The sequence below is a fragment of the Castor canadensis genome, chromosome 15 (genome assembly GCF_047511655.1).
Source record: "Castor canadensis chromosome 15, mCasCan1.hap1v2, whole genome shotgun sequence".
Lineage (NCBI taxonomy): Eukaryota > Metazoa > Chordata > Mammalia > Rodentia > Castoridae > Castor > Castor canadensis.
Genome location: NC_133400.1, coordinates 77,090,840 through 78,069,494, shown reverse-complemented (window position 1 = coordinate 78,069,494; position 978,655 = coordinate 77,090,840). Strand labels below are relative to the sequence as shown.

General features: G+C 35.5%; 1 protein-coding gene, 2 long non-coding RNA genes, 1 other non-coding gene and 3 pseudogenes across 4 annotated transcripts; 4 read left to right on the top strand and 3 right to left on the bottom strand.

Moving 5' to 3' along the window:
* Positions 1 to 61,414: 61,414 nt before the first annotated feature.
* LOC141417723 (small nucleolar RNA SNORA38) lies at positions 61,415 to 61,538 on the bottom strand (annotated as a pseudogene).
* A 40,964-nt stretch (positions 61,539 to 102,502) lies between these two features.
* On the top strand, positions 102,503 to 109,914 carry LOC141417301 (uncharacterized). Its single transcript, XR_012441823.1, has 3 exons — positions 102,503 to 102,860; positions 103,749 to 103,923; positions 109,825 to 109,914. It is a non-coding gene; the product is annotated as an uncharacterized lncRNA (long non-coding RNA).
* A 37,385-nt stretch (positions 109,915 to 147,299) lies between these two features.
* LOC141417782 (small nucleolar RNA U13) lies at positions 147,300 to 147,387 on the bottom strand (annotated as a pseudogene).
* A 185,103-nt stretch (positions 147,388 to 332,490) lies between these two features.
* LOC141417613 (small nucleolar RNA U3) lies at positions 332,491 to 332,707 on the top strand. The gene has a single exon (XR_012442267.1). It is a non-coding gene; the product is annotated as a small nucleolar RNA U3 (small nucleolar RNA).
* Positions 332,708 to 369,178: 36,471 nt separating this feature from the next.
* Malrd1 (MAM and LDL receptor class A domain containing 1) lies at positions 369,179 to 967,633 on the top strand. Its single transcript, XM_074056557.1, has 40 exons — positions 369,179 to 369,356; positions 388,970 to 389,110; positions 410,069 to 410,163; positions 410,253 to 410,414; positions 417,280 to 417,376; positions 431,322 to 431,417; positions 431,972 to 432,118; positions 436,654 to 436,820; positions 440,651 to 440,743; positions 442,890 to 443,097; positions 451,374 to 451,520; positions 456,226 to 456,323; positions 463,848 to 464,021; positions 472,537 to 472,657; positions 502,551 to 502,703; positions 503,110 to 503,215; positions 503,664 to 504,031; positions 508,705 to 509,117; positions 538,721 to 538,808; positions 571,704 to 571,880; positions 574,804 to 574,963; positions 621,287 to 621,443; positions 625,181 to 625,291; positions 627,383 to 627,596; positions 648,519 to 648,766; positions 652,303 to 652,594; positions 703,116 to 703,361; positions 704,936 to 705,093; positions 752,269 to 752,452; positions 795,490 to 795,618; positions 803,781 to 803,942; positions 823,725 to 823,882; positions 860,707 to 860,905; positions 871,882 to 872,142; positions 877,920 to 878,045; positions 882,707 to 882,773; positions 946,277 to 946,356; positions 946,447 to 946,543; positions 965,047 to 965,122; positions 967,518 to 967,633. Exons 1-40 carry the CDS (start codon positions 369,179 to 369,181, stop codon positions 967,599 to 967,601), a joined length of 6,438 nt encoding a protein of 2,145 aa, XP_073912658.1. The 3' UTR covers positions 967,602 to 967,633.
* LOC109675214 (OCIA domain-containing protein 1 pseudogene) lies at positions 526,325 to 527,331 on the top strand (annotated as a pseudogene).
* On the bottom strand, positions 915,360 to 958,500 carry LOC141417515 (uncharacterized). The gene is made up of 3 exons (XR_012442147.1): positions 958,424 to 958,500; positions 946,423 to 946,510; positions 915,360 to 915,425 (listed from the first exon to the last, which is right to left on the bottom strand). It is a non-coding gene; the product is annotated as an uncharacterized lncRNA (long non-coding RNA).
* Positions 967,634 to 978,655: the final 11,022 nt, after the last annotated feature.

Below are 978,655 nucleotides of genomic sequence, written 5' to 3'. Positions count from 1 at the left end.
GCTATGAAGCTGATTCAAAGGGGAGTGTACATCTGACAAACTTGCAAACTTACCAGTTCTCCATACTGACACCCAACTTTGTTGATAGTAAGTCAGACAGAATTATGCATTTCCCCCTATATAAAGTCAGAGGATTTTAAAGTTAATTTGATCATATTTTCTAAGTTTTGGATACATTTTTTAAAACAGGAAAGTTTGTTTTTCATTGGTTTATCAAAATGTGAGATGCAAAATGAACTTCAGGTAGGGGAATAAACTAGTCACAAAACAAGATAAAATTCAGTAATAGATAGTAATTTGTGCTGAACAAGCTTTCTGATTTACACATTTCAAAACCCAGAATGATTCAGACAGAACTGATTTATGCAGTAAATCTGCACCCAATACCTACCAAGGAAAGCCCAGCTAGAGAACCCTGGCAGTAATACTACCGTACATTTGCCTCAAATTGCAATTGGTTCAGAATGAGCCCTCTTGCCAGAATAAGGAATTTTTTGTTTTTTGTTCAGGATAATGGCCCCTTTAGCTTCCTGTGATTATGCCTACCACCCTCATCCAAGAATACTTAAGAAGATCATGTTCCACATCTAAAGGCTTCCAAGCTGGGTGAGTGTGGCTAACAGATCTTTCCCCTAAACCCACAGAATGCCTCAGAAATGTACATTATTGTGATAAGAGATCAGATGGAGGGGGGCTTTGATTTCCTGGAGCCTGTGGAATTAAGAGTAGAATTAAAAGAAAGTATATTTACCAATGCTAGTTGAGCCCCATTTTTGTTCAAGCCCTGGAAATACAATGGTTACAAGAATGTCAGCATGGTGGACCTTTCCCTCATTAAGCTTATACTCTAGCCGGGGACATCAATATAAATAAATGTAAAGACACACTGTAAACAGAAGCCAAAGACCTGTGTTTAAGGTAAGTTAGTATGTCCCAAGTTATTTCCAATACTCATAAGTTTTGAGAAAAAGACATAAAACATATGTAATCCTATTGCTAAATTTTAGGTAGAAGAGGAAAAGTACAGAAAGTTGAGTAAGAATGAACTTTTGATGCACAATGAAATATCAGTACATTTAAAATGAAAAAAAAAAAGTCCATGAGCACTTAGTAGAATTGTACAATAATGCTCATTATAAGGATTGAGAGAACTGGGTGTGTAGCATACAGTTAAAGTGCTGAATTATGTCTCCCCTGAAATTTAGGTGCTGGGCATCCTACCCACAACCTCAGAATATGACCTTATTTGAAGACAGAGCCTTTATAGAGGTAATCCAGTTAAAAGCAGGTACTTAGCGTGGGCCCTCATCCAGTATATTGGTGTTCTTATAGAATGGGAAATTTGGGCATAGAGGTATTTATAGAGGGAAGACATGAAGACACTTTATCAGCTAAGGAAAAATGCCTTGGTCAGATCCTTCACAGCCCTCAGAAGGAATCAGCTCCACTGACATGTTGATTTTGGAACTCTAGCCTCCACAACTGTTATTTAATTAATTTAATTAACTGTTATTTAATCCACCCTATTTGTAGTATTTCATAATTCAAATTTTCGACCTTTTCCTTTTTGTGGATTTCAGGTCTCAAGCATTTTTTTTTTAATCTTTTGGTTGTCATGGAGTTTGAACTCAGGGCCTCGCTCTGCCACTTGAGCCACAACCCTAACCCTTTTTGCTTTAGTTATTTTCCAGATAGTCTCACGCTTTTATGGTTCGGCCTCTGAACCGTACTCGCAACATCCAGCATGACTTTTTAATTATCCTTGAGACTTACTCTCTGACCAAAATGATCTGTTCCAAATTTCTGAAATGCTCTAGGATATTCAGAAGTGATTACTTTTTCCTGGTCAGTCAGTCTGTCACCAGCCAATCTTGAGAGAAATCTGTTTCTATGCCCAGTGTCAGTATTAGTTGCAAATGACAGACACTCAGACAAAAGGACAGCTTTGGTTCCCATAACCAAATCTCAGGGAAGTCAGGAACATATCCAGCTCTGTAGATAAACATCCATCCTCACAACAGGAAAATAGTAGAACTGAAAGCCAGCTGCCCCAGCCCTAGATTTGTTAGAGAATAGAGGTCACAGAGCAAATGGCTTCCTCCAAAACTGAGGAGAGAATCAACTGAACAAATCACTATTTGCCTGGTAAGAGGTGGCTCCATATCATATTTAAGAAGGAATCTCTAGGGAAGACAGCTGGAAAGACAAAAACAAGAACATCACAAGAAATTTTAGCTTCTGACATCACATCATAGCTGCCTAACACATAATCAGATGAATATATAGTTCCATACTGAAGGTCTGTCCTCCTCAGTTCTTTCTGCCAGTATAGCATGTCTAGTTTTCAATGAAAAATTACAAGGCATGATAAAAGACAAAAAACAAAAGTTCAAGAAACATCTGATGGCCCAAAACCAACATCAGAATAGATGCTGATATGACACAGATTTTGCAATGATCACCCTAAGAATTTAAAACAGCTATGATTGATATGCAAAGATATGTATACATATATGTAACACTGAAAAGCAAATATTTTATAAATAGTTACATTGCAGTTTATCATTCTATTTAATGATAGATAATACATTAGCTTAATTTAGAGTTAAGAGATTCTTAACTTAGAGAAGCTTAAAATTTATTAATCATAATTATTTATTATGATGCAAACAATCACAAAGTTTAAGATGAACCATTAGCAATAAACTATGTTGTCAGCCATCAGAAACTTTAAGGTGTATTTTTGCTCTTCTCTTCCTTCTCATCTTCTTCCTTCTCTTCTTTCTCCTTTTATTCCTCCTTAGTCTCCTCTTTCTTCTTTTTGTCCACTTTGTTTCTCGTCCTCCTCTTTCTTCTCATATTTCTCTTTCACTTCACCACCTTCTTGCTAGGTACTTGGGAAGGGCAAGAGTCAGTAAACTGCCACAGAATCAGTTGAGAGAAATATTTCTTGTTCTTGATTTTTCCCTCATTTTGTTGTCCTTTGACATTTCGTGAAGAATTCCCGAGGAGTTTATGTGGTATAATGTTGAAAGAAAAACAAAATGAATGCTGAACGGACAGATATTCTCCAATAGGATTTGTTGAAGGACTTGGGACAAGCCATTTGATGGACAATTCAGTGGGACCATCACCTGCAATATTCAAAAGGTTGATAACTGGCTCCAACAAAGTCACCCTTGACTGCACAAAATAACTGATTATCCCATAGGCACAACAAAGACCATGCTGATGTGCTAAAGTGTCTGGGCCAGTGTTAGGAGTTGGAACTGGGGGTGGAGCTCTGCCTCTCTAAGGGGCCAAAGCAGGAGAAATTCACAAATTTGACTAGGTATAAAAACTTAACTTGGTATATGTCTAATCCACAATGTTTGTTTGTTTTTGGTTTCTTGAGAAAGAATCTCACTATGCAGCCCAGGCTGGCCTTAAACTCACTATCTTCCTGCCACATCCTCCCAAGTCCTGGAATTTCAGGTAATCAATAGACTTTTAAAACACTTTTTGAAATCTGACATAGTAACAGAGAAAAATATACAACCTCTCACAACTCTTTCCTTCTCACTTTTTTCTTAAACAGTTCTAAGCTTGAAGAAAATTCTTTTCTTGCTAGTTAGTGTGTGTCCTCTAGGTGGCAGAATAGGATTTTATTTTGCACTGTTGAACCCTATTGGCTATTTATTTGAAGATTTCCTCCTGCACAAACTTTTTAGTTTTTGGTAACCAACATGCTTAAGATTTTTTCTTTTGTATAAATAATCTCATGAATCCAATGTCATGTCACAGGAAGAGAGTCCATGGTACATTCCTGAAAAATCTGAATAATGCTTTTTAAAAATAACCCAAGAAGTCTGTTGTCAGAATTTAAGTTGAATATTCCTATTCTGAAATGTTTTGGGACCAGTAGTGTTTGGATTTCAAAGTTTTCAGATTTTGAAATTTTTGCCCATGCATAATGAGATATACATAATGGGATACAAGTCTAAACATAAAATGCATTTTGTTTCATATACATGTAGCTTGAGTTTTACAGAATATTTTTAGTGCATTTGCATTTTGACTGTGACATGTGACGAGGTCAGGTGTGGAATTTTACACCTGTGGCATAATGTCAACACTCAAAAAATTTCGACTTTAGATTTGGGGTTAGATATGCAAAACCTATTCTATTTTGAATCAATTGCTAATTATTTTTACCAAAATGTGGATCCCATTGGACTGAGTTGAACAAATAGATAAGACTTGTTAACTGATGTTGATTGTTGCTACTTAATGAAAATTGCTGGTGTGCTTGAAATTTATCCTTGTTTGCAGATGAAATTTGCTGTTATATTTGCCTCTCTGTTGCTTTGCTTGCAGATACATTTTCTCTCTGCACACCCTATTTTTTTATTCATTTATTCACATGTGCATACATTGTTTGGGTCATTTCTCCCCCCTGTCCCCACCATCTCCCCCCCCCACCTCCCCTCACTTCCAGGCAGAACTTATTCTGCCCTTACCTCTAATTTTGTTGAAGAGAAGACATAAGCATAATAAGAAAGACAAAGGGTTTTTGCTGCTTGAGTTAAGGATAGCTATACAGAAAGATTCCTAGCATTGCTTTCATGTACAAATGTGTTACGACCCAAGTTGATTCATCTCTAACTGATCTTTATACTGGTTCCTGATCCCCTTCTCATATTGACCTCTGTTGCTTTAAGGTTTTTATATTAGTTCCTCTGGAGTGGGGACATCAAACGCTTTTATGTTTTGGGTTTTCTACCTATTCCCATATCTCCAGTATGTGTTCTCCTCTTGTCATGTCACCAAGGCCAACAACATTGCTGTATTTGCCCTAGATCTAAAGTCCGCATATGAGGGAGAGCATACGATTTTTGATCTTCTGAGCCTGGCTAACCTCGCTCAGAATTATGTTCTCCAATTCCATCCATTTACTTTCAAATGATAAGATTTCATTCTTCTTCATGGCTGAGTAAAATTTCATTGTGTATATATACCACATTTTCTTGATCCATTTGTTAATAGTGGGGCATCTTAGTTGTTTCCATAACTTGGCTATTGTGAATAGTGCTGCAATAAACATGGGTGTGCATGTGCTTTTGGAGTAACCTGTGTTGCATTCCTTTGCATATATCCCAAGAGTGGGATTGCTGGATCATATGGCAGATCTATGTTTACATTTTTAAGAAGCTTCCGTATTTTTTTCCAGAGTGGTTGCACCAGCTTGCATTCCCACCAGCAGTGTATGAGGGTCCTTTTTCCCCACATCCTCGCCAACACCTGTTGGTGGTAGTGTTTTTGATGATGGTTATTCTAACAGGGGTGAGGTGGAATCTCAGTGTGCTTTTGATTTGCATTTCTTTTATGGCTAGAGATGGTGAGCATTTTTTCATGTGTTTTTTGGCCATTTGAATTTATTCTTTTGAGAAAGTTCTGTTTATTTCAGTTGCCCATTTCTTTATTGGTTCATTGATTTTGAAAGAGTTTAGTTTCTTAAGTTCCCTGTATATTCCGATTATCAGTCCTTTGTCTGATGATGTATAGCTGGCAAATATTTTCTCCCACTCAGTGGGTGGTCTCTTCAGTTTAGAGACCATTTCATTTGTTGTGCAGAAGCTTTTAAATTTTATGAAGTCCCATTTGTCCATTCTTTCTCTTAGTTGCTGAGCTGCTAGGGTTCTATTGAGGAAGTCCTTGCATATACCTACTACTTCCAGAGTAGTTTCCGGCTCCTTCCTGTACTAACTTCAGAGTATTGGGTGTTATATTAAGATCCTTGATCCATTTTGAGTTGATACTACTACAGGGTGATAAACATGGATCTAGTTTCAGTTTCTTACAGATGGATAGCCACTTTTCCCAGAAACATTTGTTGAAGAGGCTATCTTTTCTCCATTGTATATTTTTGTCACCTGTGTAAAAAACAAGGTGGGTATAGTTGTGTGGATTCATATCTGGGTCCTCTATTCTGTTCCACTGGTCTTCATGTCTGTTTTTGTGCCAGTACCATGCTGTTTTTATTGCTATTGCTTTGTAATATTTTGAAGTCAGGTATTGTGATATCTCCAGCATTGCTCTTTTTGCTGAGTATTGCCTTGGCTATTCTTAGTCTCTTGTGTTTCCCAATGAACTTTATGATAGATTTTTCAATCTCTATGATGAAAATCATTGGGATTTTGATGGGAATTGCATTAAACATGTAGATTGCATTTGATAGTATAGCCTCTTTTACTATGTTGATTCTACCAATCCATGAGCACAGGAGATCTTTCCATCTTCTGTAGTCTTCCTCGATCTCTTTCTTCAGGGATTTGTATTTCTCCTGGTAGAGGTCATTCACATCCTTTGTTAAGTTTACTCCTAGGTATTTGATTTTTTTTGAGACTATTGTAAATAGAATTGTTTCCATATAGTCCTTCTCATTTTGTTGTTGGTGTGTAGAAAAGCTAATGATTTTTGTAAGTTAATTTTGTATCCTGCCACCTTGCTAAAGCTGTTTATGGTGTGTAAGAGTTTTTGGGTAGAGTTTTTTGGGTCTTTAAGGTATAGGATCATATCATCTGCAAATAGAGATATTTTGACAGTTTCTTTACCTATTTATATTCCTTGTTTTTATTCTTCTTGCCTAATTACTGTGCCCAAGAATTCCAGTACTATGTCGAATAGGAGTGAGGATAGTGGGCACCCTTGTTAGTTCCTGATTTTAAGGGAAATGGTTTCAGTTTTTCTCCATTAAGTATAATGCTGGCTGTAGGTTTGTCATATAGAGCCTTCTATTCCTGGTTTTCTTAGAGCTTTTATCATGAAGTGGTGTTGGATCTTGTCAAAGGCTTTTTCTGCATTTATTGAGATGATCAAGTGGTTTTTGTCCTTGCCTCTATTAATATGCTGTATTACATTTATAGATTTGCATATGTGTTGAACCACCCCTGCATCCCTGGGATGAGTCTGACTTGATCATGATGGATAATATTTCTGATGTCTTGCTGGATTCAGTGTGCCTCTATTTTATTGAGGATTTTTGCATCAATGTTCATTAAGGAGATTGGTCTATAGTTCTACTTTTTTGGAGGTGTCTTTGTCTGGCTTTGGGATGAGAGTAATATTGGCTTCATAAAATGAGTTAAGCAGTGTTCCTTCCCTTTCTATTTCATGGAACAATATAAGGAGAGTTGGTATTAGTTCTTTAAATGCCTGGACTTTTCTTTTTTAGGAGACTCTTTATTGCTGCTTCAATTTCATTTTGTGTTATAGATCTATTCAGGTGATTAATATCCTCTTGGTTCAGTTTTGGATGGTCATAAGTATCTAGAAATCTGTTCATTTCTTCAAGATTTTCAAATTTATTAGAATACAGTTTCTCAAAGTAGCCTCTGATGATTTCTTGGATTTCCATGGTGTTTGTTGTTATCTCCCCTTTTGCATTTCTGATTTTACTAATTTGGGTTTTTTCTCTCCTCATTTTAGTCAGTTTTGCCAGGGGTCTGTCAATCTTACTTATTTTTTTCAAAGAATCAGCTTTTTGTTTCATTGATTCTTTGTATTTTTTTTTTTTTTTGGTTTCTATTTCATTGATTTCAGCCCTTATTTTTATTATTTCTCTCCTTCTTCTTGTTTTAGGAGTTGCTTGTTCTTGTTTTTCTAGGAGTTTGAGCTGTAGTGTTAGGTCATTGATTTGAGATCTTTCTATCCTGTTAATATATGCACTCATGGCTATAAACTTTCCTCTTAGGACTGCCTTTGTTGTGTCCCATAGGTTCCAGTAGGTTGTGTTTTCATTTTCATTAACTTCCAGAACTTTTGAATTTCCTCTTTTATTTCATCAGTGACCCATTGATCATGAGCAATGTGTTGTTCAGCTTCCAATTGTTTGCATGTTTTTTACTGTTGTTTTTGTTGTTGAGTTCTAGTTTTAATGCATTGTGATCAGATAGAGTGCATGGGATTATTTCTATTTTCTTATATTTGCTGAGGTTTGCTTTGTGCCCTAAGATATGATCAATTTTGGAGAAGGTTCCATAAGCTGCTGATAAGAATGTATATTGTACAGAAGTTGGATGAAATATTCTGTAGACATCAGCTATGTCCATTTGACCTACAGTGTGATTGAGTTCTAGAATTTATTGATTTTTTTGTTTGGATGACCTAGCTATTGGCTATGGGGGGGTGGTATTAAAGTCTCCCACTACCACCTTGTTGGAGTTTATCTATGTTTTTAGGTCCTTCAGAGTATGTTTGATGAAATTGGGTGCACTGACGTTGGGTGTATATAGGTTGATAATTGTTATTTCCTTTTGGTGTATTTCCCCTTTTATTAGTATGGAGTGTCCTTTTTTATCTTGTTTGATCAATGTAAGTTTGAAGTCTACTTTGTCTGAGATAAGTATTGCTACCCCTTCCTGTTTTGGAGGACCATTGTCTTAATAAATCTTCTTCCAGCCTTTCACCCTAAGCCAGTGCTTGTTTCTGTCAATGAGATGGGTCTCCTGTAAGCAACAGATTGTTGGATCTTCCTTTTTAATCCAGTTTGCCAAATGGTGTCTTTTGATGGGGGAATTAAGTCCATTAACATTCAGTGTTAGTATTGATAGGTATGTGATGATTCCTGTCATTTAGTTGTCTTTGTTGTTTAAGGGTTTGATTGTATCCAGCTGAATCAATGTTACTCTCTACTTTCTTGCCTTTTCTTCTCCTGTGGTTTAGTACTGGCTGCCCTTTCATGGTTTTGTTTGCTTTCACTTTCTGTGTGCAGAATTCCTTGAAGAGTCTTTTGTAGTGGTGGCTTGGTTGTCATATATTGTTTTAGTGTCTGTTTATCATGGAAGACTTTTATTGCTCCATCTATTTTGAATGATAGTTTTAATGGGTAAAGTATCCTAGGGTTGAAGTTATTTTCATTCAGTGCCTGGAAGACCTCACCCCATGCTCTTCTTGCTTTTAAGGTTTCTGTTGAGAAATCTGCTGTGATTTTGATGGGTTTACCTTTGTATGTTACTTGTTTTTTCTCTCTTACAGGCTTCAATATTCTTTCCCAATTCTCTGTGCTTGTTGTTTTAATGATAATATGTCATGGGTTAGTTCTATTTTGGTTAAGTCTGTTTGGTGTCCTGAAGGCTTCCTGTACCTGAATAGGCATAGTTTTCTTTAGATTTGGGAAGTTTTCTGTTATTATTTTGTTGAATATATTACAAATTCCTTTTGCTTGCACCTCTTCTCCTTCTTCAATGCCCATGATTCTCAGGTTTGGTCTTTTGATGGAACTGATGAGTTCTTCCATATTCCTTTCACAGGTCTTGAGTTTTTCCTTTAATTTCCATTTCATCTTCAAGTTCTGAGATTCTGTCTTCTGCTTGTTCTAATCTGCTGGAGTGGCCTTCCATTTCGTTTTGTATTTTTTTCATTTTTTTTCTGAGGTTTTTCCATATCATGGGTCACTTCCTCTTTAATATTGTCAATTTTTGGCCTGAATTCATTTATCTCTCTATTTATGGTGTTCTCTGTTTCACTTTGGTGTTTATTTAGGGCTCCTATGAGTTCATTTATTTGTTTTTGTGTTTTCTCATATTCTTTATTTTTGTTGCCTTGGAATTTCTTGAGTGCCTTTTTTACATTTTGGTTGGCCATATCTAGTAACATCTCTATGAAATTCTCATTGATTACTTGCAAGATTTCTTCTTTGAGAGTGTTCTTGTGGGCTTCATTGGGTTCCTTCATATAGATTGTCTTTGTTTTGTTGGAGTCTGGGTCTGGGTATCTGTTTTCTTCATTTCCCTCTGAATCCTGTACTAATTTAATTTTGGGGGGGAGAATGGTTTCCATCCCTTTTTCATCTTCCCATCATTCCACTTGGTGTTGTTTCTGTCCCTGGTCTGTGTGTAATTTAGTATTAGCTAACTTACAATAGTAAAACTAACAAAACCAAGAAAGGAAGAGAAAAAAGGAAGAAGAAAAAATAAAGAAATCAACAGGGAGAGATGGTGGACAATCAAACAGCAAAAAAGACAAACAAACACTTAAAGAAAAGAAAAGAAAAAAAATTCCTGGTTCAGGAACAATAGAATTTTGGTCTTAGTAGTTCTGGTGTTACTCCATCAACTACCAGTCTTGTTTGTCTTCATCTCCTAGGTGCTGGCATCTGGTGGTGCAGGAGCCCTCCTGTTTTCTCAGTGCAACATGTAGTGGAGAAGCTTTTTACAAGCTGGGGGTTCAGGGTTTCAGAGTTTTGTTTCTTCTTTTTCATTTTTTTCCTGCCAAGTGTGGATCCAGCAGGAAAGTATTCTGTTTGGTCTGCTGAAGGTCTCCCAAGCACGTTTAGAGCTGGCGCGTGGTAGGCGGCAGTGAGCGGCTTGTGATGGCAGGCAGCAGCCTTTGTGCAGCTGCGGCAGGCTGGTGGGCTGTTGGGTGGGTGGCGGCAGCATGGGAGTGGTAGCCTGCCTATTTTCACAGTGTGTTGGGGCATGGACAAGGCTTCCATGTGCTTGGGGGTCAAGGTGCCAAAGTTTCAACTCTCCCCAGTGCTTCACCTCTGCCAGGTGTGGCTCCAGCATCTCAGCCAGATCCCTGACTCTAGGTGCTCACACTGTATGCATCAGTGTCCAGTCACCATTTTGGATTCCTCTCAGTTTCATTGTTTACTCAGTTTCTCAGTTTCTTTTTGTTTTGTGGGGGAGATCAGTCTGTTCAGAGGGTTGTCCTGGTTTATCCCAGGGGTGTCTGAGGGATATTGCATGATGCTTGGGGCTCACCTGTTTGGTCTGCCAAAGGTCTCCCAAGCATATTGGAGCTGGCAGCCGGCAGCTGGCAGTCAGGTGGGTGGTGGTGGCAGCGTGGAAGTGGTGGCTACTGTTCTTTCAGTGTATTGTGGTATAGAGAAGACTTCCACTGGTTAGGGGTTCAGGGTGCAAAAGTTTCAGCTTTCCCTGTTTCTTCACCTCATCCAAGTGTGTCTCTGGCATCTCAGCAAGGTCCCTGATACAGGGAGTTCACACTGTCTGTGTCTGTGTCTGTGTCCCAGCCGCCATTTTGGATCTCCCTAAATTTTTTTTAAAAGCTTTAGAATACTGTTGTCTTAGTTATTAAAAATTTTGGATTAGTCCCATCTGAAAGATAAGACTTATATCAGAGCTCTTAAGCAATCACTTTTTATTTATAATTTTTTTATGATACCTATGAAATATCACCTCTGAATATAGGGATCTGTTAGCTTTCTTCCATTCCTTATTTGGGAATAAATTTTCAGTATAGCAAACACTCTGTAAATTCTTATGAAATTGAATTGATTTGAATATAGGTCACATTCATAGCTTTGATCTGAAACATCTAAGGAGATGTACTCAACAGTTGAATTTATTCTTCCTTTTTAAGAAATCATCTTTTTCCTACAAAAAAACCCCTTAGATTTTTATGTCTCCCAAAATGAAGATCACTCTTTATTCTAATGAGGGGATGAAGAAATGAGACTAATTTCTGGTTATTAGATTTATCACTATTGAGGTCTGAGGTCTATAATTTTGTTTCAGGCAACAGAGAAAAGTAATGACTTATGCTTTCTCAGTCTCTGGCAGATAAATGTTATCTAGAGTACTAGATCATGACTAGAGTACTAGTGTCATGACTTCTAGGAGGATTCTGGGGCCAAGGGAAAGGATATTGATTGATGAGTATTTCCTGTCATGGGAGAGGAAAGAGGAGGCAAGTACACTAGGAATCTGCTTCTCCTCTAGGCTGTGGCTGTGATAGCCCACAGATTTCAAGTCATTTTCTCAAAAGAATTCAGCACTGTGGTTCTTAGACTGCAGGATTATACTAGTCCAGTTAAGAAGTCTTTTTAGCTATACCCTAGTTATAAGTTAGGCCGAAGAGGAACAATTTCAAGTTGTTCTTTGTGCCTTTCTAAAGTTTTGGCCAGGCTTTGCTGAAATTTTCCTCCCTCCCTCTCTCCCTCCCTCCCTCGCTCTCTGCCTTCCTTCTTTCCTTTCTTCCATGGAGTTTGAACTCAGGGCCCTGCACTTACTAGGTAGACACTCTACCACTTGAGCCAGGCCCCAGTTCTTCTTGCTTTAGTTATTTTTCAGATATGGTCTCTCACCTTTGCTCATAGCTGGCCTTAGATCACAATCCTTCTATCTTCATCTTCCAAATATCTGGGGTTACAGCTAAAAGCCACTGCACCTGGCCTGTTTTTTGCTTTTTTATTGACATTACTAGCTGAGAAAAATATGGTATTACCCATCTTAAAAATCAAAAGCAATGGAGTAGAGATGTGGGTTTCTGTAGTAAACTGCCTGCTTTGCAAGCGCAAAGCCCTGAGTTCAAAGCCCAGTCTCACCAGAAAACAAACAACAAAACCCCAAAATACTCCCAGAAGAATCAGAAGCATTGATTGTTTTCAATTTTGGCATTTATTCATTAATTTCAACAACAGATAACTTATTTAGAAGACTCTGTGCAAAACGGCAGTTTGTGAAATATGGAGGTTTGCATTACTGGGGAAAAGAAAATCTTGCCCTTCTGCAATTTCCTTTTGTATTTGAGTTCCTCTAAAATTATTTTGCTGAATGGGTCTTTTAAGTCTGCTTCAATCTTACAATGGAGCATTCATTTTAGAAGGAAAAATAAATGAATAAATATATAGTACAATGTCAGTGATACATAATAGAGAAAAGTAGAAGGTAAGATATGAAAGGCTGCTCTGAGGAGTTGGAGTTTTAAACATTTAAGAGATATGAATGAAATGCAGGAGAGACCTTTATGGGGACCACGGGGAAGATGCAGAAGGATAATGAGAGCAAAGTCATGAGGCCTGTGTAAGGGTAAAGGTCAGAGGCTTGTGCTTACAGAATGCCATAACCATGAAGGAGGCTCAAGTCCAGTGGAGCCTCGTAAGATAAATAGCTGGAGATATAGCCAGATGATAGGCTGTCATAGACACCTGCATTTTATTCAGTGTTTTGAAGATATTGGAGAAAGTAGAGAAATTGTTAAATAGGGAAATAATACAATCTGCATTTGTTTTAAAATATTCATTCTGATACAATTAGGCCAGGGTGGACACTAGAAGAAGCATGGAAATTAGAAAATAAAACTGTATTGTAAAGACTTGCAAACATTTATACAGTTTTTACATTCTATATTTTCAATACAAGTGTGTCTATTATTGTCCAAATTCTCAGAGATTAACACTTCATGTACTTGTTAAGAAATTCTAAGCTAGTCAGCCTTTGTTTTGTATTGTCTGATATGCCTCACATATCTCTAGTTCATATGATATTGTAGAGTGTAGAGAACATTAAAAAATCAATGATTTCTTAATTTAGATATTAAGAGACACAAAGGAAACACTGAGACCCCATTTTGCGAGACTGTACAAACACGGTGATGATGCTTAGTTTCCGATGACTAGTGAAAGAAGCAAATATGCCTTGGCTTCAACCAACTCCGCATCTGGAGTTTCGAAGGTCCAAGTAGTTTAGTTGAAAATTCCAAGGATATATGGGTTGTTGAAGAAAGAATATTAGTTGTTATTATAAACCCTAATTTGAATATTAATAAGTTTGTTTTACTATCAAGTTGGAAATAAAGATCAGATTTCTTCATCATGATATTTGATGTCAGGACAAGGTTTGTTGTTAGTGTTTGCAAATATTTCTAGTTCTCTCTCACTGTGGGCACATGGAACAATTGGACTTCTTGTGGTTGAAATGTTTTTAAGTAGTTCTGACCAGTGAGTTGAAAGTGAAAATGATACATTGCTTCTGAACCAAGACTTTAACTGCTGGTGTAAGACTTTCCAGAACTCTCTTTCTCTTCTGGCATGGTGACCAACATTTGGGATACTGTTTCTCAATTAGCCTGGATTCCTGCGTGACACCAATAATCAACTTTCTCCAGCCTCCACCACCACAATTCCCTCCATCTCAGCTGTGAAGAATACATAAAAGAAACGACTCTTGATAGTTTCATGCAGCTTATCACTTGAGGTTGGTTGTTACTTAGTATAACCTAGCTCCTGATACAGGTAACACAGTTCTCTACAAGTGGCAATATCGTTGTTAATAACTAGATGTGAGTTCACTCCAATTTGTTAATGACCAATTCTACTTATCCCAAGATTTTTAAATTGATAGTATAGTATTAGATGTTATTTTTTAAAAAACAGCAAGTCCTATAAAAGATTAACTAGGAAAGAATATGTAACACTAGACCTCTGAAGAAAGGTTGCAGTAATATGAGCTGCTTTAGAAAGGTACTTATGGAAGATACGGGACAGGCTTCTGGAACAGCCATGAGGAACTGTGCCCTCAGTCCAACACTCTGTGAGGAGCTGAATCCTGTATAACTATGAGAATGGGCTGGGAAGAGGATCCTCCCCCAGTAACAGTGTGACTGCAAACTCATGACAGACCTTGAGTCAGAGCTTCACAACTTAGCCGATCCACATTCCTGGCCCAAGGGGAACTATGAGATAATAAATATTCACTGTCTGAAGTTGGTAATTTATGTAGAAATAAATAAGACAATATTTTAAGTATATCCAGGACAACAGTGCCAAAAATATAAATGCAAGTCTATAGATTTCTAAAGCATATTTATAAAGCAGCTGGGATAAACCCAATTATTGTAAAGGAAATAGTCCTTTTAGCTAAATAGCCAGGCCATGTGTCAAAAACCAGAATTGTTTATAATACCAAAATATACTGTGATAGATGTTAATACTCACCTGTAGCCATACTTGCCTCTCCATTTCTCATCCTACTTAGAATTATATTTACCGTGTGACTAACTCTGTCCAGTGGGCAGTAACTGCAAGTAAACTGTTTTATTTCCGGGTCAATTTCTTCCCACTGTATGCCAGCTAAGTAAGAAAATGATAGGACCCACAGATGGAAGAGGTTTGTGATAAGAGAGAGAAATAAACTTGTGTTTTATTAAACACAAAAATTTCAGGTTGTGTTTGTTATCATAGTGTAGCTTATCATGTCTTATCCTGGCAATTATATCTAATGATAGTCACAATGCCAAGGACATTGGAGTAACCGTATTTAGGTATTCTGACCTCTATATATGGAGACAATATTGTTAGTCTAATTTGTAAGCCAAGTTCTTTGTGTATGTTCATTTTTCCCTCTAGTGAGAAGAACCCTTTTCTCCTCCTCCACGATGGTCTTGCTAAACACACAAGAAGGAGGGATCAAGAAGCAGTCTGTGCCCATAGTAATCAATGCTGTTGCATAGTCTCATTTTCCATCTCACCTTGACAACCAGGTTGCTTATATTAAGACATCAGTTATTTTTTCGTAGTATTTCATATGCTTGTTTGTTTTTCTTATAGTGTATATTTTTGATTCCTCAGCTGTTTAAAAAATAGTAAATAGAAAGAGTTTATGTTTTAGCCCAACACAGGTGGCTCACTCCTGTAATTCTAGCTACTCATGAAGCAGCAATCAGGAGGATCATGATTCAAAGCCAGCTTGGGCAAATAGTTTACAAGATCTTATCTCCAAAAAAACCCATCACAAGAAAGGGCTGGTGAAATGGCTTAAGGTGTAGGCCCTGAATTCAAACGCTAGTACCACACACACACACACAAAAAACCCAAAACAAGAGTATTTCTTTCAATGTAATGGACTGTGTGCTTCACTAAAGAACACTACCCTTGAGGATTGGTGCGGAAATGCCTAGGACATAGTGTAGGTCTTTTGTTTCACTTTTGCTTTTTAAGTCACACTGACACCTGGACTTCTACACAAAATGCTCTATTGAGGACACTGGGAAGTTGCCATGATGTTACATGTCTAAAAACAACAGTCTCCCAGTGTCAATTTTTGTCTAGTCTATGAAAGTACATCAAAATGCCTGAATTCATTCATTTATAAATTCATCAACCAACTCAACAAACACTTATTTAGTGCCTAAAATCTGCCAGAGACACAAAGATAAAAAGACTTGATCTCAGACCTCATGGACAATAGAGTCCCTGGGCAAGACCACCCACCCTGAGAAATCACCACAAGTGGGAAGGGCGTGGCTGAGGACAAGTGGGGCCACAGTGATTGCATTAGGGTGTGAGGCCAAAACCCAGGTCAGACAAAGATGATTCCTATGAGGAAGTTAACTTGAAGGACAAGCAAGAGTTAGCATGGTGGAGGAGGGCATGGGGAACATTCAAAGTGGAGAACGGCACATGTGGAGTTTTTGAGGTGAGAAAAAACTGGGTGAGTTGAAAGGTCTGAAATTAGACCACTCTTAATACAGGCAGGGGTTTCTTCTAGGTACTAACCTTGATGACAGTGTCTTCTCTTGGCTGGAGAAGATTTGTAGCAAGAATTCTTTGTCCATATTCTGTAAAGTGAATTTGATCAAAGGGTATTTCACTTTTTCCCCCAATGTTCACTAATGGTTGAACTATATTGTATTTGGCTCAAACTCCCCATTCCTGGCCTGTTTATTTGAAGTCATCTGCAACATATTAACTTGTCAGTGAAGTTGAGAGGTTAAATGTTCAAACTTTAAACAGTTATAGAATAAGTTTTATGGTAAAGATACATTTAAATGTAGAGTGAATTTTAATTAAAAGATCACTCAGAATCCCCCACAAGTCATGTGTATGTATTCTCAAACTGTAGTCAAAGCACAGTCTTTTACTTTCCTTAATTTCACTCCAGAATATGTGAAAGCCACTAACATGTTCTATTCTTCCATGTGCACTATGCCACACTGTTTGCCAGTGGCTTGGAAATGAATCCACTGGACAATTTTAGAAGTTAGCTCTTTGCAAAATCAACCCATAGAGTAATGCTAGAATATATTCTTTGATGGCAACCAGTCACTGGCAGAGCAATGTGGCCTGAAACAAGAAGGCTGCCAGGTGCCATCCAGTTCATCCTAGGTGCCAAGCATGATTTGTGGAGTGATGCTACTTTTTCTGTGCTCATCTGCATGTTGTGGCAGGACACCCAGTGCGGCAGCTCATTTATCAGGAAGTAGCACCATTCACACTGTAATGTTCGCAATTAGGGCCTATTAGATCTGATTGAAAGTGAAGCATCAGAGGTGTTATGCAATTTGAGAAAGGAGAAACAACATCTGGAGTCCTGTCATCTTGGTGAGAGAGTAATGAAAACCTGGGGCATAGTCAATGCAAGCTTTTGTAAACAAGAAGGAAGTTGTGGCGCCATTTCCTCAGAGATGGAATTCCATATAAATTTATAGATATTTGGCAATATCAGTTGTATTTATGGGGTGTCAGAGGGATCATGCCAAATATTTACATGCAAACACTCAGCACAGTCCTATGAGATAGTAGTATTATCATTCTCCCTTTACAGTTGGAATTTTATCAATATAAAAATGAAGGAATGAATAAATAATATAGTGTCCAAGGATGGGGAAACTGAGGCTGGAGCTACTGATAAGTAACAGTAGGATGAGTGACGTGGTTCTGGCTTGTAATCCCTGCACTCAAGAGGCAGGGGAAGGAGGATGGTGAGTTCAAGGCCAGCCTGTACTACATAGAAAACCCTGTCTCAAAAAAAGAAAAAAAAGAAATGATAAAGGACCTAAGCCTTCTGATTCCTTTCTAGACTCTTTTCATGCTATAGCACATTTACAGTTTATGAACAGAAAAATGGGGACTAAGGACCCTGAAGTTTCAAGAAATAGCTGGGCTGGCTTAAATGGAAGACAGCTAACGGCTCATATATAGGATTTATTATGAAGAATGAGAAGCTTGGCTGTCCCCAGATAGTTTCTGTTATCTGCCAACTGATGCTTGAAATTCTAGGGTCTTAAGAAGTAGGATCTAATCTATGAAAGTATATGTTTTGTCCTATTAAAGTGAAGAAGTATATACCTTTAGGTCCTAAATTAGTCCTGGTATTTGTAATATGAATGAAAGGCAAGAGGTCTGGTTTTCCTAGAAAATAGGGGCATTGTTGGGCCATTTCGTGGAAGAGGCTATAAACAGGAAAGAATGACCCAAACGAGAACATTTACTTAGATGACAATGTGAATGATCCCCTGGGGAACCTTCTAACACAGTGGTAGGCAGAGAGTTGAGGGAAAATGTATGCATTTATATGTGTGTGTATTTTTCCTCTTTGTCAAATACTTCTTATATCCTTCCCAGGTATTTCCATCCCAAATTTAAGGAGTTTGACCTACTGTTGCACTGGGATAAGTTTCAAGGCATTTTTGGGAACTTGAGCTGACCCACACATTCCCCGTAGTCAAGTCGACTTAACAACTTATTCTTGTTGTGATCACAGAAAATGTATATGACATTAATACTTAGTGTTATTTCATTCTGGTTAAAAATTAAAAAATAAACTGTCAGCCTCTACAGTTTGTAAATATTTTATTGAACTTTGATTGAAATATGAAAATTTGAAAAATTTGCCTAGCATCAGAGTTATAAAAACAATTACTCTTTTAAATCTTGTTCCTACAGGCAACCTGCTTTGAATTATCACTGAGCAGAAGAAATTAGGGCCAGATTAAGGTTAGATAGTAGAAAATGAAAGCTACATGGGTTGTTTTCTTTTTTTTCTTTTTGTTTTAGCAAGCATTCCTGAAGAGGACTAATGGTACACATGTATTTGATTAAATCATTGAGTTTCCTCCATTGTGGTAACGATGCATGGGCCAGTTACTAAATGTGTTGCTTTCATGGAGATTTGTGCATTAAAAAAATCACAGGAAGGTGGTTTCTATAAATCCCATGTAATGTGAGTGGTTTATAACATTTTGTGAATGTTGCCCATTTTGGGTGCAGATTTTAATTTTAAGATAATTTCCCCCAGTATAGTCAATGTATCAGGTACTTAAAAGCTGCTTTTGCTGAAAAAATACCAACTCCTCACGTGGGCCTGCAAATGTCCAAAGGGTAATTGAAAGCAGAGTAAAAGCTTGGCATCCCTGCCTCCATTTTGTATCTATGTTCTTTTCTCTGAGTCTCCCTCCCCTGCAGTCACCTTGGAGTCCAGGAAGGGCAAGAATGACGGATATACATCTTCACAATGGAAAGGAACAGCAGAGCCTCTGCAGGACAGACCACCCTCCAGGTAACAGAGGCTTTCTTATTTTAAGGAGGCCCTGGCCCTGACCAATCCTGAGAAAATGGGCAAGGGGATTACCACCTCTGACCGCCAGAACATGCCTGTGACAGGGACGATTTAGAAATTATTCATACCTCTCCTCTCTGCCCCCAACTCTTCCCCTATTCAAACTTCAAGCACGTCTGTAGAGATAAGATGGATTGAAATGCTTGCCTTGCCTCTTCCTACTGCATGCCTGTGCTCCAATAATTAACCTTTCTCTACCTTTTACCATTTCTCATCTCTTTATTTGGAATATAGGGATGAGTGGCCAGACCTGACATGTGGAACCCCTGGAATTCAGCCAGTGGGGGCTTAAACTCCAGTTACACTCAATGTGGGCATCCAAAGTTTAGCAGGATGGAAAGTACATTTCACTGGCCCATGCTTCCTGAAGAGTCCTTCTTCCTATGTGAAATGTTCCTTTACCAAACCAGATTTTACTAATAAGCATAGACATTATAGTCAGACTGCCTATGTAACAGAAACTACAAAAGGGAAAAACTTTTGATGTAGCCTTCTTCCATTCTGGCCAATTAATTCTACTTGTTAATCAAGTGACATTTTTTCCCTCTTTGTCTACATGCTGGAGATCTGAAGATTAACTCCCTTTACTTTTCAATTAAACAAGGCAGTTCTTCTACCCTATCTCTCTCTCTGACCACCAGAGAAGTAAACCTGTCAGCGAAGACACATGGCTTCAGAGGTATGTCACCATGACACCTGAAGAACCAAGGCCAGCACCCATTCTGAGACATTCATTTCATCACATACTCAACCTGAACCCCTGAACTCCCCTTTCTCTCAGGAGTAGAATGGCAAAGCTTTGAAGGGTTGACTTGCCCTGTCCTCCTCATCATCTGACAAATAAGAAACCTTACTTCTTTTTCCTAAAAACCCTGCTCTCATTATTTGTGAATTGGCATTGGGACCTGGGCTTTCCAGTAACACCTAGATTTGCATTCTGGCTCTATCATTCTTTAAGTCTTCTACCCTGGGAAAATTAATTAACCTCTTGGTGGCTTGGTTTGCTTCTCTGTTAAATGAAAATGCTAACAATATCTACTTTGTTGAATTGATGTAAAAGTTGAATGAGATAATGATGCTAGAGTTAGGGTAAAAGCCCCAGCTCCAAGAAACCCTGGTTCTAGGGAGGCCCAATGGATTAGGCTCAGCCACACATTCCAAAAAGTCAATTAAAGATATGAACAGTGGTGAAGGCAAGGAAGAAACTTAATTAACAGCATGATCACACTAGGAAGAAAAGATATCTAGTGACCTAAAACCAGTCTTCAAAGTACTTAGAGAAATCTCAGTGTTATATAGGAAAGAGAAACACAGACAAGGATTGGGTATTTCCACAGTAGCAGTCCAAGTCATCCAGCCATGGTCTGGTTGATCATTACCTCCAGCCATTGTCTCAGGTTTCCCCACACACAGCTATGTTGGTGCCAAGAAGGTCTATTTGCTGAGGGAGTAGTTACAGTTCATCTATGTAAGATGTTCATCAATCAGACCTGTTGTACCTGGGATCCAAGGTAACAGTAGGAGAGAAAGACTCAGGAGGACAGGTAATAAGAAGGAATCAGAAACAAAATGGAGTTAGCTAGGCTAGTGACTAAGTCCTTCAAATCCCCAGTGTCAAACCATCATTCATTTGTATGGGAGTGGAGCCAAAAGTTGCAGAGGCCCTGTTACATGAATATATGTAAAGGGCTTAGAATTATGAGGAAATAAGAATTTATTTTTAATTTAATTTAATTTTTTTGTTGTTGAGACAAGATCTTTCTATGTAGCCCAGGCTGGCCTCAAACTCACAATCCTCCTGCCTCAGCCTCCCAAGAACTGAGGTTGTAGGCAGGTACTGCTATGCCCAGCTTGGAACATTAAGATATTTTTCCTTTATTGTTGTGCTAGGTGGTGGTACATTGTGGCATTTACATTTACAAAGATTCTTACAATGTATAAAATATATTTGAATTCACCCCCTCCACTGTTCTCCTTTATCCTCCCTCCCCCAATTCCTGGAACAGGTATCATTTTTGGATTTACATACATGTGTACACATTTGCACTGTATTCATCCTCCGATTCCTTTACCCACTACCACCTCCCCCCTCCTACCATTGCCCCCCCAACCTGTTCTGCCCTCCTATTCTCAGATTTTGTAGAAGAAAACAATAAAAGATAAAAAGAAAAACATGATGTTTTTGCTAGTTTGAGATAAAGATCCATGACATTAAGATCTTAATAAACACTTTTATTATTATTGTTCCTTCTTTTTTTTTTCTGAGCCTTCTCGCTGTCTTTCCTGCATAATTCTTACATCAGACATTTCTTAACCCCTTATAACATTTACTATTAGATCTTTAAGTTTCCTTCCAATCCTGAGCTTATGATTGTGGTGTTCTTTCACATTTCAGGCACTGTAATAGATATGCCGAGGTGGGGGATACAGGATGAATAAGATATGGTTTCTGCTCTTATTTATAGCCCTGAAAAGGAGATAGGCTATTCTTAGCTAACTGTGGCATTAGGCAGAATGCAGCAAGTGCTTTTACATATGTATGCAATGCATAGGTGATGCAGAGAAAGGAAAGAGAAATTTCAGTTGGAGAATGAAATAAGATCTGGGAAAGTCACTATGGTCTTTGCATTATACTTTGCACAAGGATATTTTAAAATGAGGGAATATGCAATCAAAGGCACTGAGGCCAGAAGTTAAAAGGATTTGACTAATTTTGTGAAGCTGGAACTTAGGATATGCACTGAAGGAATCAGTGACAGATAAACTAGGATAACACTTGAAGGGTTGAAATTTATTTTGTTGGCAGTGAGGAGGAGCAAAGAGCAGACTTTTTCTTTCTTCCTTCCCATTCTGTTCCCCCTGTCCTGTTCCTTCTTTATCTGTACCATTGTTCAAAGAGTCCCTTCTCATTGAAAGCAGTTTATCAGCCCAACCTAGCCTTTCCTTTTGCCTTAACTCTGGACTTGCTGTAACTCTCTGCAAAGAGATGACTGTGTGCCTTATCTGCCTACAGATAAGGTTATTTACTATCTGCTGTCATCTTAACTTATATTTACATATTCTAAATGATAGATGCAAAGAGAACATTCTTTATAATAAATATTCTAAGGACTTGACCTTCTACAGTGATTAGTTTTGAATAAATACCTTACAGATCAAGTTTGCCTTTGGTCAAATGTGGGTAATATAAACTAATCAGTGGGTGATTGCTTGTATTTGCATAAAATAGGCATTCTTTTGAAATAGTGCTCCTTTATAATGCAGTCTAAGCACAAAGTTAAGGTAATGATAGATGGAAAAAATTGCATTCCGAGTCTGCCAAAAATAATGTGAGTCTCTTAAGAGAATGTTAACATATACAATTGGATTCTTCGGTCGGTTTTATAGTTTAATAAAAGAAATATAAAATTAAAAGTACCTATTATGAGGACTCCATTTAATGCCCCCATATTCAGCTATATTCTTAAACCAAAGAAAGAATTGTTTAAAGAGAATCCTATCTTTTGTTGTCCCAGAAAGTAAGTCTGCTCTTACTACTTGTCCCTGTGTTTTTCTGCCTTCTCAGCAAGTTACTTAGTATTTCTGTTTCCTCATTTGTAAAGTAGTAATTATAAAAGTACTATCTCACGGTCATATTATAATTATTAAGTATAATTATGCATACAAAGCTTTTTGAATATGTATGACAAAGAGCAAACTGTGCTAAGGTTGTTTTACTGCTTAGATATACTCAGCTGCTTTCTTTTCTGGGCAAGTTTTCTTCACTCATTATCCCAGGTCTTTTTTTTCTTTTTCAAATAATTTTATTTTATTTTGGAGAGCATTTTTATGTTGACAACAAAAGTGAGCAGAAAGTACAGATTGTTCTTCCAATGCACAGCCTCCTCCTCCACCATCAAATACCTCATCAGTGTGGTTACAGTTAGAATCAGTGAACCTACACAGACACATCATCACCCAAAGTCCATAGTTTATATTAGGGGTCACTCTTGGTGATTTCTCAACATTTATATCATAAGCTCTCAGGTAAAGCCCTCTACCTAAGACATTAGGAATATTGGTCGCATATCATACATACATGTGTTACATACAATTAAAAACCTGAGAATCCAGGTAAGTGTTATCGGCATTCGGCTCTTTTCATAAGAGCGTGGTCCTTGTGTTCCAAATGGAAGAATCCAAGCAGAACACATGGATGGGGTGAGGTGCAATAGCTTTATTGAGGAAAGAGGAGTCACTCATTCTGCCAGGTGAGGGAAGGGAAGAAGAAGGCTGGGGTCTCTTGATAGGTCATTTTTATACCACCTTGAATTTGGAGGTAGGGAGACAATATGTCATCTTCTGGTTCCTCTGACTTGTGGGCTAGGAGGAGGAGCCCTTGAACCAAGAGGGGGAGCAGTCACAGACTATCCTTAACCTAGATTGCCTCAAACTCTCCCTGAGGGACAATATTCCAAAAATTCTTTTTTGGGGTTGCTGAAGGGGGGTGGTCCATCCTTGGTAGCTGCTTCCAGCTGACAAGGGGCTGTAGACCCTGCCTGTCAGGAATATTTCCCCTTTGGAACAGACAAATCAGAGGCATGACCCAAGTGTGAACACTGGCAGGAGAATCATAAAGGGGCCCTGTCAGGTGCATTACCCAGGGGTCTGATCCCAAGTCTCAAATAATACTTTCCAAAAATGCAAGGATTGTTGTGAGAGTTGAGAAGTTTCTTTGATTGTCAGAAAATCTAGTTTTCTTTTTGTTTTGAAAAGTGATAACCATTAGAGAGTTTATCTGATTTTGAAGTGTGACTATGGCTTTTAATAATTTTTTTTTTGGTTACTAGTAAAGTTTTTAAATAATCTTTGGAAATATAAGAGGGATTTAGTCTTACTTTTTTGGTTTTGGTAGCTGTTTTGACCCAATTAAAAGGGAGGTAAGTTGAATGGTCCTCTTGATTTGAACTGCCATTGTAATTGGGGCAATAAAGGACGGATGGCTTAGGGCAATGTCCTTATCATGGGCTGTGCCTACCAGAGCATATGTGTCAGTCCATTTAGGGAGTATACATTGATATAAACTGGTTTTGCACAAGGAAACACTTCCTGTGGTTTCTAGCAGAAGCTGGGTTTTACAGAAAGCATACAAGTGAATCCATTATTTTTACTTGCTCATTTGGGTAAGGTTATGGCCAATATGACCTCAGTGGTTTTAATTAGAGGTAGGGGCATGAAACTTGGGGTGGCTAGTGGATGGGTATGGTTTGATGAATCCTCTAGGGGCTGGCCAAAGCTAGGTGTCTCAGTCCCATGAGGACAATAAGGCAAAATGCCCAAAAGAAGTGTCCCAAATCTCTGCAGTAAGCAGAACGGTGGTACTTGGGAGATGAGAAAGGTACAAGTATAGCTGAATAATCCATATTAGAGCTTATACTTTATCATTTAAGTTGAAGTCTTTTGGCTCCTCTGGAAGATGAGCTTTAAATCTTCTACTGGTTCACAGGAGTAAGTATCCCCAGGCTGTGCTTGATTGGAGGTAGATTCCTCTGTTGCACACCTAACCCTAGAAAGGTGAATCCAGCTATCTATTCTCTGCACTTTGACAGACGTGGGCATGGCCAAGATCACTGGGTAAGTCCCTTTCATTTGGGCTGGAGCTGGTCAGCTGAGGCTCCTTCTTTCCAGGACTTAGTAGAATCCTGGTTCTATTTGGAGTTTTCCCCCTTTCATTGGGGCAGGTAGGACCTTGTTTCCCAGCCTTTGTATTGCTTGTTGAAATGCCCTTAGGTCTACTATATACTTTAAAAGACTGTCAGTCTTGGGGTTGGTCACTAATTCATTGGAGACAAATGTCCTCCCATACAGCATTTCAGAAGGTCTAAGATGAATCTTTGCCCTTGGAAAATTTCTAATTCTTAGTTAGGCTATAGGAAAAATCTGGGTCCATTTTCCAAAGGTCTCTTGGCAAAGTTTAGCCAAGGTTCATTTGATTGTCTGACCTTTTCTATCTTACTGGAGGACTGAGGTCTCCAAGCTGAATGTACATGTTATTTAATTCCTAAGGCCTGGGCAATGCCCTGGGTGACCTGCAAGATAAAAGCTGGTCCATTATCATTTTGGAGTGTTTGGGGCAGGCCGAACCTAGGGATAATTTCTTTTAGAAGGGCCTCTGCCACTTCAGAGGCTCTTTCCATTCATGTGGGAAAGGCTTCAATCTACCCCATGAAAGTATCTATAAAAACTAGCAACTGCTTGTAACCTTGGCAGGGTGGCATATAGTGAAATCCACTTGCTAACCCTCTCCTAGGTAAGAGCCTCACCTCTGGACTAGCTCAACCAGTGGGGGTAGCTAAGGACCAGGGTTGTTATAGAAGCATAGGAAGCAGCTCCAGCAGACCTGTTTTACTATAGACTTTATTCTGGTCCCCACAGTCTTCTTAGTAGCTCCTGGGTTGCATCTTGGCCCAAGTGGAAAGTGTTATGTATAGACTTTATTACTTTACATTTGGGTTTCTTAGGGCAAGACTAGTTTTCCATCCATATGCTACCAAGCTCCCTTTTTATGTCCTCCCCTCTGTGCAGCCTCTTTTTCCTCATCAGAAGTATGTTTAGGATATACAGGTTCCTGTAGGGGAAAGAGAGCCAGTATGGAGGCTGGCAGGACATCCAGAGGCTGCAGAGCTGCTTGTTTAGGGTTTTGGTCTGCCTGATTGTTTCTCTGTGTCACCAGAGTTAGGTGTCTTTGACGTCCCTAGCAGTGGATCACTGTCACTTATTTTGGTAGGTGGATACTCTCCAATAATTGGAGAATTTCCTTTGCATGTCTTATTGGAGATTCCCTCTTGGAGAGGAGTCCTTTTTCCTTCCATATAGCTACATGAGCATGTAATACCAGGAAGGCATATTTGGAGTTGGTATATATATTTTGAGCCTTTTTCCCTTTCCCAGAATTAGAGCCCTAATTAAAACTATTAGTTCAGCTTTTTGGGCAGAAGTCCCAGTTGGCAAGGGCTGTGCCTCTCTATGACTTCCTTATGACTTACCACTGCATACCCTGCCTTTTCTTTCTCCAATTAGTATAAAACTACTTCCATCAGTAAACCATTCAGCCTCAGGTTTGAGGAGTGTATAATCTGTCAGGTATGGTCTGCTGGCATAGGTCTGTATGATCACCTGCTTACAAGTGTGCTTAGTCATTAGTTCAGAAGGCAGCAAAGATGCAGGATTTAAGACATTATGAGTCTTTATGGATTCTAAAACAACAGTCTTTATGGATTCTAAAACAGCCTTTCCCCAGGCACCCATAAGTGGCTTTTTAATTCTTAGGTGTCTCTAACCTGGTGGGGAGTTAGAACTTGCAGTTGTTGACCTAGGGTTATCTTCATTGCTTCCTCCACTAACAGGGCAGTAGACACTATGCTATTAGACATCCTGGCCAACCTACGGCTGTTCCATCTAGTTTCCTTGAGAGGTAGACTACTAGACATGTTTCTGTTCCTAATTTTTGGGTTAAGACTCCCACAGCAATTCCCTTTCCCTCTGACATATATAGTACAAAGGGTTTTGCCAAATTGGGAATCCCTAAAGTAAGGGTCTTTTAAAATGTTTTATAAACATGGTTTGTATCTCCTGTCCATTTTAAAGGTTCATTATCTTGTCCTTTTATGGCCTAATATAGAGGTTTTGCTATACTCCAAAGTTGGGTATCCAGATTCAGCAGAGCCCTGCCATTCCCCAAAATGAACGGAGTTGGTATTTAGTCAATGGTACCCCTAGGGTACAGATGGCCTTTACTTTTTCATTGACAGTCTCCGGGCCCCTGGGGTAAGGATATAACCTAGATAGCAGACTTCCTGTAAGGAGATTTGGGCCTTGTCTTTTGAGACTTTCTATCTCCTATCAGCTAAGAAATTAAGAACCAAAACTGTTGGCATTGGAAATATCCAGAGTTTGGCTACAGATCAGGAGGTCATCTGCATATTGAAGAAGTCCAACTTCCTTAATCTAAAGGTCTCTTAAATCCTTTCCCAATGCCCTGGTTATCTCAAAATCCCCAGGGCAGTACTGTCCACATGTATTGTTGTCTTTTCCTTAAAAAAGGATCTTCCCATTCAAAAGCAAAGAGGTACTGGGAGTCTTAGTGCAGAGGGATGGTAAAGAAGGCATCCTTTAAATCCAAGACTGTGAACCGTTTACTGTCTTCAGGTATTTGGGATATGATAGTGCATGGATCAGCCACTAGAGGAATAGTGGGAACCACAGCCTCATTTACCAGTCACAGATCTTGTTCCATCCTATAGTCTCCTGTTGGTTTTATTACAGGTAAGATAGGAGTGTCACAGCAAGATTGGCAATATTTTAACAGTCCATGTTTTAGGAATTTTTAAATAATTGGTTGTAGTCCCTCTTTAGTCTCTTGCTTAAGAGGATATTGCCTACATCTGTGATAGTGGTTAGGGTCTTTGAGTTGTATCTTAACAAGGATAGCTGTTTTTGCCCTTCTAGGTATCTCATCATACCAAGCAGAGGGGCTTACTTGTTGGCCCACCTCAAAGACTTTTATGGACCCTTTTGGGTCCTTTTTGAAGCATTAGGATTCCTGGCAAATGGCTCATTATCAGGACCACACCCAACTTTTTCATTATGTTCCAACCCAAAAGTGGGGCAGGGCAACTAGAGACTATAAGAAATCTATGCATAAAAAACTGAGTTTCAATATGGCAAAGGAGGGGAGGAGTGAAGTTTACAATTTCGTTTTTTCCATCAAGTCCCACTACAATTGTGGTCTGAGAGGAAGGCTTTCCTACAATATCAGGGAGAACAGAGTAATGTGCCCCTGTGTCAAGAAGGATTAGAATTTGCTTATCCAAGACTTCCAAGGCCATCTGAGATTCCTCATAAGTGATGATAAGCTTATATGGGGGCTGTTGAGAATACCCTGGGCCTCTTCAGTCATGTATGGCTTCAGCTGATACACCCGGAGTCTTGTCTGGCTGTGTCCCTCTCTGGGAGTGGGGACAGTCCATCCTCCAGTGCCATTGGTAACCTCCTATTTTGGAGCATTCATGACAGGGTCCCGGGGGTGGTTCTGACCAATTCCTTGCCATGTGTCCCATATTTTTTAACTTGAAGCAGGATAGTTTTCTAGCTTTTATGTCTGAGGATGTCTTTTGGACATTGGGGGTGTCCCCATTTGCAGGAGTCATAAGTCTGGCTTGCCTTTTTTCCTTACTCTGTTCCCTCCTTTTCTCTTCAGGTTGTGATTGTTATAGACCTGATAGGCACTATCTACCAGCTGAGTTTTGTTGGTTAGGGGGTCCAAGATTTAGCTTCTGAAGCTTTTGTCTAATGTCTGAAGCTGATTGATTGACAAAATGGTGATTTAGGAGGGCAGTCCCTTCAAATGACTCAGGATCAAGGTCATTAAATTTTCTAAAGGCTTCCTGTAGTCTATCATAACAGGATATAGGGTTCATCTCTTGCTTTTGGATGAGTCCTTTGACCTTGCTATAATTTATAGGCTTTGTGGCTCCTGATTTCTTTCCACAAAGGATGGCCTCCAACATGTGGACTCTCCTCTGCATTCCTCCTGGGGTGTTATAATCCCAGTAAGGCTCAGTTGTTGGGACAGTGATATCCCCTGGATGTTGGCCTATGTGATCCCTAGCCAAGGCTTCATCTGCCTCCCTATGGGCAGCACCAAGAATTTTTTTCCCTTATTGTAGGTGTGCAACAGTTGGCCAGGAGGAATGGATCATTTCTCCAAGAGAGATCAAATCCTAATGCCAGGGTCTGAAACTCAATTGTAAATTTATCCGGGTCCTCAGTATACCTCCCCAATTTTTCCCTACACTGTTGGATATCGTTTGCAGTGAAGGGCACATGAACACAAATTGATCCTTCAGGACCTGACACTTCTCATAATGGGAGCAATGTTTCAGGAGTCTCTGAGTGAGAAGTCCCATTTCGAGTGTGTGGCAGACTCATTGGCACTGAGGGTGCTGAAGGACGAGGAGTTGGGGCGGAAGTCTGGAGTGGAGGTGACGTTGGGTTAGTGTCAGGAGCATAAGGGAGAGGCAATGGGGGTTCCCTTTGTGAGACATGTGATGCTGCTCATAGCAGAGGATCATCAAGGATATCTATGTCTCTTTTCCTAAGTTCTTGTTGGGTTCTGGCAAACTCCTTACAGAGGGTTGCGTTTTGATATAGGGCCATAAAAGTTTGCACGTACAGTACCTCTGACCATCTCTCTTGTTTTTTACATACCCATCTAACTGTCAGATGGAGTCATAATCAAGACTCCAATAATCAAGATTTTCATACCACCTTTTAGTCCCCAGTCAATATTGGGACCAAACCTCATTACAATAATGAATCAAACTTTGCTTTTTTAGGTTAGCAGGGTCAAAGCATTCCCAGTATTTAAGGATACAGACAAGTGGGGAATCCATTGGAACTGAGTTGGCTAACCCCATGTCAGCCTGTGAAGAGACAGAGAGAAAAGGGAGGGGGAAATTTATCAATTAGGAGTGAGAAAAGTGGCAGCTTCTAAGACCAGGAAGCATTCCCCATGCATCTAGAAAGTCTCAAAACAGGTCCCTCTGATCTGTTTCCATCAGACATCTCTAGAGCAAGCGAGTGGCAGGGTGCCCTGTCTTGCAAGTCAACCATTCTCCTAAGGGTTAGGCTCTCCACCTTCATGATGGTTCCTGGATGCTAACCCAATTATTACCCTAGTGAGGAGAAAACGAAGATCAGAGAAGTACACCAGATGATATAAATGCACTAGGGTGTGATTTGAACCCATGGCCTTACTTCTATTAGGCAGGTATCCCATTGCTAGAGTCCCACTGTCAGCCCTTATTAGTCTTGCTAAAGAAAGGAGACTTAGGGGCCACCTCTAGAACCTAGAATTTAATCCCATTAATCCCATCTATAAAGGGTGCCAACCACCTGCAGATAGGCTTCTCATGTGTGCCTCTGAAGCAAGGAGATCTGACTTCTGGGTGTGTGTTTCCTTAACTCCCAGTAGGCTATGGGGGCAAGGAGAGCATGGATGAGAATTGGGATGGAGTGTCTAGGGCAGACAGGCATAACAGGTAGGCAGGCAAGGGAGTGGGTCAGAGGAGGAAGACAGAGAAGATCACAGATAGGAAGAAGCTGGTTTTGCCAGGTGTGGGATCTTGGTCACCAGAAGTGGTGCCCCCCCCATTAAAAAATTCTTTTCTTTTTTTTTGTTTTTGGTCCCCAGGTCTTGGGGGCATGTAGCTCACTCCTGCCTACTGTTGCCATGGGGCTGGGGGCTCCCCAAGGCACAGCTGGGGAGAGCACTCATGGTGCTGGTGGGTTACCAGGCCATCACCTGCATGGTCCTCAGTGCCCCAAGCCTCCTTGGCCTTCCCATTGGCGGTGGAGCTGCCATGCCTTTGTGCTTCCTCTTTTAGCCAGCTCAGGCACTGGGAGCCTTTCAGCTGGAGCCAGCAGAGGCTGCTGGCCAGTGCAGGAGACCAAGTGTGCACACGTGCACACGCCTGTGCTTTAAGCCCTTTTGCATAGTGTAGCTGCAGCTGTAATTTTTGCAGAACACGTGCCACCACCGCTGGTGCCTCTGCAGTCATGGTCACTGCATTTCACCACTGTGTGGCAGTGTCGTGTGCCTAGCTAGGTGGTGCTTCCAGGCCATGCTGAGAAGCAGGCTGGGACTTGTGTTACATGTACCAAGGGGAGGGTCTGCAAGACCGTACTGAGTGGTGGTCCCAGGGTTGGGACCCCAGAGGTCTGCTGGAAAATGGTGGGAGTTCCAGAGGTCCCATACCAGTGGCAGTCTGTGTGGCAGGACTGGAGATTCTGATGGATGGCAGTGCCTGGCATCCTGGAGGTCACACACCAGCAGTTGTGGGAGTTCTGGAGGTCCTAGGCAGCAGTGGCCTGCTCCAGTCCTCTTAGTACAGGACTTTCTGGTCCTCTGGAGGCCGGACTTTCATCCTGCCTGAGCAGTGGGCCAGGAAAATGTGTGACCACCCCTGAGGGTGAGCCAGGAAAAATGCATGCATTCACCCCAAGTGGTGGGACCAGGCCGCGTGGTCCACGGAGGGGTGGACCAGAAGGTTGTGTGCATGTGTTCATCCCAAGGTGTTGGTGGCACTCGGACACTGTGTTCAGGATGGGGCAGTAAGGCTCTGTTCCCTTTACCATTTTAGTGTGTTCCCTGAAAAGTCTAAATGCCTGTAGTTTTATGCCCCACCCCTGTGGTGAGTGTAAGGGCACACAAGTCCCCCAACCCGCAACTAGCATTGTATTTGGTCCCTGTTCACGAGGCTCCCTCCCCTATTTTTTTGAGCAGTCATGCTTTCCCAGGGCAGGTGTCAGTCAGCCTCTGTGGAGCCAGTTTCTTTTCTTTTAACGAAAAGCCTGTGGCAGGATGGGCTAAATGAGATGCTCCTCCCATTTGTTCTCTTAAAACTGCCGGTCAGGGGGAGAGAGAGAAGAAGAGAAGAAAAGAAAGGGGGAGATTAGAGAAACCCAGCCTGAGTGGCAGAGGTATTTCTAATTGTCCCAAGCTATGTGGGGGTTTAGAGACTTTGACGTAGGGTCTCCCACAGTGCAGCAAAGGAAAGGACACAGAAGGGGATGGAGGGCTAGGGAGGGTAAGGTTAGGGAAAGGGCAGCTAGCTTTAATGCGGTCCATCCCCCCTGGCCAGAACCATTGAACTTGGACATGAACACGGTGCCTTGGGGTGCTCGTGGCAGCTCATGAGTCCTGCCAGCAAATGTTGCATCCTGCCAATCAGGGTGTTGCCTGCCTGAGTCGGGATGCTGAGCAAGTCCTGAGAATCAGGCAAATGTCCCAATTGAGGGTTCCATACCACCTAGGCCGTGATTGGTGTTTGGTTCTGAAACATCAAGTGATGAGTTGTGGGACCAGAGGACAGAGAACGATGGATTAAAATAAAAAGGATTAGCAGAGATAGCATATTGGGATCTCACCCCTTGGTAGCTCCTGTCTGGTGTCTCCACAAATATAATCAGCAATCGGTGTTTTCAGATCTTGGTCCTTGTGTTCCAAATGGAAGAATCTAAGCAGAACATGTGGATGGGGTGAGGTAGAATAGCTTTATTGAGGGAAGGGGAGTCACCTGTTCTTCCAGGTGAGAGAAGGGAAGAAGATGGCCGGGATCTCTTGGTAGGTCTTTTTTAATCCACCTTGAATTTGGAGGTGGGGAGACAATATGTCATCTTCTGGCTCCTCTTACCTGTGGGCTAGGGAGAGGAGCCCTTGAGTCAAGAGGGGAGCAGTACCAGACTATCCCTAACCTTGCCTGCCTCAAAAGTGCATGTGCGGAATGCCTCATGTTACATAATAAGACCTGTCAATCAAACCTGTCAATCACCCTAGCCCTTCCTGCAAAGGCTGCCACAATTTTCCCTGCCATTTGCCCTTACAACTTATAAACTGTCTTTTGAACAAAGATAGAGACTTCTGTCCCAACTGGCCAGAACCCACTGGTCTTTCTTTTCTGGTGACTATTCTTTCCTTTTTCTTTCAATAAAACTTTGCAACTGGTGTGCAGTCTGTGTCTCTGTCCTGTTCTTCATTTGAGAGATGCAAGGATCAGAGTCTTTTGAAACCACCACTGGGAACAGCATGTGTCTAGAACTATACCATCACACTGAACAGTTTCACTGCCCTAAAAAGTCTTCTGTTCTAGACATATTTATGTCTCCCTGCCCTATATATAGTCCTCACAACTATTAATCTCTCCATAGTTTTGCCTTTTCCAGAATGACAGATAATTTTCTTTAGACCAACAAATAATTTTCACATGATCAGTAGTTCTGGAGCGCTTACTTCAGTGTGGGCAATGGAAAAGCTTTCCTCCCAAACTGACTCTACATCAGCCTTTTCTTTTGTCCTGCCAATTAGCCCACTTCAAAAGCCTGATTAGGATCAACTCTGCTACCTGTCTGCTGCTCCTGGGTAGGGAGCAACAGCCTCCCCTCTCCTAGCGGGATGACATGTTTGATGTGACCGAGAATACCCCCTGTTGAACTCCACCTGGCTTTCCTATCTGTGTTCTCCTCTCTGACATCAAACCCACTTCAACTCTGCTCTAAAGACCTGTTCCAGCCTATGTCACAAATTGGCTTAAAAGTCAAACGAATGCAGAAGAAACTTCAATCCACTGAAGCTTGTTGTGCTCAAAATCAGAGCCTGGTGAACTCAGGCAAATTAGTCTGGGTCAATTTCACTTGAACTAATTACATTTCCTTGTGCTTGGAGTCTTTTGTTGAACTTTCTCAAACTTTTTATGATTCATGGAAATGCAAACTTATAGTTCTCTTCATATGGAATCGGTCAGCATATCAGCAAATAACTTATTTGTAAAGTGCTGGTGGAATGCAGGGTGTAGGTCAAATGCCCTGCTCCAAGCAGACAGGTTCATGAGTAGAGACAGTCCAGAGTAGAGACAGGAGCCTTAAGGAGGTTTTACATGGTTTATTATCCATCATGCTAACTAGCCAGCCCAGGACACTGTGCAGGGGCTTTTATAAAGATATAGACCTAAGTGGAATCCAGCCAAGTTATTACATCTATTGGGCGTGGGAACTCCCCCTCCCCCACTAGTTACATAACTAGTTATCCTTGAGTGATTACATAGCAACATTGTATTTAGTGTGCCTGCATGGGCAATTAGCCTCACTGAAACTATTTTCCCTATACAGGGACAACTGACAATTGCTTAGTATCTACAAGAAACACATCACCAATTACAGCAGGATGGGGAAGAGAAGTGATACTTGAAAGCCTTAAACTGTAATTCTAGAACTTAATGTAGAGAGGATTAATGTAGAACTGGAGAGTGGTCCTATTTATTTCTGAGAAAAAGAAATACATCAAGATATTCCTTTTGTGTATTGTTAAGTGTATATTTACAACCATATTTTGTTGTTAAGTGTATATTTACACCATATTTTGGATTTTCTTATATATCAATAGAAACAGACACTGAATATCAACAAAAATATAGCCTGTCAAATCTGAATGACGAAAATAGTAAGTTAGCTAAAAAAAATTGTAGTGCTAAATTTGGGTCTTTTGCTGTTATTCATAACAAGAGTTGCGATTTTGTAAAGAAGTTCTATACAAAAGATGTAGATGAGAACAAAGAGCCATTATGATGACAAAGATAGCACCTTTCAAACTTATAGGAAAGAAAGACATTTCTGGTGATATTTGTTACATGACTGACTTTCCTCTAGCAAGTCCATATTAAAAGATATTGAGTATGTTCCATGTGAAGGGATGGAGAGGAATGAGGAAACGGATATTAACTAATACATTCCATGAGCTTTATTGACAGGATCTGTGCACTGCCTGGGGCTCACTCACATCACTGTTTCTAGAACTTTCAGTACTGTCTGACATTGCATCAGAAAATATTTATCAGGTTGCATCATAATTTGAGTTTCCAAATGGTCTGATTATCAGGGCAGAGAAAGATCTTAAACATTAAAAACATCAAAAACATCAAAATTCTACATTAACTGCTTCACTGCCAGCAGTGAGAAATAGCAGTAATTACAAAGCTAAGAGAATTTCAGCTGAAAGTAGGAGGTGCAAAAACCATTGTATAGCTCACACTAGACCAAGAGCTCCACCGGATCTTGAAGGCTCAGTCAGTCAGTAGGTCTTTGTATCCTATGAACACATTCTCACATTTAAAATTTTCTTTTTCTTTTTTCTCTTTTACTTATTTTTAAGTTATTAGACATATATGCTGTTTCTTTTATTTAAATGTAACCAATAGGACTAAAGCAAACTGATACCATTAGAAAACCATTCTATTCAGACACAGATCCTTGCTGTGTATAAATATCAGGTGACTCATAAGAAGTTTTGTCCTTGGGGCTGGGAGTATGACTCAGTAGCAGAGCACATGTTTAACATGCATGAGGACTCAGGTAAGATTTGAAGCACTGCAAAAAGAAAAGAAAAAAGGTTTCTATCCAGGTAAGGCAGTGGTGTGTGTCTATAGTGCCAGCTACTTGCAAGGCTGTGTCTATTGGTTCACAAGTTTAAGCCAAACCTGGGCAACATAGCAAGACCCTGCCTCAAAAGAAAGTTTCTATCCAATTATATGATATTATGAGCAATCGACTATTATTTAAAGCATCAAAGCTATAGGAAAAACACAAATGAAATATTATGTATATTTTATTTTAAATGGATCAATCAATACAAACTTCCTCACAGACCTTAGCTTTAGGCAACTGTCTGCATCTTCAAGTTAAATGGAACTACAAAGAATAGGTATTTGACAAGATCATGCAAAAGGGTCCCCTGTTTTGATTTGAAATTCAACATTTCATTGGACTGTAGTGTTACCCTGAGTTTTTAGTCTTTATATTACAATCATTAATGTTGTCAGGGTTTATAATATTATGATGCTAACAAAAGTCACTTTTCAAAAACTGGGTGAGGGATAATCATTTCTCCTTAACATGGAGTATTTATAATGTCTCCCATTTCCTGTGTATATTTTCACCCTGTGAGTCTATTTGCTCATGGTAGCTAGAGTAATCTTTTAACAATGTAGATTCTGTCACCTTCTGCTTCAGACTCTCAATTGGTTTTCCTTGGCACAATTGTCCCTTCTTATCTGTGGAGGATTTGTGCCAGAACACCCTGTGGATACCCAAATTTGCAGATGCTCAAGTTCCTTATGTAAAATGACATACTATTTATATGGAACCTGTGCACAACCTCCAATATATCTTAAATCATGTCCAAATGACTTAAAATACCTCATACAATGTAAATAGTTGCTATACTGTGCTGTTTGGAAGAAAAATGACAAGAAAGAAATCCAACATGTTCAGTTCAGATGTAATTTTTTTCCCCAAATTTTTTTGTACTGCTCATGGGACCAGTAGATAGAGAAGAGAGACTATTTAAAACCCAAACTCCCTTAACCCTGCAATGAAGCTGCAAAGAGTGGACCCTTTCTCTCCAAACTCATCTTTGGACAGTTTGCCCCGGGCTCGCTCTGTCCCAAATGCGCAGACCACCTTTCTGATCCATGGTAAATTAACTGCCTCATTCCTCCATTAGGGTGTTCCTGCTGTTCATACTACCTAGAAGTTGTGCATCCTGAGCATTTCAAGGCTCCTGCTCACTGTCGATCAAGTGCCACTCAAATGTTACCTCCGCATTTAGGCCTGGCTTGCTTTCCAAACCTGAGGTCACCTTGCTCCCAGTTATCTGGCTTTTTGTTTGTTTTTCAAAAGCATTTTTCATTATCTGAAATTATCTTGTCCATAGTCTGTTTTTTGTTCTCTGTCTTCCCTGGCCCCTCCCACACTTCTAGACAGATAATAGTGTGTGGCATACAGCAGGAGCAACATAAACATGTTTTGAATGAGTAAATAAACAATTTCAAGTTCTCCTTCTCTATTGGTCTTTTCTATTTTCCCCAACACCCTCTCCATTCACTTTCTTCCATCCACTAGGCTCACCCCTTAACAGGACCTTTTTTACATTCCTGTCCTTCATTGTTTAAGTGTATGTTCATTGTTCAAGTGGGTTTTGTCAAGGTAGCTCCCCTGTGGATATATGGTACTTTAATCAGTCTAACTCCCTCTATTACTCTTCTTTAACCTTCTCCCCTATTATCCAACAGATTTCAGTGCGTTTCATTGTGCCTTCTTCCTCCACAGGCGTTATGTATTTCAGTATTATTCAATCTCCACCATTCTCTTTTCTTATCCCTCCTTTGGTCTCCTTAAACAGTCCCACTATTGGAACCATCTTCTGTATATATGATCATGCATGTACTGTGTATACATTTTTCTTTTGTATCTATCTCCCACATATGAGAGAAAATGTCTTTCTGAGCCTGACTAACTTTGCTTAAGATGATGATCTCCAGTTCCATCCATTTACCTGCAAATGACATAATTTCTTTCTACTTGATGACTGAAAAGTATTTATATATATATATATATATATATCACATTTTCTTAATCCATTCACCACTTATAGGACATCTGGGCATTTCTACAGCTTGGCTATTGTGAATAGTGCTGTAATAAACACAGGTGTTCAAATGTCTTTATTGTATCCTAACTTACATTCCTTCAGATATACACTGAAGAGTGGTTTCACTTGGATCATATAGTAGTTACTTTCCTTCAGATATACACTGAGGAATGGTTTCACTGGATCATATGGTAGTTCCATTTTTAGGTTTGTAAGGAATGTTCATATTGCTTTCCATAGTGGATTGTACTAATTTACATTCCCACCTTTTTCTGCATCCTTGCCAACATTTGTTGTGTTCTTGACTCTAGCTATTTTGACTGGAGTGAGGTGGAATCTTAATGTGGTTTTGATTTGCATCTCCTTTATGACCAGGGGTGTTGAGCATTTCTTCGTGTATTTACTGGCCATTGTACTTCTTCCTTTGAAACATTCTTGTTCATTTCATTTGCCCATTTCTTCATTGGGTCATTCATTCTTTAGGAGTTTAGTTTGTTGAGCTGCCTGTAAATTCTAGTTATTAATCCTTTGTCAGATGGATTTCTCCTCTCCTGTGGGCTGTCTCTTCAGTCTACTGACTGTTTTCCTTGATCTGCAGAAGCTTTGCAGTTTGATGTAGTCCCATTTGCCAATCCTTTCTCTTATTTGCTGAGCTATTAGAGTTCTGGTCAGGAGATTACTGCCCATATCTATATTTTACAGTGTTTTCCCTATTCTTTCCAGTAGTGGTTTCAAAGATTTAGGTGCTAGATTAAAGTCTTTGATCCACTTTGAATTGATATTAGCACAGGGTGAAAGACAGGGATCTAGTTTTAAGTCTTCTGCATGCAGGTATCCAGTTTCCCCAGCACCATTTGTTGAAGAGGCTGTCTTTTCTCCACTGTGTGTTTTGTGCTTCTTTGTCAAAAATGAGATGGCTATATCTATGTAGATTCATGTCTGGGTCTTCTCTTCTGTTCCATTGATCGTCGTGTCTGTTTTTGTGCTAGTACCATGCTATTTTAATTTTTATGGCTCTGTAGTATAATTTGAAGTCAGGTATTGTGATAACTCCAGCATTGTTCAAAGCTCAGTATTGCCTTGGCTATTTGCAGTCTTTTGTATTTCCATTTGAACTTTAGGATTGATTTTTCTATCTCTGGGGGGAATGTCACTGAAATTTTGATGGGGACTGCATTGAATGTATGGGTTGTTTTTAGTAGTATGGGCACTTTCATGATATTAATTCTGTTGCTCTATGAGCATGGGAGCTCTTTCCATCTTCTGATGTCTTTGTATTTTATTTCTTTAGTGATTTATAGTTTTCATTGTATAGGTCTTTTACTTCATTTGTTAAATTTATTCCTTTATTATTTTGAGGCTATTGTAAATGGAATTGTTTTCTGAAATTCTTTCTCAGTCAGTTCATTGTTAGTGTATAGAGAAGTTACTGATTTTTATATATTGATTTTGTATCCTGCTACTTTGCTGAAAGTGTTTATGATGCCTAAATGTTTTTGGTGGTGTTTTTAGGGTATTTTAAGTATATGATTATATTATACACCAATAGGTATAATTTGACTTCTTCTGTCCCTATTTGAATTCTTTTTATTTTTTCCTCTTGTCTTATTGCTTTGGGTAATAATGCCAAAACTATATTGAATAAGAGTGGGGAGGGTTGACATCCTTTTCTTGTTCCTAACTTTATAGGAAATGGCTTCATTTTCCCCATTTAGTACGGTGTCAACTATAGGCTTATTATAATATATCCTTTATTATGAGGAAGTACATTCTTTTGATTTTTAGTTCCTTCAGAGTTTTTATCTTGAAAGGATGTTGAATTTTGTCAAAGGACTTTTCTGAATCTATTGAGATTATCATGTGATTTTTTTCCTTCCTTCTGTTTATATGCTGCATTATATTGATTGATTTGTGTATGTTGAAACATCGCTACATCCCTAGAATGAAACCAACTTGATAATGATGGATGATCTTTTTGATGTGTTATTGAGTTTGGTTTGTATTTTATTGCATACTGCAATAAATGCAGTATATATATATATATATATAAAATACTGCATAGATGCAGTATTTTATTGCATCTATGGTCATTAAAGAAAGTGGCCTATAAACCTCTTTTTTGTTGTTGCACAGTTGTCTGGTGTTAGGATGAATATAATGCTGGCTTCATAGAATGAATGTGGTAGTGTTCTTTACCTTTTTATTTCATGGAAATGTTTGAAGAGTGCTGCTTTTAGTTCTTTAAAGTTCTGGTAGAATTCATTAGTTAATCCATCAGGTCCTGGGCTTTTTTTTGCTGGGAGACTCATTGTAACTGCTTCAATTTCATTGCTTGTTATAGATCTATTTAGGTGGTTTGTATCCTCTTGTTTGAATTTTGTTTGATCAAATACATCTAGAAATTTATTTATTTTTTTTCTAGATTTTCCAGCTTGAGTAAAGATTTTTGAAATATTTCTAATGAATCTTCTGGATTTCATTGGGTTGTGATATCCCCTTTTCCATGTCTAATTTTTATTAATTTGGGTCTTTTCCTTCCTCCTTTAGTCAGATTGCCTCAAGGTTTACCAAACTTAATTTATCTTTTCAAAGAATGAAATTTTTGTTTTGTTTATATTCTTTGTATAGTTTTATTGCTCTCTATTTCATTGATTTCAGCCTATATGTTTTATTTTTATGAAATATATATTAATATTCATTGGTTCAATAAAAGTGGGTACAGTTGAATAAATTGTAAACACATGGTACAGACACTCCTAAAATGTACAATAATATTTCCTAGTAGAAGAGATGTATGGGTGGAAGCAAATGTGACTGAGGAAAGCTAGCACATATTTGACCCCTACTTTTATTATTTCTCCCCTGTTAATTTTGGGTTTAGCCTGTTCTTGTTTTTCTAGGAGCTTAAGATACAGCATTAGGTCACTTATTTGGGATCCCTTTGTGTTTGTAATGTAGGCTCTCATAGCTATAAACTTTCCCCTTTACATTGCATTTGCTGTATCCCACAGGTTCTCATAGGTTTGTTTGCATTTTCTTTGGAATATGGGAACTTTTTGATTTCCTTCCTTATTTCTTCAATGACCCACTGGTCATTCAACAATGTGTTGTTCAGTCTTCATGTTTTTGAATATTTTCTGTGGTTTCTTTTGTTATTGAGTTCTGGCTTTCTTGCATTGTGGTCTGACAGGATACAGGCAATTATTTCAATTTTCTTATATTGTTGTGACTTGCTTTGTGACCTAAAATATGATCTATTTTGGAGAAATTTCCATGGACTGCAGAGAAAACTGTGAATTGTGCTGCTACTAGATGAAATACTCTGTAGATGTCTCTTAAGTCCTTTTGATTTAAAGTGTTATTTAATTCTGAAGGGTTTTTTTTGTTTATTTTTTTGTCTGGATTATCTATCTATTGGTAAGAGTGTGGTATTGAAGTCATACACTATTATTTTTTGGGGTCTTTCTGTGCATTTATGTCCAGTAGTGTTTGTTTTATATAATTGGGTGCACCAAGTTTCCATGCATATTTCTTTGCTATTGCTATATCCTGTTGATGGATCATTTCCTTATCAATAATAAAAGACCTTCTTTGTTTCTTCTGATTAGGTTTGGTTTGAAATCTACTTTGTCACACAGGAGTATAGCTACTCTTGCTTACTTTTTGGTTCAATTTATTTGGCATATCTTTCTATCCTTTCACTGTTAAGCCTATGTTTGTCTTTGCCAGTGTATTTCTATAGACAACAAATGGCTGAGTCTTATTTTTAATTCAACCTGCAGTTTGCCTTTTAATTGGAGAATTGAGACCATTAACATTCAAAGTTATTTTTGAAAGGTAGGTAATAATTCTTTTTATTTTGTTGTTTTTGCAATATGTGGTTCTTCTTTAATTTTCATTTGCTTTTAACTCATCTAGACAGATTTATTCTTACCCATATTTCTGGTTGCATTTATCTTCCTTTTCTCTGTGTTGGATCCTCTCAAGTATCTTTTGCATTGCTGGCTTAGTGGTCCTAAATTCTTTTTATTTTTATCATGGAAGGTTTTTATTTCTCCTTCAACTATGAAAGATAGCTTTGTTGGGTACAGTAATCTACATTGACAATGATCTTTTTCCAGAGTTTGAAATATACCATTCCATGACCTACTTTCATGTAGAATTTCTGTTTAAAATCTGCTATTATTCTGATCATTTGCATTTATATGTGACTTGGTGCTTTTTCTAGCAGCTTCAGTACTCATTGCTTGTTTAATATACTTAATGTTTAATCTACAATGTGATGTGGGGAAGTTCTTTTCTGATCTGTCTGGTTGGTGTCCTGAAAATCTCTTGTACCTAAATGATGGTCTTTTTCTCAAGATTTGGAATTTTTCTGTTGCTTGAAAATGTTTTCTGTTACTTTAGCTTATAACTCCTTCTACTATGTCTGTGATTCACAGGTTTGGTCTTTTATTGGAATTCCAGAAATCTTTCATGTTTTGTTTTTACTGTATTACTTTTTTCTTTTTCTTTATCTTTATCAGAATGTGCTAGTTTATCTACCTTGTCTTCAAACCAAAATATTCTCTTTTTTTACAGTAAAGCATGACTTATTAGCAAAGCAAAATTATAACTTATGCTTTTAGGTAACCAGTGTGCATTAGTTTCGGAGCCAGCAGTGGGACCTAGCCTGTGTGAGTCAGTATCTGGCCTTGTGAGAAAGCCAGACTTCCAGAAAAACAGTATTCAAGGTTCCCAGGTGGCTTTGTGTCCTTCAGACGTAAATAAGAAAGTTATGTTGACCATGTGCTTTTCCTGCTTCTCTGTTCCCGTTTTAAAGGAGACATAACAAAGAGTTAATTTTAACTGTGCTTCCCTGTGCTAATGTAACCTTGACACATAACACTTAACATGCTTTTTCTGACCAAATGCTCTCTGTGTAAAAGAAATTTATAAAAAGCAGTGTATACTTCATTAAAGGGGCTATTGAGCGGGACTCAGTAGTCCCCTCATCTTTTTATGGCTTTGGTCACCCAGGTTCCACTGGTAAATCGCATTACAGTTGGCGCCCAAACAGGGACCTGAAGGAAAATTTTGAAAGTGACATGAAGACCCTCACAGAAGGAGGTAAGTGAGAAAAGATGGGGCAAAATCAGTGCAGAGTCCAGCTTTTTCTTTCACTCATGCATCATTTTTTATTAAGAGGAGGAGCTCCAATTTCCAAATAGCAGTTAAAAGACTGCTTAGAAGTAATTTGTGAGTATAATCCTTAGTTTCCTGAAGTTTGGGAGCAAGCATGTAAAAATGTTGAAAAGGCATACACACAGGGAGAAAAGATGCCTGTTCATTTTTGGATAACATGGGCTCTGGTTAAATCTGTAATTCTTACACTTGGGGGAGAGAGAAGGGAAGAAAATTTAGAAAAAGATACTGTAGCCTCCCTTCATGAACATGAATTAGATACAGGAGATATGGAAAAAGTCACTAAGAAAAGTAAAAGTTGCTTTAGTCATGGCTTTCCTGTGCTGGAGAAAACTGAAAGTAAACCAACGCTTGCTATGCCGGCAATTGCAACAGCTCCTCTGAGAGAAACTGCTGATTTTTTTTCCTCCTCCCCCAGAGGAGGAGGATTGGAATGAACATCCTGAAAAGGGAAACATTGAGGAGGAAATGCATTACTTACATATTCACCCTGACAAGGGCTTGGGAAGAAAGAATGACCCTTCATTAGCAGCTCACATTCCTATCCTCCCACAGCTGCATGAATTGCTACTGCTGTTTCCTGTTATGTTTAATATGAATAGCAATAACACTTATAATGGACTGTATATGAATCTTATAGAAGACTTTAAAAAGGCTTGTGTAACTTATGGTCCTGCTTCTCCTTTTTGTAGAGAATATTTGGCAGGATGGAGCAATGATGCTGGGTAGATTCTCTATGCCCTTCATATTGTGGCCCCTAAATAATGAAAAATTACAGGCTTTAAAACAATTAGCTCAAGAACAATTAGAGCACAAATATATAGAACCTTCCTTTTCTCCTTGGAATTCCCCAGTGTTTGTTATTAGGAAAATATCTGGGAAATGGAAACTTCTTATAGATTTCAGAACTGTAAATGCATCTATGGTAACTATGGGAGCTTTGCAACCTGGATTGCCTACTCTTGCATGTATTCCTAAAGAATGACCTTTGATTGTTTTAGATTTACAAGATTGCTTTTATACTATATCTATACATCCCAAAGGTAGGGAAAGTTTTGCATTTTCCATTCCTAGCTTAAATCAGCAAGAACCTTTACAAAGATATCAATGGACAGTGCTGCCACAGGGTATGACTAATTTCCCCACTATGTGTCAGTATTTTGTAGGAAAAATATTACAACCTATTAGAGTAACATTTCCTGATGCATATATCATCCACTATATGGATGACATTTTAATTTCTCATGCATGTTCTAAACAATTACAAAAATTTTTTACTTATTTGCTTTTTTTGGTGGCACTGGGGTTTGAACTCAGGGCTTCACACTTGCAAAGCAGGCTCTCTACTACTCAAGCCACACTTCCAGTCCCAATTACAAAAATTTTTTGAAACCATACAAAAAGCTTTACGAGTAGGAGGATTGGTAATAGCTCCTGAAAAAAATACAAACTACTACTCCTTTTCAATATTTGGGTCATGCAGTTGAGCGACTCACCGTTCATCCTCAAAAAGCTGCCATACGAAGAGATTCATTAACAACTGTAAATGACTTCCAAAAGTTACTAGGAGACATTAATTGGCTTCATCCTTCTTTAGGTATACCAAATTATAAACTTAACAATTTGTTTTCTATCTTAGAAGGTGATACCTCCCTGGACAGCCCTCATGCTTTAACACATGCTGCTAAAAATGAATTACAAATTTTTGAGTCACAGTTACAGACTGCCTTTCTAACAAGATTTGATCCTTTAAAACCTATTTCCTTGTTAATATTTCCTTCTCCACATTCTCCTACAGGAATTTTAGCCCAAGAGAACTCTTCTTTAAAATGGTTATATTTAAAACAAAAAGAAACTAAAGTGTTAACTTAATATATTTATCTAATATCCTCTTTAATTATACAGGGAAGAACAAGATGCCTACAGATTCTGGAATTTGATCCACAACTCATTATTTTACTCCTTACTAACAAACAGTTTGAAAATCTGTTATCCCTTAATGATAATTTAAGTAATAGTATAAGCAATTATTATGGTTATATAGGTAATCATTACCCAGCAGGTAAGTTGTGGGATTTTTTTAAATGAACACCATTTATTGTTAACACTATAATAAAATTAAATCCCATATCTCATGCTTCAGTTTATTATACAGATGGATCATCATCTGGTAAAGGAGGAATACATGGACCTGATTTACATGAAACTATTCAAACTAATTATTCTTCTACACAACAGGTAAAATTAGCAGTTCTGATTTATTACAAAAAATTACAGATAAACCATTAAATATTGTCTCAGATTCAGCTTATGTAGTAGGACTGCTTCCTGCTATTGGAACTGCTCTTATTTCTACTACTCATAAGCTTATGAAAACAATATTATCCACATTACAACATCTAATACAAACCTGCACTTATCCCTTATATGTGGCTCATATTAGGGCTTATTCTAATATGCCCAGCCCTCTAGTGTGAGGAAATGATATTGCAGATAGACTTACATGTGCAGTGTTTTCATCCCCTGAAAAAGAACATCAGCATTTACATACTAATGCCAACAGATTGCATGTGCATTATAAAATTCCTCTTCATTCTGCTCATAATATAATCAAATCTTGTCCTGTATGTGCTCCTTTACACTGTAGATCTCACCCATCTGGTACTAATCCTCAAGGTCTATGTAGTAATGAATTATGGCAAATGGATGTGACTCACATAACCTTTTTTCTACAGCAACCATATTTACATATTGTTATTGATACTTATTCTAAATTCATTTGGGCTGTTCCTCAGCATAATGAAAATGTTCATGCCGTCATTGCCTCTCTTTTACAATGTTTTACAGTTATGGGAGTGCCTTCTAAACTTAAAACAGACAATGGGCCTGCTTATATAGGTCATCGATTTAAACAGTTTTGTAAAGAATGGAACATTGTTCATGTCACTGGCCTCTCTTATAATCCACAAGGACAAGCTACTGTTGAAAGGGCACATAAAACACAATTATTAAAAATAAAAAAGGAGGAACCCCTGAGATACCTTAGCATTAACACTTTTCACTTTAATTTTTTTAATTTACCTCAGGGTGATATTTTGACTGCAGCAGATAAACATTTTGGTGAACCTCCCTCTTTGCCAGACATACAAGTCCCGATTTGGTATAAATCTTTTAACTCTTGGTTGCCTGTGCTCTTACTTAAAAAGGGCAAAGGTTATGCCTGTGTTTCTACAGATGTCCATGGATCCCCTGAAACGTTTTGGGTTCCTCTTCGGAGCATCAGGCCCAGGAAAACCAATGAACATGTCCAAAAAAGTGATGACTGCCCCTCAGAGGGAGACTCCTAAAGATAAACAAATGGAACAGACCACATACAAGATGCATGCTCTTACATTTAAGAAGAAATGTTCTCGTCCATATTATGTGAAAAGTTCCATCCCTACTTGGGGGCAAATTAAAGCATTATCAGCAAAAAGTGAAAATGTCTTACGATCCACTAGAGGCCCCATTACTCCAGAGAATCTTTTCTTGGCCATGGTTGCTATTCTTACCTGTGCATCTGCAGTAAGTGGACAAGTGTATTGGGCCTTTATACCCCATCCTCCTCTATTAAGATTAGTGGAATGGACCAAATCACCCTTTGGAGGAAGGGACTGCTATGAATATATATGTAGGATATGAAATTCTGCCTTTGTGCATTGGTCATCCAGCGCCTTGTCTTCCTGTAAGCATTCAAACATGGTTTAACATACTGCCTCCTACACAGGAAAGCTGTACAGGAATTAGACTACTTGAGACATTGTCTTTAAATTTTACAGAAATTAATAATACGAACATGGGAAAACCCAATTTCCCAATATGCAAGACTATATCCTATAAACATTGGAAATACTCCCCTCCTCATTGAAGCAATTGTCGTGCCAGTGCTGGAAAGTTACTTATATCTACTAATAATTTCTCTTTTATTGATTGGGGTCCTCATGGACGCTTTGTACACAATTGTCCTGAAGATTGGAATAGGACAGTCTGTGATTATATTAACAAAATTGTTTGGAAAAATAGTCCATTACACAGAGAACATCATATGAAAGGACTAATGGCATGGCAGGATGGGGGAATGTCATCGCCAAGGCCCCAATTGCTAATACAAAATATTACTTATCCAGAGCAACTTGAAATCTGGAAATTGGTTGCTGCCTCTGTGCCAATGACCTATTGGAAAGGAAACTTTTCCAGAAGCAAATATTCCTGGTCTGATTATGTCTTTGATTATAATGTGTCTTTTTATATGCAAGCATGTATTAGCTTGCCATTTGTCTTAGCTCTTGGAACTTTTAGTTTTAATTTTACTTTAAAAAGTGTTGACTGCTTTGATTGTAGATTATACACCTGTGTTAACAATTCTTTGTATATTTATTGGTCCTCTCAAGCATTGTTTATATTAAGGGCAAGAAAAGATGTTTGGTTGCCTGTAAACTTAACAAGAGTATGGCAACACTCTCCCTTAGAAGGTTTAATGACTAAAGTAGTGTCTAAATTACTGACACGATCAAAAGACTTATCAAATGGTTTATTCTTGCTATAGTTGATCTTGTCATTTTTTGTATAGGATACTCCTGTCTCCAATGACAATTAAAATCACAAAACTTCTGATGCCACGGTCACATTGGGATTGATACGTTTAAAAAATAAAAAAAGGGGGAATTGTCAGAGCCAGTAGTGGGACCTTTCCTGTAGGAGCAGCATCTGGTCTTGTGAGAAAGCTCCAAGGAACTGGGACAAAAGTCTTGGACCAGACTCTGCCTGTGTGAGTTGGCCTCTCGCCTTGTGAGAAAGCCAGATGTCCAGAAAAACAGTATTCAAGGTTCCCAGATGGCTTCATGTCCTTCAGATGTAAATAAGAAAGTTATGTTGAACTTGTGCTTCTCCTGCTTCTTTGTTCCCATTTTAAAGGAGATATAACAAAGAGATAATTTTAACTGTGCTTCCCCGTCCTAATGTAACCTTGACACATAACACTTAACATGCTTTTTCTGACCAAATGTTCTCTGTGTAAAAGGAATTTATAAAAAGCAATGTATACTTCATTAAAGGGCTATTGAGTGGGACTCAGTAGTCCCCTCATCTTTTTATGGCTTTGGTCACCCAGGTTCTGCTGGTAAATGGCATTACACATTAGGACTGAGAGTGTGGATGCTTTTGGGGCTTGGGACTTTACAAGTGTGTTACTTGGTGGCATGAAATCAGCCTCCTCTTTTTACCCTCCCCAAATGGTTTAAGCTCAGATATTCTGTCTTTAACTTGATTCCATCTATTGGTAAAGCTTTCATCTGAGTTTTTTATTTGATTTATTAAACTTTTCATTTCTAGACTTAACCTTGATTTTTTCAGAATTTCTATATCTTTACTGAATTCTTCTTTCATATTTTGCATTCTTTCCTATCTCATTCAGCTATTTGCTTGTATTCTCTTTGAAAACATTTAGGTCTTTATGTTTCCATTTTAATTTCATTGACATTCTTATTGTTCTTTTGAATTATTTGGGATTTAATCCATTTCACTATCATTACAGTCTTTTATTGTGAAGCTGCAACTTTTGGGGAAGTTGTGTTACCTTGCTTTTTTTCATAGTTCTTGTGTTTCAGTGTTGGTATTTGCATGTCTGAAGCTAATTTACTGACTTTTAGACTTTGAGATGAAGTACTCTTAATATTCACACAGGTAGGGTTGGTAGGAGCAAGGTTGAGATATAGCTTCTCATTACTGGCCTGGGGGTATATTTCAGTTGCCAAATATTTGCCTATGTGTTCAGGGCAATGGACTTTATCCCAGGCACTACTCAAGAGAGTCTAAAACTAGCTAGAGTCTTATAGGGTACAGGTTGATTGTATATGTGGGCTGAGGGCAAGACCAATCAAGGATCAGTTGCTTATATTAGGTAGAAGCTTCCCTTTGTGTACCAAGAGTTTTGTGACCTGTGGGCCAGCCAGGTTACCACTTATTCCATATGCTTCCCAATTTGCCCCTAAGGGTAGCAAGAATCCAAGCCTAGGGATATCCCCCAAGTGCACTGAAGAGTTGAGGAGGCAAAAGAGTTGAGGAAGCAAAAAGCACTGTATTCTGCACTGATAGGGGAGAACTAGGGGATTTACACACCTGCCTGCTGGTTTCAGTGCTTTTAAACCCATCCAGCAGTTGGCAAACTTGTGGAGAGAGGAAGAAATCTGGAGGAGATCACATGATCTGCACATCCTGTGCTCAAGTTCATAGTTCTAGCTGGCAGCAAAAACATGCAGTCAGGAGGCAACTCCCACTGGCAAATCTCAGTGCTTTCATACTCTTCCTAGGAGTTTGCCATCCTGGGGGAAGGAGGAGGCAGAGTAAATTATGTGATTTACAAGACCTGGGCTTGCAGCCTCAATCCTATCTGGCAGCAAACACACAAAGCTCCCCATGGCAGAGTATCCATCAGCAATGAACTTAATATTTTCTTTCTACATTGATCATCAGATCATAGGACTCACTGCTCACCTGGGGTGATGGTGTCACTGACCATCATGCTTTTCACTGTCTGAGCTCCTTGATTCTTAAACTTTATATCAGGTTCATGTCAGATTCTTGCCCTCTCCACAACCACCTCACCATGGGAGTCTCCCATGGGTGCCCCAGAACTCCCTGAGCTTCAATTGTTCCTTGTTTTCAAGACTCCAGAGTCACTCAGTTTCAAACAATAGCTCTCTGAGATATGGAGAGCAAGAAAATTTCATTCCTCTCCAAAGCAAGCCTATCATTTAGGTACAGTAACTGTCACTATCAAATCCCACTCTGGGTTTAAGGCTTGCAGGAAGCATGGGCTTATTCTGTGGCCAGAAACATCTGGCTTATCCTGTCTTTGTGTCTTTGGCTTCCCTTCCTTCCCTCCCCTCCTCCAACCTGGGGTTGGAGCTGCAGACTACCTCCTTCTCTGTTGCCTTTCTCTTTCACTATGCTTTTCAGCTGTCCTATCACCTCTTTTGTGATTGCCAATGCTTTACTTCTCCTTTTGTCTTCAGAATATAGCCTCTCCTTTTTACCCTGACTCTTTTCATTCATGGAGTCAAAGGGAGGAAGCTCCTAATCTGCCATCTTGCTGATAATCATCTACATAGTACTGGTTTATTGATGCAAACTCTCTTCAGATCAATCAATCAGACAACACAACAAGATATTTAAAGATATTAAATTACAAAAGGGGGATAAGAAGTCAGGCATGGTGACACACACCTGTAATCATAGCACTCATGAGGCTGAGGCAGGAAGATTGAGAGTTTGAGACCAGCCTGGGCTACATAGTGAGACCCTGTTTCAAAAACAAAAACAAACAGGAGGGGTAGTAATGAAGGAGTTCAGGTGAGGTTGAAGGGTGGATGCTTCTATAGAGAACAAGACACTTCTTGTTCTTATTGTCATGGCCTGGAGATAGGCATGGGATGTGAAGGTGCATTAACTGAGAGACTTGCAGTGATCCTTTGATGTGAGGTACATAGTGAGAAAGTCATTCTGTGCACTTAACCAGTAATGAGTACTGAATAAGGAAAAATTTTTCATAAGAGAAAAAGTTGGGGATGTAGCAATCCAGTAATCCATAGAGTGATAGAGACTGAGTCTCTTAGCCTTCCAGGGAAGGTAATTTAAATTTCTGAAAAGTTAAGGTTGTGTGGCAGGAGAAAAGGGCTAGATAAATCTTTGCCCTTAATAATTAAGAGGGATAAATGAAGTATAGTGTTGAAGACTAATTGTAGAGAAATGAAACACCAGCCATTGTATATGATAGTCAATAACTAAATGTTTCCTGTCTAGTGATTATCTTGAGCCACTGCTTAGACCTGGTTGCTACCAGCAATTACCTCCTTGGGCATCTGAACTTATTTGAAAGTCCATGGGCAAGTAAACCTGAGGCCAATCAGTGAACTGAAGGAATATCAATTTTCAGGAACTCCTAAAGTTCCACACAATCCTCTATGTATACTTATATTTGTGGGAATTAATTTAACTTTCTCTTGCATTATCAAAGATGTCTGTGATTTTTGTCTATTTATTTTTATGTAGTGTTGGAATCAAACCCTTCTACATGTTAGGCAAGCACTCTACCATTAAACTACACTCTTATAGTCCAGGGTCAGTGATTTAAAAAAAAATTTCATTACCATATTATTGTTGCATTGGGGGTACATTGTGACAATTACAAAAGTGCTTACATATATTTTAGTTAAATTCACCCCCTCCATCATTCTCCTTTATCCTCTATCCCCCCATTCTTAGAAGAGTTTCAACAGGTCTTTTTTTTCCATTTTAATATATGAGTTCATAATATTTACCCTCCTATACCCTTTCCTTATATCCTCCCCCTCCCACTGATACCAACCCCCAGACAGGACCTGGTTTACCTTCTTGTCCTTCATTTTTGGAAAAAGGTATTTTTGTTGGTTTAAGATATCTATACAGGGTGTTTCAGATGCACTGCTAGATGTCTTTGTCTAATGATACACTCTTTAGGAGAAAACGCCCCTGCTTTTCTCTCAGGTAGTAACAATCAAGAGGAATCTGAGATCCACTACAAGGACAAAATTGGTACTAAAAGCCTTTGTGCTGCTTGGCAAATTTATGAATGGCAGCATAGGGGAGAATGGTACTGTTTTCTGAAAGGTATGTCTGCCAGCAACAGTGAGAGGAGAGTTCCCAGTACGGTATGAATAAGACTAAACAGAGTGACTGGTAGACAAATGACTTGTTCACAAAAATTCTATGGGCAAGGCTATGCTTTACATCTGCCTGGGCTGTAAATTTGTTTTTGATTGACATTGTGATAGCAAACAATTTAAGGGAAAGAAACAGAAAATGTCCTCTTTGTGGGTAGATGCTGCTATTAGAAGCTGAAAGTGTGATGTAAACCTTTTCAAGGGTATGTTATTCTTCCTGTTTTTTCATGGCACTAGAAGCATTCTTGCCCTTGTTTTGAAAAAGTCAGTGGATTCACCATTCATAGTAAGTGCAAAAAGATCACTAATCTGCATTTTATGGTGGTTATAAATGGTTCCAGGGGGGCTTATAATTTCATTTACTGTTTGTATTTTAGAATGATTGAAAACTATTTTTATGAAATTCTGTTTTGTGAAGACCCACAAGTGTTTATTGGAAATTCATTATAAAACATCAGGTGTTATTGCCTGAGAGTTTGAGGCTCAAAAATTTTGATTTGTTGGACAGAACGAGTTGTTCTAGCTGAACAGCAAACATACCCAGATATTTTTGTGGCTCCTTAAATTTACTTAGTGTATTTAGTATTTTCAGATGATGTGTTGAGTTTAAAAACCATTAGTGAGAGCTGTGCACTAGTGGTTTACGTGTGTAATTTAGCTACTCGGGAGGCTGAGATTGGGAGGATAATGGTTCTAAGGCCAGCCCTGCTGGATAAATTTCACAAGACCCAATCTCAATAGAAAAAGTCGGGTGTGGTGTTTGTGTATGTGTCACCCCAGCTATGGCATAATGCTTAAAATAGGAGTGTTATGGTTCAGGCCAACCTAGGCAAAAAGTGAGACCCTACCTCCAAAATAATCAGAGCAAAAAGGGCTAGATGCATGGCTCAAGCATGAAGCCCTGAATTCAAAGTCCAGTAATGCCAAAAACCCAACCAACCAACCAAGCAAAAAATCATTAGTGAGTCTTAAATAAGCACCATGCAGGTCTGAAAAAGTCCATACCTGTTCTTCCTGGAAGTTGCCTAGACAATGGGCAAATCAGATTTCATAATTATATTCTGATGTTGTCCTTTATCCCCTGGAAAGATAAGATGAGAAGTCAGCATGTACCCAATTCAATAGCAGATAAGAAAACCCACCTTTTCTTTTCTGAGAGCTGTGTAACCTTAGGGTCAGTTTAGATGTTTAGAGAATTTTTCTTCCAGAATTTTGTTGGCATTTTAAAGCTATACAGAGACCTATGAGTTTATATCAAATAAAATGACCTACTTAAAACAGAAGAAAGGGAGTCCACTCCAGTTTCATCTGAGTCGGAAGAAGCTTAAAATCCTTCACATTACTTTTTTAATTTTCTCTGCTCAGGTTTTCAGATGCTCCTTCTGATACAGAGGGATGTACCAACCTGAACACCGCTTCAAATGTGCCCCGCTGTTTCTCTGAGGAGACCGCTTAGGCTGTTTACTCCATGTTATTTTCTGATCAAAAAGGGCTTAGAGCTAGAAGCCACTGTCACTGAAAATCCCTCCATTCCAGACATCTCCGAGGATGTCTGATCAGCAGACAATCTGCCCTGCTGTTGTCAAGGCACTGCCTCTGCTCCTGGATTAGTGAAGCCACAGTTAGGCTTTACTGTGCTCTGCTACTCAGTTGCCACTTGGCTTTGCTGATTTTCAGGAATCAAGAATTTGTCACCATCTTAGTCTCAAGTGACTGCATTTCCATGCTGTTTTCTGCTTCATTTTGGCTACTTATTCCTGACAGAGTCCAGAGAGCAGTCCAAAAGGTCAACAGTTTAGAAAAGTCTTCACAAACCCAAATTATCTGACTGCCAAGGACTTAACCTTCCTGGCTTCACTTCTTTGAGAACTTTTGCTGTTGTCTCTGATCTTCTCATGGTCATGTATGGTCAATGTGAGAATAATCCCCAATACTCACTTTTTTATTTGTTTGTTTGATACAGGGTCTCACTAAGTAGTCCAGGCTGGACTTAAAATTGTGACCCTACTACCTTAGCATCCTGCATGCTGGGTTCTGTACTCACTTCCCTATAAATTGAGAATTTGAGCAGACATTCAATCTATTGCTTATTAACTCTTCTATTTTTGGCTTTACTGGGCACCTGGGATTGAACTAAGAGTCTTACACTTGCTAGGCAAGTGCTTGATCCCTTGAGCTACTCGTTTTTCAGATAGGGTCTCATGTTTTTGCCTAAGCTAGGCTCAGACCACACTCCTCCTACCTCTACCTCCCAAGTAGCTAGGATTACAGGCATATGACACCATGCCTGTATAAGTCTCCTTTTCTCTGGCAGAGAGAAAGAGAGACAAAGAACTTGTGTTTGTATGTATACATGCATCCATGAGAAATTGGTATCCAGAATTCTAGAATTTAAGGCTAAGTTTCCATGTGCCAAACAGTTATTGTACTAGGAAACTCTAGCTCCTCTATGCATTTAAAAAAATTAAATTTTCCATTTGAAATACAGAATTTTCATTTACAATCTTGCTTTCTTAGAGAATTGTATTATGCTTGCCTAGCATGTGGGCCTAGAGTTCAAAACCCAGTACTTTTAGGCCTCAACTTGACATCACTTGTGCCATCTTGAACTCTGCTTGACCCTAGACTTGTTTGGCTCCAGGTGAGATGGGTCCTCCAGAAGAAATGTGTTGTTTTCCAGGACTTGTTCCAGAACACAAGACCTAGTTCCTTGACTACCCCTAGCAACAGACAGTGGACAAGCTACAACAATAAATTCCCTACACCCTTTACCAGGTCCTTCCTCTCTTATAAAACTCCCAGTCTGTAAGTGGCACTGGACTCTAGCTTCTGCTGGAGTCCCCTCCCTCCACAGTTTTTTCTGTTAAGGCTCAACTTGACATCACTTTTGCCATCTTAAATTCTGCTTGCCCTTTGAGTTGTTTGGCTTCAGTAGAGATGTACCGTCCAGAAGAAACGTGTTTCCCAGGATTTGTACCAGAGCATAACACCCAGTTGCTGTGCTGACGGTGAGCCTCTTTCTCTTCTATCTCTTTGTGCTTTTCAGTCTAACATGTACCACCACCAAAAAAAAAGTGGTGTACAGTTTTAAGTGGAGCTGCTCACCTGTACAAACAGATGGGACAAGGTGGGACAGAAATTTCTTACCTGCTGCTTGGGTCTCTATGATAATGTGACTACATTTAAAGCAGCAAATTCAAAGAAGGAATTTTAAGGACGGGTGATTCAAAATTCATTCAGAAATATTAAAATTTCACATAAAATCTGAAGCCTATACTTTAAAATATCTCAAGATATGAAGTCATATCAAGTATAGTTTTCTCAGTGTTTAGACTGGGAATAATTTATTCACATTTCAAAGCAGAGTAAGTTATTTCATACTTTAGGCCACTGTGTATGAACTTTGGTGTGTGTCAGAGTCAAGTCTGGCTTAATTTGTGAAGGAAAATTCTAGTGTTTAAGTTATACCTGAATGCCAGATGCAGGTGGCTTAGGTCTGTAATCCTAGCTACTTCGAAGTCAGAGATCAGGAGGATCACAGTTGAAGTCTAGCCCATGGAAAATAGTTCTCAAGACCCTATCTCGAAACGAGAAAAAAACAAGGCTGGTGGAGTGGCTCAAATGATAGAGCGCCTGCCTAGCAGTGTAAGGCCTTGAGTTCAAAAACCTCAGTACTGCCAAAAAAGAAAAAAAAGTTATGCCGTAAAAATATGAGTCAACTTCATGGACTTACTCTCTCTAATTGGTCCCATTAAATCTGATTGTTTTTCCTTTTGAGATAGGGTCTCACTATGTAGTTCAGGCTGGCCTCAAACTCACTATCTAGTCCAGGCTGGCTTGGAACTTGTGATACTCTTGCTTCAGGCTCCCTCCTGGGATTATAGGCATGTACCACAGTGCCTCAAATCTGAAATTGTATTAATGATATTTGGAATCAAATAGACAAAATACTCATGTAGTCTAAAAAAAGCCATTGAATTGTTGACCTAGAGTCTTTTTTTTTTTTTTCTTCTGTACTGGAGTTTGAACTTTTGAATTCAGGGCCTACACCTTGAACTACTCCAGCAGCCCTTTTTTGTGATGGGTTTTTTTCAAGATAGGGTCTCATGAACTGTTTTCCTGGGCTGGCTTCAAACTGTGATCCTCTTGATCTCTGCTTCCTGAGTAGCTAGGATTACAGTGTGAACCACCTATATCCAGCTGACCTGGATTCTTTAGTAAACCAAATAAGAAGGTGGTTGAGTGGATTGCCAGCTCTTCTCCAAGCTTTTGCAGGATGTCAAGTGTCCTGAAGAACAGAGAGGAGGAATTTTATTAATATTTATTAATTGTACTTTTGAAGGATTTTAAATGGAAAACTCAGTAATATTTCAAAAATGATTTATTATTATACTAGTATGAACCACTATTTTGAAAATGTATAAGTATGCATTCTAAAGTTCTTTTTAATCAGAAAATTGATGTCATTTATTAAATAAACCAAAGTGTCATTCTATTTCTTTCTGATGAGGTCAGAAGGAAGCAGATAAAATGATAACTTTTATGTCCCTTTGATATGAAAGAAGCTATGCTGTAAACAGTTGGGAAAAATAAATGATGTCTTTGAAGCAAAAATTAGCAAGTTGAAAGAAAATAAAGCATTGCTCCTTAGAGCCCCTTTCCCCTTCTTAATCTCAGAGAACTTTTATGAAGATGTATGAAATTGTAAAACTGCTTACTCATGCATTTTTTCAAAAACTTTTACTGAATATTCATTTTATGAAAGCTTTCTAGTAGTTAAATCTCATCTATAAAATAATCTGTAAAAACTGTAAAAATACATATCAATGTGTTGTGACGCTTATCTCCCATTCAACATGGTGCCTTTTTAGGTAATATATATAAAACCACAGAAAAAAGGAGCTCAGGGATTCCTATCTTGTTGTTTATTTGTGAACTCTGACTCTAGTGTGTTATCCATTCCCTTTGCTATTCTTTAATATAGCCCGGAATTACTTGAGGTTGCAAATTACACTCAAATAGCAAGTGGGTACTTTCCATAAATTTAGAAATGTCCTTTGGGATAGTTATTTTATGGTTACAATGTCTTTTGGAAATTTTTGATGGGCATTAGAGTTAGAACTAAGTTGAAATTCTGTGTTAACATTTATTTTGTCTGGGTAGGCACCACTTAAAATCAAGGAGGTTAATGCCTGGGTCAGAGCATTGCTGGAAATATTTATTAAATAACATAAGCTACATAAAATACTTAACCATATCTGAGCAAGAGGACCTGTCAAGGGATGTTGAGGATATTTTCATGATACAACCCTATTTGGTGCTTTTCTCTTGCTGAAGGGGGATGTAAAATAGAAGTGATAGCTCTTTAAACTGTGAGTCCTCTATATTTGTATCAGAGCAACATGGGTTTTAAAATGTCTTATAAATCAGCAAAAATAACATATATTAGCATCTGCGAGTATTTAACAAAGGAAACCTTGAAAATTTCAGAATATTGTAAATTCTTTCCAACTAGAGACTTCTATGCTGATGTATTGTGTTAGTCTGCTCCAGCTGCAGACTGCATGGCTAAATTTATTATCTCACAATTATGGGGGCCAGAAATCCAAGATCAAGTATTAACTTGTAGGTGGCCATCTTCTCTTTTTGCTTGTATCTCCTTGCCTTCCCTATGTAGTATGTGTCTATATCCTTCTTTTAAGAACACCAGTTAGACTGAATTAGGACTCACTCCAGTGACCTCATAAATTAATAACTTCTTTAAGAGACCTTGTTCCTGTTAAAAAACACAGTTTCAACAAATTTAATGATTTAATTTTTTTATTAAAGATTCATGAAATGGTCAGCATCTCATCTAAATATTTAGAAAAGGTTTTGATAAAGTAACTTGGGCAACTTTAAGAAATAAGCAGGTTGATTAACATCAGGTTACTTCAGGTTACTTTCCTTGTAAGGGCTATAGCAGAGAGGGGATTCCCTTATCATGCCTGACTGGGTCCCTTCTGATTTATTGCAGCGAATCTTTGATATTTAGGAAAAACTGCTCTGTTTGGGATTTTTCTGCTTCCTTAACTTTTCCATTTCCTTGGGTGTCACATAGCAGGAGTGACTCCATTTTGGTTTGGGACAGAAATACATTTTATTTAACACTCTAAATACAGTCACATTTTTAGGTACTGTAGGTTAAGATTTCAACAAATGGGGTGGGGGGAAGGCAAAATTCATTCCATAATAGCTAGCTATCTTAAAAAAATCTTACGTTGAAGGATGTCAGATTAGGGCAAGGTATTTACTCCTGTTATCTAGGATGGGAAGCATTTATTCATTAATGTGGCTTTGCCAGTGTTCACGATTTGCCCATGTTCAGATAAACTCAAGAATCTTGTTTTGTCTTTATCCACCGTGTTACAGAATGTCCTTACGATGCTGATATTCTTCATAATTGTTTACGTTCATCAGGAGTACACTATGTTGTCCCTGTGAGTTCCAGGCCAGTTCTACCTTGAGAGCAATGGGCTACTTTTTTCTTTCTCAACATCACTAAAAACAAATGGAGAAAACTGAAATATCACACCAGTTCATATTGCTACCCTTACCAGTATAAAACTTTTGGCTAGTGAAAGTAGAAGGCTCTCCACATAGGCTGCTGTCTATGAATAAATCATTACTTCCTAAAGAAGAAAAATGGGCAAATAAAAAATTGAAACAAAAACTGCAAACATAAACTGCATCCCAAGAGTCATGCATTCCATTCCATTAAATAAGGAGAAGCAATTACTCGTGCTACTTAACATAATGGAAAGGCTGAGCATGTTCTGCTCAGGTAAAGGACACGACCATGGGTCCATAGAAACATCATGGGATGGGAGTCAGATGCAGCGGGAGGATCGTGGGCTCTGATCGCAGGGCTTTATCCGAGCCTTGACTTCTCTACGAATAGTAGGGCTACTTAGCTTCTCTGAGTGTCTGTCTCCTCATCTGTGAAAGAGATCCAAAAATAGTACTTAATTTAAAAGGTTGTACATAACAAACAGGAGGGGAAATGCATGCAATGGTCTGGACTTGGCAAACTATTTGACACATAATAAATGCATGATACAAGTGAGAAGGAGGAGGAAGAAGAGAAATTATTCTATGTCTTTCTTTTCCTCACTCTCCAGATATAATCTTACAGAAAATCTTACATCCCTCTCTTTAAAATTTGGATTGAATCGGGCCACTCTCCATCTCTTCTACTTCGTCTTGTCCAGGCCACCATGATCTCTTATGAGAACTGCTGATAGCTCCTCCTTGTACAAGTTGACTCATCATTTACAACTTCATTAATCGAAAGTAAAATGATTACTGGCTGCTTTCCATCTTGCCTCTCTGCTCCCACGTGGTCCTCTGTTTTCCACTTAACTAGGTCCTTGGATCAAGGTACATTTCTGATTGCCCTTAAGCCCACAACAAAACCTATATTTTCCCCCATGGTCTGTGATGGCTTTATATCCTGGCTCCATTTTCTTGTTTTCCTTCCACATTTTTCTTTGGTTCCATTCTAGTCTCCTAGCCCTGAGAGTTGTTTCTACACTCACTGAACTCATTCCTGGGTTAACTTTGCTTTTTAGCTTGCTATTTCTTCTAAGATGAAATCAGATAGCCTGCTCCTTCCCTTTGTAGAAGTCCCTGCTTCATTATCTTCAGCTTGTCACCTTACTATGATACCATCTTCCTTTTCCAACTTCACTCTGTCCCTTTAAAGTTTGCTGGAACCTTCTTCAGAACATATGCCACACATTAAAATTATGATATTGCACTCTCAGTTTACTTATTTATTGTTCACTCAAGGAGTGCTTTATGATCCTTGGTCTCAAGCCCAGGCCTGACACACTGTAGATTCCCAGTAAATATTAATTCATAAGAAAATTATTACCCTAGTAGCTGTCAAATGTTAGTTTAATTTCTTTCATGCTTTTCTTTGGCCTGAACTTGCAACCTTTTGTCACCTGTGAACTGAAGGCATTTGTTATGGTTTGAACATAAAATGTCCCCAGTTCAGGGCTCTTCCTAGGACACAGGTTCAGAAAATGGTCTGAGGGTGGTGTTTTTGACCCTCACACCTACAAAAGGTCACCCATGCAGGCCCAAGTGAAGGATTTGTGGTTTCATTGAGCTTGAGATACTTATAAGTTCCTTAAAGATGACTTAGTTAACTATTACCATCTTGACGTATGTGTCAGAAGTGTTGTCCATAGTAAAGCTAATGGGAGTCTAATAATAAGTTACTTAGTTGCACGATCTGGAAAACTTGTGATAAATGGGAGTAACCAAAAGCAAGTAATGCTGGGTATGGAGGTGTATGCTTGTAATCCCAGCACTTGGGAGCCTGAGGCTGGAGGATCACCAGTTTGAGGCCAACCCAAGCTACATAGTGCTCAACAAACAAAGCAAGTGAAGTTTGAGGGTTTATTCATGTTTTCCTTCAGTTTTAGAAGCAGCGTTATTTTGTCTGGTCTATAAAAAAGCCATGGCATTTACCATGACCTATGCAACAGGCTCTTCAGTGGGTAAACATCCAAATTATCATAAAGCCAATCCTACCTGGCCTGTATATGAAGCACACTTGCTGCTTCCTTTGAAGTTTTCCATTTAGCATTTATGGGAGTGGGGGAGATGGACAGATCCCTTTCTCTGGATAGACCTTACAGTGGTGTTTATCTGACTGTCTAAATGTGCTCTCAGGGGAAACCTGCTTTGTGTCTGAATCAATCATGCAGAGCCATTACCAGTTTTTGTCCCCAAACTGGGTTCTTTTCCCTGTCAGAATTGTGGGACCAATAACAAGACTGAGCACCAATCAGGGAGAAAAGGAGACTTTTCTTGATAAAGAATATCAGAAGTGAGACATAAACTCACAAATCAACTTCTCAACTCTTGGGGGTTGGGAGGTTGTACAAATGGGGTAAAAGAAACAAGGGGGAGGAATAGATTAATAAAGGAGGAGATAGTAACATCTTTTCTGGGAATGGGTAGAGATTTTTCCAGGGAACTCAGGCTCCGCCTCTTTTCTGCTCTTTTTGTGGTTCCTCCCAGACGTTGCCATAGTTGTTGTCAACAGTCATGGTACAGGAAAGTGTCTTTAGCATGCAGATGGGATTATAATGAAATTAGAAGCTGTCCAGCAGTCACTTCGGCAGTCATCCTATATTCAATCAGTTTTAGGCAGTCCATCTGAAGAGCGACTTCTGACCTGTAGGCATGATAAACAAGAAAATCAGCTTGGTACCCTAAGTACTCAGGGTAACAAAACCATCTCATGATTATTCCATAGTGAGCTGTGGGTGTTGTATCCACCTAAATATGATCTTCACTCTGCAGCAGATTGAGTCAAGGATACTACTCTTAAATTAATTACTCTCACAATCTGTTTTAGGAAAGGTTTTTCAGGAAACTGATGACACTGTAATGGAGCAAGCTTGCTGCTAAGCACACAACACCATGGCATTGGCCTTTTAGAAAAAGAAAAAGCTTCACTGTGCAGACAACAAACTAAGAGGTCAGGAGCTAAAAGCTCAAATTTGCTTCTCTGATAAGTTGGTAGTGGGGGAAGTTGTAGGAAGGGAGAGAGCTGTTTGTTCATTGGCTAGGGGAGACATAGTTCTCTTCAGAAGAGTTATTTTCCACATAGGTGATTTTTTTTTCTTTTTGGCAGTTTGAACTCAGATCTTCACACTTGCTAGGCAGGTGCTCTATTACTTGAGCCATCCCTCCAACCCATTCTGCTCTGGTTATTCTGGCGATAAGCTCTCACTTTTTGCCCAGACCAGCCTGAACTGAGATCTCTTTATTTTATGCTTCCCACAGTGGCTAGGTGGCCCATGCCAACATGGCAGCTTTTTTCAGTTGAGATGGGATCTCATGAACTTTTTCCCCTTAGTACTGGTCTAGAACCACATTCTCTAATCTCAGCCTCCTGTGTAGTTTGGGATGACAGGCACAAGGCACCACGTCCAGTTATTGGTTGTGATGGGGATGTGCTAACTTTTTGCCTGGGATGACCCCCAACCATAATCCTTCCAATTTCAGATTTCTAAGTAGCTAAGATTACTGGTGAGAGAAATGGACACCTGCCTTGCCTAAGGGATTTTTAATCTTATGATGTTATTAGCTGATCAACTTGTCTGCTTCTGCTCCTATCCATTCTTTCTTTTTTTGGGGGGGTGGGGAGAGGCTACTGGTGCTTGTATTTAGGACCTTGAACTTGCTAGGCAGCTGCTCTATCACTGAGCCACACCCTCAGTCCTTTTTGCTTTGGTTATTGTTCGTTTCCTTTCCTTTTCTTCTCTCTCTTTTTGTTCCTTCTTCCTCTATGTGCTATAGTTTGATCTTGAGTCTGCAGGGAGCAAACTCACCCCAGATTTCTTCAAATCCACATTTCTTTGCCTTAAATTCTTACATGCCCAAAGACATGTGTTGTGGGAACAACAAGGGAAACAAAGTTACCAAGACCATTTTTACAGGAAGCAGGGAGTTTATTATGCTAGTGGACTCAGGGGAGATAATTTCTCAAAGCCCTGAGCCCTGATCTGTGTCACAGGCCTGGTTAAATACTTAGGAGTTTGCCCTTTATTCCCCCCTTACTGCTCCCTCTTTTAGTGTGTGGTTACAGTTGCCAGAAACCTTGCAAGGTTAGCAGGTGGCTGCAGTGTTGCAGAGCTAGCAGAAAGCTGCTTATAGTCTCAGGGTGGGGAAACCAAGGTGAACACCAGACACAGTAAATCCTAGGAAAATAGCCATGCTGGCCCCAACATTCCCCCTTTGATGATTTGACATTTAATTTGTCAAAATGTGTCTTCTCTTTCTTTTTTAAGGATGAGATTTACTCTTTGGTAACCTTGTAATAGATATAATTGTTTGGCCTTTTTTTGTTCCACTATGGCTTTTATCAGGGTCGATATGAACCGCATGACCGATGGCAGCAAGCATGAGAGTATAAGACAGCCCAACACCATAATTAATACAGCCCCAAACATTGTTTTAAATCCTCCTATTGTAGAGAACCATCCTCTAAGCAAATTATCAGGATTTTACCTTTTTTCAAATCTAAACTGAAACATGAGTAATCTTTTTTATTTTATCCATAATCTCTTTTATTATCTGTCCTGTATAAAGGCATTTTTAGTCCAAGTAGTGTGTAAGCACAACTCATAGGACTAGAGGTTCAGGTTTGCAAAAGGAACCCATAGTAGAAGCAACGAAAACAATACCACATCCTGTTAGCAGGAGAAAAAAAGGAAACTGCCAGAGAAAGCCTTTTGACCTGGCTTTATCCCACTGGGGCAGTTACTGCTCTTTCTATTGATCAAAGCAAAGCAAGGTTACAATGCCAAGAATAGAGATAAGCAAAGGGATGGCAGAACTTAAGTACCACTACAGAACACTAACTATGAGAAATAGTATTCCATTAACTGTCTGTTTAGTTGATTCCTCAAGCTTCCACTGTGCACTGACTAATCAGCTTACAGTTTGTGACTAGGGCAAGGCTGAAGGTCTCCTCCTCAGTTAGTTAGAGTCCAGCTGACTCTTCTACTCGGGAGCTGCTTTCTTCACTTGAGTGTTATGGATCCATGGGGTGAACTTATCCAACCTTGATGGTCATGGGGATAGTCAGGATCACTGAAAATGGTCACCCCACCGAGGCTGGAGAGGACAGATATTTTACTCTTTTATCTAAACCTGATCACCTGGTTTAAAGGAATGCACATTGGTGGTTAAGCTGATAGGGAGTTTTTGTTGAATATGGTGGTATAAGTCATGAGGACTTCTCCCAAACGGCACATCTGTTGGAGTAAGGTTAGAGTTTTCTATTTCTTTTAAATATCTGTTAATCTCCTTTATTAGTGGGGGGTGGCCTTCCGTAGAGAATCTCATAGGGTGAGAACCCAGTCTGTTTGGTGGGGCTACACCTGACCCTAAGTAAAACTAATGCCAAGACCTGTTCCCAAGTCAGGTGTGTCTCCTGACAGAGTTTACTCATTTGAGTTTTTAGTGTCCAATCCATTCTCTCAACTTTGCCTGAACTCTGAGGCTGGTATGCTGTGTGAAGGTTCCAGGTTATTTTCAGCCCTTTCTCAGTTATTTAACAACTTCTGCTGCAAAAGCTGGCCCATTGTTTGATCCAATGGAGATGGGGATCCCACACCTGGGGGTATTTCCTTTAGTAAGGCACGGACCATTTCTTGGGCCCTTTCTGTTTGGGTGGGGAAAGCCTCTACCCACCCAGAAAAGAAGCACACAATTACCAGAAGGTATTTGTAGCCCATGGTTCTAGGCAGCTCAGTGAAGTCTATTTCCAAGCCTTCAAAAGGGGAACTAACCACACACTGGACTTCTGGTTTAAGGAGTGGCCCCTGTCTGGGGTTATTTTTGGCACATGTTCCACATTGTTTACAAATATTGTTGGCTAGGCTGGTCAGGTGAGGAACATTGAAATGTTGGCTCAGCAGCTGCTCAAGGGCCAACTTCCCCATATGAGAGTCCCAGTGAGCATTCTTTACAAAGGTGGGGGCTAGTGTCTCTGGAATTGCTGCTCACCCATCTGCAAGCTGATACCATCCCCTTTGTAATATTTTTCTTTCTCTTGAATGAACCACTCACATTCATGACTGGAGTAATGTGGAACACATTCTGTCAGTGGGGTTGAGAGGAGTGTAGCAGTTACAGCCACACTCTGAGAGGGTGGACCCTGGAGAGCTGCTGCATGAGCTTCCTGATCTGCTTTCTGATTTCACTTTGCCACCCAAATTTTGTCCTTTTGATGCCCTGGACAATACATAACAGTGACCTTCTTGGGGGCCCATACTGCTTCCAGAAGCTCAAGAATCTCTGACCCATACTTAATATCTTTTCCTTCTAAAGTAATCAGTCCTCTTTCTTGGTATATAGCCCCATGTACATGAAGAGTGGTAAAAGCATATCTAGAGTCTGTGTATGTGTTAACAGTCTTTTTTAACTGCCAGTTGTAGGGCATGTGTCAGTGCAATGAGCTCTGCATTTTGTGCCAATGTGTCTGGAGCCAGTGCCTGAGATTTTAAGACTGAGTCCAAAGCCAGCTTATCTTCTTGTTTCTTCTTTAAGGAAACTGCTCCTGTCTGTGAATAGCTCAAGGTCAGGCTGAGCTAGGGGCTGTTCACTGAGGTCAGGGCAATTTGAGAAGACCTCATTGATCACTTCAACACAGTTATGGTCTGGGGGCCCTGCAGCCAATGGGAGGAGGGTCGCCAGGTTTAACATCTGGATAGCTTCCAACTTCACTTGTAGATTTTCACAAAGCATACTCTGGTATCTGACCATCCTGGCATTTGTCAACCAATATTGTCTTTTATATTCCATTAAAGTCACAATAGAATATGGGATCCAACAGTTATTTGCCCTCCCAGTGTTGGTTTTTTTTTCCTCTGATACTAGCAAGGCTGTGGCTGTGAGAACTCGCAGACAGGGAGGCCATCCCTCTGACACTGAGTCCAGCTGCTTGGAAAGATAAGGCTCTGGCTGGTGCCATGAGCCCAGTTATGGGGTCAGTACTCCAGTTGCCATGCGGCTTCTCTTATGCACATAGAGAAAGAAAGGCTTCTTCACATCTGGAAGTCCCAGGCCAGGGGCACTGACTAATGCCTCCTTGATGGCACAGAAAGCCTGTTATTGTTCAGACTTCCAGGTTAGGGGCTCCCTTTCACCACCCTTTGTGGCTTTATACAAAGGCTTTGCTAGCAATGAGAAATTAGGTATTCAAATCTGGCAGAACCCAGCTGCTCCTAAAAACTCTTGGATCTGTCTTCTCATGGTCGGGGTTGGGATTGAGCAGATAACTTGCTTTCATTCCACACCGAGGCTCTGCTGGCCTTGGGATATGTGCAATCTCAAGTATTTAATTTGGTCCTGGTAGATTTGAGCCTTTTTTCAGGATGCTTTGTATCCAGCTTCCCATAAGATATGAGTAAGAGTTCTGTCCCTTTAAGACAGTCCCGGTAGTTAGTTGCTGCATGAAGGAAGTTATGTACATATTGCAAGAGAGTGCAGCCAGCTTCCTCTGCTGGGTATGCTTGCAAATCTGACGTCAGGTCAGTTCCAAAGATGGTTCGGGAATTTTTGAAGCCTTGTGGAAGACGAGTCCAGGTTAATTGCTGTTGCCCCCTGATTGGGGGTCTTCCCATTGGAAAGCAAAGATGGGTTGGCTCACAGGTGCCAACTGGATGCAGAAGAATGCATTTTTTAAAGTTTAAACATGAGAAGCAGGTTTCTTCTGCTGGTGTCAGGACCAACAAAGTGTATGGGTTTGGAACCACCAGGTGCAGAGTTACTACTGCTTGTTTGACTGTGCAGAGATCATGCACTGGGTGGTAATCATTGGTGTCTGGCTGCTGGACTGGCAGTAAGGAGGTATTACAGATACCTCCTTGGCAAGGTGTCAAAATTCCATAGCTTAAGAGTCTCTTTTTTTTTTTCTTTTTAACTGTCCCAGTACTCATTGTTTTAGCCATCATAGTCTTACAATTGTCTTCAAAGCAGCTTCTAAGCCAGAATGAGCTGCCAATGATTGCCATACGTCTATGTAGGGGAACTGGTCGGGATGAGCTGTCATCCCTGTCACTACCTGATAGACCCTACCAATGGTTTCTCAATCCAGAGATCCCTTGGAAGGCCATTCAACCTTAAAGGACACCTACACTATTTGACACAATTTCCAAAGGCTTTGGGCTATAAATTCCACCTTGTAATCACCTGTGTACCCTCTCTTGAAGTTGTCAAGCATACATTGTAAAGCAGTCTTTTTTGTCTGGCTCCTGCCCATATTGAGACAAGGTACAAGAGGATCAGGGAGTTTGGAAACAAGGTATGGGATCTTCAATTTCTGACACAAAGGGAAGACAGACAACTTTCTCTTTGTCCATCCCTAGCCATTTTCCTCACGGAGATATTTCAGATGTGTTGTAGCTGTAGCAAGTCCATATAAAACCCCGACTGGTTCCCCAAGGTGGGTCACCCTAGACCAAATGAGAACATCCATGGCTTCTGGAAACAAACTCCACACACCATGTGGTGACCAAAGTCACACTTTTAATGCTCTCAGTTGCACATCACACCTTCATCCAACCCAACAAACCTGGTCTGGAAGATATTGCAGCTTCCTACCGAATAATCACAAAAACCAAAAAACCAGATTCAGGAGTGTTAGTAGGCACCTAGGGGGTGATTAAGTCCCTCTTGCATCCTCTCATGGATGGGCCTATTTTGATGGACCCAGGTCTTACCTGTTCCAGATGGGTGCCACTTCAAATTTTCCTGGTTCCTGAGGTCTCTACCCAGGTTGCATTGGCATGTGCAGACCTGAGGCCTCAGTCTTCATAGGAGGGTCCCCTAGCTATCTGGACTAAGCATCCAGTGGTGCCTCAGCTGGGTTGCATCCCCAGTTGTTGGGACACAGCCTGACAGCCATGGGGTAAAAATGCCAACTTTGGTCTCTCCTGTTCCTGACTGATGCACAGAAATCTTGTGGGAATGACAAGAGAAACAAAGTCATCAAGACCATTTTTACAGGAACCAGGGAATTTATTATGCTAGCGGACTCAGGGGAGATAACTTCTCAAAGCCCTGAGCCCTTATCTGTGTCAGGGGCTTGGTAAATTTTTACAGAGTTTGCCCCCATCCCCCCTTACTACACACCTCCCCTTTACTATGTGGTTACAGTTGCCAGAGACTTTGCAAGGCTAGCAGTTGTGCGCAGTGTTGCAAAGCTAGAAGAAAACTGCTTGTAGACTCAGGGTGGGGCAACCAAGGTGAATACCAGACACAGTAGATCCCAGGAAAATAGCCAAGTTGTCTCAAACAATGTAGGAATGTTGCTTTGGTTAGTTTTGCGATAGGGTCTCGCTTTCTGCCCAGGCAGTCCTGGATCATGATCCTCCTGTTTATGATAGTCACCTGTTACCACACCTAACTTTTTTTTGGTTGAGATGGGGTCTTGTGAATACCCCCCTCAAATGGCCTTGAACTGTAATCCTCCTGATCTCAGCCTCCTGCGTAGCTAGGATAACAGGCTTAAGCCACTGTGTCTTGCTCTTGTCCATTTTTGAAAAGCAAGTTCAAAACTGTAGGTCTCGTTAGTGACAGGCCTGGAGGCTTTTCCTGGAAGACAATCTAAATTAAGAGGTTTATGTCTGGGTGTGCCTAGGCCTTCGTCAATCCTCAAAAGGAAACAATACCTTCCCACTAATAACCCATGTCTTCATTATTTTCTTGGTTTTGCCTTGTCCTCACATGGATTACCTTCTTAGTGGCCGGAGGATTTATAGATATGCTCTGTAATCTTTGAGCATTTTTCTCTTGAGAGAGTGACTTTGACGTCACTGGATGAAGCTCAGAGTCACTGAAGTCTGAGCTAGGTCTAGTATGTGTTCTGACTTGGCACTTTATTTTATTCATTTTATGTATGACAGATGGCAGTAAGTAAGGGATAGAATATTTTTCTTCTGTTCTTTTCTGGCACTGAGGTTTGAACTCAGGGCCCCTTGCTTACTAGGCAAGTGTTCTACCGCTTGAGTCACTCCTCTGGTTCTTTTAGTTTGTTTTTCAGATAGGGCCTCACACCTTTTCTCCAGACTGCCTTTGGAATGTGATGTTCCTCTCCAGTAGCTGGGATTATAGCTAGTGCCACCATGCCAGGTGCCTTTTTGTTGTTAGCTTGTTTTCTTATGCACCCATAGAGTTCCCCAGGAACTCCTTTCATACTGAAATTTCACTGGTAAATTTGCATCTTTAGTAAGTGAGCACAGCTGCTATTCTGTACTAGGATTGATCCTATGACCATCCAGAAATCAAGTTCTTCATTCCACCCTTTCATCCTTTCTCACCCAGAACCACATGTCTTTGAGCTAGGGCAGTAAATCCCACTTCTCTGATATCAAATGAGTGTAGTAGAAACAAATTGTTTTCTCTACACTTATGCTCAACACAGAGCACTCTGTGACCAAATGTCTGGAACTATTTTTCCCCACACTGATGAATTCTTTGACACCAGCTAAGTGTCCTGTAGCTTAACTTAATTCTGATGCTATCTACCTGGAGATTATTACCTGTTTCTGAGTAAGCACCCATAAATCGGAGATTCCTATAATCTGCCCTGGGGTTTGGCATTTTATTAGGACAGGTCACAGAACTCAAGAAAACACTTTCTTCATTAGATCACCAGTTTATTATAAAAAATGCAACTCAGGAAAAGTCAGATAAAGGAGATGCATGGAGAAAACTTGGGGGAGTGGGTATAGAGCCCAAATGCCAACTCCGGTTATGCCACTGTCCTGGTACCTCCCTGTGCTAAGCAACCTGGAAGCTTAGAGAACTGGTTTTAAATAAAGTGTAAAATGTCACTTCCCTTTCTCTTCTAGGAAGACACCTCCAAAATAAGAACAAGACATTGAGGGCTGAGGGTGTAGTCCATGGTGGAATGCTTGCCTGGCATATGCAAAGCTCTGTGCTTGATCACCAGCACTGCCAGCGCCACCCCTTCAAGTCCCCCAGGCACATAGAATCTGGAATTTCATTTTTTCTGGCACCAAGAGGTGACTTAGTTCTAAATCACAAGCCATGAAGATAGAATTTGACTTAGAGAGAGTTAAAGGCTGAACGGAAACAGCTTCAGGAAGAAGATACTCGCAAGTTTGTTCACTCACTGCAGAATCCTGGAGGAAACAAAGGCAGAGCCTCCATGCAGCTGGGTGGGAAGGCTGGGGGACCTGAGAACTAGGGACTACTTGTATCCATTGAAGGAACATTGTGAGTCCAAAGCCTGGTGAAGCCTCTGTATTACTTTGTGAGGACACTGTGATGAAATACCACAGACTGGGTGGCTTAAACAATACACATTTTTCTAGTAGCCTTTGAGATTGAACATGCTAGGCAAGTGCTTTACCATCGAGCTACACTAGCAGCTCAATAGACATTTATTTCGTCACAATTCTGGAGTCTAGAAGCCGATGATTAGGCACGGCTCCTCCTGAGGTCTCTCTCCTAGGCTTGCTGATTGCTGCCTTCTCCCTGAGTCTTCACACAGCCTTGTCCTGTGTATGTGTAGTCCTACTGGATTAGGGTTCAACTCTTAGGACCTCATTTAACTTGACCTCTTTCAAGACTCTGTCTCTAAAAACAATTACATTTGGGATTGGGGTTTTAACAGAAGAATTTCAAAGAGATACAAATTAGCACAAAACAACCCTTTCCCACTCCCCAGGGGATGGGTCTGTGAGAGGAGCCTGTAGCTGTAGAAGGTAGAAATGGACAGGAACAAGGGATGTGCTGGGAGCTTCCTACTGGAACACAAAGAGTTCAAACTACTGCTTGAGTTCTGCCCCAAAAGGTCATGTGTTAGGCATGGGTCAGATTAGTTGTTCCTTCTCTGGAACTGCTGCAAATAGCCATATTGTGATATGTCTTTTATCAATCATCAGAGTAGGAAAAAAGGTATTTCAAATAACTCCTGAAATCAGGTGTCAGTAATGGAGAAGTCAGCCAAAATATTGTGATGGTTCTACACATTGTCAAGTCCTTTGCTGTAGTTCATCTTGCTCCCTAAGAAATGGATGGTTTGTTTGCAGTCTTTGAAAACATTTGCAGTACGTATGGTTATACCAGAAAGCATGTTTGTCAGGTACTATGAATCTCTGGAAGGCAGGAGAAAATCTCATTTAGGCACTGCTTGAGCCTGTCCCTTAATTGGTCCTAAAGATATGAATTCTGATGGCTGCAAATGGCTTTAGTGGGCATGTATTATTACAATTTGAAAATAATTTGTGACATTCCAAGAGTAATTTGGAAATTTTAGAGATAATCAAATGCTTTTTAATTTTACCAAGATTACCTGTGCTCATTTATTAGATGTTACCCTAAATCCTTTATTAGATTAGAAAACAGAAGCTTGCTAAATTTAATGATTAGCAGGACCAGGACTCAGATTATGTGCTTCTTTTTTTTTTCCACTCCTTCAAACTAGCATAAGTTTTCAATGCAAATGTAATAATTAATTAAATGTTAATTCTTAAATGCTTAAAAGTTTCATTTAAGCCTACAGAATATGTTGTTGCTTGACACAAATAGAATTTTGCTCAAAAGTCAGTGCTGCATAATTTCAACTGGATGTTATAAAGGTGAGTAAAATGTATAAATAAACCACCCTTGAGTTTAGCCTTGGTGTTCAAAGGAGAAAAAAAAATACTAAAACTCTGTCAGAATGACAGCAAGAAAGGCCTAAGACTCTGCTTCTATGTGGAAAAAAATTGTAATTGCTGTGCAGAAATCTCTAGAAATGATGTATTCTAGAGTTTGAGAGGCTGAGATAAAGCAATATAAAATAAGCTTTTCTTGGAAGAACCTGAGCTGAAAACCAATGAAGCATGAATATTGCCCAGGTCCAGCCATGCTTTACTTCCCACGCCTGCCTGCATTTGGATTTGTCCAGTCATGAGGTAAAATGAGTTTGCTGATGCCTACTGGACGTCCATCTCGCAACAAGCCCACTCAAGGATGTAAATTGAAGGAGACTGTAAATCAGGTCACTTCCAAATGTGGGTTTTGAGTTAGTGTAAGAGCCTGAGAACTTGTCTGGGTTGAAGATTGACTAGATAATTCTAATGAATAATTATATTAGCAATCGCATATATTTAATTAATTTATATACCATCATTTCCACAGATGGTAAGATGTAACTTAATTGTGATATTTATGTAGTCCTTTATATTTCCTGTGGCTTATTTTTACTCTTATTTCATTTTTGGGTGGTACTGGGTTTTGAACTCAAGTGTTCTACCACTTGGGCCATGCCTCCAGCACTTTTTGCTCTAGTTATTTTTGCAGATTACAATTCACACTTTTTTCCCAGGCCAACTTTGCACCCAAATCCTCTTACCTGTGCCTCCTACATAACTGGGATTACAGGCATGAATCACCACACCTGTTTTGTTCATTGAGATAGGCTCTTGCTAATCCCCCTTGCTCCTGGGCTGGCCTCAAGCCCATGGAATCATCTCTGCCTCCCAAATAGCTGAGATTGTAAGGCATGAGCCAGCAGACCGGCCTCACATTTCATGTGTTTTAACAAGTTACCTTCAGAGACAGTATTAGGTACCCATTTTTACAAGTGGAGGAACTGTATTTCACAAAGATTGATTGATTTACTTTGCCATGAGGTATAGATTAATACTATTGGGGAAGGGTTCCATGGGGATCTCAGCAAAAGAGAACATGCTTAGCATTTGTAAGTCTCTCAGCTCAATCCCCAGTACCAATAAATAAACAAATGAGCAAATAAGAGAATAAATAAATGATACTGTCTTTTACTGGTGGAAAGTAAAGCTTAGAGAAAAGAAGTAAACTGATCAGGATGACGCACCTTGCTTGAGATGTTCTGAGAGGCAGGATTTCATTCAAATTTACATATCTCAGAGATTGTTATTACCCCAGCAGATTGGGGTGCCTGTTGATATTGGTTTGAATGTGGAAATCCATTTTTATTTATAGAATATTGGTCTGCACATGTGCTGTGTCTACTATGATTCTACCCAATAATTTTTTTGTTGGTATGGGGATTTTGAACTCAGGACTTTGTGCTTGCTAAGTGAGTGCTCTAGCACATGAGCCCTACTCCCTAGCTGCTTTTACATTGGTTATTTTTTAAACAGGGGCCTGTGGTTTTGCCAGTGATCAGCCTCAGACTGTGTTTCTCCTACTTATGCCTCCCTCATAACTGGGATTACAGAGATGTACCACCACACCCAGGTTATTTGTTGAGATGGGGGTCTTGCTAACTTTTTACCTGGGCTGGCCTTGAACCAAAATCCTCCAAATCTCCCTTGTTGCTGGAATTACAGGTTTTCCTGGTGGCCTTTTTTTCCCCTGTGCTGTGATCAAACCCACAGCCTCATGCGTGGTAGGCAAGTGCTCTACCACTGAACTGCACTCTTACCCCTCACCTAATATATTCTAAGAGAAAGTCAACCATGATAAAAAAAATCTTTTGTTTTATCTGTGGCAAAATCCTAAGTTGGTGTGGTTGCTCTTAAAAAATAGTCAAAATACTGTGAAAATACGGTGATCAACTTGCACCTGCAACAAGTAAGTCTTCAACCTGAAGCAGTATGATTGATTCCTGTGATCAGTTTCACAATGTTAACATGCAATTGGTTTCCAATTGCACTTCAGAAGTCAAAATAAGAGACTATAGAAAGTAAGAAGTAACTCTGATGTTATCCCTTTTAAAATTTGAAATTCTTCTGGTGGTGAGCAAAAGCCCAAGGTTGCTTTGGGAGACTTTTTTGTTTTTTGCATTACTGGATGTTGAACTCAGGGCTTCGAGCTTGCTAGGCAGAAGCTGCATCATTGAACCACTCTGCCAGACTTCTTTCTGGTCTTAAGACTTAAGATAGAGTCTTGCTTTATGTCTGGGCTGGCCGAGGCCAGGACCCTCCTATTTGTGTTTCTTTGTGTAGCTGGGGTGACAGGTGTGTGCCACCACATCCAGTCATTGGTTGAGATGGGGTGTCTTCAATTTTTGCCCTGGTTGGCTTTGAACCAATCCTCCTCCTAAGTAGCTAGGACTGTAGATGTGAGCCGCCATGCGTGGCCCTGCCTTTACCTTTGTCTGACCACCTCTCTTGGCTTTGTGTACAAATTAGAGATAGGTTTTTGTCAACACATTTACAACAGGTCAGTGACCACCTTTTCACTTCCTGATGTATAATGTAGACTTCAGCAAGTATGTTGTAGAGAATGAAACTGAGATTGTTTAATAAGAACTTAAAAGATTTAAAAATTAAAAGTAAAAAATCATTAAACAATTAAAAAAATTAGGACACTCAACCTTTAAACCTTAAAGTTGAAAAAGCTAACATTTCACAGGGATTTCTTTAAAACCAAGTGGTTTTAGGCAAGTGGGAAGGCTGCCTGGCTCACATACAATATTGTCTTAAAATGGTCATTGGGTTAGTTTTCTAAGAAGACAATGGGATGCAATGTTTGTCTCATGTTGGGAGATGGGGATGCATTGTGAGAGCTCAGCTGTCAATTAAACCTTCTGCAGAAGTACTGTGCTGAGTAGTGACTCTGCTTTCAGAATCTGGGACACGGCTGAAATTGCTCAGTGCCAGTGACGACTGTCTCACTTGGCCTAATCTTTCTCATATCTTTTTAGCCTAATAGATATGACCATCTCACATTTTTGCTGGACATCAGCTCTGTTCTCTTCCCACTATTTCCTTGAAGAGAATTGCTAGTTCATTGAAATGAGAAAATGAAAACAAAATAGCAGACTTTACTTTCCAAAACAATAGTGTGGAGTTAAGACTACAGTTTAGTGTGAGATAAAATGGACTTGTTCAGATACCAAATTTTGAAGCCTTTGGTATATGTCCTTACATTGCCTAATTTTGCATTGTAAAAAATGATAATTTTTTGTGTATCCTTTCACCAATAGAGGGACATTTGGGTTATTTCCAGGTTTTGGTGCTTATTAACAATGCTGCTATAAATGTTTGTATATTTTTTTGAGACTGGGTCTTGCTATGAACTCAGGCAGGCCTCAAACATGTAATCCTCTTGCCTCAACTCCCTGAATGCTGAGATTACAGGCATGTGGTCACCATGCTACCTTCTGTAGTTGTTTTTATGGAAACTCAAGTGGTTTTTTTCCACTTCTGTAAATTCCTAGGAGTAGAATTGCTGAGTTGTATGATAACTATATGCTTAACTTTAAAGAAACTGTCAAACTCTTTCCCAAATTGAATGGGTATACATCTCGCATTCCCATTAGCAACTGAGGAAAGCTACAGTTCTGAATATTGTTCAGTACTTAGCATTTTTTGTCAGTACTGGGCTTTGAACTCAGGGCCTTGTGCATGCTAGGCAAGTGATCTACCACTTGAGCCATGCCCCCAGTCCTTTATCTTCTAGTTTGTGTTTCAGGTAGGAACTGACATTAACTTTCCAAAGGTTAGCTTTGAACTGTGCTCTTCCTACCTCTGCTTCCTGAGTAGCCAGGATTATAGGTATGCACCACCATGTTCAGCTTTTTTTGTGTGTGATCTCATGATTAAGCCCAGGACCCTATGCATGCTAGGCAAGTGCACTACCACTTCAGTTGCTCCCCCATTACTGGAAGTTCTTTATTTTGAAGTCAAATGCATTACTGATTTTTCCTTTATGAATTGGGATTTTGGTGTCACATATAATAGACTGTAACTCAACAACAAATAGGAAAAATTACTAATATACAAGAAAAACATGGTGGAATCTCAAACACACTAAGTAAAAGAATTCAGACTCAAAGTACTACTTGTTGTGTGATTTCATTTATATTACACTTTGGAAGGGACTAGTATAATAAGCGTAGTTGACAGATGTGAGGGGTGGAAGTAGGCCTAAGGAATTAGCTATACAGAAGAAAGGGATTTTTTTTGTTCTATATCTTTGCAAATTATATAACTACATGTGCTTGTCAAAATTTAAAGAGCTATCCACTGAAATGGGTGGTTTTATTGTGTGCTGGGTGTTTCTAAAACTATTTTGTCTACCTCCTGGCCATACTATCAGATGACAATTCTGAGCCTCTGTTGCAATTATGTCTGGCTATGTGAATAAATCCTGTAGAAGTTATGCATCCCACTGCCAGGCCTGGCACATAAAAATCCTTTATAACCCTCTGTTCTTCTCTTCCCAAATTGTGGATGGATATAGAAGATCCAGCAGCAGATTTAATGTCTTATGGCATGATGGAACCATGAGGTAGCCTGACCTCCTAAGGTAGTTAAAGAAATTGATGAGTCAGTTGGCTTGCAAAATGAACAAAACATAAGCTTTTCTTTACCTACTTTTTGGTGGTGCTGGGGTTTGACTCAGGGTTACTGAGGGTTTTGTGCTTGCTAAATGGGAGCTCTACCACTTGTCCACACCTCTAACCCAAGCGTTTATTTTTTTAAGCCAACTGAGATTTATCACTTTTGCTCATGATCATACTTTTGTGTTACTTGTCCTAACCCAAATAGGACCAGTCTTTTTTCCTTTCCTGTTCAGGCAGATTAAAAGATTGGGATTTTTGGTAAAAGTATAATGATATGATAAATCCATGAGGATAGAGGCCTTCAAATATTTTTAGATGTGACCTTCTTTGTAGAAGTATTTTTTGACCTATAATTTTTAGGAACACTGTTTTTTTTGAGAGAGGGGCTTGCTACTTGAACTCATGATCCTCCTGTCTCAACTTCTTGAGTGCTGGAATTATAGATGTGTACCACCACGCTTGGCTTAGGAATATTCTTTGTAATTTCATTTGGGTTAGATTGTTACAAGGTAGTTGGTTTAGTCATTGATTAGTGGGTGAGTTGAGAAGAATATTAAAAATTCTACTATTTTGTTAGATTTTTCTATTTCTTATTGTGTTTATGTAAGTTTTTGCTTTATATTCACTGAACCAATATTATTAGTTACATGTGATTTTTTCACTGATACTCTTCTATGTATACTGAACTTTTTATCATTATGAAATGCCCTATTTTATAAGTATTCTTGGTTTATAAACACATTGACGTTGATGGAATTATGCAAGCTTTCCTAAGTCAGCATTTGCTTAGCATATAAACTGTTTGAGACAGGGGTCTTACTATATAGCCCAGGCTGGCCAGGAACTCTTTATGAAGCCTAGACTGGCCTTGAACTCACGATTCTTCTGCTTCTGCCTCCTGAATTCTGGAATTACAGGCATGTGCCACCATCCCAGTTTAAATTTCTACTTTCATATTTTCTGTATCTTTGTATTTGCTATATATTGCCTAAACACAAAATATAGTTGAATTAAAAGTATAGCTTATCGTTTTCCCCTCTCTTCCTTCTTTCCCCCTTCCCTCCTTTCTTCTTTCCCTTTCTTTTCACTTCCTTCCTTCCTTCTTTCCTTCCATCCTTCCTATCTTCCTTCCCATTCTTTCCTTTATTCTCTCCCCCTTCCCGTCCTTCTTCTTTCCCTTCCTTTTCCCTTCCTTCCTTCCTTCCTTCCCATTCTTTCCTTTCTGTTATTGAGACAGAATAGCACTATGTTGCCAGGCTGGCCTTGAACTCATAAACTTCCTGCCTCAGCCTCTTGAGTGCTGGGATTACATACCACCATGCCTAGCTTTTATTTTTTCTTTTAATTTATATCACTGAATCATATTATGTTAAATTACTAACATATTTGGAATATTCTTTATCATTTTACTTTGTTATTTCTGCATGTCCCACCTACAATATGGTTTTAGTGAAGGGGTAGATATATAAACCAATGGAACTAGATAGACAGTCCAGATTGAATTCATATATAGAGAGAGAATTCTGTTCAACAAAAGTGCCAAGTAAACTTAATGGGGGAAAGTCTTTTAGACAATGGCATTGGAATAAATGGATGTCTATATGGAAAAACACAGACATAAATTGTTACATTACCCTACACACAAAAATAACTTGAAATGGAGTACAGACTGAAATGGAAAAATTTAAAGTCTAAGCCTTCTTATATAAGAAAAACAGGACAAAATCTTTTTGTAACTTTGAGTTGGAAATTATTGTGAGATGAGAAAAAATGTGAACCATAAAAGAAAAAGAAATGATAAATTGGACCTAATCAAAATAATAATTTTCTGCTGTTCAGAAGACATCATTAGGGACTGAAAGTGTGGCTCAAGTGGTAGAGCACCTGCTGAGCAAGTGCAAGGCCCTGAGTTCATACCTAATACCACCAAAAAAAATTAAGAAAATGAAAGTCAAATCATAGAACTGAATAAAATATTTGCAGTGTGTTATTTATTTTGGTGGGGGCAGTTCTAGGATTTGAACTCAGGGCCTTGCACTTGCTAAGCAGGTGCTCTACTATGTGAGTCGCACAACCCCCAGCCATTTTTGCTTCAGTTTCAGATAGGGTCTTGTGCTTTTTTTTCCCATCTGGCCTCAGATTGATATCATCCTACGTCTACTTCACATGTACTTGCAATTATAACTATTCACCACCATGCCCAGTTTGTTCTTTGATATGGGATCTTTCTAACTTTTTGCTTAGGCTGGCCTCAAACCATGATCCTCTTATCTCTACCTAGCTAGTTTATTTATTTGTAGGTGAGGACTAAGGTAGTCTATGATTTATATTTAAAAGTGTAAAAAGAGACTTTATGGATAGATCATCAGTGGCACTTTTCTAACAGTCCACAGAGGAAAGACAAATTTCAGGAAATCGCCCTCCATCTCATTGCTGTCCTGTGTGACAATCAAAGGCACCATAAGGTGCAGCCAGTTGTAAGCAGTGAGGGAAAGGGCCACCCCAGCTGAGGGGAAGCAAGCACTTCTGTCAGCAGAGAACCTTTCTAGATGGATGAAAGCTGCTCTTTGTAGTTTGAAAACCTCTGTTTCTGCAAGGAACCATGCTAGACACTATGCATAATTATATTAAAATGGCAAAGTTCCCATCTCTGAGGAATTTCTCATTGTAGCATGATTAATACAAGCATATTCACAAATAGTGGATCCTCAAGATGCACTGTTTCTATTTCCAGGATTTTTTTTTAAAGCAACCCATTCCTATCTATGAAATAGGCAAGCGGTCCATATTATTTTGGTTTTCTCACAAAATTCCTTTTCAATTTCTTCTGTGTATGGTTCTCCTATTAATTACTTTGTATAACACACAAATTTTTGTAATGCAACCCACTCTTGCATTGGATTTAGGGAAGCAGTTGAAGTTGCCATCTACCACATCCTTCAGGGGCCCTAGTATGAAGTTCTGTGCACATATGGACATTGTGGACCTAATTATTATTTCTTTGGGGGCATTGTTGGCAATCAGGAAGTTTGAGTCCTAGTTTGGATTACCTATATCATCTACAACTATAGTCTAGTGGTTGCTCTTTTCATGTAGATATACCCATAGTTTTTCTGAACCTGTTTTATTTTTATTTGTTTACTTTTTATTTTGTTAGCTCTTTTGTCATTAATCAATATTTGTCAGTTCTTCATACTCTCATGTCTTGGAGTATGTATACATAGACAATTTCTCTAAATAACATTTCTTTTATAGTCAGCATTCTGTCAATGCTAGTTCACTTTTTTTCTATTCATTCTGTAGGAGATTTTCAATTTAAAATTCAGGGTCATACTTTTAGTACATTTCAGAGAATTAAGGAGGAAGGGAAATTGAAAGTATATAAAGATTGGAAAACAATAATAGTAGCTATTAGAGAAGCAGAGACATGAAGGAAATAATTATCTACTTACATAAAATTCAAATTATTACTTATAGTGAAATTTCAAACAGTCAGCCTTTAATGAATGATTGTCATAATTTTCTTCAAAACAGTAAAAATGTAATACATCACAAAAGAAGAAAATTTCAGAGGTTATAAATCACAGTGCTTAAAAAATGAGTACTTTGTAAATCCCCAAACTTTCCTTCCTAAAAATCAGCAACCTCTTTTATCGTTTAGATAATAAAAGCATGTCTGTTTCTGAGGACAGGTGAAACAACCATTTAATTAAAGGAGAACTTTTAAAGCAAATTTCATTTGATTCCTTCCTGTCAGCATAATTCTTAACTATTGAGTCCCTGGAACAGCTCTTTCAGCTCCCCCACTGCTCAAAATAAACTTATAGCTATTGTTCATAGTCATTCAAAATTCATTAATATTTATTCATTTTTATTGTGTATCAGATTACTATGCAAAAAAGTAAAGGAATAGCAGTATTCTTAAGGGATCTACCTTAAGAAGACCTCTGCTTGAAGCAAGTAATAATTGCATCATTAAAACCCCTAGTCCTATTCATCCAACTGCCCACGTGATATTCACACTTGAATCTCTAACCTTCCATTTCTTAAACTTAACTCTTTCCCCAAAGTCTGATCCTCTCAGAATTTACCCCAGCTAAAGTAAAGGCAGCTTCACCCTCTAAATCCTGTTGTTTCGTCTTTAAGATAAGTCAGGATTCTGGCTGCTTCTGTCACTCAGACTGTAGCTACCATCCTATTAGAATTGGATCATTGCAAACAGCTTCCTGTGAGTCATGAATAACTTCTATAACAAACAAGTCCACAGTCTTGGGTGGTTTATGGAAATAAATGCTTATTTGCTTACACAAGTGAGTGGGTGAAGGGATTTTTGATCTACCTGGCCATTTTTGAGCTAGTACTCTTCCATGCAATGGGTCCACCTATTAACCCATTATAATGTGGAATTAATCCTCTGTTGGGTTTTTGGCATCTGACAGAGAGTGAGCCTTGGTAGGCTTAGGGGCCAGGACTGGAAGTAGCTTATGTCACTTCCAACCAGTTCCTTTTGACCAGAAATTAGTGCAAGATCTTTTCTAGCAAGGGAAGCTGATAAATGTCATCTTGCTGTGTTTTAAAGGAGGACATATTATTTGATAAACCCATAGTAGCTAGCCATAGTTAAATGCAAGCATAAAATTGCTTTATTGAGAAAACTTTCCGATGGCTTCCCTTCTCAGAACAATAGCCCATGTGTAGTAGACTGTGAGGCTGTATATGATACCATTGCTTCTTTGACTTTATTTCCTTCAGTTCTTTCTCTTGTTCCCTCTTCTGTAGTCACACTGGCTTCTTTAATGGCCCTTCACTATGCCAGGGATGCTCCCACCTCAGGGCCTTTGCATTCGTTGTTTTTTTCTGCTTGTACTAAGTTTCCTCTAGATAACTTCATGGCCGTCTGCTTCCTTGTATTCATATCTAGAATATTCTTCGTGGGTCCAATCCTGTTCACCCAAATTATAATAGCAACAGTCCAATCCATATCCTTATCCTGTTGCTTGGCTTAACTTTTTTCATAGCCCCTCTCAATTTCTATCATACTATTAAATAGTTTCTTATTATCACCCTCCTCATACTAGAATGTAAGCTCCAACAGGGTAGATATTTGTTTTTTTTCCTCACTGCAGAATTCCCAGTCCTACAAATAGTGCTTGGGATCCAGGAGGTACTGAGTAATAATTACAGCAAGTACGATTGTGCACTTACATAACTATTGTAGTGATTTGATAAATGAATGAATTTTCTATTCCCAAGGATTTCAAAATCAAACTAGGAAAACAGATGGATAACTGTGATATTGTTCTAGAAGGCAAAGATGTCAAGAGTTATAGAAACAAGGAATAGGCTGGTTTGTTCTGTCAGGAAGCCTGGGGATATCACAATGAGGATGTGTTTGTCATTGTTCTGTTACTATAAAACTATCTGAGATAGTCAACTTATAAGGAGGAAAGAAGAGGCTTAATTTATGTCACAGTGTTGGAGGTTTCAGTCTGATTGGGGAGCAGCATTTATGGTGGGAATATGTGTTGAAGCTAACCTGTTCACCTCTGGAGGTAAAGTCAACAACAAGAAGAAGAAGGTGCCGATATCCCCCTATACCCTTCAAGGACAATGACCTGAGGACCTCTCACAAATCCCCACATCTGAATGTTTTCCTTTGCCTTCCAAAAGTGCCAATCTGGGAACTAAGCTTTTAACATATGGACCTTTGGAGGACATTCCAGATCTAAACTATAGCAGAGGACAATATGTGATTTGAGAATTGATGAATGAGTACCACATTTTCAGGATTTAAGAGGAAAAGTTATTTTAGGAAGAAAAATACCAGAAAAGCTCTGAGCAGAAATGGTATGACATGGGGGAAACAACTGAAGAATCTGAGAGTCTGGAGATAGACACATGTGCATATATTTAAGAACAGAGAATTTAGGCTAAAATATTAAGTTAGTCCAAAAGTGTCTATCACCTTAACAAATTTGGGTTTTACTTTGTGGGCACTAGAGAAACTTTGCAGTCCTTCACAGGGTTGTGATGAGTTCAAGGTGTGTATGTATGAAAGAGAAGCTTGAATGAGGTTTAGGAAGATTGAAGAGAAGATGGCAGGAAACTTAAGTGAGAGGCTATTTTGAATCTCTGCATAGAGAATATGAGTACCTGATTTAAGATATTCAATAAGGTTTGTATTATAGTTTGGATCTTGGATATCCACCAATGGCCCATGGATTAAAGGGGCTTGGACTCCAGGGTGGTGCAATTGGGAGGTGGTGGCACCTTTGACAGTTAGGACTTTGGGGAAGTCCTTAGGTCTTTGGGAGCATGGCCATTTCCTCTTCCTCTTTGCTTCTTGACTCAGAATGTAAGTAGTTTTACCTTACCGTGTACTCCCACAACAGGCCCTAAAACAAAGGGGCCAATTGATCATGGACTAGAACTGAGGGGATCTCCCCTCTCCCCCTAAAACTGTGAGCCAAAATGAACCTTTTCTTTCATAGGTGAATTATTTCAGGTATTTCATTATATTGATGGAAAGCTGACTGGCACAGGCTCACGTGGACCAGTCTCATTGTCATGAAGTTGTCATCTACATTTCCTGCCTGTCTTTAATTGGCAGGGGACAGAACTCTTTCCAGATGTGGGTAACCCTTTATAACCTGGCGATCATTAGGATTTCATACTAATGATAAAACTGACTTTGACTTAAGCTAAGTACTAAACTTCTCCATCTATATGAAAAGTATTTCTAATGCTTTCAAAGTCCTCATAGTTTGAATCTGCAGCATCTTTCACAAAGAATTATTTTGTGAAGAAAATATATGACCATTTACATTACTAAATGTCCACAAATTGGTCTGGAATTTGATTCTTGATTCATCAGGCCTATTTAAGCTTTTCCCAAACAAGCTCCAAGATTTATAAGAGGTTTGTCATTGCTCTATGCAATTTAAAAAGTATTTATTGGATATCCATGATATTCTCATTGTAAGGTACTACACTGCATACAAATATGAGAACTGCATTTGAGTCACAAAACATATGTGTTGCTGCCTTGGTCCATTAAAAGTATCCCCTTAATCAAGTGATGATAAAAACTTTTAGGTCCTTCAAATATAACACTTGTTATGGGATTGTTTCTCTGGCTGAAAGCCATTCATGCTTATATTAACCTCTTAAATCTGAATTAAATCATTTCCAAAAGGTGATCTCTTTGGTTTTGTTGTCCCTGAATGCTGTACATTTTCAAAATTAGCAGTAAGGTGATGTTGGATATGCTAAGTTGCACATTTGTGCCTGTGAGTGTGCTTACGTTCTAAGTTACAGAGTGGATCAGTAACAAAACTTTGATCAAGTAAATATTCAGCAACCAAGAGTTTTAATCAGTTTCTAACTAACATCATTTGTTTATTCCTCTAGATAGTACAAATTCCAAAATATCCATTCTTTGTTTTTTTTAATGATAGGAGCTATTTCTTATTAATAATTTTCTCTATTAAACATATATATAAATATAAATATATATTAATAATGATGAGATATAAAAGCCCAAGCTTAACAGGGACCACACACTTGAGCAATCCTCTGCTGTAAAGCATCAGGAATACCATGTCCTTTCTCAGCACTGAGGAGATCAGTGATATAAAACCTCCAAGTCTGGATTGCAATCCTTCTGAGAGTTCATTTCACACTGACGAGTAGCATTTGGTAGAAATAGACCTGAGTGAATTCTGGGCAAAGATGGTATTTCACTGTTACAGAGGCTTTTGGGTATCCACTTTTGGTTATGTTTGGGAGAAAATTTTATAGTTAAGCTTAACTTTTCAAAACTATAAAAAAAAGAGAAATGATGTCATTGGTCACTTGTACTTTGAAGCAGTGTCTGCACTTAATCACGAGAATATTGTTTCCCTTTTGTTTTGTATCTACCTCATTAGATTGCTGGATCCTTACCACCTTTCTGAACTCAAATACTGGAATCTTCCAAGCAATGACCTTTGGATCTTTTCTCTTCTATGTATTCACCTATTTTGTTATTTCTTCTTGACCCAGAAATTTGACTCTCAAGAATTATCTATCTTTCCTATAATTCCATACGTGAAATATCAGAAAGCTCTGTCAACATTCTGCTCAAGTGCAGCGTAATTTTGAGCTATCAATTAAGTATTTTTAGTTCAAGGCACTATGGTCCCTTCCTTGGTCTACTGAAATCAGTTTCTATTGTGTCTTCCAGCCTCACCTCTTGCTCTCCTCACCCTAGCCCCAATAATGGCTCACAGTTTTACTCAGAATGAAACCTAAGTGCTTACCATGACACAGAACGTCCTTTTTGAAATGACCTTTACCTTTTATCTGCATCTCTTACTCACAAGCGTCAGCTGCACTTGCCTCCATGTGGTCCTGGTGGTCTTTTTAAATTATGCTAAGGCTACTGTAGCACATTGAGTCTGTCCTAGCTGAAGCACAGTTATCCCATAGCTTCACATCATCCGTGTGCCTACTCAATGTCTCCCAATCAGAGAGTGGTTCCTTGACCCTCCATCAAACACATGGGAATTTTCAGTCTTCTAACTCCTCTTCATCTTTTTATGCATAAAAGTATTAGTTATTCATTGATTCAGAGGAATGATGGCTACCTTTCTCCAATATGATGTATGTAGTTGCTGATAGTAGGCATGTTGCCTTTGTGTTTGAAAGCTACAAACTTAGTGCTGGAAAAGTGACTAACCTATGTACTGGATGCTCAGCAAATATTTTTTCAATGAATGAATGGAATAAATAGTAATTTTTTAGTGTGTTTGGTATGGAAGTTTATGTTCAATCCCTAACATGCTGGTTGTAGCAATAGGGTTAATCAACTCTATGAAGTTTTATTCTGAGATGCTGTGTTTCTCTGCTGAGCTCATGCAAGGGTAATGGAAGAGTGATTCTAAATATTTTTTGCTAGAAGTATCTCTTCCTGTGTGAGTTCTCCCGAAAAACTGATCCTCCATCATGGGGAAACATGTTTTCTTCAGTAGCACCATTGCAGGTGTGTCCTGCTCCACAATGATGGACCAGGGATTGACCATGAGCATTGGTTTCTGGTCCCTTTGTCATAAAAGCAGGGTTTGTTTTCCATGCTCTCTGATTATTTTCTGGAAACTTATTTTATAAAATTATTATTTTGTTATTTTGTAGGTGAATGCTAGGGAAAGGGGTTAAAACTGCCTCTAAACAGGGTTATATTGGGAATTATTCCTCTGTGGAAAAATTGCCTAAATTTGACTTTGGAGTCAATATTTTACTGGATATTTAGTGCTTATCAAAATTGCTTGCAGCCAAAATAAAATGTCAGTCAGAGTGATACATTTTTGGATAGAAATTCAAGATTTTATAGGATTTTTGTGATATACATCACTTCAAGTTACAGTTTGACAAGTTAAACTAAATCTGCCATTTCAAATGAATCCTGAGGATGGATAAATTATAGGCAATTTTTAATATTTGATAAAGATATGTTCTTTTCCAGCAGTGAGTGCCACAATCAAAATAAATATTTTTAGGGATTGAGATGAGAATTGTGTTCAGTAAAAAAGCTAATGAAAGAAAAATCATAATGGAAAAAGTATTACAAGTGTAGTTTGTTACAGTTCTCCAAATGAATATCATAAGCTATAAAATTAATAAGTATTAGTGCTATATGTTACTTAATTTATTAAGTGTTCCACATTTAGCAAGCAAGGTATTTGTTAGGTTTTTTTGTGGTGTATTCTACACTCCATTAGGTTAGAAAAGTCAAAATATCATCATAGATTTTTTTGAAGAATATAAGGAGTAGTTACAAAAACAAATATAGAAGAACATATTATAAAACTGTCAAAGTCAGTCCATAAAATTGTATTATTTTAAATTTAAAATAAGTATAAAATTAATACAAAAACATTAAAGAAATCTGAATGTTCTGATACATCAGTGAAATATATTTTCTATGTTGTTTCCCCAGTCATTATTCCAATCTGTGCAAAATCACAAGGCACATGCAATTTTACATTTATGATCTTTGCTTATAATCAAACCTTGCTATATTGTCTTTATGAATATCATTTAAAATGATTAGTTAACAGTCTAGTCTATGAATTTTCTGCAATTTGCCTAACTCCTTCTCTCTCTGTCCCTTTTTAAATTTTTTTTTAATTTTTGAGTGGTGCTGGAGATTTAACCTGAGGCAAAGGACATGCTCTACCCCTGATGTACATCCCCAGCCCGTAACTTCTTTCTAGTGCTGGGCTCAGTCTCATTCTGTTTGCTTCTAGGGTAGACACTTGTGATATTTGATGATAGTAAATAATTCCCTGTGTGCTGTGATTGGAGTAGTGGTATAGTAGTAGCAGTAGTAATGGTGTTGTAAACTTCTCTTTTCAAAATGTCCATGGAAAGTTATATTTCTGGGATGAATCAGCTAGGATGTTATTCTAGCCAAAATATGAGTAATGCATTTTGAACAGGAAAGAATGAGGATAATACTTTAAAGAAGGCTCAATGAGGAAGACCAGATCTGTTGGGTTGATATTGAGAAAAGCTCTCATATGAGTGTTGCAGGAATGATGAGGGAAACAAGGTCACGGAGACCATTTTTACAGGAAGCAGGGAGTTTATTATACTAACGGACACAGGGGAGATAATTTCTCAAAGCCCTGAGCCCCGATCTGTCAGGGGTTTGGTTAAATACTTACAGAGTTTGCCCCTTATCCTCCCTTACTACCCTCCCTTTTAGTGTGTGGTTACAGTTGCTGGAAACTTTGCAATGCTAGAAGGTGTCTGCAGTGCTTCAGAGCTAGCAGAAAACTGCTTGTAGACTCAGAGTGGGGAAACCAACGTGAACACAGACACACTAATAAGTCCCAGGAAAATAGCCAGCTGGCCCCAACATTCCCCCCTTTGATGCTTTGATGCATTCATCAAAATGCATCATCTATTTCTTTTTTAGGGATGGGATTTACTCTTTCATAACCTTGTAATAGATATAACTGTGTGGCCTTTTTTTGTTCCACTATGGCTTTTATCAGGGTAGATATGGACCGCATGACCAGTGGCAGCAAGCATGAGCGTATAAGACAGCCCAACACCATAATTAATACAGCCCCAAACATTGTTTTAAATCCTCCTATTGTAGAGAGCCATCCTGTAAGCAAATTATCAGGATTTTACCCTTTTTAAGTCTGAACTGGAACATGAGTAATCTTTTTTTATTTTATCTGTGATGTTTTTATTATCTTTCCCATAAAATAACATTTTTAGTACAAGTAGTATGTAAGCACCACTCGTAGGACGAGGAGTTCAAGTTTGTAAAAGGAACCCAGAATAGAAGCAACCAAAAACAATACCACATCCTGTTAGCAGGAGAAAAAAAGAAAACTGCCAGAGAAAGCCTTTTGATCTGGCTTTATCCCACTGGGGCAGTTACTGCTATTTCTATTGATCAAAGCAAAGCAAGGTTACAATACCAAGAATAGAGATAAGCAAAGAGATGGCAGAACTTAAGTATCACTACAGAACACTAACTATGAGAAATAATACTCCATTAATTATCTGCTTAGTTGATTCTTCAAGCTTCTGCCATGTGTTGAGTAGTCAGCATCTAGTTTGTGACTAGGGCAAGGCTGAAGATCTCCTCTCAGTTTGAGTGGGTTGTTGGAGTCCAGTTGTCTCTTCCACTTGGGAGATGCTTCTTTTACTCAGGTGTGATGGATCCATAGGGTGACCTTTGCCACTTTGGTTGCCTTGGGAATAGTCAGGATCACCAAATAGGGTCCCCTTCACCAAGGCTGGAGAGTCTGGAGATTCCACCCTTATCTAAACCTGGACACCTGGCTTAACACATCAGTGTTTAAGTTAAAAGAGAGTTTTCCTTGAACATGGTGGTGTAAGTCCTTGAGCACTTCTCCCAAACTGTGCATCTGTTGGATCAAGGTTAGATTTTTAATTTTTTAAAAAAAATCTCTCTTAATGCTTTTTACTACTGGGGGTGACCTTTCAAAGAGAATCTTATAGGGTGAGAACACAGTTTGTTTGGTGGGGCTACACCCAATCCTAAGTAAAACTAATGGCAAGATCTGTTTTCAAGTCAGGTGAGTCTCCTGACAGAGTTTACTCACCTGAGTTTTTAGTGTCTGATTCATCTTTTCAACCTTGCCTGAACTCTGAGGCCAGTATGCTGTGTGAAGGTTTCAGGTTATTTTTAATCCCTTTGTTAGCTTAACAACTTTTGCCACAAAAGCTGGTCCATTGTTTGAGCCAATGGAAATAAGGATTCCATACCTGGGAATTAGTTCCTTTAATAAGGTGCAGACCACTTTTTGGGCCTTTTCTATTCAGGTGGGGAAAACCTCTACCCAATCAGAAAAGGTATACATAATCACCAGAAGGTATTTGTGTTTTTCTCCTGAAGTAATCAGTCTCCTTTTTATATATACATAGCCCCATGTACATGAAGAGTAGTAAAAGCATATTTAGAGTCTGTGTATTTATTAACAGTCCTCTTAGCAGCCAGTTGTAGGGCATGTACAGCGCAATGAGCTCTGCCTTTTGTGCCAACATGTCCAAATCAGTGCCTGTGCTTCTAAGACCAAAGTTACTACTGTAAAGCCATTGTATCTTGTTTCCTCTTTGAGGAAACTGTTCCCATCTGTGAAAAGTTGTGGTCAGGTTGGTCACAGAAGTTAGGGTGGCTTGAGACGAACTCATTAATCACCTCAACACGGTTATGGTCTGGGGGGCCCGCAGCTGATGGAAGGAGGGTGGCCGGGTTTAAAGTGTAGACACTTCCAACCTCGCTTGTGGATTTTCTCAGAGCATACCCTGGTATCTGACCATCCTGGCATTTGTCAACCAACATTGTCCCTTATATTCCATTAAAGTCACAACAGAATGTGGGACCTGGATGGTTATTTGCTCCCCCAGCGTTAGCTTTGTTTTTTTCTCTGATACTAGCAAGGCTGTGGCTGTGAGAACTCGCAGACAGGGAGGCCATCCCTCTGACACTGAGTCCAGCTGCTTGGAAAGATAAGGCACCGTTCGATGCCATGAGCCCAGGTATGGGGTCAGTACTCCAGTTGCCATGAGGCTTCTCTCATGCACATAGAGGAAGAAAGGCTTCTTTATATCTGGAGGTCCCAGGCCAGGGGCACTGACTAATGCGTCCTTGATGGCACAGAATGCCTGTTGCTGTTCAGACTTCCAGGTTAAGGGCTCCCTTTCACCACCCTTTGTGGCTTTATACAAAGGCTTCGCTAGCAATGAGAAATTAGGTATTCAAATCTGGCAGAACCCAGCTGCTTTTAAAAAAATTTAGGAGTACTGGTATGTACCTAGGGGGTGATCAAGCCCCTCCTCTGTCCTCTCATGGATAGGCCTATTCTGATGGATCCCAGTCCTACCTGTTCCAGAAGGGTGCTGCTCCAAATTTTCCTGGTTCCTGAGGTCTCTACCCAAGTTCCATTGGTGTGCATGGACCTGAGGCTTCAGACTCTGTGGGAGGCTTCCCTAGTCGTCCAGACTGTGTCCAGAGACACGCTTTGTCAGGGTGGTGTCCCCAGGAGCCAGGCCAAAGGCCCAACAACCAGGGGGGCAAAAATGCCAACTTTGGTCTCTATCATTCCCAGCCAATGCACCAGAAATGTTGCAGGAAAACAAGGGAAACAAAGTCACCAAGACCATTTTTATAGGAAGCAGAGAGTTTATTACACTGATAGACTCAGGAGAGATAATTTCTCAAAAGTCCTGAGCACCAATCTGTGTCAGGAGTTGGTTAAATACTTAGAGTTTGCCCCTTATCCCCCTTTACTACCCCCGTCCCCTTCCAGTGCATGGTTACAGCTACAGGAAACTTTGCAGAGCTAGCAGAAAACTAATTGTAGACTCAGAGTGGGGAAACCAAGGAGAATATCAGACACACAGTAAATCCCAGGAAAATAGCCAAGCTGGCCCCAAAATGAGGATGGGTACCCCAAAAGGTTAGAGGGAACACACCTCATTTGCTATATGAAATGTGCATATCATTGAATATGCCATAAAATGGGGTGATTTGTGTGTAGTTTGGTTTTATATAGACATGGACAGAATCTGCAAATAGAAACAGCTGCAAGTTATTTTTTCTGTTTTTCAGTTGAAGGATTTTGGGGAGCTGTTATTTGATTCATAATGTGTATCACAGTGTGTGATAAAAATTAACTTGAACAGAAATTTGCTACAACACATAAGGAGGACTGTGGTGGCAGCCAGCAAATCAGTAGAGTCTCTCTTGTCCTTTCTGTCATTTGTCATTAAATCATGAAGAAAATACCAATGACTTTAAGATTTTTGAGCACTTACCTATTTTCTTCAGTTTCTTTCACAGTCCAAATAACTAGGAAGTCACTGTAAGGCAGTATAGAAGGAGCGATTAAATTATCTCTTTCTACTAGTGTCTGCCTTGTAATTTAAAAGCTGGTTATGTCCAGCTGTGGCCATTTCTGGCCTAAATGGTAATAATCAACTTTATGGATTCAATGATAAAAATGGGGTAAATTATAAATTACACAAATTAAATTATATGTAGAAATATAGTAGTACTTCATTCATTTACTCATGTAGCAATATTTTTTGTCTGTGGTAGTTAATTTTCTAAGGGATACAATGGTGAATAGAACAAAGCCCTCACCCTCTGAAGCTTATATTTTTGATAGAATGAGATAGATACTAAACAAGTAAATAAATACATCTATAAAATTTCAAATTTTTGTAAATACAATAACCAAAACAACATAAGACTAAACTAAAAACACTGCAAGCGAGTCTGTTTTATATAGGATGGACACAGAAGATCTTTCTTAACCTGAGATATTTGAGCTAAGACCTAAAGGGAACAGAAGTGGCAGGTGGTGTGTGGGGGGGTGTGGAATAGGCTGTAGTTATGTGAGAGAAGAACTTCTAGGTGAAGGAATTGCTAGTGCCAACATGTTGAGCTGGAAGCATTCTGGGTACATGTGGGAAAAAACATCAAGCAGGTATGGCTGGGGCAGAATGTATGAGGTTTGGATACATTCAGAAGGATAAGCTGACAGGTTTTCTGTGGGATTGAATGCAGTGTGTGACATTGAGAAGACAAGGACATCTGAGGCATCAGGTCTGAGCAACTGGTAGGATGACATTGCCATTTTTTGAGATTCAAGAGTGTGGGAGAATCAGCTTTGTGTGTGTGTGTGTGCGCGTGCCACAAGCTTGGTTTGACTTGTGAATTCAAGATGTCTATTACCTACCCAAATGGAGATGTTGCATGGATAGTTTAAGATAAATCTGAAGATCAGTGGTCCATTCTGGAGGTAGGGATATTTCAAGTCTGCTCACAGAATAAGGACTGGGTCATTACAACCAGGGCATGGATAAGAAATGAGTATCTCAGTAGAGTGTACACCTATGGGACCCTGGATGAAATGTCACATTATAAGTGGTGTCCCTTAGACACACAGACCCAATATGTATGGATGTGTTTTTTATCCTCAGGCAATTTACTGCACTATATTTTTTGCTATTATAATTAGTTGTTTATTTATCTGATATCCAGAAATAGACTACAGGCAGGAAACAGTAAGGTTATCCTTCCAGGTTGGCCAATTTAGGAGCTCAGTATATTGCATTGAATTTCTAATGTAAATTTCTGCCTCTATGAGTTTGGTTTCTCTAAGTACCTGATTTAGTGGAATCAAGCATTATTTGTCTCTTTGTAACTGGCTTATTTCACTTAGCATAATGTCTTCCTGGTTCATGGTAAATGTTTTCTGCATTATTTTCTTCATCTAGAAAATAGTGATTATAAAACAATTTTCATGGCATTGCTGGGAGGATTCAGCTGAATTAGGTCATACAGGTGAATACTGTGGGTGTGTGTGGATGGCACTTAGAAGACGGTAGATGGCACAGAATGATTCAAAATTAAATGGATTACCAAGGGAACAAACTTATGAACTTGTTCTCTAAAACTTACTCTTCAGTCTTTCAGGGATGTCTTAAAACAGTGCACAACTCTGTCACTTATAATTTTTATGGCTCTCTCTATTCGTCGATATTGTACAAGTTCTACCATCAATCAATCAATCAATTTTTAGATATTAAAGTTGTCTTTCTGATTGTGTACTGTTCCCTCAGCATCCCCCAAGGCAATGTTTTCCAGAGTGTTCCATGGAGCAGTAACACAGATGAAAATTCTGCCAATTAAATAATTTGTGGTCAGATAAAGGTTGAATAACATTCTATAGTCTTTCTCTTTTATTGGGCCATGAAGTCTAATAACATTTATTTTTGGCTGAGTCACAAAGCAGAACAGATTGCCTTTGTTTAATCTGGTATTTATCAAAGTCTTGATAACTGAATCTTTTAAAAATATCTTACATTGTGTATTATTATTATTATTGTTGTTGTTTTTGAAACAGGCTTTTGCCATATAGCCTTGCCTCAGCCTCCAGAGTGCTGGCACCGTAAGCATTTGCCAACATTTCCAGAGTGTTTTATTTCAGTTGTGGAAAAGTAGAGGTGAATTAAACTATGATATACTGTAAGAACTTTGGTAATGTTACAAAGCAACCCCAGTATAACAATAATAAAAAAAGAGATAAAAATGAAAAAAGTAGACATAGCAGAAAGTTTATCATCTTAGCCATTTTTAATAATTCAGTGATGTTAATTAAATTCACATTGTTGTGCAATCATCACTACCATCCATCTCCAAGACTCTTTCTCTTTCCATCCTGCAATGCTGAAACTCTCTACACATGAAATGTTAATTCCCCTTTCTACTCTTCTGAGTCTCTGCAATCATATTCTACTGTCTTTCTGAATTTGTGTACTCTAGATATCTGATATAAGTGGAACCAAACAGTACAGTCTTTTTGTGACTGGCTTATTTCACTTAGCATAATGTCTTCAAGGTTAATTCACGTTGTAGTAGTATGTGTGAGAATAACCTTCTTTTGCATGCTAAATAATATTTCATTGTATGTATAGGTAATATTTTGTTTATCCATTCATCCATCAAAAGATACTTGAGTTGTTTTTACTTTCCAGCTATTGTGAATATCATAATACTGCTATGAATATGATATGTAAATATTTCTTTGAGAACGTGCTTTAAGTTCCTTGGATATGTATACAGAAGTAGAATTGCTGGGTCACATGTTAATTCTTTTTAATATTTTTCAGTACTGCCATCTTGTTTCCCACAGTAGTTGTCCACCTAACATTTCCTATAATGATGCATAAAGGTTATAGTTTGCCCAAATCCTTATCAGTAATTGTTAGTTTCTATTTGTTTGTTTATTATTTCCTTAATGAGTAGCCATTTCAGTGGGTATAAGGTGTTATCTCATTGTGGTTTTGAATTGCATTGATTTAATAATTACTAAATATTGGTGACAATTGAATTAGTTGAATATCTTTTTTATGCATTTGCTGACCATTTCTATAATTTCTTTGGAGAAATATTTTTAAAGTCCTTTACCCACATTTTCATTGTTCTGTTATTATTTTTATTAAATTGTAGGAGTCCGTTATATACTCTGGATATTTACCCCTTACCAGATACTGGACTTAGAAATGTATTCTATTCTGTGGGCTGCCTTTATACTCTTTGATTCTGTTCTTTGATGCATGGAAATTTTAAATTTCAAGGAAGTCTAATTTATGCTTTTCTTTTGTTACCTGTGCTTCTGGTGTCATGTCCAAGAAATCATTGCCAATCCAATGTCATAAAAGTCTATGCTTTTTCCTAAGAATGTCTTAATGTTAACTTTCTTGATTAGGTCTTTGATCCATCTTGAGTTGATTTTTTTTGGTGGGACTGGGATTTGAACTCAGGGCTTCATGCTTTCAAAGCAGGTGCTCCACTTCTTGAACCACACCTCCAGTCTATTTTCCTCTGGTTATTTTGGAGATGGGGTCTTGTGAACTATTTGCTCAGGCTGTCCTTGAATCATGACCCTCCCAATCTCAGCCTCCCAAGTAGCTAGGATTGCAGGTGTGAGCCACTGTTGCCCAACTCCATCTGGAGTTAATTTTTATTTGCAGTATAAGATGAGAGTCTAACTTCATTCTTTTGGATGTGAATATCCAGCTTTGTCAGCACCATTTGTTGAAAAGACTGTGTTTTTCCTTTGAATGGTCTTGGTACTCTTGTCAAAATCACTCAATCAGGTATATGTTTTTTTCCTTTGGTTGTCTACTCTTTTCCACTGGCCCATGTTTAGTTTTTGTGAGTACCATAGTTTTGACAACTATAGCATTCCAATAAGATTTAAAGTAAGATAATGTGAGCTCTCTAACTTCATTCTTTTTTCAATATTGTTTTGGCTGCTTAGTATATTCCACATAAATTTTAGGATGGATTTTTCCTATTTGTGCTAAAATGTTGGGACTTTGATCAGGATTATATTAAATCTATAGAATTTGGAGGTATTCTTGAAATCTTAAAAATATTAATTCCTAGAATCCTGAACATCGAATGCCTTGCATTTACTGGTGGCTTCTTTAATTTCAGCAACATTTTTTAGCTTTCTGTACAAAAATAAAAAAAATAAATAAATAGTAAATTTGTTACTATTACTTTGTTTTCAATACTATCATAAATGGAGGCACTTTGTTACTACTTTTTAAAGCTTGTTTATTATTATAGAAATGCAGCTGACTTTTGTTGAATCTTTTTACTTGCATAATATCTTTTAACATTCTGTAAAACTAGTGTTGTGAGGAACACAATTTGGGGAATATTCCCAAATGGACAGATTCATCGCTGTCATTGTGGAATCATTCTTTGTGTTCATGTACTTTTCCACCTAATTTAGAGAACTTTGATTATATCATTTTTCTTTATTCATTTATTCATAAGTGTATGCAATTTTTGGGTCATTTCTCCCCCCTGTCCCCTGCCCTCTCCCTCGCTCCCTCACCCCCCTTGCTTCCAGGCAGAACCTGTTTTAAACAGGTAAATCATGTTTTTATTTATTTTGTGGGGGGAAAACCCTAGAAAATTTGAATACCATCATAGTTAAATATAAGTTGATTTATCCACCTATTAGAACTTTCTATTTATCTGCATTTTATTAATTTCATGTACAAATCTAAGCTCAACTGCATGTGAGCTATGTGACTTTGGACATGTTCAATTGTTTTGAATGTAAGCATTCTAATCTATATGACAGTAGCACCACGGGCTTAAGTTTTTGCTATAATTGAAGAAGACACATACTTTAATTTTCTTCTAGGGAGTATTTTAAATCAGGGATAAGATGTGGATTTTATTTGGAATGTACTATTGGTTCTTTAATTTGTAAATTAAAAGTATTAAACTTTTAAAAACATCATTTCTTCATTTGTGGAAAAGAGAAGAGATATATGCAAATGGTAAGATCTAATAATACCATGAATTCACTTCTATCATTTGGTTTTCTCAGTATTACTAGACTTAGCAAATTCTCTGACATGATCTGATGGCTGTCATTTGAAAGCAAAAGAACAATAAGCACTTTCTGAGGTCTTCATCTGATGAGACATTTCTAAACAGGGTTTCTAAGATGCAATGAGCAAATAGTAAGTGAGAAAGAATCAAGTCATTACTTTTGGTAGCAATCTTCCCTTTTCAAAAGAAAGCACAATCATTATAATTTCACCCTATGTGTTATGTAAAAATGAACTCATCGATAAGGATAAAACTTCATTACTGCATTTCAAATCATTGGCTACAGAAGCAAGTAAACTGCTGAGAAATGACTGACAGTCATTCCCCTTTGTCTCATTCAAGGTTGTGGGACAGATTTGTCCACAAAGATGGTAATTATTCTTCTCCTTACTCTCAGTCCTTTTGGAGAAGTTTATACTAACTCCTTATCACTATGCTTAGAGGTGGCATTGCTAGCATCTCTAGAGATGACGTACTTCCCAGAGTAAGAAATAGTTGCCGTCATCTCCCAAAGGCCTCACCACCTGAGCTGGAAAATCTATTCTAGTGTGAAATTCTCTAAATGAGAAACAACAGCAGTGTACTGTTGCTTATTCCTGAATTCTGACTGGAGACAAGAAGAAAAGGAGAGACTTAGAGTTTTGACAAATCTTCATGTTTTAGAGGGGGCTGTTGGCGTTACACCCTGGTGTCTGCTGGCAGCTCTGCTCGTGGTAAGAGGACATCATTCACTAGAGTCACCTCACTTGCCAAAGCCCTCAGTCCCAGCAGGTTCAGAAACAGCATTTGTCTCTTCAAAATGGCAAGTGCCAAAGAATGCAGCCACCCTTTCATTCTTTTATTCATTGATTTTTCTCATTCATCCATTAACATGTATGTATTGAGCACAATATATATGACATTTTTGGAGACACAAAGATGGACAAAAATCAATTCTGCTCCCAAAGTACTCAGTCTGTTAAGTGATAAATAAATACATTACTCTGCTCCATTGTGAATACTACCAAAGCACAGAGGAAAGACATCTTATCCATGACATTAGTGGAGCAGAGTATACTTGAGAGTAAAAGATAAATGCAATTTTCCTAATTTAAGAAGTAGAGTTTGAGATTCCAGGCCTGGGTGACAGGCTGAAGCAAGAGCATAGGGCAAAGTCATAAAGTAATTCTGTGTTGTAGCTTGATGACAAAAATGGCTCAAGTACAAAGTCACATGTTTTCCTCTCATATGTGGAAGATAGATCCAAATAAAACACAAGCATTATCATATATATCAAACATGTTTCCAAAAGTGGGACTGTTAGAGGAGACTAAGGAGGAAGAAAAGAAGAAAAAAATGATAGAGAGTGAATAATATCGAAACACATCACATCTGTGTAGGAACAAGACACAATGAAATGCACTGAAAACTGTTGAACAGTACAGGGTAGGGAGAAAGTGTAAGGAACAGAAATAGAGGGGAATTTGACTGACTAAAATACAATATATTTACAGGTAAAATACCAAGTCAAAATCCCCCTGAACAATGAATACACACCAAAACAATGAAGAAGAGGAATGTAAAACAGGTCACATTAAGGTTAGGGTAATAGCAGAAGAGGGAGGGTAAATGAAGAAGGTAAAGGAGAGTGACTATGGTTGAGATACTTTTTACACATGTATGAATATGGAACTTTGAAATCTGTCAGTTATTTCAAAAAGAGTAGGAAAATAGGGATATTAATGGAGGAAATGAACCAAACTGTGGTATAATATATGTATATATGGAAATGTCACCTTGAACTCCCCTGTGTAACTATCATATACTAATATAAATGTTTTTATTTTAAAATGGCTCAAGCAGTTCATGCTGAATGGCTGCTGTGAGTGGCTAGCCTGCTACCCACTGCTAAGCTTTGAAGGTCCAAGGGCTTCCTTTTTCCCACCCTCTAGGGCACCAGTACCTTATTGGGAATTGAATTTTGTGTCTTGGCTGGATTGGGTGATTCCTATACAGCTCTACTTTCAGAAAATAGATATTGTTCTACTGTTTATCATTTATATAAATCTCTTGGAATGATCTAGCATAGGGCTATTATGTCTGCTGTTGGCCTCTGTATCACTCGATGGTTTGTCTCCTCTTCATACCTTGTCTTCCCTACCTTGCTGAGATGAAATCTTCACACCTGGTGTGGATGTCCCATCATTTTACATTGTATGATTCCCTGTAATCCTTCTGCTTCCTGTTAGATTGAGTTTCCTCCTAATTCCCACTTGGTGCATTCAATTCAGTTCTTTAATTCATATTTGAGTCCTCATATGTATAGAAAGAGATTATTTCAGAAATAAGTTATAGCTCAAGACTTTAAAAGGAAGTAAAGGACATATCTGGCCGGTAGGAAAATAAACAGTAGAACATAAAAAAACACACACTGAAAGTAGTGAAGTGGTATAGTTTTGATAAATATAAATGGAATATGTATAATTAAAGTAGCAAGAACTAGATGGAACTAGAGATCATTATGTTAAGTGAAATAAGCCAGACTCAGAAAGAAAAATGTCATGTTTTCCCTTATATGTGAAATCTAGATCTAAAAAAGGAAAAAGGACATAAACATAAAAGGGGCTTATGGGGCAGGGGGAGAGCCAGAGAGGTGAGAGGGGACAAGAGGGGGAGGAATATATGACTGAAATACATTGTATTCATGTATGAAAAGGTCATAATGAAACCCATTTAAAAATCGAAACAAAGATACAAAGAGAGGGTGGGGAGGGAAGAGAAGCAAGTAATAGAAACATGCACATGATCAAAGTGTATCATATGTCTATATGGAAGTATCACAGTGAAACCCCACTCAATTAATAAGCACTAATAAAAAAATGAAAAAAAGGAAGAATCTCTAAAGCCTTTTTAGGAAGAGATGCAGAGACATTTGTTGTCTGGTCAGATTTATCACTACTATGGCTCAACTTATTTTGCAATAACGATTAAAAAAAGACTAAGTCTGAAGTACCTCATGTTCTCACTTATACGTGGAAGCTAAAAAAGTTGATCTCAGAAGTAGAGAGTAGAAAATTGGTCACCAAAGGCTGGAAAGGAGAGGGAAGGTGGGAGGGAGAAAAGAAATTTAATGAGTACAGGGATGCCGTTAGAAAGGAGGGCTGACTTCTGATGTTCTATAGCACAGTAGGGTAACTATGTGTATCATTGATTGTATACTTCATAATAGAAAGTAAAGAGGATTTTGAAGGTTTCCAACACAAATAAATAATAAATGTTTTAGGAGATGGATATGCCCATTACCCTGATCTGATCGTTACATATTGTGTACATGTATTGAAATATCACATTCTGCCCCATACATGTATACAATTGTCTCAAATGAAAAGTTAAAGACATATTAAAATTTTTATGTCTATTAACTTTTTATGCACACCTTCTATGATAAAGTCTTTCAGTTACAAAAATAACCTTGATTATACCTGCCATTGAACGTATTTACCTCTTTGGAGCAGTATGTGCACTACTATTGCAAATTAGGGCTTTCCTGGAAAACAGTCATGGTGGGTTCCAGGGTGGGAAGACAATGGGAGGAGTGAAGAGTAACATCATCCCTGAGCTGCAGATGGAAAAACCTTATGTCCTTTGATATGTGGACTGAGAGTGAGGCAGAGCTGTCTCCTGCTTTTCCACTGGACCTGGGGATAGTTCCTGACAGAATTCCAAGGAGCCACATTCACTGTAACAAACCAGCTAATCCATTCAATCAAACAAACCAAGTATTGGATATTCTACTCCTTTGCTAGGAATAGGTTAATGTTTCTGGAGTCAGTCACAGCCTCTCACTGTTGACAGGGATTAGTGTAACAGGATGAAGTAAAATCTATTCCATTAGGAATTCCCTGCAAGACACTAAGATGACTGCTTGAGCTAACAGTTCCTGATTTGCTCTAATATGTTCTTCTTGCCCCAAATAGAAACCTGGGAGAAGCAACAAGCTAATTTTGTGCACTATTGCACAGAAACTATTCCATGAGTTTTCCTGGCAGAGAATCACTCCTCTTTTCCCAGTGACAAAAGGCTGCCTTGTTTGAAAGATGTTAATATGATCATGTCTACCTGGACAGAGATCATAAATATTCAAATCAGTTCTATGCAGTGCTTGTGATGTGCCCACTGTAGCTCTAATAAAAGATGAGTGAAACACAATTCTGATTATCAGAGAAATAGGCTAAAAATTAGGCATGATGGAGTTTATTTTACGTAAAGCACAACACTAAAATTCAAGGACATAAGTAATAAAGAACTCAAAAAAGCACTCAAGACGGCTTTTAGTGTGTGTATGGGAGGGGGCAGGTCAGATCAGCGTAGATTCATGGTAATACAAGAAATTTTTATGACTGCTCTGGGAGTTCAGATGGTCGTGAAGAATGAATAGGAGTTGGGTAGACAGAGTGGTTGGTGAATGGTCATTCCAAATGAAGAAACAGCATAGCAAGACAGTCTTGGGAGGCAGAAATGCATGTGATGCACATGAATAGAGGGAGGCAGTCTTACTGAATTAATTTAATGACAGACAGGAAAAGATAATGTTGAAATCTCATGTGGTATTGTTTGGATATGGTTTGTCCCCACCAAAACTCATGTTGAAATTTTGTGGCCAATGTGTTGGGAAACGGGATCTTCAAGAGGAACTAATGCCTTTCTCTTGAGAGTGGATTCATCTCCATGATGTGGGGTGTCACAAAGGGGGCCTTCTGCTTGTTCTTTCTCATTCTTGGGCATGTACCTGCTTGCCTTTCCCCCCTACCTCCACGGTATAGCACAGCATGGGGCCCTTGATAGAGCTAGCCCCCAATCTTGAACTTCTCAAACTTTCCAAGTATGAGCCAGAAAAAAACCTCTTTTCGTTATAAATTATCTAGTGTCACATATACTGTTATAGCAACAGGACACAAACATCATGCCTTGGCAAAATTATGGGAGACTGTAGAGGTGAGATGGTTGATCTCTCTTTTTCCTTAAAAAATGTATATTGTTATTGGACCAGAAGACTTGTGAATGAGTGAATTTACTTACTAATTTCTTGGAAGTGAATGTTTTAGATTTTGAGAAAAGGGAAGCTAAAGAGACAAGATGGGTGGCTAGTTTAGTAGTCTTAGGGGAATAAAATATTCCTGGGTTAAAGAATATTTTCTCTGTGTGGCAATGAGAACAGAAGTGGTCAGAAGAAATAGTGGCTAATTTACAGTATTTATGATACAATACCTTTTATGTCTCTTACTCTAATAATGTAGCTAATTTTCTCTTTTTAAAACTCTTTGAAGTATGCACTATTGTAATTGTTCCCATTGTACAGATGAGAGGATTCACCTTACATATTTATTAAGTGGAAGAGATTTTCTGGAACTAGATAATTTGACTACATAGTCCGTGTGCTTATCTGCTAGATCACATTGTCGCTGGGATGGTTAAGGAAGTGTTTTTGAAGAAATATAGATAGTAGTTGGAAAAAAATCTGTGTTGTATGTGAAGAGGGGTGACATCAACTCCATTCTTTCTGTAGCTTATAACCATTTATTCAAAACAGTGTATCATTTTCTGGTTGATAGAAAATAGACTTTAAAAATATACTGATGGAAGCTAAATTTAAAATTTTTCTTTAATTTGATTTTAAAAGAGTAGAAATAGTTTAGATCTATTCAAATTCTTCTAAAATTGTAAGCCTTTATGTTTTATAGAAATAATTTTTGCATTTTGATTTGCTAGTTTATCGGAAATACAGTTTAGGGGGCATAGCTCAGAGTTAGAGCATTTGACTGCAAAGATGCAGTTGGAATGGTGAATATAAATGACTGATTCATGCTATGAACAGAACCCAAATGAGGCTTTTTGTACATGTCAGATTAATAGATTGTAGGTTTTTTTAGTGAAACCCACACATTTTCCTTTCTAAACTGGGCAATTTGCCAAAAAGCTTTTGAGTAACATGCTGATGTGCCAATAACTACCCTGTGTCCAGATTCACTGTAGGACTCAAGTCTGTATGTCTGAAGGCAGAAAAAAGACATGCGGAGACAAACATGTTTATCAATTTTTTAGTGTTTACTCTTTATTAAAATGGAGGATTATACTCCTTAAGAGAGGACAATCTTGTACTTGGCGTCTGTTATTCAGTATGTGTTTTACACAGTTCTTTGGTGGAAAATTTTAAGTTGCTTTTATAAAAATTCTATTAGTTTTATGCCAATAACCAATCAGCACAAATAGAACATTTTAGTCAATGTAATATTTAGATCTGCTTCTCTGAGCTTGATGATGAGAGGAGATAAAATATTAAAAACCTCAAAACAAATATATGAAAATATTTTCTTGGTCTTGTCCTAATTATAATTTCTTTCAACTTTGTTCTTAGCATTAAAGCATATTTTTTTTCAAACAAAGGAATGCATATTAGTTGACTATAATTTTTAAAGAACAGAAAATGGTCTTACTAATGTATAATAGGACATATTTTTAAGAAAATTAAAATTTTAATTTGTTGAATTGAGATCTTTTGGACATGTTGACTATTCTGGTGCAAAGGTTTGAGTTCTTTCTAACATTTGCAGTTATTTGTAAAAGAGGACAAGAATATTAAAGACTCTTGATGAAAGAGGCCTGTCTTTCAGGAGAAAGCCTCTTCTCTCCAGGCTCTTCAGAATTTGCTTTGGAAATTGAGCTGAGCATTTAATTCTTATTTGTGTTATCTTATGCAGTCAAATTATTTTATTTCCATGCAGGAATATATGACTTAATCAACCCATTTGTATAATGACATAGAGTTTCTGAATGAAAGACTTTAGTGTTTCTATGTGTAGACAGAGTAGGAATGTCAACCTGAGAATTGCTAGGAGAAAAAATACCAGAATGAGTTTTGTAAAATTTAGATTCACTAGACTTATCTAGAGGAAAGAAAAAAGAAAAATGAACCATACCAAAATAAACAGCCGGTTTTCCAACAAATGATATTTATTATTATATATTTACTTAAGCAATGAATGACTTCTATGGTTTAAATTACAAGATCTTCCTGAATAGAAAATAGTTTTATGCCAATGAAAACAGCAGAACTTCCAGTCATTCTAGATCTTGAGGTGAAAAATATAGTTTTATATTTAAGTGGTAAGATGAAATGAAAAAAGTGTAAAAGTCTGGTTATGACATTATCACCAAAGTTATAGAAGGCTAAATGAGCTGTTGAGAAGTACATAGGGAGGAAGAACAACAAATGAACATTTAAGTATTTCTGATTGTAAAAACTACATTTATAATATATACAACATGAAGATACAGAGGCAGAAAGACAGAAAAACCATTACATAAAACCTGTAAATAGCTATTATTAATTCTTTGTTGTACTTCTTTGTAGTGTTCTTTTAATGTGAATAAAACTGATTTGGATATTTAATTATTGTTTATTTTTGCATTCACTTTTCACATAACATTATGTGTGGGACATATAATTTTTTATATTTTTTGTAAAATTTAATTTTTAATAGCTGCAAAGTAATCAATGTGTAATGTATATAGTTAAGTCAATAATACCATTATTTGGACACTCAGTTTATTTATACTCCATTACTATAATAAAAATGTATGACCATCTTGACATATAAATTTATATCATCTCCATGTCATTATTTCCTTTGAGTTGATCCCTAGAATAGGAAATACTAGGTTATTAATTAATTTTTTTTTTTTTGGTACTGGGGTTTGAACTCAAGGCTTGCACTGGCCAGGCAGGCACTCTTCCACTTGAGCCACAATCCCAGTCTTTTTTTGTTTTAGTTATTTTTCAGGTGGGGTCTCACATTTTTTTTGGAGCTCAGACTCTGATCTTCCCACCTATGGCCTCCTGTATAACTTGGATTGTAGGCATTTGCCACCATGACTGTCCTACTTATTTATTTAATCATTACCATAACAAACAGTTTTGAATGCTAACTTTGTGCCATGAAACATTTTTAAGGTTTTTTGATACACTTTGAAAAAGTGCTGTCCAAAATGGTTTATGCCAATTTATTGGAGATTATGCTAAACATACCTACCTCTCTTGGTATTCATGTTTGTATGTAATTCTTTTTTCAATACACAGGGGTTGAGCAGTGCAAATCAATATGCTATTGTAGAAATAAAGGTTGGACAAAAAGGATGTTGTGGCATCTGTTTTCTCTCTGTTGGATCCTCTGCCCTGCAAGAAACCAGCTGCTATGTCATGAGAAGACTTAACCCTGAGGAGCGATCCTTGTAGCAAGAAACTGAAGCCTCCTGCTAAGAGCCAGCAAGGGCCGGAGTCCTTAGTCAACAACATAAGTGTGAATCTTTCTGCCAGCAGCCTGGCCACTATCCTGCTGGCCACCAACAGAGAGCTCTGAGCTAGGACCACCCAGCTAAACCATTCCTGGATTCCAAACCCTGGGAAACTCTGTGAGATAAAAATATTTACTTTAATTTGGTATGTTTTTGTTATAATTTGTTATACACCAATTGATAAATAATACCCAACTTATGGGCCCTTATAATGGAATCCTTGCCGATATTATAATTTTTCAGCTATTTTGGCAGAAAAAAATTATCTTACTAATTTGTGCATTTTGGTTGATAGTTTTATTTATTAACTATTTTTTCTTCCTCCAGTTGGTGATTTATGTCTATCCATTTTTCTACCAGAGGTTCAGTTTTTCCATAGAATTTGAATTTCTGTTAAGAACTAGTATGACAGTGTACAGTTGCCAATAGGGGCTATGAGGAAGGTTCAGAAATGCATGTAATGGATTTTGTCAGGTTAACAATGCATGGAGATTTGGACATAATTAATTCTTAAAGATGAAGTTTGGCATTTCTTCTGATCATCAAAGCAACTCTGGGAGATGTTATATTCCAAGAATTCTGCCATAATATTTTCCATCCTAGATGGACTTTATACAATGTGAACTTGACATTCATTCCATTGGGTGGATCTATAACTTTACTGCCTTGAACCTGGGTGGACTCAGAACTGTGCCAGTGTTAGTGAGGCATTGTGGCTTTTTAAATTGGATCCTAAAAGATAGAATAGGTCCTAAATTTCTTTTGATACTCACTAGGCTGCCCTGGTACAAAGGAAGTCCAAACTAACCCACTTTGGGGGCCACTGGTATGTTTTCCAGCCAGCTTACCAGCTGAGATCCTACTCAACATCCACCATCAGTTGCCAAATATATGAGCAAACATGCCTTTGAGTAATTGCTCCAGGACTCCAGATCTCCAACATTCTAGAATCTGTCCAGCTGAGGCTGCAAAAATCTTGGAGCAGAAACAACCAAGTAATTGCTTCTCTGAATTCTTTTTTTTTTTTTGGCAGTGTTGGGATCTAAACTCAGGTTTTCTACTTGCTGCACAAGTATTCTACCACTTGACCTGTGCCCTAAGCCTTTTTTGCTTTAGTTATTTTTCAACTTGGGTTTTGCGTTTTTGCCTGGGGCTAGCCTTGGATCATGATCTTCCTACTTATACTTTCTGCATAGGTGGGATTACAGGTATGTAACACCATTCCCAATCTTCTGTTTGAATTCTTGACTGAAAGAATCTCTGGGTATAGTAATATTATTGTTTTAAATCTTTAAGTTTTGGGTGGTTTGTTATGTAGCCAGAGTTACTGGAATAGCAATAATATAAGTAAAAGTAGGTTGGTCAAGATATTTTTTATCTTCATTTTAATGCTCGGAAGATATAGGCAAAGAGAGAGAGGGAGTAACATTTTCTGCATATATTATGGTTCTCCAGAAAACCTGGAAAACAAACACACACGCATGAACAGAACCCAAATACACAAACACATAATTGGAATTGACTCGTGTGATTATAGAAGCTATGAAATATCACTCTCTGCCATCTGCAAGCTGGAGACTTAGGAACATATTCAGTGTGGTGGAATAAAGCTAGCCTGTGAAGATTTGATAATCAGAGGGTTAAAAGGTAGGGAGTGGAGGTCTGGGGTAATTCCAGAGTTGGAAGACCTGAGATGTCCAAGAGCACGAAGTGAAAGCCCCTTCCTCCACTTTTCTTTCTTTCAAGCCCTCAATGGATTGGATGTGTCTCCCTCCCCCTCGAGCTGGTGAGGGCAGATACTTTGTGCACAGTCTCCTGCCTGATTCACATGACAGTGTCTTCTGTAAACATTGTCATAGACATACACAGAAGAATGTGTTTACCAGCTATCTGGGCATCCTTTAGCATAATCAAGTGGACACTTAAAATTCATCATCACATAGGGTTTCCGTATAAATTAGTGTTATTACATAGATGAGTCTTTTCACTATTCTGTAGTATTTCACAATTATAACTTTGAGTGATAAAAAGGTAGTAGAGATATTTTACAGTTAGTCATTTATTCAGGACTATTAACTGAGGAGTACTAAGAAGTGCCTGGCACTAGGCTAGGTAGTGGGATTTCAATAGTTAGCAAACAGCAGGCATGGTTCCACCTGCTTGGAGATTACAGGACAATAGGAGACAGACATAATCAAATAATCAGTCACATACAAAAAGCTAACAACTGGGTATAAAATGAAGGAAATTATTACAGTGCTCTGAGAGCAAGAACACATTGTGATCAGGAAAACTTGTCTGAAGAACTGACTTTTGAGCTAAAAGCTGAGGGAGGGGTAACTATTTAGCTGTACTTAGGTTTTCTTTTTTGCATACAATTTAGTTTAAAAAATGTGTTCACTCCCCTTCCTCCACTAAATTATACACTGTTTTAGGCAAGGAAATAGCTTTCTATTTCATTTGAGTAACTCCAAAGTTTGTTCTTTTGTACATAGTTTTGCTTAGCCTTCTGCAAATGACTTATAGGCACATAATGGACTTAAGAGTCATTTAACTCAGGTTTCCATTTCTGTAATTGCTTTACAATGCTGCTTTTATATCATTCAAGTCTAGGGTTTAGGTGAGGGCTCTGTGTCACTTGCATGAAGTCATTCTGGGTTTGGATGCTGATCTGTCTGGCAAGGAATTTATTTGATAATGTGATTGGATTATGTCTACTGATAACATTAGTGATTCCAGTGCTTCTAGCTATTGAGGAACACTTTAATGATTGTTGGTGAGATAAGCTAGCAATAATTTTTTAAGATTTGTAGGACTGATTTTTTTTTTATAACAAAGTCCTTCTATATTGCCCAGGCTGGCCTTGAACTTGTGGTTCTCCTGCCTCTGCCTTCCAAGTGCTGGGATATAGGTGTATGCCTCACACCCAGTTCTGAGTTTGTTTGTAGTGATAATGTAAGAATGGAAAGAACGTGATGGAGAGGTGTGATTCAAAATCTCAGATTTATTTAAAATTCATTTAAAAATTTACAACCTTATTGAAATTCTCAGTATTTTATAATGAAATTTCCATTAAGGACTTATAACAATAGTGAAACTCCCAATAGACCCAAACTCAGAAGGTTTGGTGGGACACAGGAGGGATATGCAAGGAAATGGCAGCAGCAAAAACAGAAACAGAGAATAATGGGTTCTCCAGCTTAGTCAAGCATTTGTACCCCATCAGGGATATAAGGAGCAGATGTTCTGGAATGAACATCAATCTAGAATTACTTAACTTATGGTCTTTTTCTTTTTTGAAAACCTTTTACTTGTGATTCTGATCTTCTCATGAGCTTGCTGAAACACATTCATTTATATTCTTTTCAGAGACTTAGCCATCTGAGGACTGGGGAGTGGTTGAAGTACGTAGGATAGTAGCAGATGTGATATGTTGGTTTTGGAGATTAATAGATACTGTGAAAGGGTATATCTTCTGGTATGTGTACTGATTTGTACCAGGGACAAGTAGATGGCTCAATTTTCTTTGTAGTAGTTTAGGCTATGTCAGAGTTACTCCTTTTCTTTGGAGTTAGCTCATCAATCTGATCAGTTGTAGTCAGGGAATAAGTATAATCACATCAGGGATTTACCAAAGATATCTTAGATATGAGGTAAAACTGAGGCTTTAATCCATGATGATGAGAGTTGGGACATCATGGGGCCAAATGTCTTGCAAGACATTTAGATAAACTTAAGGAAAAATCTTACTCTATACTCATGGTAGTCAATAAACTAGTAAAAACATTTTTTGGTGGTGTTGAGGATGAACCCAGGACCTTGTGCATGATAGGAAAGTGCTCTATCATTGGACTACACCCCCAGCCCTAAAATTGGTTTTAAACTTGTTGAATCAATGTTGGCTACATAGTCATGATAAGAAGCAACCACAAGATTGAGTTTTAAATTGCTTTAGTGGGCTAATGACAAATAACTTCAGTTAAACACAGACCTGGAAGACAACCTTGAAAGATACTTCACACGTTCAAAGTGAGACAATTGATGGTGGTCTCATTCCAATGAATGTACTGCTAAAGCTGATACTAACCCAGTTCCACTTCTGTAAGTAATGCAAAACACTTAGATAGCAGGTAGTGGTCTTTTCTTTTAATAGTTTCAAAAGTTACGTGGATAGAGTGTAACATGGAAATCTAGAAAGGAGATAAGTTGACATTTTTGTGGACCATTTTGAACCAAGAACTAGACACTGATGAATGGGCGTTGAAATGACCTAGACTCTTAAAAGGCTTTCTAATAGCCTTGATGGCAATAACTTGGAGGTAATTCTCCATGAAACAGTTACATTTCTGCATTTCTTGTGAGAAAAGGCACTGACAACCTTTGCTCTGGACTGTTTTGGAGGATATGTCTACAGCCAACAACATTGGAGTATAGAGATAGTGTTTTCTTCCCAAGCAAGATTGTTTAATGGACTAGGAGTAAGGAGGTAAATATTTATAAGATGGGAGGCCAGGTGGGAAATAATAGGGTCTTGAATTAGTGGAGTAACAAGAGAGAAAAAGAGGAGGTAATTATGCTGGACTTCCTCTATTTCCCCTCTGTAATCTCTATTCTCTAGGGCATCATATTCCAGAAGCTAAATGATGTAGACATCAAAGGATATTATCATTCTCATGCTTCCTGTTAGGTTCAGACAATGAGATGCTTTGGCTGTGCATCAGAGGGATGAAAGACAGTGAGATCAGGATGTTTATAATCTCTACTTCCAGCCCCAGGGCTTTCTGTAAAGGACTGTCATAATCTTGCTGTAAGTCAATGCTGTAGCTCCTGTCGGTAGCCTTTTCTAAGTAGCTTCCTGAATGCCTTAACTTGGCATCATTTTACTGACACTTCAGAATTAGGGGTCGTGATGGGTTCTCTCCCTTTGTCACTTTATTGTATTGGTATCTTTATAAGCCTTCTTTTCAGTTGCCCAATCTGATGTATCACCTCTTTCTTGCTAGGATCTAAGTGATACACCACTGATGTTATGATACAAGGGTGGAAATGATAGAGCTCAGAAAGTTAACATCATGGGCAGGAAGGCAAAGTTGTTGATGTCTAATTAGGTGAGTGAAGGCTGCCCACAGAGACCATAAGATTGGGTGAAGGTTTAGCAGGAACACTGGTGACTTTAAGGATATTGTGTTTGATATGCAAGTAGTTAAAATACAAGATTGGTGCTCAGGACAGAAACCAGGACTGGAGATGTAAATATATTCATCTATATAAGGGGAAAATTAGAGGTCAAGGGAATGATTAAAAATAACCAAGAGAGACTCTAAAGTGATTTTAGTAAGCCAGAGCTCATAGAATCTAGAAGCAACGTTGTCACTCAAATGTCTACAGTACAGTAAGTCTAAAATTAAGTTATTAAAATATTTGTGTTGCTCAAACACTGTAAAGAAGATAAACACACAGTATATCCTTTAAATCTTTCTTCCATGTCTTATTTCCCCACCTACCATAGTGTTTTCCCCCTTTGTAGTTACCAACTTTGAACATATTATAATGCTTTCTTTCTGCTCATCTCTCTATTCACAATTCTACTGATTTTTTTATAACAAAACTCCCAAAAGGGAGATACAAATAGGATTGGTGGAAAACAGTCAGACTTTTCAGATACATTCTAAAGATAGAGCCACTAGACTATGCTAAGAAATACATATCAACTGGGAAAGTGAGAGAGATAAAGGAGTGAAAGCTTTCAGTGAAAGGGAGAAATGTTAATTCAAGAATATATGAACTTTGCTGATATTAGAATTTTGTTGAGTCCTGATCCCTTCCTTTTACCTGTGTACACCTGTGTGTGTGTATGTGTGTGTGTGTGTGTGTGTGTGTGTGTGTGTGTGTGTGTGTGTGTGTAATGACCAGGAAGGAAAGGGAGGGACTGAAATTTATAGGTGATCTACTAAAAGGACAAAAAGACAAAACTTAAAAATAGCCTGGAAGAGTCTGATTGGAAGTCAGTATTTTCATCAATCAGTATGCAATGATAATAACTTTTCTTAGACCTTGAAAAGCCCTTACAAATTGCACTTTTATATTTATATTCCATTTTAGCATTGGGTGTTTACAGTTCAGTGTTTGAAGCATTCCATGCATATTTATGTATTTTTATTTTATTTTTAGAAGAGCATTTAGTTGGCATTCACCTGAGCTGCTTTACATAGGAAGTCCCTAGGTGATGTTGAGGAAAAGAGATGATACAGGATCTATTTGATCCAGACTGCAGGTGGACAGAGGTGGATGTCAGAATGTGGAATGATAAAAACGTGGAACAGAGATGGACCACAAGCATGAAAAGATGAAAACACCCAAGTTCAGAGAACGCATAAACATTAGTTCAAGACACTACACATATTTTTTGTTCCTAAAAATCCTTAAATCTGTAGTTGTGAGTAAATTTACTATGACTACAATAGTTAAGAATTCCTGAAGTCTTTGTTCCCAGATGTACTAACTTCAGAAACCAAGTTGTATTTGTAGTCAAACTCAACAGATTTCACCTATATTTATCTATCTATCGTCTATCTAAAACAGATAAGTAATGTTCTGCATATTTATATTTTCCGTCCTCTTTATTCCTACATCCCTTCCTTTAATTTAGTTTTTCTTTCTTAACTATCAAAACTTAAGGGACTAAAGGTTTTTAAAAAGTTATTGTATAGAATACCAAGTACATAAAACCATTTACAGTCTGGCACCTACCTGCTTTTCTGCCCTAATCTCCTTCCATTACCACCTCAAGCACAGAGACATATTCATACACATATACACATAAAAATGAAAGTAAGTTATGACCGCTTTGTATATATAGTTCTCCTATATTCTCTTTTCTGGGAAGAGGCTTTCTCAGACTTGTACAAATCTTCAGCCTATAAATCCCTCTTTGGAAAGGACTTTGAAGTATATCCGAGTTTACATCCCAGGAAAGGAGTTGATTGTTTTAAGGGCTTATTTAACATCTAAATATCTTCTAGCACTTACTAGAAGGGATTGTAATTATTTTTTTATATGTCAACAGATTCTAGGCAGGAAGAACTGATTTTTTTGATTCTGAATTGCAGAATGAAAGACTTACTGGGAAAAAAATGTGTTGAATGAGTACAAAGGATTCCTTGCAGTTGGTGGTAGAGGAAACGATTCATGAAAACAAGTAAGTAATCAATTAAGTTTTATCATGTGATCAAAAGATTAAAAAGGTAGAGCCAATAGAATATGTTAATAAATGTATCTTTTGCTGTATGTGTAAATGTCTTGGCTCTATCTTCTGAGTGTGTCTTTTAAGATATGTAATCAGTACGAATCAAATTCTATAAAATAATTCTACCTCCCCTAGTTGATAAAATTTCCATCCCGATCTTAGAAATCACACCTAATTTTAAGATGTTTTTGGTGGGATTTCTTCGTTCTGATTGTCCCATATTAAAGTTTTCTTAAATTCCACAAGTCTAGGCAAGAGAATTTCTGTTCACAACATCATTTCAGTTCTAGCAAAATTGTCCTTTCCTTGAATAGAGTCTCAGGTAAAATATCACTTGCTGTGCAAGTTTCCCAGCCTCTGGTGAGTGCAGTGATTTCTTTGCTAAGGCTAATTTCCTGTAGGCTAATGTTTTTTCTTCCTCAGAGCTGCCATTAGCATGCTTTTAAGACCCCTCTAATTAAACTCTAACAAAGCTATTCTCAAATGAATGTGAAGGGAAAAAGTGTATATAGATATGGATAAACTCACTAAAAGTTTCAGGTAAATAATATTTTCTTTGAGTTTTTCATGTTAAAAGGAGATTTATAGATCATTAAGAAGTCTTATGAATAATAGAGTTGTAGATTGAAAACTCTAGAAAAAAATTATCTTTTTTTGAGTTCTTTGTGAATATATTTCAGACTGTGTAATGTCAAGGTTAAATCTATATTTGGGTTATTTGGGCTAAATGCATTTACAGGCAGAATTAATTCACATCAGGAAAACGGGCAGTATTGTTAGAAAATGTCAGGAAGGAAGTGTCTTTGCAAAGTTGTAGGTTCCTGACCGACACAGAGCCATACTGGCTTTATAACATTGCACCACAAAGGTCAAGTGATGGATGAGACCAAAAAGCAGGCCATTAAGGCTGGATTGTCCTAAGGCCTGGGTTTCAAACTCAGAGCAATACATTTCTAAATGTGGAGTTTAGGTAAAGAGATTGGCTAGATCAGCAAACATGCTCTCTTAAACCAAAACACAGCATGACAAACAGCAAATAAAAACCAAACCCAAACCCAACATTTCCTGAGGAGAGACCAGTATCTTCTCAGTATATGAAAAACTGTACATCAAAAGAATTTAGTACTTGCTTTCAAAGTCCCTAGGTTAAGCCTTTCATTAAAAAAATACAAACTTTGTCTGGGTGCCAGTGGCTCAAGACTGTAATCCTAGCTACTCAGGAGGCAGAGATCAGGAGGATCCTGGTTGGAAGCCAGCTCGGGCGAATAGTTCACAAGGCCCTATCTCAAAAAAACCCAACACAAAAATAGGGCTGGTGGAGTGGCTCAAGGTGAAGGCCCTGAGTTTAAAGCCCAGTACTGCACATAAATAAATAAATAAATAAATAAAAATACAAATGTTGATTTGAATTAGCAAGTCTGTACTAGAAAGAACTGGCTATAGTTGCAACAGGCACCTGATGCATGTGTTAAATTAATTATGTTCACCTTGGTTATGATCTGGCCTTAAGTTTTTTGTTTTTCCTGAAAAAATTGAATTAGATTAACAGAATGGAAAGATCTCTTCTGGCTCTGGTGTTGTTTAAGAAATTTAAGAGGAAGGGTGATTATATTTGGAGGAAGAGGTCTAGAGTGGCAACTGATAGAAAATTAGTAATTTCATAGAGCTGAAAAGTACAAGGAACTTTATTTATCATGTATGGTGCAGCAAGTTTAGTTACTTCCTGGTTGGAGTGGTGGAGCAGATCTGAGATTGCTTTGTAAGAAATCTTGGCTCTGTTTCTAAGAACTCCTTCAGCAGTTCTCTGTAAGACCAATTTTAGGTAAGGAGCTCCAGTTTTCATAATAAAGTATCTTTATATCCTTTTTCTGCCATGTACTTGCACAAGATCTAGAACAAAAATTCTCAAATTTTATTGTACAATTGTATTGGGGAAAGAAAATAATAGAGAATGAAAACTTTTGAACCACCCATCTATATATGAATATAATATAATGTAATATATGGTAAGATTTTTGAATAATAGGGGAGCATAGTGATAGAATAAGTAATGGTGGGGGGGTTAGTCTTGATTAAAGCACAATATACATAGGTGTGAAACGCCAAAGTGAAAGCCCCTTGGATTATCAATATATACTTAAAAAAAAGAAGGGTAGGAGGGTAAAACAGGTCTTTTCTGAGTCTGGGTACTTGTGGGATGGGGGAGGGCATAAGGAAAGGATAAATGTGAATATGCAAGGTATATTTTGTATTCATATACAAAAATGGTAGAATGAAACCTGTTGAAATTGTTCTGGGGGGGGAGGAGGGAGAACGATGGAGGAGGTCAACCTAGCAAAGACATATTGTAAACATATACATAAGTAGCACAATGTATTCCCCTGTACAATTAATTATATGTTAACAAAAAAAGAAATGAAAAAAAAAAGCAGCTTCCTGCATTCCACCCTAAAGTAGGACTTTGGTGTGATCATGGGAATCTGATTTTTTCATGTTTTTATTAACATTTAATAGTTTTATAGGAGGTTTCATTGTGACATTTCCATATATACTTACATCGTTACCTCGTTTGGTACATCCTCTCCATTGTTCTCCCTCTTCCCCCACTCCTTGTAAGGTAACTTTGACATGTTTCAGTGTTTGATATTCATACATGTATAAATGTATAGAAGGCACCTCGACCATATTCACCCTCTTTTACCTCCCCTCGTACCATCACCCTCCCCTTTAACATGACCCATTTTACATTCTTGTCTCCATTGCAGTAGTTTTGCCTTGGTATTTTACCTGTAAATATATTGTGCTTTGGTGTCAAGCCCCTCTATTTCTCTTCCTGATCCTTTCCCCCACCCTGTATTGTTTACAGTCTTCAGTACACTTTGTTGCGTCTTGTTCCTACACAGATGTGATATATTTCAATATTATTCATTTTCTATCATTTTTTTCTTCTTTTCCTTTTCCCTTAGAAATATGTTTTTGGAAACATATTCTGTATATTTATTTATATGTGATGATGGTTGTATTTGTGTTTATCTTCCACATCTGAGAGAAAACATTTAACCTTTGTCTTTCTGAATCTGGCTCACAGTTCCATCCTTTTACCTTAAAATGACAAAATTTCATTCTTTTTTATGACCAAATAGTATTCCGTTATATATAAATCACATTTTCTTCTTTTTTTATTATTCATTTATTCACATGTGCATACATTGTTTGGGTCATTTCTCCCCCCTGTCCCCCTCCCCCCAAACTCCCCCCCTCTTCCAGGCAGAACCTGTTCTGCACTTTTCTCCAGTCCCATTGGAGAAATAAGCAATAATAAGAGAGACATAGCATTTTTGCTAGTTGAGATAAGGACATCTATACAGAGAGATTCCTAGCATTGCTTTCATGTACAAATGTGCTATAACTCAGGTTGATTCATCTCTAACTGATCTTTACACTGGTTCCAGATCCCCTTCTCATAGTGACCTCTGTCACTTTAAGTTTTCTGTATTAGGTCCTCTGGAGTGGAGACATCAAATGCTTTCATGTTTTGGGTTTTCTACCTATCCCCATATCTCCTGTATGTGCTCTCCCCTTATTGTGTGATCCAAGTCCAACAACATTGCTGTATTTGCCCTAGATCTAAAGACCACATATGAGGGAGAACATAAGATTTTTGGTCTTCTGAGTTTGGCTAACCTCGCTTAGAATGATGTTCTCCAGTTCCATCCATTTACTTTTTAATGATAAGATTTCATTCTTCTTCATGGCTGAGTAAAATTCCATTGTGCATAAATACCACATTTTCTTAATCCATTCATCAGTAGTGGGGCATCTTGGCTGTTTCCATAATTTGTCTATTGTGAATAGCACTGCAATAAACATGGGTGTGCAGGTGCCTCTGGAGTAACCTGTGCTGCAATCCTTTTGGTATATCCCCAGGAGTGAGATTGCTGGATCATATGGCAGGTCTATGTCTAGATTTTTAAGAAGCCTCCAATTTTTTTCCAGAGTGGTTGCACTATCTTGCATTCCCACTAGCAGTGTACGAGAGTTCCTTTTCCCCCGCATCCTCACCAACACCTGTTGTTTGTGGTGTTGCTAATGATGGCTATTCTAACAGGGGTGAGGTGGAATCTTAGTGTGGTTTTGATTTGCATTTCCTTTATGGCTAGAGATGGTGAGCATTTTTTCATGTGTTTTTTGTCTATTTGAATTTCTTCTTTTGAGAAAGTTCTGTTTAGTTCAGTTGCCCATTTCTTAATTGGTTCATTGATTTTAGGAGAGTTTAGTTTCTTAAGATCCCAGTATATTCTGGTTATCAGTCCTTTGATGTATAGCTGGCAAATACTTTTTCCCACTCTGTGGTCTTCAGTTTAGAGACCATTTCTTTTGTTGTGCAGAAGCTTTTTAGTTTTATGACGTCCCATTTGTCCATCCTTTCTCTTAGTTGCTGGGTTGCTGGGGTTCTATTGAGGAAGTCTTTGCCTATAACTATTACTTCTAGAATGTTTCCTGCTCCTTCCTGTACTAACTTCAGAGTTTAAGGTCTGATATTTAGGTCCTTGATCTATTTTGAGTTGATACTAGTACAGGGTAGTAGACATGAATCCAGTTTCAGTTTCTTGCAGATGGATAACCACTTTTCCCAGAAACATTTATTGAAGATGCTGTCTTTTCTCCATCGCATATTTTTGGCCCCTTTGTCACAAATGAGGTGGGTATAATTGTGTGGATTCATATCTGGGCCCTCTATTCTGTTCCGCTAGTCTTCATGTCTGTTTTTGTGCCAGTACCATGCTGTTTTTATTGCTATTGCTTTGTAATATAGTTTGAAGTCAGGTATCGTGATACTGCCAGCATTGTTCTTTTTGCTGAGTATTGCCTTGGCTATTAGCGATCTCTTGTATAAGTCAGATTTTCTTAATCCATTCATTAGCTGTGAGGTATCTGGGCTGTTACCATAGCTTGACTATTGTGAATTATGCTGCAATAAACATGGGTGTGCAAGTGTTTTTATTGTATTCTGATTTATATTCCTTCAGATATATGCCTAACTGTGGCATTGCTGGTTCATATGGCAGATCTATTTTTAGCTTTTTGAGGAGTCTCCATAGTGTTTTCCATACTGGTTGTACTAATTTACATTCCCACCAATTATATATAAGGGTTCCTTTTTGCCCACATCTTCGCCAACATTTGTTGCTGTTGATGTTCTTGATGCTAGCCATTCTCACAGGGGTGAGGTGGAATCTTAGTGTGGTTTTGATTTGCATTTCCTTTATGGTTAGGAATGTTGAGCATTTCTTCATGTGTTTTTTGGCCATTTGGACTTCTTTTAAAAAACTCTGTTTAGTTCATTTGCCCACTTGTTAATTGGGTTATTGATTCTTTGGGTGTTTAGGGGTTTTTTGTTTGTTTGTTTTAGCACTCTATAAATTCTGGTTATTAATCCCTTGTCAGATGTATTACTAGTAAAGATTTTCTCCTATCCTGTGGGCTATCTCTTCAGTCTGGTGACCACTTCCTTTTCTGTACAGAAGCTTTTTAGTTTTATGTGGTCCCATTTGTCAATCCTTTCTCTTAATTGCTGAGCCATTGGAGTTCTATGTAGGAAGTTACTGCTTATACTTATTAATTCCAGTGTACTCTCTGCTCTTTGCTGTATTAGTGTCAAAGTTTCAGGCCTTAAATTGAAGTCTTTGGTATTCTTTGAATTGATATTTGTATAGGGTGAAAAACATGGGTCTAGTTTCAGTCTTTGCATGCAGATATCCAGTTTTCCTGGAAACATTTATTGAAAAGGCTGTCCTTTCTCCATCATATGCTTTGGTGTCTTTGTCAAAAATTAGTTTACTATAGCTTAGTGGATTTGTGTCTGGGTCTTCTGATCTGTTTCACTGGTCTTCATGTCTATTTTTGTTCTAGTACCATGCTGTTTTTATTGCTATGGCTCTGTAGTATAGTTTGAAGTCAGGTATTGTGATACCTCTTGAATTGCCTTTTTTGCTCAGTATTGCCTTGGCTATTTATGGTCTTTTGTACTTCCGTATGAACTTCAGTGTTGATTTTTCAATCTAGGTGAGGAATGTCATTGCAATTTTGATGGGGATTGTATTGATGGCTATTGTATTTTTTTTTACAAGCTCTCAAGGAGGATGTGCCACACTTGGAGAAACTGATTCCAGATACTTTGGTTTCTTTTACTTTCAACCCTGACGCAAGCAGCCCTCCACCAGCTTCTGCTAACCTGACTCAGAACTATTCTGGTAGCACTGATAACTGATTATTGAAAGTGGCAGTTCTAGAAGTTGATTCTCCAAACATGGCTCCATGATCATCTGAGAGCCCTTGTTCTATATGTAGATTCTTTGTCCCAACTCTGAGGTTCTAGGCAGCAGTATAGGAATTTACATTTTTTAACAGTAATGTGTGGTCTTCATTTAGGGAAAATATAGTTTTAATGGACTTTCTGAGCTATAATGTAATAATTACCATTCTTCCATGGGAGGAAGTTAAGAAGTTCTCATACTAATGCAAAACTATTGTGCCCTTTTCTTTCACTGAAATTTTGGTATGAAAAACAGTCATATAGTGAATGGTGTTCTTTATTTTTTACCACTTTAGAGTTCATGGCCCATTACCTCCTCAATGTTCCTTATGTGAAATCCCTCCAGATAAATTTTTCCTAACATAGACTTAAGACAATGTTTCTTCTGACAAACTGATTTGTTTTCTTCCAGTAGACAGTAAGAGTTATGTGACAAGTTAAAATTTTCCCTTTGATGTAGGCTGGCAGGAAGCTATAGAAAAGCTCTGAGTTCAGAGTATTTTGGATATAATTTACACCTTCTATTCTTTATAAATTGACATTTTAGTTTTACTTAGTATCTGTGTACTTATGGTTTTATTTGTAGCCAGTCCAAATTATTTACTTAAGTGGGAGGAATGAGCAGAGTTAAGGAGAATGAATAGTTTTAATACCTTTCAATCTGCATTAAGTAGTGTGATGACCATCTGCCTTTTCTTTTCTTTTTTCTTTCCTTCCTTCCTTCTTCCTTCCCTCCATGTTCCTTTCCTCCCTCCCTCTTCCCTCCCTCCCTCCTTATCTTCCTTCTTTGTTTCCTTCCTTCCTTTTCTTGAGACAGAATCTCACCCATATAGTCAATATCATCTGAGAACTTGCTGTGTAGCCCATGCTGGCCTCAAACTTGCCATCCTCTTGCTCAGCTTCCTGAGTGATAGACTTATGGGTGAGCACTCCCAAGTCTGGTTCTATTGGCCTTGTTTTTTGCATTAGGCATGGGTTGTCTTACATTCTGATTGTTTCTTGGCTGATTTTCATTTTTCCCTATCATCTAACAACTTGTCATGTAAGTATCAAGGGACTTCATTAGAAAGAATTTATGGGAGAATTTAATAAAATATCAGTGTTTCCAAATCTTGTCTAATCATAGAATCAAGTGCTCTTAAAAATACACACTCCTAAGACACACTTCCCCATTCCAAGATTGTGATTTGGTAAGTGAATGGCATGATAAGGTTGGATATTGTTTTAGAATTCAGCTGTCTTATTGATACTGGTCTTGGGAAATGAATAAACCATGCACTTTTTTCCCCAAGATACCTGTAAGAGTTGGGATTTTTTTTTCAATGATTTCATTGAAGAATAGAGTCAGTGGTAGGCAGGATGTAACCATGATAAAGTCCACTGCCATTTGAAATCCTGGTTTCATGAAGAAAATATCTGTGCAAGACAGATTGGTTTTTGTTTTTTTCAAGTCTTCCTAGGAAGAGTCCAATACAAAGTGAAGGAGCACCCGATAACCAAAGGAAGAAATAGGTGTGAGGCTCTGAATTTAAACCTTAGTACTACAACAAAACAAAATATGACAAATAACAAAAAAGTAAGAAAAGATACAGATATTATTGCAAATTAAAAACAAGTTGAGATGCAAGAATAAAAGGGACAAAACCACAGAGATTTATGCTCAACTCTGCTTTGAGCTATTCAATGGTTACTCATTGAAATCTAATAATGTATTATGCTGGAGTATCTCACCTTGGGGTGCTTTGGAATGACCTGTGATGATTAAGGGCTGGAGGCATAGCCTAAGTGGGAGAGCATGTATCTAGCAAGTGTGAGGCCTAAGTTCAAGCCCCAAATCTACAAAAAATAAAACAAAGCCATACTCCCCTCACCCCAAGAAAACCTGGATAAAAGTATTATTGGGCCAGGAGTGGTGGATCATGCCTGTAATCCCAGCTACTTGGTGATAAGAACTGCCCCTTCTGCAGCCTAAGCTGCAGCTGGTTTCACACCTTGCAGAACAAAGCCCACTGTTTCTTATCTCCCACCACCTCCCTTTGCCTGCCCCTAGACCTTGCTCCCACAGCTGGACTCATCTCTGGCAGATCAAAGCCTTATCTCCCACTACCTCTCTTTGTCCCTTGCCCTTGCTTTCTCCCAAATGCTACTTAAGGCCAGACCCACTGAGAGAAGCTGCTGCACCATTTTCTCTCGGCCAGCCAGCCTGCTTATTAAACTTTTGGATATGAGCTACCTCTCATGAGCCTCCTTTGTGTGCAATGTGTGGCATTTTCCTAACATTTTGGGTTCATAACTTGGATCAGGTGAGCTTCTGGCATCGACCTTGCTCTCCCAGTCAGTAAATTCAGGCCCTCGTAGGTGGGAGCTGCCTTCCTTAAGGCTGGATAAACTTACTGGGATCTGAGCTCCTTTGCCGGACCCCTGATCCCAAACGAGTGCTGCCATTAGCACTTTTGCTCACAGGGAATCTCCTCAAGGTCAGTGCGCTTCCATCACTCGCCCACCACCGGCTGATTTACTCCGTCCTCCCTTGGTGAGCTCCCTCGGGTTGTGAGTCATGGCTCTCTCTCTCTCTCTCTCTCTCTCTCTCTCTCTCTCTCTCTCTCTCGGTTGGGAAATCCTAGTACTAGGCTCTGACTCACTCAGCTCAGGAACCGGGTTCCTGAGGCATGGGCGATCCTCTTGGTGAAGACATTCCCTTGAGGTCCCTCCACTTCTGTTTCATCCAGGAAAGGAATATCTCAGGGATGCCTGCCATATTCTTCCTCAGACAGGGTGTCATCATGGAGGGTGGACCTTCCAAAATTCCTTCAGACACCCCTCTGGGCTGCCTATTGGCCAACCTTGAGCCCCTACGGCTCTTGCCTGATCTAAAGACAAAAAAACTAATTTTTCTTTCCAATCGGGCTTGGCCACAATACCAATTGGACAAAAACTCAAAATGGCCACTAGGTGGCACACTCGACCCTACCATTCTCAGGGATCTCTGTAACTTCTGCAAACGCACTGCACTGGAAAGTAAAAGGAGATTCCCTATGTCCAGGCCTTCTCTTATCTCCGCTGTAAGCCTTCTCTCTGCACCTCTTGCTCCCCTGCTCAAGTCCTTCTGGCCGCAAAACCCCAATTAACATCCCTGACTCTAAAACCTTCCCTTCCTTCATCTCCTGCCAACAAACCAAATCTCTCCCAACCTCCTCCTTCCCCATGTAAGCCAACTTCTTGTGCTGCTCATGCTGCTTATCTCTCCCTATCTTCCTGAGAAACTTTCCCGTCATGGAGTTAAACCAGCCACTCCTTGCCAACTCTGGCTGCAAGGTGATTCCGGCTCTGGGGAGCTCATGCTCCCTCCCTGTGGGCTGAGACCAAGCCCCAAATTTATTTGGGTATGCTTCATGCTACATTGGCAGAATCCTGTTTAATTATGGCATCTGATGACTGCTTCTCTTTCCCCCCTCCTGTCTAATGCCCATTTTTCCTGAGACAGCAACTGGAGAATGGAGGTTTCATGTTGCTGAAAGTGTTCCAGTACCAGTCAATGGGAGTGACCTAGAGACACAGGTGATGGCTAATCCCTCAGGTGTGTGTCATGCCTCCAGGCTCTGCCTTCCCTTCCCTTCCCTAAGATGTCAGGACACCTTTTCTGCTTCCTCCGTGGTCTCACCATGTGTCCTTTGTCTCTGTCTGCTTTCCCCTCCCTGGGCTTACTGGGACCCTGCCTCCCATGAAAAACTTGTAGCATGGTACCTTATGACTTAAGTTATTCCAATTAGTTTTCCAGCCTTCTCAGTCTAAAGTAACTTTAAATCAGCTGCTTTACAAAAGTGCTTAAGAACTGCAGCTGCCATGCTCAATGCTCTAACTCCGCCCCCACAAGGGGAGGAGGGAAAGCAAACAGGCGCACCTGTGCACAGGATGCCAGCTCCTGGACACAGCAAAAATGCCTGCCATAGCAAAAAAAAAAATCCATAGAGAAGACCCAGCACATCCTGGGCTGCCAGCCATACATGGCGATGGCTATGGCCTGCTGCCGCTTCCCCTAGAATAAATGTGCACAGAGTACACAGGAAGGGGGGAAGGGCGACAGGCTGCAGGTTCAGGCTTAGGCAGACAGGCTTGCTTGTCCCAGAGAGAGTGGCACCTTGCACAAGCCCTGCTCCTAGCCCCACCTCACAACTGGCACCAGACCCAGCCCTTATAAGCCAATTGTTAACTCAAGGTTATAGTCCCAAAAACAACACATTACTGTGGTCTCTAAACTTCTCATTTAAAATTTTCTATACTTTCAGCCTCAACATAAATTTTTTTCCCTCCAAATATTAACACTAGTTGTCCCATATGGCACTGTTGTTGGCCCAAAATGCCCTCTGAATGCCCTTCTCTAGCTTTACACATGATTTATTCCTTTATTAAAAAGTAGCCTTTATTAAAGAGGCTGCCTGCTGGTAGCTAAAAGACAGAATCCTAATGTTTTGTTCTTTCTAGATGGGACCTGCATCTTCCAGTCTTCTGGCTTGTAGATGTTAAAAGCTTTTTACTGAGGCCTGGCCTCAATATGCCTTGGGTGACCAAGAGAAGTGGCCTTCACAGGGTTCCTTAAATTACAATACCATACTCCAATTGGACCTTTTCGATAAAAGTAAAAAAGTAAACTAATGTCCCCATACAAATTTTCTTTCATCTCAGAGTGGCTCCACAATTGCTATTTAGATACTCAAACACTGGCCATTCTTTGTAAGCCACAGGATAAACATGGAAAGGAGGAACAGAAAAGCCCCTTATCAATGCCAAGGCCCACTCCTACTGCTCCACCCTCTGCCCTACCTTCTAAGCCACCCCAATATCCAAATCGTCCTAATGGGTGCTTCCCCCTTCAATAGGTAATGGTAGAAAGAGATCCAAACCTTTCAATTAACATAAAAGGATATTATGCTTCTACTAGACCAGACTCTTTTCTCATTAAAAATACAATGGGTTCTGGCCCAGGCCACTCAGGTTAAAAATGATTACCATTTATAATAAGCCCCAATACTAGTGACACCTAGAAATGAGGAAATAAATACACCTACCTATAGGGGCACAGACAGTCCCCTTAACTGATCCACACTAAAAGGGACTAATGATATAACTCAAGCAGTAGAGTGCCCCTTTTCAGGCATAAAGCCCTAAGTTCAAATCCAACACAGCTAAAGACAAAAAAATATTTGGAGCTAAAGAAGTAGCTCATGTCCAAAGCCCTGGGTTCAATTCCCCAACATTACTAAATATAATAATAATAATAATAATAATATAACTGTCATTAATGCCACTTCAGCCATCTCATAGTGAAAAAAAGTAGTTTAACCTAGACCAGATCTCTCATTCTTCAAATGAGGAAACTGAGGCCCAGAACAGTTCAGAGACCTGCTCTCCAGAATATCAGGTGCCAATGTAAAATAACAACTTTGCTTTACAACAATGCCCTAAAAGAAAATTCCCTTATCTCTCTACAACATCTTAAGGAGGCTATCAGAAAACATACCAGGATGGACCCAGAATCACAGGTGAGAGAGGTTCTCCTCAAAGATAAATTTCTAACAGTCAGCCCCTGATATTTATAGAACGCTCAGTCTATGGCTGAAGGAGAAAAGTCATTGGATCAACTAATACAACTAGCCATATCATATTATAACTGGGACATTACTAACAGAGAGAAAGATAAGAGACATGACCTCATTGCTGCCCCTACCTGACTGGTGCCTTCATCTCGAGTTTACTAGCATGGTGGACAGGAGGGGCACTTCTACAAAGAATGCGTAAGGGGGGACAGCCCAGGAGACAGCCCTGCCCCCAACCAGGACCCTACCCTCTCTGCAAAGGAGGTCTAAGTGTTCCCGTCTCCAGATGGAAGGTGAGGTGCCACCTCCTATGGATTGATGGGTCCCAGCTGCCTGTCCACACTCCAGTTCTTGGCATCAGTGTTGAGGAGCTTCATGGTAGCCATTATGACAAAAAAAGCAAAAGATCATTTTCTGGCTAGACAGTGGAGCTCATTTCTCTGTCTTATCTTTCTCTCCCAGTCCCCAGTCCAATGACAAGCTTATCATTCGGGGCAAATCTGGTCAGCCCCTAGAGTGCTAGTTTACCTGGCCTCTGGCCTGCCCTTTGGGAGACCTCCTCTTTTGTCACTCTTTTCTCATAGTACCTAAAACTCCAATATCCCTGCTGGGACAAGATTTACTATCTCAACTAAAAACTCAAATTCTCCTGCCCCAGGCAGCTATCTCTGCTGCCCCTCCTTCAGAAACAAATAGATTCCACAGTGTAAACTGATGAAATAAGTGTAGGTGAGCCTGGACAGCCCTCCTATTCAAATAAAACTCAAAAATCCCTCACAGTTTCCACACCCAAAACAATATCCCCTCAAGCATGAGGGATGATTAAGCCTTATGCCTATCATAAATTCCTTAAAAAATAAGGACTACTAATTAGTTACTTCAGCCCCTATAATAAATTTAAAATTCTTATAAAAGTTAATTTTAAAATACAAGTTACAAAGTAAACAACTAAAAAACATATAGATACATAATAAATGTATTTTTAAGAAGTTAAAGGAAAAAATGTTTTTAGATAAAAAAGGATTTTATAAAGAAGGTTTTGTCCTAAATATTGTTTCAAACAGGAGAGATAAAGACAAGCCATCAAAGGGTTTAATATGTTATATAAAGGTCTAAATAAGTTTTAAAAATGTATAATAATAAGCCTCAATATGTAATAAAGTTAAAGTTAAGTACAATCTAAGAGTTGCCTAAAAGATTTTTAGGGTCATGTCAAACTAAAATCAAATTCTCTATGTCTATAAAATAACAAGGTTATCCTAATATTGTTCTGCTCTGAGTAACATCTACAAAAAACCGTTACAGAAAAAGACTTTATCAAAGAAATTATTTATGTTTTCTATTGATCTTGTCAAACTTTAAGTACTACTAAATCAGAGTTCATTTATGTATTTGCTCATACAATGGTCTCTTAAATGACCACCTTATAACTGAGTTCAGTATCTAGACTTTATCTAAATATGGTACAAACATTTACAGAGTTGAAAGTGTCAATTTATGTAAAATGATGAGCTAAATCTCTCTTTTATCCAAAAGTGTTCCATTTAACCTACATCCTGACAGCCAGCCTCTATTTGCCTTTAAAGTTCCCACAAATGCTTCATAACAACTAACCTGGTCAGTCTTGCCACAAGAATTTAAAGACAGCCCTCATCTTTGTGGACAGGCCCTAACCAGAGACTATTAGAGTGGCATTACCCAGAGGCCACCCTTCTTCAATGAAGAGCCACAGAGCTCCTTATCTGCAATGTGACTAAGTCCCTTTAAAAACTTTCTGGCTTCTGGGAATACAAAGTCTCTAAGGAGAAGGCTCAATTATGTCTCCCTCAGGTCACCTACCTAGGTGTGTTCTTAAAGGGACAGACTCACTCCCTGAGTCATGAGTAAATCAACCCAATCTTCCGTTTCCCTCCCCCATACCATAAGACAGCTTACAGCAAGCTTGGGAGTTATAGGATTTTATAAAATTTAGATCCCTAGGTATGCAGTCTCTTAGCAGACACCTTTTATGCTCCTTCTAATATTCCTATTTGGGTCTTAAATAATATATGGCTACCCATTTCTCTTAGAAAACTTGCCTCCAACAGACTCTGCTTCTCTGGCTGACTACCTACCTTAACTTAACCTTCTCAACGAACTTCTCAAAAAACATACAGACCAGATCCTGCCCCACCCTATAACAATTTCTATTAAACCAGGGGATCTTGTTCTCTTAAAGGATCCTCTACTCTCTCCATTGGGACTTCAGTGGACCAGCCCTCATCTGGTCATTCTCACAACACCTACTGCTGTCAGGCTCAATGGGATCCCCCAGTGGCAGCACCTCTTAAGAAACAGACTCTTAAAACCCTCTAGAGAACAACATTTCACAGTGGTTCTCTTGGCCAATGCCCATCCTAATGCCTATGTTTCTTGCTCTCCTATTCTTAAGCTTCCTCCTTGTATCATACTACATGTCTGCTATTGCTAATCAAAAATTTAACCAGTTGTACCTCCAGGTATATCAACCTCTCCAAAACCACCCAGAAAAACTACTGTGAAGGCCCCATCCAGGACACCATAGGAGCCTGAGGATCCCGCCCCATACAATGCCCCCTGCCAGCAGGAAGCAGCTAAAGAGACCGATGCTTTACCCCAATTCCTGATCCTCAGCCCCTACCCTCATCATTATTAAACAAAAAATGGGGGAATGATAAGAATTGCCCCTTCTGCAGCCTAAGCCACAGCTGGTTTCACCCCTTGCAGAACAAAACCCACTGTTCCTTATCTCCCATCACCTCCCTTTGCCTGCCCCTAGACCTTGCTCCCACAGCTGGTCTCATTCCTGGCAGATCAAAGCCCACTGCTTCTTATCTCCCAGCACCTCTCTTTGTTTGTCCCTTGCTCTTGCTTTCTCCCAAATGCTACTTAAGGCCAGACCCACCGAGAGAAGCTGCTGCACCATTTTCTCTTGGCCAGCCAGCCTGCTTATTAAATTTTTGGACATGAGATACCTCTCATGAGCCTCCTTTGTGTGTGATGTGCAGCGTTTTCCTAACACTTGGGAGGTATAAATAGAAGGATCCTGGTCCAAGGCTAGTCTGGGCAAAAAGCATGAGATTCTATCTGAAAAATAACTTAAAGCAAAAAGAGCTGGAGGTGATGGCTTAAGTGGCAGAACATCTGCCTAGAAAGTACAAAGGCCTGAGTTCAACCACTCTGAAAAAAAAAAGTAATTGCCTCAGCCCAAACTTGATACCTAGGTACTTGCCAAATGAATGTCTCTTGGTTGATTCTCTCTCTGTGTGTATGTGTGTGTGTGTGTGTGTGTGTGTGTGTGTGTGTGTTTCTAGGCTTCACAAACCCTAAAATGGTACTTTTGTCTCAAGGAGTTCATTAACTTGTAATCTAGATCAGTGCTCTGAAATGACTGGATCACTGTTTTTGCATTCCCTCCTTTGTTAGAGCAAGCTTTCTCTTGCCCCTGGTTATTACTGAACCTAACTGGGGCTAACTGGGAGTGACTGGAGATTCAGAAAAGGCACAGGATAGACAGACAAACAGAAAGTGGGGTCAGGTGTATTGGGCACTCTGGTGGAGATGCACAACCTTCATTGCTTCTTTTCTCTATCTTTATTCTTTAAGGCCTTACTCCTTTGCAATTCTCTAAAACCTTGCTTCTAAAGTCTTCTTTAAAACCTTGCTTCAAACCTCTTACCTTAGACTCACTCTGTCCTATGTTTTCTCTTAGCTGTTCCTTAGCTTAATTGTTCTTAAAGTCTTTTGCCCCCAGGCTTGCACTGTCTCATCTCTCTTTAGCTCTCTCAAAGCCTCAGTGCTCAGACTTGCAACAGCCATGCCTGAAAACTGCATTTGCATAAGTCTCACTCCTTAGACTTGCACTGTAAAGTTCTTTCTTTGGCTTTCCTTCAGCTTAGCTTTTCTGAGGCCTATGTTAAAGTTCTTGGTGCAGACTTTCTATCACCCCTCTTTAACCATTCTTTTCCCTTCAGCAGTTTCCCTTTAGCAATTCTTTCCCTTCAGTAATTCTTTTCCCTTCCAAAAGCTTCCCACACCAAAAAACAAAAAACAAAAAACAAAAGCCAAAGCCCCAAAAAGCCAAAGCCCAAGCCCAAGCCCCCCTTCCTCCTTCAGGGGGTCTTTTATAAACAGCAGTAAACAGGGTGGAGCAGTGGCTCTCGGAAGGGGCGTGACATCCTAACAGGAGAAAGCTGCATTCCTGTTTTTCTGAACACAAACACTTAGGAGAAACAGCTGTTCTGCTTCGGCCGTACCAATCTTGGAAAAGCAGGTGAACCGCGTCTCACCTTGCTTGTGTCCAGTTCTCATGGGCTTTCCAGAATCTGCTTTCTACAAGTGACATGCCTGGAAAAACATGGAATGATATAATACTCTGAACTCCTTTGCAATTATTGTTTATTTATTTACTTATTTTTGTCTTAAGCTGACATAATAATAAGTTCTATTGAGTAAGAATCTTTTAGATGTGGGACAAGAAATCTGTATTTAAAAGAAAAGTCTGAATTGAATCTGTTTATCAGATAGTTTATCAGCTACCATTTGAGAAGTTGTAGAATCCTACAGCAATATTTGTCTTGAATTACTGTTCCAAGGACATTGGACTCAAATTACACGTTACATATCTTGTACCTTGTTTTCCATTGTGCCTGCTAGTCTTTCTTTTTCCTCTATTTTTTCTTGACTTCCTGCTTCTCCCTTTCTCATCCATGCTTGCAATCTCTATTACAGAATTTAGCTTTACTAAGTTACATAATTTATCTCAGAAAAACTTTTTTAGATATGATATTGAGTGCACTTAGAGAAGAGATTCTCAAACCTGATATTACAGTAGAATTACCTTGGAAACTTAAAAACCTGGATTCTGAAAGCTTTCCAGTGAATTCTAATGATTTTCAGAGTTGACAAAAGCTAGTTTGTTTTGTTTGTCAATAATGCATTTAAGTTTCTAAACTCAAACTGAGGTCTTTTGCATTCTGACTTGTGGCTCTGCCTGCCTTTTTAATGCAGAGGTTTATGTCATAGTGGACAGTCTCTAAAGAGATGGTAAAGTGTTGCATGAAGATGAACCAAAAAAATACACTGTGATAAGAATTTAAAAATTAAAATTATTGGATGGGGGCGTGGCTCAAGTGATAGAGTGCTTGCCCTGAAAGTGAGAAGCTCTGAGTTTCATCCCTAGTACTACAAAAAATTGTAATTACTTATGCATTTTAGTTGTACAAATAAATGAGTTTCCCTGTGACATTTTAATATGTTCACATACTGTGCTATGTGCCTTGCAACTTGAGTACTTACCACCAGGTTCTTATGTCATGCATGGGAAATATAGATATGATTCAACATGCTCAAATTTTGGATTTTGACAGCAAGTGTTTTTGTGCATGATTTCAAATATTTTGTAGTTAACTGTGCTTCTTACATCAAGTCCCAAGTATGTAGATCTTATAACGTTCAGGACATGCCACAGCCTATCTAAAGTGAAATCCTTTTATTCTTGATTCATTTTCTAAGTAAGGAAAAGCTTAGATTGCAAACATTTTAACAAAATCATTTAAAAATCCAGAAATACTTTTAAAATACCTGTTTAATAGAAGCAAATAAAGAGATGTTTTTTTCCTTCAGAAAATTTATAGTTCATTATTCATCAAGCATTTCAGTATTCCCTATTTAGGTGTGAGGCTGGGCCTTGGGAAGAATATGAAGAGCATGTTTTCTGTACCTGGGGAGTGCAAAAACTCATGAAAAAGACATTCTAAGGAATAAGATGGAAACAAGTCTAGTTGAAAAAATCAAATCAATATGTGTGACACAAATATTAGGAGATGGCTATTAGATCATAATTAGGAAGATATTGGAGAATAATTAAGTGCTAAGTAGAGTGCTATTACTTTAGGGTAATGGAAATTCAGAAAGCAGAGCATCCAGTGCAGGTTACAGTGATTGGAAGGAGCTTCATAGAGGAGGTGGAATTGGACTGTGCCTTGAAGGAAGGACAGACTTGGACAGGTGGGTATAGAAACAGAGGATATTGTGAGGTATATGTAGAGAAAGAGAAAAAATGTGTATAAAAATGCATAATTTTGTATCTAATTTTAGGGCTTTATAAGTTTATTAAAGGCTAGTGAAGGAAATACATCATAGTTTATTTCAAAAGACATATAGATTTATGAACAAGGGAGTAGAAATTATTGTATTGACTTTAGAGATATTTTTCTAATGTAGGAAAGTTTTCCTGGTAGTGGTATAATTAGAATGATTATGACCAGGAGCGCACTGGAAACAGAGGAATGCAGGCATGGAAAGGATATAATCTGTCTTGGGAAGGCAGCTGTAAGAATGACTGAAGTTATAAAAGAAAGATTTTATTTAATAGCTAACTGAAGGTGGATTTTCAATAGATGGAATTTAATGAATAATTTTGTGTATATGCATTTTGATATTTATATTTAATGTTCCAAATATTTTAGGCAGTATTCTATGATGTCAGATGTTTTGTAGTTGAGTATCTTACAAGTAGGAAGACTAGCAAAACGTTTTAAAAGTAGTCATTGTAAATGAAGGAAAAAGTGATACTCTCTCCCAGATTAATTTGTAACAGATGAAAGGGTAAAAATATGATAGGCGATGTGATCAAATTTCTCAGAATAGTTGGAATCTGCTAAGAAGGAAGGTTATCCATTTAATATGAGTCCAGTACTAAGGAGTGCAATGAAATCCTTTGTTATTAAGTTTATTTACTTGTTCATTCATAAGAATTTTGTTAGCTTTGTTCTTTATGAGGAAGGTGCATAATGGAAAATCTGAGCGTAAAGGAACCACATAGTCAAGAAGGAAACAATGTACTTGGGTGTTCTTAAGCTTGAGGATACAGCTATTAACCAGCAGAGGGCGTGTGTTAACTAGATTTTCAATAGTGTACGATTTCTCACAGAAGTGACTGAGTCATATGAAACATTTGCTATAAAAGGGGAAAAAAATCAAAGTTACAAGAATGTCATCACCTTGGCAACTAGGATCAGTTACGTTGTTTCAGGAGAATCTCTGCATCTTGCTTCTAGAAATTACACAGGAGGCTGAAATTGGCAAACTGAAGAAAGTTTGTTTTATTCATGTTTACTGTCAAGGAGTTCATAGCTTTTTTTGCTTTCTGCCAGGCTGCTGGAAGTGATGTCTGGTTTTCAAGGGCTAAAGTGTGGTAGTATAGATGTTCACACTTTTGATAAAAGTCTTACCATTGTACATTTTTTTCCCTAAGAAAAAAGGTTGAATTGTGTCAATCTCCCTTCCATTTAAATTTTATGTACTATCTGCTTACTTGAAAGTTATTGTTAATTTACTTAACAGTTTTAGGACTAAAGCAAACTGGTTTTGGAGGCAGCCACACACATTTTTCATCATATCAAATGATATATTCTTTGAATGTATCAAAGAACACAGTAAAATTAACAGTAGTTTCAGTAGGTTAAGCAATCTGTCAGTTGTTTCAAGATGCCATGTTTCTGATAATACTTCTGGTCATTCTATTTCTAACATAAAGAGCTCTCTAAGGTTGTGTAGATTTAGCAAGTTTCTATAATTATTAAACGTAAAGGGAAAATGTTATCCTCAGAATAAATGAAAATTTCAAGTAGGCAAAACTCAATAAATTAATTTTTGTATGATATTAATTTAGCCTCACTTAAAAATTGCAAATTTGGCATATGTTATTACTCTAAGAATAGTTTTGCTCAAACAAATTGGTTAAAAGACCAAAGCATAATTATATTAATGATAGTAACAATAGTAGTTTAACTAATAGTATACATCATTCCAAAGAGAAAATGAGGTGGTTTGTATGTTTACCTAGCGAATAGATAGATTCTGTGATAGTCAGTTTTCCATTACTATAACAAATACCTGAAATAATAAATTTACCAATAGGAAAGGTGTTTTTGCCTTATAGTTTCAGAAATTTTAATCCATGGTCAGTTGACCTGTGGTGGCACCTCAAGGTGGGAATGCTTAGAGGGACAAAACTGCTCACTTTGTGGCTAGAGGAGTAAAAGACTGGGTCCCACAATCCTCTTCCAGGGCACACCCCAATGACCTAATGACCTCCCACTAAGCCCCACCTCCTAATGTTTCTACTGCCTCCCAATAGCACATCTCTGGGCATCAAGCCTTTTACTATATCCTTAGGGGCTACTCAAGAACCAAACTGTGCAGATGCAAAACAAATAACAAATCAAGCTTAGAAATCAGTAGTAGCAGAGCTGGAGCATCAAGGGTAAGGAAATTGACAATGACGCTAGAGTGAAATCAGTATTTGAAAACAATCTATAAAATTTGTACATTTGCTGGAATTGTACAGAACCTTGACTCCATAGTAAGAAGGAAAATAGGTTATATGATTTTTTTAAATTAACAATTTAGAACTTTATAGATATTTAATTCGCATATCATACAGGTCACATTTAAAATGTATAATGTAATGGTTTTTAATAAAATCACAAATATGTACACCAATCACCATTATCAATTTTGAACATTTTCATCATTAAAAAAATCTGGGCTTTTACATGAATGGAATCATACATATAGTATATGGTTTTTTGTAAGTGCCTTCCTTCATTTAGCATGTTTTCAATGTCCATCCATGTTGAAACATAGTACTTGTACTTCATTCCTTTTTATGGCTAATATTTTGAATATGGATATGCCACATTTGTTTATTCATGTATTCATTGGAGGACATTTGGACTGTTCCTAGAGTTTAGTTTGTATATGCAAATGTTTAAGGCAACATTACTCACATTAGTTTCTATGTGGCATATAGTTATTTCCCTTGGGTATATATACAAAGGGTAGAATTTCTGAGTTGTATGGTAATTCTATGTTTCATCATTTGAGAAACTACCAGTCTACTGTCCAAGGTGACTGCCATTTTATACTCTCACCAGCAGCATATAAGTGTTCTAATTTCTCTATGTATTCCTCAACACTTACGTGATCTTTTGATTCTAGCATTCCAGTGGGTATGAAGTCGTTTCCTATTGTGACTCTGATTTGCATTTCCTTGATGTCTATGGATGCTGTCCCATGATCTTTAATGATGCTGTCACATAATATTAGTGATAATAAGATAAAAAGAAATGATTTGCTTAATATAATACATACATATTTCTGTTATGTACATGGACCTGAGAGAGTTTTATCACATGGGTCTTCATGAAGAAGTCTGTAATATTCAACATGATAACATGGCCGACAAGGTGAAGAGCAGTTAACAAGTGGCTCCATATCAGAGTTGGGGATGTGAAGATTTGTAAGAAAGATTAGCCTCGAGAGTTGTGTTTTATAATCAGAGCTAACTTATATTTCCTTTAATGACATTGATTAAGGAGATAGCTATTCAACAAACATGTTTTCTCTGAAGCACATCTTCTGAGAAGCTGAGGTTCACCTTTACTTGTCCTTATAGGTGTACTAATCTTACCAAATCTAAGTCAACAATTCTATTTATTTTTTATTCTGCTTGAAATTAAAGGAAACAAGTTAAGACTGCTCAGATGAGCTTTCTAAAGAATAGAATTCCTATTTTTCTTTCCAGGAAACCTGTGTTATCAGCTGGCTCTGTAAAGAGCAGGAATCCTGTCTCCTGCTGAATGCTTGCCTCATTAGAAACTCAAAATTCAATGTAGTTTTATTCACTTTTGACTTTATGGTGATCTTTCCAGATCTCTGCAGTTGGGTTGACAATAATAATAGACAAAAGCCCTTGGAAGGATTTATCCCCATTCACTGCTGAGACACAAATAATGCTGTTTTTCTGTCTTTTAAAAAAAATTGAGCAGACTAGGCTGTTACTGATATATCATAAAGAGAAAAAAATACTCTCTTTTTCCCTCAAATTAAGCCCTGTGGTTCTGAATGAGCCCCTGGAGGTGGATGAATAGGGATAGTACATCTGTTCAAAAATTAGATGCTTTATAGTTAATAAGACTGCATTTGATGCTATATTATTCCCTTGTCAGAACATTATAAATCATTTCATAATTTTGAAAGTGCTACAAGAAGTTATAATAAAACTTTTGCTGTTCTCATTAGTAGCCCTTTGTTACTAACAGTCCTCTCTAGCTTTGGGGACTTAATCTTTTTGATGACTTATTTAATGTGCTCTAGATTCTCTGAGTATGGCAAAGAAAACTTTTATTTAAAAATCACTTACTGCTCTATTTCTGAAATTTATGAGCCTCAAACTTGGTATTGTGAAGTTTTGCCAAGCAGATAAAAAAATTCATATAAAATTTTTAATGTAATTCCAGAAAATGCACAAAATAACAGGGGAAAATTATTCTGAGCCGGGTGAAGTAGCATGCACCTGTGCTTCCAGATACTCAGGGAGCTGAGGCAGGAGGATAATTTGAACTCATGAGTTTGAGACAAGACTAAGCAATATAACAAGACCCCCATCTCAAAAATAAATTCCTAATGCCCATAAAATAGATATCATGTACCAGATACATAATATTTTTCTGTCTCAACTTTTTCATCTTCCTTCTTTTTCTTTCACAGTTAACCTTCAAGTAATGAGAAAAATCACATTCAATGAAAATTACAATAAAATTTGTGTATCTCCTTGTCACTACAGTGAGAAAAAGTCTAAATTTGTCTTAAGTAATAGATAGAAACTGGTAAAGAAATTAGATTTACTTCTTAAAAATTATTATAGTAGCCAAGCTGGTAATTAAATGTACTACTAATAATCAGGAGGGAAAAAATGAACCAACTTAAATCTTTCCTCAGAAGGTCCCCATTTTCAACTGCATGTGGTGGTACAGGCTTGTAATTGCAGCTAATCTGGAGGTGGAGTCAGGAGGATCACGAACTCATGGCAAGCCCAGACAAAGTTAGGGAGACCTTACATCAAAAGCATACTAAGAGAAGGTCTGTGGGCGTGGCTCACGGAGAATGCTTGCTTTACAAGTGCCAGGCCCTGAATTCAATCCCTAACACCATCAGCCCCAAAATTAAGTCCCCATATTCCCTGCAGATTTGATTAAATCTCATTTGTCTTTTCCTGGAGGAACTGATGAGCAAGGTAAAATATGGAAGGAACATTTTACAGTGCTATGGTAACAGTTCTCATGGGGTCTGTCAGTTCCTGTTTGTCACCATCTAATTGGAGTTAGAAGCCTGCAATTTTACTGTCTTGACATTCTTAGCAATTTATTCTTTGAATTTGTTTCAGTAAATGTAGTCTCATGAGCCAAGGGCTTGGAACCTGGGGTTCCATGTAGAATTTACCTCCTTCCTCCTCTGTACCCCCTCAGGGTATACTTTGCAGGTAGCTGCTTCCCTGCCCTCCCAGCTATCACTTGTCACTCTTTCCCCAGTGAGGGCCAGGACATAAATGCAGGGAGGTTGGAGTTGGGCTAGTGCAATATTAGATAGCAAGTGAAAAAACAAACGAAACAAAACAAACAAACTCACCATTCAGGTCAAGAGACAAGAGTGGGAATGAAAGGAGAAAGCTTTTAGTCAGTGTTGTGAACAAGGGGTCCCCAAATTTTTATTTTGCACTGGGCCTTGAAAATTATTTGGCAGACCCAGTTTGTTACAAAGAGATTCTCCATCTCTCACCCTTGCTTTCAAACTGTTTTCTTTTGAAGTGTGGATAGAGTAAAAATGACATCACATTTTCCATTTCTTATTTTTACTTTTCCCCTCATGTGTCTGAGAGCTTCTATAGAATTGTCTAAGGCATACAGCTCCAGTAATAGGTTCTTCCAAAGACCACTGTCCTCAGTACTCCAGGGATTGGTATTTCTGAAAATGTGTATTGGATTTTTTTTCTCTAGATAATCCAAGGAGCATAAAAGATTTTTGTTGCTTGTAATAACCTCATACTTATTTTTGTTACTGATTGTGTTGATTAGTAGCATAATATTGCAATCAAAAAGACTTACCCACTTACCTTTTGAAGCATAACAGATAGGTTACTCATTGGTATAGGTAGATAGATAGATAGATAGATAAATTGGCATAAACTGAACCACTTTTCCAAGTAGGTAGGCAACTCTTCAGATACAAAAGACCACTAACCATTTTTTTCTTTTCCTTTATAAAGTAAAAACTGGTCGTGATACCCTACAGATCACTATCAAAATTCTTTCAAATATTTATGTAGTCCTATGTATTGATATACTACAAGGTATGTTTGTATGATTCTTATCATTAGGAGAATTAGATTACTCTTATTATTTACAGAGGGACAGCACCATGCATGTCAACTTAGAATAAGTGATGGGTTAAACAACATTGGGTATCCATACTAAGGCTCATTCTTAAAGAGATGAAGCCCTGACATCAAGCACTATTTCCATCTTGCCCTAGACCTTGCATATCTTTGTAGCTACAACGGTCCTATCTGCATTTAATTTATAACATTTACATAGTCCAGGTCAGAGTTTCATAAATGATTATCTACATATTCTTGCTGTCCCTCAAAGTTAATCCCTCAAGAAAGGCATCCATGACTGGAAAATGCTACATACACCAACCCGTTCTGTCTCTTTTAATTTGAGGAGCCATCAGCTCTTTGAAGGGTCTCACTAGACCTGGGATAAAATGGGTGTTAATGTGTCTTAACTGTGGCTTTTCCAAACTGATTTGGTTGTATAGAATATTTTTGTTGCAAACATCTATTAACAGTGAGGAGATTTGGGCTCTTGTGTTAATGGGGTGGGTTAAATTTGAAGAGAATTTTGAGGTTATGCAATGTGAGTACAATAAGCTAATGGTCTCATCATATAGGATCCTAATCAATGAAACCTAGAAATGTTATGCATAGAAGGAGTGTTTTGGCAGATGTGATTAAATTCAGGATCTAGAGATTATCCTGGATTATTCAGGTGGACCTGACTCTGATTACTGTGTCTTTATGATATAAGTGGAGGAAGACTATTCACAGAAGAGTGGAAGGCAATGTGACCAAATGATGTGGCAACAAGCCAAGGAATACTGACAGTCATCGGAAGCCAGAAGTGACAAGGAATAAATTCTTGTCTAGAGCTTTTGGTAAAAGTGTGGCCCTATTGACACAGTGATTTTGGCCCAGATATACTGATTTTGAACTTCTATCCTCTAGAATTATGACAGTAAATTCCTGCTGATTTAAATTACCAAGTTTGTGGTTATTATTATATCAGCCATTGAAAACTGATATAGTCAATAGAGAGAATAACAGTTACACCTTTCAAATTTTACTTAATTGATCTGGGCCTTAGATCACATTTCTTGCTCCCAAGAAACTAGAAGATTTAGAGGTCCTTAGTATTTCTTCAGATTCAATGATAGGACTCATACCAACCTTTGCTATATTTTCTCAGCATTCTCTAGGAAGACACAGCTATAGGAAGCATATGTGGGAATGTGGACGTTGCAATTCATAACAGAAAAATAGCAGTTGTGTTAAAGATGAAAGAAAGGTATAGTAATTATGAAGTGTGATGTTGGCCAAGTACTTTGGGAATTTTCCCCAAATTTGGGGTAATTTTTAGTACATAGTCTAGGAAGTACAAAGTCAAGACAGATACTTATTTTTAAGTTGGTTACATAGGTTTTTGTTTCATGGTATCTGTTTGAATGTAAGATCAGAATCAACTGGGATCAAATGAATGTAAACTAAGTGTATTTTATGTCTATATCTATATCTATATATGATATATAAATATGAACATCTAAATACTGAAGATTGAAATATAACAAGAAAAAGAAAATAAAAATATTTTGCTATCATGTAGCAGAAATTTGCATAGTATACAACTAAATATGGCATATTCAATTTTTTTTATGGTGCTGGGTAGGGGTACATTGTGGCATTTACAAAAGTTCTTACAGTGTGTCAAATATATCATACTTGAATTCACCCCACCCACCATTCTCCTTTATTCTCCTCTCCCCCATTCCTGGAATAGTTTCAATAGGTATCATTTTTCCATTTACATACAAGTGTACACAGTTTTTGTACCGTGTTCATCTTCCTCCCCATTTTCCTCACCACTTCCATTCTCCCACTGGTACTAACCCCCCACCCCTGCTGCCCTCCTGTCCTCCAATTTTGTAGAAGAAAAAAGGGGAAAATGACATTTTTGCTTATTTACGATAGCTACACAGGGAGTTTCCTTGTGACATTTCAATGTATGTATGTATTATAACCTGAATTGGTTCATCTTCTCTGTTTTTCTTCTTTCTGCCTTAGTACCCTTCTTATGGTGGTTTCAACCAGCTTAAAAATTCTATATTCATTTTTGTATAGAGAGCAAATCAACCATATTCACCTTTTTAACTTCCTTATTTTACCCTTCCCCTCTTGTATGTGACCTCCCCTTAGTGTGACCTGTTTCTCATAATATTGTTTAAATTTGTAATGATTCATTATATGAGAATGCTGGAATTTCATTTGGCTCAGGAAAAGTATTTCTATATTCGCAGTCATAATAATATTTAAATTTTATTGACTTCTAATGTCCATTCACTCTACAAACTCCCTGCCTTGGATGCTACACCATTCAGAAAGAATAAAACTTTTATTTCAGAACTGAAATGGCATGGCTAGGCTCAATTGAATGGAGCTATAACATGGTATTTATTTGGAAAGGAGAGGATCTGCTCATACTGAAGACTCCAGGACAGAAGTAGCAACAGGAGGAGTCAATCCAAGTGCACTGATGCCAAGGACAGACTGGTTGGTCTCCACATGTCCAGAACAAACCCCTGTGAGCATGCCAATCTGACTTCATCACATCTGAAGTCCAGCAGCCAGGTGTCTCTTCTGGGTTCTGTTGCCCATACAGAGTGGGGATCACTGGTCAGTGTGGATCTAAGTAGAATTGGACAACCTTCTGTGCTCTATCAGCCCAAATAGCCTGTTTGTGTTGTCTTGGCAGGAAGCCTGGCCCTGGTATCACCCCATCCCCTACCATCCTTGGGCTCCAGTCTTAGTACTGTCTTGTAGGCTGTGATAGAGAAATTCTGTATATTCTGATTTTGACCTGGCTGAGTTCCCTGAACTAATTCTTGCCAACCTTTAGCTGTTCTCCCCAGGCTAGTTTACAGTTTTTGGTGAGACTCATCACTGTTAATATTTTTTTCATTTTATTGTGACATTCAACTTCAAATCCTGATAATTGGGAACTCAGCATACTGGAGACTAGAAGGGATTGTAATTTTTCTGTCTTTCTCATCAAATATTAAGCTCAATTATCTTTCCTCCATCATCAGCAATTATATAGGTTTGCATAAATTTACATTACCACAGCAGTCATATTGCCTAACTGCTTTTCTGGCAAGTATAAATGCCATTGTCAGAGGCAATTTACGGTACAATTCAGATGTGTTCCTCAACCAAAATCTCTCTCCTTGACTCTCTTGACATATAATTAGAGAAAGCTCTATGTAACAGAAAATGAAATGTAGTTGCTGTATTAAGGGAAGGGAGCATTAACAAAATAGTTATTGCTGTCTGCTCTCCTGTAGAGTGATGTGAGTTTGTGTGTGTGCTTTGTATGTGTGAACAAAGGAGGGGGAAGTTGGAACAAGAAGTGAAACTCCTCTTCTTTACAGATTTGGATGAGCTCAGTTAAGAATCCTTTCAATTCCTTCAAGCAGCAGACATCCAACAGATTCTTGACCAGTTTGGTTCTGTGCAAGGCAATGCTCACTCACTAAAAAAAACAGTGTGATTCTTCACAAGTTTTGTTTTTGGTGAACTTTTCCCCCTTGTATTTAATGAGATAGAGATGATGGGTTCATTAAAACCAAGGTCACTCTGGAATTTTGAAAATGATAAAAGGCAGGGTGGACTAATGATTGTTCATTTCTTATGCTTGAGATGGTTTTAAAGAAAAGTAGACAATGGTCAAACCTTAAGATGTCATCTATTTGTCTTAAGAGATTCTGTGCTTTTTTGGTATTCAGTGAATTTGTGGTACACACAGTGTATTTGATATGTGGCCAGACAATGGAAAAGACATCTGGTCTGGAACTCTCTGTCCTGCTGCATCAGACTCCTGGGATAGCAAGTGTGTGCTATAGAAGACCGAAAAGATGCTTCTTAGCTGATTAAACTTTGAAAAGTTAGATAGCATTTTAATTGTCCTCCAAGTGTTTCTTTTTGGCATAGTGGGTTCACTCTCTGTGTTTGCTTACAAGGTTGCTCTTTGAAATTCTTTCAGTTCTCATATGCTTAATAGGATAAATAGATGGAGTTAGAGTCAAAGCAAAAATAATAATCTTTCCTGCTTCACAGCCTTCTTTGCTTTCTTTTGGGAACCATCACACATTGCGTTTGAAAGCAGAGTGTTCTTCTTTGGAAAAAAGATGAGGTTTGAAAACCCTAAGAGTTAAAACTTCATTTTTCTTAAGGAAAATGACTTAGTGTTTCCTGCTCTAATATTGCCTGAAAAACACAGACATAGTTTAAAGTAAATAGCAATGACACACATTCAAATGACTCCTGCGGGTAGGTGGCATTTACTCTCCAAGCTGAATTCAAATAAAGTTTCATCTTCTGGATTTATATTTTTATAATGTTTATGAACTCTTATCTTTTGTGGGCATTATTCAGAAAGGAAAGAAATGATAGCACAGGTAATTACATCCATTTTGAGGGGAAATATTTCACTCAAGAGATTTTATTTGAATTAAATGGACTCATAATAAAGACTCAAAGTAATCACTTTTACAGCAAGTGCATTCTAGGTAGAAATTACCTTAATACAGGCACATCTCAACTCAGAAAATTTACCTGCCACGTTTGTAGGGCGAGGAACTATACTTGAAAGTAGGACTAGGGTGGTTTCCCTATGTGTGTATTTTACATCTGCATTATTGAAAAAAACCAGCCTATTTGATAATTTTAATTTTCATCATGCCTCAAAGCAAAACTTTAGGTTTCTTTAAGAAGTGAGATATGATGATACAACAAATTATTAAGGAGACTTTGAAAATTTTTTTCTGTAACGCATTAGGAATTAAATACAAAAGGAGATGTTGGATTGAAAAGAGTCTGTTCTTATTACCACTTAAAAAGAAACCCACTTTATTGAGATATGATTGACATTCAAAAATGCCCCTGTAAATATTTAATGAGAACTGTGATGTTTGGAAATAAGTATACACCTGTGAATCTATCACCACAATTAATAAACCTATCAACTGCAAGACTTCTTCTGTCTCACTTTTTCCCCCTTCCCTCCCCCCTCCATGGGAACACTTAACAACAATTTTAACTTTAGGCACCATGCTGTATGTATAGGAGATTCTTAGGATTTATTTGGCTTGCATAACTGCAACTGTACTATTTAGCGAACACCTCCTTATTGCCCTCCTCCGTTCCCTGGCAATCCCTCTACTTTTGGTTACTAAAAATTTGACTTTATTAGGTTCTTCATATAAGTGGGATAATGTAGTATCTGTTCTTCTGTGTCTGGTTTATTTAACTTAGCATAATTTTCTCCAGGTAATTAATGTCATTGCAAGTGGCAGAATTTTCTTTTTTTAAGGCTGAATAATATTTCATTGTACATATATATATACTGTAGTGTATGTATATATACTTTATATCATATAGTAATATAGAATAATATAATATATAACCTGGTATATATATATAGAACATTATATATCAAACATTATTCACACATTTTATATATGTTTTCTTCATTCATCCATGATGAACATTTAGGTTTTTCTGTGTCTAGAGCACTGTGAATTATGCTGCAGTGAACATGGAAAATCAGACATATCTTTATGATCTTGATTTCATTTCCTTTGGATATATACTCAGAAGCTGAATTGCTAATTCTTTCACTAGTTCTGTTTTTAGTTTTTTGAGGAAACTCTATGCTGTTTGACATAGTATAGTGTTCACAGAATTTTACATCCTACCAACAGCATACAAAGCTTCCCTTTTCTCCACATCCCCATCAACACTTATCTTCTTTTTTTTTTTTTTTGATAACAGACATCCTCACATATGTGAGTGAGTGACATCTCATTGTGGATGTGATGATAATAAGTGATGTTGAATACATTTTTATATATCCGTTGGTGATTTATATCTCTTCTTTTGAGAAATGTCCAGATTCTTTGCCCATTTAAAAAGTTGGGTTGCTTTCTTGCTATTAGGTTGCTTTTGAAAGTTAACCCTTCATCAAATATGTCATTAAATATATAGTTTTCAAATATTTTCTCCTATTCCTTAGGTTGCCTTTTCATTTTGTTGGTTGTTTCCATTGTGATGAAAGCTTTTTAGTTTGTTGTAATCTCACTTGTGTACTTTTTTCTTTTGATGCTGTGCTTTTGGTGCCACGTCTAAGAAATTTTTGTAGGTCAATGACAAGAAATTTATTTCTTCTATGTTTTCTTCTAGTATTTTTTGTGACTTCAGATCTGAAGTTTAAGTCTTTATTTTGAGTTGATCTTGTGTTTGGTGTAAAGTTCTTTTATTATTTTGCATGTGGATAACCAGTTTTCCCAACATCATTTATCACAGAGAATATATTCTCTCCATTTTATTCTAACATTTTCTTTGTGACATCTTTAGGACTTTCTACACATACAATCATGTTATTTGCAAACAGAGACAACATTATCTCTTCCTTTCTGATTTAGACACATTTTGCTTCTTTCTCTTGCCTAATGTCTCTGACTACAACTTCCAACACTGTTGAATAGAAATGGTAAGAAGGGGCATTTTCGTCTCATCACAGGGCTTAGAACAGAAGCTGTTAGTATCTTGCTGAGTATAATGTTAGCTGTGTGCTTTTCATCTGTAACCTTTATTATGTCAATTTCTTTCTATATTTGCATTGTTGGGAGTTTTTTTTTTTTTTTACTCATGAAAGGTTGTTGAATTTTGCCAAATGTTTTTTCTGCATCTATTGAAATTACTGTGATTTTTATCTTTTATTTCATTAATGTGATGTGTCCCACAAATTGATTTGTGTGTACTGAAACAAATTCTGGGGAGCAATCCTACTTGGTCATCATGTATGATCCTTTTAATGTGATTTTGAAATCAGATCAGATTGCTAATATTTTGTTGAGAAATTTTGCACGTATGCTCATGTAAGAATTGAAATCTGCTGTTACTGGATTTCTATTTTTTCCTTCTTATCTGTAAATGTTTATTTTATATACTTAATGCTCTGATGTTGAATGAATATTTATGTGTCATATTTTATTTGGAATTGGTACTTTTATCATTATATAATGACATAATTTGTATTTATTGAATGCTTTGATTTACAGTTTATTCTGTCTAAGGTAAGTATAGCCACCCCTACTCACGTTTGGTTAATATTTGCACAGGATATCTTTTCTCAATCCCTTCACTTTTAGCCTATGTGTGTCCTTACATATAAAATAAGTCTCATGTAGACAGAATAAATTTAGATTCTTTTTTTAAACCCGCTCAGACATCCTGTGACTATGAATTGGGGAATTTAGTTCATTTATATTTAAATGATATTGATATGTGTTAATCACCTGACCATTTCTATAATGAAATGCCTGTGATAATCAACTTATGAAGAGTAAAGGTTTATCCTGGCCCACAGTTTTAGAGACTTCAGTCTGTAATTGGTTGACTTTGTTGCTTTGAGCCCATGGTGAGGCAGCACATGTTGGGGCAAAACCACTTACCTCAAAATCCAGGGAGCAAAAGAGAAAAAGAAAGTGACCAGGGTCCCACATCCCTTTACAGGGCATGTTCCCAATGACCTAAAGGCTCCCTATTTGTTCAGACCTCCCAAAGGTCTGACCACCACCCTGGGGAACAAGTCTTTAACAAATAGGCCTTTTGGAGAAATTAAAGAGCCAAACCATAACAAGATGTAAGAACTTACTATTATTATTTCATCCATTGTTTTCTGGTCTGTTTGTAGTTCTTTTGTTCCCCTCTTTTTCTCTTGTGGTTTCCTTTGTGATTCGATGATTTTTTTTTCTAGTGATATGCTTTTATTTTTTCTATTTATCTTTTGTGTACCCACTGTTAGCATTTCAAACATGCAAAATATTGGATGGCAGAAATGTTTCCAGATATTTCAGTATTTGTTACAAAAAACTGATTTCTCTATTTTTTAAAGAAAATAAACCTTCATAATATTTTGTTGGTTCAGGTAAATGATCTTCACATGTAATGACTGTGAAATTGCAACCTGTCTTATAACATGTCTAGGCAACACTTGTGACATAGTTACCAGGAGGCTGAAACTGTGTGACTTGTTTAGTATTCCTCATGGCATAATTGGGCAAAAGTAACCCTTTGATGTTTCAGACAACATATCATTAAGATTATTTAAACGAAATCTAAACCTTAGCTGTTTGAAAATGTTCTTCCGACATCTTCCAGTAAGATCAAGAAAGCACCAGTGTCAAACCTTGCAGAATGAGTGTCAGTGGAAATAAGAATGAACTCTTTAATAAATACTGTCTGTACCAATCCTTTTGATGACACAGATAGAACATGAATGTCAACAACTCTAAGTAAAAAGTGAGTCAGAAGCTTTGAATTCTGAATGTGAAGAAGTTCATTTGAGGAATACCTTTGCCATTTTATTTTGTTTGTAGTTTTCCTTTGTTAAGCATGCACATAGTTGATAAAAATTCAGTCAGTTTCTAAATGTTTGTGTAAAAGAATTGTTTCAGTATGTGTAAAATTATAATTCTAGTAACAAAACATTTGTTTTTATTTCATTATATTCATGTGTTCATATTTATTTTTGTTTTTGTTAATAGACATTGAACTTATTACTATATATGTATCTATACTGTAGAGTTGAAATAAGGAGTGACTCTTTTCCTGTCTATTATAACAAAAGGCAGATTAGCAAGAGAAAAGCATAACAAATTTATTTGATTATAGTTATAAGTGAACAGGAACCTTTGATGAAGACATGAGACCTAGGATGAGCTATCCATTTTTATGCTTAGATTCAATGAATCCTGTTTAGCTACTAGAAATATGATTGGACAGTAATGTGTGATCTAGGCCTGGGGTGTAAGTCAGTGGTAGAGCTCTTGCCTGTCATGCATGAGGCACTAGGTTCAATTAGAAAAGTGTAGGGAGGAGAACTTAGCAAGACCTATCTGTTTAGGTTGCCCTTGGTTTCTCTGTTCAGCATTCTTTCCTTTTGGTTATAGCGTAGGACAGTTTCTGGAATGGGAGTCTTTATGATCTACAAAAAAACAAGATATATTGGACAATATCTTATGGCCAAATCTTACACAAAAAGGTGGGAGAAAGTTCGAGTAATATTTTTTAGATTTTTATCTGCCTTGGTGGAAAAGGAATTGTGGTTTCTATCATTTACTTTGGGGAAGACAAATTCTAGTTTCTTTGCTTGCCTCGGAAGAATGAGGAGTGAGGGACAAGAAGACTGGAAAAGGTCAGAAAGGAACTTAGTGTCTAAGGCACCAAAATGTCTTAAAAGTTGACAAATTATTGTAACTCATGTACAAAGTTTTCAAGACTAGTAAATAAACTTGTCATGCAGTAAAATACACATTAAAGTGTAAGATATTTTTATAGCTTTTTTCTATCTGAAGATTAGTAAAAACCAATCTTCCATGCAATGCAAAAAAGAGAAATATAATCAGATTATATCTTCTAATAATTCTACAGAAAATATTATCCAAGTTTGAGATTTGCTTTGGAAAAAGAAATTTCAGTTGCATATCTGAGGCTAGCACTAGTTAGTGGCATTTTGTTTTATTCTTGTAGTAATCTAGGTAACTAAGCACAGGTTCCCTGTTCCCACCTTTATTCTATGAAACCATATTCCTCACAATAGCACATTTTGAACCACACTGATTAGCTATCTCTGAGACATTCAAATGTGTAAAACATACACAGAAAAATTGTTCTTCCTTGAAAATGATCTTTTCCTTTATGAATTCTATGACCTCTACCATAGTTGAGCTGAAGAATTTTCATAGCTGCTAAATGTACTGGGAAATGTCACTCACGTGCTTCATTAGGTGGACAAGTGTTTGGAAAGTGATTAGAATTAAGTAAATCTCTGTTGTAAAGTCCTGTGAATATCTATGTCTAACAAAAGACCATGAACAAGAATGAGAGCAGGATGTGGAAAGATGGAGGATTGATTGGAAATAAGCATGCAACCTAACTAAGCCTGTGTCACTAAGCTGTTCACAACTCCTGTGAAAGTAGAGAAAGTTGAAACTATCTGGAGGTGCAAACTTGTGGGACCCCTCTGCGTAGTTAAAAAGAGCCTGGACTTCCAGAGCTCTTTCATACTTCATATTATGTCCAGTTTATCTTCAATTCCCCATTTCATATCAAATTCTACTAAATTGCTTTTATCTAGCTTGCTGACTTCCTTCCCAATTTTCTTTAAAGGAAGAAAATTGCCACTTGCACTTTGCATCAGTGTATGTGTTTTCTGGACTCATTGTGTAGTTTCTATTTTCTAAAGGCAGAATGATAAAATGTTTGTTAGTCTCATTATCATCCAAATTACTCCTGTGGAATCACAAGAAATGCATATCTCTTGAAAACTATTGAAAAAACAAAATGGGAATTTTATGTCACTTCCATATCCTACCTTTGCTTTCTTAACTACACTGATCCCAACTAACGTGGGTAAGAAATGAGGGAAAACACTCAAAGTATGCTGATTTGCCAGTCAAGTGTACTTTCCATAGTTGACTCATGTTACTTAACTAAAAAGTCCTGATTGAATATGTCACAGGCTGAAAGCAAGTAGTTTAACATTATCAGACATAATTGACCTAAAATATGTCCTCATTAATATAATAATCATATTTCATCATCATTTCTAATACACGGGTTCTTAAACTTTCTCATGCATCAGAATCGTCTAGAGGATATTAAAGCTGATTTTTTGGCTACACCTCTAGAGTTTGTAATTCACTCCCGAGGTGTGGGGCAGGTAATTTGCAGTTCTAATCAGTTCCCAGGTGCTACTGGTTTGGACCAACCTTTTTTTTTGGTACTGGGGCTTGAATTCAGGGCTTTCTAGGAAAGCACTCTACTCCATGAATGCCCAGCCTTTTTTGCTTTAGTTATTTTTCAGATAGGGTCTTGCACTTTTTGACTGCATAGGTGGGATTGCAGGCATGAGCCACCATGCCCAGCCTGGACCACACTCTCAGAACCACTGAAATCATTCTGTCCCCTGACCTCCCTTTATAGGTAATCTTTAAAACAATTCATATTTTTCCTTTCATGCTTAAGAATGTTATTATTTGTTCTCTAAAAGCATTACCTTAAAGATTTATTTTTCTCCTCCTGAGATTTAGAAGGTAGGCAGGGGGCAGCTTTGTGGCCTGGAGGCTAATCTTGAAAACACAAAATCATATCAAATCCAGTAGACAGCTTTCTCATGAAGAAGCTTTCAATTTTGTTTCAAAAGTCTTTCCATATCTATCTATCTATCTATCTATGTATCTACCCACCCATTCATTATCTTTATATTTCCTTCTGTTTGTTTTGTTTGAGAGAGGGTCTCACTTGACCTTACTATGGGTTTACTACGAAGCCCAGTCTGGCCTTGAACTTGCAATCCTCCAGCCTCCACCTCCTGAGGGTTGAGATTACAGGTGTGCACCACCATGCCTGGTTCCTGGTTCCTTTATATTTCCTGACTGTGTAAATTACTGATGCATGTACGTACAAAAACGATTATTAAAAATCAATATTAGTCCCAGATAAGACTATGTATGCCATAACAATACATTTATTATTTTGAAGGCCATATCAAATAACTAAATCTTCTCACTTTTTTCTATGTTTTTGACAAAATGCTCAAGAGGAATTCCATCTTTGACTTTCTAAGGGTGCTTTTCTGTTTTCATAGACCACTATCTCAGATGTTATTTTCTGAAAAGCAATATCTTGGTCAATTTCTATAGTGATTGCTGCTCTGTCATAGCAGACTTCTGTTGCCTAGAGGATAGATATCAAACTGGAGTGGAAACGATGGAGTGAAATGTGTATATTTAGTCTAAGGTGATAAATGTATTCTTTACTTATAGCTGTAAACCACAGACATCTCTTCTCATACAAAGGTGGACAAAAGATCCAATTTAAAAGATTTTTCATTAATCCCCTCCTTAACAGTTTAGTCTCTACAAACCATATAGATTATAGTTTATAGGGTTATAGGAATGTTGGAATTCCTCAGGTGACAATATTTCTTTCCATGTGAAAAAGCTTTTAATAATCATAATATTAAAATTGATTTTTGGAAAATAAAAGCATATTTCATGTAATCTCAAAAACCTCATCTTTCTAATAGGTACAGAGTTTGGTAAATCTAAATGATTAGAAATTCAGATTCACTGTAGATATATTTTTATAGAACTTCCTGTGGTATATTATAAAAATGGACACAGATTTCTTCTATCCCTTATGAACAACATTTTATACTGTGACTTTTCCTATTTCTCTCACCAAGGGGTAGGTCTGTTTATTGTTGGTTCTTTCTTGAGTCAAAACTTGGACACATAACTTACTTTGAGCACTGGGACAAATATGTCAGCTTGAAAATTGCTGTGCAGTGGGCTTGCTGTCTTGCTGCATCTGGAAGTCCAAGTATGCCAAGTGAATGAACACAGGATGGCCTGGTGGAGAGTCAGGGGCTCTGTGGGAACAGGTGCAGCTTGGTAGATATAGAACTAACCAGCTAGACATGCTAACCAACTAGACCAGGGCTTAGAAAACTTTGGCCTGTGGGTTCAATCCAGTCCACTGCTGGCTTACATGAATAAGGTTTCACTGAAACACAACCATGCCTACTAATTAACCTGTTATTTACAGCTTCTGTTACTTCACAACAGTAGTGTTGAATAGCTGCAACAGGGATGTGTGGTCTGTAAAATCTTTTGCAGGAAAGCTTTGCTGAGCCTTGATCCAGACTATCTGACCCCAGGTAATCTGATCCAGATAAGAGAATCATCCAGTGAATTCACAAAATCATGAAGACTAATGAATATTTGTGCCATAAGTGGATAGATTTTTGGGTGGTTTATTAAGCAGCATTTAGTGATTTTAATAATAAGTAACTGAATTAACTCCATACATACTACCTCAACTCAAAGTTTTAGTTTTCATCTTTTTTTTTTTACATTTTATTTTATTTTTTATTTATTTATTTTTTTTCAACTTGAGCCACTCCTTCAGCCTTCTTCCTTCCGTGATTTTTTATTATGGTAAAATGTACATAATGTTTAACATCTTAATGCTTTTTAAGTATATAATTTAGTGGCAGTAAATATAAATCACTGTTTTGAGGTCATTGTTTTAATGCAGCAATAACAAAGCAATAGCACACATGTACTGATTTGTTAGTAGAGGCTGACTTTTTTTTTTTTTCAAGTCACACAGATAACAAGGTTTGAGGGAGGCACATGTCATGCAATGGCTTGAATACCCAATCGTCATGTTTATGAACCAAAAAAGGATCAAGGCTGACTTCTTTTTTTTTTTTTCTTCATTTTTCTTTTATTATTCATATGTGCATACAAGGCTTGGTTCATTTCTCCCCCCTGCCCCCACCCCCTCCCTTACCACCCACTCCACCCCCTCCCGCTCCCCCTCCTCAATACCCAGCAGAAACTATTTTGCCCTTATCTCTAATTTTGTTGTAGAGAGAGTATAAGCAATAATAGGAAGGAACAAGGGGTTTTGCTGGTTGAGATAAGGATAGCTATACAGGGCATTGACTCACATTGATTTCTGTGTGTGGGTGTTACCTTCTAGGTTAATTCTTTTTGATCTAACCTTTTCTCTAGTACCTGTTCCCCTTTTCCTATTGGCCTTAGTTGCTTTAAGGTATCTGCTTTAGTTTCTCTGCATTAAGGGCAACAAATGCTAGCTAGTTTTTTAGGTGTCTTACCTATCCTCACCCCTCCCTTGTGTGCTCTCGCTTTTATCATGTGCTCATAGTCCAATCCCCTTGTTGTGTTTGCCCTTGATCTAATGTCTGCATATGAGGGAGAACATACGATTTTTTGTCTTTTGGGCCAGGCTAACCTCACTCAGAATGATGTTCTCCAATTCCATCCATTTACCAGTGAATGATAACATTTCGTTCTTCTTCATGGCTGCATAAAATTCCATTGTGTATAGATACCACATTTTCTTAATCCATTCGTCAGTGGTGGGGCATCTTGGCTGTTTCCATAACTTGGCTATTGTGAATAGTGCCGCAATAAACATGGGTGTGCATACCTCTTTTGGGTATATCCCCAAATTGCTGGATCAAATGGTAGATCAATGTCTAGCTTTTTAAGTAGCCTCCAAATTTTAAATTTTAAATTTTCTTCTTTTTTTATTATTCGTTTATTCACATGTGCATACATTGGTTGGGTCGTTTCTCCCCCCGACCCCCTCTCCCATCCTTTCCCCCACTTCTCCCCTCAGTTCCAGGCAGGTCCTGGTCTGCCTTTATCACTAGTTTTGTTGGAGAAAAGAGACAAGAATAATAAGGAAGACAAAGTGTTTTTGCTAGTTGAGTTAAGGATAGCTATCCAGAAATATTCCTAGCATTGCTTTCATGTACACGTGTTATGACCCATGTTGATTCATCTCTAAATGATCTTTACCCTGGTCACTGGTCCACTTTTCATGAAAACCTTTGTTGTTTTAAGGTTTCTCTATTAGCTCTTCAGGAGTGAGGACATCAAACGCTTTCATGTTTTGGGTTTTCTACCTATTCCTGTATCTCCTTTATGTGCTCTCCCCTTGTCATGTGATCCAAGTCCAACCACATTGCTGCATTTGCCCTGGATCTAAAGTCTGCATATGAGGGAGAATGTACAATTTTTGGTCTTCTGAGATTGGGTGACCTCGCTCAGAATGATGTTCTCTAATTCCATCCATTTACCTGCAAATGATAAGATTTCATTCTTCTTCATGGCTGAGTAAAATTCCATTGTGTACCAGTACCACATTTTCGTGATCCATTCATCAATGGTGGGACATCTTGGTTGTTGCCATAACTTGGCTATTGTGAATAGCGCTGCAATAAACATGGGTGTGCAGGTGCCTCTGGAGTAACCTGTGTTACATTCCTTTGGGTATACCCCAAGAGTGGTATTGCTGGATCATATGGCAGATCTATGTTTAGATTTTTAAGAAGCCTCCAAATTTTTTTCCAGAGTGGTTGTACCAACTTCCATTCCCACCAGCAGTGTACAAGGGTTCCTTTTCCCCCACATCTATGCCAACACATGTTGTTGGTGGTGTTTTTGATGATGGCTATTCTAACAGGGGTGAGGTGGAATTCTAGTGTGGTTTTGATTTGCATTTCTTTTACGACTAGAGATGGTGAACATTTTTTCATTTGCTTTTTTGCCATTTGAATTTCTTCTTTTGAGAAAGTTCTATTAAGTTCAGTTGCCCATTTTTTAATTGGTTCATTGATTTTAGGAGAGTCTAGTTTCTTAAGTTCCCTGTATATTCTGGTTATCAGTCCTTTGTCTGATGTATAGCTGGCAAATATTTTCTCCCACTCTGTGGGTGGTCTCTTCAGCTTAGAGACCATTTCTTTTGTTGTGCAAAAGCTTTTTACTTTTATGAAGAGCCATTTGTCCATCCTTTCTCTTATTTGCTGGGCTGCTGGGGTTCTATTGAGGAAGTCCTGGCCTATACCTATTACTTCCAGAGTGTTTCCTGCTCCTTCCTGTACTAACTTCAGAGTTTAAGGTCTGATATTTAGGTCCTCGATCCATTTTGAGTTGATACTAGTACAGGGTGATAGACCTGGATCTAGTTTCAGTTTCTTGCAAATGGATAACCACTTTTCCCAGCAACATTTGTTGGAGATGCTGTCTTTTCTCCATCGTATGTTTTTGGTCCCTTTGTCAAAAATGAGATGGGTATAGTTGTGTGGATTCATATCTGAATCTTCTATTCTGTTCCACTGGTCTTCATGTCTGTTTTTATGCCAGTACCATGCTGTTTTTATTGCTATTGCTTTGTAATATAGTTTGAAGTCAGGTATTGTGATACCTCCAGCATTGCTCTTTTTGCTGAGTATTGCCTTGGCTATTCGTGGTCTCTTGTGTTTCCAAATGAACTTTAGAGTAGATTTTTCAGTCTCTGTGATATAAATCATTAGGATTTTGATGGGAATTGCATTAAACATGTAGATTGCTTTTGGTAGTATAGCCATTTTTACTATGCTGATTCTACAGATCCATGAGCATGGAAGATCTTTCCATCTTCTGTAGTCTTCCTCCATCTCTTTCTTCTGGAGTTTGTAATTTTCCTTGTAGAGGTCATTCACATATTTTGTTAGATTTACTCCTAGGTACTTGAGTTTTTTGAGGCTATTGTAAATGGAATTGTTTCCATGTGTTCCTCCTCAGTTTGTTCATTGTTGGTGTATAGAAAAGCTAATGATTTTTGTAGGTTGATTTTGGATCCTGCCACCTTGCTAAAGCTGTTTATGGTGTGTAAGAGTTTTTGGGTAGAGTTTTTTGGGTCTTTAAGGTATAGGATCATATCATCTGCAAATAAGGATATTCTGACAGTTTCTTTACTTACTTGTATTCCTTTTATTTTTTCTTCTTGCCTAATTTCTCTAGCTAGAAATTCCAGTACTATGTTGAAAAGGAGTGGGTATAGTGGGCACCCTTGACTCATTCCTGACTTTAGGGGGAATGGTTTCAGTTTTTCACCATTAAGTATGATGTTGGCTGTAGGTTTGTCATAAATAGCCTTTACAATGTTGAGGTACTTTCCTTCTATTCCTAGTTTTCTTAGAGCTTTTATCATGAAGTGGTGTTGGATTTTGTTGAAGGCTTTTTCTGCATCTATTGAGATGATCAGTGGTTTTTGTTTTTGCTTCTATTGATGTGCTGTATTACATTTATAGATTCGCGTATTTTGAACCATCCCTGCATCCCTGGGATGAAGCCAACTTGGTCATGGTGTATGATCTTTCTGATGTGTTGTTGGATCTGATTTGCCATTATTTTATTAAGGATTTTTGCATCTATATTCATTAAGGAAATTGGCCTATAATTCTCCTTTTTTGGAGGTGTCTTTTTCTGGTTTTGGGATGAGAGTAATATTGGATTCATAGAATATTGGATTCATAGAATAAGTTAGGCAGTGTTCCTTCCCTTTCTATTTTGTGGAGCAGTTTAAGGAGAGTTGGTATTAGTTCTTTCAATATCTCATAGAATTCAGCAGAGAATCCATCAGGTCCAGGACTTTCCTTTTTTGGGAGACTCTTGATTGCTGCTTCAACTTCTTTTTGTGTTATAGATATTCAGGTGATTGATATCTTCTTGGTTCAGTTTTGGGTGGTTGTAAGTTTCTAGAAATCTCACCATTTCTTCAAGATTTTCAAATTTATTAGAATATAGGCTCTCAAAGTAGTATCTGATGATTTCCTGGCTTTCTGTGGTGTTTGTTGTTATCTCCCCTTTTACTGATTTGGGTTTTTTCTCTCCTCATTTTAGTCAGGTTTGCCAGGGATATGGCAATCTTATTTACTTTTTCGAAGAACCAGCTCTTTGTTTCATTGATTCTTTGCATGTTTTTTTTTGTTTGTTTGTTTCTATTTCATTGATTTCAGCCCTTATTTTAATTATTTCTCTCCTTCTGCTTATTTTGGGATTTGCTTGTTCTTGTTTTTCTAGGAGTTTGAGCTGTAGTGTTAGGTCATTGATTTGAGATCTTTCTGTCCTGTTAATATATGCACTCATGGCTATAAACTTTCCTCTCAGGACTGTCTTTGCTATGTCCCAGAGGTTCTGGTAGGTCATGTTTTCATTTTCATTAACTTCCAGGAAACTTTTAATTTCCTCTTTTATTTCATCAATGACCCATCCATCATTGAGCAATGTGTTGTTCAGCTTCCAATTGTTTGCATGTTTTTTACTGCTGTTTTTGTTGTTGATTTCTAGTTTGAATGCATCGTGGTCAGATAGAGTGCATGGGATTATTTCTATTTTCTTATATTTGCTGAGGCTTTTGGAGAAGGTTCCTTGGGCTGCTGAGAAGAATGTATATTGTGAAGAAGTAGGATGAAATATTCTGTAGACATCATCTAGGTCCATTTGATCTATGGTGTGATTTAGTTCTAGGATTTCTTTATTGATTTTTTGTTTGGATGACCTATCTATTGGTGACAGGGGAGGATTAAGGTCTCCCACTATCACTGTGTTGGAGTTTATATATGCTTTTAGGTCCTTCAGAGTATGTTTCATGAAATTGGGTGCATTGATGATGAGTGCATATAGGTTGATAATTGTTATTTCCTTTTGGTGTATTTACCCTTTTATTAGTATGGAGTGTCCTTCTTTATCATGTTTGATCAATATAGATTTGAAGTCTACTTTGTCTGAGATAAGTATTGCTACTCCTTCCTGTTTTCGGGGACCATTGGCTTGGTAAATGTTCTTCCAGCCTTTCACTTTCAGCCAGTGCTTATTTCTGTAGGTGAGATGGGTCTCCTGTAGGCAGCAGATTGTTGGGCCTTCCTTTTTAATACAGCTTGGCAGTTGGTGTCTTTTGATGGAGGAATTTAGCCCATTAACATTCAGTGTTAGTATGTGGTGATCCCTGTTATGTAGTTGTCTTTGTTGATTAAGAGTTTGATTATGTGTGGCTGAATCAATGTTACTCTCTACTTTTTTGCCTTTTCTTCTCCTGTGGTTTGATATTGCCTGCCCTTTCTTGTTTTTGTTTGCTTTCATTTTCTGTGTGCAGAATTCCTTGGAGAATCTTTTGTAGTGGGGGCTTGGTGGTCATATATTGTTTTAATTACTGGTTATCATGGAAGACTTTTATTATTCCATCTATTTTGAATGATAGTTTTGCTGGGTAAAGTATGCTAGGATTGAAGTTATTTTCATTCAGTGCTTGGAAGATCTCACCCCATCCTCTTGCTTTTGATGTTTCTGTTGAGAAGTCTGCTGTGATTTTGATGGTTTACCTTTGTATGTTATTTGTTTTTTCTCTCTTACAGCCTTCAATATTCTTTCTCTAGTCACTGTACTTGTTTTAATGATGTAGTTCTAGTTTGGTCAGGTCTGTTTGGTGTCCTTGAGGCTTCCTGTACCTGAATGGGCATAGTTTTCTGTTATTATCTTGTTGAATATATTGCGCATTCCCTTCGCTTGCACCTCTTCTCTTTCTTCAATCCCATGATTCTCAGGTTTAGTCTTTTGATGGAGTCAGTGAGTTCTTGAATTTTCTTTTCACAGGTCTTTAGTTGTTTAACTAATAGTTCTTCAGTTTTCCTTTAATTGCCATTTCATCTTCAATTTCTGAGATTCTGTCTTCTGTTTGTTCTATTCTGCTGGAATGGCCTTCCATTTTGTTTTGTATTTCTGTTTCATTCTTTTTCTCTGAGGTTTTCCATATCATGGGTTACTTTTTCTTTAATATTGTCAATTTTTGCCCTTAATTCATTTATCTCTCTGTTTATCGTTATCTTTGTTTCAGTTTGGTGCTTGTTTAGGTCTTCTATGATTTTATTTATTTGTTTCTGGGTTTTTTCATATTCTTTGTTTTTGTTGTCTTGGAATTTCTTGAGTGCCTCCTATCTGTTTTGGTTGACCATGTCTAGTATCATCTCCATGAAATTCTCATTAATTACTTGTAGAATTACTTCTTTAGGGTGTTCTTGTGGTCTTCATTGGGTTCCATGGTATAGTTTATCTTTGTTTTGTTGGAGTCTGGATCTGGGTATCCATTTTCTTCATTTTGCTCTAAATCCTATACTACTTTATTTTGGGGGCAGAGAATGGTTTCCATCTCTTTTTCTTCTTCCTATATTTCCACGAGATACTGTTTCTGTCCCTGGACTATGTGTAATTTGATATTAGCTGGGTTACAATATAATACTAACAGAATTGTGAGAGAAGGATAAAAAAGAGAAAGAGAAGGAAAGAAAATGAAGAGAGAAAAGAGGAAAAAAAGAAAGGAAAAAAAATGGGAGAGATGTGGGTGATCAAACAGCAAACCAGGCTGCCAAACCCTTAAAGAAGGGAGAAAAAGAAAAAAAAACACCAGCTCTGGAACAGTAGGATTGAAGGCTTAGTTTTTTTTACTTTTTTAGTGTCCAGTCCAGTCTGTGTGTGTCTCTTAGGCACTCTTGGAGCCCTCTGTTGGTGGCCCAAGCAGGAGAGTGGTGGAGCAGTTATCTGGGAAGCCTGTAGAACTGGGTCAGCTCTGCACAAGGGCCAGGTTCTTGGAAGGCTGGTGAATGCGGCTGTCTTGTGCCAGGCTGGAGCCTGTCCCAGCAGGGAGGGGCTCCAGTCTTTCCACAGGAGCTGGAGCCCTGCAGGGCCTGATGGGTGGGAGTCTGGTTGTCCCAAGCATAGCAGGGCTCAGCAGGGTCTGAAGGGCGATGGGCTAGGGTGGGAGGGGTGTCCCAGTGAGCTGTGGGACCAGCTCCAGGCTGGGGTCTGGTACGGATGGGTGGCTGGGATTCTGGTGGTCGTGGATCCAGCAGTGTGGCCAAGGGATGGGTATCCCGGCATGGTGTGGGTCTGGAAGCTGGAGGCCGGGGTGGCTGAGGGGCAGATATCCTGGTGGTGTGTGGATCCAGCGCAGCCCAAGAGGAGGAGATCCTGTCATATGTGGATTTGGTGCAGGGCTGTGGCCTGGCGCAGCCCGAGGGGTGGTGAGCCCAGCAGAATGGAGTAGCAGCTCTGCAGACCTACAGGGCAGGGATTTGGCAGGCCGGCTGTTCTTTCATTAGATCATGGTGTGGAGAGTACTTCCACAATCTAAGTGTTTAGTGTGCCATGTTTTTGGCTCTCCCTGGTGCTTTACCTCAGTCAGGTGTGTCTCCAGCTTCTCGGCCAGGTCTCCTGGGTCAGGAGCTCACAAGGTCTGCAGCTCCATCTCTGTTGCCATCTTGGAAGGGGCGATTTTAAATTTTCTTTCAGACTACAGCTGCCTCCTTGGAGTCCTTAACACAGAGTATACAGTTCCTGCAGAGGGGTGAGACTGGCAGGTCATCTCAGGATATCTTTACAGACTGTTCTCAATGGATTTCCTTTCTTTGCTGAGTTTCAAAGCTTCCAAGGTCTTGAGAGCTGGGAATGAAAGGGAGAGAGAGGGAGCATGGGGCATGAGTGCATCCTAAGCATGTACCCACTGAGGTGGCCACCTGAGGGACCTAGTTTTCATCTTTTGAAATAATTCCCTTTTTGGTGCTCATGTGCTTGAGGTTTAGCCCATGAGCTCAAGGAATATGTCATGTGGAATAAACTTGGAGAACATTTAGTTAAATTACCCCAATTTATAGACAAAAGTAGAAAACCTAGGGAGAGTAACCTCAAGTAGCATAAATAGTTGCCTTTGTGAATGTCTGTTTCACTTATGAAATTCAAACCTTTCTTCCTTCCTGCTTTGCTTTTATTACCCCAGGAGGCAAATCAACATCTTTTCAGTTATCCTTAAGGCAATTTGACTTCCTCCATATTATTTTTCCAAATAAGAGTATTTTGAGTAAGGGACATAGATAACATCTTGTGGTCCTGGAAATTCTGCCAAAGGTAACTGACAAGAGTGTTTTAGAGAAATGAACCAATTATATGAACATATATGTATGTATTTGCTTGCTTCTCAGTTTCCCCTGAGTAATTCAGATAGCTTCTCAATAAATTCTTTTGTAAATTGGATCAATTCAGTGAGTGGTTTCTTCTCACTTTTTTTTTCATAGATTTTTGTTTGGGTTGCATGGAATCGCTACAGGTCTTTAATCCACTTTATTTCAGCAGCCAGGTGTTGAACAGTTTCCTTCACTTGACAGCTTCTGGCATCTCTCTGTTCTGCTTTCTTAAAACCCAGGAAAGCCATTTAGCTGCAGTCATACACAACCTTGATGTTTAAAAGCCTTATACACTGGGAGGAAGCCCTCAACCAACAGAGTTTGGGAGTTGGTGGGCAAATGCCCTTTGATAAGACAATCCTGAAGCTCTTCCGGTTTCTCAGAGGGTTGTTCACAGGACTCAGCTCAATGGTCTACAGTGCCTGAGAGCATCTTTTAGTAGCACCAATCCCCTTGCTGAGGTCCACTTTATGACCTCAGAGTCACTTCATAGCATTTTTTTCAAATAAACCTTATGTACATATGACCTTGTCCCAGGCTCTGCTTTTAGGAGGACAGGTAGCGTGGTTAGGGTTTCTCAGGAAAAGGCATATTTATAGACAAAGTGCTTTCTTTGTTTTTTTTTTTTTGTGTGGTGCTACTGGGGCTTGAACTTGTGGCCACTCACTTTCTAGACAGGTGCTCTACCACTTGAGCTACATCCCCAAACTCCCAACCCCTCTGTTTGGTTATTTTTCAGATAGCATCTCATGTTTTTGCCTAGGCCAACCTCAGAATGTGATCCTCTTACCTCTATCTCCCATGTAGCTGGGATCACAGACACTTGCCACCATGCCCAGTTTATTTTGTTAAAATGGGGTCTCACCAACTTTTTGTCTAGGCTGGTCTCAAACCACCATCCTCACCATCTCCACCTCCTGAGTAGCTGGGATTGCAGACATCAGCCATGACACTCAGCTTTAGAAACAACTTCCTTCCTTCCTTGTCTCTTCTCTCTCCATTGGCTGTTACTGGGGATTGAACTCAGGGCCTTGTGCTTGCTAGGCAAACACTTTATCACTTGAGCCATTACCCAGTCTGATAATTATATTCATCATTAAAAATAATGAGCTAGAAGACTCAAGGGTCATCTGAGAAGACTCAGATGATGGTCTAGTGAAGTTTACATTACTCTTTAATATTTTTGTAAAAAAGAAAAAGATGATTAAATATTCATATTGCTTTTTATATCTGGAAATTCAAAATTGTAATGCTTCCTATGTTGTATTAGAACTCATTTCTCTTTTCCTTGACCCATAAACTAAACTTACAGCTGTATGACAAACAAAAAACAACATATTTCTCAAACATAGTAAGAGTTTAATTAAATCTCCTGAGAAACAATTATCCTATTAGCACATACACTAATATATTATTGTACACTTTTATACATAATTTAAAAACTCAAGAACGTCAAGGGCTGGTAAAAGGCATGTATGGTAAATGTAGAGAAGGTGTGAACAATGGTGCATTTGTGAAGCCTCTTTAAACATTAATAATGGGCAATTGATGATGAAAATTTAATTTATCAATACATATGTGATGTGTAATTAAATCCCAAGACTTTGATTTTATACATTAACATGAAATTCATGTAAGCCACTCTGAGACTTTTATGAAGCATAGCATATGGTAGACTATATCCATTTTTATCAACAATATTTTAATGTCAAACAACACAAAGCATTTTGTAGTTTTAATGCTCTACAATTCATGCATGATTTAGTCATGTATAATTTTTAGTAACACAAAAATTGTATAAGATAGGGTATACTTGTAAAAGTCAGAGGCCATACAGATATTACTTATGAAAATAATTATAATCTAGGAACTGATTTAAAATGTACAATTTATTAAAATTTATTTTATAGTGTGGTCAGTTACCTTAAGCAGGTTAAAGTAAGGGAATTTTGATGTAAATTAATCACCTTTAATGATATACAAAAATGTGAAGAGAATGGTTCTTCTATTTTTCCACTAAATCATTGTAGCTTTCAGCCCCTTGAGGTTTGTATTGGTCAAGATATTTAAGAAGTGCAGATAATAGAAAAATCAGGGCTGGTGTGTGTGGTTCAAATGGTAGAGCATTCACCTAGGAAGCAGTGAGACCCTGAGTTCAAACCCCAGTATAGTTTCAATCTTTAATGTCCTCCCAAAAGCCCGTGTTTTAAAGGATTGACCCCCCGCCCCACAGGAAGAACTAGTGGGAGGTGAAGTCCTTAAGTGGTGGAGTCTTGTGGGAAGCCTTTAGCTCATTGGACATGTGTCATCAAAGGGGTTCGTATGGCCCCTACTCCTTCTTCCTCCTCTCTTTTGCAACCTGGCCCTGAGACGAGGACACATTTTTGCTGCCTTGCCAAAGGCCCAAAGCAATGAGGCCAACTGTTCATGAGTTGGAAACTCTAAAACTATGAGCCACTTCTCTTTATAACATATTTATGTCACACATTTTGCTATAGTTACAGAAAGTTAACCAACATAAATAGTGTTTATTATTGAAATATGAATAATTAGGAATGTATATTTTAATATAAAGAACAATTGTTAATCTATTCACTATCTTTTAACTTTCCCTTTCTTTAGTTCCCTTGACTCACTTTTCAGTTTTTGTTACTATAAGCAAATTAATGCTTTCCATTAAAATAGTACAAAATTACATGGTTTTTGTATAAAAATTTGAACATTATTGACTTATTCATCAAAAAACGAAATGGTTGTCTCTGCTTCCCTTTACATTTCCAAATCCTGATATTCTCTGGAATGGAGTCCTAAAAGTAGGCTGGCTCTGCATCAAGGGTCATTCACACATAAAGTTTTGTGTATTTCCTGTGGTAAAATGCTTAGTTACTTATACACTTTCTCCATTTTTTCTACTGAGATATTTGTCTCTTGCTTATAGCTTTCTAAGTAACTACTGAGTGCAGATAGCTTCATTCTTTTGGTTGATATTTATTCTTTATTTAGGTTGTTTTTGGTGAACTGAATTTTAGATAATGATGATCTGCATGTTTATGGTTTCTATCTTACTTGCAAAGTTCTTCTCTACCTAAACATAATTTATTACTGGATATTTTTGATATTCTATTTAAGGACTTATATTTAATTTTAAGTGAGTATAACCTGATTTTTCTCAAATAGTTAACTGCTTCACGTTATTTATTTCACTCTTCTTCCTTTCCATTCTGACAAGAATTTATTGATCAAATTCTCAATGAATTTGAAATTATAAGCATGGGCTTATTTTCATTCAATAATAACCTATTGTTGCTGTGCATTTCACCATTAATATTGAACTGTTAATCACTGAAAGTTTATTATAAGCTTTGCAATTCCTCACTTTTTATATTTCAAAAAATATAAAGTATATAGTTGAAAACTTATTTTCTCATATAAAGTTCAAAGTCAGCCTGCTGTTTCCCTATCAAGAAAGGAATATGTGTTGGAATTTTGATTGGAATTGTGCTTACTGTGAAGACTTAGAGGATATGTCCTAGCTAGCTTCAGATTGATATTATACCATATACAACCAGTGTCTTTGAAATATATTGAAATAAAGCTTAAAATAAGTAAATAGGCAAAGTCAGAGTGTTATTCAAGACAATCTTATGAATGTACAGAAATTATAAAGTAAAATAATCATTTTTATGATAAATGTAGGCTAGCTTTTTATGTTTTGCAAGATTAGTTTTGAGACTGAATATTACAGAAATAATGAAGAGGATGATAGCTTTAAGCTTGGTTTCATTTTGATTCTATTAATAGAAGTTTATTCATCTAGAAACAAATGTCACAGATTTGCTTCTACAAGACTTGAAATTTAAATGAAAACTAAGGGAAAATTGTTTTATTGATTATATTTTTATAGACCCCTGTTAGTATTGCTTTTCTTCTAGGTTAATAAATATTTACAAGATCAGTGACATGTGTATTATGAATCAAACAATAATTTTATTGATGCTATTAAATTTGTTAGGTACATTTTATAAAGTAGATTTGTCAAGGTTTTATTTTCTTTTCCTTTTTTTATTGTTGTTCGGGGTGTTGGTACATTATGACATTTATAAAAGTTCTTACAATATATCAAACATATCATACTTGAATTGACCCCCTCCACCATTCTCCTCTATCCTTTCCTCCCCCCCATTCCAGTAGTTTCAACAGGCATCATTTTTCCATTTACATACATGTGTACACAGTACTTGCACTACATTCACTCTCCCACACCATTTCCCTGCCTCCTTCCCTCCCACTGGTACCAACTCCACCCCCAAGCAGGACCTATTCTGCCCTCCTGTTCTCCAATTTTGTAAAAGAAAAAAAAATGACATTTTTGTTTAAGATAGCTACAAAGGACTTTCCTTGTGACATTTCCATGTATATATGTATTATAACCTGAATTGATTCATCTTCTCTATTTTTCTTCTTTCTACCTTAGTCCCTTTCTTATGGTGAATTCACCAGTTTTAAAAATTCTAAATTTATTCATGTATAGAGAGCACATCAACCATATTCACCTTCTTAACTTCCTTTTTTTACATTCCCTCTCTCATATGTGACCTCCCCTTAGTGTGACTTGTGTTTCATAATATTGCTATATTTGTATTAGGTCTATATTCCATATATGGGAGAAAACAGTGGCTTTTTGCTTTCTGAACCTTGTTGACTGCACTTAAGATGATGCTCTCCAGTTCTGTCCATTTACCTGCAAACTACAAAATTTCATTCTTCTTTGTGGTTTAATAAAATCCCATTGTATGTAATAACCACATTTTCTTAATCCATTCATCAGTAGTGGGGCATCTTGGCTGTTTGCATAGTTTATCTGCAACAAACATGAGTGTGAGGTGCCTTGTTGTAACTTGACTCACATTCCTTTGGGTATATCCCTAGGAGCGGAATTGCTGTATCATATGGCAGATCTATTTTTAGTTTTTTGAGGAGCCTCCATACTGTTTTCCAGAGTGGTTGTACTAATTTACATTCCCACCAGCAGTGTGTGAGGGTTTCCTTTTTATTGTTCATGTTCTTGATGGTAGACACCTAAAAGGAATGAGGAGGAATATTAATTTGCATTTCTTTTACAGCCAGGGATGTTGAACATTTCTTCATGTGTGTTTTTTTTTTTTTTTTTAGCCATTTGGACTTCTTCAAGGCTATATTTTCATAAGCAATGCTTTAATAAATGGTCATGTATACATTTCCTTATGCACATATTCAAGTATTTTGAGGGATAGATTTGTAGGAGTGAAACATGTAGATCTATGTCTATTAACATTTTAAGTTTTAATTGATTCTGCCAAGTATCTTCCAAAATGGTTGACATTTTGGATTCTTACCAGTGGTGTAAGGCATGCCAACAGTGAATATTATCATCTTTCAAAATTTATGCCATGGTGATGGTGAATTTGAGCTCCATGGTTCCTGACGTTTTGATTATCATTTCATGTGTACATTTGAAACTTATGCTTATTCTTTATTGTCCAAAAGACATTTTTTTTTAAAAATAAAAGTTTATAGAAGTCTTGTATTCACTAACCTTATTGTCTTGTTTTTTTAGATTTAAGATTTTTTTTACTCAGAATTTTTTCCCTTTAGTCAAGTTATAAATTTTTTGCCACTGAGTTTTAAGTTTTTCACAATCATTTCTACATAAAATCATAATTTCCTAGCTTTTTTCTAAAAGTTTGAAGTTTTATTGCATTTAAATTTTTAATATGGTAGAAATTAGTTTTTCTAAATAGTGATGTAGCATTTTTTTTGCTTTTACAAGCATATAGCTGATTATTTTAATACTATTTTCCTGAAATATCAGTTACACTAATTCATTTTATACACATAGTTCTGTTTCACACCATTACTTATTTATTTATGCCACCATTATTTAGGGTCTGAAACTTTTTGTTACATTTTGGTACATTTTTGTTACATTTTGAGTGGTGAAATGAATTATTCCTGTGCTATTCTTTTTTAAAATTTCTTCAAGTTTTCTTGCCTGTTTTGTCCATTTATATTTTCAGTTGAATTCTAGAATCACTTTGCAAAGTTCCATAGAATTTTGATTTGAATTTTAATTAAGATTTCATTGATTTTTGTAAACTTATTTGAGGTAAATTATTAGGCTTATATTATTTTTACCTTTAACTCAAAACCTATGTGATTCTCTGTGTGTTTAGATCTTGTCTTGCATCCATGAATAAAGTTTAAATTTAATAGTATTCTTGTCTCTTGTATATCAATTTCCATGCTAATAGCTTGGTATTTGATAGTTTTTTGTGCTATTATAAACCTATCTTTCTTAAAGAATAAAAAAACTAGTTCTTTAGCCAAAAATTGTTATCCAGTAGCTAAAATATTCAACTGGTCACCTGTATCATACCAGACTGTAATTTTCAGAGTATATTTTAATTTTACATGGTTTTGAAAAACTTTAAATCAAGGAGCTAATATTTCACTTTTTTTTTTTTTGGCAGTTCTGGGGTTTGAACTCTGAGCCTCATGCTTGCTAGGCAGAGCACTCTACCACTTGAGCCATTCTGCCAGCCCTAATATTTCACTTTACTCTCATCAAAAATCTTTCTGAGCTGGGGTGTTTTGGCTCATGCCTGTGATCTCAGCTACAAGGGTGGTATAGGTAAGAGGATTAGTATCTTTGTAAAGAAATTTACCTATTTCTTCATTTTAGTCCAGGTTTTTAAAATATTCTCATAAGACTGTCTGAGTACATTGGTGTCTTTTGTCCTATTCCCTTTTACACCTCTGATTTTATTAATTCGGCTCTTCTCCTTTCTTCTTTTAGTTAATTCGGTTAGAAGATTATCGATCTTGTTTATCTTTTCAAAGAACCAGAGTTTTGTTTTGCTGATTCATTGTACTATTTTTTTTTTGTTTCCAATTGTTGATTTCTGCCCTGAAATTTTCATCTATTCATGTATTACTTTGTGTGTTTACTTGCTGTGTTTATTTGCTGCTGTTTTTCTCGGAGTCTGAGATGTGTCCTCTGATTGGTTACCTGAGATCTTTCTAGTTTTCTGATGTGAGTGCTCATGGCTCATGATTGTAAACTTCCCTCTTAAGACTGCCTTTGCTGAAGAGTATCATGATCTGAAACTGGCCCCAGGGCAAAAAGTACAAGATCCTATCTGAAAATTAACTAAAGCAAAAAAGGGCTGGGGGTGGCTCAAGGAATAGAGCACCTGCCTAGCAAGTGTAAGGCTCTGAGTGCCACCAAAAAAGTCCTGTCTGATACAACAAATGCTGCTTGGCAAGGTCAACCTATGTCATTGTCATTTCCTTTTTATTATATCTCATTGGTGTTTTGTTTGTTTTGATTTGTTTCACTGTGTGGCTCAAGCAGGGCTTGAACTTTCAATCTTCTTACTTGAACCCCCTAAGTGCTGGTATTATAGTCATGGACTACCATGCCCACCTTACATTTCCTTATTTATATTTCATGTCTGTTTATTGGCACTCATTGGAGGTAGGGATGATCTTTTCATCTCTCAACTTTTCTCTGTTTTCCTTTGGTAGAAAAAAAATTCATTACATGAAGTAAGATAATTTTATTGTTCTTAGGAACTCACGGCCTCAAGCTTGCTAGGCTTAGCTAGGCAGGCACTCTACCACTTTAGTCACTCCACCAGCCCTGAACATTTTACTTCTTAACATAGTTTATTGAAACTCCAGAATGAGAACTATAAGAAAACTGTGACTTAGATAATCATAATTCTTCTAATTTTTTAATAGTGTCCCCTCTCAAATATGTCACTATCAATCCAAGGCTGATAGCATAATAGTTTACCACACTCATTTATCCCATGAAATAAATGGCTGTATATTTTGTGAAAAAATTTGTAATGTCAATTATTTTGTACTTTGTATATTTATACATAATCCTTCCTAACAGATATTTCTAAAATCTTGGGCACAATTACTTCAAGTAGCCTGTGGATATGCAAACCAATCTTAAAGTCACGTTAGAAACCTCATGACTAAATGGCTCGTGTAAAATTGAAACCAGTATCTCTATTAAATTAGTCTTTATTCTACTCATTTTTGATATTACATGGGCTGTTACTGGCTCTGGGGCATCTGTGCCTCACATTCTTAGCAATTAGTGTCTAAAGATCAAAATACAGCTTTTACTTAAAAGTATTGAAATAGGAACTCAAAAGTTTATAAAACACTTAATAAACTTGAAGTGTATTAAATTCCTAATGCCAGCACTGTATTCTGACATTCTAACTGCAGAGTGATATAGAGGTTTAATGCATTTCTTTAGTCATTAAGGAACACCCATAGAGAAAGAGTAATTATTTTCCTTTGATTACAAAACATCAGGTTGTGATGCTCTATGCAGGATTTTGTTTAATCACAGCCTGGGATTTGACATGGTGACAATGGCTAGAATAGGAAGGTTTAAGTGCTTTTCAAGCTGTGCTTGTTTCATTAGTGTATGCCTTTTGTCTTTGCTGACTTCTTTCTTTTTATTATTATTCATTTATTCACACATGCATACATTGTTTGGGTCATTTCTCACCCCCTCCTCCACTCTCTCTCCCCCTCCCCCCCCTAAATATCTAAAGTCTGCATATGAGGGAGAACATATGATTTTTTGGTCTTCTGAGCCTGGCTGACCTCACTCAGAATGATGTTCTCTAGTTCCATCCATTTACCTGCAAATGATAAGATTTCATTTTTCTTCATGGCTGAGTAAAATTCCATTGTGTACAAGTTTCGATCCATTCATCAGTAGTGGGGCATCTTGGTTGTTTCCATAACTTGGCTATTGTGAATAGTGCTGCAATAAACATGGGTGTGCAGGTGCCTCTGGAGTAACCTGTGTTGCATTCCTTTGGGTATATCCCCAGGAGTGGGATTGTGGATCACATGGCAGATCTATGTTTAGATTTTTAAGAAGCCTCCATATTTTTTTCTAGTGGTTGCACCAGCTTGCATTCCCACCAGCAGTGTAAGAGGGTTCCTTTTTCCCCACATCCTCACCAACACATGTTGTTGGTGGTGTTTTTGATGATGGCTATTCTAACAGGGGTGAGGTGGAATCTTAGTGTGGTTTTGATTTGCATTTCCTTTATGGCTAGAGATGGTGAGCATTTTTTCATGTTTTTTGGCCATTTGAATTTCTTCTTTTGAGAAAGTTCTTTTTAGTTCAGTTGCCCATTTCTTTTTTTTTTTAATTGTTTTATTATACATATATGCATACAAGGCTTGGGTCATTTCTCCCCCATGCCCCCACCCCCTCCATTACCACCCACTCCACCCCCTCCCTCTCCACCCCAACCTCCTCAATACCCAGCAGAAACTATTTTGTCCTTATCTCTAATTTTGTTGAAGAGAGAATATAAGCAATAATAGGAAGGAACAAGTGTTTTTGCTGGTTGGGATAAGGATAGCTATACAGGGAGTTGACTCACATTAATTTCCTGTGTGTGTGTGTTACCTTCTAGATTAATTCTTTTTGATCTAACCTTTTCTCTAGTTCCTGGTTCCCTTTTCCTATTGGCCTCAGTTGCTTTTAAGGTATCTGCTTTAGTTTCTCTGCGTTAAGGGCAACAAATGCTAGCTAATTTTTTAGGTGTCTTACCTATCCTCACCCCTCCCTTGTGTGCTCTTGCTTTTATCATGTGCTCAAAGTCCAATCCCCTTGTTGTGTTTGCCCTTGATTTAATGTCCGCATATGAGGGGGAACATATGATTTTTGGTCTTTTGGGCCAGGCTAACCTCGTTCAGAATGATGTTCTCCGATTCCATCCATTTACCAGCGAATGGTAACATTTCGTTCTTCTTCATGGCTGCATAAAATTCCATTGTGTATAGATACCACATTTTCTTAATCCATTCGTCAGTGGTGGGGCATCTTGGCTGTTTCCATAACTTGGCTATTGTGAATAGTGCCACAATAAACATGGGTGTGCAGGTGACTCTGGAGTAACCTGTGTCACAGTCTTTTGGGTATATCCCCAAGAGTGGTATTGCTGGATCAAATGGTAGATCAATGTTTAGCTTTTTAAGTAGCCTCCTTAAAAAGCCCATTTCTTAATTGGTTCATTGATTTTAGGGGAGTTTAGTTTCTTAAGTTACCTGTATATTCTGGTTTTCAGTTCCGTGTCTGATGTATAGCTGGCAAATATTTTCTCCTACTCTGAGTGTGGTCTCTTCAGCTTAGAGACCATTTCTTTTGTTGTGCAGAAGCTTTTTAATTTTATGAAGTCCCATTTGTCCATCCTTTCTCTTAGTTGCTGGGCTGTTGGGGTTCTATTTAAGAAGTCTTTGCCTATACCTATTAGTTCCAGAGTGTTTCCTGCTTTTCCTGTACTAACTTCAGGATATTTAGGTCCTTGAACCATTTTGAGTTGATACTAGTACAGGGTGATAAACATGGATCTAGTTTCAGTTCTTTGCTGACTTCTGATTTCTTGCCCCATCTCTAAGTTCTAATGCTGGTGTTACTCTAATCACTAAGTAAGTGGAAGTCTTTTGTTGTTGTGAGGGCTTTGTTCTGGAAGCTCATTGACTTTGTTCTGGAGAAAATTCCACCATGGTTTTGGAACCATGTTGATTTTATTGTTGCCTCTATTTTACCAATAAAAGTTCATATTCCATGAAAATCAAAAATATATACTGCTTTCCATAACATTTCTCTTGAATGGAAAATTTTGTCCAGTTGGCTGCCAGGTACCCATTACCAAATGCTTTTGCTGTTGTTATAAGTAGAAGAGAGGTAAACCCTAAGATTATGCGATGAGATTTCAGATTTCCTTTAACCCATTTTTGGTTATAATTTAGATACACTAGAACTTTGATAAAGCACATGAAACACAGCATTTCAAGCCTATTATGTGTACAATGCAAAGGAAAATTAGAAGTGTTGAGAAATTACCCCATGTCAGAGGATCCCATGTTGTGAATTTCATTAATTGCTTGGTATTTTCCTAAGCAGACAAGCTGTGAGGCACTAGAAGAGCAGTAATGATCTCATTACTGAAGTCACTTGGGGAGCTCTGGACAGACGTCATGTTCAGGGTCCCATTCATGGAGATTCTGATTGTATTGGTCTGGGGTGGGATACTAGTGTCTTCCTACTTCATATGTGATCATCACACTTATCCAAGTGATGTCTTCTTTGTGATATTTTCTTCTACATCTTTGGGCTCCACTTTTTCTCTTCTTTGAAATTTTCAAGTTTACTACTCCAGCCCAGAGAGTTTATGTATATACTAGTTCCTTATCAAGTCATCTTAATTCCTCATCAATTCATCTGAGTCTTAGTCCATTAAATTGTCAATCCTTTGATTAGGGAGCTATCTCACACTAGTTTTATCTAACACTCAGTTCCTGGTGAAAAGATGATATATATACGGGTAAAAAATGAACACACAGAATACCACCAGAGGAAAATACTTCCTTTTTTAAAGAAAATAAGCCATATGTGATGGAATATAAGAACCCAAAGGCAGATATTAGCAAGAGCCCTCACCTGGGGCAATAGGTGTACTTGCTGAAAGCCTTTGCTTTACAAATAAAGAGAAATGCAGAGCTGAGGGGAAAGCAAAGGATAAAGATACAAAGAGGGGGGAGAGGAGAGAGAAGACAAGAAGACAGTTGGGTATGGCTATGTGACCTGCAAAGTCAAGTGATTATAGAAATTTTAATGAAAAGAGATCATTATTGAATTTTTAGTTGTTTATGTTGTTATAATGAAAAAAGTAATAAATTTTATGTCTCACCCAAGACATTAGAAATTTGCTACACTCTATCCTATAAAACCTACTGTAGTTTATTTAGGTCTCCCCTTTTTGATTGTGGGAAATGACTGATTCCTTTCTATGGTTGCCTAATTGGTCAACACAGAATGAAAAATGGGCCAGTTAGTGGATAGGATGTTGTGTGAATTGAACTAATTCAGTGGAAAGCAGAATATGGAAAGAGAACTGATCACTATCAGTCAGGCCCTGTGTAGACACCTTGGGGAGGTTGTTAGACTTTCCACAGAAAGTGCAGTGGAGATTTCAGCCTATCTCATTTAAATCTTTAAACTTTTAAGAGATTAAGAATGAAGATCTGCCAGCCGCCAGTGGCTCATACCTATAATCCTAGCTACTCAGGAGGCAGAGATCAGGAGGATTGCAGTTCGAAGCTAGCCCCTGCAAATAGTTCCGCGAAACCTTATCTCAAAAAAGAAAAGAAAAGAAAAAAACCATCACAAAAAAGGGCTGGTGAAGTGACTCAAGGTGCAGTCCCTCAGTTCAAGTCCCAGTACTACAAAAATAAAGACGATCTTAGGCTTTCACATGAGCTATAGAAAGAAATAAATTTTCTTACTTGGTGTAGGAATCTATCTATCTATCTATCTAACATCTATCTATCTAACATCTATCTATCTATCATCTATTTATCTATCATCTATCTACTATATATTATTTCGTGACTTTAAATCCTGACTTTACCATGCATTTCCATGTGACCTTGAGAAAGTTACTCAATTCACCTCTTCTCCATATTTCTTAACTGAACAGTAGAGATGATAATAGTCCCATATTACAAGGTGGAGTGAAGATAAAAAAAAATTAAGGCACGTAAATATTTCATCAGCTGAGTGGAAGCATGCAAACAGTGCTAGCTGTCACAATTTTTACTGCAGCGATATGGTTATGAGCCCTGCTTGGCACTGGAGTTAGAAAACCACAGGGATTCTGAGGTGCAGTAGGCTCTGAGAAGCAATTCTGTGGCATGTTCTCAGGTAGAAAAGTATGAAGATAAGTGAGAGGTATTCACCTTTAGAAATTATATTACTGTAACTCAAGCTACCAAAGCCCCAATCCCATTAGTTCCCAAGTGGGTACTGTGCAAAAGTCTTTGACCATCAAATGGAAATATGCAAAAGTAGCTGTTGAAGACATTTCTGGCTCCAGCTGGAATATATCCATGAAGAGAGAACATTTGCCTTTGTCTTTCCTCAAAATATGTTCCCTTCCCTCTCAAATACACATTTTTTTTGCTCTTGAAAATGCGTATCAACACCTGTTTCTGTGGGAACCCAAATTAAGACTCACATGTTTCTCTAATAAGAATTGACAGTAGAGTGATGAAATAAAATTTGAGCTGCTCTATGGAACTGGGGAGATGGTTGGGATTGCTTGTTACTATTAATAGCATTAGTTGGTGCTATGAACTGAATGTTTCTGTGCCTCTCAAATTCCTGTTTTGAAAACCTAATGCCCAGTGTGATGGTATTTGGAGCTGGGGTAATAAGTGGGTCATAGGGATGGAACCCTGATTATGGAATTAGTGCCCTTATAGGAAGAGAAATAAGTAAGCCTTCTCTTCTCCTTCATGTTCCTCTACTTCCTTTCTTCTTCGCTCTTTACCCTTCTCTGTCTCTCCCTCCCTTCAAACACCAAGGGAGGGCTATGTGAGGACATCATCAGGGAAAGGTCTTCACCAGACACTAATCCTGTCAGCACCCTAACTTTTGGACTGCCTAGTCTCAAGAACTGTAAAATAAATTTCTGTTGCTTATTTATTCCATTTATGACAATTTGTTATAGCATCTGGGACCAAGTGAAACAGCTGGTGTTGTAAGTGATACTGGAGGGATATCAAGCAAAGAGTTTATATTTGCATATCATGTAAAAAAACAGAAGTGTATAAGGCATAAATACATCCTTGCCTTTTATTTACTTACTGATTTTGAGGCCTCCCAATTGTACGGCTCTAGATTGAATATCAAGGCTGTTTCATAGATTACAAGGACCAAATGTCTAGAAACAGTTGTAGAATGGATATGCAACTCTATTTATTTAAAAATGACAAATACCAGCATATGTGGAACAAGTCTTTTAAAAAAAGTCCCTTGTAGACTAATCCACCCATGCCATAAACCCTCCCCACCTCACACCATCAGTTTTCTCATAAGTCCTTATTTCCCAGTCTTTGTCTTGGCATTTAGAGACTAGGTGTTTTGATTCTTTTCCACACATAAAAATTCATTTTATCTATAACCACTTTCTGTATATTCTTCAGGAAATTTGTTAAGATCTTTGTTATCCAAATACATTAATATATGGCCATATTTACTGCCATTTTTTTTTCATCCTGAAATTCTCTCTCTCATTCTGTTAAAAAAAAAAATCTATTCTCCATTTAGGCTGCGTCAAGTAAAGAGTTTATATATTATGTAAAGAACAGAAGTGTTTAAGGAATGAATATATCCTTGCTTTTTATTTACTATGTATTTAGATGACTTTCTCATCATTGCTCTGGACTGAGTAAGAAGGGATAAGATCACAGGGAGAAAATTTTTAGAGATAGTAAGAGCTGTGGGTAAGAATAGCAACTATGAGGAGCAGAAAGCTATTCTCTGTAAAATACTTGTGCTTAAACAGACAAGGGGTTTATTTCTCTAATGTAATGGGAAATTTGGAAGTAGAATGCCTTATACTGGAGGAGTACTTCAGTAGTTTCATGGTGGACCTTGGTTCCTTTTATTCTTATACTGTGTTTTTTATCCAGGATTTCAGTATGGTTGTTGTACCTCTAAGAATTGTTTTTGTGTTTCAGGAAGAAGAGGAAAGAATAAAAGGCAAAGGCAAAATGCCAAAGCATCTACCATTGTGTATTTTAAAAAGCCTATTCAGGCTGGGCCTATAGTCCCAGCTACTCAAGAGGTAGGGATCAAGAGGATAGCAGTTCAATGCCAGCCAGGGCTAAAATTAAGCAAAACCCCATCTCAACCAACATGCTAGATGTGGTGGTTTTTGCTTGTTACCTCAGCTATAAGGGAGCCATATGTAGGAGGATTGTGGTCTGGGGACTGCTCTTGGCAAAAGTCCAAAACTAAATCTGAAAACACCTAAAACAAACAAGGGATGGGGTATGACTCAAGTGGTAGAGTGCCTGCCTCCCAAGTTCAAGGCCCTGAGTTCACACCTCAGTGCTGTCAAACAAAACAAAACAAAAAACACTAAAAACAAGCTTATCTAAAGACCTGTTACATTTCCCTGTTTGGGAGTGAGTTGCCTGGCTAAGCCCAGCTATCGGGAATTCAAGGCAAGTCTCTCAACACTCCAGTATTCATGTTAGAAGAAATTAAGTGAAAATAGGTTGTATGTGAATTTTGTACCTCTGATGCACAATACCCAGACATTTACCTTTTTAGCTTTCATAAAGTACAAAGCACTAATCTGTAGCAGTATTTTTTTTGTAATTTAACCTATGAAAATACAAATGAAAAAATATTATAGCTTGTTGACTGGGTTGGAACAACTTTGCACTTCATCTTGTCATGTTGTAGCTAGCATTTACCTAAATGTCTGTTAACATTACAAACACTGAGTTAAAGAAATAAAGAGAAATCAATGAAAGCAGGACTGGGGAGATCCCTGAGAAAGACTTCACTGGCTCTTCCTCCTTCCTGCAGATACTAGCCAATCCCCAGTTTCCATGGGTGGGACCAAAACCAAGTGTTCAGAGCTGAGCAAGAGAGATGGAAATGAAAAGTCTATGGGGCCTGGGGATGTAGTTCAGTGGTGGGGCATTTGCCTAGCATGCTTAAGGCCCTGAGTTCAATCCCCAGCACTGCCCAAACAAAGCAAAATGCATGTGGGAAGGTGGGCATGGGTAAGGGCTGCTGGAGGTCAGGAAATAATGGTGTTGGAAATCCTACTTTTTACCAGCAGTGTATAAAGAAATACTTCATTTCATTGTCATTAGGTGGTATATTAGCTTTTCATTGCTGTGACAGAAAGCTAGCTTAAGATTTATTTTGGCTCATGGCTTCAAAGATTTCCTTTTATGGTTGGCAGGCTCCCTTGCTGTGGACCAGAGGTGAGACTGAACATCATGGTGGCCATGACATGGGGAGCAAAGCCACTCACCTCCTGAGATAATATGGTGGGTAACGGAGCAGGGATTAACAGACAGGTCTACCCAAAGTTAGCTTCTTTCCATTGACTTATATAAAAGATTAAGGGAAAATCCATGGGTCAAAGATCAGCTGTCAGATTTCTGTTTCCTAGCTAACATTTGAGAGGGTATTACTTCAGAATTCTGACTATGCAGTAAGCATCTTTACAGTTTCTGGCTATGAGTATTTACTGGGGTCTTAAAACAGTTTCATTTTATAGTAGAGCTAGATACTTTTGTCACATCTTCTCAACTTGAACAAGTGAAATGAAAGGCTGGAAAATATTCATCTTTATAAATAATGAAAGTCTGGACATTCTTTAGTGCTCCTCACTCTAATTAATGTTGTGGAGTGTTTGAGTATCTTTGGTGATATTAATTATATTTTACTTAAAATATCCATGCTGTACTTTTATGCCTTAGTGTTCTTGAAAGACACATGCTGCTAAGTGGGAGGAAACAGACCATGCTCTATTTCTTCCCAGGCTCTTTGTCACATTTCTTTGTATCAAATGGCTGCAGCAATGGCTATTATTTCATGCTGGGAGAGAGGGCGGAAGAGTGTCTAACCATCAGTATTAGAGGGTTTTTAAATTATTTATTTATTTTTATTCTTTTATTATTCATAGGTGCACACAAGGCTTGGGTCATTTCTCCCCCCTGCCCCACCCCCTCCCTTACCACCCACTCCGCCCTTCCCTCTCCCCTCCACCCAAGGGTTTTTTAAATTATTTTTTTTTAAGTTTTTCCATTAATATCTTGTGTACAGGTGGCTTCCTGGAAGTTTTTTTTTTTTAATTTATTTTTTGGTGGTACTAGGGTTTAAATCCAGTGCCTCTAGCTTGGTAGGCCTCTCCTCTCCCAATAGAGCCCTACCCCCAGTGCTTTTTTTTTACTTATTTTTTAGGTAGGGTCTCACATTTCTGCCTGGAATACCTGGGCTACAATCCTCTTACCTTCTACAGGTTCCTATAGCTGGGACCACAGGTATGCACCACCACAGCCAGCTAGCTTGTTTGCTGAGGTGGGGTATTGCTAAATTTTTTTCCCAGGTTCCCAAACCATGATCCTCCCAGTCTCTGCCTCCTGAATAGCTGGGATTAAGGCATGAGTGAATGTACATGCCTTTCATTTTGACTTATGGGCCAAATTATTTTGCTTAATGCTATAGTTTTTGAATAATTATGGAGAAGATATTACATTACTTTTATTGATAAAATCACAATAAACCAGTAGAATAGAATTTTTACTGATCAAGGATTAGCATAGTGGTTTTCAACTTTTTTGACTATGAAAAACTCTTTTTTAAATTTTATTTTATTCTATCGTTTTTACATTTACTTGCATGTGTATACATTATTTGTGCCCTTTCCTCCCTTCCTTCCCCTCCCCCTGGGCAGAACCTGTTCCACTCTCCTGTTCTCTGGTTTTGAAGAAGAAAAAGCATAAAATATAATAAAAACATGGTGTTTTTGCTAATGTGAGATAAAGATAGCTATACAGAAAGATTCCTTGTGTTGTTTCCATGCACATATGTATTACAACCAAATTAGTTAATCTCTACCAGACCTCCTCACTACTTCCTAGTACTCTTCCCATAGTGGCCTCTGCCAGTTTAAGATTACTGTATTCACTCCTATACAGTCAGCACATCAATGACATTCAAGTTTTTGGTTTCCTTCCCTTGTCCCATCCCTCCTGTGTGCAGTCTCCCCTTAGAGTGTGACCCCTGTCCAATAATATTACTGCATTTGTTTTAGATCTACAGTCCGAATATGAGGGAGAACATGCGATTTTTGGCCTTCTGAGCCTGACTAACATCACTTAAGATGATGTTCTCCAGTTGCATCTATTTACCTGGGAATGACAAAATTTCATTTTTTTTTTGTGGATAAATAAATTTCTATTGTGTATAAATACCACATTTTCTTAATCCATTCATTGGTAGAGGGGCATTTTTGACTGTTTCCATAGTTTGGCTATTGTGAATAGTGGTGCAATAAACATGGGTATGCAGGTGCCTTTTTAATAACCTGAGTCTCATTTCTTTGGGTATATCCCCAGGAATGGCATTGCTGGATCCTATGGCAGATCTATGTTTAGTTTTTTAGGAAGCATCCATATTGTTTTCCGTAGTGGTTGTATTAGCTTATATTCCCACCAGCAGTGTATGAGGGCTCCTTTTTCCCTGAATCCTTGCCAACATTTGCTGTTGTTGGTGTTCTTGATGGTAGCTATTCTAACAGGAGTGAGGTGGAATCTTAACATGGTTTTGATATGCATTTCCTTTATGGCCAGAGATGGTGAGAATTTTTTCATGTGTTTTTTAGCCATTTGGACTTCTTCCTTTGAAAAAGTTGTTTAGTTCAGTTGCCCATTTCTTAATTGGTTCATTGCTTTTAGGGGAGTTTAGTTTCTTAAGCTCCTTGTATATTCTGGTTATCAGTCTGTAGTCTAATGTATAGCTAGCAAAGATTCTTCCATTCTGTATGTGGTCTCTTCGATTTAGAGACCATTCTTTTTGTTGTGTAGAAACTTTTTAATTTCATGTATTCCCATTTGTCCATCCTTTCTCTTAGTTGCTGAGCCACTTGAGTTCTACTGAGGAAATCCTTGCTACACCTATTACTTCCAGTGTATTTCCTGTTCTTTTGTGTACTAGCTTCAAGGTTTCAGGTCTGATATTAAGGTCCTTAATCCATTTTGAGTTGATACTATTACAAGGTGACAAGCAAAGATATAGTTTCAGTTTTCTGCAGGCAGATAGCCACTTATCTCAGTAACATTTGTTGAAGAGGTTGTCTTTTCTCCATCGTATATTTTTGGCCCCTTTGTAAAAAATAAGGTGGACATAGCTGTGTGGATTCATATCCAGGTCCTCTATTCTGTTTCACTGGTCTTCATATCTGTTTTTGTGCTAGTACCATGCTGTTTTTATTGCTGTGACTCTGTAGTATAGTTTGAACTCAGGTATTGTGATACCTCCAGCATTGCTCTTTTTGCTTAGTATTGCCTTAGCTATTTGCAGTCTTTGATGTTTCCAAAGGAACTTTAGGGTAGATTTTTCAATCTCTGTGATGAGTGTTACTGGGATTTTGATGGGAATTGCGCTGAACATGTAGACTGCTTTTGGGAGCATAGTCATTTTTACTGTGTTGATTTTGCCAATTCATGAGCATGGGAGATATTCCACTTTCTGTAGTCTTATTTGATCTCTTTCTTAAATCAAGGGTTTGGAGTCCGCCTTGTAGAGGTCATTTGCATCCTTTGTTAAGTTTATTCCTAGGTATTTGATTTCTTTTGAGGCTATTGTAAATGGAATTGTTTTCCTATATTCTTTCTCAATCTGCCCATTGTTGGTGTATAGAAAGGCTACTGATTTTTGTAAGTTGATTTTCTTCTTACATAAAAAAAGTTAATAGAAATATTCACACTATATTACTTGCATTTTTAATGGTGGTTGCCATGACAGAATGCTAGGAATATAGTAATGTTCTTGAATATTTATAATTTCTTAATCAGTAAAATTTATGAATATATGAAATATAATAACAAATGTACATTATTTATTTTACCTTTATTCAATGCTTAGTGCCATGGGGATCCACAGACTTAATATTCTACCTTCTAAAATTCAGTAGAAGTGACCTGGAGGATATATCTACAGAGAAGAGTGGGGGAGCTAAGCCAAGCAGCCAGGGACAACAGATGTCACAGGAAGGTTTGCTAAATGCTGATGCTTTACAGAAATTTCTAAAACTCCAAATAAAAGACCTCCAGACTTACATTCTAAATTTTAACTTTATTTACATTTTAGTGGTACTGGAGCTTGAACTCAGGACCTCCTGCTTGCTACACAGGTGCTCTACCACTTGAGCCACTCTGCTAGCCCTAAATTTTACTGAATGTAAATTCAGTATGGGAAATTGTGTGAGGGATGTTCACAGTGGACTATGGTTCCTCTGGAGTGAAACTTGTTATTTTAATTTCCTTTCCTAAACTACTCAGCACTATTTTAAATTGAAGAGATTATAATGAATTACCCTGGAGTATTTAGTATATTCTGAGGTCAAGTGTTAATTCTAGGAAAGATTCATGTTTAGGACATTTTGACATTAATATAGAAACTTCTACAAGTGTGAACCTAAGTGTAGTCACTAAGTATAGGTCATGTGACACCATGTTACGTAGTGGTTGGAGTAGGTTTAGGTTTGGGATTTAAACACTGGTGCATATTCTAGCTCAGCAGCTTATTAGCTACGACTTTGAGCATTTTGGAACATTTTAGTACTTATTAAATGATTGCTGTTGTTAAATTCCATTATTTGTAGATCCAATAATAATTTCTGAAACAGAAATTATGATTTAAGAGTTGCATAGACAAATACTACTAGAAACACAGTGGTTTATGTTTTCCTTTATGGATATATTTTGCTAACATTCTGAAAAAAAATTTTGGAAAAGTCCTTTATAACATGATTCCTATGTTCATGGATTAGCTGTGCACTAAAAAGAGTCAGTCTGGAGACAAGTCGTTGTCAAAAGCCATTCATAGGGAATTACTTGATATTTCTGCAGTGTCAGTTTTGGGACAAAGGTATTGTGGTGCAGCATTGATAATTTAGTAATTTACATCGTGATTTCTTTGCTAAACACACTTTGTCCTTGCATATAAAATATTAAGAGAAAGCAAGCCAGGTCCCCTCATTTTCCTTCTTAAATCTGTTCTTATTAGTTTTCCCAAAAGAAAGAAGTGATCTTTATCCAGCGATTTAAAAAATAATGCCTTCAGAAATACAAGAAATCCCGTTGGTATGGATTCATACCAATCTGATGGTACTCAAAGTAAAAGATGAACATTTACTTTAAAATGAGAACTCAAAAGAGAAGTAGTAACAGGAAGCAAACTTATTGCCAAGTAAGCAGAATGTATTTTATGGGTAAAACCATGAAGGAATTAATTTTTTTCAATTAAGATAGCAGTTAGAGTAATGACGTTCATTTTATTATTGCATATTATATCAGATGATAAATGCAAATGTTGCTGTGTGAGAATATAAAACTAATGAAAAGAACTAATTGGACTGAATCCTGTTACCTGGTCTTGAAGAAATAGCTAGAAGCCTGTTATTAACTAATCTAGTTATTAGCTAAATATCTAGTTAACTGGTTACTAACTTGAAGCTAGTTACTAACTAAACTAGAAAGCTAGCTCTGCCCTTTTATCTTGTAACTTTAGAGTCTAATTTTTACTTTTCTAAGAAGTAACCGAATAATTCAGTGAACAGGCCTAGCACTGTTAAAAATGGTTAAAATATCACCCTACTGGAGCAGCCGCATAAAATTCTCTGAAAACTCACCAAAGCCTTTAATGTCCCTAATTATGTTTAAAGAATACTGCACTAGGCCTGGGAACTGTCACAAAGCTTGTCAGCGTATTCACTGACTGACTCAAATTTGTAAAAATAAATTGAGACTCTCTCTGTCTAGTTCCTTCAGCTCAGGAAGCTTTGGGCAAATTCATTTTGGAAAGTGAGCTTTGAGACCCCGATGTAATTTGAGGAGGGAATTTTTGTTTGTTTGTTTTTCTTTTTCTTTTTGGAGACAGGTTCTTGCTATATATCCCAGGCTTGCCTACTGTAGCCCAGGCTGCTTTTGCACTTATGATTCTACTACCTTGGTGTTGGGATTACTGGTGTGTACCATCATATCTGGCTGGGAGGGAATAGTTTAATTAATAAATGTCACTTACAAACACGGAGTCTTTAGGACATTTTCCATCTAAATGTATTTTCATCTAAGCTGCTAATTACTACCAACTTGAATCTATTCAAATGGGAATACAGAACACTATTTTCTCCTCTATACTTTCATGAGAGACACATATGTTAACACTAAGAATCTATAATGTTAAAGGAAGCTTATTTATAGTTTCAACCTATTCTGGACATATTTTTCTTAGATTTCTTTGATTTTAAGATGTGATAGCTTGTTGGGCTGCCTAATAATCTATCTGGGAGTAATTTATAACATTTTAAGTGTAACTCCACCTGTTGCAAACAATTCCAAATTGAATGGCACCAAGGAGTCTGCTATATCATGGCTAGATTGTTGTATCTTTAAGTGTTTGTGAACAATGGGAACACCTGTGTGATTAGCAAAAGCTGAGGTTAGAAAAGCAGAAGAAGCTGGTTTTGAGACATTATTTTCTTTCTGACCAAAGGATTCCAAGAAAACCATTCAAGAAAACAGTAGGAGAGGTAGTTGACACTTTTTAATGATATTTACCAAATCAAAGTCATGCAAAGATTTGCCACACATCACTTACTTAGAAAGTCCCAGCAGTTGGAGTTGGAGTCAAGATTCTTATTGTGCCACTTGCACTATGATGTCTCAAAGTACCTCAAAATATATATTTTCTTTTGAGGAAAGAAGTGATATATACAAAAATCTATGGAGGACATCATGGAGTTTAATGACCAGATCTGTCTCTACTGTGAGTAGAGTAAAGGCAATTGCCATTGTACAAGCAAACAAAAAAGACACGAGCTACGTGTAAAGAAATCCATTGCTAAATTGTTGAGCACAAAGTTGGCTAGTGGGTTGTCTGTCCTCCTTTATTGCACATTGCAAGGCAGCTGAGTTTTAATCTTATTTAGGTAGAGCCCTTTGTTTAGATGCAGGACTGAGAAGTTGCACCCTTGATACAGAGGCCAGAAACCTTTCTCTGTAAAGGGCAGCTGCTCAGCTCTGCTGTGTTAAGATGAAAACATCCACTAAGTAATATGTCAATGAATGATCATGGCTGTGTTGCTATAAATCTTTATAAACACAGTAGCTGGGATGGATTTGGCCATTGGGCCATAGTTGGTAGACCACTGGTGTGTTATTATTTGCCCATAGAAGACATGAAAGTTTCTCAATCATGTTTAAGGAGAATAAATAATAATCAAGCTCTATTAATTGGATGATTCTCTATTTTTTAAAATTCTATAATAGCTCATGGGTATGACCTTTGATGGAAACAAAGCAAATTTTTATAATTTCTAATTTATTTGCATGTGTAACCTAGAGACTCACTGCAGCCTAGAAACATCCTAAAGGCAGCACTGATTTACCTCATTTCTGTAGCCCAATGCAAATTATAGTGCCCATAACTAAACAGGAACTTGAAAGGCATTTTACTTGTAGCATCAGGAGTTTAAATACTTCTAGGCTGCTTTGAGCAGCACAAACTCTGAAAATTACCTTTTCTTTTTACGATGATCATCCTATCCACAGATGTTTTTCTTTCCTTTGGAACATTTTTATTGTTGCAGTTCAAAAACATTCTTCAGTGAAACCTTTTATTCGGGGGTCCCATGTAGTCAAACATGTGGGCCAGTATATTTATATCAAAGGACTATCCAAAACAGTGTCTGCAGAGCTAAAATCCAATTTGGAAGTGTTGTAAAGATTCTGATACCTGTGACCCTACAGAAACTACATGCAGGCTGAAGCCAGATTGCACTATCAAACCCTTTTGTGAGAACAGTAAATATGACCAGGGTACAGCAGGTCTCGTTTAAGTTCAAATGACAGTTTATGGACAGAAAATGTTGCCTGGAAACTTTCTTAAAAGAAAAGTAAATTCCTCATTATGGGGAAATGTTTTATAATTATTGCAGAATAAAGGGAGGTTACAGTTATAGTAATAGCAGTCAAGGATGGCATAAATGTGTGAATCCTGTACTCACTCAGGATCATTGAAGTTTTTTCTAGTAGGTGACTGTCTGGTACAATGAAGAATTACTTGTGAAACGCAACTTAAAATTTATGTCTAGTAGTCTCTACACATTTATTTGGTAAGTCTTTTTGTCCTTTGTCCTGATTTAGCCTCCACCTGGGAGTCTCCATCTGATTATCTTAGGAAGTAGGATGTCTTACCATCACTTGTCATGGGCAAATTTCATTTATGAAATTAAAAATTGTTTATCCTTACTGCATATTCATCCCTCCTTCAACAGAAGGTGGGCTAAAATGCATAAAACAATAATCGTGATGACACTAGACATCAGGCCGTGAAAGTCAGTGATGTCTGAGAGACGGGGTGCACATGCCTGTAGTTGTGATAGTAGCCTGAAGAGAATTTCCAGGTTTTGTGCAGGGAGGGGGAACTAAGGCAGAGTTCAGTGGATATCCCATGTTGAAGAAATGGAGCTGAGGCTGGCTGTGGTGGTACACACTTAAAGTTCCCAAATTCGGGAGGCTGAGGTAAGAGGATCAGTAGTTCAAAGCCAGCCTGGACCATATAATGAGACCCTGTAAAACAAAGAAAGAAAGTAAGGAAAAAAGAAAAAGATAGAAAGGAAGGAGGGAGAGAGAGGAGATGGAAAGGGAGGGAGGAGGAGAGAGAGAGAGAAAGAAAGAAGAGGAGGAGGAGGAGGAGGAGCAAAAAGAAGAAGGAGAACGAGGAAAAAGAAAGAACAACAGAAATGGAGGTAAGAGTCCAAAGTGACCAAGTTATTTCTAAATTCAGAGTTCTGGGAGAGAGAGCTGCTCAAAGAAAGAAGTCCTGAGTTCTACAGGAGGACCCATAGAGTACGTAGAGTAGTGGTCGCCTCATGCATGTGAGCAAACCCTGGATCTGAGGCCAGGGAAAGACATCTGGACTAGAAGAATGCCTGTTCTCATCAGAAAACTTACTTAATGGAGCACTGGGTAGCTACTTGGAAGGTCTTGCCTCAGAAGTATGGAAAAATTAGCCCTAGACTTAAAGTAAACATTGTTTTAAATATTTAAGTATTTAAATAGTGGCATAGTGGCTCACATTTGTAATCCCAGCTACAAAGGAGGCCATAGGTAAGAATATTGAGGTCTAAGCTGGCCCTTGGCAAAATGCAAGACCTTTTCTCTAAAGCAAAAAAGGGCTGGAGGCATGGTTCAAGTAGTCTTGAAAAAGCAATCAATTAATCAATAAGTATTCAAAAACTTATGTAGAAATATGGACTATATAAAACTACTGGAGATCAAACACTGAAATGTGTAATGTGAAAAATACCCTGGATAGGAGTACTGTAAGCTCTGATACACAGAAGAAAGGATTAGTGACCATGAAGGCACAGTAAGAGGCTATCCAAACTGAAACACAGAGAAGGAAAAACAAAGGCAGCTAATCAAGCACAAGTCAGTAAGACAACTTCAAGTTGCTTATTATACATGTAATTTTAGTCTCCAAAAGTGTGTAGGTAGAAAAATATTTGAAAAGATAATGACTGAAGAATTGCCAAATTTGATCAAAACTATAGATCCATAAAGTCAAGAAATTCACCAACCCAAGGAATAAAGAGCACTGGAAATGGTAACACAACAGTCAACACAAAAGATTTTTCTTTTTTTGCCGGGTTAAATTAAAATAGTAATGTATTGTGGGTTTGTAATATAAATAAGTAAAAATATACAAAAACAAAATAGCTTTGGGGACAGGAGGAAAAACACTAAAATAAGCTACTGCAAAGCTTTTATACTGTGCTAAATATATCATAGCTTATTTGAAGATAGGTTGTAAGAGTTAAAAAATGTAAACTATAAATCCTAAAACAATCAGTAAAATACTGAAACCAAAACTTACAGCTAATATACCAGGACATAAAATGGACTCATAATAATATTCAATCTAAAATTAAGAAGACAAAGAAAAAGGAAACAAAACCCAGACAACACAAATAGCATGATAACAGACTTAAACACATCAATATTAAATGCAAATGGTCTGAACACCCCAATAAATGATAGGGTTTTAAAAAAAGCAACACTCATTTATATGTTGCCTTCAAGAAATCCACATTAAACACAAAGACACAAACAGATTAAAAAATAAAAAATGAAAACATCTGCCATGTTAACTCTAGTCCAAACAATCCATTAATATCAAGCAAAATAAAATTCAGAGGAAAGAATGTCACCAAGAAATAACAAATTATTATTTTGTAAATAAGACATATCAATTAAAAATGTTTGTTTATTAAATGCAGAACATTAAAATATGTGTACAAAAGTTGATAGAAATTTAAGGTAAAATGGAGAAATGCATAAGTGAAGTTAGGGATTCTACTATGTGTCTGGATAGTGGTGAGAACAGTTATGCAGAGAATCAGTGAGGATCTGAAAGACGTGATAAACATTCTTTCCAGCTCTAGGTAACTGATCCTTACAGAGCACTCCACACAACAAGAGTTGAATACATATTCCTTTCAGGTCATATGTACTGTTTTCCAAGCTCTAACATATTCTAGGCCATCACACAAGTTTAAATGACTTTAAAAGGATACAAACCATACAAAATATATTCCCCAACCATACAGAATTTAACTAGACATCTAACAGAATGATCTTTGAAAAATCCGTGGATAGTTGGAAACTAACATAATTGTATATAATTCATGAGGCAAAGAACTAGCTAAAACAATTTTGAATACAGTTTGAACTTAATTATGAAAGCAAAACATATCAAAATTTATAGCACACAGTGCCTTTATTAGAAGAAAGGTTTCATATCAATGACTTGTTTCCTTTTTAAGAAACTAAAAAAGAACAAATGAAACTCAAAGTAAGCAGAAGAAAAGAAATAAGTGTCAGAGCAGTAATTAATGATTCTTTGAGAAAAATCAATGAAATTAATAAACTTCTAGCCAGACAAATTGCCCTAAGCAGAAAACAAAAACAAAAGAGATAGATTATCAATACAATGAATAAAATAAAGAGAATCACTACTGATTTTACCGGTAATGTAGTAATATTTATGAAGTTTAGAAGGACTGAAGAAAACACATAATTTCTAATATCACTCAAGAAATGCATAACCAGAATAGCCCTATATTTGTCCAGGAATTCAAATTTATAGTTAACAGCCTTCTTCACATTCATTTAAGAAAACAAAGTCTTATAAATGTCTTTAGAAAATTGAATAAAATAAAGGTGGGGAATCTTTGCTGACTTTTTCCATGAAGTCAACAATATATTTATCCCCAAACCAAAAAGGCATTAAGAGAAAAGAAAACTGCAAATATTACTCATGAGTATACATGCAAAACTAGTATTAGCAAAGCAAACCCAAAAATAAATCAAAAGGATAATACAACCTGGATAAGGAGGTGTTATTTCAGCACCACAAGGTTGGATTATCTTGGAAAATTAGATAATGTGATTCACAAAGCTTGTAGACTATAAAAAACCCATATGATCATCTCAACTTGCATAAAAAAAGATATCAAACAAAATCCAACATCCTTCCTAATAAGTACTCTTAGTGAGGAGGACTAGAAAGGCATAACCCCATTTTGATAAAGACAGTGAGGAAAGCCTACAATTATACTTATAGTAAAAGGCAAAATGTTTTCACCAAGGTCAGGAAGAAAACAGCAATGACTGCTCTTACCACATCTATGCAGTGTTATGCAGAAGCTTCTTGCTAGGGCAATAAAACATGAACATAAAAGAAAAGTTAATGATAAAGGAAATAAATAAATAAAGCCAGGCATTTAAGGATGAGAATTTTATACAAGTATTTCTAAAAAATTAAAGAACATGGACTATTTCCCAACACTTTTTATGAGGTTAGTACTATTTTACATATAAACTGACCATCTACTTATGAAATATGATGGAATTTCCAAAAAACAAAACAAAAATAAAACCACCCCACCGTTAAACTCTAATATAACCAACAAATTTAGCAAAGTTGAATATACAAGATTTAAATGCAAAAGCCAGTTGTATTTCTACATACTAACAATAAAAGAATTGGAAATTCAAATGAAAAATGCCATTAAAATAGCATCAAAAAATTTAAAAAGAAACAAATGTTAGTAGGATGTTAAGAAACTGGAACTCTTGTATACTGATGAGGAATATTAAAATATGACCACTTTCATGACTTTCATTTTCTTTAAGAAGTTGACACATATATGAGCTACCACATCCCTACCATATAACCAAGAGAATATAAAGTACATAAATTCATAAAAAGACTTGCAAGTGTTTATAAAGGCTTCATGTATAACAGTCAAAAACTGGAAACATCATAAATGTCCATCAACACATGAATGCATAAACACATTTTGATGTAGGGTAGAATGGAATACAGCCAATGATAAATCAGAAAGAACTATTGTTACGTAGTATAATGCCAGTTCATCCCAAAATAATTATGCTGAGTGAAACACACCAAGTATAACATATCCTATATGATTTCACTTACATACAAATTTAAAAATTTTAAACTATCAGTAGTGATAGTTAAGTAGAACAGGGTTGCCTAGTGACGAGTGAGGGATTTGAAAGAATAAGACATGGGACTATGTGGTAGTTACATGCTTTTTCCTTGAAAGCCCCGTCCTCTGGGATCCCATCATGTGACCTCTGGTTCATAATGTCAAGACTGCACCAGGTTTGAAGAATTGTTCTACCTCAAATAGGACCTCCACTGAGAAAACACTGCTTTGGGGTCTTAGCTAAAACATTCATTTTCATGTCACATTTAGAAACATGTGAATCAAATGTATTTGGAAGCTTTATATCTTAGCCTATTTTCTAGTTCCACATGTTATTTTAGGGGAATTACCTTGAGCATTTCAAAATTTAAAAAAAATCAAAGAGATTCCCATTTATTAAAATTACAGTGTGTGGTTAGTGGACTTCATATACCTATATGAAATGGAACTAGAAAACCTGTTGCAATTGCTTCAAGTGGGTGCAGGGGGGAGAGACGGTGGGGGCAGTGTAAACAATGTACGATATAAGTCTAATCAGAATTGTCACTATGAATTCCCCCCTGTATAATGAATATGTCCTAATAAAAATTTATAATAATAAAAAAGTTAAAAAATTGTTAATTACCAAGAGCCTTTTATTACAGTACTTGGTGATAGCCAGACAATTGACTAACTAGCTCCAATAGCACACATGTACTACTGCTTACTACCAAATGAAGAAATTTACCTTTTCTTTCCTTAAATATTGAGTGGGTAGAAGTCAAGACAGTATTTCTATAGCACTTGAATAGGAAGACATGGGCCAGCATCATAAGTAATGTCACTTTCATTTAATTAAGTTCTAGCCATTAGCCACCTTTCCACTGTGACACGCCTGGCCCCAGCCATCAAAATATTATGAGTAACATTTGGTCTAGTTTGGGATTCAACCTTCCTTTCTCCATTCTTTGATAACAAGTAGTAGAATGACCAAAGGGGTGGGGGGTAGTGATTTCTACCTCTGAAATGCTACTTTCCTCTGTCTTTTGTAAAAACATTTGAATATATATATGTTTTTTTATTTCATTTTTTGGAAGCACTGGTGTTTCAACTCAGAGCCCTGTATTTGCTAGGCAAGTGCTCTACCAATTGAACAAACCCCAGCCTTACAATATAGTTTTTTAAAGAATTGGTTAACTGGTACTCTATCTCCAGTAGGGTTAGTGACGCTTGTCAGAGATGGAAACCAAATAAATATACTAGTGTTATTGCTTCATTTTCTCATTTCTCTTTTCTCTGTGGTTTCCTGTCACAGCCCCCTTTGTAGTACTATTATAAAAAATCATATCCACTATCACTTGCAGTTCAGGTTTTGTTTTGATTTAAGTCAGGGCGTAATGACACCTGTAGACAAGCACCTTTCCTGTGAGATGGACATTTTGTTCCATTTCCGTGAGAAATATGAGGCTTACGTGCATTATAGTGGTTTTGAGATTCACCTCCAAGTTGCAATTCGATATGCTGAACTGAAATGAAAAATTTTGTGTTTGGACTTAAGTTACCTTAGAAGAGTGCCTTTTTCTCATGCAGTCACAAAAACAGGCAAGTTCCCTCTCTGTGCTCTCACTGCTGGTTCTATGATTATATTTCACAGGAAGCAGTGATAAGATATGGTGCTCACATCTCTGGATTTTGTTCCTACTCTTGGTCTGTTACAGTTTTATTAAAATAAAAAATTTTTAAGCAGTGCAAAGCCTATATTTCGAGGGGTTTATCTGTGCAGGTGGACCTTGCCAGAGCATATTTTATCATCCAGGTCTAGCAATTCAAAAGGATGATTCTATTTAAAAGGATATGCTTGTGGGGCAAGAGAAAAATCCTTCTCCTTTAGAAGCATTTTTGCAAACATTTAGAACAGTCATTCTGTCTTGCAAATTATATGTTAAACTGTTAGGTCATCATTAATAAAATGTTATTTGTATTTATACTGCTGGTTGAGGTATATACTATGCTGAGCAATTTGGATGGCAGTTCTGACAGTCTAATAACTAATTTAGGCCATTTTTAAAGCATATATGAAAGATCTTAACTGAGGGTGAAACTACTTATAGTTGTAAGCGAATGGTATAGTTATTTATATTAGTGCAAAATGAGATGAGAGGTGGTGACAAATGTTGTGGGTTTTGAAGATGTTTTGAAATGCTTTTGTTTATTATACACAAGTAAGCTAGGTAAGTGCTCTACCACTGAGCTATTTCCTCAGCCTTGTTATTATTATTATATTATTACTACTATTACAGTAGAGATTGAACCCAGTTCCTTGTACCTGCTAGGTGGGTGCTCTACTACTTGAGCAATGCCCCAGACCTTTTCTCCTTTTTTTTTTTATTTCGAGATATGGTCTCTCTAACTTTGTCTGGACTGACCTTGAAATCATGATCCTCCTGCATCTGCTTCCCAAGTAGCTGGAATTACAGGTATGTATCACCATGCCTGGCTCCTAATATTATTTTTTAAAGTATAAGTATGGTTGCAGCACTATACCAGAAATGATAGTTATGAGCTCTTGGAATATATTCATAATATGCCAGAATGTCTTGGTTTAGTTTGTAGTAGAGTTTCTACTATGTAATTCATTTATTTGCTAGCTCAGATATTTCCATTGCGTCTAAGAGGCACGAAGCTCCATCCTCCTGTGCCACAGCCCAACACATTTATTAGGGATTTGTACTCTTGCATCTTAACCTTAGAGGACCTATCATTCTCTTATAATGTAAGGCTGATTGATATTTTTGAAGAATGAATTACTTGGGAATTATGTTGGCCATACCTTTTAAACTATTTCTACAGAAACATTTCTAAATTCAGTTTTAGTTATTTCTGCCAAAACTTAAAAAGTATAAAATTTTACTAATGTACATATTATAGATTTTTTTCTCTGTAGTGTGAGTGCTTATTGATTTATTTTTGTGTAAATGTTCAATAAACATTGATTGATATTATCCTCAGTGGCTATATTTATTTTGTTGGTATTATTTTTTAGAAAAGGACTTACAGGTAACTGAGAAATACAGCTAAAATTATATATGTTGAGTTAAACTGTTATGCACATTATTGGGCATTTGTATATATGGTAACATAAACTAGGGCTCCAGGGGTGGAAACAAGTACATGGATTCAAGAGATATTTAGGACGTGAAATTGTTAGGATTGGTGATGCCTTTTCTCACCTATCATTATTATCAATGACTTCAATGCATTTCTTCTCTTACAAAACTTGGCTCCCAATTCTTTCTTTTTAAGAAATCCATTCTCCATTTTCGATGTGTTCATTCATTTTCTTTGACTTCTTGTAGACCACTAATTGTATTTTATTTTTTAACTTTTGCTGTTTGTTTTTTAGATTTTTTATTTTTAGTTTTTGTTTTTCTTTTTAAAGTTTTTTTCTTTATTGTATTATTGTTGTTCTGGGGGTACATTGTGACATTTACGAAAGTTCTTAACAATATATCATAGTTGAATTCACCCTCTCCATCATTCTTCTTTATCTCTCCCTCCCCCCCATTCCTGGAATAGTTTCAACATGTCTCATTTTCCATTTTCATACATGAGTACATAATAGTTCTACTACATTCAGCCTCCTTCACCTTTCCTTATATCCTACCCCTTCCCACTGATGTCCCCCAGACAGGGCCTGTTTTACCTTCCTGTTCTGTTCTTGAAAAAAGATATTTTTGTTTGTATAAGTTAGCTCTAGAGGGAGTTACATTGTGACATTTCCATATATATATTATATATAATGTAAAATAATAATTAGCAACATAATAATTAAGATAATATATAATATAATAATAATAATTTAATATATATGTATATATTATATCCCAAATTGATACATACCCTCTATTTTTTTCCTCTCTATCTAATTCCCTTATGGTGACTTCAGCAAGTTTAAGAATTTTATTTTCATTCTTATATAGAAAATTCATCACTATGTTCACCTTCTTAACTTCCTTCTTCCACCCTCCATCTCCTACCAGTGACCTGCCCTTAGCATACCTATTTTTCATAAAATTGCTATGATTGCATTGTTAGACTCCCTAATTTTATCAATCATGAATTCCTTTATTTTCACTTTCCTAATACTCAACATGGATTTCGTGACACATTTTTATAATTACTCTTATGCAATATCTTTCAATCCCTAGTTTTCCTTTTCTTCCATTTACTCATCTGCTAAAACTTGACCTCAGTTATACCCCTTGGCCTGACCTCAGGATTTGTTTGCTAAGCTAGATATTTCTAGAAAAAATTACACAGTTCTATTGATTGATTTTATTTAAAACTAATTACCAAAAACCTCAAATGGGCACTCAAAACTGCCTAGCAATCCCCTAAGAGACATGGGGGCACACACCCACACACATACATACAAATATATATGACTTCTATGTACAGATGAAGTGAACAAATACTAGAAGGAGTTAAGCTGAAGTATAACATATAAAATGAGATCTGTTGAAATTGTTCCAGGAATGAGGATAAAGGTGGTAAATTAAACTATGATATATTGTAAGAACTTTTGTAAATGCCACAATGTATCCCCAGCACAACAATAAATTTTTTTTAAAAAGCATGACATATACATGTGTGAAATACCAAGGCAAAAACCCTTGGTATTTCAATGTACATATAAAAATGTGAAGGATAGGAAGGATAGGAAGGTAAAACAGGTCCTGTCTGGAGGTGGGAACCTGTGGGAGGGGAGATAGTAAATGGAACGGGTAAAGGAGGTGAATATGATGTATTTACTTTGTATACATGCATAAAAGTAGAACAATGAAACCTGTTAAAATTGTCCTAAGAGGGGAGGAGTCAGGGAGAGTGATGGAGGGGATGAAAAAAGAGAAAGAAATGAAAATGAAATGCCAGGGAAACTTAATTTTTTTTTGCATGTAGGATCAGACGTTTTATGTGGCAACAAGAGTCAAGCTGTGTTGACTAACATGTTGGATTCAGTTTTATACATGTCACAAGTAAAGCAACTGTGGTATCTTGGAGGAAATGAATGATGTATGATTATTATATATTGTTTGAATTTAGAGGAGAGTTCTGGGTGAAAGACATCAATCTAGGAAATAGTGACAAATTTAGGAAGAGAGCACCCAATGATGAAAGACATCTGAACTTAGACAAACTAATGTCTAAAGGCAGTGAGAAAGAAACTGAGACTAGAAGGAATTCCAGTGTCCTGTGTATTTCCTGGATGAAAGAAATACCTATTGAGATTATTTTGGCTTCTCTTAACTACTAATTGAATCTTCCCAGAATCTGCAGTTTAAGTAAATATATTGGTGCAGAGGTTTATTTATTTACCTGTTTAGTCCATTTTAATCATGTTCTGTGAAGCTTTTATTGGTACATGGGTATAATGCAGTTTCTAGACCTTCACGAATCTAAGCTATAGATGGAGGAACAAGATGCCTGCATTTAGAAGTCACTGCTTCAAATCATATAATAGCTCAGCTCATCAGTTAATAATAAGAATAAAAATAATAATTACCCTTTGTCCATGTCACAGTAGTGTGTGGCATACCTTTAATTCACATATTTCTAAGCCTTTCTATAGCTTTTTAAATAAGATTTTTATTAGGATATATTCATTATACATGGGGGGATTCATAGTGACAGTTCCAATTAGGCTTATGTTGTACATCATCTCTCAACCCCTTCCCTGCCCCACTGAAAGCAATTGCAACAGGAATCTTTGTTAAATTTCAAACAAGTATACGAAATCCATCAACCATATTCCCTCACCTTAATCTCCTTCATTCACCCCCCCCATAGTACCTCCCACACAGTACCTATTTTACAGTCCTGTCTTTTGTTATAAATATTTAAGTTGATGTTCAAAGAAGTTTCTCAATCTACTGCTTTGCAAGAAGGCTATTATTAGTTTATAGGTGAAAGAGCTGAGGCTCAGCTAATTCTCTTTGTTTTTTAATTTAAATTTTAGTATGGAATTATTCAAATGTATAGAAAAATAGAGTGTAAAGAAACAGTAAGGAATTCAGATTCAAGAACCACTGATATTTGCCAGTCTTGTTTTATTTATGCTCCTTGCCCTCCTGCCAGCTTTCTTTCTTTCTCACAGACTTGGGAAATTTAAATGTCTTGGCTAAAGCCACACAACCAGCAGGCTTTTCAGGTATCTTCTATAGGTTAAATGTGAAATAAGTCATCTAGGTATTGACACAAAGAACATCTGCTCTCTTTTAGTACCACTGCAAGAAGAATAAGTATTCTCTTGCCACTGTTTTACAGGAATTATCCCAGTCATTAAAGCCACTTCATGAGGTTGGTAAATACCACCCCCATTTTTCAGATGTGGAAACTGACTTGCCCAAGATTGGTTAAGCTGGAACCATGACCTAAACAGGATAAGAAGAAAGACCTATACATACCATGATCAAAAGCTCTAGAAGGTATTTTCTGATGTCATATCCTTTAAGGAAAGTCAACATTTGTGTGACAACTTGCTCCTCATCATCAGAAACATGATCTGACTGGGTCTGTCTCTGATAGTTTATGTAGTCAAGTCAAAAAGAAGAGAAAATGCAGAAGCTAATGTCAGACTTCCGCTTGCTTGTTTTTAAGAATCTGTTCCATGAATGATGTGAACGACTGAACACGTTTAGTATGAGTTGGCAGGGCCAGTCTCTGAAAAGCCTTCAGGGGATTAAGACTGGAGGTTTTGTAACTGCCAGCTAGACATTGTTTCAGCCATGCTGCATTCCAAGTGAACTTGGCTTTATCTAGTTCATGTTCACAGTATCATCATGTTACTTTAAATTAAATAATATCTCAATCTTTAATAGGCATTATTCTTTCATCTGAAGCAATGAAGAGTAGAAAAATTGCATCGGGAAGGAGATGTTCCTTTTGATTTATTTTCTCAGTTCCCCATGGATATTTAGACTGTGTGACATACACTCAGATTAATTGCTTATGTGATTAGCAGTGATTTTCATCCTGGCTCTAGGGACTAAAATAGCATCTCTGTTACTCTACAATTCAAAGGCAAGTGCGTAGGAATGCAGACTTAGTGCAACAGCATTGGTATAAAGGAGGAAAGGAAGAAAAATAAATGAGAGGAAAGTAAATGAGTAGAAGGTAGAACAAAACTTTTCTATTTTGTTAGGAGTCATGGTGTTATGAGTTAGACATTAGGTATACTGAAATTATCACTTACAAATGAAATCCTTCTTACACTGGTGTTAGAATTTGTATATCCCTACTTGAAGTCCAGAAGTGTGCAATTGCTCCATTTTAATTTTGTCTTGAAGTTCTTTTCTTAGAAATTCAAGCAAAACCTATTCACCAAAAGGCCATTCACTTGGTTGGTGCTCAGGATATGTCAGGAGGAAGTAGGCTGCTTTTGACTGATGAACTCTTTTGGAAAAGTGTTGTATTCTCAATTGCTTCTAAGTTTATTTTGCAAACTGCTAGGGAAGGTCATATTTTCTAGATGTTTGGTGAACTGCTGGATGTCTAGTGTTCAGCAAGTAAACCTTTTAGTTATTCATCAAAACAGTCTTACATTCCCACTCACCTTGCAAACTCTCATTGTGCTTTTGATGGAGAGAAACTGTAACTCTCCCTGAGCTCCCTTTCCTATTTAAAAAAAAAAAAAGAAGGAAGGAAAGCAGACTCTGTCACAATGATTCATTAGAGGCAACCACCCATATCCCAGTTCATCTAAAGTTCATTAAGTTCCAATTCCCCCAAATGCCAAGTTCCAATAGCATTGTAATCCAAGAAGTCAAGGAAATAATTTATCCCAACAGTTTATACACTTGTAAATGCCTTGCTAGGCTTGTGATGTACACCACTGAGTCAGGCTCATTACTGTATTTGACAAGTTTATACATTAACTTTAGGCAATAGGAATTTTATACTTCTTGTTGGTCAGATAACTGACTAGCTACACATTTGAATTCAATGTTGGTTTGCATAATCTCAACATTTGAAATCATTATTGGGAAGAATGTTCTACTCTTCTCAAAAATGTTCAGAATTTAATTTGAAGAGCATAATTGCAAATTCTACTCCCAAATTTGGATGCTTCTTTTTTAAGAAAGCTGCTATATTGAAGTATGATTGACACATAAAATGTCATACATATTTAATATATATAATTTGATGAATTCAGAGTGTGTAGCTCTAAAATTACTTTTAAGAGAAATCATATTCTATGTGCTGATTTTAAGAGAAATCAGCATAGTGAAACACTAACTTTTGTTTTACTATATGCATAGTTACTAAAGAGCATAAGAAAATAAATTTGACTTAGAGGAAAAAATGAATTACATTATTATGGAGACTTAACTTACCTACTAGGCATTAAAAATAAATACCATGAAATATGTAATATATTTAATATTTAAGTATTAAATTTGAAAGTGAACTACTTCCTGAGTTTGTATTCATTTGAAATTTTGAAATTATTTTTCTGACATTGTTCTATAGAATTTGTTTTTTAGAGAATTTATTATTTTTCATATCAGACACTGGATGGGATTTTGACTAAGTGAATTATTACAAATATTGCTTGTTTACTGAGACAAAAAAAAGTTGTATTACAGTGCATTAGTCAGATTCTTCAGAGAAGTAGAAGCATTAGTAGATGTGTGTGTGTGTGTATGAATACATATGTATATATATATATATATAATGAAAATTGGCATGCAATTATGGAGGATTATGGAAGCAGAGCGGTCTCTGCACGCTGTTGGTATGATTCACTCTAAGCTCAAAGGCCTGAGAACCAGGGAGATAGAGCTACAGCACCCAAGCCAAGGCTAAAGGCTTCACAACAGTGGTGATGGTGGTGCAGGGGTGTGTGAGGGGGTGTGAGTCTGAAGATCTGAGAACCAGGGGTTCTGACATTCAAGGGCAGGAGAAAATAGAAGTTCCAGCTGAAGAGAAGAACGAACTTGCCCTTCCTCCACTGTGTAGTCTACTTGGGCACTCAATGGCTTGGGTGATGCCCATCTGCATGGGTGAGGACAGATCTTTCAGTCTACTGATTTGGATGCCAGTTTCTTCTAGGAACATCCTCACAGTCACACCTAGGAACAATGTTTTATTAGCCAGCTATCTGGGTATTCTTTAGCCTAGTAAAGTTGACACCTAAAATTATCCACTACATATACATTGTAAAAAGGGAAAATAGAATGAACCCTGGACATAGCTCTTTCTACTTCTAGTCTTGTTCTGCCTCCCTTGAAATGGAGAGGTAAGGCGCCTTCCTTGCAGGTATGACTAGCCTATGAGGTTGTTGGCTCACACTGGCATGCTGCCTGTCCTTCTAGGCTATCTGATGTCCCCGAGACTGCATTTTCTTGGCCACTACTCCTGGTCTTTTCAGTGGGAGGCTCTGTGAGCCTCAGTTCTGAGCAAACTGTCCTTCTCTCTAAACTCACTCAGAGAACTCACCCACCAACAGAGCTGTCATTAGTTCCAGGTGATGCAAACTTTAGGTCAGATGTAGCTACCTGAAAAAGAGCTTTAAAAATCAGCATTCCCCCCTTTTCAAAAGAGCATGACAGTATTTCAAAAATTAAACACAGAATTGAATCTAGCAATTCTGCCTTTATAGCTACCCCAATACAATGACTGGAGGGTCTGGAAGAGATCCACACACAACCATGTTCACAGCGGCATTATTCACAACAGCTAAGAGGTAGAAGCCACCTAGGTGTCTGTGAACAGGTAAACAAAGCGAGGTGCATCCATAGGGTGCAATATTAGTTAATTATTGCTTATACTCTCTCTTCAACAAAATCAGAGATAAGGGCAAATTAGTTTCTGCCTGGTAGCGAGGGGAGTGGGGGGAGAGGGAGGGGGTGGTAGGGGAAGGAAGGGGAAGGGGGAGAAGGGGGAAGAAATGACCCAAACATTGTGTGCACACATGAATAAAAGAAAAATAAATAAATAAAAATAAAACTAAGAAAATTCTGACTCATACTCTGGCATGGATGAACCTGAGGGATATTATCACGAGTGAAATAAGCCAGTCACAGAAGAACACATTCTGCATGATTCCACTCATACCAGGTCCCTAGAGCTATCAGACCCACAGAAATAAAGTAGTCTAGGATTGCCTAGGGCCAGATGAAGAGGATGGGGAGTTGTTTAAGGGACTCAGAATTTTCGTTTGGGAAGATGAGAAATTTCTGGAGATGGATGACAGTGATGGCTGCATAATAATATGAATTATTTAATGGCAATGAACTCTACACTTGAAATTGTTAAGATGACAAAGCTATGTTACATAAACATTTTACCACCATAAATTTTTAATTTATTTATTTTTAATTTTAATTTTTTAAATTCATTTATTCACATGTGCATACATTGTTTAGGCCATTTCTTCCCCTCTGCTCCCTCCCCACCCCCACCTTCTTCCCCATCTTGCTTCCAGGCAGAACCTGTTCTGTGCTTTTCTCCAGTTCCGTTGAAGAGTAGAAATAAGCAATAATAAGAAAGACATTCTTGCTAGTTGAGATAAGGACAGCTATACACAGAGATTCCTAGCATTGCTTTCATGTACAAATATGTTATAACCTAGGTTGATTCATCTCTAACTGATCTTTACACTGGTTCCTGATCCCCTTCTCATGTTGACCTCTGTTGCTTTAAAGTTTCTGTGTTAGCTCCTCTGGAGTGGTGACATCAAATGTTTTCATGTTTTGGGTTTTCTATCTAACCCCATACCTCCCTTATGTGCTCTCCCCTTGTCATGTGATCCAAGTCCAACCACATTGCTGTATTTGCCTTAGATTGAAAGACCACATATAAGGGAGAACATATGATTTTTTGTCTTCTGAGTCTGGCTAACCTCACTCAGAATGATGTTCTCCAGTTCCATCCATTTACCTGCAAATGATAAGATTTCATTCTTCTTCAAGGCTGAGTAAAATTCCATTGTGTATAAATATCACATTGGTTGTTTCCATAATTTGGCTATTGTGAATAGTGCTGCAATCAACATGGGTGTGCAGGTATTACCATAAATTTTTAAAATAAAAAAATTAAAGGGAAAATATAAGCAATCTGATTATTGTTATAAAGAGAACAGAATGTGTAAATCTTCATGAGACAAAGTTTAAACATATTTTAAGCAACAATTATGACTCAAGGTTAAGACACCCTCTGTCTTTTGTTTTCTCTTTTGGGGGGAACAATAGACTATGTTTTGTGTTATTATGTTTTTAGGTTTTTTAACTGCAGTGCATTTTATCTTATTTACCCCATGAAGGACATCTCTGTGTACACCTCTTAATTACACTTATAAGGAGATTCTCTAGAAAATACACAGAGCTTATCCGTACACATTTAAGTATTTGTTCAGTGGGTATTATGTTCCAGGTATTTTTCTAGGTATTGGAGATATTGCAGTGAGAAAAATGGGCAAAGTCTTTGACCTCAAGGGGAACCAATCAGCCAGTAATCCTATATCAATAGACTAATGTATCTATATCTTAGATGGATATAGATAAACACATATTAGGAAAATAAAGCATGGTAAGGAAGTGTAGGCAGGAGAGATTTATTGTTTTAATGTGGCTAAGGGAGGCCTCTCTGATAAGGGATCTTTTGGCTAAAGCCCTGTAGAATATGAGGTAACAAATCATGCAGTTATTCAGAGGGCGTGTGTTCTAGGTTGAAGAGCAGGTCCTGAGATGGGAGTGGGTGTGACATGTCTGAAGGTCATCCATGCATCCAATTTAGGGGAAGAGCAGTAGTAAGGGAGGTCAGATAGTAACAGGCACCCTGATTATGCAGAACCCTGTAGTTTTTGAAGGACTTAGGTTTTTATATAGAGAAAGCAAGAAAGTCATTGAAGGATTTTGAGCAGAGATATACTGTCCTCACAGGCATATTCTCAAAGGTTCAGATGGTTCATTCACTTTGGTTCTTGCCATGTTTCCTCTGAGACTTGTAGAATTCTCCCTTGTCTCTTTTCATACTTCCGATGGTACCAGCAATCCTTGGTGTTCCTTGGATTGTTTTCCCATTGTCGTCTTCTTCTTCTTCTTCTTCTTCTTTCTTCTTTTTCTTCTTCTTCTTCTTCTTCTTCTTCTTCTTCTTCTTCTTCTTCTTCTTCTTCTTCTTCTTCTTCTTCTTCTTCTTCTTCTTCTTCTTCTTCCTCTCCTCTCCTCTCCTCCTTTTTCCCCTCTCCTCTCCTCCTCACTCCTCTCCTCTTCTTTTCTCATTTCTCTTCCTCTCTCCTTCTCTCCTCTCCTCCTCCCTCTCCCCTCCCCCTTCTTTCTTTCTTTGAGACAGGGTCTCACTATAAGTCCAACCTGGCCTCCAATTTTGTGTTCTTCCTATTTCAGCCTTCAAGTGCTGGGATTGTAAGCATATACCACCATGCCTAGCATCCTATTCTTATAAGAACCCCAATCATGGGGTGAATCTGACCAAAGTATATTATATGCATGTATGAAAATAGAATAATGAAATCCATTAAAATAGTAAAAAAAAAAAAATCAGGAGGGAATAAAACAAATCAGACCACCAATCATATTAGATTAGGCATTCACCCTACTCCTGTATGACCTAATCTTAACAAATCATATCTGCAGCCACCATATTTCCAGATAAGGTCACATTGTAAAGTAAAACTAGGACTTCAACATATCTTTTTGGGTAACACAATTCAACCTATAACAGTTATGAAAGTGATGAATCCTGCCATTATGGTGCTTTTTCACTGTAGACTTAGATATCCTATGTTGGTAGCAGTGCCGGGTTTGTTTCTAAATAATTTTCTTGGGCTTTCCATCTTTCTCCCCAACAGGTTTCTTTCAGATTGAGAGAATCCATAAGAACGTTTAGTACTCTTTTCTTTTGGCTAGTAGTGAAACAGTGAACATACAGAGCTGACATCTTTCCCTCTCCCCTTGATGCCATTCCTTGAAATCATTTGGGTTTAGTGTATTCCTATGTCTTCAGTTGATTATTGCTGGGGATATCTTCTGTTAGTTGACTATTTTTTATTAATTTTATTAGTCATATAAAGAAGAAATAAGTGGTCCAGCTGAACTCTGCTGTAAGGATCTAGTTTATTTTCAAAAATTGAAGCACACTATTAAAAATCATTATTTTCAAGAACTATGAAGAGTATAAGATTTTGTCTTATTAGAAGACTGATGAGTTCACCTATAGTGGCAGAACAAACAGGCTTCTGAGGTCAGAGATGAAGGAGATGATTATACACAGCAACAGAAATAGCTCAACTATTCGCATTTTTCACCAGTTGCCCAAACCCCAGTTCCCACATAGTAATGTGTGAGAATCAGATGACATTTGCATTATGGGAGAGGAAAAGTGGGTTTGGGGAACTGAATTCCACATGATGTGCAGAAAAGCATGACTGCTTTCTGTTTGGAGGGATCATTATATTTATTATAGTGTTCAGTAAGCGAGCCTGCTGTTTGCTCTGGAGGAAGACACTGTGTTCATCTTCAAGGGAGCAAACTTGTCTTTTCTCCAGGTGGAGAAATTATCTCTATCTTCCAAGGCTATTTTTTTATATAAACTTCTTTGAAAAGATATTCCAGAACAAAGGACAGTCAACACATTGTTTGCAGGGTATGTAGAAGTGTGAGGGACCCATCGAGAATTGTCTTCCAGCAATTGTTTTTGGGGAATATTTTCTCATAAGAAGAGTTTATGGTGAGGTTGCTGTATTTTCCAGAAAAAATATGATAATTTGTATAAATTTTGCAATGACAATGTATTTAAGTGCTATAAAAAGTCCGTTCTTATAATAATACTTCTATGCTATACACTTTGGTATGCAATTCATATGTTTTGGGGAATGGTATTTTGCCCTAGATAAAGTAAGAGCTTTTGGAGACACACAAAATTGAATTTTATCAGTAATTGGGTCACAAAATTGAGTTTTATCACTAAGTTTTTCATGGGCAAATAAAATATCATCAAAATTGTTTTCTTATTTAATCGAATTTAGTGCTCACAAAACAGATCGGATCAGAGAGCTTTACATCTCTCTAAATGTCATAGTGCTAAGAGAAAAGAGGATTCAAACCCAGGTCACTATGGCTCTCTCCTGAATTCTTAGCCACTATATCCTTAAAACTATGTGTAATGCTGGTATAATCAACAACAGGTGTTTTAAATCTAGTAAGCAGAGTTTTTGGAAGAAGTTCAGTCAACCCAGAACATGACACAATTGTATTAATATCAGAGAAATCAAAGCACAGAACATCCCCAGAAAACAGATATCTATCATTGGTCTTACAGAAGTTGTTTTAAGAGAGAAATTTGTTATAAAAAAGAAGTTGTCAGTTCTGGACATTGTTGTTAGCTGATGAAATTGTTTGGCTATAACAGTCAGTAAATGAGGACTATGATTAAGGTTTATATATTCATTTAGTTCCTATCTGCCAAAACAGGAGACAAAGCAGGAACAGGAGAGGAAAATTATTTATTTTACTTTGCTAGACAAAAAGGCAGAAAAATTTTGGCTGGCATGGAAGGGAGTCCTGAGCAATGCTCCAGTACTTCCGCTGAGCATACAAACAAGAGTTACAGTCTGAGTACACTTTCTCCTTTATGTGTTTGACTTCATGAGGTCTTTCTAACCTCTTTCCTTAGGCATTTTCTTTGGTTGTCTTGGTATATTTTTACTGACTGTTAATGAGATGTAGGCACTAAAGAACATAACAGTTTTTTTTTTTTTTTTTTTGGCGGTTCTGGGGCTTGAACTCAGGTTCTACACCTTGAGCCACTCCACCAGCCATTTTTTATGATGGGTTTTTTCAAGATAGAGTCTTGCACACTATTTGCCCTGGCTGGCTTCAAACCACAATCCTTCTGATCTCTGCCTCCTGAGTAGGTAGAATTATAGGCATGAGCCACTTGCACCAGGTGAATATATCAGTTTTATAGGGTTCTTTCGCAAACAATTTATAATAGAAATGGAAACATCAAGTGATATCTTCTAGGCTACCAAGACCTGTTTCTATCTTAAATTTATTTGCAGTGTTGGGACAGTAGACTCTCTATTTTTTTTCCTTTTTTTTTTTTTTTTTTTCGGTGCTGGGGACCGAACTCAGGGCCTTACACTACTGAGCTTAAATCCCCAACCCCAGACAGTAGACTCTCAAGTTATACAATCAGAGCCTGTCATGAGACATGTTTATTTTGCTAACCTTTACATTTTATTTAGCCATTGTTTTTGTGATTCCTGGAGTTGATGCTGTTCTGTTTTCCTTGCTTAATGGTATAATTGACTGTGTTACCCAGATGTTTGGATAAAGTCTTGCTGTCAATAATTAATAAATACTGTTACTTAAGGCTATGGAAAGCTCTTTGATCCTAAAATAAATGTTTATGCCTGGGATATGCATTTGACTCCCAGTGTAATGTGAGTTTCCTTTGCGTTGATTAGCATTGGGGTTATCTTTTGAAGAATGCCAATTAAATACAGACCTTCCCTAGAAAACAAATGCCTTTCAAACACAGACTGTGTGCAAAGAGGCACAGGCTATTGGCAAAACATCAGAGTTGAAGGTTGTGGGATTGCATTTTAATCCTAATACCTCTCCTCATTGGATTCTCTATTACGGGTAAATCTTTTAACCTTTTGGTGACCATCTTCTCATTTCCAGTGAGATCACATTAATTTCTCTAAAATTGTTATAGGAATAAAATCTATTTTGTTATTTGTTAGCATTTATTTTTAAGTTTTGTGTAGAAATTAAGAATTTATTAAGGTATTTTATACAATCCTATGCTTCAGTTTCTATTATCAGAGAACAGATCATGTTAAAACATAGTGGATTAAACCAACAATAAGCAGTGTGTGTGTGTGTGTGTGTGTGATTTGTATGGACCTGAAGTTGGAATGAGTGTGTCAATGGGAAGCTCATCTCTGCTGGGTATCAGCTGCGGGGGATGCTTAGGTGGAGCCTAGACTAACAGATCCATTTTCAAGATGCTCACTCATGTGGTTAGCAAGTTGATGCCAGCCATTTTCTGGGAACTAAGTCAGTGCTATGGGGCTGGACTTCTACAAGGTCTATTTGTAGTTTGTTACAGCATGGTGACTATGTTCCAAAAGTAAGACTCTTAACAGATAGGAAAAAGAAGCTGCTAGTTTCTTAAAGCTTGGGATCAGAAACAGGCTTTGCTATATTTTGTTTTCCAAGTTTTTACAGAGCCCTATTTAATGGGAGGGAACATAAGCACCACCTTTCAGTGACAGGTGTATCAAAAAATTTGGGTGCCATTTTTAAAACCATCACATCTTGCAGATAGTTCCTGAACACAGACAACAGTCAGGAAAAAAGTTAATCATGTATTGAAAATGTTATTTTTGCTGATGCTTTTTCAATAGCTGATTAACCTTTTTCCTTTAAAATATGAATTTTCCCTATTTCTCACAATAATAGAGTTTATTATTTCTCACTATCACAATCATTATTCATATACTTATGTAAGCATTTCTAGTGAATCAAATGGACAAAAACTAGAAGAAAGAAGAAAAATCCCATATCTTTGTTGTCACTTACTTTTAAAGGTGATCATAAAAATATACACAATCCAACTTGAAGTATGGAAAATAAAAATGTTACTGAGGAATGCTCAATCAATGTGACACCAATATGTCATTAAAAGGAAAGCCTAGAGCAGAGTTGATGGTCAGTCTTTGATAAATTATAGCATAAATCACTCTGTGTGAGCACATCCTCACCATTTTTATCAGTGTCACTGATAAGCATCCTTAACAAGAAAGGGCAGGAGTTCTGGTCAAGTGGAGTAGAATAGGCTTTCATTAATTCTGGGTGGGTAGCTGGATGTCTAAGCAGCTCCAGGATGGTGAGATAAAGTGGAGAACCTGAATGAATACAATGACTGCAAGTCCTTTAAAATGTTCACTGGCACACAGTTTCAGAAGCATTAGCACAGCTTTAGAACAGGAAAGGCTGAAAGATATATAAAACTGACATGAAATAATCTAAAATAGAATGAAAGTGTTCTTATTGTTTTTATTATTCTGTGTGTGTACTTATGTGTGTGATGGGAAGGAAAATATAAGTCAAAGAGAGGGAAGTTAAATTATTCTTAGGTATCAAAAACTACTAGCCAAATTTAAATCCTGAAGACTCTTAGATATCAAGTTTCATTAATCAACCTTTTTTTTTTAATCACAGTGAAATACCCGAGGCAGGCTACTTAAAAGAAAAAGAGGTTTATTTAGCTAAAAAGTTAAAAATTCAAGCATGGTGGCTCCTTTGGCGGAAGGTAGCAGATGGTGTCCCATACTGTTTCATAAGTGCGTGTAGGGAGTGAGCTATTATATCTCAAACCCGCAAGCAGAGGAGAGAAGGGCAAGGCTTATTACCTTTATAACAACCCTTTCACAAGAACTACCAATGGGTTGTATGGGAAATACCTAAATTCCTTTAGAGGGCATGCTCCCATGGTCAAGGCCTCCCACTAGGTCCCACCTCTTAAGGTTTCTACCACCTCCTGACTGCCACATTGAGGACCAAAATTCCTACCCATGGACCCTCAGGAGTTACTCAAACCATATCCAAACCACAGTTCAAGTACTTGTTTTCTGTTATATCTTCTCTCAGGAGTCCTGGGAAGGAAGGAGATGGCCACATGAAAGTAACTTAAAGTATGAAAGTAATTCATAGAGTCTAATGATGAGAATAAGTCTCTTTGAAGAAGGATCTCAGTAGAGTGGTAAAAATTTATACTGTTAAATTTTTTTCCCTAGCCTTTCCTAAAGGGACTTCAGTTGTTACCAGGGTGGCTGTTCACTGAGGAAGAGAAAATACTCAGACCTTTGGGTGCCTATTGGACATTGGCTCTAAAACAACCCTGGCTCCAGGAGACCCAAAACATTACTGTGGTCTACCAGTCAAAATAGTGATTTATGGAGATCAGATAATCGATGGAGTTTTTAGCTTAGGTCTGTGGGTCCAGTGAGTTCCTGAACACATTCTATGGTTACTTTCCCAGTGCTGGAATTCACAATTGGAACAGACAAATTCAGCAACTGACAGAGTCATCATATTGATTCCCCATCCTATGGAGTGATGGCTGCTATGATAGGAAAAGATAAGAGTATGCAATTAGGATTCACTTTACTTAGAAAAATTGTAAAGCAAAATTGATTCCCCATTCCTGGAGGGTTTGAAGGAATTAGTGCCACCCTCAAAGTCTTGAACAATGCAGAGGTGACAACTTCTACCACATTCCTACTCATCTTGCTTATTTGTCCTGTGTAAAAGGCAAATGCATCTTGGAGAATGACAGTGGATTGTTGTCAGCTTAACCAGGTGGTGACTTTAATTGCAGGTGTGCTACCAATGATGTACTTTCTTTGCTGGAGCAAATTAACACATCCTGTGATGCCTGCTATGGAGATATATATCTAACAAATGTCTTTCCTGCAGACCTGTCCATATGGTCCACCAGAAAGAATTGAATCAGCTGGCAAGGCCAGCAATACACCTTCACTGTTTGCATCTCAAGGGTATATTGACTCTTCAGTCTTAAGTCATTGTTTAGTTTTCAAAGACCTTGGCAGCCTTTCCCTTCAACAAGATTTCACATTGGTTCTTTATACTGATGGCATTGTGCTGACTGGACCTAATGAACAACAAATATGAACTACTTCAGACTTGTTCATAAGCCATTTGCAGGTAAGAAAATCAGACTAAAATTTGGGTGCCTTCTACCTCAGTGAATTTTCTGGGGATATGGTACAGGATATGTTGAGTTTTCTTTTTTGTTTTTTTCCATTTTCATTAGCATACATTAATAGTATAAGGAGATTTTACTGTGGTAGTGCCATAGATGCATACAGTGTGCTTTGAATAAGTTCAGCTCTTCTGTTAGAGTTACTACATGAGGTACTTTGATCCTTTTCACACTCCAGCACTTTCCTCCCTCTCCCTTTCCACTGATTTCCCCTCCAACAGCTTCCCTTTTACACTCAAAAGATTTCCCTTTTAAGATGAAGGGTAAGTTGTTGTGTCTAACCACTTGTATAACCAAAAAGGAGGCTCAGTACCTTGTGGGCCCCCTTGGATTTTGAGGCAATATATTTTAACAAGCCTCATAAAAAACAGAAAGTTCTACCACAAGTCCACAACAACTTGCTCTGCCTCTTGCATCATGTGATCCAGCAGATCCAATGGGACTTGAAATATCAGTGGCCATTAGGGATGCTATTTAATGCCTTTGACTGGTCCCTGTGAGTAAATCATGGCAGATGCATTTCGGATTTGGTAGTGAAGTCCTGCTCTCCTCTGGTCATAACTTCTTTCCTTCTGGGAGACAATTCCGAGCCTGCTATCAGGTTTAATGATGGGCCAGTCAGTTCCTATGCAATCTGAGCTGTCCATTGTGAACTGGGCATTATCTCATCTACCAAGCTATATAGTTGGATGTGCATAGCAGTCCTCCACAATTAACTGAAAGTAATATATAGTCAATCTGATCTGAGCAGGCCCTGAAGACAGAAATAAGTTATATAAGGAAGAGGCTTAAAGACCCATGGCTCCCACTTCTGCTGTGCTTCCTTTTCTCCCAGCCTGTACCCACAGCCTCATAATGAGTCCTCTCTGATCACCAGAAAGAGGAAAAATAAACCTAGTTTTCAGATGGCTTTGCATGATATGCAGGCTCTATGCAAAAGTGGACAGCTGTAGCCATGCATCCTGTTTTGGAGACATTCTTGAAGGACATTGGTGAAGGGAAATCTCACTGTGTAGAACTTCAAGCAGCACATTTGGTTGCTGTTTTTGCTGGGAAGGAGAGATGGCCAAATGCATAATTATATACTGATTAATGGGCTAGAGACAATGACTCAGTCATATGGTCAGGGACTTGAAAGGAACTTGATTGGAAAATGATGACAAGGAACTGTGGGGAAGAGGTTAGTTGGATAGACTTCTCTAACTGGGTTTAAAACATGGAGATATTTATGTCCTATGTGAATGTTCACTAGAGGGCAACTTTAACAGAGGGAGATTTCAATTATCATGTTGACAACTTGGCCCGTTCTGTTGATAGTAGTCAATCTCAGTCCTAGTCACTCATGCTGGCAAGAAAAGAGGTTGTGAATGATCACGGTAACGTATACTTCCACTTACCAAGGACAATGTGTTGATTATAGTCACTATTAAGCATTCAGTCTGTCAACAGCAGAGACCAACACTGAGTCCCTGATATGATACCATTTCCCCACAGTGGGAAAATTGGTGACATAAGACTTCTTCCATCTTTGAAGGGGCAGAACTGTTTTCTTATTGGTCCTTTTGTATGTGGGTTTGCCTTCCCTGCACACAAAGTACTTCTACAAAAACCACCATCTGTGGGCTTACAAAATGCCTCCTCCACCAATTGAGCAATCTGCTTCACAACAGATGACATATGGTAACAGGCTTGTGCTCATGGCTTTCACTGGTCTTACCATGTTCCCCACCATCCTGAAGCAGCTGTCTTGATAGAATTGTGAAATGGCCTTTTGAACACTCACAATACCAGCTGTGTGCAAATACCTTGTAGGATTGAGCAAGGTTTGCCAGAGGGCTGTGTATATTCTGAGCCAGCATTTGACTTATGGTGCTGTTTGCCTAAGGCTGGGATTCACAGATCCAGGAATCCAGGGGTGGTGGTACCATTAACTATCACCTTCTAGTGCCCCACTAACAACATTTTTACTTTCTGTTCCTGGCCTAGGGTCTTAGATTCAGAGGTAGGAATACAACAATGGTTCCATTAAATTGTAAATTAGTTTGTTACCAAGCCACTTTGAGCTCTTCATCCCAGTTACCAGGCTAAGAAGGGAGTTAGGGCATTGGCTGGGGTTATTGATTCTGATCACCAAAGGGAAATTGGACTGCTACTCCACAATTGAGGTAAGGAAGAATGTGTCTGGAATACAGACAGGCTTATAGGGCATCTCTTTATACCTTGCAATGAATAAAACTACAACAAACTGATTCAAGCAAGACTACTAATGCCTCAGACCCTTCAGGAATGGAGTTTTGGGTTAACTTTCCAGGTAAAGAATCATGACAACCAGAGTTGCTAGTTTAGTGTAAAAGAAATACTGAGTTAGTAATGGGAAAAGGCAGTTATCCATATCAGCTTTGACCATGGAACCAGTTTCAGAAAAAAGGATTGTAACTTCCTTCCTTCCTTCTTCTCTCTCCTCCCTCCCTCTTTTCCTTCCTCCCTCTTTCCCTCTCTTCTTTTTCTTCTTCTTCCTCCTCCTTTCTTCTTTTCAGTGCTGGGGATAGAACACAGGGCCTCATGCATGCTACAGAAGTGCTCTACCAGTGTCCCCAGCCTATGAGGACTGTAATTGTCACAAGAATTTCTTCTCATGTATAATATTTGTTTTCTTTTGCTGATCATATAACCTAAGTCATAGTGACTTTATATTGCAGTACTTAAACACTCTTAAATTTACAACCTACTACGTAAGTTATAGGATATCAAAAATATCAACATCGTCGCATCCTGTCCTTGGGAAAGGGTGAGTGTCTTTTTAGTTGTATGCAAGGCAGTTGTATTGTGTTAAGAGGAAGAATGACATTATTATCCTCTTTATTTGGAGATTAATATGTTCAAAAAGATGTATGAATAGGGTAGTAATTTTATACGTCAACTTGACTGGATTATGGGGTGCCCAGATACACGATCAACATTAACCTGGATGTTTTGGTGGAAAGCTTTTGGCTGTGATTAGCGCTTAAACTAATGGTCTTTGAATAAAGTCAAGTGCCCTCCAGAAAGCAGATCTGCCTCATCCAATCAGGAGAAGGGCTCTTTTTTAGGTTAAAGTGAATTTTGCCAGCAGATGGCCTTCAAACTTGAATTGCGACTTCAGCTCTTCCCAAGTCTCTTCCTGATGGCCTTCATACTTGAATTGGAACATCTACTCTCCTGGTCTCCAAGCTTAAGCCTTCAGACTTGGAGTAGAACGTTAGGTCTTTCCTGGGTCTCCTGCCTGCTGGCTCACCATGCAGATTTTGGACTTGCTGGCGTCTCTAATCACGAAAGCCAGTTCTTCAAGATAAATCGTTCTCTGTCTGTATGTAGAGACTGTTTTTTTCCTTTGGACAACTCTGACTAATACATCTGCTAACCAAGCAAACACTTTGCACAAAGGTAGGAGAGGAAGAAAATAGTTTTATTACTGATCAGCAATTAGGCCAGAGTGAGGTGAATCACAGCAACCCTCTAAATTACAAAAACAGAAAGTAATCTCACCTATGTTCTCAGGATAATAAATCTCTTCAAGTGAGAGGACTTGACACTATCTTGTGTCATATAGTTCATCCTAAATTCATATGGTAATTGGTGTCATCTAAGGGGAAATAACCTTCTCATGTCTTTATACAGGGAGTAGTTTTAGAGTGAGATGTCCACTCCAACCCTCCCATCTAAACTGGTAGACAGGATATTATATTCTTTCAGAGTATATATATATTATGTTATGTTGTGTTATATTATATTACATTTATTTATTTAGCAATACTAGGGTTTGAACTCAGTGTCTACCATTTCAGCCATGCCCCCAGCCCTTTGTTGCTCTAGTTATTTTTCAGATAGGGTTTTGCTTTTGCCCAGAGCTGGCCTTGGACCTTGATCTTCCTACTTATGCTTCCTGCATTGCTGGGATTATAGAGGTGAACAACCATGCCCAACTTATTTGTTGAGATGGAGTCTTGCTACTTTTTTGTTCACAGTGGCCACCAAGTCTGATCCTTTTGATCTCTACTTCCAAAGTAGCTATGATTACAGGTGTGAGTCACCATATCTGGCTGCTATCTTCTTTCATTATTACATTCAAAGAGATGGCTCCAGGTCCTTGAGAAAGACATTTCTAGGTTTAAAAAGATTTACATACATCTCAGAGGGACATGGAAAGAATTTATAATACATTTTCTAAAAAAAAAAAAATGGCCTGAAACTGAAAGAGGGACTGTTTCTTTTCCTTTTCAAAGTCAGGGGAATTATTTTTCTTCTCTTTTGATTTGTGTTGACCTCTACACTATTCATTTTCGTTTGGAGATTCATTCCAGCTATTGTTTGGAGATGTAACTCATTTATTTTCATTATATAACTCTACCACAATTTATGTGTTCACTCTGTTCTCAGTGGACATTTGGCTTGTTTTTAATGTTTCACTCTTGAAAACATCATCTGGTGTAAATGCACAAAGAATAACTCTGAGTTGTTAGTATGAAGTAGAATCACATTGCAGAGGTGGCCTTATAAGATAGTGCCAAATTGTTTTCCAAATTTTTGAACTTACTTACCTTACGGTAATAGTTTGTTATTGCTAATCAGAGTCATCAGAACTTGCTAAAGGCAGCCTTATGGTTTGGGAATGAAGTGCCCTCCCGAAAGGCTCATGTGCTAAAGGGCATGGTTGCCAACTTTTGAGAGGTGATCGGATCACGAGAACAACAACGTCATCAATGAATTCGTCCATTGATGGGTTCACAATTGGATGGCATTTTTGGACGATGGTGGAAACTAGGAGGTGGAGCCTGGTTGGAGGATGTAGATCGTCGGGGGGAGCACATCTTGGAAGTGTGTATCTTGTCGCTGAACCCTTCCTCTTTGTCTCTCTGCTTACGGCCACCATGAGGTGAGTAGCTGTGCTCTGTTATGCCCTTCTGCCATGATGCTTCTGCCTCACCACAGGCCGGAAAGCAGTGGAGCCAGATGAACATGGACTGAAACCTATGAAACCATGAGCCAAAATAAATCTTCTCTCTTTTAAGTTGCTTTTCTCAGGTATTTAGTCACAACAATAAAAAAGTTGACTAACAGTCTGACTTTATAATTTCTGTCAATCTATGTGTGTGAAATACTCTCTCATGGTTTTAATGTTCAGGTCTCTGAGTATAAATGATACTGGATATATCTTTTCTTATTTATTAGGCATTTATATTTCTTGTTTTTGCTCAATTTTCTGTTGGTTCATCCCTAATAAATCTTCAGTCTTTTCTGTCAGATGTCATATTCTGTGTATCTAAGGACCTATTTTGGACTCTCTATTCCCGATCATCCCTATAGTGAACTACATGCTTACTGGTGTGACAAAGATAAACTTTTTTACTTCCATTTCATTTGATCCTGCAGTTGATTCTCTCCTGTCTTTATCTTTCTGTGTTTTATTGTTTTGTTATTTTAAGACCTTTTAAAATGATCTTTTCTTTGTCTTTGATTTTCTAAAATTTTATTTTGTATCCAGCTGTAGTTATTCTACTTTTTAAAAACCCTATCTGAATGTTTTTGTCTTCTATCATTTCCAGAAAACTCCCAGACATCATTCTTTGGATATTGCTATATCCTCATCTCTTTTTTTCTTTCTGTCTGGAGCAGAGATTAGGTATATGTTAGAGCTTCTCATTCCATTTTCTGAACCTCTTAAATTATCTTATTTACTCAAGCTGTGCTAATTTCTTCAGATATTGTCTATTAATTTCTCTTTGGTTTGGTTTCATGTGCATTTACCTCATTCCTTGACTTTTGAACTTCAATGGCTACATTTTTTTCTTTTTTGTTAGCATATATTAATTATACAAAGGGTTTTCATTGGTATATTTCTGTAATGCATATAATGTACTTTGATCAAATCAACTCTATTACTCTTTATGATTTCCCCATTTTAAACAATTTTCACTAGTCTACATTCATACACACATACAAAGAAGTACTTTTATCATGGTCATCTCCCCTTCACTCTCTTTCCTCCCATTGGTTCCCCATTCCAACAATGACTACGGTTTTAAAGAGAACTACTACTTGGTCCTTTGTTAAATGTACTTGGTCACTTTTAATATTCTCTGAATCCTTGTCTATGTTTTGACTCTTTATTCTTTAAACTTAACTCCTTAATTGGTTTATATTCTGTGTACTCTAATAGTGGATTACTTGTAGACCTATAGTTTGTTATTTCTACTGAATCTCACTCATGATGACTTGTTTTCTTAAGTATTTCAGAGTTATTTTGGACTAATATTTGATCATGGAAAATTGTTTCCTTCCCAAGAGCATTTGAATTATATTTGGTCCACTTTAATTACTATTTTGGCTTCTATACTCCCTAGTCATACATGTAATATGATACAGAGTCCCAGACACCAGTAGAGGCAGGTCTGTGGATAATTTCTTTATAAGAAACTGTTTTCATTTGTTGTATTTATTTCCCTCATGGAACAGAGGGCTGAGTCTGACAGGATTTTTATTAGCTCTCTTAACTTTAATACAGGACTAAGTTGTCCATCTCATCCTCTGGTACAGCTGCTTCTTCAACTGGGGTCTGATGTCCACCAAGCTCTCTCCCGGCAGGAGCCACAGTCCAGTCCTCAGCACAGCAGGACTTCGTCCCCAAAGCTGTAAGGTCCTGTAATTGTCATTTGCCCCCAGGACGTTTGCCTTTGCTTTTCACTCAAATTTTATAGCTTTTTCTGATTGTTATTATTATGATGATGATCACTATTTTTTACCTTTGAGAATTTTCCCAGATTTTCAAAATTCTAAGTTTGGGGTGGGAAATTTATCTGGTCTCTATTTTTGTAATACACTGGATTGGTATAGAATATTAATTCCAAAGTGACCAGAAACAAAAGTCTCAGGATATTTGCAGAAATATAAAAAAAAAAAAAAAAAAACCCATTTCAATTACTTTTAGCTCTTAGGGAAAAAGGAAATAAATAATTGCCTTATAGTATGGTAAAGGATGTTGAAAATGACTGAGATAATTTTTTGGAGGGTAGGAATAGTGGCTTGGCTCCATATCACAAAGAGGTAACATTTTACTTTAACCACAGCCTCTGCAATGCCTGCAGGAGAGCAGAGATTGATTTATTAAATCTTTACTCCATGTAACTGCGAAGTTTTTGCTCTAAATTACATTTTAAAAGACATAGATTATAGTCAAATCCTGTTAGGACTTAGATATACAGAAAATCTCGATCATAGAGTTTCTAATTAGATTTTCCTAGCTAAATTTCTGTTCTGAGATCTTTCTTTCTGACAGTATCTACAACCTGAATTTTACCTCAGAATTGATACAACTTCAGCATTTGCTGAATGACCTCACAGTTAAAATGTACTGATTTCATTTTAGTAATGAACCAAGTAAGTCCACTCCAATAGTGGAATTGGAGTGTTTTCTATAAATCTTATTAAATATTTAAGTCTCATGGCAAATTGAAAAGATTTTTTTAGTTAAATTTTTTCATTACACTGGAGAATTTCAATGGCTTCTGGCCTAATTTTTTGTTTTCCAATCCATCCTACATACAGCTATCAGAGTATTTTCTTAAGGAAAAAATAACCTCAGCGTGTGGCCATTTTGCCACTTAAGAGACTTAGATTAATTGCTACTTCTAAGTACTTGATAGACATCTCTGTCAGGATGCTCAGTTTGCAGTCAAGTACTATCTATTTGAATCTGAGATTTTTACTCTCTTTAACCCACTTTATTGAAGCCTTTCATTATTTTCTACAAGGCCAGATGAGTCAAAATTAGCTATGGTTCTTGTCTTTCAGGTGACATTCAGTCCAGTGGAGTGAGCAAGGAGAGGGGACAGGGCCAAAAATCATGTATGAAATACCATGGCATTGTTTGGATTATAGTGGAACTGTGCACAAGCAAACATTTCTTTTCTTCATTTTCATAACATTTATCTTTATGTCTTATGTGACATTATTACCTCCTCCTCTAGTAGATTTATCTCCCCTATGATCTCAAAGTTTTTGGGAGGGAAGACATTAATATTGATTTTTGTGATATCTTTTAAATCCTACAATGTATTTGCAGAATGCTTTGCCTGGAAAAATAACAATAACAATAGCAACACTAACACTAATAATAACTTAAATATTATTGAGTAAGTGCTAATCTTTGTTCAAGAGTTTAGTATAAATTAGATCATGTAATCCACACAACAACTTGTGTGCCATCATTGTCCTTATTCAACTAATGAGGGAATAAGCTTGCTCAAGTTCACCTACCTAGTAGTGCAGAATCTAGAGCTAGGGTACAGTAGGTGCTCAATAAATAAATATTGAACACATAATCAGTTGATATTAGGTAGCTTTTCAAAGAAAAAGTTGAACACAAAAGTCTTGACACTTGTATATCTAATACTAATGTATTTTCTGATAGATAGCAGTTATACATAAGCAGTGGCTACAAGAAACATGGAAATTATATTATTTTAATAAATAAATAAAGGGCAAGACTCTTGATGCATGGATGACACACGTAGGAATTTCAGGTGCTCAGGGTTCTTGAGCCTGCTCTGAGAATGAAAGCACAGACACACTCCAACAGTAGAGGTCAGAAAGATTTCATTTGTAGAAAAGAGAAGAGAAAGACTGCATATTGGGAAATGCAGGGGGGCCCAGAAACTGATGATCCCGTGGACCTCCCATGGTCTGTCCTTCAAGTCCCCCCTCTCAGTGACCACCCTAACTACTGTTAGGAATAGGGACTATGGAAGTCTGTTCAGTAACTGCTTCCTGCTGACAGGGGCAATGAAGGGGCCTGCAGCATCAGGGCTGACCATGAGAGGAGTTAGAAGGGACCGTGATAGTAGGTCGTTTTCTTCTCCATCAGAGGCATTTGTAGTTTGATGGATTCTAGGCGAGAAGAAACAAACTTGACAAGTAAGTTTAAAATGCAAGGTCCAAACACAAGCAAGAGAATAATGGCAACTATAGGCCCCAGAAAGGGTAGGAACCAAGTCCTAGAGGGGAACCAGGGTTTTATTTGGTCTCATACCTGTGTAGAAACTTGAGTTTCAAGAGACTGCTTCCAGAACCACTTAGCCTGTTGGAGAATGTAATCTGCACGTTCCTCTACAATGCCTGAAGTGTTTACATATGTGCAACAGGAGGTATTGGCCATGGCACATACCCACCCTTGTTTGGCCAAAAGAAAATCTAGGACCAGGCGGTGGTCCATGACCAGACAGGCAAGGGATGACAAAGACCTTTGAATGTCTTTAATGGCAAGGCCTACCTGGTCTGAGGTGTCCTCTACCACTTTGATTAGGTTTTTTGCAGTTACATGATTGACAATCACCCTATAGCTGATTCCAGCAAGGGCTGCAACTAACACTGTTATCCCTAAAACTATTAAAGTAACCTCCTTTTTATCCCTATGGGAAGCTGTTTCTCTTCATTGGGAAAATTCAGTCTGTTGTATTATAGTATTATTTCAAAAAGAGATATGTTCAGGATTAGGTATAAGTTGGGCAATTGCCCAATTTCCTCTAGTGTGGTTTGGGTGTAGACATGGCAGCCCCCATACCTGGTCCTTTTTCCATGAACTTCCTACAAAGAGATACCCTTCCTCAAGGCCTAAAATACTTTGGGTGTTGTTAGCCTGGGCCTGGGAGGTGTCTCCTGGTAACAAGTAGTGAGAGACATTAAGGTTGCTGGTAAAAGATGGAGGCACAGGGGGTGGAAAGGTAGAGTATACAGTTTTCTTAATCCTTTCGTATATTTTGTTAAGATACATTTGTGATGGCCAGTCGTAAGTATGCAATAAGAGTTTTTACCAGTGAGGTTTGAGGACTTGTTTAGCTTGGAGATGATGCTCCCATTACAAGCATTAGCCCTAAGCATATCGGGACTCATAAAAGTGGGGCTGTTAGAGTTATTCATACAGCACCAGCTGGCTGTGAGATGATAGTCACCTTTAAGGGTGGTGAAGTCAAAAATGTCTTTTTTGGGATGTAGGCCCTAGGTCTTTTATTGACGAATGACAAACCAGTATATAGTTGTCTGGGACAGAAATGTTAAACATCTAATTTTTCATCTGAGAAATGAACCCAAGCCAAGAGTAAGACATAGTAGGCTGGTTCTTCCATGGGACCTCTGTAAGAGGAACCATGGCACAGAAAAAGTTATCTGGCCTGAATATCAAAGAAGGGAAGGAACCCTGAATGAAATTTAATAGGACCCATGCTGACAGGTGAGTGGCTGTCGGTCTCTCATAGCAAATCCAGGGTCCTTTAGTGGAGATTTTGGAAGAGTAAATGCTCAAGAGAGATTAAAAAACCCGTTGGTTTTCCATGAAGGGCTGAAGTTCTTCCCATATGGGGGTGCTAGTGTACCCAGAAGAACAAGCCCCATAGCAATATAGTTAGCAAATAAAAGGAACATGCTGATGCTGTCTTTTGGGGGCTATAGTCCAGCTAGAGAGAGCATAGCAGCTAACCCTATTCCCAAAGTAATTACCAGCAGAATGAATAGACTGATTAGGAGGTTTGGATCAAGAAGGCTTATGAAGATGACTTATCTGTATCTGTAGGCATTTTCTTTTTGGACAGCAGTTTTAATCCATCCACAGATTCATATGATAAGGAGGCAGGCTCCAGTTCTGGGTCTGGAGGTGGAGATGTGACATTTGCAGAGGAATTCCAGCCCTTGACTCTTAACCCCTCCCAGAGCTGTCTCTTGGTCAAGAAGGAGGTCATTTGTTAGGAAGGGCCTGCCATATAGAGATTCGAAAAGGGTCAGTCCCTGCTTGCTTGGAATGTTTCTTAGCCTGATGAGAGCAGTAGGGAGGCTCTCGATCTGGGGGAATGGGTTTCTTGGGCCAGTTTAGTCAGGTGTCTTTTTAAAAGTTCATTTGTTTTTTCTACTTTTCCAGATGATTGGGGACGCCAGGCACAGTGAAGGTGCTATTCTATGCTTAGTGCTGTAGAGAGTCCCTGAGTTACTTCTGCCTTAAATGCAGGCCTATTATCACTTTGAGGGCTTTTAGGGAGGCCAATGTGAGGGATTATTTCTGTGATTAGAACTCGGACCACCTCCCTAGCACGTTCTCTACTGCAAGGAAAGCTCCACCCATCCAGTGAACGTATCCACAAATACTAACAGTAATTTTGATTCTGATCCCCCTGGCATATGGGTAAAGTTTAGTTGCCAGTCTTCCCCAGGATAGGATGCCTGTCTCTGTGCACCTTTTATTATTGGGATTATTTTTTTGGCATGTTTCACATCCCTGTACAACTTATTGGGGAGTGTCTCTTAATTTAGTTCCCCCAAACATTTTGTTGACCAAAACCAAAGTATTGTCTAAGCCCAAATGGTAGAGTTGGTGGAGAGTCTTAAGAGTTTTCCATTGGAGTGCCTCAGGGAGCCATAACTTTCTCCAGGGGACACCCACCGGCCTTGGTGATCTAACTGGTGCCCTCGGTCTGAGGCTTGCTTACTTTCCTCTGACTGATAATGTGGTCTCTCTAGGGGAAGGACAGTCCTCTCCCAGAGGACAGGGTCAGCCATATATTCCTGCATGGCTGCTCGTTTAGCTGCCTCATTGGCTGCTTTGTTTCCCTTTGCTATCTTATCTTCCCCTTTTTGGTGACCTTTACAACGAATCACCGAGACCTCTTTAGGCAAAGGAACAGCATCTAGGAGGGCTAGTATGTCACGAGCATGTTTAATGGCAGAGCCTGTTGTAGTTAGCATTCTCCTTTCCTTCCAGATGGCTGCATGAGCATGCAGAATCAGGAAGGCGAGAATTTGTATAGATGTTGACTCTCTGTTTCTTTTGACAGTCTTAGGGGTTCTGTTAGGGCCACTAATTCTGCCAACTGAGTACACGTATTAGGAGGAAAAGGACCTGATTTGAGGATGCCGAATTCTGTCACAACTGCAAACCCTGCATGTCTGACACCATTCTTGACAAAGGAACTGCCATCAGTGTAAAATTCTAGATCTGGGTTTTTCAAGGGCCAATCAGTTAAATCAGGTTAGGCTGCATAATTTTCTCTAAGTACCTCCTCACATGAGTGTTTAGAATTTCCCTCTGCCTCTGGTAGAAGGGATTTAGGCCCTGACAGGTCCTTAAAGTTATTTCTGTCCCTCCCATAAGCTGGGCCTGGTATTTAAGTAGATGGCAGTCAGATAGCCAAAGTTCTCCTTTTGAATTTAAAATTTCCCCTAGGTCATGTGGGGTATAAACCATTAGGGGGTGGTTTAGGATAAGTATTTGAGCTTCAGGCACTAGAAGGTTTACTGCAGCCATTGCTTTAAGGCATCCTGGCCATCCCTTGGCCACCTGATCTAACTCTTTGCTTAAGTAGCCTTCTGGCTGGGGAGTGATGTCCCAAAGCTGAGTCACCATGCCCAAGGCCAGTCTTCCCTTTTCATAGACATATAATTGAAACTTGTCTTATACCAGGAGACCCAGGGCGGGGAGCTGTCATATGAGCCTTTTTTAACTGGTGGAATGCATTTTCTGACTTGTCATCCCATTCAATAAAGTGCTGGGTTTCCTTTTGTGCTTCCTTAGGGATTTGATATAAGGGCCCAGCTAGGTCTGCATATTCCAGGATCCAAATTCTACAATATCCTGTGACCCCCCAAAAGGCTCTCAATTGCTTTAGAGTTTTAGGTAAAGGAAACATCAGGAGTGGATGGATTTTGTCTTCTAGAAACCTCATTTCTTTCTCCAAGACAAGACCTAAATATGTAACCCTAGACTGACACAATTGGGCTTTTTCTTTAGAGATTTTGTAACCTCTGTCTGCTAAGAAGTTTAGTGAGGGTTCAGTGGCTCATGAAATGAAGGGCTTACTCAGTCCATAGAGCAGGAGGTCATCTACATATTGTAGCAGAATGGCTTGTGGATATTGCCATTCTGCCAGGTCTTGGGTTAGAGCTAATCCAAAGAGGAGGGGTCTGTCTCTGAAACCCTGGGGGAGGACAGTCCAAGTGACCTGTGCAGACTTTCTTGTGGAGTCCTCAAAGGCAAAGATAGGTTGACTTTTAGGGTGTAAGGGACTGCAAAAGAAGGCATCCTTTAAATCCAGGACAGAGTAGTAAGTGGTACCTGGAGGTATTTGGGCTAAAAGCATATAGGAATTTGGAACTACAGGGTAGAGAGGCACTACTGCTTCATTGATCAGGTGGAGATCCTAGACTAGCCTCTATTTGTTAGGTCCCTTCCTGACATGGACAATAGGAATATTGTATGGGCTGGAGCATTCTATTAGCAGTCCCTGTCTCTTTAAGTCTTTGATTATGGGAATTAGCCCCTCCTTAACTTCTGGCTTTAAAGGATATTGTTTTTGATGGGGAAACCAGGAGGGGTCCTTGAGATGAATTTAGGACTGGGACAGCTGTGTGCCCATCCCACCGTGTGTCCATCCACCCACACTATAGTGTCTACTTGTTCCTCTATTAGGGGCATGTAAAAGTACTCTCCTGGGGGTAAAAGGAGCTGTACCCCCAATTTAGATAGAAGGTCTCACCCTACCAGAGGAGTAGGGGTTTCTGGGACAATTAAGGAGTGACAGAAATGGAAATCTCCCCAGGAGCAGGCTAAAGGCTGAAGGAAATAACGCTCTAGAGGCTGGCCTGATATGCCTCGAACAGTAATTTTCTTAGAAGACCTGGGTCCTGGATAGAAAGGAATAGCTGAGATGCTGGCTCCAGCATCAATAAGGAGGCTGACCTTGTGCTTTTCAATAGTGAGTAAAACCCGGGCCTCCCTTACTTTTATGGTGATCACAAGAGCCTGGATGAGAGGCCCTGGGACCTGTCATTGGGTGGAGGCTCTGGCCTTGGTTCCCCTGAGAACTAGGGACAGTGTGCCTTCCAATGTTTTTCCCCACAAATGGGGCACTCCATCCTAAAATGGCCTGCCTGTCTACATTGAAAACATGTCCTCGGGTTTGGACTTTGTCCCAGGGAAGCCTCTCTGAGCACTGCAATCAGAGCCTCCTGCTGCTTATCCTTTGTTTTTTCCTTTTCCAGGTCCTTCTTTTCTTTTTCTAAGTCCCTATTATAGTATATAGACGTGGATACACAGACCAATTGGTCCAGATCTCTGCTCCCTTCAGTCACCAGTTTCTGAAGCTTTTTACAGATATCTGGTGCTGACTGTGTTAGAAATTTATCTTTTAGGATGATTTCCTCTTCCTGTAACTCTGGTATAATGTTGGTATGCTTTTGTAAAGCATCCTTAAGCCTCTGTAGGAAAGCTACTGGAGTTTCTAAGGGTCCTTGCTATACAGCCATGACTTGGGAGTAATTAAGAGGTTTTACCTTGGCTCTCCTTAGACCCTCAAGAATGCAGTGGATGAAATGGTTACAACTCCATTCATCCTTGTCATTTTCAGGGTCCCACTTAGGGTCATACCTAGGTATTGCCTGATCTCCTGTTGGAATTGGGAATTGAGGTTCCCTTTTAGGTATCCAATGCCTTTGTCTTTCTTATCCCTCCTCCTCCTGTGAGGGCTCAGTCTGAGATAGGCCTGTAGGGTTGCTTTTATCTAAGTGATAATTGTCCCCAGCTGTGACTGCCTGATCTAGTACCTGCTGTTTCTCCAGAGAAGTGAGGGTCTGAGATAGCAATAGCATTACATCTTTACAGCTCAGTTAAAAGTTTTGGCTGACTTCCCTAAATGCCTGGATGTACTGATCTGGGTTTTCTGTGTAATTTCCTAAATCCTTTTTTATTTCTTTAAGTTCACTCAAATGTGAACTTATCCCCTCCAGGAATTAACTAGAGGGGGTAGAGTCCTATAGGATGATGTCTAGTGTGTGAGGTAGCTGGGTAAGGGCAGAGAGATGGAGCTAATGGAGCATCAGGTGGGTTTTTTGGTTCAAGGGAGTTTGGGGGCATTTTACAAAGGGTTACCATGGTCTGGGTATCTAGCCTGCATTTGTTTAGATATTCTGGGTGATCTCTTGGGAAAAAGAACAGTTGAATATATGTAACTTCAGTCCACTTTCCCTCTTTTTACAGAACTTATCTAATTGAAGAATGATATTATAATTAATGCTCCCTCCTTCTGGCCATCTTTCCTCATCTCCCAGAGGATATTGTGGCTAAGCCTGGGTGAAGTAGAACTTGAGTTGCTTTTGCTGAAGATTTTCTGGATCAAGATCTTTCCAATGTTTTAATAATCAGACAAGGGGGGGCTCTCTCCTGGATCCTTGAGGCTTGATTCCCCATCTAAAAAGGGAAACAAGGGAAAATTGATCACCTTAACAGAGGTTTCTCCTTTTATCTAGGTGTCCCCTGATGCGGAGAAACTCTAGTGGGAGAGGGCGTCCTGCTCTCCTTCCTCCTTCCACTGCCACCTGTGGCCAAGGTTGTGGAGGATTTACAGATATTTCAGGTGCAGCCACCCCCATGAAATGATCTTTGACCAATCTCTTACCTATTTTGACTTGCCTGTTTGCCCTGTGACCCAGGTAGGCCTGGTTCTCCTATACTAGCTGAAGGCTTATAATTTAAAAATAACTTTATCAAAGTAACCAAGAGGGCTTGCACGGCCAGAGGGAGGACCCCTGTAGAGGTGTGAATGGGGACTCCTGATGAAATAGACTTTTGTCCCCCTTATATCCTGTGAAGAATATATGTTTTTTTATGAAAAGAGAGAGAGAGAGAGAGTGCATCTGAAGGCTTTTGCTCCAGTAAGGGGCAAAAACAGAGAAGACCTGAGGTCTCTGCCTTTTCACTGTTTTTTTTTTTTTTCTTTCCCTGAAGGCAGGCTGCAGAACCTGTTTAACCAGTTAACCTGATGCTTGACAAAGACAGTTAACCTAAATTGGGGATTAGCACTTTCTGGTTCCTGTAGGAATTTTCCCCAAACTCCCTGAAGAAAGAAGCTCACTGCTGTTTAGAGCCGTGGTGGGGGGTCGCTCCTGGAAAACAGACTCCATCAGAGTGCTGAATGCTCATGGTCACATTCCTAGGGAGCCTTTCCCAGGTTGGCACAACCTCTAATGACCTCAGGTGATGGCTGGTCCCTTCGTGGTTGCCAAATATGATACACAGATGACATGCACAGGAATTTCAGGCACTCAGGGTTCTTGAGCCTGCTCTGAGAATGAAAGCACAGACACACTCCAACAGCAGAGGTCGGAAAGATTTTATTTGTAGAGGAGAGAAGAGAAAGACTGCATATTGGGAAATGCAAGGGGGCCTGGAAACGGGTGATCCCATAGGTCAGGGTGGGGGTGGGTGGGTTTTATAGCTTTTTTCTTTGTGTATTGCCTGAGGGCAGAGATGCCTTTCAGAGGCAGACTGGCATTTCCTAGAGAGGAGAAGTATCTCCTTAACCTCCTGTGGTCTGTCCTTTACTCTGACATAGGAATAAGCAGAGCCAAGACAGCTAGCCCCTTCCCATCTCCTTTTAGATGCTAAGCTGCAGAAACAGGCAGACAAAGAGGAGCTACCTGCTTCTTCTTTCTTCTCTGAGATGTTAACAAGCTACAAGGATCCTTGGGTAGGTGGAGAGTAACAAAAGGGAAGGTTTAAAGCACACCTATTGTGTCTGTGATTTGGGTGGGATATGGTGTGATTTGGGGGTGACTTTGGGTGTGATTTGGGACAGTGACCCATCCCTGTTTTAATAGCCATCTCAGCCACCCAGACCCATTACTTTGACCATATGTATTACCCTGATTCTCCAGTATAAGACTAGGAGATGGGGACCACCATCGTGAGTTTGTGTTCCCATTTCCTGTGTAGAGAACAAGAAATGTTTCTCTCTCTCTTTCCTCCTGATCCTGTTGCTTTCACTTTACAGACAACCCATTTTCTATTTGTTGAAAGTGTAATCCTTTCCTAATGAATTTACTATTATTTTTACTGAATCTTTATGTCTAAATTCTCCTGCCAGACACAAGAACTGGGGTAAATTTTCAAGGCCATTTTTTTCCCTTAACATTTTCATTTTTTTCCCCAGTTGAATCATTGGTGAATCCTAGAATTCTCTCTGTATTAAAAGATTTTATTTGTGTCTGCTAGGCAGTCCTTTAATATCTTTACTCTAAGACATAAAAAATTGACATATTTTACCTCTAGCAATTCTTTCATTCTTGTTGTCCTGTTTTTCAAGTTGGATAGTCTTCAAAGGACAGAAACTTCATTGGTATGCTAGTCATTTCTTGTGTTTTACATGGAAACTTCCCCAGTGCTCTGAATATAAATAAGTTTTACCTGCAATGCATAACAACTGAGTTTATAACTTGCATATTAATGGAAGGCACTGAGCTGAAAGTCATTTGGAAACCTCAAACCTTTTTGCCTTTATGGTACTTTACCTTCTGTTCCTATGAAGATCATAGCTTGTTGGAGTTAGAAGGGAGGTTAGGAATTGTCCAGTCCAACAATCTCCTTTTATAGACAAAGAAACTACAGTTTTGAGAAGCTCAGACTCATCCTAAGTCACACAACAAATTATGGAGATTAGAAGTGAGAACAGTCCTGTTTAGAGATGTAGGAAATAATTAGAGACTTGAGTAGATGATAAATTGAGTTATTATTATGAAAAAAATTTTTCAAACCATTTTCTGTATTCAAGCAATTGGCAGTTAGTACAATAATGGGGCATAAGTAGTTACACCACAATGCAGTCTGATAGGGCCTATACTTCTGACAGAGCAAGATTATGTGGGACTGTAAGGAAATGAGGGGTGCATTCTCCCTGTTGTATTCAGGAATGCTGCTTCATTTATTCATTTGGCACATTTTTTGTCTAGCATGTGTTCCAGGACAATGGAAAGGAATTCAGATTTAATTGTGACCTTGTATTCTGGGGAAAGGGTGACAGAAAAATTGAGACTGAGATCTAAGACAACATGGCAAAAAAGTGTAGGTCTTGTTAAGTAAGAAATGGACATCTATCATGAGAATAATAGAATTAAAAGCTTGGCTTATTTCTCTATAGTTGCACAGTGGATGCAGGACATGGAATGTGGTAGTTAGGAAGAGTAATGCTGCAAACCATTTCAATAATCTATACACAAGACTCTCATGGAATAGTGAGAACAGAAGGAATTTGAGAGTAGCAGTAGTTTTTGTTGTTGATTCAAGAATTCCAAAGGGTTAAGAGATTATTCTGGTGCATGGAATAAATGTAACTTTATGTATTTCAATTCATCATTGTAGCAGCAAGTACCTTTTAATATCAGCCATTAGAGATGGGCCATGTATAGAAAACAGTCATGAGCAATGAGATTCTGAATAATGTAACAGAGTCTTCCAGGCAACATTTGGTTCAGTATTGCTGCCTCAAGGTAGAAAGATCTAAAAAAAATTTCACTTCATACAGAAGAAAGTCTATGGTAGACACTGTATAGAAAGTAGAGGTCAGCTTAAAAGCACATTTTGTTGTTGTTGTTCTTTGTCTCTTATTATTCTCTATTTCAAAATAGCTGAGTTCAGACAGCAAATAAAAATTTGAATCTTGTTCTTATAAGGCACCATTACAAATTTTCTGTGGTATAAAAATTCCTGGTAAGCATAATTTCTAAGCATATTCATGTCTGTGCATAAACCTTTTGCTAATATTTTGAATTATTCCCCTAGGGTCTATTACTAGAAGAGAAATGAATGGGTCATTTCTATTGCTTTTGTTCCTAATAGTTCTTGCATTATCCTTGAGAATGTAGGGAATTCAAGAGGTGGAGAGTCTTTCATTATTCCTTTCAAATGCAAATGTGTGGACTTCAGCATAAACTATAGAAGACATCAATGGCTGACACAGGGTGGAATAACAGTTATCACTTCAGTGATTAATGACTTACTCTAAAGTTTTCATATATTATCTTCTTTAAGCTATGAAGGAATTCTGTAACTGGTTACTATTATTCCCACTTTGTAAGTGTGGAAACTGAGGCTGTGAAGGCTATACTGAGGTCTTCAAAGTCTTACGTTTGACTCCCCAAGATCTGCTTTTGACCTGATGAGACAAATAAATGAAACTAACTAGATAAGGCTGAGGGGGTGGCTCAAACGGTAGAGCACCTGCCTAGCAAGTACAAGGTCTGAGTTCAAAACCAAACACTGAGCACTACCCACCCCAAGAAAAAGACAAAAGCAAAAAACCAAAAACTAACTGGGTAATAACCTGAAAGGGTACATGCAAGCCATTCCTGATTAAGGGCTTTTCTTCTACTTTATAAAGGAACTATTCCCTGACCTTATACCAGCCCCCTCATCATCTTCCTCTTAGTTTTGCATACTGTATTCTAACTTATTTCTTCAAGTTTTCAGCTGTCATCCCTGCTTCCCCTCTGTCTGTGTTAACCCTAGTAACTACAACCACAGTATAGCTAAACCATGTTTAGCACACATTAACTTACATTATACAGCCATCCTTAGCATCTACATAGGATTGGTTCCAGGACCCACACCTCCTCCCTCCTAAGACACCAAAGTCTAAGGGTATTCAAGTTCCTTATATAAAAGGATGTAGCATTTACATGTAACCTACACACATCATCCTATACACTGTAAATCATCTCTGGATTACATATGATGCCTAATACAACACCTATAATGAGATGTAAATAGTCATTATACTGCATTGTGAAGAAAAGTCTGTATACATTCAGTACTGACACTTTGGGGTTTTTTGTTGGTACTGAGGTTTGAACTCAGGACTTCATGCTTGCTAGGAAGATGCTCTACTGCTTGATCTATGCCTCTAGTCCTTTTTGCTCTGGTTACTTTGGAGATTGTGTCTCACTTTTTGCCCAGGCTGGCCTGGACAACATCTTCCTATTTTTTTGCTTCCTGCTCTTGCTGAGATGACAAGTGTATGCCACTATGCCCAGATTTTTTTGGTACAGACAGGGTTCTCAAAGTTTTTGTACAGGTTGGCCTGGAACCACAATCCTCCTGGCCTCAGCCTGCCAAATAGCTAGGATTGTGCGTATGAGCCATCAGCACCTGGCTCTGTCATAATTTTTTTTGATCTCTATATATGCTGTCTTTATTAAACCTGTGTTTCAGCTTCTGTGGTCACTGACTATGTAACACACTATGGTATTCCAGAGAAAACAGATTCATTGGCATCATAGGTGCTGTGTACATTTCAATGAGGCATTAAGTGCAGAACACCTAATCTATTTAGCACTCTGCATAAGATTGAGATGACATTTTTAACACATACATATTTTTAAAAATTCTTGTAAGTACAATTGATGTAGTATACCATTGAAGATTTGCAATACTTCCAATGAAAGAAATTGGGTTTTATTTTAACTTTCTAATATGTTTTTTAAATTTTATTTCATCATTTTTGCATTTGCTTACATATACATACATTATTTTGGCCATCTCCTCCCTCCCCTCTCCATAATTTTTTTGTAAGTATTTTCCACCTGTGGTTGGTTGAGCTCACAGATATGGAACCTGCAGATATAGAGGGTCAGCGAATATAGTTCATTTTGTATTGTACACTCAGTAGTTCTGAAGTAATCATTTTGTTATCATTATAAATTTAGATGCATAAAAGACTTCAGGGCTAAACATTTTTTCTATATAACATTTGCAACACTTTTGTGTTTCTTCTCAACACTTGCTAACTCCAAATTTTCCATTGAAGAGCTATGGAATAGTCAAGTCATTCCTAGAGCTCTGTCATGGCCCATGGTTAGCGTAACTATTTCTTAGAACCTTCTGAGAATTGAAAAAACAAGCAATTCTTAGAACAGTATTGATTGGATTTTCTTCCTTCAAACATGATTTTCTTCAGATATTTTAAGGATATACTTTAGAACTGAATTGACCTGACTGGCATTTGAAGTCACTATTTTAGCTACAATTTAGGAAAACCAGGTAAACAAGGATTTTACAGTGAGCTATAATAGCAAAATCATTTACTGAGTGTTACAGTTTGAACGTCTTTAAATGACATGTTTAAGTTTAATTATGTCATAACAGTATTACAAGGTGAGACTTTGAAGAGGTGACCTGGATGTGGTGAGCACTGCCTTTATGGATGGATGAAGGCTGTTATTGCAGGAGTTTGTTACTTATAAAAGAGGGCAGTATGGATCCCTTGTCCTCTCTCTCTTAACTTGCTCTCTTGCCATGTGGTGCCTTCTGCCACACTATGGTATAGCAAGGTATTTCTTAGCTGATGTGTCTTCAGATGCAGACCCTTGATCTTGTACTGCTCCGCCACCAGAACTGTGAGCCAAACAAACATCTAGTATTTATAATTTGCTCAGTCTGTAGTGCCCTATTACATTTACTATGGTTTTTACTTCTTGGAAGAAATGTATGTGGTGCAATTATGATTCTGTTTTAGAAGTAACAAAACTAAAGCTTAGTATAAGTAACTTTCTGAGGTCACAGATAGTAAGTGACAGAGAGTATTTTATATATATATATATATATATATTTATTTATGAGACAGGCTCATGCCATGTAGCCCAGGCTGGCCTTGAATTTGAGATACTCCTGCCTTCACTTTCTGATTGCTGGGATTACAGACATGGCCCACAATACCCAGGTACAGAGCTCATTTGCTCATCTAGAGTCTCTACAGAATCTCTTCTTTGGTGTGCAAGTCATCTGTAAAAAGAACCAGCAATTCTAACTGAAGACATGATTCAACTTTACTAAATTGTTATGTAACCAGGAGCTTTAAAATGTAATAAAATTTCCTGTTTGATCAATAAATTATAATCCTATTTCAGATAGGTCTCACAATCGGCTCTCCTTATATTCAGAATACTTTTTAAAAGGCAGATGTGAATTCCTCATCTTTCCACCAATAAACTGGAAAGAAAGCACTTTACTGGACTTAAATGTCTGTTAATTTGTGCTTCAATTACATGTTTGGAGATCACAGAGTGATGTTTGAATGCATCTCTTTTATATATAGTCTGTAAGCATGAAATTATATAATTCATTTGAATTTTAAGAGTACCTTGAAGGCAACTGAATTTGTTTAAATGATATTTTTTCTGGATAAATTTTATTGGAGAATCATTTCACTGATACTTTTCATGTCTGTCATCACTAAATACTGTACTAATCATTTGTTTGGCCATTTATTTGGTTTTTTCCCTCTCCTTTCCCCTCCTCTCCTTTCCCCTCCCATCCCCTTCATTCCCCTGTATCCAGCTATTGACTGAGATGGGGGTCTCACAAACTTTTTGGCTGTGTTGACCTGGAACCATGATCCTTCAGATCTCTGAGTAGCTAGAATTACAGCCTGGCTCCCTGTTGTTTTCTAAAGATGACTGGACAATTCTGTGTCATTTGCCAAGTATGTTGTTGGTTATGCTTTAGGTTATAAGTTACCCCATGAAGTCTATGTTTCAGCCTTCTCATTTTGTTCTGTTTTTCTGCAGTTTGTCACCATCATTAAAATCCCACATAGTCACTGTAATCTTAATAATGTGTGTGTCAGCATTCCAGGGTGGGTTTGCATCAAAGCTTTTCAAGTATCAGTGAGCACTGTAAATGGTCAAAGTGTGCGCATCTCTTCAAAACATGAGAGTTTAAATAACCTGGGAGTCAATCAATTTCTTCAAAGCTCCTTTTTACTAAAGCCCTTCTTAATATTTACACTGTGTTGTAGCCAAATTATAGTCAATTAATAAAATATAATATTGATAACATTTCCATGTTCTTTATCAAATCTGTGAATGATGGAAACACCTTTTTTTCTTTGTGATAGGAGATTCAAAATGCTTTGAAATATTTCCTAATTGGTTAGAAAGTTTGAGTCTGGATGTATAGCTGAATGATTTGCAATGAAGAATGTGTTTTCATGCTCCTTACTTTCCTTAATTCTAATGAGGAGGAAGGAGACATATTATTTTTACTTTATTAATGTGCTACTCAGGCAGAGAATGCTCTTGTATAAACTGAAACCAAAAATGCCCAGGGAAGAAGTCGAAGTAGGAAACTTGTATTTAGAGTCTTAGAACAGTATGTTATTTATCATTTTGAGCTGCACACCATAGTCAACATTAAAAAATATACTAATCTTTTCTAAGGATTTTCCTAACTCCATAAAATAAATTTTATTAAGTTGCCAATTTTCTAAGAATGAAGTAAAAAAAAATTCCTATCAGTAGAAGACTAAACACAGTAGAAGTATTTGAGGCCCTGCATATGTATTAAAATTTTTTATTTTAATTTTGTATACAAATTATAAGCATCTGGGAATTTTTCTTTTTTAACATTTCTTTACATTTGTTGGGCTCATCATGGCTTCTTTGCTTTCTGATCCATTCTAGACTTTCTTGTTTGCTTCTTGTTTGACAATGAAGGTCAACACCTGCAGGCTGATATTATTGTTGTTGTAATTATTATTATAGCTGTGCTAGATATTAAGCACAGCGCCTTGCACATGCTGACAAATTGCTCTACTACTGATTCTTATCCTCATCCTGTGGAGAGATTCACCATTCATCAATTTGATTCATCCAAGATCATGACTGGCTCTGGGCATGGTTAATGGGAATCTGGGTGGGGGATCAGAGAGTAGCGGAAAGGAAAAGCTGAAGAAGTATCTCCTCCCTGCTATGCTCCCTGACTATGCAACTCCTCTGCCCTTTCTATCCCAATCAGCTGTCCCATCTCCTCAGTGGCCCCATTTTCTACTTTATGGTCTCACTGTGACTTTAGTTGCAGATGGGTGATTCTGGCTTCTAGACTCTGAGGACATCACTTTTCTTATGGCTCCAGTATAAGAGTAGGGATGTCTTTCTTCTATGCTAATGTCTGTGTTGTTTTGTTTGACTTTGTCACCCTTCCACACATCACCATAATCAATTACACTTACTAAGTTACTTCTATTTAAAAAGTATAGGGAGGTTTCTGTCTTATGAATGGCCCCTGAATAATGTATTTGCCAGTATCTTAATAAGTTTAATTGTTTTCTGGACTTTAGAAGTATAATCTATTTTTGGGGGGGCATAGCAGCTGTTTAAGGCTAAAAAATGCCCTGTACCATAAAAATTCATGTCCACCTAGAACCTCAGAATGTGGTCTTATCTGTGAATAAGATCTCTGTAGACATAATTAGTTAAGATGAGTTCATACTGAATTCATACAGGCTCTAAATTCAGTGTCCAGAGTCCTTATGAAAAGGTCATATGGAGACTCAGAGATATAAATGAGGAAACACTATGTGAAGACAGATGCTGAGATCACAGTTATTCTCTAAAAACCCAGGAATACCAAGAATTGCTGGAAACCACCAGAAGCTGGATTAGGCAAAGAGCAGAGTCTCCCTTAGAGTCCAGAAGGAACCAGTCCTGCTAACATTTTGATTACAGACTTTTGGCTTCTAGAAATGTGAGATAATAAATTGTTTAAAGCCACCCAGCTTGCGATATTTTCTTATGGCAGGCAAGGAAACTAATAAGACAACTATTTTAAAGCATTATTTGTATTATATTCCTTACTTTCTTCCTAATTTATGTCAGGGCCTTTCTGTTTATCTTATCCATGGTTGGGACCAGGTAATCTGCATTATTGATCTAATAAAAAGTAAGCATTGATTTTGAATCAGAATGCTGGCATAATCAAGTTCTTTTTCAGCCATGTTGATATAAGGGCATGCCAAACTCAAGTACTCTAATGAAGAAGTAGATTTCTGTAAGAATATTTAAAAAATTATGAAATGATGCACAAAAGAATATGTGAAACATATCTGCAAGTTATAAAGTATAATAAGCTGAGAATTTATCATCCAATTTATGAACTAAGACAGGGGCTAGCAAATATTTTTTGTAGAAGACAAGATAGGAAATGTTCGTTTTGTGAACCATATGTTCTCTGTTGCAAATACTCTACTCTGCCTTTGTAGCCTGCAAGTGACTATGTACAATATATAAATGGGCATGTTACAGTAAAACTTCACAGAGCAGGCAGCAGACAAATTTGGCCCATTGCCACAGTTTGCTGACCCTGGCACTAATACAGATCCTCGCTATTTTTCTCCTGTACCCTTGCTCTGAGTGGTAACTGTTATTCTTTTGTGTTTGTTCATTTTGGTTTTTGAGACAGGATCTCATTCTACAGCTCAAGAGGGCCTGAAATGTGATAGGTAGTACAAGCTGGCCTGGAACTTATGATCCTCCTGTCTCAGCCTCCCAAATGCTGGGATTGCAAGTATGAACCGCCATGTTCAGCTCTAAGTGTTATTCTCATTTTGATGCTTTCCATTCTTTTAACATAATGTTGTTTAATTTTATTAGTGAGCATTCAAAATGCATTTTTAAAGAAAAACTCAAACTGTGTTTATGAGAGTCAACATGATATTGAGTAGGTCAATCATTTTCACTACTATAACATAAAATAAATAAGAACATATTTAACAAATGAAGATCTCTACATTGAAAAGTATAAATACACACATATATGTATATGTATATGCATATATATATATTTATCCAGTCTCAGATTTATTTTTTATTTTTTTGATTGTTGCACTGGATGGGGGTACATGGTGGCATTTATAGACATTTTTACAATATATCCATCATTCTTCTTTACCACTCCTCTCCCCATTCTTGGAATAGGAAAACTATAAAATATTGATGGAAGAAATTAAAGAAGACATAAATAAATGGAAACATAGCCAATGGTCATCGATGGAAAAACTCAAATTATTAAAATTTCCAGAAAACCCCAGTGATGTACAATGCAATCCCTATCAAAATACCAATGGTATTCCTTACAGAAATAGAAAAATAGCAATCTCAAAATTCTTATAGAAAGGACTGGGGATTTATCTTATTGAAAGAGCATTTGCCTAGTATGGTTGAGGTCCTGGGTTTAATATCTGGTATCTCAAATTTTTTTTTTTACAGAACAAATAAGACCCCTAACCTCCCAGAATAACCTTGAACACAGAGAACCTAGGCGGAGGCATTATGTTCTTGGCTTCAAGATAGTTCACAGATTTGTAAAACAACATACTTGTGTAAAACAACCCACAGACGAATGGAGCAGAGCGCCAAATCCAGAAGTAAATTCACATAGTTGTAGCCAACTGATTTCAGACAAAAGTACCAATGGACACCTTTTTTGTTGGACTTAGTGCCCCAAAACAAACTTTTGTAGCCTGAGTAAATGGAGTCAATTAAAGACATTCTATTTTCTGGTAGCTAGCTAGCTTCTTGTGGCAAATGGAAATGCTTTAAAAGGTGCTGTAACGGAAAAGTGCTTAAATAATGGTGAATTATTGTTAATAATGATCTTATAATTCAGAAGTTATATAATGTTTTAGAAATGCAAGAAATTTGTGTCTTAAGCAAATTTCTTGTAGGCAAGAGAGAGGGAAGTTTCTAGAATAACATTAAAATGTATTGCTTTTAAAATTAAAAAGGTAAAATGTATTGCTTTAAATAAATCAAAATATATCCTTAGTACTTTTACATATATTTCTTAGCATATCACAAGCTTATTTTTCCTAAGATTAGTTTGATATTCATAGCTCCACAAACTCATATGATTTGTAGTGTAACAGTACAATGTATTTCATTTTTGTATCCTTACTGTAGCACAGTGCTGTGAAAAGAAATCATGCAGAGTTCCATGTGAATATCTGTGACGCTTTCTCTCTCTGTCTCTTAAGATTTGTAAGCCAAATCTTTACAAAATCATTTAAATAACTACTTAAAATTAGATATTGACATTATCAAAATTATATGACATTTTAAATGTGGTATCTTTTTGTGTAGCTTAAATAAGTAGATAATTTTTGCTCTCAACTTTGTGATGATATGCTAGATAACAAGATATCATGTCACCAAGACCTAGTAAAGTTAGTTTCTATGATGAAAAATAATTTGGTAAAGCACCTTTTCTTAAGGTATAGGTTAAAAACTTCAATTTATTTTCTTGTGATTATTTTGTGATTTGATGTAGAGAAAATTTCATAAATTTATTACTTTATTTCCACTAATCTGTCTTCTGTTGGAACCATTCTTTCATTTCTTGTTTCTACATCTCACATTGTCTTATTGCCTTTATATTTGTCTGTCTGCCCAAAAAAAGTCTGCCAGAATTATTTCATAAATATTTACTTCAGTTTATCCATTAGACCCAGAAATGTTAACTCTTTAAAACAAATCTGTATCTATGACTTCTTTAAATTTCTCTGTTGTCATACTTATAAAATATAAATTTTATGTATTTAGCTTAAAGAATAACTACAAAATATATAACTTATTCAGGTAAAAAAATTGAATATTTTCTTTTTTTAGTTTATCATTTTTACGTTTACTTACATGTGTATACATTATTTGGCCACCTCCCTCCCACCAGCCTCTGGGCGGAACCTATTCCACCATCTTGTTCTCTGATTGTGTAGAAGAAAAAACATAAAAGATAATAAGAAAAACATGGTGGTTTTGCTAGTTCGAGATAAGGAGAGCTATACAGAGAGATTCCTAGCATTGCTACCATGCACTTGTGTATTACAACTCACATTGGTTCTTCTCTACCAGACCTCTTCACTATTTCCTTATCCTTTTCCCATAGTGGCCTTGGCCAGTTTAAGATTACTGTATTTACTCCTATACAGTGAGCACATCAACTACATTCAAGTTTTAGGTTTTCCTCCCTTTCCTTATTCCTCCCATGTGCATTCTCCCCTTAGTGTTTGACCAGTGTTCAATAATATTATTGTATTTATTTTAGGTCTATAATCTGCATATGAGGGAGAACGTGATTTTTGGCCTTCTGAGCCTAACTTCACTTAAGATGATGCTCTCCAGTTCCATCCATTTACCTGAGAATGACAAAATTTTGTTCTTTGTGGCTGAATAAAATTTTATGGTATAGAAATACTACATTTTTTAATCCATTCATCAGTAGTGGGCATCTTGACTGTTTCCATAACTTGGCTATTGTGAATAGTGCTGCAGTAAACATGGGTGTGCAGGTGTCTTTGGAGTAACCTGACTCACATTCTTTTGGGTAAATCCCTAGGAGTGGGATTGCTGGATCATGCGGCAGATCTATGTTTAGTTTTTTAAGAAGCCTCCATATGGTTTTCCACAGTGGTTGTACTGGCTTACATTCCCATGAGCAGCGTGTGAGGTTCCTTTTTCTCCACATCCTCGCCAGCATTTCTTGGTGGTAGTGTTCTTGGTAGCCGTTCTAACCAGAGTGAGGTGGAATCTTAGTGTGGTTTTGATTTGCATCTCCTTTATGGCCAGGGATGGTGAACATTTTTTCATGTGTTTTTTGGCCATGTGGACCTCTTCCTTTGAAAAAAATCTGTTTAGTGTAGTTGCCCACTTCTTTATTGGCTCATTGATTTTGGGGGAGTTTAGTTTTTTGAGCTTCCTGTATATTCTGGTTATCAGTCCCTTATCTGATGTATAGCTGGCAAAGATTTTCTCCCATTCTGTGGGTAGTCTCTTCAATTTAGAGACCATTTCTTTTGTTGTGCAGAAGCTTTTTAATTTCATGTATTTCTATTTGTCCTCTTTTCTCTTAGTTGCTGAGCTGCCTGAGTTCTACTGAGGAAATCTTTGATTATACCTATGGCTTCCAGGGTATTCCTAGCTCTTTCCTGTACCAACTTCAAGGTTTTGGGCCTGATATTAAGGTCCTTAATCCACTTTGAGTTGATACTAGTACAGGGTGACAGGCATGGGACTAGTTTCAGGTTTCTGCAGGCAGATAACCACTTTTCCTAGTAACATTTGTTGAAGAGGCTGTCTTTTATCCCTTGTTTGTTTTTCGCAACTTTGTCAAAAATAAGGTGGGCCTAGATGCACTTATTTATATCTGGGTCCTCTATTCTGTTCCACTGGACTTCATGTCTTTTTTGTGTCAGTACCATGCCATCCACAGAATGGGAGAAGGTCTTTGCTAGCTATACATCAGACAAGGGACTGATAATCAGAACATACAGGAGCTCAAAAAACTAAATTCCCCCCAAAATCAATGACCCAATGAAGAAACAGGCAACTGAACTGAACAGAAGCTTTACAAAGGATGAAGTCCAAATGGCTACAAAACACATGAAAAAATTCTCACCATCTCTGCCCATAAAGGAAATGCAAATCAAAACCATACTAAGATTCCACCTCACTCCAATTAGAACAGCTACTGTCAAGAACACCACCAACAACAAATGTTGGCAAGGATGAGAGGTGGCGGGTTGGGGAAGGAGCCCTCATACACTGCTGGTGGGAATGTAAGCTAGTACAACTGTATGGAAAACAATATGGAGGTTCCTAAAAAAACTAAAAATAGATCTTCCAGATGATCCAGCTATTCCACTCCTAGGGATATACCCAAAGGAATGTGAGTTAGGTTACTACAAAGGCACCTGCACACCCATGTTTATTGCAGCACTATTTATAATAGTCAAGCTATGGAAATAGCCAAGATGCCCCACTACTGATGAATGGATTAAGAAAATGTGCTATTTATACACAATGGAATTCTACTCAGTCACAAAAAAGAATGAAATTTTGTCATTTTCAAGTAAATGGATGGAACCAGAGAATATCATCTTAAGTGAAGGTAGTCAGGCTCAGAAGGCCAAAAGGTACATATTCTCCATCATATGTGTATTATAGACCCAAAAGAAATGCAGTAGTGTTACTGAACACAGGTCACACTGTGGGGAGGCCACGCACATGAGGGATAGGGCAAAGGAAGGAAAGGGAAAACTTGAATGTGGTTCATGTGTTCCCTGTGTAGGAATGAATCTTGAACTGGCTGAGGCCACCATGAGATTGGGGAGTAGGGAGTAGTGAAGAGGACTGTTAGAAGTGAACCATTTGGGGCTGTAGTACATATGTGTGGAAACAGTACAAGGAATCTCCCTTCATAGCTATCTTTATTTCGAACTAGCAAAACCACCATGTTTTTCTTACTATCTTTTATGTTTTTTCTTCTACAAAATCAGAGAACAGGAGGGTGGAACAGGTTCTGCCCCAGGTGGAGGGGATGGGGTGGGGGTTGACACTAGTGGGAGGGGTGGGAATGGGGAGGTGGCAGGGAAAGGGGTAGGAGGATGAATATGGTTCAAATATTGTATACACATGTATGTAAATGCAAAAATGATACCTGTTGAAACTGGTCCAGAAATTGGGGGAAGGAGGATGAAAGAGAGAAGTGGAGGTGGTGAATTCAAGTATGATATATTTGATGCATTGTAAGAACCTTTGTGAATTCTACAATGTACTTCCACTCAGCACAACAATAATAATACTAAAAAGAAACTAGGTTTATTTTGGTTTGCAGTTGTAATGCAAGGTTGAGGGGCTGCATCTGCTGACAGCTTTCTTGCAGGTAGAGACTTCAGTAGGCTTAGGGCATCATGTTTTGAGAAATAGGGAACACATTTTCCTGTCTTCTGGTGTCTCTCTCTCTCTTATAAAGCCACAGTGTTTAATCATAGGGTTCCACACTGATGACCTGATCTAATCTTAATCACCTCCAGAAGTAACACCTATAACCACCATATTGTTTAATTTTCTCCCTTCTTAATATCTCCCAATGAGGATTAAATTCCAATATGAGTTCTGGAGGGGACAAATCATAGCATTTGCCAATTACAGATGTTCATTAAAAGCATGTGTACAGCTTCTAGTTTCTCTGTTTGGGGAGGTTTGGACTGCCAGTAAAAGAACTAATATTTCTACATGTCTGTTTCTTTTAAAGAACTTATAATACTGAGTTTCTAATAAATATAACTAGGTCTTTTTCTTCACCTAATTTTAATATCACCAGCCATTCAATGTAGTATATGAATTTTCTATAGTGTAGAGATAGAACTCTGTGAATAGTAAGAAAAGAATTCTGTGATTTTTTTTTCCCTCTAAATTTATTCTGAAATTCCCCTGTCTTATAGCTTTTAGATTTTGCTTTTAGGCTTTTGTTGGAAAGGTGACAGATTTTTAATATCAGGATGACCATACTGGAAAATAAATCTATTTTCATAGATGTTGCTTATTGTATAAGTGCTGTGTCCTTGAAATTGTGCCTTCTGTCTCATTGTATGTTAATACATGGCACTGGAACCCTCTATTTATGTTTTTAAGTCCATAGTGCAAATAAAGTTTCTTCAAGGGCAATGACCATTCCTTCTCATCTTCTATCCCCAGCACTTCAAGTTACTTAGGTTGGATATTGATCCAATCTGTAGGAAGCACAAGCCATAGATTTGAGATCAGTAAGCTTTCTAAGGAATTTTAGCTGTTTAGGTACCATGGTTCTTAGGTATAAAGAACTACATATAAATAGAAGATGGTTTAAATAGTTTTGCTCAACTGTAAGTACAAATGAGTGTTATCTTATGTGAAACAAGGTTGAATTCAACATGAAATGGTCATCGAGTAAAGGAAAAAGTGAATTAAGTTGTTGGAAAAAAAGAAGTCACTGCATATCCCTGTGAGTCCCATTCCTTTCTTTTGCTATGTCTCCTTCTAGTTTTTGTCTTACTAATCATTAACATTGACAGATGTGATTACTTGATTCCCACCTAGTGTTAAGTTTTAGAAATAGAAGAGAAGATTATAATTTGGAGGCAAATACTTGTTGATCATTTACTATTTTCTAGCCACCACTTTAGGTCCTTAAGATATTTAGTGAGCAAAACAGAAAAGGCAATTTGTTCATAGAATTTAGGAGGCAATCACTACATTTTATGTAATATGTCAAGCACAAATGGAAACCACCACTGTTAAGCTGTATGGACTCAGAGTAAGTCATCATTGCTGAAGACTGATGTGATTAGATCTCAAGGTGGAGGGAGAATTTGAACAATGAGTCAGGTGTGGTATAATTCCAGCTACCAGGAACTAGAGATTGGGAGGATCACATTTTGAGGCCAGCCTCCACAAAAAGTATTAAGACCCCATCTCAATCAATAAGCCAGGTGTGGTGGCTCATGCCTGTGTTCCCAGCTAAGTATGAGTCCATAGGTATGAGGATCACAGAGGTATAAGGCCAGCCAGGGCAAAACCCCAAAACCTTACCTGAAAAATAAATAAAAATCAAAAAAGGACTGGAGGCATGGTTCAAATAGTACAGTGCCTGCCTCATAAGCAGGAGGCTTTGAAGTTCCCAGTACTACCAAAAAAAACCAAACCAAACCAAAACAACAACTTGAATAGTAGCATGGATTACCTAAGTAGGAAGACACTTTGTTTATCAAAGTTCTTGAAATTGTGACCTATTTGGAAATGAATAGTATAGTTTGATAGGACTATAAGATTTGGCATGGATTTAACAGGAGCTAGATTGGAAGAGATAGGTGGATTTTAGATTGTTAAGAATAAATTGTTTATACACAAAAATAATAAGCTAAGTTAGATGACTGGACTAATGTGATTAGCTATTGGTATGTAATTAATACCTCATACCATATATATAAATCAACAAAGAACAAAGCACTGAACTCTGCAAGTCTCCCAACTGCAAAACTTGCAGAAGATAGTATAAGCAAAAAAAAAAAATCTTTGTGACCTGGAGTTAAGCAAAGACTTCTTAGATACAATGCCAAATGCATGATTTATAAAATAAAAAATTAATAAATTAAATTTCAATAAAATTAAAACCATTTACTTGTTTTTTCAGAATGACGATAAACTGAGGGTCTTATACTTCCCAGGCAGGTGTTTTACCGCTTGAGCCACACTGGAAAACCTTCTGTTTGTATTTTGTTGCTGAGAAACAGTCTTGCTGACTTTTTGCCCAGTATGGCTTCAAACTTGCAAACTCCTGCTTGTACTTTGTGAGTAGTTAAGATGACAGGCATGTGACATGTCCAGCAAACTATTTGCTTTTTTAAAAAAATACATGGTTAAGATAATTAAAAGATAATCAGCGAAAATATTTGCAAGTCACATGGCTGGTAAAGGACCTACATCTGAGAATATAAAAAAGTATCAAAATTCAATAAACAATCCAATAGAAAAAAATAGATTTAAATAGAATTTTTCTGAAAGAAGATATACAGACCAAAAACAAGCATTTGAAAACATGTTAGAATCATTAGTGATAAAGGAAATTCAAATTATAGTTTCAGTTAAAGGTTGAGCGTGTCAAGAAATAGGATTGAAGGAGCTGGAATTTCATATACCAGTGAGAATGTAAATTCATGCAATCTACCACTTGATCATAGCCATTTCAAACTTGAATATTTACCCGTGACAAACTAAAATGTCTATCTATCCAAAGGATGGCACACTAACTTTCATAGCACTTTGTTTATAACAGCCCCAAAGTGGAAACAACTTGGACATCTTTCATCGGGTGAATAAATAAACTATACTGTATTTCTACAACAGAGTGCTATTGTACACTGTAGAGCAGTGTAAGAGAATGAATTATTGATACATGCAACAACATAGATAATCCCAAACAATTATGTTCAATGAAAAGCACTAGAAAAAAGTGTACATGCTTCGTATTTCCTTTTACATAAAATTCTAGAAAATGCTAAATAATCTGTGGTGGCAAATCAGTGGACACTTGATATACTAGTTTGGATTTTCCAGAGAAGTTGAAGCAAATTCTTGATAGATAGGTAGATGATAAGTAGATAGATAGATAGATAGATAGATAGATAATAGATAGATAGATTTATTTTAAAGAATTAGCTTATGTGATTTTGGAGGCTGGTTTGCAGGTGACAAATTGAGGAACCAAGGAGGTTGGTGGCATCAGTTTCAATCTGAAGGCAGAAAAACTTTTTTCAGTTCAGTAATTAGGCAGAGAGAGGGAGAGTAAGGGAAGAAGGCAAGAAGGGAGAGAGAAAAAGAGAAATAGAGATTTTTTTGCCTGCAGCTTTGTTCTATTTGAGTTCTCAATGGTTTGGATGGTGCCCACTGAAACTACTGTAGAGTGAAATCTGGTTTACTCAGGCTTCTGATGCAAATGCTAATCTCATCTAGAAGAACCCTCACAGACACACCCAGAAATAATGTTTAATGTTTAAACCATAGTTGATCTTTAGCGATATTAATAAGGTTATGCTTGACATGATGCAATTGTTCTGTGTATGACTAAAAATACACTCATTTCTACCAGAAGAAGTAGTCCTTCAGTGATGTTCATCCTCCTCCTTGGTATGCCATAACTTTGATACTGTGATATAAAGTTAGCGCATCTTATGTCACCTGATAAATAAGAAGACTACAGAAATAATTGAATATTATACACAAATTTATTCAAAACAAAATAAGGAGGAAATACTGATGACAAAAACCAGTCCTTTTTTCTGTTACTGTTCTTGTAGTCATCGCCGATATTTGTAAACTACTTACTTCCATTACCTATTCTGTATCCTTTCTCTGCAGAAAGCATCTCAGCTCTTTGTCTGGTTAAGTGGCCCAAATCTTTGTTCTTGAGGAATCTACGCCATTATCAGTCCTGCCTTGATGGCGTGTTATGAGTTTTATGAACCTTAATCACAGGGTATGTATGTTAGTTAGATTTCCATCACTATATCAAAATACCAGAGAGAGAGTTTATTTTGTCATGGTTTTAGAGGTTCCAGTCCATGATTAGTTGGACACATTGCTTTCAGGTTTCTGGTGGGAGTGGCAGATAACAATTATGGGGAACATGGTGAGACAAACCTGTTCACCTCATGACCAAGAAGAAAAAGAGGAAGAGTCCAAGGTCTCACAGTTTCCTTCAGGGGACATCTCAATGACCTAAAAATCTCTCATTAGGCCCCATCTTCTAAAGTTTCTAGTAGCACTGTGCTGGTTGTCAAGTCTTTAATGGATGGGTTTTTTGGGGACATTTAAGATCCAAACTATAGAAACATGGTAATATTAAGAAACACCCTAAAGGATCTCCTATATTCTAGACATAATCTTCTTTACCGAGGAGTAATAATCCAATTTTCCTTTGGTAGTCAAGGTTAATCACCCCAGTCATTCAGTCACTCCATCAAGTACCTGTTGATTCAGAGGCATGATGAGCCTGAAGTGGCCTGGAGGAAGCCTTAACTTCAGTTTGGCGGAAGCAATTCTTACTTTGAAATGTAGATTCTAGAGCAGCAGAGCACAAGATTGGGCAGAAGCGCACAAATGTTTTGTTACTGAGTCACCATCACTAACAGTATCTGGCGACAGTGCGTGTGTGCCGCTCTTATCCCCCTGCCTTGATTACTAGACCTGTGAATTCTGACAGTGGGAGAAAGAACACTATATATTGGACACTGATTCAGAGCAGGCACAGCCTCCTGGATGACCTTACCCCAGCCTTGCAAGGTCTTGCCACTTTGCTGGTTCTGTAGCTCAGTATTCAAAGTCCATTCTACAATTCAGCATCCCATCTGGTGTATTAGTTTTCTAGTGCTGTGTAACAACATTATCAATAAATTAGAGCTGATCTAGTCTAGGGTTCTCTGTAAGGTTTTAACCAAGGTATGTGGCCAGGACGTTGTTCTCATGCAAAGTTACACTCTGGAAAGATGGCTTCCAATCTCATGTAGTTGTTTGGAGCTTGCAAGTTCCTCATGGGCTGCTGTACTGGGGGCTCTGGATGTGGGCTGGAGGCTGTTTTCAGTTGCTTGACTCAGTTCACGGTGGCAGCCGACTTTCTTAAAACCAGCAGAAGAGAGATTCTCCTGGCAAAATAGACATTAAAATCTATATAGTATTATCACGTATATCCTGCCACCTTGGTTATATTCTTTTGGTGATCACCAAGTCATAGGTTTAGTTCACCCTTCTTGGGATGGAAATTATAGAAAAGCAGAAACTAGAGTCATCTTTAGAGTCTGTCTGGCACATTTGGGGATGGGAAGAGTATCAGAATGTGGGGGAGAGAGATGGGATTACAAAGGGCCAAAGAAAGCTTGTGGGGAAGATAGAGATATCCATTATTTTGATTGTGGAGATTGGAATGGTTATTTCATGGTTGTATACATATGTTAACACTTATGAAATTGCAGTCATTCTTCAGTATCCATAGGGTTGGTTTCAGAATCTCCCAAAGCTGCCAAAATCCAAGGATGCTCAAGACTTATATAAAATGGCCTTGCATTTGCATATATAACCTATGCACACTCTCCTATATACTTTAAATAATCCCTAGATTACTTATACTATCTAATACAATGTAAATTCCCTGTAAATATTTGTAGTACATTTTTAGAGAATAATAGGAGAGAGAAAAGTATATATGTTCAGTACAAGTATATATTTTTTCCAAATATTTTCAGTCTGCAGATGTGGGACTTGTGGTTATGGAGAGTCAAATATATATATATATATATATATATATATATATATATATATATATGTATATATATATATACATACATATATATAGTTAAAATGTACAGTTTATTTCATGTCAATTATACATCAATAAAGTTGTTAAAAAGAGAAAGAACTATATTTGCTTATATAGTCAGATTCAAATAAAAAACAAGCAAGAATAGGTAAGAAGAAACATTGGTATTTCCCTTGCTATACCCGGTGGGTCAATGAATGTCCATGATGTCTTTCTAGATGAAAAGGTAGTAATGTAGCCAGTTTTCTGTACAGAAATATAAGTTATATAAAACATGAATGCTACTGATATTAGTTTAAATGTTATAAAATTATGAACTCTTACAGTTTGCGTGTTATTAAGAATAATGAAGAAGAAAGAATGCAATGTGTTTATATCTCAACTGGAAAGTTAATTTCTCACCTAAAGCATGAATAGAATAGGAAAATAATCTGTCACGTTTGGGAACATAGAGTTACAGCCCTTTGAGAAAGTATGTTATTTTAATGTCAGAATGCAAGTTCCTTTTCAGTTTATCATGATAATGAAATTATGAAAACTTATTTTACAATGTGGGCAAGCATGGCATAACTTAACAGAAATGTGAATATTAAAACTGAGCTGCTTTTATGCTTACTACTAATTTTGAAAGTGTATTCATCAAAAGAATGAAGGATAAAAGAGCATAACAGTGTATTACTTTCTGGTAAGAATAAATACTGGGCAGTTAATATAAGCCAGCTTTATGGAAATAGGTTCAAGGAGATTTTATTCACAATGAAGAAAAGAAGTAACAGTCATTAAGTACCAGCTGCAAACTGGGAAAATAAGCAGACATTTTACATATTCGCAGTAATCAGTTCTTGCAAAATTCCTGAAAATCCATTTTTAAAAGGTAATCTAGGGCTGAGGTCATACAGATTTGCCCACATTGGAATTTTCTGGTGATGGTCCATGTCACCTAATATGAGCCAGGGCACCATTGGGTTAGAAGCATAGATTCTGGAATCATGGTTCATAGGTTTACATCCTTGATGTATAAGGTGATAGAAATTATTCAGTCCTTCCCTTTGCTTGTTTTCTCTACTGTAGAAATCAATACCACCTGCCTTATGGGATTGTAAGGAATCAAGAAATTTGTATAAAGGGCATAGAATCACTATGTAATTATTTATTTTCATTATTATTGCAGGATCTTGGTTATGTGTATTATTAGTCAGGGTTTTCCAGAGAACCTGAACAAATATAGTATGAATGCATATATATATGTATGTATGTATTCTTTCTCTTTCTAACTCTATTTACATCTATATCTTTATCTATGAGAGAGAAAGAGTGAGAGAGAAGATAGAAAGGAAGAGAGAGAAGATAGATGAGAGAGAGAGAGAGAGAGAGAAAGATTAAAAGGAATTGGCTCATGAAATTATGGAGGCTGACAAGTCTCAAGAGTTCCAGGGTAAGTTAAGAAGCTGGAGGTCCAGGAGAGCAGATGGTTTAATTCCAATCTTAAATCTGGCAGGTTTGAGAGCCAGCTAAAACTGGTGATTCAGTTCAAGTTTGAAGGCAGAACTGAATCTGCTTGACTACAGTTCAAAGGCAGCCAAGGAGGAGGAATTCTTTCTTACTCAGGACAGGGTCAGCCTTTTTGTTCTGCTCAGGCCCTGAGCTGAGGCCCACCCACATTAGGGAAGGCAATTTATTCAGTCTACTAGTTTAAATTTTAATCTTACCCCCAAACTCCCTCCCACACACACCCAGGATATATTTGACCAAATATCTGGGCACCACACAGTCATCAAATTGACATATAAATTAATTTGCAAAGCAGGGAAACCATCAGAGTTTGTACTGAAACTATGCACAGCTATATTCTATATTCTGTGATTTTTTTCAATTGAGTTTTATTGATTTAAATGTTTCATTAGAAGGTATTTTCATGTTTAGCTTGAAGGGTGTTCATGGAAGCATTAATGGGAGAATGGATGTTATGGCATTTTAATAATGATACTTTATTACTAATACAATGTAATGTAATCCAACATATAGTTAAATGTCATAATTATGAATTTTGTTGTACATCAAAGATTATTAGGTAACAGAGACCTTTAAATTACCTCAATAAGTGACAAGTTTATTTACTTGTTTGTTCATTATAAGTGTTTAATAACACACTTGGATGTATTTTTTATTCCCATTTTTAACAAATTATTGTGATTATACTTTGCATTCAGACATGATCTTCATATTTATAATTGGAACATAGTCTTGCCATGATGGGGTCTTGAATTAAGATAAGGTGGAGCTGTTAACATTTTAAAGTCTCCAAAGACAACTCTTAATTTTTGGTAAGCAAAATAAACAATGTTGAAAATTAAAAAAAGAAGATATTTTACTTTCATTCATACCTTTTTGTTACTAAATACTTAATGGTTCTTGCCTTGGCATAGATGTCCTTCCTTTCAGAATGACTGATTTACAAGACCTATTTGCCTGAACATGACAAACTGGCTGGTTATTATGATAATAAATCAGAATATTTGGTGAGTGAAAAAGTGATAAATCTTTATCATTGATGAAAGCATCATTAATTTTAAAATTTTCAAAATAATTCCAAAATTTGGGAGTTCATTGCCTGAAGTAAACATTCAACTCATAATTAAAAATAATGCTGATGATATTAATAATAATTAAATAATCATGATGATGGTAATACAATCTACTATTTACTGGGTAACTACTGTGTACCAAGTACTGGAACAGGCATTTCACGTCAGTTGCTTGTTTAATTCTCACACACACCATGAATTTGGAACCCTTACCTTATTTCTATTTTAGTCAAGGACACTGATAAGTAAGGGCTTGTGGAGTTGAATGGTTTGACACTTGGTACATTACTCTATGCTCCCAAGGAGGAGGGCTGTATCACTGCATGAGGCTACTTGGGAGATGAGCAGTTCTCTACCAGCCTCCCCTCCAAATGATAGTTACTAGGGAGTGACATATTAACTTTAACACCTGGTTTATACATTTCCCCTCCAACTACTGTAATTTCTCTCTTCTCAGTGTTATATTATATTGCGACTCAGTAGCTGTTTAAAAATATAGTGTATTAATAGGAAATTTGAGTGTATTAAAGGAACAGATCAGGAGGTGCCTGCTTTTGAAAAGGTAGTTTATTACTCACAGTTCCCAAGAGAATGAGGGCATGGTACACCATGGGGCATCACATGGGATGCTACTGGGATTGATCATGAGGTAAAGGAGAAGAGAGAACTATAAGCAAGAGCCTTTATTATGGTTTCTGTAGGGAGGAACAAATGAAGCAGGGGAAACAGGTTTCAGATCAGCTTGTTTGATTAATTTCATCAGACTCTGGGGCATAGAGGCCACCCCTGGTTGTGTAGTAGCTAGCTCTGGGATGACGAGGGCAGATTTAGAATTACCTGGAGTGTGGATTATGGGTTGGTTGGTTTGTACTTGAAAATTGCGTTCTAAGAAGAAGGAATCCTGGGGAGAAAAAGACGATGAAAGAGACAGGAGTCCAAGGTAAGATGAGTCAAGCGTATCATTGGGTTGTATGTTCAGCACATACATTGACCATCAGTGTTACATTATCATGTTTACAAAAACTAGAAACATGGGTAATGTAGCAGTCCAAACTTCTGTAATTGAAAGAGGATTTCCTGGAGTTTAGGTTTAGCATTCACTCTTTAATTTACCTGTTCTTGGCAGAAGTGTGCAGAAGTTCTTACAGTGCCTGTTCATCCCCCTGGTGGTCTATAGACAGCTACCCAAGTGAAGAAACCCTTTGACCAATGGTTGCAAAAAGAAACAATGAATGTGTGGTGCTCAGCAGTGAAGGTTGTTACATGTGCAGAAATTGTTCATTGTGAGTATAAAGGGAAACACTAAAGCAGATGAAAGCCTTAGGCGCTGTGGAGATGTCTGAGAGGTGTTGAGACTGTGCATGTGCACACCGTGCCAGCCATGCCCCAGGAATGACAGGTGCAAGACCCCCAGTGCACATTTTTGTCTTCATTACTGTTCTCGCCCAGATTAAAAGAATATGTGTTGAAACTAGGCTTTCTTCTGAGTCCTTCCAATATTCTTTCACTCTCATTCTCTACCATTTTAAGGATGTTGAAGTAGCAACAAAAAGAAGATAATAAAAAGGCAAGTTTGATAGAGACAGATCTTCATTGAGGAGAAAAGAAACAGGGAGGGAAACTGCTTGAAGGACTTAGGAAAATCTTTTTTTGATGTCCTAAGAATTGAACTTTGGGCCTCATCTCTGCAAGGCAAGTGCTCTCCTACCTGAGCCACACCCCAGGCCTTTAGCTTTTAGCTTGTTTTTTCAGATAGAGTCTTGAACTTTTGTCTGGACTGGCTTCAAATTGTGATCCTCTTACTTCTGCCTCCAGAGTAGCTAGGACTATAGGCATGTGTCACCATGCCTAACTTGTTTTCGAGATGGAGCCTCTTTAACTTTTGGCTGAGTTGGCCTTGAACAGTGACCCTCCTTGTCTCTGCTGCTCAACTAGCTGGAATTACAGGTGTGAACTACAATGCCTGGCCAGAAACATCCTCTTAATAGGGACTGGAGAAAAGGGAAAATTGAGAATACCTGTAGTTCAAAATAAAGGCCCATTTAGTATTTAAGAAGCAGGTGGGTGGGGCTGAATAGGGCAATTTATGGATTTCAGTGTACCATGAACCTTACTATATGTTTCTCCAAATATCTGTAGAGTCCCAAATATTGTAATGTGTTAGCTGTCAGTAAGATGTTGGGAGAAGTTTGGGTTGTACCAACTTCCATTCTCATAGTCAGTATAAAGCTAGGGTGCCATTTCTCAGAGTGACCCTGAGGCAGGATGGAAGTCTTCCTTGGATTGTTAAGATTATGCTGGGAAAAGTTAAGTAGTGTAGAGCATCCATATCGGGTGGGTTCTGTGGCTAAAAATAGATGACTTACTTGAAAGAAAAATTGCTGTGCATTCTTTTGGACTCCGTGAATGTGAGAGACTAATTAATGATAAGTCTTTCATTTACTCTCCTGCACTGAAATGTATCACACATAAAATAGTAACAGAATAGATACGAATTTGTTTATTATTTAGAGATGTTTTCCAAAGTCCAGGCCCATCAGGCCTTGAATAGTCTTTTCATGAACAGACTATTTAGTTGGTTTGGGGTCATGACTACAATGGGAGCTAGTGAGATATTAGAGAGTGAAAATTGCATGTGTATTTTAAAACAGAGTTCCCAAACCATTGACTTGTAGAGTTGCCATTTAACCTAGTATTCCTTGAAAACATGACTATGTCATATACATTCTGTGATCAACAAATTGTTGAGAAGAATGAATCTAAGGACTTGTGGTCTAGAAAGAAAATGATAGAATCCTTTTTTGTTTTAAATAGTCTGTTTTCATATCTATACCTTCCCATTGCCTCTTTAAGACTATGACCAGACTATATCCCTTTCAAGGGAAAAGCATATGTGTCTATCAAAAGGAAAAACACCAAGATTTGACTTCTGCATACATATAAGAAGTAAGTAGCAAAAATGATCCTCCCTTTAGAATCAGGTCCATCACTGGCTATCTCATCAAAAAGTTGAGTTTATAGAAATTTGTTTTGTGGGTCAGAAGTTTTACAGAAAAATATCATCTTTCCTTAGTTATAATATGAAATGTTTTGATATAGGTTGAGTGTATTTTATAGCCCTACTGTCCATAGTTAGACAGCTCAAAGACTGAAAATTAAGCATTCTTTCTGGGTTAAGATATCAAATAAGATATATAAATCAAGATTATTTTGTGTTTTCTAAAAAAAATGGTGATGGAATTTATATTTATTTTCTCTTGTAAAGTTAATTCAAGTTTTGTCAGCATTCGTTTACCCACATTTTCTATTGCAATTACTGAAGCCACTAAACCAGAAGTCTATGGGTTGCTTTGATATATCACTCTTTTCACCTTTCATGTTGAATTTGTTGGCAAGGCCTTCAATTTTTTTCTGTTATTTTTTCCTTAGTTCTAGCCATTATTGTCTTCTAGAGTATGTATACAGGTTTTTCAAAATCTAAGCCTCCCCTTCCTCTTTATTCCATCTTCCATGTGGCTACCAGAATGATCTTCCTAAAATGCAAGCCTAGTTGTATTGATTACTGATGTCTATAAGATAAAGACCAAATTTCTCATTATAGATATGAGTAAAGGTTAACAAACTCTTTTCCCTCATGGATAAGAAAACCATCTGTATTAAGTGCTTCTAGTTCCTTTCCCCTGAAGCATAATAAAATATAAAAGGTCCAACTGTGCTTGCAGGTCATATTACTAATGATATAAAAAAAAGGCTGTCATTGATATAGTGTATCTGGTCAAGGAGAATTATCAGTGGGAAACCACAGTTTGACTCTTTAAGAGTGTTGATGCTTATAACTGAGCTTGTCTCTTTGGATCCGTAGAAGCTCTCTATAAGACTGTTATAATATATATTTGTTATCTCACATTCCTCAGTGAGATCTAATTCCCTAGCCACTGAAGCATTAGTTAGTGTAGGGATAAAGCATTAGTTGGATAGGGAGCTTCTGTTAAAGCTCCTGCTGAGGATGCTTTGCTGACAATGGGCTCCCGGCATGCTCATGTCCTCCTAATTAATCTCATACCCAGTGGAAATTTTATACTACTGTGGACTCAACCATTGGGCACTCAAAGAACAAGAGAGAACAGCGTGAGGACATCCAAGTTTCTGTTTGTTCTTCGAACATTTACCTCCATCTATTCTCAACTTCATGTCTTACATACTGAGTTTCATCTGTAGTTCCCTGAATGTGGTATGCTCCTTTGTTCTCATTTCTACATGTTTCTTTCACTTCTTCTTCCTCCTCTTCCCTTTCTTTATATTCATTTTACTCTTCTTCCTCTCCTACTCCTCTGCTTCACTGAAGAACATTACTAGCTTGATGAATGCTAGTTATTCAAGTTTTCCTTAAGTAAAATCCCTCTAGGACACATTCCTTGACTGTCTAGAGCAGGGAAAAGATGACATGCAGGACAAATAAGGCTTATAGTCTGTTTTCTGCATGCTCCAATCATTAAGAATGCTTTTTACATTTTTAAATGGTTGAAGAATAATCAAAAAAAGAATAACATTGCGGCACATAAGAATTATGTGAAAATCAAATGTCAGTGTTCATAAAAAAGGTTTATTGGAACAAAGTCACATCCATTCCTTTATGCATTGTCTGTGACTGCTTTCAAAGTAAAGTAGTGGGAGAGATTATATGTTGAATTTGGGGGAAGAATAATTTTTATTTTACTAGGCCTTGCATTCTTAGGTCTAATATGGCACCTGGCAAATGGCAAGACCTTGATAAATTCTGTCGAACCACTCTATCTGATAGTAGTGTTTTAGCTACACAGTCAGCTCTCCTTATCCAAGTTCAGCATCTGTGGACTCAACAAATTATATATTGAAAATATTCAGAATTGTATCAAATGTTTACAGACTCATTTTTCTTGTAATTATTAACTAAACAGTGCAGTATAACAACTATTTACATAACACTTTGTATTAGATATTATAAGTAATCTGGAGGTGTTTTAAAGTGTACAGGAGGAAGTGAGTATGTCACATGCAAACACTACATCATTTTACACAGGGACTTGCATTGTGTGGCTTTTGGTATCCACAAAGATCCTGGAATCAAATCCCCCTTGGATATGAGGGATGACTGTATGTAGTTCTATTGAACTACCTTTTTCAGATTGATTATAAAGGCAACTACATTTGTCAGAATGACCAACAAAATATTTATTGCTCTAAATATGAGCAAGAGAGTGTAAGCTGGTTGGTTTTCCACTTTTTCAATTAGAAATGCTGTGCATATAAATCCCATGGTCCAAACTTTACTGTTGAAATTAGTGATAAAATTACAATGAAATATTAGTGTTATTTTTATTAATCCAATAAATATATTCTTATAATGCTTTGCATACATAATAATAACTTATGATAGATCTGCATCCTTAATAAGTCTTTTAGGTAAAGAACAACATCATATAGTCTCTGTCTTTAATTGGTGTATTACAGTCTAAAAGTACCCAATGGATGCCTTTTCATTTTTTTAACAGTTTTTTTTTCTAAGTAGGAGAGTCAGACTAATGGCTTTGACTACGTTCGTATCCTAATCCCTAGAATCTGGTGTTTTACATGAAGAAAGGGAATTAGAGTTGCGGTTGCAAAGTTCGCTCATCAGCTCTTTGAGATGTAATTATCTTAGATTATTTAGGTTAGATTAATCTAATTACATGAGTAAAGAAAAGAAGAGGGAAAAGAGAGAGTCAGACAAATGCATAGAAATGTCTTAGAATTAGAGGCTCTAAAATGATATATCTTCCACAGTGAAGCACTGGGACCAATTCTGAGCTCATAGAAATAGCATTTGTATCTAATGTAGTGCCAGTGAGGAGCCTTGAGAGGCTCAGGAGGATTCTGAGTACGTCTGGATTTGACCCTTTACCATAAATAAGAGTAGACTCTTAATGCTTGCTGTCTACTTAGTTATCTTAAGTCAGCCTTCAAGAGACTATTTCAAATTCCTAGACTTCCAAAATGTTCTACAAATCAGATGAACTTTCATGAAAATATTTATCACCCACAGCTTAATGTCCTTTTAACAAATGAGCTAAGCAGAGAGAAAATAAATTTTGTTGCAGTAATTTCCTATAGCTATATTTTAATTTGAAGGTGTTCTTAAGATTACATAAGTCATACATGAAAACACGCTCACTGAGGGAAATTTTTTTAATCAGTGAAATATATGTATATTTCAATGTAAGAATCTCCCATATCTTCTATATTCAATCTATTTCCCTGGAGGAAACTATTATAAATATCACTGTATATCCTAGCAAACTAGATCTTTATTTTCTACATATGAATAAGGCTTTTTAAATTTTTTAATTGAAGTATGTTAATTGTACAAAGGGGTTTCATCATGATATTTTCATACATGCACATTTCTTTTTCTTGCTTTCCCTCCTCTTGTTTTAACTATTTTTAAGTGGTTTCATTATTCTATTTTCATATATGCATATAAAGTACTTCGATCATATTTGCTACCCCCTCGCCTTCTTTGCTCTCCCCTGTCCCCACTGGTTCTCTTTTCTAAACAGTCTGTGTTTTATACTTATGTCATTCTGGTTTTTTTTTTTGTTGTTGTTTTGGTCTAGATATGAGAGAGTGCACGTGATATTTGTCTTTCTCAGTTTGACTTATTTTGCTTATCATGATGATCTCCAGTCCCAGTCACTTTCCTGCAACTGATGTAAGTATAAAACAGGGACTGTTTGGAGAGGGGAACCACTGGGGGGTGGGTCAAAGGAGAGGTTGATGGGAGAGGAGAATAATGAATAATATTCCATTGTGTGTATATATATATGTGTATATATATATATGTGTGTATATATATATATATGTGTATATATATATGTGTGTGTGTGTGTATATATATATATATATATATATATATATATATATATACCACATTTTCTTTTTCTGTTCATTGGTCTGTGGGTACCTAGGCTGAATCAGGAGTATTTTTTAAAAACTGTAATCATTTTCTTGGGATTTGCTTTTAAGATTCAATAATGTATCTTTTTCTGAGATTGTTACATGTTAGCACATCTCAGTTAACTATTACTAACTTAATGCTGTGCTATAGTTTGTGTGTCACTGCTGGAAAACTTGGCTTTTCTCCATGTATCTATCACCTATTGTGAACAGGCAAGCTTAGCATGTTTTAATTGTGTAGGAAGGGATCCAAGAGATCACATGGAATCATGTAAAAGCTTTGTTAAGCCTCTGTAGGCATTGAATTTACTACAGTCCTATTGACAGAAACATCTCATAAAGTCAAGCCAAATCAGCATGGGGTTATATGCACAAAGAATGTTGACACTGGGCAGTGTGAACACTGAGGTCTTTAATACAATCCACCACACAAAGCATGATTTTGATTCCATGTGATATTTTACAATATAGTTGTACCAAAACTTACTAATTGGGATCTCATGATAGACATTGAGGGTACTAATTCCTTTCACTGGTGCAGATATTGCTGCAAGGAACATGTTTTACACATACTTTATGCAACATTTAATTTTTTTAAATTATAATGCCTTCCAAGAAACTCTAGAATTATGTGTTTTATTGAAAGGAGAATGTGTGGAGTAAAGATATTTTACTAAAATACAACTAGATGGCTGCTTCTCTCAAATTCACTGCATTCTGTCTTTGGAAGCCATGAGTTTATGCCCACAAATAAAGACTGTGACTCACTGTTGACACAGTAGAGAGCAAAGGGAATCCTTTTTCCAATTCCCTTTTGTTCCTTTTGGTGGTTTGAAGTGGGTCCATTAAGAAGAAGTGGGAGCTAAAGAAGTAAGAATACATAATTTTATTTTATATTTATCTTTCTTTTTTTTTAGGATGTTGTTGATGTAACAATTAGTAGCTTGTTTCATGGCTTAAAAATTAGCCTCTGTGGTTATTTCCCTCTGGGATCTACAAATAGGAATGGAATCAACCAGAGGTAACATTGAGACAAATGTAATCATTAGTGGTTCCACAAATCTTCATGATCTATCCACAACACATGGAACAGGACCTAGTATATATTAGGTGTTCAATAAAGTTTTCCTAAATAGATATAAAAAATATGTTAAAACCTGCACAGTAAATCCTTTGAAACAGAGATTATGTAACAAGAGAAAGGGGACTAATATCTGAGATCTGGAAAGTCTTTTGTTTTCTATAGTTGAGGATTCTGCTTTGCTTGACCATTCATCAGTATTAAGATGCCAGGAATAATAATTCTCTGCTATTATGCATTTCCACTCAGTCATAGCTGTAAGTGTCCTTCAGGTGTGGCATAAGGATCGACACATTAGGAATGGATTTATTAAGAGCCCAGGGCCTTGTTTGGGATCATGTAATTGAAGACAATTTCCCTAACTATAATGAGAACAGCTGAGGTCTAAAAGCTAAGATTTTAAAAGAACAGATTTATGCAACGATCATAAATGCCAAGCCATTATGTGAAGAAAGTAATATTTTTAAATTCCCAAATTGAATTTCCTAATAAGTCAAGATTCAATTTATTTTAGTTATATATGAATAGACACTTTTGCCCTGCCTCCTCCCTATTTGATTCTAAGAGTTTAGTTCAGAGAGTAGGAAAATAATAAAATGCCATTGGTCTCCCTCAGAAAAGAGATGACTATCTAATTATCAAATTAAATTACATACATGGAAAACATCTTTTTAAACTTGCTCTCTATAAAACCAGCATGCTTTCATTGTCACCGACAAGAAAAAACGTAGTCTAAAGCAAGATAACATATTAGCAATCATTTTTTTCTAACCTGGAAAAATAGCCTTAAAAGTGAAAGCAGATTCTTTCATTAACTATGGATATTACCACTAGCAATATATAAATCATGTACTATATTTGTGCATCCAAGTGGACAACTGGGTAGAATATGTAAAAACTCTTTTGTCCCTAAAATGTAGAAGTCACTGAGAAATAATAGTTATACCACATTTAGATGGTGTTGTAGTAGAAAAATAAAGCCCCAGAAATGTTGCATAATGTAACTGTATCTCTTTAAGTCACATAAGATCACATGAGGTACGAGAGAGATCACCTCAAAGATAACCATGCATTCTTACTGACTGTACAGAGCCTAACGGCACTGTCCACATTACTTTAGCAAGATCCTGGGAGTGTCAAGAGTAAGGTTTTCCCATTCCAGTGCAGAACTCACTCTGTCCTTCACCCCCGTTCCAGCACTATGAGCATGGTGCTGGCTTTCCATCATGTTGTTTGGCACTGTCAACATAGCCACTGTACCAGGGTGGCTGGGAGAACCTGTGTGGGGCTGCTTCCTCCCTTCTCAATGATTGCTCTGAAGGTGTCAATGTACAGAGTTTCCTGAGGTCACCTGCTGACCACATTGTACTCTGTGTCCCATACTGAAGTGTGAAGACTGAGTCTCTTACCCTATCTTGTGACATTTTGTCACTTGAAACCAAAGCAGTTTTAGTTGTGAAATGATGTGTCCTGGGATTTGAGAGGAGTGGCCCTTCAGCTTTGACCTGAGATTCCTTTCCCTAGCACTTAGATGTGAGTCTGTAAGGCTACACAGGTAATAAGAAGCAGATGGTTAGCCCGCCTACCTATGCTCTTTTTAGTGTCTTTCCTCACCTGTGTCCACCGCCCAACACCCACTGTCCACACAGATACACAACCCTTTCAAATTCCATTCACAAAAAACACTACTTCAAAGTGTCCCAGGAAAACCAACTTCTCATGTGATCTTCCCATAGTTCAAGCATCTGTGTCCAGCAGTATATAACTTTCCATGATTGGCATAGTTTAGGAATTTCCTTCTCACACTTTAATGACTTTAATAGGCAAACAAATCACATAGGGAATCTTGTTAAAATGAAGATTCTTTAGGAAACCTGAGATGATTCATTTCTAACAAGCTGTTAGCAGATGCTGCTGTTTCTGGTCCATGGACCAAACTATGGTCACCAAGGCTGGAGAATTTTAATCCATTAGTAATTGGTCAATATGGGGGTGACAGTTGGATGTCTTATCACGATTTGTTGATGGTTTCTTCATCTTTACTGTTTACGCTTGATTTCTTTATGGTTAACTGAATAAGTGAGAAATTAGTAATACAGAATCAGAAAAGTAATACCTACTCAGTTTTTCATTTTGTTATGAGCAAGATCAAACATAGATTTGTATGACCAACATTTCTGATGAAAGAAATTCAGTCTGGCCCTAGGCTTAACCTAAAATTGTGGAGGGCAAAGGTCGATGATGATGGTAGTGGATAGAGGGAAAAGTTTATGGTACATTACACTCCATTCAGATGCTTATGTTTATGCTTTTTTGGAACAAATATTGCCTTATTTTGGATGTAAGACTGAATAATTTCTACACAGTAATAATGTTATTGGAGAGATCAGAATGAAACCTATAATTTATATGATTCTAATTATAAGACAACAATTGTGCAGTGCAAAATTTCCTATTTACAAAGATTAATGTACATTTTAAGTTTAACCCTTGTGGCAACCCTGTGAAAGCAAAGGATTGATGGTGCTTCTAATTAAATTTTATAAATGAGGAAACTAAGGTTTGCACAAAGTTACAAGGCTAGTAGTAATTGGCATATATGAGATTTGAAGCCAGGCCACTTAACTGAAATGATTAATTTCCTCTTTTACCATATGACTTAGAGAGTCTATTAATCAAATCTCTGATAAGTTTTTTAAAGTCTTCTGTTGTTTGATGGTTAAATTTTTCACATACATGGCCATATACTCTCATTCCATAAATTTGTGTTATTATGCATTCCCTTCTATTTCTCCTGAACTTCTCTTCTCTCTTTTCTCCCATCACTCACTCTCATCCCCTTTTCCATAGTTACCTCCTGTTAACAACAGTTTTACTAGATTCCTCGATTTTAATCACATGAAGTACACACATATATGAATATGATCAATAATGGTAGAATATTATACACAATTTTCTGCATTTTGCTTTTTCAATTAACAATGCAGTATGGCAATCTCTCTAAACTCAGAGGTTTAGTTCTTAATCATTTTTTATTGGCCTCTTAATATATCATGGTCAGACATAAGTTGCTCAGTGTTTCCCTGACAATGGTCTTCCAGTTTGTTGGCAATTTTAGTCAATATGAACAGTGCTGCAATTAATATGCTTGCACATATATCTTCTAGTGGCTGCTTCTTTGAAGGGTACAGGTACACTATTATCAATTTTAGTAGTTTTTGATAGATTACTTTCTAAAATTTTCCAAAAGAGTTGTAAGAAGCCACATTTCCATAGGAAGTATATGAGAGTACCCTTGCCCTTACCTTATCTGAAAGATGATAAAGTAATTTTTCATTTTTGCTTATGGGAATAATATGATGTCTCTCAGCAGATTAAATTTGGACTTCTCTTGCTGCTATTATAGTTGGATATCTTATTCTAATATGTTTTTCACTTTTTGCGTGAGATCTTCTGTGAATCGTCTTTCCACATTTTTAGTGTAACAGTCTAAGGGTAGTTTATCTCATCATTGGCTGTTTGTAAGAATTCATAGTATATTCTATTATCACATTTTAGTGTTTTGTATTTTTCTTATATTATCTTAATATTTTCAGACTCTCTTGTTCATCTGTGAGGTTAGGGTATCTTTTGATATACCTTTAAAATTTTTATAATTTAAATAACTTTTTCTTTTTCTTTCATAACTACTGGGTTTCTATCCATGGTGAAAATCTCCTTAGATTATATATCATGTAGGAATTTTAGTGTTTTATATTTTCTATTCAAGTTGTTGAGAAATTTGTTTATGTACATGGTGAAAGAACGGGTTTGCTTTAATTTTCTTCCAGATGGAAGAAATTTTTCTCTAAGTTAAAATTCCTCCTTGTGAAACATTAACTTCTCAAATATGCTAGATCTATTTCTGATGAAGAACTCTGATAAGTCTGAGGTTTTAGTCTCATTAATGAGTTAGCTTGCCGTAGTTTTAGATATCAGAAGAAGAGACAGAAGTCCTGGGTGAGAGGTCAAGGAAGCATATCACCCACAATAATAGCAGCAAGCACAATTTCATAATTTTCTGGCTCAATTTTCTTAGCTCCAGTTCCTACAGGGTGATGTGACAAGGGCCAGGTGACTTTGCTTAAATGTTGGTATGTTGTAGTTTTTTTCCATTCACTTCAAGAGACTTTTAAATTTTCATTGTGATTTCTTTGACTCAGATGCTATTTAAAGATGTCATGTTTATTTTCAAGTGTTCGGAGATTTCTGATACTTCTGTTGATTGCTAATTTAATTCCATCATGGTTAGAGAGTATATTTTGTATCATTTTAGTACTTTAAATATTCTTGAGACTTATGGCCTAGAATATGTTCTATTACGCAGAATATTTCATACGCACTTGAAAACAAAGCGAGTTATGCATTTCATCTACTTTAAGTTAATGCTGATTTAATTCTGGCAAAAGCTAGCAGAGTGTCATGAGTATAATTCCATGTGTGCAGCTCTCACTTGTCTGAGTTATTGCCTGATGTTATTTGTACACAAGTTTTCATTTTGTATTGCTTCAGCCTGAGGAGGTTTCCTTAGCATTTCTTGTATTATATGTTTGCTGCAGACAAACTTAATTTTCCTACATCTGAACAATTTTCTACCTTTCTGTCATATTCCATTTTACCTTATTATGGTAAAAACATACAGTGTTAAACTTACCATTTTAACTGTTTTAAGCGCATGGCTCAGTAGTGTTAATTATTGTGCAACCAACCATCTTTGGAACATTTTTATCTTGTAGCACTGAAACTTTATATCCATTATACACTTTTTCCTTGCTCATGCCTCCAGGTCCTGGTAATCACCTTTATATTTTCAGTTTCTGTGATTTTGACAGCTTTCCATACTTCTCATGAATGGAGCAATACAATACTTCATTTTTCTCTTGTGACTTGCTTATTTCACTTAGCATAATGATTTCTAGTTTCATCCATGTCCTAGCAAGTGACAGTATTTCCTCCTTCTTTAAGCCTGCATAATCTTCTAAATATTCTATTATATTTATTCATGGAGATATATCTGGGTTTAGTCCACTTACTGGCGAAAGTAAATAATACTGCATTGAAAAGCTGTACAAATATCTCCTCGAGATCTCAATTTCAATTCTTTTGGATAAAAACCCAGAAATGAGATTGCTCGATCACTTGGAAATTTTATTTTTAATTTTTTTGTGAAACCTTGATATTGTTTTTCATATTGGTCATATCTTTTTATCCTCCCATCAATAGTATGCAAGGGTTTCAAATTCTCTGCATCCTTAACAATGTTTGCCATTTCCTGTTGTTTTGATAGTGGCCGTTCTGATGTGTAAGAGGTGGTATCTCATCGTGGTTGGGATTTGCATTTCCCTAAGATTAGCGATATTGAGAATCCCTTCATGTACTTATTATCCTCTTGTCTATGTTCTTTGGAGAATATTCTTTGGAGAAAAGTTGAAGTCCTTCATTATTCTTTTCTTTTAGTTTTTAAATTTTATTTTATTTTCAAATTAGCATATTAATAATACAAGGAGGTTTCATTGTGATAAATTCCATATAAGCATACAGTGTGCCTTGAACAATTTCCCCCCTCCATTTTATTCCCCTTCCCCTTCTCTCTCTCTTTTTTCAAACAGTGCTTTGTGGGTTTCATTAGGCAGTTTTTATATATATATATGTTTACAGTAGCATACTTTGATTCTCTTCACCCCTCAGTATCCTTTCCTTTGTCCCTCCCCTACCCCCAAGACAGCCCCCTCCTTTACATTATTTTACATAATAATAAATGCCACATCATCTTCACCATGGTGATCATCCTAGTTCTAGATTCCACAAATGAATCAGAACCTGCCATCACTGACTTTCTGAGGTTGGCTTATCTTGCTCGGCATTATGATCTCCAGTTCCTTTTATTTTCTACAAATATCTTTTCTCATTCTCTAAATCAAGTTACTGCTAGCACTTTTTAAAAGATAGTTCAAGTGGTCTAGAATTCTGGGTTGACAGATATTTTCTTTGGGCACTTTAAAGATGTTTTCCTGTGTGCTGGCCATGAATGTTTTGAAGTCAACCATTTTTTTGTTTTGTTTTGTATTGTTGTTCCCCTGTATGTGATGTTTGTTTTCCTTTGGCTAATTTTAAGATTTTTCTGTTTACTGTTCACTTTTAGCCATTTGACTATGCTGTGCCAAGATGTTTGTTCTTTATTTGTTGCATTTTTTCTGCTTGGTATTTGCTCAAATTTTTTTCTCTGGGTTGATGTAATTTTCATCAAATTTAAATTTCAACTATTGTTTCTTCAAAAATACTTTCCTTCCTCTCACTTCTTTTTAAATAAAAGGCCAATTCTGTTTTTAAATGACTTACTATTACTCCATTTATTATTGAAACTGGGTTTTTTTTTTTTTTAATTTTATTGTTCATATGTGCATACAAGGCTTGGTTCATTTCTCCCCCCTGCCCCCACCCCCTCCCTTACCACCCACTCCGCCCCCTCCTTCTCCCCCCACCCCCTCAGTACCCAGCAGAAACTATTTTGCCCTTATCTCTAATTTTGTTGTAGAGAGAGTATACGCAATAATAGGAAGGAACAAGGGTTGTTGCTAGTTGAGATAAGGATAGCTATACAGGGAGTTGACTCACATTAATTTCCTGTGCATGTGTGTTACCTTCTAGGTTAATTCTTTTTGATCTAACCTTTTCTCTAGTTCCTATTCTGAAATTGGGGTTTTAAACATTGTTCAGGTCTTTTTTTTTTTTCTCTTTCTGTTCTTTAGATTAGAACATTTTCATTTATTAGTCTGTTTCTGTTGCTATAACAAAATGTTTGAGACTGGATACTTTATAAGTTAAGCCCATAGTTTTGGAGGCTGAAAAGTCCAGAACAGGGCATGGGAGGGGGGAGCTTATGTGTTTGGCTTCTGATAAGGGCTTTCTGGCTATGTCACAATGGACAGATGGTTCAATGGTAAGAGTGTGTGTGTGTGTGTGTGTGTGTGTGTGTGTGTGAGAGAGAGAGAGAGAGAGAGAGAGAGAGAGAGAGAGAATAGTCATATGACGTGACAAACAGGAAGCAAGAGTGATTCAAGAACCAGGACAGTTCTTTTTACAACAACCTGCTCCCTCAAGAAGCAACATCCTGTAAGAACTGCATCAATCCTTTTTCAAGTGTGTACCCCAGTTTTTTAATCAACTTTTACCACCTTTTAACATCCACATTGCAGACCAAACATCCACCATATAACTTTAGAAGGACAAACTAAACCAACCATAATGTCTCCAAGTTTATTGTGCTTTCTTTTGGAATATCAATTCTGCTTTTAAGCCTCTGCAGCATTGTTTATATATTATATATTCTTAAATATACATTTGGAGATAGGATCTCACTAGGTAGCTCAGGCTGGTTTCTAGCTTGTATCCTTTTCTAGTGCTAGGATTACAGGTGAATACCACCATGCCTGCCTTAGCCACTCAATTTTTGCTCGAGGAAGAGTCTATATAGACTTATAGTAAGTTAAAGTATGGGATCTGTCTTATGGTTTCTTGGGAGGAAAAGTAAAGGAAATTTTTGAAATCAGAGATTTTTTTGAGAAAAGGAATAATCAGTCAAATAATAAGCCTTTTCTGTTTGTACCCTACTCAGTTCATACTAGGAAAGAAATCATTTGCAGATATCCAGCTTGTTCCCAAATGCAATTTCTTCCAAAAACATAGTTGTTTAACAAAGGGTGATCAACTAATTCATAGTAAAGCTGACCCTTGTGGTTAGTACTCACTTTATCAATGGCTATATTTGTAGTGATTGTATATTACTTGAAAGTTTTATCAATCAATAAAAGCATATATAAAAGAAGTGCCAAGGGCAACCAGATGATGGAGATTTAGGATTAGGTGTGTGTGTGTGCATAAATACTTTGGTTTGTTTTTTTAAAACCATTTACTTATGTAAAATCTGGTCATGAGCATGGGTAAAAGTTATTCAAAATATCTGATTAAAATTGACCAGTTATTTTCTTTCATATGTCACTGAAGACATAATTTAGCAAGAATGGAGAACTGAGATGAGTTCAAGGTAACATTTTGATCTCCTTTGAATCACATTTTCTTCCTTTTTCCCTTTTCTGCCAAAGATGCTGTAATATTTAGGAAATGAGTTTTATAATATGTATTTTTTCCAAAACTAGATCAACCAAAGTAAGAGTCATGTATTTTTTCCTTAAATTTAAGATATCCTTTTGCATGAGGACAAAAAGAAATGAGAGGAGCAAATATCTATGTTTTAGTCTTAGCTGATAGTGACTCTGTGTGGGAAATGATAAGTCAATTATTGCCATTTTAAATAGGAACATTGCATTCTTCCTTTAGAGATCACTTACAGTGAGTAGTTTGAACATATAAAACAGATTAGAGGAGATTGCGAGCACCTTGTGGATAGAGATATATCACACCTCTTTGCATTTCTGGGTCTATTATAGTGCCTGGCACATAATAAAAAGCCAAAAACATTGATTTTCCAAGTAACGTTTTTACTACAAATATTTTTTCCAGTAATGAAATACAAGCTAGATCATTTATATCACTTTCATGTTATTTTGGTGGGCTGTAGTTTTTTTTAAGGCAAAGAATCTTTTATGTTGTAGTACAACCCCATTTTATTTAAAAATATAAGATACATATGTACATATATATGTATATATATATATATATGTATATATATATATATATATATATATATATATATATATATATGCAATCACACAAAAGCCTAGAAAGATTAATAGAAAGCTGTAGTTAGTTATTTTTGAGAGTGGCATTGAAAGCAAGAAAAAAAGGGAATCACCTTCATAGGCTTCTATATTTGAGTTTTTTGCAAAGAACACATCATGTTGCCACTTTAGAAAAGAACTTTTTAAACACAACTGTGTTCTGTGTGCAAGAAACTGTGGTCATTCACAAGGTATGACTTACAAGTGATGTAACTGATTGGAAAATATATCATACCAGAACTGAAGCTCTCGAGGAGTTGTATGGTGAGCAGTAGTTTTCAATAACACCTTAATGTTACATAAATGTCCTCTATCATTCAAAGTAAAATCATTTGTTGGGTAAATAAGGAACACTATTCTTCATGTAAAATGCTAATTTGGAAAACAAACTAAGATCTCATGCTTTAGAAATGAGTGTTATATTTTCATAATTTAAAATTTGAAGATAGGTAAAGAGACCATTGTTCAAGGGGAAAATGGTAAGACTGAGATTCTTAAGGCAGTGGGTGTATTGTCATGGTTTATCTTATATTTGGAATTCTTAGCACATAGTGAAAAATCAATAAATATTGAATTAATTCAGTGGAGGGTGGATTCTAGATTTATTAGAAATATGTTATTAAGATAGTAAATGTGAATATAATATTTCTTAGCTAATATACTGTCAATCAAAAAAATTCATAAGATATAGGCATCCAGTCACACGCCAATGGAATTTTCAAATATATAATTAACTTTCAGTGACCTATCTTAAATATACTGGTTTTTTCCTATTTTTATTATGGAATTTTATTACACACATGTTAACATGTGTTTTTGTTTTTTGTTTTTTTTTTTTACTATCTGGCAGCTATTAAGCAGATTATTAAGTAGCTAAGTATTTTATTCTTATTGACAAGGATTTTTTTTTCAAGGACTGCTCATTAGTGAGTGAACATCCATAGAAAAACAGTACCCAGTACTTATTGTCTTTCTTTCACCTACTGGTTGGTTATTTAAAATTAAATAAATTATTTGAGACAGAATCTCACTACATTGTAAAGGCTGGGTTTGAACTCCTTGACTGAAGTGATTCTCCATAAGACTGTTGGTAATGAATCTGAAGATAAATTGCTTGGAATAGAGTATAGTAAATAATTGTCTTTATTACAGATTGACTTTTTCTTACCTTGCATTTCTCCATTTATATTTATACTGCTTTCATAAAAAAAACAGTAACACTAACCTGTCCTATAATCATAATATATTTAGGATTTTTAGTTTTATAGCTAAACTGAAAATAAAATAGCCTGATCTATGTCATACTAGTGCTATCAGTTAGTAGCCTCCAGCCAGAGAAAAGAAAACCACGCTGGATATTCTGAATAGAGGGATTTAGTATAGAGATAGTTGCAATGGTACTGTGATTGGTCAGGATGAAGGAAAGAGGTGGTATTACTGTCCTTGTCCTGGGGCCAAAATCTCTACTCTCATATGGAAACCACTAGGAACTTCAAAGTTTATGGGTTACCAGTTTCTTCCTTAGTTCACATTTGGAGATCATGAGTTTTATTTATTTATTTTTTTGGTGGTATTGGGGTTTGAACTCAGGGCTCATGCTTACTAGCTAGATGTTCTACCACTTGAATCATACCTCCAGCCCTAGATGTTTTTATAGTCAATGAAAGTGAACTCTGTTTAACATTAGTTACTCAGTATAAAATGCAGTGAACAAAAACACTTCTGGGCAACAAAAATCTAGCTCTCAAATAACATATAATATTATGATTGCCCTACTGTATTTTGAATTCCTAGAGGAAAGTTTCCTATCTATTTAGGTGTTATTTGTTGAACTGTCCTGTGGAATTTAAGTTCTGTGACTTCAGAACAAGAGTCTGTGAAGGACTAGGTTACTGAAATTCTTTATGAGCTTTGTCACTCAATCGTAGAGAGCAGATTGATTGTGATTGTTCTTGTCATGGTTGGGATTTATAATTTCCCCCAAAGGCCTATATGCGAAAGGTGTGGTCCAAGGATGGTATTATCTGGGCATGGTGGAACATTTAAGAAGTGAGGCTAGTAGAAGGAAAGTTGATTGCTGGGTTGTGTCCTGGAAGAGGAGGCTGGGACTACAGTTTCTTTCTCTGTGTCTTTAATTCCTAGTTGCCATGAGGTAAGCAGGTTTTTCTCCACCACATGCTTCCTACAATGATGCTCTGCTTTGTGACAGGCCCAAAACAGTGAGGCGAAGTGATCATGGACTAACACTTCTGAAATCCTGAGCCAGAACAAACGTTTCTTCCCTGTAATTTGATTACCTTATGTATTTTGCCACAGTGAAAAAAGTTGTGAACACAGTTCAGGTAGAATTTGGTAGAGTTGATGAGATTGGAGGTGTCTGCTAGCCTATACTCAAAAGTGTATTGTACTAAGCATAATATACTATGTTATTTGATATTTATGTTTTCCTTCTATATTAAATATTTGCATGGGGGATACAATTCTTTATAAAGTGATAAAGTTCAGAGAATTGGTGGTGCTTGTGGAATGAAAAGTTAAAAGTCTTTAAGTTTTTTAATATAGTCAAAGGTTACAAGCATGCAGAAAAGTGTAGAAAATAATAATATGAAATCTGTGTTACTACCACCCAGCTTGATTCAGAATTTAAATTAAGAATAAAGTAAAATGTAACCCTTTTTTGTGTGCATGATCTATTTGTATGAAAGCATCACAAATTTGAGTTGATTCTTTAAAGTTAACCCTATCTCTAGATATTAAAAGTCCTGTTTTAAATACTATGTTCTAGAAATGGTGCATATTAGTTACTTTCAAATTTTCACAGGTACACAAAATATTGTCAGTTGAGTCTCATTGACTCAGTTTTATGTAAAATGAATTATCTCTTATTTATTATCTGATATTGTCACGTTTGTAGATTGGCACATGAAAAACTATAAAATGACCACATAAAAATCAAAACAAGTGAGTGCGTGTGCACATATTTATTGAGAAATGTCAAACATATCTTGAGCCTGTGGCTTTATTAAGCATGCTGGTGTGTCACAGAATAGTTGAGTTGGAATAAAATTATAAACCTATTATTTAAACGAAGGATTATATGGTTCTTTATGCAGAAAATATCTCTCATTTCTCTTACTTTGTTGTCTCATTTGGTTTCAGATGAAGGATGTCAGATTGTGTAATGAGGAAGTCAGCTCTCATTTTCACCAAGACTACCCAAATCTAATACATGTGCTTCAAGCTTCAGTGTCCTTCTAAGCAATGAGCGGCTATGTGCCTTACATTGTTGTTTGTCAAATGTAGGCAAAGGCATTATACAGCCGATAACTTTGCACTGTTCAACTCCCTGTAACAATGTTAATTGAAATGACTATCATTTACTATGATTATTAAAGGTTGTAATTTTCTGCTATTTCAAACGAGCTTTTAAAAGAATTTTCAGCGTTACTGGAATTATTCGAGGTAGCACTCAAAGACCCTTCTATAAAATATTTCTAAGATATTTGTAAATTCTTTATTCATAATCAAGAAATGAGTATACTAATAAAATATATCTAGGCTAAGCTTAAAAAGGACTTTTTTTCCCCTCCAACAAAATCAGTTCAAAGTAAATCACTTAATACCCATACTCTAAATGTCTTTGTAGGTTATTTTGCATCTGTATGGATTAATTCAAGTAAAAAAGATTACTTAAGGCTAGTGGAGAATTATATTTTACTTATCTCTTTCCCAAACGCATACACATTACCCACCCCCAACCCCCACCGGAGGTCACTTGAACTGTTTTGTCAGCTAGCCCTTTTTGTACCTGAAGTAGAAATAGAGTAATAGTGATGAAATTTTGCAGTGAAAAATAAAAGGGTTAGCTTTATCCAACTTGTCCTTTCTGGGAATAAAAATAGTACAAGGGTTTCAAATAGTTCTGAAGAGAACAACAATTTATTTAACATGTTGAGAGAGATATTTAAATTTTATATTTATTAGAGCAACATCATTTGATTCTCTCTTTTTAATAAAATAAGCCACCATTTACTTGGAAAAGCATGCAAGCAAAACAGTGACCACAGGCAAAATTACCTGGAGATTGAATCAATCAAACAGGGTTTCTCAATTGTCTACTTCCATATTAGGCACTCAGACATGCTAAGTAAGATGAATAATTGAACTGTGGAAATAGGAAATTATATATAAATTACACAATGAGTACACTTGGGAGCAGGGGGCAGATATAATTAGGAAGCCTGGCATTTACTTGCATGATAGGTAGCAGGTAGGGATTTCAGAAGGGGGAAAGTTGAAGAAAAGACATAGGGGTGGAAATGAGAGTTGTGTGTGCGTGTAGGACCTAGGGGAAAGGGCCTGAGAACACCCAAACCCTCAGCATTTGCTTTTGACCTGATTTATCAGAAAAGTTCAATCCCAGAGATAAAGATTGATGAATAAGGCAGGACTTGATTCACCTGTGATAAGGGAGACAGATTGTCTTCTGGGAAACTGATTGTGCAAAATTATCTGAGCCTTGGAACTGATAAAGCAAGGAATGAATGCTGAGGCTACAAATGGTATTGTGACATTCATAAGCATGTGTTTATGCAGAATTTCTAATCAATCCATATGCTGAAGTAAACCCTGGTGAAAAACATAAAGATAATTTAGAATATGCAAAGATAGAGAAGACATTCCTTCCTTCCTTCCTTCCTTCCTTCCTTCCTTCCTTCCTTCCTCCTCCCTTCCTTCCTTCCTCCCTCCCACCATCCCTCCCTCCCTTCCTGCCTTCCTTCCTTCCTTTTTCCTTTTTGACAATCAGTGAGGAAAATCCTGTCAATTTCTGCTGGAGTTTAATAAACATGAGTCCTGTTCCTCCCTTGCAGTGTTGCAAACTTTCCCATTATTTCCTCTGTCTCAGTTTTCTACTTGGAGCTCAGCGTTCCTCAAATGTAAGAGCAGAAGTGCTTCTATATAGATAAACCCAGTTCATTGATTTCTTGTGATAAATCTTTAAGTTAAAATAATTGTAATTGAGTGAATGCAGTTCATTGTATATCTTGTATATCTTAGGTCTTTTTTGACCCCTGAAATCCCAATTACTTTTAAATTTTTGTTCCTTTCAGCTATGTCTGATAAATAAAACAAAACAAAACATTAAAACCCAATGATCTTAAGGTGGGGGGTTGGGTGGTTGAAGGTAAATTATTTGAAGTCATCAGAAGCCTCATGTTTTATGATATCCCTAAATTAATGTTCTCATTTGTTAAATAGTTGAATATGTCTTGAGCATATCACTTGAAGTTTGTGGGTATTGGTGTCCTCATTTGAGATGACATAAATAAAAATTACAAAAGACCATTGTTTTGGAATAATTCCCTGCACTGGACCACAATAGACCAGGTTACAGATCAAAACTGTATCACTCACACTGCAGTTCCACATGATCATGCTGAAACCAAGCTGCTTATCTGAACTTCAGAGAAATCGGGATTAGAGGAACAGCAGCCAAATTCCCAAACAGGACAGTTCCAACTGCTAGGATAATGAAATTCCTTCTGTTTTAATCCTTTCACATTAAAAAAAAAAAATGCCTGAAGTAACCCATTAACCTACTAGATTTTTCTATCTTTCTGTCTCCCTGTCCTTGCCTTACAAGGAAAGGACCTTTGAAAGGACCAATCTGCTTTCTTTCTTGATTCTGTTTTCTTCAGCTCTTTTCTGCCTGTAAATCCAACCTCCTCTGCCAGCTTGTTGGAATCCTCGTTCTATTTTATGGAAGAAAGTGTTTTCTGATTATAAATAAAAAAGTAAGTCAATTCAGACCATGAAACTGTTGCAGCTTTGTCCTTTGACACTTTGAAGTTACTTTACACTTGAATCACGGTATCAGGACCTAATGTATTCTTCTTAAAGGCCATACTGAATTTTTATAACCTTTGCACAAAAATGACTGACACATGGTATAGCACAATTCAAGTAGTAACTGCTCAATGTTTAATAAATGCATGGGAGAGACTGCACCTTGATTTATATCTGATATATTTTCCTAATCTTTCCTACTCAATTTGTTTTCTTCCTCAAGTTATCTGTATTTCATTGTATTATGAATATTCAGAAATTTAAGAAAAAAGAAAAATCTCATTTTGAGTCTGTTCACTTGATACAGTAGTAGATCTAATAAGCAAAACTAATTATACCTAAAAGGATTTCATCACTTTAAAAAATGTTTTATTCAGCTATAACCAGAAATGATAAAATGTAAAAACCAACAGAGATTGTTCAAAGGAATTATATGCTAGGGAAAATAGGAAATTTTAATAGAAACCATTTAGCAAACTTTACTCTGGTGATTGTTATAATTAGAGATGCTGAAATGAAAATGTGACCAAAATGTTCAACGATAGACTTTTTGACAACTTTCAGAATGGAATTTCAGAATGGACTCATCCTGGCACTTTGCAACAGTAGCTGTTTTGAATGTTGAACCTGTGATATTTGTTCTTGATTATTAATGTTGATGACTTAAAGATCTGATACATCAAATTTACTTAAATATATAGCTCCTGATGATCATTTCACTTTCATGAGGATTGAACAATATGGCACTAAAGTTATATTTGAGTAATAAAAGAGCTCCACATTCCCACAAATTTAGAATTACAAGCATCAGAGCATGACAGTGATGTGCTGTGGCCAGTATTATAGGATCTCACAAGCCAAAGTCTTTAAATGCTTAGTGAAAACTTTTTCCAAGTGTAGAACATACTCTTTCAAGTAATTCCTTGAGCAGTTGTAGTCCCAGGAGTTCTTCTTTAGGAATGTATGTTTTACAAAAATATTTTAAAAAGAATAAACAGGCAGAGTTTTATGGGCAAAGGTTCTCACTGCATCATTATTTCAAGATATAGATAATAGATACATATATGTAAAGGCATAATTAAATATTCAATGATAGGTAAAATAATTATATTAAGAAGTAAATCTATGAAAACCGACATACTTGTACAATTTTTACTTACATATTAAAACATATTAGATATAATAGTAAATGGAAAAATCATCACAGAAGAATAAATACATGGCATGATCTATTTAACATAAACTGTGTGACCTAGTTAATAATAGCTAGGATGGAAGATTGGAAGTAGAGAATAATACCAGGGAATGGTTCTGAGAGATGCTATTAAGAGTAATTTTTGGAGACTTTACTCCCATTTCCTGTGTGGGGAGCAGGAAATACTTCTCCCCTTTTTTTCCTACCTTGTCCTGTCATACTAAAATAAATCTTTGCTTAAAAATGTGATTTTAATGTTATCCCTTTATAGCTTACATATTTTCCATAATAAAAAATTACTCCTTTATTATTCATTTATTCGCATTTGTGTATATTATTTGGATCATTTCCCCTCCCTGCCCCCCACCCGCACCCTCTCCTTCCTTCCGCCCTCACTTCCAGGCAGAACCTGTTTTGCCCTTATCTCTAATTTTGTTGAAGAGAAGACATAAGCATAATTTTTAAATATTATACTTTACATTTTTGTAGCAGTTTTAGGTTTATAGAAAAATTGGGCAGAATGTATAAGAGTTCCCATAACCCTCTTTCTTCCACTAGTTTCCTCTACATTGTGTGCTACTTAGAATATTTGTTATAACTGATGAACCAATATTGATGAGTTATCACTAATTTAAATCTACTCTTTGTGTTGCAGAATTCTGTGAGGTTTGATAAATACATAATGTCATATACCTACCATTACATTATCATATAGAAAAGTTTTACCTCACCCAAACCCTCTGTGTCCCACCTATTCATTCACTCTCCCATCTCTGATCTCTGGGAATCCATTGAGCTTTCTACTGTTTGCCGGATTGGCACATAACTGGAATCATACAGGATCCAATCTTTTCAAACAGGAGTCTCACTTAGTACTTAAGGTTTCTTCTTGTCTTTTCACGGTTTGAAGGCTCATTAATTTTTATTGCTTAATAATATTGCATGGATGTTTATCCATTCACTTGTAGATTGAAGGAAATCTTGGCTATTCCAATTGTTGACAAGTATAAATAAAGTGGTTATAAACTAGGTGTGTAGGACTTTGTGTGGATATAAATTTTCAACTCATTTGGGTAAATACAAGTGTGATTGCTGGATTATTTTTAATTCTAATAAAGTCCAACTTAATTTTTTCCTTCATGAATTTTTATCCTTGTTAAAAAGTTGTCATGAAACCTAAGGTCACTTAGATTTTTTCTGTATGTTATTTTCTGGAAGTTTTTATAGTTTGTTTTGTATTTGGGTCTGTGATTCATTTTGTTGTTTTGAAACAGGTTTTCACTACGTTGCTCAGGTTGGCCTTGAGCTCAAAATTCTCAGCCTCAGCTTCCCAAATGTCAGGATTACAGTGTGTGCCATCGTGTCCAGCTTTCTATGACCCATTTCGAGTTAATTTTTGTTAATTTTGTTCATGTCAATATTCAATTCTTCCAGTACCATTTGTTGGAAAGACTACCTTTTCTCTGAGGAATTGCCTTTGCTCCTTTGGCAAAGCTCAGTTGACTATATTTATGAGGGTCTCTTTCTGGCTGTCTATTCTGTTCCATTGTCCTACTTGTCTGTGATTTTGTGTATACCATACTGTCTAGATTATTGTAGCTTCACAGTCAGTCGATTTCAGGCAGGGCCAGTTTTCCAACTTTGCTCTCTGTTAATATTATATTTCCATTCAAGTTGTAAGCACTGCAATTATTGTTTTTTCTTTTAAATTCCCTACCTGAGAATTTCAAAATCTCTGTCCTATATGTGTCATTGTTTCTGATGCTTCTGCTTTATGTTATGTGTTTTTGCTACTTAGTAAGCCTTGTAATATTTTGTTGAGGAGCAGTCATGATATACTGAATATAAGGAACTGAGCTCAGTAATCCCTTAGTTTAAACTTTTACATTTATTTGGCTGGAAGTTAGATTGTGTCCACTGTTGATTGTAGCTTTATGTCTCAAGGGCTAAATTTTCCTTGTTATTGTAAATGGGTTTCTCTGAAAAAAGGTTTCTTGAACAAGGTGTGAAGTTTCTGGCTCTTTCTGCTGTAATCCCCTGTTATCATACAGAGACCGATTAACCTACAGTCAGGTATAGAAGCAGGGAGACCATCCTCCAATTCTCTGAGTAGGGCTCAGTGTTTTAGGGAGACTGCATCTCTGGGTTGCCTCCTTCAAAGTGCTTCTCAGCCTCCAGACTCTTCCCCAGAGGAGAGCAGCAAGACCAGAAAGGGTTAGGGTTGTGCATTCTGCTCCCCTCACTTTGGAGGATAGAATGTTCTGTAATAGTTAGACTCTGGTAAAAAGCCACATGAGTCAGAATAAGGTAAAATTGACAACAGGCCTTTGCTGGAGGATTAGAAATCTAAGAGTTCATCAAAGTAATTTCTCTTCTCCTTTCCTGCTGAAGGTAGGTGGAGATTTTTCTCCAGTCTTTGCCTGATGGGTTTCCTGGAGGTAATTTCATGAACGTATTGGTCGCCTTTAGGCTAAATTCTGAGGAATTTTGTCACTTCCACCTTGTCCATGCTCAGTCTGCATTTAATTGCCATTTAAGTTTTCCTATCATTGTCTGGCTATAGAGATGGTGTATGTTCCTGGTGTGCTCCAGTACTCTGCATTTGCCTTTCCCTCCAGCTTTGTAGATAGGTATTTGAATTCAGTGGAGGGTTTTGAATAATAATATCTAAATTAATATTCAGATATTTTAGAAGGCTTGCACAAATATTGCTTGCATTCTTCTTTATGGCTGAATAGTATCCCATTGCAAGAATAAAATTATGCCATTTGCAAGAAAATGGATGGAACTGGAGATCATCATGTTAATTTAAATAAGCCAGATTCAGAAAGACAAATATCACGTTTTCTCTCGTATACAGAATTTAGATCCATAATTACAAGCAAAATAAATGGACCTAAATGGGGAACTATTGGGGGAAGTTAGAGGGAGAGGCATTTGAGGGAGGATGATAGAGGGGTGAATAAGATCAAAGTACATTATATACATGTGTGAAGATGTCACAATGAAACTCATTACTTTGCACAATGAAAATATTGTCCTGATTTATATTAGAATACCGTCTTCTCAGTTTTGCAAGTTTACTAAGTTGTTGAATTCATAGTAGGAGAGTCCTTCACAAGAAATAATGTATATGGTCTATGTATATTATATTTACTTCAGAACTAAATAGAAGAAAATAAAAGTTTTAGAGCCCATAGAGCATATGTAGTTTAGTTATTTAAAACACATTGAGGAGAGATATACAGTGTCATAAATTTGTTTAATACAGTTGCTGCCTTTGCATCCGTTTTTCTGCACTTGTCATAAGTTGCTTGAAAGTCAGTTGTACCCCATAACCATTGACCTAATAAATACTAACTCCTCCTTGTAGGCCCTTTTGCAATACATCCCACTTGTTACCTATCCCAATACACCCCATACCTGTTGGCCATGATAACACCTAATGGTCAATAGCAGAGTCATATAAGTAAATTTCTTCCACAGGTGTTACCTTTTAAACTAGGCAATCCACGGCCCCTCAGGAAAACCTAAGGGGGAATGCCCATGTACCTTAAAAAAAGTCCATTTCTACAGGGTTTTTTTGTTCTTTTTATCTACTGGTTGAGTCAAGAGACTTCCCTTTACCCCCTACAACTGCTCTAGAACCTGTATGTAATTCATGTCCTCTGTTTTACACTCTTTGGTTTTACCACCTCCTGTCCCACCTGACACACGTGTCCCCTCAATCAGAGCTCCAAATGAGTGAAAGCATGGCTGTCTTGACAGAAAGACTGAGCAAATTAGGAAGAAATCATAACAACAGAATAACAAAATATAAAAAACAGAAAACTGAAGGAAATCATAAGATTTCAACTGTGTACACTTACCAAGTTCCTGTAAGGTTGCCCATGGAGTACACTCCACTTTTTAATTCTTATTTCACATTTATTGAATATTTTCCTTCCATGCTAGATGCTGCATGCACAGCAGGGAACCCCATGTGGTTTGTCACCGTGGAACTTGTCTTGTAGTGGAGTCCAGCTTTGACCATTTGCTCCTCTCCATGTCATTCAGTACTTCCAAAAGGAAAGGCTACAAGAAAATTCTTCCAAGCCCTCTCTTCACCCTTTTCCTCCCTACTATACCACTAATGCCTTAATAATACCATACATAATATTAAATTCTTAAAAAATGAAGTAAGTTATTTTTCCCCTCTTATGTTTGCCACTTCTGGGAAAAGCCACAATCCCGAGTAGATCTAATTATCACCCTCAGATAGGCTTGTGGTTGGGGACATGAGTGTTGCTGAGTGACACAAAATAGACATACATCACAAGTCCCCTTGTTATGGCTTCATTTAAGAAGCACTGTTCAGTCCTCAATGTCCTAGCACAGTGTTACATCTCTGCCCACCATGATATTTTTGAAACTTTCTTTCCCTTTGGTTCTTCTGAGACCCACATATTTTTCCCCTGCTTTTTTTGTTAGTTACTCCTTCTATTTTCTTAACTAGCTCATCCTTTTTCTTGGCTATTAAAAAGAGAAATCCTGCATGCCTCTGTTCTGAGTCCTCTTTTACCTACTGTCTCACTATTTACTATCAGTTTCCAAATTATCCCCCATATCTTGACCTCTCTGTTGAGATTCAGATGAACATATCCTATTGCCTACATTACATGTCACTTGGCAGCTTAGTATTGATTATATAGTCATGTGTCCCTTAATGCACCCTTAGGTGGTTTTGTCATTGTGTGAGCATGGGTTCCTCTGTCACTAGGCAATGGACTCTTATGACAACACCTTCTTATGTGTGGTCCCTCACTGATGGAATCATTGCTATGTGGTACATGGCTGCATCCAAAACTGAACTCATTACCTTTATCTGCCTGTCCTCTTCCTGCTCTTCCGTCTGCTCACCCTTTCAGTTGTAACAGCAGCTTTGCACTTGCTCATGCCAGCAGCTTGGACTTCATCTTAATAACTCCTTTCCCCTGAAAGTATACCTACGTCACCAGTACCTTGTAGGTATGGTACATATGTGTCCAGGAAGAGAAGGCACCTTGTGGTAATCTTATGATTCCATTCAAAGGACCCTGGAGGAATAAAGGAACAACATTAGTTGTTTAGACCAGCAGAGAGATGATTGTAGTTTTTGTTTCAAGGGAGTTACAGCTGGAAGTCACAATATGCTCATGTATATGTCCCTGTGAAAAAAGAGCCAGCTGTGAACACTGCTACATCAGATCAGAGAGCCTGTGTGATTACATCTAGACACAGCCCTCATCTTTGCTTTTCTACCCAATCTCTTCTCCTACTGCATGACACTTGGAGGGATTTGAAGTAGTAACTCAGCATGGAGCAGGGGGGAAATAGCGCCACGAAAGAGAAGAGCCAAGCACAGCAATTGAGTGATTGCACTTCTGTAGAAGCTGATTAAGCAGGAAAGGTCCTATTTAGTATCCTGTTACATAATCATGCACCAGGGTTTTTCAAGACAGTGATTTTCCTTGCTAAATATTTTAAGATTTTTTCCCCACATAAAAGTTTCATTGCTGTCACTCTGGTAAAAACCTGCAATAACTTTTTTTATCACTAATATTTTCATAATTAACATGTAGGAAGTTGTTACTTTCTTTGGTTGGGGTTTTCATACATTAATCTACATTTTCTGGATGGTTACATTGCACAGAGAAATTCTTATGTGGAATATCTTGTCATGATGAAGCCACCAGGCTAGCACAACGCCTAACTGTCAAAAGATTTACAAAAACACTTGCACTACATTTTAAATCCAATCTATTTGCTTGTAATATATAACAACATTTGGGTCCATGAAAGCACTTTTGAACAAGAAAACAAATCTATCTGGCCCTTTACTGGCCATGGGGGTAAATGTTATTTGGGGGGAAAATGAACATTTATCCTCTCTTCTTCTTTTTCTGCAGCAATGTCTGTTTTATTTTATTATTTTGAGGTACTGGGGTTTGAACTCAGGGCCTCTTGCTTGCTCCTAGGCAGGTCCTTTATTATTTGTGTCATGCCCCCTCTCTGTTTTGCTTTAGTTATCTGTGTTTTTGTCTAAAGTGTTGTGCTTTGATTCTTTTAGTTAGGTATTGCTAAATAATTTCACATAGTTGAGATTTACTTGCTGACGTGGGGGTCTTATGGACTTTTTTCTTAGGCTGGCCTTGAACCATACTCCTCCTACCTCTACCTTCTGAGTATCTAAGATTATAGACATGAGCCATCATGCCCAGCCTGCAGTAATCTCTTAATGCATCTTCTCACATCAATTCAGGGTCTCCTCCTGAACAGGTGTTGATAAAGTCACAATTGTCATTTAAAAAGCATCCTAGATACTGTGACTTCCTTGAATAAAACTCCATGGTGTCTTCCCCTTGATTTTAGAATAGAAGAAAAGATCCTTACCATGTCACCATGTCACATTAGTGCTGCAGGAACTGGTTCCTGCCCACCTGTCCAGCCTCAGGTGGAGCAGCTTGTCCCCTTTCTCGGCAGGTTGGAGATCTGTGCACTTCTGTTCATTGTGTAGCCTTTGCACAGGCTGCTCCTTTTCCATTTGTTTTGTGACCTCTTAAAAATTCTGCAGGGCATTTAGAAACCTAGCCTTAACTTTCCCTATACTTATATACAGCCATCTTCTCTTGGCCTGTCATTAGAATAAATCTGTTTTTTGCATTTGTTGTTTGTTTGTTGTTTTCTTGCAGTGCTGGGGCTGGAACCCAGGATCTTGCACATGCCAGATAAGCTCTCTGCCACTGAGCCACAGCCCCAATCTCCCTTTCGTATAGATTCCTTTGTCCCCTGAACATAGGCTTTACAGAATTCTGTGTACTTATGTCTGTTCCCTCTAGATTGTCTTCCTCATGAGGATGGACGCAAGGTCTCTTTATCTTTGTGTGTTCAGGGCCAAGTTTATGAGAGAACACAATATAGATTTACTTAAGCAAAGGATAGTACAAATGAAATATAGGAGCAAAGCTACAAATGATGTCTGCATTTTATAGGCTTAAATTTCTTAAGCTGAAAGAAAATTGAGACAACAGGTTTTTATATATTTGAGGTAAAAATTCACCTACAATACAAATATATCATCCTAAAAGAACACCCCTAATCCATTATATATTTATATCTCATTCTCCTCTCCCTCAGTTCTCTTGCAATCACCAGTCTGAGTTCTGTCTCTGTAGGTTTTTCTGTTCTGGTATCTAACATAATAGGAACCATGTAATATGTGTCTTTTGCAGCTGTTGCTTACTTTGACTAATGCTCTCAAGGTTTGTCCAAGTGGGAGCATGTATCAGTGCTGGTTTCTTTTTTGTGGTTGAGTAATATTCCATTGTTGTATCCACATCACAATGTGTTTTCCCACTAGACTTGAACTTAAGAGGAGGGATATTTCTGTAGTTTGTTTGATGTAATAATATGCATTTAACAGTTAATTTGGAACAAGGTAGTCTACAAGTAAATGAGTTTATCTATTTATTGGAAAAACTTAAGCTAAATCATTTAACCTCCTATTTTATTGGTTCTTCTTACGGAAGTATTCTGTTCAATTCATTTAAATTTAGGATATTCAATTTAAATTGGCTTGATGAATGTAGAAATACTGTAATACTGTAGGACAAGTATTGGCATGATATGACCTGTGGGTTGAATCTGGTCCACCCTCTTGTTTATTTATTTAGTTTTTATTGTTGTACTGGATGGGGGTACATTGAGGCATTTACAAAAGTTCTTACAATGCATCAAATATATAATACTTGAATTCATCCCTTCCATCGTTCTCCTTTACCCTCCCTCCATGCATTCCTGGAATAGTTTCAGTAGGTCTCACTTTTTCATTACGTATTTGCATCATATTCAGCCTCATACATCCTTTCCCCTCACACCATTACCACCCACCCTGCCCCCACTCAGGACCAGGTCACCCTCTGTTTTTATAAATGAAGTTTTATTGGGACACAGCTACATCCACTTATTTCCATGTTGTCTGTGACTGTTTACATAGTCCACAGCAGAGCCTAGTAGCTTTGACAGAGACTGTGTGGTCCTCAAAGCCTTAAGTGTCCTGTATATGACCCTGTGCAGTGTGGAGTTTGTTGATCCCACTGCAGAACAGTGAAATCCATGTAGAATTCCTTTTCTTCAGGATCTCTCAGCATGAGTATCTCCAAAGAAAAAGCTCAACTTAATTGATCTTGGAAATTTTCTCCTGACTAAACTCTAGGACTGCAATAGATTGTGTTTTCTCTGTTGGTAGGAATTAACTTTTTAAAAGGAGCTTAGAAATTCAAGTGGGAGAGAATAATCAAAAGATTGATGATAGCATAATACCTTTTCAGATATTTCAACAGCATTGGAAACTAAAAAAATTAGAATTTTGCCAGAGTAATTACTCAAGTGAAACATTTTATTTTTAATAAAAATATGCATCCTATGTATACCTACAAGGTTATTTTTCATTTTAAGAGAGAAAAACTAGATGCTTTTATGAATAGAAACAAGTTGGGATTTGGTTATAGAGTAGTATCTTTGAATCATCTTTTCAGTTACCACTGCCTTTCCTCACTGACCTGCTGCTCCCAACAATTTTGGAAGAAAAGGTTCTGAAATACAAGGTCCAGGTCCCCCTGCCTCCCATTTTGACCAATTAGTTTTTTAACACATTGTCTAAGTACCATCTATGTAGATGTAGCAAGCAAATAGTCCTCATCTGCTCTTTGACTTGAGGAGAATTGCTTTCTCATTGTATTTTCAGGATTCTGCTCTTTCATAAGAAAATGGGTTTCAGTCCCTGAAGGTGGCTGACATGTCTCTTTGAAGAAAGATAGTATAACAATTGAATTTGTCATAGTAAATGGGGTCTGTGAAATAGTAATAGTCTTCAGAAGCTTTAATTTCACAAAATCAGAGTCATAGACAAAAGACAAGCTCAGCTTTGATATCATACTAAGGACATATTTTTCAACCAGGGCTAAAGATTCACTTGTATTTATTTTTCAAGATTTCCATATTAGTAGGAAATAATGTTCAGTGGTTTTAGCAGCTACAAGATTACTTGAATAATTTATTTTTCTGTTTAATTTTTTTTCTGTATAAATGAGTGCCACTTTTAGGCAACTTTGCTTTGCAGAAGATGGTTACACAGTTTGTAAATTTTTCATGCTTCTTTCATTTTGTTCATCTTTTGCATGTCTCTTGGTTCCTTTAGTAAAGGTTCATTATCAAAAATAAGGAAAATTAAACCACGTTAATTATGATTATGTTTTAACTCTTGCAAGAGAAAAAGACTGGAAAGGTTACTGTGTTTGTCTATGTTACTGCAAATGTGAATGTCACCAAGAATTGCAAATGAGCTTTCTTTCTTTGGGGATACTGGGGTTTGAACACAGGCCAGCACACTTGCCAGGTAGGCACTCTACTGTTTGAGCCATTACACCAGCCCTTTTTTCTGATGGTTATTTTTGCAATAGTGTCTTGCTTTGTGCCCAGGCTCCCCTGAACAAAGATCCTTCCCCTCACAGCAAGGATGACAGGCATGTACCACTGTGCCCAGCCATTGGTTGAGATGGGAGCTCACCAACTATTTGCCTAGTCTGGCCTTGAATTGCAATCTTCCCTATATCTCCACCTCCCTAATAGCTGGGATGACAGACTTGATCCACTATACACAGTTGCAAGTAAGCTTCTGATAGGTACCTACAGAGCTAATAAATTATACATAGAATGACATTTGCCTCTGAGTATTTCTATCTTTCCTTAAAGTTGATTCAAAATTACATTTTCTATTTATATAAAATTTAGAGTCCGATGAATTTTAAGCTTGAAAATTAAAATGTTGTTGACATTAGATTTTTGAAAATAAATGTTTTAACTCTCCTGTAGATGTGATCGGGTCTAGAAACAATCAATCTATAATACAGTTTTGCTGCATTGCTCTCACATCCATTTCTGTTTCCTTCAGCTCCAACTGATCTCCTGTGCCTGCCTCGTTTTCATCCTATGGTCCGTGACTTGATCACCTTTTTGTAGTTACACAGTGATGGTTTTCTTCCTTTAGAAGAACTTCAACTTCTGTAGTGAATCTAGGCTCTGTAACCATTACCACACTTTGCTCATGGTGAGCATATGAGATTTTCTGATTACTTTCTACATTGTCTCTTGATAAGTTGTGATTTCTTGATCATCAGTATGAGAATTCATAAAAATAATGTGTTTTCCAGTGTTCAAACAGGCCTAGGTCAATTGTAATTAATAGAAATTAATTTTGAAAACCTAAAAAATGTAAGTAAAAGGAATTCATGAGAAAGGTAAAGGATGTCAAGAATTTCAAAAGTTGAGGGAAAGTTTGAAGAACTGGGCTTAGCTCTGGATGGAAACTACCAGCTAGTGGCAGCAACTATACACTAGGTGATATAGGATCTCTGGGCTCTGGTCCACCTTAGCAGGAATGAAGCAGCCCTCACTGGTTCCAGTCTTAATGGATTCCCGTTGCCAACTGTTAGCTAACAAGGGCAGAATACAATGATCAAATTCTTCCTTGACTGTATCAAAACAGAGAAAAAATAATTCTATAAAAGGAAATCAGGTTGCTATTACCAAAGAAGACGGAATGAATGTAAATGGTGAAAACTCATAAAACCTGTACCTGTCAAGTCATAATAACATCGTGGCTTTTAAACTTCCTTCTACTTTGAGACTTTGGTACTCTGGACATGTTTTAGAATTTTGCTAAAGTTATTGAGTTTCAGACTATATGATTTGGTATTTTTTCATATTTACAGGTGTGAGGTGTTAGAAATAAATTTAGATGAGTATAGTTGTTAAATAATTTTAAAGGATTTGATTATCTTTAATGGTTAACATCAAATTTTGTCAGGGATATACACAAGCTGATATATATCTGAATATAACATAAACCGATAAATTATTTTAAGAGAATTTCTAGTTTCATACTCAGAAATAATCGAGTACTTTAACTCTTACATTTTTAAGGTTTTTTTTTCTGGTACTAAAGAAACTGCGATCAGAAATATTATAAATAACTACACTTGTGATAATTGCCTAGAAGAAAGGTAGAAAATTACATATCAATTGAGAGTCTCTTATCCAAAGAATAAAAATGGGTCACGTCCTATATTAGAAATATAAAATGGTGATATATGTAACATTTAATCTACTTTTGTTATTCAGAAGTGAATAATGTTTAACAAATATACTGAATGGGTATAAATTATAGTTTCAAAGTTGTAAGGAAGAGAGAGAAAAGCAAAACAAAACATAGGGACAAAAACAAGCAGAAGAAAAGAACAAAGTAACATTTGGCTACTTATCTACTCCTTGGAACCTCAGAGCACAGACCTTCAAATTACTTCTCTGTTCCTAAGTGCATGACTAGCTTTTGCTTTGTTACTGCCTCTTCCTCTGAGTTAAAACCTTCTTGGTCTTTGAAATTATTCCTGTTCTAATAATTCCCTAAATTCCCAGCTGTGAATCACTTGCATTTTGTCTATGTGAATCTTTTCTGTATTACTTTTTCATTTTTATTGCCATCATCTTGAAGTAGGCCAAAATCTTTTCCCTGATCTTTGATAACTGATGACATTGCAAGCCTCTCCTGCATTTACCCCATCAATCAATGCTCATGGGAAATCTGTGTCATCTTCTGTCTGACCCCTAGGGGGGGCCATCATCAGTCAATTTATCATATATTTATTAAGTTCACAATGAAATATCAAATTTTAATGCTCCACATACACACTACACTTTTCTAGCACATGCTGAACTTGGATAGCTTGCTTCTGAGAGGTGCCAGTCAGTTAATTTTATTCAACTTCTGTATTTTCTACATTTAACTAAGGCTTTCACTAGGTGAGTGGAACATACCTGTAAACCCAGCACATGGGAGGCTGAGGCAGGAGGACCTTGAGTTTGAGGCTAGCCTGTGCTACATGGTGAGATCCTGTCTCAAAACAAAATGGAATGAAATCAAACACAACAACGAAAAAAACTAAGGCCTGCTTTTGCTTGTGCATTGATTCCCATTTTTCTCAGAAATATATCATCTCTTTGAGAGACCACAGGTACAAGAGGAGTTTTATTGTCTTTTTAAAAAAACCATTGATCCAGGTATCCTTTGGGGCAGGCATAAAGTCAAGGATTAAGAGAATATACCTGAAATTGAAAAGGAAGAAGCAATCTTCTTTGAGCTGCTTGTGGCTCTTCTGAAATGAAAAATGATACAAATTCTTAGAATGAATCCTTCCCTCAAGTTATCCAAAGAAAACGTACCATAAATGTTGTAGGACGGACTTTACCTGGTATATGTTTAGGAAAATTTGTCTGAGAAGTCGATTTTGCTATTCAAACTAACAAAGAAAACCTAATGAGGTATTTACATGATGAAACATTGAAATGGAGTGCAAGTAGAATTAGCACCAGAAAATTGAGCTAACTCTGAGTTCCAGCAGTAAGATCACACATTAGCCACAGATGTCTTCCTCTATTGAGAACTTACTACATTTCTAATTTACCTCAATAGTTCTATTGTGTCAGGTGTGAGACATCTTCCTTAGGATAACTTCTAACTTATCCGATTGGTATAATTTTTTTTTTCCTGAGAGACCTTTTAAAGTGTGAAAATTTTAATTTGGTGTTACTTGGTTTTAGTTTTTGATTTTTTATGTCCCTAACATCTATCAAAAACATTGATTCCTGTACTTGCAACTAGATAAGGAATGCTGGATCCTGGGGTAGTTTACATCCTTCATGAGAGCCTTTGTTTTTGAGGCAATGATGCTACATCAGTAACTGTATGGGGGCCAGTTAAGTCTACAAAATACCCCATATTCTGCATCTTTTTATATATTTTTTGGCCATTGTGTGCAATGGTTGTTGTGTTAAAATCTTTATGTCACATTTCTAAACTTCAAATCCTACTACCTTTAGTCTACTTCTCTCTTTCTATCCCTTCTTCCCTCCTTCCAGAAATACTTATAGAACAACCTAATTTGTGTCAACATGCCAATATATGGTGATGAGCAATAAAGAAAATGTCTTTGCTTTTCTTTATCTTTTTCAATCAAAATTACACAAATCAATAAATAGTAATAGACTGTAGCTGTTAAAAAAAACAGGTACGTGCTTAGAAGGTAAATTATAGGTGGACTTTCCATCACAAACTACATAGTGGTCATCTTGCTACTGGAAGGAGCCAGGCTCCTGTAGGTCTCTGAATCTTCTTTTCACAAGCTATGTGTTCTATTCTGCCAGACTCATTGACTCAGGCAAGATGTCCAGGACAGAGTCCTGGATTCTTCTCTTCAGCATTCATCTAGATGGAGCTGATGGCTTATTGCTATAATTTTTGTTTAATGTATTATTTTCCCATTAGACTGCACTGTGTCCATCTTCTCTGTGTGCATCCCCAGTCCTAAAAAGACAGCATGATGTATTACTTGATAAATGTGTTTTCTAAAGTGAAGACATTGCACCATGGGGATTGTTTTTTTCTCTAAGATATGAAACAAAAAAAATTTATGCATTGTCATTATTAATTCTCAACATCTATTTTATACTTCTCCCTGTATCTAGTGAGGTAATTTGGGAGATCACCACTTCAAGGTGGAGGTGCTAATTAAATATGATTGTGGAACAATTTGGTCACACTTGCCATGGTGATAGGTTCTGGATGAGGGGTCTTTGGCTCGTTAGTTCATGACACTCTCAAAGTTAGTTGGTATAGGTTGTGGTCTCATCTGAAACAAGAAGCCTCAAAGAGAGATTCCAAGATGGTGGCTAGAGGGAGGAAGCAGAAAGCGAGCCTCCTATAGTGAAATCTTGGAGAGATGCTGGAGAAACACTTTGCAGGCATAATCACTGAGAAGAGGCATAATTTTGATCCCTCCACACCTCCAGCCAGCGTAGAGAATCTCCACTTCATGTTAAATGGAGAAACCAAGAGGGCCCCCAGGCCACCAGTTGCCTGTGCCCAGATGGCTTGGGAAGACGCAGACCAGGTGAGCTTCACGGTACCGCAGTACTCCCACAGACAAGCCTGGGCCAGAGCAGCATAGCCCCCTGGACAGACTGACCTCCACCCCGGGAAAAAAGAGAAACTGAATAATAAGCAATAAGAACAATAAAGACACGCGGGAAAGAGTGTGGGGCACACTGAGTGTCGAAGATTGGGGGAAGGGAATCCTTCCTGGGACTGTAAATAAACAAGCCGGATGGGCTGGAAAGGCTCCAGCGGGCGCAGGGCGCACCCAGCAACCAGGAGTGGGAAAGCTTGTGAGAGTGGCGGAGGGAGGAAAACTCCACAGGAGAGGAGGGAAGACCCACTTCCCACATGAGCTGTAAACAAACATGGCAGCTGGCAGGAGCAGCAGCACCGCCCAGTAATCAGGAGCAGGAAAGCTTGTGAAAGTGGTGGTGGGAGGAAGACCCACCTCCCACATGAACTGTAAATAAACATGCAGGCCTGACAGCGTGGGTGCAGTGTCACCTTTCCCAGTATGCTTGGGAAGGGGAAAGCTTGTAGCAGAGGCTTCTGCACAGGAGAAATCTGAGTAAACAAAGCCTGCAGGGCCAGGTGAGTGCTAAGCTCACCCCAGAGATCTTCATAAATAATGCCACCAGCAACAGCAGGCTGACAGCAGTGGGCAGGCAAGCCACAGCCACAGATACCATTCTCAGAACTGTCTCCAGACTCATTTTTTTTCTCTCTCCCTACCTCTGATGAGAAAACAACCAAACTACACCTGCAAGTGGAAAAACTTACTGAAACTGTATTGCATTTGAACTTGGGACACTTGGTGGGGTTTTTTTGTTTTGTTTTTTGTTTTTGTGTGTGTAGTTTTGTTCTACTTTATGCATCCCCTTTGATGAGAAAAATACAGAACAACATCTGAGGCACCAACTCCAGGACTGGAGACTGAGACAGACACCCAAATTATTAAGACTGAAACTTCATTGCATTTGAACTTGGAGTTTTTTTGGTTTTTTGGTTTTTTTTTCTTTAAATTTTCTATTTTTCATCTTATTTTAATTCATTTTTATATATAGATATTTCTTTCATTTACTTATTTTTTATTTTTATTCTTATCTTTTTTTTTTAATTTTTGATTTTCAATCCTCTCTCTGTCTCTTTAATGTCTGTTCAGCTTACTGTCAATTAGTACACTAATGCTCCCTGTTTATACCTTTGAAACTTTCTTGTCTGAAACCTTGTTCTGCTTTCTCCCACTTGTCTGTGTATTTGTTTTCTCCGTTTCTTTAACTTCTTGCTTTCCATCTCAGCTCACCCTTCCATTCTAAATATTACCATTGTTATTATTACAAGCTAGAAAATACTTAATTGCACACAGTACAGGGACAGTAACAACACCAAAGACAATGACGGAAAGACAAAAAACAGGGAAACCAGTTTCCCCACAGCAAAAAATTAGTACAGGAACCAGAGGGGAATGAAGAAAACAGATACTCAGATCCAGACTCCAACAAAGTGAAGATAAACTATGCCAAAGAACCAATGAAGCCCACAAGAATAATTTAAAAGAAGACATACTACAAGTACTCAATGAGAATTTTATAGAGATGATACTGGATAGGGTCAACCAAAATGTACAGGAGACACTCAAGAAATTCCAAGACAACAAAAATAGAGAATTTGAAAAAGCAAAAGAAGAAATAAAGGAAACCATAGAAGCACTGTATAAACACCAAAGTGAAAGAGAGAACACGATGAATAAATGGATAAATGAACTCAGGACAAAAATAGACAACATTAAAGAGGAAACCACCCAGGATATGGAAAACCACAGAAAAAAGAATGAAACAGAACTGCAAAACAAAACAGAAGGCCAATCCAGCAGAATAAAACAAACAGAAGACAGAATCTCAGAACTTGAAGATGAAATGGTAATTAAAGGAAAAACTGAAGAACTATTAATTAAACAACTCAAGACCTGTGAAAAGAAAATGCAAGAACTCACTGACTCCATCAAAAGACCAAACTTGAGAATCATGGGCATCAAAGAAAGAGAAGAGGTGCAAGTGAAGGGAATGCGTAATATATTCAAAAAAATAATAAAGGAAAATTTCCCAAATCTAGAGAAAGATATTCTCATACAGATGCAAGAGGCCTCCAGGACACCAAACAGACCAGATCAAAATAGAACTACCCCACAACATATCATCATTAAAACAACAAGTTCAGAAACTAAGGAAAGAATATTGAAGGCTGTAAGAGAGAAAAAACAAGTAGCATACAAAGGTAAACCCATCAAAATCACAGCAGACTTCTCAACAGAAACATTAAAAGCAAGAAGAGCATGGGGTGAGATCTTCCAGGCACTGAATGAAAATAACTTCAACCCCAGGATACTCTACTCAGAAAAACTATCATTCGAAATAGATGGAGTAATAAAAGTCTTCCATGATTGGCAGAAACTAAAACAATATGTGACCACAAATCCACCACTACAAAAGATTCTTCAAGGGATTCTGCACACAGGAAAAAAACCAACTTAACCATGAAAAGACAGGCAGCACCAAACCACAGGAAAAGAAAAAGCAACACAGTAGAGAGTAACCTCAACTTAGGTACACACAATCAAACCTTCAAACAACTAAGACAACTAAATGACAGGAATCAACACATACCTATCAGTACTAATGCTTAATGTTAACAGACTTAATTCGCCCATCAAAAGGCTCTGCTTGACGAAATGGATTAAAAAGGAAGATCCAACAATTTGTTGCTTATAGGAGACCCATCTCACTGACAGAAATAAGCATAGGCTAAGGATGAAAGGCTAGAAGAAGATTTACCAAGCCAATAGACCCCAAATACAGGCAGGAGTAGCAATACTTATCTCTGACAAAGTAGACTTCAAACCTACATGGATCAAATGAGATAAAGAAGGACATTCCATACTATTAAAAGGGGAACTAGACCAAAAGGAATTAATAATCATCAATCTGTATGCACCCAATGTCAACACACCCAATTTCATCAAACATACCCTGAAAGACCTAAAAGCATATATAAACGCTAACGCAGTTGTTGGGAGACTTTAACACCCCATTATCATCAATAGATAGGTCATCCAAACAAAAAATCAATAAAGAAATCTAAGATCTAAAATATGCAATAGATCAAATGGATCTAATTGATGTCTACAGAACATTTCATCCAACCTCTACACAATATACATTCTTCTCAGCAGCCCATGGAACCTTCTCCAAAATAGATCATATCCTAGGGCACAAAGCAAGTCTCAGCAAATATAAGAAAGTAGAAATTATACTGTGCATACTATCTGATCACATGCAGTAAAAGTAGAACTCAACAACAAAAGTAAAGACAAAAAACATGCAAACAGCTGGAAACTAAATGACTCATTACTTAATGAAGAATGGATCATCGATGAAATAAAAGAGGAAATTAAAAAGTTCCTGGAAGTCAATGAAAATGAAAATACAACCTATCGGAACCTATGGGACCCAGCTAAGGCATACTTGAGAGGAAAGTTTATAGCCATGAGTGCATATATTAAAAAGATTGAAAGATCCCAAATCAATGACCTAATGATACATCTCAAACTCCTAGAAAAATAAGAACAAGCAAATCCCAAAACAAATAGAAGGAGAGAAATAATAAAAATAAGAGCTGAAATCAATGAAATAGAAACCAAAAAAACCATACAAAGAATTAATGAAACAAAAAGTTGGTTCTTTGAAAATATAAACAAGATCAATAGACCCCTGGCAAACCTGACTAAAATGAGGAGAGAAAAAGCCCAAATTAGTAGAATCAGAAATGCAAAAGGGAAGATAACAACAAATACCATGTAAGTCCAGGAAATCATCAGAGACTACTTTGAGAACATATATTCAAATAAATTTGAAAACCTTAAAGAAATGCACAGGTTTCTAGATACATATGATCATTCAAAACTGAACCAAGAGAATATTAATCACCTGAATAGACCTATAACACAAAATGAAATTGAAGCAGCAATCAAGAGTCTCCCCAAAAAGAAAAGTCCAGGACCTGATGGATTCTCTGCTGAATTCTACCAGACCTTTAAAGAAGAACTGATACCAACCCTCCTTAAACTGTTCCACGAAATAGAAAGGGAAGGAAAACTGCCTAACACATTTTATGAAGCTAGTATTACACTTATTCCAAAACCAGGCAAAGACACCTCCAAAAAGGAGAACTATAGGCCAATCTCCTTAATGAACATTGATGCAAAAATCCTCAACAAAATAATGGCAAACCGAACTCAGCAACACATCAAAAAGATTATTCACCATGACCAAGTAGGCTTCATCCCAGGGATGCAGGAGTGGTTCAACATACGAAAATCAATAAACGTAATAAACCACATTAACAGAAGCAAAGACAAAAACCACTTGATCATCTCAATAGATGCAGAAAAAACCTTTGATAAGATCCAACTCCATTTCATGATAAAAGCTCTAAGAAAACTAGGAATAGAAGGAAAGTTCCTCAACATTATAAAAGCTATATATGACAAAACTACAGCCAGCATTATACTTAATGGAGAAAAACTGAAACCATTCCCTCTAAAATCAGGAACCAGACAAGGATGCCCACTATCTCCACTCCTATTCAACATAGTGCTGGAATTCCTAGCCAGAGCAATTAGGCAAGAAGAAGGAATAAAAGGAATACAAATAGGTAAAGAAACTGTCAAAATATCCCTATTTGCAGACGACATGATCCTATACCTTAAAGACCCAAAAAACTCTACTCAGAAGCTTCTAGACATCATCAATAGCTATAGCAAGGTAGCAGGATATAAAATCAACATAGAAAAATCATTAGCATTTCTATACACTAACAATGAGCAAACTGAAAAAGAATGTATGGAAACAATTCCATTTACAATAGCCTCAAAAAAAATCAAACACCTAGGTGTAAACCTAACAAAAGATGTGAAAGACCTCTACAAGGAAAACTATACACTTCTGAAGAAAGAGATTGAGGAAGACTATAGAAAGTGGAGAGATCTCCCATGCTCATGGATTGGTAGAATCAACATAGTAAAAATGTCGATACTCCCAAAAGTAATCTGCATTTTTAATGCAATTCCCATCAAAATTCCAATGACATTCATTAAAGAGATTGAAAAATCTACTGTGAAATTTATATGGAAACACAAGAGGCCACGAATAGCCAAGGCAATACTCAGTCAAAAGAACAATGCAGGAGGTATCACAATACCTGAGTTCAAAATATATTACAAAGCAATAACAATAAAAACAGCATGGTACTGGCACAAAATCAGACATGAAGACCAGTGGAACAGAATAGAGGACCGAGATATGAAGCCACACAACTATAACCAACTTGTCTTTGACAAAGGAGCTAAAAATATAGGACATTGAAATACCAGCCTCTTCAAGAAAATCTTCTGGGAAAACTGGTTAGCAGTCTGCAAAAAACTGAAACTAGATCCATGTATATCACCCTATACCAAGATTAACTCAAAATGGATCAAGGATCTTGATATCAGACCACAAACTCTAAAGTTGATACAGGAAAGAGTAGGAAATACTCTGGAGTTAGTAGGTATAGGGAAGAACTTTCTCAACGAAACCCCAGCAGCACAGCAACTAAGAGATAGCATAGATAAATGGGACCTCATAAAGCTAAAAAGCTTCTGTTCATCAAAAGAAATGGTCTCTAAACTGATGAGAACACCCACAGAGTGGGAGAAAATATTTGCCAGCTACACATCAGACAAAGGACTGATAACCAGAATATATAGGGAACTTAAAAAACTAAATTCTCCCAAAACTAATGAACCAGTAAAGAAATGGGCAAGTGAACTAAACAGAACTTTCTCAAAAGAAGAAATTCAAATAGCCAAAAAACACATGAAAAAATGCTCACCATCTCTAGCAATAAAGGAAATGCAAATTAAAACCACACTAAGATTCCACCTCACCCCTGTTAGAATAGCCATCATTAGCAACACCACTAACAACAGATGTTGGTGAGGATGCGGGGAAAAAGGAACCCTCTTACACTGTTGGTGGGAATGTAAACAAGTACAACCACTCTGGAAAAAATTTGGAGTCTACTTAAACAGCTAAACATTGATCTACCATTTGATCCAGCAATACCACTCTTGGGGATATACCCAAAAGACTGTGACACAGGTTACTCCAGAGGCACCTGCACACCCATGTTTATTGCATCACTATTCACAATTCCCAAGTTATGGAAACAGCCAAGATGCCCCACCACCAACGAATGGATTAAGAAAATGTGGTATCTATACACAATGGAATTTTATGCAGCCATGAAGAAGAACGAAATATTATCATTTGCTGGTAAGTGGGTGGAACTGGAGAACATAATTCTGAGTGAGGTTAGCCTGGCTCAAAAGACCAAAAATCATATGTTCTCCCTCATATGTGGACATTAGATCAAGGGCAAACACAACAATGGGATTGGACTTTGAGCACATGATAAAAGCGAGAGCATACAAGGGAGGGGTGAGGATAGGTAAGACACCTAAAAAATTAGCTAGCGTTTGTTGCCCTTAATGCAGAGAAACTAACGCAGATACCTTAAAAGCAACTGAGGCCAATAGGAAAAGGGGACCACGAACTAGAGAAAAGGTGAGATCAAAAGGAATTAACTTAGAATGTAACACATACACACAGGAAATATATGTGAGTCAATGACCTGTATTGCTATCCTTATCTCAACCAGCAAAAACCCTTGGTCCTTCCTATTATTGCTTATACTCTCTCTACAACAAAATTAGAGATAAGGGCAAAATAGTTTCTGCTGGGTATTGAGAGGGTGGGGGGGATAGGGAGAGGGCAGAGTGGGTGGTAAGGGAGGGGGTGGGGGCAGGGGGGAGAAATGACCCAAGCCTTGTATGCACATATGAATAATAAAATTAAAAAAAAAAAAGAAGCTTCGAAGACATTTGTTGGCGCCTTCATACAGATTCTTCCTCTTTCTGTGTGTTCTGAGATACAGATGTGAGGCCTGGTTGATGCCTCATGCTGAGTATGAGGTTGAAGGGGACCATGTAAGAATCTAGAAACAGAAGGAGCCTGACAGACCTTGCTGGCCCTGAGCTGACCTCTACCCACCTGTGCTCTTTCTAGTTGCCTAGTAAACTAAATGGCTTTAATTGGGTAAGGCCAGATTGAGGTGTGTGTGTGTGTGACTTTTCTACTTTTCTGTTTTGCTGTATAAGGCTGTAAGCTTTTTAAAAAAACTTTTATTAATGATTAGTTGTACAACATAACTTATTTCTATGCATGCATATAATGTATTTTGATTATATTCACACCATTACTTTTTCTTATCCCCCCCTCTCCTTTTATTGATTTAAATGTGTTTCATTTTTCTGTTTTTTTGTACTTCAATTGTATTCACCTTGCCCAATCGCCCTCTCCTCCCTCTCTCCCACATTCCTCTGGTAGCCCCTCCCCCAACAGTCCCCTTTTTACATTCATGTCTATATTTTGTTTTGTTTTGATTTTTTTATGATACTGGGGGTCTCAATTTTCAACAGCCTGCTGATACTCTGACATATATTTCTTCCACTTCTCTCCCTCGTCCTCCTCTTTCTTGTCATCATCCTCCTCCTTCTCTTTCTCCTCCTGCTTTTCCTCCTTCTTCCTCCTCCTCCTTGCTCATCCTCCTTGCTCATCCTCTTCTTCCTCCTTATTTCTCCTCCTTCTCCTCTTTCTCCTCTTCATCTTCCTTCTCTTTTCATTTTTCTTCTTGCCTATTATAATGAATATGAAGTGGCATCTTGCTGATATGATTTTATTTTATGAGTAGTTTTATCAGCTGCCTAACGAGAAGTTTACTTTGTAGCATTTGATAGTTGGTCTTGTGAGCCGGAGTGCCAGGGTTTAAATTCCGGATAGAATTACTAGACCCACAAGGATGACCTCATGATATTTATTCAGCTTTTCAGTGTCCTGGCTAATTCACAGGAAAAATGGGGATAGTAATAGTAAGATATAATAAGACAGTATAAGATATTGTAAGTTAACTATATTAAATTGATATTGCTTTATGAATTTCTTTTGCTATACTGGGGACTAAACCCAGGACCTTGCACACGCTAGCTAGGCAAGTGTTCTACCAGAACTATATCCTCAGGCCATGAGAGTTTCCTTTGTATGTTTTGAGTTTGGCTAATTCTTTTTAAAGTTAGTCTTTTAAAACATCACTTTTGTATGTTATCCAGATTATCCTGTTCTTATAATGTGATCAGCAATTCAGGTCATCTCAGGCTGTATAGTTATTGAAGGTACTTGATGCTATTTCCTCAAAGAGCTTTTTTCCCACCATGCTGTGAACCATCGCTCAAGAACCAACTCTGCTCGTGTGTTAACATTTTGTATTCTTCTCTGTCAGTGTTTTTTAAGAATCTTATTTTCTAGAGCAGTTTTTAGGTTTGTTGCAAAACTGAGCAGAATTTATAGAGAATTTCCATGTACTTCCAGTCCCCTTCCCCCATATAGCTTCTCTCATTACCAAGTTCCTCATCTGGGTAGTACATTTGTTTCAGAATTGAGAACTTGCTTGGATACATTGTCACCAAAAGTTCATAGTTTACATGAGGGTACACTCTTTTTGGTGTTGCACATTTTATGTATTTGGACAAATGTATGGACACGTGCATCAAAATGTTTAAATGTGTGGCTGGAATAATTTCACCGTTCTAAAAGCCGTCTGTACTATTCTTTTTCCCACAGCACCTGAAAACCAGTATTTTTTACTGCCATAGATTTGCCTTCTCCAAAAATGTTTTTAAAATAATTTTTCCTTTTATTTACTTTTTGTTATTAGCATATTAAAGTTGTACAGTGGTTACATTGTGATATTTACATTCAGTGCTTACAATATATCTTAATGAGATTCATGCCTTAGTCTTTTTCCTTTATCCCCCCTCACCTCCTTCTTAGAACAATTTCAATAGGTTTCATTGCTCTATTTCCACAGCACTTCCACCATAGTCATTCTCCTTTGCCCTTTACTCCAGAATGTTTTATAGCTAGAATTATACAGGAAATACCCCTTTTAAAAAGATTGGCTTCTTTCACTTGCCAATATACATCTAAGGCTCCTTCATGTCTTTACATGACTTAATAACTCATAGTTTAGTAGGAATAGCCAAACTGTCTTCCAAAGTAGCTATCAACTTTTGCATTTCTACTAGAAGTGAAGAAAAGTTTTAGCTAGTCCACATCCTTGCCAGTAGTGGAGATGTCAGTATTTTGGATTTTAGCTATTCTCACTGTTATTTTAATTTGCATTTCTCTGATTTCACATGATGTAAAAATCTTTTCATGTAATTATTTGCTGTTTGTATATTTTCTTTGGTGAAATGTCCATTAGGTCTTTGGCCCATTTTTGAATCTGATTGTTTTTGTATTAGTTTAAAGCATTATTTTTCATTTTGACGACAGTCCTTCAGAAGATATGTCTTTTGTGAATACTGTCAGTCTATGCCTTGTCTTCTCATGTTATTGACTTTTGCAGACATTTTAGCAAAATTCAGGTTGGTTATTCATTCTTTCACAGACTGTGCTTTTGGTGTTATAACTAAAAAGTCATTGTAAAACTCAAGATCTTCTGTATTTTAATTTATCCTGTTGTCTTCTAGGTATTTTTCAGTTTAATGTTTTTTGTTTAAGTCTATAATAAATTTTTCGTTGTTTTTTTAAAAGTGAGTAAAGGTCTATGTCTAGATTCATTAATTTGTATGTAGATGTTTAGTTTTTCCAGCACCATTTGTTGAAAAGATCATCTTTTTTTTACTCTATTGCCTGCCTTTGATCCTTTGTCAAAGATCAGTTTACTAGGCTAGGGATTTAGGATAGTGCACTTGAGTAGTATATATATTAGTTAGCTTTCTCATAACTGAAAAAAATACCTAACATAGACAACTTAAAGGAGGAAGGATTTATGTTAGGCTCATGGTTTCAGAGGGTTTAGTCCATGATTGCTTAGTCCCGAGTGCTTGGCCAGAACTTCATGGTGGGAGGAACTTGTGGTAGAGGAGGGGATTAGTTAGGGACAAGATATTCCTAAGGACCTGCTCCCAAAGACCTTCTTCCTTAAGTTAGGCCCAAGTCCTAAAGTTTACAGAACTCAAAATTGTACCACCAACTGCAAATGAAACCTTCAGTACATGAGCCTGCTGGAGGACAGGGAGCATATTGCATATGCAAGACTCTGGGTTCAAGCTCCAGAACTGCAAAAACAATTAATTGAGTTAATTATGTTAATTATGTTAACATAATTAACTCAATTATGTTAATTGAGTTAGTTATGTGGGCCTATTTCTGAGATCTTTATTCTTTTTAGTTGACCTATCTTATCTATTCATTCACTAATACCATACTATCTTGCCAAAGTGTGGAAGATATAACTTTAGAGTAAGTGTTGAAAAATAATGTCTGTCTTCTGACTATTCTTCTTCAACACTATGATATCTATTTTTGATCCTTGAATCTGTGCTTCAATATGCACAAAATAAGTTGTAGGCATTTTTATTGGAATTGCATTGAATCTAGAGATCAAGTTGGGAAGAACTGACATCTCAACCATATTGTCTTGCTATCCACTTACTTAGTTCTTTGGTTTTTTTCATCAAAATTTTTAGTTTTACTCAGATATAACTTGCATATATTTTGTTAGATTTATACCTAAGTATTTCATCTCAGGTGCTGATCTAAATAATATTGTGTTTTTAATACCAAATTCTACTTGTTCATTGTTGGTATAAAGAAAAACAATTGATTTTGTGTATTAACCTTATATCCTGAAAGCTTACTGTATTTGCTTATTAGTTCATGGAATTTTTTAAAGACAGTTTAATGTCTTCCTTCTCCATGTGTATACTTTTTATTTCTCTCTCTTGTTTCATTGCATTAGCCAGAGCTTCTAGTATAATATGAAGAAACCATAGCAAAAGGGGAAATATTTGTCTCACCCATTATTGTGAAAAAGCTTCGGTTTGTTATTAAATAAGATGTTAGTTGTATCATTTTTTGTAGATAATCTTTATCAAGTTGAAGTTCCCCTATATTCCTAGTTTTCTGAGAATTTTTTTAATCATAAATTGTTGTTATATTTTGTCAATGGTTTTCCTGCATCTATTGATACAATTGTGATTTTTATTGTATTTGTTGATATGTTGGATCGTATTAATTAATTTTCAAGTGCTCCACCAACCTGGAATAACTGAGATAAATCCCATTTGTTCCTATTGTATAATTCTTTTTATACTTTTTGAGTTTAATTTGTTAATATTTTACTGAGGAATTTTTTATATGTGTTCATGAGAAATATTGATCTGTACTTTTCTTGACTAGTTTTGGTGTTAGGATGATGCTGGCCTCATAGAATGTGTTAAGTGTTCACTTTGCTTTTATCTTCTGAGAGAGATTGTGAAAGATAACATATATTCTGTTTTAACTGTCTTGTAGGATTAACCAATGGATCTGGGCCTGTTTGAAAGGTTATTGATTATTTATTGAATTTACTTATAAATTTTTAAGTCCATTCCAATCGTATGCTTCAACTTGTGTTGGTTTTGATGGAGTGTTCTTTCAGGGAATGGGTCCACTTCATCTGTGTTATCAAGTTTGTGGGCATAGAAATATTCATACTATTCTTTGATTGTCCTTTTGAAGTCCATGGGGATATGTAATATGATGTCCCTCTTTCATTTCTTATGTTAATATTTTGTGTCCTCCCTCTTTATCTTTAGTTACCCTGCTAAGAGCGGATGGATTTTATTGGTCTTATACTTTGGTTTTGCTGATTTTCTCTATTGAGAAATCAATTTCATTGATTTCTGCCCTAAGTTTTATTATTCCTTTTTATTCTGCTTACTGTGCATTCAATTTTCCCTTCTCATTCTTGATTTTTAATTAGGATATATTCATTGTACATGGGTGGATTCATTGTGACAATTCCAAATAAGCTTGCATTGTACATTGGTTAGACCGCCCCCAACATCTCTCCCCCTCGACCCACTCCCCACTCCACTTCAAGCAATTGCAAAAGGTTTCATTGTTCTTTCCCATATGAAGTTTATCAACCATATTCCCTCACCTTGATCTACTTCATTCACCTTCCCCTCTCTTATAAGTCCCCCCCACACACTGTACCTATTTTATGGTTCTGTCTTTAGTTATTAAGTTTTACGTCAATGTTCAAAGAGGTTTATCCATGTACCCCTGCTATGAGTATACTTTACTTTGGTCCATTCAACCTCTTCCATTGCTCTCCCTTACCTGGATCAATATGGCAGTTCTATTTTTAGCTTTTTGATGAATCATATGTAAAGAATATTAGGTTAACATGAGGCATCAGTAACACTTAGGGCTTATAGAGCCCTAAGGCACTGAGAATAGAGAAGAATGTAGAAGAAATTTTCTGCTTAGATAGAAAACCAAACAATTGTCTACTAGACACTTTTCCAAGTTATCTATTTATAACTCTGTAAGTTGTGGGTACTAGGTGGGAAGGAAAAACAAGCTTGTTGATGGACTTGCAAATTCTGTCCTATTAAATACAAAAGACTTTGACAGCAATTCTGAGAAAAAAGTCCAGTCCTGGAGGTATCACAATACCTGACTTCAAATTATACTGTAGAGCCATAACAATAAAAACAGCATGGTACTGGCAGGAAAACAGACAGGAAGACCACTGGATTAAAACAGAAGACCCAGACATAACCCATGCAGCTATAGTCAGCTGATTTTCAACAAAGGAACCCAAAGTACATGATGAGGAAAAGATAACTTCTTCAACAAATGTTGCTGGGAAAACTGGATATCTATACATAGAATACTGAAATTAGATCCCTGTCTTTCAGTCTGTACCAATATTAACTCAAATTGGATCAAAGACCTTAATGCAACTCCTGAAACTTTGAAACAACTTCAGGAAGTAGTAGGAATACACTGGAACAGATAGGCATAGGGAACTACTTCCTAAACACAACTAAGAGAAAGAACGAACACACGGGACTGCATGAAACTTAAAAGCTTCTGCACAGCAAAAGAAACAGCTTCTAGACTTAAGACACTGCCCACAGAATGGGAGAAAACTTTTGCCAGTTATTCATCCAATAAGGGACTAATATCCAGAATTTATAGGGAACTCAAAAACTCAGCCCCCAAAGAATCAACATCCCTATGAAGAAACGGGCACATGAATAAATAGGGAGTTCTCAAAGGAAGAAGTAAAAACGACCAATAAATACATGAAGAAGTGTTCAACTTCCCTGGGTATAAAAGAAATGTAAATCAAAACTAAGATTTCATCCCACCTCAGTTAGAATGGCCATATTCAAGAACAAAAACAACAAATGCTGGTGAGGATGTGATGAAACAGGAGCCCCTGTACACTGTTGGTGTGAATGCAAATCAGCACAGCCATTATGGAAAACAGTATGAAGAGTCCCTTCTTTTCTATTTCTAACCTATTTTTTTCATATGAGACTGGGGTGTGAACTCAGGGCTTCATGCTTGCAAAACAAATGCTTTACTGCTTGAGCTACAATTCCAGTCCATTTTGCTCTGATTATTATGGTGATGGGGTCTTGTGAACTATTTTCCCCAGGCTGGCCTTGAAACTTGATCCTCCCAATCTCAACCTTTCAGGTAGCTAGGCTCACAGCCATGCGTCACTGGTGCCGGCTATTTTACTACTTGAGGTTGAAGTTTAGGTTATTGGTTTTAGATCATTCTTCTTTTCTAATGTATAGTTTCTTTTTCTTTTGTTTTTGATTTTGATTTTTGATGATACTGGGGCTTGAACTCAGGACCTTGTACTTGCTAGGTCAGTGCTTTACCACTTGAGTCATACTTCCAGCCCATTTTCTCTAGGTTATTTTTCAGATTGGTTTTACAAACTTTGCCTGGGCTAGCCTTAATTGCAGTTCTCTTACCTATGGCTCGCATGTAGCTGAGATTACAATGTGTAACATCATGCCCAGCTTGTTTGCTAATATGGGGTCTTGCTAACTTTTCTGAGATGGCTGGTTTCAAACTGTGATTTTCCCACTCTTTGCCTACTGAGTAGCTGGGATTATAAAAATGAGCTACTACATCTGGCCCTAATATATATTTGACATCTTATCATTTTACCTTTAAAATATTTTGCAACAACAAAGGTTGTATTTTAACTTTCATTTACTTCAAAATATTTAAAATTTTCTTTTGAGGTTTCTTCTGATTCATATTTGTTTTGAAATGTGTTATTTAAATCTCTAAGTATTTTGAGATTTTTCAGCTATCTTTCTTTTATTGTTTTTATATTTACTTACATGTGTATACATTGTTTGGGCTACCTCCTCACTCCTCCCATCCCCTCCTACTTCTGGGCAGAGCCTGTTCTGCCCTCTTGTTCTCTGATTTTGTTGAAGAGAAAACATAAGAGATAATAAGAAAGGCATAGTGTTTTTTCCAGTTTGAGATAAAGATAGTTGTATAGACAGGTTCCTAGCATTGCTTCCATGCACTTGTGTATTGCAACCCACATTGGTTCATCTCTACCAGACCTCTTCACTACTTCCTGGTCCCCTTCCATAGTGGTCTTGGACAGTTTAAGATTTATATTTGTTCTTCTACAGTGAGAGCATCAACCACATTCAAGATTTAGGTTTCCTTCTCTTTCCTTATTCCTCCCATGTGTAGTCTTTCCCTAGTGTGTGACCCATATCTAATAACATTACTGCATTTGTTTTGGCTCTATAATCCTCCAGCTATCTTTCTTTTGATTTTAACTTCATATTGTATAAGGGCATATTTAAAAAAGTAATCTCCACTTTCTAAAAATTTGCTTAAGGGGTTTTTATGGGTGAGGATATGGTCTATATTGGTGAATGTTTTCAGCTTGTAAAGAATGTCTATTCTGCAGTTGTTGGAAAAGTAATCAATGGATATCTGCTGTATGCAGGCAATGGTGTTGGAATCAACTGTGTCCTTACTGATTTTCTGACCACTGTTGACATAGTGGTGTTACAGTCGTCAACTACAATAGTAGATTCATGCATTTTCCTTGCAGTTCTCTCCATTTTTGCCTTACTTATTTTGATTCTTTCTTTTAGGCTCATGCACATTAAGCACCATTAAGAATTGATTCCTTTGTGCTTTTGGTTAACTCTTCTTGAAGTGGAGGAGTTTTGACGAAGGTAGAACATCTCTCACAGTGATGGGTTTCAATTGTATTTACAGGAAGAATTGTCTTAGTCAGATGTCAGTTGGTAGAACAAATTCCTGCAGTGTCCCTCTCTGTGTCCAATAACTTTCTTTTCTTTGAGGTGTCTGTTGTCTGAATAGCTACTACCACTTTATTTTTATTAGTGCCTACATGATTTATATTTCTCCATCTATTTCTTTGTTTCTTTTTGTCTTTTTATTTTTAATAAGTCTCTTATTTATCAAAAAATAGAAGCCATTTTTGTGGAGTAGCTTTTTGCTGATGTAATTCTAGAAATTTTGAAAAGATTAAATTAGTGACAAAGAGAAATGGCATATAAGTTGTTAAATCACCTTAGTGGGATATTTGAAACCAGTATGGTACTTGGCAACATAAAATTAGATTTAAGATATCATGATAGCAATAAACTGTGACTATGGAAGAAAATATTCAAAGGGAGACAGGAAAATATGCATTGTATTATCTTGATTAAAGGAAGGGTGGTCATTGCTTATTCTTAATTGATATAATGTTGAAATAGCTGCCCACTTTAAACACTAAAAAGGTAGGTTGTGCTGAGATATGACCTTAATTGTCTTTTTTTTGGACAGTACTGGGATTTTAACTCAGGACTCCATGCTTGCTGGGGTGGTGCTCTACCAGTTCAGCCACGCCTCCTACCCCATTCTTAATTGTCAAGGAGATTGACTGATAGCTTATTTGCAGGCAAAGAGTAGAATTATGCCAGGAATGGTAACTGATGATCCAGCCTTCTTAAGGGTAAAAGTGAAATGAGTGGCATAGACAATCAGATTTCAGTTCTAACATTTTTTCCTTTATGCTGGTGTTTACATCTCATGATATATTGATGAGGTGGTCAGTTCAGATTCCATCAGACACAAGAAATGTTTTCGATGAAGAACAGCATTCCTGGTGCATTACTACTTCATTTCCAGCTCATTTAGTTTCCCTCTCCAGATCCATTCGGTGCTATTACACAGTGAATGATTTTCCAATTTAAACCATATTCATTTATATTTTACTTAGTTTTGTTTTGTTTTAAAAAGAAATACTCTTTAGAATGAGACTTAATGATCACTGCTAATTAAATTTTTACAAAAATTCCACTTAATTCTTGTGAATTTTACATTTGCATAGGGAATCTGGGATATTGTAATTTGGTAATATTTTTGAGGAAATATGGTTGTAATCACTTTAAAGAGTGCTAATTTTCAAGTCTGCCCTTGATACACAAAGGTTGGTATCTTGTAACTGTGTCTGGTTAAATCAGAAAGCTAAGTAACTGAGATCATGGGCTTCTCATGTCCCACACGAGCTTGTCCTAGAAACCTTAACTGGGGGCAGCAGGAGATGCCAAAATAGACAACAGACAAAAGACCAAACATGCATAAAGCTGGGGCCAGGGAGGCTGGGTGCTCGGATGGAGACACACCAGCCCCTTCTACCTCCAGTGAGTTTTTTATATACAGTCACAACACAAGGTGGAGAGGTGATTTTTTGGGGGGGAGGGGCATGACATTGTAATCCTCGGGAACAGGAGGATCCTGTGACAGCTTCTCTCTGAACATAAACATCTTAGGAAAAACACCTGTACTGCATCTTGCCCACTTCTGCAGCTGAGGCTGTGCCAACTCAAGCATGCAATTTATTGGGCCTAACTATGCTTGCTTCCTTCTGCAGTTTGGTGCTGTGCCAAACTCAAATGCCCAGCTTATTGGATACACCTGTCTGCTCTCCACATGGGCTGTTTCTCTGTAACCAAGTTATGTTTCCTGCTTTTTGGGGTCCTTATTAATGTGATGCACTGACTGTATTGCCTACAATTCATATATTGAAGACTTGACCCCCAATGTGATGGTATTTGGAGAGAGAACTGTTGGAGATAATTATGTTAAGAGGAGGTCATGACGGTGGAGTGCTCATGATATAAGTAGGATTGATGTCTTTCTAAAAGTCACTAGAGAACTTGCTTCCTCTTTATCTCTCAGCCATGTGAAGATATAGCAAGAAGGTGGCTATTGTAGACAGGTCACCATCTTTTATGTGGTCCAGTTTGAAACAGCATTATGGAATGACTGACTATACTACTGAAGTGGTTGCTAAAAGGCTGCTCCTGGTACTCTTAAGTATCCCTTTCTCTTCTTTCATTTATTCCACAAGCTGTCAATATGTGTTCCCTACCAAGATATGATAAGGAAAAAGTTAATATATGTAGACCATTTTTAATTTCAGCCCTGCACGTGTGGCAAGAAAAAAACAGAAGGTCTTTAATATGTAAGACTTTTAAAGGCAACCTTTAAAAGTTCAATTAGTTGAATGACTCAGCCCATGCAATGAAATAAACTCTACTTATTTTTACTTATAAATTAGCTTACTGTTTTCAGTTAGGTAATTGACATGAGTATGTAGGAATGTATATGCATACATTTATACATGCATACATATTCATACATATATACACATACATGATACACACACATGTATATATAATGTCTTAACACATTTATAACCACCAGTGGGTAACTCAGTATTGTCTCTATTCTAGTTCTGCTTTTCCAATCCTGATCTTGTGTCATCCACCTCTTATTCTCTTCTATACATCATATTATCCCTTATTTTTTGTCAAATCTTAACACATGTATAGGAAATACCAGCTTTAGCTGGAATCCAAACATGTCTGGACACCTATAGAAGTTGTCTTACTTGTGCTGTTCTCAGCATGTAGCCTATGGAGATTCAAAGTGTCAGCTAGATACTTTGTTCTGATGATTTGTGAATATGTGAGCAAAGATGGCATGTAAGAAGATTCTCCCTCCTCCATTAAAGTTCCTGAGATGCATCTGCAGGAACTGCAAACTGTTAATCCTAAGAAGGCTACAACCTACTACTAATTTATTTCCAAATCTCTGTTGATCCATGCTGTGCCAGTGGGAAGAGTTAACAGGATTTGCAGAAGAAAAGAACAAATTTTGGAGTTGAAAATCACCTAAATACGTTATTTTTGTTATTCAGAATTCATGACACCTCTTTTATTTTAGTAGAAGATAATTATCTTGATGTAATCATCTCTCAGTTTTCCCTCTTTCAGAATGTCAAATCTACAGTGCCTATGATGTATGTTCAAATACAGCATTTTATTTAATTTCGCTAATATCAATGTAAATTAGGGTGCTAGAGGCTCTACATTTTTATCTTTACATATGAGGACATTCAGTTGGAGGCTATATTTAGCTTCAACAATATACATGGACATATTAATAACAACCAAACCAATTTAAGTACAGTTCAAGTGCAGTGCTCTTTTGAGTCTCTTTTTGTAAATGCAGATTCCTGCAGTTATAGCCCAATGTATGTAATTAGTGTGAAAAAAAGATGTCCATACATAAGGTTTTGGAAATGACTGGCTTTTGCCAGGTGTGATTTTAGAGGTGATGCTGGTAATTAAGCACTGGATTCAGTCCTAACAACATGCTTCTGACTTTCTTCATTTCTGTTACTTTTATTTCTTCGTCATATTACCTTTGGCTGTTTTTCTCTTGCTGTTTTTCTTCCTGTTTGTTTTTATGCTTGCTTAAGACAAGCTCTTGTACCTACAGGGCTTTATTATTTGGCTTACCAGGACATATCTAGAAACCATTATTCCCTTCCCCACCCTTGCACTTTGTTTCCACGATGTACACAGAAGATATCTGGAATTCATAGGAAAGATTATGGGAAAGAGTTTTGCTGGTAGCACCTGTGCCTTATTCAATTGTGAGCCCCTTGAGCATTTAGCAGGTATTCCATAGACATGCTCATTGAATGCTCAAAGGAGAGAAAAAGTAATTAGAGTTTATAAACTTCAACAAAAAAATGACAAAACATAGAAGTAGCAGTGATAAAGTGACAGAAAAATAATTTTAAAAATCAATTCATCAATATTTTATTATGCATAAAAGATTAATTTGTCAAAGGAAACCTAGATTGATATGCCAAATATATCAGCTTATATGCTATAGGGAAAATAAGCACAATTTTACATACATAGTTATTTAGTATACTCATTGATTTATGAAATGATAAGCTACTAGGTGAAAGTCATTTTGGTGGGTGCTAGGAGCTTAATGTTGAGTGAAAGCAGCTATGGCTTTATTTTCATAGTGTATGGACCACTGGGATATAAAGAGACTGAATAACAGCAATTTGATAGCTAGGATATGCTATGACTTGAATCTGGAATGTTCCCCAGTGTTTCATGTGTTAAAAGGTTGGTGGCCAGCCTGTGGCACTGTTAACAAAGTGGTAGAACTTTAGGTGGTGGGGCCTAGTGGAAGGAAATTAGGTGATTGAGGTTGTGCCCTCAAAGGGGTCATTAGAATGCTGGCTCCTTTTTTTCTTTCTTTGTCACTTCTTGGCTGCCATGAGGTAAACAGCTTCCTTTACTATGTACTTCAGCAATGGTATACTGCCTTTCTTTAGGTCCAAAGCAACAGGGCCAAACAAACATGAACTGACATCTCTGAAACTTTGAGTCAAAATAAACCATTTCTCCTTTTAAGTTGATTATCTCAGGTGCTTTTGTTTTAGTGACAGAGAGCTAACACTGATTGTAAGAAAAATGAAAATATGGTGGAGGCAGAGGCAAGTTGGTGTTTGTAGGAATTTTGGCACATGTGACTGAAAAGTGAAGATTACTTCTTAGGCAGCGTTGGACTAGGGGACTGTCACTTTCCAATTCCCAGCTTGACTCTCCTCTTGGATAGTTTATTCTCAAGCAGGCTACCTTCACATTCTTGTCAAGATGGACCCTTATAGCTCCAGTAAATAGATTGTCTTTTCTCTGTTGTTCCAGTAGGATGACTTCTTCATGAGCTAGCAATCACTATGGTTTGGAACAACTGTAATGATTTTCAGATCTGTGTTGGAAACAGGTGAAACTTCACACTCATATAAGTCAGTTAAAATGTTTTGTCCAAAAAGGGGCATTTATGCTTCAGAGGAATGAAAAGGGGATAAAAGGCAACGAAAAATAACTATGATCACTATAAATTCTACTCAATGTGGAAATTATTAATCTAACCAGAGGGATTGCGATTGTATATAATCATATCAGAGCAGCAAAAATAACAAAATAGCAATAGCATTGCTCACAAATACAAAACCTTTATTATATTAACAAAACAATAATCTTTCCAAGTGTAGAGATATTAACAGCATTACTTTTGAAAGTCACCATAAATATAGAAATACCCACGGTCATTATTGTATTCAACAGTTTACTAGACATTTTGACTATGCAGTAAGTTAAGAAAACAAAATTAAATGTATAAGGATTGGAAAGGAAGAAATTAATTTATTAGGTTTTATTCTACATAATTGTCTACAAAGAAAAATTCTAAGAATTCAACGACAAATTATTACAGATCTTTAGATCTAAAGGACGGCTTTCAAGATGACTCTATATGAGATTGATATAAATAAATCAATATATTCCATCCATCAGCCAAATTTAGACACCATAATAGCAATTGAAAAGTATAAAATACACGAAATAAATCTAATGAAATATGAATAAGATGTGTAACTATAAAATTTTATTGAAGATATGAAAAAAATTTCTGAAAATGGAGAGATATGCTAAACTCATGAGGAGGGAAACTTAATATCCTTAATAATTCAGTTTTCTCTAATTTGCCTGTACAGTCCATACAAGGTCAGTAAAACTTCAGAGATTTGTTCATGGAACTTGAGAAACCGATTTTTACATTAGTAAGGGAGAACAAGGGGTCAAGACAGAATACTCCAAACAAAGGAGAATGAGAGGACTTGCCCTATCATATATCAAAACTGGTAGATACAATGAAGATACTGTGATGTCAATACAGAGAAGGACAATTGAACAATGAAAGATGATAGGGATATTAGAAATAGACCATACATATTTGAAAGCTGGTATTTGACAGAGGTGACAAAGCAGATCCTCAGTGAAGGAGAAGCCGTTCCATAAATGGAATTGGAAAATTAAGCTAATCATATGAAAACACAATGCTGAATTGTTACATTGTACCTCACTAAATATATAATCTTTAATAGATTATAAACATAAATATCAAAAGCAAAGTTTTAAAGTTTTTAGAAGAAATATACTGCTACCTTAGAATTTGAGAGGATTTTTTTAGACTCAAAAAGTGCCAATCAAGATAAATTATACATACATTGGTTACATTAAAATTAAGAACTTCTGTTTATCAAAAAATATCTTGGAGAGTCTGAATAGAGGCTATAACCTAGGACAATATATTTATATTACAATACCTGACAGAGTACTAGTAACTAGGTAATTTAAATAACTGCTATCAATCAATATAACATACAAACAACAAAACAGAAAATATAAACAATAAAGTATATTGCAGAAAGAGAAACTGACACTGAAAATACTTAAGAAGTCTGACAATTGTAAGCAATAGAGATATGGATTAACTTGATTCTTTACATATTGAGAAGCAGTGATAGCTCAAACTCACAGTAAAAAAATTTATAAAACTCAAGAAACATCAAAGACCAAAACAAATACATGGAAGTGAAGTCTGATTTCGTACAATGTCCTCTTTGGAGAGAACTCAGGATAAGCCATAAACATAGCCATTAGGCCAGAGGAGAAGACATATAAATTTCTAGGAAAGGAAGGCATAATTTGCCTACATGCTAACATATCCATAAACTAAGAAATGCTGTACTCTTACAAACTGCACTAAAGTTAATCTCAAAAAAATACAAACCACACAAGGAAGGGAATCACCATAAAGTAAAGTCAATACATACAATAATGGCAGAATTTTATGCTCTGAAAATCAGAAATAAGAAATAATCTTGGGATGTAGTTCAATGAAAGAACATATGCTTGGCATGCCGTGATCCTGGCTTTGATCTCCAGCACTACAACTACTTACACATAAAATAATAATCTCAGTGTATACAAGGTGTGTTTGAAATTCTTCAAGTCATAAAAAGAAACTTTAATGAAATACCACTATGAAGAAAGAGTAGATGGACATGTTGTGATTACCAACCAGAAATTCTAGAAATCAGAAACATTTTCAGTGAAATTTACAACCTGTTAGAATGGTTATAGACATTATTAGACAAAGCTGTACAGAGTTAGTAAACTAGAAGATACAGGACTCAGAATAGACTAGAAAGATAGATGGGAAATATGAAAGATTAAGAAATATGGATATTATACATAGATGGTCAAATAAAATTAAGAATAAAGTAGAGAGTAAGAAAGGCAATATTCAAAGAGTAGAACTTTTCTTGAATAAAAGACAAGAATCTAATCTTAAGACACTCACTGATCCTTAAATAGGATAAATAGACCCTACGTGGATACTCTGCAATGAAACCACAGAAAACTAAGCACATTTAAAGCAACTGGAGGGAGAATGACAGCTGTACTGATAGCAAACCTTTATCTCTAGAGTCTCCTGAAAGGATCACTATTTTTAGAAGATGGAGTCTAGAAGTCAAATCTCAGCTAACCTATCACCTACAAGCAAGGTTAAAAAAAGAATAAGCAGAACCTGAGAAGGTTTCTTTTTAATCTCAGGTAAGTGCTGAAAATGCTACTAAAGAACACACTTCAATAAGCAGAATCTTAAACCCAGAGACAAGGAGTGGGATTCAAGAAGCAACCACAAGTGAAGAGACTGGGTAAGTATATAAATACTTAATAATTCAATAATTATGCAATAATTAATGAGACAAACAACAATAAATACTTTAATACTTTTATAATATATTTAATATAATATTTAATGATATTATTTAATAATAATAATAAATGATGGCTAATGAGGAAACTTAATAGTTTATAAATAAATGAGATTGAAGCATAAATGTGTAAGTACTCATTATATATCAAAATGTGACTGTGTTTCTACCCTAACTGGTATGCGATCTATCCAGAATGTTATAAAGGAACTGGGAACCAGTGTGAAATGTTACTTCACACAGTAAGGGTATAAGCAATAAAATCATTTACACTAATAAAAAGTGGAATGCTATGGAAAGTTATCAAGAAAATGAAAGAAGTCACAAGTAAAAAAATCAGGAATGAAAAAGGGGTCAAAATAAGAAAATACTATGAATAGCTTGCTCTGACAATTGAAATTAGATGAACTATATTTTCTAGAAAAACATGGGTTACAAAAAGATTTTAAAAAGACAGAGAAACATACTCCAACATTTGTTTTTAACTAAAATTTAAATTGATATATAAGATCTGTTCATAAGTAATATATTTATATAAACATACAAATTACTCCAAATAGAGTTAAAAATCTATCCACACGTTTACATGTTTTTCAGACACTCTTCTAAATCTTAAATAAAATACTAGAAAATATAATTCAGCTATATATTGGAAGAATAAGCAATGATAAAATAGAGCTACTCCAGAAATTCAAAAATAATTTGACATTAGAGAATTTGCCACATAGTTTTCTCTATAAACAGACAAAAGGAGAAAAATTATGTGCTCTTAATAGACACAGAAGTAGTTGATAAAATTATTTTTCAGTTCTCTCTGTAGTTCACAATGGCCAATTGATAGGTAATAAATTATCTTCTGAGGCTTCCAGAGTAGGTAGCAGGTCTGGCATAGTTAGAATCTGAAATGTCCTCCAAGGACCCATTAAGTTAAAGGCTTAGTCCGAGCTTGGCACTTTTGTAAGGTGGTGGAAATTTTAAGTGGGACCAGTGGGATGTCTTCTGGTCATCATGTGAGGTGTAGTGGGATCCCCATACCTTCCTTTTCGCTCTTTCACTTCACCATCTTGAGGTAAACAGGTTTGCTCTGCTCCTACTGTTTGCCCACCATGATGTGTGACTTCCTGACCAGGAAGCAAGAGGGCCAGTTGACCATGAACTGACATCTCCAAAACTGTGAGCCAAAATAAACCTTTTTTTCTCTATAAATTGAATATCTCAGATATTTTATTACAGTTATGGAAAGCTTAGTAACACAAGATCCAAGTCCTTCTTCTTAACTCTTCTGTTCCTTCATCAACTTGACTACTTGGACTGTGAGTGAGACCATGCTGGTCTCTGAGAGTGAAGCCACCTATCATGTTCAACAAGGTGAAGGAGCCTGGAGATTTAGTTCACATATCTTGAGGAAGCATCTTTTGATGACATATAATTGAGTCACTACTGAATTGTCTGTGGGAAACTTGTCATTTTTATAATGTGTAAGCCAAAGGGCAAAATTAGAGATGTTAACACCTAAGAAACGTATTTCTCTCTTTTCTGAAGTGAGCTACTCTGGGAAAGCGACTTTTCCTCCCTTTCCACACCATTGAACTTCAGCTTGTGTTGATAAATGTTTAAGAAGTAAATTTCTCCGAAAAAATAATGCACGATTTGTAGTGTTTGCTGATTTTCAAGGTGTAACTTCTGCCACAGCCAATTTCAGGCTACCATTGTGGACTTATTAGAGGTATGCTGGTGACAAAATCTGCTTATTGGAGCTCTTGTGAGGCAGCATGAGCTAGCCCCCATACGTCAATGCCTATGCTGTTGCTACAATTTGGATGTAGAATGTTCCCCACCAAGGATCGTATGCTAGTCTTGGTCACCAGCCTGAGAAGCCATTGGTAAGTAGTGGAGTTGGGAAGAAGTTAGCCTTTGAGTTGTACCCCAGACATTCTGATGTTAGGAGGCCTCTGAAACAGTGAGCCAAGATCGACCTTTCCTCCTTAAATGCTGGTTTTCAAAGATATTTTTTCATAGTGATGTAATGCTGACAAACACATCTGTCTGCAATGTGAGTGAAGTGAAAGAGGAATGAGATGACCTCTTTAGACACTCCATCCTTATAATCCTATACCCACAAATTTGAGGTAATGTAGTAGATAATATAGATTTATTTATAGAATAAATACATTCTATTTGGCTTTATCAATCTACACTATCAAAATCTAAAATAATAATTTACAAAGTAATTCCCAAGACTGAATTGTCAGCATAATAAGGACAATTAATTTCCCTAAAACAGTGCATCATAGAAAACCAGAAAAATCTGAATTTAATAAACCAGTAAACCGCCACTCAGATAAGAACCGCTTACAGAGGGACAACTATAAAAGTCACTATCAGGGTTCTTTTTGATTCTTTCATGTTTTACAACATTAGCTCAACCCTTATCCCTGAAGTGATCTTCCCTGTGACTGTACTGAGTGCTGTGGATTATTAGGCCAAAGTACAGACACACAGAACAAAGATAAAGCAATATAAATTTGAACTTTGATATGCTGCTGCTTTGTGGTGAAAGAAATTTAGTTTCACTAAGTGGCAAGTGAAATGACACCAGGCAGAAAAACCTTGTGTTGGAGGGAGGGAGAAAGGATAAAGGAAATCTATTAAAAAGTCAGGAACTGTGGAGAAAGTCCAAGAACATTTGTGTTAACACCATTTCAGACTAAGGATTCTTTCTTCACATTTTTTAAAGCCAATATTTCATGGTATAATCTACACTATACACAAAATGAGTATTTTAATCCTACACAAGTAAATATTTTGGTCAGTAGAAAAAGTAGAATGCTTGAAATTCTAGTTTATCTTTTACTGAAAAGTTAAGATAGGAAATATTTTCTCATTGTTTTCTGTATACCTAATTAGACCAGGTAGGTAGAGAAGAGTGATCACAGGTGTTAAAATAGATTTTGAAACCTAATTTAAAGCTTCTAATAGGTTAAGGATTAGGGACTGAAACACTTTGAAGTTGATACTTGGACTCTTGTCTCTAATTTTGGGAATCTGTTGATTCTGTATTCCACCTGGATTTAGAAGAAAGAGACAGCAACAAGAAACTGCTCACAAACAACATTTTGATTTCAGCTTAGCTTCTGACCTCTAAATGCAAGACTGTTTTGGCTTCAGGTACCAGAATGCTCACTCTTCAGAGAAGACTAAAAATTTCAACTAATCATTCTAAAATTTGCAGCTTGAAAATGAATTATAATTACACAAGGTAAATGGCATCTAAAAAGCTTGTGTTAGAATGTAATTTGTTGATAAATATGATTATACACATTTTCTGATTTCTCCAAAATGAAGTTGGAAAACAAAATAATGAAGAATAAAATGCCCTTTGTTCAAATCTTAAAAAATAGCAAAATGTTATAACTAAAAGATTTGAGATAAATTTGGAACAAAAATACAAGTCTACATAGTGGTCAGCAAAATAAAAATATTGTAAAATGTTAAAGAAGAATTTTTAAAAGTCATAGAGAGGAGGTAGAGTCTATTCTTTTCCTTCTCTTTCTTCTTTTTACATAAAATTTTAATTTAGGGTATATTCGTTATACAGGGAGGATTCATAGTGACAATTCCAATTAAGCTTGCATTGTACATTATTTACATTGCCCCATCATCTCTCCCTCTTGCTCTCTCCCCGCCCCACTTAAAGCAACTGCAAGAGGTTTCTTTTTTCTATTTCACGTAAGTACATGAAGTTCATCAACCATATACCCTCACCTTAATCTCCTGCCATGTAGCCCAGGCTGGTCCTGAACTCTTGATCCTCTTGCCTCAACCTTCTGAATGCTGGGATGATGAGTTTATATCCCCATACCTGACCATTCTTTCTTATTGATGCCATATTTACAAATTTACCAACTAATTTATGCATAACCTCCAAATCAATACTTGCAATGCTTTGTAGTCCTTCAGAGATGTATATAGTGGTAAAACATTTGAGTCAGTGGATGCACATGTTCCCAGCTGAGGCAGAACAAGGCAATCCTTTGTTTTCTTGTTTCAGCTCTCATACTGTAAACAAGTGTCATTTTGGGGGGGGGTGGTCTATGTAGTCTCATGCTTTTTTTCTTTTGCATTTTTGTGCTTTTAGCTGGTGGTTTCACTGTTTAGAATGCTCCCCAGTTGAGTACTGAAATGCTGGCATTAGATAACCCTCCTTTAGGTGTATTATGCAGTTGATTGTGTGTTCAATGTTAACAAGTCAACTGCATATGTAGCTATATATATATATATATATATATATATATATATACACAGATATGTGTATATATAATGAATCAACAAGAACTAGATGATTTTTAAACAGAAACATCTATAAAACAAGGTTATCTATTAATTAATTGAGGAAAATATGGTCAGAGACTTATAGGAATCTGACCCTATGTCTTTCTAAGGAGCAGTGATTCAGTATTTTGCCAAGTCAGAGACTGCAGTGACTTTGTAGTTCCTAACTGCTAGAAACAGTGAGAAATTACAAGGTATACAGAGTGTGCTGTGAAAGGAAGCTCAGGTTGTTTGAAAGGTACATCTGCAACGTTGTTTCAGGATGTTAGATCACAGGAAAATTACATGAAACCAGTGAGAAAAACAAATTAGACCTGGTGGTTAGTCTGATGCAATAGACAAAGATTTTTGTTTTGAAGGAAGTGGCCAAAAATGTCAAAACTCTTTCTTGAGGAATTGCAATGCCTGGGAGTCTTTTTTAAGGGAGGGCATATGGATCCTTAAATTGAGAGAGTTTTGGAATCCACTTTTTTGCAACAACTCAATATGGGAGCCATTTGCCCCTCCAGACTATCATTGATTAGATGGAGATATTATGACTTACTTATTTTTCTGGAAATTCATCCTATGCTTCAATTACAGTATAGTCTTATAAGAAATTTGACCATGTATCACTGTAAATATTGAGTTAATATTTGCAATTCTGGGTCTGGTTGTAATAACTCGGTGGTAGAAGTCCTGGGTTCAATCCACGAGCACTGCAAAAACAAAACAAAAACAAGCAAATGAAAAACAAAATGGAATATTTGCAATTATTGTCTCAAATAGAATTTAAGAACACAGGAATGTAACACAAAGTGCACTGAAAGAAACCCTAGAGGAGAAAACTCTTGACTGACATTTTTTATGAAGTGGAAATCTGCCCTGAACTGGTGTGTCATTAATATTTGATTTGAAAAATGAATTTACTGTGTCCCCTAAAGCTGTGGTACTATAACACTAAGTTCTTAATTTGCAGAATTGGTTCTATCTGCTCTAGGAATTCTAACTCACTGGAGTATTGTACACTATTGCTATCATAAGAAATAATTGCATTTATGTATTTTAAGATTATGAGAGCATGGGGTGGAATGGCAAGCAGAAATCATGTTGCAGGTGAAACAGTGAATCAAGGTGATTAGCTCTCTCAGACTTGGAACTGGCAAACAGAAGTCTAACCTTTCCTTGGGAGAAAATTGGAAGTTACAGTTTAGGGAACAAATGAATGAAAGAGCAGACTAGGTGTATAAGTGATGACTTGGGTTTGCCATGTGGCATCCACTAATTTCTTTCAAATAATGGTATCTAGCTGTCTTCTGGAGAACCATATGATCCTGTTCTTAAGGTACAGCTGTGGCCCACCCAACCACTGCATTTAACTGGCTACAGGAATTGACTTAATGATAAACTCGAACTCACATAGAGATCAGGGGATGTCTACTGGGACTACTGGGAGAGGAAAGTGGGTGTTTTCATTACCCCATTGGTGCCTGGCCACCAAGAAGAACACATAACTGGCTTTATTCAGAACTACTGATAAGTATGACGGTGAAGTCAACACAGGAAGTGCTGGGAGAAGAAGACAGATCCTGTGATTTCTTCACCCAAGTGTGCTGGGACTTTTCAGATGCATAAGGAATATCTTCCATTTATTTAGTTAGTTAGTTAGTTTTTGGTGGTCCTGGGGTTTGAATTCAGGAATTCATATTTGCTAAGCAGGTGCTCTGCTGCTTGAGCCACTCTACTGTCCCTGTTTTTTTTTTTTAAATGCCAATTTGATTCAGGCCTTTTACTCTTACAAATAGAAACGTTCTAAGATATAGGCGTCCAGCTATTAAAAGTCCCAAATTTCAGAACCAGTGAATGATTTAGAATCAAATTCACATTTTACCTTTCTAAGCATGGTGCACAACCAAGTAAATAATAATTATTTTTTGAGGAAGAAATATGCTAAGAATTTTCCTGATGCAGTAGTGTTTGACTTTGGCCCTATAAGGCTGGCTAAACAGGATATACTAAAGACTTGCTTAAATATAACTTGTATATTAGGCTTAATATTTTTTTCTGGTTGTTTAAATAAGATTAAATACTTCTCACCCTGTCATAGAATATTTTGACTACAAATGTGTAGTGATCACATTTCTATTGCGTTTTCAAAATTATTTTCTACATTCAGGAAAAAGCAGTATATTCATGAAGTTAAAATGGGTTGATTGATTCAGCTATACAATATTTGGGAAAATTCAAATGATCATCTCTATAATATCGCTTAATTGTCTCAGTGGGAAAGTTTAGCTATAATTGGTTTTGGTTCCTAAGATGTTTAATATGAAATGTTTGAGCCTTATGTAGTACAGACAATTTTATGTATGACTATGTGGAAATAGTTCTGCATTTTTAAGCTTTAGAATCAATCTGTTAGGAGAATGTAATATAATATTAGGCAATCCTCCAAGTGGGGCTTATCCTACATAGTTGGGTTGCCAAAATTCAATATATCAGTCCTTATTTGATAAAGTTGATAAGCAGACTTGTGTCTTCAAGAAACATTTTGTAGATTTGACCTTTAATGTGATAAAGCAAATCATGTTTTCTTGATTTTGGAATTCCACCTTGTTTAAACCAATCAGGACTCCTAGTACTATATTAAGTTTTAGCACAAAATTCATTTTCAAAGATATAGCTTTGTTATAAACTCACACAAAAAGGAAAAAATGTATTTGAAAAGTCATTTAGAGAGAATATGGGCAAGTTTAGGAATGGGTGCTCCTGAGTATCCCAGGGTGATACATTCTTTTTAAAAGATCATTCTGTCATGAGTTCACTGGGCGCTTGCAGCTTTTCAAGGTACGCTGCCTTTTGAAGGCTGTGATGGAAAGATGCAAAGTAGCTGTGTTACATCAGTTCTAATCTAAGGATGATGCATAGTGGGTCCTGAAAGTAACCGGGAAACTCAGCAATGGTGGAGCCTGGGAAATAGCTTCAAATGTGAATTCAGCAGTTAAATTTCTTTGCAAAGAACATCTATAGATTTATGTCTTTTTTTTTTTACAGCAGAGTGAAATAAATCGTATCTATAGATACATAGATTCACAGAATAAATAATAGTTTTGAGGGAGAACATAAAAAATAATTTGTACTCATTTTGGAGATGGGAAATTATGCTCACTTAAAATTTCTCAAAGAAATAGCTGTATATCATTTTTAAAATTCAAGTAACACGATAGAGATTATAATTTTAGAAACAGTTCACTGTCCCAACTCTGATCATATTGCTAATATGATATTAATACTATTTAATTATTTTTGACAAGCAAATTACATTGTATTCTATTATATTATTTGCACTGATGTACAATTTTGATTCTCTTGCCTTCCTCCCTTCCTCTTTGCCTTACTTTTCTCTGACAGAATTGAAAACTCCTCTTAGCATAAGTGAGCACCCCAGGGTCCACACACCCTCAACATTGGACTAGAGGTCTCACCTAAATACATAGGGACCTTTCCTCCTCTGATTCATGTTGCTATTCTCTATAAAGTCTACTACACATTTGTTATTTATGGTCCAGGAATTTCACTTCACTTTCCTGGATCCCATGTTTTGCTCTGGATTTCCATAGGCACATTTGCTTCTTGGGAAGGGTTGTTTTAAAAGTAAAGTTTTTGTGACCTTGTTTGCCTGAAAAGAACAATGGTCTTCCCTTAATTTTCACTGCTTAATATTGCATAGAATTTGAGGTAAAAAATTGTCCTTGGTTCATAATTCTAAAGCACTGATACAATTAATTTTAACTTCTAAAGTTGGTATCAAAAGTTTCATGCTGATTTGGCCCTAAATCTTTTGTGTAGATTCTGTTTTTGCTTGAAAACTTTTAGTACTTTTTTATATTCGTTTTATTCTGGAAATTTCTGGTGCTGTTCCCCTATGGTATTTTTTCACTTATTTTGAGGGGTACTTAGTTGGTTCTTTTATTCTGAAAATTCATTGCTTCAATATTTGGGCAGTCTCTTACATTGTTTCCTTAAAATTTATTCTAGTTCTTATCTTTTTATCATTTGTTTAATCCGTGGGGCAACCTCTCAAATTTTTGTTCTCCATCTCCTATTTGAATCTTAAACCATTAAAATTTAGGATAAAATGTTCTCTTTTAAATTCTCTGAATATTCATTTAAAATAGCATCGTGCTCAGGGCCTCTTTCTTGAGCCACACCCCTTACATTTTGTTTTGGCTTATCTTTCAGATAGGACCCAGGGAGGCCTCAAACTGAGATTTTCCTACCTCTGTCTCCTGAGCAAACTGGGATCACAGTGTGTCCTATTCTATTCTTATCTCATGATAAAATCAGTCTTCTCATTGGTGTAAAAATATACATGGAGATTTTAAAGGTTTTTGCTGTCTGAATTTTATCCTGTTTCTTAAATCTTTTCTTTATTTGATTCCTACTTTCCTAATTCATGCTTTCTTTAAGTGTTTATTAGTTAAATTTTCTTCTTTTCATTTTTAAACCAATGAGACTCTGTCAATCTGATTGAATACTTATCTTCATATATATTACTTACCAAATTTAGGCTTTGGGGTGATGTATAAAATCCTTGGGATTTTGTAGGAGTGTTATCCACCCTGATGGTCAGTTTTGTGTGCAATCTTGGTTCAGTTTCATTCCAAGTTATTCAGTAGCCGGGATTTAGGTGTTGATGTAAATGGATTTTGTAGCTGTGATTAAAGTCCACAGTACGTTGACCTTACATAAGGAAGAATGTCCTAAAATAATCTGAGCAAGCCTGATTCAATAAGTTGAAAGAATTTAAGAGTGGAACTGAGAATTCCTTGAGTAAAAAATCAATTCTGCCTTGGAGAACAACTTCAGCTTGTGCTCAACAACTCAGAACCCTGTGTGCTTACTGTACAAGCACACTACCACTTGAAGTCTATCTCCAGCCCTTTTTGCTTTAGGTTATTTTCCAGTAGGGTCCTGCATTTTTGCTCAGGCTAACTTAGGACCATGATTCTCCTACTAATGTCTCCCTGCATAGCTGGGATTGTAAGTGTGAATCACCAAGTCCAGCATATTTATTAAGATGTAATCTTATTTGTTGAAATACAGTTTCTCTCTCTCTCTCTCTCTCTCTCTCAACATGCATTATATATATTGCCCATGGTGGCCTCAAACTATGATCCTCCCAATCTCTACCAGGAGGTAGATTACAGGTATAAGCCACCATACCCAACTCTTAATTTTAGTTTTAAAATATGGTATTTTAAGATTTAAGCAATCCTTACCTCTGCACTCAGTTGTTACTGACTTCATGAGTCATAAGAGCCTCTGGTCAACACCTCTGAGGAATAGCCACTCTTCCCTTTGGATTGGGTGGTGGGGTAGTCATGTGTCTGTATTAGCTGGGACTCTGGACTGTTCCTTCCTTTAATAAGTCTTCTGATTTAACTCATCCAAATTTTGGCTTCCAGTTACATACTATCTGTTCTTTTCAACTCTTGTACTCCTCTGAGTGGTGATGGAAATTGTTTGCCTTCCTATTAGGCTCTTTTATAAGAGGTTCTGTTTTAACTGTCTCCTGAGTAAGTTACTGCCTGTCTATCTCCAATATTCTATTGACTTGTCTCTTCTATTACAATTATCTCTTCTCTTCTTTCTATATTTTAAAAAGTCCTTTAACTTCATGCTAACATGGATTTGGGGGTAGGGCAGAGATTGACACTCAGTTCATTCTCTGTTTAACTGAAACTTTCTTTTCTTGTCCTTATTGAGAGAAGATACACTTTTGTGTTCTTTGCATACAATTCTCCAAACAAAAACATAATGTCCTCAGGAAGCAATTCCAATCTCTCAAGTCCTTCACTAAGTGGTTATAAGCTGAGTTTCCAACTTGTAGGGGAGTAATAGGTAAGCTGTGGCAACATAGAGCATCTTCTTTAGGCTTTGCCATAATGCTTTGTATCTCTTATTCATCCTGATGCTGAAAATGACCCCAAAGCTCTTAGGGTTTTCTCATTTCAAACTTAGGTAGAGATCTAGATAAGAACAATTTTCTTTTCCTTATTTCAACTCTAAATAAAAGTCTCCAAAAAAGCAATTTAAATATATATGCCCCAAATAAAATATAGCATTCTCATGCTGCTATTATTTTAGTGTATTCAGTAATTTTATGACTGTGCATCATTATGGATAGTATATTAAAACCAGAGAAAATATTACTATATAATAATTTCTAATTTAAACATGTTTTTCTCTTTACAGTTTAATGTTTTCCCTGCATTAATAATAAAATTGATTCAAAAAGTGCTTTGACCTTAACTACTCTTTTGCTTTTCATCTTCAAATACTAAGTAAATACTCATTCTCTCAGCTTCATTGTGAAGTAAAGACTATTTTAGTGATAATCCCCATTTTTCACCAAGGAGTTAAGACATAGGAAAGGAAGTAGGCTTTTAATACTTACATTTATTGTACAGAGTAAATTGGGTCAGACTCCAAATTTCTTAGTCTCTCCTACACATCTCATAATCTCTCCAATGAAATTTACCAGCAAAAACCAACAATTTAGAATCATTCATAGATATTCATTTCCTTAACAATCTAAGAGTCAATACAGTAAACTTGGATGGCAAATTTATTCCAGAAAGCAAGAGAACTATATGTCACTAAAATATTACTTGTTAGGGCAAACACAACTCTCTTATTTGCATTTAGAACTTGATTGCTATCTTTTGTTAATTTTTGATTACTTCAGGGATGAACTTTTTATACTTTGGTAGAACAAATTAAAAGTGTAGAACATTTGGAATGAGTCAGTTATCCAGCCAGAGAGTAGAATATAAAGTTTTAAGTAGAAGGTTCAGATTTTATTTTAGTTAGAGGAGACTGGTATTCATATGTGAACAATGCTTTGAGTGCTGTCACAAAAGCAAACTCATGCAGCGATTGACAGCAAGGTAAAACCAATTTACTTTGAAATCAATGTCTGTGTAACCATCCCAAAACTTAATGACTTAAAGCTCTAACCCTTGTTTTGTATCCTGAGCTTTTTGTAGTGAGAAATTCAGGAAGAGTTCAGGTAGGTAATTCTACAATTTATGCAATCATGAATCTCAATGTGACACTTAGCTGATGGATGGACTAGTATAGACTATCCAACGGGGCTTCACTTGTACTCTGGAGTCTTGGCTTGGAAAGCTGACAGGATGGGTTCAGCTGGGGAAGCCTCCCTCAGGGAGATTTCAGGGTATTCTAAATTCTTACATGATAGCAGAACTTCTCCAATGAATGTCCCAAGAGAACCATCTAGAAGCTGTATGGCCTGATCCATCTTAGCTTCAAAAGTTATGAACCATCTCTTTTGCCACATTCTCTTGATCAAAATTGAACCACAGAACAAATCCAGGCTCATGTACAAAGGGACGTTCCCATTGTTCAAAACTATGTGGTGTCTGCCTAGGAAGCATAAGGCCCAGAGTTCAAAACCCACTACAGCCAAAAATTAAAAAATATGTGGGATATGAGATACTGTTGTGGAAAATGTAATTTGTCACAACATGTTAAGAGATTTCTTGTTTTACTTAGTTTATTATGTTTGTGACTTTGGGTATTTTAAATCTCTTTTATTGTTAATTTCATTGTTTGTAAAGTGGGGAAAATTACAAGGACGTTTTAGAGATCAGATGGGAAATAAACCAGATGTATCTTTTGGAGAATTGTCATGTAATAGTGCTAAAATGATAGTTTATATTATTAGTATAAGGAAAGAAAGAGAGCACCCAGAAACCTTTTCTAAAGAGAGACTACAATGTGGACAAATATCACAAGACAGCACTGTATTAATTAATCTTTTCCTCCAGACGTTAGGAGTTATTGCCATTTTTATTCAATACGATGACTTTAATAAGCATTAACATTGTCAGTGACGGTTACCAGTTCTTTTCCAAATGGTATGCATTTGTTATATCAATTCCCACAATATGTAACTATTGTTATACCTGTTTTACAGTTGAGGTAAAGGGGGTAAAGTAATTTGCTCGGATACACTGGCAGCAAGTAGAGGAGCAAGGATTTGAATTTAAGTTCCAAAACTTAAGATCTTAATCCTTCTAAGGAGTTAATTATTTGTAATATGTAATGGGATATAATATCTTAGAGACTGGAAGAAATGTAGTTCAAATGAATTAAATTATTTGCTTTGTACTTAAAGAAATGGTCATTGTAGAACTTGTGGCTTTTCTTAATTCTTTAATTTATCCATTCTCTTATACAGTTTATAATTAGCACATTCTCAGCACTTAGCACCGTAACAAACAAAAAATGTCTGGTGGAGATTTCATGTCTTTTTCTTGCTCAAATATATTTATTTGACATATTATTAGTAAATCTTGCGCCTGTTGAGATTTTTATATAATTTTTGCTCTTTCCCATATTTCCAAGTGCGTGGAACTATACTTCTCAATTAGGGTCAAGTTTCCTATGGATTGAGAGGGTATGTATATATCATTTGAATAAGGCATAATCAATATGATAGCCTTAGTTGTTTTTAGTAATGTTTTAATATATATGGATTTTCAAACATATTTAAGAATGTTTGTTTGAAACATCCTCAAATTTTATTTTGGAGCACTAACTTATTTTTTTATTTTGTGTTGTTAAGAGGTGTTTAATCAAAGAAAATGAACTATAATATACTGTTTGTATTGAAATGCCATAGTGAAATTGAGCACCTTAAAACTGATCATCAATAATATGGTTGTTTTAGTTGTTTTGTTTTGGTTGTTTTAATATTTCCCGGAGTAACTTGAACATATTTTTAAGTTAAGAAACTTGTAAGTCCCAAATCAAGAGTCACATAAGCTATGAGAAGAACTGCTCTGAAATTCAGGGCTGAGAGGTTGGCTGCTTTATTGGTTTAAGATTTGAGATCTTAACCTGACTTCAGGTAATTTTTTTTTTACATTTTCCTCAGAATTTATAGTTGTCTATGGAAGGATTGGTGAATAAAGAGCTAGGTCACCATTATGGAAATAGAATACCTTGTTGGTGAATTAAAAATAACTTATTGGGTCACAAATGACATTCAAAAAAGATGTATGTATTTAATGTACACAACTTGATGAGTTTAGTGACAAATATTCACCATTGAAACCATCTCCACCATCTATGCCACAAACCAGTCAGCACCTCCAAAATTTCCTTCCTACCCTTTTCGTCGTGTTTTTAGTGTGTGATTAGATTGGTTTTTGTACATGATAAGAACACTTGATAAGATACCAGCAAATTTTGTAACTATAGGCACTACACTAAGTTGAACAGTAGATTTCTAGGGTTCATTCATCTTGCATAACTGAAATTGTTTTTCTCTGACCTACATTTCTCCACTTTCCTCTCCTACCAACCCCTGGTAAGCACCACTCTACTCTTTGCTTCAGTGAATTTGACTATTTTAAATTCCTCATACAAGTATGATCATGCTGTTTTTGTCCATTGAAAGAAATTGAATTCAGGATCTTGAAGAGAAAGCTTCACTCCCGTCCTCACTGCAGTGCTATTCACAATAGTTAAGGCATAGAAGCAACCTAAATGTTCACTGATTAATGACTGGTTTGTGGTAACAAACAACAAAATATTATCTGGTCTTAAAAAGAAGAAAATTCAGCCATTTCTGACAAATAGACAAACCTGGAGGACATTATGCTAACTGAAAAAAGCCAGGCATAGATGGATATTTTCTTTTACAATAGAATTCTAATTTTTCAATTATTATCTTTAAGCAGATGATAAATGTCATTTCATTTTTTATTGCTTTTGTTATTTGATGTTGTACATTTATGTTACATGTTTTTGTGGAATTTTTTTTTTTGATGGTTCTGAGGCTTGAACTCAGGGCCTTACACTTGCTAGGAAGGTGTTCTACCACTTGAGCCACTCTGCCAAATTTTCTGTGAAGTAATATTTTAAAATAATAGTTAGAAAACTTCATAGGACAAATGATATCATCTGTTATTGTTCTCAATTGTTTGCATGCCTGTCCTTAATTATTCATATGACATCATATTTGCTTACATGACTTGCTTTGGCCAATGAAATGTAAGTGCAATTTTCCCGTGGCACTTCCACATAAAAATTTGAAGAGGAGTTGTGTGGGTCTCATTGCTAACAGCATGTGTTCAGAATAAAGACAATATAAGGAAGACCTTAAATGGACTTGTAACCCAAGTGGAAAATTATTGTGTGTTGGTGTAAGCCATGGAAATTTGGGGTTTGTTGGTTTCTATCATGTGACTTAAAAGCTGAGTGATACAGGGTTCCTTTTATTTTACTGCCTGGATTTGGTCTAGAGCGGGGTTTAGTTGTCTGTAAAAGAAAACCATCTTTCATTGTCCTACATAATGAAGAGTAGATTGGTTCACATCCTTTCAGAAAGTATAGAGTTGGAGGAGTGAGCCTGGTTTGTTATAATGGTTCATTCAGATCATTTAAGATGGAGTTTGTGTCTTTCTAATCTGTCTTTGATGCTGTCAGTTTTATTCTTATTTTTTATTATTTAATTAATGATGCTGACAACTCTTCCCAGGGCTGCACATTTCCTTGTCAACACTGGGAAGAGAGAAAGGTCATTCTAAAATATCCTGAGAAGAGTAAGTAAATATCTGTCTTAGACTCTGCAATAAATTTTTTCTTGCATCTTAATGATGGAAAACAAGTCACTTAAACATTGCTGAACTAGTAACCATAACCAGTTAACCTAGACCTCAGACATAAATTGAAACTCTTCAACCAGGGCAGATTAATCCACTTCCAGAAGACATGGCGAACTGAACTTGCCCAAGGAAAAGGCAATGAATATTCAGAGGTGCCAGGGAAAATTGCAATGAGTACTATTCAGCAACACAGCTTTTTCATCAACTCTTGCATATGAATATTTGACACATTTGAATGTGTCAGATGATTTATATTTCTGACTTTGATTGAATAAGCCTGTGCATTTAGCATAATCTAAGAGATGTAGTAATCAAATAAATTATTATCAAGTTAGCACACAGTCCATTGCATATGGCCACCAGATTCATTCAATTCAGTGTTGTGACTTGTCATCTGATCAGTACCTTACCATTTGTAACATGGTTAAATATGCCAAATCTTGGCAATTTTTCCAGATTTTATTCTCTCCTATCATATGTCCATGTATCCATGCATCTATCCATCCAATTATCTATCTATCATCTTCCTATTTATCTTTGTCATCATCATCATCTATGTATATCTATCTATCTAGAGAGATGGAGAGAAAGAGGAGGGAGAGAGAATGAGGGGATGTGGAAGGGATGTGAGGAGAGCGGGAGTGAGAGAAAAATATTTCAGAGCTAAATGCTTAACATGCTTCATGTGTCTTCTTCCTTTCTTTTTTTCATAAGCACCACATTTATCCTGTGGTTTTTCTTGAAAATATCTTTGGGCTTAGCAAGATTAATTTAATAGCATGTTAGATTCCTGGAAAGGTAGTTGGTCTAGCATATAACCTTCAAATAAATTATTGTCATAATTTTAATGTATGATTCCTGATTTTATCTTCTTCAATTGAAAATTAACATAAACACATTGGCTTGTTTTAGTATTGTTTTATAGTAATTATTAAAAGGTATTTGAAGCATAGTACCAATTTGACCATGGAAATCCATTTGAAACTTTGACATTTCTTCTTTCTTATTTATCTAATTCTTGGATAGAAATGGTCCAAAGATTTTGCTGAGACACATTTCATTTTGAATAATTTATAATCAATGCAGTTTTTCTGGTTGTGTAAAGTAACAGATCATTTATTTTATTACTTGTCTGAGTATTTTATATTTCAAAATAGAATTTTAATAGGCGTTAATAGGCATTATATCAATTAGACTACATTTGACAATCATTGCAGACTTCTGTATGTCAAGTTCTAAACTTTTTTTATTTTGATAAATGTGCAATGACAAATATTAAACTGAGAATTTCTGCAAAGCTCATTAATATGAGTGAAAGTTTTATAATGAAAAATTTCCTGTTCTGTTATACAAAGTAGACTTTTAATGTATCATAGATTTTGTAAAGTTCCTGTTTGGTAAGTGAATGAATGGTTTCTTACTAAAAATCTCTATGCAATATTTAAAGTAAGCCAGTCTGTAATTAATATTTTCATTTGAAAATAAAATGCCGATATAGTAAGGGAGTTGCATTTAATTTTCTAATCACAATACCATAAACATTTTCTTTAGTTGATTGTTTTCCTATTTTCAAACCTTAGTCAGTTCACAGTGAATCCATCAGATAGATACCCAGGGGAAATTAGCAGTGGCAAAACTCAGCCAGAATTCAGTAACAGACATAGAGGAAGGACGGCAGTTAAAATACTTGGCCAAAAATGAAGTGTTTGAATAATGCAGTCCTATATATTTTCACACTAATAGGGATCAAAGACAGGGTGATCAAAAGAGATATTTGTCTATGACATGGGAATTTGGGAAGTTGCCCTATTGCCTGAAATTCTATTATTAGAGTTTATTCCAGAAATAAGAAGAGGGTGGAGTAAGTAAATATATTCTAAAGATATAATGGGAAAGGCAACAGATGGGGTTTGAATTCAATGTCACACTTGCAAAGCAGACACTGCTGCTTGAGCCATACCTCAGGTCCATTTTACTCTGGTTGTTCTGGAGATGGGATCTCAAGAACTTTTTGCCTGGGCTGGCCTCCAACTATAGTCCTCCCAATTTCAGCTTTCTAAGTAGCGAGGAGTATGGGCACAAGTGACCGGTGCCCATCTTAAGCAGTAAGTTTTAATCTCATTGAACCTCTAAGTAGTTCTGTAATCTGTAATTATGTCACCACCTTGATTCACTTTCAACATTGGACCAAATACCTATTTCACTGAGTAGTGGGGAGAATGATGTTAAATGAACGAACATGTGCAAAAAGTATTAGGAATTATATTTAGCATATGGTACGGGCTTATTGAATGCTTGGGGATTGCTTCCCTTCTTTGTCCACTCTTTTACCTACCCCAAAAATGAAGGGGAAGTTTCCTAGAGATTAATGTAACCCTGTAGGGTTTAGTCAAGTACTGGCCCACATGGGACAACTCTCTTAAATTTATAGTGAAATATTAAGTTATCTGATTTCTTACACATTGGGTAAGAAATCACACAATTGGATAACATATCACATAATGTTTTTAAGAATTAAGTGAACATTTTTAAGGAGAGGGAGGGAGATGAGGAGGAGTGATAGACAGGGTGAATTTGATTAGGGTATATTGAATGCATGTATGGAAATATCACAATAAAACCTCTTTGCACTACTAATATATGCTAATAAAGTATAAATAAAAGGATATTATTTTATTTCATTTTATAAAAATAAAGGTATCTATTACAATGAAAAAAGAATTAAGGAAATCATTGTGTACAAAACTTCAATGTATTCTATAAGGAAGAAGCACTTCATAATCAGAGGCATCTAAATATCCCTCATTCTAGAGTTATGAGAAACTCTTTGCCTTCTCTGAATTCTGTTTTCCTTTTCTTGAAGTCATGTGAGGTGAGATGTATAAATTGATGTAGCACAGAGCTTGGGCCTTAGAGGGCTCTTAGTGGATTTTGAATCTGGGTCTCCATTATAACAAATAAAGGAGAGCTGGTTGAACTGTGTCCAATTTTAATCCAGTAACTATTGGCTGAAAGAATTAAAGAGTCGGCTGTGTGCAGGTCTTGCTTGACATATCCCTGAGCTACAGCTGTCACCAATAATTGTGTAACAGCTCAGTTAGCACAGTGGTAAGTTGTTGCTTTCAGACAACTTGTTTATTTTGGAAAAGACTTCAAATCCTTTCAGAGAAGGTACCTGCATTTCAATTAATTCTAAAAGGTAATCTCAAGCACTTTCATGACCTTGGGTTTAAAATTTTAGTCAAAAAATTTGGTCCCTCCTTAAAAGTTTTATATGGGATCCAATGCATCATTCTGACAGTCAAAATACACAGTGGCAATTGTGTAACATGCTCCATCAGTCAGGAAAGCAATAAGAGTTTATTGCTGCACTTAAAAAAAATCTAATGCCAGACATGACCACCAAATTAGTTTCAAATGTTTTACGTTCAGAATATTATGGAATATGATTAACCATGCTTAAAAAATTAACTATTGCAGCACCTGATTTATAAATTAACAGCAGGGATTCAATTTGGTGATTACAGGTGAAGTAGTTAAGATACGAATATAGAAAGGGTATTAGTGATGGCTGTGAAATCAGCTTTGGCCACGATGTGAGGTGTTGAGTGATAGAGCTGTTCTCGAGCCTCTAGCAGAGCTTAAAATCTTCTCCCAATAGCTAAGTTTTTAATATCTCATGAATAATTATTCTTAGGAGACTGAAGCTGCAGCAAAGACCTCACAAGATACTTCAAGCTTTTCATGGTTATGTCTTAGATTTACTGCTTAGAGTTTCTGAGATGTCAGCATAGATCTTTTAAATTGAAGTAGATTCTCAGTGCTTCCCTGAGAAAACCTATTTCTTGGAGCCAGACTTAAGGAGAATCAAATGAAGATTTAAAAAAAAAAATCTATCTGCTATTTCTCATTGAGATACAGTGCAAATGATCCTTAGTAGGTGTATTAGTGTATCAGCATCACTCAGACGAGGGAGTAGCCCAGGGATATGTGCTTTTGTGGTTTGCACATGAGACTAATACTTCTAGTACAGAGATTCTACTTTGAGAACCAGTGGTGCAGAGGTGTGCTCTATCTGGGATGCATTATGCTGCAAGTAACGGAACACCTGACTCAAGTGACTTACCCGATAGAAACAGTCCCTCTCACATAATAAGAAACCTGGAAGTAAAGTCCCACACATTGTTCAGTAGCACAATGAGTCATTAAAGACCCACACTCTGTGCTTTTGTAAAATCCCAGTCATGTTGGTTATATCCTCCTCATATCACTGGGTTTAGCTTCTACCTACCACTGGAGGGATGCAGCAGTTCCAAGCATTGTCAACACAACAGCATTCAGAAACACAAGAACAGAAGATATATCATATATCTATCTATATATATATATATATGTATATGTGTGTGTATCTATCATCTATCTATTATCTATCTATCATCTATTTATCTATCACCATCATCACCTATCATCTCTAATGTGGGAACACTGTCAGTCAAAAAGGAAGAAGGGAAAAATTGGAATGATGCCAATGGAAAGCCATCAACCAGCAGAGGCGAACTTGTAAGTAATATTAGAAAAAAGATCTCTGGGATTTGTTTTACCCAAAATATTTGATATGTCACAAAATACTGATTGCTTATGTCATTCTGATTCAATCCTCCCTTTTTTCCTTCCCTTCTTTTCTTCCCTCTTTCCCTCCCTCCTTTCCATCCTTTTGAATTCTCTCTTGCTTCCAACATCTCTTAGTACTAATTGCTTTCACATAATGTCCTTCTTCCTTTCTACTGAAAATTTTAAATTTCATTTAGGACAATAAATCATCAAATTCAGATTTGAGAGTCGCATGCCTTTTTCTTGATTTCTATGAAGCAGTGTTAGATTTCCTTTCTCCTTTATACCATTCTATATTCCCCACCTTCACTCTGTTTGGAAAGAAGCTTTTGGACAAGACAATGAAAAGCTTATTTGCTTTGCAGAGTTCCACTTTTAAGGACTGGAAAACCTCGTTACTTATTAGATCAGATGCTGAGTTGTCAGAGGTACCAATGTTTAGAACTCCCAGGATTTCTTCCTTGTTCTCCTGGAATGGAGTGTATCCAAAAAGTCCTTCCTATGATCTTTCCCATTTCTGCAAAAGGAAACTCCATCTAACTTTCCAGGGCAAGATCTGTGAGTCTTTTTCCATTCCTTTCTTTCTCTTATATCCCAGAAAAATTCTTTAGCATAACTTGGCAGGTTTGATTTCAGAACTTGTCTCATGTCTTGCCTTATATAACTACAACACTGGTCCAAACCAATGTTCACTTATCTGGATTCTCTCTTATCTGAATGTTCTCCCTGCTCTCACCTTGGACTGCTTAAATTTATTCTCAACACAGGAGCCAAAGTGATTCTATTAAAATGTAAATAAGATCAAGCCACTACTCTGTTTAAAACCTTCAGTAGTTTCACATCTCATTACGATTAAGAGCCAAAAGAGTGACACTGGCCCACAAGTTTCATAAATGATCTAGGGCAGTTGCTCTTCCTTTTCCTTCCACTCCATGATCTATTCTTTACTTTCTTCCTGCCTTGCCTCAAACAAACCCTTCTCAGTGAGTCTATCACTATAGGAAATTGCATCCTCTACCCCTGTCTCTTGTGATTTCTTCTTCATGTCTGCTTTACTGTTAACAGCACTTAGAACTATTTGTTTGTTATATTTTATCTTTTATGTATCCCTATTTATTTACTATTTCACTTATTTAGGAATCTCCCTCCTAGAAGACAAGTTCCACGACAGTATCCCTGTGTGTTGTATTGATGGCTGTTATCATGAGAACTGAGAAGAATACCTTGCACACAGAAATCATGAAGAAATATTTGTCGAATGAGTAAGTCATTGTAAAATAACTAAAAATTCATATCACGAGATATATCAATCAAATGAAAAGTAAGAAGTATAATATCAGTCACCCAGACCCAACAACAATCATCATTCTGTCATTCTTTTATCATGTACTTGGCCTATACCCTTACTCAATAGCTGAGTGGACACTCAATTTTTCTAAGTTTGTATTTCTAGGTGAAATTACAAACATTGAAATGTATAGATCATATTTGTATTTTTTGAAAAAAATTAAGTAAATCACCTCTATCATGATTATAAGGCATCCTATCTGCCTAGAAAGTTTATTTATGTCCCTTCAAGGAACCCGGTTTCTGCCACCGTCACTACCACTCCAAGCCAGGTAATGACTATTCTGAATTTTTTTCAACATAAAAAATTTTTATGCTTTACCTATTCTAGAACTTTGAGTTGAATCCTGTAATGGGAATTCTTCATTTGTTTCTGCCTCTTTTACTCAGAATGAGGTCTATGACATTCATTTATTCATGTTTTTCTGTGTATTAGTAATTAGTTCGTTTACATTGCTGAATAGTATTTACTTATTTTCATTCCATTTTCCCAGTGGTAGACATTTGCCAGTATTTCTCAGTCCCTCACACATGGTCTGTCTAGTTTAATTTTTCATGTGCAATTGAAAGAAAATGTTTTCAGCCATCATTCAAAAGCTAGTATAAACATTTTTGTACAAATCTTTTATGGGGACATATGTTTTCACTTTTCTGGGTAAATATTTAGGAGGATATCTGCTAGAATTGTGGATTGGTGTATGTTTAACTGTATAATGAATGCTGAACATATTGACTAAGTACTTATAGCCTTTTACATTTCCATTAATAATGTTTTGCAGTTTTAATTTACATTTCCTTAATGGCAAATGATATTGAGCATTTTTTCAATGTGCTATAGTTATTCATTTATCAAGTATCTATTCTAATAGATTATTACAAATCTTGGATATAAGAAACTACATGTTTTGTGTGTATTTTCTGTTAGCTGGTACCTTGCTGCTAGTTTTCTAAATGACAAACAATTTTTAATTTTGGGAGCAGATAGTCTATCTTTTTTTTTTGTTATTTCTGCTTTTTGTATAACCTCATTCTGCAAAGACAGTTTTCTATGTTGTCTTTTAAGAGTTATAATTTTATTCTTTACATTTTGGTTTCTGCTTCATTTCATTGTAGTTTTTATAAATAAGGGCAGGAGTGATTTCATTTTTTTCCATTTGGATACTTATTGTTCCCGCACCATTTGTTGAAGAGATTTCCTTCCTGTCTTTTAATTACTTTGGCACCTTTGTCAAATATGAATTTTGGATTCTATTGTGTTCCAATAATCTACTTTTCTACTTGTATTGCAATTCCAGATGGATTTATAGAGAGTTATAGTAAATGTTGTAGTCAGATGGCATGGTTTTCCATTTTATTTTCCTTTTTTGAGGACTGTTTTGGTTATTTAAGGCTCTTGTGTTTCCATATGCTTTAAAAATATCTGGTCAATCCTTACAGAAATCCCTTGCTGGAATTATGATTGATAATGTTTCATGGCTCGATATATGGTCCATTTAGCTGAACATAAGCATGAATTTCAAAAGAATATATTGTACAGTCTCAGGATAAAATGCCTATAAATGCTTATAAGATCAAAGTAGATGATAATAGTAATAGTCCCATCAACTACTTAAGGGGGGTAAAAAAGTCTTCAGTGGTTGTAATGGTTTTTTTTTTAAAGATGTGATGCTTTAATGTAAAGAAAATGTAACTCTTTGGTGAGATTACAGTTTCATAGAGGCATTTATTTAGGATAGAGTGTCCTTGTAGCCTCTATCTTTTTAGAAAAAAAAAGAAAGCATGTTTAGTAGTGTATGATAGTTTTGCAGGGAGCTTCATTGTGACATTTCCTTATGTACATATATTGTACCCCAGTTTGGTTTCTCTGTTGGATGTCTCTTTCAGACCTCTCTTCTCTTCCTCTTCCTTTCCTCCTCTCCTCTCTCCTCTCTTCTCCTTTCCACTTTTAGTAGGCCTTGTAATTTTTTGTGGAAAGACAGACATAATATATGGGTAAAAGGAAGTCTAGCAGATAGACTTGCTGTAGTACAGGGGTAAGGTGTGCTGTTGTTCTATGATTAGGTCTCAGTCTTTTAGTTAGTCTAAGCCACCAGGCTCTAAACTTCTCAGAGTTTCTCAGTGTTTCTTTTTCACCCACCCCCTTAGGCAATATAGCATGAATATCAACCTGTAGGTGTATATTATCCTTCATCTAGGTTGGACAGGCTTTGTTGAAACCTCACTCATTTAGGTTGTAGTAAAATAATTCCTCTTGAGCATAAAACAGAGTGCTCTGGTATATTTTAAAAGTTATTAGTTTTTCCTCCACCTCTACTGGAAACACAAGGATGTATATTTTCCTCATCTTCACTGTGAGAGTTTGGTAGAACTCTGGGAAGTAAAACTCAGTGTAGGGTAAGTTCCCTTCCCCACAACATGGAGTACCCCTGAGGTTTTTATCTCTAAGTCTTGTCCAAAATAAGCATCCTGCAATCACACTTCAGATTTCCTTACCCTGTATTGGTACTCCTGCATTTCTGCTCTGAATTCTCTGTATCATCCTGTTTGATTCTCTAATTGATAGGGGAGTAGTCTTCCCTAGGACCTCACTTCTCTGATGAAACTAAGAACAGCTACTGATTTTTCAGTTTATTTAGCATTTTACTTATGGTTAGGTTGAAGTAATGACATTTAAGCTCCTTACATGCCAGTTTGGAAACTGGAAGTCTACTATTATTTTTCAATAATTTTCATCCAATTGTTTTTCCTAGCCTTCTGAGACATACATATTACATATTTGATGTTACTCATAGCTCTCTTAGTTCTCTGTTCATATATTTTCTTCTCACTCATTTTTCTTTCTGTTGTGTAAATAGGATAGTCATTGCTTATCTATCCACAAGTTCACTGACTCTTCAGCTATCTCTGGTGTGTTTAGCCCATCTAGTGAATTTTTATGCCAGTTCTTACACTCTCTAGTTCTAGAAATTTTATGTAGTTATGTTTTATAATTCCATTTTCTTTGATGAGATTGCAATGTATTTATTTGTCATGAATACTTATTCCTGAATATATTTGAAATAATTGCTTTGAAGTCTTTGCTGATTGCAAAATCTGATTCATCTTGGGATAGTTTCAAATAACTACCTTTTTCCTTTGGCATGGAAATGTTATTCTATTTCTTTGTATTGTGAACTGAGTTTTAAAATTCTTTTTAGTATTATGAAAAATATAATATAGATACTCACTTCATAGTGTCAAGGAAGCAAAAAAAGAACAGGGGCCCAGAGTACTAATATTCCTACAAGGGCATGCTCCAACTGACCTAACTACTTTTTATTAGGCCTCATCCCTTAAAGGTATGTCAACTCCCAATAGCTCTAAGCTGAGGACCAAGCCTTTAACATATGTATCTTTGGTGGATACTTAAGATCCAAACCATAGCATGTCTATAGTATAGCATAGTAATTATAGTTAATATATATTACAAAATTGCTAAAAGAGTAGATTTCAAATGTTCTTAGTACATTTACAAAAAATGACAGGTAAATGAGGTGGTGAATATGTTAATTGGCTTGATTTAATTATTACCTCATGTATACATATATCAAATCATCACATTGTACCCAATGAAAATATACCATTATCACTCATCAATCAAAGCAAATCTTCTCATAAACTTATGGATAGAACGTGGTGTAATGGGTAGGACACACATAAAAGCTGGAAGACCAGCTAGGAGGACATTGCAGCCATGCAAATGAGGGTTGACTGATGTAAGACTCAGTTATGCAACTCATCTTGGAACCAGCCATTGCTGTTCTGTGGTATTTAAAGGCAATAAATTGTTGATGCTCCAATATAAGTCTTTGCATCCAGAAAGTGATGACTTTATTTTCACTAACTCTGTAATCTAGCTAAAAGAATCATTTGTCATGTCCTGAATCTGTTCTATAAAATTTTCAATTTTGTCTTTCTGCACATGTAATTGCTTCCTCCTTGGAATGCATTTTCCTTTTCATGTAGGCATTTGCTCTTGAGACTTTACTCAAATGTTAATGAAGTCATATTTTCTTTAAATCATGTGCTATGAAATTTTATCTGATTGTATGCCGTATGTTAGTTTATATTATAATTGCTAATTTTTATTCTCGAGTACAGACAACCTGGTAATTTATCCTAATTTCAAGATAACAGTTTATCAGTTCACAATTTCATGGATACTGATCTGCAGTTCTATGTACCCAAGAGACATGAGACTCCTCTGAGATAAAGGACTTAGATACTCAAGGCATAGCAGGTGGTACATGCTTCCAATTCTTTGATTCTTCTTCTCTAAGTTCTATGGGAGTAATACACAGAAGCCCAGGTACATACTGTGCACTGTGTGTTGCAGTTGAAAAACCCCTAATTTAGGAACTTTGAATCTTTTGTAACGGGTTTTAAAGTAGTTTTACAGATTTTTTTTCTCTGAGGAAAGATAATGTATTTATAATACTGATAATCAACAAAACTGGCTTCTGTTCTACCTTTCAGTTGCTGTTCACGCTACATTCATCCTTGAAACGATAGTATGTAACAAAAAAGCAGCTAGGGCTATATGTAGAATCATGAGGTACCTGTAGAGAATCGTTTTCCAGTGTTTTTAATGCAAGCACCAATATGTGCCTATGTCACCCATGTCCTTAGTCCAGTCCTATATACCCTTAGGGATCAATAACATATGTACTGATAAAGTAAAACACCTGATTACTTTACTGCTTCCTACTGTCTGTATCTTCCTTAATTCTACTAACGTGGCTTCACACAAATTTAGTGTATTACTTATTTTTTAAAATTTAAATACTATATTGCTGTCAGCTTCACTACTTGTTGGACTATAGATTGTGGGGAAAGTTTATTTGTCAAATAATCACTAAGTGCTACAGATTTAAAAACAGAAGATATTAAATAAGTGTGTGTGTCTTAATCAGCAGTGAAGAATTCTAGGAAGAGCAGTTTAGGAATCACTTCTTGGCTAATTGTAAGCACAGAAGGAAAAGGAAGAGTATTCTTTAGTCAGATAGCAAGCATTTGTTCATAAAGGGACTCCCCACATCCTTGGGCTCCTACCCTTTGCAGGTAAGAAAGCTATGATTAGCCCTGTAGTGTCCCTCACATAAAGGGAGTTTTGCTCAGGGAAATTCTTTATCCTAGGGACTTTCACCAGTGCTTTACAAGGCATCTATTATCTCTCAGACTCAGGTCTTTTGTGCCAACACAACTCTCCAGGTACTATTCATTATATGTATTTGTCAAAAAAAAAAAGTAATACCCCACAGCCAAAACAAAACAAAATGAAACAAGACAACATGACCTAAGGTGTAATATTGCCCCTGGTTAGGAACTCTTGGGCAAGATGAAAAAGTCTCATGTTGATGTACTGTGTGTCAAGATCAAGATAAATTCTAATGCTATATGGAAACAGCTACTGACTTTGTGGTCTCTGACTTCCTAGACAAGATATTATTCTCCTTGAGGTGAACCCCACAGGTACTATTAAGATCCCAAATAGGTGCCCACTTCCCTATGAAACCAAGGAATTATCTACATCTGATGCATACTTTTTAAATCCAATAGTGTTTATTCATTCATTGGTTCAAAATGTTTGATGAGCTGCTGTGTGATAGGCTATTTTTCTGAGTGTTGAGATGGGTCACTGGATAAAGTAATGCCGAGGGTTTCATATTACATTCTATTAGGAGGAGATAAATAATAAAATTATGCAACTTAAATGGGCAATTTCATGTTGTGACAGGTCCTTAAAAAGCTACAGCTATGAGACTGGGGATGTAGCTTAATGGTGGAAGAGCTTGCTTAGTATGTATGAGGATCTGGATTCAATTCCCAGTACTGGAGGAAAAAGTAAAAGAATACAGAGTGAGATAGTGCCATTGAGGATGGGTAGTGACAGGCTTCTTTAGACTCAGAGAAGCTGAGGAAGGCTTCTCTTAAGTGGTGATCATTAAATGTAATGATATCTGAATGACAGAAGAGGTTGGGCCTAGGAACTGGTGATGGGCCTTTGTTTCAAAAGGAAGTAAGAGCAAAGATACTGAAGAGACAGATGAGCGTATTTTTTTTATACCAATGAATCATTATTTGGGTATTGTCTTGTGACATCTTTCGTTATCAAAAAAGCAATGGCTATATTTCCTTGAGTCTTTAAAAGAACTTCACCTTAATTATCTCAGTCACTTAGAAACTAAACCAGGTCATTTTGATTGTAGCTGGTGCTTGTCAAAGGGACCCATCCCACCTATTTTTTTAAACTTTATTTTTGAATTACCATATATTAATAATATGAGGGAATTTTATTGTGATAATTCTATATATCTTTACAGTGTACCTTGAACAAGTTCACCCCTACATTATATTTCCCACCCCCCTTTTTTCCATCCCATCTATTTTTGACTTATTAATTTGTTTCCTGGTTCTATCTTGCCTTTTAGAATTTGAGCTTTATAAAAGATGGTGGCTGGGAATAGGCACTTGCCTATGATCACAAAGTCCTGAGTTCAAACTCCGTACCACTAAAAACAAACAAATAAATAAAAATATGGTATGCTATTCAACCATAACAAAATACTATAGAATGGGTGGTTTAAATAATGGGAATTTATTTCTTACAGTTCTGGAGGCTGGGAGGTCTAAGATAGAGGTGTTGGTGGATTTGGTTCCTGGTGAGGATCCTCTTGTTGGGAGAAAAGAGATTTTATCTCTTCCTCTTCCCACAAGAACACTAATCCCATCATGAAGGTCCTACCTTCATGACCTAAACCTAATTACTTCCCAAAGACCCCAACTCCAAATACCATCATATTGTGGAGTAGTGTTCCAATTTATGAATTTAGGAGGATTACAGATATTCAGCCCATGATAGATGGGAGCTATGCATTGCATACATTGGGTATTCACTAAATTGTTTGAAATACTAATTGGGTGAAACAGTGATGCAGTTTCATGCAAATAAAGACCTGGAACTTGCAGTATGGCTAGTCCTGGCTTAAAATATATCCTTAATTGAACCCATTTTGCCTCCCTAATTGCTAACTCCTCTTTCTGGTTTCAATTTAGCTGCCAGATTTCCAAGAAAAGCTTATCTTGGGTAGGTGCCCTTCCGGGTACTTCTGTCACACACTGAATATCCAATTCTCATCCATTTCCTTATATGTTGTCCTGACTCATGTGCTTTTGACAATCATCACCCTCCTATTCCTATTGCACGGTACAGTATTTGTTGCACAATAATTGCTTAATTATTGCTCACTTTAATTGATGTATGATTCTTGGTGAGTTGAAAACTTATTGAACCTTAGTTTCCTCAGCTGTAATGTGTGACTAATCCATTTTACTCCATGAAGATAATTCAGTGAACTAATGCATATGGAAAGTGTTGTTATTTCTCTTTTACCTCTGTCTTACCCACCATTTATTTATTCTCTTTTAAAGGTCTTTACCTTACTTGCAACACACCTTATAATTTACCTATCTGAAAAGGTTAAGGGAACTGTGGCAGGTGATTTCAAAATAGATCTATGTTTCTAGGACAGTAGCTATAATTCTTTAAATGCCAAGGATAAAACAGCACAATGATGTTTTGTCTGAAGGTAACCTTTTATTGCAATGATTATAGGCAAGAGAATTTTCTGTGTCTTTTGTAAAAGCTCACAATAATGTAGTATTAAATTCCTTCATATACCTGTGTTAGGTTATGATAAAGATATGGGTAGAGTAACAATAATTTGTGATCAGAAACTTAGCTGGTCAAGCTGACAAACATAAAAATATTTATAAGGATAATTGGCTATAATTGAAGTTATGAGGATTCTGGAAAATATAAGGGGTGTGATTGGATAAGATGGGTCTAGATGACTTTAGAGTTCATCATTGTTTGCATTAACAGATTATTTATTTTACAAACCTCCTTGAAGATAAGAAATATATCATATATAGATAAAATATAGAAATAAATATATGCTACTATTAAATGGAGTACTTGGTTCTATACTTTTATTTTTAAGTTAATTTTATTTTTATTAAAGTAATGTATGTATTTAATATTAAAACACCTAGGTTGCTCTACATAATGGATCTGCCACCTTTTCTGCACTTCAGCTTTCTTTCTCAAGGTATGTAAACTCATATTATTTAACAACATGCAAATATTAATTCTTGATTACTGATTTTTAACTTTACTATCTGTTGTAATGGTTAATAACATGTTTCTTATATCACCTCATTCATCTATCAGTCCCCACCATTATCTTCTTGTAGTTGTATATCAGTTTTTGTATTGATAGCATTTATCGTAATATGTAAATACTATTGATAGATTTCTTTCATTCTGTCACAATCATTTTCTTTCTGGAATTCCTTGCTCTTTCTCTCTCTATCTCTCTTCATATTTGCTTTAGTTTTCTCTTTACCCATGTTTTTTTCCACCAAAATGTCCAATAGCCCAATCATTTTCCAAATATTTAGACACATCAATTAGCCTACAATTTCCTGTTTTCCTCAGAGGGCTCCTGCTGTAGCCCTTGCCCCTTCTCTTGCCTGGCCTGACTGCTCCACACACAGCTGCAGTAGCTTGTGTCCTGGGACCTCATGCTGTCTAGCCTCAGTGGTAGAAACCCTGTCTTCAATTTCATTCTCCCTCTCTCCCTAGCTTCCTAAGAAGACAGCATGGATGATAACTTTTTTTCCAGTCCCTGTATGTTTCAAAATGTCTTTATTTTACACTTAAAACTTGACTGGCAGTTTGTGTTTAAAGTTCCAGGGTGAAAATGTTGACATTATTAACACATTGCTTCCCACATCCCCTCTGGTTTTGCTATTGAGAAGTCCAGTGCCATTCTGATCTTTTGTATATAATGTTTATTTCTTACTTTGAATATCTGAATGAATTTTATGTATGATGTAGTTACAGAAACTTATCATTTTAAAGTGTTTTTAAATTCACAGAAGTTATAAAAGTAGTGTAAATGATTCTTGCAGGACTTCCTCAATAGAACTCCAGAAGCCCAGCAACTAAGACAAAGGATGGACAAATGGGACTTCATAAAATTAAAAAGCTTCTGCACAACAAAAGAAATGGTCTCTAAACTGAAGAGACCACCCACAGAGTGGGAGAAAATATTTGCCAGCTGTACATCAGACAAGGGACTGATAAACAGAATATACAGGGAACTTAAAAAACTAAACTCCCCAAGACTATACTTTCAGGGATCATTTCTATAGTTCGTTACTAGAGAAGTTTCTCTGATCGTGTAGAGTACCGGAAACCATGAGGAGGAGACACAACGTTCTCACCTGAGCGTGAAGCTGGCTTTGGGTGCTGTTGTGTGGCAGCTGCCATTTGCCATTGATGATCGTTCTTCCTCCTCCTGTGAGAGAGGAAGAGGGTGGGGGCGTCGTCTGAGTGGAAAAAAAAAAAAAAAAAAAAAAAAAACTAAACTCCCCAAAAATCAATGACCCAATAAAGAAATGGGCAACTGAACTAAACAGAACTTTCTCAAAGGAATAAATTCAAATAGCCAAAAAAACACATGAAAAAATGCTCACCATCCCTGGCCATAAAGGAAATGCAAATCAAAACCACAGTAAGATTCCATCTCACTCCTATTAGAATAGCTATCATCAAAAACACCACCAACCACGTGTATTGGCAAGGATGCGGGGAAAAAGAACCCTCGTACACTGCTGGTGGGAATGCAAGCTGGTACAACCACTTTGGAAAATAATATGGAGGCTTCTTAAAAAACTAAACATAGATCTGCCATATGATCCAGAAATCCCACTCCTAGGGATATACCTAAAGGAATGAGACTCAGGTTATTCTAAAGGCACCTGCATACCCATGTTTATTGAAGCACTATTCTCAATAGCCAAGTTATGCAAACAGTCAAGATACCCCACTACCAAGGAATGGATTAAGAAAATGTGGTACTTCTATACAATGGAATTTTACTCAGCCACAAAGAAGAATGAAATTTTGTCATTCGCAAGTAAATGGATGGAACTGGAGAACATCATCTTAAGCAAAGTTAGCCAGGCCCAGAAAGCCAAAAATCGTATGTTTTCCCTCATTTGCAGACCATAGACCTAAAACAAATGCAGTAATGTTATTTGACATGGGTCACATGCTAAGAGGAGTACGCATACCAGAGTAATAGGGAAAGGCAGGAAACCCAAAACTTGAAAGTGTTTGGTGTGGCCACTGTAGAGGAGTGAATAAAGTATTTTTAAACTGACAGAGGCCACTATGGGAAGATGACCAGGAAGTAGTGAAGAGGTCTGGTAGAGATGAACCAATTTGGGTTGTAATACACTTGTGCATGGAAGCAATGCTAGGAATCTCTGTATAGCTATCCTTACCTTAAACTAGCAAAAATGCTATGTCTTTCTTATTATTGCTTATGTCTTCTCTTCAACAAAATTGGAGAAGAGGGCAGAAAGTTTTGTCTGGAAGCAAGAGGGGTGGAGGCAGAAGGAGGGGGTGAGGGGCAGTGGGGAGAGATGGCCCAAACAATATATGCACATATGAATAAATGAAGAAACAGTAAAAAAAATTTAAATAAGAAACAAATGATTCTTGCATATATTTACCCAGATTCCCTCACTCCTGTCATTTTTTAAAATATTTGCTATTTTTGTTCTATTAATTTCTCTTTATATTAACAAACATTATTTATTTTGATCCATTTGAATGTTGCAGAAATTAAGCCCTGTTTCCTTCAAATGCTTCCATTTGTATTTTCTAAAACCAAGAATGCTCTTTAACCACAGTACCACTTTCTAGATAGGGAAATAAATTATGAAACCATGCTATTATCTAATGCTCTTTGATTATTCTGGAAAAGTTCCAGGTGCTGAGATTTCACAATGATGTACTAGACAATCTGTGGGTCCCTTTGGTCTGGAGATTTGTGCTTTCCAGTTGTTTATTTTTCCACCTAAATTAAATTTCTTAAATGCTTTCTTTAATAAATTACTCCTTTGTCCCCTCAGCTTTCTCTTTCTGGAATGCCTATTAGTGGGGTGTTGGATGTCCTGGGTTGATCTTTTCTCTCCCATTTTCCTGTTTTGGTTATTTTGTGCTACTTCTGGTAGATTCTCTTTGCTCTGTCATCTATCATTTCTATTGCATTTTTATTTCAATTAATTAAAAACATAATTGCCAAGAATATTTTCTTGTTCTATGTTTTTCTTTTGGATTCTGTTCTTGTTGATGTTTATTAAGTGTAATATAGTATCTTCTCCTATTTCTCTGATATAATTTTTATAATTTGTGCTACTATAGCTATTTGCAAAAAAGTCTCTTTTTTTCCTGCATGTTTGATCTATCTCTTTTTAGTCTCAAGCTCTATCAGAGTCCTGATTGTCACACTGAGGGAAAGGAATAGAAAGGCTTGTTTGATGGTAAATAGGGAGGGAAGATGAAAAACCAGGGGCTAGCAGTACAAGGAGCTGCTACTATGCCAGGCCTAAAAGGCAAGAGGAGGGAGAAATTAATAGGAAGGGGAGATATCACCCATTATAGTTGCCATTAGAGTAGAGGACTCCCTGAAAGTAGCTATAGTTGTTATTAAATCATCATTATGCAATTTAGTAAAGGAATGGAGCTTCTGACAGCCTGTGTTCCAACAGGGAGAGAGATTTCACTGGTCACTTGCACCCTCTTGCTACTGCCTCCCACTCACCCGATTCTCTTTAAGGATTCTACTTAAGGAAACCTGGCTGAGGGATTCTCTAGGGCCCATCCTTCTGGGTTGTACTGCAGGGTGAGGAGGAAAGCAGGTAAGTCTAGAAAGAGAAATGGACAATATCTATCACAGAACCTTCTTAAAATACTACTGATATTTGGCTATCCTCTCATTTATGAAGGATGTAATTGAAAGCTTGTAGAAGAGTCTTAAGATTTCTTGGAGACCAATCTTTGGCTTTCTGTAGGGTGAATGGAGGGATAAATTGCAAAAGGACAGTTAATGGATTCTTCTGGGTTATTGTGAGATTTGTATACAGCTTTTTCATAAGTCCCAATTTTATTCCTACAACTTAACCACAGCCCTGCTATCTCTAATTGGTGAGATTCTCAGGGTTATTTTTGTTTGTTTGTTTTTGAGATAATCAGCTCTTATTCTCTTCTCTGCTAAGGCATTATCAATTTCTGCATTTACTTACCATCTTTCAAAAATTTTACTGAGATCCTTTCTGCTGTTGACTTCTTTCTTAATCTTTGTACTTATATATATGTATGTTTTTTATCTTCATATTAGCTGTCTTAGGAATCAAACAGAATGTCTGCTATGCTTAACTAAGATTTTTAGGTATTTTTAGAAATTGACTCAAAATGAAAGTAAATTTTATATATTGATTCGGAGAGAATTGAATGTGTTGAGAAGTGGGTGGATAACAATTTCATCTGCTACATATGTAAGTTTAAGAATTCATTAATCTGAAAACTCTTTGGTACAAAGAAAAATCTTATTTTGTGGTTACCATGTAGGGGACTTATTATATAGTGTTCTGATTATTTTTTGCTTTTAAAAACAAACCCAAGCAGTGTGTGGTGTTGCTCTTTTTAACACTGGAGTCACACAGGTGCCAGAGATAGACATATGTTTGGTCTCATTTTGCTCATACTCTGGCAAAAGTGCTAATATATGGAAATTGCAAAACTTTAAGGGAGAAAGAGGCAAAAGGCCTGAATCATCCACTCTCACACGATTGAGAGTTGAGTGCACAGACACCACATAAAAAGTCTTCCAGAGGTCCATTTTAATCAAAGATATTTATAAATCAGTCTTTATATTTGTAATTTAACAATTGAATTAGTTCCATTTAAGTGGCAGCAGATGGTGTGTGATTATTGCCTTCTTAATACGAAAATGTCTGTCAATACTTGTTAAATACGGATTAAGCCAAGGGTTACTGCAACTGCTTGGGTTTTCATTAATACAGTTCATTCAGTTTGAATTTGGCAATTAAAAATTGTAGCAATCCCACAAGTTACATTTGCATTATGCATCTTGGCACCTCAACTTCAAAAAGAAGTGCTCTGGTGGAGAATTCTTTTGGAAGCATAACTTACTTTTGCTATTGTAAATTAGAAAATAAAATTGTACCTGTGTAAACATAGGAAGAAGCTTGCATAGTTTTAATTTGATTATGTTTTTGACATGCTACCTTTGGGCACGGAGCTCAGGGAGGCTCTGCAGTGAGCACTGTGTGCTCTCAGATTTCAAGACAGGTAGTATAAGGACCCAGCAGGCACAAGCTCCCTGAAAATTCAAGGAACAGGCTGAATTTAAATGGTATTTTCACTCTTCAGAAACCACAACCACATTTTTAAAAAGGTAAACAATTATCCAGCAAGTATATAAACCTGTTCAGAAGAACGTAGGTCCACTTTTAATGGACTCTTTTAATTGAACTTGAAGTAACTGAGATAGCATTTGGAAGCGTTCAGGCTGGAATGAGTGTTTGATTGCGTGGAACCCATTGTGTTACATACACATTGGAGGAAAAACAATGCAAGTCATATTGTCTCTGACTTGAGTTTTTTTTAAAAATTTTGTTTTTTATGAGAGTTGACTGTTTCAGAGTGGTTTTTGTTTGTTTATTTTCAGACCTTTGTCTCTCCTGAGGTTCATTGTTTATTTTTCAGGGAAATCTCTGTTTCAGGCTGGCCTGGGGGTGGCCCCTGCTGAGACTCTCTTCTCTCCTTCCAGGGCTTGATTGATCTTTCAAGCAGTAGATCCATCTCTTTTCTTTCTGCATCTGACAGTTCATTGCTCATTTTTCTCCTAACTTACATGCCTCTTTCTTCAATCTAGAAAAATATTCCTTGCTAGTGAATTTTTTTTTAAAGAAAGTTTTTAGAAGGCCTTTCTTTTTGCTTGTGTGTGAATGTCATGAAGTTCTATAATAAAATAGGAATAGACATAGAAAAAGATACAGAAAAATTATGGAGACAGTTATATGTTGGCATTTAAAGGCTTACCAGTCAAACTCTATATGAATCCCATATAGGACTTGGGTCCCTCAACATTTGGCTTGATACAAATAGGGAACTTAGTATATTGAACTGAACATAACTTTTGCAGAAATCCAGCAACTGAGTAGCAGCAATTTCACATAATTCAGTTTGGTAGTTGAAAATATTTTAATATTTAAAATTAATAGGACTTGATAACTTATTTACTAGGCTGGAAAAAGAGGAGTTAAGTGACTTTGATAAATGTTGCTCTTGAATTTAAATTCGTGGTCACTAATGACAATTGACAATAACTGTCACATACAAAACTTAATCTGTTTCAATTTCAATTCTACAAGTGATATGCATGTGTGTGTATATATATATATATATATATGAGGAATTATATTTAATAAGATAATATATATGTGTATATGACGAGTATGTACATATTTATTCACTCTATTCTATGCAGAATGTATTGTATTATTATTTTATTCTACAGAGCAGGAATTGGAGGATCAGAGAGGTTAACTCCCTGGTGTAGGTCAGGTAGCTAAATGCTGGTGGAAAGAGAGTTCACAATTAGGGTCTCTGATCCTACTTGTTCTGTAAGCCCTGCATCACCTCACTGTGGGTTCTTAATGCTGTCCTGCTATTATATGGCTATCTCTAGTACATTCACACTCCCCTTTACTTCTATAGAGTTGTTATTACTCTACTCTGTAGAGTTATTATTATTGGTGGTAGTGGTGGTTGAGCTCAAGGTCTTGTGCTTGCTAGGCAGGGTTCTACCACGTTAGCCATGCTGCTAGCCCTTCTGCAGATTATTTTACACATTTTCTTTCACCTCTAACCTCCAGTACCCCCTCTCCAGTACTCACACTCAGCTTACCACTTTGCTTTTTACATCTGTAAGAATACTGAAGCAATTCCAATGCAACTTCCCTAACTTCCACCATTACTACTTACCCCCTTGCCTGAACGGATCTCCCTATACTCTGCTTCGACTCCAGGTAAACTGTCCCTGTAACACCTCTCCTTGAGCACTGGAGTATTCCTGCTCTCACCTGCTCAAGGATAACCTCCACTATTTTCTCTCTTTTGTATTCTCAGTTTTCCTCTTCTCTCTGAGTTCTTCTCATAAACATTCAAACATGCCATAATTTCTTTATTTTTAAAAGAATCAGCTCTATTGACCATCTATTTTTTTGTCTACTGTTTCATTGATAATACTCTTAGAAAAAGTTGCTTACAATCTTTCTCCCAAATTCCTCTCTTCCCATTCAGTTTTGAAGTGAAAGTAGGCTCCCCCTATTGCTCTTGATAAAGCCACCAATCACCTTCACTATGTGGGCCAATACAATGGCCATTCTTCTGTCTCTTGGCTGCAGTTGACATAGTTGATTACTGTCTCATCTTCAATTCCTTATTTTTATCCCCAGTGCTGGGGATAGAATCTAGTACTTTGGTGGCAAGCCAGGCAACCACTTTACAACTGAGCTACATCACCAGATGTAGCTTCAATTCCTGTCTTATTTTTGTTTTGAAACCCTCACTCTTTTGACTTTCATCAGTTCACCCCAGTTGTTTCCTCTCCACTGCTTTTGGTTCTTCTTCTTTTGTTTTTTGCAGCTTCTGAACAGAGGAGGGATCCATGGCTTAGTTTCTATCTCCTCTCACTACCTTGTTTCTCTTGAACTTGTCTTATGGTTTTCAATACTCTTCATGCCAGCTTGTCTTGTACATGACTTGTTTAGCTTCTTTTCTTATGTGACATTTCATACCCCAATGTTTTCTGTTGTAGCTCTGCTTGCCTTCCACCTAAACCCTGTATCTATTTTGTTTTGGCTTTTAAACTCTATGCCACTGGGGACCTTTCTTATGCTACTCATGCATACTTGTACAACTCAGTGGTGAAGTTAACATTAATGGAGATCAAGTCTACTGGATAAATTCTTTATGTTTTCTCACTATTTGTCCCTTCTATTACTAGCATCTCACTATTTGTCCCTTCTATTACCAGCAACTTTACTGTCCCATTCCCTGGTGTTTTAGTTTTCTTTGCTTCTGCACAGTTCTTCTAAGAATGGAAAGGAGTGAAGAGTACCATTGACATTTTCCTATAAAAAAATATCCTAAACATAGCCTTAACAAAAATAGTACATATCTTATCATTAGATTGTAGAATTGTCCAAAACAGTCATCTTCTTCAACCTTGTTCCTGGATGGCTGCTCTGTATCTATCTCATGTATTAAAATATCTAACTGAAAATCATTGGATTATTTCATAAGCAAGTTTTCTATGTTTTAAAAACACATCTATATATAATAAATGATGGTATTTTTCCCCTTCTTAATTCTACTTTCTAGTAGAAATTTACACTTTTATAGATATCTGACCTTCAATGTAAGCACAATTTCAACTTCTTATTGGTGATTTGATCTTAGCCTTCCCTTTGGCTTTTTTTCTGATTCAGCTGGCTTTTGTGAACTATCTGTCTTAAACTTATCTTTCAGTATTTTGCTGCAAGTGTCTCTGACCCATGTTTTTCACCTTAAACCCAGAGTTTACACAAACTGTATTCTCTGACTTTGGGCTTTATTCAACTGTAATTCTAAGAGCTCTGAACACATCTGGGCCTTTTGAAGAATGAAGCAAAAGCAGTTCAGGGGGAAAATAGAATGGTGAATAGAGTGAGAAAGACCAGACATGTCTTTGTTATCATTGAAGACCAAAAAAATCATTCTTTATTCTTTACTTGGGTATCTTCCTATTCTCTTTCAAGCTTTTGAAACTCAATTCTATGAAGTTTTGTATTAATAGCAAGCTGCTTGTCCTGTGACTTTCTTCCCTTCACTTCTACTTCTGCATGCTTGCCAAAGGAAAAAAAGGTAAAGGACAAGTACAAAAGCAAATGTCAAGACATCGCACATCACCAAGATTTAATTACAACACTTGGCATATTTCACATCTGATTTATTTGTCTAGCTTCTATCTTTAAACTTACAATGCCTGATCTTCCACATGTCATATGGAGGGGTGAGAGCAGTAGCCATTTCGGACAATAAAAGTAACATAATCCTAGCCCTGCTTTTTTCTAGACACACACATACATGGACACACAATCTGTTTCCTTTTTTAGTAACCATGTATTCCCCAACTGATATCCTTAACATTAGAGAGATCATCTTTCTTGTGTTATCAAGATTTTCATATTTCACCACTTTTATTTTTTCTCATATGTTAATTTCCAGTTCTTTCTCTCTGCAATCATTATTTTTGGTACAGCTATTTTTAGATGCTTCTGTCAAAATTTAACTCTCTGGACGTTCCTGAAACACCTATTGGTAAAAAAAGGTTGATTTATTGATTACCATGGAAAGGGGATATGTTAAAAAATGAATCACAATGTCAGAAAGAACTATAAGGTTAGCTATATTGAGAATTAGAAACTTGGTTTAAGGCAAGTCTTTCAACAAAGACTTGAGTAGAATTGAGTAAGAATCATGACATAGCAGTTCAGGATTGATAAAAGCAAGATGAAGATTTTGTGGTAGAAAATAAAAGTAGCTTGGGGTACAAACCAAATCTGTAATAGTCTTGGAAGAATAAAGGAATGCTAATAAAGATAGTGAAGTGTGATTTGGTTTTCCTTATCTAGGCTTATGTTAGGCTTAGTAATTTTGGCCCTCAAATTCTACCTTATCTACATCCTCAAAGAACTAAAGTGTCTTAAACTAAATGTACTTTTCTGACATCCTCATCATGAACAGAGGTGATTATTTTCTATTCAGTGATACATATTTCCTCTTGCATGAAGTTTCAAAAACACTCTTCTCTTTCTTTGACTTTTTCATGTTGTCAAGACATAGCAAGTATATACAACAATTTTACCCTTTAGAGTACTGCCACTTTTACAATGCTGTTTTTGGCTACTACCCAAAAATTAGCAACCCAATCTCCATGAAGTAGAGTCCTGGACTTTTCTTTTTATGCTTTCAGAGAAGTGGTAAATCAGCAAGGTGAGTAGCAGTCATTTCTTGTGTTACAGATGTGGGAAAAAAACTCTTACATATATTAGGATGAGAGCTACTTCCTCATGACTTATGCCTAATACTCCTAGTTCTACCATTGGGAACCGGAGAGAATAAAGCTTAGCCTTTCTTAAAAATGGTTCAAAGATCCATGAGATTTAAAACAACTGGTGATTTTCCTTAATTTATCTCTTCTGTTAAACTGTTTATTTTAGAACAAACACTGTGGTAACTTTACCATTCCTTTTATCCTCTGGTTCTCCCTTTGAGATGCTTCACATTTTCAATATTTATTTCCAACCGAGACACTTAGAACTGAATGCAATTCTCAAAGCTTTGCTGGACACTATAGATTGAGAATGGAACTTTTGTGAAACAAATTTTTGAATTGTGTTCTCCTAAATGCCATACCACATATTAAGTTGTATAAGTGTTAGTATCAAAAAATACGCAGGAGTTTTGCTCAAGTGTTTTTGTATAATCTAATGGTCACCCACATAGTTTTAGGAGTAAGATTTGAACCGTAGTTATATCAATTATCATTTGTGAAAATCCAGAAAACTTTCTGAGCCTGGATTTTGAAATTCAAAAGTAGGATTTAAAAATTATATATTTCATTGAATATTTAAGGATTCACAGAAACAGATGAATGCAAGCCTGGTGATAGTGCTCAGAATATATATAAGCTTGGTGAAAGTATTAGCATTTACTACATTATGGAGCTCTAGTTTTCAAAATAAAAACAGTCTTTGATTGAAAAATGATATATGTACTTTAAAGATCAATTAATAATGAAAAGAATAAAGAAAAAATACAATTTCATTCACCAGAGATTAACCACTATCAGAATTATGCTCATTATCTTTTAGATATTTTTGTGCATATACACATACACTTGTAACATTTATGGGATGAAATACTATAAAACTGTTTTGTATACTATTCATCGTGTAAATATCTTTCCATATTGATTTTGACAGATCTATAACAGAGGTCAGTTTTTTTTTTCTGTAAAGGTCTAGGTAACATTTTACTTAGCCTTGCAAACTAGTCTCTATTATACTATTTTATGGTTGTTATTTGTTTTACAATACTTTAAATATGTTGAAAACATTTCTTAGCTTACAGGCTGAACAAAAGTAGGTCATTGGACACATTTAGCCTGCAGAAAATCCCTAATCTATATGTTGATTGTTTTTTGAGACAGGGTCTTACTGTGTAGCCCAGGCTGTTCTCAAACTCACTCTGTAGCCCAAACTGACCTTGAAATTGTGATCTTCCTACATCAACTTCCCAAGTGCTGAGATTATACATGTGTACCACCACAACTGCCTTTTCATTTGTCAATAACTAGTTTATAAATTCATCATATTTTCAACATTTACATTTTCCTCTATTGTAAGAAATTCTGAGATGAAATTTTTACATAGAAATTTAGAAATAATTTTCTCTATTCTTAAAGAAAATTTTGGAAGTGGTATTGCTAGGTTAAATTTTTGACACACGTTACAACTATCTTTTAAGCTAAGTATAATACATTAAAGTAGGAACTTGATTCTGTCATATAAATTATTAGTTGTTCTCCATGGCTTCTAGTTATAGGAGGATGCTTTCCGAAGTCTCGCATCTAATCTTTTGGCTAAATCAGATCTGAGTGCAGCAGTATATAATTATCTACCCACTTACACTTTGACATCATGCACTTCAGAATTGTTTGGAATGTTTTAAGCAAACACTCAATTATAAAGAACTGTAATTTCAACAAGCATATATTTCAACATCTAACTCTCAATACTATCAGATGCATCTAAAGACTAGCTGAAATCAGGACTATTTTCTTTCTTAAGGATTCACACTCTTTCTTTCAATTACTCTAAAATATTTTCCTGGGTTGATGTCAACTTTTGGTCTTCTGTCTGTGAAGTCCTGATTGTTTATTTTTTGTGGAGTTACTTTGCATGTACTTCAGATCTATTGATAAAGAAGATCTTAACCCTGTCCTCCATTTCAATAAGCAGCAGAAAAGGGGGCCATTGCAGTGCACCTGACATATAGCATGAAATTCAAGCAAGTCAAGGAATTCTTTGTGTAGCAATTATATTAAAATACATACAAACTTCAAGGCTCTGCAAAAATGCTCAACTGGAATTTTTCCTCAGATTATTTCTATATGCTGGGAGGTTTGAATTGATTTAGAGACACTAGGAGGATTCCAAGATGGCGGCTAGAGGGAGGAAGCAGAAAGCGAGCCTCCTATACTGAAATCTTGGGGAGACACTGGAGACACACTTTGCAGGCATAATCACTGAGAAAAGGCATAACTTTGACCCCTCCACACCTCCAGCCAGCGCAGAGAATCTCCACTTCACATTAAATGGAGAAACAAGGAGGGCCCCCGGGGCCGCCAGTGGCCGGCGCCCATACGGCTTGGGAAGACGCAGACCAGGTGAGCTTTGTGGTACTGCCCGGTACCCCCACAGACAAGCCTGGGTCAGAGCAGCATAACCCCTTGGACAGACTGACCTCCACCCGGGGAAAAAAAAGAGAAACTGAGCAATAAGCAATAAGAACAATTAAGACACGCTGGAAAGAGGGTGGGGCACCCTGAGCACTGAAGGTTGGGGGAAGAGAATCCTTCCCAGGACTGTAAATAAACAAGCCAGCCTGGCTGGAGAGCCTCTGGTGGGAGCGGGGCGCGTGCCCAGCAACCAGGAGCGGGAAAGCCTGTGAGAGTGGTGGAGGGAGAAAAACTCCACAGGAGAGGAGGGAAGACCCACTTCCCACGTGAACTGTAAATAACATGGCGGCCGGAAGGAGCAGCAGCACCGCTCAGTAAGCAGGAGCAGGAAAGCTTGTGAAAGCGGAGGTGGGAGGAGAACTGCACAGGAGAGGGGGGAAGACCCACCTCCCACAAGAACTGTAAATAAACACGCAGGCCTGACAATGCAGGGGCAATGTCACCTTTCCCAGTGCTTGGAAAGGGGAAAGCCTGTAGCAGAGGCTCCGGCACAGGAGAACTCTGAACAAACAAAGCCTGCAGGGCCAGGTGAGTGCCAAGCTTACCCCAGAGCTCTGCATAAATAACGCCGCCAGCTACAGCAGGCTGAGAGCAGCAGGCAGGCAAGCCACAGTTGCAGATACCACTCTCAGAACTGTCTCCAGACTCTTTTCTTTCTTTTTCTCCCTACCTTTGATGAGAGAACAACCGAATTACACCTGCAAACTGAAAAACTTACTGAAACTGTATTGCATTTGAACTTGGGACACTTGGGGTGAGATCTTCCAGGCACTGAATGAAAATAACTTTAACCCCAGGATACTCTACCCAGCAAAGCTATCATTCAAAATAGATGGAGCAATAAAAGTCTTCCATGATAAGCACAAACTAAGACAATATTTGACCACAAAGCCACCATTACAAAAGATTCTGCAAGGGATTCTGCACACAGAAAATGACACCCAACTTAACCATGAAAAGGCAGGCAGCACCAAACCACAGGAAAAGAAAAAGCAAGACAGTAGAGAGTAACCTCAAGTTAGGTACACACAATCAAACCTTCAAACAATTAAGACAACTAAATGGCAGGAATCACCACATACCTATCAGTACTAACACTTAATGTTAATGGACTTAATTCACCCATCAAAAGACACTGTTTGACAAAATGGATTAAAAAAGAAGATCCAACAATTTGTTGCTTACAGGAGACTCATCTCACCGACAGAAATAAGCATATGCTTAGGATGAAAGGCTGGAAGAAGATTTACCAAGCCATGGCCCCCGAAAACAGGCAGGAGTAGCAATACTTATCTCTGACAAAGTAGACTTTAAACCTACATTGATCAAATGAGATAAAGAAGGACATTCCATACTAATAAAAGGAGAAATAGACCAAGAGGAAATAATAATCATCAATCTGTACGCACCCAATGTCAACGCACCCAATTTCATCAAACATACCCTGAAAGACCTAAAAGCATATATAAACGCCAACACAGTGGTTGTGGGAGACTTTAACACCCCATTATCATCAATAGATAGGTCATCCAAACAAAAAATCAATAAAGAAATCCAAGATCTAAAATATGCAATAGATCAAATGGACCTAGTTGATGTCTACAGAACATTTCATCCAACCTCTACACAATATGCATTCTTCTCAGCAGCCCGTGGAACCTACTCCAAAATAGCTCATATCCTAGGGCACAAAGCAAGCCTCAGCAAATATAAGAAAATAGAAATAATACTGTGCATACTATCTGGTCACAATGCAGTAAAAGTAGAACTCAACAACAAAAGTAAAGACAAAAAGCATGCAAACAGCTGGAAACTAAATAACTCATTACTTAATGAACAATACATCATCGATGAAATAAAAGAGGAAACTAAAAAGTTCTTGGAAGTCAATGAAAATGAAAACACAACCTACCGGAACATATGGGACACAGCTAAGGCAGTCCTGAGAGGAAAGTTTATAGCCATGAATGCATATATTAAAAAGATTGAAAGATCCCAAATCAATGACCTAATGATACATCTCAAACTCCTAGAAAAACAAGAACAAGCAAATCCCAAAACAAATAGAAGGAGAGAAATAATAAAAATAAGAGCTGAAATCAATGAAATAGAAACCAAAAAAACCATACAAAGAATTAATGAAACAAAAAGTTGGTTCTCTGAAAAAATAAACAAGGTCGATAGACCCCTGGCAAACCTGACTAAAATGAGGAGAGAAAAAACCCAAATTAGTAGAATCAGAAATGCAAAAGGGAAGATAACAACAAATACCATGTAAGTCCAGGAAATCATCAGAGACTACTTTGAGAACCTATACTCAAATACATTTGAAAATCTTAAAGAAATACACAGGTTTCTAGATACATATGATCATCCAAAACTGAACCAAGAGGAAATTAATCACCTGAATAGACCTATAACACAAAATGAAATTGAAGCAGCAATCAAGAGTCTCCCCAAAAAGAAAAGTCCAGGACCTGATGGATTCTCTGCTGAATTCTACTAGACCTTTAAAGAAGAACTGATACCAACCCTCCTTAAACTGTTCCACAAAATAGAAAGGGAAGGAAAACTGCCAAACACATTTTATAAAGCCAGTATTACACTTATTCCAAAACCAGGCAAAGACACCTCCAAAAAGGAGAACTATAGGCCAATCTCCTTAATGAACATTGATGCAAAAATCCTCAACAAAATAATGGCAAACCGAACTCAGCAACACATCAAAAAGATTATTCACCATGACCAAGGAGGCTTCATCCCAGGGATGCAGGGGTGGTTCAACATACGAAAATCAATAAACGTAATAAACCACATTAACAGAAGCAAAGACAAAAACCACTTGATCATCTCAATAGATGCAGAAAAAGCCTTTGATAAGATCCAACATCATTTCATGATAAAAGCTCTAAGAAAACTAGGAATAGAAGGAAAGCACCTCAACATTATAAAAGCTATATATGACAAACCTACAGCCAGCATTATACTTAATGGAGAAAAACTGAAACCATTCCCTCTAAAATCAGGAACCAGACAAGGATGCCCACTCTCTCTACTCCTATTCAACATAGTACTGGAATTCTTAGCCAGAGCAATTAGGCAAGACGAAGGAATAAAAAGAATACAAATAGGTAAAGAAACTGTCAAAATATCCCTATTTGCAGACGACATAATCCTATACCTTAAAGACCCAAAAAACTCTACTCAGAAGCTTCTAGACATCATCAATAGCTATAGCAAGGTAGCAGGATATAAAATCAACATAGAAAAATCATTAGCATTTCTATACACTAACAATGAGCAAACGGAAAAAGAATGTATGACAACAATTCCATTTACAATAGCCTCAAACAAAATCAAATACCTAGGTGTAAACCTAACAAAAGATGTGAAAGACCTCTATAATGAAAACTATAAACTTCTGAAGAAAGAGATTGAGGAAGACTATAGAAAGTGGAGAGATCTCCCATGCTCATGGATTGGTAGAATCAACAAATGTCGATACTCCCAAAAGTAATCTACATGTTTAATGCAATTCCCATCAAAATTCCAATGACATTCATTAAAGAGATTGAAAAATCTACTGTTAAATTTATATGGAAACACAAGAGGCCACGAATAGCCAAGGCAATACCCAGTCAAAAGAACAATGCAGGAGGTATCACAATACCTGACTTCAAACTATATTACAAAGCAATAACGATAAAAACAACATGGTACTGGCACAAAAACAGACATGAAGACCACTGGAACAGAATAGAGGACCCAGATATGAAGCCACACAACTATAAGCAACTTATCTTTGACAAAGGAGCTAAAAATATACGATGGAGAAATAGCAGCCTCTTCAACAAAAACTGCTGGGAAAACTGGTTAGCAGTCTGCAAAAAACTGAAACTAGATCCATGTATATCACCCTACACCAAGATTAACTCAAAATGCATCAAGGATCTTAATATCAGACCACAAACTCTAAAGTTGATACAGGAAAGAGAAGGAAATACTCTGGAGTTAGTAGGTATAGGTAAGAACTTTCTCAATGAAACCCCAGCAGCACAGCAACTAAGAGATAGCATGGATAAATGGGACCTCATAAAACTAAAAAGCTTCTGTTCATCAAAAGAAATGGTCTCTAAACTAAATAGAACACCCACAGAGTGGGAGAAAATATTTGCCAACTATACATCAGACAAAGGACTGATAACCAGAATATATAGGGAACTTAAAAAACTAAATTCTCCCAAAACTAATGAACCAATAAAGAAATGGGCAAGTGAACTAAACAGAACTTTCTCAAAAGAAAAAATTCAAATGGCCAGAAAACACATGAAAAAATGCTCACCATCTCTAGCAATAAAGGAAATGCAAATTAAAACCATGCTAAGATTCCACCTCATCCATGTTAGAATAGCCATCATTAGCAACACCACGAACAACAGATGTTGGCGAGGATGCGGGGAAAAAGGAACCCTCTTACACTGTTGGTGGGAATGTAAACTAGTACAACCACTCTGGAAAAAAATTTGGAGGCTACTTAAAGAGCTAGACATCGATCTACCATTTGATCCAGCAATACCACTCTTGGGGATATACCCAAAAGACTGTGACACAGGTTACTCCAGAGGCACCTGCACACCCATGTTTATTGAGGCACTATTCACAATAGCCAAGTTATGGAAACAGCCAAGATGCCCCACCACTGACGAATGGATTAAGAAAATGTGGTATCTATACACAATGGAATTTTATGCAGCCATGAAGAAGTATGAAATGTTATCATTCGCTGGTAAATGGATGGAAATGGAGAACATCATTCTGAGTGAGGTTAGCCTGGCCCAAAAGACCAAAAATCATATGTTCTCCCTCATATGTGGACATTAGACCAAGGGCAAACACAACAATGGGATTGGACTATGAGCACATGATAAAAGCGAGAGCACACAAGGGAGGGGTGAGGATGGATAGATAAGACACCTAAAAAACTAGCTAGCATTTGTTGCCCTTAACGCAGAGAAACTAAAGCAGATACCTTAAAAGCAACTGAGGCCAATAGGAAAAGGGGAACAGGTACTAGAGAAAAGGTTAGATCAAAAAGAATTAACCTAGAAGGTAACACCCAATCACAGTAAATCAATGTGAGTCAACTCCCTGTAGAGCTATCCTTATGTCAACCAGCAAAAACCCTTGTTCCTTCCTATTATTGCGTATACTCTCTCTACAACAAAATTAGAAATAAGGGCAAAATAGTTTCTGCTGGGTATTGAGGGTGGAGAGAGGGAGGGGGCGGAGTGGGTGGTAAGGGAGGGGGTGGGGGCAGGGGGGAGAAATGAACCAAGCCTTGTGTGCACATATGAATAATAAAAGAAAAAGGAAAAAAAAAAAGGGAGACACTAGTTACAATCTTGCCATCTACCAAATGGGCATATAGCTAACTTTATAGATGAATGGAAGTCTTAGATTGAGATGGATTGGACAGAAAGCTAAAAGTATTAGCTTTTAATTAAATAAGCTTATAACAATAGTGGTTCAATATTCTAAGACCAGAGTGTGAATTTTCTGTTTAAGAGGGCAAGGCAAATTGGGTCATTTTGATAATATGATCAAAAGATGTCATATTTGATAGTAAGAGTTCAGAGGTCATATTTCAAGAACATTTTGAAAGCATCATTAAGAAACTCTGATTCTTTTTATTTGGTTTAGTGAATTCCTGGCTTCAGTAGCTGGCTGCATTTTTGTGCAGAGTACCATTTATGCCACTCAGTAGAACTAAATCCTTCAAGGGTTTTTGAAAATATTGCGGTAGGCACATTGTTGTAACTGAATGTATCAGTTTCCATATCAAGGAGACAAAGTGAGTTCTGGACTTAAACAGATGGATTCTATAGGAACTTTGATAGAGATGAAATCAAACTTCTTTTCTGTGACTGATTTCAGTCTTTGAGACTATATTTCATCACTTTAAAATAAGTCTGATGCCATATAAGCCTCTCCCTGAGCCAAAACTCATATTCTCACCACTCAAGCTTTTCTTGTTTCTATGATTGTGGTTTCTTTAGGCTAGACCTTATATTTTACTTTAAGCTGTATCATGTAATATAAAATTTAAAAATATACCTCTGTTTAAAACTATATTTATTTATATTTGATACATTCCAAGGAATATGTCATCTATGTTAAATGAAAATTATTTATAACCCCAGTTTTGTTTAGTATAAATTTTTACCTGGGAATATCTATCATACTAAACCAAAGAGTGTTTTTTCTCTAGCTACCATTTGAATTAAATACAGAATTAAATAAATGATGTAAATTCAGGTAAATTAATCTTTTAAATGTCTGCCTTCTTCCATATCCTTACCTTCCTAAGTTCCATCTCTCCCTTAGGTGTGTTGTATTACCTATGCTTGTGGGAAATGTGAGGTGTTTTCTGATTAAGCTTCCTTGCTATTTTGACATGAGATCTCAGTGTTTCCACCTGGATTTCATGAACTGTAGTTACTGCTCTTCTGGGATATATGGGTCAATGGGAGGCTGGTTCACAAAACATTCTTTTAGTGCTCGCTTGGGCAGTACATTCTTTTAAGTAGCGTTTTATTAGAAACCATAAGATAATTGTCCTTTTGATTATAATTTTTAGAAAATGACTTTAAATTTAATAATAAAATAAAACTTCCTTAAAAGTAGTTGAATACAGAGTAAAGGAAATTCAACTTAAAATGTACCTTTCCCTTCTTAAATTCCTTAAATTGAAATCAATATTTTATCCTAATTCTTTTTTTTTCCTTCTTCCTACATTTTTTTATTTTTCTGTGACCATGCTGAGGACAGAACCCAGGACCTTGGACTTGCTATTCAAATGCTGTACAAGTGAGCTACATCTCTAGCCTTACCATATAGTTTAAATTCAAAATTGATATAAAATACAATAAAAGAGAATAACCATATGTGTAGTCACTCAAATGTTTTTAGATGGGAGAGTAACCCATTCAAGCCAAAAAAATCAGCTTGTGTAAGTGAAGAAACTTGGGACTAGAGTTAGCTTTAAGCATGGTTTTATTCATGGACTTCAGAAAAGTAGAAACTTATCCATCTTCATTTGCCTCATTCTTAAGGAGAGCCTCCTTAAATCCTGTCTTCCCTCTCTCCTTCCCTCCCTTTCTCCCTTCCTTCCCTCTCCTTTCTCTTTTTGTTCTTTCTATGTTGCTATCAGTTTAATTTTTCATTGGTGATTCCTCTATTAAAAGGTAAGCACATGAATTAGGGTATTTGTCTAACTTGTTTCCCCGTGTATCCTTAATTCTTAGAAAAGTGTTTGGCAGTCAACTGAAAGCTAATTGCTAGGACAACTCCAGGCCCAATTTTTTTTCTTTTTATTAGCATATAGTCATTGTAAAGGAGGATTCATTGTGTCCAGGCCTAATTCATATTTCCAATAAATTGCTCTGTTACTAGCAACCAAAAGAATGGAGACCAAAATATCTCTTTAGTTATCAATATTGTGGATCCTTTCTTCATCCATGTCCAGCACTAACTAGGTCTGGTTTGTGTGTAATCTGTCTTGAGGGAAATTATCTTTTCCAAATAGCTAGAAATCCTCACTCTTTCAGCATTGCTTGAAATTCAATACGTCAAATTATTTTATTATTAAGCTTCCTTATATAGTAAGAGTTTTTGAGGAGTTCATTTTTTCCCATTGTCAGTTTATCTCTTAGAGATTGGGAGATATCAGGACACTTGGATGATGAGGTGAAAATGCTTAAAATGCTGAGTGCTGAGGAGGTGGAGGGCTTGGTGGATGGCTGCAGTAACATGAGACTGTAGCAAGAAGATGGGAAGAAACCACCTTCCAAATTCTGAACATTGTTAAATGTATATATATGCTTGTTCTGTCTCTGACTATTGACAGAAGTAAAAGACTTTTGAGAGGGAGGAAAATGAGAGGATCACAGAAACTTAGAGACTTAACGAACATTTATATCAGTTCAGTTTCTACCTCATTTCCTTTTTCTCTTTTCTTCCCTGATCATTTACAGTTGGAATAACATATGCAATAATTTGTTCTTGGGCCTCCATCTTGTGGAGTAGATCTGCCCATGCCTGAGATGGTATGAAAGACCTAGAACTACTGAGACCAGGCTTCTAATTTTTCTGTGATGAGTCAGGTGTGCAATATTGTATTGTTGCCTATTCTCTCTCTTGCTCTCTCTCTCTCTTTTTCTCTCTGTCAGAGACCAAAAAAGTCAAAATTTGAAATGTCCTGAGTGTGAAGGGGATAAGAAAGTTTGGCTGTGTGCACAGAGAAAATCTTGAAAAGAGGAACTCCAATATTTATTGGAAGTCTGACCTCTCTTACACTCTTTTCACTTCTGTACAGTTAGTTCTCTATGGGGTTGTAATTTTTTTGTGTCAGAAACCAATAATAACAAACACCCACTCCACTGCAGAAAAGAGCAATAGAACCCGGCAGTTTGAGAGATCATACAATTTTGATTATTCCAGAGCCTCTGGATGACTCTTCTTCATTAGAAATGTGATCATTACAATATATGCCCAAGGCCTGGAGGAACAAAATTGTCAACAAAACATTTTCAAGTCTTTAAGGCAAAAATTATGTTTAGTTTGGAAAAAATAATGGGTATTATAACACAAAATTGTTTCTCTAATTGTTTCATTATCTTAGAACATTTACACAGTTAAGGGAGTGTTTCTGGAAAATTCTCCCTGCTATGGTCTCCTACTTTCTTATACTCAGTTCTTTCGTCTGAGGTATTAGAAGAATCCTCCTCTTTTTCTAGTGTCCAGCCTTTCTTTCATCACAGGGGTGATGAATGTTCTCCATTTTAGCATCTATTCTGGGACCTGAATCACACGTGGTGGTACTGAGAGTTGCCATAGAAACTGGTGGTAAGATGAAGTTTGGGGATTGTGCACTTACTACCGTGTGAACAAAATAATGACCATCCTGAGTGGTAGGCAGGACAAAGATAGTTCCTGGCATAAGTGGCATCCAAGTTGTTAAAGTTTTCTTTTTTGTTGTTTGTTTTATCAGTAGTGACCTGGGAAGTAAATGCTTTTTAAAGGTGCAATGATTAGAGCATTTAAGAGACAGGAGCAGGGGAAGCAATGCTTTCAAAAACAGCAGAGTTGGCTGATTACTGCTAAGTGCCCTGCAGAGGGTTAATGAGGAAATGAAGACCCTTAGCAAGCAGTTTAGGCCTAAGAGAGCCTGCAACCCAAACCACAAGAGTGGAGCTGCATGAGGCTGAGCCGTAGACAGGAGGCCGAACAGTTATTGCTGTAGAAATCCAGAGACAGTTCAATGTCTGCTATGCTAAGCTCAAGGCCCTGGTTGGGAAAACTTTAGACCCTGAAACCTGGGAAATGAACATGTGTGTGAGGATCCATGAGGACTCCTGGTCTGTAGAATGCCTAGATCATGTGGTGCCATGGAGGGGTGAGAGGAGGTCACCTTCCGTCCTACTCTTCATTGCCCTGAGTTGGGATGTATGTGTGGGCATGAGGAAAGACTGACGGCTTATTCTTGGTGCATGTGCTGCCTGACCCCTGGGGAGGGGCTGTTTCCTCCTCAAGCTGACAGTTCTGTGGTGCTGATGAATAGGACAGATGGCTCCTGGAATGAATGTGAGTTGCAGGACATAGGTAACATGTACACCTCGAATACATGTATTCAACACTCAACCTTTCATTACGGAGTTCCATGCATCCTCCCTCCAGAAGTTTGAGGATAGCGAGACTGGTTGTTAATCCCTTTATTAAGGTGGAAATAAAGACCACTCAGATGGGAACCAACATAGGCTATTTAGTCATAGTTTACAAGGCAGTAAGTCACCAGCACTTCTGCAGAGACTCAAAGGCAGGCAGAGAAATCAGAGAGCTTTAGACTGGAAGCAAGGCAGACTTCTGGTGTCTTGTGATCAGAGGCTGTTGGCACAAGGAAATAGAGGTGGGCTGGCTGACCAAAAGTGGGGTATTTCATGTAATTGGTTTGGGAGGCATATTTGATATTTTTTTGCTTAGTCCTCAGTTCAAAATAGGATCAAGGAAAGAGAGAAGTTGCTGGTTAGTGACCAAGCCTTGACTATTTTGGGCCAGTTGCTGCAGAGGTTGTGACTTCACTTCCTACATTGATTGCTGTGTCAGTGGTGGGTCCTATTCTGTCCATTGTCTCCTTATCTATTCAGACTGTTACTATGACAGCTCCAGTGAGTTCCTGTGGGGACTGCAGCAACCGTGCCCTTCACACTCTCTTGTAATTGGTTCTCCTTTCCTCAGGTGCCACCCCCTCTGCCTTCCTCCACCTTCTCCAGAATCTTTCTTGCAGTTGAAATTGGTAGTTTTCCTCTAAGAGGTAGCATTTCCCCAAGATGCTGCAGAGATTTTCCTTCCAAAGAAATGGATGTCTCCCTCTTCCTTGGGAGTTGTCTTCATTTCTTCTCCATGGCTGCCAGGCTTATAAGAGTGAAATATCAGCGTAACTTGGCTATGGACATGTTGTTTCCGGTGATGGCAGAATGCAGGTATACACCATCGAAGTTTCAAGAATTATCCAGTAGGTATCATTAGAGCTGAAAAGGAACCTCTGGGACTGAGTTTTGATGTTGACAAATATAAAACTGAATAGGCAATGATTCATTAATTTGGGAGGATATTTTGGGGATGTAAGATACAAAGTCCTAGCCAAGAACTCAGGAATGGGGGAGTGTCTCACTGTATTTTTGCGGAAAAATACCTGAGTTGGAAATAACACAGGGTTATGGTAGGGCCCAGAAGACACACCAGTTTCCAAAATCATGAGAAAAATGTCAGTGAAAGAAACAACAGCCCTGCCATGTTCAGTAGTGGCTTTCCTCTGAAGGCTGTTGCAAGTAGTAGAGGTGACCACAGAGCTGGGCTCACTCTCAATGATGAGGATGATGGGGCTCTTAGCCAGAGGCTAAGAGGTTGCAATAACTTATAATGGGTCTCAGCAGCTTAATAATGACTCTGAGAGGCAGCCAAGAGGACTTAACTTGAAGTTTCAGAGATGGTTAATTGAGCTTGGGATCCTAAAGGGCAGAGCATGTGGGCAGCAAATGAGGGTGCTCTTACTATCTACCACAGCAGAAAGCAAAACTGAAGAAGCAGAAGATTGAGGGTGACTGGGCCAATAAAAATCATGATCCCCTGCTCAGTTCTTATACTTACGCCAACTTCTTTGTGTTAATAATCTGTTTTTTGAAAGTAATTTTAGGTTTGTAGAGAATAACATGTTGCATGGAAAATACAGAAAGTTCCTAGATCTGGTCTATTTTACAACCACACCTCTTAGCTTCTTGTACTAATTTGGTATATTTGTTACAATTGATAAATCAGTATTGATATATCATTATTAACTAAGGTATACAGTTCACATTAGGGTTCACCCTCTATGTTTTGCAATTCTACGGGTTTGGACAAATGCACACTATCATGTATCTACTGTTACTGTATCACACAGAATAGTTTCAACACCCTAAAACTTCTATGCACTCTAAAATTCATTTCTTCCTTCCTCCTCCCCACTAATCCCTGAGTGACCAATCATCTTTTTTACCATCTCCACAGTTTTCCCTTTTCCAGAAAGTCATATGGTGAATTACACAGTATGTAGCTTTTAGATTGGATTTTTTTCAGCTAGAATAAACATTTAAATTTCCTCTATATTTTTTGTGGTTTGGCAACTCATTTCTTCTTATCAGTAAATGAATTAACCCTATTTTATGATTATCACAGTTTGTTGACCATTCACCTATTGAAAGACATCTTGGTTGTTTCTAGTTTGGGGTGATTATGCATGAAGTGCTATAAGTATTTATGTGACATAGTTTTCAATTCTTTTGTGTAAATACCAAGGGCTGCTATTGTGGGATCCTCTGGTAAGTATATGTTTAGCTTTGTAAGAAATTGCCAGACTGTCTTCCAAAGTGACTGTACCATTTTATATTTCACCAGCAGAAAATGGGAAATGCTGCCATACATTCTTTTTTTTTTCTCGGTTGTGTCTTTTTTTTTTTTTTTTATTCATGTGTGCATACAAGGCTTGGTTCATTTCTCCCCCCTGCCCCCACCCCCTTCCTTACCACCCACTCCACCCCCTCCCTCTCCTCCCCACCCCCTCGATACCTGGCAGACACTATTTTGCCCTTATTTCTAATTTTGTTGTAGAGAGAGTATAAGCAATAATAGGAAGAAACAAGGGTTTTTGCTGGTTGAGATAAGGATAGCTCTACAGGGAGTTGACTCACATTAATTTCCTGTGCATGTGTGTTACCTCCTAGGTAATTCTTTTTGATCTAACCTTTTCTCTAGTTCCTGGTCCTCTTTTCCTACTGGCCTCAGTTGCTTTTAAGGTATCTGCTTTAGTTTCTCTGCATTAAGGGCAAAAAATGCTAGCTAATTTTTTAGGTGTCTTACATATCCTCACCCCTCCCTTGTGTGCTAAAGATTTTATCATGTGCTCAAAGTCCAATCCCATTGTTGTGTTTGCCCTTGATCTAATGTCCACATATGAGGGAGAACATACAATTTTTGGTCTTTTGGGCCAGGCTAACCTCACTCAGAATTATGTTCTCCAGTTCCATCCATTTACCAGCGAATGATAACATTTCATTCTTCTTCATGGCTGCATAAAATTCCATTGTGTATAGATACCACATTTTCTTAATCCATTCGTCAGTGGTGGGGCATCTTGGCTGCTTCCATAACTTGGCTATTGTGAATAGTGCCGCAATAAACATGGGTGTGCAGGTGCTTCTGGAGTAACCTGTGTCACAGTCTTTTGGGTATATCCCCAAGAGTGGTATTGCTGGATCAAATGGTAGATCAATGTTTAGCTTTTTAAGTAGCCTCCAAATTTTTTTCCAGAGTGGTTGTACTAGTTTACATTCCCACCAACAGTGTAAGAGGGTTCCTTTTTCCCCGCATCCTTGCCAACACCTGTTGATGGTGGTGTTGCTGATGATGGCTATTCTAACAGGGGTGAGGTGAAATCTTAGTGTGGTTTTAATTTGCATTTCCTTTATTGCTAGAGATGGTGAGCATTTTTTCATGTGTTTTTTGGCTATTTGAATTTCTTCTTTTGAGAAAGTTCTGTTTAGTTCACTTGCCCATTTCTTTATTGGTTCATTAGTTTTGGGAGAATTTAGTTTTTTAAGCTCCCTATATATTCTGGTTATCAGTCCTTTGTCTGATGTGAAGCTGGCAAATATTTTCTCCCACTCTGTGGGTGTTTGCTCCAGTTTAGAGACCATTTCTTTTGATGAACAGAAGCTTTTTAGCTTTATGAGGTCCCATCATTTATCTATACTGTCTCTTAGTTGGTGTGCTGTTGGGGTTTCGTTGAGAAAGTTCTTACCTATACCTACTAACTCCAGAGTATTTCCTACTCTTTCCTGTATCAACTTTAGAGTTTGTGGTCTGATATTAAGTAGGGTGATATACATGGATCTAGTTTCAGTTTTTTGCAGTCTGCTAACCAGCTTTCCCAGCAGTTTTGTTAAAGAGGCCGCTATTTCTCCATTGTACATTTTTAGCTCCTTTGTCAAAGACAAGTTGATTATAGTTGTCTGGCTTCATATCTGGGTCCTCTATTCTCTTCCACTTGTCTTCATGTCTGTTTTTGTGTCAGAACCATGCTGTTTTTATTGTTATTGCTTTGTAATATAGTTTGAAGTCAGGTATTGTGATACCTCCTGCATTGTTCTTTTGACTGAGTATTGCCTTGGCTATTCGTGGCCTCTTGTGTTTCCATATAAATTTCACGGTAGATTTTTCAAACTCTTTAATGAATGTCATTGGAATTTTGATGGGAATTGCATTAAACATGTAGATTACTTTTGGGAGTATCGACATTTTTACTATGTTGATTCTACCAATCCATGAGCATGGTTGATTTCTCCACTTTCTATAGTCTTCTTCAATCTCTTTCTTCAGAAGTTTATAGTTTTCTTTATAGAGGTCATTCACATCTTTTGTTAGGTTTACACCTAGGTATTTGATTTTTTTTGAGGCTATTGTAAATGGAATTGTTTTCATACATTATTTTTCAGTTTGTTCATTATTAGTGTATAGAAATGCTAATGATTTTTCTATGTTGATTTTATATCCTGCTACCTTGCTATAGCTATTGATGATGTCTAGAAACTTCTGAGTAGAGCTTTTTGGATCTTTAAGGTATAGGATTATGTCATCTGCAAATAGGGATATTTTGACAGTTTCTTTACCTATTTGTATTCCTTTTATTCCTTCTTGCCTAATTGCTCTGGCTAGGAATTCCAGTACTATGTTGAATAGGAGTGGAGATAGTGGGCATCCTTGTCTGGTTCCTGATTTTAGAGGGAATGGTTTCAGTTTTTCTCCATTAAGTATAATGCTGGCTGTAGGTTTGTCATACATAGCTTTTAGAATGTTGAGGTACTTTCCTTCTATTCCTAGTTTTCTTAGAGCTTTTATCATGAAATGATGTTGGATCTTATCAAAGGCTTTTTCTGCATCTCTTGAGATGATCAAGTGGTTTTTGTCTTTGCTTCTGTTAATGTGGTTTATTACATTTATTGATTTTCATATGTTGAACCACCCCTGCATCCCTGGGATGAAGCCTCCTTGGTCATGGTGAATAATCTTTTTGATGTGTTGCTGAATTTGGTTTGCCATTATTTTGTTGAGGATTTTTGCATCAATGTTCATTAAGGAGATTGGCCTATAGTTCTCCTTTTTGGAGGTATCTTTGCCTGGTTTTGGGATAAGTGTAATACTGGCTTCATAAAATGTGTTAGGCAGTTTTCCTTCCCTTTCTATTTTGTGGAACAGTTTAAGGAGGGTTGGTATCAGTTCTTCTTTAAAGGTCTAGTAGAATTCAGCAGAGAATCCATCAGGTCCTGGACTTTTCTTTTTGGGGAGACTCTTGATTGCTGCTTCAATTTCATTTTGTGTTATAGGTCTATTCAGGTGATTAATTTCCTCTTGGTTCAGTTTTGGATGATCATATGTATCTAGAAATCTATCCATTTCTCTAAGATTTTCAAATTTATTTCAATATAGGTTCTCGAAGTAGTCTCTGATGATTTCCTGGACTTCCATGGTGTTTGTTGTTATCTTCCCTTTTGCATTCCTGATTCTACTAATTTGGATTTTTTTCTCTCCTCATTTTAGTCAGGTTTGCCAGGGGTCTATCGACCTTGTTTATTTTTTCAGAGAACCAACTTTTCGTTTCATTAATTCTTTGTATGGTTTTTTTGGTTTCTATTTCATTGATTTCAGCTCTTATTTTTATTATTTCTCTCCTATTTGTTTTGGGATTTGCTTGTTCTTGTTTTTCTAGGAGTTTGAGATGTATCATTAGGTCATTGATTTGGGATCTTTCAATCTTTTTAATATATGCACTCATGGCTATAAACTTTCCTCTCAGGACTGCATTAGCTGTGTCCCATATGTTCCGTTAGGTTGTGTTTTCATTTTCATTGACTTCCAGGAATTTTTTAATTTCCTCTTTTATTTCATCGATGATGTATTGTTCATTAAGTAATGAGTTATTTAGTTTCCAGCTGTTTGCATGTTTTTTGTCTTTACTTTTGTTGTTGAGTTCTACTTTTACTGCATTGTGATCAGATAGTATGCACGGTATAATTTCTATTTTCTTATATTTGCTGAGAGTTGCTTTGTGCCCTAGGATATGATCTATTCTGGAGAAGGTTCCATGGGCAGCTGAGAAGAATGTACGTTGTGTAGAAGTTGGATGAAATGTTCTGTAGACATCAACTAGGTCCATTTGATCTATTGTATATTTTAGATCTTGGATTTCTTTATTGATTTTTTGTTTAGATGACCTATCTATTGATGATAATGGGGTGTTAAAGTCTCCCAAAACCACTGTGTTGGTATTAATATATGCTTTTAGGTCTTTCCGGGTATTTTTGATGAAATTGGATGCGTTGACCTTGGGTGCATACAGGTTGATGATTATTATTTCCTTTTGGTCTATTTCCGAAACCAACACTAATGTCAGTGTTTTGGTTTTTAGTCATTCAACAGGCATGCTGTGGTATATCATTGTTTTAATTTGCAATTGCCAGGAAACATACAATGAATAGTATTTTCACATGCTTATATTTTTAATTATATTTCTCATTATTTTACTATTGCGTTTTAAGTGTTCTTTGTGCATTTTGGATACAAGCCCTTTGTCAGATATGTTTTTCACAAAGATTATCTCCTATTCTGTGGTTGTCTTGTTGTTTACTTGAAGAAAGCAGAAAAATTTTAATGACATCCAAATTATACATTGTTTCTTACATGAATATGCTTTGTGTGTTGTATGTAAAAATGTTAAAACTAAAGTCACATAAATAACACCCTATGCTATTAATTAGAAATTTTTCAGTTATGCATTTTACACTTGGTTGATGATCCATTTTAATTTCTGTGGAAGGTCTAATGTCTATGTATAGATTCATTGTTACTGCGTGTGGACAGTCAGTTGTTTCAGCACCCCTTATTGTCAAGAATAGTTTTTCTCCATTGAATTGTCTTTATTCCTTGTCGAAGATAAGCTGACTATATTTATTTTGGTCTATTTCTAGGTTCCTTATTCTGTTCCATTGAGCTATTTGGTTTTTTCTTTACCAATACCATACTGTTTTGACCACTGTAGATTTATGATAATTCTTGAAATTGGGTAGTATCATTCTCCCAACATTATTTTCCTTTTCTTCTTCCTCTTTCTTCTCTTTCAGCATTGTTTTGGCTGTTCTGGATCTTTTGACTTTCCACTTAAACTCTAAAATGAATTTTTGATATGTAGAAAATAATTTACTGGGATTTTGATTGGGATTATATTTATAGACCAGTTTGGGGAAAACTGTAGAATTAATATCTCTCCATTTATTTGGATATCCCTTGATTTCTTTATTAGAATTTTATAGGTTTCCTCCTCTAACTCTTATACCTATCTGGTTTGATTTGTTAGGACATATTAGGTATTGCATGTATTTCAGCTCCAAATTCATATGCTGAAGCCTAATCTCTAATATGAAAATATTTGGAAGTGGGGCCATTGCGAGGCAATTAGGTAATGAGTGGAACTTTTCCTGGTAAGACTATTGAGTACCCTTCTAAGAAGAGACACAAGTGAGATGATCCTCTCTGTCATTCTGGTTCACTTATTTAATGATGAATGACACTGGAAACACCATAGGGTAGCAGAATGAAGCAGCTATTTGCAAATCAAGAAATATATCCTCAGCAGACGTCAGGTCTGCTTTGCCAACACCTAAGACCTTAGCCCCCCCCGCCCCAAAATGTGAGGAATAATGTTGCAATTGTTATAACAAACCAAACTGACTAATACAGAAATAATAACAGAACTCAGAGTATTGTAATCATGGCTTACATTTTTTGTAAAGGACAAAGAGTAAGATTAGCAAAGGTAAAAAGTGCACAGGGGAAAATCTAGGGGAAACCAGAGGCAAACTTCTATGGTCCTTTCCCAGTGGAGTCATTCATCGCATGCTTTATTCAGCTGGTAAAGGGTTGTGACAGTGCAGGTGATATGTTGCCAACCAGGGGTGCTTCTTAGAGATTCCACAACCAGAGTTTTTATTAGGAGTTGCTCATGTGGTAGATTCTGCCTCATACATACTAAAATTTCAGACGCTTAGAAGGAAAACAAGTGCTCATCTTAAGCCATATTGTTTGTGCAAATACAGTGAGGCACTCTCGTTGATTAAGGAATGGTAGAAAATCTCCTGAAATCTTCATCCCAAATACGAAGCAATGGTCAACTTTGCAAGCAGGCCTTTCTAAGAATAGCACTCAGGGTTGCTCTGTTACCTCTTTTAATTACCTGTGGGAGTAAACAAAGGCAAGTCCCACCCCTTAGCCACCATAGACACCAACTCCTGTCACCACTAATTTAACCTGCCTTTGTGTCCTTTGCAGAAGATGAATGAGTCTTGCAATATAATGTGGGGTGGGGGGATTAAACATATAATCAGATTATAACTCTGATAACAGCTGCTCTTCCAGATGTAGTTTCTTTATTGAAATAGATAAACAAGTTTCTGAACAGGTATCAATGTGGAAAAGTCATTCTTTTCTTTACCCTAAAATGCAGAGAATCCTAGAAATATTTTGTTTTCCATTAAAAAGATATTGATATTCCATGACTATTGTACATCCTAACATGATTATCTCACTTGCTCTGAGTCATAATGTGGTCTGCAGTGCCTCAGCAGTCTCATTATTGCATGGCTACCATGTTTGTCCACTGCAGATATGGCAGTGTTGGGACAGACTCTGGTAAGCATGGATTAGCAAGCTGTCCAAATGCCTTGGTATAACTCATGCATGACAGAGGTTGGGTGATAAACCTGATAGATTAGTATAGAGTTCTGAAACTTTCATTAAGTTACTGGAAATAAGAATGACTTGAACTGGGAGATAGTTTGCTGAATCTTGCAATTCATACTTCTAAGAAAGAGGCAGAAAACAATTGGCTGGCTTCGAAATTTTTAAGAAAGTTGAATTTGAAGGAAAGCATAACACTGTGTGTACCTAAAACAAGGTGAAGTTCTTTGCTAACACTGATGTGTAAGGATCTGTAGAAAATTAATATGCTCTGTAACACGATGTCAAACTATTGCTAGAGTATCCCATTGCTTGGCTCTATCATTCTGGAATAAAGCCAGGCATGGCAATTGGGTACAGATAGAGAATAAACTGAGTATGAGAACTGACAACCCTGCCACTGGAGGTTTCAAAATAAATTGAACTTAATATGATGTACTATATTATAAATCTGAGTGTGTGAAGCCAAACTCCACCATCAAATGGAAGCAGAATATTCAAGACCAGACTCAAAGAGGTCCTGAAATCTCAAATAAATTCCAGAAGCAGAAGACTCACACTACCACTTTTTAATTTTCTGAATTTACACTGAATGGCATTGTTGTCAGTGCAAATCATTTGTGAAACACTGAGTGTTTGAAATATATCTAAATTAGTTTATGGCTGAACATTTTATTTCTACTCATTCTTTTGGGGGGTATAATTTTCAATATAACCATTAGTTTGTGACTGCTGAGAGTAAACTCAGTTTTTATTCATTCTAAAGTTGCTTTATTTTGTCTCTTATCCTAAATAAACATTTGAGTTGCTAATCAGTTTAAATTCAATGGTAAATATTTTCTTATAGCTATAAAAACATTATTATCTTTCTGATTATATCATTGTTGAGAAGTGGACAGTCTAAATGCTATTCCTTTGTAGGTAGTATATTTTAGTTTTTTAAGCAGTTCTCTTTTCTTTGGAAGGTTTATGTTTAACTATAAGGAATCTCACTGAATATTTCATTTTGTTGCAGAATAATCTGCACCTTGATTCTTAAAGTTCATCACTTTCTTCATTTGTAAGAAATTTTTATTTTAAATATTTCTCTCTTATCATCCCTATAAGTTTATTTTTGTCGTGTGTTGGACCTTGTCATTCTATGTTTTAACTTCTTAAACTATGTAATCTCATATTTTGCATGAGTCAGAGTTGCATTTTCTATAATTTATTTGTGTCTATTTTCCAGTTCATTAAATTCTGTATTATTTCTATTTTTCTCCACATTTCTATATCTACTTTGTTTTTCTTTTCAATGAATATATATATAGTGTGTATGTGTTTTGAACTCAGCCTCCTATTTGCTAGGCAGGCATTCTACTACTTGAGCTATGCCCAGCCCCCGATGATTGCATTTTCAATAACTTTTTTCAAATTATTGCTTGTCTCTCAATCGTGATTATTTTTAATATTTAATCTTCTAAAATTTTAATACATAGTTATTTTATATTCTCTATCACACAATTAATATCTAAAATCTTTGAGGTGTCTATGTATGCCTTTTTTTTATTGTGTTGGCACTTTCATAGAGACTACCCTCTTATATAGGTCTTAATTTTTCACTCTGAGCTCTTATTTGGATGATCACAATCTATGGGAATCCTGAGTGGCTTTTTGAAGGTGCCGAGAACATTTCTCTAGCACATTCTTCCTCTGGCTTTATGCAAGGCTATTGATTCGAATCCCCCATTCTGTACAGATCCACATACTGTTATCACATTTCCTAGTTTATGTCTTAAAGTTAGGGGTTTGGTTATCTTTTATCTGAAAATATGGCTCCAGTCTTGCCTCACCATTTCTTGTTGCATCTCATACTTTTTTCAATGATTATTTAGTATTAATTCTGGAATTTTCCTTAAGCTATTCTTTGGGATGATATTTTAATAATTAACTGGTGGATCTCCTCTATATGTTCTCATCTTTGTTTCTACTCTTGAGATTTACTTTGCATTTTGTAGCACTTAGTTTTACATTTAGCACTTCGTTATACATTTAACAGTATTTTATGCTCCATTCCATCCAACATATAGCTTTATTGGTACTTAGAGAATTGACTTATTTTTTTCAATACAAAATTCAGTCCATTAGAGTTGCCCAAACTGAAGCAGAGTAAATGTGTTTACACACCCTTCTTTAAGTTGCAAATTCTTTTTTTTCTGTCTTTAATTTTTTTGTGAGGTTTGAACTAAAGGCTAGGCAGGTGCTTTACCACTTAAGCCATGCCCCCAGTTCTATAAGTTCTTTTAAAGTGAAGACCATTGCTCATTATGCATTATATCTCTTCCATCTTCCCTTTACCTGTTTCTAATATTCAGCATAGAATATATGTTCAGTTTGTCTTCTCTGAAAATAGAAAAACCATGTATTTAAGATATTAGTTTGGTCACTTTAAAATACTTTGCCTTTTGAAAGTCTTACCTGGGAGCTTTAAAATCCATGAGGAAAATAATTGTCAATACAATTCAATAAAAATCATATGGGCATTTTTTTCATGTTGGGTTCACTTTCAATTCCCTCATTTGTTTCCTGTGTGAGCTTGGACAAGTGCTTACTCTATCTGAATAATAGTATTATAGTAAAAGTAGTGAATAATACAAGAGGGTGTTTTAGATGAAATGAGACAATATAGATGAAATTCTCAGCACAGTGGTAGAGCACTGGAATAGCCTTCCTCAAAATCCTGGATAAAAAATGAACCAAGCCTTGTATGCACATATGAATAATAAAAGAAAAATGAAAAAAAAAATCCTAGATAAAAACAACCTAGGGGACATCAGTCTTCCTCTATTTCTTGCCCCTGCTGGTACCTTTAGAGAAAAAGCAACAAAGGTATTATCAGTTGAAATTAATTTTATCTTTTGTAGACAAAATATAAATTTGTCTTATAAAATATCACCCTACTGGGTTGCACTGATTTATTTTGTGTGCCATAATTCTAGTTCATTTTCTGTCTAAATGATGAATGACACTTGAAACATCATAGGGTAATGTTATTTTTAGTTGGTAGTAACAGTTAATAAAGCAGTTTACCATATGAGACTAAGAAATAAAAACAGCTATAACAGCAAAAAGAAAAAATGATAATTTTTCAAAATAAAAAATAACAAATATATTAAAATGTTCTAAGACCTGAATTTAGAATCAGGCATAATGTTGAAATCATTCTATCTTTCTTGCCTCTTTAACTGTTTTGCTTTTTTTCTCTTTCCTTTCTTCCTATCTTTTCTCTTTATTCTTTTTTCTTTCTTATCTCTCTATTCTTTTCTTCCTTCCTTTCTTTCTTAAAGAGGAAAACCTGAAATGAGTTTCACATGGTATAGTCATTTACTTACATAGTGTTGGAGAATGGTAGAGTGCCTTGCTACAATAGTACAAAATTAATGTTTCAAAATCTGAAGGATCTTTTAAAAAATGCAAGAATTAAAAATGGAACAGCAATAGTGAACTTAAAAATTGTATATCTTTTATCTAATGACATTTAAAATTTTTCATATCTTTGTTGCATGTACTTACATATCCCTAGAAAAACTGAAATAATTGTCATCCCTGATTAGTTTCATTCAATTAATAATTGAATTGTTTGCATAAATACTAGCCACCAGGAACTGGGATACTAACTGGGAATAAGATAGTGGAACAGTCACAGTCCTGCTCCATTTTCTTTTTGATATGGAAACAGAAGAAATTTAACGGCATGACAATTATGTTCAAAGGACAAAGCAAGTTACAAGATAAATAAGATCTTTCTTTTTCTTAACAAGGTACATTTATTGCAACATTTTGCCCTTTCTGTTCTCTTCTTTTAAAATACATTTTGTTGTGTATATTCAAGGTATACAATATGATGTTATGTGAGGGATGCAGAGAGTAAAAAATCACTAAGAAAAAAGCAAATTAAATATCTATCACCTCACATAACTACTCAATTTTTGTTTGCTTTTATGACAAGAACAGCTAAAACCTATTAATTTAGTAGGAATCCCATATACAGTACAGTTTTGTTACCTATAATTATCATGTTGTGTGTGAAATCTCTAGACATGTCACAATAGCCAAGATATGGTATAAATCTAAGTGTGCAATGGTGGATCAATGTGATACATAAATACAGTGGAATATTATTGAGTTCTACAAAGGAATTGACTCTTTCCATTTGCTACAATAAATGGGTAAGCCTGGAGGAAACTATTGTAAGTGAAATAATCCAAATGCAGACAGAAAAATATTGCACAATCTCACTTATATATGGAATCTAAAATAAAAACTCAAATATACAGAGATAAAGAATAAAACTGTGGTTATCAGAAGTGGAGGGGGAAATGGGGACATGCAGGTCAGAACACACAGAACAGCAAAAAGTAAGATAAACAGACCTCATGTTCTAATGTATAATTTGCTTAATTCTTATAGGCTATTGAAGGAATTGCTTACAGAAACAATGATTATATTGAACATAAAGATATTAAAATGAGTGGGTATTGGAGACTGAAACAAACTATAGAAGTGAAATTTAACCCAGTCTAAGACAGTCAGCCAAGATACCTTAGAGAAAATTTTCCAAGCTTAAAAGTAAATAATCATTACTATTAACTTGGTGACTGGGGGGAAGGGATCTCAGATCTGAGTCTTAAGCTAGTATGGTTAGAAAACTGCCAGTGCACTAGTCTACTAAGACCATGAGAGAGGATTGCATCTTGTTAGGTAAGCTTCATCTACAAGCCACATTAAGGAGTATAGGACTATGACATTTATAATGATTTCAGAGGAACATGTATGAGTGGCTTTATGCTTTAGAATAATCAATCTGTCCAAAGAACAGAAAGTGAGCTGTATGTGGTAGAAACTTCTAATTAGGGGTAATGAGGAAATGAGAATTGATAGTCTTCAACTGAAGCACAAAATGTGTAAGACCTGGTGATTAAAAGTAGAATGGGTGAGAATAGTCCAGGAACAACAGATGCTCTTAACTAGAACAGATTGACAATAAAGCAATAGAGCAATAGTTGGTTAATTGGATGGGAGAAAGGAATTGAGTTTAGTTATTGATCCAAGTAGACATGTCCATTTGTGTGTGTGTGTATGTGTGTGTGTGTGTGTGTGTGTGTGTATGCACACTCAGGAAACCAAGGTATATATCAAGACTGCATGTATAGATTTAGAAGACAACAATAAATAGAAAATTCTCGGAATTATGAGAGTGAAGAAGAAAAAGCCTAGAAGAAAGTACAAGCTGAGCAGAGAAGGGGACTTTATATAGAATTATATGGACAATTAACATTTAAAAGGTAAGCAAAAAACAGAGATAGAGAAGGAATTAACCACTACTTGCCATGTAGAGAATTAAGGAGAAGAAATATTTCTGAAAAGGGAATGAAGTACAGAGCATTGAAATGCTCCGGATTAGGTGGAGTGCTCAGTGGTAGGGCTAAATTACAGATACTCCTCCGTGACTGAGTCCTAAATTCTCACCTTAGGTATATGCATGTTGTTCCTAAAATATGGGGAAAGCTTACTTTTCTAACAACAACAACAAAAAACCCAGGTACATTCTCTATGCCTGATCTATGGTCTTTCCACTCTGCATCCTCCACTTGCTTCTTAAAGACTCACGTGTTAGCTTTGTCTCTTGTAATTCATCACAGAAATTAAAACAAAGTAGTTGAAAAATAACTATAACATGCCTTTAACAAATTATATAATTTTGAATGCTTAACTTCATAAAATTTTTGTAATTATAGTATTTTACATTTAATAGCTCTACAGAATCTCAATTTCAGTATACTGTTTATTCTGAATATGCATCCTACGTCACATTGTACTTATAAAAGCAAACTGGGATGAATGGACAGGTGAATCAGTATGTTAGAGAAGAGAGAGTAATAGTAGGATATCTGAACTCTATCTCTTAGCACCAGTTTACTGTACTTTCTCATATATATCGTAATTTCTTTGGATCCAAGTTATTTGACTTTTTAAACAATCTCCATGTCTCTTTAATTCTTAAAGATCTATGGTTCTCAATTTAAGGAATTATAAAAAAACTAATGTGATGTTTCTGTTCACTTAAAAAGGAAAAGTACATCCAGTATGGTGGCACATGTCTGTAGTCCCAATGCTCAGGAGGATAACAAGTTTGATGTCATTCTGGGCTAGATAAGGATTTCAAGGCCAGCCGAAGCTCCACAGCAAGACTCTGTTTCAGAACTCCAAAGACATAGCTAAGTGGTAAGCACTTTATAGCATGTGCAAAGCCCTGGGTTTTATTCCCAACACTATAAAACAAACAAGCAAACAAGTAAATAATATAGGCATTTCAAACTGGGCAACAGTGGCTCACACCTGGAATCCTAGCTACTCAGGAGGCAGAAATCAGGAGATTTTTGCATTTCGAAGCCAGCTCAGGCAAATAGTTCGTGAGACCCTATCTCAAAAATCCCTTCACAATAAAGGGCTGGTGGAGTGGCTTGAGATGTAGGCCTTGAGTTGAAGTCTCAGTACCAAAAAAAAAAAAAAAAGATAGGCATTTCATTGAGCAACTCTAAAATTTTGACCTGACAATAATGCCCTAAATTGCATGGATGTAATTAAATGAGCATTCCTCCATTTGTGTGCCTGTCCTTTGTTTTAAAATGTTTTCTTTTGGGAGATAGCACAATCATAAAGGCTTATATTGTTTAAACATGGTATATGTAGGGCAATAAACATCCTGCTACAGATATAGTGCAATCACTCAAGTTAAATATTTTCTAAAGGCACTCCTCTGAAAGATGGGAATTTACTGCCTGAAGAGTCATTTGTTAGAATTACAGCTAGTTACCAACAGTTTCCAGTTGACAGTAGCAAATTTTGAAAACTAAGAAGAGAAAAGAAAAAGAATGTTGACAATTATGAACTCGCCTCTTATATTACCCAACATCAAGTAATACTCTTCTCTGGGGCAAGCATGCTAGCATTCTTCACGAAGGACGCCTTTTGTCTCCTTTGGATTTACTGTGCTTTCCTTTCTGCACTGGGTCAACAAGGAACAGAAGACTTTCAGTGTGGCAATGGGGTCTCCTTGCCTTCTGACAATGTGTGTGACTTTACAGATCAGTGTGGGGACAACAGCGATGAACAGCAATGTAAGTATCATTCTGTTTTCTCCAATTCCAGTTCCCTGTACATTCTCAAATCAAGGGCTTATGCACAGCCCAGTAGATTCAGCTGGATTCCTCACTCTTGTATGGAGTGTATTTTATATGCCCTTAGTGTTGATAATCAGAAACTGGTAAAGAGAGCACTATGCATAAATTAATTAATATTAAATCACTAGGATTATTAACTGAATGGAATGTGTTTTTAAGTCAGTCATACTGAGGATAAACGAATTATAAGTTGAAATGTAGCCATAATAGTATATCAGTTAAGTAAAATTCAAAGAAAAGTCATTAATGCAGCTATAAAATGTTATGATGGAAATTATGAGCTGAAGTTTGAATTTAATATGGAAATATTTGAAATGAATTTTAGCTGAGATGAGTAGATTTTATTTCCATGTGTAGGACACTTGAGCCAAGTAAATTGTTATTGATTACACATGTAGAACAACTCAGGCTTGTATTTTTGATTTCAGTGTAGAAGAAAGAACACAAACCTTAGAGAGTAAAGGACCTTTGAGTTATGGGTGAGCCATTTACTAATTGTGTGAAACTCCATTTTATTTCAAAAGATCATAAGTTGAGGAAAAACCTTTCACTGGTGGACAAACATACATTGCTTACTGGAATGGCATTAATGAACAGGAAGCAGTTTGCCAAAGGATTACATGGGTAATGACATGAATGTTTCTGCAGTTTCATTACAATATGAAATCATGAAGAAAACCTACATTTCAACAATAGAGACAAGTGTCATTTTTGTACACAATCACTTTTTTTATATATAGAATTTTTGTGCTGGGATTAAACCCAGGGTCTTGTGCATGGTAGGCAAGTACTGTACCACTGAGCCACATCCCCAGCTCTATAAATGACATTTAAAAAAATTACCGTGGCTCACTGTTAGTTCATATAACTATCAATTTAATTAATTACCTGGAGGCATTAATTCTATTACTACAGGCCACTTTGCTTAAACCTATATTTTCTATATTTTATTCAGATAAAATACCAGTTAGTATCTATAGACGTCTCCATTTTCTTTTGCTAAAATTAAGCTCTACATATTTGATGTTGTTACTGTTTGCTTTCTTTTTACATAGTCATGATTACATTAAAACAAGAAAAAGAATATTGAAAAATTTCTTCTCTGTAGAGTGAAACAGAGTCCCGATTTTACTTCCATAGTTAGGGATTCTACCATGCTGTGTGTCCTTAGTAACTATTATATACAAAGCATAACCCAAGGACAAGGACTCATTTGTAGTTGTCCAATTTTCCCACAGAGGTTAAATGTGGGTGTGCTGCCTGCACTCGGGTCTGTTTGGGAAAGCCCTCACTGTTCCAGGGTGAGCAGCAAAGAGGAACCACTCAGTTGGCTTGACAAGAACTGCAAAGTCCCTTCCATTATTAATCTCTATGAAGCTTCTTTTAGCACTCTTGCTGTTGATAACACGATGGTCTTGCTTCAGGGAAAAGGTTAATGTGAAGAAGGAGAAAGCTGCTGAGTGGGAAAGGTCTCTGCTGCATGGAGGAAAGAGAAAGCACAGATCTGTCGAATAAACACATTTCATTTTAAATGTTACATTGGGAGGTCACCTTTTGGCTTTTTCACTTTTCATTTTCATTTTCTGAGAGTTTCCACTTTGGTATTTTATTTTAAATGTGGGCAAGAGCCTGTAGATAAAATTGAGAATCACTTTAAAGTAAGAATTTCTTTTGCTTGTGCCACACCTGGAGGGAAATGTTGTGATGGACTAATGATGGACAAACAATTTCACCCACGAAAACTTGTGATGTTAAACTTACAGATTAGATTTTCATGAAAATCTAACTTTATAATTGTGGAAAAGAAACCACACTTTGGAAGAAAAATGAAGCTATGCCCTCTTAATGTACAAGTGATGTGACCTTTATAGAAATGGATTAATACGTGAGACTTTTCTTAATAAAATTGGCATAGTCGAAGTTGAATTTCAAGTGCATCTGATGTAATTAATAGGTTATTATTTTTTTTGTTGGTATTGGGGATTGAGCAAAGGACCTTGTGCTTGCTAAGAAAGTTATTAATAGGTTTTTGAAAATGTTCTCATTTTACATGATGGACTTTTTTAAAAGAATGTATGAACCTACAAAAAAAGAAAAGAATGTATGAACCTACTATTTTTAACTCAGTATTTTTTCTATGAAATTAGGTAGAAAAACTGAATCCTTAAAAATTCATTCTATTTACAAATATAATATTAAGCACTAATATAGAGTGAATAAGAAAAATAACTTGTATGTATAACAAGTATTTAGGTTTAGTGCTGATGAGACTCTGTTAGAATTTAATGACAGTGCAGGTGTTTTTTGGTGGTTCTAGACCATCACCATTTAGTATACCCTGGGATTCTGGTAGAGGTCCTCAAAGAGTGACCTTGTTGTCAGGTACTCTAGTTGGGCTGGTCGGCTGCCCGTGCTCACTCTGAGGTTGAGTGGAACTGCTGGCTCTGTCCATGGTCCAGACAGACCACTGGCTGGATTCTATCAGGCAGAGCTTCTGACCGGACTCTGCTATTGCCTCTCACATAGGAAGTTTACAAGGTTGTCTTCCCTAGCTGGTGGTACTGTGTTGTTGGGAATCAGGCAGTGATTTGGGCTACTGAGGCAGGATGAGGTCTCTGGGATCACTGTCTGGCCACTTGGGGTAGGCAAGTTTAGAGGCTATGTCCTATACATATGCATAGAGTTGTACTTGCCTCCAGGCCTAGGGTACTCAAGCAGAGTACCAAGGATAGGTGGAGTCCCTGGTTTGTGGCTGGGAAAGAGTAGGTTCTCTCCTTCTCTGGTACTTTCTGATCTACACTCTTATTTATGCCTCTTGGACTGGGCATAGCTTAAGGAGAGAACTGGGCCTGAATGGGGAAGTTGGGTAGGGACTCAAACCAGGTAGACCTACAGACTATGCTTCCTGAAGTCCAGACTCTCTAATGTGGTACCTCTGTGGACCAAAATGCAGAACTACCCCTTGAACTGCAGCTTGTTTACTGTGAGCCCCATTCCTCTTCTTGGCTTTTGTTTCTACTTAACTCCAGTTGATTTGTTCTGATGATACCTCCAATGCTGCCCATGAGGCAAGGCAGAAGGTGGCCCTTCTATAAAAGGTACTAGAATATTGGTGAAGTCTTCCCCTACTCTGTTTTACCAGTATAGAAACTTGAGCCTGGGGGGATCCTTTGTGTGTGGCACTGTGTTGGTGTGAACATGGAGCAACACAGTCAAAGCAAAACTATTCCTCTTTCCCTTCAAATGTGGCTTTTCTCAATTCTGCATTTGAAGAAGGAGTCAGGCCCACTCTAAAGTTTTGGGATATTTCTAAAGGTATTCTTTGGGGATAGTTTCTGTGAGGATTTCTGTGAGGGGAACTGGAGTTGGAAAGGTCCTTTTCTGCCATCTTCCTGACATCACTCCTATACCTATTTTTATTTCTATTCATTTATTTCTTTTCTTTTATTTATTTTGTTTACTTATTTCTTTCTAATATCAGGGCCATTTTACCGCATGCAAAGATATTCTAGTTTATCTACTAGCAATTTCTCAAGATTGTTTGATATAGAAAGGTTTTGTTTTATTTTTTCTTAACAACAAATACCATAGTGTTATTTTTTTTCTACCATTTAGATCCAAATAAATCAGAAGATTATAAAGTGAGCTGTTAATACAGTGTGGAGTCATATCTCATAAAGTGGATTCCTGTCACTGGAATGTTGTTAGTTATTTAAAATTCCAGAAAATATTCTTAGAATAGTACTTTTGCATTCCTGCAGTTGTTATTAAAGTTTTCTGTTTCTTACATTTACCTGAGAGCCAAACTTACTATGATGAAAAGAGAACAACATGTTCAGTTAGTCTGACATTTTTCTCCCCATCACATGTTCTGCCAAAATTATTTCTATTCATTCTAGTGTTTTTATATGGAGTAAGAATCTATTTTTATATTTGTGATTTGATGGAAAAAACTTAAGTTTTGAGGTTATGCTTAACTTCTCTTGTGTTTTTGTATTGAGGAATAAGTTTTTCAAAAGTTATTTACTTTACATAAATCTAAATTTATATGAGAAATGTGGAATTATCTTAGAAGTGCATTTTTAAAATCTTAGAGGTGATCATGTTTAACCATGTGATGTTAAGTACAAGCAGCATTTAGTAGGGTGACATAAAAGTCAACTACTTTATTATTATTATTATTATTATTATTATTCATTTATTCACATGTGTGTACATTGTTTGGGTCATTCCCCCCCTCCCCTTTTCCACCCTCCCCCCTCACCTCCAGGCAGAACCTGTTCTGTCCTTATCTCTAATTTTGTTGAAGAGAAGACATAAGCATAATAAGGAAGACAAAGTGTTTTTGCAAATTGAGTTAAGGATATTGATACAGAAAGATTCCTAGCATTGCTTTCATGTACAAATGTATTTATAACCCAAGTTGATTTATCTCTAACTGATCTTTACACTAGTTCTTGTTTCCCTTCTCATGTTAACTTCTGTCACTTTAAGGTTTCTGTATTAGCTCCTCTGGAGTGGGGACATCAAACACTTTCATGTTTTGGGTTTTCTACCTATTCCCACATCTCCCACATGTGCTCTCCCCTTGTCATGTGATCTAAGTCCAACCACATTGCTGCATTTGCCCTAGGTCTAAAGTTCGCATATGAGGGAGAACATATGATTTTTGGTCTTCTGAGCCTGGCTAGCCTCGCTGAGAATGATGTTCTCCAATTCCATCCATTTACCTGCAAATGATAAGATTTCATTCTTCTTCATGGCTGAGTAAAATTCCATTGTGTGTAAATACCACATTTTCTTGATCCATTCATCAGTAGTGGGGCATCTTGGTTGTTTCTATAACTTGGCTATTGTGAATAGCACTGCAATAAACATGGGTGTGCAGGTGCCTATGGAGCTTCTGCACGAGAAAAGAAATGGTCTCTAAACTGAAGAGAACACCCACAGAGTGGGAGAAAATATTTGCCAGCAAATACATAAGATAAAGGACTGATAACCAGAATATACAGGGAACTTAAGAAACTAACCTCTCCTAAAATCAATGAATCAATTAAGAAATGGGCAACTGAACTAAACAGAACGTTCTCAAAAGAAGAAATTCAAATGGCCAAAAAACACATGAAAAAATGTTCACCATCTCTAGCCATAAAGGAAATGCAAATCAAAACCACACTAAGATTCCACCTCACCCCTGTTAAAATAGCCACCATCAAAAACACCACCAACAACATGTGTTGGCGAGGATGTGGAGAAAAAGGAAGCCTTGTACACTGCTGGTGGGAATGCAAGCTGGTGTTTTACTTGCAGGAAAAAATTTGGAGGCTTCTTAAAAATCTAAACATAGACCTGCCATATGATCCAGCAATCCCACTCCTGGGGACATACCCAAAGGAGTGCAACAAAAGTCAACTACTTTTTAAGTAATTGAAAGTACTTGAAGTTCACATGGTAATGAAAGGAAATGTAAGATGTCATGTTCAATATTATCTTATGATATTGAATGTGGGATGTTTTATGAAACAATGGAAATATTTTAAAATGCTATTGACCATCACAGCGTGCCTTTGTCAGTTCAGGATGCTCTAACAAATACGTGACATTTATTTCTCATAGATCTGGAGTCTGGGAAGGCCAACATCAAAGGGCCAGCAAATTTGTTCCCTGGCGAGGATTTCTTCCTGGTTTATAGATGGCTGCCTTCTTTCTGAGTCCTCACATGGCAGACAGACAATTCAATTCTCTTGTGTCTCTTCTTAGAATTCCATCGCAAAGGCACCATCATGACCTAATTACCTCAGAGGTTCCACCTTCAAATACTGTTACATTTTAGGTTAGGGTTTCAACATACAAATTTGGGAGACACACATATTCAGTGTATAATATAACAGAATTATATAGGAAATTTAATAATAAATATTTAGGGCCTATCTGAAGAAAATTAGAAAAAATATAGATACATAGAAAAATGCTTATGCTAATACTATGCTTCTTAATGGGGTGTTTTAATAGTCCTTATAGGTGTACTTTTGAGGAATTAATGTATATGTTAATTATATTCTAATACAAAACCTAACCAGGATAAATTTTAGAAACTGATCAGGTATCTTCAATATCATCTAGAAAAAATGTGAGTGATAACAGAAGGAAGAAGAAAATTAATGGGAAAAATGTAATGAATAGGTTTATAGTCGTGAATCATGTAAACCACTCTAATATTATAGAAGATTATGATTTTTGGAAATATTAAGCATATCTGTAAAATTTAACAAAATGGTGGTATTTCAAATCAGTTGAGAAAACCTAATAGCTAATAATAATTTCAGATCATATGTAAACAGTGCTTACCATATATCAACTACTATTAAGCAATCTTAACAGTATTCCATAAATTCTTCACAAACATCAAATAGTAAGAGCTATTATTGTTCCCATTTTGCAGGTTGAAAACATGAGGCTCAGATTAGGAAAAATAAAATGCCAAAGAACTGAGCTATTCAATGACAGAACCGGGATTTACAACCTATTCTTTGAACCTTTGATACTAACCAGTGTGCAATAGCAACAATTTATTATATATAACAAATATGAGGCAATTTCATGGAATAAATTTCTTATGTGTTCCACATACCAAACATTTCTGGAACCAAAATGTTAAATGTTAAAAATGAAGTTATAACCTTTATTACTTTTGAGAGCCAATTTTGAAACATCTGGGAAAGCTTCTCTTTTGTTTTGCTGTTCAGTAAATGCTCAAAGTATGTTTATTGAATACTGATGGTGAATCAACAATGGAATAGGGAAGGCCTTTGATGTGTAAATTGAAAGGATTTAAAAATATGTACGTTAGCATATTTAGATTAAAATGTTCAATGTATCAAAAGCATCATGCATAAAATGAAAGAAGAAAACATTTTCCAATATACTTTACAAATAATTCTGTTCCAAGTCAGTAAACCAAAGATGCATTCTAGCACTAGAAGTATGGATAAAATTCCCTAAAAGGACAGTTCACACAGAAAAAAGAGAAATGACCAGATATGATGAGTGATCAGCTCTAGTATTAAGCATATATTCCAAATGAAAACAAAAAGGTGTCAAGTTTTAAATGAAGTAAAAGAGTAATAAAAGTTGATGCCTCTTTTTGTGAAGTGTATGACATAATGAACATTATTCTACTGCACACAGGAGTATGATAACCACATTTTGAATGGTAATTTTGTAATACAAATAAGGATTACAAGAGTGCTCAGACCCTTTGAGCAATGATTTCCTGTTTAGGAGTTTATTCTAAGAAATAATTAAAAGGAATTCATGCCAAAAAGTTGGCTCACAAAATTATTGAATATGGTAGAGTTGGAAATAATCTAATGTTATGACATTAGGTTAATGTTTAAGTAAATTATAATACAAATATACTATGGGCATCTCTGCAGCAATCTGTCATAATTTTGATACTTTTTAAAATGGGAAAATGCTGATGATATATTGCTATGGAAAGTCATGATTATGACCAATAAATATACTTTAGCATGGCACTCATGGAAAATAGATGAAGCTAGCTCTGTGTTTTGGACTTACATTTGATGCTTGTTTTTTATCTTTATAAAACAGCATCTATTATTTTTATAATGAGAACAAAATAGTATTTTAAGTTGTCTAATAATCAGCCTTTCCATTAACTTTTGTGTTTATCCTAAACAGGAGAGCAAAGTAATATTAGGTCTGTAGCCAACATTTCTTTTCTGTTTTAGATTTTTTTCTCAAAACTAATAAAAAGAGATCTGTTTTCCGTTTTTGTTGCAGATGTCATTTTGCAATTGGAGTATGGAAATTGAGAATTTGCTTGTAAAATAATATATCAGAGTTATATTCATAAACAAACTCAATGTCAACAACAAGAAAAATATTTGTGTAACAGGAATAAATCCTCTCATCATCCAGTCCTACCCGTGTTCAGGACCTGGCAATTGCCTTTCCCCATCACAACTGCCCATCTGGGTGTCGAGAAGTCTGGGCTTTTCACTTTATTTAGGAGCAGAGTGCCAAGGCTCTGTCTTCACTGTGTGTGCATGCATTTGCACATTTGCATGTGTGTTCATAAGTTCCCATCAGCATCCACAGCATGGATGGTTGCTGTGGGTGGAGCTTATATCACAGCAGTGACAACAACCAAGTCTTTCTCTGTGCTGGTGCAGCTAAACTGCCATCTTGAGGTCAGCTTCCTTGGTGCTGCCTGATAATGGCCTAGAGGTTGCTTGCTCATTACATAGGCTAACACAATTCTTTCTTATGTGGCTCCTGAAGGCCAGGTCCTTTACCCTCTTTTTCCCTTCCCTCCAGTTTACCTCTTTCAAGGTCATTTCTATCTTTTCTGTTGTTCTTAGACACTTTGCCCTGCCCAGGCTGTTAGGGGTAGGGTCATTTTGTTCCTTATTTTGCTGTCTCCAAATGTAATCCTATGGCATTAAGTTTATGCCCTGAATCATCCAGAACTCACTTTAACTATTCAAGACCATTTTCTAGTCAAAATTGAACCAAGTCTGTTATTCTTACATTTAAGTTATAACCATTCTAGCTTTCTTAGAGGCAATGACAAGAACAGGCTCATATTAGAAGATGAAGAAAAGAAAACATAATTATTGAGATTTCAAGACATGTTGCCAAGGTGATTGTTCCTGAAGATTTGGAGAGTCAAAGCAGGATCCTATTATGTGCAGGAAGAACATGATGCCATCTCTGAGTTTATTCAGAAAGAGCAAGAACCCTGGAAAGGGATCATGGGCATGGAGTTTTATTTATCCATAAGGAAGAATGACACCATGTGGTTTTGAAGGCAAATGGATGCAATTGAAGGACATCATGTTAAGCAAAGTGAGTCAAGCTCAGAAAGATAAAGGCCAAATGTTTTCTGTCATATGTGTGAGATAGACACAATACAAACATAAGCAATATTATGAAAAACAGATTATACTAAGGAGAGGTCACTAAGGGGAGAGGGAGAGTAAAAGAAGAAAGTTAAGAAGGTGAATACAGGTGATATACTTTCTATACAAGAATGAATACAGAATTTTTAAACCTGCTGAAATCACCGTCAGAAGGAGACAAAGATAGGAGAAAAATACAGGGGATGAACCAATTTGAGTTGTAATACATGTACACATGGAAATGTTACAAGGAAACTCTCTGTAGAGCTATCTTAAACAAATAAAAATGACTTTTTATCAAACATGGGGAAAAGAAGGTGAAACAAAACAGGTCTTGTCTGGGGAGGTTAGTACCAGTGGGAGGCAGGGAAGAATGAGACCTGTTGAAACTATTCCAGGAATGAGGGGAGAGGAAGGTATAGGAGAATGATGGAGAGGGTGAATTCAACAATGATAGATTGTAAGAACTTTTGTAAAGGTCACAAAGTACCCCCAATACAACAATAATATATAAAAAAGAACAAAACAATGAAACAAACAAAAAAATAAAAATAAACCCATGGGCAATCATGCATGTGGAGAGAAGAAAAAAAGAAGCTGGAGAGAGAAAGGACTAGAAGGAATAATAGAAGATGGGCTTTTTATGACCAAGAAAGTCATTATGAAAAAAGTAAAGATCTATGTATAGCATGTATTTACACTATCATATAAGATTCCTTGTTTTTCTAGTAAGAAAACAAAACCTGCAAGTTCTTCCATACATCATGGACATAACCACAGAGTTCACCAGTATATGTATTAGAATCTGCTTTTATGGCTGCTGAAATGGGGTCCACAAAAATGAGGTTATGAAGAATCATTTCCTAAATTCTGAAGGATGGAATTTAGGTCCTCAGTTCTTTGCAGGGCCAGAGAAATCTCCAGTTCTCTTATGCTAAGTAAAATATTTGACAGGTCCACATTTGTGGTTACAGTTTTTAAAACAACCAAAAGAAACTGTAGAACATCATCTTAAGCGAAGTTAGTCAGACTCAGAAGGCCAAATATCATGTTCTCCCACATATGCAGATTATAGATCTAAACAGATACAGTAATATTATTGGACATGGGTCACACACTAAGAGGAGAATGCACACAGGAGGAATAGGGAAAGGGAAGGAAGCCTCAAACTTGAATGTGGTTGATGTGCTCACTGTAGAGGAGCGAATTAACTAATCTTAAACTGACAGAGGCCACTATGGGAAGGAGACCAGGAAGTAGTGAAGAGGTCTGGTAGAGATGAACCAATGTGGGTTGTAATACACAAGTGCATGGGAGCAACACAAGGAATCTCTCCGTATAGTTATCTTTATCTCAAACTAGCAAAAATGCTATGTTTTTCTTATTATCTTATCTTATACTTTTTCAACAAAATCAGAGAACAAGAGGGCAAACACGTTCTTCCCAGAAGTGGGGAGGGGGGTCGGTGGCCCAAACAATGTATACACATGTGAGTAAATGTAAAAATGAGAAAATATAAAAGAAAACAACAACAACAACAAAAGGCCAAGAGGGTCGTAGGTTCTAGATTCATCAAGTGTATGCAAAAATGTCTAAAATATTCATAGAAAATGACAAAAATATTTAATCAGTATTAGTCTCTGTAAGTTATATGATCTTTTCTATAATTTCCCGAAATAACTTAACCACATTAAATATCTCTTGTATGTATAACAATGCACTGAATCACTAGTACCATTTTGCATTAATGTTTTTGTAGATCCTTTGGACTTTGGGGTGTGTAGTCATAATCTTAGATCCACTGGATGATAGAGGAGTAAAGTCCTTAATCTCTTCTAAGTCATCCAGCTCATTTTATCAGTGTGAAGGAAGTGAGGTCTAAGACCTTAGGGTCAGTAGCCTGAGATATGCAGCTATTTAATAGTGACACAATACTTATACGGGGGTTCCTATGTCCAAAATAAAGAAACATCACCAGAACTTAGAATAAATAATGCTTAATGTCTGGTTCTCATGCATTGGACAACTTCAGAGGCTATTATAAAATACAGTAGTTTTTCTAAACAAAATGGTCCATTAGTTATTGATGGCAGAATATATACATGAATGTTTCCTAAACTGTATTTCCTTTTAATAAAATTTAAGTATTTTCTTTTTCTATATCTAATTGTTGATGGAAAGAATTTCAGGTTTGTTATATATGAATTGCACAAACAGTAGGATACTTCTTTGGAGGTAAATTGAAAAAAGAAAAAGGAGGTAACTGTAAGAAGGAAATAGAATAACAAGATAAAGTGGATAATAGCATAAGATTTTACAAAGACAAGGATAGCCTAAAACCTGAGCACATAGAACTTCACACTGATTTCAGATGTTTATGCTGAAAAGCCTCTGAAATAGGTCCATGAATAACTGCTGGATGCAAACACAGAGGATGTAGTAAGTAGAACTTATGGAGAGGGGAGCTGAGAATGTTGTCTTCACAAAACCAAGAAGGTTTTGAATATTTTAATAAATAATATATCTCTTGTATGCAAAGAAAATGAACTAATGAACTCCTTTTTGAAATTTTTACTGATATAGATTCTGAATATCTTTGAGACAGCAAGAGATTATAAGTGGAAATTACAAGTACTAATTTTAACTAATAATAAATAGCATGTATACTAACAAGAATTTTTATTATTTCTGTCCTAACTTTTCTTTTTATTCCAATGCCACTTTTCTTGCAAGAGAGTTGATCTTAATCTTGTTCCTAAATATGAGCCTCAGAGAGAACTTGAACTTGGAATGGCTTTTTATTTGGGGGGGATGTACATGTGTCTATTAGATCCTTTCTGTTATTTTGAAAACCATCTTCATAAGATACTTTTCATGTCAAATAACACCAGTAGGAACTTTCACTCTTGGCAATTGTTGGATGACTTGCAAGCTGATATTCACAGTCCGGTAATATAAATCATTTTCTTGATGTATTTTGATATCTACCATGGTTTCAGAGTTGTGGAATGTTTGTATTCATAATGAACAGTGGAAATATGAAAGAAAAGATGACCCATATGGAATGTGAATTGTTCTTTCATCCCTGAGTATGATTTTGTATGAAAGTGGCAGTTTCTTGTCAATGAAATCACGAAAGCAATAAACCAAGGAAACATGCGTAGGCACATTCTGAAATTGACTGGACAGTGAACCTTTCTCCCAGAAAGAGACTAAAGCTTTGTAGAATATTATTTTGCTTTACAATTCCAACAAAAGAAGCCTTATTAAATGATTAAGGCAAACTCAACAGGACTGTAAACTTGGTGGAATATTTTTTTAAGCCAAAAAATGTTAACATGTCTCTATGAAATGATACCATCCTTTCCATAAAAATTAAAATGTTTTTCCTCACAAGGGAAGGAAATTTACCTAGTGTTCCATCTCTAGAAGACTGCTACTTAGTCAATTAATACTGAAGGTTACTGTTTTATTGACTGGCTGAATAAATGGTGGAAGAAGTCATCGGCTGTGTTGGAGTTGGATAAACTACTTATCCTTCCCCTGAAATCTGTTCTTATCTTGTGGGTCAAGCATACAAGCAGACCTTGCCTAAGAAGGCTACTCAGTTTGTGAATTCTCTGAAAATTTCAGACACCTGGTAACATCAAATGATGAACACTGTTTTCTACAAGCAAAATGCCTCTGAAACCATGTACAACTCCCACCACACTTGTGATTTCACATATCTTTTTCTGTTTCTAAGCAAAGATATTTATAAGTAAACAATTTCTGCATGTGCATGTTGGTGCTCTAGGCTTGTTTAGAAGTCCTGGGAGAAGACTTTCATTAGCAAATTTATAAAATATCAGGGACCTTGAATTACAGCTTTTAAATAAATTCTTGTCAAAAATGTGAGTAGAATATTGTGTGCTCCACTGCCAAGAAATAACTGTGACTTTCTAATGGGTAAGTCTGGATTAAACTAGGAAAAGGAACTTTATTTCAGAAAAATTGAATACCTGTGTAGGAAAAATTAGAGTTCAATTATTGATGAATTAGTTTACTTAGTGAAAATTTTGCTCATGAAAGAGATACAGCTTTCTGTTCAAGGTCTTAGAATCATCTTTACAGAAACTACTGAAAAGTCATTAGAACTTCTAGCCAAGATGCTACTTTGGAATAGAAAATTATATGTAAAAATCTATGCTATATTTCTAATACGTAAGTGAATACTGCGCCAACCTGACATAAATACCCCACCTTGTTAATATTTCATATCTTTATGAACACTGGAGACCTCCTTTGAAGATTACTAATCCTGAGTTAATATTAGTTTAAACATGGCTTGGCAATCCTTTTCTTGTTAACACATATACCACCAATAACACTATTCTTGCCACTATGTTCTCAGTGACTTGAGAATAAAGGCAACTGACAAGAATACAATTGAAGTAATACTCCTAATTCTGGTATGAGTTATGGAAATAATTCCATTTCCCATAATGTATCTTTATGAGTTAGGGTTTGTTTTTTCCTTTTGGTGATCAGTTGAAATAGTGAAGTTTATTCAGTGTGAAAGATAAACATTTCTTTGACAAAACTAATTAATACTTTCAAATTGCCAAGTCAAATAATAGCACTCTTTCGCTGAGATTTACATTTGAGAATTATTGCATTTTACTTTGTTTAATTATAATATTTTGTATTCATTTTATCCTTTTTCAGGAATAGGTCATTAATTTTTTCATTAATGAGAGTAAGGGAGATCATTCTTTATAAAAATTTTAATGTTATCTATACAAAAGTAATGATTTTCCAAAATAATAAAAATGAATTTGATTTGTATGGGAAAGTTCTATAGTACATAGCTGTCCTCAAAAGAAGAATAAAATATTCAACAAAGTTGGAATAGAAGGAAACTCTCCCAGCAAACTAAAAGCCATACATGAAAGCCCACAGCTAGCATCATGGTGAATGGTGAAAGACTGAAACCTCTTTGTCAAAGGTCAGGTATAAGACAAGAACACCACTTTAATGACTTCCATTCATCCCAGTACTGGAAGTCCTGGCAAGCACTATTAGATAAGAAAAAGAAACAAGGCTGGTTAAATTGGAGGTAAAGAAGCAAATGTATATGTATCTCTCTTCACAAGAACATAATCTGTAGACAACTTTAAAGATTGTATAAAAATCTAATCGGATCTATTTAGTGAAGTTTTAGATACAAAATCAATGTTCCCAAACCAGTTGTTTCTTTATGATAACAATGAAAAACCTGAAAACAAAGTGAATTAACCAAGTTTATTTCATATACAATAATATCAGAAAGAATAAAATACCTAGGAAAGAAGGTAAAAGAGGTATATGTTAAAAACAGCAAATCATTGCTGAGAGAAATTTAAAGACACAAATTCTATATTCATGGATTGTAATATTTAAATTTTTAAGATGTCAATAGTATCCAAAGCAATCTACAGATTCAAAGCAATTCCTATCAAAATTCCAAAAATATTTTTTCATAAATAGTTAAATCCAGCCTAAAATTCATATGGGACTCATAAGTGACCTTAAATATGCAAACCAATCTGAAAAATGAACAAAGTTAGAGGTCTCATGCTTTTTGATTTAAAAAATCCTTTGTAAATCCATAGTAATTAAAAGTATGGTACTTGCATAAAACAGACAGAAACTACTACATAGGATGTCATGACCGTTCAGTGGAAAAATGATAGTCTTTTCATCAAATGGTCATTGAAAAATTGGATATCTACATGTAAAAATCATGAAGTTGAGAGCTGGGTGTGGTGGCACATGCTGTAATCTCAGCACTCTCAAAGTTGAGGCAGGAGGGTCATGAGTGAGTTCCAGGCCAATTTGGGCAACCTTGTGTTGAAAAAACGAACAAAGAAATAATAATAATAAAGCCAGGTGCTGGTGGCTCACAGTTGTAATCCTAGCTACTTGGAGGTTGAGATAGGGAAGATCATGATTCCAGGCTAGCCCAGGTAAAAAATGTTCCTAAGACTCCATCTCAATGGGAAAAGTTGGACATGCTAGAGTGTGTCTCTTGTCCCAGCTGTGGGGGCGCATAACATGGGGAAGATCTGGGTGCAGTAAGACCCACCTCCAGATGAACTAAAGCAAAAAGAGCTGGAGGAGTGGCTCAAGCAGTAGAGAGCCTGCTAGCAAGCACAAAGCCCTAAGTTCAAACCCCAGTACCAACAAAAAATTAAATAAATGAAAATGAGTTGTTCCTTTACCTTGTACCATGCACAAAAAGTTAACGTAAAATTGATAGATTAAAGAGCTAAAGGTAAGAGTTAAAACTTCAAATTCTTGGAAGAAAACAGAGGGAAAACTTAATGATATTAGACTTGGATTTCTTTAATATGACACCAAAAATACAGGCAAAAAAGAAAAATATAGATAAATTGAATTTCTTCAAAGTGAAAAAAAATTTCACCAAAATACATTATTGATAGGGTGAAAAGTCAGTCCAAAACATTTGCAAATCATACAACAGTTAGGAAACCACAATGAGATACCACAAAACAACAAACAAAAAAGTGTCCTAGAAAGTAATGATGATAATGTGGAGAAATTGGAATACTTGTGCTTTACTGATGGGAACATGAAATCTTGTAGCCACTTTGGAAAACAGATAGCAATTCCTCAAAAAATTGATAGTAGACTTACCATATGATACAGCAATTCCATATCTAGGTATACACCCAAGAAAAATGAAAGTAGGAACTTGAAACTTGCTTACCCATGTATGATAGCATTATTCACAGTAATCCAGAGCTGAGAGTTGTCCAAGTATATATTGACAGATAAATGGATAAACAAAATATGATTTCATATGCATAATTTTGTTCATCCTCCAAAAATGGAAAAAAGGAAATTCTGATACATTCTATAACGTAGATCAACCTTGAAGAATTATGCTAAGTGAAATAAGAAAGCCACAGAAGACATACACTGTATGATTCCACTTAAATGAGTTCCCTAGAGTAATGAAATTCATTGACACAAAGTAGAATGCTGACTGGTAGGGATATAGGGGAGGAAGAAATGGGGAAGTAGTGTTTGATGGGGATAAAGTCTGAATATTGCAAGATGAAAAAGGTTCTAAGGTGAAAGGTGGTGATGGTTGTGAAACAATGCAAATGTACTAACTACCACAGAACTATACACATAAAATGGTTAAAATGATAAATTCTATGTAATGTAAAATTTCACCACAATAAAAAGTATAATATTCATTGTTGTAGAAAGGCTACAACCATGTCTCTAAAAGTTTCAAATTGGAGGAGAAATTTGCAGCATAATTTGGGTCCAGGAAAAATCGAGAAATGTGGTTTGCTTTTAAAGTTTTCTTCCTCACTTCCCTGCTTTCTACGTTTCCTAATTCTAATTTGTGCTCTGTCTAAGAAATTCATGTTGTGAAGATTTGCATAGACCATATTAAACCTGAGTTCTGGATTGTTTGAGTTTATTTACTGTTACCACAATTAAAATTTAATTTCTTCCTATTTCCTTGGTAGCATGCCCCACAGTAACTGTTACTTGGCTTTAATTTCTTTCCATTATTGTGTAAAAGATTAAATATATAAAGGATTTTTTCGGCAATTCTCCAATGAGAGAATCTGGTAGTATGGAAATCAATTCAGGAGATAATTGTGCCTTCCAAAAAGTCTTCAAAGCATAACGTGGAGACATTACCCCTCTTCCACGGCAACAGGTCTGACCTTTGGGATCATAAAATTGAGAACAAAAAGATGAGCTTCACAAGCTGAAAAAGCACAGGAATTCAACTGATAAGTTGTCTGTGTACCTTATTGCTTGCTCTGTTGTCCGACTGTGTGATAGTCCACACACCATAACAATGGCTGTGGTGGCAGTAATCTACTGGTGACAGATTTTATTATAACAAATAATTTTGGATTTCAATGTGGATGTGTGGCATATGAAATTAAAAGGCAAACTGGTCACAATTCCAGGAAAATTGTTCAAATGCTTAAAATGTGCAATTCTTTATTGGGGGAAAATGAATACTTATAAAAATTTCTGATGCATTTTGAATAATCCAGCAGTTCGTGATTGCTTTTAAAAATAAAGCTGGTTAAAACTTTGTGCTGATTAGATTCATTTTCTAACAAAAAAGAACCCCTGCTGAGACTATTCACAGGCAAATATGTTTTATTTAGCTTTTTTTTTCTAGTTTTAATGCTTCTGGGAATCATCATGGCTACCCTGTGCATTAAAAAGAACAAAGAACACTGCAAACATACATTAGCTAAGCAATTGTGTTGCAAGGTAACTTCTTGGTGTTTAAAAAGGTTTGTCATCTATGTGAGAATGTGTGTACATTTTATGCACATGATTGCTGAAATATGGTGATAAAATAATGCAGATCATTGTAAATGCTGCCAGGAACTAAAACAGAACTGGAAAATAGGCACTTATCTATGTAAATGCATGTGTAGCCATTTGGTTGGAAAACATAAACACAGTAATGCAGTGCTCAGTGACCTGGATACATTCAGAGAAAGGCGTTGCTAAGCAATTTCGTCATTGTGTGAACATCATAGAGTACGCTTACACAAACCTAGATGGCATAGCCTACTACACACCTAGGCGATATGGAATAGCCACTACTGTATATGTAGTCTGTCACTGACTGAAACTTTCTCTGTGTTGCATGACTAACTGTATATAGACCTATATCATCTATATTTATAATATATTTGTCTAAACAACTGACTATATCATTTAGTTCATTTTTTGTTCAACCAGATTCCTTGGATCACTAGGGGGTCTATAAGATAATAATTAGGATATTTCAGCTATTTAAAATATTTTAAAAGCCTTAGAGAAGTTGTAAATTTAACCCTCATTGATTCATGGACTAATAAAATAGCTTCCCTTTTGGAAAGAATGATGTCAACTCCATACTTAATTCTGTACCTTTGATAAAAATGGGGCAGTGGATTAACAGTTAGGCCCTAGAGCCCAGCTTTATGAGATACGATACTGTAATCAAGAAGACTGGATTCCAATCTTCACCCTAGCGCTCACTATCTGTCATTTATGCAAGTTGGTTAATATCTCTAAGACATTATCTGTGCTTACGCATGTTTAAGCTGAAAGTAAATGCCTGCTTCATGGAATTATTATGAGAAATAAATTCCTAGAAGGGGATGCTAGCATAGAACCATTCACCTTAATAAATTGCAGCAATGAGAATTCTTGTGATTATTGCACAATACAACTACTTGGCCAGACTCAGAATGACAAATATGGCACATTTTCTCTCATATGTGGAATCCAGAAAACAAACAAACAACTCCCAAAATATAAACATACAAGGGAGCTATTTGCCATTAGGGAGGGAGGCCCAGTGGGAGGGGGCAAAGGAACCTCAGAGGGTGATGGGAGTAAGTATGATTAAAGTATATTGTATTCATGTATGAAAATATCACAGTGAAATCCATTGTTTTGTAAAGTTAAAAAAAACCTTTTAAAATAGGAAGCTAGAAATGAAAATAACAAAGTAGACCTCGGTAATGAAGTAAGTTTAGTTGATGCTTAAAAGTGACATTTCCAAATCATCTTTCAATTCCCATGTACATATCAAGAAAATGCACCAGGTATATTATTGTTACTAAATAACATTTTTGTCTGAAAAGCTGATTAAATAAAAATTATGACCTTGTGACTGAGTTGCCAAGCACTATCCAGCTATTAGCATATTAAGGGTATTGCAACTCGTTAAAAAAAGAAGGAAGTTGTCAAATGATAATCTCCATTGTTGTTAAGGCCTACAGCCCAGGGAGGGGTTGATACAGCTGAGAGTCTGTAGTTTTAGAATGTGCCATTTGCAAATGTTGGATGATGGAATAAAATGTACATGGCTAATTATTGGAAATAACCAATTGCTTAAATCCTTCTGCTTCTCCCAAGCTTGTTGGACCAGAAAAAAAGAGGCAGAAATGCCTTTGTTGTGATGAGCTTGTCCAACTTATGACCAACGTCATTCCATGACATGGTGCTGAGCTAAACTCAAGGGTACATTCCATGCATGGAGGGGTTTTAGTCACAGGGGTCTCTGTCATTTGGTCTTCCCAAACTTGAAATCCTGATATGACTGGGGAGGGGGGAATACCAAAAGGTGAGTTGAAGATATAAACTTAATAATAATTCCTTATATTTCACACTACTTAAGAGTTGCATTTTCATTTACGTAATGTTGTAGGTTCTCAAAGTAGTTGTTTGAGGGAGACAAGGTTGAATGGAATTATCCTAATCTCATACATGAAGGAAAGGGCTTGGTGTGGTTGAATGGTTTAGTCAAACTACTTAGATAATAAAAACCCAAATCAGGATTAGGCCCTGAGTTGTCTGACTCTGAGTGACATGCTTTCATTTTGAGCACACTGTTTGTTTTGTGTGTGGTAATTTATTAGAATGCCATATGCCAAAAATTTTGCATTAATAAAGCAGAATAGATTTGTGAAAAATAATCCTTATGTTTGTTTATATTTATCATTTATTGCTAACTTTTCTCTTTCTGCTATTGTCTTATTTTTACAAAGCTAAATGAGGTTGCAAAAGCTAATTTATTTTTACTCTCCTTAGGCTCAAGTTATGAAAGATGTGATTTTGAGGATGGGCTCTGTAGTATGAAACAAGATCAGAGTCTGCAACTTGGTTGGACAAAACGAAATGGGATGATTGGTCTCTCGCCTCCAATTTATGATCACAATGGTGACGTGTCTGGTAAATGCTTTGGACTTTTAAAATTCTATAATATATTTTTTATTTTAAAATTATCATTTTCTAATTAGAATATATTAATCACACAAAATAATGGATTTCATTGTGACAAATATATATGTGTATATAATGTATTTTGATCATATTCATTCTCTCTAGGACCTTTTCTTACCACTTTCACTCTGTCCCCTTTCCCCATCCAAATCTCTAAAAAGGACCTTGCCACATATGAGAGAAAACATGTGATACTTGTGTTTCTTCTGATGCTGGCTCATTTCTTCTAACATGATGATCTCCAGTTCCATCCATTTTCCTGTAAGCAGCATGATTTTGTTCTTTATGGCTGAATAGGACACCACTGTGAATATACGCTATATTTTCTTTATCCATTAATGCTATGTTAAACATGGTATCTTTATAGTGATCTGATTTTGAGTCTTTTGTTTATATTACGCAGAAGTGGTACGGGTGGATCATATGGTAGTTTTATGACATTACCTCCACATAGCGATTTCCATAGTATCTTGGACACATTACATGCTTTGAACTTACTTCCTTTCTTCATTTCTATTTTATGTCATCTCAAGTGTATGATTAGGGAAGTAGAATCTTTGCTGGTAGTATATATTAATTGTAATGTCTGTTTGTATATTCTTTAATCATTTTTTGAAATATTTCTGATTCTAAAGTATCACATAAAATTATTATAACTGGGTTCCTGGGATCCCATCAGATCTAAAGAGCTAATAATTTGCATTTTGCTAGTTCTTTTGATATTTTATGGGAATTGTAAAATATAAACATCATATTATATATCCTAGACAGTCAAATTTCTTTGCTTTTATCTGGACTGATTTTAGCTCTGTCTGATAGCACTTGTTTAATCAAGCTGAAGAGAAAGCTCTTTATTACAATAAGAAACCTATACATAGGACCAACCATGAACTGCAATATAAAAATTTTTATTCTGGATTTAGTTATGTTAGATTTTGACATTGAAATTTTCTCCCAAACTTTTGCCATTGCAATGTATTGTGGATTATTGTTTCAGCACATTTCACTTTTAGTGTCTCTCCTTTTCTTCTCCCCATTCTCAGAAGAAAGTTTTTCACAACGTACATCTATTCACCCCAGATTTATTCATAGGCAAAACACCTGCCATTTTTTCTTTTTCATGTAGCTCTCATTCTGTTCCTCTTACTTGACTCCTCACCTTGAATTAGGTAATCTCAGAAGCTCTGGCGTTGTGCTTCTTCTTTCTTTCCTTTTTACTTCTTTTTTCTCATTTTTTCCCGTGCTTATTTTATTTTATTGGCAGTACTGGGATTTGAATTCAGGGCCTCACACTTGCTATGTGAGCACCTTACCACTTGAGCCACATCCCCAGCTTTTTAGAATTTAGTTTTTTTTTCAAATAGGGTCTGGTGTTTTTGACTGTGACTAGACTCGAACTGCTATCCTCTTGTCTCTGCTCCCCACATAACTGGAATTACGGGTATGGAACACCATGCCCAGCCTTCCTTGTCTATTTTTATAAGACTAGTTAAGATGTAAAATGGGGACAGTTCACATAAAAGGAGATGTATAGACATACATCATTTATTATATCACCTGCATTAAAATCCTGAACCAGAATTAATGTTTTTCAATCTTGATCCTGACTACCAGCTAGGTATGTGGGATTAGTTCAGCCTACCTGTGAGGGCTTAGTTTCCCCAACTGTAAAATGGGAACCTGAATAGGGAAAAAAATCAAATTAAGACCAATTAACTAAAGGCTGGTGATTTTAATAATAGTCATGCATCTTTTGAAAATTGTAAAATTATGAGTATTCCCCAGTAATAATTCTAAGTGTGGAAATGTTCTGGCTTTAGATATAGGCTGTTTGAAAATATTTGTCAGAAAATAGTCTTAGAGTTTTGTCTCCATTTCAAAATCATTATTTCATAAGTATTATTAAAGTCTTTGATTAACTTACTCTTGATATAATTTGTCAGTTACTCCAAAATAAGAATTTTCATCATGCAATCAATGTGTTTAGCTTTCAGAGCAAAATTTATTAGGCCATTATGAATATCACTCTTGTCCATTTTGAAGCCTCGTAAATCTCAGAGGCAGAGAGATTGAAGTACAATACTGATTTTTAAAGGTATGGGGATAAAATAGTATCACTACAACATATCCACATACATCTTTGACAAGATAATATGACTATTCATAAAACAGGAGTAAGAATATACGAGTTTCAAATAGTTCTGGAACCCAGCTGACATTAAAGATCATATAGATGTTTTAAAGATCTAAAGTGTCTAGCTATCAAAATTTAAAATAATTTATAGGTAAAGTTAACATTTCACTTTATGACACAGGTTATTATTTTCTTATTTGAGTATTTAAAATCACCTGTAAATAGAAATATTAGGGTTTTTTTCTTTTTTTCACACAATAGGGTCACATGGTCCCAATTCTTTGTTTGCTGAATAATTTTGGTATATATTTTGGGCACTATGAATATTGGTTTTGTAGAGGTTCTGGATTCTATATTCTAGAATACTTTTTAGAGAGTCGTGATCATTTGTATAGGCAGGTGATTAACTTGCATAGACTCAAATTACAAACCTTGTCTGGATTTTTGTGGACAGCAATTCAAATACCAATGCAGAGTTTTTAGCCTCCCCTTCTAGAAATATTCCCTACTCATGCATGTTTCAGTTTTAGCCAAAGACTTGACCAGAGTTTCTTCATAGAATATGAGACTTGCCTATTTTGGCTTCCTTGATTCTTTCTATTGATCACACCTGGCTGTTCTAGTTCCCCTTGCTGGTTCCCAGATATTGGCCTTTTTATCAGAGTTTTAGCCATGTACACCAGCTGCTACTGCATTCTAACCCCAGACCAAAGTCTGAAAGAAGCTAATGGATCCCAATTCTTCCCACTGAGTTTCTAATCTTTAAAAAAGTAATTGAATATCTTTTGTTTATCTTCAAAGCCGAGGAGGTCTGCGATTTCAGATCTCTTTTGTCCTTTAATGTAATCACTATGTCCATCACTGAGTTTTTCATTTGAGTGAACACCAGCCTCTCCTAATCTACTCTATGTTGTCTTTCTCAATGGTAATAGAATCATCTTCATTCCTTAACAGATGTCAGGATGCATTAGATCAGACAATGAGTTTGGTTATTTTATTAGGAAAAATCATCCAAAGGCTAAAAATGGAGAAGAGAATCCCATATCATCACTTTCTAGCTAATGTTTTCATAGCATCTATAGTCTGATAGCTATTTATTTTGAAATCAGTGAAAAATGAATATTCATTTATTCCTCTCTGTATTTGTTATTTAAAAAGGTCATTGTTGAACATCTAAATTGCTCCACATACTATTCTAGCACCTGCAGATTAATGGCAATGAAGAATACAGCTCTCTCTTCAGTGATCTTTCAGTCTAGTGAAAGAAATATAAACCTTATGGTATATATATATAACTTACGGTTATATAGTTAAAAACTCACATGATAGTCACTCTCATGGCTTCTTGTACATATATGAAAACTTACAATGTGACACAGAAAGCCTGTGTTTGTTGTGATCATTAAAAGGTCACAAAAAGCAGGTATCTCTGTTACAAGGACCCAGAATTAATTATCTCATACAATGTCTCCTGGACTAGCTGATAACATCAGACCACTATGACAGCAGATATGACTGAGATGTGCCAGATGCCTACAAAGGGGACTGCTTCTCCTAAGGCATGTTTAAAGGATTCCCTGACCCTCTGTCATACATTTTTTCCTCTGCTAAACCATCCCATTCATGTCCTTCCTGTACACCTGTGCCTTGTGTATGAGGTCAGTCGTTCATTTTCTTTTTTTTTTTTTACTTGTTGAATAAATCTGTTTGTCTCTTAAAAAAGAAAGCAAATGTGTGTGTGTGTGTGTGGTGAGTATGTGTGTGTCTTACAGATATTTTTGGGGAGAATCTATACTATTTTTAACCTGAGAAATTCCAATTGAGTGATTCATATATTCCAGGTGTCTGCATAGCTTTGTTTAAAGCTACAAATAATAAATATTTTTTATTTTGTGTTTTGGGCCATACATTCTATGTACCAACTATACCAGCTGCTATTGTACTGCCAAAATAGCCATAAATAATATATAAAGATTTATCACAAATGTGTATAATAAAAGCTTTATAATATGGAAATTTGTAACTAATGTCATTTTCACATCTGGCAAAATATCATTCTTCTTTTGTCCTTTTTTTATCATTTAAACATGTAAAAACCTTTCAGATCTCACAGGATATATAAAACTAAGGAAATGGCTAGGACTTGTCAAAGGATCACAGTTTGTTCAATATCTCCTAGTCTGTTCAATAAACATTAATTGAGGATCTTTATGTCTGACACTGTGTACTATTAGAGATTGACAAATGAAAAATATAATTCTTCCTCTAGGAACACATAAACTATAGTGAAATTAAGAAAACAACTAATGTCAGTATAATTATTAATATAACCAAGCATCAAGCTATTCCTCATTTATAATTTGCCACATATGTGAACACCAGCCACTATTGTACTTTGATTCTATATAAGAGCTACTTTAATGTGCTATTTCTTAAAACCTCATCTGACCTTTCAATTAAAGAAGAGATTTGGTTATGCAGTAGTTTTCTCTTATCTGTGGGGAATACATTCCAAGTCCCCCAGTGGATGCCTGAAATCTTCTGGATAATTTTTCCTATGCCTACATACCTTTGTTAAGTGATTAAAACCAATAATATACTATATTAAGTGTACAATTATAATATACTGTAATAAATGGTATTTAAAACACAAATCATTTATTTCTTCATTTTCCCATTTAATATTTTTGTACTGTAGTTGATATAGGTATGCATTACTGTAGAAGGCAAAACCATGGATAAAGGGGTCTGCTGTAGGAGTGAAGCTTGTTTCTTAGAATAATTGTACAAATAAGATTTGTGAGGGCTATGGAATTACAGTGCATTTTCCCCCTTGTCCCATTCTTAACATGGTAACTATGTTATTTGAAAAGTACAAAAAAACCTGAAATGAAAATTTTATTTACAAGTACCTATATTTATATACAGATATGATTTCTGCCATTGCCCAACCAGACAGCATAAGTGAGAGATAGATATAAGGTAGTGGCTGATGAGTAGAGTGTCAAGGGCAGGTGTTTTGGCATTTAACAATTTGTTCTGCCTCTAATAGTACTTTGCAGAGAGCTCTTGTTTCTTACACAAATTCTTTGACTGCCAAATTAATAGTATCAAAGATTTTGATGTGTGTGTGTGCCTGTGCATTTGAAATGAGTAGACTATGAGGTTTTCCATAATTGCTCAACAATTGACAGCTGTTGTGTATTGGGTAATAGAACATCTGCTTATTTTTCATTTTTTATTTCCAATTGAGTTATATATCAGTGAAAGAATCATAGTTGACAACTTAGATACTTAAATTAACTGGTATTGTAGCAATGAAATTTTATCACATAAACTTATTAGTGAAGCTGTCAAACAAAGTAAGCAATACTATTCCACTGAAGAGGGCTGAAAAAATGATATATTCTCTAATTTCTCTATTGACATAGAGAAGTGTTCTTCTGTATATCACTTATTTTCTTCTTAGCAGGAATTTTATCTTTATGGATAGGTGGCTTATGTACTTGTTAAATTTATATAGATAGATATTCTTCAAATTAATTTAGCTACAAGTAAAAATAATTCATAGTCAATAGAAATATATAAAATATAGCAATAGTATATAGAAACGAATATAACAGAAATTTCAAAACATAGATTTTGAATGGTAACCAAAGGGGCACTAGAATAAAGTTCTGCCACATAGTATGGCAGGAAGTTTTACTAATTGAATTACCTGAGGAGACCCAAGCAGATATCAGAGGTCTGCCTGTGAACTCTGGGAATCAAAATGGATTTTATACACCTTATAGGCAAATTAATTGAGGAAAATTACAGAGATTCAAATCAATTTTATGCTTCATAACTTCTAGCCAACACCTAGAAATGTAACAAACTGAACAACAGAACCAAATTAATGTTTACTGTTTTGTGATAGGCACAACTCTAAAGATGTACCCTGCCCAAATTCTCATTCCCTGGTTATTAAATCAAACACAGATACTGCTGTGAAAGGACTTCATAAATGTCCATAAAAGTAACTGAGGTTACTATTCAGCTAACCTAAAAATAGGAAGATTATCCCTTAGTGTCATGGTAATCAAATGACCCTTTAAAAGCAAAAGACAAAGGAAGGAGAGATGAGGCACAGGGAAGATCAGAGAGATTTGATCTAAGGACTTGACCTGCATTGCTGGATTGGAAGATGGAGAAAGGAAACCATAAGACACATAATTCAAGGGCCTCGAGACATGGAGAACAATCACTGGGTAACAGCTGGTAAAGGAACAGGTACCTTAGTCTTACAACTGCATGAAATTGAATTCTGTCAACAACCTGAATCAGTTTGAAAATGGCCTCCTCCCTAGAGCCTTCAGAAACAAGCAGAGCCAGTCAGTTCCTTAATTTTGGCCTTTTGAGCACCTAGGCAAAGAATCAACTAAGTCACACTGTGCCTGGATCTGTGACCTACAGAAACTATGAGATAATATATTTGTGTCAGTTTAAGCCACTAATTGTGCAGCAATTTGTTATGGCGGCAATGAAAAATGAGTACACTAATTTTCAAAGGTTTAAGGATAAGAAAGTTTTATAATTTCTTGATTGTCCATTCATGCTTATAATTAACTTTTCTACATTTAAAATCTTCCTTTTACTCGGTAAAATAGAAAGCATTCTACATTTGAAGTCTAGAGACATGGATTCTTGACTCCACTTGAACACTAATTAGCAGCATGATTTGTAAGCAAATCCTTGTGCTTTCTTTCTTCCTTTACCTGGTCCCATTTCCTTTGCTTTTTTATGTTTAATTTTTCATTCTCACCACTATTTTCATTGCCTTTCTTTTGAACATATCCATAGTTAATGATCTGTCTTTTGTTGAAGCTATTTGTCCCTCTTATCCTAGCCTGTATAATTTTGATGAAGTCAAATTTATTATCCTTCCTTGTATCCATTTATCCATTTACTTTTATTTATGGATTTGTTTGGTTGCTCTTGCTTCAGGTAGCATATAGTTTGCATATCATATTTAGGTCCTAATCTATATTTAATTTTTGTACGTGGTGTGAGGTATCCTCCTTCTTTTGCATGTAGTTTTACAGCTGTTTGAGCATCATAGGCTGAAAAGACTAGTTTTACCTCATTTGAGTTGTCTTAGCAACTGATCAAAACATAATTGACTACAGATGCTTGGTTTATTTCTGAACTTTCAATTCTATTGCTTTAATCATTATGTACATACCTTGCCAGTATTACACTGACTTCATTACTGCAGCTTTGTCGTAAATTTTAAAAAGAACTGACTATGAAAATATGAATCCTATAATTTTGTTCTTTTTTGAGACACTTTTGTGCTATTCTGGGTTTCTCCTGTTTTCATAGGATTGTCTTGTTAATCTTGTTAATTTTGAAGAAATGCATTGACTGTGCAGATAATTTGGTGGCTATTGTCATTTGATGATATTAAGTCTTCTAAACCGATACACATGATGTTTTTCTACTTACTTAGGTCTTCTTTAGTTACTTTTGACATTATTTTGTGGTTTTCATTGTAAAAATTTGGTAAATGTATTCCTAAATTTGGTATTCTTTTCAAGGCTATGGTAAATGAGATTTCTTTACTTTGACTTTCAGAGTTTTCAGTGCCAGTGTATAGAGATGCAACTGATCTCCACATACAGATCTTACATCCTGCAAACTTACCAATGTCATCTATAGACCTAATTATTTTTTTCATTTTTTGTGGTTCCTCAGGTTCTTCTATTATATCCAACATCATGATAATTGCAAATATGCATAGCTCTTTTTTCCATTATAGATGCCTTTTAAAAAATTTCCTTATTTAATCACTGGATAGAAATTCCAGTAAAGTATTGACTAGGTGTGGTGATAGAACACATCTTTATCTCATTCCTATTAGGGGAATTTTCAATATTTTATCATTAGGTACTAAGTTTACTGTTAAGTTTTTGTAGATGCTATTTATCAGGCAGATAAGTCCTCTTCTATTAGTAAGTAGAATGTCAGCACAAGAGAATGTTATGCTTTGTTACATATGTTTTCTCTCATGACTTGCACAAGCTCATCCTAGGAACCTAACTGGGAGCGAGAGGAGATTGAGAAAGGACAAAAGACAAACATGCAGAAAGCTGGGATCAGGTGAGCTGGGTGCTTTGGCGGAGACACAAAACAGCCTCAAACACCTCCAGTGAGTTTATTATATACAGTGGCAAACCAGGAAGTCGGATAGCTAAGTTAGCAGAGCAACAGTTTTGGGGAACCTGTGATCACTACTTTCTGCACGTTCTGTTCCTGTCTGGTGTAAACATTCTTGTTCTTATGCACAGCAGCTGTGCTGCATTTTGCTCTTGCTCCCTTCTGCAGCTGGGGGCTGTGCCAATCCCAGCTTGCAGATTATTTGACCTGGTTGTGCTCATGTCAAGTTCTCATAGGCTTCCCATACTCCACTTTCCACATCTCCCCCTTTTTTATTTCTTAAATGCTCCCAATGAAGCCCAACCCTTAATCCCAGGAACTGTCTTTGCATCGTGCACATTCTACTGAAAGAACAAGAAAACAGATGAATAAGTGTGTTACACACTTATTCCTGCCAGATACCAGACAGAGTGCTTTAGCAAGTTGAACGGATTGAAACCCTTGAGTTCATCCAGGATTGTTTTGCAATAATAGCTAAAGAAACAACATCATAAGCTTTTTACATGGCCGATGTTTGTTGCCTCAATTGCCTTAAGTCCACAGCACCTTTACTTCATTCCCATGCACCCATAAGATGAGCTTTTATTTTCTTCCCTGCACAGCCTAAAGTATGTAGAGGCAAACATCCATTTCATCATCAATCTGCACTTGAGCTTCTACAGCATAAGTAAAATAGTGGCCAAATTGATACCATAGTGAGCATTTTATACAGCCTGAGTCAATGCCACTACGGCTGTGGCAGCAGTGGCTGTCATGGTAACAAGGGCTGCAATGCCCGCTATAATTAGCCCCACCATCTCTTTTTTCTAAGCAAAAGCACTTTTATTTCCTTAACTATTTGTAGGCCTCTATTGGCATACCAGTCTCCTAAAATGTTGGTAGGCACTAGTACATAGGGAGGCTGGACAATGATCAGAATGTCTTTGCCCTTGTTATGACTGCAGATGTACTCTTGACAAGTAATACTATATAACCCTTCTCCCTTGGCAAGATTGATGTCACCAGTCACTAAAGTGTAGGGGTGTTGGATGCAGGCCTGTAGGCCAATCTTCTCAGACCCTCCACTATCCAGACTGGCCAACGACCAACTTGTGAAATTGAGCAGGCCTGTGGCAGCTACAAATTTCCATAAATCCTTTTGGGGTGACCCCCCATCCAGCCCCAGGACTGGCGAGTGCCAGAACCCGGTGTTATTGGACTCCTGACTACCATTTTTAAGCCAATAAGTCACTTCATTTCCTGCTAGGTTGAACATAAAAACATCATGAAAGAGACACTGTCTCCAAGGTGCCACCCTGGACTTCCAGGTTACCTGATGAACAGAACACTATGGCGAGGGAGGCATATGGGTGGCGTTATAGGGCTCTGTGTCATTAAGTCCATAAAATTCAGTTTTCTCATCCTGAGCTGGGTGCCATTCCACAACATGGCCATTTTCCAAGTTGGAGACATTGGGAAGCAATACTCATGAGACTGATTAAAAGACACATATGGGTAAGGAACTAGACATTCCTGTAAAGTTATAGTCACTGTATTGAGGCACAAAATGTCCTGAGGAATGACCTCCCATGTGTACCATATTGCTAGTAAAGTTAGATGCAGGGTGGCTCTGCCAAGTAATAGGATGCACCATTGACAGGGTGGGCATGAAAGTCCAGTATGCATCACCCTGGACAGCACTGACCTGCATTGTGATTATGACCAATGTCACCAGCAATGTGACTGTGAGATTCCCAGCCATCCCCAGGTTACTGGCTACCATCATTGCCATGTCCATCAGTTTCTTGATTTGACCCCAGGTGGGTGGTTCACTGTCCTGTGTCTGTCTCACTGGTGGCCATCTCCTTGGCTGCCCTCTGGTCTGTGGAGGAATCAGCCTCAGTAGTTCCCTGTCCTGGGGAGAGTCTTCCAGTGTCAGCCTCCTCATCTTTAGGACAAGGGGATACATGAGGCTTGACAAACCATGATGGCATTCACAATGGGTGTTCTGTACTTTCAGGAGAAACAAAAAGCATGCCCTTGGGTCCACATCAGGATGGGAGTAGGACCATGCCATTTGCCAATCAATACATTTTTCCAAAGGGCCTGAGGCCTGACAGTCAGCTCCTGTGGTTGCCAATGCCTTTCAGTGGGTGTTAAACCCTGGTCTGGGCAATTCAAAAAATTAAGGATATGTAAAACTTTATGCAATTGGATAGCTGGGGGAAATACCTCATCTTCCCCTTTTAATTTTTTTAATTGCATTTTGAGAATGGCATGTGGGCATTCCACTATGGCTTGCCCTTGAGGATTATAAGGGATACCAGTGGCGTAATATATCTGATAGGCCTCACAGAATCGCTGAAAAGCAGTTGAATTATATGCAGGGCCATTGTCGGTCTTGAGTTGTTGGGATTTACCCTTGGCTGTGAAGGCAGCCAAATGATAAGCGATGGCATGGATAGTGGCCGCACCAGTGTGTGCGGAGGCATAGCTATAACCTAAGTAAGTGTCCACTGGACACATGAACACTGACGGCCAAAAGAAGGAACATGAGTGACAGCCATCTGCCACAGGATACCAGGCTGAAGGACCCAGGAGTTAACCCCCTCAGGCACTTGTGGCAACATGTGACACACTGCTGACATGATTTAATGTCTTTTCAAGCCTGTTCTCTGGTAAGGTGAAATTGCCTATGCAAGGCTGAAGCATTTTGATGGTACAAAGCATGACTTAGTCAGGCAGCTTCTACAGGTGTGGCAATTTTCGTGGGCAAGCCCAAGGCCAGCCCAGAGACTAGGTTATCTGCCTGGGCATTACCATCAGCAAGTGGGCCAGGGAGATTAGAATGTAAGTGCAAATGGCTTACAAAACAGGGATAAAGGCGGGTTTGCACCACACTATGCAACTGAAAGAAAAGATTAAATAACTCTTCACTACAGTTTCAGTGCAGTGTAAAACATCTACCACAAAGTGACTATCACTGTATGGATTGATAGATTGTTGTGGAAAGTCCCTGAGGACCATGACAACAGCATAAAGCTCTATCTACCCTTTGAGCAGAAGCAAAAACAGTATGTTCAACCTTGTGGCAATCTTTGGTGTAATAGGCAGCAGTACCACACCCAGAAGCATCAGTGAAAATTGTGACAGCCTCCGATGGCGGGGGGCGGGGGTGGAGGATAGAGTAATTTTTGGAAAGACAAATGCGTGAACTGTAAAAGTTTTGAATGCGGCTATGTTCCCTGACCTGTCCTGGAAAATTAACCAGTGCAGACTACCATAAGTCTAAAAACTACCATAACCAATGCTGTTGATCTTTTGAAAGTGGGACAACGATGTTACTGGGCATATGCCCCAGCAATTCACAACAACGAGTGTGTCCCTTAGCAATCAGCCTAGCTACCAGCTCATGATATGGTGTAAGCACCTTAGCGGGAGAGTGACCCAAGTATAACCATTTCAACACCCCCTGCAATTGCCAGAGAGCTCCTATTAGCATTGATGGAGAGCATAAAATCAGTAATTGAACAGGCTGCTGTGGATCCCAGCACTGAACCTGGGCTGTAATAATTGCTGTCTCTACCTTAACCAATACCTTAACCAATCTGTCCTTCCTCTCAAAGCAAGGAAGGATTAGGGTCACCCTTGAGCAGTTGAAAAAGAGGAGATAAGGTGTCAGTGGTAAGTTTTAGAGAGGGTCTGAGCCATTTTATACCTCCCAGCAGTTTTTGTAAATCATTTAAGGTTTTTAAATTTTCCTTCCTGATCTGTACTTTTTGAGGACGGATCAAACGTCTGTTGATAACTTGCCCTAAATATTGAAAAGGAGGCATTTTTGTACCTTTTCCAGGGCAATGCACAATCCTCAGGCCTCAAGGTCCTTTGTAAGATCTGCCAAAATTAGTAGGAGTATAGACTCACTGGGATGACTTATCAGAATATCATCCACATAATGAAGGACATAAGCTTCTGGATACTTGTGGTGGGTAGGTTCTATTGCTGCAGCAACAAATTCCTGACACTTAGTGGGACTGTTAGCCATGCCTTGGGGCAGCACTGTCCAATGAAATCAGTGACCAGGGGCCTGATGATTTAGTGATAATAAAGTGAAAGCAAATTTTTCTGTCTTTGTGATGGAGAAGGATGGTTAAAAGGGCATCTTTAAGATCAAGAATGCAGAGACAATAATCTAATGGAATATCTGTGGCTGACCTTTCTCTAATCACAAAAATTAGAGTATTGTTCTATGGGTAGGCTCAATATGCCCTGCCTTTAATTGCTCCTCCACCCTGTGGCTGCAGCCAATTTCTCCCCTATCAAGAGTCACTGGTCCACCCAGACTGGATCTGTTGAGAGCCAAGTGATCTGGGGTTCATGTTTAAAAGGGGGGTGTTTAGTTTGTTGGACCAGGGCCTCTACTGAACATGCTGCATGGCTTGATATCCTGGACCCATCTTTCCTAGTTTCCCTAAAGGTTGTACAGGATATAACTACCTTGTTGATATCTTCTCAACCCCCTAAGGGGATTATAACCTTGTTGAAACATTTGGTGGAAGACCACATTATTAAGAGTGCAGGTATAGCTCCCCCACAGATTGACTGGAAGATTGTCTAGGACATAAGAAATAAAAAGCCCTGGGTGTCCCTCTTCATCCCTCCAATGGATCTGCTGAGCACTCTGGAGGGGATCATGAGTGGCCCCTACCCCCTGTAGATCAGGAGCAGAGGGCTGGCAAGGCCAACTTTTTGACCAAGGTTCAGCAGCAATTTCAAAGACATCAGCACCAGTCTCCAAAAGTCCCTAAAACAATTTTTCATTTAAGAACAAAGTCATTTCCAGCCTGCTTTTGTTACTTGCTGTACCCAGTAGGCATGATCAGAGGAACCAAATCCTCCATCTCTCCACGGGGTGTGAGTTAACACCTTGCCTTTCTTCACATTTGGGAGAATAACCAGCTGAGCTATTTTTTTCCTCTGGGGATACTGTTACAAAGGCATTGGTGCCCAGGCCATTATCATAATTTCCCCAGCATAGTCTTCATCAATCACACCCAGATAAACCTGTAATCCCCTTATGGTCACACTACTTCTCTGTAATATTAACCCCTCTGTGCTCTGGGGCCAAGGGCCATAAACCCCAGTAGGGATAACTTGCACTCCCGAATTGGGCATTAACACGTATTGGGAAGTGGGACTGAGGTCCAATCCTGTGCTTCCTGGGGTGGCAAAAAAGAGGCTTTCAATCAATGGTGGGTTTTGGTGAGAAGCCTGCATAGTAATTGCCCCCCTCTTTGATGGGGCCGAGACAGGCCCCACTGGAAGTTTCCCTGTCCTATAAGAGGTTGCCCATCTATACCTGTTTTGGAGTGACATTCATTTGCCCAATGTTTTCCCCTCTGACACCGAGGGCATATCCCAGGGAATAGAGTCCTAGGCCCATTGGCACCAGTTGGTGGCCCGGTGACAGGCCCCGAGACACCTGACAGTAGTTGAGGTTTATTCTGACATTCCCTAGCAAAATGTCCCTCTTTTCCACAGGAAAAACATGCTCTCTTTATTCTTTCCCCAGGGCCGAACACTTCCTTTAAGGCAGCAGCTAAGGCTATACCCTGGATGTGATTTGGCCTGCTATCTGCACAAATTCTAATCATTTCCTGCATAGTGGCTCTTTTTCTATATGGCCAAAGGCTGTCTTACAGGCCTTGTTAATATTCTCAAAAACCAGCTGTTTTACCAGTATTTTTCCGGCTTTGGTATTCGCCATTGTCCTGTCTAAGTTTTGCAGCAGGCATGCTACAAACTCTTGATATGGCTCATCAGGACCTTGGAGAAAGCTAGCTAGTTCCAAAGTTTTTTTCTCTTTTTGTGAGTAGTTCTCACCATGTCCTTGTGCCTGCAATGGCAATCTGCTGATAAGCCTGAAGGGGATACTGTAATTGATTATCTGTGCCTTCAAAAGGTCCTCTTCCCTTGAGCATATCTGCAGTGATATGCACTCCATGGGCCAAATTATGGTTTACCTGCTCCTGACATAACTCTGTAAAACCTGTTTCCCACAGCAAGTAATCACCTGGAGGGAGGCATGCTTTAGCCAGCCCTGTCCAGTCGTCTGGAGGCAGAGCAGTATCTCCTACCACACTCTGCAATAGCCCCAGTGTAAATGGGGCTGCAGAGTCACACATTGCACAGGCTTGCTTTGCCTCCTGTAAAGTTTTAAATGGAATATTTTCATGAGACCTCTGTTTCATGCCAGGGTTTTTAAGGTCTGGTCTCTCAAATACAGGGTAAACCCTAAAACCAGTGATATCTTTTCCTTGACTGTGAACTGCCTGGAAGGCAGCCTGTAAGGAACTCTTAGCAAGAGCAGGAAGTCTCTTAGCCAACAGAAGAAACTCCAAATGCATGGTTCCCAGTACTTGATGGCACAGAGCATCCTCATAATCCTTCTTATCTGACACTGAATCAGAATCAGAATCAATTTTGGACTGAATTTTAGCTTTATGTGAAACTTATTCTCATCAGGTGGTGCTGACAGCTCAGTGGCTCCACCACCCGCAGCATCCTGTTCCTTCAAGTGATGCTGCCGTTCACACCCTGTAGGACTGGTTGTAGGGGGTGAGTCCCATATCTCCGCTCAGACACTGAGGTGGAGAATCTTTGTTTATATGAGGGAGTGGGATCCAAACAATCTCTAATCATGGACCACAAACCAAAAGTAAAAGTGGGCATGCATTCCAGTCCTTCAGCCATATATCACGCCCTCAGCCTGTCTCCTACCTTGTTCCATGTTTCTAAATTTACAGTGTCCTCCTCAGGGAACTACTGGCAAGTGTCCAGTACAAAATCTAAAAACTGCATAAGCTGAGGTGACCTAACCTTCCTCTAGTCTTGAGCATAGCTTCTGAAGTCTGTATATAGAGTTCTCAGTCCTTAGACCCATCTGTCCCGTGTTTTTACACCTGACTGTATTTAATTCACTCTCCCCCTCACCTTGCTTGTTCTATACACGAATTTCTTGGAGAGCATCTCTTTGTCTTGGGCTTCAAGTTCCTCGGTAGTTAGGAACTAACTCGTGATCTGCACAAGCTAGTCCTAGGAACCTAACTGGCAGCAACAGGAGACTGAGAAAGGACAAAAGACAAACATGCAAAAAAAGCTGGGATCAGGTGAGTTGGGTGCTCTGATGCAGAGACACAACATCCTCAACCACCTCCAGAGAGTTCATTATATACAATGGCAAACCAGGAAGTGGGACAGCTGAATCAGCAGAGCAACAGTTCTCAGGGCAGCATGACCTTGTAGTTATCTGGAACAGGGGGAACCTGTGATCACTACTTTCTGCACATACTGTTCCTGTCTGGTGTAAACATCCTTGTTCTTATGCACAGCAGCTGTGTTCAGGCATTTTGCTCTTGCTCCTTCTGCAGCTGGGGGCTGTGCCAATCCCAGCCTGCAGATTATTTGACCTGGTTGTGCTCATGTCAAGTTCTCATAGGCTTCTCATACTCCATTTTCCACAGTTTTCTGTATCTTTTAAAATGATCTAAAATAAGCTGGTACTCTATCACTTGAGTTACAACTCCAGCCTTTTTTTTGTTGGCTATTTTTGAGATGGGGTCTTGCTTTATGCCTAGGCCAGCCCAGACCATGTTTCTCCCATTTGTACTTCCCCACTCAGTTGGGATGACACACATGAGCTACCTTGACCAGTCATTGCTTGAGATGGAGTCTTGTGAACTTTTGCACTTGTTGCCCTTAAACCACAATTCTTCTGATCTCTACCTCCCAAATAGCTAGGATTGCAAGCTTGAGTCACAGCACCTGGCCAAGATGGTGTTTTTTGTATTGATTGATTCATAAGGAATATTAGCCTGTTGTTTTCTGGGGTCTTTTTGTAATGTCTTTGATTTTGGTTCTGATAGTAATAGCCTCTTGGTATGGGCTAGAAAGTATCCCCTCTTGTCTTTTTCAAGAGTGTGAAGTGTTGGTGTCAACTCTTTAAGTGTTTTATAGAATTCACTAAGGCTTCTGTGCCTGAGCTTTTCTTCATGATTTTTTTTGATTATTGATTCATTCTCTTTACTAGTCATAATGTATTCAGATCCTCTAATTCTTTCTTAAATGTCTATGTTGTGGTCACTTCAGATTGCTATAGCAAAATACCATAAACTGAATTTATAAACAACATAAATTTATTTCTCAATTTCTGAAGGCTGGGAAGTTCCAGATCAAGATGGCAGCAGATGCAGCATCTGGTGAAGCTTCGCTTTCTAGTTTGTAGATTAGCACATTACTTTTTTTTTTTTTTTTTTTTTAAGGAACAGAAATTTATTTTCTCTCAACTCTGGAAGGTACAAGTCTGAGATCTGGGTGTCATTGACAGGGTTGGATTTCTTCTGAGTTCCCTCCACTTGGCTTGTAGATGACCATTTTTTGCTATCTTTTTTTTTTTTTATTGTTGTGCTGGGTAGGGGTCCCTTGTGGCATTTGCAAAAGTTCTTACAATATATCAAATGTATAGTACATTCTTTCTGCTTCTTCCTATGGTGGAAGGAGAAAGGTAAGTCTTTGATGAATGCCTTTCCCTTCATGAGGATTCTGCCCTCGTGATGATTTACCCACTGCCCTAAGTTGCCATTTTGAGTCCCCAATACTAATAATTTCATACTGGTGATTAGGTTTGAACATATGAGCTTTGTGAAGGACATGTCAGATATCAATCCAAAGCATCCTAGAACTAGTAAATATCTCAATGAATGATGACAGATTAGTGCATGCATGTTGGGCTGCCCCTTTAATACCTACCCAGAGAGTTGGCAACTCTGCCTTAGTCTTCATTTCCTGCTTTTAGAGAGACCAAAGGTCAGCTAGAGATGAGCACACAGGAGATTTTTCAAGTCTATCCATAGGATGTGCACAGTCTTATGAATACACTTATCTGTCCAGATTTGCAGGAATACTTTGGAACTTTTCAAAGCTTCTATTGACATCTCATTACCATGAGGTTTATAGATGGTCTATTGTTTTACCCAACAGGAGTTTCTCAGGCAAATATGAAGCTTAAAAAATTGCCACTAGTTATTTGAAATAAGTCCTTTCTTCAGAGAAAGACACTTGTATTGATAGAGTTGTTATTTTGGTCAATTTCAGACAGCATTTTAAGTGGAGACTGTCATATAACCAGCCAACAGATCATATTATGACAATTATATGGGAATGAGGTTTTGCCAAAATTTTAGTTCCATTTTATATATTCTGTGGCTGACAGGTTGCACATGAATATGGCATGTTATATTCCAAGGTAACTGAAAAGTGGGCAGAGACAAGGGCATGTTAAAACACCATAAACTTACCATTGTTACTGATATTCACCCATTAACCAAAAGCTCTTCAGATTTCTATAAATCTTTTACTGATTCCTAGACCTTTTGAAACATTGATTCTGACTATTTTTTCCAGTTTAAAATTGCTTTTATGGAGGAGATTCAAGGTCTTTATTTTGTGATTTTTATTAATATTGCCTTTATGTTTTATGATCTTATAAAGTAAATTCCCTCTCTTCCCCTACCATGCTTTGTCACTGAAGTCAGAATTGGTATAGCAACATTCACAGAGAAGTTGCTAGCAATTATATTGGAGGGTATCCTTTTTGAGTTATAGTTTTTACAAACATTTTCTGGTTCTGTAGAGCTTGTTAGTTTAATGAACAAGTATGAGACAAAACTGATGACTTGATGGAAACAGAACTTGACAAATAGTAATTGCAATTTGAAACCTTATATCTAGGATTATTGACTCCTCTCTGTAATTTGAACTGAGCCACATTTCTTTCAAGCATGAATACATTTTCCCCTTTTTACAAACCTTGATGCTTTAATCCTTGTTTGCTCCAGGGTTCTATCCACATTTTGATGATCTGTTCCTGAAGCTATGTTTTTTTTTTTTTTTTTTGGTAATGTTCTTGAAAACTGATATTATCTCACTGCTAAAATGTTCCCTTTTTTGTGCTCATATGAGACAACTGGTGGCATGCAATATGATTTACAATTCTCCTGTTCATGTTGAGCCCCATTAATCACTCAGCACTTGGAGAATGGAGGAAATGCAAGGCTGCCTATCAATAGTTGAGGAAAGTAAAACTGAAAATTCTCTCTTATCTTTCCTGAGGATGAGGGTTGGTGGAATTTATTTCCAAAGGTACTGGACTTAACCATCATACTTGATTCATTGTATTTGTTGCTTTTATATTTTATGCACTCCATTTTTGGGTAATCCAACTTGTTTAACATTGGGATTTTACTCCCAAACTACTCAGTTAAAAAGAAAAATATTTTTAAAGGCCCTCTAGCAAAAAAAAAAAAATTGTGAGATTATACATGAAGTCACAATACTTGTGTTCATATTTTGTAATTTTAGTAATCAGAGCATTTTCATGAGATAATTTTCAATGTGTGTTTGAAAGTTATTCTATTCATTTGTTTTTATGGATTCAGACACAGAGTGGGAATTCATAACTATATGAGCAAATGGAAATGGCATACAGATTAACAGGGAGACGTGATGCCGACAATATGTATGCATGAGTGTCTGTGTGTAATAGATGCATTATTAGGCTGCTTTAAGAGGTAAAAGAGTTATGTAGAGAGAATATTGGATATAAATTTTTCTATCCAAGAGCCTCTTAAAGCTTCCTTATAGGTAGAGCCAGTAGGAGGAGGGAGTGTTTGATGATGAAATAAGCATATGGGAAAACATGTGTTGCCAAAGATTTATCTCTTTCTCTTATAAGTAGACATGATGACTAACCTCCTTTCGAAAAACAAGAGGACTTCTGTAATGTGGTCTTCTTCTCTAAGAAAAGTTCCATCTGTGGATTAAATTGTATGCTCATACTAGAATGTTCATGGCAAAATGGAGTGTACACTAAAGACCAAAATGAATAATCACCAAGTTGGAATTAGAGGTAGAAAACAGATATTGTTATTGGGTATATTTTGAACACTGCTTCCTCCTCCTTCTCTTCTTTTGATATTTCTCATTCTTTTTTGTGCTTGTGAAAAGAAAATAGTATATTTCTAGAACAAACGTCAAAGGATCTCAAACTGCTTCAGAATTTGTTTAATTTTTTTGTGGTCTTAGGTTCAAACCCAGGGCCTTTTACATGTTATGCTCTACCTCTGATGTATCCCCAGACCTGTTTCCAAATTTAAAATTGTATATTCTCCTACAACCTCAAGATTAACCTTTATTTCATAGTTGATGAAATACAGAATAATTTATAGTACCAATGATATTGTTTAGATTTATGAAATGCTCTGCTTAAATAATTTATTCTTGTGCGATTTGAAAATATTTCTAATTTTGTTTTATTATTTGAAAGCTTAATGTGTCAGATCTGAGTTTTTAAGACCAAAACTTTAGAAACATAAATGTGATTAATTTAAGTAATTTACTTGAAAATAATTTTCCTATATGTCTTATGGATGTTCTTTCAGTAATTGAATATTTATAAACAGTAGTTTAAAGCCTATTCAATGCTATTATCATTTGTATGGCTAATAATACTATTTAAACCTAAAACAATATATCCACATGGATTATTATATTTATTTGATTATTTTTTGCTCAATACTTATCTGCTGTAAGAGCAAACTAACGATTGTCCACTTGTATCACTGTAATACCAGTTCTTCATCTAAATTATGTTTCTATAATATTTCTCAGGAGTATATTTAGTACAAGTGGATTCAATTATACATCTGACAATATCTATGAGCAATCATTTATGTCATGTTTTCTCCTTAATTAGGGTGCAATTTTGGAATAAGAGTAGGGAAGAAGAGGTTTCTCAGGTTTCATAATTTTACTGTTCTTTCAATGATGTGATGATTAGATTTAATTTTGAATCTGAGTTTAAAATGTCACTGAATAACTTGTATACGCAATTGTCATCAACATCACTTATCTCATTCCTTTTAACAAATAGCAACACGCCAAATAGAGTAGCAGAAAACAATGGTTGCCAAGTTATCCACTCTCACCCTGGTGAATCATTGCAGGAAATCTATGAACACTCTGGGAACCTTGTTTTACAGGCTCCTAAACAGTGACAGCCACTGGCACAATCTGAACTAGAGCAAGCAAGAGAATGTCATGCCTCAGTGTTGTTTCTCATATTCCTGGGAAGAGCTGGGACTATTTGATCCAATCATTTTGGAACAAAAGCACAGTAAATAATGATCTCTATTAATTCTTCACCAAATTGCTTATTTTGGTAGGCAATAGAGATTGTTTTCCCTGGATAGCATCTTTGCAGGGTTGTTACTTTCTATGTCAGATATGATAATGTTATAGGAAGTATAATCACAATTAGTTATTGCACTGGGCAATGTAAAAAGTAAAAAGTAAAATGTAAAATGTAAAAAGTAAAAATACTTATCAGACCATTTACAAAGTTGTGTGGGTTGATTTTTCATTTTTAAGCCAAATTATATCAATCTATTGTGGGTGTGGTCCTTAATTGCCATTGATGTATGGGGTAAATTTGCCTGCAATCACTCTGAATTTAGTGTGCTGACTCTTCTTTCTCACAGCCCATTTCCTCTCACTGGTCTCAAGAGAGAATTCTACTTCCCCAAACTTAAGAAGCAGAGTTTTCCTTCCAACTATTAGCCTGCATGTTTGCCAGGTATTTCAAAGCACACAGCATTTTAAATCTTTTGTTGCATTTGGAAATTCCTTTATTGTAATTGTTTGGGTACTAATTGTTCTTCACAGATTACATTTTATAACTTCTTCAGCCACTTGAGTAGCAAACTGACGGTAGGTCTTCAAACTGGATGTGGCAGTCCTATTCAACATATATGGCAAAACACAACTGGGCAGCAAAATCAGTGGGAGAGAAATGTCATCAAAATCCAGAGCTCACAGAGATTTCAGGTATGCATGTTCTAGTCTCCAGCTAGGCTTGTTTTGAAGGAAATATACTAAGAACCACATCTTCAGCACAGGTGAATTTTAAAAAGTGACTAACAGTTGCCAAGGACTTCCCAGCTCATTCAAGTGCTGAGTGTGAACAGCCCAGACATATTAGGATGGCTGGTCAGCCTAAAAAGCACTTTTACAGCAAGATTTGAATGCCTATAATACATTAAAGTTGATATATTTTAGTATATATTGATACATAAGTATAATATTTCTTGAAACTTTTCTATTTTTCTCATTTTAACCTCCTCTTTTTTTTTTTTCATTTCTTTTTCCCAAGAATCACTTTTCTTCCCAACTTTTCTCATGGCTTTGAGAGAAGAGGATAGTGTCGGGTAATGACAAAAGAGAGCATTTGATTTAAATGCTGGTTCCAAATGCTGTTAAAGTAGAGTAATTGTCATTTTCATCACATGGTTAAGCTCAATTCAACACAGCCTTTATTTTCTTAAACAATTTGAGAATTAAATTCAACACAAGCCTATAAAAGGCAAATGTATTTATGTAGCCTAATAAAATTTATGCATGGTGGAAATCATAATCTAATGATTATTGCCAGAGTTCCTGGGAACGTATTACATAGTTTAACATTTTGGACAGCCAAGCAAAATTTTTCAGTTGAAAATGAGAGAGATCTTAAAGTGTTTTCTTCCTAAAGAATACTTGTAAACCCTGTTAGTGGACTAATTTAGTCAACATGAGATTCCTTTGTTATCTTTTAATCAACTAATATAATAATCAATTTTTATAAATCTGCTATGGAATAACCAATCACCTGATGTTTAAATATAAAGAATGAATTGCATTTAATTTTACCTTCAGCAATTTTGAGTGACTGAGAAGAAGAGGATGGACAAATGAGCAGGTTCTCTATTACATACATTGAATTATCAGCTATAAGAATAGCACAATTCCTTAATTGATGTTATGAAATTACTATAATTTGGAATTTAGTAACTAAAAAGAAGGCTTGTAAACCATTTAGTAGGTGGTTAAGTAAGAGATTTAAGAAGAACTATATGGTTGAAAATACAACTCTGTTGTTTGATACTTTGTACTCTGTTGAAATCAAATTTTCATCTGTGTTTATTGGGGGAATGAAATGTTAAGTCATCAGGGATTTAAGTTTTCCTATGCATGATTGATTCCTTTACATTTTTTTTGGTTGTTCTGGTATTTGAACTCAAGCCTTGGGCTTACTAGGCAAGCCCTCTGCCACATTCTCCAGCACTGCTTTTCTTTTGAGTTAGTTTTCACATGGGGTCTCACGCTCATGCCTTGTCCTACGTCAGACCACATTCACCTACCCCTACCTCTTGAGTAGCTGGAATTATAGATGTGTACACTTTGCCCAACTTGTTTTTTGAGAAACAGCCTTGCTACCCTTTCTCGCCAACCTGGCCACAAACCATGAACCTTCCATTTCCATTTCATGAGTAGCTGTAATTTCAGGCATGCACCACTGTACCTGATCCTGATTCCTTTACTTTAAGAAGACTGTTTTGAGGTACTTGGGGGTGTACTCAGTGCCATGCAGGGAAGGTCCCCAGTACCATGTTAAGGGAAGATGTTTGACACCTGAGAGGAGCACATACTTTCTGCTCCTGTGTCTGCCCTAAGGAAGTCGTCACTTCTGTGTGATTTGGTGTGCACAGTGGGTCCCCCTGAGAGCTGATGTGCATTGAGTTCACTGTAAATTTCAGGTGTTAGCGTAAGTTCTTAGTTCATTTCTTATCCTCTTCTTTGTTCTTTGTGTCTATCCTTTTTTTTTTTTTGATGGGACTGGGATTTGAACTCAGAATTTTGCATTTGCAAAGCTCAACCACTTGAGCCACACCTCCAGTCCACTTTGCTGCCCTTACTTTAGAGATGAGGTCTCATGAGCTATTTGCCCAGGCTGGCCTCAAACTGCAGTTCTCCTGATCTCAGCCTCTCAGGTAGTTAGGATTACAGGCATGAGCCACTGGTACCCAGCTACTTTACTTTTCTTAACAACAAAACCAGCAAAATAAAAACGAAGATTGCTTTTTTGAGAATTGAGCTCTATTAACTAGCCTCTGAAAAGTGGGTGGATTTGCTAATCTGCTTTTTTCCTGCATGGTGGTGTAAACTTGAATGACTGGATGAGAATCTTGTCTATGCACATGGTTTATCATTATTTATGCATCTGAAACAGAGCCGATACTAAGAAACTAATTTTGCCGAGCTAAGTCTTTTTGCACTAAAGATCTCTATCTTTAGGTCAAGGTCTCTATTAGCAACATAACAGATTTGGATGTTGGGCAAAGCAAAAACCTTCTGAGTCTTATAGGTTAAACCTTTCAAAATGACTTCTTTCTTTTCCTGAGGTGGCCATTTCCAAATATCATGGGTTTTTTGATGGTTAAGTATGTGTAGAAGATAAATATGAAACTTAAGATTCTAGACTATGTTGTCTCCAGGGCAATCCAGCCACAGTTGAGGTAGTGAGGTTATTCACTTGAGTGCTTTATATACAGCACTGGCTTCATGAAAAGCAGATTCCTGTGCAGCATTTTCATTTGCTTCTTAAAATACTTCATTGCTGATATGAAAACAGTGCTTCTACCTTAATGGCTTTGTAAAAAAAGAATTAGTAGACTGTATGACTCTCTTGGGGTCCTTCGGCCACACCCATCTTTTAGGATTGCAGGCATGTTTTAATTCTGCCCTGTCAGCAAGTGAGCAGATGTTCACTTGCTTTTTTTGATGGGCCACAGAGATGTGCCGTGCTTGTAAGAGGACCAACCACCATCTTGTATCTGGTTCTTAAAAAGCCTCAAATAAGAGGCTTATTTGAGGGAATTTTGTAATCAGCATCTCCACACAATATCTGCTGCCTCATCAATTTATAACCCTGTGAGAATTATTCTGTTTCTGTAATTTCCCCTCCTGCTTACTTTTAATAGTTTAAAGCCATGCATGCTTCCTTCAGAAATATGCAAATAGGGTGTTTCAGTCCTAGCTGGATCCCAGCTTAGCAGGTGCTTTGGAGAAAGTCTCTGGAGCAGGCTTTCACCTCAGAGCTTTATCACTTTCATCTGTAAAGTATCAAGCCCATCTCTTAACAAAATTGCAGTAGGTTAGTTTCTGAGGAGTTATTGCTATCTAAACAAATGATGGTGCTGCCAACCAAGACGGAAGCATCACAGTAAGTTTCTGGAGATATTTAAGGAATAATAACATGACTGGTATTTATTGAGCATTTACTATGTATGAGGGATTACATTTTGTCCTTTGCACACATAATATAATGGACCCTTCGACTTCATCTGAGGTAGTGTGATGTTTTACCCCATCGTTAACATAAGAAATACGAACTTTATAGAGTTGAATAACATACTGTATCTCACACCACATTAGAATCTAGAGTAGCTTGGTTTCAGATATCACCATGAGCCTTGTTACTCTCCTGTATCTTGTATGTATTATAAGGATTTGGAAAATGTTGGAGGAAAAAAATCTCAAACCTCAGATTTTTCAAATCTGTTGCATATGATTATTAAATATTCTTTTTTCTGCTGTGTTGGATGAAACAACATTATCGTATGATACTAATTAATTGCAATCGCATCTTTAAAACTGCAGATATAAGCCATTTATTTTACTATTATCTTGCAATTTTCAAGAAGGCAAAAAATAAAGCAAGCTAAACACACCGTAGAAATTTAGTTCCAAACTCAAATGAAATCTTCCCCACTCTACCCAACCCTTCTTGTTTGTTTGTTTGTTTGCTTTAAAGGAGCTTATACATTGGTTTTGTGGGTAGGGAGAATGAATACTATATTACTAAGTATATCACATATTATGGTTTTCACATTGAATGTTTGGATTTTTAAGCTAAATGAGCCAGTGCCTGAATCTTAAAAACAGCATTTTTAATATTGTCTACTTGTCATTTCTTTGATATTTTATTTAGAAGTGCTGGAGAGTTCTCAGCAGCCTCCTATTTAAAAATAATAAACTTTGTTAGTGAAGAAAAAGGATGAGACATTCATAAAATATATAAATTGTTATCTTACTTTAAGAGTTCTCGTCCCCCATTCTTCTGAAAATTGTTATCTAAGGCATTTTTAATTCAGGAATATTTATTATGTGAACACATGAAGGGGAAATGTCACTGTCCTCTTTAAGTACTTCAAAGGTTTGCTTGGGAAGCAAACTGAATGCATACTACTAATTATGACACCTACATGATATCCGATCACATAATTACTAATGGTATCCAAGTGGGTTTAGCTCTGTTTTCTGACTGCCATCACAGCTTCCTCTAATATTAAATCAAGGTTTTGAGCGCTGATCCCTTGCCTCCCTCCATTTTCTTAAATTTTCTGGGGGAAAATAAATTTGTCTCATTTTGTTATTGGTTCCATGCAGGCTACACCTGTTTTCTGAGATGTTGCAAACTCCTAACTCTATTATCTCTCTAATAATGTGCTTTTCTTTCTTTTCCTTTTTAAAAATTTTTGTTCCATTTTAAAATTTCCCACTAAAAGACATGGATATTAGAAAAAAAATTCTTCACCAAAGTTTCAGAGCGAGCAAGAAATATTAGATATCACTTTTCTGAGAAATGCCACTATCAAACACCACACAGACTCTCACCACAGCTCTTTGTGGGCCTGGCACCTTTCCATCATCCTAGGGGCTCACCTTTAGCTATTTTTCTATATCGTAACCAAAATCCCTGGAAAAATCTCTTTGTTTAAATCTTCTTAGCTAGACCACTTAGTTGTCTGCTGGCTTACCCATTAGTAAATTTCTCTACACTTAAGAGAAATGGTTCTTTCGCTAAGAAAAATGTTTCTTTTTTGCTGAGCCAGTCACTGGGCTCAAATGGCAGCTAACTTTCACAATAATTTTTCTTCACTATACCAAGCAAACATGTAATTTTATGAGTCAAATAAACATAAGATACTATTGCAAACTCTAGTGAGGAGAAGATTAAAGCAAGAAGGTAATTTAAGTTCCTTCAATAGGTCAGGCATGAGCACTTGGCTAATGGGGCATGACGTTGGAGGAGAAAGTGATTGTAAAGGTCATTTGTAGTTTTGAGCAGTGCAGTCTGCTGGTACCATTGTCAGAAAAGTGAGTGAAATGAGAGAGGTCCAATTTGAGGAGAAAAATCTCAGTATCTTATGAATTAAAAGTGACTCTTACTATTTGAGTGAAAATGTCTGCTAGCCTGCAGAGGTACAGGAGGAAAGCTCAGGAGAGTGGTAAATGTTTGTGATGCAAATTTGTGTATTTTTAGCCTGGGCACTAGTCAGACTCTGAGGATGAGTGGGTCTCTCCTGGAGATAGAATGTGGAGAAATAAGAGACTGGTGATGAAGCTAGCATTTATTTCTACTTCTGTTTTTCAAATATAGTGACTACAGGCATATGCTTAACTCGAAGATGTAGAGAATGTATCTATATGAAAAAGCTTTCAGAGGATAAAATGTTAATGTATAGTGAATATTCAAATTTACCTACAACTATTCTTTTGATAGTTTGAATATTGTAATATCTGTTATAATAATAGTAGCTAGCACTTACTTAATGGTAAATATATACCAGATTCTGTTTTAGGTGTGACAACTTGTTTTTTTTCCTTTTGTAAACCTTGTCACATACATTATTAATTATACCACTACCATTGTACAAAGAAATTAATAGGCACTGAGATATTAAATAAGTTCTCAAGTCCTATACCTTAAGGAATATTTCTGGGATTTGAACCTAAGTAGCCTGTCTCTAAATACCCACAATTAGTCAGTATACCATGCTGCCCTCATATCAAACCATCCCTACTCAAAAGTCTTCAATGGGTCTTTCCAATGGGGTACTGTTTTTTAAGTACTCATCCAGTTATTTTCTTCTGTGCAAAGAAAATATGACTTTTTTAGCCTCACATTTATAGAGGTTTCTTTATAGATTGTGGATGTCTGTCATTGGGTATTTAATGATTTGGCAGATAACATGTAGTTTGGGAAGAAATATATTAGTCCAGTATGTTGTGCAGGAGCAAAAGGGAACACAGGAGAGCAAAGTGATCTGCAATGGCTTCCGTATGCAAACAACCCAAGAAGCATTATTTACTTTCTGAAATTATAAAGTGTTTACCTCATAAACAAATTTCAACAATACACACATGTTTTATTCATCCCTCCATGAAGCCTGAAATAGCTTTGGTATTAACAACATCTTAGTAAGGATAGGATGAAACTCTTCACTAACATACCAATTGTCTATTGATTTAGGTAATTTGAAATTAGAGTATGGCTTCTTTCCATACCATGCCAGGATGTTTTTTCTTGGCACAGACTTGGTCTGTCTCCTTATCACAATGTAACCTTCAGTCATTTTAAGTTTAAGTCACTGAATAGCAATCCATTTCCATTTAATATCCTGAGCTATAATCAGGTAAAGGCAGGAGGCTAGCAAAAGAACATCTAAGCAAAGACTGTGAGTATAATTTGGAGAACCAGAGGTAAAAATAGGGCACAATTGCGAAATGCTAAGAAGTAGGGATCAAGATGAAATCTGGGTTCAAAAGTTGGTAAATGCTGAATATATGCACACATAGGAATTAAACATGGAGATAGCTTAAGGTTGATGCCAGATGAGTGTTGCTTCATTTCCCCAAAATGTTCTATAACCTATACCTACAGTTGTCATGGCACATTTTCTTGCCTTTGATTTGATCTCTTTTACTTGGAATTTGTGTAGTCACCTGAGTGCTTCTAGGAAGGGCCACCTTTCTTATTTGTAGGCTCTCTTTTATAGCACTATGTTCTTGTTTTGTTTTGCTTGTGCAGGTTGTTTTTCAAGGTCAAATAATTGCAACTCATGAACAGGAAGAAGTCATAGCTATTGATGACATATCCTTTGGTTCAGGCTGCTTGCCAGCAGATGGTAAGAGCTTTTTCTCCCATTTTAATCCTTACTGTGTAAAATATGTCTAGAGCAGTTTAAACATTATATTGACTATGACCTGCTTTCTATTTTTGCTTGGTGTTTAATGTGGGATATTTTTTATGGTTCTAATACATTGTGTAAATATGACTGGACCTCTACTTAAAGTGGAGACAGACTAATTTTTATACAGACTATAATGTTATAAAGGACTGAATGGAATGGCTTACTCTCAGATTTGAACTCTTTTATCAATTACCCTGACTTGTTAAGATCATTAAGAAGAGCTTGGGGATATACCCAAAAGACTGTGACACAGGTTACTCCAGAGGCACCTGCACTCCCATGTTTATTGCAGCACTATTCACAATAGCCAAGTTATGGAAACAGCCAAAATGCCCCACTACTGATGAATGGATTAAGAAAATGTGGTATCTATACACAATGGAATTTTATGCAGCCATGAAGAAGAATGAAATGTTATCATTCACTGGTAAATGGATGGAATTGGAGAACATCATTCTGAGTGAGGTTAGCCTGGCCCAAAAGACCAAAAATCGTATGTTCTCCCTCATATGTGGACATTAGATCAAGGGCAAACACAACAAGGTGATTGAACTTTGATCACAAGATTAAAGTGAGAGCACACAAGAGAGATAGGAGGATAGGTAAGACACCTAAAAAACTAGCTAGCATTTGTTGCCCTTAACGCAGAGAAACTAAAGCAGATACCTTAAAAGCAACTGAGGCCAATAGGAAAAGGGGACCAGGAACTAGAGAAAAAGTTAGATCAAAAAGAATTAACCTAGAAGGTAACACACAGGCACAGGAAATCAATGTGAGTCAATGCCCTGTACAGCTATCCTTATCTCAACCAGCAAAAACCCTTGTTCCTTCCTATTATTGCTTATACTCTCTCTTCAACAAAATTAGAGATAAGGGCAAAATAGTTTCTGCTGGGTATTGAGGGGGTGGGGGGGAGAGGGAGAGGGAAGAGTGGGTGGTAAGGGAGGGGGTGGGGGCAGGGGGGAGAAATGACCCAAGCCTTGTATGCACATATGAATAATAAAAGAAAAAAAAAGAAGAATTAACTTAGAAGGTAACACACAAGCACAGGAAATTAATGTGAGTCAACTCCCTGTACAGCTATCCTCATCTCAACTAGCAAAAACCCTTGTTCCTTCCTATTATTGCTTATACTCTCTCTTCAACAAAAAAATTAATTAAAAAAGAAAGAGGAGCCTGGTAGAAAACTGGCCTCTATGGGCTTGAAATTGTCTTCCTTGAGAATTGGTTTGATTATTCCACTGCAACATACAAAATGGAGAGCGATATTATTTGCAATCTATTTTCTATTTAGATTGAAACAAATACATCAATGAACTAAATATAAGAAATCTAAAAATGTGTCCATATTGGCCTCTTGCTTATATTAACCACTTAACATTGAATTCTCACTTACATTGTTCCAGAAGAAAAAAAATCAATATTAAAGAATAATTTGGTTAGGATAAAATAATTTACATATAATATGCAAGAATCAGGTGTATATATGTGTGTGTGTGTTTATACATACATCAAGTATTTTTCCTTTAAATTTTTATTATATTGTGTTATAATATAGCTGAAAAAGACAACTATTGTATTAGTGCATTTTTTGTTGCCATTATGAAATACTTGAGACTGGGTGCTTTGTTTTTTTTATTATTATTATTATTTTATTATTCATATGTGCATACAAGGCTTGGGTCATTTCTCCCCCCTGCCCCCACCCCCTCCCTTACCACCCACTCCGCCCCCTCCCTCTCCCCCCCACCCCCTCAATACCCAGCAGAAACTATTTTGCCCTTATTTCTAATTTTGTTGTAGAGAGAGTATAAGCAATAATAGGAAGGAACAAGGGTTTTTGCTGGTTGAGATAAGGATAGCTGTACAGGGAGTTGACTCACATTAATTTCCTGTGCGTGGGTGTTACCTTCTAGGTTAATTCTTTTTGATCTAACTTTTTCTCTAGTTCCTGGTCCCCTTTTCCTATTGGCCTCAGTTGCTTTTAAGGTATCTGCTTTAGTTTCTCTGTGTTAAGGGCAACAAATGCTAGCTAATTTTTTAGGTGTCTTACCTATCCTCACCCCTCCCTTGTGTGCTCTCGCTTTTATCATGTGCTCAAAGTGAGACTGGGTGCTTTGTAATGAAAGAGGTTTAATTAGTTAACAGTTCTGAAGGTTCAAGTGCATGGTGCTAACATCTCCTTGGTGCTGGTGAGAACGTCATGGTGGAATCACATCTTGATGGATAGCATCACAACAGGAGAACATGTTCGAGGGAGAGAGTATAAGATGGGACAGGAAGCAAGAGAAACTGGGAAGGGAACATGTTTGTTGTTTTATAATCATCTTCTCATGATTAACAAGGATCCCACAAGAACTACATTAGTTCCTTTCAAAAGTAGTGTCCTCCATGATCCAATAACTTCCCTTTAAAACCCTCTCCCTTGAAAGTCCCACCACTTCTTAATATTGCCACACTGGCAACCAAAATTTGAACACACAGACCCTTGGGTGACACACTGCAAGCCATATCCAAACCATTGTGCCTGTTTTGTGGAAAGGGGTTCCAAGTTCTAGTTTGATTCAAAGATATGGTAGCTATAGTAATTAATATTTCAAGACTAAAGAGATATGGTGGTTTTCCTAAGATATAGCAAGGATTTTGCATTGTTTGGATATTTATTTATTTGATGGTCCTGGGGATTAAACCCAGGGCCTAGCATTTGCTAGCAAATAGTAATTGCTTTACTATTTGAGCCATGTACACTATCTTGTGTTTGTATTTTAAGCAGAACTTTTGTTGGTATGTTACAGACAACAGATACATATGTCTTATTACCCAGACCAAGGCAGGATTTCATAGAGCTGAATATATCCCCTTGTGGTCTGGAACATAAATATTTAAATCTTTGTATTATTAGTATTCAGTATATATCATATAAGAAATCTCATAGGATGCAGTGAATTAAAGATAAATGGAAATAGAGAACTTCAAAGGAACTTTTACACCTCCTCCAATTTTAGAAGTAAATAATTGAAGTATCAATTTCAATGCCTTCTCACTAAAAAAAGCATTGATTAGATTTATCAGAAATACAATATATCAATATAGAATACCTGGTTAACTGCAGGCAAAGCATACTCAACTGCTGACTGCTCTTCTAAACAAAATCTCCTCTTACCATCCCTCTTCTGTTACTCTGTGGGGTATTGGTAGATCCAGAGTACTGTTGCCCTATGCCTGATTTTTAATGAGACATTTAGTTCCTGACCCTGATCACAACAGCAGCATCTTCATATATCTCAATTTTATAGTTATTACAGAAGTTTGGGTTTGCCAGACAAAATGACTCCTAATTTACTCTATTTTTTGGCCAGTCTAGTTAATCATCCTCAAAAGAGAAAAAGGCAGTGAAGTCAGCCATTGGCTGGATTTACTTCACTGTTGGGCTGCTGCCATTGAAAATGCATATTATAAATTTATAAGGGAACATTCTTGGATGGTGCTTGGGAGTTGAGATTGCCTGTAATAAGAACCTACTATCATTTCAGACATGAACTTTCTCTCTGTCATTGACCTGGGAACCAAAGCCATTTCCCTAATTACCCATGATCCATGTACTGGGACAAAGGCCAAGGTAGATGAACCATAATAAATATTCAGACAATAAATGCCAGATTTTGTAGTAAGCACTTCAAAGACCTGTATCAAAGCTCTATAGAAGTAAAGAAAAAAAAAAAGGAAATTTTAGCTGTAGTGAAAACATCAGAAATTTGAATATTCAAGGAAAATTGTAATCAAATAGAAAAACATTGACATCTACAATGTCTAAAACAGTAGTTCTAGACATAATTACAATTACTATGTTTTTGAGATAGTGTGATAATAAAATGTTCTAAAGATGAGGCATCAATAAATTTCAAGCGTAATTTTTTGACTATGCCTTTTTTTCATGGATTTGTAAATTCATACAACATGACAAAATTAGAGAAGAAGACTAAAATTTCTAAGCCTGGAGTTTTCAATAAGTATGGAAGTTCAATCTGCATGATGACAGCCGTGATAAAGTTCTTGTCATGAAGATGTTTTATATATGGAAAGATAAATAATTGTGTAGAAGCAAAACCAGAGAATGAAAATAATGGTTACCCTAACTTTAGGCCTTGTGTTTTGTGGGAATTAGAAAAGGAATCATCTCTTGGGAAGTGATCTTCTTATGGAGGAAGCCAAGATTCAGGTAAGTTCACCTGGTGTGTTCTTTGAAAGTGAGGATACTGGGAGGTTTTTTTTTTTTTTTTCCGATATATATTGAGGGCATATTTAAACTTGAAAGGGAAGCAGATCAATATGAGAATTAATATTGGAGAAAAAGCATAACGCATTATGGGATAACATTGGCACTTGGATGCGGTTGAATTTTGTAAATAACATAAACATGAAAGGAGGTAAATTTAAGTAGCATTAAATTTCCAGTGAGAGCCTTGCAGTCAGGTTCAGGTCCTATCGCAACAGACTAAGCCTAGTTATTCATCAGAATCACACGGAAGGGTGATTGCTTCTGGGCTCTCCTCTAGACGTGCTAAATGAAAATCATAGAAAATAGGGGTTGCATATTAAGTAAGGTTCTCAGGATACTATTTGCGAAGTGAGCAAGACTAGGTTTAAGAAGAGGAGGGCATTTAGGAACCACAAGCCCTGGTTCCTTATTGATCATTGTATATGGCAATGACTGCCTTGGAGTAGAGCCCAACTGACTAGAATCAGTGGTTTCAGTCTCATGCAGTCTTGGTAGTAGTGGTGGAATAGATAGAAGAGCATCAGAGACATTGAGGCAAAGCCAAAACAATGGCTCATCTGGACATTTTCATCAGAAAAATCACATTCTGGGTTGGTGGAGTGGCTCAAATGGTAGAGTGGCTGTCTTGTAAGCATGTGGCCTTGAGTAGGGACCCCAGTACTGCAAAAAGAAAAGAAAAAAAAAAGAATGAATAAGAAAATCCCATCCCAATGGAGGATAGGGTTAAGAATGCATTTAGATGCAAGAAAACAGCTATGTGTGCTTAAATGACTTCAAGAAAATGGAGGAGAGAGATCATTAAGGCACATGCCATTCCTCTCCAATGCTATGAAAATCAAGGATAAAGTGACGGTTTTCTGACATTTGCCTTTTGCTTGTCACTTTGTGGTCATATGTCTGTTGAACTCTGTACATCTCAAATTTATAGCAAAAAGAAGGCAAAAATAGTAAGGGCAATATTTTTGGCCATGTTGTTAGCTAGATAATTATTATATGGATGACCTTATTTGCTAGGGAGACAATAAAACTAAATATTCAGCTTTTAATCTTTGAAATAAAGACAAACAAGGGAAAGAGGTTTATGAGTTGAATGAGCAAATGTATTTGCTACAGAAATTCACAATCAACATATTTAGAACTAAATTACAATTTCTTTCAAAATCTGGTCCCTCTCCTTCATTCCCTATTTTAGTCATCACTATATTCATCACCAGAAGACCTGCTGTAAAAGTTAAGAAAAAAAAGTTTTCCAGATGGAAAAACAAAAATAAAAACAAGAAAACAATGCCAGAGGAAAACTTGTAACTTTAAGAATAAGAAAAGAACAACTGAAACCACATAAATCTATTCTGAATAAATACAACATACATACATATATATATATGATGGCTGAAAGTGCAAACTTTAGCATCCTGTGCTACATAATATATGTGGATATATTACACATAGCATAAAATAAGGAGTATAAACATTCTATGACTCAAGACTTCTACATTTTATTTGGAATGCCAGTCAAAGCTTAGTAGGGTGTCAAATTAAGGTATGCATGCTCTTAGAGCAATAATAAGAATAAGTGAAGACAACAGGTACATTAAAATTAAATATGATAAATAATTCAGCTGTTGAAATAATGCATTTAAAGGCAAAGAGGAATAGATGGTGAAGGCAGAAAGGTGATAGGGTATGGTAAAGGGCAAAACATGATCATAAAAGCAGAGGATACAAACTAAAAAAGAATAAAATTGCTAACTTAATTGTAATTGTAAATTATTATGCTAAATATAAGTAGTCTCAGCACTCCTGTTAGAAATCAGAGGTTGCCAGACTGGAAAAAGAGTAAGAACCAACTTTTATTCTATGAAAATCTATTTAAAATATGACAATGTAGATTAATAGTAAAGGGATGGAGAAAGGTACACCACACAACTTAAACCAAAAGTAAGATAGAAACTATATTATTGTTCAAGTATACTTCAAAAATAAGGAAAATTAACAGGGATAAATAGGAAGATTATTTTATGATAAAGGTGTAATTCACTAAGGAAACATAATCTTAAATGTGTGTACCTAAGAAGAGTATCCCAAAATACATGAAGTAAAACTGTTCAAACTAAATTAAATAAATAAACCTACATTTATGCCAGAAGACTTCAATATTTATCTTTCATTAATCAATAGAATGAGTATAAAAATTTCAGCAGGAATATATAAAATTTGAACAAGGTGGTCGGCCAATTTGGTATAACTGACGTTTATTATAAAATAATAAAAAACAAGAATAGTACAAAAATAGAACAGAATAAACATATGGATCATTAACCAACATTTGCTGTGATAACCTACTGCCTGGGTCCAGGGACCCTGGGAAAAGAGAGAGAAAACAAAGTCTCCACTCCAGGGCTAAAATTTAAGAGGGCACTGAAAAGAGCTAAATTGTGGCTTCCTCTAGCAAATTTTCTTCAGTTTTAACTCCCAATGTGACTGTATATGGAAACTGAGTGTTTAGGAGGTAATTTTGGTTAGATGAGATCACAGGGAGGGAACTTGTTTGATAGTACTGTGGCCTTACAAGAAGAGGAAGATGTCTCTCTCCACAGTGCATCTCACTCTCCCACGTGAAGATATTGAGAGAAGTGAACTTCTATAAGCTTGAAAAAGAGCCCTTACCAGAACTGCACTGTGCAGACCCTTGGTCTTGGATTTCCAGCTTCCAGTCCAGAGAGAAATACATTTCTGTTGTTTAAGCCAACCAGTCTGTGGTTGTTTTTAATGGAAGCCAGAGTAGACTAAGACAGTTATTAATGAAGATAAAATAATATTTATTACCATGTTAAAATCAAAACTAATAAAAAATCATTGCTGAAAAAATTTCAAATGTTAAATAAAGACAGTAGTAACTCTCTCAGGCTTCAGTTAGAATGCCAGCACTTGAACCACAAAACAAACTAAGACTTTTAAAAGTTGATATAATACTAAATAGGTCCTTTGCCAATAGTGAAATTAAACTTTAAATCTATGAACTCCACAATTATATGGAAATTCAATGCTGCTTTTGAAAGCACACTTTGTAATAGCCAAGTATTTTGAACTGAATGAAGATGAAACTATAGCTTACTAAAATTTGTATAATCTTATTAAAGCACTGCTTAAAGGACATTAAGAGATATAAAATTTTTATTAGGGAAGAGAAATAGCCTCAAATCATTAATTTAGTAATCTAGCTAAAGGAAGAAGAAAAGAGCTTAAATTAAGAAGTTGGATAATAGTATATCTAGAGGAGCAAATAATGACATTGAATTGGGAAAAGAGAAAATTACTGAAATGAAAGCTGTTTTTTTGGAAAGATAATAAAATTGATAAAGCAATAAAAGAAAGAAGATATGTATTTCCAATATCATGAGTGAAGTGGAAGCTAAGCTAAAGATGCTCCAGATATTAGATGAATAATTATAAGAGAATATAATAAATGTGTACATGCACATAATTTCAATGACTTGTATGAAATGGACCAATTCCTTAGAAAATACAGACTACCAAAAGTCTGTAAGAAGAAAGTGACAACCTGAAAGATTTTTATATTTATTAAGTAAGATTCATAGTGAAAATCTTCCATTAAATAAAACTCTAGGGAAATATACTTTCACTGGTATATTATATCAAATATTTAAGGAAGAAATATTACCAGTTCTATACATTACATTTCAGAAAATAGAAAATAAGAGAACAGTTGTCACCTCATTAAATGTAAAATCCAGACAAAAATATTATAAGAAAAGAAAACTACAGATCAACACAACTAACAAACACAAAAGTTTTCAGCAAAGTATCAGCAAAGGGAACCCAGCAACATATAAAAAAGATAATATTGTGCAACTGACAAATGCAAGGTTGGTTCAATGTTGGAAAGCAGTAATTATGTTTTATCATGTTAACAGACTAAAGAAGAAAACAATGATGTGATTGATCTCAACAGAGGCAGAAAAGTGTGTGTCAAAATTAAAAATACATTCATGATTAAAAATTTAGTGAAACTATACAATTCTTTAATTTATAAAGGGCATTCCAAGAACCATATAGGTAACATCATACCTAATAATGGAAGGGCTTTCCCCCTAAGTTTGGAAAGCAAGAAAGGATGTCCACCCATCACCTTCAATCAGCATCAAACAGGAAGTCATGACCAGTGTAGTGAGGCAAGGCACTTAAATAAAGGCATGCAGTTAGAACCCAAGGAAGAAATCTGTATTTGTAGATAACATGATCATATATGCATATGATCTCATGGAATTTATCTTTTAAAAGCTTATAGAATTAGCATGGTAGTAGGACACATGGTCAGTATAAAGTCAAATTTATTTTTACATAGTGGCAATGAACCCTTAAGCAGAAGGAGAAAATGGTAGCATGTGTACTAGAATAAAAATTAATTCTTATTTATAAATCTGACAAAATATGAGCTGGATCTGTGCTTGGTAGGCTACAAGACACTAATGAAAGACATCAAGAGCAACTGTTAGTTTTACTGTAAGAAAGTTAAAAAGTAAATTTAGAAGAGAAATGATTACTTTTTAAAATTGAAACTATTCTGTTAGTGATTTATGCCTAGCTTGTTAAGTGTATTGTTTAGAAAAAAATAGTTTGTATACTACTGTTTACCATAAAATGTAAACAACTATATAATAGTGCTTAATTATAATTGCTTTCATGGTTTCTGAATGTGTTGCAAGTTGGGCATTAAAATCAAGATCTCTTTTTAATATTAGAGTAAACTTTTAGACTCTATCCACACATTTGTTTTAGCCTCAGTCCTTCCCAAGATGCAAAAATTCGCTGTAAATTTGTTGGAGAGAATATTGTCTTGGATTCTGTCAAAGTAGCAAATATAAAAAAGAAGTTAGTATTTGTGACTGTGATTAAATAAGAATGAGTTTAATCAGTGATTCTTGAATAACCCTGATTCTTGAATAAATTGCTGATTATAAATTTTTGTAAAGATTGCATGCTGTGGTTTGCAATCAGAATATTGCAAAATTCTATGAATATTTTGAGATTGGCTTTCCAGGACTTTGCCTCAGTATCATTTGTAAAATGACACAAATATACAGACCATCACTTAATTAGAATCTTTATGATGCATACATATCCAGTTAAATAACCAAAACCTTTTTACCTTTTTTATAATCTTAGTTTCAGTTTATATTTTAAGAGCCAATAACTACTTACTGAAATTCATTGCCAATTTAAGAAAATTCACAAAAGAAATTGCCTCAAACCTCTAGAGTCAAAATAAGTTGTCAATTGTAACTTTTATTGAATTGTCCTTGAAACTTGGACTTCATTCCCTAACGTCTGGGAGTTCCTGGCCAAATTCACACAACCTGTTTGTGCAAGATAAGCTTTGAAGGATGACAGTCCTTAGACACGTGACTTCATTGGTATAGAGGCCCTGAAATGGTTGGCTAAGTTCCCTCATGTGTCATTGAAGAAGGATTTGAAAATCCCCAAAATGCATTCCTACAACCAGGTAGTGGTGCAATGTAAGAATAAATAAGAGAGAGAGAGAGAGAGAGAGAGAGAGAGAGAGAGAGAGAATATGAATGAATGTGAATATAAATATATTTCTAAATAATTTTGAGTTATTGGATTGAATGCATTAAAATAAGAAGAGCTGTCTTGGAGATACACTGATTGACAAATATGCATATTGTACCAAAACACATACCCACATACCACTATTTATTTGTTTTTTGGTGGGAATAGAGTTTGGACTCAGAGCTTTGTTACATACAGAACAGACAGTCTACAGCTTGAGCCACACCACCACTCATACCACTATTTTTCTTATTATAAATTCTGGCCAGGTGCCGGTGGCTGTAATCCTAGGTGCTTAGGAGGCAGAGATCAGGAGGATCATGGTTCAAAGCCAGCCTGGGTAAATAGTTCATGAGACCCTATCTTGAAAACCACCATCACAAAAAAGGGCTGGTGGAGTGGCTCAAGACGGAGGCCCTGAGTTCAAACATCGATACAGCAAAAAAAAAAAAATTCCAGTTTGAGGGCTAATGGCAGTACAAGTGGTTGATATTGCAAAAAAGATATCTTGTGTCAAGTACCAATTGACACAATTGACATAAGATACATTTCAATTTTATGCAGTTTGTACTTGGCTATTTTGCTAGTTTTGTTTATAGTGGTATTGTGTAAATAGTGACAAATTAGAGATAAGATACAACTTTTAATTATGTGGCTGTAGGGGGCAGAAGATTTGTAGTTCTTGCATGAATTCACAAATACAATTTTAGTTGTTTCATGGTAATTGTTATTGTGTAATCTTAGCTTAATTGCCGGCATTCCCTTAATTACATGTGCTGTTTTATTTTTGGTGTGTCTTACATTGAGGAAGAGTTGCATATTCATCATTTGTAAAGTATTATGAGAGGCCAGATTATGTACAAATTGGTAAATCATTTTCATAGCCAATTGTTTCAGTTTTATCACAAATATTAATGTAAATGATTTACAAAGAGCCTACAAAATTTTTGACATTCTGTTGATTTTTCTCATGTCATTTATTTATTCATTTGTTTAACAAATATATATTGAGCGCCTATATTATGCCAAGAATTTTTCTAGGCAGTGAAGATGTAAACAGCAGTGGAGAAACAAATATTAACCCTTGCTTTCACGGAGCTTACATTTTAGTTAGGAGGAGAAAGACATCAATTAAATAAATAAGAAGCATATTTTATGGTGTAGTGATAATTGCTATGTAGAACAAGAAAACAGAATTGAGCTAAGAAGTACCAGAGGTGAGGGTGAGGTGGTGAACATTTACATAGAGCACTCAGCATGTTCACACTACATTCATATCAACAGCTGTAATAGGAGAAAATTCAGGAGAAAGCTTTGTGCTGATGTAGAGAAGAAAAATACTTTTCCTGAGGGAGGAGTGATTAAGTATGTCCAAGATCACTGCTGTATTACGTATGTTGAGGAAGAAAATTTGAGTATTAGATACAGGAATCTAGATGGCAGAAGAATCAGAGCTGGAGTCTGTGAAAATAGGCAGCACTTTGAGAACTTAGGTGAAGGCCTTTGGCCAATAGGTAGTATTCTTATGATGGATGCAATTTGGACTGTTAAGGCTCATAGAGAATGAGAACACGTGGATGGAACTTCCTGGAATGATTCCTTAAATAGGCAAGAGGAGATGCAATTTCTGTGCAAATGAAAGGAGTGGCCAGAGAGGAACATGGGCAGTCGACCAGTCACAGAGTGAGCCAGATATGGGCAGCACTTAAGGGTGGGACTTAAGTGGACACTTCTGATTTATCTCATTTTCCCTGTGAAGCAAGACGATGAACTAAGAATGGTTTTGGAGTAACTGGGAGTTTAAGGAGAGAATAGAAAGCTTTGAATAATTTTCTAAGAATGGAGAAAAAGGAAAGAATTAGGATTGTTGCAATGTAACAAAGTGAGTGGTCATGAATATGAAGTTATTTCAGTCAGGATAATTGTAGCCTTCCTTCATGCCCCTTCAGCTGCACAGATAGATGCTGGAATGGTGAGGGCTATACAGTATTTGACAAGAGAACATGGGACTCATGAGAAGGGGATGAATTACTGTTTAACATCTGTAAGAAAGGAAATGAGGACATGATAGTGGATGAGAGGAACTGAAGCAATTATAGGACCATAGGCTTGTCTTGTCAGGCCTGTAGAAGTCAAAACACAGTCCCATAGTCAGTGACTGGGATACTTTATGAAAAATGCATCTTTAGGTTATTTCATCATTGCGTAAACATCATGGAGGGTTTTCCTCAGGCTAAGATGGTGCTGCTAGCATAATAGGCAATGAAATCTTATGGGAGCACCATTGTATATGAAGCCTGTCATTGACTGAAATGTCAGTATATAGCTCATGACTGTATTACTAGAGTTGAGATACTAAAAGGGGTGAGATGGAATACAGAGTGATGGTTGGGGACTGGGCCACTTAAAATTATGACAAAGAAATGTTATCTGCATGCATAGAGAGGTGGTGGCAGGTCTCCTTTTGCCAAACTTCTTCAAGATTATTCATAAGAAGAATCATGAAACTGAGAACTAAAGTAAAAATGAATATTTAAATAACAAGGAATTACAGTGAGTCAAGAGTCATAATCTTCAGGAACTGAGAGGTAGGGAACCTATGTCTGTAGATCAGTGCTACAAACTTGTCCAGTGAGGTGTCCCATTTAAAGTTGAGAGTTGTCAAAACTGAGTATTTAGGAAAGTGAAGTAAAAGTTTTCTGCAAGTAGCACCAGGAGCAGAAAGGAAAGCAAATCTGCTTTCAAATCCTTTTCATATCCACCCGCCCAAATCAGCCACAATTTGAAAGGACTTCAAGAGAAGGTAGTTCCAGGGTAGATCCAACTTCCAGCTAAATAGGACACCATATGCTGCTTTTGTCACATGGGTAATAGGGGATAGCAGGCTCTTGGTTCCAACATTAGGGCAGATAGATGATGGCTTGCCAGACACCACAGCTACCTTTATTATTTTAATTTATTTTCATTATTGTGATGGGCGGGGGTACATTGTGGCATTTACAAAAGCTCTTACAATATAGCAAATATATCATTCTTGAATTCACTCCCTCCACCATTCTCCTTTATATCCTTGTTCCTGGAATAGTTTCAACAGGTATCATTTTTCTATTTACATGCATGTATACACAGAATTTTCACTATATTCACCCTCCCACATCCTTTCACCACCTCCTCCTTCCTCCCCCTGGTACCAACATCCCCAGGCAGGACCTGTTCTGCCCTCCTGTTATCCAATTTTTCAAAATAAAGAAGAAAAAATGATATTTTTGTTCATTTAAGATAGGTATACAGGGGAGTTTCCTTGTGCCATTTCCACGTATATATGTATTATAACTAGAATTGGTTCATCTCCTCTAGTTTTCTTTTTTATTTATTAGTCCCATTTTTATGGTGGTCTCAATAGACTTAAAAATTCTATATTCTTTCTTGTATTGAGAGCACATCAACCATATTCACCTTCTTAACTTCCTTCTTTTACCCTCCCCCCTCATATGTGACCTCACCTTGGTGACCTGTTTATCATAGTATTGCTGTATTTGTATTAGGTCTATATTCCACATATGAGACAAAACATGCAGCTTTGGCCTCTGAACCTGGCTAACTTCACTTAAAATGATGTTCTCAGTTCCATCCATTTACCTGCAAATGATAGAATTTCATTGTTCTTTGTGGATGAATAAAATTCCATTGTATATAAATACCACATTTTCTTAATCCATTCATCAGTAGTTGGGCATCTTGGTTGCTTCCGTATCTTAGCTATTGTGAATAATGCTGCAATAACGTGGGTGTGCAGGTGTCTGTCTTGTAAACTGACTCACATTCTTTTATTCCTTTGGGTATACCCCTAGAGCACCACGGAAGCATTAGCCATTGGTATGGTTGTTTCTTTCTCTTCTTCCCCCACCCCCCGTCTCTGTTATTTAAAGGACAAGGAGTGATTTTTAGAATGAATGTCAACATTTTAAAAATACATGAGTCTTTCTGGCCATTTTTTAAATTTAACAGATGAGATCTTACCATGTGAAGAATTGAGTGCTGAGCAGGGACTGTGTCATCCAGATACAAATCTTTGCAAATTTGCCACAGATGAAGGGTTGAGATGTAAGTGTTAATTTGAGATGTTTATAATTTTTAAGATTCTGAGACCAATCACATGAATACACATATGCCAAACTGTTGTCCTTAATATCCTAGTGTGAATTGGAGTATTATTGTCTGTGGCTTAAAAAACTGAAAATATTAGACACATCTATTTAAAGTGATGTTTTGTAAAATAGCATTACTAAAAACCACAGAATTACACACAATATTTCTCTTTTAAAATTCAGTGTGATTATGAAGATTAAATAATTTAATCTAATCCCATAATGCAGGGAAAGTCAAACATTACGAAATTTTAAAAATTGCAACTGTAGCAGTGGTACAGGAAAAACTAGAAATCTCTCTTTTCTACCTGTTGCTCTCACTTGAAAGAATACACATCTGGATCAATTGAAGTTTTGCAGAACAAGGTTGTTGGTACACTATAAAGTTTATTGAATCAAAACTTGCAGAGAGTATACGTAAACCTCTTAGCTGATTGTAACATAGAACTCTCTTAAGCGGCCATTCTAGCTGACTGTAGTCCATCAAGGTCCTTTTGCTCCCTTCTGTAGTATGTCACGCCTGTGGATTTGTCTTTGACATGTGTGGCTGGGCCTCGGAGGCTTCCACTGGGCAAATTTCCTGGATGCGCACCATGGCAAAGGAGGTCCCTGTGTTTGAATCTGCACCACCTCAGGATCAAAGTGGCAATAACGAAGGTAGAAAATAAAAACTAATATATCTTATATGAGAACCTTAGAATTCTGTTGATTATGACTAGTAATAAGACATTAAATCAGGTATCTTGAACACAGTATATTGTATTGAAAATATATTATGCCACAGAGACTGCAAGTGAAAAACCAATCATGTTTTTTGCACTGTGAAAGAAAAATATAGTATGTTGACTACTTTTGCTTATAAATTTCATTATTTTTTATCATCAGGAGATACTAGATTTTGTGTGAACAAAAAATGTTCATCAATTCTACAAATCTTTTTATCCCTGCAAGGTGATTTGAGTTCCTTTCTCTTATTTCACAATGGTAATTTGTATTTTCTGCTTGCTTTTCCCCTGCATTGTTTCTCCTCCCTCTCTCTATCTCTCTCCTCTACTTTCTTCTTGGGCAGTGAGAGCTAGTAGTATTTTAATTTAATTTTTTTCCCACTAATTTCTTGATATAACTTATTTTTCTGACCGTTAATTTTTAACATTCATTTTTGATATTACATTTTTCAAAATTAAAAGGGCTTTGGTATTTCTGTCTTCTTGAATGTGAGAAAGATCGTGTCACAATTTAACTTTTTTACCTTTTTTTGTCTTGACTTACAATTTAACATTTAAAAAAGTTTTTAGGGCATTATTTTAAGTTTTTATGTTTACATCTATTTTAATTTTATACTTCAGCACTTAATTTACTTGCTTTTATTTATTTGTTTGTTTATTTTACTGATTAATAGTGTTTTCAGTGCTGGGATGGAACCCAGATCTTGTGTTTGCGAGGCAAGCATTCTATGACTGAGTTATTTTCCCTCCTCCCTCATCATTGCCTTTTAAATTTTACTCTTTTACTTTTGGTTCTCTTTCCTTCTTGCAAAGGTTGATATTTTTAAAAAATGAATTGTTATTTTATTTAGAAAAATATCTGTTGTAATATGTTTCCTTAGTGTTTATAAACAAAATGCTAACTTGGCCTTACTCATAAGAAATAAAAATTATCTGGTCAGATAATTTTAGAATGAAATTTGTTTACTTTCTAATTTCTAAGTACATAACTGTTCTTTGTTTTCATAGTTACTGTTGTAATTGAGAAAACTGAGTTTAACTAATCATCTTTCAATTTAATGTAGACTTTAATACTTTATCTTTGATGTTTGAAAATTTCACTGTGATGAGTACAGAGTGAAAATATTTTTATTTAATTCTTGAAATGCTCAGAATGTATATATTTCATCACTTGTGAAAATTATCTGTTATTTTATTCAAGCAGTTATTTCTTACTCCCTCTGTTCTTTTCCTCTTAAGTTCCTAGTAGGTTTATATAATGGGGGACTTTAATGAACACTCTGTAACTTGACTGCTCTTTTTTTACTTTTTATATTATGTACTCTTTTGAATTATATTTTCAGTGCTGCTTTCTGAAACATAAATTTTCTCTTTGACTATGATTACTCTACATTGTGTCCATTTAACTTATATAATTCTTTATCGTGATACAAGTGCCTTATGATAAAATATTTCTAATGCTTTCTCATCCTTTTGTCATTGCTATCCTGCTCCTTCTCTTTCCTTGCCTCCTCGCCTCCATCCTCCCTCCCTTCATTCCTTCCTTCCATCCATCTGTTTTGTTTTTGACCTGTGAACACTAAATATTCATTTAACTTCTTTTGCATGGCTTCTAAGATGTAATTTTAATTTTGTTCCTTTATAGATAAGATTTTTCCCCCCCTGGCTTCTGTCAAGATGTTTCGTTTTTCTTTGATTTTCAACAGTTTGAATATAGTATGTCTGTGTAGCTTTTTTTTACTGCTCATTTGTTTTTTGTATTTCTCCCGCTTGGTGTTTTCTGAATTTCCTGGATCTGTGGTTTATTGTATGATATTATTCACTTATTACTGCTTCAAATATCATTTCCATTTTTTGTGTTATATGCCTATTGCCCATACATTGCACCTTCTTTAGTTTTCCCACAGTTTTTGGATAATCTCTTTCTTGTTACTCTACCATTTTTCTTTTGTGTTTCAATTTTGGAAGTTCTATCAACATATCTACAAGTTCAAAGATTCTTTCCTCAAGTAAGTCTAGTCCACGAATGAGCTCATCAAGACATTCTGCATTTCTGATGGTGTTTTTGATCTCTAGCATTACCTTAGATTCTTCAATTGTCCATCTTTATGCTTACAGTATCTGTCTCTACTTTTTAAATACAGCTTTTCATAGTTATTTTAATTTCTGGTCTGATCATTCCAGTATATCTGCAGTATCTTATTTTGCTTCCAATGCTTGCTTTTCTTTCAAGAGTGCCTTTTAAATTTTTTGTCAAAAGCCAAATTTACAGAAAAAAATGAAACATGATTCCCTCTATAAAAACAGTTACAATAAATAGTTGGAACAGCTATCTTTATCTGGCTAGGTTTCAGAATATGTTTACTACTGACTGTGCCATAAATGTCTGAGTCTGACATTCTTCTTTGTTTTCTTGTTTTTGTCTTCTTTGCTGTCTTTAGATGCCCTAGAGACTTCTTCTTAAGTGAGATCTGAGACATATAGCTCTTTCAATAGTATTCTTCTGTTATATACAGATGCCTCGTTGATGTGCTGGGAAGTTATGAGGTTAGGGGAACATGCCATAGTCCTATGATTAGGTCTAAATCTTCTAGGCAACTTGTACCTCTGCTCTGTGTCCTTCAAAGTGCATCTTCATTGTCCCCCTGAGGACAAACAGGAAGACTGGAGAGGACTGAATATGGGTTTATTCTTCCCCCCATGCAGAAGGTTAGAACTAACTGTGATTGGATACTTCCCTTCTCCTAAATCAGTTCGATTTTGGTCAAGCCCTTGGTATTAAGGTTGTGGTTAAACAGTTTCTCTTGATTGCAGGCTTTGGTAAGACTAACAGAATAATCCAGGTATATTTCAATATGGTTAATTCTCTTCCCCACAGTTGCAAGCGTGACATTTTCCTGTGAGAAAATTACAGGTTTCCAGGAGGCAAATCTCAGGAAACTGAAATCTTTTCCTAAAGTTACGTTGCCCTAGGGTTTTTAACACTGAATCATCCATACTGAGCTCAGTGTGGGTTTTTCTACACAGGTACTAGTTCCTGCAGAGACCTGAACTCAGAGAGCTGCTCTCTGAGTCTCTTTGCCTGCTTGCCTCTTCAGTTACAGGCTGGTAGATTGCACAGTGACCACAATTCACTGATGGGTTTGTGAAGAGTTGTTGATTTTCAGCTCAGCTTTGTTCTTGTTAGATTGATACAAGTGACAAATTCCAAGCTCCTTTCATGTGGTACTGAAACTGGAAATTTTGCAGGCTCTTTCCAATGAGATTTGTTCTCTTTTTCCTGTTTATCCTATTCTTTCTCTTTGTTCCCACTCATCCTTGTTTAGTGACTTGGTTGTAGCATTGCTTAGCTCCCCAGTACCTTATCTGTGTGAGAATATTAGGTTAGGGTTTCATATTTCATGGTATCCTTATAGTTTTTCACACTCTGTTGCTTGGCTATAGTTCAAGGTGGTGAATGTTTTATGAGCAGGGTTTCTTAGCCCTGTTCTTTAGCTTCATCAAGAGAGTTTGAATCTGTCCATTTATTCTTTTTGTGACAGTTAAATTGGTCAAAATCTACAGCCTCTGTGGTCCCAAAGTCCAGGTGTGCTGTAGCTTTACTTTTGTGTATCATGTGGCATTTCTGCTGTTTCTCTGTCTTTTGAAATGTTTTGTATTGTTTTGATCTCTCTAAACTTTCTTCAAAATGTATTTTTATTTTGTTTATCATCTCTTTGGGTTTAGATCAGAGGCACAATATTAACTTACTGTGCTATTTTGATTAAAGCCAAACATTTCTAATAAAGAAGAATTTCCATTAATTTAAATTAGCATTTTTCAGAAACTACAGGAATATTTATTAACTTGAAAGAAATGAAGCATTTCAGACTTTATTTTTGAAAAATAAATCATAGGAACTCTTTTGTGTCTCTGTATTGCCAATATTATTGATTCAAGAAGAGCCCAATTTGATTTTAAATACCAGGTGGAAAAAGGTATTGACAATATTCTGTGTACTACAAAATTCACAGGTACAGTTAAATAGGACTGTAGTTATTTATTACTTTCATGTGGTTGGGGAAGAGGCAGAGCATTTTAAATTGTGTTCTCTGAAACTATAAAGATTTTTATATAAAAAGAAGAAAAAAATGACCAAAAGGAGAAAGCACATTGTGGCATTTAAAACATATTAATAATTTGATGGTGTAATAATTTTTATATCAAAGATTTACTTTGTAACAATAGTGAATTTCCATGTTCAGGATGTCATCAAACTCTGATTTGAAAAATTGGGAAAGATTTAGCATACTTCAGACATCACATGTGAACTGAAAACCTATCATTTGTCACTGATAAATACCACATCCTTTTAAATAGAATGTGTTTTAAGCCTGATTTTGGAAACATCACAAACAAAATAATTTTGTTCAAACAGAAAGGGGTTAATTGTTTTCCTCAGTTGGTTCTTTTTCCTCTGCTTTTCAGGTTTCTATGTGTGGTTTGGGGCCAACTATACTTTCACTCTGAGCCATTTAGACAGCAGGGCTTACTTAAACAGCTCTGTGTATCACTGCTTGGGCACAAACTGCCGTCTCCAATTCTATTACTCTATGGAAAACAGTGTTCTGAAAGTAGGACTGTATAATAATAAGGTAAGAAGAAACTGGCATTACTTTAAATTCATCAAATAACTGAAATTTTTATTCTTGTGTTTCCATTTCTTCATTGTGTGCAGGTTTTAGATTTCCTTTAACTTGACTAAATCTGCCTTTTAAGAAACATTAAGAAGTCACTTCAGGAGGTACCATAATGTGGAAAGGTTATTCTGTTAATTTGTATAATATTATTTCACATTATCTTTAAAATTGATGAAAGCACATTTAAGAAACTGTAGGTCTAATCAAAATGAGATATCTGAGGTTCAGCATTGAAACTCTGGTGTGAGCTGTTTGGGATTTTAGATCTACATATTATTAAAAGTAACAATATGATAGAAATAAATTATTTATTTTTGTACCAGTAGGTACAATTTTAAAGAACTAGAAATTGCTGATTAAATATAGACAAATGAATTAAGTGAATTAAGAAACAAATGGCACACCAGAATTAGTGAAAGTTGCTGATGTTTATGCTAGTGTATAAAACAAACTCAGGTTGATCTAACTTTAACGGAAAAAAGTCCTGTACAAGTAAGACTATGCATGAGGCTCTTTGAGACTGTCTGTTGTAGAGAAGAATTTTTTTACAGATGGGAGAAAAGAGCCACATGGGTAGGTAGCAATCATTGTACAAATGGGAACTATTTGACAATAGTTGTAGGAATTCTAACTTTGGAAGAAGCACAGTAAAAAGCATCCATGTGAGTTTCCTTTGGCTCAGTGTGCTTTCTAGAAATCAGATGAAACTCCCACATGACAGCAACTTGCTTCATTTTTTAACAAAAATTTACTTATCATCTGGACTCACCTGGTGCCACTAACAACCTGATCATAGCATCTTCTTCTGCTTTGTTCTCTTCTCATGTTTTTCATATCAATCCTCAAGTATCAGAATGCCTTTTACAAGGATATTTGAGAATTCAGGAGCAATCATTTTCTTCTCTTTTTTTTTTGGTATTTTTAAATAATGTCTAGTCTTCCTTTTACCTCTTCTTTTTAGTGGTGCTCAGGGAGTTCTAAAGTATGAAGTTGGATAGGTACCCTTGTTAACTAGCTTTATTATTAGGATGAGACATAACAAAATATTTGATATATTTCATTCAATTTGGTAAGGGAGAGGGCAGAAAACATCCCCACCCCTTCTATAGTACCACAAACTTTACATGTACTTGTGAGCAATTTCATTGCAAATGAATACCCAACCCTGAAAACACAAAAGTTAAGATTTACTCAGATATGTGGTACCATTATTCATGCCTCAGTGATTTTTTTAAATTATTATCACTTGTGCCAGGTAAACCAAACCCAATGAAATTCCACATAATCTGTGACCTTTTGTAATTTCTAATGTTCCTTTGACAAAGGCATAGTGAAAAAATTTTATATAGTTTAAGTTATAAATAATTCTATATGTGTTATATTTATATTATATATACAATCTGAGTATCATGCTTGGACAAGCACTTTACCACCAAGTTACATCCCCAGCCCTTAAATTTTATTTAAGATACTCTAAGCATATATAGTCTTATGATCATTCTTTTCACATGGCAAGTAATCAATTAATTTTCACTAACATATCAAATAAGATACTGATCTAAATTTATGCACAAATTTCAATTAAATATGTCCTTGTCCTAAGGACTTTTAAACTTTGCCTGGACATTAGTGATGGACTTTTACAGTTTCAATCAATATATTACAAAATACTGAAAATGGATTATATCATTCCTGTAGAGCTATATATGAACAGAGTGAAAATTTTAATGGCCTTTGATACTACATCATATAAGAATAGATTTACCAAGACTTTATGTTTCATATTGTAAGAAAAATAATAAATCCTGCTGAGCTGAACTAGTATAATATACAGAACCAATTAGGTGTACAACTTAGAGAGCATCGACTGATGTTCGACTCATTGATAAAGCCTGTGTTCTGACACTGTGTTTGCCATCCTCATCACACACAGTGTGACAGATGTGTCACTAGTGAAAAATCCTCATCCAAGTATATTTAATTTACAAGTTGATGTTTTATCATAAACTTGAAAGAACTCCAAATCTTTCACTAAAAAATTACCTCTTGATGAAAAAGATCATTTATAGCCTCCATAAGTTGAATGTCATCCTCTACCCTGAGCATCTAAATATGTTTGGAAGTGTGTGCAGATAAACCAAGATGAGTTTAGTGAGAAAGCTAAAGGTCATTTTTTTGCTACTTCCAGACACTAGAACTTGGTAAATAGAGTTGTTAAGTAAACAGTTCACTCCTTTAGAGTCTTAAGTGAACTGCAATTCTAGATCACATTCTCTAGATGTTCTTGAGAATGCCAATGACCTATAAAATGATAATAATAGCATTAGTCTACCTTTTCTTGAGTTTCCATGTGCTCAATGACTGAAGTTGTGTGGGAAATATTGGAAGAAAATTTTGTTGTATGTCTCAACTTTTTATGACTAATTCATCCTGATATGACATGGAGGCTCTCAGCTGAAAACATGTTCACCTTGTGTACTTGTGGAAGTTTTCACAGTTGATAATGAATGAATAATAGCATCAAGTATATTTTAATGAATTTAGACTGCCTCCTGGAATATTTAAGACTTTGGAAATTTGGGCTAGACATTGGAGGGTACAGGACTAAACTGGAAATAGATTCATTTTTTAAAAATCTTGGGCATGGATGAAAGAAGTGAAGCTTAGAGTGAATGCTTAGAGTGCAAAAACTTATGTCAAGTCTTGTTAGAATTAAAACTAGATGTCACCTTCCTGTGTTGTTTTCTATATCACACTAGAAGGTAAACAAGACCAGTCAGAGCTCAATCTGAGATATGTTTATATCATTCTCCATGTTTTTGCTATATCAATAGACGAAAAATAAACATATCCTATATTATGAACAATTTGGCCTTTCCCAGGGAAATGTCAAATTAACTTGAATGTTTGCTAAAACCTAAGGAATAAGTAGTATTATTTCATTCTTATAAAGACTAATATCATAAGCATAGTTGTGTAGTACATTATAGATTTTATTGAGTATCTTACCTCATAATGTATAAATGATAATTTTACATATTTTGTTATCTAAAATAATGATCATTAGAAAGGTGTAAGACATAGCATGCCATGGAAGAGATTAAAAAAAAGTCTTGGTAGATGACTAGAAAAGTCAAACTATGGGAATAAAATTTCCAGACAATAATTTTGTTATGCAGAACTTTGAATGAATTCTCTCATAGGAAAAAAGTAATATTGAGATGGTACAGAAAATGCCTTTAACATTTTTTTACCTTTATATTAAATGTTTGCTTGATATTTCTTTGTAACATCATGGAAATATTACAAAATGTAATTATGTTATTCAGATCAGCATTTAAATCACCAATATTATCCATAGCTTTTTATTATTTTAATTTTGAAATGCAGAACTTTGTATCTTTAAGATTCCTTTCAAATATTTGCTCTGTCCTACTACACTTGATCCATGAAAAAAATGGAAAAAGAGAAGTTGGATATAATCAATGCATACTTCTTGAATCTGTGAAAACATCACATTGAACCTCAATAATATATATACTATTAATATATGTTGATAAAAATTAAAAGTTAAAAACAGATGTACTAGCTAGATGTACAATATTTCTTTGATATTCATAAAAAATGTCATCCTGCTTATTTATTCTTATGCTGATACTTTAGGTTTCCTAGTACTTAATTGTATATAGATTGGGAAATCCCTATTAAGTGTAATTAAAAGAGGAATATGTAAATGTGAGAGTAGAATTTGAGGAATGAGTAATGTCTTTTTCTTCAAGTCAAAGGAAGAAGAAACATTTTGGCTATACAATACATCAACTCACAGAAAATGGGTGAAAGCAGATGTGTTAATACCAGAAGATCTGAAAACATTTCAGGTATAAAAGGAAATAAACAAGTTTTATCATAAGTTTAGCATTTAAAAAAGTGAACTTATCATTCACTGCTATGTTTAAATTAGCATTTGAATTAGGAGGGTAGACTTGTATAGTTGAGAAAAGAAACAACATACTTCTCATTACATCTGGCCTTTAGCAGGTCAAATTTCCAATAAGAGGAACCAGTGTGCTTCTACTCTTGACCAAAACTTGCTTAAGAATAGGATGATTCCTGCCCTTACACCTTCCAAGTCCACGCGTGCACCTTAGGAAGCATGTTGCATCATCAAGCAGATGAATAGTAAAATGGTATCTAAGACTAGGGAAGCACATGCAAATGTTTGAAAGCATGTAGACTTTTAGAATCTCAGATACTATGAACTTGGAATTTTTGAACCATAGCATTGTAGCTTTTTTGTAGTGTGCTTAAAGTTGAGGTTTATAACCATCTTATTGAGTTAACATTTTGACATTACTTTAACATTTTATAAGCTAATATTTATCTTTGTAATTTCTGAAAGATATATTCAATAAGTTTCTTTATTTTTCCATGAACCAAGAGTTAAAGTTTGTCTTGTTATTTGACCCAAAGATAAAACACAGTAAAATGTAAAGAGAATACATTTGGGAGTTATAATAGGTTTCTAATTGTATGTGAAATATAATCAGACTTTCAGTAATGGAAGACTTTTGCGATCTATGTTTAAATTCATCAGTTTTTCAAACCTAAGTGGTATGATTTTTGTATGTCTGATTTCCCTCTGCTATGAAAATGTGGAGTTATTGGACCAATAATTTATATGTGTGTGTGTGTGTGTTATTGATTTTGGGGAAAGTATATAGCAGCATACTAATGTTTACTTATGATTAGATATAAAGAAATTTAATTTATGTTATTTTTATTTTGGTTTGGCAGTGCTGGAGTTTCAGCTCAGAGCTTTGTGCTTGCTAGGTGGGGACTCTGAGACCACTCGAGCCACACCCCAAGACCCTTTTTGCTTTAGTTATTCTTTGGACTTAAAGTTAATATTATCTTCTAAAGTCAATGTTTAGACTTATCTGCAAACTGAAACTTGATCTAAAGTAATTCTTAACTGAACAAACAGTTATCTTTTATCTTTTAAAAAGATGAAAATCTATTCAGAAACATTAAGGTGAATGAGATTGAACGGAGTCAATTATTTTCCTAGTATCTTGTTCGAATTTTAAAATGTAGCTTGGTGCTGGCCAACTGAACATTCTGCAATAACAGAAAATTTCCCTATCTGTGGTGTCCAATATGGTAGCTACTAACTAAATTGTTGTATTGGATATTTGAAATGGCACTAATGTAATTAGGAAACTGAATTTTAATTCATTTAAATTGAAGTCATCACATGTAGCTAGTAGCTACTAAATTGGACAGCAAGATGTTATTTGCTGTACAGTCAGTTATTTATATTTCTGTGTTCTTGCTGTTTATTTACCATTATTCTTGGTAGAAACACAAGGAATACTAACACTTTGACATTGTCTTACAGTTGACTGGCAATGCAAGGTTGTTTTACTTGCGAATATTGCATATTTCCAGAAAAGCTAGTAGTTAAATTGGAACAATGAAATGTATTTCCTTGAGTTTGAATTTCTTTCCTTATTAGAGAAATCATTCTTTTCTGCAAATTTAATTGATTTTTGTATTTATTCTGTTACATTTTTGCTCTTATATTATACCCCCATTCTATTTGCATATTTCCCTTCATGCATTCAAATACTAATTTTAATAATTAAAATCACAGTTACAACTCTTGTTCTGTAGGTAATAACAATTCTTTTCCTTTTCCTTGAAAATGAAAGAAAGAGAACTGTGAAGATAATGCACAGACAGTAGATTTGCAGTCAGAGGCATTTGGATGGTTAAGTGATTTTCTCTGATCCTGGATGGATTCTCAGAGGCCTTAATGAAGCAAATGTGTTCATCCATCTTAAGAGTGTGGGTTGAACTGATCAAATACGAACTTTGTTAGTAATTGCTTTTGGCCGCTCTTTACACAGGTGTTGGTGTTTTTCTCAATTTTTTTTTCTCAATGACTCATTAATCTCTATTCTCCTTTGTTAGTTTTCTGTCTTTTAAAAGAGTTAAGTTTATAAATTGATCTCTTTTCTAAAGATTGTTTTTGAAGGTGTTATTTTGAGCCAGAGAAGTTTTATTGGGCTCGATCACCTGTGGATTTATGCCTGTGAACAGACCCACTCCAGAAAACTTTGCTCTGCAGATGAAGTCACTTGTGCCAATGGCCAGTGGATTGCCCAAGAATTGGAGTGCGACTCTGGACAGGACTGCTCCCATAGAAGTGGTGAAGACCCAGAAACTTCCTGTGAGTAAATTAATGGTACACTTCTTTGCCTGCTGTAACTCATGACTGATGGATTTAAAATAGGTGTTGTTTCCATGAAGATAAAAGTAATTTAAGAAATAAGATGAATGTTCCTTCTTTCTCTGAAACTCTTACCACTATTCTGTTAATTGTTTCTGCATTGATTTAATTTTTTGGTGCTTGTTGCCAAAACTGAAAAATCTACTCAACAAATGGATTTATTATGGTGTGTGTGCGTGTGGTGTGAGAATGTGTGTGCTTTTGTTAAAGAGGAAAATGGATGTGAGAGAGAATCTCTTGGGACCTTAGCCTTAAGAGACATATATTATGGTTTGAAAACCTTTGTTAAATATGCTTTTTCCCCTCTCTAATGAATTGTTTTGGAATTTGTGGAGAGTGTAAGGAGGAAGAGAGCTGCCAGTTTTCAGGAGAGCCATGAAGACTGTAGAGATCTGGGCATCACTGGAAGTCATGAGAACAAAATGGCACAACATCCTTCTTTTGGGCCTCTTAAGAAGAGTCTTTGATAACGAGGGATGTTAAGAGATTCCATTACTATTCAAACTTAGTCATATTTCAAAGAAAATGGGAATTTAACTTACAACCTATGTTATGGTTTTTATAGGAGGTAGCTAAGCAACTAAGATTCTGGTGTCTTTTTTAGCAACTATGAATTCCAACTACATGAATCTATTTTCTATATTACAAATAAGAAGCTTTTTAAAAAACATTAAAATTTTGACATTTATTCTTCTGCCATGTTTTACTTTAGTGAGATATTTTGTTGAGCAGCAGGAAATATTGCAATAAGATAAATGTCACCTTTTAATGAAAAGATCTTTGTGTAACATGCTCCTCTTGATGGACAAGTGAGGGTTTTATTAAGAGCAATGGAGAGGGACCTTGGGAAAAGGGAAGAGGCAAACAAGGAAGAAATCCCCTGCTGGCCTGAGTACAAACAGCAATTCAATAAGTCCTCAAACACCTGCGTGAAGCCAGATGACCTACTAATGACTGTGAGTTCAGTGGAGTTTTTAGCTGGCTCTCCTGTTTCATTCAGAAAGAATAAAGCTAGGAGAAATTTTTATCTCTAATGTGAGTCAGATTCCTTTTTGAGCTTTATTTAAAAAGTTTACAGACATTTTAGTTTATTTCTTTCAGGGAAATTCATCTTTCTAGCAGCTTCTATTATTTCTAATTTCAGTAAATTAAAGGAAACACATTTCTTTTCACTTGTGCATGTGGAAGCCTTGCTTCTCTTCTATATTTTTCTCTGTAGTAAATAATCGTTCTTTATGCTTCCCTCCTTTTCATAGCTTCTCATAACCCAATTCCTACTTACAGTATTAGCAGCTGTATTAGCTCTTGCTTTTGGATATATTTCCCCATTTTCTTCCTTTACTAGAATTTCATTGATGGCTTATCTGGCATTTTTTAAATACCGTAGGTCTCAATATTATTCTGCTATTTCCATTGGGTGAATACAGGGACAGACATCTGTGTTTATTAACAAATAGTGCTATTTCCTAGTACTTTAAGTTTTCCAAATAATGTAACTTCACTTTTTGAAGGAAAAGTTGCCATGTTTGCTTGGTTGAGATCAACTTAATATAGGGGATATGACATAAAAATATAGCTATAGGGTATAGAACATATATACATAGATGTTTACACACATATATGTGCATTCATATATCTTGATGTCAAAATGAATATTTCACATAAATATTTATATAATTGCTTTTGGCTTAGGGAAATAATTTATATAGATTTAAATTTTTTCTGAACAAAAGTATTTAATGTATTGTGCCTATAAGACACCTACACACAGACACACAGAGACACACATATCCTGTATATGCACACACATACAAAATGAGAGGGATTTCTTTATTCTGTTTATTTTATTATTGTTGTACTGGAGGTACATTGTGATATTTACAAAATTTCTTAAAATTTATCATAGTTGAATTCACACTCTCCATTGTTTTCCTTTGTCTGCCTTCCCCCATTCCTGGAATAATTTCAACAGGTCTTGTTTTTCTATTTTCATATACACGTGCAAAATATTTCCACCATATTCACCCCAGACCTCCTTTTCATATATTCTCCCCTTTCCCATTTGTTTCCAACCCCCAGACAGGACCTGATTTGCCTTCCCATTCTCTGTTTTTTTTTTAATGGCATGTTTGTTTGTTTAAGATAGTTGTACATGATGTTTCATTATGACATTTCCATGTATATATGTATTATAACCCAAATTGGTTCACCTGTACTCTTGTCCTAAAATTTAAAAACACTTTGAAATACTTTTAAATTTGTGTTTTATAAATTTGAATTTAGAAATACAAAGGTTTTTATAAAGAAAATTTCCAAGTTCATGAGCACAAGCAAAATGCCTTTATCAAATTCAGCTTGCACATGAAGTTTGAATAGCACAAGAATACTTACTGTATGCTGGAGACTTGGTAAATTTTAACTTGTGAAGATGACCAGTTGATAGTCTACAGGTGGTGTGCTTTTCCCAGATGGCACTTCACTCAGGTGCTCTGTCATTACCAAGTTGCTCTTACCTTTAGGTACTATTTTACTGTGTGTAGTTACTGAGCCTGTAACCCAATGGCTCTTCAAAAGCATGTGATTTTCAGTGCTGATAGGACATGGTGGTGTTTTGCTCTCTCTTATATTCCATGTATTTAAGCAGCAGCACCACTGGGAACTAGTTCAAAGAGGCAGCACCTCAAGCCTTGGCCCAGCCTTGCAAACCAAAAGTTGCTCTGTAACAATATCCCAAGTGATTCAGCTGCATCTTAAACTTTGAGAACCACTGTGCCAAGGAGATTTTGAAAATGTAGACAGCTGAGGGAGGAAACAGATGGCATATAAAAAAAATTGACATTAAAAACTAAAGACAAACTAGCTAGAGGGCTCTTGCAATAGAAACATAACTCGAGCATCACTACGCTACCAAACAATAGATTTTTAACATTAATTAACACTATTCTGTATAAAAGAGGAAAGGTGAAAATTCAAACATTTCTGCACACAAGGTTCATTGCAACATTAGTTACAATAGCCAAGATGTTATAACCGTCGGTCTCTGTCAATGGATGAATGAATTAAAAAAATGAGTCTGTATGAATTTCCTTCAACAATGAAAAGAGGGGAATACTGCCATGTGTAACAAGAAGGATGAACCTGGAGGATGTCACACTAAGTGAAATGTGTCAGACATTGGAAGACAAACACTGGGCAATCATATATACATGTGCAATCTAAGAAAGCCAAATACATAGAGAGTAGAATGGTAGTTGTAAGGTGCTCAGGGCTGGGGAAAATGGGGAGATGTTTGTCAAAGGGTACAAACTTTCAGTAATAAGATGAGGCTCTAACACACAGGATGATGTATCGTGCTTCAAAGTATATCTTAAGTGTTCTCATGCTGTGATGTGTTTTTCTAGATAGGGTCTCATGAACCATTTGCCTGGGCTGGCTTTGAAACTCAATTCTCCTGGTCTCTGCCTCCTGAGTAGCTACGATAATAGGCCTGAGCCACCGGTGCCTGGCTTTAGCTACCTTAACTATTCTAAACATTTCACAAGATATACATGTATCAAATATTCACATTATTCATCCTAAATAGATATGATTTTGTCAATTATACATTAATAAATTTGGAAAAATTAATAAAATGCATGTAATACATTTAAAATATTTCTATCAAAATAATTGAAATATGGCATGTACCAAACATATCCAAAGCTATATTTCAGATGATAGTTAAACATTAAATATATCTAATTTTTACACATGTTACTACATTGTGTGAGTGAAATAAGTCAGAAAGTTCCCAAATAGTTAAAATTGTAAGAGAGAAAATAGAATAGTAGTCATATTGCTGAGGGGAGGTGATCATGAAGTTCCTGTTAAATGGGAATGGAGTTTGAGAAGATGGAAAGTTCTGGAAATGGAGTGGTAGTGAACAGTGGGAATATATTTAATGATGCAGAGCTTCACACTTCAATATTATTAAAGTAGATTTTCATCATGAATATTTTCCCACAACAAAATGCATATATATATATATATATATATAATTTTTAATAATGACATACTGATAAGCTAAAATCTTTTCCAGTGTATTCCAAAAAAGATGGAAGAATGGGCAGATCTGTGTTGAAACCAAAATAATTTGGGATTTTCTGTGAGGGGGAAAAAAGGTTTTGCTATTGCTTTTAATTATAGAGTTTTTTTCTTTCTTTTTTTAGATAACTTAAAATGCTAATATACCAGACAGTAATCCCAGCACTCAGGAGGTTGAGGCAGGACTATGGTGAGGTCTAGGCCAGCCTGGGCTTCATAATGAGACTCTGTCTCAATCAATAAACTGTAATAAGATAAAAGATAAAATAAAATGCTAATATGAATTGTAAGATGTCACAAAGAAAGTTGACATAAGATTCATGTCAAAAAAAGTGTAAAGCAAGATTCTTGTGTAGTACCTTTAATATTTTCTATAATACTGTCTCTAGAGCTCTTTCATATTAAAAATTGTTGGATACTAAAATACTTCCTGAGGGGAAGGGAAAATAACCACATTTATCTATATGTCTAGTGTAGCAATGATCCTGTGGCTTTCCAATAATTATTAAGAAAATAATTTTAATATGATCTTATTAAAACCTAACATATGTTCACTAAATGAGATGTTCCCCAGCTACTTCCCATATGCAGCTTTGCTCTTATATCATGCAGAACTGAACTGAAGTGTTCATAAATATTGTAATTTTTATGATCCAGAGTTTTCCTCAGCTGCCACAATGAAATTCTTTTTCTTGTGCCCATATGCTATCATGGTTAAATATGCAAAAGAAAGCTTTGTTATAATCTGAAAATATTGCTCTAACTGATGAACTCTGTGAGAAATTTCTCTGAAACTGAACAATACCATAGACTTCATTTAGAGGTAGTAAATTGTATTGTATAATTTCAGAAAGTTAAAAGAAAAGTGACCAAATAACCAAAAAGCCTGTATATAACTAATGCACTTTATAGAATTTTTTGGTTTTATAAATGTTTAGCATACTTAGTATGACAAGGCATTGCATAATTGCCAATTTGCATTTGATCTTTCTGACTTTCTTCAGATATTTCTTACTTTTACCTTAAATCTTTGAATTACGTAGAAAAAATACTATTAATGAATGCAACTTAACTTAGGCTACTGGAATTTAGCTTGAGTGTACAGTTAAGTTCTAGAATATTTAGTTTTTTGAGCAAAACATCTTTGTAAGTATACCTGAACCAATGTCATCAGTAAAATTTGCTGAGCAACTCACTAAGATTTTACATAGGTGATTATATCGTATTGCTTTCACAAATTTTATGGTGATGAATTTTGAAAATTTATTTTTATTTTTTGAAGGACAGTAGATGTTCAGTGTTCTGTGGAAAGTGTAATAGTTGACATTTTAACTGATAAAACATCTGGATGATGAAAGAAATTATTGAAATTTTCTCCTAAAGTCAGATTTCAACATTTATATAATCCAATGGTGTTTTTATCTTCAATGCTTCTTTCCATCTTTGCAGCTGAATGACACAGTTCAGTTGTGAAGAAGGCATCCAAGGGTTTGGTAATGCATTGATCATGTGGTACTTTCCAGTTTTCACTCATTGTCTTATTGCCATTTCACACCATGGCCTCACTGGGGCGTTAGAAGGTCTACAGCAGCCACTGCTGTCAGTCATAGTGTTGTCTGTATGGACTTGCTTCTTTTGTATAGCAATATGTAATTTATTTCTCCAACATAGAAATGTTGAATTTATGACCCAATTAATGAAAGTGAGAGGAAAAGTTGAGGTATGCATTTTTATGCTAGAGCAACAGACAGAAACGGAAGAAATCCTGGGTCAAGTCAGATATGGGCTTATCCTACCAATGGATGGTTTCTCTGTAGAGGAAGTGTGTCCCTAAGAATTGGGGCTGTCCTTGGGGATAAGAGGAAGGGTTCCTTGGGAAGTTCACAGTCAAGAATTTGGAATCCTAAAGCAATTTTGGAGATCAGGTCTGTATTTGAAGTGTTAAATATTTCTGTACTCCACCAACCCACTTACAGAAACCATGAGGTAGCCTAGACAGTGGCAAAGCTCACAGAAAACTGAGGAACTAGACCAGAAATTTTCTCTGGTGCCAGAGAACACAGTCACAGATAATTTATATGTGCTATGCCTGTGACAAAAAACAGAAGAGACTCCTCTTTGAAGATTAACTTTTTTTAAATAGCCATAAACTATAAACTCTGCAGCTAGAGCTTAGGAAAGAAAACCACATCCAGAAGCAATGAATTTTCAGTTAGGTAGATGGTTAAACTGTATTTCCTTGTCATATTAAGTAATGTGTAGCACTTATTTATTATTGTACTATAGTCAATGTAATTGTTTATATTTGGGGGAAAGTCTATTTTAAGGAGAAAATGGTATTTGCTTATAAAGAAAAGTAAATCTTTTAAGTACTCATCATCTGATTCTGTAAACAAGACTGACTTTGAGACCTAAATGTTTAATTTCCATGTAGAATAAATTTAAGTGACATTGTCATTTCCATTTTTCCCTTCTGTTTTAAGAGTTAGTATGTTAGACCAGATGCAGTGGCTCATATCTGTAGTCCCAGCTACTGAGTGGGAGATCTGGATGACTTTAGTTTGGGGCCAGCCCTGAGCAAAAAGTTAGCTGTGTCCCCCTTCTCAACCAATAAGCTAGGTATGGTGGTGATGACTGTTGTCTCAGCTGTGTGGGGAGATGTAAATAGGATAATCAAGGTCCAGGCAAACCTGAGCAAAAATGCGAGACACTATTTGAGAAATAAGTAAAGCAAAAAGGTGTAGGGGCTTGACTCAAATGGTGGAGCAAGTATCTAGAAATGGGAGATCCTGAGCTCAAATCCCAGTACTGCCAGAAAGAAAAAGTTGATACATTAGTGATGAGGTAGCTGGTCATGAAACCAAACATTTGCAGAGATTTGAAGGTTTTTGGATATTAAGATGTAATAAGCTTATTCAAAATGTTAGCTAAGAAGGAAGCACATAGTAATGGGGTCTTTGCAATTATGAGTCACAATTCTTGGTTTATGGAGGCTTTACAGTTTAAGTTCTGGTGTTAAGAGTCTCAGGTTTAAAATCTAGATGTACCATTTGCTAAAATTTACCTCCAGCAAGTTGCTCAGTACTCTGAGCTCCACTTTTCTCTTTTGGGGATAATGGCATTTACCATACAGGGTACTCAGGTTAGTGTATGTAAAACTCCCAGGATGTACTTGAAACTCAGTGGTAAATGTCTATTGCTACTAAAGATGACAGCATGATCTTAGGGAGCTTGTTAAAGTTGGGAGTTTTGGATAAATGATAATTCCCCTCCCTTCTCCTGGTATTGTAAAAATACTTCTACATAAAGAGAATTTTTTGGAACTTAATTTTATAATTAATTATATTAACATTCCTCAAATTAGTATCTAAGAGGCTTGCTGTTATTTTAGGAAAAGGAAATTTAAGCAATGAGAATTAATTTCTTGAGAGCAAAATCAAGCTGTTGGAATTTCTAGTTTACTATCCAGTGCTGTGAAACCTGCTATTTTTCCTCACTAACTTGGTACCAAAGCTGAGAAAGGTGTTGATGAAGCTGACCCTAAACTTTGGCTTTCCCTAGTAATAGTTCTTTCATGATAAATGTAGGAATTTAACTATTTGATGATTTTTTTTAGTTACGTATTAAGAGAAAAAAAAAGTTCAGAATATCTAATTTACTTGTAATTCCAAAACAACAAAGCATTTAATTTGGAAAAGCTGTTAAAAATAGAATAGTGAAATGAGTGTTGTAATACTGACCTCAAGTTCTTCAAGGTTTTAGGATTAATTCACATCCCCTTTTTTCAATTATTTTTTAAATTACCATCTCAGAAGGTTTATACTTGGCAGGTGAATTAACTCCCTGCAAAGCTTTGTCATTTCAACTGGCATAATTAAATACAATGGAGATGCTCAATTAGGATGAAATATGCCAAACTTGTCTATAGGGGCTCGAAGAGGAGCCATGTTTGTCAGAGAACATGGGAGATGTGTAAGGCTGAAAAAAGGAATGCTATTCCGATCATCAGAAAGCATCTACTACAAAGCAAAGTGATAATGCCCACCTCCTAGGTTTGTTGGTTAAAGTAGTCAATGTTCCAGTGCATACCAACTTCGTTTTTCCTTACTTGTTGTCTTGTCCACATATAACAGCAAATTATCTCACCTGTGACTTTGAGTCTGGTTTCTGCGGCTGGGAGCCATTTCTCAGAGAAGATTCACACTGGGAGCTGGTGAAAGGTCTGAATAATGGAGATGTGCCTTTTCCCAATGCTGATCATACAACAAACACAGATAATGGTAGGACATTTTCCTCTTTTTTTTTTTTAAGTTTTCTTATGTTACAGAGTAATTATACTGTGTATTTTCACTTTTATCTATAGACTCTGTAAATGGAACTCTAGCTTGTTTTGCTTTAAGCTCTCCCAGTGAACTTAATAATTGGTAGGTAATTAAGTTTCCTGAAAGGAGTATTATTTTAATAACAAGTACTTTTTGTTGCATTTAAAATAGTTGAAGTAAAAGCACAGAGAGGGAAAGAACTTTTCAGATAAATCATGTAGTAGGTTTGCCTTCTTTTTTGAGCAATCCAATTTTTGCAAAACAGAAAGAAAAATAGTGTAATCTTCTTTCTGGGAACAGAGAAAAGAGATTTGGCCCTATTTATAAAACAAATTGCAAATGCCTTACAGTTCTTTATAACAAACAATTGTACTTTTTCCCCATCTGTATTTTGAACTGCCATTAAAAATTTTACACATCCTCTGAAAATGAAGGAACCATAACTACACATAGCATTCCAAAATAGCTATGTGAAATGTCAGGAAAAACAGAAAGACTTTTTTGTTTACTTTTTATACAACATTGTATGATATTGCTCATATACTTCAATGTCACATTAGCTTTGTAATCACACATTTGAACTTTTGATCTTTGAAAGTCTTTGAGCATTACTCTATTTATTTCTCCTTTGAGACTTCCAAATAAGCATTCCAAAAATGGATGTTGGCCATAGTTTTAATTGCAATCATTGGAAATTGGGGTTGGTGAATGATGGTGAGAGATTAGGGAGGGAGACTTTAACCATCTATCTGTTGACTACAATTAAAAACCTAGTCCATTATTTAATGGTGCAGTAAGTCCTTAAGTTTTGCTTCTTGGGCCAATGAGCCTTACTGTTTCTTTAAGATTTTGTGGTGGAGTGGCTTAGATTTAAAGTTTAAAATAGAAAGGAGAATAGTAATAATTGGAACTATATGTTAATAGTACATTTTCTCGAAGCTCATATATCATTTTGTTTCTTTTTCTTTGTTCAAACTAATTGCAGAGTGCATAGCATATAGTAGACCTGGGCGTATGGTAATAGGAGTTATAGTCACTGCCTTTCAAGTGGTCTGACTCTGGTAGCTGAAGCAGATAAGCATATAATTGCAATAGGATATGATCCATGCTTCAGTGGGAATGGAGAATGATTAAAATATACTTGAGATGCTTAACTGAAGGAGATAACTTCTGAATGGACCACTGAATAGCAAAGTAACCAGGAAAGCAGCAGCAAGGAATGAGGCGAAGGTGGCAGAACCTAGTGGGGGATGACACAGAACACGGTCTAATTAGAGAAAATATCCAGAAAGAATACAGTAGAGGTTTAGGTAGTTCTTGTTTAGAGAGGTGCATGATGGGACATGAGTATTTTTTTTTTAACGGTTGAGTAGTATTCCTTTGTATGGCTGAACAACAGTTCATTTATCTACTCATCAGCTGTAGGTCTTTTGGGTTGTTTCCAAATGCTGGTGACTAGGAATAATAATATTGTAAAAAATTTTTTCAGCTTTAATTTCCATTTTTATTAAATAAGGAAAACAAGTACTGCATAACATAGTCAATAAGGTTAAAAGAAATGACAGTCTTAAGTATTCAATACAAGGAAAGAAAATGTGGGTATACGAAAACAAAACATAATGATGTAGGTGAAGTAACACATAAAACTCATTCATTCATTTTATTTCTCTCTGGACCTGATTTTTCTTTCTTTTTTTTTTATTTTATTCATATGTGCATACAATGTTTGGGTCATTTCTTCCCCCTTCCCCCTATCCCCTCCCTCTTCCCCCTACCCCCTCGCTACCCGACAGAAACTATTTTGCCCTTATTTCTAATTTTGTTGAGGAGAGAGTATAAGCAATAATAGGAAGGAATAAGTGTTTTTGCTAGTTGAGATAGGGATAGCTATACAGGGAGTTGACTCGCATTGACGTCCTGTGCATGTGTGTTACCTTCTAAATTAAAAATTTTTATACATGTGTTTTTTCCATGACACAGGTGTTTGTTTTTCTTGAGTCCTCTATCTAGTTCCTATGTTATTCCTGTCCCATTGGGAAGTGGTCCAGCTCCCCTTTCAGGTGTTTATTCCCCAGCCTCAGGTAGTTTTTTCTCACTGGTCAGTACCCAGGTGGTGACTAATTGGGGGGGGTTCCCTCTACAGATCCCTGAAGGTTGCTTCCTTTGCATCTGTAAAGAGACAGTTGGAGTACCTGAAAGAGGCAACTCTACTCTATTGTAGAAGCTGCAGTCACAGAGTCTCCCCATGTTTCAATGCTATCTTTTCAACCCAGAGAGATTTTAGACACATGTATAAAAATTGTCAAAGTAGGGAAATGTTACTGCCCCATTTGGCAGCCAGGAAAGTCCAGTCTGTAAGCAGGGAAAACTATGGCTGCCCTCACTCATTTCCCCTTTGAAATCACTGGCCTCTGCTCCTACATTTCCAGTATCTCACATTTGAAAACTACTGTCATTTGGTGAGGAGATTAAATCTGATCTGGTAATTTACTCTGGAGGTAGAATCAGCCTCATTCTGGCTGTTTGTTTGCTTAATTTATTTAATCTGGATATGATGTAGTGTATCTAGCTAACCTCTGTCCAGTGACATGAATATCATGATGAAGCTACAAAATTCATTCTTCACTGTTTCCTTTTAAAGGGTGTTTTTAATTTTATGCAACAGGTAACTATGAGGGAGACCCTTGTATTTTAAAGCAAGATATATATTATGTGTTTAATAAATACTTGCAATTACTACCTTGATCTTTAATACTTCAATTTCCAGTAGCAAAATAGGGGCACTTTTTCTTATTTTTCTGCCAGCAAGAAGCACTTATATTTCTCTTAAAAATTTTTCAGTTTATGGGTATATGTGATTTCTCCAGTAGCCCTTATATCTCATCAAAAATAATCTTCTTAAATGATTCTAATTTCTCAGTTTATCTAGATGTCGTTTAGTGTCACTAAATGATAATTTGCAGGTTTCAATCTAGAGGTTTCAAATTCTTTTTCTAGTATTTTTCTAGGTTTTTGCAGCTAATATGAATGCCACTTTTAAAAAACAGTTTTAGTTGCTGCTGGTAGATAGCAAAATCAATTATTTTTAAAAAATATTGACCTCAAATCCAATGGCTTGGTAATCATATTTGTTATAGCTAAAAGTCCATATTTTTTATTTTCTATGTTCTATTATTTTGATTATTTTTTCTTTCTTTCTAAGTGTTTTTTTAAAATTTTTTATTCATTTAGTCACATGTGCATACATTGTTTGGGCCATTTCTAAGACTTTCTAAGTCTTAAACCTTATGCACATGTACACATGTTTGTGTGTTTCTGTTTTTTGTCAAGCATTGATAGGACCTCTGGGAAATTGTTGAATACAACTAATGATAGATGCTAGACCTGTCTTGTTCTTATCTCAGGGGACGTGCTGTCAATAATTCAACCTTAAGTGCTATGTTTGTGAAAAACAGTTGTCTCTATCAGATAAGAATGTTTGCTTCTACTCATAGTGTACTACATTTTTAAAACAATAATGAAAGTAGGTTAAGATCTGTCAAATGCTTTATTCATCTTCTATTATAATAATCATATGATCACCGTTACCTTTTTTGTTGTTTATAATAAAAACATTTTTTTCAATACTAGACTACTGTAGTCATGACTGAAGCAAACTTCATTGGGTTGGATTTATTTTTTTCATTTATTATTTATTTCTTCATTTCTCTATGTTAATGTTTGTCGATGACTTTTGCATCTGTTAAAATACTGTTTTTTAACATCCTCAGAACAAGTAAGCTATAACTTCCAGGTCATTGCATTAAAGGGGATGCAGGCCTTGCCAAAAGTGTGGTGGAGACAGATGTGAATACTTTTATCCTTGGTTGTTTGGTTGAAGGAGTCTATAAAATAATATATTTTGATAATGAAATCCTTACTTTTTTGTGTAGTCAGACATGCATCCAGGAAAATTCCTGTCTGAATGTTGCATTTTTCTGTCAGAATAGTTGGCTTTCCAAGTTTCCTGTCACTTAGTAATTATCAATGGGCAGGATCAGACCTTGACATTGTCTGGCATAGCCTTCCTTGTAAGTTTTCAATATTCAGTGAAGCTCAGAACGTGTGATCTTCGGCACTGCTAGGAGATGTTATCCCCCTGTACATTCGCCATGGGCACATCCACTGTGGTTAAAATCTAAAAGCAGTTATTTTGTTAAGGTTCAGATTAAATCTTTAATTAAGCTTTCATCCCCTCCAGCACAGACAACAATGTCAAACATGTAAGCCCCGGGAGGAACCAAACTCATTGCATAGTCTCTGATTCTTCAGTATTTTGGGAATAAACTTAAAAATAAAACTCTCATGAGAATTTCCAAAGGGCACGTTGAATAGCTAATTATAAGCTTAGAAACCTCACTTCATTTGGTTTCAAACTCCGTGACATGAGCGAAGGCCATAACAATGTTTGTTTTGGTGTTTTTAATCAATTGAATTTTAGTTTAGATATTTAATGTCATACACGTGAAATGCTTTTGATTATCTACAAAGCTTAATGGCAAATCAGTGAAAATGCAAATTTCTTTATCTGATTTACAGTTGAAACACATGCAAGGATACAGCAGAGAAGTTGTAAATGTTCACTAGAATGGGTGTCCCTACGACTGTGCATTTGTTTTTGCAGGATCATTTATTTCTTTCTGGGCACGTAAGTCCCCTGGGATGGCCAGGCTTGGAAGTCCTGTTCTTACCAAATTGCTCACAGCCTCTGCTCCATGTCAGGTAACCAACTCTTCCGAATTTCTATTGGCCATTTCATGTTTAATAATGATTGAGCTTAGGTTACTGTGTTAGTAAATGCCTACCATGTTTTAATACCATTTGCATGAGGAATTAAGAGATTTATATTTACCATTTCTGCATGAAATGTCACATCGTTCCAAAAGAGCATTTGCAAAACATAACCTATACCATTCTTTAAGGGGGGGAGCTATTAAAGAAGATTTCAGTTGTTTTATGTTGTCTTCATATTGTTCTTTCAGTTGCCTAGTCCTATGGTTGCTTGTTGCCTAACTTAATTGGCATTTTGTCCAACTAATGCTGAGTAAAATAAAATCAATCAAATAAGTGCTTGTTGAAAAGACAATGAAAGAATGAAAAATTATAAATATATACAGTAAAAATAAATACATTTACTGAAATTGTGTTTTTCATTTGGTTATCTGATTCCATGAAAACAGACAGCAGGAAGTTAAATATTCATTCCATTTCAGCAGCACAATGAAGAACACAGGGCTTTGGATTTGGCACAGATTCAAATTTCAGTTTTGCCACTTTCCAATTATGATACAAATATACCAAATTGTATATTGCCTTTGAAACTTGGTTTCTATAGTGCGAACATAACTATTAGTGTGCCTTCTTTTTTGTGGTACTGAGAATTGAACTCAGAGCCTCATAATTGCTAGAAAAGCACTGGCTTGGGAATGAGATCTTCCTACCACTATCTCCTGAATGGCAAATAGTTGGGACCCCAGGTGTGCACCACAGTGCCCAGCTAGTGTAACTTCTTCACGCAGTTGTGAAGATTAAAATGTGACTGAACAAAGATCCTAGAAAAGTATTTGGCACAGAGGAGGAATTCACTAAACATACGTTATTTACTCTTCATAAAACTAGGACCTAACAAGATGTTTGTTCAGCTTGCCTGGTTTTCAATCCTTTTGAAAATTCCAACATGCCTCTAGATGTTGGGATTTCAGTTCACTTTTTTTGCCTTTACTTATCAGAAAACAGTGAAGAGATCAATACTGCAGCACAGGAAATTCATTGCCTATAAATAGGGTTATAGCAGTTTACTCAGCTATTCCTGATGATAAATTACATATCATTCAGAGGTATAAATCTAATTATATTTTCAGCTTGGTTTAAGTCTGAGTGGAAGTGCCCAGAGTTCCTAATAGGCTGCCCTCTTTTATAAATTTTCTTTGTTTTGTTCCCTTGTTTCTTTGTAGGAATAAGCATGAAAACAAATGTAAAAAAAAAAAATGCTTGTCTCCATGTCAACCTCATCCAAATGCCCTCTAAAAGCTCGCACCTTTTCTTTGTTTTAATTAAACCCTATGTGATAGAAAGAAAGATATAGATTATTTTAAAGGATCCCCAGAAGCACTTGCTAGTACTTTACAAGCTAATTGAGCTTTAATTCAAGGTCATACACTGATATATATAAAGACATTGAATGCAAATAAAGTGTGTTAATGCTGCCTGATTTACATATACTTAGAAGCAACCATTAAATGCCGATAGACATTCCTAGAACTTGTTGCGTGTCACTGAAAAAACATATATATATTTTTCTTTTTGAAAATGTTTTACTTTTCCTATCATTGTAGGCTTGCTGATAGTCATAAATTTGTGGCTATTGGGATTGATTTTCAATTTATCATCTTTTTCACTGTAGGACATTTTGCTTTATTTTTGTTTAAATGTGCAGCATCACTGTGGGAGGTGTCTCGCAGTGAATACATTGTTATAGACAGTTTAGATACTTGCTGGTTTACTTCTGAACCAAGGCTTCAATCTCTAAAGGCTTCCATTACCATCTTAATGCTTTGCCTTGTCGTTGTGTAAAGTAACAATGCTTCAAAGAGCCATTATAGACTGACAGAAGTATGCGTGATTCCCTTTTGTCTGTATGTGTTTGAATTTTAGTAGTCTTTGAGTTGGAAGGATATCTATATGGATTACTTTATAATACTTTCCAGCTTAGGAAGTGGTAAAAGACTGCCAGAGGGGGACTATTTATAGTGAGAGATCACCACAGCTAATGTTCTATAGAAAAAGATTTTTTTCTCAGAGTAAAAATATGACCTTTGTATGTTGGTGGGTAACATGTGCTTCTTTCTTTCATGAAGTTACAGAATGAATAAGCAAACAATCCAAATATTCTTTTCTTCTTGTGTAATCAGAGAATGTAGCTGATCCTCTAGTTTGGAACATATTGATAATAGCTGTTTTCATGGAACAAATGTTATTCATTATAAAATGATAAAGGAAAGCAGTGAGATAACCCAAGTTGGGCACTTTGATATGATTAAAGCCTTCATTATATGAAATTATGTGATTTTTCCCCCCTCACAATCATATCAGGCAGGATTTTTTTTTGAAAGGACTTTAAAGGAGTCTAAGCTTTCTTGTGAGTCGCCTTTTCTAATAGCACAATTTTAGCATCATTTTTTCATGAATTACCCTTGTACTTTTTGTATGGCCAACACATGGTACCAACATGCACAGTTGTTCCTGAATCTTATCATTGTTCAAGATGTGGACTTTAATTTTCCAGCTTCAAAAGTCACTTCAGCCACTGGTGGAAACTTGGTACATTTCCTTGAAATAAGAGGTAGGACAAAGAAAGAACACGTGGACACCAGAAGCTTCTATTTCTTATTGATGTTGAAATGTGGTTACTGTTAACAATTAACTAGGAAATATAAACTATGACGGGGATTAATGGGGTATTAATATTTCCTGAGTCTTCGTATTTGAGTTACTGTACAAAAACATAGCAGTTTCCTTTTAGGATTTTGCAATGAAATACAGGAAGATTGATAATATGAAACATTAGTTTTCAATATTAGTTTATAAATTTATATTTCATTTCTTTTTAATTCTCCAGCTTGTTTTGCAATTATTTTAATGTTCCTTCAATTAAAAATAATTCATAAAACTTTTTTTTAATGTGAGTGAAGAAATCAGGACAAAGAGAGATGCAACAAGAGATGTTTGGTTCTCAAAATAAAGTTTATTAGGACCAGGAAATACATTTGAGTCTAGGTTTTCCAGAAGCCCATGTAGGGAGGAACTTATGTTGCTCAGAATCAAGGAAGTAAAAAGGAAAACAGTAGTTCTGAGACTTCTGCTGTGAATGTGCACAATGATACCAGTCTATCTCTGGTTTCATACACATGTATTCCTTCCCTATACTGCTAATTACAGTTCTCAAAACTGGGAATATAATAGCAACTGTGTAAGTCTGCTCTAACCAATGAGAGAAATTTGTGAGAAACTCAGTGAGAAATACTGCAAGAGGGTGAGCATGGTTCAATAGTAACTATGAAATTCTTTCAAAGAGTTTTGAAAGGCTGTGTCTTATAATTTACATAGAGTCAACAAAGAAAGGAGATAAACTCATGGCAAAACATAATTTGAAACAAGTCACTATGGAGTGTGGCTTGGAATGACGTAGTTACACTCTGCTCCTTGGTTGTGTTGTTTAATCCAGGTATAGATGTTAGATTTTCTGATAGATACCAGAGGAAGCTACAGTCCATGGAGGAAGGGTTGAGCAGGTGGTCTCCCCCTTTGGACATGGTCAGATCACATACAGATCGTGATTTCAGTGAGCACAAGAGATTTCAGTCAGTACGATAGAAGTTTAGCAATGCTAAATTTGTACTTGAGCTTATTCAGGTCAAGAATACTCAGCATGAACGTAATTATGGTTAGGAACTATAAAAGTCACTATGGTAATACATGGTGAAGGGTGTGTGTGTGCGTGTGTGCGTGTGTTGCCTATGTGTGTTGGAGACCCTCCCCCACACACATAGCCTTATTCCCAGCTAGACTTTTAGCAGCCCCAGATATCTTAACTTTGTTTCTTTTCTTTTTTTATTTCTTAACTTTTTGGGCTCTTCTTGTTATTCTAGATCTTCTTATCTTACACTAGACTTCAGGAGATACAGCAGGTGTGGCAAAAACCAGGCCAAGCAACACATAAGTGTTCAATGTGAAATGGGGCCCTGAGGGTTTGGAAAACAAATGAGAAAGGACAAAGGATGTAAATATCTGACCCAGGAACTTTGAAATTGGGAAGCAGTAGAAACAAAGATCACGGAAAGGATGAGGAATGCAGAAAGTTTGAGAATTTTGATTAGAGATAGATCAAAATCAAATGAAAAAGAAAGCAGAGAAATAAAAAAAAATCACTTTAAACTTCTAAACAATGTCCTGGAGTGTCTGTTGCAGAATTAACTGACAGAAAGCCTTAATACTCCTTTTTGGGAGGGCACAATACAGACCAAAGAGCAAGTGGTACTGAGATTATCACACTTTCTGCAAACAAATTTATTACTCTCCAATCTCATTTGTCACACCCTCATCCCTATTTCGTAACTGCCTATTGCTTGTAGTGAAATAAATTATATATCTGATGTATATTTGTCTTTAATATAAGTGAGATCACAATATAATTATACAGAATAAAATAATTCGAGCTTTAGTTTTCTCTCTTTGTTGGGAGTTTTTTTTTTTTTTAAAAATCAGACACAGGATCATCTTGCTTTGTAGCCCAGGCAGGCTTCAAAGCCTTGAGATTGTCCTGTGTCACCTCCTAAATAAATTCTGGGGTTACAGACATAGGCATATATAGGCCACCAGGCTTGACTTTTTTAACCACTGAAAATTTCTTGAATACAATGATTCAGAGTCTTGAATAGTCACAGTACATTTAAAAAATGTGGGCTCCAGTGGCTCACGTCTGTAATCCTGTCTACTTGGGAGGCTAAGATTAGGAGGATCATGGTTTGAGGCCAGCTGGGGAAAATAGTTCCTAGGACACTATCTCCAAACAACCAGAGCAATATGGACTAGAGTTGTGGCTCAAGCTGTAAAACATCTGTTTTGCAAGCATGAAGCCCTAAGTTCAAACTCCAGTCCCACTACCCATCCCCAAAAATGTGCCTTAGTGAAAACCCAAGCTAAATAAAGTCATGTCTTTTACCTTTTTATTGAACTACTTTTCAATTAATCAGGTTTAAGTCAAGAAAATGATTTCCTTTAATAATTATAAGTAGAAAGTGGAATTTAATGATTGCTATAATTTTCTTAAAAAATTCTATGCAGCTCTGTTTATTACAATATCCTACAGTGAAAGAAAATTTCCTCTGCTAGGTTCAATAGGATAATCAATAGCTACATATAGCTACTGAGCATTTAGGATATGATGAATGTAACTGAGACATTTAATTTTTCACTTCATGTCATTTTAATTAATTTAAGTTTAAATAGCTACACTATTTTTATGCCTTTGCCATTATACTTCAGTGATCCTGATCTTTTTCCTTTTATCCCTGAAAGATTCTAGGCTCCTAGCGAAACATAAAGTCTTAAACATTTTTCTGACACAGAGCAGGTTCTCTCTCTCTCTCTCTCTCTCTGTCTCTGCAAAATGTTTATAAACATTAAGCACTGGATAAGCAGTCCACTTATTATGTACAAATTGCTATAATAGGTTATGCATGGAATTTACACAATGCCCCATAATTTTGAATTTGTGACTCAGTGTCTTACCAGACCGAGAGCCACAGAGTTTCTATGCTTAATGAATAGCTATCTGAAATCATAGTTGTATTAACTTTTGTTTAATGATTTCGCCCTTAATAATACTACATTTGAAAGAAGTCTTTGGAAAATTTCTTGGCATATAATAAGCTAAAAAATTGTGTTATCTACAATGCAAATTCTCTGTTGATTTTTGGCAGTACTATGGAAATTCTCTTAAAAGAGTAAATTAAATATAAATCATAAGCTCTTATCCCATTGAATGTGGATCCCTTTGGCACTTATGCTTAGTATGCTATTAAAATAACTTCACGATGGTGAAGTACTGAGTGACGGTTTGACAGCTTGAAATTCTGATGGGCATGCACCTCTCTTGTGCAACTACTTTTAAAGCTCTGTTTTGCATATTTACAAGTTGGGAACATGGCGAAACTTATAGCAAGGATCTGAAATTTAATTGCAATTGGGGAACATGAATCCTCTCTTTCCATAGTATTTAATTAAACACTTCTATTGGTCTTTACCTTTCTAATTTACCTGTCAAGGTCTGAATTTAGGTAAGCAAGATAGCAAAATTTAAAATGAAATGGGCAATCAGAAGAAATTTTTGATCAGATAATGGAAATTATATACATATTGAAAGCATATGTACCAGTTTGGAACATAGAATGCTTGGCGTTTTGAACAGAACAATTTTTTAAAGAACATATAAAGCATTTTTTACCAACTAAGAAGCAACATCTTTGAATATTTTAGTTTTCTTTAAAATGTTTATACAGATTTAGGGTTTTCTGTATGATAATAAAAAGGACAAAAATGACTGCAGTGTATCTGAACTTTGTTTTGTGGAGTTTTGGTTGATATATTTTATAAAGTAAATAATTTAATTGGTGATGAAATTAATTTTGTCTTGTATAGTCCCAGGTACTCAATAAGTGCTCAGTAAATATTGGTAGAACAAATGAGCGCCGAATTCCATGTTACAGCTTCTGCTGTCAGCACCAAAACTATTCCTCTTTCTCTGTTGTCTTCATTATATAGTTAAGCCATCAAACCTTTAGATTATGTCATCATTAAAGATGATTAGGAAGGAAAATGATTAAGGCTCACTAACCTCCCAAAGATTATTTTCTTACTTGGCTTACATTATTGGTGAACTACTCCCATGAGTTCTCAAGCTCATTAATAATGTCACAACAGAGAAGAAATTAATTACAATTATTCATTATAATTTTCCTTTGCCTGAGAAAACAGATTTTCAGGGATACTTTTTCTTGGTGTGCTATCTAAAGCACTAAGTGAAACTGTGACACTTGACTTTGTAACTTTGAATCACAATGCATAGCTCCAAGATTTATAAGAAGCAAGAATGCTGGACGCAGTGGCTCACACCTGTAGTCCTAGTTTCTTGGGAAGTAGAGGTTGGGAGGATTGTGGGTTGCTGGAGGCCAGCCCAGGCAAAACGTTCACAAGATCCCCATCTCAACCCATGGCTGGCTCCAGTAGTGTGTCTGTCATCTTAGTTGCAGGGAAGCATGGATAGGAGGATTACATTACAGTCCTGTCTGAGCATAAAGCAAGACCGTATCTTAAAAATAACCAAAGCCAAAAGGACTGATGGAATGGCTCAAGTGGCAGAGTGCCTGCCTCACACACGAGAGACTGAGTTAAACTGCCCGTAAAAATATATGTCCTTAAACTTGTCTTGCCTATATGTTATCATCCCATTTACATTGACACCTTTTTGGCATGTGCTTGTGTAACTGCCTTGAGTCATTTTTTTAAGGGAGAAACATAAAGTATGGCCAAGGGGCTATTTGCATTTTCTGGGATGCACACTTGGAGGAAGGGAAAATTGAGAAAATTAGACTTACTACCAAAGTAGTTTGAGATATTTTAAATTATAGAAAAAGTACAAGAGATAAGGAAATAGAATATTTACATCATTCAAAACTTTTTTTCCAGGTGCAGTTTTGGTATTATCTGTCTGAGCATTCATATCTCTCAGTTTTTACAAGAACATCACTAGATGGCAAATGGCAAATGCAAGGGGAAGTGATTGGATTCTCTGAGTCTCACTGGAGCCAAGCAAAAATCAATCTCTATTCAGAAGCTGGAGAGTGTACTCTGCCTTTCCAGGTAAGCACTTCAGAAATGAATATAACTAAGTAGAAGATATTTATTTAATGCTAGTCCTTTCAGACAATGAAATAACATATGTATGATAAATTTAGTACATATTAATAAAAGAGACAGACTCATGATGAAGAATGAGTAGAGAGGTTGTTTTGATGAAGTGCTCAAGACTTAGATTTGGAAGAATAGCAAAAATGGAGATAAGCATTAAAAAGGATGGCAGAGAGAAGAGTGAATTGAAAGAATGTTTTTCTAAGTGAAGATGGTGAATTCTGTGAAGTGGAGAAAAGACTCTGACTTGGTCTACATTTTCATTTAATCCTATTGCCTCATTGTCTGCTGTCCATTTTTAAATTTTATTTTATTAATGTGCTGGAGGTACATTGTGATATTTACAAAAGTTCTTATAGTATGTCATAGTTGAATTCACGCCTTCCATCATTATTTTCCTTTATCTCCCCTCCCCCCATTCTTGGAGTAGTTTCAACAGGTCTCATTTTTCCATTTACATATGTGTGTTCACAAAATCTGTACCATATTCACCCTCCTGCAGCCTCTCCCCACATCCTCCTCTATCCATTAACATGAGGATTTTTTCAATGTTTGATGTGATTGTCTTGGTTAAATACAAAAGATGGCAATAGTAGGTTATTAAGTGGATGTTCCAATTTCTAACTCCTGGACATAATGTCTTTCTTGGTGACATTTGAAAAAAATAATTCTAGAAAATAAATTGGAGGATGGAATGTAATTCCGCCACCTTTCCAGTCAGGTACTCCAAGTTCTAGTCTCTGTTGCAGCTCATTGGTTAAAGTAACTATACAAATACTATCTTTGAGCTCTCTATTTGCTAATCTTTGAAATCCATAATGATGATGAACAAAATATTTCAGGGATGTCTGAGCATTAAAGAGATTGTAGTTAAAATGGTGACTGTATACATGGACTCTGGAGCCTGGTTTCAAGCCCAAGTGTACAGTCATAGGGAACTTACTTAAGTTTTCTGTGTTTTTGTGTCTTCTATCAGTGTGGGCTGGGAGCATGACTGTTGGGGCTTTGGGGTCCCTGATGAATAGCAAACCTCACCTGGTCCTCATTTCTGGACCAATTGAGATAAATGTAGAAGTCAAGCAAAGAATGAAATATTTGGGAACAGATGTCTTTACAATCTATAGTTACATATTTAAAATAATACTTGACCTCAGGATAAATAGATTTACACAGAGAATAACTGACTGTGGAGGAAAATAGGGGAAGACTTTTTGATTAACCAGAGATAGTATCAGAATTCATGCCTGCTGGAGACAGGCAAGCTATAAGTGGTAGAAGGGAATGGGCTGACCATGCACAGTGCCTTCTTCTAACATCAGAAATCAGTTACATCCTGTTCCTCTTATAGGAAAGAGTAAAGGGTAAGTAACAGTAGTGTCACTGCAGGGAACTTCCTTCCTGTAGAAGTAGGAGAAAGGGGAGTAAGCAACAAATCCTATGGGTATTCTCTACTTTATAGAATTAATTTAAGGAATAAATGGCTTATATATGTAAAGCACATACTCTGGAATGGATTAAACTCACATATGGTAGGTATTTATTATTGCTGATGTTATTACTTGCATATTGTCTGGGAGTAGTAGATACTTTAAAAATATTAATATTTTTTATTGAGAAAGGAAATCTCCTCTTGACCAGAACTCTAAGCTCAATCCTTAGAGGTCTCTGCTTAGAGGGAGGACTCCAAATACTCCTGATTCTCAAGGGTAAATTTATGATTCCACACCCACATTTAATGGACATAGCCACATTGGTAGCTCTTAGTGGAGAAGCATTGGATACAAAGGTAGTCATGGAGTCACCTCGGTGTCAATCTCCATTGCATTTGACAGGACAAGCAAAATACAGACAATCTGATTGCTTGCCTCCTGTGGCTATATTCTCCATAACATTGTTTGTATTAGGTTAATTTTAGCTGGAATGAAATTTAACAAGAGGATCTATCAGAGTTTACTGATAATTAACATATTGAGAAGAAAACAGAATGTGCTTGGTTAGGCCTAATTATTTGAGAAATATGAGTTGAAATTCATGTCATTCATTTCGACAACTGGAAGCTGTCATTGACTTACTGTTATTATTATTATTGAAGTCTTTCAGCATCTGTATTTTTTCCTCTTTAATACTACTACTACTACTGTTTTTTTTAAGTTTTGGATTTACTTTGCTTTGCAATGCAAATTGAGAGTATCCCTTATTATCTGAGGGGATAATAACTAAATTGTAGACTGACCAGTGGCTTGGTAAGAGTTTGTAATAGGGTGGCAACAAACTGTGTTACTATTCTCTCCAGCCTTGATGCAGGATTCTTGCTGGGCCTTGTACCTATTTACTTCATCCCAGGGAATGTAGGAGTTTTCCATTGTGTCTCCCCTCTTCCTTCCTTAATCCTTTTATAAGCTGGATATAATACACATTTTCTTTACAAACTAGTCAAGTAATAAAAAAAGTCCCTCAACTTTTGCCAGCAATTTTTACCATTAAAGGTCTACAATCTCTAATCAGCAATTTAGAAATTTAAATTTGTAAAGTGATAAACTTTGGAGAAATGAATTGAGAGGCAAAACCTAACCTGACCTGAATCAATATGAGGTTGTTAGGCAGTTTGTTTAATGATGGGTTTGATTATACAGTGTTGATCCTACCTCCTTGAGGGTATCTTGTAATAAACACTACTACTGTTCTATTAATATTCTCAACTCTGAGCTATACAAATCTCAAAACCCATCTGGCTCCCAAAGACTTTACATAAGGACTTCTGAGTCATCTATATTTTACACACTCATATATATATATGAGTATATTTATATAAACATACATACATGTATACTCACACATCAAATATATGACAATATTTAATACATTAATGACATATATTTGTTAAACATTTCAAGCTAGTAGCAAATGCATAGAGAAATGGATATACATGTTCTCACACCTCAACATTTTGTTTGCTTATAATATTAATGTTTGTTTGCCTGTAAAGAGGCAGCTTTTGTCTTCTTTGTATCTTTTTTTCATACCATTCTTGTCTTCTGCAGAAAAAACAAAAACTCATAATGTTGGTATCAACCTGATTTTTTTAAGTGTATTCTCAAAAGCATGGAAATACATGTGAGAATTTAAGCTATGTACAGTTCTACACCATTTTTTATCAACAGTGGAGAAGATACTATAAATATAAATATCTTCTATGATTTAAGTATTCATGTATTTTGATTGCCTTCTTAGAAACAGACTAGAATTTGGGGACTTTAAGTTTAGTGGCGACCTTAGTCATGGTCTGGTTACCAGTTCAGTGTAACTAAGCTCTGAACATATTTAAATAGGGTAATCTCATCCAATCCAAGTATTGGAAAGAAGAAAGGCATTGGACTATGTGACCTCTCTATTTCCATTTAGCCATGAAATTCAGTCAGTATGGTCTTTTTTATGTCAATTTTAAATCATAACAGAGTACAAAGTGCTTTGAGTTTCTTATAAAACAAACAGTACCAGTTGGTAGGATGTTCATTCTTCCTCCTGGCAAAGGATTAGGCTTGTTATTCTTCTATAAGAACACCAAATTAACAGTATTTTGACATTCTTCCATTACCTGGGTGGTTTTATTGGAAAAATTCAAGTCAAGTACTTAATAAGTATTCATTCTAATGTGGTTTTAACTTGGTCTGCTCATGTTTGGCTGCTCTGATTTTCACACAAATACACTCTTTAATTTGTGATTTCTTCTTATCCTAATTTATGATCTCAGTTTTAGTATATAAAGGGAAATTTTCTGAGTCTGTCTATTGATTTCAAATTGGTCCACCATCTGTAAGTTCCTGTTTGAACATAATTATATCATACTTTAGAGTTCATCTTCAAATGACTCTTCTGTGAAATTTTCCACAATGATTGATACTGTGTTCATTCTTTATCAGCATCAATGACAATTTCCTGGTGTTGTTTGAAGGTTCAATGAAGGGTAAGATTTGTAATGCAAAAGTAAAAGCTGATCTAGTCTCTGTAACACTACTGTATCTTCACTCTTCTTTATCTCAGGCATATTAAATCTTGTTTGGTCAGGTAGCTCTGTTATGCAGTATCTGCTAAGGATCAGAATCTCTTTATTTCATTATGGTGATCAGTGTAGCATAATTAGCATAATCACCAGTGGCTCAGGTTACATATTTTCATCTAATTGCTTCTATTCTTTACTTCCTTTTCTTTAACTTGCAAATGAAAACAAAAATAGTACTATCTTCGCAAGCTTGAAAAATGTAAATGTACCCTGCATATAGTAAGTGCTAAATAAAAACTGGCTATTGCTTTTATTATTGATACCACCATCATTCCTCAAAAATTATCATATTCTAATTTTGTTCTTCTTCTCACCATATTCCCATTTTCTCTTAGATTCATATTTACTTTTGTCTTGTTCTTTTATAGCACAAGATATATGAATAGACTAGCAGAGTATTTTTCTGGGAAAGCTTGTAGTTTTGCAGGTGTAGAAAGTAATCACTTGATTGTGGACAACATTTATGAGTTGTGGTTTATGAAAGCAACAAATTATTTTGCTCTTTCTGGGAGCAAAATAACTGCATAAAATAAACCCAGCAAGATCTTGAAAAACAGTTTTTGAAGGGATATATGTATATATTTGGTTTGAAATTTAAATTCTCAAATTACCTAAAGAATCTTATAAAATGAAGTTCTTACTTTATCATAGTTGCAATATTTTTCTAAACAACCTTTTTCACTTACTAGTCATTGATACTAAATAGACTCAACTATATTTGGCTAGTGAAATTATCAGTACTCACTAGCTCTCTTTGATCACAGCTCAAAATATCAGCTTAGTTTAAAAAAAGCAATGAAAATCTGAGTAGGTAAGATCATTTTAGAACCATGACATGATAATTATCTATAGTTATAAATTGGTAAGACAAAATAAACATTTTTCCTTTAAAATTTGGGTGATTTTAATTAACGGTAGAATTACACTCCTATTACATGGTAGTGAAGTAATAGCAGTGAAGATGGCCTAATACCATTTTAATTTGACTTTTGAAGTTATGTTTAAAATTACATTTTGTCATGAATCAAACAGAAGTTTCCCTTTAGGTGAAATGAAATAACCACATCTTAAGGATCTATCTGTGGGTCACTTCCCAGGCCTCAGCAATTCCATTAGGAGATTAGGAGTATAGATCTCTCTAGGACCACAGAGAAATACCTACAAGATTCTCTCTTTTCTCTAGCTTTTCTTTGAGTAGCAAAGACCTTCAAATATAGTGATCAACAAATGACTATCTAATGAGTCTGAAGAGTTAAGCACCTGTATTTTAATGGGCTTTACCATGAGATGTTCTATAATAATAAGTAAAAGGAGAATTCCTTAAAATTTGTAGCTGTCTAAAATAAGTTATAATTACTTAATAGTGTTAATGTATTTCTAAATCATAGTGCTTGTATACATTTCACCAAAACTGTTCTCTAAGACCCATGTTTTTATTTTCTGCCTCTTATAGGAAAACCACATTTCATAATTGGTCCAGATTTTACAGAAGCCAGCTTTAGTCAGAATTGTAAAAATTATTAAAATTATATATATTATACTATAAAATATCATAATTTGCAAATAAAACAATAGTGCCTCCTGGTCACATGCATGCCATCATACCCTTTATCTTGAGTATTGTAGGTATAGTCCATTTCTATTTATTGAATATTTATGTATGTACCACATATATCTAGAGGTATAAACCACTGTATGTTTTCAGCTTGAGTAGTATCATAGTATATTTTTCTGTAACCTACTTTTTAAAAATTTTTTTTTATTATTATTCATATGTGCATACAAGGCTTGGGTCATTTCTCCCCCCTGCCCCCACTCCCTCCCTTACCACCCACTCCACCCCGTCCCTCTACCCCCTACCCCCTCAATACCCAGCAGAAACTATTTTGCCCTTATTTCTAATTTTGTTGTAGAGAGAGTATAAGCCATAATAGGAAGGAACAAGGGTTTTTGCTGGTTGAGATAAGGATAGCTATACAGGGCATTGACACACATTAATTTCCTGTGAGTGTGTGTTACCTTCTAGGTTAATTCTTTTTGATCTCACCTTTTCTCTAGTTCCTGGTCCCCTTTTCCTATTGGCCTCAGTTGCTTTTAAGGTATCTGCTTTAGTTTCTCTGCGTTAAGGGCAACAAATGCTAACTAATTTTTTAGGTGTCTTACCTATCCTCACCCCTCCCTTGTCTGCTCTCGCTTTTATCATGTGCTCAAAGTCCAATCCCATTGTTGTGTTTGCCCTTGATCTAATGTCCACATATGAGGGAGAACATACGATTTTTGGTCTTTTGGGCCAGGCTAACCTCACTCAGGATGATGTTCTCCAATTCCATCCATTTACCAGCAAATGATAACATTTCGTTTTCTTCATGGCTGCATAAAATTCCATTGTGTATAGATACCACATTTTCTTAATCCATTCGTCAGTGGTGGGGCATCTTGGCTGTTTCCATAACTTGGCTATTGTGAATAGTGCCACAATAAACATGGGTGTGCAGGTGCCTCTGGAGTAACCTGTGTCACAGTCTTTTGGGTATATCCCCAAGAGTGGTATTGCTGGATGAAATGGTAGATCAATGTTTAGCTTTTTAAGTAGCCTCCAAATTTTTTAAACCTACTTTTTAACTCAAAAACTCATGCTGAAGGTATTTCCATATTAGCACATAAAGATAGGTAGTATTTTAATGCACATAGTATCCCATGGTGTATAGCACCATTTATTTATGGATTCACATTTGTTTCTAGTCATTTGCTATAAAAATCAGCACAGAAGTAAGAAAACATTCCTGCACAGTCTTCATGTGTATACCTATGAGTACCAGGGGTAAATGCAGAGAAATGGACATAATTTGCATAGCTTATGCTATTTGTATTTTTCATGGATGTTTTTCAGTTGATCTGTACTAGGACTAGCTCAGCTCCTGCAGTTGATCATTTCAATCTGTTATACAGTTAATTCTCCTAAAATCCTGTACTGGTACAAGACCCAAAGTTTTCCCAGCATACCATGTACTTTCACATCTCTTCACTTTTACTTGCATTGTTATCTCACTTCTTGGGGAAAGACATGTGGCATCAATTATAGATGAGGTTTAATATTACCTTTCCAGTAAATATTTCATCAAACTCTCAGTCCTGTATTCATGGCAGAAGTATCAGGGTGTTTTTTGATTCTCCTAGTGTGTTATACTTATCTTATGTATAGCATTTATAAGGTGGCTTAGTTGTTAATATATTATACCAAGTGTAGCCAAGAAAATTCATATCTTCTCCTCACCCATCACAAGGGTCATGGCTGACACCCCTATAATGAGAGATAGATTAAAGACAGCAAAGAAAAAAATTATTTAGCAAGTTTAACTTGACACAGGACATTAGAAATGAATTCCTAAAGACCCAGGGAAAACTGTATTTTTATGCTTAGGCTCAGTGAATAATGGGTAGTTATGTCCATCCATTGTGATTGGGGAAAAAAGAGTATGACTCTTAAGGGAAATAAATTAGAAGGAACTTCACAAAGGCTATTAGTTCTGATTCTTCTTGACCTCTTTCTATAAGATTCCTTTCATCTAGGAACGGGCAGGACACCTGTCATATGTGGGTCTTCTGGCCTGTTTTCTAGAGAGAAATATCAGGTCATTCCTTTACAACCAGCTTTCATACAGAAAGGGGAGGAAAAGTCAGAGTGACCTCTGATATGCCATTTTGGGAGTAGAATGTGCCCAGCCCAACTCACACAGTATATCGTGAGACTGTGGACATCAGATATCCCATGTCCAGGATTTTCTCTCTCTCTTTCTCTCCCTCCCTCTCATCTCTATCTCTGTTTTGTGGTGGAACAAAAACACAATGATGTGAGTGACTAGTAGAAAAGAAAGAAAATTACATCAATTATATCAGTCATTATTCAGAGTGTTAGAATAAATGAAACTTAAATAAATGCTGTATGCTTTATTGCATAAGTATGTTTCTATATATGTATATATAATATGCACATATTTAAATACTCTGATATGGAAATGAGTCACTGGCTCAAGCCAACCCATTACAAATGAATTCATATCTCAATTAAATTGAGTTGCAAACCAAACAGTTGATTACCCCAAAGAGCTCATTTTCAATGCATATGACTTTTAATGACTCCAATGGGAAAAGTGCCCTTCACTAATGATGGATGTTACAACTTTTAATTGAAACAAGGTTACCTAAGAGATTAAGGTTATATAAGATGCTGTCAAAGCAATTACGACTTTACAAATTTATAATTTGAATGGTCTGGTTAAAATAATTTTCTAAAATTAGATTGGAAGTGGGACAGGTGTAAATGAGTTCCTCTATAGGAAGAAATATGGTTGTGAACATTTACCTTTATGGCATATTGCTAATAATCTTATTTTTCTGTAATTGTAGTTAATTTTAGAAGCTACTGTTACAGAATCAAATGCTACTGTTGCTGTAGATGATATCAGTGTATCCCAGGGATGTGAAATTTCCTATGAATCGCTTCCAGGTGCCAAAATACAAAACACAGGTAAGTTATAATTACAATTTCAACATTGAGTTACTTAGCTCTTATTCATGTTAAAATATAAAATATATCAGTCAGTAATACTTAACACAGGATGTGGATTATATCATATGTTCTTGACACTTAAAACATACAGGTTTTAAAAAGATAAAAATACATCACAGTGCAGGTCTTAGACCTCTCTTCTAATAATATGAAAGTGTTTCTACTTGTATGTGACATTGTCACATATGGGTTTTTAAATCATGAATATTATGAAAGAATTTTAATTATTTTGCGTGTTTTAAAGATATTTCTATAAAAATTCACTTCCCAGTTTTATTTGGCACTTCAGATAAACATATAATGAAAGTCATATTTCAGAATCATACTTCATATTTCATATTTAGAAAATAAATCATAATGCCATGTTTGGAAAAGTAACTTAAGGCCAGGCAGAAATAGAGAAATTGACCTCAAATTATGTGCTTACATTCAAAACATAATATTTACAAAGAACAGATGGAGTTTGGATAATTCTTTGACTAAATTTTTTGTAGAGGATCTTAGTTAAAGGACAGAAAGACTGTTACACAAAATGAATCCCAAATGATCAGATAAATATTTTGGAACTATATCAATTATGGAAATTCTAGAAGTGCACTGAAAAAGTGTACCTTCCACTTCCAGTTACTCCATAATTCTAACACTAATTGATGTTCCTCTCTAACCATCTCTACTCCTGGGTCTTAATAAATAAATAGAGGGTAACAAAAAAGTCTGAAAACTATCACCCTTCCCTTTTCATAGTCCCTATGCATGGAAAATATTTTCATGTGAAATCAGGCATACTATATATTCTATAGTAATGCTTCCTGAAATAACATATTTACTGAGTGGAAAAAATTACATTCTTAAAGCAGTTAATTGGACTAATCAATTATATACATATGTAGATATATATATATAGAGAGAGAGAGAGAAAGAGAGGGAGAGTGATGGAACACAATTCTAGATTGAAAGCTAGATTAAGAACTTTTAAAAATTAATTTACTATTTTTAAATTTTAATTGTGAAAATAAATGGAGTACAGAGTCATAATTTGATACATGTATATACTGTACAATGATCAAATCATGTAGTTAGCATTCACATCTCCTTAAATATCTAAAAGCAAATGTATTAACATAAAATTGTGTGAATTTATGGGGCAGTGTGATACATGAATACTTGTATACAATATGTATGGATCAAATCAGGTTAATTAACTTTTCCATATTCTTGTCATGATTTTGTGTTTGGAAACTTTAAGCTCCTCTCTCCTCGTGATCCATAAAATATATAACATATCTGTTATATGTTTTTAATAATTGAATAATAGTCTATCATATATGTATAACACATTTTCTTTATCTATTCCTCCATTGATGGGCATGTAGATTGATCCTATATCTTAACTATTGTGAATATTGCTTTTAATTAAAGATCCTTTATTAAGGAGATCTTTCATTCTATATTAAGGAGATTTTTCATTCTACAGATTATATGATCCTATGTGCTAATATCCTGCCAGAATGAGTGTACTATGTACTTGCAAGCCTTTCTAAGTTCTGCATGTATCTGCCATGGCTCTGATAGATACTGAGGAATGCAAAACAGCATATGTGAAGATTCACTTAATGATTCATAAATTTTTAAGAGTTTGCCACCACTACCTTATTTCTAGTTTAAATAAACATTTTCTTTCTCCAAATCAAGTACCACATCACCAGCACTGGAATGAAAGAAAGGTACTGAACTTGACATTGAAGCATGCTTAACTGGAGGTATAGGGGCTAAAAGGTATAAAACCTTTCTCCATTCATCATAAGAATCACAGCCTATGCTTCTCTAATAAGACAGTCTAACAAAAGAAAAGCATAGCAAATTTATTTGATCAAAGATTTCATGACATAGATGGCTTCAGAAATAATGACCTAAAGATCCAGGGGAAAATGTTCATTTTTATCTTTAGGTTCCATGAAGAATGGATAGCCATGTAGAAATTTGATTGGGTGGTAGGGTATGATCTAATGGTAATAGACTAAGGGGGAAGGGACTGAGCAAGACTCTTTTATTGAGATTCTTCTTGGGCTCTGTAGGATTCTTTCATCTAGGTTATAAGACGGATCTCTCTGGAGTAAGGATCATATGATCTATTTTCAGGCAAGTTGGGTCAGAAAATTTCTTAATAGCTGGCTCATGCAGAATGGCAGGTCAGAATGAGCTTCTTGCTTCTGAGCCTTCCTTCTCCTCCCCTTCCCTCTTTTCCCTTCCCCTACCCTCCAATCTCCATCAGTTCGATGTACTTTGCATTATCAATTTCTGAGTGCTGAGAAGCAAATATACAGATAAAGATTTTTGAGTTATAATTAAAGTTAACCTTACCAAGTCTCTGTAAAAACTTGATCATGGTTATTAAGAACTCTTTTCCTAAATTAATCCAGAATTCTTTTATGTGGACATTAATCCAAACACCAAGCCAGTTGGTTAGAGCATACATCTAACTAGGCCAAAATTACATGAATTATTCCTGAATGATCAAAGGTTTTACACAAAGAAATAATTTCTTACTATTTTGCAAATATGACCAATATGCAATTATAGGATCTGCTTTATGTAGATTTTCAGATCTTCTTCTGGGAAGAAGTTTAGGGAGAGATTGAGAGAGGGAATTTTAAAAATGTTCCCTGTCACATAGCTAATTGTTACATTGGAGGGCAAAAATGGCCAGAAGTTTACGTAGACTCTGTGCTTGAACTGAAGATTTGAAGGCCTTAACTCACACACAAAGGGCTTCACCACTTCACAGCAATAGTCTGATACTTACATTTGAAATATAATATACATGATGAAAATAGCAAGTGGTTCTCTGATTTGGCCTATTATCAGGCTTCTTAACATTCAACATATTTAAAAACTAGTGTTGATGAAACGATTTTAATTCCATTTATTTGTTGAAAGGGACGAGAATGCCTTTTATTCTCTTGATCTCAATTTGAAGCTGGATTTGTGTCACTAGAGGACACAGGCTGTTTTTCATCCAGCAAGGGCTGTGATTTCACACCTGAATGCCCAAACAGAGCAGGTGAAGCCAATTGTGAGTGCAAGTACTGACTCATTCAGCCAAGATTTATGCATACATATTTATTTAATGAATGTAAAGCACATATTACTCAATTGAGTGCTGTTTAATGATGGCCAGAACTGAGACCTCTACACAATGGAAATGATGTGCCTGTGAAAGCAAACCAGATTAGCCTTAATCCAGTAGCAATGAACAAACACACACCTTTAACCATCAGTTACCATGTTGAAGTATAAAATTTGAACTAAATGCAAGATAGAACTCAAAACATAAGAACATGGATGTATTATAGCCAGGAGTAGGAGACAGAAGAGTAAAGAAAGAGAGAGGGGGGAGAGATGGGGGAGAGAGGGAGGAGAGAGAGAGGGAAGAGAGAGAGGAGAGAGAGAGAGAGAGAGAGAGAGAGAGAGAGAGAGAGAGAGAGAGAGAGAGAGAGAAGAAAGAGGAGAGGAGAGGAGAAGAGAAGAGAGAAGAAGAGAAAAGAGGAAAAGAGAAGAGAGAGAGAGAGAGAGAAAGAAATGGAGAAGTCTGATACTGGCTGAGTTATTCAAAAGAGAAATGTTTCTAAGGTCTAGTATCTTGTAGCAGGGCAAATTTGGGTGGATTTGGAGCTGAGAAACAATACATTTATAACGGTCACACTTGCCTACTGCTACATAATCTATACATAATGGAGCCCCATTCTAAACCCAGGCAATCTGCCTCTGGACCAAGCACTCTTAGCCACATATTTCACAGCTCTTCTATCCTTTTAAGTCATTATTGAACTGAGAATGATATTTTCTAGAGTCTATGAAGGGTCATGATGAGTTTGAGCAATAGCGAGTTTGAAGCCAGTGATTAAAACTTCCCTTTCTGAGGACAGCTATGTTCTGAGGCACCTAGAATGTCCAATGTTGACATAGTAAATGCTTCTAGAAGTTCAGGGGACTAATATCCCTGAAATAATACTCCTTTCTATCTAGTAGTTATTTCTTTAATCACATTGCATCTTATAAATCTGAAGTGAACTAAATTGCCCACAACTTTTCTAGTGTGTTTTGGAGAATTAAAAGACACCTTTATAAACATCAAAGGAAGATAAAAGGTCACTATTTGGACAAGGGACTCACAATCATGGTGAATTGCAAATGATTCCAGAAAAAAATGAGCACATAATTCCAGATCTCTAAAGTCTTATTTTGATTTCTTTGCTTGCTTTCTCAGGACATTAATTTTATATCATGAATCTGTTAGTTCATAGATATATTCATTCTTCATTCCATTTTTATGAATCCTTTTCATTAAAGATTCTGTCAGGGAGTTGAGCTGAGGTAAAGGCACAGTGAAGAATTTATATTGTTTCTTTCCTGCTTTTGCAATAAAAAGACTCAAAAGCAAGCACATGGAATTTAGGTTAAGATTCTAAGATTCTGGAATTGAATGAAATATCATCATAATTTTCACATAAACTTAAGTGCTTAAAAACCAAGTGTTCCCTCTAAGGAGAAAAAAGACTCACAGAATTTCTATTCAGGAGCATAAATCATCCTAAAACATAACACTGCTATTTGAGAATTTCAAACATCTAGCATTTTAATGCCATTTATCCTAATTTTTCTCACTTTCATGATCATTTTTAATCCAATTTGATTGTTTTCTTTTAGATGAGGCAGATCGTGGACTTCAAATGAATCCTTAAGCATACGAAGAACTTAGGCAGTGCATCTGAAATAAATTCAGAATTTTTAGAAAAATATGAATATAAATTTTAACTAACCCATATAAATTAAAGGAGGGTTAGATTTTAAAAAGTGATACACACACACACACACACAAACACACACATATAGATATAGAGAGAGAGAGAGTGAAAGAGAGAAAGAAAGAAGCTATGAAGTTTTTATAGAATTTTGATAGTTTTGGATAATTTACTTGAATATTTCTATATTAACTTATAGTATAAGATAGTATATTTATTAATTTATAGTATAGTACAGTCTAAAATCACAAAGTACAACCCTCTCTCCCTCCTCCTCTTTCTCCTCCTCCTTCTTCTTCTTCTTTCTCTTTCTCACTTCCCCCCTAGTTAAAGCATCATGCACTGACTATTAAGTTAAACTGTTTTTATAGTATTTATTCATAGTAACTCTAGTACAGTCATGTATCACTTAAGGATGGGGTATGTTTTGAGAAAGACATTGATTGGAGTCTTCATCCCTGTGAGAACATCAAAGAGCATACTTTCAACTTATATCAACTAAACAGCTACAGTATGACTAGGTGATATAGTCTTATAGGACTACCATGGTTTGTGATTGACCAAAACATTGTTATATGGCACATGACTGTACTGACCTAGTAGGACAGATAGAACACAGCTCAGCAGAACTTCTTTTTGGCTTTTAGAAACCCTAAAGTGTCATGCTACAGGATGAAGCACTTGGTGCACATGATTTTTGCCTGAGCATGGTAGAATTACAATGCATCCTAAAAGTTTATGCCAGAATGTCTTATGCCTAGGCATATGTTGACATTTCTGAAGAACTAGACAAATCATCTGTATGTTTCCATTAAGGCAATGCTTAGAAATTTCTGGGTATCTTAGTTCTCCATCCAAACTTAACCTCAGTAGGACAGATCCTAACAGGAAGCAAAGAGGAAGGGGAAGAGAGAGAACAGAGTCAGCGTGTTCAAATAACTGCAATGTTCTTAATGGTCCATTTGCACAGGGCAGGTTATTTGATACATAGGCCAGTGACCATAATCATTTACAGGGCATCTCTTTATTTCTTCTTTTATCATATCATTACTTTTTTTAAAATTGTTTTTGCATTTACTTACATATGTTATTCCCCTCCTCCCCCCCGCCTCTGGGCAGAACCTGTTCCACCCTCTTGTTCTCCTATTTTTGCAGAAGAAAACACATAAAAGATAATGAGAAAAACATGGTGTTTTAGCTAGTTTGAGAAAAAGATAGCTATATAGGGAGATTCCTCGTGTTATTTCCATGCATACATGTATTGCAACCCGAATTGGTTTATCTCTACCAGACCTCTTCACTACTTTCTAGTCCCCTTCAATTGTTCCTTTGTGATAGATTATTAAAAATGAAAATTTTGCTTTATATTATTATTTATGCAACTGAATGCATTTTGTCAGTTTTTCTTCCAAAGGGTTATGCCAATAAATAGTCACACCGTAAAGTAGAAGGGTGCCATTTTGAAATTTGCTTTACTTTTCATGGTTATTAAGATACTATTTCTTTTTTGTGTGTGCTTGGGGTACATTATGGCATTTACAAAAGTTCTTACAATATATCAAGTATATCATACTTGAATTCACCCCCTCTGTCATTCTCCCTTATCTTCTTCCCATTCCTGGAATAGTTTCAACAGGTCTCATTTTTCCACTTATATACATGTGTATACAATATTCACACTATATTCATAATTTCCTTCTTTTTTGAACACATATTTAGTTTCTCAAAAACAAAATATTAGCACTCTACGGAGTGATTTCTTTTGCACCAGAAAATAACTTACATACTGGATAATGATACCTATAATTTTAAGGTACACATGGAATGAAAAGGCATAAATTATTTTTTTTCTAGTCTACGCTGTGTGATGAGGTGAGAAAATAAAAAAAATTTGAATAGTTCTATAAGTTGTAAAGATATTTTAATATTTTGAAACAGCATTATCTGAGCACTATAATTTGTTTCTGTCTAAAAACTCTTTAGTCTGAAATGGGTATACTTAAAAAAAGTCTAAACGAATTTCTATTTTCTACTTTTCTGTGTTCTCACAAGAAAAACCAAATAAGTCTTCACTTAGTACTTGAATTCAATAAAGCTAGAGCAAAGGCAGGTTGAACTGCCCAAGTGAAAGGAGTGATTTATTATTTTTCTGATGTATTTATTCAAAGTTAGATGTTGGCTGTATATTTATTTTCCAAACTACTGTATGTGCTAAATGCAGAAAACTATACATTACTGTGGCATTTCCCTAGCTGAATTGAAGAATAAATCCTGATGGACTTTGTATGTGCTGATGGTTTATAAATGATTTTCATGAATTGTAGGCATCCATTGTTGACCAATAGTAATTGTTTTATTCTGCATTGAGACATATTTTCTTTCATTACATGAACGCAATGGGAGAAAGTCTGAGTTTTGCAAGGCAGGAGAGACTGAATTAGTGCCATATTTTCTTTTTTTCACTTAGTTTATAAAAAGCAATTTTTCCTTGTTTGTTGTTTCATTTCATTTTGGTGTTATTGGGAATCAGAATCACGGCCTTGTGCTTGCTAGGGAAGCACTCTAGCACTCAAGCCATGCTCCCAGTCCTTTAATGATGTCTCTCAGAAGGTCTTTTTGGTGAGATTAGAGATATTTAAACTTAATTATAAAGTGAAAGGTTTCCTATAACATGACTCTCTTTATCACTATAAATTACTGTTTGTTTGAATAAAAGATGGAAAAGCTGCCATTCTCTGTGCTCTGTTTTGTGTCTTTTCTCTACTTCTGTATACTTGAATGCAAGGGGAACTGTTTCTCAAAATAAAGCTAAATTTGCTAATTATTGAGCATCTTTCTTTTTTATTAAATACATAGTAGGAAATAAGTCTTTGTAGAAAAAGTCTGTCTAGTCACTTTTATTAGTAAAGGAAATTCTCATTTTCTTTCTATTATCCTCAAATTTAAAATACAGATGCTACTGTTTAGTCAGAAAACCTCTTTAAAAGTATGTAATTTAAAAAGACTTTAATGGGAGGTTGGTTCTGGTGGAAGTGCATTGTTTCTGTGAGATAAAACCAAGAACTGAAGAAAAAGTCCATTAATTCTCATTATGGATGTCATTGATAACTGATGGGAAAAATGAAAAATATTTTCATAGACAAGTAAAATCTGGTAAATAACCCATGATAGTTTCATCAGTCTTTGCTGCAGGTAAGTATGTTATTAAATTAGGGAAATTCATGAAAGTAGAGAAATGAGGTGATTCTTCTTAGCTGAAAATTCTATTGAAATGAAAATCTGGATATGTATAAAAAAGTCTTTTTCTATAATTATTTAAGATCAAATTTTAATATCATTATTAATGATGTCTCAGAGAGTAAATTCATTTCTGTCTTATTACTTTGAGCTAATTTGAGATATTGGTTTTGGAAAGATCATTGTTCTTTTGCACTCTTAAAATTATAAATTAGAATGACAACTGGCATTTTTTCCTATGAACTTTAACTACGTCAGTCCTTTTCTCCTTCTCTGTGTACTACTCTTGTCCATTTTGCTTCTGTTTTCAAGTTGTTTAACAATGTGTGTGAAGTATAAAGATGACATGATGATCCTTCCTTGTTAGCACCAAGTTTTCCAAACAATCTTGCAGATCTTTACCACTACAGGAAGTGAGAATGCTCTTTCTTCTGCTGTTATTATAAACCTCTCTTTGAGGAGTTGATTTAAAGATACTGAAAAGAATACATAATAGTAATGTGCTCTCACATTCTTCCCAGGAACTTACTTTGTACCTATTTAAAGTGTATTTATGTGTACTCACTCAGTCATAGCTAAGTAAAGTGCGATACAGGAACAATGGGCATCCAAGCCCTTCCTGCTGCACACGGTAGGGTAGAGTTGGGCCTGCAAAGTAGATCCTAGGGTTGATTTTCATTTTGCTTACTGAGTCTTCTTTCAAGGTGATTAAACTTATAAGGTTCTTAAATAACCGAAAAAGTTCCTCAGGCTCTTAGATATTTGAAAGGAATGCATTAAAATATCCTTATAGTTCATAAATTTCAGGGATTCTATATTTCAAATGTTTTCATTTTTGCTTGGTTTGTATGGCAGATATACAAAAAATTCTTTTCAGTGAAAGAATCTAAACATTTTTACATAAAAGAAACCACACAAAACATTATCTCTTTTTATATAACATGTTATATAATTATATTATTATATTTTACCCATGAAATAATAACAATAAGTAACAATAACAATAACTAATCTGTTAGAAGAAATGGTGTGGAAGATACAAAAATGTTTATTTACTTGGAAGTGGAGAGTAGTTTACAATTTAGATGAGAAGATAAAAAAAATCCACAAAAGATGTCACTAGTAAAAAAATGGTAGATTTGCCCCATTGGTGATAAGGTAGGACTAGGATAGTTATTGGTAGGAGCCTGGGAGAAAAAACAAGGGAATGAAATGGGGAGGATGATATGAGATTTTTGAGAATAAAGATATTCCTTGGCTTCCCTTGGAAATTCCATAAGGCTCAGGGGAAGTTGACTAGAAGCATAGTTTGCAATTATATAATGGAATTGTTGATGTAAGTATGAGTGAAACAAGTTGTTAGAAAAACTTTTACCTTGGTAGTTAAAATATATCAATGGATTGGAGGAGTGGGTACTTTGGAAGGGTGCCTGGAGAGAAAGGAAATACTAGAAAGCGGGTGTTACATGGTACTGGCTTTGCAGGTTGGTTCATTTATTCAATAAGGGTTTATTAAGTACTATACTTGACATAGAGTCAAAAAAAAGAAGACAAGTGTGGTTCCTGCCTTCATAGAGTTTGTAGTCTAGAGGGCCATACACTAAAGCAAACATAATTCCAATTTTATGTATTAAAAGACAGAGTTTAAGCAAGTTATATTTAACAGATTATCTGAGCAAAGAACAATTTATGAATTCAGCAGTACCCAGAACCAGAATAGGCTCAGAGAGCCCTTCTCTATAAGATGGACAATGAGTAGTTATAAACAGAAAACAGAAGTAAAGAGATAGATTGCCTACAGCTAGATGCTTGCCTTAGCTGGACATGATCTGCTCAATTGGCAACTTATGATTGGCTGGAACTCAGCCACTTATAATTAGCTAAGACTTACCCAACTCCTAAGTTAGGTTTCAGTTTGTTTATATACCAAGTTAGGTTGCAATTCCTTACATTGGAACTGAAATTATACAGATTGCCTCAGAGCAAAGGGCTCCTGATAATTATTAACTTAACAAATAGGATATATGTAAGAATTACATGGTTCTAAAGTGATATTATAATGGGCCCTACCACAAAAATATCAGGACTTTTTAAAGGCAGTGCATTAAAAAGTTAATGCACTAAGTTTAATTATAATTTTATTTTATTGTGGTGCTTAGGATCAGACCCAGGGCATTGCACATTCTAGACAAGTGCTCTACCACTGGTACACCCTAAGATCCTATGCAATAACTTTTAAAGAAAAGTGACAGAACTGAGTGAAAGTGAATGGGAAGATCCAAATGGGAGAAACAGACTGTAGTAAGGCATTAAAATGGGTGGGTGAGGAACTGGAAGTTTAGCTCAGGGGAAGAATGCTTGTATGACAAGATTCTGGGTTTAATCTCCAGTACTGCAAAAAAAAAAAAAAAAAAAAAAACACAAAATGGGTGAGGATGACCACTCTATTGAAAATTGTGAAGTTCATCTCTCATTCTTCAGTTGCCCTTATCCTGCCAAGGAGTATAGAAGAAGAGCCATTTACTTTTATTATGTCATCATGATCCTCATCCTCACCCATTTTGCATTTTTTTTCACTATATCTCAGCTTCTGTGGTCAGTCCAGCTTTTAGCAACATCAAAGATACCTACTTGTACCAGGAGGTTCCAATTGGTAGTTACTAGGGCAAGGATGGAAATATGGAGATGAACTAGGAGGGTTATTCCAATGCCTAAGTGAGGAAATGATAATGACCTGAGCCATGGTGATAGCAGTGCAGGTGGTAAGAAGTGGAAGATTTTGGATGTAGTCTGGAGGATAGGCAGAAGTGAAAGGATTATTGACTGGATGTATGCTATAAGAAAGTATGGTGTTGAAAATGATCCCAAGGTTTTTGCCTGTAGCAACTGGATAGTGTTGCCATTTCAGACCTTGGGAAAACTATATGATGTTTTGAGAAAAATCTCAGGGGCACAAGTTTAGATGTGCTAAATTTGAGGTCCAAGTTAGAAATCCAGGAGAAGATGTCTAATAGAAGATCATATATTTGAGTCAAGGTGGACATTTAGGCTAGGTATATAAATTAGATAGACATCAATATAGGGATGGTATTTAAAGCTTGAGACTAGATGCATTCTCTAGAATAGGAGAAGTCAAAGACATAATCAAGGACATAAGAATTTAGAGATCAGGGTGAAAGGAAGAAGCAGCAAAGATGGAGAAAGAGAAACAGAGAAAGAATGAGGGAAATATGGAGAAACTACTGTCTTGAAACACACAGAATGCAATGCTTCAAGGAGGTGAAAAGCATCTGGAAAATATTTCAGACAAGTCAAGATGAGGACTGAGAATTGAATTTTGGTTCAATGATGTGTGGTAATTGTAGGCTTGATAATAAGGGTAGAATTGAATGAAGGGATTTCGAGATAAAGTTGGAGGAGAGAAAACTTTTGAAGACATTTTTCTCAGACTTTGGAAAATTGAGAAATCAGGAGGTAGCAGTCATATGTAATGGAGTCAGTAAATTGTAATAGCATTTTTGTCTAAGCTGAAGGAAAAGGGTGCATAGGGTACAGATGCTAGAAGGTGAAGAGATGTGGTAGTGAAAATTAGTGGAAACTTTATTTTAGAAACTGGGAATGATGAAAAAAGTAGAGGCTACTTGGGTAGTACTAAAGACTGACAATGAAGAAGAAAATATTTTGTAATTACTGAATTGATGACCTTCAACTCAGAGTTTTATTTCTCTAGGGTCTTTCTTTTTATTGAACCAGGGTTCAAAGTCAGAGCTTTATGCTTGCTGGGCAGGTGCTCTACCACTTAAGCCACATCTCCAGCTCTCTATGGGTCTTTAAAGAGGAGTCAAAAAATTGTAACAAATATTTTAAAAGCACAAGTGATAACTGTGTACCTCTTTATATTAAATTCTTAGACTTACTTCTTCAAGTTTTGTTTGTGTTTAAAGCATATATAAGTACATTTGCTCATCAGCGTCTTTAAAGAACACCTAGCATTGTATTTGAATTGTGAAACTGTATTAATGAGTTCATGTTAAGAATAGTAACTATTGCTATGCTTATATTTATGACAAGAATGTTAATCCCGTGGTGATACGGAATGGGTTATTAAATGAAGAATAGTTTTGAGATAAAATCACATTAAATGTGCTACAGTTAAAATAGATGAATAGAAAATATGATTTGTAAAATAACTTACTAAGCTTTGTCTGAGTGTAGGCAAAAATTAGTGATACATTTTTAAAAGTGTTAAGTTCTTTCCATCCTGCTAAACTTTTTACTCAATTCATCTTTTTAAAGTTAATATATAGCTTTTCTCAGACTATGCTAACGATCTCAAATGTTTTGTACTTCTTGGTAAAAGTTCAATTATCCAAAGAGCTAAGACAGAATTATGTTACACTGAAACAGGTTATTTGGTAACAATTGACAGGGACCTTTTATTACCCAACCTGCTCTGCTCTGACATCTGTAAATCACTTCTCATTACCTTATCCAGTTCAAATTCATCATTATTAATTATATTGTTGATTATTTGGTGAAATAGCTTTTTCTCAGAATTCTTTAAGGGTATTAAAGTATTTCCAGGGCTAAAGAAATGTTCCAAGAGTATTTCTAAGAATTTTCACAGTAGAAAAGGATATATGCCATATTTCAAGAAGTTTGTGAGCTCAAAAGAAGAAATAAAAAGAAAAACGATGGAAGCACACCTTACTGAAGCTTCCGAAAATCTGTAGCTAATGGAAAATCTTTGAAGAATGTAGAAAAAAAGTATAAATCACCACCAAAGAATAATTGTTAGCCTTCTCTAATAGAAAGAATGGAAACTCAAAGAAAATAGAATGCTGTCTTTAGAGCGTTGAAAGAAAATACCTGCCAATTAATGAGTTTTCTATTTTTTACCCCGGGCATTTATTATGTGTCAGTGTCTATTAGCTTGTTATTGATATATAACAAATTACCACAGATGCAGTGACTTAAAACAATACTCATTGATGACAGTTGGCTCTCCGTATCTGTAAATTTTATATCTGATGATTCAACTAACAGAAGATCAAAAATATTTGAATAGCAATAATTGCGTCTGTTCTGAAAATGTACTGACTTTTTTCTTTCTCATCATTCCCTAAACAATGCAGTATAACAATTGTTTACATAGCATTTATATCATATTAATTATTATAGGCACAGATTATTAAAAGTATAGGGGAAGATGTTTAGGTTATATGCAAATCTTTGCCATTTTGTATAAGGGACTTGAATATCTGAGCATTTTGTGGTGTGGGATGGAAGATGGTAGAGGAGGGGGATACTGGAACTACTGGAACCAATCTCTACACACTGAAAGGACACTCTTTCTCATAGTTCCATAGAATGACATGGTTCTCTACTTCGCATTTCCCAAGGCTCTAATCAAAATGTCTTTTGAGATGGTTCTCTTCCAGAGACTGTGAGGAAAAAAATCTATTTCCTGCCTCCTTCAGAACACATTGTCTTGTGGCTGCAAGACTGAGGTCCTTGTTTTATTTTTTGCTGTCTACTCAGGTCTTCTCTCATCTCAAGATACCTAGATTCCTTCCCGTGTGGTCTCTTCCATCTTTAAACTAGCAATGCAATGATGTGCAAAGTCTTTTTCTTTTTCTGCATTTTTCTTTATTGTGATAAAAATACATACAATACAAAAATTACTATCCTAACCGTTTTCTCTGTACAGCTCAGTTTAATAGTACTAAGTACATTCATATTGTTGTACAACCATTACCACTCTCTAACTCCAAAACCCTTTCAGTCTTTACAAACTAAAACTATGCCCATCAAGCAATAATTTCTCATTATTCTCTCCACTCAGCCTAGGCAATTATTATTATTTTCTTTCACCATGCTTTCAACTACTCTAATTACCCAATAAATTAATCATTTAGTACTTCCTATTGTAACTGGCTTATTTCACTTAGAATAATGCCCTCAAATTTCACGTATGCTGTACATGTGTTAGAATTTCTATTTTTAAAAGAATGAATAACGTCCATGAATGTGTACATTTAGTTTATTCATTCATCCATGGATGGATATTTGTATTGCCTTCATATTTTAGATATTGTAAATAATGCTTCTATGAAAATTGGTATACAAATAACTCTTCAAGACCCTTCTTTTAATGACTTCTAGTATATACTGGAATTACTGGATCATTTAATTGAAATTTATTGAGGGACTGCTACACTATTTTCCACAGCGTCTGATGACTTTGTATTTCTACTAATAATACACAAGGGCCCGAATTTCTCTACATATTCACCAACATTTGTTATATTTTAACATTTTTGTTAGTGTATATCAGTTATACAAAGTGTTGGGTTTCATCATGGCATTTTCATGCATACTTATGGCATACTTTGATCATATTCACCTCTCTGACAGTCTCTTATCTTCCCTTCCACTTCTTATTCTCCTCCCCTTGTCCTAGAAGTTCATTTTAAGCTTTCATGTCTCTTTTTGTTTAGATTCCATATAGGAGAGAAAACATGTGATATTTGTCTTTCTGGTCTTTCACTTAAAATGATGATCTCCAATTCCACACATTTTCTTGAAAATAACATAATTCTGTTCTTCCATTTGGCTGAATATTACTCAATAATATATCATATTTTCCTTATATATTCATCTGTTGATGGACACAGGCAAATTCCATGGCTTGACTACTGCGAATAGTGCCTTGATAAGCATTCATCTGCACAATGTTTGTAAAACATAGGGGAAACACCTTAAGATATAGGTATAGACAAGACTTTCTAAATAGGAAAGACTAGTAGCTCAGAAAATAACAGCAAGAATTGACAAATGGGCACAGTGGTGGATGCTTGTAATCCCAGGTAATTACGAAGCAGAGGCAGAATAATCACAAGCTCAAGGCCAACCAAGCCAAATTAAGGTGTCATTATCTCAAAAACAATATAGTCAAAAGGGATGGGGCATGGCTGAAGTGGTAGTGTTACAGGAGGTTGCTAGCTGAGATATGAGACTGTGTGGCAATTAGCAGGAGGCCACGTTTTATTGTGCCAGAACAGATCCAGCAGACTCATGTCCAAAGGGTAAGCGCGAGAACAAAGGGATCTCACCTTATATTTCCTTACAAGCAGGTTACAGAAGCAAAAAGCAAGGTCTAATCCGTATATGGCTATATTTAATTTTATTGCCTACTTTATCATAGTGCTACATGACATTCCTCATGTTTAGATTTCTCAGGTTTTAACTCTCTTCTATGCCATCCCTACTTCTCTGCTACTTTCTCAGGACTCAGGCCTGGTTTGTTTTCTTCTGCTCCTCTTCCCTGCTACATCATTACCCCCTTTGATGCTCGGGCCCATCTTAATTTAGGGGGCTGTATTTTTATAGCATCATTACATGTGCAGCCATTTTTCTTTTTACAATGGCCTTTATAATAGTCTTGATAGACCACAGCACCAGGGGAATCAGGCAGAGCAATATTCAGTAAGCTCCTAGGATTAGGCCCATTGCACATTAGGGTTTTGAATCCACCTACAGCAGAAAACCATCCACCAAACAAGTCACTGGGATCTCATCCTCTCCAAGTCTGGACGGGGACATGGGCAAGCTTTTTATTTTGTCTGTGATCTCTTTTATAACCTTTTTTTTTTTTACCATTAATCTGTAAGCAGCAGTTGTTTAGGTTAAATTTGTTTACAAACTCCTCCCTCAGAAGCCAGCAAATGGTCTAAAGCCAAGCAGTTCTGATAGATGGCATTGCACATCTTAGTGTTTTGTTTTGCCAGAAAATTGAGAGCCCTTGTAGTTTTATTAGTTTTAATTTTAACTACAGCCTGTAGCCTGATGATGCAGTTGAGCATATACATAGGGGTGCGATAGCCCCAGGACCATCTTTTGCCCAAGTGGCAGGATCATAGTACTGGATGATTTACTCAGGAGGCCATTTGTAATCTTTTTTTAAGTCCAATGGTCTCCCATTTTTGTCCCCACACAAACATAGCATGAAGCGACACTCAGTGTCTGGATGATTTACTCAGGAGGCCATTTGTAATCTTTTTTTAAGTCCAATGGTCTCCCATTTTTGTCCCCACACAAACATGCATGAAGCGACACTCAGTGTCTGGGCTATAGACTCAGCCAGTGAGAGGAACAAGTTTTTAGCTTTGACAGAGATGGAAAATTCATTCCTTATCTCCTTATAAAAGGAGTAAAAAACTTGGTATGAGGAACTCTCATGGATAACAGTTAATAATTTGAGATGTATCAGACTTTCAGGGTCAAGACCCTTTTTATCTATTTTTATACTAATTACTTTTTCTCGTGTTTAATCAGATGCCTTAAGTACAGTGAAATTTATAGGGTTACAGGTGCCATGGGTGCAGTTAGGGGCAGCTTTCTCCTTGTGAAGGAGGGCTGCATATTTTGTCCTTTGTTAAACCAGATCAGTAACAATAAATAGTAATTATGCATCCTGCTCAGAAGAGATAGAAGAGAGCAAATACAAACCTTTCACTGTGAGATCAATCAGTGGGGGAGGTTTCTGCCAAGCTTATGGGAAAGACTAGGGTGAGAACAACAGCAACAGACACAGATAAGGAATGATAATGCATTACAGTGAGATAACTGGTGTGAAAAACAGCCCGTTTGTCTGTTGGAGAGTTGACTCCTCAACTTCTGCCCTATGTAGACTAGTCAGCTTTTGGGATGACTAGAACAGGGCTGTTGTCCCGTTGTTCTTGGTCCCCTGTAGTTTCTTGGGAAGTGGAGTCCTGCAGAGGGAAGGCGCTCAGGTTGAGGGGTGATCTTACACTGTGAAGCTGGATTGGGGATGCATTTTTCTTGGAGAGAAGCTGGCTTGAGTCAACTGTGGTGGATCCAAGGAGCAATCTCTGCTACTTTAACTGCAGTGGGAGTAATAGACAAGATAACAATAAAAGTGCCCCTCCAATGGGGTTTTAATGGGTGGACATTTTATTTTTTTTTTTTTAACTCAATGTCTTTTTTTTTTTTTAATTGAGCAGAATTACTATGGTAACAACATATTATCAGTGTATGTGTCCAAGAAAATGAGTTGTTTTTTATAAAGTTTAAACCACCATTTTTAAGTATCAAAGGACATGTTTAGAGTTAGTAAAAATAGTTATTTTGTCTCCATTTAAGTAAAAGACCCTGTCTAAAAATATGAGTTTGTGTCTGGAAGGACTTTAATGCCAGATAGCCACACATGCATAAGAACCATTTCTTTAATCCTCTCGGCCTTGGTTACTTTTGAGAGATCTGGCGCCAGTGACTCCATTTGAACTTTGATGGCATTCCCCCCTTTTCTCCAAACTGCTTGTCTCTGAGCACTCTCTTCTGAAGACCTGTCTTTCATTCAAGTATGAACCAGGCCTGACCCTGCTTAGCTTTCAAGATCAGACGAGATTGGGCATGTTCAGGTGATAAGGCCTCAGACTGAAGATCTTGCTTGATTGGTTGCTCTTTCCTGGATTTTGTCTGTTTGGTTGGTTTTGGTTCCACATCAGGGGTGGGGGGGATAATGAACAAATCAGGTGGGAGCCAGTGCCAAATAAACCCTTCTTAGCCAAATTTAATAACAAAAAGGCTTAGAAGGAATGGCTCTTAGGCAGCGGGCTTCTAGACAAGGACAATACAAAACAAAATCTAACAAAAGCAGATGTCTAAACAGCTAACCTTATTGACACATAAGTAGTTATTAGAGTCATTTTTTATGGACTTGATTTTAAGTGCCCCCAAAAGATCAGAACTGTAATGACAAAACCTTAATGAGTCATGGTTAAAATTTTGATGGACAATTTAGCAACTAACAGAACAGTACATTAGTACCACCAATTTTTTGATACCATATTTATCTAAATTTTGTATTTAGAAGGCTTGATATACTTGAAAAACATAAATATATTTAATATATAGGAACCAGCAACAACATCATAAGTCTATAGAGGTTTTATATATATACATATCAGTTTAGTTGTTCTTGAAGTAAAACCTTAGATTTTTATCAGTTGTAGGGGGAAAGAACAGTTTTAGTAAACCCAAATAGCCCAGTCACAGACACATATAGGGTACCAACTGTATTAGAATCACCCAAGACAACAGTTGTTTAACCATGAGGTCATCTAGAAAGTTTTATATAAAACTGTTAGAAAATAAGAGGCATGGAAGAGGCAGAGAGATGGCTCAAACACCAGTACAGGGTTTATTGTTTAGTCAGGAGCTCAGTGGAAGGAGGCCCCATCTAGAGAGCTAGACCCCATTGCCATACGCAGGCTTGGGCTAGATATAGGGGGCTAGTGGAAAAGTACCAGGAAGGTCACTAAGTATATTGTTGCTGGGAAACCAAGAAAGATAAGTTGTAGTTAAGTCACTGTCTGTCCAACTGTCCTTGGCATCTATCTGGCAGATAAAGGTAAGCCATCTGCAAGGAAGAGAGGGGTCTAGTCCTAACATGGCTGTCCTCATTGTTAACCCCAACATAAACCAACTCTTAAATGGACATGACTCAGTTACCTTAGTAGTTAAAACCCTGAGAAAAATCACCAGAGAACACAGGTAAATATTTATGGGGACTAAGTGTGGAGTTAGAAAACATAGTTGCCAAGAATCATGGCTCAGATGTTGATAAGGGATCATCTCCCAGATTGTTGACATTAACAGATGGCTCATGACATACAGTAGGATCCCACCAACCTGTAGTAAATGGAACCCCCCTAAAATAACAGGCCCAATCTGGATATCCCAGGTGAAAAATTCCTTCTGCCTGCCATGTGGAAGGAGAAGGACAATATCTCTATTCTGTTGAGTCCAATAAAAACTGGAGGTCTAACTTCTAGTGTAGTGTTCCTTTTTTGAGTTTTTTTTTTAAATCCTATCTGGAAGGTGCACTTTGGCTTTACATAAGTAAATTTGTCTTAACCCTCATATCAATGCATCAGTACTCCCTGTGCTCAGCTGCCTCTTGTCTCTCTGTGTTTTAATGAACCCTTGTTGTCTTGACAAATTTGTGGATTAACCAGTAGCACCAAAAATTCCTGACAGTTACCTTGACAAAACAAAAACCAGAGACCTTCTTCATAGAAATTCTTTCTTCTGTTTCATTTAGTGTATTGATGAGGCTTAATACCTAAGAATTTTTTTATTTGACCTATTGAGCTTTCCATTTTCAAACTTTCTGGTTTTTTTTTCAAAATCTCTGTCTCTTTATTGAACTTGCTATTTATACCTTGTATTGTCTTCCTTAATTCACTCAGTTAGTTGTCTTTATTACTTAGAAGTCATTGATCTTTAAAAAAAAACATTCTTTTGCATTATTTATCTGCCATTTCACTAACTTCTTAATGTTTAGAAGCAGTTGATAAAAAATTATGAACCTTTGGAAGTGTCATATTGCATCATTTTTTCACATCTCTTGCATCTCTTTTTTAGACATGTGCATCTGTTTGGATGGATATTTCTTCCAGTTTTATGTGAGAGCACTTTTAGGGAACGACCTTCTCCTGATAATGTGTCCTAGAATATTATATTGTTGTAAATTATTGCTTATATTTCCAATTTAATATTATAGTATAATTTCTGTGCTACTTCTTTGGGTGGATTACTGTGTTTTGACACAGTACATACTCCCTCAGAGCCTAAGAGTCCTGTTCTCTCTGTAGGTCTCTAGATTATCAGATGTGTTGCAGCTAGCTGAGTATATTCTATAACTACTCCTCTAGTCTTATCAGCAATGTGTGGTATGAATGAGTGTGGGATCAACTTAGGTTACTGTACCTTGTAGGTATGATATCTATACTATTTGTTGCTTTTTTCTGTTGTTGATGAAGAGGTAGATGTCATTGCTGATGGTTTAGGACCAGAGTTGGTTAGATAGCATTGTTTCCTTGCTTTGCTGGCAAAATGTGTCATGGAACCAAAGTTCTCTAACCTGGATTTACTCTGGAAAAATTAGGTCTACTTATTCCCAGGTCTGGTCTAAACCAAGTTTCACTGCCCTCCATCTTGCCTTGCCCCCAAGCCCATCCTTAGGGAAAGGTAACAAAATGTACTGATTAGAGTGGTTGCTGCAAGTCCTGTGTTTTCCACCACCCACAAGTGTGGCTTTATGGGGCCCAGTTCCCACATATGTGTCTTCTCACTCTCTATTTAGCTGGCCACCTGAGCTCTCAGTCTTAAAGGGAACACATGCCCCTCTTTTAGGTATTGACCAGAAACTTCCTGCATATTTGTCAGTGATGTTGTTTCAGTGGCTTTCTGAGATGCTGGCTGAGACAATATGTCAATACTTGCTGTGAGTACCAAGGAAAAGGAAAACATAAGGATTTGTTTCCCAAAGCAAAAAGCTTGTGTTTTACCTTGTCAAGATGATTTCTCATTCCATTTTGCAGAAAATGTCACTGGAATTTTGATAGGGACTATAGATCATGTTTAGTACTACAGCTATCTTAACAATGTAAAGTCTCCAATTCATAAATGTGGGATGTTTAGTCCATTATTTCATCTTCTTTCAGAAATATTTATATTTTTCATTGAACAAGTATTTTACTATCTCAGTTAATTCCTAAGTATTTTAATTTTTGATGCTATTGTTAAGGAATTAGTTTATTAATCTCTTTTGGGCATTGTTTATTGCCAATTAATAGAAATGTAACCAATTTGTGTATTACCTTTCTATTTGGCTACATCGCTGAATTCATGTATTACTTCTAACAGTATTTTGGAAGTTGTAGTATTTTCTACATATCAGATCACATCATCTGTGAAAAGAGATTATTTTACTTCTTAGTTTCCAGTGTGGTTGCCTTTTATTTCTTTCTCTTTCTTAATTGCTGTGGTTAGTACTTGTAATACTGTATTGACTAGACATGATGATATTGACTAACTTTGCCTTATCCTTGATTTGGAGGAATGTCTTTAAGTTTTTTGCCATTGAGTATAATGATTTCTGTGGGTTTTACTACATGTGATTTTTGTGATGTTGAAATAGTTTCTTTCTATTTGTAGTTTTGAATGTTTTATCATGAATTATATTTTGAATTTTTCAATGCCTTTACTGCATCAGTTGAGATGATCATGTGGGTTTTTCTTTATTCTGTTAATATGGTACATGACATGAATATTAATATTAGAACCATTCTTGCATCCCTGGGAAAAAATTCTACTTGATAACAATGTAAGTTTGTTCAATATACTGTTGAATCAAGTTTGCTATTATTTTATTGAAGACTTTTGCTCATAAGAGTCATGAGTCTGTATTTTTATTTTCTTAGAGTGCCTGTCTTGAGTGTTAGAGTAAGACTAGCCTAATAGAATGCTTTCCTTCTCTTTACATTTTATAAATGTTTGAAAAAGACTGTTTAGTTCTTTTTAAATGTGTGATGAACCTTATCTGTGAAGCTACCAGCTATGGCCCAGGACTTTTCTTTGTGGAGAGATTTTTTTATTACTGACTCAATTTCTTTGATAGTTATAGATCTAGTAAGATTTTATTTCTTTTTTATTTATTCTTAGTAGGTCTTGTGTTCTTTCACACAGGCTATTCAGTTTTTGGCAAACAATTTTTCATAGTACCTTCATATTCCTTTTTGTTTCTGAAGAATTAATGGTAATATTCCTGCTTTCACTTCTGATTTTAGTAATTTGAGTCTTCTCTTTTTTTCTTAGTCTATCTAGCTAAATATTTGTCAATTTTTTGACCTTTTGAAGAACCAGATTTGAGGTTCTTTGATTTTCTCTTATTTTCTATTTTATGTTTTGCTTACCTCTGTTCTAATTTTTACCATATTCTTACTGCTGTTGGCTTTGGGTTTTTCTTCCTTTTTCAAGATGACCTCTTTCATGTTTAAACTAGCAATAACATGTCAAGTCCTTGTTATACTTCTAATCTCTCTGAATTAATCTGCAGTGATTTGTAGGAAAAGTTTCTGTTTCTAAAGGCTTTATTAATTTAGCATTACTAAGATAATCTGATAATCTTAACATTAATTGAGTAGTAATATGAAATACATATGCAAAATCTCTTTTGTCCTGTAATAATATAATCATAGGAATAGCATCAGGGAATAGGATTCATAGGGACTTTCTTAGAATTCTTTCTACTGCAGTAGATCAATCTCTGCCCAACATCATTCTTCCATGTGCATAATATATTCACCCTCTTCCAAGTTTGCAGTGATCACATGCATTAAAGTCACAGTAAGTCATTTACACTCAACTAAATCTCATCAGTATAGGGCCTAAAATATCATCACTTAAATTATCTAATAAGGCTTGGGTGAATCTTATTATAGTCCATTATGTACATCTCTGGAGCACAATTAGTTTTACCTGTTGACCTGTGAAATTAAACAATAATTAGATGGGCACAGGATTACAGTTGATATTTGATTAAAAGTGGAGGAGCTGTGTACTGAAGATAAAAATGAGTCATTGGTCCAAAGCAATTTTCAAATCTAGGTTGAATTCAAATCTAGTCAGCGGACTATATTGCAAGATCTGGTTCTTGTCTCTACCATGTGACTTTTGCTTTTCCCACCAGGGTACTTGATTCCTCTTTCTGAATCATTCTTCCTTTCTCATGATAGATAGCATGTGCTTTGTTTTTTTTTTAACCAATAACTGGAGCCCTCCAATTCAAACAATCACTTATCTAATTATCACTTCCTATTTTTCTATCTCTGTTTGTCTGATATTGCAATCAAAACAATATATATGTTACAAATATCTATAATTCATTTTCATGGCAATACTTAAATATCCCTTACCTCTTCATATACTCCCTTTGTTGTGCAATTTGAATTTCATGGTCTAATATTTTGATGACTACCTTCCAATGAATTTCAATTGTGTTGCTGTTGTTTGATACATCATATCACCAGTTGATTAAATGTGGAACTCTAACCACTTAGAGGTAGAATTGCATAGCTGAGTGTAGCTGGAGAAGAAAGCAAAAACAATGTCACCTGTTCTCACTTTATATTAGTCATGTGCACCGCCCTAAAGCGGGTTCTCAGAGCTGCTCAGTAATCACATTTTATTTCCCTTGTCCAATCCCTATGTCACTGTCTTCAGTGAATAACATGTATTTACCTTTTATCATCTCCAAAATTAATCTTCCTCTTCCCTGTTCCTAACCTTAGTTGAGGATCTTACATCCTATTTCATTGAGCAAATAGAAAACAACCAGGACAGGACTTTCATGAGCTCCAACACTGCTTCTGCCTATCTATAAACTCTGAGATTATTCTTGTACCCCTAATAAATGGTCTTTCCCTTAATAGTACTCAACTTTTCCTCTTGTATGTGGAACCATCTCTGATGCCTGTTCAAAAACATTGATTCCACAAGTTTCCCTGTACCAAATGTCCCTATCAGCAGGAAAACACACGTTCATTTCTTCTACCTTAACAATATCTTCTCTTGATCTCACTTCCTGCTCTATCAACCACAGCACTTTTTTCTCCTTTCTTTATAAGAAGTAAACTTAAAAAGAATTAACTATATACACTGTCCTCCACTCCTTTCTCCTAAATCTCTTCTAAATCCAATGCAACCACACCCTTGCTATCACAATTCAACAGCAACCTTCCTCAAAAAACCACCAATGATTTTGATTCAGTGCTCTAGTCTAGGCTTCATCTGACCTTTTAGCAACATTTGAGGCAGAAAGTATGTCCTTCCTCCTTAAAATGCTTAATTGACCTGGATTCCATAGCACCAAGTACCAGTCTTGGTTTTTCTCCCATTTTAATGACTTGCCACTTTAATGATTTTTGCATTTCTGCTTCCAGACAGAATTTGTTCATCTGAACTGCAGACTCATGTACCCAGCTTGGTAGATGACATGATCATTTGAATATCTAATAGGAATATCAAAAACAGCATATACAACATTAAGGTTCAGTTACTCCCACCTCTCCTACAACCTGCTTCATCACAGTCTTCTATACTTCATAATTGGTACTTTTGTTGTTTTAAATGGTCTGGTCAAGGCTTTGAAATATTTCAATTCATCCTCTCATGCTCCTCATCCGAATTAAATTAATCCTATCGTGTCTACCTTCAAAATATTTCCAGACTATTTTATTCTTATCTTCCACTTCCGTTGAACTCATTATCACTTCTTGTCTGGATCTTTGCAATAACTTTCTGCTTGGATTTTGTTTCCTATCCCATTTCTGTCTTTTCTCAATGAAGCAGCTACAGTGATGCTTCTTTCTAGAACTGCCTATCCTTACTTTTTATTTCATTTTTAGTCATATTACCATTAAGAGGATTATATAGATTATTTATGGTGTTATTTTGCTGTTTCCCTTAATGCTCCCCCAAACACCTACATATAAAATACATGAGTACGTATTTTTTCTGTTTCTTTCCATGGCTATGTTCTTAGACCCTATTCCCATGCAGACATGTAAAGTACTCAATAAGATTTTGTCAAATGAATGAACAAATAATGAGTGAATGACTTGTTTATAAATTCTAGGTTCCTTAATGGATTGGCCTTATACATATAATATTTAATGTAGAATGTGTCAAGAACTGTGAAGGGTCTGAAATTTTAGCCTCCTCGTAAGCTAACAAGTTAGCCTGTTATAGTTTCATGGATGCTGGCAGAAGAGGGGAGACTCCTGTGTCACACACAGAGTACTTTATTATTTTTGGTATAACACATCGGGGTCATGATGTTTGCACTGTTATTTCTTGTCCCTTGGAATCTCCCTTGAGAAGGGGCAGCACAGGCACCCAGGTGGATGTATGTATGAAGTAAATTTGCATTTCATCTAAAGAAGCCTGAGCTTATGGATCTCAGATCTTTTACAAAGGGCTTCAAACAAACTTATTTGACTTTTGCGTACAGTGGAAACATTATCTTTATTATGCTGGGCTTTGTTGCAGAGGAAGTCACTGACAGTTTTTCATGCCTGTTTGCTGCAGCCAGAGCTCAGGGGATTTCCTGGGCAAGAAACTATTCTGTATGATTCTGTAATGCGGGTACATTCTTTACATGTTTTTCAAAACTCACACACTGTACAACTGCAAGAAGGAGCTCCAAGGTCATCTATGGATTTTGCAAAGATGCTCCTTGTGGTCTATGAGTGGTAACATTTGTCCCCATCTGGAAGAGTTGCTGGGAAAGAGTCCTGGGGGAGACTGCCTGTGTAGAGCATGGGATGTGGGGACTGTGGAGCTTCAGTCCAAACATTTTGTGATTCTCAGACTGCTGTGTAAAAAAAATAAACAAGTTGAGCTGGAAGTGTGGCTCAAGCAGTTGTGCCTCTGCTTATCAAACACAAACCCCCAAGTTCAAATCCCATCCCAGAAAAAAAAATACCCAAATAACAAGTCAAAGCAATTTGAATTCCAGAATTTTATTTTTCTAAATATTTATTAAATACGAACTATTCTTGGGCTGATGGAGTGGCTCTCTCACCAATATCTGCATTGGTTTAGATCATTGGAGACCTTTAAATCCAGATGGGATGATATAATGAACCATTCTTTTTTAAATGTAGCAATCAGGAATGCCTAATGTTATTTAGTTGTTTTTGCATTTTCCATTAAAAGACTTAGCTTTATTCATTTATATAGTTTTTTTTATTTCTTAGTATTTTGCAAATATTCTATTATATATTGTGTTATAAATAGTTAATGAATATTAACTATTGATGAAGTCTAGAGTTCAATTACTTCATCCTTATCATAACTTCAAGCATATAAGCAATTTGGAGGGACTACAAAGCCTGAAACTCAAAAGAATTAATTAGAACAGTTGAAATTGTGTTCTAAAATAAGGAATATAGAATTAGTACACTTGAAATTTATAACAAGTACATAATCAAAGCCCTTAAGCCAACATACTAGAATACTCAATTAACTTTTGTCTTTCATGCGTCTTTCAGGAGGGTTATGAAATCTATAGGAAAAAATCTTAAAAGAAATAAGGAGTGTCTATCTAGTAGACTTATGACTGTCTATTATTATATAGTTTGAAGTCTACTTCCTGAGTTTGTCCTTTGATCATACATGCTTATATTTTGTGTAATCTTTCATTAAAAACACATAGCACAGTGCCTGGAATAGAATAATTATAATTGCTATATTTACCTAATAGGAACAGTGTAAAGAGCCTAGACTTTGCTATTAGGTGAGGTTTATAATTGTGTCAATAATAATGAGTACTGAAATATTATGTTACTTTTTCTTCAATCTTATATTTTCTTTTAGATAAAAAGAGATGTTAGCTCTATTTCAGAAGATTAAATAAGATGATTTATATATCCAGATGTTTTCCACACTATATTGAAGTCTTTGCTGGGTCAAATCTCACTTTAAGATACCTTTTTTGGGTGTCTCACTGTTGGCCTTTTGCTGGGTCCTAACCTTAAAATCACCACTCACATGTTCAGCCCTCCCCCACTTTTTTAAAACTCAGCATGGGCATCTTGTCTATATGGCTAAGACTAGAAAGTGTGATGTTCAACCGCATGATATAGATAAAGACATTTCCTCTCCTGAATTTTTAAATGTTTGTATGAGGCCTAAATTGTCAGCTCAAACTTCTCTTTGTGTTAATAAACCCTAGAGGGTCACCTAAATCATCAGAGAACTTCTAAGATAGTGAATCCAAAATGAGACAGAATCTGATTTTCTGATTCGTGATTGTTTCCCTCATCAGTTTCTACAGATCCCATAAAGATTCATCTTCTTCTGTCACAGTGAACACTGTAAAAATGGCAGTGACAGACTTATTTGTCAACCTACCAAATATCTGCTAACACCCTTTCCCCCTGAGGCAACTCATGTAATTATATTTACATAATTAATATAGGCCCCTTAGGTAATTTTTCTCACAATAATTAAAAGCTGCTGCAGAGTTGTTAACTTTTCTACCCACAGTCATAGAGGAGACAAGCATTATTTTCAGACATTCTGTGTCAACGGCATTCTATTATGAATGTAACTCCCCCTAGCACCAAGCTTAGTATACACTAAACTCAGAGTAAATGAGAACTGTGATTGCTATTGCAAATGATTGTAATTGAGGAAGTCAACAATGCTCCAGAGCAGTGAAAAATCCTTGAACCTCAATTATTAAAATAAAATCTAAGGTATTGTATTTCTCAGGCAGAAATAAGCATACAGTGCACAATTTCCCATGGCTGATCTAGTGAGGTATATATTCAATTAATGGCTAGCTCAAAGATTGATTTCACTGACCATTACATTTATGATTAATCCAGATTTTTAAATTTGTGTAAACATCTAGGAACAAAGTATACTAGCAAAACACCTTTAAGTTTTAACAGCATTTTTCTGTTAAAATCAGTCTTTAAAGACATATATTTTTGACATGTAATAATTACACATACGTAGGGAGTACCCTGTGATGTTTTCATACATGTATATATTGTATAATATTCAAATCAGAAAAAGCAGGTCTATTTCCTCAAACATTTTTATTTCTTTGTGGAGAAAATATTTGAAATCCTCTATTCTAGCTTCCTTGAAATATACAGGATATTAACATGCTTCCTTGCTGTACAATAGCACACCAAACTTCTTACTCCTCTCTAGTATAACTTACTACCCATCGACCAACTCTTCTCCATACCTCCTTCCTTCCTACTCTCCCCAGCCTCTGGTAACCACCATTTTACTCTCAAATTCTAGAAGACTGACTTTTTGGATTCCACATAGAAGTGAAGTCATATGGTATTTATCTTTGCCTAGCTTTAATTTCCTGATTATTAGGAATAAGTATGGAAATGCAGGTGCTTCTTCAACATACTGAAAAAAACTCATTGTCTTCAAAGGGACTTATCTAAGAGAACTACAAAATTGCTGCAGTGATTTTTAATACCTTCCTACTATTTGAATATTCAGTAAACAGCAATACCTCTCTTGAGGGCAGATAATCGGTTCCCATTCTAGATGCCTATGTGACATAGATATGAAACACTAGAACAAGTCATTTCTTTTTGTATTTTAGTAATGAGAACTCCTAGAACCTGTTCTGCACATTGTCTGAAATAAGAATCAGAGTATCTGCTTTCCAGGGATTGGAATGATATCTGTATACTTTAAAACCCCTGGAATCTATGCATATTTATGTGTGATTTGTATATTCTATACTTAGAATATGTTTATATTTTATAAAGAATAATTTGTAATATTTGTAATGCATATCATTATTATTTTTCATTTAGAGAAACTTTAATTTTTCATTACAGATTATTAAACTTTATTTGACAAAACTTTATTCAACATATAAACCTTTCTTTATTTTGCTTGTTCTAATTGTGTTCAGTATACTTAAATATAGTTGTCACTTATTAAAATAGATTCAACATATTAAATGTATTTATTTTTAGATGTAGTCATATATTCCCATTGACTTTTGATAAGATTCAGAAGTATTGAGAATTTGGGGGCAGGAAATTTGATAGAAAGTGAATATATTTTTTAAATTATATTTTATAGAAACTATAAACATTAGGTGTTTGTGATGTTACTTCACATTTCTCTCCATTCAATGTAGCATTTTCAAAATTGAATACTATTTATCATTAGATTAAAATGTGCTTAGTGAATTTGATAGTCTAATTTAGTGATTTTTTAAACCCCTTTCCCTGAAACTTATGTTTGCCTTTCTAATTCTTTTTATAAGGGAATGTCTATGAGTTTATTATTGTATCCTTTGATAAAAGGAGCCAATAGTGAAGTATCCCAAGTATAATAATCATTAACAGAAATTAACCTTATTTTGCATTGGTATATGTAGAAACAGATGAACAGTTGCACCAAGCAAATTCATATTGTGTGTTGTTGATTCATCTTTTTTTCCAATCATCTATTAATGATTAACAATTATTGTCAACAGCTGCAGAAAGTATATTTTATAAGGAGGAAAAAATATTTAAATTCTGTCTCACTCTACACTCCTTAACTATGTAACCTTGATTAAATAATTAACATCTCCCAACCCTTTTTCTTTCCTTTTTCTTCCTTTGTAAAGCAACAACATCAGTATCTATCTCCTGGGGTCACTGTGAATGTTAGATCCACATAGGGAATCAGCACAGAGTGCATTCCATAGTGTACTTAGGGGACTATAGCTATCATTCTGTACTACCAATATTTATAACTCCCCACTTTTCACCTTTCTCTTCTTTTCTTCTCTTCACTTTCCAAAATGTCTTTCTGGAAGTTATCTTATTTCTCTGCATGTTAACCTTAAAAAGGTCAAATTATTCTTTCCTGAATAAATTAGGTGATACATACAATGATTTGTGAAATACTAACCTCTATAAAAATCAGGAGTATGTATTACAGAAATATAGTGGATATAGGGATTTTCAAATATTAAAGTTTTTATAAGTAACTGTTTTTCATGACCTAGTATAAGATACTCTGTAGAAACAAACCTTATGGCTGATAAAAATGGAGGGAAACTGATGTAGCTATCAGAAGGCAAACCTTGGCAATTCTATCTGAATTCTATCTGAATGAACCTTGGCATTCTAATCTGAATGATGCTATGCCTTAGAAAGAATATTTGGGAAAACAGTCACATTTATTAAATTGAGAATTCTGCCTTCTCAATTTCCAGTATGAAAAACATGATTCCATTTTTCAGATCAGAAAGAACCACATTTTCCTTTTTACATCAAATATATGCTTTGAGGTACTTAGAGAAACATAGTAAGATCATTTCTATTTGAGGTCACCTTTTCAAAGTATGGGAACACTGTGGACGGTCAGCCTAAGAGCCACATTTTCTTCTTCAGTTTCCAATTGTGATTTTGAAGCAAACAGTTGTGGTTGGTTTGAAGCACTTGATGGTGACCATTTTGATTGGATATGGAGTTCCAGGAGTAAACTTTCCGCTGACATTATGAAACAGGCCCCACCTTGGGATCATACTCACAACAATTCTGAAGGTAAGAAGCAAGCAATTCTCTAATTACTTCAGTTTACTTTTCAATTAGGCCTGAGAAGATAAAGAGAAACTTGTGTTCTCCTCTATCACAACAAACAGTAGACAGTTGAATATTGTCAATCATGATTGTGCTGTCTGCAGGAAAGGATTCCTTTATAAGTGGTGCAGGTGGACAATAGATGTTTTTTGACTGGATTAGCTGAAATTATTGATTTTGGGGCTCCATTTAAATGCAGATGTAGAAAATAGTTCAATTCTTACAAAAGCAAATTTGTTATTGACTTTTTATTGTTGAATACTTTTAATTTTAGTTGGACACAAAACTTACTTGCTGTAGTGTTAAAAGCAAGTTGTCTCATTGTAGAATTTGGTCTGTTAACTAATGTTTTGTTTTTGTTGGTTAATAGGGTATTTTATGTTCATTATGAAGAAGAACAGCAGCTTATTCCAAGTTGCTAAACTCCAGAGTCCAACTTTTGGCCAGACAGGGTCTGACTGCACACTTTCCTTCTGGTAAATATTAAAAATGATGGTCATTTCCTAGTGGTCCAGTGATTGCAGGCAATCCTGCACTTGTCAGTTGTTCTGTTTTACCCTTGGTTTAAATTTAAAATTATTGTATTAAATTCATATAATTTTAACTTAGAAACATATTATCAGATTCGTTGTTTCTTTCTTAAGAGGAAGTTAACTGTTCTCCACAATTGGATTAATTAAGATTCTACCTCTGTTTTTTATGAGCTCCTTGATATAGGCTCCCAGGACTGTGAGAGCCAGAGTCAGAGTGTGCACCTCAGCAGATAAGCTTCTGTAAACAGACAGCCACAATGACTGCAGGAAGAAAGGTGTCAATTATAAAACTAATCATTACTTGACACTTGACTGAGTGGAAGAGTCTACAGGTTAAATCATTAGGTTACCCCATAAATCACTTCCATTTCTTGTGTTTGCTGTCCTTCAGGTTTTATAACTATGGCTTAGCAGTGGGAGCAGCTGAACTACAACTACATATGGAAAAATCCAATGAACCCACAACCCTCTGGAGAGTGTTATATAACCAGGGCAACCAGTGGTCACAAGCAACTGTTCAGCTAGGGCGCCTCACCCAGCCTTTCTACTTGTCATTTGAAAAAGTCAGTCTGGGCATTTATGATGGGGTCTCAGCAATTGATGACATAAGATTTGAAAATTGTACTCTTCCTCCTCCTACTGAGAGCTGTGAAGAGTCAGATCACTTCTGGTGTCAACATACCAAGGCTTGTATAGAAAAGCTTCAGTTATGTGACCTGGTGGATGATTGTGGTGATGGCTCTGATGAGGCTGACTGTGGTAAGTTTCATATTTTTTTGTATGAATGTGGACTTTTTTGGGGGATAGAAGGGTAGATTTGGCCTCTTGCTCATTTTGAGAGTGGTGACCTTGAGTAGTTCACTTTTTTTGACTAGTCCTATGACACTGAGTATAGCTAAAAGTTAATGAATACTGTGTGGAACATAATTAAATTAGTCAGAGACATCAGGATTTATTAAGTAGACTTTTTATCTAGATACTACATATAAAATGATAAGCACAGTTACACAGAGCACCTGCCTTCAAGAAGCTTACAATTGAAGAGATAGATATTTAAATATTTAGCAAAGCAATATAAAATGGCAGCTTTGATAGGAGCTATGAAGACATCGTACATGGCATTGGATTTTCTATAGGTGATGACTTTGCTGAAATCCAAAAGAGAGTAAGTCAGAGTATGCATCAAGAGTCCTGCTGTGTAACTGTGAGACAGATGAAAGATGGCTGGAGCAAGGAGATTAAGGTGAAACAGGGCACAACAAAGAGATGGAGAGATGGGAAGGCTGGATTCATAGACTTCTGTAGTTCACATTAAAAAACTTTCCTTCATTTGAAAATTTTTAAGAAGGAAGATATGACAAAATTGACATATTTTAAAATGTCCCTGTGGATGTGGTATAATGACTGAATTAAAGAAGAGCAGATTCAGAAGATCTGTCAGAGAACAATTGTGGTAGCCCATGGGAGACAAGTTGGCAGTGACTTGCCTTGACACTGATAGAGATGAGGGACAAGGCTTGGGCTACATATTTTGGGAGAGATGTTTGATTATGTTTTGGCTCTAGGGAGAAGAGAGCGAGATGCCAAAAGTCAGTCTTGACTTTCTGGTTTAAATTACTGAAAAGTTTGTGGTCATCTTATGATTGCATGGGTCTTACAGTTTAACAAACTTAACTCATAATGTCTGAAAATGCATCAGAAGCTAATAGTATTTTTTAAGTGCAAAAGTGTGTCAGAAGAAAAGTTTACATGTTTTCTTGAACTCAGATTCCTTGTCCAGAGACTACCATGATTCTCAAATTTTAAGATGTGCATTTATTACATTAGAAGACTAACTAAAATCAATGTAGAATCATAGCATGCTTGGTACCTTTTAGAAAACATTTGTATTAAAGAACTTTCATATAAAACACTGTAGAGAGCTTTATATGTATGTGGTCTTTGATATACACTATTCTCAATAGTATATTAAATCAGAGATATTAGTCAGACTTACCATGCATTTCAAAATTTACACAGGTCATATTTGAGTAGATATAATTAACATTGATGAATTTGACAATGACCATGATAAGAAGTTCAACTTGCCCTATGCTAATTTATTTTTGCAAATTCAGAAAGCTTTTTAAAAATATTTTTTATGTTCTCTAAACCCTACTCAATAAAAAATATGTTAGTCTGCTGCTAAAATAAGCAAATTATCTCTCAAATTTCCCAGTATTCATTGGACAAGAGTATGGGAGTATGACCATAATATCAAAATATTTCTTGTGATTATGTATTGGTGAAAGGAAATAGTGATAGCATAGTAATATCAGCTTTTCTCACGCCTTTCCCCAATGACATATTGTTTTATTATGTAATAAAAAAATAAATAAAATCCTATGTAGAATGTAGAAATACAGGTTGTATTTCCTGAAATATGTTTAGAGATGTGGTCTTTTATTGAAGGGTGTGCTCCACATATTCCCTTCTGGAATGAAGATTGAATGTGCAGTCATTAGGAAGACAGGTGATGTAAAAATCTGTTGGCTTTAGTGCCAGTTTTATGTCAAAAACTCAGCAAGTTGACATTCTCCTTCTGCTCCACAGCAAAGACTGACACCTGGAGAGGACATCGTGTGTCCCAGCCACGTCACAGCTGGGCTTGATTAGTCACAAGTGAGGAAATATCAGATGAAAGCTCATCTCCCATTTGACATTTGTTCACTGGGTTCCCTTCATTAGGTCTAAGCTCTTCTATGCTATTTGGAGACAGATGATCTATTCTCGCCTTGCTGCATTTATTCACATATGCTTTTATTTATTGTTTCAGGGTGTTTGCTCACCTTTGGCACCAAGTACTATTACTAAGATGAATAGTTACAGGACAGCTGACATTTATTTTTTTAAAAATGTTAACTTATGTAAATGAAACTAAAATGTGGAACTTAATGTGAATTCCTAAATTCCATTCCCTCATCCTAAATACTCTCACATTTGAGAGTATTTATCCATTTATCCTACAGCAAATACTTGCTGTCAACACAATCTTCATGTCTTGAAAAATGAGCATGTTTCTATATTACTTTAGAAATTAGTGTATTTAGTTGATGAGGAGATTGTTGATTCTTTGCAAATCTGAATTGTTCCAGTGGCTGAAGGTAGTTAAAAGTTTAAGAGCCCTAGTTCCCTTTATATACTGTTGGTGGGAATGTAAATTAGGGTAGCCACAATGGAAATCTGTATGGATGTTCCTCACAAAGCTAAAAATAGAATTGCCATATGATCCTGCTCTAAAGGAAGGAAACATAATGGAGATCCCTGCACACCCATGTTTATTGCAGTGCTATTCACAATAGCCAAAATATGGCATCAACCTAGGTGACCATTAATTGCTACATGGATAAAGAAAATGTATTATATGTACACGATGGAGTATTTTTTGACCATAAACAATGAAGCCATGTCATTTACAGGAAAAATGGATGAACTGGAGACTATCACATTGAGCAAAATAAGGTAGATTCAGAGAGACCAGTAGTACATACTTTGTGATATATGTAATCCAGAAAAAAGGTAACATGAAAGTAGAAAGGTGTGGGGGGATATTAGAGAAGAGGAATAGAATCAGGGATAGACAGAGGGAGGGTGAGAGAGGGTAGTGGGGGATAAATATAATCAAAATATGTCATATGCATATATGAAAAGGTCACATTGAAACCCTACATAATTAGTATGTGCAAGTAGTTTGCACTAATAAGAAAAAATAAAATAAAATAACATAAAAAACTTAGCTCAATGGACCTTCAATCCAGTGAGAGGAAAAGACCACTACTGATGAGATGCAGGAAAGAATCACCTGGGCATATGGTTAACATTAGGCATAAATAGAGATGGAGGAAGAAGGTTTGTTACCCATGGGTGCTCTCAGAAGACCCTGGCTGAGAAGATCTCAGGTCCCTGCATCTGGAAAACAAAGAATTGGCCAGAGACACAGATTGAAAGCAGGAGCAAAGTTTTATTGAAAGAGAAAAGAAAGTATAGGCAGAAAGATATACCTCCAGAGTGCAGGGAGTTCTGACCACATAGCTCAGGAGCATCAGTCTCTTCATTTAAAGGGCAATTTGTAATTTTTAAGGGCAAACATTGGGAAAAATATGGGAGGGCTTTGCAAGAGGAACTAAGATAATTGACAGATTTAATTGACAATGTCTTGTTATATAACATGGGTCATTCTGTGCATGCACTTGTGCCAGGTCCTGGGTTTCTAATTGTATGTATGAGATAGGAACAATATTCTTAAGGTCTTAAGTAGAGAGCGTTACCTGACAGGTCAGATTGAGGACAGGTTTCCCTTTATCAGGCATGCACCATTTTCCAGTCTGAACCTGCCAAGAGACTCCCACATCTTGTGGGAGAATTTATAACTCTAGAGGAATTTACAACTGTAATCCTGACCACAAAATGACCATAAGAGTCCAAAGATGGTACTGAGTAGAGACAAGGAGGACTTTGGCATGGAGTGACCCTTTGTTGAGGAGGGTTTAGTCCCATGAAATTATTTTTTTGTTTTTTGTTTTTTTCTGTTATTAACTTTCCTTAACTGCATGATAAGGGGAAAAATAGCTGAGGGTGAACCAGAAGTTGTTTTCATATTTACGAAGGAGATTAGATTCAAATTTAGATTAAACGAGAATGTACTAAAGGATTTTTCATCAAGAAAGAAATGATAATATTGCCAATGAAGGTTTTATCATTTTGGCACTTGTGTATAGGAACAGTTGGAAGTGAGACAGGATAGAACCAAAGAAAAGTACTGCCATGAGTACTTGTTAAAAATGTGGACTTTTGGGTTTTGCCCCATAGTAAATAAATGAGCATTTGCTGTGGAGTTATGCCATGAATTTTACTATGAGCTTCAGGTGACTTTTAAATATTAAAACCATTAGAATATAATTATTCTCAACTCTACTAGAATCACTATGAGAGCTTACAGAAGTTCCTGATGTAGCTTTACTACTTGGCCCAATTAAATAAACAACTTTGGAGGTGAATTCTGGGCTTTGGTGATTTTGTTTGTTTTTTAATGCGCCTTCATGATAGGAACAGTCAGCTTAAGATGAAATGCACTGATCCAGAAATTTGTCACAGTGAACCAGCCATGAGGTCATGCTCATTTTCCTGGAGTTACAGGAAGCAGGGACAAACATAAAAATTTGGAAAACAATGGCCAGAGCCATTCAGAAAATAATGGCATAAAGCATCTTTAAGTCCATAAAACAGTATTATTTGTTATATTATCTAGGATGTACTAACTCTTTGTAAAACTGTACTTTAATGTTGCATTTTAAAATTAAAATGACTAAATATTAGCAAGGTATCTCTAGTTTTTAAGATCATATTTATTTTGTCCTTGATTATCTTGTGTTCTTATTTAATGCCAATTTCAGCACCTGAACTACAGTGTAACTTTGAAAGTGGACTTTGTAACTGGGAACAAGGTACAGAAGATGACTTTGACTGGACCAGGAACCAGGGTCCAACTTCCACACTTAACACAGGGCCAATGAAGGATAATACTTTGGGCACAGCTAAAGGACACTATCTCTACATAGAATCTTCTGTGCCACAGGTTTTCCAAAACAAGGCGACTTTACTCAGCCCAATCCTTAACACCACTGCCCCCCAGGACTGCACCTTCCGTCTGTACTACCACATGTATGGAAAGCACATTTATAGACTGGCTATCTACCAGCGAATCTGGAGCAACTCAAGAGGACAGCTGCTGTGGCAGATATTTGGGAATCAAGGCAATAGATGGATAAGAAAGCACCTCAATCTTTCCAGCAAGCAGCCCTTTCAGGTATGGATAATGGGTTTCATAATGTGTGTTTGCAATACTTCAGGATGTCCGAGCAGTGTGAAAGATCACAATATTCTTAAATGAAAAGCTAATAGAATTGGATCAAAGTTACTTTGATACACATTTATCATTTAATTAAGGATGTGACAAAGCTCTTTAAGTTGCCTTGCTCTTGACTACCCCGATGATGCCTGATTAGACTCTAGAGATGAATACATGGTGTTGGAAACAGATGCAGGTTCCTCCAATTTTAAGTATTTGTTCTACTGAAATAAAAAATCTGGGGAAAAGAAATGAGTTTGGCACACTCTGAGATTCTGCAAAAAAGCACAGACTCATAAATCTGTGATTTTGAGTACTTCATTTGACATTTTAACTTTTTATAGGTGAACATCTGAAATCCAGACAGAGCACATGCTTTATTAAAAAATATCACACAATTACACTGGGGAAGAGTTCAAGTTTAAATCCAGGTCTCTTTACCCCTGGTGGTATTTTTTTTTATTCTCAATTTCATCTGTGTTCTCCTATAAGTCAAACTTTCAATAGCAAGTTGAAATGCATAGGTGGTTTTTACAGTTTTGAAAGTACTTTTATATATATCTTCTACCTACTTGATTCGCTCAGCAGTTTCCTGAAGTGGGTAAGTCAGAGGTCCTTTCTACCATTTTTTGTAGTATCAGGAGAAATCTTCAGAGAAATTGTGATTTGTCCTTGGCCAAATCATTGTGAGTCACACAACTGTACTGAAACTTAGACTGGAACCCAGAGTTTCTAAATAGTTATTACTCATTCCTTTCCAATGTATTATACATGCTACAGCATATAGAGGACTTGAATGTTTTATCTCCATTTAATCAAAGAGATATAAATAAAGTGTATGAGAGGAAAATTCTTACCTATCCATGAATAAACATTTTTTGTTTGTTTGCATGTATTAAACTTCTTTCAGTTACACCCATTGATATCACTATCTCAATTTAAATGTCTAAATCTAGTTAATGATTTCATAGACACGAACTTAGCTCCAGGATACATTTAGAAAGCATCCAACAATCATAGATGCACATTGTACGTGACTCAATTAGTAACAAACACTTTGGGATTGGTCAGTTGTCCAGAGAGACAGAAGCCTAAACCATGAGAGCTAATCTTCCAGGTGTACTGTGATATCTTTCTGTTCCACTATAATGACAAGATACCTATAATCATATGGCCTGAAATTGAAGAAGAGTGTTTCTTTTTCAACTTTCATTTAGTCATGGTTCATCCACTACAAATTCCTTATTTAAATAGCTTTTTATTTAAATAGTTCAGGCTGGTCAGGAACTTGCTATATAGCCCAGGTTGGTCTCAAATGCACCATCCTGTTCCTCTCAGTGCTGGGATTATAGGTGCACTAACGTGCTCCACCCACCTCAAAATGTTAATTTCAATCAGATTATTGTAATTTGGACCAAACTAGTATTTCATGAACCATCTCTTCCATGATGAAATCTAGTCCTGTGATGATGAAATTAGATAGTCTGCTGCCTTACAGGTTAATCACTCAAGATCCATTTGATGAATGACTTATTAATTGTTCAAAATGGAGTCCAATTTAAGCAACAGGATATGTTTTTCTCCATTGAATAGAGAGTAGTCACAATTTTTTTCTTTTTTTTTTCTACTGGTTCTGTATCACCACATGAAATTTCCATGAAAAGTCAATCCAGCAAAATAATTTGTTATAGAACATCCTATGTGGAAGGCCTGGGGGATGCACAGGTCACCCAGGGCCACGCTACATTGTAGAGGCTGTTGAATGAAAATGAGAGAGAGGATACATTGTAATCACAACTATTTTGAGACTATTTCAAACTAGAACTTCTAAGGAGGCTTCAACTCAACCTGAGCATATCACTGACGTTTAGAAAGGAGTATTTCTAACGATGAGATTCCTTATTACATCTGGTCTCATCTATATGTCACGTTTACTTAAACTTAAATGAGAGTGTAAGTACATAATAAAAATAACTATTTCACAAGTATTTATTATATGACATTTTCAGTACCTTTATTGATGGTTCACCACAAATGTTATCTCCAAATCATAGAACAGTACATTTTAAATTACTTAACATTAAAATTGACCCCGGTGTACTCTGATACTTGCAGTGTTGAGAATCAACTGCTTCGTGAGGTTTTTCTATCTTGTCACTGGATACATTGACAAAAATATTTTCTTATACAGAATTGAAATCTGTCTCACTTTGCTTTTCCCTTGTAAGATTGGATATCTTGGCATGGATTCTGTACTAATGGTAGTCACTGATAATATTACAAAAATTAAGTTTATTCCAACTTATAAAGTTTTAGACATCACAGAAACCAGGACTCACAATTTCAGCTCATTTTTCCTATCATGACCTCTTTTTCTAAAGTGTACATCTGTGTATGAAATAGACTGGGAAGTGGACATGGTTCTATAGAGATTCTTCAACTCGACCTTTCAATTCCTGTGTCAGAACAAACTGAACAAATTCAACTATGCTCTTGTAAATCCTTCAATAGGAAAGATTTTCCAGGTGAATTTTGTACTGAAAGAGATGGCATAATTTTTAAAAAACCTTGTTTATAACCATAATTTGATTTTGAATATAATAGGATAGGCCTTTAAACTCTAAATTGTGCATCAGTTTTTCAGTATTCCTAGGGAAAAAATGTTTCTGAACTTATGTTGTAAATAAATAAAGACCATATTCAATAATGTTAAGTTCATCTCACTTTTCCTGAAACTACTCTCATAAATACTGAAAGTATAAATTCTATGTGCCATTTCATGTAACATTTATCTTCCAAGTGTGTGTAGAATTTGCAAAAAAAGGTTTCAGATGGAGTCTGTTGGCTTGAATCCCGCATGAGCAACACTCATGGATTTGTTTTTTAAACTGTACACTAAATCTTGTCTCACTATCTTAAGTTTCTCATAGGCTCCCTTGAGCTGAATTCAAAATATAGTCAGAGATTATATGTCACCTCTTCATTGAACACTGATGCGGTGTGATGAGCTAATGAAGAATCTAAACTAGAAAAGGAGAGAAGGGTCAGGCAGAGGTAATTGAAAGAATGTATGGGGAGCCAGGCATGGTGGTACGTGCCTGTAATCCCAGCACTCAGGAGGTTGAGGCAGGAGAATTTCCTGTTTGAGGCCAGCCTGGGATATATTGTAAGACTCTGTCTCAAAAAAGAAAGAAAGGAAGGAAGGAAGGAAGGAAGGAAGGAAGGAAGGAAGGAAGGAAGGAAGGACGAAAGGAAGGAAGGAAAGAAAGAAAGAGAAAAAAACCAAAATAGTGTAAGATGAGCCAAAAATGATGCAAATTTCTCAAAGCCATTATTTTAGCCCTTTTATACTTGCCATGATTTCTATAGTACTTAATGGCATCTAATAGTTTTGACCCTCCAAAAGAGTATTATTTAGGGTCAGCTTAACTAGAAATATACAGGAAATTTTGAAATCAGTATATACTTGTAGTTGTTTCCAAATATACAATAAAAGAAGGAGACAGAGGGGAGAAAAAAGAGATTTGAGTTATTGGGAATGAATATTTTATTTTTATTGTTGGGTGGGGGCACATTGTAGCATTTACAAAATTTCTTATGATGTATCAAATATATCATACTTGAATTCACTCCCTCCACTGCTATCTTTCATCCCCCCTCCCCTGATTCCTGGAACAGGTTTGACTGTTATCATTTTTGCATTTATATACATGTGTATACAGTATTTTCGTCATATTCATCCTCCTACACCTTTCCCCACCACCTCCCTCCTCCCACCAGTGCCAACCCCCCTACCTCCTTGGGCAGAATCTGTTCTGCCTTCCTGTTCTCCAGTTTTGTAGAAGCAAAAACAAAAGATAAAAAGAGAAACATGGCCTTTTTGCTAGTCTGAGATAAAGATAGCTGCACAGGGAACTTCTTTGTGTTGTTTCCATGCACATGTGTATTACAACCCCAATTGGTTCATCTCTACCAGTCCTCTTCACTCCTCTATAATCCCCTTCCCATGGTGGCCCCAGACAGTTTAAGATTTCTGTAGTCACTCTTGTACAGTGAGCAACTCAACCATATTCAAGTTTTTGGTTTCCTTCCCTTACCCTAAACCTCTTGTGTGAGGCCTCCCCTTCATGTGACCCAGTGTCCCACAATATTTCTGCGTTTGTTTTAGGTCTATAATCTGCATACAAGGTGAACATGTGTCTTTTGACCTTCTGACCGTGACTAACTTCTGTTAAGATGATGTTCTCCAGTTCCATCCATTTACCTGTGAATGACAAAACTTCATTCTTCCTTATGTCTGAGTGAAATTCCATCGTGTATAGATTGCACATTTTCTTAATCCAGTAAATGAGTATTTTAAATTGCAAACAGTTTGGCAGAAAGAGTAATGTAAATACTAAGCATGAAAGTGAATACTTAAATTCTCTTTTGCCTTTTAATCTTTTTTACTATGTGGCCTATTCTGAAATTTAATGTAACCATGTCCCTTCTGCTTTCTCTGCTGCATATAGCAGCATTTGGGACTTTTCTGTAGGTAGGTACTGCAAAATCTCTGCAGAATCCTGCTCTTGACTAGATTTGGAAGAATGTAGTGAAAAATATAAGTCCTGAGTCTATGGCAGTCATGTCTGATTCTGCAGATTTTGTCAGGTAGAGACTACTCAGTCAAGGGATGCTAAATGGTGTTGAAGTCTCAACTGTGGGATGTATTTGCCATTTGGGAATTTTCAAGAGCAAGCCTGATATGCTAACACCTTCCCTGATAACCTTTACTTGGCAAGGAAGTATTTAAATTTATTCGTGTGAAAGTATGATATGAAGAAAGTTGCATTCGATTATCAAGGCTCAATTATTTTGTTAAAAACTCTACTTTCAAGCCTGTATCTTATATGAATCTTAATCAGTGTCTGTCTCCAGGATGACAACCCAAAAGGCAGTTTATTCCTCTGTGATGTCTACTGTTCACTCCTAGGAATAAATTCTGAAATCGTTCTTAAATTTGTTTTCTTTTGCTGAGCCACACCTTTTTTAATCATGTGGAATATTTCAGATTTGCCTTTTCTCTGCAAGTTTTGTTTTTAAGAATAAAAACATATTGAACCAAATGCTTTTGCTTGCTTATATTGATGACACAATTTTGACTTTTATCTTCAGTGGAAAAATCGATGTGTCACATAGCATTGCATTCACTAAGGAAAAGGCATGGGGTCTCTTCGTGATTCTTTGTGAGATGACTGCTCTATCTTGATTTATGCCCTCGAACTTTTTCTCATTCAGCAGAAAATATTGTGTTCCAATGTGTGAGAGCAAAGCGATCTATACCAATTTATGCTCCGAGGGCAGCCTTCTTCCAGAATTGTTTATGGAACATATCAACAACTATAGATTAGGGACACGATGTATCCTTCTTTCTTCAACTATCAGATTGGTGTTTTGGGTTCATGTCCAAATTTTTTATTTAAAGCTTTTTTTAGTAAAAATATTCCTTTATAAGATGAAAGGAAATCATAAGTGATTATTATTCTAGTGCCTTCCTGAATTTCAAAATCTACAAAGAAACTTAGGGCCAGGTTTGGCCATAGCAAGTTGTCTTTCTGTCAGGCCTTTCACTTGGAATGGCTTTAGGGATTATTTTCTAAAACTATTTTCAAAACTGCATTGTCAACCTTTGCCAACCTGGAAACTGACTATGAGCTTTTGAAAAGTAGTTTCTTGAAAATGAATTCAAGACACTGACTTCTAAGCATTTTTTTTACCCAAACACATATTCCAGATTGCTTTGTTATGTCATTATTTGTGTTGGAAACAGGGTAAACATGGTCTTTCATTGTTACCATCCTGAACTTTTAAAATTGAACTTAAGAATTACTAGGCCTACTTTGTACTTCCATAGGAGCCATATTTTACATTTTATGGAATAAAGTCCTCAGCCAACAGGAGGCAAAAAACAATGAAACAAACAAAAGTAACTCTCAAATGGTTAAGATTGAGGAGGATGTTTATTGATCCCTGAAGCAGGCTCCAGGAGGGTTGAGAATAGAGAGGCAAGAGGAAAATATGATTAAAAAAGTAGAAACCAGTCTACATAACTCCAAACTTCTGATCTATTGGGAAATTCTGTGATATACCTACAACTTCTACTTATTCTGAATATCTGACAAAAGATTTTTTTTTCTTCCTGTATCTATGTGAGTTTCTGTCTATGAAAATTTCATTTGTATATTGATATGGTTTAAATGTCTCCTGAAAATCATATTGAAAATTAATTGGACATGTGATCTTAAGAGGTGAGGAACATTCCAAAGTGATTGGATCATAAGGACTGCAACATCCTGAAGGGATTAATGTTCATGTCAGAAGAGTGGGTTAATTATCTTGAGAATGGCTTTGCTCAAAACTTGCTTCTGCATTCATGTGAATATTTGCTCTCCTCTCTCTCTCTGTCTCTCTCTGTTTCTCTCTCTGTCTCTCTCACTGTGTAACGCCTCCCACCATGTCATGATGAAGCAGGAAGGCCTTCATCAGATACAGGTGGCATTGACCCCAGACTTTGTAGCTTCCTTGATTGTAAAAAATAAATCTTTGTTCTTTATAAGCTACTCAGCCTGTAGTATTCTGTTATAGTGACAGAAAACATGCAAAGACTCATGATGACGAATACAATTTCCAGGACAATTTAACCTGTTAAAATTGTTTAAAGCAGAGGAAAGATAAAAAGACTTGGGGGTGAAGTGCATTGTATGTGTATGTGGAAATATCATAATGAAGTCCTACTGACAATCAATATACACCAATAAAAAGAGAAAAATATTTCAGGACATTTGAGGTACTTGTAGAGAAGGGTTAGGCTATTAAAATGGGAAGAGTTCTGGAACATTCGGGATATGTGTTATTATATATAAGCACATCTTTCCAGGCATGAGCTATTTCTGTACTTTTGTGCCTCCAAATTCACAGTTCTATTCACATTTTCACATGTGCATACATGTATTATGATTATCATTAGTGCACATTAACAGTATAACTGTCGTTTCATTAGTATAATTGTGCTTCTGTCCTCATTGTTCCTATGATTGCTTTCTTCTGTACAGAGCCAAACTTGACTCACAGCTTCCCAGATGTTACTTCTTCTAAATCATAATATGATCTAAAACAATCAAATCTATGAAGAAGTATCACAGAAGCTAGAAACAACCGTGCACAGTCTTACATAAGACTTTATTTTTCTTTATCAGCACAATGCTTGCTTGTTTCGACCTCCAAGACATTTTTGCATCTTCTACGTTGCTGTCCCTTGACTTTCAGATTTTCATTTGATTCTGTTGAAGATTTGTCCTTGCCTCTTTCTTGGCTTCTCCCCTCTCTCTCTGCTGCTATAGAAGCCAACAGCCTCCTCTAACTCTTGCATTTTCTCTGGTCACAAAACTACAAACAGAGGGAAGTGTTCTACATGGGTATCATTCTGTCTAAGAAAATTTTATGTATCCTTAGATACCAAATTTATAAGGTTATTCTGATAATACAAATTGTAATATTGTATTAACTTCTATAATTTACGTACTATTATAACTTTACATAAACTTGGTACTACGATTTGGTATAAAATAGCATTTCATTTTACTTTATATTTTAAGTAGTTCAGACTTATGCAGCTTTTGTATAATAAATTTAATTCTTTAAACGTATTGTGGAATGAATTCAAGCCAGTGAACAGAATGTGATATGGATTTTAGAGGAAAACTATTTTCAGTTCAAATCCTAGCTCTGCCACTTATTAGTTGTGCAGCCTTGGGAAAATTATTTATTTTCTCCTGCTACAAAATCTTCACCTGTAATTGGATATAATAATAGTACCCACTATGTAGAGTTTTATAAGGATTGAAACTATTAGTACATATAAAATACTTAGCAAAATCCCAGGCATACAGCAATTATTTTAATGTTAGCAATGACACAGTAATAATGAGGATATAACAATAATATATATCATATAATAAAAATTATTTAGATAAAAATGAAATTAAAAGTTGTCACTGAACTACAATAAAATTATATGATACTTGGCTCCTTTCTAAATGATCAAGGAGAGAAAGCCATTTCTCCTATCTTCATGCCTAAATATTCAAAATAAATAGACATTTTTTCCTTCTTTGTAGCTACAGGAAACTTCTTGTTTCTTCTCTTATGCCTTAAGAATTATAAAAGGTAATTGTATCAATAGTGTTAACAATGATTATAGGTACACAATGACAGAGTCTACAGAAATTTAAAGAATGTAATAGAGTGCTAGGAAGAAATTTATTTGATAAATTGGATTACATAGATAAAATCAATGCAAATTATCAAAGCTTACTCAGAAAGAAATAGGAAACCGAAGAACCCTATGTAAGTTGAAGGAACATAATTCAGTATTTAAAACTTCACACAGGCCTGATGCATTTGCTGGTTGATTATATTAAAGTTTTCCAAAAAAAAGCAATCTCAGCTTATTTTCTAAGAATACTATTATGATACCATGACCAGAGATGTCAAAAGTAGAGAAAATGAGCTATTATACCTAATGAATCTAGATGTGGCACTCTTAATATTAACAAATTGCACCAGACAATATTTATAAGTTGATAAAATATCATGAACAAATCAGATTTATCTCAGTAATACAGGTTTGGTTTACATAGGAAAATGTACCTTATAAGTAGAAAAAGAGAAGAAAATTCATAGATCATCTCAATAGATGCACAAACAGACTTCAAAAAGCAGCATTCTTTTGTAAGAAAAACTCATACTGGGCATGTAGCTCAGTGGTAGAATGTTTGCCTCACATGTGCAATGCCCTGGATTTCATCCCCAGCAACACACACATTCACACACACACAAAGTTTGTGACTAAAAATCTTAGCAAACTGAGAATAGAAGGAACATTTTCAAACTGATTATGTGTGTTTACTAAAACACTACAGCTTATGCAGTACTTAATGTGGAAGTGCTTTATATCAATTGTGAAGATTAGAAGGGAGTTCCTTCTCCTCACTGCTTTTAAATATTGTACTGGAGTTCCTAACAATGGAAAGAAGTGAAAGAAGACAGGAAGGAACGGAAGAAGAAAGAAAAGAAAGAAGGGCACTATGGTGGAAAGAAAGAAGATAAAACTTATTTTCGGGAGACACAATGGATACATATAAAGTCATTAATTTGCAGAAAAGCTGTAAAAATATTAAGTGAATTAGAAAAGTTACAGAGTAAAATATCAGTATATAAAATCAGGGTTTATTTAAGTTGGTACTTGGGGTTTGAACTCAAGACCTTGCACTTGTTAGGCCAGTATTCTACCACTTGAACTACACCCCCAGCCCAGTTATATTCCTTTTTCTTTTTTAGTGGCACTGTGGCTTGAAATCAGGACTTACACCTCAAACCACTCCTCTAGCTCTTTTTTGTGATGGGTTATTTCCAAGATAGGGTCTTGGAACTATTTGCCTTGGCTGGGTTCGAACTGCGATCCTCCTGATCTCTGCCTCCTGAGTAGCTAGAATTATAGACAAATCCTATAATTATAACCAGGGCTGGTGCCTGGCCCCAGTTGTATTTCTATATTCAATGAAAACTAATTGAAAAATGAAATTAAATAAACAATTAAATTTACAACATCAGAACTAGTAAAATACTTTGGAATGTAATGAAAAATATGCAGATCAAAATTTATAAAAACGTTTGTGTGAAATTAAAGAAAAGCTAAATAAATGGAAATATAAAAGTTAATGGAAAAATACTTAATACTTATTAGATGATAATTCTCCTCAAATCGATCTCTTGATTTAATCTACATCATAGCCTCTCTGGGTATATCCTCTCATGGTTCTTCTAGATGATCTCCATTCTGAATTAGGGCCTTTTCATCATCTTTTTGCCTTTAGTTTGGAGAAGATGTGTAACAAATTTATTCTCTGAATCAGTAGTTTTCACCCATATAAAAGCAAGCCTTCTTCCCTCTCCTTTAGACTGATACTACCATTTGATTGTCTTTACGTCTCACATACACACACACACACACACACACACACACACACACACCAACAGAAAGAAGCAGGGTTTTTTATGGTCACACATGTGTTTTAACACCATATTTTATTGGAAATATGTAGGTCCAACCTCTGCATCTCCTGTTCACAAAGCTTCCTGATATTTTTTACAATTGCTACTGTCCCCTGAGTGAAAGCCTCTCTTTACTCCATTCAGTGATGTTGTCACCTATGCATGGTGCCAAAGCTGAGATACTCACAATCTTTAGTAGTCCTGAGTTGTGGGAAGAGGAAAAGAGTTTGCCTTTTTTCCCTTGAACTCTATGCTACTCCATATTGCAATGACTATTGCTGAGCTATCAAGGTTGTTAAAACAATCAAAGTAGAACAGCAAAGACAAATGTTTGAAATTTTTTGATGGTTGGTTCATATATTTTATTTTGTGTCTCTTTCACTGGCCATGAGTTAACTCTGCCCACATACCTCTTGGGAGTGAGTCATTTGTAACAAAACACTGGTGTATACCCAGTCCTGCCGCTTTCCAGCTGCTTGGGGTGTTGGCCACTAATGCCTCCCAAATGGCTCTCGCTCTCTTGAAGCTACGCTCAAGAAAATAGACTTGTCAAACTGATGTTCCTCTGCTATAGTTTGGATCTTAAATGTCCACTGAAGGTCTGTGTATTAAGAGATTTGGTCCCTATGGTGGTGTTTTTAGGAGGTAGTAGAACCTTTGAGAGGTGGTGACTAGTGAGAAGTCTTTAGTCATTGGGGTTGTGCTCCTGTAGGGAATCATGGGCCCTTGAGCCCCTCCCCACCTCTTGTTCTGGTCATGCGGTTAACAATGTTTTACTCCTGTGCACATTACCACCGTGGTGCTCTGCCTTACCACAGGTCCAAACCATGGGACCGATGGACTGAAACCTCCAAAACTGTGAGCCAAAATATCCTTTTTCTCTATATGAATAGATTATTTCAGGTATTTTGTTATAGCTATCCTGCCCTCCTTGAGGATAAATCTATGTGTGAAGAAGGATCAACACAGGGTATGAAACCTCTGGACTCTTGCTTCATTTTGGGGTGACTGTGAAGGGCCCTCTCAGAGCCTGAGCACTCCTTGAATCCAGTTGAATCTTCTGTTGTAACTATATCACATCTTCACTTCTGCCTCATCCGATTCTGCTTTTCTTCACTCTTCTAGAGGTGATGGTTCCTAGAATTTTTCTCTGTAAATATTCTGTTCCCCAATTTCCATATCAAATCTGTTTCCAAGGAACCTGGACTGAGACATATTTCCATTAGGTTCTGGCCATAACCCTGATTAGCCACAGAAGCCCAAAGCCAAGGAAAGAGGTGTAACTTTTGTAGTTTATTCTATACTCCGGTTCTACCTAAGTTTTACTTTTAAAGCTTTAGACACGAACAGGGTATCATAGCTAATACTTAACACTTTCTACATGTCAGGTGCTATGCATTGAACTTATCTCTTCATAATTTCCTCACAACTCTGAGAGTTTCTACCCTCTCACAGAGGAAATGAGGACTGTTACATGAAATGTTACCATTAGGGGAGAAGTAAGGTGAGAAGCATAGAGAACTCTGTGTTATCTTTGCATCTGTTCTCTAAATCTGAAGTCAAAATAAAAACTTAAAAGAACAATGAGCAATAGAACTGGGTTAAGAAGAATCACTGTAACTCCAGCATTTAAATTCTTAATTACTAACTTATACTGCTTTTAAAACCAAAGTTCTCTTGGTTGGAAACCAGGGCAAAATGACATGCATGTGTGCCTTATAGTGTACAGTGAAGTAGGGTGTTTAATCCAGGTGAGAGTTATTTGGAATGCTTTTTTATGGTTGTAAGTATTTTATATAAATCACCAGTTTAATGTTAGCATCTCTCAATTATAATTAACTAAAAATAGGAAGCAATTTCGTACAACTTCTGCTGTATCAGCTAGACTCAAAGCACATATCACCATTGTGATAATGCCTAAATATATGCGTTTGTGACTCCTGTTCTCTTACATTTTGCCTTTACAGTGTCCTAATGGTAGAAAAAATTCAGCAGCCAGTTTTTAACGCCCTCTCAACACTTTTAGATATGAGTATCTTATCTCGAGCACTTTGCCATTTTTGAGATGTTTCATAGCTTTCATCATAGATCCCAGTGCTGGGGATAAGGCAGAATCATTCTATTTGAATAAGACTTTTCAATTAAAAACTTGAAATATTTTCAAAAATCATTTTATACAAAATTTTAAATAACCTTTAAAAAATTACTTGGGAACAAATATGCTCTCTACTTATTTCCAATATGGTGACTCTATATTTCTAGTATGTGTTAAGATGAAAAATTGATTTTATATTTAGTATGAAGCATAGCATAATGTAATAGAAAAATAAGATGGTAATTAAAAATGAGAATGATTCTAAAGTCAGTTTGCTTCACTGGATTAAAATTAATGAGTTTATGTTTCTACGTTACACAGAATTTATTTTGTGTTTTCAATTTGTTTCTTTATGGGGGAAGGGGATTGCCTTTCTAGGAAGTTTTCCTTTTAGATTAAACTATTAGTTATATTCAGCTTTTTTTTTTTTTTAGAAAGTGTCTCACTGTGCAGCTCAGGCTGGTCTCCAACAAAATCCTCCTGCCTCAGTTTCACGAGTGCTAGGATTATAGATATGTGCTAACATACCTGGTCTCTTTGATGGTTTTAAGATGCTTTAAATTATATGTAATTTTCTTGTTTTGTTTTTGATAGCTATATGCAAGTTATGCTATTATGATGAGTTTTATAATTTGAATATGAAGTATCTCCCTGAAGACTCAAATATTGCAGACTCAATCTCTGATGCAAGCAGCATTAGGAGAATTTTGGGTAGTGATTGTGTTACATGAGCTATGACTTCCTGAACAGATGAATCCTCTGATGGGTTCCTAATTTGATGACATTATTGGGAGGTGATGGAAAAGTTAGGAGTTAGGATCAGGTTGAAGGAAATAGGTCCTGGGGACTATGCCTTCTCCTTTCTTCTTGCTGTTTCTCTCTCTCTGCTTCCCAGCCATCATGAGGTGAGCTTTACCTTACACATGTGTCTACCATGATGCTCAGTCCTGCTTCAGGCCTATAGTAATGGAACACAGTCAGCAGTGGGCTGAAACTTCTCAAATGAAAAAAAAATCTTTCCTCCCTTAAGGTGTTAATGTCTGTTATTTTACCACAGAAATGAAAAACTTAACACAATGAGTTTGATAGTTTTACATGTAAAACAAATGTAATGTCCCGACTTTCATTTTTAAATATCCATGGAAACCTGCGAAAATCACATCAAGTCAGGCTGAGAATACCTGGGTTCTAAAGTTTAAAATATCTACTGAGGGATCCAGTGGGCTTCTATATGCTACTCCATCTTCTGATGACCGACTCCTCACCGGAATAAAAAGGTGAAGGATGGGTATGGTGGTTCGTGTCTGTAATTCCAGCACTCGGGAGACTGAGGCAGGAGGAGAAGCCAGCCTCAGCCATACAGGGAGACTCTGTCTCAACAGAAAGGGGCTGTTGGGTAGGCATGGTGAAACATGCCTGCAATTTCAGCCCTCAGGAGGCTGAGGCCTGAGGTTTGGGAATTTGAGGCCAGCCTGGACTACATAACAGGACTCTATCTCAACAAAAACAAAAAGAATAATAGAATGACCTAAAAGTTGTGTCCAGCTATAGAATTCTATAAATTTCATTTTTTAAATTCACAATGGCTTGAACTCTATAATTATTCTTAGATGTTATAAATTACTTTAGTAAAGTCTGTAAGAAAGCTTTGCTTAGCTTATAGTACAAGTTACCATGAATTCCTATTATTGTTGAGCTTCTAAAAGGCATTTAAGATAATAGTCTGTTTTTTCTCCAATTTTGTAAGAGAAAAAAATCAATGACATTTGTTTGTTTATGATAGGTAAAGAGGGAGTTTCCTTGTGACATTTCCATGTATATATGTGTTATAACCCAAATTGGTTCATCTCCTCTATTTTCTCTTTTCTACCTTAGTCCCCTTCTTACGATGATTTCAACAGATTTAAAAATTCTATATTTGTTCTTGTATAGGAAGAATCAACCATATTTACCTTCTTAATTTCCCTCTTTTACCCTCCTTCTCTCATATGTGATCTCTCCTTACCATCTACTGTTTTTCATAATATTGCTTCTATTTGTACTAGGTCTATATTGCACATATGAGAGAAAACATCTGGCCTTTATATTTCTGAATCTGGCTAACTTCACTTAAGATGTTCTCCGGTTCCATCCATCTACCTACAAATGACAAATTTTCCTTTTTCATGACTGAATAAAATTCCGTTGTATGTAAACAGCACATTTTCTTAATCCATTCATCAGTTGTGGGGCCTCTTGGCTGCTTCCTTAGTTTAGCTATTGTGAATAGTGCTGCAATAAACATGGATGTGCAGGTGCCTTTATTGTAACCTGACTTACATTCCTTTAGGTATATTCCTAGGAGTGGAATTGCTGTTCTGCTTTTAGTTTTTTGAGGAGCCTCCATGATGTTTTGCACAGTGGTTGTACTAATTTACATTCCTGCCAACAGTGTATGAGGGTTTTGTTTTCCCCACATCCTCAACGACATTTGTTGTTTGCATTCTTGATGGTAGCAGTTATAACAGAGAGTAGGGTAGAATCTTAACATGGTTTTCATTTGCATTTCTTTTATGGCCAGGGATGGTGAGGATTTCTTCTTGTGTTTTTGGGCATTTAGTCTTCTTCCTTTGAAAATGCTCTATTCAGTTCGTTTTTCCATTTCTTCATTGATTTTTTGGAAGTTTAGTGTTTTGAGCTCCCTATATATTCTGGTTGTTAATTCCTTGTCAGATATATTGTTGGCAAAGATTTTCTCCCATTCTCTGGGCAGGATCTTCAATTTAGTGACCATTTATTTTGTTGGGCAGAAGCTTTTTAATTTCATGTAGTCTCATTTGTCAATCCTTTCTCTTAGTTACTGGGTCATTACATGGATGGAGTGAATCAGGAAAAATCAAGGCTATTTCAGAATTCCAGTGAGAAGAACAGTAGGAGTTTTTCGTTGAAATTTAGAGGAGGGAGAGGACATTTTATGAAAGAAGATGCTAGACGTTTAAAAACTTTTCAGGTTTCTGTAAGACATCAAAGCAAAAAAGAAGTCTAAAGTTTAGGGGAAAAGTATGCAGTGAAGAAAGATTTGGTATCATTTATGATGGGTGGCAGTTTAAATTATGGGTTGGATCATCCAGGGTGAATGGGTCTTTTGTGAAAAGGAAACATAGATAGGAGAATCATGTGCCTCTTCAAGGTGTGCATCAGTGTCACTTTAAAAATTAAAATACGTCTCCAGCCTGAAGAACTTTGCATCTAATTCTCTTATCCCCACATCTTATGTTTGCAGCCTCTGTAGTGTCCAACAGGTCTGCACAGGCTTGACTTCAGGCCGTGAGAAACTGGTGCGGGTGTTACACGACAGCACCTGGCTGGATTAGCCCAGTGGCTCCTCTCACTGTAGCAGGTGGAGAGCTCATGCACATAGTCCTGCTGCGGTCAGTGGGAGATGGTGGTGCTTTCGTCCTCTGAGAATGACAGTTCGATTCGTAGATGACTTCACAGGACCCCTCAGAAGGCATGCTGTCTTCCAATGTAGCAATAGCCAACTGGAAAAAATCATCTTTATAATCAGCTTTGCTTCCCTCCTGAGTTAAATTCTCAGATAAAATGCTTGCTTGGAATATTTTTCAATAGTTTTACATTCCATTTATACCTCCAAATCTATAAACTCATCAAAAGAGCATAGAAAGGAAAGCTAACACATAGAAAATTTGCCCTTAAAGATTAAACTATTGGTGCTGTGGCAGTGACTCAAGTGAGTGCCTGCCCAGCAAGAATGAAACTGAGTTCAAACCCCAGTTTGACCTCAAAAGAAGCTATAGTTTCCCAAATATTTAAAAATCTTACTACAGATATAGTTTTCATTTTTCGTTAGCTTCACCTAAAAGCGTAGCTCATCCACGAATGTACCTAAGACTATATATTGCATAAAACAGATTTTGTATTTCAAAAGTTTAGCAGTATTCTATGAGAATTGAGAGGCTCTCAGTAGGATATCATATTTTTTCCAGGCTTAGGACTCAGTCAGCAACAAAGTTCTTAAACTTTGCTTTGGTGATTGGAAACTCCTTAAGAAAGAAAATAGGTTTTTTAAAAGAATGATGAGGGGGTGAATTCAACTATGATACATTGTAAGGATGTCTGTAAATGTCACAAATTACCCCCAGTAAAGCAATAATAAAAATAAGTAGAAGAAAAAGGCAACTTTGAAACAGTTTTGTCTAATTATTCAATATTGCATGATCTGTTAAGGTATTTTTATATTTTTAATATAAAAATTTTAATTTAAAAATTAAGTATTGTGAAAAGACCTTTTAACTGTGTTTCTGACTTTGACAGTGAAGACTTTTAATTTATACTGAACGTATGTATACTTTTCCTGTCAAGAGCTAGGATGCAAATATTTTAGGCTCCATGGGCCTCTGTTACAAGTACTGGGCTCTGTCATTAAAAACAGCTCAGAGAATACGAAAACAAATTGGTATGGCTGTGTTCCAAAAAAACAAAAAAACAAAAAAACACACAAAAAAAAACCCCACTAACTTTATTTCATTAGGTTTCCAATTAAAATATATTTTTTTTATTTTCAAGTTTGCTGATGCCTGCACTTTACAAACAGCCAGTGGGAATTCTACAAGCTCATTATGTGCTTTCAGTATCACAATGGATATAGGATTTTTGCCCTTGGAAAGTATGTCATCTGGCATGATTCTTTGTTGTTATTCCTGTGCGTTGGCCTCACAAGAGTTTCCAATTAGTAATGTGAGCATAACTTTTGAACATTTCTAAGCACAAGATGTGTTTAACTTTGTAAAGTGGCTGTGCAATTAGATGAACAACACTCCCAGATTTTTCCCTTACTCTGGAGACTAAACATCCTGACTATTAACTGAAAGGTACAATGGGAATTGTGTCACTTCCTCATAATCATCTAATTTGCGAAATCTATAACAAGAACAAGCCTGGGTCTGCTGCTTTAGAAAGCTAGAAGGTGGGGCGATTGTTCTCTGATGAGGTTAAAAACAAATGTTTTCAAGAGTCTGAACAGAATTGGTTGGGAAACAGGTCATTAGCACAAAGAAGGAGCAAAAGAATATGCAAGTGAGGATTTAGGAAAGGAAAGTTTTAATGTCTGGGTAAATTCTTGGTGTCAATTCTAGTTTGTCCTCACCTTCCCCCAAGTGGTCCTGCATGCATTTTCCTTTCCCGTCCCTCTAGTATCCTCACCAGCCTATGGCCCAAGGACTTCTACCCGTGTTCATTGGGCACACCACAAGGTTGCCTGCTCCTGCTGTGGGAGGAAAGATGAATGAGAAAACTGTTTTTCCAAAGCTGAATGCAGAAGTCCCAAGACCAATTCCCACATAGGGACTGGTTAGATTTAAACTGGAAGAAGAAAGTCTTCACAGAATGAAGTGAGGAAAGCTTTTCCTTCAGATCTCTGTCTTTGGCTGCCACAATTATGTTGATTATTCAGATTAACTCATAAGGAATACTTCCAAGTCATCCCAAGTATGGTTGCCTGCCTACACTTATGTTTGTTTGTATCATGGGATACTTTACCAGAAAAGCCTTCCCATGCAAACAATTGCCAAGAGAAGCTCAACAATCTCAAAAACTCCCCCTGGAAAAACTTCATAGTCAGGACAAGCATGACGATCTTCACCATCTGGGCACTAATCTCAAAAGTCAAAATACGACTTAGATGGGAGTAGTCAAACTTCTTTTTTGACATCAATGGCAGCAGACAATATAGAAAATGAGATGCTTCCTCATTATAAGCCAATTCTTTCCAGTTCTTGTGTGAATGAATCCACACCCAATGGTATTACTGAGTATATGGCCAAAAGATCTCATCCTAACCTTCAAGAAAGTCCCAAAGAAAAAAAAATTACACATGAGGAATTAAGGAGGAGGATCAGAGAGTTATATAAAATAAGTTCAACACAAAAAGCTGAGACCTCTATAGGAAAGAATATCCAAAAACGAAATCAAAATAAGCAAATTTAGATTTACTTGAGAAAAATGAAAAATTACATCATTGGACTGATTGGAGTTTCAATATCCAGCTTCATGTAGGTGGCCGTGCATACATGCATGCTTTGAACTCCTCAGCAGTCCTCATAAACACATTTAAATGGAAATCCTGGGAGTCTGTGGTTTGACTTATGATGTTTGATAAACACGGATTTTATAGTCTTTAATATTGTGTAAATGTACACACACCTTGGGGACCTCTCTGAATCATAGTATTATCCCATCATTCTGTACAGTTCATAAAGTTGTTTTAAGTTATGCTACAAAGAAATTCTTATAAAACTAACAAGAGACTCTGATGCTCAAAGGTTAGCACACGTGAAGATAAATGATGCTTATTTGTTGAATTGGGCTGATTGGGGGGGCAAGCATAATTTTGAGTATTCAGTTTGACATCAAATTATTAAAAATCCTTTCTCCACTATTTTCTGCATTATTTTAATGTTTATGGGAAATAAAAGTTTTTGAATCTTTTGAATTGCATCAGATTGAATGTCCTATTCTTAATGTTAGTCAAAGGAAACATTTTAGTAATTTGTATTGCAGGATTTTTCCTTCTCCTATTCAAAATGGGTCCTAAACTGATATTCAGTTTTCTCTCCATGCTTAGTCCTATTGGGTGGAATTTGCATCAACATATCACCTCATGCTGTTTTACACACATCATTTAGTACTTCTGCCCCTCCACTGACTTCTCCCTTAATTTTCTTATTTCTCCTCACATGTCTAGATAATTTTATGTACATTTCATTTCTAAGAGTTTTGTAAGAATGAAAGCTATGATTTCATTGTGATTCAAGATCAGAATAACTCTAGGGCTAATGACTTTTTAGAAAGATCATTTGTACTTCCTATAGAGCAAGCACACATGGTTACCTGCAGCCCAACAGCTAAATTGTTTAATCTATATATAGTTCAGATTGACTTTGACACTTAAGTATCACAGAGATAATCTGCCAGATGAAATGTAGACTAATCACTTTGTATTTTTGTTTCGTTACCACATCTGAATACTTCCCAGCATCAAATGTTAGTTAAGAGCAAGCACACTTGGCAGTAGTTTCTGCATCTGCAGATTCAAACAAATGCTCATTGAAAATATTTGGAAAATAATGTGTCTTTACTGAACATGTGCAGACTTTTTTTTGCCATTTTTCTCAAAACAATACAGTTTATCAACCACCTCCATGCATTTCTATTTTATTAGGGATTGTAAATAATCTAGAGATGATTTGAAGTATATGGAAGAATGTATAATACTTTATGCCACTTTATACAAGAGACTTGAGCATCTGCAAATTTGAGTATCCTGGGGAGGGAGGAACTGGAACCAATTCTCCATGGACACCAAGGGAGGACATTACAGCTATTCCTACCAGGTGCACATCTCTTTGGATCTCTCATAGGGGCACAGTGAACCGGGACCATCAGAACAGGAGCAGTAAGAATGGTGTTTTAGCTGATTTTAAACTCCACCATTTTAACTCAGATTTCTGTCAATGAGCTAGTGGTGTTGCAGAAGCATACCTTTTAAAATGTAAGAATGAAAAGTAAATAGGAATAGATGGTATACGAAGTGCCTTCCATATTGTGTTCGTTTTAATTTGGTTTCTACATTGAAATATCATCATTGCCAGAGTCTTAGTTTCCTTAAACACCAAGTTTACTGTGAGGGCCAGCACTATTTTTATCTATAGCATAGGTAATGTGGAGAACTAGAGAAACCTGAATAGATTCTACTGGAAGTAGAAGCAAGCGGAAGCTCACCAAAACTAGAAGTCATTTCTGTCAAAGCTTTAGGTGGTTCACAGGAGGTGACAAGGTACAGCTAGGGTCCTCCAGACTCTAGGAAAAAGACTGCAAAAATTTCCTTTGGAGACATCAAATAAATGAATCTGTGCATAATGCATCTCTCTAGGCTGCACTGTCAGATAGATGGAAATGTAGCTTAAGAGGCATTGATACAAGATCTCATACCTCAGGCACTCTGGCATAGTAATTTACATTTCCAGGACATTTGTGTGTGTGTGTGTGTGTGTGTGATCAGGCAAAATTGTCAAGCATAGGATTGTATATCTCTTTACATATCTTGTCCTTTGAAATGTAAAATTTGAATTTGATTACTAGTTCTCATATTTTCTTAATTAACACATTCACCTTTGGTCTTTTGTAAAACACAGATTCTCAATCTCTGCCCTACATGTACCACCATTAATAACTACAAGAGCAATCGCTAAGAATCTGTAGCTTACACAAAAACCTTTGATAATTCTGGTGGTAAGATGTTTGGGAAATATTAAATGATTAGGTGCCACAAGTATTTTATGTCTGAGTGTATTTTGAAAGTATCAGGGGATGAATTAGAAATATGACAATTCATTCTACCTTATCTCTTAAGTAGCATCAAGAGGCTTATATTTCCTATTTAAGTTGCATTTAAAAAGATGGCAATTTAAATGTAGTGAATGAAAGATATCTAAATTATAATAAATTGTGGTGTTTTATACTTCTGTACAAAGGAGACCATATCAATGTCGTATCCCTTTCTACTTGGTAGATAATTGTCTCTATTAGCTTGCTGATACTACTGCTTCAGAATATTCCACACCTTCTTCCCTTTTTACCAAACATGCTTCTGATCTTTGTTTTGCTCAAGGATATTTCCTTTCCTGACAACCATATTTTGATGAACAGCTAGTATAAGTATTCTGATACATTTGCAGTGTTTTCATTTAATATAAATAAGTTGCCATTTTTGTTTTATATTAACTTTCTGGAGAAACTGCCTGGGTCATAGAAAACCAGACCAAGTTGAGTACACCAAGAATAGTTGTTATGTAAAGGCTGGCATGAGACCTGTACATTTGTTATCTTATGCTGCAGAATACCTTGGTGTGAGGGAAAAGAATTCAGACGTAACTTGATCTGGGGTTTCTGACCTAATGCTTTAAAGTGGTTTCTGGTTTAAGGTACTGATTGAGACTAACTTAGCCTTTTAAGTATGAGCATGAAGCAGTGACTGGACAACAGAGGACAACACAAAAAGAGAACTCAGGTTTGTTTTGTGTCAGGTGATGCTCAGGTGACCATGCTTGACTATTTTCTTCAGGTAGAACTGGGTTACCCCACTGTCCTGTTGAGGTGACAAAGCTTGCAATGACAATGCTTTTGTTATGAATCCTCCATTTTTCATACATACAAAAATAGACTCGATGAATTTGTTCTCTGGTGAAATGCTTTGTTATTTAGTTTGATATGAAGATGTGGCAATGTAGCAGTGTTTCTTTTCCATTTTCAATAATATTTCTTTTTCATTTCTTTTTTTGGTTTTGATATTGACTGGCATTGAGAATTCTATAATACAGGCATGTACAATGAGAAGGGCTGCCACCTGGTTTGGTGAAATTATTATGAAAGACTTTTAGCCAAACTTTGAGCAAGTGTAAAGACAAGAAAGAGTTGTTAGTCTTCCTCACTGTCACAGCTTCACAAACGAAGAAAAAGACAAAAAAAAAAACATAACTCCAGGAATGAGGGCCAGGCTTGGTGGCACACATGTGTAATCCCAGCCACTTAAGAGGTAGAAGCAGGAGAATCACAAGCTTGAGAAAGTTAGCAAGGCTCTATACCTATCTCCAAATAAAATCAAAAGGGCAGAGGGCGTGACTTAAGTGGTAGATAGCTTGCCTAGCATGCATGAGTCCCTGAAACCAACTGCAGGTACCCCAAGTTAAAAATAAACAAAGAAATTAAAATCCATAATGAACATTTATGTTCCACTCACATATTCTCTTAATATTTATTGCATTAAGAAATTATATAACAATGAAAGTATCAAATATGAGAGGATAACCTCCCAGGCACGAAATAATAAGTATTTCTACTTTAGATTTCTATCATTAAAACTATCTGTATTTTTTCCAAGAAATTAAAGAAAGCTGTTCAGTTACTATGTTAAAAGATCTGCAAAATTTGTGGGTATTTCCATGTGATATTCTTATAATTTTATGGTCTACTAAGGCCTATTATAAGTTTAGTCTTCTCTTAAGTAAGAATGTATGTTAAATCAGGAATTTTGATGACTTAGATTTTTCCACTAAGTTACAATATAATATGCATTATGTTAAAGTTGATGACCAAGTTATCCTCAAATGACACTTTTGAGATCAAAAGTTTAGGTGACACTAACGTATTTCAACATGTAAGTAACTAATGGAAGGTAACCTTAAAATTAGATTTTATTTCAAGGAAGTAATATTTATAAGAGCAATTGCCAAGCGCTCAGGAATCTGAAGATACTTTGTTACAGTGATGCAAAGATGACCGTCTTGGAACTTGTCCTTAAAGTCTCGTAGAAGAAATAAACATTTAAATGTACAACTACATACACAATTAAGTCTGTAAATGAAGGTAGCTTCAGCTTGAGTTGCAAAAGGAATCTTCTCTGAGGAACTTAACACTTAAACTAAGACTGTAACTGGAGTCTTGCTTCATAATAATGATACAGCAGGTTGAACCCAGAGTCCTCCACTCAAGGTCTCTACCACTCTGAGCCATGCTCCCTGTCCTTTTTCTTTCAGTTTGCACTATCTGTTTGATCATTGTACACCATGTAAAACAGGGGATAAGCCATCACAAGTGACATCAGTATCCTTAGATGAAAGTAGAAGCTTCATTTTCCTCCCTAAAATATTTGAGTGATTACAGTGTGATGATTGCTGTGCTAAGGGCTGCATGTTCAGTGTTTTGGATAATAAAAACATAATTGTGGTACTGGTAGAGTTAAAATAAAATACTAAGACAGATAAGTAGACCAAGTACTATAAGAAGGTTGCTTTTCCATGGGAGGCAGAGGTAGGAAGAGTATAATCAGAGCCCAGCCAGGACACAAGCGCTAGACCCTATCTAAAAATCAAACTAAAAGCAAAAGATCTGGAGACATGACTCAAGTGGTAGAGTACTTGCCTTACAAATGCAAGGCTCTGAGTTCAAACCTCATTACCACCAGAGAAAAAAACAATAGGATAGCTACCTAATCAATCTGAATTCTTATTTCAGGAAAAATCATGGCAAAATTTTGTTCATCTTCTGGTATCATATTATATTTCTTCTTAGCTAATGTTGAGCTTTATAACTCATGGCTTCCTAAGAATTTTTAATCCAGGAAAGAAAAATGAGTACCTATATAGGCCTTGTGCTAAGTGTTTCCATAGTTATCAAGAAGACTAAACCTCAGCCCTATCCTTAAGTATCTCATTATATAGAGTAGTGGAAAGTAAGAGGTGAGCCCTGAGTTATACCCAGCTTACCAGAGCTTGGTTAAATCCACAAAAGTGCTCTCAAGTAAAAGGGGTTTCCAGTATTTCAAAAGTAGGATATTTCACAAGAATATACTCTTCCTCAGTTACCATAGTCCCCAGTACTCCTTATTACACACCTAACATTAAGGCTGATTAACATTTGGCATATATGATCTTACACCTGATGTACTTCTGTCAGTTTATGTCCCCACTTGCAAGGTAACAACTTAGACTGCCACTGATGTTTATACATGCAGTAACAGAAGACACCACACTCCTGCTTTAGAGAGACAATAAAAAGCATCAGCCAGAGAAGTGCCTTCCAGTAGTCACCCATTTACTACAAGGCAACTTGATAAGGATCTGTTTACATGTATGTGTGGTGGGTCTCACCATCGGAGAGGAACCCTGCCTGAGATTAAGAAACCTTCAGTGTCATAGATGGCTGGCATATCTGCCCATTTTCCAGAGAGAGAGAGATAAACACACACACACACACACACACACACACACACACACACACACACATAGGAGGCACACTTGGGGATGGGGGGAGGGAGAGGGAGAGAGAAGAGAGAGGAGAGAGAGGGAGAGTAAAAGAGAGAGAAGACAGGGAGAGATGGAAAGATGACAGGGGAATTTATCTTCACTATGAAATGGATACAAAAGTCTCAAGGTGAAGGTCATTCAAATATGTCCTTTGGTCAGAGACCAAACTGTGCAGAATACAAGAAATCCATGCAGAATTTTGTGCCAGCAATGGAGGTAGCAAGTGGATGGTGCTGACTGTTGAAATAATTTATTTGTGGAAAGCATTCTGATGCCTGAATTCTTTCCTAGCACATCTGTAAATTGAAATGTTTAGATCAATGAAGCCTCCTTTCCCCTTATAATGTCTTGTTTTATACTATTTTGAATTGAAGGAGTCTCATTTGTTAGAGTCTCAGGAATGGCCACTAACTGGCTGCTGCTTACCCAGCTCTTTTTCCACCCAGAAACCCTGTTCCCATCATGGCTTCTGCTCTGTTCAAGGCAGAGAGAAAAGAAGTTGAAGAAGGGTTGGAGTGTAATTGAGGAAATAAGGTCATTCAGACTCTCAGATATGCTTTCTTCACATAGAACTCTTTCTGCTCTTCTTAAGAAAAAATAAAAAAAATACTCTCTCTTTCTTTCTTTCTCCCCCTCTGCCTCCCCAACCCCAGCTCACACACATACATCTCATCTAAGTATTTATGTCATTTGAGATTGATTTACCTTGTGTGGTTCTTAAATGGTTCAAAACCTACAAATTAATTTCAGCTCTCTTTGCCATTTTAGATGTATAAGAAAGGACAAAAGTTGGATGAGGTTGATTTGTTTGATTTTTTTTCAGTTTTTTTTGCTTCCAATGTAAAACAGTGCCTTTCAGAAACTTGCCTAAGTGGATGTTAAAAGAGATAAATGTTTATCAGTTTGGAACTAATTTGCTTCTTGGAACTCACATGCTATTTTAAAGCACCCTCTGGAGACACATATAATGTGTAACTCTTCTCACATCTCATCTATTATGTGAAGGAGGACAAATAACCCTCAGGTTCTCTAAACCTAAGAATTTATAGACAACCTACTTGATTGGAGGTTACAAAGAAGCATTAAATTGAAAAAACATGGTCAATATTAGAGAGGAAAATGAAGGTTTAGAACTATTGAATAAAAAGTTCAAAAGTGTTACGTTTTTATTATTTAAAAATGACATAATAAGGTATAAATTCTTAACAGAATACAATGTAACATTGTCCAAATGATTTTCTCACAAATGCCAAAACTACATTCTCATTTAAAAAGTATAGTTCTAAAAATCTTAAATGTTATTTTATTCAATCAATAGAGTAAATTTTTATTCTCACCATGAAAGATAATATTTAAAGAAAGGAGAGCAGAAATTTAGTTTATTATTTTAATATATAGTAAATCTTTTTATAAAAACACTTATGTGACCTTTGTTGTCCTTGTGAAAGAAGGCATCTAATCTACACTTTATATGTAGCAACTTAAAACTGACCCAGATCTAATGGAGAAAAACCAGGTGATAATCTAAACCCTAGAGATAGCCAGCATTTGTCCTTTGCTTTAATCAAACATTCCATAATACCCAACCATGAGTCATTATGAATCAAGACTCCAGTTACAGTCTCAGTTTAAGTGTTAACTTCCTCAGAGAAGAGTCCTTCTGCAACTCAAGCTGAAGCTACCTTCATTTGCAGACTTAATTGTGTAAGTACTTATACATTTAAATGCTTATTTCTTCTGGGAAACTTTAAAGACAAGTTCCAAGATGGTCATCTTTCTGTCACTGTGACAAAATACTTGAAATAAGCAACTTTAAAGGAGAAAATGATTATTTTGATTCCAGTTTCAGAGGCTTTAGTCCAAGGTCACTTTGCCAGGTTGCTTTGAACCTGGGATGACACAGTATGTCATGGTGGGAGCACATGGCAGAAGACTCTTTATGGTGGAATTAAAGCCAAGAGTGAGAGGGAAGAAAGGGCCTGGACCCCCATATCCCCTCCAAAGTCATTGTCCTAATGACCTAACTTCCTTCCACTATGCACCACGTGTAAGAGGTTCCATCTCTTCCAAATAGTACCACAGACCGAGGACCAAGACTTCGGGAGACATTTAAGATCACATACCCTCCAATTTCTCATTCTTTTATGTAGTCAGGAACACCTGCCCTGACCCACAGCGACTGGCAACATAAAATTGATGCTTTCCTTATAGTTCTGACTTTTCAAGAATGTCATATAAAATGAATTATAAAGTATGTAGTCTTTTGTGTCAGACATCTTTCACTTATGGAGATTCACAGCTCTTGTTGCACATATCATTGACTCGTTCCTTTTCATGTGACTAGAATCACCTTGCATAAATACACTTCAATTTGTTTATTCACTAGTTGAGGTATATATCAGTTGTTTCAAGTTTTAGGAGATTATAAATGAAGATAGCATACAATTTGCGACTGGGCTTTTGTTTAGATATATGTCTTCATTTCTCTTGGATAAACAAATAGCTACAGGTAAGATTGCCATGTCATGTGGAAGTATATGTTTAATTTTATAAGAAATTGCCAAATCAGTTTCCAAAATGTACCATTTTAAATTCCCATGAGCAATGCATTGGAGCTCCAGTTGTTTCACATAAAATATGTGCATACATGTATTTTTAAAATAAGAATCTCTTTCTTTTGAGTCTCTTTGAAAATACATTATATGAAAAATTAATATATTGTAATCTCATATTCTTTTTTTTGAAATACATGTTTGCTAAGTGGGAATTGGATGGCAGGTTGAATTAATTCTATTTTTCCTATGAGTTAAAAAGAGCCTAAAACATGTGCATTAATGTATATATGTAATGACAGTAGTTTCCCCATCATTAAAAATTTTGAGTCAATAATCTGCTTTTCTTAAATATATAAGGGGATCAGTTCAGGCAAGTCCCTAAAGTACTATGAATATTTGAGCCTAAAAGTTTCAATGTAATGTACAAGGACATTCCATCTTTATTTGAAGCATGAAGCAGTCTATAAAAAGAACAACCTAGGAGAATTGGTTATTTCACATTTCCAAGCCCATGACAGTTCTGTAAGTAGAATTGGCCTCTGCAGATAAGGCAGGTTATTTGGAATAAACTGGACTTTCAATTGCCTTTTAAGGCATTCAGTAAAGTACTAATGGACCTTAGGCATAAAAATTGACTTTCCTAATTTCCAGAATAACAATATAGTCTTACATACAATTTTTAATTTTTGTGATTTAATATGCTTCCATTCATTCTAGAAACACACAAGAAATGAAAGTCCATTATAGAGACACCTGGGCTTTTTTGTGATTATTTTCTTAGGACTAGTTTCTTATGATAATTTACAAAGTATTTTTACAAGCATAAATTAAATATAGGGCAAAAGTAAAATTAAATCTGAACATTTGAAAATTGGTTCTTAAGATGTTACCAAAAGGCTTTTTATAATGGTTGGTTTCATTAAATATTAAAAAGAGACTTAGACTGCAGTTAGACATACAAATTGAATTTTTACTGTATCTTCTTGAAACTAATTGTCCATTAATTCTTAAGAGTGTTAACATTTAGGAGATTAACATATTGAAGATATTTTGATAGAAATTATGATTAAATTGTGTTAGAGCAAGACTCAGCTGTCTTCTGTATTGGACTGAATATTGATAGAAGTAATATCAGAATGTTTGTCATGTAGTATAAAGTAACTAATAAAAATAAGCTTGTGCAAACCACCTCCTCTCAGAAATGCTCCTTACCTGGTGTGACCTATTTTGAGTTACACAGTTTTGACTGCAATTTTCATAAATGGCCAGTTCCTTAATTTGTGACTATATAAAGACAGCAGTCAAGCCATATTCTAGAATGGAGCTATGTATGGATATATAGAACCAAAGTTAACTTACAGATATTTATATGTGCAACTCCTGCATTTCCCATTAACTTTGGGATTATGATACAATTTTCTGTCCCTTCTCATTAATAAACTAGTGCTAATCATGAGCAGTATTATTATAGTGACTATACCTTATGATTATTATTTATGAGTTTTTCCTTTTTCTTTTAATTTCTTCTGGGTACATACTGATCATTTATTAGTAGTAATTAATTTATCTTTGCTTATGCTGTTTTCCCTTTCATGCAATTACAGTCTTTCTTCTATAAAATATTTTTATAGTCTGGTCTGCCAAATTCTAATGGTTGATTTTTGTTTATTGGGAATAATTTTATGATTTGTTACTGAGCATTCTTTGTATACGTTCTGTTTTCTCTCCCTATTTTAATAATGATGCTGGTAAAAAGAATAAATTTTATATTTAGAATGATTTATTGTAGAGCAGTTGGTCATTTTCCTGCATACATAACCCCATCAGATGTTCATTCGGCAATATCAAGTAGACAATACTTGCCTATTAGTCAGATGCTTAAATTTTTCTCAAGATAATTCATTTACTGGAGGGACAAATCATTAAAAAAATCTGGTTGTCCACATGAAAGATTAGGAAGTTGAGGGAAGGTACCAATAGTTGGAGGTCAGCATTTGACCTCTATGAACTGTCTCTTGACAAGGGCATTAGTAAATAATTTCTGAGATAACTGCTACTTGAGGTTAGATTTTGAAAAAAATGAGATAAAATTTTACTTCCCACATGTAGCATTTGTGAAGAAAAAAATGAAATGAGAAGCATATGTTCTTATAATAATGGAGAATGTGTTTTTTAATTTGAGTTTGTTAGAAGTTCTTTATTATTAAATTATGGCAAGATGCCTAGCAAGCATACAACACATTTGCATAAGTATTAAAATAATTCATCATGATTGATTCTATTATAGTAAATCTTGGCCCCAGCCACAATCAGTTTGTTAGTGTTTCATATTTTACCAGGGTTTTGGTGGAATTGTAGCTCTAGCAACAGAACGAATGTCACCTGAGATCATCGTGATTAATGTGGTTCCAAAGGAGATCTAAAAATTAGCAAATTTCAGAAAGTGTTATTGAATAAGATTTGTATAAGAACATTTCTAAACCTCTTGAAAACGTACAGACCAGCAAGGAACCCTGGGAGAAAACTGCATTTCTAGAAGAATGATCAGGTTTAACCTGGGAAGTAGATAAACTGCTGACAGCGAGATAGATCAAAGCGAAAGGGAAAGGAGGAGGAGACAATCGTCTTCTTATACGTAAAGTCTCAGAAGAAAATAAGGAAAATTTAGAACTAAGGTTGAAAGTCGTAGTGAAGTACTTATAATCTGAAATACTGAAATTTCAGAACAAGGGAACTCCTCAGAAATAGAATGAGCCAGGTGGTTCAATTGGCTCAATGATATCTCCTCCAAGAATCCAAGGAGAGACAACACAACTACTTGGGAGACTACCGCAAAGTGCTTTTTTCTTTAACGTTTGAAAGAGGTAGATTTTTGGTAAATTCTGAATTCCTTTTCAGCCACAAGTTACAGTAGCTTAATATTTTCATGGTGTTAACAACCTTCTTACATTTTCTCAGATTTTGGTGGAAGCGACAGTGGGGGATGACTTCACTGGAGATATTGCAATTGATGATTTATCATTCCTGGACTGTACCCTCTACCCAGGTAAGAGAAAACACTTCAATATGGGAGTATTTCCAATCCTGTTTACTTAGAGACACTGCCAAGGAAATCAATATTTGTTTTTAAATACCCTAAAATGTCCTCACTTTTAATGTTTTTCAAATTTAGTGACCCTTATAATTTGTTGTAAATCATTGCTAGCAGGGAGATTTATAATCTTTGCAAACATGGTAAAGATCTTCTCCCACACAAAATACTAGGAAGTCACATCTGCAGTTACAATGTCATTTCATGATCTGTGCAGGTTGAAAGAAGGAAACTGGTTGTCTTATAATGACACTTTGTTAATCAAGACCATATTGATTTGAATAAGTTTCTAGCTGTAAACATTGACTAACTTTTCCTCACTAGTTTTTTTGTTTTATTTTGTTTTTTTGGTACTGGGGCTTGAACTCAGGGCCATCACCTTGAGCCACCCCACTAGCCCTATTTTTGTGAAGGGTTTTTCGACATAGGGTCTCAGGAACTTTTTGCCCGGGACCGGCTTTGAACCATGGTGTTCCTGATCTCTGCCTACTGAGTAGCTAGGATTACAGATTTGAGCCACCAGCACCTGGCTCCTCACTAATTTTTGCCCCATTAACTTAGTTTGTTTTCACTTTGTCCTTAAACATTATCATTTTTTTCTTCTAGATCTACTCCTTAATTTTCTAAATTCTAGCTGTTTCTAATTATATTTTCAAATTGCTCTCAATTATGAATTATACCTCCTTTGTTTCAATATCTTAATAATATTCTATTTTTCCAGCTTATTGAACATAATTTATAAATAAAATGGTATATTAAGTTTATAATGTATTTTTATATATGTATACATTGTGGAACAGTCACTATAATCAACTAATTAACATAGCTTGTCATAGCTATGTTAACATAGCTATGTGAGTGGTAAGAATATTCAAGACCTACATTCTTAGCAAATTTCAAGTGTACAATATGTAACCATTGTTACAGTTGCCACTTACCCATCTTATAAATGAAAGTTTGTACTCTTTGACCAACATCTCTCTATTTCCTGTGCCCTGTTCCCCTGCCTTCTATTCTTTCTAATATGAACTCAACTTTTTCAGAGTCCACGTATAAGAGAAATCTTACATTATTTGTCTTTCTGTGTCTTGTTTATTTCACTTTACACAGTGGCGTTTTGCTAATGCCCTAGTGGCAGATTTCCTGATTTTAAGGCCTAATATTCCATTGCATGTATGTGTATGTGTATATTTCTCTGTGTGTGCGTGTGTTTGTATGTGCTTCTCTTTACCCATTCACCCATCCGTTTACACTTAGGCTATTTCATACCCTGTCCACCATGACTAATGCCTGCAATGAACATGGGAATGCAGATGCCTCTTTGAGGTGGTGGTTTTGTTTTCTCTGGATGTATTCCTAGAAGTCAAATTGTTGATCATATTGAAGTTCTGTTTTTAATTTATTGAGAAACTTCAGTAGTGTTTTCCATGTTTATTCTGTTCCATTGGTCTATTTATTTGTTTTTATGGCATACCATACTGTTTAGCTTTGTAATACAATTTGAAATCAGGTATTGTGATGCCAACCACAAATTAATACTAATTTCCATTTCTATTGATAATGGTAAGAGTTCCCTTGTCTTCATAGCCTCACAAACATTTGTTTTATTTTTCTCTTTTGGTAGTATCTGTCGTAACAGTTGTGACATGATATCTCATCATGGTTTTGATTTGTACTTCTCTTTATCATTAGTAATGTTGAATACTTTTTCACATATCTGCTGGCTATTTGTATGTCTCCTTTGGAAAAATGCTTATTTGAATCCTTTACACAAATTTTAATTGAGTTCTTTATTTTATTTTATTATTTTATTTTATTTACTGTTTGACTATACTGGGAATTGAGCTCAGGGTCTCATGCTTCTCTTACACTCGAGCCATGCCCTCATTCCTTTGGCTTTTAGATTTTTTTCATGTAGGGTCTCAGCACTTTTTGTCCAGGCTGTACTCAGACCATGATCCTCTTATGTCTACTTCCCCAAGTAGCAGGAATTATAGCATGTACCACCACAGCAAGAGAGATTTGTGTGTGTGTGTGTGTGTATGTGTGTGTGTTACTGGGATTTAAACTTAGGGCCTTGCTTGACAAACACTCTACCACTTGAACCATGCCCCCAGCCTTTTATGTTTTTTAGTTATTTTTTAGGTAGTTTTTATCTGGGGCTGGCCTTGGATGATGATCCATCTCTGCCAGATATTCACTAGCTTACCTAACTTTGTTTCTAAGATTAGGGTCTCATTAACTTTTTTGCCTGTGCTGGCCTTAAACTGCCATCCTCTTGATTTCTGCCTCCCATGAAGCTGTAATTGCAGTCATGAACCTCTATGCCTAGACCCTGCTTCAATGAATAAAATTCATTGGTCAGTTTTAATTTTTGCTGTTGATTTACATGAGTTCCTTATATATCTTGAAAATGAATCAGTCTGGTATGTATGGTTTAAAACTATTTCTCTTATTTCAGAGGCTGCCTTTTCATTCTGTTGATTATTTCACTTGTGCTACAAAAATCTTTTAATTTGGCATAATCACACTAGTCTATTTTGACTTTTCTTGCCTGTGCTTTTGGTGTTATATATGAAAAATCAGTGACAAAACCAATATCATGGAACTTCCCTTGTGTATAGGATTTTCATGGCTTCATGTCTTATATTAAAATATTTTAATCCATTTTGAGTTGATTTTCACACATGCTATAAGGATAGAATTTCCTTCTTTTACATATGAATACCTAACACCATTATTAAGGAGATTATCCTTTCTCCATTGTGTATTTTTGTCATGTTTGTTAATGAGTGTATGTGCATTTATTTCTCAGTTCTCAATTCTGTTTCATCGATCTATTCATTGTCTGTTTTTATGCCAATATCTGTTTACATGACTAGCTTTGTTGAAATCAGAAGTGTGATGCCACCAACTTTATTCTTCTTGCTCAAGATTGCTTTAGATATTTGAAGTCGTTTCTATTTCTAAATGAATTTTGGGATGTTTCTCTTTATTTCTATGAAAAATGGCATTGGGATTTTGAGGAGGATTGCATTGAGTCTGTACATTGCTTTGGGTATCCTGAGAATTTTGACAATATTAATTTTTCTGATGCATGAAAAAGGGATATGTCTTTATTTTCTTTCATTAATATTTTATAGTTTTCAAAGTACAATTTTTTTTATCTCTGGTTAAAATGATTCTTATTTTATTCTTTCTTCTGTTATAACAAGTGAGATTATTTTCTTAATTTATCTTTCCAGTAGTTTATGTTTTAGTGTTTTGAAACACAAGTGATTTTTACCTGTTGATTTTTTTATCCTGCAATTTACCTGATCTCATTTCTTAGTACTACATGTTTTTCTCCTGTGGAGGCTTAAGGGTTTTCTGTATAGAAGATCATGTCATCTGCAAATGAAGACAATTTATTTTTCAAACTTGGATGCTTTTTGTTTTTCTTTTTTAATTTTTTTTATTTTATTGTTTTTATATTTACTCATCTCATACATTGTTCAGACCACCTCCTTCCCACCCCCGACCCCTGTCTCTTTTTTTTGAATAAGGATTTCCAGTACTATGTTGAGAGTAGAATTGGAGAGAGTAAGCGTTGTCTTGTTCCTGTGCTTAAAGGAAAAACTTTGGGTTTTGACCATCGAGTATGAAGTTACCTTTGGCTTTATTATATAAGGTATTTCTTGTTTTGAGATATATTCCTTCTATTCATAATTTGTTTAGAAGGTTTTTGTTTAGTCATGAAATGTTGTGTTTCATCCAATGCTTTTTCTCCACTTATTGAAATCAAAAGATTTTATTGCTCCTTCTGTTAATATGATGTGTCATACCTTTTGATTTGTACATATTAACCTATTCTTGCTTTTCCAAGGTAAATCCCACTTGATCATGGTGTGTGATCCTTTTATTGTGTTGTTAAATTCAGTTTGCTAGATGAGTAGATGTGCTGCATTTTGAGATTGTTGACTCTCTATCATTCTCTTTTCCTTTCCCTCCTTCCCTGAGTTCTGTAATGTAGTTCTACTGTTATAAACGTGTTCTACATATAGATGTATATATAATCAGGTTTGTTTTTGCATATACATTTATCTTTTGGATATATCTACCACATATGAGAGGAAACATGCAGCCTTTGTTTTTCTGAACCTGATTTACTTCACTTAACATGATGCCCTCAAATTCCTCGCATTTACCTTCAAAACACATAGTTTCATTCTTCCTTATGGCTGCATAAAACTCCATTATGTATGTCTGTCTCTCTGTCTATCTATCATCTATCTACTATCTACCTGTCTATCTATCTGTCTGTCTGTCTATCTATTTATCTACCTACCTACCTACCTATCTATCATAGTCTCTTAATCCATTCATCAGTTATAGGGCATCTGGGTTGTTTCCACAGCTTGGCTATTGTGAACAGTGCTGTGGTAATCATTGGTGTGCAAGTGTTTCTATCATATCCTGACTTACATCCCTTTGGGTATATGTCCAGGAGTGGTATCACTGGGTCATGTGGCAGTTCTATTTGTAGTCTTTGAAGGACTCTCCATATTGCTTTCCATAGTTGTTATACTAATTTGCAATCCCAACAGCAGTGCATAAGGGTTCCTATTTCACCTCATCCTCATCAACATTTGTTGGTTTTGTTCTTGAAGATAGCCATTCTAACTGGGATGAGGTGAAATCTTAGAATAATTTTGATTTGCATTTCTTTATGGTCAGAAAAGTTGAACACTTCTTCATGTACCTATTGGCCATTTGTATCTCTTCCTTTGAAAATTCCCTATTCAATTCATGTGCCTATTTATTCATTGGGTTGTTGATTCTTTGGGTGTAGAGTTTTTTGGGCTCCTTGCAGATTCTGTATATTAGTCTCTTATCAGATGAATAGTTGGCAAAGATTTTCTCCCATTCTGTGGACAATCTCTTCAGTCTCGTGACTATTTCTTTTGGTGTGCAGAAGCTTTTAGTTTGATGCAGTCCCATTTGTTCATCCTTTCTCTTAATTGCTGAGCCATTGGAGCAATGAATTTATTTAGGAAATCGTTGCCTCTGCCTATATGTTCCAGTGGATTTCCTACTGCTTCCTATAGCTGTTTCAAAGTTTTAGGCCTTATGTTAAGGCCTGTGATCCACTTTGAGTTGATATTGGTACAGATGAAAGACAGGGGTCTAGTTTCAGTCTTCTACATGTAAATATCCAGCTTTCCCAGCAACATTTGTCAAAGAAGCTGTTTTTTCTTCATTGTGTGATTTGGTCTACTTTATCAAAAATCAGGTGGTTGTAGCTGCATGGATATATGTCTGGGTCTTCAATTCTGTTCCACTGGTCTTCATGTCTGTATTTGTGCCAATACAATGCTGTTTTTATTGTTATAGCTCTGTAATATAGTTTGAAGTCAGGTATTGTGATACCTCCAACATTGGACATTTTGCGCAGAATTGCTTTAACTATTCAAGGTCTTTTGTGTCTATATATGAACTTTAGCATTGATTTTTCTATCTCTGCTAAGAATTTTAATAGAGATTGTATTGAATGTGTAGATTGCTTTTGGTAGTATACCCATTTTCACAATATTGATTTTGCTGATCCATTAACATGGTTATCTTTGTATCTTCCAAAGTTTTCTTTCTTTAGTGATTTATACTTTTCATTGAAAAGTTTTTTGATTTTCTTTGTTAAAATTATTTCTAGGTGTTTTATTTCTTGAGACTGTTGTAAATGACATTGTTTCCTTGAATTCTTTTTCAGTCTGTTCATTTTTGGTATATAGACAGGATATGGATTTCTGTGCATTTTTTTTGTATCCTGCACTTTGTCAAATGAGTTTATGACTTATAAAAGATTTTTGGTAAAGCTTTTAGGGTCTTTTAGGCATAAAATCATATCATTGGCAAATGACAATAGTTTGACTTCTTCCTTCCTTATTTGAATCCTTTTATTTCTTGCTCTTAACTTATTGTTCTGGCAAGAAATTCCAAAACTATATTGAAAAAGAGTGGGAAAACTGGACATCTTTCTCTTATTCCTGACTTTAGTGGGAATGGTTTCAGTTTTTCTTCATTTAATATAATGTTGACTATGGGTTTATAACAAATTACATTTATTATGTTGAGGAACATTAATTCTATTCTTAGTATCATCACTGGTTTTTACCATGAAAGGGTGCTGAATTCTATCAAAGAATTTTCTTCTTATATTGAGATGATCGTGTGACTTTTGTCTTTGCTTTTCTTTTGTACCGTATTACATTTATAAATTTGCATTTATTAAACTATCCTTGCATCTCTGAAATAAAACCAACTTGGTCATGGTGTTTGATCTTTTTGATGTGTTGTTGAATTTGGTTTGCCAGTATTTTGTTGAGAATTTTTGCATTTATACTCATTTAATATATTGGTCTGTAGCTCTCTCTTTTTGTTGCATTTTTTTATTGCTTTATTAATAATATGTGCATTCAAGGCTCGGGTCATTTCTCCCCCCTGCCCCCACCCCCTCCCTTACTCCCCACTCTGTCCCCTCCCTCTCCCCCGCACCACCTCAATACCCAGAAGAAACTATTTTGCCCTTATTTCTAATTTTGTTGTAGAGAGAGTATAAGCAATAATAAGAAGGAACAAAGGTTTTTGCTGGTTGAGATAAGGATAGCTGTACAGGGAGTTGACTCACATTAATTTCCTGTGCGTGTGTGTTACCATCTAGGTTAATTCTTTTTGATCTCACCTTTGCTCTACTTCCTGGTCCCCTTTTCTTATTGGCCTCAGTTGCTTTTAAGGTATCTGCTTTAGTTTCTCTGCATTAAGGGCAACAAATGCTAGCTAGTTTTTTAGGTGTCTTACCTATCCTCACCCCTCCCTTGTGTGCTAAAGCTTTTATCATGTACTCAAAGTCCAATCCCATTGTTGTGTTTGCCCTTGATCTAATGTCCACATATGAGGGAGAACATATGATTTTTGGTCTTTTGGACCAGGCTAACCTCACTCAGAATGATGTTCTCCAATTCCATCCATTTACCAGTGAATGATAACATTTCGTTCTTCTTCATGGCTGCATAAAATTCCATTGTGTATAGATACCACATTTTCTTAATCCATTCGTCAGTGGTGGGGCATCTTGGCTGTTTCCATAACTTGGCTATTGTGAATAGTGCCGCAATAAACATGGGTGTGCAGGTGCCTCTGGAGTCACCTGTGTCACAGTCTTTTGGGTATATCCCCAAGAGTGGTATTGCTGGATCAAATGGTAGATCAATGTTTACCTTTTTAAATAGCCTCCAAATTTTTTTCCAGAGTGGTTGCACTAGTTTACATTCCCACCAACAGTGTAAGAGGGTTCCTTTTCCCCTGCATCCTCACCAACACCTGTTGTTGGTGGTGTCGCTAATGATGGCTATTCTAACAGGGGTGAGGTGGAATCTTAGTGTGGTTTTAATCTGCATTTCCTTTATTGCTAGAGATGGTGAGCATTTTTTCATGTGTTTTTTGGCCATTTGAATTTCTTCTTTTGAGAAAGTTCTGTTTAGTTCACTTGCCCATTTCTTTATTGGTTCATTAGTTTTGGGAGAATTTAGTTTTTTAAGTTCCCTATATATTCTGGTTATCAGTCCTTTGTCTCATGTATAGTTGGCAAATATTTTCTCCCACTCTGTGGGTATTCTCTTCAGTTTAGAGACCATTTCTTTTGATGAACAGAAGCTTTTTAATTTTATGAGGTCCCATTTACCTATGTTATCTCTTAGTTGCTGTTCTGCTGGGGTTTCATCGAGAAAGTTCTTACCTATACCTACTAACTCCAGAGTATTTCTTACTCTTTCCTGTATCAACTTTAGAGTTTTTGGTCTGATATTAAGATCCTTGATCCATTTTGAGTTAATCTTGGTATAGGGTGATATACATGGATCTAGTTTCAGTTTTTTGCAGACTGTTAACCAGTTTTCCCAGCAGTTTTTGTTGAAGAAGCTGCTATTTCTCCATTGTATATTTTTAGCACCTTTGTCAAAGACAAGTTGGTTATAGTTATGTGGCTTCATAACTGGGTCCTCTATTTTGTTCCACTGGTCTTCATGTCTGTTTTTGTGCCAGTACCATGCTGTTTTTATTGTTATTGCTTTGTGATATAGTTTGAAGTCAGGTATTGTGATACCTCCTGCATTGTTCTTTTGACTGGGTATTGCCTTGGCTATTCGTGGCCTCTTGTGATTCCATATAAATTTAACAGTAGATTTTTCAATGTCTTTAATGAATGTCATTGGAATTTTGGTGGGAATTGCATTAAACATATAGATTACTTTTGAGAGTATTGACATTTTTACTATGTTGATTCTACCAATCCATGAGCATGGGAGATCTCTCCACTTTCTATAGTCTTCCTCAATCTCTTTCTTCAGAAGTTTATAGCTTTCCTTGTAGAAGTTGTTCACATCTTTTGTTAAGTTTATACTTTGGTATTTGTTTTTTTTTGAGGCTATCATAAATGGAATTTTTTCATATATTCTTTTTCTGTTTGTTCATTATTATTGTATAGAAATGCTAATGATTTTTCTATTTTGATTTTATATCCTGCTACCTTGCTATAGCTATTGATGATGTCTAGAAGCTTCTGAGTAGAGTTTTTTGGGTCTTTAAGGTATAGGATCATGTCATCTGTAAATAGGGATATTTTGACAGTTTCTTTACCTATTTGTATTCCTTTTATTCCTTCTTCTTGCCTAATTGCTCTGGCTAGATTCCAGTACTATGTTGAATAGGAGTGGAGATAGTGGACATCCTTGTCTCGTTCCTGATTTTAGAGGGAATGGTTTCAGTTTTTCACCGCTAAGTATATTGCTGGCTGTAGGTTTGTCATACATAGCTTTTATAATGTTGAGGTACTTTCCTTCTATTCCTAGTTTTCTTAGAGCTTTTATCATGAAATGGTGTTGGATCTTATCAAAGGCTTTTTCTGCATCTATTGAGATGATCAAGTGGTTTTTGTCTTTGTTTCTGTTAATGTGGTTTATTAGGTTTATTGACTTTCGTATGTTGAACCACCCCTGCATCCCTGGGATGAAGCCTACTTGGTCGTGGTGAATGATCTTTTTGATGTGTTGTTGAATTTGGTTTGCCATTATTTTGTTGATGATTTTTGCATCAGTGTTCATTAAGGAGATTGGCCTATAGTTCTCCTTTTTGGAGGTGTCTTTGCCTGGTTTTGGAATAAGTGTAATACTGGCTTTATAAAATGTGTTTGGCAGTTTCCCTTCCCTTTCTATTTCATGGAACAGTTTAAGGAGGGTTGGTATCAGTTCTTCTTTAAAGGTCTGATAGAATTCAGCAGAGAATCCATCAGGTCCTGGACTTTTCTTTTTGGGGAGACTCTTGATTGTTGCTTCAATTTCATTTTGTGTTATAGGTCTATTCAGGTGATAAACTTCCTCTTTGTTCAGTTTTGGATGATCATATGTATCTAGAAATTCATCCATTTCATTAAGATTTTCAAATTTATTTGCATATAAGTTCTCGAAGTAGTCTCTGATGATTTCCTGGACTTCCATGGTGTTTGTTGTTATCTCCCCTTTTGCATTCCTAATTCTACTAATTTGGGTTTTTTCTCTCTTCATTTTAGTCAGGTTTGCCAGGGGTCTGTTGATCTTGTTTGTTTTTTCAAAGAACCAAGTTTTTGTTTCATTAATTCTTTGTATGCTTTTTTGGTTTGCATTTCATTGATTTCAGCTCTTATTTTTATTATTTCTTTCCTATTTGTTTTGGGATTTGTTTGTTCTTTTTTTCTAGGAGTGTGAGATGTATCATTAGGTCACTGATTTGGGATCTTTCAGTCTTTTTAATATATGCACTCATGGCTATAAACTTTCCTCTGAGGACTGCCTTAGCTGTGTCCCATAGGTTCCAGTAGGTTGTGGTTTCATTTTCATTGACTTCTAGGAACTTTTTAATTTCCTCTTTTATTTCATCAATGATCCATTGTTCATTAAGTAATGAGTTATTTAGTTTCCAGCTGTTTGCATGTTTTTTATCTTTACTTTTGTTGTTGAGTTCTGCTTTTACTGCATTGTGATCAGATAGTAAGCATGGTATAATTTCAATTTTCTTATATTTGCCTAGGCTTTGTGCCCTAGGATATGATCTATTTTGGAGAAGGTTCCATGGGCTGCTGAACCCATTTGTGTAGAAGTTGGATGAAATGCTCTGTAGACATTAAGTAGGTCCTTTTCATCTATTGTTTATTTTAAATCTTGGATTTCTTTGTTGATTTTTTGTTTGGATGACCTATCTATTAATGATAATGGGGTGTTAAAGTCTCCCACAACTACTTTGCTGGCGTTAATATATGCTTTTAGGTCTTTCAGGGTATGTTTGATGAAATTGTGTGCATTGACATTGGGTGCATATAGGTTGATAATTATTATATCCTTTTGGTCTATTTCCCCTTTTATTAGTATGGAATGTCCTTCTTTATCTCGTTTGATCAATGTAGGTTTGAAGTCTACTTTGTCAGAGATAAGTATTGCTACTCCTCCTGTATTTGGGGACCATTGGCTTGGTAAATCTTCCAGCTTTTCATCCTAAGCCTATGATTATTTCTTTTGGTGAGATGGGTCTCCTGTAAGCAACCAATTGTTGGATCTTTCTTTTTAATCCATTTCATCAAACAGTGCCTTTTGATGGGTGAATTAAATCTGTTAACATTAAGTGTTAGTACTGATAGGTAGGTATGTGGTGATTCCTGTCATTTAGTTGTCTTAGTTGTTTGAACGTTTGATTGCGTGTACCTAAGTTGAGGTTACTCTCTACTTTCTTGCTTTTTCTTTTCCTGTAGTTTGCTGCTGCCTGTCCCTTCATGGTTATGTTGGGTTTCACTTTCTGTGTGCAGAATCCCTTGAAGAATCTTTTATAGTGGTGGCTTTGTGGTCACATATTGTTTTAGTTTCTGCTTATCATGGAAGACTTTTCATTGCTCCATCTATTTTGAATGATAGTTTTTCTGAGTAGAGTAACCTAGGGTTGAAGTTATTTTCATTCAGTGCCCGGAAGATCTCACCCCAAGCTCTTCTTGCTTCTAATGTTTCTGTTGAGAAGTCTGCTGTGATTTTGATGGGTTTACCTTTGTATGTTATTTGTTTTTTCTCTCTTACAGCCTTCAATATTCTTTCCCTAATTTCTGAACTTGTTGTTTTAATGATGATATGTCATGGGGTAGTTCTATTTTGACCTGGTCTGTTTGGTGCTCTGGAGTCCTTGTGCATCTGTATGGGGATAGATTTCTCTAGATTTGGTAAATTTTCTGTTATTATTTTGTTGAATATATTACGCATTCTCTTTACTTGCACCTCTTCACCTTCAATGCCCATGATTCTCAAGTTTGGTCTTTTGATGGAGTCAGTGAGTTCTTGCATTTTCTTTTCACAGGTCTTGAGTTGTTTAACTAATAGTTCTTTGGTTTTTCCTTTAATTACCATTTCATCTTCGAGTTCTGAGATTCTGTCTTCTGTTTGTTCTATTCTGCTGGATTGCCTTCCATTTTGTTTTGCAATTCTGTTTCGTTCTTTTTTCTGAGGTTTTCCATATCCTGGGTCATTTCCTCTTTAATGTTGTCTATTTTTGTCCTGAGTTCATTTATCTCTTTATTAATCATGTTCTTTGTTTCACTTTGGTGTTTATACAGTGCTTCTATGGTTTCCTTTATTTCTTCTTTTGCTTTTTCAAATTCTCTATTTTTGTTGTCTTGGAATTTCTTGAGTGTCTCCTGTACATTTTGGTTGACCCTATCCAGTACCATTTCTATAAAATTCTCATTGAGTACCTGTAGTATGTCTTCTTTTAAATTATTCTTTTGGGCTTCATTGGTTCTTTGGCATAGTTTATCTTCATTTTGTTGGAGTCTGGATCTGAGTATCTGTTTTCTTCATTCCTCTGTGGTTTCTGTGCTAATTTTTTGCTGTGGGGAATCTGGTTTCCCTGTTTTTTCTGTCTTCCTGTCATTGTCTTTGGTGTTGTTACTGTCCCTGTACTGTGTGCAATTAAGTCTTTTCTAGCTTGTAATAATAACAATGGTAATATTTAGAATGGAAGGGTGAGAGGAGATGGAAAGCAAGAAGTTAAAGAAAAGGGAAAAACAAATAAACAGACAAGAAGGAGAAAACAGAATAAGGAATCAGATAAGAAAGTTTCAAAGATATAAACAGGGAGTGTTAGTGTGCTAATTGACAGTAAGCTGAACAGACATTAGAGAGACAGAGGATTGAAAATAAAAAATTAAAAAAAATGAAGATAAGAATAAAAATAAAAAATAAGTAAATGAAAGAAATATATATATATAATAAAACAAAATCAAAAATAGAAAATTTAAAAAAAACAAAAAAAACTCCAAGTTCAAATGCAATGAAGTTTCAGTCATAATAATTTGGGTTCTGTCTCTGTCTCCAGTCCTGGAGATGGTGCCTCAGATGTTGTTCTGTAGTAGTCTCATCAAAGGGGACACATAAAGTAGAACAAAACTACACACACACACACAAAAACCCCACCAAGTGTCCCAAGTTCAAATGCAATACAGTTGCAGTAAGTTTTTCAGCATGCAGGTGTAATTCGGTTGTTCTCTCATCAAAGGTAGGGAGAAAAAGAAAAAAAAAAGAGTCTGGAGACAGTTCTGTGAATGGTATCTGCAACTGTGGCTTGCTTGCCTGCTGCTGTCAGCCTGCTGTTGCTGGAGGTATTGTTTATGCAGATCTCAGGGGTGAGCTTAGCACTCACCTGGCCCTGAAGGCTTTGTTTACTCAGAGTTTTCCTGTGCACCTCTGCTACAAGCTTTCCCCTTTCCAAGCACACTGGGGAAGGTGACACTGCACCTGCTTTCTCAGGCCTGTGTGTTTATTTACAGTTCATGTGGGAAGTGGGTCTTCCCCCCTCTCCTGTGCAGTTTTCCTCCCACCACCACTTTTATAAGCTTTCCTGCTCCTGATTACTGGGTGGTGCTGCTGCTCCTGCCAGCTGCCATGTTTGTTTACAGTTCATGTGGGAGGTGGGTCTTCCCCCCTCTCCTGTGGAGTTTTCCTCCCTCCGCCACTCTCACAAGCTTTCCCACTCCTGGTTGCTGGGTGCATGCTCCCACTCCCGTGGGAGCCTCTCCTGCCTGCCTGGCTTGTTTATTTACAGTTCCTGGGAAGAATTCCCTTCCCTCAATCTTTGGCGCTCAGTGTACCCCACCCTCTTTCCCACATGTCTTTATTGCTTTTATTGCTTATTAGTCAGTTTCTCTTTTTTCCCGGGTGGAGGTCATTCCGTCCAGGGGGCTATGCTGCTCTGGCCCAGGGTTGTCTGTGGGAGTACCATGGTTCCGTGAAGCTCACCTGGTCTGTGTCTTCCCAAGCTGTCTGGGCATGGCGACTGGAAGCCCGGAGGCCCTCCTGGTTTCTCTCTTTAAGGTGAACTGGAGATTCTCTGCGCCGGCTGGAGGTGTGGCGGGGTCAAAGTTTTGCCTCTTCTCGGTGGTTTTGCCTTCAAAGTGTGTCTCCAGCGTTTCTCCAAGATTTCACTATAGGAGGCTTGCTTTCTGCTTCCTCCCTCTAGCTGCCATCTTGGAATCTTTTTTGTTGCATTATTGTTGTGTTTTGGAATGAGTGGATTATAGTGCTTCATAGATGAGTTTTGTAGTGTTCCTGCCCTTTCTATTTCTTGGAAAAGTTTGAGGAGTATCTTTATTAGTTTTTTAAATGTCTGGTCGAATTTAGCCATGAATCCATCAGATCCCAGGATCTTCTTTGTTGGGCTATTCTTTATTTCTGCTTCAATGTCATTACTAGTTATAGATCTATTTAGGTAGCCAATAATTTCTTGCTTCAATTTTTGTACATTAAATGAGTCTTGAAATTTATCCAGTTCTTCTAGATTTTCCAGTTTATTTGAATATGCTTTCAAAGTATTCCCTATTGATCCTCTGGATTTTGTTGGTATTGTAGCTATATCCCCTTTTTAATCTTTAATTTTATTAATTTGTGTATTTTCCCTCTCCATCTAGTCTTATTTGCTAAGGGTTTATTGATCTTATTATCTTCTTAAAGAACCAACTTTTTGTTTTGTTAATTCTTTGTATATTTTTTTCCTCTCAATCTCATTGATCTCATCCCTAATCATGATTATTTCTGTCTTCTTGTTTTTGAGTTGGTTTGTTCTTGTTTTTGTAAAAGCTTAAGGTGCATTATTAGGTTGTTTATTCAATATGTCTTGATTTTTTTAATGCAGACACTCATAGCTATAAACTTTCCCCGTCTCATGGTCTTTGTTGTGTCCCAGAGGTTCTGGTAGGTTGTTTTCCTTTTCATTATATTCTAGTAACTTTCTGAATTCTTCTGTTACTTCCTTGATGAATCACTGGTCATTTAGCAGAGTGTTGTTCAGTCTCCATGTGTTTGAATATTTTCTGCTGTTTATTTTGTTGTTGAATTCTAGTTTTATTCAATTGTGTTTTAACAAGATAGAGGGGGCTATTTCAATTTTCTTAAATTTGGTAAGACTTGCTTTGTGTCCTATGAGCTATTATGGAGAAAGTCTCATGAGCTGTTGGAGAGAATGCTGAGAAGGATGTGTATTTCTTGGTGGTTGGATGAAATATGCTGTTGGTGTCTATTAGGTCCATTTGGTCTAAACTGTCTATTAATTCTGTTGTTTCTGTGTTGATTTTTTTTTGTCTGAATGATCTATTTACTGATTACAGTGGAGTATTGAAGCTCTCCCACTATCACTGTGTTGGGGTCTATCTGTGATTTCAAGTCTATTTTTTTTTTTTTAGCATAATTGGGTGTACCAATGTTTGAGGTATTTATGTTAAGAATTTTTATTTCTTCTTGATGAAATGTTCCTTTGATTAATATAATGTGACCCTCATTGTCTCTTCTGACTGATTTTAGTCTGAAGTCTACTTTGTCAGTTATAAGAGTAGTTACTTCTGCCTGTTTTGGGGGTCCATTTCCTTGGAAAAAATCTTTTTCCACCCTTTTTCTCTAAGCCAGTGTTTGTTTTTCTCAGTGAGATATGTTTTTTGTAAGCAACAAATGCTTAGGTCTTGTTTTTTAAGAAAATTTTCTATTCTTTGTCTTTTGATTGGAGGCATTGAGGTCCTTAACATTCAGTGTTAGTATAGAGAGGTATGTGGTATTTTGAGTCATTTTTTTCTACCCCAGATGTTTATTATTTCCTTATTCTTTTTGGCTAGTCTGCTTAGTCAGAGGGGTTCATCACTTCTTGCATTTTCCTGGATGAGTATAAATTCTTCTGTATGTAAGAGTACCTTAAGAATTTTCTTCAGTGCTAGTTTGGTGGTCATGTGTTCTTTTAGTTTTTGTTTGTTATAGAAGGCTTCATTTTTCCTTCAATTAGGTAGGATAGTTTTCTTGGGTAAACTAGTCTAAGTTAAGAGTTGTTTTCTTTTAGGGCCTCAAATATATCATTCCATGACCTCCTTGCATTTAGAGTATGTGTTGAGAAATCTGCTCTATTCTAATGTGTTTTTCCTTATATGCAACCTGTCCTTTCTCTTTTGTTACTACTTTCAGTATTCTTTCTTTTTTCTCTGTATTAAGCATTTTGAATGTAATGTCTGAGTGTATTTATTTTCTGGTTCTAGTGGTTTAGTGTTCCGTAAGCTTCTTGTATGTCCCTCCCTTTCTCAAGGTTGGAGAAGCTTTTAGTTATTATTTTATTGAATAGGTCATCTATACCTTTAGTTTCTATCTATTCTCCTTCTTCTGTACTCATGATATATTGATTTGGTCATTTGATGTTGTTCCAGATGTATTGCATGTTCCATTCATATTTTCTTAGCATTTGTTCATGGTCTTTGACTGCTTGATCTGATTCCTCTACTTTGTCTACTGTTCCTGATACTCTGTTCAACTTTCTGCACTCTGTGTGCCAAGCTTTCAATTGGGGTTTTATTTAAGAAGTGAACTGTTCATTTCAAATTGGTTATTTTTCAGGATTTCTGTATCTTTATTGATTTCCTTTCATTTCCTGAATAGTGTTCTTAATTTCATTCATCTGTTTGTTTGAATTCCCTTTGAGTTCAGTCACTAGCTTATGTTTCCTCTTTGAGGTCATTGATCACTTACTATTATTTTTTGGGGAATTTGATATTTCCTTCTCTTTGTTGTTTTTAGATCCTGAGTGGTGGAGTTTACTTTTGAGGGAGAACTGCTGCCTTGTTACTTCATGTTTCTGTATTGAGACTTACACAATTTGAGTCTTTTCTGGTTGGAGGTTCTAATCTCCTCTGTCCCTTTAGCTGTTGTTTTCTAAGAGACTGTAGAGGACTAGGCGGTGGTTGAGCTCTGATGTGTTTTCTTTTATCTGGATGGGGGTGATAGAGGATCAATTGTTAACTCTTCAGTTCTTGTTTCAGGATGCTGGATGCATCCTGTTCCACACTAGGTAAGGAAGCATAGCTGATGAAGCAATCACAGTTTTTGAGCTGTAGCCTTGAAATTTTAGCAATCCTTAAGAAGGATCACTTACTGCTCTTGTTCTGATATTGTTAATTGTCTATTGGAGCAAAGATAAATCTTTGTGGGCCTGAAAGACTAAGGGTTGTAATGGTGGTGATGGGGGAAAAACAGGGTGGTTATTTCAAGTAGATATCATGAGGTGAAAAATTTATGTGACTGAAATAAGTGGCAGCTGAGGTAATAGAAAGGATTCATTAAGAAGGAGACTGGGGTGTGTAGAAGAGATTCAGTAGATATTGAAATGAATGAGAGAGGGAGGATCCAAAATGCCGACAGGGACACAGACATAGACTGCATGAGCTCTGTCAATCAGGGACCTTGCTGAGACACTGGAGACACACTTGACTGAGGTAAAGCACAAGGGAGAGATGAAACTTCGGCACCCTGAACCCCTAGCACGTGGAAGGCTTCTCCACTCCATGATACACTGAAATAACGGGTGGGCTGCCACCTGCCACAGGAAGGCTCTAGCACCACCAGACACTGGCTCCAAACCTGCCTAGGACTGGATGCTAAAGGAGTAACACCAGAACTAGTAAGACTGAAATTATACTGTTCTTGAACCAGAGATTTTTTTTTCTATTCTCTTTTTTTCTTTTCCTTAAGTGTTTGTTTGTCTTGTTCACTGTTTCATAGTCTATCATCTCTCCCTTTTGATTTCTTTGGTCCTTTTTTTTTTCTCTTTTTCTTTTTCTTTTTTCTCTTTCTTTCTTGGTTTTGTTACTTTTACTATGGTAAGTTAGCAAATACTAAATACACATAGACCAGGGATAGAAACAGTACCAAGTAAATGATGGGAAGATGAAAAAGAGATGTAAACCATTCTCCCCCCAAAATAAATTAGTACAGGATTAACAGGGAAATGAAGAAAATGGATACCCAGATCCAGACTCCAAAAAAAATGAAGATAAACTATACCAAAGAACCCAATGAAGCCCACAAGAACATCCTGAAAAAAAGAAATTCTACATATAATCAATGAGAATTTCATAGAGATGTTATAAGACATGGTCAACCAAAACATACAGGAGGCACTCAAGAAATTCAAAGACAACAAAAATAAAGAATATGAGAAAACACAAAAACAAATGAATGAACTCATAGGAGCCCTAAATAAACACCAAAGTGAAACAATAAACACCATGAATGGAGAGATAAATGAACTAAGGATGCAAATTGACAATATTAAAAAGGAAGTGACCCATGATATGAAAAACCTCAGGAAAAAGAATGAAACAGAAATATAAAACAAAATGGAAGGCCACTCCAGCAGAGTAGAACAAGCAGAAGACAGAATTTCAAAGCTTGAAGATGAAATGAAAATTAAAGCAAAAACTGAAGAACTATTAGTCAGACAACTCAAGACTTGTGAAAGGAATATGCAAGAACTCAATGACTCCATCAAAATACCAAACCTGAGAATCATGGGCATTGAAGAAGGAGAAGAGATGCAATCAAAAGGAATTAGTAATATATTCAGCAAAATAATAATAGAAAAATTCCCAAATCTAGAGAAAACTATGCCCATTCATGTACAGGAAGCCTCCAGGACACCAAACAGATGACTAAAATAGAACTATCCCACCACATATTATCATTAAAACAGCAAGCACAGAGAATTGAGAAAGAATATTGAAGACTGTAAGAAAGAAAAACCAAATAACATACAAAGGTAAACCCATCAAAATTGTAGCAGATTTCTCAATGGAAACCTTAAAAGCAAGAAGCGCATGGAATGCCTTCTTCCAGGTACTGAATGAAAATTACTTCAACCCTAGGATACTCTACCCAGCAAAACTATCATCCAAAATAGATGGAGCAATAAAAGTCTTCCATGATAAGCAGAAACTAAAACAATATATGACCACCAAGCCACCACTACAAAAGATTCTTCAAGAAATTCTGCACACAGAAAATGAAAACAAACAAAACCATGAAAGGGAAGGCAGTATCAAACCACAGGAGAAAAAAGGCAAAAAAGTAGAGAGTAACATTGATTCAGCTGCATACAATCAAACCCTTAAACAATGAAGACAACTAACTGACAGTGATCACCACATACCTATCAATACTAACACTGAATGTGAACAGACTCAATTCCCCAGGGCATCAAAAAACACCATTTGGCAAGCTGGATTAAAAAGGAAGATCCAACAATTGCTGCCTACAGGAGACTCTTCTCATCGACAGAAACAAGCACTGACTGAGGGTGAAAGGCTAAAAGAAGATTTACCAAGCCAATTGCCCCCCAAAACAGGCAGAGGTAGCATTACTTATCTTGGAAAAAGTAGAACTTCAAACTTACATTAATCAAATGAGATAAAGAAGGACACGCCATACTAACAAAAGGGGAACTATACCAAAAAGAAATAACAAATATCCACCTATATGCACCCAACATTAATGCACCCAATTTCATCAAACATACTCTGAAGGGCCTAAAAACATATATGGACTCCAACAGTTTGGTAGTGGGAGACTTTAATAACCACCTATCACCAATAGATAGGTCATCCAAACAAAAAATCAATTAAGAAATTCTAGAACTAAATCACACCAGAGATCAAATGGACTTAGCTGAGGTCTATAGAATATTTCATCTAACTTCTGCACGATATACATTCTTCTCAGCAGATCATGAAACCTTCCCCAAAATTGATCATATCTTAGGGCACAAAGCAAGCCTCAGCAAATGTAAGAAAAAAGAAATAATCCCATGCATTCTATCTGATCACAGTGCATTAAAAATAGAAATCAATAACAAAAACAACTGTAACAAACATACAAACATTTGGAAGCTGAACAACACATTGCTCAATGATCAATGGGTTACTGATGAAATAAAAGAGGAAATTAAAAGGTTCCTGGAAGTTAATGAAAATGAATACATGACCTACCAAAACCTATGGGACACAGCAAAGACAGTCCTAAGAGGAAAGTTTATAGTCATGAGTGCATATATTAAAAGGAATAAAGATCTCAAATCAATGGCCTAATTCTTCATCTCAAAGTCCTAGAAAAAGAAGAACAAGCAAATCCCAAAACAAGCAGAAGGAAAGAAATATTAAAAATAAGGGCTGAAATCAATGAAATAAAAACAAAAAAAATACAAAGAAGCAATGAAACAAAAAGCTTTGAAAAAATAAGTAACATTGACAGACCCTTGCAAACCTGACTAAAAGGAGAGAAAAAACCCAAATCAGTAAAATCAGAAATGTAAAAGGGGAGATAATAAATACCATGGAAATCCAGGAAATCATCAGAGACTACTTTGAGAACCTATATTCTAATAAATTTGAAAATCTTGAAGAAATGGATAGATTTCTAGATACTTACGATCATCCAAAACTGAACCAAGAGTATCTAAATCACCTGAAGTGATCTATAAAACAAAATGAAATTGAAGCAGCAATAGAGTCTCCAGGACTCTATTCTCTGCTGAATTCTATCAGATGTTTAAAAAAGAACTAATACCAACCCTCTTTAAACTCTTTCATGAAATAGAAAGGGAAGTCATATTGCCTAACTCATTTTATGAAACCAATATTACTCTCATCCCAAAACCAGACAAAGACAACTCCAAAAGGGAGAACTATAGGCCAATTTCTTTAATGAACATTGATGCAAAAATCCTCAATAAAATAATGGCAAATCAAATCCAATAACACATCCAAAAGATCATGCACCATGACCAAGTCGGCTTCTTCCCAGGGATGCAGGGATGGTTCAACATATGCAAATCCATAAACAGCACATTAATAGAAGCAAAGACAAAAAATGACTTGATCATCTCAATAGATGCAGAAAAAGCCTTCAACATGACCCAACACCACATCATGATAAAAGCTCTAAGAAAACTAGTAATAGGAGGAATGTACCTCAATATTATAAAGGCTATTTATGACAAACCTACAGCCAGCATCATACTTAATGGTGAAAAATGAAACCATTTCCTCTAAAATCAGGAATGAGACAAGGGTGCCCACTGTCTCCACTCCTAATCAACATAGTACTGGAATTCCTAGCCAGAGCAATTAGGCAAGAAGAAGAAATAAAAGGAATACAAATAGGTAAAGAAACTGTCAAAATATCCCTATTTGTGGATGATATGATTCTATACCATAAAGACCCAAAATACTCTACACCAAAACTCCTAGACACCACAAACAGCTATACAAGGTGGCAGGATACAAAGTCAACTTACAAAAATAAGTAGCTTTTCTATACACCAACAATGAACAAATTGAGAAGGAATATATGGAAACAATTCCATTTACAATGGCCTCAAAAAAATTTAAATAACTAGGAGTAAACTTAACAAAGGATGTGAATGACCTCTACAAGGAGAACTACAAACCCCTGAAGAAAGAGATCAAGGAAGACTACAGAAGATGGAAAGATCTCCCACACTCATGGATTGGTAGAACCAACATAGTAAAAATGGCTATGCTACCAAAAGCAATCTACATATTTAATGCAATTCTCATCAAAATCCCAGTGACATCCATCACAGAGATTGAAAAATCTACTCTAAAGTTCATTTGGAAACACAAGAGACTGCGAATAGCCAAGGCAATACTCAGCAAAAAGAGCAATGCTGGAGGTATCACAATACCTGACTTCAAACTATATTACAAAGCAATAACAATAAAAACAGCATGGTACTGGCACAAAAACAGATATTAAGACCAGCAGAACAGAATTAAGGACCCAGACATGAATCTACACAACTATACCCACCTCATTTTTGACAAAGGTATCAAAAAAACGATGGAGGAAAGTCAGCCTCTTCAACAAATGTTGCTGGGAAAAGTGGTTATCCATCTGCACAAAACTAAAACTAGATCCATGTTTATCACTGTGTACTAGTATCAACTCAAAATGGATCAAGGACCTTAATATCAGACCTGAAATTCTAAAGTTGGTACAAGAAGGAGCAGGAAACACTCTGGAAGTAATATGTATTGGCAAGGACTTCCTCAGTAGAACCCCAGCAGCTCAGTAACTAAGAGAAAGAATGGGCAAATGGGACTTCATAAAACTAAAAAGCTTCTGCACAACAAAAGAAATGGTCTCTAAACTGAAGAGACTACCCACAGAGTGGGAGAAAATATTTGCCAGTTATACATCAGACAAAGGACTGATAACCAGAACATACAGGGAACTTAAGCAACTAAACTCTCCCAAAATCAACGAACCAATAAAGAAATGGACAACTGAACTAAACAGAACTTTCTCAAATGGCCAAAAAACACATGAAAAAATGCTCACCATCTCTAGCCATAAAAGAAATGCAAATCAAAACCACACTAAGATTCTACCTCACCACTGTTAGAATAGCCATCAAAAACACTACCAAGAATAGGTGTTGGCGGGGATGTGGGGAAAAGGAACACTTGTACACTGCTGGTGGGAATGCAAGCTGGTGCAACCACTCTGAAAAAAATTTGGAGGCTTCTTAAAAATCTAAACAGAGATCTGCCATTTGATCCAGCAATACCACTCCTGGGGATATACCCAAAGGAATGTGATACAGGTTACTCCAAAGGCACCTTCACACTCATGTTTATTGCAGTGCTATTAACAATAACCAAGCTATGGAAACAACCAAGATGCCCCAGTATTGACAAATGGATCAAGAAAATGTGGTATTTATACACAATGGAATTTTACTCAGCTATGAGTTGATAAAACCTTGTGTCCTAGAGAGTAGACCTAACACATACACTTTAATAGGATCACACTAAATGTAGGTTTTTTCAACTTGTAAATTTAAGTTTTTGTATTTAATGCAATAGAAAATATATATGTTCTTACCCTAGATTTATAGATATTTCCACACATTTTTAATTATCTGAAGATTGTTTAAATCTCAAGTATACTTCCAGATTTTTAAGTTAAATGTGTTTTTTAGCATCAGAAGTCACAAGAAAGCATATGCATTGTTACCTAGAGATAGACATAAACAACTAACATTCATATTAACCAACTAATTCACATAGTTGTGTCTGATGTTTATGATAATTTATCACAGACTAATGCTGGTAAGCTATGGGTTTTATTTATATACTTATCAATGTGGAAGTGGCTGTAGGAAAAAAGTCTGTATAAACCAAGCTGAAAAATTCTGTTTGAGATTATCAAAACAGATTATATTTGTGCAGCATGAAGTTTATCATATTTGTTGCAATGATTTTACAGAGTGAGGAGGTAGAACACTGAGTCCATCTGGAATCTGAACCATCAGTTTGGGAAATCTTGCATTTGACAGATGTGCAGGTGTTTGCTTTCCCTGTGGCTTATGGATATGGAAGAAGATCAGATCAAACCAGACTAATCTCTGCTTCTTAGAGAGGGCAAACTTCAGTCACTCATTTTACATTGCAATTTTTATTTCATCTGAAAAGTTTCCATATTTGTGCTTTTGTTTAAAGAGACAGATCTATAATAACTCATTTTATCCTTATTCTATGCAATTATTGTACAAAAAGCAAAAGCATAAGCTTTGCAATGAACTAAATGTTTGTGTTCCCCTCAAATTCATATGTTGAAGCCCTAATTCCCATGTAATGTGTTTGGATGTGGGATCTTTGGGATTTAATTAGGGTTAGATAAGATCACGAGGTAGGATCCTCATGATGGGATTAGCAGTTCTGTAAAAGGAGGAAAATGAGATTGCTGTCTTTTATATGAAGACCTTGTAGGGACATAATCAAGAAAAGTGCTCTCACCATTGAGAGAAAAGAACAAAGCTGGAGGACTGACTCTATCATCTTTGAAGGTTTACTTAGACAGTATTGTATTGGTGGAAGGACAGAACGATAGTTAAGTGGAACACAATAGAGAGCACAGAAATAAATGTAGGTAACTGATCTGGATAAAAGAACAAAGGAAATACAATGGAGAGAAGAATCTTTCTAAGGAATTGAAATTTCATTTTCATAGCAAACTGATCCATGATAACCAGGTGCATTGTCTATTATTAATGGGATTTTCAATTCCAACCTTTTCTCTTCCAAATAGTTTTTACTTATAGAATGAAACATTGGTGGAAGCATGCCATAAGCAAGATGGCAGTCATCCATGCTTTCTGATTATATTGCCAGAACATGGCCAGATAATTTTTGTCTTTGCTCTTGAGAATGTGTGGGTTCTGCACTCTATATGCTGTGTCTGTTTTCTCTACACCCTGCAGCATTGCCACATGGTAGTAGAGTTAATGTCTTCTTCTATGTTTGATGCCCAGATGCTTCCTTTGCACTTTAATAAGTATGGTTTCTGTTGGGGTTCATCTTCTGGAAGAGTCCTATATCATCACGACTGAGGACTTGCTTTGGAGGTTATCCTTTTTCCTTAAATCAACTTCAACTCTGACATAGTGTGACAGCAGCTTCTTTTCTGGCAGACACAGCCTCTTGACTAATTTTTACACGTTTAAATCTATTCCTGAATCTGTATAACCATCCCTCACATGTAGCAAATGGCTTGGTGTCCTTTGTTTTGGGTAATCCTTTGCTGACATCTTTCAATAAGCTTAATGCGATTTTTTTTCTGTCACTACTGTCGCAAACTTTCACCATTTCACCTTAAGGGAGCACTTTACATTTTTCTTCAGCACACCTGAATTGTCAGCCTCACTACATTTACTCTATGGAGCCATCATTAAATAAAATAAGAAGTATCTGCACATAAGCACTGCAGTACTGTGATAGTCAATCTGACAACTGAGATGGCTACTAAAATTACTAATTATCAGGTAGTGTATATAGCATGGATAGACTGAGAAAAGGGAAGGTTCATGTCTTCGGTAAGAAGAGCAAAATGATGAAAAATTTCATATGTTGCTCAAAATGGTGTTCAACTTAACACTTTTGAATTGATTATTTCTAGACTTTTTCACTTATTATTTTCAGACTGTGATTGACTAGAGGTGACTGAAACCATATAAGTCAAAACTGAAATTAATTGGGGAGTATTGTAATTTTATTTTAAAATAATTTTATTGTTTAATGTTTTTCATTCTTCTGATTCAAATTGTATCTTTCAAGATCTTCAAAATTATCAGTATCCCCAAAATGTCAAGCATTCTTTATTAAATTTATTGAGGTTTTATAATACTATTGGATTCCAGATTTCTATGGGAGTTGACAATTCCCACCCCCCTAATTTGTTGTGTGATGTTGATGTGGGTATATCCAGCTTTAGAAGGCTGGGCTTTCTGACCTGCTGGACCTGGCTTTTCTGGACTATTGTCATTAATTTCCTATCTTGAGATAGAAAATATTTCTTCTTCCTAAAAATTGACTCTTTTTCTTATATCTTTTATATATTGGATCTCCAAGAATGACATAGTCATCTAATTATTAATCTACTTGTCATATGTAACTTTCCCCTCTTGAGGCAAAATACATATTGAGAGTTTTGTTCTTTCTTTTTATGAGCTGTAGACGACTAACATTACTAGCCCTCTTGATCATCTTAGTCATTCCTTCTCAGGGGAAGAGAAACAATGAATTGATGAGTTTGCAAAGATAAACTGAATATGTATTCTTGGTTCTTCATTTTCTCTTTTCTTTTTGTAGCTAATTTGCTCTACAAAGATGAGATCTTGTTAACCTTTCCTTGCTATGTCTCCACACAGGAAGGCTGTAAGTTCCAAGAACAGGTTGTAACTTCAGAAGTCTGTTTATTTCTGGGCTTCTCAATTTGGAAGACCACTAATCTATAGATATATGGTCTTTTCTCCAGCTTTAATTTCAAGTCTAAAAAGTTGATATTTTCATCTACTATGTAGTGTACAATTCAACTCTTGTTTTTATTTGCTTCAGAATTTGAGCTGAGAAATGAAGTACTACTTATTGAACTTTCCTCAAATGTCCAACAGCACACAAATCCATAGGACAGCTGATACTGGGTGTTTAATATTGCTCAAGTTTTTGCTTTCCAATATAAAACATCTTTACTTTGGTTTATTAGTTGCCTGGATTAAAGAAATTGCTCAACTCTTGTAGTTTCTCCCTGCAATCCATTCTCCTGAAAAATATTTCTTGAAACAGAAATTCTGTGTCTTGGTATTTCTCCACAATTTCTCGAATTTATTTCAGACTCCTAAGTTTTGTTACCTGGCTTTTTATGAATGTTGGTCTACTGTTTAGTTCTATATCTAATCACTCAACAAGATATATTCTTAATATTTCATTCTTAGTATTTCAAAAAATATTCTCACGACAGACTATCACAGTATTCACAAGAACAAAAATAACAAAACAAGTCAGTTTATTATCACACAGGGGTTTTCTCATTTCCAATAATGACATATCCTTCTCCCCTAGCAGATGAAATTATCATCCTTTAAGTTAGGATTGGCATCACCTTCCCAAGAAATCTTTCCTTATTCCCATGTAACTCACCCTTTTCCTCTGTGCTTTTTCAATATAGTGTGAAATATTTTTGTTTACTCACCCATTCATGTTTCTATCTATCTGTCCAACCATTCACTCACCTGTCAGTGATAATGTACCTATATATACAACGGTTTGAGAAAATGTGGTATGAATTCAAGGTTGGAAGAAGAGATACCATTCTTGCTTTCCTAGGGTCATAATTTCTGTCATAAACTTACCACATGGAACTGTAATGGAAAATATATTTAACTACCTTGTCCACTAGTAGGTAACAATTTTGTGGCAGATAATGTATATTTAGTTTTATAATACCTCTGTGCTATGCAAATGGTAAGTATTATGAAAGCATGCTTGTCATACAATTTAATATATAAACTAACCAACTTCCATAAATGTCTTTCTTTTTTTTTTTTTAAATTTTATTATTCATATGTGCATACAAGGTTTGGGTCATTTCTCCCCCCTGCCCCCACCCCCTCCCTTACCACCCACTCCGCCCCCTCCCTTTCCCCCCCACCCCCTCAATACCCAGAAGAAACTATTTTGCCCTTATTTCTAATTTTGTTGTAGAGAGAGTATAAGCAATAATAGGAAGGAACAAGGGTTTTTACTGGTTGAGATAAGGATAGCTATACAGGGCATTGACTCACATTGATTTCCTGTGCGTGTGTGTTACCTTCTAGGTTAATTCTTTTTAATCTAACCTTTTCTCTAGTTTCTGGTCCCCTTTTCCTATTGGCCTCAGTTGCTTTTAAGGTATCTGCTTTAGTTTCTCTGCATTAAGGGCAACAAATGCTAGCTAGTTTTTTAGGTGTCTTACCTATCCTCACCCCTCCCTTGTGTGCTAAAGCTTTTATCATGTACTCAAAGTCCAATCCCATTGTTGTGTTTGCCCTTGATCTAATGTCTACATATGAGGGAGAACATACGATTTTTTGTCTTTTGGGCCAGGCTAACCCCACTCAGAATGATGTTCTCCAATTCCATCCATTTACCAGTGAATGATAACATTTCGTTCTTCTTCATGGCTGCATAAAATTGCATTGTGTATAGATACCACATTTTCTTAATCCATTCGTAGTGGTGAGGCATCTTGGCTGTTTCCATAACTTAGCTATTGTGAATAGTGCCACAATAAACATGGGTGTGCAGGTGCCTCTGGAGTAACCTGTGTCACAGTCTCTTGGGTATATCCCCAAGAGTGGTATTGCTGGATCAAATGGTAGATCAATGTCTTTCAACTTCAGTAGTTTCTGAAGTTATAATCTTAGTTGTTAAGGAGCTAAAAATATACAATGGAGAAATAGCAGCCTCTTCAACAAAAACTGCTGGGAAAACTGGTTAGCAGTCTGCAAAAAACTGAAACTAGATCCATGTATATCACCCTATACCATTATTAACTGAAAATGGATCAAGGATCTTAATATCAGACCACAAACTCTACAGCTGATACAGGAAAGAGTAGGAAATACTCTGGAGTTAGTAGGTATAGGTAAGAACTTTCTCAAAGAAACCCCAGCAGCACAGCAACTAAGAGATAGCATAGATAAATGGGACCTCATAAAACTAAAAAGCTTCTGTTCATCAAAAGAAATGGTCTCTAAATTGAAGAGAATACCCACAGAGTGGGAGAAAATATTTGCCAACTATACATGAGACAAAGGACTGTTAACCAGAATATATAGGGAACTTAAAAAACTAAATTCTCCCAAAACTAATGAACCAATAAAGAAATGGGCAAGTGAACTAAACAGAACTTTCTCAAAAGAAGAAATTCAAATGGCCAAAAAACACATGAAAAAATGCTCACCATCTCTAGCAATAAAGGAAATGCAGATTAAAACCACACTAAGATTCTTCCGGGCACTGAATGAAAATAACTTCAACCCCAGGATACTCTACCCAGCAAAGCTATCATTCAAAATAGATGGAGCAATAAAAGTCTCCCATGATAAGCAGAAACTAAGACAATATGTGACCACAAAGCCACCATTACAAAAGATTCTGCAAGGGATCCTGCACACAGAAAGTGACACCCAACTTAACCATGAAAAGGCAGGCAGCACCAAACCACAGGATAAGAAAAAGCAAGACAGTAGAGAGTAACATCAAGTTAGGTACACACAATCAAACCTTCAAACAACTAAGACAACTAAATGGCTGGAATCACCACATACCTATCAGTACTAACGCTTAATGTTAATGGACTTAATTCACCCATCAAAAGACACCGTTTGACAAAATGGATTAAAAAAGAAGATCCAACAATTTGTTGCTTACAGGAGACTCATCTCACTGACAGAAATAAGCATATGCTCAGGATGAAAGGCTGGAAGAAGATTTACCAAGCCAATGGCCCCCGAAAACAAGCAGGAGTAGCAATACTTATCTCTGACAAAGTAGACTTCAAACCTACATTGATCAAACGAGATAAAGAAGGACATTCCATACTAATAAAAGGGGAAATAGACCAAAAGGAAATAATAATCATCAATCTGTATGCACCCAATGTCAACGCACCCAATTTCATCAAACATACCCTGAAAGACCTAAAAGCATATATAAATGCCAACACAGTGGTTGTGGGAGACTTTAACACCCCATTATCATCAATAGATAGGTCATCCAAACAAAAACTCAATAAAGAAATCCAAGATCTAAAATAAGCAATAGATCAAGTGGACCTAGTAGATGTCTACAGAACATTTCATCCAACCTCTACACAATCTACATTCTTCTCAGCAGCCCATGGAACCTTCTCCAAAATAGATCATATCCTAGGGCACAAAGCAAGCCTCAGCAAATATAAGAAAATAGAAATAATACCATGCATACTATCTGACCACAATGCAGTAAAAGTAGAACTCAACAACAAAAGTAAAGACAAAAAACATGCAAACAGCTGGAAACTAAATAACTCATTACTTAATGAAGAATGGATCATCGATGCAATAAAAGAGGAAATTAAAAAGTTCCTGGAAGTCAATGAAAATGAAAACACAACCTACTGGAACCTATGGGACACAGCTAAGGCAGTCTTGAGAGGAAAGTTTATAGCCATGAGTGCATATATTAAAAAGATTGAAAGATCCCAAATCAATGACCTAATGATACATCTCAAACTCCTAGAAAAACAAGAACAAGCAAATCCCAAACAAATAGAAGGAGAGAAATAATAAAAATAAGAGCTGAAATCAATGAAATAGAAACCAAAAAAACCATACAAAGAATTAATGAAACAAAAAGTTGGTTCTTTGAAAAAATAAACAAGATCGATAGACCCCTGGCAAACCTGACTAAAATGAGGAGAGAAAAAACCCAAATTAGTAGAATTAGGAATGCAAAAGGGGAGATAACAACAAACACCATGGAAGTCCAGGAAATCATCAGAGACTACTTTGAGAACCTATATTCAAATAAATTTGAAAATCTAAAAGAAATGGACAGATTTCTAGATACATATTATCATCCAAAACTGAACCAAGATTAAATTAATCACCTGAATAGACCTATAACACAAAATGAAATTGAAGCAGCAATCAAGAGTCTCCCCAAAAAGAAAAGTCCAGGACCTGATGGATTCTCTGCTGAATTCTATCAGACCTTTAAAGAAGAACTGATACCAACCCTCCTTAAACTGTTCCATGAAATAGAAAGGGAAGGAAAACTGCCAAACACATTTTATGAAGCCAGTATTACACTTATCCCAAAACCAGGCAAAGACACCTCCAAAAAGGAGAACTATAGGCCAATCTCCTTAATGAACACTGATGCAAAAAATCCTCAACAAAATAATGGCAAACCGAATTCAGCAACACATCAAAAAGATTATTCACCACAACCAAGTAGGCTTCATCCCAGGGATGCAGGGGTGGTTCAACATATGAAAATCAATAAACGTAATAAACCACATTAATAGAAGCAAAGACAAAAACCACTTGATCATCTCAATAGATGCAGAAAAAGCCTTTGATAAGATCGAACATCATTTCATGATAAAAGCTCTAAGAAAACTAGGAATAGAAGGAAAGTTCCTCAACATTATAAAAGCTATATATGACAAACCTACAGCCAGCATTATACTTAACGGTGAAAAACTAAAACCATTCCCTCTAAAATCAGGAACCAGACAAGGATGCCCACTATCTCCACTCCTATTCAACATAGTACTGGAATTCCTAGCCAGAGCAATTAGGCAAGAAGAAGGAATAAAAGGAATACAAATAGGTAAAGAAACTGTCAAAATATCCCTATTTACAGACGACATGATCCTATACCTTAAAGACCCAAAAAACTCTACTCAGAAGCTTCTAGACATCATCAATAGCTAGAGCAAGGTAGCAGGATATAAAATCAACATAGAAAAATCGTTAGCATTTCTATACACTAACAATGAGCAAACGGAAAAAGAATGTATGAAAACAATTCCATTTACAATAGCCTCAAAAAAAAATCAAATACCTAGGTGTAAACCTAACAAAAGATGTGAAAGACCTCTACAAGGAAAACTATATACTTCTGAAGAAAGAGATTGAGGAAGAGTATAGAAAGTGGAGAGATCTCCCATGCTCATGGATTGGTAGAATCAACATAGTAAAAATGTCGATACTCCCAAAAGTAATCTATATGTTTAATGCAATTCCCATCAAAATTCCAATGACATTCATTAAAGACATTGAAAAATCTACTGTTAAATTTATATGGAAACACAAGAGGCCACGAATAGCCAAGGCAACACTCAGTCAAAAGAACAATGCAGGAGGTATCACAATACCTGACTTCAAACTATATTACAAAGCAATAACAATAAAAACAGCATGGTACTGGCACAAAAACAGACATGAAGACCAGTGGAACAGAATAGAGGATCCAGATATGAAGCCACACAACTATAAGCAACTTATCTTTGACAAAGGAGCTAAAAATATACGATGGAGAAATAGCAGCCTCTTCCACAAAAACTGCTGGGAAAACTGGTTAGCAGTCTGCAAAAAACTGAAACTAGATCCATGTATATCACCCTATACCAAGATTAACTCAAAATGGATCAAGGATCTTAATATCAGACCACAAACTCTTAAGTTGATACAAGAAAGAGTAGGAAATACTCTGGAGTTAGTAGGTATAGGTAAGAACTTTCTCAAAGAAACCCCAGCAGCACAGCAACTAAGAGATAGCATAGATAAATGGGACCTCATAAAACTAAAAAGCTTCTGTTCATCAAAAGAAATGGTCTCTAAACTGAAGAGAACACCCACAGAGTGGGAGAAAATATTTGCCAACTATACATCAGACAAAGGACTGATAACCAGAATATACAGGGAACTTAAAAAACTAAATTCTCCCAAAACTAATGAACCAATAAAGAAATGGGCAAGTGAACTAAACAGAACTTTCTCAAAAGAAGAAATTCAAATGGCCAGAAAACACATGAAAAAATGCTCACCATCTCTAGCAATAAAGGAAATGCAAATTAAAACCACGCTAAGATTCCACTTCACCCCTGTTAGAATAGCCATCATCAGCAACACCACCAACAACAGGTGTTGGCGAGGATGCGGGGAAAAAGGAACCCTCTTACACTGTTGGTGGGAATGTAGACTAGTACAACCACTCTGGAAAAAAATTTGGAGGCTACTTAAAAAGCTGGATATCGATCTACCATTTGATCCAGCAATACCACTCTTGGGGATATACCCAAAAGACTGCGGCACTATTCACAATAGCCAAGTTATGGAAACAGCCAAGATGCCCCAGCACTGAAGAATGGATTAAGAAAATGTGGTATCTATACACAATGGAATTTTATGCAGCCTTGAAGAAGAAAGAAATGTTATCATTCGCTGGTAAATGGATGGAATTGAAGAACATCATTCTGAGTGAGGTTAGCCTGGCCCAAAAGACCAAAAATCATATGTTCTCCCTCATATGTGGACATTAGATCAAGGGCAAACACAACAATGGGATTGGACTTTGAGTACATGATAAAAGCTTTAGCACACAAGGGAGGGGTGAGGATAGGTAAGACACCTAAAAAACTAGCTAGCATTTGTTGCCCTTAATGCAAAGAAACTAAAGCAGATACCTTAAAAGCAACTGAGGGCAATAGGAAAAGGGGACCAGGAACTAGAGAAAAGGTTAGATCAAAAAGAATTAACCTAGAAGGTAACACACACGCACAGGAAATTAATGTGAGTCAACTCCCTGTATAGCTATCCTTATCTCAACCAGCAAAAACCCTTGTTGCTTTCTATTATTGCTTATACTCTCTCTACAACAAAATCAGAAATAAGGGCAAAATAGTTTCTTCTGGGTATTGAGGGGGTAGGGGGTAGAGGGACGGGGTGGAGTGGGTGGTAAGGGAGGGGGTGGGGGCAGGGAGGAGAAATGACCCAAGCCTTGTATGCACATATGAATAAAAATAAAAAATAATAATAATCTTAGTTGTTTGAATCTTCTAAATGAGGACTTCTGGTTTGGATCTTTTGTACAACCTTGAATCTTGAATATTTGAGACTATATGAAACAAAGATGATGAAATGTTAGATTCTGTATAGCAATGGAAGAACAAAGCCTATTTCACTAGTGGGCTAGAAGGTTTATTAAGACTGATTCTAGTTCCTAATGTCAGTACTAGAACTCTCTTGGTTCCTACTGATCTTCTAAGCCTTGTACCTGAGATTTCAATTCATATATTATGCTCTGAGTAGATTTTCTGTATGAATGATTTCTGTCTGCATCTTCACCTATTGTTTTAATTTAAAATATTCAGAATTATTTTGTCCTTTGCTAAGATGAACCCCAACTAGATACTTACATAAATTAATTTAGTTAATTAAAAAATACTATCAAATATCTTTGTAATATTTCTAAATATGCTTTGCATATTTAACTTTTGTAAAATATTTAAAGATATAAAACACCTGCTAAATGATGCCTCTGTATTATTTCTTACCAAGGTAATTTGCTAGTGGATATTCCAACACCACCAGAAACTTCAGTTCCAGTAACATTACCTCCACACAACTGCACACACAATGAATTTGTCTGCAGTTCTGATGGCCATTGTATTGAAAAAATTCAGAAATGTGATTTCAGATTTGACTGCCCTGACAAATCAGATGAATCAACCTGTGGTAAGTCAATTCCTAAATTTTGTGTTTAAGAAAGTCAAAATAGGTAAAAAATTCCTAGTTTAATTTCAAACTGTCACAGCCTTTGTCATAAAATGTTCATATGGCTTAGGGGAGTTTTTGTGTATGAGTTATTTATATAAAAATTATAGTAGAATAATCAATATGCATTTTTATATCAAGCTTAATGATAGGTGAGTGTCTTAGATTAATGCTTTGGATTCACATCTATTATCTTCATGAACTGTGCTTGACTCTGAGACCATCATTTACTACCTCTTCTCTGTATGTCCTTTTGTATCCACTGCTCACATTATCAAGTATTTGGGAGAAAGCATTATAATACCCTCAAATTTGATTCATTATTGCAATTTTTCCATTGCTAAAATACACACGTAACAATAAATGCAAAGTCAAATATACACAGTTCATAAGAAGACAAATTTTATACAGAGAGGACCTTTGACATACCCCCTGTCCTGCTAAAACATATTTTTCCATTTATTGGTGCTTGCCAATTTTTCTAAATGGATCCATTTTTTCTAAATGGATCAAAGGCAAATTATTTAATTTTAAAGATAACTTCTTAGTCAAAGATATGGTCTGAGAGGACAAAAACTAATATCTGTCTGAATGGTAAGTACCATTTTCCTGTCCTGTGCTCTTTGTTGAGTAGTATATGAACTTACTGTACTAAATTATTTCTCACATCTTCATAATGGTAAGAGTTAAGAATATGCAGATAACACAGAGAATATGGGAAAACTCTTGCTGGGTGCTAGTGGTGCATGCCTGTAATTCTAACTATTCAGGAGGCAGGGATCAGGAGGATGGCGGTTCAAAGATAATGGGGCAAATAGTTTGGCACGACCATATCTTGAAAAATCCTTCACAAAAATAGGGCTGGTGGAGTGGCTCAAGGTGAAGACCCTGAGTTCAAGCCCCAGTACAGCAAAAACAAAGCCAAAAAACTCTTATTTATCTTATATCAGTCTTGTCAAGAGTTTCTAGGAATTAGGAAATTCAGTACATTTCATACTTCTTTTATTGCAGAAAATGGTCCTTAATATACAAACATATCACAATGAAACAGTCTTATCTAAACTAAACAATCATAAACCCAAAGTTGGCCCACTCCATGGATGAGTGGTGCTGTAATGAACTCAAGTTAGACAGGGATATATGCAGTGCACTGCAAATAAGGTGATGACAGATGGAAGCTACTGTGGTATTCAGATTTTCTCAGGGGGCAACACTACAAAGATCAAATAAAAGTTCTAATATTTATAAATGTTTACACATAACCTAACTAATTATATCAAATTATATCTTTAGTAAATGCTGAATATCTTCTTAATTCATCTTTGCCATTTTGATAATGTCATTTATTATTAGATTAGATATTTTGCTAAATTCTTTAAATGTCATGAATGAATGTTTATGCTTCAATTATATTTAAATCACAGAGAATATTTTATTTTGCAATTATTAACATTTTATTTGCAAACAAGCTATATTACTTTGCTCCCTTCTCCATCTCTTTTTTAGATGAAATATTATAAATCAGCTTATAACCTACAGATTTATATTTTCTGATTATTTTATAAAATTGTGATAAGCACCCTTAATTGGAGGTCTTCTCTGTTAACAAATTTTTAATGTATGATACATTATTGTAAACTGTAGGTACAATATCATTGCAACAGAACCCTACAGCCTATTTTTTCTTAACTGATGATACTTTATGTTTTCTAATTGTATTTTGTAAAGGGTACAATTTCCATCTTTTTTCAAAGAATTTCGTTGGATTCTAAATCTCTCTATATATGTATATAGTATACATCATATACATATATACTACTGTATACTATTAATATGTATAATGTATATTAATATTAGAGATTGAAAAAACACACCAGATTGTCAGAAATCTCCTGCCCTTTTGTTCTGAAATTTTGTTTTTGAGAATGGATCTCACTAACTTTGACCTAACTGGCCTCAAACTGTCATGAGCCTGCAGCCTCTGCCTCCCATGTGTAGTTTAGATTATAGCATGCACCATCACACTTGCCTAAAAGACATTTTGCTCAATGGCATGCTTTATTCCCAGATTTTACATCAACTCGTATACTCAATTTTCTAAATGGTGGAAGTGAGTATACCATCAATGCTAATGTCATTCAAAAGTTGGGGTGTATATCAGGTTTTATAGTATATATAAAAACTCATTGAAATTAGTCTTTTTTTAACTCAAGCAATGCAGTACTTAAGACAGATGTATGCAGACATTCAGAAAGAGAAAGAGAGAGACAGAAAGAATTGGAGAGCGATTGGGGGAAGGAGAGAGAGATTTTAGAAAGCATTTTCACACAAAAACATCACTGGACTTATAACTTACAACTTTCTATAATACCAGAATACAATAATCACAAAAGTCTTAAAATCTTTCAAGGAAGCAGGACTAACATAAAAGTTTTTGTAAATCACATTGCATTGAAATTAAGTAGTTTGAAATTTGCATTGACCCAAATTAAGCTGTATATTACTGTGGACAAAGGAGAAAATGCTTATCAGAGCTTGTAGCTTATGCAAGCATTGGCAGTGCTGTGTTAGATGACACAGGTGATGCTCTCATTGCTTCTCTGGAGCTAATAAACATCTTACTTTCTCATAAGAGCACATTGTTAGTATGTACATTTATTCTCATATTTCACTTACTGCAGAAAATCAAGTACAAAAATCTAGATTTTTGGGACTCTCTCCTAATGTTTATTCAAAACATTTGTCTAATTATTTTAATAACACAAAATTATATTATGGTTTTTTTAAAAACCAAGAATAAGAAAATTCAGTGGCGATATAAATTGTCATCTGTTGATGTATTCATTATGATTAGCTCTGTTTTCTTTGTTTTATTTTTTCCAAGTTGAGGAAGTTTGCACATTTGAAAAAAGAGACTTGTGCAAATGGTACCAGCCAATCCCAACAAATGTACAAGATTCAAACACTTTTAGCTGGGGACTTGGAAATGGGATCAGTATGCATCAAGGGGAAGAGAACCACAGGCCTTCAGTAGATCATACGAAGTAAGTGACTGAATATTTTCAATATATCTCTTGGGAAATATTTATTAAGTAGCTTCCAAATCAATTCCTGCCCCCTCACCTTATTCTGGGTCAGTGGTATGGTCAGCTGGGTCAGATGAATGTTTAAGCTAAAGAATGAGAGTGCTGAATGTGTTCTCTCATTATTGAAAAAAAGTCAATTAAAAACATAATAAATGCTCTCACAAATGTCATAGATACTAGAAAACAGTATAAGTGAGTAATATCACCACACCTTGACTATATCACTGCAAAATGTTGCTTTAAAAATTATCTATTCATCCCTCTCTACCGCAAATCCCTTCCCTACTTCTCTTCCTTTCCCTTCTATTGCTCTACAACTTTGTCTTTACCTCCTTTTCAATTTCCCTTTCCCCTCCATTCCTTTTTTACTTCTCCTTTTCTCATTTTTTCTCATTTATTTGTTATACACATATGGACACAAGTAAACTGGTTTTCAGTATAGATGTATGAACATGTTTTTTTCAGTTTGCTGTTCCTAAGTGGTATACTTTCCAGCTAATTACATTTTATTTCAATATTATAAAGTTTCTGGGAAGAAAAGAATGTAGTACCTATGGTGTGAGAAACACTGTTCTAAGTGGAGTTAAGCAAGTAAACAGATGTTCCCTGGTTCCATATTTTATATATATACATACTTTATGTATAAATAACTATTTAATGTATTATATATTTGGTATAGCAACTTTTTATGTGTAAATAAATATTTAATATATATATTTGGTATAGCAACTTTTTATTTACTGGTATTCCTTTTATTTTGTGTATCAAATTTTCCAAATTAATTTTGTCATGGAGATTACATGCACAAAGGTTAAAAAGTCAGAGAACTGACAATCTCATAATGACAAACAGCTCTCCTTCCAGTTACTGCAACCCAGTTCTCTGGAGATAATTTATTATGTCCTAAGAGTGTGTAATTATTCAGCGACACTTTTCTTACTTTAATTAGGGTCTGGATATAGGTGACTGGACCAGATGTATAAAATATGCAGATTGTAATTTTTTGTGTACACTGAAATTAATAATCACCTCATCTTTTATTTCCCTTAGATGTTTTATGTTCTTAATGTTCTTTGCTCCAATATAATTTTTTTCACAATTGTTCAAGTCTGTAAGATAACTCATCTTTCCTTCCCTCTTTTTTTCTGGAAGGCCTTTCTCTCAAAACCTTTTGAAACTTGTTCCTTGGATTTCCTTTGTATCTGGTGAACAGTTGTTTTTCCTGGCCTGTCTTTTCAGCCACTGTGTGGTGCTGAATCCCTAGATTCCTAAACACCTGTTTCTTGGCAATTCCTTCACTTCTATATTATCATGCTTTTCTATGCTCTCACTATTCATTTGTTTGGAGTTCTCTTTTATACATGTTTTCCCATTTGATGACTTGGCTCTCCATTAACGATTAAGAGTAAAACTCTTAAAAATTAACTAGACAAGTGAACAGTGCCTATGTGGTCATCTTCACTGCCACCTGATGAGTTCACTATGTTTTGCTAGATGTCTCTATGGTGAGTTTTGAAATATGGATGTTTTCTAATTTTGAATAATCAAATTTGACTTTTTGCAATATTTTCTTCTTTACATTTAGAGAAAAACCTTTCATGCTTTAAAATTGTGTAGTTATTCTATCTATCTTTGTATCTATCTATCTATCATCTATATGTAGTTTAGCTTGTATTAGGGCCTTTGAATAGAGAGCAGAATCTAAGACACTGGAAGAAGTATCAATTTGACTTTGAAAGAAAGATATTCCTTGCAATTTAAAAAACAAGGAGAAATAATGTTCTGTGCTGACTTGGGTAAATGTACACATTTTCAAAAGTAGGCAGTATAATATATTAGAGAATTATAATCATATTTTCTAATATTGGTGACTTCTTTTCTGATTTTTCCAGTCTCCATCTTTCCAGGACTCTTCTTTCTCTGGCATTTTACATGGTCTTTTCTATAAAAGTTCCTAATTCATTTTCTCTTTACATTTCCATTCTAGTTATTATTTTAATTGGATATTTTGTTATTTCATTTTGGTATGTATTATCATTTATTTTGGCCTTTTGTCCTCTTCCATGTTTCAATAACTAATATAAAACCAATATTTTGAGTGTTTACTACCTACAAGATCCCATTCTTCCCCTCTCCAACCTGATGGTTTTAGGGAAACAGTATTGCAAATAGCAGAGGGGATCTTCATTTATTTACAGAGACTCTTTTCAATACCTTCATGACTTTCATACCCATCTTCACAGTTAAGGAGCTGGGACCTCACTCAGCTTTGAAAGGAATTGTTGGTGCATGTGTAGTCCACTCCCTGGTCGCTGTGGTCAAATAACCTTGTACTCAAGGACACTACAATATCAATAGCGTCCATTCATTTTCTTTAGGCCTATTTTCTTCTAATATTTTCTGAGCTTTCATTTGACATTATTTTCCTTTTGTTAAAATGTTTTTAGCTTTACCATATCAAAATTTCATTGAAATATTAGCAATATAGCTGTCCAAAATGTATAGAGTAGCAGGTAGCTGTTTTGTTTTAATCATAAGTTGTCATTTGGAAAGTCGTATTTTGAAATTTCAATATATAAATTTTAATTTATACTAAAGCAAAGGGTAATTTCAGAACATTTATGTGACTTGGGCAATCAAACCACACCTCATTAAAATGTTTACTAGCAAATAAAGAAAAAAGGGAGACTGAACTAGGATCTCACATATAAATGGTGAAAGTATAACCAAAATATGTCAAGATATTAAATAAGTCAATAATTTGCTTGTATCTCTCTCAACCCCTACCATACCCAATAAACTGACAATTCTCTGAGGAATCCCAGGGGCTACTATTTCCCAATTTGTCTAACTTTTAGATGTCTGGCATGTAAGAGGTCTAAATAGTGACTTGTTCAGTGAGTTAGTTGTTGATTAGAAGGGATATATTTATGCCTTATAATTGTGGACTAGATGACATAAAAAATAAATATGTTTTAAATAGTAATACACTGTGGCCAGATAATATTTAACAGATACGCTATCCATGACAGTGAATCTTGGCATAAGAAGTAGACCCTAAGTTTATACCTCCCTTTGTCTCCCTTTTGCCTTCTCTTGGGCTTCATACTCAGCCAAGGAAAGATTGACATTTTTTTTACTTTGTGGTTAAAAAAAAGTTCTTATACATCATCTATCCTATTCTATGTCTTATAGTAGAACTCCAAGCTCAGTTTTCCAAGTTTTGTTCTTTTATGTATAAAGGGAAGATTTGCTAATTTAGAAAATGCTTTTCTCTCTGATATCCGTCTCTAGAAATTTATATTTTAAAGTGATTATTTTGAAAACCAAAAAGAATTTATGCCAATCTTCTTTTCTCTTCATATTCCATTTTCCAAGCTCTCCTAAGGCTTTGCTTCTGGCTCACTATGGGAAAATCATTTGTAAACAAGTACAAGAGAAAGAAAGTGTATTAATATGGTTCAAGACATTTTCTCATTTTAAACACTTAATGAGGCAATACAAAAAAAATCCCAAAAAGTCATAATATGGTAGATTTGTTGGGAAAATTTTCACTGTGTTGAGTTCTAGACAAAGTCTTAAAATGTATATTTTTCATCATGAAAATGAAACGACATAAGCTAAATAAGGCAAAATTTCAATTGACATTCTACTTTTTTATATTCACACTTTTTGTAGTCTAGTTTGTACATCTGAAGTGAACTCTGAGACATAAAATTAGGGTTGCATCTTTACTTTTTATTTGTTCGTTCATTTTCAGGAGATTAGCACTATTCTGTACAGATAGTACATTCGATGCTTTCATATAGGTCAAGAAAGTCATCTCTTCTTTCAAGGCTAGGACTATATACCACAAAGCTAGTGAACGGCTTCTCCCTCCATCTCGCTCATCAGATGGCATGATGTGTACCGAAGATGGTAATCAAGTTGTAAAGAAATGAGTATTGTTCTCAGTTGTTATCCAAGGGAGTAATAAAATAAAACTCATTCATTCCTTACCATTTGCATGCCATCTTGAGATTGGAGTGGACAAAATTTCCATGTCATTTACATTATGCAATGAAAAACATTTAGTAGAAAAGTGTTTTTCTTATTTTGGAAAAATATACTTTTCCAAAAAAGTATTTTGGAAAAAGAAGCATAATCTGGCTTTAAAAAGAAGCAAAAGGAGTTTGTACTCATTTGTACTCTAGCAACTATTTGGGAAGTTAGCAAAAAAGTCCAGCTGAATTTTTTTAAAATTTTGCTTAATATTGAGTTAAGATATTTTGATCACCTGAACTAGGTGTGGTGACTCAATCCTGTAATCCTAGCTAATTAGAAGGCAGATATGGTGGTATGCACCTGTCATCCCAGCTATGCAAGAGGAGTTATTAGGAGGATTGTGACCCAAGGCTGGCCTCAAGCAAAACACATGAGACCTGATATGAAAAACAACTAAAGCCAAAAAAAAAAAAAAGAAAAAAAAGAGCAGGAGTGTCGCCTGTGGCAGTGGTAAAGTGCCTTCCTAGCAAGTAGGAGAACTTGAGCTCAAATCCCAGTACCACCAAAAAATTATTTGAATCACTTACCACCTAAACTTTTAGTTCATTCCAATTTAAATATACGTACAGTAGTGTGGATTCCTAGGTGCTGTGTAATAATTCTTCCTAGTTCTTCTGACTTTTTTTGACAGCTTGAACTCAGGGCCCCATTCTTGCTAAGTAGGTGCTCTACCACTTGAGTTACTCCATCAGCCCCTTCCAGTTCTTAATTTCTAATGATCTCAGAATGTATACATTGAGCTACATAAATAATCAGCCCAGCTTCTTAGCTCAGGCAAAGTTAGATAATGTATAGGTTCATACCTAAACGTCATATGCACTGTAAATGTTAGGATCATTTTAGTATCGTAGAAAATGTCCTTTAAGTCCATTTCATTTGGCCAAATGCCAATCATGTGGTTAGATATCATTCTCTCGGGTAAAATTAAGTTTTCCACACTTGCACACTTCCTCATACACACACACCACACACACACACACACACACACACACATAGTACACACACACACTACACACACTACACACACACACTATACACACACACACTACACACACACACATACACACACTACACACACACACATACTACACACACTACACATACACACTACACACACTTCCTCATACACACACACCACACACACACTACACACACACTACACACACACACACACTACACACACTACACACACACACACTACACACACACACACTACACACACACACATACTACACACACTACACACACTACACACACACACTACACACACTACACACACACACACCACACACTACACACACACACACACACACCACACACACTACACACACTACACACACACACACACACTACACACACACACATATACAAATGCAAATTCTGAAGCGCTTTGACCAAAATCTCTTGGAGTAGAGTTGGGAATCTGTATTTTTCATAGCATTTATTGAATTGTTCTAGAATTTCATCTTTAAGGTCTTCCACAGTGGGGAAGGCATTACTGAAGGAGAAATAGCTTTCCCAGTTTCAAATTCAGTTTTCTATAAATCCTGACAAATTCTTTTAAGAACAAAGTATTTCAGAAGAAATGAAATATTGCTCTAGCATAATTGCACTTAAAAATTGAAATCAAATTTGTGTGCTGTAAAGTAGCTATGATAATGGGGAATAATTTGAGAGAAAACACTTTATACTGAATTGTTCAGAAAAACATAGTTTTGAGGCATTCTTCAGCTTGCCTCATTCACTGTATTTTACTTAACATTTTTTCACAGACTTTTTGGTTTACATGTTCTTTTTCTTCTCTCGTTCTAATCAAAGTCACTTTGCCTTTCTGTTGGATTAAAACCAAAACAAACAAACCAATCTCTTTGATTACCTGGAGATAACAGATATGTTACAGTATTTTGGATTTTTAGGACTTGATTACAATTTGTCGAATATGAGCCATCTCTCTCAAAATTGCCAAGCTGATGAGAATATAATTTCTTAAATGTGCTACTTACCTGAAAAATATAAAGGAACTTATATTTTTGTTTTTATTTCATAACACCGATCATTACTTTTCAAGTGAAAATGAGTGATTGTTCTTATTTTATGTTTCTGTCTATGTTACACATTTGTACAGATTTAACATCATTCTAACCTAAAAACTACATAAATAGTGCAAACTGTGTATGTCTGTTGGATTTAGGTCTGCATATAATTATAAATCTTGTGTTAGGAATAAATGTTGATGAATGCTTCATTAAACTGAATATACTGTAATATTTTCTGCTCTGTAACTGTAACAATTTTTAAGGTTTTAGTCTGTTAGACATTGAATACCTTCACCTTTAGTCTTCTTTGATAAGAAAATAATCCAGTATTTTACAAAACAGTGTAACTGCCTTAATATGCATCCAACACAGTTTCTAACAGATCAAATTTTTTAATTTATAATAGTAGTTAAATATTAGCCTTTCAAAACAGTTTACTGCAGTAAAAAACAAAAGTACAAACAGTCAAAATCTAAGTAAACTGTAGTTTTCTTTTGATGTTTCAATACTTGTTTGCAAGTGGCATTCTAGCTGAAATACTAGAGGAATGAATGTTGCATAATTATACTTCAACATCTAGTAAGAGAAAAAAATCCCCACGTAGTCAAATTTTTGTGTGAAACATTACCCATATTTTAAGACTTTTGATTTAGAAGTATAAATTACTTTCCAAAAATATACCACTTGGCCAGCAGTACACGATAGTCTTTATTATTCTGTATGTTTACCAACCCTGAGTTCTTAAATAGTTTTCAGATTTTCTAATTTGATAGATTAAAATGCCATCCTGTTGTATATATTTTTTCATTACTAGGTACTCATGATGTTCCCGAGCTTTTCTTCTTGTGCCCTATTCAACTGTTTCTCTGTGCATTTATGTTTCCTGTTTGTGTTCTCTGCTTGGTTTGAAATGCTTTTCTTTTTCATTGATTTGTAAGATCTTATAATGTACTGATGTAACTGTTTTTTGTCTACTATGAATGTTGCAAAGACTTTTTTCCCCCAATTGTCATTGGTCTTTCCCTCTTTATTTTGACATGTCTCAAAATTCTTGTTATACCTAGTTGTCAGTCTACCTTATTCTTTATGGATTATCATTTTTTGTGATCTGAAAGGCCTCTTCACTGCAAGTGTATATAAAATTCACCTTTGCCTTCATTTTCTACTGTACTTCAATGGTTTTGATGTTTTACAATTATATCTGCAGTTCATCTGGCAATTTAACTTAGTAAAATGTTATGGGAAAGGAGTCTGTTTTCTGTTAATAATTAGCCAGTTGATTTAATTAACTATCATTTGTCAATGGGAGACTTCTGGCTCTGGGTGATAAAATTTCTATCCTAATCCTGTTTTTTTTTCTGTTGTTCACACTTATAGATGAGAATGTTGAGGGCTGGCAGTAAGAGCACCAGTGAGAGAGAGAGAGAGAGAGAGAGAGAGAGAGAGAGAGAGAATGTTGAATAAAATTAAGACAAGGCCTGACATGGGGCTAGGAATCTGATTTTACATTGCTTTCTTCTTTAAACCACACACTTGCTTATGCTTGTGGCCAAACAGTGGACTCTATGACTACACTCATCCATCCTTCCTTGCTATCCTGCCACTACAAGGGCACCTGTTTTATTCTGGCACAAAAACTTATCTCCATTTTGCAAAATTTTCTTTTCCACTAGTTGAAGGACCACTTGCCTTTCAGTATGTGAAAACTGAAGAAAACCAACAAAAGTGTTCATGGTTACTTTCAGCTATTTAAGTCTTCTTTGATGTTTCTACTCTGACTTGGACTTTTATTCTGGAATAACATTCCCAGTATTGAGTGGCCCATTTCCTTTAGGTTATTTGATATCTCTACTCAGACTTCTATAGTGTTGAATAATGCCCATGAACTTGGTCCTGTAGTCATTTACCCTCTAATTCCTATTCAAATTGAGTCTGCTTTGGAAAACATAAGATTTGTCTGTCGGTGACAGTGTAGAGCAAAATTTCAGTGCTTGTGTGAGTTTCCTATGTCTACTGTAACAAATTAATCATAACCTTGGTAGCTTTCAAAAATAGAAATGTATTTTCTCCTAGCTCTGTGGGCAAAAAGTGGAATCAGTACCACGTGGCCAAAATCAAGGTATTGGCGGGGCTGTGCTTTTCCAAAGGGTCCAGGAGAGAGACTTACCTTTCCAGTTTTTAGTGGCCACTGGAATTCCTTGGTTGGTGGCCACCTTATTCCAACTTTGTCTACTCCTCCTTCCTCTATGTCAAATGTCCCTCTGCCTCTTGTCTTATCTTAACACATGGGATTACATTTATGATCCAGGAAACTGATCCATCTCAAACTTGTTCATTTAAGCATATTTAATTATGGCTTTGCCATATAAAGTAATAGCTAAATATTTAAGGTTTAGAATCTGATCTCTTTGGGAATCTTGTTTATCCTATTTAGTGTTCCAGTTCTGGAGTCAGATACACTCTTTTTGAATCCTAGATCCATTATTCATTAGCTACCTGGTCTCACGTAATAATACAAACTCTCTATGCTTCAGTTTCTTCACCTGAAAAAAAGCCTATGAATACATATTTCGTATGGTTATTGGCAGTGGTAAGAAAATATACGTAAATTCACTGTCAGTGAGCATGTCTCATATAACGTCAATTGTGAATTACAATATTGGTCAATTATGAGATTGAAAGAATATATTAGAAAAAAATTGTAGAGAGCCTTAAATGCTATGTTAAAGGGTATTCATATTTTGAGTCATATGAATAGAAGTGCATTTAATATTTTTTCTAGCATTTGTACATAGGATTGAGAAAGAAATCTGAAAGCAAGAAAATTAGTTAAAATTATTGAACGGGATTTATTTACACAAATTTGAGCGAAGCAATCCTTAGAAAAGCAAGAAATGTTTGTCTCTCTAGATCTTAAGCTCCAAGAAGACAGAAGCAAGGCCTTTTTCTTTTTCACCATGGCAGTCTGATTACTTAACCAAGCAAATTTCACCTGTTCTATATTCACCATAAATGCTGATTAATGAACTAATTAAGAATCATTTCAAGTTGGGAATTATGGCGTCCAGACTATGACAAGAAACTTAGTAACATCTCACATTTATTTTTGGAGACATATGTCAAAAATACAGAAAATGCAAGCTTTTCTTTGAAAACAGATGACCTGAAAACAGATTTGAGATTGTGTCTGAACACAGTTTGTCAGAATCAATAGTGTCAGGCAACAAATAAAAATGGTTTGCACTGTCAGCTCTATCAAGGTCACTGACTAATAATCTAGGCAATAAAGTGAAGAAAGACAAAAAGAATGTGCGTAAGTTAGGATTTGGTCCAGGAAAAAGACATCAATCTTAGGCTTTCTAGGCAGGAAAGCATTTAAAGTATAGGGAATTAGGTGTTTTCAAAACCTTTAGTGGGATGGGAAAGAAAATATGAAGGAAGCTGCCACAAATCTCAGAAAATTGGAACATTGAAAAGGTGGCAGAAAATTATTATCTCAGTTCTCTCTAGCATCAAATAGAGATCCAAAGAGAATACCCAGCAGTAGTTCCAAAGCCTCACACCTGTTGAGGACCACACACCTCTGCCAGAAGCAAAGGAGCAAAAGTGGTTTCTCGTCTCCATTCCACACCTCATGTTTGACTTCTTACTATGGGATTTAAACCAGAATTTTGCTGATGAGAGACTCTGGGAAATCTGGTCTGTGCTTTCCAGCCGTTGTTGAATTGGAGGGAATAAATACATAAAGGTGAGGATGGTGAGGAATTCCAGCCAAGTGTCTACAAGAAATAAGGAATTGTTTTCATAAAGTTCTTGGAGTATATTTGGAGACAATAAATAGAGAATCTGAAGGGGAATCCTGAAAAATTGTCTTTGGAACAAGGATGGAATTTATCCCATTTTCTCTAATTTACCCAAGATGAGACCAGATGTTTGAATTACTATGATGAAAATTTCAATTTTGCATTTAAAAAAATCCCTGTAATGGGAACTGTCAGATATGAATGGAGTTCTTTAGGTACTGAGTTCTATCCAAATAGAGGATACATGATTGCCTTTGGAGGGTACTAAGAAACACTTTTCTGTTCTGTTTGTAGCATACATTTCACCTCCAACATATTATGACTTATTTTTAGTCATAGTTATCAAGGAGACTGGATCTCTAAATGAGAAATTTACAAAGGAAAAGTGGCTGCATTACAGAAGGAAACATGGAAGTTATCACTGTAGGGAAAGAAGTAAAAGCAAGTTTTGTTCCTAAGATTGAAATTGTACTTTTGTGGCAATAAAAGATAGAGTGAAAAATAATGTGAGTGGGAGAGGTCTAAGAAAAGATACCACTAAGGATCCCGAGAAGAACGCCTATCATATTAAGGATTAAAGCCATTAAGTAATTGTCACCCAATTAAACCAGAGGAGACACTGACTAGAATTTCTGCAGATAGTAAAGAATTTCACTTTTGCTATAGTCAAGATGCCAGGGAGAAACTGATACACTTTAAGCTATAGAATGCTTGCCAAGTAAGATCTCTGTGCAAGTGGAGGGTGTTTGTACTGAGATGGAATGAGAGCTCTTTTCCTGATTTCAGTCTTACAATTTATTTAAGTAATATACCTTGTGGATAGCCTCATTTTTCAAAATTTTTAGTGTTAATTCCATTAATTAAGTTTTCTGGATATACCCCTCTGAGTTTATCTTGATTTTCTTGCTAGGACAGGATGAGAATTCACTGGTCTTAATATTTTCCCTTTGTGCAGATCTCAGGTTCTGTCATTAAGAAAAGTGCTTTTGTCATAAAAAATTGGTTTAATATAATTGCTGCTACTTGTAGGCCCAACATAACTTGTTTGAAACCCAGTTGTACTCCACCGTCCTTGGATAGTTAAAACTTTATTTCCAGTATGGTTGTTTGTGTTTGGGTTGTTCTTCATTTTACTGACCCCAAGCCCAACCCACCCACAACTGCATAGCATGATAAGCCTAATGGTTACTGCTAGAGTCATGCAAATGACTTTCCTCTTTAGTGTATTTTCTTTAAAGTAACTAATTAACGCACCCCAGGGAAGCCAAAGGAATGATGGCCATGGGCCCTAATAAGAGGCACAGTCCCACAGGTCCTCTGCCTCTGGGTTCCCACTTGCACTTTGAGAATGTCCTAGACATGGCATCTCAACTTCCAATAGGCCCTGCAAGGCATGTTGACCTCTTCTCTCTTGCTCTATAACAATACTGCTTCTGTTATTTTACATGTTTGGTTTTGCTGCCTCCTCTGTGTTACACTCTCCGATTAGTCAGGAATGTCCTAAGAAGGGGCTGTCATGGTAGGAATAAACTGGGCAGAGGTCAGACAAGAGCCACAGGGTCATCTACTAATATAAACTAGTTTCCTGTGAGAAGGAGACCTGATCAGATACTTAGGCATTCAGCCATCCACCAGGATAAAGAAATATTACAAGAAAGGCACATTGTAAACATCCAGACCCACCTGATCACCATGTGTACAAGATTAGAACTGAGTGCTACTCTGTAGAGAGAGTTTAGGACCTAATTAGAGGAAAGCACAACAGCTTTGCAAATACTTTCCCTTTAGCTTCCTGTATCAAGTGTCTTCCTAGTCAGCTAGATCCATCTCTTACTGAAATCAGCATTCAAATTTCTTAGATAATCTTATATTAATGGAAACCTGCTAGATTTAGTTCTGCTTTCCAATTGGACATTTTAACTTTCATTATAAACATTTATTTAATCTAATGTTTCCAATCATCAAAGACACCATAAAAGTGGGTTTTACAATTTCTTTCCTTTTAAAAGAAATTCACTGAGCTGAATTTAAACTTCTGGGTGGATTTTGAGGTAGCAAAATACATTGAACAAAAATTAACAGTATAGCACACATAACACTCACTATAAAAAGTCTATATGAGCTATAATAGCACAGAGAGGAATGTTTTGTGTCCTCTTAAGTTTGTTGTACATTCATTCAGGAGGCAGAAAAATAGGAGTAAGGAAGGACGATGAAGTGTCTTTATGTTATAAAGCTTTTTGCTTGAATGTGATGCTTGTGTTTTACATATTAAAATATATTTGTTTGAAGAATGATATGACTTTAATGCACTCATCCATACATTTCTGACATAAGGAACATAAATTATTTCTGAGAGTTACATGTTATTCAAATTAAACCATAAACTAGGAGCAAAGGTAGTTTTCATTTACTGATCTTATCTCACACAGACCTGATGATCTAAGTATTGTTCACCTTGGTCTTACAGAGGATGTCTTTTATAACTGTGGTCATAATGAAAGACAAAATATGGTTCACTGGCCTCAAGGTTTGTTTTATTTCTTTATTTGAGCACTACTGGGGCCTGAACTAAGTGAAGGCATCACACTCGCCAGACAGGCACTCTACAGCATCAGCCATGCCATCAGTCGTTTTTACTCTGGTTGTTCTGGAAATAGGGTCTTGCTTTTTGTTGAGACTAGCTTGACCCATGATTCTCCTATTTTACATATCCTGACAGGCACATTTTACCGTGCCCAGATTTTGGTTTTGCTTTTTATTTTTTTCCTATCAAGATGGGAACCTTTTTGTCTGGGTTAGCCTGGAGTCACAATCCTCTCCATCTCAGTCTCCCACGTAGCTTGGGATGACAGGCATGCACCACTGCGCCCAGCATAGGATCTCATGAACTTTTGCCTGGAGTGGCTTCAAGCCCTGATATTCCTAATCTCAGCCTCCAAAGTAGCTAAGATTACAGGCAAGGGCCACTGGAACCCAACTCAAGGGTTTTAATTTTCTTTTTTACTTCATTTTTTATTTCTTTGTTTTCAGTAAGGTTATCATTCAGAATTAATGCTCTTCAACTATTTTGTGACCTAACCAGCCAGTCATTTTGCCTCAATTATCAAGCAGATCAGATTAAAAATTCTTTATTTTTAAAAGTTTTTAAAAAAATATTTTTGTTTTGCTATAAAGATCAGATTATAAAATGGTGGAAGGCAGTGTTTGACATCATAAAGAACCCAGATTAACTATTACCTTTTATGAACACATACATCTGTATCTCTTTCTGTGGCATCATAGCATTTATTAAATTGCATTTATAAAAAACTACAGTAAGTATACGTATAAGAAATGCAAAGTCTTAGAACAGGTATTAACACAAATTAGCTTACCAATTATTAATTAACCTAAGTGTATTGGCTAATGAAAGGATGTTTTATTAGTTCAATTATTTCTTTAAATCATTTACTTTAAAGATGTTAGGTGAATTATTTATCTAAAAATGCCAATAGAATAAAAGTAATTTATTTTATATTTCAAACTTGCTTTTTGCTTGTCTATTTCAAAAAAATAATACCTAAAGTAGAGTTAAAAGGAAAATTTTGTAGACCAGATAATTCTACTAAAATTTATTTGACTAGAGAAAAACAAAACAAAGTAAAATAAAGCAAAACCAAAGCAAAACAATTCAAGAGTCAGTCAACTCCCAGAACCAAAGCAAGTTCTGAGAACTTCAGTTGACAGTGTGATCTGACAGCATTTATAGAAAAACTGAAGTGAAGCATAAAAAATTGGCTACAACTTAGTCCATCGACAAATCAATTGGTTACAGATTAATTGGCTAATTGGTTACAAGGTCTCCTGTAACCAAATCTCAGTGACTGTAATTGAATTCTATCTTGCTTTCTATCTGGGCCCAGTGCAGGTGCCCAGTCAAATCCATGACCCCCTACAAACTTTATTTAATGGTCATTACTAATTAAAAACCTTTGATGAAAGTGGAGGAACAATGCCAAATGTGTTCTCCAGTGTTACTGTCTTTGACTACACAAAACTGATAGGAAGGACTGATAAATAATCAGTAGTGGTTTTTATGAAATGAGACATCCCCAAAATGAAAGCAGCACTAATTGAGTGTTTACTGTGTCATAGACTTTGTGCAGTGTGTTTCACATATAATAACATTAAGTCCTCTTAGCAAACTTTTGGGATAATGTAATTATTCCTGTTTTACATATGAACACACTAAGACTCAAAGATTTTGGACAACTTCCCTATGATACACCCTTTTGTAAAGTTTACCTTTCGTAAATCCAAATCTCACAGATGTTAAACTCTGTTCTCTCTTAAACACTATGCCACATGTTTTATGAGTCTTGTTTGCCAAAAAGCATTTGGAAGATTTATGTCATGACTTGTTACAGTTTTATGCAACTGCAGGTAGATAAAAGACAGAGCACTGTACTCTCTGGCTGAAAAGGAAAAGAAGGCAGGTAAAGTGCGAGTCATGGAGACCTAGAGAGAAAATAGATTCTATGAAATACTCAATGCCCAACACCAATCTTGTCTGATTTCTTTCTTATGTCCAGACTGGAAGTTTGCTTATATAAGCTGAACCAGGTTAACCTCATTCTGCTTTGCTGGGGATTGTTTTAGGCCAGTGTGTCCACAGTGTGCAGCAGAATCACCTGGAGAGCTTCTTAAAGCAGGAATCTTGGGTCACACCAGAGTTTCTGATTAAGTATGTCTGGGTTGGGCCCTACAATTTTTCATTTTTAACATAATTACTTTTCGGTTGATTCTGATACTACAGTCTGGAAACCTCACTCTGAGGAGTGCTGGTTTAGGCTGGTCCTTATTCTCAGAACTGGCAGCAAATTGGTGTTACCTAAAGGCACTGCTAAAGGATGCTGATCCATATGACCAATTCAGTTAAGTCAAAATTTAGAGGTCAATTAGTTGTAATTTCTTGTTTGTTTGATGGTACTGGGGTTTAAACTCAGGGCCCCACACTGGTTAGCAAGCACTCTACCACTTGAGCCAGACCCCAGCCCTTTTTACTTTAGGTGAGTTTTCAAGAGTCTCCTCTTTTTGCCTGGACTGACCTTGAACCATGATCCTCTTATCAATGCTTCCTGTGTAGCTAGGATTATAGGCATGAGCCACCATGCCTGTGAGTATTTTTATTAAGAATCTTGGAAAATGCCCAGCCATGCCAAGTAGATAATCCAAAACCCAAACTTCCCTGTGCACCACACAATAAAAGAGTCCAGAAATTGCTTTTCTTACTTTGACAATTTTTCAACTTTAATGACACTTTATGTATTTACCCACATGACTACTTTACTCGCTGCTCTAGCACAGTAACTGTTTCCTCTCCTATAGTCCTTTTACATTTCCGGTTATTTTTAAATAAAATACATGACTGTGTCTTATTTGGTGAATTGATAGTCTGACTTTCTGAGCTAGATGTTTTATGTGAAGAGCAAGCAAGCTTGGCTGTGATTTTTCCAACGCAGACAAAACTGAGCTCTTTATCATCTTGTGGAGAAATCCTTCAAGAATAAGTTAAGATTATTTGGAGCTTTTATTGACTTTGCCTCAGCATTTAAATGTTAAGACGATGGATTTAAGGCATAGGTGCAATTTGAAGACCTGCTAGCATTATGACATTAAGATAAATGGGAATTTGTTTATGAAAGGTGAGGTTAATTATCTTTATGTTTACTCATGTATTGATATTAAATTGATATTTATGGGTATTTGCCCAATAAAATAGTCCTTTGGAAGTCTTTCATTATTTACTGTAAAAATATAACTGAGGTAATTGTTAATAAATTAAATTCATTCTTGTTCTCTTTGTGAAGATATTTGGAAGGAATTAGTTTCCAGTCTGTGATGAGCACCTGATGTAATATTACTGAACAATTTGTTTGGCTTTGTGTTTACCTAGGAATCTGATTTATGTTGCTAATTATGCCTTCCCCTTCATCTTGGTTCATAGAAAGCTATGAATTTTAACCTAATGTTGTTAAATTTGTGAACTTCTAGAAAGCAGTTTTTTTTTTTTTTGTGGGAATGGGATTTGAAATAGAGGCTTACCACTTGCAAGGCAAGCACTCTACCATTTGAGCCATTTTGCTCTAGTTATTTTAGAGATGGGATCTTGTGAATTATTTGCCTGGGCTGGCCTCAAACCATGATCCTCCCAATCTCAGCCTCCCAAATAGCTGGATTACAGATATGAACCACTGGTGCTTGGCATGCTAGAATAAATAATGTCATTTGTAATATAATAACTTTTGTGATCAAAATCTATATTTTATTAACTATATCATCATTGCTATTTTAAGACTCCTCTTTCCATATTTAGTTACATTTGTTTATGAGTGTACTGATAACATAACAGTAAATGTAAAATATTTATAACATTTATATTTCCTAAGAAATATTACCTTTGAAGATATGTTAAATGCAATATGTTAATTGCTACTTTTGTGTACCAGTTAAAAGAAATACTTTATATAAGTAACAGGAGATGCAAAGATCTTAAAATTTAGATAAGACAAATAGGAGCATGGATATCATTTAAAACAGAATACACAGACCATAATGAATGTACAATTTAAAGGGCACAAAAGACAGAGCCTTGTTGGCACACAAAGAAGCAAAGGATTTTCAGCCAGGTCATTTTGAGCTGCCTTTAAAGAGCTACATAGATTTTCACTATGCAAAAACAAAGTGATGTTTATATCAGCATAAATGAATGATAAATAATAGTTTTATTAGCACATAGATTCTTAGTATGAGAAAATATTTGGAAGGAAAATGGATTCAGTGGCTTCGTGCCTGGAGGAGAAAGTACCAAAAACATAAATGAAGCTCATCAGAGGACATGATTTACAAGACAGCTGATAAGGAAGATAAGAAAGAAAAAAATATCAAAGAGGAGCATTCAATTTTACTGGGAAAATGCAGACCAAACCCTTGATATCTAAGAGATAATGGAATCACCCAGCTGTAACAGAGAAGCAGAAAGGTAGAACTTTGGTAAAAACCATTTTTAGTGTTTGCAGAACTAGAAAACAGAAAAGTCAGCTGCCTTGGTGGAGATGCTCAGTAGCACAAATACCTGAGAGGTTGTATCTTTGACTCACAGTTAAAAGAAACATGGATGCCCAGTTCTAATCAGTTCAGTGGAGATTTGAGTTCAGATGATTTGTTCTTTGACGTTTTGCCTGCCAGAAGCAAGTATGTATCTTCTTGGGAGAGAGATAATATTTTCAGACTTTCAAATTGTCAGCATATTTCCAGACATAATGATATTGGGATGGAGGGTAGAGAACCCTAGAATACTAGACCTTGAAAAATTACTCCCGCCTAAATGAAGGAAAATAAAAATATTTTCAGACAAGTGAATCCAAGAGAATTTGTCACCAGCAGACTCATGTTGGAGGAAATTCTACAGGCAAAGGGGAAATAATCATAGACAGAAAGAATTATATTAATGAGTGAAGAATTGACAGAAAATATGGATGAGTTTAAGTGAATACTCACTTTATGAAATAATAGTGATTACTTTACCATACATAAAATACTTATTAAAACACCCCTGATTAAGAGCATAAAAAGCAGGAGAATGGGACACTTTGCATAGTAAGTTCTTCTGGAAATCTGCTTCTCCATAAAATTAAAACTAGCAAAAGTAATCAAATTTTTCACAACTCTATAAATTAATCAAAAGCTTGCAACAATCCAGGAATGTGCAAGAAAGATTCTGTTTCTTTTAATTTACTTGCTCTAACCCCATCCACATACCCTCAGATCCACAATCAGCTTGAAAACCATCATCCTTGCAATCTCAATTGCTTAAAACACAACCATCACCAACACCAACAAAACCCACAGAAGCTTGGTAGGTACTAGAAAGACAGAAAGAGTTTGGATCTTCCAGAGCCCAGGTAATTACCCTTATCTGGGAAGGACAGAAAGGGTTTGGATCTTCCAGAGCCCAGGTAATTACCCTTATCTGGGAAGGACAGAAAGGGTTTGGATCTTCCAGAGCCCAGGTAATTACCCTTATGGGGGAAGGACAGAAAGGGATTGGATCTTCCAAAACCCAGGTAATTACCCTTATCTGGGAAGGACAGAAAGGGTTTGGATCTTCCAGAGCCTAGGTAATTACCCTTATCTGACCCACTTGTCGTCTTGTTGGACAATTTTATTAAAATGGAAATAAGTGAAATGGAGAAAAAAAATTAAATAAAAACAATAACGAATGCAAAACTTGCTGCATTGAAAAATGAAATGGGACAGATATTTATGTAGACTGACCAAGGAAAATGAGAGAATACTCAAGTTATTGAAATGAGAAGGAGAGTGCATCACTACTAGCTTTTAAAAAAGGATTAAAAGGTAATCTGAAAATCTGAATAAAATTATAACAAGAATGCAGACTAAATTGGTGATCAAAAAATATTCCACAAGCATAAAAACCCAGTTTTAGAAAACGTCACTGGTCAAACCTATAAAAATTTAAACAAGAACTGAAGAAATTCTTTTCAAACTTTTAAAGAAATAATGAAATGCTTCTTAATTCATACTATGGGGCTAATATTACTCTGATAACAAAAAGACAGCATAAGAAAACTACAATATCCTTTATGAATACAAATGTAAAATTCTTTAACAAAATACTAACAACTTCATTAAGTTACAGATAAATAAGATTATAAACGATGGGAATGTATCGCAGGACAATAAAGTTTCACACACAAAAATTAATTAATATATCTTATCAATTGAATAAGGATTAAAAGCACATGTTCATTTCAATAAATACAGAGAGTATTTTGCAAAATTGAATACTATTTTATAGTAAAAACACTCAACAAAATAGAACAGAAGAGGAATTCCTCATCCTGTTGCAGACTAAAATAAATGCACACAGACAACATAGTATTTAATCATGGGTGGCTTATTTTTTTTCTAAGATCAGGAATAAGACAATGAAGTATGCTTTTTCTGCTTCTATTCAATATTGTACTAGAGACTATAGCCAAGGTAATTGGGCAAGAAAACAATATAAAAAGTTTCCACTTTGGAAAGAAAAAAGTCAAGCAATCTATATTCAAAGGTTACAAGATCTTGTATATGGAAAAACCTAAGGAATTCACATTTGCACAAAAACAACCTATTGGAATGAGTTCAGCAACATCAGAGGACATAACACGGACATAAATTGTCTTCCTTAATAGAAGTGGCAGTTATGGCAACTGGTCTTCTGTTGAGCCAAAACAACCTTCAAAAGAGTGTTTACAGCAAAGGCTTATCAGTAACAGGACTTTAACAATATTTCACACAAAAACTTACAAAAGGAAGCTTTAAAAAGTGTCTCTATATTTACTTTATTGCAAACAATGCATAAAGAGGAAATTAAGGAAGGAATTTCACTCATAAAAGTTCTAAGACCAATAAGACATGAATAACTTTAATGAGTGCATAATGCTTATACACTGAAAACTAGAAACCATCATTGAAACTATACTGTACATAAAAGGAAATAAAAAACTCAGAAGACTCAGAGTTTCCAATTTCCAAACCTGTTACAAACTACTGTACTCAAAACCATGTGGCACTTAAATATGGATATACATAAAAAGCAATAGCTGATAATTGAGGATCAGAAATATCCATAAGTTTATAGGCAGTTGAATTTTGACAAAGATTCCAATACTCTTCAATGGAACTAAAACAGTTTCTTCAACATTTGGTCCTGAGACAAGAGAATATCAACATACAAAATAATGCAATTGAACTCCTACCTCATACTACATGTAACTGAAACTGTATATCACAGACTTAAATGTAAGAGGCATGAAAATCTCTTATAACAGTAGATGAAAACCTACCTAACTTTAAAATAAGCAGTTTTAAGACACAATAAGAAATGGTAAATTGAATTTCTTCAAAATATAAACTTTTATATATTAAAGGATATTATCAAGAAAATGAAAGACAATGCTCATAATAGAAAATATTTCCAAGTGGTATTACTGACAAGGGTCAAATATTCAGACATAAAAATATTTAAATAACTCCAAAAACTAAACAATAAAAAGACAGCCCACTTTAAAATGGGCAGATTATCTGAATACATATTTTTCCAAAGATGATATACAAATGGCCAAGTATTACATAAAGATGCTCAATCATTAGTCAGTAGGAAGTTCAAATCAAAATCACGGTGAAATACCATTTCACAGCAATAAGAATAGAGAAAAGAAGAATTGAAAAATAACAGATATTAGTGAGGATATGTTCAAATTGGAACCCTCAGACATTGGTAGTAATGTAAGATGATATGAATAGCTTGGAAATTGTCTGGCAGTTCCTCAGAAAAACCAAATTAATGTGTCACTCAGCAATTCCACTCATAGGTTTATACCTAAGGACCTGGAAACATATTCACACAAAATCTTGGATGCTCAAAGCGGCATAATTGATCAAGGGTGCCAACACTAGTCAGTGGAGTATTTTTTCATAATGGCCAAAATGTAGGAATATCCATCATATTATAAATGGATAAACAGAGTGGTCTATTCATATAACAGATTACCATTCATCCATGAAATGGAATAGCGTATTGATATATGATATAACATGGATGGACCTTGAAAACATCATGCTCAATGAAAGATGCCAAACATAAAGCCACTCTTATGGACTTTGAGCTTTTCTGTCTCAAAATTTCAGTATCTGTTTAATTTATCATTCAATATGTAAGAGTTTGTTGGAGTAATCAGAAGACATTGATGTAAATAAGATACATCCACAATTAAAATGGAGAGTTTGACACAACTTCCTGTGAAAGGGATAAAATAGACAAAACTCAGCAAGTACATATGAGAATTAAACAATATAATTTTCAAATTTGAAGTAGTTCATACAAATATAGATCTCTACATTAATGCTGTCCAATGGAAATATAATGCCAGAAAATGCATTATGTCAACGTGTAATTTGAAATTTTCTAGGAGCCACATGAAACAAAAATAAAAACAAACAGGTGAAGTTAATTCTAATATATTCATTTAAATCAATAAGTCCAGCTTTTCAAACCAACTTATAATCAACATAAAATTCAGGTATTTTATGTTCCTTTTCCAATGACAAATCTTTGAAGTCTTGTGTGAATTTCATATACCACATTGCAATTTGAGCATGAAATTTTCACTGGAAATAGTTGTTCTCTATTTAGATTTAATAAAGTTCATAATAAAAAAAGTGGATTATATATATATAAAAGCATGTATATATATATATATATTTAAAAGCATGTGTATATATGTATATATTTATTTATTCTAAATATGCTTACAAGTTCAGTACCCTAAATGCTACTTTTCTTTCATATCACATTATATTGAAACACTGACATGTCATTTTTGGAAGAATAATTCTGACACTAAAGTAAAAACCACATATGATCTTTAATTGTGTGTATCAACTTTAAGGGATACCCAGATAGCTGGTAAACATTATTTCTTGGTATGCCTATGAGGGTGTTTTAAGAAGTGCATTTGAATCAGTGCACTGAATAAGGAAGATGACCAGCGAAGGTGGTCACCCTTATTGAGGATCAGTACAGAACAGAAAAAGCAGAGGAAAGACATCTCTGTTCTGGAGCTGGAATGCCTATCTTCTGCTGCCCTGGGACACCAGAATTCTGAATTCTCAGGCCTTAAGAGTCCAGAATTTACGTTAGTAAGACCCCTGATTCTCAAGGCTTTAGTCTAACACAAGTGTTATGCCATCACATTTCTTTGTTCTCAAGCCTTCGAATTTGTACTGAACTCCACTGTTTGCAGATGGCACATTATGGGATTTCTTAGCTTACAAAATTAGATGAGCCAATTCCAGTTATAATTTCCTTCTGGTGTACCTTCCTGTCTATAGATACTTCTCAACTTATGATGATGTTATGTCCTGGAAAACCTATCATAAGTTGAAAACATTGTAAATAAGAAATACATTTAATACGCCTAACCTATTGACTATCATAGCTTAGCTTAGTCTACTAAAAACATACTCAAATGATTTCCGTTAAGGTACAGATGGGCAAAATCATCAATACAAAGTCTGTTTTATAATAATGTGTTGAATATCTTAAGTAATTTATTGAGTACTTGCATGTAATATTGTCGGCAACATAAAACATTGCAGAGAACATGGCTGACACAGCTGTAGCAAGCTGCTGCTGCCTGGCATCATAAGAGAATGTTGTACTACTACATACTACAGGCTACATACTACTAGCCTAGGAAAAATCCAAAATTCATAATAGGGTTTTTACTAGATGTACAAAGTTGAAAATCATAAGTCAAAACATTTAAATTGGTGACTGCATGTGTGTGTATGTGTGTGTGAATCCTATTGGTTCTATTTCTCTATAGAACCTTGACTAATGATGCAACATATTGGTTTCAAAATAACATTTGTTTTTTTTTTTAAGTTTTTACTCATTTATTCACATATGCATACATTGTTTGGGCCATTTCTCCTCCTTGCCCCCAGCCCCCTCCCTCACTCCCCTATCGTCCCTCGTTTTCAAGCAGAACTTGTTCTGCCCTTATCTATAATTTTGTTGAAGAGAAGACATAAGCAATAATAAGAGAGACAAAGCGTTTTTGCTAGTTCAGTTAAGGATAGCTATACAGAAAGATTCCTGTTGTTCCTTGGGTTGTGTTACAACCCAAGTTGATTCATCTCTACCTGCCCTTTTAATTAGTTCCTGATCCCCTTCCCATATTGAACATTTGTAAAACAAATAAATTCCCTGAACCTTGCACAACTTAGCATTATTAATGAGAGTTTCAAAGGGCCACAAATTGAAAAGAAAATCTAAAGACGTCAATGTCAACAAACCATTCTTCAAAATTTTCTTCAATTTCCATACTGCTCTCGATTGTGTATAAATTATATGATTGAAGTTGATTTGTGTTAGAAACACCATTATTGTTGATTTACATTAAAAAAAGTTTAAATTTCAATATAAATTATTATTTTTTCTTTTTTTCCTTTTTATTAGCCTACATTAATAGTACAAGGGAGTTTCATTGCAATAATTCCATTGATGTATACAATGTACTTTTAATAAATTCACCCCTCTATTGTATTCACTTAACCCCCACCCCCCTCTCATGCTTTTTCAAGCTATTCTTGTACCTCCCACATTTGTGATCAAGGTCAAAAAGCTTTCTTTTCTCTCCTTGAAGCTTTAATTTTAGTTTCTTTATCCACAGTATATCAATGAAGAAATGTAAATCAAAATGGCAGGGATTTTTTTAAATTATTGACTCTGTGGCAAGCATTATGAGTTTTCAAGAAAATCTTGAATTAGAGTTAATAGTACAGTAAATTTTTATAGAAACTCTTCTACAATCTTAACAATAAATATTTGCTAAGGCACACAATCATTAAAGTTATTGCTTTCTACTTCTTTCAATGATTTCATGAGCTGGAGATGACTCACAGTATTTGTGTGTCTACAAATATGGAATGACTTTAACAACTGTGCCTGAGAGTTTTCATAGTCTGCCCCAGGAAGCTGAGCACATGTTTTAATATGTAGCATACACACTGCAGAGTGAAACAAAGGGAAATATTTATTGTTTAAAAATTAAAATTAATTTGATGTTTGACCTCATGTTGACAGAGTACTATCTGTTGGAACAGAAAGTAACTTTTTTCTCCTCCAACTAAAATTCTTATTTTAAAAATGTATAAATCAGCAATATTCATGCTATAAAACATATCTATTTTTCATAAAATTGTGATGAACTTTTGACACTTAACATGTCCAACATGTTACACAGTGTCATTTATGGAACATAACTCAATATAAAGCTAAAGAAGAGTGCTTGCAAATTTAAAATTTTTAAACCACTATGTCATTGTTAAAAAGATCCTTCAGGTTCTTCAAGTATAGGAAGCCTCCAGGATACCAATAAGACTTGACCAAAATAGAACCTCTCCACCGCATAGTATCATGAAAACAACTAGCTCAGAGAATAAAGATTATTGAAAGCTGTAAGAGAGCAAAAACAAATATCATATAAAGGTAAACCTATCAAAATAACAGCAGATTTCTCAACAGAATTCTTAAAAGCAAGAAGGGCATGGAGTGAGGTATTTCAAGCACTGAAAGAAAACAATTTCAGTCCTTGGATACTCTACCCAGCAAAATTATCATCCAGAATTGATGGAGGAATAAAAGTCTTCCATGATAAACAGGAACTAAAACAATATATGACCACCAAGCCACCACTACAGAAGATTCTGAAAGGAATCCTACATGCAGAAGATGAAAACAAACATAGCCATGAAAGGATGTGAAATATTAACCTCATGAGAAGAACAGCCAAGCACTCAGAGCATAGTCTTGAATTGGTGCACACATTCAAATCCTTAAACAACAAAAACAACTAAATGACAGGGATCACCACTTAACTCTCAATATTAACATTGAATATCAACAGACTCAACTCCTTCATCAAAAGACACTGCTTGGCAAACTGGGTTAAAAAGGAAGATCTGACAAGCTGTTGTTTACAAAAATCCCACCATATTGACAGAAGTAAACACTGGGTTAGGGTGAAAGGCTGGAAGAACATTTACCAAGTTAATGGCTCCCAAAACAGGCAGGAGTAGCAATAATTATATCAGATAAAGTGGACTTCAAACTTCATCAAAAGAGACAAATACGGTCACTTCATACTAATAAAAGGAGCAGTACATCAAGAGGAAATAACAATTATCAACTTATATGCACCCAATGTCAGTGCACCCAACTTCACTAAACATATACTAAAAGTCTTAAAATCACATATAGGTCCCAACACAGTGGTAGTGTTTAATGCCCTTTTATTGCCAATAGATAGTCACCCAAATAAAAAATCAGCACCAAGAAATTCTAGAACAAAATGACATCATAGAGCTAATGGAACTGACAAATGTCTACAGAGTATTCCTTCCTGCAGCTGCACAATATACATTCTTCTCAGCAACCCATGGAACTTTCTCCAAAATGGACCATATCTTAGGGCACAAAACAAGTCTTAACAAATATAAGAAAACTGCATATTATCTGATCACAATGCAATAAAACTAGAGCTCAATAACAAAAGCAGTAGCAGAAAATATGCAAACAATTGGAGGCTGAACAACACATTGCTCAATGATCAGAATGTCATAGAAGAAATAAGGGAAGAAATCAAAAGGTTCCTGGAATTTAATGAAAATGAAAACACAACCTATAGGTCACAGCAAAAACAGGTCTAAGAGCTGTTTATAGCTGTGAATACATATATTAAAAACACAGAAAGATCTTAAATAAATGACCTAACACTACATCTCAAACTCCTAGAAAAATAAAAACAAGAAAAACCCAAAATAAGCAGAAGGAAAGAAACCATAAAAATAAGGGGTGAAATTAATGAAATAGAGACCAAAAAAACCATACAAAAAAAATCAGTGAAACAAAAAGCTGTTTTTTTGAAAAAATAAATCAGATTGACAAATCCCTGGCAAAACTGACTAAAATGAGGAGGGAAAAGACCCAAATTAATAAAATCAAAAATGAAAAAGGGGTGATAACAACATACACACACACATGCACGCACGCACGCACACACACCCTAACGAAGTTCTTAAATTCTTAAATTTGGTGGTTTAATAAGTGACCTTTCATTTTATTTCCAGTCTACACTTTCATTTCATTGTCTTTGTATTTATTTTATTAGGAGATAATATTTCTTTATTTTTTGAAACAAGGTGTTGCCATATAGCCCAGAGTGGCCTAGAACTCATAATCCTCCTATTCCAGCACTCAGGAAGCAGAGAACAATGTTGTTATTTCCTGAGTTGTAATGCAGTCATTGTGCAGGAGTGTATACTCATTATATTAGTCCTCACTTCTCCATGGTTTTGCTATCCATGGTCCCAGTTACCCATGGACAACCAGGGTCCAAAAATACTAAATGGACAATTTTAGAAATAAATGATTCATAAGTTTTAAGTTACATTCTATTCTTAATATTGTGATGGAATTTTATACCATCTCACTCCATCCCACCTAGGCCAGGAATCATCTTGTTAGCTGGCATATCCACACTGTACATGCTACCCAGTGTTACTCAGTAGTCATCTGGTCTACTAGGTTGACTTTCCACATACCTTAGCGCCTGTGTTCAGGGAAACCTATTTTAGGTATTTGTTCTTATAGTTATTATTGCTAATCTCTGAGCCTAATTTATAAGTTAAATGCTATGTATGTATGCGTAGGAGAAAACACAGTGTGCATAGGGTTTGGTATTTTCTGTAGGTTCTGACATGCACTTGGGGGCGGTGTAAGAATGTGGGAAACACTACATAAATTTTGGCAGAACGTAACCATTCTCAGAGACAGAAACATCGAGCTCACTTATCTGAACCAATGGATTTTTATTTTCCATTAATATGTCATTAAGAGGAGTCCTTGATGAATTATTCCCAACTCTACTTGGATATAGCATATGCTGTGATTCTGCTGGGACACAATTTCTGTGAGCCATTCAACAGTCAGATGGGAGACTATCCATCAGATATGGAAGAGCTGAGCTGAACACAGCTGGTAATTCTACCTTTTTAGCTCAGAAGATGTGAAAAATTAGTAAGAGTTTGACACGTTTAGAAATATAATACAATTTTGATGATGCATAGCTGATTAGTGGTATGGATAAGATATTAGTGCAGAGAATGATAATTTCTGAGGCTCTTCTCTGCAAAGTACACGGCACAACTCTCTGATACAAATTAGAAGTGAAAATAATATGCTGGAGTTTATGACACAGCCATAAGCATCCTCCATGGTTTTATCTGTGGTGGAAAAATATTTATCGGAGAGAGAATTGGGTTTGCAATGTAAAAAAACTGCATAAGTATTTGGCCACCTGCAAACTTTAACTAAAGTTCAGTTTCTTTGTATGCAAAAGAAGAAAAAGTTCTTCCTATCGTGTAGGTGAGGTGTTGGTAAACAAGCACATTGCTTATTATAATAACTGGTAGATGTTAGGTCCCCCATATTCTAATTTAAAAAATGATTGTAAGCTCAGATTTTTGCCTATGACTTTTTTTCTGAAACTTGAAGATGTTCCATTCCTAACCCAATACCTTCCTCATGAGCAAGTTTTCCCAAATGCAGTTGTCATATTTCCTTCCTTACTGGAATATCTAATATCTGGAATATCTAATATTCCAGCTTATTTACTATAGATTTATTGAAGCTACAGTTAAGGGATAGAGTAGCAACTGATTAACAGACATGGAGAGAATCAGAATTAATTTGGATGGTAGTGGTTTTCAGGTTGGTCCAGTCAAAGTGATACTCTCTACAGATTGCTTTATTCTTCTAAGAAAGGTTTGCAATTCTACTTTTTACACTTCTTTGTGCTACCATAATCTCATTCCCTGACTGCAGCTTATGATAACATCATAGAGGTGAACAGGATATTTGAAAGCACTTTTCCTACTATAATTATTGGCTTATGACACATATCTCAGGACTGGGGATATAACTCATGGTAGAGCACTTGTCTGGCATGTGTGAAGCCCTGGGTTCTATCCCTAGAACTGTAAAAAGAAACAAAATAAAACAAATAAATAAAACAATAACCCCCCACCACCACTACATTTCTCCTATTACACTGTGAAGCTTTTGAGGGTAAAACTGGATCTTTTCTACTCAGTTTCTCAGGCCTTAGTACATTCTTTGGAAAAAAAGAGGTCAAATTTCCAGTCAGAGAAAGAAAGGGATGCAATTTAATCTTAATAAGAGAATTTATTTTTTACTAAGAATGTGATCAATCAGGGCAGCTGAACTAAGAAGGCATTTCAATAGGCTAATATGATACGAAATAAGATTGGCTATGTATGTTTTAGACCCTTAAAAATTATAATGCACCTTGGATTTTCAAGAAGAAGAATTAAGAAAAATGAATGCATTGGAAATTATAGGATTTAAGTTTTTTTCTGTTGTGGGAACTTTAGCAGTTGTTACACCATGGTAACATGAACTAGAATCTCATGTGTGTTTGCTTGACAACCACTTTTTAGTGGAGATGAATTCTGACAAGAGTGATACTGGGAGCATTGAATTTTCTTTAGTGGCGAAACAGCAATTAGAGTAGAAAGTGGGCCTTCCCCTATTAGGCAGCTTTAACTTTTTGGCTAAGGGCCTTAAAGAACAGTGATTACCAATATTTGACAATTATGATCTCTCTTTTATTTTATTTACTTAATTTTTATAAAAGATCAGAAGGAATTTTTACCAAAATGCATCTATATTCTTATTCACACCTCTTAAATTATATGGAGTTCTCTATAACATATCCATTGTAGTGTGATGAACCATACTGTTAAAAGATACCACATTGAGTAGGTACTGTAGTGGCTAATGAGGGAAATGGTAAGTTGTCTTTGCCTACGTGAGAGATGACAGGTTGAAGGAAAGTATGTGAACAAATAAAGAGGTAGTGTTTGTGTTTAGTAGTGAGAAATTTATTAGATAAACTAACTGGCTAAAAGTATTTAATGAAGAGTTAATAGATTATGGAAAATCAGGGAACAATGTGAAAGCCCAATTTATCCATATGTTGGTGGTAAGCAACCTGTGGGAGAATAATAGACTGTGTGAGAAAAATACAAAGGAATGTGACTCAGGTTACTCCAGAGGCAGCTGCACATCCATGTTTATTGCAGCACTATTCACAATAGACAAGTTATGGAAACAGCCAAGATGTCCCACTACTGACGAATGGATTAAGAAAATGTGGTATTTATACACAATAGAATTTTATTCAGCTGCAAAGAATAATGAAATTTTGTCATTTGTAAGTAAATGGATGGAACTGGAGAACATCATCTTGAGCAAAATTAGTCAGGCTCAGAAAGCCAAAAATCATATGTTCTCCCTTATATGCGGATTATAGACCCAAAACAAATGCAGTAACTAATATTATTCACACTAAGGGGAGAATGTGCACAAGAGGAATAGGGAAAGGGAAGAAAATCTAAAACTTGAATGTGATTGATACGCTTACTTCATAGAAATGAATATAGTAATCTTAAACTGGCAGAGGCCACTATGGGAAGGGAACAAGGAAGTAGTGAAGAGGTCTGGTAGAGATAAACCTATATGGGTTGTAATGCACATATACATGGTAACAACACTAGGAATCTATCTTCATCTCAAACTAGGAAAAACACTGTTTTTCTTATTATGTCATATGTTTTCTCTTCAACAAAGTCAGAGAACAAGAAGGCAGAACAGGTTTTGCCTAGAAGTGGGGTGGGAGGGTGGCCCAAATAATGTATACACATGTTAAGTAAATGTAAAAATGATAAAATAAAAATTTAAAAAAATATATGAAAAGAAAGAAAAGATTTATGTACAAATGTAAAAAAACTGAAATTAGAAACCTGAGCTGGCAAAAGTTTAATTAGGAACTATGTATGACCACAGCAGGATACTCTGTCTGATTTTTTAATTCTTTAGTTCAATTAATCTAGAAGATATGCAAGTAGATGGCCTTTGTCTCCTTAACTTGTTCTTAGGATCTTTCATTGTTTGGCCCAGGCATCTAATTTTGGCCTCATCTGATTTTTGCCTCCTCTTCCACCCATTCATACAACTAATCATGCTCTCCAAAGAGGACTCAACTTCATGCCATTGTGTCTTCATTCAGAAGTCTTGTAATCATCCTTCCAAAGATGGCTGGAAGTCACCATGATGGTAACCTTTTGCTAACCACCCTTTTTATAATTCTTTTTCTGTGTACCATCCCAGAATACTCTCAATATTGACTTACTTGCCTAACAACTTCATGATTCCATGAGCACCTCAAGGGAAAGACACTCACTAATTTGATTGCTTGATGCAATACCTATCAGCACTGCTCCCATACAAGGTGACTATGAGAAACAGTATTGACACCACACAGAATGAAAAAAAAACTTAGTTAAAAGACCTGATATATGGACAAAGACAGTCTTTAAATGATAAAGAAAATCTGACCATAAAGGCAAAAGAGATTGGTGACAATAATTAAAATCTTGAGGATAAAATTAATTCTCTGTCCTAAGCTGTGATATATTTTTCCTTTGGCAGTACTGGGGTTTGTACTCAGAACCTTATGCTTGCTAGGCAAGCAATTGAACTATATTCCTAACCCTTTATACTTTAATCATTTTTTCAGATATGGTCTCATGCTTTTTGTTTGGGCCAGCCTCAGACTGTGATCCTTCTTCCTATGCCTCACCATAGCTGGTATGACAGATGTGCACTGCCATGCACAGCTGGTTAGTTGAGCAGGGGCTTCAGTTAACTTTGTTGTCCAGGGTGGCCTCAAACTACAGTCCTGACACCCACCTCCCAAGTATCCAGGATTGCAGGCATGAGTCGCCATACTCAACCCTATTTATAATTTTAATACTTTTATGGATCAGTTCCTCATGAGTTATATTCCTCACTCATGTGCAGAAATATTATCATTAACTGGTTATATTTTGCATGGGTATGTATGAAAATTCTTGTCAAAAAAAGAAAAATGAAGTGTCTTGAGCAAATGTCTTTAGGGAAATCACTCAGTTTAAAATAAATCTTCTGATACTCTCTTTGAGTTCTGAATCTCCTTCTTGGGATTTCTTTTCATTCTCTTTTAAATTAAATACAAAGCCTTCCAAAAAACATTGACTAGGATGTCAGGAGCTAAAGTTTTCAGTGAGTTAATTAGAAAGTCATATTTTTAAATTAAATTATTTTTATTTGGCAAATTATTTTAGAAACAAATTAACACAATAACTTAATACATTTATCAAGAAAACTTCTAAAGCATGTAAATATGAACACTATGATTTTTCCAGTAGAAACCCAGGGAAAAATGAAAGAAATCATTTTTATAAAATGGAAAAATCTGCTACTAAATTATTGTAGATTAGATCCACTTAATGTTAATTTTCAAATTAAAAAAGGTTTCCTCTTTGACAGCGCTTGAACTGTTATAGTTTGCACCGTTTCAACCTCATTAGTAGCACTACCTTAGAATAGATTCCAGTGTGACATTTTGCATCCAGTTTATTATAAGCACAGGGAATTAGCTGCAAAGCACTGTGGTGCTGTTTGTGTACGTTTTAATATACTTCTAACATGATCTACATCTTTGATATATTCAGAATTTACACTGGCCTTTCCATCACAGTCCAGAATGATATAAATCCCTGATAATGGCAATTGCTAATGACAAAAGCTGGAACGTAAAGGTTAAAGAATGATAACTCATGATCAACTTTAACAAAATAAATGAGGAATTAAATTACTGATATTGGCCAGGTGTGGTACCATACATCAGTAATCCCAGCACTCAGGAAGCTGAGGCAAGAGGATTGTGTTTGAAGTTAGCCTGGGGCTACATAGCAAGTTTGAGGCTGGTCTGAGCTAGGTTGAGTAACTAGTTCAAAAATAAAATAATAAAATAAAAATTTAAAAATGATACTAAACTCTGATGGCAAAGCACAGAGAAGAAATGAATTCCCTGACATAAATGCAACTGTGAAGAAGTTAAGACCTAAGAACAACTTGCCTGTTCTTTCAATGAAAGCACGAATTTGGGGTCAGTTTTCTGTGTGTAACACTGTAGAACAATAGTCTTAGACATTGTTGCTCTTAACTGTTCATGCTCCATTACCAAATTAGGTTCTAGTTTAGTACAGAGCAGGATAATTTTTTTTATTGTTGTTGATTTTTTCTGACAGTGAGATTTGAACTCTGAGAGGTTCTCTACAACTTCAGCCATACGCACAGCAGTTTTTTGTCCCCCCCTTCCAATGGTGCAAAAGAAGTGTTTATAATAATCTCAAAGTGACATAGCCTTTAACATCCCAAAGGGTGTTTCAATATGTGTTTAAATGTAGGAACTATTTAAACATTTTCAGGCCCTCAGGATATTGAAAGAATAAGACTGAAAAACCTTGACTTGATACATGTAGATAGTTGAGATCCTCGTTTAAATCCAACAAATCTGTTACACTGTGGACCTCGTGGACAGTGTCTTACCTCCTTACAAGAGTGGGCAGAATGCTGATTTTACAGTAGAGAATAAATAAAACTGGCTTTCAAAAGAAGTTATCTAGGAAATGCTAGTGTAGGTAATAGTAGCTATAGACCTGAGTGAAAGTGAAATGCAGGCAACTGTTAGTGCCTGAGAGGAAGCCACAAGAATCATTGTAACAACCAAATTATCTTCCAGAAGGTAAAGAATAGGGCAGTCTTGGGACAGGAGGCTGCTATATAGAGGGAGAAGAGTATGATAATGGTATTCATTTGTTATCTACTAAGTACTGAGTAAAACAAACATGGAGACCTCACAGCCCATGACAGTCACCAGGGATCATTGCTAAGAACTTGGGATGAAATGCCATGGTATAAAAGGTTGATGGAACTGACTCCAGCAGCAAGAGCAGCACCTTGCCTGGGGTTTGCTCCTTGAAACAGAGTAAGTTTGCTGGCCTAAAGGAAAATTAGAAAATGTTCCACCTTCCTTGATATCTGGCCCAAGAAGAAGTTATTTTCTACATTATGCAGATTCTGTGTTCTTGAGACAAAGTGCTAAAGTTCTGTTCCCACCCGTTTTCCCTTTGACTTTGAGTATCTACATGGCTGCAATTAAATTACTGGTCAATAAATAGGAAGGAAAGCTTGACCATGACTGAGCTTTTCATTTTTTTCATTTCATAGGACCTATAGAAAATAATACTGGTAAGGAACACTGGGCAAGTTAGAGGGAATTTGAGTGCTTATTTTCTTAATTTTTATAAGAAAAAGAAAGCAAAGTCTTAGAAAATATTAAATACCGGATTTGAATAGAACTAATGATTTTTTTTCTTAAAATGTAATAAGAATCTTGAAATTTCTTCCATTAATTTTTTCTGATATTTTTATTTTGGTAAAATATGAGGAATCAGATTTGCTATTTTTAATCATTTTAAGTGTATAATTGAGTGACAGCCAGTGTTATAAACCATTACCACTATTTCCCAAAAGTTTTTGTTCCCTAAACAGAAAGAAATTGTCCATCCATTAAGTGGTAAGCTTTTTCTCCATCTTAGTCCTTGTAAATATTCATTTACTTTCTGTATCTGAGAATTTGCCTATTATGTGCATTTCATATAAATAGAATCATACAATAAATTTTGCTTTTGTGTCTGACATACTTCACTCAGCAGACTGTCTTATGGTTCGTGTGTCTTGAATCATGTACTCATTACCTTTTTTTAGGCTGACCAGCATTCCATTGTGCAAATATACCCAATTGCTGTCTGCCCATTCATCGATTGGTAGACATTGAAGTTATTGGGAAAATGCTGCTATGAAAATGGTTGGACAAATATTGGCTTAAGTCCCTACTCTCATTTCTTCTGGATATATTGATGTAAAAATGGTGGGATCACTACTAAATCAGTGTTGTTTTTGAGGAACTGCCATACGGTTTTTAATAATAGCTTCATCATTTTATGCCCTCTTCTGCAATGCACAGGCTTCTCTTTCTTCACATCATAATCACATTCATTTTCTGGTTTTGTTTGTTTTGATGACAGGCATTCTATTGGGTATGAAGTGACATCTCAGATGATTTTATTAGGTTTCTTTTTGATATCTTGTCCAAGAAATGATTGTGAAATCCAATGTCATGATGGATTTCCCATAGGTTTTCTTCTTGGACTTTTATAGTATAGCTCTTACAGTCCAGCCTTTGATTCATTTTCAGTTAACATTTGTATGTGGTCTAAGTTAAAGGTGCAACTTCATTCTTTAACAAGTGCACATCCAACTCAGTATGTACATATTCAGTTTTCTTATTATCATGTGTTTAAAAGGACTACCTCTTCAAATAACTAGTTTTGGCACCCCTGTCAAAAATCATTTCATCGAATTCTGTTTATTTCTTAGGGGTCCATTCTATTCTATTGCCCTATGTGTTTATGCCCATACAAAACTGTTTTGATTAATGTAGCTTTGTCTTAGATTTGAAATTTAGAAGTGTGAGCTTTCCAAATTTGTTTTCATTCAAAAATTTTAGGCTACTTGGGGTCTCTTGAGATTCTATATAAATTTTATGGTGCATTTGTGTATTTCTGGAAGCGATGCCATTGGTACTTTATAATCTTTTCATTGCTTTGGATAATATGATTCTTTACCAGTAACCCTTTCAGTAAACATATAGGAATATGTTGCTATAAACTCATGTTATCTTCAAATTCTTCCACTCATATTTTGTTTTATTGTTTTTAGTTACAGGTCTTTTTCCTCCTTAGCTAAGTTTATTCTTAAGTATTTTACTCATTTTGATGCTAGTAAAAATGAAATGGCTTTCTTAATTTCCTTTTTGGTTATTCACCTTGAGTGTATAGAAACACTACTTTTTTGCTGTGTTGACTTTTATCTTACACTTTTTCTATTTTATCAGGCTATTCAATTTGTTAGCAGATAATTTTTCATGGTAATCTCATAGTAGTCTTATAATCTTTTTAATCTGTACAATCTGTAATGTCTATACTTATTCACAGATTTATAACTTGAAAATTTTCCATCTGAATTAGTCCAGTTAAATTTTGTCAAATTTCTTGATATTTTGGAAGACAATTTTTAGTTTTGCTGATTTTTCTGTTTTTCTATTTTCAAATTCATTCACTTCTCTAATACTCATTATTCTCTTAGCTATATTGACTTTCAGTTTAGGATGTACTTCTGTTTTTTTAAATTTCTTAAGGTAATAAAGTGAGGTTGTTGATTTGAAATCTTTCTTCTTTTTAAGAGCATTTGATGCATCTCAGAAGTTTTGTTATGATTCTGTTTTCTTTTGCCTCAAAATATTGCCTAATTTCCCATGTGATTTCTTTTTTTGACCCATTCATTTCTTAGAATGGGTCGTTTAGTTTCTACAGGTGTATAAAATTTCCAATTTCTCTATTGGTTGCTAGTTTCACTTTATTGAGATTAGAAAAGATACTTTGTATGGATTTAGTAACTATAAATTTATTAACACTTGATTTGCTACCTAGAGAATGTTTCATCTACACTTGAAACAAATGTATATTCTGTTGAAACACCCCTTGATGGCGTGTTTCATATATGAGTTTATATAGAATTGTCCTAATGCTTAAATTCTCTATTTCCTTAATCTTTTATTGTTGTTCTATTGTTGAAATTGGGTAGTTAGGTTTCCTACTTTTACTATACATTTTTTCCTGTATATTCCTTCAATTCTACCAAAATTGGTTCCACGTATTTAGCAGATCTTATGTTTGGAATTATGTGGTATTCATTAATACCATAATTTTCTTCAATTTGTAAAATATATGTTCCTTTATTTCTTTGAATGAATCTTTGATATATACTATACAAATCTTTGATTAATCCAAAATAATACTGCACTTGTGTGAGTTTCTATTGAATGCTTATGTTTTCACTTACTAGTGGTCACATTTGATACTTTCTCTGCATGTCTAGCAAGATTTGATTAAAAATAGAATGGTATTCATAATAGGTAATAGTGGCTGGATTCTGTCACGTCCATCTGAGATTAACTGTTGTTGTTCTAGGAAGGAGTTAACTTTTCCAGATAAGCAGTAAACTTTACTCTGCAGTGTGCAGCTGTTTGTACCTCTGCTGTGTGTAGATTACTTTCCACTATTGCTTTCTGTGCAATTTGGTGGTCAGCCAAGGATTTAGGCAGAGATACAGCTCATCTTCTCTGCAGTTCTCTTCCTTGCAGGAATCCCACTATTTATTTCTGCTATGCCAGTTTCAGACTCGTCTCTTGTATCTCTATCACACGTACAGATTATTGTCACAGCGATTGTTAATACAATGTAGCTGGAATTAGCAAAATGAGGCCTGAAGGTCTAATCTAGCCTACTGTCTACTTTTAGAAATACTGTTTTATTGAAACACAGCATATAAATGTCCATTTATTTGTAGATTTTCTATGTTTAATTTTACCATACAAAAGCAGAGTTAAGTAGCCATGATAAGATCCAATGGACTTCACAGTGTAAAATTTATGATCTCTGACCCTGCAGCAAATTTTCCAACCCCTAAAATAGAGAAATATTGAGTTTATTTCATTTTTTTTTCCTCTAAAGATGTAAATCTGTAATCTCCTGAAAGAAACAGTGCCCTATTTTGTTTTAGTCAAAGCCATGCAACAATTAGTAAGAAAATGTATGTGTTTAAGACTAAAAGATAAAGGTGAATTTTTTGAAGTATTTAATTTAAGCAAAAAATATTAAACTACAGAGTAAGTGGAAGGAAGCTAGTTCAATGAGAGGTTCTGATTAATTCTTCTGATGACTACTTTCATGTTTATTCTGAAAGATAAAGAACACTATTCTTAGTAACATTACCTTTTTTGCAGTACTGGGGTTCCAACTCAAGGGCTCACATTTGCTAAGCAAGTCCTCTACCCCTTGAGCCATGCCCCCAACACCAGTATTCCTGCTTTTAGGACGCCTTCAGCATATGCTTGTGTGCACCTCTCACCATGGAGAATGGTTCTTACAAAGGCTCTGTGAGGTTAATGGAGAAGAGACTACAGGTGCCCCTCCTCCTGGCTGTGGCTCCCAAGCATTAGCACATGAAATACACATTTAGCTTTAGTAGCTCATTGAAATTTTGGTGGAAGTCTCAACAACTTCTGTGACACTTGGGTCTGCCTAATATGCAGGTCCTTGTATTCCATGCTTCCTTAGAGGATCAAGTTTTTCCTTAGATTTTTTAGTTAGTTGCTTATTTCTGATAGTTTTACAAAAACTTGTAATTTAATAGGTTATCTGGTGTTTTCTTATTCAAGGCTGAATGCCTTTTCCAGATTTCTATATTTTAAGAAGTGTCTTAGATACGACAAGGGGTATTTTTTGTTTGTTTTTGGATACAGGGTCTTGCTATGTAGCCCAGGCTGGCCTCAAACTCTAGATCCTCCTGCATGAGCCTCCTGAGTGCTGGGATTACAGGTGATTGCACCGCTCCTGGCACAACTAGAATTTTGATTTACAATAAATTTAAGTAAGTAAATAAGCAAATTTATTTAAAATTTGAGATTTTTGCTAGTCATTACTGATAGCATAAGGCATTTTTTTATTTTTATAATTTTTCAAGGATTCAAATCACTCTATTCTGAAATTTAGGTCAAATTTTTCATTAAGAGACATTACTTATCCTAGTGATTCTCAATAATGTCATTATATTTATTAACTAGAAAAAAAATGTATTGATGAATTCTTACCAGGCACATCTTTTTGGTCACATTAGGAGTGTGATTTTTAAACCCCCAAAAGTAATTAGTTTGTTCATCTTAGTGTTTCACAAAACCTTTACAATTTTATAAAGTTTATAAATAGTGTGTTTATATGTTTATCCAGAAGGGAGATTAATAGACAATTGGTTATACAACTCTAAAGGTATTTGCATTAAATTCTTTTGTGCTATCCCAAGAAATGTATATTGCTGTAATTCTGTGTATATCTGATTCTTTTAACTAAGAAATTCAAGTTTTATTTCTTTCAAACTTTTTTTATTCATTTTTTACTTGATAATAGGATCTATTTTTAATATAGTATTTAATGGAAAATGAGACATAAAAACAAATATCAAAAAACTCTTCAACCTTATTTATTTTCTCTAGAGTGTTCATTTTAAGAATAACTCTTGAATGTCTATTTTTCTAGCTACTGCTTTTGGATTACTATCTTGATTTACCAGCTTGGAATTATTAATACCATTTTAACTTAGCACACTGGCTTGGAGTATATGCCAATGTAAACTGGGAGCAAAATTGCTGAGCCCTAAGGCCAGAATCCTGATTCCATAGGTCTTCGATAGGACCCAAGACTTGGCATTTTAGTGATGCTTGTGCTTCTGCTTCAGACATTACACTGAGAAGACAATTGATGTAGAAGATCAAACAAAAGCAGGCTTACCAAATCAAAATACTGGTTTCAACACTTACCATGGTAATAGGCATTGGCAAATTATTTAATTTCAGTTATCTCATCTAGGAAATAACCATGATTGTAATATTACCTTCTCAGAGCTTTTTGTAAATATTAAATGACAATGTTTAATTTAATGTTACCTAATTTAAAGTCCTCCTATTTTAAAGGCTGATCTAAAAGACTTTCTTTTTAAAAAGTTCTTTGTACTTCAGATGCTAGTATTTCATTGACCTAACATCTATTTTACAAAAGTTGAACATATATTGGTTAGTATCCTATACTCCTTTGTGAATTAAGAAAATAAATAATTATATACAATACTGTGTAATTTCCTAGACTTTTTATCACTTTTTGTAGTTTGTTTATACTCATAAAACATTGCTTTCCTTTTAATATTACATAATAGTGAATCAAGAAGTGTGGGTAAAAACAGTTGACTCTGATGCCTTTGTCATTGACTTCCCAGTTGGTAAACCCCAGAGGTCGTTATATAACTGTCAACAAATGTCATTCATTACCTCATTTTCTTTCATGTACTAGGAAAGACAAATCCAGAAACTGCTAAAATTGCAAGTCCATTTTCAAAATCAAATCACTTGTGATTGTGAAGGAGAATTTTGTAAAAGAAAAAAGAAAGCTAGAATTCTCTGCCAGTTTTATTTAACAGTGGATTCAGTAATTAATTTTTCTGAGTACCAGTTGGATTTAAGCCACTTGTGAAGATGTTCTCAATACCATGATGAAAAACTAAAATTTATATTTCAAAGTGTTTATAATCTAGATGAGTATACAGCTACTTTAGCCAACAAATTAAAAATCCATTATGATGAATATATTTAAAAGATTTTGTAGAAGATGCTACAGAATTCTTAAACGAGGAAGTAATTTTTAATCAAGGAATTTTGAGTTTTGAATTTGGAGTCTAGGAATCTCAGAAGGCTTGGAGATGAGAGTATATTTTCAAAATGTCATGGAGATAAACCAAAGTATTTCAGAGGGAAGACCAATAGCAGTAGTTATAGATGTGCCAGAAGAAAGGCCATAGAGGAGACAGAGAGAAAGCAATGTGCATGACATACTTAAGTGTTTGCCTGAACCCAAGAAATGGGTAGAAATCTGGGTAGCTGTATTAATATATTAAAATTGAAGGCAAATATTGACCTAAACACGTAACCCTCTAATCCATAGAATAAGAGTGACCAAACTGTACCCTATGGACCAAATCGTTTCAGAGGCCCATTTTTGTAAATACAGCTTTATTGGAACATGGCCATAATTATTAGTTTAAATGTTACCCAATACTGCTTTCATGTTATAAAGGCAGAGTGGAGTAGTTATAAAGACATCATTTGGCCTTCAAAGTTTATAATATTTGGTTTTAGACTTTTACAAAAAGAAAATAGCTCTGACTCTGGCTATATAGACCAGTACAGAACAGAGTGACAATCTGTTGATTGTTAGTTACAAGTATATGACTAGATAAAGGTTTCATCAAAGTGAAAATTAATTCTCAGCTTCCTTTACATAGAAAGTCTTGCTATTAAGAAAAAAGAAAGAAAAAAATATTAGCTAATCTGTATCATGTGCTTAGTAAATTGCCATATATTTCAGTAAAGCTTTTTATTTTCTTGAGATCAAGTTCAAGGACCACACCTTGAGTTAATAAAGATGTAGTGAACATTTCTAAAGCAGGGTAGTAGGTTCAAATATGTATTTTAGAAAGAACCAATAAAATCACATAGAAAACCTCTTCTCTCTTCTGAAATATAGCAGAGTATGAAGTGAATGAGTTGAGTTTGAAGTGCATGAGTGGAGTTTGAAGTCACAGATGGTTTCAGATGTTAGGAAATCAACCAATAAAGAGAGATTTGACATGTAGTATGAACCAGTAAGAATGTCCCTTTTCCCCTAATTTACATTCTGAAATCTCACTGGTCTGGCTTGTTAAAGAAGCCTACTAACCCCAGAAGTTGCTGGGTCATGGTTTTTTTTTTTTTTTTTTTCATTTTTCTTTTATTATTCATATGTGCATACAAGGCTTGGTTCATTTCTCCCCCCTGCCCCCACCCCCTCCCTTACCACCCACTCTGCCCCCTTCCTCTCCCCCCCCTCAATACCCAGCAGAAACTATTTTGCCCTTATTTCTAATTTTGTTGTAGAGAGAGTATAAGCAATAATAGGAGGAACAAGGGTTTTTGCTGGTTGAGATAAGGATAGCTATACAGGGCATTGACTCACATTGATTTCCTGTGCGTGTGTGTTACCTTCTAGATTAATTCTTTTTGATCTAACCTTTTCTCTAGTACCTGTTCCCCTTTTCCTATTGGCCTCAGTTGCTTTAAGGTATCTGCTTTAGTTTCTCTGCATTAAGGGCAACAAATGCTAGCTAGTTTTTTAGGTGTCTTACCTATCCTCACCCCTCCCTTGTGTGCTCTCGCTTTTATCATGTGCTCATAGTCCAATCCCCTTGTTGTGTTTGCCCTTGATCTAATGTCCACATATGAAGGAGAACATACATGGTTTTTATTCACCACACAGAATGGAGTTGGTGTTGGGATCATAAAAAATTCCACACCTCAAAGATAATCCACTACAGAGACTAGGATAATACTGTGAGGCTAGAACTCCTGGAAGATTAGCACTATAGAACACAGTCCTAGTACATTCAGGCTATCACAAAAATACCATAAATGGAGTGGCTTATAAACAGTATTCATTCCTCATAGTTCTGAAGGCTGGAACATCCAAAATCACGATGCAAATATGCAGCATTTGTTGAGTGCTTTCTTGTTCTTAAAAGTTCCCTGCTATTTTCATGTGATGAGAGGGAGGAACTCATCCCCTATGGCCTGTCTTACAAGAGCACTAATCTCATCATGAGGGCTCCACCCTCATGATCTATCATCTCCCAAATGTTCCAGTCCCTAAACCATCACTTTGCGGGCTAGAATTTATTTATTTATTTATTTATTTTCATTTTTCTTTTATTATTCATATGTGCATACGAGGCTTGGTTCATTTCCCCCCCCTGCCCCCACCCCCTCCCTTACCACCCACTCCGCCCCCTCCCTCTCCCCTCCCCTCAATACCCAGCAGAAACTATTTTGCCCTTATTTCTAATTTTGTTGTAGAGAGAGTATAAGCAATAATAGGAAGGAACAAGGGTTTCTGCTGGTTGAGATAAGGATAGCTATACAGGGAGTTGACTCACATTGATTTCCTGTGATTGGGTGTTACCTTCTAGGTTAATTCTTTTTGATCTAACCTTTTCTCTAGTTCCTGGTCCCCTTTTCCTATAGGCCTCAGTTGCTTTTAAGGTATCTGCTTTAGTTTCTCTGCGTTAAGGGCAACAAATGCTAGCTAGTTTTTTAGGTGTCTTACCTATCCTCACCCCTCCCTTGTGTGCTCTTGCTTTTATCATGTGCTCATAGTCCAATCCCCTTGTTGTGTTTGAGTGGGCTAGAATTTAGCATATGAGTTTAAAGAGGGACAAACATCCAGACCACTGGAGATTCTTTATATTGCTCACAATTCACGAAGCTGATAAAGTTCACAGCTTCTAGTAGACCATATACTAGTTACCTTAAATCAGCCCATGCTGTCACAATGAATCCAAAGACAGATCTCAACGCAAAGAATGAGCCTGGAGAATTTATCTGTCACATTGGTATATCTAAAAGTCCAAAGCTTAATTGATGTTATTAAAACATTTTGATTGCCCATGCCGGGTAATTTTTTTGCTACTAATTTAATTACCATGACTACCCAGGAGATTCTCAACTAAAGGAAAAAAACACTATTTTAGTTACTTAATCGGCGTAATAAGACTTTAGAGACTGATTATCCTATAAGATGTGGATGACTTTCTACTAAGGAACATGGGCTATCAATCATCTTTTTTTGTGTGTGTGGTACTGGGGCTTGAACTCAGGGCCTACACCTTGAGCCACTCCACCAGCCCTTTTTTGTGATGGGTTTTTTAAAGATAGGTTCTCTCAAACTATTTGCTCGGGCTGGCTTTGAACCGTGATCCTCCCGATCTCTGCCTCCTGAGCAGCTAAGATTACAGGTGTGAGCCACCAGCGCCCAGTTTAATCATATTTTATCGTGACTTTTTAAATGATTTATGCATCATGACCTTGGATCTTCATTTTTGAAACACCTGAAAGTATGATCCAACTTTCTTTAAAAAAGAACCCTTGACTATGTGGATTATATCATGTTTTATTAGAAAATGATATGTTTCGGTAAAGCACCCTACTTCTTACTCTGTGTGTGAAAAGATAATTTGAAGGTTGGTGGAGAGGTGCTGATATTTTGTGGCTGATAGCATTGTTATCTGTTATCATTACTGCTGTGTTCATCTCAGAAGAGGAGCTGAGTTAGCTTGCAGGCTCACGCTTGAATAATCTCATTCCAGACACAGACATGTATTTGTGTAATTCTTCATTTTTCCATTAGGAATCCTACATATATCATGTGCCCCCAATTAATACCTATAAGCATCTCTCTTTTTTCTTTCCCTTACAGGTGTAAGGGATATTTTAGGGCTATAGGATTTTAGAGAACTGTTCCTATAATTTATTTTATATTTGTTCAAATGACTTAGTTTTCTAGTATTATTTTAGATTTGGAAATTATGCATAAACTTTGTCTATTCATTAGACAAAGGGGAAAATTAATACAGGGGCCACTGTTTGAAGAACTATTGATTAGGTGATTGATCATTGTCTGACTTGTAACCTTTAAATACTCAATCCCTCTGTCTCCAGATCTGCTAACAGTCCTCTGTATTTTCTTATAGTTTACCTGGGATGATGACCAATATTTTATGTTTAGTCAGGCCTTTGTATGTGAGGGCTCCACATCCAAGGATTCAACCAACCACAGATGGAAAAATATTTGAAAAAATTTTATCAAATATGTACAGCTTTGTCATTATTTCTTTATAGTTAGTGAGTTTTTTATACCCTTAAAATACCCTTTTTACTACTTAATGAAGGTAGGAAACCTTTATTGTTTTACCTTTTGCACTCCATGTTTAATCTACCTGAAATTTATTATTTTTGAATGCTGTAAAATACAGGCCAAGGTTAATTTTTTCCCTCATGGCTATGTAAATTATTCAGTTCATTTGCTGAAAAGATTGTCCTTTCCTTCACTGCTCAGGAAAGCCAAACTTTTCATAAAATAGATGTACAAAAAATGTGGATCTGTTTCAGGGCTATTTCTTCCAGTTCTCTGGATTATTTATTTTTGCTTCAACACCACTCTGTCTTAATGACTTAGATTCCTCAGGCTAACAAGTACCATAAGCTATAGGGCTTACAAGCTTGGACATTTATTTCTCACAGTTCTAAAAGCTGAGAAAGTGCAAAATCAAGGTAGTAGGAGATTCACTGTTTCCTGGTTCATGGGAAATATGGTATCTTCTACCTGTAACCTCACTTGGTAGGAAGAGCTAGCTAGCTCATCTAAGTCTCTTATAAAAATGAAAATTTCATTGTCACCTTAAGACTCACAAAAGACTCTACATCCTAATACCATTAACATGGTGCTTATGATTTCAGCCTAAGGAGCACAGAGGGTATAAGCATTCTGATCATAGCAATGAGACTTGATATCTAAATAAGTCTTCTTTCACAACAAAATTGCCTATTCTTTTCTCTTTATATTTCTATATGAAATGTGGGCTTAGTTTACCAATTTCTGAAAAATAAAAGGTATTAAAAATGTACTGGGATTTCAATGAATCTTTAAGTTAATTTGTGAAGAATTGGCATTTTACAATTCTGAGATACTGAGTCTTGCAATTTATATATACAGTGCTGCACTGGAGTGAGGTTTTGCTCTAAGGAAAGCTGATGGGACACATTTATTTCCAATTCTCATTTCTATTGGGAGGCAGAGGCAAGCTTATGTAGAGCTTTGTCTGACATATTAAATATTATTCTTATATCCTAAGTACATTAGAAAACCATTAGGAAGTAGATTTGTGGAAATAATGTGATCTAATTTCCATTTAAGAGATTATTCTGTGCATGAAGAATAAAGTCAATGATAGAAGTAGGAAGACCAACTAGGAGGCTTATTTTTCCTAGCCTTCAGATTAGAAACTAGCCAGTGCCAGTGGCTCACGTCTGTAATCCTAGCTACTAAGAACTCAGAGATCAGAAGGATTGTGGTTCAAAGTGGACAAATAGTTCTGTGAGATCCTATCTCAAAAATAAAAAAAAAAAACCTATCACAAAAAAGGGCTGGAAGAGTGGCTCAAAGTGTAGGCCCTGAGCTCAAACCCCATTAGCCCATCAGCGACTAATAGACTATTTAGGGCATATCTAAAAATAGAACCCAATTTCATTAAATTGTTTTAGATACTTCAAATTTAGGTTTATGGTAAAATATTACAAAATTACAGCTATACTTAAAGAAAGATTCACAAGCTAAATGAATCATTTATGTAAGACATGTTCAAGATTTTCCCTGATTGTTATTACTGTTCCTTCTGTACATTTGAATGTAGAAGTCTATGTATCTTTCTTCTTGATGTCTCTGGGATATTGGAATATTAAGTATACAAGGGATAAACCTGGAAGTTCTTTTTCATTGAGATATAATCAGACAATACAATAATAATGGCTCTTAACTCATGCCCTTTGTAACAGTCAGCTTTCATTGCTGTGGCAAAATAACCTGAGAAAATAAACTTAAAAGTACTAAAGTTTAATTTGCCTCATGATTACAGAGGTTTTACTCCATGGTCATCTGGCTCCATTGCTTTTGGATCTGCAGTGAAACAGAACATCATGACAGGGTGTGCATAGTAGGAAGCAAGAGGGAAGAAGGGACTGGGGAAGAAATCTATTCTTCTAGGTTTGCCAGTGATCTACTTCCTCCAAACAGGCCCTCCTTCTTACCACCTCTCAATAGCCCATTATGCTGTGAACCCGTAATTGGATCAGTTCATTGATGTGATCAGAATCCTTTTTATCCATTCACCTCCTAGAGACCCCAACTCTAAATACTGCTGCATTGTGGACCACAATTTCAACACATGAACTTTCAAACCATAACACCTTCTGTGGTTTTCAGAACTTTAAACTTATTTCATTAGCAACAACTAATGACATAAAAATAAACATGAATTTCAACTACCATTTATTTCATAACTAACATAGGCCGGGTACTGTTAGATGTTCCCCATATTTATTGCCAGTTCTTATTAATACCATACACAGAATTATCCCATTTTATAAAATGCAGAACCTGTGGTCACAGAAGTTACATGGCCTGCCCAAAGTTGCTCAATGACAAGACCAAAGGCCAAACCCCATCAAGTCTTTTGTGGACAATTATGTTCTCAGTGCCTTGCCAGAGATTTTAAGTCTGAGGACTCAATAAGTATGTGATGAGTTAGTGAATTCATTGGTCTTCCTTTCCATCCATTTGCTATTAATTGTTTACATTTCTTTTCTCAAAAAACGTGATAAAACTTTCAAAATAAAATGGTTTTAGTAAGTAGCAAGCTTTAACTCTATAGGACCTAGAAACAATTTGTAGGTTAGAAAGTGGTTAGAAGTGAAGTTAATTAAAAGAGAGGTCTGGTCCCAAAACGTGAAGAATCACTTCTTTAAATAATGGTTCTAAAAGCTATGTACAGCCTAGTATGTCTTTAATGCCTTATCATCCCTTTTTTGAAATGATAGTTAAGGTAAGGGCATAGACATAAAGTTTTGTATTTTGATGACAAGAATGCATTGCTACTTAGTTGTGTTCATCATTTTTCTCTTTTTAACTTGGTATTAGGAAAGAAAAAATACACTTTTAAATTACCTACCTTGTTATTAAAATATGTTGAAGTGAAACTGAACTAAATTAATACAGAGAGAATAAATTGGAACCAAAAGCCTATGCATTGAACTCTAAGCCAATATCATTTCTAGTTTTCATTCCCTTTTTATTTACATATTTTTTCTTTTTATTTCTCTTCTAAAGGTGATGCTTCAGGATCTCATTTTAGCTACATGAAAATAAGCTCTAAAAGTAGACCAAGATATTGGCAGTATGATTATTAAAAAAATCAACCATGTAATTTGAGATTTGGTCATTTCAGCATTTGCCATAATTTATACACATTGAGTAAATAGATATCCTTATGAGGGTCATGAATTCAAAATTAAAGTAGTAGAAGAATTATTCTAATAAAAATTATATATCATTATTATTCTATAAAACAATATACTTTAAGGAAAAATTCCAGAGTAATAAAATATCATCAATATATCAAATTGTGCTGTTTTATGTTTGTAATTTGATACTTTCCCCAGCAATACCAAAGATGGCTGGTACCTGTATGCTGATAGTTCTAATGGGAAATTTGGTGACGTAGCTGATATCCTCACTCCTGTCATGTCACTAACGGGACCAAAATGCACCTTGGTGTTCTGGACTCATATGAATGGTGCCACAGTCGGTTCTCTCCAGGTACTGCTTAGGCCATAACATTCTCTGAATTTTCTTTATGAAAATGAATATAGAATAATTTAATTTCATTAAAATATACTTTCTTTACAAGTGAAAATGGACAATTATCAGCACTTCACTAGTTTCATAATGGCATGATTGACAATAAACTTTAGCAGTATTGGACACTAGTGGCTGGTAGGTAATTTATTTTTCTTTTGAATTTATGACTACTGCTTCTATTCTGAGGTTATACCTTCTGTGTAATGCTATGGAAATATATCATGTTTCTTTCAATATCAATATTCTGAGTGTAACACAATCAAATGAACATATACATTTTGGCAATACATGGATGTGTATTCTTGTTTCCTGAATGGTAGTAGTGTTATATTCTCCAGTAGTTTTGTTAACAAATAGTTTCTTTGAGAAATTTGTTTCAGACTCACAAAGGGTTGCACTCATAGCAAATACAACTCCAGAGATGGAATCTTTTGTACTGTCTCATCAATGTCCATTTAGAAAAAGTCTAATGCAAGATCATGTATTACACCCAGATATTTCTTTCTAGTGTCTTTCTAATAAATAGTTCCTAACTCTTCCCTAGGTGTTTATTACTTTGATATTTTAAAAGATTATAGCCAAATAATCTTGTAAAACAAATGCCCCTAAAGTTGGATTTACTCAATGTATTTTGCTGTAATATCACCAATATTATGTTGTTTTTCTTGTATCTCATTTGTTAATGTTTACCAGTGCTATTTCTTTTGTCTCTTTTATATCAAGAGATATTTTGTGGAGAGATATTTAAGGGTATGTAAAATCCTGATCTTGACTCAGTCTTACTGACTAACTTTTGCCTCCATTAGTGTTTTTTTCCTAAATTAATTTTACCATGATGATTGTCTAATTATTATTTTCTAACTCTGTTATTCTGTCTACATTTGTAGCTTCCCTTTCTATTGTAAATAAAAACATTCTCGTGCCTCTGTTTCTCCACATAGTGTTTTCTATTAATGTGGACTCCTGAATTCCCACTTTATTCCATGTGTTATAATCTATTACTATCATTTTTTTGGTTCTCAAATTGTCTCATATGGTCATAAGAGTCCCTAGAAGCTGACATTTATCTCTCTTACAAGCCTTATCATTTTTGAGCATTTTTTTTCCTTTCTGGAAGTGATGTCCCAAATCTATTTTGTATTCTGCCACGTATCTGGAATTAACTATTTCTGGTTAATATCTAGTTTGTTTTGGAAGACAAAGATATTCAGGTAAAGCCAAGAGAGTTTCTAGAATATTAATATAGACCCTAAGTCCTGTCTTCCTATACTGCACAAGTACTGGTAGGGAATAGAAAATAAGATCCGTTAGTAATGTGGATAGATTCAACTTTTACACAGATGAAACAGACTGAAATTTGCAGCATTTCCATTTATACTCATTTTATGGTTTGTACATTTTCAGGTAGCCACATTTCAAAAATAAGTTCACAATTTCCAGAATTGTATATTGTAAGGAGTTTTAAAATAGGTATCTGCTGGAAGATATAGATAAAGGCTTTCCTCTTCTCAAATACCATTAATTTGTTTTGCCAAGAAGTCTGTGTTTTGCATATTTATAACAAGTGAAACTTTGGTTACCTGCATTCTTTATCCTTAATAAAGAGAGAGAGATTAGAAACCAGATGTTTAACCACTTATTTTCCAACAGTTTTATTGCAATTTTAATATTAAGCTTTATTTATTTATAAAGCTAATACTTTATACTGTTTTATTCTAGAATTTTCCTGGCAATTATTAAATATTAATTTTTCAAAAACATTTTATGAACAACTTATTTTAAGATGTTTTTATACAAAAGCTTTTATTAGAAAAGTTTCTAACAGATCAGTTTTGGAAAATTATCCTTTTTAGGTGAGACTTCCTACCAAAAATAGTTTGAAAATATATTTGCATATATATTAAATACACACATGCATATATATGTAATTTTTATAATCTAAGAGTCCAGATAGTCTTATGAATTGAAGCTATAATGTATTTTTTACATTGATTTTTAAAAAAATGGTTTGGATAGAATAGTCAAAATAGCCTATTATTGAGTTTTCATGAGCGAAATGAAAATTATTTACCTTGTATATTTGGTGGTTGAGATGAATGATCTCAAACATGCTTTTATTTTTCCAGAATAAGATTTTGTACCAGCAGATAAAAATTACCTAGTAACATGAGAGTTACATAAGCAACTAATTATCAAATAGCTGGAGTAGTAATATTCATGGTCCTTATTTTTGTGCATGGCTGAATAAAATAACTTAAATTGTATACTAATAGTATGTTGTTTGAACATGTTTTTTTCTTAGAAGTTTATGCTATTATACTATATATATAAATATCAATTTCCTATACATTCTTTTCATTATTATTCAAAGTGATTTATTTTATTGATTATTATATTTTCTTGACTTTGATATATGCTGTATTAACTTGAATTTGATAGACCAAAAAGTTCATTATATTTTTCCTACCATCACATTACTCTAGAAATGATAGTTATACAAAAATAAATTCATGTGCATTTAATTTTTGAAAAGATATCATTAGGTGTTAATTTCAGTTTTAAAAGTCAAAATCTTCATGAATGCTATCTGGATAATTATTTGGTTATATAAATTACATTTTATAAAGTAATGTAAAACAAACAAGCCATCTTACTTATTTAAGATGTGGAACTATTCCTCTTTTCCCTATTATTATCAGTCACTGTCTTGGTGGCTTATTTTTATTCAAAAAGATGAACCATTGTTTGCCTGATGAGACAAATCCAAATTCTTCTTTAGCATAAGAGTATAGTACTATGTTAGCCAGCTTTCCATCACTATAACAAATACCTGAGATAATCACCTTATAAAGAGAAAGGCTTGTTTTTGGAGACAGTTTTGAGGTTTCAGGCTATAATCGGTTGGCTCCACTACTTTTGGGACTATGGCAAGGCAGCACTTCATAATGGAGTTCATGGTGAAGCAAAGCCACTCAGCTTATGGCCAGGATGCAAAAGAGGTGGAAAAACAAGGCCTGGTGTCACAATCCTCTTTAAAGTCACACCCCCACAATAACATAAAGACCTCCCATTAGGCCCCATCTCTTCAAGGTTTCACCATTTCCCCATGGTGCCAGCGTAGGGACCAAGCTTCTACCACATGGACCTTTGGGGGACACTTACAACCCAAACCACAGCAAGTATCAGTGGCTGATGAGGATTTGTTGCTATCAAGACTGTTGTGTGGAGAACTCTTGCAGCATGAGTAATTGTGCACTTGTATAATCCATCTGTCCTGTTATGATTGAGCGGGCTCAGCCTGCACCATGACTGTTCCACTGAAACCAACTGGGTGAGGAAGATCATTCTCAAAATTGAACCACATACATATTATTTAATATGTAAAATACCAGCTGTTATGACTGCAAGATTTTTATAAAGCTGATGTAGTTGAGTTCTTAATGAAATGTTGTCCAGATAACTTAGGACTTGATTGACAGATATTCATGCATGGCTTTATTATACAAAGCTTCTGAGGTACCCCTGGGGCACAGTGCTGAAGCTTCATGGTAGAAAACAAAGACATCTAATAAAAATGTCCCAGCATTTCTCCCAGGGACTTTGTATAGATATTAAAAATTCTAAAAATCACTGGGAAATGCCACATGTTTAAAGACAAAATATTTCAGCAGCTATTACTTGATTTATCTCTGCAGGTACTCATCAAGAAAGGCAATCTTACTTCCAAAGTGTGGGCTCAAACTGGACAGCAAGGTGCACAGTGGAAGAAAGTAGAAGTATTTTTAGGCGTTCATTCCTATTCACAGGTTTGTAATCCAAGTAGTTAAGTGAAGAAAGAGTTTTGTTAAGTTTTTTCTTCCATATTAGGTTTTTTCATTCACTCATAATCTTTATTTCCTCCTATTCCCAATTTGATGTGTTGTATCAATGCACAGCATTAACACTATAGATGGCATTTTCCATAAGGAATTTACCTTTTTAGAAAGCCCTAACTTTCTCAATTAGACAATTGTACTTCTAGGAACACTGAATTTAAGTGACAATCTTCCTCCATTTCCCAGTCAGCTTCTCACATACAAAGAACACCTCCCTCAATTTTAGAAATATATTCTCAGAGATTATCATAAAGTCATTTCAAATATAATTTAAAAGATAATCTTTCAAAGGGATATACATGATTAAACCTTATTATAGGTGCTAGATCCATATGAATCAAAAAGTTTTGGGGAGACATGCTATTGTGTCATGCTGTATTCATCTTCATTTAGATTACAATAATATTTGGACCTTAAGACTAACGTATATCTAATAATTGAAGAAACATTCAGGGCAAAGGGAGCAGCTCAATTGGTAGAGCACTTTACTGGCAATCACGATGCCCTGAGTTTAATTCCCAGTACTGAACAAAAAGTTCAGGTAGTACAAAGTACTATGTAGATGAAAATTTTTAACTGAAAATAATTATGTGATAAGATATTTGGTATGAGTTTCATTTTTATGGATTATCAAAAATCAAGAGCTCCATGGCCTCCTTGGGAATTTGCTTGGAAGATGAAGTTTAGCTGTTAAAATATCTTTAGATTTGGATAAGTAGAATAAGAATCCAGAGCCAATTATATATAAGAACATTTTCTTCTTAGCCTTACTTACCTGGAGCTTAATTCCATGAATTTAGAACCACTTGTCTCTAGACAGAAGGGATAAAAGATCCTTGCTTAATATTGCATTTGTTATCTTCTGTATGCGCATCAGAGGTTGCCCAACTGACTGTGAATATCCAATAAATATATTCGTGGTCTTGTGCTTTCTCTGCTTAATCAACCCTTCCTAGCTCCAATGGAAGCATAGGCTGGATACAGTTCTACAAACCTACTGATGTAGCATTATGTCCATTTTATTGGAATTATATCTGTAATAAATCCCATGTACTTTTTGTCTCCTACTGGAATATCTAATTTTTCTATGAATCATTCATAGATGTTTTAGTATCTGGACAAGAAGTTCAATCTAAAGAAGCAAAGATTGGATAGCAATGTAATGACTTGGTACAACCTGATTGTATTATTAGGATTCTAAGCATTCAACCTCCATGGTCCTTAAGCTGAGGCAAAAAGAACCCTCAGCAAGAATATGTAGAAAGTTCTTCTGCTAACATGCATAGGCTTCCATCCCAGGAAATAGGTTCTTAACTAGTTCTGTGCACATAGAATATTTGGATGGTAAAATTTGTTCAAAATATATTAAGAGGGATTTCAGCAAATAAAATTGATTATTATTAATTTAGTTTTTCTAAAATTCTAATTTTTTACATGTGAAAATTTGACTGAAGAGAGTTGTATGCATGTCGTTCAATCTTAAAACTAAATATTAATAATGCTTGTGAACATTTGAATCACTCATTTGCTCAATAGCAGCTTACTGAGTATATACTATGCAAGCATATTACTGTTTTTAGAAGATACAGTGATGAGTCTGCACACAACTAATAAACCTTCATTCTTGCATTATTATTCCCTTTAGCTCATAACTCTGGAGTAAAAGTACAAGAAAATTTCAGAAATTGCATAGTGACACAGCACTGGGATGTTTATATAGGTTTATTTAGAAACCCTTGAATTTAAACAAAATATTAAAATTATAATATTTTTATAATCAGAGCAATCATATATACAGTACTTACTAAATGCTACATGCTTCTATGAATTTAGAAATACTCTTAGTTTTCACAATAATCTACAAATTACACACTATAAAAGATACATATTCCTCCTATAGAATAAATAGAGTCTCCATTCTATAGCATAGAATGATGCATGGGTGATGTTGAGTTTGCTCTTGCTTTTAACTTCTTGACTGACAGCTTCAATGATAATTGGCCTTTCCTATTTGTTTTTCAGATTATCTTCAGGGCAAGACGTGGAGTTAGTTACATTGGAGATGTAGCAGTGGATGACATTTCCTTTCAAGATTGTTCTCCTTTACTTAGCCCAGACAGAAACTGTACTGCTGAAGAATTCATGTGTGCTAATAAGTACTGCATTCCAAAGGACAGGCTGTGTGATTTTGTGAATGACTGTGCTGATAGTTCAGATGAGACTACTTTCATCTGCGGTAAGTAAGTGTTCTGTATTACACCTTACTTCCTCAGCCTTACTCAATGTGGCGTGTTCATAGTTGTGTAGGTTTATTTCAGTAGCAGATGCAGATAAAGTGACTTAACTATTTCAATCCATTCCTTTCTCTCCCTGAATACACAGTTTAGAACCATAATTTATTTTAAATTGATTGATTTTTTTTGTGCATCTATATCAAGTAATTGGGGTTAAATTGGAAAACAGGTGTCTTCGAAGACAAACAAAATGCAAGCATTTGCCATATGATTCTTTTTTGAAAAAAAGAAGAAAACGTCCTTCAAAATCAATCTATGTGGGTTGGTGAGCATCTATTTTCTGATACATTTCAGAAGGTTCTCATTTCTTTGTGTTAATGACTAGATGCAAGAAGTTGAAAAACAAAATGATATTATGATATTATATAAAATGCACAGAACATTCTCTCAAAGGAGATGTACATCAACTATTTAAAAATGTTGTAGGATATCAACTCATAATAAACAGTGCCCATTAAAAAAATCCTTAGCTCAATGAGCCATATGTGCTCATTCAGTTAATCCTGCAACATTGTGCAAGCACTGTCCAGTTGTTGCTTCATTTCATTGCAGATGAGGTGAATATGAATTGTTTAAATGTAGGTTGACAAGTTATTCATTCCACTATTATGACTTCTGAGCTAGAATACTGCAGTTTGATACTTTTTGCTTCTTGAAACCAAACCTGAAATATTAAGAAAAACTTTAGTATAACATGAACTCATACTTATATTGAACTTTAACTTCCAAAGCCTTTTTGTTTAGTGTTCTACACTTGATTTTCCCAAAAGCCCTGAGATGTTATTAGTTCTTTCCATGAATGAGGCTACCACTACTGTAATTAAGATTTTGTTAAAGTTCATACGTCTGTTACTAGCAAAGCTGATCACAGGACTCAAGTACTTTGATTTATAATCTGGTGCTTTTACCCAAATTAGCATACCAATTCTGCATAATACAAAAATATTTTATAAAAGTAATATCTATAGGTAGAAATTCTAATTATATCATGGACCTATTTCTTCCTTGAATTGTGGATCTTATTTCTTATAACACCCAATTTTATCATATATAAACTGAGCAAAAATACTGTTAATCTTGAATTTTGAATTTATTGACATTTATCTTTACCCTTGAATATTTTTGACATATTATACATAAGGTTTACATCAAATTCTTGTTCAGTTTCTTCATTGTCATTTTTGTTTAAATTTCATATGAATCTATCAGATTATAAGTTCAATAGAGAAAATCTTATGCTTTTAAATTTCACTTGTAGTGTTGTGAAAGTTCTCTCATACATAATTTAATGTATTTTTTTTCAGAATTTAAAATGGCAATTTATTTTAGGTTACACTTTTCTTAGCTGTTTTCAGACTCTAAAATCATGGGTATTTCTAGGAATTGCTGTGTCTGGCAAAGTATGGTTATGTACTAAGAGTGTAAAAAATGTATTGAAAACTTACCGACTTGGAAATTCTATGTGAGGCATAAAGGCAGAAGCTAGTTGAGAGAGAATTGTGCTAGAAAGTGCTTTTTGTTGAGCTGATTGCTAAATCCCTTTAAGTTTTTAGTGGCCTTATTTGTATCAGTAACACTGGATCAATAATGCTAAATTAATTCTCAATACTAAATAGGAAAAAGAAAACCTTTGCAACTCCTTAGAGCAAATAAACAACAAAAAGGTAGAATAAACTCTAAAAGTAGCTTACATTTCAAGATTGGTTCACATAAGAATGATTCTTTCTATATAACATTGCTTATTTTTTATTATGCATTTAAAAATTCAAATGTATTTCAAGTCTACTGGTCTTAAATGTTGTTTTAATTATAGAGTGGCTAGAATCTGCTATAGGAATTATGAGTAGTGTTATTATCCTGAAATATGCTATAAATTTTGATGTTATAATTAGACCCAGAAGAATAAGAGAAACAAATTAAAAGATTCACTAAAAGAATCACCATAGCAACTGATTTTAAAAGTTTAGATGGCAACCAACAAGTATTTGAACTTAAAGTATACGTTTTATGAAAATTTTAAGGTTGGTTATATATAACTAGCACAGAAAACTATTGGAATATTATTAGGTAGAAATTCATCATCTACAAATAGCAGAAAGAATGAAAAAATTCATCCCTGGGCATAGACTCTTATGGAAAAGAAAAAAAAATAATCAATTGTAATACACAAGAACGTGCTGTTTACATTTTATATAAATCAATGTTAGACTCTAAAGGCAAAACCTATCTGAAAAAAGTGAAAATTTATATGTTGACTCATCATTTCTAAAATATTTTAACATTTCTAAAATACAGGAGATTGTCAATGAAAGTGATCTGCATATCTAAGAAATGCAAACCCTTGCTTGAATATGATTACATTGATACAGAGTACCTTTCGGAAAGGAACCATATATTTTCTGTTTCCTTATACATTTTAATTAGCAAATTTATTGATATATAATTGAGAATACCTCTGCACTGTGATAAGAAAGGAAGCTGGATATTTGGTCAACATAATTGGTCAGCATCCTGAATCTAATGGGCATATGTAACACTGTTCATCAGCTGCAGCCATCTCCTTTCTTAAACACAAACAGAACTTTTTTTTTGAGAACAAAAAGGTTATGTTTTTCAAACATTAAACAAATTTCAACCTTTTGGGTGGGCTAATATCATATAGAATATGTGATTTTTTTTTAGTATAAATCTTGATACCTAGAAAAATTCTTATTTGTTAGAACTTAAAAGACATTTTTAATAACCAATGACCCCCCAAAATAATGAAATTAGAAAATATTCTTAACCAAACAGTAATTCATAACAAAACGTGAAATCTTGTTAAATAAGTATTAAGAGAAATTTTTATTAGCCTTTAACCCTCACAGAAGAAACTAATTAGCAACTGTCTGTCCATGGCACATACTTGTAATCCTAGCTACTTGGGAAGTTGAGATTGGGAGAATTGAAGTTAAAGGCCAGCCCAAGAAAAAAGTCCTTGAGAGAGACCTCATTCCAACCAATAGCTAGATGCAGTGGTCACTATCATCCCAAGCTATGTGGGAGACTGAGATCAGGAGGATCATGGTTTAGGCCACCCCAGGGAAAAACTTGATGATAGGCCATCTCAATGGACAAAACCTGGGCATGGTGGAGTGTGCCTGTCATCTCAGCTATATCAGGAATGTAAATCAGGAGGATAGTGGTGTGGTTCAGGCTGACCTGGATAAAAAAAAAAACAAAACCATGAACCTATCTCCAAAATAACCAGAGTAAATAGGACTGAAGGCATGTCTCAAGTGGTAGAGTGCCTGTCTATCAAGTGTGAAGCCCTAAATTCAAAATCGTAGTACAGTCAAAACAAAGAAACATGAAAAGGAAAGAAAAAAAGAAAAAAGAAGAGAAACTAATGAGTAGCATAAGTTGATGAAAATGAACACAAATATAAGATATTCAGGATTGGAAAAGACTGATAAAATTTTCAAAACCCTGTCAAAACCAAGAAAAATAGAGAAGACAGAAATATAAAATTAATTTCATGCATATTTTTGGCATTTTTATATGTAAGACAATGTTGGAAACACCTAAATTTATATCAATAAATAAAATTTTTCTCATGAGTATATACTGTATGCTTACATTAAACAGAAAATATACTCATTATATAGATAGATAAATAAACCACACATAAATGCACACAAATGCATGCATACATGTGTGTGCATATGCAAGTAGCATGGTACCACTAATCCTGAATTAGAAGATATTTAAGCAAATTATTGAAGGGTATTTGGGATCTGTTATTTTTTAGTTTAGTGTTTCTTTATTATAGCTATCCTGGTGGATATAAGGGAAATCTCATTATGGTTTTAATTTGCATTTCCCTAATGACTAGAGACCATGAACTTTTTTCTTAAGCTTATTAACCATTTGTGTATTTTTGTTGGAGGAATGTGTGTTAAAATTTTTACCCACCTTTATAAGATCATCTTTATAAGATTATTTAGCGTGTTTTGAGTTGTGGGACTTCTTTATAATCCTGGATATTAAGCCAATGTCAACTATATATTACAATACTCTTATTCTGTAGGTTGTCTTTTTAAAATTATTATTTTAATAGGCTTTATTGTTCACAATAAAACTGAGTGGAAAGGGCAGAAAATTCCCACATGCCCCCTGCTCTCATGCACACACAACCTCCCCAACTATCAGTGAAAGTGGTAGAATTGCTGCAACTGATGAACATACATTCATGAAGCCCGTAGTTGATATTAGGTTTTATTCTTGGTGTTACATAGTCTGAGTTTTGACCAATGTTGAAAGGAATGTATCCCCTATAATAGTATCATACAGTGTAGTTCCACCCTCCTAAAAATGTGTGCTCTACCTGTTCTTCTTTCTTTCCCACACCTCCCAACCCCCCCACCACAACTCTGATTTTTACTATTTCCATAGTTTTGCCATTTCTGGAATGTCATACATTTGGAATCCCATGGAATGTAGCATTTTCAGAATTCTTATTCCAGTTATTAATACACATTTAAGGGGTTTTCATGGCTTTATAGCTCATTTCTTTTTTGGGCTAAATAATATTCTATAGTCTGAAATACCACATTTTATTTCTCCCATTCACCCACTGAAAAACATCTTGGTTGTTTCTAACTTTGGCAGCTATGAATAAAGATGCTATAAACATGCACATGCAGGGTTTTTTGTATATAAATTGTTACCACTTTGGGGAAAAATCAGGGAGTTTGGTTGCTAAGTCAATATGGTACACTATGTCAGATGTGCCTTTTACAAATATGTCTTCTATTCTGTGGCTTTTTTTCTAATTTGCTTTGCAGTGTCTTTCACAAACATCAGGTACTTTTTAAGTGTTTTTACTGTTTATAGTACTGGGAACTGAACTCAAGACATCATACTTGCCTAGTCAAGTACCCTACCCCCAGCCCTTTTGCTTTTAGTTTGTTTTTCAGGTAAGGTCTCACACTGATTTATCCCAAGCCAGATTCAGATTAAGATCCTCCTGTGTTTGCCTCCTGAGTAGCTGGGTTTACAGGCATGCACCACCAAATTCAAAAAAGGATCAGTTTTTATTTTAATAAAATCCAGACTTTCAGTTATTTCTCTTGCATCTTTAATATTGTGTTTTTGAAAAATTATTTCCATAGCAAAAAGTTCTTATAATAACTTTTGTTATTTTCGCTATGAGTGCCTGCATTAAAAGAATCAGAAAGATCTCAAATAAACAAGAACAGGAAAACCCAAAAGCAGTAGACAGAAAGAAATGATAGAAATTAGGGCAGAAATTCATGAAATGGAGACTAAAAGAATATACAAAGAATCAATGGAACAAAAAGTTGGTTCTTTGAAAAAATAAATAAGATTGGTAAACCTTTAGACAAACTAACCAAAAGAAAGATGGAAAAGATTCAAATTAGCAAAATTATAGTTGAAAAAAGGGATACCACAAAAAATACCAATGAAATTTTGAAGATCATTAAGGAATACTTTAGAAACTTACATTCTAATAAAGTAAAATCTAAAATAAATGGATGAATTTCTAGATGCATATCACTTACCTAAATTGAACCAAGAAGATATAAATTACTACACAGTTCTATAAAAAGCAATGAAGTTGAAGCATTAATAGAGTCCCCTAATAAAGAAAACCCCAGATGGATTAACTGCAAATTCTAACAGACCTTTGAAGAAGAGCTAAAATCAATGGTCCTCAAACTATTGCATAAAATATAAAGGAAAGAAATGCTACCATACTTCTATGAAGCCACTATTACCCTGATTCCAAAACCAGATAAGGACATGATGAAAAAAGAAAATTATACATCAATTTCTTTGATAAGTATAGACACGAAAATCTCAATTAAATGCTTACAAATCAAATTCAATATCATGTTAAAAAGATCATATACCATAATCAAGTTGGTTTTATTTCAGATGTTCAATATATGGAAATCAAAAAATATAGTATAACACCTGAGACTGAAACTACTACAGGAAAACACTTGAAAGAAGCATTGAACTCCAATTGTTAAGGAAACAAAAGCAATGACTAACAAATTATGTCAAATTAAAATTTCTACACATTAAAAGAAACAGTTACCAAAATCAAAAGACAGCATACAGAATGGGAGAAAATCTTTGCCATCTATTCATTGGACAAAGGATTAATATCCAGAATATATAAAGAGCTCCAAATATTAAATACCAAAGAACAAACAATCCATTTTATAAATGGGCAAAAGTACAAATGACCAATAAATACGCAAAGACATCTTTAACTATAAAGGAAATGCAAATCAAAACAACACTGAGATTCCATCTCATCCCTGTAACACTGGCAGTCATCAAGAAAACACAACAAATGATGGTGTCAATGTGGGTTAAAAGGAGCCCTTACACCCTGTTGCTGGGAATGTAAATTAACACAGTCACTATGGAAATAAGTGTGGGATTTCCTTAAAAACCTAAAAATTGAATTAGTTTGTTATCTTGCTAAACCTCTCCTGAGCATATATCCAAAGGAATCTAAGTCAGCATACAACAGAGATACTTACACACCTATGTTTATAGTAGCAGTATTCACAACAGCCAAGCGATGGAATCAACACAGGGGCACATCAAATGAGGAATGGATAAAGAAAATGTACATATATACAGTAGAGTATTATCCAACCATAAAGAAATATTTGTATTTATAGGAAAATGTGTGGAACTAAAGATCATCAGGTTAAGTGAAATAAGTCAAAATAAGAAAGAAGAAAAATCACTTGTTTTTCTCTCATGTTTGGATTCTAGACCTAAAAAGATGAATGGCATGAGTATGAAGTGGAGACTGTTTGGGGGGTGGGACCAGTGAGGGGGATGGTGAAAGGAGAGAGTAAAGGCCAGTGAATGTGACTGAAGTACTTCACGTGCCTGGATGAAAACAGAATAATGAAACCTGTTGACATTTGTTTAAAGGGGAATAATGGGGACAAAAATGAGTAATAGAGCAGGTGAATTTGATCAAAGTATGGTATATCTATGTATGCAAATTTCACAATCAATCCCCTTTGTACAATTAATATATGCTAATAAAATCAATCAAGCAGTAACCAAATAATATCTTCGAGGGATTCATGTGTATATTAAAATTTGAAAAGCAGCAATTTAACTTATACAAAATTTTTTTAGGTTTTAACTTGGGGCCTCATCCTTGCTAAGCTGGTATCTTACTGCTTGAACCATTTCACCAGCCCTTGTTCTGGTTATTTGGAATACTGCAGTGAATAATAGACACAAAGTTCCCATTTTCATAGAACTACCATTGTGGTTGGTGATGGTGATGGGGAACATGAACTTCAAATAAAATAAGTCAAATAACATGATATGAATATTTTATGGCAAATATTATCATAAGAAATAATGCAAGGAATGTAATGTGAAAGAAATGCTTAGAGTAGGTGATTGCAATCATAAAAAGAACAATCATATCAGCTCTCATGAAGAAACTGATGCTTGAAGTGCAAAAGGATTGATCCAGCCAAATAGTATATTATACAATAGGGTAAAATTCAAAGTATATTTAAAAAGTCAGCCACAATTAAAATATATTCCTTTTAATATTATCACCATATCAATAGTAATGTTTGATTTCTATAAATGTATAAGTAAAATTTCACTTCCCACTTAGTTATCCTTTGGAACTTTTTTAAAGTTGACTTGTTTTCATCTTGACTGCCCTGTCTCCTATGTCATAGCAGATTTCTCTAACTTTCAGGTAAAAAGATCAATTTGGGAGGAGTAAGGTATATGATTTATGCTTCAGCTCTTACTTTTAAGATGACAACTCTCCCTCTCTCTCTCTCTCTCTCTCTCTACATATATATATATATATACATATAAACAACTCTATTATATTCAGTTTAATGTTCCATTTGACACTATCTCATATCAAAATTTGTTCTCAATTTTGGCAAAATGAGTGTGACAGTATAGCCTGCCTATTTTGGACTCCTGTTTGTGTTATCCTGGATACTGAAAAACCTCAAATGTAGATAATTATAGGTGTTCCTTAACTTACACTGTGGTTATATCCTGATAAACTCATCATATGGTGAAAGTATCATTAAGTTAAAAATGCATTTAATATACCTACCAAACATCATACCTTAGTAACACAGTATGCTGTAAAATACTGGCTATTTACCTTCATGACTGCATGGTTGACTGAGAACTGCTCAGTCCTGTAAGAAGCTCTTACTGCATACCACTAGCCCAGGAGACTATCAAAATGCAAAACATAAAGTATGGCTCTTTAGAATGTGTATCTTTTTTGCACATCATAAAGTCAGAAACTTTTAAGCGCGCATGAGTTGGAGAGCTTATGCTTATTCTTAGTCAATAATCATTAAAAAATCTTAACAAATATTTTGAAATTAGCACTCATATTTGTATGACATATTACTATCACATTTTCTTTCATTTATTTATTTGGTAAACATTGGATCCCTCGAATAAAAGTAGCCCTGGGACAAAAACAAAGAAAAGCAAGATATGACCTGAATAATTCTGGAGATTCTTGCCTAGTAAAGGAGATAGGTACATAAACATTTACATTTTGAGAGAGAGGTAGAGTTGAGTACAAATTACCTCTGGAGGGGAGAGAAGGAGATAATTAAATCATACTTAAGTACTAATTCCAACGTGGGCTTGCATAAAACCAACACATCATCTTGAAAGCAACCAGTGTGCTTTCAAGGACTGTATTCATCATAAACTGGAAATAACTTTTGTTTTCTTTGGGAGGTTATGTTAGAAAGTAGGTCAGACATCATAATGTTAATAAGCCAGGCTTCCTGTGAAGGATCAGCTAAGCTTCACAAATTCATTATTGCAGGCTGTGGCTGAGTGACTGGGGTTTAGGAACCTTTCAATGTCTTTCCAAAGTTATTAGAAGTGATCATTGCTCTCATTTACCCAGTGTTTTACAGAACATAAGTTACAGCAATATTTTCCAGATGATGAAATCAAGTGGTAAACAAGGAAGAAGAAATTATGTGTGAGGGGCTTCTCTAATTCTTTCATGGGATAAATCAGATTTTCTGAGTACTTTGTATATAAAACTCATTGTGAGTTTTCAAAAGACTGATATTATCAAGGGAATTTTCCCAAATTATCTGTGGCCTAAACCATTTTTTTATGGAAACAAATATATTCTATATAAGACAAATTTTTCTGTGAAACACAGTTAGGAAAGTGTGAGTAAGGGTTATAAAATTATTATTGCTTCATGGAAATAATGAGGAAATGCAAATAAAATAATTACATTATAAATACCTCCTGATATCACCCAATAATCATTAATAAATGACATTAATGGGTTTATAGGAAATTACAAAGTTAATACAGAAAAATTCTGTATGCCCCTCAAGTAGTGAACTCAGGTATATAACAATAGTACAATATAAAAATCAAGACATTGATATTGGTTCAATATATGTATTTTATTACATGTGTAAATTTGTGTTATATTCTCTGCAATAGTATGTTCTATCTCCATTCATATCTCCCTTGAGCCCCCACTTCACACTCTTCACATCCATAACTTTGGGAAACTACTGCTTTCTTTTCTATTTCTATATTTTTTCATTATAATCTGCTACTTTTCTTTTCTACCTTTTGTCATTTTATAAATGAAATCACATAGTATGTGGCCTTTTGAGATTGTCTTTTTTTCTGGTCTTGTTATAATCCCTTAGAGATCCGTAAGTTGTGCATACAAATCATTTGATCCTCTCTTTTTGCTCAGTAGTGTTCTATGGTATGTGTGTAACATCCCCCAATACTATTTTCCAGGATGCCTGTATCATTTGATATTACCACCAACAATGTATGAGAGATCCAATTTCTCCAAGACATTGTGATCTTTTGGTATTGTAATTACTATAATTTTTGCTGCTCTTCTAGGTGTGGAGAAATACCTCATAATAATTTAATTTCCATTTCCCTGATAACTACTAATATTGAACATCTTTTCATGTGTTTGCTACCTGTATATCTTTGTTGGAATGTCTCTTCATTTCTTTTGCCTGTTTTCTTATTGAACTGTTTTCAGTGGCTGAGGTTTGAGAGTACTTTATGCATTACAGATAGTTGAGTGGGAAATATTGTCTCCCAAGTTTCAGAGTTTCATTCTCTTCATCCCTTCACAGAATCATTTGGAGAACAAACACTTTTAATTTTGATGAAGTAAAATGTATTGTTCTTTCCTTTTAAGGTTCATGCTTTTTATATCATGTCTAAGAAATTTCATCAAGTTCTAAGTCCCAAATGTTTTCCTTTCTTCTAAAAGCTATATAGTGTTACATTTAATACTGAAGCTTGTGAAGTACTTTGTTTGTTTTTATAGGGTGTTTAAGATTTAGGTGATGATTCTTTTTTTTTTTTGACCCTGTAGTTATCCAGTTCTCTCACACCATGGACAATATTCATTTTTTATTTAATTGCTTTTGCATCCTTGTCAAAAATTAGGAAATTGCATTGTCTGGAGCTTGTTTGGCATTGTCTATTAGTTGTGTTGATCCAATTGTTCTTTATTATGTTCTCTATTATGGTTTAAATATAGACTATCTAACAAATGTTCATGTTTGAAGGCTTAATCCTCAACTTGGGACTATTGGGAGGTGGTACAATATAAAATATGTGAAATACTGCTGGGCACTAGTGGCTCATGCCTGTAATCCTTGCTACTTGGGAGACTACAATTGGGATGAAGCCAGCATAGGCAAATAGTTCGTGAAACTGCATCTCCAAAAAAATAACCAGAGCACAATGGACTGGAGGTGTAGCTCGAACAGTAGAGCACCTGCTTTGCAAATATGAAGTCTTGAGTTAAAAAAAAGAGATTTTAGGAAAACAGCTCTGTTTTTAGAATAATATCTTTCAACCTTATAGAATGTTTACTTGTTTACTCCTTTTGTTAGGCTGTAGACTCCACAAGAATCCTTAACAAGGTAATTGATAAGAATCTTTTGTGACTAAATATTCCATATGCCACAGATGGCCAATCAGTAAGACTGAACGCTACTGTTTGATTATTAAAATGCTAAATTTGTGTTCTAGCTTTCACATAGGTTTCCTTTATGGTTTTACTTTTGGCATGGATTTCTGTGAATTTTCAACTCTTCCACTGTCATTTTTTTTGTGAGCATATGGAATAAATGAAATTTAAATGCCAGCATAAAAATACATAAAACAAAAAACAACTGAAAATCAGCTATGAAAAGGTTAGATATCAAAACATAAGAAATGTAGGAATCCTTTCACTCAGGTTTACGTGTGTGTATACACAAACACTTTGTGTGTATAACACAAATGGTTTTTATTATGGAAACATTAATAAAAGAGTTAGAATATTTAAGAAATTGGAACATAAAATGATAATAAAGGGGACTGGTACTTCCATCCATGACAGAAAAGCTGGTACTGGGCTCATTCTTCAACAAAGGCAACTACAGAATAAGACAATATATAAAGGCAAATGCTTTCAGACATTAAGCAAGGAGAATAGGATTGTATATTTGTATTACAAAGGAAGAAAGCTCTAAAATCACTGGCTTACCTCTCCAAGGTTAGAATATTTAAGAAATACAGAAACTAAACACAAAATATTAGAAGGAAAAGACAAAGATTGAGACCTAAATTAAAAATAATAAATTATAAACAGTAGGAGATGGTTTAAAAGGCCAAAATTGTGTCTTTGAACATAAATCCCCAATGAAACTGATGAAAAGGGAGGAAATACAACTTAGAAGAGTCAGTAAAGAGAGGCTAAATGTACCACAAACCCACTGATATGAAAGGAATCTTAGCACATAATTTTTATTACTTTAACTTGACAGTATTACTGTACATTTTGTGAATAATTGTTTTCTAAAAAATTTAATAGCTTAAAGGAAACAATTGAATACTTTTAAAAACAACTAAACAAAACTGAAAGAAATCTACATGAAAGTATATGTATTACAGAAAATGAATTTTTCCATAAACTCAGTTTAATCTCTGATGGCTTGCTAGCAAAATCTTGTAAATTTTCAAGTATGAAATAATATGCACTTACACAAACTCTTTAAGAAAATAAAAGACAACTTCTTCTAACTCCTTTTAACAATTTTATTTATAGCAGTGTCTCTTTTCTGCTGCCTCAGACTGAGTAATGAATAAAAATAGATGTTTATTTGCATTCTGGTTCTGGAGGTTGGGAACTCCAAGAGCATGGTGCTGGCAACTTGTGAGGCCCTTCATAGTGCATCTAATATAGACCAAGGACCAGCAAGCACAGGTAAGACAGAGAGAACCAGAAGCTCAAACTCCCACAGTAACAGCACTAATCCACTTAACCACCTCATAAAGGTCCCACCTATTAATGTCACCAAAATGGCAATTAAATTTCAACAGGAACTTTGGGGAAGACCTTGAAGTCATAGTGTCTAAAAGCATAAAGTACTCAGAACTATATTTAATTAAGGTGGAAACTACAAAATACCGTTGGGAGAAATTAGAAAAGAAAGTGTTGAGCTCTGTCATACAACACAGTGCTTATAGCTCACAATCCTGGAATGTGCATCAACCATTTGTTGGGAGAACAGGTCTCATATAAAATGGTTTTACCACAACTAAAACAGTAATCAAAGGAAGAAGATTATCAATGAGTAGAACTAATTTTTTGAACATTTGATGAACAACCTATTTTATAGTCATAATTGTAATTGCTTAGCTTATAAATTAACTATTAATTAAAACAGAAAGTTGAACTTTGTAGTGAAAAAATGTAATGGGGTCCACTTTAACCAGATGTTCAAAGAAAACATTATTGAAATCAGGATAAATCAGTATTGTGCCTCTTGATAGGATGTGCTGAGATAATACAAAATTACTTCTGTAATATTCCTGCTGAAATGCATAACCTGAGTCTCATCATGAGGGTTTCCCTGACAATCCCAAGTTCAAGCATTTTCTATAAAAACTTGTCTTCATTTAATGTGTTTAGGCTAAGAAAGAAAAAAATGATGAGACGTTTTACAGATTAAGAGATTAAAGAATCATGACAGCTAAATGTAATGTGTGATCTAGGACTGGATCCTGACACAGGGAAATGCATAGTTCTATAGAAGAAAATTAGAGTAATTGAAAAAACTTAAATACAGACTATAGATCATATATTAATGTCAAATTTTCTGTTTTTTTTTTATTTTATTGTCACCATAAAAGAAAAACCTTGTTTACAAGAAAAGAATATGGAAATTTTTGTTGATAAAATGTCACCATTCCTCCATTTTACTTTGAAATGGTTCTGAAAAATACATCTCACTCCAGTCAGAATGACTATCCTTAGGAAAACAAACAACAGATGCTGCTGGTGATGATGTGGGGGAAAGGAACCCTTATATACTGCTAGTGGTAATGTAAATTAGTGTAGCACTATGGAAATCAGGATAGAGGGTTCTCGCCAAACTACAAATAGAACTAGCATATGATTCAGCTGTACCACTCTTGGTACACACCAGAAGGAATCTAACAGCATGCAATAGAGAGAGCTGCACACCCAAGTTTATCATAGCACTATTCGCAATAGTCAAGTTATGGAATCAGCCTACCTGCCCATCAACAGATGAATATATATATATACTAGATATACGCACCATAGTGGAATATTATTCAGGTATGAAGAAGAATGACATTATGTCATTTTCAGGAAAATAGAAGTAACTGGAGATCAGCATTTTAAGTGAAATAAATCAGACTCCAAAAGACAAATATTGCATGTTTTCTCTCATGGATGGATTGTAGATTTTTAAAAATAAAAAACATGAATATAGAAGGTGGAACATTTGGGGGAATGAGAAAACGAACTGGTAATGGGAGTGAAAGATGTTCAAAGTTTTATACATGTATTAAAATAGAATAATGAGACCTATTCTTTTAACCAATTAATACATGTTAATTGAATAAACATATGGGTATTCACATAGAACAATGGGAACTATGACCATTTATGAGTGTGGTTAAAGAGCAGGTGGAAGAAATTTTGCAATATCTTATAATTTTCTACACATTTGAAATAACTTCAAAAATAAAAAGTTACAAAAAATATAGGAATATTTAGAAAAGAAGAAGGAAGAAATGCTAACTTGGAAAACAAAATTTAAATGCCCGATATAAAAATAGTCATTTGTAAAGTAGATAACGTTTCAAATTTTAATTTTAAAGAGGAGGAAAATACAATTCAGTAAGCGTAGCCTTGCTAATGGGTAAATAATCAATGGAGACCAGTAACTCTTTGCCACACTACATATGTCAGGGAAATGGTTAATTTTCTAGGAAGAAAATGACAAACATTAACTAACAAAGCAACAGCACTTGAATGGAACATTGACTATTCAATAAAGTTATCAACAGATGTCTTCCAGTTTTTGTTTCCTGGGATACATACTGCTGAGTTCTATCAAATTTTAATGAAGTGATAATGCCCAAAGAAATGATTCTAACCACATAAAATGATAGAATTTATTTTATGAAGCTCATATATCAGTGATAAGGAAGCTTCCAAAAATTAAAAAGAGAACTACAGCTCAATCTCTCTGAGTATAAAAGTGCAAAAGCTTGCAATGATAGCAAACTGAAGTCAGTAACACAGTGAGATCATATGGTTTAAAATAAGTATCTTACAATTTATTTCATGTTGTGGTTCATGTCCATGAGTGAGGGGCTGAATCTGGTCATGGGCTTTTTGCTGACAGTCTTGAGGCAGCCAGGACAACCACATACCAAGAGACAGGGAGCATGTGTGTATGATGTGTTCTTTTATTCTCTCTTAGGAAAAACCACCAGGATTCATCTTGGGGACTTGATAACCTTGTCTAATCTTAAGTACTTCCTGAAGGGCCCACCTTAAACACCAGAATTGATGATATTCACCAGGGACAAATCCCATTCAAACCATAGCAGTCCTGCTCCTCACCTCCTCAATATATACTCCGCAGTCATTATTGGTCCATATATGATACTTTTTTTTGGCAGTACTAGGGCTTCAACTGAGGGCCTTGTGCTTGTTAGGCAGGTGTTGTATCACTTGAGCCACACCCCCAGCCCTTTTTGATTTGGCTATTTTTCTAATAGAGTCTTACATTTATGCCTGGGCCCATCTGGACTGCAATCTCCCTATTTATGCTTCCTGCATAGCTGGGATGACAGGGGTTCACCAGAGAATCCAGCTTTTTTATTGGTTTAGATGAGCTCTTCTAAACTTTTTGCCTGGACTGGCCTCAAACTGTAATCCTTCTGCCTCCACCTCCCAAGTGCTGGGATTAAAGGTTTGTGCCACCATGTGTAGCTCATTTCTCTCTTTTTTTCCCCACATCTTTCTCATTTGCACTCTGAGCCTGCCAGGACCACCAACAGCATCAATAAGCCCTACTCAGATCATTGGCTTACCTGGTATGTCAGTCAGCTTGCCATCATTATGCAAAATAACTTACAAAGAGAAAGGTTTGTTTTGGTTTATGGTTTTGGATGCTCCAGTCCATGATTGGCTGGGCCTATTGCTCTTGGGCCTCTGGTAAGCTGGATGGCAATGGTGGGAGTGTGTGTCACAGCAAACTGCTCAGCATCGCCAGGATCAAAAGAGGAGGAAGATGAAAGGACTGAGGTCTCACACAATCCCTTTCAAGGCCACACCCCCAATGACCTAACGACTTCCCACTAAGTCCCACCTCTTAAAGGCTCTACCACCTCCCAACAGCACCATCCTAAGGTCCAAGCCTTTAACACACGGCCTTTAGGGACATTCAGCATCCAACCCAGAGCACTGGATTCACAGCTAAAACTAATAAAAATAAGCACTTACTGAATGGCAAGTGTGGCATGGAATGTTATTTAATCATTATCTTATTTTATTTTTCCAACAACCTGATGAGGCAACTACTCTCATCATACTGACTTTACACAAGAGGAGCTGAGGTTGACAGAAGGTGACTTATGTGGCTGATGCAGCTGGCTATAAGGGCCTCTTTTTTACTACTCCAGCACCAGATTGGTTAGATGTAGACTGATGGTCTGCTGCTGTTAACACTTCCCTTTTTTTATTTTTTAAAAGTGATACTGGGGCTTGAACTCAAGGCCTCACACTTGCTAGGTGGCACTGTACCACTTGAGCCTCTCCACCAGCCCTTTTTTCATGTTGGGTATTTTGGAGATAGGGTCTCACAAACTATTTGCCTGGGCTGGTTTCAAACTGCAATCCTCCTGATCTCTGCCTCCTGAGTAGCTATGAGTACAGGCTTGAGTCACCAGCACCCAGCCTGACTGACTCTTGCAGGAGAGATTTCAATTCTTATGCCTGGCTTTTGACCTTTCAAATAAAATATAACACCTTGAAAAAAAAAAGCATCTTACAATATTTTAAGAATGTTTCAATGTAACGATCTGTAAGTGTAACCAAGTAAGTTTTTGGGAAAATATATAAGCTGATATGTGCTGAAAATATTCACGTTAAGCAACTGCTTATTACAGTGTACATAGAGTATTGCTTTAACATGCTAAAAATGATCTATCAAGTTATCGGAAAGCATGAAAGTATTTCTATTAAAATCAAGGGCATAGAAAGAAAAAACTACTAGTAATTTATCTATTTAATATTCTTATTATGGTTTTGGTAAATATATAACATATGATGAAATGAAAGAAAGCCAAATTACAATTATTTTAGAATATGATCATATATCTCAAAAGCCTGAGAATTATCTTAAAACAGGAAATGTTCCAGTGTCCGGTTATGTAGGTTAACCCCCTAAATTTAGGTCCACCTGGGTTATGTAGGGTTCTCCCAAAACTCATATCCACCTAGAACTTCAAAATGTGATATAATGTAGGTATAATTGAGTTATAATAAGATCATACTATGAGCCCCAGTACAATGACTGGCTTGAAGTTCGGACACACAGACAGAGGGAAGATGATGGGAAGAGTCACAGGGAGCATGTGGTGTGACTACAACAGCACATCTCCAAGTCAAGGAACCCTAAGATTGCCTGTACCCATCAGTACCTAAGAAGAGGCAAGGAAGGATTTTCCCCTAGGGCTGTTGATAGAGCATAGTTCTGCCAACACTTTGACCACAGGCTTCTATCCTGAAACAACTGTGAGGTAATAAAATACTGCTGTTTTAACCCCCCTGTTTGTGTTTGTTCTGTATCCCTAAGTCACAAATCAATTCTCAGTCACACAGCTAACACGTGCCCCACTGAGAACTGGAAACCAGCTTCTCTAATCATACTTTGGCTTGCTCGTTTTGATATCAGGATTATAAAATCTTGTCCTTTGCATAATTAGGGGGATGTTCTACAAGATAACAGTTTAGAAAAAAGTTTCATTACCCAGATAATTTACAGAATATGCTTTTTTAATATGTAGAAATAGTTCATATATTGTGGAGATTCTCAGAGCTTTAATGTGCTGTTTCTTTTTAATAATGATCTCCCAAATAGAAATGTAATTTACAGGACTTGTTCCATTCATTTGATTGCATAACCTTCTTCCTTTGAATGGCAAATTCACATGCATGAGATAGTTGTATTCAGATGAACAGATAAAGCAGTAAAAATTCCACAATGCCACCTCTGGAATAATCAAGTCAGTTTGCATGCATGCCAGCTTCATGAGCTGCCATGAGGCAGAGGTCTCTTAGAATGGATTTCCTTATATACATTTTCTTTTTGTGTGGTATTTGTAAATTTGCTTTCTTGCTGCATTCACTTCTGCCACTGCATACTCCATTAAAATGGGAATAGTATTACGGTAACTATATTGTATAATTATTCAACTGATAGCTCTACTACTTACAATATCATAATAAGCAAAGTACAACTCTGAACTTCAACTTTCTCACCAATCCAAATAAGCATCGTAACAATTGTAGAGATGATGTGAGAATCAAATGAAATGATACCTATGAAGAGAACACTCAGAACTGGCACCCATTCTGTTCCTACATGGCGGTCTCCTTTCCAGTCTGTTTACTATTTTAATAAATGTGCTTAATTTGTAAACTATATTCAATACATTTATAATGAATACATAAATTAATAGAATAATGAGATTTTCTTTTAGAAATTTAATTGTAGGTTCTTACAAGGAATTAGGTTATGGTCTTTTAAACTCATACCTTTTAAAATGAAATAATTTGTACTTGTAAAGATACTGATCAATGTGTAACTTATAGCATATGGAAAGGTGAAAATTAGTTTGATTGATGATACACCTGTAAACAATGTTAATCATGTCTTCATTCCTTGTGGCACACCTGTCTGGTGTTGGAATTAATTACACCATGAAACGTAAAGAACTATTTGCTGTTTTTCTCATTTGGCACCTACAGAAAATCATGAAATGTGAAATTTGAAGTTCTTCCTTCTCACCAGTGGTGTGAAATTCAAACAAATATGCTTACTTGGGCTTTGTTTATTCTCCACTGTGATGTCAGAATTTAAATTTCTCAAGAAACACATCTTCAAAACTCTGGTAAAGCCAAAATAAATACAATTTCTATTTAGAAATTCATATAACCCATGTAACTGTGCTTATATGGTTTTTCTTTTTAATCAAATCAAATCCATTTCAGCACCCATACATTATATAAGTGTATTTGTTTGAATTTCACTTCACTGTGGTGAGAAGGAAGACTTCAAATTTCATATTTCATTATTTCTTGTACTTGGTTTCCAAATAGTACCTTTTCTTTGTGGTTATATTCTGAGAGTTATCTAAATCTGGAAAAAATATTTAAATACATGAAATAAACTTCTTGTTCTTTGTAGTTAATAAAGTGAAGAATATGGAAGATGCAGGTTTTAATCATTATTTCTGTACCACATACAGAAGTACTAAAATGAAAGCAAAAATTTATCACACAAAAGAATTTGGAAATTATTAGAGTCCCAAATAATAGAATTAAGTATATTCTTCCACCAGAGTTGCCATGGATTCTGCAGGGCAGGTTAGTGCTCCTTTGGTCAGTGTGTTATAGAACAGATCCTTTAGTGCTTTCATGGAAAAATCATTCTTGTTCCTATTTAGATAAAATTGCCTTAAATTGTTTGAGTGATTGTTCAAATGAACTGTCTTTAAGAGAGTCATCTTTTTCTGAATACTTACAGACTTGCTACAATAGGTTCCTCCCAAGTATTTGTTAGTGTTTGGACACTGTCTCAAATATAATTATTACTTTACAGATTTTCATTTCATTGTAATATTAAAACAAAATTAATGAAGAATTATTGTTTTCAAAGAATTCTAAACAGGCAATTTTAGTACTTATAATCAAATTAATCACTCACTGGTTTTATGCAGAATCGTACATATTTACTTAAATAAATATTATCCGAAAAGTATCCTGAACACATAATTTTATAAGATGTGATTCCTTATATTGTAACATTCCATTTTATAAAGTCTTCATTGCCATTGCTAGCTTGATATATAACTGCAGCATTATAGAGTTGTCTCTGTAATTCCTAATGTAGAGGAAATACAGAGAAAAGCAATTTAAGCAAAGTGAGTAATAAAATACTTAAAATAATGGACCAGGTATAGTACCTCATAGCTGTAATACCAGCAACCACATGAGGCATTGATAGGATGATCACTGAGACTGACTCCATACAAAAACATGAAACCCTATTTGATAAAATAACTTAAGCAAAAAAGGGGCTGGAATTGTGCCTTAGGTGATAGAGTGCCTTTCAAGCAAGTGTGAGACCCTGAGTTCAAATCCAAGAATAAAAAAAAAATACCCATGGGTGGAACAGGTCTTATCTTGTGAGAGGGTTGGTACCAATGGGAAGGGGTAGGAGGTGGTGAAAGAGAGTGTGCAAATATTGTGTACACATGTATGCAAATGGAAAAATGATACCTGCTGAAACTATTGCAGGAATGGGATGACGAGGGGATAAAGGCTCATGATGGAGGGGTTGAATTCCAGTATGATATATTGTAAGAACGTTTGTAAATATTACAATGTACACCACCCACACAATAAAAAAGGAAAATGTCTCCAGGAACATAAAGAAGAAGAAGAAGGGAAAAAAAGCATCCTGGGAATTAAATGGGTATTTAATACAACTTCTATAATTTTTGCAACTTATTATAATAAATACAAATTATTGTATCTTTTACTTTGTATCATAGTTTTCTCATTTCTAAAATTAGTAAGTATTCTAAAGAGAATTACAATGATTAATAATAAATTTGTTTTAGGCAATATTTCCTGAGGTAACCTATACCTTCCTAAATTCTCTACCAAGACAGAAAAGAAGCAGTAAATTACATTGACTAAACAGATATTTAGAGGAAGAAATATGTGTAATGCTTAACAGTCTGGACAGGGTCCAGACTGGTCCAGAAATGAACTTACATAAGCCACAGAAACAGCTGTATATAACAAACTAATTTTTTTTCCCTTTCGTATTACCGGGGTTTGAATTCAAGGACTGATGCTTGCTAGACAGGAGCTCTACCACTTAAGCCACTCAGCCCTTTTTGGGTTGGGTATTTTCAATACAGGGTCTTTCAAACTATATTCTCTGGCTGGTTTTGAACTGTGACCCTCTGATCTCTGTCTCCTGAGTAGTTAGGATTATAGGTGTGAGCCACCAGTGCCCAGCTGACAAATTAAACTATTTGATTTAACTGTTGCTGTCATGATCCATTGTAAGGTTTTGACTATTACATGCTATAGCACGAACAGTGTAATTTTCAATTACATATTTTAAAGACCCTCAAATTTCTTTTCTCTCTAACATAAATATGGAAATGTTTTCTAGGTACCTCCATCAGGAGGTGTGATTTTGAATTTGACCTTTGTGCCTGGGAGCAGGATCAAGATGAGGACTTGGACTGGAGTCTGAAAGCTAGCAACATTCCAACTACAAGCACAGAGCCAGCTGTGGATCATACCTTGGGAAATTCATCTGGTCATTACATCCTTATAAAGAGGTTTTACCCACAACAACCCATGTGGGCAGCCAGAATATCAAGCCCAGTTATAAGTAAGAGAAGCAAAGACTGCAAGGTATGGGGGAAAAATTCAGAAATATTGTGAGCTATTTATAAAGTCAAATACAGAAAATAGAATGAGCAGAGCCACAACAAATACGAGTTTTTGAACCTATTCAACTTGGGAATGTTGGATATGTAAGGAAGAAGAATAGAAGAAATAAAAATGAAAGAGAATATTATTATAACTGTTGGAAGAATTTCTCTTATAGAAAAAAAATCCATGAATATTGGAGTTTTGATAACTGAAAAATTCCAGGTTTATTGTTTAATGACCATGGCTAATAAGAAGGAATTAAAACATCAGTAGCTTTCCCTGAAGGAGTTGAGTATTTATTAGAACTATGAGAATTTCACTCCCACCAATAAAAATTAGACAACAAAAGGCATAATTAAATATTTCTAAGAATTTCTACAGGCAAGACAAAAATATGACTTGATCTTTAGCTTGTGAAAATTTGAAGAAAACGTCTGCAATTTAAAAGATATACATATACATACATATATACATATGTGTACATATAAGGATTTATCATTTTGGGGGCCAAACAGTCTCACATGATGACTTTATATTTGAAGGGTTTTGTGGTACTCATCGTTTATTGTTTGCGTGGTTGCTTGTTTATATTCTATAAAAAGATTTGAGTCATCTAGACCGAGAACTACATTTACTTTCACATACAACATAAATTAAACACTCAGAGATGGTTTCACAAGATCCTTGCTAGTGAGAGACTGGTACATAAATAAATATGTTATTTACGATTAGGAAGAGAAACATAATCTCCATAAGATTTGATCACATGTATTCTGACTCTGGTGTTCCCCAAAGTTTAAATATTGAAAGAGAAATAAATTACACCCAAAAAGATGTTAGCTGACCAAGTCAGGCTAACAGACAGTTACATGGCAGAAACATTTATTGTTGTAAAAGTGATAGTATTCTGGTGTTCCTGTATCCAGAGTGGAGAAAGCCACAACCCTGGGACAAAGACATTTATTTGACCAACCTTTAACAAGTAGTAAGATTACCACTGTTAGAAACCTTAATCCATGTGAAACCTTTAGTTTGTCTGAGGAATTTCTCCATCTTATGTTATTTTCATATTTTAACTCTCCCAGAACCATCTCTTCTCTCAGAAAGACAGAGAGGATTTTCGGCAAGGGAAGTGGACTAATTAAGAGTTTTAGAGAGAGAAATTGGTCTTCAGTCCAGAACAGAAGTACAAGTCACAGAATAACCTTAAACTTTAAGTTAGCAAAAATTGAATTTTAATCATAGTTTTCATGTTCTTGCTATCTTGCAAATTACTGGATACTTTCTCTAAAATAAAAGTCAGACTCACCAGATTTTGTATAGGTTGAGTCTATGTCTAAAAATCTAACTATGTATATCTACAGAAATTCTGAAAATTATGAATTAATTTTAGTCTTAGAAATCTAATTAAATCCTAAATCATGAAATATATGAAATTCCACTTTTGCTTTTAATCGTTCCTAGTTAAATACTTTCTCCAAAAATGTTCAAAAATTTTTTTCATACTGTAGTAACAAAGAATTTCCTTTATCTCTCTTTTCTCCTGGTCCCAGAACCATAGTCCCCACTGTTTCTGGCATCTGTGTGAGAATAATGAAGAACACCTAGAAGAAATGTCAAAACAGTTAATAACGAGTGGTTCACTATAAATATTTATGAGATAGAGCAAATGTAGAGAAGGGAAAGATGCACTGAGAATTATTGGGTCTCTCATATGATAAATATGTATATCAGGTAAGCAGAGTGACCTCACAAATTCTCAGGAGAATTATCTCTGTCTTCTCACCTTGTGGAACACCTTTAAACAGAGAAAAATGAACTCTTTTTCCTCTCTTTTGGAGGATGGGGTCAGGGTTAGTGGGGAGATGCAAACAATGATTGATGAGAGAAGAGATCAAATCTCTGAATAACAGAAATTTATAGTAAAAACATGTACTTGGAAGAGTTACTGCTTAGCAGATTTTTATTCACTATTGCTGCCCTGTGATTAGGTTATGTTGACATCAGATGTTCTCCCAGGAAACAGAGAGGTGGGTGTGTTTGTTTGTATATTAACCTAATGGCATAATTTAGAAAATGTCCTCAAGATAGAGAAGTGTTGACTGAGACATAAATACATGCCTCATATACGTTGCACAAATAAGACACATACAAAGCAGAACACTGGGCAGATAATGTCTGTGGGCAGCATGGGATCCACACAGAACTGAACCACTCAGCTTGGCCTGAATTACCTGTTCTTGCTGCCCATAAGATGGTCCTGGACCCTTCTATTTCCCACTCAAATACGTACTGTCTGCTGGGTTTCAGTAGTTTCAGGACAAATTGTCCTAGAGTTCATGCTGGAAAAGTTAATCAATAGAAGAGATATTTTTGTATCATAGAACAATATGTGGAGATTTCATCAGCTAGGAAAATTGAGTAATCACTTTGCTTGGCTCACTTATTCTTAGTTCCTGCTTTTGTAGTGAAGCGCTGCATATATTATTTAATCACATTCTTTACCTTTTCAAAACACTCATACTTTATCTTTAGAGTATGATACATGTGATTTCAGTGTTTCTTTGGTGTCTTTTTCTTGTGTGTGAAGATTTCTCCATAATCATTTTCTCCATTCACCCAACAACAAAAGCCTTACAAAGCTCTGAAGTGCTATTGTTCCTAACTTGTTCTTTCTCCCAGAATTTTCCTGGACTTTCTCCTGCTGTGTAACAATGACTAAGAAGCTAGTAAACCCTGTCTTTGACATATTGAAATGTTAATCCATGAAAATGCTTTTATTAATTTTTACTCAGGAAAAATTCCTGAGGCTGCTCTTCTAAGGCCTGTTTCTAGCATTTTAAGTAAAATTTGGATAATTGCTGTTCTTGTGGTTTCTCTCTCTCTCTCTCTCTCTCTCTCTCTCTATATATATATATATATATATATATATGTATACACACACACACACATATGTATACATATATATGTAGTGAAACCTGGGGATCTTGTACAACTGAAAATGTGTTCCAAGAACAAGAATGTAGTGGAATAAGCAAGAGGCTATTTTATGATTATAAAAAAGAAATTATTTAACTCACTCTATTGATAATCAATCTGCTCTCACAATAATGACAATAATCCATTAGTGAAGGCAAAGCCCTCATGACCTATTCACTTCATAAAGGTCCCACTTATACACATTTTTCCATTGAGCATTAGATTCTCAACATATGAATTTTGCAGGAAGTATTCAGACTATAGCCTTGAGGAATCTTACTTTTAGACATCAGAGAATGAAACTGAGTTTGTTTCATTTTTCTACTAACTTTTTATTCATTCCTATCTGTACTCTCTTCAATACATCACAACATCGAATACAAGGCTGATCTAAATGAGTACTAAAGTGCTCACAGAAACTGCAGGTGTAATTTTGCTTCCTTATCCGTTAATAAAGAGATATTATTGTGATATAATTTAAAACAAAGTGGAATTATTATACTTACCACATCTAATATTCCTATTTTTGGTTACAGATCATTTTTTATTATCACATGCATGGTAGTGGTATCGGGTCCCTCACCTTGCTCCAGGTATCAGTCTCAAACAAAACAAAGGTACTCCTTAATCTCACTGAAGAACAAGGCAATTTCTGGCACAGAAAAGAGTTGTCACTGTTTGGTGATGAGGACTTCCAACTTCAATTTGAAGGCAGAGTTGGGAAGTGCTACCATGGTAATATTGCTATGGATGACATTGTGCTTACAAAGAGTTGTCTGTTGTCTCATCATCCCTTGAAAGAAGAATTGGCTGTGCCTCTTCCAACAGGTATGTTTTCATTTGGGTTTGCTTAATGGTTTTTGTAGAGTAGAGAGTTGGAAGGAAAGAAATGGTGAAAATAACACAAATATCTAATAATTCATTGCTTCATAATGAAAATATTTTTGAACTAAAATGTTATCTTTCAAGTCTTTACTCATAAAAATGTGTTCAGACTTTTCTACCCATTTCATTGTATTTACCAGTTCCTGAATACTGTTGTCAGGTTCCTCTTGTATCAGTGACATAAGAGAAGACTCCTTTGTTTGTAGTCTGATTGAGAATTCAATCCTCAACAAATATCCATTGACTTTTAACAAAATATAAAGTCAAGAGTGGAGTTATTCTGCTCTAATTAGACATTGTTATGTTTACACTAAGATGCTCCTCAACTTATAATGGTGTTATATCCTGAAAAATCCACCATAAAGTTAAAAATATTGTAAGTCAAAAGTGGATTTAACATACCTGCTTAACATCATAGCTTAGCGACAGTGAACCTGGTGGAGGGAGGATCATTTGTTTCCTGCGTGACTGCAATGCTGATTGGGAGCTGAGATTCATGGCTCTGCCAAGCACCCAGAGAGAGTGTCATGACATATGCTGCTAACCTAGGAAAAGACTGAAACTTGAAATTCTAGGTACAGCTTCTATTGAATGTGTGTTTATTGCTTTCTCCCCATAATAAGGTTGGAAAATGATCTTTGTACCATCTTAAGTTGGTACTGTCTGTATTTGCCTTATTCTTTGTAGACCCAGTGCTATGTCAATTTGAATTGTTGAGTTTAAATACTGAAATAGTTTAGATGATTGGATATGTGCACATATCCTTTCAACCTAAAATATCTTCTGGTCATTTGTCTAAAGAATTATAGTAAAATGTTGAGTTGTCAGAAGTTCAATACAATACATACAGTGATAATATTGTGAGAATTGAAAACAGCAAACACCATTAATCCATATAATATATTTTAAAAGTATGGGATGAAAATAAGTGCTGTATATATTATTTAAGTGATAAAGTTTTGTCAAATGATAATGTGGCAGATATTAATAAGTAGATATTGTTATGTAAACTATGAGTTTATTAGAGGAAACAAAAGTGTAGTCCCACTTTTGTGAGATTCAGAGTGCACTATATCTCTTATAGTTAGTGAAAATAAAAATGTTTTATTAAGAATTAGTTCATTTATTTGTGTTAGCTTTTAGTATGGTAAAAAGTAAGGGGAATATTGCTATTTCTGTTTTTATTTCTATGCTCGTTTCATAGGGAGTATTTTAATATGGTTAAGAGGAAGTTTGTAGATAAATGTTTCATAGTTGATGATTAGTTATAAAAGCTCTTCACCTGAGATGTTTTTAATACTTTGTGGAGTATTATAGAAGAAAACATTCAAACAGTTCAGGACTGAATTGGGTGATAAGTAGACTTATGTGGATTTATTGCAAAAGTGCTTGAGTCGTTAGATTAATCTACTTCCTTGAGAAAGCTTTGGTCTTCATTTCTTTGTGGAATATGGGAATGAGAGCTATACTGGTTACACAGGTCTGGTCTTTGCAAAATAGTAATCATGTGACAATAATAAAACTCACAAAATCCAAATACTGTGGGAGGAAATGATTTTTGTTGGACCACTTCAATATTTAATGAGCTACTGAAGGGATATAAGAGGAATGAACTAACCCTATTGGAAATATTAAGACCCTGAGACTTTTGAGGCTTAAAGTCATTAAATAAAACTTCCAAAAGGAACACTAAACAGTATCTATAAAATAGTACCAATTTAATTATATGTTATCAATTAAGTGCATATCTTAATAATGCTACAGCTCATTGTATGTCTTCACAATATTTAAGGCATATTAAAATTTTTAATGAATAGAAAAAGAATCTCTGTTCTTAAAAATAATCCAGGTCATTCTTCACCTCTCTTTCTGCGATGACTTCTTTCAGCCTAGTGAAAAGTGCATTCCTTTCTTAATAAATTTTACTACCATTCTCATTATGAATAAAGGATAATCCAGTATGACAAGAGACAATAGGAAAAATATGCTCCAAAACTCCACTATTGAGTAGGATATGATCAAGTACTAAGAAAAAAATATATAAGAACTTTATAAGGAGGCAGAAAGTGAAAACATACACTGATGCTATTTATTGAAGACATTTACTTACAAGATGCTCACACCTTTGGATCCACATATGGAGTTTTTGGAGGGAAAGATCTTTCCAGCTTATAGTTTAAGGTGGCTGAATCTGAACAGGGATAGATGAAGGATGTCTAGGGACAGATGAAGAATATGGTGGACGGGATGCTGTGGGAAGACGAAACGGCAGGAGAGGAAGCAGACTGTGTTTTATGCTTCTGCAGGAGCAGGTATCTCAGTATATGGGATATTAAAAAGGAAATGGAGTAAACTGAGGACCGCCTTGAGTTACATGTTGATCTTTCTCAGAATGAACATACATGGAAAATATTTTGAATGATCTTAGAAAATAAACACACGAACAAAAGCAAAAAAATTAATATGAAATATAAAAATGTTTAATATGATATCAATGTATTGGTAAAATTAATATATTTTGGTGTATGAAAGTAGAAAAGAGTATTTAAGGCATGAAATTTGGTATGAATGGCTCCAGTAGGAAGATTTTTTTAAAAAGCCTGAATGCCTTTATTTCTAGTATTAGGATCACTGTGAATCTTGTGAAATAATTTTTTATTTTCACAGCTACGATAGCTGTGGTGTTTACATTCAAATGAAGCAGAAGAAAATACATGTATATAGCATTGAGTTTTGTACAAACTTCTTAAGCTCCCTTTAACTATCTTTAGAAATTAAAAGTATACATTCATCTATTGGTAAGAGTGAGAGGCTAAACTTTGGAGATTCAAACTGTGAAATGATTCTGAAATATTATGACTTCATTGTGAGTTCAGAGGACTCTTGAGGAGGCTCTGATGTTTTAGAGGCCATATATTTGTTTTTAGAGACAATGAGGGATATGGCCAGTGGTATCCTTACTAAATAAAAACCCAAATTGCTTCCTTTGATCTTCCTGAAAAGTTGTGTAAGAGAATGATATCATAGAAATATAGTATGGGTCATACATGTCAGCCATGTATTTTACATTTTTTAGCAATCACATTTTAAGTGAAATTAAATTGCATGTATTATCTTTATCTCAGTCTGTTCATAATCTATTGTGTCAATAGACAACTAGTGTAAGATTTTAATGAGGCACTTTATATTCTTGTTTTCATAAAAGCCTCTTAATCTTAGTGAATATTGGATTCACTCCCAATACCTTTCAATTTAGACTAACCATATTTCAATTACTCCATACTCACTCATTGCTGTGAGTTACCCCCATAGAGATATAGTCAGTAATGTAGGGTAGTTTAGAGCTTGTTCTTGAAAATAGGGTTCCCATAGTTGGGGGTGGAGGGAAGATCATGAATTCCTATGAATTACAGTTATATTCTTAAATAGAAGCACAAAAATGTACCTCAAGGTCAAGTGTAAAAGCACAGACCTACTCTAGTTTAGGGAACTAGTTATCAAATCAGACTCCATTATTAGTTATGTGTTCCACAATTTATCTGAAACCACTTCTTCCTGTTCTTCCACCTATTTCTTACATTGTAATGCTCTTACCAATAAAATTTGCCTAATGTTTGCTATGTATATAAATGTAAGCATTTATTTTATAAAAATAACCTTATTTTACATTATGACATACTTTAACATCTTTACAAATATTCTTTTAAAATTTTATTTTTATTATCATATTACTGTTGTACTGGGGCTACATTGTGAGATGTACAAAGTGCTTACAGTATATCTTAGTTAAATTCACCCTCTCCATCATTCTATCTCCTCTCCCCCTTCTTAAAACAGTTTCAGCAGGTTTCATTTTTCTATTTTCATGCATGAGTACATAATATTTCCACTATATTCACTCTCCTACACCCTTCCCTTATATCCTCCCCACTCCCAGTGGTACCAACACCCAGATAGAACCTTTTTAACCTTCCTGTCCTTTGTTTTTGAAAAAAAATGATGTTTTTGTTTATTTAAGATAGCTATACAAGGAGTTCATTGTGACATTTCCATGTCACTATATATATATATATATATATATATATATATATATATATATGTTCATCCTTTCCATTTTTCTCATTTGTACTTTAGTCTCCTTTTTATGGTGATTTCAGCAGGTTTAAATATTCTATATTAATTCTTATATTGAAAGTACATCAACCATATTTACTTTTTTTACTTCTTTCTTTTCCCTGCCCCTCCAGTTATTGCCCTCCTGTTAGCGTGGCCTGTTTTTCAATCTTACCCTTCATTCTTTAGTTGTCTGTTCATTGTTCAGTGGAATTTTTGTATGGTGCTTTAGTCAATGTAACCCCCCTTCCACTGCACTTTCTCACCCTTTCCCCCCATATCTTGTGTTGTTTAACAGTTTTCAGTGTGTTTTGTTGTGTCTTATTTCTATACAGATGTGATGTATTTCATTATTTTTCACTATCTTTCCTTCTTTTCCTCCTCATCTATGAGTCTTACTTTTGGGTACATGTTTTGTGTATATTTGTTTATGTTTTTGTATATGTATATGTGTATAGATAATATTGTTTATTTTTGTATTGTTTTTGTATATGTATATGTGTATAGATAATATTGTTTATTTTTGTATTAGGCTTTTATTCCACATATGAGAGAAAGCATGCAACCTTTGGCTTTCTGAACCTGGCTAACTTCAGTTAAAATGATGTTCTCTGGTTCTACCCATTTACCTGCAAACAACAAAATTTCATTCTTATTTACGGCTGAATAAAATTCCATTGTATATAAATACCACATTTTTCTTTAGGAGGTGTAAACATTAAAATTAAACCTGCATAAGTCACATTTTATTAAAAACAAGTTCATCTCATTTGTTTTGGCAAAACTATTTTTCTTACAGAAGATCATAAGCATATAATTATTTTATATGACATTATAATCATTGCATCTTATTACTTATTGAAAACCTGATTTATATTTAGTGTCTAAGAAATAATGTATGTGTATGTGTATGTCTTTGAAATGCTTAATGATTCTTAATTTCTCTTTACTGCAAAAAATACTTGGAACTTTCACAGACTTAGTCTGTGAAAATGTAGTCTGTGAGTCAATGGCATTGTGAATCCAGGGGAGTGGTACCACTCAGTAGACTTTGGGAAATAACTCTTGCTTGCGTACATTTTTCATCTATATTCATGTGCATAGTGTGACAACTCTATCAAGAATAGCTTGAAATAGAAATAGGAGAGAGAGAGAAAGAGAGAGAGAGAGAGAGAGAGAGAGAGTGAGAGAGAAAGAGGAGAGAGAGATGATTGAACCAAATCTATAGTGAGTGATTCTAATGAATCAAAATAGTCCTGGGACTTTATTAGAAAAAGTAGCATGACATTATTATCAAGTCCCCAGAAATTATTTAAGAGAGTATTTTGATGGCAATTTTTTTAATTGCTAAATGATGGATGAAAATAATTGCTTAATAGATTTTAATAAGAAAGAAAACCAGTATCCCTCTTCTAACTGCCCACATGCAAATTCAACCACTATTATATTCTCAACCTACTGACAGATATTTAATAAACTCTAAGCATAGTGAAGACAGGGGTCAAAGTTTTCATATATGTTGAGATTAATCATCATAGCTACTTTCAAGTAGAATTTAAATAATAAGTTCATATTAGGATATAAAATGGCAATCAACTTTTGCTTAAGAGGAAAAATACATGTAAAGCAAATAAATGCAAATCAGATATTTGGCATGGTGAATTCTATTTTGTCTTTTTTTTTGCATCCATCAAGAAGACGATGTATTTTCCCTTTATTCTGTTTCAGTTATTTATATTGATATTCAAACAAATTTCTTCTTGCATCTTGACATAAGCATGGTCATGAAGAATATGTCTTTCACTCATTTTCTTAAAATATTGCTACAGTTTAAAAGACGAATACCTGGTGAGAGGCTGGCATAGCAATTCAGATAGAATTGTATGTGGCTCCATAATCTTGTTTGCCACATACAAGTGCCTGTGTCCTGAGATATAAAGATATGAGCTAAGATCCTGACACTGCTTGTCAGATGGGTGACGTTACCTAATCTGCTTCTCTCATTCTTATCTTTACCTTCTGCCAAAAATGGGACTATTGAGACTAATGTGTGATTTAAAAAGTAATTGAGAATATAATGTATAGCATGTCTTGAACAGTGCTTGGTAGATAGTGCTCCATGCTATGTACCTTCTTTCTTCCTTGATTCTCCTTTTTCCTGCTAGAGAGATTGAAAGTAAACTTCACATAAATTAAAATTTCTAAAAAGCATATAGTATTCTTACTGTTCTCACCTCTTCACAATCCATTCATTTGCTTTTCCCTTCTTGTTCCCTTCAAAGAAATTGCTCTCACCTCTCACAAAAGACCCAAAATAACTCTTGCTAAATGTGGTGGTAATTTATTATTCATATTTTTTAAATGGAGAATGTGCAGTCATAGTAAAGATCCAGAGGAAGATGACAGTCGCTGATGAATGAAGGAGACAAAGATGAAGCTAAAGAGGCTTAAAGTTATAAACCTGGAAACCTTCATAAAACAGTGCTGAGATTTACAGAAATTGATGATTTAATTAGGTATGATATAGGAAGAAGAGAAAAGAAGTTCTTTGTTATATGTACCAACACACTCTAGAATGTTTTTCAAGTTAGTGTTTTCCCAGTAGAAAACACTTGATTTTTAATATCCAAAATTCATAAAATGCCTACAACTCACTTTACCTTGTTTTTGTTTGTACTTCTCTTGCTAATATTAATATTGGAAAATATATTTACATCACCCAAACTCAGTAGAATACTATTTATGCAACATGTCATGCAGGAGAAAATCTTAAGTTTCCACGAGACAATTATGTTCTGAAATTTCATGGAGGGGCAATACAGATGATGCTCCCCCAGGGATGCTGCTGTGGCACTTTTCATACTGTTTTGCAATTATGGGCCTGACTTCAGAATGAAAATACAGGTCAGCTTGGAAATCAAAGAATTGGAATTTCTATTGCCTAATTTTGCCTTGACCATACAAAGTCACACATTCATCAAGTGAAAACAATTTGTATCTAGCCTGTTTCTCCCTCACCTCAGATAGTGCAAAAGCAATTGAACTGAATAGAATTCAGTTCTATACTGTTCACTTAACATAAACTATTGTTTGTACTGGGAAATTGCTCGAGCAGCTATTCGAGAAAGGGCTTTAATTTTGGCATCTTTATTGCCTTTTCAAAGAAAGTTCATTTAAATATGTGCTAGCTGCCTTTTAAATGTTTTAAATGACATGTACTACATATATAAACACACTATTATTTTGTAAATGCCTTAGCAATTTAGACTGCATGAATAGTACAATAAAATATAGGTGTAGAAATCTGCTTTCTTTATAATAAAGAGCATATTTTAATATTCTATACATGATATTGTATAAACTCACCAGAATATACAGCTCAGATTTCAATTTATATTACTATTATAACTATTTCAGATGAATTAAAGTTTTCAATGCAATATTCTTTGTGATAAATTTTTAGGACTTTCAATAGTTCTCCAAGTAGCTACAATACATTGATGAATTAGGGACAGCTTTGTTACTATGAATGTATATGTCAAAGGAAAATATCATGTGTAAAATGATGTGATTCCAAAAACAGTACATTATTATATCTGAGTATTTTTGCAATGTTAATACCATATAAATGAATTGATAAAATTGATAAATGTTAAGATATAGTTTCCCTTAAGTGGATTTTAAAATATTCTATGTAAGAAGTTTGCGTACTTTCGTGACATCATTGACAATTGCCAATAATAAAATTATAATATCTTCTAATTCACAACTTTTTCCAAACTAAGCATCACAAGGAATTGCACACTAAAGTAACCTTCATATATGTGAAAACCTAATTGGATTAATTGACATTCTCTGTTCCTGACACCCACTAGACACTGTATCAGAAAATGTTATTTACTTATCATTTTGAATGTATATGCTCTTTTCACTCTAAACTTTAAGTGCTTGGAGGTCAAGCACTAGATTTTATCCTGTAGGAAGCTGCCTGTGTCTTGGTCTGGAACTGTATTAACCCTTAAATAATAGGTTTTGAATTAATAATGAAAGCCTCATTGAAGACAAGGAATTCTTTCGGTTTAATTTATTTTTCTGATGGTTATGGTGATGAAATAGAATCTTTTAAATAAAAGGAATTTGCTTGCTTGAATGTATTTTCCAAATACACTTGATATCACTTTATTCAATGGTTATTTTCCAGGTTCAAATAGTATTTCTATGGCTGCCATGGAATAACTAGTTGTCTGCCCAGTGAAGCTCATAAGACATGAGAGCTCATATTGTTCTGGTGTGGTTGAAAGGACTCAGAGCTTGTCAATAACAGATGTAAGGTCTAGCTTTTGCTCTGCTGAGTGTCTGATATTTGGCATAGGGAATGCTATATTTTTTGGAATGTTATTTTTTTGTTTTGTTTTTCTGTATCTACTTGAAATACCTTGCATTTCCCCTTTGTTTATTCATATGGTTATTTATAGTGATATTGAAGCAAATTCCTTACATCTTTGCATAAACATGGTCATGATATTTTATAACTTTCATATCACCAAATTCTAATTGCAAATTTAGCACAGAACTTTATTCCATGGTTCATGAGGAATATTTATTTATAGTTTGTTTTTTCCTTGTAATATCTCTTTCTGCATTTAACATTTGAGTAATATTGTCTCCATAAAAGCACATGTGGAATTGTTCCCTCTTACTCTCTTTTATGGAAGAGTTCATATTCTATCTTCATTAAATGTATGATGGAAGTCACCAGATAAATTCTGCTCTAGTGTCTTCTTTCTGAAAAAACTTAGTAGTTATGGATTTTAGTTATGTAATATACAGTGAGCTATTCACCTTTTTTGTTTCTTCTTGAGTTTCGGCAAAGTTGTCAAGTTTATGTTTATGTTGTAAACATGTTCATAACAATTCTAGATGGTATAAATATAGGTTTTCAGAATCTAAGTCCATAAAATTTAGAGAAATAGATATCTCACATTTATATTATTCAAAGCATCAGATAATACATCTCACATATCTTTGCAATCACTGAGATGTTCCTGCAGAATCTGTAGCCACAGGTCACAAACACAGATGCTCAGACTCTGAAATCAGCATGATGCTAATGTCATAGAATGGTCAGTTAAATACAAAGTGGCCACTACAGTGAAAGAAGGGAGTATGCAGAGAGCTAGATGCTGAAAGATAATGCATTTGGAAAATGGTGAGTTTTCTTATGCATGTTATTAGACTTTGGAATGATAATTAGGGTACCAGTTGTAACAGGCCTAAATCCCATGTTTAAAGAACACGAAATTCCATCTTTGCATTCTATGGCGCTTTGAGACTGTGGGATATAATATAGTATTTTAGGTACTCAGAAGTGATATAATTTAGTTAGTAACCAGAAAAGTAATAGGAGTTGACATCATGTGGATGAATTAGAGGGAAGGAAATGTTGATGAAGGGTTCCAGGTGAAAGACGATGAAAGTCTGAACTGAGGTTGTGTGGGAAGGTGATGGGACATATCTGGGAAGTATTAGGTAGAGATGTAGATTGGTGGCTATAGACATAAAAATAAGAATTGACCACAGGAACTTAAGATTTCTCTTGGGTTCTTGCAGAAGTTAATAAATGGTTACTGAGAGCAAAGCTGTTGATTTTCTAGACATGTTGAATCATAGGTGTCACCTGAGGGATATTCAGGTGGAAAAATAGATTAAGCAGTTGGATATAGAATGCCTGCAGCTCAGGAAAGAAAGATGTTTACAGATTTTGATTAAGGAAACAGCTGATTTCAATGGGGCTTGAAACCATGAGTAACAAAATGAATTCACATACAGTAGAAGTAGAGATTAAAAGACAACATCTGAAGACAGATTATCAGAGTACAATTTCAACATTGTTATGGAATTCTTCCCCCCCAGCAGTGGGACTGTTTGGATGTTACAGGGATTATAGAAGAACTTAAATTTAAGACGCGTATTGGTTTAGCTTTGTTTTGTTTTACTTCAATCCATATATATAGTACCAGCAGCATTATTTAGAACTTTGACTGCAAGTTGACTAAGAAGAAACATTCTCTGTAACCAATGGAGACACTCTATTATTGCATTAGTATTTGTCAGTCAGTTTGTCCATTAAGCACTGGACCTGCTTCCTGTTGCCAACACCATGCATAACATGCTAAGAACAGTCTTCTCCATACTTATACATATGCATTTGGTACATAAGATCATTTCCTGTAAGCAAGGTCATTCCCTTGCACTCATGTGTGTTTCTAGATTCATAAATCTTCCAGTTCCTTGGAAGAAATTCTCTGTGACTAGCATTCTGATGTCATTTAACTCTAGCACAGCTGCCACCAGCTATGTCTGCCTCTTTTTATATCTTACCTAATCATTGTGTCTTGGACTGCCCAAATCCTTGTGTAGTGCCAGTTACCTAAAATTTGATATTGTGTAATACAGTGAACAAATATATAAATATATTTTGACATGTGGTAACTGTATATGTTTATGGAGTAGAGTGTGACTTTTAATACATGTGCACAATATGCAATGATCAGATCAGCATAACTGGCATATCCATGTATTTATGGTCTCAGATATTTGTCATTTCTTGGAACATTCAAAATGTTCTGTAGTAGTTATTTTGAAATACTCCATAGTTGTTGTCAACCATAACTATCATGTTATATAATATTAGGTTGTACCAAATTTCTTAAATCCAACTTAATATTTCTTAATCTTTATGCATTATACAAATGCATTTTTGCGATATAGCTACACAGTTCCTCATAGAATTATTTTCTGTTAGTTTGAGCTTGAGCCCTCAAAGGCTGCTGTATTAGTTACTTTTCTTATTGCTGTGTCAGAACGCCTGACAGAGACAATTTAAGGGAGGAAAGACTTATGTTGGCTCATAATTTCATAGGGGTATAGTCCTTGGTCACTTGGTTCCCTGTTCCGGGCATATATTGCCGTAGAACATCTTGGCAACAGAAACATGCAGAGCAGGAGAGTGTTGACACCTTAGCAGGTAGGAAGCAAAGAAAAAGAGTGCAGGAAGGGACAGGGCAAGATACAGTTTCCAAGGACGCATGCCTAGTGACCTCCTTCCTCTTAATAGGCCCTACATCCTACTTTTTACCATCCTCCAATAATACTATCAGGTATGACTCCATCAAGAGATTAATTCATTAAATCAGAGCCCTCATGATCTAATTGTCTCTGGAAGTGCCTAGTCATTTCTCAGTGCAATCAAGTCCACAAGCAAGATAGCCATCACAACTGTTCACGTTATATTGTTTGTCAAGGAACATCTTGTTAAGTGACTTTTTTTTCATTTGCAAACTGGAAGTTTTCAACAGCAGTTCTTGCTCTTTTAAATAAGAATTTTTCTCCTTTATTTTCCTATGGTTTTCTTTCCACTGTGGTGGACATTTATTATTAACTAAGTTCTCAGAAAATAACATATACATTTACAATACAGTGGCAAATGGTATGATAGTTATGTTATAAATAATTAAATTTATTTGGTGTTATATAAATTGTATTATGATACGAATTATATCTATGATCATTTCTTATCTCCTAAAACATAAAATATTGTAATTTCTTATTTCCTAAAATTTCTGCTAAGATCGAAGCTAGGTACTGTTTAGTATTTTTTTCTACTGTCAAGCATTTGAAAAGAAAAGTGAATAAAAAAACGTCAAAGATAAAAATTCCAACTCTATTTTTTAGTCTTTTTAAATTTTACCTTATACAATTCCTTTTATTTTTATTATAAGAAATAATGGATGTGAAATCAAAGACAATAAAAAATAATTTCAGTTATATATTAGGAAGCATAGCCATTATATATTAATAAAATATTCATAAAATACAATGTAGATTATACCATGATTGTTGCTTTTGTACCATTACACTGAAGACTGAAGATATATAAATATCATTTGCATATTTTACAAGGTTCACACTGCTCCTAATATGCAGGAAAGAATGCTAAGCAAATCCTCATGATAAAATACATTTTCCAGCAGTGAATTAAGATATAAAATTTGTTGTAGGTCCATTAGCCAAATGTTTTACCTATACGTAGCTCTCCTTACATCTACATAGTGTATTTCATTCTCTGCGGTTTTTATTATTACCTCATCTTAAAATGAGACTACTGTTAATGATATACAATATAGCATTTAAGAGAAATGTATTTTCAATTGAGAGAAGTTTTACTTGAATTTTCTTGTATTTGCTAAAGCATTTTTATTTATGTTGTAAACTTCCATGTGTATATATTCTGCTGTGTGAACATGAGAAATAACTTAGAGGTGACTGAACATCAAAACAATTTTCTAGTCTCTGCTCAGAATGACAACATCTTGTTCAGTCTTTTAAATGCTGCTTGTCTTTCACAATTAAGGATTGTTTCAATAATTTAAGAATTTTAGATTTCACTGGGTTTTAAAAATCAAATAAATCAAAATGGTCATCACACTGTATTGTCCTTGTATATTTTCTTGAATATCTGTAAAAAGAAATGAAAGATTGACAGTCAAAATAGGCCTGATCTACTTATACAGCAGTGTAGTTTATGTTATGATAGATGATATTATTTGATAGGTAGAACCATGTATATATATATATATATCAATCTTCCTATGTATCATCTATGTGTTTCAAAATAGCCATATTAAAAGGACCATTGGTATGTTATCAGAATAACCTAATAATTTTATTTCTGACTTAATTACTAACTATGATATGATCACAAGCAAGACGACATATTTTCTTAATTGTATTTCTTACTTTTAAAAATTATCAGGCTTTTATAACAAAAGTTTACTTGTTATGTATGAATTTACACAAGGTACAGAGAGTAAAGACCCATGATTTACACCTGCTGATTTTAAAGGTCTTGATCCTAGTTTTGTTCTGTTTACGTAATTTACTATTTCTGTCAATTTTTTGCTACATTGGAAGTTATAAATATGGAGAACCCCAGCCCTCAGTTGATGCACAGATACTTGTATGATAAAATTCCATCAGAATGGAACAGGAGTTTTATCCTGTTCCATTCATGCTATTCAGTGTTCAAATAATGTTCTGAAAATGTTCAGAGAATATATTCTATTTCTTCAGTAATTATATTCTTACCCCCTTTTAGTAACAAATTTGTTTATATGACCTATAACATGTTATTAAATCTTTTTATGCAAATTACTGTCATCAGAAATAAGATAAATATCACTACAAATCCCATACACATTAAAAGGATAACAAAATAATACTATGAACAACTCTATGCTTAGAATTACATGAAATTAGCTTAATTAGATGAAATAGAGTTTTTCCTTGAGAAAATCTGTTAATACGTACACAGTAAGAAATAGACAATTCTGAATAAGCCTATACCTATTATAGAAACTGAATTAATAATTAATACCTTTCCCAAACAGAAAGCACTAAGCCCAGCCCAGGTAGGATCTTGGTGAATTATATCAAACATTAGGAAAAAATCATACCAATTCTTTACAGTCTTTTCCAGAATATATAACCAAAGAGAATGTTTTGTAACTCATTATGTGAGGCCCAAAACACAAAATCACCAAACCAGACAGATACACAAGAAAGGAAATGAAAGGCTGATGCTGCTCTTGACATAGATGCAGAAACCCTCAATAACTGTTAGCAAATCCATGTCAACAATGTGCATAAAGAATTATTCACCATGATCATGAACAATTTAATATCTTATTCTGCCTTACAATAGTTGTAGATATGTGGTTTCTTACTAACAGACTTGCCTTTTATGTAAGGCACAGAGGTGTAATAGGGAGTTACACAGATGAAAAAAGAGAGAGATTGAACAATTTGGTATACATTGACCTTCAGCTGATGACAGAAGCAAAAACATGCTTACAAAACAATGCTTTCTTATGAGTTATTTGAGTAATGAAGGCCTGCCATGCTTGTGGAAAAAAGCTGACTAGAGGCCTGAAATAAATCCACAAGGATAAGCTGAAAATACCCAGCATTCCATGCAAAACATACACGTGGGAATTTAATCACCAGAAACTCAGGACACAGCCAAAGTTTATAGCTTATTTTCTTTTACTTCTTTAACCATGAAATGAGCCTTTCAATAAGGCCATCAATTACATATTTTGAGCCCAGGAAGGGCTACAAAACACAACTATTCAAATAAGCCAGATGCTTTAGTTTTATAATAGACATGCTATATTTTTAAAAAGCACTAGAAATGTATGGTTAAATGTAAACAAGGAGTGATAGGCACACATAATTCTTGTTGTAATCCAAAGACACTAGAGAAAATCAGGTTTACAATAGATTGTTCTGTATTTTTAGACGTTGTGTTTAATATTGTTCCAGATAAACAGCAGGCCTAAATCAATGTTTGTTACAGGAATGTTAAGACTTTGACAACATAAAATTACTCTTAATGAATGCTTAGCTCTACTTCCCCTGTTACAATTTAAACTTAAGAATGCTTTTGTCAGAAAAAAATGTGCACAAATATAGAAACATAGCATAATATGAAAATGGAAATAAAAGATTCTGGCATAAAATAAAACTGATGTCATCAAATATAATGATGAACTTGTAAATGTTCTGTTGTAGGTGCAAAATGACTATACTTAAATTGAGTACTGAGACACCAATGCAAAGTTAGTGAGACACAAGGAAGAAAAACACAACTCATAATTAATATTGTTATATGCTGGTTTATTCATTTCTTTGGAATCTTAGCAGGGATGAGTTCCTCAGCAGAAGCGGTTATATTTAATTTTCTTCACTTAATCTTACTGGGAAGTAGAAGAAGAGCTAAGAAGTCTCTGGTACATTGGAATATGTACTGGGGATTTTAAAATTCTTTCTTCTAATAGAATATAGGATGTTATATTGATTGTATGGTAGCATTGAAGTAGGATATGCCAACATGAAGCAGCATGCATTTTTCCACACCTGGGGGCGTTGGTTACTTTTAAATTTTAAGTAGCATTTAATGTCCCTTGTCCATTGGTGTCTCTTTCAATTAGGACTACTTTATTAGTAAAAATTCTGCTGCTTAGCACATACATAATAGTACAAGTTCTACATATTTAACACATGCCCAACATATGTTCCTTAACATTTGTATTATTGGGAGATGTATAATTCATTATTCAATATTTTGTTGTAGGAATGTAGTTAAATATATGATATTGCCATTTTTAGCTAAGGAAAGAGTGCTGTAAAGACTTCTGCAACTGATACCCATGTGGCTCAATAACAACTGGGCAGAGTGTCTTGAACAAAGTTATTTATTTATGTTAAGATTATTTACAATGGTTGTATAATAGTTTGATATGGCAATTGCAAGATGTTAAACACAATGGCAGTGATATTCAATCTATAATTCATTATAAATAGCAGAGTAATAACAAAATTTATATTTTAAATTGCTAGATGCACATAAATATTTAGCTTGTTTAGTTAATATCTACTACACTCTAAAGAATGTAGGGTTAAGATAAATAAGGCCCTTGCTGTTTAGTTATAATCTCTAGAGGAATAAGGAGAATATATTGTATTTCAGGTGACTATAACTGGAATCTCATCCTCAATGACAAAAAGAAGATGCGTCAATGAGTAGTCATTGACAACTACCTATATAAACATTTCTATGCTTCACCTTAATAAAAAGAGCAATATTACTTGGTTTTCAAAGAGCTTATGGCGTAGAACATCTGCTTTGCAAGCATGAAACCCTGAGTTCAAATCCCAGTCCCACAAACAAACAAGAAAAACCCCAAAGAGCTTACAGAAATGTTAGAAACCCATTTCTAAATATGAAAATTAGTAGAGAAAAATTAGATATACAGTTATAAAGCACTGATGAATATATCTTAAATTAATATCTTTTTTAAATGACAAAGGAAGTCTTTTTCCTATGCTATTGCTGGGAGCAAGAATCTACCTGAGCACTTGAAAGTGGGTAAGGGCATCATTTCCATGCCAAAGTGGCTGGGGAGTTTCCGCTAGATGTTCTCTAGAAAGTGGACTAGAGAAGGGGATAGCCCACCCTGTGCTCTATACACTGTCTTTGGACATAGATGCATGAGACTCCAAAAGAAACTGTCAACAGCCCCTACATCTTGGAGCCAAGTGTGGAACAAAAAAGGTGATGAGAACATTTAGAGCCCATGTGCTGATGGAAACACAAAAGACTGCAATGGGGCTTTGTACATTAATTAATTTGGACAATCATGACAGCCAAAATCTGGTACCAGAAATAATTTCTGTTATGTGGATGCAGAAAGGGAGTCCAAGGACAACCAGAAAACCAAAGAAAACTACTACAGCATAGAGATGATGCTCCAAGTTTTAACTTCCTCATAGCCATCACTCATTCTCCCTCTGTCCTGTTCTGCCAGCCAGGCTGACCCTTGTCACCACCCAAAGATGCTGGATTAGTCACTCAAAATTCAAACAAAGGCCCATGAAACTTCTGATGGACTCTATTACAACACCTGATATTCTACATCCTTATACTTTCCTTCACAAAAACCACATGAAATTAAAAAGCTTCTGCACAAGAAAAGAAATAGTCTCTAACTTGAAGAGGTCACCCACAGAATGGGAGAAAATCTTTGTTAGTTTTATATCAGACAAAAGACTGATAAACAGAATATAGAGGGTGTTCAAAAACTAAACTTCCCAAAAGTTAATGATCCAATAAAGAAATAGGAAACTGAACTAAATAGAACTTTCTCAAAAGAAGAAGTCCAAATAGCTGAAAAACACATGAAAAAATGCTCACCATCCCTAACCATAAAGGAAATGCAAATCAAAACTACACTAAGATTCCACCTTGCTTCTGTTAGAATAGCTACCATCAAGAACATCACCAACAACAAATATTGGCGAGGATGCTTGAAAAAAGGAACTTTCACATACTACTGGTGGGAATGTAAGCTAGTACAACCACTTTGGAAAACAATATGGAAGCTTCTTAAAAAAAACTTAAAAAAGATCTGCCATATGATCCAGCAATACCACTCCTAGGGATATACCTGAAGGAATGTGAATCAGGTTACAACAAAGGCACCTGCACACCCATGTTTATTGTAGCACTATTCACAATAGCCAAGGTATTGAAATAGCCAAAATGCCTCACTTCTAATGAATGGATTAAGAAAATGTGGTACTTATATACAATGGAATTTTGCTCAGCCACAAAACAGAATGAAATTTTTTCATTCACAGATAAATGGATGGACTGGAGAACTTCATCTTTAGTACAGTTAGTCAGGCTCAGAAGGCCAAAAGACAAATGTTCTCCCTCATATATGGATGACAGACATAAAACAAATACAGTAATATTATTGGATACTGGTCACACATTAAGGAGAGACAGTGCATGGGAAGGATAAGGAAAGGGAAAGAAACCAAAACCTTGAATATGGAACTGTATAGGAATGAATATAGTAATCTTAAACTGGCTGAGGCCACTATGGGAAGGGGACTAGGGAGTAATGAAGAGGTCTGGTAGAGATGAACCAATTTGGGTTGCAAGTACTTATGCTTAGAAACAACACAAGGAATCTCCCTGTATAAGCTATCTTTATCTCAAACTAGCAAAAACACCATGTTTTTCTTATTATTTTTTATATTTTTTTCTTCTACAAAATCGGAGGCAGGAAGTAGGAACAGAGGAGTGAAGAGGTAGCCCAAATATGTATACATATGTAAATAAATACAAAAATGATAAAATAATAATAAGAAAAAACCCTACAACATGGCCAAGTAACTATTGTCTATTTAATACATGCTGCTGAGTAGAATGTTCTCCCATTTAATATTAGTCTCAACTCCATGAGGTAGGAACTGTTAATGAATCTCAGGAAGCTTAATTAAATCACCCAAGGATACACACTGAAATTAGCATCTGCCTTGAAAGCATTTTCTGTTAACTTGTTACCTGGAATGTCTTCTCAAAAGAGCTGAAAATTAAAGTATACATTAAGAATGTCTGTTATAAAAGAATTGCATAATGCTGAGGAGTCTGAACAGCAGACATAGCCTGTCTACCTTCCTCAAACCTCACCTTGTCCTTGCCACTAAAGGACACTGAAAATCTGATTTCCAAATGCTGGAATCTGCATGCTTTATCTGTAAATTTCCTTTAGTAATGGAAGCCAATTTGGTGAGTTAGAAAGTGCCAGAAAATGAATGCTTGACCCCAATAGCCTGAGCCAATGGTCTATGTGAGTAGGTGTGTAAATACCCTTCTTTCAGTTTTGTGTGATGGAAGAGGTCAAGTATCTCACATACCTACGCTCTACACTTGCCTCCTTGTTTCTCCGGTAGAAGTAACTCCATTTCCCACACTATTGACTAGCGTGATTATGTAATCTTAATTGGGTGCCCTCTCTTCCCTTTTTATTTTCCTCTTGCCTTATTGGAATGTCTCTGTCTGTTTATTTATTATCTCTCATTCTCCTCAAATAAAGTACTCAAATGCAAAGTCTTCTCTTGAGTAACCTTCTGGAAGAAAACACAGTAAGACATTGTCTTACAAATATAGAATTTTTGCAAGAAATAAATCTTCTATAAAAGTTCTGATCAAAGTTTTCAGCCCAATTCAAAAGAATGTTTAATCAATAAAGCCAGAGCTAGGTAGAGTGATGTTGGAAAATTTAGAGATTAAGAAAAAGTAACAACTTGTAGGGTTCATACCAGGAGCTCTAAGTACAATTCCCTGTTAAAAAAAAATCAGGATTCCTTTGAGATATGGCTGATTCTAGGAATGGAGAAGGAAAACCACAAGATAAACCTAAACAATTTATCCTACAGGAAGTAAGGTGGCTTACAGAGACTCGGCAAAAGAATTCAGGAGAAATCCTGATGAAAATAAAGAGAAATAAGAGACAAGCAATTTTGGCATTAGTAGATATAATATTACAATACCTGAAACATTGCAGGTGTTTCAAATTCATGAATAATTACTATTACTGACTTATATAATTGGGTCATGTCAATTATATATACTCATGCATATTTGGGCATACTAGAAAACAAAATTTAAAATTATTAACTAGAGATAAAGAAATATTTGTCTCATCTTCTTATGCAAACTTTACTCAGAAATAAAATAATTGACTAAGGAGTGTTTCTCCAGACAGAAGTGTTGAAGTTTATAAATGAAGAAGGAATGATAGAATTTCAACCTAACAATGATTATTCATAGCAGCTAGTATCACAAAAAATAGATAACCAAATATGATATGCATCGAGGTAGAAGTACACACTGATTATCAAATATGCTTGTTAATAATTGAAGCTTAATTTGATCAACACTCTAATAATTAGTTTGTTGGAAAATGGAGAAATTTGAATACCAAAATATGTACATATGCAGATTGGGGAAATTCTACAAGGCAAATAATAAGTTATAACAAAAAATAATCAATAATAAGTTACAACAAAAATTGAAGAAAATCTGATAAATTGAAATAATACTTATAAGTAGTATCAGTTTCAATGAAAAACTTTATTAATAATGTGATAGTTAATACTGATTGTCAACTTGAATTGATTGAGAGATGTTTTAGGTGACTAATAAAGCACACTTTGGGTCTTAAGGCATTTCCAGAGATAATTGACAGGTGGGTGAACAACTGAAGGAGAAAGTCTCGCTATCAATGTCGGCAGCACATTCTAATAAGCTGGGGCCACAAATGGAATAAAAAGTGCAAAAAGAGAAAACAAGACAGCACATGCAAACTCCTTCCTTAGAAAGTGCATGTATTCCTTCTGCCATTACCCACGGACATCAGACTGCAGTTCCTTTAGCCTTTCAATGCTGGCTCACACCAGCAGCTTTTCAGGGGCTTCCAAGTCTTTGGCCTCAAACTGGAGCTGCATCATTTGTCCCTCTTTTTCTGAGGCTTCCAGCTTCTTTAGCAGGGCAGCTACCAGGTTCTTTGGCTCTCCAGCATTCCAACAGTCATTGCTGAACTATCCAGTCTCCAATTATGTAAGCCACTCTAATAAATCCCCTTTCATTATATATCAATAGCTAACTAGATAAATATTACATATATTGATGTTCCTTGAGAGAATCCTGACTAAAACAAATACTATGATTTAAAGAAATAAAAAATAAATAAACAGAAAAGAAACCAACAATCAAGAGATTTGAACATTGATAAATACTATATGCTATTAGTGAAATATTAACTTACTTTAAACATCATACATCAACTAGTTATTTAATTTTTTTATCTTTGAGAAATACATAATAAAATATTTACAAATGAAATAATATGCTGGAGATTCACCTTAAAGCAATCTCGTGGTGTCATGGAAATGGTGGGACTGTTGGTGAAATAAGATTGGCCATTAATTCATCATTGTTGAATGTGAATATTGAATTCTCCCATGATAGCAAAAAATATTCAAAAGAATTTTCTAGATTAAAATGCTAATAAAAGCATAAAACATAACTAGTAATGAGCAAAAGAAGAACCAAGAAACTTGTCAACAACGACCTCATAAAGTCACTACGTGAATAATTAGTAACATAAAAATGCAATTAGAAAACTGTAAGTACACTTATAAGTAATTCCAGAAAGAGACAAAAGTGACAGATGAGGAAGGAAGTCAATAATGGTAGGAAAAATTAGTAGTAAGATGATGTTTGTGCCTACTGAGGATAGAGTGGCTTACAGCAAACCAAAAGTCCTGCTGAAAACAACTAAAAGTGGCCAGAGGGAAAAAATGTAAATCCATCTGAAAGCACTGGAGAGAAGCACTGAGCGGGCAAGGTCCCAGAGACCAGGGAGTCACCACAGGTAAGCTTTCTGTGGCAAACTGCTTTTCTTTTCAGACCTTCTCTCAATTCTTTGAATAGGTACTGAAGAAGCTGCTCCTAGAGCTGATGCTAAGACATAGAGAAGCTATCTAAGATTTTGTCAGTGTTATGGCCAAAAATACAAAAAATGGAATTCAGTGATTCCACGTCCTTGAATGGACCCCGAGTCTTTTAACTAGCAGGGTCAACTATTCTATGGTAGAATATAGCATCATCCAGACCCTCTATAATTTTTCAGTTGTAAAGTTCAGCATTGCAAACAAAATTACTAGATAAACCAACAGACAAGAACAAGGAAATAAAAACTATAAAAACCCAGACAGCATCTCATTAACTGATTATTAGACACATATTTAAAATGACTGATTATATTTAAGAATATTGATGACCCCATGAAAAGCTAGGTTCTAGTTAAAATCTAGAAAAAGTATGTAGAAATTATAATCTTAAAATTTAACAATAAGAGATGAAGGAAAGATTTAATACCCTTAAATATAAGATTGAAAGATACTATTCATGGAGCACAAAGGAAAAACAATATACAAAATATGTTACATAAGAAATATACTAGACACAAGAAAAAAGATTACTCAGGGAATGTCATTTTATAATTTAAATGTGAATTTATAAATCTATACAATATAAAAACAGCTTACAACCTTGAAAGCAAAAATATGCACACTTGAAGCAACTAAGGGAATTTGGTGCCAGCAGACCCAGACCAAAATGTTATTAAGGTGATCTCTTCAGGTAGAAGTCCAAAACACAGAATGTTATGGCTTAGTGTGTGTGAGTATATTTTTGAGTATATTAAATGCATGTAAAATAAAAACATATAAAAGTTGACAATATATGGATTTTAATGACAAGGATGCACGTTGCAAGTAATAGTAAAAAGTTATGATTAGTGAGTAGATGGTAAATGATGAAAATGTGTAAGGGAATAATAAAAGAAAAGGGACTATACACAGATGGGAATAGTAATATTTAGGTTGATATGAACTCAACTGTGTCAGAAATTGTACTAGATATTCATTGAGTACTGCTACATTTGGAGGTCAAACACTGTCAGACTAAATTTTAAAAAAAAACAAATTTATGCTTCCTACCAGATACACATCTTAAATATAAAGACACAGATAACTTGATAGTAAAATCTTGGAAAATTTTACCTTTAAAACATTAAGAAAAAGGCAAATAAAATATTGTTGCACTTATAATAATATTAAACAAAGCAACATTTAAGAAATGAATAGGAGTATTTTATAGTGTTAGAAGTCTCTACTTAGGATGCAATTTTGAATTTGAATATACACTAGCCTTAAAATATATGGAGCAATAGTTGAGATGACAAAAGGAAAATAGACAGTGATACTAAAACATTCAGTACTTTTCTCTTATATCTGATAAACATTGAAGACCAAAATTATTACAAAGAGGACCTGAACAATATTAATTAACAAACTTGATCTAAGTGGCAAACATATAGTGCTGAACTCAGCATATCTGAATATGCATTCTACTTTATAAAATAAATATAAATGTGTCATGATTTATCAAAATTGACAATATGGTATTGATTCTCAAGTAATTTGCCTCTCTGCCAGGATAAATGCCAAACTCTCCTTTCAATATCTTATTCTTATTAATTACCATTAAATATTTTTAAATTACTAAATCTTATTATGACTTTAATGCAAATGCAACAAATATCAAGTAATTTAAATCATAAAAAATAATTTGGTTATTTAATGGAAAATAAGTACAAAAATTTACAAATTTACCAATTCTAGACTATAAGCAATCTACTTTTAATATATTATAGTTTAAAAGATTACAATAAAAATTAAAAGTATGAAAAAATGAGTGATATTGGAAATGTCACAGTTCCAACTTTGTGTTGTACAATCTTATTTATAAGGAAATACATAGCCATAGGTTCACATTAAAAAAGATAAATGGCAAAATATGTTACATAAATATAGATATTAATAAGTCAGACAAATAAGCCCAAGAAAAGTAAAAGTAGGAAAAGTAGCATAAACTAATGAAGCAGAAATCAAATGAACAATAGAGAAAAATCAACAAAGCCAGAAGCTGATCCTTTGTAATGACTAATATAATTGAAAGTCCTTCTCAACTAAAGAGTCATTTATTACTAATAGCTGGTATGAAAAATGGACTATCACCAAAACTGTAAATAATATAATGAGTGGAGGACTTAAGTTTACATCCACGATGGAATAGTAGAACGATATTTATCTTTCCACTACAAACAGCTATAAAACTAGATGAAGTATACAAAACATCTGTTTTCAGAAGTGGGGCTGTGAATACTTAGTTTCTGCCTAGAAACACTATATGTACTGCAAGTCAAGAAAGAGACCCAAAAGGAGCAAGACAGTATCTGTGTTAAAAAGACAAAGTGAAACTTCCAGGTTGGCTGGATTCTTCATAGATTTCCCAAAAAGAAGATAGCCATAAATCTGAAGAAGAGGACCCTTGCCCATCTGATGAATAGTAAGATGTGTAGGTAGAGAAGAAAAATCCAAAGCCGAGTTCAGCTGCAGCACAACTACTTCTAGAGCTCACACAATGTTGGAGATTGAGAATCCTGATCAACCACTAGTCATCCTTTAGGAACCACAGAAATGTCAGCCCTTGAGAATGGAGTTGTACTGTCCTAAAAACAGACACTATGAACTTCTATATCAAATTTTTTAAACAAGCCTGAAAAAAATCTAGCCATTTATCTGCTTACCAATATAACAGCCACTACTTTTTCCGTATCTTACTAATTATTATCGTTGTGGTAGGGAACACATGGAATCTACTTTTTTTTTTGTGGTACTGAGGCTTGAACTCAGGGCCTTCACCTTGAGCCATTCCACCAGTTCTAGTTTTGTGAAGTGTTTTTATGAGATAGGGTCTTATGGAACTATTTGCCTGGGTTGACTTTGAAACACAATCCTCCTGATCTCTGCCTCCTGAGTTACTAGAATTATAGGTGTGAGCCACCAGAGCCCAGCTACCTTCTTAAGAAATTTTTTTCCATTTTTTTAAATTGTTTTATTATTCATATGTGCATACAAGGCTTGGGTCATTTCTCCCCCCTGCCTCCACCCCCTCCCTTACCACCCACTCCACCCCCTCCCTCTCCCCCACACCCCCTCAATACCCAGCATAAACTATTTTGCCCTTATCTCTAATTTTGTTGAAGAGAGAGTATAGGCAATAACAGGAAGGAACAAGTGTTCCTGGTTGAGATAAGGATAGCTAGACAGGGAGTTGACTCACATTAATTTCCTGTACGTGTGTTGCCTTCTAGGTTAATTCTTTTTGATCTAACCTTTTCTCTAGTTCCTGGTCCCCTTTTCCTATTGGCCTCAGGCTTTAGTTTCTCTGCGTTAAGGGCAACAAATGCCAACTAATTTTTTCTTAAGAAATTTTTACCTGCATAATGCAATATTATTAATTATAGGAACAATTTTGTAAGCAGACCCCTAGAACGTGTTCACCCTGTATAACTGAAACTGTGTAGCTATTAATCATCAACTCCCTAGTCCCTTGCTACTACCTACCCTCTGTGTGTATTTGAAAACTTTAGATACCTTATGTAAGGGTAGTAATTAAGAACTTGTCTCTCTGTGATTGACTGATTTCTCTTGGCATAATGTCCTCCAGATTAATCTATGTCATTAATAATGATGTGATTTACCTCTTTTTAAGGCTGAACAATATTCCACTGTGTGTATATACATTTTCTCTATCCATTTGACAATAGACATCTAAGTAGTTTCCGTAGCTTGAGTATTGTGATAATTCCCAATCAACATGGGAGTGTTGAAATGTCCTTCAGATCCTGATTTCAGTTATTTGGTTATTTATCACTGAAGTGGGATTTCTAGGTCATATGGTAGCTCTATTTTTAATTTTTTTGAGGAACCTCCATCTTTTTCTATAATACCTTAAGGAAAACTCTTAAATCTAAACTGAATCTCTTGTGGAAAGCATATAGTTGAATGCAGATTTTTTATTAATTTGGCCACTGTATGTCATTTGATTGGAGAGTTTAATCCACTGTGTTTACAGTAATTTTAACATTTAAGGACTTAATAGCATTTTGTTAATGATCTGAATTCTTTAGCTGATATTTTCCTCTCACTATCTTTTGTAATTTATTTATCTTTGTAGTATTAAACTTTGATTCTTTCTTTTTCTTTGTATCTTCTATAGGTTTTTTGTGTGAAGAGTGTGTGTGTGTGGTTACTATAAGGCTTGCATAAAACCTGTTACAGTTATAACTATCTACTTTAAGCTCATTGCAGCTTAATTTTAAACATATAACGAATCTGTACACTTTTATTCTCTTATGTTATTGATGTCAAATTTTCCATCTTTTATATTGTTTATTGGCTAACAAATTTGTACTTATAACTATTCTTAGTACTTCTTAAAACTTTCATATTCATTTTTTTGAGGAATGTCTATGCAGTTTCCAAACCAGCCACACCATCAAATATTCTTCCCAACAGTGTTAAGAGTTGAGTAATTCCTCAAATCTAAAAAGTATCATGAAAAACATATAGTTGGATAAATTTTTTTATCATTTAGCCACTCTATGTCTTTTGATTGGGTTGAATTAAAATTGATTTTTATGCCAGGATTCCAATATTACAGTATTGTATATTTGCCTTAACAAGTGAGTTTTATTCTTTCATACGCTTATGTTGCTATGCATATATATACAGTATTGTATATTTGCCTTAACAAGTGAGTTTTATTCTTTCATATGCTTATGTTAACATCATTTGGTTAACTAATATAGTTGAATGCACATTTTTGTGCATTTGAAATAAAAAAAGAACCTTTGTAAATGCCACCATGTACACCCAGCACAACAATAAAGGAAAAGAAAAATTTCCTGTAGCATATTTTCTAGTGTAGGTTGAGTAGTGGTAAACTCTCTGGTTTTTGCCTGGAAAAGTTATTACTTTAGTTTTTGAAGGGCAGTTTTTGCAGTATAATATTCTTGATTGGCATTGTTTTTCTTTTAGCTCTTTTTTTTTTTGGTGATGGTACTGGGGGTTGAACTCAGGTCCTTGCACTTTCTAGGCAGGCTCAATACTGCTTGAGTGAGCCCTGCCCTCAGTCTGTTTTGCTTTCATTATTTTGGGGATGATGTCTTGTGTTTATGCCTGGGCCATCCTGGACTGTGAACCTCCTACTTATGCTTCCTGTGTAGCTGGGATGACAGGCTTGTACCACTGTGTCCAGTTATTGGTTGTGTGGTTGAGATGAGGTCTTGCTAACTTTTTTGCCTGTGTTGGCCTTGATCTGCGATCCTCCCAATCTCCCTGCTCCTTAGTAGCTGAAATTATAAACCCAAACCACTGCTCCCAGCTTTCTTTTTAGGACTTGGGATATATCACCTCTCTCTCTCACTCTCTCTCTCTCTCTCTCTCTCTCTCTCTCTCTGGAGTATGAGGTTGCTGCTGAGAAATCTGTTGATAGTCTTTGAAAGCCACCTTATACTTGTTATAATTTTCTCTTGCAACTTCAAATGTCTCTTTGTGTTTGACCTTTGACAACTTGATTATAATGCAACTTCCGTGAACACTTTTCTAGGTTCATCATCTTGGTTCCTTCCAGCTTCATAAATTGGCATGATCTTTTTTGTCTTCAGATTTAGGGAATTTGGGGCCATTAATTTTTTTTTTTTTTTGCAGTACTGGGGCTTGAACTCAGGGCCACTCCACCAGCCTTTTATTTGATGGGTATTTTTGAGATAGGGTCTCACAAACTATTTGCCTGGGCTGGCTTCAAACCAAGATCCTCCTGATCTCTGCCTCCTGAGTTGCTAGGAGTATAGGCATGAGTCACCAGCACCCTGGTAGTATACCCTTACACATGTATTATTTCACTTGACAGTGAGGCCAATTAAGCTTTTCTTACTCTTTTTCATTCTGTTTTTCTTTTTTGTTACTCTAACTGGATAAGTTCAAGTAATCTAAATTCAAATTCACTGATTTTTCTTCAGTTTATCTTCTATAAGTCCACTGTTGAAACTCTTTACTGAATCTTTCAATGGAGTTAATGTGTTCTTCAGATCTAGAATTTCTGATTGATTCTTTATATTTTCTTTCTCTTGATATTCTCACTTAGGTTATCTATCATTTTCCTGAACTCATTTAGTTATTCACTTGTCTTCTCCTATATTTCACTGTATTTCTTTAAGATAATTATTTTGAGACTCCATCTCACAATATTAGTTTTTTATTGTTGGTTGCTGAAGGTTTATTTTGTTACTTTCATTGTGTCATGTTTCCCTGAAACTTCTGATTCCTTTTAGCTTTACTTCAGTGTTTGCAGAGTTGAAGACTACACTGTGAAACAAATGGATATTGTTCAGTTAGTCCCATTTGTTGGAATTTATAATACAGCTATAGAAAACCTATGTACAATATTGATTTCAAATGTATTTATGACATTAGACAAGAAACTGAACACCAAAACTAGTTTCTGTAAATGTAAATAAATTCAAATTATACAGAATATGCTTTCTTTACACAATAGAGCTTAAGGAGATATTAATATTATCACATCTAGAATATTCTAAATACTTCCAAGTTAATTCTCACCCTTTTAAGTGAACTAAATCATCAAAGAAGATATCACAAGGATAGCACAAACACATGACTGATAATACAACCGATGAAAATTATCACAGTAGTTGGTATTCCTATATACTTCTCAAATTTCAGTTTTATCTTAGTTCCTTTAATTCTGATACCTTGTGACAATAGATTTCTCCCTGCCTTCTTTCTGTAGACCATTGTTGAGATTAAAAGCTCTTTCCTTTGCTAAACAGTAATAGGAAAGGAAGCTTCACATTAAGTGAGCTTCTCTGTTGTGACTTTATATGAGTCAGGAGCTGTTTTATATAGACGTATCATAGAGTAGTTTGTCTTTTGCACTAGCCAGTCAATAGGCTTCCAGATAAATACCTGTTTGAAGTTATGCCGCTATTCATTCTCTTTTCTGAAAGAACCCTTAAATGATGGGCTTGTTTATAGATGAGAAATATTTCTCTGTAGTGAGTACATACCAGAAAATAGCAGTAAGCCTCATGTGCTTGAAGAATGAGGAACCATAAAATACCAAACCCTTAACTGAAGCAGCTACAGAAATAAGTGAGTTAGAAGACTGTAATTGATGAGGGTAAGGTCATGTATCATGCTAGCATTATTCTTGATTGTTAATGATATTTATTTTAGTAGTAAAAATGTAAGAAGAAGGTTCTTTTAACTCATCTCTTCCCCATTGCCATTTCTTCTCCCTTGCCTTCACTTTCCTTCACTTCTCTTTAAATAATACATGCTTTATGTAGATAATAAAACTGGAATTATGGCCATTACCCACTTAAGATTCACACTGAAAGCACATCTAAATAAATCACAAAAATTTCCCAGCATCTTATGAAATGTACAGCTCACAAAGTAGATTTCCAGGTGTCTATGGGCATTATTTCAAACATTTTGTGGTACTTAGATACTTAGGTTAGCATTCATTGTTTTTCATTTTATTCACTTTCTCCTTATATATTCTGCGTGCTCTATACCCAACCTACTCTTGTATAAACAATCCTAATAAAATATTCCTAGGACCAAATTACAATTCACTTTCAGTATTCTGAGTGCCTACTATGCACAAGGCACTCGTGAGTCAAAATCACTATCAAATTCTTCATCTACAATCTTATTGATCTACCAATATTATCTTGGATTTACCTGGCATTTATTTCAATGATGTATTTGCTAGGTTTTTTTTTTGTTGCTTGCTTTTGTGTTTGTTTCTGTTTTTCAACTGATCGCATTGTAAACATGGGAGACCTATAGGATATTGCCTAAGGTACTATGAACACATAGCTTAGATGATGGCTATGTTTAAACTGTTATAAAATAAATGAAAAAAAGGTGATTTCTTTTTTTTTCAAGTTTCTTAGTTGCAAGAAAAGTGTTAGGATTGGACTTCATGAGACTAGGAAGTCAAATGAGTACATTACACATATAGGGATTAAGCATTACCTAAGGCAAATGAGAGCATCTGTTCTTGTTTTTATTTGCATTAATTTTATATCTCTTAGTAAAGCAATGCTGTTAAATCACTAAGAAATTGGAGTTTTTAAATTTACAAACTTCTATTTTGGTTTATGTTGGCATTTCAAAGAATATAAAAGTCATTATAACATGTAATATTAAATAAAATCCAGAAAGTTATTATAAAATAACTTGCATCATATGAAACTACTTGACTCAATTGTACCATTATTTTCATAAATTATTCAGACATTATACTCTCTATTTAAGAATGAATATAGAATTTTTAAACCTTTTGAAATCACCATAAGAAGGGGAATAAAGTAGAAAGAAGAAAAATAGAGGAGGTGAACCAATTTGGGTTATCATATATATATATATATATATATATATGTCATTTTTTTTCTTTTACAAAATCAGAGAAGAGGAGGGTGGAATAGATCCTGCCTTGGGAGGTTGGTACCAATGGGAGAGGGGGGAGATGGGGAAAGGGTGCAGGAGGGTGAATATGTTGCAAATATAGTGTACACATGTATGTAAATGGAAAAATGAGACCTGCTGAAACTATTCCAGGAATGGGGGGATGGAAAGTGATAGAAGGGTTGAACTCAAGTATGAAATATTTGATATGAGAACTTTTGTAAATGCCACAATGTACCCCCACCCAGCACAACAATAAAAAACATTACTCCCATGTTTTAACATATTTTGGACACAGAAATCCTACCACTGGATCTACATTGCATCCTTGCTGAGTAAAACAAAGCATGTCTAAATACTGAAAAGTCTCTGGAGTTACTAATGTAGACAGTTAAGTAGTTCAAGGTCAGCAGAGGGATTGCCATATGACTGATTCCTCTCCAGGTGGGAAGGACTGGCTTCTTTGCTGCCTGTTACAAAGAAGTGGAACGTGGAACACTATGTTGTAGGTGCCACAGATGAAGCCCATCTAGAACCATCCATGGATGTAAATCTGCCTCTGTACTACTGAGCTTCTGGCCTATAATGCAAGGAAGAGAAGGTAGATCTGTGACCACTTTACACAACAGACCTAAAGGTTGTAGGAGCCATGGCTAACTCTGTGAGAAGAGTGAGGAAGATTGTATTCTTAGCGGTTGGACAACAACAACTGAGCCCTCTATCATGTAACTTCATGAATCAAGCCACTATAATTCTGTTGGGAATGGAATCTGCCCCACAACAAAGCTGGTTACATTGACTTTCTTTTTCTGTGACCACATCATAACTACTCAGGAGACAGGTTCAGCAAAATTCCATGCAATCCATGGAGGATACTGGTCAAAGCTGCTTCCTACTTTCTGTACGACTTAACAACATGACGAATCCCGCATGAAGAAAAGTAATTGTTAAGTTTTAAGATTTGCCTCACTCACCACATCCTCCAATGTGGAAGACATTAACTTTGTTGTTAATGCTCAGAGGTCCTTTGTTGGAGGCTATGATGACTGTGAGCCAAAAGCTGTCCAAGATAAAGGTAGAGCCTTAAATCAAGTGAATTCTGCAATCTGAGTCAAACAGGCAGTTTTCCTTCTGGTAAAAGAGAAAATATCTATCAACTTACTCCATGGAGATCAAAATTCCTCTATTGAGCATAAAATCAAAAATGTGTAGTTCTCAAATCATCTCTGTAGCTACTCCACTATATGAGACTGGATTTCACTATCCTGGTGTGACTACCTTTAAGGAAAAGAGACACCAGGTATGGGGCTGAGGTTTCTCCAACTCCTGTATAACAAAAGGCCTTACATACTACTGAAGATACAATGGAGCAGGAGAAGAGACAGAAGGAAGCAGTAGACAAAAATGCTTATGTTCTTTTGAATATCAGGCTTTCTTGGGGAGTGAGAGCCATTAATTTAATGAGCTGGATACAGAAATCAAGTAAAATAAGCAAGTAAAGTAACTTCAACTATGTGGGAAAGACCATTCACTGTGGTGAAATCTCCTGAACTTATAAGTAGTATGGAAATTACTTCCTGTACTGTTAATGTTCATCAAGTCTAGGTGGGGCATTTCTGATCATTGTGCATAGAGGCAATAGTGGAACTGGTGCCAAATACAATGTTGAATGATGAATCTTATGTTTACTACAAATTTAATATAGCAGCCAAGAAGAGAAAAGAAAATCACAATTTTCATGAATGACTGTAAGGCAGTCTAGCTCGTTTGTTGAGAGATGCAATATTTCAATATACCAACCCTGAGTGTCCAGTTAAAGTTGTACGGTGGACTCTTGCCAACTAAATTTAGTCTTGGTCCGTCTGGCCCCAGCTTTTTAAGACATGTGACCATCACTGAATCAAATACATAACCAAAAGCCTTTGCATAGTTCTACAGCCATTGCCAATGCTTTTGCCTTGATAACTTTGGTTCCAGACCAAGACCATTTTACCATCCTTTGGCTGTGTTTCCAAATCTCATTTGCTGTGCTACCTAAAAATGTTTGAATTCTGTGTTTCCCACCAATGAGTCCACTGAAACATAGAAAAAAATCCTCTCCTATAAGAGCTAATTATTTCCACTATGGATAATTTGCTGACAGAATTGAACAAAGATCAAATGACAGTGGGTTTGGGACAGATACCAACTCATCAGACCCCTAACAAGGTAGAGGGATGAACCAGCTAATGTGGGGAAACAATTCTCCATGTGTCTCTTGCATTTCTGCACATTTCGCAAAGCAAGGCACTGTCTGCCCTCTCTTTTGGATTACCTTCTAATAGGTGTTTGTATAAAAACAGGCTTGGAAAATGTAGATTTGTCTCCCTTCCAGTTCAGTACAGGTTTACTAACAGCTTTGGAGTGCAGAGATTATTTCTTCATCTGGAGAAAAGAGCAAACAGCCCATTATAAAACATCCAAGTTCCTTAACCTCAGGGTTTCTCCCCTGTCATGCCATCCAGTGCATGTTCAAATGCCATTTACTCATCTTCACATCATCCTGCTGAAACTGAAATTCAGGAAACTAAGAACAACAACAAAGAAGAGACAATGCTGTAGCTACTATTATTTCTGTGACTTGTAAACTATTGTTCATCTCTGACTCAGGCATTCCATGTATTCCACAAGTATCCATGAAACTGTGACTGACTACCTTATTAGTTTGGAAGCAAATCTCAGAGTCCTCACAATCCTTGATACCTAAGGCAAATTCTTAGGAGTAATGTAGGCTGAAGCTCAAAACCTGATCTCTGAGACAGGAAAGAAAATCTTAATTACCCTATGTCCCCTAATGCAGAAAAGGTTGTCTGATCAGAGTTGTCTGCATATTATCATTTGCCTTATCTGAGGATTTAATGTAAGTTGACCAGAAAAATCTGTTAAATTTATGTGGTATCTTAGGCAGCACACAATGCTTGAAAGATTAGAACACCCCCACAAGACCTCAACTGAACTCTAGGTATCAGTTATTGACAACTGTACTGATCTGGAAAAGGGAGATAGTATTTGCCTGAAGGAACCCAAGTACTTGATTCAGTGCCTTCTTGGGAAGTCTCCTCAATACATTTCCTTTGAGAAATAGCTAACTAGACTTCTACTGTGAGTTTGTGGAGACCAAGTGCTTTTCACAAGATTGCAAGGTGTCCAGATATTCCCATCTTGGGTTGTAATTACTTTGATGATAAGAGTAGAGTTAAGAAGAACCAGTAGTCTTCTTATTAGATGGAGAGGGTAAATTCAAAAAAGAATCCAATATGGTCCTACAGATGTGTCTCTTTTTGCAAAAAGAAGACAGGCACATCTTTATGAACCCTTCATCAACAACCTCCTCCCACCTGGGACAATTACAGAAGATGTCTTACCTTGGGACTCTACTTCCAGGAATTTCTCCAAGATACCTGTGCTTGGTTCATTGATGACTTGGCTGAGCTAAGAGCTGATAGTGTCCACTGGGTGGCAGCAGCCATCTAACCCCAAGAACAAGCCAGAGCACTATCACTCCTATCTTGATTTCTTTTCAGTTTCATATCTGAATGCTTTGTTTTAATAAGAAGATCCAAAGCTCAGAGAAGGCAAGGATCACATGTTTTATTCTACATGCTTCCATGATAAGATCTAAATAATAGTCTCCCAGTTCAAGACATACATTTTTAAAATTTGTAAATTTATTTTAGCTGAATATGGGTTTGACTGTTGAATTATTTTTGAAGAAGATTTTAATATTTTGTGTCAATGTATTTGAAACTTATTTGTTCTCTGGTTGTTCTAAAAACAACCACAAGGTCACATAACAATTCACTTTATTGTAATTAGAATAGTTAGATTGCTCATTGGCTAAGCTTTGGATATAGGTGATGCATGGAGAATTCTGATGCCCTGGCAGATTTCCGTGGCCCCTTTGTCCCAGTTAGATGTGCTAAGAGTAGTCCTGGGTTTTGGCTCCTGAGAAAGGTTTCTTCTTGAGTCAAAGAAACACATTAGGCCATATGATCCCTATTTATAAGCCTTGCTACCATCATTATTCTTATGTTTTGCTCCCTATAATTCTAATAGTAATGACTCTTAAAAGTCCCAACATAACCATAACTTACAGGGGCACAGACTTACAAGAATAGCTTTGCATAATTTTATTCTCAGTTCAGCCTGCCAATCAGTGCTTCTTTGAAAATTAGACTGGACCAGTAGAGGCTGTGCCTAGTTAGTGTCCCAATATAATTTGCAAAATGGGTACTGCTTGGCAAGTAATATTGATTTTTGGAGTTCTGTGCTAAAGTTCACCAATGAATTCAGAACCATGAGTAGCAATGCTTTGTAATGTAAAGAATCTCAGACTTGAATTTTTAAATGAGTTTTAGGCTTTTAGCTTCTCAGAATTAAAAATATAGATATAGCTTTGTGTAAGTCATTTCACCTGACAGTTTTGTAATATGAAAAATAACAAATGAAAGACACTGAAACATGAATAGTCTGTTGCTTCCCAATTTCAATTAATTTCGCAGTCTAAAAGATTAAACTCCCTAGAACAACACTCTGAGCACATCATTCCTCTGCTGAGAATTACTGAAGTTCTCTATGTCTAAAGGATAAATTTTAAAATTCTTAAATTAGCCTCCCCCTTTGGTTCAACCAAAGATATGTTTATTGAACAGAAAGATGATAATGCTCTAGGCTCTAGTAATGCCAAAAAAAAAATACCATAAGCCTATGTTTTTTCATTCATTTAGGTTGTTGGCAGATTTTAGGTACTTGTGGTTGTAGGACTGAAGTCCCTATTTCCATGCTGGCTGCTAGCTGAAGGTTGTACCCAGTTTCTAGAGGGGTACCACATCCCTTGACTTGTGGTCCTTTCACTCCAACTTCAAAAGGCAGTAGCAGTGGGTGAAGTTGTTCTCAAACTTGAATCTTTTCTTCCTCCTTTTCAGTTTTTGCTCCTCTCTGATTGCTCTTCTTCCTCTTTTGCTTTTAATAAGGACTTCCATGATTAGATTAGGCCCATCTATATAACCAAGGATGCTACCTTCATCCCAACATCCTCTAACTTAATTACATCTGCCAAGTCACCTCTCTCTCTCGTCATTTTATAACTTATTCAAAAACCTAGGGTAGAGACATCTTTGTTCATTCATTGTTCAGTCTAAAAAACCCAATTTCTAGATCTTTTTTTCTCCCAAAGAATGAGTGAAACTGATAATGTTTGTTTTTGTGGAAAAGTACATCTTTAAAAGAGAGAAAACCGTATACCCCAAACAAGGAAGAACATGACCAAGGACTCAGGTTCATGGGCGTTTAGAGACCCATGTGTAAAGGACCAAGTGTAGTTAGAGGAATTGAGAGACATCTGGTCTGAATGAAAGATAGATGGTAGAGTGAGGACTTAAAAGCAATAATGCTGAAAAAATAGGTTCACACTGGCTTGTGAATCTTTTTTAATGTTATGCTCAAACTATAGAATAAACCTCATTGCAGATGTTTAATGTGGAAATGTGTCAACCATATAGCGGACAGCTGAGTATCCTATTTGATCATATCTTTACTAATTCATTACATAAATTTTGGAATGAGAAAACATGTTATTTGAGTACTCACTCCACTATTGACTTGTTTGGTTACTCTTGAAATTTCAAGTACAGCAAGTATGATCAGACACTGGTGTATGTGCACACACATGTACTTGTGTGTATGTTTTTATATATGCACACATATGAAAATGCTCTATAAAATTACCATGACTCTAAAAAATATTAGTCTAGATGTTAAATGAGGCTGATTTAATTCTTATCCTTGAGTGTGATATGACAATCATGTCTATCATTATTCATGTCTCTTTTCAAATGCTGAATAGGTTATTTACCATGCTGTATCTGCCTGATGACTCCTATTCAGTCTTAAAGCAGTTTGGTACCTAATTCATTTGCAGAGCCATCATTAGTAACCTCTTCATCTCCTGGTGTCACTAATCATTCAAAAAAATCACTTATATCCTTCTATCCATTCTGCTACCATCTGTTAAATTAAGTTACTAGTAAATCTTTGGTACAACTGAATACCTGGCAGTTATTTATGAACTCTGTTAGGACAGTGACATATCTTTTGCTTTATTATGAAAAACAACACAAACTCCATTGTTAGATCCATTAGACCTAAATTCAATCTCAGTCCTATAGAGGCAATGTGGATTTGCACAGGTTAATGAAGATTGCTGTAAAAGTAAAGATGAAAATGATTTTTCAATATTATGAGAATTATTGATAATGTAGCTATAGCATGCCTTGTATTTCAGTTGACATACAATTAATTGTAGCTGTGATAGTAAAAACAATGACAATTAATGGTTATTTTCATTTCCTTTAACCAAGCATATATTCCTAAATTTGTTTTGATGTACTAGTGATCAATTAAGTGATACATTTTTTGCAAAGTATCTTATAATCATTTATATTTCACAACAGCTTTGAAAGTGAGGAATTAATTATATTAGTAACTTTTTGTAATGGAAAATTTGTATACAGAAAGGCTAAAAGGGCTTATTAAGACCAACCTTTGCATCAGTGCTAAGTTCTGTAAAGTGAGTTTAATGTGATGACTTTGGGTCTGATGTATAGTTAACTAGACCAATTTGCTTCTTGCAATTAACCTTGTCTTACCAAAAGTAGATTCACATTACTAAACCTGTCTGGAATTCATTTCCCTGTGTTCATCAAAATTACTTAGCCTTTTAATTATGTAACACTCTCAAAAAATATTTAAGAAGTGTTTTATACTGCTTCTTCATTTGTCTGTTACTTAGTTAAATTTTGTTCTAATATTGTTCAAAATCTTTAAGAGGAAATAATTAAATTTTTATTATCCAAATTACTTCAATTCTTTCAGCCTTTGGTCCATTTCTCAATTTGTTTTAATTCATTTGGGATTATTCTTACACACATTGTATATAAGGCTGGTCATTGGTAAACTTCAAGGAAAATTCAGCAATCTCTCTAGAGAGAACAGTTGAACATAGAAGTGTAGTCATTATTTGCTAATGTGTGATTGCTGTGATTATATATTTTGACTGACTTATGAACTTGGAAGACATTTAGATTTCTCTCAAGTTCAACTTCTTGATCTATTAACAAGACCCTGCTCTCTGCAAGTCTCAGGGGAATGTGATGAGGACAATATAAAATAATACATGCCAATGTCCTATAAAATGGCATATTGATAATATCTAGTGTGATACTAATTTCTCTTTTTTCAAATAATAAAATAGAACTTTATTCTATCACAGACTCTATTGCTATTTAGTAAATGATTAGATCATTTAGCCAGTATCTCCTGCCAAAAACCCTAAAAGCAATTACCTCTCTCATTCTGTTTATACACCTTGAATCTACCAAATTTTCTCTGCACTCTATTTTTTAAATATTTCCAATGTCACTACATCATACCATCATCATCATTGTAACTACTCGACTGTTAACAGTTCACACTTCTTACTATCCTCCCAAACTCCAAACTTTTTCTCCAGATAGAGCCATGTATGTACTGTTCCCTTACCTTGCTATGCACTGCTTTCTCCTCCACTTCACTCAGTTCTCTACTCAAATGTTACTTCTTTAGTGATACAAAGGACCATTCCTTTTCTACCCAAATTTACCCCACTGTGATTTTCTCTGCACATTTAATGATTGTCCTTCTCTAATATAGGGCAAACACCATGAGAATAAACTTGCTTCTCTACTATGCTAGAGCAATATGCAAAGTGCAAAGATCATAAAGAAGTGATCCTTATTTTTTTATTATATAAAGGAGTAAATGAAATAATGATGTGAAAACTTGATATTTTTGGTCTTATTTAAAGCTTGTTGAAAAGCTTAATTCCTTTAGCTGTAGCTTTCTATTCTTCCTTTTTAAATTTTGAGCCAGAATCTCTTTATGTAGTCCAGGTTAACCTTGAATTCACAGCAATCTTCCTGACTCAGCCTCCCAAGTGCTGGAATTATAGACATGAACCACTATAGCTGGATTCACTATTTTTTTAACATGCACTTTGCACTATTGAAGGTATATAGGAGGAATTTCCTTACAACATGTTTTTAGGAGTACTGTTTTTCCTAAACAAATGGGGTGACCTTATCTTACAACCACTAGCTTTTATGATTCTTTATGACTTTCTGTTACAGAACTTTCAGAGGGAATTTGTGGCCCAACTATTATATGAACTGCAGGATCATCTTTATGTTCTAAGTTTATATCTAGATTTACTGTAGTCTTAATGGTAACTACTAACTCCCTACCCACTGATTTAATGAATTTACCAATTTGGCCTCTTCTGTTCTTATGGAAAATAAATGGGCTATAAAAGCATTAATAAAATTTACCTATGACAATCACTCTAAAATTCTGTTTATCACACACACACACACACACACACACACACATATAAAACATTTGGTGGTTACTATGTTGACTCAACCTATTTGTCCTTACACTTTATTGGGTATTCTCTGTGACACAGTATGGCCAGGGCTCCTCCACCCATGAAGGCTGCTACCCATTTGGATTTATACCAGGGGTTAAAAATAGGCTCTATGTTCTTCCCCACTCCAAAAGCAGTAGAACTATCATATTCTTCTCATTATTATTCTGAGAATCGTCAAAATGCATAGCAATAGAAAGAGGGGCAATGAATGTGTCTTCAATTTCACTGCTCAAATGGAAATATGAGAGTAGGCTTTTAACCTTTTTCTGGAGCATTTTGGATTGGAGTGAGTTTGTCTGATTAACTATTTGATCACACAAGGTCAACTGTCCAGTCTTAGAACAATATATGAGGCATTTCAGTTGTATCTACCTCGTAGGGTGATTTTGAAGATTACATGACATAATTCACAGTAAACATTACCACACAGCCAGGCAGAATAAACATTCAAAAGATTTTTGCTGCTCTGCTATTATTTTGTTTTATAATTGTTTGATAAATGATTATTAATAAAGTTAGGAACTTTGAAGGTAGTCACATAGTAGATATTATAATTTTGGAATTTTTACTTTAGCTTTCTTATCCTTAATTTCCACATTTGAAAATGAAGGTAACCTACATTTCTTACAGTGATTATGAGGATCAGAGGTAATATTCATAAGCACCTAGTGAAGAGGTGATTAATAAATAGTTGTGATAATGATTAATTTTACTATAAACTTTAAAATTGCTCTCCTGTTGCTTTTAGTTTTTGGAGTTTTTTTCCTGTTTCTTTTAGTTATATATTTTATTCATATGCACATAGATGTGTGTAATAACTTCACAGGTATATACATGATGGCATATATGAATATATGTTGTGCATATAAACATATATGCACGCAAAAATGCTAATACCAACTTTACCATCCTTAGATAAACATTTAAAGGAAAGGAAGTCCATACTCTAACCTTGTTATAAGTACTTTGCACTACTAACTATGAATCATGCGAACAATGTCATAAATACCTGAGCTGAAGTAAATTCAAAGATAGTTCATCTACATTAATTTAAAACTACAATATATTGTACAAATGGCAGTGGTGTTCATGCATACAAATAATATAGATATATTTGGCTTCCTACTAATAGAATTTAGCATAAATGCTCTGTTTTCTCTTATTTTTCACTTTATATTAGATAATTGCCACTATATCTTTACATAGAATTTATTTTAATGGGGTCAGCAAGGGTTATAAGTTGAAATTGCTTCATTATAGAGTCAAATTATGCAATGGCATTATTAAACTGGAATTGTGACTGTAGAATTCTCTCTGTAGACATAATAGGAAGATCTTTGCTTAAAGTATTAGGAATGTACATTTGATCAAACTGAATAGTTGCTATTATTGCTATGTTGACACCCCAATAGTCAAAACAAAAGGAAGAAACCCTAATGTTTGTCAATTTTATTATAGTAAGTGGTCATAGCTGATCACCTCTCTGTCTAGCCTTCAATCTTGGTACATATTTCTGTCATCCTCATCCAACAACCCAAATCAACTCACCTTCCAGTCAACCATCTCCAACAGTGCTCTCACTCACTCATTCACGGTATGTGCTCTCTCTCTGGTTTTATGGAGCTCATTCATTCACTTGTTCTTTTTTTCCCCTTTGACAGTACTAGGATTTAAACAAAGCATCTACCACTTGAGCTGCTCTGCCAACCTTTTTTTACATTGGTTATTTTTGAGATAGAATCTTGAGTTGAGTTGATTCTATGTCATGTTAAGGAAGTTGATTTTTACTTCTTTGTATCTAGAGAAGAAACCCTGAAAGACTTTATGCATAGTGGTGATCTAATTTTAATTTGGACACCATCACCATGGTGACAAAGGACTGGAACAGCAGGAGGACAAGAAGAGACACAGAACAACCAATTAGGAAGCTATTTTATTATTTGAGGACAGAAAAAATGTCTTGAAGTCCCTAGAGAGAAGCAGATGATTTCGGAGATATTTAGGAAGTAAAATGGGAAGGTGTGAGTGATCAATTACATATAGGAAATGAGGAAGAAGCATGGAACAAGGAAACTATTAAGGTTTTCTTAATTCTCTTTTATCACTATTCACCTTCCCCATTTATTCTACCTTTTGATACTGGTATTCTGCTATCAGTTTAGTATAGATTCTAGATTATTTTCAGAGAGCTGCCATTTTTTACTTCTCCTCCTCTAAACTGAAAATTTGTTCTGTCTTAATTTCACTACTTCCTCCACAGCTATCTACAGTAGCATGTTCGATCTTCACTTCTCATAAATCATGGTGTCCAGAAAACCATAAACATTCTTGTCACCTGTTCCAGACTGATGATTATCAGAAGAGTCTCAGCCAGTTCCTCAACTATAATTTTCTCTCCATTCTTTCTTTGTCTTGGGATGAGCCCCTGACATTGCCAGGCCACCAGTCTAACCTTGTGTTGTTACTTTTTAAATAAAGCAAATGTTTAATTAATACATATACCAGAAAGGGTCATTGATGAAAAAGTTGTTCTACTGACTTCTATTCTTCTGTTCCTGCTCCCAGAGAAATTATGACTTCTTATGCATTTTTCCAGTAACTTTCAATAAACAATAAACATTGTAGTGTGTGTCTATAAGGTGTGTGTGTGTGTGTGTGTGTGTGTGTGCTCCTCATTCTCTCCTTTGTATCTTTTATTTCTTATTTTAAGACATCTTAGCATTTTTTATTCTGAAGGCCAATGTAAATTTCAGGTGCATCAAAAGTTTAAAAAAAAATTCAAGTACCATGAAACCAAACAGCATTACATAAAATATGGGAGAATTTTGTGTTATATTAGATTGCTGAAAACCACAAAAGGGAAAATTGAAAAATTTGATTCAGTAAAAGCACAAAATATAATTTTGCTAAAGTGATTTTGGTCTTTAGCTTTATTCTCAGCTCATACTTCTAGCTCCAACTCTCTCATAGCAGCCACTCCATTTGTGATACCTAAAGCAAAAGCAATTCTCCTTAAATACGCTAAGCTTCTGTCAGGTACAATGAAACACCATGAGAGATTATTACATTTCACATTTCTTGACAGCAGGACTATCTTCCTGCCACCCTTGGTAGTTCAGTTTAAAACTTTAAAAATAATTTTAATGATTAACCTTCTTACCTTAGATTTATAAATAAAATAAGCCAAAAACAGTATGCACAAGTTTTTTACCACCAAGGTATCAGAAATTTCCCCAGGTTAGACTCACAAGGAATATTTGTTGGATTTCTTGTTTCAGTGTTCTTCCAATTTTAATAAGAATTAAATTTATGTTAGCATACCATATATAGAGTTCTTAAATGTTAGGTATTTAAAAAGTGGATATCTATTAAAATGGTAGAATACACCATTTTTCTAAAATGAATATGGTGACTTTGTCATCATAAGTTTTGTCATGTTGATCAAGGTCCTAGAAAGTGTTCTGTGAATATTTGGATTGATTTTCTTTGGAATGAAGAAGGAGGAGGCTGTGGGGACAGTACTTAGATGAACTTTCAAATTTTTTCTGGTTGAGAGATGAGCTTAGGGCTAGAGAACATTGCCCAGAAACACATGAACACAGAAACCTTCTGTTTCCTGAACCAAAGCCCCAGCCATATTCTAATTGCAAGGCACGTGGAAGCAGGTGCTTCTAGTATGAAGCTCAAACCTTTCTTTTCTTCCTTGCTTTCTTTCCATGTTTTCCATTTTAAAATGCCAATTACAATTCTTCTTCCTTTGTTTTTTCATTTTGTCTGTTCCCTAAGGCTACTGCTAGCATTAAAGCAGATGCCACCATTCCTTCCATTATAATATTCTTTGCTAATGGCGAATAAGCCCCATAGTTCCTCATAATTTTAAGTTTACAGCAAATTTCTAAAAAAAGAAGAGAATTTTAAAAGTCACAAATATAAAGACTTTTAAAATGTCTCAGAATATCTCAAAGCAATGAACTGATCTACAGTGACTGGCCTTCTTTCAGAAGATATCAAGAAGTACTAATTGGCTTTATTTTCTATTCTCATGTTACCTACAAGGCTGTATCTAAATCCCTTGCCACATAAGTAAAATTGCAAAGTAAAAAGAAAAATTAATCCTTGACCTGGCCTGGTACAATCAGGAAGGCCTTGGAGTTGTTTAAACTGGCTTGACACACACAGCTAGTCCTTTATGTTCTGTTGAACATGAATGGTTTTCCAGGGCATCTGGATCAAACAAAGCCACTTTGGAACCCTGATGGGTCAAGATCAAAACAAGATCACCTTGTAAGTTTGTCTGAACACAGATCAAACATGAATGTTTTTTCAGCCAAAAGGATGACCAGACATCTAGCTTTCTTTATCTGTATGAGGGAAATCTGCTTCTAGCCACTTACAACTGTGGCCTAGTCTAGTTTTGCCTTTGTTGAATAAGACTTCAGATGCCCTGCTTCCTCATATCCAACTCAGAGAAAAACTCCACTTCCTTGTGAGGCAGGCTACAGATAGAGGATGTTCCAGAACTATATTCATGGAAAGTATATGACCTAATATTATATTTCAGATTAAACATTCCTCTCTTTTGGGCTTTCTATTTAATTGCAGATGTATGTGTAGATTGCCCAGGCCCTGGCTCAGGGAGTCTCAGACCACCCTCACCTGGTCTGGGAAATGCTTATGCCTTTCCCTACTCATTGATTATTGGATGGGAATCACCTGGTTCTTCCCATAGATCAGCATAAGTTTTAAAAGCACCTGGAGAAGAGAGGCAAGCTTTTTGTGCTTCTGGCCTCTACCTAGGTCCATCATGCTCCCTTTAGTATTTCCCTTCCCCAACTGTTAATAAACTCTATTTACACCCATGTGTTTTGCTATGGATTCTTTCATACGAGACACAAAAAATTTGGAAGTCTTCTGATCACAGACTGCACCATTGAAGCTGCTTCTAACCAATTATAATTGTGACCTACTCTAGTTTTGCCTTTGTTAGATGCGCCTTTAGCCTCCTTCCTCATACCCAATCATAGAAAAACTCCATATCCTTGAAGCCCTTTTGAAATAGTCCAAACAAAGCACCACTCCTGGAGTAAGTTATTTCTAACATGCTCTTACAGAAGTACTCCACAGTTCCCTGGGGTGGGTCTTCTCCATTGCTGTCTCAAGTAATAAACCCAGCTTGGGTGGATTTGCTGCTACAGATATATCTGGAAGCTTTTGGCCAGAGAGCAATTTTAAGAAAGAAAATGGGAGATATTGTATAGTACCTCTGAATTACTTTAAGGACTTTACTAAGTGAGATGGGATGCCGTTGGAGAGCTTTTTCTCATTTTTTTGACATTTAAAATTTTACATTTTTCAAATTGAAAAAGATGAAATAGTTTAAAATTCATTGAAATGGTGCAAGACCTATGATGAAACTGTTACATATTTTACACAGATTCACAGATGATTATTTTGCCCATTTGATTTCTATATAAAATTGGAATTTTTCTGAATTATTCCAACATTAATTAAAGACATCACCATTCCCATTTACTCTAAATAACTCAATCTGTTTCCCAAGATAAAGGACATTCTTAGGTGATAATTATCAGATCAATAATATAACATTGAGACATTATTATATAACATATAGACAGCTTCACATTTCAGCAATTGTATAAAATATTCTTCATGTGATTTTTTTAAACCTCATTCAGGATCTAATCAAGAATGTTGGTCTATAAAATTGACCCTTCATGTCCACAGATTCTAAATCCTTACATTCAACTAACTGGATCAAAAGCATTTGAAAATAAAGTTATGTTGTTGATGAGTTTTGCTACATACTTAGGCTTATAATGGTTGCATCTGTAGTCAAGATGTATAGACGTTTCTTTCTTGCCATTATTCCTTAAACAATAAAATATAAACAGCTTATTTCATAGCATGTACATTGTATTAGATGTCATAAGTAATGTAGAGATTATTTAAAGGATATAGGAGAATGTGTGCAGAATTGATGCAAATAGTACATCATTTTATATAAGGAACTTGAGATTTCACAGATTTGCTATTCAGGACACACATAGATACCAATATACAACTATTTAGTTTTTAATGTATCTTTAGATTTCTTGCTCAGGCTTTCATTGTCTTTTTTGACATTGACATCTTTGGAAGAAAACAGCCTTTCAGTTTGTAGACTGTCCCTGAATTTATGTTTGTTGATTTCTCCTAATAATTATAATTGGTTTATATATTTCGGTGACAAGACTGCATGCTTCCTTGATGTCTTTGTTGAAAATCAGTTGATCGGAAGCATATGAAGCTATTTCTGAACTATCTATCCTGATCCACTGATCTACCCATCTTTCCATGAGTCAATACCACAATGTCTTAAATTATTGTAGCTTTATAAAATGCCCTGATAATTTGTAGCGGACCTAAGAGCTCTTCACTTCCATGTATGGTTTAAAATTATTTTGTTGATTTCTATAAATACATCTTGAAAGTTTGACTGGATTATATGGAAATTATAGATTCATTTAAGGGGAATTGAATTTTAACAATATTGAGTTCTTTGATTTGTAAACCTGGTATTTAATCTCTTTATATTTGGGGGATCTATGTTTTATATAAGTCTTTTCTAGTTTCTATTGCAAAGGACTTGAATGCATTTTGTTAAATGTATACCTAGTATTTCATAATTTTTGGTTCTTAAATTTTGAGATTCTCATTTATTGGAAGCAAATAAAAATGTAATTTATTTTGTATATTAATGATATATAGTATTTTGCTAAACTTAGTACCAGTAGCTTTTTATAGAATTATAAATGCATACATTGTACCTGTTTATAACAGCTGCATTAACTCTTTGATAATTTAATCACCTCTAGCATACCTGTATTTTCTATCCTGTTTTCTTTAATTTTTAGCTTCTCAGGTTGTATGTACTTATTGTGTATGGCATGGTGTTTTAAAATATGTGTATGTTCTGGAATGGCTTACTTGAACTAGTTAACATATGATTAGTTAACATCCCACATACATATGATTAGTTTTCATACAGAGACCCCTTGTAATCTACTTTCAGTGATATTCAAGAATATAATATATTATTTTAGCTATACTCACCATGATGTACAATAAATTTCTTGAAATTATTCCTCTTGTCTAAAATGTTACATCCTTTAACCAACCTCTCCCGACTTCCCCATCCCATAGCAACCTGTCACATCTGTATTTGCTTCTAATGAGTTATTTTCTTCCTGGTTATAGATCACATCTTTCTACTTCTTCAGAGGCTGTGAATTCCATGCTGTTGAGTTCTGAAGTGTTGTATATTCCTTTTAAAAATGATCAACTTTGTCCAATAAGATTGTTAATTAGTTTACAGTTCTGTTTTGTCTGTCTGAAGCTAATTTTAAGCTTTTTAAGGGCAGGTGTTAGAACAGAATTCACAAAATTTTTTTCTATAAAGATTAAGAGTGAACTTTTTTATTTTACTGGCCATATAGTCTTAGTTGCCAGTGTTCAACACTGTAAATGTAGTCTAAAGTTTGTCTTCCTCTATTAAACAAACAAATGGGTATGGCTAAGTCTCAGTATAATTTTATTTACTGAGATGGTAGCGTGGATTTGGACTTGGGGTTTAATTTGCCTATATGTAGTCTAAAGTATACTTCTTTTTAGAGTTATTTTGCCCTCCTACTAAAGTATATCCTTTCTAGAGTTTCTACTCTAGAATGCCTTGTGTATTTATTGAGAACTCTACTTTGGCTTGTAGATACACAAACATGCATGGCTCTCTGAGAACCCCAGAAATTTTTCAGCTTACAGCTCCTAGTTATTGCTTTTATAGAAGTTATTGTCTTTTCTTTCTATGGATTATTTTTATACATATGCAAAGTGGAATTCAACTAAAGATAAGTGAATCTCTAGATATCTTTCTCTATATACATCCTTTGTCTTCACTACCCTGTCTTGCAGATTCCAGCACTTCTAGCCTCTGTCTCCTTCACTAGCTGATATCTCTGTTTTCTCCTTGGCTCTCTCTTTTAGACCTTCATCCTGGAAAGTGCCTATAAGCAGACATCTGGGTATTTTTTTTGTCATTTATCTAAGGGGTTACAGTTTTGTGCTTCCTGTTGTTCAATGTTTGAAAACAATTGTTTAATATATTTTGCCTGGGGTTCTAGTTTCCTATATCTGAAGGGTAATTTCATACTTTCTTATTTCCTCATACCAAGGAGCAAAAAATTTCTCATTACTTATTTCGATGTTCAAATTTATCTCTCATTGACCAGTTGTCTAAAAACCATCTCTTTAAACTTTTCATCATAATGTCATTGTGGTTTTTTTTTGAGAATTTAAAAATTCTTGCATACATGACATGCATACAAAAATCTATCTCATTTTGAGCTGTCTTTTCTTTGGACTTAAATAGTCATTTTGCCAAGGCATTCTTCCCCATAATGGCGAATAGTATGTAAATACTGTAGAGTTTGAGGCAGATGTGACATTCAAGTGAAACTGAAAGATCATGGCAGTGTACTTTGTTGGGCTTTGGGGGTAAGGATAGAGACACAAAGATCAGGCAGAAAAGCATGTCAACAATATCACACAAAACAATAGTAGCTTTCATGAAAATAGTAATAGGAGGTCTAATGTAATGTGTTCTAATGTAGAATTGGCAATTGACAAAGTTTGCAAGGAGATTTTTATGTGATTTATGAGATTAAAAGTTGTGGTATGATAATTACAGCTCCTATAGTTTTGTGATCATCTACAGATATCAGATGGACTTCTATCCAAATTTGGTGTAATTTGAGATTGCTTACGCTGTATACACACCAAGAGAACTTGAAACATTTTAATACTCACATAATGGGACTTTCCGAGACAACAGAATGACTTTCAAATATGGCCCAAAATAACTTGGAAGAATAGGAAAGGGGACTGGCTTGGGGTTTTATGGAGCCTGGGGGTACAGATGGAGGGGTCCTGCACACAGGTGTGAGCTTAAGATTGCTTGAAATTCCCACCTAAATGAGGAGCTTCTGGGCTTTCAAACACCTTTCCAGACAGTATGGTGAACTGTAAGGGCTTTCAGCAGGCAAATCAAACATCAGAAAGATGCTTCATTGCAACATGGCATTCATTAAAAGATTTTTTCCTGAGTAACTAGAAGCACCGAGTTGTCACTGACAGACATAGAGAAGACTGTCCATTGATAAGTTTGTAGGAAAATATTCAGTTTAGATGAGGCATGCTAATCTTCAGATATTTGCTAAGCTATAAGATATTTGTTGAAGGTTCTCAACTTTAATCATTTGTTGTCTTGCACAACAGGTATAGAGGCATGACTCAATTGGTCGAGTGCTTGCCTAATTAGTATGAGGCCCTGAGTTCAAGCCCCAGTACTGCCAAAAAAAAAGGCAAAACAAAACAGAACAAAATAAAAAAAATTTTCCCACCAAGGTAGTCACTAACTAATTTAAGAAAAAAATATATATGAGCATGTTATGAATATGTGCTTTTTTTATAAAAATCAAAACTGCACAATTTCATAAGTGTTAGTATCAGACTTATTTAAGGGTAATGGCCCTGCTCTTTAGTAGCTTATGGTTTTGGGGTTTTTTTGTCTTTTGATGTTTTTGGACAAAACAAGAGACAATGATATACAAATAGATAAATAATATTAGTTGATAATTTGTCTTGACATTTACCCAAAACAAATTATTATTGTGTGTTATTTTATGGAAAGAGTATACGAGAGCAGTGATAGAGATTGTGTTCAAGTTTAGTCTTTTTTTTTTTTTTGGCTTCATGCACAAAATTATTTTATTTTATTTTATTTTTTTTCTTTTATTATTCGTATGTGCATACAAGGCTTGGTTCATTTCTCCCCCCTGAAGTTTAGTCTTATGTAATACTTAAATTACCATAAAATGATGTTTTAAAAGAGAAAAACTTTATTATTATCTTTAAATGTTAGCTATATTAATTTGTGTAATAAATCAAAATTTGTGATGTGTTTTTGTTTAGAAACATGTCCAAGTTATTTTTTTCTATATTTTGATATTTTCTTCTATATTTAGGTTGTGGCTTGACTTACTCATTTTGGAGAAAAGTATCCTAAGAACCAGCTTTCTTTAATCTCTTCAAACAAATTGGAATTGACAGAATCAATACAAATGCCAACTTGTATAAAATGAAATAATCTAGTAATTTCTCAGGTTCTCAACAACTTCTTGAGAAATAATGCATTTGGTTACCAATCCCACCTTTACTGGTTCTTTGTGGTGGTGTGTCCTGAGATAGTTGAGTTAATACCATTATTATTCTTTTTAGCCAATGGATTTACAAAATAATTCAGAGACAAGAGACCTGTGTCTAAATCACATCTCTGTTTTTAAAAAAAATCCACAAATCATTTAACATCTACAGTCCTGTTTCTCATCTACATAAATGAGAAAGCTAATGCAAATGGTCTCTCTTTTTGTGTAGCTTGGAAATACTTTAATGATTGATTCTGAGGCAAGTTCTGTACTTGAAACATTAAAGGTTTTTTTTTTATCCCCAATCTTCTAAAATGAACCAGGGATCTAAATGAGAATAGCTTAATACCACACTGCATGGAAGGAAAATGTTAGCAATTAACCTAGGCAAGAAAGTTTTGCTGGAGGCAGAATGTATACTTCAAATCCATTTTCTAAGGTTTGCAAGAGCAAAGGGCATTTACCTAGGCAACTTATAAGCAGTGCAGAAAAAGTGCAGTGCATAAAATAGCCAGTAGCTTTTAGAATACCAGTTTCTGTGCAGCATTCCATCCATCATCATTTGTCTAAAATTTGAGACTGATCCAGATCACAATAGTTTTGTAGGAGGTAGTGTCAGTCAGCTCTTTGTCACTATAACAATTATTTGAGATAATCAATGTATAAAAAGAAAAGGGCTATTCTGGTTCACAGTTTTGGAGGTTTCAATTCATGATCAGTTGCTTTTAGTCATGGTGGGAGTATATGGTGGAGTAAAACCATTCACTTTTGACCAGGAAGCAAAAGACAGAGAAATAGGAAGGGACCAGGATTCCACAATCCATTTTAAGGACATGCTTTCAATGACTTAGAGACCTTCCACTAAGCCCTGACTCTGAAAGTTCCCATAACCTCCCAATATCACCTTCCTGGGGACCAAGCCTCCTAAACATTCACCTTCAGTGAACATTTAAGACACAAACTATAACAGAGGTTTTATCAACAGGAGTTTCCAGAGCATATTACAATAAATCCTTGAACCTTCTCTCATTGCCTCTGATCCATTGGCCCCTCCATCAACAGTCAACTTCCCTTCAGTGTTATGGGATACCACCCTAGAAATAAACCCAGGAGTGTGCTATCAGATCCTTGCCCTGAAAGCTGGGGAAACAGGAGGGAAGACATTTTCCAATTCTATAATACCAAAGATCAAATGTGATGCTAATATTCCAAGTTGGAGTTCTGAAGAATTTTTCCTGCTGAAATACTGTTACTTGTCATGGTTATTCTTGCCATATTGAAGTGACATAATTATAATTATGCCTAGAAAGTGCATATTGAACTGCTTTATCATTTCCAAAGCAGTTTATGTCACTCACTCATTTATTTGACTAATATTTATGATTACCTGCTAAAGTCCCAGGTGCTGTTCTAGGCACTGGTGGCATATATATATAGTAGTCTCTTTAAATTGGTTTAACTTCTTAGTATTTGACTCTGAAAGTTCCCATAACCTCCCTCTTTCTCTCTTTTTACACAGAGAAAATGAAACTTACCAAGTGCTAGTATGAGCCAAGTCACATAACTAATAAATACCTATAAGAGTTCAAACTCAGGTCTTCAAAAGCATTGCTGTTTCTCTTACGTTGTGTGAACAAAGCAACACTGACATTGCTTTGCAAGAAAATTGGCTTTAAAATGCCAAAAGACTGACAGAAAAATATGCATTTTGGGAGAAAAATATGTTGGAAAGTTGTTTGTTACTTATACATGGAAGACTCCGCTTCAAAGGAAGGATCATATGTGTGTATCTTCAGATAAATATTTGAAGGAATGAATGCTCAAATTTACTTTCAAATACTCCATAAAGAATGAACTCCTACTAACTTAAAGATTTTGTTTCAGGGTGAAAAATGGAAAGCCTTTGACTCTCAGATATAATTTATATCCTTAAATGAAGCGTTGGGAGTCTTGGGGTACTTTCCTAAATCAATAAAGTTACATATATTCTTTTTCCTTTATTAATTATCCTGTGAGTGATCTATAGGCCAGAATTCTAGAGCAGATTAGAAGAGAGAGGTAGGGATTAGTCACCTCAAATGATTAAGAATACTATGTTTCCTCTATATTATTATTAATACACTTGTATTGCCTTTTGACCTCACTAAGCATTTGTGGAACATTACTTCATTCTCTTTTTATGGTTTTGTTTTTTTTCTAGGTTTCTGCCCACGTGGCTACCAGGAATGTCAGAATGGCAAATGCTATAGGCCAGAGCAAAGCTGTAATTTTGTAGATGACTGTGGAGATGATACCGATGAAAATGAATGTGGTAGCTCCTGTACATTTGAAAACGGCTGGTGTGGCTGGCAAAACTCCCAGGCTGAAAACTTTGATTGGGTTTGGGGAACTGGCTCTAATCAAAGCCAAAGACCTCCCAAAGACCACACACTTGGGAATGAAAATGGTAGGTGATCAGTTTGTTACCATTGTCCTAATCATATTCGCAAGGTACACCTCCTTGTCTCCCCCAGCAGCAACTGGAGAAACCACTATAGGGACAATTCTAGTCAATCAAACATTTAATGAGTGTGCTCATTTCTTAAGGCAGCTGTAACAAAGTGTCACAGATTGTGCAGCTTAAACAATAGACATTTATTGGCTCTTTTTGGCTCATTGTTCTGGAAGTTGGAAATCCAAAATGAACACCTTAACAGGGTTGGTTTCTTCTGAGGACTGGGAGGGAAAGCCATGTCTTCCATGGCTCTCCCTTAGGCCCTGGAATCCTCAAATATTCCTAGTTTGGAAATGGTGATTCTCCTTGAAGTTCACATTGTCATATCTATTTCTCTGTCAAAATTTCTCCCTTTATGAGGACACAATCATGTTGGATTAGGGTTCATCTTAATGACCTTATTTTCATTATATCTTCAGCAAAGATCCTATTTCCAAATAAGAGCATATCCATAAAGACTGGGAGTTAAGGATTTCAGCTTTTTTTCTTTTTTGAGGGGGGATGCAATTCAATCTATAACAGTGACTAGTTAAAATTAAATATTAATCATTATTTAATAATTACAGTTAATAATGCATGCTGCCCTCAGATGCCTTTCCTAGGTGGAAAATACTTGTAATCAATAGCCCTGAGTTTTGAGAGTCATTTATTCACTATCAAGTCACTTAACTTTTCAGATTCTCAAATTCCTCATTTATCAAATGGAGATAATAAAATTTGCCCTGTATGCCTATTAGGGGTTGTGGAAGTCACATGAGGTGATATGTATGAAGGAAGAGGAATTTGAAACCTGTTGAGATGCTGTGGAAATGTAACATAAGACTACAATATGTTAAGAGTGTTGGATATGAATTGTTTTTGTAGTGAATAACTGAAGTCTCAGAGTCATTGCTCAAGGAGCAAAGGACATTAGCAGGATAAAGAATGGAACTTGAACTTCTGGACTGCACAAAATAGGGAAATAGTTTGAAATTCTGCAAGAGTATAAAAAACAAAGCTTAGCTAGATTCACCAAGACATGAAATGGAAGACCTAAATCCTATTCAAGCACTCAGTTCTACATAATAATATGTTTTGGAAATTTTGATACCCAAGAATAAAGCTCAAAGATTTCCTCTCATGTAGCATGTTAGAAATTTTAGTATTTCATTTACATATTCCATAGGCAACTGAATTTCTGAAACCACATCATATTCCTTTATTTTGATTTCATGAGGCATCTTGGTATTGTTTTACAATAAGCAGATCATTTAAGGAGTCCATTAAATGATTTCTATTACTACTTTGTTGACTCAAGTGTCCTGTCAGATCAGTTCATCTGCATACTGTGGAGCACTGCTAAAAGCACAGACAGTTGGAAATTGTTGTGTCAGTGAGCTAGAGACAATGCTGTTAGATTTATTCTCTGTTTCAAATGAAAATGCCTTTGACAGCTCAGATCATATGAAATGTAAGTAAGATGGAAAAGCTAAACTAATCTCCTCAGTGTAATTTCGGTCCTATCTGAATCCCATTCTTGTTCCTAGGATACTTCATGTATCTGGAGTCTACTCCAGTGGGCCTTCAAGGTGACAAAGCACACTTCAAGAGCGCCACGTGGCAAGAGTCCAGTGCCGCCTGCACCATGAGCTTCTGGTATTTCATATCTGCAAAAGCCACAGGGTCCATTCATGTTCTCATTAAGGTAGGATCTTGGCTCAAGGTGTCTTTGAGCTTTGTGAGGACAGAGCCTAGATCTTTTGACTTGGCTAGAGGAAGGAAGCCTTATTTCTTCCCACAGGGAGGCTCTGTGGCCAAATGCTCTATGGGTTTCTAAACTTAGGCATGGAACCAGGTTGAAGTTGAATGTCTTGCTTTGTGATTATGTCTAATTCTTTATAGTTAAGTTGTTTCCTATCTTTTAAAATAATAGAAATAGATTACTTGTACATTTGAATGGAGAGCAACTATCCATTTTTCTCCTATAGGAGAATTCATTTAGGATACTAATAATAGACATTTTGACTCTAAGCACACCTCACACAGGACTGAACTGCTTAGGAGAATGATCAAGGTGCGATTACATTGAACTGCTTATTAACTGTGACACACTAATGCATTTTTCTTACCAAGGATTAATTAGATGTTTCCATCAGAGCTTTAATTTAGTATAACAAAGTGGCAGTGTTTGGGGAACAAAATAACACAGTAAATATTAATATTAATGAGAACTGGTTCAAATACCTTTACTCTTTAGCAATTTAAAGCAGCAACATAAAAGGAGGGGCGTGTGTGTGTGTGTGTGTGTGTGTGTTAATTTTAAGAATCTAGTTAGAATTCCAAGAAAGCTTGTTTTAAAAGATGCTGTGGCAGCTACTGCTGTTTTATCACACATGAGCTTCGCTGAAGAATCCCAGCACTGATGGATAATACCTGACATGAATGCCAAGGAGCTGATATATCTGAATAGCTCACGGCTGTATAGTTCATGTTTTATTGGAAATCTGAATCAACTTTATAACTTAGTACTCTTCTATAATGATGCAGAAAAATCAGCCCAGTAAGATTCAGGCAGAAAATAACCACAGTGATTTATTTTTATGTTTATGGATGGAAACTTATAGAAAATGAAGTTGAAGGTTCTCACAGGAGTATTTACCTAGTAGTCTTTCAAATGTGATACTTGACTCTATGGTGTGTACCATGTGAGGGATTGGGATTTGCTCTGTGGGATTTGCTTTTGTTATTTGGCTTCACTGACACTTACATTTCAACTCTCTTACATTATAGGAACAAAATTTATATTGTAATAAAACATAAAGTTAAAATGTTTCAAGATAATCATCTTTTTTTTTCAAGACATTCCTATGGAAATTTAACAGCATTTTTAAAGACCTGTCTTCTTACTATACAAAACCAAAAACAAAAAATAGAAACATTTTTATTTAAAAACTATGTGTTTATTCTTAGAGCTGAGAGTGTAGCTCAGGAATAGAAAGCTTGTCTATCATGCATCAGGCTCTAGTTTTGATCTTCATCACTGCAAATAAACGAATACATAAATACAAAGTATATCCTACGTCAAGAGGATGGTGAAGAAGAGAATTCTTTCATAATATGTATTAAGTTTATATTCATGAATTTCTGGGCAATTGTTTCATTATTACAAAGCACTTCTTAGGCTTTTCTCCACATGAAACCATGCTTGATTTTGCCTTGCTTGTGAGTTTGCAAGCATCCAAGCCAGATGGCAAACCTAACAGAGGAGGGGATTCTGCCTTTCCTTTTTTTACTCCTTATCTTTTAAAAATGTTCCCGGTTTTTGTGCACATCTCTTCTGGCTCAATCTCCCCTGCTGATGCTCAGGAAGGTCCCCTTCTGTGTTTCCCCCACACGAAGTTCAACACAATCTGGAATATTTAGCCTTTGAAAAACCTTCCTTGACAGCTTTTGCCTTCCACGATGATTCTTCTTCAGAGTGTCCTTCACAGCTCTGAAATGATTCCTGCTAATGGACTATTTATTTACTTATTGGTTTTTGTAGTTGTTGATATTTATTCTATTTCAGCAAAGATATTGTAAACTCTTGCGAGCAAAGCAAGAAGTTTTGGTTTTCAAATGTCCCTTTCTGATCTTCAGAGAAAGGGATTCTGGATCAAGCAAAAAGGAAAGGGTGCATTCTCAGGGGATGTTGTTAAGGGAGGAATGGCTGTGATGCAGTACATATGGGATACTAATATCCTAAATTACAGTTAGTTACAACTAACAATTACAAGTAATGTCCTAAATTAAATTACAATTCTGAGCCGAAGAAATGGTAATCTAAATCTTAAATATAGCCATACACTCAGACAGAAAGCCATGCAATCATTCAGCAATAATAGTACAATATTTATATGTGCTAGTAGTGAATACAGATTACAGCAACAATGACACATATTAGTAGTTACCATTTGTTGAATATCAACACCTGTATTGTTTCATGCACTCCTGACACAACCATCTGAGTTAAACAGGGTTAGTCTCATTTTACTAAAAAGGTAAATGAATCTTACCCAACTACCCTGTGGTTCATTAGTGATATAATGGGAATTGGAATCTCACTATGGTTACATTCAAAACTCATGATTTCACTCCCCCAACATCACACCCAAGAGCTCCACACTGACTTTAATAATGAAATGGAATTTGTATTTAACTGAAGTCTATATTTAGTGCATGGAAAACCACTCTTGGAATGGAGATCTGTGATTCTTAAGCTTCTTATTCAATAAAATTCTAACAAAGCAAGTCTATTGTCTTATAGAACATACAGTAAAAAGCATTACCATTTTATATATTGAATATTTTGTATTTTTTATTTCTTGCTATCAGTCACATGAATGTTACTTTTTGTGAAAGAGTTACAATTGAACAATGAGATATTAGTTTATTACATCAAGGTAATAGGTGACTAACAAGGTGATGAAAAAAATAGTTTATTGATAACTAGGTTTGGTGGCTTATGCCTATAATCACAGCTACTTAGGAAGTGGAGCTAGGAAGATCATTTTTGAGCACCACCTAGGCAAAAGAGTTAGTAACACCCTATCTAAAAGAGCAAGCCAGATAGGTTGGGAGCATACCTGCAATCCCAGCTACATGGGAGTAAAGGGTAGGCAGGAAGATCACAACCTGAGGCTGGCTCATTCAAAAAGCATGAGTCTTCTTCTGAAAAATAACAAAGCAAAAAGGGATGAAGGACAAGAGTTATAATGCTTGCCTGGCAAGCTTGAGGCCCTGAGTTCAAAGCCCTAGTACTGTCAAATAAAATAGTTTTTTGAGAGACTGACATTATTTTTTCTTTCCTTTGCTTTTGCTTTAGTTATAAATGGAAGAAATCTTTAAAACAAGGTTGTTAAACATTTTTAAGGGTGACAAGAATTTTTAAAGGTAGAGTTAGTTTTAATGGTGTCAGAGTTGACTACAGAGAAGTGGTGACTCCATGAGAGGCAGTGACAAGCTCTGTTATCCCCTGCCTTCATTTGATGGGTGAGTGGAGTAAGGCCCATAAGAACGAAGTAGCAAGCTGAAGGTCAAAAGGGCATGAGCTATGATGTCAACTCAGGAATTCTGAAATTAGGATTCACAAACTGTGTCATCAGCTTGGCATCTTTCAATGGAGAATGTTTATTAATAATCTAAAGTAAGTAGACTGCCTTTTTCTAAATTTTCTAATAATTCATTTTTAAAATAGTATACTCATTTTCTACAACTTTTCTTTCTTTTATATACCTTTTAGCTCATTTACATTCAGTATTAAGTTTCTCATTAAACTTAAATGAATTGCTTTTCAGACTATCAAAGGTTTAAAATAAAAATTCAAACAATATTCAGGAATAGAGTAAGGATTCTGTGACATAAAAGTGAACTTCATTAAAAACTGTATTTTATTTATTTTTCTACCTACATATTTTCAGGTGGGTTTAATTAAGGATAAGTAACATGTTCATGTGAATACGCTAAAAAGAATTTTGGAGGAATTTTTAATTTGCTTTTTGTGTTTCACAATGCATTTTTATAATCTATCTAGCCTCAGCTAGAAACAAAAGACCTTTACATCTTTTCAACTAGCCATTGGAATAAAATGCAAGAACACCTGCTATCTGAAGAGCATTATCCTCTTTTGGAAATACTCCATCTGTAATAAACTGTTGATATTTTAATCAAGATGACTGCATGCGTTAGGGAATTTAAATATATTTAATTGAAGACATTCAGGACTATCCATTATGTAGTCATGATAGAGCACATAATATATTCAAATCAGAAGAGGAGAAAAATAATGCATTTCAAGAGAGCTCTCCTGATAGAGCAACCTAGCTATGCTGAAAGACCATAATTAAATTAGTTCATTGCTTTATCTTGCTTAGTGGTACAGAGAATTTTAGAGTTAGTGGGTCCTTCAAAATAAATTTAACTTAGGCTCTTCATTTCACAGATGAAGGAAATAAGTATGAAATGCTATACTTCTTGTCTCCGTTCACATTTTTTAAAAAATCAGGATATGGATTCAGTTTTTCTGACTTCTAATTTAGTATTCTTTTACTTGAATTTCTGGAAAATCTATCTAATGATTTCCAATTCAAGGTGGAAATACACTCAGTCCTGCATAACAGTGGGATACATCAACCATGGATAAAAAACATTCAAAAAGAAATTGCATCTAAATATGTACAGACATTTTTGTCATTATTCCCTAGACAATACAGTATAAAAACCATTTACAGGAAATTTATACTATATTGGATATTTTAAGAACTCTAGAGATTATTTAAATTATATGGAGGATGTATGTAGGTTATATGCAAATGCCTTGCCAATTTGTGTAAGATACTTGAGCACCTATGAATTTGGTATCCTTCAAGGTCCTGGAACCAATATCCCACTGATACCGAGGGATGACTGTAGAGATCTTTAATAGGCTGTAGACAATGTCAAGTTATCAAGAAAAAAGCCAGCATCATTTGCTGATTTAGAAGACTTTGGTCTTTCTGGATTTATCCTAATTTTTTATCTAGTAAACAATGAGCATTCGTTGGACACAGTTTCAAGTGAGCTAAAGGTAAATACTCTTCATGCCTCATAATCCCAAACTACTCCTTGTAGGAACATAATCTCACCACCACCCTAAACTGAGAAGATGTACAACTAACTACTGCATTTGTTTTAGTTTTATAATCTGCATATGAGAGCGAAAATGCAATTTTTGTCCTTCTAAGCTTGGTTAACTTCATTCAAGATGATGTTCTCCAGTTCTATCCATTTACTTGTGAATGACAAAATTTCATTCTTCTTTGTGGCTGAGTAAAATTCCATTGTGTATAAATATTACACTTTCTTAATCCATTTTTTGGTAGTGGGGCATCTTGGCTATTTCCATAGGTTGGCTATTGTGAATAGTGGTGTAATAAACATGAGTGTCCAGGTGCCTTTGTAATAACTTAAGTTGCATTCTTTCAGGTATATCCCTAGGAGTGGTATTGCTGGATCATATGGCAGATATATGTTTAGTTTATTAAGAAACCTCCATATTGTTTTCCATAGTGGTTGTACTAGCTTGCATTCCCACCAGCAGTGTGTGAGGGTTCTTTTTTTCCCCTCACATTGTCGCCAACATTTGTTGTTGGTGGTGTTCTTGATGCTAGCTATTCTAACAGGAGTGAGGTGGAATCTAGTGTGGTTGATTTGCATTTCCTTTATGGCCAGGGATGGTGAGCATTTTTTCATGTTTTTTTAGCCATTTGGACTTCTTCCTTTGAAAAAGTTCTGTTTAGTTCAGTTGCCCATTTCTTTATTGGTTCATTAATTTTGAGGGACTTTAGTTTTTTGAGCTTCTTGTGTATTCTGGTTATCAGTCCTTTTTCTGATGTATAGCTAGCAGATATTTTCTCTTACTCTATAGATGGTCTCTTCAGTTTAGAGACCATTTGTTTTGTTGTGAAGAAGCTTTTTAATTTCATGTAGTTCCATTTGTCCATTCTTTCTCTTAGTTGCTGGGCTGCTGGAGTTCTACTGAGGAAGTCCTTGCCTACACCTGTTGTTTCCAGGGTATTCCCTGCTCTTTTGAGTACTAACTGCAAGGTTTCAAGTCTTATATTAAGGTCCTTAATCCACTCTGAGTTGAGACCAGTACAGGGTAACAGGCATGGATCTAGTTTCAGTTTTCTGAAGGCAGATAACTACTGTTCCCAGCAACATTTGTTGAAGAGGCTGTTGTTTCTCCATGTATGTTTTTGGCACCTTTATAAAAAAATAAGGTGGGTCCTCTATTCTGTTCCACTTGCCTTCATATCTGTTTTTGTGCCAGTACCATGCTGTTTTTATTGCTGTATCTCTGTAGTGTAGTCTGAGGTCAGGTATTGTTATACCACCAGCATTGCTCTTTTTGCTCACTGTTGCCTTGGCTATTTGTGGTCTTTTGTGTTTCCAAATAACTTTATGGTAGATTTTTCAACCTCTGTGATGAATGTTATTGGGATTTTGATGGGGATTGCATTGAACATGTAGATTGCTTTTGGTAGTATAGCCATTTTTACTATGTTGATTCTGCTGATCCATGAACATGGGAGATCTTTCCATCTTCTGTTGTCTTCTTCAATCTCTTTCTTCAGTGGTTTGTAGTTTCCTTGTAGAGGTCATTTACATCCTTTGCTAAGTTTATTCCTAGGTATTTGATTTTTTTTGAGGCTACTGTAAATGGAATTGTTTTCCTATATTCAGAATTGTTTCTTTATCATAACAATTCAACCCATGTAGTTTTGACTATAGGGTACTATGAACTTAATCAAATTGATAGAGAAAAGTTGGTGTTTGCATCCTAAGCTAAATCTAGGCTTGATATCAATATACACATAGTATAAATTAGTTGCAATGAGATCACAAAGTCCTGGTTTATATAAAATAAAATTATCTTGGGGAACATAGCAATGTTTGCCTTAGGCAAACATTAGGTGACATTTTTCTTTCCAATTCTTGTCCCATGTCCTTCACTTTGCTCAGTACCTCTAATTACTACCATGTAGGTCTCTGAAACAGCCAGTGTCACAGAAGTGTGTTCTCAAGATGTGATTTCTGCTATGTGCTAACACTTCACTTTAATTCATCCCAAAAGGTTTTACTTCACAAGAAAATCATGGTTAGTGCTTAGGGATCATATCGTCATGATTGTTGCCACTGATTTTCTTCTTTCCCTCTCCACTGGGAACACTACTCTTGTGACCAGCACACGTTTATTCACCAATTCATTTTATCCATACAATATTCTAAGTCTTTTGCCAATACTAATTTAATCTTCAAAATAAACTTGCAAAGGAGAAAATTTTTCCCTAATTTTACAAACCATGAAATTGAAACCAAGGTTCCATCAATTGACAGTTGTATAATCAGAATTTTATTTATTTTTATTATCATATTATTGTTGTACTGGAGGTACACTGTGACATTTACAAAAGGTATTATTAGATATCATAGTTAAAATCACCCCTTCCATCATTCTCTTTTATCCTCCCTCTTCCCCCCATTCCTGGAAAAGTTTCAAGCCAATTCTAACTCCAATATCCATGATATTCACCACTGCACTGAATTTCCACCATTAGAAACATCCCAGTCCCTAGCAGGGCACAGATATCCCTGTTCATCAAAGTTTTTCAGGGGTTCTGAAATAGTACAAATTAGACATTTCCATCCACAAGTCTTCTTCACACGTGTGAGAGGAGAGGTGGGTACTTTGTATTCATTGACTTCAGTAGTTTTGTTTGTTTTTAAGTTAATTTTAATTGACAGATAATAATTACATTTATTTATTGGATACACTGTGATATTTTAGTACATGTGCACATACTGTGATGAGCAACTCAGGAAATTTGGGTTATCCATCATCTAAAAAGTTTATCATTTCTTTGTGAGGAGAGTATTCATTTGTTTTCTGACTTTTCATGTAGTAACAAGACTCTAAATCACTCTTTATCATATCTAATATAATAAAAAATGTTAAAGTCATATTAAATAGCTGCATGTTAATGTTGATAACAAGAGTGAATTAAGAACAAACTAACTTAGTACCAATTATTGATTTATTTTTAGAAATTTATCTCTAAAATTGGTTTGTGACTTTATTAGTACCATAATAACATCTAATGGGAGATGAAGTAACTACCATTATTGCAGAGAAATGAGCTTAAATGATGTTTCTGAGATAGTCACAATACCATAATATTGAAGTATTTGTAATGAACTATTACTGAGACAGTCACAAGTACTACTCATACCTATGCTTTCTTACTTGAATTTACAGATTTAAAAAAGGAGCAAATTTTAGTTGAAGTTAGTAAAAATGAAGATATATTTCTCTCATCCATGTTTATAACTTCTTAAAATATAATAGTCTCTATATAGTGAGCCTGGAGAATTTTTAATTTTGCAAAGATATCTATATTAATGTTCAGAGTTTACCTATATTTATAAGTAGTTTCCAGGGCTCAAGAAGAAGAAAGGAAGAGAAGTGAAAGGTCAATGGATACAAAAATCGCATGTAAACAGTAGAAGTAAGTTAAGTTCTAATGCTGTACTACACAGTGGAGTCACTATAGTTAGCAATGTTGTGCTGTATATTTCAAAATAACTAGAATAAAGGAATCTAAATGTTCTCACCCACGGCAGTGATCAATTTTGGAGGTGGTAAGTGTGCTAAATACCTTGATTTTTCTGTGATGTAATATATGATAAAAACATCACATTGCTCTATATTATATATGCAATATCTTGTGTCAATTAAAAATAAAATAACAACAACAAACCTATGAGGCTTCTCTGAGTAAGAGTTGTTTTTTGCATGAAAAAGCAACTCAGCTCCCAAAAAGTGAAACACATAAAGCCAGTAAAGATAACATGCATCCAAGCCAAGGGTAGAGCAGACAGCATATGTAGACTGAAGCACTGCCACAGCAAAGAGCCATTTCAGATGACCACACAGCAGGCCTGCAGCCAAGTGGAGTCAGCAACTTCCAAACTGCTGCTAGTGGATTAATATACTGAAAGATTTGTCACCCGAGATTAGGAATGACTCTTCACATGTCATAGCAGTCATAGCCATTGATTTTTTATCTATTATAACATCCAAGGTAAGAGAAGAAGAGTAATATTGTAGCTTACCTGGCTTAAGATATAATTTACCAGAGCTTTCCCCTGGTTACTGCTCATTCATTCACAGAAAATACATAGGTGAACTGTCATATACAGAACTGCTCTGTGTACTGCTCTGAGAAACAGTTAATTCCAATTTTGATTCTTTACTGTTAATATTTGTATTTTGAATATGTAAAAAATTATCATAATAGAACATTCCTTTCTTCTTTTTCCAGTTTTGTGGAACATCACCTGAAAATTATAATCCTTTTTAGCACATGACAGTAGCTGTGAAATTTGTGTGTTCTCAATTAAATTTTAATGCCTACTTTATTCATTTTCTATGGAGTTTGGAACACATTCTTCAACCAAAATAGATTAGATTTTCTGATCATTGAGCTGGTTATTGTAACCAGTTCACATCCCTGACTTAGATGTTGTTACAATACTGGCAATGTGTTTTTACCAAATATAGGTCATAGAATTGGAGTAGGAAGAAAAACCCTATGATTCATCTTGATATGTATTACCAAAATAAGCAATTTAAATAGCAAATACATTGTAATCTTATCATTCTAAGGGATGAATAAACAAAATTATGCTATTTGTACTCCTGGAAGATTTTTTAATAGTGAAATTTATTGTAAAATTTAGTAGAAACAGAATACATATTCAATAGACCGAGAGCAGGTAGTCTCCTGAGTGAAATGAAAATGACTCTTAGAAGAGTTCTAATTAGAACAACTGTTTAAAACCTATTTGTTAACAATGAAGATATTCAGACATAAATTTACATTTCCTAGAGGAATATATCTCTCCACATCTTCTGAAGTATCAGGGATATTTTCTAATAATCTATGAATTAGACCAATAAGGCTTTTGGTAAGGGCTGTTGTCCTTCCCCACTCTAGAGTATGTGAAAGATATAAGTGAAGAAAACCTGGGAAGCTTGGGATATACTAGCTCTAATTTAGACTTGGCTCTTTAAACTATTGTTTTAATTTAACTTCCTTCTCTAAGTACTGAGTTTCTAGTTCAATCCCAACTTTTCCACCTTTGCTCTTTCTACTCAGACATTCAAACATGTACATAGTGACTTCTGCTCTTATCAAGAAATTTGTGAGTTTAGGGTGGACTGACATGTTTGCAAAAAAACCCCAAAAAACAAAACAAAACAAAAAACAAACAAAAAATCAGACATATGGCACCGAGCCTTTCTGTCAGAAACTATAGGAGCTCTGCTGTTAGAACTTGAATGTTCTTCAGTACTTAATGGTCTTCTTTCTGAAGCTGTCCTCTTTCTGAAAAGGTCATTTATCACTTCCTATGATGTATTCCTGGTCCTGGAACCTCTCTGAGTTTCACACTGCTCAATAAAGTGGCCATGTGTTCCTACGCTATTGAATTTTTTTCTCCAGGCCTTACTACACTGCCTGTGTAGACTATGCTGAAAATTCTATTCTTCAATAAGCTTTCAAGACACAAAGATGGTACTTGCCTGGTTCACTGTCCTATCTCTGGAATACAGTAGAGACTAGATGCATTTTTAAATCAGTGAAAGAATTAATGTACAGGCACGAAATCACAATTATATAGACAAACTAATATTCTAGGAATGCAAAAACTATTAAAATATTTATGGGACTTAAAGTATTTAGAAAAATGAGAAAAAGTTAAACTGAATCTTGAAAGACAAGATGAATGTGGATAAAGAAGGAAGGGTATTTTAAATAAAACATGTAGAGAAGTCTATGATGAATTCAGTGAACCTAAATTTACCAGCTATCATCTTATAAGGAAGGAAACAGTGCTGATAGTAATGACAAAGCAAGCATTTATTTACTCTTAACATGTTACCTCACACATTTGTATACATGATGTCCTGAATCTGTTTCTGTTATTTAACAAAGTATTGCTAAGTTTTATCATTTTTTGTAGTAGTTACTTGTTCCTGACATAACTTTTCTTTAACTTTCATTTGACTTTATAGCTATATTTATTCAATAACTTTTTCTTAATTTGGTGGGACTGGGATTTGATTTCAGGGCTTCTGCTCTACCTCTTGAGTCACAACTCAAATCAGTCAACAGTCAACAAGTCAGTCAATGGCAGTCAATAAGCATACAACTGGCCACCTTCTGTGACCAGTGCACAATTGGTCAAAAGATGGCCCCCCAAAACAAACCCATCTATTTGTGAACATTGTGTAACACTTGTTTTGTGCATATTTTATGTGATGTTCAAGAACTTCATGGCACTCAAAAAACCAAAGCCTTGATTTTTTCTTTCATGTATATATTGAATATAGACCCAATACAAATACAAGCAATATTATGAAAAATAAATTACACTAAGGGAAGGTCACATACAAGAGAGGGAGGATAAAAGAAGCAAACTAAGAAGGTGAATATGGTTGACATACTTCTTATATAAGAATTAGTATAGAATGTTTAAATGTGTTGAAATCACCATAAGAAGGGGACTAAGGTAGAAAGGAGAAAAATAGAGAAAATGAACCAATTGTGGTTATAATATACATATGCATGGAAATTTCACAATGGAACACCCTGTATAGCTATCTTAAACAAATAAAAATGCCATTTTTTCTACAAAAACAGAGAACAGGAAGGCAAAACAAGTCCTGTCTGGGGCAGGTGGCAGGACACTAGTGGAAGGAAGGAGAATATAAGGAAAGGGGGTTGGAGGGTAAATATAGTAGAAGTATTGTGCACACATGTAAGTAATTGGAAAAATGAGACCTGCTGAAACTATTCCTAGAGTGTGGGGAGGGAGAATAAAGAAGAATGATGGAGGGGGTGAATTCAATTAGGATAAATTATAAGACATTTTGTAATTGTCACAATGTATTCCCAGTACAACAATAATAAAATTTAAATATAAAGAGTCATGTATGTGAGATAATTTCACACACAATAAAAATAAAGGTATAATAAAAAAAAGAACTCCACAATGCTGCTTATATGATATCCAAAATAACCCAACAAGATATACGCATGTATGTAAATGCAAAAATGATACCTGTTGACACTGTTCCAAGAATCAGGAAAGGGGGTAAATTCAAGTATGATATATTTGATACATTGTAAGAACTTTTGCAAATACTCCAATGTACACCCAACCAGCACAACAAAAAAAATTTTAAAAATCACATAGACAGTAAGAAAAACATTAAAATAAAATAAAATAATAGTAAAATTCTAAAAAAAGATAAGATTTTGGGAGTTATCATTGAGCTTGGAAAGGCCACAAACCATTGTGGTATCTTAGAATTTTTCTCCCTTAAGAACCAGTTTTGATGAAGGATTCCAAGATGGTGACTAGAGGAGGAAGCAGAAAGCATGCTTCCTAAAGTAAAATCTTGGAGAGACCGTGGAGAACACCTTGCAAGAAAAACCACCAAGAAGACGTAAAACTTTGACATCTCCACAACCCCAGCCTGCACATAGCATCTCCACTCCACAGTAAATGGAGAAACCAGGAGGGCTCCACACTGCCAGACACCACTTCCTAACCTGCTTGGGAGAAGCAGACCACCGGGTGAGCTAAGCGGCATATGGTACTCCCACAGACAAACATGTGCCAGATCAGCATAGCCCCCTGGACAGACTGACTCCCACCCAGGGAAAACAGAGAAAAAACAAACTGAATAATAAACAAGCAGATGGAAAAACAAAAAAAGACACATAGCAAAGAGGGTAGGGCACCCTGAGAGCCGAGGGGGGAAGGGGCAATCCCTCAAGGAACTGTAAATAAACAAGCGGGGCAGAGAAAGCCCAGCAACCAGGAGCAAGAAAACTTGTAAAAGTGGCGGTGGGAGGAAAACTCCACAGGAGAGGGGGGAAGGGACACTTCCCACGTGAACTGTAAATAAACACACGGGCCAGAGAAAGAGAGTGCAATGTCACCTCCCTCAGTGTGCTTGGAAAGGGGAAAGCTTGTAACAGCGGCTTGTGCACAGGAGAACTCTGAGTAAGCAAAGCCTGCTGGGCCAGGTGAGTGTTAAGCTCACTCCTGAGATCTGCATAAATAAAACCTCCAGCAACAGCAGGCTGACAGCATCAGACAGGCAAGCCACAACTGCAGATACCATTCACAGAACTGTCTCCAGACTCTTTTTTTTTTCCTCTTCCTATAATGAGACAACAACCTAACTACACCTGCATGCTGAAAAAACATACTGAAACTGTATTGCATCTGAACTTGGGACACTTTGTTGTGTTTTGGGGTTTTTTTTTGGCTTCTTTGTTTTTTTTTCCTTTTGATGAGACAACAGAACTACTTCTGAGACACCATCTCCAGGATTGGAGGCAGAGGGACTAACACCAAAATTATTAAGACTGAAATTTTATTGCATTTGAACTTGGAGATTTTTTTTAAATTATTTTATTTTATTTATTTTTTTTTATCCTCTCTCTGTCTTTCTAATGCCTGCTTAGCTTACTTTGATTAGTACACTATCTCTCTCTGTTTATATCTTTGACACCGTTTTTTTGTTTTGTTTTGTTTTTTACTTGTTTATTTATTTTTCCCTTTTTCTTTTCCTTCTTTGCTTTCCCTCTCCTCTCACCCTTCCATTCAAAATATCACCATTGTTATTATTACAAGCTAGAAAATACTTAATTGCACACAATACAGGGACAATAAAAATATCAAGGACAATGATGAGAAGACAGAAAAAACAGGGAAACCAGTTTCCCCACAGCAAAAGTTAGTACAGGAACCAAAGGGAAATGAAGAAAACAGATACTCAGATCCAGACTCCAACAAAATGAAGATAAACTATGCCAGAGAACCCAATGAAGCCCCCAAGAACACTCTGAAAGATGAAATCCTCCAAGTAATCAATGAGAATTTTATAGAGATGATACTGGATATGGTCAACCAAAATGTACAGGAGACACTCAAGAAATTCCAAGACAACAAAAATAGAGAATTTGAGAAAGCACAAGAAGAAATAAAAGAAACCATAGAAGCACTGTATAAACACCAAAGTGAAACAAAGAACACGATTAATAAAGAGATAAATGAACTCAGGACAAAAATAGACAACATTAAAGTGGAAACCACCCAGGATATGGAAAACCTAAGAAAAAAGAATGAAACAGAAATGCAAAACTAAATGGAAGGCCAATCCAGCAGAATAGAACAAGCAGAAGACAGAATCTCAGAACTCAAAGATGAAATGGTAATTAAAGAAAAAACCAAAGAATATTAGTTAAACAACTCAAGACCTGTGAAAAGAAAATGCAAGAACTCACTGACTCCATCAAAAGACCAAACCTGAGAATCATGGGCATATAAGAAGGAGAAGAGGTGCAAGCAAAGGAAATGACTAATATATTCAACAAAAAATTACAGAAAATTTCCCAAATCTAGAAAAATCTATGCCCATACAGATGCAAGAGACCTCCAGAACACCAAACAGACCAGACCAAAACAGAACTGCCCCATGGGATATTATCATTAAAACAACAAAAACAGAGACTCGAGAAAGACTATTGAAGGCTGTAAGAGAGAAAAAACAAATAACATACAAAGGTAAACCCATCAAAATCACAGCAGACTTCTCAACAGAAACATTAAAAGCAAGAAGAGCTTGGGGTGAGATCTTCTGGGCACTGAATGAAAATAACTTCAACCCTAGGGTACTCTACCCAGCAAAACTATCATTCAAAATAGATGGATCAATAAAAGTTTTCCATGATAAGCAGAAACTAAAACAATATCTAACCACAAAGTCACCACTACAAAAGATTCTTCAAGGGATTCTGCACACAGAAAGCAAAACCCAACATAACCATGAAAGGGCAGACAGCACCAAACTATAGAAAAAGAAAAAGCAAGAAAGTAGAGTAACCTTGATTTCGGTACACACAATCAAACCTTCAAACAAATAAGACAACTAAATGACAGGAATCACCACATACCTATCAGTACTAACACTTAATGTTAATGGACTTAATTCACCCATCAAAAGGCACCATTTGATGAACTGGATTAAAAAGGAAGACTCAACAATTTGTTGCTTACAGGACACCCACCTCACCGACAGAAATAATCATAGGCTTGGGATTAAAGGCTGGAAGAAGATTTACCAAGCAAGTGGCCCCACAAAACAGGCAGGAGTAGCAATACTTATCTCTGACAAAGTAGACTTCAAATCTACATTGATCAAACGAGATAAAGAAGGGCATTCCATACTAATAAAAGGGGAAATAGACCAAAGGAAATAACAATTATCAACCTATATGCACCCAATTTCATCAAACATACCCTGAAGGACCTAAAAGCATATATTAACTCCAACACAGTTGTTGTGGGAAACTTTAACACCCCATTATCATCAATATATAGGTCATCCAAACAAAAAACTAATAAAGAAATCCTTGAACTAAAATATACCATAGATCAAATGGACCACAGAACATTTCATCCAACTTCTACACAATGTACATTCTTCTCAGCAGCCCATGGAACCTTCTCCAAAATAGACACAAAGCAACCTCAGCAAATATAAGAAAATAGAAATTATACCATGCATTCTGTCTGATCACAGAGCAATAAAACTAGAACTCAACAACAAAAATAAGACAAAAAACATGCAAACAGCTGGAAAATAAATAACTCATTACTTAATGAACAATGGATCATCGATGAAATAAAAGAGGAAATCAAAAAGTTCCTGGAAGTCAACGAAGATGAAAACACAACTTACTGTAATCTATGGGGCACAGCAAAGGCAGTCCTGAGAGGAAAGTTTATAGCCATGAGTGCATATATTAAAAAGACTGAAAGATCTCAAATCAATGACCTAATGGTACATCTCAAACTCCTAAAAAAACAAGAACAAGCAAATCCCAAAACAAATAGAAGGAGAGAAATAATAAAAATAAGAGCTGAAATCACCTGAATAGATCTGTAACACAAAATGAAATTGAAGCAGCAATCAAGAGTCTCCCCAAAAAGAAAAGTCCAGGACCTGATGGAGTCTCTGCTGAATTCTATCAGATCTTTAAAGAAGAACTGATACCAACCCTCCTTAAACTGTTCCACAAAATAGAAAGGGAAGGAAAACTGCCTAACACATTTTATGAAGCCAGTATTACACTTATCCCAAAACCAGGCAAAGACACCTCCAAAAGGGAGAACTATAGGCCAATCTCCTTAATGAACATTGATGCAAAAATCCTCAACAAAATAATGGCAAACCAAATTCAACAACACATCAAAAAGATCTATCACCACGAGAAAGTAGGATTCATCCCAGGAATGCAGGGGTGGTTCAACATACAAAAATCAATAAACGTAGTAAACCACATTAACAGAAGCAAAGACAAAAACCACTTGATCATCTCAATAGATGCAGAAAAAGCCTTTGATAAGATCCAACACCATTTCATGATAAAAGCTCTAAGAAAACTAGGATCAGAAGGAAAGTACCTCAACATCATGAAAGCTATATATGACAAACCTACAGCCAGCATTATACTTAACAGAGAAAAACTGAAACCATTCCCTCTAAAATCAGGAACCAGACAAGGATGCCCACTATCTCCACTCCTATTCAACATAGTACTGGAATTCCTAGCCAGAGCAATTAGGCAAGAAGAAGGAATAAAAGGAATACAAATAGGTAAAGAAACTGTCAAAATATCCCTATTTGCAGACAATAGGATCCTATACCTTAAATACCCAAAAAACTCTACTCAGAAGCTCCTAGACACCATCAATAGCTATAACAAGGTAGCATGATGTAAAATCAACATAGAAAAATCATTAGCATTTCTATACACTAATAATGAACAAACTGAGAAAGAATATATGAAAACAATTCCATTTACAATAGCCTCAAAAAAAATCAAATACCTAGGTGTAAACTTAACAAAGGATGTGAAGGACCTCTACAAGGAAAACCATAAACTTCTGAAGAAAGAGATTGAGGAAGACTATAGAAAGTGGAGAGATCTCCCATGTTCATGGATTGGTAGAATCAACACAGTAAAAATGTCTATACTCCCAAAAGTAATCTACATGTTTAATGCAATTCCCATCAAAATCCCCATGACATTCATCAAAGAGACTGAAAAATCTACCATTAAATTTATATGGAAACACAAGAGGCCATGAATAGCCAAGGCAATGCTCAGTAAAAAGATCAACACTGGAGGTATCACACAACACCCAACTTCAGACTATATTACAAAGTAATAGCAATAAAAACAGCATGGTACTGGCACAAAAACAGACATGAAGACCAGTGGAACAGAATAGAGGACCCAGATATGAAGCCACACAACTATAACCAACTTGTCTTTGACAAAGGCACTAAAAATATACAATAGAGAAAAGACAGCCTCTTCAACAAAAACTGCTGGGAAAACTGGTTAGCAGTCTGCAAAAAACTGAAACTAGATCCATGTTTATCACTCTATACCAGTATTAATTCAAAATGGGTCAAGGACCTTAATATCAGACCCTAAACTCTAAAGTTGGTTCAGGAAAGAGTAGGAAATACTCTGGAATTAGTAGGTATAGGCAAATACTTTCTCAATGGAACCCCAGCAGCTCAGCAACTAAGAGACAGCATAGATAAATGGGACTTCTGCTCAACAAAAGAAATGGTCTCCAAACTGAAGAGACCACCCACAGTGTGGGAGAAAATATTGGCCAGCTACACATCAGAGAAAGAACTAATAACCAGAATGTATAGGGAACTCAAAAAACTAAATTCTCCCAAAATTAATGAACCAATAAAGAAATGGGCACGTGAACTAAACAAAACTTTCTCAAAAGAAGAAATTCAAATGGCCAAAAAACACATGAAAAAATGCTCACCATCCCTAGCAATAAAGGAAATGCAAATTAAAACCACACTAAGATTCTACCTCATCCCTGTTAGAATAGCCATCATTAGCACCACCACTAACAACAGATGTTGGTGAGGATGCGGGGAAAAAGGAACCCTCTTACACTGCTGGTGAGAATGTAAACTAGTACAACCACTCTGGAAAAAAATTTGGAGGCTACTAAAAAAGCTAAACATTGATCTACCATTTGATCCAGCAATATCACTCTTGGGGATATACCCAAAAGACTGTGACACAGGTTACTCCAGAAGCACCTGCACACCCATGTTTTTTGCGGCACTATTCACAATAGCCAAGGTATGGAAACAGCCAAGATGCCCCACAACTGACAAATGAATTAAGAAAATGTGGTATTTATACACAATGGAATTTTATGCAGCCATGAAGAAGAACAAAGTGTTATCATTCACAAGTAAATGGATGGAATTGGAGAACATCATTGTGAGTGAGGTTAGCCTGGCCCAAAAGACCAAAAATCGTATGTTCTCCCTCATTTGCGGACATTAGATCAAGGGCAAACACAACAAGGGAATTGGACTTTGATCACATGATAAAGTGAGAGCACACAAGGGAGGTATGAGGATAAGTAAAATACCCAAAAGACTAGATAGCATTTGTTGCCCTCAATGCAGAGAAACTAAAGCAGATACTTTAAAGCAACTGTGGCCAATAGGAGAAGGGGACCAGGAACTAGAGAAAAGGTTAGTTCAAGAAGAATTAACCTAGAAGGTAACACACATGCACAGGAAATCAATGTGAGTCAACTCCCTGTATAGCTATCCTTATCTCAACTAGCAACAACTCTTGGTCCTTCCTATTATTGCTTATACTCTCTCTTCAACAAAATCAGAGATAAGGGAAAAATAGTTTCTGCCTGGTAGCAAGGGATTAGGGGGGATAAGGAAGGGTGTGGTGGTGGGAGGGAGTAAGGGGTGGAAGGGGGAAGAAATGACCCAATGTATGCACATATGAATAAAATAAACATTAAAAAAACAAAGAAAATAAATAAAAACTGATGAAGCAAAAAAAAAAAAACAACCAATTTTGACCCACTGAAGGCATGTTTTGCCAGGCACTGGTGGTTCACGAGTATAATTCTAGATACTTGAGAGGCAAACATTGGTTGAGGCCAGCCCAGGCAAATAGTCTGTGAAACCCCATCTCCAAAATAACTAGAGGAAAATGTACAGGAGTCATGGCTCAAGCAGTAGAGTACCTGCTTTGTAAGCATGAAGCACTAAGTTCAAACCCCAGTGCTACACACACACATGCACGCACACACACACACAAAAGAATGCATGTTTTACCTGCTGTGTGCTTCTCTTCAAGTCCTATCTGTGATGCTCTAGGAACCCTTTCTCTTGTGAGGAAGATCAGTCTTCATCTTTTCAGAAAATAAACTTTCTATCTTAATGCCATCCAAAACTTAGTATTTCTCTTAAGTTATTTCTCATCAAGCAATTGTGTCATATATATCCTTGCATACTTTTCATATATATGTGTGTATATATATATATATATATACACACACACACACATTGTATATGTATGTAATAAAAGGTGTTATATATATATGTATTTTATATATAATGTATAACAAAAACACATGTTTTATACATATCTTCTTAAAATCCATGTTTTCTGACACTTCGAATGACTCTTTCCTCCCTTTCTCTTTTCACCAACACACACACACACACACACACACACACACACACACCTTGCTATCTCAAACATCTTTCTAAATCCAGCTTAGATAATATCCTTCTGGCACTTGTCACCATCTACTATCTGAAAGGCAAGATACAGGTACAACCTTTCTTGTGTACCCCCATTATGAGTGACTCATTACAGACAAATAAAATATATGTTAGGAAAAAATAAGACAGTTTTCCAATATTTAAGGATGTTAAATGTAATTAAGGAGAAACATATGGAAACATATAATAAAAATCATTTACAAAATGGAAAATTTGGAGACAACTTTTGAGTCAGAGCTAACAATAGAATGACCTATGTAGTCTAGAAAGAATCTAGGATCTAATCAGAACGAATACTTCAGTGGTGCTAGTTTAAAACCTTATATCACAGTGTGGTCAATATCATTCCCTCAAGAATGGAAAAACAGAAAACTATTAAAGTGAGCTTTGCTGAGTTACTGATCTTTTTATGAATTAAACCACCTATTTATGGATTTCCTTTAAGGACCAGACCATGTGTGTTAAGACTTCCCTATTAAAAATCCTATGAATGAATCATTGAAGACTTTGGTATGGGTTTCAAGTGCTGATAAATCTTATTTTCCATTCACAGTGTGTCATTACTGCAACCCACAGATGATCACTGTGCATTATTTTTTTCTCTTTTATGCTCATCTGATGTAGCAAGGGAGCCTCTTTAGTGCTTCAGACTTAGGAGCTGAGGGATCATTATTTTGAGAACCAGCAATTGAAATGACAAAAAGGCTTGAGGTTAAAAAGAAGGCTAAAATAATATTTTTATGAGAATTCATAGATTTCTTTTTATAGGCATTCATTAGCCCCAGGATTTCAGGGATCATATTTTAATGTGTTATTTTGACTTTTTTTTTGTTTCTCTGGGGTCATTTAAGAAATAAAATCTTACAAAGTTAAAAGGACATACAACCCCTAGATGATTAAAGAATGTTGAGAAAATTCCTTAGACATTTTTTGTTTTTTCATTAAAAATATTTTTTTAGAAAAATTCCAAATTATAAGGTAGGGCATTGGAATAAATAACTTTGTTGGTGCTTTAGAATTACAGCTTATTTTTCTTTGTAGAGAAAATAACACACACACACACATTGCAAAAAATAAATGGCATTAAACAAGCTAAACTGTTTACAAAGAAATTTTGTTTCTTTTGAGTTTTTAAATGTCTAAGCAAAAGATAAATTAAGAACATAAATAGTTGAAATTAGAGGAAAATTTTTCTTTTTCATTTTGTCTTTCCATTTGAAAACAAAATATGATGGGAGCATATAAATGAAACTTTCATAATTTACTGTGTTTACTTAGATGTAGAGAGTTTATGAACAGTTTTATTTTTGCAGATATATAGTTAGCTGTGATTTTAGAATCCATTTATGCTTTTTTGTGACTACTCTATTCATCTAATTCTAATGAACATCATTTGGAAAAACTTATGGAATGATTATAAACAGATATCTCAGTGCTTGAAAAATGTTTTTACACCTCGAAAAATGATTAAGGGCAGAGTGTTGACCTGGAGCTCAAGATAATTTATCTTTGGCTAAGATGTAGTACATTCTGTTTCTTATTAGAACTTTCTGATATTTGTTGCTTCCCTGAAAATAATACTTTTTTTCTTGAAACATTCCAGCCACAAATATATGGGATTTTTTTCTTAAGCCATAGTCTAGATACTATTACATGTCAAAGAAAAAATTAAAATGCAAGCATAGCTAGATAAGGAAGAAACTCAACAAATGATAGTGCATTATTCAGAATGATGACTAGCATATCAATCCATTTTGGCTATCAAGATCTCTGAAGAAGTGACATCTCCATGGTATATTTTATTTCACACACATATTGCAAATATTTAACACTGTTTCTGAAATAATTACTTTGTTTTCAAAGATAGCACTTCAGAAAGGTTCTGTTTAATTTGACAACTTCAATGTGAATATCTACAATCAGTATTATTATAAAGGCACAGCACCTAATTTGTCTAATTATACCTTCTCATATATGATTCTCTCTCTGAAAATGTGTTAAATTCTGCACACAGAGAAAGGAAAGTAAATTTACTAAATCCTTTTCCTTATAACTTCCTATGAATGTATCCATGGATATACATGGCCTATGTATGCATTCATGGAGGTAAATAATATTTATTCAGTAGGTATTACATAATCATACCAAACAAATCAATCCTAAAAAGGTAAAATTTGTGAAACTATCATGATTTGAAATGAGACATTGGTTGTCTCTTGCATATATGTACATTACCTTAATTAATTTTCTTAATTTGACAAGAACACTTGAGACATCTGCCTTGTGATTGTTCATGAAGAAAGTTACAAATAATAGAATGTGGAAGTAGCAGGAACTCATTACCTTTTGGAAATTTATGTCTAACAAGAAGAACCACTTCTTCTCCTCCTTTGAAGTGCCACCACCTCTAACATTTTGGAGAATAGTATTAGATCCACAACTGGGTTATTTATTAAGAGATGCTTCTCAGTTCTTTTCTGTGCAACTTCTAACAATAGCTTTAGTTATTGGTTATTCTGTTCTAGTTGCTGTCTGGGTCTCTGAGACCCTTGAATTAATAATTTACTACATTCATCATGCCAAAGATGTGATGAGGAGACCACTACCTTTCCTGCCTGTTTCATTTATTCATTCAAAACAAAACCACCCACACAGGCTTATGTATATTTCAGTCTTTTACCAAAGGATTAAGCTTAGAATTTTAGAACCTCGGATGTGAAACAAAACTAGAAACTGAGCCTGACTATATTCAGAGTACAGAAAGAAAAATAAATTTCAACCTTTCACACAGGGAGTTTTCTCCAAAACACATCCCAATTTCCAGCCTAATTCTTTTGCTTCAGCTTGGTCCTTGAGAGTGTTTTCAAGAAAGCACAGCTTCTGTTCTTCCAATGCATAGATGGGCTACATTTTCCCTTGCCTTAGGAAGCATTTTCCTCCATTTTGCCAGAGCAAACAAGAAAATGTGACTTCTACAGCTTACTTCCCACACTGTGAAGTACTTAGTGAACATAGTATCACAATAGGTTTTCAAATGTGACCAAAGATCACTGGCCAGGTAGTCAGAGACAGACTTGGATTTAAATGTGAGATCTGCTACCTAACTAGGATCTGTAAACTTTCTTCTGTACATATATCAAATGATGGTCATAATAATTTTCAGAAATATTATGGTCTGGAAATAATTTTCAGAACCACCAAATACTATAATAATGTGTGAGGGTGTGCTTTGGAAACTACATAGCATTTAACAAATTTGTTCTTTTTCTATTAATCTCCAAGAAAAGGTGAGCATAGAAAGAGGAAAAAAATAAAACTTAAAATATTTATGTTTTTCTTCTGGTAAAAATAAATTATACTATATTAATATAGGTAGAATCCAAAACTATGTGACCTGTTACTTTCTAAGTAAGAGTTTTCATTGTGTGTCCACCTAAATGACCTTGCATTGATGCTGTAACTCATCTTAACTGTTTGTTCTCCCACATTGTCTATTTGGATGGGTGTGTGTGTTGAACTTTGTGCCTGTATTCACTGATAACTGAGCCACAATGAGATCTGTCAGGCATTAAGCTTAGCATACAAGCTCTTATTGTTTACTCATAACCTGGCTAAAGGTGTCTGTCATTTAGGAGATAATGTCAGAAAAGCAGGATGTTTTCAGGGTGAGTTATTCATGACAAATATCCAGGTACAACTAGTATGTTTGTTTTTAAAGCAAAGGAACAGCACTGAGATCTGTTGACATGTTCCATTAAAAATAAATTATCCTCCTTCTCTCACATGATGAATGTTCAAAATATCACCATATCTCACAGACAGAAGAACATTAACATGACAGAGGACTGCATATAACTCATTTAAGAGCTCTGCGCAGAGAAAAAGTACATTCTCGCTTTGTTATCAGAGTGCCATTTCTCTACAAAATCATTAAATTTAAGAAGGATAATCAAAGGATGGATATGATATTAGGTGATATTTTTTAGTTTTTGTGTATTTAGCCTTGAGGTCTACTTTCCAATTCCAAACCTAGGTGTTGCTTTTTATTTTAAATAGGGAAGGGTCTTGCTTTCTGATAAAGTCTAATTCTTTACCTCTAGTCTTAGTTCTATCCTTAGTTTATTTCTGTCTTAGAATATGGCTTCATATGAGCTATATTAAACCACAAGATTTAAACTTCATGAGCTAAATTTTTTTTATTGTTTTATTATTCATATTTGCATACAAGGCTTGGGTCATTTCTCCCCCTTGTCCCCACCCCCTCCCTTACCACCCACTCCGCCCCCATATATTACTGCTTCTATAAATGAAGAACTTCTAAAAATTACTAAAACATAGACAAATATGCAAAAACATAAGTATTATACCTAAGAGAAAATACAAATGGCTACAAAATATATTAAAAGTTCCTTCCTATTATTGCTTATACTCTCTCTACAACAAAATTAGAGATAAGGGCAAAATAGTTTCTGCTGGGTATTGAGGGGGGGAGCGGGAGGGGGTGGAGTGGGTGGTAAGGGAGGGGGTGGGGGCAGGGGGGAGAAATGAACCAAGCCTTGTATGCACATATGAATAATAAAAGAAAAATGAAAAAAAAAAAAAAAAAAGCAAAATAACAAAATATTACAATATAAAAAAAAAAATAAAATAAAAGATGTTCTATAGCTGTAGTGATAAACATAATGCAAATTAAGACTGATGAAATATTATTTCATTCTCAAATGTTAAACAAAAATTTTAAAGACAATACCAAAGATTGCCATGAATATTTTTGGGAGGAGTGTAATTGGTATAACAAGTTTGGAAAATAAGTTTGCAGTAGTAAATAAAATTGAAACTGCACAAATCCTATTAAAAGCTTAAGTCCTCTGTTTTTGTATTTGCTAGAGAAATATTGGTTTGTATGTTCATGAGACCTAAGAAAATCATTCAAAGCAGAGAATTCATAGAAGCCCTAAAGCAGGACTAAGATATACACCAGCAACAGAGGGGAGAATGACTGACTATGACTGTTACCAAAGAACCAAGACAAATTTCAAACTATCACATGTTGATTCTCTCAGTAAGCACATAACTCCCAACCTTGGTCCTTCACTTCAACTATTCTTTGAGTCTTTTCAAGGAATCACATATTCTATCCTTCCATTAAAAATGTGTGATAAATTCAAACAATGGCAGTCATACCTTAGTGAAATGCAGCAGTAAAAAAACAAGTTAAGTGATCTAATTAAAAGTGGGAAAAAATCAAATAGAGACATTTCACTGATGAGAATACAGAGATGGTAAAAATATCCAAAAACATCATTAACCATTAGTAAATACAAACTAAGTTCATAATGAATAGCAGTACACTATCTAGTCAGATGACTAAATTAATAATAATATAAACACCAAGTTGTCAGTAGGATGTAAAGAAAATGGGTCACTAATATTTTGCTGGTGAGGATATAAAATGTTTGTCAGTTATTTAGAAAGAAAAAACTAAACTTTCAACTTCTGTATGATCTAGTGATTTCATTCCTACTTTATCCCAGAGAAAAGAAGATGTATGTTCACACAAAAAATTGGACATATATGGAGGTAGCACCGTTATTTATAAGTGCCCCAAACTAGAAACAACCTATATTACTTCAGTGAATGAATGGTTAAATAAATTGGGGAATGTCCATTCCATGAAATGGGATTCAGTAATAAAATGGGACAAATTATTGATAAATACAAGAATCTGGAAGAATTTCCAAAGGATAATGCTGAACCAAATGAGTAACAGATCAGTGTTGCCAATAGTTAAGAAAGGAAGGCAAGTGGGAGAGAAGTGGTGTAGCTATAAAGCGACATGAAGAATGTGAACAATTCTTGTGGAATGGGTATTTTCTCTCTGATGACTATGATAATGATGACATCCCACTTGTGATTTTGTACTATAGTTTTGAAAGATGGTATCATGGAAGACTGAAATGACCATGCCCTGGGATTTCTCTGTGTTATTTCTTAAAAATTCATGTAAATCCACAATTATCCTTATCAGTTTGTTTTAAAATAATTATATGTTTTTAAATTTGAGTCTTAATGGTTTTGCTTCATCTAATATACTGCTGAACTTTGCAATTTGAACAATCTGAAAGTACCTCCATCTTCTTAATTATGACATTTAGATTAATGGAAACTGTAGTTCATGAAATTATTACCAAATAGACAACAAAATAGCTTATAATGGTCTAAATTTTAGTATAGTAGTTTGTTCTGTGTCTGTATAAGCCATGTCTTGAAATTAATATGTAAAGAATCCTGTAATTAATATACAGACAAGTTATGCTTTTAATTTCTTACCAATTTAATCCCTATTTAAGTAATCTTTCTGGATATGTAACTCAGTGGTAGAGCACTTGCCTGTATGCACAGGTCCTGAGTTCTATCCCTCAGAACTGCAAGAAAAAATTTTTCCAAAATTTGTTATTTTTATATTTTATTCTTTTCATATTGTCTATATTATCCCACATCAAGCTTTATATTTTAGCTGGTAGTGTGGTAAATGGTTTTTGAGAGTTTGTATTCAAGTTCAATTTAGATTTTTAAAATCACACTATAAACTGCTGTAAATGAACTTTGAAGCAGTCTTTAGGAATGTCAAGTCTATAAAACATACACTTTTTCTTAAAACTTTATAATGTAGGTAAAATAATTTGCACTTTGGAATAAAGATGTAGTGAGGCATTTCAAACCAAAGGGCTTGCATAGTTCAAGCCTAGTTATCAACTTCAGAAAATCTAAATCTCTCAGATAAGTGTGAACATTGTGCATTGCAGAAAATATCCTTAGTAATAGATGCTGGAAGAGTAGAACCACACAGAGGCTAGTGACCAATTTACTCCCTTTTCCTCCTTCCTTCTTTCCTTCCTTCCTTCCTTCATGTTTAATGAGGATCTACTTTAAACCAGGTTGGGAATAAATGCTTCATAGTAGCAGCAAATAGATTATTAACTTCACATTCCAAGAATTCTGTTTAGGTTACAGATTTAGATACCCACTCTGTCAAAAATCAAATTTGTGTATGAGAATAAAAAAAAAATCTTGGATGTTTCCAAGAAACAAACATGATTCCTAGCCACATAGTCTTTCTTGAGAGGATGTATGATCATAACAATTTTCCAGGCTAAGTTTATTAACTCTCTTAGTTGAGTTTATGTGATAAATGTACGACAGTTCTTTTTCTAGAAAGCTATTTTCATTGAAGAAATAATTAATAACATCAAATTGGATTTTTTTATTAAGAAGTTAAAGATTGGGCCACAGTCAAATGTAACAGTAAGTAGAAGGATGTTTTGAAGTATGCTACAGCAATTGTCTATGATGATGTCAGATTTGTATGATAATTAAATGGGAGATCCAAATGTATATTATCTGCTTAAAGGAAAGATATTAAGCTAAAAAATAGCATCAGTTCAAATTTAGAACCATTGGACTCTGTAGGGTAAAACCTGAAGCCTTATAAGGATACATTAATAACTTAATACGAGGTTCCTGTACTTGGTGAACCCACACTATAAAAAGACACTAAATTGTACCACCAGGAGGCAGAATCACTCCCATAAAACAGAAGAATTATTTCATTTCTGTTCTTGTATATTTCCCTATCTTTCTCTGCAAGAATCCTATCTCCCTGTCAAGAAAGTTTCATGATTTGTTTATCACTGTTTTCTCTTCTACTGGCGGTACCTCAGTAGACACTTAAGGTACTGAGTAAACTAAAAACATTGGGAAACTACAGAGAGGAAATAGGAAAAGCTATGTGATGATCCTACTATGATCCGTTATGGAGAGCAAACATTTCATTTTACAGAGAAAATGAAAAAAAATCCCTGTATGATGTATTTTAGAAAGTAATTTTATTTTTATAAATTTAATCAACTTATATAACTAGATTAGAAACTTTGAAAATAAAGTGACAGCAAATTCTGATTGTGGTTTGACTTCTATGTGGACCATTACTAAGTGCATGTGATTTAATTCTCTTAAAAAACCTCTGAAATATCCATTCCATTTTCCAAGTGAAGCACTGAGAGTCAAAGATTTGAAGTCTTTCTGAATTCATAAACCTTGGTAATAATAGTCTACTACTAAACAGTTTTGGAATTTTGGAGCTGTTAATGATTTTACACTAATTTATTGCCTAAATTGCCTTTAACTTTTAACCATTTTGCAATATTATTTCAAATTTAGAAGACATCGATAGAATTATGTTCTCAGAGAAAGCGTGCTAATGCTCCAATAATATTACTCAATTTGCTTTCTCTATACTTCTTTTACAATCTACTAGATTCTATTGACATTCTATTCAGGTGGGTTTTCAGATAATTTTATCCACAACTTTTATCTGTGCTTTAAAATTTATTTACTCATTGGTATTATTTGAGAGGCTATAATTTAATTAGAGTAGTTCTCTGTTCATCATGAGAAACCTAAGCATTTTAGAGCATTTTTCTTCTCTTCCAAACTTGTCCATCCACCACCAGATTATTATTTCTTCATTTCTCCATATTTTCTAGCCATGCCACACACCAGTGAGTTTACAAATATGTGTTTATCAATTATTTTCCTCATAATTGATTCTCACTCCTTCCTCTTGAGTTCTATTTCCTTTGAAATATAGTACATGATTCAGTTATTTTTTTCAGTAAAGATCTCCTATTTGTGCACCATGCAGTAATTTATGATAATCTCATTAATTAATTAGACTTCTGAAAAATAATCCTTACATTTCTCCAGAAAAATTTTCTAATGTTACACATGAAAGACACAGGAAGGGGAGAAAGAGTAAAGTTCGTGCAAGCATGATTTAAAACTACATAAAATAATAATCAATAAATAATTTGCCACACATAGGCTGTAAACTCCATGGTCAAATTTTTAAAAAGATGTGGTTAAATAAGTTCAGTGTTTTGGGACTTGGAAATGAGAAGCCAGGTAAGGAGAAGCACAAAATCTCATGCTTTTAATTTGAGTGATTGGGGTATAAATTTCAGTTAGGAAGAAGAGCAAATTCAGAAAAAGAGATCAACCTTGTTTTGAGGAGGAAGATAATAACTTAGTTTTCACTGTCGTATAATTTTAGTGTTTATTTGGCATGCAACATGTCATTTGAATTGTACAGACATGTCCAAAAAGATGTTTCAGTACTAGGTGAACACTTGGTAGTGTTCTCAGAAAAGTATTATTCTTTGAAAGTGGTGTATTTTTCCATAAGGTCTTCTGCAAATCACCTGCTTGGAAGTTGCAACATTTTTTTCTGAAGAAAGTATGCTATAAAATTACAGTTTGTTTCAGTGACTAGTCCAGAACGTCCCATTTAAACCACAGTGCATGTCTACAATCAAAATTAAAATATTACCTAATATTTTAATACATCTTTACATTAAATCACCAAAAAATACAACTATGTCCTAAGCACATAGGACAGACAAATTAACATTACTGGATATAATAACTCTTATATTTGAAAAAACTAAAGGTAATCAAAAACATACCTTAATTGAGCAGAGTGGATGTTTAAATTCAGTTTTAGATGTTAGCTATTGGGAGCAATTAAATTTATTTGGGAGAAATAAAGTAGATGGAGAGACTGGGCTATATAGGGAGATTTTTTTTCCTAAAAAAAACCAAAGCAGTTATAACAAGACACTTTGAGCTCTCTTATATTAAATGGGAAAATATAAGTATTTACAGAAAGGAAAAGCCCTGATGATGCAATTTTCCCAACAGAAAAAAGTGTGCTCGTGACCAATCTTTGTAAAAAAGTGGTCACTGATTTTTATATTGTTCATACAAGAATTCCATGTGTGATATAGACAGGGCTTGATATAGAGAAACATTCAAATGTTTATTTGCTAAAAAATTTTCCTTTTAAAGAAAAAAGTATGATCTAAGTGAAAGAAGTTTTTTGGATTGTTTCTGGCTGTAAACAAAACTATATATAAGTATGTGAGAAGGTACTAGTTTCCTGTCAACTAATTTAAATAATTTCCAGAAGAAGATGAAGTTCTTAAAACCTGTGAAGGATTATTGTATCAGGATTAGGATCTGGAAGTTCTAAATCTTTTGTTTGCATCAGGTCAGTCAAACAAGACAAAACAAGAAAACAGTTGTGTCAGTTAAACTACATGCAAGTTATAAGGAACCAATCTGTCCCCCAAGTTATCTGAGGATGATATATATTCCAGTCACTAGGGTCTACCAACACACATTTTCCTGAACAAGTCATACTTTTTATACTTTCATGGTTTTGTGCACAGTCCTCTTAGAATGATCTTACTTCTTTCAAATGGAAAAAAAAACCTTTTACTCTTCAAAACCTTTTCAAGATTATACTTTCTGAAATATTACAGCCTTTGCATTGGGATCATAGTATAATTGTAGCACAATATTGAATTTCATAGATATCTTTTCTTATAGATGTTGAGCTCCTGAAAAGCAGTGAACTTTCCTTATTCATAAAGCTTAGAGTCAGGTATAATGAGTGTTTATTGAATTGATCAGAGCACTAAATGTCACCCTCCTATTAGTAAATAAAATAAATAAATAAAAATGAGACATTAGCTAAAGAGTCACTTTCACTGTCTACTATTACATGGAAATACAAAAATCATCCTCATAGCAAAGTAATCATATATTTGCTTCTATAGTATCTTATTTGTGGACTCACTGGCCTCTGTATCCAATATGAAGGACAGTGGACTAAGTTTCCTCTTAAAGTCGCCTCTATATTTAACTAGTGTTCTGGGTTCCAAACCATTGAATTGAGTTTTAATTACATAAGGAACACATTGGTTTTCTTTTGCTTTTAAAATTTAGTATCTATTACTTTCATTATGGTTTCATTGTGACATTTCTATACATGCATGTAATCTTACTTCAGTCATTCTATTACCTGTCTTCATCCCCTCCCCCTTTCCCTCCCACCTGCCCAAGAGTCTCCCCTTTTACTTCCATGTCCTTTACTATCCTAAATTCCACATATGAGAGAAAACATGCAATTTTTGTCTTGGAGACTAGTTTATTTCACTCAACATTCATCTTCCATCCATTTTCTTGAAAACAACATACTTTTTTTCTTTGTAGCTAGATAAAACTCCATTGTGTATATGCACCACAATTTATTTCCCAGTTCATTCATTGATGGGCACCTGGGTCAATTCTGTAACTTGGCTATAGTGAATAGTACAGCAATAAACATGGGTGTGCAGATATCTATGACGTTGATTCTTTGGGATATACACCCAGAAATGATACAGCTACATGACATGGCAGTGTCATTTTATTGTGGCTCTTAGAGTCTTCTGTGCACATATACTCTTTCCCTGGGTCAGATCTTTGTTCCTGAATCTGGATAACAATACTGTAGTATAAAAATACATTTTCTTAAAGAAATCTGTTGATCACAGAATGGTTCTATTTGTTGGTCCACTATGAGATCTGAAAGATGAAAATAAATATAACTCAGGAAATGCAAACACAGAGGCTGAGCTTAGTGAGAGAGATCTCACTCTATCAACAGCTGCCTAAAGAGTTAGTGCTCCCTTTAATTCTGTACAAACATCACCCCTTATTCTTTCTCATTATATGGGTGTTTCTGGTGTGTGTGTGAGTGAGTGAGTGAGTGTGTGTGTGTGTGTGTGTGAGAGAGAGAGAGAGAGAGAGAGAGAGAGAGAGAGAGAGAGAGAGAAAGAGAGAGAGCAGCCTTTAAACCTAGAATCTCCTCTGTATTTCAGAAACTGCCAAAGAAGCCAAGATTTAAATCCTGATTTAAGATGCACTGTGATCCTGAGCCCTGATCTTATAAAACTGGGTTTAGAGAGGAAGAAAGTCGTGTACTTAAATAGGGAATAACAAGTAATAACCAATCATCTTGAAGTCATTTTAGGAAAAGGTGGGCAATCCTAAAGGGGGAATTTTAAATTCTTGACTTGAGGTCATAATGAAATAAATATGAGACATACAAATGCCCAAATTCTGAAATTATTGTGCTCCTAGATAGTTATACCAGGTTACAGATGTTAAAAAACTTTATGAAAGAAGAATATAGGAAATACATTTTATTATTGGAAATTTGACCAAACGCAGCAAATGATTTATTGCTACTCTGGTGAATATACCCTCTATTGTTATCATATTGATATGTTTAAAACTACTATTGTGGCTTTTCTTCACCATCAGAGTGTTGGATTGTCAGCAGATCCTGATAATTTATCATTTTTCTCCCTGTGTGTATCTCCAAAGGCCTACTGCCATTGCCTTTCTTCTTTGTTTGGTTAGTGCAGAGTTAAAGTCCTGGCCTTGAAAGACATTTTGAAAGTTTGGCTTAGGTACAGGGTTTTCAAAGATCAGAGCCAAAGCTAGTATGTTTGTGCCAAGAAGAAGAATGGAAGGAGCATATGACTGGGCCCATCTGTATCAAATTGCTTTTGATGACGCAACAAAAATAATTAAAACACAACAAAGGATAGCGAATAACCCCAATAATGAAGAAAATCCTCTGGAAGACTGATAGGGACACGGGTGCAGGAAAACAGCATTTCTTCCAGGAAGAAATTTTGAAACTGAAAGCCTATTTATTTAAACTTTGGAAAAGTTCCTCACTTTTATATTGCTCTGTCCCACTTTATGTGGTTTTCTTTCCTTACTTCATGGTGGCATTAATAACATTTAGTAAAATTAGCTATGAAGTACTGAGATTAAATGCCACTATGCAGTATCTTTGGGACTTTTGTGATCAATATAATACTTTTATGCCAAAACGTAATCATCAGTGTATGAGAAATGAATTTCATACAAAAAAATAACAATGACATTGTCAAGATAAATATCTTTCAAGTGGTAAAAGTGGCACATACAGAATATAAGCATAACAAAACATGGACTAAAATGAGTGTGTGGAGAAGCCCTGATATAAAATCCTGAAGGCTTATTAGACAAAATGTTAAAGAAGATATAAGAATAGAAAAAATAATTATTATCCCATATTATTTTTGCATAGAGTAGAAATTGATTTCTGGCTCCAAAGACACAAATTTGGAGTAAAATTGAACAAATGAGAATTGCATTTTTATATCTAATGACGAGACAAAGACTACCCTGAGTCTGTGGTTTACTGGGACAATCCAAAATAATGAGCACATTATATAATCTTCTAAGCTAGATTTCACTTTCCTTCTATAATTCTTCCTTGAAGTTTATTTCATATGACTTTTCATTTTCTTTTTCCCTTCAATGTGGAATGTTTACGAAGCCTCACTAATTGGGCTGAAAATTTCAATGAAGTATCCAAAGTGCAGAATAATGATAACACTTTCATTCTTCACTTTTGTGCTTCAAGTGTGCCCTAAGAGAAGTACTTTACAGCTGTCCTCGTTTATTGGTCCCATTCCAGAGCAATGGCATCAGTAAGGAGGCTGCCCTCACTTGTAGTGATCACCACTGATACCGCCTAAGCAATGAAATCCCCTATGAGTTCTCAAGTCCACACAGTGCTCAACATGGGCTCGTGACTACCCAAGTTATACTATCAAGTCACAAAGTTCCCTGAGAATTGAAAGATTGAGATCATTCAAAAGAATGTGTTCATTTTAACTGAAGAAATCTTGTAAAGCCTAGTAATTACTACATGATGTTAAGCTAAGTCTTGTACAGAGGACTTATTCTTATAAGCACAAACCTAGAGTATTGGATATATTCACTTTTCCTTGGTAAAATGCAATTCCTCTTGCTAACTTTTATTGAAATTTATCTTTCTGGGGACAGAAAGTTATTACTACTTTATGAACAAGTTTAATAATGATTATTTCTACTATCTGTAAGGCAATTTCTTACTATCTGTAAGGCAATTGATTTTAAACCAAAGGATCACAATTTAGGATTGATAGACTTTAAACTTAATAGATACAGAAATGACTCATGCTCACACACAGTCTATAAACCCTATAGTGAAGCACTCTAAGCAAATTTTGATGGAATATTTTATACTAAATGTCCTAAGTCATGAGTCATTCTGTTTTTATAAGTATAGTGCAGGTGGTCTTTGAGTGTCCCTGGAGAAACATAGAAGTTTGGGAAGACCTCAATGACAGATCATCATGTGTGTAAGGAGATGAGGCAATCCATTCAGTTGCCAAAAAATGAAGAAGGAAAATTCAAGAAATTGAAGTCCAGAGAGGAAAGTGATACGTTTCTTTTCCAAATGATGCCCAGTGTCTTAAATAATTGGTAGCTCTGTGTCACTGTGAAGCATGTCCTTCCGTTGCTCGTGAAGGCTAGGGTGTAGTAGGGAGTCTGATCTCAGTCAGGACAGCCATCCTCACAGTGAACTCAGTTTGACATAGGAAGAGGCTGAGACAAAAATAACAGGAAGGAAAGAGGATGATTATGATATATGGATCATTTATGTTAGATGTTAATCTCATTGGATGACAGGTAAAGATATAAATGAAGTCAATTAAATAAGAGATTAATCCAACATGTACCATCTAAAATGAAACCAAAAACAAGGAAAAGGAAAAGAATTTGTTTAAATATACATTTATGAATTGAGCCTAGAATTTGGAAATCTAACTATTGTTTCTGGAATTACGCCAATTGTTTCTTAATGTAAACTTTACTAATTTTAATTCTAAAACAATAGTGAAGAATGAAACCTTGCTGACTTTCCTACACAAAACCTACATTATGATGAGATCTGCCATTTTACATAGGATATTTCTAAAATCATAACTAAAGTAATTTTCTAGATTGTAATGAACAGGTTTGTTGCTTTTGTGAAATAGATAATACAGTATTACCTACTTTGGTATTCAGAAGCTCTTCTAATGTGGTGCTAAATATTAAAATTTAAAAATCTCTTTGGATTTTGTTCTCCTGAGTCTTGGAATGGCCTGTGCCCAAAACCATAAAATTGTGACCTGACTTTGTATGGCATCAGATACCAGCAACCATATTAATGTCAGGAACCAGAAAATCACAGGTCACTATTGGACAGAAGGATACCTCTTTAAAACTGAATGTCAAGAGAATCAAAGAGTAAAATAAAAAGACAAATGACACAAAGAAAGGGGTAGGACTGAAACTGAGGATCACTTTGCACAAACCTAATTAATAGTTCAACATGAATTATTTTGGGGATTTGCCTTTTAAAATATTATAGTTATATGTTTAATCACATCATTAAAATGTGTGGAGGTCTTTTCTTCCCTATCTTTTAATCTATAAGAATGGGTTTCCAAGATGGTGATGATCTGCTCTTAGCAGCTGTTAAGTGCCAATATAAAAATTATACCACACCCTTTTTATTAGGCTTTAAAAATCTTTTTCATAGGGACCTTAATAATAGAATTTTGGCTGTTTTTTGACATCTTATCTCCATTTGATCCTAACATATTACTCATGATTTTGTGTCTTTCTCTCTCTTTCTTTCCTTATTTCTTTTCTCTCCTCTCTCTTCTCTCTCCCTCTCTTTTCTCTTTCTTTCTTTCATCATTAATGAATCACCTACATGGGGAAAAAGTACAGCCTCTGGTGTCTCTTAATAAATAGTAGCATGGAATGGATTCTGGCAGGTATACATGTGTGTGCATGTGTACGCATACATTCTTATGTACCTGTTTATGGATTTTAACTCATGGCTGACAAGTGTGCATAGGAGGGAAGATGTGACAGAGCAAGGGCAGAATGCATGTCACACATTCTTCTTTATGGGGAGGGCAGTAGAGGAGCTTGAATTCAGGACATTACATTTGCTAGGCAAGTGTCCTGTGACTTGAGTCATGGCCTCCAGCCCTTTTGCTTTAGTTATTTTTCAGATAGGGTCTTATACTTTTTGCTAAGGCCAGATTCAAACTGTGATTCTTCTGTCTCTGACTCCTAAGTAGCTGGGATTGCAAGTGTGAGCAGCTACACTCACCAGCAATAGCAATCCATGCATTGTTTGAGATTGTTAAAACTGGATAGGGAAGTAAGAGATAAAAGGCCTCTGGTGAATATTTGGTTCCATTTTTAATAATGCAAATGATTTAATGTGACCTATGTGGTCCATGACATTGTAAAACAGGGCAATCACTGAGTAATTATTTGCCCTCATTGTGTCCTTCAAGCCATGAGCTATCAGCTCATTCATTATTTCACCTTCTGCCCAAATCCCAAAGCACTAATATAATCCATTCGAAACTACAATATACACATTTTTGGTAGCTTTATTTTTCTTTACCTTTTCTCCAAAAATATGTCAGTCCAAATCACGATAAGGAATGATATTGTTTAAATAATTATGATTCACATTTTGGAAACACATTTTTAATTTTCTCATGATCCTAATGAATATGTTCGCATATGAGCATATATTGGGAAAACATTCATGTGTTCTATATATTAAGCATTGTATTAGCTCGATAATCCTCACCAAAGTTTTCAAGGTAACTTTGAATGTTGTCATGTTTTAGTTTTGAAAAATAAGGCTCATTGGTGTTTAAAACTTGTCAAATTAGTAGAGAGTTGGATTGTTGCTTTACACCCCATTGAAATCAAGTAAAGAAAATGTTGAGGAGTCAACTTTGAAAATGGTGCAAGAGTTAAGTTCACTTGTCACTTACTGTGCCGTTTAAGGGTGGAAAATACTTGCAAAAGACAGCATTGTCAAACAGCCAGCTTTATGAAAGACATCATGAATTGGTCATGACATTTTTTTCCTGCTTAGCTTACATGCAGGTTTGGGATTGTCAAATCTTTGATAAATGAGAAGAGACTCTCATATCTCAAGCCAATGTATAAAATTTTACAAACTTTTTATCCTTTTGAACATAGGTTCTCTTAAAACTTCTAGTTTCCTACCTTTTTTCAGTTATAACCATCCACATGTGTATGTGTGTGCAAATGTGAATATTTGCAGATTCTTTTAACAGCAGAATGTGGCTATGATGAGTATGTACTCCCAACATCTAGGTTACTGTTCAAAGCAAAGATTCACCTGTTTTTACCACATGAGCTTTCTCTTAACCAGTTTTATCACTAAGTTTTACCTTGTTATATTCCAGAACCTCCATTTTTAACCATTGGGACAAGCATGTGTGTAGGTAAATGCAATAATTATTCTTTCTACATAGTATTCTTGTCCTCAGAAACCATCTTACCATCCATTATTAATTCATTACTCGTGGGCATTTGAGTGTCAGTGACATTACCTAAGGCTTTAAGAGACAAAACCAGCTCTTTTATTACAGTAAACTTTAACAAGCCTGGCTCTCATTTTTATGTATATAATAAATTGAAAGACTAAACCAAAATCAAAACTTTATTTTTAGTTCTTACCCTGGCATTTCAGCAGTTAAAATGTCCCGATGACAGATGATGGAATGGGTGTTGTTATTGCCTTTTTAAAGAGAAATATAGATTACAATTAACCTAGTTGAGTTTAGGCCACACTTTGCAGATAGCCTGCTGTAGTGTAGGTCTGTACTCCTAGGAAGTGCTGGCAACACAGACCCCAGATTCAGACAAACCTGACCTCCATCTCTACTCTACCCTTACATTTCTTGCTACAAGTTTCTTAACTACTGTGAGACTCAGCTACCTTATTTGTGAAAGGGATTAAAACTACATAATTTTCAGTATTGTTATTAGCATTCTATAGACTTACTAAAAACCCTAGTATAATTACAACTATTATTATATTATTTTTATTATGATTTATATATAGTACACAAACTCATGAAAGTCAGAAAAAGATTTGATTATTTTACTTTTTTCAGCATCCTCTAGTTAAGTGTATTGTGCTAGATATCTTTGGTAGAGGAACACAAAGAAATAATACATGGAATTATCCATGCAGGAACTAGTACTTAATATACACTACATATACCTGTATATATATATATGTAAGCAGACCAAATGTCAATTGCATAGAGTCACTTCCTAAACTAGAAATATCAGGAACTAATAAATATGTGGCCTCTTTTTCCTCACCTGTTCAGAAACTCTGACCAAGCGTCAGCTGTTCTAGGTCAACGTCCCCACCTTGTGGACAGAGTAAAGAACAGACTGACCCACAATAACTTTCCCTACTGCCATCATTTCATCTTGGGATATGGAAGGAGGCTTTGGGAGATTACTAGGAAGTGAGAGAATGGGTGCTAAAGGTTTTACAAGGTGTGTACTGCATGCTCTATGGTGGGTAAATTTCATCAGTGCTATTCCTGCTACATAATGCTCATTCATATGTTTACCTGACTTCTTTTTGTCTTCTCCTCAACCCCCAAATCTAGCCAACTGCCTTAGAAAACATTTCTTCACATGAAATTGCCCTTACTCTGAATTCATTAAGTCTGAGATTCTAATCCCTGAGTAGTATTTCTTGAATTGCTAGCATCGTTTTCTGTATTGTTGTGGTAGTGGTAATCCCAAATCCTCCTTATTTTCTTCATCTTTGCATCTTTTTTTCATCATAATCACTGCCATCAGTACCATCACAAGAGCTATTTAGCATGCCCCATGTCCATGTGACCTCCCAATCCTTTACATGTAGTATCTGTTTTAATCATGACAGCCCTATGCGTTTGGGGCCAGAGTCCACATATTCTTTTATGCATAAATTCGAAGACTTATAAACTCTGATTTTTTTGAGTCGTCAATCACTTGACATAAAATATGACAAAAATGACATGAGACTATTTGGAATTGTTATTCTATTGCATTTAAACAGTCACATGTTTTACTTTGGAATTGTTCACATATATTGTTATTAATTGCTACTACAAGGTTTGCTGTGTTATTACTCCTAAGATACAACATGTGTGCTATTTTATCTTTCTAAAATTTTAACGGGTCTGAAAAACAAACTTGATCACAAAGATTTGAAACAAAGGGCTGAGAATCAGTATTGGTGTCATTATACAACTGGGGAAAATGAAGCTAAAACAAATTGAGTGACAGCCCAAAGTTACACCACTAGTAGATATGTACTGAGATTCAAATAGTCACTTTTTACCTAGAGCTGGGCTTCTCAACCTGTGTAGCCCAAATCTTTTCCATCCTACCCTAGATATTACCCTATTATATAATGATATTATTATCCTATTGTGTTCAGTAATCATCTGATTTCTAGTTTTTTCTTTTATTTTGGCAAACCCATGTAATTATCAGTTCCACTGTTGAATTTATGATGTCTAATTTCAATGAGGTCTTCAATTCAACCCTGCAAGTCTCAATTTTATCCAAAGACATTGTCTATTCTCAGGCCTCTCAGGTTTCACTCCCCAAACTTTCCACCTTCCTGAAGACTCCTGTCTTAACCAAACTCATTTATATAGTGTATACATTTACTTTTTCCATGATTTCATCCTATTAAATGTCTCTGGTTTGCTCTTTCTAAAAATAGATCTTATCAAAGTATTTCTTTGCTTAACAACTCTCTGTGGTTTCTCATTGGCTATGGGATTGAGCCTCAAACTCTCAGCATGGAATTTTAGACCCTTTACATAAGATGTCCTGGCCTGTATACCTACTCTTGATTCCTTAGTGTCTTTAACTCCCTTCTGATGTTCTTACTTTGTCAGGCTAATTGTGGTTTCCAAAATATTCAAACAGTTTCTTTCTCCAGGGTCTTAAATAGTGTGGTTTTCTTAAATAATGTGGTTTTCTTTGTATTTTCTTCTCATTTGATTTATGCTCTTGGTGATATGTGACTCAGTTTTCAAAACATATTTCTATTGCTGCACAGTTTATTACACCTTCCTAATTTCATATAGATCCTTCATTTCCTTATAAAACCACCAAAGGACTACCCACTTTTTCTATTGTATAATGAATATGTTTACACTCAACTGTTAGATGCTTTTTATTCCTGTTTATGAGTGTCTTGCATGATTTCTTTTATTTTCCCCCTGACACCCAGCTCTATTAATGCCACATTAAAAACCCCTGACATTAATTGACTTGAATGGAAATGCAACCTTTATGTGAATTATAAGTATGATGGTTTCATTTATTTGTCTTGTCTTAAATAAGGAGCATTTAAAGTATAATAAACATATTAAACATATATAAAGTATAATAAACATATTAAATATGCCTCTTTTAAGTTGACATAAAACAATACTAATTTCAAATTTTGTTTCTATTATTATAACATTGTGCCAATAAATAGAAGGGTATCTGACATTAACTTGATCAATATATGGTTTGTATAAGTGGAAAATGAATAGATTTACCATGTTAGAGTACTGTTTAAGTAATAATTATTCTGCTTAAATTCCATCCTGTATGAATCAATGTCTAGATTTTTCTCTTTTGTTATTTATGTAATTATTCTATTATTATATTTCCAATATTAGGCTTGTACTTTGGATTTGTACTCCTTTTTCCATATATATTTCTGTTTCATTAGTACAACCATATGTTGAAAGTGTAATTTTCAATATTTTTCTACTATTAAGGAAATATTAAACAGAATACCTATTTTGGTGAATCCAGTGATCTGTTTAAGCAACAATATTCTCTCTTATACACATCCAGTATATATTCTTATGGATAGTAACAGCTTTATACATTTTATTCTGTGTTACTGCTAGATATTAGATGGCATTGACGTTCAGACGATTTTGTAGAGATAATTTTATTGTAAATATTTGCTGAAATATTTTATTTATACTTTGCAAACAACACGTATAGTTGTTCTTGTGTGAGGAGACATTTGTAGAACAATCTCAACTTAAAGTTTGTTCTTCATCAACAGACACTTGTTTCACATGCATACATTTGTTTTATTTTCTTTCTCCTTATTCCCACTCCTTAAGGAAGACAAGTGAGCTGAGTTATGTCCAACAATTTTGTCATAAAATGCTGTTCTTCTGTTTGCATTGAATGGTTATCAACCTTCATGAACGACAATGTGCCCAGGGACAGATGCAATCATTCATAACTGATGTCTTGCTTTGACCTTGCTGCCTTTTCTTATTATTCTTCTTGTCAGATGCTTCATAAGGACTTTTCATTTTTATTTTTCTTATTGTTCGTCTATGTTAAACCAAATGAATTTTTTTTCACCTTCAGAAACCAAATGTAGTGTGAAAGGCAGTAGAAATCGGCCATCAACCACTAAGTAGGAAATCATTTTGACTGTCATAAGTGGGATTTTAATTGGGTTAGTGAGCCTTTTCTATACAGAGAGTACATTAAAGACCTTGTAAGAGTCATTCTGACTGTAACTTTGCCAGAAGAGCAGCTCCATGGTCTAATCTGTATTATACATAATTCTTAATTCTTTTTGTTTTACCTAAGATTTGGATCAACTATAGTTTGTCCTCAGAAACTTATCTATATGAATGTCACAACTCACTGATTAGGGAAAATACCCTTTAGTAAGTTTTTAAATGTTTATTTAACATTTATGCAATATAGATATGCAATTTAAACCCATTATAATTATTAAACCTTAAAAAACCCTAAAATTAGATAAAACTACATCAGAGAAAAATAATCTGAAATTCAGTGGTTGTTTTTTTGAACCAATTTGCAGCCAGTGGCAACAATTCCATGCAGCAGCACCTTAGTTAAGTAAATTGAAATTAAACATTCATATATTCATTAGACAAATGATTATTTAAGGTCTATACCAGACCGAGTTCTGTTTTAGGCAGGGGAGATCACAAGGTGAATAAGGTGGAGAAAGTCCATGTCCTCATGGACCATAGACTGTAGTTGGAAAGACAAATATGATTTTGGAAAGTGATCATTGAAAAGTGCAATAAAAATTAAAGCAAATTGGTGAATATTAGAATGGACCATCTCTGAAAATTCTGTAAAGATTTCTCAAAGGTCCTAGGCAGGCACTCTACCCACTTGAGCCATTCCACCAGCCCTTTATTGTATTGAATATTTTTGAGATAGGGTCTCACAAACTGTTTGCTTCTGCTGTCTTTTATCCCCGCCTCCTGAGCAGCTAGAGCCACTGCACCTGTCTGCAGTTATTTTTTATACATTTACTAAATGCAAGGCACTGTGGTGTCTACTATTTGTCAGATATTCTCTTGTATTGAATTCTGTTTGGGGAAAGAGAGAGAGAGACAGAGACAGAGAGAGAACAAGATTCCCTTGTTGAGGGGATCAATGAAGGCTGCCATGAAGAAATGATGATTCAGCTAAAAAATGAGTAAGAATTAAGTAGGTTAGAATGGGGAAAGAAAAAGAGCATTTCATAAAAATGTCCCATGATAGGAGGGAGTTTGGGTCATTGAAGGATTGAAGTAGAGTGGGTGTAGATGGAGCAGGAAGAATGAAGAGAAGCCTGGTCAAAAAGGAGATTGGGCAGAGGCCTCTGAGCTCATTTAACATGAGAGTGTAATGTCTGCTACTTAGGCAATAGCAGCCTGAAGATATCTTATTAGGGGCTTTGATTTCATAGGATTATTTGATAGACCAGTTTTGTTCAATAAGAGTGCCAGTCATACTGCTAACTGGATGTACATACTGCTGATTCAGACATGGTCTGCTCCACCTCCACAAGAGATGTATCTATGGCACAGCTACCTACCAGGTAATAAACCAACACATTTGTGTTTCTAGTTTAAGAATCTCTCAATGACACATTGTGTGGGTGGTAGGATAGGTATGGATCAGAGACCCCATATGTTCAAACTCTGTTATGTCACAATTCACATTACTCCATGGTGGAAGAGGACTTCTTTAACTCCATTAATATATTTGAAGACATAAAGACAGAAATCAGATTTTGTATTATTGACATCCAATCATGAACATGAAAGAATATCATCATAGGAACTTAAAGAAAAAAATAACATGTAAGTGGAGAATGGGACTGCTCAAATGAAATCATGAATGAGAATTTTGTGACTGTTTTGTAGATAGACCTAATTTCTATACCATGTTAAGAAAGCAGCTCTTAATCCCAAAGGAAAACCTTTTAAGGGTTTTTCCCAGCTGTAATATGATCAACACACACACACTCAGGATATATATCAGGATATTTATATCACATTATATTTGTGTAAATGAAAGAGAAGCTAAACTTTCTATCTGACACAATATAAATGATTTTGTGATTCTGTATTTGGAAATCTTTGAAAACAAAGATTAGTGTGATAAAAATGAAAGTGATTATAAGAAATGAGTTGTATAACTTTAGCTTCATTGATTTTTATACTTTGCATTAAACTTCCTGCTTCACTTAAGAGTCCCATTTTGGTTGCCTGAATCTTTAAAGAAAATTGTCAAGTAATAAATGTTCTGGATTTAAAAGAACACCATTCTAGGAGAATGTGAGGATTTTCTCTCTGTTTAAAATGATTACATAATTGTTAAATATTTCACAAAATGTCCTACAGCAATACTTATCTATTCAATGAATATATTCATTTAACCATCATAATTACTTTTTTCATGGCAGAAAATGTCCAGAGTCACATACCACAGTTTTTTCTTCAAGTATAAGAGTTATTTGTAAGATATTTCTGTGGAAAAATTTAAAATAGACTACAGTTGTTTCCATTTACTTTTGAAAATTCAAAATACATTAACTTATGAACATTCACATAATCTTTAAACATTTCAGTATGTTTATAGTTATACTATAGGTTCTCAATTTTTAGGTAGCTGCTATTTTAAATGATTTAAAGAATTACATAGAGTTTTATCTATTAAATAGTAATCTAATTCTAGTTATTCTTTTCTGTTTCTGAAAACCTCTTTTACGATAATTGTGGAGAATTTTAATTCCAGGAAAACCACTTTGTAGCTTGAAATATTCTATGTTGTAGCCTTAGTCCTGAGATAGAAATAAGACAAGGTTGCTATGATAGGGATTAGGCCCCTGTGTGCATGAAATGACTTTTCTTCTCTAAAAATTATTTTATTAACGTATATCAGTTGTGTCAAAGTGAGGTGTTACACTGTGATCTTTCTTTACACACATATAATGAAATGATTTTTTTATTATTGTTTAGGTTGGAAATGATTCCAATTTGGCATTGAGTGGTTTTAGGGATCATTCATAGGCTTCATCTTTGTGAGCATTATCCTTCTTTAAGCATTTTTAAAGTTTTTTTCAATTAATTAAAAATGTTAAAGCAATAGGAATTCATGGATATGCCATATAAAAAGAAATTTTATTCAATTGGAATATTTATTTATTTATTATTTCCTTTATTCCTATGTGCATACGATTGGGTCATTACTCCCCCCTTCCCCGCCACCCCGCCCTCTTCCTTTCCCCCTCCCTCCTCACGCCCCCACCCCCTCTCTTCCAAGCAGGAACTGTTTTGTCCTTATCTCTAATTTTGTTGAAGAGAGAGTATAAACAGTAATAAGGAGAACCAGGGGTTTTTGCTAGTTGAGGTAAGGATAGCTATATAGGGAGAGTCCTAGTTTTGGTTCCACGTACATATGTGTTACTTTCTAAATTGATTCTTCTCAAACTAACCTTTTCTCTAGTTTAATTGGAATATTTAGAAGCTATGCTCTCTCTATTATATTAAAAATGAATGAAGGTCAAATATTTCTTATAGCCATTACTTTTTCTGACCTACTCAGATTTGGTTTGATAAATTCTAGCTACTCATGGGAATCAACAAAGTATGTGTCAACATAATATTGATATTGTATAGGAAAAGAAACTTTAAAAATTTGTTTAACAATTTATTTTAAGAGACTTTTATATTTATGTCACTACTATAAAAATAATATTGGGAGTTCCTGTGCACTACAGACTCATTTTCTCCTATAATTAACATCTTAAGCTAGAATGGTACATTTGTCATAATTAATGAACCAGTTAATGTACATTGTTGTAACTGAAGTCTAAACTTTATCCATATATCTTCAGTTTTCTCCCAGTGTCATTTCTATATTATAGTTCTCATGCTTTCCTAGTCGTCTCTTGTTTGGGATAGTTTCTTAGAATTTCCTTATTTTTGGTGATCTTGACAGTTTTGAGAAGTACAGTCAGGTATTTTTTAGAATGTCCGTTCACTGATATTTAATTTGATGCTTTTTTCTCTAGATTGGGACAATAATTTTGGGTGAGGAAGACCACAGAAGTGTAATTATTATCACATTGCCTCAGGATACATCTGGGCTAATCACTTTTCAAATGTTTACATATGGTTATTGTTTTATGGTCTTGAATTTAAAATTCACATGAATACAAGAGATATGTTCTTTCTCAATAGTACATTCATAGCTTAGAAATTAATGATTTTTTTATCTTTCCCAATTTGGAAAGAATTAAAATCAGGATATAAAGCAAAGCAGTAAATCAACAATGCAGTGCAACAAAAATTTTGGGAATTGATTAGATAACTACTGTTTTAAAAATTCTCTTAAAAATGTGTACGTGTATGTGTCTGTGTGAGAGAGAGCGAGCAAGAGAAACAGAGAGAGAGAGAGAGCGCCCTTTATAGTACTTTATTTCATGAATTCTCTATTAGGTTATTATTTCTATGCCTTTTCATCTTTCTATCCCTAGTATATAAAATTACAACTGCCAATATATAATCAGTGAATGTGTGTTAAGTAAATGAATGTGTGGATAGACAAGAAGAGAAATAAGTGACCTCCATTTCACATTAGAACAAAATCTTTGGACATTTTAGGGATAAGAATGGGCATTCCATCCAAAGTGGAACAATAACAAATGTATTAGAATAGCATTTTACAATACCCTATCATGGAAGCTTTTCAAAATAATTCACTCTCATTTCCTTATCTTACCACATACAGTCGCGGTAAATATTTTATACAGGTCTCTTTTTTTAAAAAAAGTAGAAACCCAGTTGTAAGATTTAAGAAGTGATTCATAGTTCATTTGTTAAATGATCTTCTCTGATGTTATTGGTTATTTGTTGAAAATCCTTTGAGTGCTGGAGATTGATGCATAGGAAAAGTAGTAAAGGTAATAAATTTAGACAGGCTTTCATCAATATATATGCCTCTATTATTGCTTAGTGCCAGACAGACCCCCTCTACTTTAATCTTTAATTATCCCTTTGATTCCAAATCACTAAAACATCACGGAAAGTCAAATACTATCTTTGAAAAAGACTTCTCTTTAGTCATCAGAAGGATATGAAATTCCACTAATTAGGTGTGAATTTCTCATCCTTTCCAAAGCAGAAGTTGCAGAGTGTGAAGAGTCAATGCACAGTCTCTGAGAGTAAAGATTTGTTGTTGTTTTGAAAAGGATGTTGATAAATCTATCTATAAACTGCTCATGGTTTTGCAAGTGAGTTTTAGATTAACTGTACATAGTTCTACTTTCCATTTGGAGCCACACAAGGAGCCAGGTATGTATTTCTCTCTCAGTAGATTAAGGCATTTACTAACATTAATTCCCAATGTGTGAAACTATGAATGTGCAATTCCTTTGGGTCCCCTCTTCAGACATTTCTTTTCACCCTGTATTCTTTGAAATTCATATAAATTATGTATTTTGTAGTTGTTGGAACATCTTGCTTGATTTTTTTTTGCATGCCATTCTACTAAATGCTCTGCTCTGTTCCACTTTTTTGATTGCATGCTTCAATGGCAATGTTCTTAATGCAAATTCATCCTAAAAACACAATGACCCAGCCACAAAGATTATTTGAGAGCTAACCCTAAACTCAAAACCCTAAAACTCTAATTTTTGTTACTTATTCATCATCATGATTTGTTAAATCTTCTAATTCTTAGAAAGTGCTAAATCTAGAAGATCAAGGAACAATATATATAACCCAAGCCTTATTTTGTGCTCAAAAGGCTTATCTTTTAGTTTAATGTAACTGTTATTTTTTATTTGGTCATTAGGGTTACAGTATAAGTCATAACACATCATTAGCTATTCAGAAGAGATATTTACATAAATATTAAGAAAATTTTCCTTTCCAATTGAATAATTTTATATAGAAACAGTTATAACTCGTGCTCAGTTAGTAATCATAATATCTGGAGATCAAAATAATGTAATCATGTAATAGAAATTTTTAAATCTGATCTCAGAAATTATCACTTTTCCTCTATGCTTAATATCTACTACAAATTATTTATCATACACATGAGGGGATAAGTGATTTTCCCATATGTTTCTCCTTTCTATCTCTCTTTTCTCTTATGTGAGAGATTTAATTTTGGAAGGAAAGTACAACCTCATAAGCAATATGATTGGATTGTTGCAGAGAGACATCCAGAATAAGAACCCCAGAACTTCTATAAATTGTTCGTGTATTACCTCAAATCAAGAATTTGTTGTGTGTGCAAGAACAAATGGTTTTAACTGAATAGAATGCTATAATAGTATCTTTGAAAATATCATAGCATGTTCACTTCTAACTCTGCCAATATTGCTTTTGGGAAACCTGTTAGTGGATAAATATGCCTCTGTTTAACACAGATATTACCAGAGTTTGATGTTTCCTTTTTCTTTCTTTTCCATTTTTGCAATGTTCATTGATCAAAAACTTCTATGCTAAATAAATGACTGTTTTTTTGTCTTATTATTAAGTTGTTTAATTATTTACCTAATGTAAACTTTTAAAACTTCAGACAGAAAAAGGACTATCGGAAGTATGGCAAGAAAGTAACCAGACCCCTGATGATCACTGGCAAAAAGCTGTCATCCTGCTAGGAAATTTAAGGAACTTTGAAGTTATATTTCAAGGTGTCAGAACCAGGGATTTGGGAGGAGGAGCTGCAATTGATGACATTGAATTTCACAACTGCACAACTGGTAAGCTTCCAGAAGGCATTTCCATTTGGAATCACTTTTATCATGAGGCCATGTTTATCTTTGTTGCACATTTATAAAATATTTTACTGTTAGGTATTTTGTATATTGAAATACAACTATATGTTAAGAGACAATACATTTGGACTGTGGTAGTGATGTACAGTAAACAGAGTGGCTTAGAAACAACAGAAATTTATTTCTCATGGTTTTGAAGGTGTGAAATCCAAGACCAAGGCACTGGTAGATTCAATGTCTGGTGAGGGCTTATTTTCTGGCTAATAGTGACTTCTGGCTCTGCCTTCACATGGAAGAAGGGTAATGAACTTCCTTGGGCCTATTGTATAAGGGCAATAATTCTACTAATGTCAACTCTGCTCCCATGACTAATCACCTCCTGAAATCCTCCACTTACCAATGACATCACCCCAGAGGTCAGAATTTCAACATTTGAATTTGAGGGGGGATAAATATTCAGACAAAAAGTGAAGTATAGCTACACTTAGTTTTTCTTTGCAAAACTATCCAGAAAATGTCAAAAATAATTATAAATACATTGGTATAATTTCACAGTTTGCAAAACTCTTTCAGAGGAATGATTCTAGTTGATATTCAAAATAGACCTGCATGATATATACTGCCAATGAAGGATATGCCTTCTGTGGTTTTTCTACACTGATGCCCTTGGCAGCAAGCCTCTGGGGCTAAAGAGCTAAAACTGAATGCTATTTAACTTTATTGTTGCTCTTGTATTAAAGCATCATTTCAGTGAGGCGGTTTGAAAATGTGACTTTGGTTTTTGGTGATGTTATAGCATCTGTTGTTTTTATGAGTAGATCTGCTTTAAAGTATTCTGCTTTGTTAGAAATAAATCCCCTAAAGTTTTATGTTCCCCATTTTCAGAAAAGGTGGATCCTCTCAGTTACCTTATATGTGTTACAAAAACTCAGAATTAATGTGTCGCTTATGATCTAGGGAGTACCCGGCTCAGGTACCTGTGCCCATGCCCCCGTCAGGATTTGGGTTTGGAGGTATTTGGAGAATGGTGCTTTAATAAAAGAAAATGTAGTTCTGCACATGTAACCAAGAAAAATGGATCTTAGATTAAGAATGTGCTTCTTAAACTATTCCCTAGTAAATTTCCTATAATGTGTTGATTTTCCATTGTAGTTCCTAACTCAATCTAGAAATGAACTTGGCTACTTGAAAAGGAAAACACCTTCAAAAGTTTTTCTAAAAGAGAACAGGTCTTCTCTTTTTTTCTAAGATGTTAGAAGGAAAGAAACTTATTAAATAAGAAATTTTTTCCTGTCAAGGGAAGAAAAATAATTCCTAGATGGGTTGATTCAGGACAGAAAAAGAAATGAGTGTTATTACTCCAGCTTTACTCAGTTTCATCTAGAAATGTACACTGTTTCTTTGCCTCCTTGTCTTAAAGTCCTTTGAGAACTTACATAGTTATAATTGATTTGGTTCAACTCAATCCAATACTCAGCTGCTGGATGATATTTTAATATCTTATATTTAAAGAAAAAATAAGTCCATAGTTCTTTGTACATTTTCAAATACAGACTGTTTTGTTGTCAATTGTGGTTGAATATGGTCAACTGAACAGGGAGTACATTTTAGAAAAAAGCAGCATTTGGTTTTTAAGAGCTCTGCCTGCTAAGAATAATGAGTTTTTAAATAATTTCTTAGTTACAGAAAGCATTATAAAAGCATTATGAAAAAGTTTGGAAGACTGGTAATGGAACCAAACAATAATTTTGTATCTCACCTTTGTATTAAGTTATAGTGTAATAAAACATTAGTGTTATATAACATGGGTACTGAGAAAGATCTTATGGTATGTTATCTTAAGCTATTTTCTATCATTGCCAGTCCAAAAAAGAGAAAGGTATTTGACAAAATGCTCCAAATTGAGAGGACATTAGTACAATGATTAAAACAAAGAGTCTTGAGTCAAACTACCTAGGTGTAGATTCTGGCTGTGTCACTAATGTGAGGAAGTTTCATTTCACTTTGCCTCAGTTTCCACATCAGTAAAATTGACTTGATGGCATTTCCATAATATGTTTCTATGATATAAAATGTCTTAATATATGTGAAGGTCTTGGAATGGTATGGGTGCCTAGTAAAATTACTGTATCAAATTTTATTATTGTAACTATTATCATTATTACTAATATACCATATTCTCAAAGGCTGAGAATATGGTATATTAGTATTTCAAGTTGGTATTGGGAAACAAACTTGAAATCATAAGTAAACATGTTGTTACAAAATTTAGTATATGATTACTGTCATTCCCCAGTTATGATGAAGAACTTAAAAATTACCTGATGTTTCTTTCTGTCACCAATCACGTCTATTGATTTATTTCATTCCACCAAACACAGATCCCCCACAAATTATATAATACCACATAGGGAGTTGAATACAGACAGAGAGAAGGTCAGTAGTTACCTAGGGTGAGAGCATGGGGTATGGGGAGTATCATAATGGACATGGGCTTTCTTTAGAGGGCAGTGAACATATTCTACAATTATTTATGGTGACTGCTATATAACTTCTCAAATATATTAAAAACTTTCAATGCTAAACTTCAAATGGTTGACCTTAGTGGCATGCAATTATAAATTATAGATCAATAAAGCTAAAAAAAGCAAAAAGTAAAGAGAAAGAATTCTGAAATGATAGTGGCAGAGAATAGGTTTAGGGTTTTCCCAAGTCCTAACATCAAAACATCATTCCAAGATGTGAAGACATCTTGGAAAACCTACACAACAAACTTAAGAGAATACGTCCACATAAAGCCTCCAAAACAAACCAGTAGAGACAAAGCATGAAAAGCAGCAAGACCTGTTGGTTATTTATGTCTATAAGGGAAAAGACAATAAAATCAGGAAAGAGCAACAGGTAGTTTCTGAAATATGTAGCAGATGGTTCTTATGAGATCCACAACTAACAATTGGATGTGTGTTGCTCACTTTGAGTATGAATGGATCCAAGGAATCTGTGTAAGGTCTGTACTGCTGGAAGGATTCAGACCCTGCTAACTCTCAAAATTGATCCACTAGAATTTCCTTTTAGGACAGAGTCCACATTCCAAAATTCAGCAAAACAAAGAAACTAAATGAATAAAAATATTACTGGGACTAGAATCAAATCAAATAGACTATGGAAAATTGAGAGAAAGAAAAGATCCACATCAAAAGGGGCTAGAGCCTGGAAAGCTCAAAAAACAAGTCACCATACTTTACTACACTTATATAAATTTTATAGTCTTATATACTCTTTGCTGAGTTTGACCCTAATCATATAACTTTGACCATGTCATTTTAAAACTTTAGTTTCTTCATTTATACAATAAGACACAATAGTCAATCTCTGTGATATCCCTACAAACTATCTGATTAACTCTGGAGTCTATGCATGCATTATTAAAATTTGATAATCATTGAGAACAAACTTTAAAATTGTCATATATATATTTGCTAGTTATGTACCTTACCTTCAAATAAAAAAACTGACTTTCATATATTTTTTAACTTTCCATTCAAAAGCTTATAATTCTGTTTATTAGATAATGTTTAGTAAATGGCCATCATCAAGCTAAATTCTATTTTATTTCTTTGCATTGTAAATACATGTGGGTACCATGCTCAATTTAAAGTCAAACAAATTATTTTATTAAAAAAATAAGAACAAATTAAATAATGGGCATGTTCTGTGGCCAAGTACACACTAAGTATCTCTCCTTTATGGATAGGTTAATAAGACAGCAAGTGACTTATTCATAGAAAAGTAAGGGACAGAATGTAAATTTGATATCTCTCCTTTTTAAATTCCAGTTGGTTTAAAATGGTGTATACACAAATCTTTTAAATACAACAACCATTCTATAAAACAGAGAAGTAAGAATATAATTCATACAGAATGGAAAGGAATATTTCATCTTTGTAACTATGAAAGTTCTTCATTTAAATGGACACTTATCAATTAAAATATTATTTATTTAAGTACAATTAACTACCAAGTGCAATCATTCACCTGATGCTTATTGACCTTCTAAGTAATATTTATGTCAGTGCTTAGGAGCCCAGATCTGCATCAAGACCCCTAGGTGTTAATCAGGGATTACCCACTTGCTATCAGCCCTGTGGTTGAAGGCAAGTTGTATATATTGCTCCTGTATAAAATAGTAAAACTGCTCCTAACTTTTACAGTTAGGAGATTAAATTATTAACTTTACACAGTGTTCTGAAATGCATATGGCATAGTAAGCATCTCAAAATTTGTTGGCTAAAAAGTATAGATGAACAGCAGTGAAAGGCTTGTTGTTGTTTTAGGAGTGAAACTTTTCTTATCAACATTGAGGATCTGATTTTGTTTCATTCCTTCATTCCTTCATTTTCACAATGTTCAGTACACATCTATTGGTTGTCTAGGCTTGCTGTAAGTTCTGCAAAGCTCTGCTCACATTCCCACAGAGCAGGGGCTCAGTGTGTGTTCCACAGTGCTTGGGCATACACATTTTTTCATTTCTCATTTTAGTGCCCTTTTCCTGATTCCTGGCATCTCTTCTCCCCCAGTGAGTTACCTCTGGGTCTCCTATTTCAAAAACATTCCTAGGAACCCATCCTAAGACAGTGGACCTCAGCATAAAATTCAATAATTCTTTAAAATACTGCCTTTTCTATGGTTAATCTTACAATCCAATTGAATGATGATCAGTTTCCAGTTTGGGGAAAAGAAAGAAATAACTTAAGGAATAAGAAATATTTCCAGAAGTCAATAAAATCCATTAAGAAGATAGTAACTACTCTGCCTCTTTCTAAGTTCATCCCAAGCAAAACACATTATGTCCCCTGTATAATCTTAAATATGAAAAGAATGAAATAACTTGAGAACAAAATAAGAGAATCCAGCATCATTATAATTTTAGATGTCTAATACATTGTCTTCACACCCAGCCTGAGGAGACATTCTCTTTTATTATAGCCAATTTCACATCGTTCCTTTTTTCCTCTTAAAAACTGTAGAGATGACTCCTTAGTGTCCTTTAGACAGTAATTGGTCTGAAGTGAAAAATAGTGGCATGATGATAATAATTTCAGTACAGCATCACTCTGGATTCAAATTGAACTTGGGAGATCACAAAACAGTGATTGCTCTATGAAAAGTGCACGAATAAATAAATCTATAAACAGAATCCTATGGAGTTTGACCTTAGAACTTACCTTTTTCACTTAGTTTAGATGACAAGCTCTGTTTCTGGTTAACATATGAGTGTTCCAACTGTTGTATTTAGATTTCTTACATTCTTTATTAGCATATAATAGTTGTACAGGAGGGGATACATTGTGACATTTACATATGTGCTTACAATGTATCTTAATTAGATTCACCCCCTCCATTCTTCTCCCTCATCCTCCCTCCTGCTTTGTAGAATAACTTCAACATTATTCTGTTTTCATTATTCTATTTTCTTACATGAATACAAAGTACAACCACCATATTGGCCCTCTTACATTGTTTATGTTCTTTGGATTTTTTTCTTATAGTTTTTTAAATTAAATGTTGTAAGAAAAGGGAAAAATGATATTGTGTAGAAACAATAATATACATCTCACAATTAAAAGTGACTTTTATTTTTAATAATGAATGGCTAGGTAATATGTAGTGCTTTATAACATAAAGATGAATAAATGATTAGTGAGCGTATGTATGAGTGGATCAATGAATGAATGAATGCATGAATGGATACAATATATTTTCCTGTATTACACAGAGGTAAATTATATACACAGTTATAGCTATTATAGAACCATTCTGTATCTGTAAAGTTATATTTGACACTGGGTTGTTCAGCATTGTAACTTTGGCTGCAAATACACTGTTGTCAAAGATATCACATCCTTAGGATTGTGTTTGCTTGATTAATAAATTAGAAGAAATAGACACCAAACTATTAATCCTTTGTAGGTTTGCTTGACCTAAAGATATAGGAAGAAAGTATACTTACTTTCAGATTCTAATAATCTACCTGTGCTTCCATGGGCTGGAGCACAGCTCAAGTGGTAGAATTCTTGTGTAGGCTTTCAGCATCCATAGTCCCAGTTTGTGAAGAAAGTAGGGTGAATAAAATTGACACAAGGTGAAATTCTGAACCAAGAAGTAGAAATAGTCCATATTGTAACAGCCCTCTACTTCTATTCATTGACACATATAGTAGCCCTTCTGTGCCTTTACAGACAGTATTGATTTGAGGCAGGAATCAGGAGGAGACCTCACTGCTATGGTCAGTCAACTTCATTGTTCTTGTCCCAGTCTTACAGTTAAATTATATGCATTTCATACATTGTAAAAAACTTTTGTAAATGCCGTAATGTACCCCCAGCCAGTACAATAATAAAAAAAGAAAAAAATATTTACTTCTTGCAAAATCACAGAATACTTCTTATTCCTGGCCCAGAACCATTTTGTAAACACAATGACTATATGATTGAGTTTGCTATGTCTTCATTCAGCTATTTTAAATTAAAAAGTCAAAGCTATGGATATATTATTATTATTATTGCTTTAATACTGTATTCAAGTAAACCATTTGCTCCATACCTAGAAAATATCAGAAATTGCTTTATCTTTCAATACAATTGAAGAAATTAGCATTTTAAGGTTAAAAGGTCTACATTTGAAGATGTAATTTTAATTATATCACAATCGTAAATGAAATATTATAATTAATGTGATTATATTTGATTATGATTCAAGTATAATGATATGACTGGGTTTGTTCATAACATTAAGAAAAAATAATTACTTGAGCAGATATTTTAAGAAAGTTTAAATAACCCTTGAAATATCTCTAGGTTCTGTAAAGGCAGCTGTAAGTCTGAATGCTAACATTATCCTCAGCTCATATAATTTCTAATTAGAATTTGTTTCACTTATAATAAAGTTTTTCACACATTATGTGGATCAGTAAGTGCACTGCATAAAGCATTTGTGACAATATAGTGTTTCAATATTTTACTCATTATTTTGTCTTCAAAATAGGTATTAATGTTTATCAGTAAGCTTTCCATATTATACTCATGGATATGTATTTTTATTTTCCATTACAAAATTGCAAGTTATATTCTTCGGTCCTGAAATATTACTATGAATATATACATGAATATATATGAATATATATATACATATACTAATGTAAGAAAGATAAGCTTCAGGTGTAGCTAAAATAAGTATATGTGGACCTCAAGAAAATTATATCTAGTTAGACCACACATAAAGAAATAGGTTACAAAAAGCCAGGATTAGAAACCAATTTTCTTGTCTATTGTATTTGATGCAGCTCATACACATCAACAGAGTGTTTACTATAGCATGAGTTTCTGAAAAACTACATATTTTGAATTATACAAAAATAAGAAGCTTATGGGTAATTGGGCTTATACATGTTACTATAATCATAAGTAACATAGTCACACAGCACTAATAGAAACACTAACAATCATTAAAAATACTAGCATAGTTTAAAGTGCTGAAATTTTGTAACAAATAGAGGAACTTGGTTAAAAATATGAGTACCTTAAAAATGAAGTGAAGGAGAGGTAAGCTATCTCTATGAAGAGTGGCATAGAAATGTTTAAGGCTGTGAAATTGTAGAGGCTAGGGAAAAGTTTCCTCCAAAGACTGGGAACAACCATTCAATCAATAAATACTTCCTCGAGAAAGCATATGGAGAAACACGGCAAAGAACCATGTGTCATATACAAGCCAATGGTCCTGGCTTGCTCTGTGACCTGCTGGGCTCAGCAGTGTGAGTGTACTGTTACTTGCTTTCATCTACTGATCCTTGGTGCCAAATTGGGAAAAAGAAGTTGTGTATGAATCAACACAACTTCTTTGTTATACTAACCCAACCTCTCCATTAATCAGTTGTTGCATATAAATGTCTATGTTTTATAGAAGCATGCATTGGATAAATATCAATCAAGACAATGAAAAGAAACTAATATATACTGAATAATGGATGGGTGCCAAACTCAGGCTGAACCAGTGCATACAGGATCACATTTAAGGAGGCAATACGATGTCTAATATGGAATGGGTTCTTGAAGGAATTGAGTCAAATGAGTCACACAAATTGCTTGAAAAATTGCCTCAGAGAATTTGGGAAATGCAGTTTTTGATTATTGATTAAAAGTTCAGAAAGAAGCTCAGAAAAAGAAAGTAAGTGTGGTTTGAAGTTCTTTCCACTAGCTTAATTTTTGGTCTTTAAGTGTTTAGACAGTCTCATGGCAATTTCTGGGAAATCTCTGTCTTGGGGTCTACTCTAATTGCCAGTAACATCAGACATATAGAGAGTTTATTTAAGGATACAAGGAATCACATGTAACCTAAGATTAGGAAGGCAGACCAGCTTTAGGAAGATATTAGAACCAGAGATTAAGAAGTGAGAGGGAATTTAAAAGGTGGTTTTTCTGTGTACCTCGGCTCTATGAAGTTGCTTCCTTCTGCCCATCTGTCCCATCTTACTCTGTGGAGCCATCTCTGTTTCTGCTTCACCATACATAAACAGAAAACACGACCAAACAGAGTTCAAGTGCCCAGACACATTGCAGCAGACATTCTTTTGTTATAATTTAAATCCTCAGATTGTTCTGTCTTAGGTCAGAGGCACCCTCAGACAAGCTAAATGTAGTCAGAGAGCAGATATGTGTGTATGCACATGCCTGTGGAACCCTACACTAGTGACCACGTTGATGATGAGGAGCTGGGTATACAAGTTATTTTACCTATAACTTTCATTTTCTTCATTATGCTGCTTCCTAGAAATAGTAAGCAACTCGCTCTTGAGTGTACTTTTCAAGTAAAAACCCACCAATCCAGAGACTTCCTTCCCTAATCCCCTCCTTTATGGAGGTCTCAAACTTCAGGGCACTATCTACCTGCCCTAACACCCAGGGCCAGTACTAGGAATGGCCACTATGCCACAAAGCTAACTGAAATTATTCAAACTAGCCAAACACAAACATTCTTCTCACAGAAACCACAATAAATGCTGTTGCCCACAATTCTCCTCTCTCCTCCTATTCTTGACCTACCCTGAAGCTTCCGTGTATAGCTGTCCAAATAGCATAGCATCCCCCTCCTTCTGGGATCTGAGAGTGCAGCAAACAACCTGTTCAACAGCATTAATCTCCCCATTTGCTGGCCACACCATACATAAGTAATAATAAAATCTATGTTAAAACCGTAGTCCAGAACTGGGCATGGTGGTGCAGCCTATAATGCCAGCTACAAAGGAAACATAGTAGAAGAATTAGTGTAAAAGGTTGGCCTCAGGCAAAAAATGTGAAAATCTATCTTAAAAAAAAAAAACGGAAACAAAAAAAGGTCAGGTGTTATGGCTAGGTGCTACCTAGCAAGCATGAGACAGAGTTCAAACCCCTGTCCTGCCAAAACCAAAACTCATTGAAAATATATTCTTTGAACATTCCATCATGCATCAGCAAATGCTATATGGTGCCTGCTATAAACAAGTGTTGAAGGATATTACCCACACAGGTGGCATAGTCTAATAGATGCTCTTAGGTAAAAAGTAATGAACCAAACTAGAGTAGTTCAGTGGAAATAGAGAAGAGGAGGTCAGTGTATGAAATATTGTGGGGGAGATGATAATTCAGGATGGCTGCTTTTGCTCTAGTCATTATGGTTCCTTTCCAGCTCATAGGAGCAATTAAGGTAGGGGAAGAAGCAAAGAGTACATACCAGCTGTCATTTAAGTGTTTCCTTAAAGGGAGAAATAACAACAAATACCAAGGAGATTCAAGAAATCATCAGGGACTACTTTGGGAACCTATATTCAAATAAATTGAAAAATCTAGAAGAAATGGACCAATTTCTAGACTGAACCAAGAGGATATTAAGCACCTAAACAGATCTGCAACATGTAATGAAATTAAAGTAGCAATAAAGAATCTCCCCAAAAAGAAAAGTCCAGGACCTGATGAATTCTTCACTGAATTCTACCAGACCTTTAAAGAAGAACTAAGAACAACACTCCTTAAGCTTTTCCACGAAATAGAAAGAAAAGGAACACTGCCTAACTCATTCTATGAAGCCAGTACTACATTTGTCCGAAAACTGGACAAGGACACATCCAAAAAAGAGAACTATAGGCCAACATCCTTAATGAACATTGATGCAAAATTCCTCAATAAAAAATGGCAAACTTAATCCAAAAACATATCAGAAAGATTATTCACCATGACCAAGTCAGCTTCATCCCAGGGACGGTTCAACATATGCAAAATGCTCACTGTCCCCGGCCATAAAGGAAGTGCAATTCAAAACCACACTAAGATTCTACCTCACTCCCATTGAAATACCTATCATCAGGAACATGAATAATAACAACTTTTGGCGAGGATACGAGGGACAAAGTAACCCTTATACACTGTTGGTGGGAATGTAAGCTAGTACAACCACTATGGAAAATAATAAAGAGGCTTCTTAAAAAACTAAAAATAGATCTGCAATATGATCCAGCAATACCACTCCTAGGGATATATGCAAAAGAATGTGAGTCAGCTTACAACAAAGGCACCCACACACCCATGTTTATTGCAGCACTATTCACAAGAGCTAAGCTATGGAAACAGCTAAGATTCCCCACTACTGATGAATTGATTAAGAAAATGTGGTATTTATACACAACAGAATTTTATTCAGCCACACAAAAAATGAAATTTTGTCATGCACAGGTGCATGGATGGAACTGAAGAACATCATCTTAATTGAAGCTAGTCGGGTTCAAAGGCCAAAAACTGCATGTTCTCCCTCATATACGGATCGTAGACCTAAAACAAATGTGGCAATATTATGGGATGTGGGTCACCATAAGGAGAGACTGTGAAAAGGAGGGATAGGGCAAGGATAGGAAACCAAAAACACATTAATGAAATTGATGTGCTCACTGTACAGGAATGAATATAGAAATTTAAAACTGGAGGGGGCCATCATGGGAAGGGGATTAGGGAGGAGTGAAGGGAACTGGAAGAGGTGAATCAATTGGGCTATAATGCACATATACATGGGAACCACAGAAGGAAACTCCCTGTGAAGCTATCTTTACCTAAAAGTAGCAAAATGTCACATTTATCATTTTATCTTTCAGTTTTTTCTTCTACAAAATCAGAGAACAAGATGGCAGAACAGGTTCTGCTGGGAGGATGGGAGGGTTGACACTGGTTGGAGGGGAGAGATGGCAGGGAAAGGGGTAGGAAGATGAATATGGTACAAACAATGTATACACATGTATGTAAATGAAAAAATGATACCTGTTGAAACTTCCAGGAATCAGGAGATGGAGTATGGGGGAAAGCAGTGGAGGAGGGGAATTCAAGTATGATGTATTTGATACAATGTAAGAACCTTTGTAAATGCTACATTGGACTCATATGCAGTGTAAAAATAAAAATAAATACATAAATAAAAGTGTTTTCTTGGAGCTGTAACACATCAATTACAATTGTATCTAATGAGTCAAATTTAGTTGTAAGATCAAACCATAAGAAATTCTAGAACATATTCATTCAAAAATAATTTTTTTTTACTAAAGAAGATATTTGTACAGAGAACTAAATAGTTTACCAAAAGGTCCTGTAAGATAATTTGTAAGTATAGGAATATGAAAAATTGTAAGACTTCAATATGTACATTGGTCCCTTGTTATTCATTGGGGTATGGTCCTGGCTAGGTCCTTCCATGGATACCAAAATTCATAGATGCTCAAGTGCCTTATATAAAAATGGCATATAGTGTGCATATAACCTATGTATATCCTCCCATACACTTTAAATCATTTGTAGATTACTTACAATATCTAATGCAATATGAATGCGAATGTAAATAGTTGTTATACTATATTATTTAGGGGGAAATGATGAGAAAATATATTCAGCTTATGTTCAGTGTAGATGCTATCATTTTCCAAGTATTTTCCCAGCTGAGGTTGATTGAATCTGCAGATGTGGACCATGCATTCCTGAAGGACTACCTGTATTTCCAATTGAAAGTGCATCTAAGAAAGCAAATATCCACTTAGTCCAGTGTTCTTTGCACTGTTTCTCCACTTGTTTGTTGAGGTTACTTATTGCTTGGTTTTCCAATCTGAGTATTTCTTTGCTTTAGAATTTAGAAAACTCAGTCCTTTAAAACTCCACCACTCCCATCAAGATCCCTTTCTCTCTTCATTAGGGTAAAATAATGATTAGTTTCTTTAAATTCTCAGCAATAATGGTTTTTGTTAATTTTTAACAAGGAGATTTTTCCTAATCTAGCAGATGATATAGTATATTTGTTTTTGTTTGCATCATTGGATAAAACTGATGTTATTTTTTTTAAAACTCATATGCTTATAAAAATCACTTTTTCTTCTCTTAAATATTGCCCATTCATTGTTTTAGAAGTATTTCTATGGTGCTATTTGGTTTCTTGTTTTGATTTGGAGGTGCTATTTCTTAAAGAACATTATAAACTTTCTTTAATGAAGCATATTATAAATATGTTTTTGTTGCTTTTCTTTGTCTTTTCATATTATTTTATTTTTTGGTGGTACTGGGGATTGAACAGTAGGCCTCTGGATTGCTAGACCAGTACTCTACCACTTGAACCTGGCCCCCAGCCCTTTTTTGTTCCTATTTTGTTTCTGAGATAGAGTCTGACTAACTTTGCCTTGGCTAGCCTCAAACTTGAGATCATCCTGCTTCTTCTTCCCAAGTAACTAACATTAAAATTGTGTGCCACCATAAACTCATGCTCTGATTATTTCTAATACTTTTGATGAAAACATTTTTATCTAATTCATTTCCTTTAAGTTTTCCTTTATTGATTTTGTCTTTTTCATTAGGCATAAGAAGCACTCTAATTTTAAATAAATATTTTTCATGTTTTTTGTGCTCCCTACCATCACACTTTAATGCCGCCATAGTAAAATACCACAGTCTGGCCATCTTAAACACCAGAAATAAATTTTCTCAGTTCTGTAGGCTGAAAGTCCAACATCAGCATGTTGGTAGATTTGTTTCTTCTGAAACTTCTTTGCCTGGATTTCATAGATCTGTCTTGTTGCCATGTCTTCACATGGTCTTCCCCTGCGTGTGTTTATCCCATCTCTCCTTCAGCTTACAAAGATACCAGTCACGTTGCATTAGGTCCCCATGCTCAGTGGTTCAGCTTAACTAGATCACCTCTTTGAAAACCCTGTCTCCAAATGTAGCCACATGGATTAGAGCATATCCACGTGATTTCATTTAACCCTACAGTGAACAAGAAGTGCTTCCTTTAAGTGCGAAGGCAAAAGTTCACCATTTTATATGGAAAGAAACTGTTGTTAATCTGTTACTGTGTCTAATTTATAAATTAAACTTTATCATAGTGGAAAGAAAAGGATGAATATGGTCTGAAGTTTCAGGCAATCACTGAGGATCCTGGAATGTATCCTTTGTTGATAACGGGGGGGGTTACTATAATTACCTCTTTAAAGTCCCTCTGTCCAAATATGGGTCTAGCTGAGGTACACGCATTGGAGCTTCAGAATATGAATTCTTGGTGGGAGAAGGGAACTGAATTCAGCTCACAGTAGAACTACACTGCTTGCATTCAAATTCACCACTCATATTTTATCTAATTTTAATTATACTTTATATTTTTGGCTGCTCCCTTTTCCCAAGCCCCCTATCTAATAATTTATCATAACTCTTTTGTGGGTTTTTTGTCTTTATAATTTTTTCCTCTGAACAAAATGCTGTTACATTTTACTTTCCTAGTTGCATAATCTGCATATTTATTTTTTAATCTCTTAGCTTTGCACTGAGGAAAACCCTCTATTAATTTTAGTTGTTAATTTCTCAATGGTTAATTAGAATTCTTTAATTGTCCCAGTGTGGTATGAACTAAAATGTGGAATTAGGTGAGATAATCCTTATTATTCAGGACTCGCAGGAATTCATTTGGCTGAATGATGCTTCCATTCTCTTAATTGCTTTAAATATAAGCACAGCCCAAAGTATTAAAAAGTTCTTTTAGTCTATACTAAGATTAAGCATGTAAGTTAGACTATTTTTAAAAAGAAAAAGAAATGAAGCTACTAAGAAATTAATAATTTTATCACTCAATAATTTAGTTTTTACTCCTGTTAATATTTCTAGATCAACTTCAGCATAAGTTATTTTAAGCTAAGGTATATTTTTGTGAGTGAGATTATTTACTAAACATTGTCTCTGTATGTGTTAAGTATCACAAATGAAATTCAAACAGGATTCAGCTTTCTTGGCGCACTGGATGCAATTTCCAGTAAGCTGGGGAGTGTCTGAAAGAGCATAAGAACACATCCTCAGGAAGGATAGCTGGAGGCCCTCAAGGAAGGGGAAAACCACAGCCTGTGTTTAGGTGATCTGAAATCCTGAATCTTTGGCTTCCCAGGGTCCCAAAGAGCATATTTCTAGAAATACCATATTCGCTTAATTTTTATTTCCTAAGTTCTCATTGGTGTGATACTGATGTTGCTCACAGTCCATCATAACAAATACATTTTGCTGAAGAGACAAAAAAAAATATTTCCCCTTCTCTTTTCTTCTTTCCCTCTCTTCTCCCCTTGCCCCTTTCCTTTCCTTTGTTTAAAAATTTTAAAAAATGTTTATTTCCTATTGTGAAGTAAATCAGTGGTTATGATGGTTAACTTTGACTGCACATTAAAATCTCTTGGGAAGCTTTAAATACTCTGTCTAAACCTCACTCCAGAGTAACGAAATCATTCCCTCTGGGTGTGGGATCCGTGTATCCATATCCTTTAAACATTCAAATAATTTGAATCAGAATGGATGTGAGCCCTTATCAGATATATAAAAGAGTATCTTCAATGTGCACTTTTAACTTAACAATAAAGTAAATCAATCCCCTCAGAAGCCCCTAACAAATTAAGTGCATTACTTGTTCTTTGGAAATCCCTTATGTGTGCTTCACAAATCATGTACTTTTCTCTTCTGCCACAGGAAACCATTACTCTGCCTTTCATGACAGTGAGCATCCTCACTTCATTTTAGTTTTAGCACAATGGATTGTATTCCTAAATAATATTTAATTTTTCTGCTTTTTGTCCTTCACGGGAATAGTCATAATGTAGTATGAAATGCATTTTGATGACTTGTTTCTTTTTGAGGCTGTTTCTAAGTCTTCACTAAGATGGACTCAATCATTTCATTAAATATTTTATGTAATCACAGATAAATATTCCTTGAAGAAATAATTTAATTTAATTTCTAATTTTTTGCTTTTATAGAAGTAAATACTAAGTAAGACTTCATTCCCCTAAGTTCATGATGTTTGCTTAGATAGTTTTGAGCCAGGAGTGGAAATGTATGTCTGAAATCCCAACATTAGGAAAGCTGAGATAGGAAGAACCTGACTTCAGTGCTAGCCTAGGACATATATATACATATATATATATATATATATATATATATATATATATATCTCAATGCTTAACCTGGGCTATGCCTCAAAAAACAAAAAAGATAGGAGTTTTGTTGTAGCTTTGTGATTCAACTGTTTGTATAAGGTTTTATACCGAAATTATGTTACAAGACAAAAATTAGTGTTCTACAATAAACAATATTATTTTTCCTTGCCTTAAAAGTACTTTATTGAAAAAATTACTTTATTGAAATATGATTGCCATATTAGAAGCTATACTTAATCTGTATAACTCCATGACTTTTGAAATAAGTAAACACCCATGAAATTATCATCACCATCAAAGCCATAAACTGTACATCACCTTTTTTATTATGTTAATACTAAGAATGCATAATATAGGATCTACATTCTTTGCATATTTCAGGATCCAATACACTATTGTTAGTTATAGCTACTATGCTAGGAAAACAACTACAGAACTTACTTCTTTAGCAAAACTAGAATGTTGAACTCCTTAACCATCTCTTCCATATTTTCTGCTCCCCACAGGCTTGTCAAACATTACTTTTTCCACTTCTATAAGTGTGATTATTTTAGATTCCATATACAGCTGAGATTATATGGTATCTATCTTTCAACATCTAGTTTGTGTCATTTATCATAGCCCTCCACAATGTCTGTATCTGTTTACTCATCCATGGACACTTAAATTGTTTTCTCATCTTAATTGTTATGGATAACAGTTCAGTGTTCACACAAATGCAGGTATGTCTTTTAATTTCTTTTTCTTATTGTTGTGCTAGGGGTACAATGTGGCATTCACAAAATCTCTTACAATACATCAAATATATCATACTTTAATTCACCCCCTCATCATTCTCCTTTATTCTTCCCTTCCCCCGTTCCTGGAATAGTTTTAACAGGTCTCATTTTTCCTTTTACATGCATGTGTATACAGAAATTGTAATGTATTCACCCTGCTACAACCTTTTCCTCACACCCTCTCCTCTCCCACTGGTACCAACCCCCTCAGACAGGACCTGTTCCACCCTTCTATTCTCCAATTATTAAAAGAAAAAAAGATATTTTTGTTTATTAAGATAGCTACACAAGTATTTCTTTTTGATCCCAATTCCAAATCCTTAAGATATGTACTCCACTGTGTACGCAGTTGGACATACATGTGTTGGTATTTTAATCTAAGCTTTCTAGTCTGGACCATATGTCTGAATTTTGTACCATGTGTTTGAATTTGTGTTGATAACATACAGTTTTGTTTATTGTGGCTTAATAATGTATTTTGAAATCAAGAAAGTATGGTATCCCTAGCTTTGTTCTTCTTTCTTTGAAATTGACTAATGAGGTCTTTTGTAATTTCATATGATTTTGAGAATTATTTTCTATTTGCATGGAAGATGCTATTGTAATTTTGATAAGAATTATATTGAATATTAGATCAACTTGGGGCATGTGGACATTTTAACAACATTAATTCTTCCAGTTTGTAAACATTTATCCTCAGTCCACAGTAGTATACAAAACACTTGCAGATTAAATTTTATACAACTTTCAAATATAGGAAAGTTCAATGGAATTGGTCAAAGACATTGTCATTTGTGATTAAACTTGCTTATATTCATTTTATTCAGAAAAAAACATAAGTTGATCATTGTTTGACCCTCAAATCTGCTGGTAAATTGAAAATTATTTAACAATGTCCTGAGGGAACTGCACTGCATACATAATAGTCAAGAGGGACCAATTAGAAGGTCTACATCAGACTGCTCACCATTTCAAAATATCTTGTTATTTATGAAAGTCCATTAATGCTGTCAAAATTAGGGGAGTTCTAGATCTTTACATTTTTAGGAAAGTCACATAGTTTCTTGAATGTATTTTATTGCACATGTCACTGATTATTTGTACAGTCCTTTCCTCCACTTCTAGAGTAGAGTCAACATAGAACAATAAATGGGTCATTTACAGTACATGTACTGAAAATGGATTTTACCTATCTTAAATAATCAAGGACAATTTTGCTAAAGATTCTGGTATGGTAGGTCAGCAAAGTGAAGTGGCCAATGAATAAGCCACACTTGGGAAGTGTTGTCTCCAAGAACCTAAGCAGAAGGGGCTCATGGCAGTTCCAATGAGCTGCTATCAGATGCCTGTGGTTCTCCAAACCCACCATCCCAAATGGAATAATCCTGCTGGCCTGTTTTGATCATTTGTTTCTATGGTTTAGTTATGAAGTATCCCCCAAAAGGCTCATGTCTTGAAGGCTGGTAGATCTAGTTATTGAGGTTGAGTAGGTCATGAGGCTTAATTACTGAACTAGCATGTTTATGGATTCCTAACATTATGGCTTATTGTGAGATGGAAACTTGTCAGCCTAAGATTACTGGGGGTGTGCCCTGGAAAGAAAATGTTTTTACTGGTATCTTCCTGTCTGTACCTCTGCTTCCTGGCCACCATGAAGTGGGCACCTCTTTTCTACCATTTGCTGATGTCATGATGATTTTGTCTTGCCTCAGGTCCAAAGCAATGGCACTGGCTGACTATGGCTAACTCAAAGTGGTAGGCCAAAAGAAACTTTCCTCCTTTAAATTACTTTTCTTGGATATTTGTCCCAGAAACAGGAACTCTGGCTCACACATTGTTTATTACACTTTCTTGAGATCCAGTGTAAGGAATAGTAGAGGACTATACTCTTACCCCACTTGGCAGAGTCTACTGAGCTAAGAGAACACCTCCCTGCTCCAGATCTAGACTTTCAGATATCTCAGATTATTCAGCTCCAAGCTGATTTAGCATGATAACAGCCTTTGCAGGCCTCTTCCTCAGCACTTCCCTCTGACAGCTGAATTCCATTGTAGATGTGCAAATCCTGAGCTGGAGGGGTGGCTAAGTGATGGCTATGGAGATGACAATGGACTTTGTACCTACAAATGTTGGAGGTGTACCTAAAACTATAATCTAAGCATTTGCCTTGAACCAGAAAACCCATTATCTTATTTTTTATTTTAAATATCAAACAAGGCTGTGCAGAACAGAATTTATTTTATAAGACCCTTGATGTTTACATTTTGTAACCATGTTACAGCTTCTCACACATTGAACATAGAAGATCCATGAGCCTTTCATGGAAGGAGTGGTATGTATGTACACTTCAAAAATACATCTTTGCACTTCCATACCGTCCATCTCAATAGCCTAACTTCTTTGCCTAATTATTTTTATATACTTTATATTGAAAATGTTGATGTCTTATTTTTTCTAAGAAATTCCATATCTCATTTTTATAAAGTCAGTAGTAATAAACTCTTAGAGTCTAACTAACTCCTGATTTCTGCATTGTGGTTGAAGTATACATGCTGAGGTAGGGATATCTATGGCTTGAGACTCTCAATAAGTATAGTTTTAACCCCTTAATGCTCAATCATTTTCATGGAATTTTGATCCTCTGTTTTACCTTATAAGAGAAATGTTTTTCATAGCTGAAAATTATGTTAGGTTTGTTGCCATAACATCTTATATTTGCATTTATATATTTTAAATCAGCAAGAATAATCAATAAATTGACTAATTTATCCTTTAATATCCAAAGCCCCATGGAACTCTTAGATTCCAGGTACATGAATGATTTCATTCCAGGTTACTTTGGGTATTTTGGAAATGTTTCTGTTTTGACTTGAAATAAGATCTGTGGGATCTTAGTGTAGTGATTATTCTACTACTCTAGAGAGGTTGGAAATAAAACAACCAAACATGGTATTTGATGATTTGTTTGAAAAATATAAATAATTGTCTCCAAGTCAGTAAGAATGTACCAACTATTTATTGTATAACATAGTTAATTGAATGTACATCCCTACCATGTATTAATTGTATAAATACTATACAAAGTTTCCTGAACCAAGGAAATAATAATTTCTGGAGACAAAATCATTTTGAACTTGCTTCCTTTTTCCATAACCTATCACATCTATCTACCTATCTATCTATCTCTATCATCTATCTATCTGTATTTGTATCTCTATCTCTCTCATATATATGTCTATATACATATATATATATGTATATGTATGTATATGTATATGTACATGACAAAGAATACTTTATTGGGTGAATTTCCTCTTACAGTTCACCTCAAAGTAGAGCTAAAACTTGAAAAAACAGAGCACTGCCCTTTTCATATAGCAGTCAGGAATTTTTAATTGGGTCTGAGCAGGTGACCTCCCATCCATTATGATTTTCTTCAAGTTAGAGTTGGAACCCAGCATGTGAGTAGACATCTTTAATGAACAGACACTTGTTATGGTGACTACTGTTTCTTAGGGCAGTTTCTCTTCTTCTCTTGAAGTTTTATTTCTTATGCAAAATTCATCTTCCTCAAAAGGAGTGTTTATTTTTTTTAAAACACTCCATTTTGTCTTCAGCCCACTCTATTCAGGTTATATTTGGTTTCTGCCACATGTCATCCTGTATCATGGACCTTCTTTTTTATATAGCTATCAATAAATTACCCCATTATCTGTGTGTATATAGATTATCAATGTCATAAAATGTATTCCACCACAGAAATCATTTTAGGCAGTGACAATAATGATCACACACCCTATTCATCTTTTAAATGATTTTTAATGGTTGATTGTTTTCTTTAAGGCATTTTTAACTGTACAATATTCTAGGAATCATTTTACCCAATGTAGTTTGAATTCAATAAATGCACCACTTAGTCCTTATTATGCATAGCACGTTGAGAATGCATTTTGTTTAAAATAGCCACCTTTTCTGATTGCAGCAGTAAAAGCTCAAGCACTTTTGCCAAGTTAAAATGTATTTCACAAATATTATCTGAATACACAAAAGGTTCTTGGGCTGTGTGCTATATATTAACTATACAATAATGAATATAATATAGTTCTTTCCTTTAAGTATTCTTCAGGTTTTTCAGAAGGTGTTTAGTTTTTCTGTTCTGTTGTAGAAAAGACAATTCAAGCAAAATGTGTCCATAGTATTTTACTTCAATATCATGTGCTAAAATTTCAGATGTGTAGAGGAACAGCAGAGATGGCTTGATAAATGGGCCTTAGCAAGTTAGGAACAGTGTTTAATTTGTGGGTTATAAAATTGGACACTTGAATAAGATGCAAGAACATAAGGATTTTCTTGGTTAAGAGTAGTCTGTGTATTGAAAGCATGACTTTGCTGTGAAATAGCTATGTGAGCTTAAATAAGTTAAAAATTTTAAATCATAGTGCCTATGATTCGTGGACTTCTGTTGATAATTAAAAGTGCTGATATGTTTATACAGAATGAGGACTGTAATAAATTTTCCATAAAAGAATCACCAACATCACACTTTTTTTTATTATACTATTTCTACACCAAAACTGAACCAAAAATATATCACAATTTAAGAAGCTTGTGTTTTATTCACTTCACAGTCGTTGTCAAGATGAGCAGAATAGGGGAGAGTTTTTCCTCAAACATTTATTCTCAAGTACCCAGGCAGACTACATTCCATGGCTATTAAGGTCTATACCAGTGATCATGACTTTTCTATCTATCTGGGAGGTTAATGAAGAGACCAAGTATAGCAATATGCACCTAGATTGAGATATGTCTCTTCTACCCTGTGAGTTACAAATTTGGCTTCATAGTCTCACTAATGGAGGTACTAAATCCAGGTACTATTTTACCCAATGACAACTATAGGCTATTAAAAAGGCGAGAATATAGGTTATCAGTAGTCAGCCATCTGAGGATGGATGAGGACATAAAAACTTGAGCAAAAGCAAAAATGAGTGAAAAAAGATGTGTATATGTGACCATGCGTAGGTGGTTTGTGTAAGGTTTATTGTGAAGCAAGAGGTAGAGAAATATGGGATTTTTGTCATGAGTAGTATACATCTGATGTGTTGTACAGAAATATTACAGAAAATATACCATTAGTGTGTAGAACTCACCAAAAGGGACAGATTAGACTTTAGATGCTATATCATCAGCTCCGGGTGGCTGTTAAAGTCATGGCAGTAAATATGACCCTCAAGGAAGAGTGAACAAAAATGAGTCAGTTTGCTCTTCTGGCATTTGAAGAACTGTACTAGAAAAGGAGCCAAGAGAGAGGCAGAAAAAGTGAGAGATGCTGGCATAGTGCCAATAACACGATGCCAACAGACTAATAGATTGGAGGGTTATGAAAAAGAACACACTTTGGGCTTATCCAGATTCAGCAGTAAATTCAGACTGGAAATCACCAGACCTGTTAGCAAGGGTTCATTGAGTAGAGTGGTAAGAACAGAAAGAGGTGAGGTGTGAATGAGCAGTGCTGAATCACTAAACAACTAGAACTGTTTCTTTTCTAAAATTTTAATGTTTTTATTAGTATGCATTAGTTGTATAAGGAATTTCTTTTTTTTTTTGCACTTCTTTTTTCTTTACTTATTCATTTATTTGCATGTGTATACATTGTTTGAGTCATTTCTACCCCCTTGCCCCAACCCTCTCACCTCCTCCTTGCTTCCAGGCAGAACCTGTTCTGCACTTTTCTCCAGTTCCATTGAAGAGTAGAAATAAGCAATAATAAGAAAGACATAGCGTTTTTGCTAGCTGAGATAAGCACAGCTATACAGAGAGATTCCTAGCATTGCTTCCATGTACAAATGTGTTACAATCCAGGTTGATTCATCTCTAACTGATCTTTACACTGGTTCCTGATCCCCTTCTCATGTTGACCTCTGTCGCTTTAAGGTTTCTGTATTAGTTCATCTGGAGTGGTGACACCAAATGCTTTCATGTTTTGGGTGTTCTACCTATCCCCATACCTCCTGTATGTGTTCTCCCTTTGCCATATAACCCAAGTCCAACAACATTGCTGTATTTGCCCTAGATCTAAAGTCCACATATGAGGGAGAACATACAATTTTTGGTCTTCTGAGCCTGGCTAACCTCGCTCAGAATGATGTTCTCCAGTTCCATCCATTTACTTGCAAATGATAAGATTTCATCCTTCTTCATGGCTGAGTAAAATTCCATTGTGTATAAATACCATTCGTCAGTACTGGGGCATCTTGGTTTTTTCCATAACTTGACTATTATGAATAGCGCTGCAACAAACATGGGTGTGCAGATGCCTCTGGAGTAACCTGTGCCGCATTCCTTTGGGTATATCCTTTGGAGGAGTGGGATTGCTGGATCATATGGCAGATCTATGTTTAGAATTTTAAGAAGCCTCCAAATTTTTTCCAGAGTGGGTGCACCAGCTTGCATTCTCACCAGCAGTGTACAAGGGTTCCTTTCCCCACCCCCCATCCTTGCCAACACCTGTTGTTAGTGGTGTTTTTGATGATGGCTAGTCTAACAGAGATGAAGTGGAATCTTAGTGTGGTTTTCATTTGCATTTCCTTTATTGCTAGGGATGGTGAGCATTTTTTCATGTGTTTTGTTGCCATTTGAATTTCTTCTTTTGAGAAAGTTCTACTTAGTTCAGTTGCCCATTTCTTTATTGGTTCATTGATTTTGGGAGAGTTTAGTTTCTTAAGTTCCCTGTACATTCTGGTTATCAGTCAACTCTGTGGATGGTCTTATCAGTTTAGAGACCACTTCTTTTGTTGTGCAGAAGCTTTTTAATCTTAGGAAGTCCCATTTGTCCATTCTTTCTCTAAGTTGCTGAACTGCTGGAGTTCTACTGAGGAAGTCCTTGCCTATACCTATTAGTTCCAGAGTGTTTCCTGCTCCTTCCTGTACTAACTTTAGAATTTCGGGTCTGATATTAAGGTCCTTGATCCATTTTGAGTTGATACTAGTACAAGGTGATAGATATGGATCTAGTTTCAGTTTCTTGCAGATGGATAACCACTTTTCCCAACAACATTTGTTGAAGATGCTGTCTTTTCTCCATCGTATATTTTTAACCCCTTTGTCAAATATAAGGTGGGTATAGTTGTGTGGATTCATATCCAGATCCTCTATTCTGTTCCACTGGTCTCCATGTCTGTTTTTGTGCCAGTACCATGCTGAGTTTTTTGCTATTGCTCTGTAATATAGTTTGAAGTCGGGTTTGTGATACCTCCAGCATTGCTCTTTTTGCTGGGTATTGCCTGGCTATTTGTGGTCTCTTGTGTTTCCAAATGAACTTTAGGGTAGAGTATTCAATCTATGTGATGAAAGGCATTGGGATTTTGATGGGAATTGCATTAAACATGTAGATTGCTTTTGGTAGTGTAGCCATTTTTACTATGTTGATTCTACAGATCCATGAGCATGGAAGATCTTTCCATCTTCTGTAGTCCTCCTAGATCTCTTTCTTCAGGGGTTTCTAGTTTTCCTTGTAGAGGTCATTCACATCTTTTGTTAGGTTTACTCCTAGGTATTTTATTCTTTTTTGAGGCTATTGTAAGAGGAATTGTTTACATATATTCCTTCTCAGTTTGTTCGTTGTTGGTTTATAGAAAAGCTAATGATTTTTGTAAGTTGATTTTGTATCCTGTTACATTATTGCTGAAACTGTTTATGGTGTCTAAGAGTTTTGGGGTAGTGTTTTTTGGGTCTTTAAGGTATAGGACCATATCATCTGCAAATAGGGATATTTTGACAGTTTCTTTACCTATTTGTATTCCTTTTATTTCTTCTTCTTTCCTAATTGTTCTGGCTAGAAATTCCAGTACTATGTTGTATAAGAGTAGGGATAATGGGCACCCTTGCCTCTTTCCTGATTTTAGGGGAAATAGCTTCAGTATTTCACTGTTAAGTATGATGTTGGCTGTAGGTTTATCATATATAGCCTTTACAATGTTGAGGCACATTCCTTCTATTCCTAGTTTTCTTAGAGCTTTTATCATGAAGTGGTGTTGGATCTTGTTGAAGGCTTTTTCTGCATCTATTGAGATGATCAAGTGGTTTTTGTCTTTGTTTCTATTAATGTGCTATATTACATTTATAGATTTGTGTATGTTGAAACACCCCTGCATCCCTGTGATGAAGCTGACTTGGTCGTGGTGTATGATCTTTCTGCTGTGTTGTTGGATTCAGTTTGCCATTATTTTATTGAGGATTTTTGCATCAATGTTCATTAAGGAAATTGGCCTACAGTTCTCCTTTTTTGGAGGTGTCTTTGTCTGGTTTTGGGATGTGAGTAATATTGGCTTCATAAAAAGAGTTAGTCAGTGTTCCTTCCCTTTCTATTTCATGGGACAGTTTAAGGAGGGTTGGTGTTAGTTCTTCTTTAAACATCTCAAAGAATTCAGCAGAGAATCCATCAGGTTAGACTTTTCTTTTTTGGGAGACTCTTAATTGCTTCAGTTTCATTTTGTGTTATAAATCTCTTCAGGTAATTAATATCCTCTTGGTTCAGTTTTGGATGGTTGTAAGTATCTAGAAATCTGTCCATTTCATCAAAAATTTCAAATTTATTATAGTATAGTCTCTCAAAGTAGTCTGATGATTTCTTGGATTTCCGTGGCATTTGTTGTTATCTCCCCTTTTGCATTTCTGATTTTACTTATTTGGATTTTTTCTTTCCTCATTTTAGTAAGGTTTGCCTGGGGTCTGTCAATATTATTTGTTTTTTCAAAGAACCAGCTTTTTGTTTCATTAATTCTTTGTACATTTTTTGTTTCTATTTCATTGATTTCAGCCCTATAAGGAATTTCTTTGTGACATTTCCATATATGTGTACAATTTACTCAGTTTGATTCATTTCCTCCATTATTCTCCCTCTTCCCAGTCTTCCATTTTTAAATGACTTCGACAAGCTTCAGTACCTATGTTTATATATGTATAGAAAGTAGATCACTATATTCACCCTCCTTTACCCTCTTCATTTACCCTCCCCCACTATTACCCTTCCCTTATGAGTGCTTTTACATTTGTGTCCTTTATTATTTAAATATCTGTTCATTGTTTGGTATTTTACATGTAAACATATTATACTTTAATCAGTCTAATCACTTCTATCACTCTTCCTTATCTTTTCCCTATACCCTATATTGTTCAGCAGTTCTCAGTGCATTTCTTTGTATCTTCTTCCTACATAGATACAATGTATTTCAATATTATTCACTATCATTCTCTTCTTCTTTCCCTCCTCCCCTCATCTCCTCCTGTTGGAAACTGGTTCTGTGTGTATCTATCTATCTATCTATCTATCTATCTATTATCTATCTATCTACCTATCTATCTATATGTATAAATAATAATGCTTGTATTTGTATATGGATTTATCTTCCACATATAAGAGAAAACATGTGGCCTTTATCTTTCTGAACCTAGCTAACTGCACTTAACATGATGTTTTCCAGTTCCATCCATTTGCTTGTGAATGACAAAATTTCATTCTTTTTATACCTGAATAATATTCCATTCCAATATCCCACATTTTCTTAATTCATTCATCAGTTGTAGGACATCTAGACTGTTTCCATAGCTTGGAAACAGTGAATAATGCTGCAGTAAACATGGGTGTGCAGGTATCTTTATTAGTGAATTGTTTCTTTATGCATAAAATCTTAGGGATCCTTGTCAGGTAGGTCAGTTCTGAGTTTTGTTGATGTTGTTGTTTTATTGTCTTATTGTCTCTTTTTCCTCCTTCCTAGGCCTTCTAAACATGACTTTTTGTTTAATCCTTTAAACCTTAAATCCTCTTTTATAAAATCCTTTAATCCTTTATATATGCACACACATATATATGATATATATATAAGTATAAGATATATACATTTAAGATAAGATAGATACATATATACACAATTATATGTATATATGTTATATATAGGTATATGTATAATATGTATATCTTAAATTATATAGAAAATTCATTTTAAAAAGTAGATATTTAAAATATGGCCATGTACAAAAAGTTAAAGATAAAAATGTGGGTTTTATGTTAAGAAAGAGAGGCTGGTATATCGAGCATTCTTTCATATAAATCTAGGAAAAATTTATAAATTCATTTTTTATTTTAAGAAGTGAAAAGCTAATGTTTAGGATTTATTTGTGTATGTATTTCAACCAAAGCCACATTTCTTACATTTCCCCAGACTCTTGCCACACGTTGATACAAGGCCCAGTAATTCTAGCACATGTGATAATTCTGACACCAACTGAACTTTGCTGTCAATGAGATCACCAAGGTTACAGTCTCAGATGAGTTGCTATCAATCCCTGATACATGCATTGAACTTCTCTAAACCTTTTAAACATAAGATAGGTTGAAATGATGGGGCAAAGAAGAAAGAATAAAAATTATTGCTATTTTCTGGACATTTGAAAATACCAGCCATATAATATTACACTGTCAGCACTGTTGAGATTTTCTTTAGTCTGCAAAACTTGCCCTGATCCTTTTGTCTCAAACAAAAGAGCAATCAAGTGAAAGATGCATTCAGCTATGAAAAAAGGTTGGGATGCATGATCTTTCTAATTAAGCTTCCCTTTTATTATCACAAATGTTGCCTTTCCTTCAAATAAGTCTATCTCTTCTGGTCATATTAATTTGTTATATATTGCCAAAGTTGTTTATAAGGCTACTAAGAAGAATTGAGTTTTATAAGGAAACTCCTAAAGGAACTGTTTCTTTTCAGTTGAATGTCTGGCCTATATTTTTACTTTAAAAAATGTCTAGCTAGGATGTTAGGCATTTTGAAAGGTTATCCATAGAGGCCAAAAAAAAAGAAAATACAAAGAATCAACAAAACAAAGAGCTGGTTCTTTGAAAAAATAAACAAGATTGACAGACACCTGGGAAATCTGACTAAAATTAGGAAGGAAAAGACCCAAATTAGTAAAATCAGAACTGAAAAAAGAAAGATAATAACAAACACTAAGGAAATCCAGGGTATTATCAGAGACTACTTTGAGAACCTATATTCCAATAAATTGGAAAATCTTGAAGAAATGGACAAATTTCAAGATACTTATGACTATCCAAACTGAACCAAGAGAATATGAACCACCTAAACAGATCTATAACATGTAATAAAATTGAAGCATCAATGAAGAGTCTTCCCCACAAAAAATGTTGAGGACCTGACAGATTCCCAGCTGAATTCTGTCAGACCTTCAAAGAATACCTAATACCAACACTCCTTAATCTTTTCCATGAAATAGAAAAGGTAGGAACACTGCCTAACTCATTCTATGAAGGCAGTTTTATACTCATCCTAAAACTGGACAAGGACGGACACATCCAAAAAGGAGAACTACAGGCCATTCTTCTTAATGAACATCAATGCGAAAATCCTCAATAAAATAATGACAAACTGAATCCAACAACATATCAGAAAGATCATTTACCAGGACCACGTTGGCTTCATCCCAGGGATCCAAGGATGGTTCAACATAGGCAAATCAATGAATGTAATACAGCCCATTATTAGAATCAAACACAAAAACCACTTGATTATCTGAATAGATGCAGAAATAAACCTTTCATAAGATTCAGCAACATTTTATGATAAAACCCGTGATGAAACCAGGAATAGAAGGAATGTACCTTAACATAATATAGGCTATATATGACAAACCTATAACCAATGCCATACTTAACAGGAAAAAACTGAAACCGTTTCTCCTAAAGTCAGGAATGAGACAAGGGTGCCCACTTTCTCTACTCTTATTAAACATAGTCTTGGAATTCCTAGCCAGAGCAATAAGGCAGGAAGAGTAAATAAAAGGAATACAAATAGGTGAAGAAATAGCCAAAGTATCTCTATTTGCAGATGACATGATCCTATACTTCAAAGAGCCAAAAACCTCCACCCAAAAAATCCTAGACACCGTAAACAGTTTCAACAATGTAACAGGATACAAAGCCAACTTACAAAAATTAGTAGCCTTTCTACACACCAATGATAAACAAATTGAGGAAGAATATAGGGAAACAATTCCATTTACAATAGCTTCAAAAAAGTCAAATACCTAAGACTAACCTTAACAAATGATGTAAATGACATCTACAAGAAAAACTACAAACCATTGAAGAAAGAAATCAAAGATTACAGAAGGTGGAAATATCTCCCATGCTCATGGATTGGCAAAATCAACATAGTAACAATGGCTTTACTATCAAGAACAATCTACATGTTCAATGCAATTCCCATCAAAATCACAATGACAATTTTCACAGAGATTTAAAAATCAACCCTAAAGTTCATTTGGAAACACAAAAGACCATGAATAGTCAAGGCAATATTGAGCAAAAAGAGCAATGCTGGAGGTGTCATAATACCTGATTTCAAACTATACTACAGAGCCACAGCAATAAAATCAGCATGGTACTGGCACAAAAAATATACGAAGACCAGTGGAATAGAATAGATGACCTGGATATGAATCCACACACCTACAACCACCTTCTTTTTGATAAAGGTGCCAAAAACATAAGATGAAGAAAAGACAGCCTCTTCAAGAAATGGTGCTGGGAAAAGTTGTTATGTACCTGCAGAAAACTGAAACTAGATGCATGCATGTCACCCTTACTAGTATCAAGTCAAAATGAATTAAAGACTTTGAAGTTAGTACCCAAAAGAGCAGAGAATACCCTGGAAACAATAGTATAGACAAGAACTTACTCAGTAGAACTCCAGCAGCCCAGCAACTAAGAGAAAAGATGGACAAATGGACTACATGAAATTAAAATATTCTTCACAACAAAAGAAATGGTCTATAAACTGAAGAGACCACCCATAGTGTGGGAGAAAATATTTGCTAGCTATACATCAGACAAAGGACTCATAACCAGAACACACAGGAAGCTCAAAAACTAAACTCACCCAAAATTAATGAAACAATAAAGAAGTGGGCAACTGAAGTAAACAGAACTTTTTCAAAGGAAGAAGTCCAAATGGCCAAAAAAAAAATGAAAAAATGCTCACCATCCCTAGCCATAAAGGAAATGCAAATCAAAACCTCACTAAGATTCCACCTCACTCCTATTGGAATGGCTAGCATCAAGAACACCAACAATAACAAATGTTGGTAAGGATGCAGGAAAAGGAAACTTCATACACTGCTGGTGGGAATGTAAGCTAATACAACCACTTTGGAAAACAATATGGAAGCTTATTGAAAAACTAAACATAGATCTGCTGCATGATCCAGCAATCCCATTCCTAGGGATATACCCGAAGGAATGCAACTCAAGTTATTACAAAGGCACCTGCACACCCATGTTTATTACAGCAATATTCACAAAAGCCAAGCTATGGAAATAGCCAAATGCCCCACTACTGAAAAACAGATTAAGAAAATGTGGTATTTATACACAATGGAATTTTACTCAGCCACAAAGAAGAATGAAATTTTGTCATTCGCAAGTAAATGGATGGAACTGGAGAACATTATCTTAAGCGATGTTAACCAGGCTCAGAAGGCCAAAAATCACATGTTCTCCCTCATATGCGGACTTTAGACCTAAAACAAATGCAGTAATATTATTGGATATGGGTCACACACTAAGGGGAGAACATGCATGAGAGGAATAGGGAAAGGGAAGGAAACCTAAAACTTTAATGTGGTTGATGTGCCCACTGTAGAGGAGTTAATAAAGTAATCAAACTGGCAGAGGCCACTATGGGAAGGAGACCAAGAGGTAATAAAGAGGTCTGGTAGAGATGAACCAATGTGGGTTTCAATACACAAGTGTATGGAAGCAATGATAGGAATCTCTCTGTATAGCTTTCTTTTTTCTCATGTTAGCAAAAATGCTATGTCTTTCTTATTATCTCATGTTTTCTCTTCAACAAAATTGGAGAACAAGAAGGTGGAACAGGTTCTGCTTAGAAGCAGGAGGTGGAAGGTGGGGAAGGTGGGGCAGCTTGGGGGGGGAGGTGGTCCAAACAATGTATACACCTGTAAGTAAATGTAAAAATGATAAAATAAAAGAAAGAAAGGAAAAAAATCATTTGACATAAGGTTTGTTTAAAACATGGACATTGATATAATCTACTAGCAAAAAAATTGCATATTAAGTGTATAGTAATTAAAAACACCAGTCAAATAACAATAAATTGTCAAAAAATGTATTAAATGTAGGTTAACATATCAGTAAAATATTACTTTGATTTTCCTCAGATACCAACACACGAATATCCTCAATTATAGCACCATATGGTTTTGTAAGTTTGAATTGCTATATTATAAATTCCTTGGAGAATTTCAATATCCACCTCAGTGTCAAACAGTTGTCCAATATGTGCCTCTAAATTAATAAATGGGTGGCTCTAACTTGATGACCTCGTAAGATGTAAACATACTGTACTTCATATGGAAGTGATTATCATTATTCTCGTTTAGAGATTGACATTAAGTGGCTTATCTAAAGTTAAAATCCTTTCATAAAAACTTGGATTCAAATCATTCTCTTTGTCCACATATTGGCTATCAATATTTACTACACAGGACTACTGGCTCTAACTAGAGGTAAATCTTATAATGATAAAACTTTTGAAACATATCTATTGTAAAACTGTTTAAAGATAAATTATCAAGACAAAACTTAAAAATGACAAGGAAAATCCATATATTCTCATGCAAGAAGAAACTACGTTTATGGAAAAGTTTTCTCTTTTAGCAACTAAAAAATACTTTAATATTTATTTTTTAATTAATACACTAGGACACATACACATTGACTTTTTGTGAACACAAGAAAAGAGGGTATCTGTGCCAAAATCAATGTGTTTTTAAAAAATACATTGATTTACTCTTGGACAATAGGCTACTAGCATTAAAATTTATACTAAATAAAGAACATTATTTGAAGAAAAATGACCAATAAGGATTTCATTATTTTTAGAATTTGTGGAATAAAACATTAAGAAAAATTTAAATATCAAATATATTGAAAACTAGAAATCAGAAAAACTAATGAAGTAATATAGAATGTGATTCCTATTCACTACAAACATAAAAAAATGTTCTGAAAGCAATCATGAAATACTCTTAAAGGAAATTTAAAGAGAAAAAGAAAACCTTTCAGTCCCATAACCAAAGGTAGGGCATTGCAACATAGAGAAGAGGCCAAAGCTCAGTTTTCAGAGCCTGAAGGATTTGGTGTCTTTGAGACAGAACATAGAATCCAGGGCTGTTTTTTTTTTTTCTTAATCCCAAATGAGAGCTGGATCTTAACCCTTTGCATAAGCTGTCATCTTTTTCATGACTGGAAAAATTGCTCTAAATCAAGAAGTCTTTAAAAAAATCTGTTGCCTGACCAAAAAATCTTGGAAATAATTATTTTTAAAACTTGAAGCCCAGGGAATTCCAAGATGGCAGCTAGAGGGAGGAAGCAGAAAGCGAGCCTCCTATAGTGAAATCTTGGAGAGATGCCAGAGACACACTTTGCAGGCATAATCACTCAGAAAAGGCATAACTTTGACCCCTCCACACCTCCTGCTGGCGCAGAGAATCTCCACTCCACGTTAAACGGAGAAACAAGGAGGGCCCCCGGGCTGCCAGTTGCTGGCACCCAGACGGCTTGGGAAGACACGGACCAGGTGAGCTTCACAGTACCACGGTACTCCCACAGACAAGCCTGGGCCAGAGCAGCATAGCCCCCTGGACAGACTGACCTCCACCCCAGGAAAAAAGAGAAACTGAGTAATAAGCAATAAGAACAAATAAGACATGCAAGAAAGAGGGTGGGGCACACTGAGCGCCAAAGATTAGGGGAAGGGAATCCTTCCCGGGACTGTAAATAAACAAGCCAGGCGGGCCAGAGAGCCTCTGGCGGGAGCGGGGGCACACGTCCAGAACCAGGAGTGGGAAAGCTGGTGAGAGTGGCGGAGGGAGGAAAACTCCACAGGAGAGGAGTGAAGACCCACTTCCCACGTGAGCTGTAAACAAACATGGCGGCTGGCAGGAGCAGCAGCACCGCCCAGTTACCAGGAGCAGGAAAGATTGTGAAAGTGGTGGTGGGAGGAGAACTGCACAGGAGAGGAGGGAAGACCCACCTCCCACATGAACTGTAAATAAACATGCAGGCCTGAGAACACGAGTGCAATGTCACCTTTCCCAGTGCTTGGAAAGGGGAAAGCTTGTAGCAGAGGCTCAAGCACAGGAGAAATCTGAGCAACAAAGCCTGCGGGTCCAGGTGAGTGCTAAACTCACCCCAGAGATCTGCATAAATAACGCCTCCAGCAACAGCAGGCTGACAACAGCAGGCAGGCAAGCCACAGTTGCAGATACCACTCTCAGAACTGTCTCCAGACTTTTTTTTTTCCTTTGTCTCCCTACCTTTCATGAGAGAACAACCAAATTACACCTGCAAGCTGAAAAACTTACTGAAACTGTACTGCATTTGAACTTGGGACACTTGATGGGGTTATTTTTGTGCGTGTGTGTATAGTTTTGTTCTTCTTTATGCGTCCCCTTTGATGAGAAAACTACAGAACAACATCTGAGGCACCATCTCCAGGATTGGAGACTGTGACTTCACTGCATTTGAACTTGGAGGTTTTTTGGTTTTTTGGTTTTTTAAAATTTTCTATTTTTTCATTTTATTTTAATACATTTTTATATATAGATTTTTCTTTAATTTACTTATTTTTTATTTTTATTCTTATGTTTTTTTTTATTTTTGATTTTCAATCCTCTCTCTGACTCTCTAATGTCTGTTCAGCTTACTGTCAATTAGTACACTAAAGCTCCCTGTTTATACCTTTGAAATCTTCTTGTCTGACACCTTGTTCTGTTTTCTCCCTCCAGTCGGTGTAATTGTTTTTCACATTTCTTTAACTTCTTGCTTTCCATCTCAGCTCACCCTTCCATTCTAAATATTACCATTGTTATTATTACAAGCTAGAAAATACTTAATTGCACACAGTACAGGGACAGTAACAACACCAAAGATAATGATGGGAAGACAGAAAAAACAGGGAAACCAGTTTCCCCACAGGAACCAGAGGAGAATGAAGAAAATAGGTACTCAGATCCAGACTCCAACAAAATGAAGATAAACTATGCCAAAGGACCCAATGAAGCCCACAAGAATAATTTAAAAGAAGACATACTACAGGTACTCAATGAGAATTTTATACAGATGATACTGGATAGGGTCAACCAAAATGTACAGGAGACACTCAAGAAATTCCAAGACAACAAAAATAGAGAATTTGAAAAACAAAAGAAGAAATAAAGGAAACCATAGAAGCACTGTATAAACACCAAAGTGAAAGAGAACACGATGAATAAACAGATAAATGAACTCAGGACAAAAATACACAACATAAGGCAGGGGGGAGAAATGAACCAAGCCTTGTATGCACATATGAATAATAAAAGAAAAATGAAAAAAAATAAATAAATAAACAACATAAAAGAGGAAAACAGCCAGGATATGGAAAACCTCAGAAAAAGAACGAAACAGAACTGCAAAACAAAATGGAAGGCCAATCCAGCAGAATAGAACAAACACAAGACAGAATCTCAGAACTTGAACATGAAATGGTAATTATAGGAAAAACCGAAGAACTATTAATTAAACAACTCAAGACCTGTGAAAAGAAAATGCAAGAACTCACTGACTCCATCAAAAGACCAAACTTGAGAATCATGGGCATCGAAGAAGGAGAAGAGGTGCAAGTGAAGGGAATGAGTAATACATTTAACAAAATAATAACAGAAAATTTCCCAAATCTAGAGAAAGATATTCCCATACAGTTGCAAGAGGCCTCCAGGACACCAAACAGACCAGATCAAAATAGAACTACTCCACAACATATCATCATTAAAAAAACAAGTTCAGAAACTAAGGAAAGAATATTGAAGGCTGTAAGAGAGAAAAAACAAATAACATACAAAGGTAAACCCATCAAAATCACAGCAGACTTCTCAACAGAAACATTAAAAGCAAGAAGAGCTTGGGGTGAGAACTTCCGGGCACTGAATGAAAATAACTTCAACCCCAGGATACTCTACCCAGCAAAACTATCATTCAAAATAGACGGAGCAATAAAAGTCTTCCATGATAAGCAAAAACTAAAACAATATGTGACCACAAAGCCACAACTACAAAAGATTGTTCAAGGGATTCTGCACACAGAAAGTGAAACCCAACTTAACCATGAAAAGACAGGCAGCACCAAACAACAGGGAAAGAAAAAGTAAGAATGTAGAGAGTAACCTCAACTTAGGTACACACAATCAAACCTTCAAACAACTAAGACAACTAAATGACAGGAATCACCACATACCTATCAGTACTAACGCTTAATGTTAACGGACTTAATTCACCCATCAAAAGGCACCGCTTGACGAAATGGATTAAAAAGGAAGATCCAACGATTTACTGCTTACAGGAGACCCATCTCACAGACAGAAATAAGTATAGGCTAAGGATGAAAGGCTGGAAGAAGATTTACCAAGCCAATGGCCCCCAAAAACAGCCAGGAATAGCAATACTTACCTCTGACAAAGTAGACTTCAAACCTACATTGATCAAACTAGATAAAGAAGGACATTCCATACTAATAAAAGGGGAAATAGACCAAAAGGAAATAATAACTATCAACCTGTATGCACCCAATGTCAACGCACCCAACTTCATCAAACATACCTGAAAGACCTAAAAGCATATATAAACGCCAACACAGTGGTGGTGGGAGACTTTAACACCCCATTATCATCAATAGATAGGTCATCCAAACAAAAAATCAATAAAGAAATCCAAGATCTAAAATTTGCAATAGATCAAATGGAAATAGTAGATGTCTACAGAACATTTCATCCAACTGCTACACAATATACATTCTTCTCAGCAGCCCATGGAACCTTCTCCAAAATAGATCATATCCTAGGGCACAAAGCAAGCCTCAGCAAAAACACAACCTACTGGAACATGTGACACAGCTAAGGCAGTCCTGAGAGGAAAGTTTATAGCCATGAGTGCATATATTAAAAAGACTGAAAAATCCCAAATCAATGACCTAATGATACATCTCAAACTCCTAGAAAAACAAGAACAAGCAAATCCCAAAACAAATAGAAGGAGAGAAATAATAAAAATAAGAGCTGAAATCAATGAAATAGAAACCAAAAAAACATACAAAGAATTAATGAAACAAAAAGTTGGTTCTTTGAAAAAATAAACAAGATCGATAGACCCCTGGCAAACCTGACTAAAATGAGGAGAGAAAAAACCCAAATTAGTAGAATCAGGAATGCAAAAGGGGAGATAACAACAAACACCATGGAAGTCCAGGAAATCATCAGAGACTACTTTGAGAACCTATATTCAAATAAATTTGAAAATCTAAAAGAAATGGACAGATTTCTAGATACATATGATCATCCAAAACTGAACCAAGAGGAAATTTATCACCTGAATAGATCTATAACACAAAATGAAATTGAAGCAGCAATCAAGAGTCTCCCCAAAAAGAAAAGTCCAGGACCTGATGGATTCTCTGCTGAATTCTATCAGATCTTTAAAGAAGAACTGATACCAACCCTCCTTAAACTGTTCCATGAAATAGAAAGGGAAGGAAAACTGTCAAACACGTTTTATGAAGCCAGTATTACACTTATCCCAAAACCAGGCAAAGACACCTCCAAAAGGGAGAACTATAGGCCAATCTCCTTAATGAACATTGATGCAAAAATCCTCAACAAAATAATGGCAAACCGAATTCAACAACACATCAAAAAGATCTATCACCACGAGAAAGTAGGATTCATCCCAGGGATGCAGGGGTGGTTCAACATACAAAAATCAATAAACGTAGTAAACCACATTAACAGAAGCAAAGACAAAAACCACTTGATCATCTCAATAGATGCAGAAAAAGCCTTTGATAAGATCCAACACCATTTCATGATAAAAGCTCTAAGAAAACTAGGAATAGAAGGAAAGTACCTCAACATTACAAAAGCTATATATGACAAACCTACAGCCAGCATTATACTTAATGGAGAAAACCTGAAACCTTTCCCTCTAAAATCAGGAACCAGACAAGGATGCCCACTATCTCCACTCCTATTCAACATAGTACTGGAATTCCTAGCCACAGCAATTAGGCAAGAAGAAGGAATAAAAGGAATACAAATAGGTAAAGAAACTGTCAAAATATCTCTATTTGCAGATGACATGATCCTATACCTTAAAAGACCGAAAAAACTCTACTCAGAAGCTCTAGACATCATCAATAGCTAAAGCAAGGTAGCAGGATATAAAATCAACATAGAAAAATCGTTAGCATTTCTATACACTAATAATGAGCAAACTGAAAAAGAATACATGAAAATAATTCCATTTACAATAGCCTCAAAAAAAGTCAAATATCTAGGTGTAAACCTAAGAAAAGATGTGAAAAACCTCTACAAGGAAAACTATACACTTCTGAAGAAAGAGATTGAGGAAGACTATAGAAAGTGGAGAGATCTCCCATGCTCATGGATTGGTAGAATCAACATAGTAAAAATGTCGATACTCCCTAAAGTAATCTACATGTTTAATGTAATTCCCATCAAAATTCCAATGACATTCATTAAAGAGATCGAAAAATCTACCGTGAAATTTATATGGAAACACAGGAAGCCACAAATAGCCAAGGCAATACTCAGTCAAAAGAACAATGCAGGAGGTATCACAATACCTGACTTCAAACTATATTACAAAGCAGTAGCAATAAAAACAGCATGATACTGGCACAAAAAAAGACATGAAGACCAGTGGAACAGAATAGAGGACCCAGATATGAAGTCACAAAACTATAACCAACTTGTCTTTGACAAAGGAGCTAAAAATATACAATGGAGAAATAGCAGCCTCTTGAACAAAAACTGCTGGGAAAACTGGTTAGCAGTCTGCAAAAAACTGAAACTAGATCCATGTATATCACCCTATACCAAAATTAACTCAAAATGGATCAAGGATCTTAATATCAGACCCCAAACTCTAAAGTTGATACAGGAAAGCGTAGGAAATACTCTGGAATTAGTAGGTATAGATAAGAACTTTCTCAACGAAACCCCAGCAGCACAGCAACTAATAGATAGCATAGATAAATGGAACCTCATAAAACTAAAAAGCTTCTGTTCATCAAAAGAAATGGTCTCTAAACTGAAGAGAACACCCACAGAGTGGGAGAAAATATTTGCCAACTATACATCAGACAAAGGACTGATAACCAGAATATATAAGGAACTTAAAAAACTAAATTGTCCCAAAACTAATGAACCAATAAAGAAATGGGCAAGTGAACTAAACAGAACTTTCTCAAAAGAAGAAATTCAAATAGCCAAAAAACACACGAAAAAATGCTCACCATCTCTAGCAATAAAGGAAATGCAAATTAAAACCACACTAAGATTCCACCTCACCCCTGTTAGAATAACCATCATCAGCAACACCACCACCAACAGGTGTTGGCGAGGATGGGGGGAAAAAGGAACCCTCTTACACTGTTGATGGGAATGTAAACTAGTACAACCACTCTGGAAAAAAATTTGGAGGCTACTTAAACAGCTAGACATTGATCTACCATTTGATCCAGCAATATCACTCTTGGGGATATACCCAAAAGAATGTGACACAGGTTACTCCAGAGGCACCTGCACACCCATGTTTATTGCAGCACTATTCACAATAGCCAAGTTATGGAAACAGCCAAGATGCCCCACCACTGATGAATGGATTAAGAAAATGTGGTATTTATACACAATGGAATTTTATGCAGCCATGAAGAAGAACGAAATGTTATCATTCGCTGGTAAATGGATGGAATTGGAGAACATCATTCTGAGTGAGGTTAGCCTGGCCCAAAAGACAAAAAATCGTATGTTCTCCCTCATATGTGGACATTAGATCAAGGGCAAATACAACAATGGGATTGGACTTTGAGCACATGATAAAAGTGAGAGCATACAAGGGAGGGGTGAGGATAGGTAAGACACCTAAAAAACTAGCTAGCATTTGTTGCCCTTAATGCAGAGAAACTAAAGCAGATACCTTAAAAGCAACTGAAGCCAATATGAAAAGGGGACCAGGAACTAGAGAAAAAGTTAGATCAAAAAGAATTAACCTAGAAGGTAACACACACTCACAGGAAGTCAATGAGTCAATGCCCTGTATAGCTATCCTTATCTCAACCAGCAAAAACCCTTGTTCCTTCCTATTATTGCTTATACTCTCTCTACAACAAAATTAGAAATAAGGGCAAAATAGTTTCTGCTGGGTCTTGAGGGGGTGGGGGGGAGAGGGAGTGCCGGAGTGGGTGGTAAGAGAGGGGGTGGGGTCAGGGGAGAGAAATGACCCAAGCCTTGTATGCACATATGAATAATAAAATTAAAAAAAAATAGATTGATTAGGCTGACACATATGTCAGAATGAGCAGATATATTATTTTCATCTATTTATGCTATCAGCTATGACTGCTGTTAAATGTGAAACAGGCATTCAAGCATTATGTTCTTTAATGTGTTGGCATATTTCCTAAAATAAAAAAATCCTGTTAGAGGTTAAAAAAAAAACTTGAAGCCCCAAACATAAGGTTATCGTAAACCACATCATAGTATAGTAGATGATGTGAGAATGAAAATTCCAAACAATATATCAATATTAAAATTTCTATAGCAATTGAAATTTCAAGGACAAGATAGAAGGCAGTGTGAAATTATGATTTTAGAACCATTTACTGTTGGCATCATAAAACAGAAAAGAGACAACATAAAAATAAGCAGAATATCAAACTGGGATCAGTAAACTTAATTTCTAGAAATGAATAAACTTGTGATTGCAAATAAATGCCTGTAGAAAAGTTTTAAAATAACAGATTAGACACAGATGAGTAAATCACCAAGTAAATGTGAAGCTACAAGAATGTAGCACATTAAGGTAAAGAGAAAAAGTGAGATAGCAATTTAGAGACATTAAAGATAGAATGAAAAAAGACCAGCTTTCTAATGGGCATTCAAGAAGCAGAGAAAAGAGACTTAAAGAAAAACACTATTCAAAAAAATAATATTAATCATATTCCAAAATTGAAAACTCCTAAGTCTTCAGGTAATTGATCATAACCCTTCCATAAAGGATGAAGGAGAGAAATTCATATCTGAAGTTGCTTCTACATACCAGGTAAAATGTCCAGTTTTCAACAAAATTAAAATTATGAAGCATAAAAAATTATACAGCATGAAATGAAATTGGAAAAATGTGTTCCAAACACAGGAAAGTGTATAATGGAAACTGCCTGTGATAGCACTCAATGTGGGTCTTAGCAGAAAAAGACATCAAATCATCTATTACAAATATTTTCAAATAAATAAAAAATGTTTAAAGAAATAAAGGAAAGTATATTGCTATTATCTCATCCAATAGGGAATATCAATATGAGATATCAATTATAAAAAATAACTAAGTGAAAATTCTGAACTTAAAAGACAAAAGAACTGAAGTGAAAATTTTACTGGACAGCCTCAAAAGTAGTTTGTTTGAACTGATATAAGAAAGAGTCAGTGTTTAATAGAGATTATGCACTGTGAAGAACACAGAGAAAAAAGATATAAAGAACTATTATATATTATGTATGAAAATGGAAAAATAAGACATGTTGATCTCACCTTTTCTCTAGTTCCCCTTGCTCACTCATGAGCAACTGAGTCACTGATAATGAAAATGTTTTGTAGTACAACCTTCTTCATGCCTCTGTGCATCTGGATGAGATTTTGGTTAGAACCCTTCCTAGACATGTTTTCAGAGTTACTACTTTCCCATGGGAATTTCTCTGATTAGAATTTCAGCAACTCTTCAGTATGTAGATAGCACATAGAAACCCTAGTTGTTTCCTTTGATAGATTCCCAAACCAAATGTTGACTTGCCAGCTCAGTAGCATGACTGTCAAAGGCAGGAAGTTTGTCCATTATGTCTTCCATTGCCACCATATCCTATTAAAATACTGTGCATAAAGCAACTGTTGCCAGTAGGAGAAGGGGACCAGGAACTGTAGAAAAGGTTAGATCAAGAAGAATTAACCTAGAAGGTAACACACACGCACAGGAAATCAATGTGAGTCAACTCCCTGTATAGCTATTCTTATCTCAACTAGCAACAACCCTTGGTCCTTCCTATTGTTCCTTATACTCTCTCTTCAACAAAATTAGAGATAAGGGCAAAATAGTTTCTGCCAGGTAGCGAGGGAATGGCGGGGAGAGGGAGGGGGCTGGGGGTTTAGGGAGGGGGTAGGGGAAGGGGGGGGGAATGACTCAAACATTGTATGCACATATGAATAAAAAAAAAAGAAAAAAAAATAGTGGAAGGGTTTAACAATGTATAACCGTGTGAAATTTACAGTTGGAAATCTCAGTGCATACTGAAGATCTTCACTCAAACAAGATGATAATGCAAGTGTTTGCCCATGAATATAATCTATGGGATGGAACGATCATATCCAGTTCAGTACAGTACAAAACTATTTTAATTCAGATTGAAATTTATGCGGTTAGAACCTTGTACATTTTGCTTCAAAGTAGAGTGAAGCCACTTTTCACTTTGTGTTACTTGCAGGCTAGTTTCACTTTGTTCCAATCCTCACAAGATTGCTCCCATAAATCTGTCTTGCCTTTACTATATTAAATATTAATTTCTTGTGGTTACTTAGTTTTTCAGGTCCTTCCTTCTTTCCAGGTATTTTCTCTATTTTTAGGTCACTATTTGTCCATCATTTTGTAGCTAAATAAATACCTAATCTATGTTTTTTTATATGCCACATTCTGCTAGCCAAATTATCTTAAACTCTGTTATGAGCGATAATGCTCTTTCCATTTTATGCTATCAGCTGTAGAATGTGTGGCATTATCTTTCATTTCATATATTTGCCAACCAGGTGAGTAGTTACTGCTTTTATCAGTTTGACTGAATAAAGAATGCAGTGACTAAATGAATACAAGACAGTCTCTTACTAAAATAATCTACCTTTTCTATTTACCATATTCTTGTCTTAAAGACCTAATTTTCTTAGAAATATAAGTTCTTTTTATTTATTTGTTCTTGATACACCTAATGTTTCACAGAAATTCTAGCTATTTCTCCATTTACTGTAATTCAAAGCACTGACTTGATTTCCCTCTATGTCTTTGCAATTCTATATTGTTAAGGAAAATAAGCCTCATTTGGAGAAGTAGTCTATTTTAACCATATTTTAAAGAACTAAAGAATCACTTATTTATATTGAAGTTAAAACACATTTCCCTTGTGGAGTAATTATATAGCTGCACATCCTATGGTTTGGAAAAATAAAATAATCTCAAATGCATAGACGTGCATACTAAACTCGCCCATCCTGCTCTGCATTAACTATGAATTCTCACTAGTGTTATTAAGATTATGTAGCAAAGTTTCTAAACTACTCGATGAACCCAACCTTTGAGTCTTCATTTTACTAATGCCCACAATAGAAATATTTGCTGTTGTTTTAGATGTCCTCTCATCATTCTTCACCTTTATATTCGCTAAATTTTACTAATAAATTATTTCTGTAAATTAAACAGATTTTAGCTATTTATTATGGAGATGATTCAAAAATAATAGCAATGAATTTTCAGTCAAGTCATTCATGGGAATTGTTCCTAAACTTCAGTAAATTATCCCAACCTCAGGCATACCAGCTGAGACGCTATAATAGTCTATGCATTAAAGAAATTGCTGAGCTTTATTTAATTTGTTCAAATTGATTTTTAGAACTTTAATATCATTTACTCTATGAAGCTGTCAAGTATTATCATTTGTCAATAAGTTAAAATGATATTAAAATATATGAATTGTTTTGAAAATTGTGTGTTAGTTCACTTTCCTAAGCCCCCTTTAAATGAAAACATTATGCTTTCTGTTATAACCTGCACTTACTAATCACCAGCTGGTGACAGGCCCAAGAGAATACAATGTAAAACTTATGCTTCAATGGAGTTTAGAATCTGGAAGGGCAGAGAGGCATGTAAATAGTTTTTGGTGAAGTGAAAAACATTCTAATATAGGAATTAAATGATTCTTATGTGACATTTAACTGAGTGCCAAAGCTGGGGCAAAAATATCAAAGAGGAAGTTAAGAGAATGTAGGAAGAAAAGTTAGTACTTTTGAGTCTGAGGTTGAGCAACAAAGTACTTAGGGCCCAAAACAGACCAATCATGTAGCATGCGTAAATGTGTGGAAATATGAAGAATTGATGGCATATGTTTGAAACCGTCAATCAAAAGGTGAAACTTAATTGCAGATTTTTATAAGAAGAATCCCAGAAAGTAAGACTAGAGAAATTACACTGGAACCAGCAACAAAAGGTCTTTAATGAGATCTTTAATGCTTTATCAGATGTTTGGATCTATTTAAAAATAATGGTCAGGTCTTGTAAAAGATATTTCAAAAGTAGATTGTGTATATCTTGCTAAACAATTGGAGGTGGGAATGAAAGACAGGCAGTTGTCTAAAAATCTATTTTGGACAGCTGTTAACAATACTAACTTATTTAATAGCGTGGACTCTATATAACTACTAACAGGAGTCTTCAAAATATCATGGCGATATTGATTCAAGATTGCTTTTGCTTTTGTTTTCCTTAGTTGGAGAGACCTCTGAGATTTGCTCAGAAGCCTCGGATTTCTTGTGCCAGGACAAGAAGTGTATTGCATCCTACCTTGTGTGTGACTATAAGCCAGACTGTGTTGATAAGTCTGATGAAGCTCACTGTGGTAAGTATGTTTTTCTACTGTAATAAACCCAGTTCAGCTCAGGATTTTACCTTGAGTAGAACAATATTTTGGCACTGATGGCTATAAAGAAATGTTTCAGTGCTCTAGAAGAGATTTAGAATCACCAAACAATTTTCTGACTCTTTTTCTGCACAAATGTCCAAATGACGGCGCTCTTGTCCTTTCTTACCTCTTCACTGTAAACTATAGAAAATCATATTACAAAAAGTTCCCATTGCATGATTATGCAGAACTGTGTAGGATTAGAATTTAAATAGCCAAAAACTGAAATAGCTGTCCGTATTTTCCATTTGTTTTAATTTCCTTTTCTATTACACTTCTTGGAAAAATGGTTGATTTTATAGATGAGGCTAAAGTGAACTTATTAAATAAATACCAATTTAATGAATAATTCTATGAATTACATTGCACTAGAAAAAGAGGACTAGAAGTGCTGCACTTTTTCTTTGAATCAAAGTGGTATTTAAAAGTCATTTATAAACCAAGTATACAGTTTTAAAATATGAGGCATATTTAAACATATAATTTTCCATCAGTTTTATTGACCAGGTTTGTATTGAATCTTGATGCTTGCAGGCTCTCTATTATAGTTATAGTTTGCTGCAAACCAGGAACCCAAATGTTAGTGGCCTCAACAGCAGTTTCATTTTGGCCATACTTTTGTGGGGTGAGGTAATTCAGGCTAACAGTTTGTTTCTGATTGGTATGATTTGAACTTGGATTGTGGGACTGAACAATCACCTCCACAATGTCTTCTTCCTCTCTAAGGTTGGAATAATGATATTCTTTGGTCCCACCTATCCTACTTGAGACTACTGTAAATGGAATTGTTTTCTTATATTATTTCTCCAATTGTGCATTGCTGGTATATAGAAAGGCTACTGATTTTTGTAAGTTGATTTGTGTTCTGCTACATTGCTGAAGCTGTTTATGATGTCTAGGAGTTTTGGGGTAGAATTTTTGGATCTTTAAGGTATATGATCATGTCATCTGCAAATAGGGATAGTTCGACAGTTTCTTTATCTATTTGTACTCCTTTTATTTCTTCTTATTACCTTATTGCTCTGGATAGGAATTCCAGGACTATGTTGAATAAGAATGGGGACAGTGGGCACCCTTATCTTGTTCCTGACTTTAGGGAAAATGGTTTCAGTTTTTTCCTCATTAAGTATGATGTTGGCTATAGGTGTGTCATATATAGCCTATGAGTGCATATATTAAAAGGACAGAAAGATTTGAAATAAATGATCTAGTGCTATAACCCATCCTACTTGACATGGCACCTCATCCTCCAGGGTGTTCCATGTGACTGCTACACAAAACATGACAGCCATAAGGGATAGGCTATGCAGCTACTGTACAAGGAACTGACTTCTATGAGAATTGGTATTCAAAGAATTACCATTCCAAGAACTCCAGGCTAGCCAGTGAGAGTTCCTTTATCTTACTCTCTGATGTTCCAAAATGTCACACTCAACTCATTTTAATGGTCAAAGAAAATAACCAAATGTAACCTAGATTCATGGAGAGAAAGGAAACAGACTCCACTTCTCAATGGAAAGCGTCACACATCGCAGGAAGGGAATACTTCATGGTAACCCTCCTGAAGATTAGTTGACACATAAGCATATTTAAATTTTAAATTTTAGTTCAGTATAATTTTTATTCCTTGGGACTTATAGTGATGATATTTCTTTCTCTAATTATTTTTGTATGTGCTTCTCATTTTTCTATTGTGGTAAATTATGAACATAAAATTTGCCATTTCAATCATTTTCATTGTATAGTTCAGTGGGATTTAGTGCATTTATATTTTTGTTCAACCATTGCCACCATCCATCACTAGAACTTTCCTCATCTTGCAAAATTTGAACTCTACCCATTAAATGTCAATTCCCTAACATAACTAGCATTCTAATTTAAGTCTCTGAATTTGAATACTTAGTATATCATTTATGTGGAATGTGTCTTGCTGTTTATTTCACTTACCCTAATATCTTTAATGTTTATCTCATATTTCAATTTAAAATAAAAATGCACAAGAAAGGGAAAAGAGTTGGCATAATTTTTAGACTGTACTATGAGTACTATTAATGCTGTTAACCGTATACAGCATCACACATCATGGATTGCCCTACATAAATTCTTAAATATAGAATATACTGAATAATACTGTCTAGAGATATTCTTGTCTACTTTTAAATTGCCAAAATATATTTTTATATGGACTATAAGTAATAAATTGCATAAGAGTTCTAAAACAATGCTCTAAAACGTTTGTGAAATCTCTATAAAACATAATAAATATAGGATTTAATAATCACTGATACAGAATACTTGAGTAAATATATTAAAAGGAAAATAATTTGAACATGTTGGCATTGACATATATCAACAATCAGAAGGAAAGTGGCAAGTATCACATAAAAATTTAAAGATATTAAATTGTCTTCTTTTCATTTATATCAAAAATATATTTGCATCATATTCTTCCATTTATTCCTGCTCTACTATGTACTGGGAACAAAGAATTGAGTAGCAAATAAAAATGAGACTTTATCTTTGGGTTCAAAGACTCACTTTGCTCCATGAAAAAAGCTGGAGGAAAAGTATTAAAGGTAATATAATTTGGTTCATATTAAGTTGTTCATAAAGATTCCTGCTTAATTTTAAAGTATAATGAATGCTGTCAATAAAGCTACCACTACTTACTTAAAGAGCAAAAATGTAAAATGATGTTTGTGTGTGTGTGTGTTTGTGCTTCCATATATACAGAGGCACAATTGCTTATGCTATATAAATATAGGCTTAAAACTCAGAGTTACTAAGTATTTTGGTTTTTCATTTGTGAATGGTGCATAATAATTTTACTTCATGCATTTTTCCTCTCAGGCTGCCTTATATAATTTTTATGTTTCCCACAGGTATTTTTAGTGTTGGTGTGAAAACACACAGGCGTGATTTTGGTTTTCGGAAACTAAAATCAGTTATACCCTCATATATGATGAGTGTTACTAACAATTTTGATGGACCACTGTAAGAAATACTTAAATTTATTAAAATAAAAGTATTATGTTTTCACATGAAATAGTCACTTTTCCTAAAACTTCTTAATTTATCTTGTTTACATCATAAAGACTAGACATAGGCAGGTGATGTGCTAATTCTGCAAATTGATATAATCAGTATTCCATATTGACATCTTCTGAATGGATTGTAGACATTAGAGCTGGATTTCTGCAATCAGATATATGATATATAACTACTGTGAATAATGGAAAAAAATGGCAATAATTTCAAAATGTTCTTTAGAGAAATATAAGAAATGAATTGATCTATGAAATTATTAAACTGAAGTTTTCATTTTTACTAAGACCCTCACTTTTTGGGCAATTATTTTATTTCTCAGAGATTCATTTTCCTTACCTGTATAGTAGATGTAATAACATCCACCCTATAGCTGCTATGAAAATTAAATGAATGCATTGAATAAATGAATATATTAAATTAAATGAAATATTTGTTCAGAGTTCTGGGTTAATGAGGTTAACCTCTCTTCTATTTCATTATTTTTATATTGCTTTGAAATTTAAGCACACTTCATGTCTCACATGCCATTTCCACTACCAGAAAAGAAATGCAGCTATTCTTCATGACTAAATTATTACTATAGATTTTTAACAAAGATAAAACTTCTTTTTGCATCACCTCCTATTGCAGAAGTGCATGGTTTTGTAACAAGTGAGATAATTCTCTTTAAAAAAGATATTAATAATTAAGTCAGAAAATATGCTGGCTTTTTCCATCAAAAGAAATTATATATAGCCTGTATTCTATGTTCGTGGTCCTGTGTTAAGGACTAGAGTGTGCACTGTGTAGGGGTTGCTCTTCCTCCTACCCTTAAAAACATAGGAACACATTATTATTCAGTGAAAGAAAGCACTGTTTCTCACTATACCCACATTCTTTGAGATCCTTCTCAAAGTGCCAAGAAGCCATTTTGTAATGAAAAATATTTTTCACTTGAGGGAACACTATTATTCCTAAACCATGCATTATGGTGTGACATAACAGGGTAACTATGTGGATTTGAGGAGTTAAAAATAATTACATACAGAACAATCTCTATCAAAATAAAAGTTGATAAATTTTATTTTCCCTTATCATGCAGCCACATAGCCAAATATCCTACCACTGAGGAAATGGCAGTTATTTAAGAGTGTGAGTAATTCTTTAATTACATTCATGGGACCAAGACAAAAATCACAATCTGAAAAAATAGTTTTTCTAAAGTAACTGCCATTTTGAAAATATTGATACAATCTCATTATGAGAAAATTTTACAATCTTCATGTCATCATCTTTCAGTGGATACTTAGTAAAATACTTACAGTATATTTAATGAAGCTCAGTAATCATAGAAGTGTTTATAGTAACTACATGTTAAATAACATTTAAGATGACAATTACAAAATAAAGAAGTAATGGACTTCTAAATTAGACTTGATTGCTTGATTGCACACACACCACCCCGAGAATTAATGTGGTCTGGAAAGGGAGAGGTAGGGCTGGAAGTGATCATTCAAGGATGGGTTTGATTTCCTCCATAAAATGGATAAGATATATTAATTAACATACCCTGGAGCGTAAATTCCAACCATGAGCAGTTTAAACATTTTGACAATATCTATGAGATGCCTACGTCTTTCTGCTTCATAAAAACAGAATTCTCCTTTTATTTCTGGCAGTATTGTGACCAGCAGGAAAAAAAAAAAAAAACATAGTCTCCAAACTTGCTCATAGCCATGAGAGGTCAATAACATCTATGTAGAAATTTGGGGAATTTAATTTATTTTATAAATTAAAAGTCCAGAATAGAAAAAAAATTTCTTTTTCTTTTCCTATTTTTGCTCTGTGTGCATTTTCTGCTGATATCAGAAGGTACTGTGGTCCTCTTACAACCACGAATGAACATGAGGATGAAAAGATGGTGAAAACGAAAGACTGTGTAGTTTTACCACACTACCTGTCTCAAACCAGCAACTTCTAGACTCTTATTTGAAACAAATTAATTCCTGTCTGCACAAAGTTACTGTAAGTTGGGTTTTTAGTTGTTTGGAACCAAATGCGTTTCTAACTAATGCAGACCATAAGTGAAATGCATTATCTCAAATAGCAAGAGGACTAAGAGCTTGTCAGTGCTAAGCTGGTTAATTCAGTAGCTTAATATTGTCATCAAAAGTCAGAACTGCATGGACACCTTCCTTTATGCCCTTCTATCCTCAGGTTACTGGTTTGTTATAAAATAATGCTCCTTGATAATTTTTTCTTTGTAACCAAGAACCTCACAATGAACAAACAGATTTTCTTCTTTTTGATTACTTTGTAAGAATAAGACAAAATTTTCCTAGAGTCCTCTTCAACAGTGAGTTTTGTTGTCTGGCATTGTATCTCAAGAATAGGTTCTAAATAACAAAGATGAGGAAAGAGAGAGAATTAGGTCACAATTGCTTAGGCAAACCATGAGTTTCCCCTGAATGTGAGGGGAGGGGCTACTGATTCACCTTTTAAACACATACCTGAGTAAAAGAAGATGAATAATTGATTAAGGTATAGTTCTGTGTTGTAAAAGACAGGGAAAGATGGCTGAGAAAAGAGTAACCAACTGCTAAAAAAGAACATTCATAAAAGGCAGAGATGTAGTCCTAAACATAAATGTATTTTAAAAGTCAATTTATATTTAAGAGGTAATCTGAAAAATTTGGTTGGAGTAGAGACAATTTTAAAGATGAGACATATTTCATCCTAAAAATACTTGCATCAAAGTAAAGGTTATTGTATTCAAGGCTAGGGAGTTGTGAGAATGTTTTCATATGGCGTGAAGGAACAGATTATTTTAAGCAAGAGAAAATAACACAAAAGCAGTCTTAAAGATGACTAATGTGGCTTGGGTTTGTTAGGTGGACAAGATGGTGCTTACACTAGAGATAGTCTCTTAAAACAAATTCAAGGGCTTGAACCATTATAATGGTTCTGAAACTGAAAAGAAGGGAGCAACTCAACAAGTTTCAAAGAAAGAACCTACAGGTACTGATGACACATTGGATAGGGGAAAGACAAATGCAGAATCAATCGTAACTCTGAAGGCTTGAATCGCTCTCTCTTCAGAGAGAGAGGATTCATGTTATGAAATTAAATGAAAATTCCACAGGAAACGGTATATTTGGAGAGGTGAACTATGAGTTGGTTTGGAGCTTATTGGCTTTGAAGTGATGGTTGTATAATCCAAAAGGAATGTTTAAGAAGTGTTTGAAGATGTTTTAAAGATGTGTGCGTTTCATTGTGGTTGTAGGTTTGTAGACCATCTGTTTAAAAGTGTGAAAGGATGAGTGAGGATATGCAGCATGAGAAATTTAAACAAGTAAACATATTTTTAAAAAAATAATGGAGAACCCTGGATGTATATGTGAGTTATAGGAATAAAATGAGTAGAGAATGTAAGATTGAAAGACGTGGAAAAGATGTGTGACCTTGAAGGAAATGAAACTGGCATACGCATAACAGTGTTTTGATAAGGAGTAGAGATTCAGGGCAGAAATTACCCTTACAAAGAGAAAAGACAAAGTGTCATATTTCGAGTTGAGGAGAAAATTAAATATAAGAGAATTTATCTTGAGCTTATAGCTGTCTTTAAAGTGAATGATAAGTTATATGATGAATAAAGTTGACAGGAAGGGCAAGGGTGTCCCAGAGAATGGGAAAAATGTAGACTAATTAACAGAGGGCTATGTGTCATAGGAACCAGTCATGTAGAAATACAATAGTACAGAGACCATGTGTGACATCACTTTTAAAGAATATGTACTGGCAATCTTGAATGAACATTGGAAAATTCTGAATGCATGCAGACTTGTTGGCTAACCATTGTGAAAACTGAATTATATTATGCATTATTTATATGTATATAATATAAACCTAGTCTCTATTATGGCACACCAGCATGACATGCACAGCAAAACATATGAAACCCATAAATAAGCACAGAAAAATAAGTGGATGAATGAATTCATTCATTCATGCAGAATGAATGAAAACATGCATGATTAAAAATTATTCTAGTTTTTAGGAACTAGATGCAAAAATGCTTAAGAAATGAAATGTTAGTATTTTATAAAAATACACTGATGGATCCAAAAAAATTTGTACAAAAACCTGACTGTGTGTTTGGCAGCTATTTAGCAGCAAGAATTTTTTTTGATTAAGATTCTAAATGCTAACATTAGTTTTGTATTAAGAAAAGTTATGACCAAGAAGAAATTTTTAAAATAACGTGTCATCTTTTTAAAAGAAGGGAAAGTCAATGATAATCTCAGTTGATCTGTACTGATTAAATAACCCAATAATTCTTCTTGTCTGTATAAGACAGTGAGATTTTACAGTGAGTGCTCAAACATAATAACTGCTGTGCAAAAAGAAAAATGAAAGCCTGAATTTTGGGTATTATCATGGAACACTTCACAGATGACTAGCAGGCATTCATTTATCATCTATTAATTTTTCTCATTGAAAACAATTCAATTTTTAATGAGTTATCAATCAATACTTTTAGAAGAGAGTTTCTTTCATTATCTAGTGACTAGCTCTGAAATGTTGTGCTCCAGTGACTGGTATAGTACCTAAAAGGGTTTGTGTCTTATACAGTTTACTACTTTTTCAAAAGACACATTTTCTTTATTAAATGTCTTTGCCTCTCTAATGCTCTATGTTGTTCAAACACCACAGATAACTATGGGATTACACTGAACATCCAGACAACGAATGTTATTTGTTCATCCAACCTGAATTTTCCATAATATCATAATGTTACCTTTATTGTTCATGTACACACACAGTCTTATCTATCATGCATAAATATTATTTTGTCAATCCATATAATTCCTTAATATATATGACACTCTTCAAGCATTGCTTCTAGATCCTTTGATAAAAAATCACAAAGTATAAGCAATATTACCAATGTATACAAATGTTTCGATTGTATATAATTTATTTAGGAAGATTTATAATTATAAAGACTTAAAATTAATATGAAGCATAATAAACATTTTCTGAAGCTTTTGCGAACACTTTTGTTTCACCAGGATATTACACAAACACAACAGGAAGCTGCAATTTTGAAACAACTTCAGGAAACTGGACCACAGTTTGCAGTCTTACACAAGACCTTGAAAATGACTTGGATTGGGTGATTGGCAGCAGAATTCCTACCGAAGCATGGAGTGTAGACTCTGATCACACGCCAGGTAAATCTAGTAATCCACAGGACTGGAGGTCTGCTTTAATTGTCTCTGTGAATGTCACAGGACATTCCTAATGTCTGTATGGGGGTAAGACACAAAAGACTTAATGGAAGGAGGGCTAGTCCCTTCTGTTTAATCACTGAATTATTAAATAGATCCAGAGCTGCCATTACATAGCAAGGAAGCCCATGACGCCACTATTAAGAGACTCAAATATTTTATTCACTCTACCTTAAAGGTGTCATGAAAGTTCCTAATTAGGACAGGAGTGAGTGGGTGTCATACAGACTAAGGATGCACGGGCACTCACAACTAACTGGTAATAAGCTTTCTCCTGCTGTCCAATGGCCAGTCAATTGATCACCAATTTCACTCTTGTCATTCTGATTGTCCTGGGGCCAAGATAGAAAAGGTAAATAGTAACAGGATAAGTAAGTGTCAACATTTTCACAAGATTTGATTCTTATTTTGTGATTAAGGTTAAGGTAATCTTTACTGATTTTATTACCTAACTAGAAGTAAATTTGTAATCTTATTTTTATCTTGAAGTCTTGTAGACCCAGCATTTTTGTTTTTTAAGGGCTTAATTTTAAGTTTTCTTAGAGATGAAGAGTAGCCTGAGATATTTGTGATGGTTAATTTTATGTGTCAACTTGGAGGGTTATTTTTGAATGAGAGTAACACTTAAATTGTGAACTTTGAGTGAAGCAGGTTATCCTCCAAAATGCAACCTCCAGTCAAAGGAAGGTCTGAATAGAACAAAATAGATCAGCCTCTACAGCAAGGGGAAATTCCTCAGTACACTGTCTTTGGACGTCATTAGTGCTATGAGTTTTCCTGTGTCTCCAGGCTGCCAGATCTGCTCTGCAGATTGTGGTCCTGCCAGCCTCCATTGCTATGAGAACCAATTTCTTATAATAAATCTCTTACTGACTGCATATACATCCTATTGGTTCTGTTTTCCTGGAGAGCCCTAACACAATATTTTTCAAAACAATTGAAGTATAGGCACAATGAAATAAAATTGCATTATATGGAATTAAAATAACACTTTGGAAAAAAAAAGTATGCAAGATTGGCTTAGCCATAATGTGACTAGTGAAGACAGCACATTAATTTTGTCATTTATATATTCTAGGCAGGTTGAATATATAATGAAGTTCAATTATTGGATGGGTGTCTATTCTTATTTTTAAGTTTTTCTATAATTCATGATATTTTTGGAACTATTGGGATTTGAACTCAGGGCCTTGCTCTTGCTAGTCAGGCACGTGACCACTTGAGCCACACCCCCACAGCCCTTTTTGCTTTGGCTATTTTTTCAAATAAAGTTTCTTACTTTTGCCTAGAATGGCCTGCATCAACCTCCTATCCACACTTCCTGCATAGTTGGGATGATAGGCATGTACCACCATGACCAGTTTTATTGGTTAAAATGGTGTCTTGTTAACTTTTTGCTTGGGTTGAACTCCAAAAGCAATCCCAATCCACATCTCACAGGTAGCTCCAATACATCTTTAAGTTGAATATACATATTTCTTTTAACCTGATAAATTTTTTTGTGATCTGTATTTCCTCTTCCTTTCACATTGTTTTTTTAAATATAAAAATAGAAATTTAATGCATACTACAATCTGGGTTGAATGAAAAGAGAATCAAGAAACTGAGACTGATAATTTGGAAGATGTAATGTAAAGATGTGTGTTTTAATTCAGTTTTGATATGATGTTTTATTTAACAATGTGCTGGCATAGCTGGTCATCTACTTGGAAGGATATGAAATTAAATCTCAGTTTTGTATCACATACAGATATATATTCCAGTTGGAATGCAGGCTTAAATGCAACAAAAATAAAATTAATGCAAGAAAACAGAGTAAATTATGTATACAACTGAGAGGTAGGAATGACCTTCCAAAACCCAGAAGCCAATTTTAAGCAGTTTGGAAAGCATTCTGGTTGATAGACATATAAGAACCAACATATAAGGATTTGTGTATCAGGATATTTACTTCAGCATTGTTCATGGCAAAAAAATGAAAAATAAGTGAATGCCTATCATACTATTCTTCATGTTCTTTTGCTTGTTTGTGTATTTATCAAATATTAGGCACTTTTGCTAGTTCCTGTGGACACATCAGACAAAAATTCTACCACAGTAGAGATTATATTCTGGAAGGAGGAAAAATATAATGGATAAACATAATTAACAAATTGTATGACTTGTTAGAAATTGAGGGGAAGAAAAGAAATGACCAGAGTAAATAGGACTGGGAAGGACAGTGGTTGGTTTGTGCATAGGTGTTGAAGGAGGATGGAGTCTAAATAGGCTACTGAGAAAATGCCATTAGCAACAAGACTAGAAGGACGGAGAGAATGGGCCTTGTGGACATGAGAGGAAAGAGTATCTTAGTCAGCCACAGGTCGATCAGCCTATGTCTGGTAGTGAAATTTGGGACACGTCAATGAATTGTGGGTGGGTTATCCCATGCACTGTAAGATGCTCAGCAAGATTTCTGGTCTCTATGAACTACTTGCCCAAAGTAGCTCTCTCTCTAGTAACTTGAGACAAATCAGAATGCCTTTAGAAACTGCCAACTATAGCTTGGACAGGGGCAAAATTTCCCTATATTTTGCCTAGAAGCAAAATAGGGTCACTTATGAAATTCAAAGCATGCAATTACATGTCCTCAAAAAAAATTATAGACTTTAGTACTATGAATGGGTTTATGAGGATTTCCAAAAGATATTGTGGAAATATGCAAAATGATGACATGGTATGATCTAGCTTTTCTCAGGCAAATAACAATTAACAACCCCGTATTTGTACATATATGTAAATCTATATATAGATATTCTATGAATGATGAGTAAGCCTGAATAAAAGATATATTGTTATTTATTAACATGGACTATTTTGATGGAGTGTTAGAGTTGAGGAGAGGGGGAAGAAATCTGAAACCAAAATGAAATAAATAAATAAAAATAGGAATTTCACCTCAAGAGCAAACCCAGCATCTATGAGGACAGCACATTTGTATTTGCAGAAAGCATGATGGATATTGTTATGGGTTGCCACTTGAGAAGTATAAACTATTGCTTCCTACTTTTAATGCTTATTTTTCTTCAATATCTCTATCAATTTTATTTTACTAAGCCATAAGAATTTTTCTACAATTTTTGAAATAATAATAAGCAGAATAAAGCAAAGTATTTCTTATAATCCCAGTACAGGGATACAACCTTTAATAAGCTTTCTATTTGTATCTACTGGTACTCTTTCTTAATATACCTATTTTCAAGTAAAATAGGTTTTTATTTGACTTAGTAATTAAAATAATATAGTGCAAATAATTTTACATTGTGAAATATTTTTAACAGCATGGTTGTATTTAAAGCATAGTATTACACTTTGAAGATATATCAAAATTTATAAAATTTTCTACTGTATTAAATTATTTATGAGTGCTTTCATTTCAGTAGGCATCACAACAATGAACAGACATTTAGACAGAATATTTTACATTGGCAGTAATTTCTGAGGATGAATTTCTTTTCTTTGAGAAATACGCCAATTTTCGTTTTTGCTGCTAAGCACCAGAAAATCACATGTAGATACAAATGCCTGAGTCGTTTAGATACCATCTGCAGGAATCCTATGCTATCCTAAAAAGGTATTTAAAAACCACAGAGCATATCTATAGTAAAGTATTACTACTACTACAAAACATAGGCTCAGCTAAGCAAAAGCTAAAAATATAGTGAACAGATGTGAGAAAGATCACATCCATTGTTCAAAAAGAAAAACATGAATGATCAATGATACCTTTCAAGAAACAATTAAGGGCTATGAACGGGAGTGCTTATTTTCCATTTGAACTATTATAATTTCTTCAAGTTCATTAAAGACCAGTGGAAAAGTTCTGAAGCTCATTATTTAGGGAGTATTTTGTAGAAGTGTATTGGTCACAAATTTTAAAAATATATAATCATTCTGACAGGACACTCTATATGTCTCCTCTCTCTTAATCACTATTTGAGACAACATATTTTTGTACAGTGCTCTCTTCAAAGCAGACTGATTATATCATCCTTGATACAGAAATATGGCTCAGTGCACTTGTTCAGGAATCTCCGAGACAATGCATTGCTAAATAAATTGTGAAATAATTAATTTTGTTAATTATTTTTGACCCTCTGGGAAAAACAAAACTCTTTATAAGAAAGCTAACAGATTCAAAAAGACTATGATCTATTTCTAAATATCACAACATCACTGTTAATTAAAACTCTATTTATGGATCTTTTCTTTTACTGTTACTAAGATTCAGGATTAGACATATAAGGAGTTATTTTCCATGCCTATCACAGACCTATGTGTGAGCCCGTTTGGAAATATTGCTGAATTATAGAAAGAAACTAAAAACATCAATCCTCACTCTAGTCTATGGATGAATAAGTTTTAAACATAATATAGATGAGATTTAATGGCAAGATTGACATTTGAGTGGCATGAATTAATGAAAGCACAGTGCCCAAGGCTGCTGTCTCTTTATTTCCCTCCCCTTGTAATTTTATTTTCTTTTTAATGATATAATTGGCCATCTCCACAATCAGACTATAAATCCAGTGGTATAGAAATCACATCTTTTGAAATTTTATATTCCCTCTAGCATTTAAAATAAGATGGAATCACACTTGATAAGTACTTATAGAGGTGACTTTACTTGGAGATAGCCACTTCTGTATAGTTAACAGCAAAGTATTTTGGATTAATTAATGCAATGAACATTTCCTTAGTGACCACTAAATACCACACTTTGTATTGAGAAATGAGGCCTTGAATAACTGGTATCTGGAGTGAAATATACTGGCTGATATAAAGCACATGCTTACTATTGTACAATTCTACCTATTTTCACCATCCAAGGTTGGGAGTATGGCATAATAATATTAGTACTAATAGTGTTCTCATGTGTATAACAGCAGCTTAAGGGACATATTGTTTAATTTTATACTTAGTTGGTAGAGTCCTACAAGTTTGGCTTCCTGTGCTTTCTGTGAGACAGACAGTACAGATGCTGTCATTCCTACAGTGTAACACAGATGCCAAATCATTTCTGTAAACCTGTATTGTGAGCTAACAAAACCTGAATTCTGAAGCATGGAGTGTAATCCAAGCCCTAACAGTAGCTTGCTCTTTCCTTCGGTACAACTTAACCTGGATTCACTTAAACTCATTATTCTGGGCCACAACACCTTGATTTCATTCTTGACTTTTATCCCTTGACTCTGTGAGAGTATAAGAAAATTCCTATATTCATTTTCTTGGGAAGGTTGGACAGATAGGGAAATGGAACTTGATCTATAAAAGCTAGTCTTCCCTCATATATTGAGCTAAATTCTTGAATTATTTTGCTCTTATTCACACACACATACACACAAAAAAAGTTTATGACTATGTTTCACATCTGTTAAAGTTCCAATCATTGGATCAGAAAATATTGAAGAATTTTAAGATGGAGATGTAGAGGAGGAAGAGGAGGAAGAAAATGAGGATGAAGAGGAGGGAAAGAAAGGAAGGAGGAAGAAGATGAAGGGGAAGGAGGAGGAGATTATTTGATCAAAATAAATGAAACAAAAATAGCAGAAATCTCAGCCCACAGAAACTAGGTTCACTATAGGTCTTCCCACAAAAGCTATAGGATATCCTAAAATAAAAATAAAAATTACCATTATATGGACTGAATTGTGTTCTTGCCAAAAAATTTTATGTTGAACTCTTAAACCCCAAAGTGAGTATCTTTGGAGATGATTTTGAAGAGTTAATTAAGATTCAGTAAAGTCCAAAGTGTGGGGCCCTAATTCAGTAGGACTGACATCCTCATAAGAAGGAGGGACAACAGAGATTGAAACACAGAAGACAAAAAAAGAAGGCAGACATCTAAAAGTAAAGGAAAGAGAACTCAAAAAGCAAATCTGCTGACACTCTTCTCATAAACTTCTTGTCCCTAATAATTGTGAGAAAGATAGGTTTCTGTTGTTTAAGCTGCTCAGCTGATGAGATTTGGTTATGGCCACCAGAGCAGACTAATAAAATATCAAGAAAGTTCAAGAAGAAACAGCATTCATAACATCTGGGATAGTTGGGAACATGGCTTCACCTCATGTGTTTCCCCCTAATGACCACTGTGTCCAACTGCGACTACTCACAAAAGTGGCTTTTTCTCTCAGCTTAAAAATTAGAAAACATCTGTGCAGAAATGACATCTTCCTGGAAAGGAATGAACATGAGCTAATTGCAGCCTGAAACAAAGACAAATTCATGGTTTGAGGTTACATAGGATCAACATGATAGTTTTTAAGGGCAAATAAGGTAACTATGTCCAAGAATAAAAACTTAGAGCATTGAAATTTGCCTGTATGCCAACCCTAGAACCAAGAGCAGTCATTCTCAACCTTGAATCATCTGGGGAATTGTTTTTTAAAGTGCTAATATCTATGGTCTCCACACAAAGATCCTGATATAATTGCAGTTAGCTGTGGTTGGGGCATCATAGCTTTAGTTTGTAAGAATGTGTAAGATTCTAAAGTGCAGCCCAGTTTGAGAACTCCTGCTCCGTAGGGAAGTTTAGTAGTCTTCCCTGTACATCCCAGCCTGTCTATATAGCACTTGGTGTTCATTCTCCCAAATAAGGAAAGTGTGTTGTAAAGTAGATTGTTATGACAAAGTAAGTGTACTCTGCTATTTATGATAAGAAAGAGTCCTTATCTTATGTATAGGCCTTTGAGGATAATGTAAATTAGAATCCAGAATTGGTTTCAAATAATCCAGTTGAATTGAGGATATTGGTGGCAATATAAAGAAGGCAATATAACGATCATGGATTAAAGACTGAAGAATCTGTGTTTGGGCAAAATCAAATTCAGTATTCTTTTCTTTCTACTTATAAACTGAAATTTTCTAAAATAAATGTGTTTAAAACAGTGTCCCCACAGAGTATGAATACTCAAGGATCTGGTACAACTCAGTATCAAACAAGAAACCTGATTTTCAAATGGGCAAAGGACTTGGACAGAAATTTTTCCAAAGACTACATAAAAATGTCCACCAGGTATATGCAAAGTTTCTCAGCATGTAAATACACTATGCATACATCAAATATTAGTTGGAATTTAGAAAGGAGATCTTGTCATTTGCCGCAACACAGATGAACCCCAAAGGCAGACTAGTAAGTGAAATAACACATACAGAAATAAACACACTGCATATTTTCACATGCAAAAATCTTAATAAAAAGAACAAATTAAAAATAAGAAAACTGAAATACATAGGAACAGAGTAGAATGGTGGTTATCAGAGGCAGGAGAAGAGGGAAGATAAGGGGAGGTGTCAAAGTGTACAAAGTTACAGATATATAGGATAAATAAATCTAGACATCTATGTACAGCATGATAAGTATAATTAATATTTTATGATATACTGGACATTTTGCTGAGAGTAGATTTTAGTCACTTTTATCATACACAAAAATTGTATGAGATGATAGGTTACTTTGCTTGACTCTAGTAATCATTTTTCTATGTACATGTTTATCAAAACATCATGTATGTGTAATAAATATACATAGTAAAAATGAAATAAACTAAGGAATCTAATGTAGACTATGAACTGGATATTTGGAAAATACAAGGTAAACAAGTTAGAAGTAATGAAAAAATAATAATAACAAAAAATACTTTGCTCAGTTCTCAAGTGATACTGAAATATTAAAGAATATGACCCATGCATCCTTTTTTATTTTATCTGATCCTTCAGTAATAGATTTGGAATCTGTTATGATGCCAGCTCAGAACAGATTTCTGTTTGTGATTGGTGGTTGCTTGGATACTCCAAGGGGAGTAATTACTAATATACTATTACTGTAACCACAAAGAGTAATAACAGCAATGGCATTAAAGCCCAAGAAGAGTGTTAAAAGGAAACATCTGTGTTTTGTGTGATGTTTCAGGCTCCTTTAGAAACATAATGGGTAAATGGAAGAGAACTAACTCATGGATGAGTGTTACATAAATGAAATTATATACTCTGGGATAGTGAAAAAAGTCACTTTTTCAATCATTCATTCATTTATTTGACAAATATTTGTTTTTTATTAACTTATAAATATTTATTATCCTTATTATATTCTTTGACAAACATTAATAATATCTTTTATAAATAATTTGGTTCTGATATTTTTAAAATTTATTATCTCCATGATTAAATACTGAATGTGAAATGAAAGTCTACTAACGTTCTACTTTTATACAGAAAATGATGAGAGGTTTTTAAAGCTTTGAACAACAAATCTTATTGTTTGTTTCTTTTTCAAGAATAACAAACAACTAAAATAGATAATCATTATATCTGTTTAAATAGAACATGTCTTGTCAAAACTGATGTGACTCTGCAGCTACAGTTCAGTGAGTGTTCATTGCTGTACACCAGACTTTAATCAGGTGCTCTTGTTAAATTCTCACAATGAACTTGAGGATTTTACAGGAGAGGACAGAGGTGCATAGAAAGGATTAACAACTTGGCCCAGCAACTAGAAGGCACTTGAATCTAGCATTAGGAGCTATTTCTGTTTGAAGCAAAAGTCTGTATTTTCAATTATTGTTCTCTAGAGTTTGATAACATTTTTCAAAATTTCCTGAAATGTCTAAATATAATGGAATAAATGGTTGCTAATTGATATTTTCTCTTCTGTGGAAATTGGTAATATTTTTGCCTTTGCATTTTGTCTATATCAAATGGTTGAAAATAAACTAGTTCATACCTTTTTTCTATTTCTCATTTTCATTGGTTTGTTCTTCTCATAGTTCCCTTCTTCCTTTTCTTGCTTTGAATTTTAGAAATGCAAACATTCCACTCCAAGTACTCAACACCATGAAGGAAAAGAACCAGGAGACTTTGGTGGCTGATTAGACTTAGAATATGTCTTGCAGATTTAGTTTTCTTGATTGAAAAAGATGGTAATGAAACCAATGTTTTGTTAGTTAGCCACAATTAAAATAAAAGCATTCCTTTCCATGATACCATGTGTGTTTAGACCAGAGTCATTTCTGTTGCCATTATTTTTTTTCTGAGATAGAAGATTGAATTGGCTTTGATGATGTTTAGTCAGGAATTAGAGCAAGGCCAGTTTACGTACAACTGCTCTATATTTCTTTGAACATTCCGAAGATCAGACATAGCGATTTCCGTTTTGTGGCCTAAAGCAAACCTGTTGTCATAACAGAGGCAAAAAACACAATCTTAATTTTGCTGCTTCTTCCCCTTATTTTGGGTTATCTGTATGTGTTCACTTTCAATATTTCCAAGAATGGTTAATAATTATGTCAGGTAGGAACCAAATGATGCTTGCTTTAAAAAAATGTTAAAGGGTATGAGACATGACACTGTGTGGAAAGCATGTGAATGGAACAGTTCTTGGAAGGCAAGATTAAACCCTAAGTAAATGATCTGGAAATGTGTCAGGTTAATTATTTCTTCATTTTATAAGCCTCTAGACACCAGGGTTTCTCCAAAGTGTATTTGCTAAATGCATACTTATTTACAGACTTATTTCTCAGGAAATAATGAATCATTAAATTTATCCTTTTCTATCTTCTCATAAACATTGCCTCGTTTGAAAATTTAAAAGTTCATTATATAGAACTTTTTGCTTTCAATCATCACAATTATCTTTGACTAAAAGACAGAGAAAAGAATGAAATGCATAAATTTAGTCTAGCTTCTCTATTGCTTTTTTTATTCTTAGGAATTGATAACAAATTATCATTCCTTACACATTATTTGAATTATTTCCATCTCTTCTTTCCCCACAGTCTGTCTTTCCCCAAAATATTATTTCTTCAACAAATAAGATTGGTCTCTAATCTAGACACTGTAAAAAATCATTCATAAAATAAAATATAGTCCCTGCCTTAATGGATATAGTCTAGCTCTCTTCAAATATTTTAATGATTTCGTAATCACAAACATTCAATTCTTGCTATTTTATGTACTTTAGCATATGATCCATTTACAGCTTCATGGAATTTTCATGTATGTTTTCCTGGCAATAGACTATTGTTCTTTCTTCCCTAATTATACATTGTTTTAATGCTTTTTTCTTCCTGCTTCTAAAACTTAAATGTATGTTATACCCAATTTGCTGAGTTGGGTCTTTTTACATCACTTTCTACATGTTCTTGTTTACTTAGAGTTTTTATACTTAGTGTTCAAACTCTGCTAACTCCAGCGTGGGTCTAACCCTGATTTCCATGCTTTCAGTTGCAGCTAAGTAATTGCCAGTATCTCCTAGTCACATTTCCAAACTCAAGTACTCATATGTATCTTGCTTTCAGAAAGATTCTTTTCCTTATGACCAAGTGTTTCAGTTATTGTCATCATCACTTGTTAACTCTCTCTCTCTCTCTCCATTTAAAATTATGTCAGCTCTTCATTCTCCCATTATATATTTCCATTTCTTTGCATTTTCACATGTCACCCTAACTCACTCTTGGGCTATTGCAAATGTCAAGGTAACTCATCTACAATGCTAATATTCTCCTAAACCAGGTCATTCTTCACGTGGACCCAGGATTGTTAGTCCTAAATGGTGACTTGTCATTCCTCAAATAATCAGAGGCTCTTCATTTCATTTTAGTTAGCATCAAGTGCTTTCTGAATTTCACCCCAAATTTCATTTCTAATTTTGATTCTTACATCATTCTTCTACAAACTCTGCTCTCTCATACCTCAAATGTGCCTTGGGTATTATAAATACAGCATTTGGTCATATTGTTGTTTTAGTATGACATGCAATTTTTTGTTGATAGCATACATTGTGTACTGGGTAATAGGAGCTGAGGTAAATAGGACCTCGGTGTGTGGTTTTATATTTATTGGTTGAGAGTTAGATTGTACTTACTGTTTGCTCTAGTGATAGGTGTCAGAAGGTAAAATTTTCTCTGGCATCCTTATTTTTGTCCCCTTTTTGTGTTTTTGTTTTCACAGTGGTTTCTTAAATAAGGACTTATAAGATGGAGGTTTTTTCAATTACAGTTTTCTGTTATTCTACACATTTTTATCAAGGCTTTCTTCATTTACCAAATTTGCACATTTTATTTATTGAACTACACAACCTATGTCAATATTTCATCTCATGTGCTCATTATAATTCTGCATAACCCTTTGTGCATTCCTACTGCAAACCCTGCTTGACAGTTGGTGAATATGAGACAGGATTTAGGGATTTTCCCAAAGTCACATTATAGATATCAGAGTTTGGATTTGAACTCAGGCTATGCTTGTCTTCTAAACAGGACATGATATTACCTTTTATTGTAAAATTATTTGGCATGTGTTTTATATTTTTCCCAACCATATCTCTCTAATATCCAAATGGAAAACATAGTTCCTGCTCTACAATAGTGATTTTTATCAATAAGTTATTGTTAGTTACCTTATTCCCACTGCTGGAATCATCTTTATATCTCTTCTCTGAATTTCCCAAGAGAGTAGCACTAATTTACAACTGTGTTCTAAACACTTTAAATGCAGTATATCATTTAATCTTTGCCAGAACCCTATGAGGCTAAAGTGCTTGCTATAATTTTCTCTCGTTGCTTCTGAATCTTAGAACATTTTAATATGTTGTCTAAGGTCACAGACCTAATAAATGGTAGAGTCAGGATTTGAAGTGAAGCTTGTTGTTCCAGTGCCTTAGAGGTAACCAGTGGTCAGTCCTGTGCAATTTCTGCTGATCAAATATTCATTAAAAGAATCTGATAATATAATTTTCAGTTCCAAAGAAAATAATACCTCTTCCATTCTTATTGGATCTGCAGAATTTGTGTATATGTAGGTTAGGGGTGGTATACGTGTAGGTTAGGGGTGGTGTATGTGTAGGTTAGGGGTGGTCCTGGCAAGCAAACCCAGGACATTGTGCTTGCTAGGCAAGCACTCTACTGCTCCCTAGCCCTTTACTGTCTACACTCTTCCAAATAAACTGAGACCCTTTTATAAGTTACCATTTATCATTTTTAGAAAGAAAAAATTTTATAATTTATTTTATTAGCTCTTCCTTCTTCCATGACCACAAAACAGTTTTCATTAATGTCAATTTGCCAAAATTAGATCAAGTTATAGAAATGTTATAAGCCAATGTATATTTCCAATATTATCTTGACGCAGAAAGAAGTTCTTCAGGGTCCTCCTGTGTGAACATTAAGAGCTTCAGAATTGTATCTTTACCTAAATTTATAGGAAGTACAAACCAATTCCATGTGTATATCATCTTCTTTTGCTTCAGGTATCCTTGCCACTGAGAAAACTAAGAGGTTTCAAAATGAGATGAAAACTTCTATTGGCATGTCATGAATAGAAGCTTTACTTTCATATCTGATTAATGTATAGTGTCAAATTTAGTAACAGTAACATTAAAATGAGACATTCTGGTGAAAAGTTATTTTTTATCCCAATAGATAATAATCAGTCTCAGAAGAGAACAGTCCATAGAAAATAAACTACTGATGATAATCCAGTCATCATACAGCTATTCTGAAACCAAATGGAAGTAACACAAATATCATGAAGGAAATTCACTTCGCTGCAGACATTGCATTTGTGGTGTCCATTTTGACAACTTTGAAAAAACTTTTGTTCCCTCTGAGCATGTCTACTGCTCTGGAAAAACTGCAGACACAAATAGCCAGCACTTTGGAAATCTGGAGTGGAGGGGAGAAATGAAAGTACCAGAAGAAATTGAGGACATTTCAACTGATAGTAATTATGCACCCTTCTATTTTAGAATAAGGGACAGGCAGAAATTACAGAGGATGTAGAAGCAGGCAGAGAAAGTTGCCCTGCAAAGGAGGGAGAATTTGCTATTTTGAAAAAGAGGCATATTGTGTAACATTTTTAAAAACCATTAGGCAGCTTTATTTTATGAGAAGGAAAAAGAAGATGAAAATTGCTTTCAATTTAAAGCAGGGAGTGAATTCAGATCCTTTGAAGCAGGAGATCATCTTTTATGATTTGACCCTAGTTCAAGTGAATATGATTTGTCTTAGGGTACTGCTGCCATAAAAATGTAACTTTCTCTTAAAAGTATTAAGTGTCGTTTTAAAAATGAAATGTCAAATTTATTGCCTTATAACACAACTCCATGATACATTTTCAAAAGCTAACAGTGCTGTTAACAATATCTAAGAGACAAATTAGACTCTTCACTCTGCTGGCACCAAAGAAAGGCATGAAGCATGGTGTTGGGTTCTCCATGTGGTTGATGTATTTTGGGCACTGTGATATCAAGTTGCCATTGTGATTTGAACAAAGTACATGTTGATGCTGAATTTATACTACTTACATTTGACACTAATTGGTCCCTAGTTTTCCACATTGTGTGAAATTCTTTAAAGAGTTTTTCAAATTTAAAATTGATTAATTGGAATCCTGTACTAGTACCTGCTTATAGCTAATTAGATGTCAAACATTCAACCAGTACCCAAAAATCTTAAGAACTTGAAATCATAAAACCTGTACAAGCTCTGAACAAAATGAGTGCAAAAATATTTGGGGATGGAATGTGAGAAGAGGTAAAATTCAGATATTTAATGAATACCATGTTCCAGAGTATGACATCTAGCAGTATTTAATTAAAGTGTGATAGACTTACAAAGTTAATGGAGTGCATTCTGGCCTAATACATGAGAATGAAGTACTTTGTGAAATGACAAATAGCAGTCCCACATCAATCAAATAAAAAATTTGCTTCTATAAATACCTATCCTCTGGATGCTGTTGATCAATCTACAGAGTCACATATAAATAAATGAAATGAATTGGTTTAATGATTTACCATTAAGCTGTAAATATGTTATGGCAGTTGAGAGTTTTAGGCTTTATTATCTGCTTTAACAAATTCTTAACTGTATGGGATGCTATACTGACCTTCAAAGATTTTGCCAGACATAAATAGGAAGCTCTCAATGGAGCAACTGAAAGTTTATAGATGTTTGAAAGTGAGTCTAGCATGAGCTTGCTAGAAAAAGTAGGAGTCTATTTTTGGTAGCATATTCTATGGAACATGTTATAACTTTGTGACATAGTACATACTTTCTGGATAATTTGTTTATTTCTATTAATAGTTTCAAGAGGCTAGGCAACTTTTCACTTTCATTAGTCTCAAGAAAAAATACAACACTACAATAAACTTTCCCCTTCAAAGTCAAACTTAGATATAGAAAAATTTCAGAATTAAAAATTGTACCACTTCAAATGTGCAATAATGGTTTCTTAATTTATAGGTACACCTCTGCATCCTTGTTTTAAAATGGGTACAGTTTCACACTGATGTGCTTTAACACCTGAGCTAGGAATTGACTTTTTAATTTTTGTGTTCAACTAAAGAATTTTGTATAACCAAAATTAAATAAATAAATTAGAGCATGCTGTGAGGGGCATACTTCGAATCAGTCCAGAGTCCCCTAAATAATAATTGGGATGGCTATCTCTTTCTGTTGAACCTAACAAGACATTGTTTTTCCCTGTTCCAAAATAAATATGGTGCTGTGAAATGGCAGATAATCATCCCCCCAAAATAATTCATTGTTTACATTGTATTTCATGATGTAGCACTAAACCACAGATATTGGGTTGTATGACATTTCTTTCAGTGATGTCATATATCTGCTAAGCTATGCTTCACCAGTTGCTGTAATAAAAGTAAGTACTGGGGAAAGAAATGTAGAATAGGAAATTAAGGTAATGATGTTCAATCTGAATTCAAGATTTGAGAATTTGTGTGGTGCCCAACCAGCACACATTCCATCATTGTCTATTTAAGGATGAAGTAATGAAAAGTCTATGGATTCCATTTGTATCTATTGTTTTTTCAAGTGCACATAATACTGTGGGAATATTAATGACTATTGTGTTGTTTAGACGTAAGTACTTAGTAAACAAAATCACGATACTGTCTGTGGTCTGGTGTACCATGAAAAATTACTGAGACGCCGAGGATTTTGTAACCTGAACTACTTTAGGGATTCATAGACAATGATGAATGTCAGAGCACTTAGAATTAATTTAGATTACTATGCAAAACTTAAAACTAGCCTTTTAAAAACAAAGATATGACAGATATTATTCAGAAGAAATATCTGAGTTTTGGAAGTTCTAATATATTTATGCAGTTAGGGGAATAAACTTACTGAATTACAAAGTTTCAAATCAGAATCCAATTGTTAACTTTCTAAAACTGATTAAATTTGCATCAATGAACACAATTCCTACTTTTCCTACTGTTCTAAACATTTGACTTTCAATATGAGGTTATCACTAAACATGCAAAAATACTTAAAGTTTGAATTAAACATGATCTTTTGAGATTGAAGTTTATGAGTTTTCATTATGTATATTATACTATTTAACAACTGAGGTATGAAACATAAAACAGTTTTATAGAAACATTTTAGCTAGCTAATTGGCTAGTTATTTGGGACTAGTACAAAACTATTTCTTCACATGCAATATAGAATGAATAGATTCACAACTTTCAAGTAAGCTGAAAAGAAAAGCTATTATTACAGCTCACCAGCTTAGAACAACACATTGTTCTTATTCAAGATAATGTTTTAAAAGTTTTCTGATAAAATGGAAAATATTAGAAATCCTCACGTGTGTAAAGGGCAACAAGATATGGGAAATTCTATGTGTTCTTATTTAATTAAAGATAGCATGGATTTTTTAAAAGTATATTTTTAAAGAATAAGCCACAGTTCTTCATAGGTTTTACACATGGAGTCTAGGTATATCTTGGCCATATGAACCACATGTTTTTATTTTCCAAATAAGAAAACAAACAAATATTTTTGGAACAAAATGCAAAATTTAGAATTTTTTAATGGAAGTATTAAAATAGTGTCTTCAGTTTTCCTAATCTAGTACTTGTCAGAACATACAACATATTTTGAAGGACATTTGGGAAGGAAGGCAGCTTACCAATGTTGCATGAAAACTTTTCAAGTTGTTCTCACTCTTTGTCTTCTATACCAAGGAAAATTTTGCTGCAATAATTGTCTAGTTGTGTTCCTTATTTATTTTCCTTGATTGAGATTTTTGCCAGCCTTTTTAAAGCACTCAAAGTGAAAAAAAAAGATATTTTCAGGTAAGGTTTTTAAAACTCAATGGAAGTCATTTCCAGTTTTTACCCAGCCTGAGAAGTCTTTGGAAGGAACCATCACCATTCCTATAGTGAGAAATAAGTTGAATAACTGAAAATCAACAAATCTTTTTAGATCCATTAGAGAATTGAAGTCACAGGTAAACCACTATCCCCCAAATTGAAGAAATATACAGATGGATACAGAGTCACAACTTACTGGAACAGAAGGCATGAACAGAAGCCTTTTGGAATCAGTACTGTGAAATTCTAAGCTGTGATTAGACAATAGCTGCAGGCTCAGTGTAGAAAAGTTTAAGAGATAAAATTTTCAGCAGGACCCAGTTTTTAGGGGTTTCCCTGAACACTATATTTTTGAGAGTTATAAAACTCTAACAGGTTTTCATAATGAAGACCAAAGAGAAGGTTCTCAGTTTTCAGCAAGGAAAGGAGAAAAGTAGTCATTCTGAAATGTTTGTGGCACATTCTGTTCTTAACTTTCTTCAAAATAAACTATTTTAGAAGACCCAAACTCACCTAGGGGATTAGAAATGCCCAACAATGTGGTATTACATGGGTGGATTAAATGGGAATACTCCATCAGACGGTATTTCCACTCCCAATGAAGTGGTGTGAAAATACCTGAAGGAGGAGTTGGGTTAGCTGTAATTTATTATGCAAGTTCAAGGTTACTCCAGTATAAAAGGGTTTTTTAAAAAGATCTATAACCAATATACTAGGTGATAAAAATGGAATCATGTAAAATGAACAGTTAAATCTAGATAGGAAATAAGTAAAAGAGGAAAAGAAACAAAGAATAAGAGTAATGAATATAAAAGTAACAATTATGTTAGCTATATCAATAATAACTTTAAGCAAGAATAGTTTAACCATATGATCCAGCAATACGACTCTTGGGGATATACCCAAAAGACTGTGACACAGGTTACTCCAGAGGCACCTGCACACCCATGTTTATTGCAGCACTATTCACAATAGCCAAGTTATGGAAACAGTCAAGATGCTCCACTATTGACAAATGGATTAAGAAAACGTGGTATTTATACACAATGGAATTTTATGCAGCCATGAAGAAGAACGAAATGTTATCATTCACTGGTAATTAGAGAACATCATTGTGAGTGAGGTTAGCCTGGCCCAAAAGACCAAAAATCATATGTTCTCCCTCATATGCGGACATTAGATCAAGGGCAAACACAACAAGGGGATTGGACTTTGAGCACATGATAAAGCAAGAGCACACAAGGGAGGGGTGAGGATAGGTAAGACACCTAAAAAACTATAGCATTTGTTGCCCTCAACACAGAGAAACTAAAGCAGATACTTTAAAGCAACTGAGGCCAATAGGAGAAGGGGACCAGGATCTAGAGAAAAGGTTAGATCAAGAAGAATTAACCTAGAAGGTAACACACATGCACAGGAAATCAATGCAAGTCAACTCCCTGTATAGCTATCCTATCTCAACTAGCAAAAACCCTTGGTCCTTCCTATTATTGCTTATACTCCCTTTTCAACAAAATTAGAGATAAGGGCAAAATAGTATCTGACAGGTAGTGAGGGGGTGGAGGGGAGAGGGAGGGGGCAGCGGGGGTAAAAGGGAGGATGGGGGAAGGGGGGAAGAAATGACCCAAACATTGTATGCACATATGAATTTAAAAAAAAGAATAGTTTAAATTTATGAATTATAAGACAGAAACTCAGGATAGAAAAAGCAAGACCCAAACATGCATTGTCGTTAAAGAATATACATTTAATATAAAGACATAAATAGAGTAAAAGTAAAGGGACAAAAAAGAAACCCATGCTTATATTAGTCAAAGGAACAAAGGAGTTCAGACAAAGACTCTGAAACAAGGAAAATGATCAGGGATATAGAGGAAAATTAAATAATGATAAAGTGCTCATTACTCCAGATGATAAAATAATCCTTAATATCTAAGGGCCTATCATCAGAATATCAAAATTTGTGAAGCAAACCTGATAGAATTTCAAAGAGAAAAAAATGAAGCCATTGTTAGATCAGGAAACTCAAATGTGTCTATCAATGATGGACAGATTTAGCAGATAGAAGGACCTAGCCAAACTGAGCAGCACCAGCCCTCAACTGGATCTAATGCATTTATAGACTCCTTCATCCAGCAAGAGCAAAATATGCATCATTATCAAGTTACACATAATCACAAAGATAGCCTACATTATTGGTCATGAAACAACCTCGTCAATTTTATAAGAATGGAAATCATGCAAAGTAATTTCTCTGACCCTAATGGAACTAAGCCAAAAATCAGCAATATATTTGTAAAACTCCAAACATAAAGATTAAACAGCAAGCTTTTGAATTACATATGGGTCAGGACTGAAGGCATTGGGGTAGAGCACTTACCAAGCAAGTGAAATCCCATGAGTTCAGAACCCAGTACCACCATAACCACACACACACACAAAACAAAATGAATAACACATGGGTCACAGAAAAAACTCTCAAGAAATGTCTTAAAATATTTTATTTTAAATTAAAAACAAAACATCAAAATTTGCAGGTTTTAGCTGGATCAACAATTATAGGGAAATGTTTCACTTTGAGAGCATTTATTTGAAGAGAAGAAAGATCTCAAATTCATATAATTCCAATATAGGGCACTAGAAAATGAAAAGCAGTTCAAATCCAAAGTAAATGAAAGAAAAGAAATAATGAACATTATAATGTATATGAATGAAATTATATTTTAAAATCAATAAAAGAAATGTGTGAAACTAGATACTAAACCTTTGAAAGTACCATTAAAATTGACAACCAATAAAGTTGAAATCCAGGCTAACTAAAATAGAAAAGAGAGAACACAAATTACTAATATCAGAAATGAAAGGGTGTCCACCATGACTGATCATATGCCACAGGAAAAGAATATTAATTAGAAAATACTTTAGCAGCTTTAATAAGTCACAAAAAATAATAGTATCTTGATACATTTTTACCATGATGTCAATAGAAAACAAGTACACTGGTTTTTAGTACAGACGTTTCCACATACTTATGCAGCTGAGGAGTACAGAAGCTATTTATAGCTCAGAAAAACATAATAATGATGATTCTCAGACTGCATTTCACTGCAGTTATTGCCACTCACTACTACTTTTGTCAGTTTAGAAATCAAAGAACCTGAACATAAGAAACAATATCAATCATTTCTCAATACCCACTGTGTACCTGTTCTAGGCACAGAATACAAACCACAATATGGACTTGAAATTAACAGGCTTAAACAAACTGGGGGACACCTTCATAGTCAACACAAATATTTGATCACTTCATGCATGAGTCATGCCAAAGTGAATGTTCTGTATCACATGAACACACTTTTTGTTCAGAAGAATTATGTTACTGATAGATGACTCACCAAAAATTATTTGTGCTAAAGTGTGTGTATGTGTGTGTGTGTGTGTGTGTGTGTGTGTGTGTGTGTGTTTATTTAGGGAGAAAATGGTATTTGTGAATGGTTTAAACACATTGTCTCATGCTGTAAAATATATTATTGTACTGAAAAAAATGTGTATTATTTGTTGTTAAGGTAGTGGGCGGCACTTCCTGTATGTCAACTCTTCTGGCCCTAAAGAAGGATCCATTGCAAGAATCATCACCACCAAATACTTCCCAGCAAGCCTTGGAGTGTGTACCCTTCGGTTCTGGTTCTACATGGTTGATCCCCAGAATTTGGGGATATTAAAGGTATGAAAAAGACAGATTTGTGTTCACTGAAATATTCATCATGCAAGTTTAAGTATTTTCCCTTTTCTTTCTTTTTTCTCTGCAGTCACACCACCAATATTGATTCATGAATTTCTCATTTCTTGCTGGGGCAATGGGTCTTTGGCATGTAGTTCTGTCATTCATCTTCATTTCAATTAAGATTTAGCTCTCTGATGGCTGCCACCTGAACTCAGTTATGGTGCTTGCTATTTGAAAGATTATCTGGTGAAAAAAAGACTGGGTAGATTCTACCTATATTTTCTAATAGCAACTTATCTAGAGACAATGAAGAAATATAATGTCAGGCGTAACGATGACGAGAATTCTCTACCACAAATAAAGGCAAAGAAAAATTAAAGTTTTAACTATATATCAGTCCATTGAACTTGCCTGTTCAATTTTTAACAAATTTAAAGTAATAATCTGGACCAAGTACAAATGTCTTTAAAGAAAACATTGTTGCATTTATATTGCTTATTGTGTAAAAGATTAATGAGTTTTTTGGTAATCATGAACCAATTTTGGAATCTATTTCTAATAAAAGACTGTGTATTAGGACCTAACACTTAGTGTCTTGACCTAGCAGTTATTTGATAACTTGTCATTTGGGAAAGTACAGTTGAAATGATTATCTTTATCCCAAACCTTGCCCCTTGTGAATAATAGCAGGTATTAGAAAGGATATCTTTAAATAGCAGCTATCTTTCAGGGTTTTTGTTATACAGTTTGTACATGGAATCAATTCTAATTCTCTCACTTACCTGATATGGTAGGTGTATTTTCCCAATTTTTACAATAAGGAAATTGAGACTGAGAAGATTTAGTAACTTTTCCTCACTTATACAATTGTTAGAAAATCTGATGTCAATATCTGACATCCATTATCCAGTGTTACTTATCAGGTTTTCTGTGGTCCACCACAGAAGTTTGAAGAGAAACATGTGAAGAAAGGAAAAAGAGAAAAAGACTATACCAATTCTAATCATTGATAGAAATAAGTACTCCTATCAAGTTTAAATGCAGTCATACCAAGAATGACAATGCATTGCTCTGTGTGAATATCTGCTTTCCCAACATGAAATCAGTAAAAAGGATAGAGAAAAGTTATTTTTAAACACTTCAGGGACATGTAAGTAATGCTAAGCATGTAAAAATTTTGAAAATTTTTCATATATATATATGTAATTTATAACCACTGACCTTAATCAGTCTCCACCCTGCATTATTTCTGCTAACAGTATTAAACATTATTGCTACAACTGAAGAGGACACTAGTCTATGATTATTTATTACTTATAAAGCAGATACCAATGGAAAGCCTAACAGTCCTTTCAATATAATGCCAGTAGATTTTTCTCACTTTCTAACACAATGTTGCGTCTTCAATTCAAAACCACACCCATGTGTGCTTTAGCAGTTTCCCAGCTGGTTAGTTATCTACTTCAGTTACTCTACTTTAGGGTCCAATGCCTTTACCCATATTTCTGTAAAATCCCTCTAAAACAGAAATGTTGGCCTCAGTCTTCATTTCTGATGCCTTGTTTTTGGTAACTACTAGTCACATCATTGCGCTTTCTGCCACTCTGACACAAAAGCTCATAAAATCAACTTAAGGAATCCAAGATGGTGATTAGCGGGAGGAAGCAGAGAGCGTGAGCTCCATAAATCAAAAATCTTGCTGAGATGCTAGAGCCACACTTGGCAGAAAAAAACACCAAGAAGAAGCAAAACTCCAACACCCTGAACCCCCAGCCCATACAAAACTTCTCCATGCCACATTACACTGAGAAAACAGGAGGGCTCCCATACCACCAGATGCCAGCTCCAAACCTGCTTGGGAAACACAGACCAACAGGTGAGCAAATAAGCAGCACATGGTACTCCCACAGTCACTTCTGCGATAAACCAGCATAGCCCCCTGGTCAGACTGACCCTGCCCCACAAAAGAAAACTAAAAAAACTGAATAATGAACAAGGAACTGAAAAGACACACACAGGGTGTCTTTTCACACACACAGGGGCAGGGTGCACTGAGCACACCAGAGAAGGGGGGAGAAGCAAGGAGCTGATCTCTGTGTAAACTTTCAGTAAACAAAACCTGGAAAGGCAGACAGGCTGACAGTAGGCGGGTGATGAGCCCCTGCCTGAAATAGGGCAGATAGCTGTCCACAAAGTTCGTCTCCTGAACCAGTGAGCTACATTAAAAGTCAAATGACATCATAAAATTGAAAAACAGTCAACAAACCAGCATAACACACTGACAGCAGAGAGCTGGCTGACAGATCTCTGAAACTGGCCCAGAGAAAGGGAATGAGACAAAGTAACAAGCCCCCAATAAGCCAACACAGCAAGAACACAACTCCAAATCAGGATGGCTAGTGGGACACAGAACTGATCTCTGGAACCTGAGGACAAGCCACACCTCACTGAGGCCTCCCTCAGAGCTGACTAAGCAGCTGCCACTAAAAGGCAGGGAAAAAAAAGCTGGCCAGTCTCCCCACCCACCTGGCGAGACTAAGACACAGCTTCTGCTTAAATACTAACATCAGGACTGGATGCTGAAGGAATAACACCAGAACTACAAAGACTCACTTCTATTGTTCCTGAACATGGAATTTTTTTTCTTTCTCTCTAAGTGTTTGTTTGTCTTGTTTGCTGTTTGTTTGTCCACCATCTCTCTGTGTTGATTTCTTTGGTTCTCTATTTTTTTCTTTTCTTTTTTCTCTTTCTTAATTGGTTTCATTAGTTTACTATTATAAGATACCAAATACTAAATTGCACAGAGATCAGGGACAGAAACAGCACCAAGTGAAACAATGGGAAGACGAAAAAGTGATGAAACCATTCTACCCCTAAAATAAGTTAGTACAGGATTCAGAGGGAAATGAAGAAAATGGATACTCAGTATCAACCTCCAACAAAACAAAGAAAACTATCCCAAGGAACCCAACAAAGCCCACAAGAACATCCTGAAAGAAGAAATCACTGAGAATTTCATGAAGATGTTACTAGACAAGATCAACCAAAACATACAGAATGCACTCAAGAAATTTCAAGACAACAAAAATAAAGAATATGAGAAGACACACAAACAAATAAATGAAATCATAGGAGCCATAAACAATTACCAAAGTGAAACAGAGAACACCATAAATAGAGATATAAATGAATTAAGGGCAAAAATTGACAATATCAAAGAGGAAGTGACCCATGATATGGAAAACCTCAGAAAAAAGAATGAAACAGAAATACAAAACACAATGGAAGGCCACACTCCAGCAGACTAGAACAAGCAAAAGACAGAATCTCAGAACTTGAAGATGAAATGGAAATTAAAGAAAAAGCTGAAGAGCTATTAGTGAAACAACTCAACACCTGTGAAAGGAATATGCAAGAACTCAACAACTCCATCAAAAGACCAAACCTGAGAATCATGGGCATTGAAGAAAGAGAAGAGGGGCAAGCAAAAGGAATTTGTAAAATACTCAACAAAATATTAATAGAAAATCTCCCAAAACTATGACCATTCAGGTACAGGAAGCCCCCAGGACACCAAACAGACTTGACCAAAATAGAATTACCCCAGGGCATATTATCATTAAAACAACAAACACAGAGAGTAGAGAAAGAATATTGAAGGCTATAAGAGAAAGAGAGAAAAAAAATCAAATAACATATAAAGGTAAATCCATCAGAATCACAGCAGATTTCTCAAGGGTAACCTTAAAAACAATAAGAGCATGGAGTGAGGTATTCCAGGCACTGAATGAAAATAACTTCAACCATAGGGTACTCTACCCAGCAAAACTATCATTCAAAATAGATGGAGCAATAAAAGTCTTCCATGATAAGCAGAAACTAAAACAATATATAACCACAAAGCCACCACTGCAAAAGATTCTTCAAGGAATTCTGCACACAGAAAAGGAAAGCAAACAAAACTATGAAAGGACAGGCAATACCAAACCACAAGAGAAGAAAAGACAAGAAAGAAGAGAGTAACATTGATTCAGCTGCACAGAATCAAATCCTTAAACAACAAAAACAACTAAATGAGAGGAATCACCACACACCTATCAATACTAACACTGAATGTTAATGGACTTAATTCCCCCACCAAAAGACACCATTTGGCAAACTGGATTAAAAAGGAAGATCCAACAATCTGCTGCCTACAGGAGACCCATCTCATCGACAGAAATAAGCACTGGCTTAGGGTGAAAGGCTAGAAGAAGATTTATTAAGCCAGTGGCCCACAAAAATGGGCAGAAGTAGCAATACTAATCTCAGACAAAATAGACTTCAAACCTACATTGATCAAATGAGATAAAGAAGGATATTCCACACTAATAAAAGGGGAAATAGACCAAAAGGAAATGACAATTATCAGCCTATATGCACCCAACATCAATGCACCCAATTACATAAAACATACTCTGAAGGACCTAAAATATATATTGACTCCAACACAGTGGTAGTAGGAGACTTTAATGCCCCCCGTCACCAATAGATAGGTCATCCAATCAAAAAATCAGTAACAAAATCCTAGATCTAAATCACACCATAGATCAAATGGACCTACCTGATGTCTACAGAATATTTCATCCAACTTCTGCACAATACACAGTATTCTCCACAGCTCATGGAACCTTCTACAAAATTTGATCATATCTTAGGGCACAAAGGAAGCCTCAGCAAATATAAGAAAATAGAAATAATCCCATGCATTCTATATGATCACAATCCATTAAACTAGAACTCAACAACAAAAACAACAGTAAAAAAAACATGCAAACAATTGGAAACTGAACAATACATTGCTCAATGATCAATGGGTCATTGATGAAGTAAAAGAGGAAATTAAAAGTTTCCTGGAAGTTAATGAAAATGAAAACACTACCTACCGGAACCTATGGGACACATCAAAGGCTGTCCTAAGAGGAAAGTTTATAGCCATGAGTGCATATATTAAAAGGTCAGAAAGATCTCAAATCAATGATCTAATACTACAGCTCAAACTCCTAGAAAAACAATAACAGGCAAATCCCAAAATAAGCAGAAGGAAGGAAATAATAAATATAAGGGCCAAAATCAATGAAATAGACAACAAAAAACATACAAAGAATCAATGAAACAAAAAAGTTTGTTCTTTGAAAAAAAATAAGGTTGACAGACTCCTGGCAAACCTGACTAAAATGAGAACAGAAAAAAACAAATCAGTAAAATCAGAAATGCAAAAGGGGAGATAACAACAAATATCATGGAAATCCAAGAAATCATCAGAGACTACTTTGAGAACCTATATTCCAATAAATTTGAAAATCGTGAAGAAATGAACAGATTTCTAGATACTTATGTCCATCCAAAATTGAACCAAGAGGACATTAATCACCTGAATAGACCTATAACACAAAATGAAATTGAAGCAGCAAAGTCTCCCAAAAAAGAAAATTCCAGGACCTGATGGATTCTCTGCTGAATTCTGTCAGACCTTTAAAGAAGAATTAATACCAATCCTCCTTAAACTGTTCCATGAAATAGAAAGGGAAGGAAAACTGCCTAACTCATTTTATGTAGCCAGTATTACATTCATCCCAAAACCAGACAAAGACACCTCCAAAAAGGAGAACTATAGGCCAATCTCCTTAATGAACATCAATGCAAATATCCTCAATAAAGTAATGACAAATTGACTCCAACAACACAGCAGAAAAATCATTCACATGACCAAGTCGGCTTTATCCCAGGATGCAGGGGTGGTTCAACATATGCAAATCTATAAATATAATACAACACATTAATAGAAGCAAAGAGGAAAACCACTTGATCATCTCAATAGATGCAGAAAAAGCCTTCCACAAGATCCAACACCATTTCATGATAAAAACTCTAAGAAAACTAGGAATAGAAGGAAAGTACCTCGACATTGTAAAGTCAATCTATGACAAACCTACAGCCAACATTATACTTAATGGTGAAAAGCTGAAACCATTTCCCCTAAAATCAGGAACAAGACAAGGGTGCCCACTATCCCCACTCCTATTCAACATATTACTAGAATTTCTAGCCAGAGCAATTACACAAGAAGAAGGAATAAAAGGAATACAAATAAGTAAAGAAACTGTCAAAATATTCCTATTTGCAATACCTTAAAGACCCAAAACTCTACTCAAAAACTCCTAGACACCATAAACAGCTTCAGCAATGTGGCAGCATACAAAATTAACTTACACAAATCATTAGCTTTTCTATACACCGACAATGAACAAACTGAGAAAGAATATATGGAAATAATTCCATTTACAATAGCCTCAAAAAAAAATCAAACACCTAGGAGTAAACCTAACAAAAGATGTGAATGCCCTCTATAAGGAGAACTAGAAACTCTTGAAGAAAGAGATCTAGGAGGACTACAGAAGATGGAAAGATCTCCCATGCTCATGGACTGGCAGAATCAACATAGTAAAAATGGCTACACTACCAAAAGCAATCTACAAGTTTAATGCAATTCCCATCAAATTCCCAATGACTTTCATCACAGAGATTGAGAAATCTACCCTAAAGTTCATTTGGAAACACAAGAGACTACAAATACCCAAGGAAATACCCAGAAAAAAAAGCAATGCTGGCGGTATCACAATCTGACTTCAAACTGTATTACAAAGTAATAGCAATAAAAACAACATGGTACTGGCACAAAAGCAGACATGAAGACCAGTGGAACAGAATAGAGGACTTGGATATGAATCCACACATCTATGCCCACCTTATTTTTGACAAAGGCGCTAAAAATATACGATCGATAGCCTCTTCAACAAATGTTGGGAAAAGTGGTTATCCATCTGGAAAAAACTAAACTAGATCATGTTAATCACCTGTAGTAGTATCAACTCAAAATGGATCAAGGACCTTAATATCAGACCTGAAACTCTGAAGTTAGCACAGGAAAGAGCAGGAAACACTCTGGAAGTAATAGGTATAGGCAAAGACTTCCTCAATAGAACCCCACCAGCTCAGCAACTAAGAGAAAGTATGGACAAATGGGACTTCATAAAACTAAAAACTTCTGCACAACAAAAGAAATGGTCTCTAAACTGAAGAGACCACCCACAGAGTGGGAGAAAATATTTGCCAGCTATACATCAGACAAAGAACTGATAACCAGAATATACAGGGAACTTAAAAAACTACACTCTCCCAGAATCAGTGAACCAACAAAGAAATGGGCAACACTAAACTAAACAGAACTTTCTCAAAAGAAGAAATTCAGATGGCTAAAAAACACATGAAAAAATGCTCACCATCTCTAGCCATAAAGGAAATGCAAATCAAAACCACACTACAATTCCACCTCACCCCTGTTAGACTAGCCATCATCAAAAGCACCACTGACAACAGGTGTTGGCAAGGATGTGGGGAAAAAGGAACCCTCGTACACTGCTGGTGACAATGTAAGCTAGTGCAACCACTCTGGAAAAAAATGTGGAGGCTTCTTAAAAATCTAAATATAGATCTGCCATGTGATCCAGCAATCCCACTCCTGGGGATATACCAAAAGGAATGCAGCACAGGTTACTCCAGAGGCACATGCATACCCATGCTTATTGCAGCACTATTCACAATAGCCAAGTTATGGAAACAGCTAAGATGCCCCACTATTGACGAATAGATTAAGAAAATATGGTATTTATACATCATGGAATTTTACTCAGCCATGAAGAAGAATGAAATCTTACCCTTCCCAAGTAAATGGATGGAACTGGAGAACATCATTCTGAGCGAGGTTAGCCAGGCTCAGAAGACCAAAAATCGTATGTTCTCCCTCATATGTGGACTTTAGATCTAAGACAAATACAGCAATATTTTCAACTTGGGTCATATGATAAGGGGAGAACACATACAGGAGGTATGGGAACAGGTTAGAAACCCAAAACATGAAACTGTTTGATGTCCCCACTCCAGAGGACCTAGCACAGAAACCTTGTAGCAACAGAGGTTAACATGAGAAGAAGATCAGGAACTAGTGAAAAGGTCAGTTAGAGATGAATCAACTTTGGTTGTAACACATTTGTACATGTAAGCAATGCTAGAAATCTCTCTATACAGCTATCCTTATCTCAAGTAGCAAAAATGCTTTGTCTTTCTTATTATGCTTATGCTGTTTCTTCAACAAAATTAGAGATAAGGGCAGAACAGGTTCTGCCTGAAAGTTAGGGAGGATGAGAGGGTAGGTAGGGGCAGGGAGGAGAAATGACTCAAACAATGTATGCACATGTGAATAAATGAATAATAAATAAATAAATAATAAATAGTTCTGAAAAGGAAGTGAAATAGATATGCTCAACTCCATGTGATAAACCCAGATTAAATAAGTCATGTGTTTCTCATAATACAAAAATATTATACTGAATTATTTTGTGATGCAGAATATATAACCTTGCTATTGAAGAATTTATGTCTGTAGATTCTGATATGTTATATTATAATAATGTATGTTAGCATAGATATGTATGCTTCACATTGGTATCAATTGAAGAACATTGGTATTGTATAGTCATTATGTAGATGATTATTCTATTAAAAAGTATCATAAAACAAAAAAATATCAGCTTAAAATAGAAGATTTACTTTAATTTACAGTTTCAGAAGTTTCAGCCCATATTTGGTTGCCTCCATTGTTTTTAGGCCTAAGGCAAGGTAGAACATCTTGGAGAGCATGTGGACAAGGCTGCTCACCTTGTGGTGACCAGTGAAGAGCGGTGAGGAAAGGGGAGCCAAGAAGGAGGAACATATGCCCTTCAAGGTCATGCCCTCAGCGACCTACATCCTCTAACTACACCCTCCTTCCAAGATTTCCATCACCTCCCTACATCCCTGTAAGCTATGACTCCATCATTGCATTAATCCATTGATGACGCTAGAGCCCTCATCACCCAGTCACCAAAAGCCACTACCTCTAAACACTGCTACATTGGGGCCCCAAATCTGTAACACATGACTGTTTGGAGGGCCTTTTCAGATTGAAATCATAACACTAGTTTTTCTAAACAGAGAACAGAAGCTAACAGAAAACAGAAAATGCTATTTTTGGGGGCAGGGGACAGTGTTTAGAGAGGTCTACTGAAAAAATAGAAGAGAGGAATTGGCAGTCAGCATGATATCTATTTTTCTGTAAGGGAATCCCCCTTCCTTCCAAATGGTCTTGATGGGGTTTATTGTCATAGTAATATTGTTTTACTGTTTCCATGGAAGACCCAAGCAAAGTCAATCACTGCCTTCTCTAGCATTTGATGATAAGAATGTTCTCTTCCATTAGAAGCTGAAAGGTTATAAGTTAGGCTTGAGGCTCTTTTGGCCTATCTTTGCCAATATAAGAAGAAAGATTGTCAGAGAAAGGAGCTAAAACACACTACAGTGACACAGTGCAAAAGAAAAAGTGCCCATTCTGTTTAATACCTGGATTCATCTTTGTCTGAGCTAGTAAAAGTGTTTTTGTTAGTTGCTACCGAAAACCATAATTATTACATAAACCCAAGAGAAATAAGGTATTTTATGTCAATGATGGATCACAGCTTCCCATCTATTGCCCTGGAAAATCTTTAGTTATTCCCAGACTGAAAATCTTCCTCAGTATGCAATAATTTTATATGTGGATGGACCATTTAAGTGGAAGCCCATTCTCTCTAGGATTCAGGTTAATGCTTTTCATCTTTCATGTGTAATTTGTACATTTTTTTTCAGTGCTGAGGATCTAAATTAGGACCTCACACATGATAGGCAAATATTCTACCAGTGAACTACAACCATAGCCGAACTTTGTGCTTTTTGGTAGTCTCTAATTTGAGTATCGCAACATGGCATTTTATCACATCTTCTAGGGAAGTGGTTCTCAACTGATATGTTGTATGTGTTGAAATTGCACAGGCAAATTTGGTGGATTGGCCACTTCTTATAAAAAGAGAACCTGCATTCATGACTCTATTTTCTCAGGTAACTGATGCTAAATTCCAACTGTGATTGCCTGAAATTGTGCTAGTAAAGAATGTTATTTTTATGTTAAAAAGAGATCTTACAAGAATAAAATAAATAATCTTATCCACTTGTTAGTATGGATATGGAGAAAAAGATATTCTTATTCACTGATAGTCTGCAACTGTGAAGAGGATATTTAGCGATTAAGAGCTTTATAATTTTATATTATTTATTAAAACAATCCACATCTAGAAATTTATTATAAGGAAATAAAATAGGTGTGCATGATATTTTATTCATTATGATTTCCATCTCAGTATTAATTACAACATCTTGTGAGTGAGCATAAATATTGTAGAAATTATTGAAATATAGTATACTCACCTTTATAGTGAAACAATATAGAGCAATTAATTCTGTGAATCAATGATAAATGATAAGGGAACATATTTATGGTTCTTTAGTGACCATAGCAAATTAGTAAAGAAAATGTATGCTAGAATAGCATTTAAAAATTTATCTAATTCTGCATATCTATATATTTATTCTACATAAGTATTTATATGTACATATGTTAGAGAGAAAAGAAATAAATGGAAGATGTACATAACAGCCTTTAATTATCTATAGATGATGAAATGAAAAGGTTTTCTTTCCACTATTCTGCAATTTTACAACTTTATGTAAAACTGCAAATGAGCCAAAACAGAGAAAGAATATCGGGGAAGACTTGTTCTGACAGATGGGAGTACAAGATCAAGATGGAGGCCAACACCTAGTAAAATAAATTAGATTATTTCATAAATGCAGAACAGAAATGTGACTTGACTAAATGAGGAATATAAGGACTCATGGGAAAAGAATTTATTCATGTAAATTCATTACAAATAATGAATTTAGATCTTCACTGGCATATTGCGATTATTTTCTAAATAAAATTTGACTAAATTTTATGTTATCAACGTATCCTTGAAGTGCATCATACAAAGCTAAAGCAATCAATGAAAATTTGTACAGTTGATGAGATCAAGATGAAATTCAATTATCATTTTTCTTGTTATGTTTTAAACAAAAACCAAACTCTCTGACTTACTATGATCTTTGAAGTAGTGGAATGCATGAGGAGAGGAATAGTATCTAGGTACCCTTCACTCTCTTTTGATAGTAAACTAATAATAATCAGAACATTAAAATGTTCTTATAGAGATCAGTATGCATTGAATCAAAGGCTTAGGACATTATAGAATAATTCCAGTTTCTACCTAATTATTGTGTATTTTCTAGTTGTGTCAATGAAAAAGATGTGCAAAGGTCAGTCTGTTCCTATCTTTCACTTGCCTTCCTATCTATGTAATTAAATGCGCTGTTTAAAATGTTAGTTGTGACTTTTTGATCCATATTGCCAAAAGTGAAAACCAATTACTTTCTCCTTGAGATTATTTGTTTCTGGTTCCATTTTCTGGGTTCTGTCTTGTTCCAATATTTAATGCAATCTCAGATAAGTTACTTAATGTCTATGAAAAGAGGTGAAGTTTGGCACTGGACAAGAAAATTTCTCTCAGAATAGCTAATAACCTTTTATTATGCCAAACTCATTTCTAAGAAGCTAAAAAGAAGTGAACAGGTAACTTTTAAAATTATACTTTTCATAACTTTTTTTGTAACTTATAGAAATCTCTAATTGCTCTGGGGAAAAGTGAACTACTTCCTAAAACTTCCTTCTGTGATAACAGACACATTAATATATAGAAATCAGATCCTAGAGCCAATTGTTCATATTTCAGAACAATTAACATAGCATGTTGAAATGGTTTTTACCTTATAGTTGAGTTTTTTTATACCTAAATTGTTTCTAGTAAAACCTACAAAATATACTATTTAGCATATAAATGTTCCCATTAAGGAACGTGACTGTTACTAGCTTTGAATTTTCAATTATTTTACTTATATGAACATTATTAAGACCTGTGAGCTCCAGTTGCTCACTGGGCCTTCTTTTGTCATCCCTGTTGGTGATGTGACCTTACTGTACTGAGGAACCTTCAACCTATAGCCAGCTGTCAAGCTAACCCAATTTTTGAAATTGTGTGTGTGCTTATTTTTTATTTTTATTGACACATGCTAAGTGTACTATTTATACATATGGTGTGATAGTTCTATACATGTATATAATGTGTAATGATCAGATCAAGGTTATTAATATATGTATCACCTCAAATATATATCATTTCTTATGTTGGGAGCATTCAAAATTCTTCTAACTATTTTGAAATATATACTGAATTATTATTAACTATAGTCACCTTACTGTGCTATGGAATACTAGAACTTATTTGTTCCATCTACCTGTATTTTAAAAAGGGATATAACTAGCATTTAAAAAAAAATCCTTCCCTACCCTCACCCTATCCAATCTCTGCAAACCACTATTCTACTCTCTCCTTCAACTAGATTGACTTTTTTAGCTTCCACATACAATAACACCATGCAGTGTTTGACTTTTAGTACCTGGCTTATTCCACTCAACATCATGATATCCAGTTTCCTCCATGTTGCTACATCAGAAAGCCACTATCATGACCTGGTGCTTATGAGTTTTTGTTCTGTTTAATGGAACAGAAAAGTCAGACCTTTTCAGGGCTTCCTCCTCTTTAGATGAATGCGAGTGGAATTCTATCCTCATACCCTGTGATGTTCTAAGGCCCATAACTTCAGAGTAGTAAGTTTGACAGTTTCTTTTGTTTTGCTTTCTTTTTTTTTTTTAGTGGGATTGGGGTTTGCAAAGCAGGGGCTCTATTGCTTGAGCCACACCTCCAGTCCATTTTGCTCTGTTATTTTTAAAGATGGGGTCTCATAAACTGCCCAGATTGACCTCAAATTGTGATACTCCCAGTCTGAGCCTCACAAACAGCCAGGATCAGAGGTATGAGCCACTAACATCTGGTTCCACCTGTTTCTTAAATGCAGTGTGAACATGGACACTCTGGAGTGTGGGGCAGAGACACATACCAGCAGACATGGGCAGGTACTTTGAGACAGGGCTGTTCATGCACCATCATCACTTGTCCTCAACAACTGTACATAATAAGAGGATATTAATATGAATAATTGAATAATGTGCCAGAGAAATATGGTGCATAAAGAACTCCTACTAGTACAGGAAATGCACTTTAGATTTATATTCACCTAATCAGGGTGTTAGACTGTTGTTTAGTGTAAATTATGGAACTCATAATTTATGAAATGACAACCTATATTAACAAGCCACTCAAAAGGTTCTGATTTTTTCCCATGGAATATTACCACATAGACAAGGACCTGGCCAATTTTGTAACTGTCACTGTGTTACAGAAACTTTTCCAGGCATGTATTGAGTTGAGAAATGGGGGGAAAGGGAGAAAGGTGCAAAGTTGAATTTATACATGTAATTTAAAAAGATGTGTATTTAAAAATTAAATATGTACTAGTTTGTGTACTGTAGGCATAAGACAACATACACAACAGGTTTTTTAATTTTGTTTCTTTATTATTGATGTGTAAGGTAAAAGTGCACTTTTGTGTTGCTATAAATGTTGTTAAGTGATACTATCAGCATTCTCTCTATAATTTCATTCTTTTAAAACTACATTTTTAAATGATTTTCCTGACACAGCATTTATCCTTCATTCCTGCTAATGGTGAATTTCATGGTCATTGTTTTTACAAGCCATGTTAGCTGTTCATCAAATTCAATGTCAGGTAATAATATTAGAGAATATTTAGAAAATAAACAATAATATGTGCAAATATTCATATGCATAAAAGACAGGGAGGTATATGTAAGAGTTGAAAATACTTAATAAATTTCTGCCTTCTAAATGGACTTGCAAGAAACCTAGATAATATCCCAAATGTGAGTACTTCTTACTATTTTAAGTAAGAAGTACTTATATGGAAAGTAATATAGTAGCTCAATAATTCTGAATCGTTTGCACACTTTTTACTGTGTGTTGAAATAATTTGTAGGATGTGACACAAATAATAAGCTGTCGCAGTAGTTAAAATGAGCCAAGATGTTTTTCCGTGATCTGCTCCAATTTTAAGAATAGACACAAGATGTTTCCTTTATAAATGTACCATGTGTGATTCTGGTACCTTTCATTGAATAGATGATAAAGATACATTTTGTTCCTGTGTGCCAGGGCAGGATCCAGAGATAGGGCACACCTATGAGTGTTAGTGCACAGGCACTGTCCATCACACAGTAAGAGTCGAGTTCTTATTAACAGATTAGCGAAAAATAGGTTTTTAGAATTTGACAGCACAGAGATACTTTGATAGCTGAGGTAGACAAAACTACGCTAAAATGTTCTGCATATCTTCCATTGTAGATAATAGAAAAATAAACCTTAGAACAGTAAAAAAGGAATATTCTTGTATGTTGCTATTATAAATTAAACAAGGAAGGCTTCACACAAAATGCCAAGGTTGACACTCCAGAGAAGCCAATCTAATTTGACATTCAAAATACACTTACCCTTCAGAAGCAAATAAAAGTAGAAAGAGAAGTGTGACCTCAGTTGAAGAGTTTTACTGCTAAAAATTAAAATCAAGTCACAGTTTTAAGACAGAGACATGGGAATTTGCAAAAGAAGATATTTCTTATACCTGACTATAAATGGATGAGGTGCAAAGTCACCTTGAAATGACCAAAATCAGCTTTGCTTTGAAATCTGGGTCCCAAGCTAAGTATGACTTCTTCGAAAATCCCTTTAACATATTCAGAGCTAAAGTAACTTTTCTTTTACATTTTTAGTTGGTGAAATCTATCAGTCTTTATATTCCTTATAAATTTTGGTTTTAATGCCTTTCTTAGGAAGCCCTTTCCTATTGTAAAATAACAAAGTATTCTCATTTGTTTTAGTTATTACATAGTTCTGATTTCTAGATTTAACTAACTAATCTACTTATAATTTATTTTTATATATGAGTGGTGAAAGGCTAGACCCAGGAATTCTTTTATGATATAGAAAGCCAATTGTTCCAACATCATTAATTGAACTATTTTTCCCCCTATTGATTTGACACACTTCTATTACCATACAAACTCATATATACCTATGGGAATTTTTATTAGATATCTGAAAGAATGATTGCTTTTCAGTTTGTTACAAAGATAGGTAGATGCATAGAGCGATGATACAAACATGGAGATAAACACCACTCCTCTTTATCCTTTTTCGCTGACATCTGATTAATTTTCTCATTTAAAAGCATTTAAAATTCCTCAAGAATAATATTCAGTGTCTTTGTCTTATTGTGTCACCACTTTATATATCAGTTATGTTGTTCAATAATTAAAGATTCAAGACAGTTACATCCGTGTGGGGAATTACAACTTTTATCATTAATTATCTTTTTATTAATTATCTTTTTATAATTTCCATTAAAGTCCTATTTTATCTGCAAATAATATCTATGTTCTACTGTCTTTTTTGTCACTTGCTTCATATTTTTAACTACTCCTGAACTGGGAACTCCTCCATTCCATGGCATTTGGTTTAGTTGTATCAGTTATAAACAGGATATGGCTAGATTTTTTTATATAACTTGAGCTTCTGCTTTTTTATAAATCAACTCAGTCCATTCACATATGTTGGAGCTACCTTTTTATCAAAATATGCACCTATTTCTTGTGTTTTCTACCTGTCTTTTAGTTCATCATTTTTCTTTTATTTTAGTTGAGTTAGCTGTACTTCCTTGCTCATTCTTATTCCCAGTGTTTATAAGCTTTAATTGTTGTTTCTTTTATTAAAGTAGTTACATTCCTTATTAAATCAATTAAAAGTATCCATTATCATTGAAAGTTAATTCCGTATTTCTAATCTACCCACCCCTCAAATAAAAGACCTTTTGCAAGATTTTTTTGACCTGTCTCTATTAGTTATTAAACTTGGCTAGAACATTAGATCTCATGTATAAATAATTCAGCTATATTCTTGGCAATCACAGTCATAAAAATGCCTGACACTTCATAGCATATGAACAATAAGTAAAATTATGTATTTTATAATTATCATTACTCACTACTGTATTAATTCCTATACAGTCCACCATTGTGGATTACTTTTGTTTGATTATTTTTGTATTCCTTTGCTAGAGATGCCATAACAAGAGACCCTGTATTAAACAACAGAAATTTATATTGTCACAGTTCTGGAGGCCGAAAGTCCAAGGTCAATATGTCAGCAGATTTGGTTTTTTCTGAGGTCCCACCTAATCTTTCTTCTGGTCAGTCACCAGAAGAAATTTCCTCTTAATAAGGACAGAATTCAGATTCTAATATTCAGATGATTCAAATTTCTATTTCTCCAGAAATTTGATGTGTCCTTCTCCTTTTGTACCTTAGAGAGATGTCACATTGTTTGTTTGTTTGTTTTTTTCAATTCACTCTTAATATTTAATCTGAATCAATTCTGCTATTCAGTTTATTTTTGGGACTTTTTTCTGAGTTATCATATTGTTCACTTTCATGACCTCTGAATGCATCTCTTTCATATGTACTTGTTAGATGTGATTGACACATAAATATCTCAAGGGAATTAATTATGTTCTTTGTTTTCCCATTGGATCTACTGCAGTTTCTGCATGATGTTCCATATTCTTTTTAATTTTGTGTCTCTTTTAAAGAAATTCCTCAACTATCAGGTTATTCAGTGTGATTTTCTATCGCTGTTTGAAGATATGCTGTACTGAATAATGTTAGTATATGTATTTTATTTCCTCAGACTAAGTAAGAAATTTTATTCCTCTAGCAGTGAATTTGCTTATTGGTTCCAAATCTGTGACTTTATGTCACTCTGAAGTCAAGGAGGAGCTGTGTTTTCAGGAGGCCTAAGTTTATGATGTTATTTATTGAGGGAGGCAGAATTACTTTGTGACAGTTTCAAGAAACATTGCCTTATACTTCTGTGGTCCCAAAGCTTACTCAGAACACCTGTGTCTGATCTCCACTTCAGCAATATTTACTCATTCTCTGATCTGAGTACAAGTGATGGGCCTGGCTTTTCTCGGAACACTTTGATTAATTACTAGCTAGTACTATTGGCTCAGTTCCTTCTTTATGATGCCAGTCTTTTGAGTCATTCCACAATTCTGCTAGTAAGGCTCACCATTTTTTATTGTTGATAGTAGTCTTTTCTTTTACCTGTAGGTGTTTACAAGTGCCTCAGCTCTATTTGTGTATTTTTTTCAAACACTTTCTATTTGGCTTAAAACTTCCAGAAAGTCAGCACTATTTTTGTACATTTATGACAGTGTTCCTGACTTTCCAGGGCTTCTGGGAATTTATGTCATTATTTTTTCCTGTCTTTGCAGTGGAACATTCCTGGGAAATGCAGGTAGGCATGTGTTTTCAGTTAGCCACCAGAAACAGAAATGACTTTACCAAATATTTACAACTTTTGCAGAACATTCTAAAAGGGAAGTAAATCAACTCACAGTTCCATTTTAATTTCTATTGATGTTTTCACTTTAAGTTTTCCTTTTAGGAAATTTTTTGCTCTTAGAGGAGATGTTTTGAAGGTATTTTTGAAGGTGGTCTATGCAGTGATATAAGTAATTAGGAGAAATATGTAAAAATCAGGCTAATATTGAGTGATATGCAGGTCGTTCTGCCATTAAGAAACATTTTGTTGGTACCTTACTTCTCATTACTCCTAAATACTCTATCTCTTTCAAAGAGCATGAGGCAGATATTGTAGGGGTAAATACAAATCAGCCATTTCATTTCCACTTGTATCATAGCTATAATTTTTTTCAGTTCCTCCTCTGAAACATCCACTGATGTTTATAGTAATGCAAGGGATGTATAAGAAAGGCCACCCAGCTGGAATACAGGAGACCTTGCCACCCAGGCCCAGCTTTGTAAATCACTACAAGTTGAAAACAGAAAGTTCTAGAACTGTCTAGTTCTCATTCCTCTTATTACAAGAACCCTAACAACACTTTTTCTAAGAAAAATATTGAAAATTGAAATTATTTTTAATCCCACAAAACAGAGTGAGTTCTTTATAACAAAATTATCCAATTAATACTTTCATTAATGAATGCCTTTACTATACAGGCTCTGTGCAAATCAACAAGTGATATATGTCCTGTAATAGTGGTCACATGGAACACTTTTAAAAATAAATGACCTTAGCGTTGATGCTAACTGTATGTACATCATCTTAATTCAAACCTGATTACAGATCCCTCAGGTATTAGTATTTATTTCATTTAATGAAGTAGAAAGTTATAGCTTAAAGGAATGAAATATTTTGGCCGATGATGTTAATCATTTTTGGCAGAGGCAGAATTAGAGTCCAGATCTTGATCCCTGACCAGTCCAAGCTTTTCCATCTTAAACAGATTGGAAAGTTTTATGCTTTTTAAATATGATAGAGATTTCCAGAAATCCTTCCCTATGCTACAAATAATCACCAATGAACTTTGAGTAGTCCTTTATAATTTAGACAACTGTTTCATGTAAATATAAAATTATCTAATTTCTTAAATGCTAAAGGCAAAGAAAGAAGACAAAAATGATCTACTTCTTTAAACTTTAATGACAGCCAAACTGCAGATTATTACTTCATTCTAATTCTGATTATTCTCAGCTTTGTTCTCATTTCCCTGCTCACCAATGGTGAATCCCTGATATCACACCATAGCTTATATATAACTCAGTGACACCCAAATCCAGAAAAAAAGCATTGTGGTGATATTTTAGTGTGACCCAAGGTGGAACTTGAAGAAGCTTTTTTAAAAAAATTGTATGAATATAACCTAGTACATTCTGAAACTTGGTTTATTTTTTAAAGAAAGGTTTTTATATCAATGTAAGAACATTTTTATTACCTGTGCTTCTGGGACCTAGTTCTAAAAAATAATTACAGAGTTCCAAGTGCCTTCTCCGATTGCTTTCTGTGCCTGTGATCCAAGCAAAAGAGTTGGGGAAGTTGTTGATATTGGCAAGGTTGGAGATAGTATGCCACATGACTTTTTTTCAAATATACAAAGTTGGAGACAGAAAATAAGAAAGAGAGAGAGATAGTAGAAGAAGGAGGAGGAAGAGGAGATGAAATGTGTCCAGTGGACCAAGGGCTTGTTTTAATATTTGCTTTAATTGCTATTGAAATGAATTAGACATTTGTGTTTTCCTAAGTAAGCAAGTGATTGAGTCAAAGCAAAAAAGGAAAATTCAATACCAACTCTATCATTTTTGTACCACAATTATTAAAATTAATTTCTTTAAATTAATAGATTTTATTTTTTTGAGAATATTTAGGTTTACAGAAAAACTGAATGGAAAAAACAAACAAAAGTCATATAGTGCAACCCTTCACATCCCCCCACCACCCCAGACCCACCCCATTTCCACTATTAACATCACCCATTACTCTGGTACATTTCTTATAATTAATGACTGAATATGGATAAACTGCTGTTAAATAAAGTCGTAGTTTACATGAAGATTCAATCTTTGTTCTACACCCCATTTGTCTTAACAAGATCATGAGGAGCTATAATGAAAGGTGTAATAAAATATAATGCAATATTCTGTATGAGACTTCACAGTATCACACAGAGCAGTTTCACTGCCCTAGATGTGCTCTTTTCTTCACATAATTACCACTCCCTCTCCCCAAATCCTGGCAACCACTGATGTTTTCTACCTTCTCCATAGATTTTTCTTTCCATAAATTTATTTAGATAGAAACACACAGTATATAGCCTCCTCAGATTGACTTCTTTCGCTTGGAAATGTACATTTAAGTTCCTTCCCTGACTTTTTGTAGCTTGGTAACTCATGTTTTTTTAATCACAAAATAAGAATTCCATTTTTTGGATGTACCAAAGTTTGCTTATTCACTTATGCTTGACTGCTTCCAAGTTTTGAAAATTATGAACAAAGCTGTTATAAACTTCTGTGAGCAGTATTTGTGTGGACACAGGTTTTCAATTCATTCAGATTAATTCAAGTAGCATAATTGCTCAGTCCTAAAGTGTGTTTAGTTTTATAAGAAACTATCAAAATATCTTCAAAGTTGGCTGGACTCTTTGTATTCCACCAAACTGTCTTCAAAATTGATTGTATGTTTGCATTTCTATCAGCAAGGACTAGTTCTGTTTATTTTCTGTTTGGTTTTAAACTGGGAATGAATTCAGGGTTTCACACTTAAGCAGGCCCTCTACCACATGAGCCATGCCGCAGTCTTTCTACTTTTTTTTTTTTTTTCATGTAGAGCCTAATGCCTTTGTCCAGGCTAGCCTCAGAACACAGTCCTCATACTTTAGCCTTTGAATAGCTGGGATTGAAGGGCATGCCATCATGCTCAGCTAAGAGATCCTATTCCTGGGATTCAAATCCTTGGAACAGTTTCAATAATTTGGAAATAAATATGCTTATATGTGTTTAGCAGTATCTCATTTTTTAAAATTTGCAGTTCCCTGATGACATCTGATGTTAAGCATTTTTCTCATGCTTATTTGCCATATGAATATATTCTTTTGTGTTGTGTTTATTTAGATTTCTTGTCCATTTCTTAAATTAGGTTATTGTTTTACTTTTGAGTTTTAAGAGCTCTTCCTATATCTTAAAATGCCAGTCCTTTATCAGATATATTTTAAAATCTTTTCTCTACTCTCTGGATTATCTTCTCATTCTTAAACAGTGTCTTTCATGCAGCAGAAGTTCTTAATTTTATGAAATTCAACTTCCAATTTGGTTTTATATCTAAAAAGTCATCACAAACCCCAAAGCCACCTAGATTTTCTCCTATGTTATCTTTTACATATTTGCAGTTGACACTCAGGTCTAAGAACAATTTTGAGTTAATTTTGATGACACCTGGATGAGCCTGTGTATAGGTTCATTATATTTTATAGTTTTTGCATTTGGGTCTAGTTGTTATAGTTCCATTTATTACAAAGACTACCCTTTCTCCTCTGACTTCTGTTCCTTTGCCAGAGAACAGTTTATCACACGTGTGTGAGTCTGTTTCTGGGTTTTCTATTCTGTTTCATTAATCAATTTATTTGCTTTTTCAGTATTACTATACTATCTTCATTGTTATCTTTCTTTTATGCCTTGCAGTGAGATAGAGTCAGTCCTCAGTTTATTCTTCATTGTGTTGGTTTTTCTGGGTGCTTTGCTTTTGTTTTTGAACTACCAAATGAGTTTGCCAATATCCTCCAAATAACCTGCTGAGATTTTTGTAAGGGATTGAATTGAATCAATTCAGGTTGAATTTCAAGTTTGGAAGAACTTATATCTTGACAATACTGATTCTTCTTCATGGTAGATCATCCATTTATCTTTGAATTTTTCATCAGTTTTGTAGTGTTCAAAATATTTACCATGTATTTCTGTTAGAAGTACACATACACAGTCATTAGCCACATAATATTTTAGTCAGTGACATACTAAAAATATAACTCGATCTGCTAAGATTTTACTTCCTAATGACATCTTGCTGATTATCATTTGTGCACATACACTCTTTCATGTTTCTGTATCAGTGGACAGTGACATCACCCATACACATCTGTCAGCACTTTCCCCCATTATTAGGTGACACATGACTGCATATTTCATTTTTAGCCCAAAAATAAGTGGTACCATGTTTTTAATTACAATTCTAATTATAATTGTTGAAACATAAAAAATTAACTTCATGCTAACCTCGCTGTATCTTTGTTCAAATTGCCCTTTTCTTTTAAGAGGTTTGTGTTGTTTTTATGATTCGGGGATTTTTCAAATCGAGAATCATGTTGTGGGTAAAGAATGATTTATTTTCTCCTTCAGAATCTGCACATGTTTTCTTCCTCTACTATGTTAGTAAGAACTTCCAGTACAATGTTGAATAGGAGTGGTGAAAGCAGAAGCCTTGTTCGTCCTTGATTTTAGTGGTAAAGAATTTAGTTTTTCACCATGAAGAATGACTTTGTAGCTATAGGTCCTTTATAGATATTCTTTATCAAATTGAAAGGTTTCCTTCTATTCTTAGTTTAGGAGTTCTTATCAGGAATGGGTTTTGATGTTCATTATATTATTTTTGTACATGTATTGATATATTTATAAGATTATTTTACTATATAACCTGCTGGTATGTATTACACTGATTGATTTTTAAATTTGTGCTAATGTAGCATATTTAGAATAAAAACCATTTGGTTATGGTGTATAATTTTTATTTTTATACATATTAGATTTGATTTATACATTTCAATACAATGTTAGATTATATTTGTTAGAATGTTTGAGGAAATTTTATCTCTATGTTCCTGGGAGATTTTGGTTTGAAGTTTTCCATTTCTAGTCATATCACTAGTTGATGTTGTTTTGGAATGCTAATAATTCAATTTTTTTTTGGTATGTCTGGGGTTTTTTAACTCAGGGTTTCACCCTTGCAAAGTAGTCATTCTACTGCTTGAGCCATCAGTCCATTTTGCTCTGGTTATTTTGGAGATGTGTTCTCACAAAGGTTCTGGGCTGACCTCAAACCATGATCCTTCTGATCAATCTCCCTACTGCGGACTTGGCTTGTTCAATTTTGTTAATGGATATACTCTTATTTGGATTTTCTGTTTTCTTCCGTGTGGCTATACCTTTCAAGGAATTGATCCATTACATCTAAATTATCAAATATATGGCATAGATCTATTAATCGTCGTCCTTCATTAGCCTTTTAATATTTATGGGATTGATGGTGATGGCTTCACCTTTTTTCTCTTAGGTAGCCTGTCTAGAGGTTTAGCAATTTTATTCAAATTTTCAAAGAACCAGCTTAGATTGTAGATTTTAGGTCTTTCTTACTTTCTACTATATATGTCCAATGCTATAAAATTTCCCTTTAAGCACTACTTTACTTCATCTCACAAACTTTGATTATTTGTACTTTCATGTATTTTGAAATATTTTTTAGTTCCTCCTGCAACTTCTTTACCCATGTGTTACTGAGAAGTTGTTGGAAAATCTCAAAGTAGTTAGAGGTTTTTTTTAGTTCTGTTTTTGCTACAGATTTGTAGTTTAATTCCACTGTGGTCTGAGCATAGATTGTATGATATATCCTACAGTATGTTTTGTAGCCCAGAATGTCATCAATTTTGTTGACTGCTATGCATAAGCTTGAGACAAATGTGTCTTTGGCTGTTGCTAAATGAAATATTCTATAATGTAAATTAAGTCCACTTGATTTATACTGTTCAATTCAACTCTCTCCTTGCTGATTTGTTGCCCTCTGATCTGTCAATTACTGGTAGAAGAGTGTTGAAAGTCTACAACTATAATAATATTCATTTATTTCCCTTTGCAATTCTATGAACTCTTGCCTCAAATATTTGGTGCTCTTTTATGAGGTGCATGGACATTAAAAATTATCATATCATGACCCTTTTACAATGATAACATTCCATCTCAATCCATTAATGATAAAATAACAAAATACCTTACATTAGGTAATTTGTAAGCAGCTGTGTCCTAAGATGATAAAAAAGGGTGAACAAGCACTCTTCAGCCTCCTTTATATGGGAACTAATCCCACTGGTGAAATCAGGACCCTTAGATCTCAATTTCCAAAGACAAAACATTTTAATAGCATCATCTTAGGTGCAATGTTTCAACACATGAATTTAAGGGGGTACACAGAGGTCTAGACTATATCAAATGCTCTTTTATCCTTGATAAATTTTTCTTTCTCTAAGGCCTGGTTTGCCCTAAATTACTGTAGCTTCCCTAGATTTCTTAAGTGATAATTGGTATAGTATATATTTCTCCATTCATGGTACTTTTGATCTACTTATGTCCTAATATTTAACTTGGATTTCTTCTAGAGTGCATAAAGTTGTCCTGTACTTTAACTCTACTACAAAAAAAATCTGCTTTTAATTGCTGTACTTTCACTGAGTATTGGTAGTTGTATTAATAGCTACCATATTTGTTACTGTTTTATATTTATTGCCTTTATTCTTTGTTTCTTTTCTCTCCCTCTCTCCTCTTTCCCTCTTTCTTTCTTCTTTCCTTTCTTCCTTCCTCCCTCCCTCCATCTCTCCTTTCCTCCTTCCTTCCTTCCTTCTTTCCTTCCTTCCTTCCTTCCTACCTTCCTTCCCTCCTACCTCCCTTTCTTTCCTTTCCCTTTGTCCCCTCTTCCTTCATTCCTTCTTTCTTTCTTTTTGCCGGTTATTATTTTTTGCCTTTTCAGCTTTTTTTTTTTTTTTTGTGGTACTGGGGCTCAAACTCAGGACCTTCACCTTGAGATACTACACCAGTCCAATTTTTTGTGATAGGGTTTTTTGAGATAGGGTCTCTTGGAACTATTTTCCTGGGCTGACTTGGAACTGTGATCCTCCTGATCTCTGCTTCCTGAGTAGCTAGGATTACAAGTGTGAGCCACTAGCCCCTAGCAGACAATTTTCTTTCTTTCTTTTTTCTTTTTTTGGTGGTATTAGAGTTTGAACATAGGCCCTCATGCCTTGCTAGGGAGGTGTGCCTTTTCTGCTTTTAATTCAGCATTTTATATGATTCCATTTTCTCTCTCCTCTTAGCATATTAGTTGTACTTCTTTTCAAACATTTTTTAGCTTTTCTCTGGAGTTGTCAATATGCATTTAAAACTAATCCAAGCCAACTTTCAAATAACTCTATATTGCTTCATTGATAGTGCAAGTATCTGAAAATAGAGTATTCCCAATTTTCCCACTTCTCTGTTATAAAAGACAACTATTAATTTCACATATGGATAAGCTAAACCACCTGATACATTTTTTTATAAAATTATGTGATATCAACTAAAAATAAAAATTAAATGTTTCATGTGCATTCATTTATTTTTTTCTAACACTCTTCTTTATGCTGATCTGATTCTCTTACCTGTATCATTTTCCCTGTCTCTGAAGAGCTTCTTTTAACTTTACTTTACAAGATAGATCCACAGGTGAATTTTGTTGTCTGAAAAACATTTTATTTCTGTGTTATTTTGATGAAAATTTTGCTTGATACAGAGTTTTAAATTGAATTTTTTCTTTTAGCATTCAAAAATATTTCATATTTTATTCTTCACTATACCATCTTCTTCCCTACAAAATTTCTGAAATAATTCCCATGTAATTCTTATCCTTGATCTTCTAAGGCAAGGTGTATTTTTCCATCTGGTTTCTTTCAAGATTTCCTCTGCAGTTTAAATATTGCATACTTACATATAGACAAATTCCAGTGTTGGTGTTAATCCTGCTGGTGTTCTTGAATTTTTGTGAAACTATGGTTTGATGTCTATCATTAACTTTGGAAAATTCACATTTCTTTTTTTTTAATTTTTATTGTTTTATTATTCATATGTGCATACAATGCTTGGGTCATTTCTCCCCCCTGCCACCACCCCCTCCCTAAACCCCCACCCCCCTGCCTGTCCCCCTCACCCCCTCAATACCCGGCAGAAACTATTTTGCCCTTATCTCTAATTTTGTTGAAGAGAGAGTATAAGCAATAATAAGGAACAAGAGTTTTTGCTAGTTGAGATAAGGATAGCAATACAGGGAGTTGACTCTCATTAATTTCCTGTGCATGTGTATTACCTTCTAGACTAATTCTTTTTGATCTAACCTTTTCTCTAGTTCCTGGTCCCCTTCTCCTACTGGCCTCAGTTGCTTTTAAGGTATCTGCTTTAGTTTCTCTGCGTTGAGGGCAAGAAATGCCAGCTAATTTTTTAGGTGTCTTACCTATCCTCACCCCTCCCTTGTGTGCTCTCGCTTTTTTCATGTGCTCAAAGTTCATTCCCCTTGTTGTGTTTGCCCTTGATCTAATAGCCACATATGAGGGAAAACATAGGATTTTTGGTCTTTTCGGTCAGACTAACCTCAATGAGAATGATGTTCTCCAATTCCATCCACTTACCAGGGAATGATAACATCTCATTCCTCTTCATGGCTGCATAAAATTCCATTGTGTATAGATACCAAATTTTCTTCATCCATTCGTCAGTAGTGGGGCATCTTGGCTGTTTCCATAACTTGGCTATTGTGAATAGTGCTGCAATAAACATGGGTGTGTAGGTGCCTCTGGAGTAACCTGTGTCACAGTCTTTTGGGTATATCCCAAGAGTGATATTGCTGGATCAAATGGTAGATCAATGTTTAGCTTTTTAAATAGCCTCTAAATTTTTTTCCAGAGTGGTTGTACTAGTTTACATTCCCACCAACAGTGTAAGAGGGTTCTTTTTTCCCTGCATCCTTGCAAACACCTGTTGTTGGTGGTGTTGCTAATGATGGCTATTCTAACAGGGGTGAGGTGGAATCTTAGTGTGGTTTTAATTTGCATTTCCTTTATTGCTAGCGATGTTGAGCATTTTTTCATGTGTTTTTTGGCCATTTGAATTTCTTCTTTTGAGAAAGTTCTGTTTAGTTCACTTGCCCATTTCTTTATTGGTTCATTAGTTTTGGGAGAATTTAGTTTTTTAAGTTCCCTATATATTCTGGTTATGAGTCCTTTGTCTGATGTGTAGCTGGCAAATATTTTCTCCCATTAAGTGTGTATTCTCTTCAGTTTAGAGACCATTTCTTTTGATGAACAGAAGCTTTTAGTTTTATGAAGTCCCATTTATCTATGCTATCTCTAAGTTGCTGTGCTGCTGGGGTCCCGTTGAGAAAGTTCTTACCTATACCTACTAACTCCAGAGTATTTCCTACTCTTTCCTGTATCCACTTTAGAGTTTGGGTTCTGATATTAAGATCCGTGATCCATTTTGAGTTAATCTTGGTATAGGGTGATATACATGGATCTAGTTTCAGTTTTTTGCAGACTGCTAACCAATTTTCCCAGCAGTTTTTGTTGAGAGGCTGCTATTTCTCCATCGTATATTTTTAGCTCCTTTGTCAAAGACAAGTTGGTTATAGTTCTGTAGCTCATATCTGGGTCCTCTATTCTGTTCCACTGGTCTTCATGTCTGTTTTTGTGCCACTACCATGCTGTTTTTATTGTTATTGCTTTGTAATATAGTTTGAAGTCAGGTATCGTGATATCTCCTGCATTGTTCTTTTGACTGAGTATTGCTTTGGCTATTCATGACCTCTTGTGTTTCCATATAAATTTCACAGTAGATTTTTCAATGTCTTTAATGAATGTCATTGGAATTTTGATGGGAATTGCATTGACCATATAGATTACTTTTGGGAGTATAGACATTTTTACCATGTTGATTTTACCAATCCATGAGCATGGGAGATCTCTCCACTTTCTATAGTCTTCCTCAATCTCTTTCTTCAGAAGTTTATAGTTTTCCTTGTAGCGGCCTTTCACATCTTTTGTTAGGTTTACACCCAGGTATTTGATTTTTTGGGGGGCTATTGTAAATGGAATTGTTTTCATATATTCTTTCTCAGTTTGTTCATTATTAGTGTATAAAAATGCTAATGATTTTTTATGTTGATTTTATATCCTGCTACCTTGCTGTAGCTATTGATGGTGTCTAGGAGCCTCTGAGTAGAGTTTTTTGGGTCTTTAAAGTATAGGATCATATCATCTGCAAATAGGGATATTTTGACAGTTTTTTTACCTATTTAAATTCCTTTTATTCCTTCTTCTTGCCTAATTGCTCTGGCTAGGAATTCCAGTACTATGTTGAATAGGAGTGGAGATAGTGGGCATCCTTGTCTGGTTCCTGATTTTAGAGGGAATGGTTTCAGTTTTTCTCTGTTAAGTATAATGCTGGCTGTAGGTTTGTCATATATAGCTTTTAGAATGTTGAGGTACTTTCCTTCTATTCCTAGTTTTCTTAGAGCTTCTATCATGAAATGCTGTTGGATCTTATCAAAGGCTTTTTCTGCATCTATTGAGATGATCAAGTGGTTTTTGTCTTTGCTTTTGTTAATGTGGTTTATTATGTTTATTGATTTTCATATGTTGAACCACCCCTGCATCCCTGGGATGAAGCCTACTTGGTCGTGGAGAATAATCTTTTTGATGTGTTGTTGACTTCGGTTTGCCATTATTATGTTGAGGATTTTTGCGTCAATGTTCATTAAGGAGATTGGCCTATAGTTCTCCTCTTTGGAGGTGTCTTTGCCTGGTTTGGGGATAAGTATAATACTGGCTTCATAAAATGTGTTGGGCAGTTTTCCTTCCCTTTCTATTTTGTGGAACAGTTTAAGGAGGGTTGGTAGCAGTTCTTCTTTAAAGGTCAGATAGAATTCAGCAGAGAATCCATCAGGTCCTGGACTTTTCTTTTTGGGGAGACTCTTGATTGCTGCTTCAATTTCGTTTTGTGTTATAGATCTATTCAGGTGATTAAGTTCCTCTTCATTAAGTTTTGGATGATCATATGTATCTAGAAATCTGTCCATTTCTTTAAGATTTTCAAATTTATTTTCTGGACTTCCATGGTGTTTGTTGTTATCTCCCCTTTTGCATTCCTGATTCTACTAATTTGAGTTTTTTCTCTCCTCATTTTAGTCAAGTTTGCCAGGGGTCTGTCGATGTTGTTTATTTTTTCAAAGAACCAACTTTTTGTTTCATTAATTCTTTGTATGGATTTTTTGGTTTCTATTTCATTGATTTCGGCTCTTATTTTTATTATTTCTCTCCTTCTATTTGTTTTGGGATTTGCTTGTTCTTATTTTTCTAGGAGTTTGAGATGTATCATTAGGTCATTGATTTGGGATCTTTCAGTCTTTTTAATATATACACTCATGGCTATAAACTTTCCTCTCAGGACTGGCCTTTGCTCTGTCCCATTGTTTCCAGTAGGTTGTGTTTCCATTTTCATTGACTTCCAGAAACTTTTTAATTTCCTCTTTTATTTCATCAATGACCCGTTGTTCATTAAGTAATGAGTTGTTTTTTCCAGCTGTTTGCATGTTTTTTGTCTTTACTTTTATTGTTGAGTTTTAGTTTTACTGTATTGTGATCAGATAGTGTGCACAGTATAATTTCTATTTTCTTATATTTGCTGAGGCTTGCTTTGTGCCCTAGGATATGATCTATTTTGGTGAAGGTTCCATGGGCTGCTGTGAAGAATGTATATTGTGTAGAAGTTGGATGAAATGTTCTATAGTCATCAAGTAGGTCCATTTCATCTATTGTATATTTTAGATGTTGGATTTCTTTATTGATTTTTTGTTTGGATGACCTATCTATTAATGATAGTGGGGTGTTTAAGTCTCCCACAAACACTGTGTTGGAGTTAATATATGCTTTTAGGTCTTTCAGGGTATCTTTGATGAAATTGGGTGTGTTGACATTGGGTGCATATAGGTAGATAATTGTTATTTCCTTTTGGTCTATTTCCCCTTTTATTAGTATGGAATGTCCTTCTTTATCTCATTTGATCAATGTAGGTCTGAGTCTACTTTGTCAGAGATAAGTATTGGTACTCCTGCCTGTTTTGGGGGGCCAGTGGCTTGGTAAATCTTCTTCCAGCCTGTCATCCTAAGCCTATGCTTATTTCTTTTGGTGAGATGGGTCTCCTGTAAGCCACAAATTGTTGGATCTTCCTTTTTAATCCATTTCGTCAAGTGGTGCCTTTTGATGGGTACATTAATTCCGTTAACGTTAAGTGTTAGTACTGATAGGTATGTGGTGATTCCTGTCATTTAGTTGTCTTAGTTGTTTGAAGGTTTGATTGTGTGTACCTAAGTTGAGGTTACTGTCTACTTTCTTGCTTTTTTTTTCCTATAGTTTGGTGCTGCCTGTCCTTTCATGGTTATGTTGGGTTTCACTTTCTGTGTGCAGAATCCCTTGAAGAATCTTTTGTAGTCGTGGCTTTGTGGTCATATATTGTTTTAGTTTCTGCTTATCATGGAAGACTTTTATTGCTCCATCTATTTTGAATGATAGTTTTGCTGGGTAGAGTATCCTGAGGTTGAAGTTATTTTCATTCAGTGCCCGGAAGATCTCACCCCATGCTCTTCCTGCTTTTAATGTTTCTGTTGAGAAGTCTGCTGTGATTTTGATGGATTTACCTTTGTATGTTATTTGTTTTTTCTCTCTTACAGCCTTCAATATTTTTTCCCTAGTTTCTGAACTTGTTGTTTTAATGATGATATATTGTGGGGTAGTTCTATTTTGATCTCGTCTGTTTGGTGTCCTGAAGGCCTCTTTCATCTGTATGGGATTATCTTTCTCTAGATTTGGGAAATTTTCTGTTATTATTTTGTTGACTATATTATACATTCCCTTTGCTTGCACCTCTTCTCCTTCTTTGATGCCCATGATTCTCAAGTTTGGTCTTTTGATGGAGTCAATGAGTTCTTGCATTTTATTTTCACAGGTCTTGAGTTTAATTAATAGTTCTTCAGTTTATCCTTTAATTACCATTTCATGTTTGAGTTCTGAGATGTGTCTTCTGTTTGTTCTATTCTGCTGGATTGGCCTTCCATTTTGTTTTGCAATTCTGTTTCACTTTTTTTTTTCTGAGGTTTTCCATATCCTGGGTCGTTTCCTGTTTAATGTTGTCTATTTTTGTCCTAAGTTCATTTATCTCTTTATTAATTGTGTTCTCTGTTTCACTTTGGTGTTTATACAGTGCTTCTATGGTTTCCTTTAATTCTTCTTTTGCTTTTTCAAATTCTCTATTTTTTTGTCTTGGAATTTCTTGAGTGTCTCCTGTACATTTTGGTTGACCCTATCCAGTATCATCTCTATAAAATTCTCATTGAGTACCTGTAATATGTCTTCTTTTACATTATTCTTGTGGGCTTCATTGGGTTCTTTGGCATAGTTTATCTTCATTTTGTTGTTGTCTGGATCTGAGTGTCTGATTTCTTCATTTCCCTCTGGTTCCTGTACTAATTTTTTGCTGAGGGGAAACTGGTTTCCCTGTTTTTTCTGTCTTCCTGTCATTGCCCTTGGGGTTGTTATTGTCCCTGTACTGTGTGCAATCAAGTGTTTTCTGGCTTGTAATAAAAGCACTAGTGATATTTAGAATGGAAGGGTGAGAGGAGATGGAAAGCAATGAAGTTAAAGGAAAAGGGAAAAACAAATAATCAAGTAGAAAAAAAAGAACAAAAGTAAGAAACAAACAAGAAAGTTTCAAAGGTATAAACAGGAAGCATTAGTGTACTAATTGATAGTAAGCTGAACAGGCATTAGAGAGACAGAGAGAGGGTTGAAAATAAAAAATAAAAAGAATAAAGATAAGAGTAAAAATAAAAAATAAGTAAATGAAGGAAAAAATATATATATGTAAAATAAAATAAAACAAAATAAAAAATAGAAAATTAAGAAAAAACCTCCAAGTTCAAATGCAATGAAGTTTCAGTCTTAATAATTTGGGTGTCCGTCTCAGTCTCCAATCCTGGAGATGGTGCCTCAGGTGTTGTTCTGTAGTTGTCTCATCAAAGGAGATGCATAAAGTTGGATAAAACTGCACAAAAAAAAACAAAAAACAAAAAAAAAACCCACAAAGTGTCCCAAGTTCAAATGCAATACAGTTTAAGTATGTTTTTCAGCATGCATGTGTAGTTTGGTTGTTTTCTCATCAAAGATAGGGAACGAGAAAAAAAAGAGTCTGGAGACAGGTCTGTGAATGGCTATCTGTAGCTGTGGCTTGCCTGCCCGCTGCTGTCAGCCTGCTGTTGCTGGAGGCATTATTTATGCAGATCTCAGGGGTGAGCTTAGCACTCACCTGTCCCTGCAGGCTTTGTTTACTCAGAGTTCTCCTGTGTGCGATGCCGCTGCTACAAGCTTTCCCCTTTCCAAGCACACTGGGGAGGTGACACTGCACCCGCTTTCTCTGGCCTGCATGTTTGTTTACAGATCACGTTGAAAATGGATCTTCCCCTCTCTCCTGTGGAGTTTTCCTCCCTCCACCACTCTCACAAGCTTTCCCGCTCCTGGTTGTTGGGCACGCACCACCGCTCCCACCGGAGCCTCTCCATCCAGACCTGGCTTGTTTTTTTACAGTTCTGGGAAGGATTCCCCTACCCCGCTCTTCAGAGCTCAGGGCGCCCCACCCTCTTTCCCACATGTCTTTATTGTTCTTATTGCTTATTATTCAGTTTCTCTTTTTTCCCTGGGTGGTGGTCAGTCTGTCCAGGGGGCTATGCTGATCTGGCCCAGGGTTTTCTGTGGGAGTACTGTGTATGACTTAGCTCACCTTGTCTGCATCTTCCCAAGCTGTCTGGGCACGGGCGACTGGCAGTGGCCCTGGTGCCCTCCTGGTTTCTCTGTTCAACGTGAAGTGGAGATTCTCTGCACAGGCTGGAGGTGTGGAGGGGTCAAAGTTTTGCCTCTTCTCGGTGGCTTTGCCTGCAAGGTGGGTCTCCAGCGTCTCTCCAAGATTTCACTATAGGAGGCATGCTTTTTGCTTCCTTCCTCTAGCCACCCTCTTGGAATCTCTCATCACAAGACTTCTGAGTCACACGTGCCTTACTTTAATAAGCTGGGAGACCAAGCCTGTTGCAGAAAATTTTCCTATGCTGCTCATCCAAAAAAATATGTCTTCCCCCACCTCCAGGTTTCCTTTTTCAGAGTTCTGGGGCTTCTCTGACAGATTCTACTCAGTAGGTGAGAAACTGAATCGTTGTTCTCACATTTCTGATAGCTATAAAATTTTCTTCTCTTCCTTCTGTCTTATTACCTTTTATCCCCATTATGCATAGATTACATCTTTTGTGATCATCACACAATTCTTGGATGGTCTGTTCCATTGTTTCCACCCTTTTTTTGGCTTACCTTTTCAACCTTTGAAATTTTTATTGACATTTCTTCAAACTCAGTGATTCTTTCTTCTGCTATGTCCAGTCTATTGTTGAGCCCATCAAAAGCATATTTCATTTCTGATATAGTGAGTTTTTTAAAAAGCTTTTACTTTTCCTTTTTGTTCTTTCTCTGAGTTTCTGTGTCTCAGCTGACATTATACATCTGTTCTGGCATGTTGTTCACTTGTTCTATTAAAGCCCTTAGCATATGGATCATATCAAATTCCCTATCTGGTAAATTCCAACATTTCTACCATATCTTAGTCTGGTTTGGAGCTTCCTCTGCTCTCTCCAATTGCTCTTTTGCCTTTTTAGTATGCCTGAAATTATTTGGTTGACAGCCTGTCATGACATACAAAGTAGAGATAATTGAGATAAGTGCGCCTTTAGTGAAAGTTTTTATGTTTTCCCGGGTATAGGTTAATCTGTGCTTACTGTTTGCTATAACTACAGGTACCTGGTGTCTTTGGGTTTCCAGAGAAATTTCTTCTTAAATAAAGTCTGCATCATGATGCTTCTTTAGATATCCTCCATTATTATTACAGAAGCCCTATTTGTATCTGGGTATCTGTGGGGTGAGAGAGAACATTCTACACAGTTATGATAAAGTCTCACTCTTTTAGTGAGAATGAAACTCTGGGTTGTGTTATTTGCAATGCTTAGGCAAGATAAAAAGGCTGGAGGTGCTTTCACCTCCAGGCTAGTGAGTACTAAAGTTAGACATTTCTCTTTTCCCACATGGAAGACTGGAGACACCTATAGTTGCTATTTATTCCCCCAATTTCATGGGCTACAACAGACAAAAACATCTAATCAGATGACCTGACTTTATTCAGTTTGAGAGTAGGTCTTGTTAAGAACAGAATGCTCTGGAATATTTTTAAATGCTATTTCCCCCTTTTCCTGACAGAAACATGAGAAGACTGATATTCATTGTGAGAACATGGTAGGGTTCTTGGAGCAAAGCCTCACCAAAGTATGTTGGTCTACCTAAGAATTCACCTCTCATGCACATACCAAGAGTATTTAACTACCTTCAGCCTTCATTGATTCATCAATTTCAGCTTAGATTTTTTTCTACCCATGTAATAGTGCCTGTAGGATTATTTGTCCATGGGCTTCTGTTCCAGTAAATTGTGATTCAATACTTCTTCCTTTCTGTGTCTCTGCTTCTAGAAACATTGTTTTTTTTTTTTTCTGCATCTACAATTCACTGAAGGATCTAAGAAGAATTGTTGATTTTCAATTTGTTCATTCTTTTTCTTGTTGTGAGGACTAGAGTGATGATTTCCATGTTCCTTATATACTGGACAAAAGACTGAAAGTTTATGCTGCATATATTTAATGAATTATTTGATCTCTCTTTATTTCTCTAATTTCAAAGCTGTAGAAGGCAGCAAATAGTCCTATCCTATACCCACGTATTAATCAAGGTTCAATTATAACATAAAATATGCAAATGGGTAAATGACCATTAAAATAGGGAATATTATTGTTATTTCCATTTCTATACTTTATTAATGTAATTTAATCCCAATAACCTCTTATTTTGGGTAAAAATTCCCTTTATTTTACTTTTGGTGTTTTCTTTCTTTTATATAAAATTGAGTGTTTTCATTTTAAACCATGGGAAACTATGCACTTCTAAGGATGATTCAGTACCTCAGTTCATTACTTCACTCTGTCAGTGGTGATTAAAGACCAGAACCCTAGCAGAACAGCTCAGAGCAACTGGGAGCTAAGAAAAGTCACATTTTCATCTCAGTGATGCATTTCATACACTAGCTTTAATGAGCTAAATACCTGATGAAATGGATGAAGTGTTTTTGATATTCAGAGGTGTCCACTCAGAGATTCCAAGTCACTGCACTGACCTACTGTCAATAATATCCAAGACCCTGGAGTTTCTGCATATCTGCAGGAGAGGAACTGAAGGAAAGCTACTAATAAGTTTTTTTCAAACCTTCACCTAGGCAACCCAGATGCATAGACCTTGCTGAAATAGCTGTTCTCTAATATCCCTGGTATTCTGGAATTTAACCATTAACACTCACATTTTCTATTACCTTTTCATATCTACTGTTGAGTGGTTTTCTTCAAAGTAATGTTCTTTATAAATGAATGAGGAGAAGCTGCTTTGTCAAAAACTTTCATTGAATAATAAAATATTTATATTTAGATGACATCATTACTTTGTTCTGATTTGATTTAACAAGTTTTTTCCCTGCCCCATATTTTACATAATGGCTTTTATTGTAATATTACCTTTGAAAATAATATAATCTGTATTAGAGCATAAAGTTTATCATAATTTATTTAATGTATATTCTTTGAGTCTGTATTTTTCTGGTAATCATGATAAAAATTACTACTTTGCCATGCATATTGTTAACTATTGATATATTACTGCGTCAATGTTAAGACGAAATTTAAAATATCCAAGTAAATTCTTCCAGCAGTTTATTTTTTATAAATCTAGTTCTAATAATAAATTATTACTGTGACATGAATTTTTTCTCAGCATAATTTGTTTGATGAAATATAGAATGAGAAGCAAGTTAAATTGGAATCAATTGTTTTTTCAATAATGCTAGTCATTTTGCTTTTCTAAGTAGTACATTTTTAAATGTATTAAAAGTAAATCTTTTTCTGAGAGCTATCACAAAAACCTCCTCAGAATAAAGTAAGTATTACTCCTATTAGAATACACAAATATATTCTGTAATTTTAGTCTTTTGTACATTTCCTATTAGCCATAATAACTAAACAGCACTATACGGAATTTCTGAAATAACCCTGCTAGTTTTTCCATTTGCCAGTGTGGCTACAGAAATACCTGACATAATCGTATTACTGTTCAGTTTAACACATTGGTAGAGTGTGTGTGTGTGTGTGTGTTATTGTGGAAAAACCCATAAATCTTTTGAACTCTTTCATCATATTAAGTAGTGGGTCCATGAAGTTGACTAGAATTAATTTCAAGAAGTGGTAGGGTCAGATAATGGGATTTGATATGTTGACATTTATTGGAGATTTTAATGCTCTGGTGGGAGGGATAACGGTTTACTTTGGAGAAGTAAAGTGAGAAAAAGAAATGAATTTGGCACTAGTATATAGGATTGGTAGAAGATTAAAAAGACTGAATTCATAGAGAAAAGTAACCTTGTATAAATGATAACTATAGAATAATAAATAAAAATATATATACAAAGATTTGTGGGAAAAATCAAGATTATATTTTAAGGCAACTTTGTTTTCTAAACAGTTTTTTTTCCTGAAAATTCATTGCAAAATCAATATAGTAATGTCATTCCTTTTCAAATCATTATGATGTGACTAGGATTTATGCAGAAAGCAGAGCTCATTTTAGTTAGATTCAGAACAGTGGCTCTGCTATCAGTAAGTTGAATTGAAAACTTCCCATCCTTTTCTTCTCAACTTTTAAGAAATAGAAAATTTTTTATGAATTTGAAAACTAATTATACACCAAACTATGGAACTAAAGACTCTTTTGGATGGGTGCATATGTTTGAAACCTGAAATAGTCAACTGACCTAATTTTTTTTCATATTGCATCTTAGCCTATTTCTTAAGTGAAATATCAATATCATATCCATTTATTGACAAGTCCCTCTTTTTTTCCTAGTCATACTACCTTAGTCTAACATAAAGTTCATGAGTGGTATAAAATTCTAATTATATAGCACTAACTTTTTAATTGCTTAAGATTGCTACAATTTTGAACATAACCACTTGGGAAATAGAAATTGTTATGACAAAACTAGTGAAAATATAACATCTGCTGATCCATTAGCTCACTTTATAACCCATCGGTTTGTTTTTGTTGTTTTGTTTTGTTTTTGTTTTCTTTAACAGTACTGGGGTTGAACTCAGGGCTGAACCATATGCTTGCTAAGAATGCATTCTGTGAAGAACTGAGAGCTATTGTTTCAACATAACCCATAGTTCCTACAGAAAGCAAATATTATAGTCAATGTACTGAGCGTCACATAGTTTGAGACTGGACTTTTTCAGTAGCCAATCATCTAGACATTCAAATACCTTTAACATACAAAACACAAAGAATTGTTTTTTTTCTGATCACTATTTTCTTTTTAGGTATATACCATTGAGGAGTCAGGTCTAAACATCTTAATGTGGTCAGTGATGAGAAATAAAAGAACTGGATGGACCTATGGGCATGTACCACTCTCTAGTTACAGTCCATTTAAGGTGGCATTTGAAGCTGATTTGGGTGGAAATGACACCTTCATTGCCCTTGATGACATCACTTTCACCCCTGAGTGTGTGTCTGGAGGTAAGTGACTCCTTCTGAAAATGGGAATAAATACTGTTTTTATACCTAAATATAAAATAATTGGGAAATTCAGAGGAACTATATTTATTTCCATGTCTACTCATACACTGAAGAAATATATACATAGTAAGAGGTAAAGTGTCTCTGCCCATAAACTTGGCCATGAAATTTTCATGGCCTCTAGGCAAAAATATAACTTTGCAGTAAAGTTATTTTAGAAAGCCCTGAGGAAATGGGTTTCCATTAATGTAGCTTTATTGTCTACTTTCCTATTCCCTAGATTCACAGTAACTGCCCAAGGTAAGGGATGTTCTGGTTCTCTGCTATCTGCCAGACTGTCTTCTCTACCAATGTTAAACTTTTCTTGCCATTTGTCTCAGGGAAAATAACTCTCCATTTACCTAACCATAAATGTGCACTCTTGGCCATTTCCCTTCTCAACTCTTCCCCGTCCTTGCTCCATTAGTCTTCTCTGAGTTTTATATTTATAATATATAAAAATATAATATACAAATATTATATATAATATAAACATATAATATATAAATATTATATATGTATATATAAGAGCAAAGAATGAAGGGCTGGGTATGGCTCAAGTGGTAGAATCCCTTATCTAACTAGTGCAAGGCTCTGAATTCAAACCATAGCACTTCAAAAATAATAAAGAGCTATAAATGGGAACATTGAGGCTTACTTTATAATCAAGCACTAGGTTCCAGTCTTCATTTTACCAATTTATGACCCATGTGACCTGATTTTTGTCATTCATGAAATGATTATTGTCCTCATTTAGAAATATTGCTTTCATAAACAATTTTGCATTAACTATTTAAGGCAAATATAATATAATTTTATAAAAACCTAAGAATGATTTCAAGTGACCTATCATGTTTCACTGATTAATATCCTTACGGAAATATGGATATTATCTAATCCCCACTCCCCACACACACCTTTAGATAAACACAGTGAATATCAAGAGATGCTGCTATATTTTCAAAAGCTGAGCAAATATTCTAGCTTTCATTATGAGCAATTTTCCCCAACAAGGTTGTTTTTGTTGAATGGAAAGAAAACAATTATTCAGAGCGTGAATATAGATTCTAAATAAAAGAAATAATATCTCAGGACATACTTTCTGTCTTCTGTCTTTATTCGGTAAATATAAAATTATAGCAAGTAGCAAGGTGCTAATAAAATAAGGACTGAAATTCATAAGAAACTCAAGAGGAATTGGAGACTATAAGTTCTGTTTTCTTAAAAAAAAATATCGCTGCTAAAATGTAATAGCTCCTTCTTCTTCTTGAGTAGAGACTCCGCATTCTTGTTTCATATCTCTGGCTGTTAAGAGCATTACCCTTCTTGGAGTCATTTGCCTTCTCATTTAATTATAATCAAGTTTAAAAACTCTGTGCCATTTAGACCGAATTATAATGTGGACCAACAGCAATCAACCTGCTATGTATACTCTAGCAGCATATGGAGAGAGAACAAGAAGGAAACTAATCTGAATGCATAAATTCTCGCAAGTTATAAAGAAGAAAAACGCTTAGAAGCTCTCAGTTGCCCACTAAATAATTTTCTTATCTACTACAATTCCTGTCTTATCTGTCTTTGTCTATAAAAGTGATCCCTTCAAAGAGGACCTCTTGCCTTTCTCTAGTCTTATCCCATATCCTCTCATCTCCATGACTCTAGCCCTGTACCCTATTGCTTCTCTAGCTGGGAATGTCCTGCTCTTTATTTCCTCTTTTGTAAATCCTTCTCCAATTTCAAGGGCTGAGCAAAAGCTGTCTTCTTCAAGAACTTACCCTTTATCTTCCCCACAGGGAATTGCACTCTGCTTAAGGTTCTCTTAGCTTAAATTTGCAATTCTCCTGTATCATGCTACAGTGTATTTTGTGATATTTGTAGTTTGTTTTCTGTTCAATTCTAGTTTAGCAGCATTGAAATATCCCCCTGATATCACTCTTTATGTTGTTTTGGAATCTAGCAAGAATGAGTGATCTTTGACTTTAAGGATGACCAATAAAAATATAAGATAAAATTCAAGTCAGTATACAATAAATATCCATTGCATACCACATTGTATAGGATAACAATTGTAGATAATATTATTTAAATCATGATTTTAATGCATGACTGATTTTTATAATTTTGGCTCAGTTAGTGATTCATAAAATGGCCTCATTTTAAAATGAATATGAAAAATGCTGAAGGAAAATGATTATCAGTCAATCTTGATCCACTTATTGGATTATACAATATTATTGGGTTTTGAAGCTATTATTGTAGACCATGAAGCCCTTGTTTGTTACAGGATAGAGTAATTCTGCTGTATTCCTAGAAGGTATATTAGATTTGAAGCAAAAACACAAGAACCAGAAAATTGAATTAAAAACTAATACCATGCAGGCTCAAGAGAGCAAAACCTTGACTCCTTACTTGGCAACTTTTGAGGGCATTGTCTTGTTAGAGTAGGAGTTAGTCCATTCATTGCTTCTTGCTGGTCATCACTGGTAGGAATTTAGCGGAACTACAGGGAAGAAATCCAAATAACAACCATGGAAAAGTTACTCCCAGTGTGAACTATACCCCATTTCCCTGGATTTGACAAGCAACTCAGGTTGAAACTTAAGATAAAACACAAATCACTATCCTAAATCTTCATCCTAAATGTACAGGGTTTTATATAATCAAAGATATTGGTCACATAAATACACACACACACACACACACATATATATATTTATGGACATTTAAATGCACATAATGTGTACAGATAAATGTAGTATATAATAATATATGTAATGTATGTATAAAATAAAACAGAGTAGTAATTTAGCTATTTCTATATCATCTGGAAATGATAGTCAATTCCTAAATTCTTCGCCACTTTTAAAAATTATCATAACTTTGCTGGCTCTATGTTCACAAATGCTCAAGATCTAAATGTTTCACCAGTGAAAGTGTCAGAGAGATTCCAGTTCTTATTCTCAGCCAAGGGGAATCTGCTCCAGCTTTGTTCTCTTGAGCTAACAGAATCAACATTTTATTATGGTTCTCTCTAACCCCCAAAACATATATGCTGTGAGCTGGAAAGTATCCAGACCTTATTAAAAAACAAGTTTGTTTGTTGCCTAAGAAATAACACGAAAAGTTGACACTGCTTCACTATAATATCTAAACTCATGGAAAGACTTTTTTTTGCAAATAGAAAAGCAAATTACTTCAACAGAATGACCAATTTTTTTGAATGCATCTTATTGTTATGTTAAAAACCATTTTACCTAGAAAAGACTCTGTAGAAATAGGTGGAAATGGGATTTTTTTTCTTAGCTCAACAAAGAGTGACTATGTGTACATATATGAGTCTTCATTTTTTCACCAATATAAACTTGCTCAAAATAGAAAACATGAGGTTAGAGAAATGACTAAGTTTTGGAGTATGTTACAGATGACTTTTCACTCTCCATTTTTAAACCTTGTATACAAGTTAAGTAAACACCTAATGATTGATGCTGAAACACTGGCTCATAATTTCTGTCAGTAAAAGCTTTCCCATGCACAGGACTAATAGATGACATTTTTTCCTGTCTTACACTAGCAAGCCAAGAGTGTAATGTGTATCATATCATCTGAAAGATTTGCTATTTCCTCAACAGTTTGAGGTTTTTATGGGGAAAAACATGAGCGTAGGTGAGACTGAGTCAGATGTCAGTTCACTGAATACTAACTAACAACTTTTAAGGCTTTGAAAAACCATTTTTGAGCAAAATTCTTCTTTTGCTTAATGTATACTGAAAGCAATGTAAATGATGAATTAAAAGAGGGAGCATTTAATTCTATTGTCCCTAAACTTGAAGTCAAGAGTTCAGAATTTGGGAAGTTCTTTAGCTATCAAAAAAAAAAAAAAAAAAACTTGCAGTAAATATGGACTATCAATGAAGAACAGCATTAAATTAGGCCAAGTACATAACCAAGTCCAACTCTGCATGTAATTTAGGAACGCTAACATAGACATCTCAAACCAAGAATTGTAGCACCATCTGGAAATGATAAAGCAGAAGTGAATCTGTAATCCACTGGAGTCACTCTGAGTTCCAGGCCTGGAGACAACAAAGAAATGATCAGTAACTACATTAATGACCAACATATTTTTTGTATTTTCCTACCATCACATAAGTTTTATGTTATTTGTGGTTTCTGAAAGCAGAAAATTTGTAAGGCATGAAATTTCAGTCATTTGTAGAACTATCACTATTTTGGGTTAGAAGGAATGATGTATCATAACACCAATACTGATGTTGAGTAAAGTGATCATCTTTAGGGGTCTCTTCATATACTCTGTTACTTTAACCATTAATTTCAAGTCCATAGCCTTTCTGTAGAGGGCTCAGATAGTATTCTGTTTACTCCTCTACCACAATCTGACATTTTCTCTTGCTTATGTTTCTCATGGCCAATACCACACTTTATCTCTATCACTTGTGAATATCTTCATGGTTTCGAGTGTGTGTGTGTGCATAATGCATGCCTATACTTTGCATTAATGTGCGTGTATGTACACACATCACATATACATGTTACACATTTATAACATATAAATGTTATGTTCATGTAAGTGTGTTCATATACATTTTGTATTTCTCTTAGCTCTCTCCTGTATTTTAGCTTTACCCTTGCCTAGCTTCAACTGTTCTTTGAAAATAATTATCACGTTCTATTTGATATCTGTTCTCAGATCCCTATCAGCTTCCACATTGGAAGCTTTTCAGTTTCCTTCACTTTTGTCTCTTTTATCAGACTTTTGACTGTTTTGCTCATGTACATCTTTCTGACAAGCCAAACAAGCTACTGACTCACATACTCCACCTACTCTCAACAGGTGTCTATGTAAGCCAGGACTTTGCTATTTTTTTTTTGTTCCAAATAGAGGTGACATTCTGTCTGTCTGGGAACATGTCGACTATAAGGCATATGGAAGTAAAATAAGAGGGCTAAAATTATTTTCTTTTTCTCCCCCCTTTGAGAGTTGGCTATGTTTAATTTAAAAAGAAAATGATATCTTTATACTTCAAAAGGGCTTTTCCTAAAAATATATGTAAAACTATATACACAAAACCACAATTCAAAATAAACTCAATGAGTCTCTATGAATTAGTTATAGAAATGTTATAGAAAATTAAAGTCCTCATCACCCCATAGTTTTTTGTAATACTTTTGAATGCTGTTAATATAACACTTACTAGAGACAATACCAATTTCTACCACCTATTTCACCAAGTCTGGTAATATTTGAAAACAGCATAATTTCTTCTTTTTAAAGCTTAAGTTTCACATGCATATCATTTTCCTTTCAAAAAATCAATTTTGCTTTCACTAAACACCTATATCAATTATAAAGATTATCCTTGGCTTTCATTGAACTTATATGAAATTTACAAGACTTTTCATTGAATTTCACTATAAATTATCAATATGCAATAATTTTTCTTGCTGTAAGAAATATATTTCCACTGCCATGTAAGCATAAGTAAACAATGAAACTTAACATTCTATAGACAAATAAAGAAACAGTCACAATGTCAGGGGTTGGATCTGTCCCCATGCCATAAGACAGAGTGGAATGTGATAAGAAGAGTGATATCTTGGTTATTGGGGATGTTAAAATTAGTTGACAAGTGTTGACTCCTATACTCCTTATCTGAAGTAGGCTTTATTCTTCTTTCTTCCCTTCCAATATCTATTAGTGAACAAAAAAGGCAGATCTATTCTTACAGGGTTGTATTCATTGTTTGCAAAAGTTCTTTATGTGAAACCCCATAAAACTTCTGAAACAATTGGTAAAACCCATTGCATTCATAAGAAATGAATTATCCCTTTAGTTACTAAATTATACTTTTGTATATAAAGAGCTGTCTGATTTCTATTTTGTCAATGTTCACTTTTACTATTGTGGTTTATTAAACAATGGAAACAACAATTAGTTCATATATTCTGCATTTATTTTGCAGTGTTGGGGATCAAATCTAGGGTCCTGCTCGGCAAGTGCTGTACCACTGAGCTTCATCCATGGCTGCAGTAGCCAATCCATTTAACCTAACTCCACATTATTTATCAGTGAAAACGTAATTAATACTTAAGCCATTGTTTATTATTCATCAACTTAGGAAAAATTTAATGAACACGTCTAATGCCACTAACTCTGTTGAGCACTCAGATGTCACTGTATTCTCAAAGGGAGGTAAAATTTGCCCAAGTCTAACTTGGAATGTCCAGATTCTGTGTGAACTCAGACTGTGATTGGATAAAGACCAGTCAAGATGCTGTTGTATACAACAGTGATGCAATGGGAATTTCTTGGTGCCACTCTGTAGCTTTAATTATTGAGTTTTCTGTTATTGCAGAATCCCTTTTCTTGAAACTAACTTGCACACTAATGCCTTAAGACTAAAGCAGCATTTCTTTGCCTGTGTACTGCTGAATCACATGATAACTGATATTCATGTGTTTATCACACTACTTGTGCAATATATACAAAAGCATAGTCACTTGCATACACTTTCCAGATATTAGCTAGAAATCCACACCTTTATTTCCCACTGAAGGAAGAGTATTTGGTAAGATAGAAGTGAGTGAAGGAACTTTATTGTTGGAGCAGCCTTGAATCAGCCCCAATACACAAAGAATAAAACAGTTGCAACCTACAGATGAGATATACTTCATAGAAAATTCCAATTCACTTGAAACTTGTGGTCCTCCTTTTAAGAAACATACTCATAAGGCACACAAGGTATGTTTTCATAGGATATTTCTTCTCCCTGCTCCCAGCATCAGGACTATAGGATGCCACCAACCAGATGTAGCTTGAAAAATGTTGACTTGAAACAAAACAGCAAAACCAAACCAAAGAAATAAAATACCTTTAAGATACACAATGAATAGTGTTAGAATTAATCAATATTTTTGGAGTGTCTTTCTTCCCTTCTCTCTCTCCCTCTACCACAATAACCAACTAACAGTTCTGAGTGTTCCTCTATCTTTACTATTTTCCTTCATCCTTTCAAATTTAACTGTACTCCTTGGGGTACAAAAAGACACTGTCAGCACTGACTGTACTGTTTTACTTTGCTTTCCTAATGTATATTTTAGTTTTGCACTGAGCTTGTTACACTCTCCTGCAGAGTAGCTCCCTCAGGTTGTAAATAATAATGCATTTCCAAGAAAGCTAATTACAGTTAGGGCTGGTTGACACCATTTCCCTTGGGCCCTTGCACCTCAATGCCATTGGTATTAAATGACCTAACTCAGTAGCTTTTTGGTCATAGTTAAGAAGTGGATAAGCATGCTTGACCAACACAAGCTACTTTTGCTAACGTATTGTACATTTAAAATGTTGGATCTCTGAACAGGAAAAAAGAATTGAAGAGACTAGATCATAGAAGTTTCAAGAGAAAAGCAACAAACACGAATTTCAGGCTGCAATGCAGGGTCTAAAGGACATTGGTAATTATATTTCTGTATATCAACACTAATATTGGTATTTAGATATACTAATATCAGTATATATAAAAAGCATGTGTATATGAAGGGAGATGGTAGATAGATAGATAGATACACACTTTATAGGTTATAGAAGGTTTATATTAACAACAAAACTAAAATAGAAAGCATAGGGAGTTCCTATGTATTCCTGTGCCTCCCCTGACACACATTCACACAGCCTCCCAAAATATCAAGGTGATACATTTGTTATACTAATGGGTTGAACATACACTGAGCATATCATTATCAGCCAAAGTCCATAATTTACACTAGAGTTCCTGCTTAGCATTGATAATTCCACAGTTTTTGACAAATGTGTAAGGATACACATTTGTTATCCAAGAATAATGGATACATTACAAAATGTATCCATTTTGTAAGGACATGTACCCATTATCATATCATACATAATAATTTCACTACTTTAAAAATCTCCTATGCTCCATCTCTTCATTCCTCCTCACTGCACCTCCTACACCCTTGCAAATTTCTAGAAGCCACTGAACTTTTTACTATCTCTAATAGTCTTGCCTTTACAGAATGTCATATAGTTGGAATAAAATAGTATGTACCCTTGTCAGATTGTCTTTTTTCACTTGTAATATGAATTTAAGGTAGTGTTGTGATTTTTCAGTTTAGAAAGAGAACAGTTAATACCATTAATACTAGTTAATACCTATTGTGCAAAATTAGTGAGAAATTTTACCTTTTATGATTAAGTAACCCCATTGGTGACACCAAAGAATAAATCCATTGAAATTTCAATTTGAGGAAAATTTTCCTAATAGTTAACATTTCTCAAAGAGTTCATGCAGAAGACTACATTCAAGTCAAAGATAATATAATGCATCCTCCAGAAGTCTTTATTTTACTTGAGGAAACCATTTATATTGAAAAGTCATGGATATATTATGTAATAAAATTCAGACATTTCATTAAGATAGAACAAGAGACTTAAAAGAAATATTGAGCTTATGGAGAAGTGTTTCTAGCTAGGGGCCTTCCTACACTACCCTTAGGAGTAAAAATTCATGTTCCTCCTTTATCAGAAATATTTTGGTGGAAAAACTGTGAAGTAATTCAGAAGGGGCTAAATTTAAGACAAAATACATCACAATAGTTGAGTATTGCTTTAGATCACATTTCCTGGAAAGCTGTTATCCCAGGAAGAATCTCTTGCACAGGAGAGAAGGAAAGAGAAATGACCGAGGAAAGGATTGGTTGTGCTGGGAGGCAGTTGCAGCAGGGGACCTCAGCCAATGTGGTGGAGAGCTCTGAAACTGCTCTTGCCCTCCATGAACATTCTCCATTAAAGCTAGGGCTCACATCATCTTGTCCCCAATTCAACAGTCAATGATGAAGCTGTCCATGAGAGAGTTTGCAACTTTTGAGGGCAATTTATGGAGATGAACTAAAGTGTAAACTATCATCCAGTAACATCCCAGCAGGTAGGGAAAGGACACCTTGATATTGAAAAATAATCTGGGAAGCACAAAACAGAATCTACTGTAAGCTCTACAAGTCTGTTAGCTTCCTTGAGAAAAGGGCCTAGAATAAGTAATTTTGAGTTCTTTCAAATAAAAATGCTTCTGGAATTTAATGCAATTGCTACCTCTAAATAAAACAGAACATCTTATTTTTACATATCTATTATAAAGAAAAACTATAAAGGAACACACACACAAAGCATTCTTCATAGGGGCTGGAAAGTATAAGGAATCTGTGTTTATTTTGGAACAAAGAAAATTACTTCCCTTGCTTTTATTATTTTTTCAGAAAAGGATAGTAGTTTAGTTCAGCTAAGTAATAAGTATCTACAGTAGTTTCTACAATTACACCATGAACAAAATGTTTATTAAAACTTTTCATCCTTTGGTAAGTTGATTAAGATGAAATTTTAATGCATAAAATGTTTTTCCAAAAATAAAGAATGGCTTTCCTTCCTTAAATGTCAGATTAATCTAATGAAAATAATAAACAGAACCTATTCAGCTAGGGTAAGTAGTTAAAGAGCTAACTATAAAGCTATAGAAATTTATATCCAAATTACTTTCTAACTTTGATTTTAGAATTTGAACACTGGAACATCACAGCCATACATGCTGCTATGATCTTAGGCGGTTAAAATAGAATGTGGCATGAATATCTCATTTCACAGTCATGTGTTTACTCATCCTCTACTTAAATATACTGGTTTCCATGAACACAGACCCCTGAAACAATGCCACATGGATCTCAGATACTTGACTTTGATAAGAAGGTCAGAGTCAACTACATTCTAGAAACATCTCTACTACTGGGTATGTGGGGAGGGAAAGGAACATCCAAATCTCATTTTAAATGTATATTTATTACACTATCTTTAGGTCTAAGACAAACTATACTCATAAAATCTGTAAATAAAAGTAGTTTAAAATGTAACAAAAACAAAATAAGCTATTCCTCAACTGCTATCCGGCTCTATATTCATGAGTCTATCAGTAATTAATGCAGGAACAAGTCTCATTAGTAATATTCCAGCAAGTTAGTACAATCAGATATTCACACACATTCACTGACCTCAAAAGCATCAACTTAGTAAACACTCAACACTCTTGGCTCATGATTAAGTTTGACTTAATTTATGCTTAAACTTTTTCCACAGAATAGTTTTGCATAATTAAGTTTATTAAAATAGCATTCAGTCTTTGCGTACTTAAACTCTGCAAACTAAGCATCCTCATCTATAAAATGACGTGTTTGGATTTGACTGGTGATTAAGATGGCTCAGACTCCAGTGTGGTGTGCCTATGAAAGGGCATAGCTTGTGTATTTGTTATCTTTGAGATTACCTTTAGAACAATATCATCTTCAATATTCCTTATAATGCAATATTTTCGATAAACTGTGATTCATCTCTACATTAAATATGACATCCTATGACCATTGAGCAGGAATCAGGATCTATGAGAGAAGCACTCTATGAAAGAAACAGCAGAGATAACTTCTATGGCTCCACCCTGTCCAGCGTCTCAGGAGCCAGATTTCTCAGTGGAGTCCCTGAGAGACAGTTATAGTGATGTAATAACAGTTCCCTTAAGTTATAAAATTGCAGGTGTACCATTCCAAAGAATGTAATTTTATTCTTAAATCTGATTTCACAGTCACATTTAAAGAATCTGAATAAAAATATCTTCTTCAATTTGAAAATACCAGTTTTCATGTCAATGGTGCCATTTTAAGAATTCACTGCTGAGATTAAAATAAGACATCCTCTCTAATGACATTGTTTTTGTAGGAGTCATGTTTCCTAATTTTAAATTAACTTAAGTTACCAAAATGCTTCATATTTATACAAGAATGAATATGTCCTAAAATGTTTCAACATTGGACACAGAGTAAACTCTCCTAATGTCAACATGACTTGACTTGCTCTCTATTTTTAGGTCCTGTCACAATACAACCATCACTCTGTGAAGCTGATCAGTTTGCTTGTATCTACACACTTCAGTGTGTCCCCATCTCAGGGAAGTGTGACGGGCAAGAAGACTGCATAGATGGATCTGATGAAATGGGTTGCTCTCTCAGCCCTTCTCCGCTCTGTGGTAACATGGAATTCCAGTGTTCTGCAGATCATTGTATCCCATCCCTCCTGCTGTGTGATGGAGTGGCTGACTGTCACTTCAATGAAGATGAATTTGGCTGCTGTGAGTTATTTTCACTAATTCAGTGTGCCAGGGAAGAAATGCTGTTTTGAAATGATAGCGAGAGCTTGACAGATGAAACAAAGTTCTCTAGAGTCTTACCATGATCGTATCGTCAATAATATACTTTGTGTGTTTGTATATACACCTTGCTATGTTGCTAAAAAGAGCACATAACTCTTGCTTACTATTTTTGGAAATAATAATTTATGGTTACACTAATTTCTGTTAAACTGCTCTTATTTCCTTTTCCATTTACATCTAGGTCATTGTACTAAGGGATGCCCTTATGTATTTATCTTTATAACATAGTTATGAAAATGGTTTGAAGAAGTGGGGTTACAATTTCTTCCCATCTTCAACTATCAGGAAGATGGCTCACGTCAAAGGTTATAGACAGGTACTGATTTCAAAGCATATCTATACAATTACCTGGGTAACTGTCATAGGATATTAAATCCTAAGTGCATAGACTACTTTGCAGTCTTGGAGAACATATTGAGTGCTGCCAATTTCATTTGCATCATCCATGTACTAAAGTCAAAAAAACAATAAGGGTATGAGAATTTGAGCAAACATGTATAAAATCCCAAGCCCGGAATTCAGCACCTTCTATTTTTATTGCAACTAGCCTATGTCATATAGAAGAGGAAACATTAGTTTAAAAGTAATTTCACCCTGTGGTTTCTCATGCCTGTAATTCCAGCTACTTGAGAGATGGAGGTAGAAGGATCATACTTTATAACCAGCCCAGGAAAATCACCAGATCCCACCTGAAAAACAAAAGCAAAAAGTGCTGGAGGCCATTGCTCAAGTGGTAGCCTGCCTGGTACTGCTAAAAATTGAAAAAAAAAAAAGATAATTACACACAAATAAAAGTCAGTACCTAATTGTGGTATAGTCTAAACACCACTAAGATGTTATTTAATTATTTGTGTACTTGCTTATGTCTTTATTTTACTATACTATGTTATATTTTTGGTGAGGGCTGCAGCAATAGAAGTCCATAAAACATATGTCATAATCATACTTTTTTGAGTGGTAAAAATCATTTGAGGGTTTAACTATAGAAGTGAAGCACCAAAAGAATTATAAGGCATTTCAGGATCTCAATTAGTTGGGCCTCTAGCATTATGATGACTTTTAGCAAAGAAATACAGATGAATGAAAAAAGGGAAAGCCTTTGGTTGTTTAAATTCTTTTCCTTAAATCGGTGACATTCTTCCTGGTTTAGGCATAGAGATTTGTTTTCTGCCTCTCTGTTATTTCCTATTTAGATATTCTCTCTGTGTTAAAAAAAAACCAACACAACAAATTGTCAGGTCTTATAATTTTTTCCTAGAGGTGAAGTAAGCAAATGGAGGTGAGTCAAAAAGAGAAACCTGCCAAATTACTTTTCCCTGTTCCCATTAGGACTCTAATGTAATTTGGCTGACAGCAATAATATTAAGTTCAATATAGTCACATGATATTTGGCTTCAAATAGGAATGTTGTTTAAAGAGAAGATGAGGAAACTATTGTGTCCTTTCAGGCATTCATGAAAAGTTGGAGTTCAACTAGTTAGTCATATGAACTTCTATTCCTGTAGGAAATAGGTGCACATTTGAATGAGGGTAGAACAAAATGCTACAGCAAAATTACAGAATAAAAGAATTCAATGATCACAATTCACCAAATACCTGAAGGTATAATAGTTTATTTCCAGGCTCCCCTATTCATTTAGAATGGTATTTTGTAAACTCGCATTCATTCATATAAACATTCATTCATAAATCTTCATTAAGAGCCTAATGGATGCTGCATATTTTATTGGGCATTGATGATAGAGATGGACAGGAAAATGAATTATAAATCACTGAAAGAGACCAGTAAGTGAAAGTTGGGAAGGCTGTAAGTTGATTTCTGTTAAGGGATAAACACATGGTGTTATAAAGCACACAAGGTACTTTCCAACTGTCGTACTACAGTCTATAAATTTAAACAAAAAAAGTGACTGCAGAGCCAGATTGGGAAGACAAGTAGATAGTAGACAAATAAAATAGAAATGCATGATTCAAGTGAGAAATGTACCAGGAAAAAAGAATAAGTCCTTTGAGTGAAGCACATTTTGTATTACTAAAGCAAAGTCTGTAAGAAATGTAGAAAGAATTCTGGAGAGATAAGCAGTGACCACATCTTAAAATGTCCTCACTCATCATGCCAGTGCTACACAACTGTGTTTCAGCAATATATGGAATGGATTGGAGAGGGAAAGGGGGACTAATTACAAGCTGGAGTTCAAATATAAGGGGGTAGATTATATGGTGTGTGGCAAAGATTATGAAGAAATTGAAGAGATAGGTAATGAGATAGAGAAAGGAATCAAAAGTGACTTTCAAGTTTCTTATTTGGGCATGATACAGTTAACGTGCTATTGATTGAGCTGGGAAAATAGAGGAAGATTGCAGCTTCTTTTTTAGATGTTATATTTGTGGCCTGTGATGCAGCCATGTGGACATGTTTTGAATGTGTCTGGAAATGGATATGTGGAGTTCAGGAGAGAGAAGAAGCAAGACATGTAAAAGTATATGGCATCAACATAAGATGACCAATTCTGTGTGTAGATAAGATAAAATGAAAAAAAGATAATGTCCATAGATGGAGAGTCGATAACCCTGAAGATACAGGTAGCGTAGATAAACTTAAAACACTGAAGTTGGAACTAGTTTGTATAAACAACTAACGTCTCAGGAGAGGATAATCTTTAAGCTTAAATCATGTTAGGATATACTTTGACAAGATAAATTCCACTGAAAATCAAGCAAACTAGGAAATTTGGGGTGCAGCTCAGCAATAAAATATTTGTCTGGCATGCAGGAGGTCCTGAGTTCAATCCCAGTACCACAAAAAGGAACAAATATGTATAAAAGTGCAGTATGTGCGACTAAGGATATGTAACCATTTTTATTAAAATGGAATGTCATGTGTGTAGCAGATTGATATTTCTAACACCAGAGTAATTGTGGTCCTGGGGCATTAGAATGAAGGCTACCAGACATTCAAGGTATTTGCAAATCTTGTACAGAGCTAGTATAGACATTTATTCTATACTTGAATTAAATCCAATGACAAGACTTATTGAAATAGCTTAGTAGTTTAAATTTTCAATTAACCTATAAAATAATTTAATGAGGAATGGATAATAATTTATTACTAATTTCATATCTTCTTCCAAGAGCACTGTAAAATAGAATTATTTAGCATGTTTTCAATGTAGAATAAGCTGAAGATTCCTGTGGTAAGGAAAGAAGCTAGAATTTTCAGAGAAAAAAATCTTTATCATTTCACAGTATTATAGCATGCTGAAATCATAATTAACACACTTAAAGGCCAATACAAAAATATTGATAAGGGTTTATTTTCAAATCCAAGGAAAATGGACTATTCCCATATCAACAGAAATAACACTTAGCCTCAAGAGACACATCAGCTACTGGTGAGATGTGTGTAAACTACCTGTCTCTCTTGCAGTTCTATTGAACACTATTGGATACTTCCTTTATGCTTCTCCTGATTCCTTCTCTGCCATCTATTCTTACCCCGAGTCCTGGATGATCGAACTATAAGGATATATCAGACCTCTTTAACCCCCAGAACGTGATTGAGTTTGGCCGATGGGTAGCACCAGTAGCAGATCAATAAGAAGTGAATGTGAGATCAGCATGGATCACTTGCTTGCTTTAAACAAATGCCACGTCTTTTCAAAATTTTGCTTTTAATTTTAAATTGACATGTAATAATTGTACATATTCATGGGGTACAGGGTAGAATTTCAGTACATTTATACATGTGCAATGATCAGATCAAGGTAATTGGCATATCTATTACCTCGAATATCTATCATTTCTTTATGCTGAGAACATTCAAAAATCTTCTCCACTAGCTATTTTGAAATGACTAATGTCATCCATAGGTTTTCTACTATGCTATAGAATCTTAGAAGTGATTCTTCCTATCCAAACAGCACTCATGTACCCATTCATTAATCATGATCTCTCCATCCCTTCCAACTTGCCTTATCTAATGTCCCCAGTTTCATCCTTTGCTCTATGGTTAATAAAAATCCCTTACTCTTACTATCACTTGTGGCTTTTCCATGCATAGAATTTCTGTAATAAAGAATGCCTTATTAACATATAGACTCAATTTATGTAATATCAATTGGTCACCAATTTCTTTACAGGATATTGACTGAAAAAATGTCTGATGAAACCTTTCTGATAGATTGCTATCAAAGGAGTATCAGTGAAAAGAATAGTCTTACTGTGTGCTGTTGTTTCATATAATTAACCATGCTTTTTGTTATTGTTGGATAAAAGACATATAATTTCAGTTTGCAAAAAATTTACATTCTTCCAAAAGAAGGACAATATTAAAATGAATTATTGTGATGTTGAATTCATCACAAACTTGTCTGAACATTCTGATCACTAGAAAGTTTTTACGCAAGAGTAAAAGGCCTTAAAACATCAATTGCTATTGATTTCCCTAACTGAAATTGTAAACATCTCAAAATCTTTGTTCCTACAACATTTAAACAAGTATGAAACATTCAAAATTCCTTTACCCTACATCCCACTCCAATGCCAACTTCTTAAAAGGATAGTCTACAATTGATTCTCTCTTAGCCATTTCTCATTTGCTTTACAAAAAAGATTATTTTTAGACTTCTACCTTCTCTCCCACTGAAAATTCGCTCTCCAAGACAGACATAAATCACTTCCTTTCCCACTTGTCAATATTCCTGACAGGCATCAGAAAAGATATTTTTCTAATATAGCCAAAGTCTTGTGAACATGGTATTGCTAGCCTATTAATATGCCTGTCCCTTGAAGTAAAAGCATACTCTGCTTATGACCCTCAGAAAAGGACTCTGTAAGCAACACTATACTGTATAGTGCATGGTCACAATGCCAGAGAGGCATAAAATTGCAGCAAAATGAGCTTCAGTGACCCACATCATCAGATCTAGCAGGTACCCAGTGACCATCCATGGCTTTATGCCCCAGCTGGAAGGTGAAGATTCAAACAAGTTGCAATATTTTTCAGTTCACTTGTATTTAATGTCAGGGACATTAGGAAAGCAGAACACAAAGATATCTGCCTTGAAGTGAAAGTTGACTCCCTTTCCAAAATCAGCTCAGACTCTGTAACACATAAAATGCATTTTATTACATGTAAAATACAACATATTCTGCTTGAGCTGCCATAACAGAATACCTCAACTGGTGGCTTAAACAATGAAATTTGTTTTTCTCCCAGTTCTAGAGGCTGGACATCCAAGATCAAGACATTGACAGATCTGAAGTCTCCTTAGGCCTCTCTCCTTGGCTTGTAGATGGCAACCTTCTCACTGTGTTCTTCATGGCCTTTTCTGTAAACATGTACATGCTGCTGTCTCTCTTTTCTTGTAAAGATATTAATAACATTGGGTTAGGACCTTACCCTGATGACTTTGCTTAACTTTGATCTACTTCCTTACAGGTTCTATCTATAAATACAGTTCCATATGGGTTGAGACTTCAACATCCATAAGAATGTATATTTGAGAAATGACTCCATAAACTATTTTTTTTGCAGAAAATTTCAAGTTAATTAAATTTTTTCCAAAAAACTGTCTTCTAAAATATAGGACTAGAAAAAGTAAAGGGTCAGGCAGTAAACTCTCTTATTATTTCATTATGAGAGATTCAATGAAAAAAGCTGTGCTACCAACCATTATCATTATTCTTTTTTATAGCCAATAAGAGCTGTTCTGAAAGAGCTCTGGTGTGCACTTCCTCTGACAGCTGCATCCCAGTTCACCAGCGTTGTAATGGTGTGGCTGACTGCATGGATTTCCAACTTGATGAGTCTAGCTGCTCAGGTATTCCATTTCCATTTAAATATTCTTTGCAATATAAATGGGTATCTCAACCTGCAGAAAATAAAAGTAATAAAAATTGACTTTCTAAATAATAGCAAGTATGAAATAATTGAATTTCTATCATTGGTTTGGAAGTAGGAGGAATATTGACATTAATTGCTACATTTATTATAAATTTATAAGTACATAAAATAGTGGACTTTTGCTTATTCAACACAGTGTTTGCTAAACAAAGTAAAACAACATCCAATTTTACTTTAATACAATCTAACTTAAGATTATAGGTACTTAATAGTCTATGAAAATTATTTGGTTTTTCTAAGAAGGAAACCCTATACAATCTGATGTTAATTTTGAAGGAATTGCACTTTTTCCTACTTCTTCATAAGAGCTCCCTATTTGCATGGTCTAGTCATATATTTTAAATTAAATTTATTCAACTTTAGTTAACCTTTAAAGATTTTCTTTCTTCTGACCTTGGAACATTTATAAAATATAAGAACTGTTAATATATGTCAGTGATTTTACATTATCAAAACTGTGTTAAAATTCCCTAATTTATTGTGGTCCATGGTAGACATCTCTCCTCAGTAACTGAATTTTTATTTCTGCAGGAGATATATAAAAGAACAGGTGGTTAGGTGCAATATAACTATGCCATAAGTAAAAGATAATATAAATCACTAATAAAAGAGATATTCAATCCTATTTTCTAAATAAATTGGAAGTATTTTGTGTCAAATATAGGTAAAAATTTACTCTTTATCTTATAATGTAGAAAGGACATCATGAAATATGACAAAGGCATGATATGACAATCAAATCATAGAGCAAAAATGCTTATTTTTTATACTACTAGATGTGAGCAGAGCTGGTTCCATGAAATATGCAAAGATAATTGCCAAAAGTGTTCTTCATTATTTCTCTCCTAAGCATCCTTAGACTTCAGATTATGCACTTAAAAGGAAATCCTGTTACACTCTTAAAGAGAATAAGAGTGCTAGAAGTAAGGTAGTTCTATTCATTGAAACTCTGAAGACACACCACTTTTGTCCAGTACACACATTTATTTACATGAAGGTGAGATTTTCCCTCAGGATAGTCCTTTATGAGCACAAATCATAACATTTTATGACTTATTGCCTAATTTTTATGAACTATCATTGAAAACAGTGTCAGAAAAATAGAAGACTTGTACTCATCCTGGATGATAAATCACCTACAATAATGCTAGAAAACACATATGTGTGGTTTGTCTCATTTCAGTAAGGCACCCATCATTTATGGTTGACTTGCAAAGTAACACGGTTATTGGGTTACCATAAAAGAAAGAAGTAAGGACATGTGATCTTCAGAAATAAAATCTGTATTATATTATGCTTTCTCTATTTACATTTTGTATGCTTTTTGGCATTTCAATCAAATATGATGAAGTCAATGGTTCTGTTTTGAAGAGTGCCTTTAAGACTGATCCATGCTAAAGATTATACAGTCTTCTTTCTTTCCAACTATCATGTTCTTTTAAGGTCAGCATTTCATATAGTTTGATGAGCCCACAGTTTATAGCATCCAAATGTCCCCACAATTGCTACACACCAGATGGCAAGCATTTGGTTTCACCTACCTTGGGGTTTAAGCCATTAGCAAGATGATCAAGCTCAGGCAGGTTAAGGTATTTCAGTGAATCCTATCCATTCCTAAGTTATATTAGAAAGGTATATTATTTTCAAGTTTGGCCAGAATTTGCCTGGATAAATGTAAACTGGAAGTTTACATTCTAGTTGTTTTCAGTGGCAGAGGTTACTATAGATTAAGCTAAGGTAATATGATAATTGTGGTAATCTCCACAGGAAGAGAAATTAGAAAAGGCGTTAAATATAACATGTAGGATATGACATTATGAATATAATTTCATTTATGTAATGGACGTTGATGATGCAGCTCTGTACTGATGCTGATGATATTAGCTTAAAAAGGTTCAGAAGAGCTTAAAAACAAAATGGCACAAAAATCTTCTACTGTGAGCCTATAATCCTTCTATAGTTCCTGCACTGGGATTTCAAGATTTAAAAAAGAAAGAAAAATTTTCTAAAGCTGGAGGCATGGTTCAAGTGGTAAAGCTCTTGACTAACAAGCACAAAGCCCTGAGTTCAAACCTACTGCCAAAAATAATCATTTTTACCCACTAGAGAGGTGATTTGTGAAACAAACTCTTCTGGTGGAGTCCTAGAATCCATACATATCTCCAAAGTATACACAGACTGTTGTGTATATGCATAGTTATCTTGATAGTGCACATATACTATGTACTTCAAAGGGGCTCTTGAGCCCATAATATCAACAAGTATAAGTAGTTATAGAAATTCTGAACTAAATAGCAAGTCATTTGACATTTTTAGAATAATAAACTTCAGGGGAAAATGACCAAGATTTAGTTGTAGTTTGCATGTTAATTCACTATTATCTCAAGAAAATTATGTTGACCACAGGAAGTCTTAGTTTTCTCTTCTGAAAAATGAAGATGATTGTGGTATATGCTATGTAATGTTATAAGAGCTAAGTGAGGTAACATGTTACTCAGTACAGTCCCTAATGTATAGCAAGCCTTCTGTAAAAGATAGAGTGAGGGAAAGAAAGAAGGAGAAGGTGAGAGGCAGAGAAATGGTAATCAAATTCAGTCCCTCAGGTGATTCAGAAACTCCCTCCAACAAATATAAAGATGAGAGATGAATGAGTACAATTATTTAATGCCTTATACATGCAATTCACTAGTGTAGAAAAGTTACAAACAAATTTAATTTCCTTCTCCCAGCAGCCCTATAAAAAGTGATATAATGCTTATTTTATATATGAAGAACTTGGTACTTTAAGTCCCAAAGCCACACAACTCATAAATGTCTGAGCCAGGTATCACAGAGGGAAAATCAGGGCTCAAATGGTTATCCATTTTCCCAGCAACTTCCATGCAACAGCTATCATTTTTAAGCTTCTCTATATATTAAGATTTCTTTTATATAAAAAAGGGTGTCTTGTTACATATTTAAGCCAATATATATAGAGAGAGACATTCCCTGATATATATACTCTGGGCCTGTATATTTCCAAGTTTCTCTCATGTCTTCTTCATATTAACAATCCAGCCAGAGTTGACTTCCTCCAGTCAAATATAGCACATTCTCCTCTCATGCCATCAGATCTTTGTGTTTAACTTTACAACACACTACTGCCCAAATAAATGCTTAAGCGTCTCCTATAGAGACCTTTTCCTTACTTCCCAAATTTGGTTGAGGCATTCTCCTTACTGCTCCTAACAGAATGCTGTCCATCCTAAGAGATTATTTTTTATATAGTATTGCCTTGCTTCCTCATTTGGCATCTGCCATGAGGCTGAAAGGTCAATGACAGCAAAGACCATGCCCCTATGTCTTTTTAGTCATTATTTGTTAAACATCTATTATCAGCTAGGTAATCTCCAACATTCTCAACAACCCTAAGATATAAATATTATTTTAACTCTGTTTTATAGAGAGGAAACTGAAGCACAGGGAAGTTAGCTACCTTCCCTGATATTACACCACTGATAAGTTGAGCTAAGATTCCTAAGCCTTACAAACCATATTAGGCTGCTTGCATTATTATTACATTTCCCATGCTTAGTTCAGTGCCAGACATTTAATAAGCAATCAATAAATTTGTTATATTTGAAAATTAAAGGCAGTGAAAATTTTCATAAAGTTTTGGAATTATGATAGCCCAACAAGGAAAGAATGAACCCTGCAAGAAAGGAGATGATATGAAAGCCAGGAGGAGTGGGTTTGAACTTTAAGTAAACAGGAAACTTGGCAGGCCTCAGGATAAGGGTTGTGTGGTAACCATACAAGGAGGATGTAAATGTATGTTCCACAAAGAGCTAAAAGTCCTAACCACAGTAGAAGCTATGTGAAAATATTTAGTTTCCTTTTAACCTAGAAGTGCACTGCCTTTGAAAATAAATGTTGGGGGAAGGGGGAAGAGGGAAAACTGATGCAGGGATAAATCTAAACTATATTGTAATCACATATGTAACTATTACAAGGTATCCCTGGCACAATTATTTTATGGTAATAAAAACAGAAAATAAATGTTCACACTAAATAAGAACTAGGGAGTGAAACAATAGGACCCAGGGCAAAGGGGACAAACTTGAACTATGCTGACACTGTCAGGACGCAGAAGTCAGAGATACAAATGCACATGAGTAATTTATTTCATTCAAAAGAAAAGACCACCCATGCAAAACATTACTCTGCCATGATGTAACTATTGTGTGGAACTAAAGAAATGTTTCAGCAAGCAAAAAAAAAGTCAGAACAATCACAAATATGTCATCCAGACACATTCTAAATAAGTAGATTGTACCTAATCCAGTGGACAGAAAGTCTCTTACAGTGAACTACTCAGGCTCCCAAAGGGCATGAGCCCATCTGTGACAGCAGGGGCCACTGACCAACTTGGAGAGGTACAGAAAAAGTATCCTAGGAGAGTGTTTTTGCATTTAGCACCTGAAAAAACATTTTTAAACTCAGAGATTAAGCTTAATGCAATAACTAATAACTAATAGTAATATATCCTCCTTCTTCCTAGTAATACCATTGACTGGTCTTTGTGATGCTTCTTTTTAGAGTGTCCAGTAAGTTATTGCAGAAATGGTGGGATATGTGTGGTGGAGAAAAATGGTCCTATGTGTCGGTAAGGAATATTACCTATTTTTAAAATATTTATTGAAGCTGACTTATTTATTTTACTTGCTGTTGATATAACAGAGCATAAATCAATATATAGTTACAAATGTAAAGATAGTGGCTAATGGCATTATTGCATTTATCTGTGTGCCTAAAAGCAAAGGAGATGTGAGTGTATTTCAAAAATATTGACTGTTTAATGTAGTTTTTACATGGTTTTCAACATTTTCTATCATGTGGAATATATAATTTTAATAATACTCTTTTTCCTTACTTTTAGTGTTTATGTCAAGGTTTCAAAAGATTTTTTTCTGATAAGGAAATTCTATTGCAGATATAGGAGGATTCGTATCTATATTTTCTTTCTCTTTTTCATGTTAAATTCCATATTTCTCTTTTCTAACAACAAAGGATAAAATTTATTCATAAATAAAACCATTTTCTGGTTTATGCAATGAATGTTTGTGAGTAAAATTAAGGTAAAGATAAGAACAATATTTTGCATACACAAAGCAAGCATAAACAAAACAGGCCTTGTGGTTTCTTTTGGGAATTACTAATAATGCATATCAAAGATTGCTTCATTTTTTTCTATCTTACCCTTTAGAGAATTGTGCAAAAAGTTTTATAAACTCCAAAGGAAATGATGCATATTCCATTCTGGTTGTGTTTATGACTTTTTAATCTAGCAGGCCAATGGATAAATTACTTTTCTTATTAGGAAACCGATTGAAGATTGATATTCAAATCATACCAAAGACACATAAAAATCTGGAAAACACTGGTTAATACCTACTTAAATATTTATATCCTTCAGAGTCAACAATCATATTTTAGAAAAAGTAATTTATTTCTAAAAAATAAATAGCTACCAATTAAAATACAAGATTTTGATGATGAGATATGTTTAGATACAGCTTTGACATTGTTGAAATTGAATTACTAATCAGCTTCTCAAAGTCTTTTGTCTCTCAAATTCATTATGTTATTGATCTCACATCTCGACAACATTATACTTTTCTCCCTATTGGACTGCATGGAAGTTAATTTAGCACAAAGTGTCATTTGATAGAAAGACAGGATGCATAATATTAATTGCTAAAATCTCCTGAAAGAGAGAATGATGGCATAAGTAAGGTTCATTGACTGTCATCTAAGTGGATAATGTAATTTAATGTCAACAGTTTACAGTAAGAAGCTTTGTATTTTTGTCCTATCTAACCCTGTTAGGTCAGAAATCCCTTGGGCCTTAAATAATCTCAGCTGAGCAAGCAAAGAGCTTTGCATTCTTGGCCCATCCACAAGTACTTAAATAAACATCAGCCATTGAAATCCAGATGGTGGAGAACTAAATTTGTTTCATTTCAATAAGAAAATGAAGGTGGGAGAGAAGATATGACAGAGGATCAAGAGGAGGATGGGACTTAAGAAAGGAAATCAATGGAGCAAAATGTAGGAAGGAATTTACTACCAGGGAAGTCACTGAAGTATTCTATTATTTTTGATATCAAATGATGCTTGTGAAAGAAGGAAATAGTTGTAACAATCATTTTTACAAATGCTTGGGATTAGTGCTACCTACACTGTAAGTATGAAAGAATTACTTTTGAAAAGTTTCCCATGTTATTATAATAGGGTAGTAAAATTTTGCTTCTTTAAATTTTTGTACTGTAAAAGTGACATTTGTGCATTTAATAAATGTATCCAGCAAAAAGTAGAGTTACCCAACTCTTAAGTCTTACTCTGTAGTAGCATGGTTTATATCCATTTAAATATGTTTTCCCTTCACACTGTATATTCATACATAAATGAATACATTTTACAGAAATGGAAATATAGTTCACACATCACTTTGCACTTTGATTTTTTTTTCTCTTCATGAAATACCATGGCTGTTCTATGCTGGTGTGTAGATCTACATGTACTCGTTATTGGCTATGTAATATGGGATAAGTTTCTTAATCTTTCTGTGTTTTAACTTCATATTCAGTAAAATTGAGAGAATGATAGTACCTACTTCAACAGGTGGTTGTGAGTTTTTCATGTAAAACACTCTGACCAGTGTCCTATATGCAAAATATTTTACAGAATGCTAGTCATCAGTACTGCTATATCATTCTTTTTTATTAATTATTTTTGTAGTACTAGGGTTTGAACTCAGGGCCTTTATGCTTAACAGTCAGGCACTCTGCCACTTGAGCCACACCTTAAGTCCTTTTTGATTTCATTATGTTTTGAATAATATTTCACATTTTGTTATGCCGTCCTCCCATTTATATCTCCCACATAGCTGGAATGATAGGCGCACATCACCACCCATCTTTTTTCCTGGGTTGACCTTGAACTGTGATCCTTCCTGTCTTCTACCTCCCCAGTAGCTAGGATTACAAGTATGAACCACCATGCCCGGCTTCATTCTTTGCTATGATGTTTAGCATACAATATTTAATATATGTATTTGTCATAATTTAAGCTCATTAATATGTTTCATTCTTAAATGCTTGATTTCACAAATATACATCAACACCTATTCTTTCATTACCATTGCTCCATCTCTTATTTTAAGCATAACATATCTTGATGACATTTCTAAATAGCCTAATTTGCAATTACAGTTAGCATCTTTCCTGTTTGGATTTAAGGTTAAATGAAAAATCAATTCTAGAATATATATTTTATTTATTTATTTATTTATTTGGCAGGACTGGAGTTTGAACTTAGTATCTTATCCTAGCCAGGTACCTCTACAATTTGAAATATGTCCCCTGTCCCCCTCTCCCACTTACCTCTTTTGTTTTTATTTATTTATTTTGTTGTCTTTCAGATAGGTTCTTGTGTTTTTGCTCAAGGCTGCCAATCATCTTATCTATGTTTCTCACATTACTTGCACTACAGTCATGTCCCATCAAACCAGGCTTGTTAGTTGAGATAGGGATCTCACTCACTTTTTGACTGGGCTAGCTTAGAACTACTATTCTCCTGATCTCCACCTCATGAGAAGCTAGGATTATGGCAAGAGCCACTGTACCCAGCCTAGACTACATAGTCTGTTGGGTGCTGTGGAAAGGTGTGACTTTATCTCAAGTTCAACACTTTCATACCCAAGAGTGAGTTTCCTTTTCCTTGTCACCTAGATAAGCCAAAGAGCCAAGGAGGGGAGACCAAAGAGCACCTTTTATCCAGGAAATTCATGGTTTCCTCAGGGGACCTATCAATAACACCTTTAGATTTATCCCTTGAGAAAGTGACCGCCAGGTGGCAACTCTAAGATCCCAGAGCAGAGAGATTTTATTGGATCATCGGGCTAGTGGGAGTTTATAATTATTCACAGGAGTGGAAAACACTAGATGACCCATGGTTTTCCATTCCTTGAACACCACCAAAACCAGGACGTGTTTGAGGGCTAAAAATGAAAACTGGACCAAAAAAAGAAAAAAATATCTCTCTCTTAAGGAAGCAAGATTCTTACATTATTTTGGCATATCAATATGTCTGTTAGAAAAATAGACTGAGTTATGTAATATAAATTCCAACTATTATGGAAACCAGGAAAGAGAATATAAGAACGAAAAGAAATAAGTTATCATGGGTAAAGGAGAGAAATAGGAATCAGTATCAAACAAAGTACATCAGAAAAATAGTAGAAAGAATCCACCAAATATATCAGTAATCACAATAAATGTAAAAATTTAAAAGTCAATAAAAACACAAAATGTCAAAGTGAGATATGTATATCTATACATAGAATTTTATCTACTTATCATATATGTGTTTAATTTTAAATGAGAAAAATACCTGGAAGAAAAACAACATAAGTAAAATATAAGAACAAAAAGATTTGGCAAATGAAATAAAATTAAAATGTTGTGACCTGGTGAAAATCAAAAACAAAAGCCCAAATTATAATATAAACATTTTAAAGGAGAAAGACTGTGGAATTTAAATAAACACTCTAAAAAGTTACAATAGGCAAAAGTCTTAGGTATCAAACAATACAGTGACAAAATACAGAAGGCAGAAATACTTAAATATTCTCAGTAATTAAAACAAAAAATAATACCCAAAATAAAGACAAAAATCTTATTCACAAATTCATACACACACATCTCAAGTCATTTCATTACTTTGTTTATAATAGCAAAGAATGTGTGTCATTCTTATATCTATGGAGCACATTGATGTGTTATCAGGTGTTTGACTAAAAAGAGCTGGGAGTCTGGCTCAAGTATTAGAGCCCTTGCCTAGCAAGAAGCCCTGAATTTAAATACCATTACTGCCAAAAGAAAAAAGCTCTAATAAAATGTTATAAATTTTTATTCAGCCAATTCATATTATCTGGGTTACCTTAAAATATAAAAGGCAATAAAAAATGGCAATTTGGCAATTTCTCATTTTTCATCTGTAAGATCTGGCAGTATTTGAGAGTAAATCACTTTCTCTTCAAAAAAAATGGTCATGTTTTTGATACCTTTTCATTATAAGTACCTGAATACCTTACAACAGTTATTGGAATAATGTGCTGACTGAAATTGAATGAATGAATACAAATGGAAAGTCTTGAAATTTCAAGGAAAAACATCATTACATTAGAATATGTTCTTACATGTATTGAGACAAGAACTAATGATCTCACCATAAGCCAAACTAATTATCACAAATGAATTGTTGAGGAATTTCTAGGCATGCAGCAAGCATACAGTGTGTCCCTTACAATAAAAGAAATAATACAAAGAAAACAAGCCATCAATTAAAGAAAGACCAGTTTGCTACAATGACAGAAGAGGGTGCTCTTAAATTAAGAATATTGTAAACTACCTCAAATTCCTAACCTTAGCCATAAAAATGAAAAATTGACTGCAATTTCTATTTGTACAAAATTACTATCAAAGAAAAGGCTCAACTTTTGAGCTTTTCCTAGCAGGTTTTCTCAGTCTCCCTTCCTTTCTTTTGATCCAAAACAGAAAATACTGAAACTTTAATTCTAAATAGGATTAAATATTGTTTTTGTTTAAAAATTTTTTTAAAAATTTGGCGGATATTTAAATACACACCACTTTAACTGAGATATTCAAATTTGAAATAAAAAAATGAACAACAAAGCATTCAGATTCAATTGAACCCAAAGAAAGAAACTGACGGAATCAATTGAACTGATATGAATGAGGAAATAAATATGAAAAGAAATAAAAATTAAATTTTAATTTCCCAATAAAGTAGAGATCCAAATGCAAAAATAGTACGACATTTTGAACAAAGTCAAGAAAACTACCAAGGGACTGGAAATGAGATAGAGTGAAAAGAGATGCAGCGAAAGCAGTTGAAGTGGAAGATAAAGAATGCATATCATTCATTGGAGAACCTACATAGGAACCCAAAACTGTGGAGCAGAACTAATATTAAAATCCGAAATCCAAGAAAGCTTTTTCAGAAATGAAGAGACCTGATTTCACCTATTGATTCATCATTGTACCTGAGAAATCTGACAGTGAATTAGCAACTCCAATACATATCCTAGTATCAATATTAGATTTTAAAACAAAGGGGAAAAAATCCTCATGGCCTCTAGTGGAAAAAATCAAGTAACATACAAGGACAAAGTGTTATGTTGGCATTAAACTTTTGTAAACAATGAAATCTACTGTGATTATCACCAGATTTCTGAAAAAAAATATTTTGACAAAAGTATCCATTCCTGATTTTTTTTAAAAGGCATTAAGGAGAATATGAACTAATGGATACCTCTTAAGTATGACAATTATATTTTCCTTATTTTTTTTTAATTTTTATTTTATTCATATGTGCATACAATGTTTAGGTCATTTCTCTCCCTTTCCCCCACCCTGCTCCCTCCCTTACCACCCCTTACCCCTCACTATCCAGCAGAAACTATTTTGCCCTTATCTCTAATTTTGTTGAAGAGAGAGTATAAGCAATAGTAGGAAGGACCAAGGGTTTTTGCTAGTTGAGATAAGGATAGCTATACAGGGAGTTGACTCACATTGATTTCCTGTGCATGTGTGTTACCTTCTAAGTTAATTCTTCTCTAAGTTTTCTCTAGTTCCTGGTCCCCTTTTCCTATTGGCCTCAGTTGCTTTAAAGTGTCTGCTTTAGTTTCTCTGCGTTGAGGGCAACAAATGCTATCTAGTTTTTTAGGTGTCTTACCTATCCTCATACCTCCCTTATGTACTCCCAAATGCAGCAGAGAATCACAAAAATGGACCTCCAGTAAGATTAAAAATAAGGAAAAAATGAGCATGACTAGAGCCCTCACTGATATTTCATATTGTGCAAGAGGTATTCACCAGAATAATTTGACAAAAATGCATGAGCAATAGAAAAGAAAATACTATGTTAATATACCTGGAAAACCCTGGAGAATGAAAGATAAAAATAATTCAAACAATAAAAACAATTTAATAACATTGGTGAATATAAGTCAATAGTTTATACACAAAGAAAACTATTCAGAGAAGTAATATGGAAAAGGAAACTCTATTCACAATAACAACCAAAAGATTTCTTTTTAAATTAAGGATAGCTTTAATAAAATAAAAGCAAACCTATGTGATTAAAAATAATCCCAAAGGACTTCAACAGTGGGAAGACATTTCCGTTTAACACAGATAACTGACTCAACTTCCTAAACTGTTATACCTCCTCATATTAACCAATCTTAACACAATGTCATCCAAAAAAAGTCACAAGTTTTTTGCAGCAGTAAACAATTTGACATTAAGTTATTGGTGAAAATAAACATGAAACAGTAGCTAGTAACACACTGGAAAGGAGCAAGCTATGAGGATCTAAGTAGCAGTACTATAGTATGGAGAATAAGACTGTTCTTAAAATAATGCAGGTACAGAAGATTCAGTAGACCTCCCAGACATTCAGTGAGTGGAATAGATTAGAAACTCTATTTTAATAAGCATCCAAATGCATAGGAAAACTTAATGAATAACAAGGATGGCATTTCAAATTGCTAGATGAAGATAACTTTTTTAAAGTCATCTATTTAGGCCTTTAGATACAAGATAAAATTAGACCCACACCTCATACCATACACACAAAAAACTGAAGGTGGATCAGTGTTCAAAATAAAACCATAAATATACTAAGAGAAAATGTAGTGAGTTTCTCTATTATCTTGAAAAAGCTTTTCATCAGTGACTTAAATCTAAATGCAATCAATGACAATACTGACAAAGTTAACTATAAAATGTATTTAACTCTTTTTCATGGATATATGTATATATACATATATGGAATATCAACATATGGCAACTTGAGAGAAAATATATACTTGAATCATATGTATCAGAAAAAATTTAAATATCTTTTATATATAACAAACTCTTTTTAAATGCAGTGAAAGCCAAATGCCATATGAAATAATGGACAAAAGATTAATTTTTAAATGTGTAAAATGATGCTTATTTTAGGGTTTCCCAGAGAAACAGAACCAATAGGATTCAGATAGATGGTGATGATAGATAGACAGATAGATGACAGATAAGAGAAGATTTAATATAAGGTAGACTCATAATTAGCGAGTTTCATGGTATGCATAAGGAAGCTGAAGAAACAGGAAAGTTGGTGGTATAATTCAGTCTGAGCTTGAAAGCTAGAGAACCAATAATGTAATTCCAGATCCAACGCTGAAAACCAAAGAACTAGTGGCTATTGGTATAAATTCCAGAGTCTGAAGGCTAAAGAACCAAGAATTCTGATGATCAAGGACAGAAGAAGCTTAGAAAGTGAATTGAATTCCCTTTCTCCCCTTCTTATTCCCTTCAGGCCTTGGATCGATTGGTTGATATCTGTCCATATTGGCAAAAATGAATCTAGTTTTGTTTAGTTCACTAATTTAAATGCTAATCTCTTATGGAAATACCCTTACAAACACATCTAGAAAATTTTACTAGCTATTTGGCCTTTCTTAGCCATGTTAAAACTAACCATGCATAAAACTAACAATCTGTCAAGTGTGACGATGCTCAACTGTAATCCCACCTACTTGGGAAGTGGAGGAGAGAAGATTGGGGCCTGAGACTTCCCTGAACAAAAGCGTGAAACTATGTCAAAAACAAACTAAAAGCAAAAGGACTGTGAGTGTCACTCAAGTGGTAGAGCATGAGGCCCTGATTTTAATCCCCAGTACCATCCAAAAATAAAACTAACCATCACAATGCTTAAACTTATGAAAAAAGAGTCTACTGTATTCCCAAGAGAAAAACAAATTGAAATCATAGCTAGATGCCATTTCAAGTTTGTGGATGAACAATATGCTAATAAAATGAAAATGCTTTGATTCTTATGGAGGTGAATTTGAGGATCTCTAACCACACTACATATTCATTTATTTTTTGATCTAACATTCCCTTCCTAGAAGTTTTTGGTTGGTGCAACCCTATCATAACCATACATGACCCAAAGGATGCTGCAGCATTTTTTAATTTCAAACTACTGTAAACAACTTAAATAGCTACATATAGATAGTTCATAAAATAAACTGTGGTACCTCCATACCTTGGGATGCAATGGGAATGTGGATTTGTTAAGGATTGTCTCTTGGGACAGATGTAGGAAAAGTGTTGCCTAAGGTGCTAAAGGAAAAAGAAAAAAGAGAGTGATACTCACCAGAATAATTTGGTAGCTTTTCTTTCATTTCACTCAAATGTTAAAAATAATAACTCTTTAAAGTGTGTGATTATCAATAATTACATTTCAGATACCATTTAAGTTTTTGATATGTAGATGGCCTTAGCATAAGCTTAATAGGACAGATGATAGCTAAAAGATGAGACTTGATGAAATTTCAGTAATTTTCCCAGAGACAAAAATCATGAAAGTGATGGTATCATGATTACAACCTTGTTCAAACCTAGGTCTTTTGGCCAGGATCTCTATGCTCTTGGGTTTTTGACTTCTATGGTAAGTTGTCTCATTGGAGTTTGACTAGATAGCTTGTAATTCCAAGATAGCATGGTCCTATGAGTACAGAATTGAATTCAGTGTCTTGTGAAAATCTAGAGTTAACCTTTATTTGCTTTCAGTTGTTTGGTGTTTTTTCAATATACTATGCACATTAAGTCCTGCAAGTATTCATTGTTCCTCTTGCCCATTTTACACTTTACCAACTTGATTACTTGAAAAACTGGAGACTCACTTATGTCGCAAAGAATATGCAATCTCCTCTCTAGAACTTTCCCTGAAGCCACATGTATATGAGTCATATCTTGCATACACTACACAATAGAGAACAGACATGTGATTCAAGAACAGGAAAACATGAGTTTGGATTTGAAACCCACCATATACTAACTCCAGGACTTTGAAAAATGTCACTTACCTTTCCTTCTAAGAGGAAGAAAATGGACATTTAAGAAACTAACATTTGTTGTGGAGATTGAAAAAGATGTCTATGTTACTGAAATGTGTAATTCACAATTGCTTTATTACTTAAGAATATTTTTAAAAATTTTGTGTCTCCATGGAAGGCATGGTGGTCTACTTGCCAAATGTTTGCCTGACATTATCTTAATTATCTCCATAGCAACAAATAATAGTTCTTTACAAGGTACAATACAGAACAAATCATCAAAATGTAAGATCATGGCCTCTGTTGTTTTTTTTTCAAACATAATTCTCAAGTGCTAAAGACTAACAAGTATGTTTAGAACACTTGGATATACTACAAATACAATCTTTCCAAAATTCCAAAGAGCCAAATTGTAGAGCCCAGCATTTACATATCTCTAATGTAAGCTTGAGAGGCCATGCTATTTTATTTTTCAAATCCAATACATGGAACAGTCAATTTGTAAGAAAATATAAATTATCAGAATTGACCCAAAATAGCCATAAAAGTGAAGTTGATTAATTGACATAGTAGAAATTTAAGTAAAAAATGTAGTTCCTCACAATAATTTAAATATATCTTTCATTCAAAAGCCTGAAAGCATCATGAATATAGCTGATAATATATTCTGTTTTTAAAAATGCTGAGTGAAAATTAAGTGTCCTCAGTACAAAACTATATGTAGCATGAATGTTAATGAGCTTGATTTAGTCATTCCAAAAGGTATGCACACATCAAAACATCATGTTGTACACGATAAACACACAATTTTATGTCAATTTAAAAATAAATACTTTTTAAATAACATTTTTTTCTTAAAACCAGAATAAAGAAAAAAAATGTCTGCTAATAGTTGCTCAGGAGACTTTAGCCAAAGGAAGAAGCAAAAAATAGGAATGAAACGTACTGAAAAGAAAAACCAGAAATATTTTGCACAAGTTGACAGTCACAGAAATCAAAACAAATTAATTATAAGCATAATAAAAGGTTTCAGCTTGATAGATGTGCAATAAATGCACTAGACTAGATTAATCTCTTTTTCACTGATAGTAATGATGATTGAACAAGACAGTTGGAAAAGAGTTCTATTTTGAAAGAACAGCAATTATTCTAGCATATATAACACACATGGCCTATACTTAATAGGACATGTTTACCACCAACATAAAGAGAGCTGGAATGCTCAACCTGAGGAACCTCAAAGATGACTTCAATACATACAATGAAAAACATCAACAAACAACTTTCTAATACCATCAGTATTCAATATTGTATCAATTAATGAGAGTTAATCAAATTGGTTAAGTAAATCCAACTAGTATATTATATTGGTGCTTGTTTGTGAAATATAAAAATGGACTTTAATGTTCATCTGAAAAAATAAATATAAAAGTTAAAGCTAAAACTAAGGATTAGTATTTACTGTACTTGACAGTAAAGCATTACAATAAATATTATGAAAGTGAACAGGAATAGACAAATAAGACTATTGGAACAGAATAAAGATTTTATGAATAGAATAAAATAGTTACATGAATTCATATAAAAGAAGCGGCATTTCAAGTTAAAGAGAATGAATAAGTTGACTATGTAATAATTGGTATTAGGACAATTGGTTAGCCAATTGTAAATTAGTCTTGATATTATACAGAAAAATTGTCTATAATTATTATTGCCATTAAATACAAGAATTAATTTCAGAATTATTAAAGGTGGAGAAACATTAAAATATTTTTAGAGAATCTATAAAGAATATTTTAAAACATTGAAGTATGAAGATGTTTTCTCTTATAAGAGAAAAGGTAAAGAAATATGAAAATTTGACCTCATGAGTAATTCTTAAACAAAATTGAAACTACAACATGGTGAAAGATACCATAAACAGAATTTAGAAACAAAAATAATAACTAGCCAGGAGAAAAATATATAGCATATCCTATAGATAAGAGTTAGCTATAATAAATATAGTATTCCATCAAAGCAATAAAAATTATGCAGTAGATAAGTAGACAAAGATTTTTTTCAGAGAAAGGAAAGTAAATGGTTAACACACATCTGCAAACAAGTCAACCTCATTAATAAATATGTACTAAGTGAGGCACTGAATTCCTGGTGTTAGCCTATTGAGGTCACACACATACAATTAGTGATAGCCACTATAAAATGTAGAGAGACACACAAGGCCCTTTTATACACAGCTTTTGGGAAACTAATTTTTTTTAAGAAACTAAATACACAAGGTAAAGGGAAAGATAATTTTTAGGAAAGATAAAGTGAGTGTCAACATCCATTCAGAATCTCAATTGAATTTACTCAGCAAAGACAATCTTGGGACTATAACCTACCCACACATTAATAAGAAATATAAACATAAACATGTTGATTTTTGCTATGACACAACAGGACCAAGTTGAAAACACATTTAAGTCTTAAGCACAGTGTAATGGAATACTAGGTAACATTATTAAGTGGAAAATATAAATTCTGACATAGGAAAGATTCTATATTGTTAGGTGAAAATTCCAAAATATTATGCTTATTAAATCCTGTTCCTAGGGGGAGAATGTGCATATGTTGAAAACTCAAAGGAGCCCAGCAGGATACAGATCAAACTATTAAAAACAGTTGGTGAGCTCTCGGGAAGACTGCCTTTAGAATGAAGAAAAATCTTATATTTTAGTTCCTGCATTTTTGTTTTAACAGGCACTGCTCTTGTCACTTAGAAAAGCATTTTTAAAAACAGTTACAATGCACAAAAAATAATGATATTCCTTACAGTAAGAAGCAGAGCCAACTGGCAGCTTTTAACAGTGTCCTCTGGATGAATGTCCCTGTCCCTCAGTTTTCTTCCCTGATGTCAGAAAGCATTACACACTTCCTTCTGCCTCAGGCAGAACCAGGCAAGCAAGACATACCAGGAATGTGATTGAAGGGAATGCAAGAAGTTCTTACCAAGCTCACCAAGCAAGCCCTCCTCCCTGTCTCACTCCCAAATCTGAATTCTGCTTTTATCAATATACCAACAGCCATAAAAATGAAAAGCACAGGAGTGTCTAATTTTCCTTCTCTGCCCCTCCCCCAGAATAAAAGCTTCACGATGTGTTTGTAGACTGAGCTGCTAACTTGATCTTAAGTTTCCCATGCCAGCCGTCAGCTTTTACAGCTGAAAAATGCATTGCTTTGACAATCTGCTGTACGTCCTTCCTACATGACCTGTTGGCTCTTCCAGGGAGGGCGTTCTCCAAGGAAGGACACAGCCCAGATTTCCTTCACTGGCCATTGCTGACAGGGATTTGTGATCCAGATATTTTCCAAGGTCTCTGGTATGAGCTGACTGTTAAGTAGATATTTCTGTCTTCTGAGAAGAAAAGTGGTAGGTTATTTCTGGGGCAGTCTAATGCCAAAGTACTGGCTTTAAAAGAGAGAACAAGAGATAGCTGTCTATAAGAGTCAGGAGTTTCAAAAAACTCCTTCATCCATCCTAAAATAGCTGCATGGGAAAATGGTTCATCTTAATCAACACAGTTTTTACTTTATCAATTTTCCTAGCATGTGCACAAGCAAGCTTTAATGGGGAGCACTTGATTGAAAATGACATCTTTTCTTTCTTTTCTGTGTGATATGCGTGCCTGTGTTCAATGTGCTGGATTGAATGGGAGCAGGAGACACAGCCCAGTGGAGGCGCTCAGAGACCTGAGGTTCTAAGAATGCTGACAAAAAGTCATTCCTCTGACTGAATTTCACAATTTCCCAAACCAGGCTCCCCAGTGGCGATGGAACGGCAGGCCATCCAGCTCTGCCCTGATCCTACACAGCTTTTCTTCCTGCTCAGCCAGCATGAGTTTAACTATGTGAAAGTAGAGTCTTTTGTGCTGTTGCTAGGTGGCTGATCTCTGCCTTACAGAAGCAAAACCTAGCAAATGAGGTAGAACTTTTTGAACTTCTCCCTCTTCCCAGTGAACTGTTGACAGACCTAAGTAGTTCAATGCATTTTAATTTTGAAACTCCCTTGGGACTTTTCTTATCCGCTAAAAGCAGTAGTTTATGTTTGCCATTGCCCTAATCTGCCGTCCTTCTGGAGCTCTGAGATGTAGGGAATCCCTTTGTATTCTTCATGAGAAGATTTGTTTTCCTTATTTCCATTAGGAGGCTAAGGGAGGTAATAAAAATGGTTTACATCCCAAAGTTTAAGATTAAATTGTGACCATTCATGATCAGTGGTTAATTTTTATGTATATTTATATAAACACACATGTTGGCATTAAATTTTAACATGCACTCTTTTGAATTCATCATTTGTGAATACAAAATGAAAATCTGTAATATTATTCCATGGCAAGTTTTTTCACAGAGTACCACAAGTGTCTTACAATTTTGAGGACGAACGTGGCAGGCTTTCTGAATATATAGAAAGAATTCCAACTTTATAATAAGAACATTTTCTAATAATTACATTTTTCATTTTGTAGATAAAAATTGAGAAGCATTCTTTTCTTATTAGAGTGTCAGGATGAGACTGTGTGGTTTGAACAAAGCCTCCAATAACAGGAAGTAAGGCTTCATATATTTATTTGTATGATAAAAACTTCACAATATATAAAACTGTCATTCATTAGGTATTAGATATATGAAGTGGTATGAGATACAAGGGAAGGAAGACTGGACTTAGAAGAGCTGCTTCAATGACATTTAATAATTGCATAGCAGGAACAGGCAGGGAGCAAACAGAAAGAATTCACCCCAGATGGGTCATATAACAAAACTTCGATGAAATGACCTCTTACTTTAAAGAAAGTATGGGCAAGGCTAAAAGAAAGGACAAGGGATGTTGAGGCTCCAAGAGGCTGGCAAGAGTAGAAACTTAAATCAAAGGGATAATGGGCAGATGTGGGATAACCAGTTCTCAATGAGAGCTGAATGATGGCAAAGGAACCTTATGGTAGGAACTATGATTGGGAAATATTGCAGTTACTGACATGATGAAAAAGCTGGAGGAAGCAGGCAAAGAGTATCCTAAATTTTCTCTCCTTTTATCCTCCCAATTTCAGCTGAGGATTGTTCAGGGACCTGTTGTTAAGAAAGAAGTGAAGGCTTGTGCTGTGACTGGGAGGCAGAGATTTAAAGGATTGCTGTCAGTGGTCAGACCCAGACTCAGGCAAAAAGTGCCAGACCTTATCTGAAATCACTGCTGGGAGCATGGGTCAAGTAATGGAGCAACTGCCTCATACACATGAGGACCCGAGTTCAAACCCTGATACTACCGAAGAGGAAAAAGGAGGAGGAGGGAGAGGGAAAGGAGATGAGGAAGAAGTGGATAAAGAGGAAGAAGTAGAAAAAGAGGAAGAGAAAAAAGAAAAGAAGAAAAAAATGGGCTAAGTTTCCAGCAGTCTCTTTCACAGGGCTCATCTGCCAATATTGCAGAATGAACTAAACCAGGATTCCTCAATGTGTCTACACAATTATAAAAAATATACATATGCCATTAAAAAGTAAGTTTTAAAGATTTTGCAAGGAAAGCTGGATTGTAGATATTGACTTGGTTCTAGGACTGTAAAAATTTAAAAAACAGAATTGTTTGGATACTTGAGTCCTATAACAAAGTCAGAACCCAAAGGGCTTCCAGTTGGGTGGAGGAAGAGAGGTCCACCACATGAAAATAGTGTGAACAGAGGTTCTGCAGCCACGAAACAAGGATGAAGAAAAGGTGCAATTAATTCCTTGATCTGCTGCTTTTATAAAGCTGTCTTAACAAGGATCACAGATTGCCTTGCAAATGTGGAACAAAGTCTATGGAAGCAAGAACTGTGGGAGACTGGAGAGTCATGACATCACTGCAGCTTAGCGGGGAGGGAGAAACAATAAAGAACTTGATTGGAGAGTGAAGGAATGGAAGGAAAGTAACCCTAAGAGCAGTACAGAAAAAAGCATAATAGGAGAGAGAATTTTAACTACAGATAAGCTCACAATAAAAACTTCAAAGCACATTGTCTAAAGCAAGCATCCAGGAAAGTGTGTGTCTTTGGCGTCTGCAACATCAGCTTTCTAGATTTCAAATCCACCCAGCTCGCCCCCTACTTTTAACCAGTGCTACCATATTCTGGAATGATAGGGGAGAGGAATTATGTTCTGTGACAAGGCATCTGTCTCCTAGAAGACAGGATGGCTTGTTGGAAAAGGGTGTCTACATTTACTGAGGTGGAAAACACTTCATAACACAGCTTAGGACATGAATGTGCTACAGGAAGAATAACAGGTTTCTAACACACCTTAGTCTCCTGTTTCCAATGCCAGCCACTTCTCTGAAGTAGATGTGTATCTGTGGTGGAGGGATGAGGAGCTTAATATATTGAGGCTGCAAGAAGCATGGCCATTGCTTTGATGTACATCTGAAAATGGCTGACCTTTTAGGAATAGCACTTAAATACCCTCCTCCCACTGGTGAAATCTTGAAAAGTTGCTAGAAATGAGATTTCAGCTAAACCTTCTCATAGCAACAGATTTTCTTGCTGGTATCAATATGTCCATTGACCTGCATCCTGGCCTCATAGTTTACGGGAATAACTGCTTTGAAGGTTGAGTCAATACATTGTCAGCAATTTGATCTTTTTTCTCTCACCCCTGTTAGCCTGTATTCCTCTTTTATTTGGCACAAGGTCATGTATGTACCTCTTGCCTTCCTAAAAGCTTGATTTGGAAAATTTCCAATAAATTATCTTAAAACTGCAAAAAAATTTTAAAAATAAATAAAACTTCAAAGGAGTAAGGAAACCAAATGATAACAGAGATAGTGAACAAAATCAATAACTGATGAATAAAAAAAAAATAACAAAAATCTACAACACAGAAAGACTAAACATTTTAAAATCTCTCACACCACAAAAAAATTGTCTTAGAAAAACAGAACTAAAACTCTCTTAAAAGCATAATATTAAGAAGAGATGCTTTCAGAGAGTTTTTTTGCAGGGGGAAGTATAAACAGTTCAAAGATTTATTCAGGAAGTAACTTCTAAGTAGACCAAAAAAGACAGAAAATGTTCCATCAAAGGATTACTGGGCAACTCTTACTGCAACTTATACCATATTCCTAATAGTCTTGGAATCAAAAGCACATGATAGATTATTTCCATTGTTACTGAAATGCTCGAACAAATAAAATCCAAATTGCTTATTCCAAATTTGCACATGAAGTTTTGTCATATTAAGACAGTAAAAGCTATTAATGAAGTGCAATTACTTTGGCCAGGTATTAAACTGGCTACATTTAATCCTTCTAAAAACCAAATGATCTGGGAGCATGGCTCCTGTGGTAGAGTGCCTGCCTAGCAAGTGCAAGGCCCTGAGTTTGAACCCCAGGACTGCCAAAAAGCAGACAAAAATTGAGACTATTATTATTAATCTTATTTCACATGAAGAAACTAGAGTTTAAATCAATAGAACAACTTGCTTAAGGTCACAAAAATGAGTATAAGAGTTGGGGTCCCAAACTGGCTCTATTTACCTATGCGTTAGTTATACAACAACTATTGCCTGACATGAGGGTTGTTAAGTGTGTAGTATTCTTTTTTTATTTCAGAAAACTTCTCAAATGATGTTAGGATTAGTTCGGAACAGATTAGAAATGAATAAATTTTTGATGTGCAATTTACCATTAAAGAGTAGAAATAGGTGGGCACTAGTGGTTCACAACCATAATTCTAGCTAAGTGGGAGTCTAAGCTTGGGAGGGATGCAGTTCAAAGCCAGCCCAGGAAAATAGTTCATGAGACCCCCATCTCCAAAATGACTAGAGTTTGTAGCTCAAGTAGTAAAGTGTCTGCTTTGTAAGTGTTAGTCTTGGTTTCAAATTCCCGTCCCATCACAAATTAACAAAACCACAGAGTAGAAATAAATGAGTACTAACTGAAAAACAAAGGGGAGAAAATAGATAGCAATAGTTTGCAAGGCCTTGTGTCAAAAAATCTCCTAACAAAAAAGAGATGATAGAGTGGCTCAAGGTGTAAGTCCTGAGTTCAAAACCCAGCACCACAAAAAAAACCCCACAATATTAGACAAGAAATACAAAATAAAGTAATGGAAATATAAAAATATCAGTAATCATAATACATTTAAACATATAAAAATAACTTTTTAATAGCATTAACTATATTGTTAAATTTAACAATTCCAGTTACATGCTCCTTAAAGATATACAAAAAGTTTCAAGAAAAGTTAATATGGCAAGGTATATGGAAAAACTAATCAAAATAAAGTCAATGTAGCAAAAAAAAAGGTAAAATATAAGGCAAATTTCCTTTAAATAGAGATGAAAAGAAATAAAAAGCATAACATTGATACAAAGGTAGTTGCTAACACAAGTCCTCTTCAACTTAAATGTACTTGACAACATAGCATAAAAATAAATGTATATAGTGAAAACTGACCAAATCACAAGAAAAATACATTTTCAGGATTAAGAGAAAGAATATAACTTCGATAGTGTAAATGTTCTTAAAATATCAGATTACTGTATTACTTTGTCAGTAGGTTTTCTACCTTCATAAAATTTGCATTTATTTAGAAAATGTAATGATTTATGAAGAAACAAAAATATACTAAATAATCTTAAATAAATTAACTAAATCACCTTAAATAAACTCATAACCAGAAATTCTAATAAATGACCATCAAAGACAAGTAATTTTTTTCTCCTTTCCTTTTAATATGAAATCTACATTCAGAGGGGCTGGTGGGGTGGCTCAAGTGGTAGAGCACCTGTCTAACAAGTGTGAGACCCAGCGTTCAAACCCCAGTACCACAAAAAATGTATATATACATTTAGAAAATATGTATGTGAATCTAATAAAAAATTGGCACACATACTCCCATACTGATGGTTTTAAAAATTAACTGTGCCACATTTTCATGGAATAATAATCCTTGTTTTATGCCAATTATTTCAGAAACATAAAAGAAAATAGAGAAAACATGCTACTCATTTTGTGAGATAGGATAAATTTGACATCAACAATGGGTAAAGACAAAACAAAGGAACTACAGGCTAATCTCATGAACATAAGCATGGAAATCTAAAGTAAAATATTATTAAACAAAATTTGCCACTGGTAAATAATTACCACTAGATAAAGTAACTGGGTTCGCAGTTACAAGTCAGCAGCTTGCTCTTACACTAATCACAACACTTGATACCATGTCTATCAGAGTCAAAGGAAAGATGTTGGCAGTTTGTAACCACCTCAATCACATTTCCAAAATTCTAATTTAGGCAGGCTAATGCTTAATTTCATTTATAGAAATAAGAAATGAGTTAGCAAATACACAAGTCACTGGTCAGGTAGGCACCTGGAGTTAACTCAGAGGACTGGTATGCAATATTGGAAGAGATGTAGCGATGCAAAGAAGTTTGAGGTCACTTTCTAGAAAAAAAGCCAATGAATATTCGAATAAAAGCACTCTATGACCAAAGTAAGAATTCAGTGGAGAATTCAAAAGTGTTAGCTCTAATTAGTCAACAACAGGAATGCCAAGGTTTATAAGGGAAGCTGTGAATAAGCTCACATACCAAAGCCTACTTTGTTTTTTTCTTTTTTTCCCTTACTGATTTCTCTCCATGGATTATGAACATATGTCCAAGTACATTAAAGCCACAGAACAAAAAGCCATGGAGATGGAGGTGAAAGTAGAGAGAATGCTAGAGAGCCTGGAAACAACAATAAAAGTTATAAGCACAAGATTAGCAAAGTGACATTAAGAGTAAAGTGATACTTCCTTAAGGGAGCAGCAGAAAATTAATTTTGGAAAAGAGATTTAGAAATTAATAATTAATTGAATATGAGTGTGGGGCAGTAAAGAAGAAGAAAAATTCAAACCATTTTAATAACTTGTAAAATGGTGGTACTGTAAGCAAGAACATGGATGTCTGGAAGAAGTGTTGTTTATAAGAGAAGAGACATACAATTCTATTAAACTATCCAGCAAGTGTGTTTCCAGCTACTTCTGGAATGTTCACCAAGCTATCCTTCACCAGAGTGAGGGTTTGTTTGCAATTATTATGGCATATTTTTTAGCCTTTGCTCTCAGATTCCAATGAGGTCACCACCCACAAAAGATTGTCTGTGGAAACTGAGTGTTTGGCAAGACTCCTGGTGAAGGAAGCTCAGATTCAAACCATAAGAGACATGTCAGCAAACAGTTTAACTTCCTTTTTGCCCTGTGGGTGATCACAGCAACAGGAAGGCTGATATTTTCTTTCTTTTTTTTTTCTTTCTTTCTCTCTGTCTTTCTTTCTCTGTCTCTTTCTTTCTCCTTCCTTCCCTTCTTTTCTTATTCTTCCTTTTCATTTTCTTTTTTGCTATTTTAATTGAAGTTCATGAATTCACAATCCTCAAACTGTTTCATCTAGGAACAAAAGGAAATAATCCATCCATAGCTCCGTACAACTAAACAGAAAGTAAAAAATTAGGAAGTAGAAGTGAGAGTGAGGTAGTTCCAGAATTTCAGGTATAGGAATTCTGAACACATATTAGCTCAAAAATGAGCAACATTCTTCTTGTATAGCAAAAGCAAAACAAAACAGAATCAATATATTGTCCTTTTATTTATATAAACACAAACTCAATCTATCAATCATCAAGGAAGGTTCAGTTGCACATAGGCAGAAGAAATGCATCTGCCTGTTTGTGTCCAGAACACTGCAAAACACTGCAGAACACTTCTAAATGTTCTGGTTGGATTGCGGTTCGAAGCCAGTCCAGGCAAATAGTTCTCAAGACTCTGTCTGGAAAATACCCAACACAAAAATAGGGCTGGTGAACAGGTCCTACCCAGGGGTGGGAGTGCATGGGTTGGCACCAGTGGAAGAGGGGAGTTGGCAGCGAAAGGGGCAGAGGATGAGTATGGTACAAAAAATGTGTACACATGTATGTAAATGTAAAAATGGTACCTGTTGAAACTATTCCAGGAATCAGGGGAGGGGGGATAAAGGAAAGAAGTGGAGAGGGTAAAACTCAAGTATGATATATTTGATACATTGTAAGAACCTTTGTAAATGTCACAATGTACCCCCACCCAGCAACAATAAAAGCAAAACAAAATAAAACAAAAGGGCTGGTGGAAAGGCTCAAGATGTAGGCCCTGAGTTCAAATCCCAGCACTGCAAAGAAAAGGGAAAACTGGCTGAGATGAAGGAGTTCAAATACAGTAAACACATTACTTTGATCTCTGTAAAAATCCAATGATATAACTCTCTGCCCACCACTCATGGAGATACCTCATCTTCTAAAGCAATATTTCCTCAGCTTGTTTCATGTATTTTGAGAAATAAGTAAATAGTAATAATAATAACTGCAACAGTAATACTTCAGAATAAGAGATTTGTCCTGCTAATATTGCTAAAGGACTCATTTAAATCTTAGTTGTCCATTTCTTTAGTACTGGAGATCATAAGCATTATCTCCAGACTTCCCCCTTGTAATCAGAGTGAGAAGTGACAAATACAAATTATTTTTCTATATAGCAGAATACATAACCATTGAACATTAGTATTTTCTCTAATCATATTTCCAGTATATTTCTGACCTCTGGTTGGAAGTTAAACTCAGTATCATTTACAAATTATAAATAATTTGCACAGGACATGCAGTGGTTTGAGTCACCACTAAGTAAACCTAGATGACTGTTCCATAAGAGTCACTGTGTGGTTTTATGTCTGTACATCACACACATAACAGCATATGGAATGTTTTAAGAAGTGGCAATAGTGTTGACAGAGGTCATATCCACAGCAGTGACACTGTGAAAATTAAATTGAAATTAGTCCCATCCTCTCTCCTATCCACAGTGTGCAGCCTTTGCACTTACTCCCTGTTGACTCTAATACCACCTGAGAGTAGTGCTTCGTTGTATTCTATTGTTTGGCTGCTTGTCTCTGGAGTCCCAAGGCAGTTCCCAAGGTCGTTTCCAATCCTGAAAAAGAAGTACCAGGAGAAGAAAGAATGTCTTTGGCAGTACTGAGGCAGTACAGGGTCTTCTGCTTGCCCGGCAGGTGGTCTACCACTTGAACCACACCACCTGCCCTTTTTGCCTTACTTATTTTTCAAATAGGATCTCAAATCTTTTGCCCAGTAGGCTGGATTGCAGTCTTCCTATTCATATTTCCTGTGTAGCTGGGATGACATCCTGCACCACCATGCTCAACTTTTGTTGACATGGGATCTCACTAACTTTTTGATCAGGCTGACTTTGAACCAGGATCCTCATGATCTCCGCTTCCTAAGTAGCTAGGATTATATATGTAAGCCACTACATGTGTCCCTAGGATATCTTATATTTTAAAAATAATTGTCTACAGGTTCTTTCAAAAAATGTTAATTGAAACTGAACTAATTTTTAGCATTCCTTTCCACCCTCACCATACTCTTTCTGTTTCAGATAATTTATGGAGACTCATAGCACCAGACTATTTTGGAAAATGTGGTGTCCAGCAGCATCTAACTCTAATTTGTATCTCTCTGGGCCACTGTTACCCTGTGGTTAAAAAGTTCTTTTCATTTCATTTTTTGAACTTATCTAGTTTCCTCCTTTCCCTTTCTGCAGAATCCAGAAATAACTATATTCATGGTATTACACAGTGAAATAGCTGAGATGGGGAAATTACATAATAAATTTTGTTTTTCAAGTGGAAAAAGGACAAAGGGATTTATTGAAATAATGATATTCTCCTTTTGAAAAAATTGTGCTATGTGGTTTTCATATCATCTGAAATCATCTAATGGCAATTTCTACCTTTATTATTGTCATGTTAATGACATCAGTGGTTTTTTTTTACCTTAGACACTCAGTTTTACTAACAGTTCCATGGAAGAAAAAAATATGTTTCAACAAAAGTAAGAGACTATTCATAAGTTTAACATATTTTATCTCCTGAAAGACATATTTAATATTACTTAGTTTTTATGCTGAGGGTTAGGATTTTACATACAGTATGTTGAATGGCTTATACAGTGTAATGAATCATAAACACTGAATCACACATACTAACACTCTACAATTAGCATCGAAAATCTCATTCCCCCAAAACCCCCACAAAATACCATCTCAGATAAATTGGTTAAAGTGAATAACAAATAAAACTAAAGATATAATATACTACATATTGCATACAACACAGTAATTGCTTGTATAATCATTCATTACCTTTTGCTTATTCTAAAATTTAAAAAAGGTAGTTGGTCAAACTTTAAATAGTAGAGTGGGTGGACTTGTTCAAAGTACACTGTATACATTTGTGGAATTATTGCAATGAAACCCCCTTGTACTGCTAATATATTCTAATAAAAAATCCTCAAAAAACAAATAAAATATACAAATTATCATAACAAAACCGAGCATGACTCTTACAAGCAAAAGGCATCCATCCTGAGACAGATTTATAATTTACTTTTTATTTATTGAGAACATGTATTTTTCCCTGTATGTATTGGACTTTTTGTAGAATTCTTTGTTGCATCCTGGTTCTTCATTGCATATTGTAGGATCTGACATAAATTATGGGAAAAGTGAGACCTTTGATGAGTGATACGAACCACTTGTTATACTCTTGGAGTCAAGAGCCTTTAGTAGGAGATAATTAGCATTGTAGTCTATTTCTCAATTTACTCTATAATGTGACCTGGCCTCTCTCTTACACAAGCTCATTAGCTGATTTTTAATGGCTGGTACAAGCAGCCTCAACTTAATTACTGAACTTTGTATCTTACCAAGTATTTCTCACTTATTAGGCATGATTTTCCCATAGTTAAATAGTAAATTCAATACCTATATGTGCTAAATGAGTTGTGTTACAACCACAGATCTAAACCCTGTGCTTTTATTATTGGTGATAACAAGTAGATTTGTAATATAGAAATTAGAAATTGTCTTTGAGTTAAACAAATAATAACAGTCATTTTTCCTTAAAATTAAAACTAACCTTGGCTGTTTGGGGTACATTTCCAAAAGGGACCTTCGAATGCTACATTTCAAACTCAGTACCAAACTAAATTTATCTAAATTTCACAAAATACTTTGTTTTTAAGGGTTATGTTAGCAAAATAATTTTGTTCATGTGTTTCCTTATGTATCTCCTTATTGACTCAAATTATTGTAGGAACAAGACAGACAATTCCAGAAAATCTGTTAGAGCTGACTAATTGTTATTCTTATCACAGTTCTTTGAAGATATTTAGGGCTTTCTGATCCCCAGAGTTAGCAAGTAGGTAAATTTTTGACTGAGACTTTGTGACACCATTTTTTTGAAATCCATTCAGAGGTACAGGAAGTACTTCGGAAGAACAAACCTAAGCAAATACCAAGTTTCTTTATCTGAAGCTCAGAATACCTACATAGTTGACCCTTTTACATTGCTACTTCCTATTCCTCAGCAAAAGTGAAAAGAAAAGTAAATGATATAAAAAGCAAGTTACAAGTTTTTTTCACTAGAATGGTGGGGAAAATAAATGCATAGAAATATATAATACTTGTACAATCCATCTGGACAAACCTATTTCTAAGGGAGGACATAATACTTTAAATAAATTAGAAAGATCTCAGAACAAAAAATAACATTCTGCATAGAACTTTTCAACTTTAGTTTAGGTAACAATCCTACAAGAAGATACGAGGCTCCAAAAATTTGAAGCCCTAGGTTAGCTAGTTCAAGTTGGAGAGCCTAAAGTAAAAGTGTTAAATGTTACTAGCCTTCATGACTTATGAGTAGAGGGTAATTGGGTTGTTGGGTTAGAGGGAGGGTATGAAAGAAAATGTTACTTATAGGCTCCATGGGGAGGTCACAGATTCAATTGTGCAAACAGAGGCATTCACTTTGGTTCCAGAAACTTTCCTCTTCCTCCGGCTTTCATTGAGCTTGCCTTCTATTATGACTTAATAGTTGTGTAGTTACTTTGAACATAGCTCTCTTATCACCCCCTTGTGGATAGTATTCAAGTTTACTTTTCTTTGTATTCCCTTTGTTATAAGAAAAAAATGTTGCATCTCAACTAGTATGGACATTACTAGATAAATGGATACAATAAAATTGTTTAAGCATCCATTAAAACAAGACTGTACATATTATATATCAATTAAGCAGAGCTAATTGATTGTTGGGGTATTTTTACAATGGGAGATCATATTAATTTTGATATTAGAAGGGAAAAATCAGCAATCCTGACTTCTAATTTTAGCCTTCCAACTCTACCCACACTAGTAGATCAAATTAAATTGTAGACACTGGAATATTTTAAGTAGAGACTTATTTATTAATATGTAGAATTGTTCCTACTCTGTCCCCTTTCTTGATAATGCATTTCCTTTGCCCCTTCCTATCTGTTCTCCACCCTGGTTTTCCCTCACACTGTGCCTGGTGTGTTGACCTTTCAGGACTGTATCAGCAGGCTCTCTCCCTTTGCCTTGTCATTGAATTTAGGCAGTGGGCTAGAGATCAGAGGGAGGAAGGAGGCTGAGATCATTTTCCTCTTGCTCCCACCCTCCCTAATGCACCAGAGTGACTGTGCTTTTCTAAGATTCTAGATTCTGGGAGCCCTCCTCTATCACTCTGATTCTGGAAAGACCTCTCTCCTCTTTCTCCTCTGACTTACTACTGTTACTTCTCTGGATGTACTTCTCTGTCCCCTATAGCATTGTCTAAGCCTTGCCTCTGCTTCTGTAAAAAATTATATAATAGGGTTTATTTGCTAACTGAATGCTTCCTCTCCAAGCTTTTGATGTTAAGGTAACATACGTTAGGTTTACAGGTCCACAAAATACAGGAAACAGGAATCCGGTGGGATATTATTTTCCTGAACTTATTTTAAATATCTGCCCTAAGATTTCATGAACTCATCTTAGATACCTGATCTAATGATGTCGTCATTGTCCACTTCAAAAAGGCATTGAAATGTGCTAACCACATGACCCTATCTGTCTGCTTTGTTAAGAGGAACTTCCTTACTTACCCAAATGCTTTGTATATGGTCATCAGAAGTCAGCAAGAGAGAAGAGTTTATGCAGTTAGATTATGTACAGAGACAGAGGACAGTTTACACTTTTGTAAGTCATGATTGTATGATTTTATGCTCTCATGCAAAATAGCAACTGGTTCGAAGAGATGAAATAAAGTGCATTAAGTGAGGACCATCTGAAAGACAGCATGCTCCCAGGGCGTTTTATCATGTGACAAGATCCCATGACTACATTAGGACAATTGTGTTACCAAAGAGTATATAATCTAACAATACAAATGGTCACAAATTTTAATAGAATGGTTCAGATAACACTCTAATTTTAAGAATTTCATAATTTCAAGGAAAAGAAAAAATGAAGATGCTGTTTTCAGACAATGAGTTTGAAAGTTACTAAATACATAACTTATTTCCTAAAGTCATGCAGCTAACAAGCAGCAAAACTGGAATTCAGATTCAAGCTAACTATAAATAATATCCTCTTGATTCTTAACCCTCATAATTAGCCTCTTGGTTCATATAAAAATGCAATAGTTTATAAAACTATTTATGTTCATATAAAATGATTAACAGATCCTAAAAATTAGTTATGTTTTGATTAGTTATACATGCAAGCAATTATTTGGTACTCATTAGAGCATTGAAAACCATGTTTATTTGGGGGTTTTTGTTGTTGTTGTTTGTTTTCAAACATGATCTTGTTAGGTAGCCCAGGCTGGCCTCAAACTTGTGATCTACCTGCCTCAGCTTCCGAAGTACTGAAATGGCAGGCATGCACCACTCCCCTAATTTAAACCAAATATTAATTCTAATTCAAGGACCCTATCAGATAATTTTCCTTATTTTTTCATGTTTAATGGTGTTACTATGTCTTGTAAATTCTCAGACAATGATCTCTTAATTCAGCTACAAGAAATAGGTAGGAGTCAAATTATTTCCTTAATTCCTAAATAACATATTTAAACGTGTCCTTAATCCTACCAGAACAAATTCTCATTTTTCTCATTTTCATTTTCTTTGTTGACTACTTGCAAGTTTTGTAGGTCATGTAAATAAGGAAAGACAAAGTTTTGCTATGTTAAATATGGATACAGTTTTCCTGAAACTTTCTTTTCTTTTATAAAACATGACACTGTTTCTTCTTTTGTTTCTTACCTCTGGGACTAAGGTTAGCATGTCCTTTTCCAGCAGTTCATTAGGAAGGGTGCTGGCATGTGGCTGTTGACTGGGATTATTACATTGCTTCCAACTTTTGGTTAACCATTGACCCAGAATATTTTGGGAATATAAAATATTTTAAGTTCAAAGTAGATTGTGAAGGGTTTTCTGGTACAGTCTTACTTTCTCAATGACATATGACTAAATTTGTGAGTTCCTGGTACTCACAGTGCCTAGCACATGAGTGCTTTAAATGAATTATAATGCTAATAACAATTTTTCATAAAGTTGTTCTCTGTGTTAAATGCAATAACATATATCATCTTTCACTCTTCTTGGTTTGGAAGTAGAACGGGCAGAACAAGGTATTTTTCTGTTGTTGAAGATATAGTTGTACTGAATGTGTAGTTTGTAACAGAAAAGTTGTGACTGAGCTCTGGTGAGCCCTAAGTGATCAAATACCTAGAAAAGTTTCTTAGGCAGATAGAGGACAGTTTTTAAAAGTTGAATGAGATTTGGAAATTATCCTCAGATGACCCAGAAGTATTCCTCCAACATTTTTTTCTTACCAAAATAGCACTAATAGAAGAAAGAAGCAAATGGATATCCCTGGAGAAGTCTGGAGTATAGTTAGAAGCAGTTCACTGCAAGTGGATACTTTGTAATAGTCTCCACTCTTACCCCTTTACCAGGGAAAAGGTAGCCAAATTTCCAGTGTATGTCATATTATATCTATATTTCTCTTTTTATATAGTAAAGTTTACCAAACTTATATAATACCTTCAAACTACTTAGCTCGTGTCTACCATGTTTTATATACTCCCTAGCACACTACTTTTATACTATTCTATTAAAGTAAAACCATCCAAGAGGAGTCTCACACGCCCAGTTTCTTTGGGAATACAAGACAATTGAGTTTTCAGTAAGAAAATGACTAATGGAGATTGCCTGTACCCAAGTAGCAGTAAATAGTTAAGTAGGTGACTGGCAATTGCTTTTCTAAACTGAAGCACATTTGAACATGAAAGCAGGCACAATTTAGCCAAGAAAGCTAGGCAAGAATGTCCAGGAAACCAGAACATATGGTCATCTAATTTAAATATTCTAAGTAAATTGTGCAACTGGTGAAGGCATGAAGGGTTTAGTCTGGGATGTAGACATCTTAGGTCACAAAAAAAATGGCAAGAGGTAGACTAAATGGAGTATTTTAATTAACAATATAAAATATTTGAACATTTGCTGCTAGCCACAGTAGTTCACCATTATCCATCAGAATTCTTTCTGAAAACTGCCATAGTTGCCCAGAACCCTGGATTTTACACTGTATACGCTGTTTTTTAATACATACATATGATAAAGTTTAACTTATAAGGCAAGCACAGTAAGATATTAAGAACAATAAATAAAGAGCTGGAGGTGTGGATCAAGTGATAGAGCATTTGCCCAGCCAGTGCAAGACCCCAAGTCAAAAATTCCAGTACTACCAAAAAAAGAAGGAAGAACTAAAAATAAAATGGAGCAAGTATATCAGTATAACATACTCACTCTAATAAAGTTATGTAAATGTAGTCTGTCTCTCAAAATATCACTGTTTTGTGTTTTTTTTTTTTATGGGACCGGGATTTGAACTCAGGTCTTTCTGCTTGCCAGGCAGGCACTCTACCACTTGAGCCACACTACTAGCCATTTTTGCTCTGGTTATTTTGGGGATAAGGTCTCACTTTTTTGTCCAGGCCAGTGTGGACCAAGATCCTCCTATTTTAAGCTTCCCAAGCAAGATGGGATGACAGGTATGTATGCCACTATGCCCAGTTTTTTCCACTGATATGGAGGTCTCACAAACCTTTGCCTAGGCTGGTCTTGAACTGCAATCTTACTGATCTCAAGCAATTCTCTAGCTAGAATTATAGGTGTGAGCCACCAGCACCTGGCTTAAATACCTTATAATACAATAACCACCCTTCTTGTGATGATGGGAAATGAAACAATGCCTATGTGATGAGATGAAGTGAGGTAGACATTGTGACATAGTGCTAGGCTACTATTAAAGGTTAATTAAACAAATGCATTGCAATACTTCAATAGCAGATCTGATAGCTAAGATGGTTACTATGTTGCTAATGGGTGGGCTGCATATACAACATAAATTCACTGAATATAGGGATGAATCACATCCCGGGGGAACAGAGCAAGAGTGCTTGAGATTACATCACACTATTGGGAATGACATGTAACTTAAAATTTATGAATTATTTCTTCAATTTTACACTTAAGATGTTTGGACCATGGCTGACTATGGGTAACTGAAACCATGGAAAGCAAAACCACAGATCATGTAGACTACTGTATTATGGCATAACTGATTCCAAACTAGCCATCTCATTGTAAACATCCATAAGATGCAATTAGTTTCCAGCAGTAGACTAGTGGAAAGCACAAGAGTGGAATCCATGTGAGAAGGAAAACTCACGAGTAAGCTGAGTAACTCTTCGCCCAGGGTTAATTTCCCAACTATAGTACAAAAGGGAATTGTGCAGAGGAGCAGTCTAGGTGTTGTGAAAGCTGAGTTCCTCAAACACAGTGTGTTAACTATTTAAGAATCACCAGAATGCAACTTTATGGGATCAAAAGTAGAGGAGAAATACTAGAGTCCAAGGATGGAGAATGTTGGAAACCCATCTACAAACAGAGTAGAAAGACATTGTTCATACCTTGTTAGCACCACTGGTATTTATCTGAGACACATGAAATCAGATAAGAGATAAAGTTTTACATTAAGATTTAGGACTGCACCTTAAAAAAAATGTCCTGCTCTAGACCATCCTACCAAAGCTTCAAACCAAACCTCTGTAAATTTCTCAGAGAGAAGAAGTTGGAAGTTGGGGCTTGCCAAGTTAGAGGACCTTGGGGAAACCCTTATGCTTCCCACAGATCAGCCCTAGCACAGCTTAAAACGAAACCTTCACAAGCTTCACGGTAATTTAGCAGATGGAACTATTTGCTAGGGAAAAATATCAACATTCTTCAGAGGAAGATGACTAACAGGTCCATAAAATACAATCCATAGTGCCCAGCAAGCAGATTTACAAATAAGTAGAACAAGAGAAACTCTAGTAAAGTACAAAAGCAGTCAAAAGTAACCCACACCAAAATACCCTTTTTATTTGTCACAGCTGTCATAAATAAGCTCAAATTAAAGAAAAATATAATCTTAATTTGTAAACAAATAAATAATCTCAGCAGAAAAAAATGGAAACTCTGTAATTAAAAAGTCCAATAATTACAATGGAAAAATTCCCTGAATAAGATTAAGAGAACAGAGGCAGCAAAGGAAAGACTCTGCTGCCTAGAAGATATAAATTATCCTATTTAAAAAACCAAGAAAAAGAAACAGACAAGTGAACAGAGCATAGGAACATGTTAAACAAAGATATATGCAATGGTTTACAAATTTCTAATGACAATCCTAGACTAGGACATTGAATTAAACATGAAAATAGTTAAGGACAAAGACCAAATGTTGAACAAAATGAAAATGATCAACTTAGAGGTTGAAGAAACTCAGTAAACCTCAAAATAAATGCAAAGAAAGATGATAAATACAAAGAAAACCACATCTAGACATATCACAGCAAGCCTGCTGAAAACCAAACTGGAAGAGAAAATTTAAAAAGCTTCAAAGCTACCAGATTGTTTTTTAAAAAGGCCCTACTACACACAGAAAAACAATAATACAAATGAAGGCTGACTTCTGTCAGAAGAAATAAAAGCAAAAAGACAGTCAAACAAAATGTGAAGTGGTAAAAGAAAAAAGAAACTGTCCACTCAAGGTATCAATCAAGACAGATGTGAAATACAAGACATTTTCAGATAAATGAAAACTGAGAAAAGGTGTCACCAGTAGCTCTGTGTCCTAAGAAATGCAAAATAATAATATTCAAGTTGAAGAGACATAATAAGAGATGGAGACTTCAATCAGCAGAAATAAAACAAGGGTGGATGTCATGGAAATATTATGCACTCATGTATAAAATGGAAAACTAAGACATGCTGAAAGAATTCCAGGAATGGGGCAAAGAGGATAAAGGAGAATGGGTGGAGGGGGTGAATTCAACTCTGATATTGTAAGAACTTTGGTAAATGTCACAGTGCACCCCCGGTACAGCAATAATAAATAAATAAACAAGGGCATCGGGAATAGCAATTGAGGAATAAATATAAAAGACTGGTTTTCCTTATTTTTACTCAAAAAACAACTGATAATAAGAAATATGTAGAATAGGAGATAAAATAATGAGAACAAAACAACAGGGTGAGATGGGCAAAGGGAACTATACCATTATGAATGAACTATGCTTGTGAAGTAGAAGGCTTTTTTGAATGGGAAGTAAAAATCTGAAGGCTCCCTGATCAGAAATTAAGTTGATGATTCATATTTGCAGCTCTAGTACAATTATTAATGCGATGACAATGATATCAATATCGAGATAGCCAAAAATCTACAGACAACCCATTCTAGAACTAACAAAAAGTATTCAAGTAACCTGAGAAATTCAAGAGCAAGAATGAAGCATTAGAAGAATCAGTTTATTTTAAAAGTAACAAATGGAAACAAGTAGCAAGACTCAAATGTATCTGGCCTACAAAAGATACTAAATTTAAAGACACAAGTGGGTCAAAAGTGGCAGAATAGTAAAGCACAGATATGCAGACAGTAAGAATGAGAAAACTGTCATGTGCCTATTAATACCAGATAAAGTAACCTTAAGGACAAAAAGCATTAAAAGAAGATGGACATTTATAAAGATTAAAAAAGGAAAATTAGCAAGAAGACCTATCTAAATATGTACCCAACTAATAAGAGAACATTAAAATTCATGAAGCAAAGTATGGCAAAACTAAAAGGGAGAAATAGACAAATTCACATCAGGGAAGCATTTTTAACACCATTCAGTGGATGATAGAACAAGTAGAAAAAATTAGTAGATATGAAGATTATCTGAACAACACTTTCATCTTACTTTGCCTAACTGCTGTCTATGTAGGACTACATCTGGAACTCAAGAACAAATGTTAATAATTCCAGAACATTTCTAGGATTACATTAGGATCCTATGGGGTCTCTGAAGTTACATTTGTATAATTCTAAAATAAATAATGTAAGCATATAGTAAAAATCTTCATTTATTGCTAACTACACTCTGACAATATTGTCAGAACAAACATTATGGTTTCTTTTAAATAGTAAGCTCTTCATTTGGAGTAAACAGTGTTATAAATACTGTATCAAGAATGACAAGTCTGGCATGGTGGTACATACCTATAATCCCAGCCATGAGGGAGGTGGAAACAGGAAGATCGTGGGTTGGAGGCCAGTCTGTGCAATGGTAACAATAATATACTGTCTCAAAAACAAACAAACAAAAAATCCCAGAAGGCAAGGGTTATGGCTCAAGTGGTAGAGTACTTGCCTAGCATGCACAAAGTACTAGGGCCTGGGTTCAACCCCAGCACACTCACACCCAAACTGCACTTTCATTGCTATCTTCCTCTCAAAAGTAGAACCATTTTTGTTTTGGGGAAGACTACCTATATGACTTAGATGATAAAAATATTTTAGAGTTTTCATGCTAGACGTTTTCATGCATTATATTAATTAATCCTAAAAATTTCTGTGAAATACTGTGATACATTGGATATACTCATTTTACAGATGAGGAAATTAAAACTCAAAGAAGTGAAGTACTTTATCTCAGGCAAGGACTGTGACCCATTTAGCCACAAGACTAATAAGAACTAATTAATGTCAATGTTTATATCAGAGACCTTGTAATAGAAAATTAATTTCTTGATCATTTCATCATTGTGTACCTTGTTTTTCACCCGGTTAGTTTTTGAGTGTTATTACAGTATTTGAGAAAGACATTAGTTTTGAAAGTTAATAAAATATTTAGGTATTTGTATTTGTATTTAGGCATTAAAGCTAACTTACAGAAAGCAACTTACAAACTATTACTAAGGGTAAATATCTTATGGACTTTGTCCCATTATCACTTACTTACTTTTAAAAATGTGCCAAGGGCAGTGTTATTTCTCATGATATGGAGATGAACAGTGAAGTTCAGCAATGCTCTTATCCTCAAGAAGAACTATGGAAGAAACAGACACATGCATGAATAGTGATGACATGTGATTGTGAAGTCAATAAAAGTATCCTGCAGCCTCAACTCATATCTCTATAATAGCTTTTTATAATTCCTTAACATTCCAGATTCCCATTCAGTGCTTATACACCACTCAGTGCAGTTCAGCCACAACAGTCTGTGTCCTTTGTCTCCCATTAGCTTAAACTTTTAGCTGTAATTTGCACTGACAGTGAGAATTTGTGACTAATTGTCAGTCCTGACAGTGTGGGAGGATGAATGTAAAGAAAACTAGAGAAAGCTCTGTGTGTGGTTTCCAAACCCACTGGGAGGACAACAGAGAGTTGATCTCCCCATCATTTCTAGAAACCCATTGTCTGGATCAAATTATGGTCTCTGTTCTTGACCCAAAAGAAATATTTTAAGTTTATAATAAAGTATTTTATGCATTTCTTTCCTCTTTTAAAAAATAATAAGTAAAAGGCCCTAAGTCCAAAGGATTTAGGTATTGTTTTACTTACAGTAAATTTGTAACTAACTATCAAAGCTAGGAAATTGATATTTCTTATTAACTGAAGATTGGTTAGTGAAACTGATTAGGACAGGGACACTCTTGAAGATATTGGGATGTGCTGTGGTAATGTATACCTTACTCAATATCAGAAATATTTCTCATCAGACTAATAAGAGGATTGTTTGATCTCTCAAATATGTGTCTTTAGAAAACACTTTAAATCATCAGATTCAATATGGGCAAATTCAGCCTACTTAGGCTCCATTGTTAATTTTGCTAAAAAAGGGCCATTATTTTAAGAAGAAGTTTCAGAATGTAGAAAAACAGATTACTTCAAAACAGCAGTTATGTAGTTATTCATCAAATAGTTGCCTCATTCAAATAAACAAACACTTACTGAGCAGTCTTATGTACCACAACCTGTGATGGATGTGGTTAAAAACATAACGAAGGCAATTATTGTACCTTCAGGATGATTGATATAGTGGGAGAGACAGATGAACGTGACAGCCTCAGTGTAATGAGATACGTGCATTCCAGAATGCAATGAAAAGAATGCTATGAGACCAGAGAGTAGATCTTGCTTTTTCTTGCCTGGACCTGACAATCAATGCTCTCACTCACAAGCAACAGAAATGACTGATGAGTCTAAGTAGAAAGGAATTTATTTTTTTAAGTAAAATTTTGGACAGGAGATTTGGTTCAAATAGTAAAGTGCCTGCCTAGCAAGTTTGAGGCCAAAAAAAAAAAAGGAAAAGAAAATTTTTGCCTAACCCATGGAGGGCTGGAGAAACAATCCCCAGGGGCCATGAAGTGAGAACAGGGGCCAAATTGGTGCCTTAGAACTGATGTCAAGTTATCCACTTGACAATAGTGCTGAGTTGTGGCAATTCTGTCAAAGAAACTGTTAACTAAGGAAACAGCCAACATAACCTTTGAGGATGGCCATGATGCCATGTTCAAAATCCAGGGTGAAAGACTCTCCCTGGTAGAGCCTCCATCACGTGGCAATACCCAACTGTCATGGAAACCAGAAAAGCAAGTGTCAGGTATGTTCAACATGATCATGGATTGGGGGAGGAGTTCCTACCTGCCATGTCTTATATGAAGTGCTTTTGAGGTTAACCTTGAAGAATAAATATGTTCTTATCAAACCTATAGACAAGGAGGTGAATATTCTAAGAAGAAGGAACCAAATACACTATGATGCATTTTCTAAATTTCAATAATTCGGTGTGGCCTGATGATATGGCCCATCTCAGGAATGGATGGTAATGTTCCCAAGGTGTGTAGTACCCGATCAAGGAAGTTCCTGTAAACCACATTGACAAGGATAAGTTTTCTCCTGGAATAAATGAGGAAGAATGTTGTTGAAATTGAAATTTATAAAAATCACTGTGTACCTTTTATGCTAAAGAGAGAAAGTATAGTTTTCCTCATCTCTCATAAATGCATAGCTAGGACAGATTCATCGGACAGACTGACAAGAGAAAAACAAGCACCTTTATTAGCTTGTACACTAAACATCATCATGTGGGAGAAAAATAATTGAAGGCAGAGGGTTAGGAGTATGCCTTAATAGCATTTCAACAAAAACAAATACATAAATAAATTTTAGGGAAGCTGTAAGACAAAGAAAAGGTAGCCCCAAGCTTCCAAGGTAGGAAGACTACAGGAAGGTAAGTTTATGGAAAGAATATCTGCTTACAAATTCCTTAGGCAGTACCATCTCTGAACTGATAAATAAGTGTTGTAAAGAATTTATATCCACAGGAAAAAGAAGAAAGTTAGAAACCCTTTCCTTCTTTGTGAATCTCTATCCTGCATATAGGAAAGCATATAGAAAGCTGAGTTTTCTCCCTTGCAGCTTGATTGTCTTCAACTTGACAGTTGTTATCCTTGGGAGCGTATATTATTGTTTCCTTCAATACTCTGAGAACCAGAGTATATGGGTCAGTATTACACTGAAGTGAGAAGAGTCATCCTAAACAACTACTGAATGATGAATTTGAATGACACCTATGGCTGTGAGAACAAAGTAGAAGACACAAAACTAAAAATATGTAGGAGAGAAATCTACAAGATTTGGAAAGTGATCAGATATAGGAATGAATGAAAAAGAACAATTTAAGATGATTGTCAGACCCCTGATTTTTACAACTAGTTTACTGGAAATAATAGACCCTAAATGAGAACAGATACATTCAAAGGTTTTCTAAGGTTGACTTCAACTTTGGGAAAACTGACCTTGAAGCACCTGTAGAATTTGCTATGGGGATATTCTCTGGAGAGTTATGATTTTGGAATCTTGATGACTAAATGGAAGGAAAGAGTGGAGTAAAAAAAGAAATGTAAGAAGGAAGAATGAACCATCTTTGAGCAGAGGAAGGTGAGGCTTGGCAATGCCCACTTATGAACAACAGCAGATGATCAGAAACCTTCACTAGAACATTCTTAGAAAATTGGAAAGGTACCTGAGGTAGGGGTATGATGAGTGTTTCAGAAAGGAAATGTTTGAGTCTTTACTTCCATTTCCTGCACGGGGAGCAGGAAATGCTTCTCCCTTTTTCCCCTGTTTCTCCTGAATTTTATCCTGTTATATTGAATTCTTTTCCTAAGAAAATCTACTATCACTTTCACTATAATAAATAAAATATTTGAAGTAAAATATTAGAAGCTAGTGCATGTCTTAAAAATTGGGATGCTGAAATTTTCTTTCCAGTTTGAATATACAAAAGAAATATGCTTTGGATCTCAAGAATAAACCTAAACAATTATTGAATATATTTTTCTTCAGATCAAAGTTGTTCACAGGTATAAATGTATTTTTTTAAAGTACCAGAGTGCAGCCTTGGGAAAGACTTTAAAGTTCAATTATCTTCATCTATTCAGTTTTTCCTTTTTCATTTCTCAATTTTGTTTGTTTATGTGTGTCTAGGGTTTGTTCTTCCTCATCTCTATGCAGATCACTCAAAGTCAATTTCCAAACATTCTATGTCAACTTTGGGTTAGAGTGTCTAAGTTATTTTTGATTCTACATTTTTAATAGTTTTTCCTTCTAGTAGGTATTTTTTCTACCCTCTCTTTTCTTTAAACCTAGGGAGAGAAAATTTGACCACTCCATTGCTGCTGAAAAATGGTCCACAGAGTCATCCAGATGAGTAAATCTAAGTAGAATCATAATCACAAGTGCTAGTTTGTAATTAAGTACTTTGTCACCAATAAGTAGGTTTATCATCAATACAGTGAGTGGCTTCTGACATGTACAGCATTCAGAATAAGAAGTCGAAGACTTTATAGCATGATATTGTCTCCTGTGGGAACAAATGAATTTGTGATTTTCTTGAAGTGACAAAATGATTCATCACCTCTTATATGCACTGCCATTACCTGGCAGGACTAATGCTTCCTTGCCAAGCTCCTTCCAAATTTGATGGGTAAAAGACTAAACTAAGATTAAGAAAAGGAAAAGAAATGTTTAACCCCCAAAATGCAAGTTTTTAATGCATTTTATTAACAAGATGTGTGGCAGAACACATTTAACCAATCGCAGTCATCCCTCAGGCCTGTAAATCAAGGTCTGTTTTATTTTGTCAGTGGTTGGATGATTTATAAGGTAAGCACCAACGGCAACAAATATAAAGGCTGGCTTTGGCTGGAACAAATGATCATTGTCAATATTTCTACATAGATGAACTGAAAAAGGAAAGTCACGTTAAGTAGTCTGGTTTCCTGTTCTTACTGTATTATGAGAAAGAAACCTTTGCTATAACAAATGACTACATTTCTTTGCTTTCACTTACTCTCAATTGCAAACAAATAGCTTTCGGCTGATTTTAAAATTCAACGTTCCTAACGTAAAAAGCAGTTAGGAAATGAAGTTCCCAAAGGAAACTGCCTTTGTTGTTGAGTACAGTGAAACACAAAATGAGGTATGAAAATTGAACCTGAAAATCTCTAGGTTCAGGGGAAAATCAAGAAGTGACTACCAAGAGAATTAGACTCCAGAAAGAAATCTAAAAGATAGGAGCATCAGTGTGTGCTGGGACTGGATTCTTGAATATTTATGTACTGTGTTTGCTTCGTGCCCATCTGCTGCATTACGATGACTTAAGGTATTTGGATTTGATAAAGAGTAAAGAACTGCAAGCTTTTCCAGTTTATTTAACAAAAGAAATCAGTCCTTGTCTTCTAATAATAACTTTAAGTTAATCATAAAATATACCAACCCCGGTTCTTCAGCTTTGTAAAAACAAAAAAATAACTTTTTTGTTTGTTTGAGATGGCTATACAGGGAGCTTCCTTGTGACATTTCCATGTATATATGTATTATAACTCAAATTGGTTCATCTCTATTTTTTTCCTTTCTACCTTAGTCCCTTCTTACGGTGATTTCAACAAGCTTAAAAATTCTATATTCATTCTTGTATAGAAAGTACATCAACCATATTCACCTTCTTAACTTCCTTCTTTTATCCTCCCTCTCCCATTAATGCCCTTCCCTTTGCATGATTGTTTTTCTTAATATTGCTTGTTTATGTTAGGTCTATGTTCCACATATGAGAAAAAACATGCTCCATGAAGTTTTTTTAATTAATTTTCTCAGTTTTCTGGTCAAGATACTTTTAAAAATAAAATAAAAATTGATAACTTCTTAAATTTTCTACACTAAGACTTCAGAAAGGGGTCTGTTTCTAGGAACTTGCCCTCTATATGCGTGAATGTCATGAAACAAGAAGTGATTTTATAGACCTATTTGAGACCTGATTTCTGCATATTATTTAATATTTTGGGCTTCACTTTCTTCAGTATAACTATTAATGATTTGAAAATAAACTTGATATCAAAGAACCTGGAGATCTCAGGAAGTTGTGCATGTTTGGGGAGACAAAATAATAGTTTTATACAAAATTATTCTCATTATATAAAGCTGAGATAAAATATAATTGTTAGGTGAGATATGTCTAGACATATGACATACTCATTGTTGAAAAAAATACCAGTAGGAGAAACACTCATTTTTAAAGTAGGCAGTGATTCTGATAGAAAGACCAATTGCGACATCTCTGATTGAACTTTGCACAAGTTTCACACAGATCTGTTCCACTAGAGAGACACACAACTGAGTTGATTTGTGGCAATAGGGTGTCACAACTGAGTGTATAGAAATGGGGTCAAAGTGTTTGAGGTGGTATTTGACTCTGTTGCTGTCTAGTTGCAGGAGATGAGGATGTTCATTGCATTCTCTTGGGTAATCTTATATATAGATTGTACAAAATAACAGTACCTCCCTCATTGGGTAAGCATAAAGATTAAATAACTAAATATTGATAAAATTCCTACAACAATGCCAAGTAAGGATAGTGCTGCTCAATTCTTGAAGCATTGTGATGACTTTGATGAATTGGCACTTGAAAAACTCTACCATTTTACAGATCTTACCAAAAACCAGAGTATCTGGTGTCCTGATCCCAATATATTAATCTTAATCCATCTTGAAGTGTATAGGGACTCTAGACCATTCTTGTATTTAATTATATTAACTATTTGTTATTTCATGTTTGAAAAATATCTATAAAAGATCAAGTGTCAATTGGCATTGTTCACAATAGGTCTTATTACTTAATATTTCGTGAGAACAATAATTAGACATACTTACCTAAATTTTCTCCCCACTCAATCTATAAATAAATACTTCTTCTTAAATAAACTTAAAGTAATAGTAAAATCCATTTACTTCTTGCTGAATTACTACCATTCATTTTTAATATTCCTTTTGCTGCTATGTTTCAGGAAACCAATAATTATCTCACACAGCAAACCTTCCCTCCCCACCCTGAGAAACCCAGTCCTGTACATACTAAACAAGTGCTCTATCACTGAACTATAACTCCAACTCCAAGCCTGTTTTTTTCCTGTATGATCAAAATTAACCCTCTGTCCTATGCATTTGTTTATCTGTAGCCTCCATATGCTCTTATAAAAATTTCCCTAATAGATATTTACCATTGAGGAAATGGTTCTAAGCTATGTATATGCTTCACCAGTAGTATGATGATTTTACAGCAGAGAACAATTTATTCATTAGAGTTGGTGATCACATTGTCTTATAGTGTTCTTGACCTTGTTCTAATGAAACCTGTTTCTCTTGGAGACTTCTCATTAATACATTTTCCATGTCATTTGTGCTAAAACTTTTCCTCACTCTGCAAGCAAACATCTGCAGTTCTATTATAACTATCTATGTATTTTTATTTTCTTAAGAGAATAGTTGCCTCCAGTCAATACATGATATCCATGTAAATATGAGGCAAAAAGTAGTTTGCTAAAATTGTTAGTGATGCTTTGTATCCTTGTGTTCTTCCATCACCAAATTTCCTAAATGTTTTGGCTATACTTACAATCTACGTTCTCTCACAATCTTTTCATTCCTTCATTGTTGATAGTCTGTGTACTGTCACAGGTATTCAGTGATGACTCCTCTATTCCCCCAATCATCTAATCCAATTCTTTTTCTCTTTGACCTATCTTCAGCATTTTCTTTGTTGGCTGATTCTCCATGCTAATTAAATTTTTATTCTATATTGAATGAATTCCTTCCTCCCACATCTAAACAATGTACTTTCTCCCACACTCAATCCTCTGGCCTTTGCTATTCTCTTTCTTAAGAATGCAGAGTTCAGAGTGGCTTCCAAAGAATTGAGTAAGAGTAATTCTTGCCCTGGTGACCCCATGAAGGGTCCCTGAGTCTCTTTTAAACCCCATCAAAAATTATCCCTGCCTCAGTACCAAGAAGTGACTGTAGGGAAGTAAAGTACAGTTAATTTTTTTTTATTTTGAAAACATAGGAATGAAAAACATATATAATATATATATATATATATATATATATAATTACCAATTATTAAACACTCCACTAGTTTTAAAATGTACAAATCATGAATCATTAAGAATGTCCATGATTTTTAAACTCTCACCAGGAGATTGGGTTATGCTTTTGCCTATGCCTCCATAAACATTGTAATATTCTTCTTTAAAATAGGTACGTAATCCTACCCACTCAGAGGTCAGAAGGTTGTGGTTAGGGGCCAATTTTGGCAAAGTTATCAGGAAACCCTATCTGGAAAACAAGGTAAAATCTAAAGGACTAAAGGATGTGGCTCAAATGGTAAGGCAAAGTTCAATCCCCAGCACCACCAGATACCATATGTGTGTGTGTGTGTGATAAACAATATTTCCTTACCTGCTCTACAGGGGAATTTTGAGAACTGAATAAAATAAGTATAGAATTACTTTGAAAATTCTGTTATTTTAGATCAAATAGATTCTAGGTTTTGAAAAGGAGGTATTGCTTACAACTTTTAGTGTCTAGTGTGCTTTGCTCATAAAACTCAGGCAATATTTGTGGCTGTTGTATTTTGATACTTGGACAAAGTATAAGTGAATAGATATTTTACAAAAGATCAGAATGGATTTGAGAATGACATGCACAAAGTAAAAATGCTACCTTATATGCATGTACCTTAACACAAATCTTTTGCATATATTGATATTCTTGTCAGCCAACAGCAGAACCTGACAGAACAAATATCACATTGATATGTGTTTGATATCTGTTAAGTGTGAGAAATGGGAATGTAACAAATAGCATCATTATTCTCTTCTCTTGGATCGGTGTGGTGGTGCACATCATAATCCAAGCTCCTTGGTAGGTACAGGTAGGAGGGAGCCTAAGCAAAATCTCTTGGCCTTACCCGAAATACAAACTAGAAAAAAACAAAAGGACTGGGGTCTTGCTCAAGTGGTAGAGTGCTTGCTAGCAAGCATGAGGCCCTGAATTCAATCCTCAGTACTGAGAACAAAATTATCTTCTCTTTGTATTCCATTTTCAAAGAACAACTAAGACACAAACAGTTTGTAATATTGGAGAGATTATTATAATAATGGTCAACGGTGATGGGCTCTATAGTTGCTCTGTCACCAGCCAGATCATTTCTCTTCAGTTTATTCATTTCTGTGATCTCTAATATCCTTCTGTGTAAACGAAAGAGCATGGGGACAAGGAATTGGAACAGAAACACAATTAACATTAGCATGAATAATCATTACTGTCTTCTGTTTACCTACAAATACTTGGCATCACCTCTAATTTCCTATGTTTCACTCTAACATTGGCTATAGTTGAAAAACCCTCTAAGACTCTCTTGGTGGTTTACCTCTGAAAAGAATCATATTACTGCATGAAAGATGCCATTGAAAACAATCATGATAGTATTTTAAGGGGGAAATGGAAACTCAGTGGAGCCAAGCATTTATTTTGGAAGACAAATTGCATGTTATCTTGTGAGTGTTTTAATTGGCAAAGTATAAAGCTGGCTATTTACTGAGCTGACTGTAAAAGTTACTTGTCTGTGTTTCTTCCTACTTTTTGCTCTTTGGCTATGAGGGTTATTTTAGGACAGGGATCACTTTCTAAATAATTTCCATCATTTGACATTAACTCCACTAGTCATCTGATCAAGTTTGTATCAAGATGTCAGTTGCTCTAGGCATTTTACTTTTAATAATTAGCACTATGTACTGCATAGATAGGAGCTTAATAAATGTGTTTATGATAATAATAGCTAACAGCCACAGAACACTTAACATGTGCAAGTATAATTCTATGCACTTTTATTTAATGAGTTAATGCAATCACCCTATTTATGTGTTTTATAAATGAGGAAACTGAAGTGCCAAGAGGTTAGGCAGATATATTCATCTTCTCCACATGGAGAGCTGCTCAAGTTTATTCTCTGCATCAGTAAACATTTTCTTGAAATATTCATTTAGACATTCATCACTTCAAACATATATTTTGTTTTTAATTTTTTTACTCAGTTGTTTTTAATTTTCATGCAACCTTTTTAAATCTTATTCCTGTTTGTGTCTATTTTATTCTCTTCTCTTTTCACTAGTCGTCTACTTCATAAGAGTCATTTCCTCTTCCAGCAGATCATTGACTGGATCATCAGGATAACATGGCCTTCCAAGTTTTCTTAACATAATTTTTAAGACTGCATACCTATTTTTCTTTTTATTCCATATGGATTAAGGAGAACAAATGGAGTATATCTGGTGTCCATATCTCCATTCCATTTCTGTTAGGTGATTTGAAACCTCTTCTCAAATCAGATGCTGATCCTGTTAAGGGTCACTGACTGTCCCATTATCAGAGTCACACTGTAGTTCTAACATGGAAAATCTCCTCTCTCTGCTCTTTTGTCTTCTGATTCTCTAAATTGATGTCTAATGGTTACTGAGTTTCACAAAGTCCAATGCAGAATCTAAGCTATTGGAAGGATTTTTCTCCCTAACTCCTTCCTCACCTGCAGTGATTTTAGCTGTGATGACTAAATCGCCTAGGACATTGAATTTTCCAACTGATATTTTTGGCTCCTTTTGCTTTCTGAGTATTTTCTCCAGTGAAAGGACATAAAGATAAAAATCACATTTTTGCAGTAAAAAAAATGACTTCTGGGTCTCTACTAGGCATTGTCTCTGGACTTATAGTAAGGTTATGAGAGTGAGACTCCCTTGATTGCATTTGTGGCTTTATAAGAGGAAGAGAAAGCCAAGTCTCACTCATCATGTGATGCCCTGTCTTCCTTGGGACTCTGAAAAAAGTCCCCGCTAGCAAGAAGGACCTCATCAGATGAGACTACCCAATCTTTGAATTTCCCAGCCTTAGAATGGACTAAACCTTTATTCTTTATAAATTATTAAGTTTTTGGTATTCATTTATAGCAACAGATAAAACAATAAGACACTTGGGTATGTTTGTCTAATCTGTGTGTTTTATGATTTGAAGAAATATCTTCCAGGCTCTGAAACAGGTGAAATGTCTAGTTTAGTTTGGGTTTTCTGAGTTATTTTCTTTTTCTGGATTAGCACATACATCCACATAAGCAGTACAAGCATTGCACAATTTAATTCAAACGTGTATACTGTTGAATGTCCACGAAGTACCACCTGTCCAGGGCTGCAGATAAAGCAGGGAATAACACTGGCATTATAGCTGCCTTCATGGGCATTAGAAGCTAAGAGGTAAAACACAAGTTCAATAGGTCAGTATACGTGCATGGTAAGTGTAAAGAAAGAGTACGGATAACATGCCAGGTGTATTTTCTAGAGTCAGGTGTCATCTTAAAGTGGCCAAACTATTTATAAGCTGACTTTGTCTTTCTCCATTTACAGAATACTTCTGTTTTACCTTGTTTTTCTTTGCTCTTGAGAGTCCAGAACAATTGTAACCACTTGAAACCATTGGATATTCCCTCCCACAAGCTTCCAATCACATGAAATAACATATTCTCAAAACACTGGCAAAATAACATACTCTCAAAATATTGGCAGTGTTCATTTTAGATCATTTCCCCACTTCCTTGTATTTTCATAAAAGAGGAACACAATTAGCCACAATGATCATCATTAACGGAGTAGTTTATTGTTAGAATTGCTATATTTCTCTATTTCCTCTAAAATGAGTTTATTTACTATTTCCAAGAAGAGATGGAATATATTGTAGTTACTTCAACATCATTATTCCTAAGGTACTTAAATCTTTTTCTGTGGTTAAAAGGAAAACAAGTTTAGAAAACAAACTAAGGAGAACAGCCTCAACTGGTGTTGTCAGAAATTGTACATCTATTAAGTACTGTGGCTAGCACCAAGATGAACAAAGTTTGCTCCAGAATGAAAATTTGAGGTCTTAATTTCATTTTCCAAAATACAAATGAATTCAATATAATACCCATTCCTTCATTATTTTATATTGTCTTATCAAAAAGGTATCATCTTTTAATACAATCATAGATTACATTAATATTTAACATATAATGGTAATATAGTGTTCTGAGTCCTATGAATTAAAAAAAATAGTTGGACAAGGCTTTATCATATATTTTTGCTCTTGGTTACATACTTTTCAATACCAACACTATATTTTATTTTTGATTGAATGCATGTAGATTAACTTATTATGCAAAACCAAATGCATGTAATAAAATTACAGCTTGAGTGGAAGTTCAAAGATCTTTAAGATCAAAGTATACTTTGAGGCTCTACCTAACCTGATCTTTTAAGAAAAAGGACAAACAGCCCAACTAAATTTCAGAGTAGCAGACTGCAGAAGTAAGAAGGCAAAGAAATAATCCTTTTATTTGTTAGTTGTTATTGAACAAAAATAAACACTGTTTTTGTGTTTATATAATATTTCCTTGTTTAAAAATTCAAAATGTTTTCCCATTATCAAAATAATATTTATAGCATTTCGAGACATGAATAGTATACAGTGGTATGTGCAACAAAGACATTAAGTGTTTAAATAACTTAGTGAAAGTCATTCAGTTATTGGAGAAGTGAGAAAAGTCAGGTTTCTAAACTTCTAACATCTCATTTTTTCATACTATTTTGTTCATTTGTGTATGTAATCTGGTAAGACATGATTCCTGGAGATGGTCCATCAGGGAGTGGCTTTGTCCATCACTCACATCATTTTTGTCACAAAAGTAGTAAAGAAAGTGAGTCAGGCATATTCCCCAAACTCTTAAGGATAACCTTTCACCTGCAAGTGAGTGGGCTAAGGAGTTGAATAGACTGCTGTAGAAAAAGTCAAGTAAAAATCCTCAAGAAAAGAGGGCTTTTCTTTGTTTATCATGGGCTGAAGAAGAGGACTATATTCATGGCAGGTTTGAGTGGACCTGGAGCAGGATTTTTTTTTTCTTTTATTATTCATATGTGCATACAAGGCTTGGTTCATTTCTCCCCCCTGCCCCCACCCCCTCCCTTACCACCCACTCCGCCCCCTCCCTCTCCCCCACCCAATACCCAGCAGAAACTATTTTGCCCTTATTTCTAATTTTGTTGTAGAGAGAGTATAAGCAATAATAGGAAGGAACAAGGGTTTTTGCTGGTTGAGATAAGGATAACTATACAGGGCATTGACTCACATTGATTTCCTGTGCGTGGGTGTTACCTTCTAGGTTAATTCTTTTTGATCTAACCTTTTCTCTAGTACCTGTTCCCCTATTGGCCTCAGTTGCTTTTAAGGTATCTGCTTTAGTTTCTCTGCGTTAAGGGCAACAAATGCTAGCTAATTTTTTAGGTGTCTTACCTATCCTCACCCCTCCCTTGTGTGCTCTCGCTTTTATCATCTGCTCATAGTCTAATCCCATTGTTGTGTTTGCCCTTGATCTAATGTCCACATATGAGGGAGAACATACGATTTTTTGTCTTTTGGGCCAGGCTAACCTCACTCAGAATGATGTTCTCCAATTCCATCCATTTACCAGCGAATGATAACATTTCGTTCTTCTTCGTGGCTGCATAAAATTCCATTGTGTATAGATACCACATTTTCTTAATCCATTCATCAGTGGTGGGGCATCTTGGCTGTTTCCATAACTTGGCTATTGTGAATAGTGCTGCAATAAACATGGGTGTGCAGGTGCCTCTGGAGTAACCCTGGAGCAGGATTTTTAATGGGATCTGAGAAGAGAAACCAGAACCCAGATTCTACAATATGGATTGTACTAGGCTTGCAGAGAGACCTCACCCCACCCACAAGAGATACCACTTCTCAAGCTCTCAGCCTGAGAAAAAGATGAATTACTTCTAGACCATTTAAGAATTCACCCTATTGGGGTAGAAAATTGGCACAGTTATTTCCCTGGCATTGATGTGAACAGTAGGCCAATATGACTAGCAGATTTCTGTTCAGCTAGATCATTTTTGACCAATATTTTTGGCTAGAGATTGGGCTTTGGGAATATTTTATTGACTATATCTTTAGGCATTCCTGGGTTTATTTCTACTGGCAATTCAGGGATATAGAAAAGGCATGGAAAACAAACAAAAAAAAATAGGGAACTTATACTCAGGTGGTTCTTTGATTTCCTGAGGTCCCTGATCAATTTGCTTCTTTTCTCTACATTCCAGAGTCTTCTTGTAGGTGACTTACATATTTTGCCTAGGGTTTTTTTTTCCTTAGGATCAGCAAGACAAATAAAATGGAATGGCTTTACTTCATTTAAGGCTCTAGTATTAAATTTAAAAAGAAAACATAGTGACTATTTTATTGTACCTGCTAATTTAAATTATTAACTTAATGATTAATTTGATCTAATTTAATTTTTTTGTTTTGTATTTCTTGTGACAGTGGTTTTAAAACATTGCCTAATCATCAGAAAGATTAGTCACTCATTTCAGGTAGTTCTGATTATAGTTCTAGTTTGTAAATCACTGGCTTAAAGTGTTAATTCAATTCTAGAATGAAAATAGCATGACTTTTGTATTTATCAAAAGCAAACTTCTCTGTTAATTAATCAATGGGCTTCACAGAATAAACAATAATTTTTAAAAAATAATATGTCACTGTATCTTTACTTTTAAAATTGAAATCATACTATCTGTATATCATTAGGATGTTTCATTTTGTGCTTTTGTCATAAACATTTTTTAGATTTTAATACAAAATTTATTTTTAAATATTAATTATTCATGTATCATCAAACATTTAAATTTAAGCCAAAAGCCAGTGACCAAATCTTGGTTAATCAAGAGGCATCTATTAGTATCGATTATACTCACGACCTTTGCAGGGTACGAAAAATTACTTTTCTTACCCATTTCAGGTTCACTAACTGATGTCCTGAAAATTAGACTGCAAAAGATAGATTGACAAGAGGAAAAGCAAATAGAAGTTTATTAATGCATGCATGTATCATGAATACACAGAGTTACTCACAGGGATGATTAGAAACTGTGCATATATTATCTTAACGAAACAACATATTAACAAAAAATATATTAACAAGAGAACATATTATCTTAACAAAAGATGACAAGATTTGTAGAGAAGTGATCAACAATAGAAAAGAACTTTGAACTTCGATGGCAGATTGTAAGAAGGCAAATATATAGAAAACTAATGGTAGATAGGGGTTAGTTAATCTGGTTTATTAGATTACATAATTTATTAACCTGAGTCCCAGAGCCAATCAAATTGTTAGCTATATTAATGAGATAGATAGACCAAAAAAGCACCATGTTTGTCTATATAAAAACAAAAATTCATACCAGATGGAAGAATTAAAGACATGATATTATTCTTTGTAGAGGTTAAGATCTTAGTGCAACTTGAATTTTTAGACTATTCATGCAATACTTCCATGAAAATATAAATATAGCAAAATTCTTCCCTCTGTTTCTATCTCTGTCTCTCTGTCTCTCTCTCTCTCTCTCACTCTCTCTCTCTCTCTCCTCCTCTCTCCTCCTCTCTCTTACACACACACACAACACACACACACACACAGAGGTGCACACACAAAGTGATAACCATAAATAAGTAGTCAGAGCTGCCCAAAAATGCCACTTCTGGTTGTATTGCTTCCTGAAAGTCAAACTGTATGCTTTCTTCTTTCCCCATAAGCTTCCTACCCTACTGTTCCTTATCTACCAATTACTCCCCCTCAGATTCCTTTAAGAGATCTGTTTTCAGAGAACTGCCAAGTTATTCCATCAGCAAATCCATAAACAGGACTTCTCTTGCTATGTTCCATGTCTTCTCTATGAAAAGACCCTGTTCCCCATGGGCTCTGGATCCTATCCCCTACCCTCTGCAGGAATCTTTTCTGTGCTGTTGTTCTCTTTATCAGACACCAGTCTTTCTACTGAATTATCAACAACCATGTTCTTACAGAAATAACCTTAAAGAAAAAGACAAGACAGCCTTCACTTGTTCCTACTTTCTATTCCAGCTCCTAATACTTGTCTTGTCCATTTAATGATAAAATGTCTTAAAAGGCTTTGTCCACATGCACTGTCTCAAACTCAGTCCTTGAGTGTGCACTGCAACCTCTCCAATCCCACCATAAACCTCATGATATATATATATATATATCAATATATATATATTCATATGTATATGAATATATATATCAATATGTATAAATATTGATATATATAAATATCCAATCCCACCATAAACCTCATGATATATATATATATATCAATATATATAAATATATATTCATATGTATATGAATATATATAAATATATATTTATATATGTGAATATATTCATATGTATATGAATATATGTATATGAATAGATTGAATGGATGATAGATAGATAAATAGGTAAATTACACATATATATATATCCCTCTAATTTCACACTCATATTTATATTCCCCTTAATAAAATGTAAATGTCATGAGCTCAGGTGGTTTGTCTTTTGTGGTACATCCAATGCTTAGGATGTAGCCTTGGGCCTCAATAAATATTTTCAAGTAAACGAATAAAGTATAAAATCTTTATTTCAAAACAACATGATAATTTTTAAAAGATGTTTTAGTATATAGTACACAATATGGGCCACATGGTATGATAATAACTTGGATACTTTTTCAAATCTAAGCTTTAAAAACACTTTTATTCAACATAAATATGAAATGTGAAACAAATGAAAATATATCTTTCATTATTTGTTCCAATCTATGTGCATGTTATAAATACAAACATAACATGCTCCAAAATTAGCTAAATATTTAGCAATATAAACATAACCAATACATGCTACATGTCAATTCTCAGTGCCTAAAATTTAAATATTTTTTGTGTTCATTTATTTCCTGAAAAATATGGTAAATTGCTCAGTAAATAATCTAAACTACATTCATTTAAAAATTTTTATTAGCATATATTAGTTGCATAGGGGAATTCATTGTGACATTTACATATATGATAACAATGTATCTTAAAAAGATTGAACCCTCCATCATTCTCCCTCATCTCCCTCCCCTCTCTTCCTAGAACAATTTCAGCAGGTTTCATTGTTCAATTTTCAAACACATATACAAAGTACATTGATCATTTTCACCTTCTTTCACTCACTCCATTTTTTCTGCCCCTTCCCACTGGTATCCACTCATGCACAGGACCTGTTTTACCTTTCTATCCTTCATTTTTTTTTAAGTCCATATTGATTTTTTCACAGAGATTTTGCCTTTGTACTTCACACATGTGTATATTGTATTTTTACCAGTTTAACCCCCTTTTACTTACTCTTTCTCTATCACCCTGCTCCTCTATTATTCAACAGCTTACAGTACATTATGTTATACTATCTTCATACACAGATGCAATGTGTTTCAACATTGTTCACTCTTTGTCATTCTCTTTTCCTCTCTTGCCTCCCTTAAGACAGACTGGCTATTTAATCATTCTCTCTCTCACCTCTCCTCTCCATATATATGAATATACATACATACATATATTATATACATTTTACGTTAACAAGAAATGCTTATTGCTTTGTAGATGGGATGGAGCAAAATCACTTGAGATCAGGACTTGCTGTGACAGAAACAGATGAAATCTGGGGAGAAGTTAGGGCATTGGTACCATCTGCTTGTCTTTACCTTCTCCACCTACAATATCTCTTCCAAGTGTAAATGAACTATTGTCCTTGAAATTTATGAGATTTTCACAACATAAAATAGCCCTTAACAGGATCATTTTTCTTCCATCACTAAGGTTGACGTCCTATTTTTATTCCAGACATGCTGACTCTGTGCTGACTGTAACTGGTCATCTGCAGCCCCATTTCTCCAGGTGCTTCATATTAAAAATCATCATTCTTCATTTTGTTCAAGGCTGTGAGGTTTGATAGATCATCATGTAATCTTAAAACATAGACATATGAGCGTGGGAATTGCTCTGCAATTATAGTTTAGTATTGTCACATAACCTCTGTACACCCTCCTGTACATTTTATATCATCTCTAGATTACTTATAATACTTAATAGAGTATAAATTGTGTAGATATACATTACACTGTTTACATTGTTCAGGGAATAATGACAAGAATAATCCATACTAAATTTTTTTCTTCAAATATTATACATATATTTGTCTGGTTGAATTCACAAACTCAGAACCCATGGATACAAAGGTTCAACTATACTTTATTTGAGATTTTGCACATCCTTGAGTGAGATCAATCTTTGTTTCTACCTTTTGGTGTCTTCTTCAATTTTTTAATTCAATGTTTTATAGTTTTCATTGTAGAGACCTTTCACCCCTTTAGTTACATTTACGTGTGACTTGTTACTTGTCTCTTAGACCTCTCATTCCTTCTTTGCTCTGTATATTTAATGTTTTAGCTAAAATATGTCTGGAAGTGTTTCTTTTCTGATCTTACCTGTTTGGTGTTCTGAAAGCAGCTTGTAGCTGGATCATCCTCTTTTTCTCAAGATTGGGGAAGTTTTATTGAATATATTTATGCCTTTAGTTTGTATCATATCTTCTATAATCACAATTGGTTGAGTTGGTCTTTTGGTGATTTCCCAGAAGTCTTGCATGTTCTATCCATATTTTCGTTATATTTTTTTCTGTGTCTTTGTCTGATGGATCTAATTCCTCTACTTTATCTTTAGTCCTTGATATGCTATTTTCAACTTGTTCCATTCTACTAGCAAGATTTTTCACCTGAGTTTTTATTTGGGCTTTTGAGCTTTTCATTTCTAAAACTTCCATGTGATTTTTTTTCAGGGTTTATCTCTTTATTGAATTCCTCTTTCATATCCTTCATTATCTTCCTTATTTTATTCTGCTCTTTGTTTGAATACTCTTTAAGTTCAGTCAACTGTTTATGTCTATCCTCTTTGAATTCATTTTGCTGATTATACATCTCCTCTTTAATTTTGTTGATCATTCTTATCATTGTTCTTTTAAGTTCATTGTTTGAAATTTCATTTGCTTTGCTATTGTTTAAGCCCTTTATTTTGGAATTGTTGATTTTTGGAGAAGATGTGTTCCCCTTTTTTTCATATTAGTTGTGTTTCTATATTGGAATGTATGCATCTGAGGCTGTTTTTGGTTGGAAGTTTTACTCCCCAATGTCCTTTCAATTGGAGTTTTCACAACATTTAGATAAGACTAGGTAAGTGGCTGGGTTGTGGTTTATTTTCTAGTCACCAAACTAGGGGAATTGGGATTCAAAGGTCAGATGTTCACCTACAGTGTTCAAGACCCTGTAGGGGTCCAGTCCCCTACTCCACTTAAGGAGAAGAAGCTTAGCTGCAGAAGCAATCACAGTTAATATACATTTAGCAGTCCCTAGTAAAGAACAACCACCACCAGTGTTTAGATTTAGAGTAATAAAAGAGTAAATATGGTATTTTGCAATCTAGGAAGAACTTAGTTAATAAGGATCATAATGGGTAGAAGATTGGGGAATAATGCTAGTAAGGAATACAAAGTGTATGGCATTATATGTCTGGAAAGGGGAGCAGCTAGGGTTAATGGAGGGGAGTAATGAGAAAGTTGGATGAGATAGGGAGGATAGATCTAGTTAATGGTGTATTGAGGAAGAAAGAGGAATAGGTGAACAAAAAGATCCAGCAATAAAATATCAGTACTTGCTAAAAATATAGATAACAAAGAAAGATTGTGGGTAGGGATCGAGACAGAAGAAAATAGAAGTGAGAGAGTTATTCTAATTGTAGACAGAAGTATAAATTAGGGAGAGAAAGACTTTAAGATTAAGTATTGAAAGGTGGGTGTTGACTCACATATAAATACACAATGGAATTTTATGCAGCCATGAAGAAGAACAAAATGTTATCATGCACTGGTAAATGGATGGAATTGGAGAACATCATTCTGAGTGAGGTTAGCCTGGCCCAAAAGACAAAAAATCGTATGTTCTCCCTCATATGTGGACATTAGATCAAGGGCAAACACAACAATGGGATAGGACTTTGAGCACATGATAAAAGCGAGAGCACACAAGGGAGGTGTGAGGATAGGTAAGACACCTAAAAAACTAGATAGCATTTGTTGCCCTTAACACAGAGAAACTAAAGCAGATACTTTAAAAGCAACTGAGGCCAATAGGAAAGGGGGCCAGGAACTAGAGAAAAGGTTAGATCAAAAAGAATTAACCTAGAAGGTAACACCCACGCATAGGAAATCAATGTGAGTCAATGCCCTGTATAGCTATCCTTATCTCAACCAGCAAAAACCCTTGTTCCTTCCTATTATTACTTATACTCTCTCTTCAACAAAATTAGAGATAAGGGCAAAATAGTTTCTGCCGGGTATTGAGGGGATTGGGGGGAGAGGAAGAGGGCGGAGTGGGTGGTAAGGGAGGGGGTGGGGACAGGGGGGAGAAGTGACCCAAGCCTTGTATGCACATATGAATAATAAAACAATTAAAAAAAGAAAGAAAGAAGGGGAGAAAAGCAGAACTAAAAAGAAAATAACAAAGATATCCAAATCAGATGTACAAAAAAATTAAAGTGACAGAAAAACAGAGTTGGAATTTTCAATTACTCTCCAGAGCACTTGTTTCTTTGGTTTTTGTTTTTTTTTTTTTCACCTTAAAAGTCTGAATCACTTAGTCTAATTGGAGACATGACTCTGGAATGGTGGCGACTCACATCTCTGGTTCCTTTCCCAGCATAGGAGGGTGGACTTGGTAATCTGATTCCCCTCTCCAACGAAGGCTTCTGGGGTCTGGTCTTTCAACACCCCAATCCCACTTACTTCTCACTTAACTTGTGGTATTTTCTTTCTCCTATGCCCCCACCATCTCATAATCTGTTGTTTTCTGTACTTGCACTGAGAGAAGGCTAGGCCAATGCTCTGGATTTGTTAGCACTCTCCCTGTCCTACTGGTTAAGTCCCTACCACTGAGATTTCCAAGATGGAGCTGTGACTGTTAGTGCTGCTTAGCTAGTCCTTATGGCTCTATCTTTTGTCTCACAAAGTTCTCTGTAATGAATTTTGTGCGGGTAGGCCTGCTGCCTAAAGTTTCTCTCACTGGCTCTTTCTCTACTGCCTTAAAGTCTACAGATGACACTGTGCTGCATGGTCCACGCCACAGATTTTCATGGATCCACACTGATCCACAACTATCTGGGTGATGTTGATGGAATCAAGTCTACTGTGCCACCAGCATTACAGTGGCACAGGGAGTTCTGCAAAAAGTTAGGTCTGAAAATAGCTGTTTAATAGGTGTTTCTATGAGGAGCAATGCCATTCAGGTGATGTTATTCAGCTGCCATCTTGTTGCAAAGTCCCAAATAGTTGTGATTATTACTCATTTTATATGTTTAAAGAGCTCATGTTATATGAGGATTACTTATTCACTAATAGCATGAAAAATTTCAACAGAACAGTTAATTTGAGTGGGAAATATTTTTTGGAGGTAGTCTGTTGGTAACTTAGAAAAATAAGTTTGCTACTATATTTTTAGTTCTCACTCATGAAGCCTTTTGCTACTTGTACAAATCCATCTGCCCTTTCATTATGGATTGGGACCACATACCAAGGGAAGAAGCAGCTTCTACTAAATCCCACAGCACAATGTACTTTTGTATTCAGATTGCTGTCAATTTTCTTAGGATTTTACTATCTATAAATGACATTGTTCTCAAGTTTTCAAATATTGGCTTATTTATTTTCTGAAACAGCATTTGTACTTACACAACCTGTTCCTCAAACTTTTTGAAAAACATTAAACAGCCTGTTTTGTAACATGTTTTAAGGCCTTTTCAAGATCATGTTAAGTTATAGTTTGAATATGAAATGTCCCCCACAGGCTTTTGTGTGGAATGATGGTCCCCAGCTATTTGGTGCTAGTTTGGGAGGTTCTGGAACTTTACTTCCTTTCTAGCTGGAGGAAATAGGTATCTGGGGGTGTTTCTTTGAAGATTATACCTGGTCTCCATTCCCTTCTTCTCTCTCTGTTTCCTGTCTGCCATGAGGTGAGCAGCCACCTCCTCCACACGCATTGGCTTCCATGATGTTTTGCTTCACCATGGGTCCAGAATCAATGGAGCCAAGAACTATGGTCTGAAATTTCTAAAAATCATGAGCTAAGAATAAAGGAGTCTTCTCTTAAAGTTGTTCTGTAAGGTACTGGGTTGCAGCAATGTTCAAATAATGAATGCATAAATGTTACTGAACTACTCTGGGTTTCTACTGTTTACATTATATTTATAATTTATATTACCTCTGCAAAATCATTTGATTCAGATTTACAGATTAGTGTACATTATAATTTAATATATATTATATATATGCATGTGTACAAATACATAATTATTTGAATTGTACCTACAAATGTATGTTAAATGAAAAGATGTATAATACCAATGTATTGAATATCTCATTACTAACAAATGCAGCAAAGAAAAATTATGAGAGTAAGGACAATACGAGTATTGTATCTTAGACTTGCAGTTAAGGCTTCTCTGAGAGGTTTGAACCAAAGCCACAATGTGAAAATGCAAAATATCCCAAGATTTGGGCATAGTGTACCTGTCACAGGAAACAATGAACATGAAATAGTTGAGACAAGAACAAATTTATTGTGTTCAAGGAATAAGTCATCTTATCTTGTGTGAGTTCGTTTGGAGGCCATCAAATATGTACACTGATAGGCTGTGATGCCTGGAACCTTGAGTAAGGCCTAAAAAATAGAAGTTGCTCAACTATTACAAAATGAGTAGAGTTCATACTTCTTGCTCAGTTTGATGGAAAGCCATGGTAAGATTCTGGTTTTGTATTGAGCTAGTAAAGTACTATATTCCCTTACCAAAAGGTTGAAGTGAGTCTTAGGCCACCAGTTTCTCAGCCTGGCCTTTGCAGATTTGTGGTTGATAGAAATTCCTTCCAAAGCACAGAAATTCATTGCTTGTTCTTTCTCCTTTTTAGTTTTTCCATGTTATGTTTTTGTGTGTATGTGTGTCCATGTGTATTTCAACATGAAGGAGAGAAAGCATAAATAAGTTCTAGCTAGAACAAAGTCAAAAATACATGTTTCAAAGGAAAGTTCTTTTTGTACTTCATATGAACAAGAAAATTTTCAAAAAACTACCTCTTGTTAGAATTGTGCTCCACAGCAAAAATGTAATACCTTCACCTTATTCATCTTTAAAAAAACTAGTATCTATTAACTTATAGCCATTTTCAGTTGCCTAGTTTGTGACTTATTTAGTTTTCTTTCTACTTCATTTTCCTTTTCTATCTAACTCCAGGGAATTAATATTTTATTACAGCTGAAAAAAGTAGGAGAAATGGGAAGCTTAAAACATCAACTCCAATCATTTTTTACTTAAAAAAACTTTTTAATATCACTTTACTTATAACACCACACCACATCACAAACTTGTTTGTACAAAGAAACAGAGGAACAACTTTATCTTGTTTTGACTCAGAAGTAATTAAAGTTTTTGTACTGTGCTGCAATAAATTGAAATAACATATAAATATGTTTTCTTCCTACATTTGCAATTCTGTGAACTTGACTGCCAATTCAAGTGGAAATTGAAATGAAAGTCACATAGGAGGTTATGATTTGCATTTTCAAATTATCATTCCCTAAGGACAGAATCTAATAATACATAAACTAGCTTTTCTATGAGGAACTAGAATATGGTATCTCAGTAATATTCATACAAATACATGGACAAGAAGATAAATAGTTCAGAGGACCCGAATTCCCTCCTTACTAAGCCATTGCTTTCTGAACATCTATTTCCTTTGTTTATTGGGGGTAACACTTAGCCTTACAGCAAGTTGAGGCTACCATACAGTGTAGTCCCCAGACCAGGAAAGGCAACAGCATCTGAGAAACTGTTAGAAATGAAATTCTTGGGCTACTCCAGATCTACTGAATCAGAAACTCTGGAGATAGGACTCAGTACTCTGATTTTATTCAACTTTCCAGGTGATTCTGATTACTGCTTTAAATGACTGTTCTGATGGTTAAGTGATACTATATATATACATATATATATATACAAAATAAAAAGTGTTTTGATAACTGTAACATATTATCTAAGTGTTAACTACTATTAGAGATATGATAGTGAATATTTTCAGAAAATATTTGTGTAGAAGACTGTGTTGATGGGAACATTCAAGAGTGAACACATATGGGACTTCAGTAAAAAAATTTGAGTCTAGAAAGATTTAAAAGGAAGCTAACAATTGCAGTATTTTGTGATTAAGTGCTATTAAAGGCATTCATAGGGTAACAGAGGAAGAAACCTGATATATCTGTCAGAACTGATCTGTTTCCTTAGGGGTAAATATGAGCTGGCCTGATGGATAAGAGGTGAAACCATCTTCCAACCAGCAAGAACAGATGTCAAAGAAAGTTCTAGAAATAAAAAAAAGTACATACCTTTGGTGAAATGTACTTATGAATAAATAGTAAAGGATGTGTGAGCCAAGGGAAAATTGAAATCAAGCCATCTGAGCATCAAGAGGTCAGGTCAGAAGAGGCCCTCTGTGTAAAACCTCCTCATCTGGACAGGACTCTGCCAGCCATAAGAAAGTAGAACAGGTCTTGATTCAGGAAAATTATGCATTGTAACATCAGTCTGAAGTCAGGAAACCCAGTAAGGAGCCTTTCCCAACACCAGAGTGAGGAGGGCCTTTGGCCACATGTAGGACAGGGATGGAGCTGGAGGACTTAGGTTAAAAGACATTTGGGAGGAAAATTGATGGGACTTTGGTGATAGAATTGAAGCAAAGGAATGGATATGCACATTTAAAAAAATGTTTAAAGCTACAAATTTTTTATTAAAACATAAAATTATTGCTTCTGATGCTTAGAATGTTACTCTTCAAAATAAGATGACAAATCCTTTTAATTCCAGACTTGTTAGAAATTATACAGTCAAAAGTGTTCTTGCCACTTTCCTCAATCAGTGAAAAGAATTGGATGAGTGGATTAGTTGGCTTTCTTGTAGCTGTGACCAAAATACCAGAGAGAACAACAAAAGTGAAGAAGGAATTACTTTGGCTCATTATTCCAGAGGGTTCAGCCTGTGGACACCTGGCCCCATGCCCTTGAGCAGAACATCATGGAGGCAGGAGTGTGTGGAAGAGGGAGCTTCTTCACCTCATAGTGGACAGAAGAGGAATACATGAAGGATGTGATGCCACATACAATACCCAAGGATATGCCCTTGGTGACCTACTTCTTCCAAACAGGACACACTTCCTACCTTTCACCTCCTCTCAGTAATGCCATTTTATTACGAATTCATCAAGAGATTAATCCCTTCTTTAGGTCAGACCCCTCATGATGCAATGACCTCTGGAAAAACCATCACAGACACTCCCCAGAGGTGTGTTTCACTAATCTTGTAAGCATTATTAATCCCATCGTGTCGACAATTAAAATTAACCATAACAATGACCTTACCTCTTTGACATGGATAATATCTTCTAAATTTAAATATTAACATATCAGTATTTTTATGAAGCAACCGTGCTCTGCTTTAGCATTTGTTTTACTAAAGACTTATGAGAATTATTATAAATAAATAAAAATTAGATTTATTGTTTTAGACTTACTAGAACAATTCAAGTCATTTATAAACCAGAGTAAACCCTTCTAAGCAAATTAGTCCATGGACACACGCTTAGAAAATATGTGGTTCCTCATTTGTTTTCCCCCGGCAGCAAGACAAATGAGCTGGGCTTGCACACATGACAATAAGGAGGGGAGGAGTTTGTGTTCCAGGTGTTAGTGAGTAATGAATGGGTGTTACCAAGCACACCCAGAAATGACTTACTTCAATAATCACCTTAGTTATAACCTGCTAACAGCATAAGACCAGTTAGAATTTAGAAAAGATTAGGGTGTTGGTTGTAGCAGAAAGAATCTAATTACATTTTATTTCTCCCTTTCTCTTTCTGCTAAGAAAACAGACCCTAATATATGAATGGAGCAGGATGTTTATCTTTTTCTTTCAGGTGGGCTCCACTTAACACAAATAATATAAAATATGCTGGAGCTACTTAGTCATGGGGGAAATTAATCCGAGCAAATTAATCACTAGTATTCAGTGTGGAATCCCAGTGTCTCATGGCTCAGAGATTATTTAATAGCTTCTCTAGTCTTTTATTACAGTAAATTTACCCATGATGATAAGGATAGCTTACTAAGGGATTGCCTTGTTTTCCCACTCCCTTTCCACAGGCAGAGGCTCAAATGACTCATCTGAGCAGATGCCTTCAGGTTAAGTTGGAGGAACTCTACTTTCTACCCAGTACTTTTTAAGTTATAATTACTGCTTTTTATCAGTAGGAACTGAACATATTTGACTCTTCAAAAGTCACAGACCTAGAAAGTAGCAGAGTCTAGCCTACAATCCAGGTGTTCTGACCCTGTTTCTTACTCTTCCAGGTACCTTCGCAGCCTTTTCTATATCTTGAGATGTTTCAGGATGAGGCTTAATGTAATAAGTGAACATTTCCAGACCATCAAGACCAGAAATTTCTTCTAAATAATGTTCCCCTAACAGATAAAAGTTGTAAAGCCACTACATTCTAACTTTGGGAAGACCATGGGAAGCAAAAACATGTTGTCAACATAGCATAGTCTAAAAAACCAAAGTTGAAATTGTGATTCGGAATATACTCCTTGGTGATTTAAAACTCAAATTTTCTGTGCCTTCATTTCTTAATAACAAAATGGGGAAATAAATCCTATTTTTAATGTTGCTGTATTACAAGTAGTGTATGAAAGCACTTAGAATTTTACCTAACATCTTGCAGGCACTCAATAAATATTTTGTATTGGACAGGCTTGATATAATGTTGTTTGCTAAAGTTTGGACTATAAATGTAGTGTTACTGACCCCTCCCAACAAAATTGATAGATAGTTATTTAATAGTTTTAACATGTTAGTATGAAATGCCTAATAAAAATGATGCCTTCTTTCTATATTGCTAACTTATTAAGCTAATTTACAATATTTTCCAAATGGATGAAAAATTAAGTATAATAAAAAATTGAGAAGTGTAGAGGTTAGTTTAGGATCCTATTAACTCTTGTGTGAACATACCTCTCCGGATCCAGTCAAGGATAGATGGTTTCTATGTACTTAGATAACCAATTTTTCTGACACATTGCTGTATAATACATACAAATGCTTCACTCTTTGAAGGAAATACAATTTATTATACCACATCTTCCACCAATGCCCAACAATGCACATTTTTCACTTTCTGGGTCTAGAAAAATGATTCTTGAAACAATTATTTCATCATTTCTTTTGGCATTTACTTTTCTTATAATTAATCTTCTATTTTGTATATTAGTTGGTTTTAAATGTATTTTTTATTTTCTTTCTTAAGTTTGGATTTCTACAAATTCTCAACCATGTCTTATCCACTTTTATATCCTCTACATATCAAGTAGATATGTAGCAGATATCAATTAGATATTTATTAGTAATAGTTTATTAATTTAATGACAAGAACTTTAAAGAACAAAGTGAAATAGAAGAATAACTAACCTTGTGTGTGTATGTGTGTTAATAAAGGAAAATCAAACTCCAAGTGGCCAAAATGACTTGAATTTTTGAAATTTTGAATTTTTAACTCATAATTAGAATTCTCAGTGCACGGCAGACTGACATGGAGCATGAACTGACAGTGAAATCTGAAATGCTGTTGCATTGTTTCTCCATTTCTCAATGGTTTCCCAGACTTCTGCTTCTTACTAGTTGATTTATCCTCACAGTGGCTTTCACATCAAAATGAAACCCAGATGACTTCCCAAACTTCCTCTTTTACATCCATCCAGTTTGAGGAGATCGCTCTTACTACCAATATCCATCAAAATGCAAACTTGGTGACAAAATTCTCACTGGACAAATTTGACCATGTCTTTGCATGAACCAATACCTGCTGACTAGGAATGCCATATGGTGATGGATGGGATGCTGAGCCAATTACAGCAAGGAGAATAGAACCCCATAGTGGTCAAGTTGGATTCAATTCCAACTGAACCATAGGAAAGCTATACAATTTAATGGAGGATAAGGAAGGAGGAGGATTGGTACAATGAAATTGGGGGAGACAACCCAGCATACACCATATTTTGGTAAAAGTTTGAATTTCCAGAACTCTAAAAATAAGGTTGAAATTTTCCAAGGTTAGACTTACTAGGCCTACAAAATAAGTGCAAAAATAGAGTCTGTCACATAAAGCACAAAATAAATCAGATTCTCCTCATATGTGTTTTTCATATTAGTTCTGTCTGAGTAAAAACAAGTGAATTTTTTTTCCTTCTGTTAAACCTATGGTTAATTTTAGGCTATTAGCTTTAAAAACCTGATTCTAATGATTATTATGAAAATATAAGAATTTAAATAAAACTTCCAAGTAGTTACATCAAATCTAGTATTTCATTCTTTCTTTTTGACATTAAAACAAAATAACAAGCATTCTAATTTAGACTGATGGAGCTCAGGCTTAACACAGCATTATGTAATGCTTATGGTCTTTATGGTCCTTTCTGATTGCACAAGATGTAAAACCACATTTGTATTCAGCCTTGTTTAGTAATAAAATAGCTAAAAGATTACCTATAAGGGTAATTCTAGTTCTTAATTAATTGGCAAGCTAATAAATCGAATATCATTCTCCTGTTCCTTTAGGAAATAATTTCTGCCTTCAGGCAATTATACAACTTCCTCATACCCACCAAGCCACTTGACCAAACACCTTGTTCCCCATCACTGCTCCTGGAATGAGCCATCTGGTCATTTTTGGTCAGCATCCACTTAACCAAAGCACACTGAAGCTAGCTTCAAAGCTCATTCACTTTCCCTGTCCTATTTCTACCCACAAGAGCCTTCACTCTTCACCTCCAACAACTACAGAAACACTCAACACTAGTAAAAACAGGAACCATCTTTACATTACCCTTCAGAGTTAGACATTCTCTTGTTTTTCACTTGTTATTCCAATCTTGCTGATTTACTAATGAGAAGTACTTGAATGAGATGCCTGAGCTTCCCTATTCAGACTACTATGAAAAATACTGGAGAAAATGACCCTAATGTTTTCTTTTGAAAACATCTTAATGATATCTAATAGAGATTTATGGTGAGCTTATATGGACTGGGTCCACCCAGCTATAGATAGAACCGACAGGATTTTCTGCTTTCCCTTCCACCCCACAGTCCTCAAGAAGGTGACAGGAGAGAAATTACTTCCAATGGTGTTGCTCAAAGGGTGGGTGGAACTTCAGTGAGCCATCTTGGCCTGCCACTAATGCTGTCCTCAGCATCCCATCTCAAGAGCTGAGGACCCACCCCTGTCAGGGAGAATTTAAAGAAGTCTGGAGATCAGATTGCCTCAGTTACTTCAAACACTGGATTTTCCATAGAGGAGGTATAGTTTGCCAAGCAAAGATAAAAACATATGTCAAATTTTCCTATTTGCTTTTCCTGCAACCCCATAAATGTTTCTCTGTTCTCCTTCTGCACCATCTATTGTACCGGGTTTCCTATTAAAACAAATATATAAGCATAGATAAATAAGTGGACAATAGACACAGAGAGAAGGATGGATGGACAGATGACAGATGGATTGATCGATCGATAGATAAATAGATAGATAATTTATGCCATTTCTTTCTGTGATTCATTTTTCTCCCATTATTCTTGAACTGACATTTCCAGATACTGTCTACTGGAATTTATCTTAATAGGCACATTCGCATAGATACAATTTGCCTAAGGCATAGGCTATTGTAGTCCTCATACTAGGAAAGTGGCACTTTCAAACTATAAATGAATCACGTTGACCCAGAAGGAAAAAAGTCCCCTCTCCCTTCAGGCCACACCAGGGTGTGCATAGGTGAAACTTTGCCATGTACGATTCCCATTGTCAAATGAGGACTGACAAAGATCCTTAAGATTCTTACAATCTTAAAGATGGTGAGAATAAAAATCAAATATTCCAGCCTTCAACAATTCTAATTTATTTTAATTTGAATTTCAGAAACACCAAACCAATCAAATTCTTGTTTGATTTCTACTTTTTAAGGAGTATTTACTTAGCAAAAGGAATCTAATTGGTTTCCTCAAACCTCTAAGTTTTTTGTTTGCTTTTTCGCAATACTAGGGTATGAATTCAAGGACTTGTGCCTCTATTCAGGTGCTTGAGCTATACCGACAACCCTTTCTGCTTTTAGTTATTTTTTGAATAGGGTTTCATTTTTAAAGCCTGAGTGCCTGGACAACCATCCTGCCTAGCTGGGATGACAGGGGCACACTAAACATGCTCCTCTTTTATTGGTCGAGGTAAGGTCTTACAAATTCTTCCCCCACCCCCCACACATACACATTAGCCTCTGAGATCATCTTAATACCCACCCTCCAAGTACCGAAGATTATAGGCGAGCCACTGTGCCCAGCTAGCACTCTAAGTTGTTTTTTTTTTTTTTCTTATGTTTAAGGAATCCGATTGCTTTTTGAATAAATTGTTTTTGAGCATGCAAATTTTCAAATTTAAAAAGAGGTTGGGAGAAAATACAAATGTGTGCTAAATAGCTAAATAAGCACAAGCTTTCATTACGTGTTTCAAACACATAATAGACTTTAAACACATATTAAACCTAATTTTAACCACATTCAATGGCTAAACCTTTTGCTTAAGGTTTTACACATGCATATTCAACTGATGGCTTTGAATCCATTTTTTAGCATGCGCTGTGAACTTGGCAGGAAATTTGGCGAAACCCACCTTAATTTGTACCACGTTGTTTCTGGTAAGCAAATTAACTTTTGCATGCATATGCAAACACATGCTACCAGGAAAATTCTGACACATTAAGTCCTCGAAAATAAACCTCATCTCCCTCTGCACACAAACTGGTCTTCAATTCTGCACTTTCTGAAGAGAACCCATGCTAGATTTACAAGTTTCATCTTTTTCATCCCTAAACAAAGTGAAGGAAATGGAATCCTGGTGGAATCTCAGTGAATGAGATTTATTCATCAGATTCCAAATCTAAGTACCTTCAGGATCTTTCTGTGATGGAAATTAATATGTTTACAGGATGATATTTACGCTAATCTGAAATTTGAATATGCCCTATTGGCTATCCGAAAGAAAAATCTTTTCACTATTGAAAACTGATAACTTTTGATTTTGAGCCAAATGAAGAATAAAATGATACTGGAGACTGGTAAAAAGTCAGCATTTGAAAACAAAACATGGAGCATGTACAGAGGAAGTTCCCATCTTTTAAAGTCGGGAAGGACATAACTATCAAAAACATCAGCTTACCAGTAATATGAAAATAATAAATTTATTGTTTTTCATTTTGGATTAACATTTTTGATTTCTTATCAAAGTTGTCTGTATTCCTGGTAATTCATGGTTTGGTCATTTTATTCCATGACAATTCTGCTTAAATAAATATCTTCATTTTCATTTGTTTTTAACTGTCACATTTTATCTTATTTCCAGATGTGGACCAGGATGGAAAGGAAATCGATGCCACATCAGGTTTAACCCTCCTACTTCAGATTCCGTGTACACTCAGAATAGTAAGTGACACTTTGAGTAAACAAACTGCTTTGTTGGGGTCTTTAATATTTTTTCTGCATACTTACCTTTTCATTGGTTTGAAATTCTAGACACGTGGACTCTTCTGGGTATTGGGTTTGCACTCCTGATGACTCATGCTATGATCACCATCTTCTGTTTCATTGCAAACAGAAAAATATCAGTAAGGTAAGTGATGGCTTTAATTGAACAAAATATATAGAGAAGAGCAGTATTCTGAAACAATTCATTTTCTATACTTTCCTCGCACCTTATGTTATGTGAGTTTATCTTTCTGGATAGAAGCAGAAGCTACCTAACTATAATCACTCTTCATTTTTTAGTAAGAAACTTTAAGTTTACTTTCGGATACATTCTCCACAGAATAAAACGAGATGAAGGGCTGGATATACCATCCCAGTGGTGCCCACAGAAATCCTCACAACTATAATGGAGATCTTTTCTTGGCTTACAGAGGGAATGGGCTTTCAGCACCTGTGCTCCAGGCCAAGCCCTGGATGTTCTGAGCAATGCAGAAAGTATAGGCCAAGAGCTGCTGTGCCTGAAGGAACTTTGCAGGCTGGAATTCTGCCTAATTCAGAGGCCCTTAAGATCTGCAGAGCAGTTTAGGATCCTGGATACTTCCTGCTCATCACATATATAGGTTACAGGTCATCCCAAGAATGAGAATGATTGACTTTTCCATAAACTCTACAAGATAAGAGCTCACAATAAGATTTCATGAAATTTTTATAAATTTAAGAAATGCATAGTTTTCTGCACACCTAAGTGTATGGTCAGAAATTTGTACTCCTGTAGCACCTCTATGCCACAGAGCAGTAGAGTTTGCCATTTTCCTTAGGTCCACTGTTAGGTCCCACCTGATATGTTCTTCTGAGATCTCCAGCCTGTAATCATGTTAATTTACAGATACCTATGTATATATCACAAATTAAAGTAAAGTTGTTAGAGAATATGGTGTTCATTACCAAAAAATAACATTACTTATCCATGTGTTAACATCTTAATTAGTTTTATATGCCTAAAATACATCAGACAGTGTGATGACAAGCATGAATGAGAGGCAATCTGAACTTAAGAAGTTTTGAGCAGTGGAAGAAACAGACACATAAACCTCTGGGGAAAATGCTAATTTTGTGCTGGAATACACATGTGTATTATTTTGGATTCTCCAAACTAGTTGTGTGTGTGTGTGTGTGTGTGTGTGTGTGTGTTTAGAAATATATATCTATAAATCTGTCTCCATGTTTTAAACATATATATCCTATATATGATATATATATCCAAAAAGATACATATACACATGTGTGTATATATATGTATATATACACATGTATATATATATATATACATATATATGTGTATAGATATATATGTATCAAAACAGAGAGAGCACAAGAGAGATTGACTTATTTTAAGGGATTACCTCATGCATTTGTGAAGCTTGGCAAATTCAAAACCTGTAAGACAGGCTGTCAGACTGGAAATTCAGGTCAGGGTTGATGGTGCAGCCTTGAATCTAAAATCTGCTGTGCAAACCAGCAGGCTGGAAAATCAGGCAGGGATTCTATGTTGTTATCTCTAGGCAGAATTCTTTCTCCTGTATAAACTTCAGTCTTTGCTTTTGAGGTCCACCTACACTACAGGTGAGTGGAAAAGTATGTTACTTTACTTAAACATTTATAATCAGTTGACTTTAAGCAAAGCAACTACTTTTCTTCAGTTAAAGTCCATTCATTGTAAGTGTTCGTGCATCTCAAAAATGCTTTCTTAGCAACATCTATACCAACAAATTTGACCAAACAACTGGGCTGGGCACCACAGGCTGACTGGGATGACACATACAGTTAATCATCACAACAAAGAAAACAAGTCATGTTAACACAACCAGAAGAGCACTTGGAAAGAATCCTAAATTCACACCTGTCTTCTTCTTTCTGGCTGGTATTTTCTCTCTCTGATTTCCAAAATCTTAGAACAAAAAGTTTTATTCCTTATCACTACCAAATCCAAGTATCACTCGAGATTGTGTTCTCAGTCACTCATTCTATACCCTGCTCTGGGGCCAAAATGAAGTTCTCACTTATGAGACTGGAGACTGAAGGAATCCTTCCAGGAATTCCAGACTGGCCAGGTTCAAATTCTAGGTTGGGAAAAACCACAGCAAGTACTACTCCTTTATTGGGTCTTCAAACAATAGGATGTTTACCCTGAGCCCTCATTTCTCAGGGTATGTGCCACAGATTGCTTCTAGGGAATCATTATATAGATGCTCAAATTTCTAATATTCACTTCCAAAAGGAATCTAATGAAGAAAGATGCATCATGCCTACTTCATCTCCTGTTTCATTTGCTCTTTCTCAAGTGTCCTCCTCTATCTACCTCTCCTGATTCTTATGAAAATAAATTGTCTGAGGGGACAGAGAGCAAACAGAATAAACTGAGGATATGGCTCTTTCCTTCAAAGGATATCCATGTAAGAAATTTAAGATAAGCTGTATTGAAAGGGGAGCAGGAGATAAACCATTGCCAAGTTTCTCTCTCTCTCTTTCTTTCTCTCGCTCTGTCCCCACTTGCTCTTCCCTTCCTTTCCTCTCTTAGAGTTAGAAATCACAATTGAGACAGCTGGATAAATAACAACTGGCTTCCTCATTTAGTTCAGATAATCTAATTATAAATTCTTTTATTCTAAGAAGTTTAATTTACCTCTTCAAATTAGATTTAAAGAACTTGTATAATATCAAATGTTTTCAAAATATTGAACTTAAAATTTTTAGCTGTATCTTGAAGTGTAAAATGAGGCTTATGCATAGTTCAACAAAATTGTTAGGAAGTACTCAACTGACAATGTTCAAAATTGCTAACTAAGTCTAATTTTTTTATCCTCCCCATCCTTGTATACCCTACCCTCGAGAAAATTCTCATCACTCATCACAAGCACTTGACTTCAAATCCTCTGCCTGACATAGCTATTCAATTCCATATATTTTTGAGATCATGCAAATATTTTCTGCCTTCTTGTTAGGGTTAGTCACTGAAAACACTGCCACCAACAATACTGATATAGAGCTTTTAAATGACGCAGTAACTCAGCTATATCCACATTAGTCTTTGTCTTTCTACCCTACACATTGCATGCGTAATTAGTACCCCATACGTGATTATTAAGAATTATTTATACTTTATTGAGGATTACTTATACTTCTCAGTATCACCAAAAGAACATTGTTTATATTTTAAAAATATATTACGTGTCAAATTTCAAACCAAGTCTTTTTGTATTAAAGTTTTATGAAATTTTTGGCAAAGAAATGGTTAAGTGAAAAAACAGTGGATCACTTTGGAAATAATGCCCAAATCTGGGCATACATAGAAATTAATGTGGGCAGGAAATTATCAACCTCTATAAATAAACCTTTTGTTAGTTGTTTTAAATTTGTTATTAAATTTTGTAAAAAGGATCTGTAGCACAAGAGACCCTTCAGTAACAGGAAAGACACATTTTAATTAATTTTTTGAAAATGAATAGAGACCGTATGCTCAGACAGTGTTACAGACAGGAACAAGACTCTTAAAGTTGCTGTTAGAGATTTGATTTCCTGGATTTTATTATACTTTCCATGACCCTTCTGTTAGCTACTTGCCACTTTGATTGCAGGGAAAGAGAGCAGCTCTGGCTGTCTTAATCAAAATAAAGAATTTAGTAGAAAGACACTAGTTGCCTCATAGAGCTCAAGGGTAAGAATAAATGAGGTAAGGCCCCAGGAAGAACATGACCCAGTGGAATTCTTCATCTGCCTCTCATCTCTGCCTCTGTTTTCTTGTCTCCTTTGTTATTCACTCTCTGCAGATAACAGTTCCTCTACTCCTTGTCCATATAACAAAATGGTGTTCACTACAGGATGACAGCTTGTTGCTCATTATGTCTCCAGACACTTGGAAAGATGAAATCTTTTTCTTCTGGTCCAAATTGTATATTCCCAAGGAAAATCTTCTAATTAGTGACCTTGGGTCAAATTTCCATGTCTGTTCAAATCATGTCTGGGTCAGATACCAGGCAGATCAGTAATAAACACATGACTTCAGGGAGCCCAATATGAGGCAATGTAGTGGTGGGGAAGGCCAAGGAGGAAGTCATCATGAAAAATGTCTGCAAGTACCTACTGCACTTGGTCCAAAATATACCGTTCTGTTCATCACTCTTTAGAGGACACATCAAATTGTACATATTAAAAGAATGTACATGGGATCATCAAACTTTTACCTCTAAATCAAGATTAAAAGGTACAGATAAATAGTGGGCCATTTATTTTTCCTTCACTGCAGCCAGACTATATCCTGTTTTAGACCTTATCATCTTTACTTAGGTAAAATTTTGCAAAAAATAATGGTTTATTATCCTGCATCAGGGTACATGCTAATATAATAAATAAAACTAACAAAGTTAAAAATAAAGAGACATTTTATTTAGTTATATAGGAAAAAATAGGTCTGTGAGAAAAATTATATTGAAAGTTTAGATCTGAAGTTTTCCTAAATAATTTCAGAGGATTGTAAATTATCCCAGCCACTATAACACAACACCATTAGCACAGTGGCTTAAACAAGAGGCATTTATTTTCTACATTGGAAAGTCCAAGATCAAGGTCCCAGCAGATTGAATTTCTGGTGAGGCCCCTCTTTCTGCTTTGCTGAAAGCCACCTTCTTGATGTGTCTTTAGTGGGCAGAGAGGGGAAGGTCTGGTGTCTCTTGTTCTTCTTATCGGGAACTAATCATCTCATGACCTCATGTACACCTAATTGCCTCTCAGTGCCCCCACTCCCTTAAACTATCACTTTAAGTATAAGAACATCAACACATAAATTTGGAGATCACAAACATTTAGTATATAACACAAAATTTGTACAACAGTAGAAATTTATTAGGCACAATACTACACTTAACAATGTGGTCTTAGGCAAGTCTCACTATTCAATCGCATAAACATTTATTAAGACTTAATTTGTGCTCCATTCTCATTTCTGGAAAAGGCGCAGATATATCAAATAATACTCCTGCTTTCTGGTTCATATTCAATTATCATGTTTGACTCTGGTGAGTGTAATGAAAGAAATACAAACCAAAGTACTATAGGGGTAAAATGGAAGGAAAGAATGATTAAAACAATGAAATTTGTTTATATTCCTGATAAGAAAAGAAAAGTGATTGGGATCCTAATCCTAGAGTAGCTGCCTATATCCCTATGCAAGGGAGAGATTATTCTTTAAGATTCTTGAATGCATGGTACTAGCTCCTAAATAAAATATTTATTTCTATAATATTAAATTCTATCTTCCAGACCCTTTTCCCTGCAAACACTTAGTATGATAGCGTAAATCTTTGAAGGCAGAAGTGTAGCTGCTATTCAAGTCTGAGATCCCTAGATAGGCCTAACCTGGACCCAGCAATAAATAATTTTTCTTAGCAAAAATCATACCTTGCCAGGTGCCAGTGGCTAATCCCTGTAATCCTAGGTACTCAGGAGGCAGAGATCAGGAAGATAGCAGCTCCAAAGCCAGCCCAGGCAAATAGTTCATAAGACCCTATCTGAAAACACCTAACACACACAAAAAAGGGGCTGGTGGAGTAGCTCAAGGTAAAGGCCCTGAATTCAAGCCCTAGCACCGGAAAAAAAAAAAAAATCAAAACCTTGCTTACTCCATGCCTCAAGGCATTCAACTGCTTTTGTATTAAGATGTCACTAGTGAGCCTGCCCTGGTCCCAGGAATGAATACTTAGCCTTAGTAAGCTAGAATTCCATTAGCACAATTGGCCAAGATCTTCTCATAAGGCTTGCAAATCCTTTGCTCTCCCAACACGTCCACATGTGCACCCATCCACAAAAAATACACCTGTTCTCACAGTTTGTGATCTCTGAAGCTAAATCTCAAATCCCAGCCCTGTGTGCATACATTGGCCACATTGACAGCCCTGCTAAATGTAAACTTTGAGCAAGAAACAAGATTGAGAACAGTAATTTGAAATCTCTTACACTTAAAAACAAGGTTGTGCCATCATTGTGATTCTTCATTCTTCTCCCCCTGTTCCTCTTCCTTCCCCTCCATATCTTAAAGAGATGCCTAAGAAACCTCCTGCCTGATATTTTCCCCTTAACCCCATTCCTAGTTTTCTTATTCTACAATAGTAAAAATGATTTATAGAAGAGGCCTCAAAGGAAAGACAGCACTTTTCCCAAGCTCATAAAAATTTCTATTCTGTATCCTTTACCTAGTTAGTTGACGAGATTAGGACTCCCTATTCAGAGTGAGATGGTAGATGGCCAGAATAACCCTTGATATATCACTTGAAAGCAGTAAATTCTGGGGAACCAGCAATTTGAACAGATACATGAAGAAGGCTATGAAAAGGAAGTCACATCTATTGAGATCTGAAGGTTGAAGAAAGTAGAGTTAAGGAAAGCAGTTCAAAAAGAAAATATGGAAAGTGTGGTTTCAAAAATGCATAACTGTAATATGAAAAAGAAATGAAATAGATTACACTTAGAAAAGTATGTTGTAGAAAGATTGTTGAGGGCTTTCAATGCCTACTAAAAGAGATTTCAATTTATTTTTTAAAAAATAGACTAAGTGTTGTTTTCGGTCTTCACTAACAGAACCATCTTCCACCACCAAGCAGGATTTAGAGTGTAATGTGTGGATCTACAGGCTGACTTTGATAGACTTCACTAACAGGTTCCCTTGTCATCTGAATTTACAATGTATTTGGCCAGGGGTAGTGGAGAAGCACAATGAGAGAGGAAAGAGAGGATGGATGAGTTTTCATAGTGCTGGTTCTCTCCCCGGGCAGGCTGCTTAGAAGGGCAGGTCTGTCAGTAGACCCCACCCACATGACCATGACATTGTCCTATCCAATAACCCTTACTTCTTTCTCCTTCCAGCTGAAGCGGGTAACAGTCCTGCTGTTACTGGCCCAATATGCTACACCATCCCTTATAGTTTCTCTGTATTCAGCTACATATTTGTAAGCTACCACTTCATTAAACACAACTCAAACTTCTAACTTGAGTATGTCAGTGATTTCTCATTAGTACCTTACTTGAAGAAATCCAGGAAAATGTCTTAAGTAAAAGAATGAAAAGATCATGTCTGTGCTTTAAAAAATAATGCAGAATATGAGAATAGATTAGAAAACATTAAGAAACAATTTGGTATTCTAAGAACATGCACTTATTCCAAAGTTTCAGATGAGAGATAATGGGGACTTGAAACAGGGGAGCAGGAAATGACTTGATATAGGAGGTGAAAAAAAAAACCAGGGTATCAATGCTGATTCCAAGGTATTGTGCATAGGTGACTACATGGGTGATAATGCTGCTGAGACTCCAAAAATCAAGAAGTAAACAGGCTTAGATGATAGAGATGTAAAGTACTTTGATATCATGTACTTTCTTATGTATCAAATGATGAAGTCGGACTAAATCACTGACCCCAGACTTCTATCATCTATAGAATGTTCCCTTAATTTAGGCCCAAACTGCATATTTTAATATTTTTTCTAGTAGATTTCATTTTATTTATTTTTTACTCAGCTATTTCCTAAGCAAAAGTATTCATACATCATGGATTTGAACTGCCACTTGTACATTTTTATAGTATACCTATAGTACAAAATGCAACTATAGAGTTAACATATTTGTTATTCCTAAATTAATCTTTTCATGTAAACAACTACACACCTGTCACTTAATGGGAAATTATAAATTTAATTATTTTAAAGTTCTTTCCCAGCTTTGAAATTGCCTGGTTTAAATAGAATATTGAACTTAGCTCTTTGGGGTCTAGACATTCCCCGGGTGTCACGTAACTTCATTAAGCCTTTCAGCTGTTAGGGTGCCTTTAATTTGACTGAGTAGTATCCTATTTTTATATTTGCATTGCAATTCCCTCAAAAAGCTAATGCTTCTTTTAAAAATTAAAAATGCATCTAATTTACAATTTAAAATTAGATAAAATTCTTGGTGAATCTATCCATGTGATCCAGGTCTTTTCCACACAATAGACTAATGATTAAAAACACCAATATCTAGGTCTCAATTGTAATTCTATTTGCTGGTAAGTGTCTGGACAAAGCTGGACAGCATTGTTTGTCTGTCTTGTACCTTGCCTAACACAGATGAGTATTTCATAAATAATTTGTAGGGCAAATGAAAACTCAGATGGTGGATTTGCAATAATATATCAAAATCTTGGAATTCAGGCACTGTAGATGGAATAGGTCCAAGCCAAACAGTTTGTGATACTATCTTTCCAGGTGAATAGTCAATTGATCAATGGGGGATAGAAGAAGTTTCCAGAAATGCTGGGTTCACTTCTCACTTCACCATAAAAGTAAAACATAAAAAAAGAAAAGACTTTCACCAAGGCAAAGGTCAAAAGTATTATGCTTTGCTGTCCATGCTAATTTACCCCGGGATGAAAGAATCACTTCTAGCCCAGCGCTCGCTTCCAAAGAACTTTGTTCTCCAGCTTATTTGCCCTCAGATAACTTACTTCTGGTTTGGTATTGTGAGTATCTTGATGGCAGAGCCCTTGTCCTCCTCAAATTTATATTCCTAAGCTATAGGAATTCATCCCAGTTAAATATTTATCAAACCTAATTTCTCAGCCTAATTTCTCATTTTGTATTCCAAATGCAATACTTTACTTGGACTTAGTACTCGAGAATTTATTCATCTAAGAATCGGCAGATGACTCAAAAAGTTGGGATATCTCTGCTGGGTATTCTTGAAGAATTTTCTTCAAACTTGTCTAGCCTTCATTTTATTTTATGAGAGCTGAAAGGAAATCTAGGCAAGTGCTGTACCACTAAGTTACATCCCCAGTCCAAGGAAATCTAAATAAATATCAAATGACTACCTATGTGACCTCTGTTAGAGTCATTACTGGGGTGCATGATCATAATTGCAAATCTGAGAATGTTAAGGATAGCGAGTTCCAAAAACCTAAAAGAAAAAATGTTCATTATCTTTGGAAGGAACTAAAAGCCAAAATTCTTGGCATTTTAGGGAAGCAGGAAATTGAAAAAATTCACTGTGTCCAGTATAATTCTCACATTAGACTATTTAATTTAGGTGGTCATATGTATGACAGATTTTGCTCTGAAGTTACTTAAAAGCAGTGTCTAGCATCTGACAACTTAATTATTGATCTTACTTATAAAGATATCGTTACTCTTGTTTTATTTTTCTAAGGGAGAGAGGTCATTTCCAAATGAGTTTATGATAAACTTTTTTCAAGAAAGGAAGTCATATTTAACAAAAAAAAACCCAGAATTTCCACATGAATTTCAAAATGATTTCCTACTTTAATTCCATATTTAGTTTTTATTTAACTAGTTCTCTCACATCCTTCTAACTTGCACTTATTTCTTCATATTCAAGCAGAGTAGATGAATGTGTTGTAAGAGAATCAGAGCTGCTCCTTGAAAGAGGTAATGTGTTAAATAAAGTATAAGAAGGCAGGAAAGGTGAGTTTATCAGTAGTGAATCACATAGCCTTACTGTGGCCTGTAGCAAATATATTTGGCTCCTTTGACTACAGAACCAGAACTCTAAACATTGTGACTTATTAATCTCACCGGAGAGCAGAGAATGGGGGATTCATCTCTTAATTTTTCTTTAGTAAATGCTTTGTTATCCTCAGGATAGACTCTTTTTTGCTTTCAAATCTCCAGTCACACTATTTTTCCTTAAAATCATCCTCAGGGACACTCTTACAACTTCAGCAATCTGTTTCCTGTGTTGGAATTTCAAGCTCACTAATGAATCAAAGAATAGAATGACAATAGCATTTCAAAAACCAACTTACTTTTATCTTTGAAGTAAAAATAAAAAGCACATAAATCAGAAACTTTAACAATCCATTCATGTATTTATTAGCAAACATTTCTTAAGCACCTAACGTGGGCTTGGCTGTGCTAGCAGCTGAGAACGTAAAAATAAATAATGGTTTACACTCTGGTGAAGGAAGAACATATAAAATCAAATAATCCCCATGCTGCAATAAACATATATTAACTACATACAAAAGCACTGGTGAAGCACAGGAAAGAACTGGGCTTTGGAGGTGAGGACGATATAGTGGAGAAGTTGAAGGATTGGGTGAGCAGATGCTCTCTTGAGTCTCAGTTCACAGACTGAAACCTACCAGATGACAGAAGGATCTCAGGAAAGCAAAGCATATGTAATGCCAGAGACTGGGACAAAGAATAGTGTGGTTAGTATAAATAAAACACAGGTCAGATATGAAAAAATGGTGGGCAATTAATTGGGAATTCAACAAGGAAAGATCATTTTAAAGAAATGTAGAAAGGCTGGAGAAGTGGCTTAAGTGATAGGGTGCCTGCTTAGCAAGCATGAGACCATGAGTTCAAACCTGAGTACCAGAAAGAAAGAAATGTACATAAAATGTGAATTGAAATATTGTGTGTTTATCATTTCTTTTTATGTTTTTAATAGTTTGTTTTGAAACAATATAAGTAAATGCAATTTTATTGCTTTTTTCAATTTTTCTATTGTCTTATAAAATAAAATTATTCACAGAGCCAGGAGAATTTTAACTAAATGTATTAATCCAAAAGAGGATATATTTAAAGTAATTTGAGAATATCCATGAGTCATAATGAAAGAAGACTATTTTTCTAAACAGATTCTTTCATAGGATTATCAACTTGAAATTAGTTGTCTAAAACATTTGGGAGAAAGGAAGTTGCTAGGCAGTTGCTAAGGAAAATCACAGAGACTGATAATTAACTTCAACACTGCAATCAATTTTCAATCAAACAGATTATGTATCTAAAAAATTCAATAAGGAAATTAGAATGAGTTTTCATATAGAGTAATTACTTAGAAAAATACTTCATTCTGATCAGAGGAAGTTGCAGAGTACCTGGCCTTTTCCAGCTGAGGAACTTTGAGGTGTCAAATCCATAAACAGAAGGAAAGAGAAAAGAATATTTTCAGGAGAAGTAGCTTGCAAAACACTTCCTTCACGTAAGCAGAAATAAAAGAGGTCAGTGAGTATTTACTCATATTTGGACACCTTCTGTAATACAACAGAGCACCTTAAACAATATATGCTGAAGAAACAGCTCTGGTTTTGTTTTTGTTCCTAATCTATCACATACTAATGTGTCTATGAAATATAATAAAAAGAATTATTAGAAAAATGAAATAAAAACACAAGACATTACTCCACATTTCTTATTTTTATCATCAACAGATGTAAAAGTACTCCTTCAAATTGCTATGAATGTTTCAAAATATTTATTGGGTTTTGTCCTTGTGAAGCTAGGCAAATGCTTCACCACTGAGCCACATTTTCAGTTCCAAACATTTGTGCTTGATTTTTATATTGCCTCATGGAACAGTAGCAAGATGAAACCAATACTATATGTAAACCACACCCTGAGCAGCTCCATAGTAGAGTGTATGGCAGATAGCTAGGTAATGTAATACTTCATAAATAAATTGAAAAGCCTTTAGCTCTGCTCATAGGAAGTTAATCTTGTAGTGGGTGAGATATGAATATAAATAAATAAATGCCACTAAATCCATTTTTAGGCAGATTTTGATATAGGTTGCCAAACTTAAACTATCCAAGAAACTTCAGAAGGAAGCAAATATTGCAATCCAATTTTAACCAGAGATTATGTGTCTAAGAGAATTCAATAAGAAAATTAGGGTGAGTTTTAATATAGAGCATTTTAGTTGAAAAACATTCCATGTCAATGAAAGAAAGTACTACAGTAAGATCCACAATGAATAAAAGTTTAGTACGGAGAAGTGGTGAGTCAGGCTCTGAGGTTAGCAAAGATTCTGGTCAGTGAGAAAGGTCTGAAAAAACAAATGCAGGAGTTGGGGAAAACCCAACGTATCCTGACACTGTGAGTAGTGCCGCAAGACAGCCAGTTAACTTGACAAGACATAAAAGACAGGGTAACTGAAGATCACTAGCAGTAAGATGTTATCTTTCAGGCAAGTGACTTACAAGAAGCTGGTGTCGGTGACGAACTTCCACAGGGTAAACAGTGTTTGATCTTTTCCAAGTTGTGAAACCATTCCCTCTGCCTGAGATTCTGATTCATGAACAGCTGGTGAATAGTATTTGGGAAATCCAACTAAGAGCCAGAAAAAATTAAATTATGTATAATCTTCTCAGACACTAACATTCTGAATTTTATCAATGTACATACATAAACACACACTTGTCACCTTGAAATGTGAATTCTATGTTTTTTTTCTATTTCCCATATTGACCATTCTCAAACTTTCTTGTCTCAAAATACCTTTCTTATACCTTAAACATTATTGAGGATTCCAGAGTGCTTTTTTAGTGTGGTTTAGATCTCTCAAAAATTACTTTATTAGAAATCAAAATTAATAAAGATTTAAAATTCTATTCATTAATTCATTTCAAATAATAACTTTACTGCATCTTAACAAAAGTAACATCAAAATGTACAATATAACATGCTCTAAATATATATATGTTCTATAAATAACATTCTCTGAAAAATGAACTTTACCAATTGTGTGGCTTTGAGGTATCACATTCATAGTGAAAATATAGAGAAAGAAAATATTTTCGGAAGAAGTAGCTAGCAAAAGTTTATTGAAGTATACGTTAGGCAAGAAAATGAGTACTCAAATTTGAACCTCCAATACTTAGTACAATAGCACTACTCACATTAAAACATGATTTTAGTGAGAACTAGTATGCGATTCTAATATCTATTTACACATTAAAAACATTGAAATAAGTTGTGTTGTTGAAATGTATATAAAGAAAATCCAACCTCATATAGATATGTATCATTTTGAAAACAGAGGTGGATTTTAATAGCTGTCACACAATTACATCCATAATATATAATTGTGAATAATTTCATGTTACATCAAAACTTGACATTGTGGTAGTTTACAGTATATTTGTAATGTATAATCTGAAATGAGAGTAACATTTTTATACAGTTATATTACAAATTTATTGGTCTATTTGGAACTTATAATACATTATTTATGCATGTGCAACTTTGTAACATCACATATTTTTCATTTACAAGAGATTAGCTCAGGGATTTATGCAGTTTGTTAAGTGTTGACAACACATAATTTTATAGTAAAACAAAAATTTTCATCAGTCAAGTTTTTAAGAATTAGAAAGCTGTCATGCTTATGGTAGAAAAACAATTTTTTCAAAGGTTTAATTTTTTTTGTAAGTTTGGAATTTTCCCATCAACAGCAGACACCATCAGTTGTTTTCTTTGATGTACAAGCCTTGCTTCATCTACTTTTATGAAAATGACTGCCAAATGCCCTAGTCTGAATCATATTTTACCTAGCAGTCATACTTTCAAGTAAAAGTGGTGATCGGAGAAAAAGATGGCTAGTTTAGCATGCAACTCCATCTCACAATCATTTCCCACAGGACAGTATTCCTATACTTTCATATTCCCCCAAAATGCCTTATCATCTGTAATTTCTAGAATGTTAAAAAGGGCTGTACTTAAGAGTTGAGAGATGATACAATTAATAATTTTTGCTGCTTCATCAAAATTAAAATGACTTGTAAAAAAATTGTTGCAAGCACAGGCTGGTAAAGAATACAATGTAAATTTGTGTACCAGGTTTGCTAGTGCTAAGACACCACCAGATTTCCCCTCCACTGCATCAGCAACATCAGTGGAAACCTCTGTTATAACAAAAATCATTGACCTGGTTTGCCTTTGTGTCATGTTATTAATATGAAAAGATTTTGAATTTGTAGACCCCTGAAAGGGATATTGGGACCCAAGGGTCCACTGAGCACAGCTTGAGAACCATTTCTCTATATCACTAAATATTCTTGAAAGGGCAGTATAATGCAATCTCAAGTAAATGTACCATTTAATCATTCTTTTATTATTGCACGTTGAGATTGTATCTAATTTTTAGAAATCAGTAAAAATTTGTGATGAGCCTCTTTCTGTATAAATCTTTGTCTTCTTCTCTAATTATTTACTAAAGATTGACTTCTAGTAATTTTACAAGGTCAAGAAAGATTATCAAAATGTGCTTTTAAGTCTGTTTCCAAAGGGAACCTCATCTCTGCATCTGGTTTATGTTAGGTGGTTGTGAATTTGCTAACTCTGCACTGGAGAAACCAAGTGAAGACAGAGCACCAACTGGCCACGTGGGTTTTCTTCAAGGTTGGGTTACAGGATCCTGGGTCAGCTCTCTTCACACTAATTGCATCCATATTCCTGGGCATGTTCCCATTAAAGTGTTCTGCCACAGCAAGAGTGCTTAAACAGTGACAGGTTTTGTGGTCAGCATATTTATTTCCTGCCTGAAAAGAGTGAAAGAAAAATGTGGCAGCTGCTATATCATGTGAATGAGTTTAGCAAAATTTGGTGTCCCAGTTGTTTGGTTTTGTGACCCTGGATGATTAATCCTTTCCTACCCTTTTTGCAGCATTTCTGGTTATGTTTGCAAACTCAGTTCTTTCTGAACTTTTTTACCCAAACATTTGGTCCTTAAGGACTTGGAAATGAAAACTTGAGCTCATAGATATTTCCCCCTAATCTATCCTTGCCTTTTCATTTTAGCTTGTTTTTTTTTTTCTTTCTTTCTTCTTTTCTCCCAGATTGTCATTTCCTTAAAAAATAAAAGTAATCATCTTGCCAGAAGTAGACACCATTACATAGCTGATTATTTCCATTTCTTTCTCCTCATAATTTTCTATCTTTTTTCTTTTAGTCGGAAAGCATGGCATTTTATAGGAGTACATAATGAGAACAGGAAGATTTCATAGACTCAATTTATTCTTTCCTTTAATATCCTAGACAGTGTGCAATCTTATTCTACCTGTAGATACTTGTAACAAATCTGATACTACAAGTTTTATGCTGACTTTTTAAAAATTATAAACATGAACATATGAAAATGCCCCCAAATTAAATTCTCTATAGCCCTTTTCTGCTTCAAGATTCACATAAACTCTCTCCTCCCTCCTTGTGAGCACATTCTCCTACAGAGAGTTTTACTAAAGTACATCTCGGCATAGTTTTAGCTTGATATTTTCAAAGATATTACTTGCAGTCACCAAGTGAAACCCATTGTTATGTCTCTGAATTAATGTTGTTGGGAAGTTGGTACTTTTTTTTACACTAGATTACAGTAAGAGGATTTGCTTCTGAGCACTTGACCTGTTTGTTTGTTTGTTTGTTTGTTTGTTTGAAGTATGACTCATATAATTGGCTGTACAGATTAAATTTGAATTCTCACATCTTAAAGTCAAGGTTGTATCAAACATTGCATGAATATATAGACTCTGATGACACCTATTTCATGTACAACCTATCTTGTTTCCTCTGGCTCAGTTCTATTTTCCTATCCTCAAATTGCCTTCCTCCAAATTTCTACAATATTCTTATTTGTTTCGTGTTCTTTACTTGTGCTTATTTTTGCAAAATGCCATAAATCTGTATTATTAAAAGGACAAAAGAGTGTCTAAATTTTAACATTCACAATAATCTTCCTTAAAAGTCAATATATTCAAATGGGCTAAAATTTGGGCCACAAATGCTCAGAGACCAGGTGTGAAGTAAAACTGTCTAAAGTTTTCAGTAAAGAAAGGTGATATCTGTGAATCATTCAGTACTGACAGTTACATGAACAAACACTGGTGCCAATTTCTTACTGTTTCTACAAGTTAAGAATGAACAAACAAGCAAAACAAAACAAAGGAGAGCCCTTTTTGCCTAGATTATAAAACCAAAGAATAAAAAGCAACAAAAAAAGACCATTGCTCATTGATTTTTATGATGAGACAATGAGAAAATATTATTGATATCACCCCAGTTAAAAAACAAGCCCTTCCAAAAATATCTCCTCTTCACAAAGAGAAATGTGTTCAATAAAAATTAAACACAGAAACCAAGAAGCATTTTTATTTGAATTTTCTGTTACATTTTCATTTTATCTGAAAGATTAGCATACTGAGAAAGACTTTCTATTCTTTAAGACTGGAAACACTTAGGGAAATGTAATTGAAGAGTTTGAAATGACAGTGGTGATAATGGGGAGAGTAGAATTGAGATTTACCTCTCTGGGACAACCCAAGATTCACCATTAATCAGGCCAAACCTAATGTAATGTAATAAACATGACATCCAGAATAAGTGTAGTCCATTTACACCAGGGAAATGATTATATTCCATAATTTAAGTGCTTTCCTTAAAAAATGTCACATGTAGTTTTATGGATAGAAAATGTCTTTCCCTGATAGTAACAAATCAAATACTTCATAACCTGAGACTTCACTTGAAAGCCCTGATATTTATAAATGACAGCACTATAATCCTCATTTGTCAAAACATACATGATTGTCACAGACTTTAGTTCCCAAATTCTGCAAAGTGAGCCATTAGTTTTTCTCTAGTCATAAGTCTTTACCGAGTTCCATGGGAAATGGGAAGGCCAAGCCTGTTCCACTCTGCTCTTCTTCAAGGTATCCCCCAAGCTACTGCTCTGGGCTGGCATTTAACCGGGTGAAAAAGAAATGGAAAGAAACAGTGCAAAAGTCAGCTCCTGGCCTACTTAAACTCTTGGACTAAGTGGAACAAGAAATTAAATACAAACATGGCTTCATTAGAACATAGTGAAAAATGAATTGTCTTTCATCATAGTTGTCTGAAATCCAGAGAACTTCTTTTTCTTCATTTTAATAGAAAGTTATTTAAGACTTAAAATACTTTCAGAAAAAAATAGGTTCAATAAGTACATTAACATGACTGGGAACTTTTATCAATTTACCTGACTTCTGTCACCAAACTTGGTTTGAATTATCTGGAGTCCAAGCAGAACTCATGGCAAGATTCTTTATGTTGCTTGTCACTTCTACCACTTGACTGCTGAGCCTTTCTTTGCGGTGTCTAGTCACCCTCCTGGCCTTTCGGCCATCTGTCCTGTCTAGCCCTATGGTCTAGGTTTCCTCCTGCTTCCTAATTTCATGCCTGATTTCAGCCTGGATTAATTTTTCTAAGCCTTTGGTGTTTGTGGCTGTCCCATTTACCTACTTCCTAGTGTTTTGGTGCTCCCTAGTTCATGTTCAGGCTTTCCTGGACCAAATCTTGCTTTGGCATCCTGACATTTTTAAAGATTGCTCTTTATTCCCTTCTTACTCTCTGGTTTGAAAGCAGCCCTTCCTAGATGCTTACTACAACCATAACATTTACTGAGCTTGCAACTCCAAGAACTCATTGGCTAGTCTTGGAGGAAGTAAAAGCAGAGTCAAAAATAATATATTCAATTTAATTAGAAAAATAAATAAGTAGGGTTCCATTAGTGGTTAAGGAACATTTATTTAAGGGTTTTTCTCTGACATTTTTTTTCAATTTGTAACCTACAAAATAGCTACATGTGGTCCTATTTATCAATAATCAAAATGTAGCCTTAATGAGGATGAAATATTTAATCTGTTACATGTTTAAGCCAATTGTTTCAAAACAGTGGAGAATAGAAGTTTACAAGACACACTGACTACACAGGCAGAATGTCTTGACAGCCAGACATAATTACCCCATTAGGCGTTAGGCTCAGCTGTTACTTCTTAGCAATGGATCACGTGGTTTCCCTAGGTGACAATAGGAGGTCAAGCCTCTGCATTTCTTTTCAAAAAGCAAATCAGTAAGACCTTCCTCCTCACACTTTTTTTTTTTTGGTAGGATGTAGGGCTGTATTACTGACAAACTTACTAATTGTCATTGTACCCTGATTAAGCAAAAATATTCATGCATTATACATTTTTTTCCTGCTCGTCCTGAAGACTGGCAATGATCCAGTAATTGGTATCCTATTTTCCATCATGTGTGTGCACACATATGTGTATGGGACCTTTTTTCCATCAGTAACAGGGTTTATTTAGCTCTCAGTTTTATTATTTTTGTTCTTATGATCGGGATTTTTTTCTTCATCGATTGTAAACAAGTTTTCCGGTGATGCTTGCCTTCTAATAAGTATAAAAAGCAAATGATCACTTAGGAATTATAGTGAATTGTACATATCCACTCCAATGTGTGAGAGTACCAGGGCATGTGCTTTGTAACGTTCATGAAATTAAGAGCCAACATAAAGAACTTTTCAAAACACCTGCATTTAAATTTGCTAGTTAAAATATTAAGACTATGACCTATGTGCTACAGAGGTCTACAACAGACATTGTCACAGAAAATGGTCTTCAGGATATGGTGATTTGGTGTTTTTGTAGTCTAAGGGACTCCAAGATGGCCTTTCCCTATAACCAGTTCAGTTTCTTAATACATTGTTCTTTCCGATGTATTGTTTGAATAATATTTTAATCAGTATTGAAACTAACTTATGCCTCTTTTATTTACTTCAGTTTATTTGGATTTAAGTACTCAAAGCTCAGATTACATTTGCTTTCAAGAATGTGGTTGCCTTGGTGTCCTGCAAAAAATTCTTTATCCATGGTAAAATGTTCATGAAATAAGTATGTTGGCTAGACAATGTGTCTCTCAAAGATTTCTAACAAACAATAACTTGAAAATGTATTATGGTGCATTTCGATACTTATTTACTGACATTTTGGGGGGCCTTTTGTGCTTGAAGGAAAACTGAGGGAAGTGGTAACTGTTCCTTTATCAATCCAGTTTATGGGAATTGGAGCAACCCAGAGAAAACAGAGGTAAGTGGCAATGATGAACTGCATTATTTCAGAAGCAGAAACACACACAGTCACCTACAACCACACCAAACCAACTAGTTTTGTCTGGACATGTTCTGTACCATGGCTAAGAGAGACATTCTGGTGAAGTTGTTTCAGTTGGAGGGTAGAAGGATTTTGAGTCCTTACATACAGTGAGGATTTTCCATTTCAGGACAGTTTCAGTCCACTTGTAAAATCGGTTCACTGTTAAGTGACTCTGTGGTCACCGTTCATACTCAGCTGACAAACCTGGAAAACATCAGTTAAACCACAGACTACTAGTTACTCACAGTAACTAGTCACTGAATGTTCTTCATATTTTATTCTTTGAAAACTAATCTTTAAATTTAGGTGCACGTAGTGAGGCCATTATTGTAACTTAGAACAGGAAAACAGAAATTAAAATACCTTATGGTCTTTCTTGGCCCTTTGTGGGGGGGGCTCGCCCTTATCAGTGAAATAGCAAGTAGGCTAGAGAAAAAATGTAAAGAAAGATCTCTCTTACTTTTATTTTTTAATTGTTTGAGTCATCTTCACCAGCTTTATTGAAGTATAACTGGCAAATGAAAGCTGTACACATTTAGTTGTACAACATGATATTTGATACACATTGTGGAGTAATTACCACAGTCCAGCTAATCAACATATCATCACCTCACTAATGGTGGGAACATTTGAGATCTGCTCTCTTAGCAAATCCCAAGTATATAATAGAGCGTTATTAATTAAACTCACCTTGCTGCATGTCAGATCTGCAGAACTTATTAATCCTGCATAGCTGAAACTTTCTACCCTTTGACCAAGTAACCTCCCTTTCTAAAGTAAGTATATATGAACAATTCATCACATATGAAATAAGTTTAGTAATAGCACACCACTTCCTATGCATAAAAGTTTGCTTATACCTGACTTTAAAAGTATGTCAGATTCATTCTCTTATAAAAGTGATTATACAGAATACTAAAGTTTAAAGCAGTTTCTTATTTTATTGTTCTTAATATTGAAAATGAGTAGCAAGGTATCAGATCAGATGGTCTCTAGTAGTTGTAAGAGCCTTGGATCATGAGGTTGGAGTCCAAAACAACACTTGACATTTTAATTTCCTGGTTCCTTCAATAATGATGTGATACTCACTTTGAGTATTATTTTGATAGAAATGAGAACAAGAGGTAAGAGAGTTCCCTGAGCAACAAAGAATTAGTTTGGATAATCCATCAAGTAAATCAAAACATAGATAAAAGTGAAAATGTATCCCTCCTTAATGGGTGATAAATAAGTACAAACACACAGTTTTTAATAAATGAAAGCAAAAAAGGCAAAATATAAATCTATCTTTATTTTTATTAAAGAAAAGAAAATTTAACCTTCTTGTCCTCAATGTGAGTTAACTTTTAATATCTGACACCCTAATAACATGCAGAATTAAAGTGATGTATTTTAGGTTTGAAAATTTTTATTTTAATATCTCACAAACTTAACCATTCTTAAAACCTGGTTAGGGAGGTGTTAAGCATTCTTTACTAAGAATACATCTTCTCTAGAGTTTGAATCTGCAATTCCCAGAATGCACAGGAAGAAGTCTAAATCAAAAACCCAACTTTCAACATGCTTTAAGCTGGTTTTCACTATGTATATGTATGCCAATACAATTGGTGAGTCTAGGGGAAATTTATTTTTATTTTCTGATAAAAGAAAAATTATTCCTTTCTCAGAATCCTTTTGCATGTTCCTTTTTCATTCATTAAGAATGGAGAAGAGGACTGACGGAGTGGCTCAAGCTGTAAGAGTGCCTGCCTAGCAAGCATGAGGCTCTGAGATCAAACCCCAATGCTACCAAAACAAAGAATGGAATAGAGAAGAAATCATGCCATTTCTCCTGACCTTTGTTGTTGTTTTAATTTATATAGTTTTCAAAAGAAATGACTTCATATTAATTAAACTAAATCTATGTTCCTTGACATTATAGCAGAAATATACATTTTTCTCAAATATTATTCAAAGAACTTTACAGAAAACTTACATTCTGCTAGTAGATACTAAGAGGACAGTGTACAGAACTCCCAGTCACCCATCAGCCACCAACAATTATCAATCCATAGCCATCTTCTTTCACTTATTCTGCCATCTGTTCTCTTAACCCATTGAAGAGTTTTTAAGAAAACCCAAGATATGATTTAATTTCAACTATAAAATTTCAGTCATAATTTTAAGGGATAAGGACATGGTAGCACACAGCTGTAATTCCAGTTATACAGACGGTATAGACAGGAAGATCACAGGCTGAAGTTAGCCTGGATAAAAATGCAAGACCCTATCATTTTTCTTATTGTAATGTCTAAAATCCTAACCTTTGAAATGTGTGTTTCCTCTTTAGAGTTCTGTGTACTCCTTCGCAAATCCATTTTATGGCAAAAAGCCAAAAAGCCTGGAAATCATGCTTCATCATCTCAAATCATAGCATCAAGATCAAGTGTGCTGCTTATAGAAAATACCATTCTCCAAATTGATCTTATCCAATAGTGCAAAGAAGAGATTCAAAATGCTAGTGTAACTATAACATTTTCAAAATGATTTTCTTACTGAATATGTTAGAATCTGATTTATGCAATCAAAATCAGTGCCTTAGCTTCATTCTATATCTGAGTATTTTAATAAAATGTTCTACTTCATTAACTTCTCTTTTGATTTTATACTGGTTATTTTTTAAAGTGATAACTTGAGTTTTTCAGATCCTGGATATAAAGAAGTTTTAAAATGCTCATTTCTTTGCCATTTATCTTAGAAATGAGATTAAATGGATGTGTTGTACAAACTACCAGGAATAAACAAATCATAATAACCCTACTCAACATAACCATCATCAAAGCTATTTCTGCATTTTGAAAAACATATGCCAAATGATCCTAAACTTACCTTTTCTCAAATGATCATATAACATTCTATATACATATATAAAATCATGCTAAATATGAATTCATTTGTATTGAACTACAAGACACTATAAAAATCTCTTCTGGAATTGCTTAAATAGCATACCAGTCATCAACTCACATGGCGGGGAATTAGGAGATGATGCACCTCTTTGGTTGGTTTTTCTAACAGCTACATCACCTCAGCAAGGACCTCTGTTATTTAAGTATCCCTTCCCACACTCCACTATGAAGCACGTTCTCCTACAGATTAGATGGTGGCTAAATAAACTGTGGCATCACTGTGTTCATAATCAAGTTTAGAGACAGAATGCACTTCCAGCAATCACTTCCAGCAACCAATTCTTGCTCATCCGGACAGATATGGCACTTGTGTTAAGATAACACTTCCAAGATAAGGAGGCTACCATGATTGACTGAGACCCTTCTCTGGACCACATGGGCTGGAAATGGATCTGTGGAGCACATGATAAAGTAATAGGGGTAGACACCTGAATGAAGTTGGAGTCAGGAAGGATATAGTTGAGCATAGATTTCACCACCATTTTGTGAGATTACAGACTGGCAAAAACCATTATTTTTCATTAATCTTGCAATAAATCAATCTTAAATTTTATTGGTGTCAAACATTGAGCTCTACTAACTGCACTATAGTTTAACTCTATATTCATATTTTTTAATTGCTGCTTTGCTAATGACACAAAAATTAGTAGTAATTATTGTTATTGTTTTGTAAATATGATCACCCAACCTACACTTAGCTGAGTTATAGGAATAAATAAATTCACTGAATTTGTGACATATAGGGAACTCCAGATTTTGAGTAATGATTGAATATCAACAGAGAATAGAAATGAGAATACTCTTAAAAGTATTTAAATTTTTCCTTGGGTGCAAGTTATATGTATCCTAAAATCAAACATTCTTTGAGGTCTCGTAAGTACACATGGAAATTCCATTAAACTAAAAGAATAAAACTTTTTCTCATCCAATATATAACAGGTTCAGTTTTCCTAATTTAATGTGAGAATCAGAAATGGAGAATTTATTTTTCTTTGCATCTTTCTTCCACTGAAAACTTTCAGTATAAGCCCAAATTTGCACCAGTATGATTTTTTAAAATTAGGTAAAGGAGAAAGAAGGGAGGAGAGGCAAGATACAAAGTCCACAATTTATACAACTGAACATTGTACCATTAAAACATTTGAAATTTCATTCTGACATATTGAATGGAATTTGAGAAAAGTAATTTTTTAAGAGCTGGTAGATGTCAGGAGAATGAATCTCAATGAATAGTGCAATAGATTCTTAGGGCTTTTAGTGCACAAAAATTTAAGACAACATGTCTTCTGTTAACTGGATTCATGTAACTTTCTATATCCCAAAATAAACTTTAAACATAAAATAATACTAGTAACAGCAACAAACACAAGAAAACATAGTAATTATCTGCTAAATATGGTATTTTATGTATTTTAACTCATGAAAGCAGTTTGCTATGTACTATGATAGTCACTATTTACATGTAGATATTTAATATGAAATTTAAATTACCTAAAACTAAGTAAAATTTAAAATCCAGTTCCTTAGTTATACCAGCCCTGTTCCAAGAGTTGGATGACCACATGTGGCTAGTGGCATCTCAACTGGACAATGAAATTAACATTTCCATCATCCCAGTGATCTTCCTTGGACAGTACTACCTTAGAACGATGTTGACATAGTGGACTGTAAATAGTACACTAGTAGGATCTATAAATCTAATAAGTTTCTCCCAATACATATATTTTAACTAAAAGAAGCTAATTTTCACACAATAGTAACAGATTACAAATAAGAAAAAAGCAAATGTAGTTGGAAGGCAACTTGAAAATACATCTGTTGAAGTATCTTTCAATAATTTTTTTGTCATATAAATGCCACATAGCATTCTAGTATAACCACATCATGTTTACCTACTTCATTTTTTTAGGTTTGGATGGCACCTTGGAAAACCTACAGTAATTTGCTTTTATCTTTTTGTTTTCTTGACCTTCAATCATTTTCGTATTTATTACACCGAGAACAAAAGATTCAAGCTTTTCTTTACATAACAACTGCCTTGTGCTTAGCACATAAGAGCCTGCACTTAAGTGAAGGAACAAATATATTCATTCAGGTCAGTGTCTTTTGCAATAAATACTACTAAGCTTCATTCTTACAAATAAAAAACAGAAAAATTCATATTGAGAATACAATGAATGAGGAAATTTTCCCTACAAGCCTTTTTATAAAATAAGAACTTCAAGTATGTTTTTCACTGTCAAACCAATGACAGCTTTATGATGCTTAATGCTTTTCTGCTTTTCTTTGCGTCATCTTGCAAAATGTTTTGCATTTTATTACTAGCGTTTCGAGAAAATCATTGCTAGGGTAAATATCTAAAATAAGTAGAAATCAAACATCTTGGCCCTTAAATAATTAATCATAAGAAGAAATGGTGATATTTTCTATAGGCATGCACTTTATGAAATTTCAATGAAACTAGGTAACTGTCATGTTTTGAGTTAAAGAAGTCTGTAACTAAAATCGTTAAAATATGCATAAGAAATGAGCTTAAGAATACACACTGGTACATGTCATTAAACATTCTGAGGGGAAGTGCTCAAAAGAGCACATTTTCTTTTCTAGAAGATGGAAGCAATAAGAGAGATTTTTATTTTTCTACATTTTAAAACATTTGCTTATTTATTTAGGCTTGATCCCAACGATTTTAGAGACTACTTCCTTAGTGCTTCATAATGTTTGTTACTATATAGTCATCGCAGGAAATTAGCATAATTACCTTTTATCAATGTAATATATTTGTAAACCAATAATAGAAGTGCCAACTTAAAAGATCAGGGAAACCAAACCTGGTTTCTCCATCTAGTTGTTTTAAAACAACAGGTATTAAGTAAGCATTTAGTCAATCACTAATCATAAACTACTGGCTAAGGAAAAGATTTAGATTTAGTCAGCATGAGATAATTAGATTTGTCCCTGATGTATTGAACAAATATTTCTAAAGAGTATTTACACTGAAAGAAGTAAAAGAAAGCTGAAAGATGGTAAGAAGAATATGGAGGACGTATATATAATGGCATCTGCCATGTGGGACTTCACTAGAGTTTTATATATATATATATGAGTGAGAGAGAAATTAATAAAATAAAAAATATGTAAAATAAAATATTAGTGATTTTGAAAAATAGTAAATTCCTGATGAAAGAAAAATATTAAACATCTGATCAAATAAATTATAAAATGAATAACAAAGAACCCAAGGAAGCAAATCAAAGGATTATGCCAAATAATGTCCGAAATGGAAATGGTGTAACTACTATTCCATTCTTAACAAACATGAACGAGATAATGAATATATTATTTAAAAATACATGAAGGACAAAATATCAAAGTTCAGAGAAAACAAATTCCTAGAAAATGTAATTTTCTACAGCAAACATAGAAAAAGAAATAGAAGACAAAAGTAGTCCTATAACAAAGTAATGGATCTTTATTTAATAATAATCCTTCAAACAAAACTACAGACACATAAGAGCAAATTTTATAACACATTTAAATAATGCCAAACTCATACAAATACTTCCAGAAAATGAGAAATTAGGTAATTCTTTTTTTAATAAAAATTATTTTATTTATTTTATTCACTTTTTCCTTGTTATTATTTTATTGTGCTTAGGGTACATGGTGGCATTTACAAAAATTCTTACAATATACCAAATATATCCTACTTGAATTCACCCCCTCCATCATTTTCTCTTACACTTTCTTCCCCCATTCCTAGAATAGTTTCAGCAGGTTTCATATTCCATTTACATACATGTGTACATGGTATTTTTTTTTAATTTTTATTTTATTCATATGTGCATACAATGTTTGGGTCATTTCTCCTCCTTCCCCCACCCCCTCCCTTACTCCCCGCACCCTCCCTCTCACCTCCTATCCCCTCACTACCCGGCAGAAACTATTTTACCCTTATCTCTAATTTTGTTGAAGAGAGAGTATAAGCAATAACAGGAAGGAACAAGGGTTTTTGCTAGTTGAGATAAGGATAGCTATACAGGGAGTTGACTCACATTGATTTCCTGTGCATATGTGTTACCTTCTAAGCTAATTCTTCTTGAACTAAACTTTTCTCTAGTTTCTGGTCCTCTTCTCCTATTGGCCTCAGTTGCTTTAAAGTATCTGCTTTAGTTTCTCTGTGTTGAGGGCAACAAACGCTATCTAGTTTTTTAGGTGTCTTACCTATCCTCAGACCTCCCTTGTGTGCACTCACTTTATCATGTGATCAAAGTCCAATCCCCTTGTTGTGTTTGCCCTTGATCTAATGTCCACATATGAGGGAACATACAATTTTTGGTCTTTATATACATGGTATTTATGCCACATTCACCCTCCCGCACCCTTTCCCCACATCCTCCCCCCAACTACTGGTGCCAACCCCCCAGACAGGACCTGTTCTGCTCTCCTGTTTCCTAATTTTGTAAAGAAAAAAAAAATTTTTGTTTGTTTAAGATAGCTATACAGAGAATTTCCTTGTGACATTTCCAAGTATATATATAATAACCCGAATTGGTTCACCTCCTCTATTTTTTCTTTCTACTTAGGCCCCTTCTATGATGATTACACTAGATCAAAAGATTCTATATTCATTCTTGTATAGGAAATACATCAACCATATACACTTTCTTAACTTCCTTCTTTTACTCTCCTTTTTTTTGTATGTGACCTCCCCTTAGTGAGACCTGTTTTCAAAATATTGGTAGTATTTGTATTAGATCTATATTCTACATATGAAAGCAAACTTGTGGCCTTTGAACTTCAGAACCTGGATAACTTCAATTACAAAGCTTCTGCACAACAAAAGAAATGCTCACCAAATAGAAGAGGCTGCCCACAGAAAAGGAGAAAATCTTTGCCAGTTATACATCTGACAAGGACTAATAACCAGAATATACAGGGAACTCAGAAAACTAAACTCCCAAAAATGACCCAATCGAGAATTGGGCAAATGAACTGAACAGAGCCTTTTCAAATGAAGAAGTCCAAATGGCCCCAAAACACATGAAAAATGCCCAACATCCCTGGCAATAAAGGAAATGCAAATCAAAACCATGTTAAGATTCCACCTCACCCTTGTTAGAATGGCTACTGTCAAGAACACAAACAACAACAAATGTTGGTGAGAATGTGGGGAAAAGGAATCCTCATACATTGTTGGTGGGAATGAAAATTAGTATAACCAGTATGGAAAACAGTATGGAGGCTCCTCAAAAAACTGAAAATAAAGCTGTCATATGATCCAGCAATACCACTCCTAGGGATATACCTGAAGGAATATATATACCTTCAGGTATATAGTAAAGGTTACAGTAAAGGCACTGGCACACCCATATTTATTGCAGCATTATTCACAATAACTAAGCTGTGGAAACAGCCAAGGCACCCCAGTACTGGTTAATGGAATAAGAAAATCTGGTATTTATATATAATTGAATTTCATTCAGCCACAAAGAAAAATGAAATTTTGTCATTTGCAGGTAAACAGATGGAACAGATAATATTTTCTAACACATTTCACAAGGATCACATAATTTTTATATAAAGCCAGAAGTGACATTATAAAAAAAGAAAAAAAATTATACCAATATTATTCATAAGCACAGATATAAAGTACTAAATATGTATATTTTATGGTTTAATATGAAATGCCCCCTGAAAAACTTCATTTATTGAAGTGTTGGTCCTTGAGTCTAGCAGAATTCACTATTTACTGGTTGGTCTTAGGGGAAGTGAATGGCCTTTATCAGTGGAATTAATCCATTGATGTATTCCATCTGAGAATTGACTACTGGGAGGTGGAAGAACTGTGAAGGTGGGGCCTAATTAGCATAAGTGGATCACTGGAGTCAATGTCTCTGAAGGATATGCCTTGAGCCTGAACACTGTCTCTTTTTCCTTTCTTTTTTTTTTTTCCTTTTTCTTTTATTATTCATATGTGCATACAAGGCTTGGTTCATTTCTCCCCCCTGCCCCCACCCCCTCCCTTACCACCCACTCCACCCCCTCCCTCAACCCCTCCCCAATACCCAGCAGAAACTATTTTGCCCTTATTTCTAATTTTGTTGTAGAGAGAGTATAAGCAATAACAGGAAGGGACAAGTGTTTTTGCTGGTTGAGATAAGGATAGCTATACAGGGCATTGACTCACATTGATTTCCTGTGCATGGGTGCTACCTTCTAGGTTAATTCTTTTTGATCTAACCTTTTCTCTAGTACCTGTTCCCCTTTTCCTATTGGCCTCAGTTGCTTTTAAGGTATCTGCTTTAGTTTCTCTGTGTTAAGGGCAACAAATGCTAGCTAGTTTTTTAGGTGTCTTACCTATCCTCACCCCTTCCTTGTGTGCTCTCGCTTTTATCATGTGCTCAAAGTCCAATCCCATTGTTGTGTTTGCCCTTGATCTAATGTCCACATATGATTCCACCTCACCCCTGTTAGAATAGCCATCATCAGCAACACCAACAACAGGTGTTGGTGAGGATGCGGGGGAAAAAAGGAACCCTCTTACACTGTTGGTGGGAATGTAGACTAGAACAACCACTCTAGAAAAAAATTTGGAGGCTACTTAAAAAGCTAGACATCGATCTACCATTTGATCCAGCAATACCACTCTTTTTCCTTTCTGCTTCCTGGCTTCCATAATGCAAACAGCTCTGATCTCCTGTGCTCCTGTGCCCTCTGCCCTGATGCTGTGCCTCACTCAGGCCCACAGTGGTTCAAGGGCCAAGTGAGCACAGACTTAAACCGCTGAAATTATGAGCCTGAATTAATCTCTCTTCCTTTTAAATTGCTTCTCTCAGGTATTTTTCTCAGTAACATAAAACTGACTAACACTGATAAATCGTGTATCTGTATATACTATATGTACATATACATATATACATACATACTTATGTTATATATGATAAATAAACTGGATGTACAATATATATCATTGTATATATTATATTACTGTTTTCATATTCTGTGAAAACAAATTTGGTTCACTTTAAAAGTCAATTATCAATGTAACTCAGCACATTAACAGAATGATAATAAAATCACGATCATTTTAATAAATGTATATAAAACATTTGACAAGATATAACATGTTTTCATAATAAAAAATCCTATAAAAACTAGAAAGAAAAATGAACTTTCTTAATGTTATAAAAGAGATTTATTCTAAAAATCCCTACTATATGTAATGGTGAAATGTTGATAACTTTCATTTTGATATTCAATGTGAGCCAAGAATGTCACTATTGCCACTTCTTTCATAATACTTTACTATTAATTAGAGATCCTAATGAGAAAATAAGACATGAAAAACAAATAAGAGATTTAAAGGGTTAGAAAGGGAAAAATAATATTGTCATGTTTGCAAATGGTATGCTTGAGTATACAAAATATTTATAATAACCTAAAGGTTAACTATTAAAATTAATTATTGATATTAACAATTATGCTAGATACACAAGTAGTATATGTTCAATTAATATCTATATATCTTGAAACAAGAACAGGTCCTATCTGGAGAGTGGATACCAGTGGTAGGGGAGAAAATATAAGGAAAAGGGGTCAGAGGGTGAACATGGTAGAAATATTCTCTACACATGTATGTAAATGGAAGAATGAGACCTCTTGAAACAATTCAAGAATTGGGGGAGGGGGAGAAAAGAAGAATGATGGAGTGGGTATAAGAAATTTTGTTAATGTCACAATGTACCTCTAGTACAACAACAATAAAAATAAAGTATAAGATGATAATAATAATTTCAGATGAAACTATAATAATGAAAAATACTTTGGAATAAATCTTTAAAAAGACATATGATCTAAATATTTTTGACACAGATATTAAGAAGATATATAAAAAGAAACAGATGCAGTATTCAACTTTTCCCAAGTTGATCTGTAGATAATTGATAAATCCCTATCAAATTCCTATGAGATATTTAAGAACTGAGAAATTGATTGTAAAGTTTATAGGGAAATATAGTGATCTAAATAGTGACAAGAAAATCTTGAAGACTATAGTGTGAGGTCTTCTTTGCTGGTTATCACATATGAAAAATATAATAATTAGTTCATTATAGTATAAGCAAAAGATAGAAAAATTAAATAATAAGACACAGAATAGAGATCCCCAAACACACATGTACATTATGGGTATTTGATTTAGTAATAAAATGGAATAATATAATCAATAAAAATGAAAAAGCAGCAACTATATGCAGTAACATAGACGAATCTTGAAAGCATGATTTTGAATAAAGAGTTTAGATACAAAAATATCATTTAGAACAGGAATAGTGCAGGTCTAGGTAGATAACTATTAAAGAAAATGTGAGAGGGGATACTGGCAATAATTACCCTACTTTTCTGACTTAGGTGTTTTTATGCAAGCATTATTTTGATAATTCATAAAGATTTGCATTTTTAAATAGAAAAATAACTCATATACATAACATTTTCAATTATAAAAATCAATGGCCTTTTCAGTAAATTTTGTACATCTATTACCAGTATCTAATTCCAGAATTTTTAAATCCCACCAGAACTGTTAAAAAAATAACTTTTCAACTTGTAATACATGGACAGTGGGAACAAAGAGAAACCTGTGTGTAAGAAGTCAGTTAAGCCACATGCATTTGAAATATCATTACTTTATTTTATCAATTACAATGCAGCTAATTTGATAGATTTAAATTCAACTTATATAAAGAAGAAAGAACTGGAACTGGAGAACTTCATATTAAGCAAAGTAAGCCAGGTTCAAAAAGTCAAAGGTTACATGTTTTTCCTCATATGTAGAAGCTAGACCTACAAGTTAAATGAACACATAAATACACACACACATATATATATATATTCATATGTACATACACATAGTAAGAAAGAGAACACCATTATATTAGTAGGTCTGTCTAAGGGGACTACAAGAGGTTGGAGAGGAATAGAAAATGTTAAAGAATGAAAAATATAAGAACATTCCATCTTTAGATGAATATAATATAACATGATACACTATATGCTGTTGAGTTACAGGGGAGCATAGTGATAGAGAAAGAGTAAGCAATAGGGGCTTACTGATTAAAGCACAATATGTACATAGCTGAAACGCCAAGGTAAAACCTCCATGGACTAACAATATACACTTGAAAAAAAATGAAGGACAGGAGGGTAAAACATGTCTTTTCCATGGGTGGGTACCAGTGGGAGAGGAGAATGCACAAGAAAGAGTGAATCAGTGAATTAGAGTGAATATGGTAAATGTATTTAGTATTCATATAGAAAATAGAAGAATGAAACTGTTCTTAAAAAGGGAGGAGGAGAAAGAATAATGGAGGGAGTGTATCTAACTAAGATATAGTGTAAGCACATGTGTAAATATCACAATGTATTCCCCAATAAAAAATAAAGATAAAATATTCTATGCTATCATTCCCCCTCTTAAATTATTGTACCTGCACTTTTTCATAAACACAACTAGGAGACAGAACTGCAAAATGTATTTTGATGCTACATATAAAAACTGATACATGAATTCTGAATTAAACGTTACTAACTCCCAGGTGAGCCAATTAAGTTATCTCTGACAGGAATTTGCATCTTAAGTGAAGACACATGCTTCTGGATGGTGGTTGGGCAGAAAGCAATAGGAGCTGAGGCGTCAGATGGAAATGTCTAGAGGGACAATCTAACTTCTGTTACTGTGATATTCAAAGAAAAACTGCTTCAATTCCTTCACAGGTTCTGGTCTGCTTTTTTCCTTTAATTCTGTCAGCTCCCTCCTATATCTTCCTAATATCCCTTTTTCTTCATTGAGTTGGTCAAAGTGAGTTTCTGTTGCTAACAACTGAAGAACTCCAAATAAAGCATATATTGGTGTTTTTCTTAGTTCTAGCTGCCATAACAAAATATCATGGACTGGGTATCTTCCATAATAGAAAATTCTTTCTCACAGTTCTGGAAGCTGGAAAGTCCAAGGTCAAGATTCTGACCAAAGTAGATTTCATTCTGAGACCTTTAGACTTATAAATTGGCCACAATCTCACCATGCAGTCCCATGATCTCTTCTTTGTGAATACTCTATAAAAAGGGCAAACGCTTTGGTGTCTCCACTTATATAAAGACACTGATCCCATCATGGGAGCCCCACCCTCATGACCTTACTTAATCCAAATTAGTTCCCAAAGGCCTCATTTCCAAATACCAGCACATTGGGAGTCAGGGCCTCAATATATTAAATGAGTAGAAATGGTAGACAAACATTCAATCAGGTCCATAAGACTACTGCTATGAGGGACCTGCAAAATTTTAGTCATTATTCATTCATAAATCATATGTGTGGAAAATATGTTATTGACTGAGGCTATAAAAAAATAAAAATGCAAAGTTCAGAATCTTATGTAAATAGTGACATGATTATAGACAAAGATGTTATGAAAATGTATCTCTTCAGTATTCTAATAAATTCCTCATCCTTTGTTCACAG

Bases quoted from the DNA above. Each gene is read 5' to 3' on its own strand.
- Malrd1 (XM_074056557.1), top strand. From the start codon at position 369,179: ATGCTAGCATTCTTCACGAAGGACGCCTTTTGTCTCCTTTGGATTTAC. The intron at 410,415-417,279 runs GTATGCATGTTC...TTGCTTGTGCAG, and splicing joins AGAGCTCACAGAGATTTCAG to GTTGTTTTTCAAGGTCAAAT. The intron at 451,521-456,225 runs GTAGGACATTTT...TTGTTTTTGCAG, and splicing joins TACAACAAACACAGATAATG to GATCATTTATTTCTTTCTGG.